We start from the raw sequence: 1,153,433 nt of genomic DNA, 5'->3' as shown, positions 1-1,153,433 counted from the left end.
TGAAGAGTCACAAATGCTCCCATAAACTGCCCAAGATTCCCATTCATCCCTCCTATGGCATGAAAGACCCCCTCTAATGCCTACATTTAATTTATATGCTCATCATGACTTAAGTATTCTACCTTGGGTGAACTCCTGGGCTAATCAACCATCTTTGGTAAAACATAACCAGAACAGCTAAAGTACCACCAGAGCTGCGTTTGAAAAGGTCTTCATTGTTGACATTGCCCTGCTTTGCCCCTGTACTGCCATGCTCTCTGCTTGCTCCTTCCTTTTATTAAAATGCTATAATTACTTTCACTAACATATTTTGAGCAGTTCTTTCTTATGCTATGTAGTCACTGCTCTTGAATGGCCGATTTAAGTACTTTTAAGAATATGTATACATTTCAGCGTTTCTTTACCTATTTCTGATATTATCAAGAAAATAGAAAATATATAACTGAAAAAAGAGTTTTTGCAAGACGACTTGAGGTTATGCCAAAAACCTCTACCCAGACTTGTGTTATCTGTAACTGTTATCAGTAATCCTAGTTCCTTTATCCACCAGGTTTGAAAAACATTTCACTGTAACATACTGCCCCACAGGCAAGGATACATGGGGTAGATGTACAAGCCCCTATTGCCACGGAAAAATCTCTTTTTGTGACGTTATAGGGGACGCCACTTTTTGTAATGCTCCCGTGGCAATAGGGGCCTTGCCTTATGTACAAGGCAGCGTTAAGCCACTTAACGTGACTTAACACTGTCTTCAACATATGGCACCCTTTCCACTATGCTTAGCGTGAAAGGGTGCCTTATGTGCAAGACAGTGTTAAGACACGTTAAAGGGGCGTGCAGTGGGTGTTGCGGTGGGCATTCCACCGCAACATCCATTGTATTTGGCGCTGCCCCATATGTACAAGGGTGGCGTACATAGAAGGCAGCGCCAAAATTAAGACCAGGAAAATCCTGGTCTTAAGTTGGCAAAATGAGGAGACATGCATTATTTCTCCTCGTGTTTGCTTTTTCCATGCCTGCTGCCTTGTGCAGCACACATGGAAAAAGCAAAATGTCATGGTTTCTTTATATACAGGAAGGTGTCCCTTCCTGTATATACACAAACCTTTTACAAAAATGCCATTTTGTAACTTTCATGTGTGCTGCATGAAGCAGCACACATGAAAGTTACAAAATGGCATTTTAGGATTGTTTATGTGCAGGAAGGGACACCTTCATACACAGAACCAATCCTCCCCAGCACACAGACACCCTTGCACCCTGGTGCAAGGGTGCCTGTGCACCCTGGTGCAAGGGTGCCTGTGTTAGCTCTAAGTTGTTAAACTTAGTACCATCGCAGGGGGAAACGCAAAGCTGCACCACATTCTTGTAAATATAGTGCAGCCTTGCGTTTCCGAGGTGGCGGAGCGTGTTGTTAAGCCCAGGAGGATAACGACACACTCTGCCACCTCATTGTACATAGCCCCCACAGTTTTTTAGGTCTCGCTGAGCCAAAGGCTCGAAGAGACATTTTGTATGTGGGATTTTCGAAGTGCTACCCACAGTCTTTTGGCTGGCCTAAACCTTGAGTGCACGATCACATGCACGTGCACAGCTGCTCCCACTCCCCCCTCCCTTCTCTATAGCTTTGGCTCCTTTGTTTTTTATTACACCCTCCCTTCTCTCCCCGCTGTTTTCACACTACCCCCTCCCTTCTAGTCAGTTTCCTTTCTGCTCGCTTGATCGCATCTCCGATCACTTTAACTACTTCAAATGCAGCGCGCGCACTCCTGCTTTCACTTTTGCCGTGTCTCGGCACTTTTATGTCTTATGTTTCTTAAGGTCTTCGCCGTTTTTTTTACAGTGTTTCGTGAGAATGTCTATCAGAATGTGCTTTCAGAGAGGCCACTGCCATAAAATTCGCCTTTCTGCTGGGAATAGTTACAGACCTGTAAATCTGTGCACACTCACGGCGCAACTTTCATTATGTAAGGACGACTTTTCCCGCCGCTGACCTCACTTTTGAAATCTGAGACACCCGACCCCCCCCCCCACCCTCCCACTAACCCAACACAGGCCCCTCTTCTAAATTCCACCACTATATTAACAGAGCCGGGGTACGGGGGTTCTTGTTTAAATAGATTCAGCATTTTTCGCCAGTAGACATCAGCACCACTTTTTCAATTTAAGAGTCTACCTGTGGTATTGCATTTCAGCATTTATTTAGCGCTTCTTATTCTTGTCGAGGCCGGGAAGCGCGTTTTGATTCTTCCAAATCAAAGTGAGAGCATATTTATCTCAACAGCTTTTTCTCTCCCACTCGATAAAACCCCAGGCAAAAATGTGCATTCCGCTGGTTAGTGCTGTTTTTTTGTATGTATGTATGTTTCACATCTCCTAAATGGGGATGCAAAGGAAATTGCAGAGGATCACACACTGCGGCAAGCCGGAACATTAGAACTGCTGCCACAATGTGCTGCTTTACATAACATTTAGGGCCCGATTTAGAGTTTAATGGTAACAGAAATTGACCCAATTTGGAAGGTAAGATTCCCTTACTGCACTATATGCAAGTTTACAAAACACCCGACGTTACTGACTCCTGACCATACAAGCACTAAACTAATTAACACCAATTGCAAGTCACTCACTCACCCCCCGTCGGCACTAAAAGACTCTTAGGACTACCATCCCCGCTTCTGACAGCACAGTCTCCTTCACTGACCAGTGACCTATGCTGAACGGCAGGCTGCCTCAACTCTGCCCAACTGTGTCCTGTGTGAGGGGAACTGCCTCAGGCTTTGCCCCACCTCTTCCTGTCAGTAGTGGCGACTGCACCAGCTGCCAACCTTCAGTGCCCTTTACTTCTGCTTAGCCTGGGTAAGCAGTCTCCTCTCTTCTACCATTACTGAAATTGTGCATATTCTGTGCCAGCACCTGACACTCGCACTGCCTCTCAGTGGTACCCAGTGTTTAATTTCAGCCGATGGTTTCCAGTGCTCAGCACTTAATAATCAACACCAGCGCTTTTCATGAGCACCAGTTACGGGCACGTTCATTTATGGTAGGCACAGGGAGATTAAGTGATTTGTCCAGAATCACAGGATGTTGAGCACACGCTAAGACTTGAACCTGGTTCCCCATTTCTGAAGTCGGCAGTTCTAGCCATTACATCACATTCTCTTCCCACTTTCATGGCTAGTAGTTAGCCCTGTTTTAGGCGGCGCTAACCGGAGAAATGGGCTGGTGCAAGCTGCCTCCTGACAAGAGCGCCGGCACTTATTTTGTTTTATAAATGATCCACTGGTGGTACCTCCTTTTCTCACACCTGTCCAAAGTCAAATTCAGTACCACCACCCTGAATCTAGCTCACCCCCTTCCCTGGCCTCCCCTCTCCTTCCCGCCCCCCCCCCCAAACCCTGCAGCCTCTCAGTGGCACTTCTTGTTCTCTAACCATTGGTCGGCTGCCCTCAAATCTCCCAGTTTGAATAAAATGATGTGCCCTCTGTGCACCTTTACCCGTGAGTCCCCATTCACTCCTGCCTTTTTATTTTTTTTCTGTCTGTGTAACAGATAGGAGAAGATTAGTTTCAGGGATTTTGTAGGAAAGCAGAACCGCTGTTGACTTCCAGTGCTTGTGGCTCGATAGAAGTCCGAATGTGGGCAGGAAGAAGTGATACGGCCAGTTTAATAGATATTGAACGCTCTCTGAGGACCCTACCTGTGACCTGGCCAACTTGCTGTCGCTATCGCCGTGAGGGGAACGGCCCTGCTGCTGGGGAAATCTGTGCTTGCTACTTCCCGAGGAAACGCCGTGAGGGAGGCCAAGCGAACTACATTACCCAGAGGCCCTGCTGCTGGGCGCCCGGCTGTGACGAGATCAGCCTGCGCCCAGCCTGCTTAAAACCCACACATGCTCAACGCGGCGCGGGACGCGCTCTCTGAGGACCCTACCTGTGACCTGGCCAACTTGCTGTCGCTATCGCCGTGAGGGGAACGGCCCTGCTGCTGGGGAAATCTGTGCTTGCTACTTCCCGAGGAAACGCCGTGAGGGAAGCCAAGCGAACTACATTACCCAGAGGCCCTGCTGCTGGGCGCCCGGCTGTGACGAGATCAGCCTGCGCCCAGCCTGCTTAAAACCCACACAGGCTCAACGCGGCGCGGGACGCGCGCGGACGAAGCCCGGGCCAAGGGCGGGCCCGTCCTTGCCCGTCAGAGCCCGGAGGAGTCTGGTCTGGGCCACACCTCCGACAACTGAAAGCAGCCATCGATCGCTGCGCAGGTGAGCGCTACCCACCCCCATTTTTATTCTATTTGACATTGTTACCCCCCTGTAATACCGTTGCACAGTCACCTTGAAAACTATGGGGAAGCGCACTAACGCTCCGGTTACAAAATCAACTACTACTTGTATCGAAAACATGTTGGAAAGGGCAGTTAGTATCGTAAGTAATGAAATTGAACTTACGGAGAGGCGGTTATCTCTTGGTCTGGGACAATCTGCTCCACTTATTGCACCACTTACCGGATTCACTGACAAAATTAGTGACCTTTCCGCTAATAATTCCATAGCCCCCGCATCAGTTTGTGAAGCGGCATGTGACATTATAACATCTGATTCACCTGTACCAAACCCAGATGCAAGAAATGTACCGACATCTATTACGGGGGCTAAACGCAAAAGGAAAGTCGGAAAGATTGCAAGCGTGAAGAGAAAACAACCCAGCCGACCCTGCTCTACACGCTCGACTTTAACCTCATGGTTTCACCCATCCACTAATCAAATACCTGAAGAAGTTCCTCTGGTTGATATGATCTCCCGCACGGTTGGAACGCAAACAGACAATAATTGCCCTTTTTCCACTATTGATAATGACGATTTTGAAAATAGAGTAATTGACACTAGTTATCTAGTAACTGTTATTACAGATCATATTAAGCCAGTTCTCGATAATTTCCTCTCCTTATTACAAGACCGTATTAACAGCCTCCTGCCTGTTCAATTTCTTAATCCGGTACCACAGCCCTCGAACGTGGTACCTCAAGCAGTCGCCAATACATGTGACCGTGCTGATATTGGCGGGCGAACTGCTAATATTCCCTTAAATAGTAAATGTATTCCCCAGCCAAATACTGAAGCGACACCCAATCCAATTCCGGGACCTAGTAATTGCGTGACTTGTAACAAGATTCGCACCTGTTTTGATGTGAGAAATATTAGGGATGCCAATAGCCCTTTGGACCATATTATTGAAATTTCTGATAGTAATGTATCAAATAACAAGTCACACACCATAAACGTACCCACAAACCAAATAAATAAAACCATACAAGAGGCCGATATTAACCCAAAGCCAACAACTAATCTTGTGGGCAAAAAGGAGGTGTTAAATTTGCCCCCTGAGGCATGCCCATACGTTGTAATTTTAGCAGGTGTTCCCCCCTTAAGAGAAGATCAGATTGAGTCCTGGGAGCAACTACGCTGTAAGTGCGTGGATTGGCTTACCAAACATAAGAGATTCAGGCCCTCATTGATTGGGAACATAATTATGGTATGACGAGTAGGCTGGTTGGGGACTTCACCCAAAGATATCGATGGTGACTGCATTATTATCAATTTTCGACGACAATCAGTGGCTAAAACTATTTTGACACCCCAGATGGAACAGATGGGACAAGACACTAATATTTGGGCCCTACCTCTAGGCTATTTCTATAAACCTGTATTTGAAGTATCACCCCGTAATATACATGATTACACTTCAACTTATAACAGATTTACCCCGCTGTCGGGTTTGGACTGTCAAGATTGACTGCGTACTCAGTCAGTGAATGTTCCAAGAACTGACGCCACAATCCTAGTACCAACCCAAGATAGTCCTCATGTTCCCATATCGGATATATTAGACACCAGGGAAAATAATCAGACACTTAAAATATTAAGTTGGAATATAGCTGGTTTGTCATCCAAGCTAAATTTAGTGGATTGGCAAGCATTAATTAATCAGCAGGATGTTGTTATGTTCCAGGAGACTTGGGCAACCCAGGATTTGTATATGGAGGGGTTTGAATGTTTCAATATCTTGTCCCCCACCCCCACATCAGGCAGACCTGCTGGTGGTCTTTCAATTTGGATTAATATTAAGGCAGGTGGTCGTTTCAGAATTATACCTACGAATAGTGACAAATTTCATGCAGTTCTTTATACCAGGGGAGTTTCAATTTACTTGATTAATTTTTACAATGATGATTTTAAAACTGTGCCCAATATGAACTTTTCATCTCTGTTTAATTTTGTTTTAAAATTACAATCTAGTATGTGCGATGACCAAATTATGGGTATATGTTTGGGTGGTGATTTTAATGTTAAGATCCACAAAGACATTTTTTCTGCTATTCGACTTGACACCCAAGTTCCTCTGAGCCAACGAGGGGAACAACTAGTGAATCTTTTAAGTTCCCACAACTTCCTGAATGTTATGCAGATTGTCGACCCCTCCCCCCCTGATAGCAGCGCAATTCCTACCTATAGAAGCAGAGGCTCCACTTCTATTATTGACTATATATTTGTAACCGCCTCTTTAGAAAGCTATGTGTTAAAGGCAGAGGTGAATCAAACTTTGCAAAGCGACCATAACCCGATTAGTACTACTCTAAGCTTTTCACGTCGCCCTGCGCATGATTTTGCGCTCGGTGCACGTGATCTGGTGGCATCAAATGACAAACTCAGAGTAGTTTGGCGCAACATTGACAACAACATTTTATTTGAAAAAATGATCAAACACCATCTAAATCTGGTGGACATTTGTTTATCGCCCTGCCTTTATAATATAAAGGTAGTTAACGCCTTTTCAGGGCTATGCTCTGGCATTAAAAATATACTGTCTAAACCAATAAGGGAGCCGAATCATGAGTTTGGTTGGTTTATCGCGGAATGTTCTGCGGCTAATAGAGCATTAGAAAGGCCCTAGTAAGCAAACCCAGAGTGGCGTCCGTTATATCATCACTCAGGGCAAACTATAAAAAAGTCACAAAACGCAGAAAGGAAGAGCTTACTAATAACAACTGGGCAAATCTTATGCAGGCTGTTGGACTTGGCCCTTTTTCCCTCATTTTTTTCGTTTTTGTAGTGTTAAGGTGCAGGTGCTTACTTCTCCCAAGATGGCTGCCACAGACCCCTGCTACTGCAAGGTGGTCGTTTTTCATAGTAGCACCCTAGCTGCCAGGAGCTGGCTGGGACCCACAACAATGTTGCGATACCAGCCCGCCTTTTTGTCCCATAGGTAGAGTGGGGAAGCTCCTGGAAGAAGCTGGAACCTTCTAGAAGGGAGGTGGGGGTCTTACTTTTGCCGCCTTGGCTGGAGGTCACCTGACCTAGGGCTACTTAAGAGTGGGAGGGAAACTTGTGTGGTGAGTTGGCCATTGGGGTGAAGCAGAGCTGGAAGAATCCACCAGGAGTGTAGGCGGTAGGGCCTAGCCAGGGACTTATGCCTCTGAGAGTGACAGGATTTAGGTACTGCCTCTTAAGTGAGTGAGGTGCCCTGTGAATCCCACTGATCTTGCCCAGTAGTAGGAGGACCCAGAGACTCTCTGCCAGCCTGACTAGGAAGGATCTAGTCGCCCTCTCCATCCCTACCCCTGTAACAGGACCCCTTAAGGGCGCCAGATACATCTGCGCCAAAAGACTGCATCTGTCAACTGAGAACTGAAACCTAACTTTAAGAACTGAGACTGCATGACAAGAGCGAGCTGCAAGCCTTGAATGCCAGAGCTGAGACTGCGTGTCCAAGCTGACCTATCAAACTAAATGCTAAGCCGATTGCCAAGTCACCGGGGATCGACCAGGTACTAGCGCTGTGACCCCCGCGCTTCCTGCCCTGGTCTGGGACCCCCGGCAGCGTGCTCCGCTGAGCACTTTACCCCATCCTTAATTTGAGCCCCCCCCCTGCGACGACGAAGCCAGCGCGCTCACCGCTGCGGCCTGGAGGCCTAGAGGAGTGCCCTGCTGTGTCGCGAGGCCCAGGAGAAGCCCGGGGCCCCGTCGCTGCCGTCGCAGCCGAGTGAGGAGGTGCGCAAGGTCGGGGCCGAGTTCCCCCAACGTCGTGAGGACGGACGCCTGCTGACGCCGAGACGGAGGTAAGCCCGGAGGCCGAGATCCCCCCTGGTGCGCCCCCTGCTGGTCCTGAAACCGCACCGCACTTGGCCCGGGTCGTCCCCTCCGTGGGAATCCCCTCCCCTGCCTGCGCGACGGAGAGACCCCGCCGAGGGATCCTGTCCGTGTCCCCCCTTCTGTAATACTGAGCGCGGTGCTCCGTGAACTGCACCGGAGCATAGGGACCCGCTCCTCAAGTCCGGTCACCCTCCCCACTGGAAGCCGCCCAAAGAACTGACTGACATTACCCTCGTGTGGCGCTTCACGCCACCGACCCTGCTTCCCCAGCCGGAGAGACCGGGACTGCGAGTAGCGCACTGTGTTATATGCTCTGCTCGAAAGTAAATTACATGCCAAGGAATGCGAGTAGCGCACTGTGTTATATGCTCTGCTCGAAAGTAAATTACATGCCAAGGAATGCGAGTAGCGCACTGTGTTATATGCCCTGCTCGAAAGTAATTACATGCCCAGGAACGCGATTAGCGCACTGTGTTATATGCTCTGCTCGAAGGTAATGATATGCAACTGATTACGAGTAACGTGTTGTGATAACTGTTCTACGCAAACGTTTCCACATGCAACTGATTGCGCGTAGCGCTGTGTTTTATATGCCTTGCTTCACAGTACTAGGGGCCAGTGGTCACGAGGAGCGCTCAGTTCGACAGGCGCCATGTTGATGAACCCAATGTTCCCCCTTACAAGTATTACGCTGTGTTAGACGGCCTGTTCAGGGACAGACTTTACATAAGCGCACACCGCGCTAGAATCTCCCGCATTTAACCAGCGGGCGTGGGTACATGAATGAGGTTAGACACTGCACAGATATCCCCAATAGTGTCGCAGGTACTGAACGATGGTATTATGATTCATGTATTACCTTGTTATTTCCTGAACTGCAACTGACCAGCTATACTTGGATAAACTTGAAGTATTTGCATAATTTAAACGGTGTGGCGTCCCTTATTGTGTGTGTCCCTAGTCCATGAGAAGCGTGTGGTGTATGGTTGCTTAACACAAAGCCCTCTGGTTGCCTGACCGGCTCGCGCCACGCTACCGCCTATAGGGCCTGGTGACCCCGGGTTCCTACATTGTTGGCCAGCGGTGGGATCCTTGGGACTTGTGACCATACAGCACCCTTCCGTGAGGCGAAGGGCGCCACAATTAAACGCCTATCCTACATTTTTTTTGTTCCACAGCTCAGAAACCATTGTTGCTGGATCATTAGTTCCACTGTCCAGGTAGAGAGTGCAAGAAGCCTGGTTAGCTATTGACTGTTGCCTACACCCTAGGAATTTTCTCCTTAGAGTCTAGGTCCCCACCTGCCAGAATGGAATCCCGGCTAGCGGACCTCGAGGGGTACACCGTGAGGCAACTGAGGGAGTTCGCGCAGGAGTTGGGGGTGCCTGGGATGCGGAGGGCCAAAGCGCCGGAACTCCGTACCGCCATTAGGGCATGGGTAGAAGCCCACCCAGACGGGAGAGGGGATGAGGGACAGGAAGCGCCAGATGCACCTCAGGAGGAGAGCGCCCAGGAAGTCCTAGATATCCTGGATGTAGACATGTCTGAGAATGTGCCCCCAGGAAGACGTTCTGGGGCCAGTAGTAGGACAGGGTCCAGGAGGAGCGCGTCTCCAGAAGAGTACGAGGACAGGAGGGAAGAGAGGCGACTAAAATGGGAGCTGGCCAAACAGGAGAAAGAAAAGGAACTTGCCAGATTGGAACAGGAAAAGGAATTAGCAAAATTGAAATGGGCAATGAAGGAGAGGAGGATGGCGCACGAGCTTCGGATGAAGGAGTTGGAGCTGCGTGCCCTCCAGATGAGTGTGTCCAGTGAGGACACTGGTGGCAGCATACCGGAAGCTCCACAGGAGCTAGAAGTTTATTTACCCCAGGATGACATCACCAGGGTGTCTGAGGAGGCATTGGGGTGTGAACCTGAAGGGGGTGGTGCAGGGATCTCCCAACCCAGCGAGGTGGGAGGAGTGGCAGATAGCCCAGCTAGGTCCCAGGGAGAGAGGGTTGTAGGGCCTCACGACCTATCTATAGGAAGGCGTGAGACGGGGAGGTGTCCCGAGGTGCCCCAACCGAAGTCTCAGGGCCTGGAGAGTTCCGCAAGGGAGCCCCAGGTTGGGAGCCTAGGCTGTCCCGATGTGCCATCCAGTGCAGGGGAGCCCCTAGTGTCAGGAGGACCCAGGGCGACTGTAACCAGCGCGCCTGAGGTTCTGGGGTTGGCCCAGTCGCAGGGTTTAGATCCTGTGCTGGGATGCCAGGCTCAGGGGTTGCCTGACCTGGTGGGTGGGGCCTCTGTTAACAGGGTCCCCCCGAAATTGACTTCCAGGGGTACCTTTCCCGGTGGGAGGGTGCGGAACTCTGGGAGGGGGTGCAGAGGGAGGAAGGTCTCGCCTCGGGCACTGACTCAGCCTAAGGGTTTAGACCCTAGGTTGAGGAATCAGTTGAAGGGTCAAGGCCCTAGACTGAGGAGGAAGTGGTGGTCTGAGGGTGCCTCGCAGGGTAGGGTGAGGAACCCCAGAAGGAGAGTTAGGGGGAGGAGAGCCTCGCCCCTGAAGGCTGGTCAGCCTAAGGGTGTGAACCCCAGGAGGAAGGACCAGAGGCAGTTTAGGACTGCAAGGAGGAGGACCGGAGTGGTCAACGGGCACTACAGGCCTGGGGCTACTGCCTCCCACTCCGCGAGATCACCCGGGCCAGAGACATCTGGACGGCCTAGGGGCCGGTCCTGGCCACAACTAGCTAGGGAGCCCCCGTGGGGTGGTTTCGTTGGTCCAGGGAGGTTTGCTAGGGAACCATTGGGTTCCAGAGCGGAGGAGAACCTGCGGGTGCTCCTGCTGTTGCGGGCCTGCGTCCACCTTTTCTCGCCCCAAGCAGGGAAGACCATCAAGGCATTGATCGGTCTACCCTGGCTTTCGGCTGGAAGGGGGTTATGTTGGACTTGGCCCTTTTTCCCTCATTTTTTTCGTTTTTGTAGTGTTAAGGTGCAGGTGCTTACTTCTCCCAAGATGGCTGCCACAGACCCCTGCTACTGCAAGGTGGTCGTTTTTCATAGTAGCACCCTAGCTGCCAGGAGCTGGCTGGGACCCACAACAATGTTGCGATACCAGCCCGCCTTTTTGTCCCATAGGTAGAGTGGGGAAGCTCCTGGAAGAAGCTGGAACCTTCTAGAAGGGAGGTGGGGTCTTACTTTTGCCGCCTTGGCTGGAGGTCACCTGACCTAGGGCTACTTAAGAGTGGGAGGGAAACTTGTGTGGTGAGTTGGCCATTGGGGTGAAGCAGAGCTGGAAGAATCCACCAGGAGTGTAGGTGGTAGGGCCTAGCCAGGGACTTATGCCTCTGAGAGTGACAGGATTTAGGTACTGCCTCTTAAGTGAGTGAGGTGCCCTGTGAATCCCACTGATCTTGCCCAGTAGTAGGAGGACCCAGAGACTCTCTGCCAGCCTGACTAGGAAGGATCTAGTCGCCCTCTCCATCCCTACCCCTGTAACAGAACCCCTTAAGGGCGCCAGATACATCTGCGCCAAAAGACTGCATCTGTCAACTGAGAACTGAAACCTAACTTTAAGAACTGAGACTGCATGACAAGAGCGAGCTGCAAGCCTTGAATGCCAGAGCTGAGACTGCGTGTCCAAGCTGACCTATCAAACTAAATGCTAAGCCGATTGCCAAGTCACCGGGGATCGACCAGGTACTAGCGCTGTGACCCCCGCGCTTCCTGCCCAGGTCTGGGACCCCCGGCAGCGTGCTCCGCTGAGCACTTTACCCCATCCTTAATTTGAGCCCCCCCCCTGCGACGACGAAGCCAGCGCGCTCACCGCTGCGGCCTGGAGGCCTAGAGGAGTGCCCTGCTGTGTCGCGAGGCCCAGGAGAAGCCCGGGGCCCCGTCGCTGCCGTCGCAGCCGAGTGAGGAGGTGCGCAAGGTCGGGGCCGAGTTCCCCCAACGTCGTGAGGACGGACGCCTGCTGACGCCGAGACGGAGGTAAGCCCGGAGGCCGAGATCCCCCCTGGTGCGCCCCCTGCTGGTCCTGAAACCGCACCGCACTTGGCCCGGGTCGTCCCCTCCGTGGGAATCCCCTCCCCTGCCTGCGCGACGGAGAGACCCCGCCGAGGGATCCTGTCCGTGTCCCCCCTTCTGTAATACTGAGCGCGGTGCTCCGTGAACTGCACCGGAGCATAGGGACCCGCTCCTCAAGTCCGGTCACCCTCCCCACTGGAAGCCGCCCAAAGAACTGACTGACATTACCCTCGTGTGGCGCTTCACGCCACCGACCCTGCTTCCCCAGCCGGAGAGACCGGGACTGCGAGTAGCGCACTGTGTTATATGCTCTGCTCGAAAGTAAATTACATGCCAAGGAATGCGAGTAGCGCACTGTGTTATATGCTCTGCTCGAAAGTAAATTACATGCCAAGGAATGCGAGTAGCGCACTGTGTTATATGCCCTGCTCGAAAGTAATTACATGCCCAGGAACGCGATTAGCGCACTGTGTTATATGCTCTGCTCGAAGGTAATGATATGCAACTGATTACGAGTAACGTGTTGTGATAACTGTTCTACGCAAACGTTTCCACATGCAACTGATTGCGCGTAGCGCTGTGTTTTATATGCCTTGCTTCACAGTACTAGGGGCCAGTGGTCACGAGGAGCGCTCAGTTCGACAGGCGCCATGTTGATGAACCCAATGTTCCCCCTTACAAGTATTACGCTGTGTTAGACGGCCTGTTCAGGGACAGACTTTACATAAGCGCACACCGCGCTAGAATCTCCCGCATTTAACCAGCGGGCGTGGGTACATGAATGAGGTTAGACACTGCACAGATATCCCCAATAGTGTCGCAGGTACTGAACGATGGTATTATGATTCATGTATTACCTTGTTATTTCCTGAACTGCAACTGACCAGCTATACTTGGATAAACTTGAAGTATTTGCATAATTTAAACGGTGTGGCGTCCCTTATTGTGTGTGTCCCTAGTCCATGAGAAGCGTGTGGTGTATGGTTGCTTAACACAAAGCCCTCTGGTTGCCCGACCGGCTCGCGCCACGCTACCGCCTATAGGGCCTGGTGACCCCGGGTTCCTACACAGGCTAATGTGTTAAAAAACAGCAAGAATGTTTGGAAGGCAGTTAAGGATATGAAATCTATGGGTAATACCCCCACACCAATTGCTTGCAATATTTTGAGTGAATCTTGGGAGGATCATTTTAAGATTTATGCTGCCCCAATTTCCAATAATCCCAAAAAAGAATATATATACACTGGTGGGATATTGATTGAACTATATGAGGTCGAAGAAGCAATAACTCAAAGCCTGGGGGGCAAAGCCCCCGGACCAGACGGTCTTCCTATCGACCTTATTAAAAGTAAACCTGATTTTTGGGCGCCACTTCTTACGAATGTTTTTAACAATCTCACCAACTCATCTATCCCAGACACTTGGTCACTTAGTACCATTGTTCCAATTTTTAAGAAAGGAGACCGATCCAACCCGAGCTGTTATAGGCCAATCTCATTGATTGATAACACCCTAAAAATTCTGGGACGGGTGTTATTTAATAGAATTAATTCATGGGCTGAGGATAACAAGGTCCTGCATCCGTCCCAATTGGGTTTTAGGAGTAAGGTCGGCACTGTCGAACAATGCCTGAATCTTCATCTGATTGTCAGTAAATACACCGTAGCCAAGAAAACACCAATGTATCTGGCATTCATGGACCTTACCTCAGCCTTTGATTTTGTTAACAGATCCCAGCTGTGGCAAACCCTTTTAACTCTCGGCCTTGATGACTCATTAGTCTCCTTTTTAGCATATATACACAGAGACCTGAAAGCCAGGGTTCGTATTGGAAGGAACGGTGAGGTCTCTAAGCCAATTGAAATTGGCAGTGGGGTCAGACAGGGTTGTGTCTTGGCCCCCCTCCTATTCATTTTATACATCAATGACTTATCTAAATCTCTACTGCCCCTAACTGAGGACGTCCCTAGCATCGACGGGAATAAAATCCCCGCGCTGCTTTATGCAGACGATGCTGTGCTAATGTGGCGTACCCCTAATGCCCTGAGAGCTTTGGTCAATGGTTTTGTGGAATTTATGGCAACATTAGATCTGTGTACTAATTTTAAGAAATCATTTTTAATGTCATGTGGGACTAAGAAGTATTTTAACCTTTCCATCGTATCTAACTCTATCAGATTGTCTAGCACCAGCACTTTTCCGTATCTGGGCCAGGTTTTTGCATCTAACGGTTTATGGAATGATCACATTGCCCACTGTAATAGGAAATTTATTAATTCCATTAATACAATTCTCAGGCTACCCAAACCCAAAAAACACAGAGGTAGTGCCTGCTATTGTCAAAATTTACAGACAACAATGTATTCCAACCGTTATGTACGGTGCAGAGGTATGGGGGAACACTGCCAGCTCACCTATCCAACGAGAAGAGAACAGGTTTTGTCGCAAAATATTGGGTGCCCCATTTTCCTCATCTACATATGCTTGCCATAGCGAGCTCCATTTATCTTATATAGAGGACTTTATTAAGGCACGCCCGACATTATTCTGGCTTAGGATCTGGAAGAATCCGGCTGCACAACTGACTAGGGAAATTATCTTGGATTGTTTAAAATGTGACAGAGGGCTGGTCATATCATGGTTGGCCGGAGTCCACAAAAGCTTAATTAGCCTGAACTTGGCACACCTTTTTATAAACCCTTTAGCCCACAACCCTCTAAGCATTCAAACTGTGGAAAAACTACTCTATGCATCCTATAAAGAAACTAGGCTAGCAGCTGAATGTAATAAAACCTCCGTTGCTAGATATATGCGAATAGAGCATGTATCCACAGTTATGCCTAAATATCTTTTAAAACCTGTTGGCTGTTGGGAACGGGGTTTATTCTTCAGGCTAAGGACCGACACCATGAAATATTTACTGTCTTTTCCAACTGGCTATTCTTTGAACCTTGATCATACCCCCTGTCCATGTACCCACAATCTGAAACAATCAATGTTACATTTCTCATTCTTTTGTTCCTTTTATTCACCGCTCACGAAAAAATTTCTGATTCCGTATTTTAAATCCCGATGCGTAACTGATTTTAAAATAGCCTATGAGTTGATGCTTGCAATTGATAATGATGAATTATGTTTCCGAGTTGGATCTTTTTTAAAAATGGCTGTACGTTTTCGTAATTCTATGAATTCGGACTAATTTCTTTTATGTTTAATTGTAAATAATGTATTTTTACCTGTACTTTTATGGATATACTGTTTTTATCCGAATAAAGTTCATATTGATTGATTGACTCCTGCCTACAGTCTTGTTCTCACTGCTGGTGGTGTGTCTTCCCGCCTACCACCTCCCACAAAATGGAGAATAGACACAACGCCATTGTGGGCATGCTTCCAGGAACACATTTGCTTTGCCTTTACGTGGTCGCTGGGGATCATCTCAGCAGTCCACATTTTATTACATCTCCTCTGAGGACCTCAGAACTGGGCAGCATATGATAGATGTGCCCCTTGATGCCCTGTAGCCTCCCCCTTGCCACTTCTCCTGAACTGCCCTGAGGTTACCACTCTAGCCACACATTGATCTCTGTGGTGCAAGCTGCCAGGCTACTCTGGCTCACTCACTGCTTGATACAAACGCCATGTGTTGCTCAGCATTTCTGTTCTACAGACATATCCCTCCTTCTGCTCTTTTTGCACCCCCTTAAAACCCATGCCAGTCCAGCTTGTGACCACTGGTGCTGGAAGAAATTTCAGAATGGGGGTGCTGCCATCAATGTTACATCACTGATGCTGAAAACTCCTAGCATCACACAAAGAACAAGTGTCACAAGTGAGCCACTCCCATTCAGCAAGAGAACGGTGAAGGCGGAGTATATAACTGGTGTTGCATTTGTGGAGCACACTGTCACAAATATATTACTAAAGAATGGGGCTTAATTTGTAAAACAAAACACGTGCCGGAGCCCTCGTCAGGAGGCCACTGCAGATTGCACCACACATTGCCACTGTACTTACACAACTACTAACTATCACACTAAAGTGTGGCAATTCAGACTGTTCGAGGCCGCCAACACTTTAAGAATGGCTGCGGTGGCAGGTATTAGTTGTTATTAATGTATATTGAATTAACAAACAAATGTTGTTCTGCTTATCTTTAAATTGCACAAGCAGCGCCACCATATGGCAGCTGTCATAAGTGCAGGTTTAGGCAATTAAGTGCCTGAGCTGGCAATTAAGTGCCGGTGCCGAGCAGGGCAAACCACTGGCTCAAATTAGGCACCGATGGTAGCACGCTGTCGCTTAGAGACAGCACATTTTCCATTGAAGTGAACACTAAATTTGCTCAGACACACAAGTTTTCCTGATGAAACTATACTGTGCAAAAAGATAATGTGTGAAAATTGGGCTTCAGCAAATGTTTGTTATTTGTCCTTCACCAAGTAAGGTGTCTTGATTCGTTTTCATTCTGTTAAAATCTTTGTTTCCATCATAGTTCAGAATTAGAAACAACACTTTATTTGTGCTTTTCTAACTGTTTATTTTGAAATATTCGTGCAGTTCATTTATAGGTATTTAAATTGTGTTGTGTGTTAGAATAAAATGACATCCTACAGTATTTTAATTCACACCAGCAAGACTCTCACTTAGTTCACTGTACAAAATCCCCACACTTCGTAGTCAGAGAAAGAAAAGAAACACCGGTCTCCATGTTAAAAGAATAAGTAACAATTTGTTAGGAGACTAGACTGCCATTTGACGTCTGACTTTGAACGAACAGCAAATGTGGCAAGATCAAAACAAAATAAATGTAATCTTTAATGCTCAGTCACTTTAGGACCTCACGCATGTTAATTTTGGGGGGTGCCAGCATCCCCGCACCCCAACTTCCAGTGCCTATTGGAAGCGAGAAAAAAGAAATATCAGTGCGGGAACATATGATCAGGTGCATCTCTGTATTTCTAGCGGGGATCGTGTTTTTAACAGACAGTAGTAAAATCACAGCGCGGGGACATTTCACTCCCACCTGTCCAATATGTCAGAGATAACATTTAAATCTCCACTTCTGACACCTCCCTTTCTTATCTCTCTCATAATGCCCCCCAGGATTCCATGCTCATAAAAATAGCCCAATGTGCCATGCTAACCTCTGTACGGATTGTGGAATGAGGTACAACAATAGATGTGTTTGTTTGGGGGGTGGGAAGGGGGGGGGCAGAAAATGTGAAGAATATTTTAACCCCCCACAACCTATCTAGCCATACGTATGCAATAATTTGCCAATAAAGTTCAACCACGCTACACCAAAATTGACAAGATAGCTATTGGTGGTGCCAACATTTTAACGCTGTCCTCTACTGTAGTAATCCAGGGGCCGTCTCATGAACAGTTGTGCTGCTCAGAGCAGAGCTGAGCTCTTGGGGTCTGTATGTGGAGTGTCTTGGGGGGATGCTTTTGACTCTGAATAGCTCTGAGTTAGTGCTCGACAGCTGAGCTTGGAGACAGAGTCCAATGGTTGCCTCTTTATGTTTCCGAGGTGTTCTCTCTGAACCTCATGCAGTAACTCAAGAGATTTAGAGTTAATATAGGCAACCATTTTGATTCACCAGTCATTGCAATATCAAACATATGGAGGCATATTGACCGAGGGATTCTGGAATTGTGAATATAGGACTCTTTAACACTCTCTTTCATGCCTTTGTGAATAGGCCCTCGAGCAATTAAAATAGGAACAACTTTGGAATTTTCATCTAAAATGATTGTAGATACATAGGACCGCGCCCTCTTTGCTCTTTAACTAACAGGGCGTTGGACATTTCAGGACCCATTCACAAGGGCGTATAAACGTATGTTAACGAGTCCTCCAGCTGTGCTACTTTGCGGACTCATACATGCTTTTGTGAGTCGGCCTTATGCTGTTCAAGAGTTTTCACAATGCAGTGATCTATTTTTGTATTTAAATATGTACTTGGCTGTTTTTCTACCTTATTTATTTTTGGAAATTTGGTACAGGTCAGGCTTAGCCCACAGGAGCTGCAGACAACTTTACAGAACACCGTTTTATTGTACATGGGGTTCAGATGCGACTGTGACTAGATTACAGAAATGAAGATGTATATGTTTGCAAGAACCTCAAACAAAACTCCACCCACAGCATGTTTAATTTTATACTTTTAAGTTACACATATTTACAATTGTAGGCAGAGAGTGATAAAGTAATTGACCCAGAATCCCTTTTATTAAGTACAAGAACCAAAATTAGGACCCAAATCTTAACGTTCCAAAGCTTTGAACTTTAGCCTGTAAACAATGCTGCTCCCTAGTGAAACAAGCATTGGCATAGCCAATAGGTCTCGCCTTTGGGACCTTATAAGTGTTTAGTTATCCAGCACAATATCCTTGGTGCAACAACTTCAACTGTTGCATGGCTAAACACTTATAAGGTCCCAAAGGCGAGACCTATTGGCTATGCCAGTGCTTGTTTAATATTGTGCCAAAGGTTTGATTGTATACAGCCTTGGCCAGTAGAATCGATAGGAGTCCACTTTCTGTGTATTGTGGTCATTTATTACTTGAACCTTCAATCATCCAGTCCCTGTAACGACTCTAGAGTATTGTCTTGCCAGCTACACCACAGGCTGATGTAAGTAATTGCATATTAACGAAGGAAATTCAATTCAATAACAGGACATGACTGATATACTTTCCTGTATAAATCGGATCAATCGTGAAATACCTTCTGCGGCTGAGTTCCTGTTGTAGAGGTACACGCGTTTTAAAAATTAAAACTTCATTTCAAGATCAACAAAAACCCTCCCGCCAAATTGTACCATAACAATGCCATCTTTGTTAGCAAATATTGATATCAGGGCCTTTGATCAACATAATACAATGCTCTTGTGATCGGCTGCTCTCTTTCTCGCTGTGATATTATGATGACCAATTTAACAAACCATTTTAGCATCACATAGGGTTACCAACTAGTACTTTCATATGAATGAGGGAATACCTTTATTAGAGCACAGAAGTAGAGATTATTTTTCTTTCAGTACTTGCGTGTGTGTGTATTTGTGTTACATTTTTGGGTCTGGCATTAGCAGACCTTTACAGTTTACTAAATTTATATATATAATATACTTATGGGGACTTTCAGACACCTCTCTTCATCCATCAGTGTGTTATTGTGTCATTCACATTCTTCTTTTGTCCACTACAGCATACAGCCTTAGGCACAAGGTCAGCGCACATCAGCCGTTGGCTAACTTCAAAGTGAGTGACACTCTGCTCTTTCACAATGAACACATTTAAACACAAAGTAGTTCCCTTGAGTCCCAGGGGACTGCTACAGAAATGTGTACTTTTTGAGATCAAAAATATTTTTGCTTTTAGCCTTTTGATATTTTTGTATTAATGAGGGCCTGGTTGCTTCACCAAACGATACACTTTTACAAAAGCCATAACAAAACAACAGCCGACAAAGTCACACCTATTGGCTTTGCCAATGCTTATTTTTGTTCTGCTCTGGCTTAAGTTCTAACTCTGGCCCCCCATGCAAGATCAATGATGTGCTTTCTGTTTTTGACCCTGTTTCCACAGGGAATAGTGTGGACAACCTACGTGTAAGGCATGCATCTATCAAGTGTCTTTGTTTTACTGGACGACACATGAAGATGGTATTCCTGGATCCATAATCCAGAATTGAGGCACTTTCATTTATAATAACAACAGGCAACTCAGTATGTGAACACCAGGACCAAGAGGAGTGCCCACTCCAGTACTAGTAGCAATATTAATATTTAGATCCATATAAGAGAGGGCCACCTAGATGGGGTAGTACTGTTTGTGTAGTGGGAAGAGGGGGAAGCCTCACACACTCCTTTCTTTTATACCAATCTCCCTTACCTTGTTGCTCCTTTTTCATTCCGTCCATCCATTTGCCCTTGCTTCCTTCTTTTATTCTACTCATATTCTCTTCTTTGCCTCTTCCCTCTTCACTGTTGTTATATCACTTTACTTTCTTTGTATTGTATTCATTTACTCATTATATTTATTTAAGGAAAAGGGCAGGTTGAGCCGACTCAAGCAGAGAAGGATTTCCTTGATCCTCAGCAAGAAATCTGGAAAGACATCCATACGCAGAAGTAAGAGAACATGAACAAAGCCTAGCTAAGGTCCAGAGTGACCATGTGATTGCTCATGTGTTACAGCTTCATGTTGCAACCTACATTTTGTATGTGAGATATGTACACACGCACATTGCCTTACATGTCACAACCCCCAGCTTAATTGAATTGTCTTGTAATTGCATTTATATAACTCTTACTACTCTTGAGGAGGCTTTGAAGTATTTTACAGTGAGTAACACGATACTCTGGAACCCAAGGTTTTTGATGGTTATTGGGAATAGTCTTGTGCTCTCAAAGAAACAAATTCATAATTTGAGTCAAGTTTATTTGTAGAAGGGTAAATGAATAGGGGATAAGGTAGATAGGCATGCAAAGTAGAGCAGACTATAGTCTGAAAGAAGAGAAATGCAGAAGATGAAGGGTAAGGAGATGATCATTTGGAAGCAAAAAAGAGAGTGAACAATCATATGTTTTAAGTCAAAGTCAGTTTCCATGTAGGGTTTTAGAAATGTAGTGGGATGAGGCTTTTTGTGATAGTATGCAATCTGAGGATTTAGAAATGTAGAAAGAAACACCATGGTTGGTGCCAATTTGTAGTCCTACTTGTAAGCCTAAGACCTCCCCTGGTGTTTTATTTTTGGAAATCCGGTCAATCTCCTAAATTTGTAATATATAGAATTAATGTAGTGCTTACCGCCCTGGAGGAAGCTAGCATGCAACTATGGTACCATGGGGTGGAAGCCTGCTGGTCTGGTCTCACAGGAGTACCACGCTAGATGAAAAAAATATTTACAGAAATAACTAAAAAGGAAAAGACAATGGTGGTTCAGCGCATTCAACGAAGGCCGCATGCAGCCGGGGTTGGTTTAGACACAGGGCCCTGGCAGGATGGTGAAAGGCCTGGAACTGCTGTGGTTGTCTGTACACGAAGGGCTGCCTGTTGTTCCATTTTATAATATGATTTAACAAAAAAATTGAAATTCACTGAAAAAAGGTTAAAATTATGTTATAGTTAGGGTAGGCTCTATGACCTTAACTTGTGGTAAGAGAGAGTCCCAGAAATGCACTGCACAAACCAAAGGTTAAAGTTATAGTTGGGTGCTGGAATGAGACATTAGCTGGCATTAAAAAAAACAAAAAAACACTGAAATACACTGTTATAGGATAGTCACAAAGTATAACTTGCACTCCTATCACGCAGTGCTTACAATTCCACATATTACATCACTTATGACATGTTAAAATGAAAAAGGAACATGGTGGGTTGGGACCTTTGCACAAGAATGGATGCATGGCCTGGTCCCTTTAACTTTTGTTTTTTCAGTGAATATATATCTCTATCTATGTATGCATCTCTCTATCTATCTATCTATCTATCTATCTATCTATCTATCTATCTATCTATCTATCTATCTATCTATCTATCTATCTATCTATCTATCTATCTATCTATCTATCTATCTATCTATCTATCTATCTATCTATCTATCTATCTATCTATCTATCTATCTATCTATCTATCTATCTATCTATCTATCTATCTATCTATCTATCCATCCATCCATCCATCCACTGAAAAGAACAAAAGAACAAAGGTTAAAGTAATGTAAAAGTTAGGCGAGAATTTCAGGGACAATGTAACGTTTTAAACTTAACAAAAACACTGAAATTCACCAGTTTGAGGGGCATGGCTGGCGCCCGAGCATGATGGCCAGCTAGTATGTCAGCTCCATGCTCCATCACTGCTCATCGAGTGATTAACATGAGCCACAGGACATTTAAAGAGCCCTGCTGAGGCTGTTTTTTCCCGGTGCCCCTGCAGCACCCAGAAACCAGCGTTTGTCAGGCCCCCCATGTTTTTTCCACCTGGCCTCCAGTTCCACCACGAAATCAAGATTGGGGCCACCTTCGTACCAGGGTGATCTGTGCATCCCAATCAGAGCTGCGTGCATGGCTGCATGAGTACATTCCCTCTTGTCCTGACCCACTTTGACTGCAACATCGCTTGGGGGCATGCCATCAACACCGCTTCAGCCCACCTTTGGATGCCGAGGCTCCATTGATTAAGGCTACCTCGCAGGAGTTAAGTTCACACACAGCTACATTTTCATACCTGGATCCCTTGAGTTATGAGGCTTCATACCATCTGCTCCCGCATAACAAATTTTCAGGGGGCGTTCCAACTGCAATTGCCCCACCATTCAGTTTTGCATGACCCAAGTTCGGCAGTTAGAGTGGGTATATGAAATGATTAATTCTAACAAATCCATGGTAGTTCTGGGGTTTAGGGCCAAGAAGTGAACAGTCTGTTTGAGGTGTGGAACATTTTCACCAGAAGCATTACCACGCTACCCCCTTCTTGCACAATCACAACATACCCAAACCTTTTCAGCCTTCGGTGGTCACCACATGCTTGTCCTGCATACTTACCTGTTTGATCTATCTTGGTGCACAGACTTTCTATGCCATCCCAACCACCTTCAGATCATACTTTACTCAATAGTACCCATGGGGGATTGGGCCTGCTAGGTTCTGTACAGAACATATTGAGCTCTGCGCACTGTGCTATCATGGAGGTCACCAACCACCAGTTTCTGTCCAGCTGCTGATCGTGGTTACGTTTGTGTTGTACCTGTTACTGATACACTTACACATGCACACAGAGGCTGTCTTACTGCATAGTGCTAGGTCATTGTATTCTCTGTACTTTTGCGATTGTGGAACACAGAGGCAAAGAAGCTAAAGACCTCAAGGAGCACAAAAATGGTAAAGCCACTCAATAAAGTCGCCAAAGCAGATCCTTCTCCATCAGACTCGCTGATCAAATCCAAGGTAGTTATCTCCAGCACCATCAATGTCATCTTACAGTGCCTTGGGGGCGTTACAAGACCTTGCGCAGGAAATCAAAACAAATATTGATTTTATGAACCATGACCTATAGGCCATCCGCAATTACTTCAACGGACTTATGAATAGACTTATGGAAGCTGATTCAAGAATCAGTGCTGTGGAAGACTCTGACACGTCAGGGCAAAAACATTCAGAGCTGACAAACCGATCGATGAGAACGATGACGAGGGAATTATCGGAACTTGAGGATTGTATTTAAAAGTTTTCCTTTTTATGAGGTTTTTTTTATTGCGAATTAAAAACATTACAAATTTTAGAAAAATAAAAAAATGTAGGATCCGGATGTTGGGTATTTCCAGGAAAAGGTTGTGGACTACCTTAAAAATGGTAATATTTATTTTTATTTATTAAAAAAATATTAGACAATTTGTATATTCGTTTGGAGCAGGATGTAGACTTTTGAGAGGATAAGGGTGGGTATTAATATTTTTTTTTATTAATGTTCATTTTGGGATGTATTTATAATACATTAAATACGCTGTACAAGTTATAGTTAATTAGTTGTTTAAATTAAAATGAAATGTAAGTAATCAAAAAAATTAAGTTTTGTTTTGTTTCAAGAACACTTAAATACAATTTTGAAGTCATTAAAATTTTGGAAAAAAATCTAAATGTTTTAAATTTGGTTACATTATTAAAGATATTCAAACATTTTTAAAAACACTTTCATAGTTGAAGTAAATGTATTAATATTTTTGTAGAAATGAAAATGCTATTTATAAGATTTTTTTTAAAAATTGAAATAATATTTATGACTAATTTAAACAAATATGTTCAAATATGTTTACATTTCTAAGTTAAATTTTAATGTGAATAGAGTATGTTACCCCTTCAGTGTCCATACCTTTCGCTGAGTTAAGCTACAGTGCAGTGGGATTAGTAAATGTTGCTCCTTTATTGTTCAAATCCTTCCCTCAGTTAAGTTAGATTGTAGTGGTAATAGTAAATGTTGCCCATTTTAGTATCCAAACCCTTCCCTCGCATAAGTGTCATTGTGGTGCGATGCTTAATGTTACCTTTTAACTGTCCAGCACCTTTCCTGAGGTAAGTGAAATTGTAGTGGGAATAGTAAAGGTTGCCTCTTTAGTGTTCAGCCTCTTCCCTGACTTCAGTTATATTGCAGTGGGAATGGTAAATTCTACCCCTTTTACTATGCACAACCTTCCCTGAGATAAGTTTTATTGCAGTGAGAATGATTAAGTTGCCCATTTAGTGTCCAGCCCCTTCCCTGAGTTAAGTTAGATGTGGAGGAGTGTGGCTCAATGGTTAGAACGGCAGACCCTGAAGCAGAGTTCTGGCCAGGGACCAGGGTTCGATTCCCGCCTTGGCAGGGCTCGGGCTCAATTTCCTCGGACCTGTCTATTCTCGCCTCGGTGCCTATTCTAATCACGGGCCCCACGCTGCAACTCAGGGCAATAGCTTGCTTAGCCTCCACACTGGCCCCCAACAGCGCTAAGGATGCCTGGCTTCACCCTGGGGGTGCCCAGGAGTGGACACTTCACAGGGAAAGCCAGGAGGGGTTCCACAGCGGTATGAGTATCAGCGCCAGGAAACTGCAAAAGGCGACACCGCAAGGTGGCCGTCTGGTGACAGTGCGCTCTATAAGTACATTTACATTTTACATTTTGAGTGGGAATAGTAAATGTTGCCCCTTTTACTATCCAAAACCTTCCCTGACATGGCTTTTATTGATGTGAGAATAGTAAGTGATATTGCAGTGGGAATAGTAAATGCTGTCCCTTTAGTGTCCTGTTCCTTCGTTGAGTTCAGTTAGGTTAGAGTGGAAATAATACATTTTGATCCTTATAGTAACCAAAAACCTTCTCCCAGATACGTTTTATTGCAGTGGGAATGATTCATGTTGCTTCTTTAGTATCCAGTACTTCCCTGAGTTAGTGATATTGGAGTGAGAATTGTAAATGTTGCCCCTTTAGTGTGTAGCCCCTTCCCTGAGTTTAGTTAGGTTGGAGTGGGAACAGTAAATGTTGATCTTTTTAGTATGCAAAACATTCCCTTAGATAAGTTTAATTGCAGCACAATAGTTAATGTTGCTTTTTTAGTGACCAGCACCTTCCCTGATTTCTCTGTTATTGTAGTAGGAATAGAAAATCTTGACTCTTTAGTGTCCAGGCCCTTTTCTGAGTTAAGTTAAATTGTAGTGGGAATAGTAAGTGTTGCCCCTTCAAGTGTTCAAAACAGTCCATGGCATAGGTTTTGTTGCAGTGGGAATAGTTATTGTTACCTTTTTAGTGTCCAACACTTTCCCTGAGTTTAGTAATCTTGGAGTGGAAATAGTAAATGTTGCCCCTTTTACTGTCCAACACCTTCCCTGAGTTAAGTGATATTGGAGTGGGAAAAGTAAATGTTGCCCATTTAGTGTCCAGCACCTTCCCTGAGTTAAGTGGTACTTAAGTGGGAATAATAAATATTGCCCCTTTACTGTCCAACATCTTCCCTGAATCTTTTAATTGTGGAGTGGTAATAGTATGTTAAACACTTTTAGGGCCTGATTATGAGTTCAGAACCAGTCCGCACCTGCAGTGGCAGTCTGACTGCCATGACCTCAGCGGTCTGACTGCTGTATTACGAGACATGCGGTTACATAGCCAAAAGGCCGCCGCGGCCCCACTTTTACCGTCAGCCAAATCTGACCAAAGCTGCAGCGCAATAGGCCAATGAGTCTGTCAGAGGCTTGGACCGCCAGTGAAACCACTGGCCCAATTACGAGTTGCTTTACAGCTGACATGACTGTGGCAGTCCAATCACCACATCTTAATTGGAGGAAAAGAAGATACATGAGGCTGAAACTCACCTTTATACGTCCTGTGCCGCCATGGAGCCTATCGTACACATCCTGCCGCTACTGTACCTGCTTGATCATGTCAAAAACCCACACCGTCACGGGTGCAACCAGCGATAAGTCATACTACTACCTGTTTCCATAGACTCCTACCAAAACGATGTTCAGCCATGAACCTGGCAAGCGTGTTGTGGTGGCTTGGTCAAACATATTTACTGGGGCACTGTGTGGAATTCATTTAAATGTATAACCCAGATACATCTGTACGATGCCTTCTGTCCCCAAATCACTGTTACAACACTTGTACATTGTACACAAATGGATGTGTGTTGACAACTCATAATTAGTGATAGTGATGTGTGTATTAAATTGTGTCATGCAACAGCACCTCCTCATCAATATCACACCTGTCAATCTCCCTAACACCCTCACATTGCACACAACCTAGGTTCTATTGTGATATCAAATAGACATCTGTATGGATGTGTCATGAAACTGAAACATACCCTCTCTGCTACAGCTCTTTATTGGACTCTCGCACAACACCCACATGAAAAGCCATTGCCAGTAAATGGGACTACAACTACCATGAGGCCCTGTGACTGGAACTCAAACAAAGATGCTATACTCCTTTTGCCCCTTCTCACTTATCTGTCATGTTACAACTGATGTTCACTGATCATGCAGGCTACCATTTGTCAAGTGTTGTTGTCTACATAGATTTCACTACACCTACCATGAGGTCCTGAGTCTGGAACTCTAACCAAGATGCTATACTCCTTTTGTCTCTTCTCACTTGTCTGCCACGTTACAATTGATGTTCACTCATAATGCACATCACCATTGCCAAGAGTTAGTAAGTGGAGATAGAAAAGCTACCACTACTACCATGAGGCCCTGTGACTGGAACTCTAACCAAGATGCAATACTCCTTTTGCCCCTTCTCACTTGTCTGCCATGTTGCAACTGATTTCCACTGATCATGCAGGTTACCATTTGTCAAGTGTTGGTAAGTCTACATAGATTTCACTACGACTACCATGAGGTACAAAGAATCAGTGTGAGAAGCATTAAAAGAGCACAATGGAAACCCTTTCTGCAGAATAGGTATGCCTCTGTCATGGGCAACCCTGAAAGGCTGGGGCCTTTGCGCATAGTACATTTTGTGCATGCCTGAAAAGCTCAATGTGCACAGGACCTGTGAATTGAAGTATATCAGGGACAACCAATAGCATAACTAAGTGCCATGCATGTGTAGGTAATGTGTAAGTCATGAAAGTAAACACAGCACGAACAGCATTTGTCACACATCTACATAAAGTAGGTGTAAGGTGTACACTAGAAAATTGACATCTTCCCATACAAAACTACACAAAGGTATGACAATTTAACACCCTCCGTGTATGGATAAACAAATATCTACTTTGAACACTGCTAAAACATATGCAACCTACATCATACTGAGAAGTGCAACCTAAATGATGTACACAGTGGCCAGGCCACACTGAAATACTTACTACATAACATGTTACTCAGTGCAATGTCTGCCCCATTTGTTTTGTTATCCCATATAGACATCCATCCAACATTTCCCCTTGTTCTGTGTAGCTCCAGCACTGGGTTAAATGTCAGATTATACTAACCACTTCAACTGCAGCATAACATTCCATAGATAAGCAAGTCAGGATCATACAATATACAATACATTTCTTAACCCTATAATTCACAACCATAAAAATGCAAGATAAAAAAATCATCTTAAAATTACAAAAACAACTATTCCATTATTGAGTCACACTGACCTTCTAGTATGTCTCACAAATTGCTTCTATCCATTAATAACCCATTCTCCCTGAATCTAAAAAGATCTAAATTTCATCAGTGCTCTTTACATTTAAGAAACTCTTTCACTTTGTTTATATATTTCCCAAGAGCACAGGCTATATCTAGGTTCTTCATTTCCAATAAAAGGTTTACAGTTTGCAACCTATTTTTAATTTCTTATTTTTTCAAAATCGGGCCTAAAATCTCTCTTTGTATATCTAAAATCTTAAAACAGTCTAATGAAATATGTAAAATATCACAGGTAGTGCCTAAAGTGCAGGCGCATTTTCCATTGCTATTTATCATTAAGATTTTTACCCCATTGTTCACATAATAGGGATTTAGCCCAATTCTCAATCTTAACACTTCGCGCCTTAACAGGCAAATAGGTAACCTGTTGATATAGGGGTAATGTAAATAATTTTTCCATGCTGAGGCCATAAAAGCAACTGAACTTTTCCGTAAGAGGTATTCGTGATCATGGGTTCGGGACGCTTCTATTCCCAATGTCCTAAGTTCTTTCTTGTCTATCTTTAGGTCTAAGTACTGAGGGCACAACTTTAGCTTTAAAACACCACATGCTTGAATAATTGAAGCTCTGGTCTCTCTTGCCCAGGACAACTCACTATTGGCAATTTCATTTTTACACCACTGTGAGATTTTTTGATCCTCACCTGATCCTAACTGCTGCCAGAAACGCAATAAAGCCATGCAAGCGGTTATACCCCATGAGGTGATTCCCAATTCTAATCTTACTGCTTGTATCATGGACGATCTAGGCAGCGAGAGCAAACATTTAAGGATATTTCCCTCTTCTTTGTCCCATCCCTTTTTTCCACTTAAATAGAGTACCTCTGCACCATACAAAAATTGTGGGGGGACCATTGCTAAATAGGCTTTTAATACCGGTCTATCAGACATTTCTCCATATACACTATTAAATCTTTTTAGCCCCTTTACAGAGGCCGATGCCCTTATTTTTAATGCATCAAGATGGGTATACCTCTGCAGACTACTCGTGAACCACATTCCCAGATATCTATATTCTGTTACTTTTTCCAACATTTCCCTGCCCAGATACCAGGAAAACTTTGTTTTTCTTCTTCCAAAACATAGGATTTTGGTCTTCTCCATGTTTACCACCAATTTTTTAGTTTGGCAGTATTCTGTAAACATGTTTAATTTCCTTTGTAGCCCAATCTCCGTCTGGTCCATGATTACCAGATCATCTGCATATAATAAACAGGAGGTATGATTTCCTCCTAATTTCAGGCTAGCCCCTATGACCTCTCTGAGTTTTCGGGGCAGATCAGCTATAAACAGGGAAAAAAGCAAGGGGACAAGTACGCACCCCTGTCTCAACCCATTATCGATCTGGATCCTCCAGGACAATCCTCCGTTCTTATCCAAGATTATCTGGGCACAGTTTTCTGTATGCAGGGCTTGTATCAAGGCCAATAAGTCTCCTTGGATATTATACCCTAGCAAGGTTTCCCACAGCTGCTTCCTGTCCACCAGATCAAATGCTGCGCGGAAGTCCACAAAGCAGCAGAACAAATTGCCCCTCTGCTCGATTGACTTCCACGCAATGGACCAGAGGGCAAAACAGTGATCAACCGTCGAATGTCCCTCTTTAAATCCACCCTGTTCTGGGGGCACTATCTGATTTTCATCTATCCATTCTTTAAGTAATCCCAGGATTACTTTAGCAAATACTTTTTCTCCTATGTCCAGGAGGTTTATTAAACGGTAGTTTTTCGGAGAATTTACATCACCTTTTTTATGTATAGGTCTTACAATGGCCCCTTTCCAACTATCTGGCATAGCCCCTGTTTTAAGAATCCCCTGGTACATATTTGAAAAAAACTCGGACCACCACTCCAGGTTTGTTTTTATAATAACAGCCGGCAAGTTATCTGGGCCGGCGGCTCGAGTTAGGTTTAACCTGTATATTATCTTCCTAATATGGCTTGGGGAGAAATGCTCTTTTACTTCTTCCCTTACACCTGGCCATACAATGGTATTTATTTCCTCCACCCTTGGCCACTTCCCATAGATTTCTTCCAAATAATCCACCCACTTATCCTCCGGCACCGAGCACTGCAAGGTCCCTAAAACTTTATCAGTGGTCTCTTGTTCTAATTTCCAGAAGCCGCTCACATTTTTTCTTCAATTACCTCTAATAGCCTCACCCAGCATCTGTCCTTATAGGTTCTTTTTTATCTCTAATAGTTGTTTTATAATTTGACCTTAATTTCTGAACATTAAGTAGCAGTTCATCGTCATGTCTACCTCTTAGGCTTCTTTCCTTTTGCCTAATGCTGGCTTTTGCTTTACGACAATCCTCATCAACCCATGGCTTGTTATTGGTAAGTAGTTTTTCCTTACTTGCTAACCCAGTTTTAGCACCTTTAATTTTTACCCTAAGGCATTCTACCAATTGTCTTATCATACCTTCGTACCAGGTAATATCCTCCTCAGGTGGTACATTTACAAATGTATGTGTCAACTGGACTGTGCTTAGTTTTTTAATATGTTCTTCTGTAATGCGCGTTGTAAGTCGCTTTGGATATTCTACCTGGACTTGGATGGCTCTTTGTCTCTGAGGGGCTCTTTTTGCATACAATTTCATCAGCAATGGGTAATGATCACTACCTTCAACCCTTGCTACTTCAAAGTGTTTGATTAGATCAAACCTCCAAGCATGTATAAACACATGTGCTATCGGACACATTTGTTGCCCCACTGTGAAGGTGCGCCCAGCAGGTCGATCCGTATCCATTCTTCCATTTACACACACCAACCCAATAGTGCCCAACAATTGCCCCAGCGCCACATCTTGAGGTGAAATGTTGCAGCTAGGAAACTTAGCAGTCTCTATATTATAAGCTCTTAACAAATCTCTACACCATGAATCAGTCTTTAAGGGATTTAGTCTGTGATTAAAATCACCCAATATCAAAAGCACATCTCTCGGGTAAGAATCACATAAGGCCTCCAAGTCCTTTTTTAAGCATTCCAGGTCCACCTTATAACCTTTTCCCTTCCCCTTCTGGATATACACATTGACAATACATATGCATTCATAACCTGAATTTTTTTCCAAAGTCCACACTCTGCTACCTAACACCCACTTACATTTAAGTTCGAGGGGTTCTATTCTCCTAGCTATCTTTGTTGAAACTAGCGTCAGCTGACCGCCTGACGGTCTACCAAATATATTCTTTCTTGCTGGTTTTACATGGTGGCTAAACCCTTCTGTAACTAGGGTTTCATCGCACAGCCAGGTCTCCTGTAAACACGCGATGTCAGTGTTCTTTAGTAAGTTTTTAAAACTTTCCTGGAGCATTATTCTTTTATAGCCATTAACATTCCAAGTTAGTATAGATAGGCTGTGCGATGACCCTAGCTCCTAATCAATATCGCTCAGGTACCCATTCTCTTCGCAATCCATATATGCAAGCTCTCTATATGTATTCCCAACCAGCACGTCATCATTGACCCACCCTTGAACCTTAGGGACTATTGTAATTTCAAGATCTTCCTTCTAACCCCATCCGGCGTTGATCATTCTAATTTGCCGGTCATCCAGCCCAGCATGGTTTCTGAGAAAAGAATTCCCCTGGTTATCCGTCGTTATTGCCTCTCTTTTTATTATTCTAATGCCTTCTTTTTTCATCTCAGGTTCTGCTTTTTCCAATGCTACTTTTATGAATGCCTCTTCTTCCAAGTCCAGTAGTAACCACTGCAGGCCAGTCCAAGAAACAGCACACAAGCACAAGGACAGTCCTCTCCTGCAGATTCCTTCAGTTACACGGACAGAGGTTCTTCTTGTTGTCCAGGAGCAATACAAATTGTAGGGGTTTGGGCACAGATATTTATACCCCAAATGTCTTTGTTCTCAGAAGCTACAAGTCACTGAACCCAGCCAGAACTAGTTCTGCCCAGTCCTGGAGCACTTTGTTTACCAGGCTGCATCCTTCCTTTCAGAAAGAGGGGGTCTGCCATCAGACGCACAGTGGGAGGTGGAGCCAGCATTCACCTTGCCAGGCACAGCCCTATTCAGGTCCAGGAGCTACCCCTCCCCATACTCCAATCTCTATTCAACCCAGGTCTGACTCAGCCTGCCCTGTCCCTCCAAAACCAGACCGCCAATACACATAATAGCAGAGCACACTGGAAGGCTTAGGCAAGAAAATACCTTCTTTCTAAAAGTGGTATTTTCAAACACAGAATATAAAAATAAACTTCACTAAAAGATGTATTGTAATATTCTGAGCTCAGGCATATTAACTTCGTTTTTCTACCATGTTCTGTGGGTCAGTTAGGACTATAGAATGTAATAGCCAAGCCTCCCATTCTGGCCTATGGAGAACAGGTAGCCTTACAGTAGTGAAAAACGAAATTGGGTGTAATTCACTACCAGGGCATGCTACACACATCAGAACATGTCCTACCTACCTTACACATACAATGCACCCTGCCATAGGGGTCGCTTACATGATGCCAAGGGAAGGTTCAGGGGTTGGGAAGTGGGTGCACTTCACAGCCAAGATGGCAGTTCTAGACTGCACACAGACACTGCAGTGGCAGGTCTGAGACACACTTTACAAGCTGCTTCTGTGGGTGGCGCAAACCAGCGCCGCAGGCCCACCAGCAGCATTTGGTTTACCAGCCCTGGGCACACACAGGCCATGCTACTAGGTACTAACAGGTAAACCAAATAAGCCAATCATGGATATACCAATTCACATGTCATCTTTACACAGGGGGCATTCGCGCTGTGGCACTGAATGGCAGTGGCACAGCGCCCAGATCATCTATTACCAGCAAAAACAGAGGAGACAACAGCGAAAACTGGAAGGGAGACACACGCCAATGGTGCCAGGTCTAACATACTAGTTATGTCAATGGTTGCACTTTCAAGGGTTCCCAGCAGTCTGCTATATTATGATGTTAGAAGAAGGGTTTGGTGATTGTCAAGTCTTCACTTCTGCTTTCCACACTAACACTATAGCACACATTTATCTTAGCTTGTGCGTGCATTCGCGGCGTGCAGCACGGGCATTTAAAGTGGTAAGTAAATAGCTGCAATCCTTGCGACATGCAATCGCCTGCGCACAATTTTGGCAAATATGGGCTCATGTGTATAAATTGACCAGGATCTACTACATGCCATGAGATATCAGGTGCTATCTAATAAAAGAATCATGGTCTGTTTAAGTGTGAAATTGCATTGTAATTGACAAAAAGCTCTTTAGGAATGCCCACTGTTCAAGAGAAAAGGTATTGAGAATTCTAATTAAGTGCCGGGCTAGCACTCCACCTGGCTGTAGATAGATTGCATTTTGCCTATTGATTCGTATTTTAAATTCAGTGTGGAAACTGCATTTTGTAGGATTGCATTGCACTTCATCACAGAACGCATCATTCAGTCCTTGCACCTGATGCCTTTAGTGGATGTTATGCCTGACCTCAGCTGAGGATTTCCCTATGCTTTATCTGCAAACAGAAAATAGTCTGGTTTCTTCAAGGTTCTGTTGTAAGACAATCTGCAGTTATCTAAAAAAAAGATCTTATTTTACTCCTTAGACTGAATCTGAAATTGAAAGAATATGGTCTGCGTTAAAACTAGTTAAGACTGAAGAGCTGGACTATAGACAACATTTCTTGATCACAAAATTGCAGCCTGAAGTTCTAGCCTAACAAGTAGTTATTCAGCTGAAGTGATTCAGCCGCCGCAATTCCAAAGGGGTCGGAAATGTCACTCTCGGTCTCGTTTTCAATTTAAACTTCATTTTATGATCTCCTTCTCTGGTCTCGCCTTGTTCAGACTACACTGTGGCTTTTTGAAATAACACATTCGCGCGCACGTACGCACGCACGCACCCATGGTGTGTGCACGTCTCTATGACAACCGTGGGGGAAGGACAAATTGCCGTTTTTTTTGCAGCTAAGCATATTTTAGGATTTTTAGCATTGACTTTATTTTCAGACAATGTGAGTTTAATTCCAACACCTGCCCAAGTCCCCGATCACTGGAGGTTTTAAACAAATCGGTATTCCAGATTTTACTGCAAGTATGCAACCCTTACTGTTTGCCTACCCAAATTTAGCCATACAAAACATGCGGACATTTTAGTTGGCGAAGAGAACTTATGTTGAGTTTGTGCACATTGGAGTGAGCGAAAATACACTCAATTAGTTGGTTTGCCCCTTTGCAAAGTCAACCACAAAATACCACAACCCGCAAAATATATCGTACCACAATGGCTCAAACCATGAGTTGAGTGGAGCAGAATTCCTATATGGCCACTATACTCAGTAGTGAGTGGGCTTGGAATGGGAACATGGATCGGTTTTTATGGGCCGGAAAAAGCAGCTGGGAAAATCAGTTTGGGGCTGGGCTGCATCATAGTCCAGTTTTCCTGTCCCTGCCAAGCCCTCAGCCGTGGCACAAAGGAAGCATGTTCCATCAGATTATAGTCTCTCCTACCTTCCCGATCCCTACCCACCATCCTACATTCAAACCAGCCTACCCCCTCACATTTACCACCTGCTGTGAGAAGGTGGTAAATGTGAGCAGTAATCCCTAGAGGAAAGGGATCACGCACAGAATTCCACTTGGTAAAACTGGGCTCCGCACGATTTTGGCCATAAATACGTAATTGCACTGCACTGGTGGGATGTTACTGCACAATACTGGATTTTAAAAGGGCAAATTTACCACCACACCAGTACAGTGCAACTCGTAATTGGGGCCAAATCACTGCACATTATTTTGCTCTGGACATGTAATGATAGTGCGTGTTGGTAGAGGGCAGTGTGGAGCACCGAGCTGATCATATAGAGATACCTAGTAAGAAAGAAAGTAGGGTGTGTGTCTGGGGTGAGAGGCCCGATGGAGCACCGCAGGGTTCCTTTATTCAGGCACTCTGCTGAGGCTGTAAGCTATTGCTTCTGCTAGTGAAAAGTGAAGGAGCGCCAGTAACTCTACAAAGCCTGTTGGGCTTAAAGCAACTGCATCTTGCAGGGGCAAAATCAAGGGATATGGGTGGCAGTTGGTAGTGAACTGTAAGTGAGTCAAAGTATACTTTATTCAGTTTTTCATATAAAACCATAAGGGTTCACTAGATAAAATAATGATTCCATAAGATATCCATAAAATCGTAGCATTACAATTGATTTGCTACAGAAGAGCAAGCTTTGATAAACAAAATCATTCAGAACAGCTTACCCACTCATCAGTTTAAGTATTGAAATAGCCCTCCATAGAATTTTGGACACAGAAAAACAAACTTAATTGGAATGCAGTTGTTGCACAAAAAGCAACAATGGGCTATCCTGTCTAAAATAAAACGTCTGCGATGGTGGCTTTAATATTTGCAATTGATGAATTTCATAATATTTGCAAAACACAAAGTAAAGTGCAATGTGCATTGTTCCGAAACACCATCACATGGGTAGTTAACCAATTTGGCTGACCAATCATATACTTGAGGAAATCAATCAATCAATCAATCAGGGGTTTATATAGCGCACTACTCACCCGTGAGGATCTCAAGGCAGCTCCGGATCAGTCAAAGAGCCACGTCTTGAGGTCCTTCCTGAAGGTGTGCAGGGTTGGCGAGCATCTGATGTTCACGGGGATCTTGTTCCAGGTCTTGGCTGCGATGTAGGAAAAAGCTCTTCCGCCCGTTCTGTTTCTGCGGATGCGGGGGACCTCTGCCAGGGCGAGGTCGGCGGAGTGGAGACTTCTCTTGGGTGTGTTGAAGGATGCTCTCTCGCTGAGGTATTTGAATCCAATGTTGTAGAGGGATTTGTAGGCGTGGGTGAGGAGTTTGAACATGACCCTTTTCTCGACGGGGAGCCAGTGAAGGTCTTGCAGGTGTTGGGTCATGTGTTCGTGAAGCGGAGTTCCGAGGATGAGTCTGGCAGCGACGATCGGGATGGACTGGAGTCTCTGTAATAGGGTTTTGTTGATTCCGGCGTACAGGGCGTTGCCGTAGTCCAGTCTGCTGGTTATGAGTGCGTGGGTTACGGTCTTTCTGCAGTCAGTGGGAATCCACTTGAAGGTTTTGCGGAGAATGCGCAGGCAGTTGAAGCTGGTGGAGGCGACGGCGAGATAAAACGATCATTAATCTAAAACGGTTGAGCACAAATCTATGCTGGGGGCTGTGCACATGTTCCAGATAGAACAGGATATCATTATTTGTACACAGCAAGTTATAATGTACAACACTAGGCTTTCCAAATTCCTTAATAAACCTGTCCTCCTCCTTTCACATGTTCAATGCTGGGCGTTTTTTTTAATCTAAGCCTTGGAAACACTCAGCAGGGAGGGTGGATCATTGAAGAGGGTTGATCATCCCAGTCTATCAAAAAAGGCCTTGGCATATTTAAACCATGGAATTCTCAAGGCATAATCTTGAGACAAACAGTTTGTAATTATTAACCTGTTTAAGCGTGCCTCAGATTGTGACCAGATTCTTTGTCACAATAATATTGAACCTATCTGTTGGACAGGCCTCACAGACGGCTCGCTCCCTCCCCGCTCGACAAGGCCCGAACTCCGGCCCCCCTGGCATATCCCCGCGACAAGCACCTGCACTCCGTCTCCCGACGGACCCTCTGCCCTCGGACCCCTACTCATCACGGGGTCCAGCCCCACCGGCTTTCCCGGCCGGGTCAAGCCGCCATCTTGGGCCCTGCACCACGCGGCCGCATGGCCTCCCCTCGACCCTAACCCCGGGCCTGGCCGGCCCCGACATCCCGGCACCACTATCCGCCCAGGAGGTGAGCGGACCACTTGGCAGATCAATGGGAGACCGAAGTGTCAAGGGCTCTCCCCCGCCAGGTGCCGATCGCCCCCAGCTCCCCCAGGCACTGGCTCCACCCCCTGCTGGGTGTCTGGACACCTTCATCCCGGACCCTCCGACCTCCAAGTGCGAGGGTCCGGACATCAAAGGGCACCAGCCCTATAACTGAGGCAGCTCCGGAGCAGGAAGGCAGTTGTATCCTGGAGTCGAGAGACACCGAGTGAACTCAACCCTGACGGTCTACTGGCGCTGCCGTAGCCCGCTCTTGTGAACCATCGTCCTGCCTGCTGGCGCTGCCGCGGCCTTCTGCAACAAGTCATCTTCCTGGGACCTGCTGGCGCTGCCGCGGCCCGTTGTAACGACCATCCTCACCGGGACCTGCTGGCGCTGCCGCGGCCCTTCGGCAACATTCATCTTCCTGGGACCTGCTGGCGCTGCCGCGGCCCGTTGTATCGACCATCCTCACCGGGACCTGCTGGCGCTGCCGCGGCCCTCTGCAACATTCATCTTCCTGGGACCTGCTGGCGCTGCCGCGGCCCGTTGTATCGACCATCCACACCGGGACCTGCTGGCGCTGCCGCGGCCCAGACCACCTAACCACCAAGCTCGAGGATTGTGAGCTCGTCATCACCTCAACCGAATTACCTGATTGGTAAATAGACTGTCCCGCTACCCCCTTCCCTACCTTGCGAGACTCTAATCGAGGGGACCCCTGAGTCCAGACCTCCTTGTACTATTTCACCGTACCTTAAATAAGTGCCTATAAAGATCACTGAACCTTATCCGTGTGTGATATTCGTCTGTGGGGGGGAAGTTACTTGTCTGTACGATCGCTGGAGACGGCTCTCCCCGGAGACCTCTCCTCCTGACCCCGGCCGACCCTCCCGGTCCGTCTACCTTTTCTAACATTGGTGGCCAGCGGCGCGATCCGAATCAACGCGTAATCGTACAGAGAGTAGCTCGCCCCACGACAAAGCACGATGTCGACCAAAGATAGCAGCTCCACCGAGAAGTTCCAAATGGAGAAATTAGAAGAATACAACCACCGCGAACTGAGACAATTTTGCATAGAACTTGGCATTGCTACCACCGGCCTGAGTACCAAGGATGATCTGAAGCGCGCTCTTGAGTCGTGGACAGAAACTGGGGTCGCAAGACCCTCCGACCAAAGCAGCGTCACACCAGACCAAAACAGCATCGCACCGGAGGGGAGCGCCACGACTCCCGAGGAGCGGGGAACGGGCCTCTCACAGGAGGAGATACGAGAAAGAGACAGAGTCCGACTACACGAATTAGAGATGGCACGACTCAAGATGGATGGGGAGCTCAAGTTAGCTGAACAGAAACTCAACCTCGAGCATATGCGGCTTCGAGAGGAACGAGAAGAAAAGCAGAGACAGAGAGAGCTGGAAGAGAAAAAAATAACGCTCGAGCACGAGCGCCAACTGGCGGAAATAGAACTGCGCAAACAGAATAAGGAACTGGGGGTGCCTGAGCGACCACACACCCCGGGACCAATCGAGAAAAAAGTTCACATCCCCAAGGATGTGGTCCGCGAGTATGTCCGAGAAGACGACATACAACAGTGGTTCAAAGCCTATGAGATCGCAATGACCTCCCACCGGATCGACCGGAGTGATTGGGGAGCCGGACTTTGGGGGAGATTTATCAACGAGGGTCGCGATGCCCTGCTGCAGCTCCCCGATCACCAAATGTCGTCCTACGACCACATGAAGGCTGCCCTCCTCACCCGCTACGGCCTCACGCCCGAGATGTACCGCCAGAGGTTCAGAGATTGCACCCGGATCCCAGGTACCACTTGGGTGGAGTACGTGAACTATTTCAGCCGGGCCTTCGAGGGTTGGATCAAGGGGAGTCAGGTCACCACCTACGAACAACTCTTCAACCTTATGGTATGGGAGCACCTGTCAAACAACTGTTTCGTCGAGCTCAGGCAGCACCTACTCGACAGTAAGCTGACTGACCCCCGGCAGCTCGCCGCCGAAGCTGACCGGTGGGAAAGCACCCGGGTGGGCCGGAAAGGGCCACACGACCAGAACAGAAGCAACCAAGGCCAGCACCGTCCTCGGGGAGGAGGAGGGGGCCAGGGGCGAGGGAGAGACGCCTTACCAGCAACACCCGTGGCCAGCACCCCGCCTCCGGCCGGCCGGGGCAACCCCCCGTTACGGCCTGGGTACCGAGCCAACGTCACGTGCCACCGGTGCCAGCGAGTAGGCCACTACGCCAACGATCCGAACTGCCCGCTGAACCAAACACCCAAGCCCCGCCAGGTAGCTGCCGCTGCCCTGGGGGAAGAGCAGTCGTCGGAGGGACCCGAGGAGTATGAGCCGGACCAGCAAGGGTGGGAACCGGCCGCCATGGTCCTGGCATGCTTAGGGGGACGAGACATGGTTCCGCGGGCTCCCCTACCCGCCAACACCAGAAAATACGGTCAGTGGGTGACCATTAATGGACAGAGAGCCGAGGCCTTGCGTGACACCGGCGCCAGCGTGACAGCCGTCCGCTGTCACCTGGTGAAGCCCGAGCAGATCCTGCCGAACATTCTCTGCCCCGTCCGCTCGGCAGATAACTCTGAGAGCATGTGCAAGATGGCCTGCGTCCCGTTTGAATGGGGAGGGGTCTCCGGCCTACTGAAGGTGACGGTCCGGGACGATGCCCCCGTGGACTGCCTCCTGGGGAATGACCTCGAGAGTTCCCCGTGGGCCACCGTCGAGAGAAGAGAGCACTTGGGGATGCTGGGCCTTCCGGACTGGGCCTGCATAACCACCCGATCCATGGCCGGCCGTGCCGCCCCCCGTTCAGAAGAAACCGAATGGCCAGCACCTCCGCCCCCGGTTGCCCCCGTAGAGGACAACGGCGAGCCCGACCTCCCGGACCAGACTACCGAAGGAGGCGCGCAACCCCAGGACCTTCCGGATCTGGCTCAGTGGCGGCAAGAGGGGGGGCCCACCCAAGAACAGTTCCGCCAGGAGCAAAAGACCTGTCCCTCCCTCGAGGGACTCCGCCAACAAGCCAGCACCCAAAACGCCGGGGACACCACCGGAACCCACTGGGTCTACTGGGATAACGACCTGCTCTACAGCGAGCAAAGAATCGCCGAGCTGGGGGCCGGTCGAGTTCTGGTGGTACCGCTCCGCTTCCGAGACTTTCTGCTCAACCTAGCCCACGATGTCCCCCTGGCTGGACACCTGGGCCAGGATAAAATGTACAGTCGACTGGTGACCCACTTTTTCTGGCCGAAAATGAGGAATGACGTCCTGAACCACTGCCGATCGTGCCCCACATGCCAAGCCAGCGGGAAGAGTGGCCGGAAGCTGAAGGCCCCTCTACAACCCTTCCCGGTGGTCACCACCCCGTTCGAAAGGGTGGGGATAGACATTGTGGGACCTCTGGACCCCCGTACGGCACAAGGACACAGGTTCATCTTGGTACTAGTGGACCATGCCACCCGCTACCCCGAGGCGGTGCCCCTACGGACAGTGACCGCTCCAGTGGTTGGCCGGGCCCTGATGGGGATCTTCTCCCGGGTAGGCTTCCCCCGGGAAGTCGTCAGCGACCGAGGCACGAATTTCATATCAAAGTACATGAAGTCCCTCTGGCAACAATGCGGGGTCACCTACAGATTCACGACCCCCTATCACCCTCAAGGGAACGGACTAGTGGAGCGTTTTAACCGCACTCTCAAAGGGATGATTGGGGGATTGGAAGAACCTCTCCGTCGCCAGTGGGATGTACTGCTCCCGTGCCTCCTCTTCGCCTACCGGGAAGTTCCCCAGAAGTCCCTCGGTTTTAGCCCCTTTGAACTCCTATACGGACACCCTGTGCGAGGGCCCCTCAGCCTAGTCAAGGAAGGTTGGGAGATGGCCCCCCTAACGACCCCTCCAGACGTCTTCAGATACATCCTGGCCTTACGAAACCAGACCCGGCGCTTCAGGGAGATGGCCAAGGCGAACCTCGAGGCCAGCCAGGAGGACATGAAGAGGTGGTATGATCACAATGCCTCCTCCGTTGAATTCGAGCCTGGGCAGCAAGTATGGGTGATGTCCCCCACCGAACCGTGTGCCCTGCAAGATAAGTGGACGGGGCCCTTCAAAGTGGTCGAGCGCAAAAGCCCCGTCACTTACCTCATCGACATGGGGTCCTCCCGGAACCCCCTTCGGGTCCTCCACACCAACCGGCTCAAACCGCACTTTGTGCGCTCCGAACTAAGCCTCTTGATGGCTACAGACAGTGGCACGGAAGAAGACTCCGAGCCCCTCCCGGATCTCCTGAAGGCTCAGGAGAAGGACGGCTCCGTGGACGGGGTCCGGCTCTCTGACGCCCTCACTTCGGAGCAACGCCAGGACTGCCGGAACCTCCTGCTGCAGTTCGCTGCCCTGTTCTCCCTCACCCCCGGGGTCACCCCCTGGTGTTTGCACGACGTAGACACCGGGGACAGTCCCCCTGTCCGGCACCGGGCCTACCGCGTACCAGATCGGGTACGGGCCTGCATACAGGAGGAAGTGGCCAAGAGGCTCACGATCGGGGTCATCGAGCCCTCGGACAGTCCCTGGGCCAGTCCGGTCGTACTAGTTCCCAAGACCGCTGCCCCCGGCGCCGCTCCTGAACTGAGATTCTGCGTCGACTACCGGGGCTTGAACGCTGTCACCCGGACCGACGCTCATCCCATCCCCCGAGCAGACGAGCTGATCGACCGGCTGGGGGCCGCCCGCTACCTCAGTATCTTCGACCTAACGGCGGGCTACTGGCAGATCGGCCTCACCCCCAGGGCTCAGGAACGGTCGGCCTTCTCTACCCCCGATGGCCACTATCAGTTTAAGGTCATGCCCTTTGGCATGAAAAATGCCCCCGCCACGTTCCAACGCCTTGTGAACCAGGTCTTGGCGGGACTTGAAGAATTCAGCGCTGCCTACCTGGACGATATCGCGGTATACAGCCGCCACTGGTCCGACCACCTCCGTCACCTCCAAGAGGTCCTACAAGCCCTCCAGCGGGCCGGCCTCACCATTAAGGCCGGCAAGTGCCAGATTGGCCAAGGGTCTGTGACCTACCTTGGGCACCAAGTGGGGAGCGGGCTGGTGGCCCCACTACAACTTAAGATTGCTGCCATCCAGTCCTGGCAGCCCCCCGTCACCCAGACCGAGGTCCGAGCCTTCTTGGGGCTCACCGGCTACTACCGGCGGTTCGTGAAGGACTACGGCAGCATCGTGGGGCCCCTCACGGGTCTCACATCCAAGAACCAGCCAAAGCGGGTCAATTGGACTCCTGATTGTCAAGCGGCCTTCGAGGAGCTGAAGGCCGCCCTGTGCACCGCCCCGGTGCTCCAGGCCCCCGATTACAGTCGGGAATTTGTGGTGCAGACCGACGCCTCCGACCACGGCATCGGAGCCGTCCTCTCTCAGTTGAACCCCGAAGGTCATGACCAGCCGGTGGCCTTCATCAGTCGACGTCTCCTGGCCCGAGAACAGCGTTGGAGCACCCTCGAGAGGGAGGCATTTGCAGTAGTGTGGGCCCTCAAAAAGCTCCGACCCTATCTCTTCGGTACCCACTTCCGGGTACAAACCGACCATCGGCCCCTGCAATGGCTGATGCAGATGCGGGGGGAGAACCCAAAACTCTTGCGCTGGTCCATCTCCCTGCAGGGAATGGACTTCACCGTGGAGCACCGACCAGGCCAAGACCACGCCAACGCGGATGGCCTGTCCCGCTTTTTCCGCCTCGACGAAGAGAGTCCCCAAGGAGATGGGTGACTCTCCCCGCCTTCAGCTGGGGGGGACGCATGTTGGACAGGCCTCACAGATGGCTCGCTCCCTCCCCGCTCGACAAGGCCCGAACTCCGGCCCCCCTGGCATATCCCCGCGACAAGCACCTGCACTCCGTCTCCCGACGGACCCTCTGCCCTCGGACCCCTACTCATCACGGGGTCCAGCCCCACCGGCTTTCCCGGCCGGGTCAAGCCGCCATCTTGGGCCCTGCACCACGCGGCCGCATGGCCTCCCCTCGACCCTAACCCCGGGCCTGGCCGGCCCCGACATCCCGGCACCACTATCCGCCCAGGAGGTGAGCGGACCACTTGGCAGATCAATGGGAGACCGAAGTGTCAAGGGCTCTCCCCCGCCAGGTGCCGATCGCCCCCAGCTCCCCCAGGCACTGGCTCCACCCCCTGCTGGGTGTCTGGACACCTTCATCCCGGACCCTCCGACCTCCAAGTGCGAGGGTCCGGACATCAAAGGGCACCAGCCCTATAACTGAGGCAGCTCCGGAGCAGGAAGGCAGTTGTATCCTGGAGTCGAGAGACACCGAGTGAACTCAACCCTGACGGTCTACTGGCGCTGCCGTAGCCCGCTCTTGTGAACCATCGTCCTGCCTGCTGGCGCTGCCGCGGCCTTCTGCAACAAGTCATCTTCCTGGGACCTGCTGGCGCTGCCGCGGCCCGTTGTAACGACCATCCTCACCGGGACCTGCTGGCGCTGCCGCGGCCCTTCGGCAACATTCATCTTCCTGGGACCTGCTGGCGCTGCCGCGGCCCGTTGTATCGACCATCCTCACCGGGACCTGCTGGCGCTGCCGCGGCCCTCTGCAACATTCATCTTCCTGGGACCTGCTGGCGCTGCCGCGGCCCGTTGTATCGACCATCCACACCGGGACCTGCTGGCGCTGCCGCGGCCCAGACCACCTAACCACCAAGCTCGAGGATTGTGAGCTCGTCATCACCTCAACCGAATTACCTGATTGGTAAATAGACTGTCCCGCTACCCCCTTCCCTACCTTGCGAGACTCTAATCGAGGGGACCCCTGAGTCCAGACCTCCTTGTACTATTTCACCGTACCTTAAATAAGTGCCTATAAAGATCACTGAACCTTATCCGTGTGTGATATTCGTCTGTGGGGGGGAAGTTACTTGTCTGTACGATCGCTGGAGACGGCTCTCCCCGGAGACCTCTCCTCCTGACCCCGGCCGACCCTCCCGGTCCGTCTACCTTTTCTAACACTATCCCAATGGGATCTTCTGAAAAGGGAAGCCACAGCTCATAATGACAAATGTAAGGAGATAGGCTGTGCAGGACTCCAATGTACTTTCTTAGACAGCCATTTTCTGCAAGTTGTAACTTCTCTAAATTAGTGTAACCCCATAAACCAGCCCCATATTACACCAGAGAGGTACAGTTTGCTTTATAAATGGTACAATGCGCTTTAAGTGACCTCCCCACAATCTGGCCGCAAATCTGTTGAGCCCTGCAATAGATTTGATCATCAGCAAGGTTCTGGTAGTAACCAGCTTCTTCTATGAGCCAAGGACATCAAGCAATAATCCAAGTAAGGAGAAGGTGGAAGATGTTGCAAGCTTAGCATCTCCTACCCTAAATTTATAAGATTTATCCACATTGAAGACACATTTCATAATAAAAGTGTTGGGCAATGTAAGGAAACGGGCTATTAAATGTGTGGCCTGCACAAGTAATGTGTCCACATTTGCCCCTCACTAAGAACCAACCACCTCATTGCAGCACTTGACTCTCTCAGGGTACCGGAGCAGAGAAGTCCAAGGCCTACTCAAGAGAGGTGGTGTGGGCTAGTAACCCCATACAGGAAAAGCATGTTTGTTACACACACACTACTCAATACTATGCAATAATTTACAAATATACATAAGGCTGATGAAAATACCTTGTGATGACATTGGGCAATCACCTCTGACCCTCCAAAGGGGTCAAGACCAACAAACACATCAAGTAAGTACATCGACTTAGTCACAGCTTTAAGATCAACAAACTACATGTCAAAATATCATCATTTTAGGAGAAAATGCAATAATCAAAAATAACCATGTGCAAATGCACCTATTACTGTAGATAAAGCATATACCTTCTGATTAGTAATCGCTGTTAACATTATTATTTCAATAAAGCATTTAAAACTGATCATCACACATGCCTGTGTGTTTTTTTAATATCCTTTCAAACATTAAAAATGCATTAAAAAACAGCCTCTAGAGGGCTTCACATTTGGATCACAAAGCATGTTACCATTAACTTCACACCTAAAGGGCATTGCATAACAAGTACACTCTTTTTAGACACCTTTACTCCACAGTAGCTGTAGCCATTGACTTTGCCCCTAGAGGACACAGCACCCCCAGCTGTAGACGACATGTTCCAGCTTAGGGATTGCTTACAAATGTTGGTAAAGCTTGAGGTAGCCCTCTTTTCTGGGACCCTTGCAACTTAGGGCCAGTACTTTTAAAAAACATACTTTGGGCCCTTTGGGGGAAATCTGCCACACTTCTACAGCTCCCTGTACATTTTGTATGCTCCAGCTGGTGACCCCGTAGTCCTGGGGCCACCACAAGCCAACGAAAGATGTTTGATGATGGAATGCCCCATGGGGCATTATGAGGCACTCCTCCGGGAGCAGCGAATAATTGTTTTGCGGCTCTGGCCGCTTCCTTTGTGTGCCCCCTGGCCTTGCTCTGCACGGAGTGACCTTTTTCTTTTATTTTCATGGGGTGTCCCACCCAACCGGCCACCACACAGGCCGTTGGTGGTTGGGGACAGCCCAGGGAACCCATGCCTGGCTGTCCCAGCCAGCTCCCTGGACAGGCAGCATTTCCCTTGCTGCCCGCTTGAGCCAGCAGCTTCTCTCTCCTGCAGGCAGGATGCCGAACTCCATGGGGACCTCCCCCAAGACACGGGCATGGCAAGTGTGGGCAGATAGACCACTACTCTGGGGCGTGGCGGCACTCCCCATCATCATTTCTTCAATGGGGCCAGGTGTTGGAGTTCTTGAGGCTCTGCCTTTACTTTCCGGGGACACGATGCGCTCTCCGCTTCCTGCAACTGATGGGACTCCATAATTGGTGATCCTGAACCCCGTGAGGAAACTCCTGCCCAACCCCTAGACCCTTTGAGCTCTGGGGAGGGGGCCCCACCCACAGCACCTCCTAGAGCTAATTTTTGCAAATATCCTACGTGACGACCACTGCGTCCTGGCCCACTCCAGGGGCATTTTTCAAAGCTGCTGGGAAGCTCCATGCACTCTGTGTTCACGCTGGGGATCATAGGTTACAAACCTTCTTCTTATATCTCGGGCTCTGTTGGACAGTTTTGCATGCTGTTGGGCTCATTGTGCTCCAGATGGTGAGACCTAGCCACTTGGAGCACTTTCCTTAGGCCTCCTGGTCTCTAAGGTGATGAACTTTGCAGGTAGCTGATTCCAACCTTATCCTTAGTTTCCTCTAGGCCTCTCACCTCCTTGGAGCAGAAGCCAAGTCTTACCCCCAACTAATCCATAGGGGGTGTAAAGGTACAAGCTTCCCTGGTCCTGGGGAAAGCCCTACTGGTCCTGGAGTCAACTGGAGGTAGAGTCCAAAGTCCAGATGACCATCAGGGTGTGCTTCCTTCCAACTGTTCCTGGCGTTTGCCTACAGTCCCAGTGTCCAGCCGAAAAACACAACTGAAATAGTGCTCTTCCCCTTGCACAAAACCTTTTAAGTGGGGGTGGGAAGTTACATAAGTGAGCCACCTCTGACCTAACCTGGTGTGCACATCACCTCTCTGCCCCTGTCCAAACCATCCTTTACAGATTGCTAGGACATTGAAAAATAGACTCATCCAGGAGTCACTTGCCACATTTGCTATGTGGGCCTCAGTTTTGCTCCTCGCTGGCATCACTGCGAAGGTCTTTCTCCCAAAATCTTCAAGGGTAGCCCCTGCCTGTGTTGGTGCCAGAGGTCTGGGCTCCCTCCTTTGTTTAGTGGGCTTGGGCAGGCCCATCCCTGGTACAGTGTGCAGCTAATTGGTGATGCAGATCCTTCATTCCCAACCCTTTCCTCCTCAGGAGATGAGTCAAGCACTGTTAATTGCTCCCTTGTGTGTGTGGGGAGAGGTTTGTTCCTGATGCTGGAGAGAAATGTAATTAACTTGGCCCAGCAGGGTTACAAAAAGCCTGGGCTCTGATCCTGAGCTGAGCCAGAGAAAAATGACAATCTTGGAGGAACATTTCCCCTATGTATATCTTTTTGGAACTTTCAGAATTAATTGTTCTGCACAGGTTATGCCCCAATTTGAGGTGTCACTGATCTCTGTAGGCCAAAGGGAAGCGGAGCTGCACTCTAAGGCAGCCTTCCCCCCCACAGATATATAATGAAGTGTCACTGCAGATAAGACAATAAACCACACTGAATTTCCCTGAGTGTATACTAACATTATGAGGCCTACCCCAGGTCAATATCCAGTCCTGTAGAGTCCCACTTCGCCAGGCGACCTATGCGCTGTTACCAGGCTGCACATGGCAGGAGTCTCCTACACACAGCCCGCACATGTATTCACAGGTAACAAGCCAAGTGGCCATTATCCTTGATGATTCGCAGTGGCCTTATGTTAAAAGGCGAACATTGGCGGTAAACACACGCAGTCCATTTACCATGAGTTTACCATGGGTTAATCACAGGTTGTGAGGCTCATCCATAGCAAAAAGGTCACATACCAGGTGGTCAATAAGCCAAAAATAAGGGCGGATTTGATGGGTAGAACCCATTTCCATACAGGCAAGTTAACTCCTAGATCTAGCTCAGCCTTAAATTTCACAAAATGATTTATCAGGTTCTGTAGATCTATTGGGATACAGGCCATGAGTACTGCATCATCTGCATACAATAATATCGATAAGGTTTTGTGTCTAACCTGAGGGACATCATAACCTTTCTCTTCTAAGAACCTGCTAAGGTTATTAATAAAATAGATAAATAAAAATGGGGCCAAGACACAACCCTTTTGTTCTCCCTGTTTAATATCAAGTTCCTCTGTACATTCTCTAATAAATCCAAACCTAATTCTACCCTTAGCATTCACATAGATGTCCCTAATAAAATTCACAAAAGTAAAATAATCACCCATGTTAATCTTTAAGATCTATAATTTATCAAGATTTACACAATCATTCGTGGGACTTAGGCTGGCTTTGTCGGCAGGGGTGGCAAAGCGCAATATTGCCAGGGGCTGGGGGGCATCGTCACCCCTGCAGGTGGAGGAGTGGAAACGAGATCTTGATTGGTGCCAGAGGGCCAAAGAAACAGTGTACAAAAGTAGGGGATGTGTTAGAAAATGGGAAAAAGTGTGGATGCCGTGGCGAAGGTATAGAGGGATGGGGGCGGTGGACTAGCAATGTGTCAGGAGGTAACTTGCATGCCCGCTCCATTCATGAACATATTGTCATTGATTCTCTGTGTTCGATAACTGATGTAGTTATGGTAAGGCTTTTGTATGTTGTGACCTTTCGAGCTCTATTAATAAAAAGTTTAAAAAATAAAAAGATTTACACAATCAAAAAGCACTGGAGAGGTCCATACATGTGAAATAAACAGGACCTTGCCTTGCTTCACTGTATTTACCAATGAGTAAACTTAAATTAAGAGACTGTTCTACAGTTCCCACCCTGTTTCTGAAACCATACTGATTTGTTGCCATAACTGAATTTCCCTCGGCCCAGTTCTCCAGCCTTGAGAGCATTATTCTACCAGCTGTTTGTCTTTCTGTAATTTAAAGAAGGAATCACTAACCTGATAATGTGCCCAATCCACAGGAACGAAGAGAATTTCTCCACACTCTCAGGGACAACCTCCAATATGGTAAGCACAATCCTCATACAAGAGGTTAACCCCTGTGAGATGTGGGGAATTAGTCTAAATCAAGCAGTCTCTGCTAATTCCCCCTGGAGACTCAAGAGAGGTGGACCTAAGAAAAGAAACAAACAACTGTTGATAAAAGTTATTTTACATTTTTAGACAGTATCAACTTTCATATTAACATGCCCTTTCTGCAGAGAGATTCCACTTACCACATAGTCTTCCGAGCGTAAAAAAAAACTGACTGGAAATGCATTCAATAGCCAACAAGGATCACCAAGGCTAACAGTCAGTTGGAGCAGGAAAGGATATCAGAGTATTCCAAGATTTACAGGTTTTTAATCACAGTCCAAGTGTTCTCGGTTCTTCACCATACTTTGTGGTACAGAAAAGACTTCTTCTTTGGATAAGGAAACTTAAACAGTAGACAGTGTCTTTATTCATGCGCACATTATCAAGGAAGGAAGGAAATGGATAAGGAGGCAGACAGTGTCTTTTAGTCATGCGCGCATTATCAAAAGAAAGAAATGGTTGCAATTGTCCATATAACAAGCCTATGAGGATTATACCAAAAATAACTCACAGTCTAAAGAATTCCAGCCAAAAGAAATAAACACGCGGCCCCGAATTGACTTCAAACGCGGCCGCTAATCATTTTGACCGATAAAAGAGGTCACAAAAAAAAATGCAAACGCAACCGCAAAGGCTGGTGAATTAGACGCAGTCGCGTATCAACATGAAGTAACTTGTGCAAAAAACCTTCAAGGCGTAATCAGGGTACCCAAGTTCAAAATGTGGCCACAAAAGACACTGATAGGCAGAATCTGGAGAATTTTTAAAAAAGGAAGCAAAATACCGCACTGACAAGTTGAATCCAGCGAAGTGAAGACAGGAGAGTTCTTCAGAAGGCTCCAGAAAAAGGGGCGTGGTCGGAAGTCCAAAACCGAAAGCCAAGCATCAGCTCCCTCTGCTGCTCGGTATTTAATAGTTAAGGGAGCGTGTGAAAACTCCTCTTTCATTTACACTAAGTGGCAAGGGAATCTCAACAAAGTGAACACATCTCTGCAGAAGATGGACGCTAGTTCTAAATAACAGTGGGCTATTTAATCACACAGGAAGCCTGAGCCCTGACACCAGCCACCTTCAAAAGTGAATCAAGCATGGAGATTGCCCGATACCAAGTTGGATCTCCCCTATCTCCCTTTTTTAAAAATTGGGACAATCAAGGATGTGGACCAAGATTCAAAGGCACCTATACTGCAGATCACTCTTAGGACATTAGTCAATAATGGTCTCCATAATTCCAAATGGGTTTTGAAGAGGTCAACATGCACCCCGTCAGGTCCTGGGGCCTTCCCACTATGTGACCCATTGCAAGTATCAGAGAGGAGCTGTGTGGATTAAATAGGCATGGAGAAAAAGGGTGCATTATTCTCTGGTCTGTGTGCTAAGAGTGTGTAAGTCGGGATTCTAAAACCAGACGGGTGCATCATTTATATGTTGCAATATTGAAAGTGGCTGTCATAGTAATTTCTCTAGCCTGATGTGTCCTTTAGTTCCCCACTGACCTTTCACGCTGTGACCTTGAAGTCTGCATGGCTGCTTCGATTAACCATGCCTCCCCGTCAGCTAGGATTGCACCCTATAGAAAGTATAAACTAACGCTTGTATTTTATGATTTGCTCACGTGGCAGGTATTGTGTGGAATTCACTATTTCATGGGCAGCCACAGTGTTCTTCTGTTAATAATTTGTTTACAACCCTGTGGATTCTATGGTCTTTGAGCCGCATTGATTGAAACCTGATGTTGCATTTTCACAACCCGGGTGAAAATCCCCATTGGCCGATTCCAAAGAGTTTCTGCTGGACCTAGCTGCTGCCATATTGGTTTTTGGACGCCTGTTGTTCTTCTATGGAACATTGCATATGCAACTGGTTATTGGGGTCTATTGATTACAGTAGGTAGTTTTGTTGATGCAGTTGGATTTTCAAGTGTACTTCCATTTACATTCACGTTCTGTAACTGAACCCAGTAAAAACCATTTGTAAGTCGCCCAATAGATTTCTGAACACTGAGAAAACCAAAGGTTAAAGGCACCTTATAGTTAGGCTCAGATTTTACACATGCAAAACAATAGAAATTCAGCAGTAATAATTACCTGAGTTAACTATAATTTACGCCCCCGTAATGCACTGTTTACAACCTCTCATATTACATCACTCATGACATGGTCAGTGACATCACTCATGATATCTCAAATGACATCAATGATGGCAGCATCGAGTGAGTGTAAGTGTTTCATAAAGGTTTCTGAGACTTGAAGATATATATTAAGCTACTACATAACTTAAATTACTAATCTTTCTCTACTACTTCTCAACACAAAACCTGTAAATGCTCTTTGCAGAACAAATCCAGGCACAGACTCCAATTTAGTAAGTGCAATTTATTTTATTGACAACCTCATGTTCATGACGGGTTTCGGCCAAACCGTTGGTCTTGATCACATATATATTCTCCAAGAAAGAAGTGACTTAAACAGATGGACTCACCAATGAACAACAATATATTTCCACTACAATGTTTCAGCTTCCACGCTCCTTGGGTAGTTCAAGATTGTTTGCTAAATGGCTGCACAGCGCATTTGCCAGTGCGTAATTATCGTTAGATCTACGTACCATAGGAAAAATATTTTTGGGTTGGCTCATAACTTTTGCGCTGTTTGACGAATATTGACGAAACTATCTAAAAAAGAAACCATCTCATCCACCTAAGCTCCTTCCTAGAAAGTTTCATGGTGATCCATCATGTGGCGGCCGAGAAAAAAGGGGGGAGAGGTAACAAAATGCATTTTCCCATTCATTTTTTCATAGGAAATTGAACAGCAATATCGCCAAAACTGCTGCATGGAATTACACCAAATTCATGAGAAAGCTAGAACGTGGTCCAGAGAATGTGCTTTTTTGTGATTTGTTGTAAATCTGTTTAGCAGTTTCTGAGAAATTAAAGTTCAAAATGTATGTATGTATCACGCCACTGAGGATCCGCGGAGCCGACATGATCTCAAGATGAGATATGATTGACTGGCACCATATTAACAATGATCAGCACTCAGACCCTTGTCCTACAAAATGTTAAAAAAAGATGTAAGGGAGTGGGGTAAGGGTACACTGCCCCCCTAGGCCAGGTGGGGAGGATGCCAGAAGGACCTGCCCATGGCCAAAAACATATTTTTTTCAAACTATTTTGTGCAATTTGCGATGCATTGTGCATTTGCTGCATAATTTAAAAAAATAAGCAGGGGCTCCAGCGCATTAAAAAAATAAAGCCCCTAAAGTGGGTCAGTGCAATGGATTTTTTACAGGACAGGGACCCCCATCCCCATAGGCTGAATTAATTAATACGGAGAAGAGGCATACAGGCCTCTTCCTCCAGCTTCCTCAGGCCCTTGGGACAACATACCTGGGGGCGATACACATTTAAAGAGGAGGGGGTATGTGGCCCCCTCCCCGAGCCTCTTAAGACCCTGGGAAGCTCATCCTCTGGGGCCTATTTTTTTTAATTAGGGGAGGGGGACTGCGGGGCACCTCGTTCGCCCCAAGCTAATATTGGCCCTGGGGACCCAGTCCACAGGGGCCCGATTCTCCTAATTTTCCCAGGGAGCCCACCTCTGTGACACTGAGGTTCCCTGCCAGGGAGAGTGCAGGCATACCCTGCCCGCATTCACCCAATCAGGGAACAAAACTTAGCTCCGTACATGAGGAGCAGTTAAAAAATGCTGCTTCTGCCCTGGTGGTAGAAAAGGAAAGGAGCCAGCTCCTGCCAGCACCCAGCATGGCGCTGGCCGGGGAGCTGACAGGGGTTCAATAAATCAATCAATCAATCAATCAAAGAAATTTATAGAGCGCACTACCTACCCGTAGGGTCTCGAGGCGCTTGGGGGGGGGGGGGGGTGCCGCTACTGCTCGAACAGCCAGGTCTTGAGCTTCTTCCTGAAGGAGAGGTGGTCTTGGGTCAGGCGCAGGTCGGCCGGGAGGGAGTTCCAGGTCTTGGCGGCCAGGTAGGAGAAGGACCTTCCTCCAGCAGTGGTTCTGCGGATGCGTGGGACGGTGGCGAGGGCGTGGCTTGAGGATCGGAGGTGGCGTTTGGGAGCGTAGAAGTTGATTCGGTTGTTGAGGTAGCTCGGGCCTTGGTCGTGGAGAGCTTTGTGTGCGTGGGTAAGGAGGCGGAAGGTGATTCTCTTGTTGACCGGGAGCCAGTGCAGGTCTCTTAGGTGTCCGGAGATGTGGCTGTGACGTGGGATGTCGAGGATGAGTCTGGCTGAGGCGTTCTGGATGCGCTGGAGTCTCTTCTGGATCTTGGCGGTGGTTCCGGCGTAGAGTGCGTTGCCGTAGTCCAGTCGGCTGGTGACGAGGGCCTGGGTGACGGTCTTCCTGGTCTCCTTGGGGATCCACCAGAAGATCTTCCGAAGCATGCGCAGGATGTTGAAGCACGATGAGGAGACGGCGTTGACTTGCCTGGTCATGGAGAGGGAGGAGTCCAGGATGAAACCCAGGTTGCGTGCGTGGTCTGTCGGTTTGGGTGCGGTGCCCAGGGCGGGGGGCCACCAGGAGTCGTCCCAGGCGGAGGGCGAGGAGCCCAGGATGAGGACCTCCGTCTTATCTGAGTTCAGCTTCAGGCGGCTCGTCGTCATCCACTCGGCCACCTCTCTCATCCCTTCGTGCAGGTTGGCTCTGGTCGTCGTTGGTCAGGGAGAGGATCAGCTGGGTGTCGTCGGCGTAGGAGATTATGTTGAGGTTGTGTTGGCGTGCGATGGCCGCGAGAGGGCTCATGTAGACGTTGAAGAGAGTCGGGCTCAGTGAGGATCCCTGAGGGACGCCGCAGATGACTTCGGTGGCCTCTGACTTGTACGGTGGTAGGCGGACTCTTTGTGTTCTTCCGTCGAGAAAGGAGACGATCCATTCCAGCGCCTTCTCCTGGATTCCGACGTTGCTGAGGCGCTGTACTAGGGTGCGGTGGCAGACCGTGTCGAAAGCCGCGGAGAGGTCTAGGAGGATGAGGGCCGCTGTTTCCCCGTTGTCCATCAGGGCTCGGATGTCGTCAGTGGCGGCGATGAGGGCGGTCTCGGTGCTGTGGTTGGCACGGAATCCGGACTGCGATGGGTCGAGGGATCCATTCGTCTCGAGGAAGGCGGCCAGCTGTTTGTTGACGGTTTTCTCGATGACTTTGGCTGGAAACGGGAGTAGAGAGATGGGGCGGTAATTCTTGAGTTCGGTGGGGTCTGCAGTAGGTTTCTTGAGTAGAGCGCTGAGTTCGGCGTGCTTCCAGCTCTCGGGGAAGGTGGCGGTGTCGAATGAGGTGTTGATGATGTCCCGCAGGTGGGGTGCGATGACAGCGTCGGCTTTGTTGAAGACGTGGTGAGGGCAGGGGTCGGTCGGAGATCCGGAGTGGACGGAGTTCATCGTGTGGACGGTGTCTTCGGTGTTGACTGGGGTCCAGGCGCGGAGGGTGGTGGTGGGTGGCGTTGCTGCGGTCGTGGCGTGGGTCGGATGGGTGCTGAAGCTGTTGTGTATGTCTGCGATCTTGTTGTGGAAGTAGGAGGCGAGGGAGTTGCAGAGGTCTTGCGAAGGGGTGATGTCGTTGCTTCCGGCGTTGGGGTTGGAGAGCTCTTTCACGATGTTGAAGAGTTCCTTGCAGTTGTGTGCGTTGTTGTCCAGTCGGTTCTTGAAAGCCGTCTTCTTGGCGATGCGGATCAGTTGGTGGTGTTTCCGGGTGGCAAGCTTGAGGGTGGTCCTGTTGTCCGGCGTGGGTTCCCTTCTCCAGGCTTTCTCCAGGGTGCGGCAGTTCTTCTTGGAGCTCTTGAGTTCGTCGGTGAACCAAGGGGCTCTCTTGCTGCCGGGTCTGCTGGGCGGGGTCCTCAGTGGGGCGAGTTCGTCCGCGCAGTCGCTGATCCACTTCGAGAGGTTGTCGGCGGCCTGGCTGGGGTTCGCTGAGTTGGCCGGAGGGTGCTGGCTCAGGGAGGCGGCGAGCTGGTCGGCTGTGATCTTGTTCCAGCTTCTTCGGGCAGCCTGTTGCTGGTGGTGGTGGATCGTCGTTCTTCTGAAGGTGAAGTGGATGCATCTGTGATCTGTCCAGTGGAGTTCTGTGGCGTGGCTGAAGGCGATGTCTTTGCTGGATGAGAAGATGGCGTCGAGTGTGTGTCCGGCGAGGTGGGTGGGGGTGGACACCAGCTGCTTGAGTCCGAGGTTGGTGAGGTTGTCGAGCAGGGTGCTGGTGTTGCAGTCGTTGTTGTTCTCCAGGTGGAAGTTGAAGTCCCCCAGGAGGGTGTAGTCGGCGGAGGGGAGGGCGTGCGGGCTAACAAAGTCGGCGATGTCCTCGCTGAATTGGGTGCGTGGTCCCGGAGGTCGGTAGATCAGGGTGCCTCTGAGGGTGGTCTTCGGGTCGGTGTGGATCTGGAAGTGCAGGTGTTCGGCGGAGGGTGGGGAGTTGTCGGTGCTGGTCGTGATGCGGATGGTGTTCTTGTGGACGATGGCGATGCCTCCTCCCACCTGGTTGGCGTTGCGATCCTTCTGGGTGATCTTGTATCCTTCTGGGATGGCGATGGCGATGTCGGGCGCTGAGGAGGCGTTCATCCAGGTCTCCGTGATGAAGGCGACGTCGGGGGCTGTGGTGTCGATGAGGTTCCAGAGTTCGATGGCGTGTCTGTGGACGGAGCGGGTGTTGAGCAGGATGCACTTGAGGTGGTTGCTGCTGGTGTTCGGCATGGCAGGTGCTGGTGTCGTGCAGGTCCGGATGCAGGTGAACTTGCAGGCGTGGCAGCTGAAGGGTCCGTGGGTGTGCTTCGGAGTAGCTCGGTAGCATCCCTGGGTTCCGCCGGTGTTGAGTGCGATGAGGGTGGCGGCGTTGTACGTCAGGCGGGTCGGTCGGGGTCCTCGAGGGCCAGGGGTCCTGGCACTGGGCGCGGTCCAGGCGCGGACGGGCGCAGACGGGCTTACCTTTGGCGCGCCTTCGGCGCACAATCGGCGCGCCCGCTGCGCGTGACCGCTGCGCGTTCGCACGGTAGCCATATATGGCGAAGTGCGCGGGTGGGCGGGGCAGCTGGGAGGCGGGAGCGGGGAGGGATACAGAAGGCAAAAGGGGCGGGGCTTAGCGGCGGTGGCAGGAAGCGGGGAGCGGGGAGGGAACAGAAGACGACAATGCTGGCAATAAGGGAAAAATGAAGAAATCACAAAGAATAAAGCAAACAGAACTGATTAGGGTAGACAGAAGACAGCAGGGCACAGGAGCAACCACGGACCTCGAGGCTCGAGGGAGGGGGCGTGGTCAAGCGGCAGCAGCCGGGCAGCGAGGCACAAGGCGGAAGGGGCACACGCAGCAGCTGGTGGCCGTGCGGCGCGGGGGTGTCCTACAAGTAGGTCACACTCACCTGCGTCGCACGGTCACCATATATGGCCAAGTGCGCGGGTGGGCGGGGCAGCTGGGAGGCGGGAGCGGGGAGGGATACAGAAGGCAAAAGGGGCGGGGCTTAGCAGCGGTGGCGGGAAGCGGGGAGCGGGGAGGGAACAGAAGACGACAATGCTGGCAATAAGGGAAAAATGAAGAAATCACAAAGAATAAAGCAAACAGAACTGATTAGGGTAGACAGAAGACAGCAGGGCACAGGAGCAACCACGGACCTCGAGGCTCGAGGGAGGGGGCATGGTCAAGCGGCAGCAGCCGGGCAGCGAGGCACAAGGCGGAAGGGGCACATGCAGCAGCTGGTGGCCGTGCGGCGCGGGGGTGTCCTACAAGTAGGGTTGCAGTGATGTGTGTGCCCCTAGTGGGCACTGGGACACCCACAATTTCTTTTTAATCAAAAAGTGAATAATAAATGAGTGACCAGATTTGCTCATTTATTATTTACTGCTCCTGCAAAAAGCGCCCAATAATAACCTAGGGATTTTATTTAATAAATATTTTCTTGTTGGTGGTGCCCCTAGGAAAGGTAGGAGCATCACCAAACATATTTTTAATGTTGTGAGGGGCAACGGTAAGTGCATTAGCCATCAAGCAACATTACAAAAAACAGTAAGACTTCTCAGTCATTGAATCCCTGAACCCAGCAGAAATGAACTTATTTTTCTAAAGCTCTCCTGACTGGAGCTCCGTGCTATTCAGCTGGATTGCAAGCCCTTGCTGTGGTTGTTTTTTTAATTGCATTTAGTGGGCTGAAAAATGTTAAAGTAGGACTCATAGACAGATTAATTTTAAATAATAAATAAAACGTTATTAAATAAACATTTTTTTACATCAATCACTTTTATTAAACATTGCATTATGTGTTAGTAAAATATACATTTCATTTAAATTATTGGTGATTTTGCACAAATATGATAGAACTGCTTTATATATGTTAATATGCTCATTGCTTGGTGAAGCCAATAGGTCCACTTTTTGTAGAGTGATGTTGTGACCCTTTCACTCAGTCAGCCAAGCCCTGTGACCCACCTCACACTGCACACGACCATTGGATGTGCGCTACGGGAGGTGGGGCACTTGCAGGGGTTGGAACCAGGGCCTGGCTGTGGTCAGGCATACTTACCGACTATGTCAAAGGATCAGAACACCAAGATATAAAAGGTACACCTATCTTCTTTATCATTCGGTAGGCATATTAACATATGTAAAGTAAACAATAACTCACTCCCTCGCAATATGCTGTTTATGACCTGTCCTATGATTTCATTGATACATTCACTGTAACATCTGAAATGACATGTTCATGACATGTTCTATGACATCATTGATAAATTCACTGTAACATCTGAAATGACATCATTGATGACAACACTACACATGGCAGGGGTGCAAGTTATAGTTACTTTAGGTCACACATTATAGTTACTCGAGATAACTATCACTAGAGAATTTATGTGGGTTTGTAATTTAAAACGGTATATTTTACAATTTTTACCTAACTATAACGTCCCCTTAACCTTTGCTTTTTCAGTGATTATATATATGACTCCCATCTCTTCATCAAGAAAAGGCCTGCACTTGAATCTCTGGAATAATCCATTTAATTTCAGAAGCAGCACTTGTAAAAACTTGGAACGAGTTTCGGCTGTTCACTCAGCCTTTGTCAACCATGAAGTGCATCGAGTGTTAGTTTAATTTAAATCCACTCCACAGGTGTTGTTAATTACATAAACATAAAAGAGTTACTATTGTACTCCGTTATCTTCCGTGTTTTAAAAAAATCTCTCAATAATGTTATTTGGCAATCACCTGTAGAAATAAGTATTCAAAACATATTCCTTTCGGTTCTGCCAGAATATAAAAACTATTTGATTGAATTTCATGTTGGAATCGTGCTAGCTACATATTCTTCATGGAATCTGTGAAAATATCAATGTCCTTGATTAACATGTCCATTTCAAACGTGCTGGCAGCCTTTCACAAATTAATTTTCCAGTGGGCTGGTAAGTATTTAAATAGAGTTCAAATGGAATGTTCTGCCACCAACATTTGAATTCATGATGTAAACACATTTTGCCTTTCCTTAGTCCACAAAGTTATACATCAGAGCTCACCTTTTATTCTCTTTTTAAACTGCTGGAATTTTTATTTCTAATACATGCACTGTCAAATAATAAAGAGGTCCCAGAGATTCACTGCTAGGCGTGTGCCTGTAACTGTGCCTGGCTCTGAACTTTGCCATGAATCAAATGAAAAGGGCTTCCTGTAAAGCTCGAGTCCCTGCCAAGGGTAGCCTTTAGACTCTTAGCGCTATATATATATATTTATATATCCACTCGAAACCGCTGCGTCTCACTTTCCCCTCACGGGACGAAAGAACACTGGAGCCGAGGCCACTATAGAATGCGTGTTTATTAACACCAGGTCCGACGCGTTTCGGAGTTACAAGTCACTCCTTTCCAGTGTCCAGTGTTCTTTCGTCCCGTGAGGGGAAAGTGAGACGCAGCGGTTTCGAGTGGATTTGTTGGGGGTGGCTACCCCTGCCGAGTGCCCGCCGTACAAGTGGCTTGGGAACAGCCAACATAATTTTGGAATATATATATATATATATATATATATATATATAAATATATATTATCTACTGACGGTCGCCAGTAGATAGTTATAGTTAGGACCGTGTTTCCATAGGAAATCCGCAACATTCTATTTTGAATAACTTTGGCGCCGATTGACGAATCCTCGCGAAATTTTCAAAATAGGTGGGGCACTCCGCTCAGCTCCTACCCTGAAAGTCTTGGGGGGATTCGTCAAGCGGGGGCTGAGAAAAAGGGGGGGTCCCAAAACGTGTTTTCCCCATGCATTTTTCCATAGGACCTTTAGTCCAAGCTACAGCCCGAACGGCTGAACAGAATTACTTGAAATTTGTCAGAGAGGTAGTCCTCAGGTCAGGGATGTGCCTTTTCCAGGTCTGGTGTAAATCTGGTCAGTATTTCCTGAGAAAATAGCATTTAAATCAATATATATATCTATAGGCGCGCTCCGAGCGCGTACGGTAAGCTTACCGTACGCGCCCGCTGCCGTGCGCGAGCTTAATTCTGATTGGTGGTTACATGACTGTAAACATTCGAATCGGTCGAAATCAGGAAGTGTCGGCCGCCATTTTGTGTGTCTCACACTGATAAACAAAGGTGGAGAACGTGAAAAGAAGGCAACGAAGAGAGTTGCAGACCCCCTAGCGTTTGTCAGGGGGTCCAAGAAGGTCCCAAAAGTATGAAAAATACATTTTACATTTTTTTTTTAAAATCGCGGGGTGCGCGTACGGTAAGCTTACCGTACGCGCACGGCAGAAAAAAAAGAATAAAAAAAATAGAAGTAAAAATCAAATTTAAGTGTTTAGATATTAGGGGGCTCTAAAAAGAGCTGTTGTGTTTATGAAGTGTTTTTTTTGTGGTACCTACAAGTAAGTACCGATGCAGAGTCTAAAGTTCAAGAGGAAGACTCTGTTGCCTTCATCAGTGAAATGTACACCGTCTCCTCTATAAATGCCTTGCATGTTGTAACGCAAGTTGTTGTGGTATATAGAACCCATACCATAGTCTCTGAGGAAAGCAGAAATAGATTTGTTGACGTGCTTTCTTGCTTTGTCAATCTGTGGACAAAATTGGTTGGACCAGTTCCACTTTTGCCTTTGGCATATATTAGAAAATACAAAGGCAGATTGAGGAAAAAGCGACATTAATTGCACAAAGGTGTCCTTAACAAGCATTTCCAGACCTACCCCAGTTAAAGTGCCTAGGTCATTTCCACCACAGTGCACAATAATAAGGTTAGGCTGTTGGAGGTGTAGAAAAGATTTCACCAAAGGCATTAATTGGTGCCACTTTAACCCTCTCTGACCAATCCATTTAATGTCTACATTTGGCAAAGCAAGGTCTCTCACCATACCTCTTTTTTCTGCATACTTTTTCACTCCAGAAGACATAGCTGTGACCTACAATCCACACTGTGAACATCTTTCAAGGAGATCTGGATGCACTCAGGAGGTGTCTTTCAGTAGAATGGCAATATGAAATGAAAGACAGTTGTAAAATGGAGGCATATATATTTTTTTAAATAAAAAGAACTCATTGGCTGATTCAAACCATTTTACAGTTAAAACTAGGCTGTATGTGTACATTTTTAGAAGCATGTTTTGTATTGGTTCAGAAAATTGTGTTCCCACAGAAGATTAATTTGGATTTGCTGTTAGGTTTGACAGGTGAAGCACTCTTGCTCTTTGAAATAGAAACATTGTGTGCTGTACTTCTGACCTCTCTGCTCACACCAGTGTTCCATGAGCTGTTGCAATGGTAGCAGGCAGAAGTCAAGTTGGGGGAAGGGTTCATTTGGAAAAGGGTTGAAGTTTTCAACCAATAGAAATGTGTGATTTCATTTGAAAAAATGTGGGAAGCACTGAGATTTGTAATTAACATGTATATGTGTGAAAAAAGAGAGGGAAACATTGCCATTTACTGGTTCTGGTGAGAGGAGAGAGCTGTACAGCTCTGAGATTCTGACTCTGATAATCTGCTGTTTGAGTGCTACATTTCTTTATTAAATATTAATACTTTTTTCTTTTTTTTCAGATTGAGAAAGAAAATTTAGGAAAAAATAAACCTTTTTTCTAGCAATTTAAATAAACCATTTATTGATAAATAAGTTATTTTGTTGGTCAGGTAAGTGTGAAATTTCTGTATTTATCACACATTTAGTTTCATGCTCCCTTTTTTTCACTTCTCCTCTCTCTGCTTTTCTCATTTCGTTGTACTCCCTGAAAATTTTTTTTAAAAAAAATGCACGGTAAGAAAAAAAATTAAAAAAATGAATTACATTTCTTTTAAAAAAGTTGTGAGGTAAGGTTGGCTCTTAAAAGAGCCATTGTGTTAATACAGGGACAGAGGAAAGAAAGAATGGGAATATTAAGAAGGACCACAGATGTGCTGGTCTATCTTATTGTTTATTAGGGAAATACTGGTCTCCCCATGAACAATTAGACCATAACATCTGGTGCACCTCATTTGTACCCTCTGAAATCGAGGGTTCCTTTCCACAGGAGCAGAAGAGGGTGATGCTCCCACCGCAGAGGAAGTGCTTGGCTGAGCTGCCGAAGATGTACTCGGCTGAGCTTCTGCGGATGTGCTCGGGTGACTTACTGAAGGGTTTGCTTCAGTATGTCGAGCAAAAGTCCCGGGATGTACATCCCTAATGTGTCTAAACATAGAGAAATTTCCAAAGGAATACTTCTTCCTTGGATTCCCTCTAGATAACACACGGTCACAAAGTGTGCAGGTGACTAATGGAGCATTTACCTTTTTCTGCCCCTCTGGAAATGTGAAATATTCCCAAACAAAAGAATTCTTTTGTTTCCTCCTTCTCTGTCTGATGATGCTGCTGCCCTGCTCACTCTCAGAAGAGGACTGCTGCTCTGCCATTGTATTCCAAAGACAATTCAGCTCCTTCTCCTAAGAAATCATAAGCAGTAATGAGGGGAATGGGTGTGGTGTAGGAAGATTCTGGAACTGAAAGTAGTTTAAACCAATCAAAAGTGTTGTTTCTTGATCACATGACCAACCGTACGTGCACGTTAAGCTTACCGAGCGCGTACGGTAAAAGTACGCATGCGCGTACGAAAGACACACGCACGCGCGCATGCGCATTACAGGCACGCTCGTACACTTCCGCGTAACGCGTGCGCGTATAAAGCATGCGCTTACGCGTCGCGTAGGAAGTACGGACGCGTCCGCAAATTGCGTAAGCATGCACACACGGAGTATAAATATTCCGTACGCTCACCGTACATAAAGCGGAGCGTGCGCTTACGCTAAGCTTACCGTACGCGCACGGTAAAAAATATTAAAAAAATAAATTAAAAAAAAAGAAAAAAGGTTTGTTGAAGATATTAACTATGTTATACAACTATATCTAAACATTTATTTAAAAAAGGTGAATCATACTATATTGAAGAATGCATTAAATCCATGAATATATACATAGGTAGCATAGTGTTTAAAGGAAAAAAATAAAAAGAAAAAAAATGATGTAAAAAACCAAGCAAATTCAATAAAAAAACCATAGGTTTCACACACATTATAGTCAGGAATTAGAATTTAAAAAAACCATGGAAATTCACAGAAAAAACCATAGGTTTCACACACATTATATTTAGGAATTAGCATTTAAAAAACCTTGCAAATTCACTGAAAAAACCATAGGTTTCACACACGTTATAGTTAGGAATTAGAATTTAAAAAACCATGGAAATTCACAGAAAAAACCATAGGTTTCACACACATTATATTTAGGAATTAGCATTTAAAAAACCTTGCAAATTCACAGAAAAAACCATAGGTTTCACACACGTTATAGTTAGGAATTAGCATTTAAAAAACCTTGCAAATTCACTGAAAAAAGCATAGGTTTCACACACGTTATAGTTAGCTGGACATTTCTCTCGTAAAAAAACATTGAAATTCCCCCGTTATAGTTAGTTCAGCTAACTATAACTCGCGCACCCGCAATCCACTGCTGATGACGTCACATATTACATCACTCATGACATGGTCAGTGACATCACTCATGACATCACTGATGACATCTCAAATGACATCTCAAATGACATCACTGATGACGTCATCAATGTGATAAATTACCACATCTTCTCACACCCTTATAAAACCTTTGATATACCAAGTCAAAATTACAGATTTCCATTCTCATATTCATAAATAATGCGATACCAATAACTGCATACAAACATATTAACTTTTAGGTCTTCATACACCTCCACACACTCATTTGTAAAGTCACTCATAGTTACAGTCACTCCATAAAAAAGTATCATATGAATTTATACACACACCTATATAGACACTCACACACTACCAATCATCCATAGAGGTACTCTCACACCTAGTCATTCATACAAATAATCACACTGCCATTTACTCACCTATGCAGTTATACACACTCAAGTTACCTTGCTCACAAAAATAGTATCACATTTTTATGCTCTATTAGAATCATTGACAAAAGCACACACTCATCCATACAGTCACTGTCACAATCACACATTCTCACATCTAGCCACTTATATACTCTTACACACATATATACTGCCTTTCACATATGTAGTTAGTCACAAATGTACCACTGAGATATACATTCAATCCATAACACAGCCATACATACACTCACTCAACCATACAGTCCATCACAGATGCACTTTTAAAAACATCCACTCATAGAATCACCCACTCACTCATCTATGCACAGAGTCACACACACCTTACCCACACAAACACTCAGGAACTCATACAGATACTGAGACAAGCAATCAATAACTCATATAGACACTTATATAGCTATTCACAAAACCATGCCGCCACTTATACACCAACACACAGACACATACAAACATTTATACAGTTTAGTCACTAGTCTGAAGTAAGATGCAGTTAAACGACTCACTTATCGAGTCAGTTACGCAACACAGAAAATCATCCCTTTACACACTTGTACACCCACTCATTCTTTAACAGGCCTTTCCCTATATATATAAAAGATATTGAAAATTTTAAGAAAATCACATATTCACTGGAAGATGTCATCAGTGATGTCATTTGAGATGTCATCAGTGATGTCATGAGTGATGTCACTGACCATGTCATGAGTGATGTAATATGTGACGTCATCAGCAGTGGATTGCGGGTGCGCGAGTTATAGTTAGCTGAACTAACTACAACGGGGGAATTTCAATGGTTTTTTACGAGAGAAATGTCCAGCTAACTATAACGTGTGTGAAACCTATGGTTTTTTCAGTGAATATATATATATATCTATCTATATCTATATATATATTCACTTAAAAAACCATAGGTTTCACACATGTTACAGTTAGCTGGACATTTCACTCGTAAAAAACCAATGAAATTCCCCCGTTATAGTTACTGCAGGCAACTATAACTCACGCGACCGCAATCCTCTGCTGATGACATCAGATATTACATCACTGTATTTAGACACTTATTTACCCATGTCTTCTTCCATTAATCTTTAGCTATACATATATTACAAATATTTATTTTTCAGAAAGACATATATGTCATCAGTGATGTAATATCTGACGTCATCAGCAGAGGATTGCGGTCGCGTGAGTTATAGTTGCCTGCAGTAACTATAACGGGGGAATTTCATTGGTTTTTTACGAGTGAAATGTCCAGCTAACTATAACATGTGTGAAACCTATGGTTTTTTAAGTGAATTTGCAAGGTTTTTTAAATGCTAATTCGTAACTATAACGTGTGTGAAACCTATGGTTTTTTCAGTGAATTTGTACGTTTTTTTAAATGCTAAGTTATGTTTTTATTATTATTTTTTTTTCAGGTTTTACACCGTGCGCGCACTGTGCGCGCACGGTGCGCTTCACGCTCCGTGCGCGCTCTGTGGGCACTAGGTGCGCTTCGCGCACCGAGCGCCCACGGTTCGCAGTGCGCGCAGGGTGCGCGCACCTCGCGATTTAAAAAAAAAAAAATTTGTTTTTTCTCCCTTGGGGGTCCTTCTGTGACCCCCTGACCAAGGCTAGGGGGTCAGGAACTGTCCACTCTGCCCCCTTTTCACGTTCTCCACCTTTGTTTTTCACCCCCTCAGGCTGCGAGAGACAAAATGGCGGCCGACACTTCCTGGTTTCGACCGATTCGAATGTTTACCGACATCTAACAACCAATCAGAATTGCGCTCGCGCACGGCAGGGTGCGCGCACAGTGCGCGCACGGTGCGCGCGTATAGATATTGATATGCTTTTAAATGCTATTTTCTCAGGAAATACTGAACAGATTTACACCAGACCTGCAAAAGGCACTTCCTTGACCTTATGGCTACCTCTCTGCCAAATTTCAAGTAATTCTGTTCAGCCGTTCGTGCTGTAGCTGCGTCTAAAGGTCCTATGGAAAAATGCATGGGGAAAACGCGTTTTGGGACCCCCCTTTTTTCTCGGCGCACGCTTGACGAATCACCCCGAGACTTTCAGGGTAGGAGCTGAACGGAGCGCCCCATTAGTTTTGAAAATTTCGCGAGGATTCGTCAACCGGCACCAGAGTAATTCAAAATAGAATTTTGAGATTTCCGATGGAAACTAGGTTGTAACTATAACTATCTACTGGCGACCGCCAGTAGATAATATATATATATATATATATATATATATATATATATCCCGCTCTCTTTTTCCCACAGGTAAAAATTGAAGACGCTAGGTTCTGGCCAAATAATTTATTAGGACAGCTTGAAAAGACGCGTGAAACGCGCCTTTTCCAGCTGTCCTAATAAATTATTTAGCCAGAACCTAGCGTCGTCATTTTTTACCTGTGGGAAAAAGAGAGCGCGATATTATGGACCGTTCCTGGGTGGTCCTTTGATGACGACGCACCCGTTGGTTTGGAGAGCGGCGGCTGTACCTAGGTGAAGAGGAGTAATATATATATATGAGCAAGGTAGCGTTAAGCTATCGAAAAGCATAGATAGGTGTCTCGTCGAAATAAAGGAGACCCAGTTTTGAAGAATCCCTTGGTGTGCTGCGTGATTATTCACAAAGGTTAATCGGATAACTGATATATATATATATGTATGTATATATATTACCTACTGGCGGTTGCCAGTAGGTAGTTCTAGTTAGGACCTATTTTCCATAGGAAATCTGCAACATTCTATTTGCAATAACTTTGGCGCCGATTGACGAATCTTCGTGAAATTTTCAAAACTTGTGGGGTGCTCTGGGCCGCTCCTATCCTGAAAGTTTTGGGCTGATTCGTCAAGCGGGGGCTGAGAAAAAAGGGGGTCCCAAAACTCATTTTCCCCATGCAATTTTCCATAGGAAACTTTAGCCGCGGCTACAGCCCGAACTACTGAATGGAATTACACCAAATTTGGCAAAGAGGTAGCCCTTGGTTCAGAAAGGTGCCTTTTTGTTAAATGGTGTAAATCCATTCAGTAGTTGCTGAGAAATTCAAAAGTAAAAACATATATATATCTAGGGACGCGGATCCTCCCAAGCACAAGCTTTATGCTAATTGGCTGTCAACACTTCAAACCAGGAAGTGTTGGCAGCCATCTTGTGCCTCGGTAGAACCGAGGCACAAGAAAGCAGAGAAAAAAGGACACAAAACGCAAAAAGGGGGCAGGGTAGAAACACCGTGACCCCCTAGGCCTGCTTAGGGAGTCCCACAAGGACCACCAGGGCCCCCCAAAATTAATATACTTTTTTTAAATCGGCAAAATCCGCTCAGGGTGCGCGGATCCTGACGATAAAAAAGGGGGCTCCCGCGCTTTGTTGCTATTTAGCCCCCGGGGGGCCAAGTCCCGGGGGCAATATTGATATTGCCCCAGGGCCCGCCACCCCTGGGGCCTTATAAGATTATGTGGGGGGGCTCACAGCCCCCCCTGCCCTGGGACCCGCCACCCCCTGGGGCTTCGAAAAATAATGGGTGGAGGGGCTCAAAGGCCCCCCCATGCCCCGGGGACCGCCACTCCCCGGGGCTTTTAAAAAATATGTGGGGGGGCTTAGAGCCCCCCAGCCCAGGGGACTGCCACCCCGGGGCTTTAGTTATAAAATAATGAATCCTGTGTGGGGGGGCTTCGCCCCGGGGACCACCACCTCCCCGGGGCTTTTGTAATGTTGGGAGGGGGGCCACGTGGCCCCCCTCCAGGAGCCCTGTCATGGCCCTGGGGACCACCACCCCCCAGGGCCGACTCCTGCAGTGTCCCAGGGTGCCCACCCCGGGGACACTGTAGTTTGCTATGGCAGGGCAGGAGCCTCACGGCTCCCGCCCTGCCATAGCAAACTGCTTTGGTATTTGGAAGAGAGAGCAGGAAACCTGCTCTCTCTTCCAAATACCAAAGACGATTGCTTTTCTACACGGGGAGCTGCATCTTCGTAGCTCCCCATGTGGAAAAGCAATGCTGGCTCCCGCAGGACGCGGGGAGCTGGCGGGACCGTGGGGGGATTGGGGTCCCCCCATGGTCCCCAATGGAGAGGGCCAGCCCCGGGGGATGGGGTTCCCGGGGCTATTAGTGGCCCGGGAGGAGGTCCACGCTGCCCTCCTCAGAAATCCACTCATAGAATCACCCACTCACTCATCTATGCACAGAGTCACACACACCTTACCCACACAAACACTCAGGAACTCATACAGATACTGAGACAAGCAATCAATAACTCATATAGACACTTATATAGCTATTCACAAAACCATGCCGCCACTTATACACCAACACACAGACACATACAAACATTTATACAGTTTAGTCACTAGTCTGAAGTAAGATGCAGTTAAACGACTCACTTATCGAGTCAGTTACGCAACACAGAAAATCATCCCTTTACACACTTGTACACCCACTCATTCTTTAACAGGCCTTTCCCTATATATATAAAAGATATTGAAAATTTTAAGAAAATCACATATTCACTGGAAGATGTCATCAGTGATGTCATTTGAGATGTCATCAGTGATGTCATGAGTGATGTCACTGACCATGTCATGAGTGATGTAATATGTGACGTCATCAGCAGTGGATTGCGGGTGCGCGAGTTATAGTTAGCTGAACTAACTACAACGGGGGAATTTCAATGGTTTTTTACGAGAGAAATGTCCAGCTAACTATAACGTGTGTGAAACCTATGGTTTTTTCAGTGAATATATATATATATCTATCTATATCTATATATATATTCACTTAAAAAACCATAGGTTTCACACATGTTACAGTTAGCTGGACATTTCACTCGTAAAAAACCAATGAAATTCCCCCGTTATAGTTACTGCAGGCAACTATAACTCACGCGACCGCAATCCTCTGCTGATGACATCAGATATTACATCACTGTATTTAGACACTTATTTACCCATGTCTTCTTCCATTAATCTTTAGCTATACATATATTACAAATATTTATTTTTCAGAAAGACATATATGTCATCAGTGATGTAATATCTGACGTCATCAGCAGAGGATTGCGGTCGCGTGAGTTATAGTTGCCTGCAGTAACTATAACGGGGGAATTTCATTGGTTTTTTACGAGTGAAATGTCCAGCTAACTATAACATGTGTGAAACCTATGGTTTTTTAAGTGAATTTGCAAGGTTTTTTAAATGCTAATTCGTAACTATAACGTGTGTGAAACCTATGGTTTTTTCAGTGAATTTGTACGTTTTTTTAAATGCTAAGTTATGTTTTTATTATTATTTTTTTTTCAGGTTTTACACCGTGCGCGCACTGTGCGCGCACGGTGCGCTTCACGCTCCGTGCGCGCTCTGTGGGAACAAAACGCAAAAAGGGGGCAGGGTAGAAACACCGTGACCCCCTAGGCCTGCTTAGGGAGTCCCACAAGGACCACCAGGGCCCCCCAAAATTAATATACTTTTTTTAAATCGGCAAAATCCGCTCAGGGTGCGCGGATCCTGACGATAAAAAAGGGGGCTCCCGCGCTTTGTTGCTATTTAGCCCCCGGGGGGCCAAGTCCCGGGGGCAATATTGATATTGCCCCAGGGCCCGCCACCCCTGGGGCCTTATAAGATTATGTGGGGGGGCTCACAGCCCCCCTGCCCTGGGACCCGCCACCCCCTGGGGCTTCGAAAAATAATGGGTGGAGGGGCTCAAAGGCCCCCCCATGCCCCGGGGACCGCCACTCCCCGGGGCTTTTAAAAAATATGTGGGGGGGCTTAGAGCCCCCCAGCCCAGGGGACTGCCACCCCGGGGCTTTAGTTATAAAATAATGAATCCTGTGTGGGGGGGCTTCGCCCCGGGGACCACCACCTCCCCGGGGCTTTTGTAATGTTGGGAGGGGGGCCACGTGGCCCCCCTCCAGGAGCCCTGTCATGGCCCTGGGGACCACCACCCCCCAGGGCCGACTCCTGCAGTGTCCCAGGGTGCCCACCCCGGGGACACTGTAGTTTGCTATGGCAGGGCAGGAGCCTCACGGCTCCCGCCCTGCCATAGCAAACTGCTTTGGTATTTGGAAGAGAGAGCAGGAAACCTGCTCTCTCTTCCAAATACCAAAGACGATTGCTTTTCTACACGGGGAGCTGCATCTTCGTAGCTCCCCATGTGGAAAAGCAATGCTGGCTCCCGCAGGACGCGGGGAGCTGGCGGGACCGTGGGGGGATTGGGGTCCCCCCATGGTCCCCAATGGAGAGGGCCAGCCCCGGGGGATGGGGTTCCCGGGGCTATTAGTGGCCCGGGAGGAGGTCCACGCTGCCCTCCTCAGAAATATATACTTTTTTTAAATTGGGAAAAAAAAGGCCTGCCCCGGGGGATGGGGTCCCCGGGGCCATAAAAGGCCTAAGGAGGGGGGCAAAGCAGCCCTCCTCCTAAAATTAAAAGAAACAAAAAAAAGGCCAGGCCCCGAGGGATGGGGTCCCCAGGGCCAAAATATTAGGGAATGAAGGGGGCGCACACAGCCCCCCTTCTTAAAACAAAAAAAATGAAAAAGACCGGCATTGCGCCGGAGGCCAGGCCCCCTCTTGCAGCACTCAGCACAAACCCTGGCGCGTTTGCAGATGGGGAACGAATTCCCCTTGAATACTGTGGGTCCCTGGGGGCCAACTAGCCCACCAGGAACCTCCAGTATGCGCCAGGGGGTTGCGTTGCAGAGAGGTGTTCTGAGGCCACGCCCCTTTTTGCACCTCTGTGCAACGCAGTTCTGCGGCTCTTAATGGAGGTAGCTGGTGGGCTAGTTGCACCCTAGGGACCCTCAGGATTCAAGGGGAGTTAATCCCCCAACTGGGGTGCGTTTGCACAGTGGTGAAGGGAGGGGGCAGAGCCTGAGGTGACATGTGTGCAAACACTCCTTGTGGCGTGTTTTGAGTTGAGGAATGAATTCCTCATCAATCCTGAGGGTCCCTGGGGGCCAACTAGCCCACCAGGTACCTCCAGTAAGCGCCACGGAGCTGCGTTGCAGAGTGTTGTAAAAAGGGGAAGTTTGTAATTTGGAGAATTAATTCCCCTTCAATAATGAGGGTCCCAGAGGGCCAACTAGCCCACCAGGTATCTCCAGTATGCGCCAGGGAGCTGCTCTGCAGACAGGTGTTCAGAGACCACGCCCCTTTTTTCACTTCTCTGTAACGCAGCTCTGTGGTGCACACTTGAGGTACCTAGTGGGCTAGTATGACCCTAGGGACCCTTAGGATTCAAGGGGACTTAATTTCCCAACTTAGAATGGACACAGGGTGCATTTACACAGTGGTGAAGGGAGAGGACGGGGCTTGAGGTGACGTGTGCAAACACGCCCTGTGGCGTGTTTTAAGTTGGGAAATTATTTCCTCTTCAATCCAGAGGGCTCCTGGGGGCCAACTAGCCCACAAGGTGCTTCCAGTAAGTGACACTGCGCTGCGTTGCAGAGAGGTGGTGCAGGCCGTGCCCTTTTTTACACCTCTCTGCAACGGCGCTTAATGGAGGAAAATAGTGGGCTAGTTTGACCCTGGGGACCCTAAGGATTCAAGGGGACTTAATCTGCCAACTTAAAACGGCCACAAGGGCGCGTTTACAGAGTGGTGAAGGGAGGGGATGGGGCCTGAGGTGACGTGTGAAAACACGCCCTGTGGCGTGTTTTAAGTTGGGGAAATAATTCCCCTTCAATCCTGAGAGCCCCAGGGGGCCAACTAGCCCACCAGGTGCTTCCAGTTAGTGCCACAGTGCTGTGTTTCAGAGAGGTGGCCCAGGCCGTGCCCCTTTTTACCCCTCTCTGCAACGCAGCTCTGTGGCACTTACTGGAGGTACCTAGTGGGCTACTTGGACCCTAGGGACCCTCAGGATTCAAGGGGACTTAATCTCTCAAATTAAAATGGCCACAGGGCGCGTTTACACAGTGGTGAAGGGAGGGGATGGGGCCTGAGATGACATGTGCAAACATTCCCTGTGGCACGCTTTAAGATGGGGAAATAATTCGCCTTCAATCCTGAGGGCCCCTGGGGGCCAAATAGTTCACCAGGTGCTTCCAGTAAGTGCCACTGTGCTGTGTTGCAGAGAGGTGGTCCAGGTTGTGCCACTTTTTACACCTCTCTGCAACGCAGCTCTGTGGCGCTAACTGGAGATACCTGGTATGCTAGTTGGACCCAAGGGACACTCAGGATTCAAGGGGACTTTATCCCCCAAATTAAAATGGCCCCAGGGCGTGTTTGCACATGTCATCTTAGCCCCCCTCCCTTCATCAGTGTGCAAACGCGCCCTGTGGCATTTTTTGAGAGGTAGTTTTAATCCCCCTGCCCTATTATGTACTAGGGGCTTACAGAGGAGGTCTTTCTAATCACAGGGGTACCCCAACGCATAGTGTTTCCTAGTGTATGTAGGAGTTTTAACTGTATTCTAAGTGTCTTTTAGTATAGCACTGGCTCTAGGACTGGTTAGTCACAGTCAGTTACCACCAGTACCAATCTGAATTTTTTTTTTAAATTGCACCAAAACCCAACCACTTATAAATCCACCCAGGCACTCTCCTTGCAGTACTCTAATCATTCAGTCAGTACCCAAGTACTCATGCACTGAGCCAGGCCTTAGCACATGGACTGCTTCAAACGCCTATCCACTATGCATGCAGTCCTCTAACCCCCTACACACTTGTCTTTCACACCTTCAATTCCCCAGTCAGTATCCATACACTCCAGCAAACACCCTGTAACTCCCCTTGCACTCCTCCAGTGACCCATTCAGCACCATGTACTAATCCATTCACTGCGCCAAAAGTCAAACACTTATAAATTAACCCAGGCACTCTCCTTGCAGTACTCTAATCATTCAGTCAGTACCCAAGTATTCATGCAGTGAGCCAGGCCTTAGCACATGGACTGCTTCAAACGCCTATCCACTATGCATGCAGTCCTCTAACCACCTACACACTTGTCTTTCACACCTTCAATTCCCCAGTCAGTATCCATACACTTCCAGCAAACACCCTGTCACTCCCCTTGCACTCCTCTAGTGACCCATTCAGCACCATGTACTAATCCATTCACTGTGCCAAAACCCAACCACTTATAAATTCACCCAGGCACTCTCCTTGCAGTACTCTAATCATTCAGTCAGTACCCAAGTACTCATGCACTGAGCCAGGCCTTAGCACATGGACTGCTTCAAATGCCTATCCACTATGCATGCAGTCCTCTAACCCCCTACACACTTGTCTTTCACACCTTCAATTCCCCAGTCAATATCCATACACTCCAGCAAACACCCTGTAACTCCCCTTGCACTCCTCCAGTGACCCATTCAGCACCATGTACTAATCCATTCACTGCGCCAAAAGTCAAACACTTATAAATTAACCCAGGCACTCTCCTTGCAGTACTCTAATCATTCAGTCAGTACCCAAGTATTCATGCAGTGAGCCAGGCCTTAGCACATGGACTGCTTCAAACGCCTATCCACTATGCATGCAGTCCTCTAACCACCTACACACTTGTCTTTCACACCTTCAATTCCCCAGTCAGTATCCATACACTTCCAGCAAACACCCTGTCACTCCCCTTGCACTCCTCTAGTGACCCATTCAGCACCATGTACTAATCCATTCACTGTGCCAAAACCCAACCACTTATAAATTCACCCAGGCACTCTCCTTGCAGTACTCTAATCATTCAGTCAGTACCCAAGTACTCATCCAGTGACTCAGACCTTAGCACATGGACTGCTTCAAACCCCTATCCACTATGCATGCAGTCCTCTAACCACCTACACACTTGTGTTTCACACCTTCAATTTCCCAGTCAGTATCCATACGCTCCAGCAAACACCCTGTCACTTCCGTTGCACTCCTCTAGTGACCCATTCAGCACCATGTACTAATCCAGTCACTGCGACAAAACCCAACCACTTATAAATTCACCCAGGCACTCTCCTTGCAGTACTCTAATCATTCAGCCAGTACCCAAGTACTCATCAAGTGACCCTGACAAAAAACAAAATTTCAGTTTCAATATTTTACAATACATTTTTATTTCCATTTATATTAAAAATATATAATGTAATGTAAAAATAAAATATGTGAAAATAAAAAGTTAAACTGTAGAAAATCAGTATAAAAAAGACATATAACTATTATTATATTTAAAAATTATCATTTAAAAACGTTTGAAATTCACTGAAAAAAACATAGGTTTCAGACATGTTATAGTTAAGAATTAGCATTTAAAAAACCTTAGAAATTCACTGAGAAAACCATAGGTTTCAGGGCTGTTATAGTTAGCTGGACATTTCACTAATACAAAACCATTGAAATTCCTTCGTTATAGTTTGTTCTGCTAACTAAAACTCACGCGCCCGCAATCCACTGCTGATGATGTCACATATTACATCATTCGTGACATGGTCAGTGACATCACTGATGACATCACTGATGACATCATCCACGTGATAATCAGATACACCTCATCATACACTAGTATAACCTTTCATCACTCACTGTAAAATACAAAGTACCATATTTAAATCCATTGACACACCAATACAAGTTTCTAAAAACCCACTCAGTGATTCCTAGATCTACACACACATCTCATCACTTACCTATGGATTCACTCATACATGCTGTCAATGATCAATAGAACACTATCAAATATACTTATACACCTATATCGACATTACGCACCAGTACACATCCTATTCACTTATGCAGTCATCCAACTCACTTATGCAAACAATGGATCATAGTTACATTTAGTAAGCTACACACTTAGACAAACACCACTTCATACTTAGTGTGTTATAAAATCACTATTACAAGTATACAGTTATCCATACAGTCACTCATACAATCACTGCATCTTATGTATACTTATTTATATACAACAACTGTCACATACACTGCATTTTATTTTTCTAGTTTGTTGGATATTTACCATTGAGAGATATATTTACTCATCACCACACCCATAAATATATTCCCTCACCCAAATAACTGTTATAACATGCAGTCTTAATCTCATATACCTACTGAATCAACTATTCACACATTTTTGGGCAGTCATACACCCCCCACTGAACCACACAGACATTCACTATACAAATAATCAGTTAACTAATCAATAACTAATATAGACTTTCACGTAGCTAGTAACCAACTGGTGCAGCAGTTTACACAACATCTGACAAAGTGATACAGATATTCACACAGTTAAGTCACTATCCAATATATTTAGTGAGACACTATAAATTAGTCAAGTAAACAGTCAATCACACTGCTACTAAATCCTCCATCCAGATATTTATATATCCACTCATTCTTTAATGCAGACTGCTATATATATAATACATATTTAAATAACGAACCAAACCACATTCACTGGATGATGTCATCAGTGATGTCATCAGTGATGTCATTTGAGATGTCATCAGTGATGTCATCAGTAATGTCACTGACCATGTCATGAATGATGTAATATGTGACATCATCAGCAGTGGATTGCGGGCGCACCAGTTATAGTTAGCAGAACTAACTATAACGGAGGAATTTCAATGGTTTTGTATGAGTGAAATGTCCAGCTAACTATAACAGCCCTGAAACCTATGGTTTTTCAGTGAATATATACATATATACATATATGTATTCACTGAAAAACCATAGGTTTCAGACACGTTATAGTTAGGAATTAGCATTTAAAAAACCTTACAAATTCACTGAAAAAACCATAGGTTTCACACATGTTATAGTTAGCTGGACATTTCACTCGTACAAAACCATTGAAATTCCCCCGTTATAGTTAGTTCAGCTAACTATAACTCGCGCGACCGCAATCCACTGCTGATGACGTCACATATTACATCACTCATGACATGGTCAGTGACATCACTCATGACATCTCAAATGACATCACTGATGACATCATTGAAGACATCATCCTTGTGTAAGAGTGGCAGACCTCCTCTTATCCTAATATAAACTTTGATACATACATTGAAAAATACAAACTAAAGTTTTGAAAACTATAGAGATACCAATACCAGTTAGAACAACCTATTCAGTAATTCCAAAATCTACATATGCATCCACTCATTCATCAACACTTCATGTACTCAGTCATCATATGTACTCATACACCTATACATCCTGTTACACACCTACACTCATACATAGTTACTCACACACATACTCACACATGCAAATAAACATCCATTTACTTGCATATACAGCTATACACACACCACTACACTTACTTCTACAGAAACGTACACATACTTACTCTCAGTGCCCATGACGAGATAGTCTCGTCATGGAGCGCGGTTGCGCTGTGCCCATGACGAGACTATTTCGTCATGAACCCCGCCCGCTAATGAAACGCCCGGCACAGGGCGTGGAAAGGGCGGGGCACTGAAGAGGTTAAACAATCACTTATAGAAACACATACTTATTTATACAGGAACTCTTCCAATCTCTCACTCTCATATATCCTCACTTATATACATCAATACTCAAATATACTAGTTTAAAACATATGGACTTACTCATAAAGACACTATTGAGACAGTCATTCCCTCTCTTACTCACCCATACACACACTCATCCACCCATACTGTCCTGCTCACATACTGTCTTCAAAACACATACAAACAGTGAGTCACTCATTCATGCATCTATACGCTAAGTAACATCCCCCACTGAACCATACAGACACTCATACTGATACTCTAAAAACGAACTAATAACCCATATACACACTCATGTAGCTACTCACCAACCCATGCAGCCATTTATACACAAAGTTAGACACTGATACAGATATTTAAATATTTAAACATTACTCACTAATACTTGTATTCACTAAGATACTGTTAATAAGTCAGTTATACAATTAATTTTACCAAAAAAAACATCCATTTAGACTCTTATTTACCCATTTATTCTTCCATTAACCTTTAGATATACATATATAAAAAATGTATTTATTTTTCAGAAAGACACATATTCACTGGATGATGTCATCAGTGATGTCATCAGTGATGTCATTTGAGATGTCATCAGTGATGTCATGAGTGATGTCACTGACCATGTCATGAGTGAAGTAATATGTGACGTCATCAGCAGTGGATTGCGGTCGCGCGAGTTATAGTTAGCTGAACTAACTATAACGGGGGAATTTCAATGGTTTTGTACGAGTGAAATGTCCAGCTAACTATAACGTGTGAAACCTATGTTTTTTTCAGTGAATTTGCAAGGTTTTTTAAATGCTAATTCCTAACTATAACGTGTGTGAAACCTATGGTTTTTTCAGTGAATTTGCAAGGTTTTTTAAATGCTAATTCCTAACTATAACATGTGTGAAACCTATGGTGTTTTAAGTGAATTTGCAAGGTTTTTTAAATGCTGATTTCTAACTATAACGTGTGTGAAACCTATGTTTTTTTTAGTGAATTTGTAAGGTTTTTTTAAATGCTAATTTATGTATGTATTATTATATTTTTTATATATTTATTTTACAATAAACTACCTATGTATATAGTTATAGATTGACTGTATCCTGTAATATGGAATGGCTCAGCTCTTTTTTTTTTTATTTGGATAAAGTTGAACAGCATAGTTAATATCTTCTTATAAACAGTTCAAAATGGTTTTTTTTTGTAAGGGTTTTTCACGGTGCGCGCACCGTGTGCGCACCGTGCGCGCACCGGCAATTTTTTTTATTAAAGTAAATGTTTTTTTTTTATTTATGAGGTCCTTTAGGGACCCCCTGAGAAGGTCTAGGGGGTCAGAGAGTGTCTTCCCTGCCTCCTTTTCATGTTTTAGAAATCGGGTTAAAAGTTATTAATTTCTGATGCGTGCGTGCACCGTGCGTGCATGCGTGTGAGCACCGTGCGCGCACCGGCAATTTTTTTTATTAAACAAAATGTTTTTTTTTTATTTACGAGGTCCTTTAGGGACCCCCTGAGAAGGTCTAGGGGGTCAGGGAGTGTCTTCCCTGCCTCCTTTTCATGTTTTAGAAATCGGGTTAAAAGTAATTCATTTCTGATCCGTGCGTGCACCGTGCGCGCATGCGTGCCAGCACCGTGCGCGCACGGTGCGTGCATACGTGCGAGCACCGTGCGCGCACGGCAAGTTATGTGATTACGAAACAACACTTTTCATTGGTTCATAGTAGTTTCTGTTCCAGAATCTTCAAACACCACACCCACTCCCCTCACTATTTCTTCTTATTTCCTGGGACAAGGAGCTGAACAGCTACTCTAGTAAAATCTTACTTGAAAATGGCAGAACAGCAGTCTACTTCAGGGAGTGAGGAGGAGACCTTTGTGGTCCCACCAAGGAAGACCATACAAAAAGACTCTTTCATCTGGAAATTCTTCACCTTTCCAGAGGGCCAAAAGAAGGTCAATGCCCCGAAGGTGACATGCACTATTTGTGGAACTGTCTTATCCAGAGGAGATCCCAGCAAGAAATAATCCTTTAGTATTTATTCAATGCTGAGACACTTCAAGACAGTGCATCCTGTACCTTATGCTCGAGAGTCAACTAGAGCCCTAAGAGACAACCCTTCACCTGCTCAGCCGAGCACATCATATGTGGCCGCAGATTCTCCGTGTACCAGGGCACTGGACATCCGCCCACTTTTCCAGAAGGTGCACATACACTGTAATGTGTGCAATGCTGTTCTTTGCTACGGTGAGAGCAGTATTAACTTGATCGAAAACAAAATACAGCAGCACACATGCTCCAGCCCATAATTTTTTTCATTTATTGTTTTTGTTACTGTTGAACAGTTTTTCATTACCAGTTTTTTTTTGGTGCTCTAAAAAAAATAAAAAAAAATACTAAATTGTTAAAAAAAAAATACAAAACAAAAAAGACAAAAAAAACAGTTATTTTCAGAACTCACTTCACTTCTCCAAGAAGAGCTATATTCCTAATATACTGTGTTGTAATTTTATTGAATGAATGTGTAGTGTATACATGAATGATTGAAATGATTGAAATGACAGAAGAGGATGAAAGGACAGACAGAATGAGTGAGAAAATGAACGTATGATCAGTCATGAAAGGGAAGTGAAAGACTGAGTGCAACAAAAGGACTAAGGGTAGAGGATACAGGTAAGAAGAGTGAATGAGTAAGGGAATGGCAGTGAGTAATGGAGAGTGATGGAGGGGGAGTGAGAAAACGGGAGTAAGGGACGGAGATAGGAAAAGGGAGTAACAGATGAAGCGGATAAAGTACAGAAGGGTAAAGGGATTGAAAGTAAGAGAAGTGGAGTGATGGTGAGATAAGGGGTATGAGGATTAGAAAAGGGGGTAAGGGAAAGTGAGTGATGGGGAGTGAGGGGATGGAGGGATTTAGGAAACTGGAGTGAGAGAAAGGGAGTCAGGATTTCAATGAGCAAAGGAGAGTGAGGGAGAGTGAAGGAAAGAATGCGAAAAGATGAAGGGGTGTGAGATACAGACAGGAGGAAGTGAAGTAGGAGAATAGGAGTGACTATGAGTAAAGGATAGTGACAGTTAGGGAAGGTGAGGGAAGGAGAATGACGGAGAAGGTTAAAAAATTAACATAGATGGAAAATGAGTGATGGAGAGAGGAGGAGTGGTAGAAACAGAGATGTTAAGGAAATTAAGGGTAAGACAGACAAAGGGAGAGAGACAGAAACAGGGACAGAGAGCAAGGAACTGAGAAGGAGTAAGGCAGTTAGAATGACTGAGACATATGGAGACAGGGAGAGAAACATGGTTGAAAATAGTGATGGAGGCAGTAAACCTAGGGGAGTAGTAGAGAAGGAGTGAGGGAGTTACGAAAGAACAGTAAAGGAAGAAGAGAGAGGGAAGGGGAATGAGAAAAGCAGAGTGAGGAGAAGTGAAGAAAAGGGAGCATGAAAGTGAAGGGGTGAGAAATACAGATATTTTAAACTTACCTGACCAACAAAATAACTTAATTAGAAATAAATGGGTTTTTTAAATTACAAGAACAATGGATTCAATTTCCTAAATTTTCTTTCTAGATCTGAAAAAAAAGAAAAAAAGTAGTAATATTTAACAATACATTTTAGAAGACAGTACACATATTTTCATATTTAACAAAGTAATTCTTTGCCCTTTTTTTTTGCTGTTTTCAGAATATATTGAATTTCACTGAAAATAGTGATATCAATTGTATTCATCACTTAACAGCGGGCAAAAAAATTAACAATCTGAAAGATTGTTTAAAAAAGCCCTGAATCTATCCACAGTAAAACATACCTTGATAGAAATGTAACATATATATTAAAAATATCTTCTAAGAACAATAACTATTTGCAATAAATAACGTCTGTAAATCTTATTGCTTAAGCACATACACCAAAATAATATCTGTCAAAGAAGTCCACAATAGAAACATTTACCTTTCCATGAGGCCAAATGGTAATTTTTAAATCCTTTTTAGGTGAAATATCCAATGGTAATCCTATAAAATCGAAATAATGGTTTCTTCAGATGCTGCAATTTGTATCTAAAATTTTGGTTTTAGAAAAATTAAGTAGGAATTTGATAATTCTGCAGGCAAACGTTGCTTGAAAATCAATTCAGAATCATTACACAGTGTCCAGCCTTTTTCACATTTTAGATAAACTGTGTAATGACCAGAAGTTATAGAAGGTCCATCATGGAAAATTATTGCAACTGCAACAAAAGTCTTTCCTGATATTGATAATTGATTTCCTACAAACTTCTTTATTAAAGTGTCCAATTTTGTTCCATCAGCTCTACAACGTTGCATCATTAAATTTATATACTGTCCATATTTCTTTAAAAATAACGTTGATAACATTTCTGATTTACATTGAGAACATTCCATGTTGTGATTTGCATCTTTAACTAATTTACTAAAAGTCACTGATTTACTCTCTGGTAATGTTAAATGTATGAACCTTTCAGAATCAACATTAGTGCTGCATGTGTTCATACAGTTTTCACAACAATGTTCCCATTTATAAGAGAGACCAAACATATTTTCTATTTCTACCCCTTCATCTTCCAGTACCATAAGCATATACATTAAGAATTCCTGTGCATTTTGCTGGACATTTTGTGTAAACTGTGTACATCGAGAACATACATCTAAAAGATTTCTAACATCAGAAGCACTTTCTATTTTAGTTTTATCATTACTCAACTTCTCATAAAGGAAACTCAGCAGAGAACAAAATCTTTTTTCATGATTTAGTATTATCTGCTCTTGCAAACTTTCAAGATAAAATACAACATTTAGCACTATATTAGCGTAGCAGTTGACACCAGAGCTATTTTCAAAATGACAACAAACAACCTCTTCAACATTGTCCTTTTTCTTTTTGCTTGCAATCACATCACTCTCCTTTTGTTTTCTATTCTGTACATCCTCATTACAGATATTCTCAATTCTCCTTTTCCGACAAACAACACGTTTTTCAAATACAGGATACTGACCTAAATGAGGAGCATAGCTTCTTCTTAATCTATTATACTCCTTTACACAATTTGCATCAGCACTAACTCTTGAGTCATCAAAGTCTATCATGAATAAACCAGATAATTTTTTCACTCGTGACAAAGCAACATATGCCATACCTTCTTTAAACACACTAGATCCAATGTTTACAAAAGCACTATCTACAGTTAATCCTTGAGATTTGTGAATAGTTACAGCATGTGCTAGAGAAAACGGAAACTGCTTCCTACGTACATATAAGTCTTTCACAAGCAAAAAACGAACTGAACAACGACTAATGTCTTTAACCTCTTCAATCTGATCAAATTTTATTTGTAAAAATTCAATTCCATCTTTTTTCTGGTAATTAACAAAACCCACAACTTTACACATAGCTCCATTCACTAAACCTTTTTCTACATTCAAATTATGTCTTAAAATTACTCGACAGTTCATACATACATAAAGATTCTTTTCTAAACCAGCTGTTTTCGATATGTTTTTCTCTAGCGAATCCAATTTAGTTTTCAATTTGCCTGTCAATATAATAGTTATTCCTTCATGCTGTATTTTATCCACGGCTTCCATTTTCATAATCTCTTCATTTTCCAATTTCAAAAGTTCTTCATTGAATATAGAGCATTCATGTAGTGTTGGCATTAAGCAGATTACAGTATTTTTTTCTGCAATTTTCTTGTATATTTTCTCTGGAACTATTTGTTCTGTTGGAAACAAATTACATAGCAATCGACTCTGTAAAGCTTTTCTGCCATGTTCTGTGAGTAGTCTAATTCTGATATCTTTGAGAATACTTGCATAATCATCATCATTTGCTAGCCGCATATTGGTAATGAGTTCTTTGTACTCAAAGTTTGACCAAATATTCACATTACCTATACTTCCTAATGACTTTTTCGTGTCTTCATGTGCAAGAGTATTAAATACTGGTTGTCCTTTAACTGGAGTGAGCTGCAGTAGATCCCCAAAAATGATAACATGTTTTCCTCCAAATAACACGTCATAGTCTGTCTTTAGAATTTGCTGCATTCTTTTTTTTTTTTTTTTTTTTTTTTTGAAACCGTTTATTGCACGATGAAAAAGTTACAGGCATGGGCCTACAACCATCCGGCCGGCCGCTAGAGTAGCAAAAGGCATATAGCATACATACAGTGAGAGTCTCTCGGCGGAGCAGATTGGCAAATCAGGTAAAATCAATGGCGTAGGCCGCATAACTCCTAGCCCACAATACGGTTTCCTTTTGTCAAACAGAACAACACAAAAAACCACACCCGCAAGGCAACCCGCAAACCAAGTGACAGCACGTGCTCCGCAAATGGGGGATCCTAACCAGCAGCAAAACTCTGAAGAGGGGAATGGGAGTATAGCAGGGACTGGGGAGCCACGTGCCCACGGCTGAGGGAGGGGGTCGGCTAAGGAGATGGGGCCGGCGAGGCTACCGGTAGCAGTGGCGGCTCACAAATACCCCCACGGTAGGCGTTCCAGGGGCTCCAGATTTTCACCCACGCCCCAGGCTTACCCCTCGCCACATACACTACTTTTTCACGAAACATACACCAATCCATATGTTCTTTCCAGGCCAACACCGCCGGGGGCCTCTGGGATCCCCACAATTGGGCAATGTCACGCTTCGCTATCATGTATCCCAGAGTCACCCACCGCGTCTGCGGGACCGAATAATCATTTGGTTCCCACACATTCAGCAAGCATCTCCTCGCTTCAGGCAGCAATGCGACACGCGTAACCACACGCAAAACCTCATGCACACCACGCCAGAATCGCTCCACCTTCGGGCATTCCCACAGTATATGCATGAAAGTTGCCAAAGCACCACAGCCGCGCTTACACAATCCGTCACCAGCAAAGCCCATACGTAGAAGCCTCGGCCCCGTGACGTAAACCCGGTGAAGGATCTTAAGCTGGACGAAACGAAGGCGAGCCGGGATGGCCACCTCCTTCGGAGAGGCCACCGCGGAGATCCAGTCCTCGTCGTCCAGCTCCAGCCCATCGGCAACCCAGGCCTCGCGGAGGCCATTCAGCAGGCACGATCTGTCATTGATCAGTTTTTTATATATAAGGGAGATCGTGCTGTCTGGTACATGGCCATCTAGCACCCTGTCCTCCAGGGGGGAAGACTCCGGAATGGACGCAACATCCGGGAAGACGGAGGCCAGCGCGTGGCGGACCTGCAAGTATCGAAAGTACTCACTGCCTCGCAGCTGAAACTCCGTCTGCAGCGTCTCAAAAGTCTTGAAACCCCCCCTCGTCCAGAGATCTCCCACCGTGCTGATTCCGATCGTGTCCCACTTCTCAAAGCCCTTCGATGTCCACAGGGAGCCCAACCTCTCAGACGCATATAGCGGTGACGCCCGGGTCAAACGGTCCTTCCACCCCATAGCTGCATTAGCCGCGTGCCATACACGCACCATGACACGCGTCGGTCCCGTCAGACGGGAGTCGGGCGTGCCAGAGTAGAGCGCTCGATTATAATCGCCACCGGGCAGGAGCATCCTGTCCATTTCAAATGCCGGGTTCAAAGCGGGCCCGTAAAGGCCATGATTGATTGCAGCTAGCTGGGAGGCCCAGTAATACCGTTTAATGTCCGGGAGGGCGACCCCCCCATCGTACCACGGGAGCGTCAATTTGGCCAGAGCAATACGCGGCCTCCCGTCCCAGAACAGGCGCCGCTGCAGGCCCTCCACCTCGCGGAAGTAGCGCGCTGGTACCAAGTCCATAGTGTTCTGGAGGGCGTACAGAAAGCGCGGCAAGGACATCATCTTAAACAAGGCCGCTCGGCCGAGTGGCGAGAGCGGAAGACGCCGCCAACGCGCCACATCCTCTCGCAAGCGCTGGAGGGGGGGCAACAAGTTCCGCTCATAGCGGGCCTCCGGGTCTAGAGTGATATATATACCCAGGTACCGGAACCCCTGGGAGGCAATCTGGATCGGGCAGTCACGCGGTAGGGCCGGAGCCTCCCCGGAAAGCACATATACGCAGGATTTCGCCCAGTTGATGACAAGGCCTGAGTTACGCCCGAAGGAGCGCAAAACATCAACCAGGACAATCAGCGATTTGCGCGGGGAGGCCAGATACAAAAGGATATCATCGGCGTAGAGGGACACGCGGTCCTCATACTCAGGGGTCCAGCGGAGACCACGGATAGAAGGGTGCCACCGTAGCCACTCCGCCAAGGGCTCCAAGGCCAGTGCAAACAGGAGCGGCGACAAGGGGCAACCCTGGCGCGTGCCCCGCCCCAGCTCGAATGGGGCCGAGACTCGCCCATTCACCACCACCTGCGCCAATGGGCCCGAATACAACAATTTGACCCAGCTAATGAACCCCGGGCCAAATCCGAATTTCGCCAGCATCGCCCAGATGTATGGCCATTCAAGCGTGTCAAACGCCATGGTGGCGTCTAAGGATGCCAAGATGGCCGGCTCCCGCACAAACGGGACACGCGCGAGCACCCCGTGCAAGCGTCGCAGATTAAGAGCCGTGTTGCGATGGGGTATAAATCCCGATTGGTCTTGGTGGACCAAATCGCCCACCACACCGACCAACCGGTTGGCCAACACCTTGGCGAGGATTTTGGGTTCCGCGTTCAAGAGCGAAATTGGCCTGTAGGATGTGACCCGCTCACGGGGCCTCCCCTCCTTGTGTATCACCACGATCGTGGCCAGGCGCTGGTCCGGCGGGAGGGAACCCTGCGAGTGGGCCGCCAGGAACATCGCGCGCAGGTGGGGCGCTAGTACGTCCGGGCGCAGCTTGTAAAGCTCGATGGGGAGACCATTAGGGCCCATGGCCTTGCCGGACGCGACCGAGCGAATAGCTAGGGCAATTTCGTCCGAGGTGGGAGGAGCGTCCAGCGAATCCCTGTCCTCCACCGAAAGGGAGGGCAGCGCTATGTCCCGAAGCAGGGAATGGGAATCCTCCTCCGAGCAGGGGGAAACCGGGGAGTACACCTCGCGGAAGTAATCCGCGAAGCAGGAGACGATGGCTTCCGGCTCGGTGACACGCGTACCATCCATCCTCTCAATCAAAGGAACCACACGACTCGCTCTCTCCCTCTTATCCAACCACGCAATCAGTTTACCCGCGTTATCGCCCACATCATACAATCGTCCCTGTTGCTCTCTACTGAGGCCCCTGGCCGCCTCCGTGACGAGGGCCCTATAGGCCGCCTGCTTGAGGTGCAAAACATGCAACTTGGCATCCGTTACCCCGCTCCCCAGGTCACCCTCCAGTTCTACAATCTCGGCCTCCACCCGGGTCACCTCCTCCCGCTCACGCCTCCGGGCATGGGAGATAGAGGAGAGGGCCTCCCCTCTGAGGACTACCTTAAAGGCCTCCCACAGGGAGATGGCCGAAGAGACAGACCCCACATTCTCGTCAAAATATCGCTGTAAGGATTTGATCAAGTCGGCACGAATAGTGGGGTCTCGCAAGTACCATGCATTGATTGGGGCCACCCTGCCCTCCCCCCTCGGGAAGACATCAAAATGTAACAGTAATGGGGAGTGATCCGAAATACCCCGCGCCAGATGGCACACCTCTCCTACCCTCCCAGCGTGGGCCGCCGGGACCAGGATGTAGTCAAGTCGCGAGAGGCTACCATGGGCACCCGAGTGGAAAGTGTATTGCAGCTGCGTAGGGTGCTTTAGTCGCCAGCAATCCACCAGGCCCAGTGTGTCTAAGAGGCCGGACAGCCACGCCTGTGCCCGGGGGAGGTCCCTAGGGGGGTGACGATCCATGGACCCAGAAACTACCGCATTGAAGTCCCCCCCAACCACCAGCAGGCCACCCGGGAGGTCCAAGAGGAGGCGCCCCAGGTCCGCAAATGTAGTAGCTTGTAACCCAGGCGGGACGTACACTGACATGAAAACAATCACTCTACCCTCCATTCTACCCACCAGGACAGTGTAGCGTCCCCTCTCGTCATGGCGCACCTCATCAATCTCCAGCGGGAGCGAGTTCTTGATCATGATACCCACCCCCCGCGACCCCGAAGTGAAGCCCGAGTGGGCCACCAAACGATAGCCTCGCCGATTCATGGCATGGAAGGAGTTACCTATAAGGTGTGTCTCCTGCAAAAAGACAACATCTGGCGATATGCGTTTCAGGAACTGCAGGACCACACCACGCTTAATCCGATCCCCCAGGCCGTTAACATTCCAGGACAACACAGCCAAGTCCCTACCCCCCATCAGACCTAGTAGCAATCAGTCGTCCCCCACAGAGCATTTCGAGTACAGCTATACAGTAAAGGGTTTGCCTTGCGGTGCGAACAAACAACACACCCCCCCCACCCCCCCATCCCAACAGAACTCCCCCCTCCCTGCACCCCTGCATGAGCCCAGTCAGCCCCCCCAAAGTGCAGTGTGCCTGTTGCCCCATAGAGAAAGACTAACTAGTACCCCAGAGGAGGAGGGAAGCCCCCAACAGACCCCGTACGACCTCCATAGGAGGGGAACATACACGATCGAGAAATGGTAAAGAAATATTGTCCCGAGCGGGGCCTATTATTCACCCCTTAATTCTGATCCGGCAGGCCCTCTCCACCGCCCGCACCCCCCCCACCCCCCCGGCCCCGATCATCAGGCAGAGTGTCCAACCAGTCCCCAGCCGCCTCGGGGCGATCAAAGAAGTGCGTGCGACCTTCCACCTCCACCCTTAGCTTAGCTGGAAAGAGCATTGAGTACTTTAGGTTCAGGTCCCGCAGGCGACGTTTAACACCGAGAAAACTCAGTCTCTGCTTTTGGACCGCCGGAGTGAAGTCTGGGTAGAAACGCACATCCATGTTGTCAAGCTTGACCGGTCCCTGTTGCCTGGAGGTCTGCAGGATAGCGTCCCTGTCCCGAAAGTTAAAAACCCGGGCAATGATAGGCCGCGGCGGGGCACCGGTCTTCGGCCTGCCCCCAGGGACCCGGTGAGCACGCTCCACCGCAAAAAGCTTACTCAGGCCCCGGGGCTGCAGATGGGTGAGGATTAGATCTTCCACAAAAAGGTCGGCGGCCTCCGCCTCTCGTCCCTCCGGCACCCCCACAATCCGAACATTATTCCTCCTGGCCCGACCCTCGGAATCCTCCAGTCGCCGGTCCATCAGGGCGCTCGCCTGGCCAAGCCGGCGCACCTCCTTTTGGAGGGCCGCCACATCTGTCTCGAGGCCCGCCGCGGTGCGGGCCAGGGAATCGACCCGGCCATTCGTCTTAGACAGGTCTGCCCGCACCAGGCTCACATCCACAAGGACCGAGTCTATTTTTTGCGCTAGGGTGTCGAAGCGCTGGTCCACCGAGGCCTTCATCTCCGCGATGGCGCCCATGACGTCCCGGAGGGTCAGGTCCACCGGCTGGGCGGGCGTCTCCGTCAGGCCCGCCGGGGACGTGCGCGATGTCTCCGGAGATCCCTTCTGGAGAGTGTAACGGTCCATACTGTTGGATTGGTGCGCCGGGCCACGGCGGGTTGACTTCACCTTCGCCCGGTCGCCATCTTGTTTGGTGGACATGCTTGCTCTCCCACCGTCGTGCCAATCTCCTCAAAAGGGCCGATAGACCCGTTCACTGGGTCCGGGGGGGGGAGGGCGGCCACCGCACCGCAGGACGATCCACAGCTGGCGGGTCAGCCGGGCACCTGGACAAGACCACACCGCCGCACCCCGCTTCGCGACCCTACCTCGCTGGAGGCGGGGAGGGCGCGAAAGTGAAAGTGAAAGCGCGGGGTACGCGAGTCGCCCAGCCGTGCCCGCCGCTGTTGTTCACTTTGTCCCCGGATCGCCCCACTACTCCAATCCGGGGGGCCGGCGCGGGGAAGGCCGCAACCTTCGATCGGCGCTCCCGCCGGTGTTCGGGGTCCGATTCGAACACGGAAAACGGGTGGCGCCTCAGCTCGGGTTCACCGACACAGTCCCCTCAAAAAGGACAGGATATAGCCAGGATTAATTCAGGAGGTCGCGGAGGTCCTCGGGAGCCTCGCACCTACGCGGCCATCTTGGTTGCGCGCTAGGCTCCTCCCATTTGCTGCATTCTTAACCTCTTCGACGCCGATGACGGAACGGTTCCGTCATGCACGTCGGTTGGGCTGTGCTTATGACGGAACCGTTCCGTCATGGCCCCGCCCGCGCTCAGAACTTTCAGCACCGTGCGGGAATCCGCGCAGCGCTGAAGAGGTTAAATGCACAAAGGCAAGCTTAAGTTTGATACCATGCTTACCTCATCAATAATGAGAACTTTCATTTTCTTCAACACTCTTGAAACTTCAAAACATGCTTCTCCTGTTAGCTTGTGGTATTCTATTTTGTTCTCATGCTCTACTGGTAACATTAGCAAACGATGTAAGGTAATTCCTTTTATGTCATATGCTGCTAACCCAGTTGGAGCAGTAACAATACAAGACAAAGTTGAATCAGTTTTTTTCTGTAGGTAGCTTCTAATTACTTTAATGAAGAAACTTTTTCCAGTTCCAGCTTGTCCACTCACATACATTCTGATTGGTTCAAATGATGTGCATGAGCACTCTTTATTTTCGTGCAGTAATCCATGATCAATTTGTTTTGTGACTTCTTCATAAATTTGTTGTTGTTCATCATTCAGTTGTTGTTCCAAATTTGGTAAATCTATTAAATCTTTCTGAGCTTGATTCATAGCTGTTTCCACTTCAATCATGGCTATTGCAGCTTCATTTTCTACGATTGGTTGTCCTAGGGGATCTTGACTGAGCGTACCAGAACTTTGACTGTCTTGAGAACTGTCTCTAGCTACTTCAGCTGCAATTGTAGCTTCTTGTTCAATTTCTTCATTTAACATTTGTACATAATTTGTGAAAGTACTGCATTCTATGCTATCTTTACATGCATTAAAGGAATCTTCATAGCTCTGAAAATCTCTAAGTAATTCATCCTCTGAACGCCATGGTTTAAACAGCTGTAAAAGTGCTAAGTAATAAAATTCCTTTTTGTCAGTAGTGTCGCAACTCAGCTTCCTGTGATTAATCAAACTTCCTTTTGTTTGTTTCACCAAACATCCTTCCTCACCAATGACTTTATATTTTCCATTGTTGATGTCTTCTGTGGCATTCCGTGTAAAAATGTAGTTCTGCAGCACTTTATACAGACACATGTTCTCAAGATGATGACTTCTGTTTGGGTAATATGTGTCCAACATATTTGTTTTCAAAATGTCTGTACTTTCTGGTTCGTTCTCTGCTAAATATTCAATTTCTCGAATAGATTTCAGTACCCGATTTCGCATTCCTGCAAGGCCTACACTTACCCAAATTATTCTTCTGGATTTGGAGTACAGACTTGCAGATAATAACCTATCTGAGCATTCGTATGACCCAATTTCTCGATGTGATAACATCTTTAAACTGAAACTGTATAGCTTTTTACTGACAGTCTTCTCGTGAGAAATCTCTTCCCATATTTCTTTCAATTCCGTTTTCTCAGATTTAGTGATGTAAGATGTGACATACCGAGCAACAGCAATAGAATTGCCAGCTACATACTGAATATCCATGTTAGCATTCCACATGGATAAAATGACTGGGTTGTAGTCATTTATATATTTTGACTCTTCTTTTCTTCTTAGGTTGTAGGTATTTTTCGGAGATTTTCTTGTAATGGTATGTCGCACAGCTGACATAAAACTGTTTACTCTTCCTTTTGAAAGAACAGGTCGTGGAAATCAGAATCGACATTTTGTGTAGAATTTATCTTTACTCTTGTACTTTCGTCGACAGTATTTTCCACACCGATGACTTTGGAAACGTAAAACTTGCTCTTTTAAGTTTTTTTCTTCTGTGCTTTTAGGTATAGCACATGTTGCATATTCTTCAATGAAAGATAAAACTGCATCATCAGAATCTGTTCCAAATTTTGGGGCATCCTTGATCCACAAAAGCATATGAATATGAGGAGCACCTCTTGCTTGGTACTCTTTTCTCCAAAAGAAATCCACAACTTCTCCAAGAGGTGGATTTTTTTTATTGCAGATGAAGGACATCTTAGCCTCAAATCTATGATTGAAATATCTGCAAACATTAACCGGATCCAATGAGCACAATTCTCCTGCTGTCTTGTATTGGATGTTTTCAATATTTTAATTTGCCTCTCGAAGAAAATCCAGTAAATCATCCCAAGCGTACTCAGCACAGCTTAGGGTAAGAAACCATGTAGGAGTTCCTAAATTCCGTAACATACATTTCAATTCTCCATGGCGTCAGTACCAATATTCATTAGTTCCACGCTGACAAGCCATCAGATTAATCAATTGAGATTCCAAATGATCATCTCGCTGTTGCACTTTGTTCATAAAATCCTTTGCAGACACATTATGGAGATGTACTCCAGTTTTTAAAATGTGATTTACTGCATGAGATAGTGCAGACAAGTCACTTTCAAATAAAAGATGGAACATATAAGGAATACTTTGACGAAATCTTGGATCTTCTGCATATAATCTTGTAGTCCGATAATCAGAAGCAGGAATCTGTACTGGACGTTCATCATATCGTCCACCTTTTCCTGTAGGAAACAGCTGGGGAAAACAACGAGCTTCCAAGCTCTCCTCCCATACACTCACGGGAGTTACTTTTGCTTTTTTCACCTGAAATAGATCAATAGTGTTTCCCATAACTTCTTTAGAATGAAGAGGATGTATGCTGAAATGTTCATAAATTTCTTCTTCTTTTGACTTATCCACTTTTTTAATTTGCCCAGTTGGTATTCCTGTGTCTGCTAGTAAAACTTCTTCGTCTTCATCCATATAAATTGATTCATAGTACTTATTATTTCTTTTCAAATATAAATTTGCTCTTTGTACTTTTCGTACATCTACTAGCTCCTGCCAAATGTTCTTATTCTTTGTAGGTACACCATTAACCAGAAAAATTAATGGGTCAGTTTCTAAACTATCTGCATCAATTGTTTCAATATTTTTTTTCAAATCGAATGGCAAATGGACAACTCTTCCTTTTAAACCTCTTTGTAAATCTGAAGGAGGTAATTTACCTATTTTGGGCTCCATACGAACTATAGTCTGAAACGGATGGACACATTGAATGAGTATAGACTCATACGTATTTAAATCACTAAGTTCTGCAGGAATATCAACCAATTCTAAATTATTATGTACAGCTCTAGCTGGCATTTTATTTTCTTCTAACTTGTTATAACAGTATTTACAATTACGCTGATCTTCACCCAAATCAAAAGTATTTTCCAGAAACAAATATGTAGCAAAATCCTTCCACTCATAATTATTTTCTTTTTCACTTTTTTTTATAGAGATCAACATTCCTTGTTTGAGTTTTATAATGGCTTCTCCGGCAACAAATACAAGTAATATTTGGTCTTTCATTAGAGATGATAGTAAATTTTGTCATTTGATCTTCAAAATTTTTACTAACAGTGGGTTCTACATTCTCTTCCACATTTTCTTCAATAACTGTGTCATCTCCTGCACTTTCTTGTTCTGGACCAAAGTAACAAAACTGAATATCATCAGTAACCTTCTCTACATCTGATACAGATCCACGCAACAGAGCACTATTCAACTCATTTAACTTTAGTGCTGGACTTTTAGCAAAATACAATCTTCTCACAAACTTTCTCATTTCAGTATGATGTACTGCCAGCATCCTAAAATGGTGAAAAACACTTTGACAAACTTTCCTAGAAAGACAAGCCAGAGAATATCCTTGCAAACCAGTATTCTTTCTCACTCTGCATGGATCTAGTCTTTGAAGCACCTTAATCTTCTGTTTAACACTTTTTTTACTATATTCTCTTAGAAAGTCACGTAATTTATCAATAGATTCTTGTCGTACAGTACAAATACCACTACAATTCCAAGTGTACACTGGGGCTTTAGGACGTTTCCCCATAACCTCATCAGCTAACACTTCTTCCTCATTTCTTGGAACCATTTTCTCCTTTTCCATTACACAACCATCTTTAACTTCATAACTTCGACCACTGGTGTCAACTGCATGCAGCAAACTATTACTTTGAAGATAACTCTCTTCATTAAAAAATGGTTCAGTACTTGAACTATGCTTCCATTCTCCTAAGAACACATTACAAAAGTTATTTTTTTTTCACTACTCTTTTGCTTTTCGACTTCATTACATTGACTATTTTATCTAATGTACGGATCCTGTTCAAAATTAAAATGAATAGTTTTCTTTTTAATTCCAAAGCCTTTGCAACAATTGATTCAATATGTTTCTTTTTCTTATAAAATATTGCTTTCTTCCTATATTTTTTCACATCCTTTAGCAAATTGAACACCACTCTTCTCTGAAACATTTTTTTTAGAATGTTTTGAAATTCTGTTTTTCTTTTTAAGTCATTTTTTCTTGCTTCTGATTGTACATTAGCATTTAGTATTTTCTTTCTATTGTCTTGTTTTCTTCTTGAAACACTATTTGCAGTGGATATACTTTGTACATTTTTTCTATGTTTGAGGATATTTTTAAAAAAATCCTTAGTCTGCTTACCAGAAGACTTTTTCTTTTTTCCAACATGAGGTTCTTCAACTAATTTCTGTTGTCCAGTTGTCTTCAAATATAGATGTTTTTGCTGTTCTTTTCTCTTTCTTGATTTTATAGGCATGTTTAATTTATTTCAGTGTTGTTCAGCAATACCTAAAGGAAACAAAAAAAATACCTTTATGTAATTTAAATATATTACTATTTTTTTTTTGAGCTTTTCAAATCCTATCATATGAGCTGCCCCTTTCCTACGAGTGCAAGTCTTACAGAACAAGAGCAACACAAATTAAATCTCTGACAACAATTCCTGTGTGCAGACAGACTCATGGTGTGATTCTAGGCAGAAAACGATATTTGATTGGCAATTTCAAAGCACATTTACTACTGTGGTAGAGCAAGTGATAATTACTGTAACAGCCTGACACATTTTCCTTATAGTTTAGAGAGGCAGAAAAGAGCACATGTCCTAACAGCTAGTTGAGACCATGAGCATGTGGAACCTGGGTGAGTGATTAGACTAGAGCAAAGGAAAAGAGCCATGGAGATGTTGAATGTGTTAGCGTTACACACTGCTATCTGAAATACCACACAGTGCTGAATAGTAAGCATTGGAAGGCAGGAGAAGCAGCTGCCTGTGTACTAAGAGTGTGTTTCTGGAGACTGTGTATTGTCAGGTGCAAGAAAGATCTGCATTGATGCTTGCACAACTGCATGAAGACTGCAGAGATGTATGAAAGAGCACATGTGGTAAGGGTTAATTTGGCTTATGAACATGTAGGAACTACCTCACTCATTACAGTACTGCAAGGAAAATCTACCCTGTTGTTTTCAAATGTGTTAGCATTTGCCTCTCATCTGTGAGATGGTGATTTGTGCTGAATGCTAACCATCACAGTTCAAGAAAACAAGCTGCCCCTTTCCTACGAGTGCAAGTCTTACAGAACAAGAGCAACACAAATTAAATCTCTGACAACAATTCCTGTGTGCACACAGACTCATGGTGTGATTCTAGGCAGAAAATGATATTTGATTGGCAATTTCAAAGCACATTTACTACTGTGGTAGAGCAAGTGATAATTACTGTGACAGCCTGACACATTTTCCTTATAGTTTAGAGAGGCAGAAAAGAGCACATGTCCTAACAGCTACTTGAGACCATGAACATGTGGAACCTGGGTGAGTGATTAGACTAGAGCAAAGGAAATGAGCCTTGTTGATGTTGAATGTGTTAGCGTTACACACTGCTATCTGAAATACCACACAGTGCTGAATAGTAAGCATGGGAGTGCAGTAGAAACAGCTGCCTGTGTGCTAAGAGTGTGTTTCTGGAGACTGTGTATTGTCAGGTGCAAGAGAGATCTGCACGGACGCTCGCACAACTGCATTAAGACTGCAGAGATGTATGTAAGATCACCTGTGGTAAGGGTTAATTGGAGTTTTGAACATGTAGGAACTACCTCACCCATTGCAGGAGTGGAAGGAAAATCTACCCTGTTGTTTTCAAATGTGTTAGCATTTGCCTCTCATCTGTGAGATAGTGATTTCTGCTGAATGCTAACCATCACAGTTCAAGAAAACAAGCTGCCCCTTTCCTACGAGTGCAAGTCTTACAGAACAAGAGCAACACGAATTAAATCTCTGACAACAATTCCTGTGTGCACACAGACTCATGATGTGATTCTAGGCACAAAACAGTATTCCTGGGTGATACCAGTACACCTTAACTTATGGTGAAGACATACTCCATAATATCTTACAAGTTCAAGGCAGTTAAATATCTTCCAAAACATAAAATATAAAACACAACTTTAAAAGAAGAAACACATTTCTATTATTTATATCAAACTACACCACATACATCCCCTCTCAAATTCATAACTCACCTTTAAAAGTAGTTAGTTGAGAAAGAAATATGCCACTCACACAGCAGATTATCAGAGCCAGAATCTCTGAGCTGTACTCCTCTCACCAGAACCACTAAATGGCAACATTTCCCTCTCTTTTTTCACACATATACATGTTAACTTCAAATCACATTGCTTCCCACATTTTTTTAAATGGAAACACACATTTCTATTGGTTGCAAATTTCAACCCTTTCCAAATGATTCCTACCCCCAACATGAATTCTGCCTGCTACCATAGCAACCGATCATGGAACACTGGTGTGAGCAGAGAGGTCAGAAGTTCAGCACACAATGTTTCTAATCCAAAGAGCAAGAGTGCTTGACTTTTCAAACCTAACAGCATATCCAAAGCAATCTTCTGTGGGAGCACATTTTTCTGAACCAATACAAAACATGCTTTTAAAAATTTAAACATACAGCCTAGTTTTTAGTGTTGAATGGTCTGAAACAGCCAATGAGTTCTTTTTATTAAAAAAAAGTATGTAAGCCTCCATTTTACAACTATCTTTCTTTTCATATTGCCATTCTACTGAAAGACACCTTCTGAGTGCATCCAGATCTCCTTGAAAGATGTTCACAGTGTGGATTATAGGTCATAGCTATGTCTACTGGAGTGAAAAGTATGCAGAAAAAAGAGGTATTGTGAAAGACCTTGCTTTGCCAAATGTAGACATTAAATGGATTGGTCAGAGAGGGTTAAAGTGGCACCAATTAATGCCTTTGGTGAAATCCTTTCTACATCTCCCACAGCCTGACCTTATACTTGTGCACTGTGGTGGAAATGACCTAGGCACTTTAACTGGGGTAGGTCTGGAAATGCTTGTTAAGGACACCTTTGTGCAATTGATGTCACTTGTTCCACAAACTACCTTTGTATATTCTAATATATGCCAAAGGCAAAAGTGGAACTGGTCCAACCAATATTGTCCGCAGTTTGAGAAAGCAAAAAAGCACGTCAATAAGTCTGTTTCTGCTTTCCTCAGAGACTATGGTATGGGTTCTATATACCACAACAACTTGCGCTACAACATGCAAGGCATTTATAGAGGAGACGGTGTTTATTTCACAGATGAAGGGAACAGAGTCTTCCTCTTGAACTTTAGACTCTGCATCGGTACTTACTTGTAGGTACAAAAAAACACTCAATGAACACAACAGCTCTTTTTAGAGCCAACCAACATCTAAACACTTAAATTTGATTTTTAATTCTATTTTTTTAATAATTTTTTAGCCGCCGTGCGCGCACCGTGCGCGCACGATGCAATATTTATAAACACATTTTTTTGGGGGGAGGACCTTAGGTGTCTTTCATGGTCCCCCTGAGAAGGCCTAGGGGGTCAGGGACTCTCTACCCTGCCCCCTTTTCACATTCTCCACTTGTGTTATTAGCTCTCTTCTGCCTCTAAAACTCAAAATGGCGGCTGGGGGGTGCGCGCACCCCGCGATTTTTTGAAAAAAAAAATGGTTTTTTCACCCTTCGGGGTTCTTCAGGGACCCCCTGACAAAGGCTAGGGGGTCAGGAACTCTCTATCCTGCCCCCTTTTCACATTCTCCACCTTTCTTTTTCACTGTCACACACAAAATGGCATCCGACACGTCCTGATTTCGACCAATTGGAATGTTGACTGACATCTAACCACCAATCAGAATTACGCTAGTGGACATTTGGTGCGCGCACGGTGCGCGCACGGTGTGCGCATCTAGATATTTATGTACTTTTAACTGCAATTTTCTCAGGAACTACTGAACAGATTGACACCATATATGCAAAAGGCACATGCCTGACCTGAGGACTACCTCTTTGCCAAATTTCATGTAAGTCTGTTCAGCCGTTCGGGCTGTACCTTTGACTAAAGGTCCTTTGGGAAAATGCATGGGGAAAATGCGTTTTGGGACCCCCCTTTTTTCTCAGCCCCTGCTTGACGAATCACCCCGAGACTTTCAGGGTAGGAGCTGAGCGGAGCACCCCATTAGTTTTGAAAATTTCCCGAAGATAAGTCAACTGGCACCAAAGTTATTCAAAATAGAATTTTCAGATTTCCTATGGGAACTCGGTCCTGACTATAACTATCTACTGGCGACCGCCAGTAGATAATACATATATATATATATATATATATATATATATATATATATATATATATATATATGTATGTATATATATATATATGTATATATATATATATATGTACATATATATATATATGTATGGTAGAAATCAGTAATTGTCGGCCGCCATTTGGTCTCTCGCAGTCTGAGGCAGTGAAAAACAAAGGTGGAGAACGTGAAAAGGGGGCAGGGTGGACAGTTCCTGACCCCCTAGCCTTTGTCAGGGGGTCACAGAAGGACCCCCAAGGGTGAAAAAAACATTTATTTTGTTTTTTAAATATCGCGGAGTGCGCGCACCGTGCGCGCACGGCACGCACAGCGCATGGTGTGCGATCGGTGTGCGAAGCGCACGGTGCGCGCATGGTGCGTGCACGGTGTGCGCACGGTGAAAACCCTGAAAAAAAAAATTTAATAAATACATAACTTAGCATTTAAAAAAACGTACAAAATCACTTAAGAAACCATAGGTTTCACACACGTTATAGTTAGGAATTAGCATTTAAAAAACCTTGCAAATTCACTTAAAAAACCATAGGTTTCACACAGGTTATAGTTAGGTGGACATTTCCCTCGTAAAAAAACAATGAAATTCCCCCGTTATAGTTAGTTCAGATAACTATAACTCGCGCGACCGCCACTCTATCACAAGGAGGATGTCATCAGTGATGTCATGAGTGATGCCACTGACCATGTCATGAGTGATGTAATATGTGACGTCATGAGCAGTGGATTGCGGGCGCGCGAGGTATAGTTATCTGAACTAACTATAACGGGGGAATTTCATTGTTTTTTTATGAGGGAAATGTCCACCTAACTATAACCTGTGTGAAACCTATGGTTTTTTAAGTGAATATATATATATATATATATATATTCTCCAAAAGGTTTCCCTTGACTTGAGACCGCACTCCACATCAGGTAAAGTATCCACTTTCTTTGATTTCAAAAGCATGCAGCTTTCCATCCTTGTATATCGTCCCTTGCCTAACGCGTTTCAAAGCGTTTAGCTTCTCCTCAGAGGCCTGTTGCTGCAGCCCTTTCAAAGTCGGTTACTACCACCATCCCCTGCGTTATTCGAAAGTACTTGGCTTCCGGTGTGCCTTCATGATGAGATTTTTCATTTTGCAAGGCACGGTGGGATACTTAGTATTTGCCCTTCATTTTAATACCCTCCAGTGGGTTTGGCTGCTGAAACGAAGTTTGGGACACAATTAATCACCCTCCATTGGGCTTTGGAGTAGAACTCTGCATGGCTACAATAATGTACCTGGTGTGTCCTTTCACGAGTAAATAATTCACTCATGCAGGTCCGTTTATCCTTTAATGGTGGTGCGTCGTCCCACACGGCCTGGGAACTGCCGCTTATAAATTCTCCAAAAGGTTTCTCTTGACTTGAGACCGCACTCCACAGCAGGTAAAGTATCCACTTTCTTTTATTTCAAAAGCATGCAGCTTTCCATCCTTGTATATCGTCCCTGGCCTGACGCGTTTCAAAGCGTTTAGCTTCTCCTCAGAGGCCCGTTGCTGCAGCCCCTTCAAAGTCGGTTACTACCACCATCCCCTGCGTTATTCGAAAGTACTTGGCTTCCGGTGTGCCTTCATGATGAGATTTTTCATTTTGCAAGGCACGCTGGGATACGTAGTATTTGCCCTTCATTTTATTACCCTCCAGTGGGTTTGGCTGCTGAAACGAAGTTTGGGACACAATTAATCACCCTCCATTGGGCTTTGGAGTAGAACTCTGCATGGCTACAATAATGTACCTGGTGTGTCCTTTCACAAGTAAATAATTCACTCATGCAGGTCCGTTTATCCTTTATTGGTGGTGCGTCGTCCCACACGGCCTGGGAACTTCCGCTTATAAATTCTCCAAAAGGTTTCCCTTGACTTGAGACCGCACTCCACATCAGGTAAAGTATCCTCTTTCTTTTATTTCAAAAGCATGCAGCTTTCCATCCTTGTATATCGTCCCTGGCCTGACGCGTTTCAAAGGATTTAGCTTCTCCTCAGAGGCCCGTTGCTGCAGTCCTTTCAAAGTTGGTTACTACCACCATCCCCTGCGTTATTCGAAAGTATTTGGCTTCCGGTGTGCCTTCATGATGAGATTGTTCATTTTGCAAGGCACGCTGGGATACGTAGTATTTGCCCTTCATTTTAATACCCTCCAGTGGGTTTGGCTGCTGAAACGAAGTTTGGGACTCAATTAATCACCCTCCATTGGGCTTTGGAGTAGAACTCTGCATGGCTACAATAATGTACCTGGTGTGTCCTTTCACGAGTAAATAATTCACTCATGCAGGTCCGTTTATCCTTTTTTGGTGGTGCGTCGTCCCACACGGCCTGGGAACTGCCGCTTATAAATTCTCCAGTCACCATGACCATGTCATGAGTGATGTAATATGTGACGTCATCAGCAGTGCATTGCGGGGGCTCGAGTTATAGTTAGCTGAACTAACTATAACGGGGGAATTTCTACGGTTTTGTACGATAGAAATGTCCAGCTAACTATAACGCCCCTGAAACCTATGGTTTTTTCAGGGAATTTCTAAGGTTTTTTAAATGCTAATTCCTAACTATAACGTGACTGAAACCTATGGTTTTTTCAGTGAATTTCAAAGGTTTTTTAAATGCTAATTCCTAACTATAACATACCTGAAACCTATGGTTTTTTTAAGTGAATTTCAAAGGTTTTTTAAATGCTAATTCCTATCTATAATTTATCTCTAAACCTATGAAGTTTAATGATTTTCATAGGATTTCTAAATCTTTATATTTCAGTGTATCAATTCCTTTAATTATGTTTTTTTATATTGTTTTTCACCATTTTTTAAAGTTTTTATTCACTTAATTCTTTTAAAAAAATTAAAAAATATTATTTGTTTTTAATTAATTTAAAAAAAAAATATTTGTAAATTTTTTAAAACAATGTTTTATATTTTTTTAAATGTTTTTAAACTATGTGTTTAATACTTTGTTATTATCTTTTTTTTACACTTTTTTTGGGATTCGCGCACCCTATGCGCACCTTTCCCGATCCCTGCGCAGAACATAGTCGCCATTTTACGATTGTAGTGTAGGATCCGCGTACGGAATGCATTGGGTACGTATTTTTGTGCGAGATTGCTATGCGACCGGTACGCGACTCCAAGCCCATACGCGGCACGTACGAAGTACGTCACGCGACGCTCGCTTCCGCGAAACATCATGTGCGTGTTTGACGCGGTGGGTGCGCGAATCCCGCAAAATATTTTAAATGTCATAAAACATATATATATGTATTTCATGTAAATATTAAATGAAGACAATCTAAGCAACTCATAAAATTAATATATTTTTACTTCTAATCTTATATTGCTTTTAAATGCAATTTCGCGGTGCGTGCTGCCTATGCGCACGGTGCACGGATCCCATGTGACCTGAAAAAAAGAGATTTGATTGGTTCATTACACTTCCTATTCTAACTATTGAAAGACCCCGCCCATTTCAATCATTCTTCTTGGACCTTCTTTGGAGGAGCATCTCTCTGCTGAGAAGAACTTTTTTGGGCTAAGTTTACACTTAGTTCAAACTTTTTGGAAAAACAATGGCTTCAGGGCAGCAGGCATCACCAGCATCTGCTCATTCATCTGAGGATGAATTTTTGGAAGAACCACCATGCCAACAAAGATACACATCTGTGGTTTGGACATTTTTCACTTTTCCTGAGGGGCAAACCAAAACTAATGCCACCTTAGTGACATGTAAGATCTGTCAGCGAGTGCTCTCCCGTGGGCATCCCAACAAAAAATATTCATGTGGTACAGCCAGCATGATGAAGCATCTGAAGACCCTGCATCCGGTGAACCTTGCTCGAGAGGAATGCCGAAGAATGCGAGTTCTTCCAGCTCCATCAGACGCATTGCAGCCGAGTACTTCAAGGGTGGATCCATCTGTCCAAAACTTGGACATCCGTCCACAGTTTGCAACCTTAAAAGTGCTCTGCATAAAATGCAACGCTGTACTTTGTTATGGAGAGCAGTTGATTGAACTCATTTGTCGAAAGCAAGAAAACCATCATTGCTAGTTTTTTTTTTTCCCTGAAGTTCATTGTTTTGTTCCTCCAGTTCTGTTTTTTCCTTTTTTTTCCAGAAAAACCAAAAAAAACGTAAAAATTGTTCAAAAAACCAAGAAAAAAAATGTAAAAGAAAAAATAAGAAAAAAAGAGTTCTTCTAAGAACTAACTTTCCTGGTTTAAAAAAAGAGCTATATTTGTTTGTTAGTGTGTGAAAGTTTAGATGAATGTATGTGTAGTACGTAATTGACTGAACGAATGCATTAGTAGCGTATGGTAAATGTATAAGTGCAGAACTATAAGGAAGTGCTGCAGCATCACACAGTAACCTCTTTAACTGCAGTGTGCTGTAGTATTTCCGAAGCACAGGGATGCAACATATGTACATAAATATGTTGCAAATCTATGCTTCTCTCTGCAAGGCTGCTTAAACTGCAGCCATATGGTGACACAGGCACCCTTGCACCATGGTGCAAGGATATCTGTGTCATGTGGTGTTTGTTTTTGTGCAAGAAGACACACCTTCCTGCACAAAAACAATCAGTAAAGGCATTTTTCTCCTTCAATGTATGCTGAATTTTTTAGCATGCCTTGAAGGTTAAAAAATCAGGAGAAAATAAAACAATTCCCCTTCTTGTGCTTTGCTACACCAATTGGAGAATGGTACAGCATTCACACACATGTCGAGATTTATTATTTTTGATAAATCTGGAGATGTGTCTTCTTCTATAACGATTCTGTGCAATCTCGCACAACAACACTTATAGAACACCCTTTCAACGCAAAGTGGTGTGTATGATGAGGTCGTATTTACATTGAGAAAAAAAAGGTACACAGAGTGCCTTTTCCTCTATTTGTAAATATAAAAGAGTGCCTTGCGCTATAACTATGTTACAAAAAGTAACATATTTCTGATTGGAAAATTGCTTGTGAATGATAGGTGGTAAGCACCGATGTTTGTCTTCAAAGATGCTCAAAGAAGAATGATTGAAATGATTGCAGTCCTTCAATACGTAGAATGGGAAATATTATGAACCACTCAAATCTGGTTTTTTTGGAGGTCATATGATATCCTATGACAGAGAGATTCCAAAACTACATAGGTATAAACAGGGTGTTTTGAAAAACGTATTAAAACTTTGTACCTTCTTGCAGATGTGCCCATTTTCCATATTAATACTTAGTTAAACTTACCTTCACAGTATTAGAAATAGAAAATGGTACACATTTTTTTCAGTTTTTTTTGTGATGTAAATTGTAGTAAATTGCTTATTTTAGAATTAGGATCTGTGAAATAAAAGAAAAAATTGTTATAACATGTAATAATACATTTACATAATTAATAATAATTAATTAATAATACACAACATAATTTAAACAAAATAATTTGTTTGCCTTTTTTGCTGTTCTCAGAATATATTGAATTTCACTAGAAATAGTGATTTCAATCGTACTCTTTACATAACAGCGGGCAAAAAAAAAAACAATCAAAAAGATTGTTAAAAAAAACTAAACATGCTATTCTCAGTAAAATACCAGAAAATACAAATCACACATATATGAAATGCTTATTGCTAACTAAATTTTATAACTTTAATTTATAAAAACCGTAAATGTTGTCGCTTTAAAATATTCACCGAGTCAATGAGTACGAAAAAGTCCATAATTCAAACACATACCTTTCCTTGAGGCCAAATGGTATTTTTGCACTGTTTTTTATGTAAATTGTCCAATGGTAATCCTAATAAATTATAATAATAAATTCCTCAGAGAGCGAATTATCTTCCTAAAACTTTGGCTTTAAAAATATTAGGTAGGAACTTGGTAATTCACTAGGCAAACGTTGTTTGAAACCAACTGGGCATCATTACAAAGTGTTCAGCCTTTGTCACATTTTAGTGTAATGTCCAGATGTTGTGGAAGGACCATCATGAAAAATTATTGCAATTGCTACAAAAGTCCTTCCTGATATTGATAGTTGTGTTGCTACAAATTGCTTCATTAAAGTATTTAATTTTCTTCCATCAGCTGTACAACTTTGCATCATTAAAATTATATATCGTCCACATTTTGTTTTAAATAATGTGGATAACATTTCTGATTTACATTGGCTACACTCCATGTTTTGATTTGCACCTTTAACTAATTTATTGAAAGACACTGATTTACAGTCCGGTAATGTTAAATATAGAAATCTTTCAGTGTCTATATTAGTGCTAGATGTATACATGCAATTTTCACAATGATATTTTCATTTGTAACAAAGGCCAAAAATATTTTCTATTTCTACACCTTCGTTTTAAAAAATGGTAAGCATATACAATAAAAATTCCTGAGCATCTTGTTGGATATTTTGCATAAATTGTGTAGAACCAGAACACACATGCAAAAGATTACGAACATCTGAAACAGTTTGTATTTTACTTGTATCTGTTGTCAATTTTTCATAAACAGAATGCAACAAGGAACAAAATCTTTTTTGCCGATTCTGCACAATTTGTTATTGCAAACCTTCAAGATAAAAAACAACATTGACCAGTACATTAGCATAGCAGTTGACACCTGAACTATTTTCAAACTGATAACCAACAATCTCTTCAATAGTGTCCTTTTTCTTTTTACTTGCTATCTCAACATTATCTTGTTCTTTTCCCTTCTCTACCCCTTCAGTACAGATATTCTCAAACCTTCTTTTTCGACCAACCACACGCTTTTCAAATACAGGATATTGACCTAAATTAGGAGCATACGCCCTTCTTAACCTATTATACTCTTTTACACAGTTTGCATCTGCAGAAACCTTTGTGTCATCAAAATCAATAAAAAACAAACCAGATAATGTTCTGACTCGCGACAAAGCAACATATGCCATACCCTCTTTAAACACAGTAGATCCAATGTTCACCAATGCACTTAATCCTTGAGATTTATGAATAGTCACTGCGTATGCCAGAGAAAATGGAAATTGTTTCCTACGGACATATAAATCTTTAGCAAGCAAAAAAACGAACTGAACAATGACCAATTTCTTTAACTTCTTCAATCTGATCAAATTTAATTTAAAAAAATTAAATTCCTTCTTTTTTCTGATAATTAACAAAATCCACCACTTTACCCATTGATCCATTAACTAAACCTTTTTCTACATCCAAATTACGCCTTAAAATTACCCGACATTTTACACATGCATATAGAGTCTTTTCTAAACTAGCAGTTTTCGATATCTTTTTTTCAAAAGAATCCAGTTTTGTTTTCAATTTTCCCGTCAAAATAATAGTGATTCCTTCATGCTCTATTTTATCTATGGCTTCCATTTTTATAATTTCTTCATTTTCCAGTTTCAATAGTCCTTCGTTGAATATAGAACACTCGCGCAGTGTTGGCATTAAGCAGATCACTGATTTATTTTCTGCAATTTTCATGTACACTTTCTCAGGAACTACATTTTAATTTGGAAACAAATTGGAAAGTAATCGACTCTGCAAAGCTTGTTTGCCATGTTCTGTCAGAAGTCCAATTCTTATATCTTGAAGAATACTTCCATATTCAGCATCATTTGCCTGTCGCATATTTTTTGTCAGTTCTTTGTATTTAAAATATGTCCAAATGTTCACGTTTCCAACGCTACCGAGAGACTTTCTGGTATCTTCATGCGCAAGTGTTTTAAATACCGGTTGTCCTTTTACCGCAGTCAGTTGCAGTAGATCTCCAAAAACTATGACGTGTTTTCCTCCAAATAACACGTCATACTCTGTTTTAAGAATTTGCTGCATTCTTAAATGCACAAAGGCAAACATCAAGTTTGAGACCATGCTTACCTCATCAATAATGAGAAGTTTAATTTTCTTCAGGACTCTTGAAACTTCACAACAAGCTTCTCCAGATAGCTTGTGGTATTCCAATTTGTTCTCATTCTCTACTGGTAGCTTTAGTAAACAATATAAAGTAATTCATTTAATGTTATGTGCTGCCAACCCAGTTGGAACAGTGACAACACAAGACAAATGCCACTCAGTTGTTCTCTGCAGATAACTTGTAATTACTTTAATTAAGAAACTTTTTCCTGTTCCAGCTTGACCACTCACATACCTTCGGATAGGTTGAAATTATGTACATGAGCACCCTTTCTTTTCATGAAGTAATCCATGATCAATCTGTTCTTTCACTTGTTGATATATTTGTTTCTGTTCAACATTTAGTTGTTCTTCCAAGTTTCCTAACTGCATTACATATTCTTGAGCTTGATGCATTGCTGTTTCCACCTCATTCGTGGCAATTGCTGCTTCATTCTCAACAATTGGTTGTCCTAGTGGATCTTGACTCAGTGCAGCAGAACTTTGACAGTCTTGAGAACTGTCTCTTGCAATCTCAGCTGCAAGTGTAGCTTCTTGATCAATTTCATCATTCAGCATTTTCACATAATTTGCAAAAGCACTGCATTGTATGCTATCTTTACAAGCATTAAATGAATCTTCATAGCTCTGCATGCATGGTGGATACACCTTTGAAGCAGTCCATGTGGTAATGCACAGTTCACTGCATGAGTACCTGCATACTGACTGAATCATTAAAATACTGCTAGGAGACTGTCAGGATGAAACTTTTAAGTTTTTTGGTTTTGGCGCTGGGAATACATTAGTACATGGTACTGGATCAGTCACTGGAGGAGTGCAAGATGAGTGACAGGGTGTTTATTGAAGTATATAGATACTGACTAGTTAATTAAAGAAGTCAAAGACAAGTGTGTAGGTGACTAGAGGCCTGCATGCAAATTGGATAGACGTTTAAACAGTCCATGACCTAAGACCTCAGACACTGCATGATTACCTGGGTACTGACTGAATCATTACACTACTGCAAGGAGAGTGCCTGGGTTAATCTTTTTAAGGTTTTGTGTTTTGGTTCAGTAAATAGATTACTACATAGTGCCAGATGAGTCAGTAGAGGTGTGGAAGTGGACTGAAAGAGTGTTTACTGGAGTTTATAGATACTGACTAATTAATTGAAAAAGTGAAAGACAAATGTATAGGTGACTAGAGGCCTGCATTCATACTGGACAGATGTTTGATGCACTCCATTGGCTAAGGCGTGGGTCACTGCATGAGTACCTGGGTACTGACTGAATCATTAGAGTACTGCAAGGAGAGTGCCTGGATAAATCTTTTACGTTTTTGGGTTTTGGCGCAGTGAATAGATTAGCACATGCTGCTGAATGAGTCACTGGAGGTGTGCAAGGGGAATGACAGGGTGTTTATTGGAGTATATAGATACTGACTAGGCAAATGAAGGTGTGAAAGACAATTGTGTAGGTGGTTAGAGGCCTGCATGCATAGTGGATAGTCATTTGAAGTAGTCCATGTGCTAAAACCGGGTTCACTACATAAGTACCTGGGTACTGACTGAATCATTAGAGAAGTACAAGGAGAGTACCTCAGTGAATTTATAAGTGTTTGACTTTTGGCGCAGTAAATGGATTACTACATGGTGCTGAATGGGTCACTGGAGAAGTGTAAGGGGAGTGACAGGGTGTTTGCGGAAACTGTACAAATACTGACTAGGATATTGAAGGTGTGAAAGACAAGTGTGTAGGTGGTTAGAGGCCTGCATGCATACTAGACAGACATTTAAAGCAGTCCATTATCTAAGGCCTGGGTCACTGCATGAGTACCTGAGTACTGACTGAATCATTAGAGTACTGCAAGGAGAGTGCCTGCATGAATCTTTTAAGTTTTTGGGTTTTGGCGCAGTGAATAGATTAGTACATGGTGCTGGATGAAACACTGGAGGTGTGCAAGGGGAGTGACAGGGTGTTTATTAGAGTATATAGATACTGACTGGGCAATTAAAGGTGTGAAAGACAATTGTATAGGTGATTTGAGGCAAGCATGCATAGTGGATAGACATTTGAAGTAGTCCATGTGCTAAGTCCGGGTTCACTACATAAGTACCTGGGTACTAACTGAATCATTAGAGTACTACAAGGAGAGTGCCTCGGTGAATTTATAAATGGATGGGTTTTGGTGCAGGCAATGGATTAGTATATGGTGCTGAATGAGTCACTAGAGGAGTACAATGGGAGTGACAGGATGTTTAATGGAAGTGTATGGATAATGACTGGTGAATCGCAGGTATGAAAGACAAGTGTGTGGATGGTTAGAGGACTGCATGCATAGTGGATAGGGGTTTGAAGCAGTCCATGTGCTAAGGCCTGGTCACTGAATGAGCACTTGGGTACTGACTGAATGATTAGAGTACTGCAAGGACACTGCCTGGGTGAATTTATAAGTGTTTGTGTTTTGGCACACTGAAAGGATTAGTACATGGTGCTGAATCGATCAGTAGAGAAGTACAAAGGCAGTGACAGGGTGTTTCCTGGAAGTGTATGGATATTGACTGGGGGATTGAAGGTGTGAAAGACAAGTGTGTAGGTGGTTAGAGGACTACATGCACAGTGGATAGGCATTTGAAGCAGTCCATGTGCTAAGGCCTGGCTCACTGTATGAGTACTTGGGTACTGACTGAATGATTTGAGTACTGCAAGGAAAGTGCCTGGGTGAATTTATAAGTGTTTGACTTTTGGCGCAGTGAATGGATTAGTACATGGTGCTGAATGGGTTACTGGAGGAGTGCAAGGGGAGTGACAGGGTGTTTGCTAGAGTGTATGGATACTGACTAGGGAATTGAAGGTGTGAAAGACAAGTGTGTAGGTGGTTAGAGGACTGCATGCATAGTGGATAGGGGTTTGAAGCAGTCCATGTGCTAAGGCCTGGCTCGCTGCACGAGTACTTGGATACTGACTGAATGATTAGAGTATTGCAAGGAGAGTGCCTGGGTGAATTTATAAGTGGTTGGGTTTTGGCGCAGTGAATGAATTAGTACATGGTGCTGAATGGGTCACTAGAGGAGTACAAGGGGAGTGACAGGGTGTTTGCTGGAAGTGTATGGATACTGACTGTGGAATTAAAGGTGTGAAAGAGAACTGTGTAGATGGTTAGAGGACTGCATGCATAGTGGATAAGCGTTTGAATCAATGCATGTGCTAAGGCCTGCCTCACTCCGTTACTACTTGGATATTAACTGAATGTTTACAGTATTGCAAGGACAGTTCCTGGGTGAATACATAAGCAATGACTGCCTTCTAATTATACCAAAACTTGAGAACAGGAAAGGTTTTTAAGCAGTTATGTTTATGCAAAGATATGAAGTACCCAAATGCTTCTCTCACAGTGGTTACCCAAATGCACACAGACTCACAGTGTGATTCTAGACAAGCAACACTATCCCTAGGAGTTTACCAAAACTCATTCACTACTGTGGAAGGGGTTAGGGGACTGCACACAATCTACATATTTCAGTACTGCACTTTAGTGTCAAAGCCTGACTCACTTTATCAATGCATAAGCAAAGACTGGCTTGTAATGCTACTAAAATTTGACAACATGACAGGTTTTAAAACAGTTTTCTGTCAGCAAATACATGATGTTACCAAATGCTTCTCTCACAATGGTTACCCAAATGCACACAGACTCACAGTGTGATTCTAGACAAGCAACACTATCCCTAGGAGTTTACCAAAACTCATTCACTACTGTGGAAGGGGTAAGGGGACTGCACACAATCTATATATTTCAGTACTACACTTTAGTGTCAAAGCCTGATTCATTTTATCAATGCATAATCAAAGACTGGCTTCTAATGCTACTAAAACTTGACAACATGACAGGTTTTAAAACAGTTATCTGTCAGCAAATGCACGATGTCACCAAATGCTTCTCTCACAATCCTTACCCAAATACACACAGACTCACAGTGTGATTGTAGACAGACATCTATCCCTTGTACAAAATACATTTACTAGTCTACAAGATCTAAGGTGACTGCACACATTACAGAAAATGTTCTACTACACATTAGTACCAAAATGCTTCTCTCAAAATAATTCCTAAATGCACACAGATTCACTGTGTGATTCTAGACAAACAACACTATCCCTTGCACTGTACCAAAACACATTTCTTAATCTACGAGTACTACATTTTAGTGTTGAAACATGACTCATTTTGCAAATTCATAAACAATGACTGGTTTCTAATTCTACCAAAACATAAAAACAGCACACTTATCTGTCTGCAAACACATGAAAAACACAAATGCTTATCACAGAATGGTTTCTACATGCACACACATTGTCAATAAGATTGTAGACAAAAAAAGTACTCCCTGCACTTTAGCAGGAGAAATACACAAGTCTGATTAAAATCAAAATAGACTCTATACATCCCCTCACAATTAAATAACTCACCTTTCAAGTTGTTTTGTAGATTAAGAAGTATATCAGTCACACACCAGATTTACACCATTTATGCAAAAGGCACGAGTCTGAACTGAGGACTACCTCTTTGCCAAATTTAATATAATTCCGTTCAGCAGTTCGGGCTGTAGCTGCGTCAACAGGTCCTATGGGAAATTGCATGGGGAAAACGTGTTTTGGGACTCCCTTTTTTTCTAGGCCACCGCTCGACGAATCACCACGAACCTTTCAGGATAGGAGCGGACCGGAGCTGGCCAAAAGTTTTGAAAATTTCGCGAAGATTCGTCAACCGGCGCCAGACTTATTGGGAATAGAATGTTGCGGATTTCCTATGGAAAATAGGTCCTAACTATAACTACCTACTGGCGACCGCCAGTAGGTAAGATATATATATATATATATATATATATATATATATTTATATATATCGTCAAACGGCCCAAAAGGAGAGCGCGCTATCTCATAGCGGGTGCTAGTGACGAGAACGGGCCAGTTCTCGTAATCAATTTTACACCAATTTCCTCAGAAAGGAAGCACTGCACACCAAAGAAGTTGTATGATTCAGGATTTATTTTCCGTGCAAATAGTCACCAACCTCCACCACCAACGCGTTTCAACCACAATAGGTCTTGCTCACCGTGCGTTGCTACGAGAGGTACTAGACCTGATAATGATTTTAGCAGCTTACATTGCAACCCTACACTCTTTCCTACTCCCTGCTGACGAGAGGCAACTACCTCGAAACACGTGTCCAGGGATGGCTAACGCTATTCACACTTGCACTCACGACACGAGCATAGGTGTATCCGCCGACGCTAACTACAGGGACCACAGTTCTTTGGGGTAACACTGTACTGCTCGATTTTCCCGGCCCTATTGTGTTGATGGGTGATTAGGGTGACTTCAGTCTCTCTACCATTCAAGCCTAAGGGTTAGAGTAGTGAATGAAGTCTATTTACTAGGCACTTCGACATGATCCTGTGTTCTTCCCCATAGATTAGGGCTTGCACACATATCCTAGGGGATAGATTCGTTAGTATTAGGGATAACCTGCCCTGTAGTGAGGGTATTTCATGAAGCCGTGCTGAATTCAGGCCTGGTAGGCCTCAAAGGGGGGAGACTCCATCTTTCTTTCTGCTCCGGCAGCTTGAGATGCTTCTAGGTTAAAGGGGATGTTTTAGTTATGAGGTGTTATTCGCTTGGAGAGAACCGGTTCAGACCGGCCCTTATCGAAGGATTGTATTTTTCTTCATGCCGAAGACGCTACATCAGGCCGGCCGGCTGGGAAAGTGTCCTTGGCACGGGGAGGTACAAGAATTTGGTGGGCGGCAGGTTACGGGCCGGAATTTTCCATGAGGAAATGCACCTCTATATTAGTAAAAGTCTGAGGCAGTTACGTGGCACTTACTTCAGTCCGTAGGCGGCATCTAGCCGTTAGCAGTAAAACTACTACTTATTCCAGGGAAGACAGATGACAAACTTGAAGGCGGAGAAAAACCGAGAGACAGATACTCTTCTAGCAGAATTGCCAGAGAGGAGAGAGTAGCCGATGAGGAAGAGGTCCCAGTGACTCGGAGAAGGGAGCTACGGAGGTGTGATCTCCAGGCGAGCCGAGGCACAGACGAGAAGGGAACCTAGATGACCATTGAGTGCAGGCTACACACGACTAAGGTGATGTCGACCCCTTTCTTATTAGAGTGTACAACCTAATCTTTCACTTTTCTTTGCAGGTTATGTGTTACACAGTAATGTTATGTGATTACGTATATAATAAATAATAAAGTATTCAGTTTGTAGTAAATCAACATGTGCTGCGTGTTCTTGTATAAGAGGGTAGCCTATTCTTCTAGTCAGCTGTGACTTGACATGAACAGATGTTAACCCTGATCAGGTAAGTGGTAACTGAATAAGGGAGAGAGGAACCCCTCGAACCAGAGAACAGGTTGTGCTCAAACTGGCAGTTCTTGTGTGATCTGGTAAATAGTAGAACTGATTATGGTAATCATAGGATGAACTTGTGCTGAGGCTGCCGTCTGGGTAGGAAGTCCTGGGTCCGTCTGGGACCGCGAGGCTGAGGCTGCCGTCTAGGTAGGAAGTCCTGGGTCCGTCTGGGACCGCGAGGCTGAGGCTGCCGTCTGGGTAGGAAGTCCTGGGTCCGTCTGGGACCGCGAGGCTGAGGCTGCCGTCTGGGTAGGAAGTCCTGGGTCCGTCTGGGACCGCGAGGCTGAGGCTGCCGTCTGGGTAGGAAGTCCTGGGTCCGTCTGGGACCGCGAGGCTGAGGCTGCCGTCTGGGTAGGAAGTCCTGGGTCCGTTTGGGACCGCGAGGCTGAGGCTGCCGTCTGGGTAGGAAGTCCTGGGTCCGCCTGGGACCGCGAGGCTGAGGCTGCCGTCTGGGTAGGAAGTCCTGGGTCCGTCTGGGACCGCGAGGCTGAGGCTGCCGTCTGGGTAGGAAGTCCTGGGTCCGTTTGGGACCGCGAGACTGAGGCTGCCGTCTGGGTAGGAAGTCCTGGGTCCGTCTGGGATCGCGAGGCCGCCACTTGTATTATAAGAGGTCTATATATATATATATATATATATATATATATATATATATATATATAGTAGGAATTCCCTGTCCTTAGGTGGTATATATCTGTGGTTACTTGTTGTGAATAGGCCCTAGGGAGAGGGTAGCGTTCTGGCTGGGTTAGAGAGGCTCTGATGAGCGGGTTCTATCTGATCCGAAAAGCAGAACATTTGGCGTCACGAACCGTTTTCGAAACCTGTGTGCGTCGTGTTGTCTCGTGTTTGCTTTCGGCGTGTGCGTGGTTTTGTTTGTATATTATTTGTGGTATAATTGTGTGTATAGTTTCTCTTCTTCTTTCTTTTCTTTTTCTTTCTTTTCTTCTTTCTTTTTCACGATGTTTTCTAGAAAGTCAAAATCTACTTTTAAGTTGCCCGTTGATATTCCCGGATGGGATTCAACGCCTTATGAAGCCTTAGCCCGTGAGTGGGCTGATTCTACTGGTTTGAGTGAGAATTGGAATTCTTCTTTGGAGCTGGCGGAGCCGGCTAATGTGATTACTTGTTTACAGAAGGCACCCATCTCGAAGGGTGAGGAGATTCCCATTTTGGGGCGCAGAGGTTGGATTGTTCTGTCTGCGTACAGGATTCTGCATGAGAGGTTGTTGAAGCTACAGATATCTCTTAAGGATGTGGAAGCGCACTTTGTTGAGATTCAGAATTCTCATACTTTGTTGCGGTGTCAAAATAAGTTGCTTGCTGACAAACTTGAGACTTACCAGACTATTGCCGAGAGGGCGGCTGTGCGAATTGCCCGTTATAAATACAAGAATCGGCGCGGTCGGGTTTCGACGCGAAAGGTGCGTCTGGTCGTGGCAAAAGCCGGACTGGATTGGAATCCTGATGAATGGGATGGTAATATCTGGAATTCGAGTGATTCTTGTTCCTCGGGTGAGGAATCTGTCAAGCGCGAGTCCTCCCGCTCCCGCCATGATTGTAAGCCTGCTTCTCGCACCCCTGATGGTGCACCCCGTGATTGCGCTCGTCCTTCGAGTGGGGTTGATGCTTCTTCCACTGATTGTTCTTCTACGTGTACTGGTCGAGCTCCTTGTGATGCTCATCCCGCGGTCTCGGTGCATCCAGTTTTTCGTCGGAAATTGCAGCAGTCTCCCGCTGCTCCGCAGGGTGTTTCTTTAGACTCTTTAGAGGACTTTACTCAACAGGAAATTAGTGATATTTTGCAGCGATTTCGGCAGCGAGCTGGTGAGACCTTACTCACATGGATGGTGCGCCTTTATGAACTGGGCGCTGCTGGCATTATGTTAGATAATGGCGATTGTTTGAAGTTTTGTTCCTTGAGTTCGGATTCTACTGTACAGGATCATTTTCGTAACTATAATGGTGGTGGTCAAATTTCTTTACTTCAATTGGCGACTGAGGGTTGTAATATAAAGTACCCTACTGAGTCTGATTGGCCTGTGAATGACAAACCGTGGTATACTTTGCGCGACGCTGCACAACGTCTCAAAGAGGAGGTGATGAAAACGGCAATTTTTCTGGGTACTGCTGACAGGTTGCTTGATGGTTCGTTGATATCTTCTGTGCGGAATCGTATTATTCGTTCTTCCCCTGTTGCTTATAAGCAGGTCATGATGACTTTATTGATTAATCAAACTGGTAACGTGTTATCTACGGTACTGGAATCGGTACGCCAACTCGGTGAGTTAGGCGAGTGGTTTAAACCTGAACGTCAGTCCCGGCCTGACACTCGTACTCCTGGTGACAATAAACTTACTAGACGTGATATCTTTTCTGGTCTTCTGGCCGATGGTGTGCGGAGGGAGGACATTGACGGTGAGACTACTGCTCGTTTGTGGGAGTTGTTTCGCAAACGTGGCTTGGATCGGAAGGAGGGTGCCCGGCGTGTTCGGATGTCTGAGTGTGATCGTGGTGGTTCTGACGGTAGCGGTGATGACGACCGCCGTGGGCGCTCTGTTCGTCGTGATGATCGACGTTATGTACGTGATATGTCCCCCCGTCGAGAGAGAGACAGAGAGAGAGAAGAGGAAAGAGAGAGGGGAAAAAATGATTATATTTACAGCAGACGTAGAGATGATAGGGATCAATCCCCTGAGTTGAGGAGGAGAGAGGATCGTCATAATTTGGCCGATCGAAACCAGCAGTGTACTGCAGAAGACACGAATCCATTTCGTACTGGGAATGGATATGAACAGGAGGTACCGATACCTAAGAAACGTGAGAGTCTTTATCCTGATTTATCCTGGTACACAGAATGCAGTAAACATGACTAGGAAATAGGTCAAGCTCCAGTACACAGATGGGCTCACAGAGATAATAGACCCTATGTAGATATTGAAATTTATTGGAGACATCGTAATATCCAAAGGGCCCGAGCATTGGTAGATACAGGAGCGGAGGCCACTCTTATTCATGGAAAATCAAAGAAGTTTAAAGGTCAGCCTTTTACAATTACCGGATTAGGTGGAAAGGAAACTCCCGCAGTTCAAACCTTACTTGAAATGAGAATAGGTAGAATCCCTAGAAAAGAATACTCTGTACTAGTGGTGCCTCTCTTGGAATTCATAATTGGAATTGATATTTTGAAAGGAATGACTTTGCATTTAGATGATGGGTGTTACCAATTTGGAACTACGCATTATATATCGTCCAGGCCTATACGGGTTGGTCGTTTACGAATGCCCCCCATAAAAGTTCCTCAGGCGACAAAAGTGGTTTGTCAGAAGCAGTATCGTATTCCAGGTGGTCATGAGGAGATTAGTACCACTATTCAGGAGTTGGTGGATGCAGGTGTTATAGCCCCAGTTACTTCTGCTTGGAATAATCCTGTTTGGCCTGTACGTAAGAGTGATAATTCTTGGCGTATGACTGTTGATTATCGAGAATTAAACAGACACACACCCTCTTTGACCGTTGCAGTACCGGATGTCATTACTCTGCTTGAAAGAATCCAAAAACATCCAGGTACATGGTATGCGTCAATTGATATTGCTAATGCTTTCTTTTCGATTCCGATTGCCCCTGAGTGTCAGGAACAGTTCAGTTTTACGTGGAATGGGCGTCAGATGACGTTTAGAAGTCTTCCTCAGGGCTATGTGCATAGCCCTACGATATGTCACCGGCTGGTGGCTGAGCATTTGGCTGAGGTACCGGTTCATCCGCAAGTCCAGATGTGTCATTATATTGATGATGTTTTGATCCAAGGCGAAACACAAGAGGAAGTTCAGACCCAATTGGACAGAGTCATTGGGTGCCTGCGTGAGAAAGGTTGGGAAATCAATCCGGATAAACTACAAGGCCCGTCCCAGGCTGTAAAATGTTTGGGTATTAATTGGCATGAAGGGCACCGTGAAGTGATCCCTCAGGTTAAACAGAAAATTCTTGATTTTGCAGTTCCAAGGAATAGGAAAGAAGCCCAAAGCTTCATTGGTTTATTTGGTTTTTGGCGTCAGCATATTCCTCATTTGAGTCAAATATTGGCCCCCTTGTACCGTGTCACCCGTAAAAAGAATGCATTTGATTGGGATAAACCACAGCAAGATGCGTTCAGTCTAGCAAAAGAGGCAATTCAACATGCTTTGGATTTATGGCCCGTACGTGATGGTGAGGTAGATTTGAATGTGTCTGTACAGGGCCTTTATGCGAATTGGAGTTTGTGGCAGAAGCAAGGCAGGAGTAGAGTGCCGTTGGGTTTCTGGACCAAAAAGTTACCTGATGCTGGTGAGCGTTATACACCTTTTGAGAAACAGTTACTTGCATGTTATTGGGCTCTGGTGGACACCGAGCAATTGACTTTGGGACATGATATAGTTTTGCGACCTGAGATTCCTATTATGCAGTGGGTTATGAGTTCGCCGAAAACTCACCGAATTGGACACGCTCAAGAGGCGAGTGTGATTAAATGGAAATGGTATATACAAGACAGGGCACGTGTGGGACAAAAAGGAGTTGCATCTTTACATGAGCAGGTGGCGCGAGCGCCATCGACTGAGACTGAGAGTGTATGTTCCGTACCTTTGGTACAGGAGTCTCCTGTCAAGTGGGGTAGACCTTTTGATGATTTGTCCGCGGAGGACAGGAACCATGTCTGGTTTACGGATGGTTCAGCAAGGTTCATAGGGCCGAAACGGCACTGGAAAGCGGTGTCCTATAATCCGATCACACGAAAACTGCTGAGCACAACTGGTGAAGGTAAGAGCAGTCAATTTGCTGAACTGTATGCTGTTTATCAAGTCCTGAAACAAGAATTACCCGGCACATGTCATATTTTCACCGACTCTTGGTCTACTGCCAATGGACTGGCAGTTTGGTTACCGACTTGGCATTCCCATAATTGGGAATTGCATTCAAAACAGTTGTGGGGAAAAGAATTATGGCAGGAGATTTGGGAGATGCTCCCACAGAGTACTGTTACAATCTTCCATGTGGATGCTCACACTCCTATAGATTCTCTTGACAAATTTTTTCATAACATTGCAGATGAGAAATCTAAAATTGCTGAGGCAGTGGTGGACAGGCAAGATTCTGATATTGCGGGATTGGCGAAATGGGCCCACCAGAAGGCAGGACATTTTGGAGAGAAAGCCACTAGCAGGTGGGCTGCTGATCGAGGAATTTATATTCCCTTAGATTTGATCAAGAATGTTATTTTACATTGTCCCATTTGTCAGCATATCAGACAGCGCAAAGTGCCCCAAATTGTTAGAGGTCATTTACATCGCGGGAAACTGCCCGCTCAAATTTGGCAAATTGATTACATCGGTCCACTTCCCATGAGTAGGAATTGTCAATATGTTTGCACTATTGTTGATACATACAGTGGCTTGTTGGTAGCCCTTCCCTGTAAGCAAGCTACCCAATTGAATACCATTAAAACATTGGAATTGATTATCATGTATTATGGTGTGCCATTCCAAATTCAATCTGATAATGCATCCCATTTTCGTGGAAGATTGGTACAGGAATTCTGTGTGGAAAACAATATTGACTGGGTGTTTCATGTCCCATACTATCCACAGGCCTCGGGTCTTGTGGAGAGATTGAATGGTCTGCTGAAGGGGCAGCTGCGTAAATTAACTGATGACAAATATAAGAATTGGCGAGACTTTTTGTCCCAAGCGCTATTAATTTTGAATAATCGTCCTTTTCTAAATGCTGAATCTCCACTTATGCGTTTGTTCCCTCCGAATGTTAATGCTCAGCCAAATGAAATCAGAGAGACTGTGATGTACTGGTAGATTACTCCCGGAGCTTTGGCTCCATGTAGAGCGACCCCAGGGTCGGCAGGTTTAGACTTGCATGCCATGGATGACACCGTTATAAAAGGTAAAGATCGGGTCATCATCGCGACCGGTGTTGGTGTTCATATACCACCCGGGAATTTTGGATTAATCGCCCCTAGATCGGGGCTGGCTGTAAAAGGCATTCAGGTACTTGGAGGGGTCATTGACAGTGATTATCAGGGAGAGATTAAGGTGCTCCTGCTAAATAGCAGTGAGGCTGATTTGCTGATCCATCGAACTGACCGAGTGGCTCAATTACTCATAATGCCTGTCTTCAGTGGTGGGATGGTAAAAGGCACTGCCCCAACTTTGCTAACTGTACGAGGCCAGAAAGGTTTTGGCTCCACAGATAACCCTGGGGCCAGGGTTTGGGTGCAGTCGCCTAAGACTCCCCCTGAACAGGCAGAGGTCATCGCCACCGGTCATGATAACACCATTTTAGTTATGAGACCAGGGAAAGATAGCTGGGATGCGGTCCCGGCTGACAAATGTTACTTACGAGAATGATTAATGCCTGTATTTGATTCTCTTTCAGATCATTCTTTGGACTGTTGCTGCAGGATGTGTCGTCGCCGGACTATTTTCGGGTTGGTTCGACGAGAGAGGAGGACTCCCGTCAACCCCGGATGAGCTACGCGCCCGAGTGTCGCGTTCCCTCGCTGCGTGGGATTCGTCATCGAACTTTTGGACCCTACTGGCGAAAAGGGTGACCGATGCCCCTCACTTTTGTTTGATGCCGATGAGATCTGTACACGACATCTTAGCGACCTGTCTGGTTGCTGTCCCTGCTTCACTGGAAACTTTGACTAATATTTTCAACATTTCAAAGGCTCGCCCCAATGTTCTTCTGGGCGATTTTGCCACCCATGCGTATTGCCCCTTATGTACTGAACTACCGGACCAGATACCCCCCGTCCAGTCCCAAATAGTTACCTATAATATCACACAAGGAGATATGTGTTTTTTCCTTACATGTAATCCTAATGCAATTTCTGAATGTCTACGTCTGAAATTGAATGGTGCTACTTCCTTCACCCTTCATGAGCGAACTTTGTGCTTTCAAAGGACACCGAAAACATGTGCTTCGGTCCTGAACAATATGACTTGCAAGAGTTTGGTAGTTACCCCTAGTCATTATCGCACGATGTTGCTACCTGCCGGATGGCTTTTCTCATGTGGTAATACTTCTTGGCCATATGTCCCCGCAAATATTTCTGGTGGCCCCTGTGCCATTACGAGACTCAGCTTACTGATGTTCTCGTCACATCCGAATGCCAATTCTCGTGTGATTCGAGATACAGTGATGTTACAGGAGGATTGTGACTCATCTTTGCATTTATATTCCAAGTCTGAATACCTTAGCCTGGCTATTTCAATTATTGGTGTTCCTGCTTTGGCGGTTTATAATGCTAAATCTATTGAGAAAATGGCCTGCTGGATGGTAAAATCCATTAATCATACTTCTACAGTCCTATCTGACATGCTGTTAGACGCCCAGGGTGAACGGAGAGCCATCTTGCAAAATCGAGCGGCCATTGATTATCTTTTGCTTAAACATGGACACGACTGCTCCGATTTTGAGGGTCTTTGTTGTTTTAACTTGTCTGATCATACACAATCTATTCGCGCTCACATAGACAGGCTACATGACTTGACGGAGGAAGTTAGAAAACACATTGACCAGGGCTGGTTTGACTGGCTCTTTAATTGGTTACCTGACCTGTATCTGTTACGTCGAATATTAGGAGGTATTCTAATTACCATCGCTGTTTTGATTTCTATTTGTTGCTTTATTCAGTGTATTCCTTCACTACTTCAATTTTGCACATTTGGTACTAGACATAGATCAGTTAGCTTTGTTTCGTATTATTCCTCCACAGATGTTAGTTCTGTTTAATGAATGTATAATAGACTGAAGTCAAGGGTGAAATGTACTGCTCGATTTTCCCGGCCCTATTGTGTTGATGGGTGATTAGGGTGACTTCAGTCTCTCTACCATTGAAGCCTAAGGGTTAGAGTAGTGAATGAAGTCTATTTACTAGGCACTTCGACATGATCCTGTGTTCTTCCCCATAGATTAGGGCTTGCACACATATCCTAGGGGATAGATTTGTTAGTATTAGGGATAACCTGCCCTGTAGTGAGGGTATTTCATGAAGCCGTGCTGAATTCAGGCCTGGTAGGCCTCAAACGGGGGAGACTCCATCTTTCTTTCTGCTCCGGCAGCTTGAGATGCTTCTAGGTTAAAGGGGATGTTTTAGTTATGAGGTGTTATTCGCTTGGAGAGAACCGGTTCAGACCGGCCCTTATCGAAGGATTGTATTTTTCTTCATGCCGAAGACGCTACATCAGGCCGGCCGGCTGGGAAAGTGTCCTTGGCACGGGGAGGTACAAGAATTTGGTGGGCGGCAGGTTACGGGCCGGAATTTTCCATGAGGAAATGCACCTCTATATTAGTAAAAGTCTGAGGCAGTTACGTGGCACTTACTTCAGTCCGTAGGCGGCATCTAGCCGTTAGCAGTAAAACTACTACTTATTCCAGGGAAGACAGATGACAAACTTGAAGGCGGAGAAAAACTGAGAGACAGATACTCTACTATCAGAATTGCCAGAGAGGAGAGAGTAGCCGATGAGGAAGAGGTCCCAGTGACTCGGAGAAGGGAGCTACGGAGGTGTGATCTCCAGGCGAGCCGAGGCACAGACGAGAAGGGAACCTAGATGACCATTGAGTGCAGGCTACACACGACTAAGGTGATGTCGACCCCTTTCTTATTAGAGTGTACAACCTAATCTTTCACTTTTCTTTGCAGGTTATGTGTTACACAGTAATGTTATGTGATTACGTATATAATAAATAATAAAGTATTCAGTTTGTAGTGAATCAACATGTGCTGCGTGTTCTTGTATAAGAGGGTAGCCTATTCTTCTAGTCAGCTGTGACTTGACATGAACAGATGTTAACCCTGATCAGGTAAGTGGTAAATGAATAAGGGAGAGAGGAACCCCTCGAACCAGAGAACAGGTTGTGCTCAAACTGGCAGTTCTTGTGTGATCTGGTAAATAGTAGAACTGATTATGGTAATCATAGGATGAACTTGTTCTGAGGCTGCCGTCTGGGTAGGAAGTCCTGGGTCCGTCTGGGACCGCGAGGCTGAGGCTGCCGTCTAGGTAGGAAGCCCTGGGTCCGTCTGGGACCGTGAGGCTGAGGCTGCCGTCTGGGTAGGAAGTCCTGGGTCCGTCTGGGACCGCGAGGCTGAGGCTGCCGTCTGGGTAGGAAGTCCTGGGTCCGTCTGGGACCGCGAGGCTGAGGCTGCCGTCTGGGTAGAAAGTCCTGGGTCCGTCTGGGACCGCGAGGCTGAGGCTGCCGTCTGGGTAGGAAGTCCTGGGTCCGTTTGGGACCGCGAGGCTGAGGCTGCCGTCTGGGTAGGAAGTCCTGGGTCCGTCTGGGACCGCGAGGCTGAGGCTGCCGTCTGGGTAGGAAGTCCTGGGTCCGTCTGGGACCGCGAGGCTGAGGCTGCCGTCTGGGTAGGAAGTCCTGGGTCCGTTTGGGACCGCGAGACTGAGGCTGCCGTCTGGGTAGGAAGTCCTGGGTCCGTCTGGGATCGCGAGGCCGCCACTTGTATTATAAGAGGTCTAGATATATATATATATATATATATATATAGTAGGAATTCCCTGTCCTTAGGTGGTATATATCTGTGGTTACTTGTTGTGAATAGGCCCTAGGGAGAGGGTAACGTTCTGGCTGGGTTAGAGAGGCTCTGATGAGAGGGTTCTATCTGATCCGAAAACCCAAGCAGAACAAACACGCAGGTAGGTCAGCAGTGTGCGACCATTTTGTTGTAACTATTTAGTGGCTCTCTGAGCCGGGGAGTCGACGGACTCAGGTTACGCACCTGCGTTGCTACGAGAGGTACTAGACCTGATAATGATTTTAGCAGCTTACATTGCAACCCTACACTCTTTCCTACTCCCTGCTGACGAGAGGCAACTACCTCAAAACACGTGTCCAGGGATGGCTAACGCTATTCACACTTGCACTCACGACACGAGCATAGGTGTATCCGCCGACGCTAACTACAGGGACCACAGTTCTTTGGGGTAACACGCAGGTAGGTCAGCAGTGTGCGACCATTTTGTTGTAACTATTTAGTGGCTCTCTGAGCCGGGGAGTCGACGGACTCAGGTTACGCACCTGCGTTGCTACGAGAGGTACTAGACCTGATAATGATTTTAGCGGCTTACATTCCAACCCTACACTCTTTCCTACTCCCTGCTGACGAGAGGCAACTACCTCGAAACACGTGTCCAGGGATGGCTAACGCTATTCACACTTGCACTCACGACACGAGCATAGGTGTATCCGCCGACGCTAACTACAGGGACCACAGTTCTTTGGGGTAACACGCAGGTAGGTCAGCAGTGTGCGACCATTTTGTTGTAACTATTTAGTGGCTCTCTGAGCCGGGGAGTCGACGGACTCAGGTTACGCACCTGCGTTGCTACGAGAGGTACTAGACCTGATAATGATTTTAGCAGCTTACATTGCAACCCTACACTCTTTCCTACTCCCTGCTGACGAGAGGCAACTACCTCGAAACACGTGTCCAGGGATGGCTAACGCTATTCACACTTGCACTCACGACACGAGCATAGGTGTATCCGCCGACGCTAACTACAGGGACCACAGTTCTTTGGGGTAACACGCAGGTAGGTCAGCAGTGTGCGACCATTTTGTTGTAACTATTTAGTGGCTCTCTGAGCCGGGGAGTCGACGGACTCAGGTTACGCACCTGCGTTGCTACAAGAGGTACTAGACCTGATAATGATTTTAGCAGCTTACATTGCAACCCTACACTCTTTCCTACTCCCTGCTGACGAGAGGCAACTACCTCGAAACACGTGTCCAGGGATGGCTAACGCTATTCACACTTGCACTCACGACACGAGCATAGGTGTATCCGCCGACGCTAACTACAGGGACCACAGTTCTTTGGGGTAACACGCAGGTAGGTCAGCAGTGTGCGACCATTTTGTTGTAACTATTTAGTGGCTCTCTGAGCCGGGGAGTCGACGGACTCAGGTTACGCACCTGCGTTGCTACGAGAGGTACTAGACCTGATAATGATTTTAGCAGCTTACATTGCAACCCTACACTCTTTCCTACTCCCTGCTGACGAGAGGCAACTACCTCAAAACACGTGTCCAGGGATGGCTAACGCTATTCACACTTGCACTCACGACACGAGCATAGGTGTATCCGCCGACGCTAACTACAGGGACCACAGTTCTTTGGGGTAACACGCAGGTAGGTCAGCAGTGTGCGACCATTTTGTTGTAACTATTTAGTGGCTCTCTGAGCCGGGGAGTCGACGGACTCAGGTTACGCACCTGCGTTGCTACAAGAGGTACTAGACCTGATAATGATTTTAGCAGCTTACATTGCAACCCTACACTCTTTCCTACTCCCTGCTGACGAGAGGCAACTACCTCGAAACACGTGTCCAAGGATGGCTAACGCTATTCACACTTGCACTCACGACACGAGCATAGGTGTATCCGCCGACGCTAACTACAGGGACCACAGTTCTTTGGGGTAACACGCAGGTAGGTCAGCAGTGTGCGACCATTTTGTTGTAACTATTTAGTGGCTCTCTGAGCCGGGGAGTCGACGGACTCAGGTTACGCACCTGCGTTGCTACGAGAGGTACTAGACCTGATAATGATTTTAGCAGCTTACATTGCAACCCTACACTTTTTCCGACTCCCTGCTGACGAGAGGCAACTACCTCGAAACACGTGTCCAGGGATGGCTAACGCTATTCACACTTGCACTCACGACACGAGCATAGGTGTATCCGCCGACGCTAACTACAGGGACCACAGTTCTTTGGGGTAACACGCAGGTAGGTCAGCACTGTGTGACCATTTTGTTGTAACTATTTAGTGGCTCTCTGAGCCGGGGAGTCGACGGACTCAGGTTACGCACCTGCGTTGCTACGAGAGGTACTAGACCTGATAATGATTTTAGCAGCTTACATTGCAACCCTACACTCTTTCCTACTCCCTGCTGATGAGAGGCAACTACCTCGAAACACGTGTCCAGGGATGGCTAACGCTATTCACACTTGCACTCACGACACGAGCATAGGTGTATCCGCCGACGCTAACTACAGGGACCACAGTTCTTTGGGGTAACACGCAGGTAGGTCAGCAGTGTGCGACCATTTTGTTGTAACTATTTAGTGGCTCTCTGAGCCGGGGAGTCGATGGACTCAGGTTACGCACCTGCGTTGCTACGAGAGGTACTAGACCTGATAATGATTTTAGCAGCTTACATTGCAACTCTACACTCTTTCCTACTCCCTGCTGACGAGAGGCAACTACCTCGAAACACGTGTCCAGGGATGGCTAACGCTATTCACACTTGCACTCACGACACAAGCATAGGTGTATCCGCCGACGCTAACTACAGGGACCACAGTTCTTTGGGGTAACACGCAGGTAGGTCAGCAGTGTGCGACCATTTTGTTGTAACTATTTAGTGGCTCTCTGAGCCGGGGAGTCGACGGACTCAGGTTACGCACCTGCGTTGCTACGAGAGGTACTAGACCTGATAATGATTTTAGCAGCTTACATTCCAACCCTACACTCTTTCCTATTCCCTGCTGACGAGAGGCAACTACCTCGAAACACGTGTCCAGGGATGGCTAACGCTATTCACACTTGCACTCACGACACGAGCATAGGTGTATCCGCCGACGCTAACTACAGGGACCACAGTTCTTTGGGGTAACACGCAGGTAGGTCAGCAGTGTGCGACCATTTTGTTGTAACTATTTAGTGGCTCTCTGAGCCGGGGAGTCGACGGACTCAGGTTACGCACCTGCGTTGCTACGAGAGGTACTAGACCTGATAATGATTTTAGCAGCTTACATTGCAACCCTACACTCTTTCCTACTCCCTACTGACGAGAGGCAACTACCTCGAAACACGTGTCCAGGGATGGCTAACGCTATTCACACTTGCACTCACGACACGAGCATAGGTGTATCCGCCGACGCTAACTACAGGGACCACAGTTCTTTGGGGTAACACGCAGGTAGGTCAGCAGTGTGCGACCATTTTGTTGTAACTATTTAGTGGCTCTCTGAGCCGGGGAGTCGACGGACTCAGGTTACGCACCTGCGTTGCTACGAGAGGTACTAGACCTGATAATGATTTTAGCAGCTTACATTGCAACCCTACACTCTTTCCTACTCCCTGCTGACGAGAGGCAACTACCTCGAAACACGTGTCCAGGGATGGCTAACGCTATTCACACTTGCACTCACGACACGAGCATAGGTGTATCCGCCGACGCTAACTACAGGGACCACAGTTCTTTGGGGTAACACGCAGGTAGGTCAGCAGTGTGCGACCATTTTGTTGTAACTATTTAGTGGCTCTCTGAGCCGGGGAGTCGACGGACTCAGGTTACGCACCTGCATTGCTACGAAAGGTACTAGACCTGATAATGATTTTAGCAGCTTACATTGCAACCCTACACTCTTTCCTACTCCCTGCTGACGAGAGGCAACTACCTCGAAACACGTGTCCAGGGATGGCTAACGCTATTCACACTTGCACTCACGACACGAGCATAGGTGTATCCGCCGACGCTAACTACAGGGACCACAGTTCTTTGGGGTAACACGCAGGTAGGTCAGCAGTGTGCGACTATTTTGTTGTAACTATTTAGTGGCTCTCTGAGCCGGGGAGTCGACGGACTCAGGTTACGCACCTGCGTTGCTACGAGAGGTACTAGACCTGATAATGATTTTAGCAGCTTACATTGCAACCCTACACTCTTTCCTACTCCCTGCTGACGAGAGGCAACTACCTCGAAACACGTGTCCAGGGATGGCTAACGCTATTCACACTTGCACTCACGACACGAGCATAGGTGTATCCGCCGACGCTAACTACAGGGACCACAGTTCTTTGGGGTAACACGCAGGTAGGTCAGCAGTGTGCGACCATTTTGTTGTAACTATTTAGTGGCTCTCTGAGCCGGGGAGTCGACGGACTCAGGTTACGCACCTGCGTTGCTACGAGAGGTACTAGACCTGATAATGATTTTAGCAGCTTACATTGCAACCCTACACTCTTTCCTACTCCCTGCTGACGAGAGGCAACTACCTCGAAACACGTGTCCAGGGATGGCTAACGCTATTCACACTTGCACTCACGACACGAGCATAGGTGTATCCGCCGACGCTAACTACAGGGACCACAGTTCTTTGGGGTAACACGCAGGTAGGTCAGCAGTGTGCGACCATTTTGTTGTAACTATTTAGTGGCTCTCTGAGCCGGGGAGTCGACGGACTCAGGTTACGCACCTGCGTTGCTACGAGAGGTACTAGACCTGATAATGATTTTAGCAGCTTACATTGCAACCCTACACTCTTTCCTTCTCCCTGCTGACGAGAGGCAACTACCTCGAAACACGTGTCCAGGGATGGCTAACGCCATTCACACTTGCACTCACGACACGAGCATAGGTGTATCCGCCGACGCTAACTACAGGGACCACAGTTCTTTGGGGGTAACACGCAGGTAGGTCAGCAGTGTGCGACCATTTTGTTGTAACTATTTAGTGGCTCTCTGAGCCGGGGAGTCGACGGACTCAGGTTACGCACCTGCGTTGCTACGAGAGGTACTAGACCTGATAATGATTTTAGCAGCTTACATTGCAACCCTACACTCTTTCCTACTCCCTGCTGACGAGAGGCAACTACCTCGAAACACGTGTCCAGGGATGGCTAACGCTATTCACACTTGCACTCACGACACGAGCATAGGTGTATCCACCGACGCTAACTACAGGGACCACAGTTCTTTGGGGTAACACGCAGGTAGGTCAGCAGTGTGCGACCATTTTGTTGTAACTATTTAGTGGCTCTCTGAGCCGGGGTGTCGACGGACTCAGGTTACGCACCTGCGTTGCTACAAGAGGTACTAGACCTGATAATGATTTTAGCAGCTTACATTGCAACCCTACACTCTTTCCTACTCCCTGCTGACGAGAGGCAACTACCTCGAAACACGTGTCCAGGGATGGCTAACGCTATTCACACTTGCACTCACGACACGAGCATAGGTGTATCCGCCGACGCTAACTACAGGGACCACAGTTCTTTGGGGTAACACGCAGGTAGGTCAGCAGTGTGCGACCATTTTGTTGTAACTATTTAGTGGCTCTCTGAGCCGGGGAGTCGGCGGACTCAGGTTACGCACCTGCGTTGCTACGAAAGGTACTAGACCTGATAATGATTTTAGCAGCTTACATTGCAACCCTACACTCTTTCCTACTCCCTGCTGACGAGAGGCAACTACCTCGAAACACGTGTCCAGGGATGGCTAACGCTATTCACACTTGCACTCACGACACGAGCATAGGTGTATCCGCCAACGCTAACTACAGGGACCACAGTTCTTTGGGGTAACACGCAGGTAGGTCAGCAGTGTGCGACTATTTTGTTGTAACTATTTAGTGGCTCTCTGAGCCGGGGAGTCGACGGACTCAGGTTACGCACCTGCGTTGCTACGAGAGGTACTAGACCTGATAATGATTTTAGCAGCTTACATTGCAACCCTACACTCTTTCCTACTCCCTGCTGATGAGAGGCAACTACCTCGAAACACGTGTCCAGGGATGGCTAACGCTATTCACACTTGCACTCACGACACGAGCATAGGTGTATCCGCCGACGCTAACTACAGGGACCACAGTTCTTTGGGGTAACACGCAGGTAGGTCAGCAGTGTGCGACCATTTTGTTGTAACTATTTAGTGGCTCTCTGAGCCGGGGAGTCGACGGACTCAGGTTACGCACCTGCGTTGCTACGAGAGGTACTAGACCTGATAATGATTTTAGCAGCTTACATTGCAACCCTACACTCTTTCCTACTCCCTGCTGACGAGAGGCAACTACCTCGAAACACGTGTCCAGGGATGGCTAACGCTATTCACACTTGCACTCACGACACGAGCATAGGTGTATCCGCCGACGCTAACTACAGGGACCACAGTTCTTTGGGGTAACACGCAGGTAGGTCAGCAGTGTGCGACCATTTTGTTGTAACTATTTAGTGGCTCTCTGAGCCGGGGAGTCGACGGACTCAGGTTACGCACCTGCGTTGCTACAAGAGGTACTAGACCTGATAATGATTTTAGCAGCTTACATTGCAACCCTACACTCTTTCCTACTCCCTGCTGACGAGAGGCAACTACCTCGAAACACGTGTCCAGGGATGGCTAACGCTATTCACACTTGCACTCACGACACGAGCATAGGTGTATCCGCCGACGCTAACTACAGGGACCACAGTTCTTTGGGGTAACACGCAGGTAGGTCAGCAGTGTGCGACCATTTTGTTGTAACTATTTAGTGGCTCTCTGAGCCGGGGAGTCGACGGACTCAGGTTACGCACCTGCGTTGCTACGAGAGGTACTAGACCTGATAATGATTTTAGCAGCTTACATTGCAACCCTACACTCTTTCCTACTCCCTGCTGACGAGAGGCAACTACCTCGAAACACGTGTCCAGGGATGGCTAACGCTATTCACACTTGCACTCACGACACGAGCATAGGTGTATCCGCCGACGCTAACTACAGGGACCACAGTTCTTTGGGGTAACACGCAGGTAGGTCAGCAGTGTGCGACCATTTTGTTGTAACTATTTAGTGGCTCTCTGAGCCGGGGAGTCGACGGACTCAGGTTACGCACCTGCGTTGCTACGAGAGGTACTAGACCTGATAATGATTTTAGCAGCTTACATTGCAACCCTACACTCTTTCCTACTCCCTGCTGACGAGAGGCAACTACCTCGAAACACGTGTCCAGGGATGGCTAACGCCATTCACACTTGCACTCACGACACGAGCATAGGTGTATCCGCCGACACTAACTACAGGGACCACAGTTCTTTGGGGTAACACGCAGGTAGGTCAGCAGTGTGCGACCATTTTGTTGTAACTATTTAGTGGCTCTCTGAGCCGGGGAGTCGACGGACTCAGGTTACGCACCTGCGTTGCTACGAGAGGTACTAGACCTGATAATATTTTAGCAGCTTACATTGCAACCCTACACTCTTTCCTACTCCCTGCTGACGAGAGGCAACTACCTCGAAACACGTGTCCAGGGATGGCTAACGCTATTCACACTTGCACTCACGACACGAGCATAGGTGTATCCGCCGACGCTAACTACAGGGACCACAGTTCTTTGGGGTAACACGCAGGTAGGTCAGCAGTGTGCGACCATTTTGTTGTAACTATTTAGTGGCTCTCTGAGCCGGGGAGTCGACGGACTCAGGTTACGCACCTGCGTTGCTACAAGAGGTACTAGACCTGATAATGATTTTAGCAGCTTACATTGCAACCCTACACTCTTTCCTACTCCCTGCTGACGAGAGGCAACTACCTCGAAACACGTGTCCAGGGATGGCTAACGCTATTCACACTTGCACTCACGACACGAGCATAGGTGTATCCGCCGACGCTAACTACAGGGACCACAGTTCTTTGGGGTAACACGCAGGTAGGTCAGCAGTGTGCGACCATTTTGTTGTAACTATTTAGTGGCTCTCTGAGCCGGGGAGTCGACGGACTCAGGTTACGCACCTGCGTTGCTACGAGAGGTACTAGACCTGATAATGATTTTAGCAGCTTACATTGCAACCCTACACTTTTTCCGACTCCCTGCTGACGAGAGGCAACTACCTCGAAACACGTGTCCAGGGATGGCTAACGCTATTCACACTTGCACTCACGACACGAGCATAGGTGTATCCGCCGACGCTAACTACAGGGACCACAGTTCTTTGGGGTAACACGCAGGTAGGTCAGCACTGTGTGACCATTTTGTTGTAACTATTTAGTGGCTCTCTGAGCCGGGGAGTCGACGGACTCAGGTTACGCACCTGCGTTGCTACGAGAGGTACTAGACCTGATAATGATTTTAGCAGCTTACATTGCAACCCTACACTCTTTCCTACTCCCTGCTGATGAGAGGCAACTACCTCGAAACACGTGTCCAGGGATGGCTAACGCTATTCACACTTGCACTCACGACACGAGCATAGGTGTATCCGCCGACGCTAACTACAGGGACCACAGTTCTTTGGGGTAACACGCAGGTAGGTCAGCAGTGTGCGACCATTTTGTTGTAACTATTTAGTGGCTCTCTGAGCCGGGGAGTCGACGGACTCAGGTTATGCACCTGCGTTGCTACGAGAGGTACTAGACCTGATAATGATTTTAGCAGCTTACATTGCAACCCTACACTCTTTCCTACTCCCTGCTGACGAGAGGCAACTACCTCGAAACACGTGTCCAGGGATGGCTAACGCTATTCACACTTGCACTCACGACAAGAGCATAGGTGTATCCGCCGACGCTAACTACAGGGACCACAGTTCTTTGGGGTAACACGCAGGTAGGTCAGCAGTGTGCGACCATTTTGTTGTAACTATTTAGTGGCTCTCTGAGCCGGGGAGTCGACGGACTCAGGTTACGCACCTGCGTTGCTACGAGAGGTACTAGACCTGATAATGATTTTAGCAGCTTACATTCCAACCCTACACTCTTTCCTACTCCCTGCTGACGAGAGGCAACTACCTCGAAACACGTGTCCAGGGATGGCTAACGCTATTCACACTTGCACTCACGACACGAGCATAGGTGTATCCGCCGACGCTAACTACAGGGACCACAGTTCTTTGGGGTAACACGCAGGTAGGTCAGCAGTGTGCGACCATTTTGTTGTAACTATTTAGTGGCTCTCTGAGCCGGGGAGTCGACGGACTCAGGTTACGCACCTGCGTTGCTACGAGAGGTACTAGACCTGATAATGATTTTAGCAGCTTACATTGCAACCCTACACTCTTTCCTACTTCCTGCTGACGAGAGGCAACTACCTCGAAACACGTGTCCAGGGATGGCTAACGCTATTCACACTTGCACTCACGACACGAGCATAGGTGTATCCGCCGACGCTAACTACAGGGACCACAGTTCTTTGGGGTAACACTGTACTGCTCGATTTTCCCGGCCCTATTGTGTTGATGGGTGATTAGGGTGACTTCAGTCTCTCTACCATTCAAGCCTAAGGGTTAGAGTAGTGAATGAAGTCTATTTACTAGGCACTTCGACATGATCCTGTGTTCTTCCCCATAGATTAGGGCTTGCACACATATCCTAGGGGATAGATTCGTTAGTATTAGGGATAACCTGCCCTGTAGTGAGGGTATTTCATGAAGCCGTGCTGAATTCAGGCCTGGTAGGCCTCAAAGGGGGGAGACTCCATCTTTCTTTCTGCTCCGGCAGCTTGAGATGCTTCTAGGTTAAAGGGGATGTTTTAGTTATGAGGTGTTATTCGCTTGGAGAGAACCGGTTCAGACCGGCCCTTATCGAAGGATTGTATTTTTCTTCATGCCGAAGACGCTACATCAGGCCGGCCGGCTGGGAAAGTGTCCTTGGCACGGGGAGGTACAAGAATTTGGTGGGCGGCAGGTTACGGGCCGGAATTTTCCATGAGGAAATGCACCTCTATATTAGTAAAAGTCTGAGGCAGTTACGTGGCACTTACTTCAGTCCGTAGGCGGCATCTAGCCGTTAGCAGTAAAACTACTACTTATTCCAGGGAAGACAGATGACAAACTTGAAGGCGGAGAAAAACCGAGAGACAGATACTCTTCTAGCAGAATTGCCAGAGAGGAGAGAGTAGCCGATGAGGAAGAGGTCCCAGTGACTCGGAGAAGGGAGCTACGGAGGTGTGATCTCCAGGCGAGCCGAGGCACAGACGAGAAGGGAACCTAGATGACCATTGAGTGCAGGCTACACACGACTAAGGTGATGTCGACCCCTTTCTTATTAGAGTGTACAACCTAATCTTTCACTTTTCTTTGCAGGTTATGTGTTACACAGTAATGTTATGTGATTACGTATATAATAAATAATAAAGTATTCAGTTTGTAGTAAATCAACATGTGCTGCGTGTTCTTGTATAAGAGGGTAGCCTATTCTTCTAGTCAGCTGTGACTTGACATGAACAGATGTTAACCCTGATCAGGTAAGTGGTAACTGAATAAGGGAGAGAGGAACCCCTCGAACCAGAGAACAGGTTGTGCTCAAACTGGCAGTTCTTGTGTGATCTGGTAAATAGTAGAACTGATTATGGTAATCATAGGATGAACTTGTGCTGAGGCTGCCGTCTGGGTAGGAAGTCCTGGGTCCGTCTGGGACCGCGAGGCTGAGGCTGCCGTCTAGGTAGGAAGTCCTGGGTCCGTCTGGGACCGCGAGGCTGAGGCTGCCGTCTGGGTAGGAAGTCCTGGGTCCGTCTGGGACCGCGAGGCTGAGGCTGCCGTCTGGGTAGGAAGTCCTGGGTCCGTCTGGGACCGCGAGGCTGAGGCTGCCGTCTGGGTAGGAAGTCCTGGGTCCGTCTGGGACCGCGAGGCTGAGGCTGCCGTCTGGGTAGGAAGTCCTGGGTCCGTTTGGGACCGCGAGGCTGAGGCTGCCGTCTGGGTAGGAAGTCCTGGGTCCGCCTGGGACCGCGAGGCTGAGGCTGCCGTCTGGGTAGGAAGTCCTGGGTCCGTCTGGGACCGCGAGGCTGAGGCTGCCGTCTGGGTAGGAAGTCCTGGGTCCGTTTGGGACCGCGAGACTGAGGCTGCCGTCTGGGTAGGAAGTCCTGGGTCCGTCTGGGATCGCGAGGCCGCCACTTGTATTATAAGAGGTCTATATATATATATATATATATATATATATATATATATATATATATAGTAGGAATTCCCTGTCCTTAGGTGGTATATATCTGTGGTTACTTGTTGTGAATAGGCCCTAGGGAGAGGGTAGCGTTCTGGCTGGGTTAGAGAGGCTCTGATGAGCGGGTTCTATCTGATCCGAAAAGCAGAACATTTGGCGTCACGAACCGTTTTCGAAACCTGTGTGCGTCGTGTTGTCTCGTGTTTGCTTTCGGCGTGTGCGTGGTTTTGTTTGTATATTATTTGTGGTATAATTGTGTGTATAGTTTCTCTTCTTCTTTCTTTTCTTTTTCTTTCTTTTCTTCTTTCTTTTTCACGATGTTTTCTAGAAAGTCAAAATCTACTTTTAAGTTGCCCGTTGATATTCCCGGATGGGATTCAACGCCTTATGAAGCCTTAGCCCGTGAGTGGGCTGATTCTACTGGTTTGAGTGAGAATTGGAATTCTTCTTTGGAGCTGGCGGAGCCGGCTAATGTGATTACTTGTTTACAGAAGGCACCCATCTCGAAGGGTGAGGAGATTCCCATTTTGGGGCGCAGAGGTTGGATTGTTCTGTCTGCGTACAGGATTCTGCATGAGAGGTTGTTGAAGCTACAGATATCTCTTAAGGATGTGGAAGCGCACTTTGTTGAGATTCAGAATTCTCATACTTTGTTGCGGTGTCAAAATAAGTTGCTTGCTGACAAACTTGAGACTTACCAGACTATTGCCGAGAGGGCGGCTGTGCGAATTGCCCGTTATAAATACAAGAATCGGCGCGGTCGGGTTTCGACGCGAAAGGTGCGTCTGGTCGTGGCAAAAGCCGGACTGGATTGGAATCCTGATGAATGGGATGGTAATATCTGGAATTCGAGTGATTCTTGTTCCTCGGGTGAGGAATCTGTCAAGCGCGAGTCCTCCCGCTCCCGCCATGATTGTAAGCCTGCTTCTCGCACCCCTGATGGTGCACCCCGTGATTGCGCTCGTCCTTCGAGTGGGGTTGATGCTTCTTCCACTGATTGTTCTTCTACGTGTACTGGTCGAGCTCCTTGTGATGCTCATCCCGCGGTCTCGGTGCATCCAGTTTTTCGTCGGAAATTGCAGCAGTCTCCCGCTGCTCCGCAGGGTGTTTCTTTAGACTCTTTAGAGGACTTTACTCAACAGGAAATTAGTGATATTTTGCAGCGATTTCGGCAGCGAGCTGGTGAGACCTTACTCACATGGATGGTGCGCCTTTATGAACTGGGCGCTGCTGGCATTATGTTAGATAATGGCGATTGTTTGAAGTTTTGTTCCTTGAGTTCGGATTCTACTGTACAGGATCATTTTCGTAACTATAATGGTGGTGGTCAAATTTCTTTACTTCAATTGGCGACTGAGGGTTGTAATATAAAGTACCCTACTGAGTCTGATTGGCCTGTGAATGACAAACCGTGGTATACTTTGCGCGACGCTGCACAACGTCTCAAAGAGGAGGTGATGAAAACGGCAATTTTTCTGGGTACTGCTGACAGGTTGCTTGATGGTTCGTTGATATCTTCTGTGCGGAATCGTATTATTCGTTCTTCCCCTGTTGCTTATAAGCAGGTCATGATGACTTTATTGATTAATCAAACTGGTAACGTGTTATCTACGGTACTGGAATCGGTACGCCAACTCGGTGAGTTAGGCGAGTGGTTTAAACCTGAACGTCAGTCCCGGCCTGACACTCGTACTCCTGGTGACAATAAACTTACTAGACGTGATATCTTTTCTGGTCTTCTGGCCGATGGTGTGCGGAGGGAGGACATTGACGGTGAGACTACTGTTCGTTTGTGGGAGTTGTTTCGCAAACGTGGCTTGGATCGGAAGGAGGGTGCCCGGCGTGTTCGGATGTCTGAGTGTGATCGTGGTGGTTCTGACGGTAGCGGTGATGACGACCGCCGTGGGCGCTCTGTTCGTCGTGATGATCGACGTTATGTACGTGATATGTCCCCCCGTCGAGAGAGAGACAGAGAGAGAGAAGAGGAAAGAGAGAGGGGAAAAATGATTATATTTACAGCAGACGTAGAGATGATAGGGATCAATCCCCTGAGTTGAGGAGGAGAGAGGATCGTCATAATTTGGCCGATCGAAACCAGCAGTGTACTGCAGAAGACACGAATCCATTTCGTACTGGGAATGGATATGAACAGGAGGTACCGATACCTAAGAAACGTGAGAGTCTTTATCCTGATTTATCCTGGTACACAGAATGCAGTAAACATGACTAGGAAATAGGTCAAGCTCCAGTACACAGATGGGCTCACAGAGATAATAGACCCTATGTAGATATTGAAATTTATTGGAGACATCGTAATATCCAAAGGGCCCGAGCATTGGTAGATACAGGAGCGGAGGCCACTCTTATTCATGGAAAATCAAAGAAGTTTAAAGGTCAGCCTTTTACAATTACCGGATTAGGTGGAAAGGAAACTCCCGCAGTTCAAACCTTACTTGAAATGAGAATAGGTAGAATCCCTAGAAAAGAATACTCTGTACTAGTGGTGCCTCTCTTGGAATTCATAATTGGAATTGATATTTTGAAAGGAATGACTTTGCATTTAGATGATGGGTGTTACCAATTTGGAACTACGCATTATATATCGTCCAGGCCTATACGGGTTGGTCGTTTACGAATGCCCCCCATAAAAGTTCCTCAGGCGACAAAAGTGGTTTGTCAGAAGCAGTATCGTATTCCAGGTGGTCATGAGGAGATTAGTACCACTATTCAGGAGTTGGTGGATGCAGGTGTTATAGCCCCAGTTACTTCTGCTTGGAATAATCCTGTTTGGCCTGTACGTAAGAGTGATAATTCTTGGCGTATGACTGTTGATTATCGAGAATTAAACAGACACACACCCTCTTTGACCGTTGCAGTACCGGATGTCATTACTCTGCTTGAAAGAATCCAAAAACATCCAGGTACATGGTATGCGTCAATTGATATTGCTAATGCTTTCTTTTCGATTCCGATTGCCCCTGAGTGTCAGGAACAGTTCAGTTTTACGTGGAATGGGCGTCAGATGACGTTTAGAAGTCTTCCTCAGGGCTATGTGCATAGCCCTACGATATGTCACCGGCTGGTGGCTGAGCATTTGGCTGAGGTACCGGTTCATCCGCAAGTCCAGATGTGTCATTATATTGATGATGTTTTGATCCAAGGCGAAACACAAGAGGAAGTTCAGACCCAATTGGACAGAGTCATTGGGTGCCTGCGTGAGAAAGGTTGGGAAATCAATCCGGATAAACTACAAGGCCCGTCCCAGGCTGTAAAGTGTTTGGGTATTAATTGGCATGAAGGGCACCGTGAAGTGATCCCTCAGGTTAAACAGAAAATTCTTGATTTTGCAGTTCCAAGGAATAGGAAAGAAGCCCAAAGCTTCATTGGTTTATTTGGTTTTTGGCGTCAGCATATTCCTCATTTGAGTCAAATATTGGCCCCCTTGTACCGTGTCACCCGTAAAAAGAATGCATTTGATTGGGATAAACCACAGCAAGATGCGTTCAGTCTAGCAAAAGAGGCAATTCAACATGCTTTGGATTTATGGCCCGTACGTGATGGTGAGGTAGATTTGAATGTGTCTGTACAGGGCCTTTATGCGAATTGGAGTTTGTGGCAGAAGCAAGGCAGGAGTAGAGTGCCGTTGGGTTTCTGGACCAAAAAGTTACCTGATGCTGGTGAGCGTTATACACCTTTTGAGAAACAGTTACTTGCATGTTATTGGGCTCTGGTGGACACCGAGCAATTGACTTTGGGACATGATATAGTTTTGCGACCTGAGATTCCTATTATGCAGTGGGTTATGAGTTCGCCGAAAACTCACCGAATTGGACACGCTCAAGAGGCGAGTGTGATTAAATGGAAATGGTATATACAAGACAGGGCACGTGTGGGACAAAAAGGAGTTGCATCTTTACATGAGCAGGTGGCGCGAGCGCCATCGACTGAGACTGAGAGTGTATGTTCCGTACCTTTGGTACAGGAGTCTCCTGTCAAGTGGGGTAGACCTTTTGATGATTTGTCCGCGGAGGACAGGAACCATGTCTGGTTTACGGATGGTTCAGCAAGGTTCATAGGGCCGAAACGGCACTGGAAAGCGGTGTCCTATAATCCGATCACACGAAAACTGCTGAGCACAACTGGTGAAGGTAAGAGCAGTCAATTTGCTGAACTGTATGCTGTTTATCAAGTCCTGAAACAAGAATTACCCGGCACATGTCATATTTTCACCGACTCTTGGTCTACTGCCAATGGACTGGCAGTTTGGTTACCGACTTGGCATTCCCATAATTGGGAATTGCATTCAAAACAGTTGTGGGGAAAAGAATTATGGCAGGAGATTTGGGAGATGCTCCCACAGAGTACTGTTACAATCTTCCATGTGGATGCTCACACTCCTATAGATTCTCTTGACAAATTTTTTCATAACATTGCAGATGAGAAATCTAAAATTGCTGAGGCAGTGGTGGACAGGCAAGATTCTGATATTGCGGGATTGGCGAAATGGGCCCACCAGAAGGCAGGACATTTTGGAGAGAAAGCCACTAGCAGGTGGGCTGCTGATCGAGGAATTTATATTCCCTTAGATTTGATCAAGAATGTTATTTTACATTGTCCCATTTGTCAGCATATCAGACAGCGCAAAGTGCCCCAAATTGTTAGAGGTCATTTACATCGCGGGAAACTGCCCGCTCAAATTTGGCAAATTGATTACATCGGTCCACTTCCCATGAGTAGGAATTGTCAATATGTTTGCACTATTGTTGATACATACAGTGGCTTGTTGGTAGCCCTTCCCTGTAAGCAAGCTACCCAATTGAATACCATTAAAACATTGGAATTGATTATCATGTATTATGGTGTGCCATTCCAAATTCAATCTGATAATGCATCCCATTTTCGTGGAAGATTGGTACAGGAATTCTGTGTGGAAAACAATATTGACTGGGTGTTTCATGTCCCATACTATCCACAGGCCTCGGGTCTTGTGGAGAGATTGAATGGTCTGCTGAAGGGGCAGCTGCGTAAATTAACTGATGACAAATATAAGAATTGGCGAGACTTTTTGTCCCAAGCGCTATTAATTTTGAATAATCGTCCTTTTCTAAATGCTGAATCTCCACTTATGCGTTTGTTCCCTCCGAATGTTAATGCTCAGCCAAATGAAATCAGAGAGACTGTGATGTACTGGTAGATTACTCCCGGAGCTTTGGCTCCATGTAGAGCGACCCCAGGGTCGGCAGGTTTAGACTTGCATGCCATGGATGACACCGTTATAAAAGGTAAAGATCGGGTCATCATCGCGACCGGTGTTGGTGTTCATATACCACCCGGGAATTTTGGATTAATCGCCCCTAGATCGGGGCTGGCTGTAAAAGGCATTCAGGTACTTGGAGGGGTCATTGACAGTGATTATCAGGGAGAGATTAAGGTGCTCCTGCTAAATAGCAGTGAGGCTGATTTGCTGATCCATCGAACTGACCGAGTGGCTCAATTACTCATAATGCCTGTCTTCAGTGGTGGGATGGTAAAAGGCACTGCCCCAACTTTGCTAACTGTACGAGGCCAGAAAGGTTTTGGCTCCACAGATAACCCTGGGGCCAGGGTTTGGGTGCAGTCGCCTAAGACTCCCCCTGAACAGGCAGAGGTCATCGCCACCGGTCATGATAACACCATTTTAGTTATGAGACCAGGGAAAGATAGCTGGGATGCGGTCCCGGCTGACAAATGTTACTTACGAGAATGATTAATGCCTGTATTTGATTCTCTTTCAGATCATTCTTTGGACTGTTGCTGCAGGATGTGTCGTCGCCGGACTATTTTCGGGTTGGTTCGACGAGAGAGGAGGACTCCCGTCAACCCCGGATGAGCTACGCGCCCGAGTGTCGCGTTCCCTCGCTGCGTGGGATTCGTCATCGAACTTTTGGACCCTACTGGCGAAAAGGGTGACCGATGCCCCTCACTTTTGTTTGATGCCGATGAGATCTGTACACGACATCTTAGCGACCTGTCTGGTTGCTGTCCCTGCTTCACTGGAAACTTTGACTAATATTTTCAACATTTCAAAGGCTCGCCCCAATGTTCTTCTGGGCGATTTTGCCACCCATGCGTATTGCCCCTTATGTACTGAACTACCGGACCAGATACCCCCCGTCCAGTCCCAAATAGTTACCTATAATATCACACAAGGAGATATGTGTTTTTTCCTTACATGTAATCCTAATGCAATTTCTGAATGTCTACGTCTGAAATTGAATGGTGCTACTTCCTTCACCCTTCATGAGCGAACTTTGTGCTTTCAAAGGACACCGAAAACATGTGCTTCGGTCCTGAACAATATGACTTGCAAGAGTTTGGTAGTTACCCCTAGTCATTATCGCACGATGTTGCTACCTGCCGGATGGCTTTTCTCATGTGGTAATACTTCTTGGCCATATGTCCCCGCAAATATTTCTGGTGGCCCCTGTGCCATTACGAGACTCAGCTTACTGATGTTCTCGTCACATCCGAATGCCAATTCTCGTGTGATTCGAGATACAGTGATGTTACAGGAGGATTGTGACTCATCTTTGCATTTATATTCCAAGTCTGAATACCTTAGCCTGGCTATTTCAATTATTGGTGTTCCTGCTTTGGCGGTTTATAATGCTAAATCTATTGAGAAAATGGCCTGCTGGATGGTAAAATCCATTAATCATACTTCTACAGTCCTATCTGACATGCTGTTAGACGCCCAGGGTGAACGGAGAGCCATCTTGCAAAATCGAGCGGCCATTGATTATCTTTTGCTTAAACATGGACACGACTGCTCCGATTTTGAGGGTCTTTGTTGTTTTAACTTGTCTGATCATACACAATCTATTCGCGCTCACATAGACAGGCTACATGACTTGACGGAGGAAGTTAGAAAACACATTGACCAGGGCTGGTTTGACTGGCTCTTTAATTGGTTACCTGACCTGTATCTGTTACGTCGAATATTAGGAGGTATTCTAATTACCATCGCTGTTTTGATTTCTATTTGTTGCTTTATTCAGTGTATTCCTTCACTACTTCAATTTTGCACATTTGGTACTAGACATAGATCAGTTAGCTTTGTTTCGTATTATTCCTCCACAGATGTTAGTTCTGTTTAATGAATGTATAATAGACTGAAGTCAAGGGTGAAATGTACTGCTCGATTTTCCCGGCCCTATTGTGTTGATGGGTGATTAGGGTGACTTCAGTCTCTCTACCATTGAAGCCTAAGGGTTAGAGTAGTGAATGAAGTCTATTTACTAGGCACTTCGACATGATCCTGTGTTCTTCCCCATAGATTAGGGCTTGCACACATATCCTAGGGGATAGATTTGTTAGTATTAGGGATAACCTGCCCTGTAGTGAGGGTATTTCATGAAGCCGTGCTGAATTCAGGCCTGGTAGGCCTCAAACGGGGGAGACTCCATCTTTCTTTCTGCTCCGGCAGCTTGAGATGCTTCTAGGTTAAAGGGGATGTTTTAGTTATGAGGTGTTATTCGCTTGGAGAGAACCGGTTCAGACCGGCCCTTATCGAAGGATTGTATTTTTCTTCATGCCGAAGACGCTACATCAGGCCGGCCGGCTGGGAAAGTGTCCTTGGCACGGGGAGGTACAAGAATTTGGTGGGCGGCAGGTTACGGGCCGGAATTTTCCATGAGGAAATGCACCTCTATATTAGTAAAAGTCTGAGGCAGTTACGTGGCACTTACTTCAGTCCGTAGGCGGCATCTAGCCGTTAGCAGTAAAACTACTACTTATTCCAGGGAAGACAGATGACAAACTTGAAGGCGGAGAAAAACTGAGAGACAGATACTCTACTATCAGAATTGCCAGAGAGGAGAGAGTAGCCGATGAGGAAGAGGTCCCAGTGACTCGGAGAAGGGAGCTACGGAGGTGTGATCTCCAGGCGAGCCGAGGCACAGACGAGAAGGGAACCTAGATGACCATTGAGTGCAGGCTACACACGACTAAGGTGATGTCGACCCCTTTCTTATTAGAGTGTACAACCTAATCTTTCACTTTTCTTTGCAGGTTATGTGTTACACAGTAATGTTATGTGATTACGTATATAATAAATAATAAAGTATTCAGTTTGTAGTGAATCAACATGTGCTGCGTGTTCTTGTATAAGAGGGTAGCCTATTCTTCTAGTCAGCTGTGACTTGACATGAACAGATGTTAACCCTGATCAGGTAAGTGGTAAATGAATAAGGGAGAGAGGAACCCCTCGAACCAGAGAACAGGTTGTGCTCAAACTGGCAGTTCTTGTGTGATCTGGTAAATAGTAGAACTGATTATGGTAATCATAGGATGAACTTGTTCTGAGGCTGCCGTCTGGGTAGGAAGTCCTGGGTCCGTCTGGGACCGCGAGGCTGAGGCTGCCGTCTAGGTAGGAAGCCCTGGGTCCGTCTGGGACCGTGAGGCTGAGGCTGCCGTCTGGGTAGGAAGTCCTGGGTCCGTCTGGGACCGCGAGGCTGAGGCTGCCGTCTGGGTAGGAAGTCCTGGGTCCGTCTGGGACCGCGAGGCTGAGGCTGCCGTCTGGGTAGAAAGTCCTGGGTCCGTCTGGGACCGCGAGGCTGAGGCTGCCGTCTGGGTAGGAAGTCCTGGGTCCGTTTGGGACCGCGAGGCTGAGGCTGCCGTCTGGGTAGGAAGTCCTGGGTCCGTCTGGGACCGCGAGGCTGAGGCTGCCGTCTGGGTAGGAAGTCCTGGGTCCGTCTGGGACCGCGAGGCTGAGGCTGCCGTCTGGGTAGGAAGTCCTGGGTCCGTTTGGGACCGCGAGACTGAGGCTGCCGTCTGGGTAGGAAGTCCTGGGTCCGTCTGGGATCGCGAGGCCGCCACTTGTATTATAAGAGGTCTAGATATATATATATATATATATATATATAGTAGGAATTCCCTGTCCTTAGGTGGTATATATCTGTGGTTACTTGTTGTGAATAGGCCCTAGGGAGAGGGTAACGTTCTGGCTGGGTTAGAGAGGCTCTGATGAGAGGGTTCTATCTGATCCGAAAACCCAAGCAGAACAAACACGCAGGTAGGTCAGCAGTGTGCGACCATTTTGTTGTAACTATTTAGTGGCTCTCTGAGCCGGGGAGTCGACGGACTCAGGTTACGCACCTGCGTTGCTACGAGAGGTACTAGACCTGATAATGATTTTAGCAGCTTACATTGCAACCCTACACTCTTTCCTACTCCCTGCTGACGAGAGGCAACTACCTCAAAACACGTGTCCAGGGATGGCTAACGCTATTCACACTTGCACTCACGACACGAGCATAGGTGTATCCGCCGACGCTAACTACAGGGACCACAGTTCTTTGGGGTAACACGCAGGTAGGTCAGCAGTGTGCGACCATTTTGTTGTAACTATTTAGTGGCTCTCTGAGCCGGGGAGTCGACGGACTCAGGTTACGCACCTGCGTTGCTACGAGAGGTACTAGACCTGATAATGATTTTAGCGGCTTACATTCCAACCCTACACTCTTTCCTACTCCCTGCTGACGAGAGGCAACTACCTCGAAACACGTGTCCAGGGATGGCTAACGCTATTCACACTTGCACTCACGACACGAGCATAGGTGTATCCGCCGACGCTAACTACAGGGACCACAGTTCTTTGGGGTAACACGCAGGTAGGTCAGCAGTGTGCGACCATTTTGTTGTAACTATTTAGTGGCTCTCTGAGCCGGGGAGTCGACGGACTCAGGTTACGCACCTGCGTTGCTACGAGAGGTACTAGACCTGATAATGATTTTAGCAGCTTACATTGCAACCCTACACTCTTTCCTACTCCCTGCTGACGAGAGGCAACTACCTCGAAACACGTGTCCAGGGATGGCTAACGCTATTCACACTTGCACTCACGACACGAGCATAGGTGTATCCGCCGACGCTAACTACAGGGACCACAGTTCTTTGGGGTAACACGCAGGTAGGTCAGCAGTGTGCGACCATTTTGTTGTAACTATTTAGTGGCTCTCTGAGCCGGGGAGTCGACGGACTCAGGTTACGCACCTGCGTTGCTACAAGAGGTACTAGACCTGATAATGATTTTAGCAGCTTACATTGCAACCCTACACTCTTTCCTACTCCCTGCTGACGAGAGGCAACTACCTCGAAACACGTGTCCAGGGATGGCTAACGCTATTCACACTTGCACTCACGACACGAGCATAGGTGTATCCGCCGACGCTAACTACAGGGACCACAGTTCTTTGGGGTAACACGCAGGTAGGTCAGCAGTGTGCGACCATTTTGTTGTAACTATTTAGTGGCTCTCTGAGCCGGGGAGTCGACGGACTCAGGTTACGCACCTGCGTTGCTACGAGAGGTACTAGACCTGATAATGATTTTAGCAGCTTACATTGCAACCCTACACTCTTTCCTACTCCCTGCTGACGAGAGGCAACTACCTCAAAACACGTGTCCAGGGATGGCTAACGCTATTCACACTTGCACTCACGACACGAGCATAGGTGTATCCGCCGACGCTAACTACAGGGACCACAGTTCTTTGGGGTAACACGCAGGTAGGTCAGCAGTGTGCGACCATTTTGTTGTAACTATTTAGTGGCTCTCTGAGCCGGGGAGTCGACGGACTCAGGTTACGCACCTGCGTTGCTACAAGAGGTACTAGACCTGATAATGATTTTAGCAGCTTACATTGCAACCCTACACTCTTTCCTACTCCCTGCTGACGAGAGGCAACTACCTCGAAACACGTGTCCAAGGATGGCTAACGCTATTCACACTTGCACTCACGACACGAGCATAGGTGTATCCGCCGACGCTAACTACAGGGACCACAGTTCTTTGGGGTAACACGCAGGTAGGTCAGCAGTGTGCGACCATTTTGTTGTAACTATTTAGTGGCTCTCTGAGCCGGGGAGTCGACGGACTCAGGTTACGCACCTGCGTTGCTACGAGAGGTACTAGACCTGATAATGATTTTAGCAGCTTACATTGCAACCCTACACTTTTTCCGACTCCCTGCTGACGAGAGGCAACTACCTCGAAACACGTGTCCAGGGATGGCTAACGCTATTCACACTTGCACTCACGACACGAGCATAGGTGTATCCGCCGACGCTAACTACAGGGACCACAGTTCTTTGGGGTAACACGCAGGTAGGTCAGCACTGTGTGACCATTTTGTTGTAACTATTTAGTGGCTCTCTGAGCCGGGGAGTCGACGGACTCAGGTTACGCACCTGCGTTGCTACGAGAGGTACTAGACCTGATAATGATTTTAGCAGCTTACATTGCAACCCTACACTCTTTCCTACTCCCTGCTGATGAGAGGCAACTACCTCGAAACACGTGTCCAGGGATGGCTAACGCTATTCACACTTGCACTCACGACACGAGCATAGGTGTATCCGCCGACGCTAACTACAGGGACCACAGTTCTTTGGGGTAACACGCAGGTAGGTCAGCAGTGTGCGACCATTTTGTTGTAACTATTTAGTGGCTCTCTGAGCCGGGGAGTCGACGGACTCAGGTTACGCACCTGCGTTGCTACGAGAGGTACTAGACCTGATAATGATTTTAGCAGCTTACATTGCAACTCTACACTCTTTCCTACTCCCTGCTGACGAGAGGCAACTACCTCGAAACACGTGTCCAGGGATGGCTAACGCTATTCACACTTGCACTCACGACACAAGCATAGGTGTATCCGCCGACGCTAACTACAGGGACCACAGTTCTTTGGGGTAACACGCAGGTAGGTCAGCAGTGTGCGACCATTTTGTTGTAACTATTTAGTGGCTCTCTGAGCCGGGGAGTCGACGGACTCAGGTTACGCACCTGCGTTGCTACGAGAGGTACTAGACCTGATAATGATTTTAGCAGCTTACATTCCAACCCTACACTCTTTCCTACTCCCTGCTGACGAGAGGCAACTACCTCGAAACACGTGTCCAGGGATGGCTAACGCTATTCACACTTGCACTCACGACACGAGCATAGGTGTATCCGCCGACGCTAACTACAGGGACCACAGTTCTTTGGGGTAACACGCAGGTAGGTCAGCAGTGTGCGACCATTTTGTTGTAACTATTTAGTGGCTCTCTGAGCCGGGGAGTCGACGGACTCAGGTTACGCACCTGCGTTGCTACGAGAGGTACTAGACCTGATAATGATTTTAGCAGCTTACATTGCAACCCTACACTCTTTCCTACTCCCTACTGACGAGAGGCAACTACCTCGAAACACGTGTCCAGGGATGGCTAACGCTATTCACACTTGCACTCACGACACGAGCATAGGTGTATCCGCCGACGCTAACTACAGGGACCACAGTTCTTTGGGGTAACACGCAGGTAGGTCAGCAGTGTGCGACCATTTTGTTGTAACTATTTAGTGGCTCTCTGAGCCGGGGAGTCGACGGACTCAGGTTACGCACCTGCGTTGCTACGAGAGGTACTAGACCTGATAATGATTTTAGCAGCTTACATTGCAACCCTACACTCTTTCCTACTCCCTGCTGACGAGAGGCAACTACCTCGAAACACGTGTCCAGGGATGGCTAACGCTATTCACACTTGCACTCACGACACGAGCATAGGTGTATCCGCCGACGCTAACTACAGGGACCACAGTTCTTTGGGGTAACACGCAGGTAGGTCAGCAGTGTGCGACCATTTTGTTGTAACTATTTAGTGGCTCTCTGAGCCGGGGAGTCGACGGACTCAGGTTACGCACCTGCATTGCTACGAAAGGTACTAGACCTGATAATGATTTTAGCAGCTTACATTGCAACCCTACACTCTTTCCTACTCCCTGCTGACGAGAGGCAACTACCTCCAAACACGTGTCCAGGGATGGCTAACGCTATTCACACTTGCACTCACGACACGAGCATAGGTGTATCCGCCGACGCTAACTACAGGGACCACAGTTCTTTGGGGTAACACGCAGGTAGGTCAGCAGTGTGCGACTATTTTGTTGTAACTATTTAGTGGCTCTCTGAGCCGGGGAGTCGACGGACTCAGGTTACGCACCTGCGTTGCTACGAGAGGTACTAGACCTGATAATGATTTTAGCAGCTTACATTGCAACCCTACACTCTTTCCTACTCCCTGCTGACGAGAGGCAACTACCTCGAAACACGTGTCCAGGGATGGCTAACGCTATTCACACTTGCACTCACGACACGAGCATAGGTGTATCCGCCGACGCTAACTACAGGGACCACAGTTCTTTGGGGTAACACGCAGGTAGGTCAGCAGTGTGCGACCATTTTGTTGTAACTATTTAGTGGCTCTCTGAGCCGGGGAGTCGACGGACTCAGGTTACGCACCTGCGTTGCTACGAGAGGTACTAGACCTGATAATGATTTTAGCAGCTTACATTGCAACCCTACACTCTTTCCTACTCCCTGCTGACGAGAGGCAACTACCTCGAAACACGTGTCCAGGGATGGCTAACGCTATTCACACTTGCACTCACGACACGAGCATAGGTGTATCCGCCGACGCTAACTACAGGGACCACAGTTCTTTGGGGTAACACGCAGGTAGGTCAGCAGTGTGCGACCATTTTGTTGTAACTATTTAGTGGCTCTCTGAGCCGGGGAGTCGACGGACTCAGGTTACGCACCTGCGTTGCTACGAGAGGTACTAGACCTGATAATGATTTTAGCAGCTTACATTGCAACCCTACACTCTTTCCTTCTCCCTGCTGACGAGAGGCAACTACCTCGAAACACGTGTCCAGGGATGGCTAACGCCATTCACACTTGCACTCACGACACGAGCATAGGTGTATCCGCCGACGCTAACTACAGGGACCACAGTTCTTTTGGGGGTAACACGCAGGTAGGTCAGCAGTGTGCGACCATTTTGTTGTAACTATTTAGTGGCTCTCTGAGCCGGGGAGTCGACGGACTCAGGTTACGCACCTGCGTTGCTACGAGAGGTACTAGACCTGATAATGATTTTAGCAGCTTACATTGCAACCCTACACTCTTTCCTACTCCCTGCTGACGAGAGGCAACTACCTCGAAACACGTGTCCAGGGATGGCTAACGCTATTCACACTTGCACTCACGACACGAGCATAGGTGTATCCACCGACGCTAACTACAGGGACCACAGTTCTTTGGGGTAACACGCAGGTAGGTCAGCAGTGTGCGACCATTTTGTTGTAACTATTTAGTGGCTCTCTGAGCCGGGGTGTCGACGGACTCAGGTTACGCACCTGCGTTGCTACAAGAGGTACTAGACCTGATAATGATTTTAGCAGCTTACATTGCAACCCTACACTCTTTCCTACTCCCTGCTGACGAGAGGCAACTACCTCGAAACACGTGTCCAGGGATGGCTAACGCTATTCACACTTGCACTCACGACACGAGCATAGGTGTATCCGCCGACGCTAACTACAGGGACCACAGTTCTTTGGGGTAACACGCAGGTAGGTCAGCAGTGTGCGACCATTTTGTTGTAACTATTTAGTGGCTCTCTGAGCCGGGGAGTCGGCGGACTCAGGTTACGCACCTGCGTTGCTACGAAAGGTACTAGACCTGATAATGATTTTAGCAGCTTACATTGCAACCCTACACTCTTTCCTACTCCCTGCTGACGAGAGGCAACTACCTCGAAACACGTGTCCAGGGATGGCTAACGCTATTCACACTTGCACTCACGACACGAGCATAGGTGTATCCGCCAACGCTAACTACAGGGACCACAGTTCTTTGGGGTAACACGCAGGTAGGTCAGCAGTGTGCGACTATTTTGTTGTAACTATTTAGTGGCTCTCTGAGCCGGGGAGTCGACGGACTCAGGTTACGCACCTGCGTTGCTACGAGAGGTACTAGACCTGATAATGATTTTAGCAGCTTACATTGCAACCCTACACTCTTTCCTACTCCCTGCTGATGAGAGGCAACTACCTCGAAACACGTGTCCAGGGATGGCTAACGCTATTCACACTTGCACTCACGACACGAGCATAGGTGTATCCGCCGACGCTAACTACAGGGACCACAGTTCTTTGGGGTAACACGCAGGTAGGTCAGCAGTGTGCGACCATTTTGTTGTAACTATTTAGTGGCTCTCTGAGCCGGGGAGTCGACGGACTCAGGTTACGCACCTGCGTTGCTACGAGAGGTACTAGACCTGATAATGATTTTAGCAGCTTACATTGCAACCCTACACTCTTTCCTACTCCCTGCTGACGAGAGGCAACTACCTCGAAACACGTGTCCAGGGATGGCTAACGCTATTCACACTTGCACTCACGACACGAGCATAGGTGTATCCGCCGACGCTAACTACAGGGACCACAGTTCTTTGGGGTAACACGCAGGTAGGTCAGCAGTGTGCGACCATTTTGTTGTAACTATTTAGTGGCTCTCTGAGCCGGGGAGTCGACGGACTCAGGTTACGCACCTGCGTTGCTACAAGAGGTACTAGACCTGATAATGATTTTAGCAGCTTACATTGCAACCCTACACTCTTTCCTACTCCCTGCTGACGAGAGGCAACTACCTCGAAACACGTGTCCAGGGATGGCTAACGCTATTCACACTTGCACTCACGACACGAGCATAGGTGTATCCGCCGACGCTAACTACAGGGACCACAGTTCTTTGGGGTAACACGCAGGTAGGTCAGCAGTGTGCGACCATTTTGTTGTAACTATTTAGTGGCTCTCTGAGCCGGGGAGTCGACGGACTCAGGTTACGCACCTGCGTTGCTACGAGAGGTACTAGACCTGATAATGATTTTAGCAGCTTACATTGCAACCCTACACTCTTTCCTACTCCCTGCTGACGAGAGGCAACTACCTCGAAACACGTGTCCAGGGATGGCTAACGCTATTCACACTTGCACTCACGACACGAGCATAGGTGTATCCGCCGACGCTAACTACAGGGACCACAGTTCTTTGGGGTAACACGCAGGTAGGTCAGCAGTGTGCGACCATTTTGTTGTAACTATTTAGTGGCTCTCTGAGCCGGGGAGTCGACGGACTCAGGTTACGCACCTGCGTTGCTACGAGAGGTACTAGACCTGATAATGATTTTAGCAGCTTACATTGCAACCCTACACTCTTTCCTACTCCCTGCTGACGAGAGGCAACTACCTCGAAACACGTGTCCAGGGATGGCTAACGCCATTCACACTTGCACTCACGACACGAGCATAGGTGTATCCGCCGACACTAACTACAGGGACCACAGTTCTTTGGGGTAACACGCAGGTAGGTCAGCAGTGTGCGACCATTTTGTTGTAACTATTTAGTGGCTCTCTGAGCCGGGGAGTCGACGGACTCAGGTTACGCACCTGCGTTGCTACGAGAGGTACTAGACCTGATAATATTTTAGCAGCTTACATTGCAACCCTACACTCTTTCCTACTCCCTGCTGACGAGAGGCAACTACCTCGAAACACGTGTCCAGGGATGGCTAACGCTATTCACACTTGCACTCACGACACGAGCATAGGTGTATCCGCCGACGCTAACTACAGGGACCACAGTTCTTTGGGGTAACACGCAGGTAGGTCAGCAGTGTGCGACCATTTTGTTGTAACTATTTAGTGGCTCTCTGAGCCGGGGAGTCGACGGACTCAGGTTACGCACCTGCGTTGCTACAAGAGGTACTAGACCTGATAATGATTTTAGCAGCTTACATTGCAACCCTACACTCTTTCCTACTCCCTGCTGACGAGAGGCAACTACCTCGAAACACGTGTCCAGGGATGGCTAACGCTATTCACACTTGCACTCACGACACGAGCATAGGTGTATCCGCCGACGCTAACTACAGGGACCACAGTTCTTTGGGGTAACACGCAGGTAGGTCAGCAGTGTGCGACCATTTTGTTGTAACTATTTAGTGGCTCTCTGAGCCGGGGAGTCGACGGACTCAGGTTACGCACCTGCGTTGCTACGAGAGGTACTAGACCTGATAATGATTTTAGCAGCTTACATTGCAACCCTACACTTTTTCCGACTCCCTGCTGACGAGAGGCAACTACCTCGAAACACGTGTCCAGGGATGGCTAATGCTATTCACACTTGCACTCACGACACGAGCATAGGTGTATCCGCCGACGCTAACTACAGGGACCACAGTTCTTTGGGGTAACACGCAGGTAGGTCAGCACTGTGTGACCATTTTGTTGTAACTATTTAGTGGCTCTCTGAGCCGGGGAGTCGACGGACTCAGGTTACGCACCTGCGTTGCTACGAGAGGTACTAGACCTGATAATGATTTTAGCAGCTTACATTGCAACCCTACACTCTTTCCTACTCCCTGCTGATGAGAGGCAACTACCTCGAAACACGTGTCCAGGGATGGCTAACGCTATTCACACTTGCACTCACGACACGAGCATAGGTGTATCCGCCGACGCTAACTACAGGGACCACAGTTCTTTGGGGTAACACGCAGGTAGGTCAGCAGTGTGCGACCATTTTGTTGTAACTATTTAGTGGCTCTCTGAGCCGGGGAGTCGACGGACTCAGGTTATGCACCTGCGTTGCTACGAGAGGTACTAGACCTGATAATGATTTTAGCAGCTTACATTGCAACCCTACACTCTTTCCTACTCCCTGCTGACGAGAGGCAACTACCTCGAAACACGTGTCCAGGGATGGCTAACGCTATTCACACTTGCACTCACGACAAGAGCATAGGTGTATCCGCCGACGCTAACTACAGGGACCACAGTTCTTTGGGGTAACACGCAGGTAGGTCAGCAGTGTGCGACCATTTTGTTGTAACTATTTAGTGGCTCTCTGAGCCGGGGAGTCGACGGACTCAGGTTACGCACCTGCGTTGCTACGAGAGGTACTAGACCTGATAATGATTTTAGCAGCTTACATTCCAACCCTACACTCTTTCCTACTCCCTGCTGACGAGAGGCAACTACCTCGAAACACGTGTCCAGGGATGGCTAACGCTATTCACACTTGCACTCACGACACGAGCATAGGTGTATCCGCCGACGCTAACTAAAGGGACCACAGTTCTTTGGGGTAACACGCAGGTAGGTCAGCAGTGTGCGACCATTTTGTTGTAACTATTTAGTGGCTCTCTGAGCCGGGGAGTCGACGGACTCAGGTTACGCACCTGCGTTGCTACGAGAGGTACTAGACCTGATAATGATTTTAGCAGCTTACATTGCAACCCTACACTCTTTCCTACTCCCTACTGACGAGAGGCAACTACCTCGAAACACGTGTCCAGGGATGGCTAACGCTATTCACACTTGCACTCACGACACGAGCATAGGTGTATCCGCCGACGCTAACTACAGGGACCACAGTTCTTTGGGGTAACACGCAGGTAGGTCAGCAGTGTGCGACCATTTTGTTGTAACTATTTAGTGGCTCTCTGAGCCGGGGAGTCGACGGACTCAGGTTACGCACCTGCGTTGCTACGAGAGGTACTAGACCTGATAATGATTTTAGCAGCTTACATTGCAACCCTACACTCTTTCCTACTCCCTGCTGACGAGAGGCAACTACCTCGAAACACGTGTCCAGGGATGGCTAACGCTATTCACACTTGCACTCACGACACGAGCATAGGTGTATCCGCCGACGCTAACTACAGGGACCACAGTTCTTTGGGGTAACACGCAGGTAGGTCAGCAGTGTGCGACCATTTTGTTGTAACTATTTAGTGGCTCTCTGAGCCGGGGAGTCGAAGGACTCAGGTTACGCACCTGCGTTGCTACGAAAGGTACTAGACCTGATAATGATTTTAGCAGCTTACATTCCAACCCTACACTCTTTCCTACTCCCTGCTGACGAGAGGCAACTACCTCGAAACACGTGTCCAGGGATGGCTAACGCTATTCACACTTGCACTCACGACACGAGCATAGGTGTATCCGCCGACGCTAACTACAGGGACCACAGTTCTTTGGGGTAACACGCAGGTAGGTCAGCAGTGTGCGACCATTTTGTTGTAACTATTTAGTGGCTCTCTGAGCCGGGGAGTCGACGGACTCAGGTTACGCACCTGCGTTGCTACGAGAGGTACTAGACCTGATAATGATTTTAGCAGCTTACATTGCAACCCTACACTCTTTCCTACTCCCTACTGACGAGAGGCAACTACCTCGAAACACGTGTCCAGGGATGGCTAACGCTATTCACACTTGCACTCACGACACGAGCATAGGTGTATCCGCCGACGCTAACTACAGGGACCACAGTTCTTTGGGGTAACACGCAGGTAGGTCAGCAGTGTGCGACCATTTTGTTGTAACTATTTAGTGGCTCTCTGAGCCGGGGAGTCGACGGACTCAGGTTACGCACCTGCGTTGCTACGAGAGGTACTAGACCTGATAATGATTTTAGCAGCTTACATTGCAACCCTACACTCTTTCCTACTCCCTGCTGACGAGAGGCAACTACCTCGAAACACGTGTCCAGGGATGGCTAACGCTATTCACACTTGCACTCACGACACGAGCATAGGTGTATCCGCCGACGCTAACTACAGGGACCACAGTTCTTTGGGGTAACACGCAGGTAGGTCAGCAGTGTGCGACCATTTTGTTGTAACTATTTAGTGGCTCTCTGAGCCGGGGAGTCGAAGGACTCAGGTTACGCACCTGCGTTGCTACGAAAGGTACTAGACCTGATAATGATTTTAGCAGCTTACATTGCAACCCTACACTCTTTCCTACTCCCTGCTGACGAGAGGCAACTACCTCGAAACACGTGTCCAGGGATGGCTAACGCTATTCACACTTGCACTCACGACACGAGCATAGGTGTATCCGCCGACGCTAACTACAGGGACCACAGTTCTTTGGGGTAACACGCAGGTAGGTCAGCAGTGTGCGACTATTTTGTTGTAACTATTTAGTGGCTCTCTGAGCCGGGGAGTCGACGGACTCAGGTTACGCACCTGCGTTGCTACGAGAGGTACTAGACCTGATAATGATTTTAGCAGCTTACATTGCAACCCTACACTCTTTCCTACTCCCTGCTGACGAGAGGCAACTACCTCGAAACACGTGTCCAGGGATGGCTAACTCTATTCACACTTGCACTCACGACACGAGCATAGGTGTATCCGCCGACGCTAACTACAGGGACCACAGTTCTTTGGGGTAACACGCAGGTAGGTCAGCAGTGTGCGACCATTTTGTTGTAACTATTTAGTGGCTCTCTGAGCCGGGGAGTCGACGGACTCAGGTTACGCACCTGCGTTGCTACGAGAGGTACTAGACCTGATAATGATTTTATCAGCTTACATTGGAACCCTACACTCTTTCCTACTCCCTGCTGACGAGAGGCAACTACCTCGAAACACGTGTCCAGGGATGGCTAACGCTATTCACACTTGCACTCACGACACGAGCATAGGTGTATCCGCCGACGCTAACTACAGGGACCACAGTTCTTTGGGGTAACACGCAGGTAGGTCAGCAGTGTGCGACCATTTTGTTGTAACTATTTAGTGGCTCTCTGAGCCGGGGAGTCGACGGACTCAGGTTACGCACCTGCGTTGCTACGAGAGGTATTAGACCTGATAATGATTTTAGCAGCTTACATTGCAACCCTACACTCTTTCCTACTCCCTGCTGATGAGAGGCAACTACCTCGAAACACGTGTCCAGGGATGGCTAACGCTATTCACACTTGCACTCACGACACGAGCATAGGTGTATCCGCTGACGCTAACTACAGGGACCACAGTTCTTTGGGGTAACACGCAGGTAGGTCAGCAGTGTGCGACCATTTTGTTGTAACTATTTAGTGGCTCTCTGAGCCGGGGAGTCGACGGACACAGGTTACGCACCTGCGTTGCTACGAGAGGTACTAGACCTGATAATGATTTTAGCAGCTTACATTGCAACCCTACACTCTTTCCTACTCCCTGCTGACGAGAGGCAACTACCTCGAAACACGTGTCCAGGGATGGCTAACGCTATTCACACTTGCACTCACGACACGAGCATAGGTGTATCCGCCGACGCTAACTACAGGGACCACAGTTCTTTGGGGTAACACGCAGGTAGGTCAGCAGTGTGCGACCATTTTGTTGTACCTATTTAGTGGCTCTCTGAGCCGGGGAGTCGACAGACTCAGGTTACGCACCTGCGTTGCTACGAGAGGTACTAGACCTGATAATGATTTTAGCAGCTTACATTGCAACCCTACACTCTTTCCTACTCTGTGCTGACGAGAGGCAACTACCTCGAAACACGTGTCCAGGGATGGGTAACGCTATTCACACTTGCACTCACGACACGAGCATAGGTGTATCCGCCGACGCTAACTACAGGGACCACAGTTCTTTGGGGTAACACGCAGGTAGGTCAGCAGTGTGCGACCATTTTGTTGTAACTATCTAGTGGCTCTCTGAGCCGGGGAGTCGACGGACTCAGGTTACGCACCTGCGTTGCTACGAGAGGTACTAGACCTGATAATGATTTTAGCAGCTTACATTGCAACCCTACACTCTTTCCTACTCCCTTCTGACGAGAGGCAACTACCTCGAAACACGTGTCCAGGGATGGCTAACGCTATTCACACTTGCACTCACGACACGAGCATAGGTGTATCCGCCGACGCTAACTACAGGGACCACAGTTCTTTGGGGTAACACGCAGGTAGGTCAGCAGTGTGCGACCATTTTGTTGTAACTATTTAGTGGCTCTCTGAGCCGGGGAGTCGACGGACTCAGGTTACGAACCTGCGTTGCTACGAGAGGTACTAGACCTGATAATGATTTTAGCAGCTTACATTGCAACCCTACACTCTTTCCTACTCCCTGCTGATGAGAGGCAACTACCTCGAAACACGTGTCCAGGGATGGCTAACGCTATTCACACTTGCACTCACGACACGAGCATAGGTGTATCCGCCGACGCTAACTACAGGGACTACAGTTCTTTGGGGTAACACGCAGGTAGGTCAGCAGTGTGCGACCATTTTGTTGTAACTATTTAGTGGCTCTCTGAGCCGGGGAGTCGACGGACTCAGGTTACGCACCTGCGTTGCTACGAGAGGTACTAGACCTGATAATGATTTTAGCAGCTTACATTGCAACCCTACACTCTTTCCTACTCCCTGCTGACGAGAGGCAACTACCTCGAAACACGTGTCCAGGGATGGCTAACGCTATTCACACTTGCACTCACGACACGAGCATAGGTGTATCCGCCGACGCTAACTACAGGGACCACAGTTCTTTGGGGTAACACGCAGGTAGGTCAGCAGTGTGCGACCATTTTGTTGTAACTATCTAGTGGCTCTCTGAGCCGGGGAGTCGACGGACTCAGGTTACGCACCTGCGTTGCTACGAGAGGTACTAGACCTGATAATGATTTTAGCAGCTTACATTGCAACCCTACACTCTTTCCTACTCCCTGCTGACGAGAGGCAACTACCTCGAAACACGTGTCCAGGGATGGCTAACGCTATTCACACTTGCACTCACGACACGAGCATAGGTGTATCCGCCGACGCTAACTACAGGGACCACAGTTCTTTGGGGTAACACGCAGGTAGGTCAGCAGTGTGCGACCATTTTGTTGTAACTATTTAGTGGCTCTCTGAGCCGGGGAGTCGACGGACTCAGGTTACGCACCTGCGTTGCTACGAGAGGTACTAGACCTGATAATGATTTTAGCAGCTTACATTGCAACCCTACACTCTTTCCTACTCCCTGCCGACGAGAGGCAACTACCTCGAAACACGTGTCCAGGGATGGCTAACGCTATTCACACTTGCACTCACGACACGAGCATAGGTGTATCCGCCGACGCTAACTACAGGGACCACAGTTCTTTGGGGTAACACGCAGGTAGGTCAGCAGTGTGCGACCATTTTGTTGTAACTATTTAGTGGCTCTCTGAGCCGGGGAGTCGACGGACTCAGGTTACGCACCTGCGTTGCTACGAAAGGTACTAGACCTGATAATGATTTTAGCAGCTTACATTGCAACCCTACACTCTTTCCTACTCCCTGCTGACGAGAGGCAACTACCTCGAAACACGTGTCCAGGGATGGCTAACGCTATTCACACTTGCACTCACGACACGAGCATAGGTGTATCCGCCGATGCTAACTACAGGGACCACAGTTCTTTGGGGTAACACGCAGGTAGGTCAGCAGTGTGCGACTATTTTGTTGTAACTATTTAGTGGCTCTCTGAGCCGGGGAGTCGACGGACTCAGGTTACGCACCTGCGTTGCTACGAGAGGTACTAGACCTGATAATGATTTTAGCAGCTTACATTGCAACCCTACACTCTTTCCTACTCCCTGCTGACGAGAGGCAACTACCTCGAAACACGTGTCCAGGGATGGCTAACGCTATTCACACTTGCACTCACGACACGAGCATAGGTGTATCCGCCGACGCTAACTACAGGGACCACAGTTCTTTGGGGTAACACGCAGGTAGGTCAGCAGTGTGCGACCATTTTGTTGTAACTATTTAGTGGCTCTCTGAGCCGGGGAGTCGACGGACTCAGGTTACGCACCTGCGTTGCTACGAGAGGTACTAGACCTGATAATGATTTTAGCAGCTTACATTGCAACCCTACACTCTTTCCTACTCCCTGCTGACGAGAGGCAACTACCTCGAAACACGTGTCCAGGGATGGCTAACGCTATTCACACTTGCACTCACGACACGAGCATAGGTGTATCCGCCGACGCTAACTACAGGGACCACAGTTCTTTGGGGTAACACGCAGGTAGGTCAGCAGTGTGCGACCATTTTGTTGTAACTATTTAGTGGCTCTCTGAGCCGGGGAGTCGACGGACTCAGGTTACGCACCTGCGTTGCTACAAGAGGTACTAGACCTGATAATGATTTTAGCAGCTTACATTGCAACCCTACACTCTTTCCTACTCCCTGCTGACGAGAGGCAACTACCTCGAAACACGTGTTCAGGGATGGCTAACGCTATTCACACTTGCACTCACGACACGAGCATAGTTGTATCCGCCGACGCTAACTACAGGGACCACAGTTCTTTGGGGTAACACGCAGGTAGGTCAGCAGTGTGCGACCATTTTGTTGTAACTATTTAGTGGCTCTCTGAGCCGGGGAGTCGACGGACTCAGGTTACGCACCTGCGTTGCTACAAGAGGTACTAGACCTGATAATGATTTTAGCAGCTTACATTGCAACCCTACACTCTTTCCTACTCCCTGCTGACGAGAGGCAACTACCTCGAAACACGTGTCCAGGGATGGCTAACGCTATTCACACTTGCACTCACGACACAAGCATAGGTGTATCCGCCGACGCTAACTACAGGGACCACAGTTCTTTGGGGTAACACGCAGGTAGGTCAGCAGTGTGCGACCATTTTGTTGTAACTATTTAGTGGCTCTCTGAGCCGGGGAGTCGACGGACTCAGGTTACGCACCTGCGTTGCTACGAGAGGTACTAGACCTGATAATGATTTTAGCAGCTTACATTGCAACCCTACACTCTTTCCTACTCCCTGCTGACGAGAGGCAACTACCTCGAAACACGTGTCCAGGGATGGCTAACGCTATTCACACTTGCACTCACGACACGAGCATAGGTGTATCCGCCGACGCTAACTACAGGGACCACAGTTCTTTGGGGTAACACGCAGGTAGGTCAGCAGTGTGCGACCATTTTGTTGTAACTATTTAGTGGCTCTCTGAGCCGGGGAGTCGACGGACTCAGGTTACGCACCTGCGTTGCTACGAGAGGTACTAGACCTGATAATGATTTTAGCAGCTTACATTGCAACCCTACACTCTTTCCTACTCCCTGCTGACGAGAGGCAACTACCTCGAAACACGTGTCCAGGGATGGCTAACGCTATTCACACTTGCACTCACGACACGAGCATAGGTGTATCCGCCGACGCTAACTACAGGGACCACAGTTCTTTGGGGTAACACGCAGGTAGGTCAGCAGTGTGCGACCATTTTGTTGTAACTATTTAGTGGCTCTCTGAGCCGGGGAGTCGACGGACTCAGGTTACGCACCTGCGTTGCTACGAGAGGTACTAGACCTGATAATGATTTTAGCAGCTTACATTGCAACCCTACACTCTTTCCTACTCCCTGCTGACGAGAGGCAACTACCTCGAAACACGTGTCCAGGGATGGCTAACGCTATTCACACTTGCACTCACGACACAAGCATAGGTGTATCCGCCGACGCTAACTACAGGGACCACAGTTCTTTGGGGTAACACGCAGGTAGGTCAGCAGTGTGCGACCATTTTGTTGTAACTATTTAGTGGCTCTCTGAGCCGGGGAGTCGACGGACTCAGGTTACGCACCTGCGTTGCTACGAGAGGTACTAGACCTGATAATGATTTTAGCAGCTTACATTGCAACCCTACACTCTTTCCTACTCCCTGCTGACGAAAGGCAACTTCCTCGAAACACGTGTCCAGGGATGGCTAACGCTATTCACACTTGCACTCACGACACGAGCATAGGTGTATCCGCCGACGCTAACTACAGGGACCACAGTTCTTTGGGGTAACACGCAGGTAGGTCAGCAGTGTGCGACCATTTTGTTGTAACTATTTAGTGGCTCTCTGAGCCGGGGAGTCGACGGACACAGGTTACGCACCTGCGTTGCTACGAGAGGTACTAGACCTGATAATGATTTTAGCAGCTTACATTGCAACCCTACACTCTTTCCTACTCCCTGCTGACGAAAGGCAACTTCCTCGAAACACGTGTCCAGGGATGGCTAACGCTATTCACACTTGCACTCACGACACGAGCATAGGTGTATCCGCCGACGCTAACTACAGGGACCACAGTTCTTTGGGGTAACACGCAGGTAGGTCAGCAGTGTGCGACCATTTTGTTGTAACTATTTAGTGGCTCTCTGAGCCGGGGAGTCGACGGACTCAGGTTACGCACCTGCGTTGCTACGAGAGGTACTAGACCTGATAATGATTTTAGCAGCTTACATTGCAACCCTACACTCTTTCCTACTCCCTGCTGACGAAAGGCAACTTCCTCGAAACACGTGTCCAGGGATGGCTAACGCTATTCACACTTGCACTCACGACACGAGCATAGGTGTATCCGCCGACGCTAACTACAGGGACCACAGTTCTTTGGGGTAACACGCAGGTAGGTCAGCAGTGTGCGACCATTTTGTTGTAACTATTTAGTGGCTCTCTGAGCCGGGGAGTCGACGGACACAGGTTACGCACCTGCGTTGCTACGAGAGGTACTAGACCTGATAATGATTTTAGCAGCTTACATTGCAACCCTACACTCTTTCCTACTCCCTGCTGACGAGAGGCAACTACCTCGAAACACGTGTCCAGGGATGGCTAACGCTATTCACACTTGCACTCACGACACGAGCATAGGTGTATCCGCCGACGCTAACTACAGGGACCACAGTTCTTTGGGGTAACACGCAGGTAGGTCAGCAGTGTGCGACCATTTTGTTGTAACTATTTAGTGGCTCTCTGAGCCGGGGAGTCGACGGACTCAGGTTACGCACCTGCGTTGCTACGAGAGGTACTAGACCTGATAATGATTTTAGCAGCTTACATTGCAACCCTACACTCTTTCCTACTCCCTGCTGACGAGAGGCAACTACCTCGAAACACGTGTCCAGGGATGGCTAACGCTATTCACACTTGCACTCACGACACGAGCATAGGTGTATCCGCCGACGCTAACTACAGGGACCACAGTTCTTTGGGGTAACACGCAGGTAGGTCAGCAGTGTGCGACCATTTTGTTGTAACTATTTAGTGGCTCTCTGAGCCGGGGAGTCGACGGACTCAGGTTACGCACCTGCGTTGCTACGAGAGGTACTAGACCTGATAATGATTTTAGCAGCTTACATTGCAACCCTACACTCTTTCCTACTCCCTGCTGACGAGAGGCAACTACCTCGAAACACGTGTCCAGGGATGGCTAACGCTATTCACACTTGCACTCACGACACGAGCATAGGTGTATCCGCCGACGCTAACTACAGGGACCACAGTTCTTTGGGGTAACACACAGGTAGGTCAGCAGTGTGCGACCATTTTGTTGTAACTATTTAGTGGCTCTCTGAGCCGGGGAGTCGACGGACTCAGGTTACGCACCTGCGTTGCTACGAAAGGTACTAGACCTGATAATGATTTTAGCAGCTTACATTGCAACCCTACACTCTTTCCTACTCCCTGCTGACGAGAGGCAACTACCTCGAAACACGTGTCCAGGGATGGCTAACGCTATTCACACTTGCACTCACGACACGAGCATAGGTGTATCCGCCGACGCTAACTACAGGGACCACAGTTCTTTGGGGTAACACGCAGGTAGGTCAGCAGTGTGCGACTATTTTGTTGTAACTCTTTAGTGGCTCTCTGAGCCGGGGAGTCGACGGACTCAGGTTACGCACCTGCGTTGCTACGAGAGGTACTAGACCTGATAATGATTTTAGCAGCTTACATTGCAACCCTACACTCTTTCCTACTCCCTGCTGACGAGAGGCAACTACCTCGAAACACGTGTCCAGGGATGGCTAACGCTATTCACACTTGCACTCACGACACGAGCATAGGTGTATCCGCCGACGCTAACTACAGGGACCACAGTTCTTTGGGGTAACACGCAGGTAGGTCAGCAGTGTGCGACCATTTTGTTGTAACTATTTAGTGGCTCTCTGAGCCGGGGAGTCGACGGACTCAGGTTACGCACCTGCGTTGCTACGAGAGGTACTAGACCTGATAATGATTTTAGCAGCTTACATTGCAACCCTACACTCTTTCCTACTCCCTGCTGACGAGAGGCAACTACCTCGAAACACGTGTCCAGGGATGGCTAACGCTATTCACACTTGCACTCACGACACGAGCATAGGTGTATCCGCCGACGCTAACTACAGGGACCACAGTTCTTTGGGGTAACACGCAGGTAGGTCAGCAGTGTGCGACCATTTTGTTGTAACTATTTAGTGGCTCTCTGAGCCGGGGAGTCGACGGACTCAGGTTACGCACCCGCGTTGCTACGAGAGGTACTAGACCTGATAATGATTTTAGCAGCTTACATTGCAACCCTACACTCTTTCCTACTCCCTGCTGACGAGAGGCAACTACCTCGAAACACGTGTCCAGGGATGGGTAACGCTATTCACACTTGCACTCACGACACGAGCATAGGTGTATCCGCCGACACTAACTACAGGGACCACAGTTCTTTGGGGTAACACGCAGGTAGGTCAGCAGTGTGCGACCATTTTGTTGTAACTATTTAGTGGCTCTCTGAGCCGGGGAGTCGACGGACTCAGGTTACGCACCTGCGTTGCTACGAGAGGTACTAGACCTGATAATGATTTTAGCAGCTTACATTGCAACCCTACACTCTTTCCTACTCCCTGCTGACGAGAGGCAACTACCTCGAAACACGTGTTCAGGGATGGCTAACGCTATTCACACTTGCACTCACGACACGAGCATAGTTGTATCCGCCGACGCTAACTACAGGGACCACAGTTCTTTGGGGTAACACGCAGGTAGGTCAGCAGTGTGCGACCATTTTGTTGTAACTATTTAGTGGCTCTCTGAGCCGGGGAGTCGACGGACTCAGGTTATGCACCTGCGTTGCTACAAGAGGTACTAGACCTGATAATGATTTTAGCAGCTTACATTGCAACCCTACACTCTTTCCTACTCCCTGCTGACGAGAGGCAACTACCTCGAAACACGTGTCCAGGGATGGCTAACGCTATTCACACTTGCACTCACGACACAAGCATAGGTGTATCCGCCGACGCTAACTACAGGGACCACAGTTCTTTGGGGTAACACGCAGGTAGGTCAGCAGTGTGCGACCATTTTGTTGTAACTATTTAGTGGCTCTCTGAGCCGGGGAGTCGATGGACTCAGGTTACGCACCTGCGTTGCTACGAGAGGTACTAGACCTGATAATGATTTTAGCAGCTTACATTGCAACCCTACACTCTTTCCTACTCCCTGCTGACGAGAGGCAACTACCTCGAAACACGTGTCCAGGGATGGCTAACGCTATTCACACTTGCACTCACGACACGAGCATAGGTGTATCCGCCGACGCTAACTACAGGGACCACAGTTCTTTGGGGTAACACGCAGGTAGGTCAGCAGTGTGCGACCATTTTGTTGTAACTATTTAGTGGCTCTCCGAGCCGGGGAGTCGACGGACTCAGGTTACGCACCTGCGTTGCTACGAGAGGTACTAGACCTGATAATGATTTTAGCAGCTTACATTGCAACCCTACACTCTTTCCTACTCCCCGCTGACGAGAGGCAACTACCTCGAAACACGTGTCCAGGGATGGCTAACGCTATTCACACTTGCACTCACGACACGAGCATAGGTGTATCCGCCGACGCTAACTACAGGGACCACAGTTCTTTGGGGTAACACGCAGGTAGGTCAGCAGTGTGCGACCATTTTGTTGTAACTATTTAGTGGCTCTCTGAGCCGGGGAGTCGACGGACTCAGGTTACGCACCTGCGTTGCTACGAGAGGTACTAGACCTGATAATGATTTTAGCAGCTTACATTGCAACCCTACACTCTTTCCTACTCCCTGCTGACGAGAGGCAACTACCTCGAAACACGTGTCCAGGGATGGCTAACGCTATTCACACTTGCACTCACGACACAAGCATAGGTGTATCCGCCGACGCTAACTACAGGGACCACAGTTCTTTGGGGTAACACGCAGGTAGGTCAGCAGTGTGCGACCATTTTGTTGTAACTATTTAGTGGCTCTCTGAGCCGGGGAGTCGACGGACTCAGGTTACGCACCTGCGTTGCTACGAGAGGTACTAGACCTGATAATGATTTTAGCAGCTTACATTGCAACCCTACACTTTTTCCTACTCCCTGCTGACGAGAGGCAACTACCTCGAAACACGTGTCCAGGGATGGCTAACGCTATTCACACTTGCACTCACGACACGAGCATAGGTGTATTCGCCGACGCTAACTACAGGGACCACAGTTCTTTGGGGTAACACGCAGGTAGGTCAGCACTGTGCGACCATTTTGTTGTAACTATTTAGTGGCTCTCTGAGCCGGGGAGTCGACGGACTCAGGTTACGCACCTGCGTTGCTACGAGAGGTACTAGACCTGATAATGATTTTAGCAGCTTACATTGCAACCCTACACTCTTTCCTACTCCCTGCTGATGAGAGGCAACTACCTCGAAACACGTGTCCAGGGATGGCTAACGCTATTCACACTTGCACTCACGACACGAGCATAGGTGTATCCGCCGACGCTAACTACAGGGACCACAGTTCTTTGGGGTAACACGCAGGTAGGTCAGCAGTGTGCGACCATTTTGTTGTAACTATTTAGTGGCTCTCTGAGCCGGGGAGTCGACGGACTCAGGTTACGCACCTGCGTTGCTACGAGAGGCACTAGACCTGATAATGATTTTAGCAGCTTACATTGCAACCCTACACTCTTTCCTACTCCCTGCTGACGAGAGGCAACTACCTCGAAACACGTGTCCAGGGATGGCTAACGCTATTCACACTTGCACTCACGACACGAGCATAGGTGTATCCGCCGACGCTAACTACAGGGACCACAGTTCTTTGGGGTAACACGCAGGTAGGTCAGCAGTGTGCGACCATTTTGTTGTACCTATTTAGTGGCTCTCTGAGCTGGGGAGTCGACGGACTCAGGTTACGCACCTGCGTTGCTACGAGAGGTACTAGACCTGATAATGATTTTAGCAGCTTACATTGCAACCCTACACTCTTTCCTACTCCCTGCTGACGAGAGGCAACTACCTCGAAACACGTGTCCAGGGATGGGTAACGCTATTCACACTTGCACTCACGACACGAGCATAGGTGTATCCGCCGACGCTAACTACAGGGACCACAGTTCTTTGGGGTAACACGCAGGTAGGTCAGCAGTGTGCGACCATTTTGTTGTAACTATTTAGTGGCTCTCTGAGCCGGGGAGTCGACGGACTCAGGTTACGCACCTGCGTTGCTACGAAAGGTACTAGACCTGATAATGATTTTAGCAGCTTACATTGCAACCCTACACTCTTTCCTACTCCCTGCTGACGAGAGGCAACTACCTCGAAACACGTGTCCAGGGATGGCTAACGCTATTCACACTTGCACTCACGACACGAGCATAGGTGTATCCGCCGACGCTAACTACAGGGACCACAGTTCTTTGGGGTAACACGCAGGTAGGTCAGCAGTGTGCGACTATTTTGTTGTAACTATTTAGTGGCTCTCTGAGCCGGGGAGTCGACGGACTCAGGTTACGCACCTGCGTTGCTACGAGAGGTACTAGACCTGATAATGATTTTAGCAGCTTACATTGCAACCCTACACTCTTTCCTACTCCCTGCTGACGAGAGGCAACTACCTCGAAACACGTGTCCAGGGATGGCTAACGCTATTCACACTTGCACTCACGACACGAGCATAGGTGTATCCGCCGACGCTAACTACAGGGACCACAGTTCTTTGGGGCAACACGCAGGTAGGTCAGCAGTGTGCGACCATTTTGTTGTAACTATTTAGTGGCTCTCTGAGCCGGGGAGTCGACGGACTCAGGTTACGCACCTGCGTTGCTACGAGAGGTACTAGACCTGATAATGATTTTAGCAGCTTACATTGCAACCCTACACTCTTTCCTACTCCCTGCTGACGAGAGGCAACTACCTCGAAACACGTGTCCAGGGATGGCTAACGCTATTCACACTTGCACTCACGACACGAGCATAGGTGTATCCGCCGACGCTAACTAAAGGGACCACAGTTCTTTGGGGTAACACGCAGGTAGGTCAGCAGTGTGCGACCATTTTGTTGTAACTATTTAGTGGCTCTCTGAGCCGGGGAGTCGACGGACTCAGGTTACGCACCTGCGTTGCTACGAGAGGTATTAGACCTGATAATGATTTTAGCAGCTTACATTGCAACCCTACACTCTTTCCTACTCCCTGCTGATGAGAGGCAACTACCTCGAAACACGTGTCCAGGGATGGCTAACGCTATTCACACTTGCACTCACGACACGAGCATAGGTGTATCCGCCGACGCTAACTACAGGGACCACAGTTCTTTGGGGTAACACGCAGGTAGGTCAGCAGTGTGCGACCATTTTGTTGTAACTATTTAGTGGCTCTCTGAGCCGGGGAGTCGACGGACACAGGTTACGCACCTGCGTTGCTACGAGAGGTACTAGACCTGATAATGATTTTAGCAGCTTACATTGCAACCCTACACTCTTTCCTACTCCCTGCTGACGAGAGGCAACTACCTCGAAACACGTGTCCAGGGATGGCTAACGCTATTCACACTTGCACTCACGACACGAGCATAGGTGTATCCGCCGACGCTAACTACAGGGACCACAGTTCTTTGGGGTAACACGCAGGTAGGTCAGCAGTGTGCGACCATTTTGTTGTACCTATTTAGTGGCTCTCTGAGCCGGGGAGTCGACAGACTCAGGTTACGCACCTGCGTTGCTACGAGAGGTACTAGACCTGATAATGATTTTAGCAGCTTACATTGCAACCCTACACTCTTTCCTACTCCCTGCTGACGAGAGGCAACTACCTCGAAACACGTGTCCAGGGATGGGTAACGCTATTCACACTTGCACTCACGACACGAGCATAGGTGTATCCGCCGACGCTAACTACAGCGACCACAGTTCTTTGGGGTAACACGCAGGTAGGTCAGCAGTGTGCGACCATTTTGTTGTAACTATCTAGTGGCTCTCTGAGCCGGGGAGTCGACGGACTCAGGTTACGCACCTGCGTTGCTACGAGAGGTACTAGACCTGATAATGATTTTAGCAGCTTACATTGCAACCCTACACTCTTTCCTACTCCCTTCTGACGAGAGGCAACTACCTCGAAACACGTGTCCAGGGATGGCTAACGCTATTCACACTTGCACTCACGACACGAGCATAGGTGTATCCGCCGACGCTAACTACAGGGACCACAGTTCTTTGGGGTAACACGCAGGTAGGTCAGCAGTGTGCGACCATTTTGTTGTAACTATTTAGTGGCTCTCTGAGCCGGGGAGTCGACGGACTCAGGTTACGAACCTGCGTTGCTACGAGAGGTACTAGACCTGATAATGATTTTAGCAGCTTACATTGCAACCCTACACTCTTTCCTACTCCGTGCTGACGAGAGGCAACTACCTCGAAACACGTGTCCAGGGATGGCTAACGCTATTCACACTTGCACTCACGACACGAGCATAGGTGTATCCGCCGACGCTAACTACAGGGACCACAGTTCTTTGGGGTAACACGCAGGTAGGTCAGCAGTGTGCGACCATTTTGTTGTAACTATTTAGTGGCTCTCTGAGCCGGGGAGTCGACGGACTCAGGTTACGCACCTGCGTTTCTACGAGAGGTACTAGACCTGATAATGATTTTAGCAGCTTACATTGCAACCCTACACTCTTTCCTACTCCCTGCTGACGAGAGGCAACTACCTCGAAACACGTGTCCAGGGATGGCTAACGCTATTCACACTTGCACTCACGACACGAGCATAGGTGTATCCGCCGACGCTAACTACAGGGACTACAGTTCTTTGGGGTAACACGCAGGTAGGTCAGCAGTGTGCGACCATTTTGTTGTAACTATTTAGTGGCTCTCTGAGCCGGGGAGTCGACGGACTCAGGTTACGCACCTGCGTTGCTACGAGAGGTACTAGACCTGATAATGATTTTAGCAGCTTACATTGCAACCCTACACTCTTTCCAACTCCCTGCTGACGAGAGGCAACTACCTCGAAACACGTGTCCAGGGATGGCTAACGCTATTCACACTTGCACTCACGACACGAGCATAGGTGTATCCGCTGACGCTAACTACAGGGACCACAGTTCTTTGGGGTAACACGCAGGTAGGTCAGCAGTGTGCGACCATTTTGTTGTAACTATTTAGTGGCTCTCTGAGCCGGGGAGTCGACGAACTCAGGTTACGCACCTGCGTTGCTACGAGAGGTACTAGACCTGATAATGATTTTAGCAGCTTACATTACAACCCTACACTTTTTCCTACTCCCTGCTGACGAGAGGCAACTACCTCGAAACACGTGTCCAGGGATGGCTAACGCTATTCACACTTGCACTCACGACACGAGCATAGGTGTATCCGCCGACGCTAACTACAGGGACCACAGTTCTTTGGGGTAACACGCAGGTAGGTCAGCACTGTGCGACCATTTTGTTGTAACTATTTAGTGGCTCTCTGAGCCGGGGAGTCGACGGACTCAGGTTACGCACCTGCGTTGCTACGAGAGGTACTAGACCTGATAATGATTTTAGCAGCTTACATTGCAACCCTACACTCTTTCCTACTCCCTGCTGATGAGAGGCAACTACCTCGAAACACGTGTCCAGGGATGGCTAACGCTATTCACACTTGCACTCACGACACGAGCATAGGTGTATCCGCCGACGCTAACTACAGGGACCACAGTTCTTTGGGGTAACACGCAGGTAGGTCAGCAGTGTGCGACCATTTTGTTGTAACTATTTAGTGGCTCTCTGAGCCGGGGAGTCGACGGACTCAGGTTACGCACCTGCGTTGCTACGAGAGGTACTAGACCTGATAATGATTTTAGCAGCTTACATTGCAACCCTACACTCTTTCCTACTCCCTGCTGACGAGAGGCAACTACCTCGAAACACGTGTCCAGGGATGGCTAACGCTATTCACACTTGGACTCACGACACGAGCATAGGTGTATCCGCCGACGCTAACTACAGGGACCACAGTTCTTTGGGGTAACACGCAGGTAGGTCAGCAGTGTGCGACCATTTTGTTGTAACTATCTAGTGGCTCTCTGAGCCGGGGAGTCGACGAACTCAGGTTACGCACCTGCGTTGCTACGAGAGGTACTAGACCTGATAATGATTTTAGCAGCTTACATTACAACCCTACACTTTTTCCTACTCCCTGCTGACGAGAGGCAACTACCTCGAAACACGTGTCCAGGGATGGCTAACGCTATTCACACTTGCACTCACGACACGAGCATAGGTGTATCCGCCGACGCTAACTACAGGGACCACAGTTCTTTGGGGTAACACGCAGGTAGGTCAGCACTGTGCGACCATTTTGTTGTAACTATTTAGTGGCTCTCTGAGCCGGGGAGTCGACGGACTCAGGTTACGCACCTGCGTTGCTACGAGAGGTACTAGACCTGATAATGATTTTAGCAGCTTACATTGCAACCCTACACTCTTTCCTACTCCCTGCTGATGAGAGGCAACTACCTCGAAACACGTGTCCAGGGATGGCTAACGCTATTCACACTTGCACTCACGACACGAGCATAGGTGTATCCGCCGACGCTAACTACAGGGACCACAGTTCTTTGGGGTAACACGCAGGTAGGTCAGCAGTGTGCGACCATTTTGTTGTAACTATTTAGTGGCTCTCTGAGCCGGGGAGTCGACGGACTCAGGTTACGCACCTGCGTTGCTACGAGAGGTACTAGACCTGATAATGATTTTAGCAGCTTACATTGCAACCCTACACTCTTTCCTACTCCCTGCTGACGAGAGGCAACTACCTCGAAACACGTGTCCAGGGATGGCTAACGCTATTCACACTTGGACTCACGACACGAGCATAGGTGTATCCGCCGACGCTAACTACAGGGACCACAGTTCTTTGGGGTAACACGCAGGTAGGTCAGCAGTGTGCGACCATTTTGTTGTAACTATCTAGTGGCTCTCTGAGCCGGGGAGTCGACGGACTCAGGTTACGCACCTGCGTTGCTACGAGAGGTACTAGACCTGATAATGATTTTAGCAGCTTACATTGCAACCCTACACTCTTTCCTACTCCCTGCTGACGAGAGGCAACTACCTCGAAACACGTGTCCAGGGATGGCTAACGCTATTCACACTTGCACTCACGACACGAGCATAGGTGTATCCGCCGACGCTAACTACAGGGACCACAGTTCTTTGGGGTAACACGCAGGTAGGTCAGCAGTGTGCGACCATTTTGTTGTAACTATTTAGTGGCTCTCTGAGCCGGGGAGTCGACGGACTCAGGTTACGCACCTGCGTTGCTACGAGAGGTACTAGACCTGATAATGATTTTAGCAGCTTACATTGCAACCCTACACTCTTTCCTACTCCCTGCTGACGAGAGGCAACTACCTCGAAACACGTGTCCAGGGATGGCTAACGCTATTCACACTTGCACTCACGACACGAGCATAGGTGTATCCGCCGACGCTAACTACAGGGACCACAGTTCTTTGGGGTAACACGCAGGTAGGTCAGCAGTGTGCGACCATTTTGTTGTAACTATTTAGTGGCTCTCTGAGCCGGGGAGTCGACGGACTCAGGTTACGCACCTGCGTTGCTACGAAAGGTACTAGACCTGATAATGATTTTAGCAGCTTACATTGCAACCCTACACTCTTTCCTACTCCCTGCTGACGAGAGGCAACTACCTCAAAACACGTGTCCAGGGATGGCTAACGCTATTCACACTTGCACTCACGACACGAGCATAGGTGTATCCGCCGACGCTAACTACAGGGACCACAGTTCTTTGGGGTAACACGCAGGTAGGTCAGCAGTGTGCGACTATTTTGTTGTAACTATTTAGTGGCTCTCTGAGCCGGGGAGTCGACGGACTCAGGTTACGCACCTGCGTTGCTACGAGAGGTACTAGACCTGATAATGATTTTAGCAGCTTACATTGCAACCCTACACTCTTTCCTACTCCCTGCTGACGAGAGGCAACTACCTCGAAACACGTGTCCAGGGATGGCTAACGCTATTCACACTTGCACTCACGACACGAGCATAGGTGTATCCGCCGACGCTAACTACAGGGACCACAGTTCTTTGGGGTAACACGCAGGTAGGTCAGCAGTGTGCGACCATTTTGTTGTAACTATTTAGTGGCTCTCTGAGCCGGGGAGTCGACGGACTCAGGTTACGCACCTGCGTTGCTACGAGAGGTACTAGACCTGATAATGATTTTAGCAGCTTACATTGCAACCCTACACTCTTTCCTACTCCCTGCTGACGAGAGGCAACTACCTCGAAACACGTGTCCAGGGATGGCTAACGCTATTCACACTTGCACTCACGACACGAGCATAGGTGTATCCGCCGACGCTAACTACAGGGACCACAGTTCTTTGGGGTAACACGCAGGTAGGTCAGCAGTGTGCGACCATTTTGTTGTAACTATTTAGTGGCTCTCTGAGCCGGGGAGTCGACGGACTCAGGTTACGCACCCGCGTTGCTACGAGAGGTACTAGACCTGATAATGATTTTAGCAGCTTACATTGCAACCCTACACTCTTTCCTACTCCCTGCTGACGAGAGGCAACTACCTCGAAACACGTGTCCAGGGATGGGTAACGCTATTCACACTTGCACTCACGACACGAGCATAGGTGTATCCGCCGACACTAACTACAGGGACCACAGTTCTTTGGGGTAACACGCAGGTAGGTCAGCAGTGTGCGACCATTTTGTTGTAACTATTTAGTGGCTCTCTGAGCCGGGGAGTCGACGGACTCAGGTTACGCACCTGCGTTGCTACGAGAGGTACTAGACCTGATAATGATTTTAGCAGCTTACATTGCAACCCTACACTCTTTCCTACTCCCTGCTGACGAGAGGCAACTACCTCGAAACACGTGTTCAGGGATGGCTAACGCTATTCACACTTGCACTCACGACACGAGCATAGTTGTATCCGCCGACGCTAACTACAGGGACCACAGTTCTTTGGGGTAACACGCAGGTAGGTCAGCAGTGTGCGACCATTTTGTTGTAACTATTTAGTGGCTCTCTGAGCCGGGGAGTCGACGGACTCAGGTTACGCACCTGCGTTGCTACAAGAGGTACTAGACCTGATAATGATTTTAGCAGCTTACATTGCAACCCTACACTCTTTCCTACTCCCTGCTGACGAGAGGCAACTACCTCGAAACACGTGTCCAGGGATGGCTAACGCTATTCACACTTGCACTCACGACACAAGCATAGGTGTATCCGCCGACGCTAACTACAGGGACCACAGTTCTTTGGGGTAACACGCAGGTAGGTCAGCAGTGTGCGACCATTTTGTTGTAACTATTTAGTGGCTCTCTGAGCCGGGGAGTCGACGGACTCAGGTTACGCACCTGCGTTGCTACGAGAGGTACTAGACCTGATAATGATTTTAGCAGCTTACATTGCAACCCTACACTCTTTCCTACTCCCTGCTGACGAGAGGCAACTACCTCGAAACACGTGTCCAGGGATGGCTAACGCTATTCACACTTGCACTCACGACACGAGCATAGGTGTATCCGCCGACGCTAACTACAGGGACCACAGTTCTTTGGGGTAACACGCAGGTAGGTCAGCAGTGTGCGACCATTTTGTTGTAACTATTTAGTGGCTCTCTGAGCCGGGGAGTCGACGGACTCAGGTTACGCACCTGCGTTGCTACGAGAGGTACTAGACCTGATAATGATTTTAGCAGCTTACATTGCAACCCTACACTCTTTCCTACTCCCTGCTGACGAGAGGCAACTACCCCGAAACACGTGTCCAGGGATGGCTAACGCTATTCACACTTGCACTCACGACACGAGCATAGGTGTATCCGCCGACGCTAACTACAGGGACCACAGTTCTTTGGGGTAACACGCAGGTAGGTCAGCAGTGTGCGACTATTTTGTTGTAACTATTTAGTGGCTCTCTGAGCCGGGGAGTCGACGGACTCAGGTTACGCACCTGCGTTGCTACGAGAGGTACTAGACCTGATAATGATTTTAGCAGCTTACATTGCAACCCTACACTCTTTCCTACTCCCTGCTGACGTGAGGCAACTACCTCGAAACACGTGTCCAGGGACGGCTAACGCTATTCACACTTGCACTCACGACACGAGCATAGGTGTATCCGCCGACGCTAACTACAGGGACCACAGTTCTTTGGGGTAACACGCAGGTAGGTCAGCAGTGTGCGACCATTTTGTTGTAACTATTTAGTGGCTCTCTGAGCCGGGGAGTCGACGGACTCAGGTTACGCACCTGCGTTGCTACGAGAGGTACTAGACCTGATAATGATTTTAGCAGCTTACATTGCAACCCTACACTCTTTCCTACTCCCAGCTGACGAGCGGCAACTACCTCGAAACACGTGTCCAGGGATGGCTAACGCTATTCACACTTGCACTCACGACACGAGCATAGGTGTATCCGCCGACGCTAACTACAGGGACCACAGTTCTTTGGGGTAACACGCAGGTAGGTCAGCAGTGTGCGACCATTTTGTTGTAACGATTTAGTGGCTCTCTGAGCCGGGGAGTCGACGGACTCAGGTTACGCACCTGCGTTGCTACGAGAGGTATTAGACCTGATAATGATTTTAGCAGCTTACATTGCAACCCTACACTCTTTCCTACTCCCTGCTGATGAGAGGCAACTACCTCGAAACACGTGTCCAGGGATGGCTAACGCTATTCACACTTGCACTCACGACACGAGCATAGGTGTATCCGCCGACGCTAACTACAGGGACCACAGTTCTTTGGGGTAACACGCAGGTAGGTCAGCAGTGTGCGACCATTTTGTTGTAACTATTTAGTGGCTCTCTGAGCCGGGGAGTCGACGGACACAGGTTACGCACCTGCGTTGCTACGAGAGGTACTAGACCTGATAATGATTTTAGCAGCTTACATTGCAACCCTACACTCTTTCCTACTCCCTGCTGACGAGAGGCAACTACCTCGAAACACGTGTCCAGGGATGGCTAACGCTATTCACACTTGCACTCACGACACGAGCATAGGTGTATCCGCCGACGCTAACTACAGGGACCACAGTTCTTTGGGGTAACACGCAGGTAGGTCAGCAGTGTGCGACCATTTTGTTGTACCTATTTAGTGGCTCTCTGAGCCGGGGAGTCGACAGACTCAGGTTACGCACCTGCGTTGCTACGAGAGGTACTAGACCTGATAATGATTTTAGCAGCTTACATTGCAACCCTACACTCTTTCCTACTCCCTGCTGACGAGAGGCAACTACCTCGAAACACGTGTCCAGGGATGGGTAACACTATTCACACTTGCACTCACGACACGAGCATAGGTGTATCCGCCGACGCTAACTACAGGGACCACAGTTCTTTGGGGTAACACGCAGGTAGGTCAGCAGTGTGCGACCATTTTGTTGTAACTATCTAGTGGCTCTCTGAGCCGGGGAGTCGACGGACTCAGGTTACGCACCTGCGTTGCTACGAGAGGTACTAGACCTGATAATGATTTTAGCAGCTTACATTGCAACCCTACACTCTTTCCTACTCCCTTCTGACGAGAGGCAACTACCTCGAAACACGTGTCCAGGGATGGCTAACGCTATTCACACTTGCACTCACGACACGAGCATAGGTGTATCCGCCGACGCTAACTACAGGGACCACAGTTCTTTGGGGTAACACGCAGGTAGGTCAGCAGTGTGCGACCATTTTGTTGTAACTATTTAGTGGCTCTCTGAGCCGGGGAGTCGACGGACTCAGGTTACGAACCTGCGTTGCTACGAGAGGTACTAGACCTGATAATGATTTTAGCAGCTTACATTGCAACCCTACACTCTTTCCTACTCCCTGCTGACGAGAGGCAACTACCTCGAAACACGTGTCCAGGGATGGCTAACGCTATTCACACTTGCACTCACGACACGAGCATAGGTGTATCCGCCGACGCTAACTACAGGGACCACAGTTCTTTGGGGTAACACGCAGGTAGGTCAGCAGTGTGCGACCATTTTGTTGTAACTATTTAGTGGCTCTCTGAGCCGGGGAGTCGACGGACTCAGGTTACGCACCTGCGTTTCTACGAGAGGTACTAGACCTGATAATGATTTTAGCAGCTTACATTGCAACCCTACACTCTTTCCTACTCCCTGCTGACGAGAGGCAACTACCTCGAAACACGTGTCCAGGGATGGCTAACGCTATTCACACTTGCACTCACGACACGAGCATAGGTGTATCCGCCGACGCTAACTACAGGGACTACAGTTCTTTGGGGTAACACGCAGGTAGGTCAGCAGTGTGCGACCATTTTGTTGTAACTATCTAGTGGCTCTCTGAGCCGGGGAGTCGACGGACTCAGGTTACGCACCTGCGTTGCTACGAGAGGTACTAGACCTGATAATGATTTTAGCAGCTTACATTGCAACCCTACACTCTTTCCTACTCCCTTCTGACGAGAGGCAACTACCTCGAAACACGTGTCCAGGGATGGCTAACGCTATTCACACTTGCACTCACGACACGAGCATAGGTGTATCCGCTGACGCTAACTACAGGGACCACAGTTCTTTGGGGTAACACGCAGGTAGGTCAGCAGTGTGCGACCATTTTGTTGTAACTATTTAGTGGCTCTCTGAGCCGGGGAGTCGACGGACTCAGGTTACGCACCTGCGTTGCTACGAGAGGTACTAGACCTGATAATGATTTTAGCAGCTTACATTGCAACCCTACACTTTTTCCTACTCCCTGCTGACGAGAGGCAACTACCTCGAAACACGTGTCCAGGGATGGCTAACGCTATTCACACTTGCACTCACGACACGAGCATAGGTGTATCCGCCGACGCTAACTACAGGGACCACAGTTCTTTGGGGTAACACGCAGGTAGGTCAGCAGTGTGCGACCATTTTGTTGTAACTATTTAGTGGCTCTCTGAGCCGGGGAGTCGACGGACTCAGGTTACGCACCTGCGTTGCTACGAGAGGTACTAGACCTGATAATGATTTTAGCAGCTTACATTGCAACCCTACACTCTTTCCTACTCCCTGCTGACGAGAGGCAACTACCTCGAAACACGTGTCCAGGGATGGCTAACGCTATTCACACTTGCACTCACGACACGAGCATAGGTGTATCCGCCGACGCTAACTACAGGGACCACAGTTCTTTGGGGTAACACGCAGGTAGGTCAGCAGTGTGCGACCATTTTGTTGTAACTATCTAGTGGCTCTCTGAGCCGGGGAGTCGACGGACTCAGGTTACGCACCTGCGTTGCTACGAGAGGTACTAGACCTGATAATGATTTTAGCAGCTTACATTGCAACCCTACACTCTTTCCTACTCCCTGCTGACGAGAGGCAACTACCTCGAAACACGTGTCCAGGGATGCCTAACGCTATTCACACTTGCACTCACGACACGAGCATAGGTGTATCCGCCGACGCTAACTACAGGGACCACAGTTCTTTGGGGTAATACGCAGGTAGGTCAGCAGTGTGCGACCATTTTGTTGTAACTATTTAGTGGCTCTCTGAGCCGGGGAGTCGACGGACTCAGGTTACGCACCTGCGTTGCTACGAGAGGTACTAGACCTGATAATGATTTTAGCAGCTTACATTGCAACCCTACACTCTTTCCTACTCCCTGCTGACGAGAGGCAACTACCTCGAAACACGTGTCCAGGGATGGCTAACGCTATTCACACTTGCACTCACGACACGAGCATAGGTGTATCCGCCGACGCTAACTACAGGGACCACAGTTCTTTGGGGTAACACGCAGGTAGGTCAGCAGTGTGCGACCATTTTGTTGTACCTATTTAGTGGCTCTCTGAGCCGGGGAGTCGACAGACTCAGGTTACGCACCTGCGTTGCTACGAGAGGTACTAGACCTGATAATGATTTTAGCAGCTTACATTGCAACCCTACACTCTTTCCTACTCCCTGCTGACGAGAGGCAACTACCTCGAAACACGTGTCCAGGGATGGGTAACACTATTCACACTTGCACTCACGACACGAGCATAGGTGTATCCGCCGACGCTAACTACAGGGACCACAGTTCTTTGGGGTAACACGCAGGTAGGTCAGCAGTGTGCGACCATTTTGTTGTAACTATCTAGTGGCTCTCTGAGCCGGGGAGTCGACGGACTCAGGTTACGCACCTGCGTTGCTACGAGAGGTACTAGACCTGATAATGATTTTAGCAGCTTACATTGCAACCCTACACTCTTTCCTACTCCCTTCTGACGAGAGGCAACTACCTCGAAACACGTGTCCAGGGATGGCTAACGCTATTCACACTTGCACTCACGACACGAGCATAGGTGTATCCGCCGACGCTAACTACAGGGACCACAGTTCTTTGGGGTAACACGCAGGTAGGTCAGCAGTGTGCGACCATTTTGTTGTAACTATTTAGTGGCTCTCTGAGCCGGGGAGTCGACGGACTCAGGTTACGAACCTGCGTTGCTACGAGAGGTACTAGACCTGATAATGATTTTAGCAGCTTACATTGCAACCCTACACTCTTTCCTACTCCCTGCTGACGAGAGGCAACTACCTCGAAACACGTGTCCAGGGATGGCTAACGCTATTCACACTTGCACTCACGACACGAGCATAGGTGTATCCGCCGACGCTAACTACAGGGACCACAGTTCTTTGGGGTAACACGCAGGTAGGTCAGCAGTGTGCGACCATTTTGTTGTAACTATTTAGTGGCTCTCTGAGCCGGGGAGTCGACGGACTCAGGTTACGCACCTGCGTTTCTACGAGAGGTACTAGACCTGATAATGATTTTAGCAGCTTACATTGCAACCCTACACTCTTTCCTACTCCCTGCTGACGAGAGGCAACTACCTCGAAACACGTGTCCAGGGATGGCTAACGCTATTCACACTTGCACTCACGACACGAGCATAGGTGTATCCGCCGACGCTAACTACAGGGACTACAGTTCTTTGGGGTAACACGCAGGTAGGTCAGCAGTGTGCGACCATTTTGTTGTAACTATTTAGTGGCTCTCTGAGCCGGGGAGTCGACGGACTCAGGTTACGCACCTGCGTTGCTACGAGAGGTACTAGACCTGATAATGATTTTAGCAGCTTACATTGCAACCCTACACTCTTTCCTACTCCCTGCTGACGAGAGGCAACTACCTCGAAACACGTGTCCAGGGATGGCTAACGCTATTCACACTTGCACTCACGACACGAGCATAGGTGTATCCGCCGACGCTAACTACAGGGACCACAGTTCTTTGGGGTAACACGCAGGTAGGTCAGCAGTGTGCGACCATTTTGTTGTAACTATCTAGTGGCTCTCTGAGCCGGGGAGTCGACGGACTCAGGTTACGCACCTGCGTTGCTACGAGAGGTACTAGACCTGATAATGATTTTAGCAGCTTACATTGCAACCCTACACTCTTTCCTACTCCCTGCTGACGAGAGGCAACTACCTCGAAACACGTGTCCAGGGATGCCTAACGCTATTCACACTTGCACTCACGACACGAGCATAGGTGTATCCGCCGACGCTAACTACAGGGACCACAGTTCTTTGGGGTAACACGCAGGTAGGTCAGCAGTGTGCGACCATTTTGTTGTAACTATTTAGTGGCTCTCTGAGCCGGGGAGTCGACGGACTCAGGTTACGCACCTGCGTTGCTACGAGAGGTACTAGACCTGATAATGATTTTAGCAGCTTACATTGCAACCCTACACTCTTTCCTACTCCCTGCTGACGAGAGGCAACTACCTCGAAACACGTGTCCAGGGATGGCTAACGCTATTCACACTTGCACTCACGACACGAGCATAGGTGTATCCGCCGACGCTAACTACAGGGACCACAGTTCTTTGGGGTAACACGCAGGTAGGTCAGCAGTGTGCGACCATTTTGTTGTACCTATTTAGTGGCTCTCTGAGCCGGGGAGTCGACAGACTCAGGTTACGCACCTGCGTTGCTACGAGAGGTACTAGACCTGATAATGATTTTAGCAGCTTACATTGCAACCCTACACTCTTTCCTACTCCCTGCTGACGAGAGGCAACTACCTCGAAACACGTGTCCAGGGATGGGTAACACTATTCACACTTGCACTCACGACACGAGCATAGGTGTATCCGCCGACGCTAACTACAGGGACCACAGTTCTTTGGGGTAACACGCAGGTAGGTCAGCAGTGTGCGACCATTTTGTTGTAACTATCTAGTGGCTCTCTGAGCCGGGGAGTCGACGGACTCAGGTTACGCACCTGCGTTGCTACGAGAGGTACTAGACCTGATAATGATTTTAGCAGCTTACATTGCAACCCTACACTCTTTCCTACTCCCTTCTGACGAGAGGCAACTACCTCGAAACACGTGTCCAGGGATGGCTAACGCTATTCACACTTGCACTCACGACACGAGCATAGGTGTATCCGCCGACGCTAACTACAGGGACCACAGTTCTTTGGGGTAACACGCAGGTAGGTCAGCAGTGTGCGACCATTTTGTTGTAACTATTTAGTGGCTCTCTGAGCCGGGGAGTCGACGGACTCAGGTTACGAACCTGCGTTGCTACGAGAGGTACTAGACCTGATAATGATTTTAGCAGCTTACATTGCAACCCTACACTCTTTCCTACTCCCTGCTGACGAGAGGCAACTACCTCGAAACACGTGTCCAGGGATGGCTAACGCTATTCACACTTGCACTCACGACACGAGCATAGGTGTATCCGCCGACGCTAACTACAGGGACCACAGTTCTTTGGGGTAACACGCAGGTAGGTCAGCAGTGTGCGACCATTTTGTTGTAACTATTTAGTGGCTCTCTGAGCCGGGGAGTCGACGGACTCAGGTTACGCACCTGCGTTTCTACGAGAGGTACTAGACCTGATAATGATTTTAGCAGCTTACATTGCAACCCTACACTCTTTCCTACTCCCTGCTGACGAGAGGCAACTACCTCGAAACACGTGTCCAGGGATGGCTAACGCTATTCACACTTGCACTCACGACACGAGCATAGGTGTATCCGCCGACGCTAACTACAGGGACCACAGTTCTTTGGGGTAACACGCAGGTAGGTCAGCAGTGTGCGACCATTTTGTTGTAACTATTTAGTGGCTCTCTGAGCCGGGGAGTCGACGGACTCAGGTTACGCACCTGCGTTGCTACGAGAGGTACTAGACCTGATAATGATTTTAGCAGCTTACATTGCAACCCTAAACTCTTTCCAACTCCCTGCTGACGAGAGGCAACTACCTCGAAACACGTGTCCAGGGATGGCTAACGCTATTCACACTTGCACTCACGACACGAGCATAGGTGTATCCGCTGACGCTAACTACAGGGACCACAGTTCTTTGGGGTAACACGCAGGTAGGTCAGCAGTGTGCGACCATTTTGTTGTAACTATTTAGTGGCTCTCTGAGCCGGGGAGTCGACGGACTCAGGTTACGCACCTGCGTTGCTACGAGAGGTACTAGACCTGATAATGATTTTAGCAGCTTACATTGCAACCCTACACTTTTTCCTACTCCCTGCTGACGAGAGGCAACTACCTCGAAACACGTGTCCAGGGATGGCTAACGCTATTCACACTTGCACTCACGACACGAGCATAGGTGTATCCGCCGACGCTAACTACAGGGACCACAGTTCTTTGGGGTAACACGCAGGTAGGTCAGCAGTGTGCGACCATTTTGTTGTAACTATTTAGTGGCTCTCTGAGCCGGGGAGTCGACGGACTCAGGTTACGCACCTGCGTTGCTACGAGAGGTACTAGACCTGATAATGATTTTAGCAGCTTACATTGCAACCCTACACTCTTTCCTACTCCCTGCTGACGAGAGGCAACTACCTCGAAACACGTGTCCAGGGATGGCTAACGCTATTCACACTTGCACTCACGACACGAGCATAGGTGTATCCGCCGACGCTAACTACAGGGACCACAGTTCTTTGGGGTAACACGCAGGTAGGTCAGCAGTGTGCGACCATTTTGTTGTAACTATCTAGTGGCTCTCTGAGCCGGGGAGTCGACGGACTCAGGTTACGCACCTGCGTTGCTACGAGAGGTACTAGACCTGATAATGATTTTAGCAGCTTACATTGCAACCCTACACTCTTTCCTACTCCCTGCTGACGAGAGGCAACTACCTCGAAACACGTGTCCAGGGATGCCTAACGCTATTCACACTTGCACTCACGACACGAGCATAGGTGTATCCGCCGACGCTAACTACAGGGACCACAGTTCTTTGGGGTAACACGCAGGTAGGTCAGCAGTGTGCGACCATTTTGTTGTAACTATTTAGTGGCTCTCTGAGCCGGGGAGTCGACGGACTCAGGTTACGCACCTGCGTTGCTACGAGAGGTACTAGACCTGATAATGATTTTAGCAGCTTACATTGCAACCCTACACTCTTTCCTACTCCCTGCTGACGAGAGGCAACTACCTCGAAACACGTGTCCAGGGATGGCTAACGCTATTCACACTTGCACTCACGACACGAGCATAGGTGTATCCGCCGACGCTAACTACAGGGACCACAGTTCTTTGGGGTAACACGCAGGTAGGTCAGCAGTGTGCGACCATTTTGTTGTACCTATTTAGTGGCTCTCTGAGCCGGGGAGTCGACAGACTCAGGTTACGCACCTGCGTTGCTACGAGAGGTACTAGACCTGATAATGATTTTAGCAGCTTACATTGCAACCCTACACTCTTTCCTACTCCCTGCTGACGAGAGGCAACTACCTCAAAACACGTGTCCAGGGATGGGTAACACTATTCACACTTGCACTCACGACACGAGCATAGGTGTATCCGCCGACGCTAACTACAGGGACCACAGTTCTTTGGGGTAACACGCAGGTAGGTCAGCAGTGTGCGACCATTTTGTTGTAACTATCTAGTGGCTCTCTGAGCCGGGGAGTCGACGGACTCAGGTTACGCACCTGCGTTGCTACGAGAGGTACTAGACCTGATAATGATTTTAGCAGCTTACATTGCAACCCTACACTCTTTCCTACTCCCTTCTGACGAGAGGCAACTACCTCGAAACACGTGTCCAGGGATGGCTAACGCTATTCACACTTGCACTCACGACACGAGCATAGGTGTATCCGCCGACGCTAACTACAGGGACCACAGTTCTTTGGGGTAACACGCAGGTAGGTCAGCAGTGTGCGACCATTTTGTTGTAACTATTTAGTGGCTCTCTGAGCCGGGGAGTCGACGGACTCAGGTTACGAACCTGCGTTGCTACGAGAGGTACTAGACCTGATAATGATTTTAGCAGCTTACATTGCAACCCTACACTCTTTCCTACTCCCTGCTGACGAGAGGCAACTACCTCGAAACACGTGTCCAGGGATGGCTAACGCTATTCACACTTGCACTCACGACACGAGCATAGGTGTATCCGCCGACGCTAACTACAGGGACCACAGTTCTTTGGGGTAACACGCAGGTAGGTCAGCAGTGTGCGACCATTTTGTTGTAACTATTTAGTGGCTCTCTGAGCCGGGGAGTCGACGGACTCAGGTTACGCACCTGCGTTTCTACGAGAGGTACTAGACCTGATAATGATTTTAGCAGCTTACATTGCAACCCTACACTCTTTCCTACTCCCTGCTGACGAGAGGCAACTACCTCGAAACACGTGTCCAGGGATGGCTAACGCTATTCACACTTGCACTCACGACACGAGCATAGGTGTATCCGCCGACGCTAACTACAGGGACTACAGTTCTTTGGGGTAACACGCAGGTAGGTCAGCAGTGTGCGACCATTTTGTTGTAACTATTTAGTGGCTCTCTGAGCCGGGGAGTCGACGGACTCAGGTTACGCACCTGCGTTGCTACGAGAGGTACTAGACCTGATAATGATTTTAGCAGCTTACATTGCAACCCTACACTCTTTCCTACTCCCTGCTGACGAGAGGCAACTACCTCGAAACACGTGTCCAGGGATGGCTAACGCTATTCACACTTGCACTCACGACACGAGCATAGGTGTATCCGCCGACGCTAACTACAGGGACCACAGTTCTTTGGGGTAACACGCAGGTAGGTCAGCAGTGTGCGACCATTTTGTTGTAACTATCTAGTGGCTCTCTGAGCCGGGGAGTCGACGGACTCAGGTTACGCACCTGCGTTGCTACGAGAGGTACTAGACCTGATAATGATTTTAGCAGCTTACATTGCAACCCTACACTCTTTCCTACTCCCTGCTGACGAGAGGCAACTACCTCGAAACACGTGTCCAGGGATGCCTAACGCTATTCACACTTGCACTCACGACACGAGCATAGGTGTATCCGCCGACGCTAACTACAGGGACCACAGTTCTTTGGGGTAACACGCAGGTAGGTCAGCAGTGTGCGACCATTTTGTTGTAACTATTTAGTGGCTCTCTGAGCCGGGGAGTCGACGGACTCAGGTTACGCACCTGCGTTGCTACGAGAGGTACTAGACCTGATAATGATTTTAGCAGCTTACATTGCAACCCTACACTCTTTCCTACTCCCTGCTGACGAGAGGCAACTACCTCGAAACACGTGTCCAGGGATGGCTAACGCTATTCACACTTGCACTCACGACACGAGCATAGGTGTATCCGCCGACGCTAACTACAGGGACCACAGTTCTTTGGGGTAACACGCAGGTAGGTCAGCAGTGTGCGACCATTTTGTTGTACCTATTTAGTGGCTCTCTGAGCCGGGGAGTCGACAGACTCAGGTTACGCACCTGCGTTGCTACGAGAGGTACTAGACCTGATAATGATTTTAGCAGCTTACATTGCAACCCTACACTCTTTCCTACTCCCTGCTGACGAGAGGCAACTACCTCGAAACACGTGTCCAGGGATGGGTAACACTATTCACACTTGCACTCACGACACGAGCATAGGTGTATCCGCCGACGCTAACTACAGGGACCACAGTTCTTTGGGGTAACACGCAGGTAGGTCAGCAGTGTGCGACCATTTTGTTGTAACTATCTAGTGGCTCTCTGAGCCGGGGAGTCGACGGACTCAGGTTACGCACCTGCGTTGCTACGAGAGGTACTAGACCTGATAATGATTTTAGCAGCTTACATTGCAACCCTACACTCTTTCCTACTCCCTTCTGACGAGAGGCAACTACCTCGAAACACGTGTCCAGGGATGGCTAACGCTATTCACACTTGCACTCACGACACGAGCATAGGTGTATCCGCCGACGCTAACTACAGGGACCACAGTTCTTTGGGGTAACACGCAGGTAGGTCAGCAGTGTGCGACCATTTTGTTGTAACTATTTAGTGGCTCTCTGAGCCGGGGAGTCGACGGACTCAGGTTACGAACCTGCGTTGCTACGAGAGGTACTAGACCTGATAATGATTTTAGCAGCTTACATTGCAACCCTACACTCTTTCCTACTCCCTGCTGACGAGAGGCAACTACCTCGAAACACGTGTCCAGGGATGGCTAACGCTATTCACACTTGCACTCACGACACGAGCATAGGTGTATCCGCCGACGCTAACTACAGGGACCACAGTTCTTTGGGGTAACACGCAGGTAGGTCAGCAGTGTGCGACCATTTTGTTGTAACTATTTAGTGGCTCTCTGAGCCGGGGAGTCGACGGACTCAGGTTACGCACCTGCGTTTCTACGAGAGGTACTAGACCTGATAATGATTTTAGCAGCTTACATTGCAACCCTACACTCTTTCCTACTCCCTGCTGACGAGAGGCAACTACCTCGAAACACGTGTCCAGGGATGGCTAACGCTATTCACACTTGCACTCACGACACGAGCATAGGTGTATCCGCCGACGCTAACTACAGGGACTACAGTTCTTTGGGGTAACACGCAGGTAGGTCAGCAGTGTGCGACCATTTTGTTGTAACTATTTAGTGGCTCTCTGAGCCGGGGAGTCGACGGACTCAGGTTACGCACCTGCGTTGCTACGAGAGGTACTAGACCTGATAATGATTTTAGCAGCTTACATTGCAACCCTACACTCTTTCCTACTCCCTGCTGACGAGAGGCAACTACCTCGAAACACGTGTCCAGGGATGGCTAACGCTATTCACACTTGCACTCACGACACGAGCATAGGTGTATCCGCCGACGCTAACTACAGGGACCACAGTTCTTTGGGGTAACACGCAGGTAGGTCAGCAGTGTGCGACCATTTTGTTGTAACTATCTAGTGGCTCTCTGAGCCGGGGAGTCGACGGACTCAGGTTACGCACCTGCGTTGCTACGAGAGGTACTAGACCTGATAATGATTTTAGCAGCTTACATTGCAACCCTACACTCTTTCCTACTCACTGCTGACGAGAGGCAACTACCTCGAAACACGTGTCCAGGGATGCCTAACGCTATTCACACTTGCACTCACGACACGAGCATAGGTGTATCCGCCGACGCTAACTACAGGGACCACAGTTCTTTGGGGTAATACGCAGGTAGGTCAGCAGTGTGCGACCATTTTGTTGTAACTATTTAGTGGCTCTCTGAGCCGGGGAGTCGACGGACTCAGGTTACGCACCTGCGTTGCTACGAGAGGTACTAGACCTGATAATGATTTTAGCAGCTTACATTGCAACCCTACACTCTTTCCTACTCCCTGCTGACGAGAGGCAACTACCTCGAAACACGTGTCCAGGGATGGCTAACGCTATTCACACTTGCACTCACGACACGAGCATAGGTGTATCCGCCGACGCTAACTACAGGGACCACAGTTCTTTGGGGTAACACGCAGGTAGGTCAGCAGTGTGCGACCATTTTGTTGTACCTATTTAGTGGCTCTCTGAGCCGGGGAGTCGACAGACTCAGGTTACGCACCTGCGTTGCTACGAGAGGTACTAGACCTGATAATGATTTTAGCAGCTTACATTGCAACCCTACACTCTTTCCTACTCCCTGCTGACGAGAGGCAACTACCTCGAAACACGTGTCCAGGGATGGGTAACACTATTCACACTTGCACTCACGACACGAGCATAGGTGTATCCGCCGACGCTAACTACAGGGACCACAGTTCTTTGGGGTAACACGCAGGTAGGTCAGCAGTGTGCGACCATTTTGTTGTAACTATCTAGTGGCTCTCTGAGCCGGGGAGTCGACGGACTCAGGTTACGCACCTGCGTTGCTACGAGAGGTACTAGACCTGATAATGATTTTAGCAGCTTACATTGCAACCCTACACTCTTTCCTACTCCCTTCTGACGAGAGGCAACTACCTCGAAACACGTGTCCAGGGATGGCTAACGCTATTCACACTTGCACTCACGACACGAGCATAGGTGTATCCGCCGACGCTAACTATAGGGACCACAGTTCTTTGGGGTAACACGCAGGTAGGTCAGCAGTGTGCGACCATTTTGTTGTAACTATTTAGTGGCTCTCTGAGCCGGGGAGTCGACGGACTCAGGTTACGAACCTGCGTTGCTACGAGAGGTACTAGACCTGATAATGATTTTAGCAGCTTACATTGCAACCCTACACTCTTTCCTACTCCCTGCTGACGAGAGGCAACTACCTCGAAACACGTGTCCAGGGATGGCTAACGCTATTCACACTTGCACTCACGACACGAGCATAGGTGTATCCGCCGACGCTAACTACAGGGACCACAGTTCTTTGGGGTAACACGCAGGTAGGTCAGCAGTGTGCGACCATTTTGTTGTAACTATTTAGTGGCTCTCTGAGCCGGGGAGTCGACGGACTCAGGTTACGCACCTGCGTTTCTACGAGAGGTACTAGACCTGATAATGATTTTAGCAGCTTACATTGCAACCCTACACTCTTTCCTACTCCCTGCTGACGAGAGGCAACTACCTCAAAACACGTGTCCAGGGATGGCTAACGCTATTCACACTTGCACTCACGACACGAGCATAGGTGTATCCGCCGACGCTAACTACAGGGACTACAGTTCTTTGGGGTAACACGCAGGTAGGTCAGCAGTGTGCGACCATTTTGTTGTAACTATTTAGTGGCTCTCTGAGCCGGGGAGTCGACGGACTCAGGTTACGCACCTGCGTTGCTACGAGAGGTACTAGACCTGATAATGATTTTAGCAGCTTACATTGCAACCCTACACTCTTTCCTACTCCCTGCTGACGAGAGGCAACTACCTCGAAACACGTGTCCAGGGATGGCTAACGCTATTCACACTTGCACTCACGACACGAGCATAGGTGTATCCGCCGACGCTAACTACAGGGACCACAGTTCTTTGGGGTAACACGCAGGTAGGTCAGCAGTGTGCGACCATTTTGTTGTAACTATCTAGTGGCTCTCTGAGCCGGGGAGTCGACGGACTCAGGTTACGCACCTGCGTTGCTACGAGAGGTACTAGACCTGATAATGATTTTAGCAGCTTACATTGCAACCCTACACTCTTTCCTACTCCCTGCTGACGAGAGGCAACTACCTCGAAACACGTGTCCAGGGATGCCTAACGCTATTCACACTTGCACTCACGACACGAGCATAGGTGTATCCGCCGACGCTAACTACAGGGACCACAGTTCTTTGGGGTAACACGCAGGTAGGTCAGCAGTGTGCGACCATTTTGTTGTAACTATTTAGTGGCTCTCTGAGCCGGGGAGTCGACGGACTCAGGTTACGCACCTGCGTTGCTACGAGAGGTACTAGACCTGATAATGATTTTAGCAGCTTACATTGCAACCCTACACTCTTTCCTACTCCCTGCTGACGAGAGGCAACTACCTCGAAACACGTGTCCAGGGATGGCTAACGCTATTCACACTTGCACTCACGACACGAGCATAGGTGTATCCGCCGACGCTAACTACAGGGACCACAGTTCTTTGGGGTAACACGCAGGTAGGTCAGCAGTGTGCGACCATTTTGTTGTACCTATTTAGTGGCTCTCTGAGCCGGGGAGTCGACAGACTCAGGTTACGCACCTGCGTTGCTACGAGAGGTACTAGACCTGATAATGATTTTAGCAGCTTACATTGCAACCCTACACTCTTTCCTACTCCCTGCTGACGAGAGGCAACTACCTCGAAACACGTGTCCAGGGATGGGTAACACTATTCACACTTGCACTCACGACACGAGCATAGGTGTATCCGCCGACGCTAACTACAGGGACCACAGTTCTTTGGGGTAACACGCAGGTAGGTCAGCAGTGTGCGACCATTTTGTTGTAACTATCTAGTGGCTCTCTGAGCCGGGGAGTCGACGGACTCAGGTTACGCACCTGCGTTGCTACGAGAGGTACTAGACCTGATAATGATTTTAGCAGCTTACATTGCAACCCTACACTCTTTCCTACTCCCTTCTGACGAGAGGCAACTACCTCGAAACACGTGTCCAGGGATGGCTAACGCTATTCACACTTGCACTCACGACACGAGCATAGGTGTATCCGCCGACGCTAACTACAGGGACCACAGTTCTTTGGGGTAACACGCAGGTAGGTCAGCAGTGTGCGACCATTTTGTTGTAACTATTTAGTGGCTCTCTGAGCCGGGGAGTCGACGGACTCAGGTTACGAACCTGCGTTGCTACGAGAGGTACTAGACCTGATAATGATTTTAGCAGCTTACATTGCAACCCTACACTCTTTCCTACTCCCTGCTGACGAGAGGCAACTACCTCGAAACACGTGTCCAGGGATGGCTAACGCTATTCACACTTGCACTCACGACACGAGCATAGGTGTATCCGCCGACGCTAACTACAGGGACCACAGTTCTTTGGGGTAACACGCAGGTAGGTCAGCAGTGTGCGACCATTTTGTTGTAACTATTTAGTGGCTCTCTGAGCCGGGGAGTCGACGGACTCAGGTTACGCACCTGCGTTTCTACGAGAGGTACTAGACCTGATAATGATTTTAGCAGCTTACATTGCAACCCTACACTCTTTCCTACTCCCTGCTGACGAGAGGCAACTACCTCGAAACACGTGTCCAGGGATGGCTAACGCTATTCACACTTGCACTCACGACACGAGCATAGGTGTATCCGCCGACGCTAACTACAGGGACTACAGTTCTTTGGGGTAACACGCAGGTAGGTCAGCAGTGTGCGACCATTTTGTTGTAACTATTTAGTGGCTCTCTGAGCCGGGGAGTCGACGGACTCAGGTTACGCACCTGCGTTGCTACGAGAGGTACTAGACCTGATAATGATTTTAGCAGCTTACATTGCAACCCTACACTCTTTCCTACTCCCTGCTGACGAGAGGCAACTACCTCGAAACACGTGTCCAGGGATGGCTAACGCTATTCACACTTGCACTCACGACACGAGCATAGGTGTATCCGCCGACGCTAACTACAGGGACCACAGTTCTTTGGGGTAACACGCAGGTAGGTCAGCAGTGTGCGACCATTTTGTTGTAACTATCTAGTGGCTCTCTGAGCCGGGGAGTCGACGGACTCAGGTTACGCACCTGCGTTGCTACGAGAGGTACTAGACCTGATAATGATTTTAGCAGCTTACATTGCAACCCTACACTCTTTCCTACTCCCTGCTGACGAGAGGCAACTACCTCGAAACACGTGTCCAGGGATGCCTAACGCTATTCACACTTGCACTCACGACACGAGCATAGGTGTATCCGCCGACGCTAACTACAGGGACCACAGTTCTTTGGGGTAACACCCAGGTAGGTCAGCAGTGTGCGACCATTTTGTTGTAACTATTTAGTGGCTCTCTGAGCCGGGGAGTCGACGGACTCAGGTTACGCACCTGCGTTGCTACGAGAGGTACTAGACCTGATAATGATTTTAGCAGCTTACATTGCAACCCTACACTCTTTCCTACTCCCTGCTGACGAGAGGCAACTACCTCGAAACACGTGTCCAGGGATGGCTAACGCTATTCACACTTGCACTCACGACACGAGCATAGGTGTATCCGCCGACGCTAACTACAGGGACCACAGTTCTTTGGGGTAACACGCAGGTAGGTCAGCAGTGTGCGACCATTTTGTTGTACCTATTTAGTGGCTCTCTGAGCCGGGGAGTCGACAGACTCAGGTTACGCACCTGCGTTGCTACGAGAGGTACTAGACCTGATAATGATTTTAGCAGCTTACATTGCAACCCTACACTCTTTCCTACTCCCTGCTGACGAGAGGCAACTACCTCGAAACACGTGTCCAGGGATGGGTAACACTATTCACACTTGCACTCACGACACGAGCATAGGTGTATCCGCCGACGCTAACTACAGGGACCACAGTTCTTTGGGGTAACACGCAGGTAGGTCAGCAGTGTGCGACCATTTTGTTGTAACTATCTAGTGGCTCTCTGAGCCGGGGAGTCGACAGACTCAGGTTACGCACCTGCGTTGCTACGAGAGGTACTAGACCTGATAATGATTTTAGCAGCTTACATTGCAACCCTACACTCTTTCCTACTCCCTTCTGACGAGAGGCAACTACCTCGAAACACGTGTCCAGGGATGGCTAACGCTATTCACACTTGCACTCACGACACGAGCATAGGTGTATCCGCCGACGCTAACTACAGGGACCACAGTTCTTTGGGGTAACACGCAGGTAGGTCAGCAGTGTGCGACCATTTTGTTGTAACTATTTAGTGGCTCTCTGAGCCGGGGAGTCGACGGACTCAGGTTACGAACCTGCGTTGCTACGAGAGGTACTAGACCTGATAATGATTTTAGCAGCTTACATTGCAACCCTACACTCTTTCCTACTCCCTGCTGACGAGAGGCAACTACCTCGAAACACGTGTCCAGGGATGGCTAACGCTATTCACACTTGCACTCACGACACGAGCATAGGTGTATCCGCCGACGCTAACTACAGGGACCACAGTTCTTTGGGGTAACACGCAGGTAGGTCAGCAGTGTGCGACCATTTTGTTGTAACTATTTAGTGGCTCTCTGAGCCGGGGAGTCGACGGACTCAGGTTACGCACCTGCGTTTCTACGAGAGGTACTAGACCTGATAATGATTTTAGCAGCTTACATTGCAACCCTACACTCTTTCCTACTCCCTGCTGACGAGAGGCAACTACCTCGAAACACGTGTCCAGGGATGGCTAACGCTATTCACACTTGCACTCACGACATGAGCATAGGTGTATCCGCCGACGCTAACTACAGGGACTACAGTTCTTTGGGGTAACACGCAGGTAGGTCAGCAGTGTGCGACCATTTTGTTGTAACTATTTAGTGGCTCTCTGAGCCGGGGAGTCGACGGACTCAGGTTACGCACCTGCGTTGCTACGAGAGGTACTAGACCTGATAATGATTTTAGCAGCTTACATTGCAACCCTACACTCTTTCCAACTCCCTGCTGACGAGAGGCAACTACCTCGAAACACGTGTCCAGGGATGGCTAACGCTATTCACACTTGCACTCACGACACGAGCATAGGTGTATCCGCTGACGCTAACTACAGGGACCACAGTTCTTTGGGGTAACACGCAGGTAGGTCAGCAGTGTGCGACCATTTTGTTGTAACTATTTAGTGGCTCTCTGAGCCGGGGAGTCGACGGACTCAGGTTACGCACCTGCGTTGCTACGAGAGGTACTAGACCTGATAATGATTTTAGCAGCTTACATTGCAACCCTACACTTTTTCCTACTCCCTGCTGACGAGAGGCAACTACCTCGAAACACGTGTCCAGGGATGGCTAACGCTATTCACACTTGCACTCACGACACGAGCATAGGTGTATCCGCCGACGCTAACTACAGGGACCACAGTTCTTTGGGGTAACACGCAGGTAGGTCAGCAGTGTGCGACCATTTTGTTGTAACTATTTAGTGGCTCTCTGAGCCGGGGAGTCGACGGACTCAGGTTACGCACCTGCGTTGCTACGAGAGGTACTAGACCTGATAATGATTTTAGCAGCTTACATTGCAACCCTACACTCTTTCCTACTCCCTGCTGACGAGAGGCAACTACCTCGAAACACGTGTCCAGGGATGGCTAACGCTATTCACACTTGCACTCACGACACGAGCATAGGTGTATCCGCCGACGCTAACTACAGGGACCACAGTTCTTTGGGGTAACACGCAGGTAGGTCAGCAGTGTGCGACCATTTTGTTGTAACTATCTAGTGGCTCTCTGAGCCGGGGAGTCGACGGACTCAGGTTACGCACCTGCGTTGCTACGAGAGGTACTAGACCTGATAATGATTTTAGCAGCTTACATTGCAACCCTACACTCTTTCCTACTCCCTGCTGACGAGAGGCAACTACCTCGAAACACGTGTCCAGGGATGGCTAACGCTATTCACACTTGCACTCACGACACGAGCATAGGTGTATCCGCCGACGCTAACTACAGGGACCACAGTTCTTTGGGGTAACACACAGGTAGGTCAGCAGTGTGCGACCATTTTGTTGTAACTATTTAGTGGCTCTCTGAGCCGGGGAGTCGACGGACTCAGGTTACGCACCTGCATTGCTACGAGAGGTACTAGACCTGATAATGATTTTAGCAGCTTACATTGCAACCCTACACTCTTTCCTACTCCCTGCTGACGAGAGGCAACTACCTCGAAACACGTGTCCAGGGATGGCTAACGCTATTCACACTTGCACTAACGACACGAGCATAGGTGTATCCGCCGACGCTAACTACAGGGACCACAGTTCTTTGGGGTAACACGCAGGTAGGTCAGCAGTGTGCGACCATTTTGTTGTAACTATTTAGTGGCTCTCTGAGCCGGGGAGTCGACGGACTCAGGTTACGCACCTGCGTTGCTACGAAAGGTACTAGACCTGATAATGATTTTAGCAGCTTACATTGCAACCCTACACTCTTTCCTACTCCCTGCTGACGAGAGGCAACTACCTCAAAACACGTGTCCAGGGATGGCTAACGCTATTCACACTTGCACTCACGACACGAGCATAGGTGTATCCGCCGACGATAACTACAGGGACCACAGTTCTTTGGGGTAACACGCAGGTAGGTCAGCAGTGTGCGACTATTTTGTTGTAACTATTTAGTGGCTCTCTGAGCCGGGGAGTCGATGGACTCAGGTTACGCACCTGTGTTGCTACGAGAGGTACTAGACCTGATAATGATTTTAGCAGCTTACATTGCAACCCTACACTCTTTCCTACTCCCTGCTGACGAGAGGCAACTACCTCGAAACACGTGTCCAGGGATGGCTAACGCTATTCACACTTGCACTCACGACACGAGCATAGGTGTATCCGCCGACGCTAACTACAGGGACCACAGTTCTTTGGGGTAACACGCAGGTAGGTCAGCAGTGTGCGACCATTTTGTTGTAACTATTTAGTGGCTCTCTGAGCCGGGGAGTCGACGGACTCAGGTTACGCACCTGCGTTGCTACGAGAGGTACTAGACCTGATAATGATTTTAGCAGCTTACATTGCAACCCTACACTCTTTCCTACTCCCTGCTGACGAGAGGCAACTACCTGGAAACACGTGTCCAGGGATGGCTAACGCTATTCACACTTGCACTCACGACACGAGCATAGGTGTATCCGCCGACGCTAACTACAGGGACCACAGTTCTTTGGGGTAACACGCAGGTAGGTCAGCAGTGTGCGACCATTTTGTTGTAACTATTTAGTGGCTCTCTGAGCCGGGGAGTCGACGGACTCAGGTTACGCACCCGCGTTGCTACGAGAGGTACTAGACCTGATAATGATTTTAGCAGCTTACATTGCAACCCTACACTCTTTCCTACTCCCTGCTGACGAGAGGCAACTACCTCGAAACACGTGTCCAGGGATGGGTAACGCTATTCACACTTGCACTCACGACACGAGCATAGGTGTATCCGCCGACACTAACTACAGGGACCACAGTTCTTTGGGGTAACACGCAGGTAGGTCAGCAGTGTGCGACCATTTTGTTGTAACTATTTAGTGGCTCTCTGAGCCGGGGAGTCGACGGACTCAGGTTACGCACCTGCGTTGCTACGAGAGGTACTAGACCTGATAATGATTTTAGCAGCTTACATTGCAACCCTACACTCTTTCCTACTCCCTGCTGACGAGAGGCAACTACCTCGAAACACGTGTTCAGGGATGGCTAACGCTATTCACACTTGCACTCACGACACGAGCATAGTTGTATCCGCCGACGCTAACTACAGGGACCACAGTTCTTTGGGGTAACACGCAGGTAGGTCAGCAGTGTGCGACCATTTTGTTGTAACTATTTAGTGGCTCTCTGAGCCGGGGAGTCGACGGACTCAGGTTACGCACCTGCGTTGCTACAAGAGGTACTAGACCTGATAATGATTTTAGCAGCTTACATTGCAACCCTACACTCTTTCCTACTCCCTGCTGACGAGAGGCAACTACCTCGAAACACGTGTCCAGGGATGGCTAACGCTATTCACACTTGCACTCACGACACAAGCATAGGTGTATCCGCCGACGCTAACTACAGGGACCACAGTTCTTTGGGGTAACACGCAGGTAGGTCAGCAGTGTGCGACTATTTTGTTGTAACTATTTAGTGGCTCTCTGAGCCGGGGAGTCGACGGACTCAGGTTACGCACCTGCGTTGCTACGAGAGGTACTAGACCTGATAATGATTTTAGCAGCTTACATTGCAACCCTACACTCTTTCCTACTCCCTGCTGACGAGAGGCAACTACCTCGAAACACGTGTCCAGGGATGGCTAACGCTATTCACACTTGCACTCACGACACGAGCATAGGTGTATCCGCCGACGCTAACTACAGGGACCACAGTTCTTTGGGGTAACACGCAGGTAGGTCAGCAGTGTGTGACCATTTTGTTGTAACTATTTAGTGGCTCTCTGAGCCGGGGAGTCGACGGACTCAGGTTACGCACCTGCATTGCTACGAGAGGTACTAGACCTGATAATGATTTTAGCAGCTTACATTGCAACCCTACACTCTTTCCTACTCCCTGCTGACGAGAGGCAACTACCTCGAAACACGTGTCCAGGGATGGCTAACGCTATTCACACTTGCACTAACGACACGAGCATAGGTGTATCCGCCGACGCTAACTACAGGGACCACAGTTCTTTGGGGTAACACGCAGGTAGGTCAGCAGTGTGCGACCATTTTGTTGTAACTATTTAGTGGCTCTCTGAGCCGGGGAGTCGACGGACTCAGGTTACGCACCTGCGTTGCTACGAAAGGTACTAGACCTGATAATGATTTTAGCAGCTTACATTGCAACCCTACACTCTTTCCTACTCCCTGCTGACGAGAGGCAACTACCTCAAAACACGTGTCCAGGGATGGCTAACGCTATTCACACTTGCACTCACGACACGAGCATAGGTGTATCCGCCGACGATAACTACAGGGACCACAGTTCTTTGGGGTAACACGCAGGTAGGTCAGCAGTGTGCGACTATTTTGTTGTAACTATTTAGTGGCTCTCTGAGCCGGGGAGTCGATGGACTCAGGTTACGCACCTGTGTTGCTACGAGAGGTACTAGACCTGATAATGATTTTAGCAGCTTACATTGCAACCCTACACTCTTTCCTACTCCCTGCTGACGAGAGGCAACTACCTCGAAACACGTGTCCAGGGATGGCTAACGCTATTCACACTTGCACTCACGACACGAGCATAGGTGTATCCGCCGACGCTAACTACAGGGACCACAGTTCTTTGGGGTAACACGCAGGTAGGTCAGCAGTGTGCGACCATTTTGTTGTAACTATTTAGTGGCTCTCTGAGCCGGGGAGTCGACGGACTCAGGTTACGCACCTGCGTTGCTACGAGAGGTACTAGACCTGATAATGATTTTAGCAGCTTACATTGCAACCCTACACTCTTTCCTACTCCCTGCTGACGAGAGGCAACTACCTCGAAACACGTGTCCAGGGATGGCTAACGCTATTCACACTTGCACTCACGACACGAGCATAGGTGTATCCGCCGACGCTAACTACAGGGACCACAGTTCTTTGGGGTAACACGCAGGTAGGTCAGCAGTGTGCGACCATTTTGTTGTAACTATTTAGTGGCTCTCTGAGCCGGGGAGTCGACGGACTCAGGTTACGCACCCGCGTTGCTACGAGAGGTACTAGACCTGATAATGATTTTAGCAGCTTACATTGCAACCCTACACTCTTTCCTACTCCCTGCTGACGAGAGGCAACTACCTCGAAACACGTGTCCAGGGATGGGTAACGCTATTCACACTTGCACTCACGACACGAGCATAGGTGTATCCGCCGACACTAACTACAGGGACCACAGTTCTTTGGGGTAACACGCAGGTAGGTCAGCAGTGTGCGACCATTTTGTTGTAACTATTTAGTGGCTCTCTGAGCCGGGGAGTCGACGGACTCAGGTTACGCACCTGCGTTGCTACGAGAGGTACTAGACCTGATAATGATTTTAGCAGCTTACATTGCAACCCTACACTCTTTCCTACTCCCTGCTGACGAGAGGCAACTACCTCGAAACACGTGTTCAGGGATGGCTAACGCTATTCACACTTGCACTCACGACACGAGCATAGTTGTATCCGCCGACGCTAACTACAGGGACCACAGTTCTTTGGGGTAACACGCAGGTAGGTCAGCAGTGTGCGACCATTTTGTTGTAACTATTTAGTGGCTCTCTGAGCCGGGGAGTCGACGGACTCAGGTTACGCACCTGCGTTGCTACAAGAGGTACTAGACCTGATAATGATTTTAGCAGCTTACATTGCAACCCTACACTCTTTCCTACTCCCTGCTGACGAGAGGCAACTACCTCGAAACACGTGTCCAGGGATGGCTAACGCTATTCACACTTGCACTCACGACACAAGCATAGGTGTATCCGCCGACGCTAACTACAGGGACCACAGTTCTTTGGGGTAACACGCAGGTAGGTCAGCAGTGTGCGACCATTTTGTTGTAACTATTTAGTGGCTCTCTGAGCCGGGGAGTCGACGGACTCAGGTTACGCACCTGCGTTGCTACGAGAGGTACTAGACCTGATAATGATTTTAGCAGCTTACATTGCAACCCTACACTCTTTCCTACTCCCTGCTGACGAGAGGCAACTACCTCGAAACACGTGTCCAGGGATGGCTAACGCTATTCACACTTGCACTCACGACACGAGCATAGGTGTATCCGCCGACGCTAACTACAGGGACCACAGTTCTTTGGGGTAACACGCAGGTAGGTCAGCAGTGTGCGACCATTTTGTTGTAACTATTTAGTGGCTCTCTGAGCCGGGGAGTCGACGGACTCAGGTTACGCACCTGCGTTGCTACGAGAGGTACTAGACCTGATAATGATTTTAGCAGCTTACATTGCAACCCTACACTCTTTCCTACTCCCTGCTGACGAGAGGCAACTACCTCGAAACACGTGTCCAGGGATGGCTAACGCTATTCACACTTGCACTCACGACACGAGCATAGGTGTATCCGCCGACGCTAACTACAGGGACCACAGTTCTTTGGGGTAACACGCAGGTAGGTCAGCAGTGTGCGACCATTTTGTTGTAACTATTTAGTGGCTCTCTGAGCCGGGGAGTCGACGGACTCAGGTTACGCACCTGCGTTGCTACGAGAGGTACTAGACCTGATAATGATTTTAGCAGCTTACATTGCAACCCTACACTCTTTCCTACTCCCTGCTGACGAGAGGCAACTACCTCGAAACACGTGTCCAGGGATGGCTAACGCTATTCACACTTGCACTCACGACACGAGCATAGGTGTATCCGCCGACGCTAACTACAGGGACCACAGTTCTTTGGGGTAACACGCAGGTAGGTCAGCAGTGTGCGACCATTTTGTTGTAACTATTTAGTGGCTCTCTGAGCCGGGGAGTCGACGGACTCAGGTTACGCACCTGCGTTGCTACGAGAGGTACTAGACCTGATAATGATTTTAGCAGCTTACATTGCAACCCTACACTCTTTCCTACTCCCTGCTGACGAGAGGCAACTACCTCGAAACACGTGTCCAGGGATGGCTAACGCTATTCACACTTGCACTCACGACACGAGCATAGGTGTATCCGCCGACGCTAACCACAGGGACCACAGTTCTTTGGGGTAACACGCAGGTAGGTCAGCAGTGTGCGACCATTTTGTTGTAACTATTTAGTGGCTCTCTGAGCCGGGGAGTCGACGGACTCAGGTTACGCACCTGCGTTGCTACGAAAGGTACTAGACCTGATAATGATTTTAGCAGCTTACATTGCAACCCTACACTCTTTCCTACTCCCTGCTGACGAGAGGCAACTACCTCGAAACACGTGTCCAGGGATGGCTAACGCTATTCACACTTGCACTCACGACACGAGCATAGGTGTATCCGCCGACGCTAACTACAGGGACCACAGTTCTTTGGGGTAACACGCAGGTAGGTCAGCAGTGTGCGACTATTTTGTTGTAACTATTTAGTGGCTCTCTGAGCCGGGGAGTCGACGGACTCAGGTTACGCACCTGCGTTGCTACGAGAGGTACTAGACCTGATAATGATTTTAGCAGCTTACATTGCAACCCTACACTCTTTCCTACTCCCTGCTGACGAGAGGCAACTACCTCGAAACACGTGTCCAGGGATGGCTAACGCTATTCACACTTGCACTCACGACACGAGCATAGGTGTATCCGCCGACGCTAACTACAGGGACCACAGTTCTTTGGGGTAACACGCAGGTAGGTCAGCAGTGTGCGACCATTTTGTTGTAACTATTTAGTGGCTCTCTGAGCCGGGGAGTCGACGGACTCAGGTTACGCACCTGCGTTGCTACGAGAGGTACTAGACCTGATAATGATTTTAGCAGCTTACATTGCAACCCTACACTCTTTCCTACTCCCTGCTGACGAGAGGCAACTACCTCGAAACACGTGTCCAGGGATGGCTAACGCTATTCACACTTGCACTCACGACACGAGCATAGGTGTATCCGCCGACGCTAACTACAGGGACCACAGTTCTTTGGGGTAACACGCAGGTAGGTCAGCAGTGTGCGACCATTTTGTTGTAACTATTTAGTGGCTCTCTGAGCCGGGGAGTCGACGGACTCAGGTTACGCACCCGCGTTGCTACGAGAGGTACTAGACCTGATAATGATTTTAGCAGCTTACATTGCAACCCTACACTCTTTCCTACTCCCTGCTGACGAGAGGCAACTACCTCGAAACACGTGTCCAGGGATGGGTAACGCTATTCACACTTGCACTCACGAAACGAGCATAGGTGTATCCGCCGACACTAACTACAGGGACCACAGTTCTTTGGGGTAACACGCAGGTAGGTCAGCAGTGTGCGACCATTTTGTTGTAACTATTTAGTGGCTCTCTGAGCCGGGGAGTCGACGGACTCAGGTTACGCACCTGCGTTGCTACGAGAGGTACTAGACCTGATAATGATTTTAGCAGCTTACATTGCAACCCTACACTCTTTCCTACTCCCTGCTGACGAGAGGCAACTACCTCGAAACACGTGTTCAGGGATGGCTAACGCTATTCACACTTGCACTCACGACACGAGCATAGTTGTATCCGCCGACGCTAACTACAGGGACCACAGTTCTTTGGGGTAACACGCAGGTAGGTCAGCAGTGTGCGACCATTTTGTTGTAACTATTTAGTGGCTCTCTGAGCCGGGGAGTCGACGGACTCAGGTTACGCACCTGCGTTGCTACAAGAGGTACTAGACCTGATAATGATTTTAGCAGCTTACATTGCAACCCTACACTCTTTCCTACTCCCTGCTGACGAGAGGCAACTACCTCGAAACACGTGTCTAGGGATGGCTAACGCTATTCACACTTGCACTCACGACACAAGCATAGGTGTATCCGCCGACGCTAACTACAGGGACCACAGTTCTTTGGGGTTACACGCAGGTAGGTCAGCAGTGTGCGACCATTTTGTTGTAACTATTTAGTGGCTCTCTGAGCCGGGGAGTCGACGGACTCAGGTTACGCACCTGCGTTGCTACGAGAGGTACTAGACCTGATAATGATTTTAGCAGCTTACATTGCAACCCTACACTCTTTCCTACTCCCTGCTGACGAGAGGCAACTACCTCGAAACACGTGTCCAGGGATGGCTAACGCTATTCACACTTGCACTCACGACACGAGCATAGGTGTATCCGCCGACGCTAACTACAGGGACCACAGTTCTTTGGGGTAACACGCAGGTAGGTCAGCAGTGTGCGACCATTTTGTTGTAACTATTTAGTGGCTCTCTGAGCCGGGGAGTCGACGGACTCAGGTTACGCACCTGCGTTGCTACGAGAGGTACTAGACCTGATAATGATTTTAGCAGCTTACATTGCAACCCTACACTCTTTCCTACTCCCTGCTGACGAGAGGCAACTACCTCGAAACACGTGTCCAGGGATGGCTAACGCTATTCACACTTGCACTCACGACACGAGCATAGGTGTATCCGCCGACGCTAACTACAGGGACCACAGTTCTTTGGGGTAACACGCAGGTAGGTCAGCAGTGTGCGACCATTTTGTTGTAACTATTTAGTGGCTCTCTGAGCCGGGGAGTCGACGGACTCAGGTTACGCACCTGCGTTGCTACGAGAGGTACTAGACCTGATAATGATTTTAGCGGCTTACATTCCAACCCTACACTCTTTCCTACTCCCTGCTGACGAGAGGCAACTACCTCGAAACACGTGTCCAGGGATGGCTAACGCTATTCACACTTGCACTCACGACACGAGCATAGGTGTATCCGCCGACGCTAACTACAGGGACCACAGTTCTTTGGGGTAACACGCAGGTAGGTCAGCAGTGTGCGACCATTTTGTTGTAACTATTTAGTGGCTCTCTGAGCCGGGGAGTCGACGGACTCAGGTTACGCACCTGCGTTGCTACGAGAGGTACTAGACCTGATAATGATTTTAGCAGCTTACATTGCAACCCTACACTCTTTCCTACTCCCTGCTGACGAGAGGCAACTACCTCGAAACACGTGTCCAGGGATGGCTAACGCTATTCACACTTGCACTCACGACACGAGCATAGGTGTATCCGCCGACGCTAACTACAGGGACCACAGTTCTTTGGGGTAACACGCAGGTAGGTCAGCAGTGTGCGACCATTTTGTTGTAACTATTTAGTGGCTCTCTGAGCCGGGGAGTCGACGGACTCAGGTTACGCACCTGCGTTGCTACGAGAGGTACTAGACCTGATAATGATTTTAGCAGCTTACATTGCAACCCTACACTTTTTCCGACTCCCTGCTGACGAGAGGCAACTACCTCGAAACACGTGTCCAGGGATGGCTAACGCTATTCACACTTGCACTCACGACACGAGCATAGGTGTATCCGCCGACGCTAACTACAGGGACCACAGTTCTTTGGGGTAACACGCAGGTAGGTCAGCACTGTGTGACCATTTTGTTGTAACTATTTAGTGGCTCTCTGAGCCGGGGAGTCGACGGACTCAGGTTACGCACCTGCGTTGCTACGAGAGGTACTAGACCTGATAATGATTTTAGCAGCTTACATTGCAACCCTACACTCTTTCCTACTCCCTGCTGATGAGAGGCAACTACCTCGAAACACGTGTCCAGGGATGGCTAACGCTATTCACACTTGCACTCACGACACGAGCATAGGTGTATCCGCCGACGCTAACTACAGGGACCACAGTTCTTTGGGGTAACACGCAGGTAGGTCAGCAGTGTGCGACCATTTTGTTGTAACTATTTAGTGGCTCTCTGAGCCGGGGAGTCGACGGACTCAGGTTACGCACCTGCGTTGCTACGAGAGGTACTAGACCTGATAATGATTTTAGCAGCTTACATTGCAACCCTACACTCTTTCCTACTCCCTGCTGATGAGAGGCAACTACCTCGAAACACGTGTCCAGGGATGGCTAACGCTATTCACACTTGCACTCACGACACAAGCATAGGTGTATCCGCCGACGCTAACTACAGGGACCACAGTTCTTTGGGGTAACACGCAGGTAGGTCAGCAGTGTGCGACCATTTTGTTGTAACTATTTAGTGGCTCTCTGAGCCGGGGAGTCGACGGACTCAGGTTACGCACCTGCGTTGCTACGAGAGGTACTAGACCTGATAATGATTTTAGCAGCTTACATTCCAACCCTACACTCTTTCCTACTCCCTGCTGACGAGAGGCAACTACCTCGAAACACGTGTCCAGGGATGGCTAACGCTATTCACACTTGCACTCACGACACGAGCATAGGTGTATCCGCCGACGCTAACTACAGGGACCACAGTTCTTTGGGGTAACACGCAGGTAGGTCAGCAGTGTGCGACCATTTTGTTGTAACTATTTAGTGGCTCTCTGAGCCGGGGAGTCGACGGACTCAGGTTACGCACCTGCGTTGCTACGAGAGGTACTAGACCTGATAATGATTTTAGCAGCTTACATTGCAACCCTACACTCTTTCCTACTCCCTGCTGACGAGAGGCAACTACCTCGAAACACGTGTCCAGGGATGGCTAACGCTATTCACACTTGCACTCACGACACGAGCATAGGTGTATCCGCCGACGCTAACTACAGGGACCACAGTTCTTTGGGGTAACACGCAGGTAGGTCAGCAGTGTGCGACCATTTTGTTGTAACTATTTAGTGGCTCTCTGAGCCGGGGAGTCGACGGACTCAGGTTACGCACCTGCGTTGCTACGAAAGGTACTAGACCTGATAATGATTTTAGCAGCTTACATTGCAACCCTACACTCTTTCCTACTCCCTGCTGACGAGAGGCAACTACCTCGAAACACGTGTCCAGGAATGGCTAACGCTATTCACACTTGCACTCACGACACGAGCATAGGTGTATCCGCCGACGCTAACTACAGGGACCACAGTTCTTTGGGGTAACACGCAGGTAGGTCAGCAGTGTGCGACTATTTTGTTGTAACTATTTAGTGGCTCTCTGAGCCGGGGAGTCGACGGACTCAGGTTACGCACCTGCGTTGCTACGAGAGGTACTAGACCTGATAATGATTTTAGCAGCTTACATTGCAACCCTACACTCTTTCCTACTCCCTGCTGACGAGAGGCAACTACCTCGAAACACGTGTCCAGGGATGGCTAACGCTATTCACACTTGCACTCACGACACGAGCATAGGTGTATCCGCCGACGCTAACTACAGGGACCACAGTTCTTTGGGGTAACACGCAGGTAGGTCAGCAGTGTGCGACCATTTTGTTGTAACTATTTAGTGGCTCTCTGAGCCGGGGAGTCGACGGACTCAGGTTACGCACCTGCGTTGCTACGAGAGGTACTAGACCTGATAATGATTTTAGCAGCTTACATTGCAACCCTACACTCTTTCCTACTCCCTGCTGACGAGAGGCAACTACCTCGAAACACGTGTCCAGGGATGGCTAACGCTATTCACACTTGCACTCACGACACGAGCATAGGTGTATCCGCCGACGCTAACTACAGGGACCACAGTTCTTTGGGGTAACACGCAGGTAGGTCAGCAGTGTGCGACCATTTTGTTGTAACTATTTAGTGGCTCTCTGAGCCGGGGAGTCGACGGACTCAGGTTACGCACCTGCGTTGCTACGAGAGGTACTAGACCTGATAATGATTTTAGCAGCTTACATTGCAACCCTACACTCTTTCCTACTCCCTGCTGACGAGAGGCAACTACCTCGAAACACGTGTCCAGGGATGGCTAACGCCATTCACACTTGCACTCACGACACGAGCATAGGTGTATCCGCCGACGCTAACTACAGGGACCACAGTTCTTTGGGGGTAACACGCAGGTAGGTCAGCAGTGTGCGACCATTTTGTTGTAACTATTTAGTGGCTCTCTGAGCCGGGGAGTCGACGGACTCAGGTTACGCACCTACGTTGCTACGAGAGGTACTAGACCTGATAATGATTTTAGCAGCTTACATTGCAACCCTACACTCTTTCCTACTCCCTGCTGACGAGAGGCAACTACCTCGAAACACGTGTCCAGGGATGGCTAACGCTATTCACACTTGCACTCACGACACGAGCATAGGTGTATCCACCGACGCTAACTACAGGGACCACAGTTCTTTGGGGTAACACGCAGGTAGGTCAGCAGTGTGCGACCATTTTGTTGTAACTATTTAGTGGCTCTCTGAGCCGGGGTGTCGACGGACTCAGGTTACGCACCTGCGTTGCTACGAAAGGTACTAGACCTGATAATGATTTTAGCAGCTTACATTGCAACCCTACACTCTTTCCTACTCCCTGCTGACGAGAGGCAACTACCTCGAAACACGTGTCCAGGGATGGCTAACGCTATTCACACTTGCACTCACGACACGAGCATAGGTGTATCCGCCGACGCTAACTACAGGGACCACAGTTCTTTGGGGTAACACGCAGGTAGGTCAGCAGTGTGCGACTATTTTGTTGTAACTATTTAGTGGCTCTCTGAGCCGGGGAGTCGACGGACTCAGGTTACGCACCTGCGTTGCTACGAGAGGTACTAGACCTGATAATGATTTTAGCAGCTTACATTGCAACCCTACACTCTTTCCTACTCCCTGCTGATGAGAGGCAACTACCTCGAAACACGTGTCCAGGGATGGCTAACGCTATTCACACTTGCACTCACGACACGAGCATAGGTGTATCCGCCGACGCTAACTACAGGGACCACAGTTCTTTGGGGTAACACGCAGGTAGGTCAGCAGTGTGCGACCATTTTGTTGTAACTATTTAGTGGCTCTCTGAGCCGGGGAGTCGACGGACTCAGGTTACGCACCTGCGTTGCTACGAGAGGTACTAGACCTGATAATGATTTTAGCAGCTTACATTGCAACCCTACACTCTTTCCTACTCCCTGCTGACGAGAGGCAACTACCTCGAAACACGTGTCCAGGGATGGCTAACGCTATTCACACTTGCACTCACGACACGAGCATAGGTGTATCCGCCGACGCTAACTACAGGGACCACAGTTCTTTGGGGTAACACGCAGGTAGGTCAGCAGTGTGCGACCATTTTGTTGTAACTATTTAGTGGCTCTCTGAGCCGGGGAGTCGACGGACTCAGGTTACGCACCTGCGTTGCTACAAGAGGTACTAGACCTGATAATGATTTTAGCAGCTTACATTGCAACCCTACACTCTTTCCTACTCCCTGCTGACGAGAGGCAACTACCTCGAAACACGTGTCCAGGGATGGCTAACGCTATTCACACTTGCACTCACGACACGAGCATAGGTGTATCCGCCGACGCTAACTACAGGGACCACAGTTCTTTGGGGTAACACGCAGGTAGGTCAGCAGTGTGCGACCATTTTGTTGTAACTATTTAGTGGCTCTCTGAGCCGGGGAGTCGACGGACTCAGGTTACGCACCTGCGTTGCTACGAGAGGTACTAGACCTGATAATGATTTTAGCAGCTTACATTGCAACCCTACACTCTTTCCTACTCCCTGCTGACGAGAGGCAACTACCTCGAAACACGTGTCCAGGGATGGCTAACGCCATTCACACTTGCACTCACGACACGAGCATAGGTGTATCCGCCGACACTAACTACAGGGACCACAGTTCTTTGGGGTAACACGCAGGTAGGTCAGCAGTGTGCGACCATTTTGTTGTAACTATTTAGTGGCTCTCTGAGCCGGGGAGTCGACGGACTCAGGTTACGCACCTGCGTTGCTACGAGAGGTACTAGACCTGATAATATTTTAGCAGCTTACATTGCAACCCTACACTCTTTCCTACTCCCTGCTGACGAGAGGCAACTACCTCGAAACACGTGTCCAGGGATGGCTAACGCTATTCACACTTGCACTCACGACACGAGCATAGGTGTATCCGCCGACGCTAACTACAGGGACCACAGTTCTTTGGGGTAACACGCAGGTAGGTCAGCAGTGTGCGACCATTTTGTTGTAACTATTTAGTGGCTCTCTGAGCCGGGGAGTCGACGGACTCAGGTTACGCACCTGCGTTGCTACAAGAGGTACTAGACCTGATAATGATTTTAGCAGCTTACATTGCAACCCTACACTCTTTCCTACTCCCTGCTGACGAGAGGCAACTACCTCGAAACACGTGTCCAGGGATGGCTAACGCTATTCACACTTGCACTCACGACACGAGCATAGGTGTATCCGCCGACGCTAACTACAGGGACCACAGTTCTTTGGGGTAACACGCAGGTAGGTCAGCAGTGTGCGACCATTTTGTTGTAACTATTTAGTGGCTCTCTGAGCCGGGGAGTCGACGGACTCAGGTTACGCACCTGCGTTGCTACGAGAGGTACTAGACCTGATAATGATTTTAGCAGCTTACATTGCAACCCTACACTTTTTCCGACTCCCTGCTGACGAGAGGCAACTACCTCGAAACACGTGTCCAGGGATGGCTAACGCTATTCACACTTGCACTCACGACACGAGCATAGGTGTATCCGCCGACGCTAACTACAGGGACCACAGTTCTTTGGGGTAACACGCAGGTAGGTCAGCACTGTGTGACCATTTTGTTGTAACTATTTAGTGGCTCTCTGAGCCGGGGAGTCGACGGACTCAGGTTACGCACCTGCGTTGCTACGAGAGGTACTAGACCTGATAATGATTTTAGCAGCTTACATTGCAACCCTACACTCTTTCCTACTCCCTGCTGATGAGAGGCAACTACCTCGAAACACGTGTCCAGGGATGGCTAACGCTATTCACACTTGCACTCACGACACGAGCATAGGTGTATCCGCCGACGCTAACTACAGGGACCACAGTTCTTTGGGGTAACACGCAGGTAGGTCAGCAGTGTGCGACCATTTTGTTGTAACTATTTAGTGGCTCTCTGAGCCGGGGAGTCGACGGACTCAGGTTACGCACCTGCGTTGCTACGAGAGGTACTAGACCTGATAATGATTTTAGCAGCTTACATTGCAACCCTACACTCTTTCCTACTCCCTGCTGACGAGAGGCAACTACCTCGAAACACGTGTCCAGGGATGGCTAACGCTATTCACACTTGCACTCACGACAAGAGCATAGGTGTATCCGCCGACGCTAACTACAGGGACCACAGTTCTTTGGGGTAACACGCAGGTAGGTCAGCAGTGTGCGACCATTTTGTTGTAACTATTTAGTGGCTCTCTGAGCCGGGGAGTCGACGGACTCAGGTTACGCACCTGCGTTGCTACGAGAGGTACTAGACCTGATAATGATTTTAGCAGCTTACATTCCAACCCTACACTCTTTCCTACTCCCTGCTGACGAGAGGCAACTACCTCGAAACACGTGTCCAGGGATGGCTAACGCTATTCACACTTGCACTCACGACACGAGCATAGGTGTATCCGCCGACGCTAACTACAGGGACCACAGTTCTTTGGGGTAACACGCAGGTAGGTCAGCAGTGTGCGACCATTTTGTTGTAACTATTTAGTGGCTCTCTGAGCCGGGGAGTCGACGGACTCAGGTTACGCACCTGCGTTGCTACGAGAGGTACTAGACCTGATAATGATTTTAGCAGCTTACATTGCAACCCTACACTCTTTCCTACTCCCTACTGACGAGAGGCAACTACCTCGAAACACGTGTCCAGGGATGGCTAACGCTATTCACACTTGCACTCACGACACGAGCATAGGTGTATCCGCCGACGCTAACTACAGGGACCACAGTTCTTTGGGGTAACACGCAGGTAGGTCAGCAGTGTGCGACCATTTTGTTGTAACTATTTAGTGGCTCTCTGAGCCGGGGAGTCGACGGACTCAGGTTACGCACCTGCGTTGCTACGAGAGGTACTAGACCTGATAATGATTTTAGCAGCTTACATTGCAACCCTACACTCTTTCCTACTCCCTGCTGACGAGAGGCAACTACCTCGAAACACGTGTCCAGGGATGGCTAACGCTATTCACACTTGCACTCACGACACGAGCATAGGTGTATCCGCCGACGCTAACTACAGGGACCACAGTTCTTTGGGGTAACACGCAGGTAGGTCAGCAGTGTGCGACCATTTTGTTGTAACTATTTAGTGGCTCTCTGAGCCGGGGAGTCGAAGGACTCAGGTTACGCACCTGCGTTGCTACGAAAGGTACTAGACCTGATAATGATTTTAGCAGCTTACATTCCAACCCTACACTCTTTCCTACTCCCTGCTGACGAGAGGCAACTACCTCGAAACACGTGTCCAGGGATGGCTAACGCTATTCACACTTGCACTCACGACACGAGCATAGGTGTATCCGCCGACGCTAACTACAGGGACCACAGTTCTTTGGGGTAACACGCAGGTAGGTCAGCAGTGTGCGACCATTTTGTTGTAACTATTTAGTGGCTCTCTGAGCCGGGGAGTCGACGGACTCAGGTTACGCACCTGCGTTGCTACGAGAGGTACTAGACCTGATAATGATTTTAGCAGCTTACATTGCAACCCTACACTCTTTCCTACTCCCTACTGACGAGAGGCAAATACCTCGAAACACGTGTCCAGGGATGGCTAACGCTATTCACACTTGCACTCACGACACGAGCATAGGTGTATCCGCCGACGCTAACTACAGGGACCACAGTTCTTTGGGGTAACACGCAGGTAGGTCAGCAGTGTGCGACCATTTTGTTGTAACTATTTAGTGGCTCTCTGAGCCGGGGAGTCGACGGACTCAGGTTACGCACCTGCGTTGCTACGAGAGGTACTAGATCTGATAATGATTTTAGCAGCTTACATTGCAACCCTACACTCTTTCCTACTCCCTGCTGACGAGAGGCAACTACCTCGAAACACGTGTCCAGGGATGGCTAACGCTATTCACACTTGCACTCACGACACGAGCATAGGTGTATCCGCCGACGCTAACTACAGGGACCACAGTTCTTTGGGGTAACACGCAGGTAGGTCAGCAGTGTGCGACCATTTTGTTGTAACTATTTAGTGGCTCTCTGAGCCGGGGAGTCGAAGGACTCAGGTTACGCACCTGCGTTGCTACGAAAGGTACTAGACCTGATAATGATTTTAGCAGCTTACATTGCAACCCTACACTCTTTCTTACTCCCTGCTGATGAGAGGCAACTACCTCGAAACACGTGTCCAGGGATGGCTAACGCTATTCACACTTGCACTCACGACACGAGCATAGGTGTATCCGCCGACGCTAACTACAGGGACCACAGTTCTTTGGGGTAACACGCAGGTAGGTCAGCAGTGTGCGACTATTTTGTTGTAACTATTTAGTGGCTCTCTGAGCCGGGGAGTCGACGGACTCAGGTTACGCACCTGCGTTGCTACGAGAGGTACTAGACCTGATAATGATTTTAGCAGCTTACATTGCAACCCTACACTCTTTCCTACTCCCTGCTGACGAGAGGCAACTACCTCGAAACACGTGTCCAGGGATGGCTAACGCTATTCACACTTGCACTCACGACACGAGCATAGGTGTATCCGCCGACGCTAACTACAGGGACCACAGTTCTTTGGGGTAACACGCAGGTAGGTCAGCAGTGTGCGACCATTTTGTTGTAACTATTTAGTGGCTCTCTGAGCCGGGGAGTCGACGGACTCAGGTTACGCACCTGCGTTGCTACGAGAGGTACTAGACCTGATAATGATTTTATCAGCTTACATTGCAACCCTACACTCTTTCCTACTCCCTGCTGACGAGAGGCAACTACCTCGAAACACGTGTCCAGGGATGGCTAACGCTATTCACACTTGCACTCACGACACGAGCATAGGTGTATCCGCCGACGCTAACTACAGGGACCACAGTTCTTTGGGGTAACACGCAGGTAGGTCAGCAGTGTGCGACCATTTTGTTGTAACTATTTAGTGGCTCTCTGAGCCGGGGTGTCGACGGACTCAGGTTACGCACCTGCGTTGCTACAAGAGGTACTAGACCTGATAATGATTTTAGCAGCTTACATTGCAACCCTACACTCTTTCCTACTCCCTGCTGACGAGAGGCAACTACCTCGAAACACGTGTCCAGGGATGGCTAACGCTATTCACACTTGCACTCACGACACGAGCATAGGTGTATCCGCCGACGCTAACTACAGGGACCACAGTTCTTTGGGGTAACACGCAGGTAGGTCAGCAGTGTGCGACCATTTTGTTGTAACTATTTAGTGGCTCTCTGAGCCGGGGAGTCGACGGACTCAGGTTACGCACCTGCGTTGCTACGAAAGGTACTAGACCTGATAATGATTTTAGCAGCTTACATTGCAACCCTACACTCTTTCCTACTCCCTGCTGACGAGAGGCAACTACCTCGAAACACGTGTCCAGGGATGGCTAACGCTATTCACACTTGCACTCACGACACGAGCATAGGTGTATCCGCCGACGCTAACTACAGGGACCACAGTTCTTTGGGGTAACACGCAGGTAGGTCAGCAGTGTGCGACTATTTTGTTGTAACTATTTAGTGGCTCTCTGAGCCGGGGAGTCGACGGACTCAGGTTACGCACCTGCGTTGCTACGAGAGGTACTAGACCTGATAATGATTTTAGCAGCTTACATTGCAACCCTACACTCTTTCCTACTCCCTGCTGATGAGAGGCAACTACCTCGAAACACGTGTCCAGGGATGGCTAACGCTATTCACACTTGCACTCACGACACGAGCATAGGTGTATCCGCCGACGCTAACTACAGGGACCACAGTTCTTTGGGGTAACACGCAGGTAGGTCAGCAGTGTGCGACCATTTTGTTGTAACTATTTAGTGGCTCTCTGAGCCGGGGAGTCGACGGACTCAGGTTACGCACCTGCATTGCTACGAGAGGTACTAGACCTGATAATGATTTTAGCAGCTTACATTGCAACCCTACACTCTTTCCTACTCCCTGCTGACGAGAGGCAACTACCTCGAAACACGTATCCAGGGATGGCTAACGCTATTCACACTTGCACTCACGACACGAGCATAGGTGTATCCGCCGACGCTAACTACAGGGACCACAGTTCTTTGGGGTAACACGCAGGTAGGTCAGCAGTGTGCGACCATTTTGTTGTAACTATTTAGTGGCTCTCTGAGCCGGGGAGTCGACGGACTCAGGTTACGCACCTGCGTTGCTACAAGAGGTACTAGACCTGATAATGATTTTAGCAGCTTACATTGCAACCCTACACTCTTTCCTACTCCCTGCTGACGAGAGGCAACTACCTCGAAACACGTGTCCAGGGATGGCTAACGCTATTCACACTTGCACTCACGACACGAGCATAGGTGTATCCGCCGACGCTAACTACAGGGACCACAGTTCTTTGGGGTAACACGCAGGTAGGTCAGCAGTGTGCGACCATTTTGTTGTAACTATTTAGTGGCTCTCTGAGCCGGGGAGTCGACGGACTCAGGTTACGCACCTGCGTTGCTACGAGAGGTACTAGACCTGATAATGATTTTAGCAGCTTACATTGCAACCCTACACTCTTTCCTACTCCCTGCTGACGAGAGGCAACTACCTCGAAACACGTGTCCAGGGATGGCTAACGCTATTCACACTTGCACTCACGACACGAGCATAGGTGTATCCGCCGACGCTAACTACAGGGACCACAGTTCTTTGGGGTAACACGCAGGTAGGTCAGCAGTGTGCGACCATTTTGTTGTAACTATTTAGTGGCTCTCTGAGCCGGGGAGTCGACGGACTCAGGTTACGCACCTGCGTTGCTACGAGAGGTACTAGACCTGATAATGATTTTAGCAGCTTACATTGCAACCCTACACTCTTTCCTACTCCCTGCTGACGAGAGGCAACTACCTCGAAACACGTGTCCAGGGATGGCTAACGCCATTCACACTTGCACTCACGACACGAGCATAGGTGTATCCGCCGACACTAACTACAGGGACCACAGTTCTTTGGGGTAACACGCAGGTAGGTCAGCAGTGTGCGACCATTTTGTTGTAACTATTTAGTGGCTCTCTGAGCCGGGGAGTCGACGGACTCAGGTTACGCACCTGCGTTGCTACGAGAGGTACTAGACCTGATAATATTTTAGCAGCTTACATTGCAACCCTACACTCTTTCCTACTCCCTGCTGACGAGAGGCAACTACCTCGAAACACGTGTCCAGGGATGGCTAACGCTATTCACACTTGCACTCACGACACGAGCATAGGTGTATCCGCCGACGCTAACTACAGGGACCACAGTTCTTTGGGGTAACACGCAGGTAGGTCAGCAGTGTGCGACCATTTTGTTGTAACTATTTAGTGGCTCTCTGAGCCGGGGAGTCGACGGACTCAGGTTACGCACCTGCGTTGCTACAAGAGGTACTAGACCTGATAATGATTTTAGCAGCTTACATTGCAACCCTACACTCTTTCCTACTCCCTGCTGACGAGAGGCAACTACCTCGAAACACGTGTCCAGGGATGGCTAACGCTATTCACACTTGCACTCACGACACGAGCATAGGTGTATCCGCCGACGCTAACTACAGGGACCACAGTTCTTTGGGGTAACACGCAGGTAGGTCAGCAGTGTGCGACCATTTTGTTGTAACTATTTAGTGGCTCTCTGAGCCGGGGAGTCGACGGACTCAGGTTACGCACCTGCGTTGCTACGAGAGGTACTAGACCTGATAATGATTTTAGCAGCTTACATTGCAACCCTACACTTTTTCCGACTCCCTGCTGACGAGAGGCAACTACCTCGAAACACGTGTCCAGGGATGGCTAACGCTATTCACACTTGCACTCACGACACGAGCATAGGTGTATCCGCCGACGCTAACTACAGGGACCACAGTTCTTTGGGGTAACACGCAGGTAGGTCAGCACTGTGTGACCATTTTGTTGTAACTATTTAGTGGCTCTCTGAGCCGGGGAGTCGACGGACTCAGGTTACGCACCTGCGTTGCTACGAGAGGTACTAGACCTGATAATGATTTTAGCAGCTTACATTGCAACCCTACACTCTTTCCTACTCCCTGCTGATGAGAGGCAACTACCTCGAAACACGTGTCCAGGGATGGCTAACGCTATTCACACTTGCACTCACGACACGAGCATAGGTGTATCCGCCGACGCTAACTACAGGGACCACAGTTCTTTGGGGTAACACGCAGGTAGGTCAGCAGTGTGCGACCATTTTGTTGTAACTATTTAGTGGCTCTCTGAGCCGGGGAGTCGACGGACTCAGGTTACGCACCTGCGTTGCTACGAGAGGTACTAGACCTGATAATGATTTTAGCAGCTTACATTGCAACCCTACACTCTTTCCTACTCCCTGCTGACGAGAGGCAACTACCTCGAAACACGTGTCCAGGGATGGCTAACGCTATTCACACTTGCACTCACGAAAAGAGCATAGGTGTATCCGCCGACGCTAACTACAGGGACCACAGTTCTTTGGGGTAACACGCAGGTAGGTCAGCAGTGTGCGACCATTTTGTTGTAACTATTTAGTGGCTCTCTGAGCCGGGGAGTCGACGGACTCAGGTTACGCACCTGCGTTGCTACGAGAGGTACTAGACCTGATAATGATTTTAGCAGCTTACATTCCAACCCTACACTCTTTCCTACTCCCTGCTGACGAGAGGCAACTACCTCGAAACACGTGTCCAGGGATGGCTAACGCTATTCACACTTGCACTCACGACACGAGCATAGGTGTATCCGCCGACGCTAACTACAGGGACCACAGTTCTTTGGGGTAACACGCAGGTAGGTCAGCAGTGTGCGACCATTTTGTTGTAACTATTTAGTGGCTCTCTGAGCCGGGGAGTCGACGGACTCAGGTTACGCACCTGCGTTGCTACGAGAGGTACTAGACCTGATAATGATTTTAGCAGCTTACATTGCAACCCTACACTCTTTCCTACTCCCTACTGACGAGAGGCAACTACCTCGAAACACGTGTCCAGGGATGGCTAACGCTATTCACACTTGCACTCACGACACGAGCATAGGTGTATCCGCCGACGCTAACTACAGGGACCACAGTTCTTTGGGGTAACACGCAGGTAGGTCAGCAGTGTGCGACCATTTTGTTGTAACTATTTAGTGGCTCTCTGAGCCGGGGAGTCGACGGACTCAGGTTACGCACCTGCGTTGCTACGAGAGGTACTAGACCTGATAATGATTTTAGCAGCTTACATTGCAACCCTACACTCTTTCCTACTCCCTGCTGACGAGAGGCAACTACCTCGAAACACGTGTCCAGGGATGGCTAACGCTATTCACACTTGCACTCACGACACGAGCATAGGTGTATCCGCCGACGCTAACTACAGGGACCACAGTTCTTTGGGGTAACACGCAGGTAGGTCAGCAGTGTGCGACCATTTTGTTGTAACTATTTAGTGGCTCTCTGAGCCGGGGAGTCGAAGGACTCAGGTTACGCACCTGCGTTGCTACGAAAGGTACTAGACCTGATAATGATTTTAGCAGCTTACATTCCAACCCTACACTCTTTCCTACTCCCTGCTGACGAGAGGCAACTACCTCGAAACACGTGTCCAGGGATGGGTAACGCTATTCACACTTGCACTCACGACACGAGCATAGGTGTATCCGCCGAAGCTAACTACAGGGACCACAGTTCTTTGGGGTAACACGCAGGTAGGTCAGCAGTGTGCGACCATTTTGTTGTAACTATTTAGTGGCTCTCTGAGCCGGGGAGTCGACGGACTCAGGTTACGCACCTGCGTTGCTACGAGAGGTACTAGACCTGATAATGATTTTAGCAGCTTACATTGCAACCCTACACTCTTTCCTACTCCCTGCTGACGAGAGGCAACTACCTCGAAACACGTGTCCAGGGATGGCTAACGCCATTCACACTTGCACTCACGACACGAGCATAGGTGTATCCGCCGACACTAACTACAGGGACCACAGTTCTTTGGGGTAACACGCAGGTAGGTCAGCAGTGTGCGACCATTTTGTTGTAACTATTTAGTGGCTCTCTGAGCCGGGGAGTCGACGGACTCAGGTTACGCACCTGCGTTGCTACGAGAGGTACTAGACCTGATAATATTTTAGCAGCTTACATTGCAACCCTACACTCTTTCCTACTCCCTGCTGACGAGAGGCAACTACCTCGAAACACGTGTCCAGGGATGGCTAACGCTATTCACACTTGCACTCACGACACGAGCATAGGTGTATCCGCCGACGCTAACTACAGGGACCACAGTTCTTTGGGGTAACACGCAGGTAGGTCAGCAGTGTGCGACCATTTTGTTGTAACTATTTAGTGGCTCTCTGAGCCGGGGAGTCGACGGACTCAGGTTACGCACCTGCGTTGCTACAAGAGGTACTAGACCTGATAATGATTTTAGCAGCTTACATTGCAACCCTACACTCTTTCCTACTCCCTGCTGACGAGAGGCAACTACCTCGAAACACGTGTCCAGGGATGGCTAACGCTATTCACACTTGCACTCACGACACGAGCATAGGTGTATCCGCCGACGCTAACTACAGGGACCACAGTTCTTTGGGGTAACACGCAGGTAGGTCAGCAGTGTGCGACCATTTTGTTGTAACTATTTAGTGGCTCTCTGAGCCGGGGAGTCGACGGACTCAGGTTACGCACCTGCGTTGCTACGAGAGGTACTAGACCTGATAATGATTTTAGCAGCTTACATTGCAACCCTACACTTTTTCCGACTCCCTGCTGACGAGAGGCAACTACCTCGAAACACGTGTCCAGGGATGGCTAACGCTATTCACACTTGCACTCACGACACGAGCATAGGTGTATCCGCCGACGCTAACTACAGGGACCACAGTTCTTTGGGGTAACACGCAGGTAGGTCAGCACTGTGTGACCATTTTGTTGTAACTATTTAGTGGCTCTCTGAGCCGGGGAGTCGACGGACTCAGGTTACGCACCTGCGTTGCTACGAGAGGTACTAGACCTGATAATGATTTTAGCAGCTTACATTGCAACCCTACACTCTTTCCTACTCCCTGCTGATGAGAGGCAACTACCTCGAAACACGTGTCCAGGGATGGCTAACGCTATTCACACTTGCACTCACGACACGAGCATAGGTGTATCCGCCGACGCTAACTACAGGGACCACAGTTCTTTGGGGTAACACGCAGGTAGGTCAGCAGTGTGCGACCATTTTGTTGTAACTATTTAGTGGCTCTCTGAGCCGGGGAGTCGACGGACTCAGGTTACGCACCTGCGTTGCTACGAGAGGTACTAGACCTGATAATGATTTTAGCAGCTTACATTGCAACCCTACACTCTTTCCTACTCCCTGCTGACGAGAGGCAACTACCTCGAAACACGTGTCCAGGGATGGCTAACGCTATTCACACTTGCACTCACGACAAGAGCATAGGTGTATCCGCCGACGCTAACTACAGGGACCACAGTTCTTTGGGGTAACACGCAGGTAGGTCAGCAGTGTGCGACCATTTTGTTGTAACTATTTAGTGGCTCTCTGAGCCGGGGAGTCGACGGACTCAGGTTACGCACCTGCGTTGCTACGAGAGGTACTAGACCTGATAATGATTTTAGCAGCTTACATTCCAACCCTACACTCTTTCCTACTCCCTGCTGACGAGAGGCAACTACCTCGAAACACGTGTCCAGGGATGGCTAACGCTATTCACACTTGCACTCACGACACGAGCATAGGTGTATCCGCCGACGCTAACTACAGGGACCACAGTTCTTTGGGGTAACACGCAGGTAGGTCAGCAGTGTGCGACCATTTTGTTGTAACTATTTAGTGGCTCTCTGAGCCGGGGAGACGAAGGACTCAGGTTACGCACCTGCGTTGCTACGAAAGGTACTAGACCTGATAATGATTTTAGCAGCTTACATTCCAACCCTACACTCTTTCCTACTCCCTGCTGACGAGAGGCAACTACCTCGAAACACGTGTCCAGGGATGGCTAACGCTATTCACACTTGCACTCACGACACGAGCATAGGTGTATCCGCCGACGCTAACTACAGGGACCACAGTTCTTTGGGGTAACACGCAGGTAGGTCAGCAGTGTGCGACCATTTTGTTGTAACTATTTAGTGGCTCTCTGAGCCGGGGAGTCGACGGACTCAGGTTACGCACCTGCGTTGCTACGAGAGGTACTAGACCTGATAATGATTTTAGCAGCTTACATTGCAACCCTACACTCTTTCCTACTCCCTACTGACGAGAGGCAACTACCTCGAAACACGTGTCCAGGGATGGCTAACGCTATTCACACTTGCACTCACGACACGAGCATAGGTGTATCCGCCGACGCTAACTACAGGGACCACAGTTCTTTGGGGTAACACGCAGGTAGGTCAGCAGTGTGCGACCATTTTGTTGTAACTATTTAGTGGCTCTCTGAGCCGGGGAGTCGACGGACTCAGGTTACGCACCTGCGTTGCTACGAGAGGTACTAGACCTGATAATGATTTTAGCAGCTTACATTGCAACCCTACACTCTTTCCTACTCCCTGCTGACGAGAGGCAACTACCTCGAAACACGTGTCCAGGGATGGCTAACGCTATTCACACTTGCACTCACGACACGAGCATAGGTGTATCCGCCGACGCTAACTACAGGGACCACAGTTCTTTGGGGTAACACGCAGGTAGGTCAGCAGTGTGCGACCATTTTGTTGTAACTATTTAGTGGCTCTCTGAGCCGGGGAGTCGACGGACTCAGGTTACGCACCTGCGTTGCTACGAGAGGTACTAGACCTGATAATATTTTAGCAGCTTACATTGCAACCCTACACTCTTTCCTACTCCCTGCTGACGAGAGGCAACTACCTCGAAACACGTGTCCAGGGATGGCTAACGCTATTCACACTTGCACTCACGACACGAGCATAGGTGTATCCGCCGACGCTAACTACAGGGACCACAGTTCTTTGGGGTAACACGCAGGTAGGTCAGCAGTGTGCGACCATTTTGTTGTAACTATTTAGTGGCTCTCTGAGCCGGGGAGTCGACGGACTCAGGTTACGCACCTGCGTTGCTACAAGAGGTACTAGACCTGATAATGATTTTAGCAGCTTACATTGCAACCCTACACTCTTTCCTACTCCCTGCTGACGAGAGGCAACTACCTCGAAACACGTGTCCAGGGATGGCTAACGCTATTCACACTTGCACTCACGACACGAGCATAGGTGTATCCGCCGACGCTAACTACAGGGACCACAGTTCTTTGGGGTAACACGCAGGTAGGTCAGCAGTGTGCGACCATTTTGTTGTAACTATTTAGTGGCTCTCTGAGCCGGGGAGTCGACGGACTCAGGTTACGCACCTGCGTTGCTACGAGAGGTACTAGACCTGATAATGATTTTAGCAGCTTACATTGCAACCCTACACTTTTTCCGACTCCCTGCTGACGAGAGGCAACTACCTCGAAACACGTGTCCAGGGATGGCTAACGCTATTCACACTTGCACTCACGACACGAGCATAGGTGTATCCGCCGACGCTAACTACAGGGACCACAGTTCTTTGGGGTAACACGCAGGTAGGTCAGCACTGTGTGACCATTTTGTTGTAACTATTTAGTGGCTCTCTGAGCCGGGGAGTCGACGGACTCAGGTTACGCACCTGCGTTGCTACGAGAGGTACTAGACCTGATAATGATTTTAGCAGCTTACATTGCAACCCTACACTCTTTCCTACTCCCTGCTGATGAGAGGCAACTACCTCGAAACACGTGTCCAGGGATGGCTAACGCTATTCACACTTGCACTCACGACACGAGCATAGGTGTATCCGCCGACGCTAACTACAGGGACCACAGTTCTTTGGGGTAACACGCAGGTAGGTCAGCAGTGTGCGACCATTTTGTTGTAACTATTTAGTGGCTCTCTGAGCCGGGGAGTCGACGGACTCAGGTTACGCACCTGCGTTGCTACGAGAGGTACTAGACCTGATAATGATTTTAGCAGCTTACATTGCAACCCTACACTCTTTCCTACTCCCTGCTGACGAGAGGCAACTACCTCGAAACACGTGTCCAGGGATGGCTAACGCTATTCACACTTGCACTCACGACAAGAGCATAGGTGTATCCGCCGACGCTAACTACAGGGACCACAGTTCTTTGGGGTAACACGCAGGTAGGTCAGCAGTGTGCGACCATTTTGTTGTAACTATTTAGTGGCTCTCTGAGCCGGGGAGTCGACGGACTCAGGTTACGCACCTGCGTTGCTACGAGAGGTACTAGACCTGATAATGATTTTAGCAGCTTACATTCCAACCCTACACTCTTTCCTACTCCCTGCTGACGAGAGGCAACTACCTCGAAACACGTGTCCAGGGATGGCTAACGCTATTCACACTTGCACTCACGACACGAGCATAGGTGTATCCGCCGACGCTAACTACAGGGACCACAGTTCTTTGGGGTAACACGCAGGTAGGTCAGCAGTGTGCGACCATTTTGTTGTAACTATTTAGTGGCTCTCTGAGCCGGGGAGTCGACGGACTCAGGTTACGCACCTGCGTTGCTACGAGAGGTACTAGACCTGATAATGATTTTAGCAGCTTACATTGCAACCCTACACTCTTTCCTACTCCCTACTGACGAGAGGCAACTACCTCGAAACACGTGTCCAGGGATGGCTAACGCTATTCACACTTGCACTCACGACACGAGCATAGGTGTATCCGCCGACGCTAACTACAGGGACCACAGTTCTTTGGGGTAACACGCAGGTAGGTCAGCAGTGTGCGACCATTTTGTTGTAACTATTTAGTGGCTCTCTGAGCCGGGGAGTCGACGGACTCAGGTTACGCACCTGCGTTGCTACGAGAGGTACTAGACCTGATAATGATTTTAGCAGCTTACATTGCAACCCTACACTCTTTCCTACTCCCTGCTGACGAGAGGCAACTACCTCGAAACACGTGTCCAGGGATGGCTAACGCTATTCACACTTGCACTCACGACACGAGCATAGGTGTATCCGCCGACGCTAACTACAGGGACCACAGTTCTTTGGGGTAACACGCAGGTAGGTCAGCAGTGTGCGACCATTTTGTTGTAACTATTTAGTGGCTCTCTGAGCCGGGGAGTCGAAGGACTCAGGTTACGCACCTGCGTTGCTACGAAAGGTACTAGACCTGATAATGATTTTAGCAGCTTACATTCCAACCCTACACTCTTTCCTACTCCCTGCTGACGAGAGGCAACTACCTCGAAACACGTGTCCAGGGATGGGTAACGCTATTCACACTTGCACTCACGACACGAGCATAGGTGTATCCGCCGAAGCTAACTACAGGGACCACAGTTCTTTGGGGTAACACGCAGGTAGGTCAGCAGTGTGCGACCATTTTGTTGTAACTATTTAGTGGCTCTCTGAGCCGGGGAGTCGACGGACTCAGGTTACGCACCTGCGTTGCTACGAGAGGTACTAGACCTGATAATGATTTTAGCAGCTTACATTGCAACCCTACACTCTTTCCTACTCCCTGCTGACGAGAGGCAACTACCTCGAAACACGTGTCCAGGGATGGCTAACGCCATTCACACTTGCACTCACGACACGAGCATAGGTGTATCCGCCGACACTAACTACAGGGACCACAGTTCTTTGGGGTAACACGCAGGTAGGTCAGCAGTGTGCGACCATTTTGTTGTAACTATTTAGTGGCTCTCTGAGCCGGGGAGTCGACGGACTCAGGTTACGCACCTGCGTTGCTACGAGAGGTACTAGACCTGATAATATTTTAGCAGCTTACATTGCAACCCTACACTCTTTCCTACTCCCTGCTGACGAGAGGCAACTACCTCGAAACACGTGTCCAGGGATGGCTAACGCTATTCACACTTGCACTCACGACACGAGCATAGGTGTATCCGCCGACGCTAACTACAGGGACCACAGTTCTTTGGGGTAACACGCAGGTAGGTCAGCAGTGTGCGACCATTTTGTTGTAACTATTTAGTGGCTCTCTGAGCCGGGGAGTCGACGGACTCAGGTTACGCACCTGCGTTGCTACAAGAGGTACTAGACCTGATAATGATTTTAGCAGCTTACATTGCAACCCTACACTCTTTCCTACTCCCTGCTGACGAGAGGCAACTACCTCGAAACACGTGTCCAGGGATGGCTAACGCTATTCACACTTGCACTCACGACACGAGCATAGGTGTATCCGCCGACGCTAACTACAGGGACCACAGTTCTTTGGGGTAACACGCAGGTAGGTCAGCAGTGTGCGACCATTTTGTTGTAACTATTTAGTGGCTCTCTGAGCCGGGGAGTCGACGGACTCAGGTTACGCACCTGCGTTGCTACGAGAGGTACTAGACCTGATAATGATTTTAGCAGCTTACATTGCAACCCTACACTTTTTCCGACTCCCTGCTGACGAGAGGCAACTACCTCGAAACACGTGTCCAGGGATGGCTAACGCTATTCACACTTGCACTCACGACACGAGCATAGGTGTATCCGCCGACGCTAACTACAGGGACCACAGTTCTTTGGGGTAACACGCAGGTAGGTCAGCACTGTGTGACCATTTTGTTGTAACTATTTAGTGGCTCTCTGAGCCGGGGAGTCGACGGACTCAGGTTACGCACCTGCGTTGCTACGAGAGGTACTAGACCTGATAATGATTTTAGCAGCTTACATTGCAACCCTACACTCTTTCCTACTCCCTGCTGATGAGAGGCAACTACCTCGAAACACGTGTCCAGGGATGGCTAACGCTATTCACACTTGCACTCACGACACGAGCATAGGTGTATCCGCCGACGCTAACTACAGGGACCACAGTTCTTTGGGGTAACACGCAGGTAGGTCAGCAGTGTGCGACCATTTTGTTGTAACTATTTAGTGGCTCTCTGAGCCGGGGAGTCGACGGACTCAGGTTACGCACCTGCGTTGCTACGAGAGGTACTAGACCTGATAATGATTTTAGCAGCTTACATTGCAACCCTACACTCTTTCCTACTCCCTGCTGACGAGAGGCAACTACCTCGAAACACATGTCCAGGGATGGCTAACGCTATTCACACTTGCACTCACGACAAGAGCATAGGTGTATCCGCCGACGCTAACTACAGGGACCACAGTTCTTTGGGGTAACACGCAGGTAGGTCAGCAGTGTGCGACCATTTTGTTGTAACTATTTAGTGGCTCTCTGAGCCGGGGAGTCGACGGACTCAGGTTACGCACCTGCGTTGCTACGAGAGGTACTAGACCTGATAATGATTTTAGCAGCTTACATTCCAACCCTACACTCTTTCCTACTCCCTGCTGACGAGAGGCAACTACCTCGAAACACGTGTCCAGGGATGGCTAACGCTATTCACACTTGCACTCACGACACGAGCATAGGTGTATCCGCCGACGCTAACTACAGGGACCACAGTTCTTTGGGGTAACACGCAGGTAGGTCAGCAGTGTGCGACCATTTTGTTGTAACTATTTAGTGGCTCTCTGAGCCGGGGAGACGAAGGACTCAGGTTACGCACCTGCGTTGCTACGAAAGGTACTAGACCTGATAATGATTTTAGCAGCTTACATTCCAACCCTACACTCTTTCCTACTCCCTGCTGACGAGAGGCAACTACCTCGAAACACGTGTCCAGGGATGGCTAACGCTATTCACACTTGCACTCACGACACGAGCATAGGTGTATCCGCCGACGCTAACTACAGGGACCACAGTTCTTTGGGGTAACACGCAGGTAGGTCAGCAGTGTGCGACCATTTTGTTGTAACTATTTAGTGGCTCTCTGAGCCGGGGAGTCGACGGACTCAGGTTACGCACCTGCGTTGCTACGAGAGGTACTAGACCTGATAATGATTTTAGCAGCTTACATTGCAACCCTACACTCTTTCCTACTCCCTACTGACGAGAGGCAACTACCTCGAAACACGTGTCCAGGGATGGCTAACGCTATTCACACTTGCACTCACGACACGAGCATAGGTGTATCCGCCGACGCTAACTACAGGGACCACAGTTCTTTGGGGTAACACGCAGGTAGGTCAGCAGTGTGCGACCATTTTGTTGTAACTATTTAGTGGCTCTCTGAGCCGGGGAGTCGACGGACTCAGGTTACGCACCTGCGTTGCTACGAGAGGTACTAGACCTGATAATGATTTTAGCAGCTTACATTGCAACCCTACACTCTTTCCTACTCCCTGCTGACGAGAGGCAACTACCTCGAAACACGTGTCCAGGGATGGCTAACGCTATTCACACTTGCACTCACGACACGAGCATAGGTGTATCCGCCGACGCTAACTACAGGGACCACAGTTCTTTGGGGTAACACGCAGGTAGGTCAGCAGTGTGCGACCATTTTGTTGTAACTATTTAGTGGCTCTCTGAGCCGGGGAGTCGAAGGACTCAGGTTACGCACCTGCGTTGCTACGAAAGGTACTAGACCTGATAATGATTTTAGCAGCTTACATTGCAACCCTACACTCTTTCCTACTCCCTGCTGACGAGAGGCAACTACCTCGAAACACGTGTCCAGGGATGGCTAACGCTATTCACACTTGCACTCACGACACGAGCATAGGTGTATCCGCCGACGCTAACTACAGGGACCACAGTTCTTTGGGGTAACACGCAGGTAGGTCAGCAGTGTGCGACTATTTTGTTGTAACTATTTAGTGGCTCTCTGAGCCGGGGAGTCGACGGACTCAGGTTACGCACCTGCGTTGCTACGAGAGGTACTAGACCTGATAATGATTTTAGCAGCTTACATTGCAACCCTACACTCTTTCCTACTCCCTGCTGACGAGAGGCAACTACCTCGAAACACGTGTCCAGGGATGGCTAACGCTATTCACACTTGCACTCACGACACGAGCATAGGTGTATCCGCCGACGCTAACTACAGGGACCACAGTTCTTTGGGGTAACACGCAGGTAGGTCAGCAGTGTGCGACCATTTTGTTGTAACTATTTAGTGGCTCTCTGAGCCGGGGAGTCGACGGACTCAGGTTACGCACCTGCGTTGCTACGAGAGGTACTAGACCTGATAATGATTTTATCAGCTTACATTGCAACCCTACACTCTTTCCTACTCCCTGCTGACGAGAGGCAACTACCTCGAAACACGTGTCCAGGGATGGCTAACGCTATTCACACTTGCACTCACGACACGAGCATAGGTGTATCCGCCGACGCTAACTACAGGGACCACAGTTCTTTGGGGTAACACGCAGGTAGGTCAGCAGTGTGCGACCATTTTGTTGTAACTATTTAGTGGCTCTCTGAGCCGGGGAGTCGACGGACTCAGGTTACGCACCTGCGTTGCTACGAGAGGTATTAGACCTGATAATGATTTTAGCAGCTTACATTGCAACCCTACACTCTTTCCTACTCCCTGCTGATGAGAGGCAACTACCTCGAAACACGTGTCCAGGGATGGCTAACGCTATTCACACTTGCACTCACGACACGAGCATAGGTGTATCCGCTGACGCTAACTACAGGGACCACAGTTCTTTGGGGTAACACGCAGGTAGGTCAGCAGTGTGCGACCATTTTGTTGTAACTATTTAGTGGCTCTCTGAGCCGGGGAGTCGACGGACTCAGGTTACGCACCTGCGTTGCTACGAGAGGTACTAGACCTGATAATGATTTTAGCAGCTTACATTACAACCCTACACTCTTTCCTACTCCCTGCTGACGAGAGGCAACTACCTCGAAACACGTGTCCAGGGATGGCTAACGCCATTCACACTTGCACTCACGACACGAGCATAGGTGTATCCGCCGACACTAACTACAGGGACCACAGTTCTTTGGGGTAACACGCAGGTAGGTCAGCAGTGTGCGACCATTTTGTTGTAACTATTTAGTGGCTCTCTGAGCCGGGGAGTCGACGGACTCAGGTTACGCACCTGCGTTGCTACGAGAGGTACTAGACCTGATAATATTTTAGCAGCTTACATTGCAACCCTACACTCTTTCCTACTCCCTGCTGACGAGAGGCAACTACCTCGAAACACGTGTCCAGGGATGGCTAACGCTATTCACACTTGCACTCACGACACGAGCATAGGTGTATCCGCCGACGCTAACTACAGGGACCACAGTTCTTTGGGGTAACACGCAGGTAGGTCAGCAGTGTGCGACCATTTTGTTGTAACTATTTAGTGGCTCTCTGAGCCGGGGAGTCGACGGACTCAGGTTACGCACCTGCGTTGCTACAAGAGGTACTAGACCTGATAATGATTTTAGCAGCTTACATTGCAACCCTACACTCTTTCCTACTCCCTGCTGACGAGAGGCAACTACCTCGAAACACGTGTCCAGGGATGGCTAACGCTATTCACACTTGCACTCACGACACGAGCATAGGTGTATCCGCCGACGCTAACTACAGGGACCACAGTTCTTTGGGGTAACACGCAGGTAGGTCAGCAGTGTGCGACCATTTTGTTGTAACTATTTAGTGGCTCTCTGAGCCGGGGAGTCGACGGACTCAGGTTACGCACCTGCGTTGCTACGAGAGGTACTAGACCTGATAATGATTTTAGCAGCTTACATTGCAACCCTACACTTTTTCCGACTCCCTGCTGACGAGAGGCAACTACCTCGAAACACGTGTCCAGGGATGGCTAACGCTATTCACACTTGCACTCACGACACGAGCATAGGTGTATCCGCCGACGCTAACTACAGGGACCACAGTTCTTTGGGGTAACACGCAGGTAGGTCAGCACTGTGTGACCATTTTGTTGTAACTATTTAGTGGCTCTCTGAGCCGGGGAGTCGACGGACTCAGGTTACGCACCTGCGTTGCTACGAGAGGTACTAGACCTGATAATGATTTTAGCAGCTTACATTGCAACCCTACACTCTTTCCTACTCCCTGCTGATGAGAGGCAACTACCTCGAAACACGTGTCCAGGGATGGCTAACGCTATTCACACTTGCACTCACGACACGAGCATAGGTGTATCCGCCGACGCTAACTACAGGGACCACAGTTCTTTGGGGTAACACGCAGGTAGGTCAGCAGTGTGCGACCATTTTGTTGTAACTATTTAGTGGCTCTCTGAGCCGGGGAGTCGACGGACTCAGGTTACGCACCTGCGTTGCTACGAGAGGTACTAGACCTGATAATGATTTTAGCAGCTTACATTGCAACCCTACACTCTTTCCTACTCCCTGCTGACGAGAGGCAACTACCTCGAAACACGTGTCCAGGGATGGCTAACGCTATTCACACTTGCACTCACGACAAGAGCATAGGTGTATCCGCCGACGCTAACTACAGGGACCACAGTTCTTTGGGGTAACACGCAGGTAGGTCAGCAGTGTGCGACCATTTTGTTGTAACTATTTAGTGGCTCTCTGAGCCGGGGAGTCGACGGACTCAGGTTACGCACCTGCGTTGCTACGAGAGGTACTAGACCTGATAATGATTTTAGCAGCTTACATTCCAACCCTACACTCTTTCCTACTCCCTGCTGACGAGAGGCAACTACCTCGAAACACGTGTCCAGGGATGGCTAACGCTATTCACACTTGCACTCACGACACGAGCATAGGTGTATCCGCCGACGCTAACTACAGGGACCACAGTTCTTTGGGGTAACACGCAGGTAGGTCAGCAGTGTGCGACCATTTTGTTGTAACTATTTAGTGGCTCTCTGAGCCGGGGAGTCGACGGACTCAGGTTACGCACCTGCGTTGCTACGAGAGGTACTAGACCTGATAATGATTTTAGCAGCTTACATTGCAACCCTACACTCTTTCCTACTCCCTACTGACGAGAGGCAACTACCTCGAAACACGTGTCCAGGGATGGCTAACGCTATTCACACTTGCACTCACGACACGAGCATAGGTGTATCCGCCGACGCTAACTACAGGGACCACAGTTCTTTGGGGTAACACGCAGGTAGGTCAGCAGTGTGCGACCATTTTGTTGTAACTATTTAGTGGCTCTCTGAGCCGGGGAGTCGACGGACTCAGGTTACGCACCTGCATTGCTACGAGAGGTACTAGACCTGATAATGATTTTAGCAGCTTACATTGCAACCCTACACTCTTTCCTACTCCCTGCTGACGAGAGGCAACTACCTCGAAACACGTGTCCAGGGATGGCTAACGCTATTCACACTTGCACTCACGACACGAGCATAGGTGTATCCGCCGACGCTAACTACAGGGACCACAGTTCTTTGGGGTAACACGCAGGTAGGTCAGCAGTGTGCGACCATTTTGTTGTAACTATTTAGTGGCTCTCTGAGCCGGGGAGTCGAAGGACTCAGGTTACGCACCTGCGTTGCTACGAAAGGTACTAGACCTGATAATGATTTTAGCAGCTTACATTCCAACCCTACACTCTTTCCTACTCCCTGCTGACGAGAGGCAACTACCTCGAAACACGTGTCCAGGGATGGGTAACGCTATTCACACTTGCACTCACGACACGAGCATAGGTGTATCCGCCGACGCTAACTACAGGGACCACAGTTCTTTGGGGTAACACGCAGGTAGGTCAGCAGTGTGCGACCATTTTGTTGTAACTATTTAGTGGCTCTCTGAGCCGGGGAGTCGACGGACTCAGGTTACGCACCTGCGTTGCTACGAGAGGTACTAGACCTGATAATGATTTTAGCAGCTTACATTGCAACCCTACACTCTTTCCTACTCCCTGCTGACGAGAGGCAACTACCTCGAAACACGTGTCCAGGGATGGCTAACGCCATTCACACTTGCACTCACGACACGAGCATAGGTGTATCCGCCGACACTAACTACAGGGACCACAGTTCTTTGGGGTAACACGCAGGTAGGTCAGCAGTGTGCGACCATTTTGTTGTAACTATTTAGTGGCTCTCTGAGCCGGGGAGTCGACGGACTCAGGTTACGCACCTGCATTGCTACGAGAGGTACTAGACCTGATAATATTTTAGCAGCTTACATTGCAACCCTACACTCTTTCCTACTCCCTGCTGACGAGAGGCAACTACCTCGAAACACGTGTCCAGGGATGGCTAACGCTATTCACACTTGCACTCACGACACGAGCATAGGTGTATCCGCCGACGCTAACTACAGGGACCACAGTTCTTTGGGGTAACACGCAGGTAGGTCAGCAGTGTGCGACCATTTTGTTGTAACTATTTAGTGGCTCTCTGAGCCGGGGAGTCGACGGACTCAGGTTACGCACCTGCGTTGCTACAAGAGGTACTAGACCTGATAATGATTTTAGCAGCTTACATTGCAACCCTACACTCTTTCCTACTCCCTGCTGACGAGAGGCAACTACCTCGAAACACGTGTCCAGGAATGGCTAACGCTATTCACACTTGCACTCACGACACGAGCATAGGTGTATCCGCCGACGCTAACTACAGGGACCACAGTTCTTTGGGGTAACACGCAGGTAGGTCAGCAGTGTGCGACCATTTTGTTGTAACTATTTAGTGGCTCTCTGAGCCGGGGAGTCGACGGACTCAGGTTACGCACCTGCGTTGCTACGAGAGGTACTAGACCTGATAATGATTTTAGCAGCTTACATTGCAACCCTACACTTTTTCCGACTTTCTGCTGACGAGAGGCAACTACCTCGAAACACGTGTCCAGGGATGGCTAACGCTATTCACACTTGCACTCACGACACGAGCATAGGTGTATCCGCCGACGCTAACTACAGGGACCACAGTTCTTTGGGGTAACACGCAGGTAGGTCAGCACTGTGTGACCATTTTGTTGTAACTATTTAGTGGCTCTCTGAGCCGGGGAGTCGACGGACTCAGGTTACGCACCTGCGTTGCTACGAGAGGTACTAGACCTGATAATGATTTTAGCAGCTTACATTGTAACCCTACACTCTTTCCTACTCCCTGCTGATGAGAGGCAACTACCTCGAAACACGTGTCCAGGGATGGCTAACGCTATTCACACTTGCACTCACGACACGAGCATAGGTGTATCCGCCGACGCTAACTACAGGGACCACAGTTCTTTGGGGTAACACGCAGGTAGGTCAGCAGTGTGCGACCATTTTGTTGTAACTATTTAGTGGCTCTCTGAGCCGGGGAGTCGACGGACTCAGGTTACGCACCTGCGTTGCTACGAGAGGTACTAGACCTGATAATGATTTTAGCAGCTTACATTGCAACCCTACACTCTTTCCTACTCCCTGCTGACGAGAGGCAACTACCTCGAAACACGTGTCCAGGGATGGCTAACGCTATTCACACTTGCACTCACGACAAGAGCATAGGTGTATCCGCCGACGCTAACTACAGGGACCACAGTTCTTTGGGGTAACACGCAGGTAGGTCAGCAGTGTGCGACCATTTTGTTGTAACTATTTAGTGGCTCTCTGAGCCGGGGAGTCGACGGACTCAGGTTACGCACCTGCGTTGCTACGAGAGGTACTAGACCTGATAATGATTTTAGCAGCTTACATTCCAACCCTACACTCTTTCCTACTCCCTGCTGACGAGAGGCAACTACCTCGAAACACGTGTCCAGGGATGGCTAACGCTATTCACACTTGCACTCACGACACGAGCATAGGTGTATCCGCCGACGCTAACTACAGGGACCACAGTTCTTTGGGGTAACACGCAGGTAGGTCAGCAGTGTGCGACCATTTTGTTGTAACTATTTAGTGGCTCTCTGAGCCGGGGAGTCGACGGACTCAGGTTACGCACCTGCGTTGCTACGAGAGGTACTAGACCTGATAATGATTTTAGCAGCTTACATTGCAACCCTACACTCTTTCCTACTCCCTACTGACGAGAGGCAACTACCTCGAAACACGTGTCCAGGGATGGCTAACGCTATTCACACTTGCACTCACGACACGAGCATAGGTGTATCCGCCGACGCTAACTACAGGGACCACAGTTCTTTGGGGTAACACGCAGGTAGGTCAGCAGTGTGCGACCATTTTGTTGTAACTATTTAGTGGCTCTCTGAGCCGGGGAGTCGACGGACTCAGGTTACGCACCTGCGTTGCTACGAGAGGTACTAGACCTGATAATGATTTTAGCAGCTTACATTGCAACCCTACACTCTTTCCTACTCCCTGCTGACGAGAGGCAACTACCTCGAAACACGTGTCCAGGGATGGCTAACGCTATTCACACTTGCACTCACGACAAGAGCATAGGTGTATCCGCCGACGCTAACTACAGGGACCACAGTTCTTTGGGGTAACACGCAGGTAGGTCAGCAGTGTGCGACCATTTTGTTGTAACTATTTAGTGGCTCTCTGAGCCGGGGAGTCGACGGACTCAGGTTACGCACCTGCGTTGCTACGAGAGGTACTAGACCTGATAATGATTTTAGCAGCTTACATTCCAACCCTACACTCTTTCCTACTCCCTGCTGACGAGAGGCAACTACCTCGAAACACGTGTCCAGGGATGGCTAACGCTATTCACACTTGCACTCACGACACGAGCATAGGTGTATCCGCCGACGCTAACTACAGGGACCACAGTTCTTTGGGGTAACACGCAGGTAGGTCAGCAGTGTGCGACCATTTTGTTGTAACTATTTAGTGGCTCTCTGAGCCGGGGAGTCGACGGACTCAGGTTACGCACCTGCGTTGCTACGAGAGGTACTAGACCTGATAATGATTTTAGCAGCTTACATTGCAACCCTACACTCTTTCCTACTCCCTACTGACGAGAGGCAACTACCTCGAAACACGTGTCCAGGGATGGCTAACGCTATTCACACTTGCACTCACGACACGAGCATAGGTGTATCCGCCGACGCTAACTACAGGGACCACAGTTCTTTGGGGTAACACGCAGGTAGGTCAGCAGTGTGCGACCATTTTGTTGTAACTATTTAGTGGCTCTCTGAGCCGGGGAGTCGACGGACTCAGGTTACGCACCTGCGTTGCTACGAGAGGTACTAGACCTGATAATGATTTTAGCAGCTTACATTGCAACCCTACACTCTTTCCTACTCCCTGCTGACGAGAGGCAACTACCTCGAAACACGTGTCCAGGGATGGCTAACGCTATTCACACTTGCACTCACGACACGAGCATAGGTGTATCCGCCGACGCTAACTACAGGGACCACAGTTCTTTGGGGTAACACGCAGGTAGGTCAGCAGTGTGCGACCATTTTGTTGTAACTATTTAGTGGCTCTCTGAGCCGGGGAGTCGAAGAACTCAGGTTACGCACCTGCGTTGCTACGAAAGGTACTAGACCTGATAATGATTTTAGCAGCTTACATTCCAACCCTACACTCTTTCCTACTCCCTGCTGACGAGAGGCAACTACCTCGAAACACGTGTCCAGGGATGGCTAACGCTATTCACACTTGCACTCACGACACGAGCATAGGTGTATCCGCCGACGCTAACTACAGGGACCACAGTTCTTTGGGGTAACACGCAGGTAGGTCAGCAGTGTGCGACCATTTTGTTGTAACTATTTAGTGGCTCTCTGAGCCGGGGAGTCGACGGACTCAGGTTACGCACCTGCGTTGCTACGAGAGGTACTAGACCTGATAATGATTTTAGCAGCTTACATTGCAACCCTACACTCTTTCCTACTCCCTACTGACGAGAGGCAACTACCTCGAAACACGTGTCCAGGGATGGCTAACGCTATTCACACTTGCACTCACGACACGAGCATAGGTGTATCCGCCGACGCTAACTACAGGGACCACAGTTCTTTGGGGTAACACGCAGGTAGGTCAGCAGTGTGCGACCATTTTGTTGTAACTATTTAGTGGCTCTCTGAGCCGGGGAGTCGACGGACTCAGGTTACGCACCTGCGTTGCTACGAGAGGTACTAGACCTGATAATGATTTTAGCAGCTTACATTGCAACCCTACACTCTTTCCTACTCCCTGCTGACGAGAGGCAACTACCTCGAAACACGTGTCCAGGGATGGCTAACGCTATTCACACTTGCACTCACGACACGAGCATAGGTGTATCCGCCGACGCTAACTACAGGGACCACAGTTCTTTGGGGTAACACGCAGGTAGGTCAGCAGTGTGCGACCATTTTGTTGTAACTATTTAGTGGCTCTCTGAGCCGGGGAGTCGAAGGACTCAGGTTACGCACCTGCGTTGCTACGAAAGGTACTAGACCTGATAATGATTTTAGCAGCTTACATTGCAACCCTACACTCTTTCCTACTCCCTGCTGACGAGAGGCAACTACCTCGAAACACGTGTCCAGGGATGGCTAACGCTATTCACACTTGCACTCACGACACGAGCATAGGTGTATCCGCCGACGCTAACTACAGGGACCACAGTTCTTTGGGGTAACACGCAGGTAGGTCAGCAGTGTGCGACTATTTTGTTGTAACTATTTAGTGGCTCTCTGAGCCGGGGAGTCGACGGACTCAGGTTACGCACCTGCGTTGCTACGAGAGGTACTAGACCTGATAATGATTTTAGCAGCTTACATTGCAACCCTACACTCTTTCCTACTCCCTGCTGACGAGAGGCAACTACCTCGAAACACGTGTCCAGGGATGGCTAACGCTATTCACACTTGCACTCACGACACGAGCATAGGTGTATCCGCCGACGCTAACTACAGGGACCACAGTTCTTTGGGGTAACATGCAGGTAGGTCAGCAGTGTGCGACCATTTTGTTGTAACTATTTAGTGGCTCTCTGAGCCGGGGAGTCGACGGACTCAGGTTACGCACCTGCGTTGCTACGAGAGGTACTAGACCTGATAATGATTTTATCAGCTTACATTGCAACCCTACACTCTTTCCTACTCCCTGCTGACGAGAGGCAACTACCTCGAAACACGTGTCCAGGGATGGCTAACGCTATTCACACTTGCACTCACGACACGAGCATAGGTGTATCCGCCGACGCTAACTACAGGGACCACAGTTCTTTGGGGTAACACGCAGGTAGGTCAGCAGTGTGCGACCATTTTGTTGTAACTATTTAGTGGCTCTCTGAGCCGGGGAGTCGACGGACTCAGGTTACGCACCTGCGTTGCTACGAGAGGTATTAGACCTGATAATGATTTTAGCAGCTTACATTGCAACCCTACACTCTTTCCTACTCCCTGCTGATGAGAGGCAACTACCTCGAAACACGTGTCCAGGGATGGCTAACGCTATTCACACTTGCACTCACGACACGAGCATAGGTGTATCCGCTGACGCTAACTACAGGGACCACAGTTCTTTGGGGTAACACGCAGGTAGGTCAGCAGTGTGCGACCATTTTGTTGTAACTATTTAGTGGCTCTCTGAGCCGGGGAGTCGACGGACACAGGTTACGCACCTGCGTTGCTACGAGAGGTACTAGACCTGATAATGATTTTAGCAGCTTACATTGCAACCCTACACTCTTTCCTACTCCCTGCTGACGAGAGGCAACTACCTCGAAACACGTGTCCAGGGATGGCTAACGCTATTCACACTTGCACTCACGACACGAGCATAGGTGTATCCGCCGACGCTAACTACAGGGACCACAGTTCTTTGGGGTAACACGCAGGTAGGTCAGCAGTGTGCGACCATTTTGTTGTACCTATTTAGTGGCTCTCTGAGCCGGGGAGTCGACAGACTCAGGTTACGCACCTGCGTTGCTACGAGAGGTACTAGACCTGATAATGATTTTAGCAGCTTACATTGCAACCCTACACTCTTTCCTACTCCCTGCTGACGAGAGGCAACTACCTCGAAACACGTGTCCAGGGATGGGTAACGCTATTCACACTTGCACTCACGACACGAGCATAGGTGTATCCGCCGACGCTAACTACAGGGACCACAGTTCTTTGGGGTAACACGCAGGTAGGTCAGCAGTGTGCGACCATTTTGTTGTAACTATCTAGTGGCTCTCTGAGCCGGGGAGTCGACGGACTCAGGTTACGCACCTGCGTTGCTACGAGAGGTACTAGACCTGATAATGATTTTAGCAGCTTACATTGCAACCCTACACTCTTTCCTACTCCCTTCTGACGAGAGGCAACTACCTCGAAACACGTGTCCAGGGATGGCTAACGCTATTCACACTTGCACTCACGACACGAGCATAGGTGTATCCGCCGACGCTAACTACAGGGACCACAGTTCTTTGGGGTAACACGCAGGTAGGTCAGCAGTGTGCGACCATTTTGTTGTAACTATTTAGTGGCTCTCTGAGCCGGGGAGTCGACGGACTCAGGTTACGAACCTGCGTTGCTACGAGAGGTACTAGACCTGATAATGATTTTAGCAGCTTACATTGCAACCCTACACTCTTTCCTACTCCCTGCTGACGAGAGGCAACTACCTCGAAACACGTGTCCAGGGATGGCTAACGCTATTCACACTTGCACTCACGACACGAGCATAGGTGTATCCGCCGACGCTAACTACAGGGACCACAGTTCTTTGGGGTAACACGCAGGTAGGTCAGCAGTGTGCGACCATTTTGTTGTAACTATTTAGTGGCTCTCTGAGCCGGGGAGTCGACGGACTCAGGTTACGCACCTGCGTTTCTACGGGAGGTACTAGACCTGATAATGATTTTAGCAGCTTACATTGCAACCCTACACTCTTTCCTACTCCCTGCTGACGAGAGGCAACTACCTCGAAACACGTGTCCAGGGATGGCTAACGCTATTCACACTTGCACTCACGACACGAGCATAGGTGTATCCGCCGACGCTAACTACAGGGACTACAGTTCTTTGGGGTAACACGCAGGTAGGTCAGCAGTGTGCGACCATTTTGTTGTAACTATTTAGTGGCTCTCTGAGCCGGGGAGTCGACGGACTCAGGTTACGCACCTGCGTTGCTACGAGAGGTACTAGACCTGATAATGATTTTAGCAGCTTACATTGCAACCCTACACTCTTTCCTACTCCCTGCTGACGAGAGGCAACTACCTCGAAACACGTGTCCAGGGATGGCTAACGCTATTCACACTTGCACTCACGACACGAGCATAGGTGTATCCGCCGACGCTAACTACAGGGACCACAGTTCTTTGGGGTAACACGCAGGTAGGTCAGCAGTGTGCGACCATTTTGTTGTAACTATCTAGTGGCTCTCTGAGCCGGGGAGTCGACGGACTCAGGTTACGCACCTGCGTTGCTACGAGAGGTACTAGACCTGATAATGATTTTAGCAGCTTACATTGCAACCCTACACTCTTTCCTACTCCCTGCTGACGAGAGGCAACTACCTCGAAACACGTGTCCAGGGATGGCTAACGCTATTCACACTTGCACTCACGACACGAGCATAGGTGTATCCGCCGACGCTAACTACAGGGACCACAGTTCTTTGGGGGAACACGCAGGTAGGTCAGCAGTGTGCGACCATTTTGTTGTAACTATTTAGTGGCTCTCTGAGCCGGGGAGTCGACGGACTCAGGTTACGCACCTGCGTTGCTACGAGAGGTACTAGACCTGATAATGATTTTAGCAGCTTACATTGCAACCCTACACTCTTTCCTACTCCCTGCCGACGAGAGGCAACTACCTCGAAACACGTGTCCAGGGATGGCTAACGCTATTCACACTTGCACTCACGACACGAGCATAGGTGTATCCGCCGACGCTAACTACAGGGACCACAGTTCTTTGGGGTAACACGCAGGTAGGTCAGCAGTGTGCGACCATTTTGTTGTAACTATTTAGTGGCTCTCTGAGCCGGGGAGTCGACGGACTCAGGTTACGCACCTGCGTTGCTACGAAAGGTACTAGACCTGATAATGATTTTAGCAGCTTACATTGCAACCCTACACTCTTTCCTACTCCCTGCTGACGAGAGGCAACTACCTCGAAACACGTGTCCAGGGATGGCTAACGCTATTCACACTTGCACTCACGACACGAGCATAGGTGTATCCGCCGACGCTAACTACAGGGACCACAGTTCTTTGGGGTAACACGCAGGTAGGTCAGCAGTGTGCGACTATTTTGTTGTAACTATTTAGTGGCTCTCTGAGCCGGGGAGTCGACGGACTCAGGTTACGCACCTGCGTTGCTACGAGAGGTACTAGACCTGATAATGATTTTAGCAGCTTACATTGCAACCCTACACTCTTTCCTACTCCCTGCTGACGAGAGGCAACTACCTCGAAACACGTGTCCAGGGATGGCTAACGCTATTCACACTTGCACTCACGACACGAGCATAGGTGTATCCGCCGACGCTAACTACAGGGACCACAGTTCTTTGGGGTAACACGCAGGTAGGTCAGCAGTGTGCGACCATTTTGTTGTAACTATTTAGTGGCTCTCTGAGCCGGGGAGTCGACGGACTCAGGTTACGCACCTGCGTTGCTACGAGAGGTACTAGACCTGATAATGATTTTAGCAGCTTACATTGCAACCCTACACTCTTTCCTACTCCCTGCTGACGAGAGGCAACTACCTCGAAACACGTGTCCAGGGATGGCTAACGCTATTCACACTTGCACTCACGACACGAGCATAGGTGTATCCGCCGACGCTAACTACAGGGACCACAGTTCTTTGGGGTAACACGCAGGTAGGTCAGCAGTGTGCGACCATTTTGTTGTAACTATTTAGTGGCTCTCTGAGCCGGGGAGTCGACGGACTCAGGTTACGCACCCGCGTTGCTACGAGAGGTACTAGACCTGATAATGATTTTAGCAGCTTACATTGCAACCCTACACTCTTTCCTACTCCCTGCTGACGAGAGGCAACTACCTCGAAACACGTGTCCAGGGATGGGTAACGCTATTCACACTTGCACTCACGACACGAGCATAGGTGTATCCGCCGACACTAACTACAGGGACCACAGTTCTTTGGGGTAACACGCAGGTAGGTCAGCAGTGTGCGACCATTTTGTTGTAACTATTTAGTGGCTCTCTGAGCCGGGGAGTCGACGGACTCAGGTTACGCACCTGCGTTGCTACGAGAGGTACTAGACCTGATAATGATTTTAGCAGCTTACATTGCAACCCTACACTCTTTCCTACTCCCTGCTGACGAGAGGCAACTACCTCGAAACACGTGTTCAGGGATGGCTAACGCTATTCACACTTGCACTCACGACACGAGCATAGTTGTATCCGCCGACGCTAACTACAGGGACCACAGTTCTTTGGGGTAACACGCAGGTAGGTCAGCAGTGTGCGACCATTTTGTTGTAACTATTTAGTGGCTCTCTGAGCCGGGGAGTCGACGGACTCAGGTTACGCACCTGCGTTGCTACAAGAGGTACTAGACCTGATAATGATTTTAGCAGCTTACATTGCAACCCTACACTCTTTCCTACTCCCTGCTGACGAGAGGCAACTACCTCGAAACACGTGTCCAGGGATGGCTAACGCTATTCACACTTGCACTCACGACACAAGCATAGGTGTATCCGCCGACGCTAACTACAGGGACCACAGTTCTTTGGGGTAACACGCAGGTAGGTCAGCAGTGTGCGACCATTTTGTTGTAACTATTTAGTGGCTCTCTGAGCCGGGGAGTCGACGGACTCAGGTTACGCACCTGCGTTGCTACGAGAGGTACTAGACCTGATAATGATTTTAGCAGCTTACATTGCAACCCTACACTCTTTCCTACTCCCTGCTGACGAGAGGCAACTACCTCGAAACACGTGTCCAGGGATGGCTAACGCTATTCACACTTGCACTCACGACACGAGCATAGGTGTATCCGCCGACGCTAACTACAGGGACCACAGTTCTTTGGGGTAACACGCAGGTAGGTCAGCAGTGTGCGACCATTTTGTTGTAACTATTTAGTGGCTCTCTGAGCCGGGGAGTCGACGGACTCAGGTTACGCACCTGCGTTGCTACGAGAGGTACTAGACCTGATAATGATTTTAGCAGCTTACATTGCAACCCTACACTCTTTCCTACTCCCTGCTGACGAGAGGCAACTACCTCGAAACACGTGTCCAGGGATGGCTAACGCTATTCACACTTGCACTCACGACACGAGCATAGGTGTATCCGCCGACGCTAACTACAGGGACCACAGTTCTTTGGGGTAACACGCAGGTAGGTCAGCAGTGTGCGACCATTTTGTTGTAACTATTTAGTGGCTCTCTGAGCCGGGGAGTCGACGGACTCAGGTTACGCACCTGCGTTGCTACGAGAGGTACTAGACCTGATAATGATTTTAGCAGCTTACATTGCAACCCTACACTCTTTCCTACTCCCTGCTGACGAGAGGCAACTACCTCGAAACACGTGTCCAGGGATGGCTAACGCTATTCACACTTGCACTCACGACACGAGCATAGGTGTATCCGCCGACGCTAACTACAGGGACCACAGTTCTTTGGGGTAACACGCAGGTAGGTCAGCAGTGTGCGACCATTTTGTTGTAACTATTTAGTGGCTCTCTGAGCCGGGGAGTCGACGGACTCAGGTTACGCACCTGCGTTGCTACGAGAGGTACTAGACCTGATAATGATTTTAGCAGCTTACATTGCAACCCTACACTCTTTCCTACTCCCTGCTGACGAGAGGCAACTACCTCGAAACACGTGTCCAGGGATGGCTAACGCTATTCACACTTGCACTCACGACACGAGCATAGGTGTATCCGCCGACGCTAACTACAGGGACCACAGTTCTTTGGGGTAACACGCAGGTAGGTCAGCAGTGTGCGACCATTTTGTTGTAACTATTTAGTGGCTCTCTGAGCCGGGGAGTCGACGGACTCAGGTTACGCACCTGCGTTGCTACGAAAGGTACTAGACCTGATAATGATTTTAGCAGCTTACATTGCAACCCTACACTCTTTCCTACTCCCTGCTGACGAGAGGCAACTACCTCGAAACACGTGTCCAGGGATGGCTAACGCTATTCACACTTGCACTCACGACACGAGCATAGGTGTATCCGCCGACGCTAACTACAGGGACCACAGTTCTTTGGGGTAACACGCAGGTAGGTCAGCAGTGTGCGACTATTTTGTTGTAACTATTTAGTGGCTCTCTGAGCCGGGGAGTCGACGGACTCAGGTTACGCACCTGCGTTGCTACGAGAGGTACTAGACCTGATAATGATTTTAGCAGCTTACATTGCAACCCTACACTCTTTCCTACTCCCTGCTGACGAGAGGCAACTACCTCGAAACACGTGTCCAGGGATGGCTAACGCTATTCACACTTGCACTCACGACACGAGCATAGGTGTATCCGCCGACGCTAACTACAGGGACCACAGTTCTTTGGGGTAACACGCAGGTAGGTCAGCAGTGTGCGACCATTTTGTTGTAACTATTTAGTGGCTCTCTGAGCCGGGGAGTCGACGGACTCAGGTTACGCACCTGCGTTGCTACGAGAGGTACTAGACCTGATAATGATTTTAGCAGCTTACATTGCAACCCTACACTCTTTCCTACTCCCTGCTGACGAGAGGCAACTACCTCGAAACACGTGTCCAGGGATGGCTAACGCTATTCACACTTGCACTCACGACACGAGCATAGGTGTATCCGCCGAAGCTAACTACAGGGACCACAGTTCTTTGGGGTAACACGCAGGTAGGTCAGCAGTGTGCGACCATTTTGTTGTAACTATTTAGTGGCTCTCTGAGCCGGGGAGTCGACGGACTCAGGTTATGCACCTGCGTTGCTACAAGAGGTACTAGACCTGATAATGATTTTAGCAGCTTACATTGCAACCCTACACTCTTTCCTACTCCCTGCTGACGAGAGGCAACTACCTCGAAACACGTGTCCAGGGATGGCTAACGCTATTCACACTTGCACTCACGACACAAGCATAGGTGTATCCGCCGACGCTAACTACAGGGAGCACAGTTCTTTGGGGTAACACGCAGGTAGGTCAGCAGTGTGCGACCATTTTGTTGTAACTATTTAGTGGCTCTCTGAGCCGGGGAGTCGACGGACTCAGGTTACGCACCTGCGTTGCTACGAGAGGTACTAGACCTGATAATGATTTTAGCAGCTTACATTGCAACCCTACACTCTTTCCTACTCCCTGCTGACGAGAGGCAACTACCTCGAAACACGTGTCCAGGGATGGCTAACGCTATTCACACTTGCACTCACGACACGAGCATAGTTGTATCCGCCGACGCTAACTACAGGGACCACAGTTCTTTGGGGTAACACGCAGGTAGGTCAGCAGTGTGCGACCATTTTGTTGTAACTATTTAGTGGCTCTCTGAGCCGGGGAGTCGACGGACTCAGGTTATGCACCTGCGTTGCTACAAGAGGTACTAGACCTGATAATGATTTTAGCAGCTTACATTGCAACCCTACACTCTTTCCTACTCCCTGCTGACGAGAGGCAACTACCTCGAAACACGTGTCCAGGGATGGCTAACGCTATTCACACTTGCACTCACGACACAAGCATAGGTGTATCCGCCGACGCTAACTACAGGGAGCACAGTTCTTTGGGGTAACACGCAGGTAGGTCAGCAGTGTGCGACCATTTTGTTGTAACTATTTAGTGGCTCTCTGAGCCGGGGAGTCGACGGACTCAGGTTACGCACCTGCGTTGCTACGAGAGGTACTAGACCTGATAATGATTTTAGCAGGTTACATTGCAACCCTACACTCTTTCCTACTCCCTGCTGACGAGAGGCAACTACCTCGAAACACGTGTCCAGGGATGGCTAACGCTATTCACACTTGCACTCACGACACGAGCATAGGTGTATCCGCCGACGCTAACTACAGGGACCACAGTTCTTTGGGGTAACACGCAGGTAGGTCAGCAGTGTGCGACCATTTTGTTGTAACTATTTAGTGGCTCTCTGAGCCGGGGAGTCGACGGACTCAGGTTACGCACCTGCGTTGCTACGAGAGGTACTAGACCTGATAATGATTTTAGCAGCTTACATTGCAACCCTACACTCTTTCCTACTCCCTGCTGACGAGAGGCAACTACCTCGAAACACGTGTCCAGGGATGGCTAACGCTATTCACACTTGCACTCACGACACGAGCATAGGTGTATCCGCCGACGCTAACTACAGGGACCACAGTTCTTTGGGGAACACGCAGGTAGGTCAGCAGTGTGCGACCATTTTGTTGTAACTATTTAGTGGCTCTCTGAGCCGGGGAGTCGACGGACTCAGGTTACGCACCTGCGTTGCTACGAGAGGTACTAGACCTGATAATGATTTTAGCAGCTTACATTGCAACCCTACACTCTTTCCTACTCCCTGCTGACGAGAGGCAACTACCTCGAAACACGTGTCCAGGGATGGCTAACGCTATTCACACTTGCACTCACGACACGAGCATAGGTGTATCCGCCGACGCTAACTACAGGGACCACAGTTATTTGGGGTAACACGCAGGTAGGTCAGCAGTATGCGACCATTTTGTTGTAACTATTTAGTGGCTCTCTGAGCCGGGGAGTCGACGGACTCAGGTTACGCACCTGCGTTGCTACGAAAGGTACTAGACCTGATAATGATTTTAGCAGCTTACATTGCAACCCTACACTCTTTCCTACTCCCTGCTGACGAGAGGCAACTACCTCGAAACACGTGTCCAGGGATGGCTAACGCTATTCACACTTGCACTCACGACACGAGCATAGGTGTATCCGCCGACGCTAACTACAGGGACCACAGTTCTTTGGGGTAACACGCAGGTAGGTCAGCAGTGTGCGACTATTTTGTTGTAACTATTTAGTGGCTCTCTGAGCCGGGGAGTCGACGGACTCAGGTTAAGCACCTGCGTTGCTACGAGAGGTACTAGACCTGATAATGATTTTAGCAGCTTACATTGCAACCCTACACTCTTTCCTACTCCCTGCTGACGAGAGGCAACTACCTCGAAACACGTGTCCAGGGATGGCTAACGCTATTCACACTTGCACTCACGACACGAGCATAGGTGTATCCGCCGACGCTAACTACAGGGACCACAGTTCTTTGGGGTAACACGCAGGTAGGTCAGCAGTGTGCGACCATTTTGTTGTAACTATTTAGTGGATCTCTGAGCCGGGGAGTCGACGGACTCAGGTTACGCACCTGCGTTGCTACGAGAGGTACTAGACCTGATAATGATTTTAGCAGCTTACATTGCAACCCTACACTCTTTCCTACTCCCTGCTGACGAGAGGCAACTACCTCGAAACACGTGTCCAGGGATGGGTAACGCTATTCACACTTGCACTCACGACACGAGCATAGGTGTATCCGCCGACACTAACTACAGGGACCACAGTTCTTTGGGGTAACACGCAGGTAGGTCAGCAGTGTGCGACCATTTTGTTGTAACTATTTAGTGGCTCTCTGAGCCGGGGAGTCGACGGACTCAGGTTACGCACCTGCGTTGCTACGAGAGGTACTAGACCTGATAATGATTTTAGCAGCTTACATTGCAACCCTACACTCTTTCCTACTCCCTGCTGACGAGAGGCAACTACCTCGAAACACGTGTTCAGGGATGGCTAACGCTATTCACACTTGCACTCACGACACGAGCATAGTTGTATCCGCCGACGCTAACTACAGGGACCACAGTTCTTTGGGGTAACACGCAGGTAGGTCAGCAGTGTGCGACCATTTTGTTGTAACTATTTAGTGGCTCTCTGAGCCGGGGAGTCGACGGACTCAGGTTATGCACCTGCGTTGCTACAAGAGGTACTAGACCTGATAATGATTTTAGCAGCTTACATTGCAACCCTACACTCTTTCCTACTCCCTGCTGACGAGAGGCAACTACCTCGAAACACGTGTCCAGGGATGGCTAACGCTATTCACACTTGCACTCACGACACAAGCATAGGTGTATCCGCCGATGCTAACTACAGGGACCACAGTTCTTTGGGGTAACACGCAGGTAGGTCAGCAGTGTGCGACCATTTTGTTGTAACTATTTAGTGGCTCTCTGAGCCGGGGAGTCGATGGACTCAGGTTACGCACCTGCGTTGCTACGAGAGGTACTAGACCTGATAATGATTTTAGCAGCTTACATTGCAACCCTACACTCTTTCCTACTCCCTGCTGACGAGAGGCAACTACCTCGAAACACGTGTCCAGGGATGGCTAACGCTATTCACACTTGCACTCACGACACGAGCATAGGTGTATCCGCCGACGCTAACTACAGGGACCACAGTTCTTTGGGGTAACACGCAGGTAGGTCAGCAGTGTGCGACCATTTTGTTGTAACTATTTAGTGGCTCTCTGAGCCGGGGAGTCGACGGACTCAGGTTACGCACCTGCGTTGCTACGAGAGGTACTAGACCTGATAATGATTTTAGCAGCTTACATTGCAACCCTACACTCTTTCCTACTCCCTGCTGACGAGAGGCAACTACCTCGAAACACGTGTCCAGGGATGGCTAACGCTATTCACACTTGCACTCACGACACGAGCATAGGTGTATCCGCCGACGCTAACTACAGGGACCACAGTTCTTTGGGGTAACACGCAGGTAGGTCAGCAGTGTGCGACCATTTTGTTGTAACTATTTAGTGGCTCTCTGAGCCGGGGAGTCGACGGACTCAGGTTACGCACCTGCGTTGCTACGAGAGGTACTAGACCTGATAATGATTTTAGCAGCTTACATTGCAACCCTACACTCTTTCCTACTCCCTGCTGACGAGAGGCAACTACCTCGAAACACGTGTCCAGGGATGGCTAACGCTATTCACACTTGCACTCACGACACAAGCATAGGTGTATCCGCCGACGCTAACTACAGGGACCACAGTTCTTTGGGGTAACACGCAGGTAGGTCAGCAGTGTGCGACCATTTTGTTGTAACTATTTAGTGGCTCTCTGAGCCGGGGAGTCGACGGACTCAGGTTACGCACCTGCGTTGCTACGAGAGGTACTAGACCTGATAATGATTTTAGCAGCTTACATTGCAACCCTACACTTTTTCCTACTCCCTGCTGACGAGAGGCAACTACCTCGAAACACGTGTCCAGGGATGGCTAACGCTATTCACACTTGCACTCACGACACGAGCATAGGTGTATCCGCCGACGCTAACTACAGGGACCACAGTTCTTTGGGGTAACAGGCAGGTAGGTCAGCACTGTGCGACCATTTTGTTGTAACTATTTAGTGGCTCTCTGAGCCGGGGAGTCGACGGACTCAGGTTACGCACCTGCGTTGCTACGAGAGGTACTAGACCTGATAATGATTTTAGCAGCTTACATTGCAACCCTACACTCTTTCCTACTCCCTGCTGATGAGAGGCAACTACCTCGAAACACGTGTCCAGGGATGGCTAACGCTATTCACACTTGCACTCACGACACCAGCATAGGTGTATCCGCCGACGCTAACTACAGGGACCACAGTTCTTTGGGGTAACACGCAGGTAGGTCAGCAGTGTGCGACCATTTTGTTGTAACTATTTAGTGGCTCTCTGAGCCGGGGAGTCGACGGACTCAGGTTACGCACCTGCGTTGCTACGAGAGGTACTAGACCTGATAATGATTTTAGCAGCTTACATTGCAACCCTACACTCTTTCCTACTCCCTGCTGACGAGAGGCAACTACCTCGAAACACGTGTCCAGGGATGGCTAACGCTATTCACACTTGCACTCACGACACGAGCATAGGTGTATCCGCCGACGCTAACTACAGGGACCACAGTTCTTTGGGGTAACACGCAGGTAGGTCAGCAGTGTGCGACCATTTTGTTGTACCTATTTAGTGGCTCTCTGAGCCGGGGAGTCGACGGACTCAGGTTACGCACCTGCGTTGCTACGAGAGGTACTAGACCTGATAATGATTTTAGCAGCTTACATTGCAACCCTACACTCTTTCCTACTCCCTGCTGACGAGAGGCAACTACCTCGAAACACGTGTCCAGGGATGGGTAACGCTATTCACACTTGCACTCACGACACGAGCATAGGTGTATCCGCCGACGCTAACTACAGGGACCACAGTTCTTTGGGGTAACACGCAGGTAGGTCAGCAGTGTGCGACCATTTTGTTGTAACTATTTAGTGGCTCTCTGAGCCGGGGAGTCGACGGACTCAGGTTACGCACCTGCGTTGCTACGAAAGGTACTAGACCTGATAATGATTTTAGCAGCTTACATTGCAACCCTACACTCTTTCCTACTCCCTGCTGACGAGAGGCAACTACCTCGAAACACGTGTCCAGGGATGGCTAACGCTATTCACACTTGCACTCACGACACGAGCATAGGTGTATCCGCCGACGCTAACTACAGGGACCACAGTTCTTTGGGGTAACACGCAGGTAGGTCAGCAGTGTGCGACTATTTTGTTGTAACTATTTAGTGGCTCTCTGAGCCGGGGAGTCGACGGACTCAGGTTACGCACCTGCGTTGCTACGAGAGGTACTAGACCTGATAATGATTTTAGCAGCTTACATTGCAACCCTACACTCTTTCCTACTCCCTGCTGACGAGAGGCAACTACCTCGAAACACGTGTCCAGGGATGGCTAACGCTATTCACACTTGCACTCACGACACGAGCATAGGTGTATCCGCCGACGCTAACTACAGGGACCACAGTTCTTTGGGGTAACACGCAGGTAGGTCAGCAGTGTGCGACCATTTTGTTGTAACTATTTAGTGGCTCTCTGAGCCGGGGAGTCGACGGACTCAGGTTACGCACCTGCGTTGCTACGAGAGGTACTAGACCTGATAATGATTTTAGCAGCTTACATTGCAACCCTACACTCTTTCCTACTCCCTGCTGACGAGAGGCAACTACCTCGAAACACGTGTCCAGGGATGGCTAACGCTATTCACACTTGCACTCACGACACGAGCATAGGTGTATCCGCCGACGCTAACTACAGGGACCACAGTTCTTTGGGGTAACACGCAGGTAGGTCAGCAGTGTGCGACCATTTTGTTGTAACTATTTAGTGGCTCTCTGAGCCGGGGAGTCGACGGACTCAGGTTACGCACCTGCGTTGCTACGAGAGGTATTAGACCTGATAATGATTTTAGCAGCTTACATTGCAACCCTACACTCTTTCCTACTCCCTGCTGATGAGAGGCAACTACCTCGAAACACGTGTCCAGGGATGGCTAACGCTATTCACACTTGCACTCACGACACGAGCATAGGTGTATCCGCCGACGCTAACTACAGGGACCACAGTTCTTTGGGGTAACACGCAGGTAGGTCAGCAGTGTGCGACCATTTTGTTGTAACTATTTAGTGGCTCTCTGAGCCGGGGAGTCGACGGACACAGGTTACGCACCTGCGTTGCTACGAGAGGTACTAGACCTGATAATGATTTTAGCAGCTTACATTGCAACCCTACACTCTTTCCTACTCCCTGCTGACGAGAGGCAACTACCTCGAAACACGTGTCCAGGGATGGCTAACGCTATTCACACTTGCACTCACGACACGAGCATAGGTGTATCCGCCGACGCTAACTACAGGGACCACAGTTCTTTGGGGTAACACGCAGGTAGGTCAGCAGTGTGCGACCATTTTGTTGTACCTATTTAGTGGCTCTCTGAGCCGGGGAGTCGACAGACTCAGGTTACGCACCTGCGTTGCTACGAGAGGTACTAGACCTGATAATGATTTTAGCAGCTTACATTGCAACCCTACACTCTTTCCTACTCCCTGCTGACGAGAGGCAACTACCTCGAAACACGTGTCCAGGGATGGGTAACGCTATTCACACTTGCACTCACGACACGAGCATAGGTGTATCCGCCGACGCTAACTACAGGGACCACAGTTCTTTGGGGTAACACGCAGGTAGGTCAGCAGTGTGCGACCATTTTGTTGTAACTATCTAGTGGCTCTCTGAGCCGGGGAGTCGACGGACTCAGGTTACGCACCTGCGTTGCTACGAGAGGTACTAGACCTGATAATGATTTTAGCAGCTTACATTGCAACCCTACACTCTTTCCTACTCCCTTCTGACGAGAGGCAACTACCTCGAAACACGTGTCCAGGGATGGCTAACGCTATTCACACTTGCACTCACGACACGAGCATAGGTGTATCCGCCGACGCTAACTACAGGGACCACAGTTCTTTGGGGTAACACGCAGGTAGGTCAGCAGTGTGCGACCATTTTGTTGTAACTATTTAGTGGCTCTCTGAGCCGGGGAGTCGACGGACTCAGGTTACGAACCTGCGTTGCTACGAGAGGTACTAGACCTGATAATGATTTTAGCAGCTTACATTGCAACCCTACACTCTTTCCTACTCCCTGCTGACGAGAGGCAACTACCTCGAAACACGTGTCCAGGGATGGCTAACGCTATTCACACTTGCACTCACGACACGAGCATAGGTGTATCCGCCGACGCTAACTACAGGGACCACAGTTCTTTGGGGTAACACGCAGGTAGGTCAGCAGTGTGCGACCATTTTGTTGTAACTATTTAGTGGCTCTCTGAGCCGGGGAGTCGACGGACTCAGGTTACGCACCTGCGTTTCTACGAGAGGTACTAGACCTGATAATGATTTTAGCAGCTTACATTGCAACCCTACACTCTTTCCTACTCCCTGCTGACGAGAGGCAACTACCTCGAAACACGTGTCCAGGGATGGCTAACGCTATTCACACTTGCACTCACGACACGAGCATAGGTGTATCCGCCGACGCTAACTACAGGGACTACAGTTCTTTGGGGTAACACGCAGGTAGGTCAGCAGTGTGCGACCATTTTGTTGTAACTATTTAGTGGCTCTCTGAGCCGGGGAGTCGACGGACTCAGGTTACGCACCTGCGTTGCTACGAGAGGTACTAGACCTGATAATGATTTTAGCAGCTTACATTGCAACCCTACACTCTTTCCAACTCCCTGCTGACGAGAGGCAACTACCTCGAAACACGTGTCCAGGGATGGCTAACGCTATTCACACTTGCACTCACGACACGAGCATAGGTGTATCCGCTGACGCTAACTACAGGGACCACAGTTCTTTGGGGTAACACGCAGGTAGGTCAGCAGTGTGCGACCATTTTGTTGTAACTATTTAGTGGCTCTCTGAGCCGGGGAGTCGACGGACTCAGGTTACGCACCTGCGTTGCTACGAGAGGTACTAGACCTGATAATGATTTTAGCAGCTTACATTACAACCCTACACTTTTTCCTACTCCCTGCTGACGAGAGGCAACTACCTCGAAACACGTGTCCAGGGATGGCTAACGCTATTCACACTTGCACTCACGACACGAGCATAGGTGTATCCGCCGACGCTAACTACAGGGACCACAGTTCTTTGGGGTAACACGCAGGTAGGTCAGCACTGTGCGACCATTTTGTTGTAACTATTTAGTGGCTCTCTGAGCCGGGGAGTCGACGGACTCAGGTTACGCACCTGCGTTGCTACGAGAGGTACTAGACCTGATAATGATTTTAGCAGCTTACATTGCAACCCTACACTCTTTCCTACTCCCTGCTGATGAGAGGCAACTACCTCGAAACACGTGTCCAGGGATGGCTAACGCTATTCACACTTGCACTCACGACACGAGCATAGGTGTATCCGCCGACGCTAACTACAGGGACCACAGTTCTTTGGGGTAACACGCAGGTAGGTCAGCAGTGTGCGACCATTTTGTTGTAACTATTTAGTGGCTCTCTGAGCCGGGGAGTCGACGGACTCAGGTTACGCACCTGCGTTGCTACGAGAGGTACTAGACCTGATAATGATTTTAGCAGCTTACATTGCAACCCTACACTCTTTCCTACTCCCTGCTGACGAGAGGCAACTACCTCGAAACACGTGTCCAGGGATGGCTAACGCTATTCACACTTGCACTCACGACACGAGCATAGGTGTATCCGCCGACGCTAACTACAGGGACCACAGTTCTTTGGGGTAACACGCAGGTAGGTCAGCAGTGTGCGACCATTTTGTTGTAACTATCTAGTGGCTCTCTGAGCCGGGGAGTCGACGGACTCAGGTTACGTACCTGCGTTGCTACGAGAGGTACTAGACCTGATAATGATTTTAGCAGCTTACATTGCAACCCTACACTCTTTCCTACTTCCTGCTGACGAGAGGCAACTACCTCGAAACACGTGTCCAGGGATGGCTAACGCTATTCACACTTGCACTCACGACACGAGCATAGGTGTATCCGCCGACGCTAACTACAGGGACCACAGTTCTTTGGGGTAACACGCAGGTAGGTCAGCAGTGTGCGACCATTTTGTTGTAACTATTTAGTGGCTCTCTGAGCCGGGGAGTCGACGGACTCAGGTTACGCACCTGCGTTGCTACGAGAGGTACTAGACCTGATAATGATTTTAGCAGCTTACATTGCAACCCTACACTCTTTCCTACTCCCTGCTGACGAGAGGCAACTACCTCGAAACACGTGTCCAGGGATGGCTAACGCTATTCACACTTGCACTCACGACACGAGCATAGGTGTATCCGCCGACGCTAACTACAGGGACCACAGTTCTTTGGGGTAACACGCAGGTAGGTCAGCAGTGTGCGACCATTTTGTTGTAACTATTTAGTGGCTCTCTGAGCCGGGGAGTCGACGGACTCAGGTTACGCACCTGCGTTGCTACGAAAGGTACTAGACCTGATAATGATTTTAGCAGCTTACATTGCAACCCTACACTCTTTCCTACTCCCTGCTGACGAGAGGCAACTACCTCAAAACACGTGTCCAGGGATGGCTAACGCTATTCACACTTGCACTCACGACACGAGCATAGGTGTATCCGCCGACGCTAACTACAGGGACCACAGTTCTTTGGGGTAACACGCAGGTAGGTCAGCAGTGTGCGACTATTTTGTTGTAACTATTTAGTGGCTCTCTGAGCCGGGGAGTCGACGGACTCAGGTTACGCACCTGCGTTGCTACGAGAGGTACTAGACCTGATAATGATTTTAGCAGCTTACATTGCAACCCTACACTCTTTCCTACTCCCTGCTGACGAGAGGCAACTACCTCGAAACACGTGTCCAGGGATGGCTAACGCTATTCACACTTGCACTCACGACACGAGCATAGGTGTATCCGCCGACGCTAACTACAGGGACCACAGTTCTTTGGGGTAACACGCAGGTAGGTCAGCAGTGTGCGACCATTTTGTTGTAACTATTTAGTGGCTCTCTGAGCCGGGGAGTCGATGGACTCAGGTTACGCACCTGCGTTGCTACGAGAGGTACTAGACCTGATAATGATTTTAGCAGCTTACATTGCAACCCTACACTCTTTCCTACTCCCTGCTGACGAGAGGCAACTACCTCGAAACACGTGTCCAGGGATGGCTAACGCTATTCCCACTTGCACTCACGACACGAGCATAGGTGTATCCGCCGACGCTAACTACAGGGACCACAGTTCTTTGGGGTAACACGCAGGTAGGTCAGCAGTGTGCGACCATTTTGTTGTAACTATTTAGTGGCTCTCTGAGCCGGGGAGTCGACGGACTCAGGTTACGCACCCGCGTTGCTACGAGAGGTACTAGACCTGATAATGATTTTAGCAGCTTACATTGCAACCCTACACTCTTTCCTACTCCCTGCTGACGAGAGGCAACTACCTCGAAACACGTGTCCAGGGATGGGTAACGCTATTCACACTTGCACTCACGACACGAGCATAGGTGTATCCGCCGACACTAACTACAGGGACCACAGTTCTTTGGGGTAACACGCAGGTAGGTCAGCAGTGTGCGACCATTTTGTTGTAACTATTTAGTGGCTCTCTGAGCCGGGGAGTCGACGGACTCAGGTTACGCACCTGCGTTGCTACGAGAGGTACTAGACCTGATAATGATTTTAGCAGCTTACATTGCAACCCTACACTCTTTCCTACTCCCTGCTGACGAGAGGCAACTACCTCGAAACACGTGTTCAGGGATGGCTAACGCTATTCACACTTGCACTCACGACACGAGCATAGTTGTATCCGCCGACGCTAACTACAGGGACCACAGTTCTTTGGGGTAACACGCAGGTAGGTCAGCAGTGTGCGACCATTTTGTTGTAACTATTTAGTGGCTCTCTGAGCCGGGGAGTCGACGGACTCAGGTTACGCACCTGCGTTGCTACAAGAGGTACTAGACCTGATAATGATTTTAGCAGCTTACATTGCAACCCTACACTCTTTCCTACTCCCTGCTGACGAGAGGCAACTACCTCGAAACACGTGTCCAGGGATGGCTAACGCTATTCACACTTGCACTCACGACACAAGCATAGGTGTATCCGCCGACGCTAACTACAGGGACCACAGTTCTTTGGGGTAACACGCAGGTAGGTCAGCAGTGTGCGACCATTTTGTTGTAACTATTTAGTGGCTCTCTGAGCCGGGGAGTCGACGGACTCAGGTTACGCACCTGCGTTGCTACGAGAGGTACTAGACCTGATAATGATTTTAGCAGCTTACATTGCAACCCTACACTCTTTCCTACTCCCTGCTGACGAGAGGCAACTACCTCGAAACACGTGTCCAGGGATGGCTAACGCTATTCACACTTGCACTCACGACACGAGCATAGGTGTATCCGCCGACGCTAACTACAGGGACCACAGTTCTTTGGGGTAACACGCAGGTAGGTCAGCAGTGTGCGACCATTTTGTTGTAACTATTTAGTGGCTCTCTGAGCCGGGGAGTCGACGGACTCAGGTTACGCACCTGCGTTGCTATGAGAGGTACTAGACCTGATAATGATTTTAGCAGCTTACATTGCAACCCTACACTCTTTCCTACTCCCTGCTGACGAGAGGCAACTACCCCGAAACACGTGTCCAGGGATGGCTAACGCTATTCACACTTGCACTCACGACACGAGCATAGGTGTATCCGCCGACGCTAACTACAGGGACCACAGTTCTTTGGGGTAACACGCAGGTAGGTCAGCAGTGTGCGACTATTTTGTTGTAACTATTTAGTGGCTCTCTGAGCCGGGGAGTCGACGGACTCAGGTTACGCACCTGCGTTGCTACGAGAGGTACTAGACCTGATAATGATTTTAGCAGCTTACATTGCAACCCTACACTTTTTCCTACTCCCTGCTGACGAGAGGCAACTACCTCGAAACACGTGTCCAGGGATGGCTAACGCTATTCACACTTGCACTCACGACACGAGCATAGGTGTATCCGCCGACGCTAACTACAGGGACCACAGTTCTTTGGGGTAACACGCAGGTAGGTCAGCAGTGTGCGACCATTTTGTTGTAACTATTTAGTGGCTCTCTGAGCCGGGGAGTCGACGGACTCAGGTTACACACCTGCGTTGCTACGAGAGGTACTAGACCTGATAATGATTTTAGCAGCTTACATTGCAACCCTACACTCTTTCCTACTCCCAGCTGACGAGCGGCAACTACCTCGAAACACGTGTCCAGGGATGGCTAACGCTATTCACACTTGCACTCACGACACGAGCATAGGTGTATCCGCCGACGCTAACTACAGGGACCACAGTTCTTTGGGGTAACACGCAGGTAGGTCAGCAGTGTGCGACCATTTTGTTGTAACTATTTAGTGGCTCTCTGAGCCGGGGAGTCGACGGACTCAGGTTACGCACCTGCGTTGCTACGAGAGGTACTAGACCTGATAATGATTTTAGCAGCTTACATTGCAACCCTACACTCTTTCCTACTCCCTGCTGACGAGAGGCAACTACCCCGAAACACGTGTCCAGGGATGGCTAACGCTATTCACACTTGCACTCACGACACGAGCATAGGTGTATCCGCCGACGCTAACTACAGGGACCACAGTTCTTTGGGGTAACACGCAGGTAGGTCAGCAGTGTGCGACTATTTTGTTGTAACTATTTAGTGGCTCTCTGAGCCGGGGAGTCGACGGACTCAGGTTACGCACCTGCGTTGCTACGAGAGGTACTAGACCTGATAATGATTTTAGCAGCTTACATTGCAACCCTACACTCTTTCCTACTCCCTGCTGACGAGAGGCAACTACCTCGAAACACGTGTCCAGGGATGGCTAACGCTATTCACACTTGCACTCACGACACGAGCATAGGTGTATCCGCCGACGCTAACTACAGGGACCACAGTTCTTTGGGGTAACACGCAGGTAGGTCAGCAGTGTGCGACCATTTTGTTGTAACTATTTAGTGGCTCTCTGAGCCGGGGAGTCGACGGACTCAGGTTACGCACCTGCGTTGCTACGAGAGGTACTAGACCTGATAATGATTTTAGCAGCTTACATTGCAACCCTACACTCTTTCCTACTCCCTGCTGACGAGAGGCAACTACCCCGAAACACGTGTCCAGGGATGGCTAACGCTATTCACACTTGCACTCACGACACGAGCATAGGTGTATCCGCCGACGCTAACTACAGGGACCACAGTTCTTTGGGGTAACACGCAGGTAGGTCAGCAGTGTGCGACTATTTTGTTGTAACTATTTAGTGGCTCTCTGAGCCGGGGAGTCGACGGACTCAGGTTACGCACCTGCGTTGCTACGAGAGGTACTAGACCTGATAATGATTTTAGCAGCTTACATTGCAACCCTACACTTTTTCCTACTCCCTGCTGACGAGAGGCAACTACCTCGAAACACGTGTCCAGGGATGGCTAACGCTATTCACACTTGCACTCACGACACGAGCATAGGTGTATCCGCCGACGCTAACTACAGGGACCACAGTTCTTTGGGGTAACACGCAGGTAGGTCAGCAGTGTGCGACCATTTTGTTGTAACTATTTAGTGGCTCTCTGAGCCGGGGAGTCGACGGACTCAGGTTACACACCTGCGTTGCTACGAGAGGTACTAGACCTGATAATGATTTTAGCAGCTTACATTGCAACCCTACACTCTTTCCTACTCCCAGCTGACGAGCGGCAACTACCTCGAAACACGTGTCCAGGGATGGCTAACGCTATTCACACTTGCACTCACGACACGAGCATAGGTGTATCCGCCGACGCTAACTACAGGGACCACAGTTCTTTGGGGTAACACGCAGGTAGGTCAGCAGTGTGCGACCATTTTGTTGTAACTATTTAGTGGCTCTCTGAGCCGGGGAGTCGACGGACTCAGGTTACGCACCTGCGTTGCTACGAGAGGTACTAGACCTGATAATGATTTTAGCAGCTTACATTGCAACCCTACACTCTTTCCTACTCCCTGCTGACGAGAGGCAACTACCCCGAAACACGTGTCCAGGGATGGCTAACGCTATTCACACTTGCACTCACGACACGAGCATAGGTGTATCCGCCGACGCTAACTACAGGGACCACAGTTCTTTGGGGTAACACGCAGGTAGGTCAGCAGTGTGCGACTATTTTGTTGTAACTATTTAGTGGCTCTCTGAGCCGGGGAGTCGACGGACTCAGGTTACGCACCTGCGTTGCTACGAGAGGTACTAGACCTGATAATGATTTTAGCAGCTTACATTGCAACCCTACACTCTTTCCTACTCCCTGCTGACGAGAGGCAACTACCTCGAAACACGTGTCCAGGGATGGCTAACGCTATTCACACTTGCACTCACGACACGAGCATAGGTGTATCCGCCGACGCTAACTACAGGGACCACAGTTCTTTGGGGTAACACGCAGGTAGGTCAGCAGTGTGCGACCATTTTGTTGTAACTATTTAGTGGCTCTCTGAGCCGGGGAGTCGACGGACTCAGGTTACGCACCTGCGTTGCTACGAGAGGTACTAGACCTGATAATGATTTTAGCAGCTTACATTGCAACCCTACACTCTTTCCTACTCCCAGCTGACGAGCGGCAACTACCTCGAAACACGTGTCCAGGGATGGCTAACGCTATTCACACTTGCACTCACGACACGAGCATAGGTGTATCCGCCGACGCTAACTACAGGGACCACAGTTCTTTGGGGTAACACGCAGGTAGGTCAGCAGTGTGCGACCATTTTGTTGTAACTATTTAGTGGCTCTCTGAGCCGGGGAGTCGACGGACTCAGGTTACGCACCTGCGTTGCTACGAGAGGTATTAGACCTGATAATGATTTTAGCAGCTTACATTGCAACCCTACACTCTTTCCTACTCCCTGCTGATGAGAGGCAACTACCTCGAAACACGTGTCCAGGGATGGCTAACGCTATTCACACTTGCACTCACGACACGAGCATAGGTGTATCCGCCGACGCTAACTACAGGGACCACAGTTCTTTGGGGTAACACGCAGGTAGGTCAGCAGTGTGCGACCATTTTGTTGTAACTATTTAGTGGCTCTCTGAGCCGGGGTGTCGACGGACACAGGTTACGCACCTGCGTTGCTACGAGAGGTACTAGACCTGATAATGATTTTAGCAGCTTACATTGCAACCCTACACTCTTTCCTACTCCCTGCTGACGAGAGGCAACTACCTCGAAACACGTGTCCAGGGATGGCTAACGCTATTCACACTTGCACTCACGACACGAGCATAGGTGTATCCGCCGACGCTAACTACAGGGACCACAGTTCTTTGGGGTAACACGCAGGTAGGTCAGCAGTGTGCGACCATTTTGTTGTACCTATTTAGTGGCTCTCTGAGCCGGGGAGTCGACAGACTCAGGTTACGCACCTGCGTTGCTACGAGAGGTACTAGACCTGATAATGATTTTAGCAGCTTACATTGCAACCCTACACTCTTTCCTACTCCCTGCTGACGAGAGGCAACTACCTCGAAACACGTGTCCAGGGATGGGTAACACTATTCACACTTGCACTCACGACACGAGCATAGGTGTATCCGCCGACGCTAACTACAGGGACCACAGTTCTTTGGGGTAACACGCAGGTAGGTCAGCAGTGTGCGACCATTTTGTTGTAACTATCTAGTGGCTCTCTGAGCCGGGGAGTCGACGGACTCAGGTTACGCACCTGCGTTGCTACGAGAGGTACTAGACCTGATAATGATTTTAGCAGCTTACATTGCAACCCTACACTCTTTCCTACTCCCTTCTGACGAGAGGCAACTACCTCGAAACACGTGTCCAGGGATGGCTAACGCTATTCACACTTGCACTCACGACACGAGCATAGGTGTATCCGCCGACGCTAACTACAGGGACCACAGTTCTTTGGGGTAACACGCAGGTAGGTCAGCAGTGTGCGACCATTTTGTTGTAACTATTTAGTGGCTCTCTGAGCCGGGGAGTCGACGGACTCAGGTTACGAACCTGCATTGCTACGAGAGGTACTAGACCTGATAATGATTTTAGCAGCTTACATTGCAACCCTACACTCTTTCCTACTCCCTGCTGACGAGAGGCAACTACCTCGAAACACGTGTCCAGGGATGGCTAACGCTATTCACACTTGCACTCACGACACGAGCATAGGTGTATCCGCCGACGCTAACTACAGGGACCACAGTTCTTTGGGGTAACACGCAGGTAGGTCAGCAGTGTGCGACCATTTTGTTGTAACTATTTAGTGGCTCTCTGAGCCGGGGAGTCGACGGACTCAGGTTACGCACCTGCGTTTCTACGAGAGGTACTAGACCTGATAATGATTTTAGCAGCTTACATTGCAACCCTACACTCTTTCCTACTCCCTGCTGACGAGAGGCAACTACCTCGAAACACGTGTCCAGGGATGGCTAACGCTATTCACACTTGCACTCACGACACGAGCATAGGTGTATCCGCCGACGCTAACTACAGGGACTACAGTTCTTTGGGGTAACACGCAGGTAGGTCAGCAGTGTGCGACCATTTTGTTGTAACTATTTAGTGGCTCTCTGAGCCGGGGAGTCGACGGACTCAGGTTACGCACCTGCGTTGCTACGAGAGGTACTAGACCTGATAATGATTTTAGCAGCTTACATTGCAACCCTACACTCTTTCCAACTCCCTGCTGACGAGAGGCAACTACCTCGAAACACGTGTCCAGGGATGGCTAACGCTATTCACACTTGCACTCACGACACGAGCATAGGTGTATCCGCTGACGCTAACTACAGGGACCACAGTTCTTTGGGGTAACACGCAGGTCGGTCAGCAGTGTGCGACCATTTTGTTGTAACTATTTAGTGGCTCTCTGAGCCGGGGAGTCGACGGACTCAGGTTACGCACCTGCGTTGCTACGAGAGGTACTAGACCTGATAATGATTTTAGCAGCTTACATTGCAACCCTACACTTTTTCCTACTCCCTGCTGACGAGAGGCAACTACCTCGAAACACGTGTCCAGGGATGGCTAACGCTATTCACACTTGCACTCACGACACGAGCATAGGTGTATCCGCCGACGCTAACTACAGGGACCACAGTTCTTTGGGGTAACACGCAGGTAGGTCAGCACTGTGCGACCATTTTGTTGTAACTATTTAGTGGCTCTCTGAGCCGGGGAGTCGACGGACTCAGGTTACGCACCTGCGTTGCTACGAGAGGTACTAGACCTGATAATGATTTTAGCAGCTTACATTGCAACCCTACACTCTTTCCTATTCCCTGCTGATGAGAGGCAACTACCTCGAAACACGTGTCCAGGGATGGCTAACGCTATTCACACTTGCACTCACGACACGAGCATAGGTGTATCCGCCGACGCTAACTACAGGGACCACAGTTCTTTGGGGTAACACGCAGGTAGGTCAGCAGTGTGCGACCATTTTGTTGTAACTATTTAGTGGCTCTCTGAGCCGGGGAGTCGACGGACTCAGGTTACGCACCTGCGTTGCTACGAGAGGTACTAGACCTGATAATGATTTTAGCAGCTTACATTGCAACCCTACACTCTTTCCTACTCCCTGCTGACGAGAGGCAACTACCTCGAAACACGTGTCCAGGGATGGCTAACGCTATTCACACTTGCACTCACGACACAAGCATAGGTGTATCCGCCGACGCTAACTACAGGGACCACAGTTCTTTGGGGTAACACGCAGGTAGGTCAGCAGTGTGCGACCATTTTGTTGTAACTATCTAGTGGCTCTCTGAGCCGGGGAGTCGACGGACTCAGGTTACGCACCTGCGTTGCTACGAGAGGTACTAGACCTGATAATGATTTTAGCAGCTTACATTGCAACCCTACACTCTTTCCTACTCCCTGCTGACGAGAGGCAACTACCTCGAAACACGTGTCCAGGGATGGCTAACGCTATTCACACTTGCACTCACGACACGAGCATAGGTGTATCCGCCGACGCTAACTACAGGGACCACAGTTCTTTGGGGTAACACGCAGGTAGGTCAGCAGTGTGCGACCATTTTGTTGTAACTATTTAGTGGCTCTCTGAGCCGGGGAGTCGACGGACTCAGGTTACGCACCTGCGTTGCTACGAGAGGTACTAGACCTGATAATGATTTTAGCAGCTTACATTGCAACCCTACACTCTTTCCTACTCCCTGCTGACGAGAGGCAACTACCTCGAAACACGTGTCCAGGGATGGCTAACGCTATTCACACTTGCACTAACGACACGAGCATAGGTGTATCCGCCGACGCTAACTACAGGGACCACAGTTCTTTGGGGTAACACGCAGGTAGGTCAGCAGTGTGCGACCATTTTGTTGTAACTATTTAGTGGCTCTCTGAGCCGGGGAGTCGACGGACTCAGGTTACGCACCTGCGTTGCTACGAAAGGTACTAGACCTGATAATGATTTTAGCAGCTTACATTGCAACCCTACACTCTTTCCTACTCCCTGCTGACGAGAGGCAACTACCTCAAAACACGTGTCCAGGGATGGCTAACGCTATTCACACTTGCACTCACGACACGAGCATAGGTGTATCCGCCGACGATAACTACAGGGACCACAGTTCTTTGGGGTAACACGCAGGTAGGTCAGCAGTGTGCGACTATTTTGTTGTAACTATTTAGTGGCTCTCTGAGCCGGGGAGTCGATGGACTCAGGTTACGCACCTGTGTTGCTACGAGAGGTACTAGACCTGATAATGATTTTAGCAGCTTACATTGCAACCCTACACTCTTTCCTACTCCCTGCTGACGAGAGGCAACTACCTCGAAACACGTGTCCAGGGATGGCTAACGCTATTCACACTTGCACTCACGACACGAGCATAGGTGTATCCGCCGACGCTAACTACAGGGACCACAGTTCTTTGGGGTAACACGCAGGTAGGTCAGCAGTGTGCGACCATTTTGTTGTAACTATTTAGTGGCTCTCTGAGCCGGGGAGTCGACGGACTCAGGTTACGCACCTGCGTTGCTACGAGAGGTACTAGACCTGATAATGATTTTAGCAGCTTACATTGCAACCCTACACTCTTTCCTACTCCCTGCTGACGAGAGGCAACTACCTCGAAACACGTGTCCAGGGATGGGTAACGCTATTCACACTTGCACTCACGACACGAGCATAGGTGTATCCGCCGACGCTAACTACAGGGACCACAGTTCTTTGGGGTAACACGCAGGTAGGTCAGCAGTGTGCGACCATTTTGTTGTAACTATTTAGTGGCTCTCTGAGCCGGGGAGTCGACGGACTCAGGTTACGCACCCGCGTTGCTACGAGAGGTACTAGACCTGATAATGATTTTAGCAGCTTACATTGCAACCCTACACTCTTTCCTACTCCCTGCTGACGAGAGGCAACTACCTCGAAACACGTGTCCAGGGATGGGTAACGCTATTCACACTTGCACTCACGACACGAGCATAGGTGTATCCGCCGACACTAACTACAGGGACCACAGTTCTTTGGGGTAACACGCAGGTAGGTCAGCAGTGTGCGACCATTTTGTTGTAACTATTTAGTGGCTCTCTGAGCCGGGGAGTCGACGGACTCAGGTTACGCACCTGCGTTGCTACGAGAGGTACTAGACCTGATAATGATTTTAGCAGCTTACATTGCAACCCTACACTCTTTCCTACTCCCTGCTGACGAGAGGCAACTACCTCGAAACACGTGTTCAGGGATGGCTAACGCTATTCACACTTGCACTCACGACACGAGCATAGTTGTATCCGCCGACGCTAACTACAGGGACCACAGTTCTTTGGGGTAACACGCAGGTAGGTCAGCAGTGTGCGACCATTTTGTTGTAACTATTTAGTGGCTCTCTGAGCCGGGGAGTCGACGGACTCAGGTTACGCACCTGCGTTGCTACAAGAGGTACTAGACCTGATAATGATTTTAGCAGCTTACATTGCAACCCTACACTCTTTCCTACTCCCTGCTGACGAGAGGCAACTACCTCGAAACACGTGTCCAGGGATGGCTAACGCTATTCACACTTGCACTCACGACACAAGCATAGGTGTATCCGCCGACGCTAACTACAGGGACCACAGTTCTTTGGGGTAACACGCAGGTAGGTCAGCAGTGTGCGACCATTTTGTTGTAACTATTTAGTGGCTCTCTGAGCCGGGGAGTCGACGGACTCAGGTTACGCACCTGCGTTGCTACGAGAGGTACTAGACCTGATAATGATTTTAGCAGCTTACATTGCAACCCTACACTCTTTCCTACTCCCTGCTGACGAGAGGCAACTACCTCGAAACACGTGTCCAGGGATGGCTAACGCTATTCACACTTGCACTCACGACACGAGCATAGGTGTATCCGCCGACGCTAACTACAGGGACCACAGTTCTTTGGGGTAACACGCAGGTAGGTCAGCAGTGTGCGACCATTTTGTTGTAACTATTTAGTGGCTCTCTGAGCCGGGGAGTCGACGGACTCAGGTTACGCACCTGCGTTGCTACGAGAGGTACTAGACCTGATAATGATTTTAGCAGCTTACATTGCAACCCTACACTCTTTCCTACTCCCTGCTGACGAGAGGCAACTACCTCGAAACACGTGTCCAGGGATGGCTAACGCTATTCACACTTGCACTCACGACACGAGCATAGGTGTATCCGCCGACGCTAACTACAGGGACCACAGTTCTTTGGGGTAACACGCAGGTAGGTCAGCAGTGTGCGACCATTTTGTTGTAACTATTTAGTGGCTCTCTGAGCCGGGGAGTCGACGGACTCAGGTTACGCACCTGCGTTGCTACGAGAGGTACTAGACCTGATAATGATTTTAGCAGCTTACATTGCAACCCTACACTCTTTCCTACTCCCTGCTGACGAGAGGCAACTACCTCGAAACACGTGTCCAGGGATGGCTAACGCTATTCACACTTGCACTCACGACACGAGCATAGGTGTATCCGCCGACGCTAACTACAGGGACCACAGTTCTTTGGGGTAACACGCAGGTAGGTCAGCAGTGTGCGACCATTTTGTTGTAACTATTTAGTGGCTCTCTGAGCCGGGGAGTCGACGGACTCAGGTTACGCACCTGCGTTGCTACGAGAGGTACTAGACCTGATAATGATTTTAGCAGCTTACATTGCAACCCTACACTCTTTCCTACTCCCTGCTGACGAGAGGCAACTACCTCGAAACACGTGTCCAGGGATGGCTAACGCTATTCACACTTGCACTCACGACACGAGCATAGGTGTATCCGCCGACGCTAACCACAGGGACCACAGTTCTTTGGGGTAACACGCAGGTAGGTCAGCAGTGTGCGACCATTTTGTTGTAACTATTTAGTGGCTCTCTGAGCCGGGGAGTCGACGGACTCAGGTTACGCACCTGCGTTGCTACGAAAGGTACTAGACCTGATAATGATTTTAGCAGCTTACATTGCAACCCTACACTCTTTCCTACTCCCTGCTGACGAGAGGCAACTACCTCGAAACACGTGTCCAGGGATGGCTAACGCTATTCACACTTGCACTCACGACACGAGCATAGGTGTATCCGCCGACGCTAACTACAGGGACCACAGTTCTTTGGGGTAACACGCAGGTAGGTCAGCAGTGTGCGACTATTTTGTTGTAACTATTTAGTGGCTCTCTGAGCCGGGGAGTCGACGGACTCAGGTTACGCACCTGCGTTGCTACGAGAGGTACTAGACCTGATAATGATTTTAGCAGCTTACATTGCAACCCTACACTCTTTCCTACTCCCTGCTGACGAGAGGCAACTACCTCGAAACACGTGTCCAGGGATGGCTAACGCTATTCACACTTGCACTCACGACACGAGCATAGGTGTATCCGCCGACGCTAACTACAGGGACCACAGTTCTTTGGGGTAACACGCAGGTAGGTCAGCAGTGTGCGACCATTTTGTTGTAACTATTTAGTGGCTCTCTGAGCCGGGGAGTCGACGGACTCAGGTTACGCACCTGCATTGCTACGAGAGGTACTAGACCTGATAATGATTTTAGCAGCTTACATTGCAACCCTACACTCTTTCCTACTCCCTGCTGACGAGAGGCAACTACCTCGAAACACATGTCCAGGGATGGCTAACGCTATTCACACTTGCACTCACGACACGAGCATAGGTGTATCCGCCGACGCTAACTACAGGGACCACAGTTCTTTGGGGTAACACGCAGGTAGGTCAGCAGTGTGCGACCATTTTGTTGTAACTATTTAGTGGCTCTCTGAGCCGGGGAGTCGACGGACTCAGGTTACGCACCCGCGTTGCTACGAGAGGTACTAGACCTGATAATGATTTTAGCAGCTTACATTGCAACCCTACACTCTTTCCTACTCCCTGCTGACGAGAGGCAACTACCTCGAAACACGTGTCCAGGGATGGGTAACGCTATTCACACTTGCACTCACGAAACGAGCATAGGTGTATCCGCCGACACTAACTACAGGGACCACAGTTCTTTGGGGTAACACGCAGGTAGGTCAGCAGTGTGCGACCATTTTGTTGTAACTATTTAGTGGCTCTCTGAGCCGGGGAGTCGACGGACTCAGGTTACGCACCTGCGTTGCTACGAGAGGTACTAGACCTGATAATGATTTTAGCAGCTTACATTGCAACCCTACACTCTTTCCTACTCCCTGCTGACGAGAGGCAACTACCTCGAAACACGTGTTCAGGGATGGCTAACGCTATTCACACTTGCACTCACGACACGAGCATAGTTGTATCCGCCGACGCTAACTACAGGGACCACAGTTCTTTGGGGTAACACGCAGGTAGGTCAGCAGTGTGCGACCATTTTGTTGTAACTATTTAGTGGCTCTCTGAGCCGGGGAGTCGACGGACTCAGGTTACGCACCTGCGTTGCTACAAGAGGTACTAGACCTGATAATGATTTTAGCAGCTTACATTGCAACCCTACACTCTTTCCTACTCCCTGCTGACGAGAGGCAACTACCTCGAAACACGTGTCCAGGGATGGCTAACGCTATTCACACTTGCACTCACGACACAAGCATAGGTGTATCCGCCGACGCTAACTACAGGGACCACAGTTCTTTGGGGTTACACGCAGGTAGGTCAGCAGTGTGCGACCATTTTGTTGTAACTATTTAGTGGCTCTCTGAGCCGGGGAGTCGACGGACTCAGGTTACGCACCTGCGTTGCTACGAGAGGTACTAGACCTGATAATGATTTTAGCAGCTTACATTGCAACCCTACACTCTTTCCTACTCCCTGCTGACGAGAGGCAACTACCTCGAAACACGTGTCCAGGGATGGCTAACGCTATTCACACTTGCACTCACGACACGAGCATAGGTGTATCCGCCGACGCTAACTACAGGGACCACAGTTCTTTGGGGTAACACGCAGGTAGGTCAGCAGTGTGCGACCATTTTGTTGTAACTATTTAGTGGCTCTCTGAGCCGGGGAGTCGACGGACTCAGGTTACGCACCTGCGTTGCTACGAGAGGTACTAGACCTGATAATGATTTTAGCAGCTTACATTGCAACCCTACACTCTTTCCTACTCCCTGCTGACGAGAGGCAACTACCTCGAAACACGTGTCCAGGGATGGCTAACGCTATTCACACTTGCACTCACGACACGAGCATAGGTGTATCCGCCGACGCTAACTACAGGGACCACAGTTCTTTGGGGTAACACGCAGGTAGGTCAGCAGTGTGTGACCATTTTGTTGTAACTATTTAGTGGCTCTCTGAGCCGGGGAGTCGACGGACTCAGGTTACGCACCTGCGTTGCTACGAGAGGTACTAGACCTGATAATGATTTTAGCAGCTTACATTGCAACCCTACACTCTTTCCTACTCCCTGCTGACGAGAGGCAACTACCTCGAAACACGTGTCCAGGGATGGCTAACGCTATTCACACTTGCACTCACGACACAAGCATAGGTGTATCCGCCGACGCTAACTACAGGGACCACAGTTCTTTGGGGTAACACGCAGGTAGGTCAGCAGTGTGCGACCATTTTGTTGTAACTATTTAGTGGCTCTCTGAGCCGGGGAGTCGACGGACTCAGGTTACGCACCTGCGTTGCTACGAGAGGTACTAGACCTGATAATGATTTTAGCAGCTTACATTGCAACCCTACACTTTTTCCTACTCCCTGCTGACGAGAGGCAACTACCTCGAAACACGTGTCCAGGGATGGCTAACGCTATTCACACTTGCACTCACGACACGAGCATAGGTGTATCCGCCGACGCTAACTACAGGGACCACAGTTCTTTGGGGTAACACGCAGGTAGGTCAGCACTGTGCGACCATTTTGTTGTAACTATTTAGTGGCTCTCTGAGCCGGGGAGTCGACGGACTCAGGTTACGCACCTGCGTTGCTACGAGAGGTACTAGACCTGATAATGATTTTAGCAGCTTACATTGCAACCCTACACTCTTTCCTACTCCCTGCTGATGAGAGGCATCTACCTCGAAACATGTGTCCAGGGATGGCTAACGCTATTCACACTTGCACTCACGACACGAGCATAGGTGTATCCGCCGACGCTAACTACAGGGACCACAGTTCTTTGGGGTAACACGCAGGTAGGTCAGCAGTGTGCGACCATTTTGTTGTAACTATTTAGTGGCTCTCTGAGCCGGGGAGTCGACGGACTCAGGTTACGCACCTGCGTTGCTACGAGAGGTACTAGACCTGATAATGATTTTAGCAGCTTACATTGCAACCCTACACTCTTTCCTACTCCCTGCTGACGAGAGGCAACTACCTCGAAACACGTGTCCAGGGATGGCTAACGCTATTCACACTTGCACTCACGACACGAGCATAGGTGTATCCGCCGACGCTAACTACAGGGACCACAGTTCTTTGGGGTAACACGCAGGTAGGTCAGCAGTGTGCGACCATTTTGTTGTACCTATTTAGTGGCTCTCTGAGCCGGGGAGTCGACGGACTCAGGTTACGCACCTGCGTTGCTACGAGAGGTACTAGACCTGATAATGATTTTAGCAGCTTACATTGCAACCCTACACTCTTTCCTACTCCCTGCTGACGAGAGGCAACTACCTCGAAACACGTGTCCAGGGATCGCTAACGCTATTCACACTTGCACTCACGACACGAGCATAGGTGTATCCGCCGACGCTAACTACAGGGACCACAGTTCTTTGGGGTAACACGCAGGTAGGTCAGCAGTGTGCGACCATTTTGTTGTAACTATTTAGTGGCTCTCTGAGCCGGGGAGTCGACGGACTCAGGTTACGCACCTGCGTTGCTACGAAAGGTACTAGACCTGATAATGATTTTAGCAGCTTACATTGCAACCCTACACTCTTTCCTACTCCCTGCTGACGAGAGGCAACTACCTCGAAACACGTGTCCAGGGATGGCTAACGCTATTCACACTTGCACTCACGACACGAGCATAGGTGTATCCGCCGACGCTAACTACAGGGACCACAGTTCTTTGGGGTAACACGCAGGTAGGTCAGCAGTGTGCGACTATTTTGTTGAAACTATTTAGTGGCTCTCTGAGCCGGGGAGTCGACGGACTCAGGTTACGCACCTGCGTTGCTACGAGAGGTACTAGACCTGATAATGATTTTAGCAGCTTACATTGCAACCCTACACTCTTTCCTACTCCCTGCTGACGAGAGGCAACTACCTCGAAACACGTGTCCAGGGATGGCTAACGCTATTCACACTTGCACTCACGACACGAGCATAGGTGTATCCGCCGACGCTAACTACAGGGACCACAGTTCTTTGGGGTAACACGCAGGTAGGTCAGCAGTGTGCGACCATTTTGTTGTAACTATTTAGTGGCTCTCTGAGCCGGGGAGTCGACGGACTCAGGTTACGCACCTGCGTTGCTACGAGAGGTACTAGACCTGATAATGATTTTAGCAGCTTACATTGCAACCCTACACTCTTTCCTACTCCCTGCTGACGAGAGGCAACTACCTCGAAACACGTGTCCAGGGATGGCTAACGCTATTCACACTTGCACTCACGACACGAGCATAGGTGTATCCGCCGACGCTAACTACAGGGACCACAGTTCTTTGGGGTAACACGCAGGTAGGTCAGCAGTGTGCGACCATTTTGTAGTAACTATTTAGTGGCTCTCTGAGCCGGGGAGTCGACGGACTCAGGTTACGCACCTGCGTTGCTACGAGAGGTACTAGACCTGATAATGATTTTAGCAGCTTACATTGCAACCCTACACTCTTTCCTACTCCCTGCTGATGAGAGGCAACTACCTCGAAACACGTGTCCAGGGATGGCTAACGCTATTCACACTTGCACTCACGACACGAGCATAGGTGTATCCGCCGACGCTAACTACAGGGACCACAGTTCTTTGGGGTAACACGCAGGTAGGTCAGCAGTGTGCGACCATTTTGTTGTAACTATTTAGTGGCTCTCTGAGCCGGGGAGTCGACGGACACAGGTTACGCACCTGCGTTGCTACGAGAGGTACTAGACCTGATAATGATTTTAGCAGCTTACATTGCAACCCTACACTCTTTCCTACTCCCTGCTGACGAGAGGCAACTACCTCGAAACACGTGTCCAGGGATGGCTAACGCTATTCACACTTGCACTCACGACACGAGCATAGGTGTATCCGCCGACGCTAACTACAGGGACCACAGTTCTTTGGGGTAACACGCAGGTAGGTCAGCAGTGTGCGACCATTTTGTTGTACCTATTTAGTGGCTCTCTGAGCCGGGGAGTCGACAGACTCAGGTTACGCACCTGCGTTGCTACGAGAGGTACTAGACCTGATAATGATTTTAGCAGCTTACATTGCAACCCTACACTCTTTCCTACTCCCTGCTGACGAGAGGCAACTACCTCGAAACACGTGTCCAGGGATGGGTAACGCTATTCACACTTGCACTCACGACACGAGCATAGGTGTATCCGCCGACGCTAACTACAGGGACCACAGTTCTTTGGGGTAACACGCAGGTAGGTCAGCAGTGTGCGACCATTTTGTTGTAACTATCTAGTGGCTCTCTGAGCCGGGGAGTCGACGGACTCAGGTTACGCACCTGCGTTGCTACGAGAGGTACTAGACCTGATAATGATTTTAGCAGCTTACATTGCAACCCTACACTCTTTCCTACTCCCTTCTGACGAGAGGCAACTACCTCGAAACACGTGTCCAGGGATGGCTAACGCTATTCACACTTGCACTCACGACACGAGCATAGGTGTATCCGCCGACGCTAACTACAGGGACCACAGTTCTTTGGGGTAACACGCAGGTAGGTCAGCAGTGTGCGACCATTTTGTTGTAACTATTTAGTGGCTCTCTGAGCCGGGGAGTCGACGGACTCAGGTTACGAACCTGCGTTGCTACGAGAGGTACTAGACCTGATAATGATTTTAGCAGCTTACATTGCAACCCTACACTCTTTCCTACTCCCTGCTGACGAGAGGCAACTACCTCGAAACACGTGTCCAGGGATGGCTAACGCTATTCACACTTGCACTCACGACACGAGCATAGGTGTATCCGCCGACGCTAACTACAGGGACCACAGTTCTTTGGGGTAACACGCAGGTAGGTCAGCAGTGTGCGACCATTTTGTTGTAACTATTTAGTGGCTCTCTGAGCCGGGGAGTCGACGGACTCAGGTTACGCACCTGCGTTTCTACGAGAGGTACTAGACCTGATAATGATTTTAGCAGCTTACATTGCAACCCTACACTCTTTCCTACTCCCTGCTGACGAGAGGCAACTACCTCGAAACACGTGTCCAGGGATGGCTAACGCTATTCACACTTGCACTCACGACACGAGCATAGGTGTATCCGCCGACGCTAACTACAGGGACTACAGTTCTTTGGGGTAACACGCAGGTAGGTCAGCAGTGTGCGACCATTTTGTTGTAACTATTTAGTGGCTCTCTGAGCCGGGGAGTCGACGGACTCAGGTTACGCACCTGCGTTGCTACGAGAGGTACTAGACCTGATAATGATTTTAGCAGCTTACATTGCAACCCTACACTCTTTCCAACTCCCTGCTGACGAGAGGCAACTACCTCGAAACACGTGTCCAGGGATGGCTAACGCTATTCACACTTGCACTCACGACACGAGCATAGGTGTATCCGCTGACGCTAACTACAGGGACCACAGTTCTTTGGGGTAACACGCAGGTAGGTCAGCAGTGTGCGACCATTTTGTTGTAACTATTTAGTGGCTCTCTGAGCCGGGGAGTCGACGGACTCAGGTTACGCACCTGCGTTGCTACGAGAGGTACTAGACCTGATAATGATTTTAGCAGCTTACATTGCAACCCTACACTTTTTCCTACTCCCTGCTGACGAGAGGCAACTACCTCGAAACACGTGTCCAGGGATGGCTAACGCTATTCACACTTGCACTCACGACACGAGCATAGGTGTATCCGCCGACGCTAACTACAGGGACCACAGTTCTTTGGGGTAACACGCAGGTAGGTCAGCACTGTGCGACCATTTTGTTGTAACTATTTAGTGGCTCTCTGAGCCGGGGAGTCGACGGACTCAGGTTACGCACCTGCGTTGCTACGAGAGGTACTAGACCTGATAATGATTTTAGCAGCTTACATTGCAACCCTACACTCTTTCCTACTCCCTGCTGATGAGAGGCAACTACCTCGAAACACGTGTCCAGGGATGGCTAACGCTATTCACACTTGCACTCACGACACGAGCATAGGTGTATCCGCCGACGCTAACTACAGGGACCACAGTTCTTTGGGGTAACACGCAGGTAGGTCAGCAGTGTGCGACCATTTTGTTGTAACTATTTAGTGGCTCTCTGAGCCGGGGAGTCGACGGACTCAGGTTACGCACCTGCGTTGCTACGAGAGGTACTAGACCTGATAATGATTTTAGCAGCTTACATTGCAACCCTACACTCTTTCCTACTCCCTGCTGACGAGAGGCAACTACCTCGAAACACGTGTCCAGGGATGGCTAACGCTATTCACACTTGCACTCACGACACGAGCATAGGTGTATCCGCCAACGCTAACTACAGGGACCACAGTTCTTTGGGGTAACACGCAGGTAGGTCAGCAGTGTGCGACCATTTTGTTGTACCTATTTAGTGGCTCTCTGAGCCGGGGAGTCGACAGACTCAGGTTACGCACCTGCGTTGCTACGAGAGGTACTAGACCTGATAATGATTTTAGCAGCTTACATTGCAACCCTACACTCTTTCCTACTCCCTGCTGACGAGAGGCAACTACCTCGAAACACGTGTCCAGGGATGGGTAACGCTATTCACACTTGCACTCACGACACGAGCATAGGTGTATCCGCCGACGCTAACTACAGGGACCACAGTTCTTTGGGGTAACACGAAGGTAGGTCAGCAGTGTGCGGCCATTTTGTTGTAACTATCTAGTGGCTCTCTGAGCCGGGGAGTCGACGGACTCAGGTTACGCACCTGCGTTGCTACGAGAGGTACTAGACCTGATAATGATTTTAGCAGCTTACATTGCAACCCTACACTCTTTCCTACTCCCTGCTGACGAGAGGCAACTACCTCGAAACACGTGTCCAGGGATGGCTAACGCTATTCACACTTGCACTCACGACACGAGCATAGGTGTATCCGCCGACGCTAACTACAGGGACCACAGTTCTTTGGGGTAACACGCAGGTAGGTCAGCAGTGTGCGACCATTTTGTTGTAACTATTTAGTGGCTCTCTGAGCCGGGGAGTCGACGGACTCAGGTTACGCACCTGCGTTGCTACGAGAGGTACTAGACCTGATAATGATTTTAGCAGCTTACATTGCAACCCTACACTCTTTCCTACTCCCTGCTGACGAGAGGCAACTACCTCGAAACACGTGTCCAGGGATTGCTAATGCTATTCACACTTGCACTCACGACACGAGCATAGGTGTATCCGCCGACGCTAACTACAGGGACCACAGTTCTTTGGGGTAACACGCAGGTAGGTCAGCAGTGTGCGACCATTTTGTTGTAACTATTTAGTGGCTCTCTGAGCCGGGGAGTCGACGGACTCAGGTTACGCACCTGCGTTGCTACGAAAGGTACTAGACCTGATAATGATTTTAGCAGCTTACATTGCAACCCTACACTCTTTCCTACTCCCTGCTGACGAGAGGCAACTACCTCGAAACACGTGTCCAGGGATGGCTAACGCTATTCACACTTGCACTCACGACACGAGCATAGGTGTATCCGCCGACGCTAACTATAGGGACCACAGTTCTTTGGGGTAACACGCAGGTAGGTCAGCAGTGTGCGACCATTTTGTTGTAACTATTTAGTGGCTCTCTGAGCCGGGGAGTCGACGGACTCAGGTTACGCACCTGCGTTGCTACGAGAGGTACTAGACCTGATAATGATTTTAGCAGCTTACATTGCAACCCTACACTCTTTCCTACTCCCTGCTGACGAGAGGCAACTACCTCGAAACACGTGTCCAGGGATGGCTAACGCTATTCACACTTGCACTCACGACACGAGCATAGGTGTATCCGCCGACGCTAACTACAGGGACCACAGTTCTTTGGGGTAACACGCAGGTAGGTCAGCAGTGTGCGACCATTTTGTTGTAACTATTTAGTGGCTCTCTGAGCCGGGGAGTCGACGGACTCAGGTTACGCACCTGCGTTGCTACGAGGTGTACTAGACCTGATAATGATTTTAGCAGCTTACATTGCAACCCTACACTCTTTCCTACTCCCTGCTGACGAGAGGCAACTACCTCGAAACACGTGTCCAGGGATGGGTAACGCTATTCACACTTGCACTCACGACACGAGCATAGGTGTATCCGCCGACACTAACTACAGGGACCACAGTTCTTTGGGGTAACACGCAGGTAGGTCAGCAGTGTGCGACCATTTTGTTGTAACTATTTAGTGGCTCTCTGAGCCGGGGAGTCGACGGACTCAGGTTACGCACCTGCGTTGCTACGAGAGGTACTAGACCTGATAATGATTTTAGCAGCTTACATTGCAACCCTACACTCTTTCCTACTCCCTGCTGACGAGAGGCAACTACCTCGAAACACGTGTTCAGGGATGGCTAACGCTATTCACACTTGCACTCACGACACGAGCATAGTTGTATCCGCCGACGCTAACTACAGGGACCACAGTTCTTTGGGGTAACACGCAGGTAGGTCAGCAGTGTGCGACCATTTTGTTGTAACTATTTAGTGGCTCTCTGAGCCGGGGAGTCGACGGACTCAGGTTACGCACCTGCGTTGCTACAAGAGGTACTAGACCTGATAATGATTTTAGAAGCTTACATTGCAACCCTACACTCTTTCCTACTCCCTGCTGACGAGAGGCAACTACCTCGAAACACGTGTCCAGGGATGGCTAACGCTATTCACACTTGCACTCACGACACAAGCATAGGTGTATCCGCCGACGCTAACTACAGGGACCACAGTTCTTTGGGGTAACACGCAGGTAGGTCAGCAGTGTGCGACCATTTTGTTGTAACTATTTAGTGGCTCTCTGAGCCGGGGAGTCGACGGACTCAGGTTACGCACCTGCGTTGCTACGAGAGGTACTAGACCTGATAATGATTTTAGCAGCTTACATTGCAACCCTACACTCTTTCCTACTCCCTGCTGACGAGAGGCAACTACCTCGAAACACGTGTCCAGGGATGGCTAACGCTATTCACACTTGCACTCACGACACGAGCATAGGTGTATCCGCCGACGCTAACTACAGGGACCACAGTTCTTTGGGGTAACACGCAGGTAGGTCAGCAGTGTGCGACCATTTTGTTGTAACTATTTAGTGGCTCTCTGAGCCGGGGAGTCGACGGACTCAGGTTACGCACCTGCGTTGCTACGAGAGGTACTAGACCTGATAATGATTTTAGCAGCTTACATTGCAACCCTACACTCTTTCCTACTCCCTGCTGACGAGAGGCAACTACCTCGAAACACGTGTCCAGGGATGGCTAACGCTATTCACACTTGCACTCACGACACGAGCATAGGTGTATCCGCCGACGCTAACTACAGGGACCACAGTTCTTTGGGGTAACACGCAGGTAGGTCAGCAGTGTGCGACCATTTTGTTGTAACTATTTAGTGGCTCTCTGAGCCGGGGAGTCGACGGACTCAGGTTACGCACCTGCGTTGCTACGAGAGGTACTAGACCTGATAATGATTTTAGCAGCTTACATTGCAACCCTACACTCTTTCCTACTCCCTGCTGACGAGAGGCAACTACCTCGAAACACGTGTCCAGGGATGGCTAACGCTATTCACACTTGCACTCACGACACGAGCATAGGTGTATCCGCCGACGCTAACTACAGGGACCACAGTTCTTTGGGGTAACACGCAGGTAGGTCAGCAGTGTGCGACCATTTTGTTGTAACTATTTAGTGGCTCTCTGAGCCGGGGAGTCGACGGACTCAGGTTACGCACCTGCGTTGCTACGAGAGGTACTAGACCTGATAATGATTTTAGCAGCTTACATTGCAACCCTACACTTTTTCATACTCCCTGCTGACGAGAGGCAACTACCTCGAAACACGTGTCCAGGGATGGCTAACGTTATTCACACTTGCACTCACGACACGAGCATAGGTGTATCCGCCGACGCTAACTACAGGGACCACAGTTCTTTGGGGTAACACGCAGGTAGGTCAGCACTGTGCGACCAGTTTGTTGTAACTATTTAGTGGCTCTCTGAGCCGGGGAGTCGACGGACTCAGGTTACGCACCTGCGTTGCTACGAGAGGTACTAGACCTGATAATGATTTTAGCAGCTTACATTGCAACCCTACACTCTTTCCTACTCCCTGCTGATGAGAGGCAACTACCTCGAAACACGTGTCCAGGGATGGCTAACGCTATTCACACTTGCACTCACGACACGAGCATAGGTGTATCCGCCGACGCTAACTACAGGGACCACAGTTCTTTGGGGTAACACGCAGGTAGGTCAGCAGTGTGCGACCATTTTGTTGTAACTATTTAGTGGCTCTCTGAGCCGGGGAGTCGACGGACTCAGGTTACGCACCTGCGTTGCTACGAGAGGTACTAGACCTGATAATGATTTTAGCAGCTTACATTGCAACCCTACACTCTTTCCTACTCCCTGCTGACGAGAGGCAACTACCTCGAAACACGTGTCCAGGGATGGCTAACGCTATTCACACTTGCACTCACGACACGAGCATAGGTGTATCCGCCGACGCTAACTACAGGGACCACAGTTCTTTGGGGTAACACGCAGGTAGGTCAGCAGTGTGCGACCATTTTGTTGTACCTATTTAGTGGCTCTCTGAGCCGGGGAGTCGACGGACTCAGGTTACACACCTGCGTTGCTACGAGAGGTACTAGACCTGATAATGATTTTAGCAGCTTACATTGCAACCCTACACTCTTTCCTACTCCCTGCTGACGAGAGGCAACTACCTCGAAACACGTGTCCAGGGATGGGTAACGCTATTCACACTTGCACTCACGACACGAGCATAGGTGTATCCGCCGACGCTAACTACAGGGACCACAGTTCTTTGGGGTAACACGCAGGTAGGTCAGCAGTGTGCGACCATTTTGTTGTAACTATCTAGTGGCTCTCTGAGCCGGGGAGTCGACGGACTCAGGTTACGCACCTGCGTTGCTACGAGAGGTACTAGACCTGATAATGATTTTAGCAGCTTACATTGCAACCCTACACTCTTTCCTACTCCCTGCTGACGAGAGGCAACTACCTCGAAACACGTGTCCAGGGATGGCTAACGCTATTCACACTTGCACTCACGACACGAGCATAGGTGTATCCGCCGACGCTAACTACAGGGACCACAGTTCTTTGGGGTAACACGCAGGTAGGTCAGCAGTGTGCGACCATTTTGTTGTAACTATTTAGTGGCTCTCTGAGCCGGGGAGTCGACGGACTCAGGTTACGCACCTGCGTTGCTACGAGAGGTACTAGACCTGATAATGATTTTAGCAGCTTACATTGCAACCCTACACTCTTTCCTACTCCCTGCTGACGAGAGGCAACTACCTCGAAACACGTGTCCAGGGATGGCTAACCCTATTCACACTTGCACTCACGACACGAGCATAGGTGTATCCGCCGACGCTAACTACAGGGACCACAGTTCTTTGGGGTAACACGCAGGTAGGTCAGCAGTGTGCGACCATTTTGTTGTAACTATTTAGTGGCTCTCTGAGCCGGGGAGTCGACGGACTCAGGTTACGCACCTCCGTTGCTACGAGAGGTAATAGACCTGATAATGATTTTAGCAGCTTACATTGCAACCCTACACTCTTTCCTACTCCCTGCTGACGAGAGGCAACTACCTCGAAACACGTGTCCAGGGATGGCTAACGCTATTCACACTTGCACTCACGACACGAGCATAGGTGTATCCGCCGACGCTAACTACAGGGACCACAGTTCTTTGGGGTAACACGCAGGTAGGTCAGCAGTGTGCGACCATTTTGTTGTAACTATTTAGTGGCTCTCTGAGTCGGGGAGTCGACGGACTCAGGTTACGCACCTGCGTTGCTACGAGAGGTACTAGACCTGATAATGATTTTAGCAGCTTACATTGCAACCCTACACTTTTTCCTACTCCCTGCTGACGAGAGGCAACTACCTCGAAACACGTGTCCAGGGATGGCTAACGCTATTCACACTTGCACTCACGACACGAGCATAGGTGTATCCGCCGACGCTAACTACAGGGACGACAGTTCTTTGGGGTAACACGCAGGTAGGTCAGCAGTGTGCGACCATTTTGTTGTAACTATTTAGTGGCTCTCTGAGCCGGGGAGTCGACGGACTCAGGTTACGCACCTGCGTTGCTACGAGAGGTACTAGACCTGATAATGATTTTAGCAGCTTACATTGCAACCCTACACTCTTTCCTACTCCCTGCTGATGAGAGGCAACTACCTCGAAACACGTGTCCAGGGATGGCTAACGCTATTCACACTTGCACTCACGACACGAGCATAGGTGTATCCGCCGACGCTAACTACAGGGACCACAGTTCTTTGGGGTAACACGCAGGTAGGTCAGCAGTGTGCGACCATTTTGTTGTAACTATTTAGTGGCTCTCTGAGCCGGGGAGTCGACGGACTCAGGTTACGCACCTGCGTTGCTACAAGAGGTACTAGACCTGATAATGATTTTAGCAGCTTACATTGCAACCCTACACTCTTTCCTACTCCCTGCTGACGAGAGGCAACTACCTCGAAACACGTGTCCAGGGATGGGTAACGCTATTCACACTTGCACTCACGACACGAGCATAGGTGTATCCGCCGACGCTAACTACAGGGACCACAGTTCTTTGGGGTAACACGCAGGTAGGTCAGCAGTGTGCGACCATTTTGTTGTAACTATCTAGTGGCTCTCTGAGCCGGGGAGTCGACGGACTCAGGTTACGCACCTGCGTTGCTACGAGAGGTACTAGACCTGATAATGATTTTAGCAGCTTACATTGCAACCCTACACTCTTTCCTACTCCCTGCTGACGAGAGGCAACTACCTCGAAACACGTGTCCAGGGATGGATAACGCTATTCACACTTGCACTCACGACACGAGCATAGGTGTATCCGCCGACGCTAACTACAGGGACCACAGTTCTTTGGGGTAACACGCAGGTAGGTCAGCAGTGTGCGACCATTTTGTTGTAACTATTTAGTGGCTCTCTGAGCCGGGGAGTCGACGGACTCAGGTTACGCACCTGCGTTGCTACGAGAGGTACTAGACCTGATAATGATTTTAGCAGCTTACATTGCAACCCTACACTCTTTCCCACTCCCTGCTGACGAGAGGCAACTACCTCAAACACGTGCATAGGTGTATCCGCCGACGCTAACTACAGGGACCACAGTTCTTTGGGGTAACACGCAGGTAGGTCAGCAGTGTGCGACCATTTTGTTGTAAATACATATATACATTATCTACTGGCGCTTGCCAGTAGATAGTTATAGTTAGGACAATGTTTCCATAGGAAAAGTATTTTTTCATGTGCTTATGACTTTGGCGTCGTTTGACGAATCTTTACAAAATTTTCCAAAAGTTTTTCTTTTTTGATCAGCTCCTATCTTGAAAGTTTGGGGGTGATTGGTCAAGGGGGGGCTTAGAAAAAAGGGGGGTCCCAAAACGTGTTTTCTCAATGCATTTTCCTTAGGAAACTTTAGACAAGGTTACAGGTCAAACTGCTGAACGGAATTACTCCAAATTTGGCAGGGAGAAAGGTCTTGGTCCAGAAAGCACGCTTTCGTTTAAATGGTGTACATCCGTTCAGTAGTTTTCGAGAAATTTCAAATTTTACAGATATCGATATTTGGGAATTCTGACATCTGATTGGCTGAGGGGTTACGAGCACGAGCTTGCGTCTGATTGGCTGTGAACGGATGAAACTAGGAAGTGTTGGCAGCCATTTTGTGATTCAGTCCGTCAGCTCGCATCTCTCCGTCTGCAAGCCATCAGGTCTGTAGTTCTACCACCACGAGGCAACACGGAAAATATATTGCAGCTCTGTCTCCGCGAGATACCCCTTTCACGGTTCCTCTCCCCACATTACCAGCTCAGGGTTATACTTTTAAAAGTCAGTCCGTCGGCTCGCAGCTCTGGGTCTGCGAGCTGTCAGACATTTTGTGCCTCAGTACACCAGCTCGCATCTCTCCCTCTACAAGCCATCAGGTCTGTACTTCTACTTCTGCGAGGCAACACTTAAAATATACTGCAGCTCTGTCTGTGCGAGATACCCCTTTCACGGTCCCTCTCCCCACATCACAGGCTCGTGGCTCGCTCCCCACATCACCGGCTCGCAACTATGCCTTTAGAAACCAGTGCGTCAGCTCGCAGCTCTGTGAGCAGTCGGGCCCGCAGCTCTGAGAGCCGTCGGGCCCACAGCTCTACCTCTGCGAGCCACCCCGTTAGCTTGTAGGTGTGTCTGTGCTAGCAGGCCCGTCGGTCCGTTACTCTCCCTCTGTGAGTCAGCCCAGCGGGTCGCAGCTCGGGCTCGCAGCAGTACATCTGCAATCCAGCCCGTTAGCTCGTAGCTGAGTCCCTGCTAGCAGGCCTCTTGGCCCGTTGGTCTCCCTGTGCGAGTGAGACCACTGGTCTCCCTCTGCGAGCCAGTACGCCGGACTGCAGCTGTCTTTCTGCGAGCCGATATTGGGAATATAAGGCGGCTCTAAAAAGATGTGGGTGTCCCTGTTGTAGTGCTGCCACCATCCGGGCCACAAGCGCCAATGTGTCCCCCTGTAGTCTTGGTATTGTGTGCATTATTATTGGTGGGTGACTTGCGTTCTTCACACATGTTTGGTTGCCACATCTCACTACATTCAGCTATTGTGTGGCTGAGGAGCCATGACATTTTTGGAAAGTCCACTGTCCTGTTGTGCGCTACCTCAGTGGTAGTATGGGGAGGGTCCGGGGGGAGGTCCTTAGGGTGGTGGTAGTGGGTTTTGTGGCCTTCTTGGGTGTCGGAGGTGCATGAACAGTAGCTCTATGACATGTGTTGGTCTTCAGAGGTGATTCTGGGCTGGGTTCCCTTTCACACTGTAGGTAGTTGTCCTACTTCACACCAGTAAAAGGCAGATGTTACATTCCTACTGCTAACGCAGCTTATCGCCTGTTTTTGGAACGCACCGCAGATTTGTCTGCTCTTTGAAAATATCGGTAAGTGGTGTTTTCATGTTATTTTTGTACAGGAACGCCTACTCTGCATATTATTTGAGTTAGTTGTTGCTCTCATTTGTGGCAATTTTTCTTGGCGGGATCTATTGCTGGAAAACTGGCGATATCGGCTGTTTTAAACAGGTTAAGAATGGAATGATAATTTAAAATCACTGAAAAAACTATAGGTTTAATGAACATTATAATTAGAAATTAACATTTAAAAAACCCTTGAAATTCACTGCAAAAACCATAGGTTTTACAGACATTATAGTTAGAAATTAGCATTTACAAAACCTTTAAAATTCACTGAAAAAACCATAGGTTTCAGGGATGTTATAGTTAAAAAATAGCATTTAAAAAACCTTTGAAATTCACTGAAAAAAAACATAGGTTTCAGGGATGTTATAGTTAGTTGGTCATTTCACTTCTACAAAAACAGAGACATTTGAATGTTATAGTTAGTAGAGCTAACTATAACTCGCACCCCCGCAATGCACTGCTTATGACGTCACATATTACATCACTCATGACATGGTCAGTGACATCACTGATGACATTCAAAGGTTTTGTAAATGCTAATTTCTAACTATAACGTCTGTAAAACCTATGGTTTTTTCAGTGAATATATATATGTATGTATATATATAGAGAGATAGATAGCTAGAGAGAGAGATAACTAATTTATGGTGCTTGACTTACTCCAAGACTAGGCTATTGTACACTTGAGTCTGTTTTAGCACATTGATGACAGTAGTAATGCATGTCTATCCTAACCCCCTTCCATTTAGTAGTAACTATTTCCGATTTTCCCACAAATCACACTGGCCTCTCCCACAATTACTGCAAAGTTGTATACTTACTGGTGCAGAGACCATGGTGGAGACCTTCCCAGAGAAAACATAGGAGAGGCATGGGTCGAAGTCTCCAGCTGTAGGTTTATGAATTCCATTTTGTAGCATGTGAGTAGTACTACTGTAGTACTACTTTACATACTACAATATGCGATTTGGAATCGGACCCTTAAAGTCTTGACGTATTTCTGTCCCATGCAGTAGGCCCACCCACAAACTTATGCACTGTTTTTTATCAGGAGAAATGTGGGAATGTTGGTAGGAGGGACATAGGTTCTTTGCCAGATGTTGGGTATTCTTATGTCACAGAAAAGTGAAGAAATTGTGATTTTTACCTATACTTTGACATTTGGAAGACATGCTGGGTAATTAAACTTGCTGGTATTCATACAACTTTGTGGAGGGTTTCTAAATATTCCTCAAGTAGGTGAAATGCAAATTAGTCAGCATGAACTCTTTGGGCCAAATTCACAAAATCTATATTTATGGGTAATTTGAATTTAAGCGCACAATTGGTTTGACTTAGGAGTGGAAATTCGTTTTGGAATTCATAAAAAGTGAGCTTACCCTTGCAAAGGGATTTACTTGTACAAAATAACATCACAGTATGGTGTGAGATTACGCATGAGTAAATCTTGGGACGGCTGTGGAGAGCCGACATTCCAGAATGGGGATGAGGTGAAAGCCTCCAAAAATCATGTCTATATGGGTAGTAATAAACTTTTCCACCGCACATTTGAACCCTGTAAATAATTGGAGATGAAACCCTTTCAATCACATAAGTAAATCAATTTTAAGTTTAAAATGGGAAGGGAATGCTCTCCGATTTAGTGGTGATGTCGAAGGGAGAAACTAAAAGAAAAAACGTAAACGTACACATGCAAAAAAGCAAAGCCATTTTCACACGCACAGGTGTACATTATGCACAATTAGCTATGCAGAACTGTTTTTAAATGTCCTTAATATGGAGTTCACAAAACAAATTCCAGAGGTAAACCTGTAAATCTGCGGCTTTCACAGAGGTTTCCAGAACTACTCTTGAAACCTTTAGGAATTTGAAAAATGTGTAAATCGGCACCCATGCAAGGCCGTAAACCCATAGGGGCAGATCTATATATATATATTTTTTGTATTGGACCCCCTAGCCTACAGAGTGAAGAGAACTAAGGTTGTGGTGAAGTCAAAACAAACTATAAGACAATAGTTTCCCTTATGTGATCCATACCACGTTAAAACTATTCAGAATGAGCATTTCTCTATTTTCAATCACTGTATTCTTTGAAGTAACAAGCAAGATCACTGTATAATTGGAATGCATGCAATGCTATTACCACCTTCAAAGGCTGAAGGTAAGGTAATAATGTGTACCAACATGTGAAAATAACGTTATGGCATGCCACACACCATTCTTCGCCAATAAAAGCTCAATTTGGTTGGAAGTGTTATTTCCCATTTTCGGTTTTAACTTATGATTGTACTTTTCTCTAAATCAGCACCATTGTTTTTCTGTAAACCTAGTAAATTCAGATGCTCCAAACTGCTTTAGTTTATTGCATGTTATATTCTTTTGGACTTCTTTCACCCTTTAAATATACTGTGAGGTCTGCACAGCAGTGGCTTTATCCATGCAATTACTTTACCGTTAACCCCTTCCATGCGGCGCAAATTCCGCCGCGGTGCTGACCGTTTCTTGCGCGGGCGGGCTCATGACGGAACGGTTCCGTCATGAGCACAGCTCAACCGACGCTCATGACGGAACCGTTCCGTCATGAGCATGGAAGGGGTTAATTGGCCCTCAGTGTCAACACCACTCACTTGGAATTTGCCTAGTCTGTGGGGATGATGCACGATGCACGACCTCCACTTGCCTCTAAGACAACTGTCAACCTGGGATGAAATCCCACTGCCAACAGGTGTCCCAGAAGGAAAGGGGGAAATGGAAAGAAAGATTCTTACTCTCAGGATCTTATGTCTGCTGTCTGGAATATCACACATAGCTCTTCTCATGTCTGATTTGGTGTGGATCTTCCCTCCGACCATACTGTTGTAATCTCAGTTCTGTATTAAATGGTATGCTCCGCGCACCCCTCTGTTTCCCACCATGTTGGTATGTCCCTTGAGAGGTGACAGTAGAATGTTGAGGAGAGCTCTCCAGTTCTGGAGAGTGGATGACAGGAAATAAATGCTTTACTTACCTCGTCTTCTTGGCTTCATGGTTTTCTTCAAACTACAACACTGGCGACGTCTCTGCGCAGGGGGCAGCCTGTCATCTCCCCTTTCGTTACATTCTCTCCGGATTTGCTAAAAAGGACGACAGCAAAACTGTTGGGGCAGTTTGACTCCACGACGAACCTACGCGAGGAATCACAGCAACGGGTTCCTTGACAGCCTTTTCATGGTGCTCTCCGCTTATCCTGTGGTATAAACCCTCCGTGGAACTTCTGTCTCCTCAGCTGAGGAAGGCTTCTGCCTTCGTTTCATCCAGTCAGCGGCGCTGAGCTCAACACGCTCCTGCTATCCCCAGGCGCGTTGACACGAGAGGAGTGTACGTCCTTGGGGTTTCCCCTCAGTCAGCTGGCAAGTTCTTCATCGCAGCAGGAAAGTTCATGCCCTCGCCTCATCGAGTTCAGCGGCCGTGAGGGTGACACGCCTCCTGTCAGTTGCCGGCGTTTCAGCTGTTCCAGCCGGTACCACGGTGAAGCTGGAAGTAGACACGCCCCCTGTCAGTCCAAGCGCTTCAGCAGTTTCGAGCCGATACCACGGCGAAGCTGGTAGTCGACGCCTCTCGACAGATCACCGGTGTTCCAGACAACATCTGGGTGGAGAGGTTTCCTCTGCCCAACATAAATGAAATGTTGAGCACAATGGGTAAAGGGTGTTTTTTCTCAGTCATCGATTTGTCCATGGCCTACCACCAAGTCGAGTTACACCCTGATTCTAGACCGCTAACGGCGTTTTCTTCGCCGTTTGGTGCCTACATGTTTGTAAGGATGCCGTTTGGTTTAGCCTCGGCGGCATCCATCTTCCAGAAAGTGATGCAACAAGTGTTGGATGGTGTCAAAAACACGTTGTGTTTCCAAGATGACATTTTAATGTATGGGGCTACGGAAGAAGAACATGATGCCATTTTTAACACGGTGTGTCAAAGATTGACCAGGGCAGGTTTAACCGTGAAACTGGAAAAGTGTAAAATTAAAGTGGACTCAGTTGACTATTTGGGTAATACTATTTCCAAAGATGGTTTCAAACCAAAGTATAGTTTGGTCCAAGCAGTTATGGACGCCCATGATCCTACCAACAAGGAAGAACTTAAATCGTTCCTGGGTCTTGCTGAATACATGTCTAAATATGTAAGGAACTTTGCTGACATGTGTGATGAGTTGCGTGACATGCTAAAAAAAGAGAAGGAATTTCTGTGGGAAGAAAAACACAGCATGGCGGTTAAGGCAATAAAGAAGAGCATTCTTGAGTCACCTGCGTTGGGCGCATTCGACCCATGCAAGAAAACGGTCCTGACCACAGATGCTTCCAACAAAGGGTTGGGAGCAATGCTATCTCAACATGAACAAGGGAAGGTCACTATTATTGCATTTGCATCACGGTCCCTCAACTCGGCGGAGAAGAACTATTCCGTGATTGAGAGGGAGGCTTTGGCGTGTTTCTGGGCAGTGAACCATTTTAAATTTTTTCTGTGGGGGATACAATTTGTTATACACACTGACCACAAGCCTTTGACCTTCATGTTTTCACCAAAAAATATACACAACAATTCCCCACGCATTGCTAAATGGGTCCTGGGGTTACAAAACTATTGCTTCAAAGTAGAGTATTTGCCAGGTCCTAAGAACGTAATTGCAGACTATTTGTCAAGGTCACCCCTGCAGGAGTATGCAAAAGAGGAAAAGTTGGACGCTCCTATTTTTTCCATGCATCTCTCTTCTTTGTCGAAGGAAGAGTGGGAGAAAAGCATGGCAGGGGACAAGGAAATGAGCATCCTCAGAGAGTTAATTCTCAATGGTTGGCCTGAACACCGTTCTCAAGTTCCAGAAGAAGTAAAGGATTTCTGGGAAGTGAGATATGAACTATCAGTTATGTCGGATATGATACATAGGGGGAAAAGAGTTGTTCCACCTGGCAGCATGAGAAACAAAATAATTGACCTGGCCCATGAGGGCCATTTGGGGAGGAGCCTGACCAAATGCAAAGTCAGGAACGATTTCTGGTTTCCAAAGATGGACTCCATGATTGAAATTAAAGTAAAGGAATGCAATAGCTGTGCAAGTAGTGATAAGAGCAAGGTTGCACGTAAGACACCCTTATCCCCGGTAGAGATGCCAGAAGTTCCTTGGACCAAATTGGCAGTCGACATAATTGGTCCCATGGAAGTTCTTGGCACCCAGAAGAGGTTTATGTTTGTATTGGTGGACTACACATCACATTGGGTAAACGTAAAGTTCACACCGCAGACCACCACGAGTAACCTCATCACATTCTTGAAGAATGTATTCGTGTATGAAGGTATTCCGGCAACATTGGTTACTGACAATGGAGTGCAGTTTACCTCAGAGGCCATGACCACTTTTCTCGAAGAGTTAAACATAAAACACGAGAGAACTGCACTCTATTGTCCGAGAGCCAATGGGTTGGTGGAGAGAACTAACAGGTTCATAAAAGAGCACATTCAGTTGGCCATTGCTAGTGGGTTCAACGTGGAAGATTCCCTGAGAGAGTGCATTTGGGCATACCACACTACCCCCAATCTGGTCACGGGAGTGTCTCCTTTTGTTAACTTAAGGGGAAGGGAACCGTGTACCAAACTGGTCCCGCACTGGCTGGGGGGTGGAAAAAAGGTGAACCCAGACCTTGGGGTCAGTAAGCAACTGAGGTCCCAACATCAAAGTAGGTACAAGGGTTGGTATGATCATAGTCAGGGAGTCAAAACACAAGAGTACACGAGGGGTACCACTGTGGTTGTGAAGAAGCCCACACATGTGCAACCTGGGTTGAGCAAGTATCAGACACACCAAAAAGTGGATAAAGATTGCAAGAATGTGGTACGCCTAGAGAATGGTCAGACGTGGAGTAAGGACAGAATCGCTGTGTCATCTCAACTGTAAGTTGGTGTATTAGCCATGCCAAAAATGTATATGTCATGTTATAGTTTCTCTTAATACATATATAGGGAGATGTGTTGTAATCTCAGTTCTGTATTAAATGGTATGCTCCGCGCACCCCTCTGTTTCCCACCATGTTGGTATGTCCCTTGAGAGGTGACAGTAGAATGTTGAGGAGAGCTCTCCAGTTCTGGAGAGTGGATGACAGGAAATAAATGCTTTACTTACCTCGTCTTCTTGGCTTCATGGTTTTCTTCAAACTACAACACATACCTTGTCTCAGAAGAGGCTATAGATACTGCGGTGTGCCTACCCGTGATCGCAAGAGAGATACCAACATTAAAATCAGGTAGACTCATAGTATCACAAACACATCTTCATATCATCATATTTAAGAATAATTACTCATGCACTTACTAAACGAATGATTCAATCAGCTCACCGTCTCTAGATCCTTACTTCAGGATTGATCAGCATGCTATCAAGTTCTTTTTGAACTTAGATTTCCAGATGGGGACTGGGTTCAGCTCTATGATTGCTTCAGATGTCTCTCTCTCTCTTTCTCTGGAAGAGCGAGCGGTTGCTTAAAGGATCAAAAACTAGGGTTCAACAAGAATGAGTCACTTGGTAGTGCACTAACCTTGCCTTGATATAATATGGTTAGTCCGATGCAGAATTACTTGGTGTTGTTGACCGTCTTGGTGTCTCTCTTTCAGGTGTGGTCTGATAGTGTAACTCGAAGAAGCCTCCTCAAGCCTTGGCGCTTTGGAGCTGCCACGGCACACTCGGATTAGGAAGTCTTCTGGGTTAACTTGATTCCAGGTGGGAGGATGGAGAGATAAAACCTCTCTCCAAGCCGGTAAAAATCCAAGCGAGTCCTCGTGGCTTGGGCACAGTTTAAATACGCATGCCAACCAAGATGGCCCTTGCGACCACATGACACATTGCGAAATCTCGGTTGTCAGTGGTTGCTCCTAGGGAAACGGGACAGAATGCTCGGTAGGTGCCAAAGGGCTATGGGGGATCACTACCACCAGCAAGAAGCCTTGGAATACCAGTGACACCATAATGACAAAAGGCCCCGGGGGTCACAGGAGTCCTTGAAACAACCGGGACACAACAATGAGAGACCAATACCTTTCAGGAGGAAACTGGCTAGGGCATGAAAGATGATTGATTAACCAATTGTACCCCAGGGCATACATGACACATTGGGAAAACAAGTTTGGGCACATGCGATGCGCGCATGTGCAGTGTGCGTACAGTTACAGTTTATAACACTCAGTTGCTGGTTAAAAGTCACCTGCTGGTTCTTCAATTCTATTTTGAGATGCCCTGAAAGCTTTGATGTAAGTAGGTCATCAGGCATAAAGAACTTAGCAAAGTCTGTACATTTTAGGTGCTACAATCACAGTTAAAACAAATTAGTGTTTCCATTTCAATATTTGGGCATAGATGTCTAGCTGAGACCACCTGACTCATTTAATCTCTACATGGATCAATCATCAGTGGGCGCTAGGATAGAACCTGTTTATCTGTAGGTAGGAGGATCACATCACAGTGCCCATTGATGTTGAGACTCCACATTTTATCCAGGTTACTTTTAAAATAGACCAGGGAACACAGTGAAAGTGATTGAGGGCTCACTCTTCTCCATTCAAAATCAAGATGCTTCTCTAGAGTTTGTTTCTGGAGATTTTACTACACAAAGATGTTTTTTGTTATCAGAGCATGTTAAATTCATAAATAGCATTTCACAACCACACCATATTACTACATGTACCAGTAGACTTTCCAATGTGCCTGCTGATGGGTGCCCATTTAGGTCATTCACTCTTCAAGAGGCAGTTCATTTTTCACAGCCTCAGATCCTTTAGTGACGTGATAAAAATGGCCAACACCCCCACTCTGAGGATCTTTCCAGCATCATTGCTCCACGCTCAAATACTGCAGACATCCCTTATGGAAGCTCTCCGTCAAAAACATTCTAATGAGGGGGCTGGCCAAACCCATAGAAATCCCTAAGTGCCTGATTCTCCAAAACTCAGGAAACCCAGGGGAACATTGAATGGGGTCAAGCCTTGGCAGGGATCAGTTGCTGCACAAAGGAGACTTGATGGAATTACCATGTTATGAAAGAAATGCAAAAATATAACAAACATAATCCTATTGTGTTCTAACTTGCCAGTCAATCAGGGGGATGGAGGTCTGCCATCCAGTGACAGACACCTTATGGTATGCAGATGTTAAAACTATTTGATTATGGCATATTTCCATAAAACCTTTGGGCCATACCTCCAATCAAAAGACAGGTACCCTCAATACCCACATTCAGGAGACTTAGGGGAACAAAGCTAAAACTAATTACACAGTTTTAAAAATAATGTAAAACATCTCACAAATGTTATGTTCAACATTATCTCACAGCTATAGGGTAAGGTCTGCTACCCAGGGCTTAGGATGTGTAGATGTTAAAAATATATGGCTGTGGTATATTTCCATACAGACTAGGTACCATACCTGCAGCAAAAAACAGGTATCCTAGACCAACATTTTGCTTTCAGTTGCTTTATAAATCTCCCAAATACACTACCTCCATTTTGTCACGTATTGGCAGCCCAAGGCTATAAAAACATAGACATGTCTAATACTTCAGTACCCAGGCACACTGAGGAACACTGTTTATGGCCAAGCATTGGTAGGGACATGCTCCGGCATGAAAGAGACAGGAGTGAATAATATTGCTTTGACAAAAATGCTAAATATCTGACAAATGTCATGTTCAGTGCATTCTAGTGGCCAGCCAATCAGGGTGAGAGCTTCCATGAATAGAAACCTGAGGATGAGTAGATATGGAGTAGATATGGAAAATATATGGTTATGGCATGTTTATATAGAGTCCAGGGATGATATATGTGATCAAAAGATAGTGATCATTAACCAGAATTTAACTGTCAGTTGCTTTACAAATAATGCACTGCACCCAGTTTATCATCTGTGGGCACCCCAAGCACACAGACAAATCATACCTGTCTGGCACTCCCTTACTCAGGATACCCAGGAGAACACAGATAGCATCAAGCCTTGGTAGGAACTTGTCCCTGTGTGATGGATACTGAAGGGAATTGCCATGTTAAAAAAAGTGCAAATAAATATTACAAACATCGGGGCGCTAGAAGGTGCAGTACAAGGTGCACGAGCAAGATGGCTGCACTTGTGTGAGGTTCTTGCCGCCTGGGCCGAATAACCAGCAAAGCAGGACAGTAGACATGTGTCTTTGAATGAGCAATTGTCCGCCTTGTGTTTTCAGTGCAAATGCAGGACTGGTTTAATTTCAGGCTGGCACACATAATTTATCGATGTTTGTCTTGTGATCATTGGTTTGTTCTATATATTTTTGTCACAACTAACGTTTGGTATTATGTATGTGTTGTATATATTGTCTTACAAAAGAAATGGTTCTAAATCACGCATACAAATGTGTTGCAATTGTGTGATTTACTAATGTGGTGTTTCCTTTTAAAAGACATGTCCAATTGATTTATGAATGTTCTTTTTGAATTATCAAAACTAAACAGAACAATTGCTCAAAAACATAATTAGTGGTCACAGATTTATCACGAATATTTAAAATAAACCTCCCTTGACACCTTCCTGTGATTTCAATATTTGGGTGATCCAGTCTGGGGAGTACAGGACCCAAGCCTTCCTTGTTTTCACTAGCTGTTGAAACTGGGGCGCTGACGGAGAACTGCCTGATGCGGGAGGTGAGTGAGATACCACAATCACCACCAGTGGCGGCACCACAGCCGTGGTAGGCCATACACCGCATGCCAGAACGACCAAGCTACCCTGCTGAGAACTGAAAATGGTGGAATGGTGGAATGGTGCGGCTGGCTGCGGGCATTCGCGCTGTGAAGGAGGAGGCTCCCGCGACTGCTGACATATAGAAGGCACCAAAACAGAACGGTAAGTGTCGCTAAAACCTAGTCCCCACCCCGCGATATAGCTGAGGAGGTGCCGTGTAATGTGAGGGCACTGCGCGGGAAGGAAGACGACCTGGGAAGGGCCTCCGCCGCACTTAACACAGAAATCGAGGGAGGCCCTGCTTTGAAACTGCCAAGAACCTCAGAAGTTACATTCAGGAGGCAGAGGGTGGTGGCCTTGAGGGAACACTGAGGCACGTCTCACAGAAGCTGGAGAAGCTCTGTCCCTATCGATACCGGTTCAGCAACCGAGGGCACCACAACCGCGCTGGAAACAGTGACTCGGCTCCCCCTCTGCCATGAAAATCAGTCCTGGGGTTGCCGTGAAAGCCCCTGGGCTCTGGGGACACTTGCGGGCCAGCCACATGACCTTGGGCCACAGAGTGGTAGTAGGAATATGAGCCGAGGATAGATTCCTGCAGCTGCACACAAGAAACGAAAGGTGCCTAAGTGTGAATTGAAAATCCTCCTCTGCCCCGCGAGTCACAACACAGACGCCTCCAGGATACAGGGCTCCCCACGGGGTGGAGGTATGAAGAGTGAAGAGGCACAGGTTTAGACGACTGCCACAAGTGTAGACCATAAATATTGCAGGGGCCTGGATGTCTGCAGAGCGATACGCAGTGTACAAAGATCGCGCTACGGAGGGCGACATATCTCCTTGGCGGGGCAGAAGACAGAAAAGAAAAGCTCCAGCTGCACCGGGTGTGTATAACTACATAGCGGAGATAATGGAAAAACAGGCCAAAGCCCCAGTACAGAACATTGCTCATTTAATCACTGCAATGCATACAACAAAGTAACTGCCCCCTTTTGCTCCCTTGATTGGTGAAGCGAGAAACTAAGTGTGGCATTTGAGGCTTCCCCAAGTACGATACAACAAGAGGACAGGGCTGTAGAATTGCTACACCATGGGCAAGAACGACGGAAAACAGGCCAAGCTGCAATTTGAAGGCAAAAAAGTGGTGCTGGGTCAGAGCAGCGATCAAGAGGGCAACATGACAGAGAATGACACTGCAGAAGCCCAAACATCAATACAGGATCTAAAAGAGATACTAGTAACCATGAAGGTCAGCCTTACTTCCATAGAATCTGAAATGGATGGCATGAGTGCGCGAATGGGCTCTATAACCCATAAGCTTGAGCACCAAGACAGGCACATCACGGAAACAGAACATCGTATCTCCGCTATTGAGGATAAAGACAATACCAGGATAGAGCAGCTGCTAAATATGGACAGACTACTGAAGGTAATAGCGGCCAAAAAGGAAGATTTGGAATCAAGATCAAGGCGTACCAACATCAGTATATTAGGGGTGGCGGAGTCCACTAATACTGGCAGGATGGAGGACTTTGTGTAACGTCTCCTGACATCCACCTTTGAAAAATCAGAATTCTTAGTGATGTTTACAGTGGCAAGCGTGCATCGGTCACTGGCTGGCCGCCCTCTGCCTGGAGCCCCATCAAGGCAATCATCGCTAAGTTATTAAACTACAGAGACCGTGACACTGCTCTGAGACTAGCGAGGGAAAATCGTCAGATTTATTATGAAGGCTCAACAATTGCCATATATCCAAACTTTACTATCACAGTACAGGAGGCTCAGAAGAAATTCTTGCCGGTTAAAAAGAAACTGCAACAAGCAAATACCCCTTAAGCTATGCTATATCCGGCACGCCTACAAATAACCCATCAGGGGAAACAGCACTTTTTTACAAACCCTCAACACGCTACGGACTATATGAAAACCACGAGCAGACGTTCTCCTTGAGCCAAATCAGCAGAGAGACACTCACAATCAGCTTCAGTGATGTCAGAGACAGACTAACTCTTCAGAAGTGAAGAATGACATGATATATAGCTGTGGCCTAGAAGTGGTCTCTGACACAATAAATGGCCCGCCAAGCAAGCTTATGTGTACAGGACAGACTAAAATTTACAATGATGATCCAACACAGTGCCTTCAGGAAAGGAGCAAATGGGAGATACAGAATAGGACGAATGGGACACTAGAAGAGAACCCGGTCACCCTCGCACCAGCGAGGAGACACCGCTGCGCCCTTGTGCGGTACCCCGAAAGGCTTTCCCTTACCCAGAATGGCTCTTATTAACTTAATGCTTTTGTATGTCTATTTGATTTATCTCCTCTTTTTTCTTTTCCTTCTGTCTCTCTGTTGCTTTATTGTTCTATGCAGGGGACATGGGGTCGGGGGACTGCAGGGGCTGCGGGTTCTGGCATGTGATGCTGCGGTTGGCATGTGATGCTGCGGTTGAGTGGCGCATCGCATCGGGCCCGCGGTGCCTGCACATCCCTAGTGAGTGTTCGTAATCCCATAAGAGTGTCACTCCAAGGACAAAGAGGGGAGAGGCCCCTATATAGAACATTTCCAAATATGTGACATCTCTAAAAATGGTTAAGACCTTGCAGTTCAGAGGTTGTTGGGAGCGGGGAGGAAGGGAATGTTTATCAGGGCAAGATTGGGTTGCTGCTGTAGGTGGGGAGAGAGGGAGGGGGCAAAATATTGAAAGCCAATAAAGTCAGGAGAAAAACTTGAAGAATCTCAATGGTACTAAGAATAATGACATTCAGCAGGGACAGATATTTTAATCCAGTGAACATAGATAGAAATTATGAACTGCCTGATTCGCCTGGATATAATTTTATGACATGGAATGTCCGAGGCCTAAGTAATCCACCTAAGCGCCAACATATCCTGGCATATCTAGACAGGCACAATATAAACTGTGCTGTGCTCCAAGAAACGCACGTGGGCCCCTCTGCTCCAGCAACACATTTGCCTCCCGCTGGGCGGCGTATCGGAGTATGGCTGCCTATTCCACTTACGTGTATGGCACGGCAATACTGATCAAAAGCGGAGTGCCATATGTAGCCTTAGGTTCCATACAAGACCCGCAGGGTCGATACTGTCTTATTTGAGGCAGATTGGTGTCACAATTACTAACTATCGTGAGCTGCTACGGCCCTAATAGCGATGACCCAGAATTCTTTAGAATACTATGGGGGAAAATACTGAAAATAGGAACTACCCATATTATCTGTGGAGGAGATTTTAACATAGCATTGGACCCTGAGATGGATAGGTCACACCCACAGACTTATCATTACACTAGTGCCCAACGCCAGATGGGAGACAAAGTCTAGGCGCATGCACTGATAGATGCATGGCACCCCTTACATCGGGATCATAAAGAAGGCATCTGTTATTCTACGGCACATTCTTTGTGGTCGAGAATAGACTACTAGTTACTCTCCAGGGGGATGGGATCTTAGTTGACGCGCGTGACACACGTAGCCCGCACTTATTCTGACCACTCCCCTGTGGTGATGCAATTGACCCCCCTGTATGATATCACCAAATCATTCCCGGTGGCTGCCGACCCATGCCCTATTAGATACTCCTTTCGAAACTGCAACAAGAAATCACAGAATTCTTTCAAAGAAATATGGAATCAGTCCCCACGCTAGCCACAGTATGGGAGGCTTTTGAAGTCACCATAAGAGGGTTCTGTATTGCAAAGGGAGGGGAAATACTGAGGGACATTTGCATTACACCAGGTGGGGGAGTGCAGCGGGGGTCTAGCGCAGAGTGAAATCAGAGAGAAACTTACTGAATACCAAGATGCGGCGGAGAGAGAATGTCTCTTTCGTGGGAAATATCACCAAGCCCGCAGATACGGGGAGGGAAGAGGCCAGAGAAGGCACTAGCAAAACTAACGTGTAAACTGAAGTTCTCCAACACAATCCTAGAGACGCTAAACTCAGAGGGCAAACTATGCAAGGATACAAACGATATTTTGGCCTCCATAGCTTTTATACTACCTTATACGCTAAACAGAGAACCCACCCTGTAGCATTTGAGCCGTACTTTGAGGACACAGCGCTGGCCTGGTTAGGAGATGGCCAAAATTTCTCTTTGCGGATTTGGAGGAAGAGGAGATGAGTTGCAATTATGCAGTTGAACACCGGCGTGGCCCAGGGCCCTGTCAGCCTCACTGCAGAGTTCTTTAAGGCACATAGTGACAGCTTGGTGCCTATCCTAAAGAATCAATATGAAGAAGCCCGCAAGCTGGGAACTCTCCCACAAACGCTGCGAGAGGCGCTAATAATATCAATACCAAAGGCCGGAAAACCGGAGGAGAACTGTGATTCATATAGACCATTGCAATGATAAATTACAACGCAAAAATATTAGCAAAAGTGCTGGCAAACAGACTGAGCCTGCTCATGAACATGCTGGTATTCCCTGAACAATCAGGATTTGTGCCTGGACGAGCGACCTCCCACAATCTCTGCGCTCTATTTGCCCTGCTGCAGGACATAGATCCTGAACTAGAAGCCGTGGCGGTGTTCTTGGATGCCACAAAGGCATTTGATTCCCTTGAGTGGGACTATCTTATGAGTGTGCTGCATGCAATGGGTTTCCCCCTCCCTTACTGGAGCGGATACAATTACTGTATATTCAACCATAGGCCAGAATCTTGATCAATGGAGTGTGCTCTTCTCCTTTCCCAGTCACTAGGGAAATGAGGCAGGGGTGCCCGTTATCCCCCTATTGTTTGCGCATGCAGTGGAGCCACTGGCTGCTAAGCTCTGACAGCTTCCTAGGGAATATACTCGACAGTACCCCACCAGACACATTCTGGTGTCTTTGTATGCGGACGATATGACGCTGTACTTGCAAGAACCTAGGGTCAGTCTTAATCCAATACGTAGGGAACTAATACGATTTAGCACGCTCTCTGGGATAAACATTAATTGAGGGAAATCCCAAATCTTTCCCCTCACCAACCTTTTCAGCAGTTTACCCCAGACTACCCGTTAAAAAGTGGTGTGATACCGAGGTTAAATACTTAGGAATGACAATTGCCAGAGAAAATGCCGAATTGATGCGTAGCAACTACGGGCAAGCGATGGAGGCCTTAAATGAACCCATCACAAGATGGATCGCTATGCCCCTGTCAATGGCAGGGCGGATCTCTCTAATAAAGATGGTGATACTCCTGGAATTATTCTACCTGTTTGTTAACATTCCTTACGCGCCTAGCAGCCACTTCTTTGAAACCTTGAAGACCCAACTGATCCAACTGACGTGGGGGGCTAAAAAATAAAAATAAATATTACAAACATCATATTCAGTCGGGTAAGCTGGGTGGGCCCACAACACAAAAATATCAGTGGGGACTGCATAGTGATTAATTTTCGACACCCGAGTTCAGTAAGATTCTTTTTAGACACACTTAATACCTATGCCAATACATCGACTGCAATAACTCTTCACCCACTGGGCCATTTTTATAGGCCTCCACACAGAATATTCCAAACGGCCCCTAACACAATTCCTTTGTTCAACAGATTTTCCGCCCTATCTGAATTAGGTAGCCTAGATTGACCACTATTAACCCTCCCCACTACACCGGATAAGGCTATTAGTACAACGCCTTTGGAAAGGGCAAATTTTATAAATACTTCTGAGTCCTGTCCAGATGGATCAATTTCACCCCTTGTAGTACGCCCCTATCTTCCCATTGCCCAGCCTTTTCGCATTACTAATCCACCAATTGATACTCTTAGTATCATTAGTTGGAATATTGCTGGCCTTTCAAGCAAGATGAAAATTAAAGAATGGGTTACATGGATAAGTCATTTTGATGTGGTAATGTTGCAGGAAACATGGTGTACATGTCCTCAATTACTAGAGGGCTTTTTTGCCCATAACCTTACTGCTCTGCCCTCTGTTTCGGGGCGACCAAGTGGTGGTTTATCCATCTGGGCAAAAGTTTCTAAAGACGTGAAAATTGAACCTTTACATGTGGTCAGTAAACATCTGATAGCTGTGAAATATGTTGCAAGGTTAAGAATTTGTCTCATAAACTTTTATAATAATGATTTTATCAACCATCCAAATCCTACTTTTTTGGAACTGTTTAATTTTATTGATGATGTTGCAAATGGGGAAAAGTTTGGCCAATTTGATGGCATTTGTGTTGGTGGAGACTTTAATGCCCACATCCACCAAACATCATTGCCCTGCCGACGAGGTACCGAATTATTGGATTTATTACATAGCAGGGATTTAGATGATGTAATGAGCCTATGTGGATCCTCCGAGGGAATTGAGCCGGCCCCTACCTACATTGGCCGTGGTAGTTCATCTACGATTGATTACATATTTACCTCTTCCCGCCTTAGTGAAGTATTATTTGGCGCTGAGGTTGTTAATAGCCCATATAGCGATCATCTGCCCATAGTAATCCAACTCAAATCTATCAATAAACCTATAGGCCCTTGTGAGACAGGAGCCCAAAATATCACTGTCTCTGCAGACAGGCTTAGGATTGTCTGGAGAGGGGTCGACAACCATGAGATCCTATCTACTGTGATCAGGAATAACCCTCTGCTGATCTCCAAATGTTTAGCATTCGAAGGCCCCGACATAATTAAGTCTTTTTGTGATTTATGCATAGCTATAAAAAGGGCAATATCCAGACCGTCAAAAGAACATAACGTAACCGATCAAAGATGGTTTGACACCAATTGCTCGAGGGCCAATAGAGAACTTAGAAAGGCCTTGGCAGTTAAACCCCGCGATGTGTCCCTTGTCAGTTCACTGCGCTTTAAATATAAACACGCACTAAAAGTCAGAACTGAGGAGCTTTTAATAAGTCACTGGGATAACCTAACGAAATCTGCTGCCCTAAAAGACTCAACCGGGTTTTGGAGAAACGTAAAGAATTTGAGAGCCCTGGGAAGTAACATCACCCCAATCAACTGCAATATCACAGGAGACTTATGGGTCACCCACTTTTCGAAATTATATGCGGAAGATGGAGATCATACCGAGGATAATTTCCCACACAGTACTATCGTTATAACACTAGAGGAGGTAGAGGAAGCTATTGGAAATAGTGCCGGTAATAAGGCACCAGGCCCGGATGGCCTGTCTATCGATCAGATTAAATCCAATATAAGATTCTGGGCCCCCTTACTCTGTAACCTTTTTAATAACCTGAGCAAGGAATCTATCCCCCCGACTTGGTCCTGCAGTACTATTGTACCTATTTTCAAAAAGGGAAACAGGTTGGACCCGGGGTGTTATCGACCAATATCGCTGATCGATAATACCCTGAAGGTCCTTGGCAGGGTCTTATTTGATAGAATTAGCACATGGGCAGATGATAACTCCATCATCCACCGCTGCCAGTTAGGCTTTAGGAGCAAACTTGGCACGGTGGAACAATGCCTGAACCTCAACCTTATAATGGCCAAATATACAAGAGCTAAACAATCCCCTCTGTATTTTGGGTTCATGGACCTGAGCTCAGCATTTGATTTTGTAAACCGCTCCCGCTTGTGGTCCATTCTCTTAAACTACGGCTTAGACGAACCATTAGTCCACTTTTTGGCCAACCTCCACTGCAACTTGAAGGCCCGCGTCCGAATAAATAATGAAGGCGAGGTCTCAAACGAAATTTTAATAGGCAAGGGGGTCAGGCAGGGCTGCGTTCTGGCCCCCTTGCTTTTTATATTATACATCAATGAATTAACCCATTCTTTATGCAACCTGACAAAAGACGTTCCTATGATTAATAAGAAACCAATCCCGGCGTTACTCTACGCGGATGATGCGGTACTTATAGGCCGCACCCCGAACGCCCTACGTATTTTAATTTCGGGATTCGTCGACTATATGTCTGACTTAGGTTTGTGTACTAATTTCAGCAAATCTTTTATAATGACCTGTGGTCCTAAAAACTATAAAATCCCAACGATCGCGATAGGCCAAAACTCCTTAAAAAGCACTTGCACTTTCCCATATTTGGGCCTTCTATTTTCTAATAGTGGCTCGTGGCAACCCCACGTTGCAATGGGGAGAAATAAACTCTCAAAATCGATCAATTCTGTTATCTCTCTCCGCCAACCACGCCAGGCGGACGTGGTTCCCAGCCTATTACAAATTTATCGGAGCCAATGTCTCCCAACTGGCACATACGGGGCTGAAGTTTGGGGGTTTTCGAACTGTTCCGAATTACAGAGAGAAGAGAACAGATTTTGCCGGAAAATTTTGGGGGGAGTCATTTGTGCACCAACTACTGTATGCCATAATGAATTAAAACTACATTATGTCGAGGATTTTATAAGAGCCAGACCCGCACTGTTCTGGTTAAGGGTCTGGAAAAACCCGGCAGCTTCCCTGTCCCGCGAGATCATTATGGACTGTCTAAACTGCGAGAATGTCAACTTAATTCCCTGGATTAATGCGGTAGAAAAGAGCCTCATGAGTGTTAATTATGGTCATCTCTTTACAAACCCCGACCAGATTGACGGCTCCCATAAAAATTTAGTGCGAAGGGCACTCTATCACCATTATCACATAGAGAGGGAAAGAGTAGATTCTGTGAAACCATCTACTATCAGTTATCTACAAATCCAGGAATTATCCCTTGAACTTTCTATGTTACCTCAGCCCTACTTATGCAAAAAATTGGGCAGATGGAAGAGGACCCTACTCTTCAGATTCAGGGATCGGAGTATTATCAATCTAATTTGTTTTCCATTGGGGTACACCAAAAATCTGGAAAAATTAAATTGTCCATGTGACCGCGGCGGAACCCAGAGTATGCTACACTTTATTTTTGGCTGTGGTTTTTACACGAAGTTTACAAGGCACTATCTAATCCCCTATTGTAGAAAACATGATTTGACCGACCTCAATCGCGCTTATAGACATTTCTTAATGTTGGGATCTGATGAATTAATTTTTAGAGTTAGCAATTTTCTTAATGCTATTGTATGCTCTCGCAGGTCCTTGAGAATTGATTAAATTTTATACCAAGATATGCACTTTGCACTTTAAAACGTGATCTGCACTAACCTAATGTGTTATAATGCATTTGTCTTGTTTTCATGATAACTATATTTATCCTTTGCTATACGCCGCTATATATTGTATTAAGGTGGTTCTATGCATTGTATAGTATAAAGGCCATTTGAGTTTTCATTGTTGTTTTTATAAATTATATTTGTAAATAATAAGTCGCAGCATTACATGTGTGTTTTAAAATTTATTTTGTGCTTTTATGGATGGTTTTTGAAATCCGAATAAAGTCTATTTGAATTGAATTGAATTGAATCATATTCAGTGTGTTTTACTGGCCAGTCATTCAAGGCAAGGGAGGTCTGTCTTGCAAAAATATATTTCTTAGGTTGTAAAGAATTAGAAAAGATATACTTTTTATATTTTCCCTATAGTCCTGGTTTGATATCTGTCATTAAATGAACTGTGCACCATTAATAAAGATTCTACCACAATTTAGTGATCTGTGCTGATTACAAATTGATTGTGCTGATTATATTTCCTAGTAAAAACCACCTCATATTTGGTTTTGCCAGATTTAAGACATTCAGGGCATCATGTTTTTGGTTACTGTTTCTGGATTTGGATTTGTCCATCTGAGAAATTGAATGAAATCTTGAACAAATTGGTTAAAAATCTTAAAATATGCTCACAGGTTTCAATGCATTGAAATATTGTTATGGGTTTTGCACCGACACATAGCGCTGAATGCTGAATAAACATATGGCTGTGCAAAGAGACCAGAAAGTACATGTATTTGGACATTCTAACGTCCATTTGTTTACAAAAACTCCTATCCCGAGGGGAGCAAACAGCCTGCCAATTAAAGGGTTAATAATGGCCCACCTTTGGTCTTAAACATTTAATTTAAGGACAATAAAGCTACAGAGCAAGAAGGTATGTATTGCAGGTCATGGAGTGACAGCGTTTCACCCCCCAGGGCTAACGTGCCTCTGTACATCAATCAACGTATGTGGAATACCAATAAAGACAACCATCAAAGAAGCTGTAAACAGTCAACATATATATCAAGTTATGAGACCCAAAGACTTTAGAAATTTGTGCTGCAAATGTCCTTGCAGAGTTCCAGTAATCATCACAGTAACATATTCTCGAAATCGAAGCCAAAGAGAAATCGGAGATAAACAAGCGTATCCACTAACCAAGATGGAATAATATACCAGGACTACAGCAAGCAGGCCGTCTCTTGAACCTGAGCCTTTCCCAATGATATAAGAGCTCCAAATCAGCCAGCAATCAGCACATTATACAGAACAAAACTTTCAACTAGGCTTGGACAAACCAAAGGACACTTGCAGCCAGGGGCATCTAGGACCCATCTATTGAAACCAATGGGATAGAAGTAACTAGGGGTGTGCATTATTTGCGTAATTTAGGGCCACATGTATCAAAATCAAAAGACACACAATTGATAGACGCAATGCAGAACAAATCAAAACATTCTCCCCCAGTCCAGAGATCTGGGTTAAATCCATTATTCTTTTGCTCACCATGCCACCCCAGTTTAGACCTGGCCATATGCAAATCAGTCTTGACCCTGTGCCTCATGGGAACAGTCCAGCCCGAACTGCCAAGGCAGGTCCTCCCTGGACCGGAAACAAGCATCCTAGAACCGGTTTCAGGGTTTCACCCCTCTTCAGCCAGGATAGCTTGAATCCAGTGGCACAGTGAGCCCGGGACCTACGTCTAGGCATGCCCAGCACATTTAGGGCGAGAAAGCAAAAGACACACAATTGATGGACTGCACTGGACTGTTCCCACTGGGCACAGGGTCAAGACTGATTTGCATATGGCTGGGTCCAAACTGGAATGGCATGGTGAGCAAAAAAATTATGGATTTAGGCACAGATCGCTGAACTGGGGTGAATGTATGACATTGTTCTGCATTCTGTCCATCAATAGTTCTTTTTGCATTTGTCACCCCGAGTGGGATGGGTATGGTCAGACGTGAGTCCTGTGGTCTCCATCCCACTGGAATCAAGCTAGCCTAGCTGAAGAGGGGTGAAACCCCGAAACCGGTCCTAGGATGCTTGGTTCCAGTCCAGGGAGGACCTGGCCTGGCAGTTCGGGCTGGACTGTTCCCATTGGGCACAGGGTCAAGACTGATTTGCATATGGCTGGGTCCAAACTGGAATGGCATGGTGAGAAAAAAAACGATGGATTTAAGCCCAGATCTCTGTACTGGGGTAAATGTATGACATTGTTCTGCATTCTGTCCATCAATAGTTCTTTTTACATGTATTAAAATAGCATTTTGCGATGACCAAAGAGAAGTTTTTACCAAATTGCTATTTGGTAATTGTAAAATGCGATGTATGTAATGAATCACTAAAGATTTAGCGATATTTTAAAATTACCAAATAGCGATTTGGTAAGCAGGTAATCGCTATTAGGTAATACTACTCCATTTGTTCCTATGGGCCGGCCCATAGGTGAGAATGGTTTTGCCTTAGCTAATTTTGATTAATTAATTGGTAATCGCCAATTAAGTTATGCAAAACCAAGAGTGCCCGGGGACCTAAGACCCCCCTGAAACACCTAAAAAAAATGTGCACATGTAAAGCGCACACATGCTACATGGCACTTTGAAAAATGCATTTTTTTGTGCATTTTCAATAACTGAACATGGTTACCATTGAATTGGAGTTGATGGTAATAGCACTTCCTAAATGCAAAGTTAGCATTTAGAAAATGCTTGGTACATATGCTTTGAGAATTACAAATTGTGATTCCCTATTTGTAGTCGTAATATTAGGTAATCCCAAAAAATTGGGATTAACTGAAATGCACTGCCAAAGCCTTTCATACATCTTGAAACGCTATTTTGCATTCAAAAAGCCCCAAATTTAGCAATTCGCACTGTTTACGAATGCAAAATAGGATATTACATGTGGCCCTTACTGTTGTGTAATAAAGCAAAATTAAGTATAATTATGTGAAATGCAAATCAGCAATAGTGTGAAATATTTTAGTGTGAATGTGCCCCTGTGTCAATTTTCAGTGCGAGGATGCATGGAAATAAAATCCCGCGAACAACAGCTGCTCGCGGTCTGTGGTTCCAGTTAGTTGGTGGTAATTTATTGCCATAAATCATGTTTGCTAAAAATTTTGACCATGAATAGTGCATAGTTACGCAAAGTGGAATAATGATGTAAATTCAGGAATTTCACATACCCACCGTAGAGCAAATTTCCTGAAATTATGCTGATGTAATTTAAATTTCGTTCAGGCCTTAAAGGAACCCGGTTTTAGCACAGTGGAGAGCAGAAAGCAGCCAGAGTGAAATATGTGCAATAGGTACAGTAACAGAACTCAAATACTTTAACAACAAGGAGGATCGAGTAGCTTCAAAGAGTACAATAAAACGTGGGATGGAAGTAACCCACCTCCAGCAGAGAGAAAAGAAAGCAACCAATGTAGAAGAAAACAAAGACTGTACCAGGAACCCAAGTATACCACCCACTAGGTGCACAGAAGGGACAAAGTTACTCCAGCAAGACAACAGGGGAATCCATAGTATACAGCAACCAGCAGAATGGAGCCTGTCCAACTCCCTCGATCTGGGGAATAGCATTCACTCTGGGCAACTGTGAGTTTTCTGATATCTCTGGGACTGGACTTATCGGGTCTGCAAACTCCTGGCTCGATAACACTAGACCCAAATCCTTGTGTGCAACTGAACAGGCTGCAGTTCGGTGCTGCTCCAGGCTCCACCCTCACCCATACATCAGGATGGAGGGAACAGAACCCCCAATGAAGCTAAAGGTTCCCCTCCCCCGCTTCCACCACACCATGGCTGAGAGAAAAGACCCCCACACATCTAACAGCTGTTTAAGTAGGTGGTAAATGTGCGTGGATGTAAGGACGTTCTTAGCCTCAAAAGGGGGAAGATATGTGAAATTGTTACCGGGTCCATGTGTTAGTCCCCATTCTGGGGTGAATTAATCTGAATCCCTAGATATCGTGCTAGGGTACCGTCCAGAATCGGAGATTCCTGTCCTTCGGTATCCCCGCACTTACTTCAGGGGAACTCTTAAAAAGGCCCAAAGCCCTCATCAACCTAGAACAGTAGGGGGACTAAACCTACACCAAGCAAGAGGCTAAAATGGACGCAAACAACTTAGCAACCTACAGAGTGGAAACAAACAATTTAGTTCAACCTGGAATATAGAAAGACCAAAAACTGAAGAAGGCAGTGCAGCACAATCCCAAAAAATTAGCAACCAAAAGGGAAGAATCCCAACAGCTCAGTGTAAGAAAGAGGAGAGAGCAGATCAGAAGAGTCCAGCAACTATGATGGCAAATTACCCAATTGTGAATGAAATTTAACAACTCTTGTAAATATAGGGGAAGAAACCACATGATTCATAAACAATAGGACGACTGTTGAAAGGCAGTGACTCCTAAGTTACAGATGATTAATAAGACCAACAGACTCCAGCACACTGAAGGGTAGCAAGGACCCAAACAGTGCGGAAACCAGCGGTATGAAGGGAAACCAAGATTGCATGATGTCGCCAAGCAGAAGCATCACAGATGGAGAGACACAACAACTCTAACGACCAGCTTGACAGATGCCCTCCTTAAACGTCTGACTGAAAAAAAATACAATAACTCAAGCGACAAAGCAGAAAGACCGTCAACGCGGATTACTGAGAAATTCTAAAGCTCCCAAATTGAGCATTATAAGGTGACATCGAAGAAACTGAAGATCTTGCCATTCCGTCTGGAATGCCTTCTGTTTTCCAATGAAGTGTGGTCTCAACTGACGGAAGTCATAATAATTTCTGACTGGAGCTCCGGGGTGTGGACCTGCATGAGCTATCAACGAGGATTACATTGGACCGTTAATAGAAAAGACGCGGGTCCGTGTGAGCAAGTGGCATTCGGACTGGAGCTATCAGCACCACAGGGCGCGGACAGCGCCTGGTCCCGCGCTCGCGCCTGAGCACGGATTGTCTTGCTGGCCCCGGGGAGAGGACGGGAGGTTGTTTACAGTCGCGTGCCTGCACAGCCCTACTTGGGATTCAGGGATGGTCTGAGCGTGAGATTTGTTATTTGCAAATGTGCCGCGGGGTCTGGAAGCCGCCGAGAAGCCCGCACACACCCGTGAGCTATATGGATTCCATCTGAAGGTCGCCCGTTTTAACACGCTGGGATAGCAGGCGTCGTGAGATTTTTGTTAATTTGGGGAATTTACGCTGAAAAAACATGTTTCGGCATTCATATCTGCGCATTTTACATTTTTTCGGGCATTTGATCTAATATCTCAGGATAAGAATGGTGAGTTTAGCATAATTCAGTGTCTGCAAGTTTGTGAAAGCATGATTTTTTTTTATAGAAAAACATAGCGTGTCGCTAACTTTATGGGGTCGGGCTACATTTCGTTATATTTTTAAGTCCTCGCTCTCTCTGTCTCCCTTTTAGAGTCCTTCCCTATGTCTTGGAGTCTCTCTCTCGATTTCTCTCCTTTTACATTAACAACTCTCTCTCCTATTATGTTTTTCTTAGTGTCTCTGCCTTCCTTCTTTATATGTCGGGTTCGCTTGTCTTTGTCCGTGGTCTCTGTCTGTCTCTGTATGTATCTGCCATCTCTTTCTGCTTCTGCCTTGACCTCTCTTGTCTCCCATCCTCTCCCTTACGCTCTGTCTCCCTTTCTGCCTCTGTCTGTCTCTGTCCACAATTCTCTGTCTCTTTTCCTCTGCTTCTGAGGTGCCTTGTTCTGTCTTTGCCTCTCTCGGTCTATCTCTTGTGTTTCTGGCTGTAATGTTTGTCTCTCTGCTGCTCTATGTCTGTTTCTGTCTTTCGTTAGTCTTCCCCCCTCCCCTCCCTCTTTATTTTTCTCTCTGTTCTTGTCAGTCTCTGTCGCCCTCACTGTATAACTGTATCTCTGTCTCTTTTCACGTCTATTTCTATATCTTCCAGCCTCTACCTTTCTCCCTCTTATCTCTCTGCTACAGCTTTATCCCTGCCTTAGCTGTCCCATTGTTTCTGCTTCTCCGCTCCCTCGCTGTCTTTCCATTTGTGTTCCTATCAGTTTATGCCCACCTCTGTGTGTCTTATCTTTCACAACAAGGGCCACTGGAATTATGCAGCAAGAGAGCAACATATTATGTGGCTGGGATACTAAATTATGTGGCAAAAACATGCAAATTATGCAGCATAATGCGGCACATTTTGTAATAGTATTGCTTTATTATTTTGACCTTTTTACAGGTTAATACTTTCTGGGCACTTCATCAGTTTCACTTTAACACCCAAATACAGCAAAAGTCAACTCAAAGATGACTAATCAAACTTTCTGAAGGGCAACCCAATGCGAGACAACAGGTGTCGCTCCCTTTTTCGTAACTTTTGATCCCTTTCAGCTAGAAAGACTTTTGTGTTGACAAATGCACAATTTTGCAGAAAATCCCCTTTGGTATTGCTTTGTTCGCCCTAAGTTGGCAGGGTGATCCCAGACATAGGTCCCTTGCTCACTTTGCCACTGGATTCAAGATAGCCTGGCTGATGAGGGTTATGAACCCGAAACCGGTCCCAGGATGCTTGTTTCCGGTCCAGGGAAGACATGGCTTGGCAGTTCGAGCTGGACTGTTCCCATGAAGCACAGGGTCAGACTGATTTGCATATGGCCATGTCTGAACTGGGGTGGTGGAGTGAGCTAAAGAATGATGATGGATTCAACCCAGATCAGTTGACTGGGGGTGAGTGTTTGATATGCTCAAACGCTCTGTCCCCATCATCTCCTTTGGTATCGCTTTGTGGCCACAGCATGGCATAGTACAAGTGTCACCTCTCTGTCTCTTTCTGCACCTCTTCTTTCTTTGTTTAATCCTTGTGAGAAAATGTGTACGCGTTTTATCCTCTCTTCATTTCTGGTATTGCTAATAAACTTGTCTCCATGCCAGGCTTAAATCTGTCAGTGGTCAGATTTCACCATTCTTCGACTAAATTCTCCCTACTATATCCAGCTCGTGAATTTCTCAATGTAAAGCAGGGGCCAAGTGAGTGTCAATAGTCAGCGATTCCTTCCTATATCCAGCTCGTGAATTTCTCAATGTAAAGCAGGGGCCAAGTGAATGTCAATAGTGAGCGATTCCTTCCTATATCCAGCTCGTGAATTTCTCAATGTAAAGCAGGGGCCAAGTGAATGTCAAAAGTCAGCGATTCCTTCCTATATCCAGCTCGTGAATTTCTCAATGTAAAGCAGGGACCAAGTGAATGCCAATAGTCAGCGATTCCTTCCTATATCCAGCTCGTGAATTTCTCAATGTAAAGCAGGGGCCAAGTGAGTGTCAATAGTCAGCGATTCCTTCCTATATCCAGCTCGTGAATTTCTCAATGTAAAGCAGGAACCAAGTGAGTGTCAATAGTCAGCGATTCCTTCCTATATCCAGCTCGTGAATTTCTCAATGTAAAGCAGGAACCAAGTGAGTGTCAATAGTCAGCGATTCCTTCCTATATCCAGCTCGTGAATTTCTCAATGTAAAGCAGGGGCCAAGTGAGTGTCAATAGTCAGCGATTCCTTCCTATATCCAGCTCGTGAATTTCTCAATGTAAAGCAGGGGCCAAGTGAGTGTCAATAGTCAGCGATTCCTTCCTATATCCAGCTCGTGAATTTCTCAATGTAAAGCAGGGGCCAAGTGAGTGTCAATAGTCAGCGATTCCTTCCTATATCCAGCTCGTGAATTTCTCAATGTAAAGCAGGGGCCAAGTGAGTGTCAATAGTCAGCGATTCCTTACTATATCCAGCTCGTGAATTTCTCAATGTAAAGCAGGGGCCAAGTGAATGTCAAAAGTCAGCGATTCCTTACTATATCCAGCTCGTGAATTTCTCAATGTAAAGCAGGGGCCAAGTGAGTGTCAATAGTCAGCGATTCCTTACTATATCCAGCTCGTGAATTTCTCAATGTAAAGCAGGGGCCAAGTGAGTGTCAATAGTCAGCGATTCCTTCCTATATCCAGCTCGTGAATTTCTCAATGTAAAGCAGGGACCAAGTGAATGTCAAAAGTCAGCGATTCCTTACTATATCCAGCTCGTGAATTTCTCAATGTAAAGCAGGGACCAAGTGAATGCCAATAGTCAACGATTTGTGGTTTAATTAAACGCTGTCTGGATATGGCAGTGTCCCCGTTAAGTTTTAAGAGGCTTTAAAAAAACAATATGCACGTTCACTAAAAAATGAGTGTGCACGGGGTAAGAATATGTTTTTCCTCTGACTGTACCTTACTACCAGGGCCCCATCCTCTGATTGTTCTAATATATTTTGCAGTATGGATTCATAAACACGTGTCTGAAGTCGCTGATAGTCGAAAAATATGGCGAGGAGACGTGGGAAGAGCTGAGGTAATCAATCAAACTAACTTACATTTGTAAATTACTACATGCATCTATCTGCACGCGTCACTACCTTGCTAAAGGCATCAACAAACAAAAAAACAAAGTATGTAGCATAAAGTTGATTGAAATGCCAAAGAAACCGTAGCCAGAAAAAAAGCTGTACTAAAGTTCAAAAAAGCTCAATTCAGGAGAAGTTGCTCTTTTTTGTGCTTGTTTTAATTTCATTTCCAGGTTGCTTTTCTGGCAAAATGCATTGAGCTGTAGATTTGATGTATACTGTTTTCTTGTGTGTGTTGTACTGCAAGTATATATCTGTGCGTCATGAGTAGGAAAGATGTAAAAGAAGTATGAACAAGGTTTAGCCGGTTGGGAAGTGACGTAGAAAATGGTTTTAATGGCGGTGTGGAAAAACTGCGACATTTTTCAAAGAAATTGGCATGTTTTTCACGGAATTACATGTATTTTGTGAAAAATATCTCTTGTATCTCGATTCACTTTTCTCAATGAGGGGAAAACTATTACAAAAAAATCGCACAAGAAAACCCTCATGAGAAACCCGCAGAAGTTTGGTTCGATGAGAAAATGTCCCAATGAAAGAAAAATGTTTTTGAGAGAGTCAGTTTCTACTCAAACCAGTCTCGAATGGTGAGGAAAACATGCACAATTATTCAGTATGCGAAATGATCAAAATTCTGCACAGTTTGTGTAATGCGAATGTCTGGAATTACACGTGATCTCGCCACATAACAAAAATTCCCCACCTATCTAATTTATTAAAGCTTTCTACCTGTCTGGGACAGAGTTTGACTCTTACACAGGTTTGGGTTGGGACAAAAAGCAGCCTGTGGCACCTGTAGTAGCAAAGGCCCCCATTCAAAAATCACAATTTAAGACTGTTTGCAATGCACTTCATCCAGATGGCACAATTATAAGAACATTTGTGGGAAGTGATGCATTTTTAAATACAATGGGCCTGTGACATTATGCAAAACTCCATGAAATTATAAGTAATGCACCTATTTTCCATTTTTACTGATGTTTACAGATAATTACATACAGGAAACCATCTACGTGCATGTCTTTATTTATTTTTAAATATGGACAAAAAACGGGAAGAGATATTTTTGAATGATTCTCTCTGCTGTCAGCTAATACTGTCAGGCTAGTAGCTGTACAGACTGACAGGGTGGTTAAAAAAACTGGTGAGATGATTGTGTGTGAGCTACAATGCTCCTTTATTGATGATTGTATTGGTGTATCCTATATGCGTATGTGTAGCAGGTTAGCCCATCAAGCATTCAAGAACAAATATACATTCACTGGTTAAATACATGCAGAAATATACTTATTGCAGCTTCATTTTTCACAAAACCCAAGATAAAAATGGAAGGATTAAAAAAAAAAAGAAGGAAAGGAAAATAACATAAAACTGAGAGCCACAGTTATAAGGTATCCCTGAAGGCGCTTATGTAGTAAAGAGGTTAGGGTTAAATGAGCTGTAAATGGTGCTTTTAAGGCACTCTATTGAGCTTGCTCAGCCTCAGAGCACATGCATGTTCAGGCTAGGATGTGTCACTTTCCTCCAGCCTGCTTGCCTCGCTGCTGGCATCTCTGGCGCCTTTACCACAGCACCCCCACCACCACCAGCTGCTCTGTTCATTTGCTCCAAATTTACAGTAGAAATACAGACACCATCACGAGGAGAACCAGCCACAGTCACAAATCGGTCACAAATTGGGTCAAAAAAGAACAGAATCACCTTTTAGACTAGACCATCTGAACAGCTCACAAATGCAACCTTCTTGCATGGTTGCACACAAATAGGCACACACTCACATCCATGCCCACACTACATTGACTCATGTAGTAAGGTAGGCCCAGGGGAGAGAAACATTGGCCATAGAGCAAGACACAACATTGTGCGCACCCCTTGCTATTAATCCTTAGTGGAAAACAGGGGTGCTCCCGATCTGCTAAAATAGGAATCTGGAGAAATAATATATAACAAACAACAGTGTTTCACTGTAGACTTATTTACAAAAATAATACCTAATCAGTTGGTGTATGCAGCTTCTATCCACAGTTGAAACAATAATACAAATATGCAATAAAAAATTTAGAATATTGGTCCATCATACCTTGATAAATCACAGCCAGGGAAATCTCTTCATCATGTTTTTCCAATGATGGAACTTTCCCTATAGCAGTAGAGGCGGGCTCGTTATCAAGTGCCGACCCCAATGGAAGAGAGTGATCCCATAACACAGTGGTTGTATCCTCTGTTTGTCCCATCATTTCTATGGGTGCCTGTTCTTTTACGGACAGTCATCGGACCGATATCCAAATTGCCACTAACATCCTCCTCAAGCTGCATACTACTCAGATCGCTGCCGCCACTACCTGGTGATTCACCGCCTGAGCGTGTTCTAGAGCCCACATCAACATCATCGTCTGACAAATCAGAGGGGTCAGACATTGAAATTTCTTTTCCCCCAGAGCCACTTTCTTTCCCGACATCCTGTGGATTATCAGAAGAGTTTGCCCCTCCCCCGATAGCCTTTGATGTTCCTCCACCTGCAGATAAACTCAGAGGAAGTCCCGATTGTACATCAATTATTGGTTTCAGGGGCTCGGTATGTCGCTTGGAGCTGTCATTAATGTTTCCAAGTTATGGGGAGGCTATACTTCGGATATCGCCCGAGATCCTTCCACTCTGGTTTCTCGTTATTAAGATTTCACTTACAACCTCGACTGGCAATTTTGGACCTTCAGATCTTATACCATTAGTTTTGGAATACATAGAATCCCTCGTGGGACGGAATTAAAACCACAAATTATTAATTGTTTGCTAAATGGACAGAGCCTTGAAAAAGTCGCAGGATACTGTTCCCTTGGCGACGAAACACATGTTGGCTATGCTTGTCCGAAGAAGTCTTTCAGTCTGAAGGAATACCATTTTTTTTTTAAACGAGTGAAAATCCACATTTGTTTGAAGATATTTTATGCTTAATGTCATGCATTTATTCTATTTGAAATTTACTGCTTAACGTGTGCTGGGGATCTGTCAAATGTTGTATATGTATTTTGTGGTCATCACGTCACAAAATTTTGAGGAGATTAGTGGTTCTCCCCTCCCTACTAGCACCGTCATAAAGATATAGTTATTCTTTGGAAACAAATTAGTGTAACTCTCTCAAGGTGCCATTTTACCTACAAATACCACTGCTGCCATCTTTGAAATTTTCTTTCCCGACATCCTGTGGATTATTATCAGAAGAGTTTGCCCCTCCCCCGATAGCCTTTGATGTTCCTCCACCTGCAGATAAACTCAGAGGAAGTCCCGATTGTACATCAATTATTGGTGTCAGGGGCTCGGTATGCCACTTGGAGCTGTCATTAATGTTTCCAAGGTAGTTCAGTTCAGTTCATTTATTTGTTTCGAAGGTTAAAAACCATCATGAAAATACATAATAATCATAATATGTAATCACAAAAAGAACATTCTGAGCAACGTAACAATTGTTAAAAAGTAGACAGAGAAAAAGTTATCCAATAAAAAAGTTAGGTTATTGTAAAAGATAAAAACCTGTGAGCAACAGTGATACAAGACCCCGTATTATAATAATATTTCCCGTACCTCCCTAACCCACCCTTCGTCATTCCCTTGTGTTTCTCAATTTAAAAGCAATTTTGAGGAAACTTATAACAGCGAATAAGGTTCGCGTTTCAGCGGCTCTTTGCAAGAACAATAAGGCAGGTTTAGCATGGATAATATTTGAGTCCTTTAAGACATCCACTAAAAATCTTTGGCGCGGTGTTTTATAAAAAGGACACAATAATACAAAATGAAGGGTGTCCTGCGGAGACCTATTGTCGCAGCCGCAGGCACCCTTCTGCTCAATTGTTTGAGTAAAACCTGATGGATAAGCTAAAATATGATGCAACAAATTGAACCTAAAACGAGTCATTAAAAACCTCTCGTGCTGACTGTACAATAAAAAGAGGTATGGTTCCATGCCAGCTTGATTAGAGACAAGGGAGTGGGCAACTGCCGAGGATTTAGCTAAATCCAACTCCTTCCTCCTGCCATTAAATTTGTCCAATAATAAGCTTTGAACGTAGTGTCTGGAGTATATGTCCACCCTGGAGGGGTCCAGGAATAGCATTTGTTCATCAATATCCCCCAGAGTGTCTTTAACATATTTCAGCCATGGGATTTGAAGGCATTTCTCTTTCGACAAGCAATCCTGGATGATCTGTCTGGATAGTCCTGCATTTGGATTTGTCCAAATTTTGAGCCAGGCCAGTATAGGTCTCAGTCTGATAATGTCAGCAATATATGTGATTCCCAGCTCTTCATGAGTAATTGCTGCAGTGATGCTCGGCGGAAGTTTTAACAGTTTTTTTAAAAAAAATTTGTCTTCCTCACTTTGAATTAGTTGTGCCTCTCTGCAGCCCCACACTTCTGCTCCGTAGATGGTCTTGGAAATACTAACTGATCTATACAAAGTCATCACCTGTTCTGGTGACCAACGACCCATTCGACGTGCAAAGCTCAGTATAGCCCCATTAGCTGACACTAGTCTCCTTGCCCTCTCCTCAATCAGCGGGACAAAGTTTAACTTATCGTCAAATAAAAGGCCCAGGTATGGGAATGTTTTAACAGTGTCCAGGACCTGATCCCCCAGTTTGAATACAAATTTCTTTCGTGGTTTCTTCCCCGCTATCATAATGAATGATTTTTTCATGTTGACAGAGAGATCCAAATTCCTCATGAAATCCGCGAAACCCTTGATTAAAAGTTGCAGACCAACAGCTGTTCGGGCTAGGAGCACCGCGTCATCGGCGTACAAAAGTACTGGCAGATGACGCGTGCCCACCTTAGGGCAGTCAGTTCCCAGTGCAACGAGGTCATTCTCCAGGCCATTTATGTAGAGGGAGAACAAGAATGGCGCCAGGATACACCCCTGCCTCACCCCGCCCGAGCACGGGAAGGGATCAGTGCTCACCCCCCCCGCACTGTAGCGGACCTTGGCAGTGGTGTTCCAATGTAGCTCCCTTAAGATGTTAATGAGATCCGGGTCAATGCCTAGGTTAGACATAAGTATCCAGAGTTTGGCTCTGTTGACATTGTCAAAAGCTGCTGCTAAGTCCATAAACCCCATATACATGGTGCCTTCAGACGTCTTGGTATACTTAGCAGTGATCAGGTATAGGTTAAGGCATTGGTCGGTGGTTGACCTGCCTGTTCTGAACCCATACTGGGTGTCCACCAGGGTGTTATTGGTGTCAGTCCAATCTATTAGTCGATTGAGGAGTGCCCTTCCTAGTACCTTGGCGGAGACGTCAATGAGCGAGATTGGTCGATAACACTGCGGGCTGTCCCTACAGCCTTTTTTGTAGATAGGGACAATCACCGCAGTGGACCATGATCTCGGCAGACCCGTTTTAATTGCTGCATTCAAGACTCTTGTTACCATTGGGACCCATAGCTCAGTGTTGCTAAGAAAAAGATCCGGGGGGGTCCCGTCCGGGCCCGGGGCTTTGTTGCGTGTTAGACCTAAAATTGCTTTGCGAACTTCATCCAAAGATAGTTCAAATTTATCTGCCCTTGGTCCCCTCCATATTCCATCACCAGTGTCCATCTCCTGTTGATTATACAGGGATTTGAAATGAGCAATCCAGTGTTCTGGTAAGATGTTAGAGCTGATGACTGGAGAGTTTGAGTCGTGGAAGCAAGGTCTACTTATAATTTTCCAGAACTGGGCATAATCTTTGTTCTCACCAGCCTCCCTTATGTCTGCCCATACTTCTTTTTGAAGGGTCCCTTTCCTGATCTTTAATTGATTTTTGTAGTTTTTTCTGCAGCGAGCAATTTCTACCTTGTCCCTTGGGGTTTTTTTCAGGCTCAGGTTTAGATCTCTTAGCGCTTTGGAACAGGTAGAATCAAACCATCTTGGCGTAGATGACTGCATTGCGGGCTTCTTGGTTGTTAGGAGTCTCTCGATTATTTTAGTCAAGTTCTCAAACGCCTCTACTACTCCTTTGTCCTCTGAGGTGTGTTCTAAACAGGTCTCTATGTGGGCTTTCCCTTCATCCACTAATTTGACATAAAATTCCTGGGGGTTGATCACTGACCACCTTAAGCGTCTTCCTTGGTCTACTGGTTGAATTTCAGATTGGTGAATCAACCCTGGGTCTTTTTTAGTTAAATCATTCCCTTTGAGTTCTATTATAATGGGATTATGATCACTGAAGGGGCTCCACTCTGTCCAGGTATTTAAGATCTGATCTCTTGCGCTAGCTGAGAACGTTATGTAATCTATTATAGACCCCCCCCCTCTGCCCTTAAATGTTGGTGTTAGGGATTCGCCTACATTGAGAGCAGCTAAGTCCATGACATGACTGAGGGCAAAGTCTTCTAATAACTTCATCAAAGTTGTTCCCTCTTTGCAATGAGAAAAATGGGGGCCCTTTTCTAATGGGCAAGCTGACCAGTCAGGGGTTGGAGGGAGTAATTTGGGGCATAAATGACAATTAAAATCACCCATTAACAGAACAGTTGGTTCTGGCCCCTTCGTCCTTTGCTCTAGTTCCTCACTTAGTCTACCTTCCAGCTCCGCTAATATTGGGAATTTCCCTTCCACTGGGCCGGAGTTATAAAAGTTTACTAACAGTAGACTCTCCCCCTTGTGGAGAAGTCTAACTGTTTGTATGTTGTCTGAGGAACAATCTGGGTAAGACCAGGTACCTTTCAGGTCTAAGTCCACATAAACTACTAGGCCTCCTCTTGCCCTACCCGAGTTTGTTCCTTGTGCGGGTCTAAAAAAACACTTGTAGCCCTCCAATTGACATGGGCCTGAATCCTTTGCCCAAGTTTCTTGGAGTGCTATGACATGGAAGGATTTTATAAATTCTACCCATTCCTTACTTTTAAATTTGACTTCCAACCCTGCAATATTCCAAGAAAGGATGGTCAAACCCTCCATCTTGTCCTTGCCTTTTGTTGTGGGAGTCAAAGTTAAACTGTCCTCCCCAGCTATAGGTAGATCGATATTGGGTGAATTGGTTCCCCTCTGCCTCCGAGGTGAGTCCAATCTCCCAGATTGGGTACTTTCCTCAGTCCCACATGTGCCCCATGAGTCTAGGCCAGAGCAACCACTGGTAGCCAGGCTTACTACACTAGTGATTTCTGTGGGTGTGAGTCAATCAATATCTTCTAATGATTGAAATGGGGCAAATCTATTTGTCCATTGTACGCGATCTCTGGGGGGATAGGGCTGTTCAGGGCGGCTTGCTAGTCTTGGTCTATGTGGGCGCTGCGCTCTAACCCGCGTCCACCCTCCCTCGTCACCCCCATAATTATTATTCCTGGATCTAGGGTAAAAATACCCGAGTGGGAGTGCACAAATGGTACTTGTTTGGTTCCTATTGGAGTTCTTCAGAATGTACTCAACCAGACTAGTGTCCGTGAAGTGTGCAACTATGCAATCACCTCTAATGTCTTTATTCCTTCCCCCAATCCAGCTTGCCCTTCTTACACTTGCTATCTCTCCTCTCTCCCCCATGCTTAAGGGTCTATGGATATTCAGCCACTTGGAAATTTTGGTGAGCAGTTGATAATGGGTTTCTCTCTCATTAGGCCTAATTTCCGGGACCCCTGCAAAAATAACTACAAAAGGACACTCCTCGGGGGGGAGATCTATGTGTGGAGCGTTGTTGTTATAAAAGGGATCAGGGTCTGTATAACAGTTATTATAATTCCCTTCCCTCTGGGTACGATCGTCCTGTCTCCATTGCATTAAAGGTTGAGGGATCGGTTTCTCTCTTTGTGTATTACTTACACCTTGATTGTGTCTTCCTCTGGAGTTATCATTAGTAACCCCTTTGGGGTTTTGGGCAATTTTGGGGGCCTCATGAACCTGGACTATTTCTTGATGGGAGTGACTAACACAATTGTTATTTTGTGCTCTCTTTGAGTCTGCCTTATCATTTGTGGTTACCTCAGTTGATTGGGGTGGAGCAAGTGGAGTTTTAGTAAGTGTGTGCTCTAGGGCTTTAGATAGTTTGGTGAGCTCACACATTATTTTATCCACCTTACTTATGATAGGCTTTAATTGTGTCGTGATGAAAGATTCTAGCTGTATTTTCAAATCCAAAACTACCGTGTCAATCCACCCTGGTGGTGCGGATTCTACTTGAGAGTCATTTGCTGCTATTGTGTGCTCTTGGGTACATGATAGAGAATTGTCTCTTGGTAGTTCTTTCCACTGTCTCTGATATCCCTTATTTCTCCCCAATCGCTTCCTTTTTTTCCTAATGGTCATGTCATTAAGCTCAGAGGTTTCTAAGCCTGCGGTTAGTGCACAGGGGACGTCCTCTATATCATTGGTTGTTTGGGATACACTACCCTGAGTATTTGGGCTATCTACTATTAAGACATCTCTAGAGGGTGTTTGAATGATGGCGTTAAGGTTAGGCGAGGAGGATAAACTCCTTTCCATGCGTTCAATTTCGCCAGTCACTTTCTTTAGCATTAAGTCGATTGCAGTTGGTTTCTTCCCACTTGCAAGGGCGCCCTCCTTTGTAGTTTCCCCCCGAGTTGGTTTAGGGGTGGGTTTTTTGTTTGATTTAATCCCAGCAGAGCGAGTGTTGGGATGAGTAGACATAATTCCCCTAAGGTCAAGGGTAAAACTGCTGTTTTTCAAAGGGATTCAGTACCCTGTCCAACTTCCCTGCGCAAACAGGTAATGCAATACCTGGGTCTATTCTCCGATGCAAGCGCTGGGGCCAAGGGGGGTTGCCCGTCCCGTCCCTCGTCGTCCCCGGACGGCCACAGACGGCCCGCCCTCTGCCCGGGCTCCGCCCGGCGCCGTCCGCGCGCGTCCGCGACGCGGAGGGATCTGTCTGTTTTTAAGCGCCTCCGTTCGCGCCAAGCAGGAAGTGGGCGGCGATCTCCCAGGGCAGGCTGGGAGCTGTAGTCTCGACCCCGCTCCGCGGCCGAGCGATGTCAGCTGCTTGCCGTCGGGGGAGACCACAGCGTCAGGAGCCCAGCCGCGCCCGATTGCCCAGTGAAGTCGGTGAAGCAAGGAGAGGCAAGAAGATCAGGTAGACTGCGAGCCCCCTCGCAGCGCGTCCCCACCGGTCTGGTCTTTAGCGTTCCCGCTCCTCTGTTGGTGCTGTCCGCCTTTAAGCGCCTCCGTTCGCGCCAAGCAGGAAGTGGGCGGCGATCTCCCAGGGCAGGCTGGGAGCTGTAGTCTCGACCCCGCTCCGCGGCCGAGCGATGTCAGCTGCTCGCCGTCGGGGGAGACCACAGCGTCAGGAGCCCAGCCGCGCCCGATTGCCCAGTGAAGTCGGTGAAGCAAGGAGAGGCAAGAAGATCAGGTAGACTGCGAGCCCCCTCGCAGCGCGTCCCCACCGGTCTGGTCTTTAGCGTTCCCGCTCCTCTGTTGGTGCTGTCCGCCTTTAAGCGCCTCCGTTCGCGCCAAGCAGGAAGTGGGCGGCGATCTCCCAGGGCAGGCTGGGAGCTGTAGTCTCGACCCCGCTCCGCGGCCGAGCGATGTCAGCTGCTCGCCGTCGGGGGAGACCACAGCGTCAGGAGCCCAGCCGCGCCCGATTGCCCAGTGAAGTCGGTGAAGCAAGGAGAGGCAAGAAGATCAGGTAGACTGCGAGCCCCCTCGCAGCGCGTCCCCACCGGTCTGGTCTTTAGCGTTCCCGCTCCTCTGTTGGTGCTGTCCGCCTTTAAGCGCCTCCGTTCGCGCCAAGCAGGAAGTGGGCGGCGATCTCCAAGGTATGGGGAGGCTATACTTTGATTTTCACCAATCCCGTCATATTTTCTGTCCCTCCCCTTTCTTGGAGTTCCAATTGGGTTTGCTTTGATTGGGCTTCTCCGATAGTCTCTGACCCTCCTGAGCGCAACTGTCAGCCGGCAACATTTTTGCCAAAGAGCAATTGCTACTCTGAGCTTGTAAGAATACCTCAGGCTGTTTCCAATCTGCATGTATTGATTCCTGAGAAAGCACTGATTTCCTGCTGTTGGCGGGCATAAACAACACAGGGATTTTTTTCCTCCCCCCTTCTCACCTCCATGCAGTTTGTCAGCTTTTCCGGGTGCTCCATATTGCAAGCCCGCACCATTGCGCTGCACTCCGAGCCCAGAGCCACTTCTGCCTAGTCTAGCCACATCTGAGGCTGCACACAATTTTCCTCCACTGGCCGAACCTAGACAAGGCAGCAGTACTGGAAGGATTGAATCTAGAACTGGCATCATGGCTTACTCCATTGATTGTATGTGGGGATTTTAACATTCATTTGGGTTGCCAACAATCTTAGTTGATCTACAGCAATTACAAGGGGAGAAAACCTAAGGTTTTTAGGGCACTGCAGCGTTATTGGTTGACCACGGACTTGTGGATGTGTGGCACACTTTGAAGTATCCAGATCCAGGATTCACATTTTATTCACATCCACACAATAAACTGGGGCACTTACATCTGGGGCTAAAATTAGATGTGGCCACGGATCACAGCTGATCATGGCCCGCTTTTGTGGGATATTCTGGCCATTAGCAGAATCATACTTTGACAGGAAGCTTCTGCTGGATACCCAGTTTTTGAATCATATTAAAACCTGGTTAGGGCAGATCCTCGGCATAAATAGAGAGTCAACCTCTAGGGCTATAGTTTGGGATGCCTTAAATGCTGGGTTTACGGGGGAAACCCTCAGCTATGGACTCTTCCGACAGAGACAACTTAAACTCGAAATGCAAGTACGTTTGGAAGATCTTAGAAGGGCGTAAGAGAGACTTATCCAAGGGATATCCGCTGGGGCTGTTTTAAATCCATTACAAATTGCGATAGCCCACCGTAAGACTAAAATTAACCTGGTTTGGGGTAAGGAGATCACTAGTAAATATAAGCTGTTCAGAGAAGAGATTTATGAATATGGTGAAACTACAGGGCGATGTCTGGCACAAAGGTTACGCTCTAAAGAAGCAGCACCGTGAATTAATACTATGATTGGTTCAGGGGGAGGATAGTGGAAACAAATGACAGCATTTTTGATGGATTCCGTGCATTTTATGAGGAGCTATATACCAAGAGCAATTTCGATGGTCGAACGGGGGAGGGGCTGTTACAAATTCTAAATACTGAAGTGCTAGGTAAGGAAGAACAGAAAATATTGGATACCCCCATCACGGTGGAGGAGCTAGAAGTTGCAATCTACGCATTAGCCAGTGGTAAGGCTGCGGTCTCAGATAAGCTCCCGCTGGAAGTTTACAAAACCTTTTTCCAGGAGTTAAAATCCGATATGTTGGCTACTCTACAAGAAGCACAGTGTGGAAATGCTCCACCCCCTTGGAGTGAGGCAAATATTATTGTTTTTTTTTTTAAAAGACAAGCCCCAGGCTTTACCGAGCTCTTATAGATAGATATCCCTACTAAATTGCGATGGGAAAATCTATGCCAAAATTCTGGCAACAAGATTGGCATGGGTTATTACTCCTTTGGTCTCTATTTACCAGCATAGCTTTATCCTAGTCAGGGGCACGGTCAATCATATTAATAGGGTAGTTACCCTGCTGGATCTAGCAAAGGTGCAACATACTACTATGGGTTAGAAGCTGAAAAGGCATTTGACCGTGTCTCCTGGGGATTTTTATGGGCGGTATTACTTAGGTTGGGGTTCGGGTCAGGTTTTTTTAAGGCTATTCAAATCATGTACAAATCTCCTACTGCCAGGATATGTATAATGGGGAAGGAGTCCAAGTCTGTCTGTATAACGAGGGGGACAAGGCAGGGCTGTCCGTGCTCCCCGCTCCTTTTGGCTTTGCATATCAATCCTTTTATAACTATGTTGGAAAGCAGTAATAAGATCAGCTCTGTAATATACGGGCAGCACCAGTTCCGGGTGTAGGCTTATGCGGATGACATAGCGGTGGTGACCTCAGATCCGGGTGCAGCCATCCCTGAGATAGAACAGCTTGCTAATAAATTTGGTACCGTATCAGGGTATAAACTCAACCCGACTAAAACACAGATGATCTGTGCCAATAACGACTATCAAGGTGACCCATGGGTAACTGATGAGGTTACATACTTGGGGGTTAAAATCATGGTGTGTCTGAAGGAACTGGTTGAGACTAACTGGGGCTCTATACTTGCTGGAACTAAGCAAGAATTAGAGCGTGTGGAATGTCTGCATTTGTCATTGGTGGGAGGTGAAATGTCCTTAAAATGAGGGTTCTACCCAAAGTTTTGTATTTCTTTAGAGCAATACGGGTAATGATGCAAAGTTTACATTCTACATGAGCAAAATGTATTTGGGGGCAGGGCAAATCTCACAGACCACTCAAATACATGACACTACCTCATAAGCGTGGATGGTGGTCAGTCCCTAATTTTACATTTTAATATTTCGCGTGTATTTTACAAAATATGCACATTTTGTTAACAGGGGAGGAGGTGGGTAATGATGCTGAAGCACCGTCAATATATCACATGCTACTCGGGGCAACAGCTAAGAACTGTTTGTTTAGGATTTTGTAACCAAGTTACTATAATAAAAACAGGTATAAAGCTTTGGTAATCGCATTTAAAGTTTGGAAGGCGGTTCGGAGTAGCCTTCAAAGCAAGGGGTATGTTTTTATACACCTACGGATGCTTCAGCTTTATTACTTGCTGTCTTTTGGGACCTGACAATGGATAGATGGAGATCCAAGGGAATAAAGCAAATTGGTGACTTTTATGATAATGGAGATCTCTCCTCTTTTTCATCTCTAACTGAAAAACATGCATTGGGAAAAAACAACTTTTTAAAATATTTACAAGTCAGGGACTTTCTATATAGAAGTATAGAAGTCAGAAGCTGAAAGGGGTAGAAATTAATCCTCTGGTTGAGGCTATAAGGTGCATAGCCAAGATAGGTGTATTATACAATTGCTTGTTAGATACACAGCAGAACGATTTAATGGCCCAAAATCTTAAATGGAGCAATCAGCTGGGGCGGCACGGTGAATTTCTGGAGCCCGCTATAGATATGGCTGAAAGAATCTTGGTATCTGCCAAGCTAAAAGCACAACATTATGAGACGATATTCAGTCTGTATTATACTGCAGCAAAAAAGCTAAAATGGGGGGGGGGGGGTATGAACGAGGGGAAATGCTTTCGTAGTGGGGCTGAGGAGGCTGACATAGTACATCTCTTCTATGCATGCACCCACCTAGCACAATTGTTGAGACACATTGAAGGGTTTATGACGGAGATTACGGAGAGTGGTATTAATATTTCATCTGAAGTAATGCTATTAGGGATGAGGACACCTCCTTACAGGGGAAGGGGCTCCATAAATTCCGGTATTTGATTTTTATGGCCACAGCAGTGGCAAGGTTATGTATTGCTTCAGTTTGGTTACAGAAGGATGCCCCTTCGTTTGAGATATGGAGAGCTAAATTTTATGTGGTGTATAATCTAGAGAACAGCCGCTATTCTTTAGAAAGTGTACGAAGACGGAAACTAGGTTTACAGATATGGGGCCCCATGGTTGAGCCTGTAAATTTGTAATATTAAATGAACAAGTAGAGTATTTTTTTGTTCTTATGGGTAATACAGCTTATTTAACTGCTGGCTATTATCAGTACTGTTTATTTTGTGTTCCTTATTTGTTTAAAGTATCTACGTATATGGTATTATTTATGATACATGTTATGGATTGAAATAAATAAAATAAAAAAACAATTTAGAATATTGAAAACAACCATAACAAATTGGTACTTGATACAATTTATAAAACTAATATCAATACAAGAATTGCAGATGACTAAATGAATCAACTGCTCAAACTCTGAAAAAGGTGCAAAGTGAATAGAAAAGTGACAAGTGCATATAAAAAAAAGAAGAAGACGTATATGATTCTGGACTCCAGAGTTACTTTACAGGAGTGGCGTCAACCAGAGTCTATATTGCATCTGCATTCGACAGTGTTTCAACCTCTGGATAATGTGAGGTCATCATCAGGACATGAGTGAATAGTTGCAAGAAGAACTATTGATGAACAGAATGCAGAACAATGTCATACATTCACCCCAGTACAGATATCTGGGCCTAAATCCATCGTTTGTTTGCTCACCATGCCATTCCAGTTTGAACCCAGCCATATGCAAATTAGTCTTGACCCTGTGCCTCATGGGAACAGTCCAGCCCGAACTTCCAAGCCAGGTCCTCCCTGGACTGGAAACAAGCATCCTAGGACCAGTTTTGGGGTTTCACCCCTCTTCAGCCAGGATAGCTTGATTCCAGTGGCGTGGAGAGCACGGTACTCAAGGTTTAACGGTGTCAGTAAACCACCAAACTCACAGCAAGGTGAGGCATGGCCTGAAATGCCCACTCAACAATAGCAATATGAACAGTAAGATAAGGAATGAAGCCTAGTGGTTAATTCAAATGGAATGGCATGCTAGAAATGCTTGCTCCAGCAACAATGTATCTGGACCCAGTGTTGCTAATTACTTAAGAGACCCCTGGCAGTAAGAACAGTGTACCAAAATCAGGTGCTCATGAAGGAATCAATCAGGGAGACTTCTACATTTATGTTGGAGCAAGCGTTTCTAGCATGCCATTGTCTTTCAGTTGACCACTGGGCTGCATTCTTTATCTTACTCAGTTTACCTAATGGCATTTCTGAGTGGGCATTTCAACCAATGCCTACCTGGTTGTAAATTTCTCTAATGGTCCACAATGATTATAACTGGGTCCGTTTTGTTTCATCCTACTCAGAAGGAGCTTTGACCCATGGTTCTTCGAGAACCACTTAATTGGCCATTTAAGCAACTGCTGGGCCCTTTCCCACTCCTCCTACCTACCACGAGTCATGACCCACATCATTGCGCTCATCTATTCACTCATGTCCTGATGATGACCTCACATTATCCAGAGGTTGAAACGCTGTCGAGTACAGATGCAATATAGACTCTGATTGACCCCACTCCTTTACAGCTGGAACCCCACTCTTGTAAAATAACTCCAGTCGACAGCCATACATCTTCTATTTGGTCTATGTGCACATGTCACTTCGCTATTCACTTTGCAAATTTTTCACAGTTAGAGGGCTTCATTCATGTAATAGTCTACTATTCTATTGTTATTAATATTTTGTAAATAATTTATATCAAGTACTCCTTTGTTATGGTTGGTTTCAGTATTTTTGGATGATGCTCTTAATTTTTTCATTGCATATTTTGATTAATGCTTCAACTGTGAATAGAAGCCACATCCTCCTCAAAACATAAAGGTCTGTAGGTTTCAGAAGAACCCCTATACTAACAGCCTTAGAAGGTTCTGGGCTTTTGTCAGGGTGGGTTCATAATCATATAACTCCCCCAAGTTACCACATGCAGAGGAGCAGAGCCAAGTAGGCCACACAGTGGATCGGAACCCTTGGTGAAGGTTTTACTACTTGGCTACTCACTCTTGCCCCCCGTGAGGACAATTATCTCCGCTACATTGGGTAGAACCCAAAGTGGCAAGTATTACACTGCCTGTGCATGCTTTGAGTGTATTTGCATGCCACACAAGAACCACGTAATATATGTCATTGGGTTTGTTATACGATTTCGAACCCTCCCTTATTAGGCCATTGGTATAGGACTGAAACAAGCTGATGATTTAGGGTCATAGGACCATTGTATCCTAATACTGGGGAGAGGATGTGACCTAACGGGCTAGGGCGGTCCATCTCAAATCTGGGGAATAGGGTACGAGTCTCGGCAATGATGCTCAACATCCTGTGATTCTGGGTAATTGACTTAATGTCCCTGTGTCTAACAAAAATGAATGTGTCCTTGTGTAACGTAACTGGTGCTCATGTAAAGCTCTCTGAGACCTTCAGGTCACGTTTGCGCTACATAAAACTCTGGGAAAAAAATACTTCCTATGTAATATATATTTTAATCTTTCCCATCCACCCCACTAATAAAGGGAGAACCACGGGAGTGGATGAGGAATTGTAATCTTTAAAGTTACGCCCCCTATTTAATTTTCCTCATAAGAGCTCCCTGGAACATGGTAGAGCCCAACCTGACCTTTAGGAGTCAGGGTGAACCTGATGATGACTCATGCCACTATTAGAGTGGGTGAGGGTAATATAAAAAAGGGGTTAATTTCTTTCCCCACTCCCATAGGAGTGGTGCATAGACATGTAACACCCTTTCCTTTATGTAGACGCTTGAATTCCAGAAGGGACACTCCTGGGTCAATAGAAGCTACATCCACCAACTTATTAAGTATTATTTTTGGAAATAATTAGTCTACAGAAAAACACTGTCATATTTTATATATCATTTGCCATTAATGTCAGTGTCGTTTCTTTGCAACACTCTTGACATATTTTTTATTTTGCATATGTATTGTTTTTTTCAAAACCTTCTGGCACAACTGTTTCGACAGTTGTGTGTTATTTGCTAAATGCTTTGATGCAGAATGTGTAAATTCAAATCCAAGAGCACCGTCTGTATGTTTTTGTTTACAGAATGAAGGCCGGAGTTCAAGACAATTTCATGACTTATGAGGTGTACCAAGACGAGATCACAATGCAGCTGGTGGAAGAAGCTTGCATACTGTTGGGTAGGTTTGCCGCAAGCTTCCGGGGTACGCACTGAACAAAGCAGGGCACGTGGTACCAGAGACACATACGCCAAACGTGCTTCAATGCCACCCAGCATGCCAGCATGTGTAATGGGGTTCAACATTTAGATATAGGCGAACCAGGCCGTCTTGCAAACAAGTCCTGGCCAAAGCAGGCAAGGTTTAAAGGCGACGGAATGTAAAAGAGTCCCAGACCTATGTGGTTTGTACAGGAAACGCATGCAAACAAGGTAGGGGCGTAGGAAAGTGTGTGTCAGGGTCACCCTTCAGGGACCTCACAATCAGCCTGTAACTAAACTTCACCAATTCACACGCAAACACAAAAGCCTATTCACTTGCACAAACATCTCTAAATTACAGCCATAAAAAGCTGAACATCTTGTGTTTTATTGATAAAAGTAGAACCTCTTATTAAAACAGGAACTCAAATACTTGCTTTACGCTGCTCTTAAAGTAAATGAAATGTGGTGTTTTAAAACCAAGTGTGTTGCTCCACTATGTATCTTAAATCAGTTTTCCGGGGCTAATCATTTCCAGAAGGTGGCGCCGTTCGGTCGTAGCACACTAACTTGGTGTTCCTCTCACAGCTGTCCCCCAGGCCGTGGTGCTGAAGCAGTTCGGGGAGTTCTTCTTCGAATTCTGCAAGCGATCCGGCTACGACCACATGCTGAGGACGCTGGGCGGGAACCTTTATGAATTCATCGAAAACCTGGACGCGCTGCACAGCTACCTGTCTCTGTCCTACCAGGCAAGTCCACTCGATGTACAATGCGCGTGCTTCGAACTCACGGCATGCTAAGAAGACTTGCACGTAGAGAGCGCAGCGCGCGCCTCACATTCCTCTTTTGATTGTTTTGGCGGTAAGAGTTAACGACGGTCGGTGATAAGTAGCGCTCTTTGCGTGGGTGGTCCATTTCTGGCTGAAATTCCAGTCCGCCGCAGTTGAATTTTGGAACTGGTTTGTAATGAAATCGGTTGATTTTATTGGTGTCTAACTATTATAACTTTTGGATTCAGTTTGTATTAACCAATACATTCGCTCTGTTTTCTGTTGGTCATATTGGTAGCGCGAAAGAAAGCATGGGGTAACTGTCCAAGCATCAATGCTGTCTGTCATAAGACAAGTAGTCCCACAGAGGCATCGCCATAATTTCAAAATTCTGAACCAAAATATTCAGTGTTAGCAAAAGTTTCATACAAAAACTTAATTGATTATCGTTTCAGCAGTTTGTTACCGTCCATTTGCTTGTCGCAACTTTCCCTATTGCGAGAGACAGTGGTCCCTGTCAAAGTAACATAAAGAAATGGTACACAGAACTACAGTAAGATCTGTTGGTATTTATCCAAATGGAAAACAATGTATTTATTGAACGAATAATCAAAGAAACAAGAAAATAATATAAGCAAGGTGCAGTAGGTAAAAAAGGGGTTGGAAATCAACAGATTTCCAGACCTCGGCATTTACATATAAGGTGACTTTAACAGCAAGATACATATTTACAGCAGTCACAATGTAAAGAACATCTTGTGCTCCACATAAATCATAATAAAACAAGTGGAGTCAAGATGTGGGTGTGGACGAAGTTTCGATCCCGACTAAGGGTACGGGATCATCACCAGGACAGAGAGATTCATGCCTGAGAATATGCCTGAGAAAATTAGACGGGGGAGTGACTGTGTAAGTAGAACCTTCCCCACTGGTCTGAGTAATGAGATCACCGTATCTGTGAATCTCAAGACACAAACAAGGATATATGCAAACTTGCCAAGTACCGATTTACTACCCTCCGTCCCCTACCAACTAAGATCTGGCACAGGATACATGAATTGAGACCTTAGAAACGCAATGGTTGTATCTAGCCGCAGCCCACGATGCGACAAGCAGGCACGGGAACCGGGACTCCTAAGTTGGACCAATGCGAAAGGTTCTACTTACACGGTCACTCCCTGGTGCAATTTTCTCACGCATCCTCTCAGGCATGTATCCCTCTGTCCTGATTATGATCCCCCAACCTTATTTGCGATTGAAACTTCATCCACACCCACATCTTGACTCCACTTGTTTTATTAGGATTTATGTGGAGCACAAGATGTTCTTCACATTGTGCCGGTTGTAAATATGTATCTTGCTGTTAAAGACACCTTATATGCTAATGCCTGCGTCCTGGAAATCTGTTGATTTCCAATCCCTTTTTTACCCACTGCCCCTTGCTTATATTTTTTATTCTTGTTTCATTGATTATTCGTTCAATAAATACATTGTTTTACATTTGGTTAAATACCAACACAGATCTTACTGTAGTTCTGTGTACCATTGCTTTATGTTAGTTTGACAGGGACCACTGTCTCTTGTAATACGTTGCACACCCTCGGTCCCTCTCAACTCACAGGGTTCCATTGTTTCTTTGCAACTTTCATGGCAAAATGAAAATTCAATCAATCAATCAATCATCACATTTGTAGAGCGCGCTACTCACCCGTGAGGGTCTCAAGGCGCTGGGGGGAGTGGGAGTCCCTGCTGCTCGAATAGCCAGGTCTTGAGTTGTTTCCTGAAGGAGAGATGGTCCTGGGTCAGCCGTAGGTGGGTGGGGAGGGAGTTCCATGTCTTGGCTGCCAGGTAGGAGAAGGATCTTCCTCCGGCGGTGGCACTGCGGATACGTGGGACGGTGGCGAGGGCGAGATTGGCCGATCGGAGTTGGCGGGTGGGTGTGTAGAATGTGAGGCGGCTGTTGAGGTATTTTCATCATGCGCTCAGTTTTCAGTGTATCCACTCATATGCTCGCTTGCCATATTGTCCCCAATATGCATTTCAGAGTTTATATGGATGCCTAGGGATGCTCAGGTACATGTGAGATGTTGGTCCATGATGGATTTGCTCACGTCAAGCAATAAAATAGTCGGAATTCAAGAATTTGGAGTATATTACTTTATACGCAAAGGGGCTTAAAAGCAAACTCATGTAGCCTTTAATTCATGAAAGGCTCACAAGCGACCCCTCTCAAATGGAGGGCCACCGGCATCCCTAGGCACCCACATAAAGATTCCCATACCATCACATTTTGAGACTGCCTTTTGGAACTAAAATGGAGGATTAATACCCCCCTGATGATGGGTATAATTCGGAAACCAGTCACTAATATTGCCAGTGCCCTTAGTAAAGAACATCGGAACTCCAAGTGCATTTGTAATAATAGTTTGTGCAGTAGTCTGGATTCATGTTTTTGATTAGCACCAAGTCTCCAAATATTCTAAGAGTACCTGTGTCCATGTTGTATGCAGCTCTTAGATCAGAATGGAGTTGAAAAGGCCATAAATTAATCGAATGTGACAAATAACCCAGCAGACACATTTGGACATATTTAGACAGGGTTACGGTACAATAAAGCAGAACATTGTCAACAATCGTTCGGTGAAACCACCCCACCCTCGTCATGATTCCAACCAAAGTAGTCACTAAAAATAATCTCAATATATTGCAAAACCCTCCTTTTATCAACCTTATTAGGATAAGTAGGATTAGAAGCTGGGTGAACAGAGCAGAATGTAAGTTTTCGGTTACACTTACATTTATTCACTGGAAGCATTAAACAACTGAGCTGTCTCACCTGGTCGAAGAGAGCCTAGCGGGAGAAAAGGTTCCTGCAAACTGAAAAGCCAAGGAGAGGCCAAGAGTCTGGGCTGAGCAGAGTAAAATGACACGGAAGGCAATAAAAAGAAATAATGATTGATGGAATATTATAGTTTGTCATTTGAAGCGCTCTGAAAGGAGGTGAAGGTAGTGATGCAGAGTTAGTGTTCTGACAAGTAATCTCCCAGAACCAATGTTCATTAACTTGGATTAGAATCTAAACTTTATAAATGTTCCCATTGTTAAAGCACAGCAGATCTACGCTCACTGCATTTATATAAAAAAGCATAACATAATAGCTGTGTGTGTAGAGGACATGGTCGCCCAAAGGAACCCTTTTGACACCTTTGACAGATAAAACATGCTGATTCTAATCAGCTCAATGGTATTTCTTTGTTGACCTGAGAAGGATGAAAGCATGTGTAGGCGGGCCATGGTTAGAATCTGTGGCTTGGTGGCCAAACAACGACTCTTTTGGGCAGAAGCATTAGCTCACTGTGCCATCAGACTAGGCATTGCTACTATTTCTTTATTTAAGAGACACTCTTTTGCTTTTGAAGCTTTGCTTGAGAAATGTACAAAATAAAAATAGAACCGCTATAACTTGGCATCATCAGCCTGCTTGTAAAATTGTTCTCAAATACAGAGTGACTAATTTAATATTTACTAGTCGGATTTCAGTTTCAGGGGCCCATCAAAGAATTCAAATCTATGGGGTATATTTACTAGAAACTGGCTGAGCACTGTTATGCCAAAACTGGTAATGTTGCGCTCCATCAGTTTCAAAGCGCAGGGATGCGCCGTATTTACAAGAATGCAGGACACCCCTGCATATCTCCTAGCACAGGCTCTAGAGAAGCTGCCTAGCGCCAGCCCAGGCACCCATGCGCCATGTTGCAAGGTTGCCTGTGCTGCAGGGATGATTTTTTATGTAGAGGAAGGGACACCTTCCTGCACATAAACAATCTTTACAGGTGATTTGCTCTATCTATGTGTGCTGCAAAATGCAGCACACATGGAAAGAGCAAAATACGACGAGAAATGAAACATTTATCCTTGTATCTCCTGCTTAGGAGCAGGTATTCCCTGTCGATTTTATGGCACTGCTTCATACTTTGTAAATATGGGGCAGCGTCAAAAAGCAGTGAGCGTTGCAGCGGAACACACATTGCACCACCCTTTCACGTTAAGTGCTATGTGAATAGGGGCATTATTACAAGGTGGCATTAAGCCACATTAAGTGGCTTAACACTGCCTTGTAAATAAGGTAAAGGACTTAACGCCACCAGAACGTCAGAAAAAGTGATGTTCTGGTGGCGTTAACTCTTTGTAAATACGCACCTACATTTTATCTGCAGTGCATGGATTTCCGAGGACTTAGCACCCAAGAAGATGTTATATGGCGTGCCTCACTGACACTCTTTTGGAACCTTCGACAATATGGGACAGGGAATCTGAGTCTCTAGAGACTTTTGAAATTGGCTGAGGAACATTTCTATGTCTCAACTACAGAAGATAGACTGGCCTGTTGTTTCCAGTACCTTAGCAAATACTTACAGTGAGCTTTTGGTCATCCCCCTGCTCAAGATTAGCTGGCTTTGTTGGCTATCTAAGTGGTGTGTGTAGGAAGGTAGGATCCTTCTGCATGGTTACCTCCACTTCTTGCCTGGTGTTGTTATGGTTTCTGACTAGTCTGACTGGGTTCCTGCTGATCAAGGCTCCAGTCTCTGTGCTTTCTTCCTTAAATTGGTTATGGTGAGTACTTAGGTACATCCTACATTGGCTACTGGTGTACCCTTATAAATCCCCTGTATTTGGTACTGAGGTTCCCAGGGCATAGGTACACCAGGGGTCTCCCATAGGCTACAACATGTATTATGCCACCCATGAAAGACCGCTCAAATTGTGACTATGGGCCTGCCTTCACAGCCTGTGTAAGCTGGTGTTACCACAATGTACGACAGATATAGCTTTCTCTATATCTGAAGTCACTGCACTTAAAACCTATAAGACACCTCTAAGGCAGGCCTTTCATTCCTGAAGGCAGGGTGCTCGGTTCTAAGTATGAGGGTGCCTCTGCATGAGCAGAACCCCCCTACAACCTTCAGAGTCCATTTGCCCAGGTTGTAAGTGCATCCGCCATTATGATACATAGAGTGGCCATGCGTCATTATGCGATGACCATCTCTAAACTGGCTGTAACAAACCCTATCATGTTTGGTATCAAACATGTTGGAATCATTCCCCCACACCGCAAATGATATGGGAGGTATGATTCCATACACTGTACAGCTCCTCCGGGAGGCCCTCAGTACTCCCGTTAACAGTCTCCCAGAACCAGACAGCAAGCTAGGGCTGCTGCGACCGGAGACATTTTTCTGCCCTCCTGCTGTTAAGCCAAGTTTGAGCAGGGAAGGCAGAACAATAGATGTCCTATCACAGGGAGGTGTGACCACCTCCCAGACAGGGTTTAGTGTATTGGGGCAGGGTGGGAGCGCTTGCCAGAGCCACTCAGTCTGCTTAAAGGGCACATTTGGTGCCCTCCTTGCATACTCCAGTTCAAGCCAGCTCAGGGAGACATTGGCTTCTGCTCTGGCATAAAACTGGACAAAGGACATGGGAGTATCCTCCCCACTGTCCAACCCCTCCCCTGGGAGGGAACCCTGAATCATCCCAACCCTTTCCTTAGGGTACTTAAGGGCTTACCTGTGGGAGGGGCCCTAGATTCGTCATGGGACAGTGAGACGTGGAGAGCGAGGCTTGCCGACCTAAGGAGCCAGGTGTCAGCCATGACCAAGAGCCAGATCTGGGGCTCTTGCCATGGTGTTGGCAGCTGGGGGCCTAAAAATAGAAGTGAGGCCATCTCGCACTCTTTGAAAGACTGCAGCCTCGAGACGCCCAACTCCGGTGGCTCACGGCATCTCTCGGGGGGGGGGGGGTATCTGGTAACTTGCAGCTGTACCGTGTGAACGCGAGTAGCTGCTCTGCAGTCAGTTCCCTGGTGGGGATGACCGAGTGAGGTCTCCTCACAAAATATTGGTGCTGCGTGTATGCCAGTCTTGCCTATATGTGCCCCATGAACCCTGGGATTATGGCAGCTGCTCAGTGCAGTTGCAGGCAGCTGCCCTTAAACGTCTTACCTGTGGGGAGTTATGGTGTGCATACTCCCACCGAGTTTGGGGGGGTTCTGATGGGTTGCTACCCAGTGGTGGGTTAGTTCCCGGTGAATCCGTAAACGAGGCCCTGTTTGACACCAGGAAGTGGCCTTGTTGTTTATACTTGCCTTAATTACCACATTACCTATGACAGGTGCGCCGGTGCTGCTGCTGCTGCTGCGCCTGGTGCCCCCAGGAGCGCTGTCATATGTTTTTGCTGCATTTCATGCCCTGATATTGATGTATCTCGTTTTTTACCCTAAACTGGTAAGGATAACAAGGACAATATCATGTGTCTACATAAATAGGCATGGTGGCGTGGTCTTTCATTATATTCTGATACCATGTGGTGATTCGGCTAACGTGTCCTAAACTGCTCCATATTCATGCCCGATGCGATGATTTATGTTGTGGTTATGCCTTGCCATGACAGGATAACAAGTATTCTTTCAGGACCTGCATCATATGTACAGTGTCAGTGATGGTGGTTTATAACATGTGCAATCTATGAGTATTTACCCTATTGCACTACCTATGCTGTTATGACCATTGCCTAGTGGCAAAGTGATTCATGATCTATGTGACGTCGTGACAATTGCCTAGTTGGCAAAGTGATTTATGTGATTCTGGTCTAAGGTGTTTTATGTACAATACAAAAAATATTTTTATATAACCTTGTGTGGAGTCTCTTTTTGTGGTGTGCCTAGTGTTTCACTGGTGTGTGTGGCGCAAACGCTTTACACATTGCCTCTCGGATAAGCCTGACTGCTCTGCCAAGCTACCAAGGGGGCGAGCAGGGGTTATCTTAGGTGTGTAACTCCCTAACCCTGACTAGAGTGGTGGGTTCTGCCTGGCTTAGGTGCATACCCTAGCCAACCAGAAACCCCGTTTCTAATATAGACAGTGAGTCCTGTCCCCATGCGGTAATCCCCAGTGGGCACCATCATGACGTAAAATGAAAAGCCAACGGCTCCATTGCCAAGGGGAAGAAGAGAGATTACAATGGGAAGCCCTATTTAATGTCCTTGAGAATTCCTATCGCCTATGACATAAGCCTTCCAGTGTGGGCCTGCACCGGTGGTGCTATATATAAAAAGTGAACCAAGGAAATAAATCATATAGATCATAGTTCCTTAGCAGCTTGAAGAGGTATGGCCAACTCAGCGAATAAAATCCTGGGCCAAGATTCTGGGCTGGCCTCCATAAACCCGAAGAGCCTTCAAATATTAAGCAAAGTGTCACTGCCAAGAGCAAAGCCATTTTGATCAGGGTGTACCAGCTGCGGATTGAATGGTAAAAAACTCTGCTAATATCTTGCTTGAGATGTTCTAGGCAGTGTGCAGGATTGTTTCTGGTCTATATGAGGATAGATCTGATTCATCTCTCCCCAGCTTTGGGATAGAGATAACAGGGCCTCTCCAAGAGATGGAGGAAGGAGGCCGTCCCCAGTGCGACTTGGTATAACTGTGCCAACCCTTCCAATGACCAACATTTTTTAATTTCCCACGAATAATACGGGAATCACAAATGTCAGAGACCTCAAATTCAGGAACTTCCTGAACTAACACTGGGGAAGGGGGTGGACCAACTTGAGAAAAATGATCAGGAATATAGGGCTTTAACTTTGAAACATGGAACACGTGATGAACTCTCCAGGAAGGAGCCAATTGAAACTGGACAGGCACAGGATTAACAAGTTTAACAATATAAAAATGACCAACAGAATGTAAGCTAAATTTAGTGTGTCTACCATGGAGTGGAATAAAACAGGAAGACAGCCAAATCTTATCTCCCAAAGAAAAAATTAGGGGCTTGAAGATGATGCTTGTCAGCCTGTATCTTCATACTGTCTTTGTCCAAAGATAGACTCTTTCTAATAGTACCTATTACTGGCACTAGATGCTTCACAAATTCCAAGGCTGCTGGTACCAGAGAGTTAGTAGGAACCATTTCAGGACTCATTGTAGGATGAAGACCTTGCAAACAAAAAACGGAAAACTCCAGTGGCACTATGTGTACTATTGCTGTAGACAAATTCTGCGTAGGGCAAAAAATAAAAAAGCCCAGTTATCATATGTAGCATTACAAAAACATTGTAGATATTGTTCCATAGTTTGATTGATGCATTCTATGAGACTATTAGTTTGGGGATGGAAACCTGAAGATATCACTCTGGAAAAAACAGGGGCCGCGCAAACAGCTTTCCAAAACATGGAAACATATTGTGGGTCTCTATCAGAAATGATGGTTGACGGGAGTCCATGCCAGTGAAAGATATTGGAGATAAACCATGGTGCCATATCTGATGCTGTCGGTATTATCTTGAAGGCTGAAAAATGGGCCATCTTGGAAAATGTATCTACAGTTACCATGATCACTGTATGTTCCTTGGATTTGGGCAAATCCACAATAAAATCTGTTGATATGGTATGCCAGGGTCTGGGAGTGACTGGCAAAGGATGTAGGAAGCTAGAGAAATCAATGGGAGAGCGAGGGTTTTTGGGGCGCGTCCTGATCCCCAGAGGCGTACTCTACTTAAACAATGTGGACTGGCCCACCATGTGAATGTAATTACTTTAGTCACTGGTTGTGGCATGAGCTTGGACCCATTAGGTGTTGTTAAAAGACCCCTCACACACCAACCTAGTTGGTGTCATGCTTCATCATTGGGGTCCCAACAGGACGGCCGAGTGCCCCCCGGTTGTGCTGCGATGCTTGATTACAGCGGAGCTGTTGTTGGTGCGTAAGTGTGATGTGATGTGATGTGATGTTCTACAGTTAAAAATACCTCTGAGAATCCTTGCCTTTATTTTTAATGATGGCGGCTCAGGATATAGTTAAAATATGTGTGGTGCAACTGTTAAGAATGAATTACCTATAAGTTGGACTATGTGTGGCGGTCTACATGTTTCAGCCCCCGCTGTGTGATTAACGGGGCTTTCTTCAGGACCAGAAAGGTGATAAGTGAGTGGCGAAAGGTGAATGTGGCCACGTGAAAAACCAATGTGGTACCTACACACACGCTAAGGTGTGTGGTAGAAAAATGTTGGGGTACTCACAGACATTTTAAAATAGCAAAAAATTCAATGCTAAGGACTTTACGACAGAAATCAGGGCTCGAGGGGAGAGGCTAATCCCAGATCCGATTTGGTAGAGAAGAGTACTCTGCTGTAAACCTGATTATGGTCCCCGTGGTCCAGGTCTTTTAACAACACCTAATGGGTCCAAGCTCATGCCACAAACAGTGACTAAAGTAATTACATACACATAGTGGGCCCGTCCACATTGTTTAAGTAGATGGATGTAGGAAGCCATTGTTTTTGGAGCGAGAAGCCTTGAATTGGTTACAAATCGGGAATCAAGATACATATTGTTCCACATCTCTTGTTACAGTGGGCCGCCAAAAAGATTGTAGTATTAAATCTAGAGTATTCTTCTTACTGCAGTGACATCCACTTAAGGTATCATGACACAAATTCAATGTCAACCCCTGTGAAACTGAAATAGTATTAAACAGAGATTTATTGGAGTAGTGTAAGTCACGTTGCTTCTTGAGTTCAAAATGCTCATATATCTCCACTAGTTCTTCCTTTTTCAGAGATAGATAAACCTGTTTGACCTCCTCCAAAAAAAGATGGCTAGATATATATGTTTTGGAGCAAAAAGATTTTGAGATTGAGTTTCCTAAAAAGAAAAGTTTTGACAGGGTAGAATCAGCAAGTGTATTGCTGGATCCAGGACTATAGGTGACCAGGAAATTGTACGGAGAAAAACAATATGCCCAACTGGCTTGCAACTGTTCTGACACTGAAACTCTTGCAACACCTGGAGATTATGGTGGTCCATCTCGATCTCAAAGGAACGGCAACTATCTTGGAGAAGGTGTCTCGATTCCTTGCAAGCTTCAGTCATTGCCAGTAGTTTGCTTTCTGTCACAGAGTAATTCTGCTCCAAGGAGGATAAGGATATTGAATAGTAAAAGATTGGGTGTTTTCCAGGGACCCAAACCCCTACACCTCCAAATGGAGGCTGAAGGCCACAGCAAGTAATAAGGAATGCCAGTGCGTTTGATGGACACGTTTAATCCTACCGATGGAATGCACTCAGTGGGAGCGCCTAACTCTCTTATAAGGATCATCCTGCAAGCATGCCTGGCACTCAAAAGCACAGTTAACAGGCAGTTTCATCAGTATGGGGCACTGTTTGTCGGTGGAGATGAGTGAAATCTCCTGTGCATGCAGCAGGCACAGTGTAGCCCCCAAGATTCCACGAGTCTCACCACCAAGCATGCCGGGGGAGTGGGGAAGTAGAGAAGGGACTTGGAGGTAAGCCCCCGTCGCCCCAGGATAATCCTCACTGGTGGTCTTCTGAGCTGGGGTATTTTACGTGGAAGGCGTCTCAGCCTATCTTTTTACCAATTCACCAAGTGTGTTCTTTAAGGGCTGATGACTGTCATGGCTCCAGGAGTCAGAGCATTTGAGTTTAGGTTTTTGGGGGGCTGTGGGGGCAAAGCTTGTGGCCTAATCACCTGACCAGATGGCCCCCATAGAGTCCAGTTTCAGGGGTGAAAGATGTGGCACAAGGTTGGCTGCTTCTGCAATCCCCCTGTCCATCCTCCACACTGGCTCCACTGCCTCCACTCACCAAGGACAACTATCAGCTGGGGGCCTGATCGGCTGGGGCTCCAGTTGCAGAGGCTGAGGGTCTGGAAGTTGATCATCATCACAAGCAGAGCAGCCCAGTTGCTGGGCTGGCCAGGCCCTTCTGTGGCCAGCCTGATCTGTGCATGTGGGTTCCGAATGGCAAGTTCCAGTCACCCGTGCCTTCAGGTGTGGCCCCAGTGGTCCACTGCAGTCCTCAAGCTGTTTCTCCAGGTCCTGGTGTTGCAGGGTGGCACAACCACAAGGACAAGTATGAGTCCCACAGTTAATAAAGGATATTACTCCCTTGCTGGTCCATGCATCCAATTGCATGATGGCCCAGTCAGTCTTAGCAGATATTGCGGCATCCCCAATCCAGGCCCTGCAGTCTCAAGTGGGCCTTCCACCTTGCCGCAAGGTCACAACACTCTTTTCTCCTCATTGCCCAAGCTAAGCCCTCATCCCCACTCACCCTATGTGGTCACTTGTGAGGGACTCTGGTGGGGGGGCATCAGTCAAGGCTTGGGGGGGGGCATTGAGGCCCAAGTGCAGGTGGGACAAAGTAGGTGCTGGGCCGGCCATACCCTTCCCTCTGGTGACGCGCCCTGCAAGTTCAAGAGCATAGGCCTCATCTCAGCAACCCCCAGGCTAACAGGCATAGCTCCACTGCAACTCTCCTCCTGAGGCCAGCCACAGCTTAGAGTGGCAAAGGAGCAGCCTTGCGTTGCATGGCCACTGTCACCCACAGCGGTTTTGCGATGACTAAACAGGTTTTCTGGCAGCAGTGTTGTGTGCCAGCCAGCCCCACTGTGAGTCCCAAGTCAGACCAGGAAGGAACCAGCCCCTTGATCAGACTTTTGGCATGGAGACTTGTGGCACGGATTCTCGTTGGCAGTGAGGAGAGTCACACAGGATGGACCAATAAGTTGTTGGCGGGAGCCTTCCACTCAGGAATGGATCAGAATTGGGGGCCAGTCTGGCAGAGCTGTAGTTCTAGGTGGCCTCCATCTTGGTTACCCAATCCATGCCCAACCTGGGGGATAGATTTAATGAGTACCCACCACCTCATGTAGCGTTCTTAATACATGTCCCCAAAAGATCTGACTCATGGGGCCCTGCCATAAGATATGAAAAATGTTCCCTCCTGTCCACAGAAATGCATGCATACCGAGGAGCGTGCATATTCTAAGAACGTCAGTAGGATCCAGGAATAGTATATCTGTTAGTGAATTATCAATTGGATGAGACTACACCTGGCTCTGATGGGTACCACCCTAAGATATGTAATAATGTCCTACAAATTGAATTCATTCAAGCCTCCTAAATCCTTTCCCACTTGGTCTTTAACTTACTAAGTGTATGTAGTGTATTATTCATCAATGATCAATAATTGAATATATTTAAGTAACACATGTCCCATGTCAAAAAATTGGAACAACTGCCTCAAAACATAGGTCAATTTCTTGACTTAGTTGCTCAAATGACAGAATTGCAACCTCCGCAGACATCTCCTATTTCTGAGATACTTAAATAAACCACTCCATAATCCTGAGAGTGCCGAAATTTCCCACTTCTGACTTTCCAGCCACAGTGGAGTTTCCTCCATGATAGTCCCTTTCCAGTACCTTTTAGAACTAGAAATTGTCCTCGGTTTATCATCAATGCGTTAGGGTTTAACAACAGGGCTGTCTGTCTCCCCTGTATATTCAGTGTAAAATCCCGTGGCTCCGATTCTGCTCCTGTCCATCTCCCGTGAGGTTTCATCCTGTGCTTTATTGAATTAGAGTTTTGATCAAAATTGGAAAATATCTTTAAAGCAACTTTCTACTATTTTTATCGCAGGCAGAATTGTGAATCTACTTATGTTTTACAATAAGTGCTGCTCAATAGGAAAATGTAGTGACACATAGCTTTCCATAACCTTTCACACAGGGTATTCTTTTTTTAAAATATTTAGTATGACCCACTTTTATACAAGAAACATGCTATTCTCTAGGATTATGGTGTACACTTGAGGTGACTTAGCTAATATATAAAAGTTGTCTTCTTATACTTCAAAGCTCCTTTACCTGCTTTGTCTCTGCAGTAGTTTTACAACTGAAGCCTACTTAACTGTTCTCAGGAGTGAGACACATTATTCATACATGTAGTGGGGTACATACACAGCCCAAATATGCTCTTTAACTTTCATGTCACTGTTGCATTTTCTGCTCCAAATTACAGTGGTATTACTGGGAAGTTAAATAAGCTAATTTCATGCAATCAATTTTGCATTATGTTTTTAGTGAAAGAACACACAGACACACTGGAATATTGGAAGGGGGTTTCACAGTGCAGAACCCCAAAAGCAGTCCATAAAAATGCAAACAATCGAGGTAAACAACCCAGAAAACATGAATTTCTATAAGACTCATCTCAGGGTACTTTACTTAAGGCAGAATTTGTCATAATATAGAGTCAAAACCACTCACAACTCAGGTAGTTGTATTCTCCCAAAAAGCTCCCCCGGTCAGTAGGAGGATACAGAGGACCACATGTGATAGTCATTTTGTAGCAGACAAGTTTGATGTTTTAAATCTATGCGGCTACTGTGCTGTGATTTCATGTTACAAGGCAATGTCTTCTCTATTATTATGTATTCCATATGTATGCTGTATCCAATTTAGTTCTCATTTTCCAACCCACAGGTCACACATCTTTTGATAACACAGGCATACAAATTTACATTTTGTGAATCAATTCTTCTGATATGTTTTATATTTTCTCATTCACAGAGTCATTACATCATAGTTTTTAGAGAATCAAAATACTCAATTTTCTAATGGGTTTAAGGTCTGCTCTTTTACCTCTTCATCGTGGATTTGTCCGCATTTGAAGTTTATGTTCCGGTTTTTACGTTTACAATGAAAAACTGTGTTGGTGTGTCACTGCTCTTATTTTCACAGAATTCCTGTTAAAAGTATACTCTTTAGACTTTTCCAATGTTCTCTTTGATCTTTCTGGTAAAAGTTCTGCAATTACATCCAGTTTGAGATTGATTTTTCACATATCACATGAAATCTTGAACTCCATTAATCCCCTTAAAGGACAATGCATCAAGTGCGTTATCCAAGCGGCAGTGGTATCGTCAATTTAGTTTCTCTGCCAAACCTTTGCTGCCTGTGAACGTGATGGTTCCAATGCAGAATGGTTGCATATTCAGTATGTCTTTTAATCACTATTATATATCATTATCCATTGTCCATGAGCATTACTATATTCCTATTTGATTAAAAAACACAAAGGTTAACGCTTAGTTATAGTTAGGAAAACCTAATTTATCATTTCTATACAAACCAACATAAACTACACAAGCATTAGGAATTCAAAAGTTATAGCTATACATTTATAGTTCTATCTTAAAGTAAGAATTTGTGCCCCGGCCAAAGCTTAATGTAACTCATGCACCTCCATACAGTATTGTCAACTAGCTAGCCAGACTAAATTAACTATAACACACACCTTCCCCATGCACTACTAATACCCTAGCACTTATAGCATGTTAAATCATAGCATTCATAACAACACTCACGATATCTCAAATGACATAATTTATGAGAAGAGTGTGTATGGTAGACTGCCGAGTTATAGTTAATTTAGTCTGGCTAGTGATTTAACAACACTTTGTACAGAGGTGCGCGAGCTATAGTAAGGTTTGGCTGGGGCTTCAATTTTAACTTTAAGTTATAGCTAGAAAGATATGACTATAATTGTTGAATTTCTAATGTTTGTGTAGTTTAGGTTGGTTTTGTATAGAAATAATGAATGACGTTTTCCTAACTACAACAAAGCATATCCTTTGTTTTTGTAAGTGAATTTATATGTTTAAAAATATATGAATGCATTTCAAATCATTGAGTGGATTGTTGTCGAGTGATGTGTTGACGAGTGGAGTGTCGTTAAGTAGAGTGTCGTTTAGTGGCATAGAGTAGAATAGAGTGTTGTAGAGTGGTGTGACATAGAGCAGACTGGAGTAGAGTGTCGTAGAGTCACGTGTCATCAAGTTGTCTGTTGTAGAGTATAGTGGGGAGACTCTCATAGAGTGTAGTGTGTGTCGTAAACTGGCATGTCATAGAACTGAGTATCGTAGAGTGAAGTAGAGTGTTGTTGATTGGAGTAGATGTCATAGAAAGGGGTAGAGTTGAGTGGAATGGCATAGAGGGCCGTAGAGTGGAATGGAGTGTCACAGAGCGGAGTAGCATAGAGTGGAGTACAGTGGAGTACAGTCGAGTAGTGTCATAGAGTAGAGTGGAGTAAATTGGCGTGGAGTGACATAGAGGGAGTTGTGTAGAGTAGAGTAGAATAGAGTGGCATAGAGACAAGTAGAGTGGCATAGAATACAGTAGAGTGTTGTAGATCAGAGTGGCATAGAGTGGAGTAGATTTTCATTGAGTAGAGAGGCATAGAGCATCGTAAAATGGAGTACAGTGTCATACAGTGGGTTAGATCATCGTGGCATAGAGTGAAGTGTTGTAGAGTGTCGTGGCATAGAGTGTTGGGGAATAGTGAAGAATATTGTGGCATACAGTGTCATGGCATAGAGAATCATGACGTAATGTAGAGTGTTGGGTTGGGGCATACAGTGTTGTGCCGTAGAGAGTTGTGGCATAGAGCGTTCTGGTGTGGAGTGGGGTAGGGTGGAGTAGAGCGGAGAGGCATGTCCTATAGTGGTGTGTTATACAGTGTGTTAGAGTGGAGGCGCGTAGAGTGGAGTGGTGTGTCGTAGAGTGGAGTGGCATGTAGTAGAGTGGAGTGGCAGTTGTAGAGTGGAGTGGTGTGTTGTAGAGTGAAGTGGAGTGGCGTATCGTAGAGTGGAGTGGCATGTCATAGAGTAGGGTGGCATGTGATACAGTGGAGTAGAGTGGCATGCCGTAGAGTGGAGTGCATGTCATATAGTGGAGTGGCGTGTCGTAGAGTGGAGTGACGTGTAGTAGCATGTCGTAGAGTGGAATGGAATATCATGGTGGTGTCTAATAGGGCCTGATTCATGGTCGGAATCTCCCATTAATGGCTACTTGTGCTCCATTTCCCGGGGACGGCTCTCTAGCTATGTTCCTGGGAGCTCAACCCCTGGACATAGTGGTTTTAGTGCCCACACCGGTGTGTGCAGGTAAACCTGCGTTTGCTTCCACTTGGCAGGAGTATTTTTGAAACTCTAGCCAAGCAAGAGCAAACACAAAGTCTGCTCCCAGCCAGCGGTGGCTTTAAAAATGCTCCCAGCAGCTCTAAGCAGACTTTTGATATGTTGCCCTTCCCACACTGATGCGAGCAGGGAAGCAGATCAAAATATTGCTCTGCCCGGTGGGTGCAACATTAGTAGCTGCTTCCTGGGGGCAGGAACAATGCCGACTCCTGCAGCATGCAGGGTCTGGCTGAGGTCTCTGGGGTCCTGGGGCTCCCCCTGCGGCCCCCAACAAGTGTATTGTGGGGCCCTGGGGTGCGTACCAGGGCACCCTCCTCTAAAAGTGGGGGGCCCAGGATATTGGGTCCCCAGGGCATAACAAGGCTTAGGTAGGCCCCTTAATTTTAGTAGTGGCACTGGTGGATGGGGTCCCCAGGGCCTTACAAGGTTCGGGGAAGGGCAACGCAGCCCCCATCCCCTTTAGTTAAAGCAAAAAAAACATCCCTGGGAGATGGGGTCCCCAGGGTCTAATAAGGCCTGGGGAGGAGGGCCATGCAGCCGCCCTCCCCCTTAATAAAAACAAAATGGCCCTGGGGATGGGGTCACACGGCCTAATAAGGCTTGCGAAGAGAGGCCCCCCTCCCCTTTATTAAGAAGAAAAGGCAATTGAGATGTCATCAGTGATGTTATAAATGATGTCATAGAAAATGTTATGGTTAAAGTAATATGTGAGGTCATAAGCAATGCACGGTGTGGGTGCAGGTTAAATTTAGCTTTGCAAACTATAACTGGTGAATTTCTGTGTTTTTTTAGTTCAAAACATCAATGTTGTCACCTATGTTCCATTTAAGTTGCATGACTGCACGCCCACACTCACTGTGATATCTCACTGTGCAGGGAGCCAGCAGAGCCACGCAGGTCAAAGTACCTACCACAGAAACACCCTTCAATGCACACAAGATTGCATTATTGTTTTTCCTTGTGCTTTCCAGCTTCTGTACATGTTGTCCCGATTTGGCTCGTTCTGTTTTGAGCCTCAAGATGCTACCAAACGTTTCACATTTCTCTCTTGCAGCCCCACCCATTCCTCCAGTCTGCCCTGTGTTTATTGTGGGTCCATCACAGCCTTGATGACCACAGGGCGTTATTAATAAACAGAGACATAACAAAGCATGTTATGAATGGACAGAACCCTGCCCGTCAAGAACTTCCTGTGCACAGAATTGCTCCCCACAATGCATGTTGGTTCTCCTTTGCTTAGTTTTTATTCAATTAAGTGGTTTATTCTAACATTAAAACTAGAATTTGCACTACGTTTAGGTACAAGAAACAAACTACAGCCTGCTTAACATTTCTCTATTTTCATGTGTTTTACTGCAACATCAGTTTAAAGCCAACATCCTTTTTAGCGTTTTTATCAGCAACTTATCATTTAACTTCACTTAGGCTTTGTCTGGAGGACAAGCTATGCTATTTAATGCTAAAACAGTTTAGTCTTTGCATTGTAAAGTGTGCAAAGTGTAAATGTCATAATGTCACATTCTTTCATGTTCCTATAATAGCTATTATTTATTGCCAAGATTACACACTTTTGTCTGAATGCTTCACATGAAGTGACAGAAAGAGAGGAAGAAAGAGCGAAGGTGCTAGAGCAGACACAACAGAATGATTTTCTGAGCAGGGGTCATTTTTTGAAACAGAAAAAGTTAGTGAGAAATGTATAGCAATAATATGGTTGAAAATGTTAGTGACTGAGAGGTAGTGACTATGTTTAGCGTATGAATAAGTGTTCTAGTAAGATACTGAGTTGAAGTGGTAGATTGAACATAAGTTAAAAAGAGACAGGGTGTTCGAGAAAGAGAGTGTGGGCTGGAGGAATCTATCTATCTATCTATCTATCTATCTATCTATCTATCTATCTATCTATCTATCTATCTATCTATCTATCTATCTATCTATCTATCTATCTATCTATCTATCTATCTATCTATCTATCTATCTATCTATCTATCTATCTATCTATCTATCTACTATCTCTCTCTCTCTCTCTCTCTCTCTCTGTGTTGTGTTTTGATTTAGATGCCAGTACATAGGTTTCCCTGAATCATGTCCTTATATATGCACAATTCACATTGCCCTTATTTAGGCATAGAATCCTAGTCCTTATTTAGGCATTAGCCGTGCAATCCAAATACAGGCCTGGTCACCAACATCCGGCCATCCCACATCACAACGAGTTCTTAGAAAACAGACCCTTAAGCCGACGGGACTTTCCCGAGCTAGGATTATTGATTTCTCCAAGAACTCATCTATTATACTTAGTATATACCATACTATAGAAAACAGCACCTACTTCTTACCTCACAGTACACCTAGGTTAGGTACACTGGGGTAGAACTATTTAGAAGCATCAGACGAGTATTCACTTTTTAGCCTGTGTTATTTATGTATGTATATATGAATATATGTCATAGCTAAAAGACAATGCTATTGCAGTATTATTTCTTCTTACTGCTTATGCTGTGCGTATTATATCTTGCTTACTGTCTAATGATTGTAACAACTCATATCTCTTACACGAGAAACAAGACTGTTCAATAAATCCTTTTATTGAAACGCCTGTCTATCTATTTCTGTGTAACTCTGGAGAAACTAAGCATGCACGATTGACTGAGTGAAACTTTTATCTATTGTTTCCACGATTCTAAGACACGTTCTGATTCTAAGGGAAACAAAGTTGTCATGTTTATGCGGTTGTCAGAATCTAATCCCTTCTTGTTTATTCGAGAAGTTTCTAGTGACCTCTGAGTTAACTAGCACACAAGGTAATTAAGTTTAATGTACTCAATAGGAGCATACTGACTTTAGTCCTATGCAAAAACTATAGTGTATATTATTCCAATGCACAGAGCCTATAAGGGAAAGAGGAACTACACTACATGGCGCACAACACAGGGCACAGTTTTTGCTGCCATCTATACTAAAACACACAGTGTTCCGTCTATTGCGGTAATACCTGATGTCCTGAAACAAATTCAAAATAAATACGGGCTAGAGCCTGCTCTGAACTTAGGTATGAAATTACTGAAAAACTTCGACAAGGTCTCAACAATATTATTATCTAATATTAAAGGGGAGGCAGCATCAGTGGCGATACGCCAAAAATTAAGGGAATTTGAAGTAACAGAACATCAACATGAACTACCCAGAATAATAGAAAAATCCTACGAAGAATTAGGCAGAGACAATTTAGGTGGAAAACCAGTTAAACCACAACTGTCTGAAGGTCCTGAAAAGAACCTAATTAAACACAATCCTACAACTTCTAAAAAGAAGTGAGAAAACAACAAACAACATTCAAAAGAGAAACGTTCTCAATCCCGAGGTAGGTCTCCTCAAAAGGAGCCCTCTGACAGGAGGTATAACCTCAGGAATAGGGATAATTTGAAAAAACCTGACAGGTATCAAGATACTGATACACGTTCCTCTCGTACATTTCAGACATCTTCACAGACATCTGAAAGAAGAGGACGGTCAGATCACAAAGAAGAACGTGTGAAGTCCAGAGACGATCAACACGTTCAGAAAAACAAACCAAAACCTCAATTCACTAAGAAAAAGGTAGCAGGTCTGAAGATCAGACATGCCGAGAATTCTGAGGACACAACTCAAGAATGGAGAATGGGCTCAGACAATGCTGGCCAGTGCAGCAGAAGCAACAATAGCTCGCCAGAACCTGAAGAAACGTCTGGAGCTAGTGGACTTGAATGAGTACATAACAGTTGAGACTGTAGACACCAGGATTAGTTCTCCACAAAAGTTATATGAAATAAAACTCCGGACGGAGGGAGACATACCCAGAAAAGTGAAAGCTCTCTTTTGGGAAAAACTTTCAAGGGGTTATGACATACTTCTAGCAGAACAAGACTGGCCACCAAAATTTGTCAGGGAGTGCCCACATGGCAAAGACATCACTATGCCAGCCTTCTCCAACCATGTTTCAATACATTTAAAATATACATATGCCAGGAAATGGGCAGTAGCCCAGGTCCCAGCATTATACAGAAATCATGTAGGATGGGATGAGGACTCACCTCACCATAACATCCAATTAAAATGTCAACCTACTGCACAAAGGCAGTACCCAATTAAGCAAGAAGCTAAAAAACAGGTCAGGGAAATCTTAGATCAACTTGAATACCAAGGGGTGATTGAAACATGCACCTCATCAATGAACAATACTTTGTTTCCTGTCTCCAAACCAGACAATACATATTGTCTAGTTTTGGATTACCAACACCTGAACACTTGTTCTAAGACATTTGCTGTGCAAAATGCACAGAGTACAGCATTGATGAATAACATTGTGCGTAAAAAATATAAAACCACATTGGATATTTCAAACGGTTTCTTTTGTCAAAACATAGCACCTGAAAGTAGGTACTTGACAGTTTTCTCAATAATGGGGACCCAGCGTCACTTCTGTCGACTCCCACAAGGGTTCAAGAACAGTCCGGGGTTTTTCTCAACAAGAGTAACAGAGTTACTACAAATTTATGATGACGAGGGATTGTCATATGTCGATGATATCTATCTGACAGACAATGACCTGGATAGGCACTTGAACAGGGTGAACACCATTATACTGGGCTAACCTCTGAGGGCTATTAATTCAACTTTAAAAAATCTAGAATTGCCCATCTCAATGTCCTTTTCCTAGGATATGAGCTTTCAAGTGAAGGCAAAAGCCTGGCAGCTAACTTTTTAGAAAAGTGTGCGCTGCTTCAACCTCCAAAAACGCTGAAAAACTTACAGTTCTAGGTTTCATGAATTTTGGAAGAACTTACATTCTAAATAATGCAGAAAGGGTTAAACCTCTCTATGAATTAATCAAACCAAATTCAAAAACAAAGATTGGACACAGGAACACACAGAAATCCTGCGTTCACTTCAAACTGACATGTTAGCAACAAATCACTTACAAACACGCGTAAATACACGCAATTTAGTGATCTGAATAATTTCGGGTCAATGCGGATTCCCCTACTTAAATTTTAATGAAGGTGAAAAAGTACCAATTGCATACAAATCACATTTGTATGCACAAGAGGAAATGCGCTTCACTTCTACAGAAAAAATTCTGACAGCAGTTCAAACCGCTGTAGCAAAAGAAAGAGCTCTAGCTCAGGGGAAACGCATTATTGTTGTGACTCCAGTACCAGCCTTAGAGCCAACAACAAAAGCGAGCATTTCAAATGCAAAAGCTTTACATCCAAGATGGATACAATGGGTTAATTCTCTTGCTGCAACAGATGTTGAATATGTTTTTAATTCTAATTTAAAAACACAAGCATTCCTGAAATACGAACATGAATGTCCTCTGCCTATTAAGATTCTCCCTCTTGACCAGTATGAATTTATAATTTATACTGATGGATCAGCACAACCTGCTATGAGAAGTAAGCAAGCTTACAGTGCAGCATGCGCGACCGTTAAAGGCCGTATGCGCAATGGTAAATTCCGACCAATGGTCACTAAAACACAATCTCTAGGAGATTGAACAGCTCAGCGAGCTGAACTACAAGCATTCAAATTGGCACTTGAAAATACGGATCGCGAATTCCCCACACTTATAGTGTGCGATTCTTTTTACTGTGTTCAATCATATAATGAATATTTACAGAATTGACTTCATAATGGTTTCAAAGATGCAAAAGGTGGCACAATAAAGCATAAAACGCTTTGGGAACAAGTAGTTCAGTTATGAGACGTACTACAAAACACTCACGTGATACACACGCTGAGTCATCAATGTGATGGCGTTCACTTGGTTGATGAAGCCGCAAAGGGGGCTCTGCAAATGGCTTCCGTAGCTGCGATCACTCGTTCAAAAATGAGAATAGACAGTGAGATATTATTGGCTCTCTATGCTTCAAGCAAAGGCAGTGGATTTGTGCTCAAGGTTCCTATGGATGTGGCCTCAGCGCTTGGCTGACGCTTGAACTGTTTTAAAAGATTTGTGAGTCTTTATCGGCACATATGCAATAGGCACGCTACATTCTGACCAGGGCCCTGCGTTTAGCTGTTGGGCTTACAAAGAAGCCATGGCCAGTTTGGGCGTTGCATTTCGGTTGTGGAAAGGAAAAACCGGGACATAAAGCGGTCTATAACAGCTCGGGTATTAGGTTCAGGTGATGGGTGGGTTAAACATCTTTATGGGGTCCAACGCTCATTAAACAATTTGCCAAGAATTTCTCTAGGAGGGTCACTCCATATGAGGACCTATTTGGGAAAAGAATGTGGGTTCCTGAACTCAAATGTAAAGTCACAGAGGTGGAAAATAAACCATTTGATATCAAAGATTGTTTGGCTGTTTTACAGGACTTAAATGAACTAAGATCGAAACAAAGCAACGTGTTCCTGAAGCCAACCACCACTGGGGAAAATCCAGCCATCCCAGCAAGGCCTGTCTGGACCCCTAAGCTCGGGGATCTAGTCAGAGAGAAGATCACGGACAAGAAGGAATTTGGGCCTTCTTACAGACAACCGGTACCTGTCCTAGCAATCCACGGAAAAACAACAGTACTTCTGCCACCCCTTGCTGGGAAAAAGGAGAAAAGATTTGTGTCCGTCAACCTCATCAAACCACACTATGTGGCCGATACTAAACAGTAGGCCTTGTGGACTACGACCAAGTAGCAGACGCACTCCTCTAGCTACTATCCAAGAGGTTCGAACTGAAAGACTCATTACCATTGAGGATCCAACAGTAAGAAACGAAGGACTAAGCAATGGAACTCATTCCTCTTGTAACCCAAATAACAGTTCACTGTCTATACCAACGTACCAAGTGATCCACTGGTTCCAGCGATTTCAACAAATCCTGATGAAATTTCAACCATTGACAGAAATGCCTCTGGCTATTTCATTAACTTTGATACGTTTTCTGAAGATCCAAGGGAATCTGAAACGACCCCAGCCAAAAGAACTTTAAAAGAACAAGTATAAAACTTCTTTCATCACGTGAAAAACACTTATCTGGTTTCACCAAGGATTGAACTATGGATTATTTCTGGAATATTTTTATTTCTGCTTCGGCTAGCTTTAGTGATGACTCTGAGCATGCTGATAAATTGAAGATATATTCATTTGGACACAGGAAGTAAAAATGTGAACTTACTTTTGAAACCACACAAATCATCCCATCGTGAAGCAAGAGACTTGTCAGCAGTGAACATCACAGCCGTTCCTATATAAGATGGTATAGTTTGGGACAAAACGGATTAGGATATCTTCGGTCCGTCTGAGCGTTTGAAGATTCCACACTTATTTAAAATTTAATTAAGTGACTTTATTACCTCCAGTACCTATTCTGATGATTGGGACTTTGAGACTGTTAACAACATGATGTCTGATCTAGAAAGGTCTGCTGCATTCTCTAACCACGAACACTTAGAGGGTTCAACAGACTATGAACAGCTTTATTGTTACAACCATTATGGTCATCATTTTTTGCATAAATCTGCAACACCTAGAAATGTATTAACCAATAGGACACCTAGAAATGTACACCTAGAAATGTATTAACCAATAGGAACATTGTCTTACACCACCATGGTGTAGCTCAAAATCGTTTGCAATGAAGTTTCCATATTTTTCAGGGTACAATACATCCAATGAAGAAACGTTTTACTCTAAAAATGTGAACAAAACAGGAACGAAAAATATGTTAACCAACACGAAACAGATTTACTCTGCTGCCTTTATTGCCCAACTGTCTAAACAGGGTTTCAACTTTTGGGAAAGACACAATTGACACAAAATCTGTCTGGGGTACAAAAGATTGGCAAGTGCAGGGGATGGAAGCTTTGTTTAGTGCCTGCATCATCCCACACCAAATAATGTTTATGAATGACACTGTCCAACAAACGTCTTGCCTTGGGTTAGCCAAGATCAAAGACATGAACACACCGTCCATACCCACACCTGCAAGTAATAGCACTACACAGGGGGAGGTCGATGTACATACTATTTGACAAAACAACAGATCAGATCCCAAATGGAAAAAATGGTTGCTCTGGCCCACAGTCACAAACATCTGTCAAGAAAGATTCCTGAACAAGACACAAGGTCTAACGAACAATAGGCCAGACCCACCTTATGTTCAAAGACAGCATCCATGGGTAGTAACAACATACAGTGTAGGAAAATTATGCCTTGATTGGCTACAGACATCTACACTAGAGGATGTGAAACAACACTTATCTTTACTTAAAGAAGACGCAAACCTTAGGGAATTCTTGCTAGGTCCAAGAAAGCCGCATCAAAAAAGTTTCATATATGCCGGCATCTGTGCTGTTTATAATGAAATATGGAAGGTTACCCAGGCAGTAGCTGCAGAAAGAATACGAGAAAATGATCGCATTAGTTTAGAGAAATCTCTCGCTGTAGTCGACAATGGGTTAATGACTCTGTCATCCAGGATATATTCATTGGGCAACATTGTATCCTCTGCTATAGACATTGTGGAACAAGATTTGGTCCTGCTGCATCAAGGCCAGTCCCAATTACGTTCTATTCTGTTATTAGGCTGGACGCCACAAAACCTGCGTGCAAGCTATGTGCCTTGGCGTTTCATCAACACGTCTTCTCTGTTTTCAGATTACAATCTCGCTGATAAACAGATCAAACTGGCACAAAGGGGAGCAAAGTATACAGTGCTGAGCATTGAAAAACTGGAAAAATTGCCATTTACGGTAGTAGAAAAACCAGCTACAGAATGGATCATACATGGCAAAATAACTCTGCCTGTTACAACTTTCCATTTTCAGTAGTGCCTTAAACACATGCCAGTAGGCAAATATGAAAGGTTGGGTGAAGAATACATCAGGACATCCTGGGATTTACCTTTCACACACATATGTTGGAGTGGGGGGCGTGAAGTGTTTATTAGCGGTACACACTGTGAAAATGCACTGAGCGGTTCACACATATGTCAGGATATTAGTTTACACGGGGCCTGTAGCGGTTTCACTGCGAATGTATCCTACCACCTGCAAGGTTCACCAGCCGCTGTGATTAATCAAACGTTTGGACAACTTTCAAATGGGAATTACCTCATGTTGAATGATCAGAGCTGTTGTGGCCTGTTGCCAGGTATTCCATATCTAGTAACGGTTACTTCCAGGGTCACTTGCTGTATGCAAGTCTTGTTCCCCCAAATAGACACAGTCAGGGAGTCGCCTTTATGGCCTTCAGTGAACATCTCTTCTATATAAATTGATACTTTAAGCAGAATAAAAGCCATTCTTTTACAACAAACCATGCCTTTGACCTCGGCCAAAGAAACCTATGATCTAGAAGTTGCAAGGACTTCAGCTGAGATACAGGTTCTGTTAAGGACAAATTGCCCTACACATTTCACAGAAATGTTGGGACATATCTTAAACATGTCTGATACGAGTGGTATTGTGCATGTATTTAAGACCATATGTTCAGGACTGTTAACACCTTTTCAAGCAGTCCTCGGAATCATTCCAAACTTCATGCACTCGGTGTTTGGTGGTCTGCCGCTAATTCTAGCAATCGTCGCAGGAATCCTATTTTTATTCCTACTGCTGTGCTATGTTAAGCCAATCCACCAGCGTCACTCCCTGCGGCTTGGAGAATGCTCACCTGGAAAGGAAGTGTCATGAGCGCATAGTACAACTGTTGGGTTTACCTCGTCTACGAGAACTAAATACCACATGGTTTCTGTCGTTCAGACCAATCTGGCAAGATTGCATCTTACCTGTGCTACGCTGCCTGCTTTGCGGTGAAGAATGCATGCTAGACATCTGTCTAACACTCCCATCAGTCATGCCAACGGATATCGATATTCTGCTGGACCCGATAACGGCCCATGCTCTGTGTTGTCCCCAGAGGCTACCGATCCTGATGACGGCATTCATTGAGATCTCACAGATGCAACATGCTACTGCTGAGGTACGAGATGGATCAACAGGCACACAGGTAACATCGGCAATGAACACTGCTACTGACGATGCATCACATCTATGTGCAGTTAGTCTTCTAAACAAGGTAATCGACCTATCACCGACAACGGTAGATGACTTTTTGTCTACAGGATTAGAGGATTTCATGTTTTCTCCAGCATCTTCAAATAATTTTTGATTTGGCTCAGAGTGTGCCACATAATCGCTGAATTTGGCCTTCATTTTTCAAAACAAAAGAAAAAATTTGGCTACGATCACTTTTGTGAATATTGACCTTTTTTCTTTTATGGCAAAAAGAAAAGCTCTGCTTACAGTAGAACTATTCATAGAGAACAGACTGCTTTGAAACACTTCCAGGGACACATTGTCACCTTTTTTTCGCATTTATGTACCATGATATGAAATGGCTTTGAACTTTTTCGTCTGTAGTTACGAACCATTTCATCATATGCGTATATGTATGTTCATTCATTTAGCATCTACTGTAAAAGTACGCTTAGAATGAAACATTGCTTTGATATGTACAGCACTTTTGCATTCCATGTTTAGCTGAAAGTTTGAATAAGAACTCATTTTAAATACGCTTTTACAAATGTTTTAGTGAACATGTGATACTCAATTTTATGTCTTTAGCATGTTTAGCATTTAGCAATATCAATCATTCGTCAATGGAGTGGGGGTTGTGTTTCGATTTAGATGCCCATACATAGGTTTCCCTGAATTATGTCCTTATATAGGCACAATTCCTATTGCCCTTATTTAGGCATAGAAACCCAGTCCTTATTTAGGCATTAGCCATGCAATCCAAATACAGGCATGGCCACCTACATCCGTCCATCCCACGTCACAACGAGTTCTTAGAAAATAGAACCTTAAGCCGACTGGACTTTCCCTAGCTATGATTATTGATTTCTCCAAGAACTCATCTATTATGTATGAACTACTATTCCTTAGGGGTTCATCCATGACGTCTTCCTATGCCCGACTTTACCTCAATGCTAGCATTCCTAAACACCTTCCAGGTTTAAATATACCTTCCCTTATCATGACAAACCATGGCACGGCTCGGCACGTCTTGACTGCACGGTTCGTCACGGCAAGTTCGGAAGAGACCATATCCCGGCCTGACGCACTGACCAGACGCTGTCATCCCTGCTCACAGAGAATCCAGCTTCCAGTGTTCTGAATCCCTTTGCGGGGTGTTAGAGTTTGAGACTTGGAAAGAGATTCCCACCTCTCTCATTCTAAAGGTATGGAGCTGACTAGAACCTAGAGGGATGTCATTTGAGATGTCATCAGTGATGTCACTGATCATGTTATGAATGATGTAATATGTGACATCATCAGCAGTGGATTGCGGGCGCGCGAGATGTAGTACAACTAACTATATCGGAGGAATTTCAATGGTTTTGTTCGAGTGAAATGTCCAGCTAACTATAACACCCCTAAAACCTATTGTTTTTTCAGTGAATTTCTAAGGTTTTTTAAATGCTAATTCCTAACTATATCAGGCCTGAAACCTATGGTCTTTTTCAGTGAATATATATATATATATATATATATATATATATATATATATATATATATATATATATATATTACCTACTGGCGGTCGCCAGTAGGTAGTTATAGTTAGGACCACGTTTCCATAGGAAAACCTCAACATTCTATTTTGAATAACTTTGGCGCCGGTCGACGAATCCTCGCGAATTTCTCAAAATAGGTGGGGCGCTACGCTCCGCTCCTACCCTGAAAGTCTCGGGGGGATCCGTCAAGCGGGGGCTGAGATAAAAGGGGGGTCCCAAAACGCGTTTTTCCCATGCATTTTTCCATAGGACCTTTAGAACGAGCTACAGCCCGAATGGCTGAACAGAATTACTCAAAATTTGGCAGAGAGGTAGTCCCTAGGTCAAGGAAGTGCCTTTTGTAGGTCTGGTGTAAATCTGTTCAGTATTTCCGGAGAAAATAGCATTTAAAAGCATATATATATATATATATGCGCGCAGGGTGCGCGCACCGTGCGAGCACCGTGCGAGCACCCTAACGTGCGCGAGCGTAATTCTGATTGGTGGTTACATGTTAGTCAACGTTCGAATCGGTCGAAATCAGGAAGTGTCGGCCGCCATTTTGTTTGTTTTCAGTGCGAGAGTGAAAAAGGAAGGTGGCGAACGTGAAAAGGGGGCAGGGTAGAGAGTTCCTGACCCCCTAGCCTTTGTCAGGGGGTCCCTGAAGGACCCCGAAGGCAAAAAAAAAAATTTTTTTTTTTAAAAATCGCGGGGGTGCGCGCACAGTGCGCGCACCCTGAAAAACACAAAAAAAAAATTTTTTTTTTTGCAAAAAAAAAAAAATAATTCGCAGGGTGAAAACCAAAAAAAAAAATAATAATAATTTTTAATACGTAGTTTATTGTAAAATAAATATATAAAAAATAATACATAAATAAATTAGCATTTAAAAAACCGTACAAATTCACTGAAAAAACCATAGGTTTCACACACGTTATAGTTAGGAATTAGCATTTCAAAAACCTTGCTAATTCACTGAAAAAACCATAGGTTTCACACATGTTATAGTTAGCTGGACATTTTACTGATAAAAAACCAATGAAATTCCCCCGTTATAGTTACTGTAGGCAACTATAACTCACGCGACCGTAATCCTCTGCTGATGACATATGTGTCTTTATGAAAAAAGAATATTTGTAATATATGTATAGCTAAAATTTAATGGAAGAAGACATGGGCAAATAAGTGTCTAAATACAGTATTAGCATCAGCAGAGGATTGCGGTCGCGTGAGTTATAGTTGCCTACAGTAACTATAACGGGGGAATTTCATTGGTTTTTTATCAGTAAAATGTCCAGCTAACTATAACATGTGTGAAACCTATGGTTTTTTCAGTGAATATATATATATATATTACCTACTGGCGGTCGCAACATTCTATTTTGAATAACTTTGGCGCCGGTCGACGAATCCTCGCGAATTTTTCAAAATAGGTGGGGCGCTACGCTCCGCTCCTACCCTGAAAGTCTCGGGGGGATTCGTCAAGCGGGGGCTGAGATAAAAGGGGGGTCCCAAAACGCGTTTTTCCCATGCATTTTTCCATAGGACCTTTAGACAGGGCTACAGCCCGAACGGCTGAACAGAATTACTAGAAATTTGGCAGAGAGGTAGTCCTCAGGTCAAGGAAGTGCCTTTTGTAGGTTTGGTGTAAATCTGTTCAGTAGATTCTGAGAAAATAGCCTTTAAATCAATATATATATCTGAGCCAGCTTACGGTGCGCTTACGGTATGCTTACCGTACGCGTACGGTGGCGTGCGCGAGCGCGATTCTGATTGGCTCTTAGATCTTAGTAAACATTCCAATCGGCCGAAACCAGGAAGCGGCGGCCGCCATTTTCTCTCTCGCACTGAGAGTGATTTCTAAAATATAAAGCCCAAAAACATGTAAAGGGGCTGTTTAGACAGCTCCCACACACATAGCCATGTTGAGGGAGTCCCCAAAGATCCCCCAAGGCCAAAAACGGAATTTTTATTTTTTCGGTAATCTCGCCGATTACGCTTACCGTACGCGTACTGTAAAAAAGTAAAAAAAAATAAAAATTATCCACACTCTCTCCACCCCGTGTGCAATTGGTGCCCGCAGGGCACCAATTGTGCACGAGCTATTAGCTATGAGATAAACTAAAATATAAAAAAAAAAAAAAAAAAAAAAAAAATTATCCACACTCTCTCCACCCCGTGTGCAAATTGTGCCCGAAGGGCACCATTAGTGCATGGCTTATACAATATACGAAAAATTAAAATATTACCTTTCAAAACGAAGTGCATCATATGTCCTCCATGTGCGCACGGTGCGCATCGTGCGTACATGGCCCATCTAGCGTAACGTGGGCTCGCGGTGCACGTAGCGCACCGCGTGCCCACCGTGCGTGCACGGCACTAACTGCGTAAAGTGGGCGCGCGGTGCGCAAAGCGCACCGCGTGCTCACTGTGCGCGCACGGTGCACGAAGCGCACCGTGCGCGCACGGAACGAACTGCGTTAAGTGGGCGCGCACGCCACGAATGGCGTAAAGTAACTTAGCATTTAAAAAAACGTACAAATTCACAGAAAAAACCATAGGTTTCACACACGTTATAGTTAGGAATTAGCATTTAAAAAACCTTGCAAATTCACTGAAAAAACCATAGGTTTCACACATGTTATAGTTAGCGGAAATTTTACTGATAAAAAACCAATGAAATTCCCCCGTTATAGTTAGTGCAGGCAACTATAACTCACGCGACCGCCATCTTCTGCTGATGACATATGTGTCTTTATGAAAAAAAAATATTTGTAATATATGTATAGCTAAAAATGTATGGGCAAATAAGTGTCTAAATACAGTATTAGCATCAGCAGAGGATTGCGGTCGCGTGAGTTATAGTTGCCTGCACTAACTATAACGGGGGAATTTCATTGGTTTTTTATCAGTAAAATTTCCGCTAACTATAACATGTGTGAAACCTATGGTTTTTTCAGTGAATTTGCAAGGTTTTTTAAATGCTAATTCCTAACTATAACGTGTGTGAAACCTATGGTTTTTTCAGTGAATTATATATATATATATATATATATATATATATATATATATTATCTACTGGCGGTCGCCAGTAGATAGTTATAGTTAGGACCGAGTTCCCATAGGAAATCTGAAAATTCTATTTTGAATAACTTTGGCGCCGGTTGACTTATCTTCGTGAAATTTTCAAAACTAATGGGGCGCTCAGCTCAGCTCCGACCCTGAAAGTCTCGGGGTGATTCGTCAAGCGGGGGCTGAGAAAAAAGGGGGTCCCAAAACATGTTTTCCCCATGCATTTTCCCATAGGACCTTTAGTCGAAGGTACAGCCCGAACGGCTGAACAGAATGACTTGAAATTTGGCAAAGAGGTAGTCCTCAGGTCAGGCATGTGCCTTTTGCTTAAATGGTGTAAATCCGTTTGGTAGTTCCTGAGAAAATCAAAAGTAAACTCACATATATATCTGGGCGGAGCCTAACCACACATCTCATCGTGAGATCTGATTGGCTGTCAGAACTTCATCTTGGGACCAATATACATGATAGCACCTCATTAAAAAGCATTGCAGTTAATAGAAGGTTTTAAGACTGTAGTTACATCATGGTACCATCATTTGCTGATGGTACCATACTCATTTTAGGAATTGTGGTGTGTTCTAAGGTGATTTTACCATGTGAAAAAGCCTTCTGCTGTGATATCATGAATCATGTTTGAGAGAAAACTATTTTCTCATGCTTTTCCCACAGAGGTTTGGAAGGTGATCTATAAGCTAACTGAGAGCATATTTTCTGTAAATTCACATTATCTTTCTCAGTCATGTGAGAATGAAGTCTGACATTCTCAGTAAAACATGTACATCCAACAAGGGCAGAGACTGTCAGTTGATTCCTTTGTGTTCTACTGCAGCTTCCCAGAGTGTTCTAAAGAACAACTAGAGCGCTAACAGTCCTACTTATGACAAACGTATGGCACATCTGAAGCCATCTTGGTTGGAATAAAGTGGTAATTCTTAAAACATTTAATTTAAAAAGGAACAAAATGAGGGGGTTCATTTTGCCATAGAAAGTATAATTAGTGCTGCAGAAAGGAAAATTAGGGCACATTTTGACTTCTCAAATCCTCTTCTGTGTCATAAAAAAATTCTGACATGCAGACTGAAACATGCTGAGCAACTAGAGTGCTAACATTCAGAATTTATGGCAAATGTGTGACACATCTGAATGCCTTCTTGATGGAACCAAGTAAAAAACTGAAAGTATTCCCACTGAGGAGACTGCAGTAAATGAGGAAATTAGGAAACTTCATAACAAATAAATCTCCCAAGATGGCCACCAGAGACAAAAGAGCCCAAATGTAGCCCAAATATCACCCAGATGTAGCCCAAGTATAGCCTAATGACAGAATGTCCCAGAGTGTTCTTAAGAACAACTAGAGCGCTTACTGTCTTACTTATGACAAAAGTATGGCACACCTGAAGCCATCTTGATTGGAATAAACTGGTAACACTTAAAACATTTAATTTAAAAAGGAACACAATGAGTGGGTTCATTTTGCCATAGAAATTATGATTAGTGCTGAAGAAAGAAAAATTAGGGCACATTTTGAGTGACTTCTCAAATCCTCTTCTATTTCATTAAAAAATTCTGATATGCAGACTGAAACATGCACTTTTAATAGCAGCAGAAGACTTCCGTGGGGAGCAGTAGCTTTACTACAGTGATCTAATGAGCAACTAGAGTGCTAACATTCAGAATTTATGGCAAATGTGCGACATAGCTGAAAACCTTCTTGATGGAATCAAAGTAAAAAACTGAAAGCATTTCCTACTGAGGCGACTGCAGTCAATGAGGAAATTAGGAAACTTCATAACAAATAAATCTCCCAAGATGGCCACCAGACACAAAAGAGCCTAAATGCAGCACAAATATCACCCAGATGTAGCCCACATGTAGCCCAATGACAGAACTGTGCAAAACACTTATTTTTTTGTGTATTTGCAGTTTTATATAGTGCAGACTTGTCAGGTATTGGAATGCTTTACATGAGCATTGGTTACATCACACAAGATCAAATTCATTTTGGTTGCAGACATGGGGAGATTAAGTGATTTGACCACAATCACAGAATGTTGAGCTGTAGCAGAAACTCCAACCTGGTTCCCCAGTTGCAAAGTCTCCACCTCTGGAAGTAACACCACATCCTCTCGCCAAGGTGCAACATTTAATCAAGTGGTCAACTGGATAAAAAAACATAAAGATTACAAATAATTTAAAAGTTCTTTGTCGCTATTTGAAAACTCAGAAAATATGTCCTCATTTTAGTTTTTTAGAGCACTAACCATAATTTTGATGCAAATAAGACCCTCTCATATATGTAATTTCTAAAGGAAATACTCTAGGTATTACAGTTTTGATTACATCAAGATGACGTCAGGCGTTCCACACTTTTGTAATAAATATAGAATGTTAGCATCTAGTTGTTCATTGGGATACTGTTGAGAGGCAGAGGCCAGGAGCACGGACTCTGAAAATTGAAGGCAGGTAGGAGAGTGCAGAGGCAACAAAGAGACCACACTGGGCAGGCAGGAAGGGCAGTGGCAGCACAACAGACTATGGAGGGCAGTGGAAAGGGGGGCAGGGGCAACAAACCAATAATACAGGACTGGCAAGAGAGGCTGTGGTGATATAATAGACCATTGTGGGCAGAAGGAAGAGGCAGTGGTAGTACAACCATACATGCCAACAGACCCGTTTCAGCCAGGAAACGTCCAATGTTTTTAAGCTCAAATGGGCTTTATTTGATCTGTCTCCTGTCTACAATCTCCTCTTTTTCAATGTAACTCAAAGGGGAAAATCAAAACCCCAGTTTTGTTTCAAAATCTCCCTCTTACCAAGTTCAAAATGTTCGCAAGTATGGTACACTGAATCATGGTAGGCAGGAGGAATTGGGGTAGGGACATGGACTCGGATAACAGAGGACAGGAGAGACATGGAGAGGTGCACCAAACTGACACAACAGGGCAGGCATCAGGGTTTGCAGCAGCACAATACACCACATAGCGCATGCGGGACGGGAGTGCAGCACAACAATCCACTATTGTGACCCACTGTGCCCTCACGGCCGGTCACTCCTTACCTCTGCTCTGCTCCGCTGACGACGCCGCCTGCTGCCTGCCACTGCCTGCTGCCTGCCGCCGCCCGCTGCCTGCTGCCGCTGCCTCTCTCCCTCAGGTGGGGGTCAACTCCTGCTCCCCGCCGGACGCGTAGCTTCTTTTGGCGCCTTTTCCCGCCACCGCTGCCCCTGGTGAGTCGCTTCTCCCGCCGCTGACCCCAGACCCGCCTCCCCTCACCTCCCATTGGTCGCCCAGCCTCCCGCCTCCCAGCCGACCCTCCCACACGGCTACCTACTTAAGGGGACCACGGGGGACCGGTCAGTGTGACCCACTGTGCCCTCACGGCCGGTCACTCCTTACCTCTGCTCTGCTCCGCTGACGACGCCGCCTGCTGCCTGCCATTGCCTGCTGCCTGCCGCCGCCCGCTGCCTGCTGCCGCTGCCTCTCTCCCTCAGGTGGGGGTCAACTCCTGCTCCCCGCCGGACGCGTAGCTTCTTTTGGTGCCTTTTCCCGCCACCGCTGCCCCTGGTGAGTCGCTTCTCCCGCCGCTGACCCCAGACCCGCCTCCCCTCGCCTCCCATTGGTCGCCCAGCCTCCCGCCTCCCAGCCGACCCTCCCACACGGCTACCTACTTAAGGGGACCACGGGGGACCGGTCAGTGTGACCCACTGTGCCCTCACGGCCGGTCACTCCTTACCTCTGCTCTGCTCCGCTGACGACGCCGCCTGCTGCCTGCCACTGCCTGCTGCCTGCCGCCGCCCGCTGCCTGCTGCCGCTGCCTCTCTCCCTCAGGTGGGGGTCAATTCCTGCTCCCCGCCGGACGCGTAGCTTCTTTTGGCGCCTTTTCCCGCCACCGCTGCCCCTGGTGAGTCGCTTCTCCCGCCGCTGACCCCAGACCCGCCTCCCCTCGCCTCCCATTGGTCGCCCAGCCTCCCGCCTCCCAGCGGACCCTCCCACACGGCTACCTACTTATGATGCCCCCTGAGCGACCGCGCAGCGGACGCGTGCAGCGGGAGCGCCGATTGAGCGCCGAAGGTGCGCCAAAGGTAAGCCCGTCTGCGCCCGTCCGCGCCTGGACCGCGCCCAGCGCCAGACCCCCTGGCCCCCGCGCCCGCCAGCCCCCTCGCAGGACCTATGACTTCGCTACTCTCATCGCACTCAAAACCGCCCGAGCCCCCGGATGCTACCGAGCGTCCCCGCGACGCACCCATGGACCCTTCGCCTGCCGATCCTGCAACTTCTCCTGCCTCCAAACAAGCACCACGCCCACCAAGACGGACAACAGCAACCACCTCAAGTGCATCCTGCTCAACACCCGCTCCGTCCACAGACACGCCGTGGAACTCTGGAACCTCCTCGACACAGCATCTCCAGACGTCGCCTTCCTCACGGAAACCTGGATGAACGACTCTTCAGCCCCCGACATCGCCATAGCCATCCCGGACGGCTACAAGATCATCAGGAAGGATCGCGTCAACCAGACCGGAGGAGGCATCGCCATCGTACACAAGAGCACCATTCGCATCTCGACTGACTCCATCGACGTGTTCAACGCCGCCGAATACCTGCACTTCCAGATCCACACCGACCCCAAGACTACCCTCAGAGGCACCCTCGTCTACAGACCCCGGGACCACGCGCACAATTCTGCGAGGACATCGCAGACTTCATCAGCCCTCACGCCCTGCCCTCCGCCGACTACATCCTCCTCGGGGACCTCAACTTCCACCTGGAGAACAACAATGACCGCAACACCACCGCCCTGCTGGATAACCTCGCCAACCTCGGACTTCAGCAACTGGTCAACACCCCCACCCACTACGCCGGCCACACGCTCGACCCACTCTTCTCGTCCAGCAAGCACGTCACCTTCAGCCACTCCACCGGACTTCACTGGACCAACCACAGCTGCGTCCACTTCAGCTTCAGAAAGAACACGGTCCACCATCACCCGAAGCAGGCTCCCCACAGAAACTGGAGCAAGATCACCGCCGACCAGCTCGCCACCTCCCTCAGCCAGAGCCCCCCTGTCAGGACTACGGACCCTAACACAGCTGCCCTCGACCTCACGCAGTGGCTGACCTCCTGTGCCGACGACCTCGCCCCACTGAAGAACCCCCTCACCAGGCCCAGAAGCAAGAAGGCCCCCTGGTTCACCGACGAACTTAAGGACTCCAAGAAGGCCTGCCGCACCCTCGAGAAGGCCTGGCTCCTCAACAAGACCGCCGACAACAGAACAGCACTCAAACTCGCCACTCGCAGACATCACCAGCTCATCCGCACCACCAAGAAGAAATCTCTGCGGGAACGACTGGACAAGAACGCCCATGACAGCAAGGAGCTCTTCAACATCGTCAAGGAGTTCTCCAACCCCAGCACCGGCAACAACGACATCACTCCCTCACAGGACCTCTGCGACTCCCTCGCCTCGTACTTCCACCGCAAGATCGCCGACATCCACAACAGCTTTGACATTTCACCCCCGCACCCATCGGTTGAACCTTCGCACCCCGCCGCCACCCTCCAGACATGGACCGAGGTGACCCCCGAAGACACGTCACGCATGATGAACACCATCCACTCCGGATCTCCGACCGACCTGTGCCCCCATCATGTCTTCAGCAAGGCAGCCTCTACCATCGCACCCCACCTCCGAGACATCATCAACACCTCCTTCAACACAGCAACCTTCCCGGAGAGCTGGAAGCACGCCGAACTCAGCGCTCTGCTGAAGAAACCAACAGCGGACCCGACCGACCTCAAGAACTTCCGCCCCATCTCACTCCTTCCTTTCCCCGCCAAAGTCATCGAGAAGGTCGTCAACAAGCAACTGGCAGCCTTCCTCGAGGCGAACGGATCCCTCGACCCATCACAGTCCGGATTCAGAGCCAACCACAGCACCGAGACCGCCCTCATCGCAGCCACCGACGACATCCGAGCCCTGCTCGACAAAGGCGAAACAGCGGCACTCATCCTCCTAGACCTCTCCGCAGCATTTGACACTGTCTGCCACCGCACACTAGTCCAACGCCTCAACGACACCGGCATCCAAGGGAAGGCTCTGGAATGGATCATCTCATACCTCTCCGGCAGAACACAGAGAGTACGCCTCCCTCCGTTCCGCTCCGAGGCCACCGAAGTCATCTGCGGCGTCCCGCAAGGATCGTCGCTCAGCCCCACTCTCTTCAACATCTACATGAAACCCCTCGCTGCCATCGCACGCCAACACAACCTCAACATCATCTCCTACGCCGATGACACCCAGCTGATTCTCTCCCTCTCCAGAGACCCCGACACCGCCAAAGCCAGCCTGCACGAAGGGATGACAGACGTCGCTGAATGGATGAACATCAGCCGCCTGAAACTGAACACGGACAAGACAGAAGTCCTCATCCTGGGACCATCACCCTCCGCATGGGACGACTCCTGGTGGCCCCCGGCACTAGGCACCGCACCTGAACCGACGGACCACGCACCCAACTTGGGCGTCATACTGGACTCCTCCCTATCGATGACCAGACAAGTCAACGCCGTCTCCTCAGCTTGCTTCCACATCCTCCGCATGCTCCGAAAGATCTTCCGATGGATCCCGACCGAGACCAGGAAGACGGTCACCCAGGCTCTCATCACCAGCAGACTAGACTACGGAAACACCCTCTACGCCGGTACTACAGCCAAGCTTCAGAAAAGACTTCAGCGTATCCAGAACGCCTCCGCCCGACTCATCCTGGACGTCCCCCGACGCAGCCACATCTCGTGCTACCTGAGAGACCTGCACTGGCTCCCTGTCAACAAGAGGATCACGTTCAGACTCCTCACCCACGCACACAAGTCCCTCCACGACCTAGGCCCAGGGTACCTCAACAGCCGCCTCACCTTCTACACGCCCACCCGCCAGCTACGTTCCGCTAACCTCGCCCTCGCCGTCGTCCCTCGCATCCAGAGAGCCACCGCTGGAGGAAGGTCATTCTCCTACCTGGCAGCTAAGACTTGGAACTCCCTACCCGTCCACCTGCGGATGACACAGGACCACCTGGCCTTCAGGAAACAGCTCAAGACCTGGCTGTTCGAGCAGTAGCAGACCCCCTTCCCCAAGCGCCTTGAGACCCTTACGGGTGAGTAGTGTGCGATATAAGTTCCATGATTGATTGATTGATTGATTGAACAATCCATAGAAAGCAATAGGGAGGGGACAAGACCATGCACATGGACAACAGAGAACAGATGGGAAAGAGGCACTGGTAGCTAGCTGACCATAATGGACAGACAGGAGAGAAAGCTGCAGCATAAGAGACCATAAAGAGCAGGAGGGACGGATCAGGGGCATTACAATGGAACAGAGAAGCCAGGAGGGAGGGAATAGGGGGTCTGCACATGGAAACAGAGGGCTGGGGGCAAGGTGGCAGGGCAGGAGCAGCAAGATGACCATGGAGGTCAGGCAGGATGGGCACTAGAAACAAGACACACCATGGAGAGCAACAATGAGACTATGGTGGCATACACACAGACCATGGAGGGAAGGTGGGAGGGGGTCAGGGGCAGCTAGCTGACCACACAGGGAAGGTGGGAGGGGCCATGGCAGCACAGAAGACCATGCATGACAAGCGGGAGGGTTAGTGGCAGCACAATGGCTATGATGGGCAAGAAGGAGGGTGCAGGGGCATGCACAAAGGACCATGGGGGATAGAAGGGAGGGTCAGGACCTGGGCACAGACAAGAGAGTTCAGGGGAAGGGGCCTCACAACAGACCGCGCGGGGCAGGCAGGAGGAGCAGTTGCAGCACAACAGATCAGGGAGGGCAGAAGGGTGTGGCAGTAAAATGGACCATGAAGGACAGGAGGAAGGGGATAGGGACAAGACATGTGGACAGGCAGGGTGGAGGTGGCAGGGACAGGTTACAGTCATCTGACAATGCTAGGCAGGTGGGAGGGGAGTGGCAGCTCAAAAGAACACTCAGAGTAGATAGGAGTGGCAGGTCCATGGAACATGGTGGGCAAAAAGGATGGAGCAGGGGCATGCACAAAGACATCGGAGGGCAGGGGGAAGGAGAATAGGGGCAGCAAGCTAAGCACAGAGGCTAAGCAGGAGGTCAATGATGGGCCATAGAATTGGGCAATGGAGGGCAGGAGGAGTGCACTGGTACATCATGCTAAATGGAGGGCAGTGGCAGCACATCAGACCATGAATGGCAGGAGGGAGGAGGCTAGTCCATGGATTCAGTCAACAGAGGATAGGGAGGAGGTGGATGGGTCAGCAAGCTAACTGTTCAGAGAAGGTGGGTATTAGGAACTTTATTGTTTTTAACATTTGTGTCTGTGCGAACTACTTAAAATATGAACAAGTATGCAGCATAATCTCACTTTTATTCAGGAAGAAGAGGACGTTTGTGACTGTGACTCCGGGCTCACTTGGCAGAAACACCCCCTGACCCTCCACCCCATCGCAAAATGTAATGCCCGTAAAAAGGGTAGGTGGACGCAGTGTTATATAGAACATAGTCCTGAGAGCACGATTGAAAATGAAAACTAGATGTAGTATATGGTATAAACTATGCACCAAAAAGTGTGATATAAGATGAACCGGGGCGTGAAATATAATATGCAATACATTGTGCGCAATGACAGATTCATTGGAGAGCGCGAGATAGCTCAGGCACTAGCGCGTGCTATGCGATATGTGCCTTGGAGTGTAATATGCACAGGGCAGTGTTGTGTAACATAACTAGTCTCTAAAGTTGTAATATAAAATATGTGCTGGGGAGTGTAACGTTGCATATGCACTGTGACAAAGATATGGATCCCAGATTGTAATATGGAGAAGTGTGGCTCAATGGCTAGAGTGGCAGACCCTGATGCAGAGGTCTGGCCCGGGACCAGGGTTCAATTCCTGCCTCGGCGGGTCTTGGGCTCATAATTACTCGGACCTGATTTCTCGCCTCGGTGCCTGTTCTAATCATGGGTCCCACGCTGCAACTCTGGGCAATAGCTTGCTTAATCTCCACAACGGCCCCAACAGCGCTGGGTTGCCTGGCTTCACCCTGGGGATGCCCAGGAGTGGACATTTCACAGGGAAAAGCCAGGAAGGGTTCCCTAGTGGTATGAGTACAGCGCTGGGAAACCCCTGAAATGGGGTAGCTGTGCGCTATATAAGTACAAACACATTTACATTTAATATGTATGGCATAGCGCTGTGCGTTATAACATAGGCATCGAGGAAGGCACGTTAGATGGGGCAATATAACCCGTGCGAAGGCAAGTGTGGCATGACATATTCACGGGGTGGTGTTACAGTGCACATGGGCTAGAGAGTGTCATAGCATACGCACTAGCTGGTGGAATACAACACAGAGGTGTGTGGCACTCGGCAGGCACTGGTGGGTGTAACACAGCATTGGGCTCAGCCAGGAGCACGCTGTGACTCTCAAGTGAGGTTCGCCTCCTTTCCAGAGAGTAAAATATAAAGTATTACACATCCGGCGGTGGATGTGTTTTTTATTAACCGTGAGGGGGGTTTCTTGCATAGTTTGGTCATATTTTTGTCGAATCCCCTTTGAATGGCTTGGTGTGCGTGTATATTAAATGTGCCTACCCATGTTTGTATAAATAAACGACAAGGGTGTCTACTTGGAGAGTACCCACCGGCGGGGTCGCCGGGATTAGGCACGGTAGGGCGTCAGACATGTCAGAGCTTCACTAGCGGTGTAAATACATTCCATGTGGATTTATTCTATGCATAGTCGCCTTTTAATGAATATCACGCAAATCGTCATGGTGATAGCTACATACGGTTTGTCCAGCATGTCCTAGGTGTTTCTATAAATATATATATTTTTAAAATAATAAAAAACAAAGGCCGGCCCCGGGGGATGGGGTCCCCGGAGCCATAAGTGGCCTGAGGAGGGGGGCAACACAGCCCCCTCCTAAAGAATTTAAATTAAAAAAAGGCCATGACCCGGGGGTTGGGGTCCCCGGGGCCGATTAAGGCCTTGGGAGGGCCAAATTAATTTTTTTCAACAAAAAAAATAGGGTGCAGGCCCTGGGGGATGGGGTCCCCAGGGCCAGTAAATTAGAAAAAGAAGGGGGGCCACACACCTCTCCTTCTTAAAAAAATAAAATAAATAAAAGACCGGCATCGCGCTGGAGGCCACGCCCCCTCCTTGCAGCACTCTGCAAACGCGCCCCCTGGCCAGTTGTAAGTTGGGGAATTAATTCCCCTTCAATACTGAGGGTCCGTCCCTGAGGGCCAACTAGCCCAACAGGTATCTCCAGTGTGCGCCAGGGAGCTGCGTTGCAGAGAGGTGGTCTAGGCCGGGGAACAACCTTTACAACGCAACTTTTACAACGCACTACACTTACAACGCATTTTTTACAACGCAAAATCCATTACAACGCATTCCATTACAACGCATGACACTACAACGCATTTTTAAAAACTACCTTTACAACGCATTCCATTATATCGCATACTACCTTTACAACGCATACCATTACAACGCATAATATTACATTAAAACCCCTACACTATCCAACACTTACCCTACTGTTGCACCCCCTGGAGTTAGAATAGTAATTTTTACCCCTATACTATCCAACACTTACCCTACTGTTGCACCCCCTGGAGTTAGAATAGTAATTTTTACCCCTATACTATCCAACACTTGCCCTACTGTTGCACCCCCTGGAGTTAGAATAGTAATTTTTACCCCTATACTATCCAACACTTGCCCTACTGTTGCACCCCCTGGAGTTAGAATAGTAATTTTTACCCCTATACTATCCAACACTTGCCCTACTGTTGCACCCCCTGGAGTTAGAATAGTAATTTTTACCCCTATACTATCCAACACTTGCCCTACTGTTGCACCCCCTGGAGTTAGAATAGTAATTTTTACCCCTATACTATCCAACACTTACCCTACTGTTGCACCCCCTGGAGTTAGAATAGTAATTTTTACCCCTATACTATCCAACACTTGCCCTACTGTTGCATCCCCTGGAGTTAGAATAGTAATTTTTACCCCTATACTATCCAACACTTACCCTACTGTTGCACCCCCTGGAGTTAGAATAGTAATTTTTACCCCTATACTATCCAACACTTACCCTACTGTTGCACCCCCTGGAGTAAGAATAGTAATTTTTACCCCTATACTATCCAATACTTACCTTAAATGCAATGTAATATTATGCGTTGTAATGGTATGCGTTGTAAAGGTAGTATGCGATATAATGGAATGCGTTGTAAAGGTAGTTTTTAAAAATGCGTTGTAGTGCCATGCGTTGTAATGGAATGCGTTGTAATGGATTTTGCGTTGTAAAAAATGCGTTGTAAGTGCATGCGTTGTAAAAGTGTGCGTTGTAACGTCATACATCCGTCTAGGCCGTGCCCCTTTTTACACCTCTCTGCAACGCAGCTCTGTGGCGCTTACTGGAGGTACCTAGTGGTCTAGTTTGACCCTAGGGACCCTTAGGATTCAAGGGGACTTAATCTTTCAACTTAGAACGGCCACAGGGCGTGTTTACACAGTGGGGAAGTGAGGGGTCGGGGCCTGAGGTGACGTGTGCAAACACGCCCTGTGGCGCGTTTTAAGAGGTAGTTTTAATCCCCTGCCCTATTATATACTAGAGGCTTACAGAGGAGGTCATGCTGATCACAGGGGGACCCCAACGCATAGTGTTCTCTAGTGTATGTAGGTGTTTTCACTGTATTCTGAGTGTCTTTTAACATAGCACTGGCTCTAGGACTGGTTAGTCAGACTCAGTTACCACCAGTATCCGTCTGAAAAAGTTGAGGGTACAGGATGATTTTGCAACAAGGCTTCTTTCTGCTCTTCTGTTTGTTCTTTCTGCACGTTATCCTTCTTCCTGCACTTTTCGTCTTTGAGGACTTCTGTTGCTTCTTTTGCATTTCTTTTTTTTCTTTCTGTGCATTTTTTCTTCTTTCTTCACATGTCCTATCTCTGTAGGCATAGTTAGAAATTAGCATTTAAAAAACCTTTGAAATTCACTGAAAAAACCATAGGTTTCAGGCACGTTATAGTTAGGAATTAGCATTTAAAAAACCTTAGAAATTCACTGAAAAAACCATAGGTTTCAGGGGCGTTATAGTTAGCTGGACTTTTCACTCGTACAAAACCATTGAAATTCCCCCGTTATAGTTAGTTCAGCTAACTATAACTCGCGCGCCCGCAATGCACTGCTGATGACGTCACATATTACATCACTCATGACATGGTCAGTGACATCACTCATGACATCACTCATGACATCTCAAATGACATCACTAATGACATCACTGATGACATCATCCTTGTGATAGAGTGGCAGACCTCCTCTTCCCCTAAAATAACCTTTGATACACACATTCAAAAATAGAACTACAATGTTCAAAACAATGGACATACCAATACCAGTTACAACAAACTATTCAGTAATTCTAAGATCCACATACACATCCACTCATTCACCAACAGTCCTATACAGTCACTCATACATGTACTCACTCATCATATGTACTCACACACCTATACATCCTGTTACACAACGCCACTCATCCATAGAGTTACTCACACACATAGTCACTCATGCTAATAAAGAATCAAACATCCATTTACTTGCATATACAGTTATACATACACCACCACACTTACTTCTACAGAAACTTACACATACTTAGTCTTTTAAATAATCACTTATAGAAACATATACTTATTCATACAGGAACTCTTTCAATGTCTCACTCTCACATATACTCACTTATAAATACCAATAGACACATATACTAGTTTAAAACATATGTAGTTACTCATAAAGACACTATCGAGACAGTCTATCACTCACTAACACACCCATGCACACACTCATCCACCCATACAGTCCTGCACACATGCTGTCTTCAACACATACAAACAGTGAGTCACTCATTCATGCACCTATGCACTACGTAATACCCCCTACCGAACCATACAGAAACTCAGACACTCATACTGATACTCAAAAAACCAACTAATAACCTATATAGACACTCATGTAGCTACTCACCAACCCATGCAGCCACTTATACACAAAGTGAGAGACTGATACAGATATTTACACATTTAAACATTACTCACTAAGCCATGTATTCACTAAGATACACTTAATCAGTCAGTTATACAATCAATTTTTCAAAAACAAATCATCCATTTAGACACTTATATACCCATTTATTCTTCCATCGACCTTGAGATATACATATATAAAACATATGTAATTTTTAGAAAAACACACATTCACTGGATGATGTCATCAGTGATGTCATTTGAGATGTAATTAGTGATGTCATGAGTGATGTCACTGACCATGTCATGAGTGATGTAATAGGTGACGTCATCAGCAGTGCATTGCAGGCGCGCAAATTATAGTTAGCTGAACTAACTATAACGGGGGAATTTCAATGGTTTTGTACGAGTGAAAAGTCCAGCTAACTATTACGCCCCTGAAACCTATGGTTTTTTCAGTGAATATATATATATATACAGACACACATGCAATGGGAGTTGTAGATGGAAGGAAACTAATATTCAAGTGAGAGACAAATGGAGAGAGATGTTGGAAGGCATAAGAAGTAGTTTGAGAAGGAGAAGTTGAGGCATAAAGTGAACGAAAGAGGAAGACAATCCTTCAGTGACCCACTAAGTGATGGGAAGTATTCTTGACAGGAATTTAATGCTTCTTATGTGCTGTATTACATGACCAAGGGTGTCTCAGTATGAGACCTGAGGAACTAAGAGCTCATATTTCAGGTTCATTGTTTCTACCCACAATACCTCAGAGGCAGGTATTCTGAAGCATACGTAACTACAGGGCTGCTGTTTTGATCACTATAACTGATAATGGAGCATGGTTACACTTGCTCTGTGGGCACATTAACTCTTATGGACCAAGTAGCAGCACTGAAATGAACCATTCAGTTGCCTAGCAATTCAGATGCAGATATTATCCTGTCACATGACTTTTGATGACCATTGTCTAAAATGTCTCAATTTGATGGGCCATACATTTCCTGATCATAAAGTATAAGTACACAGTGGCGTATTGGAGGATCTCATGAGCTCCCATTCAAAACTCTCTCTAAAATATGACTTATAACAAATAATTGAAATATATGCCTTAACATATTCCAGGTGGCACCAAGTAATTTACCAAGTTGTAATTCTCCGAAATCACCCCATAAAAGTGTAGGTTTTCTCGCAGTTGTGCAAAGTGGGAAACAAGGGAGAACACAAACATTCCCTTTCTGCACACATACAAAAATTATCAGGAGCATTAGTTGTCATTGACATATTCACCTAATTATAATGTTACTTTAACCTTAGTTTTTTTCAGTTAATTTCTGAGTATATATAAATAGAACAACCTTTACCGGGCAGTCATTACCACACATTACCATTAACACTCAGTCATTACCGTGCATATGCCTTTACCATGCATACCTTTACAATGAAAATGTAAGTATATCACAGGTAAGTGAAACTGCTTTAAATATATATATATATATATATATATATATATATATATATATATATATATATATATATATATATATATATATATATATTCACTGAAAAAACCATAGGTTTCACACACGTTATAGTTAGGAATTAGCATTTAAAAAACCTTAGAAATTCAGTGAAAAAACCATAGGTTTCACACATGTTATAGTTAGCTGGACATTTTACTCGTAAAAAACCAATGAAATTGCCCCGTTATAGTTAGTTCAGCTAACTATAACTCGCGCGCCCGCAATGCACTGCTGATGACGTCACATATTACATCACTCATGACATGGTCAGTGACATCACTCATGACATCACTGATGACATCTCAAATGACATCACTGATGACCTCACTGATGACATCATCCTTGTGATAGAGTGGCAGACCTCCTCTCACCTTAATATAAGCTTTGATACACACATTCAAAAATAGAGACTAAAAATTTCAAAACAATGGACATACCAATACCAGTTACAACAACCTCTTCAGTAATTCTAAGATCCACATACACATCCACTCATTCACCAACAGTCCTATACAGTCACTCATACATGTACTCACTCATCATATGTACTCATACATCTATACATCCTGTTACACAATGCCACTCATCCATAGAGTTACTCACACACATAGTCACTCATGCTAATAAAGAATAAAACATACATTTACTTGCATATACAGTAATACACACACCACCATACTTACTTCTACGGAAACTTACACATACTTAGTCTTTTAAACAATCACTTATAGAAACACATACTTATTCATACAGGAACTCTTTCAATCTCTCCCTCTCACATATACTCACATATATACACCAATAGTCACATATACTAGTTAAAAACATATGTAGTTACTCCTGAAGACACTATTGAGACAGTCATTCACTCAATAACACACCCATACACACACTCATCCACACATACAGTCCTGCACACATGCTGTCTTCAACACATACAAACAGTGAGTCACTCATTCATACACCTATGCACTACGTAATACCCCCCACCGTACCATACAGACACTCAGACTGATACTCAAAAAAACAACTAATAACCTATATAGACACCCATGTAGCTACTCACCAACCCATGCAGCCACTTATACACAAAGTGAGAGATACACTTAATCAGTCAGTAACACAATCAATTTTTCAAAAACAAATCATCCATTTAGACACTTATATACCCATTTATTCTTCCATCGACCTTGAGATACACATATATAAAACATATTTAATTTTCAGAAAAACACACATTCACTGGATGATGTCATCAGTGATGTCATCAGTGATGTCATTTGAGATGTCATCAGTGATGTCATGAGTGATGTCACTGACCATGTCATGAGTGATGTAATATGTGACGTCATCAGCAGTGCATTGCGGGCGCGCGAGTTATAGTTAGCTGAACTAACTATAACGGGGCAATTTCATTGGTTTTTTACGAGTAAAATGTCCAGCTAACTATAACATGTGTGAAACCTATGGTTTTTTCACTGAATTTCTAAGGTTTTTTAAATGCTAATTCCTAACTATAACGTGTGTGAAACCTATGGTTTTTTCAGTGAATTTCTAAGGTTTTTTAAATGCTAATTCCTAACTATAACGTGTGTGAAACCCATGGTTTTTTCAGTGAATTTGCAAGGTTTTTTAAATGCTAATTCCTAACTATAACGTGTGTGAAACCCATGGTTTTTTCAGTGAATTTGCAAGGTTTTTTAAATGCTATTTTTTTTTTTTATTCTTCATTTTTTTCAAACATATTTTTAATTTAATTTTGTTATCTTTTATAAAGACTATGCTTAAATTTTTAAAATCCTTAAATATTTTTTTTATATATATATTTTAAAATAAACATGTAAAATTTATTTCCAGATTTTTTTTTTTTTTTTTTTTATAGTACGCGTACCGTAAGCTCACGGTAAGCGTACGGTTTACGCAACGTCCGTAATCTATCTACGCTGCTTACGCATAGTTACGTACTTTGCGTAGCCGCGCGTACTGCGCGTGGGACGCGTGCGCGCTTACGCCACACGCGCACGTTACGCGGAAGTGCCGGGGAGTGACTGTTATGCGCATGCGCGAAAGCGCGTGTCTTTTTTACGCGCACGCGTACTTTTTGCCGTAAGCGTACCGTAAGCGTACCGTAAGCGTACGGTAGGTCATGTGATCATGAAACACAACTTTTGATTGGTGGAAACTACTTTCAGTTCTAGAACTCTCCTACACCACACCCATTCCCCTCATTTCTGCTTGTGATCCCTTGGAAGAAGGAGCTGGTTTGTCTTTGGGATACGATGGCAGAACAGCAGAGCCCTTCTGAGAGTGAGGCTAGCACCAGCAGCACTGTCTTGAGGCAGAGAGCGAGGAAAGTAAAGCCTTCTTATGTTTGGGATTATTTTACTTTTCCAGAAGGCCAGCAAAAGGTGAATGCACCCTTAGTTACTTGCAGGCTGTGTCAGCGTGTACTTTCTAGAGGTAATCCTGACAGGAAGTATTCCTTTGGGAATCATACCATGATCAGACACCTCAAGGATGTACACAAAAGGACACATGGTCATCTTTTTGGAGGTAACTCTTCAGAAAGACGAGCCAGTACATCCACAGCAGCTCAGCCTGGACCATCATCTGCAGGGCAGACTCCTTCTTCTGCAGGTCAGGTGAGCCCTTCATCTGTGGGGGGAGAATCTCCTTTTGCTGGCCCTCTGGAAATGAACCCTCGGTTTGCGAGGGTTGAAGTACGGTGCGCCACTTGTCACGATCTAATTACTTATAGGGAGACCAGTATTTCCCTAGTGAACAATAAAATAGATCAGCACACTTGTCGTACCGTCTAATATTCCCAATCTTTCTTTCCTCTGTCCCTGCATGAACACAACGGCTCTTTTAAGAGCCAACCTTATCTTTCATCTTTTTTTTACATATGTTTTTAAAATCTTTTTTTTATTTTTTTTAACCGTACGCGTACGGTAAGCGTACCTTTTTTATTTTTTTTTAAAAAAAACACTAAAAATCATTTATCACATTACATTGACTTACCATACTCACTCAAAAAAATATTTATTCATTTGTTTTTTTTAAAAATAGTTTTTAAAATGGTTGTAGTTTTCGAAAATTTTCTATATCGATCTGAAAAAAAAGAAAAAAGTATTAATATTTTTATAACAATTTATAATACAGTACACATATTTACATTTTTTTCCCAAAAATATTTTTGCCTCTTTTAACAATTGGAAATCACTTTTACAGACTGACACATTATGAAACCACTATTTTTGATTTATTTAATTGCACGTGTCCAAGCTGTTTTTTTTTCAGACCACCACCATGTGCATTCTCTGTGACTGCCTACACTCCACCAAGGGCAACCAGCCTTAGTGATGCTGAATGTATTTGCATTACAGACTTAAACCTGAAAACCCCACTGGCTTGTAAATACTGTGCATGACTATACACGGCAAGGACATGGGTGTGTGCTAACCCTCTGCTTATTCCCCCAAAAATTCGCTCCCCCTTTCCATCTAATGCAACTGTGAAATCACCAGAGCAAGACGCAATAAATCTCTGCCTATAATTCTTCTATGCACACAGAGTCATATTTTCACATTAGTCCCAAAACGAAATTTCTTTGCCAATTTGAAAGCACACTTACTGCTCTTTTTTTTTTCAGGGGCAAGTGTAAATCACTTTTACACACTGACACATTATGAAACCACCATGTGTAACTACAACAAAAACAATTCCCATTTCTATTATTCATTTCTTAAGTTACCACATACATCCCCTCTCAAACTGTAAACTCACCTTTTAAATTAGTTAGTTGTGAAAGAAATGTGGCACTCAAACAGCAGATTATCAGAGCCAGGATCTCTGTTGTGTTCACCTCTCTCCTCTCAGCAGAACCAGATAATGGCAAACTTTCCCTCTATTTTTCCACACATATACATGTAAGTTTCAAATCTCAGTGCTTCCCCCTTTTTTTTCACATGTAATCACACATTTCTATTGGTTGAAAACCAACCCTTTTCCAACAGTACCCTTCCCCCAACTTGACTTCTGCCTAGTACCCTTCCCCCAACTTGACTTCTGCCTGCTACCATAGCAACAGCTCATGGAACACTGCTGTGTGCAGTTAGGTCAGAAGTTCGACACCCAATGTTTCAATTCCACAGAGCAAGAGTGCTTGACTTTTCAAACCTAACAGCAAATCCAAAGTACTGTTCTTTGGTTACACATTTTTTTGTACCAATAAAAAACATGTTTCTATTAATTTTCACATACAGCCTAGTTTTTATTCTGGAATGGTATGAAACAGCCAATCAGTTCTTTTTGTTTTGAAAAAAATATGTATGCCTCCATTTCCAAACTGTCTTTCTTTTCATATTGCCATTCTACTGAAAGACACCTCCTGAGTGCATCCAGTTCTCCTTTGAAGATGTTCACAGTGTGGATTGTAGGGCACAGCTATGTCTTCTGGAGTGAAAAGTTTGCAGAGAAAACAGATATGGTGAGAGACCTTGCTTTGCCAAATGTAGACATTAAATGGATTGGTCAGAGAGGGTTAAAGTGGCACCAATTGATGCCATTGGTGAAATCCTTCATTCAAATCCAACACCCTGACCTCATAATAGTGCACTGTGGTGGCAATGACCTAGGCACTTTGACTGGGGTAGGTCTGGAAATGCTTATGAAGGACACCTTTGCACAACTGTTTACACTTTTCCCTAAAACTGCCTTTGTGTTTTCCAACATATGCCAAAGGCAAAAATGGAACTGGTCCAATCATTTCTGTCCACAGATTGACAAAGCAAGAAAGCACGTCAACAAATCTGTTTCTGCTTTCCTCCGTGACTATGGTATGGGTGCCATTTACCACAACAACTTGCGTTACGACATGCAAGACATTTATAGAGGAGATGGTGTGCACTTCAATGATGAAGGGAACAGAGTCTTCCTCTTGAACCTTAGACTCTGCATCGGTACTTACTTGTAGGTACCACTAAAAAAATGACTCCATAAACACAACAGCTCTTTTTAGAGCTCCCTAATTTCTAAACTCTTAAATCTGATTTTCATTTATTTTTTATTTTTTTTTTTTACCGTACGCTTACCGTAAGCGTACCCCGTGATTTTTTTTAAAATCAATTAATGTTTTTTTTGTACTTTTCTGTCCTTCTTTGACCCCCTTACAAATGTTAGGGGGTCTGTAACTCTCCTCATTGCCCCCTTTTCTTCTTTTCACTCTTTTTTTTTTCAGAGTGAAACAGAAAATGGCGGCCGCCGCTTCCTGGTTTCGGCTGATTCGAATGTTTACTAAGATCTAAGAGCCAATCAGAATCGCGCTCGCGCACGCCACCGTACGCTTACCGTAAGCGTACGGTAAGCGCACCGTAAGCTGGCTCAGATATATATATTGATTTAAAGGCTATTTTCTCAGAATCTACTGAACAGATTTACACCAAACCTACAAAAGGCACTTCCTTGACCTAGGGACTACCTCTCTGCCAAATTTTGAGTAATTCTGTTCAGCCGTTCGGGCTGTAGCTCGTTCTAAAGGTCCTATGGAAAAATGCATGGGAAAAACGCGTTTTGGGACCCCCCTTTTATCTCAGCCCCCGCTTGACGGATCCCCCCGAGACTTTCAGGGTAGGAGCGGAGCGTAGCGCCCCACCTATTTTGAGAAATTCGCGAGGATTCGTCGACCGGCGCCAAAGTTATTCAAAATAGAATGTTGAGGTTTTCCTATGGAAACGTGGTCCTAACTATAACTACCTACTGGCGACCGCCAGTAGGTAATATATATATATATATATATATATCCCAACCTTGCTCTCTCCTCCTGACGAAAAGAGTGTGATGCTGCTCCGGGGGTCATTAGAAACGGCTTTATTTCTGTTAAAACGCTGGCTTTAAAAGTCTCTGGAAACGCATGGCAGACGCGTTTCCGCCTTCAATGGCTTCATCAGTGCCCATTCCAGATATTCTCTCGTTGTTCCTGGGGGTCTTTTCAAATGTTGTTTACACCATGACCACACCCAATCATGTGATCATAGGCCCCTCCTTCACCTTGCAGGTGCAGGCATCTCACGTTCCTTTTACCACACCGCTGCATTCTGGTAAGTGACGTCCTCCATAGGAGCCCATACAGTGATGGACTTGCCTTAAACATCGGTTGATGCTCCAAACCTTGTTGGCTGGTGACCCCATGCCTTAGCAGTCATGTGGAAGGTAAGGCCGTCCTTAGTCCCCCTTCTCAGGCAAACATTTTTGCCTCCTCTCTCCCCATGCTGGCGGCAGTCTCCTTGTGGAAGTATAGCGCCTGGGGGGGCGACGCGTTACAGTTTAATGTGAACACTCTTTGCAGGTACACCGCGTAGCTCCATATCGAGAGGGCGCATCACTAAGCCAGCACCTGCTAGCTGGAAAACATCCCAACCTTGCTCTCTCCTCCTGACGAAAAGAGTGTGACGCTGCTCCGGGGGTCATTAGAAACGGCTTTATTTCTGTTAAAACGCTGGCATTAAAAGTCTCTGGAAACGCAGGGCAGACGCGTTTCCGCCTTCAATGGCTTCATCAGTGCCCATTCCAGATATTCTCTCGTTGTTCCTGGGGGTCTTTTCAAATGTTGTTTACACCATGACCACTCCCAGTCATGTGATCATAGGCCCCTCCTTCACCTTGCAGGTGCAGGCATCTCACTTTCCTTTTACCACACTGCTGCATTCTGGTAAGTGAAGTCCTCCATAGGAGCCCATACAATGATGGACTTGCCTTAAACATCGGTTGATGCTCCAAACCTTGTTGGCTGGTGACCCCACGCCTTAGCAGTCATGTGGAAGGTAAGGCCGCCTTTAGTCCCCCTTCTCAGGCAATCATTTTTGCCTCCTCTCTCCCCATGCTGGCGGCAGTCTCCTTGTGGAAGTATAGCGCCTGGGGGGGGTGACGCGTTACAGTTTAATGTGAACACTCTTTGCAGGTACACCGCGTAGCTCCATATCGAGAGGGCGCATCACTAAGCCAGCACCGGCTAGCTGGAAAACATCCCAACCTTGCTCTCTCCTCCTGACGAAAAGAGTGTGACGCTGCTCCGGGCGCCATTAGAAACGACTTTATTTCTGTTAAAACGCTGGCATTAAAATTCTCTGGAAACGCAGGGCAGACGCGTTTCCTCCTTCAATGGCTTCATCAGTGCCTAAAGTATTAGGTTTCCTTCTAGTTAAAATTAAGTGTAAGCCAGATACCTAGCATTGAGATAAGTATGTGAACATGAGTTACTGAATATCGAACTTTAGGTCACATAATGTAGTTTCACACACTTTTAATCATACATATTTTTGTTTATATATTCCATTTTTGTCCTTGTTTCTTTACAGTGTGCAGATATTCATCTCCATCACAAAACCAGTTAGCTACATCACAGAAAAGGTTTTTTTCATTAAACTGGAAGCTTATACACCTTTATGCCAAAGGTCAGTACATATCATTTAAGTACATAGGAACTCTTAAGTTATAGGTATCTACATTGTAGTCTTATCTTCACTCTCATTATAGATATAAGAATCTCTGCACAACCTCCACAGTTTGTATCCAGCATAAGGAGGAACAGCCAGATTGAATGATATTGCCTTGTTAAGGCATTAATTAACAAGGAGTACGACTACTATAGGAACGGTAAGGTCAATATCAGCATTCCTTGATACCATTAAGAAAGAAGGTGAAACATAATTCTTATAATTTTTATTTAAAATCTTGAGTAAATTATTCCAACATATATTACTCTGCAGGTCATCAATCCTCAGCTTGGGACTTTTATTTTTACTGATCTAGAGGTCTATGACACATCCTTCATTATCCAGGTATCCATTCTTTCAATTTTTTCCGGTTCCTAAACAGTATCCCATTGATTCTCCTACAAGTGAGAGATACCACATCATTAAAATGGTTATTGCACCTTTCTACATATATTTTTTTCTTTGCATTTAGCTTCCAGTCTTATTGAGACACCAGCTTTTTATCCATGCTGAAGACTTGAAAAAATAATATTTTCACCTTAGTACTTATTACCAGAGGTAATTTCTTCTATTATATACATATTGCGATCAGTATACTTATCACTTTCAGAATTTATACTTATGCTTTCCGCATTAGTGGCTTCGTTTGTCATACAGCAGACTCTTCTTTTTCTTTTCCATTGACTCACACTTTTGAAACTCTGGTTCAGTTACTAGTGTATTATATAGGATTGATTAAATATGAATTTAAGCATTGTGTATACGCATGTAAGGGCAAATTTGTATTTTAGTTTCTCATATATGTATATATATATATATTTTTTCTCTTGTTTAGTTAACCACAGTGATGGAATCCTGATGAAGGCATTGCCGAAACGCGTTGGTTTTTTCCTTATGGGTTTTCTCATTATATGTCATCAAATTTCGTTTCATGGACATCAGTAATTTAGACTGTTTGAGCCAATCATTGTAATGTTGGTAATAGATTTATCATGCACATTGTAATACCACACTATGCCAATTTGTTATTAGCTGTCTCAAATCATTGCTTGGTCTAAATGTAATCCATATGTGGTTTTGACTATTATCATTAGGTACATGTATTCATTTATTCTATTTTTGTAAAATTGCACACATGAATGTTTTTCTATTTTTGATACGATAAATATTTTGATAGATTAAATCAATAATAAAACATATATAGAATCATGTTATGATTATTTTGTTTTCTTAAAATATTGATCAATTGGTTTTTGACAAATGGTATGCCCGCATGATATTTGCCCTGCCATGCATAGCATTTAACTATGATCGTTGTTTCTTCTCTTTCAAACATTAGTCTTTTCCTTGGTAGGTCTTTATCCTAATTCCAGGGGCCCGTGAGTTTTCAAAATAAAGTATCTCGCAGCCTGTCTGTGAGGGGTTTTACACATCCATATAGTTCATTGTTATATTAGCAACCCGCCTTGTTGCTGATCCAGGTTTCAATTTTTGAGTCATTGGTTATTAAATGAGAGCCATTCACAGTTGAGGTAATCACACTTTTTTCTATCTTTTTTATATATATTTTTTCTCAACTACATCGCTTTGTATTTTTCTTTGTATTTTTCTTTCAACATGTCCAATTTACCAACATTCGGGTTCACAGATGAACAATTTGCTAACATGGTAGGTAGCTCTGGCAGTTTTGGCTTTCAAACGACAAGCACTATAGACAAAAACGAAGATGCCATAGCATTATTAGCGCTTAAAAAGAAAATGAAACGTATAGAACTACATGGACAATACATGCTAGAATACCTCAAAGCAGGGGTCATTCCCCAAGGCCTTAGAGTAAGGAACGTACTGGGGCTCTTTATCCAAATCAAACAGTTCTTAGAACGCTGGGCTATGATTTCCAACCGTTGCTCCCGAGACTATATGATGTTAATTGTGGAAACATCTAAGGATGTTTTACAACAATTGGCTGCAGAGATTTTAGATTTGGAAAATAAAATCAAAACCTCAGGTATAGTGGAAGACTCCAAGAAAAAACTGGAGGACATAGAGAAAGATTTAAACTCATACACAGAGTACCTTACTAAACGCAAAATCAACAAACTAAAAAAGTATGTTAGGTTTTTCATTAAGGAAACCACTTACCCATATTTATCTGATCAATACTACATTCCATCTGAAACTAGCCAGTATGATCAATTTACCAACAGACAATATGGTTACAATAAGAAAATAATTACATTCTCGGACACCTCTGATTCAGATAATGAAGGACAACCAGCCAATAATGAATTTCGGGGTGGGAGATACAATAGTAGACAACGAAACACCTTTTTTAGGGAGACGTTTCACCAGACGCAGCAACTGGAGGCCTCAATATCAACCGAGATTCCAGGCCAATCCACAGATGGATTTCAACCAATAGCTTGTCACTCGCAATGCACAGTACTGGAGGGAGTAGAAACCATACCTATCTTTAACCTCAGCGGTTCCTCCCTCTCAGCTCCAGTGATGACAACATTATCTAAAGGGTTAACTTTTGCACCCCACTCAGGACTCAACAAATTTGAGCTATTGAGAGATCTGATGGCTTTTTTCAGAAAAATAAGATTGAGGGTATTTTTTGCCAATAGGGATCAACCACCAGAAAATGACAATCTCTCTGGACTTGCCCCCAAGTCTATCTTTACCCCTACTATTGAACAGCTTCCGCCTGAAGTGGCCATTTTCGAAAAAGTTGTGTATAACAAAATTGTCAACATTACTAAATATGTGCAAAAACACCTTTCAACTTAAATAAAGAAGAATATAAAGCCTTAGAAGAACTCAAAAGATCATCAGACAAGACTATTAAGGCTTGTGACAAGGGAGGGGGAATTGTCGTTTATGACATCCCAACATATGTGGCAAAAATGGAAAGCATGTTGAGTGATACACATTTTTACTCATCAATCAATAATGATTCTACTACTCACACGGTGAGCAAAATACGCAAACTGACCAACCGTGCGTTGAAAAATGGAGAAATCTGTGTCAAAGAATGGACTTTCCTTAACATAGATAATCCGAGGCTAGCTAGCATTTATGGCATACCTAAGGTTCATAAAAGTTTAACAGATCCACCTTTGAGACTGATAGTTACCACTATTGGATCAGCAACTGAACCACTTGCCAAATATGTCGATGCTATACTTAGCCCTCACATATCTCGCACCACTGCTTATGTACAAGATACCAGACATATCATAAACCTTATTGAGAATATCCCTTTTTGTCCAGGTACCCAATATCTGGTCACCATGGACATAGAAGCACTTTACAGTAATATACCAATTGATGGAGCAATAACAGCTGTTCAGTGGTTCATACACACCTTCAACATTAAATGTCCTACAGTGTTCGTCTTGGAGTGCTTACAAATTGTTTTTTCTGACAATATATTTGAATTCAACAATCACATATATAAACAGAATCAAGGTGTCAGCATGGGGGCATCTTGTGCCCCAACGGTGGCCAATATATACATGTCCCTATTTGAACAAAAATTCATTTTCAACGAGGTAGCGCCATTTTATGAATCCGTGACCAATTGGTCAAGGTTCATAGATGATGTTTTCTTTATCTGGAACGGTACCTATGAGGACCTGTCCCAGTTCTTGGAATGGATTAATCTATGTGATACAAACATCCGCTTTACACATACTATAAGCACTGACAAAGTTGAATATCTTGATGTGGTCATTCAACATGAGGCTGGTGCACTGATTGTGAACTTATTTGTTAAATCCACAGCCAGGAATACACTACTTCACTATGATAGTTATCATCCGGCTACCCAGAAAAACAGTATTCCGTTTGGCCAGTTTTTACGCGTCAGACGTAATTACACCAACATCCAGGACTATGACAGCAAAGCTCAAGACATGAAGAACAAGTTCTTAGCTAGAGGCTATCCAAGAAAGATAGTAAGAGACGCATATAAAAGAGCACGGTTTTATGATCGACAACATTTATTGACTAAGAGCAAAAAGAAAGAAGATCCCAAGTTGGTCTTTGTCACTCGACACTCGATGCTCAACGAAAGAGTAAGACAGACAGTCTGCTCTAGTTGGTCAATTCTTAATATAGATAGATCCAACAACTCTGACTCTATTCCTAAACCACTATTCGCATACAGATGCAACAGGAACTTAAAAGATCATGTGGTCCACTCACGAATGAACACAATGGTCTCATATCAACAAAAAAGTATAGATGGCACAAAATCAGTAGTAGGTACCTATAGATGCACCACTTGTAAATCATGTGACACGGCTCTACAGTCATCCAATCTACACTTCAATGGTCAGGTCATTTCCTCAATCAGGACTTAACAACTGTAAGACATCTGATGTAATATATCTAATCATATGTCCTTTTCAATTAGGATATGTGGGAGAAACTGGCAGACAAATTAACACAAGACTTACAGAGCATATATCTGCCATTAGAACCCACAAAATTTCAGCACCTCTTGTGAAACATTATATTGACATGAACCATACACCAGAGGATATGAAATGGTACATTTTGGAAAAGATTCTCCACAAATCAGGTACAACCACAGAAAGAACCAGAAAAGTTAGGGAAGTGTACTGGATTTTTATTCTAGGTACGGCAGTCAGGGGATTGAATCAAGAGATAACTTGGGATCAAGCTATCAAGTATAACAACTGAACATCCATCTAGTTTCTGAGTCTCTATTTGTTCTACATCTTTTCCAGATATTCGTTATAGGTAGTCACCATTAATCATACTGACTGTCCGATAGTAGTCCTCTGACAATTTCCATCATGAAAATGGTACTAGTACGGATTGTCTCTAGACATACTGAGAGTCTTATCTGGATTAAATTCAGAGAGACTTGGGTTGGAATCAAATCTTTGGGAACACATAATAAGACACACATGTAATCACTCATTTCAAAATGGTTACTTATCAATACACTTATTTGACATTAAGTCATCTAACCCACAGGTTGGGCTATGAAACCTAAGATATTGGCATGCCTCTTTGTCACATAACATCAATAGTCCGTAAGATTAGTCATTGTTGCGAATAATTCACCAGAAGATCATAATTTTCATGTCATTCTAACGTCGTCCTTTCATCCATTCAGTTTTTCTAAGATGGCGTTTCTAGATCCGTTGGTGCCCCACCATTATATGTACCTATCCCAAAGTGATTCGATCCATGTTTTGAGCCCTCTACACTAGTCAAGACATTCTTTCTAACCATTATGCCATCAGGTTAGCTATTTTCGATAATGTGGGAGATCCCCTTGTGGCTATAATCATATTTCTTTAGAGGGATCTGCATGTTCACTCCTACTTGTTCTCTTTACCAGACAAGTCAATTCAATATGGCGCTCATTCATACAAGTCATTCGAGGTTATCCGATCTATACTTAGAGTATCCAATTTAGGTAGAGTCAGGCTTTTTTTTATCATGCTCCTATGTCAGTTAACCTCGACAATTTGAGAAATATTCTCATGAAAGCCAATATATTTTCTCTTAGTAAGGCGGTTCATGTTCAAACTCATAATTTTTCTTGATTAAAAAGAGCCATTCCAATATGGCGTCTATACATGGGCAACAACGGCTGATACACACCGACTTCATTAGATGACGCAATAGATTGTGCGACGCTGGCGCGTCTAACAACTCTATAAAACAAAGCACCATTACCTGCACATCTTGATACCTACATTGGTTGGACGATATTGCTTCACATATACCGGTAGGTCATACCACTTTTAGATTACCGCATGCGTTCGGCGATTAGGTTTTAGAATAGTATTTCAGCGAACTAACATTGCATCTGTAGCCCCTGGCCATGAGTTACATTTTGTTCACCTCTAGCTTGTTATTATTTTCTGGTATAGTGTTCTTTTATGTTTATTTGCAGCCCACGGCCAAGAGTCATCTTTCGTTCATCCTTGGCACATTATTTTTCAGAAGACTCCATGTAATATGGATTATACTCTCAGTTATTGTACATTAGAATTTTCATGCCGCCAAACCATAGATACGCAACGGCATCTCACATTAGCAGTTTTTAGTGTAAGCCTATCTAGAGCCCATTTATTTTGCCAACTTCGATCAGGTGCTCTGTTATTTTTTAAATCATCTACTAAACAAAAGCCTAGTCAGGCGGCAGTTTCAGACATAGCTGCATCTAAAGTATTAGGTTTCCTTCTAGTTAAAATTAAGTGTAAGCCAGATACCTCGCATTGAGATAAGTATGTGAACATGAGTTACTGAATATCGAACTTTAGGTCACATAATGTAGTTTCACACACTTTTAATCATACACATTTTTGTTTATATATTCCATTTTTGTCCTTGTTTCTTTACAGTGTGCAGATATTCATCTCCATCACAAAACCAGTTAGCTACATCACAGCAAAGGTTTTTTTCATTAAACTGGAAGCGTATACACCTTTATGCCAAAGGTCAGTACATATCATTTAAGTACATAGGAACTCTTAAGTTATAGGTATCTACATTGTAGTCTTATCTTCACTCTCATTATAGATATAAGAATCTCTGCACAACCTCCACAGTTTGTATCCAGTATAAGGAGGAACAGCCAGATTGAATGATATTGCCTTGTTAAGGCATTAATTAACAAGGAGTACGACTACTATAGGAACGAAGAAAGAAGGTGAAACATAATTCTTATAATTTTTATTTAAAATCTTGAGTAAATTATTCCAACATATATTACTCTGCAGGTCATCAATCCTCAACTTGGGACTTTTATTTTTACTGATCTAGAGGTCTATGACACATCCTTCATTATCCAGGTATCCATTCTTTCAATTTTTTCCGGTTCCTAAACAGTATCCCATTGATTCTCCTACAAGTGAGAGATACCACATCATTAAAATGGTTATTGCACCTTTCTACATATATTTTTTTATTTGCATTTAGCTTCCAGTCTTATCGAGACACCAGCTTTTTATCCATGCTGAAGACTTGAAAAAATAATATTTTCACCTTAGTACTTATTAACAGAGGTAATTTCTTCTATTATATACATATTACGATCAGTATACTTATCACTTTCAGAATTTATACTTATGCTTTTTGCATTAGTGGCTTCGTTTATCATACAGCAGACTCTTCTTTTTCTTTTCCATTGACTCACACTTTTGAAACTCTGGTTCAGTTACTAGTGTATTATATAGGATTGATTAAATATGAATTTAAGCATTGTGTATACGTATGTAAGGGCAAATTTGTATTTTAGTTTCTCATATATGTATATATATATTTTTTTTTCTCTTGTTTAGTTAACCACAGTGATAGAATCCTGATGAAGGAATTGCCGAAACGCGTTGGTTTTTTCATTATGGGTTTTCTCATTATATGTCATCAAATTTCGTTTCATGGACATCAGTAATTTAGACTGTTTGAGCCAATCATTGTAATGTTGGTAATAGATTTATCATGCACATTGTAATACCACACTATGCCAATTTGCTATTAGCTGTCTCAAATCATTGCTTGGTCTAAATGTAATCCATATGTGGTTTTGACTATTATCATTAGGTACATGTATTCATTTATTCTATTTTTGTAAAATTGCACACATGAATGTTTTTCTATTTTTGATATGATAAATATTTTTATAGAATAAATCAATAATAAAACATATATAGAATCATGTTATGATTATTTTGTTTTCTTAAAATATTGATCAATTGGTTCTTGACAAATGGTATGCCCGCATGATATGTGCCCTGCCATGCATAGCATTTAACTATGATCGTTGTTTCTTCTCTTTCAAACATTCATCAGTGCCCATTCCAGATATTCTCTTGTTGTTCCTGGGGGTCTTTTCAAATGTTGTTTACACCATGACCACTCCCAATCATGTGATCATAGGCCCCTCCTTCACCTTGCAGGTGCAGGCATCTCACGTTCCTTTTACCACACTGCTGCATTCTGGTAATATATATATATATATATATATATATATATATATATATATATATATATATATATATATATATATATATATTACCTACTGGCGGTCGCCAGTAGGTAGTTATAGTTAGGACCACGTTTCCATAGGAAAACCTCAACATTCTATTTTGAATAACTTTGGCGCCGGTCGACGAATCCTCGCGAATTTCTCAAAATAGGTGGGGCGCTACGCTCCGCTCCTACCCTGAAAGTCTCGGGGGGGTTCGTCAAGCGGGGGCTGAGATAAAAGGGGGGTCCCAAAACGCGTTTTTCCCATGCATTTTTCCATAGGACCTTTAGAACGAGCTACAGCCCGAACGGCTGAACAGAATTACTAGAAATTTGGCAGAGAGGTAGTCCTCAGGTCAAGGAAGTGCCTTTTGTAGGTTTGGTGTAAATCTGTTCAGTAGATCCTGAGAAAATAGCCTTTAAATCAATATATATATCTGTGGAAGCTTACGGTGCGCTTACCGTGCGCTTACGGTAAGCTTACGGTAAGCTTACGGTACGCGTACGGTGGCGTGCGCGAGCGCGATTCTGATTGGCTGTTAGATCTTAGTAAACATTCGAATCGGTCGAAACCAGGAAGCGGCGGCCGCCATTTTCTCTCTCGAACTGTCAGGGGGGTGAAAAAAAAAGGTGGATAATGTGAAAAGGGGGCAGGCTCGACAGTTCCTGACCCCCTAGCCTTGGTCAGGGGGTCCCAGAAGGACCCTCAAGGGCAAAAATAAAAAAAAAAATATTTTTCGAAAAATCGCCGTATGCGCGTAGCGTACGCGCACGGCGACCTGCGGAATTACGCGTACCGTGCGCGCACGGAAAAAAAAATTTTTGCGAAAAAGGAAGCTTAAAAAAAAATAAAAAAAATTGTGAGGTAAGGTTGGCTCTTATAAGAGCCGTTGGGTTCATACAGGGATGGAGGAAAGAAAGAATGGGAGTATTATGAGCGTCTACAAACATGCTGGTCTATCTTATTGTTAATAAGGGGAAGACTGACCTCCTCAAAAGCAATAAGACCACCACATTTTGTACACCTCATTTCAACACTCGCAAATCGAGGGTTGATGTCCAAAGGAAAAGAAGAAGGTGATGCTCCAACAACAGAGGAAGGGCTCAGCTGAGCTGCCGATGATGTACTCGGCTGAGCATCTGAGGCTGGGCTCTGGTGACTTACTGAAGAGTTTTCTCCAGTATGTCGAGCAAAGGTCCTTGGGTGTCTGTCCTGAAGGTGTCTCATCATAGAGTGATTTCCAAAGGAATATTTCCTACTTGGATTTCCTCTTGATAAAACACGATCACAAAGTATGCAAGTGACCTTTGGAGCATTGACCTTTTTCTCCCCCTCTGGAAAAGTGAAATACTCCCATACAAAAGAAGTCTTTTGTTTCCTCCTTCTCTGGATCATGGTGGTGCTGCTGGCCTCACTCTCAGAAGAGCTCTGCTGTTCTGCCATTGTATCCCAATGTCAATCCAGCTCCTGCTCCTAGAGAATGATGATTTTTCTTGAAGCAATATTGTTTACCCGACAGAACCGTTTGTAATATTTTGATTATCCGCCCAGGTTCTGAGGGATACTGGGTTACCCCATTTTGATATTTCCTAGAGAATCACAAGCAGAAATGAGGGGAATGGGTGTGGTGTGGGAAGAATCTGGAACTGAAAGTAGTATCAACCAATGAAAAGTGTTCTTTCAAGCAGTAAAGAGGGGAATGGGTGTGGTGTGGGAAGTTTCTGGAAGTGAGAGTAATTTCAACCAATAAAAAGTGTTCTTTGTAAGTCACATGGCCTACCGTGCGCGCACGTGACGCTTACGGTGCGCTTACGCAGCGCTTACGTCACTTTCGCGCATGCGCATTACACGCCCCTGCGTAACCGCGGCGTTGCTTCCGGGTGTACGCGTACGGCACGCATGTATCACGTATCGCGCATGCGCATTACACGCCCCTGCATAACCGCGACGTTGCTTCCGGGTATACGCGTACGGCACGCACGTATCACGTAGGCGCGCTGCACTAATTACGTCCAGAGCGCGTAGCGTCAGCTTACCGTACGCGTATTTTACAAGCGCGTAGCGTCAGCTTACCGTACGCGTATTTTACAAGCGCGTAGCGTCAGCTTACCGTACGCGCACGGAAAAAAATGCATTAAAAAAAACCTTTCGATAATGCAGGATATAGTACATAAATTATTAAAAAAGGGCTTACAAAAAATGAAATAAAAAAAAATTGCATTAAATTATAATAAAAATATAAAATCGAAATAAAAAACCACTATCCACATTGACCCCACCCCCTGTGCTTTTGGTGGCGTTAAGTGGGCGCGCACGCCACGAATGGCGTAAAGTAACTTAGCATTTAAAAAAACGAAAAAAATAAACTGAAAAAACCATAGGTTTCACACACGTTATAGTTAGGAATTAGCATTTAAAAAACCTTGCAAATTCACTGAAAAAACCATGGGTTTCACACACGTTATAGTTAGGAATTAGCATTTAAAAAACCTTAGAAATTCAGTGAAAAAACCATAGGTTTCACACACGTTATATTTAGGAATTAGCATTTAAAAAACCTTAGAAATTCAGTGAAAAAACCATAGGTTTCACACATGTTATAGTTAGCTGGACATTTTACTCGTAAAAAACCAATGAAATTGCCCCGTTATAGTTAGTTCAGCTAACTATAACTCGCGCGCCCGCAATGCACTGCTGATGACGTCAGATATTACATCACTCATGACATGGTCAGTGACATCACTCATGACATCACTGATGACATCTCAAATGACATCACTGATGACATCACTGATGACATCATCCTTGTGATAGAGTGGCAGACCTCCTCTTCCCCTAATATAACCTTTGACACACACATTCAAAAATAGAGACTAAAATTTACAAAACAATGGACATACCAATAACAGTTACAACAACCTCTTCAGTAATTCTAAGATCCACATACACATCCACTCATTCACCAACAGTCCAATACAGTCACTCATACATGTACTCACTCATCATATGTACTCATACACCTATACATCCTGTTACACAATGCCACTCATCCATAGAGCAACTCACACACATAGTCACTCATGCTAATAAAGAATCAAACATACATTTACTTGCATATACAGTTATACACACACCACCACACTTACTTCTACGGAAACTTACACATACTTAGTCTTTTAAACAATCACTTATAGAAACACATACTTATTCATACAGGAACTCTTTCAATCTCTCACATATAATCACATATATACACCAATAGTCACATATACTAGTTTTAAACATATGTAGTTACTCATAAAGACACTATTGAGACAGTCATTCACTCACTAACACACCCATACACACACTCATCCACCCATGCAGTCCTGCACACATGCTCTGTTCAACACATACATGCACCTATGCACTACGTAATACCCCCCACCGAACCATGCAGACACTCAGACTGATACTCAAAAAACCAACTAATAACCTATATAGACACCCATGTAGCTACTCACCAACCCATGCAGCCACTTATACACAAAGTGAGAGACTGATACAGATATTTACATATTTAAACATTACTCACTAAGCCATGTATTCACTAAGATACACTTAATCAGTCAGTTATACAATCAATTTTTCAAAAACAAATCATCCATTTAGACACTTATATACCCATTTATTCTTCCATCGTCCTTGAGATATACATATATAAAACATATTTAATTTTCAGAAAAACACACATTCACTGGATGATGTCATCAGTGCTGTCATTTGAGATGTCATCAGTGATGTCATGAGTGATGTCACTGACCATGTCATGAGTGATATAATATGTGACGTCATCAGCAGTGCATTGCGGGCGCGCGAGTTATAGTTAGCTGAACTAACTATAACGGGGCAATTTCATTGTTTTTTTACGAGTAAAATGTCCAGCTAACTATAACATGTGTGAAACCTATGGTTTTTTCACTGAATATATATATATATATATATATATCCTAGTTATAGTTAGGACCTATTATCCATAGGAAATCTGCAACATTCTATTTGGAATAACCTTGGTGCTGGTTGACAAATCTTCGCGAAATTTTCAAAACTGGTGGGGCGCTCCGGTTTGCTCCTATCCTGAAAGTCTCGGGGTGATTCGTCAAGCGGGGGCAGAGAAAAAAGGGGGTCCCAAAACGTGTTTTCCCCATGCAATTTTCCATAGGAACCTTTAATCGCCGCTACAGCCCGAACTGCTGAACGGGATTACACCAAATTTGGCAAAAAGGTAGCCTTTGGTTCAGAGTCGTGCCTGTTGGTTAAATGGTGTAAATCCGTTCAGTAGTTCCTGAGAAGATCAAAAGTAAAATCACATATATATGTGGGCGGAGCCTAACCACACATCTCATCGTGAGATCTGATTGGCTATCAGCAATTCATTCAAGAAGTGGTGACAGCCATCTTGGGACCAATATACATGCTAGCACCTCATTAAAAACAATTCAAGTAAATAGAAGGTTTTAAGACTTTAGTTGCATTATAAATCATTTGTTGATGGTACCATACTCATTTTAGGAATTGTGGTGTGTTCTAAGGTGATTTTACCATGTGAAAAAGCCTTCTGCTGGGATATCATGAATCATGTTTGAGAGAAAACTATTTTCTCATGCTTTTCCCACGGAGGTTTGGAAGGTGATCTATAAGCTAAACTGAGAGCATATTTTCTGTAAATTCACATTATCTTTCTCAGTCATGTGGGAATGAAGTCTGACATTCTCAGTAAAACATGTACATCCAACAAGGGCAGAGACTGTCAGTTGATTCCTTTGTGTTCTACTGCAGCTTCCCAGAGTGTTCTAAAGAACAACTAGAGTGCTAACAGTCCTACTTATGACAAATGTATTGCACACCTGAAGCCATCTTGATTGGAATAAAGTGGTAATTCTTAAAACATTTAATTTAAAAAGGAACAAAATGAAGGGGTTCATTTTGCCATAGAAAGTATGATTAGTGCTGCAGAAAGAAAAATTAGGGCACATTTTGAGTGGCTTCTCAAATCCTCTTCTATTTCATTAAAAAAGTCTGACATGCAGACTGAAACATGCACTTTCAATACCAGCAGCAGACTTCCCTGGTGAGCAGTAGCTTTACTACAGTGATCTAACGAGCAACTAGAGTGCTAACATTCTGAATTTATGGCAAATGTGTGACACATCTGAATGCCTTCTTGATGGAATCAAAGTAAAAAACTGAAAGTATTTCCTACTGAGGAGACTGTAGTAAATGAGGAAATTAGGAAACTTCATAACAAATAAGTCTCCCAAGATGGCCACCAGAGACAAAAGAGCCCAAATGTAGCACAAATATCACCCAGATGTAGCTCAAGTATAGCCCAATGACAGAATGTCCCAGAGTGTTCTTAAGAACAACTAGAGCGTTAACAGACTTACTTATGACAAAAGTATGGCATACCTGAAGCCATCTTGATTGGAATAAAGTGGTAACACTTAAAACATTTAATTTGCAAAGGAACACAATGAGGGGGTTCATTTTGCCATAGAAATTATGATTAGTGCTGAAGAAAGAAAAATTAGGGCACATTTTGAGTGACTTCTCAAATCCTCTTCTATTTCATTAAAAAAATTCTGACATGCAGACTGAAACATGCACTTTTAATACCAGCAGCAGACTTCCGTGGTGAGCAGTAGCTTTACTACAGTGATCTAATGAGCAACTAGAGTACTAACATTCAGAATTTATAGCAAATGTGTGACATATCTGAATACCTTCTTGATGGAATCAAAAAAAAACTGAAAGCATTTCCTACTGAAGAGACTGCAGTAAATGAGGAAATTAGGAAACTTCATAACATATAAATCTCCCAAGATGGCCACCAGAGACAAAAGAGCCCAAATGCACCACAAATATCACCCAGATGTAGCCCACATGTAGCCCAATGACAGAAGTGTGCAAAACACTTTTTATTTTTTGTGTTTTTGCAGTTTTATATAGTGAAGACTTGTCAGGTATTGGAGTGCTTTACATAAGCATAGGTTACATCACACAAGAACAAATTCATTTTGGTTGTAGACATGGGGAGATTAAGTGATTTGAACAGAATCACAGAATGTCGAGCTGAAGCAGAAACTCCAACCTGGTTCCCCAGTTGCAAAGTCTGCAGCTCTGGAAGTAACACCACATCCTCTCCCCTAAGTGCAACATTTAATCAAGTGGTCAACTGGATAAAATAACATAAAGATAACAAATAATTTAAAAGTGCTTTGTCGCTATTTGAAAACTCAGAAAATATGTCCTCATTTTAGTTTTTTAGAGCACTAACCATAATTTTGATGCAAATAAGACCCTCTCATATATGTAATTTCTAAAGGAAATGCTCTAGGTATTACAGTTTTGATTACATCAAGATGACATCAGGCGTTCCACAATTTTGTAATAAATATAGAATGCTAGCAATCTACTTGTTCATTAGGATACTGTTGAGAGGCAGAGGCCAGGGGCGCAGACTCTGAAAATTGAAGGCAGGTAGGAGGGTGCAGAGGCAACAATTTGACCACACTGGGCAGGCAGGAAGGGCAGTGGCAGCACAACAGACTATGGAGGGCAGTGGAAAGGGGGGCAGGGGCAACAGACCAACAATACAGGACTGGCAAGAGAGGCTCTGGCAATATAATAGACAATTGTGGGCAGAAGGAAGAGGCAGTGGTAGTACAACAATACATGCCAACAGACCCGATTCAGCCAGGAAACATCCAATGTTTTTAAGCTCAAATGGGCTTTATTTGATCTGTCTCCTGTCTACAATCTCCTCTTTTTCAATGTAACTCAAAGGGGAAATCAATACCCCAGTTTTTTTCAAAATCTCCCTCTTACCAAGTTCAAAATGTTTGCAAGTATGGTACATTGGATCATGGAAGGCAGGAGGAATTGGGGTGGGGACATGGACTCGGATAACAGATGACAGGAGGGACATGGAGAGGTGCACCAAACTGACCCTACAGGGCAGGCATCAGGGTTTGCAGCAGCACAATACACCACACAGGGCATGCGGGACGGGAGTGCAGCACAACAATCCATAGAAAACAATAGGGAGGGGACAGGACCATGCACATGGACAACAGAGAACAGAGGGGAAAGAGGCAATGGTAGCTAGCTGACCATAATGGACAGACAGGAGAGAAAGCTGCAGCATAACAGACCATAAAGGGAGGAGGGACGGATCAGGGGCATTACAATGGAACAGACAAGCCAGGAGGGAGGGAATAGGGGTCTGCACATGGAAACAGAGGGCTGGGGGCAAAGGGGCAGGGCAGGGGCAGCAAGATGACCATGGAGGTCAGGCGGGATGGGTACTAGAAGCAAGACACATCATGGAAAGCAACAGTGAGACTATGATGGCATACACACAGACCATGGAGGGAAGGTGGGAGGGGTTCAGGGGCAGCTAGCTGACCATACAGGGAAGGTGGGAGGGGCTGTGGCAGTACAGAAGACCATGTATGGCAAGCAGAAGGGTTAGTGGCAGCACAATGGCTATGATGGGCAAGAAGGAGGGTGCAGGGGCATGCACAAAGGAACATGGAGGATAGAAGGGTGTGTCAGGACCTGGGCACAGTCAAGAGAGTTCAGGGGAAAGGGCCTCACAACAGACCACGTGGGGTAGGCAGGAGGAGCAATTGCAGCACAACAGACCAGGGAGGGCAGAAGGGTGTGGCAGTAAAATGGACCATGGAGGACAGGAGGAAGGGAATGGGGCATGGAATGTGGACAGGCAGGGTGGAGGTGGCATGAACAGGTAATAGTCATCTGACAATTATAGGCAGGTGGGAGGGGAGTGGCAGCTCAACAGAACACTCAGAGTAGATAGGAGTGGCAGGTCCATGGAACATAGTGGGCAAAAAGCATGGAGCAGGGGCATGCACAAAGACATCGGAGAGCAGGGGGAAGGAGAATACGGGCAGCAAGCTAAGCACAGAGGCTAAGCAGGAGGTCAATGATGGGGCATATAATTGGGCAATGGAGGGCTGGAGGAGTGGCCTGGTACATCATGCTAAGTGGAGGACAGTGGCAGCACATCAGACCATGCATGGCAGGAGGGAGGAGGCTAGTCCATGGATTCAGACAACAGAGGGTAGGGAGGAGGTGGATGGGGCAGCAAGCAAACTGTTCAGAAAGGTCGGGTATTAGGAACTTTATTGTTTTTAAAATGTGTGTCTGTGCGAACTACTTAAAATATGAACAAGTATGCAGCATAATCTCACTTTTATTCAGGAAGAAGAGGACTTTTGTGACTGTGACTCCGGGCTCACTTGGCAGAAACACCCCCTGACCCTCCACCCCCCATCGCAAAATGTAATGCCCGTGAAAAGGGTAAGTGAACGCAGTGTTATATAGAATATAGTCCTGAGAGCACGATTGAAAATTAAAACTAGATATAGTGTATGGTATAAACTATGCACCAAAAAGTGTGATAGAAGATGAACCGGGGCATGAAATATAATATGCAATACATTGTGCGCAACGACAGACTCATTGGAGAGCGTGAGATAGCACAGGCACTAGCGCGTGCTATGTGATATGCGCCTTGGAATGTAATATGCACAGGGCAGTGTTGTGTAACCTAACTAGTCTCTAAAGTTGTAATATAAAATATGTGGTGGGGAGTGTAACATTGCATATGCACTGTGACAAAGATATGGATCCCAGATTGTAATATGTGTGGCATAGCGCTGTGCGTTATAACATAGACATCGAGGAAGGCACGTTAGTTGGGGCAATATAACCCGTGCGAAGGCAAGTGTGGCATGACATATTCACGGGGTGATGTTATAGTGCACATGGGCTAGAGAGTGTCATAGCATACGCACTAGCTGGTGGAATACAGCACAGAGATTTGTGGCACTCGGCGGGCACTGGTGTGTGTAACACAGCCTTGTGGTCAGCCAGGAGCGCGCTGTGACTCTCAAGTGCGGTTTGTCTCCTTGCCAGAGAGTAAAATAAAAAGTATTACACATCCGACGGTGGATGTGTGTTTTATTAACTGTGAGGGGGGTTTCTTGCATAGTTTTGGTCGAATTTTTGTCGAAATCCCTTTGAATGGCTTTGTGTGCGTGTGTATTAAATGTGCCCGTCATTATCTACCCATGTTTGTATAAATAAACGACAAGGGTGTCTACTTGGAGAGTACCCACCGGCGGGGGCGCCGGGATTAGGCACCGTAGGGCGTCAGACACGTCAGAGCTTCACTAGCGGTGTAAATACATTCCACGTGGATTCATTGTATGCATAGTCGCCTTTTAATGAATATCACACAAATCGTCATGGTGATAGGTACGTACGGTTTGTCCAGCATGTCCTAGGTGTTTCTATAAATATATTTAAAAAAAATATTATAAAACAAAGGCTGGCCCCGGGGGATGGGGTCCCCGGGGCCATAAGTGGCCTGAGGAGGGGGCAACGCAGCCCCCCTCCTAAAGAATAAAAAAAAGGCCATGCCCCGGGGGTTGGGGTCCCCTCTGGGGCCGATTAAGGCCTCAGGAGGTGGGCCACGTGGCCCCCTTCAAAATTATTTTAATTTTTTTCAAATTAGGGGGCAGGCCCTGGAGGATGGGGTCCCCAGGGCCAATAAATTAGAAAAAGAAGGGGGGCCACACAGCCCCCCTTCCTAAAAAAAAGAAATAAATAAAAGACCGGCATCGCGCCGGAGGCCACGCCCCCTCCTTGCAGCACTCTGCAAACGCACCCCCTGGCGAGTTGTAAGTTGGGGAATTAATTCGCCTTCAATACTGTGGGTCACTGAGGGCCAACTAGCCCAAAAGGTATCTCCCGTATGCCCCAGGGAGCTGCGTTGCAGACAGGTGTTCTTTTGCCACGCCCATTTTTACACCTCTCTGCAACGCAGCTCTGTGGCGCTTACTGGAGGTACATAGTGGGCTAGTTTGACCCTGGGGACCCTTAGGATTCAAGGGGACTTAATCTCCCAACTTAAAACGGCCACAGGGTGTGTTTACACAGTGGGGAAGGGAGGGGATGGGGCCTGAGGTGACGTGTGCAAACACGCCCTATGGCGCGTTTTAATTTGGGGAAATAATTCCCCTTCAATCCTGAGGGCCCCTGGGGGCTAACTAGCCCACCAGGTGCTTCCAGTAAGCACCACTGCGCTGCGTTGCAGAGAGATGGTCCAGGCCGTGCCACTTTTTACAGCTCTCTGCAACGCAGCTCTGTGGCGCTTACTGGGGGTACCTAGTGGGCTAGTTGGACCCTAGGGACCCTCAGGATTCAAATGAACTTAATCTCCCAACTAAAAATGGCCACAGGATGTGTTTACACAGTGGTGAAGGGAGGGGACGGGGCCTGAGGTGACGTGTGCAAACACTCCCTGTGGCGCGTTTTAAGTTGGGGAAATAATTCACCTTTAATCCTGAGGGACCCTGGGGGCCAACTAGCCCACCAGGTGCTTCCAGTAAGCGCCACTGCGCTGCATTGCAGAGAGGTGGTCTAGGCTGTGCCCCTTTTTACACCTCTCTGCAATGCAGCTCTGTGGCGCTTACTGGAGGTACCTAGTGGGCTAGTTGGACCCTAGGGACCCTAAGGATTCAAGGGGACTTAATCTCCCAACTTAAACAGCCACAGGGAGTGTTTGCACCAATGTCCCCCAAGGAAAATTGTAACATTCTATTCCCAATAACTTTGGCACCGGTTGACGAATCTTCACAACATTTTCAAAGCTAATGGCCCGTTCCAGTCAGCTCCTATCCTGGAAGTTTGGGGTTGATTCGTCAAGCGGGGGCCGAGAAAAAAGGGGTGTCCAAAAATGCGTTTTCCCCATGTTATTTCCCATAGGAAATTTTAGACACGGCTACAGCCCGAAGTGCTGTATGGAATTACACCAAATTTTGCAGAAAGGTAGCCCTTGGTTCAGAAAGCGCCCTTTTATTTAAATGGTGTAAATCTGTTCCGTAGTTCATGAGAAATTCAAAAAATAGTGGTGAAGAAATCATTTTCTCATAGGAAACTTTAGACACTGTTATAGCAAAAACTGCTGAACGGAATAACACCAAATTTGGCAAAGAGGTAGTCCTCAGTTCAGACTCTTGCCTTTGCTTAAATGGTGTTAATCTGTTGAGTATTTCCTGAGAAAATTACAGTTAAAAGTACATATATATCTATGGCCTCGGAGGATCCGCGCACCCTATGCGCACCCTGAGCGCACCCTCTGCGCGCTGCACGCGCACCCTCCCGATCACGCGCTGAATGCTAATAGGCAGTCAAGTGGTTGTCAACATTCAAAACCAGGAACTGTTGGCAGCCATTTTGTGCCTCGGTAGAAGCGAGGCTGAAGAAGTAAGGGGAATAAGTGTGTAAAACATATAAAGGGGGCAGGGTAGAATTACTCTGACCCTCTAGACCTGCTTAGGGGGTCCTAGAAGGACTCCCAGGACCCCCCTTTTGTTTTTTTAAATGGCAAAATGCGCCCTGGGTGCGCGGATCCGGCCGTGAAAAAAAAAGAAACGAAGCGTGAGTTTCCGCGCTTCCTTAATAATTAGCCCCCGGGGGGGCCATATCCCGGGGGCAAACAGTGTAACATTTATTGGGGAGCTAAGGGGAGCCCCCTAGCCCCGGGGACCGCTACCCTCCGGGGCTAGAAAATAAATGGGTGGGGGGGCTGAATGGCCCCCCCAAGCCCCGGGGACCACCCCCAGGGCTTTATTTATTGAGGGAGGGGGGCTGCGTGGCCCCCCTCCTGGAGCCCTCGAGGGCCCTGGGGACCGCAAGCCCCCAGGGTAGGCTCCTGCAGTGTCCTGGGGTGCCCACCCCCAGGACAGCATTGTTTGCTATGAGAGGGCGGGAGTCTCCCGCCCTCCCATAGCAAACTTCGTTTGGATTTTGAAAGAGAGAGCAGGGAAACCTGCTCTCTCTTCCAAAATCCAAACCATATTGCTTTTCCACTTGGGGAGCTGCATGTCAGAAGCTCCCCATGTGGAAAAGCAATGCCGGCTCCCGAAGGATGCGGGGAGCCGGCTGGGACTGTGGGGGCATTGGGGCTCCCCCCACGGTCCCCAACGTTTCTTATAAGCCCCAGGGGATGGGGTCCCCGGGGATAATGAAAATTAGTGATAGAGGCTATTTTTTTTTACGGTAAAATTAGGAGTCGCGCATCCTATTGCGTTGGGTGCACGATTTCTCTCGCGTAGGGTGCGCGACTCCAAGCAAAGAAACAAAAAACTTTTTTTGAGATAAACATCAAGCTTATGTGTTTTGTTCTTGAGTGGCTCTAAAAAGAGCCGTTGTGTTCATTGAGAGTTTTTGGTACTGATAAGTAAGTACCTATACAGAGTCTAAAGTTGTTGAGGAAGACTCTGTTTCCTTCATCAGTAAAGTGTACACCATCTCTCCTATAGATCTCTTGCATATGAAAACGCAGATTGTTATTGTAAATGGACCCCATTCTATAGTCTCGGAGAAAAGCAGAAACAGATTTATTCACATGTTTCCCAGCTTTCTCAATCTGTGGACAAAAATGATTGGACCAGTTCCATTTCTGCCTTTGGTATATGTTAGAATAGACAAAGGCAGTTTGGGGAAAAAGTGAAATCAATTCTGCAAAGGTGTCCTTGATAAGCATTTCCAGACCTACCCCAGTCAAAGTGCCTAGGAGGTCATTGCCACCACAGTGCACTATTATGAGGTCAGGGTGTTGGAGATGCATAAAGGATTTTACCAATGGCATCAATTGGTGCCACTTTAACCCTCTCTGTCCAATCCATTTATTGTCGACATTTGGCAAACCTAGGTCTTTGTGAATGCCTTTGTTTTCTGCATACCTTTGGCTCCAGAAAATATAGCTGTGTCCCACAATCCACACTCTAAGCATCTTGAAGGGAGGTCTGGATGCACTCAGATAGTCTCTGTTAATGAAATGGCAGTTTGAAAAGTAAGATTTTTCTAAAATGGTGGATAAGATGCAGTTTTGAAAAAAGAAAAGAAATGATTGGTTGTTTGACAACCTTCTACACTGAAAACTAGGGTGCATGTTTCTGTTTTTTAAACGCATGATTCTTATTGGTTAACGAAAACTGATTGAAAGGAACATTATATATGATAAGCTGACATGTTGAAAAGTCATGCACACTTGCTGTTTTGATTAGCAACATTGTGTGCTGAACTTGTGACCTGTGTGCTCAGTTCAGTATTCCATGAACTGTTTCTATGGTAACAGACAGAAGGTAGATTGGGGGTAGGGTTCAAATTTATGTCATTTGGAAAGGGTTGAATTGTTTCACCAATAGAAATGTGTGTTCGCTTTTGAATTAATGTGGTAAGGAATGTGATTTTATGTTTACATGTATATGTGTGCAAAATGAGAGGGAAACTTTGCCATTTTTTGGTTTTGCTGACAGGTACACAGTGCAGAGATTCTGTATAAGAAAATCTGGTGTGTGACTGACATACTTCTTAATCTACAAAACAACTTGAAAGGTGAGTTGTTTAATTGTGAGGGGATGTGTGTGGTCTATTTTGATTTTAATCAGACTAATGTATTTCTCCTGCTAAAGTGCAGGGAGTACTTTTTTTGTCTACACTCTTATTGTCAGTGTGTGTGCATGTAGAAACCATTCTGTGATAAGCATTTGTGTTTTTCATGTGTTTGCAGACAGATAACTGTGCTGTTTTCATGTTTTGGTAGAATTAGAAACCAGTCATTGTTTCTGTATTTGCAAAATGAGGCACGTTTCTATACTAAAATGTAGTACTCCTTCTAGATTATGAAATGTGTTTTGGTACAATGCAAGGGATAGTGTTGTTTGTCTAGAATCACACAGTGAGTCTATGTGCATTTCGGAATCATTTTGAGAGAAACATTTTGGTACTAATGTATAGTAGAACATTTTCTGCAATGTGTGCAGTCACCTTACATCTTGTAGACTAGTAAATGTATTTTTTACAAGGGATAGTTGGTTGTCTACAATTACACTGTGAGTGTATGTGCATTTGGGCAACTATTGTGAGAAAAGCATTTGGTAATATCATGTATTTGCTGGCAGATAACTGCTTTAAAACCTGTTTTGTTGTTACGTTTTAGTAGCATTAGAGGCCAGTCATTGCTTATGCAATTGCAATATGAGTCAGGCTTTCACAGTAGTGTGCAGTATTGAAATATGTAGAATGTGTGCAGTCACCTTACCCCTTATAGACTAGTGATTGTGTCTTGGTAAAGTACAAGGAAGAGTGTTGCTTGTCTAGAATCACACTGTGAGTCTGTGTGCATTTGGGAACCACTGTGAGCGAAGCATTTGGGTACTTCATATCTTTGCATACACATAACCGCTTAAAAACCTTTCCTGTTCTCAAGTTTTGGTAGAATTAGAAGCCAGTCATTGCTTATGTATTCGGAAAATGAGTCAAGCTTTTACACTAAAGTGCAGTACTGAAATATGTAGAATGTGTGCAGTTACTTTACCTCTTCCAGAGTACTGAATGTGTTTTGGTAAAGTACAGGGTATAGTGTTGCTTGTCTAGAATCACACTGTGAGTCTGTGTGCATTTGGGCAACCATTGTGAGAGAAGCATTTGGTAACATCATGTATTTGCTGACAGATAACTGTTTTAAAACCTGTCATGTCAAGTTTTAGTAGCATTAGAAGCCAGTCATTGCTTATGCATTCATAAAATGAGTCAGGCTTTGACACTAAAGTGCAGTACTGAAATATGTAGATTGTGTGCAGTCCCCTTACCCCTTCCAGAGTAGTGAATGTGTTTTGGTAAACTCCAAGGGATAGTGTTGCTTGTCTAGAATCACACTGTGAGTCTGTGTGCATTTGGGTAACCATTGTGAGAGAAGCATTTGCTAACATTGTGTATTTGCTGACTGATAACTGTTTTTAAAACCTGTCATGTTGTCAAGTTTTAGTAGCATTAGAAGCCAGTCATTGTTTATGCATTCATAAAATGAGTCAGGCTTTGACACTAAAGTGCAGTACTGAAATATGTAGATTGTGTGCAGTCCCCTTACTCCTTCCAGAGCAGTGAATGTATTTTGGTAAAGTCCAAGGGATAGTGTTGCTTGTCTAGAATCACACTGTGAGTCTGTGTGCATTTTGGCAACCATTGTGAGAGAAGCATTTGGTTACATCATGTATTTGCTGATAGATAACGGCTTAAAAATCTGTCATGTTGTCAAGTTTTAGTAGTATTAGAAGCCAGTCATTGCTTATGCATTTACAAAATGAGTCAGGCTTTCATAGTAGTGTGCAGTATGGAAATATGTAGAATTTCTGCAGTCACTTCAGCCCTTCCACACTAGTGAATGTGTTTTGGTAAAATAGAAGGAATAGTGTTGTTTGTCTAGAATCACACTGTGAGTCTGTGTGCATTTGGGAACTAATGTGAGAGAAGCATTTGGGGGTTTCATGTTTTTGCAGACACATAAGTGCTTAAAAACCTATCCTGTTCCTAAATTTTGGTAGAAATAGAATCCATTTATTGTTTATGTGTTTGTAAAATGAGTCAGGTTTATACACTAATGAGCAGTAGTAAAATATGTGGAATGTGTGCACTCACATTACCTCTTCAAGAATGGTAAGTGTGTTTTTGTAAAATCCAAGGGATACTGTTTGTTTTCTAGAATCACACTGTGAGTGTGTGTGCATTTAGAAACTGTACTAAGAGAAGGATTTGGGTATTTTATGTGTTTGCAGACACATAACTGGTTAAAAACCTATCCTGTTCTCATACTTTGGTAGAATAAGAAACCAGTCATTGGTTAGGTATTTGTAAAAGAGTCAGGATTCTACAATTATGTGCAGTAGTACAATATGTGGTTTGTGTGTACTCTGTTTACCAATTCCGGAAAAGAAAATGTGATTTGGTAATATGCATGGGATAGTGTTTGTTGTCTAGAATCACACTGAGAGTCTGTATGCATTTAGGAAGCATTTAGAGAGAAGGTTTTGGGTACTTTATGTCTTTGCATACACATAAGTACTTCAAAAACTCTAATCATTTAGTCAGTACCCAAGTACTCATACACTGAGCCAGGCCTTAGCTCATGGACTGTTTCAAACGTCTATCCACTATGCATGCAGGCCTCTAACCACCTACACACTTGTCGTACACACCTTCAATACCCTAGTCAGTATTCATACATTTCCTGCAAACACCCTGTCACTTCCCTTACACTATTCCACTGATTTATTCAGCATCATGTACTAATCCATTCACTGCGCCAAATCCCAAACGCATATAAATTCGCCCAGGCACTCTCCTTGCAATACTCTAATCATTCAGTCAGTACCCAAGTACTAATGGAGTGACTCAGGCCTTAGCACATGGATTGATTCAAATGCCTATCCACTATGCATGGAGGCGTCTATCCACCTACACAATTGTCTTTCACTCCTTCAATTGATTAGTCAGTATCTATATACTTCAATAAACACCCTGTCACTCACCTTGCACACCTCTAGTGACTCATCCAGTACCATGTACTAATCTATTCACTTCGCCAAAACCGAAAAACGTTTTAAATGTTTCACCCAGGCACTCTCCTAGCAGTACTCTAATGATTCAGACAGTACCCAGGTACTCATGCAGTGAACCATGCATTACCACATGGACTGCTTCAAATGTCTATCCACTTTGCATGCAGGCCTCTAACCTACTACATTCTTGTCTTTAACACCTTGAATTCCCCAGTCACTATCCATACACTTCCATCAAACACCCTGTCACTACCCTTGTACTCTCTTTGCAGTACTCTAATCATTCAGTCAGTACCCAAGTACTCATGGAGCGAGCGGGCCTTAGCACATGGACTGCTTCAAACCCCTATCCACTATGCATGCAGTCCTCTAACCACCTACACACTTGTCTTTCAGACCTTTAATTTCCCAGGCAGTATCTAAAAAAAACAATAAACACCCTGTCACTCCACTTGCACACCTCCAGTGACTCATCCGGCACTATGTTCTAACCTATTCACTGCGCCAAAACCCAAAAACTTAAAAAGATTCACCCAGGCACTCTCCTTGCAGTACTCTAATGATTCAGTCACTATCCAGGTAGTCATGCAGTGACCCAGGCCTTAGCCCATGGACTGTTTCAAACGTCTATCCACTATGCATGCAGGCTTCTAACCACCTACACAATTGTCTTTCACACCTTCAATACCCCAGTCAGTATTCATACAGTTCCTGCAAACACCCTCTCACTCCCCTTACACTCCTTCAGTGACTCATTCAGCACCATGTAGTAATCCATTTACTGCGCCAAAACCCAAACACTTATAAATTCACCCAGGTACTCACCTTGCAATACTCTAAACATTCAGTTACTATCCAAGTACTAGTGGAGTGAGGCAGGCCTTAGCACATGGATTGATTCAAACACCTATCCACTATGCATGCAGGCCTCTAACCACCTACACAATTGTCTTTCAGACCTTCAATTGCCCAGTCAGTATCTATAAACTCCAATAAACACCCTTTTACTGTACTTGCTCATCTCCAGTGACTCATCCGGCACTATGTACTAATCTATTCACTGCGCCAAAACCCAAAAACTTAAAAGGTTCACCCAGGCACTCTCCTTGCAGTACTCTAATGATTCAGTCAGTACCCAGGTAGTCATGCAGTGACCCAGGCCTTAGCACATGCACTGCTTCAAACCACTATGCATGTAGTGGTCTAACCAGTTTCACACTTGTGCATCAGGCCTACATTTCCACAGTCACTATGCATACACTCCAGCAAACACACTGTGACTGCTGTTACAAACCCATAGTGAGTCTTTCAGTAGCATGTAGTAATCTATTCAGTAAAGTAAAACTCAAACAACTGTGAATTCACCCAGTGTCTCTCCTTATAGTACTGTAAGTCAGTAAGCATGTACTCTTTCAGTGAGGCAGGCTTTAGGGCATGAACTGTTTCAAAGCAGTATGCACTATGCATGTAGTGGTCTAACCACCGTCACACTTGTGCATCAGGCCAATAATTTCTTAGTCAGTATTTATATAAAATATGTTTGTATAGTTATAGAAAAGTATAATTTATAAAGATATTGATATACATTTATTTGTGATTAATTTTTACAGATACTGATTATCACCATTAAAATAGAGAAATGATGCCGGATAAATTAAGAAAAAGAAAAGAACAGAAAAAGGACAATTACGTGAAGAAAAATCAATCACAAGTATTGAATGAACAACATAATGTGGCTAAAAAGAAAAAATCTTCTGGTAAGATCACAAAGCAATTTATTAAAAATGTTTGTAGGACCAGACAGAGTGTACAGAATGCTGAAACCTCTGAGAATGCTTCAATTGGAAAAAATATTCAAAATAATAAGAAAAGCAAAAAAGCAAATGGCCAGTCAAAGGAGACGAAGTATGGTAAAAGAAGGCAAAATCAGTATAAAGAAATACGCAAAAAAATATTTTACAAGAGAGTAGTACATAATTTGCTGAAAGATGTGAATAAATATAAAAAGAGAGCTCTATTTGATAAAAAGAAGAAGCATATTGAAACCATTGTTGAAAAGGCTTTTGAAGTAAAAAGGAAACTATTCATTTTAGTATTAAACAGAATTCGATCACTAGATAAACCAATCCATTTAATGAAGGCCAAAAGTAGGAGGAAAAGAGTAATTAACAGAACAAATGTTTGTGATTTTTTTTTTGGGTGAATGGAAACACAGTTCAAGTTCAGAGCCTTTCTTTAATGAAGAGAGTTATTTACAGAGCAATAATTTATTGCATGCAGTTGACACCAGTGGTCGAGGTTATGAGGTTAGAAATGGTTTTCCAATTGACAAAGAGAAAATGGTTGAAAGAAATGCAGAAGAAGTGATAGCTGATGAAGTTCTAGGGAGACGTCCTAAAGTCCCTGTGTACACTTGGGATTGCAGTAGTATTTGTAGTGTACGACAAGAATCTATTGAAAAATTATGCAGTTTCTTACTAGCATATAGTAAAAAAAGTGTTAAACAAAAGATTAAGGTGTTGCAAGGCCTAGACCCTTGCAGAGTGAGCAAAAATACTGGTTTGCAAGGTCATTCTCTGGCTTGTCTTTCTAGGAAAGTTTGTCAAAGTGTTTCTCACCATTTCAGGATGTTGGCAGTACATCATACTCAAATGCGGAAGTTAGTGAGAAGATTGTATTATGCAAAAAGTCCAGCTCTAAAGTTAAATTAGTTGAACAGTGCTATTTTGCGTGGGTCAGTATCAGATGTGAAGAAGGTTTGTGATGATATTGAGTTTTGTTACTTTGGTCCTCAGCAAGAGAGTGCAGAAACTGACACATTAGTAGAACAAAATGTTGAAGACAATGTAGAATCCATGATTACAAAAAATGTTGAAGATCAAATCACAAAGCTTAAGGTGATTTCAGGTGAAAGACCAAATGTTTATTGTATTTGTTGTCGGCGAAGTCACTATAACAATCAGACTAGGAGTGTCAATCTGTATTTAAAAAGTGAAAGAGAAAATAATGATAAGTGGAAGGAATTTGTAACTTATTTGTTGGTAGAGGATTGTTTTGATTTGGGATCTGAGCAGCGTATTTGCAAATATTTTTATAACAAATTAGATGAGAATAAAATGCCTGCTAGAGCTGTTCATAATAATCTAGAGTTGGTTGCTATTCCTCCAGAGCTGATAGATTTAAATACCTATCAATCAATCAATCAATATGAACCTTATTCGGATAAAAAACCAACATATCCATAAAAGTACAGTTTAAAAAGTACAGTATTTACAAATATCACATAAAAGAAATCAATCCGAATTCATGGAGTTACGAAAGCGTACGGCCATTTTTAAAAAAGATCCTACTCGAAAACATAATTCATCGTTATCAATTGCAAGCACCAGCTCATAAGCAATTTTGTAGTCAGTTACGCATCGGGTTTTAAGATCTGGAATCAAAAATGTTTTCGTAAGAGGTAAATAAAAAGAACAAAAGAACAAAAAATGTAACATAGATTGTTTCAGATTATGGGTACATGGACAGGGGGTATGATCAAGGTTCGGAGAATAACCAATGGGAAAGGACAGTAAATATTTCATGGTATCTGTCCTTAGCCTGAAGAATAAACCCCTTTCCCAGCGGCCAACAGGTTTTAAAAGGTATTTAGGCATAACTGTGGTTACGTACTCAATTTGCATATATCTAGCAACCAAGGTTTTCTTACATTCTGCTGCTAGCCTTATTTCTTTGTAGGATGCATAGAGTAGTTTTTCCACAGTTTTAATGCTTAGAAGGTTGTGGGCTAGAGGGTTTGAAAAGAAGTATTCCAAATTCAGGCTATTTAAGCTTTTGTGGACTCCAGCCAACCATGGTATAGCCAGCCCTCTGTCACATCTTAGGCAATCCAAAATGATTTCCCTAGTCAGTTGCGCAGCCGAGTTCTTCCAGATTCTAAGCCAGAACAATGTCGGGCGAGCCTTAATGAAGTCCTCCACATAAGATAAATGGAGCTCGCTATGGCAAGCATATGTGGAAGAGAAAAATGGGGCACCCAATATTTTACGGCAGAACCTGTTCTCTTCTCGTTGGATAGGTGTGCTGACAATGTTCCCCCATACCTCTGCGCCATATGTAACGGTTGGAATACATTGTGTTCTGTAAATGTTAACAATAGCAGGCACTTCCTCTATATTTTTAGGTTTGGGTAGCCTGAGAATTGTGTTAATGGAATTAACAAATTTCCTTTTGCAGTGGACAATGTGATCGTTCCATAACCCGTTGGATGCGAAAACCAGACCAAGATACGGAAAAGTGCAGGTGCTAGACAATCTGATAGAGTTAGATACAATAGAAAGGTTAAAATGCTTCTTAGACCCACATGACATTAAAAACGATTTCTTAAAATTAGTGCACAAATCTAATGTTGCCATGAATTCCACGAACCCATGGACCAAAGCTCGCAAGGCATTAGGGGTGCGCCCCATTAACACAGCATCATAAAGGAGGGCGGGGATCTTGTTACCACCGATGCTAGGGACGTCCTAAGTTAAGGGCAGTAGAGATTTGGATAGATCATTGATGTATAATATAAATAGGAGGGGGGCCAAGACACAGCCCTGTCTGACCCCCCTCCCAATTTCAATTTGTTTAGAGAACTCACCGTTTCTTCCTATGCGAACCCTGGCTCTCAGGTCTCTGTGTATATATGCCAAGAAGGAGACTAACGAGTCGTCAAGGCCAAGATTTAAAAGGGTTTGCCACAGTCGTGATCTATTAACAAAATCAAAGGCTGAGGTAAGGTCCATGAATGCCAGATACATTGGTGTTTTCTTGGCTATAGTGTATTTACTGACAATCAAATGTAGGTTCAGGCATTGTTCCACTGTGCCGACCTTACACCTGAAGCCCAGTTGGGACGGGTGCAAGACCTTATTATCCTCAGCCCATAGATTGATTCTATTAAATATCACCCGCCCCAAGATTTTTAAGGTGTTATCGATCAATGAAATTGGCCTATAGCAGCTCGGGTTAGATCGGTCCCCTTTCTTAAAAATTGGAACAATTGTGCTAAGTGACCAAGTGTCTGGGATAGATGAATTAGTGAGATTATTAAAAACGTTCGTGAGAAGTGGCGCCCAAAAATCAGGTTTACTTTTAATAAGGTCGATAGGAAGACCGTCTTGTCCGGGGGCTTTACCCCCCAGGCTTTGGGCTATTGCCTCTTCGACCTCATGTAAATCGATCTGTATCCCACCGGTATATATATATTCTTTTTTGGAATTATTAGAGATAGGGGCAGCGTAAATCTTACTAAAATGGGCCTCCCAAGATTCGCTCAGAATATTACAGGCAATTGGTGAGGGGGTATTGCCCATAGATTTCATGTCCTTAACTGCCTTCCAAAAATTCTTGCTGTCTTTTAGCACATTTGCCTGCATAAGGTTTGCCCAGTAATTGTTGGTAAGCTCTTCCTTTCTACATTTAATAGCTTTTTTGTAATTAGCCCTGAGCGATGATATAGAAGACGCCACTCTGGGTTTGCTTACTAGGGCCTTTCTTAGCGCTCTATTGGCTGCAGAGCATTCCGCGTTAAACCAACCAAACTCGAGATTCGGCTCCCTTGTCGGTTTAGACAGTATATTTTTAATGCCAGAGCATAACCCTGAAAAGGCATTAACTACCTTTATATTGTGAAGACATGGCGATAAACAGATATCGACCAGATTTAAGTGGTGTTTTATCATTTTTTCAAATAATATGTTATTGTCGATGTTGCGCCAAACGACTCTAAGTTTATCATTTGATGCCACCAAGTCACGTGCACCAAGCGCACAATCGTGCGCTGGGCGGCGTGTGAAGCTTAGAGTAGTACTAATAGGGTTGTGGTCACTTTGCATAGTTTGGATCACCTCTGCCTTTAATACATAGCTTTCTAAGGGAGCAGTTACAAATATGTAATCAATAATAGAGGTGGATCCTCTACTTCTATAGGTTGGAATTGTGTTGCTTCCAAGAGGGGAAGCGTCAGCAATCTGCATGACATTCAAAAAATTGTGGGAATTTAAAAGATTCACTAATTGTTTCCCTCTTTGGCTCAGAGGTGCTTGAGTGTCAAGTCGAATAACAGAAAGAATGTCTTTTTGAATCTTTACATTGAAATCGCCACCCAAACATATACCCATAATTTGGTCACCGCGATTATTGGGTTGTAATTTTAAAACAAAATTAAACTAAGATGAAAAGTTCATATTGGGCACAGTTTTAAAATCATCATTGTAAAAATTAATCAAATAAATTGAAACTCCCCTAGTGTAAAGGACTGCTTGAAATTTGTCACTATTCGTGGGTATGATTCTGAAGCGGCCACCTGCCTTAATGTTAATCCAGATTGAAAGACCACCAGCAGGTCTACCTAATGTGGGGATAGGGGACAGGATATTAAAACATTCAAACCCCTCCATATACAGCTCCTGGGTTGCCCAAGTCTCCTGGAACATGACAACATCCTGCTGATTAATTAGATCTCGCCAATCCACTAAATTTAGCTTGGATGTCAGACCAGCTATATTCCAGCTCAATATTTTGAGTGTCTGGTTATCTTCCCTAGTGAGTAATGTGTCCAGTATAGGAGCATGGAGACTTACTTTGGTTGATATTGGGAGTGTGGCCTCTTCCCTAGCAAGTGATTTGTCCAATATAGGAGCGTGGAGACTTACTTGGGTTAATATTGAGATTATGGCCTCAGTTCTTGATTCATTTGCTGCCTGGGAGGGCAGTCAATCTTGACAGTCCAAACCCGACAGCAGAGCGAATCTATTGTGGGTTGGAGTATAATTACACATGTTACGGGCTGATGTTTCAAATACAGGTTTATAAAAATAGCCTAGGGGTAAAGCCCATATATTAGTGTCATGGCCATTCTGTTCCATCTGGGGTGTCAAAATAGTTTTAGCCACCGATTGTCTCCGGAAATTAATAATAATACAATCACCATTAATAACTGTGGGTGAGGTCCCCAACCAGCCTACTCGTCGTACCATAATTATGTTCCCAATCAATGAGGGCCTGAATCTCTTATGTTTGGTAAGCCAATCCACGCACTTACAGCGTAATTGCTCCCAGGACTCAGTCTGATCTTCTCTTAGGGGGGGGACGCCTGCTAAGATTACGATGTATGGGCATGCCTCAGGGGGCAGATTTAACACCTCCTTATTGCCCGCAGTGTGATTTATTGGCTTAGGATTAATATCGGCCTCTTGTAAGGTCTTGTTTGTTGGGTTCACAGATACATTCCTGGTGGGTGTCTTATTATTTAACATATTACTGTCCGAAGTTTCGATAATATGGTCTGGAGGTCTGTTGACATCCCTAATGTTACTCGCATCAAAGCAAGTACGAATCTTATTACAAGTCACACAGTTGCTGGGTCCCAGGATTGGGTTGGGCGTCGCTTCGATATTTCGTTGGGGAATGGGTATACTACTTGAGGGAATATTTGCGGTTCGCCCACCAATATTGGCACGGTCGCATATCTTGGCGGGAGCTTGGGATACCACATTCACAGATTGTAATGCCGAATTAGGAACTTGAACAGACAGAAAGTTGCTAATGCGGTCTTGCAATAAAGAGAGGAAATTGTCAAGAACTGGCTTAATATGATCGGTAATAACAGTGACTAAATAACTCGTATCAATTGTTCTATTTTCAGAGTCATTATCAATAGAGGAAAGTGAATAGTTATTGTCTGTTTGAGTTCCAACCGTGTGAGAGATCATATCAACCAGAGAAGCCTCCTCGGATATTTGGTTGGTAGATGGATGAAACCATGAAGTTAAGGTCGAGCGTGTGGAACAAGGGCGGCTGGGTTGCTTCCTCTTCACGCTTGCTGTTTTTTCAGCTCTCCTTTTGCGTTTGGCCCCAGAAATAGATGTCGGTGTGTTCCTTGCATCTAGGTTTGATACAGGTAAGTCAGATAATATAGCGTCATGAGCCGCTTCGCAGACCAATACAGGGGCTTCGGAATTGTTAGCGGACAGGTCGCTAATTTCCCCAGTGGGTCCGCTAGGTGGTGCAGTGAATGGAACAGATTGACCCAAACCAAGAGATAACCGCCTCTCCGTAAGCTCGATTTCGTTGCTTACAATACTGACTGCCCTCTCCAACATATTTTCTATGCATGTAGTAGTAGATTTCACGACAGGGGCATTAGTGCGCTTCCCCATAGTTCTCAGAGTAACGATGACAGTGCGACAGTAATACAAGGGGGTAACAATGTCAATTAAAATAAGATAAAAGGAAGTGGGTGGCACTCACCTAACAGATGACCACTAGCTGTCTTCAATTGTCAAGGGTATGGCCCAGACCAGACTCCTCCGGGCTCCTCCGGGCTCCTCCGGGCCCGCCCTTGGCCCGGGCTTCGCCCGGGTGCTGCCCGCGCGCGTCCCGCGCTGCGGTGGCACCCGGCGGCTTAAGTGCTGTTCCAGCACGCCTGGGTGACGTCACCTGCAGCGCCGATGGTGTGGGATGCTGGGTAGGGTAGTCACCTTCTGGCCGTTCCCCTCACGGCGTCGGGAATAAGGAAATAACCAGGATTCCCCCGCTGACGAAGCCGTTCCCCTCACGGCGGATCAAAGGTATGATTTGTATCTGGCTCTCAAGCGCGTCCCGCGCTGCGGTGGCACCCGGCGGCTTAAGTGCTGTTCCGGCACGCCTGGGTGACGTCACCTGCAGCGCCGATGGTGTGGGATGCTGGGTAGGGTAGTCACCTTCTGGCCGTTCCCCTCACGGCGTCGGGAATAAGGAAATAACCAGGATTCCCCCGCTGACGAAGCCGTTCCCCTCACGGCGGATCAAAGGTATGATTTGTATCTGGCTCTCAAGTGCGTCCCGCGCTGCGGTGGCACCCGGCGGCTTAAGTGCTGTTCCGGCACGCCTGGGTGACGTCACCTGCAGCGCCGATGGTGTGGGATGCTGGGTAGGGTAGTCACCTTCTGGCCGTTCCCCTCACGGCGTCGGGAATAAGGAAATAACCAGGATTCCCCCGCTGACGAAGCTGTTCCCCTCACGGCGGATCAAAGGTATGATTTGTATCTGGCTCTCAAGCGCGTCCCCTAAATACCTATGAGTCTATTCTCATTCAATGTGTGCACCCCTTTCAGGCTATTTTTTGTATGGAGCCTAAAACAGGTAAATTGCCTCCATCAGACTTACAAAGAGGATTGAAAGGAAGAGTTGTGTATTTACCGTTAGATTTAAAGAAAAACATTGAAACTATTGGTGTAGACCATGCAGAAAATTAACCACTAGTCATTCTAGTTAATGGTGTTCCTAAGAAGAATAAGAAAATCTGGCAAGAGTTAGTGGATGTTAGAAAAGTACAAAAAGCAACATTGTATCTGAGAAAAAATAATGAGTACTATAGAAATGTGTTTGTGGGAGAAGAAGAAATAGATTTAGCAGAAGATACTGAAACATTAAGTGGACAAATTGAAAATGTGGACATGTCCAGATGTGAAGAAATCTATGAACATTACAGTGTACATCCACTTCATTCCGAAGAAGTAATGGGGAATACGATTGAGTTGTTCCAAATGAAAAAAGCAAGAGGAAGTCCCATGAGTGTATGGGTAGAGAGCTTGGAAGCTCATTATTTCCCGCAGTTGTTTCCAACAGGAAAAGGTGGACGATATGACGAACGTCCTGTGCAGATTCCTGCATCTGAATATCGGACAACAAGATTGTATGCAGAAGATCCAAGATTTCGACAATGTATCCCTTATATGTTTCATCTTCTGTTTGAAAGTGACTTGTCTGGACTTTCATTTGCAGTAAATCACATTTTAAAAACTGGAATGCATCTGCAAAATGTAAGTGCAAAGGATTTTATGGATAAAGTGCATCAGAGAGATGATCATTTAGAATCTCAGTTGATTAATCTGATGACATGTCAGCGTGGGACTAATGAATATTTTACCGTCGTCATGGAGAACTGAAATGTATGCTACGAAACTTAGGGACTCCTACATGGTTCGTTACACTAAGCTGTGCTGAGTATGCTTGGGAAGATTTACTTGAATTTCTTCGAGAGGCAAATTCCAATATAAAAAATATTGAATACAAGATACCTGGAGAATTGCGCTCTTTGGATCCTGTTAATGTACGCAGATATTTCAATCATAGATTTGAAGCTATGATTTCTTTCATCTGCAATAAAAAGAATTCTCCTCTTGGAGAAGTTGTGGATTTCTTTTGGAGAAAGGAGTATCAAGCAAGAGGTGCTCCTCATATACATATGTTGTTATGGATAAAGGACGCCCCCAAATTTGGAACAGATTCAGATGATGCTGTTTTGTCTTTCATTGAAAATTATGCCACATGTGCTGTACCCAATAGCAGAGAAGATAAAGCCATAGATGTGGAAAATACTGTAGACGAAAGTACAAGTCTAAGGATAAGTTCTATACCAAATGTCGTGTTGCATTTCCACGTCCTGTATTATCCAAAGGAAGAGTGAACAGTTTTTGTCAGCTATGCGACATACCATCACAAGAAAGTCTTCGAAAAATACCTGCAACTTAAGAAGAAGCGAAGAGTCAAAATACATAAATGACTACAATCCAGTTATTTTATCCATGTGGAATGCTAACATGGATATTCAGTATGTTGCGGGTAATTCCATTTCTGTTGCTCGATATGTAATGTCCTACATTACTAAATCAGAAAAGACGGAATTGAAAGAAATGTGGGAAGAGATTTCTCACGACAAGACTCTAAGTAAGAAATTATACAGTTTCAGTTTGAAGATGTTATCGCATCGTGAAATTGGAGCATATGAATGCTCAGATCGGTTATCATCTGCAAGTCTATACTACAAAAGTAGAAGAATCATTTGGGTGAGTCTAGGTCTTGCAGCAATGTGAAATCAGGTACTGAAATCTGTTCAAGAAATTGAATATTTAGTAGAAAAAGAACCAGAAAGTACAGATATTATGAAAACGAATATGTTGGACACATATTACCCAAACAGAAGTCATCATCTTGAGAACATGTGTCTCTATGAAGTGCTGCAAAAACTACACTTTTAAACTGAATACTACAGAGAACATCAATGATGGAAAATATGCAGTGATTGGTTCCGAAGGATGTCTGGTGAAACAAAGGAAAGGAAATTTAATTAATCACAGGAAACTGAGTTGCGACACTGCTGACAAAAGGGAATTTTACTATTTAGCCCTTTTGCAAATGTTCAAACCGTTGTGTTCAGAACTGGAATTACTTGGAGATTTTCAAAGCTATGAAGATTCATTTAATGCTTGTAAAGATAGCATACAATGCAGTGCTTTTGCAAATTATGTGTAAATGCTGAATGATTAAATTGATCAAGAAGCTACAATTGCAGCTGAGATATCTAGAGACAGTTCTCAAGACAGTCAAAGTTCTGCTGCACTGAGTCAAGATCCACTAGGACAACCAATTGTTGAAAATGAAGCAGCAATTGCCATGAATGAGGTGGAAACAGCAATGCATCAAGCTCAAGAAGATGTAATGCAGTTAGGAAACTTGGAAGAACAACTAAAGGTTGAACAGAAACAAATATATCAGCAAGTGAAAGAACAGATTGACCATGGATTACTTCATGAAAAGAAAGAGTGCTCATGTACATCATTTCAACCTATCCGAATGTATGTGAGTGGTCAAGCTGGAACAGGAAAAGGTTTCTTAATTAAAGTAATTACAAGTTATCTGCAGAACACAACTGAGTCACATTTGTCTTGTGTTGTCACTGCTCCAACTGAGTTGGCAGCACATAACATTAAAGGAATTACTTTACATCGTTTACTAATGCTACCAGTAGAGCATGAGAACAAATTGGAATACCACAAGCTATCTGGAGAAGCTTGTTGTGAAGTTTCAAGAGTCCTGAAGAAAATGAAACTTCTCATTATTGATGAGGTAAGCATGGTCTCAAACTTGATGCTTGCCTTTGTGCATTTAAGAATGCAGCAAATTCTTAAAACAGAGTATGACGTGTTATTTGGAGGAAATCACGTCATAGTTTTTGGAGATCTACTGCAACTGACTCCTGTTAAAGGACAACCAGTATTTAAAACACTTGCTCATGAAGATACCAGAAAGTCTCTGGGTAGTGTTGGAAACGTGAATATTTGGACATATTTTGAATATAAAGAACTGACGAAAAATATGCGACAGGCAAATGATGCTGAATATGGAAGTATTCTTCAAGATTGGAATTCTTACAAAACAAGATTGGAATTCTTACAAAACATGGCAAACAAGCTTTGCAGTGTCGATTACTTTCCAATTTGTTTCCAAATGAAAATGTAGTTCCTGAGAAAATATACATGAAAATTGCAGAAAATAAATCAGTGATCTGCTTAATGCCAACACTGCGTGAGTGTTCTATATTCATCGAAGAACTATTGAAACTGGAAAATGAAGAAATTATAAAAATGGAAGCCATCGATAAAATAGAGCATGAAGGAATCACTATTATTTTGACGGGAAAATTTAATACAAAACTGGATTCTTTAGAAAAAAGATATCTAAAACGGCTGGTTTAGAAAAGACTCTATATGCATGTATAAACTGTCGGGTAATTTTAAGGCATAATTTGGATGAAGAAAAAGGTTTACTTAATGGAGCAATGGGTAAAGTTGTGGATTTTGTTAATTATCAGAAAAAAGATTTCCATTTTCTCTGGCATATGCAGTCACTATTCATAAATCTCAAGGATTAAGTGTAGACAGTGCGTTGGTGAATATTGGATCTACTGTGTTTAAAGAGGGTATGGCATATATTGCTTTGTCGCGAGTCAGTACATTACCTGGTTTGTTTTTTATTGATTTTGATGACACAAAGGTTACTGCAGATGCAAACTGTGTAAAAGAGTATAATAGGTTAAGAAGAGCGTATGCTCCCAATTTAGGTCAATATCCTGTATTTGAAAAGCGTGTGGTTGGTCGAAAAAGAAGGTATGAGAATATCTGTACTGAAAGTGTAGAGAAGGCAAAAGAACAAGGTATTGTTATCATTGCAAGCAAAAAGAAAAAGGACACTGTTGAAGAGATTGTTGGTTATCAGTTTGAAAATAGTTCAGGTGTCAACTGCTATGCTAATGTAGTGGTCAATGTTGTTTTTTATCTTGAAGGTTTGCAACAACAAATTATGCTGAATCGGGAAAAAAGATTTTGTTCCTTGTTGCATTCTGTGTATGAAAAATTGAGAACAGATACAAGTAAAATTGTATGTATACATCTAGCACTAATGTAGACACTGAAAGATTTCTATATTTAACATTACAGGACTGTAAATCAGTGTCTTTCAATAAATTAGTTAAAGCTGCAAATCAAAATATGGAGTGTAGCCAATGTAAATCAGAAATGTTATCCACATTATTTTAAAAAAAAGATGGACAACATATAATTTTAATGATGCAACGTCGTTCAGCTGATGGAAGAAAATTGGACACTTTAATAAAGCAATTTGTAGCAACAAAACTATCAATATCAGGAAGGACTTTTGTAGCAATTGCAATAATTTTCCATGATGGTTCTTCCACAACATCTGGACATTACACTGCCTATCTAAAATGTGACAAAGGCTGGACACTTTGTAATGATGCCCAGTTGGTTTTCAAACAAGGTTTTCCTAATGAATTACCAAATTCCTACCTAATATTTTTAAAGCCAAAGTTTTAGGAAGATAATTAAATCTCTGAGGAATTTATTATTATAATTTATTAGCATTACCATTGGACAATTTCCATAAAAAACAGTGCAAAAATACCATTTGGCCTCAAGGAAAGGTATATGTTTGAATTATGGACTTTTTCTTACTCATTGACTCGGTGAATATTTTAAAGCGACAACATTTGCAGTTTTTATAAACTGAAGTTATAAAATTTTGTTAGCAGTAAGCATTTTATATATGTGTGATTTGTATTTTCTGGTATTTTGCTGAGAATAGAATGTTGTTTTTTTTTTAAACAATCTTTTTGATTGTTTTTTTTTGCCCGCTGTTATGTGATGAGTACGATTGGAATCATTATTTCTAGTGAAATTCAATCTATTCTGAGAACAGCAAAAAAGGCAAACAAATTGCTTTGTTTAAATCATGCTGTGTTGTTAAAAATTTATTATTATATGTTATAACTATTTTTTCTTTTCTTTCACAGATTCTAAGTCTAAAATAAGCAATTTACCACAATTTACATTACAAAAAACAGCTGAAAAAAATGTGTACCATTTTTTATTTCTAATACTGTGAAGGTAAGTTTAATTAAGTATTAAAATGCACAATGGGCAGATCTGCAAGACGCTACAAAGTTTTAATACATTTTTCAAAACACCCTGTTTATACCTATGTAGTTTTGGAATGTCCCTATTATAGGATATCATGTGACCTGCAAAAAAACAGATTTGATTGGTTCATAATATTTCCCATTGTACCTATTGAAGGACCACAATAATTTCAATCATTCTTCTTTGAGCATCTTTGCAGACAAAACTATGTGCTTACCTCCTATCATTCACAAGCAATTTTCCAAACAGAAATATGTTACTTTTTGTACCATAGTTTAGCGCAAGACACTCTTTTATATTTACAAATAGAGGAAAAGGCACTCTGTGTACCTTTTTTTCTCAATGTAAATACGACCTCATCATACACACCACTTTGCGTTGAAAGGGTGTACTATAAGTGTTGCTGTCCGTGATTGCACAGAATACTCATAGAACAAGACACATCTCCAGATTTATCAAAAATAATAAATCCGCACATGTGTGTGAATGCTGCACCATTCTCCAATTGGTGTAGAAAAGCACAACAAGGAGAATTGTTTTCATTTCTCCTTATTTTTTAACTTTCAATATATGCTAAAATGCTCAGCATACATTGAAGGAGAAAAATGCCTTTACTGATCCTTTTTGTGCAGGAAGTTGTGTCTTCCTGCACAACAACAAACACCACATGACACAGATATCCTTGCACCATGGTGCAAGGGTGCCTGTGTCACCATATGGCTGCAGTTTAAGCAGCCGTGCAGAGAGAAGCATAGACTTGCAACATATTTATGTACAAATGTTGCATCTCTGTGCTTCGGAAGTATCACAGCACACTGCAGTTAAAGAGGTTACTGTGTGATGCTGCAGCACTTCCTCATAGTTCTGCACTTATACATTCACCATACATTACTAATGCATTCGTCAATTACGCACTACACATACATTCATCTAAACTTTCACACACTAACATACAAATATAGCTCTTTTTTTAAACCAAGAAAGTTAGTTCTTAGAAGAACTTTTTTTTTCTTCTTTTTTCTTTTATATTTTTTTTTTAGTTTTCGGAACAATTTTACATTTTTTTTGGTTTTCTGGAAAAAAAGGAAAAAATAGAACTGGAGGAACAAAACAATGAACTTCAGGGAAAAAATAAAAAAAATAACAATTATGGTTTTCTTGCTTCCTGCGAATTAAGTCAATGGACTGCTCTCCGTAGCAAAGGACGGCATTGCATTTTAGGCAGAGGACTTTCAGTGTGGCAAACTGTGGATTGATATCCAAGTGTTGGTCTGATGGAGCCACACGCGAAGTACTCAGCTGTGATGCCTGTGAAGGACCAGGAATAACTTGCATTCTTCGGCACTCTTCACGTGCCAGGTTAACTGGATGCATGGTTTTGAGGTGTTTCTTCATGCTGGCTGTACCACATGAATATTTTTTAGCTGGATCACCACGGGAGAGCACTCGTTGACATATCTTGCATGTCACTTTGGTGGCATTGGTTTTGGATTGCCCCTCTGGAAAAGTAAAATATTTCCAGACCACAGATGAATACCTTTCTGGGTGTGGTGGTTCAACCAGGAATTCATCTCTTCAGATGAATGTGCAGATGCTGGGGATGCCTGCTGCCCTGAAGCCATTGTTAGCCAAAAAAGTTTGTACTAAGTGTAAACTTAGCCCAAAAATGTTCTTCTCTGAACAGAGATGCTCCTCTAAAAAAAGGTCTAAGAAGAATGATTGAAATGGGTGGGGTCTTTCAATAGTTAGAATAGGAAGTCTAATGAACCAATCAATTCTCTTTTTTTCAGGTCACATGGGATCCGCGCACCCTGCGCATAGGCAGCACGCACTGAGCGCGAATTCGCGAAATTGCATTTAAAAGCAATATAGGATGATTAAAAGTAAAAATATATTAATTTTATGAGTAGCTTAGATTATGTCTTCCCTTAATATTTACATGAAATACATATATATATGTTTTTTGACATTTAAAATATTGAGTGGGATTCGTGCACCCTCCGCGTCAACCACATACATGACGTTTCGCGGAAGCGTGCGAGCGTCGTGTAACGTATTTTGTACGTGTCGCGTATGCGCTTGGAGTTGCGTACCGGTCGCAAAGCAATCGCGCACGAAAATACGTACCCAACGCACACCGTACGCGGATCCTACACTACAATCGTAAAATGGCGACTATGTTCCGCGCAGGGATCGAGAAAGGTATGCATTGGGTGCGCGAATCCCAAAAATAATTGAAAAAAAAATAATAACAAAGTATTAAAAATATAGTTTATAATTTCTTTTTTAATTATAAAGAAATAGAGTTAAAAAAAATATTGAAATATTTTTTACAAAAATTTCATTAGAAACAAATAATATTTATTACTTTTTTTAAGAAATAAGTAAAAAAAAAATGGTGAAAAAGAATATAAAAAACATAAATAAAGGAATTGATACACTGAAAAATAAAGAATTAGAAAGACTATGAAAATCATTAAAAATCATAGGTTAGAGATAAGTTTTAGATAGGAATTAGCATTTAAAAAACCTTTGAAATTCACTTAAAAAACCATGGGTTTCAGGTATGTTATAGTTAGGAATTAGCATTCAAAAAACCTTTGAAATTCACTGAAAAAACCATAGGTTTCAGGCACGTTATAGATAGGAATTAGCATTTAAAAAACCTTAGAAATTCACTGAAAAAACCATAGGTTTCAGGGGCGTTATAGTTAGCTGGACATTTCCCTCGTACAAAACCATTGAAATTCCCCTGTTATAGTTAGTTCAGCTAACTATAACTCGTGCCCCCGCAATGCACTGCTAATGACGTCACATATTACATTACGCATGACATGGTCAGTGACATCATTGATGACATCACTGATGACATCTCAAATGACATCACTGTTGACATCACTGATGACGTCATCCATGTGATAATTTGATGCATCTTCTCACAACCTAATATAACCTTTGATACACCCACTCTAAATTACATACTGCCATTCTCAAAACCATAGACACTCCAACACCAATAAGTACATACCCCATCACAGAGTCTTAGGTCTACACACCCATCCACTCACTCACCCGTACAGTCACTCATACTTATGGTCACTCAGTACAGGACTATCATATGCACTCATACACCTATATAGACACTCACACACCGCTACTCATCCATAGAGGTACTCACACATGTACTCAGTCATTCAAATAATTAATCACACTACCATTTACTCACCTATATAGTTATACACAAACTAGCTCAATTACTCATAAAAATACTAGCACATTGTTATGCTCTTATAGAATCAATGATACAAGCACACACTCATCCATACAACCACTCACACGATCACACACTCTCACTTATAGTCATTTCTATACTCCAAAACACATATATACTGCCGTTCACATATGTACTAAATCACACATGTACTAATGAAATATAGATTCACTCCTTAACACAACCATACACACACTCACCCACCCATACAGTCCATCACAGACCTAGTCTTGAAACCATGCACCCAGTGAATCACCCACTCACATATCTATGCACAGAGTCACACACACCCCACCCACACAAACACTCAGACACCCATACCGATACTCAGACAACCAATCTATAACCCATATAGACAATCATGTAGCAATTTGAAACACATACAGCCACTTACACACTAGAAGACAGACGGATACAGACATTCACACAGTTTACACACTAACCCATGCATTCAGTAAGATACGTTTAATCACTCACTTATAGAGTCAGTCACGCACCAACAAAATCATCCATTCACACACTTATACACTCAATTATTCTTCAATATGCCTTTCCCTATATATAATAAACATATTTAAACGTTACTGAAACACACACACACTGGATGATTTCATCAGTGATGTCATCAATGATGTCATTTGAGATGTCATCAGTGATGTCATCAGTGATGTCACTGACCATGTCATGAGTGATGTAATATGTGACATCATCAGCAGTGCATGCGGGGGCGTGAGTTATGGTTAGCTGAACTAACTATAACGGGGGAATTTCAATGGTTTTGTACGAGGGAAATGTCCAGCTAACTATAACACCCCTGAAACCTATCTTTTTTTCAGTGAATATATATATATTCACTTAAAAAACCATAGGTTTCACACAAGTTATAGTTAGCTGTACATTTCACTCGTAAAAAACCAATGAAATTCCACGTTATAGTTAGATCAGGTAACTATAACTTGCGCGCCCACAATAAACTGCTGATGACGTCACATATTACATCACTTATGACATGGTCAGTGACATCACTCATGACATCAATGATGACATCTGAAATGACACATTGTGCATTGCGGTCGCGCAAGTTATAGTTACCTGATCTAACTATAACGTGGAATTTCATTGGTTTTTTACGAGTGAAATGTACAGCTAACTATAACTTGTGTGAAACCTATGGTTTTTTAAGTGAATTTGCAAGGTTTTTTAAATGCTAATTCCTAACTATAACGTGTGTGAAACCTATGGTTTGTTCAGTGAATTTGTACGATTTTTTAAATGCTAAGTTATGTATTTATTTTTAATTTTTGCGCGCACGGTGCGCTTCGCGCACCGTGCGCGCGATGTGGGCACTCGGTGCGCTTCGCGCACCGAGCACCCACGTTGCACATTTCGTACCGTGCAAGCCTCACCATTTTTTACAAAATATCAATTGTTTTTTTTCTCCCTTGGGGGTCCTTAGATTTATATATTAAATGTGATTGTTAATTCTTTTTTTTTTTTTTTTATTTTTTTTTACCGTATGTGTACGGTAAGCTTACCGTACGCGCACTCCGTGATTTTTTTTTTAAATTATTAAATTTATTTTTCATACTTTTTGGTCCTTCGTGAACCCCCTGACGAACGCTAGGGGGTCTGCAACTCTCTTCGTTGCCCCCTTTTCATGTTATCATCCTTTGTTTTTCAGTGCAAGTGACAGAAAATGGCGGCCGATACTTTCTGATTTCGACCGATTCGAATGTTTAGAGTCATGTAACCACCAATCAGAATTGAGCTCGCGCACGGCACCGTACGCGTACGGTAAGCTTACCGTAAGTGCACGGAGCACGCTTACAGATATATATATTGATTTAAATGCCATTTTCTCAGGACCTACTGAACAGATTTACACCAGACCTGCAAAAGGCACATCCCTGACCTGAGGACTACCTCTCTGCCCAATTTCAAGTAATTCTGTTCAGCCGTTCGGGCTGTAGCTCGGACTAAAGGTCCTATGGGAAAATGCGTTTTGGGACCCCCCTTTTTTCTCAGCCCCCGCTTGACGAATCCCCCCGAGACTTTCAGGGTAGGAGCGGAGCGTAACGCCCCATTAGTTTTGAAAAATTCGCGAGGATTCGTCAACCGGCGCCAAAGTTATTCCAAATAGAATGTTGCAGATTTCCTATGGAAACACGGTCCTAACTATAACTATCTACTGGCGACCACCAGTAGATAATATATATATATATATACACACACACACACACACTGAAAAAACAAAGGTTACAGGGACGTTAAAGTTAGGAAATAGAATTTAAAAAACCTTGGAAATTTATTGACAAAAACAAATTTTACAGGGAGGTTATAGTTAGATTGACATTTCACTAATACAAAACCAAAGACATTCAGCAGTTATAGTTAGCTGAGATAACTATAACTTAAGCTTCTGCAATGCACTGCTTATGACCTCACATATTATATCACTGATGACATCTCAAATGACATCCCTAATGACATCAATGATGACATCTCAAATGACATGTCATCCAATGATTGTGAGTGTTCTAAAACTTGATGAGTGTTAAACATATATACTAAGGCAAGTGGCTGTGGGAGTCTCTCTGTGGGTGAGTGAGTGGGTGTGTAAGTGGTGTATACAAGAGTGAGTGGGTATGTGAGAGACTGGGTATGTCAGTGTGTTTATGAGTAGGTGAGTGGCTGTGTAAGTATCTGTATGGGTGAGTGAGTTGGTGTTTAAGTGGGAGTAATGGTGAATGATATGATGAATGAGTGGCTGTATGGGTGAGGGTGCAGGTGCGTCGGTCGCTGTGAATGGTGAATGATAGAGTGCATGAGTGGCTGGATGGGTGACTGAGCAGGTACATAATGTCTACGGGTGAGTGACAGGGTACATTAGTGGCTGTATGGGTGCATGAATGGGTGTGCAAGGGGTGTGTGGGTGAGTAAGTGGGTGTGTGAGTAGTTGTATGGGTGAGTAAATGGGTGAGTGAGTGGCTATATTGGTGAGCAAGTGTAAGAGAAGTTATATGGGAGAGTATGCACTTGTCTCAGTGGCTGTTTAGATGAGTGACTAGATGTGTTAGTTTATCTATGAGTAAGTGAGTGGATGTGTGAGTGAATGTATGGGTAAGTGAGTGGATGTGTGAGTGACTGTATGGGTGAGTGAGTAATTATGTAAGTATTTGTATATGTGACTGAGTATGAGAATAGCTGTATGGGTGTATGAGTGGGTGTGTAAGTGTATGTATATCTGTATGATTGGATGTATGAGTCACTGAATTGGACAGTGAGTATGTGCATGAGTGGCTGTATATGTGAGTTAGTGGTTGCGTTAGTGGCTGTTTGGGTGAGTTGATGTGTGAGTGGCTCAATGAACAGGGCCAGACTGGGAACCGAAACTGGCCCTGGCAAACTGCTCAGCCGAGCTGTTTGCTAGGTTTTGTTCCAGGGGCCGATATTGCCGGCCCCCGGTGACAACCCTCCCCCCAGGGGCAAAAAAACAGCCCCCACCCTGGCGGCCCACCAGGGAAACACCTGGTGCCCACTACGGTCAGTCCGGCCCTGTCTATGAATCAGTGAGTAGGTGTGTGAGTGTGGATGATGTCATCAATGTTGTCATCAGTGGTGTAATCAGGGATATCATTTGAATTGTCATGAGTGATGTCACTGACCATGTCATGAGTGATGTAATATGTGAGGTCATAAGCAGTGCATTGCGAAGGCATCAGTTATAGTTAGCTCATCTAACTGTAACTGCTAAATTTCTTTGGTTTTGTATGAGTGAAATGTCAGTCTAACTTAACAATCCTCTAACCTTTGTTTTTTTCAGTGGCTTTCTAAGGTCTTTTTAATTGTATTTCCTAACTATAATGTCCCTGTAACCCTTGTTTTCTCAGTGAATTTCTATGGTTTTTTAACTAGCAGTTACATTGTAGAGTGGTGGAAAAAGGGGGCAGGCCTCCTAATAGCTGTAACATTCAACTGTATAAGCTAGTTTTTATTGTCACCTCTCGTGGGTGCAACAGGGCCGCCTCCAATTCTGTGCCCTCTATTGAGCCCAGGTCAGCCTCCCACTTATCCCAGAGGACCCGAAGAATGTCTTGTCTATTATTTATAAGCATACAGTAGGTCAACAAGATGGTCATGGAAATCATGTCCTCCAAAAGTATCCTGTTCTCCACTAGGCTACCTTCCAGCGCCTCCCATGTAACTCCTGCAGCTGTCAACGCGTGTCGCACTTGTGGGTATCGGAACAGTTGGGAATCTTTCAATTCAAACTCCTCCTGCAGGTCCTAAAGAATTTCATGGCCTCAAAGATTTTATTATAATAATCAGTAGAAATTCCAATTATTTTTTAATTCCTAAGAGCAGCATTTGATAATAAGGGGTAAAATCGATTACTTTCATATTGAGTTTCACAAATCTGACTGAAATCAAAATAGTTAAACCCCCTTTGGCTCTACCTGACCTAGACGGCGGAACTGCTGGACTACTCATGCAATAAAAACCATTCAAATAAAACTCATCCCAGGCCCAAGTTTCATGCGGGCAAATAATGTAAACTTTATTTATGAATGATAGTGAGTCTGAATTTGTGAACTTACGGTGGACATTAGCAATATTCCCCAATAGACGTTTAAGGGATGTCTGGATCTGGGGTTACCCATGGGAGGGTCCTCATTAACCGCCAGCCTCGTTGCAAGGTTTCCTGATCAAGGTGCTTCATTTCCTGTCTGTTTAAGATACCCCTCTGGACACTCAAGAGTGGTCATGCTCCCCAATGTAACTGGGTCCTTTTGATTGCAAAGTTAGTCCAAGTCGTCCAGAGAGGTAAGGGCGTCAAAGCTTTTTCGTATTTCCACATTTAAAATTGAGCTCTTCCTTATGGGCAAAGGGACAGTTGAGGCAATTCTCACAATTTAGGGGTCAGAAGGTCTCTAAAAATAGTTTAAGCGCATGGACTGAATTGAACCCTGTGCTGGTTTCCGTTGATGTAAACAAACTAAAAGAGATTTCACAATATAATGTGATTTAATATTTACAATTACAAAGGCGCCGAGTGTTTCCTTTTTAGAAGTATCAATCCAGGGGATTCTTCTGACCATAAGAACGTCTGATGAACGGTCTTTTGACCATGCGGAATTAGAGTTTAGCCAATGAATAGTCATGTTTTTAAGAGCAGAGTCATTTTCCTTTGCTGTTGGCCGTAGAATTGGAATGTCCTTTAGGACTATTATCTACGACATACATTCTGGGGGTCGCTGAGGATAACTATTTCTGCATTTTGTAAGAAGACTTATTTCACAAGTATTGGCTCTTGTCTCTTCGTTTACATTGACAGCCCTCGTTACAACATCAGGGTTTGTGATTACCATTACAGGATTAGGATAGCCAACCTCCTGGGATGTGACACGCCCTCCATCAGCCTGTGGAGGGGGCAGGGGAGGGCTCGTGAAATTAAATGATTTGTTTGGATTCATTGAGAAATACAAGGTTGTGGGACAGGTGCCTTTTAACTCACCTAACTTATTACTATTTTTACTTCATTTCCCAGGGACCTCTATATAGAATTCTAAAAGCACGGCCTCCATCCTGTCAAAACATCTGGTAAAATGGGTTACCACACAAGATTCCAAATTTGACATTTCCTTCAAGGATAATTGCCTCTCATTCCTGATTTGTTTCTTTGCAGTATCTGTGGACTCCGCAGTTTGGTTTATTGATGGGTAGCTGGGTTCCATGTCCCCTCCTCTGAACGGGGCACAATCCTTTTTTGTCCTTTTTAAAGATGGGGAGTTGGGCATAAAATAATTCACCTCCGAAAGGTCACCCCCGAAACTAAACTTCCAGCAGAGCTTGCAAATTGTACCATGAGTATGCAGATCTGGTTTTTGCTCACAATGTCCTTAATAACATTGGATTTCTCTCCCATACTGCCCTCTGCAATTACGGTACTTTGGGGTTCATGGGCCGGAACGGATGATAATTGTTCGGCTACGTCAATCCTACCCTCAATTAAACTCATTTCCTAATTTATGCCCCCAATGACTGCCATTGCTGGCCTCTCCGATGGGTAGTTAACTTTCCTCTTTCCCAGAATACCCTCAGAAGTCTGTGTATTCAGGCCAGAAAACCACTAAACCAAGAGAGTGAGCACAGCCTGGCCTAATCTGGCGTTGGACAGGCTCAGATGGGCCCACTCTTGGCCTGGGCACACACCCAGGCACATCCTGGGTGCTGCCGGAAACCTGTGATGACTTTATGAGCACCGCCTCCTGCGTGGAAGTGGGCTGGAGCAGGCTGGTCCTGAAAGGCTGCTGGAGGGACCGCCAATGCGGTTCTGTAACTGCCAACTCTTTTTAAAAAAAGGGTTTTTTTCTTATATGCAGACCCGTTTCCTTCAGGAAAAAAGGGCTGCCTTAAAAAAAAGTACTTTTTGTTTAAAAGCCATTACAGACACAGTGGTCTGCTAGCACCAGCAGGTCACCATGCCTGTGATGGCCACCAATGGAGTGTGTTGCAATTTTCGACCTACTTTTTGAATATTGATGAGGTAGACTGGGTTGTGAACCACTATGATTCTGAATTTTGGACACCAATCTATTTGTACAATGGATGGTTTTTTAAGTTCCACACTGGTTGCAAAAATACTGGTCTCAATTTGCTACCAGTTTCTTATGTCTAGCCATAGTTCTCCCAGTTAGTCACTAAAAAAAATTGAGTTGTCTCCTTCACCTTAATAATGCCACATTTATTTTAAAACTTTATTTTAGCTGGTTTATAAGTTCAGGGCCTTTTATACATCAAATCAACATTTGTCTGACATTTAACTTGTACAGATTTTCATTTAGGTTGTAAATACTATTGCGTGCTTCTTTTCGTTCTGAAAAGGCCCTTGGCCAAATAAATGAATGTGTTTCTGTTAATCCTTAGCAGTTTTAACACACATTAACAGAACAGTGTGTCTATTAGAGTTAACACCGAAAGAAATTCTAATTTAATTGTTTATTTAAGATTGCATAACATGGTGTTTCAGTAAATAGTAGCTCAGACTTCTTTGTTTGAGTATATTGAATTTATCACAAAACTGAATGTGTTGATCTAAAAGAAAATTGCCTAGTAACAACACACTTGGTAGCGGGCTCTGGAGATTGGCCTGACCACAATGTAATCAGCAGGGTGTAGGGCACGTGAAATAACATTAGTTATCAGTTGTATCAAAAAATCCGTTAATCAATGCAACTTGCGGATCAATGTCAGCTGCTGTACAACCATTCGAGGGAACTAAGATAACATTATTTCATGAATACATTTAAATCATATTATTAAAAAAAAATGTTATTCAAACCGTTTCCAAAGTTGGGGTCACACCGTAGAAATTTGGGCTTAAATTTGGCATGCTCACTGTAAAAATGATACTTTTATATTAGAGTCATACATTTAAAGAACTGAGATTTTCTCATAGTTCAACTTCAGTTTCCCCAAATTAGCAGTAGTTGCCGATAAATACACAATATTGAGCTTTAAATTAGAATTCTCTTAAAGTGGGTTAAAAACAGCTCTAGCATTCCCTCGGCTTCACACACGCACGCACGCACCCCCTTCCCCCTCGCAATGCAAAAATAAAGCAAAGGAACAATTCAATTTCACAGCAACCCGCACAAGACGTTCTTCTGGGTTGTTTGCCAATGCTTGTTTACTGATTGCAGGCAAGCAATTACTGCAGCAGAAATGTACTTGCTTATGCGATTTCAGTCATACTACATGTATTTTCAAAATTCTGCGTGTCATATACAAGTGATTTACTTTCAAAGACCTCATTTTGGTGTCGAGCGCAATGTTTGGCATAACTAACAGCTTATCTGTTCATAAAACAATTTTCTGTCGCCTCCAATTCGACCTATGGATACGGCTTCATGTGATGTGGTTTCTCTTTTTCCCGCTTGCATCATAGTTTGTTTACTGTGAATAACGTTGGCGAGGTCCACGCTGTTGAAATACTATTCATAACTATAAATATATATTATCTCATGTTCGCTTTGTTCATGAATGTTTATGTTAATGGGAATATTTAAGAATGACTGCATGTCAACATTCATACAATAACACATCATTTCCTTTCGAACTCTCCAGGCATTATTTTAATTCATTCATTCTAATTGCAATGTTTGTTGCCACGGGCCTCTTGTTTCACTTGCAGTGTTTCATTCAGAATCAAAGTTCTGGCACAGTTAGCTGCTGACGTCTGACTTAAATAGTCTCAATTAGATTTTCGTTTTCTTGACTGTGACACTAAACTATAATTTTTTTTTTGCCAGTGGAAACATATTGATTACAATGTTTAATTTCCTTTTTTCTTTTATTTCTATGGGTAATTTGGTAAGTCTTTCTGTGTGATATGACTTTCTTGAACCTCTGCTGTAGTCAATTTCTCTCTGTTTTGCACAGTCATTAAAATCATGTCTGATGTCACAACCATATATCATAATTTTTTTTAAAGTATTTATTTAAAACTTTTTAGTCACATGCTAGGACAGGGGTTATTTACCATAAATGTTACAGATAACTGATGATAAAAGAGCAACAGGAATAGAAGTTAGAATAGAACAGAATTTAGGCATATTTAGGACTGTAATGTCCAGCATTAAGACTTGGAGGCTGAGTAACACGGACGCTCCGTTCTAAGCTCCGAATTTTGTGTCCACGTTATTGGGGTATTCCTGCAGTCTCAGTGATGGTAACCCTTTTTTATGGTGTATTGTGCTTCATGCATCGCTCCGGACTCCACTACGGGTACATGAGTGACTGTATATGCTGTAAATAGCCCGTCTTCAGGCACTCCTTTCCTGCGGAGATTCTAAAAAGAGGGTGGGCGAGGCGGCTCATTGTTGCAAACTGTCTTCAAAATCATACTGTGATTGCAGTTTCCTCACACTAACTGCGGGTAAGGTCGGGTCTCATCCCCCATCTTTGGCATTGTTTATAAGCCACCTTCCATCTGGGTATCTGCAATTCTGTGTCGGCCCGCCCACCCACCTGCCACCCTTTGCCTGAGGCCACTGATGTTGATCCCACATTGGCTGTTCCCACATGGCTTCCACCGCTGGCCTCTCCGTGCGGCATGCTCCCTAATTGTGCACCCTCCAGCTCTTTAGGACCCACATGTACAGTAATTGAATGACAACAAGGTCTATTCTTCAGGTGAAGTTCTGCTTCTCAATATTATTTGTTCCAGGGATCCTCTACCTTGTGCTCTACTGTGCAGACGACTTAGGGCTCCTTCATGATTTTTAGTGTCTGGTTTGATGTGACTTGATATGGTGCACAAACTGTATTTGTTACCTTGGCCTCTCTCCTCTGCTTTTACCCCCTTCATTGGGTGAGGCATTTCCTGGTACAGGGGACCTTTGATCCTTCAGACAACTTATTCCTACTTGTCTGCATCTGCTACCGATGTTACATGGACTCACATGCCTGCAGGCTGACGTGCCCCGCTTGTTGTAATGGCATCTTCATCTTTATTCTTATATTTGCCCAAGTCAAGTTCCATATTCTTATCAGATCACTTTGGCCATAACAGGTTCTATCTGTAAACGTAAATACTCATACCATAACACTGTTGGTGCCTAAACCTGTTAAAGAAAAATAACTGAAAGGCATGTTAAAAAGGACTAAACAAGAACCCCCAATCCCGGATTCACCCGTGAAAGAAAAATTGGTTGTACCATAAACATTAGAAACGATTCTGAAAAAATATAACTCTGTACATGACATCGCCCGAAGTACAAAAACAAACAAAAATCTATTACAAATGGACGTAGCTGGTATCTGGAAGGGACATATGGATTTGAACATCAGACTGTTGAGGGGAGGCTCAGTGCAGTTAAAGATTGTAATAATGTGCAGGATAAACCGCTTTGAAAATCTGAACCCTTACTAGTTTTGATGAACCAGAGTATTACCATTTGGAAGACCAAAACAGACATAGCAATTTGCGAGTATTTGGTCTACCAGAGGATGCGAAGGATGAGGCCCCCTCCACATTTGCCTTTTTAGAGTCGTGGATCTCAGCAACTCTTAACATCTTCTCTGAGGACTTTAGGCTGGAACGAGCTCACAAGATTCCCACTTTCTAACCTAAAAACTCTGTCACTCCAAGACCTCTGATCTTCAAAACCTTCCGACACCAACACACAGAGCTAATTTTATCTTAAATGAGGTGGATCAAATCATTGACATGGCAGGAATCTAGGATTTTGATTTCTCAAGATTATGTTAGCGACAGAGTTCTCCACAGAAAAGTTTTTTCGGCCCTTAAAAAGATTCTTACAGACAAGTCCATTCAGTCAGCCTTTCGGGGCCTTGCTTTATTCACAGGTTGGATAATATCTATGATCACATTTATTTGCAGATGTATTTTTGTCAGTGGCTACACAATGTTTCTCCCCATATTGCTACTGATTGCAGACACTGCTACCTGTCTTTCCAATAGGGTCTCTAGGTGAATGAAGTAATGTAATTTAATGTAATGTAATGGTATATTCATATAGTGCGGCTATCACTTTGAGGAGCATCTTGGCGCTGTGGAACAGAAACCTCGATGGAAAGAAGAGGTTGCTTGCTGCAAGACGGTTGGGATGGGAGATCAGATCAGCATTTTGCATAGAGTGTCCGGAGCACTGAAGATCCAGGTTTTTAGTGCCTTCCTAAACAGGGACTCTGATGTGATTTGGCGGAGTTTTGGGGGGAGTTTATTCCAAGCCTTTGAACCTAAGACCGTGAGCGATTTTCCTCCCTTTGACACCAATCTGAAGGCAGGTATTTTTAGCAGATTGGCATTTGCTGATCTCAAGCTTCGGGAGTGAACATAGCGCTTAAAACCAGTTCGAAGTTATTGGGGGCCCCGAGAATGGAAGGCCCTAAAAGTGATAATGAAGACCTTAAATAGCATGCGTTTGTGAATTGGTAACCAGTGTAGGATATCTAGTGCCTCTGTTGCGGACGATCGCCTGGGCCTTTTCAGTACCAGCCGTGCAGCCGCATGCTGGACCATCTGGAGCTTATGCAGTACTGATCTATTAGTTCCTGCATATAGACTATTACAATAATCTAGCCTGGAGGTGATAAGATCGACGGTGACAGTTTGCCTTGCCAAAATGGGAATTAGATCAAAGAATTTCTTGAGGCTTTTTATAATGTGAAAACAGGTCCCGGCAACTGTCAGGGATTGCTGTTTAAACAATAGTGTAATGTCAAATTTTATTCCAAGATTTCTGACCATGTTTATTGTGTTTGGAGGGGGAGTAGTATTTTCTGGCCATCAGAGTTTAGGCGAAAAAACATTTTGTTGACCTAATGGTAAAATTTCAGATTTTTCCGAGTTGAACCTCAATTGGTTACTGTTCATCCAACTGAAAGTTGCTGTGAGACAGTTGCAGAGGTTTTCTTCCGCCTGGGTAGTATCATTTTCTAGGACCAGGATTAGCTGCGTATCGTCTGCATATGAGATGATGTTTATATTGAAGGACAATATTAATTTAATCAGTGGGGACATATAGGCCTTAAAGAGGGTCAGGCTAAGACTCAAGCTCTGTGGGACCCTTGACAGAATTGCCTTCTCCTGAGAGTTATATTGACCTAATGTGATCACTTGACGGCGATCATGCTGGAAGTTCTTAATCTATTCTAGTACAGTGCCAGATATACCATATGATGTGAGACCGTATCGAAAGCAGTCAACAGGTCTAATAACACTAAGACTGCTCTCTTTCCCTGGTCGAGGGCTGCTCTCAGGGTTTCAGTCGTATATAATAGTGCGGATTCTGTGGAGTGTTGTGCTCTGAAACCTGATTGATTAGTGTGCAGTGCATTAGTTGTCTCCAAAAATGTTGTAAGTTGCCTGTTGACACATTTTCAGTCAGCTTACACAGACTAGGGAGGAGCGAGATGGGGCGTAGGTTAGAGAGAATAGTCGGATCTGCCAATTGTTTCTTTTGGAGTGGTTTTACTGCAGCCAGTTTCCACTCTACTGGGATCTTTGCTGTGGAAAGGGAAGAGTTGATTATGTTATTTATATTGGGATTCACAATATCTATGCAAGCGTGTAATAGGGTAGGGGGCAAGGATCGAAGAGAGATCCAGATTTAATGGACATGATCGCCAGACGCGATTCTTCCATTGTAATAGGCTTAAAGGTCAGCATGCTTGCTCTGCCTGTGTCTCTGGAAATTTCCTTGTACATGGAGGGGGAAGTGGGAGAGTGGAAGTCTTTAAGTAGTTTTTGAACCTTCTCTTCAAAGAAATCTGCTATCTTAATGCAAACATTCTGAGAGGGGGGAATCTCTTGTTGTAGACTTTTAGGATTTGTGAATAGATTGACTATTTTAAAAATCTCTTTTTGATTGTTATTGGTAGTTTTAATAGCCTCCGTATAATATGCTTTTTTGGAGGTTTTAATCATGGTATGATATTTTCTGAGGGCTGTTTTGAAATGTTTAAGCTCATTTGCATCGTAGTTTCGATGCCATATATGTTCTAACAACCTAACGTGTCCTTGTAGTTCTTTTAGGAATTGTGAGAACCATGGGGGCGATGGTTTCTTTTCTGAAGAACAATGACGTGAGACCGGGGGTACCAACTGATCTTTCAAGGCATGTATCCACCACCCAAAAAACTGGCTATCTGCTGTAGGGTCTCCTAGCATGTTGGGTCTGCCCATGAGGGCTTTTGAAAGGAGATCTGGATGTCCTATTAATTCCTTCCATCTAGCCTTGTCCTGTTTTGAGGCCTTGTTAAAATCCCTACTAAGAGGCCTATTCTTAGTCAAGATCTCAAAGGGAATTAATTTATGATGTTTGATAAACGGGGGGCTTGACTTCAAGGGTTTCCAAGTTTGAACATATACAGTCCAGCGTATGGCCAGCCCTATGAGTGGGAGATATGGAGCGTTGTTCTAAGCCAGGTACGTCCATTATCTCCTTGAAACAAATAGCTCCTGGGTCCTTGTGAGAGTCGATGTGTAAGTTAACATCGCCTAGTAACGTAAAAATAGAGAACCTGAGAGCTAGCATACTAATCAACTCTCCAATATTCTCTAGGAATTCTTTATGCGGACCCGGGGGGTGATAAAGTAGTGCTCCTGCAAAGGAGAAGGAGTCATGTAACTGAATACAGAAACTAATGCCCTCTGCTCCTTTCAAGTCATGTAGTTGGTCTATGGTGCACCTGAGAGTATCACGGTAAATAATATCGAGGCTACCCCCTTGTTGTAGCACTCTATCTACCCTCTGAATGAGATATCCGGGGGGAGGGCGTTCACAATGTCCGAGTTACACCAAGTCTTTAGCCAAGTTTCGGTCACAAAAAGGCAATCTAGATGATCATTAACTATTAAATCATAGATATGCAGAGAGTGTTTACACAATGACCTTGCATTTATAAGGCTACCGCGTAGGTCACTACTTCTGGCCTTCTCTTTAACTGCAGGTGACTGTGTAAGATTAAAAGCTTTTTTGCAATTCTTGCAGCTGACAGGCCCCTCCCATTTATCAGCATATAAATACTGGTGACAGGTCGGTGACTCATTTTTTAGGGATAGTATAAATTCTCTAGTGAGGGGCAATTTTGGTGGTGGGGGGAACAGCGTTTCTGGCCCCAGACCCGGTCCATGCACGTATGGGCGTAGACGGGCTTGCCTTTGGTGCGCCAGCGATGCGCCCGCTGCACGCGTCTGCTGTACATCGGTGCCATCCCCTGCTAAATAGTAGAGTGTCCGCAAGCCAGTCTGGAGACTAGACTGTCTCCGTGTCCAAGATGGCCTCTCCTAATGTGCGACCGGAAGGGAGGGTTACTTGTGAGCAGGTCGCGTTTAGAGCCTCCCTCCACACAATCAGCACAAGCTGTGGTGGACCGGGGAAAAAAACAGCGCCCACAGAGGTAGGTGAGTGATTTTTGGAAGCAGTTATATTTCTTAAAACACAACAGTATTTACAATTTTTAAAATACAGCCAAGAATAGTAGTCATTCAAGCCTGCAAACGCCTAATGTGTGCTATGTAAGGTTGTTTGTAGTAAGGTTAGTGCAAGTTCCCACAGTGCCCCCAGCGCGTGTTCTGCAGCTCGTCACTATACCTATAATGCAGCAATTCTGCTGCGTGTTTGCACCATCCCCTGCTAAATAGTAGAGTGTCAGCAAGCCAGTCTTGAGACTAGACCGTCTCCGTGTCCAAGTTGGCCTCTCCTAATGTGCGACCGGAAGTGAGGGTTACTTGTGAGCAGGTCGCGTTTAGAGCCTCCCTCTACACAATCAGCACAAGCTGTGGTGGACCTGGGAGAAAAACGGTGCCCACAGAGGTAGGTGAGTGATTTCAAAAAGCAGTTATATTTCTTAAAACAACAACAGTATTTACAATTTTTAAAATACAGCCAAGAATAGTAGTCATTCAAGCCTGCAAACGCCTAATGTGCGCTATGTAAGGTTGTTTGTCGTGAGGTTAGTGCGAGTTCCCACAGTGCCCCCGGCGCGTGTTCTGCAGCTCATGACTACACCTATAATGCAGCAATTCCGTGTGGTTTCTATTGTCCACTATTCTTCTAAAGAATGTAATTTATAGGCAATTTTTTATCACAACATCAGACTTAGCAGTACTTTAGTTGTTCACATCATTGGCGATTTTGCTGCACCTCCATATTATGGTAACACGTGCATGTTTAACATTGGTTTTGCTTTGCCATCTTGCTTTCTATCAGTTGATTGCCTTTTTCATAAACAGATGTATATTGTTACAGATGTTTGGCACAAGCGTAACGTAGTGCACACCATTTCATTATTGCCACATACTGTCTGTACTATCCCATTTCTTGGGTCTGTCCTTACTGATATCCTTGCCATAATATCAGTCCACAACAGAATAAACAGAGACACGTTAAAGTTTAAAGAGTTTATTTTATAAACCTCGTGTCCTAAGATGCAGTACTTGGCTAACATAAGCAGACAAATGATTAAGATCAAAACCATCAGCATAGTTACAATACCATAGAAAATGAAAGGAGTAATCATACTAAAATGACAGTGGAAATCAGCCACCTTCCTTTCGCTAGTAAACTAATATTTTTATTATTAGACTAATAAAAGGTCTCTAGGCTTGAATGGGGAACCCCATACCGTAAAGATCAGCACAGTGAGATCACATCACAGGATCAGCTAGACTCTGCTCCTGGGAAAGCTCTTCTTCCGAATGTAATGAAAAACATGCAACACTGCAATATTAAAAGCACCCGACTTTCAGGTATTTGCAGCTGTGTGTGTGTTATGGCTAAATAGTGGGCCGATCAACCTGAACCCAACAACATGCACCGACCCAGACTGTTTCTTTACACGATGTTCAGACCAAGGTCGCTGCACACTGTTTGGGATGTGAACAACAGACAGTTCTCATGTGAAGCAAAGTCGAGTAAGCATTTCTCAATTAATAACATGTAGCTACAGTGTCGTGTGCAAAAGCAGCAGAAGCGGCAAGATGGCTTTCTAACATCTAACACGGTTGTGCTAACTTAGCATTGTACGTATATAGATAGCAATCTTCACTACAAGCCTAGACCGGTTTCACCAGGTGTGGATCTTCATCCAGTAAAACTGTGGATGAGGAGGGCTATTGCATGTTATCTGCAAATTGAAGTAATCCTGACATCTGAGGAGAATTGTTTTAAATCCTTATTTAAATGCACATGGGTATCTTTGAGAAACAAATACTGGGTCAAAAGAAGGCCTTTTCATAAATTACATTGAACAGACCTTGTTGACGCAAAACAAATGACAGCTGTCATGGACACAGCTTAGAAGCGAAAAGAGGGCGAGCGAGCAGAAAAAAGGCAAGTAAATGATGCTTGTTTTCCTGGTATCAATTCAATTTATCATCTACCATTTTTATTCTTAGTTCTTTTTTCTAAACAAACTGTGCATCTGTACTCTATTTCAGAATTAAACAGCAGGCATTTCCAGATAATAAACCCTTCGATGTAATGTATTTTTTTCAGGAAATGAATGCTCCTTCATTTCGAGTTGAGAAGAATGAAGACGGAACAATGCACCTACATTATTACTCCGACAGAAGAGGCCTTTGCCACATTGTTCCAGGTAAAATTGAATACCCAGGCTATCCTTTTATAGTTATTCTTACAAGTTCCCTACATCTTTCTTCTCTATTCCTTAATGGGAAGCCAAAGGAGGTTTAGCAGATACATTTCGTTATAAATACTTACATTTGCACCTTCATTTGTAAGTTTGACTAGATATTTTGCTGCAATGAACTATTGAGACTTTTAAATAGTATCATTCAAATTGACTACATTTGCTAAAAAGAAATCTAAAACGTTTTTTTAAATATCTAACAGTCAGAATAGTAAGGAAAATAAAAATGTAAGAATCTCCTGTGAGGAGGCAACACATTCTACATGCATCAGTTCCAAGTTTGCCCTAATGTAAGTGTAATTAAAGGGGTCAACACAAATGTGAGAATTATACCCTCCTGTGACAAGAATGAATTCCCGACAGCAAATGTACTTTATGAAATAGCCATTTTTAACAAGACAGGGTTATGCCTTTTCCGGACCTTTTGACCTGGGGAACTATATATCAAGAACGTAGTATGGCTCGTATGGGCTGTTTTTTTCATTAGGGCTCTGGGGCTGCGCTCCTCTGAAATTTTTAAACGTTTACCATAAAACTACTAAATAGATTTATTTATTCAGAGATATGATCATATCTTTAAACAAATTGATGTATTTAAGTCTGGATTGTCTGTCCCAGGCTGCCTGCCCCACCTTTTCTTTGAAGCAGAAGATGGAAGCTAGGCAGTAAATCAAAATTCTGCAATGTGACACATGATGCAGGGCTTATCTTTCTAAAGCCCTTCATTGCCATTGTAGTCTATGGTGGTATCCACTGTAGGACAGTGACGCTGTCAGTGTCACAGTTTCGGGTGTCGGAGTCTGCATCCCTGCATGAGGCCAGATGTCTGTCATTCACAGGCATTAGGTCTGGATGCAAGCAGGTGCGATTTGGAACCTTGTCCTCTGTAATGGTAAGTGTTATAATGCTAATGATCTGTTATGTATATTGTGCTTAGGCCCCTGGTTACACGAACGTCCCCCACTGCGACACCCGAGGCCTTGGCTGCAGGACGCTGTCCCCATTAGGTACAAATCTGTTTTATTGCATTCCAATAATACAAACAGGAAAAGTGCAAGCAAAGATCACGTCAAAAACAGACAGATCCAAATTAGAAGCAATTAACATCCAAACAACCCCCCCCACCCAACACCGCCCTCTGGGTACTCACTCCAAGGCCTGTCACTAGGAAAAAAAAGTAACACTAAGTGACCCCCACTAGCCCATCTCAGGATCAGTCCGGTTCCCTCTCCTGAGATTCTGACTCCGTCAAGCGTATCAAGCAGAGGCATCGGGACAGGTCAGCTCTTGAAATTCTGCCAAAAGAAGAGCAAGGCATGGGCACCAAATATCCCTACTTAGTCAATTTCTCCATCCCCAATATGTGCCAAATTTTATGTAAACACCTGGGGCCCGATTCACAGAACTAACTTAAGACAAAATCCTAAACTTACTACCATTTTGGTATTCACAGAAGGCCCTTACTCATTTTGGTATTCACAGAAGACAGTTACTCACTTCGGTATTCACAGAAGTTAGGAGTCCTAACTTTAGGACTACTAAATGCCTTCTGTGAATACCAAAAGTCTTAAAATTAGGATTTTTCTCAGTTTAGGAGTCCTAAAGTTAGGACTCCTAACTTTACTACTACTAAACTGAGAAAAATCCTAATTTTAAGGCTTTTGGTATTCACAGAAGGCATTTAGGAGTCCTAAAGTTAGGAGTCCTAACTTTACTACTACTAAATTGAGAAAAATCCTAATTTTAAGGCTTTCGGTATTCACAGAAGGCATTTAGGAGTCCTTAAGTTAGGAGTCCTAACTTTACTACTACTAAATTGAGAAAAATCCTAATTTTATGGCTTTCAGTATTCACAGAAGGCATTTAGGAGTCCTAAAGTTAGGAGTCCTAACTTTTGTGAATACCGAAATGAGTAAGTGCCTTTTGTGAATACCAAAATGAGTAAGTGCCTTCTGTGAATACCAAATTGGTAGTAAGTTTAGGATTTTGTCTTAAGTTAGTTCTTTGAATCGGGCCCACAGTGTGGGAAGGGAATGTCTCTTTATCCCAGTGAGTGAGCATATTTTGAAGGGCTGCGCCTAGCACAAGACCTATTTCAGTGGCGGCTCGAAGAGGGAGTGCTGCGGAGCCGTGGGGTAGGACGGGGGAGGGGCAGGGTGGGGGGGGGGGTGGTAGTGGAGTCAAACATACAACGGCCAGGAGTAAAGTAAGTAAATAAATAAATAAAACTATTTACCTTGCGCTTGCTGCATTGCCAACTCGGTGATGCAGCGAGAGCAATGTAAATAGTTTTATTTATTTATTTACTTACTTTACTCCTGGCCGTCGTATGTCTGACTCCACTACCCCCCCCACCCTGCCCCTCCCCCGCCCCACCCCACCGCTCCGCAGCACTCCCTCTGCGAGCCACCACTGACCTATTTGTTGCCCTCTGGGAGACTTGAGAGGGAAGGTAAGTGCATTCTTTAGACCCAGAATAACATAAGCGAGTAATCTGGGTATTTGCATGTCAAATTGGGCATCAATGTCTGTCAATACTGTGTCCCAATACCGCGTAAGCTTTGGGCAGCCCCAAAGAAAATGGAGCTGGATCTCTGGGGACCAACAGCCTCTCCAGCAGTCCACACTGTGAGTGGAGTTACCCCTATGTAGTCTGACTGTGGTGAGGTACCAGTACGTTGCAATTGTAATCACTATCTCAATACTAGCAGTGTTCTGAGTCACATGCCTCACTCTGTAAAAGATCTTGTCTCACTCCTTAGACATCAATGTCTTCCCCAATTCATGCTCCAACTTCTCCTTCCCAGAAGATTTGATCACAAGATTGGCCCATTGAAAGAGAGTATACATTTCAGTCATCAGGTGACTGTTAGTACTTTTAGTCACAAGCCAATTTTCGAAAGACGTAAAAGGGCACAGTGCCATGGAGGGATGGTAGGATGAGTGAGCCAATGGCAAATCTGTAAATAGTGCATCTTCTCCAATTCCTGCAACTCAAAGTTCCTTCGAAGCTGCTTGAACAAGACAAGTCTTGCTTCAACAAATAAGTGGCCTACAAACTTAAAGCCCCTCCTTTGTCATGGTGAGAAGCTGGTGCAAACTAACCCTGGTGTGAAGTCCATGTTGCACAAAATAGGAGTCAACGGGGAAGGTAACATAGTCAATGATTTCCGCATAACAACCCAATCCCACAGCTCAAGAGTAGACCTAGTAATAGGGGAGGAGTACAGCTGCCACGCCCTCTGTGATCTGGGCAAGAACGGGACTTTCCATAGATGCTCACCCTCCACTGCTCTATCAATAAAGAGACAGTGTTTTTCGGATATGTCACAGTTCCATCCCACTAGGAAGTGGAGCTGTGCAGCCTGATAGTAATGCAATAGGGTGGGGACCCTAGTCCCCTTTCCCGGATCGATCAGTAGCTCTGTTTCTGACTCATACGGAGTCTCCCCTAATGCCCAGACAAATTCATCTCCACCTTCTGGGTCTGCAGCATACCCAATGGATGGAGGGGCAAGTGGAAGGGCTTGAAAGAGGAATAAAACTCCTGGGAGGATTGTAAGTTTTATCGCCGCCACTCGACCTTGCCATGAAAGACGTTGGTGCTTCCATTAGGCAGATCTAGCTGTACTTGCCAGAGCAAATTCTGGTAGATAATGACCACCGTTGCATGCACTGTAGGGACCACCTGGACTCCCAGGTATGGGATCTAGGTAGATGACCATTGAAGCAGATATTGGGCAGTTAATGTCCTTGGTCATTGGTAGCTAGAGAAATATGTGCTTATAGTAAAGACAGTTACATGCTGTATTGCGTTAAAATTGCCCTATCTTCATGCCTTAACATTAATGCTAAAAAAAGGGATTGATTTATGAATAATAAATGTTAAAAACATTAAGGTAATGCAGGCCAGCGATTTAGTTCCTCTTTAATTTCACTTGTTTTACTTAACCTTGCATTCCGCAAGAGTGTTAGCTATTACATCATGTTGTGTTGCTTTATTTTTTTGCGCATAATACTTGTTTTGTATAGTGTGTACCTCGAGTCATGCTAGGTGTTTATGAGGGGCTTTGGTTGAGAGCTCTGGTGCTGAGGCTGAAGGGAAAGCAAAGTGCCAGTCGGTGGGTTGGCCTCTCTACAGAGCTCACAGAACAATGGTCAAGTATTCTAGTTGTAATTTAAATTCTGTCTAAATATGTGTGAAGGGGTACTCAGATGTCAAAATATTTACAAGGCAAAAGTAATAGAAAATAAAGTGTTTCAATATGAGTGAATGCAGTGTATGTTGGGTGTGGTGAAGTGAGGGAGATGCGAAGAACTGCATTTTGGGAACAGTGAAAAGAGGGTGCTGACTAGGCAAGAGACCAGGTTAAAGATGTGCAGCTGGATAGATGTTTGAAAAAAAAGGGTGAAGAAACATACACTCCTTCTCAGGGGTCTCACTGATACTTAGTCTATTCAAACCAATAATAAAGAATTTGGCACAGAAGCTGAAATATAAAAGAACATTTTTATTAAACTCAAATGAGTGTGACTACGTCACACAGGAGCCGTAGCAACTGAATGAGGTAGTCCCTAGAATGGTCTTACTTCACGTCTTATATACTCTTTATCCTGCCCCAGGCATGTAAGGGAGTTGTACCAATTACATTCCTAAACAAATGGAAAATCTGGAGGGTCAGCAGGTGAAAAGAAGGAGAAGTTTGTGAGGACAGGCCTGCCTCTTTCAAGGTCATTATGCTGATGCACACTGTCACTAAGGCCCTCTTACCCGGCTCCTGTGGCACCGTTGATGAGGCCACTTTTGTGGGCCTTCTGAAGGGAGTACATGCCACTGCATTGAAGCATTTGGTTCCTGGCTTTGTATTCTGAGTGGGAGGGAAAGGAGAAAGGAGGGGCTATCATGCAATGCAGTCTTCCACAGCAGCATGAACTAAATATGAACAGCTACACACGGTCTGTCGCCGTTGCTGTGCTGCTTCCAGATTCTACTATCTGGATTCACGCAGTCCCACTCAACATCTACCCAGGGCCGGGCTGCAAATGCCGATACCAGTTGTATGCGGTTAGGCAGCCCACTGTAGCCTTCTCGGGGGCTGTCTAGGTAGTGTGTCTGCAGGCCTGGGCCTCTTTCTACACGTATGGATTTGATGGCTTAGCTTCAGCTCGCCCTGTCTGGCTCCAGCTCCTACACCGAGTCACTGCTGCCTGCCTCAGGTGTGTTCAGAATCAGGCTGTGTCTCTTTCTCACCACCAACCAGGAGGCTGCTTAAGTCACTCAAGCCTGGGCGGAGCCTCCATACTCTCTGCCCATCAGTGAGGCTCAAACGACATGTAGCCGTCAGACGCTACATGCATCGCCAGTCACTCAGGGCCTGAAGGTTCATTGATATTTAAATGACACCCGCCATCTTGTGGCACCTAACCACGCTCCCCAATAATACAATTTCTGAATTAACTCTTATACAAAATGTCCAGAACAGGGCTTTCAGTTGTTTGATTTATTTGCATTAAATCTTAGATAATGTTTTTGGGGGGCTTTGGGGTACACAAAGGAGATATGGGCGAATTGAGAACCCATCTAGGCTATGCACGTACTGAAGTATAGAATTATCAAATAATATTCCCAAAATCAAAATTAAAGCGGGAAAGTTCCATAGATTTGTAGTCTTTCCTGTTGATCATTACCTGATCATATTTACTTTTAAAAAAGACTCAATTTTCTGAAAGAAAACCTATTGCAAAAAATATGGTATTGTAACAAATAGAACGATAAAAAAATGAGTTCAAAATATAAATAATGATAAGAATGAGGTTTGTAAAAGGGTGGCATAGTCCAGGACTGACGGTTTTATATTGATATAACCTACTATTGGGGGCAAGTAAAGTGATCTGATCATACTGATATATATTATCCAACGCACAGACGACCGCAGAGATGAGACAGTCCTTCCTTTTATTACCCCCGCATTCAGAGAGTTTAAAACTAACCTTGCATGTATATCCTGATGCACTGAGGCAACTCAATCTGGAACTGGGGCGAAAAGTTAATTTTGTGCGTTATTGCAAACAAAAGTTTCCAGGTTACCAGGTCAGATACTTTTTCAAAGCTATCGCGGTGGGGATTGAGGAATACATCTATCACTTCTAAAAGTGAGTATTTATTACTAATTAGGATGATGGAATGAATTTTTTTTGATTAGGATAAATCATCTCATTGGCCAGGATTGTGTAATCAGCATTTAGTAATGTTACACGCCCATACGTTGTATTCTTCATTTTTTATGCAGGCTCTAGCCATGATCCACCTCCTTTACTTATCAATGTCCTGCTCTGGAAAGAGAATAAAAAAAGTTAGGTTATGTTTGTCACATGCCATGTCTTCAGATAAAGGAGAAAATGTGCGCTCTCCGCCATCACCATCATTACCCTAAAAATTTCTAAATGTATGTTTTACATCTCGCAATTTGGCCCTCAGTAGTTAATGCGTTAGTATGGCATTGCTCTAGGTAATATTGTCCCTACCCATGGACTCTATCAGAAACTCAAAAGGTAAACACTTTTCCACTTTCAATAACAAGGCTGCAACAGGTGCAGCACCGTTCTTGTGCATGACAAATACATACAGTCTTGAATTTTCAAACAGGCAATGAACCCTGTGGAGGATGATGTTCCAAGGGGTTGAATACTCCTGAATGATGCAAAATTTGGGGAGGCCATTAGCTCTGTGGAGCACTCTCAGCTGTTTATGGGTTTTACAAGAAAGGATAAAATGAGTACAAATCATGCAAAAGGGCAAATATGTCATAAACTGCTATTTGCATTTTGAGGAAATACTTCACAATGAGGTTCTGACAATAGGCAAAACCGAGCACAAAGAAAATCGGAAAAATGTAATGGTGGATTGAATGATACCGCCATTATTAGTGGCAGCAAACGCAACACTGAATCCTTAAAGCTTAGACTGTTCAGACCCCTTGGAATTTAATTTTTCTTGGAAGTTGATTGCTGAATGTGCTTTTTCATGCTGAACACGGAGAATGCTGCAATCCCCACAATCAAGGCTGACACAAACACTCACATAGAATCCTTACAACACCTAAACCAATCCTCATACACATCCCACTAACAACCATACACCCTCAAACAACAAAATACATATTCCCGCAATTGCTCATTAACACTCGATATGCAGTTCAACATGCACCAGATATCTCAACCCTTATCACGTACCACAAGCTTGAGCCCTCTCCATCATAAAAATATGGTTCGCCACACATCCTCGTACATGCTAGATGTCTTTTCTCCCACAGACTGCAACATCCATTGTGTGGACCAGGCCCATAAGAAAGGAGGAGTCTCACTGCTATCCATAAGTCATACATCCTTGGCAACTAAGTAATAATGAATTCCATGGAGCTACTGACATGCCTCTTTCCAATCTCTGCAAATGTGACCACCAGCTTCCATCTCATCTACAGGCCTACCTTAGATAACAAGGACTTAATTGAAGAATTCTTTGATCTCCTCACCACCTCATCCATCTAACACACACCCCATGCTCATGGGTGGCTTCACCTCCCAGATAGCACAAGTTATAAAAAATACAAGCTACACCCATCTCAGCCTCTTCAACACACTCAATGCGGCACAGAATTTCACCCAGCAAACACACTTCAAAGGCCACATCCATGACCATGTATTTTCAACATCACCATCATCACCTACAATCCAGTGCAAATGACTCATATTCCTGGTTTCGATCTACCGCTTCACCATCTTTATCACCTAGCTTTGCATCCTAGCAAGAAAACTGAGGTCAACCGAAAAGAGAAGAACACACATTCAAATTCCTCAGTGATTTCTCCACTGACGACCCAATAAAAAACTCATCTCTCACCCTGCCAACTCCATGTCTGATTCCAAAAATCTTCTAAACAATGTAAATGATTTTGTGGAAAACTTCGTGAACATCTACGCTCCAGCGAGAACATACAAATGCAAGTTAAAACTTTCCGAACCATAATACTGTACAGTCTTTGCTGATAATAAATGCTTCATGTACAGACAGGAAAGGAAATGGAAGAAAAAGTGAAATCCTGATGACCTCATGTTACTAAAGTGCCTCCACCCAGGGCAGACAGCTCATCACATCAGCCAACACACACTTTAGCCAACAGTCCCATCAATGAGGCCACCAACCAAGGAAGAACATTCTTTAAGAGAATCAAGCACTGCATCCAACCCCTGCCAGACCCACACATCCCCTATTCCATGGACAAGTGCAATGCCATCAACCCACTCTACGGTGCAAAAATAAAGAATATCTAACATCACATCAACAACACCAAGCCTGCTTCTCCTCTTAAGCCCATCCCTTCTTACAGAATCCCACAATGGTCATCATTCAAAGTGCTGTCTCTCACAGATCTTGCTGACATTCTCAAATCCCTCAAAGTAATTTCCTATGAAGATGATGCCAGACCCTTGTCTTTTATCAAAGCTCTCTCTGGGGAAGAACTCTCACCCCCCAATCACCAATGTTAATGCCTCCCTCACTCAGGTTATGTTCCCAGAAGTTTCTTAAAACCAGCCAGATCCTCCCACTATTAAAGAAACCTACTTCAAACCCTGATGACCAAGCAAACAACCTGCCCATCACTCTCCTAACCTTAATTGGCTAGATCATTCAAATGCAGTCTACGGTCAATTCCAAGATCACATCAATGTTAGCCATCTCCTGCATGACTACCAAGCTGGCTTTATATCACGCTGCAGCATTAAGACCATCACTTACATATTGTAGATGATGCCCACCTGACCACATATGAAGATAACTTCTACCTTTTCATATTGCTGGACCTCCCACCCGTCTTAGACGCAGTCACCTGTCCATCCCTCACCCACAATCGGTAGTCTCGAAAATATAATTGGCAATGCCTTCCACTGATTTTCCTTCTCCTTTTCCAGTCAACACCAGTTTGTTTGCATGGACTCTGCCAGATCCCTAACCAATCATATTACCTGTCGAGCCTCCAGAGTTCCATAGTGTCTCCTGCCATCTTCAGCATCTACACAAAATCTGTGGCTCTACCCACAGATAGCAACATCAACATTCACAATGCACAACTTTGTTTGAAAGCATCTTTATTTCCAGGCATCCATCTCCGCAAACACTTCCTACACCTTTTCCAGACCTGGGTCTCCTTTAACTACCAGAAACTCAACCCAACCAAGACAAAATTCCTGTTATTGGCTAAGCAAGAAACAGTTCAAACTTGGCTCACTGTCATGAACTTGATGGCTTTGAACCACAACCTTCACCAAATGCCATCAATTGGATTCACGTTGGACACCAGCCTCACCTTTGAAGAACACATTGTCTGATAAAACAAAGAACCCACAATACCAGCTTTATTTTCTCAAGAAGGTGAAAGTGTTTCTTCCACAGAGTGACTACAGAACTGCTGTTCTAGCTCTCATACTCTTGCATCAGGATGGTGGTAATGCCCTACTACATGGCCTCCCACACTCTACACTGGCACCCCTTAACAGTATCCTACATAGAACAGCTCGTCCTACCCAGAGTAGGAATAAATATTGATCACATCACTCCATTCTAATGGAACTCCATTGGCTCCCTTTGCCGGCATGCACCATCTTCAAAACCAGCTGTTGTCATTTATAAAGCTGTCCTGACCAGCACCCCTGCTTATCTTGTGGATAAGCTCGCCATCTACGGTGTCTCCCAGCACACCTGCAACAAGGCCAGCATAGGACTGGAGACTTTTAGAAGTGTACACAAAGACAAAACAAGGCAGCAGACCTTTTTCATCTATGCATCCAGGATCTCAAACAGCATCCCACTGCAACACTGCTCTAATTTAGGAAAGAATTGAAGGCATACCTCATTAAAGAACATTGCAGTACGATGCAGTAACAATCCAATAACCAGCTACCTCTCCTATCACTTGTTGTCTGCATGCTTGCCTTTGATATTGTACTGTGCTCCACTGCTTTTTTGGCTTGGTTTCATTAGACAAATACCACTACATGTACATGATGTGTGTTGGAGGAGAAGAGGTGATTCTTGCCCTCAGGCCATGTGCCATCAATGGACCCAATGGGCACTGATGCACATGTACTCTATAGCATTAATACTGCTTCACTTGTCTTTTGCGAGATGGGTGTTGTGCTTGGCTGTCTCCACCAGAGCACTTGTAACCATAGCTAGCATTATCTAGTGCAGCTCTGGCATGGTGATGGTGGAGAAATAGGTCTGGTTTATAACCTTCTGTGCCAGGCATATGGTCTCCACAAATTTTGGGGCCCTCTCTAATCCGCCAAAGAAAATTGGAGGATGTCAAAATAACCGTTTCCCATTATTCGAACAGCTTGCTCCATGATTTTAGTTATGCTTAGTTTCCCTGCATAACAAAACATTAACAGTAGATTGTTTATAGGATGATTCTATAAATGACTTCTGTGAGTACGTGGTGCCTTAATGCAAAATCCCCAGGGAGAGGTCCATGTGTCAGGTAGAGTTTGTTGATGCAGACATGTGGTTGGCAGTAAGTGGTGACCTCCTAACATCGAGATTTTGAGCTGGTCCACTTTGTACACCATTGTCATTGTCTCCTTTGGGCAATGTGGACTGATATACTGAAACATCAGCCACCCATACTTGCATTTTATTTTGTTCGGTTTCCAGTTTATGTTCATGTTCTCCAGTCAATTGGGTCATTTGTCACTTGTTCCAAAGGTATTGCCCTGATTTCCCTGCATGTTTCATAGCGCCAGACAGTGCACTCTGCAATGTTCTGCAATGTGTTGATGAATGTAAAAGAAATCCAAACCAGAGATTCGCTCTTTTTTTTTTTTGTACCAGACTCAATGCACATAAGGGCTGGGTGTAAGAGCATGGGGTGATTGCTGTGATTGTTTCTATTGTTTTCTGTTTCTGTGTCAAAAATTGGAGCAAATAGGCCTGGAATAAACACCACAAGCAGCAGCTGCTTTTGTTCTGAGCAATCACTTTCCGTTTTCCTGTGTGCTTGTGATAAATATTTGCTGTGAATGCATGTATTTGTACGGCGTGGCATAGTAAAGTAAATTCAGGAATTTTGCTTGACAGGAGTAGCAGGAAGTTATCAAAATTAAGTGAAATTATTGTCAGAGGTACATCTTCATCACCATCTTGACTGGTAGCACTGACAATGGGGCATTTCTTAAGGATGTATGACGTTACAATGCAAACTATTACAACGCATACTTTTACAAAGTGGTTTTGACAACACAACTTCCATTACAACGCCTGCTATTACAACGCAAGCCATTACAACGTATGTACCATTACAATGTAAACTACTATTCTAACACCGCCGGATGCTTACCTCAGAGAAGGTGCTGGTAAGTGAGGCATATGCGTTGCAATGGTATGTGTTATAATAGCATGTGTTATAATGGAGCTCGCCTTGTATTGATGGTGTTGTAAAGACATTGCGTTGTAATGCCTGTGTTGTGATGGATGTTTCCCATTGCTTAAACCTACTTTTGCCTTGCCTCCTTTGATGCTCAGATTCGAAGGTCTAGCCTCCGTCATCATTAACTGAAGGGTGGCTTGGAGAAGTTGAGGGATTTGGTCTTCTTTTTCTTGGAAAAGATTGTGAAGATGATCTTGAAGCAGCCCTCGACTCTGCTGTTACCACAGGTTTCCTCTGTGTGTTATGTTTCTGGAATTGTTTGCTGTTTCTCTTTTGTATTTCCCAAGATTGTCCCCACCACAGCGGACAGGAGAAAAGTACGCCCTTTCTTAAAATAGCAACACATCTTACTACTCGCTTCTAAGAAGTACCAGGAGCACCTGGTAGGCCCCATTGGAGGTGTCAGTGGCTCTGACAACTTCCCTGACAACTACAGAATATTATGTGCCTGAGGTCTTTGGACATTCAGGAGCAGTGAAAGAAGAGGTGTCATTCTCATTCTACCTGCAGTCAGGAGAAAACATGTCAGGTTGTCGGATTAGGGCATTATGGTGGATACAAATATTACCATGTAGACATGATACTACCCTTCATGTTAAAGAATATTCCTACATAATAATAACTTCCTGGATAGTGTGGTAAGTCTGACAGTCAAATGTACTCACCACACACATCAAGAGGTCTATGAAAAAGGTATCACGGTGTGGAAAAGTAACAAGAAAGCTCCTTATTCAAATCTCATGGGCATTAGTCATCACATCCCTTCTAATAACACACCTTTGACTCCCAGCATGAAAACCGTAAAAATGAAATAAATGTTTGGGAAATTAGTCAATAATTGCACACTAAATTCACACAATGGCCCTCCGGTCTAGAACACACTAGCAGAAAAAACACATGTTGAAAAAAGCTGCCTGTAGGCGCCAATTTCCATGGACTTCACAATACCCTTTATTATACACAAGACCTCGGTTGAAAAACTGGAAAATGTAGAACACTGGGGAACCTGTATGTGGGCTTTAAAAGGCCTCAAACTTACATGTCTAGCAACCAAGGATGACGCTGATACCTGGTGGGGATAATAATCCCTGAGAAGGCACATTAGAATCACAAAGTGTTTGCCAGGCCAACTAAACATGAGTAAAATAAATGCATGTTATGAAATAACTGCTTGAAGCATGACGGTGAAGGTCTGCACAAGTCAGATACAATGCATCCAATCCTACTACACAGTACACACTGCTATAGGCCTGCCTTACAAAACAAAAACATCGCCAAATTTTGCAAAAATCTAGGACTATCCCCGGGCCCCTTACGCCACTCAGGATCCCAGCAGAAAACTAAAACAATAGCAGAAAAATCAGTAAGTCTCTGTGACTGCACAAGCCCAAGAGAACATCCCGAACCCAGCACAATTCTGGGAAGTTCAGGAACATTTTGGAAGTAAATGAGGAAGCATCCATCCATCGCAAGCAACAATCTATAGGTAACCAAAATGACAGAAAACATATTGGGAAAATCATTGGATGCAAAATTGATGCAATATCATCCACAAATTATATTTCACAACCTATCCCATGGAACTAACTGTATAGATTGTGAAAAGAAATACGTGAACACCCCCAGGTAATCACATCTATAACACCAGCAGCAGACATTCAGTATAAAAAAAAACATTACTGTTCCGCGAAGCCCAGTGATGTACATCTCAAAATGGGCCTGCCCTGCACATACATTTCCTCCAGCAACTTAATGATATAGAATTAAAAAACAGAAAAACGTAGTTCTCTAGCCATCGGTTTATCAAAACAAATGTCTTACAACTATACAATGACCTATTTTTTTGCCAAACTGATGAAAAAGCTGAAGCAGAGAAAGATTGCTTTGTCCTGTGGGATTCTTTCCTCACAGTATTCACATCAGAAATTACCAGACTATCACTACATTCAAGGAAGGACAGGGCGATGAAGTTGGTTCTATCTGTACAACAAGTGCAGAGGGTCCTCCTCTCAAGGGTCATTCTTTTAACTAAGGGAATAGTTTATAACAACAGTAAGGTGATACTTCAATCACACCCCGGTGACACCTCCATGGACCTAATATCTTTTTTTGTGGGGACAACCCTGGCTTTCATTTGCAAATCTTTCCCTACCAATGCACTAGTTCATATTGTTGCCCCATTGTTCATATAATGGCAGGAGGGACAGCCCTCCTATAATCAACCAATATTTTGCAGTACAACAACAAGCCCACATTACAAACCAACTTTTGGTACCTCGGACTCGTATCTTCTGCCCACATTCCTGTCTCTATGATTCTTGTCTCCATTACTCAGTCTTTTGGGTGGCAGCCATGTTTTTTAAAATCATTTCTTCAAGCAATGGTGCCTAGTTCCCCTGGCAGACCTGCTCATGCTGCATCATCATGCCCTCCATTCTGTGGTGAATTTCTTTTGCTTTCCCTCTGAGCCTTTGGTTCTGTCTTTACTTTTCCTTCATTAAGATTGCTTCCTCCATTTCAGCACTGATTTGTTTGGATTGACTATTGGAAGAAATCATACTTTTTTCACTTTTCCTGCCCACAAAGAACGCTGTATGCTCTTTTCATATTTATATTTGCTTTGGCAATCTCTGATGTTTTTGCAGGGTCTGACGGGGATTTAAAATAGGCCCGGGCACCAAAATAAAAGTGTCCATTAGTGAATTAGATACCAACAAAGTGGCCGATGTTTGCATATTGGGGCAGTTCTGACCCTGTAAAGACATGCTGTATAAGTGTTTTGCAATGTATGAAAGAGTGTGTGGATTTGAGTTTGCTGCAGGCAATGTTTGTTTTAATATCAGGGAAATCAACAGTCAAAACTGGCCCAGCAGACCATAAATCAGGCTCCCAAACATCCCAAAAAGTGGCCCACAAGGTAACCTGTCAGATCAGTCCATCGAACACTGCCTGATTGCCAGTGGCGGGGGCAGCATATCTAAAGTGGTAGGGCGGCTGGGGGGGGATTTGGGAGGGGGGAAACATTATAAAAATAAAAATGACTTACCTGTCACTCCGCTCCCGCTGACACTGCTGGCCTACTCGCTGCTTGTCTTGTCGGGTCGGAAGGGGATGGGCCCTCAAGGAACTGGCTCCCCACCCAATCCAGAAGCTGCTCTCATGCTATGAAAGCAGCCCCAGGACTGGTCTTAGCAGCCTCGTTCACCACTCAGACAGTTCATTGGAGCCTGTGGCATTTCTGCAACCTGGCCGTGCAACACAGCTTGGTTGGAGAAACATAAGTGTACAGCAGCCACGGCCCGTATAGGGCGTGTTACCGGGGCAGTGACGTGGGGTGGAGGAGGGGCAGGGTGGGGGGGGGGGTTGCAAAATGCGGCATACGGACGATTTCAACTAAGTTACGGAAAAAAACGAATTTCATTGTGCGCGCTGCGATGCAGCACGCGCAACAAAATTCGTTTTTTTTTCTTTCGTAACTTAGCTGAAATCGGCCGTATGCCGCATTTTGCAACCCCCCACCCTGCCCCTCCTCCGCCCCACATCACCACCCCGGTAACACGCCCTATACGGGCCGTGGCTGGTGTACAGGTCTGTTTGGCTGCCCTAAAACGGACAGCCCAACCCAAATGTGCACTTATAAGTGCACATGACTCCTTCCTGCCATGTCTTGGCCCTGACCAATTCTCATTGTGCAGCTCAGACACCATAAATAAAATGAAGTGCCATTACGGAGGAGCTGCACCTGCTGATTGCCTTAGCGGCCAATCCAACCCTGTGTTTCTGTCAGACAAGATTTACTTGTCTGTCATTGTCATTGTCAATAGGTTTTAAAACAGATTTGGTTCTTTCATTTCACTCACTCTTACTCCTGGACAGCAAATACCCCGGGCATTCATATTTTTAGCATTACTGGTAATAGGATCACACCTCCATTTTACTGTATCTCACTTTATTGCAATTGTGTATGAATGACTTGTAATTGGTTCTGAATAATCCACTGCAGAATCAGTTTGGAATATTTGATGCTTTGAAAGCTAAAGTGATCTCAGTGGTCATGGATAATGTATTAATTAAGTACACTTTATTGTTTGATTTGTAGACATTTTGAGCTTAATATAGAATGTGCTTCTTCCTAGTTCTGTTTGTTTTATTAAAAGAATATGTTGGATTAGGTCCTATTTAATACTCAACTGAGTTCTTTCCCAGTGGCAGTTGGCATGGAACGGAGCTGGTGGGACAATAAAAAAAAAAACACGTACCTTTTTCCACGGCTGCCGTCTCTCCGTCGTTCCTTCTCTTCCTGGCAAGTCCGTAACCAGGAAGCACCTGGGCTCTACTAATCCAAGCACAACACTGCAATGCAGTGATGGGATTGGTTCCCCTAAGCCAATCACAACATTGCAGTGCAGCGTTGTGATTGGTCTGTGTGCCATGGTTCTGCGCTCAGATGGGGACTAGGGGCCTGGGCATGGTCCCCACCAGCCTGTGTAAAGCAGCCTGGTGGGGAACATGCTAAGTGTGTATGATGCTTTGACCGGGCCAAGACGGCCTGCCAAGTTGTCATGCACACTTTTAAAGTGTGCACTCACCACTATTCCCAGGCTCTGACCCAAACCCCACCCCAACCCCATAGCAAAGAAAAAAGAATGATAATAACAAAGTTATTTATCATTTAATTTTTATTTTTTTCTGCTCTCAGAGCAGTAGGGCTATGCTCCTCCACCTTAGCGAAGGAGCCGCCCCTGTTCTCGCCTATGGTTCTCAAACCTGGAGAAGTAGTAAGCATTAATGAGACCAGATAGTTTAACTGTACCTCATCTTTCACTCAAATGGCTATCTTGAAACGAGTTTGTCGTTCACACAATGAGCACAAGGTCTGGTTGCTCTTCGAGGGCTCACTTAGTCACTGTTCCAAATGTCTGCTTTTAAACTGAGGAACAGAGGGAAACTTGTGCTCTTGTACAAGAAAATCAGTGGGCTTGGAGACGATATCCAAGGCTTGTTTTAATGTGTTCTCCATACCAAATACTTAGATTAAATATTTTAAAGCATGAGATAGTTTTTTTGTACACATTAGAGAGTTTCACTAGGAATTTACATGCATCCATGCTCCCATAAATCTCTGTTTGGACTGGTTTAAAAATGTATCTTTTTTTGATTAGTGTAGAATACATTTCTGCATGAGTCATCTAACAAAATCCCAATCATCCAGAAAGATAATAGTATCCTGGTGTAATGTTAACTTTCTCTATTAGTACACATCAGTGATACTAAGGAATTGAAGAGTCAGACAGCACTCTCTGAAATCGTTGATCACATTGGACTTCCACTAGATCCTCAAGTGTAAAACATAAAGGGTTAAAAATTGATTTATGGATGAAGTGTGAAGGATGATAACCACATGGTCGTCAGCAGAGAAGAGAATAGGGTTAGTATAGAATATTCAGTGCTGTTATGGATATGGAGACAAACTGCAGATGACCCCAATAGAGCAGCATGTCTCTGTGTACACATTTAGGATTTAATATTTCAATGTGTTTCATACTGTTATTAGTAAAGCTTTTTATTCACACTTTACAATAGTGTTTGAGGTAGCCCTACAGTTTAATGCCTTGTACCCTAACAAGTAACCCAGCAGTTTTTTCATTGGAAACTGCAACATATACTAGCACAGGCTAAATTGGGAGTATCAAGGTTGAAATCATGTAGAACAAAGAATACCCACAAATATTTCTGTAACTTTGGATGTGATATTTTGTTTTACATTAAGATATGTTTTTTGCAGTTTTGAATTTTGTTCTCGTGTCTTGACTTTTTTAAGTGACTTCCACGTAAGACTTTCCGTGAATTATTACATTGTTTCTCTGTTTTCATTTAGGCATAATTCGTGCTGTGGCAATGGATTTTTTTAACACTGAAGTTTCCATGGAAATCATAAATCAGATTGAAGAAGAAGAAAGAATAGGAAAAAAGGAGCACATTGTTTTCCATGTTATCCAGAAGCCTATGTTTCCGTACAAAAGGAGAAGCAAATTGTCTACATCACCTCAGCACCGGACAGTGGCTGCAAAGGAAATTGATAAACAACTGAAGAAAGAGGTAACATAATGCTCTTGTTTTAAGAGAATGAAAAGCTATGGGTCCTCAACAAGTGACAAAGGTACTTTTTAAAACTAGGAATGGGCAAAGTGTCAAACCTATCCCTCAAAGTTGACAAACGCATACTTAGGGACACATTGAAATTTCTCTATTTCCCAAATTTCAACAAACTACACTTGAGAGGAAAACACATTTTGAGTGAGAATTTATTTGAAAAGGGGGGTTCATGGGAGCGTTCTCCTTCTGTAATTTCTCAAATGAAAATGGATTAAAGATCTTAAATAAAATCTCCATAAATGTTTGGAGGAAAACCCTTGGCAATGTTGCACACGTCTATTAAAAATCTATATTTTGCCATCAAAATATAGCAGATGCACAGCAGTATTTTACTATTGACGGGGTTTGTGTCCGACTTTCTTTTCTCTCATTTGATAAATTATTTAGGATGAATCTCTAGAAGAGAATTTGTTTGGATCCATTGGTTTTGGCTCCCCTTGCAGATGGGTGGTTATGGCACACGTCAAATGCCAAAAAGTATATGATAATGAATGAACCTCTAATTTGGTGTGAAAGAAAATCCTGACTATAGGAAACATATCATTTAAAACAAACGATAGAAAAATATGTTCTTGTGCCCACTGATGCTGGTTACATGAACTGTCAGCTCAGTCTCTGAACCTGAAAATGTGTCCCAAACACTGAGCCGGTGAGTAGGCACTAACCAGATTATCAATACTGCTTATGTATCCTAACTACACTCACTGATGAAAATGCTGATATCACCACATAGAAAGTAAAGACTCTTGGATACTCCAAGGACTCAGTCCTTGCCACAGTATTGCAGATCTCCGAAGAAGACAAATCATCCAGACCCCCAGTGGAGTTCAAGAAGTCAAGTGGGTACATTTGTTTCACACCAGCATCCAGTTGACGCAAATGCTCACACACGCACACCCACCCACACAAACACACAAACAACTTTAAACCTTGCACAGAAGCTAGTCAATGCTGAAATATCAAACTTTGAAAATGACTGTGTTTGGCTGCGGAAATCACAATTCCAGTATTAGCAATAATGTCAGCCATTTCTGTGTCAGCCCTTTCTTCTGACATATATATAATTATGATTTTTTAGGGAAATGTAAATTATTACTACAAAACTCCACCAACATACCACTCGGTAATCTATGGAAATAGCTTAGGGGATAAAGTCCACTTTAGACCTGATTTCTTCAGGACACAAGGGGACCTCATTGCCCCACCAGCAGTGTGCCAAGAGGTGTGTTTGCAGAGTTGTGTAAAAAGGGGCGTGGCCTCCGACCACCTCTCCACAATCCCACTGTGTGGGGCTTACTGGAGGTAACAAGTGGGCTACTTGGCCCCCAAAAGACCCTCATAAGTGAAGGAGAAATCATCTCCCATCCAAGAGCGCACCAGGAGGCGCAGTTGCAGAGTAGTGGAGAAAGTGGGGCGGGGCCTCGCGCGAGTTGCCAGCTGAGTTTTTTTTATATTTTAGGAAGGAGAGCTATGTGACCCCCCTTTGCTTGACCCTTTTGGGCCCCGGGGTCCCATCCCCGGGATCTGACCCATTTGTTTTTTTCATTAAATTAAAAAAGGGAAGGAGGCCATGTGCCCCCCTCCCGGGACTGATTTTGGCCCCGGGGAAACTATCCACAAAGCCCAGCCAATTGTTTTTTTTAAGGGAGGGGCCGAGCGGCCCCCTTCCCCAGGCCATATCCGGCTACGGGGACCCATTCCTGGGGCCAGGCAATTTCTTTTTTTTAAATGTATTTTATTTTAGGGAGGGGGTGCTCGGCCCCCCTCCCCAGGCTGATTTCGGCCTAGTGGATCCCATACCCCGGGCCCGGCTATCTCGTTTGGGACCACGGGGGAGCATGAAGGCCCCTCCGGACCCAGCTGGCTCCCGCCTCTGCTGGAGCTAGCATTGCTTTTTACCCCCATGGAGCTGCTAAGATGCTCCACTTTAAACAAGCAAGAGGAAAATGCTCTTACTTGTTCAAATTGGAGCACCTGTTTGCTATGGGATGGTGGGAGCAGTGATCCTGCAATCCCATAGCAAACTGCAATGTCCAGGGGGTGGCCATGTTCAGCTCCAGGAGGGGAGCTGCTTGGTTCAACCCAGTCACAAGATGGCTGCCAGCACTTCCTGGTTTGAAGTGTTAGCAGCCAATCAGATCTCAGGCACGAGATCAGAAGGGTTTGTGGATCCACCCCGGCTACAGTTGTATATCTAAGAAATCTTTAAGTTTCTCAGGAACTACTGAACAGATTTACACCATTTCTGGACCAAGAGCTACCTTTCTGCCAAATTTGGTGTAATTCCGTTCAGCAGTTTGGGCTGTAGCCGTGTCTTAAGTTTCCTATGGAAATTACCATGGAGAAAAAGTGTTTTGGGACCCCCAATAATGCGGTTACGCTTGGAGTGGGAACAGGAAATTCGACCTTTGCTGTAGCCGAACACTTTCTCGTATATAGTGAGGTTTTTAGTGGGAAATAGTAATGTGATATCCATAAAGTGTGTGCATTTGTTTGTAGTTCCTATATTGTAGGGGGAACAGCCATTACAACGCGGTTATTACCACGCTGTGCAGTTACATCGCATGTGTTACAACGCATGCGATGTTACAACGCTATGCCATTACAACGCAAGTCTGTACATCGACTTGCGCTAGATGGCGTGCTAACATTACAAATAGTGTAGTTTACTATCCCAACACCTTCCCTACTGTTAAGTGGACTGGAGTTGGAATAGTAAATTACACTTTTTTAATGTCAGCACGCCATCTAGCGCAAGTCGATGTAAAGACTTGCGTTCTAATGGCATAGCGTTGTAACATCGCATGCGTTGTAACGCATGTGATGTAACTGCACGCGTGGTAAAAACCCGCGTTGTAATATCATACATCCATATTGTAGCCTAAAAAGATATAGTTATTTATAGTATAATGTTTTATATTTTTGTATTATACATTTTCTAAATATCTATTTTAATACATATAATTCTTCATTGTACATTATCCTGCAATAACTATAAGGTGTTTTCTTTAGTATTTGTTTATTAACTACAAAATATACTTAACTTCAAAGTAACTAACAGTATGCAGATGATCTGGTTGTAGTGCACATTCATTAAGTTTGTAGTATGCATTTTGTTAAGCATATTGTTTAGTCATTTTTGACAAACAAATATTATCCCACATAAATGTTTTTTTAGACATTACAATATATTTTAAAATACTGCCTAAATGAGAACTTGTTTTTTAGAAGTGTTTTTGAAAAATTTATGCATTTATTCAACATAGAATTAATTGTTTAACATTTTAACATGTAATTTATTATTTTATAAAGAATAAAAACAATTTGTAATTACATTGATTCTCATGGAATGCAAGCCTTTTTTCTTTTTTTATTTAAAATATTCTTTTATTTTCTTATAATTTCTTTTATTTTGTAGGCTTTCTTTATCATTTTGGGCTGTCTGTGGAGTATGTGGTTGCAGTTTCATTTTACTAATCTCTGGTTCAGGTAAATCTGTGATATACTTATATTCTAAGGGTTTAGTGTTAGACAGGAGGTGTTAAATGATAGGTTAGTCTATGTTATTGAATGTTATTTTAATGTGCAGTTTGTTAGTGTGTTTTGTGTAGTATGTGATAGTTTACGGTAGTGTGGTAAGCCTCATTAGAAAATACAATGTTTAAATGCATTTTATATCAGTTGTCTAAGTAGGTAATATATTGTTTTTTTAAAACGTTTTTTTACCATTATGTGCTTTATATGAGGGTTGTAAATGATATTTTAGTGGGTTTATATGTTTTGACATTGCATGTTTTTTTCAAACATCAGATTTTCTTTCAAGAAAATTGGTTTATAACCAAAATTATTTTTCACTTTTTCCTAAATGTTTTAGTTTTTATAAAATGTATTTATTATCTAGCCATTGTTTTGGATGGGTTCCCGTGGCTATTAAAGTCGTGTTGGAGTTTGGCCGGTTTATTTTTGCGTGTATTGGAGGATTGTTTAATAAAGACTTTATGGGAATTTTATATTTTGTCTTGTCCCTGCACTCGTGAAATGCCAGCTATGAAATCATGAATGGTTTTTACATTTAATTATGTTATTGGGAGGGCAATGTTAATTTGTTGATGTTATGTATGTTGATTTATTATGTATATATATATATATATATATGACTTTTTTAAATTATATAAAGCTATATGTAGAGATGAGAGAAAAGTGTTTGTTTACTTAAAATAATGTTGGTTAATTTGGCTTGTATATTTATTTATTTCTAAATGCATATTATATATATTTTTTATTACCAATCTAAACATTTATATTTTTAATTACTTATTTCTTCAGATTAGTTTTTAAAAGTTGTTTTAACATTATTGAAAGATAAATATTATTATAGTCTGAGTGTTTGGGTTTTAGGGAGGTTAAAATGTATTGTTGTTTGGAAGTGGTTTGTTTAAAAGTACGGACCTTGCTATTGAGTCTATGTATGGTTTGTTGTTTAGTAAATAAAGTGCTGCTTTGCATGCTAGCAGTTCATGCATTTCTTTAGTTTGTCTGCATATTTTGGTTTGAGTTGGGTTACAGATTGTTCTATTCTTTGTTCTTTTTGAAGTTTTTCTAGGAATTGGTAGAATCAAGGGTGGCATCTTCAATGTATTCCACAGAAAGGATTATGCCACTTTGCCACTGCGTTATTTGTCTTTGTTTCTTGGGCATGGTGCTGTTGTAGACATTTCACCATGGAATGTGATACGTGGGTTGGCATCTGTATCCTGATCAGTGCAGGTGACCAACCCAAATATCCTCAGTATAATTCATTAGTGGGCTTAGTATTGTTTCACGGCTTTTTTAATAGGGAGATTCAATAATGCTCAGTGGTTTCTGTGACAGGTACATAAGCCTAAAGCTATTAGTTTTTCTAATTCATGTAAAAAGTCTAAGTTAGTTGTGTATTCAATAATTAGTGTTGATTTTCAAAGGTGTCTGTATGTCCTTGTTAAATAATAGTGGCACCCCTGAATTACAGTGTGTGAGTAGATTTTAAGAATAATAGAAATCATTGCTTGCTTAAAGTCTGTGATGATTTTGTGAGGGCTATAGTTGTTAGTTTGTTGTTGTACATGTGCTAGGATTTCATTGTAAGTTTCATTTTTTTTGTTAGGTAACAGTGCATACACAAATGGGATTTTTGTTCTTTGATTTTGAGCATAGATTGCGTGTATTTGATTGAACGGTGAAAGTTATACTTAAAATGCCTTCCATCACCATGTGTTTCATTGTGTTAAGATTACTAGATGGCTTTAGTAGAATAAACTATAATTCCTTATTTTTTTATCGTGCTTGCCCTATAAAAAAGGTTTCTTGTTATCTTCTTTACTTGTCATTCGTAGGTGTTGGGGTGTGTTTTATTTCGGCATGTTTCTTAGAAGCTACTGGTGTCTTCCTTGCTGTTCTACATGTTCTGGCTATTAATATTTTTAGATTTGGCATGCCTGGAAGTTGGCCTGTTGCCTGTTCAGGAATGTTTGCTATAATATTTTGAAGTATCTTTCTTGGTCGCTCGTGTAAGCTTATACTGGGCTCTTTTAGGTCTTGTAAAATATTTCTCACTTGTATTTGTGGGGATGTTTAATTTCCTTAACACTTTCTCCTATTTAATTTTTGGTGAGACCACTGCACAGCATGTGTTAGAAAAATATTTTGTGAATTTCCTGTGTGATTTTTCACTGGTGGAGCTCAAATTACTATAAGTATATATGTCTATATCTTAATACAAGATTCCCATTTTGGGATTTGTCGTATTTTATTATTTCTGAAATTGTACCTGTGGATTCTATGATACAGAAATATATTCATTATTTTAAATTATAATAAGTGTTATTTTTTTTTTACAGTTTTAAATTCCAGCTGTACATTTCTACTTACGTTTTGTATGATGTCTTTAGTTCATGTGGTCAGGATTCCTGGCGGTGGGACCGGGACGGTAATTTGTCTGTGAAACCGCATGCATCGTAATTGGGAGGGCAGACTGCCAGCTGGGCGGCAAAGAATCTGATACCATTTTGACGGCAGTACCATGATTGCCAAACTTGTAATCCGGCCCTTACTTTCCATGTGATCTAATTTGTATCTCAGTGCCCATGCCTTTGCTTTATTTTTTTGGAGAAATAAATAGGGAGCATAGTGTTATTCATTTGCGATCTTAAAAAATGTATAGCTGTTGTTTTTTTTAGTGGTTCGTTGAAGGGTTGAAAAATTCTTTTGTAGAGTTGAAATCCAACAGAGTGACTCTGTCCTCATGTAATTGTTGTTAGGAAGCATTTTGTTGCCTTTTTATACTGTTTTTTAATTGGGAAAGTCTATCTATTTGCTATCGGTTTTTAAGTTTAATTTAATAGGCTGGTTGGAGAGTAGTATGATTTTTTACTGTTTACGGTAAACACAAATTAGTTTCTTTCTTATATATTTAGTATTTATTAATTTTATTTTTTATTATTTTTATATGTATATATACATTAAATATAATAGCATTAGTATTATTTTGAAGTAGTTCAATTTTCCGGTGTTTGATATTTTAGTTTGCATGATTGTTATGCTACCTTAGTTTAAGTGTAGTGACAATATGTGGCAATTCTTACATTTTGTTTTTGAGATTGTTGTATTTTAGGTATCATGTTAGCCATACTGTTGTTAGCAATATTTGTGTCTTTAATGTTAGTATAGGGTAGCAATATTTTGGTTGTCAATATGCTTCTGCCGATATATGACTACGTTGCTATGTTTCTCACAAGACAGTGTCCTACAACTTTTGGTGTGCTCAGCAGCAGCTGGTGCAGGTAAACGCATAGTGTGGGGCGGGCGCGGTGGGGGGAGTCAAGACACAACAGAATAGGTATTTATTTAATTTTACCTATTCCGCCTTCCGTCGACTTCCCCCCTACCACCCTGCCCTGCCTCAACGCGCTTACCTTTGCCGGCCACCACTGGGTGTGATGAGGTGAGTTGCACAGGTTATGAGGAAGGAAACAGATGCATACAGTGGTAAGGAAAAGGCAAGTAGAATATAAACATTGGGAGAGCTACGGAAGCAGGTAGATCCAGAAGAGTGAAAATGAAAGTCTATCGCCTTATTATGAGTCATGCAGACCAGACTTACCATATAAGTGAAAATGTTCACCTCACCCATTTTTGGGGGATATGGGTTAACTTGAAATTGCATGATACTGGAACAGATTTACCGCATGAAACTAGTACATTTTCATGCAAATTTACCATGCTCTCACTAACATGCAAATCGTAATGAAGGCCTTTGTGCTGTTCTGAAAGGGATAGATAGCCAGTGCAATGACTTTTAATGCTGTGGTGGTTGTGCTTAATGGAATGGAGGCTGGCAGTGACATGGAGGATTTAGGGCCCTATGTACAAACATTTTCTCATAGATATAGAATGGGCAAAAACCTTTGATATATTTAGCCCTAGGCCTGTTCAGGTGTAGAGAAAGAAGGTGGTAAAAAACCTTGGATGAGTAATGTGTTTTTGACTCAAAACATTGATAGTACCTTCACCTGTGGTGTTTCCAAAACTGACAAAATAATATGTAGGAAGAATGGTCAACATGTGTTTTTGTAGGGCCACTGTAGCCTGTTGTGACTCAGACAGGAAAAATATGAATTGGTAGGCTGGAGATGGAGACGTTGTACCCAGGCAGAATCTAAACATCCAGAAGGCACAACAAATACAGAAAAGCAGGACTATCAGGGAATCACCATCCATCAGAAACTATTTGCTAGCACCTCTCTTATGAGGAAAAAGGAGTATAGAGGAGGAAGTTGTATCAGATCAAAGCCACTTTGTGAGGCCATCCACCTTAGTGTTTGTATGTGCCAAAGGATAGCGGAGTGGTTTCAGGAGCTAAAGGGGAGAGGGAAAGTGGGGAACAGTGACACTAAACCATGAAAATAAAATAATGGAAGGTTGGATTGGGATTATTAATTCCCATGGAAAATGTACAGACCTGTGCTAGCAGGGCAGAGTGAAGATCAAACATAGGACAATCCCCAAATCACAATTTTAACCAAATGTCTTTACTAGCTCTTCTATGAAAGAGGCCTCATTCCAGTCCAAGGTTTATAAAGCCATTTAATTTAACAACTCACCGGAGTAAGTAACACACAAATATACAGAGATAAGCAGAGATGTGTACCATAAACTTAATAGGTTGTAAAGTGTTAATCCACCGAGGACTAAGCTACTTTCCTATGCAGATGACACAGTCTTGTTTGGCCACACAAGGCTTTGATTGCATGGTTCTTTGTGGATAATAAAATTCCAAGACTATTTTATTTATTTCAGGATGAGGCTGAGATGGCATTTGTAGAGCAATGAGATGGTGTGAGTTGCCTACTACAAATATTTACTGGTTTCATTAGAAAGGCTTCTAAAATTGATACTAATAATCGCAGAAAAGAAAAAAGAGAAAAAAAACAGCTCGTGCAATACTGGTGCACCTCCAATGATGTTCAATCAAAACATGGTTTTTGGTGTTTGCAGGGCAGCCCAGTGCTGCTTACTACAACTATGGCAGCCAACACCAATGGGCCTTCAATATGGAAAGACTGCTTGGGACGAAAACTAGAACATATTGAAGACATTGCTTACCATTCAGCATCGATCCTGAAGCAGTCAGTCCTGAATGGGATGCTTTGACTGGAGTTAGACATGTAGGGGCTGATTACGATATGGCCCTTAAAAGCTCCAACCTGGGATCAGAGCCTTTAGGGCTGCATCATAATCGGCCGGTCTGTTTACTTTCTGACCACCTCATTATGTTGGAGGTGGTCGGAAAGTAAACCTGCTGGTCATTCGGCTGGCTTCCTATGGGCTCAGAGAGCCCATCCGCCAGTTGGAGGGCAGCCTGTAATCTCAAGTGCGGTCCTTTCCGCCCTGGAGATTACGATGCACGCTTTCCGAAATGTATTCCATGATGGCTTGTCCGACAGGGAAACAATGTCGGAATGTGTGTCTGGGGGGCTCCCGGCAGGGCCCCCTTTGGTGCACAGCCTCTGGTTGGAGGTCGAGGGGGCACCTAAGGTACCCTCCTGTTGATCCCTTTACCTTGTGCAGGGATGAACTGCGCCTCCTTTTTCTCAATGGTAGCTTGTGTTACGGCTGGTTTACGGCCATAAAATGAGTTCCCATTGAGAAAACTGGAATACGACCGAACAGTGTCCCAGTGCATTATAATATGTCGGTCGGGACCACCGACCGGGTGTTGGTAGGTCCCATGATTAAGTCGGTGTCGGGCGGAAGTGATTTCGCCCGACATCATAATAACCCCCTTTGTGTCGTGTCCTTGATGGAAAAATAATAGTTGTATAATCATTTATTTGTACAAATGAAAGATGACCACTCAGGAGATATTAAGAATGGGATGTTGGCCTCAATGGATTATGCGCACTATGTTATGGCAAAACCTATGAGCAATATAGAAATGTTCAAGACATTAGATATGCCTATTTTGCATAGACGTTTGCTATCTTACTTTCGCTTGAATTTGTTTCCCCAACTGCTAGTAGGATGGCATAGACCCTCAGAACTGACAATTTCTTCTTGTGATATGGCTAGTGCAATTGATACCTTACATATAGTTTATATATGACACAAGTGTATATCCCTTCGATACAAGTAAATCCGCCCTCTTTTCATAAATAAGGATTTTGAACAAATTCGGCCAGATTTGCTATATTTGAAATTTGCATCTAATGCTAAGGATTGTTTTTATGTAACATGGTTTTTAGCTAGGGTTTTTCATTCTGAGAGGTGATACGTTTGTTCATAATATACGACTGCTTTTTATTGAATTTTGTGTACTTTTATGATATACTGTGTTTAAATTGAATAAAGTATTTTTAATTTGACTTGGAGTATTTGCTGTGTGTATTCAGGTCTGTATGTGAAAGTTGCATGGGTTCTTCCTGTTCCCTAGGAAATAAAGCATCAATGATGCAATTTAAATGAGATGTAAAGTCTTCAGTAAGAACAGAGCATTAGAGAAGAGTTGGCCGCACCTTGGTACAAAATGAATGCCACCAGTATTCCAAAAATTGTCCTGTATAAAGATGCAATTTCCGAGGGTCAGTTTGAGGTTATCAACTATGGGCCCAATTCCAACCTCGCTCAGAAGGGCTCTGAATCGGATTCGGCTTTGCCGAAACCGCTCCGGAGCCCTTGTTTCCAACCGACTCGTTGCCAGTTCCAAACAACCAAGTACGATGCCTGGAAACCATTAGGTAGGGCTGACCAAATCAGTTCTGAAAGGCATTCGGTGATATCGAGCCTTTCCTGAGCCGATTCGTACAGCTCTATGGACTTGGTTTCTGAATGAGCGAGTACGATCAACGATTCGGGAAGCCTTTCCAATTCAGTTTGTCTGGAACCAAACAACTGCCGGAATCTGTCTTTGGGGACCCGTAGCAGGCTCCCCTTAACCCGGGGCCCTCCAAATCGGGCCTGTGGGGGTACCCATGGGTCTCCTCTTCCCAACCATGCACAGTGTGGTAGGCACCATGGGGTGCCCACCACAGGGTGCAAATGTTCCCCTCCCACCCCTTTCTTCAATGGAAGCCTGTGGTCATGTTCAGAACACAGGCTCCCATTGAAGCCAATGGGAGTCTGACCAAATTGGATCTGGATGCATACGGGTGCATTGTACTCGTTCTGTCAGATTCCTCCGATCCAAGTCATATGGAAAGCATTCCGTAACCAAGTCAGTCGGTATGCTTTCCGAATGAGATCGGAATCGGGCCCTATGTGGGAAGTGGAATGTGTACTACTAGCGATAATCTGTCATCTCTGCGGAATGGGGCAGATAGTAGTTAGCAAGTTGTTGTGCTACGTCCTCTATTTAATAGGCCATTTATTCAACTGTTCGCCCCCTCTTCCATTTAGGAGCGGGGCAGGATGAATTCTGACAGAACACCCAGAAACAGAGTGTAGGTGTCCTTCCTACGTGCTTTTCCACCTGGACCATTCATTAACTAAATGTTGGTCAAATTTCTGGGTGGGAAACCAGAATAAAACAGGGAATCACAAAAGGAGTCAGGTGCAGTAACACAGAATCCCATGGGAATTCCTATTGCTAAAGGACCAGTAAGGGTTCAACTCAGAACACCATTGTATTCTGCATCACAGAATTAGAGATGCCCACTGGATCAGTTATATCACCGGTGGGACTACTGCAGCCAGCCTAGGTGTAATACGTTCCTAACAGCACAGGTTTCGAATTTTTAAAGCAATAGTAATGTCAACCTGACAATATATCCGATCTAGCTAAATGCCCTCAGAAATCGTTATTCAAACAAACATTTACTGCTGGCATATCAAGGACGAATGTCTCCCCTCATTGTGTAGAGACCAAGCTCTTCAATCCAAGATGCTGCACACCTTGTGCAGAATCATTAGGATCAACCATCTAACTAAAAGGCCTCAGGGTTGGTCACTTGTTAGTAAGACCACATGTTGATCTCGCTTCAAGGCACATAAACAGATAAACGCAGTGCAATACATTAAAATGCAGGGCCTACTATTACTGAGAACCTCAAACCTGCCATGCACATGTAAGATTTCTTCAGCTTCTGGGATTTCACACAGTTTACATGTACTCGCATTGTGCACACAGTGCGCACTCCAGGAGAGTGTGGTCAATCTAAGATTAGTTCATGCCCTTGCTAGTACAACTAAATATGTTCCCCATCTCTCGCTGGGTCCCTACTGCCTAGTCTAGAGGGATGAAGCAATGAGTGAACAAGATAGATGAGGTAACTGAAGTATGTAGAGTGGTCAAAATGTGCATCCTTTTTCCATATGAATAATTCTGAAGCAGCCAACATGGAATATGTTGCTACAGTGTTTGTATTTCGATAATTTAATGCCCTACATTCATTACAGGAACAGCAGTTGGAGCTGGATGAGAGACGCTAGTGTTTGGTGATTTGACGTATAACCCTATATAAAGGGATTATCACCATGATCGAACACCCTGTTTCGGAAGAGGTGCACTAGCTGACACAGAGGGCCGTGGCCATGCACGGTCCGTGCAGGTAACAGTGGTGGGGCCAGGTAAGGGGGTATTTCGAGGGATGATGCAGAGGGACAATTAATTATTTATTTAATTTTCCCTCGGCATCGTCCCTCGAAATCCTCCCTTAAGCGACCCCACCGCTGTTACCTGCATGGACCGCGGCTGGCCACGGCGTCCTTAAACCCAAACATGGGTTAACTACTCCGTGACAACCTTTAAAGTGCACATTAAACTAATCATGATCAGTACACACCTAATGTACATATTTCCACCTCCATCAGATTTTCTCTCCTCATCTGATAATGATAAAGCTGCTTTGGTAATTTTAATATAATAGATAGCTGGGTTCGAAGACATAAAAAGAGCAACATGGTTGTCCAAAACTGCCACTCTTCTTAGGTTCTGGAAAAATACATGTTAACAAAGAGAAAATAATGACAATACACCTTGTTATGGAGTTGATGAGTGATGCGCTATTGTTTATCTTACTCTGCCATGCTCAGCTTGGCAGTCAATTAACCATTTTGTTAATTTTCTTGAGCCAAAATATGTGCTCACAAAATGTAAAAACACATAGAAGGCAGCTAAATAGGGAAATACGATTTCTTGGCAAACAACTTGGTGGCAGAGAGGAAGTGAGAAATATAGGAAGCCCTAGTAAACAATATTATAAATCCATCTGTCCCACTACAAGGCAACAAACTTAGAAAAAATGGATTGCTCTGTTTAAGATCTGACTCGAGAACTATTCACACAAAATATGGACATATGTAATGAGACTTTAGCCATAAGGGTGACAGTTTCAATGGCGTTGCTCCAGAAGAATGAGAGGGGAGTGCCACATTCCTTTATGTTGATGACCACTCAGGTTTTGTTATGGACACAAGAAACATAAGTAAGCAAGTGTGTTGTCCTATAGTCAGGAGTCCTGATACAGTGGAAAGGCGCATTCATCTTTGTAAAATCAATAGTTTCATGCCTGAATGGTCTCAAAGTCTTATTTTATAGAGGCGTTTCTGCCTACTGGCCACAATGCATTTACCCCCTGTTTTCAGTTCATAACCTCCAAGAGAAAAGGAGAGAGTTCAGTCCACTCTCCTATTGTCAGGGTTCACTCCTCTTTCCTGTTGTCAGGGTTCAGTCCTCTTTCCTATTGGCAAAAAAGGGATTCATGTATCTGCTTTGATAACGCGGTTTTACAATATTGTCTGCAGACACAACAATGCTTGATGTTATGCTTGGTTTATATTCCGTAGGAACTCAAGAAAACCATGAATACAATTCGTGACAGGTCAAGCCGTGTTTCAGTCTGCCCCCTGAGGAAGAAAAGCCACTGGGAAACCGTTCGAGGAATTGTTCAGATTGGAAGAGGTAAGTACTTGTACGAACTCAAAGTCTCAAAAACGATCCAAACACGTATCCTTAAACTTTCACATTGCTCAGGATATTAAATCCTTTTCTTTAGGTATTTTCTTCTGCTCTGGCAGGAATCAGGAGAGAGGCCAGACCAAAAGAAAAAAAAGTAAAAACAAAGTAACAAGGGAGTGCAAGGACGCAACCTTGAATCTTTATGCTGGTAATTGGAGTCACTTCAAAATGATAGTCCAAGAACAATATTACATCTTGGGGCCGTTGTCCTGGACTGGCCCAGTGCACACCTGTTAGAGTCGGGGATCTCTGGTTGGCGCAAGTGTCAAGCAGGAACCCTCTCCTCCACGTCAGGGCGCAGGATAACCCCTCGCGAATGACCCTTGCTCACCCTCTAGGTGCGTGGCGTGAGCAGCCAAGGCGATTCCTCAGGCGTTGTTGGTTAAGCACTTACAATCATACACACAGTAAATACATCAATCCCCACCAGAAACGGACACCAGACTTGGATATATATGAAAATACGATTCTTTATGTAAAAATAAGGTATATATATCTCAGCAGACTTATCACAAGACCAATAACGTTTTCGCTATGCCACCAGGTTGTACAGCGGGCAAATGTTCGTTGTTCGTAGCTTCAAATGGATAGTTCGTAGTCTCTTTACTCGTAGTTCCAGTACTCACAGCGATCGGCTCCTGCGAACGGGGAAATAAGGCGTTGCGGGCCCCGAGCCCGATACTGGACTTCTTTCGTGATTAGGAGAGTCGGCACAGGTCGGTGCGACTCTCAGCTTGGGAAGTGTTCTTGGGTCCTCAATCAGCAGGTGTGGGCACGTAGGCAGGCGCGGCCAGCGACCCTTTAGCACGGCGGTGCAGGAGGGCCTCCACAGCGGGGGCGGCGCGGCCTGAGATGTCCGGGGATAGCGAAGCGGGGTCGCAGGGCACGGTCAGTGCAGCTGGATGACCCGGCGTAGATCACAGTCGTCGGACGGCTTCCGGCGGGAGGGGTGATAGCGCGGTCAGCGCGCTCCAGTAGCAGGCGGTGACAGGGATGCAGGCGGCCTGGCCCGGGGACAGAGAGCGGCTCGGGACGGAGCGGGGCTCTCACGGGTTTGAGGCAGGCGAGCTTCTGAGTGTCACGGCCCTAGGAGGGGCGAGGAGGGGCGCAGTCTCTTTTCCAGCGGGATGCACACACGGCTCGAATTGGAGGACGAGCAAGAAGCACAGAGAACCCACTGTTCCTGGGGTTCAGTTCAGGGGGCAAGCTCAGATCAAGCCCTTGGAGAATGTTCAAGCACAAAGTAGCAAAGTCTTTTCAGTAAGTCTCTTCCTCTCCTTTCTCAGCAAGGCAAGCAGCAGGCCAGCTCCTCCGGCGTCTTCTTCTCCTTCTAGTCGGGCAGAGGTTATTTGTGGTAAACAGGATTCTGATTTCTTAGGAGCCAGGCTCCTACTTTTATACCATGATTCTTTTGTTCTTTAGCGCCAGGGGGCCTAGGCCTGGCTCAGTCCAGTTCTGGAGCACTTTGTTATGGTGACTCTGCTCTCTCCTTTCAGCAGCAGGGCAGAGACATCAGCCGCCCCACAGGGGGTGGCGCCGGCTTTGTGGTGGCAGAGCACAGGTCTATTCAAGAGTCAAGGTGTACTCCTCCCACCCATCCAGGTGTAATCTCTCTACCCACCACCTGGCAGCCAACCTGTCTCTGGGGATCCCCCCACCCTGCTCCTTACTGTTGCTGGGCAGAACACACACACACACAGCAGAGGCGGACTGAGATGGTCAGGTCAGTAAATACTAACTTTCTAAAAGTAGTATTTACAAACCCAGGATATTAAAATAAACTTGACTACAAGAAGTATTTTATCATCCTGAGTTCAGGCATACTAAACTTGACACTTCTACCATGCTCTCTGAGTCCACTGGGGTCACAGCGTTGGCGTGATCCCAGCAGCCCATTCTGGCCTATGGAGAGCAGGTAGCCTTCAATAGTGAAAAACGACAAGGGCTGTAATTCACTACTAAGACATGCCACACACATCAGGGCATGTCCTACCTTATGCCTACAACGCACCCTGCCCTTGGGCCTACCAGAGGGGTGGCTAATATGTAGGTAAGGGAAGGTTTAGGGACTGGCAAGTGGGGGCACTTGCGCCGTCAGCGCGACGGTCCCGGACCGCGCACAGGGTCTGCGGTGGCAGACCCTAGACACACTTTACAAGGCCGCTTCCGTGGGTGGCGCAACCAGCGCTGCAAGCCCACCAGCAGCATTGGCATTCACAAGCCCTGGCACCCCTGGTGCACTTTACTGGGGACTGACAGTGAATCCAATAAACCAATCAGGGACATCAATTATAGGTACACTTTACCTAGGGAGCACTTGCACTGCGGCACGGATTAGCCGTGGCGCAGTGCCCTGAGCGGACAACACCAGCAAAACAGTCGAGGCACACCATCAAAAAGTGGAAGGGAAACTCACGCCAAGGTGCCAGGTCTAACAACACCTTTGCTGTGTGTGCTCTGTCATGCCTACGGAAGTGTCCTCCAGACCCATATAACTAAAGTGGCACTATGGGTCCTCCTTGGCTGGGTGTGGGCTCCTACTGTGCAAGCTCCTTAGGAGGGGTCCGCCACCTCTGAGACCTTCATATACCTCCCCACTAGAAGAACACCCTGCTGGTGAGGTTTATGGAGAGTGCCTGCTGCCCTCTATTCCCCATCCCAAGAGGCACACTGAGTAGGGCATTACGATCCCTTTACTTCACTGTAGCAGACATTTAGCAATTACCTCCTGGACCTTTTACAACTGAACTGCATTCTATGGGTGAAACATCCTTTACGACAAAGCCGTAATCACGCTGTGCTGGCAATCGAACAAACGCATCTTTAGAGAGGTGCATTGGTGGAATGGTGTTGGATTTAAAGTCTAACATCTTCCCTACTGTTGCACTGACTGGAGTTGGAATAGTAACTGAAACTATTCCATAATCCAGTGGCCCGCTAAGGCAAGCCATTATAATGACTTATGTGCTGAACGAATGCGTGCTAAAGATGCGTTCGTTCTAATGACGGCATTCAGAAGGCATGAGTGCAAAATGCATAATGAATACCATCATACATTTGTATTATGGAGGAGACTAACATCCATAGACATTTGTTCATCTCAATAAGAACATGCCGCCTTCAGAAGACGGATAGCCTACCTTCCATGATGGGGTACTTGGAACCCTTGGTAATGAAGTGGCCAAACAACATCTGCAGTGTTTTCTGTAATACTATGCAGAGTGAACCCAAAAACAGGCACAAACACCTGATGCGGTCCCAGGACAATTTCTATATTCTGACCTCATTGTCCTAATAGATTCTTTTTCTTTGGAATTATCTTTGTTCAAATGGGGGCACCTTGATGAGTCACAGCCAATTTTATTTGTGCGGAGTGTACATAGATTCTCATTTCCAGCTTTCAGACCCATAACTCGCTGGCCAAGTGTAATACTTATGGCCTTACGATATTTAACCCCAAAAATAATAATAACACCTACAAGCACAACATAATTAAATAACAGACTAATTAATAATACTGCAGGCATAGTTGTCTCTCTGATAGTGTTAGGTGTAACTATAATATGTAAACTCATTTATAAGACAATTTAATACATTTGTAATTACATTTGTCACATTTCGTGTTACCTGGGGAGCATTGCAACTGGTGTGCGGGTTAGGGTTTGCTTGTCTTTTGTGCGAGTTTGGATTACAGTCCTAATCAAAAACATGCACATTTCAGTGGTTTTGCAGTTTTGATTGGCCAGCATAACTCCACATCAACTGGGGTTTTTCCAGTGAATTTCTAAGGCTTTTTTTAAACATATATATATATATATTTATATATCCACAAGAAAAGGTTGCCCTCAAAGAAAGAGCCCGCTCAGGTAGGTAATGTTACTTTATTTGTTATGCTGACTGCAGTATGGACAGGAAACGATGCACACAAACAGTTTTTTGCCCGACCGGTTTCAGGCTCCTGCCCTTTGTCAAAGGCTCTATTCTCCAAAACTGCAAAGTCACTCACGCACTTATTTAAACCAAGTAACCGCCCCAGTGGGCGTGGCCACTCTCACAGCATTCTGGAACTTGCAGTGCACGGTCGTATTCCTCAAGTGAGGAGGCAAGCAGTTTGTCCATCAAAGTTATTAAAATACCACAGTGGGTTGTTGTGACATATTTAAAAAGCCCAGCTGCTACCTCATAGTCCTCATATCAACACCTGTCCCTTCTGGCGATCACCACATGGCATCACAGGGTCTTCTGTTCCACAGCGGGGCTCCTTCACGGCTGAGCATAGCCGTTAAAATCCACACGAAAAGGTAACAATGCACACACACAGTTTTTTGCCAACTGGTTTCGGGCTCCGGCCCTTTTTTTTTTTTTTAATTCCTCATTTATCTACAATATGCTCTAAGTTCAAGAAGGGAGTCTTGCGTCCAACACAACTGGCCAAAGTGGTTTGGGGGGTCCTGGTCACTCCACAAAGGAGAGATGGATGCCAGATATCTCCAAGCCCGTACCTTCGGCTTTATTGTGGTCAGCTCCGCCCCTGATCTTGATTCTTTTTAGGAATGTTGGCAGCCCTACCAGTGGGCTCCGTTTACAGCATATTCTTAATCATCGGACCAAGAAACAAAGGAATAACAGATAAATAACAGATAAAGAACACCGCAAGGAGACCAGAATATATATAGAGGGAATCAATAGATCAACAAATCCACAAGACTGGGAACTGATGACTTATATGTAATCCTACACAGAAGAACTCATCTCCACCCACTTATCCAATATTTCCCCAAATTTAGTTTTTTTTAGCTTTATGCCAGATTGGTCCAGAGTTGATACCCTCTGAATGGAATGTATCCACTCTTCTTCTATGGGGGGACAGGCTAAAATCCATTTATTACAAAGCTCTCTTCGGGCCAGAAGGATCAGGGTGAAAAACAGTGCCCTATGTTTTTTTGTTAATGGGCCACTGTCCAGATCCCTCGGAAGTATCCCAAAAAGTATGGACACAGTTGTTAGTTTTACTTCAAGCCCCATGATATCTGAAAGGGTCTTACCCACTTTCTGCCAATAAGAGTGTATTACCGGGCAGCTCCTGAACTTATGCACCTCATTAGCCTTGTCTTCTCCACATTTTGGACACTTCTTGATCTCTTGGCTTCCCATTTTCGATCATTTCTGGGGTGTCCAGTAGGCTCTGTGTACTGTGAAGAGGTGATTCTTTTTTAAAGGTGCAGCATTTACGTAAGACCATAAAAAAGACATAGATACTTTCCCTATATTTTCAAGATCTTCATCCGGCAGATCTTTCTTCCAAATCTGATTAAATGAGGCCAGCGTCTCTTCTCCATTCTGGACTAGTAGCCAGTACCACTCTGACACTTCTTTTGACTTTATTTGGTGAGAGCATATCTTCAAAGCCAAGTCCATGTTCCCTTTTAACTCTTTACCTATAGACCTTGCCCAACTGTTCAGCTGATAATATTTAAACTTTGAAACAGAGCTTTCACATATCGCCGAAAAATGAGGCCAGGAAATTAGATCAGCATCGATGATCAATTGCCCCCATGTATTAATGCCACAAGCACGGAGAGGAACTGCAAGGGCATCTTCCATGCACAGAGACGTTGCTGGGGAATCCCAGACTGGTGATACCTCATTGTAATACGGTGTTTTTAGAAGGCGTCTCACCTGGGACCAGAGCTTCATAGCTGATAACAGAGTCTTCAGTTTAGCCTTCTTAAAATATTTTGGGTGCCCGAATTTTAGAAGAAAACAACCTGCTTGTTGAGTGAACTCTGTTGTAAGGGCTTTGTAAAGTGGAGAAAAGAATTTACTTTCCAACAGTAATTGTCAGACATTTTTTAAATGGAAGGCACAAAAATATAGGTATAAATCAGGGGTTGCTATTCCTCCGTATGCTTTTTTCTTTCTAAGTTTCTTTAAAGCTATTCTAGGATTTTTGTTTCCCCAGATAAAACTTGAAAAAAGCCCCTGTACCATTTTGAACCAAATTTTTGGGAAGTCTAGAGGGATAGTGTTAAACAAAAACGTATATTTTGGTAGAATTGACATTTTCAATACATTTGACTTGCCTAACAATGAAAGTGTAAGCCCCCCCCATGATTGAAGTTGTGATCTTAGTTTTTTTTGTAACTTTTTAAAAGTTAACCAACGCTATTTTATCAATATTTTGAACTATCTGGATGCCGAGGTATCTAATTTCCTTCTTTGTGTGAGTACTCCTAAAATTGGTATTCCATTTCATTAGCTCAGTTTTTTGTTGGTTGATAAGGTACCCAGAAACCTTTCCAAAGTTCTCTAATTCAGACCATATCTCTGGGAATGATTTTTCTAAGTTGCCCGTATATATTATAAGGTCATCTGCGTATAAACCGATTTTTTTCCCCCATCCATTACAGTCGAAGGGGATGATGTTCTGGCAAGCTCTCAGTTTACACGCTAAAGGTTCAATATAAATGTTAAAAAGTAGAGGGGACAGGTGACACCCCTGTCTAGTACCCCTTCCTATTTGTATTGACCTAGTTAGTTTTCCATTGATGAGGATTTTGGCAGTGGGGTTTTTATAAATAGCTTTGATTGATGACAGAAAAGTTTCAACTAGATTAAGATGTTGAATTACTTTAAACAGAAAATACCGATTGACCTGGTTGAATGCTTTAGCAGCGTCGAATGTCATTACTGCTAAAGGAATCTTATAGGTCTGAGCCATATCTATCGCACCAATTAGATCATGTGTCAGTTCACTAAGCTGCCTCCCTTTCATGAAACATTTCTGATCTAGATGTATTAAAGGGCTGATTACTGTGTCTAAACGTTTAGTGATAATCTGGGTGTATGTTTTATGATCACAATTCAAAAGTGAGATGGGCCTATAGGACTCGCAGAGGGATGTACGATGTTACAACGCGAGTTTTTACAACGCGTACCGTTACATCGCGGTCGTTACAACGACTGTGAAGTTACCACGCCATGCCTTTACAACGCAAGTCTTTACATCGACTTGCACTTGCACTAGATGGCGTGCTAACATTAGAAAAGCGTAATTTACTATTCCAACTCCAGTCCACTTAACAGTAGGGAAGGTGTTGGAATAGTAAACTACACTATTTGTAATGTTAGCATGCCATCTAGCGCAAGTCGATGTAAAGACTTGCGTTGTAATGGCATGGCGTGGTAACATGCAGTCGTTGTAACGATTGCGATGTAACTGCATCGCGGTGTACTAACCGCGATGTTAAGGATGTTCCCCCTCGCAGAGTCTTGGATTTTTATTTGGTTTTAATAAGAATGTTATGGTGGCTTCTTCCCACAACACGGGGGGCTATGTCCTTCGATAAAAGCTGAATTGAACAATTGAAGAAGAAAGGAGGCGAGTTCTTCTTTTGAAATAATGTAAATTTCATTAGGAATGGAGTCAGGGCCAGCGGCTTTCCCCTTTTTTAGGGAACTGACCGTATGGATAATTTCCTCCCTAGATATGGGGCGGTTTAACTGCTCTTTTTCGCTTTGCTGAAGTGCAGGGAGTGCTAGATCCAAGACGAATTCTTCCATGCTATCTTCGTCTGATACTGTCTCGTCAGTATATACGTTTTTGAAGAAATGGACAAAGGCCTCCTCAATTTCGGATTCATCCGAGATGATATTGCCAGTATTCAAACAGCGGAGGTCCCTTATCCAATTTCTTGTCTGGTCGACTTTGGTTTTCCACGCCAGGAGCTTGTTACACCCCTCTCCATATTCATGGTGAGCCAGTTTACTGGCATCACACTTTTTTTTACTATTATTTCTAGAAATTCAGCGAGCTTATGTTTCGCATTGTCTAGACTTCTTAAAATATTAGGGTTCCCCTGGTCCTGCTCTAAATGTTCATGAAGTGTGTATATGTCAGCTTCTAGATTTTTGGTTTCCTCTTGCACCTTCTTGGACTTGGAAATTGATATAGCGGTTAAAGAACCTTTCAAATAGGCCTTATATGTATCCCATGTTACTTGAGGTGAAGCTGAATTAAGGTTGAAATCGAAAAACTCTTTAGTTTCTACCTTCAGATTGTCTATTACTTCATTTTCTAATATTAATGCTCGATTAATGGTCCACCTCTGAGATGGGGAACTCGCTTCCATAGCTAGTTGTAAGGTTGCTGCAGAGTGGTCAGACATATGCTCCGGGACATGGCTAACTGAGATAACGTTTCTAATCGTGGCGATATCAACTAAAAATAAATAAACTCTGGAGCAAGGTGTCTGCACTTTTTATTATAAAAAGTGTATTTCCCACCAAATGTCGTAGATTTATGGCCCAACTCTTTCCAAATATCCACAAGCCCAGTGTCAGACATTAATTGTCTCAGGGCAGCTCTCATTTTCTGTGTGTTTACCACTACTCTGGACGAGGTGGAATCTTGGCTTGGATCAAGAACCAAATTAAAATCACCCCCTAATATGATGCGATCATTTGTTTTAGATAAATGAAGGAGTAGAGTATACAAAGTGGCTGGGTCGTCTAGGTTTGGCCCATAATAACCTGCGAAAACTAACCATATGCCATTAATCTTAACGCTAGCAATTGCCCATCTTCCCAAAGGGTCAACCATATACTCCCCTAACATAGCAGGAGCAGATTTTTCAATTAAAATAGCAATCCCTTTCACTGAACAAGATTGAGTTGTACAAATACAGTGTTCGACCCACTTTTGATGTTTTAAAACCACTTCTCATTCGTCTTTGAGTAAGTGTGATTCTTGAACAACAAAAAAACGTTGCACTCAGACAATTTGAGATACTCTAGTATTCTCTTTCTTCTGGAGGGAACTCTTAACCCATTAACGTTCCAGGACATGATTCTCATATTTTTCACTTTCTCAGTTTTAGTCATGTCTGACCCGGAGCGCATTAAAATCCCTGCCATCGTTTGTCCTTTGAGAAAAAGCGCCAAAGGTTTCGTAAGACTCTTTGACTAGGATTAATAAATGAGGAAATTTTTTTGCTTTTTTCCCCGCTTGCTCCCCCACCCTATTTGTGTATAGAAATGTTTTTATTTTATTTTATATGCGACCCCACCCCCTCCCTTTGGGAACCCTCCCTTATTGCAACTAGAGGTAAAAATAAATACCTCTGGTTTTTAGGTTCTCTCTCTAACCAGGCTTAAATCAAATAATTTTCATTTGGATGTGCTCTTTATCTGATATATTAGGGCCTTTGCCTCTTCCGGGTCCTTGAAATTGAACATTTTATTATTCCACATCATTTTGGGGGTGGCGGGGAACCGTAGATTTGCTGTAGCACCCAGATTTCCTAATTCTTGCATTGCTTTCCCCAGCTCCCATTGTTTGTACTGAGTGATGTGAGAGATGTCTGACTTAACGCGGAATGTCCATCCAGCTTTCTTATACGTCCCTACTTTTAACCCTGCTGCCAGGATTTTTTCCTTAAGTACATATGATTTAAAATTCACTAGGATCCTTCTTGGATTTCTTTTCCCAGGTCTTTTTGAGAAAGGATCCCGATGTACTCTTTGTACATCATCATCAAGAAGCTGTCTCTCAATGTCGGGATGTAATTCTGTGCGGAGATTAATTATGAAGGATCTAATGTCTCCTCCCTCTGCTTCTTCTGGTATATTCAAGAACCTGATGTTGTTCCTCCTTGCGTTATTTTCTAAACTTTCCAGCTTTTCCCTCAAGATTTTATCACCACTTTTTATCATTTGGATCTCACATGCATTTTTATCTACTTGCTTTGTAAGGTCCTCCTTGGCTAACTCCACAGCCCCTACTCTTACTTAGATAACATTTAATTTAGATTCTAAAGTCTCACAGACTGTTTGAAATTTCAGTTGGTTGTTTTCAGAAACAGCAAATTTATCTCTTAATTCTGTGAGGAGAGTCGTTAACAGTCCCTCTGTAGAGGAGTGAGCCCCTGTATTACATGTTGTATTTAGTGTCCTTGCTGACTATAGCTCCTCCACTGCTGGATTACCACTCTGAGAGGGGTTAAGTATCTCTGCACCATTGGACTGAATCCCCGTATTGTCTTTTTTGGTCGGGGAAAGCGTAGGGATATTAGTACTTTCATCCACCAGTCGAGAGAGAGGTTCAAATCTATTTTCAAGACCTATAAGATCCATTACTATGTCCACCCCCTTATTGTTTATTTCCAATGGCAAAGGTGATTGTGTCTCCAGGACTCTACTGCTACTCACTGTTGTCCCAGTACTATATTCAGGAGTTTGATTTAATTTCTTCAAAGATGTCTGTGTGTCCTGGACTTTGAAATATGACCTTAATGAAGGCGTAACACGGATGCTTCCTGGAGTACTTTTTGACTGTTTCTTCCGCTCTTTACGAAGGGTAATTTTACCTAGGGAGACCTTTATTTTCTGAGTGGGACCTGTGTTTTTTGGCAATTTTTGGGGGCTTAGTTTGTGTCACAGCAGGCGCTGAGTCTTTACCAACTGGCTTGGGAGGGGATTGATTTTGACCCCAAATATCCCTGCTTCTGACGGTATATCTATTGAGTCTATTGGCACCTGTAAATACCCTCTCATCTTGCTTCTCCTCCCCTAAGCCCCCTCAATATACCTTCAGCTTAGGCCCCCAATCTCGCCCTCTCCTCCTTACCGGGGTAATTTGATAGAGCCATACACCAGAAACTGCTTCTTCTGGACCAACCGAGTCTCTACCTTTCCCTGTAGCTGACTGCTTCTCTGTCCCGATAGTCTGTGGTTCCTCAGGGGTTAATGGACATGGGCAGAACTTCCAGCACAGAAACGAGAACACGGGTGCCAATCCTTAGTGCAGCGTTGCACCAATAATCCACGAGTCTCCCCTGCTAATAAATAGTTTATTTAGGATATTAAAAAATGGATAAACTCCCAATGTGTTTTGGAGATAGCTCACAATATCTCCAAAACGCATTGGGAGTTTATACGTGTTATATATATATATATATATATATATATATATATATATATATATATATATATATATATATATATATATATATATATATATATATATATATATATATATATATATATATATATATATATATATATCGAAGCTCCAAGGTTTCCACCTGTGGAGACGCACTCCGACATCCACTGCATCAACCTTCACGAGGTAAAAGCCGGATCGTCGGGCGGATCCAGTTTACAGCATGCCTGTTGATTCACACCTGACGCTTTTCATGCTCATTGCACTCTTCAGAGAAGCGACAGTCATTTTGGCATAGAGGTCACACCTCCCACTTAAAAATATGAGCCCTCCAATGAGCAACTCAAATGAGCCTGCGTTGGTTTGTGGGTCTTGTAGTGTATGCCTCAGTTGTGTGCCGCTGTCTGAGAAGTTTTAAGCCCACCAATGGGCCTTCACTCACACATCCGGCTTGTCAATCCTCCATGGATGCCTCCACATTGAGACTCCGTGATTTGGACACATGTAAAATCAAAAGGACAAGACAGATCCATCATCCAGTAACCCAATCACTAGTATTTTGATAACTATGACCCAATTGAGGGGAGATAGTGTAAGCAATAACAGAGGAAACTGGCAAGTGAAGGGTCACTGTGGAAGTAATCCATTCAGAGGGCTTACAGATATATATATTAATTCCCATCAGAGAGCTTACAGATATGTATATTAATTCCTTTTGAACCAAGGAGAATTACCCTTATTAAAGATGTAACATGCAGTATAGAACCCATAGAAAGAGGAACACACAATGAGACTTATCACTCCAAGGATTGGAAAAAATAAACCCTTCTTTATATTATTTTTTTATTAATTGTAAATTAGTAGGTGGACTGAAATAATCACTTACACAATCACACTACTTTGTACAGTGACCATTGTCACTTATATTACCTGCACTAATAACACTGCACTACAAAATCCACAATGTAAAGCGAGACCAACCAGGATGTGAGGTAACATCATGTGATTTATTTGAAATGAAGCACTGGTTGGAATACTTTACTACCCGTGAACAAGGTCTGTGACCAGACTGAAACGCGTAGGGTTAAGAACATGTCAGGATATGCCATTTCCTGAATAAATATTGCATTTGAAAAACTCAATTACCGGTGAGTGCATGTGGAAATTTTCTTTGAAGGGAGCACTGGAGATAAAGTGATAACGGTGCTATCTCCATTGACTGCACCGCCGTAGAGCGCTTTATGCCTAAAGGAGAGCAGCTGCTGGATAATAAATATATATATATATATATATATATATATATATATATATATATATATATTCAACAGTCAGTTTCGCTTTAACCCAAGCCACTTATCTTCGGCATTTCGTGGTGGGTTAGAGAGCCACTATAAATCCAGAAAAATGTGTTATCTGTTTCTCTGATAAAACAACACACCGCGGCCCACATTGCTTTCAAGCGTGATTTATTTTGGCAAGGACAACTCTACGGTTTGTGCTACTATTTCTCCAATTCCGTTCCAATGTGTACTGTTCTTCTGTTTCCATGGTTCTTAAATTGAAGCACTTGTCACTTTAAAAAGACTGGTTGAGTAACAGAAACAAATAAAGAGGAGGGGAAGAAAACGGTATAAAAAAGCTGCTCACCTGACAGAGTGGGATCAAGGCCCGCGACGGGCTGAAACGTGTCATGGCTGTAGAGGTCTTCGAGCAATAAAGTATTGTTTTTCTGTACAACGTTGTGGTCCATGCTCCGTTCGTTCGTATGGAAGGTATTTTTGAAGTGGTGACGGAGTAAACGCCGATATATATATATATGTCATTTGAGATGTCACCAGTGATGTCATGAGTGATGTCACTGACCATGTCATGAGTGATGTAATAAGTGACGTCATCAGCAGTGCATTGCGGTCGCGCGAGTTATAGATAGCTGAACTAACTATAACGGGGGGATTTCTATGGTTTTGTGCGAGTGAAATGTCCAACTACCTATAACGCCCCTGAAACCTATGGTTTTTTCATTGACTTTCTAAGGTTTTTTAAATGCTAATTTCTAACTATAACGTGCCTGAAACCTATGGTTTTTTCAGTGAATATATATATATTTATTATACTATGTATGCATGTGAAAATGTCTTGGTCCGCCTGTTTTCTTGTGGCACAGAAAAAATGGGTGGAACTGACGTCAGCACGCCGACGAGATCCTCTTATGGCTCCGATGACATCATACGGTGTCGCGAGCGGAGCGGTGCTATTATGACGTCCTCGTCGACGTGGGAGAGCTAGGAAAGAATATCCGTGGCATGCTGGTGCAGGGGATATTCACCTACGTGTTCATGCTAGTCCTTTGGGAGCAACTGTTTATGTTGCCACTCCAGAAACCGAAACCAGTGATCCGAGGGGAGAATCCCTGCAGATGGCACACGAGGTGGGGTGCCCAGTCGTGTGCACTGGCGGGGCAGCGAAGTGACAAGCACCACAACCCACAAAAAAGGTAACGAGGGCACTGAATAACACAGGATCTCCTCTTTGTATCTGGCAGGAACAACAAAGTTAAAATGCCCTAGTACCAAAATGTAGAATTAGTGCTACAACGGTCTTCAAGAGGACCTGTGATGCCGCTTCTGCCTCCCATACCCTGGAGGCAGCTCATGGGTTATGCGGCACGGTCATTCTGCGGTGGGAAGCACACTCGTTGACCTCTCATGGCACTGCTCCACACTTCAGGGAGGACGCTTTCCATTAGCTATGTTTTCTGGTGACGTGTCGCGCCTGCCCCGTCGAACAACAGAACTCCTTTAGATCCAAACAGACTCTTCCACTTTCTCACCGGAAGTGAAACCAGGCCACGCGGACACTTTCACAATACAACAGCTGGGAGTGCACTTTTCGGTAAAAAAAACACATTCCTTCCTCCTAATTAATCAAATAAACGTCTCACTGAAGAACAGGGGCCAGCTTTGATCGGTAAACAGCCGTTGCAAGAACTTTTTTACTTCGCGATACCATTACAACGCATGCATTACCACACATGTGCTGTAAATCGCAAAGTCATTACTACACATTTTTTTGGAACGCATGGTCATTTACCACGCATAACTTTACAACAAATTATGTATCGTAAATGACCATGCGTTCTAAAAAACATGTCGACGATCCACGTTGTTGTAAGGAAACAGAGGCTGTTCCGTTTCCTCACAATGACGTGCACCGCCCCTCAGAGATGACATGAAGCAGGAACCATGAGGAGTGAGAGGTAAGGGGGATTGGGCATGGATTGGTTTTTTTAGGGTAGTGTAGGGGGTCGTGCTGGGGGTAGTGTTTTAGGGTTTAGGGTAGTGCAGTAGTGTAGGGGGTCGCGCTGGGGTAGTGTTTTAGGGTTTAGGGTAGTGCAGTGGTGTTGAGTAGTGTAGGGGGTCATGCTGGTGATAGTGTTTTAGGGTTTAGGGTAGTGCAGTGGTGTTTGTGTAGTGTAGGGGGTCGTGGTGGGGGTAGTGTTTTATGGTTTAGGATAGTGCAGTGCTGTTTGGGTAGTGTAGGGGGTCATGCTGGGGGTAGATTTATGGTTTAGGGTAGTGCAGTGGTGTTTGGGTAGTGTAGGGAGTCGTGCTGGGGGTAGTGTTTTATGGTTTAGGATAGTGCAGTGCTGTTTGGGTAGTGTAGGGGGTCATGCTGGGGGTAGATTTAGGGTTCAGGGTAGTGCAGTCGTGTTTGGGTAGTGTAGGGAGTCGTGCTGGGGTAGTGTTTTAGGGTTTAGGGTAGTGCAGTGGTGTTTGCATAGTGTAGGGGGTTGTGCTGGGGTAGTGTTTTAGGGTTTACGGTACTGCAGTGGTGTTTGGGTAGTGTAGGGGTAGTGCTGGGGTAGTGTTTTAGGGTTTAGGGTAGTGCAGTGGTGTTTGTGTAGTGTAGGGGGTAGTGTTTTAGGGTTTAGGGTAGTGCAGTGGTGTTTGTGTACTGTAGGGGGTCGTGCTGGGTTCTAGTGTTTTAGGGTTTAGGGTAGTGTAGTGGTGTTTCTGTAGTGTAGGGGGTCGTGTTTTAGGGTTTAGGGTCGTGCAGTGGTGTTTGGGTAGTGAAGAGGGTCATGCTGGGGGTAGTGTTTTAGAGTTTAGGGTAGTGCAGTTGTGTTTAGGTAGTGGAGGGGGTCGTGCTGGGGTACTGTTTTAGGGTTTAGGGTAGTGCAGTGGTGTTTGGGTAGTGGAGGGGGTAGTGTTTTAGGGTTTAGGGTAGTGCGCCCAACCAGCCACAATATCCGTGGACAAAGGGGATCCTGACTCTTTTGAATGCTTCGCCAAATGAATAATTTGGGTCAAGGGCCCTACCATGTGCAAGACCTATCAATTCCTTTCTTGGGATCCCTCATATACTTGGAGAAAAAGGTACATAGTTTCTCATCAATTTCAGGTGTGTGTGCCACCTTCCCCTTCAGTGAGGGCCTGTGGCATTCTCCCCTCATCCTATTCCTGACCTCCCTTTCAAGAGGTTGATGGATTTTCCCCACCACATACTCTGCCACTTTGGTGTCAGGGGTCCACTCCGCTGACCTAGGATGGTAAAGTTAGGTAGGCTCGAACATGTCCGAGTTGACCCCGTCCCCAACCCGGGACTGAGAGGAGTGGGACTCTGGATGCCAGGGACTCCCCGAGTCCTTATCCTCATCGGAGGGGAAATCGTCCTCCGATACACCCTCTCCCTCTAAGGGAAACCCGCCGTCGGGGTCTACAATAGTGGTGACAGCGTCGCAATTTTCTCTGGACTCCTCCTCCTCCCAGCAGGGTGCATGTTTTAGCGTTGGCACATTCTTGAGGAAGGTCTCCGTAAGTTCATCAAATCCTTCCAAGTGCCCGTGTTATGCTTAATGGCCCTTTTATTCCCCATCTGTGAGCTACTGGGACCCGCCACCACCAGATCTGGGTCACTGAACACCCCAGGGATGCTTTTCGGCAGCTTATCAACCTGATCCCTAAGAGGAGCCAGCACCCTAGAAATAGCCAGAGAGAGGGCTTGGTCCACTGCTGGAGGGAGAATTTGGGGGACCATTCCTCCTCCACTTCCTGGTAGGAGGAGTAAAAATGGTCTTCTGGAGAAGACATGATAGCAGAGGTTGTGAGCACAGAACAAATGCCCTTAAAATCCTTAAGGCAGCCCCCTCGCCGGTGCTCCAACAGCTGAGCTTTCCCCGACGCTGTTATAAGAATAGAATGCGGCGCAATACCAATTACCACCACCAGGTGGCGCTAGTCACTAAAGTGGCCGTGTGGGGAAATCACCACGTATCGGTGTCAAAATTCGGCGAGGGTTGGTAGGCATTCAAGTGGACACTAAAGGAATGACCGGATTCCCAAACGTGCATAAAGACCAGCGGGAGCGCTCGACCGAGAGCTGCCTCACTCGGACCAGACGCTCCTGACAGGATCTCACCGCGTGCCGAGCGCACAGCCGGAGAAACTGCAAGGGGGAGAATGCTCTCGGGCAAGAGCCTGCTGCGCAATATTGAAACAATACCAAGGCAATAATGCTAATAACGTGCACAAGAAACCGCTATACAAACAGCAACAACGTCAGATTAAGCCAAGAATGTAAGGAATGCACCTAACTGACGAGCAGTGAAGAAAGAGGAAGCGGACGGGACATCACAATATTATATACGATGGACTGTGATATGATTGGACTATAGTTGCCCCCCAATGGTTCATGGGTTGTGTAGTCTTTTGTTTAATGATTGTTATGTTACGTTTTCTTTGAACTGCTATGCAAATAAAGTGAGGAAAGATATGCGTAATCCTCGCCTCCGTCCTGCTATAGAATTCATTAAACTTTATTCGATCTGATTTAGAAACATAGATCATAAAAGTTAATAAAAACAGTAAATCCTCTTTCCTAATACAATACAGTGAGAATTAATTAAAACCAGTAGGTAAAAACGGGTGTTACAAAGCCCGGTTCAGAGCAACTTCAGGTTAACAGAATCGTAAAGTTCAATGTTTCGCAAGATCAATCTCATGTACTTCGTGCAAAATATGCAATAAGGGGTCCAAGTAAGATGTAACGCTCCAATACCTGACCAGTCTGCACTATATAAAAGTGCAGAAAAACTAAAAATAAAAAGTGTTTTGCACACTTCTGTTGGGCTATATGTGGGCTACATCTGGATGATATTTGTGCTACATTTGGGCTCTTTGTTCTCTGGTGGCAATCTTGGGAGACTTATTTGTTATGAAGTTTCCTAATTTCCTCATTTACTGCAGTCTCCTCAGTAGGAAATGCTTTCAGTTTTTTAGTTTGATTCCATCAAGAAGGCATTCAGATATGTCACACATTTGCCATAAATTCAGAATGTTAGCACTCTAGTTGTTCATTAGATCACTGTAGTAAAGCTACTGCTCACCAGGGAGTTAACTGGAAGTCTACTGCTGGTATTGAAAGTGATTGTTTCAGTCTGCATGTCAGAATGTTCTAATGAAATAGAAGAGGATTTGAGATCTCACTTAAAACATGCAGTACATTTTCTTTCTGCAGCATTTTGGTCCTTTTTAAATTAAATGTTTTAAGTGTTACCATTCTATTCCAATCAAGATGGCTTCAAGTGTGCCATCATTCTGTCATAAGTAAGACTGTTAGCTCTATAGTTGTTCTTTAGACTCTCTTTAGAACACTCTGGGAAGCTGCAGTAGAACACAAAGGCATCAACCGACAGGCTGCTCCTGTTGAAATATAACAGGATGATATTTGAGATCTCACTTAAAACATGTCCTAATTTTTCTTTCTACAGTACTAACCATAATTTCTATGACAAAATGAACCCCCTCATTTTGTTCCTTTTTAAATTAAATGTTTTAAGACTTACCAGTTTATTCCAATGAAGATGGCTTCAGGTGTGCCATAATTTTGTCATAAGTAAGACTGTTAGCGCTCTAGTTGTTCTTTAGAACACTCTTGGAAGCTGCAGTAGAACACAAATGCATCAACTGACAGGCTGCTCCTGTTGAAATATAACAGGAAGACCTTTGAGATCACACTTGAAACATGTCCTAATTTTTCTTTCTACAGCACTAACCATAATTTATGTGACAAAATAAACCCCATCATTTTGTTCCTTTTTAAATTAAATGTTTTAAGTGCTACCAGTTTATTCCAATCAAGATGGCTTCAGGTGTGCCATACTTGTGTCATAAGTAAGGCTGTTAGCACTCTAGTTCTTCTTTGGAACACTCTGGGAAGCTGCAGTAGAACACAAAGGAATCAACTGACAGTTTCTGCCCTTGTTGGATGTACATGATTTACTGAGAGTGACAGACTTCATTCTCACATGACTGAGAAAGATAATGTGACTTTACAGAAAATATGCTCTCATTTTATCTTCAGTTTTCTCTCAAACATGATTCATGATATCCCAGCAGAAGGTTTTTCACAGGGTAAAATCACCTTAGAACACACCACAATTCCTGAAATTAGTATGGTACCATCAGCAAATGAATTCTAATGTAACTAAAGTCTGTGATAAATGAACTTTTTAAATCTGTGTCCTTTTTGGCCAAACCTCAGCAGGGTACTCTGTTCAGCCCCGACCAGGATTTCTGCAACCAGTTGGCGACCTTCTTTCATGATAAGGTCCAGACAATATATGACGACCTGTCCAATCTATCAACTCCACACTCTGTTCTAGGCATACAGCAACTTCCCCGGGCTATGGATATTCTGCAATGTAGCCTTATGCGTTTTGGGTCTCTATCGGTTGAGGCAATAACCAACATTTTAAAATCTACCAAATCGGGCTCAGCTTTTGTTCCCTGTCCCCCATCGGTCATGCATTTGGTGGCAGAGAAGATTAGTCCGACCCTTACGCTTCTGATCAACCAAGTCCTGGCATCAGGGATTTATCCTATTGCCTGGAAGACTGCTAGTGTCAGACCGATTCTTATGAAAGTTACGCTTGAGCCCACTGATTTTAAAAACTATCGACCAATCTCGGGCCTGCCACTAGTAGCCAAGCTTATGGAAAGACACATGAATACAATACTAACCGAGTATTTGGACTGTAAGAGCCTGCTTGACTCATCACAGCATGGCCTTCGTCCAAAACACTCCACTGAGTCTGCTCTGATCGCTGCAGCGGAGGGAATCCGGGCTGCAGTCGACGGGGGAGGGAGGGCAATCCTAGCCCTCCTTGATTTGTCAGCTGCATTCGACACCGTTAATCATACGGTGTTGGTGCAACGACTAAAGGAGGTAGGGATTAGTGAGCGGGCTTTAGCCCTCCTCTCCTCTTTTCTGGATGACAGAAAGCAAACATTGAACTGGGAGGGTTTACAATCATGCAATTTCAACCTGCCTTGCGGTGTTCCACAGGGCTCAGCCTTGTCCCCTACCCTGTTTAATCTCTATGTGAGGCCACTGGCCAGTGTAGTGAGGAAGCACGGTTTTACCTTTGTGTCCTATGCGGATGACTCACAATTGGTTATCTCACTATCTGACAGACCAGAGTTAACAGCGGCGAGGTTCCATGCCTGTCTTAAGGACATCATGGACTGTATGAGCCAAAGTTTTTTTTAAATTAATACAGCGAAAACAGAAGTTATCGAATTCGGGAATGGACCACCAATATGGAGTAACCGGTGGAGGCCGCCAGAGGCGGGGGAATGTCCCCTACCTGTGGGAAAGGTGAGAAATCTCAGAGTGATCTTTCATAGCAAACAGAACATGTCAGCTCAGGTGAACAGTATAACCTCAGCCTGTTTTTTTCTGCTCAAAACCCTTCGCAAATTTTTTCCTTTCATCCCCAGGGCACTCCAGAAGATGGTAATGGCTGCCCTCCTCATGTCCAGACTCGATTACTGTAATGCGATGTTTCTGGGCATTGATAAGTATCAGATTAGCAAAATTCAATCTTTGCAAAATGCCGCTGTCCGTGTTGTTTTACAACTTCCGAAGGGTCAGCCTACCTCTAACGCAAGAAGGTCATTACATTGGCTCCCTGTTCAACAGAGAATTGAGTTTAAGGCACTCTGCCTGGTACACAAGGCTCGCTATGGTGGTGGTTCTGTGGACTGTCAAAACAGGTTCAGGCTCTACGTTCCCCCGCGAGACTTACGATCGGCCAATCTTGGCCTTATCTGCACTTCCAGATATAGACGTGCCAGATGGGGTGGCCACTTATTCTCTAATTGTGCAGCTCAGCTATGGAACAAACTTCCTGTTGCTTTACGTCTTCAGCCAAATTTCTCTTCTTTCAGGAAAGCCCTGAAGTTCCGGCTGTTCAATCGTTAGTAGCTACTAGCCTCCACCTTTGTCATCTTTTCACACTTTAGCTCCAAGACGCCTTTGGCATTCGAGCGCTTAATAAGCTTCTTTATACTTTATACTTTATCACCCTTTATAGTTCTCCTTTTGGTAACCCTCAAAATCTTCAATTCACTACAATGCATTTCAATGCAGTTGTATCATGTATATTGGTCCCGAGATGGCTGCCAGCAATTCCAGGATGAAGTGCTGACAGCCAATCAGATCTCACAATGAGATGTGTCGTTAGGCTCCACCCAGATATTGAAACTTTTTCTTTTACTAATTTCTCATGAACTACTGAACGGATTTACACCATTTAACAAAAAGGGATCTTTCTGAACCAAGGGCTACCTTTTTGCCAAATTTGGTGTAATTCCGTTCAGCAGTTCGGGCTGTAGCCGTGTCTAAAGTTTCCTATGGGAATTACCATGGAGAAAACACGTTTTGGGACCCCCCTTTTTTCTTGGCCCCTGCTTGCCGAATCACCCTGAAACTTTTAAGATAGGAGCTGACCGAAGCGCCCCACGAGTTTTGAAAATTTAGCGAAGATTCGTCACCCAACGCCAAAGTTATTGGGAAAAGAATGTTACGATTTTCCTATGGATAATAGGTCCTAACTATAACTACCTACTGGTGACCGCCAGTAGGTAATATATATATATATATTCACTGAAAAAACCATAGGTTTCAGGGGCTTATAGTTAGCTGGACTTTTTACTCGTACAAAACCATTGAAATTCCCCCGTTATAGTTAGTTCAGCTAACTATAACTCGCGCGCCCGCAATACACTGCAGATGACATCACATATTACATCACTCATGACATGGTCAGTGACATCACTCATGACATCACTGATGACATCTCAAATGACATCACTGATGACATCACTGATGACATTATCCAGTGAATGTGTGTTTTTCTGAAAATTACATATGTTTTATGTATGTATATCTCAAGGTCGATGAAAGAATAAATGGGTATATAAGTGTCTAAATGGATGATTTGTTTTTGAAAAATTGATTGTATAACTGACTGATTAAGTGTATCTTAGTGAATACATGGCTTAGTGAGTAATGTTTAAATATGTAAATATCTGTATCATACTCTCACTTTGTGTATAAGTGGCTGCATGGGTTGGTGAGTAGCTACATGAGTGTCTATATAGGTTATTAGTTGGTTTTTTGAGTATCAGTATGAGTGTCTGTATGGTTCGGTGGGGGGTATTACGTAGTGCATAGGTGCATGAATAAGTGACTCACTGTTTGTATGTGTTGAAGACAACATGTGTGCAGGACTGTATAGGTGGATGAGTGTGTGCATGGGTGTGTTAGTGAGTGAATGACTGTCTCAATAGTGTCTTTATGAGTAACGACATATGTTTTAAACTAGTATATGTGACTATTGGTGTATATAAGTGAGTATATGTGAGAGTGAGAGATTGGAAGAGTTCCTGTATGAATAAGTATGTGTTTCTATAAGTGATTGTTCAAAGACTAAGTATGTGTAAGTTTCTGTAGAAGTAAGTGTGGTGGTGTGTGTATAACTGTATATGCAAGTCAATGGATGTTTGATTCTTTATTAGCATGAGTGACTATGTGTGTGAGTAACTCCATGGATGAGTGGCGTTGTGTAACAGGATGTATAGGTGTATGAGTACATATGATGAGTGAGTACATGTATGAGTGACTGTATAGGACTGTTGGTGAATGAGTGGCTGTGTATGTGGATCTTAGAATTACTGAATAGGTTGTTGTAACTGGTATTGGTATGTCCATTGTTTTGAAAGTTTTAGTTTCTATTTATGAATGTGTGTATCAAAGGTTATATTAGGGGGAGAGGAGGTCTGCCACTCTATCACAAGGATGATGTCATCAGTGATGTCATTTGAGATGTCATCAGTGATGTCATGAGTGATGTCACTAACCATGTCATGAGTGATGTAATATGTGACATCATCAGCAGTGCATTGCGGGCGTGTGAGTTATAGTTAGCTGAACTAACTATAACAGGGGAATTTCAATGGTTTTTTACAAGTGAAAAGTCCAGCTAACTATAACGCCCCTGAAACCTATGGTTTTTTCAGTGAATTTCTAAGGTTTTTTAAATGCTAATTCCTAACTATAACGTGCCTGAAACCTATGGTTTTTTCAGTGAATTTCAAAGGTTTTTTAAATGCTAATTTCTAACTATTCTTACAGAGATAGGACATGTGAAGAAAGAAGAAAAAACACAGAGAAAGAAAAAAAAGAAATGCAGAAAGAAGCAACAGAAGTCCTCAAAGACCAAGAAAAGTGCAGGAGAAGGATAACGTGCAGAAAGAACAAACAGAAGAGCAGAAAGAAGCCTTGTTGCAATATCATCCTGTACCCTCAACTTTTTCAGACGGATACTGGTGGTAACTGAGTCCGACTAACCAGTCCTCGAGCCAGTGCTATGTTAAAAGACACTCAGAATACAGTGAAAACACCTACACACACTAGGAAACACTATGCGTTTGGGTCCCCCTGTGATTAGCATGACCTCCTCTGTAAGCCCCTAGTATATAATAGGGCAGGGGATTAAAACTACCTCTTAAAACGCGCCACAGGGCGTGTTTGCACATGTCACCTCAGGCCCCATCCCCTCCCTTCCCCACTGTGTATACACGCCATGTGGCCGTTTTAAGTTGGGAGATTAAGTCTCCTTGAATCCTAAGGGTCCCTAGGGTCCAACTAGCCAACTAGGTACCTCCAGTAAGCGCCACAGAGTTGCGTTGCAGAGAGGTGTAAAAAGTGGCACGGCCTGGACCACCTCTCTCCAACGCAGCTCAGTGGCGCTTACTGGAAGCACCTGGTGGGCTAGTTAGCCCCCAGGGTCCCTCAGGATTGAAGGGGAATTATTTCCCCAACTTAAAACGCGCCATAGGGCGTGTTTGCGCACGTCACCTCAGGCCCCGTCCCCTCCCTTCCTGTTAGAAGGCGACCTCAGAGGAGCCCGGAGGGGGCCCTGACTATCCTGAGACCAACCCTCGAGGTATCGTAGCCGGGCACTGGCGGGAGACTCCTCAGGGGAGGAATCTCATATCTAGGATCGTACACTCGGCACCACACGACAAAGAGACACCACACCGGGAGTTCTTAAAAACAAATCTTTATCAGATCGGAGTTGTAGGATCTTTATGATCAGCAAGGCAAATATATACAAGTGGAGCGCAGGCTCACAGAGTCTTGGAGGGGGTAGGAGGTAGCGGGACAGTCTTTGGGGATATGGATCAAATGCAGGGGCGTACCCGGCGCACAGCTCACAATCCTCGAGCTGGGGGATACGCTTGTCGTCGTCGGGGTCCGGCGGGACCAAGAGAGTCTGTGGGAGCCGCGAGTCACTCAGCAGGGCTCAAGCACAAGTCGGAGGTCTTACGATCTTTTCGGGGAGCCGCGAGTCACTCAGCAGGGCTCAAGCACAAGTTCGGAGGTCTTACGATCTTCAGGGAGCCGTGAGTCACTCAGCAGGGCTCAAGCATAAGTTCAGAGGTCTTACGATCTTCAGGGAGCCGCGAGTCACTCAGCAGGGCTCAGGTGTTTCCAAAGGCGAATCTGCCGGACAGTCCCAGAGCACCCCTTGTTATAGGACGACTCCTCTTTGATGTCCGGAGTCTGTGAAGGCCGGGGTCTTGTCACCTGGGGGTCGCTTGTCGGGGTTTCCTGCCATTGTCTTTTGATCCTTTCAGGGCCGGGTCGGGAGGAGTCCCAGACACCCAGCAGGCGTGGAGCCAGCCCTCGGGGAGGCCGGCGGGCCGATCGAAACCCACCTTCCCGGGGTAGCTCAGAGGTGCGATGGAAACTGCTCCTCCCTCTCTCATCCCAATGGGAGCGCGATGTCCCCCAGCCCGAGTGGCGCCTCTAGGCCAGGGTCGTGCTGGGGCCGAGCGGCCATCATGGTGCATGAAGTGGGCACGCGGGCCCGGTGTGGCCGAAAGGAGGAAGGCCACGGACGGGGAAGTCCGGGTCGGGTGTGTGTGTGTTCTGGTGGGAAGGATCGGCTAGGACGTGGGCTCGGGGGCTGCGTGAGGTGCATGGGTCAGGTTATGTGGTGCGGGGACAGGGATGGCTATGCTACGAGGCCGGGTCCAACACTTCCCCACTGTGTAAACACGCCCTGTGGCCGTTTTTTAAGTTGGGAGATTAAGTCCCCTTGAATCCTGAGGGTCCCTAGGGGCAAAATAGCCCACTAGGTACGTCCAGTAAGCGCCATTGCAGAGAGGTGTAAAAAGGGGCACGGCCTGGACCACCTCTCTGCAACGCAGAGCAGTGGCGCTTACTGGAAGCACCTGGTGGGCTAGTTGGTCCCCAGGGTCCCTCAGGATTGAAAGGGAATTATTTCCCCAACTTAAAACATGCCACAGGGCCTTGTTTGCACACGTCACCTCAGGCCCCGTCCCCTCCCTTCACCACTGTGTAAAAGCGCCCTGTGGCAGTTCTAAGTTGAGAGATTAAGTCCCCTTGAATCCTAAGGGTCCCTAGGGTCAAACTAGCCCACTAGGTACCTCCAGTAAGCGCCACAGAGCTGTGTTGCATAGAGGTGTAAAAAGGGGCGTGGCCTCAGAACACCTGTCTGCAACGCAGCTCCCTGGGGCATACTGGAGATACCTGTTGGGCTAGTTGGCCCTCAGGGACCCTCAGTAGTGAAGGGGAATTAATTCCCCAACTTACAACTGGCCAGGGGGCGCGTTCGCAGAGTGCTGCAAGGAGCCGGCGTGGCCTCCGGCGCGACACCGGTCTTTTATTTATTTTATTTTTTTAAGAAGGAGGGCTGTCTGGCCCCCCTTCTTTTTCTAATTTATTGGCCCTGGGGACCCCATCCCCCAGGGCCTGCACCCTAAGTTGTTTTTGTTGAAAAAAATAAATGTGGCCCTCCCAAGTCCTTAATCGGCCCCGGGGACCCCAACTCCCGGGTCATGGCCTTTTTAAAAAAAAAATCTTTAGGAGGGGGGCTGCGTTGCCCCCCTCCTCAGGCCACTTATGGCCCCGGGGACCCCATCCCCCGGGGCCGGCCTTTGTTTTTTATTTTTATTTTTTAAATATATTTATAGAAACACCTAGAACATGCTGGACAAACCGTATGTACCTATCACCATGACGATTTGCGTGATATTCATTAAAATGCGACTATGCATACAATGAATCCACGTGGAATGTATTTACACCGCTAGTGAAGCTCTGAAGTGTCTGACGCCCACCCGTGCCTAATCCCGGCGCCCCCGCCGGTGGGTACTCTCCAAGTAGACACCCTTGTCGTTTATTTATACAAACATGGGTAGCTATTGACGGGCACATTTAATACACATGCACACCAAGCCATTCAAAGGGAATTCAACAAAAATTCAACCAAACTATGCAAGAAACCCCCCTCACGGTTAATAAAAAACACATCCACCGCCGGATGTGCAATACTTTTTATTTTACTCTCTGGAGAGGAGACAAACCTCACTTGAGAGTCACAGCGTGCTCCTGGCTGAGCCCAATGCTGTGTTACACCCACCAGTGCCCGCCGAGTGCCACACACCTCTGTGTTGTATTCCACCAGCTAGTGCGTATGCTATGACACTCTCTAGCCCATGTGCACTGTAACACCACCCCGTGAATATGTCATGCCACACTTGCCTTCGCACGGGTTATATTGCCACATCTAACGTGCCTTCCTCGATGCGTAATGTTATAACGCACAGCGCTATGCCATACATATTACAATCTGGGATCCATATCTTTGTCACAGTCCATATGCAATGTTACACTCCCCAGCACATAATTTATATTACAACTTTAGAGACGAGTTAGTTTACACAACACTGCCCTGTGCATATTACACTCCAAGGCGAATATCGCATAGCACGCGCTAGTGCCTGTGCTATCTCGTGTTCTCCAATGAATCTGTCATTGCGCACAATGTATTGCATATTATATTTCACGCCCCGGTTCATCTTATATCACACTTTTTGATGCATAGTTTATACCATATACTATATCTAATTTTCATTTTCAATCGTGCTCTCAGGACTATGTTCTATATAACACTGCGTCCACCTACCTTTTTTACGGGCATTACATTTTGCGATGGGGGGTGGAGGGTCAGGGGGTGTTTCTGCCAAGTGAGCCCGGAGTCACAATTACAAACGTCCTCTTCTTCCTGAATAAAAGTGAGATTATGCTGCATACTTGTTCATATTTTAAGTAGTTCGCACAGACACACGTTTTAAAAACAATAAAGTTCCTAATACCCACCTTCTTTGAACAGTTAGCTTGCTGCCCCATCCACCTCCTCCCTATCCTCTGTTGTCTGAATCCATGGACTAGCCTCCTCCCTCCTGCCATGCATGGTCTGATATGCTGCCACTGCTCTCCATTTTGCATGATGTACCAGTCCACGCCTCCTGCCCTCCATTGCCCAATTCTATGGCCCATCATTGACCTCCTGCTTAGCCTCTGTGCTTAGCTTGCTGCCCCTATTCTCCTTCCCCCTGCCCTCCGATGTCTTTGTGCATGCCCCTGCTCCATCCTTTTTGCTCACCATGTTCCATGGACCTGCCACTCCTATCTACTCTGAGTGTTCTGTTGAGCTGCCACTCCCCTCCCACCTACCTAGCATTGTAAGATGTCTGTAACCTGTCCCTGCCACCTCCACCCTGCCTGTCCACATGCCATGACCCTATCCCCTTCCTCCTGTCCTCCATGGTCCATTTTACTGCCACACCCTTCTGCCCTCCCTGGTCTGTTGTGCTGCAACTGCTCCTCCTGCCTGCCCCGCGCGGTCTGTTGTGAGGCCCCTTCCCCTGAACTCTCTTGTCTGTGCCCAGGTCCTGACCCTCCCTTATATCCTCCATGGTCCTTTGTGCATGCCCCTGCCCCTTCTTGCCCATCATAGCCATTGTGCTGCCACTAACCCTCCCGCTTGCCATGCATGGTCTTCTGTGCTGCCATGGCCCCTCCCACCTTCTCTGTGTGGTCAGCTAGCTGCCCCTGACCCCCTCCCACCTTCCCTCCATGGTCTGTGTGTATGCCATTGTTAGATCTGGGGGTCTCTAGTTGGCAGGGCTAGGTAGCACTGTCCCAGTAGGGACCCTTGCTTCTAGTCAGGGTAAGGGGGATGCACTCTTTAGATAACCCCTGCTCACCCCCTTGGTAGCTTGGCACGAGCAGACAGGCTTATCAAAGGCAATGTGTAAAGTATTTGTACCAATACTCACAGTAACACAGGGAAAACACCACAAATGGACTCCACACCAGTGTAGATAAATAAAGTACTTTTATATAAACTACACAAGACCAAAACGACAAAAATCCAACATACACAGTTCAAGAATATGGTTTCAAAAAGAGTTCTTAGCTTAGCGACAAAATCATTCACCTTAGCGTCAATTTTAGCCAACAGTACCTGGTGATGCGATAACAGTTCTTAGCGGCGCTCAGGCGTCGAAAAACAAGCAACAGCGTCAGTCCTGAGACCCTGGGGAGGCGAGGCGACAACCCTGCTGCACGCAGCGGGAGTGGATGACGAATCCGGTCTGTATGGGGAGTAAGGCGATACTTGTATGGATTCCAAGGCGTAGCTTTTCCGGTAGAAATTTACTCGCTAAGGCACAATGCAACAAAGTTCGGCCCGCTTACTAGCGGGGTGACAATTTCACCAGCGAGGGTCTGGGTTGGCTCTGCGACGATATTCGCAGCAATAAAATTTGGCACGCTAACGAGCGGTGCGATGATCTTGGCTGGCTCTGCGATGATCTCACCCAGCGGCGGCAGGACGATGTGCGCAGCGATAACATTCTGCCCGCTAACGAGTGGAGCGGGGATCTGGGCTGGCTCTGCTACGATGTACGCAGCGACGAAATTCGGCCTGCTAACGGGCGGGGCGACAATTTCTCCAGCGATGATCCGGCTCAGCAGCAGCAGGCTCTGCGACGATGTTCGCAGCAATAAAATTCTGCCCGCCAACCAGCGGAGCGACGGAAATTTTCTCGCTAAGCCAGCTGTGCGTGAAAAAGTGTAAATCCTTTGCTTCTTCCTTCTTGGTCAGCTTCCCAACAGCAGGCACAACTTCCAGAGGCCCCACAATTGGATCAAGCACTCTAGGAAGGGCAGAACTCACTCAGCAGAGTTCAGGGGGACGCTGGGGGTGAAGCCATTTTGTTCCTGGGACTTCTTAACAGGAGGCCAGCTCTTCTCAGGCCCTTGGAGATCTTTTCAAGCAAGGGGACACAGCAACAGCAAAGTCCTTCCCCTCTCCTTGGCAGCAAAGCAACTGCAGGTCAGCCCAGAAACACACAGCAGGACAGTCCTTCCTCTTCCGTCTTCCAGCTTTCTCCTTGGCAGAGGTTCCTTCTTGATTCCAGGATGATCTAATTTTCTGTAGTCTGGGTCCCAATACTTATACCCTAAAATCCTTTGCCCTCTGTAGGCAGAGGGGCCTTGCCCTAGTCAGAACCAGTTCTGGCCAGTCCTGGAGCACTCTGTTTACTTGGTTTCTTCTTTCCTTTGATAGAGAGGGGCAGGGTCGTCAGCCGCCCAGCAGGGGGTGGAGCCAGCATTGTGGAAGGCAGGCACAGCCCTATTCAGGCCCAGGTGCTACTCCTCCTACCCATCTACAGGGGAATTTCCCTATTCATCCCTGGGCTGACTCATCCAGCCTCTGGGAGCCACCCCTGTCCCTGTCACTCACAAACCAGACAGTCAATTCACAAACAGGCCAAGGCACACAGAAAGGGCAGAAAAGGAAAACAGCCACCTTCTAAAAGTGCTGTTTTCACACACAGGATTTAAAAACCATCCTTCCTAAAAGATGTGTTATTAAATTCTGAATTCAGGGATACCAGACTTTAGCTTTCTATCTTGCTCCTATGGGAAGATATGCAGGTAAACATTATACTCAGCATTCCCCATTATAGCCTATGGGCAAGATAGCCTTTCAATAGTGAAAAACGAAAATGGCTGTAATTCACTACCAGAGCATGTCACCTACACCAATACATGCTCTACCTTTCACATACACTGCACCCTGCCCAGGGGGGTACCTAGGGCCTTCCATAGGGGTGTCCAATATGTACAGAAAGGGAAGGGTTAGGCCTGGCCAGTGTGGACACTGGTCAGGTCAGCATGGCAGTTAGCAACTGCACCCAGGCACTGCAGTGGCAGGCCTGTGACACCATTTTAGGTTTACTCATGTGGGTGGCACAATCAGTGCTGCAGGCCCACTAGTAGCATTTGAATCACCAGCCCTGGCACACTCAGTGCACTTTACTAGGGGCTGACAGGTGAAACAAATATGTCAATCATGGATAACCAATTGCAATAACAATTTACCTAGGGAGCACTTGCACTTTGACACTGATCAGCAGTGTCAAAGTGCCCAAAGCATCCAAACCAGCAAAAACGAAATCCAGCATAGCGTCAGAAATACAGGAGGTAGAGGCAAAAAGTCAGGGGAAATCACGCCAAAGATGCCAGGTCTAACAGCCATCATAGTCTCACTGTTGCTCTCCATGGTGTGTCTTGTTTCTAGTGCCCATCCTGCCTGACCTCCATGGTCATCTTGCTACACCTGCCCTGCCCCCTTGCCCCAGCCCTCTGTTTCCATGTGCAGACCCCTATTCCCTCCCTCCTGGCCTGCCTGTTCCATTGTAATGCTCCTGATCCATCCCTCCTGCCCTTTATGGTCTGTTATGCTGCAGCTTTCTCTCCTGTCTGTCCATTATGATCAGCTAGCTACCATTGCCTCTTTCCCCTCTGTTCTCTGTTGTCCATGTGCATGGTCCTGTCCCCTCCCTATTGCTTTCTATGGATTGTTGTGCTGCACTCCCGTCCCGCATGCCCTGTGCGGTGTTTTGTGCTGCTGCAATCCCTGATGCCTGCCCTGTAGGGTCAGTTTGGTGCACCTCTCCATGTCCCTCCTGTCCTCTGTTATCCGAGTCCATGTCCCTACCCCAAATCCTCCTGCCTACCATGATCCAATGTACCATACTTGCGAACATTTTGAACTTGGTAAGAGGGAGATTTTTGAAAAAAACTGGGGTATTGATTTTCCCCTTTGAGTTACATTGAAAAAGAGGAGATTGTAGACGGGAGACAGATCAAATAAAGCCCATTTGAGCTTAAAAACATTGGACGTTTACTGGCTGAAACGGGTCTGTTGGCATGTAATGTTGTACTACCACTGCCTCTTCCTTCTGCCCACAATGGTCTATTATATTGCCACAGCCTCTCTTGCCAGTCCTGTATTGTTGGTTTGTTGCCCCTGCCCCCCTTTCCACTGCCCTCCATAGTCTGCTGTGCTGCCACTGCCCTTCCTGCCTACCCAGTGTGGTCAAATTGTTGCCTCTGCACTCTCCTACCTGCCTTCAATTTTCAGAGTCCGTGTCCCTGGCCTCTGCCTCTCAACAGTATCCCAATGAACAACTAGATTGCTAACATTCTATATTTATTACAAAAGTGTGGAACGCCTGACGTCATCTTGATGTAATCAAAACTGTAATACCTAGAGCATTTCCTTTAGAAATTACATATGAGAGGGTCTTATTTGCATCAAAATTATGGTTAGTGCTCTAAAAAACTAAAATGATGTCATATTTTCTGAGTTTTCAAATAGCGATAAAGAACTTTAAAATTATTTGTAATCTTTATGTTTTTTTATCCAGTTGACCACTTGATTAAATGTTGCACCTAGGGGAGAGGATGTGGTGTTACTTCCAGAGCTGCAGACTTTGCAACTGGGGAACCAGGTTGGAGTTTCTGCTTCAACTCAACATTCTGTGATTCTGGTCAGATCACTTAATCTCCCCATGTCTACAACCAAAATGAATTTGATCTTGTGTGATGTAACCAATGCTCATGTAAAGCATTCCAATACCTGACAAGTCTGCACTATATAAAACTGCAAATACACAAAAATAAGTGTTTTGCACACTTCTGTCATTGGGCTACTTGTGGGCTACATCTGGGTGATATTTGTGCTGCATTTGGGCTCTTTTGTCTCTTGGCCATCTTGGGAGATTTATTTGTTATGAAGTTTCCTAATTTCCTCATTTACTGCAGTCTCCTCAGTAGGAAATGCTTTCAGTTTTTTACTTTGATTCCATCAAGAAGGTATTCAGATATGTCACACATTTGCCATAATATTCAGAATGTTAGCACTCTAGTTGCTTATTAGATCACTATAGTATAGCTACTGCCCACCAGGGAAGTCTGCTGCTGGTATTGAAAGTGCATTTTTCAGTCTGCATGTCAGAATGTTTTAATGAAATAGAAGAGGATTTGAGAAGTCACTCAAAATGTGCCCTAATCTTTCTTTCTGCAGCACCAATCATACTTTCTATGGCAAAATGAACCCCCTCATTTTGTTCCTTTTTAAATTAAATGTTTTAAGAGTTACCACTTTATTCCAATCAAGATGGCTTCAGGTGTGCAATACGTTTGTCATAAGTAGGACTGTTAGCGCTCTAGTTGTTCTTTAGAACACTCTGGGAAGCTGCACTAGAACACAAAGGAATCAACTGACAGTCTCTGCCCTTGTTGGATGCACATGTTTACTGAGAATGTCAGACTTCATTCTCACATGACTGAGAAAGATAATGTGAATTTACAGAAAATATGCTCTCAGTTTAGCTTATAGATCACCTTCCAAACCTCTGTGGGAAAAGCATGAGAAAATAGTTTTCTCTGAAACATGATTCATGATATCACAGCAGAAGGCTTTTTCACATGGTAAAATCACCTTAGAACACACCACAATTCCTAAAATGAGTATGGTACCATCAACAAATGATTTATAATGTAACTAAAGTCTTAACACCTTCTATTAACTGCAATGCTTTTTAATGAGGTGCTATCATGTATATTGGTCCAAAGATGGCTGCCAACACTTCTTGGATGAATTACTGACAGCCAATAAGATCTCACGATGAGATGTGTGGTTAGGCTCCGCCCAGATATATCTATCTTTTTAACTCTAATTTTCTCAGGAACTACTGAACGTATTTACACCATTTAAGCAAAAGGCACAAGTCTGAACTGAGGACTACCTCTTTGCCAAATTTGGTGTAATTCCGTTCAGCTGTTCGGGCTGTAGGTGCGTCAACAGGTCCTATGGGAAAATGCATGGGGAAAACGCGTTTTGGGACCCCCCTTTTTTCTCGGCCCCCGCTTGATGAATCACCGTGAAATTTTCAGGATAGGAGCAGACTGGATTAATTTCGCGAAGATTCGTCAATCGGCGCCAACGTTATTCCAAATAGAATGTTGCGGATTTTCTATGGAAAATAGGTCCTAACTATAACTTCCTACTGGCGATATATATTCACTGAAAAAAACATAGGTTTCAGAGACGTTATAGTTAGAAATTAGCATTTAAAAAACCTTAGAAATTCACTGAAAAAAACATAGGTTTCAGGGGTGTTATAGTTAGCTGCCCATTTCACTCATACAAAACCATAGAAATTCCTCTGTTATAGTTAGTTCTGCTAACTATAACTCATGCACCCGCAATGCACTGCTGATGATGTCATATATTGCATCATTCATGACATGGTCAGTGACATCACTGATGACATCACTGATGAGACTTATTTGTTTTGAAGTTTCCTAATTTCCTCATTTACAACAGTCTCCTCAGTAGGAAATACTTTCAGGTTTATTACTTTCATTCCATCAAGAAGGCATTCAGATGTGTCACAAATTTGCCATAAATTCGGAATGTTAGCACTCTAGTTTCTTGTTAGATCACTGTAGTAAAGCTACTGCTCACCAGGGAAGTCGGCTGCTGGTATTGAAAGTGCATGTTTCAGTCTGCATGTCAGAATTTGTTAATGAAATAGAAGAGGATTTGAGAAGTCACTCAAAATGTGCCCTAATTTTCTTTTTCCGCACTAATCATAATTTCTATGGCATAATGAACCTCCTCATTGTGTTCCTTTTAAATTAAACTACTCACTCTCTACTACTCACTCGCTACTACTTTCTACTACTCACTCTCTACTACACTCTCTCTACTACTCTCTACTACTCTCTACTACTACTCTCTACTACTCTCTACTACTCTCTACTACTCACTCTCTACTACTCACTCTCTACTACTCTCTACTACTCACTCTACTGCTCTCTACTACTCTCTACCACTCACTCTCTACTCCTCTACTACTCACTCTCTACTACTCTCTACTACTCTCTCTCTACTACTCCCTCTCTACTACTCACTCTACTACTCTCTACTACTCACTCTCTACTACTCTACTACTCTCTACTACTCTCTACTACTCACTCTCTACTACTCTCTCTCAACTACTCACTCTCTACTACTCTCTCTACTACTCACTCTCTACTACTCACTCTACTACTCTACCACTCACTCTCTACTACTCTACTACTCACTCTCTACTAATCTCTACTACTCTCTCTCTACTACTCACTCTCTACTACTCACTCTACTACTCTCTCTCTACTACTCACTCTCTACTACTCGCTCTCTACTACTCTCTACTACTCACTCTACTACTCACTCTCTACTACTCTACTACTCTCTACTACTCTCTCTGCTACTCACTCTCTACTACACACTATCTACTACTCTACTACCCTCTACTACTCTCTCTACTACTAACTCTCCACTACTCACTCTCTACTACTCTCTACTCTCTCTCTACTACACACTTTCTACTACTTGATCTCTACTACTCACTCTACTACTCACTCTCTACTACTCCCTACTACTCACTCTACTACTCACTCTCTACTACTCCACTACTCTCTACTACTCACTCTGTACTACTCTCTACTACTCACTCTCTACTACTCTAATACTCTCTACTACTCTCTCTACTACTCACTCTATACTACTCTCTACTACTCTCTCTCTACTACACACTCTCTACTACTTGATCTCTACTACTCACTCTACTACTCACTCTACTACTCACTCTCTACTACTCCCTACTACTCACTCTACTACTACTCACTCTCTACTACTCTCTACTACTCACTCTCTACTACTCCACTACTCTCTACTAATCACTCTCTACTACTCACTCTGTACTGCTCTCTACTAGTCACTCTCTACTACTCTCTACTACTCACTCTCTACTACTCTCTCTACTACTCACTCTCTACTACTCACTCTCTACTACTCTCTACTACTCACTCTCTACTACTCTCTCTCTACTACACACTCTCTGCTACTTGATCTCTACTACTCACTCTACTACTCACTCTACTACTCAGTCTCTACTACTCCCTACTACTCACTTTACTACTCACTCTTTACTACTCTCTACTACTCCACTACTCTCTACTAATCACTCTCTACTACTCACTCTGTACTACTCACTCTCTACTACTCTCTACTACTCACTCTCTACTACTCTCTCTCTACTACTCACTCTCTACTACTCACTCTCTACTACTCTCTACTACTCACTCTCTACTACTCTCTCTCTACTACTCTCTCTCTACTACTCTGTACTACTCACTCTACTACTCATTCTCTACTACTCATTCTCTACTACTCTCTCTTTACTACTCACTCTCTACTACTCACTCTCTACTACTCTACTACTCACTCTCCACTACTCACTCTCTACTACTCGCTCTCTACTACTCTCTACTACTCACTCTACTACTCACTCTCTACTACTCTCTACTACTCTCTCTGCTACTCACTGTCTACTACTCTCTACCACTCACTCTCTACTACTCTACTACTCTCTACTAATCTCTCTACTACTCACTCTCTACTACTCTCTACTACTCTCTCTCTGCTACACACTCTCTACTACTTGATCTCTACTACTCACTCTACTACTCACTCTCTACTACTCCCTACTACTCACTCTACTCCTCACTCTCTACTACTCTCTACTACTCACTCTCTACTACTCTCTCTACTACTCTCTACTACTCACTCTCTACTACTCTCTCTCTACTACTCACTCTCTACTACTCACTCTCTACTACTCTACTACTCACTCTCCACTACTCACTCTCTACTACTTGCTCTCTACTACTCTCTATTACTCACTCTACTACTCACTCTCTTCTACTCTACCACTCTCTACTACTCTCTCTGCTACTCACTCTCTACTACTCTCTACTACTCACTCTCTACTACTCACTCTCGACTACTCTAATACTCTCTACTACTCACTCTCTACTACTCACTCTATACTACTCTCTACTACTCTCTCTCTACTACACACTCTCTACTACTTGATCTCTACTACTCACTCTACTACTCACTCTACTACTCACTCTCTACTACTCCCCACTACTCACTCTACTACTCACTCTCTACTACTCTCTACTACTCACTCTCTACTACTCCACTACTCTCTACTAATCACTCTCTACTACTCACTCTGTACTACTCTCTACTACTCACTCTCTACTACTCTCTACTACTCACTCTCTACTACTCTCTCTCTACTACTCACTCTCTACTACTCACTCTCTACTACTCTCTACTACTCACTCTCTACTACTCTCTGTCTACTACTCTACTACTCTCTACTAGTCTCTCTACTACTCACTCTCTACTACTCTCTACTACTCACTTTCTACTACTTCACTACTCTCTACTAATCACTCTCTACTACTCACTCTGTACTACTCTCTACTACTCACTCTCTACTACTCTCTCTCTACTACTCACTCTCTACTACTCACTCTCTACTACTCTCTACTACTCACTCTCTACTACTCTCTCTCTACTACTCTCTACTACTCTCTACTACTCACTCTCTACTACTCTCTACTACTCACTCTCTACTACTCTCTCTCTACTACTCTCTACTACTCACTCTACTACTCATTCTCTACTACTTACTCTCTACTACTCTACTATTTACTCTCCACTACTCACTCTCTACTACTCGCTCTCTACTACGCTCTACTACTCACTCTACTACTCACTCTCTTCTACTCTCTACTACTCTCTCTGCTACTCACTCTCTACTACTCACTCTCTACTACTTGCTCTCTACTACTCTCTACTTCTCACTCTACTACTCACTCTCTACAACTCTATCACTCTCTACTACTCTCTCTGCTACTCACTCTCTACTACTCTCTACTAATCACTCTCTACTACTCACTCTCTACTACTCTAATACTCTCTACTACTCACTCTCTACTACTCACTCTATACTACTCTCTACTACTCTCTCTCTTTACTACACACTCTCTACTACTTGATTTCTACTACTCACTCTACTACTCACTCTACTACTCACTCTCTACTACTCCCTACTACTCACTCTACTACTCACTCTCTACTACTCTCTACTACTCACTCTCTACTACTCCACTACTCTCTACTAATCGCTCTCTATTACTCACTCTGTACTACTTTCTACTACTCACTCTCTACTACTCTCTACTTCTCACTCTCTACTACTCTCTCTCTACTACTCACTCTCTACTACTCACTCTCTACTACTCACTCTCTACTACTCTCTACTACTCACCCTCTACTACTCTCTGTCTACTACTCTACTACTCTCTACTACTCACTCTCTACTACTCACTCTCTACTACTCTCTACTACTCTCTCTCTACTACACACTCTCTACTACACACTCTCTACTACTTGATCTCTACTACTCACTCTACTACTCACTCTCTACTACTCCCTACTTCTCACTCTACTTCTCACTCTCTACTACTCTCTCTCTACTACTCTCTACTATACTCACTGCACTACTCATTCTCTACTACTCATTCTCTACTACTCACTCTCTACTACTCACTCTCTACTATTCTACTATTCACTCTCCACTATTCACTCTCTACTACTCGCTCTCTACTACTCTCTACTACTCACTCTACTACTCACTCTCTTCTACTCTCTACTACGCTCTCTGCTACTCACTCTCTACTACTCTCTACTACTCACTCTCTACTACTCTACTACTCTCTACTAATCTCTCTACTACTCACTCTCTACTACTCACTCTCTACTACTCTCTACTACTCTCTCTCTGCTACACACTCTCTACTACTCTCTCTACTACTCTCTACTACTCACTCTCTACTACTCTCTCTCTACTACTCACTCTCTACTACTCTACTACTCACTCTCCACTACTCACTCTCTACTACTTGCTCTCTACTACTCTCTATTACTCACTCTACTACTCACTCTCTACTACTCTACCACTCTCTACTACTCTCTCTGCTACTCACTCTCTACTACTCTCTACTACTCACTCTCTACTACTCACTCTCGACTACTCTAATACTCTCTACTACTCACTCTCTACTACTCACTCTATACTACTCTCTACTACTCTCTCTCTACTACACACTCTCTACTACTTGATCTCTACTACTCACTCTACTACTCACTCTACTACTCACTCTCTACTACTCCCCACTACTCACTCTACTACTCACTCTCTACTACTCTCTACTACTCACTCTCTACTACTCCACTACTCTCTACTAATCACTCTCTACTACTCACTCTGTACTACTCTCTACTACTCACTCTCTACTACTCTCTACTACTCACTCTCTACTACTCTCTCTCTACTACTCACTCTCTACTACTCACTCTCTACTACTCACTCTCTACTACTCTCTACTACTCACTCTCTACTACTCTCTGTCTACTACTCTACTACTCTCTACTAGTCTCTCTACTACTCACTCTCTACTACTCACTATCTACTACTCTCTACTACTCTCTCTCTACTACACACTCTCTACTACACACTCTCTACTACTTGATCTCTACTACTCACTCTACTACTCACTCTCAACTACTCCCTACTACTCACTCTACTTCTCACTCTCTACTACTCTCTACTACTCACTCTCTACTACTTCACTACTCTCTACTAATCACTCTCTACTACTCACTCTGTACTACTCTCTACTACTCACTCTCTACTACTCTCTCTCTACTACTCACTCTCTACTACTCACTCTCTACTACTCTCTACTACTCACTCTCTACTACTATCTACTACTCACTCTCTACTACTCTCTCTCTACTACTCTCTACTACTCACTCTACTACTCATTCTCTACTACTTACTCTCTACTACTCTACTATTCACTCTCCACTACTCACTCTCTACTACTCGCTCTCTACTACGCTCTACTACTCACTCTACTACTCACTCTCTTCTACTCTCTACTACTCTCTCTGCTACTCACTCTCTACTACTCACTCTCTACTACTTGCTCTCTACTACTCTCTACTTCTCACTCTACTACTCACTCTCTACAACTCTACCACTCTCTACTACTCTCTCTGCTACTCACTCTCTACTACTCTCTACTAATCAGGTTTCAGGTTTCAAAGTCTTTATTTCGATTATTAACAATCATAAAAGACATATTAAAAAAAAAGAAAATATAACTGGTTCATTTAAAATATCCAAAGGGAATCAATAAACATAATTATTATTTAGACACTCACAAAAATACATAAGTGCACAAAAAGAACATTTCTTAACAAGTGAATAAAACAGGATTGAATTTCAAAAAAAAAAATAAAAATAAAGAGAAAAGCTAAAAAAATATTTAAAAAGTTAGGATTACAGTTCTAGATTGCGAACAATGAATGCAGTTAATAAGACATAGTCGTAGGGTCGTAGGGTGGTTTAGCAGGTGTATACTTAAACTAAACAGATTATGGCAAATAGCAGAACAACTTTTGCACTTAGCGCTAAGACGAGCGCTTTTTTAACCTAAGGAGCCAAGCCCAGCCCAAGTACTTTGCCAAGGCTACCACAAAAACCTCTGAGGTGTTAGTCCTGAGCACCTGTATAGCTTCCATTACTGTTTTATATGGTAAATTTTGGAACAGAGGTTTTAACCATTTTTTCCGAGGTGCTCCATACCTAGGACAGGCAAAAAGGAAGTGACCTTCTGACTCAATATGACCTAAGCAGCACATACAATAAGGTGATATCCCTGTGGACCATTTGTTCAGAAAGATGTTTAATGGCAAAGCGCCCACTCTAAACTGATGGTACAATTTCTTATCTAGCGGTCGGGAAATAACATCCCAGTATGGCTCTCTCAATAGGTCAATTTTGAATGTTAGAAACCTGCCGGTGAGGTCATTTTTATTGGACAGCATCACTCTTTTTAGGCGGGTAGTGGCCCAATATAGAGATTTGAATTCATCTTTAGGTGGGAAGGGATTAGATTGTGGGGATGACCAAAGATGTTCCAAGCCCATGTCTATCAGAATTGTTTTTACAGCAATGAGCCATGGTATTTTCCCTGAACCCCTGATGGGCCTAACTTCTGACAATTCCTTTGCAAAAAGGAATAAGTCTGGGGATGTCCATATTCGTCTCCACATTGCCACTAACCTAAATCTTGCCATTTCATTTATGGGGGCGGTGCCGAGATCTAAGCAGAGAGGGAGCGAGGGTGTAGACTGTGGGAGGCCCACTAGATTTCGGAGGAATCTACATTGAGTTTTATACAGATTAGACAAGTCCATATGACCCCATAGATCTGCGCCATATAAGATGGCTGTAGAAATTTTAACATCATAGATCTTAAGGGCCGGCAGGACCCGTCTAGTGATTGATTCCTTCTGCTCTTTAACGAGACAGCCAGTAAGCCTGGCAAGTTTGAGTTGTTGCATATTGATCTGATCCTTCCATCTCAGACGACTATCAAGGGTGACCCCTAGATAGGTCATGGTATCAACCTGTTCAAGGTTTACTCCATTCATCTTCACTGAACTTCGGACTGGGTGGTTTTTTGTAAAGACCATAAATTTTGTTTTCCCCACGTTGACTACCAGGTTGTTGATGGCACAAAACTCCTCAAAGCGGTCCAAAGCCCGCTGTAGTCCGCTGCGTGTTTTAGAGAGGATTAGAGTGTCATCTGCAAAGATGAGTAGCGGGAACCTCATCCCTGCCAACATTGGGGCATCAGTGGTAGTATCCAAGAAAAATTTAACAACTTGGTTGATAAAAAGAAGAAACAGGGTAGGGGCCAGGACACACCCTTGGCGGACGCCTCGGGTTACGGGGAAAGTTTCTGTGACTTGTCCCTGACCCCCCCACCTCACCCTCGCAAAGTTGTCCTCGTGGAGTCTTATGATAAGGTCCAATAATTCGGGTGGGCATCCCAAGGTTACCAGTACACCCCACAACCTGTCCCTGGGCACCAGATCGAAGGCGGACTTCAGATCAATGAATGCAGCATAGATGTTACCACCACCTAGCCAAACCTCCTTCCAATAGATCAGGCAGAATCTAAAAACCTGATCTATGGTGCTCATTCCCGATCTGAAGCCCACCTGCATGGGGGACAGGATGTTCTCCATTTCTATCCAACCCAGGACCCTTCCCAAAACCATACGCGCCACTATCTTTTGGATCGAGTCGATTAAACTGAGAGGGCGGTAGTTTGCTGGAATAGATTTATCACCCTTTTTATAGACTGGAACTATTTCTGCCCCTTTCCAGGATTTCGGGACTGTAGCTCCAAGTACCAGAGTATTAGCTATTCTAGTGATATACGGGAGCCACAAAGTGGGATTAGATTTAAAAAGATCCGCCGGGATTAGGTCCATACCTGGGGCTTTGCCTCGGAGAGTAAGTGCCAATGCCAACTCAACCTCAGCAACCGTAAAAATGAGTTTCCCGCTTTCTGGGGTCTGCGTGAATGGATTGCCTGAGGGATTTGAAGTATCATCGTCCCCAGCTCTAAATTGGGCCGAGTAAAATGATACCCAATCCTCGAGTGGCACATTATTTCCGGGTGTGGAAGAGTCAATGTTTTTGCCCCATTTAACCAACTCCCAAAACCTTTTCTGGTTATTAGAGGATGATGCCTCTAAAAGATCTGACCAGAACTCATCCTCCCACTCCCTTTTGGCTTTGCTAAGGGTTTTTTTGTAATGGAGTCTAGCAGTTCTCACTTTGACCATGTCCCGAAATTTAATGGCAGAGATGAGAGCTGTATGTGCCTCTCTACAGTCCTTGTTATACCATTTTTGGGGCAAGGGATTAGTTTTAGTAACAACTTTCCTATATGGTTTGGATAGCATTGATTTTAAGCTGTCAAAGCACTTAATATGAACACCCATCACACTATTTGCAGCTCCAATCTCCACCCCCGACATATCTATTTGCAACATTTCATTGAGTGCATTTCCTACTACAGCATTAATATTATTTAATAAGCATTCATCTTCTATAACCTGTGACCACTTCAATCTCCTCCTATCATTAGTAAGTAGGACATCCCCTGTATAAGTTGCAGATGGTTACTCCCTTCTACTTAAATCCGGTGTCTTCATCGATAGGGACAGTGGGTTATGATCGCTTTCCGGGCGCTCTAAAACTACCATATCAATTAAGAGAGCCCAATGCTCCATGTCCAGTAAAATATAATCAATGCAGCTTTGCCTATGGCCATTATCAAAAGTGCTTTTTCCCTTCGCATCAGAGGCAGAGCGGCCATTACATGCCCTAAACCCATTTTGTAAGCAAAAGGCCGTCCAAGACACTGCAGCCTCTGTAGCTTTAGCCATCTTCTCCACTTGTAAGTCTGGAATACCCCAAGCAGAATCATCTGCCATAGTCCATGTGTCTCCCATATCTAGCACAGGTTCTATAGTACAATTTAGGTCCCCAGCAATGATGGTAGTAATACCTCCGACCATTTTCGTTATCATGTGATCAACAAGGTTCAACAGGGGTGGGCATCGACCGCCAGAAAGGCCTCTAACATAGATGTTAATGATATTCATAGCTTGCTTGTTCCCTTTGTTCAAAACAATGGATAACAGATCCTGATTCTCCACTGGGAACTCTGTTGGATAAAAGCCCAGGGAATGTTTCACCCAGATTAACAGGCCACCTGCGGCCCGCCCTTTACCTCCTTTAATTGCGGGTTTGAAAAAGTTAGAATAGCCCAGCTTATGGACAGGTTCCGTTGCCCATGTTTCCTGCAGCAGGATAATATCGTAGTTGTCCATAAAACTTGACCAATCCGCAGACACAAGGCGTGCCTTAATACCCGCTATATTCCAGGACAAAATTTTTAGATGGTCATTCAAATTGCCTGGCAACATATAGTGTAAGTGCTGTACAGATCCATGAGCAGCCCCTGTACTATCATTATCCACTAGATGCTCAACACAGTCTACCGGGGCAATGATTTTCTCCTCGATCTGGGACCCCTGGATAACTACGTGTGGTCTAGGGCTGTTTGGCAGATATGTTCGGCCTCCCTCCCCGTCAACTAGATTGGTCGGTAGAATTAGGCATACCACATTATAATCACTGGGGACTTGGGCTATCACACTACCAGTCGGAGACTCGCTAAAGGGTTTGTTAAGTCAATCTATAGCTTCCAAGTCAGAAAGGGGGCCAAAATGATTAAAGAGAAAGGGGCGCTGGCAGTCAATCGGGGTCAATGCCATGGGATGTCTTGCAGCAGGACCTTTACGGAACAGAGGATAAGATTGGAAGGGTATATGCCTGCGCGGGTAGAAGTAGGATAAATCTAATGTTTGTACATCCCCCTGCCTTGCAAATCTGGGTACTCGTTTAATAGCATCTACTACCCATGAGTCTTTGAACGATATAAGGATACAGTCTCCTTCTAGATCTTTAGCCTCAGGCCCCACCCAATCAACTCTCCTCACATACAATATCTCTGTAGGAGTGGAGGGGGGTAGCGGACGATTTTTGTTCAGCCAAAAGGTGACTTTATTACGAAGGTCACCATATGATTCCCTAAATCCTGGTTTTAATGGTGCTACGCCTGTCAAGACGATGGTGTATAGAGCCGCTTCAGGTGGAAGATCAACACTGGGGATGTTCGGCCTTTTACGCCCCCCCTCCCTGCGACTGGTAGAAGCAATATTTTGAGTTCTTGAAGAGATTGGTGAAGGACAATTTATATTAGATTGTATTTGAGGACCCATGTGTTGACGCCCAACCATATTTTGTTTAGCCTCTATTTTCGTTTGGGGCTTTAATGTCTGAGTCTGAGAACTAACACCTGGTTTAAAAGAGATGGTAGAAGAGGTATTGGTTTTTTGACCCCCTTTAGCTATGGTGTTATTTATTCCTGTCATTTTATTGAGGGAATTTTTGCCGTTTTCCATATTTTTACTAGTAATCTTATTAGGTGCCTTACTTGGTGCTGGTTCATTAACAGTGCCCTTATTATTTAAGCCACACAATGCTTGCAGCATCGCGTGGTTTGATTGGATCAGACCCTCCATACTATCGATCTTTGAGGTCATGAGCCTAGTCTGCTCCAGGACTGGTAAAAGTAGTGTTTTAAACATGGCCTCCATTTTTGCCAGCAGAGCCTCATCACTATTGAGGCACATGGGACATGTGGTGGAGGAACCCAAAGCCAAAAGTGAGGGGCATAGCATATTATTATTGTTAGGCACCGAAGGTTTTAGCAAGCTTAATTGGGGCTCGGGCCCCTGGCGCCATTCCCCTTGAACTGTATTTGCTTTATTGGATGTCATATTTCTTTCCCCTGACATTCTAGAATCCCGTTTTCTCTTTTTAGTATTGGGGGCAGAGTTGGATATAGGTGAATTAGCCTTTACAACAGGATTAGAGATATTGGATTGATTAAGAAGAGGAGTTCCGGATAATTGACTAAAATCCTGCTCCTCATTAATCACAGAGTCATTATCCTCCATCCCAATCTCCTGCGTATCTTTAGAGTCGTTAATACTAAGCCTTTTTTCCATTATTTTGTCTCTTGTGGACAGGCTATCCCCAATGATTTCTATATGAACTATTGCGTCCGTGGAGATGGTATGGACACAATTAAAGGCAGCATGGGGTACAGATGGTACAGGGGAGACAGATGTAGCTAAAGCCCCCAGCGAGGATCGTTTTCCACTAATCAGATCTATTGAGAGCCTTTTCTCAACCATGGCAATTTCCTTTTCTAAGATGCCAGTTGCCCGGGTGATAAAAGCGTCCAAGGGGCCAGAAACGACGCCATTAGATGTATTAATTTGTACAGTACGTACCTTCCCTGATCTTAATGGCATTTTTGGGTGGTCTTCAGAACGTCCAGAGGGAGTGGGCCTGGGCCGGACTCTGCCGTACTCGAACGGCCTCAAACGGCCCGCTCTTTGCCCGGTCTTCGCCCCGGCCGTTGCCCCGCGCGCGGCCCGCGTGCGCGTTGTCCACAAAAGCTATGAAGGAAAAAACAAGAGGAGGGGGCGGGAAGAGGACCAGCTGCGGCCGATCCACGCCGCTAAGAATGCTGGTCCTCGCAGTCCCGCCTCTACCCCTGTTGACCAAATGACAGCTTGCAAGGGGCGCGTTGGTGCTCAAAGCACATGAAGGGAGGCAGAAAGGATGTTCCCCAGAGAGAGTCTAAGCCTACGAGCGGCTCCCGCGAAGCGGGGGCCGCGAGGCGTGGCAAAGTGGACAGACAGCAACCACACAGGAACAGCGCTTCTTTGCAGGAAGGGTCCCTACTACTCACTCTACTTCTCACTCTCTACTACTCTCTACTACTCACTCTCTACTACTTCACTACTCTCTACTAATCACTCTCTACTACTAACTCTGTACTACTCTCTACTACTCACTCTCTACTACTCTCTCTCTACTACTCACTCTCTACTACTCACTCTCTACTACTCTCTACTACTCACTCTCTACTACTCTCTCTCTACTACTCTCTACTACTCTCTACTACTCACTCTCTACTACTCTCTACTACTCACTCTCTACTACTCTCTCTCTACTACTCTCTACTACTCACTCTACTACTCATTCTCTACTACTTACTCTCTACTACTCTACTATTCACTCTCCACTACTCACTCTCTACTACTCGCTCTCTACTACGCTCTACTACTCACTCTACTACTCACTCTCTTCTACTCTCTACTACTCTCTCTGCTACTCACTCTCTACTACTCACTCTCTACTACTTGCTCTCTACTACTCTCTACTTCTCACTCTACTACTCACTCTCTACAACTCTACCACTCTCTACTACTCTCTCTGCTACTCACTCTCTACTACTCTCTACTAATCACTCTCTACTACTCACTCTCTACTACTCTAATACTCTCTACTACTCACTCTCTACTACTCACTCCATACTACTCTCTACTACTCTCTCTCTCTACTACACACTCTCTACTACTTGATCTCTACTACTCACTCTACTACTCACTCTACTACTCACTCTCTACTACTCCCTACTACTCACTCTACTACTCACTCTCTACTACTCTCTACTACTCACTCTCTACTACTCCACTACTCTCTACTAATCGCTCTCTATTACTCACTCTGTACTACTTTCTACTACTCACTCTCTACTACTCTCTACTACTCACTCTCTACTACTCTCTCTCTACTACTCACTCTCTACTACTCACTCTCTACTACTCTCTCTCTACTACACACTCTCTACTACTTGATCTCTACTACTCACTCTACTACTCACTCTCTACTACTCCCTACTTCTCACTCTACTTCTCACTCTCTACTACTCTCTCTCTACTACTCTCTACTATACTCACTGCACTACTCATTCTCTACTACTCATTCTCTACTACTCACTCTCTACTACTCACTCTCTACTACTCTACTATTCACTCTCCACTACTCACTCTCTACTACTCGCTCTCTACTACTCTCTACTACTCACTCTACTACTCACTCTCTTCTACTCTCTACTACACTCTCTGCTACTCACTCTCTACTACTCTCTACTACTCACTCTCTACTACTCTACTACTCTCTACTAATCTCTCTACTACTCACTCTCTACTACTCACTCTCTACTACTCTCTACTACTCTCTCTCTGCTACACACTCTCTACTACTTGATCTCTACTACTCACTCTACTACTCACTCTCTACTACTCCCTACTACTCACTCTACTACTCACTCTGTACTACTCTCTACTACTCACTCTCTACTGCACCACTACTCTCTACTACACACTCTGTACTACTCTCTAGTACTCACTCTCTACTACTCTCTACTACTCACTCTCTACTACTCTCTCTCTACTACTCACTCTCTACAACTCACTCTCTACTACTCTCTACTACTCACTCTCTACTACTCTCTCTCTACTACTCTCTACTACTCACTCTCTACTACTCTCTACTACTCACTCTCTACTACTCTCTCTCTACTACTCTCTATTACTCACTCTACTACTCATGCTCTACTACTCATTCTCTACTACTCTCTCTCTGCTACTCATTCTCTACTACTCTCTACTACTGACTCTACTACTCACTCTTTACTACTCTCTGCTACTATCTACTTCTCACTCTCTACTACTCTCTACTACTCACTCTCTACTACTCACTCTACTACTCTCTCCTACTCACTCTCTGCTACTCTCTCTACTACTCTCTACTACTCTCTCTCTACTCTCTACTCTCTACCTCTCTACCTCTCTCTACCTCTCTCTCTACTACTCTCTACCTCTCTACCTCTACCTCTCTACCTCTACGTCTCTACCTCTACACCTCTACCTCTCTCTACCTCTCTCTACACGCACACATATGCACATATATGCATATGCATTTATATACATGTATGTGTATATATATATATATACATACATATATAAACATATATATAATCTGCATATCTATATAAATACAAATATAAAGGCATGCATACATATACATATAGGCTTGTTATGTACATGCAATTTTGAAAAACACTAATAAAAGCAAAGCTAAAAAGCCACCGAATTACAAACAGAATTGCTTTAACTTAAACGAGGGCGAGACCTATTGCATTTTCAATGCTTGTTTTCTTTGGTTCCATCAAGAAGGCATTCAGATGTGACACATTTGCCATAAATTCTGAATGGTAGCACTCTAGTTCCTCATTAGATCACTGTAGTAAAGCTACTGCTCACCAGGGAAGTCTGCTGCTGGTATTAAAAGTGCATGTTTCAGTCTGCATGTCAGAATTCTTTAATGAAATAGAAGAGGATTTGAGAAGTCACTCAAAATGTGCCCTAATTTTTCTTACTGCAGCACTAATCATACATTCTATGGCAAAATGAACCCCCTCATTTTGTTCCTTTTTAAATTAAATGTTTTAAGAGTTACCACTTTATTCCAATCAAGATGGCTTCAGGTGTGCCATACGTTTATCATAAGTAGGAGTGTTAGCACTCTAGTTGTTCTTTGGAACACTCTGGGAAGCTGCAGTAGAACACAAAGGAATCAACTGACAGTCTCTGCCCTTGTTGGATGTACATGTTTTACTGAGAATGTCAGACTTCATTCTCACATGACTAAGAAAGATAATGTGAATTTACAGAAAATATGCTCTCAGTTTAGCTTATAGATCACCTTCCAAACCTCTGTGGGAAAAGCATGTGAAAATAGTTTTCTCTCAAACATGATTCATGATATCCCAGCAGAAGGCTTTTTCACATGGTAAAATCACCTTAGAACATACCACAATTCCTAAAATGAGTATGGTACCATCAACAAATTATTTATAATGTAGCTAAAGTCTTAAAACCTTCTATTAACTGCAATGCTTTTTAATGAGGTGCTATCATGTATATTGGTCCTAAGGTGGCTGCCAACACTTCTTGGATGAAGTGCTGACAGCCAATCAGATCTCACGATGAGATGTGTGGTTAGGCTCCGCCCAGATATATATGTGATTTTACTTTTGATTTTCTCAGGAACTATTGAACGGATTTACACCATTTAAGCAAAAGGCACGACTCTGAACCAATGTCTACCTTTCTGCCAAATTTGGTGTAATTCCGTTCAGCAGTTCGGGCTGTAGCTGCGTCAACAGGTCCTATGGGAAATTGCATGGGGAAAACGCTTTTTGGGACCCCCCTTTTTTCTCAGCCCCCGCTTGACGAATCACCACGAAACTTTCAGGATAGGAGCGGACTGGAGCTGGGCAAAAGTTTTAAAAATTTTGCGAAGATTCGTTAACCGGCGCCAGACTTATTGGGAATAGAATGTTGCGGATTTCCTATGGAAAATAGGTCCTAACTATAACTACCTATATATATATATTATCTACTGGCGGTCGCCAGTATATAGTTATAGTTAGGACCGTGTTTCCATAGGAAATCTCAAAATTCTATTTTGAATAACTTTGGCACCGGTTGACGAATCCTCGCGAAATTTTCAAAACTAATGGGGCGGTACGCTCCGCTCCTACCCTGAAAGTCTCGGGGTGATTCATCAAGCGGGGGCTGAGAAAAAAGGGGGGTCCCAAAACGCGTTTTCCCCATGCATTTTTCCATAGGACCTTTAGACACAGCTACAGCCCGAACGGCTGAACAGAATTACTTGTAATTTGGCAGAGAGGTAGTCCGCAGGTCAAGGATGTGCCTTTTGTAGGTATGGTGTAAATCTGTTCAGTAGTTCCTGAGAAAATAGCATTTAAATCAATATATATATCTGTAAGCGCGCTCTGTGCGCTTACCATAAGCTTACCGTACGCGTACGGTGGCGTGCGCGAGCTCAAATCTGATTGGTTGTCACATGACTGTAAACATTCGAATCGGACGAAATCAGGAAGTGTCGGCCGCCATTTCGTGTGTTTCACAAAGAAAAAAAAAGGGAGATAACGTGAAAAGGGGGCAAGGAAGAGAGTTACAGACCCCCTAATATTTGAAAGGGGGTCAAAGAAGGACACAAAAGTACGAAAAAAAAATTATTAATTTTTTAAAAAAATCGCGGGGTATGCGTACGGTAAGCTTACCGTACGCGTACGGTAGAAAAAAAAAATAAAAAAAGAAATAAAATTCAGATTTAAGTGTTTAGATATTAGGGGGCTCTAAAAAGAGCCGTTGTGTTTATGAAGTGATTTTTTAGTGGTACCTACAAGTAAGTACCGATGCAGAGTCTAAGGTTCAAGAGGAAGACTCTGTTCCCTTCATCAGTGAAGTGTACACCATCTCCTCTATAAATGTCTTGCATGTTGTAACGCAAGTTGTTGTGGTAAATGGAACCCATACCATAGTCTCGGAGGAAAGCAGAAACAGATTTGTTGACGTGCTTTCTTGCTTTGTCAATCTGTGGACAAAAATGATTGGACCAGTTCCATTTTTGCCTTTGGCATATGTTAGAATACGCAAAGGCAGTTTTAGGGAAAAGTGAAAACAGTTGTGCAAAGGTCTCCTTCATAAGCATTTCCAGACCTACCCCAGTCAAAGTGCCTAGGTCATTGCCACCACAGTGCACTATTATGAGGTCAGGGTGTTGGATTTGCATGAAGGATTTCACCAATGGCATCAATTGGTGCCACTTTAACCCTCTCTGACCAATCCATTTAATGTCTACATTTGGCAAAGCAAGATCTATCACCATACCTGTTTTCTCTGCATACTTTTCACTCCAGAAGACATAGCTGTGCCCTACAATCCACACTGTGAACATCTTCCAAGGAGATCTGGATGCACTCAGGAGGTGTATTTCAGTAGAATGGGAAAAAGAAATGAAAGACAGTTTGGAAATGGAGGCATACATATTTTTTTAAAATAAAAATAGCTCATTGGCTGTTTCACACCATTCTACACTAAAAACTAGGCTGCATGTGTAAATTTATAGAAGCATGTTTTGTATTGGTACAGAAAAATGTGTTACCAAAGAACATTACTATGGATTTGCTGTTAGGTTTGAAAAGTCAAGCACTCTTGCACTTTGAAAATCAAACATTGTGTGGTGAACTTCTGACCTGACTCCACACAGCAGTGTTCCATGAGCTGTTGCTATGGTAGCAGGCAGAAGTCAAGTTGGGGGAAGGGTACTAGGCAGAAGTCAAGTTGGGGGAAGGGTACTTTTGGAAAAGGGTTGGTTTTCAACCAATAGAAATGTGTGATTACATTTGAAAAAAAGGGGGAAGCACTGAGATTTGAAATTAACATGTATATGTGTGAAAAAAGAGAGGGAAACATTGCCATTATCTGGTTCTGCTGAGAGGAGAGAGGTGTACAGAACAGAGATCCTGGCTCTGATAATCTGCTGTTTGAGTGCCACATTTCTTTCACAACTAACTAATTTTAAAGGTGAGTTATGAGTTTGAGAGGGGATGTATGTGGTAAATTAAGAAATGAATAATAGAATTGGAATTCCTTTTGTTGAAGTTGTGTTTATCATTTTGTGTTTTTGGAGAAATTTAAATGTAAGGAACATGTAAAATATTATGGACTATGTTTTCACCATAAATTAAGGTGTACTGGTATAAATGAGGAATACTGTTTTCTGCATAGAATCAGAAGATGACTCTGTGTGCAAAGAGGAACTGTTGACAGAGATTTATTGCGTATTACTCTGGTAATTTTACATTTGCATTAGTAGGAAAGGGGCAGCTATTTTTCTGCAGAACCAGACTCTTAGCACACACCCAGCTGCTTACCCTGTAGAATCATGCATAGTATTCACAACCGAGTGGGGTTTAAGGTTGCAGTGAGTAATGCAAATACATTCAGCATCACTAAGGCTGGTTGCCCTTGCTGGAGTGTAGTCATTCACCCAGGTTACACATGTTCCTGGTCTCAAAAAGCTGTTTGGACATGTGCTGTTTTCAGATTCTGAAAAGTGGATTGAAAATGTGTCAGACAGTAAAAGTACTTATCACTTGCCAAAAAATGAGTAGTAAGTGTGCTTTCAAATTGGCAAAGAAATTTCGTTTTCTGCCTAATTTGTAACCATGACTCTGTGTGCAAAGAGGAATTGTTGTCAGAGATTTATTGCGTATTACTCTGGTAATTTTACATTTGCATTAGTAGGAAAGGGGCAGCTATTTTTCTGCAGAACCAGACTCTTAGCACACACCCAGCTGCTTACCCTGTACAATCATGCATAGTATTCACAACCGAGTGGGGTTTGAAGTTGCAGTGAGTAATGCAAATACATTCAGCATCACTAAGGCTGGTTGCCCTTGCTGGACTGTAGTCATTCACCCAGGTTACACATGTTCCTGGTCTCAAAAAGCTGTTTGGACATGTGCTGTTTTCAGAATCTGATAAGTGGATTGAAAATGTGTCAGACTGTAAAAGTACTTATCATTTGCGAAAAAAAGAGTAGTAAGTGTGCTTTCAAATTGGCAAAGAAATTTCGTTTTCTGCCTAATATCAAACCATGACTCTGTGTGCAAAGAGGAATTGTTGACAGAGATTTATTGCGTATTACTCTGGTAATTTTACATTTGCATTAGTAGGAAAGGGGCAGCTATTTTTCTTCAGAAGCAGACTCTTAGCACACACCCAGCTGCTTACCCTGTAGAATCATGCATAGTATTCACAACCGAGTGGGGTTTGAGGTTGCAGTGAGTAATGCAAATACATTCAGCATCACTAAGGCTGGTTGCCCTTGCTGGAGTGTAGTCATTCACCCAGGTTACACATGTTCCTGGTCTCAAAAAGCTGTTTGGACATGTGCTGTTTTCAGAATCTGAAAAGTGGATTGAAAATGTGTCAGACAGTAAAAGTACTTATCACTTGCCAAAAAAAGAGTAGTAAGTGTGCTTTCAAATTGGCAAAGAAATTTCGTTTTCTGCCTAATTTCTAACCATGACTCTGTGTGCAAAGAGGAATTGTTGTCAGAGATTTATTGCGTATTACTCTGGTAATTTTACATTTGCATTAGTAGGAAAGGGGCAGCTATTTTTCTTCAGAAGCAGACTCTTAGCACACACCCAGCTGCTTACCCTGTAGAATCATGCATAGTATTCACAACCGAGTGGGGTTTGAAGTTGCAGTGAGTAATGCAAATACATTCAGCATCACTAAGGCTGGTTGCCCTTGCTGGACTGTAGTCATTCACCCAGGTTACACATGTTCCTGGTCTCAAAAAGCTGTTTGGACATGTGCTGTTTTCAGAATCTGATAAGTGGATTGAAAATGTGTCAGACTGTAAAAGTACTTATCATTTGCGAAAAAAAGAGTAGTAAGTGTGCTTTCAAATTGGCAAAGAAATTTCGTTTTCTGCCTAATATCAAACCATGACTCTGTGTGCAAAGAGGAATTGTTGACAGAGATTTATTGCATATTACTCTGGTAATTTTACATTTGCATTAGTAGGAAAGGGGCAGCTATTTTTCTGCAGAAGCAGACTCTTAGCACACACCCAGCTGCTTACCCTGTAGAATCATGCATAGTATTCACAACCGAGTGGGGTTTGAGGTTGCAGTGAGTAATGCAAATACATTCAACATCACTAAGGCTGGTTGCCCTTGCTGGAGTGTAGTCATTCACCCAGGTTACACATGTTCCTGGTCTCAAAAACCTGTTTGGACATGTGCTGTTTTCAGAATCTGAAAAGTGGATTGAAAATGTGTCAGACTGTAAAAGTACTTATCATTTGCGAAAAAAAGAGTAGTAAGTGTGCTTTCAAATTGGCAAAGAAATTTCGTTTTCTGCCTAATATCAAACCATGACTCTGTGTGCAAAGAGGAATTGTTGACAGAGATTTATTGCGTAGTACTCTGGTAATTTTACATTTGCATTAGTAGGAAAGGGGCAGCTATTTTTCTGCAGAAGCAGACTCTTAGCACACACCCAGCTGCTTACCCTGTAGAATCATGCATAGTATTCACAACCGAGTGGGGTTTGAGGTTGCAGTGAGTAATGCAAATACATTCAGCATCACTAAGGCTGGTTGCCCTTGCTGGAGTGTAGTCATTCACCCAGGTTACACATGTTCCTGGTCTCAAAAACCTGTTTGGGCATGTGCTGTTTTCAGAATCTGAAAAGTGGATTGAAAATGTGTCAGACAGTAAAAGTACTTATCACTTGCCAAAAAAAGAGTAGTAAGTGTGCTTTCAAATTGGCAAAGAAATTTCGTTTTCTGCCTAATATCAAACCATGACTCTGTGTGCAAAGAGGAATTGTTGACAGAGATTTATTGCGTATTACTCTGGTAATTTTACATTTGCATTAGTAGGAAAGGGGCAGCTATTTTTCTGCTGAAGCAGACTCTTAGCACACACCCAGCTGCTTACCCTGTAGAATCATGCATAGTATTCACAACCGAGTGGGGTTTGAGGTTGCAGAGAGTAATGCAAATACATTCAACATCACTAAGGCTGGTTGCCCTTGCTGGAGTGTAGTCATTCACCCAGGTTACACATGTTCCTGGTCTCAAAAACCTGTTTGGACATGTGCTGTTTTCAGAATCTGAAAAGTGGATTGAAAATGTGTCAGACAGTAAAAGTACTTATCACTTGCCAAAAAAAGAGTAGTAAGTGTGCTTTCAAATTGGCAAAGAAATTTCGTTTTCTGCCTAATTTCTAACCATGACTCTGTGTGCAAAGAGGAATTGTTGTCAGAGATTTATTGCGTATTACTCTGGTAATTTTACATTTGCATTAGTAGGAAAGGGGCAGCTATTTTTCTTCAGAAGCAGACTCTTAGCACACACCCAGCTGCTTACCCTGTAGAATCATGCATAGTATTCACAACCGAGTGGGGTTTGAAGTTGCAGTGAGTAATGCAAATACATTCAGCATCACTAAGGCTGGTTGCCCTTGCTGGACTGTAGTCATTCACCCAGGTTACACATGTTCCTGGTCTCAAAAAGCTGTTTGGACATGTGCTGTTTTCAGAATCTGATAAGTGGATTGAAAATGTGTCAGACTGTAAAAGTACTTATCATTTGCGAAAAAAAGAGTAGTAAGTGTGCTTTCAAATTGGCAAAGAATTTTCGTTTTCTGCCTAATATCAAACCATGACTCTGTGTGCAAAGAGGAATTGTTGACAGAGATTTATTGCGTATTACTCTGGTAATTTTACATTTGCATTAGTAGGAAAGGGGCAGCTATTTTTCTTCAGAAGCAGACTCTTAGCACACACCCAGCTGCTTACCCTGTAGAATCATGCATAGTATTCACAACCGAGTGGGGTTTGAGGTTGCAGTGAGTAATGCAAATACATTCAGCATCACTAAGGCTGGTTGCCCTTGCTGGAGTGTAGTCATTCACCCAGGTTACACATGTTCCTGGTCTCAAAAAGCTGTTTGGACATGTGCTGTTTTCAGATTCTGAAAAGTGGATTGAAAATGTGTCAGACAGTAAAAGTACTTATCACTTGCCAAAAAATGAGTAGTAAGTGTGCTTTCAAATTGGCAAAGAAATTTCGTTTTCTGCCTAATATCAAACCATGACTCTGTGTGCAAAGAGGAATTGTTGACAGAGATTTATTGCGTATTACTCTGGTAATTTTACATTTGCATTAGTAGGAAAGGGGCAGCTATTTTTCTGCAGAAGCAGACTCTTAGCACACACCCAGCTGCTTACCCTGTAGAATCATGCATAGTATTCACAACCGAGTGGGGTTTGAGGTTGCAGTGAGTAATGCAAATACATTCAACATCACTAAGGCTGGTTGCCCTTGCTGGAGTGTAGTCATTCACCCAGGTTACACATGTTCCTGGTCTCAAAAACCTGTTTGGACATGTGCTGTTTTCAGAATCTGAAAAGTGGATTGAAAATGTGTCAGACTGTAAAAGTACTTATCATTTGCGAAAAAAAGAGTAGTAAGTGTGCTTTCAAATTGGCAAAGAAATTTCGTTTTCTGCCTAATATCAAACCATGACTCTGTGTGCAAAGATGAATTGTTGACAGAGATTTATTGCGTAGTACTCTGGTAATTTTACATTTGCATTAGTAGGAAAGGGGCAGCTATTTTTCTGCAGAAGCAGACTCTTAGCACACACCCAGCTGCTTACCCTGTAGAATCATGCATAGTATTCACAACCGAGTGGGGTTTGAGGTTGCAGTGAGTAATGCAAATACATTCAGCATCACTAAGGCTGGTTGCCCTTGCTGGAGTGTAGTCATTCACCCAGGTTACACATGTTCCTGGTCTCAAAAACCTGTTTGGGCATGTGCTGTTTTCAGAATCTGAAAAGTGGATTGAAAATGTGTCAGACAGTAAAAGTACTTATCACTTGCCAAAAAAAGAGTAGTAAGTGTGCTTTCAAATTGGCAAAGAAATTTCGTTTTCTGCCTAATATCAAACCATGACTCTGTGTGCAAAGAGGAATTGTTGACAGAGATTTATTGCGTATTACTCTGGTAATTTTACATTTGCATTAGTAGGAAAGGGGCAGCTATTTTTCTGCTGAAGCAGACTCTTAGCACACACCCAGCTGCTTACCCTGTAGAATCATGCATAGTATTCACAACCGAGTGGGGTTTGAGGTTGCAGTGAGTAATGCAAATACATTCAACATCACTAAGGCTGGTTGCCCTTGCTGGAGTGTAGTCATTCACCCAGGTTACACATGTTCCTGGTCTCAAAAACCTGTTTGGACATGTGCTGTTTTCAGAATCTGAAAAGTGGATTGAAAATGTGTCAGACAGTAAAAGTACTTATCACTTGCCAAAAAAAGAGTAGTAAGTGTGCTTTCAAATTGGCAAAGAAATTTCGTTTTCTGCCTAATTTCTAACCATGACTCTGTGTGCAAAGAGGAATTGTTGTCAGAGATTTATTGCGTATTACTCTGGTAATTTTACATTTGCATTAGTAGGAAAGGGGCAGCTATTTTTCTGCAGAACCAGACTCTTAGCACACACCCAGCTGCTTACCCTGTAGAATCATGCATAGTATTCACAACCGAGTGGGGTTTAAGGTTGCAGTGAGTAATGCAAATACATTCAGCATCACTAAGGCTGGTTGCCCTTGCTGGAGTGTAGTCATTCACCCAGGTTACACATGTTCCTGGTCTCAAAAAGCTGTTTGGACATGTGCTGTTTTCAGATTCTGAAAAGTGGATTGAAAATGTGTCAGACAGTAAAAGTACTTATCACTTGCCAAAAAATGAGTAGTAAGTGTGCTTTCAAATTGGCAAAGAAATTTAGTTTTCTGCCTAATTTGTAACCATGACTCTGTGTGCAAAGAGGAATTGTTGTCAGAGATTTATTGCGTATTACTCTGGTAATTTTACATTTGCATTAGTAGGAAAGGGGCAGCTATTTTTCTGCAGAACCAGACTCTTAGCACACACCCAGCTGCTTACCCTGTACAATCATGCATAGTATTCACAACCGAGTGGGGTTTGAAGTTGCAGTGAGTAATGCAAATACATTCAGCATCACTAAGGCTGGTTGCCCTTGCTGGACTGTAGTCATTCACCCAGGTTACACATGTTCCTGGTCTCAAAAAGCCGTTTGGACATGTGCTGTTTTCAGAATCTGATAAGTGGATTGAAAATGTGTCAGACTGTAAAAGTACTTATCATTTGCGAAAAAAAGAGTAGTAAGTGTGCTTTCAAATTGGCAAAGAAATTTCGTTTTCTGCCTAATATCAAACCATGACTCTGTGTGCAAAGAGGAATTGTTGACAGAGATTTATTGTGTATTACTCTGGTAATTTTACATTTGCATTAGTAGGAAAGGGGCAGCTATTTTTCTTCAGAAGCAGACTCTTAGCACACACCCAGCTGCTTACCCTGTAGAATCATGCATAGTATTCACAACCGAGTGGGGTTTGAGGTTGCAGTGAGTAATGCAAATACATTCAGTATCACTAAGGCTGGTTGCCCTTGCTGGAGTGTAGTCATTCACCCAGGTTACACATGTTCCTGGTCCCAAAAAGCTGTTTGGACATGTGCTGTTTTCAGATTCTGAAAAGTGGATTGAAAATGTGTCAGACAGTAAAAGTACTTATCACTTGCCAAAAAAAGAGTAGTAAGTGTGCTTTCAAATTGGCAAAGAAATTTCGTTTTCTGCCTAATATCAAACCATGACTCTGTGTGCAAAGAGGAATTGTTGTCAGAGATTTATTGCGTATTACTCTGGTAATTTTACATTTGCATTAGTAGGAAAGGGGCAGCTATTTTTCTGCAGAAGCAGACTCTTAGCACACACCCAGCTGCTTACCCTGTAGAATCATGCATAGTATTCACAACCGAGTGGGGTTTGAGGTTGCAGTGAGTAATGCAAATACATTCAGCATCACTAAGGCTGGTTGCCCTTGCTGGAGTGTAGTCATTCACCCAGGTTACACATGTTCCTGGTCTCAAAAAGCTCTTTGGACATGTGCTGTTTTCAGATTCTGAAAAGTGGATTGAAAATGTGTCAGACAGTAAAAGTACTTATCACTTGCCAAAAAATGAGTAGTAAGTGTGCTTTCAAATTGGCAAAGAAATTTCGTTTTCTGCCTAATATCAAACCATGACTCTGTGTGCAAAGAGGAATTGTTGACAGAGATTTATTGCGTATTACTCTGGTAATTTTACATTTGCATTAGTAGGAAAGGGGCAGCTATTTTTCTGCAGAAGCAGACTCTTAGCACACACCCAGCTGCTTACCCTGTAGAATCATGCATAGTATTCACAACCGAGTGGGGTTTGAGGTTGCAGTGAGTAATGCAAATACATTCAACATCACTAAGGCTGGTTGCCCTTGCTGGAGTGTAGTCATTCACCCAGGTTACACATGTTCCTGGTCTCAAAAAGCTCTTTGGACATGTGCTGTTTTCAGATTCTGAAAAGTGGATTGAAAATGTGTCAGACAGTAAAAGTACTTATCACTTGCCAAAAAATGAGTAGTAAGTGTGCTTTCAAATTGGCAAAGAAATTTCGTTTTCTGCCTAATATCAAACCATGACTCTGTGTGCAAAGAGGAATTGTTGACAGAGATTTATTGCGTAGTACTCTGGTAATTTTACATTTGCATTAGTAGGAAAGGGGCAGCTATTTTTCTGCAGAAGCAGACTCTTAGCACACACCCAGCTGCTTACCCTGTAGAATCATGCATAGTATTCACAACCGAGTGGGGTTTGAGGTTGCAGTGAGTAATGCAAATACATTCAGCATCACTAAGGCTGGTTGCCCTTGCTGGAGTGTAGTCATTCACCCAGGTTACACATGTTCCTGGTCTCAAAAACCTGTTTGGGCATGTGCTGTTTTCAGAATCTGAAAAGTGGATTGAAAATGTGTCAGACAGTAAAAGTACTTATCACTTGCCAAAAAAAGAGTAGTAAGTGTGCTTTCAAATTGGCAAAGAAATTTCGTTTTCTGCCTAATATCAAACCATGACTCTGTGTGCAAAGAGGAATTGTTGACAGAGATTTATTGCGTATTACTCTGGTAATTTTACATTTGCATTAGTAGGAAAGGGGCAGCTATTTTTCTGCAGAAGCAGACTCTTAGCACACACCCAGCTGCTTACCCTGTAGAATCATGCATAGTATTCACAACCGAGTGGGGTTTGAGGTTGCAGTGAGTAATGCAAATACATTCAACATCACTAAGGCTGGTTGCCCTTGCTGGAGTGTAGTCATTCACCCAGGTTACACATGTTCCTGGTCTCAAAAACCTGTTTGGACATGTGCTGTTTTCAGAATCTGAAAAGTGGATTGAAAATGTGTCAGACTGTAAAAGTACTTATCATTTGCGAAAAAAAGAGTAGTAAGTGTGCTTTCAAATTGGCAAAGAAATTTCGTTTTCTGCCTAATATCAAATCATGACTCTGTGTGCAAAGAGGAATTGTTGACAGAGATTTATTGCGTAGTACTCTGGTAATTTTACATTTGTATTAGTAGGAAAGGGGCAGCTATTTTTCTGCAGAAGCAGACTCTTAGCACACACCCAGCTGCTTACCCTGTAGAATCATGCATAGTATTCACAACCGAGTGGGGTTTGAGGTTGCAGTGAGTAATGCGAATACATTCAGCATCACTAAGGCTGGTTGCCCTTGCTGGAGTGTAGTCATTCACCCAGGTTACACATGTTCCTGGTCTCAAAAAGCTGTTTGGACATGTGCTGTTTTCAGAATCTGAAAAGTGGATTGAAAATGTGTCAGACAGTAAAAGTACTTATCACTTGCCAAAAAAAGAGTAGTAAGTGTGCTTTCAAATTGGCAAAGAAATTTTGTTTTCTGCCTAATATCAAACCATGACTCTGTGTGCAAAGAGGAATTGTTGACAGAGATTTATTGAGTATTACTCTGGTAATTTTACATTTGCATTAGTAGGAAAGGGGCAGCTATTTTTCTGCAGAAGCAGACTCTTAGCACACACCCAGCTGCTTACCCTGTAGAATCATGCATAGTATTCACAACCGAGTGGGGTTTGAGGTTGCAGCGAGTAATGCAAATACATTCAACATCACTAAGGCTGGTTGCCCTTGCTGGAGTGTAGTCATTCACCCAGGTTACACATGTTCCTGGTCTCAAAAAGCTCTTTGGACATGTGCTGTTTTCAGATTCTGAAAAGTGGATTGAAAATGTGTCAGACAGTAAAAGTACTTATCACTTGCCAAAAAAAGAGTAGTAATTGTGCTTTCAAATTGGCAAAGAAATTTCGTTTTCTGCTTAATATCAAACCATGACTCTGTGTGCACACAGGAATTGTTTTTAGTTATTTAATTTGTGATGGTTTTATTGTGATTTTCACTTGTAGGAAAGGGGTACATAGTATTTTAAGATTTGAAAAGATCATAAAAAATATAGTAATATATTTAAATAAAATAAAGGAATTTTTTTTTAGTTTTTTTCAGGTATTGCTGAAGAGCAGTGAACAAAATTTAAGATGCCTACAAAATCCAGACTAAGGAAAAACCACAAAAGAAATCTATATTTGAAGACAACTGGAGGACCTAAGTTAGTTGGAGATGCTCATGTTGGGAAAAAGAGAAAGTCTTCTGGTAAGCAGACAAAAGATTTTTTTAAAAATATCTTCAAAAAAAGGAAAAATGTACAAAATGTCTGTACTGGAAATAATGTTTTAAATAGAAAACAACAGGAAAAAATTGAGCATTTAGTTAATACAAATATAGCTTCAGAAACAATAAAGATTAACTTAAAAAGAAAAACAGCGTTTAAAGAGATTCGTAGAAAAATGTTTCAGAGAAGAGTTATGTCCAATTTGATAAAGGATGTGAAGAAATATAAGAAAAAAGCAAAATTTTATAAGAGAAAAAAAGAAATTGAAGCCATTGTAGTAAAGGCTTTAGAATTAAAAAGGAAACTATTCATTTTAATTTTGAACAGGATGCGTACATTAGATAAAATGGTCAATGTACTGAAATCACAAAGCAAAAGGAAAAGACTAGTGAAAAGAACAAACTTTTGTAAAGTGTTTTTAGGAGAATGGATGCATAGTTCAAGTAGTGAACCTTTTTTTAATGAAGAGAGTTATCTTCAAAGTAATAGTTTGCTGCATGCAGTTGACACCAGAGGTCGTGCTTGTGAAGTGAAAAATGGTTGTATAATGGAGAAGGAGAAAATGGTTCCAAGAGATGAGGAGCAAGTGATGGCGGATGAGGTTATGGGGAGACGTCCTAAAGCCCCAGTGTATACTTGGAATTGTAGTAGTATTTGCACTGTGCGTCAGGAATCTATTGATACATTTCGTGAGTTTCTAAGAGAATATAGTAAAAAAAGTGTTAAACGGAAGATTAAGGTGCTTCAAAGTCTAGATCCATGCAGAGTGAGAGAGAATACTGGTTTGCAGGGACATTCTCTGGCTTGTCTATCTAGAAAAGTGTGTAAAAGTGTTTTTCATCATTTTAGGATGCTGGCTGCTCATCATACTGAAATGAGAAAGTTTGTGAGACGATTGTATTTTGCTAAAAGTCCAGCAATAAAGTTAGATGAATTGAATAGGGCTCTGTTCCGTGGATCGGTATCAGATGTAGAGAAGGTTACTGATGAAATTCAGTTTAGTTACTTTGGTCCAGAACAAGACAGTGCAGGTAATGACACAGTTATTGAGGAAGATGTGGAAGAGAATGTAGAACCGTCTGTAAGTAAGAAATTTGATGATCAAATGACAAAATTTGCAATAATCTCTAATGAAAGACCAAATATTACTTGTATTTGTTGCCGCAGAACTCATTATAGAAATCAAACCAGGAATGTTGATCTCTACAGAAAAAGTGAAAATGAAGATAATTATAAGTGGAAGGATTTTGCAACATATATATTTCTTGAAAATTGTTTTGAATTGGGTGAAGATCAGCATATTTGATACTGCTATAACAAGTTAGAAGAAAATAGAATGCCGACCAGAGCTGTACATAATAATTTAGAATTGGATGCTATTCCTGCCGAACTTTCTGAATTAAATACATATGAGTCTATACTCATTCAATGTGTTCATCCGTTCCAGACCATAGTACGTATGGAGCCCAAAACTGGTAAATTACCTCCTTCAGATTTACTGAGATGTTTAAAAGGTAGAGTGGTGTATTTGCCCTTGGATTTGAAAACAAATATGGAAACTATTGATGCAGATACTTTGCAAAGTGAACCATTAGTTATTCTGGTTAATGGTGTACCTACAAAGAATAAGAAGATTTGGCAGGAGCTGGTAGATGTACGGAAAGTACAAAGAGCAAATTTGTATTTGAAAAGGAATAACAAATGGTATGAATCAATTTATATAGAAGAAGAAGAAGAAGATTTACAAGAAGACACAGAAACACCAACTGGACAAATTGAAAAAGTGGACAAGTCAAAGGAAGAAGAAATTTATGAACATTTTAGCATACATCCTCTTCATTCAAAAGATGTTATGGGAGACACTATTGATCTGTTTCAGATGAAGAAAGCAAAAGGAACTCCCGTGAGTGTATGGGAGGAGAGCTTGGAAGCTCGATGTTTTCCCCAGCTGTTTCCTACAGGAAAAGGAGGACGATACGATGAACGTCCAGAACAGATTCCAGCTTCTGAGTATCGGAATACAAGACTATATGCAGAAGATCCAAGATTTCGACAAAGTATTCCTTATTTGTTCCATCTTTTATTTGAAAGCGACTTGTCTGCATTATCTTATGCAGTAAATCACATTTTAAAAAGTGGAGTACATTTACAAAATGTGTCTGCTAAGGATTTTATGGAGAAAGTGCAGCACCGAGATGATCATTTGGAAACACAACTGATCAATCTGATGGCTTGTCAGCGTGGGACAAATGAATATTGGAACCGACGCCATGGTGAATTAAAATGCATGTTACGGAATTTAGGAACTCCAACATGGTTCCTTACCCTAAGCTGTGCCGAGTACGCTTGGGATGATTTACTGGATTTTCTACGAGAGGCAAATTCAAACATTAAAAACATCGAATACAAGACAGCAGGAGAACTGTGCTCATTGGATCCGGTTAATGTTTGCAGATATTTCAATCATAGATTTGAGGCCATGATGTGCTTCATCTGCAATAAAAAAAAATCCACCTCTTGGAGAAGTTGTGGATTTCTTTTGGAGAAAAGAGTACCAAGCAAGAGGTGCTCCTCATATTCATATGCTGTTGTGGATCAAGGATGCCCCAAAATTTGGAACAGATACTGATGAAGCAGTGTTATCTTTCATTGAAGAATATGCAACATGTGCTATACCAAAAAGCACAGAAGAGAAAAAGTTAAAGGAGCAAGTTTTACGTTTCCAAAGTCATCGGTGTGGAAAATACTGTCGACGGAAATACAAGAGCAAAGATAAATTCTACACTAAATGTCGATTTGGATTTCCTAGACCTGTTCTTTCAAAAGGAAGAGTAAACAGTTTTATGTCAGCTGTGAGACATACTATTACAAGAAAATCACCTAAGAATACCTACAACCTAAAAAGAAAAGAAGAATCAAAAAATATAAATGACTACAACCCAGTCATTTTATCCATGTGGAATGCTAATATGGATATACAGTATGTAGCTGACAATTCCATTGCTGTTGCTCGATATGTAACGTCTTACATTACTAAATCAGAAAAAACTGAATTGAAAGAAATGTGGGAAGAGATTTATCACGAGAAGACTGTCAGTAAGAAGCTATACAGTTTCAGTTTAAAGATGTTATCGCATCGAGAAATTGGATCCTACGAATGTTCAGATAGGTTATCTTCTGCAAGTCTCTACTCCAAATCAAGAAGAATAATTTGGGCAAGTTTAGGCCTTGCAGCAATGAGAAATCGGGTACTGAAATCTGTTGGAGAAATTGAATATTTGGCCGAGAATGACCCAGAAAGTACAGATATTTTGAAATCAAACATGTTGGACACATATTACCCAAAGAGAAGTCATCATCTTGAGAACATGTGTCTCTATGAAGTGCTGCAGAACTACATTTATTCACGGAAAGCCACAGAAGACATCAACAATGGAAAATATAAAGTCATTGGTGAGGAAGGATGTTTGGTGAAGCAAACAAAAGGAAGTTTGATAAATCACAGGAAGCTCAGTTGCGAAACTACTGACAAAAAGGAATTTTACTACTTGGCTCTTTTACAGCTGTTTAAACCATGGCGTTCAGAGGACGAACTACTGGGAGAATTTCAAAGCTATGAAGATTCCTTTAATGCTTGCAAAGACAGCATAGAATGCAGTACTTTCATAACTTATGTCCAAATGTTAAATGAAGAAATTGAACAGGAAACTACAATTGCAGCTGAAGTAGCTAGAGACAGTTCTCAAGACAGCCAAAGTTCTGGAACACTCAGTCAAGATCCCCTTGGACAACCAATCGTAGAAAATGAAGCTGCAATAGCCATGACTGAAGTGGAAACGGCTATGAATCAAGCTCAAGAAGAATTAATAGACTTACCAAATTTGGAAAGACAACTGAATGAAGAGCAGCAACAAATTTATGAAGAGATCAGAAACAAAATTGATCACAGATTACTACATGAAAGAAAAGAGTGCTCATGCACATCATTTCAACCAATCAGGATGTATGTAAGCGGACAAGCTGGAACTGGAAAAAGTTTCTTAATAAAAGTCATCAGAAGCTACCTACAGCAAAAAACGGATTCAACTTTGTCTTGTGTGGTTACTGCTCCAACTGGGTTAGCAGCATATAACATAAAAGGAATCACCTTACATCGTTTGCTAATGTTACCAGTGGAGCATGAAAACAAAATACAATACCACAAGCTAACTGGAGAAGCATGCTTGGAAGTTTCAAGAGTATTTAAGAAGATGCAAGTTCTCATTATTGATGAGGTGAGCATGGTATCAAACTTAATGCTTGCCTTTGTGCATTTAAGAATGCAGCAAATTCTAAGGAGAGACTATGACGTGTTATTTGGTGGAAAACATGTCATAGTTTTTGGGGATCTTCTACAGCTTACTCCAGTTAAAGGACAACCAGTGTTTAATACTGTGACACATGAAGACACAAAGAAATCATTGGGAAGCATTGGTAATGCAAATATTTGGTCCTTCTTTGAGTAGAAGGAACTTACTACTAATATGAGGCAATCAAACGATGAAGAATATGGAAGTATTCTGAAAGATATCAGAATTGGACTACTCACTGAAGCTGGCACGAAAGCATTACAGAGTCGGTTGCTACATAATTTATTCCCAAAGGAAGAAATAGTTGCAGAGAAAATATACAAGAACATTGCAGAAAAGAAAAGTGTAATCTGCTTAATGCCAACTCTACGTGAATGCTCAATATTCAATGAGGAACTTTTGAAATTGGAAAAGGAAGAAATTATGAAATTGGAAGCAGTGGACAAAATTCAGCATGAAAGAATTACTATTACATTAACAGGCAAACTGAAAAATAAATTGGATTCACTAGAGAAGAACATTTCCAAAACTGCTGGATTAGAAAAAAATCTATATGTTTGCATGAACTGTAGAGTATTTTTAAGGAGAAATTTGGATGTTGAAAAAGGTTTAGTGAATGGAGCTATGGGAAGAGTTGTGGGTTTTATTAATTACCAGAAAAAGATGGAATTGAATGTTTAAAAATAAAATTTGATCAGATAGAAGAAGTTATAGACATTTGTCGTTGTACAGTTCGTTTCATGCTTGTGAAAGACTTATATGTACGTAGGAAGCAGTTTCCGTTTTCTCTAGCATATGCTGTAACTATTCACAAGTCTCAAAGATTGACTGTAGATTGTGCTTTTGTGAACATTGGTTCAACTGTGTTCAAAGAAGGTATGGCTTATGTTGCTTTGTCACGAGTGAAAACATTATCTGCTTTATTTATGATAGACTTTGATGACTCAAAAGTTAGTGCTGATGCAAATTGTGTAAAGGAGTATAATAGATTAAGAAGAACCTATGCTCCTCATTTAGGTCAGTATCCTGTGTTGGAAAAACGTGTTGTTTCTCGGAAAAGGAGAATTGAGAATATCTGTAATGAGGATGTAGAGAGGAGAAAAAAAAAGAAGAGTGATGTAATTGCAAGCAAAAAGAAAAAGGAAAATGTTGAAGAGGTTGTTGGTTGTCATTTTGAAAATAGCTCTGGTGTCAACTGCTACGCTAATGTAGTGCTGAATGTTGTATTTTATCTTGAAAGTTTGCAAGAGCAGATAATAGTAAATCAGAGAAAAATATTCTGTTCTGAGTTGAGTCTCCTTTTTGAAAAGCTGAGTAATGATAAAACTAAAATAGAAAGTGCTACTGAAATTAGAAAACTTTTAGATGTATGTTCAGGATGTACACAGTTTTCTCAAAATGTACAGCAAGACGCACAGGAATTCTTGATGTATTTTCTTCAGGTACTGGAAGAAGAAGGGGTACAAATTGAAAATATGTTTGGTCTCTCTTATAAATGGGAACATAGTTGTGAAAACTGTTTCAATACATGTGGCTCTAATGTTGATTCAGAAAGGTTTATTTATTTAACATTGCCAGAGAGTAAAACAGTCACTTTTGCTAAATTAGTTAAAGATGCTAATCATAGCATGGAATGCGGTGAGTGTAAATCTGACATGTTTTCAACGTTAATTTTAAAGGAATACGGACAGTATGTAATTTTAATGATGCAACGATGTAGAGCTGATGGTTCAAAATTGGATACTTTAATAAAGAAGTTTACAGGACAGCAATTATCAATTTCAGGAAAAACTTTTGTAACAGTTGCAATAATTTTCCATGATGGACCTACTGTAACTTCTGGTCATTACACAGTTTATCTAAAATGTAAAAAAGGCTGGACAATGTGTAATGATTGTCAATTGGTTTTCAAACAACGTTTGCCTTTTGATTTAGCAAATTCCTATCTAATCTTCCTGAAACCTAAATTTTAGAGAGAATTGGCAACATCTGTACAAAACAATTTTACCATTTTATTGGATTACCATTGGAATTTTTAAATAAAAAGATTTTTAAAATTACCATTTGGCCTAAAGGAAAGGTAACCAATTGTATTGTGGACTTATTTATTTCCTAATTAATCTTTCGGAAACCAAAATTTTAGAGAGAATCGGTAACATCTGTACAATTTAAATTTTGGAATTTTATTGGATTACCATTGGAAATTTAATCAAAAAAGATTTTTAAAATTACCATTTGGCCTAAAGGAAAGGTAACCAATTGTATTGTGGACATATTTAATTCCTAATTAATCTTTCGGAAACCAAAATTTTAGAGAGAATCAGTAACATCTGTACAATTTACATTTTGGAATTTTATTGGATCACCATTGGAAATTTAATCAAAAAAGAATTTTAAAATTACCATTTGGCCTAAAGGAAAGGTAACCAGATGTATTGTGGAGTTATTTGAGATATATTATTTTTGTGATTATGCTTCTGTAACAAAATTGTCAGACGGTATTTTTTAGAAATAGTTATTGTTATTAGATGATAATTTTTTTGAATATTTTGCATTTCTATAATGTTAAGTTTAAGTGAGAAGAGATTCTGGGCTTTTTTAAAACAATCTTTGAGATTGTTATTTTTTTTTTGCCCGCTGTTAAGTGATGAATGCAATTGCTTTCACGATTTATAGTGAAATGCAATATATTCTGAAAACAGCAAAAAAAAGGCAAAAAATTGTTTTTGGAAAATATGTAAATACGTGTACTGTATTATAAAATGTTTTATTAAATATTAATACTTTTTTCTTTTTTTTCAGATTGAGAAAGAACATTTTTGAAAAATAAAACCATTTTTTCAAGCAATTTCAATAAATTTTAAATTGATAATTACATTTTTGGGTGGGTCAGGTAAGTCAGAAATTTGATGGTCCCTTTTTTCCACTTCTCCTCAAACAGATTTTCAGTATTTCGTTATTAATCCCTCAAGGACCTTGTAATGTGGTAATTGTTTTTTAGTGTTTTTTTTAAAAATAAAAAAAATACACTTACCGTACGCGTACGGTAAAAAAAAACAAAAAAGTATTTTAGAAAAAATTAAAAAAAGTTGAGAGGTAAGGTTGGCTCTTAAAAGAGCCGTTGTTTTCATGCAGGGACAGAGGAAAGGAAGAATGGGAATATTAGCTGGTAGGACAAATGTGCTGGTCTATTCTGTTGTTAATTAGGGGAACACTGGTCTCCCCACGAACAATTAGACCATGGCAATTTGAGCACCGCATTGTAACCCTCGCAAATCGATGGTTAGTTTCCACAGGACCAGAAAAAGGTGAATCTCCCCCCACAGATGAAGGGCTCAGCTGAGCTGCCGAAGATGGACTCGGCTGAGCTGCTGTGGATGTGCTTGGTCGACTTACTGAAGGGTTTCCTCCAGTATGTCGAGCATGTGTCCTAGGGTGTACATCCTCAAGGTGTCTTAACATAGTGTGATTCCCGAAGGAATACTTCTTGTTAGGATTACCTCTAGAAAGTACACGCTGGCAAAGCTTGCAAGTCACTAAAGCAGCATTTACTTTTTTCTGGCCCTCAGGAAAAGAAAAATACTCCCATATAAAAGAGCTCTTCTGTTTCCTCCTTCTCTGCCTGATGGTGGTGCTGCTAGCCTCACTCTCAGAAGATGAGTGCTGATCTGCCATCGTATCCCAAAGACAACTCAGCTCCTTCTCCTAAGGGATCACAAGCAGAAATGAGGGGAATGGGTGTGGTGTAGGAGAGTTCTAGAACTGAAAGTACTTTAAACCAATCAAAAGTTTAGTTTATTGATCACATGACCCACCGTGCGCATACGTTACGCTTACGGAGCGCTTACGGAGCGCTTACGGAGCGCTTACGGTAAAAGTACGCATGCGCGTTAAAAAGACACGCGCACGCGCGCATGCGCATAACAGGCACGCCCCAACACTTCCGCATAACGTACGCGTGTAACATATGCGCTTACGCGCCGCGTACGCAGTACGCACGGCTACGTAAATTGCGGTACCATACGCAAAAGAGTAGAAATATTACGTACATTACGCAAAACGTACGCTTACCGCAAGCTTACCGTACGCGCACGTAAAAAAAAAAAAAAAAGAAATTGGAAAAAAAGAATCACTATGTTATACTAATATATCTTACCTGTTTGGTAAAAAAAAAAATGAGAAAAAATAATATATTGCAGAATTTTGAAAAATTAAGCATAGTGTTTAAAGAGAATATAAAGTAAAAATAAAAAGATGTAAAAAACCTTAAAAAAAAAAAAATCACACGTTTAATATAAGAATTTGTATTTAAAAAACCATACAAAATCACTGAAAAAACCATGGGTTTCACACACGTTATAGGTAAGAATTAGCATTTAAAAAACCATACAAATTCACTGAAAAAACCATGGGTTTCACACACGTTATAGTTAGGAATTAGCATTTAAAAAACCTTGCAAATTCAGTGAAAAAACCATGGGTTTCACATACGTTATAGTTAGGAATTAGCATATAAAAAACCTTGCAAATTCAGTGAAAAAACCATGGGTTTCACACACGTTATAGTTAGGAATTAGCATTTAAAAAACCTTTCAAATTCAGTGAAAAAACCATAGGTTTCACACATGTTATAGTTAGCTGGACATTTCACTCGTAAAAAACCAATGAAATTCCCCCGTTATAGTTAGTTAAGCTAACTATAACTCGCGCACCCGCAATCCACTGCTGATGGCGTCACATATTACAACACTCATGACATGGTCAGTGACATCACTCATGACATCACTGATGACATCTCAAATGACATCACTGATGACATCATCCTTGTGACAGAGTGACAGACCTCCTCTCACCCTAATATAACCTTTGAAACACACATTCAAAAATAGAGGCTAAAATTATCAAAAAAATGGACATACCAATACCAGTTACAACAACCTCTTGAGTAATTCTAAGATCCACATACACATCCACTCATTCACGAACAGTCCTGTACAGTCACTCATACATGTACTCACTCATCATATGTACTCATACACCTATACATCCTGCTACACAATGCCACTCATCCACAGAGTTACTGACACACATACTCACTCATGAAAATAAAGAATCAAACATAGATTTATTTGCATATACAGTTATACACACACCACCACACTTACTTCTACGGAAACTTACACATACTTAGTCTTTTAAACAATCACTTATAGAAACACATACTTATTCATACAGGAACTCTTTCAATCTCTCACTCTCACATATACTCACTTATATACACCAATAGTCACATTTACTAGTTTAAAACATATGTAGTTACTCATAAAGACACTATTGAGACAGTCAATCACTCACTAACACACCCATACACACACTCATCCACCCATACAGTCCTGCACACATGCTGTCTTCAACACATACAACCAGTGAGTCACTCATTCATGCACCTATGCACTACGTAATACCCCCACCGAACCATGCAGACACTCAGACTGATACTCAAAAAACCACCAAATATCCTATATAAACACCCATGTAGCTACTCACCAACCCATGCAGCCACTTATACACAAAGTGAGAGACTGATACAGATAATTACATATATAAACATTACTCAGTAAGCCATATATTCACTAAGATACACTTAATCAGTCAGTTATACAATTAATTTTTCAAAAACAAATCATCCATTTAGACACTTATATTCCCATTTATTCTTCCATCGACCGTGAGATATACATATATAAAACATATTTATTTTTCAGAAAAATACACATTCACTGGATGATGTCATCAGTGATGTCATTTGAGATGTCATCAGTGATGTCATGAGTGATGTCACTGACCATGTCATGAGTGTTGTAATATGTGACGTCATCAGCAGTGGATTGCGGGTGCGCGAGTTATAGTTAGCTTAACTAACTATAACGGGGGAATTTCATTGGTTTTTTACGAGTGAAATGTCCAGCTAACTATAACGTGTGTGAAACCTATGGTTTTTTCACTGAATATATATATATATATATATATATATATATATATATATTCTTCCAAAACGCCCACCGTTGAAAGCGCACTCGAAGAACAGGCCGACCCAGCTGTTACTTGCAAGGTCTTTATTTCATCACCAACCGGCAGTGTCCTTGGTATAGTAGTTCAGCCCTACGCGTTTCAAAGCTAAATGCTCCTTGTTCACGGGCAAAATGGCTAGCGGCGGAAGTGAGCACCTCGTTGATTTAAATATTACATCCGAGTGGCTTTGTCCCAAATGCCTCATGGGACTTGTAGTGCTCTCTGCCATAAATTTCCGCCGACCACATAAAATTAAAACCCTGTATGGGTCCCAAATGTCTCCGCCTGTTGGTTATATTGTCTCCTGTTCCTCCGTGAAACGGTTGCAGTGAATCTGCAACCCACAGTCCATATTTATTTCTTATGGCGGTGCACTTTCCCGACCTGGACAGGCCGGTATAAATTCTTCCAAAAACGCCCACCGTTGAAAGCGCACTCGAAGAACAGGCCGACCCAGCTGTTACTTGCAAGGTCTTTATTTCATCACCAACCGGCAGTGTCCTTGGTATAGTAGTTCAGCCCTACGCGTTTCAAAGCTAAATGCTCCTTGTTCACGGGCAAAATGGCTAGCGGCGGAAGTGAGCACCTCGTTGATTTAAATATCACATCCGAGTGGCTTTGTCCCAAATGCCTCATGGGACTTGTAGTGCTCTCTGCCATAAATTTCCGCCGACCACATAAAATTAAAACCCTGTATGGGTCCCAAATGTCTCCGCCTGTTGGTTATATTGTCTCCTGTTCCTCCGTGAAACGGTTGCAGTGAATCTGCAACCCACAGTCCATATTTATTTCTTATGGCGGTGCACTTTCCCGACCTGGACAGGCCGGTATAAATTCTTCCAAAAACGCCCACCGTTGAAAGCGCACTCGAAGAACAGGCCGACCCAGCTGTTACTTGCAAGGTCTTTATTTCATCACCAACCGGCAGTGTCCTTGGTATAGTAGTTCAGCCCTACGCGTTTCAAAGCTAAATGCTCCTTGTTCACGGGCAAAATGGCTAGCGGCGGAAGTGAGCACCTCGTTGATTTAAATATCACATCCGAGTGGCTTTGTCCCAAATGCCTCATGGGACTTGTAGTGCTCTCTGCCATAAATTTCCGCCGACCACATAAAATTAAAACCCTGTATGGGTCCCAAATGTCTCCGCCTGTTGGTTATATTGTCTCCTGTTCCTCCGTGAAACGGTTGCAGTGAATCTGCAACCCACAGTCCATATTTATTTCTTATGGCGGTGCACTTTCCCGACCTGGACAGGCCGGTATAAATTCTTCCAAAAACGCCCACCGTTGAAAGCGCACTCGAAGAACAGGCCGACCCAGCTGTTACTTGCAAGGTCTTTATTTCATCACCAACCGGCAGTGTCCTTGGTATAGTAGTTCAGCCCTACGCGTTTCAAAGCTAAATGCTCCTTGTTCACGGGCAAAATGGCTAGCGGCGGAAGTGAGCACCTCGTTGATTTAAATATCACATCCGAGTGGCTTTGTCCCAAATGCCTCATGGGACTTGTAGTGCTCTCTGCCATAAATTTCCGCCGACCACATAAAATTAAAACCCTGTATGGGTCCCAAATGTCTCCGCCTGTTGGTTATATTGTCTCCTGTTCCTCCGTGAAACGGTTGCAGTGAATCTGCAACCCACAGTCCATATTTATTTCTTATGGCGGTGCACTTTCCCGACCTGGACAGGCCGGTATAAATTCTTCCAAAAACGCCCACCGTTGAAAGCGCACTCGAAGAACAGGCCGACCCAGCTGTTACTTGCAAGGTCTTTATTTCATCACCAACCGGCAGTGTCCTTGGTATAGTAGTTCAGCCCTACGCGTTTCAAAGCTAAATGCTCCTTGTTCACGGGCAAAATGGCTAGCGGCGGACGTGTGATTGTCAACAGGCTCCTGGAATGGGTGGATGAGAACAATGCTCTCTCACAATTCCAGGCTGGCTTCCGAAGGTCCACAAGTACGGTGGACCAGGCATTCCGCTTCACTTTAATTCAATGGAAGACAGTGACATTGGGCAAAGGCAGCTTGTATGCTGCCTTTGTCGATCTACGGGCCGCATTTGACCTCGTTCCCCGTTCTAAGCTATGGGTGGTATTAAATAAACAGGGACTTCCAAGCGATTTATTGTCTTTGATTATGAGATTGCACGAATCTAACTATGCCAGAATCCAGTGGGGAGGACACGGCTCGGTAACCTCGGACTTTCCTGTCGAAAGGGGAGTGCGGCAGGGTTGCTCGATGGCTCCTGTTCTATTCACCCTATACATTAATGATGTTGTAGCCCGAATGACTTCTGCCCAAGTGGACGCCCCTTTTATAGCTGGGACCAAAATTCCCATTTTAATGTTCGCTGATGACACGCTCATCCTATCTAAGACTCCAAGTGGACTCCAGCGTGCCTTATCCATTTTTGATGAATTTTGTAGGGAATATGGATTAGAAATTAACACTACCAAAACAAAGTTAATGACATTCAATCCTCATTGTAGCTTCAAAACAAAAATTATTTTGAATGATCGCCCGTTGGAAGTAGTAAATACCTTCACATATCTGGGCATGCATATTTCCACCGAGCAAAATTGGCGACATCACATTGATTTAGCTACACTTAGGCACAGACAATTGGCAGGTGCCATTTCCTCAGAACATAGAAAATCATTGACCAAACCTATAAAACCAGTTTTACAGGTGTACGAAGCTAAAGCTATAGGCTCCGCCTTATATGGTGCAGAGCTTTGGGGCTTTGAGAAGGTTGCTGCCCTCCAAATTTCAGAAAATAAATTTTTAAGGGCAATAACAGGTTTACCGAAAAGTACCACAATGTTGCCTCTTAATTATGATCTGGGCCGAAAAGCAATCTCGGATTTGGCACAACTGCGCCCTATTCTGTATTGGCGCAGGATATGGACAACTCCTGCCCTTTCTCACTATGTAGAGGGTTTTCAAGATATCATAAGGTCAGATGCTTTCCATAAAATAGATTGGCTAAAGGCACTTAGGACATCTCTGTGTAATCTTGGCTTGCGCACACTTTGGGATGATCCGGCGGGAGCATCTTTTCCATCTAAAATTGCTTTAAAGAATATATATTGGGAGTCGGTTGCAAGACGGAACTGGAGCAGTTCGTGTGCTGGTTCCATGACTGCAGACTTTCTTGAGGTTAAGATGTATCCCTGTCTGGAACCATATTGGGACATTATAACGAGGCCCCTGGAAAGAAAGCTCCTTTTCCAACTGAGAGTAGGCGCTCTTCCCCTCAAATCTTTGACATCTAAATGGGCAGGGGGTTTATGTGATGGATGTCCTGCCTGTGGTGCAGACAGGGAGACTATTGGTCACTTTTTATTTGTCTGCAGGTTTTACGCGGCTCCAAGGCGTTACTGGTTGTCTCCGATGTGCAAAAATTTAAGAACAACTAGTGGCAGTGTGGCCTTGCGTATAATACGTACTAATACTTTGCCATGGATCACAGCGGCCATTGCTAAATATTTAGGCTGGGCGTGGACAATCAGACAGAGATTGCTAGTCATTTGACTACTCTCATGATTTAGGAGAGACTGCTAGTCTTCTGATTATTCTCTCTAATGTTTTATCTTTTTTTTAAAAAACCCTTTTTTAACTTTTTATTCACGATGAATTATATGTTATGGTGATGTACATGACATATGTATGCTTTGTATATATCGATTCCAATTTAATCTCCTTTTATTCTGTATGAATTTTTTATTGTAAATGTTCTTGCTTTTATGAATAATATTCGAATAAAGCATACTTTGACTTGACTTGACTTGCAATAATCATATTAAAGATAGTTCATTAAATATTGCTACTGATATACAATTAGATGAATTGTGATCAGTGGTTCATCATGTAAAAAATATAACATTGATGATGTCCATATGTGGAAATCGGTATCACGCCATGTATTGGCTGTGGCTCCATATTATTTAAAGAAATCAATATCCTAGTATTTTCTATGACAATAGAAGGACGGAGGGTGGACAGAAAAAAGGAGAGAGAGAAGAAAAGAAAAATGGTGCGAGAAAGACAACTAGTAGAGAAGTGAAAAAGTATAGCCCTAAAAGAGGGGTTTTGTTAAAATGTATACAAATGGAAACAGCTCATGTAGGGAATTTAACGAATTTTCAAGATTCATAGTACAACAGTTTCACAAATACTATAAAATTACAAGGGTATCCAATACTTTAACTGGCCATGGAATGGCTCGACAACCACACACATATATACATTCTAGGTTTCGGCTTTGTTCTTATTCATTCTGAGCATGTTGTCAACTACATTCATAAAACCAGAATGGCACCACCAAAAGTGATCTGTAGTGTGTTCATCTACCCAGGTGTACATTCAATTCTTCCCCACTATTAAGACCATGTGGGGCCTTCGTATATAGGTCTATAATGTAGCGGGACTCTAATCTACGCAATCTTTGGACCCTATCACCACCCCTGATATTAGTGGGTACATGATCCAGACCGAAGTACTGTAAAAGCTCCCTATTGCTGTGGTGATTGATGGCGAAATGCCTGGCTACAGGGTAGTTGGTGTCATTCTTATTGATTGCGCGCTGGTGTTCTAAGATGCGCATTTTCACACTGTTGATTGTACTGCCGATGTATTTGAGCCCACATGGGCAAATGAGACAATATACTACATGGGTGGTGGAGCAAGTGATAAATTTATCTATGTGTCTTGGTTGCCTGACCCCTGGGATGTTGTATGTGAAAACTCTTCTACAGTTCTTACAAGCTCTGCACTTCCCACAGGGGAAGAATCCATGCAGAGCCTTAAGTGTGCCTGTAGGTTGTGACAGTGGTGATAGATGGCTCTGTACCAATTTATCACGGAGTGATCTAGATTTCCGGAAAGTGATCATTGGAACTTTCGGAATGTCCTTACCGATGACTGTGTCAGTTTGGAGGATATGCCAGCTTTTTCTAAATATCCTCCTCAATTTATTGGCATCATCCGAGAAAGTGGTTATTAAGCGAAATTTGCCATCATGATCAACTGTATTTCTGTTGACTGATTTTTTGTATGTCAGTAATTCTTTTCTGGGTATTCTTCTCACTTTATTGAGTGTAGAGACCAATTCTTCATGATTGTAGCCCCTAACCTGGAATCTTTTTACACTCTGAATTGCTGCTTTTTCGAAATCAGCTTCTCTTGAGCAATTGCGTTTCAGGTGGAGAAGCTCGCCGTACGGGATACTATGAATAAGTTTAGGTGGATGATTGCTGTGGGCGTGTAAAATAGAATTACCCGCAGTGGGCTTCCTGTATAGCTCAGTCTCAAGAACGTCGTCCCTAACAAAAACCTTAAGGTCCAAATAATTCACTGTTAGGGAACTTATCTCATAAGTGAACATAAGATTAAATTGATTATTATTAAGTTCGGATATAAAGATCTGAGCCTCTTCTGGCGACCCTCCCCATACTAGAAAAAGGTCGTCTATGTACCTGTACCATGCTATCACAAAGTTGGTCCATTTATTCATCTGATTACTGAGGGCGACCTGCTCCTCCCACCAGCCTACGAAGAGATTCGCATAGCTGGGGGCGAAGCAGGTCCCCATGGCAGTCCCGGATAGCTGTCTATAAAGTTGTTCTTGGAACAAAAAAATGTTGTTGGACAGGCAGAATTGGATAAATTCCATAAGCATGATGTTGTGCTCCGAAAATTTCAATGGCCTTTTTGCTAAGAAATGGGCTACCGCCTCTAGCCCTTGACTGTGTTCAATGCATGTGTACAGGCTGGTGATGTCCAAGGCAATTTATTGGTAGGTAGGTTCCCACTTGATCTTATTAGTCTGCAAAATAAAGTCCGTCGTGTCCTTGATATATGATTTAAGCTGCAAGACCAGTGGAAAAAGAGAAGAATCAATGTACACAGACATGTTCTCGGTTAGGCTTACTTTCGAGGAGACAATGGGCCTCCCAGGCGGATCATTGGTGTTTTTATGGATTTTTGGCAATTGGTAAAAGGTTGGTATTGTAGGATCCAGGTTGCGCAAAAAAAGAAATTCGTTAGTTCCCAACATGCCTCTGTTGCGCCATTTCTCTAGTAGATTATGGTAGTTTGAGATACTTAGATTGTACTGCTCGATGTTAGTTGCTTCGTAAAGTTTCACATCATTCAATTGGCGGTAGGCTTCACGACAGTATTGATCTCTCGTTAATAATACGATATTGCCTCCTTTGTCGGAGGGTTTAAATACTATTTGTTCATCCTTTGATAGATCTTTTAATATGGACCTTTGTTCTTCAGTGAGGTTGTTTCCTCGGTCTGTTCTACTGGCAGCTTTAGTTCTCAATTGGAGGAGGTCCTGCAAAACCGCATCTGAGAATGCGTCAATCGCATCGTATGGCATTTATGGAATGAAGACAGAGGGGGGCTTAAAGATCGTAGCCGGTGTCTCTTGTTCTATACCCACTCGCATGGCTCTTGACACCACATCGCCAGTCGGGGTGGTAACAGTTTCTTCTTCCTTCCGTAGGGCCTCCAACATCTCGAGCATATCCAGATCACCAGTTGTCAGTAGATCAGTTCCTTGAAGTTGTCCTTGTTGTTGCAGCTGTCTGCCTTCCCTCATAGTTGGTTTTAATTTGAAAAATTTGTGAAGCTTCATTTTCCGTGTAAACTTGAATAGGTCAATACGCGTTTGCGTATATTCCATATGGTTGTTAGGGCAAAATGATAGTCCCAATTTCAGGGCGGACTCTTCCGCATTCGTTAATACTCTGGGTGTCAGGTTAACGATGGTAAGGTCATCGACATCATTCACCATCTCCGGCCTCTGTTGTTCCGAGACCCTCGTGTCGTGGATTTGCCCCTTCCTCTTCCTCTTGCCCTTCCAACCGCTCCTTCTGGTCGGTCTTCGTTTTCGGGTGGTTTGCTCTTGCCGCCTCTTAGCGTAGATTAGAGTCCCGCTACATTATAGACCTATATACGAAGGCCCCACACGGTCTTAATAGTGGGGAAGAATTGAATGTACACCTGGGTAGATGAACACACTACAGATCACTTTTGGTGGTGCCATTCTGGTTTTATGAATGTAGTTGACAACATGCTCAGAATGAATAAGAACAAAGCCGAAACCTAGAATGTATATAAGAGGAAGAGGAATGGTTCTTGTGTTCACTCCATATTTGCAGGCTTTGCATTTGGAACACTTCTGAAAACCCCTCTGGGGTCTGAGCCAAGTGCCCCCTTTGGTGTGTATAGGTGCATTGTTGACCAGTTCCTGATGCATGCTTTTAGCTTTTCTGAACACTAACTGAGGGAATTTAGTACAGATTGGTCCTATGGTGGGGTCATTTTGTACTAGGTGCCAGTGTCTGTAAATAATTTTTCTTAGATTTTGATGATAAGTATTGTAACCTGTGATGATTCTAGGTGTATAATCTGTTGTCCTCTGTGATTGTTGTGTGCTATCCTTGAAAATAAGATCTTCCCGTTTGAATTTCTCACTTTTATGTTGTGCTGATCTGAGTGTTTTGGTGTCATAACCTCTATTCTTCAGCCGTATAAAGAGACTATCTGTAGATGTCTGAAGACTGGCTGGGGTGCTGCAGTTTCGTTTCATCCTTAGGCATTCTGCATATGGAATACTCTCTACGAGTTTGCGAGGATGGAAACTGTCAGCATGAAGGATGGCATTCCCTGACGTTGGTTTCCTAAACGTCCTAGATTGTATTTTCTGGTTCTCTATATACAATTCAAGATCTAAAAAGACAATAGATTTTTTGCTAGTGGTACATGTGAAATTGAGGTTAAGAGAGTTCTCGTTAATGTCAGACACAAAATCAATCGCACTCTGTTCAGTACCCTTCCATAGGATAAAAATGTCGTCTATATATCTTTTATATAGAACTACATTGTTAGTGAAGTGGCTTGCGTATTTTTTCATAAGTACCTGCTCCTCCCACCAGCCCATATGCAGATTAGCATAGCTGGGGGCGAAGCAGGTACCCATAGCAGTCCCTTGTGTCTGCTTGTATAGTAGCCTGTCAAAGATGAAGATGTTATTGTCCATATATATATATATTGTAGAAAACTCCACAATACTCGTTCGGTAAAGGAATACCTCGCACTCCAAGGCTCGTTATGAAAATACGTTTAATGGCAACGCGTTTCGAGCAGACGCTCTTCTTCACTGGCCACAAGTTACAAATCACTCGTCCACCATTTCAAGTGTTACATAAACATAGAAAATGGACCAAACAGTTGCTCGTGACCCGAGCACAAAAATAAACAAAAGACTTTCTCGCAGTTCAAATCAGAGAAAAGAATATACCATCCTCTAACCGCAAATGCCAGTGCAAATTTAACAATAACAACATAAGAGAGTGTCCAAATGTATGTATAATTTAACAAATCCTATTGTAAAATAAGTACATGTCAGAACATAATTTGCCAAGTGGCTGTGTATGTGAGACATCATACAAAATTACTTTAAACAATAACTCCATTTGTCAAGCTACGCAATTATTGCCACATGCACACTCTCGAAAAACAGGTCAAGTGACCTGATAATCATGGTCCTCAACAGATTATACATCCGAGTGAGATGACAAAATCAACAAAATATTTACACGAAGTTTTGAACACAGCAGGAGGAAACAGGGGGCGCCCAATCGGCCGACATCATCTTGGAAACACATATCTATAACGTAAATTATTCACTATTTATCTAACAGAATTGGTATTCACTCTTTGTTATTAAGGTCTTAACTATTTTTGGTATTTTTATATCCTAGATATAGATGTATACAGAGCAGATATCACCCCCAATGGCTACTCATCCTAGATGGACAAAAAGTTCCTCATCTTCATTCAAGCCAAAAGGGTTCTTAGACTCTAGAAGGATAATATACTGCGACTCCAGAACTCAGTTGTTTCTTACGAGTTCCCCCTCTGGGGTTTGCCGGCACCCTGTCAATTCCAAAAAATGAAAAACAATTAACATCTTTGTTGTGATATTTTAACCAGTGCCTCGCAGTAGAATAATTAAGATCCACATTTCTGATCGCTCTTTGATGTTCAAGAATCCGCTTTTTAACAGGAAAAATTGTACTCCCAACATACATTTTGGCACATAGGCATCTGATGACATACACACAAAACTCTGTGTTACAATTTATAAATTTCTTGATAGTACCAGTCCTCCCTGTAGGTAGGGGAAAAGTCTTAACATTTTTGCTGGTACCACAGGCCTTACATTTTCCACATTTAAAAAAGCCTTTCAGCTGTTGTATCCATGTCAGCTTCTTGCTTACTCCCATATAACTTTTCACAAGCATATCCTTTAAAGAACGAGCTTTGCGGTAAGTTACCTGAGGATGCGCATTCACATTCACACCAACAACTGGGTCATTCCTGACCAGGTGCCAGTGTTTATTTAGCGTATCACTGACAGCTTTCGCTGCCACACTAAATGTGGTAATCATTCTGATATTGTTGGCCCCTTTATCAACAACAGGTCTTTTCATCAACAATGTGGCTCTCTTCTGTTTGGATATTTTATCCTTAGCACTCAGGAGGACATCTTCTGGGTAACCCCTCTCTCGGAACCTTTGTAACATAACATCCTGTTCCCTCTTGAAGCTACTCACAGAGCTACAGTTACGCCTAGCCCGTAGGAGTTCCCCATATGGAATACTCCACTTGAGTTTCGGAGGATGGTGGCTCCTAGCATGCAGGATACTGTTCCCAGCTGTAGACTTCCTATATAGGCTGGTAGTGATAACCCCCTCCTCAATTCTGACACGTACATCAAGGAAGTCCATCTCATCCTGAGCAACTTTGTGTGTGAAACGAAGGTTAACATCATTACTGTTAAAGGTTTCAAATAACCTATCAAGATCTGATCTTGATCCTCCCCAAATCAAAAAAATGTCGTCTATAAACCTGGTATAGAAGACAATATGTTTCGTCAAAAATTGATTAGTATCCGTCCACACAAGTTGCTCCTCCCACCATCCCATCATCATGCAAGCATAGCTCGGCGCGAAGCAACTTCCCATCGCCGTGCCAACCTCTTGCTTGAACCATTGATCTTCAAAAAGGAAAAAGTTGTTATTCAAACAGAATATCAACATATCCAAAAGCATGTTTGTTTGATCATACAAAAAAATAGACCTGTCCCTGATAAAATGTTTACACGCTTGTACCCCATCAGAGTGTCTTATACAGGTATACAACGATACCACATCAATCGTTACAAGCCAAAAGTTCTCGTGCCACAATATACCATCAATTTTGTTAATGAAATCAGTACTATCCCTACAGTATGATGGGAGAGTCAGTACATAGGGAGAGAGGAAAGCATCAAGAAAAGTAGAGGTGTTCTCGAGAAGACTGCCTTTGGCGGAGACTATTGGTCTCCCTGGGGGGGTAGTTTTACTTTTGTGGACCTTTGGTAGCATGTAAAAGCAGGATGCTACCGGGTGTTTCACATAGAGAAATCTATACCCACATTCATCTAATAGTCCTTTCCTCCTCCATTCCCCAAGTTTATTATAATACACGTTTGCTGCCAATGTGTAGTCTTCCCTACTTGATTTGATATAATTGCCTGAGAGGATCAATTGTTTATTGGCTTCCTGTCTGTATAGATTAATGTCCCAAAGGACAACATTACCCCCTTTGTCCGAGGGTTTAATTACAAACCCTGGATCACTATTCAAGGTGCATAATGATTGGCGTTGTTCAGGTGTTAGATTATGTGCGTGTCTGTTTTTAGTGGTGTTCCAGATATGCATCAAATCCCTAACAACCACCTCATGAAAAGTGTCTAATGAGTCGTGCGGGGTATTAGGATTAAAGGTGGACTTGGGTTTAAATTTAGTAGAAACCTTTCCTGTTAACTCCAACCCCATCTGTTCCAACATTGTTCGTTCATCCCATTCATCATTTCCCTCTCCGCACAATTCCAATACAGATGCAAGACCCTCTATATCAGCCTAACATTAAAATAAACAAAAGACTTTGATTTGATTTGATTTGATTTGATTGATTTGATTTTGGGTTTTGTAGAGCGCACAGCTACCCTTAGGCATCCCGGCGCTAGTGAACACAGTCCTGTAGGGTGGGAAGTCATGTGGGGGAGTGCTCAGGGGAAGAGTAGGGTCTTCAGTCTTTTCCTAAATCTGAGGTGGTTTTGTTCCTGCCTCAGGGAGAGTGGGAGGGCATTCCATAGTCTGGGGGCATTGTACGAAAACAGACGACCACCTGTTCTGGCCTTCCTAATTCTGGGGACTTTTGCCAGGGAGAGGGAGTTGGATCTAAGTTGTCTGCTTGATTGTTGATGGGACACAAGAGGCCTGAGGATGGGAGGGCCTTCATTGTGCAGTATTCTATGGGCAATGCACAGGGTCTTGAAGTTGACCCGTTCCTTGACTGGCAGCCAGTGCAGACTTCTGAGGGCTGGCTTGGCCGAGTTCCTTGCTGCGGTTCCTGTGAGTATTCTTGCCGCCGCATTTTGTGCGCATTGAAGTCTGTGGACTACAGAGACTGGGGCCCCCAGATATAGGACATTCCCATAGTCCAATCTGGAGTTCACCAGCCCCTGCATCAAGAGCTTCCTGGATTGAGGGGGGAGTAGATGGAGGATCTTTCGTGCCATCTTCATAAGGCCGAAGCACGTTCCCGCAGTTTTCCTCGCTTGTGTTTTAAAACTGAGATCCTGGTTCAGCCATATCCCTAGGCTTTTTACTTCGGATTTTGGGGATGGTGGAGATCCCATGCATGGTGGCCAGGGAAGAGGTGTGGGGATTTTATTTGGGTTTCCTAGGAGGAGTATTTCTGATTTTTCCCCGTTCAGTTTCAACCGGGACTCGCACATCCATTGGTGCACTTTTTCCAGACAGCTAAATAAATTGGTGAGGGCGTTGTCTGATTGGTTGAGGGAAACGACGAGCTGAGTGTCATCGGCGTACATTATTGATTTAATCCCAAAAGGTTTGACAACATCCTCGAGGGGAGCCATGTACACGTTAAAAAGTGTGGGACTCAGGGAGGACCCCTGGGGCACCCCACACTTGAGTGCCTGAGCCTTGGAGATGGAGTGCCCATCTGTCACTTGAAAAGACCTGTCTTCAAGGAAGTATGAGATCCAGGCTAAAGCAAAATCCGCCACTCCTATCAGTTCAAGACGGTGAACAAGGGTTGCGTGGTCCACCGTGTCGAAGGCGGCACTCAGGTCGAGGAGGATCACTGCCACTGATCCTCCTATGTCTAGTATGCCCCTAGCTTCTTCGACCACGGCTAACAATGCAGTATCCGTCCCTTGTCCTGGTCTGAAACCTGTCTGGGTTTGGCGGAGGAGATGGTTGGTCTCTAGGAACTCAGAAAGGTGTTGATTCGCTACTCTCTCGGCGATTTTGCTCATCGCCGGTAGCAGTGAGATCGGTCTAAAGTTTGATGGGTCTGTGGGGTCAAGATGCGTTTTTTTTATGAGAGCCTTCACAGTGGCTTTTTTCCAGTTTGCTGGGACTGTGCCATGTTCGAAAGAGGCGTTGATCAGGTTGGTGAGAGGAGGGGCTATAGTGGAAGCAACTTGCTTCAATTTACTGATCGGAGCTGGATCTGACGGGGCGCCGCTTTTGACTTTGTGCAGGACGCTGAGAAACGTTTCGGTGGTGATTTGGGGAAAGGAGAGCAACCTCGGGGTGTCTTGGGAGGCCGGGTGGTAAGGGCCTTTTAGTGCAGTTGGCGCCGCCGGGAGGGAGTTGAGGATTTTTTCGATTTTTTTCGAAAAGAATTCGGCCATCTGGTTGCATTTTGTGCCATCCAGGTCTGGCGGTGGAGGGGGTTCCTGTATTTTGGAGAGGAGTTTGACTATCCGATAGGTCTCTTTTGCGGAGTTGGTCGCGGCTGCTATTTGATCCTCAAAGTAGGCGGCCTGTGCCGCTTTTAATGCATTTTTGTAGAGCCTAATGTGGGCTTTGTATCCACTTCTGTCTTCTGTGTTCCAGTGCTTTCTCCATTGGCGTTCAAGCCTTTTGCCTTTCCGTCTTAATTCATGTAGTTCCTCAGTGAACCACGGTAGTTTGGAGGATTTCCTGTTGGGAGGGAGGGCTTTGAGTGGCAGGACTGTATTGAGAGAGTCGCTAATCCAATTATGTAATTGAATTTCGGCTTTGGAGGGGTCGGGGTCGATTGTGGGTAGAGTAGAGGACAGAGAGCGTTCCCATAGGCTAGTGTCTAGTTTTTTCCATGGGCGTGACGGGGCCCGGGGGCGAGGAGTATCCGAGATCTTCCCTGGAAGTTGGAATTTGAGAGGAACCAAGAAGTGGTCAGACCAGGGGAGAGGGAGAGGAGTTTGAACAGATAGTTTGGAGAGGTTAGAGAAGATGGGATCCAATAGGTGTCCTTTCATGTGGGTGGGATCATTACTGAGTAGTTGTAGATTCAGGGAATTTAGATCAGTTGTTAAGTCTGTGGCAAGTTTATTGCCTTGATCATCGAAGTGGAGATTTAAGTCCCCGAGGATTGTAAAGTTTGGCGTCCCGCACGCCAGGGAGGAGATGGCATCAATGAGTGAGTTTATGAAACTCCCTACCTGTCCTGGCGGACGGTAGATTAACACCCCAGTTAGTGTAGTAGAAGGTGGCAGGTGTAAAGAAAAGAGGACATTTTCACTGTCGAGAATGGGGCTGTCTTTGAATTGACATGCGAGGTTGTCACGATAGATAATCGCGATGCCCCCTCCCGTTCCTGTCGGTCTATTGAGGGTTTTAATGAGGTACCCAGGAGGTAGTGCTTGGATGATGTCCGGGTCGGAGCTCTCGGACAGCCAAGTTTCTGTTAAAAACAGAACGTCCAAGTTTGACTCTGTTAATAGTAGGTTAATTTCAATGTGGTGTTTAGGGAGTGACCTGCAATTCAGCAGGGCCATCTCCAGGCAGGCAGGTTCGGAGTGGGATAAGGGCGTAGCCCTGTAGGCGCAGATAGGGCATCTAAGAAGCTCCTGTTCCGGGGTAATAAGTCCGTTACATCTAGTGTTTAACGGATCTCTGAGTTGGTACAGAGTTTCTTGTGAGTATTTGATTCGGGGCGCATCAGAACCGGCCAGGGGTGTGGGCTCTAGGCTCGGACTGGCGCGGACGGGCGCAGACGGGCTTGCCTTAGGCACGCCTTCGGCGCGCAAACGGCGCTCCCGCTGCGCTCGTCCACTGCGCTTCCGCCATAGGCACATTTTATGGAGGTTGATTAAGGGAGGGGAGAGGGGGGTGTGGCCAAACAAGTGGGCGTGGCCTGAGTCCTCTCGCTGCGAGCGTCCGAGGAGTGGAGCAATTTAGGAGTCAGCTGGCAGCGTTAGAGTCCGCTACGTGAGCTGGGTAAAGTGCTCGATTGTTTAGCAGTTGCAGGGTGCTGTGGTAAGTTTTCTAAAAGCTAGCACACGTTATTCAGTGACAGTTTTTAAATTTTAAAAGCAAAAGCAATGCGCTGCGCGCTCTCCCGGCTTCCGCCTCAGGAGTGTGATCAATGGCTACCTGGCGCTTTTATTCAGCGTTTAAGTAGTCGTCTCGGGGGGCGTGGCCAAACAAGTGGGCATGGCCTGAGTCCTCGCGCTGCGAGCGTCCGAGGAGTGGAGCAATTTAGGAGTCAGCTGGCAGCGTTAGAGTCCGCTACGTGAGCTGGGTAAAGTGCTCGATTGTTTAGCAGTTGCAGGGTGCTGTGGTGAGTTTTCTAAAAGCTAGCACACGTTATTCAGTGACAGTTTTTAAATTTTAAAAGCAAAAGCAATGCGCTGCGCGCTCTCCCGGCTTCCGCCTCAGGAGTGTGATCAAAGTTCAAGTGACCTGTTTTTCGAGAGTGTGCATGTGGCAATAATTGCGTAGCTTGACAAATGGAGTTATTGTTTAAAGTAATTTTGTATGATGTCTCACATACACAGCCACTTGGCAAATTATGCTCTCACATGTACTTATTTTACAATAGGATTTGTTAAATTATACATACATTTGGACACTCTCTTATGTTGTTATTGTTAAATTTGCACTGGCATTTGCGGTTAGAGGATGGTATATTCTTTTCTCTGATTTGAACTGCGAGAAAGTCTTTTGTTTATTTTTGTTTCTCGGGTCACGAGCAACTGTTTGGTCCATTTTCTATGTTTATGTAACACTTGAAATGGTGGACGAGTGATTTGTAACTTGTGGCCAGTGAAGAAGAGCGTCTGCTCGAAACGCGTTGCCATTAAACGTATTTTCATAACGAGCCTTGGAGTGCGAGGTATTCCTTTACCGAACGAGTATTGTGGAGTTTTCTACATTATATTACCGGGACCCGAAACCCGGGAACTCGCACCGACCCCGAGAGGAGTGGAGCTGACGGATTCGGGAAACTTTCTGCCATATATATATATATATATATATATATATATATATATGAATTCACTCAAAAAAAACATAGGTTTTACGGAAAGTTATAGTTAGTTGGACATTGCACTCGTACAAAACCAGTGAAATTCCCCCGTTATAGTTAGTTCAGCTAACTATAACTCACACCCCCGCAATGCACTGCTGATGCCGTCACATATTGCATCACTCATGACATGGTCAGTGACATCACTGATGACATCCCAAATGACATCACTCATGACATCATCCATGTGATAATTTCATGCATCTTCTCACAACCTAATATAACTTTAGATACACCCACTCTAAATTATAGACTGCCATTCTCAAAACCATACACACTCCAACAGCAATAACTATATACCCTCTCACTGATTCTTAGGTCTACACACACATCCACTCACTCACCCATACAGTCACTCATACTTATGGTCACTCAGTACAGGACTATCATATTCACTCATACACCTATATAGACACTCACACACCACCACTCATCCATAGAGGTACTCACACACCTAGTCAGTCATGCAAATAATTATTTACACTCCCATTTACTCACCTATACAGCTATACACACACCAGCTCACTTACTCATACAAATACTAGCACATTCTTACGTTCTTATACAATCACTGATACAAGCAAACTCTTATCCAAGCAGCCACTCTCACAATCATACACTCTCACTTATAGCCATATATATACTCTAACACACATATATACTGCCTTTCATATATGTAGTTACTCACACATGTACCACTGAGATATACATTCACTCACTAACACACCCATACACACACTCACCCACCCATACAGTCCATCACAGATGCACACTTCAAACTATGCACCCATGAATCATCCACTCACACATCTATGCATAGAGTCACTCACACCCCACCCACACAAACACTCAGACACCCATACAGATACTGAGACAACCAATCAATAACTCATATAGACACTTATGTAGTTATTCACAAACCCATGCAGTCGCTTACCCACCAACAAACAGACGGATATAGAGATTCACACAGTTTAGTCACTTACCCATGCATTCAGTAAGGTAAGTTAATTCACTCACTTATAGAGTCAGTCATGCCCCTACTAAAACATCCATTCAGACACTTAAACACCCACTCATTCTTCAATACGCCTTTCCCTATATATATTAAACATATTTAAACTTTACAGAAACACACAGTCACTGAATGATGTCATTAGTCATGTCATCAGTGATGTCATTTGAGATGTCATCAGTGATGTCATCAGTGATGTCACTGACCATGTCATGAGTGATGTAATATGTGACATCATCAGCAGTGCATTGCGGGGGCGCGAGTAATAGTTAGCTGAACTAACTATAACCTGGGAATTTCACTGGTTTTGTACGAGTGCAATGTCCAACTAACTATAACTTTCCCTAAAACCTATGGTTTTTTCAGTGAATTTCTAAGGATTTTTAAATGCTAATTTCTACAGAGGTAGGACATGTGATGAAAGAAGAAACAACGCACAGAAAGAAAAAAAGAAATGCAGAAAGAAGCAACAGAACTCCACAAAGACAAAGAAAAGAGCAGAAAGAAGCAAGACATATGCAGAAAGAACCAACAGAGATGCAGAAAGACGCCTTGTTACAAAATCATCCTGTGCCCACAACTTTTTCAGATGGGTACTGGTGGTAACTGACTCTGACTAACCAGGCCTAGAGCCAGTGGTATGCTAAAAGACATTTAGAATACAGTGAAAATACCTACATACACTAGGGAACACTATGCGTTAGGGTACCCATGTGATTAGCATGACCTCCTCTGTAAGCCCCTAGTACATAATAGGGCAGGGGGATTAAAACTACCTCTTAAAACGCACCATGGGGCGCGTTTGCACACTGGTGAAGGGAGGTGTGGGCCTGAGGTGACATGTGTGCAAACATGCCTTGTGAGGCGTTTCAAATTCGGGGATTAAGTCCCCTTGAATCCTGAGGGTCCCTGGGGTCCAACTAGCCCACCAGGTACCTCCAGTAAGTGCCACAGAGCTGCGTTGCAGAGAGGTGTAAAAAGGAGCATTGCCTGGACAACCTCTCTGCAACATAGCGCAGTGGCGCTTACTGGATGCACCTGGTGGGCTAGTTGGCCCCCAGGGCCCTCAGAATTGAAGGGGAATTAATTCCCCAACTTAAAACGCACCACAGGGCGTGTTTGTACACGTCACCTCAGGCCCCGCCCCCTCCCTTCACCACAGTGTAAACACACCCCATGGCACGTTTTAAGTTGGGGGATTAAGTCCCCTCGAATCCTGAGGGTCCCTGGGGTCCAACTACCCCACCAGGTACCTCCAGTAAGCGTCACAGAGCTGCGTTGCAGAAAGGTGGAAAAAGGGGCTTTGCCTGGACCACCTCTCTGCAACGCAGGTCTGTGGCGCTTACTGGAGGTACCTGGTGGGCTAGTTGGCCCCCAGGGGCCCTCAGGATTGAAGGGGAATTAATTCCTCAACTTAAAACACGCCACAGGGCGTGTTTGCACACATATCACCTCAGGCCCCGCCCCCTCCCTTCACCACTATGCAAACGCGCCCCATGGCACATTTTAAGTTGGGGGATTAAGTCCCCTTCAATCGTGAGGGTCCCTGGGGTCCAACTAGCCAATAGGTAATATATATATGTACATATATGTATGTATGTATGTTCGACGGCAGGTGCAAGGTGGTTGGAAGCCTGTTATATCCCTGAGGCTTCAGATCAGGAGACCAGACAACCAGCACTTAGAGCCAATCCGGGTTCTGGATTCAAGAGATACAGGTCCAGTCCTTCTCACCCAGGCAAAAGGGCTGAAGGCAGCAAGTCAGCACAGTAAGGTAGCAGTTTCTTCAGAAAAGCAAACCAGCAGAGTGGTAGTCCTTTAACCAGCACAGCAGTCCTGCTTCCTAGCAGAGTATCCACAGGTCCAGAGGTGTGCTGAAGTGGTTGTGTCTGAGATCCAGTATATATACCCAGTTGTGCCTTTGAAGTGGAGAGAAGCTTCTTGAGGCATGCCTTTGAAATGCACTGGCACTGTAACTTTCTGGCTCCAGACTAACTACAGGGGATATGCAGCCCTCTGTGTGGAGACAGTACATGTCCAGCTTTTAAAATACACTGCACCCTGCCCTTGGGGCTGTCCATGGCCTACTATAGGGGTGACTTTTATGTATTAAAAAGGAAGGTTTGGACCTGGCAAGAGGTTTATTTTGCCAGGTCGAAATGGCAGTTTAAACCTGCACACACACAGGCTGCAATTACAGGCCTAAGACATGTTCAAAGTGCTACATAAGTGTATGGCACAATCAGTGCTGGAAGCCCACTAGCAGTGTTTCATTTACAGGCCCTGGGCACAGATAGTGCCACTTTACTAGGGACTTACAAATAAGTGAAATATTCCAATTGGTACAAGCCGATTCAATGTGTTTTAAGGAGAAAGCACACGCACTTTAACACTAGATAACAGTCCTAAGGCCAGCAAAAACAGGAGGTGTGAAGGCAAAACTTTCGGGGAAAACTATGCCAAGGATGGTAGGGCTAAAATACATCCATTCATAACATTCACTCCCAAATGTTTATACATACACGCACCAAACATTAATAAAATTAATATCACACTTACCTGCACAGCTCGCCTCAGAGGTCCCAGGAGGGTTTCGACTACTGCCTTCTCTCATTGGCTCCTACTTTGTCACAGAGTGGGATGGGGTTAGAGAGAGTTGCCACTCCCACTCATCTCTGAGACGAGGTGTCAGTGATTGACACTTGGCCCTGGGCCCTTCAGGGATTAAAACTTAAGCACCAAATCGATGCCAAATTGCTTCAATGAGTCCAAAGGGTGGCAGAGAGCAATAACAATAATAACATTACTAATATTACTTTGTTTACACAGTACTAAACACAGTGTTTGTGTTGTTTCAACATGCTGTAAATAATAGATGCTACTATCACCCATTTTACAGTTTTTTATTTACCCATCCCGTAATGATGGAAACCTGAATCTGACTGCCCAACTCCTAGCTTCAAGACCATTACATGTGTCAGAGGTGAGTGCTCACCTTCCTACCTATTTTCACTGATTGGGGCATATAGCTTGCCATAAATTCATCTCTCAAGTTGAATTTCATCAAACCCCTGCTAAGAAGAAGTGGCTGCTCCTGTCAAAAGTCTATTTTTGTATCAAGCAATAGCTGTTCTGCAGTCCCTTCATAAAATCCAAAATCCACCTAGTCCAGGCTCATTAAATCTGTGAGTAGTGCATCCAACCTGTTAAACATTATCTTCATATAGATTTTACCATCGGTGTTAAAAAGATTTGCCGGCTTGTACAAAGAGCACCACAATGCTTCAAAGTATGTCATTTTTCAGCCCCCTAATCAAGTTAAACAGAGCTGTCAATGTGGTTAATAACACATTTACAAAGGCCTTATAAAATTTTCCAGGGAACCTTTCAAGATCTGGCACCTTGCCCGCCGTCAGGTTTCATATGAAGGCCCAAACTTTGCCCATATTGATTGGGGTGGATAAAGCCTTCTGGGAGAAAGGACCATTGGGATAGTCATTTTGTACTGAAATAGAGTAAAAGAGAGAGCACTGCCACACATCTAAGGGACTTACCTTTAGGAAAAAGAGAGTATTGTTTTCTCAATCAGGTAACCGCTTTCGCTTCCCCATGACTCTCTCCCACATAATAGTTGGGTTTTCCCTTTTGTCATTACATTGGGCCTGAACTTGTGGTAAATATTTAAATTACCTGTACTATTTTTTATGCGGTAAAGTCTAGTAAGAATAACTCAGTCAAAATAAGAGGCAGAATCCGTGGTATTAGAGGTTCTGAAAAGGACTTTATTCCTTACAAAGGAATTATGGTTCGAACCAGGCAATCATATTCCATCACCACGAAGGTTCAGGAAGGGATAGGCAATACATTATTGACAAGTAACAATATATATATGAAAAGCATTGCATTAAGACAGATGCAGGAGGCGTAACAGCTGATAATACAGATAAGAATACACATACGTAATGAAAATAGGCGTAATAATAGGCGTATACTAGAAACGTCATTTAAAATGATGTCACAAGTGGGTGGATCCATAAGAGAATCCTGCAGTGTCAGCAGAAATATTTGGCAGAGATGCGCGCGCAGCCGCATGACGTGTGGTTGACGTGCAACTAGAGGGTGAAGGGGAATTGACATTTAGCTCTACATGTGGAGACAGAAGTATGGGGGGTCAGGTCAACCTAATCCCAAATCGTATCTAATATCTTTGTTTAAGGAACTGTTTTATCCAAAAGGAAAGGTCTCTCGGACGGAATCTATTCTATACTGACTGTTAGTGCATGTACAAGCGTCTATGTGTCTACATGAGATGCGAGGGGGCAGGAATCTTCCATGGTAACAGGGCCTATGAATTACTTGCATAAAGACAGCGAGGCCGGGCCCTTTGCTCGGTAGCTGGAAGGATGTTTACCTAAACTACTAGACAGGAATGCATTGGGTGAGGAGCGGAGCAGATAACTTGAAGTTTGAATACAGTTTTTGGCAGGCAACAGGCCGTGTCAGGCACCGTTAGCCGCGCAGGGAGTAGGACAAAGTTCATGGATACGGATGCAGGTCCAGGCTGGAGCATTTCAGAGGCAGAAACAAGAAAAGGCTTGATGGCAGAATTCAGGGCCTACTCGCCTGAACTGTAAAACGTGAAAAGTGAACCATATAAAGTCGGTGGCCAATCATATTTAGGAATGGAATATTCGACCCATTCATGGCCGATCTGAAAGAGGACAGGTTAACGTTGGACGCACATGTATTTGCGTCTTCATAGCTGGAACTGGAGGGAACATACATGTACTTGTAGCATGTACATGGAGCCGTTGGGGTCTAAGATAGGGGACACAATTGACCATAAAAATTCATATTTCCTCATTCCCTCCTTGTCCCCTACGGACCCTCATGAAATATCCATCTTCATCAATCCATCAATCTGTTCATATAGCATCATTTGTTCTTCTTTCTTCTTCCGGGATCTTGAATGAAAATTTGAAGGCGGGATACACGATGTGGCACACAGACCACAAATCGCTGGCCCACATTGTAGACATAAGCAGCAACTGAATAGTATGAGAAAGCCAATACCTAGGAAGGATAGGATCCTCCATCCCCAGGCTGACAACATGCTCCAGAACCAACCGGACCAAGTCCAGGTGCCTGGATTCTGGTGTATCTGGCTTACGATTTTATGAAGTCGAGTTATGGCTTTATATACTGACGGCGTGTTTTCTGGTATGAAAACACAGCAACTTGATCCGATGACCCTACAAGCTCCGCCCCTATCGGCCAGAATGACGTCAAGGACAAGACGATTTTGAAGAACAACAATCCGCATCGCAGACTGCTCCTCTGTTAAGTTGCCTAAGGCGGAAGTAGTTTCATTCACTACTGCTTCAAGGGTTCTAGTTAATCTACGTATCAGCTTACTATTAGTGACTGTACCTATGTAGGGAAAGAAACCTTTATTAAAATCTGTGTATTTCTCCCATGCTGTTTCAGTGTAGTCGACAATCGGGAGATCTCTCTGCTGTCTACTGTGTACTAAATGGGTATTCCTATGGTAATCAGGCGGAGCTAGGAAAACAGGTGGCAGAAGGAATGCAATGTAACAGGTACCATCCCAATCTAGGGGTAGGCGTATATATGCGGTGTGACCACAGATGAAGTAGGAGTGACGGGAGGCTCTAAATGTAGACTTGCCTTTATCACTGAATTCTATTACAGTGGTACATTTACTATGGCCCATGTGTATTGAACCATTCTTTCTTACACATAATTCGCCTCTAACTGGAAATACTGACATAGCGGGCAAGATTGGTGTAGCTTCGGATTCAACATTCAGGATCATGAGGTTAAGTGTAAAGTTACCTAATCCATATACTTCATTTTCTAGATCAGTCCCTGTTCTTTTGGGAAGTCCCTCCTTGTTAGGGTAGCAGACTTTAAGTAAAACTAGGTTCAGGTTTCCCCATACCCAGTTGTCTTGATAAACTACTGAATTTGAATCTAGGGAATTAATCAAACTAAACCATGCTCCACAGGAGCCATTGTGTGTGAATGGATACGGAAAGAGGGGCAGAACTCCCCTGTATTTCTGATAGGGAGGGAGTCGGCCACATATCCAACAATTTGTAGCATTGCTGGTCTGATGAGAATGATGTAACATACTGATGAATGTGTTGTTGCGCAGCGCAAATCTATAGGACAACTCATGCGGAGGTAATTCGCTAAAAGAATGTTCGGCAGTAGCATTGAAAGCACGCTTGGAAATAGGGTAATACATGTGTAAAAATATACTGACAGTAATAATCAGAAGACTTAGAAAAAACATAATTAATAATGTCACTATGCAGTGACTACGAAGTGATTTATAGTACGCATGTTTCTTGAGCTGTTTCTGTCTATTTCTCTCTCTATTTCGGTCTAGAGGATACATGTCAGAGACAAATTCAACCGATTCACCTTGGAGAGGACTTAAACAATCAAATTGTCTGACTTGCTAGACCTTAGTTTCAGTTTATAGTTTTCTTTTTCTGGCTTGTCAACCAGGGGGAGTTTTGAGTCAGTCTGTGAGGGAATGCAGGGCTGAAAATTCAAGTCGGATGATAGTCCATGAAATTTTTTGATATGGCTCGAGTGCAACCACCCTTTACGTCCCTCAATCTTCACAGCTGTCCTTGTGGTCAATAAGACGAGCTTAGGCGACTGCCAGCGAGGCTCCAGCGGGTTCCTTCTGTCGAAGTTCCTTACAAGTACAAGGTCTCCCGGAACCACGTCATGGGGCTTCACCTCAGTGTTATCGGGAAAAGCTGCAGCTACCTGTGAACGATAAGATTGTAGTGCAGACATCAAGGAAGCCAGGTAATCTGTCAACATATTACAATCAACATCAGTGATTTTACGAGGTATAGGCGTCCCCCACATATTTGGTGGTCTACCGAAGATCACCTCATACGGGGATAGCCCTGTTCGAGAGTGTGCTACCATTCTCATGTAAAAGAGCGCAACTGGTAAAACTACTATCCAGTCGACACCTTTTTCTCTACATACTTTGGACAGTCTGATTTTCAGGGTTTGATTATGTCGCTCCACGAGACCTGCTGCCTCGGGATGTCGGACACAGTGGAATTTCCATTGGTAGCCTAACAGAAGTGAAACATGTTTCATTAGCTCGGATGAGAATGGCTGGACATTATCTGAGTACACGACACGGGGCAAACCATATCGTGGGAAGAATTCTCGAACTAACTGTTTGGCAGTAGTCGGAGCAGTGTAATCTGAGACGGGATACGCCTCTGTCCACCGGGAAAGAGCGCATACAACTACAAGGACATATTTGAATCCTCGACATCGTTCCATCTGGATATAATCCATCTGGAGGACTTCAAAAGGGTGATCGGGGGTTTGAAATCCACCCTGTTCTACAGGTACGCCTTTTCCTGGATTGAACTGACAACAAATCATGCAGGTACGTACTTTCTGTTTAGCTGCTGCTCGCAAGTGTTTATTGAACCAAATGTGTTGAATACTGTCTAGCATAGCTTTCTCTCCTAGGTGCGCTGGACTATGTATTGTGTTAATGATGACTTGAACCATTGAGTCGGGGAGAAACCATATAGATTTTCCCTTCGTCATCCATCCTTGATCCGTTTGGATCCCTCCTAATTCAGTCCATCTTTTTATTTCTTCTGGTGTGGCATGTGTCTGTATGTCAATTACATCAAGGGCGGGATCCTTAACTGTCATGCAGTGTGTTGGTGTCGGAACTATTGTCTTTGTCGTGTCAGTTGTATGAGTCTGATTCTGAGCAGTCTGTTTAGCTGTTCTGTCAGCTAGGTCGTTACCCTGGGAAATAATGCCAGTCACTTTTGTATGGGCTTTACACTTCATAATCGATATTGCAGTAGGCAGATGTATTGCATCTAACAGAACTTGAATAAGGGGACCGTGCTGGATGTGGGCACCGTGAGAAGTTAAATAACCTCTCTCTCGCCAAAGCACGCCGAAGTCATGGACGACTCCGAATGCATAACGTGAATCTGTGTATATGTTGACTTTCTTATTCTTGGCTTGAATACAGGCTTGTGTCAGAGCGATGAGCTCTGCTGCTTGAGCTGACAAGGTATCAATACAATTTGTTTCAATAATTTCAGTGTCTGTTGTGACTGCATAAGCGGCCACTAACTCTCCTGTATTTGTTCTCATGCATGAACCATCTACATACAATGTCAGGTCTGGATCTGATAATGGAATATCCGTCAAGTCTTGTCTGGGTTTCGTCGTAATAGTAATGACTTCAATACAATCATGTGCCAATGGGTCTGTTCCATTTAATGGCAAAAGTGTGGCAGGATTTAATGTACTACAACGTCTGATTTCTATGTGTGGCTGGAACAGTGTTAATTCATAACCCGTCAGTCTTGCTATAGTCAAGTGTTGTGTTTGGGTTCGGTTCAAGAGAACCTCTACTGCGTGTGGTACTTGTACTGTCAATTGATGTCCTAACACTATGGCATCGCTTTGTCTGATTGCTAAAGCTGTTGCTGCGACTGATTTCAGGCACGCAGGAAGAGCCTGAGCTACGGGATCTAATGTACTAGAAAAATAAGCACATGGCTTGTGTGATCCTGCTTGTTCCTGCGTGAGTACTGACAAAGCAGTACCTTCACGTTCTGTAACAAAAAGTGTAAAACGTTTGCTGTAACATGGCGTTGCTAAAACAGGTGCTTGACATAAAGCTTTCTTTAAGCTTTGAAAAGCTTGTGTATGTTCCTGAGTCCAAGGGAGGACAGTCGATGTCGCTGCCTCCTGTGTTGTCAACTGAATGAGTGGTTTTGCTAGAAATGCATATTGAGGGATCCACTGCCTACAGTACGAAGTGAGGCCTATGAATGCCCGCACCTCCTTTTGTGTCTTGGGTGGCGGCATGTTAACAATTAACTGGATGCGGTCGGGTATAAGCTGTCTTCCCCCCTTGGACAGCAAGTGCCCAAGGTACACAACTTGCTGGACACAGAATTGCAACTTCGAAGGGGACACTTTGTGCCCCTTGTCGGCTAAGAAACGTAAAACCGTCAGTGATGCTTTTTCACATTCAGGTTCGCTTCGGGCGGTGATCAGCAGATCATCGACATATTGAAGCAGGGCAGTGTTAGCTGGCATGTGGATACTGTCAAGTTCTCTTTTCAGTGCTTGGCTATAGATGCTGGGGCTTTCTGTGAATCCTTGAGGTGCGCGTGTGAATTTAAAACTTCGTCCATTTAAACTGAATCCGAACAAATATTGGCTTTCCGGATCGATTGGGACGCTAAAGAAAGCGTTCTTGAGGTCAATTACAGTAAAGAACGTTGCTTCTGAATCTATGGCTGTTAGTAATGAAGAGATATCTGGGACCACGGGGTATTGTGGTACAATGCATTTGTTTAATTCGCGCAGATCAATAACTAATCGATATACTGGCGGTGCTTTTGGATCAGTTCGTTTAAGAATCGGAATTACCGGAGAATTACATACATTGGAGTCGGTTTCTACAACCACTCCTTGTGCAATGAGCTCGTCAATGATTTGCAGTAAAGCCACTACAGCATCTGGCGGTAACTTGTATTGTCGCATTCGTGGTAGTACTACTCCTGTTTTGAGTGTGACTCGAAATGGTGTAATGTGCATACAACCTACATCAGTGGGGCCTTGCGCCCATAAATGTGCAGGTAGATTCTGTAACCGGTGATCCATGTCTCTAGACACGTAGTGACCCTTAAAGTCACGCAAAAATAATCGTACTCCTTCCGGAGAACAACATATTATAGCTCCTAGAGCTTTCAATGTTTTTATACCTAACAAGTTTTCTGGACATGATTTCGTAAGCAATAGATCTGTAGTCCGTGTCAATGGACCAACTGTGAATGCAAGTGGTTGCGATACTTCGTTAATAGTGGGCTTTCCTGAAAAACCAAGGGAAATATTTTGCGAGCCTGAGAGGGGTGCCCCTGGGACTTCGCTGTGACTGATAGTTGTTCTGCTTGCCCCTGTATCGAGTAGAAACTTTCTGTCTTTCCCTAATACTTGACTCTGTACGTAAGGACCCTCTTGATCTACGGGAACCTCAATAAGGGGTAGGCCAACTTCCCTCTCTAGGCTATTCTATGTGTAGCGCTGATACTCTGGATAGTCATTTTGTGCATACTGGTACATCTGTTGTGTCGTGTTTTGTGTTGCAGCAATAGGCTGTGGCTGTTGTTGTAGTTGTTGTTGTGGTTGTGGTGCGGTCTGTTGTACAGTTGGCATAGGCTGTATATTCTGAGGTACTTGTTGTTGGATCTGATCCTGTCTAGGCGGACGTGGTCTCTCTTTCGTTATACCCGTAGAGATATTATGTTTCAGAACTGCGCAATCGTGTATATAATGACCTGGCTGTTTACAATAGTTGCATGTCCCTCTAACGGGACCCGCTGAATCATTGGACTGTGTCGTACCCTTTTTATGACCGTCAGCTGGAACTGACTGGGCCACTAGCATTTTCATTTTCGTGTCTTTCATACGTCTTTGTTCATGTTCTTGTTCTTCCCTAATTCTATTGTGATGATATTGTAACATTTGTAACATCTGTGACGGTGTGTTACCTTGCCAAGTACTCTCGAATTTCAGTACTCTACTCTTAACTTGGGGCAAGGAATTTTCAACTAATTTTGTCACAAACAGATGTGGATACGACTCACTACTTGCTTTTATGCCACTATTAATACCAAAACATTTTTCAAATCGGGAATAGAAATCACTAGTGTCTTCATCTTGTTTTTGTTTACAGGCTGTAATTGCACCCCAGTCTTCCTTTTTCGTAGTCAATAAACGTGGTAGTACCTGCACTAATAATCCTGGTATTGCTGTAGTCTTTTCCCCAAGCCCTGAACCTGCAGCTCGGGCCTTTTCTTCGTTTTCTAATGCTGTCCAATCTATCTTTTGGTCTCCCACCTCCCATTCCTTTTCTTTGAGTTTCTCGTAAATACCGGCAGGTAATAAGACCTTTAATATTTTCATAATGTCAGGGTAAGTATACTCTCCCATGAGTAACATGTCTTTTATCTCACGGTGGAAACCTGCTGGGTCCTTATCATGGCTAGGTACTACTTTCTTCATTTCTAATAATTCAATTTTAGTTATGGGCGTGTACACAAACACGCGTTTAAAAATATTGTCATCACCTCTGACTGGGTGCACTTCGCGTAAGGGATTCTGTCTGTCTATGTGATACGTTTTTCTTTCCTTGGGGGGAACTGAAACATGTTCTGGGCATACGAAGACAATGTACTGGTGTCGATATTCTAGAATTTCTTTAATTAAGTCAGTACCTGAACCTCTCCATTTGTTCGTGAGTAATTCTATCAGTATATCAGGTAGGGGACCAGGATCGGAGTGTTGGCTTCTATATAATATAAGGAGGTGTTGTATCATGTATATACCAGCTAAACGCTGTTCGTCTGGGGTAAGATTCAAAAACGTGTGTGCTAGCGCATCATCACTGTATTTTTCAGAACTGTCAGCCCATTGTACTGCTGACCTGGCTAATTCTTGTTCATCCAAAGAATCGAGCATATGATACCCCCTTCGGTCTCGAAGTAATTTATCAGCAGCCTGGAATAAGTGTTCAGGGGACTTCGTGTTTAGCATAGGGGCTTGGAAATGTCTGTTACATTCTGGACGTATCGGACGTATCGGATCAGTAAAGTATCTGGTATTATTACAAGGTCTTCCCCTACCTACATAAGCTATCGTTTCTAAGTGTCCTGTGGGCATTTCTGATTCTTCCTCCTCCTCTCCCTCTGATTCAGTTTTGTCTGCCTCCAATCTGGCTTTATGTATTCGTTCTACTTCTTTGCGGATCTTTCGGCACATAGCTACTATACACGTCTGTTTATCATGTTTTCCCTCTGATATATTCTGACCCCATCTGGTAAGTACTTGCATTTCATCCTGATCTACCCCAGGCCTATCTCTGTCTCTGATCAAGCAGTTTATGAAGAAGCGTAACAGTAATCTCTGTATATCCACTTTCTGATAATCCATGGCTTCGTCAATACTTTCAGGGCCTTGCCCTGTTTGGACAAAGCGATATATATTGTCAAGATGATTAACCATTCCTGGTAGTGTCGTTAAATATAGTGAAGCTCGTCGTATACGTAGTGATGATAGCAGCATTCTATCATTTTTACCGGGCACTGGATCATATCTACAATCCACAAGATGTTCCTTAAACATGTCGGACGTTGCTATTTGGGGTGTACGTTGGTTTGCTAAATCTCTAAGAGACGATTTACTTTGTGAGGGTGGCGTGGCAAAAATTGCTGTCGCACCTCCTGTCGCACCTTCTGAGGTGCTAGGCACGAAAGGATTTGTGGGATGTAAGGTAGAAACTGTGGATGCAGTAAAAGCGGTGGAAACAGATGGACCTACTGGGATGTGCGGAGGAGTTTGTTGTTGAGGAGGTGGGGGCGCATGATCTCGGGGTTGAGCACCATCGACAGGTGGCGTGTGTGGTGGAACATTAACATATTCGGGAGCTACATCGTCTAAATAGGAAGAAAGGAAAATATCTTTTGCGGTCTTGGGACGTGCTTTAATCGGGAGTAATGGGGGTGGCAAATCTTTCGGTATTTCCGGGGTGGCCTTAGGTAAACCTTCGGCCAAAAGAGGATACATACCATTCAAGAGTGTTTCGTTGTCTGTCTACTTGTTCTGTTTTTACTCGGATACCTTCCTCAACTAATACGTTTTCTCGGGCTTTATTTGAGTTCTCCCTACTTTTCTCTTCCTGTCTGAGCGCTTTCTCTGTGCGCCTATGCGACTCTTTGCGCCATAGTTCAATGGCATCTTTCTGTGACTGTCTGGCTTTCTTTTTCCATAATTCTTCTTCTACTCTCATGATGCAATCTGCATCCCATGTCCCAGCTGCGGGCCACCTCTGACTTTCTGCTAGATCCTTGGTGTAGTCCACCCATAAGTCAAGATATAATACGGCATCTAGGCCATGTTTATGATACATAAAATACCCTGGAGTGTCCCTAGGTGGAATGGCTTCTTCGAGTACTCCTTTTCTAGTTTTGAGTTGTCTTAATTTTGAAAAGAACGGCATTTTTAAACCTTGCTACTTGATTCTTACTTGAACTGGACTTGAACACAATTAATACAATAAACACAATAATGAACACTTATTCATACCACAATTTTTAAACACAGTAAAACATTTAACATTTAACATTTAACATTTAACGAACAATGATAATTAGAAGAAAACTAGTTACTGACATAATACTAATACTAGATAATACTGAATTATATATAAAACATACTAGATATACTGCTAAACAGTACAGATACACTGCTAAAACAGTGCAGACCGGATCTGTGCACCCAAACCCGTCATGACCGGCACAAATTAATGTGCACGTCTAAATGCCTCCCCAGCAACGGTACTCACCGGGTAGCACGGAACGGAAGGCCTCGGAACTGAACTGAACTGGACCGGACTGGACTCGACTGGACTCGACTCGGAACTTCGGAACCTGGTGGGCCTCTGTATACCTCGGATCTTGCTCTCTCAGCTAGGCTCTGGTCGGGATACTTCGCACTTCTCACCGCCTCGTCTGGGTGTTGATCGCAGCCTCAGTCACCCCCGCTTGGCCGGAGGGAGATACAGGAAATCCTGCGGGTACGCGTTTTTGTCCGTCCAGCTGTGGCAGGAGACCGGGCCTGCAACGCACCTCCGGCGCGTGAGATGAGAAAGTGTCCCTGTTCGGGCGCCAATTTATGTGGTAAATATTTAAATTACCTGTACTATTTTTTATGCGGTAAAGTCTAGTAAGAATAACTCAGTCAAAATAAGAGGCAGAATCCGTGGTATTAGAGGTTCTGAAAAGGACTTTATTCCTTACAAAGGAATTATGGTTCGAACCAGGCAATCATATTCCATCACCACGAAGGTTCAGGAAGGGATAGGCAATACATTATTGACAAGTAACAATATATATATGAAAAGCATTGCATTAAGACAGATGCAGGAGGCGTAACAGCTGATAATACAGATAAGAATACACATACGTAATGAAAATAGGCGTAATAATAGGCGTATACTAGAAACGTCATTTAAAATGATGTCACAAGTGGGTGGATCCATAAGAGAATCCTGCAGTGTCAGCAGAAATATTTGGCAGAGATGCGCGCGCAGCCGCATGACGTGTGGTTGACGTGCAACTAGAGGGTGAAGGGGAATTGACATTTAGCTCTACATGTGGAGACAGAAGTATGGGGGGTCAGGTCAACCTAATCCCAAATCGTATCTAATATCTTTGTTTAAGGAACTGTTTTATCCAAAAGGAAAGGTCTCTCGGACGGAATCTATTCTATACTGACTGTTAGTGCATGTACAAGCGTCTATGTGTCTACATGAGATGCGAGGGGGCAGGAATCTTCCATGGTAACAGGGCCTATGAATTACTTGCATAAAGACAGCGAGGCCGGGCCCTTTGCTCGGTAGCTGGAAGGATGTTTACCTAAACTACTAGACAGGAATGCATTGGGTGAGGAGCGGAGCAGATAACTTGAAGGTTGAATACAGTTTTTGGCAGGCAACAGGCCGTGTCAGGCACCGTTAGCCGCGCAGGGAGTAGGACAAAGTTCATGGATACGGATGCAGGTCCAGGCTGGAGCATTTCAGAGGCAGAAACAAGAAAAGGCTTGATGGCAGAATTCAGGGCCTACTCGCCTGAACTGTAAAACGTGAAAAGTGAACCATATAAAGTCGGTGGCCAATCATATTTAGGAATGGAATATTCGACCCATTCATGGCCGATCTGAAAGAGGACAGGTTAACGTTGGACGCACATGTATTTGCGTCTTCATAGCTGGAACTGGAGGGAACATACATGTACTTGTAGCATGTACATGGAGCCGTTGGGGTCTAAGATAGGGGACACAATTGACCATAAAAATTCATATTTCCTCAAACTGGAAACTGGTGGGAACTCTATGGCAATGAAAGTACACTAACCCTTGGGCGATCCAGGGAGAGGGAACTAGAGGCACAGGGCACTAGGAGCAAGCTAGCCTCCAACACAAAATGTGGACACAAAAGAAGCTGCTCCCAACAAAATGACCGAAGGTACTCTAAATCTTGACTGTGAGTGCTGGAATCTCACAAAAGGTGAATGACTGTCCTCACACACCGCCATGTGTCATGCTTCATCATCGGCAGTCCTCGCCCTCTAGAAACTTGGTTTGGTAGAGGGCGGGCCTTCACCTGGAGACAGGGCAGCACTTCTAAAACTAAGTGGGGGCCTGTGACAAGTGAGTGGAGTTTTAAAATACATTACAGTTGCTAAAATATGTTTAATAGAGGAGGTAGCTATATGGTATCAAAATAATGTGGGCAGTGAGCATATTACTGTCCCCTCACTGTAGTGATTGTGATCAACATTTTCCTGCCAGTAGGCCCAATAGGGTCAGCGGCATTCATCAGGACCGAGAGAGGGCTCCGTTCTTACCAAGGTTGTGGTGAGAAAATACCACTTGGTGAGATGACCTTTGTCACACTCCACTGGAGAAAAGGACTCTCATCAAGCCCTTGAGTAATACTCTACATGCCCAATGGGAGGAGAATTGAGGAGAGACCCCTGTTGTCAAACTTGCCTCAAGGTGTGTCTCTCGTGGGTTCACCTTCGGAGAGGACAGACGGATACTGCTAGGTGCACCCACGAGAGACAAGATTGATCTTTGAAAGATACCAAGTCTTGCAGCAATGCTGGAACAGCACAGCAAGAAGGAATACAGTATTCCTCAAAAGCGGTTCTGGTTCCTACATGTGGGCATTATGTTGGGACATTGCCCTTTGACAGTCCTAAACATAATTCATATAATTCGGTATAGACATTTTGGAAATTGCAAATTACAAATCATGTATTGAGAGCAGCGCCTCAGCGGACACTGAAGACATCACCCATCCAGGAAGTGCATGAGAACTGGAAGTACGAAGAGCTGTAGACCAGTGGAGAGGCGGGATGATCCAATTGACAGCACCGTAGCACCATTTCAAGTGAACAGCTACATGAAAGTTTGGGTGCAGGAGAACAACAAACTGTTCGATAAAGCTCTACAACTTCACCAGAATAAAAAAAACATGGGCATTAATCTAGCGGAAAATAAATACTATAAGTGTGACCACAATAATTTCAGAAAAAGGCAGCGCTACCTGCAGGAAATTTGACTTCTGGCGCCTGAAATTCTTTGGTGTGCTTGTAAAGGCAACGCATTATCTGATTCTGTCTAAAGATGCATATATGAACTTTTTGACCTTGGTAATTAACTTTTCAGGTAGGCATCCAACCACAACGGTGAGCCCACAAAACCTTCCCATGTGTTGGAATTGTGTGACATTGTTGTTTCTGTGTGCATAGATTGGTAGTAACTCATCAGTAATATCTAACATGACTTGCCTGCTGAGCCTGCACTTCTGGGCAGTCGAAACACGTAAATAAACAGTTTCCAGCAATACTGTGTCTAGTTTTGCTGAATCCTAAGAGTGGATTTTTAGCCGGTATGCTCTGCCGGCGTGCGCACCACCTCACATGGGTCCATCAGTTCCAGAAGGGACAAAAAGGAAATTATATATATATATATATTCACTGAAAAAAACATAGGTTTCAGGGACGTTATAGTTAGAAATTAGCATTTAAAAATCCTTTGAAATTCACTGAAAAAACCATAGGTTTCAGGGACGTTGTAGTTAGAAATTAGCATTTAAAAAACCTGAGAAATTCACTGAAAAAACCACAAGTTTCAGGGACGTTATAGTTAGTTGGACATTTCACTCGTACAAAACCAGAGAAATTCATCCGTTATAGTTAGTTCAGCTAACTATTACTCGCGCCCCGCAATGCACTGCTGATGACGTTACATATTACATCATTCATGACATGGTCAGTGACATCACTGATGACATCACTGATGACATCTGAAATGACATCACTGACAGTACTCTAATCATCCAGTCACTAACCATGTACTTATGGAATGACCCAGGCACTAACAGATGTAGTGCTACAATCCCCTGAGGAGTACCTATGCACTCCAGCAATCCCCCTGTCAGTCTTTGACCACTGTAGGTGTTATAGTTGTTTGGATTAGTACATGGTAGTGGCTGGGTGATTGGAGGAGTGCACGGGGAGTGACAGTGTAATTGTGGGACTGCATGGGTACTAGGAGAGTGCCTAAGTGAATTTATAAGTGTTTGGATAAGTATACGCTGCTGACAGGGTGATTAGACGAGTGCTCACAGAGTGACAAGGGGAATGCTGGAGTGCATATGAATTGCGCTGGGGATTGTTACAGTGAATGTATTAGTGCCTAGGCCATTGCATGAAGAGTGCACAGGGAGTGACAGGGGGATTGCTGGACTGCATGGGTAGTGCTCTTGGGATTGTAGCACTGCATGAGTTAGTGCCTGGGCCATTGCATGAGTACATGGGTAGTAACTGGATGATTAGAGTGCTGCAAGGAGAGTGCATGGTGAATTTGTAAGTACACATGCACTCATGCAATGTCCCAGTCACTAATACATTCACTGCTACAATCGCCAGAGCAGTACCTATGCACTCCAGCATTCCCCCGTCACTTGGTGAGCACTCTTCCAATCACCTTGCCAGCACTGTGTACTTATCCAATCACTGCTCCAATACCCTAGCACTTATAATTTCACCATGTACTCTCTTTGCAGTACTCAAATCATCCAGTCACTAACCATGTACTTATGGAATGACCCAGGTGTCAGGACTCGAGGTTCCAGGCAGAGGTTCCAACCACGGGAGCGAAGACAGGTCTCTACTCTCCCTCTAGGGCACCACCTAGTTCGTTAGTGCAACCAAACCAGATAAACTACCCCACTGGGAGAGAAGAGCCAGTGTGGACCATCAAATAGCAGCAGAGGAGAATAGGAAGCAGGGTCTCAGGAGGAGTTCCTATAGAAAAGAGAGAGAAACAGTAAATAAGTGCATATGTAGGTGGCTCAAGTGTAAGCTTTCCCCCTATCCCTAGTAGCTATATTCGCCCCTGAACTCTTTCCCTGGATGTGTGCTGTTGCAAACTCACCGTGGAAGAAGGGCTGATGGCTTTGTGGATAGCAGTCCAGAGTTTAGAGACAATAGCGTTCTGATGATAGCAGGTCCCAGAGTCCAAACAGAGCGAGACTGGCGGTTGCTCCGGTGTCAGGTACAAAGTTCTAATGAATGTAAGAGAACTGCCACACACGAGTCTCTCACACTCGAGGTGGTGCTGGGCACAAGTTGTTTTTTAATATCACAGAACTGTTGGTCCCAAACGCACAACTGGCTCAGTAATGGTGGCGGGAGAATTGGGGGCGTGCGAGTAGCAAGTCCGAGTACGCACAACACCCTGACGTCAAGGAGAAAGTTCAAGAAGCAGAAGCGGCCGACTGAGGAGCCGCCGAGGAAAAAGGCAGGACAGCGAAGTCAATTGGTAGCGAGGAGGCGGGGACGGCAATTGAAACGCTGGGCGTCAGACGGGTTCAAACCCAAAGGGAGAGGGGAAGGAAATACGTGTACACCAGTGCCACGGGAAAATAGGCACCAAAGTACAGAGGTTATGTACTGCGGAATGAAACTTCCCAAACGCGGTACATACACGAGGCAAGCACACATCCAGTAGCAGACGAGCTACACGAAGCAAAGGCAGTCAAGGCGTAGACCGAAGCAGCTGCAGGGAGGCGTGGTCCATCCGAAAGGAAGGATTGTCAAGCACTGATAGCAGGCAGAGGCGTGGTAGATAAACGCCTCTCAGATCAGGTGATGAGATCAGGTGATGTTTACAAGAGCACACAACCTCCTCCCCCTTCCCACAGCCTTCTGGATCTTGTAGTGTACTGTCGAAACGGGGCTCAGGAATGGGTGCAGGATCTAAGGTGTAACAGTTTCCCCCCCTAAAGGCCTTCTTACCGGTCTGGGCTTTCTAGGGTTCAAGGCATGAAAGCGTCTGACCAAAGTAGGGGCATGTACATGAGCAGCTGGTTCCCAGGTCCTGTCATCTGGGCCATAACCTACCCAGTCAACTAAATATTGTAATCTTCCCTGGACCCGTCTAGAATCTACTATACGCCTAACTTCGTATTCCTCTTCCCCGTTAATGAGAAGTGGAGGAGGGGGTGGTTCTGTACATGAGGGCTCTAGATACGGTTTCAGCAAAGAGGTGTGGAACACTGGGTAGATCTTCATTTCCCCAGGGAGCTCTAATTTCAGAGCAACAGGATTGATGACTGTTTGTACCACAAAGGGCCCTATATATCTGGGTTGTAACTTACGTGGTCCTGGTAATCTTAAGTTTTTGGTGGCTAACCATACCTTATCGCCTGGCTGATACTCTGGTGCTGGTTTTCTATGCGTATCTGCTAGTCTCTTCATTCTTTCCTTAGTCTCTGTGAGTTCATGTATCGCTTGTTTCCATATCTTAGTGAGCCTGGCATGATGTTCTTCTACTGTAGGGAATTGAGTAACAGAAGGAGGCAGATACAAAGGCAAGAAACGGGGATGATAACCGTAGGAAAAGAAAAAGGGGGATAGTTTAGACGCTGAGTGAGTGGAGTTGTTATAGGCAAACTCCGCCAATGGAAGTGCTTGTACCCATTCCCCTGTGACGGTGCTCAACAGACATCTCAGGTATTGTTCAATTGTTTGATTAGTGCGCTCTGTTTGCCCGTCTGTCTGTGGGTGATATGCTGAGGACAAGCGATGATCTAAATGAAGGGCTGTGCAAATACCCTGCCAGAATTTAGAAACAAATTGGGGACCCCTGTCTGAAACTATGATGGAGGGCAAGCCATGCAACCGAATGACATGTGAGATAAAAGTGTCTATTAACTCTTTGGCTGTGGGTAGTTTCTTAAGGGGTACGAAATGAGCCATCTTAGTAAACATGTCAACTACTACCAAGACGGTAGTGAATCCCTGGGATGGTGGCAAGTCTGTTATAAAATCCATACTGATGGAAGACCAAGGGCTTTGAGGAACTGGTAAGGGAAGTAATAACCCTGCGGGTGCACAACGAAGGGATTTTTGTCTGGCACACACAGGGCAGGCTTTCACGAACTCGTGGATGAGTACAGACATATTGGGCCACCAAAACCACCTTTTGCACAAGTGTAGTGTCTTATCACTTCCTGGGTGTCCGGCCAGTGGGAGAGTATGACACCACTGAACTATTTCCTTTTGTAACTCCATAGAAGGAATGTTCAACAAGCCTTCGTGATAAAACAAAGAGTTTTCAATTGTGTTCATCGGGTCTTGTAACCATTCTTCTTTATTGAGGGAGGTGTATGCTGCAATCAGTCTGTCAAGAAAAGGACTGGGTACGCTCTTTTGTCTGTCCTCCGCAGCCACTATCTTGTTGGCGGGTATCAATGGGACTGGTGCATCGCTGGTGCACCTGAATTCCTTTCCTAGGCGCGATAGAGCATCAGCTCTGCCATGTTTTGCCCCAGGTCTGAAGTTAATGACAAAGTCATACTCACTAAAGAAGGACACCCATCGCATCTGACGGGGTGTGAGTGCTTTCGCTGACCTGAAAAACTGAAGGTTCCTATGATCTGAATATATGGTTATGATGTGAGGTGAACCCAATAAATAGTGTCTCCACTCCTGAAAGGCCAGTTTTATAGCGAGTTGTTCTTTTTCCCCTATCGTATAATTTTGTTCAGCGGGGGCCAGTGTCTTAGAGTAGTATGCTACAGGATGGAGCGTACCAGTTAAGGGATCTCTTTGCAACAATACTCCCCCCACTGCATATTGAGAAGCATCAGCCTCCACGTAATAAGGTTGTGATTCATCTGCATGCCTCAGAATTGGGGCCGAAACGAACTTATCCTTTAAGGCCTGGAAAGAACGTTCAGCAGTCTCATCCCACTGAAAAACCACTCCCTTCTTTAATAGTCTGGTGATGGGTGTGATGAGCTCCGAGAAATGGTCTATAAAACGCCTGTAAAAATTGGCAAAACCAAGGAAAGACTGTACCTCCTTAACGGAGGCAGGACTGGTCCAGTGTGTAATGGCCTTGGTTTTTGCGGGATCCATATGGATACCTGCAGGTGAAATCACAAAGCCTAAAAAGTCCACCTTCTCTACATGAAAGAGGCATTTTTTGAGTTTGGCAAAGAGATGGTTGTCTTGGAGTTTCTGGAGAACCTTTGTTACATGGGAGACGTGATCTTGTGGGTTCTGAAAATATACCAGAATATCGTCGATGTATACTATAACGAACACATCGAGGTATTCTCTCAGTATTTCATTGATAAAATACTGGAATGCCGCCGGGGCATTGCAAAGGCCAAACGGCATTACGCAGTACTCATAGAGTCCAAATTTCGTGCGGAATGCCGTTTTCCATTCGTCCCCTTCTTTCACTCTGATTAGGTGGTATGCGCCTCTCAAATCAAGTTTGGTGAAGATCTTAGCTTTCCTAACTTGATCCAAAAGCCCCGGAATCAGAGGGAGAGGGTATTTGTTCTTCACTGTTACCTTATTCAGGGCTCTATAGTCCAGACAGGCTCTCAACCCGCCTTCCCGCTTAGGTATAAAGAAAAGTGGGGAGGAAACAGGGGATGTAGAATGGCGAATGAACCCCTTTTGTAACATATCCTGCAAGTATTCCTGTAAATACTTGCTTTCTGGTTCAGTTAAAGCATACACTCGGCTCACCGGCAGTTCGGCCCCTGGAATCAGGTCAATGCGGCAATCAAATGCTCTATGAGGCGGAAGAGCCACCGCCTTAACTTCATCAAAGACAGCTGCGAACTCACGATACTCCGCAGGTAACGCGAAGTCATCAGTAGAACTGAGAGCACAGATAACAGAGGTAGTAGTAGGGAGTGTATCCTGATAGCAATGTTGAAGACAATAGGGGGATCGTAGAGTGACTTTTCTAGTGACCCAATCAATAAGGGGGTTATGTTTTTGAAGCCAAGGCACTCCTACTATGGCACCAAAATTAGGAGCTGCTATTAAGTCAAACTGGATTTCTCGGTATGACCGTTATCACAGACCATCACCACTGCCTGTGTTTGGAAAGTGATTTTACCAGATGAAAGCTCTGTACCATCTACAGCTTTAACTGTTTCGGGATGAGTCTTTGGTATGAACTCTATGCCAAGGGATTTTGTCAAATCTATATCCAGGAAGTTACCCGTGGCTCCGGAATCCAGCATGAGTGATAAGGGAGTCTTGTTACTAGCAGATAAGACTAATACTACAGATATAGTTAAATGTGTAGGAGTTACCAAGGAGGTGTTGGCTAAATATGACGAGACCAAAAGACTCATCGGACTTGAAGAATAGGTCTCTCTTATCTCCAAGTCTGTTAGTTTTCCGCCTGAACCGACAGACTACTCTTACTTTCTGCTGGTCTTCCGCTGTTCTTTGGCTTGGCCAAACAGTCTTTCGCGTGGTGCCCCGCTTTACCGCAGTATAGACACAAATTCAATTTTCGTCGTTTTTCTTTTTCTTCTTTACTGAGCCGCCCACGTATTCCCCCTATTTGCATAGGTTCTGTTCCCTCCTTCACGTCCCTCTTCTACGGAAGATCTTCTGGTGGATCCCCACCGAGACCAGGAAGACCGTCACCCAGGCCCTCGTCACCAGCCGACTGGATTACGGCAACGCCCTCTACGCCGGTACCACCGCCAAGCTCCAGAAGAGACTCCAGCGGATCCAGAACGCCTCAGCCAGACTCATCCTCGACATCCCACGAACCAGCCACATCTCCGGACATCTGAGAGACCTTCACTGGCTCCCCGTCAACAAAAGAATCACCTTCCGCCTCCTCACCCACGCACACAAAGCCCTACACGACCAAGGCCCGAGCTACCTCAACAGCCGAGTCAACTTCCACGCTCCCAAACGCCACCTCCGATCAGCCAACCACGCCCTCTCCGCCGTCCCCCGCATCCGAAGAGCGACTACAGGAGGAAGGTCCTTCTCCTACCTGGCCGCCAAGACCTGGAACTCCCTCCCGACCGACCTGCGCCTGACCCAAGACCACCTCTCCTTCAGGAAGAAGCTGAAGACCTGGCTGTTCGAGCAGTCGCGGCACCCCCCCCTCCCCCCCCCCCCAGCGCCTTGAGACCCTACGGGTATGTAGCGCGCTTTACAAGTGTCACTGTCACTTCTCCCCACGCGTCAGCAAGAGACGGGAAAAGTCGCCTTTCGTGCGTTCTCCTTTCCTCTCACTTAATCTGTGGTCCAGTTTAACTACCAAATCTATGAATGAAGGACAGTCTTCTGGGGGATTGACAATTTGGGAGAGGATATCCTTCAACTCGTCTCTCAGTCCTCTATAAAACAGAGACGTTCTCTTTTCTTCCGGCCATTGGGTTTCGGCTACCAACCGATTGAACGTGGTGATATAGGTCACCAAATCTTTTGAACCTTGTTTCAACCCCAACAACTCATTGTCACTAGCCTGCATATAGGCATGACGGGCAAACAGGTTCTTCATGCTGTCCTTGAACCGAGCTAGATCGTACAAAATAGGGTCATCGTTATCCACTAACGGAACTGCCCATAAGGCTGCGTTGCCGGATAAGTATGAAATGATGAAGGCCACTTTAGCGGCGTCATCAGGAAAGGCAGCAGATCTGCATAAAAATTGTAAATGGCACTGATTCATGAACACGGCAAATTTCTGTCTGTCTCCGGAGTACCGTTCAGGCATGGCCAGAGGAGTGTGAGGAGGAGTCACAACCGTGACGTTTACAGGGGCTGGTGCAGGTACTACCCCTACATTGGAGTCAGCCCCTAATGAGGGCATTTGGAAACGAGCTGGCTGAATGTACGACTTCTTTTGTTTGACGGCGCCATCTGAGGTACTGGGCCGTTGTTGGTCTCTTAAGGAGTTTAATTCTACAGTAAGACGCAAATTATCATTCTTAACTGACTGGAGTTCCTGTTGTAAGTTAGTTACCACCAGTGCTAATTCTGACATGGTTACCACTGAGTTAGGGTCAGCTATGGCCCCACCCAGTATTTCATTTTTATCCATCTTCGCTCAGGGGTTAGGGATTTTCGTGGGCTTGACAATCTGTCAGGACTCGAGGTTCCAGGCAGAGGTTCCAACCACGGGAGCGAAGACAGGTCTCTACTCTCCCTCTAGGGCACCACCTAGTTCGTTAGTGCAACCAAACCAGATAAACTACCCCACTGGGAGAGAAGAGCCAGTGTGGACCATCAAATAGCAGCAGAGGAGAATAGGAAGCAGGGTCTCAGGAGGAGTTCCTATAGAAAAGAGAGAGAAACAGTAAATAAGTGCATATGTAGGTGGCTCAAGTGTAAGCTTTCCCCCTATCCCTAGTAGCTATATTCGCCCCTGAACTCTTTCCCTGGATGTGTGCTGTTGCAAACTCACCGTGGAAGAAGGGCTGATGGCTTTGTGGATAGCAGTCCAGAGTTTAGAGACAATAGCGTTCTGATGATAGCAGGTCCCAGAGTCCAAACAGAGCGAGACTGGCGGTTGCTCCGGTGTCAGGTACAAAGTTCTAATGAATGTAAGAGAACTGCCACACACGAGTCTCTCACACTCGAGGTGGTGCCGGGCACAAGTTGTTTTTTAATATCACAGAACTGTTGGTCCCAAACGCACAACTGGCTCAGTAATGGTGGCGGGAGAAGTTGGGGGCGTGCGAGTAGCAAGTCCGAGTACGCACAACACTCTGACGTCAAGGAGAAAGTTCAGGAAGCAGAAGCGGCCGACTGAGGAGCCGCCGAGGAAAAAGGCAGGACAGCGAAGTCAATTGGTAGCGAGGAGGCGGGGACGGCAATTGAAACGCTGGGCGTCAGACGGGTTCAAACCCAAAGGGAGAGGGGAAGGAAATACGTGTACACCAGTGCCACGGGAAAATAGGCACCAAAGTACAGAGGTTATGTACTGCGGAATGAAACTTCCCAAACGCGGTACATACACGAGGCAAGCACACATCCAGTAGCAGACGAGCTACACAAAGCAAAGGCAGTCAAGGCGTAGACCGAAGCAGCTGCAGGGAGGCGTGGTCCATCCGAAAGGAAGGATTGTCAAGCACTGATAGCAGGCAGAGGCGTGGTAGATAAACGCCTCTCAGATCAGGTGATGAGATCAGGTGATGTTTACAAGAGCACACAACCTCCTCCCCCTTCCCACAGCCTTCTGGATCTTGTAGTGTACTGTCGAAACGGGGCTCAGGAATGGGTGCAGGATCTAAGGTGTAACACCAGGCACTAACAGACGTAGTGCTACAATCCAATGAGGACTACCTTTGCACTCCAGCAATCCCCCTGTCAGTCTTTAACCACCATAGGTGTTATAGTTGTTTGGATTAGTACATGGTAGTGGCTGGGTGACTGGAGGAGTGCACGGGGAGTGACACTGTGATTGCGGGACTGCATGGGTACTACCTGGGGAATTGTTGGAGCAACTAAGAAGTGTGTAAGAGGTTAGAGGACTGTATGGGTAGTGCATAGGGGATTGTAGCAGTGATCAGTTAGTGCCTGGATCATTGCATGAGTACATAGCTACTGACTGAAACATTAGAACACTGCAAGGAGAGTGTCAGAGTGAATTTATAAGTGCTTGGGTATTGGCAGAGTGTTTGGATTAGTACATAGTAGTGGCTGAGTGACTAGAGGAGTGCATAGGGAGTGACAGGGTGATTGCTGGACTGCATGGGAACTACCAGTGGAATTGAAGGAGTGAATTAGAATTGTGTTGGTGGTTAGAGGACTGCATGGGTAGTACACAAGGATTGTAGCAATGCATGTGTTAGTGCCTGGATCCTTGCATGACTACATGGGTAGTGACTGGATGATTAGAGTACTGTGAGGAGAGTACATGGGGAATTTATAAGTGTTTGGGTTTTGGTGCAGTGATTGAATAAGGACATAGGACTGGCTGGGTGATTGGAGGACTGCATAGATAGTACCAGGGAGATTACTGGACTGCCTAGGTAGTCCTCAAGAGATTGCAGCAGTGCATGTGTTAGTGACTGGGTCATTCCATGAGTACATGGGTATTGACTGGATGATTAGAGTGCTGCAAGGACAGTGCATGGTGATTTTATAACTGCTTGGGTTTTGGCGGAGTGATTGGATACTACATAGTGCTGGCTGGGTGATTGGAGGAGTGCATGGTTAGTGACAGGGATTTCTGGAGTGCATGGGTACTAACTGGGTAATTGGAGCAGTGAATCAGTACTGTGTAGGTGGTTAGAGATCTGCATGGGAAGTGCTCAGGGGATTGTAGCAGTGCATGTGTTAGTGCCTGGGCCATTGCATCAGTACATGGGTAGTGTCTGGATGATTAGATTGCTGCAAGGAGAGTGCATGGTGAATTTATAAGTGCTTGGGTTTTGGCGGAGTGATTGGATAAGTACACACATGTCACATCAGGCCCGCCCCCTCCCTTCACCACTGTGCAAACGCGCCCCCTGGCGGGTTTTAAGCTGGGGGATTAATTCCCTTGATCCCTGAGGGTCCCTGGTGGCCAACTAGCTAACCAGGTACCTCCAGTAAGCACCACAGAGCTGCGTTGCAGAGAGCTGGCCCAAGGCCACGCCTCTTTGTATACCTCTCTGCAACTCAGCTCTGTGGCGCTTACTGGAGGTACCTGGTGGGCTAGTTGGACCCAAGGGACCTTCAGGATTCAAGGGAAATTAATCCCCAAACTTAAAACCTGCCAGGGGGGTGCGTTTGCACAGTGGTGAAGGGAGGGGGCGGGCCCTGTTGTGACAAGTGTTGAAATGCGCCCGTGGTGCGTTTTAAGTTGGGGGATTAAGTCCCCTTGAATCCTGAGGGTCCGTGGGGCCCAACTAGCCCACCAGGTACTTCCAGTAAGCGCCACAGAGCTGCATTGCTGACTGGTGGGAAAAGGGGCGTGGCCTCGGACCACCTCTCTGCAAAGCAGCCCTCTGGCGCTTACTGGAGGTACGTGGTGGGCTCCCAGGGACCCCCAGGATTCAAGGGGAGCCCCAAGTCCCCCACGGTCCCGCCGGCTCCCTGCCTCCTGCGGGAGCAGCCATTGCTTTTCCACAAGAGGAGCTGCTGACATGCAGCTCCCCATGTGGAAAAGCAATCTGCTTTGGATTTTGGAAGAGAGAGCAGGTTTCCTTGCTTTTGCTTCCAAAATCCAAAGGAAGTTTGCCATGATGGGCCAGCAGCCATGCTCCCGCCCTGTCATAGCAAACAGCAGTGACCCTGGCACACTGCAGGAGCCGACCCTGGGGGGGTAGCGGTCCCCAGGGCCACCATGTGCTCCAGGAGGGGGAGTGCAAAGCCAAGGGAAAACTGGAAACTAGGTCCTAACTATAACTACCTACTGGCACACACCAGTAGGTTATCTATCTATCTATCTATCTATCTATCTATCTATCTATCTATCTATCTATCTATCTATCTATCTATCTATCTATCTATCTATCTATCTATCTATCTATCTATCTATCTATCTATCTATCTATCTATCTATCTATCTATATATATTCACTTAAAAACCCATAGGTTTCACACATGTTATAGTTAGGTGGACATTTCACTCGTAAAAAACCAATGAAATTCCCCCGTTATAGTTAGGTCAGATAACTATACCTCGCGCGCCCGCAATCCAGTGCTCATGACATCACATATTTCATCACTCATGACATGGTCAGTGGCATCACTCATGACATCACTGATGACATCATCCTTGTGATAGAGTGGCGGTCGCGCGAGTTATAGTTATCTGACCTAACTATAACGGGGGAATTTCATTGGTTTTTTACGAGTGAAATGGCCACCTAACTATAACATGTGTGAAACCTATGGTTTTTTAAGTGAATTTGCAAGGTTTTTTAAATGCTAATTCCTAACTATAACGTGCGTGAAACCTAGGGTTTTTTAAGTGAATTTGTATGTTTTTTTAAATGAAATTTTTAAAAAAATGTTTTTATTTTTTTATGGTTTTTCACTGTGTGCGCTCGGTGCGCACACGGTGCGCGCACCCCGCGACTTAAAAAAAATAAAAAATAACATGTTTTTTCACCCTTCGGGGTCCTTTAGGGACCCCCTGACAAAGGCTAGGGGGTCAGGAACTCTCTACCCTGCCACCTCTCTTTTTCACTCTCGCACCCGCAACAAAAAAAATGGCGGACGATACTTCCTGATTTCGACCGATTCGAACGTTGACTGACATGTAACCACCAATGAAAATTACACTCGCGCACGTTAGGGTGCGTGGCTATAGATATGTATGTGCTTTTAAATGCAATTTTCTCAGGAACTACTGAACAGATTGACTCCATATATGCAAAAGGCACTTCCCTGACCTGAGGACTACCTCTCTGCCAAATTTCAAGTAATTCTGTTCAGCCGTTCGGGCTGTACCTTCGACTAAAGGTCCTATTGGAAAATGCATGGGGAAAATGCGTTTTGGGACCCCCCTTTTTTCTCGGCCCCCGCTTGACGAATCACCCAGAGACTTTCAGGATAGGAGCTGAGCGGAGCGCCCCATTAGTTTTGAAAATTTTGCGAGGATTCGTTAACCCGCGCCAAAGTTATTCAAAATAGAATTTTCAGATTTCCTATGGAAACACGGTCCTAACTATGACTATCTACTGGCGACCGCCAGTAGATAGGTAGATAGTATATATATATATATATATATATATATATATATGAAGCCACAAGTTCCGGTAAAGGGATCCTTCTGTCACGGGCGGTCTGAGTCAGGAAACCGGAATTCCTAATATTTAAGAACCACCACTCTCGCCATCACGAAAATAGACTCGGACTCCGAAGCTGTATGCAAATATTTAATATCCAAGTGCAAGAACGACGCGTTTCACCATTACGGCTTGTTCACGCTCGAAAATGCAAACCAACCACCATGTTTTAAATACACAGGTTCAATTAAATGACGGGTTTACACCTAGTATCAGAAAGGATGTGAATTGGGCGGCCATCTTGTAACGGTGTATAGTACATTGTATACCTGTCAATGTTAACACAATTATTTACAAATACAGATAAGTGCATGTTAACACAAATAAAATCTTCATTGTATTTGGTGATTATACAGAAGCATGTATTACATAGCTCAGATAGATGTGAATACGTGATGATAGCGCAATTAACAAAACCGTACCACAACGCGTAATTAAATATCACCATGATATTGTTGTATCACTAAACACAATGTTACTACGATTTGGGCATGCTTATGTGGTGTGCGACCCCCAGACAGGTATGTCATATTGCGTGATAACATGAATTACGATGTCATTCGCGATCCAAACGCCCTAGTGGGCGGGACCAAAAAAGTACACCAATCAGTATTAGGAATGAACTAGTTACTGAATGTACACAATCATGTCGTGCACCAAGCATACAGCAATGCCTCAAATAATAAATGGCTCTAATAGTACTGTGTCCATTGAAAAATACATTATCAGCGTCTAATCGCCCATTATTGTGATCCGCCAGTCAGATAAGGGTGGTAATGTGGTTGTCTTGGACAAGCAAAAATATCTATCTGAAGGATTGAGACAGTTGGAGGATGTTAACTGTTATTGCAAAACAGATATGGCTGAGGTACTCAAATCTAAGATCACATATAGAGAGATCCTGGTGGGATGGAAAGACAGGGGTTTGATAGAACAGGAAGAATTTAGTTACCTGTATTGTGCACATCCTAGAATACCAATCTTGTATCTATTGCCTAAGATACATAAGGATCTGCAAAATCCTCCGGGTCGACCCATAGTGTCTTCCATTGGGTCACTGTATGAGAATACCTCTAGGTTCATTGACTACTTTCTGAGGCCATATGTGGTTGCCCTACCCTCTTATCTAAGGGACACAACGCACTTTCTGACCATTATTGATGGCATACATTGGGAGGCAGAGTACACTCTGGTATCTTTGGATGTTAGTAGCTTATATACTAGCATCCAACACGAACAAGGTTTATTGGCTATCCAACACTTTTTGGTGATATTTAATTACGCGTTGTGGTACGGTTTTGTTAATTGCGCTATCATCACGTATTCACATCTATCTGAGCTATGTAATACATGCTTCTGTATAATCACCAAATACAATGAAGATTTTATTTGTGTTAACATGCACTTATCTGTATTTGTAAATAATTGTGTTAACATTGACAGGTATACAATGTACTATACACCGTTACAAGATGGCCGCCCAATTCACATCCTTTCTGATACTAGGTGTAAACCCGTCATTTAATGAACCTGTGTATTTAAAACATGGTGGTTGGTTTGCATTTTCGAGTGTGAACAAGCCGTAATGGTGAAACGCGTCGTTCTTGCACTTGGATATTAAATATTTGCATACAGCTTCGGAGTCCGAGTCTATTTTCGTGATGGCGAGAGTGGTGGTTCTTAAATATATATATAAATCTCTCACCAAATACCTGGAGGAAGGACGTGTTCCACGCGGTTTGCGCATTCTTCTGGCTCCAAGCTATGAAAACCCCAACCCTGAAATGCTACGAGAATGGGGTAAAACTAATCTAGAATCATCAGCTAAACTGGTTCAAATCCTCATTAAGTATGCCTCCATTGATAGAGAGAATTTAATGAAGGAAATTAGTGAAATCAATGAACTGCTGGCAAAGTTTGGACCAAGAGACATTATTACCAAAACACGCAAAGAAATTGATGAAAGGCTTTCAAAACAGGAGGAGAAGATAAAAGCGCGCAAAATATATAAATTCGCCCGAGACAAGGAAGATTATGCGCAGGGCAGAATCTACACTTTTGCGCGCAAATATGAAAAAGCCAAGAGTAATAAACTTGCACAGTTACAAACTAAAGCTGCCCAACAAACCAGTCAAGCAGTAGCTACAACATCAATGACCACTGACTCCATCAACATTGTCAGTGAAGAAGAAATACTTACCAGTGGTCCATCATCTGAAGATGGTGATTATATTGCAAGAAATCCAAATGCAATGATTCTGGACTTGGGAGAAGAAGTTGATTTTTTAGTCTCGGACCGCCTGCAAACACTCAGGCCCCTAACGAGGCAGCAGAAAAAAAGTCAAGACGTAACAAAAGAAGGAGGGAACGCAGAAAAAAGCACAAAGTCGCCGAAAAAACCAAAAAAGCAATATTGGCGCAAAAAGCGGTAGAGAATAATGCTATAATCAATCTCTCCAGCCTGTCCCTCACTATGGCTGAGAAACAACTACTCAGCCTTGGTCTCACTTACTGCCCGCCATCAGACTTTAACTATGCCAAAACCCGGGTTGATGTTTACTGTTTTATTAGAAAACTTAAGTTGCAAAAGTTTTTTAATATCAAAGATGGTCCTTCAGGCAACACCGCGAATAGCAATACCAGTGGAGTCACCGCAAATTTAAATGTGCCTGCTCGAGACGCCAAAGCATTTCTCACTTTGCATCAACTGGCCAACAATGACACATCCAATTCTGTTCCAATCTCTACCCAGGAAGAACTAAGAGAGGCCTCTGTGGCTCAGATGGGCGCAAACAGCAGTCCATTTAAAGCTAAATCAAAGTTCATGCCTGTAATGCCAAAAGACTCGATAGATGTTTTTCATGACGTTGTTGTGGAAGATCTAAAACAACTGCAATATAAGATCAAGCACAAGAAGCGTTATAAAAGTCAACAAGAGGAACAATATCTATCCTTGGTCTCGAAACTGAGTAAAGACTACAAAAATATTGTTACCACTGCTGACAAGGGAGGCAATGTGGTTATTTGGCCTCAAGATGCCTACATTGAGGAGGCCATGAAACAACTAAATGACTCCTCGTGTTATGTTAAATCTTCAGGCAAGGACTACAATCTGGCCAAAGAATCACTTTTGAAATTGCTCCACAAATGGAAGAGGGAAAATATGATCTCAAAGCAAGAATTTGATTTCCTATATGTGGAATTTCCTATAATACCAAGACTTTATCTCCTCCCAAAAGTACACAAACTAGTCACACCAGTACCTGGCCGACCGATTATCTCGGCCATCGGGGGAATGGTAGAACATGTTACCGAATATATAGATTACTTCCTACAGGACTTAGTGAAGGAATTACCAACATATGTAAGGGACACGGGAGACTTCATTGCCAAGATTAAGGATATTCCGTGGAGCGACGATCTTTTATTGATCACCCTAGACATTGAGTCGCTCTACACCAGTATTGTACATACAACTGGTTTGAGTGCATTAGAACATTTCCTTGGTAAGAGACCTGTTGAATGCTATATGCACAATAAGATGATTTTAGAACTTACTGGTTGGTGTCTAAACAACAATTTCTTTCTATTTGGTGACAACATCTACATACAAAAGCGAGGTGTGGCGATGGGGGCCTGTTTCTCCCCCAGCTATGTGTGCTTGCACGTAGGCTGGTGGGAGGAACGGGTCCTCATGCACACCCATGGTGTAATGTACAGAAAACATGTCATACAGTGGATACGCTTTATAGACGATGTTTTTATTCTGTGGAGAGGCAATTTGGAAAGTGTCAACAATTTCCTGGCTTGTATTAATAACAACCAAGAAAATTTAAGATTCACTTCTAATGTAAGCGCAAATGAAGCTGAATTCTTGGATGTTAAACTATACGTTAAAGATGGCCGTCTTGTCACTAAACTACATAGAAAGAAAACTGCTGGCAATAACATCTTGCATGCCAGTAGTTCACATCCTCGACACACGATTGACAACATTCCATTTGGGGAGTTGCTCAGGTTGAAACGAATTTGTAGCACTGATCTTGATTTACAGGCCTGCACAAATGAAGCCCTAGACAGATTCAGATGTAGGGGATACAAAGAATCAGTCTTAAAAACTGCCATCCAGAAAACCAATGCTAGAACCCGTGAGTCTCTGTTTACTAACAGTGAATCAATTGCATCAACTGATTCAAGGGAGGAACAAACTCCCAGGCTTATCACCGGGTATAGCAAACAGGCCAGACAAATTAAATCCATCATAAAACAGCGCTGGCCTGTTTTAAAAACAGATTTGGTTCTGGCCCCCAGGCTTCCAGACAACCCTGTGGTTACTTATCAGAGGGGACCCTCCTTTAAAACCCAGATCAGTCACGAATTCCCTGAGCTAGCAAAACAAGAGGATTGGTTGAAATCCCGGCCGGGATTCAAGCGTTGCTCAACTTGCAGAGCTTGTAAATTTGGAAAAAACACTTCCCAATACTTGACACCGTTCAGTCCTATTGCCAAAAACATCAAGGGCACATTTAATTGCAAAACTGATTTTGCTGTCTACATTCTGACATGCACCTGTGGCCTCAGATATGTGGGCAGCACTAAGCTACAGGTGCATGCCAGAATACTCCAGCATTTACGTGCCATCGTTAATAACGATGGCACTTATCCTGTTGCCAGACATTTCAAGGCAAGACATAACAACAACTTACAATGCTTGGAACATTATGTCATTGCCTCAGTCCCTAAATCTAGACGGGGTGGCGATAGGGAAAAAATGCTCAGAAGACTTGAGTCACAATTTATTATTGAGTTAGACAGCAGATTCCCCAATGTATTGAACACAACGGAAGACTTACATGTTTTTTTATAACCAATCCCTGCTTAATGATTTGTTTTGGGCCATTATCTGCTTTCTCCGCCTTTACCCTATTAATTTCATTATGAATTTTATTACACATACTGTATATCATCCCTTTTTTTAGTATCACATGCACAATTGATTTTTTTCACTGGTTCAATGGATTCACATTACTTTTCCCATTTAAGTTTTGGGACACAGACATCAAGATAGATTTAGTTTGTTTCCTCCTTTTGAATCACGTATAGAGTAAAAATTTTTTTGGAAGGTGGTCGATATTTGTTGCTTTATCTAAATATATATAAAGGAATTGATTGTAAATCATTACGATCCATATTGTCGTTACATGTCTATTGCATTCATGCAGTTAATTGAGAGATTGCAAAAGAGTAAAACATAGATGATATTTTTATATGGTCATATGCCTAGCATCAGGTTTCATGAATTGAGAAGCTTAGATGATTTTAATATGAAATTATTTATAAATATTTATATTTATTTATATGCTATGCTTGCACAGAATATTTTGCATTATTTACACAATTGCATTTGCACTTTATCTACGCGCATTGCACTTTTTCATGACAAATGACCACCAGTAACACTGTGTCCTTTTTTTTGCAATCTACTATATAAGCGCATTTATGCGGATATCATGTGCCATTTTCAATGCACACTGAAAATAATTGTCTGATATAAAATTTACAAAATATATAGCATGGCAACTCACAATGGAATGTTAACACAAATTTGGGCAACAAAATGTAAATATTGTAATTATACCTCCCGTTATTCGATTTATATATATCAAATTGTGATTTAGAAAACAGACTATCTATGTTAGCTATATGTAGTGTGTCCTCAGTTTTCAGTTTCTAATCACATGGTGTTGCAAAAAGAAAAAAATCACTAATCAAATTCGTGCAATGTACCCTTTAAAAGGGATGTTCTTTCATTTGCCTGACGATCTGTGACCAAGGGCGGACGCCCGAAACGCGTCAGATTTGGTGAACTTGCCTTTTTAAATAAACTTGCCGAAAGAAGACTGGGACTTGCGTGGTTTTTCCTCGTTGCTGCCTGCCTGGTGGTTCTGTGGTGAAAGACTTCTGTTTGCGCATATATATATATAGATTTAAGAACTTAGTTGCACCTGTGGCGGCGCTGATCTTTGAACATTGCCTTTGAGAAAGTGCTCCACGCATGAAACGCGTCAGGCTTGTGTTGCTATTTGTGCTGTAAGATGCTCCTTTCCTCGTTCCAGCAGCCTCCAGTAAACGAATTCCTAAATAGAAAACACTTGTTTGAAGGCTCTTTTGTTGGGGAAACTCTTACGTTGGATATATATATATATATATATATATATATATATCGCGCTCCAAACTCCGTCTTTACCTCTTCACTCTCGATCGGGTGCTCTCATAGCGGTGACGGACACCGCGTGTGTAAATAGGCTCGTGGTACTATGAACAAAATACCAGCACTCACGGGAACAGTGTCTTCAGTTTATTGAAAGACAAGCCTCACGACAAAACGCGTTTCGGCTGCCGCCTTCGTCAATTGTGGTCGGCGCGCGCATTCAGTAAACAGATATACATTTCATGTATCATGGCAATGAACATAGGACTTCCGTCAGTCCCGGAGTGGCAGCCATTGTTAAACATGCAAATTTGCCTTAAATTAAAGGGTCTTATTGAGGGGGTGATAGACAGCTACAACTGAGAAGATTAGAATCAAGACACATAATAGATAATCAGACCAGGATGCCTTTTGGTTTAAATAGTGGTGAAGAAATGTCCGTTCACCTGTAACAGTAAGAATCTGTTTGTAATTTAGGAAACAGCACTGAAGATTTTGGCAGCAATATACCCATCCAGGGTTTAAGTGTTTTTTATGTATTATTTTGTGTTTATTGTTTATGAAAGCCCATCCAGGGCGAGATATTGTACTTTACAAACAGCCGAAACGCGTTTTGTCGTGAGGCTTGTCTTTCAATAAACTGAAGACACTGTTCCCGTGAGTGCTGGTATTTTGTTCATAGTACCACGAGCCTATATATATATATATATATATATATATATATATATATATATAACCTACCAGTCGCCAGTAGGGAGTTATATTTACGACATAGTTTCCATAGGGAAAGCATTTTTTGTTTTCCCAATAACTTTGGCGCCGGATGACGAATCTTTGCAAAATTTCCTAAACTCGTGAGCCGCTCCGGTCAGCTCCTATCCTGAAAGGTTCGGGGTGATTTGCCAAGCGAGGGCCGAGAAAAAAGGGGGGTCCCAAAACGCCTTTTCTCCATGTTATTTACTATAGGAAACTTTAGACACGGCTACAGCCCGAACTGCTGAACAGAATTACACCAAATTTGGCGAAAAGGTAGCCCTTGGTTCAGAAAGATCTCTTTTTGTTAAATGGTGTAAATCCGTTCAGTAGTTCATCAGAAATTTGAAAAAGACAAAGTTTCAATATCTGGGTGGAGCCTAACGACACATCTCATTGTGAGATCTGATTGGCTGTCAGCACTTCATCCTGGAATTGCTGGCAGCCATCTTGGCCAATATACATGATAGTACCCCATTGGAATGCATTGTAGTGAATCGAAGATTTTGAGGGTTACCAAAAGGTGAACCATAAAGCGTGATAACAGACTTTAGTTACATTAGAATTCATTTGTTGATGGTCCCATACTAATTTCAGGAATTGTGGTGTGTTCTAAGGTAATTTTACCCTGTGAAAAACCTTCTGCTAGGATATCATGAATCATGTTTGAGAGAAAACTGAAGCTAAAATGAGAGCATATTTTCTGTAAATTCACATTATGCTTCTCAGTCATGTGAGAATAAAGTCTGTCATTCTCAGTAAATTATGTACATCCAACAAGGGCAGAGACTGTCAGTTGATTCCTTTGTGTTTTACTGCAGCTTCCCAGGGTGTTCTAAAGAACAACTAGAGCTCTAACAGCCTTACTTATGACAAAAGTATGGCACACCTGAAGCCATCTTGATTGGAATAAACTGATAACACTTAAAATATTCAATTTAAAAAGGAACAAAATGAGAGGGCCCATTTTATCATAGAAATTGTGGTTAGTGCTGTAGAAAGAAAAATTAGGACATGTTTTAAGATAGATCTCAAATATCTTCCTGTTATATTTCAACAGGATCAGCCTGTCAGTTGATGCCTTTGTGTTCTACTGCAGCTTCCCAGAGTGTTCTAAAGAACAACTAGAGCGCTAACTGCCTTACTTATGACAAAAGTATGGCACACCTGAAGCCATCTTGATTGGAATAAACTGGTGACACTTAAAACATTTAATTTAAAAAGGAACAAAATGAGGGGTTCATTTTGTCATAGAAATTATGGTTAGTGCTGTAGAAAGAAAAATTAGGACATGTTTTAAGTGTGATCTCAAATATCTTCCTGTTAAATTTCAACAGGAGCAGCCTGTCAGTTGATGCCTTTGTGTTCTACTGCAGCTTCCCAGAGTGTTCTAAAGAACAACTAAAGCGCTAACAGTCTTACTTATGACAAAATTATGGCACACCTGAAGCCATCTTGATTGGAATAAACTGGTAACACTTAAAACATTTAATTTAAAAAGGAACAAAATAAGGGGGTTCATTTTGTCATAGAAATTATGGTTAGTGCTGTAGAAAGAAAAATTAGGACATGTTTGGGCATATGCGTAAAGAGCTTGGTCTGGTAGATGTATGGCATGCCCTAAGGGCACCAGATCCAGGATATACCTACTACTCAGCTCCGCATGGCAGCTTTGCCAGGTTGGACTACTTTCTGGTTACACCTGAATTGGTCAGAGGGGCACGGGTGGATTTATATCCTAGAGTTGTGTCCGACCATAATCCAATTGTGCTCGAGCTAATAATTGCTGGTCTGACTCGTGTACCTAGAAAGTGGTCGTTTGAAAGGGGGCTGCTCTGGGATCCTGATTATGTTGAACATATGGGGTCCTGGATTGCGCTTTTTTTTCTATAAATAAGGGCAGTGCCGCGGAAGGGTTCGTCTGGGACTCATTCAAAGCAGGCATAAGGGGTGAAACCTTGAGCTTTAGCATCACTAAACAGAAGAAGGCCCGTGATTGCTGGGGAGAACTATATCGTACTTTAAGTACCTTGGAAATTAGATTAATTGGCGTTGTCCAAAATGGAAGAGATCCGGCTCCTGTTTTAAACGAGATAGCCATCATTAAGGCCCGCCTAAACGAACATCATGCAGAGAAAATAGATGGGAGACTCCTTGCTAGCGAACAGGATCGTTATGAATATAATGAGCGCATCGGGAGGTTTCTGGCAGTCAGGGCCAAACAGCAGAGCATGGATTTTAACATTGGTAAAATTAAGAATATGAGCGGAAATATAGTCACGGAACCTGGGGAAATTAGGGAAGCCTTTAGGGAGTTTTACGCAAACCTGTATAAAGAACCGCTTAGATCCGGCTCAGCATCACCAGATAACCACTAATCTGGACCGCTGGGCTCTGCTACACTCACAGATGAGCATAAGTTGATGATAGGGGGAGAAATCTCATTAGAAGAGTTGCAATAGGCCTTGTTTGCCCTGCCCTCAGGTAAGGCTTCAGGGTTAGACTCTATACCATTAGAGTTTTATAAAATATTCTTTGCAGAAGTTCAGCAGGAGCTCTTGAACCTCGTAAATGGAGTTAGTAAGGGGATTTCACCGCCCAGATCATGGGATGTTGCCAATATAATTATATTCTTACAGAAAGATAAAGATCCCACTGCGCTTGGCTCCTACTGACCCATTACACTGCTAAATAGTGACGGAAAGCTGTACTCAAAGATCTTCGCTACCCGACTGGCTGGGGTCATACACCAGATTGTATCGGATAAACAGCATGGATTTATCCCGGGTGGGGAACTACAGACCATATCCAAAGGGTTATAACTATACTCTACGTAACTGAAGCTTTGTCTAAACCAATGGGGGGTCTGTTTTTTGGATGCTGAAAAGGCCTTCGACCGTGTGTCGTGGACCTTTCTCTGGAAAGTGATGGAGGGTGTTGGATTGGGGATAAACTTTATCAATGCAATTCAGGCAATATATAAAAGACCTACTGCCTATCTGAGTATAATGGGACAACAAACTAAATCCTTTGTAGTAGAGAGGGTTACAAGACAGGGTTGCCCTATGTCTCCCCTACTCTTTGCGCTATTTATTGACCCTTTTATTAGAATGTTGGAAGTTTCACAAGAGGTTGTGCCTGTTACATTACAGGGGTGGGATACCAAGACCCTTGCCTATGCCGATGACTTTGCCATAATTACAAGTGATCCAGATAGGTCTATAAGGGCTGTGGAGGAACTGGCTGAAGTATTTGGAAAGGGGTCAGGATTCCTCTTGAACAAAACTAAAACTCAAATTTTAATCAATAGGCACACGCTAGCATCAGATATTAGGATTACAAATGAGGCTACGTATCTTGGGATTCGCATTACTTCAAAGTTAGAATCGATAGTTGATAAAAATCTGTCCCCTATTTTGGTGAAAGCCAAGCTTGATTTTAAAAGATGGGATAATATGAGACTGTCGATAATGGGAAGATGTAATTTAATAAAAATGATCTTGCTTCCAAAAATATTATACGAGTTTAGATCTCTCCCATTAGTAATTAATGATATATGGTTTGAAAAAATTGATCGGATAACAGCTAGTTTTATTTAAGCATACGGGAAGACCAGAAGAGCGAACACTTTTATGTGTCTACCTAGAGGTAGGGGCGGCTGGGCATTACCAAACTTCAGGCTTTATTATCTCTCTGCAGTCTTGCAGTGTTATCAGATATTGTTCAGCTGTCGTACTACGGCACAGGATTCCAGCATCAGGGCACCCTCCATCTATGAGCTATTGCTTGGTAAATCTGCTCAAGGGTGTCTAATGATGTTCTTTGAGCAAAGCTATTTCAAACGAACCCGCTTTAAGATCCTGTATGCAGTTTATAGGAATTGGGTATTGGTTAGGAAAAAAGCAGGGGTGGGTAGGTATAGCCGATATACCCCTCTGATACAAAATGAGCAACTGCCTTGTATATTTCAAGACAGCTGCTTTAAAAGATGGGGGTGTAACGGGGTTAGCAGACTGGGAGATTTTTTGGTAGAGAGTTCGTTTGCTCCTTTTGAACTGGTCTGCGGTAAATTTAATATTTCACCACGAGATTTTTTTAAATATTTACAGATCAGAGATCTTTTTTTTAAGAAAGTAGGGGGGTCCGCTGGTTTTGATCAAAGACCGGTAGTGGAGGTTATCGTAAAAGAAGCTATCCCCTCCATCTCTCAGATATATGGCTGCTTATTGGAATTGGTCCCCGACGACCTCGAGAAACAGGATGGGAAATGGAAGGAGAAATTTGACTTGGTCGACTCAGGGTTTTTGGAATCACTGGAGCTAGGGGGCACAGTGATGTATGCCTCGAATTTGCAATCGAAACACTATAAAACGGTTTATGATTTGTATATAACCCCAGCAAAGATTGCAAAATGGGGCGGCACAGTTGGGACAAATTGCCCCAGATGTCATGCTCCAGGGGCAGACCTGGTTCATATATTCTACTCCTGTCCCAGTTTAAATCAAATAGAGCTAGAGATTGTGGGCTTTTTAGGGGAGATATTAAAATGCGTTATCACGCCGTCCCCACAGCTTATGCTATTGGGAGTAGACAAAACCTACTTAGGACCTGGGCTGGAATTGATTTTTATAGCTATGTCGGTGTATAGATTGTGTATATCTGCTGCATGGCTGGACAGACTTCCTCCGACATTCCAGAAATGGAAAGGCCGCTTCCTGCATGTTTATCAATTTGAAATGGCCCTATATAAACGTAAGGGTATTCAGGCTAAACGAAAAGGAAGGAAGATCTGGGGATTATTAACTGCATGGATAAATGAGTTTTAAGGTGTTTCAATGTTGTAAACTACCCCTAAATGTGATTTAAACTGGGTTAATGTTAAGCCGAGTATTACTTTAGCTTAGTTACCGGGATTTGAAGTATTGTTTGCTTAATTCTGCTTTTTATGCCCAATGCTGCCTGTGGACATATGTACGTATACCTGCTGATATCGTTTTTGTATTGAGTGATATGGAAAAAAAAAATAATAAAAAAAAAAAAAAGGAATAAACTGGTAACACTTAAAACATTTAATTTAAAAGGGAAAAAAATGAGGGGGTTCATTTTGCCATAGAAATTATGGTTGGTGCTGCAGAAAGAAAATGTAGGGCATGTTTTAAGTGAGATCTCAAATCCTCTTCTATTTCATTAAAAAATTCTGACATGCAGACTGAAACAATCACTTTCAATACCAGCAGTAGACTTCCAGTTAACTCCCTGGTGAGCAGTAGCTTTACTATTATATACCAGTGCTAACATTCTGAATTTATGGCAAATGCGTGACACATCTAAATGCCTTCTTGACGGAATCAAAGTAAAAAACTTGAAAGCATTTCCTACTGAGGAGACTGCAGTAAATGAGGAAATTAGAAAATAAGTCTCCCAAGATGGCCACCAGAGAAAAAAGAGCCCAAATGTAGCACAAATATCACCCAGATGTAGCCCACATATAGTCCGATGACAGAAGTGTCCAAAACACTTTTTATTTTTAGTTTTTCTGCAGTTTTATATAGTGCAGACTGGTCAGGTATTGGAACGTTACATCTTACTTGGACCCCTTATTGTGTATTTTGCACGAAGTACATGGGATTGATCTTGCGAAACATTGAACTTTACGATTCTGTTACTGAAGTTGCTCTGAACCGGGGTTTGTAACACCCGTTTTTACCGACTGGTTTTAATTAATTCTCACTGTATTGTATTAGGAAAGATGATTTACTGTTTTTATGTACACTTTTATGATCTATGTTTCTAAATCAGATAGAATAAAGTTTAATGAATTCTATAGCAGGAAGGAGGCGAGGATTATGCATATCTTTCCTCACTTTATTTGCATAGCAGTTCAAAGAAAACGTAACACAACAATCATTAAACAAAAGACTACACAACCCATGAACCATTAGGGGGGTAGTCTCCAAGGCAACTATAGTCCAATCATATCACAGTCCATCGTATATAATATTGTGACGTCCATTCCGCTTCCTCTTTCTTCACTGCTCATCAGTTAAGTGCATTCCTTACATTCTTGCCTTAATCCGACGTTGTTGCTGTTTGTATAGTGGTTTCTTGTGCACGTTATTAGCATTATTTTCTTGGTATTGTTTCATATTCCCTGCGCAGTAGGCTCTTGCCTGAGAGCATTCTCCCCCTCGCAGTTTCTCACGCTGTGTGCTCTGCGTGCGGTGAGATCCTGTCAGGCTCATCTGGTCCGAGCGAGGCAGCTCCGTCGAGCGCTCCTGCTGGTCTTAACACGCGTTTGGGAATCCAGTCACTCCTTTAGTGTCCGCTTGATTCCCGACTAACACTCGCCTAATTTTGACATCGCTACGCAGTGATTTCCCCACATGGCCTCGTAAGTGACCAGCGCCACCTGGTGGTAGTAATTGGTATTGCGCCTCAGTCTATTCTTATAACAGCTTTGGGAAAGCCCAGCTGTTGGAGCACCGGCGAGGGGGCTGCCTTAAGGATTTTAAGGGCATTTGTTCTGTGCTCACACTCTCTGCTATAATTGTTACTCCTCCTACCAGGAAGTGGAGGAGGAATGGCTCCCCAACTTCTCCCTCCGACAGTGGACCAAGCCCTCTCTCTGGCTATTTCTAGGGTGCTGGCTCCTCTTAGGGATCAGGTTGATAAGCTGACGAAAAGCATCCCTGGGGTGTTCAGTGACCCAGATCTGGTGGTGGCGGGTCCCAGTAGCTCCCAGATGGGGAATAAAAGGGCCGTTAAGCATAACATGGGGCACTTGGAAGGATTTGATAAACTTACGGAGACCTTCCTCAAGAATGTGCGAACGCTAAAACATGCACCCTGCCGGGAGGAGGAGGAGTCCAGAGAAAATTGTGACTCTGTCACCACTATTGTAGACCCCAACGGCGGTTTTCCCTTAGAGGGAGGGGGTGTATCGGAGGACAATTTCTCCTCCGATGAGGATAAGGACTTGGGGCGTCCCTGGCATCCAGAGTCCCACTCCTCTCAGTCCTGGATTGGGGACGGGGTCCACTCGGACATGTTCAAGCCTACCCAAATTTACCATTCTAGGTCGGCAGAGTGGGCCCCTGACACCAAAGTGGCAGAGTATGTGGTGGGGAAAATCCATCAACCCGTTGAAAGGGAGGTCAGGAAAAGGGTGAGGGGAGAATGCCCCAGGCCCTCACTGAAGGGGATATGGCACACACACCTGAAATTGATGAGAAACGATATACCTTTTTCTCCAAGTATATGAGGGATCCCAAGAAAGGAATTGATAGGTCTTGGACTTGGTAGGGCCCTTGACCCAAATTATTCAATTGGTAGATCCCCTTTGTCCATGGATATTGTGGCTGGTTGGGCGCACTGCCCTAAACCCTAAAACACTACCCCCTCCACTACCCAAACACCACTGCACTACCCTAAAACACAACCATAAAACACAACCCCCAGCATGACACCCTACACTACCCAAACATAACTGCACTACCCTAAACCCTAAACCACTACTACCAGCATGACTCCCTACACTAACCAAACACCACTGCACTACCCTAAACCCTAAATCTATCCCAGCACAACCCCCTACACTATACAAACACCACTGCACTATCCTAAACCCTAAAACACTACCCCCAGCATGACCCCCTTCACTACACAAACACCACTGCACTGCCTTAAAACCTAAAACACTACCCCAGCACGACCCCCTACACTATACAAACACCACTACCCTAAACACTAAATCTACCCCCAGTGTGACCCCCTACACTACACAAACACCATTCCACTACCCTAAACCCTACAACACTACCTCCAGCACGACCCCATTCACTACCTAAACACAACTGCACTACCCTAAACCCTAAAACACTACCCCCAGCACGACCCCCTTCACTACCCAAACACCACTGCACACCCCTAAACCTTAAAACACGTCCCCCTACACTACACAAACACCACTGCACTACCCTAAACCCTAAAAAACTAGAATCCAGCATGGCCCCCTGCAGTACACAAACACCACTGCACTACCCTAAACCCTAAAACACTACCCCAGCACGACCCCCTACACTACACAAACACCACTGCACTACCCTAACCCCTAAAACACTACCACCAGCATGACCCCCTACACTACTTAAACACCACTGCACAACCCTAAAACACTACCCCAGCACGACCACCTACACTACCCATATACCACTGCACTACCCTAAACCCTAAAACACTACACCCAGCACGACCCCCTACACTTCTGCACTACCCTAAACCCTAAAACACTACCCCAGTACGACTCCCTATACTACCCAAAGACCGCTGTACTACCCTAAACCCTAGAAAAAAAAAACACCCCATGCCCAATCCCCCTTACCTCTCACTCCTCATGGTTCCTCTCTCCTCGTGGTTCCTGCTTCACGTCGTCTCTGAGGGTCGGTGCACGTCATTGTGAGGAAACGAAACAGCCTCTGTTTCCTTACAACAACGTGGATTGTCTACATGTTTTTTAGAACGCATGGTCATTTACCATACATACCTTTAGAACAAAATTTGTTGTAAAGACATGCGTGGTAAATGACTATGCGTGCCAGAAAAATGTGTAGTAATGACTTCATGATGTACAACGCATGCGTGGTAATGCATGCGTTGTAATGGTATCGCGAAGTAAAAAAGTAGTTGTAACGGCTGTTTACCGATTGAAGCTGGCCCCTGTTCTTCAGTGAGACGTTTATTTGATTAATTAGGAGGAAGGGATGTGGTTTTTTTTTACCAAAAAGTGCATTCCCAGCTGATGTATTGTGAAAGTGTCCATGTGGCTTGGTTTCCCTTCCAGTGAGAACGTGAAAGAGTCTGGATCTAAAGGAGTTCTGTTGTTGGACGGGGCCGGCGCGACACGTCATCAGAAAACATAGCTAATGGAAAGCGTCCTCCCTAAAGTGTGGAGCAGTGCCATGAGAGGTCAACGAGTGTTCGTCCCACCGCAGTATGACCGTACCGCGTGACCCATGTGCCGCCTCCAGGGTACGGGAGGCAGAAACGGCATTGCAGGTCCTCTTGAAGACCGTTGTAGCACTAATTCTACATTTTGGTACTATCGTAGACCCTGCCAGATACAAAGAGAAGATACTGTGTTATTTAGTGCTCTTGTTACCTTTTTTGTGGGGTGTGGTGCTTGTCACTTCGCTGCCCCGCCGGCGCACACGACTGTGCACCCCACCTCGTGTGCCATCTGCAGGGCCTCTGCCCTCGGATCACTGGTTTCGGTTTCTGGAGTGGCAACATAAACAGTTGCTCCCAAAGGACTAGCCTGAACACTTAGATGAATATCCCCTGCAACAGCATTCTGCGGAAATTCTTTCCTAGCTCTCCCACGTCGACGAGGACGTCATAATAGCACGGCTCCGCTCGCGACACCGTTGACGTTATCGGAACCATAAGAGGACCTCGTCGGCATGCTGACATCAGTTCCACCCATTTTTTTCTGTGCCACCGAGGCAAACAGGTGGAGCGAGACATTTTCACATGTATACATAGTATAATAAATATATATATATTTACTGAAAAAACCATAGGTTTCAGGCACGTTATAGTTAGAAATTAGCATTTAAAATACCTTAGAAATTCACTGAAAAAACCATAGGTTTCAGGCACGTTATAGTTAGAAATTAGCATTTAAAATACCTTAGAAATTCACTGAAAAAACCATAGGTTTCAGGGACGTTATAGTTAGTTGGACATTTCACTTGTACAAAACCATAGAAATTCCCCCAATATAGTTAGTTCAGCTAACTATAACTCGCGCACCCGCAATGCACTGCTGATGACATCATATATTACATCACTCATGACATGGTCAGTGACATCACTCATGACATCAGTGATAACATCTCAAATGACATCACTGATGACATCATCCAGTAAATGTGTGTTTTTCTGAAAATGAAATATGTTTTATATATGTATATCCCAAGGTCGATGGAAGAATAAATGGGTATATAAGTGTCTAAATGGATGATTTCTTTTGTGAAAAATTGATTGTATAACTGACTGATTAAGTGTATCTTAGTGAATACATGGGTCAGTGAGTAATGTTTAAATATGTAAATATCTGTATCAGTCTCTCACTTTGTGTATAAGTGGCTGCATGGGTTGGTGAGTAGCTACATGAGTGTCTATATGGGTTATTAGTTGGTTTTTTGAGTATCAGTATGAGTGTCTGAGTGTCTGTATGGTTTGGTGGGGGATATTACTTAGTGCATAGATGCATGAATGGGTGACTCACTGTATGTGTTGAAGACAGCATGTGTGCAGGACGGTATGGGTGGATGAGTGTGTGTATGGGTATGTTAGTGAGTGAATGACTGTCTCAATAGTGTCTTTATGAGAAACTACATATGTTTTAAACTAGTATATGTGAGTATTGGTGTATATATGTGAGTGTATGTGAGAGTGAGAGATTGGAAGAGTTCCTGTATAAATTGGTATGTGTTTCTATAAGTGATTGCTTAAGAGAGTAAGTACGTGTAAGTTTCTGTAACAGCAAGTGTGGTGGTGTGTGTATAACTGTATATGCAATTTAATGGATATTTGATACTTTGTTTGCATGTGTGACTATATGTGTGAGTAACTATGGATCAGTGTCAGTATGTAACATGATGTATAGGTGTATGAGGACATATGATGAGTGAGTACATGTATGAGTGACTGTATAGGACTATTGGTGAATGAGTGGATGTGTGTGTAGATCTTGGAATTACTGAATAGGTGGGTTGTAAGTGGTATTGGTGTGTCCATTGTTTTGAAAATGTTAGTTTCTATTTTTGAGTGTGTGTATCAAAGGTTATATTAGGGTGAGAGGAGGTATGCCACTCGATCACAAGGATGATGTCATTTGAGATGTCATCAGTGATGTCATCAGTGATGTCACTGACCATGTCATGAGTGATGTAATATGTGACGTCATCAGCAGTGCATTGTGGGCGCGTGAGTCATAGTTAGCTGAACTAACTATAACGGGGAAATTTCAATGGTTTTGTATGAGTGAAATATCCAACTAACTATAACGCCCCTGAAACCTATGGTTTTTTCAGTGAATTTCTAAGGTTTTTGTAATGCTAATTTCTAACTATAACGTGCCTGAAACCTATGGTTTTTTCAGTGAATTTCAAAGGTTTTTTAAATGCTAATTTGTAACTATAACTTGCCTGAAACCTATGGTTTTTTCATTTAATTTCAAAGGTTTTTTAAATGCTAGTTTCCAACTATGCCTACAGAGGTAGGTCATGTGAAGAAAAAGAAAAAACACACAGAAAGAAGAAAAATAAATGCAGAAAGAAGCAAGAGAAGTCCTCAAAGATGAAGAAAAGTGCAGGAAGAAGGAAGACGTGCAGAAAGAATAAACAGAGGAGCAGAAAGAGGCCTTGTTGCAAAATGATCCTGTACCCTCAACTTTTTCAGATGGGTACTGGTGGTAACTGACTGACTAGCCAGTCCTAGAGCCAGTGCTATTCTAAAAGACACTTAGAATACAGTTAAAACACCTACATACACTAGGGAATACTATGCGTTGGGGTACCTCTGTGATCACCATGGCCTCCTCTGTAAGACCCTAGTACATAATAGGGCAGGGGGATTAAAACTACCTCTTAAAACGCGACACAATGTGCGTTTGCACAATGGTGAAGGGAGTGGGGCTGAGCTGACGTTTGCAAACACGCCCTGTGGCTGTTTTAATTTGGGGGATAAAGTCCCCTTGAATCCTGATTATCCCTTGGGTCCAACTAGCCCATCAGGTATCTCCAGTTAGCGCCACAGCTTTGTTGCAGAGAGGTGTAAAAAGGGGCACAGCCTGGACCATCTCTCTGCAACACAGCGCATTGGCGCTTACTGGAAGCACCTGGTGGACTAGTTGGCCCCCAGTGGCCCTCAGGATTGAAGGGGAATTATTTCCCCAACTTAAAATGTGCCTCAGGACGTGTTTGCACACGTCACCTCAGGCCCCGCCCCCTCCCTTCACCACTGTGTAAACGCGCCCTGTGGCCGTTTTAAGTTGGGACATTAAGTCCTCTTGAATCCTGAGGGTCCCTAGGGTCAAACTAGCCCACTAGGTACCTCCAGTAAGCGCCGTTGCAGAGAGGTGTAAAAAGGGGCATGTCCTGGACCACCTCTCTGCAACGCAGCGCAGTGGCGCTTACTGGAAGCACCTGGTGGGCTAGTTGGCCCCCAGGGGCCCTCAGGATTGAAGGGGAATTATTTTCCCAACTTAAAATGCGCCACAGGGCGTGTTTGCACCTGTCACCTCACGCCCCACCCCCTCCCTTCACCACTGTGTAAACGCGCCCTGTGGCCGTTTTAAGTTGGGACATTAAGTCCTCTTGAATCCTGAGGGTCCCTCGGGTCCAACTAGCCCACTAGGTACCTCCAGTAAGCACCACAGAGCTGCGTTGCAGAGATGTGTAAAAAGTGGCACGGCCTGGACCACCTCTCTGCAACGCAGCGCAGTGGCGCTTACTGGAAGCAGCTGGTGGGCTAGTTAGCCCCCAGGGGCCCTCAGGATTGAAGGGGAATTATTTCCCCAACTTAAAACGCGCCACAGGGCGTGTTTGCACACGTCACCTCACGCCCCGTCCCCTCCCTTCACCACTGTGTAAACGCACCCTGTGGCCGTTTTAAGTTGGGAGATTAAGTCTCCATGAATCCTAAGGGTCCCTAGGGTCTAACTAACCCACTAGGTACCTCCAGTAAGCGCCGTTGCAGGGAGGTGTAAAAAGGGGCACGTCCTGGACCACCTCTCTGCAATGCAGCGCAGTGGCACTTACTGGAAGCACCTGGTGGGCTAGTTGGCCCCCAGGGGCCCTCAGGATTGAAGGGGAATTATTTCCCCAACTTAAAACGCGCCACAGGGCGTGTTTGCACAAGTCATCTCAGGCCCCGCCCCTTCCCTTCACCACTGTGTAAACGCACTCTGTGGCCGTTTTAAGTTGGCAGATTAAGTCCCCTTGAATCCTGAGGGTCCCTACGGTCCAACTAGCCCACTAGGTACCTCCAGTAAGCACCACAGAGCTGCGTTGCAGAGAGGTGTAAAAAGGGGCACGGCCTGGACCACATCTCTGCAACGCAGCGCAGTGGCACTTACTGGAAGCACCTGGCGGGCTAGTTAGCCCCCAAGCACCCTCAGGATTGATGGGGAATTATTTCCCCAACTTAAAACGCACCACTAGGTTTTGCTTTTTTTGGCCCTGGGGGACCTTGTGGGACTCCCTGAGCAGGCCTAGGGGGTCAGGGTGTTTCTACCCTGCCCCCTTTTCTTTTTTTTGCGATTCTTTTTCTGTTTTCTTGTGCCTCCGTTCTACTGACGCACAAGATGGCTGCCAACACTTCCTGGTTTGGAGTGTTGACAGCCAATTAGCATGAAGCTTGTGATCGGGAGGGTGCGCGGATCCAACGCAGCTATAGATATCACTATCTTTATTTCTTAATTTCTCAAAAACTACTGAACGAATTAACACCATTTTTTAAAAGGTCTCTTTCTGAGCCAAGCAGAAGTTTTTGCCCAATTTGGTGTAATTCCGTTCAGCAGTTTTTGCTATAACCGTGTTTAAAGTTTCCTATGAGAAAATGATTTTTTGACCACTATCTTTTGAGTTTCTCAGGAACTACTGAACTGATTTACACCATTTAAAAAAAATGCCACTTTCTGAACCAAGGGCTACCTTTTTGCAATATTTGGTGTAACTCCGTTCAGCATTTCGGGCTGTAGCTGTGTCTAAAATTTCCTATGGGAAATAACATGGGGAAAACGTGTTTTGGGACCTCCCTTTTTTCTCGGCCCCCATTTGATGAATCACCTCCAAACTTTCAGGATAGGAGCTGACCGGAAGATTCGTCAACCAGCGCCAAAGTTATTGGGAATAGAATGTTACGATTTTCCTATGCATAATAGGTCCTAACTGTGACTACCTACTGGCGACCGTCAGTAGGTAATATAAAGCTTAAAGTGACAGTTATAGTTAGGTATTAAAAAGAACCCTAGAAATTCACCGAAAAAAACAAAGGCAATCAGAGGTTATAGCTAGTTGAAAATTTGAGTAATATTGCTTTAAATTTACAAAACCACTGAGCTATAACTTGCACATTTATAATCAAATCAACATTAAACAAGTGTTAGAGTCTTTCTTTTATACTCTTTAACCACAAATGGTCCCTGCATTTTCAAACTAAAGAGCTGGAACTTCAGCTCTGGGAATGCTTAAAAAATCATGAACTTTTTCTGAGATGCCAGGATATAAACCCCCAGGAAAGTTATGGAAATTAGCCCTTGTGGGCAATATGGGGCTCTCCTTACCAGGAGCAGTGAATAATAAATGAGCGGATCCGGCCACTCATGTACTATTTTCTTTCCTTATTCTTCTTCCAACCCAGGACACCAACAATTTTTATATTTGTAGTGGGCTGCAAGGGAGCTCCAGAGCTCCCACACCACACCGCCTTCCTGCAAATGCCCCGTTCAGTAGGGTAATGCAGAAGCTAGCCACAGCATTTTTGAAAATTATTCTTCAACTCATGGTGGCCTGGTGCCCACTTGGGGCACCCCACAAAATTCTTTGCATTCGGGATCACAGGTGGAGCCTCATGACCCCTGAGCTGTGCCAGCTGTCCTGACAGCACCCATCATGGGTGAGGCAGGAGCTGGCATTGCTCTCAAATGGCGGAAGCAGCTTTTCTTTCGGGAAGCACAGGAAGGGAGAAACGTTTCTGCTCCCACAGGGCAGGAGCCTCTCTGTGCCAGAAGGTAAATAAAGGTGTCTTGGGGATATAGTTCCCTGGTCACTATCCCTGAGCCGGCTTCGACTAATGGGGTCCCAGGGCCATACCAATGGTCAGGGAGAGGGCCTACATGCCCCCTCCTCTAAATTTTATGCAAGGCCCGGGCAACGGGGACCCTGGTGCCTCACTGAGGCTTATGGAGGAGGGCAGTATGCCTCCTCCCCCAAAATCTCAATTTGTCCCCAGGGGATGTGGTCCCCTGGGCCTGGGAATGGGTTACATGCTCCCCTACCCCATTCAAAATACAATGCACCAGCCTACCATGGAGTTTTTAAAAGCACAAGAACCCAGCAAATTTTTAAAGAAAAATATACCATGGATTCACAGATCCTCTGCAAGTTTTCAGTAAAAAAAAAGTTTTAAAATAGTTTTGGGCCCCAAAAAGGAAGGGGGACAGTATATCTCAGTGCACTGCTCCTTACATTTTCTTTTTTTAACTTGTTTTAAGGACAGGGAACTGAAGTCCTAAAATTGCTGCCATCACAACTTTATTGATGTGATGGCAGCCAATCAGATCTCTAGATCAATTGGTTTCACAGCTCCTCCGTGGCATGAAATATCTATATTTTTTAACCTTAATATCTCTGACACTACTGAACAGAATTCAAAACACAAAAGTACACTTTCAGGACCAAGATCGTGCTTTCTGACAAATTTGGGGTAGTTCTTTTCAGCTGTTTGGCTGTAGTTGTGTCTAACTTTCCTATGGAAAAATGAATGGGGAAAACTTGTTTTTGGAACCCCCTGTCCTATTCTTTTCACAGCTCACACTTAGCAATCACCCTGGAACTTTCAAGGAAGGATTTGGATAATGATTATGCCAAATTTGTGGTAAAGGTTTCTACCCAGCAGACCAGACTGCCAGTGACTACGCTTTAGCAATAGGTTGAGAAAACCAAAAGTGATACAACTCTCATCACTGATCTAAAGTTACTGTAGATATGTGCATGCATGTAAACTTTAAACTTAAACAGTAGTAAGCAAATAAGGTTTAACAGTCATGAAAAATAAGCCAATTCAAAATGTTCTGGGCGAGGTAGATTTGAAATCATCAATGCTTATCATCCAGCGATGCTTTATTAAGGTGGCACAGACCAGAGGGGGAGGTGAGAAAATTGGAACCCTCTACTATACAGTTGAAGGGATTTAGGGAAAGGTAAAGTGGGCTTTTAAGGAGGGACACGCTAATACAAACATCCACCCACAAAAGAGTAAGATAATTGCTATTTACAAACTACACTTCTAATGTTACTAGAAGCCTAAAAGTAACAAAATAGTAGTAAATGTACTCCAGCCCAGTCTTGAAGTATGTCAAGCACCACACATGGCCATTTTTATGCATTGTAACGTCCTCCGATAGAAAATAGGAAGTACCTGTTGGTGACGGACAGTAAACAAAATGGGATCACCACCTCCGCGGACTCCCTTGCCCCCCCAAGCACAGCAATACAACAAGATCTACAAGATCTAGATCCTACGCCAGTTGGGACACGGAGGAACTCAGACTGATGAAATACCACTGTAAACAACTAGAGCGCAAATTGAGAGGAAGGGAGGAAAATACACACAGGAACTTGCTCATATTCTTCTGAGGCGCTGCTGCCAAGTGAACAAAAGCAACACTCTGGCTCACTTCATCAATGCTAGAACCAACAGAAGCAAAGAAATCTTCACCATTGTGAAGAATTACACATCATCAGTGGCCACCTCCAACTTGATCATCCCTTCACAGGACCCCGCTAATATTTCTCAGCAGCAACACAATCAGCACCTTTTATAGCAAATGAAACCTATAACCGGATTCAACAGACTGTCACAATCCGGCGGAGATAGGCACATGAAGCATAGAATCAGCTTGTGTGAGTGAATAGGGGAAGATTACGTGTCCCAGGCGCCCTAGAGACAGAAACCAGACATTCCCCTCTGGTACATAAGCTCCGCCCACGCTCTCACCGAGGCTTGTCACCTGAGGACGTCCTTGCCTACCGTGGTTGCCGGAGTGCTCCTACTGCCGCCAAGCCGCCCTTGAGTCCCCTGGATATTTCGCTTGCTGCTCTGCCTGGTTTCCGCCTGCAGAATGTCACGGGAGATGCAGGAGCATTGAGCAGGTGCCAGACGCCGGCCCCGGCGGCGGGGTTGCTGGAGCTACGTCCTTCGCGGGAAAAGACCCTGCTGGATTAGGTGGCCGTATAGCTGCCTGCCGTACAGTGCGACGCGGCAGCATTCGGTCTTTCGGAGTCAGCGCACAACACGGAAGAGCGCGCCTTCGCCCCCACCGGAGAGGAATCCCCGGGGCCTCAAAGGGAGTTCATTGCGGTGGCAGCGCTTCCCTCGCTCTGGGATATCCTGCAACGGTCGCGCTGGCTGAAAGGATTATCGTTACCTGGATTTAATTTTCAAGTCGGCACAAACTGAACATTGCAAGCGCACTGTTTCTCGCCTCCCTGAAATGAAGGGAAGGGTGAGACACGGCGTTTTAAAGACGTTTATTTAAGGAACGCTTACTCCTTCGCCCCAATCTGGCTGAAAGGTCGGGCGATAGGGAGTATTTAACCTGGAGGAGTTGGATTACCCGTGCCAGTTCAAAGCAGAGGCTGGTCATGCCATGAGCTCCAAGAAGTCTAAGGGAGGCGTTCATTCAGATAAGTGCCTCTACGTTTATGAGTGCCTCGTCTAATATGGTCTTCCTCTTCCTGCATCCTTGCCACTGTTCTCATTTTATGTAGACGTGCAGCCGATTCCTGAGTAAGTACACACACATAAGGGGGAGGGAGAAGGAGTGTAAGACATAAGAGTAGTAAGTATTAATGAATGTGTCATCTCCCTTCCAGGGCACTCAGGGTGGCAGATAAGATGCGAGAAGGTCCTTCCCTCCGAAGATATCCTGGTCCTGAGGTCTCGCAGCTGCGCTCCAGTTTCTTTATCCCTTTTTTCCCTTTCCCCGATTAGGGGATTAGGGATATGTCCGTGTAGTGAGCATTGTCTAATTAATCACGGGCATCTCTCTTTAGGGGAAGAGGTTAACTTACGTCTTCATCGTTCCCGCTGTATCCGGCTGTCGGTGCAGGCTTCAGCCTTCCTCTGTTTGACAGAGTGACAAGCCCACGGAAAACATACGACCTGAACGATGGATACTACCACTGTCCTCATGTCCGTGCTTGAAACGTTAACTACCCTTAGAATGGAGGTAGATTCCTTTAGGGGGGAGAATTTAGAACTAAGCAACAAAATGAATACCATGCGTAGGGAAGTAGCAGGGTTGTCCCGTCCGAGTCCTCCGGGTGCAAGGGGGGCACAGTACATTAGGAACTGGACCTTACCTCCCCCCGCATCCCATACTTCCGCGGATGGGCAGGCTTCCCAAATGGGGGGTGGGGGCATTGCTCCTTCCACCATTCAGGTCATTCAACCCGCACATCTACCCCTAGCTCCTCCTAAGAGATTCTTTGGGGATCCCAAGAAGTTCGGCATCTTTTTAGGACAATGTAAACTGCACTTTATGTGTAAACCGGCAGTCTTTTCCACAGATCAGGCAAAGACCGCCTTTGTTATGTCCTATCTGGGGGGGGAATGCAGCTAGCTGGTCCTTCCCTCTTATAGAAAGAAATGACCCAGGCTTGCGTGATTTTGACACGTTTTGTGACGAAATGCGTAAGTTGTTTGATCGGAAGGCCCACCTACTCTCCCTTGATAGAGAGCTACTCACTCTAAAACAGGGCAATCAGGATCTATTGTCCTACATTACCACCTTCAACCGACTCATAGCCGAAACAGACTGGCCTGTGGATAAAAGAACCTCACTCTATTATCAAGGATTTAGAAGCGAGTTGAAGGATGTTTTAGCTCAGGTGGTGCATATGCCCACCTCTTGTGACGAACTCATAGATCTTACCGTGCAGTTGGATCACAGACTCCAAGAACAAAAGGGGAGACAAACAACGTATAGAGACTCGTTATCTCGCATCCCGGCCAAGAACCGTGACAGAAACACCCCCTCCTATAACAGACGGAACCGAACCTATGCAGGTTAGCGGTATAAGAGGACCCCTTAACCAAGAGGAGAGAGAGCGTAGGAGAAAATAGCACCTGTGCATGTACTGTGGAAAGTCAGGACACTTCATTAAAGAGTGCAAGGCAAAAACCAAGACTCCCTACAAGGAAACACAGAGATCATCAGTGGTGGAGGGTCAGCAAGAGGAGTCGGAAAACTAAGTTGCCCAAACAAGTCCCAGACTCCTTGTTTGAGGCCTCAACCGCCAGAGGTCTGTCCGGCAGTGGCAAATACCGTCTAAAACACCGTAGCTCACATGAATGTGTGCGTGACACTAGACATACCGGGGGCTGGGCTAGTAGTAGTCCACGCCCTATTGGACTCCGGAGCTACGGGCAACTTTATGCACACGAAATAGGCATACCCTGCGAAAAGAAGACCACTCCGGAAATGGTCAAGGCCGTGGATGGTACAGAGCTGACATCAGGACCGGTACGATATCATACCCAGCAGATACAGATGTGGGTGGGCTTGAACCACAGTCAGTTTCTCCACTTCGACTTAATAGATGCTCCACATTTTACTCTAGTACTGGGCATGCCGTGGCTCACTTTACACGACCCCTACGTGCAGTGGTCCGCACGGTCGGTAACATTAAACTCCTGCTACTGTAAGGAACATTGTATTCCTGGCAGTGTACAAAAGGCACCCCAAAGGACAAGTCAAACGGAGTTCCTGGCTATGGCTTGTCTAGAACCAAGTGTGTGTGGTGTCACCACGCTACCAAAAGAATATCAGGCATACCATGCTGTGTTTAACGAGCAAGAGGCAAACAAACTACCGCCACATAGGCCTTATGATTGTGTGATAAACCTCGAACCTGTAGCCAGCATCCCCTGTAGCCGTATTTATGCCCTAACTGAAGCCGAAACTACTTACCTTCAGGAGTATCTAGAGAGAATGACCACCAACGGCTTCATCCGTCCTTCATCGTCACTGGCGTCCTCTCCCCTTTTCTTCATACCGAAACGTGAGGGAGGTCTCAGGGCATGCATAGACTACAGAGCACTCAAATTTATAACTAAGAAGAACAGGTATCCTCTACCTTTAATACCCGTTCTATTGGATCAACTGAAAGGGGCTACCGTGTTCACTAAACTAGACCTCAGGGGAGCCTACCATCTGGTACGAGTGCGGCGAGGGGACGAGTGGAAAACGGCATTCCGGACCAAATTCGGATTATATGAATATCAGGTAATGCCGTTTGGACTCTGCAACGCCCCCGCCGCATTCCAATACTTCGTGAACGAAGTTTTGCAAGGATTACTAGATGTGTCATGCATCGTGTACATCGATGACATTTTAGTGTATTCGAGAACTATGGAAGAACACATCCAACATGTCACCGCCGTAGTAGAGCGGCTGCAGCAATACGCCTTGTACGCAAAACTGGAAAAGTGCTTTTTTCATATCTAAGAGGTAGAGTTTCTGTTGTATGTGATAGGCCCTAACGGATTATGTATGGACCAGAAGAAGACCCAAGCCATCAGGGAATGGGAATCTCCTGCTTGTGTAAAATCGCTACAGAAGTTCCTTGGGTTTGCGAACTTCTATCGAAGATTTATAAAGGATTTTTCGCGAATCATTCAACCTCTAACGCTGCTGCTTCGGAAAGGAACGCCTTTCAAATGGACGGCTTTGACTGAAGAGGCCTTTCAGGCTTTGAAACGTTTATTTACCCAAGCCCCAGTCTTGAGACACCCAGACGCATCCCAACCTTATATATTGGAGACTGATGCATCCTACTATGCGCTAGGGGGCATCCTTTTCCAAAGACACCCGGAAACGGGTCAAGTACACCCGGTTGCTTATTTTTCTAAGAAAATGTCCAGTTCTGAAGTGAATTATAGCATAATGGATAAAGAACTCTTGGCTATAAAGCGAGCATGCGAGGAGTGGAGGCATCATCTACTGGGGGCCAGACACACCATAGAGGTCTATACATATCATAGAAACCTCGTGTTCTTAAAGAGTGCCAGAGCCCTGACACCGAGACAACTACGATGGTCTTTGTTCTTTGCGGACTTTGACTTCGTAATCCGATACAGACCTGGTCCATGAAATGGAAAAGCGGATGCTCTATCCAGACCCCTGACGGCCCCGGTGGAAGAGAGCGGCAGAATGGAAGAACCCCCCTTCATCCTACAGACGGCCGCCTTTCCGGTAGATACTGAGGCAGCAAGTGCCTCCCATGAATTTCTACAGGAAGTAAGAAAACAAACCACTCCCTTAGACAAGCAAGCATGGGTGCGAGAAGAAGTCAGGCGGAGGTCCTCAACAGAAGGCTTGTTGTTTAAGGATAGTAAGCTATACGTTCCCAACGGCCCGTTGCAACGCCAAGTGATTTGTTGGATACATGATTCCACCTTGGTGGGCACATGGGAATCCAAAAAACTATACAGACACTACAACGGTATTTCTGGTGGGAGACGCTCAGTAAAGATGTTGGCAAATACGTTTCCGAGTGCTCCGTATGTATCCAAGCAAAAGCACAACACCAGCGACCCAGTGGCCTCCTCAGACCCATACCCATACCTCCGGCGCCTTGGCACACAGTCTCAATGGACTTTAGTGTGGAGATGCCTCCTAGCTTAGGTTCCAATACCATCCTGGTGGTTGTGGATCACCTAACCAAAATGGGTCATTTCATCGCACTCCACAAACTCCCTACATCAGCAGAATTAGCCAACATCTTCTTGCAACATATCGTCAAGTTACATGGAATACCCGCTGTGATCATCACAGACCGAGGAACCCAGTTCACCTCCAAGTTCTGGAAGGCGCTCTGTGAGAGTATGAAAATCGATGCCCGTTTATCTTCCAGTTACCATCCGCAAACGGATGGCAAAACAGAAAGACTCAACCAGACCCTCGAACTGTACTTGAGATGTTTTACATTGTCCCAGGCGGGAGAATGGAGTCAACTCTTATGGACTGCTGAATTTGCCTATAATAATGCTACTCATACCTCCTTGGGGTGTTCTCCCTTCTTCTGTCTTCTTGGGTGGCATCCCAATATATTGCCCTTCGAACATCCTGCACCTTCCTCTCTCCCGTCCATATAAGAACACCATACACATCTCAAAACCATCCTGGATACCGCCAAGGCCCAATTATCAGATGCACAAAACAAAAACAAGAAACAAGCAGACACAAAAAGAACACCTGAGCCGATATATACCGTAGGTGACAGAATATGGCTCAGCACCAGATATCTTAAACTTAAAGGTATCACCAGGTTACAGCCCAAGTTTATCCCGTAGCCATAAAACTCACCCTTCCCTCTTCTTGGAAAATCCACTCCATATTCCACGTCTCTCTCCTGAAACCATGCCTCCAGGGCACACGCCTACCGGTTAGACCCCTAGCTATTGACATCACTGGGGAAGAAGAGTATGAGGTTCAGGGAATACTGGATTCCAAATACGTTAGGGGGAGGGTGCATTACCTCATTGAATGGAAGGGATATGGCCCCGAAGAGAGATCCTGGGAACCCAAGGTCAATTTACACTGCCCCGATCTCTTAATGAGATTTCACTCCAGATTCCCCACCAAGCCTGGAGGACCGCCGACACGGCGGGCATTGCGTGGGGGTTCTGTCACAACCCGGCGGAAATAGGCTCATGAAGCATAGAATCAGCTTGTGTGAGTGAGTAGGGGAAGACTACGTGTCTCAGTCGCCCTAGAGACAGACACCGGACATTCCCCTCTGGTACATAAGCTCCGCCCACGCTCTCACCGAGGCTTGTCACCTGAGGACGTCCTTGCCTACCGTGGTTGCCGGAGTGCTCCTACTGCCGCCAAGCCGCCCTTGAGTCCCCTGGATATTTCACTTGCTGCTCTGCCCGGTTTCCGCCTGCAGAGTGTCACGGGAGACGCAGGAGCATTGAGCAGGTGCCAGACGCCGGCCCCGGCGGCGGGGTTGCTGGAGCTACGTCCTTCGCGGGAAAAGACCCCGCTGGATTAGGTGGCCGCATAGCTGCCTGCCGTACAGTGCGACGCGGCAGCATTTGGTCTTTTGGAGTCAGCGCACAACGCGGAAGAGCGCACCTTCACCCCCACCGGAGAGGAATCCCCGGGGCCTCAAAGGGAGTTCATTGCGGTGGCAGCGCTTCCCTCGCTTCCCTCGTTCTGGGATATCCTGCAACGGGCTCGCTGGCTGAAAGGATTATCGTTACCTGGATTTAATTTTCAAGTCGGCACAAACTGAACATTGCAAGCGCACTGTTTCTCGCCTCCCTGAAAGGAAGGGAAGGGTGAGACACGGCGTTTTAAAGACATTTATTTAAGGAACGCTTACTCCTTCGCCCCAATCTGACTGAAAGGTCGGGGCGATAGGGAGTATTTAACCTGGAGGAGTTGGATTACCCGTGCCAGTTCGAAGCAGAGGCTGGCCCTGCCACGAACTCCCTGAAGTCTAAGGGAGGCGTTAATTCAGATAAGTGCCTCTACGTTTATGAGTGACACGTCTAATATGGTCTTCCTCTTCCTGCATCATTGCCACTGTTCTCATTTTATGTAGACGTGCAGCCGATTCCTGAGTGAGTACACACACATAAGGGGGGAGGGAGAAGGAGTGTAAGACATAAGACTAGTAAGTATTAATGAATGTGTGGTCTCCCTTCCAGGGCACTCAGGGTGGCAGATAAGACGCGAGAGGGTCCTTCCCTCCGAAGATATCCTGGTCCTGATGTCTCGCAGCTGCGCTCCAGTTTCTTTATCCCTTTTTTCCCTTTCCCCGATTAAGGATATGTCCGTGTAGTGAGCATCGTCTAATTACTCACAGGCATCTCTCCTTAGGGGAAGGGGTTAACTTACGTCTTCATCGTTCCCGCTGTATCCGGCTGTCAGTGCAGGCTTCAGCCTTCCTCTGTGTGACACAGACTTCGAGAAATATCTCCTGATCTTATCCAAAGAACCAGTGCTAACCACATGCTCCATCATCACCCCCAGAAAAAACCACAACCACGTTGAAGTTCATCCACTTAGGGGGCTCTTTGGACCCCTGCTCCCATCAGGCCTACGCCAGGGGACTGCAACCCATCAGAGTCATGCTAATGCCTCCAAGTTTTCCACGACCTTTCTAAACACTTGGAAACATGCAATTGTTCTCCTATTGCTGAAGAAACCCTCCATGGGCCTGTCAACGCTTGCTGAATAAAGACCGATATCCCTGCTACTATTCCCAGCCAATGTCTTAGAGAAAAATCATCAATAGGTGCCTCAACGAATACCTCAATGACCACCAACTCCTTGACACCACTCAAACTCGTTTCAGATCCAACCACAGCAAGGAAACTGCCCTCATCACCACCATGGATGACATTTGCATGACTCTGGACAGAGAAGACACAGTGATCCTCATCCTCCTGAATCTCTCCACAGCCTGTGACACAGTCTTCCACCACATCCTCATTCAACACCTACATGACATAGGAAGAGAAGGACACGCAGTCTGATGGATCTGCTCCTTCCTGACAGGAAGGACCCAGTCAGACAGCCTGGCACTGTACACCTTAGATGCCAGTGACCTAATCTGTGGAGTTCTGCAATGATCCTCTCTGAGCCTGACTCTTCAATGCATACATATTCCCTCTGGGCAGCAACATCGGCTCGCACAACATCAACATCATCTGCTATGCTGATGACGCACATTTCCTTCTCTCCCTCATGAATAAGATGCCCAGTACCCATATCAGGTTCAATGCCGCTTGTCTAAAGTCACCCACTGGATCAAGACAAGCTGTCTAAAGCTGAATACCAACAAAACCAAAATCATAATTTCTGGAAGTAGGACTAACAATACACCAAGAACCTCAGGATCGTCATTGACAGCAAACTCAACATGACTGCCCATGTCAATCCTGTCACCGCCTCATGCTTACAAATCATGAAGATGCTGAGAAAGATTTTCAAATGGCTCCCAATCAGCACCCGGAAACCTGCCATACACACCCAGGTCATAAGCAAGCTGGACTACGGGAACACTCTCTATGCCGGAATCAACAAAAATCTCACCATAAGGCTGCAGACCGTGCAGAACTCGGTGGCCAGAATCCCTCTCAACCTCCCATGCTGCACTCACATCACACCACACCTCAAGGAACTCCACTGGCTCCCCATATGCAAACGAGCACAATTCAAACTCCTCACCCATACATTGAAGGCACTACATAACACTGGCCCAGTGTACCTCAACAATCGCATCGGCTCTCGCAAACATCCCCGACATCTCCACTCATCTGGACTGCTACTTGCACGCATCCCACGCATACAGAAAACCAGATCCGGAGGTGGAGCCTTCTCTTGCATCTCTCCTATAGCATGCAACGACCTGCTACTCCACATAAGAGCCTCCTTCTCACTTCTTATATTCCATAAGAAGCTGATGATCTGGCTTTTCAAGAAGTCCAACTAGGCCTTAAGTCTAGCTAGGCTCACACCTGCTCTGCACCAGGCTACCCTTCCAGGTGATAGTGCTCTATACAAATCTGTAGAACATAACATAACATTCAACCAACCACTCTAAATAGGGCAGACGGTTGGATGGCTTACCTCCAAAGGTACCATTTCCCTCTGGCCTTTGGAAAAAGGTTTACATCAATTGAGTAAATTGTACTCCATTACCGTATAACCTGGTAGTTGGCCCACCTCTAAAATGGGCAGGCAGCCTGCATGTTTGCTGAAGAGGATACTCAGTCACAACTCTTGGGGAAACTCTGAATCAAACTCTTTGTTCTGATATTGAATCTGCAAGTATGCTCCTTGTGGCTAATAGATATTGTAGCATGATATGGACCTTCCATCTGAAACTTTGCAGTAAGCCATATTTACCAGGTCGTGTAAAGCTTTGCTTTAAGTGACAATCGTGAACTCACAATATAAGCTGAGCTGTAGATGACTCCTTGGTGCCGAACACACATAGTCAACTATGCCACAATGACACTGCCAACCTTCAGATTTAGTATCAAATAATGTAGTAGGGTATTAGACTGCACTTTGCATTTTATTTTCCTAAATCCCTTACAGGGCTAAGGATTAATTGTGGCTTGAAGAATGCTCCCATGCCCTCACTACTTCCACAATTATAAGTAACTTGTGGCACAGTACCTGATACCTTTCCTGATTTGACAATGTTCATTATCCCTCACCCTGCTCCTCATAGAGGCCTGGATTTACTAACAGTTCATGTAATGCAAAGCAGCAAGTGAGGCTGCTGCACTGTTTTACATAAAAGGGAGAGAGCAGAACTGTGCCATATTTTCAAAGAAATGACGAAGTTCTGTTCTCTCCCTGCACTAGCTCATTTTGGACTACCTAGTGGTAGTAGAGGCACCCTAGCATCATAGTGCAAGTATGTCTGCGTTGTGATCAGGATAGTTTTTGTGCAGGAAGGGCTACTTCCTTCGCAAAAAGCTATCAATTGTATGTGTCCCACTGAATGTCCCACACACGCAATGATGAAATAACAAGGAGAAATAAAGATATTTCCCTGATACACCATCTTCAGGATGGTGCAGGATTCTGGTGCAAACCCATCTCTTCAAGTCTTTGTCAATATGGATATGTGTCAAAATCCATGGGTGGATGCACTGGAGCAACCATCACCACCCATGGAATGCCTCAGTGATGCAAAGAAAAGCAAGGCAGCACAATGCTCTGCCTTGTATTACTTTTTCTCTGTAAATACCAGGAAGAATAATATGTTGGGGCTGTGTGAAAAAGTAACACAACCCTAGTGCAAAAACTATGCAAATCTGGGTCACAGACATTATTGGAAAAATTTGTATATTGTTTTTAAAACATGACTATAAATTAAATTGAAATTTAGACGATAAACTTCAAATTGTGAGCTGATGAAAATGATCTCTGTGTTATGATTCAGTGCAACAATCAGTGCTTTGTCTTTATGTAGGCAAGATTTTGAGATCCTTTGTTCCCGCATATCCAGAGAACCTGTGGGTGGACGTCAAAACATTTTGCAATGGACTTCCTTTTCACATTGTATTCGACGAAGAGGTAAGAAGTCAAAACAGTGAACTTTTATGACCATAGTAAAATATTATCAAGGACAAAATGCATGCCTTTAATGAAAGATTTTTCTAAATGAAACCCAAACTTTTAAACCTCAGACTATGGGCTTGCATTGAATGTCAGAAATTATCTCCAAACTGTTACTAAGGAGCGGCTCTTGCGGGTAAGAGCAGTGGGGCAGGGTGAGGAGGGAGTCGATAGACGACAAGGGAAACTAAATAAACAAAATATGAAGACCACTTACCTTGTGCTCATCGCATCACCAACTCGGTGATGCGGTGAGCTCAAGATAAGTGGTTTTCTTTTTTGTTTGTTTAGCTTTCACTCGTCGTCATCTGTCGACTCCGTCCCCGCCCCACCCCACCGTTCCGACCTGCACGGGCCACTCCTGCTTATTTTGAGTAATTATCAGGGGAATCACAAACATAACCAAGGTCTTCTGGATATGTACAACAGTAAAATTCTACATGTACTCATATGTATGAAATATATGCATGTGGAATTTTAACCGGATGGAAAAATACAAATGCATACATTTTCCAGTGCTTAATTTGAGCTTGTGTTTTCCATTCCTCTGCACCAGCACTTACTTGTCAACACCAGCGCTTGTGAGAGTCTGCCACAAGGTGGCGCTGTCTGGCTAATTTAGTAGATATGACCACAACAACAAAAGTTAATTATTATATCAATATACATTAGAAATTACTGTTACCTGCCATCTAAGCCCTTCTTATAGTCCTATAATAGCCCGAATTGTCACACTTGTAGGAGTGTGATGGTTAGAAGCTGTGTTGTTACTATCATTGGCAGCATAGCAGGGGCAATGTGCAGTGGAAGTTGCAGTAGTCTCATGAGCGAGCCCCCTTTTTTTTTTTTTACAAATTAAACACTGTTTAGCACAAATATGCCTCTGCATGTTTAATTTTGTTTTCTTCTCCATGGGGAAAATATTATACCCTTGGTGAATGCCTACCACAACACCATTTTTAGATATAGTGCGGGATCCCACTTTATAAACACCCTTACTGTGACTTTTGACAGCAGCAAATTTGCTTGTGTGTCCACGAACGAAGGGACACTACCCGCATTTGGTGTAACTATACCTACAAACCTAGGAGTTTCTGTGCCTTTACTTACACTTACAAAATGTCACACACAGAAACCCTCAAATCGCCCCCATTCTTCAATTATACATGCAGAAAATTCACAGCTCTTGCAGATGTTCTGTACCTATTACTGCACATTTTAAATATATAAAGCACCACTAAGTTTGATTCAGTCCATTCCAAATTGGCATGTGGCACATGCAAGGTTATTGTGCTCCTAAGTGCAACTTTGAATCAGGCCTATTGTGAATAGTAACAAATTAAGGATTTCTTTAAATGTTTCAATTTTTTTATTTCTTGTGTTGAACTAAAAATGGTCCAATATTTGAGGCATTTTTGACACTAATACAATTCTCCAATTCTTTTTTTTTTCTTAGGTATGTTTTGTACAATGTGCTAAATCACTCATTTCTTTTGCTTGGCTTATCTTGTAGAAGGAGATGTTTTTCTTTCATTGTGGCATCGTTATGCATATATAAAGTAATAAACACTTCTAGTAGTTAGTTTTTAGGTCGAGGACTACCGGTCTGCCGAAGGCAGAACCGGAAGTCGGAAGATTTAATGTTTCCTAGAGTGGCTATTTAGCCCGCCTCTCTTTTTGCTTCTCCTCCATTGGCTGGCTTCCTAAACGGAGGCCCGCCATTGGAGGAGAGAGCCGTCCCTCCAAATAGGCTCCGTCTTTTTCAGATTCGGGGGCGTGTTCCTTGCTGTTCTTTCCACTTTTTAGCCACACCCTTTTAGAACAGCAGGAACACGCCCCCGAATCCGAAAAAGTTTCGGAGCTTCCATCCGCCATTGTTTTGCTGGTGTCTGGCCGTGAGGATCTTCTTGTTGTTGCTCTCGCGCGCTGCCCGCCTAGTTAGGCCCTGTATCTTAATCAGCAACCACGGCCGGGACCCGCAATGACTGGGTGACACATGCAGCGGCTCCGAGGCTGAGGCTCCGCACCATTGAAGCAAAGGATTAGCCCGTCAGAGGCAGCGTTAATAGAAGCCCAGTCCCTGCAGATGCCGCCCCAGCCCGGCAGCTCCAACCCCTGAACCACAACAACCTCTCCCTCTGAGGGCAGCATAGAAATCGGGCAACTGAGTGACTACTGCTTTTTGTTCTTTCCCATTTACTAACTTTTGTTACAATGGGGCACCAGTGCCGCCATTATAACAAAAGTAAACAAACAGAATTTTAAAAAAAACGTGCGGCCGCCATTCCCCCCCCCCCCTATTTGTTTACTTTAATTTCAATCGCGGTACTCGCGCTTTAGTTTTTAACATCTGAAGCTAAAGCGCAGGTGCCGCGATTGCTTCAAAAGTAAGGAAATAGAAAAAAATGCTAATGTTCTATTTCCTTACTTTTTAAGCAATTGCGGCACCCGCGCTTTAGCTTCAGATGTTTATAGCTAACTCGCGAGTGCCGCGATCGGCATTATGATGGTGGGGTGCCTGGCCCCTCCAGCCCCCACGTATCAGCAGCCCTAGCTCCAACGTACTTTCAGCTAAGAGCCACCCTTCAAGGAGCAATGATTAAAGAATGCCGCACAGTGACCCTCCTTTGTTATTATGCTGAGCACGCTGTCTACATTACATAAAGCCTCCACGAGCAGCTGTATCGGTATGTTTTTGTCTTCCACTGCTTCTATTACATACTACTGAACATGCTTCCAAGTTTGTGTTTTTTAACTCTAACCTAGGATTGGCATTGCTGTAATTCACTGTTAACATATTCAGAAGCTCTCGCGTCTTATTAAAAACTGCTTCACGTTTGACCGTCGGTGGGTGCAGCTCTAGTGAATCGTGGAGTGAGGTGCGCTTGTGAGTTCTCTATGCAGCGTGTGATCTAGTTTGACGTGCTGGTTTAGTGCGCCAGAAGTATGCCTCCAGGGCAGGAGACGCAAGGAACTTTTGAACTTCGGTAGCACAATAGTAATGTGTGTGTCTGGTGGCTATGCGCAATGAACTGAAAACAGGTACTGGTGTGCTCGTGCAAAGTCTGCAACCCAGCAGCTTTATTCATTGGCTTGGAAGTGGTGCTGCAACGAAGTGATTGAAGAGGGCCAGTTGAGGCTGCAAGGTAGTAAATACACCACAGGAGCTAATGAGCTTTTCAAATACTTTTCGAATGCAACGGAGTCATCAACAAAGTTATGAGGTGGGTGGGGTTTACGGGTGTTTATCTCTTGAACTAATTAAAATACATTGGTAGGAGGGGCATTCTAATATACTCTTAAGGTACTTTCATAACTGTAGGAGTGTTATGGTTAGTAATTGTGTTGTTACTGTAGTTGGCAGTGCTGACAATGGGCAGTGCAGGCAGAAATGACACCCTTAAGAGAGCCCTAGCACTTATTATTTTTCCGACAAATTAAGTACAGGTTAAAGTGTGAGCAGCGTCAAGCAAGTTGCATTCATACACACATACATTTTAAGTGCTATGTGGACTCCATAAGGCGTCGCACAGATCACCACAGGAATATATATTTCCTTTCTTCTGCAGCCAGCCCATAAACCGCTCCTCCGATGCTCGCGTCGACAGTTCAAACACTAATTAAGAAAATTAAGTCCTGACCCCCAGAAATAACTGCCGGAGCCCACCACCTGCAACAACAAGCACAAATTAAGCACTTTGTCTAAGTGCAAAGATTATTCTATCCTGACCACAATAATACGGCGGTCCACAACTCCCGTCTCTGCTACTGATGTGTCTTCTCAAATATGTCAACGCAACAAAGAGACTTGCGCAGCAGGTACTTTTGTTCGATATTTCAGCTTTCGCTTATGTCCAAATACACAACCATCCTTATTTTAGCAGCCACAACGTAATGCAAGGGGTGTGCAGTAATAGCGTGTATTTTTTGTTGTTGCTTTGCAAGAAAATTATTATGTGTTTATTTACGGTGTGGACGAAAAGAACAGCTCGTCAACATACTGAGCAGATAACTGGTCAGAGAGCGGTTAAACGTAAAGCAAACGGGACAGGAAACAGAGCTGCGTGGAGACGTCCCCTGTGCAACTTTGTGCAGCAGTTGCTGCAAAAGGCGAGTCAAACCCTAGAAACCCCCCGAAGGGGGGCAGTGTTATATAAAGCAGAGCACTGACCTCTTCACGCACTGAAACCAGCTGTCCCCCGGCTCCTCCCCCGCCGCCTCCATTCTTAAAGCACGAGATTAGAGCTCCGCGGCAGGGTGCTGCCAGACCTCCATTTGCTTCCCCCTCCCCCTTTCATTTCACCTCCCCCTTCCCTCCCCTCAGCTAGAGTGACAAACGCACGCCCTCGGTGGAACTCTAACGTGCTAGGCACTTTTCCCTCCTCTGCTGCCAGTAGATCCCTCTTCTGCTGCCAGGAGAAGTAACCGAGTTTATAAAGTTTGCGCTTCAAGTACATGCAATTTTCCCCCTTCACAATATAAAACCCGCAGACCCCTATTATTTTACGAACAGGTTGCCAGGCTTGGGGCCACACCGACACAGGGTCTTCCGACTGCTGCCCACAGGGCTAGTGTTTCTGCCTGTGGCCCCCTCTCTGCCCTTCCCATTATCCGCTCCTCATTCATCTGCTCCTTTAAATTCAGGCATTTCCTTGTGCAAAACTCCAACACAGGCCGGGATTACCCAGCAGCTGGAAAATTAAAGCAGACACTGTAGAAAAGTCCTTCTTTTAACGTTAGCTGCACAGGTCATCCGGCCTGGCCCTTTATCAAAGGTGGACGCGTCTGTCGCTTTGTATATATCCCAGAATGCATTAAAATTTAACACGGAATAATAATTACCAATAGGACTTCAGGTTTGTTAAATACTTTTTTCAAAATTAGTATTTTTTTGCCTTTTTACCCTCAACTTCATATATGTTAGTATTCCTCTCCTAGCACACTTACAAACAGTTTGCTCTTTTCTTATTATAAAGTTTCCGTCTTCCTTCTATCACAATGGGATTGCCTTTCACTGCTCCTATAAAACAGAACAGCGCCTACAACTGTAGCAATCACCACAAACGGGATCTAAGGTTCAAAGCAACATAGCAGTGTTTGTGGGATACTTCTTACCTGTGGGTCACCAGACATCAATCATTCTGTGCTCTCAAACAGATAACAATCTCAAAGCCAGGCAGTGTGGGTTGTATTTGCTGCCACAGCCTCCTATAAAAGAACAATTGGAAGATTTCCCACCATGCCAGACTTCTTGGCGCTGGGAAGAAATGAAGACCGGAGCGCTCATTCCTACGTCATGGCACAGAGTTCGCTCTGTTGATAACAGTTACCAGTTGTTTAATAGCTTAAAGCCCCCACGTTACATCAAAGGTCACACCAAAACAACGTCCAGCTTTCTCACTTCCTACAGGCGGACACTTTTAAGTGTGATGCCACAGTCGCGAAATTACAATATAAAAGAAAAAAGATTTTGTATACCAGCAAAATAGTAAAGATCTTTTAAATACTGTACATCTACAAATTGCATAAAAAGTTACCTTGTAAATGGAAAAGCTTTTTTTTTTTAACCACTTTATCAACATTCAAAAATATACATTACTTTACAATATTTACTGTCCGTTTCTGTTTTACAAAGAAATATATACTTCTTTTTCCTCACTCTGGTGTGTTTATTTCAGCATTTCACATTGTTGGCCTTAGATTAGGGTTTATAGCCAATTGAACAATTGCTAAAAAGAAAGTTAAAATTAATTACTGCCAGACAATGTAAAAGAGTTTTGGGAGATGCTTTTGTGAGCTCTATCGGTGCTGATTTTACACATCACACACTCCACTACCTTATTGTCCCGCAACTTCTCTCTCTTTTCCCACTACATAACTCTCTATACATCACTACTCCCCTCTATCTATATCACTACCTCACTATCTCACTACTTCTCTCTCTAAAAAGATCACTACCTCACTCTCTCACTACCTCACTCTCTATATCACAACTTCACTCTCTCTCTAACTCACTACATCACTCACTCTCTATCTCTCTACCTCACTCTTTCTATCTCACTAACTAACTTTCACTGTCTCTTTCACTACCTCTCTCTATCTCACTACATCACAATACCACTCTGCTTACATCTCACTACATCCCTCTCCCTCACTACATCACTGTTTTACTACCTCACTCTCTCTCACTACATAACTCTCTCTACCTCACTACTCCACTCTATCTCACTACCTCACTATCTCACAACTTCTCTCTCTCAAAACATCACTACCTCACTCTCCAGCTCACAATCTCACAACTTCACTCTCTCTGACTCACTACCTCAATCACTCTCTATCTCACTACCTCACTCTTACTATCTCACTAACTCACTTTCACTCTCTCTTTCACTACCTCTCTCTATCTCACTACATCACAACATCACTCTATGCATATATATCACTACCTCACAACATCCCTCTCCCTCACTACCTCACTCTTTCACTACCTCACTCTCTCTATCTCACTACCTCACTCTCTATCTACCTCACTCTCTCTCACTACCTCACTCTCTATTTTAATACCTCACTCTCTTTCTCTATCTCACTACCTCACTCTCTCTCTGCTAATGCAATAGGTATCACATATGCAAAAAAAAGCTAATGCCAATAGAAATGACAATGCCATTTATTTAGGGATACAAAAATGATAACAAAATAATGAGCAATACCAATAGCTCTACCTATAATATTGCCGAGACCATTGCATTGTAAATGCTTGTTTAAAAAAGCATTTGCAATGCAATAGGTCTCGCATTCACGCGAGTTTCGAGGTACTGTCATTGCAAATGACAATGCCTCTCATGTATGTTTTAGGTTTTAAAACATAAATAAAAGGCATTATCATTTACAATGCTAATAGCTTAAACTCTTGCAAATTCGAGACCTATTGCATTGCAATAAAGGGCCTTCTCGACCGCTTGTTAGATTGTATATTTCAAAGGAAGAGACTGGCCTGCGACGTCTTCAAAGTAGGGATAAATAGTGCAGAGAAGAAGATGTGTAAGTGTTGTACATTACACAGCCACAAAGTGTGAAGTGAGACTTACATATGTTCCGAGCTATAAGCACTAACAAAGAGCTCCAACACCTTTTGCTCTGTGATTACACTGTCGCGGCTCAGGAGAAAGAGCAGAGGGGGGCTATTTCCTGCTCTCTGCGTGATTTGAGTGTGCAATGAGGCATTGCATAATGTCATTGCTATCTTTGGCCTAAAAAAACACTCCAGCTGTAGTAGAGCCTTGGCTTCACCTCCTGGTGCAGGGCGGGCTGTGCTTTATGGCAGCCGTGGAGTGAGGGAGGGATGGTCTTGGCTGCAGCTCCGGCCTTGTACAGTGCCCCTGCTTTTACTAGTGAGCAAGAGGCACTGAGGTGGTGGTGGTGTGTTAGACCTGGCACCATTGGCGTGGGTCACCCTTCCATTTTTGTCTGTGCCTCAATGTATTTTTGTGCTGGTGTTAGCTGCTCAGGGCACTGTGCCACTGCCATCCAGTGCCACAGTGCAAGTGCTCCCTATGGTAAAATGTATTATGTGAATTGACTTCCATGTTTGGCTTATTTGGTTTACTATCAGTCCCTAGTAGAGTGCACCAGGGGTGCCAAGGGCTTGTATATCCAAATGCTGCTAATGGGCTTGCAGCACTGGTTGTGCCACCCACAGAAGCAGCCTGGTAAAATGTGTCTAAGGTCTGCCATTGCAGAACCTGCATGCAGTCTGGTACTGTCATGCTGACTGGGCAAGTGTCCCCACTTGCCAGTCCCTAAACCTTCCCTTACCTTCATATTAGTCACCCCTATGGTAGGCCCTAGGGCAGGGTGCATTGTAAGGATAAGGTAGGACATGCCCTGAGTTGTGTGGCATGTCCTAATAGTGAATTACAGCCATTTTCGTTTTTCACTATTGTAAGGCTACCTGCTCTCCATAGGCCAGAATGGGCTGCTAGATTATAACACTCTATAATCCTAGCAGGCTCAGGAAGCATGGTAGAAATTCGTGTTTAGTATGCCTGAACTCAGAATAATAAAATACATCTTTTAGTAAAGGTTATTTTAATATCCTGGGTTTGCAAATGCTACTTTTAGAAAGTTAGCCTTTGTGTGCCTAACCATTTCAGTCCGCCTCTGCTGGGAGGGGTTATCTTCTTTGTGTGTAGTTTGAGTGACAGGGCTGGGAAGTTCCAGGAGACAGGCTGGGGCTACCAGGTGGCGAATAGAAAGATTACACCAGGATGGGTGGGAGGAGTGCACCTTGACTCTGAATAGGGCAGTGCTCTGCCTCCACAATGCTGGCTCCACCCCCTGGGGAGCGTCTGATGTCTCTGCCCTGCCTGCTGAAAGAAGAAGCCAGAGTCCCAACAACAAAGTGCTCCTCACTGAAAAGAACTGGACTGGGATTATGCAAAGGCCCCCCTGGCCTGTAAAGACAAAAGAAACTTGGTGTAAATGTAGGAGCACTGCTCCTAAGAAATCAGATCCTGATTGAACCACAAAGGAACTCTGTCTGACCAGAAGGACCTGGAAGAAGCTGAAGGAGCAGTAACTTTCCCTGACCTGGGGGATTGGCCTGCAGTTGGTGCCTTGCTGAGAAAGGAGAGGGAAAAGACTGAAAGAGACTTTGTACTTTGTTTTTCAACTATCTCCAAGGGCTTGGAAGAAGAGCTTGCCCCCTGAACTGAGTCCCAGGACCATTGGACTCATCTACCCTCCAAAATTGAGTTGCCTGGACGATCTGTGCTTGTTTCCCGCTGGATTTGGCCCCAGTACGCCTCGTACACCATCCGCCGCGAAGCCGTGTCTTTGCCTCCCGGCACCGTGCGTCTACACTGATCCAGAAGCGTTAGTACGCGCCGTATCCCTCCCGGCCGCATTGCACCTAACCTTCCCCGCCGATTCGAGACGTACATCACTGGCTGCCGAACCCTGTACGCCGGACCCCAATTCTATCATCCCGCAGGTACGGTCCGTACGCTGCTAACGTACTGCACCGTGCCGTACTCAGAACCAAGAAGCCGCAGTACACTGATCCTCCCCGTACGCTGTACGGCGCCGAGAAGTGTCGCCGCCCATCCGCACTGAAGGTACGGCTCGAACGCCGAACGCCACGGACTCTGCAAGCTGATCCGGGCCATCCGCACATATCCCTGAAGGTCCCGTACCAACGCCGCGTACCGACGCCGCGACCCGACCAGACCGAATACGCTGCCGAACTACGACCCGGACCCATCAACTTGTCCCGCACTGTCCGTCGCGAACCCCACGAACTTAAGGTACTTTGTTCTGTTCGCACCACAGCGTGAGCATCACGGACCCCGGAGTCCGCACCGATTGTTTGACTCGTACTTTCCTTGTTTTTAATGCGGACGAGTCGCACACACAGGTACGAACCGTACAAAGCCTGAAAAGAAGCAGAATTGAGTAAAAGAAGCCTATTTTTGCATTTTAAGCCTTTTTAAAAGAACATTGAACTTTAAAATAATACTGTGGTCAATTTAATCGTTATTCTGGTCTTGTGCTAAGCATTATATAAAGAGAACTATTTTTGATATAACCTTGACTGGTGTCCATTTGTGGTGTGTCATTGTATTACTGTATGTGTTCACAAATGCTTAACCTATGACGCCCTGAGAATAGTCTTGACTGCTTGCGCCACACTACCTAAAGGGTGAGCAGGGGCTATTTGAAAGGGTGATCACCTTACTCTGACTTAGAATTGAGAGTCCCTGCTTGTTGCAAGTGCATACCTGTGCCAACTAGAGATTCCCATTTCTAACATTGGTGGTCAGCGGTGAGGATCTGAATTTGCATTTGTGATTCATGTACAGTGATTGAGTGAACGCCACGTAGTGAGTTCAGACCGATAACACAGCCACACAGTATTGATTTTTGTTTTGCTGAAGAATCTCCACTTTAAGAAACCATGCCTAGCTCAGTCAGTGGAGGCAGAGCGTCCTCTATATTCTCTGGAGTTGATGACATAGATTGGGAGGAGGGGGCACTGATGAAGTGCACAAGTGAAGTCTTGAAAGGATACGTCTCCAAGTACAGAATCAACCAAACTGGATTGAGAAACAAGGAGCAGTACACAAAGGCGCTGAGGGCCTGGTACGAATCAAAGTTCCCAGAGAATGCGCTGGAGGTGATACCTCCAGAAGATATTGCTGAGCCTAGCAGAGGCCTGTCGCCAGAGAAGATGGCCGACAGAAGTGCTGCACGAGCACATGAAGTGGAGATGGCAAAACTACAGATGGAAATGGAAAGACAAAGGATGGCCATGGAGCATGAGGTAAAAATCAGGGAGTTGGATCTCCAGGCCAAGAGTTTAGACCGCCCTCCCTCTGGTGGCAGCAATTTAACAGAGTCAAGGGTGCACATTCCTAAAGATGTAGTGAAAGAGTATTATAAGCAGGATGATATTGGGCAATGGTTCAGGGCCTATGAAGTAGCCATGTCCTCCCACCGGGTCCCTGAGAAAGATTGGGGAGCGGGGTTGTGGGGAAGGTTCCTGAGTGAGGGGCGGGACACATTGCTGGATCTCCCCTCTGATGTCAACACATCCTATCCACACATGAAGGAAGCTCTGATGACAAGGTATGGGTTAACTCCTGAATTGTACAGGCAGAGGTTTAGGGATTGCACCAAGAAACCTGGTACCACTTATGTAGAATATGTGACTTTTTTTTCCAGAGCGCTAGATGGTTGGGTGAAGGGTAGCAAAGTGAATGATTACCAAGGGCTGTTTGATTTAATTGCATGGGAGCACTTGTCTGATAATTGTTTTCCTGAGCTACGCCAGCACCTGATCGATAGCAAGCTGACTAACCCTAGGAAGCTTGCTGAGGAGGCGGACCGCTGGATCAGCACCAGGGTCCACAAGGGTCCCATGGGAGGCCCCGCCAAAGGTGTTCAGGGTCCCCAGCAGAAGAGTGGGGGGGACAAGGGTAAACAGAGGGAGTTCTACAGAGGGCCCCAAAGTAATTCCCAAGGGAACCAAGGGAAAGGTTCTCAGCCACCCCCACCCCCGAAGCAGACCGGGGCCCGACAGGTAACCCTGTTCAAAGAGGGCCCCCAGATGTTACAAGTGTAACAACCTGGGGCACTATTCCATGGATCCCAAGTGCCCCATGTATGGTAAACCAGCACCCTCTGGTGCTCCACCCCCCAAGCAGGTGGCTAGTGTAGCCTTTGGGAGGGAGGTAGATGTACAAAGGGAGGGGGTTCCCGTACAGATGACCCTAGTCTCATTAGGAGACAGTGAGATGGTCGCTAAGGCCCAACTACCCCCCAATACTCAAAAGTATGGGCAGTGGGTGACCATAAATGGCCGAAGGGTGGGGGCTCTTAGAGATACCGGAGCCAGTGTGACTGCTGTCAAGCAGCACCTGGTGTCTCAAGAGCAGGTTGTCCCACACGCATTCTGCCGAGTTGTCAACGCCGACAACACAGAGAGTCAGTGTCATATGGCTCAGGTTCCCTTTGAGTGGGGGGGGGTCTCTGGTACTCTGCAAGTGGCTGTGAGAGAGGCCATGCCTGTTGATTGTCTCCTAGGTAACGATTTGGAGAGCTCCCCTTGGGAAAAGGTGGAGAAGACAACTCACCTGAGGATTGTGGGTTTACCTGATTGGGCGTGCGTGACCACCCGGTCGATGGCAGCCAGTAGGGGTGTTGAAGGGACCCTGGAGCCTGAGGGAGAGGCCCAGGAACCGGCCTAAGGGAGAGGGCACAGGAGGCACGGGAATCCGGCTCCTGAAGTTCCCGCGGCCCAGGAGGAAGCAGACCTTGAGGGGGATGCCCTGGAGCCTACCGGGGAACAGATGGCCGAACTGGGGGACCTGCCTAAGCTGACCCATTGGCAGCAAGAAGGAGGACCCACCAGGGAGGAATTCTGCAGGGAGCAGAAGGAGTGCCCCTCTCTAGTGGGTATGCGGCAGCAGGCTGCAGCCCAGGCCAATGGTGATCAGTCCGGTACTCACTTGATCTACTGGGAGAACGACCTCCTGTACTCAGAGCCTAAGGTTGCTGAACCTGGGTCAGCCCGTGCGCTGGTGGTACCCCAGAAGTTCAGAGCCTTCCTACTGGGGCTGGCTCACGACATTCCGTTAGCAGGGCATTTGGGGCAGGACAAGACCTTTGAAAGGCTTGTCACCCACTTTTATAGGCCTCAAATGCGCAGGAGTTCTGACACTCACTGCAGGACATGCCAGACTTGCCAGGCAAGTGGTAAGAGTGGAAGGAAGCTGAGGGCTCCACTCCAACCTTTCCCTGTGGTCAGTACCCCATTCCAGCGAGTGGGGATTGACATTGTGGGGCCACTGGACCCCAAGACAGCCATGGGCAACAGTTTTATCCTGGTCTTGGTGGACCATGCCACCCGGTACCCTGAAGCCATCCCTCTGAGGACAGTGACGGCCCCCGTGGTGGGACGAGCACTGATGGGAATTTTCTCACGAGTAGGATTCCCTCTAGAGGTGGTGTATGACAGGGGGACCAATTTCATATCGAAATATATGAAATCCCTTTGGCAAGAGTGTGGTGTGACATACAAGTTCGCCACCCTTTACCATCCCCAAGGAAACGGGTTGGTTGAGTGCTTCAACCGAACCCTAAAAGGCATGATTATGGGTCTTGAGGAACCCGATCGAGGCGTAAGTGGGACGTCCTCTTACCATGCCTTCTCTTTGCGTACCGTGAGGTGCCACAGAAGTCTCTGGGGTTCAGTCCCTTTGAGCTTTTGTATGGCCACCCAGTACGAGGACCTCTTAGTCTGGTCAAGGAAGGCTAGGAGCAATCTCCCAGGAAACCTCCCCAGAATGTATACAGTTACATGCTGGCTTTCCGGAACCAGACTAGGCGTTTCAGGCAACTTGCTGAGGCAAACCTGGAAGCCAGCCAGGAGGAGATGAAGCGGTGGTACGACCAGAATGCCACTCTGGTTGAGCTTCAACCTGGTTAAAAGGTATGGGTCCTGGCCCCTGTGGAGCCTTGTGCACTCCAGGACAAGTGGACAGGACCCTTTGAGATTGTGGAGCGCAAGAGTTCTGTCACCTACTTGGTGGACTTGCAGTCTCCTAGGAACCCCTTGAGGGTCCTCCATGTCAATCGACTGAAGCCCCACTCGGAGAGGTCCGAAGTGGGCATGCTCTTGGCCACAGATGATGGGACGGAGGAGGAGTCTGAGCCTCTTCCTGAGCTCCTGGTAGCCTCAGAGCGAGGCGGGTCAGTGGATGGAGTCAACCTCTCACCCACCCTGACCCCTGAGCAACAGGATGACTGCCGCCACCTGCTGGGGCAGTTTCCTGACCTGTTCTCCCTGGTTCCTGGTATCACAGATTGGTGCGTCCATGATGTGGATACTGGAGACAGCTTACCTGTGAAGCACAAGGCTTACAGGGTAACTGACAGGGTCAGAGCCTGCATCAAAGAGGAGGTCTCAAAGATGCTTGCTCTAGGGGTGGTTGAGTCCTCCAGCAGTCCTTGGGCCAGCCCAGTGGTCTTGGTCCCAAAGGCTGCCTCGCCGGGTGCCACACCCGAACTCCGGTTCTGTGTGGACTACAGAGGACTCAATTCGGTCACGAAAACTGACGCGCACCCCATCCCCAGAGCTGATGAGCTCATCGATCGGTTAGGGGCTGCACGGTACCTCAGCACGTTTGATTTAACGTCTGGGTGCTGGCAGATCGCCTTGACTGATGGGGCCAAAGAGAGGTCCGCATTCTCCACACCAGATGGGCATTTCCAGTTACGGGTTATGCCATTTGGGATGAAGAATGCCCCTGCCACCTTCCAGAAGTTGGTCAACCAGGTGTTGGCTGGGCTGTCCGAGTTCAGCGCAGCATACCTGGATGACATCGCAGTGTTCAGTGGCACATGGGAAGAACACCTGCGACATCTCTGGGAAGTGTTGATGGCACTGCGCAAGGCAGGCCTCACGATCAAGGCAAGCAAGTGTCAGATCGGGCAGGGTTCCGTGGTGTACTTGGGACACCAAGTAGGGAGCGGCCAGGTGGCGCCCCTACAACCCAAGATTGAAACCATCCTGGCTTGGGAGCCCCCAAAGACCCAGACAGAGGTGAGGGCCTTTTTAGGACTCACCGGGTACTACAGGAGGTTTGTCAAGGGGTATGGCAGCATCGTTGCCCCCTTGACAGAGCTGACTTCGAAAAAGCAGCCCAGAAAAGTGATATGGACTGACACCTGTCAGAGGGCCTTTGACACCCTGAAAACTGCCATGTGCACGGCGCCCGTGCTCTTGGCTCCTGACTTCTCCAAAGAGTTCCTTGTGCAGATAGATGCATCAGAGCATGGTGTAGGGTCTGTTCTCTCACAGATCACTGAGGAGGGCTTTGACCAACCCGTAGCCTTTATTAGTAGGAGGTTACTTCCCCGGGAACAAAAGTGGAGTGCGATTGAGCGAGAAGCATTTGCGGTGGTCTGGGCATTGAAGAAGCTAAGACCCTACTTGTTTGGGTCTCACTTCCGGGTTCAAACAGACCACAGGCCCCTCAGATGGTTGATGCAGATGAGGGGTGAGAATCCTAAGTTGATGAGGTGGTCCATTTCCCTACAGGGGATGGATTTCACGGTGGAACATCGCCCCGGTACAGACCACGCCAACGCTAATGGTCTTTCCAGATTTTTCCGCCTTAGTGATGAGAACTCCCTGGGGTAGGGTAGTTCTCCCCACATTTCAGCTGGAGGGGACACGTGTTAGACCTGGCACCATTGGCGTGGGTCACCCTTCCATTTTTGTCTGTGCCTCAATGTATTTTTGTGCTGGCGTTAGCTGCTCAGGGCACTGTGCCACTGCCATCCAGTGCCACAGTGCAAGTGATCCCTATGGTAAAATGTATTATGTGAATTGACTTCCATGTTTGGCTTATTTGGTTTACTATCAGTCCCTAGTAGAGTGCACCAGGGGTGCCAAGGGCTTGTATATCCAAATGCTGCTAGTGGGCTTGCAGCACTGGTTGTGCCACCCACAGAAGCAGCCTGGCAAAATGTGTCTAAGGTCTGCCATTGCAGAACATGCATGCAGTCTGTTACTGTCATGCTGACTGGGCAAGTGTACCCATTTGCCAGTCCCTAAACCTTCCCTTACCTTCATATTAGTCACCCCTATGGTAGGCCCTAGGGCAGGGTGCATTGTAAGGATAAGGTAGGACATGCCCTGAGGTGTGTGGCATGTCCTAATAGTGAATTACAGCCATTTTCGTTTTTCACTATTGTAAGGCTACCTGCTCTCCATAGGCCAGAATGGGCTGCTAGATTATAACACTCTATAATCCTAGCAGGCTCAGGAAGCATGGTAGAAATTCGTGTTTAGTATGCCTGAACTCAGAATAATAAAATACATCTTTTAGTAAAGGTTATTTTAATATCCTGGGTTTGCAAATGCTACTTTTAGAAAGTTAGCCTTTGCGTGCCTAACCATTTCAGTCCGCCTCTGCTGGGAGGGGTTATCTTCTTTGTGTGTAGTTTGAGTGACAGGGCTGGGAAGTTCCAGGAGACAGGCTGGGGCTACCAGGTGGCGAATAGAAAGATTACACCAGGATGGGTGGGAGGAGTGCACCTTAACTCTGAATAGGGCAGTGCTCTGCCTCCACAATGCTGGCTCCACCCCCTGGGGAGCGTCTGCTGTCTCTGCCCTGCCTGCTGAAAGAAGAAGCCAGAGTCCCAACAACAAAGTGCTCCTCACTGAAAATAACTGGATTGGGATTATGCAAAGGCCCCCCTGGCCTGTAAAGACAAAAGAAACTGGGTATAAATGTAGGAGCCCTGCTCCTAAGAAATCAGATCCTGATTGAACCACGAAGGAACTCTGCCTGACCAGAAGGACCTGGAAGAAGCTGAAGGAGGAGTAACTTTCCCTGACCTGGGGGATTGGCCTGCAGTTGGTGCCTTGCTGAGAAAGAAGAGGGAAAAGACTGAAAGAGACTTTGTACTTTGTTTTTCAACTATCTCCAAGGGCTTGGAAGAAGAGCTTGCCCCCTGAACTGAGTCCCAGGACCATTGGACTCATCTGCCTTCCAAAATTGAGTTGCCTGGACGATCTTTGCTTGTTTCCCGCTGGATTTGGCCCCAGTACGCCTCGTACACCATCCGCCGCGAAGCCGTGTCTTTGCCGCCCGGCACCGTGCGTCTAAACTGATCCAAAAGCATTAGTACGCGCCGTATCCCTCCCGGCCGCATTGCACCTAACCTTCCCCGCCGATTCGAGACGTACATCACTGGCTGCCGAACCCTGTGCGCCGGACACAAGTCCCATCATCCCGCAGGTATGGTCCGTACGCCGCTAACATACTGCACCGTGCCGTACTCAGAGCCGAGAAGCCGCAGTACGCTGATTCTCCCCATACGCTGTACGGCGCCGAGAAGTGTCGCCGCCCATCCGCACCGAAGGTACGGCTCGAACGCCGAACGCCACGGACTCTGCAAGCTGATCCGGGCCATCCGCACGTATCCCTGAAGGTCCCGTACCAACGCGCGTACCGACACCGCGACCCGACCAGACCGAATACGCTGCCGAACTACGACCCGGACCCATTAACTTGTCCCGCCTTGTATGTCGCGGACCCCATGAACTTAAGGTACTTTGTTCTGTTCGCACCGCAGCGTGCGCGTCACGGACCCCGGAGTCCGCACCGATTGTTTGACTCGTACTTCCTTGTTTTTAATGCGGACGAGTCGCACACACAGGTACAAACAGTAGAAGCAGAATTGAGTAAAAGAAGCCTATTTTTGCATTTTAAGCCTTTTTTACAAGAACATTGAACTTTAAAATAATACTGTGGTCATTTTAATCGTTATTCTGGTCTTGTGCTAAGCCTTATATAAAGAGAACTATTTTTGATATAACCTTGACTGGTGTCCATTTGTGGTGTCATTGTATTACTGTATGAGTTCACAAATGCTTAACCTATGACGCCCTGAGATTAGTCTTGACTGCTTGCGCCACACTACCTAAAGGGTGAGCAGGGGTTATTTGAAAGGGTGATTGTTAGACCTGGCACCATTGGCGTGGGTCACCCTTCCATTTTTGTCTGTGCCTCAATGTGTTTTGTGTTGGTGTTAGCTACTCAGGGCACTGTGCCACTGCCATCCAGTGCCACAGTGCAAGTGCTCCCTATGGTAAAATGTATTATGTGAATTGACTTCCACGTTTGGTTTATTTGGTTTACTATCAGTCCCTAGTAGAGTGCACCAGGGGTGCCAAGGGCTTGTATATCCAAATGCTGCTAGTGGGCTTGCAGCACTGGTTGTGCCACCCACCGAAGCAGCGGGGTAAAATGTGTCTAGGGTCTGCCACTGCAGAACCTGCGCGCGGTCTGGTACCGTCGCGCTGACTGAGCAAGTGTCCCCACTTGCCAGTCCCTAAACCTTCCCTTAACTACATGTTAGTCACCCCTCTGGTAGGCCTAAGCGCAGGGTGCATTGTAGGCATAAGGTAGGACATGCCCTGATGTGTGTGGCATGTCTTAATAGTGAATTACAGCCATTTTCGTTTTTCACTATTGAAGGCTACCTGCTCTCCATAGGCCAGAATGGGCTGCTGGGATCGCTACACGCTGTGACCCCAGTGGACTCAGAGAGCATGGTAGAAAGTCATGTTTAGTATGCCTGAACTCGGGATAATAAAATACATCTTTTAGTAAAGGTTATTTTAATATCCTGGGTTGGCAAATGCTGCTTTTAGAAAGTTAGCTTTTGCGTGCCTGACCATCTCAGTCCGCCTCTGCTGTGGGTGTGTGTTCTGCCTAGCAACAGTACAGGAGCAGGGCTGGGGGATTCCAGGAGACAGGTTGGCTGCCAGGTGGTGGGTAGAGAGATTACACCAGGATGGGTGGGAGGAGTACACCTTGACTCTTGAATAGACCTGTGCTCTGCCACCACAAAGCCGGCTCCGCCCCCCTGTGGAGCGGCTGATGTCTCTGCCCTGCTGCTGAAAGGAAAGAGCAGAGTCACCAAAACAAAGTACTCCAGAACTGGACTGAGCCAGGCCCAGGCCCCCTGGCGCTAAAGAACAAAAGAATCACTGTATAAAAGTAGGAGCCTGGCTCCTAAGAAATCAGATCCAGATTGAACCACGAAGGAACTCTGCCCGACTAGAAGGACCTGGAAGAAGCTGAAGGAGGAGTAACTTTCCCTGACCTGAGGGACTGGCCTGCAGTAGGTACCTTGCTGAGGAAGGAGAGGAAAAAGACTGAAAGAGACTTTTGCACTTTGTTTTTCAACTATCTCCAAGGGCTTGGAAGAAGAGCTTGCCCCCTGAACTGAACCCCAGGACCAGTGGGTTCACCGTGTCTCCGCTCGTCTGAGAACTTGAGCCGTGTGCTTTCTCCCGCCGGAGTGCTCTGCGCACCTTGCCACCCCTCCTAGGGCCGTGACACCCAGAAGCCTGGCCGCCTCCCCTCGCCGAGAGCCCCGCTCTACCTGAGTCGCTCTGGACCCATCGAGGCTGGCCGCCCCGCTTCCCTGTCACCTGCCTGCCACTGGAGCGTGCCTGGTGCCCTCTCGCCCTCCCGCCGGATTTCTACTTGGGAAGTGAAATCAAGCCTCGGACGGCCGCCCGTACGTCGTAACGTATCCGGCCGCCTCGCGTCACCTCCCAGCCTGAGTCTGACCGTGCCGCCCTCCGCAGTGACCTCCCGCACAGTCCGCTGAATTCTTGATCCGGAGACCCGCGAGGTGCAGAACCTGCATCTCCCCTGACGACTCGTCCAAGCACACCGCACGTTCCCAGGTACAGTGAACTCTCTATCGGACTCGGGGTCCGCAACGTTCTGATTTCCCCGTATCACTGTACCCCGGGTGCACTGCGCATCATCGTGACTGGACCGACTCAACCGAGCCCTGCGAAGCGCTCGTGATCGAATAAGTTACCAAAGAAAAGAACAGTGCCTAATTATCATCTTGTGGCTTCCATTTCGCAACCGTTATTGATGGTCTTAGTACATGCCTGCGTAACAAAGAATCTTTTACATAAAGCATCCGTATTTTTGATACAACTTACGCCTGGTGTCCATTTGTGGGGGATCGTTGTGATTTACTGTGTGTGATCATAAATGCTTAACTGATTAGCGCCCTGAAGTTTAGCCCTGACTGCTCGCGCCACACTACCTATAGGGTGAGCAGGGGTTGTTCTGAAGGGGTAATTCTCTCGCCCTGAATAGAAGAAGGGACCGCTGCTTGTCACAAGTACCTACCTGTGCCAACCAGAGGTTCCCCATTCTAACATTGGTGGCAGCGGGTGGGATTTTTCGAATTTGCATTTATGATTTACATACAGTGAATTATTGATCACCACATAGAGCAGACCTATAACGCAGCCACAGATTGATTGACAGTTGTTGCTAAAGAAGAATCTCCACCTTAAGAAACCATGCCTAGCTCAGTCAATGGAGGCGGAGCGTCCTCTGTATTCTCTGGAGTGGATGACATCGATTGGGAGCCCGAGGCACTGAGGAAGTGCACAAATGATGTCCTGAAAGGATATCTCTCCAAGTACAGAATTAAGCAAAGTGGACTTGGCAACAAGGATCAGTACGTGACAGCGCTGAGAGCCTGGCACGAATCAAAGTTCCCAGAGAATGCACGGGAGGTGATACCCCCAGAAGGTGTTTTTGAGCCTAGCAGAGGCCTGTCGCCCGAGGAGATGGCCGACAGGAGTGCTGCACGAGCACATGAGGTGGAGATGGCAAAACTGCAAATGGAGATGGAAAGGCAGAAACTGGCCATGGAGCATGAGGTAAAAATGAGGGAGTTGGATCTCAAGGCCAGGAGTTTAGACAACTCACCCTCTGGTGGCAGCAATTCAACAGAGTCAAGGGTGCACATTCCTAAAGATGTAGTCAAAGAATATTATAAGCAGGATGATATTGGGCAGTGGTTCAGGGCCTATGAAGTAGCCATGTCCTCCCACCGGGTCCCTGAGAAGGATTGGGGAGCGGGGTTGTGGGGAAGGTTCCTGAGTGAGGGGCGGGACACACTGCTAGACCTCCCCTCTGATGTCCACACATCCTATCCACACATGAAGGAGGCTCTTATGACAAGGTATGGGTTAACTCCTGAATTGTACAGACAGAGATTTAGGGATTGCACCAAGAAACCTGGTACCACTTATGTAGAATATGTGACCTTTTTTTGCAGAGCGCTGGATGGTTGGGTGAAGGGTAGCAAAGTGAATGATTACCAAGGGCTGTTTGATTTAATTGCATGGGAGCACTTGTCGGATAATTGTTTTCCTGAGCTACGCCAGCACCTGATCGATAGCAAGCTGTCCAACCCGAGGAAGCTTGCTGAGGAGGCGGACCGCTGGATCAGCACCAGGGTCCACAAGGGTCCCATGGGAGGCCCCGCCAAGGGTGTTCAGGGTCCCCAGCAGAAGAGTGGGGGGGACAAGGGTAAACAGAGGGAGTTCTACAGAGGGCCCCAAAGTAATTCCCAAGGGAACCAAGGGAAAGGTTCTCAGCCACCCCCACCCCCGAAGCAGACCGGGGCCCCGACAGGTAACCCTGTTTAAAGAGGGCCCCTCAGATGTTACAAGTGTAACAACCTGGGGCACATTTCCGTGGATCCCAAGTGCCCCCTGTATGGTAAACCAGCACCCTCTGGTGCTCCACCCCCCAAGCAGGTGAATAGTGTAGCCTTGGGGAGGGAGATAGATGTCCAAGGGGCGGGGGATCCCGTACAGATGACCCTAGTCTCCTTAGGAGACAGTGAGATGGTCGCTGAGGCCCAGCTGCCCCCCAATACTCAAAAGTATGGGCAGTGGGTGACCATAAATGGCAAGAGGGTGGGGGCTCTTAGAGATACAGGAGCCAGTGTGACTGCTGTCAAGCAACACCTGGTGTCTCAAGAGCAGGTTGTCCCACACGCATTCTGCCGTGTTGTCAACGCCAACAACACCGAGAGTCAGTGTCCAATGGCTCAGGTTCCCTTTGAGTGGGGGGGGGGTCTCTGGTACTCTGCAAGTGGCTGTGAGAGAGGCCATGCCTGTTGATTGTCTGCTAGGTAACGATTTGGAGAGCTCCCCTTGGGAAAAGGTGGAGAAGACAACTCACCTGCGGATGGTGGGCTTGCCTGATTGGGCGTGCGTGACCACCCGATCGATGGCAGCCGGTAGGGGTGTTGAAGGAACCCTGGAGCCTGAGGGAGAGGCCCAGGAACCGGCCTTAGAGAGAGGGCAAGGGAGGCACGGGAATCCGGCTCCTGAAGTTCCTTGGCCCAGGAGGAAGCAGACCTTGAGGGGGATGCCCTGGAGCCTACCGGGGAACAGATAGCCGAACTGGGGGACCTGCCTGAGCTGACCCATTGGCAGCAAGAAGGAGGCCCCACCAGGGAGAAATTCTGCAGGGAGCAGAAAGAGTGCCCCTCTCTAGAGGGTATGCGGCAGCAGGCTGCAGCCCAGGCCAATGGTGATCAGTCCGGAACTCACTTGATCTACTGGGAGAACGACCTCCTATACTCAGAGCCTAAGGTTGCTGAACCTGGGTCAGCCCATGCGCTGGTGGTACCCCAGAAGTTCAGAGCCTTCCTACTGGGGCTGGCTCACGACGTGCCATTAGCAGGACATTTGGGGCAGGACAAGACCTTTGAAAGGCTTGTCACCCACTTTTATTGGCCCCAAACGCGCAGGAGTTCTGACACTCACTGCAGGACATGCCAGACTTGCCAGGCAAGTGGCAAGAGTGGAAGGAAGCTGAGAGCTCCACTCCAACCTTTCCCTGTGGTCAGTACCCCATTCCAGCGGGTGGGGATTGACATTGTGGGGCCACTGGACCCCAAGACAGCCATGGGCAACAGGTTTATCCTGGTCTTGGTGGACCATGCCACCCGGTACCCTGAAGCCATCCCTCTGAGGACAGTGACGGCCCCCGTGGTGGGACGGGCACTGATGGGAATTTTCTCACGAGTAGGATTCCCTCTAGAGGTGGTGTCTGACAGGGGGACCAACTTCATATCGAAATATATGAAGTCCCTTTGGCAAGTGTGTGGTGTAACCTACAAGTTCACCACACCTTACCATCCCCAAGGAAACGGGTTGGTTGAGCGCTTCAACCGAACCCTGAAGGGCATGATTATGGGTCTCGAGGAACCCATGAGGCGTAAGTGGGACGTCCTCTTACCATGCCTTCTCTTTGCGTACCGCGAGGTGCCACAAAAGTCTCTAGGGTTCAGTCCCTTTGAGCTTTTGTATGGCCACCCAGTACGAGGACCTCTTAGTCTGGTCAAGGAAGGCTGGGAGCAATTTCCTTGGAAACCTCCCCAGAATGTATACACTTACGTGCTGGCCTTCCGGAACCAGACTAGGCGTTTCAGGCAACTTGCTGAGGCAAACCTGGAAGCCAGCCAGGAGGAAATGAAGCGGTGGTACGACCAGAACGACACTCTGGTTGAGCTTCAACCTGGCCAAAAAGTGTGGGTCCTGGCCCCTGTGGAGCCTTGTGCACTCCAGGACAAGTGGACAGGACCCTTTGAGATTGTGGAGCGCAAGAGTTCTGTCACCTACTTGGTGAACTTGCGGTCTCCTAGGAACCCCTTAAGGGTCCTACATGTCAATCGACTGAAGCCCCACTTGGAGAGGTCCGAAGTGGGCATGCTCTTGGCCACCGATGATGGGACAGAAGAGGAGTCCGAGCCTCTTCCTGACCTATTGGTAGCCTCAGAGCGAGACGGGTCAGTGGATGGAGTTAACCTCTCACCCACCCTGACCCCTGAGCAACAGGGTGACTGTCGCCTGCTGCTGGGGCAGTTCCCTGACCTGTTCTCCCTGGTTCCTGGTATCACAAATTGGTGCGTCCATGATGTAGATACAGGAGACAGCTTACCTGTGAAGCACAAGGCCTACCGGGTAACTGACAGGGTCAGAGCCTGCATCAAAGAGGAGGTCTCGAAGATGCTTGCCCTAGGGGTGGTTGAGTCCTCCAGCAGTCCTTGGGCCAGCCCAGTGGTCTTGGTCCCAAAGGCTGTAGCGCCGGGTGCCACGCCCGAACTCCGGTTCTGTGTGGACTACCGAGGACTCAACTCAGTCACGAAGACTGACGCGCACCCCATCCCCAGAGCTGATGAGCTCATCGATCGGTTAGGGGCTGCACGGTACCTCAGCACGTTTGATTTAACGTCTGGGTACTGGCAGATCGCCTTAACTGATGGGGCCAAAGAGAGGTCCGCATTCTCTACCCCAGATGGGCATTACCAGTTCCGGGTGATGCCCTTTGGGATGAAGAATGCCCCTGCCACCTTCCAGAGGTTGGTCAACCAGGTGTTGGCTGGGCTGACCGAGTTCAGCGCCGCCTACCTGGATGACATCGCAGCGTTCAGCGGCACATGGGAAGAACACCTGCAACATCTCTGGGAAGTGTTGATGGCACTGCGCAAGGCAGGCCATACGATCAAGGCAAGCAAGTGTCAGATCGGGCAGGGTTCAGTGGTGTACTTGGGACACCAAGTGGGGAGCGGCCAGGTGGCGCCCCTCCAACCCAAAGTTGAAACCATCCTGGCTTGGGAGCCCCCAAAAACCCAGACGGAGGTGAGGGCCTTTTTAGGACTCACCGGGTACTACAGGAGGTTTGTCAAGGGGTATGGCAGCATCGTTGCCCCCTTGACAGAGCTGACTTCGAAGAAGCAGCCCAGTAAAGTGATATGGACTGACACCTGTCAGAAAGCCTTCGACACCATGAAAACTGCCATGTGCACGGCGCCCGTGCTCTTGGCACCTGACTTCTCCAAAGAGTTCCTGGTGCAGACGGATGCATCAGAGCATGGTGTAGGGGCTGTTCTCTCACAGATCACTGAGGAGGGCTTTGATTAACCCGTAGCCTTTATTAGCAGGAGGCTACTTCCCCGGGAACAAAGGTGGAGTGCGATAGAACGAGAAGCATTTGCTGTGGTCTGGGCGCTGAAGAAGCTAAGACCCTACTTGTTTGGGTCTCACTTCCGGGTTCAGACCGACCACAGGCCCCTCAGATGGTTGATGCAGATGAGGGGTGAGAACCCAAAACTGTTGAGGTGGTCCATCTCCCTACAGGGTATGGACTTTACGGTGGAGCATCGCCCTGGCACAGACCACGCCAATGCTGACGGTCTGTCCAGGTTTTTCCGCTTTAGTGATGCAGAACTCCCTGGGGTAGGGTAGTTCTCCCCACTTTTCAGCTGGAGGGGACACGTGTTAGACCTGGCACCATTGGCGTGGGTCACCCTTCCATTTTTGTCTGTGCCTCAATGTGTTTTGTGTTGGTGTTAGCTGCTCAGGGCACTGTGCCACTGCCATCCAGTGCCACAGTGCAAGTGCTCCCTATGGTAAAATGTATTATGTGAATTGACTTCCACGTTTGGTTTATTTGGTTTACTATCAGTCCCTAGTAGAGTGCACCAGGGGTGCCAAGGGCTCGTATATCCAAATGCTGCTAGTGGGCTTGCAGCACTGGTTGTGCCACCCACCGAAGCAGCGGGGTAAAATGTGTCTAGGGTCTGCCACTGCAGAACCTGCACGCGGTCTGGTACCGTCGCGCTGACTGAGCAAGTGTCCCCACTTGCCAGTCCCTAAACCTTCCCTTAACTACATGTTAGTCACCCCTCTGGTAGGCCTAAGCGCAGGGTGCATTGTAGGCATAAGGTAGGACATGCCCTGATGTGTGTGGCATGTCTTAATAGTGAATTACAGCCATTTTCGTTTTTCACTATTGAAGGCTACCTGCTCTCCATAGGCCAGAATGGGCTGCTGGGATCGCTACACGCTGTGACCCCAGTGGACTCAGAGAGCATGGTAGAAATTCATGTTTAGTATGCCTGAACTCGGGATAATAAAATACATCTTTTAGTAAAGGTTATTTTAATATCCTGGGTTTGCAAATGCTGCTTTTAGAAAGTTAGCCTTTGCGTGCCTGACCATCTCAGTCCGCCTCTGCTGTGGGTGTGTGTTCTGCCTAGCAACAGTACAGGAGCAGGGCTGGGGGATTCCAGGAGACAGGTTGGCTGCCAGGTGGTGGGTAGAAAGATTACACCAGGATGGGTGGGAGGAGTACACCTTGACTCTTGAATAGACCTGTGCTCTGCCACCACAAAGCCGGCTCCGCCCCCCTGTGGAGTGGCTGATGTCTCTGCCCTGCTGCTGAAAGGAAAGAGCAGAGTCACCAAAACAAAGTACTCCAGAACTGGACTCAGCCAGGCCCAGGCCCCCTGGCGCTAAAGAACAAAAGAATCACTGTATAAAAGTAGGAGCCTCGCTCCTAAGAAATCAGATCCAGATTGAACCACGAAGGAACTCTGCCCGACTAGAAGGACCTGGAAGAAGCTGAAGGAGGAGTAACTTTCCCTGACCTGAGGGACTGGCCTGCAGTAGGTGCCTTGCTGAGGAAGGAGAGGAAAAAGACTGAAAGAGACTTTTGCACTTTGTTTTTCAACTATCTCCAAGGGCTTGGAAGAAGAGCTTGCCCCCTGAACTGAACCCCAGGACCAGTGGGTTCACCGTGTCTCCGCTCGTCTGAGAACTCGAGCCGTGTGCTTTCTCCCGCCGGAGTGCTCTGCGCACCTTGCCAGCCCTCCTGGGGCCGTGACACCCAGAAGCCTGGCCGCCTCCCCTCGCCGAGAGCCCCGCTCTACCTGAGTCGCTCTGGACCCATAGAGGCTGGCCGCCCCGCTTCCCTGTCACCTGCCTGCCACTGGAGCGTGCCTGGTGCCCTCTCGCCCTCCCGCCAGATTTCTACTTGGGAAGTGAAATCAAGCCTCGGACGGCCGCCCGTACGTCGTAACGTATCCTGCCGCCTCGCGTCACCTCCCAGCCTGAGTCTGACCGTGCCGCCCTCCGCAGTGACCACCCGCACAGTCCGTGTCAGAGGCCCTGGGCCGCACCGGTCTACCGAGAGCCGCCCGCTGAATTCTTGATCCGGAGACCCGCGAGGTGCAGAACCTGCATCTCCCCTGACGACTCGTCCAAGCACACCGCACGTTCCCAGGTACAGTGAACTCTCTATCGGACTCGGGGTCCGCAACGTTCTGATTTCCCCGTATCACTGTACCCCGGGTGCACTGCGCATCATCGTGACTGGACCGACTCAACCGAGCCCTGCGAAGCGCTCGTGATCGAATAAGTTACCAAAGAAAAGAACAGTGCCTAATTATCATCTTGTGGCTTCCATTTTGCAACCGTTATTGATGGTCTTGTACATGCCTGCGTAACAAAGAATCTTTTATATAAAGCATCCGTATTTTTGATACAACTTACGCCTGGTGTCCATTTGTGGGGGATCGTTGTGATTTACTGTGTGTGATCATAAATGCTTAACTGATTAGCGCCCTGAAGTTTAGCCCTGACTGCTCGCGCCACACTACCTATAGGGTGAGCAGGGGTTGTTCTGAAGGGGTAATTCTCTCGGCCTGAATAGAAGAAGGGACCGCTGCTTGTCACAAGTACCTACCTGTGCCAACCAGAGGTTCCCCATTCTAACAGTGATCCCCTTACTCTGACTTAGAATTGAGAGTCCCTGCTTGTCGCAAGTGCATACCTGTGCCAACTAGAGATTCTCATTTCTAACATGGTGGTATTGGTGGTGGTGGTATTGGTGGTGGTGGTATTGGTGGTGGTGGTATTGGTGGTGGTGGTATTGGAGGTGGTGGCATTGGTATTGGCGGTGGTGGTACTGATATTGGTGGTGGTGGTGATACTGGTATTGGAGATGGTGGTATTGGTGGTGGCGGTATTGGTGGCGGTTGTATTGGTTGTGGTATTGGTGGCGGTGGTAGAATTGGTGGTGGTATTGGTGATGGTGGTGGTATTGGTGATGGTGGTGGAATTGGCGGTTTTGGCAGTATTGGTGGTAGTATTGGTGGCGGCAGTATTAGTGGAGGTGGTGGTATTGGTGGGACTGGTGGTATTGGTGGTGGTGATATTGGTGGTGCTGGTAATGGTGGTGGTATTGGTGGTTGTGGTATTGGTGGTGGTGATACTGGTGGCAGTGGTAGTATTGTTGGTGGTGGTTTTGGTGGTGGTATTGGTGGTGATGGTGGTATTGTTGGGGGTGGTAATGGTGGCTTTGGTGGTGGTAGTGGTGATGATAGTATTGTAATGGTGGCATTGGTGGTGGTGGTATTGGTGAAAGTATTGGTGGTGGTATTGGTGGTGGTGGTTTTGGTGGTGGTATTAGTGGTGGTGGTTTTGGTGGTGGTATTAGTGGTGGTATTGGTGATGGTGGTATTGGTGGTGGTGATCATGTTAGTGGTGGTATTGGTACTGGTGGTGGTGGTATTGGTGATGGTGGTGGTATTGGTGGTGTTGGCAGTACTGGTGGCAGTATTGGGGTGGTGGTGGTATTGGTGGTGTTGGCAGTATTGGTGGTGGTAGTATTAGTGGAGGTGGTGGTATTGGTGGTATTGGTGGGACTGGTGGTATTGGTGGTGGTGGTATTGGTGGTGGTGGTAATGGTGGTGGTATTGGAGGTGGAGGTATTGGTGGTGGTGATACTGGTGGCAGTGGTGGTATTGTTGGTGGTATTGGTGGTGGTGGCTTTGGTGGTGGTATTGATTTTGATGGTGGTATTGGTGGTGGTGGTGGTAGTGGTATTGGTGGTGGAAGGGGTATTGAAGGTGGTATTGGTACTGGTGGTGGTGGTATTGGTGTTGGTGTTGGTGGTGGTATTGGTGGTGGTGGTGGTGGTATAGGTGGTGGTTTTTGTGGTGGTGGTATTGGTGGTAGTGGTATTGGTGGTGGTGGTGTTTGTGGTAGTGGTGGTATTGGTGGTAGTGGTATTGGTGGTGGTAGTGGCGGTGGTGGTATTGGTGGTGGTGGTGGAATTAGTGGTGGTATTGGTGGTGGTATTGGTGGTGGTGGTATTGGTGGTAGTGGTACTCGTGGTAATGGTATTTGTGGTGGTGGTATTGAGGGTGGTGGTATTGGTGGTGGTGGTGGTATTAGTGGTAGTATTGCTGTTGGTGGTGATGGTGGTGGTAGTGGTGGTACTGGTAGTGGAGGTATGTGTGGTGGTGTTATTGGTGGTGATGGTACTTGTGGTGGTGGTGGTATTGGTGGTGGTATTGCTATTGGTGGTATTGGTGGTGGTATTGGAATTGGCTGTGATATTGAAATTGGTGGTTGTGGTATTGGATTGATGGTGGTAGTGGTATTGGTGGTGCTATTGGTGGTGTTGGTATTGGCGGCGGTATTGGTGGTGTTGGTATAGGTGGTGGTATTGGTGGTGGTGTGGTATTGGTGGTATTGGGTGTGGTGGTATTGGTGTGGTAGTGGTGGTGGTGATATTGGTGGTAGTGGTATTGGTGATGGTAGTGGTGGTATTGGGGTGGTCGTGGTATTGGTGGTGGTAAAGTTAGTGGTGTTGGTGGTATTAGTGTTGGTATTGATGGTGGTGTTGGTATTAGGGGTGGTATTGGGGGTGCTATTGCTGGTATTGGTGGTGGTGGTATTGGTGGTGGCGGTATTGGGTGGTATTGGTTGTAGCCGTATTAATTGTGGTGGTGATGTTGGTGGTATTAGTATTGGTGTTGGTGGTATTGGTGGTGATAGTATCAGTGGTGGTATTGGAATTGGCAGTGATATTGGAATTGGTGGTGGTGGTATTGGATTGGTGCAGGTGATATTGGTGGTAGTATTGGTGCTAGTGGTACTGGTGTCGGTGGTGGTAATGGTATTTGTGGTGGTATTGGTGGTTGTGGTATTGGTGGTGGTGTGGTATTGGTGGTGGTGGTATTGGTAGTGGTGGTATTGGTGGTGGTGGTATTGGTGGTGGTGACATTGGTGGTGGTATTGTTATTGGCATTAGTGGTGGTATTGCTGGTGATGGTGGTATACTTGGTGGTATTGGTGTTGGTGGTGGTTGTATTGTGGTAGTGGTGGTGGTGGTATTGGTATTCATGGTGGTATTCGTACTGGTGGTGATAGTGGTGGTATTGATGGTGGTAGTGGTGGTAGTGGTGGTATTGGTGGAGTTGGCGGTGGTACTGGTCATGGTGCTATTGGTTGTGTTGGTATTGGTATTGGTGGTGGTGTGGTATTGGTATTGGTGGTATTGGTGGTAGTGGTACTGGTGGTGGTATTTGTGGTGGTGGGATTGGTGTTGGTGGTATTGGTGGTGGTGGTGGTATTGGTGGTGGTACTATTAGTGGTGGTGGTGGTATTGGCAGTATTGGTAGTGGTGGTGGCATTGGTGGTGGTATTGATGGTATTGGTGACAGTGGTAATGGTGGCTTTGGTGGTGGTGGTATTGGTGGTGGTAGTGGTGCTGATAGTATTGTAATGGTGGTATTGGTGGTGATATTGGTGGTGGTGATATTGGTGGTAGTATTGGTGGTGGTATTGGTGGTGGTGGTTTTGGTGGTGATAGTGGTATTGGTGGTGGTGGTGGTATTAGTGGTGGTATTGGTACTGGTGGTGGTATTGATGATGGTGGTGGTATTGGTGGTTTTGGCAGTATTGGTGGTAGTATTGGTGGCAGTAGTATTAGTGGAGGTGGTGGTATTGATGGGACTGGTGGTATTGGTGGTGGTGATATTGGTGGTGCTGGTAATGGTGGTGGTATTGGTGGTGGTGATACTGGTGGCAGTGGTAGTATTGTTGGTGGTGGTTTTGGTGGTGGTATTGGTGGTGATGGTGGTATTGTTGGTGGTATTGGTGGTGGTGATGTTGGTGGTATTAGTATTGGTGTTGGTGGTATTGGTGGTGATAGTATCAGTGGTGGTTTTGGAATTGGCAGTGATATTGGAATTGGTGGTGGTGGTATTAGATTGGTGCTGGTGATATTGGTGGTAGTATTGGTGCTAGTGGTATTGGTGTCGGTGGTGGTAATGGTATTTGTGGTGGTATTGGTGGTTGTGGTATTGGTGGTGGTGTGGTATTGGTGGTGGTGGTATTGGTAGTGGTGGTATTGTAGTGGTGACATTGGTGGTGGTATTGTTATTGGCATTAGTGGTGGTATTGCTGGTGGTATACTTGGTGGTATTGGTGTTGGTGGTGGTTGTATTGTGGTAGTGGTGGTGGTGGTATTGGTATTCATGGTGGTATTCGTACTGGTGGTGATAGTGGTGGTATTGATGGTGGTAGTGGTGGTATTGGTGGAGTTGGCGGTGGCACTGGTCATGGTGCTATTGGTGGTGTTGGTATTGGTGTTGGTGGTGGTGTGGTATTGGTATTGGTGGTATTGGTGGTGGTGGTGGTGGTGGTATTGGTGGTGGTGGTATTGTTGGTAGCATAAGCAGTGGTATTGCTGGTTATAGTGGTATACTTGGTGGTATTGGTGTTGGCGGTTGTATTGTGGTAGTGGTGGTGGTGGTGGTGGTATTAGTATTCGTGGTGATATTTGTACTGGTGGTGTTGGTGGTGGTATTGGTGGTGGTAGTGGTGGTATTGGTGGAGGTGGTGGTGGTATTGGTCATGGCGCTATTGGTGGTGTTGGTATTGGTGGTGGTATTGGTGATATTGGTGGTTGTATTGTTGGTGGCATTAGCGGTGGTATTGCTGGTGATGGTGGTATACTTGGTGGTATTGGTGTTGGTGGTGGTTGTATTGTGGTAGTGGTGATATTGGTATTCATGGTGGTGTTCATGCTGGTGGTGTTGGTGGTGGTATTGGTGGAGGTGGTGGTGGTATTGGTCATGGTGCTATTGGTGGTGTTGGTATTGGTGGTGGTATTGGTGATATTGGTGGTTGTATTGTTGGTGGCAGTAGCGGTGGTATTGCTGGTGATGGTGGTATACTTGGTGGTATTGGTGGTGGTTGTATTGTGGTAGTGGTGATATTGGTATTCATGGTGGTGTTCATGCTGGTGGTGTTGGTGGTGGTATTGGTGGTGGTAGTGGTGGTATTGGTGGAGGTGGTGGTGGTATTGGTCATGGTGCTATTGGTTGTGTTGGTATTGGTGGTGTTGGTATTGGTGGTGGCATTGGTGGTGGTGTATTGGTGGTGGTATTGGTGGTGGTGGTGGTTTTGTTGGTGGTGGTATTGGTGGTGGTATTGGTATTGGTACAGGTGGTATTGGTGGTGGTATTGGTGGTTTTGTTGGTGGTATTGGTGGTGTTGGTGGTATTGGTGGTGGTGGCCGTGGTAATGGTGCTATTCCTGGTGGTATTGGTGGTGGTATTTGTAGTTTTGGTATTGGTGGTGGTAGTGGTATTGGTGGTATTGTTGGTGGTATTGGCAGTAGTGGTGGTATTGATGGTGGTGATGGTGGGATTGGTGGTGGTGGTAGCATTGGTATTAGTGGTATTGTTGATGGCGGTGGTATTGGTGGTGGTGGTATTGGTGGTGAAGTTAGTGATGGTGGTATTGATGGTAGTGTTGGTGGTATTGGTGGTGGTATTGGTGGTGGTGGTACTGGTGGTGATGGTATTGGTGGTGTTGGATGTATTGGTGGTGGTATTGGTGTTAGAGGTACTGGTTTTGGTGGTTGTGGTATTGGTGGTGGTATTTATGGTATTGGTGGTGGGATTGGTGGTGGGTATTGGCATAGGTGGTGGTATTGGTGGTGGTGGTATTTGTGGAGGTACTGGTGGTGGTATTGGTGGTGGTGGTGGTGGAATAGGTGGTGGTGGTATTGGTGGTAGGGGTGGTATTGTTGTTGGTGGTGGTATTGGTGGTAGTGGTATTGGTGGTGGTGGTATTGGTGGTGGTAGTGGTGTTGGTGGTATTGGTGGTGGTGGGTTTGGAAGTTGTTGTGGTGGTATTGGTGGTGGTGGTATTAGTGGTGGTATCTTTGGTGGTGGTGATGGTATTGGCGGTGGTATTGGTATTGGTGGTGGTATTGGTGGTGGTGGTAATGGTGGTATTAGTATTGGTGGTGGTAATAGTGGTGGTGGTATTGGTGGTGGTAATGGTGGTGGTAATGGTGGTGATATTGGTGGTGGTGTTATTGATAGTGGGTGTGGTGGTATTGGTAGTAGTGGTGGTATTGCATGGTGGTATTGGTGGTGGTGGTATTAGTGGTGGTATTGGTGGATATGGTGGGATTGGTGGTACTGGTACTGGTATTGCTGGTGTTGGTATTAGCAGTGGTGGTATTGGTAGTGGTGGTAGTGGTATTGGTGGTGGTGGTATTATTGGTGGTGTTATTGGTGGTTTTGTTGGTGGTGGTATTGGTGGTGGTATTGGTACAGGTGGTATTGGTGGTGTTGGTATTGGTGGTTTTGTTGGTGGTATTGGTGGTGTTGGTGGTATTGGTGGTGGTGGTCATGGTAATGGTGCTATTCCTGGTGGTATTGTTGGTGGTGGTGGTATTGGTGGTGGTGGTGGTATTGGTGGTAATAGTGGTGGTATTGTTGGTGGTATTGGCGGTAGTGGTGGTATTGATGGTGGTGGTGGTGGGATTGGTGGTGGTGGTAGCATTGTATTGGTGGTATTGTTGATGGCGGTGGTATTGGTGGTGGTGGTATTGGTGGTGAAGTTAGTGATGGTGGTATTGATGGAAGTGTTGGTGGTGGTTTTGGTGGTGGTATTGGTGGTGGTAATGGTGGTGGTGTTGGTGGTGATCTTGGTGGTGGTGGTATTGGTGGTGGTATTGATGGAGGTGGTGGTATTGGTGGTGGAGGTATTGGTGGTATTGGTGGTGGTGATATTGATGGTGGTGGTGGTATTGGTGGTGTTGGTGGTAGTGATGGTGGTATTGGTGATATTGGTGGTGGTGGTATTGGTGTTGGCGGTATTTGTCATGGTGGTATTGGTGGTGGTATTGGTGGTTTTATTGGTGGTGGTGGTATTGGTGGTGGTGGTATTGGCTTGTTGGTGGTGGTATTGGTCACGGTGGTGGTATTGGTGGTGGTATTTGTAGTGTTGGCATTGGCGGTGGTGGTAGTGGTATTAGTGTTGATGGTATTAGTGGTGGTATTGTTGGTGGTAGTGGTGGTATTGATGTTGATGCTGGTGGTGTAGCATTGTTATTGGTGGTATTGTTGGTGGTGGTATTGGTGGCGGTGGTATTGGTGGTGAAGATAGAGATGGTGGTATTGATGGTAGTGTTGGTGGTGGTATTGGTGGTGGTGGTACTGGTGGTGATGGTATTGGTGGTGGTGGTGGTATTGCTGGTGGTTTTGGTGTTAGAGGTACTGGTATTGGTGGTAGTGGTATTGGTTGTGGTATTTATGGTATTGGTGGTGAGGTATTGACAGAGGTGGTGGTATTGGTGGTAGAATTGGTGGTGGTATTAGTATTGGTTGTGGAATTGGTACTGGTGTCTGTGGTATTGGTGATGGTATATTTGGTGGTGGAATTGGTGGTGGTATTGGTAGTCATACAGGTGGTATTGGTGGTGGTGGTAGTATTCGTGGTTTTGTTGGTGGTGTTGATGTTGATGCTGGTGGTGTAGCATTGTTATTGGTGGTATTGTTGGTGGTGGTATTGGTGGCGGTGGTATTGGTGGTGAAGATAGAGATGGTGGTATTGATGGTAGTGTTGGTGGTGGTATTGGTGGTGGTGGTATTGGTGGTGGTGGTATTGGTGGTATTTCCTGGTGGTATTGGAGGTGGTGGTATTAGTGGTGGTGGTATTGGTGGAGTTGGTATTGGTGTTGGTATTTGTGTTGTGTTGGTATTAATGGTGGTATCAGTGGTATCGGAGATAAGGCGGTATTGGCGTTGGTGGTATTGTTTGTGGTGGTGGTATTGGTAGTGTTTGGTATTGGTGGTGTTGGTATTGGTGGTTGTATTGGTGGTGGTATTGTTATTGGCAGTGATATTGGTGGTGGGAATTTTGGTGGTATGGTATTGGTGGTGGTGGTGGTATTGGTGGTGGTAATGATGGTGGAAATGGTGGTGGTGTTGATGGATATTGATGGTTGTGGTGGTGGTGGTGATATTGGTGTTGGTGGTATTGGCGGTTTTGGTGGAGGTGGTGGTATGGGTGGTGGGATTGTTGGTCATGGTTTTGGTATTGCTGTTGTTGGTATTGGTGGGGTGGTATTGGTGGTGTTGGTACTTGTGGTTGTATTGGTGGTGCTGGTGGTGGTATTGGTATTAGTGGTGGTGTTATTGGTTGTGGTATTGGTGGTGGTGTTGGTGGTATTGGTGGAGGTGTTGGTGGTATTGGTGGTGATGGCAATGATGGCATTGGTGGTGGTGGTATTGGTGGTGGTAGTGATGCTGATAGTATTGTATTGGTGGTATTGGTGGTGGTGGTATTGGTGATGGTGATATTGGTGGTACTATTGGTGGTTGTATTGGTGATGGTGGTTTTGGTGGCGTATTAGTGGTGGTGGTATTCTTGGTGATGGTGGTATTGGTGGTGGTGGTGGTGGTATTAGTGGTGGTATTGGTAGTGGTGGTATTGGCAGTGGTGGTATTGGTGGTGTTGGCAGTATTGGTGTGGTGGTGATATTGGTGGTGGTGGTGGTAGTATTAATGGTGATGGTGGTATTGGTGGTGGTATTGGTGGTACTGGTGGTATTGGTTGTGGTGGTGTTGGTGGTGGTGATACTGGTGCTATTGTTGGTGGTATTGGTGGTGGAGGGTGTTGGTGGTGGTATTACTGGTGGTATTGGTAGTGATGGTGGTATTAGTGGTGATATTAGGGGTGGTGGTATTGTTGGTGATATTGGTGGCGGTATTGATATTGGTGGTGGGAGTGGTATTGAAGGTGGTATTGGTATTGGTGGTGATGGTATTGGTGATAGTATTTCTGGTGGTGTTATTGGTGGTGTTATTGGTGGTATTGGTGGTGGTGGTGTTAGTGGTAGTGGTGGTATTGGTGGTAGTGGTGTTGGTGGTCGTGGTGGTATTGGTGGTGGTGGAATTAGTGGTGGTAGTGGTGGTATTGGTGGTAGTGGTATTGGTGGTAGTGGTGCTGGTGGTGGTATTTGTGGTGGTGGGATTGGTGTTGGTGGTATTGGTGGTGGTATTGGTGGTGGTACTATTAGTGGTGGTGGTGGTATTGGCAGTATTGGTAGTGGTGGTGGTATTGGTGACAGTGGTAATGTGGCTTTGGTGGTGGTGGTATTGGTGGTGGTAGTGTTGCTGATAGTATTGTAATGGTGGTATTGGTGGTGGTGATATTGGTGGTAGTATTGGTGGTGGTATTGGTGGTGGTGGTTTTGGTGGTGGTATTGGTGGTGATGGTGGTATTGGTGGTGGTGGTCGTATTAGTCGTGGTATTGGTACTGGTGGTGGTATTGGTGATGGTGGTGGTATTGGCGGTTTTGGCAGTATTGGTGGTAGTATTGGTGGCGGCAGTATTAGTGGAGGTGGTGGTATTGGTGGGACTGGTGGTTTTGGTGGTGGTGATATTGGTGGTGCTGGTAATGGTGGTGGTATTGGTGGTTGTGGTATTGGTGGTGGTGATACTGGTGGCAGTGGTAGTATTGTTGGTGGTGGTTTTGGTGGTGGTATTGGTGGTGATGGTGGTATTGTTGGGGTGGTAATGGTGGCTTTGGTGGTGGTGGTATTGGTGGTGGTAGTGGTGAGGATAGTATTGTAATGGTGGCATTGGTGGTGGTGGTATTGGTGGTGGTGATATTGGTGGTAGTATTGGTGGTGGTATTGGTGGTGGTGGTTTTGGTGGTGGTATTAGTGGTGGTGGTTTTGGTTGTGGTATTAGTGGTGGTATTGGTGATGGTGGTATTGGTGGTGGTGATCATGTTAGTGGTGGTATTGGTACTGGTGGTGGTATTGGTGATGGTGGTGGTATTGGTGGTGTTGGCAGTACTGGTGGCAGTATTGGGGTGGTGGTGGTATTGGTGGTGTTGGCAGTATTGGTGGTGGTATTGGTGGTGGTAGTATTAGTGGAGGTGGTGGTATTGGTGGTATTGGTGGGACTGGTGGTATTGGTGGTGGTGGTATTGGTGGTGGTGGTAATGGTGGTGGTATTGGAGGTGGAGGTATTGGTGGTGGTGATACTGGTGGCAGTGGTGGTATTGTTGGTGGTATTGGTGGTGGTGGCTTTGGTGGTGGTATTGATTTTGATGGTGGTATTGGTGGTGGTGGTGGTAGTGGTATTGGTGGTGGAAGGGGTATTGAAGGTGGTATTGGTACTGGTGGTGGTGGTATTGGTGTTGGTGGTGGTATTGGTGGTGGTGGTATAGGTGGTGGTTTTTGTGGTGGTGGTATTGGTGGTAGTGGTATTGGTGGTGGTGGTGGTGTTTGTGGTGGTGGTGGTATTGGTGGTAGTGGTATTGGTGGTGGTAGTGGCAGTGGTGGTATTGGTGGTGGTGGTGGAATTAGTGGTGGTATTCGTGGTGGTATTGGTGGTGGTGGTATTGGTGGTAGTGGTACTCGTGGTAATGGTATTTGTGGTGGTGGTATTGAGGGTGGTGGTATTGGTGGTGGTGGTGGTATTAGTGGTAGTATTGCTGTTGGTGGTGATGGTGGTGGTAGTGGTGGTACTGGTAGTGGAGGTATGTGTGGTGGTGTTATTGGTGGTGATGGTACTTGTGGTGGTGGTGGTATTGGTGGTGGTATTGCTATTGGTGGTATTGGTGGTGGTATTGGAATTGGCTGTGATATTGGAATTGGTGGTTGTGGTATTGGATTGATGGTGGTAGTGGTATTGGTGGTGCTATTGGTGGTGTTGGTATTGATGGCGGTATTGGTGGTGTTGGTATAGGTGGTGGTATTGGTGGTGGTGTGGTATTGGTGGTATTGGGTGTGGTGGTATTGGTGTGGTAGTGGTGGTGGTGATATTGGTGGTAGTGGTATTGGATATGGTAGTGGTGGTATTGGGGTGGTCGTGATATTGGTGGTGGTAAAGTTAGTGGTGTTGGTGGAATTAGTGGTGGTATTGATGGTGGTGTTGGTATTAGGGGTGGTATTGGGGGTGCTATTGCTGGTATTGGTGGTGGTGGTATTGGTGGTGGCGGTATTGGGTGGTATTGGTTGTAGCCGTATTAATTGTGGTGGTGATGCTGGTGGTATTAGTATTGGTGTTGGTGGTATTGGTGGTGATAGTATCAGTGGTGGTATTGGAATTGGCAGTGATATTGGAATTGGTGGTGGTGGTATTGGATTGGTGCTGGTGATATTGGTGGTAGTATTGGTGCTAGTGGTACTGGTGTCGGTGGCGGTAATGGTATTTGTGGTGGTATTGGTGGTTGTGGTATTGGTGGTGGTGTGGTATTGGTGGTGGTGGTATTGGTAGTGGTGGTATTGGTGGTGGTGACATTGGTGGTGGTATTGTTATTGGCATTAGTGGTGGTATTGCTGGTGATGGTGGTATACTTGGTGGTATTGGTGTTGGTGGTGGTATTCGTACTGGTGGTGATAGTGGTGGTATTGATGGTGGTAGTGGTGGTATGGGTGGAGATGGCGGTGGTACTGGTCATGGTGCTATTGGTGGTGTTGGTATTGGTGTTGGTATTGGTATTGGTGGTGGTGTGGTATTGGTATTGGTGGTATTGGTGGTAGTGGTACTGGTGGTGGTATTTGTGGTGGTGGGATTGGTGTTGGTGGTATTGGTGGTGGTGGTGGTATTGGTGGTGGTACTATTAGTGGTGGTGGTGGTATTGGCAGTATTGGTAGTGGTGGTGGTATTGGTGGTGGTATTGATGGTATTGGTGACAGTGGTAATGGTGGCTTTGGTGGTGGTGGTATTGGTGGTGGTAGTGGTGCTGATAGTGTTGTAATGGTGGTATTGGTGGTGGTGGTATTGGTGGTGGTGATATTGGTGGTAGTATTGGTGGTGGTATTGGTGGTGGTGGTTTTGGTGGTGGTATTGGTGGTGATGGTGGTATTGGTGGTGGTGGTGGTCGTATTAGTGGTGGTATTGGTACTGGGGGTGGTATTGATGATGGTGGTGGTATTGGTGGTTTTGGCAGTATTGGTGGCAGTATTGGTGGCAGTAGTATTAGTGGAGGTGGTGGTATTGATGGGACTGGTGGTATTGGTGGTGGTGATATTGGTGGTGCTGGTAATGGTGGTGGTATTGGTGGTGGTGGTATTGGTGGTGGTGATACTGTGGTAAATATTCTATTACCTGGACTGAATTTCATACGGAGTCTTAAATAAAATAGCTCAGAATAATAAGAGGCAGAATCCGTGGTATAAGAGGTTTCTGAATGGGCTTTATTCCAAAATGACTCGAGTCGCGGCCTTCAGGTTCCGTCACCACGGGGGTTCAGGAAGTGAAGTACATACTTTATTGACAGGAAATTGCTTTTATAGAACATACATTACAATGAAACCAATGTAGAAGACGTAACAATTGATAAGAGAAACGATACTGTAAGTGCGTAACCGAAAATGGGCGTAATAAGGAGTAAAAAGAAACATGATTGGTTATGATGTTATGCATAGGTGGATCTATAAGATAATACTTGGCATAGATGCGCGCGCAGCGGCATGACGTGTAATTGACGTGTAACTAGGGGGGTGAAGGGGACTTGACATTTAGCTCTACATGTGGAGACAAAAAGTCTGGGGGGTCAAGTCAACCTAATCCCAAATCATATCTAACATCCTATGTTTAAAGAACTATGTTATCCACAAGGAAGGACTCTCGGACAGAATCTATTCTATACTGACTGTGTGTACGTGCACAAGCGTCTAAGTGTCTATATGAGATGCGAGAGGCAGAAACTTTCCATGGCAACAGGGCTATGATTTACTTGCATGAGGACAGAGAAGTTGGGCCTTTTTGCTTGGTAACTGGAAGAATGTTTACTTAAACTACTAGGCAGGAATGCATCGGCTGAGGGGGAAGCAGATAATTCGAAGGTGAAATACAGTTCTTGGCAGAGAGTAGGCTGATGTCAGGCTTCGTGAGCCGCGCAGAGAATGAGACAAAGTTCATGGTCACAGATGCAGGCTCGGACTGGGGCTTTCAGAGGCAGAAGGCAAGAGGAGTTTTGATGACAGAATCAGGGCCTACTTGCCTGGACTGTAAAGTGGCATAAGTGAACCATATAAAGCCGGTGGCCTTTCATATTTAGGAATGGAATATCCGGCCTATTCATGGCGGATCTGTCAAAGGACATGTGGACGGTGGACGCACATGTGTTTGCGTCTTCATAACTGGAACTGGAGGGAAACATACATGTACTTGTGACATGCACATGGGACCGTTGGGGTCCAAGATAGGGGACATAACTGACCAGAAAAATCCATATTTCCACATTCCCTCCTTGTCCCCTACTTGCCCTTCAAGAGATATCAATCTTCATCAATCCATTGATCTGTTCATATAGCATCATTTGTTCTTCTTTCTTCTTCCGGGATCTTGAATGAAAATCTTGATGTGGAATGCACGATGTGGCACACAGACCACAAATCGCTGGTCCACATTGTAGACATAGACAGCAACTGAATAGTATGAGAAGGCCAATACCTAGGAAGGATAAAACTCTCCATCCCCAGGCTGATACCGCATTCCAAAACCAACTGGACCAAGTCCAAGTGCCTGGGTTCTGGTGCATCTGGCTTACAATCTTATGAAGGCGAGTGATGGCTTTATATACAGATGGCGAATTTTCTGGTATGAATACGCAGCAGCTTGATCCGATGACCCTACAAGCTCCGCCCCTATCAGCCAGGATGACGTCAAGGACAAGACGATTTTGAAGCACAACAATCCGCATAGCAGACTGCTCTTCCGTTAAATTGCCTAAGGCGGAAATAGTCTCATTCACTACTGCTTCAAGGGTTCTAGTTAATCTACGTATCAGCTTACTGTTAGTAACAGTACCTATATAGGGAAAGATGCCTTTATTAAAATCTACATACTTGTCCCATGCCGTCTCAGTGTAATCGACAATGGGGAGATCTCTTCGCTCTCTATTGTGTACTAAATGAACATTTCGATAATAATCAGGAGGAGCTAGGAAAACAGGTGGCAAAAGGAATGCTATGTAACAGGTACCATCCCAATCTAGAGGCAGACGTATATATGCGGTCTGATCACATATAAAGTAGGAATGGCGAGAAGATCTAAATGAAGATTTACCTTGATCACTATATTCTACTGTAGTAACGCATTTGCTATGGCCCATATGTATGGAACCAACTTTTCTTACACATAATTCACCCTTAACTGGAAGTACTGACATAGTGGGCAGAATTAGTTCAACTTCGGATTCGACATTCAGAATCATAAGATTAGGTGTAAAATTACCTAATCCATACACTTCATTTTCTAGATCAGTTCCTGTTCTACTGGGGTGACCCTTCTTATCAGGGTAACAGACTTTGAATAAAACTAGATTCAGATTTCCCCATATCCAATGGTGTTGATAAACTGCCGTGTCTGAGTCTATGGAATTTAGTAAACTAAACCATGCTCCACAGGAGCCATTATGTGTGAACGGATGGGGGAAGAAAGGCAGAACTCCTTTGTTATTCTGATAGGGAGGGAGTCGGCCACACACCCAACAATTAGTGGCATTACTAGTCTGATGGGAATGGTGTAACATACTAATGAAAGTGTTATTACGCAGCGCAAGTCTATAGGATAATTCATGTGGGGGTAGGTCACTAAAAGAATGTTCATGAGTTATATTGAAAATATGTTTAGAAACAGGATAATACATATGCAACAATATACTTGCAGTAATTATTATAAAACTCAAGAAAAACAAAATTAATAATGTCACTATACAGTGGCTACGCAGTGCTTTACAGTATGCATGTCGTTTCAACATTGTTCTTGATTGTTCATGATTCAGACTCAAGGGATACATGTCGGGGACAGATTCAACCGCTTCACCTTGGAGAGGACTTAAACAATCAAATCGGCCGACGGCCTGGGTCTGAGTTTTAATTTATAAAGGTCTGTGCTACTGGCCTCAGCCAAAGGTAGCTTTGAGTCAATGGGTGAAGACACACGAGGAGGACTGTTTATATCCGAAGGAAGTCCATGAAATTTCTTGATGTGGCTTGAATGGATCCAACCCTTTCTTCCTTCGATCTTCACGGCTGTCCTTGTGGTCAACAGGACCAGCTTAGGTGTCTTCCACCTGGGCTCCAGTTGAGTCTTTCTGTCAAAGTTCCTCACAAGGACATAATCGCCCGGGATTACGTCATGGGGTTTTACCTCAGTGTTGTCAGGAAAAGCTGCAGCTACCTGTGAACGACAAGATTGTAGTGCAGACATCAAGGAAGCCAGGTAATCTGTCAGCATATTACAATCAACATCAGTTATTTTACGGGGTATAGGCGTCCCCCACATATTCGGTGGTCTACCAAAGATCACCTCATAAGGGGATAGCCCTGTTCGAGAGTGTGCTACCATTCTTATGTAAAATAGTGCAACTGGTAAGGCTACTATCCAGTCCACACCTTTCTCCTTACATATTTTTGACAATCTGATTTTCAAAATTTGATTATGTCGTTCCACGAGACCTGCTGCCTCGGGGTGTCGGACACAATGAAACTTCCACTGATATCCCAGCAAAAGTGAAACATGTTTCATTAATTCGGATGAAAAAGGCTGGCCGTTATCCGAATATACAACACGTGGTAAACCGTACCGTGGGAAGAATTCTCGAACTAGCTGCTTGGCAGTAGTCGGGGCAGTGTAATCCGATACTGGGTACGCTTCAGTCCATCGGGAAAGAGCGCAGACAACTACAAGAACATATTTGAATCCTCGACATCGTTCCATCTGGATATAATCCATCTGGAGGACTTCAAAAGCATGATCGGGAGGCTGAAATCCACCCTGCTCTACGGGAACACTTTTTCCTGGGTTGAACTGACAACATATCATACAGGTACGGACTTTTTGTTTAGCTGCAGTTCATAGATGTTTATTAAACCAAATGTGTTGAATGCTGTCTAGCATAGCTTTTTCTCCTAAATGCGCCGGACTGTGAATTGTAGCTATGATGGCTTGGACCATAGAGTCAGGAAGAAACCATACAGATTTCTCCTTTGTCACCCATCCCTGATCTGTCTGGATCCCTCCTAGTTCAGTCCAATTCTTTATTTCTTCTGTTGTGGCATGTGACTGTATGTCAATTATATCAAGTGCGGGATCCTTAATCGTCATACACTGTATTGGTGTCCGAACTATTGTCTTTGTCATGTCGGATGTGCGAGTCTGAGCAGTCTGTTTAGCTGTTCTGTCAGCTAAATCATTGCCTTGAGAAATGATATCAGTAACCTTCATGTGTGCTTTACATTTCATAATCGATATAGCTGTGGGCAGATGGATTGCGTCTAACAAAGCATGAATGAGAGACCCATGCTGAATATGGGTCCCATGAGAAGTTAAATAACCCCTCTCTCGCCAAAGCACCCCGAAGTCATGTACAACTCCGAATGCATAACGTGAATCAGTGTATATGTTAACTTTCTTACTTGTGGCTTGAATACAGGCTTGTGTTAGAGCAATAAGTTCTGCTGCTTGGGCTGACAAAGTATCTATACAGTTTGTTTCAATAACCTCAGTGTCTGTTGTGACTGCATACGCGGCCACTAAATCTCCTGTACTTGTTCTCATGCACGATCCATCTACATATAACGTCAGGTCTGGATCTAACAATGGAACGTCTGTTAAGTCTTGTCTGGGTTTCGTCTTTATTTCAATAACTTCAACACAATCATGAGCTAGTGGGTCTGTTCCAATTACAGGTAAAAGTGTAGCAGGATTCAATGTATTACAACGTCGGATCTCTATGTGTGGCTGAAACAATGTCAGTTCATAACCGGTAAGTCTTGCTATGGTCAGGTGTTGTGTTTGCGTTCGGTTCACAAGAACTTCTACTGCATGTGGTACTTGTACTGTCAATGGATGTCCTAACACTATGGCATCGCTTTGTCTGATTGCTAAAGCTGTTGCTGCCACTGATTTCAGGCACGCAGGCAAAGCCTGAGTGTTAGAATGGGGAACCTCTGGTTGGCACAGGTAGGTACTGGTGACAAGCAGCGGTCCCTTCTTCCATTCAGGGCGAGGGAATTACCCCTTCAGAACAACCCCTGCTCACCCTATAGGTAGTGTGGCGCGAGCAGTCAGGGCTAAACTTCAGGGCGCTAGTCAGTTAAGCATTTATGATCACACACAGTAAACCACAATGATCCCCCACAAACGGACACCAGGCGTAAGTTGTATCAAAAATACGGATGCTTTATATAAAAGATTCTTTGTTACGCAGGCATGTACAAGACCATCAATAACGGTTACGAAATGGAAGCCACAAGATGATAATTAGGCACTGTTCTTGTCTTTGGTAACTTATTCGATCACGAGCGCTTCACAGGGCTCGGTTGAGTCGGTCCAGTCACGATGATGCGCAGGGCACCCAGGGTACAGTGATACGGGGAAATCAGAACGTTGCGGACCCCGAGTCCGATAGAGAGTTCACTGTACCTGGGAACGTGCGATGTGCGTGGACGAGTCTTCAGGAGAGATGCAGGTTCTGCACCTCGTGGGTCTTCCGGATCAAGAATTCAGCGGGCGGCTCTCGGTAGACAGGTGCGGCCCAGGGCCTCCGACACGGACTGTGCGGGAGGTCACTGCGGAGGGCGGCACGGTCAGACTCAGGCTGGGAGGTGAAGCGGGGCGGCCGGATACGTTACGACGTACGGGCGGCCGTCCAAGGCTGGATTTCACTTCCCCACTAGAAATCCGGCGGGAGGGCAAAAGGGCACCAAGCGCGCTCCCGTAGCAGGCAGGTGACAGGGAAGCGGGACGGCCAGACTCGATGGGTCCAGAGCGACTCAGGTAGAGCGGGGCTCTCGGCGAGTGGAGGCGGCCAGGCTTCTGGGTGTCACGGCCCTAGGAGGGATGCGAAGGTGCGCAGGGCACTCCGGCGGGAGAAAGCACACGGCTCGAATTCTCAGACGAGCGGAGACACGGTGAACCCACTGGTCCTGGGGTTCAGTTCAGGGGGCAAGCTCTTCTTCCAAGCCCTTGGAGATAGTTGAAGAACAAAGTGCAAAAGTCTCTTTCAGTCTTTTTCCTCTCCTTCCTTAGCAAGGCACCTACTGCAGGCCAGTCCCTCAGGTCAGGGAAAGTTACTCCTCCTTCAGCTTCTTCCAGGTCCTTCTAGTCGGGCAGAGTTCCTTCGTGGTTCAATCTGGATCTGATTTCTTAGGAGCCAGGCTCCTACTTTTATACAGGGATTCTTTTGTTCTTTAGTGCCAGGGGGCCTGGGCCTGGCTCAGTCCAGTTTTGGAGCACTCTGTTGTGGTGACTCGGCTTGTTCCTTTCAGCAGCAGGGCAGAGACATCAGCCGCTCCACAGGGGGCGGCGCCGGCTTTGTGGTGGCAGAGCACAGGTCTATTCAAGAGTCAGGGTGCACTCCTCCCACCCATCCTGGTGTAATCTCTCTACCCACCACCTGGCAGCCAACCTGTCTCCTGGAATCCCCCAGCCCTGCTCCTGTACTGTTGCTAGGCAGAACACACACACACAGCAGAGGCGGACTGAGATGGTTAGGCACGCAAAGGCTAACTTTCTAAAAGTAGCATTTGCAAACCCAGGACATTAAAATAACCTTTACTAAAAGATGTACTTTATCATCCCGAGTTTAGGCATACTAAACATGACTTTCTACCATGCTCTCTGAGTCCACTGGGGTCACAGCGTGTAGCGATCCCAGCAGCCCATTCTGGCCTATGGAGAGCAGGTAGCCTTCAATAGTGAAAAACGAAAATGACTGTAATTCACTACTAAGACATGCCACACACATCAGGGCATGTCCTACCTTATACCTACAATGCACCCTGCGCTTAGGCCTACCAGAGGGGTGACTAACATGTAGTTAAGGGAAGGTTTAGAGACTGGTAAGTGGGGACACTTGCTCAGTCAGCGCGACGGTACCAGACCGCGCGCAGGTTCTGCAGCGGCAGACCCTAGACACATTTTACCCCGCTGCTTCGGTGGGTGGCACAACCAGTGCTGCAAGCCCACTAGCAGCATTTGGATATACAAGCCCTTGGCACCCCTGGTGCACTCTACTAGGGACTGATAGTAAACCAAATAAACCAAACGTGGAAGTCAATTCACATAATACATTTTACCATAGGGAGCACTTGCACTGTGGCACTGGATGGCAGTGGCACAGTGCCCTGAGCAGCTAACACCAACACAAAAACACATTGAGGCACAGACAAAAATGGAAGGGTGACCCACGCCAATGGTGCCAGGTCTAACACGTGTCCCCTCCAGCTGAAAAGTGGGGAGAACTACCCTACCCCAGGGAGTTCTGCATCACTAAGGCGGAAAAACCTGGACAGACCGTCAGCATTGGCGTGATCTGTGCCAGGGCGATGCTCCACCGTAAAGTCCATACCCTGTAGGGAGATGGACCACCTCAACAGTTTTGGGTTCTCACCCCTCATTTGCATCAACCATCTGAGGGGCCTGTGGTCGGTCTGAACCCGGAAGTGAGACCCAAACAAGTAGGGTCTTAGCTTCTTCAGCGCCCAGACCACAGCAAATGCTTCTCGTTCTATCGCACTCCACCTTTGTTCCCGGGGAAGTAGCCTCCTGCTAATAAAGGCTACGGGTTGGTCAAAGCCCTCCTCCGTGATCTGTGAGAGAACAGCCCCTACACCATGCTCTGATGCATCCGTCTGCACCAGGAACTCTTTGGAGAAGTCAGGAGCCAAGAGCACGGGCGCCGTGCACATGGCAGTTTTCAGGGTGTCGAAGGCTTTCTGACAGGTGTCAGTCCATATCACTTTTCTGGGCTGCTTCTTCGAAGTCAGCTCTGTCAAGGGGGCAACGATGCTGCCATACCCCTTGACAAACCTCCTGTAGTACCCGGTGAGTCCTAAAAAGGCCCTCACCTCCGTCTGGGTCTTTGGGGGCTCCCAAGCCAGGATGGTTTCAACTTTGGGTTGGAGGGGCGCCACCTGGCCGCTCCCCACTTGGTGTCCCAAGTACACCACTGACCCCTGCCCGATCTGACACTTGCTTGCCTTGATCGTGAGGCCTGCTTTGCGCAGCGCCATCAACACTTCCCAGAGATGTTGCAGGTGTTCTTCCCATGTGCCGCTGAACACTGCGATGTCGTCCAGGTAGGCGGCGCTGAACTCGGTCAGCCCAGCCAACACCTGGTTGACCAACCTCTGGAAGGTGGCAGGGGCATTCTTCATCCCAAAGGGCATCACCCGGAACTGGTAATGCCCATCTGGCGTAGAGAATGCGGACCTCTCTTTGGCCCCATCAGTCAAGGCGATCTGCCAGTACCCAGACGTTAAGTCAAACGTGCTGAGGTACCGTGCAGCCCCTAACCGATCGATGAGCTCATCAGCTCTGGGGATGGGGTGCGCGTCAGTCTTCGTGACTGAGTTGAGTCCTCGGTAGTCCACACAGAACCGGAGTTCGGGCGTGGCACCCGGCGCTGCAGCCTTTGGGACCAAGACCACTGGGCTGGCCCAAGGACTGCTGGAGGACTCAACCACCCCTAGGGCAAGCATCTTCGAGACCTCCTCTTTGATGCAGGCCCTGACCCTGTCAGTCACCCGGTAGGCCTTGTGCTTCACAGGTAAGCTGTCTCCCGTATCCACATCATGGACACACCAATTTGTGATACCGGGAACCAGGGAGAACAGGTCAGGAAACTGCCCCAGCAGCTGGCGGCAGTCACCCTGTTGCTCAGGAGTCAGGGTGGGTGAGAGGTTTACTCCATCCACTGACCCGTCTCGCTCTGAGGCTACCAAGAGGTCAGGAAGAGGCTCGGACTCCTCTTCCGTCCCATCATCGGTGGCCAAGAGCATGCCCACTTCGGACCTCTCCAAGTGGGGCTTCAGTCGATTGACATGTAGGACCCTTAAGGGGTTCCTAGGAGACCGCAAGTTTACCAAGTAGGTGACAGAACTCTTGCGCTCCACAATCTCAAAGGGTCCTGTCCACTTGTCCTGGAGTGCACAAGGCTCCACAGGGGCCAGGACCCACACCTTTTGGCCAGGTTGAAGCTCAACCAGAGTGGCATTCTGGTCGTACCACCGCTTCATTTCCTCCTGGCTGGCTTCCAGGTTTGCCTCAGCAAGTTGCCTGAAACGCCTAGTCTGGTTCCGGAAGGCCAGCATGTAACTGTATACATTCTGGGGAGGTTTCCTGGGAGATTGCTCCCAGCCTTCCTTGACCAGACTAAGAGGTCCTCGTACTGGGTGGCCGTACAAAAGCTCAAAGGGACTGAACCCTAGAGACTTCTGTGGCACCTCGCGGTACGCAAAGAGAAGGCATGGTAAGAGGACGTCCCACTTACGCCTCATGGGTTCCTCGAGACCCATAATCATGCCCTTCAGGGTTCGGTTGAAGCGCTCAACCAACCCGTTTCCTTGGGGATGGTAAGGTGTGGTGAACTTGTAGGTTACACCACACTCTTGCCAAAGGGACTTCATATATTTCGATATGAAGTTGGTCCCCCTGTCAGACACCACCTCTAGAGGGAATCCTACTCGTGAGAAAATTCCCATCAGTGCCCGTCCCACCACGGGGGCCGTCACTGTCCTCAGAGGGATGGCTTCAGGGTACCGGGTGGCATGGTCCACCAAGACCAGGATAAACCTGTTGCCCATGGCTGTCTTGGGGTCCAGTGGCCCCACAATGTCAATCCCCACCCGCTGGAATGGGGTACTGACCACAGGGAAAGGTTGGAGTGGAGCTCTCAGCTTCCTTCCACTCTTGCCACTTGCCTGGCAAGTCTGGCATGTCCTGCAGTGAGTGTCAGAACTCCTGCGCATTTGGGGCCAATAAAAGTGGGTGACAAGCCTTTCAAAGGTCTTGTCCTGCCCCAAATGTCCTGCTAACGGTACGTCGTGAGCCAGCCCCAGTAGGAAGGCTCTGAACCTCTGGGGTACCACCAGCGCACGGGCTGACCCAGGTTCAGCAACCTTAGGCTCGGAGTATAGGAGGTCGTTCTCCCAGTAGATCAAGTGAGTTCCGGACTGATCACCATTGGCCTGGGCTGCAGCCTGCTGCCGCATACCCTCTAGAGAGGGGCACTCTTTCTGCTCCCTGCAGAACTCCTCCCTGGTGGGGCCTCCTTCTTGCTGCCAATGGGTCAGCTCAGGCAGGTCCCCCAGTTCGGCTATCTGTTCCCCGGTAGGCTCCAGGGCATCCCCCTCAAGGTCTGCTTCCTCCTGGGCCGTGGGAACTTCAGGAGCCGGATTCCCGTGCCTCCCTTGCCCTCTCTCTAAGGCCGGTTCCTGGGCCTCTCCCTCAGGCTCCAGGGTTCCTTCGACACCCCTACCGGCTGCCATCGACCGGGTGGTCACGCACGCCCAATCAGGCAAGCCCACCATCCGCAGGTGAGTTGTCTTCTCCACCTTTTCCCAAGGGGAGCTCTCCAAATCGTTACCTAGGAGACAATCAACAGGCATGGCCTCTCTCACAGCCACTTGCAGAGTACCAGAGACCCCCCCCCACTCAAAGGGAACCTGAGCCATTGGACACTGACTCTCTGTGTTGTCAGCGTTGACAACACGGCAGAATGCGTGCGGGACAACCTGCTCTTGAGACACCAGGTGTTGCTTGACAGCAGTCACACTGGCTCCAGTATCTCTAAGAGCCCCCACCCTCTTGCCATTTATGGTCACCCACTGCCCATACTTTTGAGTATTGGGGGGCAGCTGGGCCTCAGCGACCATCTCACGGTCTCCTAATGAGACTAGGGTCATCTGTACGGGATCCCCCGCCCCTTGGACGTCTATCTCCCTCCCCAAGGCTACACTATTCACCTGCTTGGGGGGTGGAGCACCAGAGGGTGCTGGTTTACCATACAGGGGGCACTTGGAATCCACGGAAATGTGCCCCAGGTTGTTACACTTGTAACATCTGAGGGGCCCTCTTTGAACAGGGTTACCTGTCGGGGCCCCGGTCTGCTTCGGGGGTGGGGGTGGCTGAGAACCTTTCCCTTGGTTCCCTTGGGAATTACGTTGGGGCCCTTGGTAGAACTCCCTCTGTTTACCCTTGTCCCCCCCACTCTTCTGCTGGGGACCCTGAACACCTTTGGCGGGGCCTCCCACGGGACCCTTGTGGACCCTGGTGCTGATCCAGCGGTCCGCCTCCTCAGCAAGCTTCCTCGGGTTGGACAGCTTGCTATCGATCAGGTGTTGGCGTAGCTCAGGAAAACAATTATCCGACAAGTGCTCCCATGCGATTAAATCAAACAGCCCTTGGTAATCATCCACCTTGCTACCCTTCACCCAACCATCCAGCGCTCTGCAAAAAAAGGTCACATATTCTACATAAGTGGTACCAGGTTTCTTGGTGCAATCCCTAAATCTCTGTCTGTACAATTCAGGAGTCAACCCATACCTTGTCATAAGAGCCTCCTTCATGTGTGGATAGGATGTGTGGACATCAGAGGGGAGGTCTAGCAGTGTGTCCCGCCCCTCACTTAGGAACCTTCCCCACAACCCCGCTCCCCAATCCTTCTCAGGGACCCGGTGGGAGGACATGGCTACTTCATAGGCCCTAAACCACTGCCCAATATCATCCTGCTTATAATATTCTTTGACTACATCTTTAGGAATGTGCACCCTTGACTCTGTCGAATTGCTGCCACCAGAGGGTGAGTTGTCTAAACTCCTGGCCTTGAGATCCAACTCCCTCATTTTTACCTCATGCTCCATGGCCAGTTTTTGCCTTTCCATCTCCATTCGCAGTTTTGCCATCTCCACCTCGTGTGCTCGGGCAGCACTCCTGTCGGCCATCTCCTCGGGCGACAGGCCTCTGCTAGGCTCAAAAACACCTTCTGGGGGTATCCCCTCCGGTGCATTCTCTGGGAACTTTGACTCGTACCAGGCCCTCAGCGCCTTTACGTACTGATCCTTGTTGCCAAGTCCACTCTGCTTGATTCTGTATTTGGAGAGATATCCTTTCAGGACATCATTGGTGTGCTTCATCAGTGCCTCGGGCTCCCAATCGATGTCATCCACTCCAGAGAATACAGAGGGCGCTCCGCCTCCGTTGACTGAGCTAGGCATGGTTCCTTAAGGTGGAGATTCTTCTTTAGCAACAACTGTCAATCAATCTGTGGCTGCGTTATAGGTCTGCTCTACGTGGTGATCAATAATTCACTGTATGTAAATCATAAATGCAAATTCGAAATCCCGCCGCTGCCACCAATGTTAGAATGGGGAACCTCTGGTTGGCACAGGTAGGTACTGGTGACAAGCAGCGGTCCCTTCTTCCATTCAGGGCGAGGGAATTACCCCTTCAGAACAACCCCTGCTCACCCTATAGGTAGTGTGGCGCGAGCAGTCAGGGCTAAACTTCAGGGCGCTAGTCAGTTAAGCATTTATGATCACACACAGTAAACCACAATGATCCCCCACAAACGGACACCAGGCGTAAGTTGTATCAAAAATACGGATGCTTTATATAAAAGATTCTTTGTTACGCAGGCATGTACAAGACCATCAATAACGGTTACGAAATGGAAGCCACAAGATGATAATTAGGCACTGTTCTTGTCTTTGGTAACTTATTCGATCACGAGCGCTTCACAGGGCTCGGTTGAGTCGGTCCAGTCACGATGATGCGCAGGGCACCCAGGGTACAGTGATACGGGGAAATCAGAACGTTGCGGACCCCGAGTCCGATAGAGAGTTCACTGTACCTGGGAACGTGCGATGTGCGTGGACGAGTCTTCAGGAGAGATGCAGGTTCTGCACCTCGTGGGTCTTCCGGATCAAGAATTCAGCGGGCGGCTCTCGGTAGACAGGTGCGGCCCAGGGCCTCCGACACGGACTGTGCGGGAGGTCACTGCGGAGGGCGGCACGGTCAGACTCAGGCTGGGAGGTGAAGCGGGGCGGCCGGATACGTTACGACGTACGGGCGGCCGTCCGAGGCTGGATTTCACTTCCCCACTAGAAATCCGGCGGGAGGGCAAAAGGGCACCAAGCGCGCTCCCGTAGCAGGCAGGTGACAGGGAAGCGGGACGGCCAGACTCGATGGGTCCAGAGCGACTCAGGTAGAGCGGGGCTCTCGGCGAGTGGAGGCGGCCAGGCTTCTGGGTGTCACGGCCCTAGGAGGGATGCGAAGGTGCGCAGGGCACTCCGGCGGGAGAAAGCACACGGCTCGAATTCTCAGACGAGCGGAGACACGGTGAACCCACTGGTCCTGGGGTTCAGTTCAGGGGGCAAGCTCTTCTTCCAAGCCCTTGGAGATAGTTGAAGAACAAAGTGCAAAAGTCTCTTTCAGTCTTTTTCCTCTCCTTCCTTAGCAAGGCACCTACTGCAGGCCAGTCCCTCAGGTCAGGGAAAGTTACTCCTCCTTCAGCTTCTTCCAGGTCCTTCTAGTCGGGCAGAGTTCCTTCGTGGTTCAATCTGGATCTGATTTCTTAGGAGCCAGGCTCCTACTTTTATACAGGGATTCTTTTGTTCTTTAGTGCCAGGGGGCCTGGGCCTGGCTCAGTCCAGTTTTGGAGCACTCTGTTGTGGTGACTCGGCTTGTTCCTTTCAGCAGCAGGGCAGAGACATCAGCCGCTCCACAGGGGGCGGCGCCGGCTTTGTGGTGGCAGAGCACAGGTCTATTCAAGAGTCAGGGTGCACTCCTCCCACCCATCCTGGTGTAATCTCTCTACCCACCACCTGGCAGCCAACCTGTCTCCTGGAATCCCCCAGCCCTGCTCCTGTACTGTTGCTAGGCAGAACACACACACACAGCAGAGGCGGACTGAGATGGTTAGGCACGCAAAGGCTAACTTTCTAAAAGTAGCATTTGCAAACCCAGGACATTAAAATAACCTTTACTAAAAGATGTACTTTATCATCCCGAGTTTAGGCATACTAAACATGACTTTCTACCATGCTCTCTGAGTCCACTGGGGTCACAGCGTGTAGCGATCCCAGCAGCCCATTCTGGCCTATGGAGAGCAGGTAGCCTTCAATAGTGAAAAACGAAAATGACTGTAATTCACTACTAAGACATGCCACACACATCAGGGCATGTCCTACCTTATACCTACAATGCACCCTGCGCTTAGGCCTACCAGAGGGGTGACTAACATGTAGTTAAAGGAAGGTTTAGAGACTGGTAAGTGGGGACACTTGCTCAGTCAGCGCGACGGTACCAGACCGCGCGCAGGTTCTGCAGCGGCAGACCCTAGACACATTTTACCCCGCTGCTTCGGTGGGTGGCACAACCAGTGCTGCAAGCCCACTAGCAGCATTTGGATATACAAGCCCTTGGCACCCCTGGTGCACTCTACTAGGGACTGATAGTAAACCAAATAAACCAAACGTGGAAGTCAATTCACATAATACATTTTACCATAGGGAGCACTTGCACTGTGGCACTGGATGGCAGTGGCACAGTGCCCTGAGCAGCTAACACCAACACAAAAACACATTGAGGCACAGACAAAAATGGAAGGGTGACCCACGCCAATGGTGCCAGGTCTAACACTGAGCTACGGGATCTAATGTACTAGAGAAATAAGCACATGGCTTGTGTGATCCTGCTTGTTCCTGAGTGAGTACTGACAAGGCAGTACCTTCGCGTTCTGTAACAAAGAGTGTAAAATATTTGCTGTAACATGGTGTCGCTAAAACAGGTGCTTGACATAGAGCTTTCTTTAAGCTTTCAAAAGCTTGTGTGTGATCCTGAGTCCAAGGGAGGACAGTCGATGTGGCTGCCTCCTGTGTTGTCAACTGAATGAGTGGTTTTGCTAGAAATGCGTACTGAGGGATCCACTGCCTACAATATGAAGTGAGGCCTATGAAAGCCCGCACCTCCTTTTGTGTCTTGGGTATTGACATGTTAGCAATTAACTGAATGCGATCTGGTGTAAGCTGCCTTCCCTCCTTGGACAGCGAGTGACCAAGATAAATAACTCGCTGGACACAGAATTGCAGCTTAGAAGGAGACACCTTGTGCCCCTTGTCGGCTAGAAAGTGTAAAACTGTCAGAGAAGCCTTTTCACATTCGGGCTCGCTTCTCGCGGTGATCAGCAGATCATCGACATATTGAAGCAGTGCAGTGTTAACTGGCATGTGGATACTGTCGAGTTCTCGTTTCAGTGCTTGGCTATAGATGCTGGGGCTTTCTGTAAATCCTTGAGGAGCGCGTGAGAATTTAAAACTGCGCCCATTTAAACTGAATCCGAACAAATATTGACTTTCCGGATCTATGGGGACGCTGAAAAAGGCATTCTTGAGATCAATTACAGTAAAGAATGTTGCTTCGGAATCAATGGCTGTCAATAATGATGAGATATCGGGGACCACAGGGAATTGTGGCACAATGCATTTGTTTAATTCGCGTAAATCAATAACCAATCGATATACTGGCGGGGCTGTAGGATCTGTTCGTTTAAGAATCGGAATTATCGGTGAATTACATACATTGGAGTCTGTTTCTACAACTACTCCTTGGGCAATTAGCTCGTCAATGATTTGTAGTAAAGCCACTACAGCATCTTGCGGTAACTTGTATTGTCGCATTCGTGGTAGTACCACTCCTGCCTTTAATGTGACTCGGTATGGTGTAATGTTCATACAACCAACATCAGTAGGGCCTTGTGCCCATAGATGTGCTGGTAAAGTCTGTAATCGGCGATCCATGTCTCTGGATACATAATGACCTTTAAAATCACGTAAAAACAATCTTACTCCTTCCGGAGAACAACAGATAATAGCCCCTAGGGCTTTCAATGTCTTTATACCTAACAGGTTTTCTGGACAAGATTTGGTAAGCAATAAATCAGTAGTTCGTGTCAAGGGACCAATCGTAAGTGGAAGTGGCTGTGATACCTCATTAACAATAGGCTTTCCTGAGAAACCAAGGGAAACATTTTGAGAGCCTGAGAGGGGTGCCCCTGGAACTTCACTACGCTTTATTGTTGTTCGACTTGCCCCCGTATCGAGTAAGAATTTTCTGTCTTGACCTAATAATTCACTATGTACATAAGGTCCTTCTTGATCTACAGGAATCTCAATAAGGGGTAAGTCAACTTCCCTCTCTAGGCTAGTTCATGCGTAACGCTGATACTCAGGATATTCATACTGTGCAGTCTGATACATTTGTCGTGTTGTGGTTTGTGTGGCAGTAGCAGGCATCGGTGGTGCAGCTGGCACAAACTGTATGGGTGGTTTAAGGCTGGCATAGACTGTTGCTGAGCTGGCATGGACTGTCCATGCTGCGTAGCTCCTTGTTCATTCTGATCCTGTCTGAGTGGTCGTGGTCTTTCTTTCGCAATACCTATAGCTATATTACGCTTCAGGACTTGACAATCGTGTACATAATGGCCTAGTTGTTTACAGTAATTGCATGTTCCCTTTACAGGAACTGCTGAATCTCCGGAATGTGTCACACCCTTTTTGTGACCATCCGCTGGTACTGTCTGGGAAACTAGCATTTTCATTTTTGTATCCTTCATACGTCTTTGTTCGTGTTCTTGTTCATCTCTAATTCTATTGTGATGATACTGTAACATTTGTAGCATTTGTGACGGAGTGTTACTTTGCCAGGTACTCTCAAATTTCAATATCCTATTCTTCACTGGAGGCAATGCATTTTCCACTAATTTTGTCACAAATAAATGTGGATACGACTCACTACTTGCTTTTATACCACTATTTACACCAAAACATTTTTCAAATCGGGCATAATAATCACTTGTGTCTTCATCATGCTTTTGTTTACAGGCTGAGATTGCACCCCAATCTTCCTTTTTCGTAGTTAATAAACGTGGCAGTACTTGTACTAGTAAACCTGGTAATGCTTTAACTTTATCCCCGAGCCCTGAACCTGCAGTTCGGGCCCTTTCCTCTGCTTCTAATGCTGTCCAATCTATTTTTTGGTCTCCCACTTCCCACTCTTTTTCTTTCAGTTTTTCATAAATGCCAGCAGGCATTAGCACCTTTAATATCGTCATAATATCAGGATAGGTATACTCTCCCATCAGTAACATGTCTTTAATTTCCCGGTGAAAACCCGCTGGGTCTTTGTCATGACTGGGTACTACTTTCTTCATTTCTAACAATTCAATTTTTGTTATGGGTGTGTATACAAATACACGGTGAAACTGATTGTCTTCGCCTTTTATTGGGTGCACTTCTCGTAAGGGATTTTGTCTATCCATGTAATACGGCATTCTTTCCTTGCTGGGCAGCGAGAAAGGATCTGGGCTTACAAAAAGGACGTACTGTTTACGTGACACTAATATTTCTTTAATTAACTTGTTACTAGAACCTCTCCATCTATTCGTGAGTAGTTCAGTTAATATATCAGGTAAAAGACCAGGATCAGCATGTTGGCTCTTATATAATATAAGGAGTTGCTGAATCATATAGATTCCAGCTAAACGTTGTTCATCTGGACTGAGGTTAAAAAACGTGTGTGCTACGGTCTCATCACCGTATTTTCCAGGACTGTCAATCCAGTGGACGGCTGATCTGGCTAATTCTTGCTCATCCATGGAATCGAGGAGGTGGTAACCCCTTCGTTCTCGGAGTATTTTATCTGCGGCTTGAAACAAATGTTCAGGAGACTTCAGATTTATTATTGGCGTCGGATACGTCCTGCTATTATTTGGACATACAGAGTGTATTGGATCAGAAAAACATCTAGTATTATTACAGGATCTTCCTCTACCTACATAGGCTATGGTGTCCGATTGTCTTACGGAATCCCCTGATTCGGACATTTCATCTTGTTCGAACTCGTCTGTTTCCAATCTTTCTTCATGAATACGTTCTATTTCTTTACGGATCTTTCGGCACATGGCTATTATACAATTTTGCTTATCGTGTCTCCCTTCTGATATATTCTGGCTCCATCTTGTAAGAATAAGCATTGCATTCGGGTCTACCCCCGGTCGGTCTTGATTTCTGATCACACAGTTTATGAGGAAACGTAACAGTTCCCCCTGTATCTCTACTTTCTGGAATTCCATAGCTCTATTAATACATTCTGGATCTCGCCCTGTTTGAACAAAATGATATATTTTCTCTAGATGCGCAGTCATTCCTGGTAACTTCGCTAAATATCCTGCGGCTCGTCTGATGCGTAATGATGCCAGGACCATTTCGTCCTCTTTACCGACCACTGGGTCATATCTACAATCTATAAGAAGTTCCTTAAGCGCACGTTCACTTACAAATTTGGGTGTACGTGAATGCGCTGACTCTTGAAAAACAAGTTTATTTATTCTAGGTGGCGTAAAAGTATTGCTAGCACCTCCCGAGGCCCCATCTGGGGCGTCGGGTGTGAATGGATTCGTTGAACGTGACACAGCAACTATAGGTGTGGACACAGCCATGGAAGTACCTGTAGGGACAGATGCGGAGACAGATGTGCTTGCCGGAACTTGTGACTCGACTTGTTGCTGTAGGGATACGGGTGCTGGATCTTGGCGTTGGACCTCCCTGGTATGCGGTCTATGTGGGGCGGAATTAGCATACTCGGGAGCTGCGTCATCTAAATATGAGGAAAGAAAAACATCTTCCGCTGTTCTAGGGTGCCCCTTAGGATGTGCCTTGATTGGAAACAATGGGGGTGGCAAGTCTTTTGGTATCTCTGGAGCAGCCTTAGGTAATCCTTCGGCTAGAAGGGGATACATACCATTCATAAGGGCATTTCTCTGTCTATCCACTTGTTCTGATTTCACTCTAATACCTTCCTCAATTAATAGATTTTCTTGAACTTTATTTGAACTTTCTTTACTCTTCTCTTCCTGTCTACGTGCTTTTTCTGTACGTCTATGAGATTCTTTACGCCATAACTCAACAGCGTCTTTCTGTGACTGTCTGACCTTTCTTTTCCATAATTCTTCCTCGACTTTCATGATGCACTCTGCATCCCAGGTTCCCGCTGCGGGCCACCTTTGACTTTCTGGCAATCCCTTGGTGTAATCTACCCATAAATCAAGAAATAATATAGCGTCTAAGCCATGTTTGTGATACATGAAGTGCCCTGGAGTATCCCTAGGAGGAATAGGGACGGCTTCTTCGAGTACCCCTTTCCTAGTAGTGATCTGTCTTAATTTCGAAAAGAGCGGCATATTGACAACTGATCCGATACTTAATTTTGAACACACTTAATACAAAAACACACTAATGAACAGTCATTCATACCACAATATGCAGGACGTTTTAACACATTAAACGTTTAACATTTAAATGAACAACAATGATGATCGTCTGCAAAACTAAATCACCAAGCATAATTCTCGACAATAACTAGATACTTCGGAATACTTGATATACTGCTAAACAGTACATATACACTGCTAAACAGTGCAGACCGGATTTGTGTACCCAAATCCGTCTTGACCGGCACAACCTATGTGCGCGTCAACACGCCTCCCCGGCGATGGTACTCACCGGGTAGCTCCTTGAAACGGAAGGCCTCGGAGAATGGACTGGACTCGATGACTGCGGACATCGGACCCTCTGGACATCGGGACTTCGAAAACCTGGTGGGCCTCTGTATACCTCGGATCTTGCTCTCTCAGCTAGGCTCTGGTCGGGATACTTCGCACTTCTCACCGCCTCGTCTGGGTTGATCGCAGCCTCAGTCGCCCCCGCTTGACCGGAGGGAGCTACAGGAAATCCTGCTGGTACGCGTTATGGTCCGTCCAGCTGTGGCAGGAGACCGGGCCTGCAACGCACCGCCGGCGCGTGAGATGAGAAAGTGTCCCTATTCGGGCGCCATTATGTGGTAAATATTCTATTACCTGGACTGAATTTCATACGGAGTCTTAAATAAAATAGCTCAGAATAATAAGAGGCAGAATCCGTGGTATAAGAGGTTTCTGAATGGGCTTTATTCCAAAATGGCCGACTCGAGTCGCGGCCTTCAGGTTCCGTCACCACGGGGGTTCAGGAAGTGAAGTACATACTTTATTGACAGGAAATTGCTTTTATAGAACATACATTACAATGAAACCAATGTAGAAGACGTAACAATTGATAAGAGAAACGATACTGTAAGTGCGTAACCGAAAATGGGCGTAATAAGGAGTAAAAAGAAACATGATTGGTTATGATGTTATGCATAGGTGGATCTATAAGATAATACTTGGCATAGATGCGCGCGCAGCGGCATGACGTGTAATTGACGTGTAACTAGGGGGTGAAGGGGACTTGACATTTAGCTCTACATGTGGAGACAAAAAGTCTGGGGGGTCAAGTCAACCTAATCCCAAATCATATCTAACATCCTATGTTTAAAGAACTATGTTATCCACAAGGAAGGACTCTCGGACAGAATCTATTCTATACTGACTGTGTGTACGTGCACAAGCGTCTAAGTGTCTATATGAGATGCGAGAGGCAGAAACTTTCCATGGCAACAGGGCTATGATTTACTTGCATGAGGACAGAGAAGTTGGGCCTTTTTGCTTGGTAACTGGAAGAATGTTTACTTAAACTACTAGGCAGGAATGCATCGGCTGAGGGGGAAGCAGATAATTCGAAGGTGAAATACAGTTCTTGGCAGAGAGTAGGCTGATGTCAGGCTTCGTGAGCCGCGCAGAGAATGAGACAAAGTTCATGGTCACAGATGCAGGCTCGGACTGGGGCTTTCAGAGGCAGAAGGCAAGAGGAGTTTTGATGACAGAATCAGGGCCTACTTGCCTGGACTGTAAAGTGGCATAAGTGAACCATATAAAGCCGGTGGCCTTTCATATTTAGGAATGGAATATCCGGCCTATTCATGGCGGATCTGTCAAAGGACATGTGGACGGTGGACGCACATGTGTTTGCGTCTTCATAACTGGAACTGGAGGGAAACATACATGTACTTGTGACATGCACATGGGACCGTTGGGGTCCAAGATAGGGGACATAACTGACCAGAAAAATCCATATTTCCACATGGTGGTGGTATTGGTGGTGGTGATACTGGTGGCATTGGTAGTATTGTTGGTGGTGGTTTTGGTGGTGGTATTGGTGGTGATGGTGGTATTGTTGGTGGTATTGGTGGTGGTGATGTTGGTGGTATTAGTATTGGTGTTGGTGGTATTGGTGGTGATAGTATCAGTGGTGGCTTTGGAATTGGCAGTGATATTGGAATTGGTGGTGGTGGTATTAGATTGGTGCTGGTGATATTGGTGGTAGTATTGGTGCTAGTGGTATTGGTGTCGGTGGTGGTAATGGTATTTGTGGTGGTATTGGTGGTTGTGGTATTGGTGGTGGTGTGGTATTGGTGGTGGTGGTATTGGTAGGGGTGGTATTGGTGGTGGTGACATTGGTGGTGGTATTGTTATTGGCATTAGTGGTGGTATTGCTGGTGATGGTGGTATACTTGGTGGCATTGGTGTTGGTGGTGGTTGTATTGTGGTAGTGGTGGTGGTGGTATTGGTATTCATGGTGGTATTCGTACTGGTGGTGATAGTGGTGGTATTGATGGTGGTAGTGGTGGTATTGGTGGAGTTGGCGGTGGCACTGGTCATGGTGCTATTGGTGGTGTTGGTATTGGTGTTGGTATTGGTATTGGTGGTGGTGTGGTATTGGTATTGGTGGTATTGGTGGTGGTGGTGGTGGTGGTATTGGTGGTGGTGGTATTGTTGGTAGCATAAGCAGTGGTATTGCTGGTTATAGTGGTATACTTGGTGGTATTGGTGTTGGCGGTTGTATTGTGGTAGTGGTGGTGGTGGTGGTGGTATTAGTATTCGTGGTGATATTTGTACTGGTGGGGTTGGTGGTGGTATTGGTGGTGGTAGTGGTGGTATTGCTGGAGGTGGTGGTGGTATTGGTCATGGCGCTATTGGTGGTGTTGGTATTGGTGGTGGTATTGGTGATATTGGTGGTTGTATTGTTGGTGGCATTAGCGGTGGTATTGCTGGTGATGGTGGTATACTTGGTGGTATTGGTGTTGGTGGTGGTTGTATTGTGGTAGTGGTGATATTGGTATTCATGGTGGTGTTCATGCTGGTGGTGTTGGTGGTGGTATTGGTGGAGGTGGTGGTGGTATTGGTCATGGTGCTATTGGTGGTGTTGGTATTGGTGGTGGTATTGGTGATATTGGTGGTTGTATTGTTGGTGGCATTAGCGGTGGTATTGCTGGTGATGGTGGTATACTTGGTGGTATTGGTGTTGGTGGTGGTTGTATTGTGGTAGTGGTGATATTGGTATTCATGGTGGTGTTCATGCTGGTGGTGGTGGTGGTGGTATTGGTGGTGGTAGTGGTGGTATTGGTGGAGGTGGTGGTGGTATTGGTCATGGTGCTATTGGTTGTGTTGGTATTGGTGGTGTTGGTATTGGTGGTGGTATTGGTGGTGGTGTATTGGTGGTGGTATTGGTGGTGGTGGTGGTTTTGTTGGTGGTGGTATTGGTGGTGGTATTGGTATTGGTACAGGTGGTATTGGTGGTGGTATTGGTGGTTTTGTTGGTGGTATTGGTGGTGTTGGTGGTATTGGTGGTGGTGGCCGTGGTAATGGTGCTATTCCTGGTGGTATTGGTGGTGGTATTTGTAGTGTTGGTATTGGTGGTGGTAGTGGTGTTGGTGGTATTGTTGGTGGTATTGGCAGTAGTGGTGGTATTGATGGTGGTGATGGTGGGATTGGTGGTGGTGGTAGCATTGGTATTAGTGGTATTGTTGATGGCAGTGGTATTGGTGGTGGTGGTATTGGTGGTGAAGTTAGTGATGGTGGTATTGATGGTAGTGTTGGTGGTGGTATTGGTGGTGGTATTGGTGGTGGTGGTACTGGTGGTGATGGTATTGGTGGTGTTGGATGTATTGGTGGTGGTATTGGTGTTAGAGGTACTGGTTTTGGTGGTTGTGGCATTGGTGGTGGTATTTATGGTATTGGTGGTGGTATTGGTGGTGGGTATTGGCATAGGTGGTGGTATTGGTGGTGGTGGTATTTGTGGAGGTACTGGGGGTGGTATTGGTTGTGGTATTTGTACTGGTGTCTGTGGTATTGGTGGGTGTGGTGGTATTGGTGGTGGTGGTGGGATTGGTGATAGGGGTGGTATTGTTATTGGTGGTGGTATTGGTGATAGTGGTATTACTGGTGGTCGTATTGGGGTGGTAGTGGTGTTGGTGATATTGGTGGTGGTGGTATTGGTGGTGTTGGTATTGGTGATGGTATTAGTGGTGGTGGTATTGGTGGTGGTGGTATTGATGGTGGTATTGGTGGTGGTAATGGTGGTGGTGTTGGTGGTGATATTGGTGGTGGTGGTATTGGTGGTGGTATTGATGGAGGTGGTGGTATTGGTGGTGGCGGTACTGGTGGTATTGGTGGTGGTATTGGTGGTGGTTGTATTTAGTGGTGGTATTGGTTGTGGTAATGGTGGTGATATTGGTGGTGGTGGTGGTATTGGTGGTGTTGGTGGTAGTGATGGTGGTATTGCTGATATTGGTGGTGGTGGTATTGGTGTTGGTGGTGGTGGTATTTGTCATGGTGGTATTGAAGGTTTTATTGGTGGTGGTGGTATTGGTGGTGGTATTTTTATTGGTGGTGGTATTGGTGGTGGTGGTATTGGCTTGTTGGTGGTGGTATTGGTCATGGTGGTGGTATTGGTGGTGATTTGTAGTGTTGGCGTTGGTGGTATTGGCGGTGGTAGTGGTATTAGTATTGATGGTATTAGTGGTGGTATTGGCGGTAGTGGTGGTATTGATGCTGGTGGTGTAGCATTGGTATTGGTGGTATTGTTGTTGGTGGTGGTATTGGTGGTGAAGTTTGAGGTGGTGGTATTGATGGTAGTGTTGGTGGTGGTACTGGAGGTGGTGGCACTGGTGGTGATGGTATTGGTGGTGGTGAAGGTATTGGTGGTGGTAGTGGTATTGCTGGTGGTATTGGTGTTAGAGGTACTGGTATTGGTGGTGGTGGTATTGGTTGTGGTATTTATGGTATTGGTGGTGAGGTATTGACAGAGGTGGTGGTATTGGTGGTGGACTTGGTGGGGGTATTAGTATTGGTTGTGGTATTGGTACTGGTGTCTGTGGTAGTGGTATTGGTGGTGGTATTGGTGGTGGGGTATTGGTGATGGTATAGTTGGTGTGGGTATTGGTGGTGGTATTGGTATTCATACAGGTGGTTTTGGTGGTGGTGTTAGTATTAGTGGTTTTGTTGGTGGTGTTGGTGGTATTGGTGGTGGTGGTCGTGGTATTAGTGGTATTTCCTGGTGGTATTGGAGGTGGTGGTATTGGTGGTGGTGGTATTGGTGGGGTTGTTGGTATTGGTGTTGGTATTGGTGTTGTGTTGGTATTAGTGCTGGTATTGGTGGTGGTATCGGTGGTATCGGTGGTAATGGCGGTATTGGCTTTGGTGGTATTGTTGGTGGTAGTGGTATTGGTAGTGTTTGCTATTGGTGATGGTATTGGTGGTGTTGGTATTGGTGGCTGTATTGGTGGTGGTATAGGTGGTGGTATTGTTATTGGCAGTGGTATTAGTGGTGGGGATTTTGGTGGTGGTGGTATTGGTGGTGGAATTGGTGGTGGTAATGATGGTGGAAATGGTGGTGTTGATGGTGGAATTGATGGTTGTGGTGGTGATATTGGTGTTGGTGGAATTGGTGGTTTTAGTGGAGGTGGTGGTATGGGTGGTGGGATTGTTGGTCATGGTTTTGGTATTGCTGGTGTTGGTATTGGTGGTGGTGGTATTGGTGGTGTTGATACTTGTGGTTGTATTGGTGGTGCTGGTGGTGGTATTGGTATTAGTGGTGGTGTTATTGGTGGTGGTGTTATTGGTTGTGGTATTGGTGGTGGTATTGGTGGTGGTGGTATTGGTGGTGGTATTGGTGGTGGTATTGGTGGTGGTGGTATTGATGGTGGTCGTGGTATTGGTGGTATTCGTGGTGGTATTAGTGGTGGTATTGGTGGTTGTGGTACTGGTTTTGGTGGTGGTGGTATTGGTGGTGGGGTATTGGTGGTGGTGGTAGATGTGGTATTGGTGGTGGTGGTATTGTTGGTGGTTGTATTGGTGGTGGTAGTGGTATTGGTGGTGTGGTATTGGTGGTGGTATTGTTGGTGGTGGTATTGGTGGTGGTGGTGGTGGTGGTATTGATGGTAGTATTGGTGGTGGTATCAGTACATGTGATATTGGTCGTAATGGTATTGGTTGTTTTGGTGGTGGTATTGGTGGTGTTGGTGGTATTGTAGGTGGTGGTTTTGGTCGTGGTATTGGTGGTATTCCTGGTAGTATTGGTGGTGGTATTGGTGGTGGTGGTGGTGTTATTGGTGGTGGAGATGGTGGTATTGGTGGTTGTGTTGGTGGTGGTAGTGGTGGTATTAGTGCTGGTATTGGTGGTGGTATTGGTGATGATGGCGGTATTGGTGGTGTTGGTATTGGTTGTGTTGGTGGTTTTATTGGTGGTGGTGGTATTGGTGGTGGTATTGGTTTTATTGGTGTTGGTTTTGGTGGTGGTTTTATTGGCGGTGGTATCAGTGGTGGTGTTGGTGGGATTGGTGGTGGTGGAATTAATTGTGGTGATATTTGTGGTGATATTGGTGGTGGTAGTGGTATTAGTGGTGGTATTGGTGGTCGTGGTACTGGTTTTGCTTGTGGTGTTAGTGGTGGTGGTGGTGGTATTGGTGGTGGGGTATTGGTGATGGTGGTGGTATTGGTGGTGATAGTGGTATTGGTGGTGGTATTGATGTTGGTATTGGTGGTAGTATTGGTACAGGTAGTATTGGTGGTGGTGCTATTGGTGGTTTTTGGTGGTGGTGTTGGTGGTATTGGTGGTAGTGGTGTTGGTCATGCTATTGGTTGTATTCCTGGTGGTATATGTGGTGGTAGTGGTATTGGTGGTGGTAGTGTTATTGGTGGTGGAGGTGGTTGTATTGGTGGTGGTGGTATTGGTGGTGGTAGTGGTAGTGGTGCTGGTGGTATTGGTGGTGGAAGCATTTGTAGTATTGGTAGGGGGGTGGTATTGGTGGTGGTAATGATTGTGGTATTGGTGGTGGTGGTATTGGTGGTGTTGGTATAGGTGGTGTTGGTATTGGTGGTGGTGGTATTCGTGGTGGTGGTATTAGTGGTGGTGGTGGGATTGGTAGTAGTGGTATTGGTGGTGGTATTGGTGGGGGTTGTATTGTTGATGGTGGTATTTGATTGGTGGTGGGATTGGTGGTGGTATTGTTGGTGGTGGTATAGGTGGTGATGGTGGTATATGTGGTGGTGGCGGTGGTAGTATTGATGGTGGTGGGATTGGTCGTGGCAATGGTGGTGGTGGTATTGGTGGTGGTAGTGTTGCTAGTATTGGTGGTGGTGATAATGGTGGTGGTATTGGTGGTGGCGGTATTAGTGGTGGTGATGGTGCTATTGGTGTTGTCGGTGGTATTGGTGGTGGTGGTATTCGTGGTGTTGATATTGGTGGTGGTGGTATTAGTGGTGGTGGTGTAATTAGTGGTGTAGGTATTGGTATTGGGGGTGGTGGCATTGGATTGGGGGTGGTGGTATTGGTGGTGGTGTTGTTAGTGGTGGTATTGGTGGTGATGGTGGTATACGTGGTGATGGTGGTGGTGGTATTGGTGGTGGTATTAGTGTTGTTGGTGGTGTTGGTATTGTTGGTGGTATTAGTGGTGTTGGTTTTGGTGGTGTTGGTATTGTTGGTGGTATTGGTGGTTGTGGTATTGGTGGTCGTGCTATTGGTTGTGTTATTGGTGGTGGTGGTATTTTTAGTGGTGGTATTGGATGTGGTAGTGGTGGTGGTGATATTGATGGTGGTGGCGGTATTGGTGGTGGTTGTGGTGGTATTGGTGGTGTTGGTGGTGATGATGGTGGTATTGGTGATATTGGTGGTGGTGGTATTGGTGTTGGTGGTATTTGTTGTGGTGGTGCTATTGGTGGTTTTCTTGGTGGTGGTGGTATTGGTGGTGGTATTGGTGGTGGTCTTGGTATTGGTGGTGTATCGGTGGTGGTGGTATTGGCTTGTTGGTGGTGGTATTTGTCATGGTGGTGGTATTGGTGGTGGTATTTGTAGTGTCGGTATTGGTGGTGGTGGTATTGGCGGTGGTAGTGGTATTGGTGGTATTAGTGGTGATTTTGTTGGTGGTATTAGTGGTAGTGGTGGTATTGATGGTGGTGGTGGTGGGATTGGTGGTGGTGGTAGCATTGGTATTGGTGGTATTGTTGTTGGTGGTGGTGGTATTGGTGGTGAAGTTGGTTGTTTAACTAATAGACTCCTTCCTCTTTTTCCTATCAAGGGGCGCCGGGAAACCTTTTTGGTAGCTGTGCGCCTTATAAGATTAAATAATAAATAAATAAATAAATTAGTGGTGGTGGTATTGATGGTAGTGTTGGTGGTGGTGGTACTGGTGGTGTCGCGGCCAGGAATCCTCAGGATCGTGTGTTGCTCTATAGGGGTCCACCTCTCGACACCCTCAAGGTCTGAAATAGATATTCACAGACTCTACGAGGTGGTCCAGTGGGGGAAGGAAAGGATGGGGACAGCAGGCAGGGAGACCTGAAACGAGAAAGAAGAGGAAGATCAGTACACCCCTACCCTAACTGCCTTTCTGCTCTGTCCCAGCCCCTTCCCACTCCTAGTGCCCCGGCCCTACCTGTAAAGGAAAATAATGCGCTGCTCTGGCTGGAACCTACTAGACCTAGGGAAGGATTCCCTGAGTTCTAGAAGAAAGATATGAAATGTTACGAGAGCTGTCACCCACCCGTGAGCCTCAAGCGCACTAGACTGATAACGGAGGTGGGGTAGGAACATACCATATACTCAGAGTCTTAAGGTAACACAGGGGAGCGGAAGAGCGGACCTCCAGGTCACTCACAATACCCCTGCTGAATGATAAGAAAGAAAATAGTAAGCCTTTTGGCCTTACGAAGGCCCACAATCTCCGGGATCACACAAGGTTCAAATGCGTGCACATTAGCATTACATCATGCGGACATTTTTTTGGCATAACCAGCATTCCAATGACAGGGATTCAGAATCAACAACAGTGTTTCTCGCAAGTACTAATAACCTCTCGTAATGCAGGCCAAATGTACCACGCCCTTTCTCTCCCCGCATGAACCGTGGAAGTACCGGTTCGCCAACGCGGGAGAAAGGCGTACAAGGGTCACCGTGCAATGTGACCGTAAGGAATTGTATCCGTTTGCTTCCAAACAAGGAATGGTTTGGTACGCGAGAGGTAGGAACAAAGGTGTCCCCTCAACGGTTACTTGTTGTTGCTATTGGTAGTGGTTGTGGTGGTATTGGTGGTGGTGGTTGTATTATTGGTGGTATTAGTGGTGGTGGTGGTATTAGTGGTGGTGGTGATATTGGTGGTGGTGGTATTGTTAGTGATATTGGTGGTGGTGGTATTGGTAGTGGTGGTGGTATTGCGTGGTGGTATTGGTGATGGTGGTATTGGTGGTGGTATTAATGGAGGTGGTGGTATTGGTGGTGGAGTTATTGGTGGTATTGGTGGTGGTGATATTGGTGGTGGTGGTATTTAGAGGTGGTATTGGTTGTGGTATTGGTGGTGGTGATATTGATGGTGGTGGTGGTATTGGTGGGTGGTGCTGGTGGTATTAATGGTGTTGGTGGTGGTGATGGTGGTATTGGTGGTGGTGGTATTGGTGTTGGTGGTGGTGGTATTTTTCATGGTGGTATTTGTGGTGGTATTGGTGGTGGTGGTATTGTTGGTGGTATTAGTATTGGTGTTAGTGGTATTGGCTTGTTGGTGGTGATATTGGTCATGGTGGTGGGATTGGTGGTGGTATTTGTAGTGTTGGTATTGGTGGTGGTGGTATTGGCGGCAGTGGTGGTATTGATGGTGGTGGTATTGATGGTGGTGTAGCATTGGTATTGGTGGTATTGTTGGTGGTGGTGGTATTGGTGGTGAAGTTAGAGGTGGTGGTATTGATGGTAGTGTTGGTGGTGGTATTGGTGGTGGTGGTACTGGTGGTGATGGTATTGGTGGTGTGGAGGTATTAGTGGTGGTAGTTGTATTGCTGGTGGCATTGGTGTTAGAGGTACTGGTATTGGCAGAGATGGTGGTATTGGTTGTAGTATTTATGGTATTGGTGGTGGTATTGGTGGCGAGGTATTGGCAGAGATGGTGGTATTGGTGGTGGTATTGGTACTGGTGTCTGTGGTATTGGTAGTGGTATTGGTAGTGGTGGTATTTGTGGTGGTATTGGTGGTGGTGGTGGTGGAATAGGTGGTGGTGGTATTGGTGGTAGGGGTGGTATTGTTGTTGGTGGTGGTGTTATTGGTGGTAGTGGTATTGGTGGCGGTGGTATTGGTGGTGGTAGTGGTATTGGTTGTATTGGTGGTGGTGGGTTTGGAAGTTGTTGTGGTGGTATTGGTGGTGGTGGTATTAGTGGTGGTATCTTTGGTGGTGGTGATGGTATTGGTGGTGGTATTGGTATTGGTGGTGGTATTGGTGGTGGTGGTAATGGTGGTGTTAGTATTGGTGGTGGTAATAGTGGTGGTGGTATTGGTGGTGGTAATGGTGGTGGAAATGGTGGTGATATTGGTGGTGGTGGTATTGATAGTGGGTGTGGTGGTATTGGTAGTAGTGGTGGTATTGCATGGTGGTATTGGTGGTGGTGGTATTAGTGGTGGTATTGGTGGATATGGTGGGATTGGTGGTACTGGTACTGGTATTGCTGGTGTTGGTATTAGCAGTGGTGGTATTGGTAGTGGTGGTAGTGGTATTTGTGGTGGTGGTGGTGGTATTGTTGGTGGTGTTATTGGTGGTTTTGTTGGTGGTGGTATTGGTGGTGGTATTGGTATTGGTACAGGTGGTATTGGTGGTGTTGGTATTGGTGGTTTTGCTGGTGGTATTGGTGGTGTTGGTGGTATTGGTGGTGGTGGTCATGGTAATGGAGCTATTCCTGGTGGTATTGGTGGTGGTGGTGGTATTGGTGGTGGTGGTGGTATTGGTGGTAATAGTGGTGGTATTGTTGGTGGTATTGGTGGTAGTCGTGGTATTGATGGTGGTGGTGGGATTGGTGGTGGTGGTAGCATTGTATTGGTGGTATTGTTGATGGTGGTGGTATTGGTGGTGGTGGTATTGGTGGTGAAGTTAGTGATGGTGGTATTGATGGAAGTGTTGGTGGTGGTATTGATGGTGGTAATGGTGGTGGTGTTGGTGGTGGTGGTATTGGTGGTGGTATTGATGGAGGTGGTGGTATTGGTGGTGGAGGTATTGGTGGTATTGGTGGTGGTGAAATTGGTGGTGGTATTGGTGGTGGTTGTATTTAGTGGTGGTATTGGTAGTGGTATTGGTGGTGATATTGATGGTGGTGGTGGTATTGGTGGTGTTGGTGGTAGTGATGGTGGTATTGGTGATATTGGTGGTGGTGGTATTGGTGTTGGCGGTATTTGTCATGGTGGTATTGGTGGTGGTATTGGTGGTTTTATTGGTGGTGGTGGTATTGGTATTGGTGGTGGTATTGGTGGTGGTGGTATTGGCTTGTTGGTGGTGGTATTGGTCATGGTGGTGGTATTGGTGGTGGTATTTGTAGTGTTGGCATTGGTGGTGGTGGTAGTGGTATTAGTGTTGATGGTATTAGTGGTGGTATTGTTGGTGGTATTGGCGGTAGTGGTGGTATTGATGCTGGTGGTGTAGCATTGTTATTGGTGGTATTGTTGTTGGTGGTGGTATTGGTGGTGGTGGTATTGGTGGTGAAGATAGAGATGGTGGTATTGATGGTAGTGTTGGTAGTGTTGGTGGTGGTATTGGTGGTGGTGGTACTGGTGGTGATTGTATTGGTGGTGGTGGAGGTATTGGTGGTGGTAGTGGTATTGCTGGTGGTATTGGTGTTAGAGGTACTGGTATTGGTGGTAGTGGTATTGGTTGTGGTATTTATGGTATTGGTGGTGAGGTATTGACAGAGGTGATGGTATTGGTGGTAGAATTGATGGTGGTATTAGTATTGGTTGTGGTATTGGTACTGGTGTCTGTGGTATTGGTAGTGGTATTGGTGGTATTGGTGATGGCATATTTGGTGGTGGAATTGGTGGTGGTATTGGTAGTCATACAGGTGGTATTGGTGGTGGTGGTAGTATTCGTGGTTTTGTTGGCGGTGTTGGTGGTATTGGTGGTGGTGGTATTGGTGGTATTTCCTGGTGGTATTGGAGGTGGTGGTATTAGTGGTGGTGGTATTGGTGGGGTTGGTATTGGTGTTGGTATTTGTGTTGTGTTGGTATTAGTGGTGGTATCAGTGGTATCGGAGATAAGGCGTCATTGGCGTTGGTGGTATTGTTCATGGTGGTGGTATTGGTAGTGTTTGGTATTGGTGGTGTTGGTATTGGTGGTTGTATTGGAGGTGGTATTGTTATTGGCAGTGATATTGGTGGTGGGAATTTTGGTGGTATGGTATTGGTGGTGGTGGTGGTATTGGTGGTGGTAATGATGGTGGAAATGGTGGTGGTGTTGATGGACATTGATGGTTGTGGTGGTGGTGGTGATATTGGTGTTGGTGGTATTGGCGGTTTTGGTGGAGGTGGTGGTATGGGTGGTGGGATTGTTGGTCATGGTTTTGGTATTGCTGTTGTTGGTATTGGTGGTGGTGGTATTGGTGGTGTTGGTACTTGTTGTTGTATTGGTGGTGCTGGTGGTGGTATTGGTATTAGTGGTGGTGTTATTGGTTGTGGTATTGGTGGTGGTGTTGGTGGTATTGGTGGAGGTGTTGGTGGTATTGGTGGTGATGGCAATGGTGGCATTGGTGGTTGTGGTATTGGTGGTGGTAGTGGTGCTGATAGTATTGTATCGGTGGTATTGGTGGTGGTGGTATTGGTGGTGGTGATATTGGTGGTACTATTGGTGGTTGTATTGGTGATGGTGGTTTTGGTAGCGTATTAGTGGTGGTATTGGTGATGGTATTCTTGGTGATGGTGGTATTGGTGGTGGTGGTATTAGTGGTGGTATTGGTAGTGGTGGTATTGGTAGTGGTGGTATTGGTGGTGTTGGCAGTATTGGTGTGGTGGTGATATTGGTGGTGGTGGTGGTAGTATTAATGGTGATGGTGGTATTGGTGGTGGTATTGGTGGTACTGGTGGTGTTGGTTGTGGTGGTGTTGGTGGTGGTGATACTGGTGGAATTGTTGGTGGTATTGGTGGTGCAGGGTGTTGGTGGTGGTATTACTGGTGGTATTGGTAGTGATGGTGGTATTGGTGGTGATATTGGTGGTGGTGGTATTGTTGGTGATATTGGTGGTGGTATTGATATTGGTGGTGGGAGTGGTATTGAAGGTGGTATTGGTGGTGATGGTATTGGTGATAGTATTTCTGGTGGTGGTATTGGTGGTGGTATTGGTGGTATTGGTGGTGGTGGTGTTAGTGGTAGTGGTGGTATTGGTGGTAGTGGTGTTGGTGGTCGTGGTGGTATTGGTGGTGGTGGAATTAGTGGTGGTAGTGGTGGTATTGGTGGTAGTGGTATTGGTGGTAGTGGTACTGGTGGTGGTGGTATTTGTGGTGGTGGGATTGGTGTTGGTGGTATTGGTGGTGGTGGTGGTATTGGTGGTGTTACTATTAGTGGTGGTGGTGGTATTGGCAGTATTGGTAGTGGTGGTGGTATTGGTGGTATTTGTGACAGTGGTAACGGTGGCTTTGGTGGTGGTGGTATTGGTGGTGGTAGTGTTGCTGATAGTATTGTAATGGTGGTATTGGTGGTGGTGGTATTGGTGGTGGTGATATTGGTGGTAGTATTGGTGGTGGTATTGGTGGTGGTGGTTTTGGTGGTGGTATTGGTGGTGATGGTGGTATTGGTGGTGGTGGTCGTATTAGTGGTGGTATTGGTACTGGTGGTGGTATCGATGATGGTGGTGGTATTGGTGGTTTTGGCAGTATTGGTGTTAGTATTGGTGGTGGTAGTATTAGTGGAGGTGGTGGTATTGGTGGGACTGGTGGTATTGGTGGTGGTGATATTGGTGGTGCTGGTAATGGTGGTGGTATTGGTGGTGGTGGTATTGGTGGTGGTGATACTGGTGGCAGTGGTAGCATTGTTGGTGGTGGTTTTGGTGGTGGTATTGGTGGTGATGGTGGTATTGTTGGGGGTGGTAATGGTGGCTTTGGTGGTGGTGGTATTGGTGGTGGTAGTGGTGATGATAGTATTGTAATGGTGGCATTGGTGGTGGTGGTATTGGTGGTGGTGATATTGGTGGTAGTATTGGTGGTGGTATTGGTGGTGGTGGTTTTGGTGGTGGTATTAGTGGTGGTGGTTTTGGTGGTGGTATTGGTGATGGTGGTATTAGTGGTGGTGATCGTGTTAGTGGTAGTATTGGTACTGGTGGTGGTGGTATTGGTGATAGTGGTGGTATTGGTGGTGTTGGCAGTACTGGTGGCAGTATTGGGGTGGTGGTGGTATTGGTGGTGTTGGCAGTATTGATGGTGGTATTGGTGGTGGTAGTATTAGTGGAGGTGGTGGTATTGGTGGTATTGGTGGGACTGGTGGTATTGGTGGTGGTGGTATTGGTGGTGGTGGTAATGGTGGTGGTATTGGTGGTGGAGGTATTGGTGGTGGTGATATTGGTGGCAGTGGTGGTATTGTTGGTGGTATTGGTGGTGGCTTTGGTGGTGGTATTGGTTTTGATGGTGGTATTGGTGGTGGTGGTGGTAGTGGTATTGGTGGTGGAAGGGGTATTGAAGGTGGTATTGGTACTGGTGGTGGTGGTATTGGTGTTGGTGGTGGTTTTTGTGGTGGTGGTATTGGTGGTAGTGGTATTGGTGGTGGTGGTGTTTGTGGTAGTGGTGGTATTGGTGGTAGTGGTATTGGTGGTGGTAGTGGCGGTGGTGGTATTGGTGGTGGTGGTGGAATTAGTGGTGGTATTGGTGGTGGTATTGGTGGTGGTGGTATTGGTGGTAGTGGTACTCGTGATAATGGTATTTGTGGTGGTGGTATTGAGGGTGGTGGTATTGGTGGTGGTGGTGGTGGTATTAGTGGTAGTATTGCTGTTGGTGGTGATGGTGGTGGTAGTGCTGGTACTGGTAGTGGAGGTATGTGTGGTGGTGGTATTGGTGGTGGTATTGCTATTGGTGGTATTGGTGGTGGTATTGGAATTGGTTGTGATATTGGAATTGGTGGTTGTGGTATTGGATTGATGGTGGTAGTGGTATTGGTGGTGCTATTGGTGGTGTTGGTATTGGTGGCGGTATTGGTGGTGTTGGTATAGGTGGTGGTATTGGTGGTGGTGTGGTATTGGTGGTATTGGGTGTGGTGGTATTGGTGTGGTAGTGGTGGTGGTGATATTGGTGGTAGTGGTATTGGTGGTGGTAGTGGTGGTATTGGGGTGGTCGTGGTATTGGTGGTAGTAATGTTAGTGGTGTTGGTGGTATTAGTGGTGGTATTGATGGTGGTGTTGGTATTAGGGGTGGTATTGGGGGTGCTATTGCTGGTATTGGTGGTGGTGGTATTGGTGGTGGCGGTATTGGGTGGTATTGGTTGTGGCCGTATTAATTGTGGTGGTGATGTTGGTGGTATTAGTATTGGTGTTGGTGGTATTGGTGGTGATAGTATCAGTGGTGGTATTGGAATTGGCAGTGATATTGGAATTGGTGGTGGTGGTATTGGATTGGTGCTGGTGATATTGGTGGTAGTATTGGTGCTAGTGGTATTGGTGTCGGTGGTGGTAATGGTATTTGTGGTGGTATTTGTGGTTGTGGTATTGGTGGTGGTGTGGTATTGGTGGTGGTGGTATTGTTATTGGCATTAGTGGTGGTATTGCTGGTGATGGTGGTATACTTGGTGGTATTGGTGTTGGTGGTGGTTGTATTGTGGTAGTGGTGGTGGTGGTATTGGTATTCATGGTGGTATTCGTACTGGTGGTGATAGTGGTGGTATTGATGGTGGTAGTGGTGGTATTGGTGGAGTTGGCGGTGGTACTGGTCATGGTGCTATTGGTGGTGTTGGTATTGGTGTTGGCATTGGTATTGGTGGTGGTGTGGTATAGGTATTGGTGGTATTGGTGGTAGTGGTACTGGTGGTGGTGGTATTTGTGGTGGTGGGATTGGTGTTGGTGGTATTGGTGGTGGTGGTGGGATTGGTGGTGGTACTATTAGTGGTGGTGGTGGTATTGGCAGTATTGGTAGTGGTGGTGGTATTGGTGGTGGTATTGGTGGTATTGGTGGTAGTATTGGTGGTGGTATTGGTGGTGGTGGTATTGGTGGTGATGGTGGTATTGGTGGTGGTGGTCGTATTAGTGGTGGTATTGGTACTGGTGGTGGTATTGGTGATGGTGGTGGTATTGGTGGTTTTGGCAGTATTGGTGGTAGTATTGGTGGCAGTAGTATTAGTGGAGGTGGTGGTATTGGTGGGACTGGTGGTATTGGTGGTGGTGATATTGGTGGTGCTGGTAATGGTGGTGGTATTGGTGGTGGTGGTATTGGTGGTGGTGATACTGGTGGCAGTGGTAGTATTGTTGGTGGTGGTTTTGGTGGTGGTATTGGTGGTGATGGTGGTATTGTTGGTGGTATTGGTGGTGGTGATGTTGGTGGTATTAGTATTGGTGTTGGTGGTATTGGTGGTGATAGTATCAGTGGTGGCATTGGAATTGGCAGTGATATTGGAATTGGTGGTGGTGGTATTGGATTGGTGCTGGTGATATTGGTGGTAGCATTGGTGCTAGTGGTATTGGTGTCGGTGGTGGTAATGGTATTTGTGGTGGTATTGGTGGTTGTGGTATTGGTGGTGGTGTGGTATTGGTGGTGGTGGTATTGGTAGTGATGGTATTGGTGGTGGTGACATTGGTGGTGGTATTGTTATTGGCATTAGTGGTGGTATTGCTGGTGATGGTGGTATACTTGGTGGTATTGGTGTTGGTGGTGGTTGTATTGTGGTAGTGGTGGTGTGGTATTGGTATTCATGGTGGTATTCGTACTGGTGGTGATATGGGTGGTATTGATGGTGGTAGTGGTGGTATTGGTGGAGTTAGCGGTGGTACTGGTCATGGTGCTATTGGTGGTGTTGGTATTGGTGTTGGTATTGGTATTGGTGGTGGTGTGGTATTGGTATTGGTGGTATTGGTGGTGGTGGTGGTATTGGTGGTGGTGGTATTGTTGGTAGCATAAGCAGTGGTATTGCTGGTTACAGTGGTATACTTGGTGGTATTGGTGTTGGCGGTTGTATTGTGGTAGTGGTGGTGGTGGTGGTGGTATTAGTATTCATGGTGATATTCGTACTGGTGGTGTTGGTGGTGGTATTGGTGGTGGTAGTGGTGGTATTGGTGGAGGTGGTGGTGGTATTGGTCATGGTGCTATTGGTGGTGTTGGTATTGGTGGTGGTATTGGTGATATTGGTGGTTGTATTGTTGGTGGCATTAGCAGTGGTATTGCTGGTGATGGTGGTATACTTGGTGGTATTGGTGTTGGTGGTGGTTGTATTGTGGTAGTGGTGATATTGGTATTCATGGTGGTGTTCATGCTGGTGGTATTGGTGGTGGTATTGGTGGAGGTGGTGGTGGTATTGGTCATGGTGCTATTGGTGGTGTTGGTATTGGTGGTGGTATTGGTGATATTGGTGGTTGTATTGTTGGTGGCATTAGCGGTGGTATTGCTGGTGATGGTGGTATACTTGGTGGTATTGGTGTTGGTGGTGGTTGTATTGTGGTAGTGGTGATATTGGTATTCATGGTGGTGTTCATGCTGGTGGTGTTGGTGGTGGTATTGGTGATGGTAGTGGTGGTATTGGTGGAGGTGGTGGTGGTATTGGTCATGGTGCTATTGGTTGTGTTGGTATTGGTGGTGTTGGTATTGGTGGTGGTATTGGTGGTGGTGTATTGGTGCTGGTGGTGGTATTGTTGGTGGTGGTATTGGTGGTGGTGGTGGTTTTGTTGGTGGTGGTATTGGTGGTGGTATTGGTATTGGTACAGGTGGTATTGGTGGTGGTATTGGTGGTTTTGTTGGTGGTATTGGTGGTGTTGGTGGCATTGGTGGTGGTGGCCGTGGTAATGGTGCTATTCCTGGTGGTATTGGTGGTGGTATTTGTAGTGTTGGTATTGGTGGTGGTAGTGGTATTGTTGGTGGTATTGGCAGTAGTGGTGGTATTGATGGTGGTGATGGTGGGATTGGTGGTGGTGGTAGCATTGGTATTAGTGGTATTGTTGATGGCAGTGGTATTGGTGGTGGTGGTATTGGTGGTGAAGTTAGTGATGGTGGTATTGATGGTAGTGTTGGTGGTATTGATGGTAGTGTTGGTAGTGTTGGTGGTGGTATTGGTGGTGGTATTGGTGGTATTGGTGGTACTGGTGGTGATGGTATTGGTGGTGTTGGATGGATTGGTGGTGGTAGTGGTATTGCTGGTGGTATTGGTGTTAGAGGTACTGGTTTTGGTGGTTGTGGTATTGGTGGTGGTATTTATGGTATTGGTGGTGGTATTGGTGGTGGGTATTGGCATAGGTGGTGGTATTGGTGGTGGTGGTATTTGTGGAGGTACTGGTGGTGGTATTGGTTGTGGTATTTGTACTGGTGTCTGTGGTATTGGTGGTGGTGGTGGTATTGGTGGTGGTGGTGGAATTGGTGGTGGTGGTATTGGTGATAGGGGTGGTATTGTTATTGGTGGTGGTATTGGTGATAGTGGTATTACTGGTGGTCGTATTGGGGTGGTAGTGGTGTTGGTGGTATTGGTGGAGGTGGTATTGGTAGTGGTTGTGGCACTATTGGTGGTGGTGGTATTAGTGGTGGATCATTGGTGGTGGTGGTATTGGTGGTGGTATTGGCAGTGGTATTGGTATTGGCGGTGGTATTGGTGGTATTGGTGGTGGTGGTATTGGTGGTGTTGGTATTGGTGATGGTATTAGTGGTGGTGGTACTGGTGGTGGTGGTATTGATGGTGGTATTGGTGGTGTTAATGGTGGTGGTGTTGGTGGTGATATTGGTGGTGGTGGTATTGGTGGTGGTATTGATGGAGGTGGTGGTATTGGTGGTGGAGGTACTGGTGGTATTGGTGGTGGTATTGGTGGTGGTTGTATTTAGTGGTGGTATTGGTTGTGGTATTGGTGGTGATATTGATGGTGGTGGTGGTATTGGTGGTGTTGGTGGTAGTGATGGTGGTATTGGTGATATTGGTGGTGGTGGTATTGTTGTTGGTGGTGGTGGTATTTGTCATGGTGGTATTGGTGGTTTTATTGGTGGTGGTGGTGGTATTGGTGGTATTGGTGGTGGTATTGTTATTGGTGGTGCTATTGGTGGTGGTGGTATTGGCTTGTTGGTGGTGGTATTGGTCATGGTGGTGGTATTGGTGGTGATTTGTAGTGTTGGCGTTGGTGGTATTGGCGGTGGTAGTGGTATTAGTATTGATGGTATTAGTGGTGGTATTGGCGGTAGTGGTGGTATTTATGCTGGTGGTGTAGCATTGGTATTGGTGGTATTGTTGTTGGTGGTGGTATTGGTGGTGGTATTGGTGGTGGTATTGGTGGTGAAGTTGGAGGTGGTGGTATTAATGGTAGTGTTGGTGGTGGTATTGGAGGTGGTGGCACTGGTGGTGATGGTATTGGTGGTGGTGAAGGTATTGGTGGTGGTAGTGGTATTGCTGGTGGTATTGGTGTTAGAGGTACTGGTATTGGTGGTGGTGGTATTGGTTGTGGTATTTATGGTATTGGTGGTGAGGTATTGACAGAGGTGGTGGTATTGGTGGTGGACTTGACGGGGGTATTAGTATTGGTTGTGGTATTGGTACTGGTGTCTGTGGTAGTGGTATTGGTGGTGGTATTGGTGGTGTGGTATTGGTGATGGTATAGTTGGTGTTGGTATTGGTGGTGGTATTGGTATTTATACAGGTGGTATTGGTGGTGGTGTTAGTATTAGTGGTTTTGTTGGTGGTGTTGGTGGTATTCGTGGTGGTGGTCGTGGTATTGGTGGTATTTCCTGGTGGTATTGGAGGTGGTGGTATTGGTGGTGGTGGTATTGGTGGGGTTGTTGGTATTGGTGTTGGTATTGGTGTTGTGTTGGTATTAGTGCTGGTATTGTGGTGGTATCGGTGGTATCGGTGGTAATGGCGGTATTGGCGTTGGTGGTATTGTTGGTGGTAGTGGTATTGGTAGTGTTTGCTATTGGTGATGGTATTGGTGGTGTTGGTATTGGTGGCTGTATTGGTGGTGGTATTGGTGGTGGTATTGTTATTGGCAGTGGTATTAGTGGTGGGGATTTTGGTGGTGGTGGTATTGGTGGTGGAATTGGTGGTGGTAATGATGGTGGAAATGGTGGTGTTGATGGTGGAATTGATAGTTGTGGTGGTGATATTGGTGTTGGTGCAATTGGTGGTTTTGGTGGAGGTGGTGGTATGGATGGTGGGATTGTTGGTCATGGTTTTGGTATTGCTGGTGTTGGTATTGGTGGTGGTGGTATTGGTGGTGTTGGTACTTGTGGTTGTATTGGTGGTGCTGGTGGTGGTATTGGTATTAGTGGGGGTGTTATTGGTGGTGGTGTTATTGGTTGTGGTATTGGTGGTGGTATTGGTGGTGGTGGTATTGATGGTGGTCATGGTATTGGTGGTATTCGTGGTGGTATTAGTGGTGGTATTGGTGGTTGTGGTACTGGTTTTGGTGGTGGTGGTATTGGTGGTGGAGTATTGGTGGTGGTGGTAGATGTGGTATTGGTGGTGGTGGTATTGTTGGTGGTTGTATTGGTGGTGGTAGTGGTATTGGTGGTGTGGTATTGGTGGTGGTATTGGTGGTGGTGGTATTGGTGGTGGTGGTATTGATGGTAGTATTGGTGGTGGTATCGGTACATGTGATATTGGTGGTAATGGTATTGGTTGCTTTGGTGGTGGTTTTGGTGGTGTTGGTGGTATTGTAGGTGGTGGTTTTGGTCGTGTTATTGGTGGTATTCCTGGCAGTATTGGTGGTGGTATTGGTGGTGGTGGTGGTGGTGTTATTGGTGATGGAGTTGGTGGTATTGGTGGTGGTGTTGGTGGTGGTAGTGGTGGTATTAGTGCTGGTATTGGTGGTGGTATTGGTTTTATTGGTGTTGGTTTTGGTGGTGGTTTTATTGGCGGTGGTATCAGTGGTGGTGTTGGTGGTATTGGTGGTGGTGGAATTAATGGTGGTGGTATTTGTGGTGATATTGGTGGTGGTAGTGGTATTAGTGGTGGTATTGGTGGTCGTGGTACTGGTTTTGCTTGTGGTGTTAGTGGTGGTGGTGGTGGTATTGGTGGTGGGGTATTGGTGATGGTGGTGGTATTGGTGGTGATAGTGGTATTGGTGGTGGTGGTGGTATTGTTGGTAGTGGTATTGTTGGTGGTGGTATTGGTGGTAGTATTGATGTTGGTATTGGTGGTAGTATTGGTACAGGTAGTATTGGTGGTGGTGGTATTGGTGGTTTTTGGTGGTGGTGTTGGTGGTATTGGTGGTAGTGGTGTTAGTCATACTATTGGTTGTATTCCTGGTGGTATATGTGGTGGTAGTGGTATTGGTGGTGGTAGTGTTATTGGTGGTGGAGGTGGTTGTATTGGTGGTGGTGGTATTGGTGGTGGTAGTGGTAGTGGTGCTGGTGGTATTGGTGGTGGAGGTATTGGTAGTATTGGTAGGGGGGTGATATTGGTGGTGGTAATGATTGTGGTATTGGTGGTGGTGGTATTGGTGGTGTTGATATATGTGGTGTTGGTATTGGTGGTGGTGGTGGTATTGGTGGTGGTGGTATTAGTGGTGGTGGTGGGATTGGTAGTAGTGGTATTGGTATTGGTGGTGGTATTGGTGGTGGTTGTATTGTTGATGGTGGTATTGGATTGGTGGTGGGATTGGTGGTGGTATTGTTGGTGGTGGTATAGGTGGTGATGGTGGTATATGTGGTGGTGGCGGTGGTGGGATTGATGGTGGTGGGATTGGTCGTGGCAATGGTGGTGGTGCTATTGGTGGTGGTAGTGTTGCTAGTATTGGTGGTGGTGATAATGGTGGTGGTATTGGTGGTGGTGGTATTAGTGGTGGTGATGGTGCTAATGGTGTTGTAGGTGGTATTGGTGGTGGTGGTATTCGTGGTGTTGATATTGGTGGTGGTGGTATTAGTGGTGGTGGTGTAATTAGTGGTGTAGGTATTGGTATTGGGGTGGTGGCATTGGATTGGGGGTGGTGGTATTGGTGGTGGTGTTGTTAGTGGTGGTATTGGTGGTGATGGTGGTATACGTGGTGATGGTGGTGGTGATATTGGTGGTGGTATTAGTGTTGTTGGTGGTGTTGGTATTGTTGGTGGTATTAGTGGTGTTGGTTTTGGTGGTGTTGGTATTGTTGGTGGTATTGGTGGTTGTGGTATTGGTGGTGGTGCTATTGGTTGTGGTATTGGTGGTGGTGGTATTTTTAGTGGTGGTATTGGATGTGGTAGTGGTGGTGGTGGTATTTGTTGTGGTGGTGCTATTGGTGGTTTTCTTGGTGGTGGTGGTATTGGTGGTGGTCTTGGTATTGGTGGTGTATTGGTGGTGGTGGTATTGGCTTGTTGGTGGTGGTATTGGTCATGGTGGTGGTATTGGTGGTGGTATTTGTAGTGTCGGTATTGGTGGTGGTGGTATTGGCGGTGGTAGTGGTATTGGTGGTATGAGTGGTGATTTTGTTGGTGGTATTAGTGGTAGTGGTGGTATTGATGGTGGTGGTGGTGGGATTGGTGGTGGTGGTAGCATTGGTATTGGTGGTATTGTTATTGGTGGTGGTGGTATTGGTGGTGAAGTTGGTTGTTTAACTAATAGACTCCTTCCTCTTTTTCCTATCAAGTGGCGCCGGGAAACCTTTTTGGTAGCTGTGCGCCTTATAAGATTAAATTATAAATAAATAAATAAATTAGTGGTGGTGGTATTGATGGTAGTGTTGGTGGTGGTGGTACTGGTGGTGTCGCGGCCAGGAATCCTCAGGATCGTGTGTTGCTCTATAGGGGTCCACCTCTCGACACCCTCAAGGTCTGAAATAGATATTCACAGACTCTACGAGGTGGTCCAGTGGGGGAAGGAAAGGATGGGGACAGCAGGGAGGGAGACCTGAAACGAGAAAGAAGAGGAAGATCAGTACAACCCTACCCTAACTGCCTTTCTGCTCTGTCCCGGCCCCTTCCCACTCCTAGTGCCCCGGCCCTACCTGTAAAGGAAAATAATGCGCTGCTCTGGCTGGAACCTACTAGACGTAGGGAAGGATTCCCTGAGTTCTAGAAGAAAGATATGAAATGTTACGAGAGCTGTCACCCACCCGTGAGCCTCAAGCGCACTAGACTGATAACGGAGGTGGGGTAGGAACATACCATACACTCAGAGTCTTAAGGTAACACAGGGGAGCGGAAGAGCGGACCTCCAGCTCACTCACAATACCCCTGCTGAATGATAAGAAAGAAAATAGTAAGCCTTTTGGCCTTACGAAGGCCCCCAATCTCCGGGATCACACAAGGTTCAAATGCGTGCACATTAGCATTACATCATGCGGACATTTTTTGGCATAACCAGCATTCCAATGATAGTGATTCAGAATCAACAACAGTGTTTCTCGCAAGTACTAATAACCTCACGTAATGCAGGCCAAATGTACCACGCCCTTTCTCTCCCCGCATGAACCGTGGAAGTACCGGTTCGCCAACGCGGGTGAAAGGCGTACAAGGGTCACCGTGCAATGTGACCGTAAGGAATTGTATCTGTTTGCTTCCAAACAAGGAATGGTTTGGTACGCGAGAGGTAGGAACAAAGGTGTCCCCTCAACGGTTACTTGTTGCTTTGCAAGGAACCCGAAGTGGGCTTCCGCCAACGAAGCAACGGGGCAATCATGAGGGTCTCAGGTTGCTTCGCATGGAACCCTCCTGGGAAACCGCCAACGAAGCAACGGGGGGACAACGAGGGATTGGCCACAATACCTGAGCTGTGCAGAAGTCTCCGAATAGGCTCAGCTCCCGGCGTGGAGTAATCGGCACCGTGAAGGTGTCCTGGAAGCCCTTTGTCTGCTTCCGCCCCCTGGCGTCATGACGTCACTGCCGCCTGCCGCCGGCGAAGGCTCTTGGGGATTGAAGTTTTCTGTCCCTTCGGTTGCGCTTGTGCGCGGGTCGTCAGTGTTCCTAGGACCCTTCTTCCATGAGCCCTGACAGTACATCCCCTTCCCGAAGAACACTGACAGTGGCAGGGTTTCCTGGGATAGCGTTGATGAAACAATCTAACAAAACGTGGTGCATGAACCCTTTCCGCTCGTTCCCAGGAGTTCTCTTCATCTCTGTACCCCTTCCACGCTATGAGATACCACAACTTAGAGCGGTGGATTTTGGAATCAAGAATACCCCTGACTTCATATTCCTCTTCCTCGTTTACCACCACTGGGTGAGCCCCCTGCTTTCTAACTGAACGCGCTGGTTTTAGTAAAGAAGTATGGAAAGCAGGATAGATTCGTAGAGAAGAGGGGAGGAGCAATTTGACCACCACAGGGTTGATGAGTTTTACAATGCGATAGGGACCAATATACTTGGGGTTGAAGATGCTGTATTTTTTAAAACGGATGTTTTTGGTGGAAAGCCAAACGTAGTCTCCTATTTTGTATACTGGCCCTGGTCTCCTATGTTTGTCCGCATAGGCTTTATATCGCCCCTTCGCTTTTCTCACAATGTCTTGCACGAACCCAAGGGTTTTCTGGATACGCCTAACTCTTTCCTGTACTTCAGGAATGTTTTCTGCTTGCCCAGGGTGTAAGAAGGGGATAAATCGGGGATGAAAACCGTATGTGCAGAAGAAAGGGGAAATCTGGGTGGAACTGTGGGTTGCGCCATTATATGCAACCTCTGCCAACCATAACGTGTCGACCCATCTTTCTGTTGTGCGATCTACATAACACCGTAAATACTGTTTAAGTGTTTGGTTCACTCTCTCCGTCTGCCCGTCGGTTTGGCGGTGGGAACTGGTGGAAAGATCCCGGGGCTATTTGTAGAGAGGCACACCATTCCTTCCAAAATTTCGCAGTAAACTGAGGCCCCCTGTCCGAAACCACCCTCCGCGGCAATCCGTGTAACATGACTATGTGTGTCAGTAATAATTGCGCTAACTGACCGGCGGTGGGGAGCTTTTTACATGCTATAAAATGTGCCATTTTTGTCAGATAGTCAACTACTACCAGAATCACCGTATGCCCTTGATCACTGGGCATGCCAACAATGAAGTCCAGGGAGATATTCTGCCAAAGGCCTTCTGGAGTGGGCATGGTTTGTAACAGTCCTGCCGGACGGGCGTGAGAGGCCTTCATCTGTTCACAGACCGCACACTTCTGGACCCATTGACGTATGTCTGCCTGAATCGACGGCCACCAAAACTGGCGAAGGACTCGTTTAGTGGTTTTTTCAACCCCTGTATGTCCAGCGCTTGGGAGAGTGTGACACCATCGAAACACTTGTTGTCTGAGGGCATTGACAGGAACCAACAGCTGTCTTCCACGAAGGGGTAATCCATCTTTCAGTCCCCACTCTGAATGCTGCGATAACCATGTTTTCCATTTGTCTGTTTTCATCGCGTTTGCCACGCTTTTTAAGAAAGGTTCGGTGACCGTAGTACATACGACCTTGCGCGGGTCAATAATGGTCTGTTTGAGTGGTTCTTCCATGATCTCTGAGCTTGATTGCCGTGTTAGTGCATCTGCCTTTTTATTGTCCTTTCCGGGACGATACGTGACCAAGAAGTTGTATTCTGCAAAGAATAATGTCCACCGCAACTGACGTGGTGATAGATGTCTAGCTGCCGTCATAAACTGGAGGTTGCGGTGATCCGTGAACACCGTTACCACGTGTTTGGCTCCTAGAAGATAATGTCGCCACTCCTCAAAGGAGTCTTTGATGGCTAAAAGTTCCTTCTCCGCGATGGTGTAGTTGGATTCTGCAGAGTTCAGCTTGCGGGACCGATAGGCCACCGGGTGTAATTGACCCGTTGAGGGGTGGCGTTGCGACAATACCGCTCCCACCGCATAGTCAGAGGCGTCCGCCTCTACGATATAGGGTCGGTCCGGGTCCGCATGTACCAATACCGGTGCTGACACGAATGCCTTTTTGAGCTCCTCAAACCCCCTCTGTGTTTCTTCTGTCCAATGAAAGGGTACCTTCTTCCGCAACAATCGTGTCAACGGGGTTGCCAATCCAGAAAAATGCCCAATAAACCTCCTGTAGAAATTGGCAAAGCCGAAGAAACATTGGATATCTCGAACGGTCTTGGGGATGGGCCAATCTCTTACTGCCGCTATCTTCCGCTCTGACATCTCCTGGCCGTGAGGAGTTAGTATCACCCCCAGGAATTCGACAGTGGAAACTCCGAATTCACATTTGTTAATCTTGCAATAGAGGTGATTCTCCTGAAGTGTCTGCAAGATGGCGCGCACGTGATTTACATGGCTCTCGACAGAGGGGGAATAAATGAGAAGGTCGTCGATGTATACCACAACGATACGATCAAGATATTTGCGGAGGACGTCGTTCAAAAAGAACTGAAAGGCAGCGGGCGCATTACATAACCCAAAGGGCATGACGAAATATTCGTATAATCCGTACCGCGTTTTAAACGCGGTCTTCTACTCGTCGCCCTTTCGCATGCGCACCAAGTGGTAGGCCCCTTTCAGATCCAATCGAGTGTAAATGACGGCCTTCTGTACTTGTTCCAGTAGTACCGGTATTAATGGGAGAGGATACCAGTTTTTAACGGTAATGGCGTTTAACGCCCTGAAGTCTATACACGCTCTTAGTTCACCGTTAGCCTTGGGAATGAAAAACAACGGAGAGGCTGCAGGAAACATAGAGTTCCGAATAAAGCCAAGAGCAAGATATTTGTCCAAGTACTGTTTCAGAAAGATGTTCTCAGGCTCTGTCAAAGCATATACTCTACCTGTGGGTACCACAGCTCCTGGGATCAAGTCAATCTGGCAATCGTATTGCCTATGAGGGGGTAACTTTTCCGCTTTGTCTTCGTTGAACACGTCTTTGTACATATGGTACGCCTTGGGTAACGTCACCGGGTGTTCCGCCGCGGTTGCTACGTGGTGTATTACTGCCAACATCTTCGCCGGGCGATGATCTTGGGGTAAGCAATGCCTCATACAATACTCCGATGTGAAACGCAGTTCTTTTTTCACCCAATCCACGTGTGGATTGTGCTGTTGTAACCAGGGTAACCCCAATATCAATCCATATTGAGGCGCCTGGATGACGTTAAAAACCAGTGTTTCGGCGTGTTCCACTCCTATGCGTATTTCCAGGGCTTCCGTCTGAAACCGAATGGGTCCTGCCGATAACAGTTTCCCGTCTACGGCATTTACGTTTTCGGGAGTCTTCTTTTCGTCAAGGGTAATGCCTAAACAAGATACCAAAGACTGATCGATGAAACATCCCATGGCTCCGGAATCCAACATGGCCATCTCGTTATAGGATTTTCCTCTAACGAACAGTGAGAGGACAAGGTTGAAGTGTGGATTAGGGATCGGTGTCTTCGAACACAAGGAAGGGATGTACCTCTGGCTTAAAGAATTCCCTTCTTCTTTCCTTAAGCAGACTCGTTTCCCAGGGCTCCTTCTGAAGTAGCCGCGAGTTGTTTGCGGGGCTCGGCGCGGGGATTCTTGCTTCTTAAGCTGCATTCTCTAATAAAATGCCCTTTCTTCCCGCAGTATATACACAGGCCTTTCTTCCTCCTGTAGTCCCTCTCTTCACTCGTGAGGGCTGAACGGACCACTCCTACCTCCATAGGTTCAGCTCTAGTAGTTGGTGTTATCTCCGTGCTACAGGGAACCTCCGCCCTCCAAGACCCATGGTCCTTTCTTCTAGTGTCACATCTTCTTTCGCTAAGTCTATGATCCAAGCGAAGAACCAAAGATATCAACTCTTCGCATGTAGCTGGCTGGGGGTCAATCTGAGCTAAGATGTCCTTCATCTCCTCCTTGAGCCCTCGATGGAACACTGCAGACTGCTTGACCTCGGGCCAGTCTGTTTCTGCGACTAAACGCCTGAAATCATTAAGATAAGTGATAAGATCGCGGTTCCCTTGTCTCAGTTCTAGAAGGTCTTTATCCGCCGAAATAGTAGCTGCTCGGCGGCTGAAGGTCTTCTCAAATTCCCTGATGAACGAGTCCCAATCATATAATAAGGGATCATCTCGTTTCACCAACGGAACTGCCCACTGAGCTGCGTCCCCTGCCAAGTAAGAGATTAAGAAAGCAACTCGCGCATGATTGGTAGAAAAGGCCTTGGGTTTGCATGAAAAGTGCAGCATGATCTGCGTGAGAAACACTTGCACCTTGCTCCCTTCTCCATGGAACCTTTCCGGGGTAGCTAAGGGAACCGGGGTGGGGATCTGTACTACTAAAGGAGCCGAATGAGATGCTCCGGGGTTCCCTATACTAAAAGGGTTTCTTTGGATTCTGTCTACGGTGACCTGTAAAGCGGCGGTTTCCGCTCTGGAGGCAGCTAACTCCGCTTGTACTAACTGTAAGGCAACGAGGACGTCTTCTAACGTCGCCATTGTACCTATCAACCAACGCACAACCGGGAGGATAGAAATCGTGGGCCGATTACTCTGTCGCGGCCAGGAATCCTCAGGATCGTGCGTTGCTCTATAGGGGTCCACCTCTCGACACCCTCAAGGTCTGAAATAGATATTCACAGACTCTACGAGGTGGTCCAGTGGGGGAAGGAAAGGATGGGGATAGCAGGGAGGGAGACCTGAAACGAGAAAGAAGAGGAAGATCAGTACACCCCTACCCTAACTGCCTTTCTGCTCTGTCCCGGCCCCTTCCCACTCCTAGTGCCCCGGCCCTACCTGTAAAGGAAAATAATGCGCTGCTCTGGCTGGAACCTACTAGACGTAGGGAAGGATTCCCTGGGTTCTAGAAGAAAGATATGAAATGTTACGAGAGCTGTCACCCACCTGTGAGCCTCAAGCGCACTAGACTGATAACGGAGGTGGGGTAGGAACATACCATACACTCAGAGTCTTAAGGAAACACAGGGGAGCGGAAGAGCGGACCTCCAGCTCACTCACAATACCCCTGCTGAATGATAAGAAAGAAAATAGTAAGCCTTTTGGCCTTACGAAGGCCCACAATCTCCGGGATCACACAAGGTTCAAATGCGTGCACATTAGCATTACATCATGCGGACATTTTTTGGCATAACCAGCATTCCAATGACAGTGATTCAGAATCAACAACAGTGTTTCTCGCAAGTACTAATAACCTCACGTAATGCAGGCCAAATGTACCATGCCCTTTCTCTCCCCGCATGAACCGTGGAAGTACCGGTTCGCCAACGCGGGAGAAAGGCGTACAAGGGTCACCGTGCAATGTGACCGTGAGGAATTGTATCCGTTTGCTTCCAAACAAGGAATGGTTTGGTACGCGAGAGGTAGGAACAAAGGTGTCCCCTCAACGGTTACTTGTTGTTGCTTCGCAAGGAACCCAAAGTGGGCTTCCGCCAACAAAGCAACGGGGCAATCATGAGGGTCTCTGGTTGCTTCGCATGGAACCCTCCTGGGAAACCGCCAACGAAGCAACGGGGGGACAATGAGGGATTGGCCACAATACCTGAGCTGTGCAAAAGTCTCCGAATAGGAAGCGCGGTGCTCACAGCACCCTTACCAGCCTCCTGCTCGAACACGGCTCAGCTCCCGGCATGGAGTAATCGGCACCGTGAAGGTGTCCTGGAAGCCCTTTGTCTGCTTCCGCCCCTGGCGTCATGACGTCACTGCCGCCTGCCACCCGCGAAGGCTCTTGGGGATTGAAGTTTTCTGTCCCTTCGGTTGCGCTCACACGCGGGTCGTCAGTGTTCCTAGGACCCTTCTTCCATGAGCCCTGACAGGTGGTGATTGTATTGGTGGTGGTGGAGGTATTGGTGGTGGTAGTGGTATTGGTGGTGGTATTGGTGTTAGAGGTACTGGTATTGGTGGTGGTGGTATTGGTGGTGGTATTTATGGTATTGGTGGTGGGGTGTTGGCAGAGGTGGTGGTATTGGTGGTGGTATTGGTATTGGTTGTGCTATTGGTAGTGGTGTCTGTGGTATTGGTTGTGGTATTTGGTGGTGGTATTGGTGGTAGGGGTGGTAGTGGTATTGGTACTGGTGGTATTGGGGTGGTATTGGTGGTGGTGGTATTAGTGGTGGTGGTATTGGTATTGGTGGTGGTATTGATGGTTGTGGTGGTGGTATTGGTAGTGGTGGTGATATTGGTGTTGGTGGTTTTGGTGGAGGTGGTGGTATGGGTGGTGGGATTGGTGGTCATGGTTCTGGTATTGCTGGTGTTGGTATTGGTGGTGATGGTGGTGGTATTGGTGGCGGTGGTATTGGTGGTGTTGGTACTTGTGGTTGTATTGGTGGTGCTGGTGGTGGTATTGGTATTAGTGGTGGTGTTATTGGTGGTGTTATTGGTGGTGCTGTTGGTGGTATTGGTGGTGGTGTTCGTGTTATTGGTGGTATTGGTGTTGGTGGTATTGGTGGTGGTGGTATTGGTGGTGGTATTGGTGGTGGTAGTGGTATTATTGGTGGTCGTGGTACTGGTTGTGGTGGTGGTGGTATTGGTGGCGGTGTTGGTGTATTGGTGGTGGTGGTATTGGTGGTAGATGTGGTATTGGTGGTGGTGGTATTGGTGGTGGTGGTATTGTTGGTGGTTGTATTGGTGGTGATAGTGGTATTGGTTGTGTGGTATTGGTGGTGGTATTGGTGGCTGTGGTATTGTTGGTGGTGGTATTGTTGGTGGTGGTTGTATTGATGGTGGTATTGGTGGTGGTATCAGCACAGGTGGTATTGGTGGTGATGGTATTGGTTGGTTTGGTGGTGGTATTGGTGGAGTTGGTGGTATTATAGGTGTTGGTTGTGGTATTGGTGGTATTCCTGGTGGTATTGATGGTGGTGGTGTTATTGGTGGTGGAGGTGGTGGTATTGATGGTGGTGGTGGAGTCGTAGGTGGTAGTGGTGGTATTAGTGCTGGTATTGGTGGTGGTATTGGTGATGATGGCGGTATTGGTGGTGTTCGTATTGGTGGTGGTATTGGTGGTGTTGGTGGTTTTATTGGTGGTGGTGGTGGTATTGGTTTTATTGGTGGTGGTTTTATTGACGTGGTATCTGTGGTGGTGTTGGTGGTTTTGGTGGTGGTATTGGTGGTGGTGGAATTAATGGTGGTGGTGGTATTCATGGTGGTATTGGTGATGGTAGTGGTATTAGTGGTGGTATTGGTGGTCGTGGTACTGGTTTTGCTGGTGGTGTTAGTGGTGGTGGTGGTATTGATTTTGCTGGTGGTGTTAGTGGTGGTGGTGGTAAGGGTGGTAGTGGTATTGGCCGTGGTGGTATTGGTGGTGGTGGTATTAGTGGTGGTGGTATTGGTATTGGTGGTGGTATTGATGGTTGTGGTGGTGGTATTGGTAGTGGTGGTGATATTGGTTTTGGTGGTTTTGGTGGAGGTGGTTTTATGGGTGGTGGGATTGATCGTCATGGTTCTGGTATTGGTGGTGTTGGTATTGGTGGTGATGGTGGTGGTATTGGTGGTGGTGGTATTGGTGGTGTTGGTACTTGGGGTTGTATTGGTGGTGCTAGTGGTGGTATTGGTATTAGTGGTGGTGTTATTGGTGGTCTTATTGGTGGTGGTGGTGGTATTGGTGGTGGTGTTCGTGTTATTGGTGGTATTGGTGTTGGTGGTATTGGTGGTGGTGGTATTGGTGGTGGTATTGGTGGTGGTAGTGGTATTATTGGTGGTATTGGTGGTCGTGGTACTGGTTGTGGTGGTGGTATTGGTGGTGGTGTTGGTGTATTGGTGGTGGTGGTATTGGTGGTAGATGTGGTATTGGTGGTGGTGGTATTGTTGGTGGTGGTATTGTTGTCGGTTGTATTGGTGGTGGTAGTGGTATTGGTTGTGTGGTATTGGTGGTGGTATTGGTGGCTGTGGTATTGTTGGTGGTGGTATTGTTGGTGGTGGTTGTATTGATGGTGGTATTGGTGGTGGTATCAGTACACGTGGTATTGGTGGTGATGGTATTGGTTGTTTTGGTGGTGGTATTGGTGGAGTTGGTGGTATTGTAGGTGTTGGTTGTGGTATTGGTGGTATTCCTCGTGGTATTGGTGGCGGTATTGATGGTGGTGGTGTTATTGGTGGTGGAGGTGGTGGTATTGATGGTGGTGGTGGAGTCGTAGGTGGTAGTGGTGGTATTAGTGCTGATATTGGTGGTGGTATTGGTGATGATGGCGGTATTGGTGGTGTTTGTATTGGTGGTGGTATTGGTGGTGGTGGTGGTTTTATTGGTGGTGGTGGTGGTATTGGTTTTATTGGTGGTGGTTTTATTGACATGGTATCAGTGGTGGTGTTGGTGGTTTTGGTGGTGGTATTGGTGGTCGTGGAATTAATGGTGGTGGTGGTATTCATGGTGGTATTAGTGATGGTAGTGGTATTAGTGGTGGTATTGGTGGTGGTGGTACTGGTTTTGCTGGTGGTGTTAGTGGTGGTGGTGGTATTGGTTTTGCTGGTGGTGTTAGTGGTGGTGGTGGTGTTGGTGGTGGGGTATTGGTGATGGTGGTGGTATTGGTGGTGGTGGTATTGGTGGTGTTAGTATTGGTGGTGGTATTGGTAGTGGTGGCATTGGTGGTTTTTGGTGGTGGTGTTGGTGGTATTGGTGATAGTGGTGTTGGTCATGCTATTGGTTGTATTCCTGGTGGTATATGTGGTGGTAGTGGTACTGGTGGTGGTGGTGTTATTGGTGGTGGAGGTGGTTGTATTGGTGGTGGTGTTGTTGATGGTAGTGGTGCTGGTGGTATTGGTGGTGGCATTGGTGTTTTTGGTGGGGGGTGGTATTGGTGGTGGTAGTGATGGTGGTATTGGTGATGCTGGTATAGGTGGTGGTATTGGTAGTGGTGGTATTGGTGGTGGTGGTATTAGTGGTGGTGGTGGGATTGGTAGTGGTGGTATTGGTATTGGTGGTGGTATTGGTGGTGGTTGTATTGTTGATGGTGGTATTGGTTTGGTGGTGGTGGTGGTATTGTTGTGGTGGTATAGGTGGTGATGGTGGTATATGTGGTGGTGGCGGTGGTGGTATTGGTGGTGGTGGTATTGGTCGTGGTAACAGTGGTGGTGGTATTGGTGATGGTAGTGTTGCTGGTATTGGTGGTGGTGATATTGGTGGTGGTATTGGTGGTGGTGGTATTAGTGGTGGTATTGGTGTTGTTGGTGGTATTGGTGGTGGTATTGGTGGTGGTGGTATTGGTGGTGTTTGTATTGGTGGTGGTGGTATTAGTGGTGGTGGTGTAATTAGTGGTGTAGGTATTGATATTGGTGGTGGTGGCATTGGATTGGTGGTGGTGGTATTGGTGGTGGTGTTGTTAGTGGTGGTATTGGTGGTGATGGTTGTATACGTGGTGGTGGAGGTATTGGTGGTGGTATTAGTGGTGTTAGTATTGGTGGTGTTGGTATTGTTGGTGGTATTGTTGGTGGTATTAGTGGTGTTACTTTTGGTGGTGTTGGTATTGTTGGTTTTATTGGTGGTGGTATTGGTGGTGGTGTTGGTCATGGTGATATTGGTGGTGGTGGTATTTTTAGTGGTGGTATTGGTTGTGGTATTGGTGGTGGTGATATTGATGGTGGTGGCGGTATTGGTGGAATTGGTGGTGGTGGTATTGGTGGTGATGCTGGTGGCATTGGTGATATTGGGGTGGTGGTATTGGTGTTGGTGGTATTTGTCATGGTGGTATTGGTGGTGGTGGTATTGGTGGTTTTATTGGTGGTTGTGGTATTGGTGGTATTGGTGGTGGTGGTATTGGCTTGTGGGTGGTGGTATTGGTCATGGTGGTATTGGTGGTGGTAATTGTAGTGTTGGTATTGGTGGTGGTGGTATTGGCGGTGGTAGTGGTATTGGTGTTGGTGGTATTGTTGGTGGTATTTTTGGTGGTATTGTTGGTATTGGTGGTAGTGGTGGTAATGATGGTGGTGGTTGTGGGATTGGTGGTGGTGGTAGCATTGGTATTGGTGGTATTGGTGGTGGTGATGATGGTGGCATTGGTGATATTGGGGGTGGTGGTATTGGTGTTGGTGGTATTTGTCATGGTGGTATTGGTGGTGGTATTGGTGGTTTAATTGGTGGTGGTGGTATTGGTGGTGGTATCGGTGGTGGTGGTATTGGCTTGTGGGTGGTGGTATTGGTCATGGTGGTGGTATTGTTGGTGGTAATTGTAGTGTTGGTATTGGTGGTGGTGGTATTGGCGGTGGTAGTGGTATTGGTGTTGGTGGTATTAGTGGTGGTATTGGCGGTTTTGATGGAGGTAGTTGTGGGATTGGTGGTGGTGGTAGCATTGGTATTGGTGGTATTGTTGTTGGTGGTGGTATTGGTGGTGGTGGTATTTGTGGTGAAGTTGATTGTTTAACTAATAGACTCCTTCCTCTTTCTCCTGTCAACCTTTTTGATAGCTGTGTGCCTTATAAGATTAAATAATAAATAAATTAATTAATTAATTAGTGGTGGTGGTATTGATGGTAGTGTTGGTGGTGGTATCAGTGATGGTATTGGTGGTGGTACTGGTGAAACTGGTGGTGATGGTATTGGTGGTGGTGGAGGTATTGTTGGTGGTAGTGGTATTGCTGGTGGTATTGGTGTTAGAGGTACTGGTATTGGTGGTGGTGGTATTGGTGTTTGTATTTATGGTATTGGTGGTGGTATTGGTGGTGGGGTATTGGCTGAGGTGGTGGTATTGGTGGTGGTGGTATTGGTCGTGGCAACGCTGGTGGTGGTATTGGTGGTGGTAGTGTTGCGGGTATTGGTGGTGGTGGTATTGGTGGTGGTGGTATTAGTGGTGGTATTGGTGGTGATGGTGATATTGGTGTTGGTGGTATTGGTGGTGGTGGTATTGGTGGTATTGATATTGGTGGTATTAGTGATGGTGGCTATAATTAGTGGTGTAGGTATTGGTATTGGTGGTGGTGGCATTGGATTTGTGGTGGTGGTATTGGTGGTGGTGTTGTTAGTGGTGGTATTGGTGGTGATGGTGGTATACGTGGTGGTGGTGGTATTGGTGGTGGTATTAGTGGTGTTGGTATTGGTGGTGTTGGTATTGGTGGTATTGGTGGTGGTATTAGTGGTGTTGGTTTTGGTGGTGTTGGTATTGTTGGTTTTATTGGTGGTGGTGGTATTGCTGGTGGTGGTGGTGGCGATATTGGTGGTGGTATTGGTGGTTGTGGTATTTTTAGTGGTGGTATTGGTTGTCGTATTGGTGGTGGTGATATTGATGGTGGTGGCGGTATTGGTGGTGTTGGTGGTGATGATGGTGGCATTGGTGATATTGGGGTGGCAGTATTGGTGTTGGTGGTATTTGTCATGGGGGTATTGGTGGTTTTATTGGTGGTGGTATTGGTGGTGGTAGTGGTATTGGATGTTAGTGGTATTGGCTTGTGGGTGGTGGTATTGGTCATAGTGGTGGTATTGGTGGTTGTAATTGTAGTGTTGGTATTGGTGGTGGTGGTATTGGCGGTGGTAGTGGTATTGGTGTTGGTGGTTGTGGGATTGGTGGCGGTGGTAGCATTGGTATTGGTGGTGGTGGTGGTATTGGTGGTGAAGTTGATTGTTTAACTAATAGACTCCTTCCTCTTTCTCCTGTCAAGCGGCGCCGGGAATCCTTTTTGGCAGCTGTGCGCCTTATAAGATTAAATAATAAATAAATAAATAAATAAATTAGTGGTGGTGGTATTGATGGTAGTGTTGGTGGTGGTATCGGTGGTGGTATTGGTGGTGGTGGTACTGGTGGTGATGGTATTGGTGGAGGTATTGGTGGTGGTAGTGGTATTGCTGGTGGTATTGGTGTTAGAGGTACTGGTATTGGTGGTGGTGGTATTGGTGGTGGTATTTATGGTATTGGTGGGGGGGTATTGGCAGAGGTGGTGGTATTGGTGGTGGTATTGGTATTGGTTGTGGTATTGGTATTGGGTGTGATATTGGTACTCGTGTCTGTGGTATTGGTGGTATTTGGTGGTGGTGGTATTGGTGGTAGGGGTGGTATTGTTGATTGTGGTATTGGTGGTAGTGGTATTGTTGGTGGTGGTATTTGTGGTGATATTGGTTGTGGTATTGTTGGTGGTATTAGTGGTGGTGGTATTGGTATTGGTGGTGGTATTGGTGGTGGTGGTATTGGATTGGTGGTGTTGATGGTGGTATTGATGGTTGTGGTGGTGGTATTGGTAGTGGTGGTGATATTGGTGTTTGTGATATTGGTGGTTTTGGTGGAGGTGGTGGTATGGGTGGTGGGATTGGTGGTCATGGTTCTGGTATCGCTGGTGTTGGTATTGGTGGCGGTGGTATTGGTGGTGTTGGTATTTGTGGGTGTATTAGTTGCGCTGGTGGTGGTATTGGTGTTGTTGTTATTGGTGATGGTGTTATTGGTGTTGGTATTAGTGGCGGTGTTGGTGGTATTGGTGGTGGTGTTGGTGGTATTGGTGGTGGTATTGATGGTGGTGGTGGTATTGATGGTATTCGTGGTGGTAGTGGTATTAGTGGTGGTATTGGTGGTCGTGGGACTGGTTTTTGGTGGTGGTGGTATTGGTGGTGGTGGTATTGGTGGTGGTGGTATTGGTGGTGGTTGTATTGGTGGTGGTAGTGGTATTGGTGTGGTATTGGTGATGGTATTGGTGTTGGTGGTGGTATTGTTGGTGGTGGTGTTGGTGGTGGTGGTATTGATGGTGATATTGGTGGTGGTATCGGTACAGGTGGTATTGGTGGTGATGGTATTGGTTGTTTTGGTGGTGGTATTGGTGGTGTTGGTGGTATTGTAGGTGGTGGTGTTGGTCATGGTATTTGTGGTATTCCTGGTGGTATTGGTGGTGGTATTGGTGGTGGTGGTGTTATTGGTGGTCGAGGTGGTGGTATTGGTGGTGGTGGTGGTGTCGGTGGTGGTAGTGGTGGTATTAGTGCTGGTATTGGTGGTGGTATTGGTGATGATGGTGGTTTTGGTGAGTTGGTATTGGTGTTGGTATTGGTGGTGGTATTGGCGGTGGTATTGGTTTTATTGGTGGAGGTTTTGGTGGTGGTTTTATTGGCTGTGGTATCAGTGGTGGTGTTGGTGGTATTGGTAGTGGTGGAATTAATGGTGGTGGTGGTGGTATTGGTGGTGGTATTGGTGGTGCTAGTGGTATTAGTGGTGGTATTGGTGGTCGTGGTACTGGTTTTGCGGGTGGTGTTAGTGGTGTTGGTGTTATCGGTGGTGGGGCATTGGTGATGGTGGTGGTATTGGTGATGATAGTGGTATTGGTGGTGGTGTGGTATTGGTGGTGGTGTGGTATTGGTGGTGGTGGTATTGTTGGTGGTGGTATTGGTGTTCGTGGTAGTATTGATGTTGGTATTGGTGGTAGTGGTATTGGTAGTTTTTGGTGGTGTCGTTGGTGGTATTGGTGCTAGTGGTGTTGGTCATGCTATTGGTTGTATTCCTGGTGGTATATGTGGTGGTAGTGGTATTGGTGGTGGTGGTAGTGTTATTGGTGGTGGAGGTGGTTTTATTGGTGGTGGAGGTATTGGTGGTGGTGTTGGTGATGGTAGTGGTGTTGGTGGTATTGGTGGTGGTGGTATTGGAAGTATTGGCGGGGTGGTGGTATTGGTGGTGGTAGTGATGGTTGTATTAGTGGTGGTGGTATTGGTGGTGTTGGTATTGGTGGAGGTATTGGTGGTGGTAGTGGTATTGCTGGTGGTATTTGTGTTAGAGGTACTGGTATTGGTGGTGGTGGTATTGGTGGTGGTATTTATGGTATTGGTGGGGGGGTATTGGCAGAGGTGGTGGTATTAGTGGTGGTATTGGTATTGGTTGTGGTATTGGTATTGGGTGTGGTATTGGTACTCGTGTCTCTGGTATTGGTGGTATTTGGTGGTGGTGGTTTTAGTGGTAGAGGTGGTATTGTTGGTTGTGGTATTGGTGGTAGTGGTATTGTTGGTGGTGGTATTTGTGGTGGTATTGGTTGTGGTATTGTTGGTGGTATTAGTGGTGGTGGTATTGGTATTGGTGGTATTGGATTGGTGGTGTTGATGGTGGTATTGGTGGTGGTAGTGATGGTGGTGTTGTTATTGGTGGAGGTATTGGTGGTGGTAATGGTATTGGTATTAGAGGTACTGGTATTGGTGGTGGTGGTATTGGTGGTGGGATTGGTGGTCATGGTTCTGGTATTGCTGGTGTTGGTATTGGTGGCGGTAGTATTGGTGGTGTTGGCACTTGTGGTTGTATTAGTTGTGCTGGTGGTGGTATTGGTGGTGGTGTTATTGGTGATGGTGTTATTGGTGTTGGTATTAGTGGTGGTGTTGGTGGTATTGGTGGTGGTGTTGGTGGTATTGGTGGTGGTATTGATGGTGGTGGTGGTATTGATGGTATTCGTGGTGGTGTTGGTGGTATTGGTGGTGGTATTGATGGTGGTGGTGGTATTGATGGTATTCGTGGTGATAGTGGTATTAGTGGTGGTATTGGTGGTCGTGGGACTGGTTTTTGGTGGTGGTGGTATTGGTGGTGGTATTGGTGGTGGGGTATTGGTGGTGTTGGTCATGGTATTTGTGGTATTCCTGGTGGTATTGGTGGTGGTATTGGTGGTGGTGGTGATATTGGTGGTAGAGGTGGTGGTATTGGTGGTAGTGGTGGTGTCGGTGGTGGTAGTGGTGGTATTAGTGCTGGTATTGGTGGTGGTATTGGTGATGATGGTGGTTTTGGTGGGTTGGTATTGGTGTTGGTATTGGTGGTGTTGGTATTGGCGGTGGTGGTGGTGGTGGTATTGGCGGTGGTTTTTGTTGTGGTATTGGTTTTATTGGTGGTGGTTTTGGTGGTGGTTTTATTGGCTGTGGTATCAGTGGTGGTGTTGGTGGTATTGGTAGTGGTGGAATTAATGGTGGTGGTGGTGGTATTCGTGGTGGTATTGGTGGTGCTACTGCTAACAGTGGTGGTATTGGTGGTCGTGGTACTGGTTTTGCTGGTGGTGTTAGTGGTGTTGGTGGTGGGGTATTGGTGATGGTGGTGGTATTGGCGATGATAGTGGTATTGGTGGTGGTGTGGTATTGGTGGTGGTGTGGTATTGTTGGTGGTGGTATTGGTGTTTGTGGTAGTATTGATGTTGGTATTGGTGGTAGTATTGGTACAGGTAGTATTGGTGGTTTTTGATGGTGTCGTTGGTGGTATTGGTGGTAGTGGTGTTGGTCATTGTATTGGTTGTATTCCTAGTGGTATATGTGGTGGTGGGGGTGGTGGTATTGGTGGTGGTGGTATTGGTCGTGGCAATGGTGGTGGTGGTAGTGTTGCTGGTATTGGTGGTGGTGATATTGGTGGTGGTATTGGTGGTGGTGGTATTAGTGGTGGTATTGGTGGTGATGGTGGTATTGGTGTTGTTGGTGGTATTGGTGGTGGTATTAGTGGTGGTGGTATTGGTGGTGTAGATATTGGTGGTGGTGGTATTAGTGGTGGTGGTGTAATTAGTGGTATAGGTATTGGTGGTGGTGGTATTGGTGGTGGTGTTGTTGTTAGTGGTGGTATTGGTTATGGTATTGGTGGTGGTGATATTGATGGTGGTGGCAGTATTGGTGGTATTGGTGGTGGTGGTGGTGGTGGTATTGGTGGTGTTGGTGATGATGATGGTGGTATTGGTGATATTGGTGGTGGTGGTATTGGTGTTGGTGGTATTTGTCGTGGTGGTATTGGTGATTGTTAGAAATGGGATTTCTGGTTGGCTAGGGCTTGCGCCAAAGCCAGACAGAAACCACCACTCTAGTCAGGGCTGGGGAGTTACACGCCAAAGATAACCCCTGCTCACCCCCTTGGTAGCTTGGCACGAGCAGTCAGGCTTATCCCGGAGGCAATGTGTAAAGCGTTTGCGCGCGCACCCAGCAACAACACCCAAGGCCCACCCTAAAGAAACTCCACACAAGGTATTATATAAAAATAGCCTTTGTATTATACTAAAACACAGTAGATAAAAACACACACTCTACAATGTGCCAACAGGCATGGGCAGAATTTACATGGGATTATATGTACAGGGGACAGGGCCACATGAACCACTGTCAGGAATTAGCACTTTTAGAACTTAGCACTTAGAACATAGGATATGAAATTACTGTAGCACAAAATAACACATGTAGCACACAACCAGTAACTACTGGTAACAGGTAAGTACCACCTACGCAACCCTAACCACCTTAGGAAAATATTGCGCAGGGAACCAGGACCTCACTAGCACCACCTGTACTAGGAGAAAAACAACCACCTAAGTATCACAATACCTGTAGGGGTATCAGCACATTACACATGACGCATAAAAACACATTCAGAGGTGCAGGTTAGGGACAATAGCGCAAAACTCACATTAGCCACCACCGGTGGCAGTCCCTAGGCCAACTGGCCTTGTCGGTGCTAGGACGCCCTGTGTCCAGCAGAGTCAGGGCAAGACTGCGCAGGCTGCGCAAGCCACAACGCGGAGGGCCACAACCTAAACGTTGCAGCTGCCCACTAAGTGCTGGGCAGCTGGGAAAATGAGCGTAGGCACCACTGTGCCTCCCAAAACAATATCCAGCCCTGGAGCCACCTAGGCTCTAAAAGAAGGATGCCCCCAAAACAGCGTGGGAGCCTCGTGGGCTCTAAAAACACAATTTTGTCCAGAGTAAGGTTGGAGCCTCTCAGGGGCTCAGGAGCACTGCCCCCGAGGCGGGAGTCCCTTCTGGGACTCAGGACAACAATAATCGCCCCTTCGTTGGAGCCTCTACTCAGGGCTCTGCACAACAAATAATGCCCCCGGGGTTGGAGTCCCGCTTCGGGGAACTCGCGAGCCTTGCAGGCTCTAAAACAATGTGTCCCTTAAAAGCGTGAGAGCGCACTCGCGCTCCGAACCAACTGTGCCCCGTAACGTGGGAGCCCCACTTGGGGGACTCTTTCACAATACTGCCCCCACATGTTTAGAGCGTCCACGTGCTCTGAAATAAAGAATACTGGCCCCACGGAGCCCCCCGGCCCTTTTCTACTCACCGGGCCGCTCGCAGGGGGACTCCGATCCTCTCTCCGCCGGTCTTGGTGCTCCACGGGGCTTGAATGCCGAGCCTACGGGCTCCGTGCACGAAGGCAGCACGTCCCAGTGCGGGGTGGGCTCCCGCCTGGGTATGGGGCGCAGTGCTTCTCCTGAGGGCCCCGGGGCGCAGGGTAGGCTCCTGCCTGCTCCGGGGCTTAGAATCCAGCCGCGAGTCTTTGGTGAGAGGCGGGGTAGGCTCCCACCCTCCTACTTCCAGTCCCGGTTGTCCCGGAGGCCCACCCCGGCCTGCCTGACTTCCTGTGAGCCCGGCCGCGGCGGTGATTCCACGGTTGTAAGAGGGGTAGGCTCCCTCCGGATAAGAAATATACGGCGGGGTGGCACCCCGCCGTGAGATAAAGCCAATAAGCGGGGTGGGCACCCGCCAACAACCACGGCAATGCGGGGTGGGCACCCGCTTCAAATCTCGGCAACCAGAGGGGAAATCCCTACGCCGGGGATTCCCTCTTTTAGGAGGAGCAGTTCGGCGCTGCAGAGGCGACACAGGAGCGTTCTCTAAGCGCTGGGGCACCAAATAAAGCGCTCCTAGCGCTATAAGTAAAATAAAAGCGCTTCCAGGCGCTTAGGGGAGAAGGCAAGTCCAGCAAAATTTAGGAAGGTAGGCAGGGGCAAGACTGGGCCCAGAGCCAGCTCACTGGGCCTCCAGGCAGGGAGGTAGTCCAAGTGGCGGTCCTCTGGCCCAGCAACAGCAGCAGCCCCCTCAGGCAGGATCCTGGAAGAGAACAAATTGTAAGGGGAAACAGCCCCTTCTTATACACCTTTTCCCTTTGTTCTGGGTTCAGGGTGAGGGGGAAAACCAGTCGCAGCTGGTTGGGGAGCACCCTTGATGTGCTCAGCCCCTCACTCTATTCACTGGCAGGGCTAGAGTCATCAGTCGCACCACAGGGGTGGAGCCAGCATTGTGTAGGGAAAAGCCCTGCCCTATTCAGGTCCAGGTGCACTCCTCCCCAGCCATCAGCATGCTAATCTCACACTCACCACTGGGGCAGACCCACCCAGACTCCTGGAGCCAGGCTCACCAGCCAGCTCCAGCCAATCACACGCCAGACACATTTTACACTAATATGCCAACTCCTAGAAGTGGCACTTCCGCACATGACATAATCACGCATTATACATCATTGCGAAGCATTCAATCATACGAGTCCGCACATACCAGACTCGACCCTGCACACCCCACGCATCAGGAACTACCAGGGACACATACATTCCCCATGCATTCCTATGGGAGGGCAGGCCTATCTCACCACATGCACTCAGAGTGCGCACGCACTTTACTCTGGGACCCAGGGAAAGTGCGCAGAAACCAACAATCACTACCACCAGGTCACCAATAAAAGCAAAAAGTTTAGGGGTGAACCTGCCAGAAGGGCCAAGTCCAACAGTGATGGTGGTATTGGTGGTTTTATTAGTGGTGGTGGTATTGGTGTGGTGGTATTGGTGGTGGTATTGGTAGTGGTATCGGTGGTGGTGGTATTGGCTTGTTGGTGGTGATATTGGTCATGGTGGTGGTATTGGTGGTGGTATTTTCAGTGTTGGTATTGGTGGTGGTAGTATTAGCGGTGGTAGTGGTATTGGTGGTATGAGTGGTGGTATTGTTGGTGGTATTGGTGGTAGTGGTGGTGTTGATGGTGATGGTGGTGGGATTGGTGGTGGTGGTAGCATTGGTATTGGTGGGATTGTTGGTGGTGGTGGTATTGGTGGTGGTGGTATTGGTGGTGAAGTTGGTTGCTTAACTAATAGACTCCTTCCTCTTTTTCCTGTCAAGCGGCGCTAGAAAACCTTTTTGGTAGTTGTGTGCCTTATATAAATAAATAAATAAATACATTAATGGTTGTGGTATTGATGGTAGTGTTGGTGGTGGTATCAGTGGTGGTATTGGTGGTGGTGGTACTGGTGGCGATGGCATTGGTGGTGGTGGAGGTATTGGTGGTGGTAGTGGTACTGCTGGTGATATTGGTGTTAGAGGTACTGGTATTGGTGGTGGTGGTGGTATTTATGCCATTGGTGGTGGTATTGGTGGTGGGGTATTGGCAGAGGTGGTGGTATTGGTGGTGGTATTGGAACTGGTGTCTGTGGTATTGGTGGTGGTATTTGGTGGTGTTGGTGGTATTGTTGGTGGTATTGTTGGTGGTGGTATTGGTGGTAGTGGTATTGGTGGTGGTGGTATTGGTGGTGGTGGTATTGGATTTGTGGTGTGGTATTGGTGGTAAGGGTGGGCGGACAACTCCGTTTCGCCCACGGAATGTGCGGAGATTTGCCCTTCCATGATAATAGGTGGAGAAACAGGCCAAATCTCCACATAATCGGGCATAACGAAAGTTGGCCACCCGCCTCCCGCCTCCCACCCCCCTCCTGCCCGCCTCCCGCCCGCAGTATTAAATGCATTATTAAAGCAATTTTTAAATAACCTGCAGAGGAATGCATGGGCGCATGCGCAGTTCCCAGAAGAAGACGCGCTGGAGGAGGATGGAAGCCCGGGGACGCTGCTGATAAGGTGAGGTTATTTAAAAATTGCTTTTTAAATGTATTTAATACTGTGGGCAGGAGGCAGGCGGGAGGCGGGATGTGCGTAACGGAACTATGCAGAGAGTGCGGAGATTGGTTCCATCTCTGTGCCTCTCTGTGTAGATCCCTTACACACATTACTCTCACCCTTAATTGGTGGTGGTGATAATGGTGGTGGTAGTGGTATTGTTGGAGGTGGTATCGGTGGTGGTATTGGTGGTGTTGGTATTGGTGGTGGTGGTAGTGGTGGTGGTATTGTTGTGGTATTGGTGGTGGTGTGGTATTGGTGGTGTTGGTATTGGTGGTGTTGGTATTGGTGGTGGTGGTATTGTTGTGGTATTGGTGGTAGTGTGGTATTGGTGGTGGTGGTGATATTGATGGTGGTGGGTGTATTGGTGGTATTTGTGGTAGTATTGGTGGTGGTGGAGGTATTAGTGGTGGTAGTGGTATTGGTGGTGTTATTGGTGGTGGTAGTACTGGTATTGGTGGTGGTATTGATGGTGGTATTTGTGGGTTATATCCTGAGTTCAATGCTATTCACGCCCAGCCTGTAGAATCTTACTGTGATGACATGTTATAGAATGTTTGTGAGTGAAATAGTCACAGTTGACTGGGCTGAGCTGCCTGCTGGCTGCTCCTGGTGGGGTTTGTTGTACCATCTTGACTAAAGCTACCTGAAACTCCTCAAGCTGTCTGTCCAGCTTCGTACTCGCACAATGGTGTGTGTTTTTCTACACTGTCTACACTAGCGAACTAATTGGACTGACCCCAGCAGTGACCTCTACATTGTCTACGTGTGTTGCGCCCTGTCTTCTGCGAGGCTAAGCCTGATATCTGCACTGTCTGGGGAAGAAGTGTGCTACAGCCATTGTGTCACTGCTTTCTGGATGTCTGTTCCACTAAAAGTGTTCTGGCACAGTTCTACTAAATCTACGATTTAAATATATGCCTGCACACAGTCATGTATTTCTGACAAACTTTCCCTGATGTATGGCCCGCCGTGCCTGCCTCATTATGTTCCTGTCATGTTGCCCAGAGACATACTGCATCCTGCATCATTGCAGCGAGTGCCGTCTACAGTCCACCTTTGGTGTTTCACTTCAATTTGTACCAGCAAGTTTAATTACTAAACTATTACTGTCAAGGTCTTTATGGCTTTTGTGTCACTTTGTGAGAACACCATCGTGAGGCTGCGGTTGCTGTTTTATTCAACAACGTATGGGGCAAAGTGAGGTGAGACTCTTTTTGTCTTTTATTTATTTGATTTGGCTGAGACCTTATGTCTCCAACTCCACCCATCCGCCATTTTCTGATTTAAAAATAAACACGCACTTACCTCATTCCTGCACTTTGTCTCGTGCAGTCTCTTCTGCCTGCACCCTTCATCACCTATGAAATATTCAGTGTCGGCAGTGTCTGTGACGCTCACTTCACCCCTGCTACAACGCTGCTTTGAGACGTTTTTGAAGTGGATTTGCCTCAACATCTCTGCCAACCATGTTTTGCCAACCACGTTGTCCGCTTTTATTTTTTTTCAACGTCGTCCGTTTGTTTCTCACTACAAGCTGTGCTCTGCTTCCAAGGACATTTTGTGGCTTTCTCCAATTAATTCACTACAGGTACTGTTTTGCTAAAACATTCTGTGACTGCTACGTGCCACCATCTTTAGGTTGCTGTATGAATACTTTCGTTTCTGTACCAACCAGCGTTCCGGAGTGAAGGTTCCTTTTCACCTCATTGCGTTCACATCAACGTTTTCTTTATATGTTCTGGTCCTCTACTGTTTGGTTTCTCCGACCATCTGTCACAGAATCGCAGTTGGTGACAGGCACACCAAGTCCATTTACTTCATGGTTTTGAGGGTGTTTGCTACTGCTTTTTCTACAAGCCTACTAAACACTCTTTTCTATTCTCAACAGTTGTTCTTGCTGGTGCCAGACTTTGCTTTCAGAGACACGTCCGTGGGAGTATAGTTATCGTTGAATATATGCAATTTTTCATGTTACCATTAAACACTAGTATGTGTCATATATACATGTTAACCCATACTCACATGTTTTAACTTTTAGCAAATGAAATGTTAATTTGCATTGTTATTTAAGCCTGTTTCATTAGTCTGTGTGTTTTACTACATGTATCTTTATTTGGGCTTATAGTACATTTCATAGTTTATTGTAGCTATCACTCCCTTTCTCACGAAGTGCATCTCTAGACTAATTATATAAACAAACCATGGGTTCTCACCCATATGTTGCAACTCTATTACCATTTACACGAAAGTTGGCCCTTTACGGTTTGTTTGTTTTTTGGTTTCTTATTGATTTATGCGCTCTAGGTATACACCATGTAGGTACACGCTATCATGGTACACGCCGGCAAGAGTCCATGTAATCGTTTGCTACATGCCGGCAAGAGTCCATGCAGGTCTTAAGTTTCCCTACACGGGAATCGAAGAGGGGTTTAGTCCTATCTGGTCTTTGTACATTGTACATGTGCACAACTTTACTCTGTCCTCCTCTTGGGAGCTATGCGAGGGTTCCAGTCCTTTTTGCATTATTATATGGGTCCCGATCCATATTCTGTTTGTTGATATTACTCAATCTCAAACAATTTTATTCTGTCTTCCTCCTGGGAGCTATGCGAGGGTTTTGTCCCTTTCACATTATCATATGGGTCACTACCCATATCTGTTTTTTTCATATGGGTTCCTACCCATATCTGTTTTTTTGACATCACTCAACCTCTCAGCTTTCAAGATGTCAACATTACAAGGACTATTGTTTCTATGGGTCTTAGTCCCATCTGTTACTTCTATAATCCCTTGTCTTTTTAAGGGTTGCTGTTGGGCTATAGTCCTCCCAATCTTATGTTATTATTATATTGAATATTATATTTACACTGTTGTCTTTACATTATATTTTTCATTTTGCATTGATGGTTTTTGACTTGGGTAAGGATTAGCTTTATACTTTTCCTCATCTTCCTATGTTTTCTTTCTTCATTTCTGTTCTCTTGGTGATGTCTTTTCCTTGTGCCTCCTGTAGATTCATAGTTTTCCTTGGCTTTTTTGCCATGTTTTCTTCTCTGTGTTTTCCACATCCTGTAGTCTTGAGTTTTGTTGGTTCATTCTTCTTCTGCCTTCTTACATTCCTGTTCTGACCAGTGGGTATGTTTTTGGGCAGTTATTCGTGGTTATTTTTCTCCGACTATGTTATTTCGCTTTTTTTTTTAGTACAGAAGGAAGCGTGGTTCTTACATCTTGGTTTGCCTCTTTTTCTTTGCTCCTCTCATCCTTTTCGGTTACGCTCTCTTCTTTCATTGGTTCATGGTTCCTATTTCCTTTCTGTTTCACCTCCTAATCTTTCTTCTTCTCTCATTGTTGTCCTTTTGTATATTTGGGTGAAAGGGGGATATGTTATATCCTGAATTCAATGCTATTCGTGCCCTGCCTGTGGAATCTTACTGTGATGACATGTTATAGAATGTTGTGAGTCAAATAGTCACAGTTGACTGGGCTAAGCTGGCTGCTCCTGGTGGGGTCTGTTGTACCATTTTGAATAAAGCTACCTGAAACTCATCTTGTGTACCTGACTCAATCACTACATGGTGGTAGGGTATTGGTGGTGGTATTGAGGGTGTTGGTATTGGCGGTGGTGGTGGTGGTGGTATTGGTGGTGGTGATATTGGTGGTGGTGGTGCTATTGGTGGAATTTGTGGTGGTATTGGTGTGGGGATTGGTGCTATTGGTGGTGGTGCTGGTGGTATTTGTGGTGGTGGTATTGGTAATGGTGGTGGTAGTAGTGGTGGTGGTAGTGGTTGTGGTGGTGGTGTTGGTATTAGTGGTGGTATCATTGGTGGTGGTGGTATTGGTGGTGGTGTACTGGTGGTGATGGAGGTATTGGTGGTGGTAGTGGTATTGCTGGTGGTATTAGTGTTAGAGGTACTGGTATTGGTGGTGGTGGTATTGGTGGTGGTATTTATGGTATTGGTGGTGGTATTGTTGATAGGGTATTGGCAGAGGTGGTGGTATTGGTGGTGGTGGTTGTATTGGTGGCGGTGGTATTGGTGGTGGTGTTGGTTGTGGTATTGGTACTGGTGTCTGTGGTATTGGTGGTGGTAGGGGTGGTATTATTTGTGGTGGTGGTGGTGGCAGTGGTGGTGGTGGTGGTATTAGTGCTGGTGGGATTGGTGGTGGTGACATTGTTGGTGGGGGTCTTGGAGGGGGTATTGGTGGTGGTAATAGTGGTGATATGGTATTGGTGGTGGTGGTATTGGATTTGTGGTATGGTATTGGTGGTTGTAGTGGTATTGTTGGAGGTGGTATTGGTGGTGGTGGTATTGTTGGTGGTATTGGTGGTATTGGTAGTGGTGGTATTGGTGGTGGTATTGGTGGTAGTACTGGTATTAGTGGTGGTATTGGTTGTAGGGTATTAGTGGTGGTGGTATTAGTGGTGTTGGTATTGGCGGTGCTGGAAGTGGTGGTATTGATGGTGGTGAGTATTGATGGTATTTGTGGTAGTATTGATGGTGGTGGAGGTATTAGTGGTGGTAGTGGTATTGGTAGTGGTATTTATGGTATTGGTGGTATTGTTGATAGGGTATTGCCAGAGGTGGTGGTATTGGTGGTTGTATTGGTGGTGGTGGTATTCGTGCTGGCATTGGTGGTGTTATTGGTTGTGGTATTGGTACTGGTGTCTGTGGTATTGGTGGTGGTATTGGTGGCGGTAGTGGTGGTATTAGTGGTGGTATTAGTGATGGTATTGGTGGTAGGGTATTGGTGGTAGGGTATTGGTGGTAGTGGTATTAGTGGTGTTGGTATTGGCGGTGGTGGAAGTGGTGGTATTGATGGTGGTGAGTGTATTGGTGGTATTTGTGGTAGTATTGGTGGTGGTGGAGGTATTAGTGGTAGTGGTGGTATTTCTGGAATTGGTAGTGGTATTGTTGATAGGGTATTGGCAGAGGAGGTGGTATTGGTGGTGGTGTTTGTATTGGTGGTAGTGGTATTGGTATAGGTGTCTGTGGTATTGTTGGTGGTATTGGTGGTGGTGGTGGTATTACTGGTGGTGGTATTGGTGGTGGTGGTATTGGATTTGTGGTGTGGTATTGGTGGTGACATTGGTGGCGGTAGTGGTATTGATGGAGGTGGTATTGGTGGTGGTATTGGTGGTGGTGGTATTGTTGGTGGTACGGGTGGTGGTGTGGTATTGGTAGTGGTGGTATTGGTGGTGGTAGTACTGGTATTAGTGGTGGTATTGATGGTTGTATTGGTGGTAGGATTAGTGGTGTTGGTATTGGCGGTGGTGGAAGTGGTAGTATTGATGGTGGTGAGTGTATTGGTGGTATTGGTGGTGGTGGAGGTAATAGTGGTGGTAATGGTATTGGTGGTGGTATATATTGGTGGTGGTGGTTGTATTGGTGGTGGTATTATTGGTGGTATTGGTTGTGGTATTGGTACTGGTGTCTGTGGTATTGGTGGTGGTATTGGTAATGGTGGTATTAGTGGTGGTATTGATGGTAGTATTGGTGGTAGGGTATTGGTGGTATTAGTGGTGTTGGTATTGGCGGTGGTGGAAGTGGTGGTATTGATGGTGGTGAGTGTATTGGTGGTAGTATTGGTGGTTGTGGAGGTATTAGTGGTGGTAGTGGTCTTGGTGGAGGTATTTATGGTATTGGTGGTGGTATTGTTGATAGGGTATTGGCAGAGGTGGTGGTATTGGTGGTGGTGGTTGTATTGGTGGTGGTATTTGTGGTGGCATTGGTTGTGGTATTGGTACTGGTGTCTGTGGTACTGGTGGTGGTATTGGTAGCGGTAGTGGTGGTATTGGTGGTGGTGGTATTCATGGTAGGGGTGGTAATATTTGTGGTGGTATTGGTGGCAGTGGTATTGGTGGTATTGGTGGTGGAGGTATTGGTGGTGGTGGCGGCATTGTTGGTGGTGATATTGGTGGTGGTCATGGAGGTGGTATTGGTGGTGGTATGGTATTGGTGGTGGCAGTGTTGGTGAAATTGGTGGTGGTGGTATTACTGGTGGTGGTATTGGTATTGGTGGTGGTGATATTGGATTTGTGGTGTGGTATTGGTGGTGATATTGGTGGTAGTGGTATTGTTGGAGGTGGTATTGGTGGTGGTATTGGTGGTGGTGGTATTGTTGGTGGTACTGGTGGTGGTGTGGTATTGATAGTGGCGGTATTGGCAGTGGTATTGGTGGTGGTGACTTTATTGGTGGTATTTGTGGTAGTGGTGGTGGTCTTGGTGGTGTTGGTATTGGCAGTGGTGGAAGTGGTGGTATTGGTGGTGGTGGTATTGGTGGTGGTGGTGGTATTGTTGGGGTGGTATTGTTGGTGGTGATATTGGTGGTGGTGGTGCTATTGGTGGAATTTGTGGTGGTATTGGTGTGGGGATTGGTGGTATTGGTGGTGGTATTGGTGGTGCTGGTGGTATTTGTGGTGGTGGTATTGGTGGTGGTATTGGTGGTGGTATTGGAGGTGTTGGTAATGGTGGTAGTAGTAGTGGTGGTGGTATTGGTAGAGGTTGTGGTGGTATTGGTGGTGGTATTGATGTTGATGGTATTGGTGGTGTTGGTATTGGTGGTGGTATTAGCGGTGGTGGTGGTATTGGTGGTAGTGGTATTGGAGGTGGTAATGGTGGTGGTAATGGTGGTGATATTGGTGGAGGTGGTATTGGTAATGGTGGTGGTAATGGTGGTGATATTGGTGGAGGTGGTATTGGTGGTGGTATTTGTTGATTTGTGGTAATGGTGGTGGAGGTATTGGTGGTCGTATTGAGATTGGTGGTACTGGTATTGCTGGTGTTGGTATCGGCGGAGGTGGTATTGGTGGTTGTATTGGTGTTGGTATTAGTGGTAGTATGGGTATTAGTGGTGGTGGTATTGGTGGTGGTGGTATTGGTGGTGGTATAGATGGTGGTGGTATTAGAGGTATTCATGGTGGTATTGGTGGTAGTGGTATTAGTGGTGGTATTGGTGGTACTAGTTTTGCTGGTGGTGGTATTGGTGGTGGTGGTATTGGTGTTGACATTGGTGGTGGGGTATTGGTGGTGGCAGTGGTTTTGGTGGTCGTGGTCGTAGTGGTATTGGTGGTAGTATTGGTGGTGGTGGTGGTATTGATGGTGGTATTGGTACAGGTGGTATTGGTACAGGTGGTATTGTTGGTGGGGGTATTGGTGGTATTGGTGGTGTTGGTGGTATTGGTGGTGGTGGTGCTATTGATGGAATTTGTGGTGGTATTGGTGGTATTAGTTGTGCTGGTGGTATTTGTGGTGGTGGTATTAGTGGTGGTACTGGTGGTGGTGGTGGTATTGGAGGTGTTGGTAATTGTGGTGGTAGTAGTAGTGGTGGTATTGGTGGTGGTGGTATTGGTAGCGGTTGTGGTGGTACTCGTATTAGTGGTGGTATAATTGGTGGTGGTGGTATTGGTGGTGGTATTGGTTGTGGTATTAGTATTGGTGGTGGTATTGGTGGTGTTGGTATTGGTGGTGGTATTGGAAGTGGTTTTGGAGGTGGTAATGGTGGTGATATTGGTGGTGGTGGTATTGATGGTGGTGGTATTGATGGTGGTGGTATTGGTATTGCGTGGTGGTATTGCTGGTGGTATTTGTGGAGTTGGTGGTAATGGTGGTGGAAGTATTGGTGGTGGGATTGGTCGTGGGATTGGTGGTACTGGTACTGGTATTGCTGGTGTTGGTGGTTCAGTGACTAAATATCAAGGGACACAATATCGAATGCACAAAATATCGACACCAAAATATAGAAGGACAGAATATCGATTCCCTATCTACAAACAGGTAAGTACTAAAATATCGATTCCAAGATTTAGAATGTTAAAATATAGTTAGCAAAAATATCGAATTTTTTAAATGTATTAAAAATAATATAAAATTAATTAAATATTAAAAACAATTAAACAAAACATACATAATATAATATAAAAAAGCTTAAAATGTAAACATAATAAAAAAAAGTAAAACAAAGTAGAGATTTTGTTGGATAGTGAGAGCGTAAAAATTACTATTCCCACTCCAGTAATTGCAACAGTAGGGAAAACGTTGGATAGCGTAGGGGTAAAAATTACTATTCCAATTCCAAAGAGTGCAACAGTAGGGAAAGCGTTGGATAGCGGGAAGGTAAAAATTACTATTCCCACTCGAGTGAGTGCAACAGTAGGGAAAGCGTTGGATAGCGTAGGGGTAAAAATTACTATTCCCACTCCAGTGAGTGCAACAGTAGGGAAAAAGTTGGATAGCGTAGGGGTAAACATTACTATTCCCAGTCCAAAGAGTGCAACAGTAGGGAAAGCATTGAATAGCGGGAGAGTAAAAACTACTATTCCCACTCCAGAGAGTGCAACAGTAGGGAAATCGTTGGATAGCAGGAAGGGAAAAATTACTATTCCCACTCCAGTGACTCCAACAGTAGGGAAAGCATTGGATAGCGTAGGGGTAAAAATTACTATTCACACTCCAGAGAGTGCAACAGTATGGAAAGCATTGTATAACGGGAAGAGAAAGATTACGATTCCCACTCCAATGAGTGCAACAGTAGAGAAAGCGTTGGATAGCGTAGGGATAAAAATTACTATTCCCACTCCAGTGAGTGCAACCGTAGGAAAAACGTTGGATAGCGTAGGGGTAAAAATTACTATTCCCACTCCAAAGTGTGCAACAGTAGGCAAAGCGTTGGATAGTGGGAGGGTAAACATTACTATTCCCACTCCAGACAGTGCAACAGTAGGGAAAACGTTGGATAGTGTAGGTGGAAAAATTACTATTCCCACTCCAAAGAGTGTAACAGTAGGGAAAGCTTTGTATAGCGGGAGGGTAAAAATTACTATTCCCACTCGAATGGGTGCAACAGTAGGGAAAGCGTTGGATAGCGGAAGAGTAAAAATTATTATTCCCACTCCAGTGAGTGCAACAGAAGGGAAAGCGTTGGATAGCGGTAGGGTAAAAATTATTATTCCCACTCCAGTGAGTGCAACAGTAGGAAAAGCGTTGGATAGCGGGAGGGTAAAAGTTTCTATTCCCACTCCAGAGAGTGCAACAGTAGGGAAAGCATTGGATAGCGGGAAGGTAAAAATTACTATTCTCACTCCAAAGTGTGCAACAGTAGGCAAAGCGTTGGATAGTGGGAGGGTAAACATTACTATTCCCACTCCAGACAGTGCAACAGTAGGGAAAACGTTGGATAGTGTAGGTGGAAAAATTACTATTCCCACTCCAAAGAGTGTAACAGTAGGGAAAGCTTTGTATAGCGGGAGGGTAAAAATTACTATTCCCACTCGAATGAGTGCAACAGTAGGGAAAGCGTTGGATAGCGGAAGAGTAAAAATTATTATTCCCACTCCAGTGAGTGCAACAGTAGGGAAAGCGTTGGATAGCGGTAGGGTAAAAATTATTATTCCCACTCCAGTGAGTGCAACAGTAGGAAAAGCGTTGGATAGCGGGAGGGTAAAAGTTACTATTCCCACTCCAGAGAGTGCAACAGTAGGGAAAGCATTGGATAGCGGGAAGGTAAAAATTACTATTCTCACTCCAGTGAGTGCAACAGTAAGGAAAGTGTTGGATAGCGGGAGGGTAAAAATTACTATTCCCACTCCAGTGACTGCAACAGTAGGGAAAGAGTTGGATAGCGGGAGAGTAAAAAATACTATTCCCACTCCTGATAGCTAATTATCAATTAATTATCAATACACATAAATTAAATAATTAATATTTACTTTATTACAATTAAATTACTTCCCACCCAATTCCCCTATAAACACACAACCCACTCCCAATAATAAAAAATACAATTAACATTATAATCAATTAATCAATTAATAAAAATTATTTAGCAATTAACAAAAATTAATTAGCAATTCATACAAATGAATTACCCGTTAAGACAAATGAATTACCAATTAATAATTAATTATCAATTAATTATCAATACACATAAATAAAAAAAAAATATTTACTTTATTACAATTAAATTACTTCCCACCCAATTCCCCTATAAACCCACAACCCGCTGCTAATAATCAAAATTAATATTAACATAATTATCAATAAATCAATTAATATAAATTAATGATCAATTAATAAAAATTAATGACCAATTAATAATTAATTGTCAATCAATTAATTCTCAAAACATATAAATATAATTAATATTTAATTTACCATAATTAAATTACTTCCCACCCTATTCCCCTATAAACCCACAACCCGCTACGGAATTAAATTACTCAAAAATTAAATTACATAACATTCATTAGTTTAAAAAAATTAAACATACATTACAAAAATAATACATAATTTTAACACATATACTACCATACATAACACGAAAAAACAATTCGATACTATGGGATTCTATATTTTTAAAGTCGATATTATGGAATTCTATATTTTTACATTCTATATTATGGAAATCTATATTTTGTACCCCAATTTCGATATTCTGACCTATCAATATTTTGATTTTCGATATTCTGTCCATTCTATATTTTGGAATCGATATTTAGGTCATTCACCGGTGTTGGTATTGGCGTGGTGGTATTGGTGTTGGTGGGATTGGTGGTTTTGGTATTGGTGGTTGTATTGGTGGTGGTGGTATAAGTGGTGGTATAGGTATTAGTGGCGGTGGTATTGGTGGTGGTGGTGGTGGTGGTATTCGTGGTATTCGTGGTGGTATTGATGGTCATTGTACTAGTTTTGCTGGTGGTGGTATTGGTGTTGGTGGTATTGGTGTTGACATTGGTAATGGGGTATTGGTGGTGGCGGTGGTATTGGTGGTGGTAGCGGTATTGGTGGTGTTGGTATTGGTGGTGGTATTCTTGGTGGTGGTATTGGTGGTGGTGGTGGTATTGATGGTTGATATTGGTGGTGGTATTGATACAGGTGGTATTGGGTGGTGGTGTTGTTCATGGTATTCCTGGTGGTATTGGTGGTGGTGGTGTTATTGGTGTTGGAGGTGGTGGTATTGGTTGTGGTGTTGGTGGTGGTAGTTTAGCTGGTGGTATTGGTGGTGGTGGTATTGGTGGGGATGTTGGTATTGGTGGTGGTATGGATGGTGTGGTGGTATTAGTGGTGGTATTGGTGGTGGTGGCGGTATTAGTGTTGTTGGTGGTATTGGTGGTGGTATTGGTGGTGGTGGTATTGGTAGTGTTGGTGGCGTTGGTATTAGTGGTTGTATTGGTGGTGGTATTGGTGGTGGTATTGGTTTTGCTGGTTGTGGTATTGGTGGTGGTAGTATTGGTGGATGTATTAGTGGTGGTGGTATTGGTGTTGGTGGTGGTAATGGTGGCGGTAATGGTGGTGGTTTTGATGTGGTATTGGTGGTGGTGGAATTGGTGATGGTGGTATTGGTGGTTTTGGTGGAGGTGGTGGTATTGGTGGTGGGATTGGTGGTCGTGCTACTGGTATTGCTGGTGTTGGTATTGGTGGTACTGGTTTTGGTGGTACTGGTGGTGGGATTGGTGGTGGGGGTATTGGTGATGGTGGCGGCATTGTTGGTGGTGATATTGGTGGTGGTCATGGAGGTGGTATTGGTGGTGGTATGGTATTGGTGGTGGTAGTGTTGGTGAAATTGGTGGTGGTGGTATTACTGGTGGTGGTATTGGTATTGGTGGTGGTGATATTGGATTTGTGGTGTGGTATTGGTGGTGATATTGGTGGTAGTGGTATTGTTGGAGGTGGTATTGGTGGTGGTGGTATTGTTGGTGGTACTGGTGGTGGTGTGGTATTGATAGTGGCGGTATTGGCAGTGGTATTGGTGGTGGTATTGGTGGTGGTGACTTTATTGGTGGTATTTGTGGTAGTGGTATTGGTGGTGGTCTTGGTGGTGTTGGTATTGGCAGTGGTGGAAGTGGTGGTATTGGTGGTGGTGGTATTGGTGGTGGTGGTGGTATTGTTGGGGTGGTATTGTTGGTGGTGATATTGGTGGTGGTGGTGCTATTGGTGGAATTTGTGTTGGTATTGGTGTGGGGATTGGTGGTATTGGTGGTGGTATTGGTGGTGCTGGTGGTATTTGTGGTGGTGGTATTGGTGGTGGTATTGGTGGTGGTATTGGAGGTGTTGGTAATGGTGGTAGTAGTAGTGGTGGTATTGGTAGAGGTTGTGGTGGTATTGGTGGTGGTATTGATGTTGATGGTATTGATGGTGTTGGTATTGGTGGTGGTATTAGTGGTGGTGGTGGTATTGGTGGTAGTGGTATTGGAGGTGGTAATGGTGGTGGTAATGGTGGTGATATTGGTGGAGGTGGTATTGGTAATGGTGGTGGTAATGGTGGTGATATTGGTGGAGGTGGTATTGGTGGTGGTATTTGTTGATTTGTGGTAATGGTGGTGGAGGTATTGGTGGTCGTATTGGGATTGGTGGTACTGGTATTGCTGGTGTTGGTATCGGCGGAGGTGGTATTGGTGTTGGTGGTATTGCTGGTTGTATTGGTGTTGGTATTAGTGGTAGTATGGGTATTAGTGGTGGTGGTATTGGTGGTGGTGGTATTGGTGGTGGTATAGATGGTGGTGGTATTAGAGGTATTCATGGTGGTATTGGTGGTAGTGGTATTAGTGGTGGTATTGGTGGTACTAGTTTTGCTGGTGGTGGTATTGGTGGTGGTGGTATTGGTGTTGACATTGGTGGTGGGGTATTGGTGGTGGCAGTGGTTTTGGTGGTCGTGGTCGTAGTGGTATTGGTGGTAGTATTGGTGGTGGTGGTGGTATTGATGGTGGTATTGGTACAGGTGGTATTGGTACAGGTGGTATTGTTGGTGGGGGTATTGGTGGTATTGGTGGTGTTGGTGGTATTGGTGGTGGTGGTGCTATTGATGGAATTTGTGGTGGTATTGGTGGTATTAGTTGTGCTGGTGGTATTTGTGGTGGTGGTATTAGTGGTGGTACTGGTGGTGGTGGTGGTATTGGAGGTGTTGGTAATTGTGGTGGTAGTAGTAGTGGTGGTATTGGTGGTGGTGGTATTGGTAGCGGTTGTGGTGGTACTCGTATTAGTGGTGGTATAATTGGTGGTGGTGGTATTGGTGGTGGTATTGGTTGTGGTATTAGTATTGGTGGTGGTATTGGTGGTGTTGGTATTGGTGGTGGTATTGGAAGTGGTTTTGGAGGTGGTAATGGTGGTGATATTGGTGGTGGTGGTATTGATGGTGGTGGTATTGATGGTGGTGGTATTGGTATTGCGTGGTGGTATTGCTGGTGGTATTTGTGGAGTTGGTGGTAATGGTGGTGGAAGTATTGGTGGTGGGATTGGTCGTGGGATTGGTGGTACTGGTACTGGTATTGCTGGTGTTGGTGGTTCAGTGACTAAATATCAAGGGACACAATATCGAATGCACAAAATATCGACACCAAAATATAGAAGGACAGAATATCGATTCCCTATCTACAAACAGGTAAGTACTAAAATATCGATTCCAAGATTTAGAATGTTAAAATATAGTTAGCAAAAATATCGAATTTTTTAAATGTATTAAAAATAATATAAAATTAATTAAATATTAAAAACAATTAAACAAAACATACATAATATAATATAAAAAATCTTAAAATGTAAACATAATAAAAAAAAGTAAAACAAAGTAGAGATTTTGTTGGATAGTGAGAGCGTAAAAATTACTATTCCCACTCCAGTAATTGCAACAGTAGGGAAAACGTTGGATAGCGTAGGGGTAACAATTACTATTCCAATTCCAAAGAGTGCAACAGTAGGGAAAGCGTTGGATAGCGGGAAGGTAAAAATTACTATTCCCACTCGAGTGAGTGCAACAGTAGGGAAAGCGTTGGATAGCGTAGGGGTAAAAATTACTATTCCCACTCCAGTGAGTGCAACAGTAGGGAAAAAGTTGGATAGCGTAGGGGTAAACATTACTATTCCCAGTCCAAAGAGTGCAACAGTAGGGAAAGCATTGAATAGCGGGAGAGTAAAAACTACTATTCCCACTCCAGAGAGTGCAACAGTAGGGAAATCGTTGGATAGCAGGAAGGGAAAAATTACTATTCCCACTCCAGTGACTCCAACAGTAGGGAAAGCATTGGATAGCGTAGGGGTAAAAATTACTATTCACACTCCAGAGAGTGCAACAGTATGGAAAGCATTGTATAACGGGAAGAGAAAGATTACGATTCCCACTCCAATGAGTGCAACAGTAGAGAAAGCGTTGGATAGCGTAGGGATAAAAATTACTATTCCCACTCCAGTGAGTGCAACCGTAGGAAAAACGTTGGATAGCGTAGGGGTAAAAATTACTATTCCCACTCCAAAGTGTGCAACAGTAGGCAAAGCGTTGGATAGTGGGAGGGTAAACATTACTATTCCCACTCCAGACAGTGCAACAGTAGGGAAAACGTTGGATAGTGTAGGTGGAAAAATTACTATTCCCACTCCAAAGAGTGTAACAGTAGGGAAAGCTTTGTATAGCGGGAGGGTAAAAATTACTATTCCCACTCGAATGAGTGCAACAGTAGGGAAAGCGTTGGATAGCGGAAGAGTAAAAATTATTATTCCCACTCCAGTGAGTGCAACAGAAGGGAAAGCGTTGGATAGCGGTAGGGTAAAAATTATTATTCCCACTCCAGTGAGTGCAACAGTAGGAAAAGCGTTGGATAGCGGGAGGGTAAAAGTTTCTATTCCCACTCCAGAGAGTGCAACAGTAGGGAAAGCATTGGATAGCGGGAAGGTAAAAATTACTATTCTCACTCCAAAGTGTGCAACAGTAGGCAAAGCGTTGGATAGTGGGAGGGTAAACATTACTATTCCCACTCCAGACAGTGCAACAGTAGGGAAAACGTTGGATAGTGTAGGTGGAAAAATTACTATTCCCACTCCAAAGAGTGTAACAGTAGGGAAAGCTTTGTATAGCGGGAGGGTAAAAATTACTATTCCCACTCGAATGAGTGCAACAGTAGGGAAAGCGTTGGATAGCGGAAGAGTAAAAATTATTATTCCCACTCCAGTGAGTGCAACAGTAGGGAAAGCGTTGGATAGCGGTAGGGTAAAAATTATTATTCCCACTCCAGTGAGTGCAACAGTAGGAAAAGCGTTGGATAGCGGGAGGGTAAAAGTTACTATTCCCACTCCAGAGAGTGCAACAGTAGGGAAAGCATTGGATAGCGGGAAGGTAAAAATTACTATTCTCACTCCAGTGAGTGCAACAGTAAGGAAAGTGTTGGATAGCGGGAGGGTAAAAATTACTATTCCCACTCCAGTGACTGCAACAGTAGGGAAAGAGTTGGATAGCGGGAGAGTAAAAAATACTATTCCCACTCCTGATAGCTAATTATCAATTAATTATCAATACACATAAATTAAATAATTAATATTTACTTTATTACAATTAAATTACTTCCCACCCAATTCCCCTATAAACACACAACCCACTCCCAATAATAAAAAATACAATTAACATTATAATCAATTAATCAATTAATAAAAATTATTTAGCAATTAACAAAAATTAATTAGCAATTCATACAAATGAATTACCCGTTAAGACAAATGAATTACCAATTAATAATTAATTATCAATTAATTATCAATACACATAAATAAAAAAAAAATATTTACTTTATTACAATTAAATTACTTCCCACCCAATTCCCCTATAAACCCACAACCCGCTGCTAATAATCAAAATTAATATTAACATAATTATCAATAAATCAATTAATATAAATTAATGATCAATTAATAAAAATTAATGACCAATTAATAATTAATTGTCAATCAATTAATTCTCAAAACATATAAATATAATTAATATTTAATTTACCATAATTAAATTACTTCCCACCCTATTCCCCTATAAACCCACAACCCGCTACGGAATTAAATTACTCAAAAATTAAATTACATAACATTCATTAGTTTAAAAAAATTAAACATACATTACAAAAATAATACATAATTTTAACACATATACTACCATACATAACACGAAAAAACAATTCGATACTATGGGATTCTATATTTTTAAAGTCGATATTATGGAATTCTATATTTTTACATTCTATATTATGGAAATCTATATTTTGTACCCCAATTTCGATATTCTGACCTATCAATATTTTGATTTTCGATATTCTGTCCATTCTATATTTTGGAATCGATATTTAGGTCATTCACCGGTGTTGGTATTGGCGTGGTGGTATTGGTGTTGGTGGGATTGGTGGTTTTGGTATTGGTGGTTGTATTGGTGGTGGTGGTATAAGTGGTGGTATAGGTATTAGTGGCGGTGGTATTGGTGGTGGTGGTGGTGGTGGTATTCGTGGTATTCGTGGTGGTATTGATGGTCATTGTATTAGTTTTGCTGGTGGTGGTATTGGTGTTGGTGGTATTGGTGTTGACATTGGTAATGGGGTATTGGTGGTGGCGGTGGTATTGGTGGTGGTAGCGGTATTGGTGGTGTTGGTATTGGTGGTGGTATTCTTGGTGGTGGTATTGGTGGTGGTGGTGGTATTGATGGTTGATATTGGTGGTGGTATTGATACAGGTGGTATTGGGTGGTGGTGTTGTTCATGGTATTCCTGGTGGTATTGGTGGTGGTGGTGTTATTGGTGTTGGAGGTGGTGGTATTGGTTGTGGTGTTGGTGGTGGTAGTTTAGCTGGTGGTATTGGTGGTGGTGGTATTGGTGGGGATGTTGGTATTGGTGGTGGTATGGATGGTGTGGTGGTATTAGTGGTGGTATTGGTGGTGGTGGCGGTATTAGTGTTGTTGGTGGTATTGGTGGTGGTATTGGTGGTGGTGGTATTGGTAGTGTTGGTGGCGTTGGTATTAGTGGTTGTATTGGTGGTGGTATTGGTGGTGGTATTGGTTTTGCTGGTTGTGGTATTGGTGGTGGTAGTATTGGTGGATGTATTAGTAGTGGTGGTATTGGTGTTGGTGGTGGTAATGGTGGCGGTAATGGTGGTGGTTTTGATGTGGTATTGGTGGTGGTGGAATTGGTGATGGTGGTATTGGTGGTTTTGGTGGAGGTGGTGGTATTGGTGGTGGGATTGGTGGTCGTGCTACTGGTATTGCTGGTGTTGGTATTGGTGGTACTGGTTTTGGTGGTACTGGTGGTGGGATTGGTGGTGGGGGTATTGGTGGTGGTGGCGGCATTGTTGGTGGTGATATTGGTGGTGGTCATGGAGGTGGTATTGGTGGTGGTATGGTATTGGTGGTGGTAGTGTTGGTGAAATTGGTGGTGGTGGTATTACTGGTGGTGGTATTGGTATTGGTGGTGGTGATATTGGATTTGTGGTGTGGTATTGGTGGTGATATTGGTGGTAGTGGTATTGTTGGAGGTGGTATTGGTGGTGGTGGTATTGTTGGTGGTACTGGTGGTGGTGTGGTATTGATAGTGGCGGTATTGGCAGTGGTATTGGTGGTGGTATTGGTGGTGGTGACTTTATTGGTGGTATTTGTGGTAGTGGTATTGGTGGTGGTCTTGGTGGTGTTGGTATTGGCAGTGGTGGAAGTGGTGGTATTGGTGGTGGTGGTATTGGTGGTGGTGGTGGTGGTATTGTTGGGGTGGTATTGTTGGTGGTGATATTGGTGGTGGTGGTGCTATTGGTGGAATTTGTGTTGGTATTGGTGTGGGGATTGGTGGTATTGGTGGTGGTATTGGTGGTGCTGGTGGTATTTGTGGTGGTGGTATTGGTGGTGGTATTGGTGGTGGTATTGGTGGTGGTATTGGAGGTGTTGGTAATGGTGGTAGTAGTAGTGGTGGTGGTATTGGTAGAGGTTGTGGTGGTATTGGTGGTGGTATTGATGTTGATGGTATTGATGGTGTTGGTATTGGTGGTGGTATTAGTGGTGGTGGTGGTATTGGTGGTAGTGGTATTGGAGGTGGTAATGGTGGTGGTAATGGTGGTGATATTGGTGGAGGTGGTATTGGTAATGGTGGTGGTAATGGTGGTGATATTGGTGGAGGTGGTATTGGTGGTGGTATTTGTTGATTTGTGGTAATGGTGGTGGAGGTATTGGTGGTCGTATTGGGATTGGTGGTACTGGTATTGCTGGTGTTGGTATCGGCGGAGGTGGTATTGGTGTTGGTGGTATTGCTGGTTGTATTGGTGGTGGTATTAGTGGTAGTATGGGTATTAGTGGTGGTGGTATTGGTGGTGGTGGTATTGGTGGTGGTATAGATGGTGGTGGTATTAGAGGTATTCATGGTGGTATTGGTGGTAGTGGTATTAGTGGTGGTATTGGTGGTACTAGTTTTGCTGGTGGTGGTATTGGTGGTGGTGGTATTGGTGTTGACATTGGTGGTGGGGTATTGGTGGTGGCAGTGGTTTTGGTGGTCGTAGTGGTATTGGTGGTAGTATTGGTGGTGGTGGTGGTATTGATGGTGGTATTGGTACAGGTGGTATTGGTACAGGTGGTATTGATGATGGGGGTATTTGTGGTATTGGTGGTGTTGGTGGTATTGGTGGTGGTGGTGCTATTGATGGAATTTGTGGTGGTATTGGTGGTATTGGTTGTGCTGGTGGTATTTGTGGTGGTGGTATCAGTGGTGGTACTGGTGGTGGTGGTGGTATTGGAGGTGTTGGTAATTGTGGTGGCAGTAGTGGTGGTGGTATTGGTGGTGGTGGTATTGGTAGCGGTTGTGGTGGTACTCGTATTAGTGGTGGTATAATTGGTGGTGGTGGTATTGGTGGTGGTATTGGTTGTGGTATTAGTATTGGTGGTGGTATTGGTGGTGTTGGTATTGGTGGTGGTATTGGAAGTGGTTTTGGAGGTGGTAATGGTGGTGATATTGGTGGTGGTGGTATTGATGGTGGTGGTATTGATGGTGGTGGTATTGGTATTGCGTGGTGGTATTGCTGGTGGTATTTGTGGAGTTGGTGGTAATGGTGGTGGAAGTATTGGTGGTGGGATTGGTCGTGGGATTGGTGGTACTGGTACTGGTATTGCTGGTGTTGGTGGTTCAGTGACTAAATATCGAGGGACACAATATAGAATGCACAAAATATCGACACCAAAATATAGAAGGACAGAATATCGATTCCCTATCTACAAACAGGTAAGTACTAAAATATCGATTCCAAGATTTAGAATGTTAAAATATAGTTAGCCAAAATATCGAATTTTTTAAATGTATTAAAAATAATATAAAATTAATTAAATATTAAAAACAATTAAACAAAACATACATAATATAATATAAAAAAGCTTAAAATGTAAACATAATTAAAAAAAGTAAAAAAAAGTAGAGATTTTGTTGGATAGTGAGAGCGTAAAAATTACTATTCCCACTCCAGTAATTGCAACAGTAGGGAAAACGTTGGATAGCGTAGGGGTAAAAATTACTATTCCCACTCCAAAGAGTGCAACAGTAGGGAAAGCGTTGGATAGCGGGAAGGTAAAAATTACTATTCCCACTCGAGTGAGTGCAACAGTAGGGAAAGCGTTGGATAGCGTAGGGGTAAAAATTACTATTCCCACTCCAGTGAGTGCAACAGTAGGGAAAAAGTTGGATAGCGTAGGGGTAAACATTACTATTCCCAGTCCAAAGAGTGCAACAGTTGGGAAAGCATTGAATAGCGGGAGAGTAAAAATTACTATTCCCACTCCAGAGAGTGCAACAGTAGGGAAATCGTTGGATAGCAGGAAGGGAAAAATTACTATTCCCACTCCAGTGACTCCAACAGTAGGGAAAGCATTGGATAGCGTAGGGGTAAAAATTACTATTCACACTCCAGAGAGTGCAACAGTACGGAAAGCATTGTATAACAGGAAGAGAAAGATTACGATTCCCACTCCAATGAGTGCAACAGTAGAGAAAGCGTTGGATAGCGTAGGGATAAAAATTACTATTCCCACTCCAGTAAGTGCAACCGTAGGAAAAACGTTGGATAGCGTAGGGGTAAAAATTACTATTCCCACTCCAAAGTGTGCAACAGTAGGCAAAGCGTTGGATAGTGGGAGGGTAAACATTACTATTCCCACTCCAGACAGTGCATCAGTAGGGAAAACGTTGGATAGTGTAGGTGGAAAAATTACTATTCCCACTCCAAAGAGTGTAACAGTAGGGAAAGCTTTGTATAGCGGGAGGGTAAAAATTACTATTCCCACTCGAATGAGTGCAACAGTAGGGAAAGCGTTGGATAGCGGAAGAGTAAAAATTATTATTCCCACTCCAGTGAGTGCAACAGTAGGGAAAGCGTTGGATAGCGGTAGGGTAAAAATTATTATTCCCACTCCAGTGAGTGCAACAGCAGGAAAAGCGTTGGATAGCGGGAGGGTAAAAGTTACTATTCCCACTCCAGCGAGTGCAACAATAGGGAAAGCATTGGATAGCGGGAAGGTAAAAATTACTATTCTCACTCCAGTGAGTGCAACAGTAAGGAAAGTGTTGGATAGCGGGAGGGTAAAAATTACTATTCCCACTCCAGTGACTGCAAGAGTAGGGAAAGAGTTGGATAGCGGGAGAGTAAAAAATACTATTCCCACTCCTGATAGCTAATTATCAATTAATTATCAATACACATAAATTAAATAATTAATATTTACTTTATTACAATTAAATTACTTCCCACCCAATTCCCCTATAAACCCACAACCCACTCCCAATAATAAAAAATACAATTAACATTATAATCAATTAATCAATTAATAAAAATCATTTAGCAATTAACAAAAATTAATTAGCAATTCATACAAATGAATTACCCGTTAAGACAAATGAATTACCAATTAATAATTAATTATCAATTAATTATCAATACACATAAATAAAAAAAAAATATTTACTTTATTACAATTAAATTACTTCCCACCCAATTCCCCTATAAACCCACAACCCGCTGCTAATAATCAAAATTAATATTAACATAATTATCAATAAATCAATTAATATAAATTAATGATCAATTAATAAACATTTATGACCAATTAATAATTAATTGTCAATCAATGAATTCTCAAAACATATAAATATAATTAATATTTAATTTACCATAATTAAATTACTTCCCACCCTATTCCCCTATAAACCCACAACCCGCTACGGAATTAAATTACGCAAAAATTAAATTACATAACATTCATTAGTTTAAAAAAATTAAACATACATTACAAAAATAATACATAATTTTAACACATATACTACCATACATAACACTAAAAAACAATTCGATACTATGGGATTCTATATTTTTAAAGTCGATATTATGGAATTCTATATTTTTACATTCTATATTATGGAAATCGATATTTTGTACCCCAATTTTGATATTCTGACCTATCAATATTTTGATTTTCGATATTCTGTCCATTCTATATTTTGGAATCGATATTTAGGTCATTCACCGGTGTTGGTATTGGCGTGGTGGTATTGGTGTTGGTGGGATTGGTGGTTTTGGTATTGGTGGTTGTATTGGTGGTGGTGGTATAAGTGGTGGTATAGGTATTAGTGGCGGTGGTATTGGTGGTGGTGGTGGTATTGGTGGTATTCGTGGTGGTATTGATGGTCATTGTACTAGTTTTGCTGGTGGTGGTATTGGTGTTGGTGGTATTGGTGTTGACATTGGTAATGGGGTATTGGTGGTGGCGGTGGTATTGGTGGTGGTAGCGGTATTGGTGGTGTTGGTATTGGTGGTGGTATTCTTGGTGGTGGTATTGGTGGTGGTGGTGGTATTGATGGTTGATATTGGTGGTGGTATTGGTACAGGTGGTATTGGGTGGTGGTGTTGTTCATGGTATTCCGGTGGTATTGGTGGTGGTGGTGTTATTGGTGGTGGAGGTGGTGGTATTGGTTGTGGTGTTGGTGGTGGTAGTTTAGCTGGTGGTATTGGTGGTGGTGGTATTGGTGGGGATGTTTGTATTGGTGGTGGTATGGATGGTGTGGTGGTATTAGTGGTGGTATTGGTGGTGGTGGCGGTATTAGTGTTGTTGGTGGTATTGGTGGTGGTATTGGTGGTGGTGGTATTGGTAGTGTTGGTGGCGTTGGTATTAGTGGTTGTATTGGTGGTGGTATTGGTGGTGGCATTGGTATTGCTGGTTGTGGTATTGGTGGTGGTAGTATTGGTGGATGTATTAGTGGTGGTGGTATTTGTGTTGGTGGTGGTAATGGTGGCGGTAATGGTGGTGGTTTTGATGTGGTATTGGTGGTGGTGGAATTGGTGATGGTGGTATTGGTGGTTTTGGTGGAGGTGGTGGTATTGGTGGTGGGATTGGTGGCCGTGCTACTGGTATTGCTGGTGTTGGTATTGGTGGTACTGGTTTTGGTGGTACTGGTGGTGGGATTGGTGGTGGGGTATTGGTGGTGGTGGTGGCATTGGTGGAAGTGATATTGGTGGTGGTATTGCTGTTGGTGGTATTGTTGGTGGTGGTATTGGTACAGGTGTTATTGGTGGTGATGGTATTGGTTGTTTTGGTGGTGGTATTGGTGGTGTTGGTGGTATTGATGGTGGTGGTGGTGATAGTCGTGGCATTGGTGGCATTCCTGGTGGTAGTGTTATCGGTGTTGGAGGTGGTGGTGGTGATATTGGTGTTGGTGGTCATAGCAGTGCTGGTGGTATTGGTGGTGGTGGTATTGGTGGGGGGTGTTTGTATTGGTGGTGGTTTTGGTGGTGTTGTGGAATTGGTGGGGGTATTGGCGATGACGGCAGTATTGATGTTGTTGGTGGTATTGGTAGTGTTGGTATTGGTGGTGGTATTGGTGGTATTGGTGGTGTTGGTATTGGTGGTTTTATTGGTGGTGGTAGTTTTAATGGCAGTGGTGTTGGTGGTATTGTTGGTGGTATTGGTGGTGGTGGAATTCCTGGTGGTGGTATTGGTGGTGGTAGTGGTATTAGTGGTGGTACTGGTGGCCGTGGTACTGGTTTTGCTAGTGGTGGTAGTGGTGGTGGTATTGGTGGTGGGGTATTGGTGATGGTAGTGGTATTGGTGGTGGTGGTATTGTTGGTGGTGGTGTTGGTGGTGGTGGTGGTATTGTTGGTGGTGGTATTGGTGTTGGTATTCATGGTGGTATTGGTACAGGTGGTATTGGTGGTAATTGGTGGTGGGATTGGTGGTGTTGGTGGTGGTTTAACTAGTGGTGTTGGTTTTGGTATTGGTGGTGGTGGCATTGGGTTGGTGGTGGTGGTATTGGTGGTGATGGTGGTATACGTGGTGGAGGTGGTATTAGTGGTGTTGGTATTGGTGGTATTGGTATTGTTGGTGGTGGTATTGGTGGTGGTCATATTGGTGGTGATATTGGTGGTAGTGGTATTTTTAGTGGTGGTAATGGTGGTGGTGATATCGATGGTGGTGGTGGTATTGGTGGTGCTGGTGGTATTGGTGGTGGTGGTATTGGTGGTGTTATTGGTGGTAATGGTGGTATTGGTGGTGGTGGTATTGGCGGTGGTGGTATTTGTCATGTTGGTATTGGTGGTGGTGGAGTTGGTGGTGGTATTGTGATGGTGGTATTGGTGGTGGTATTGGCGTATTGGTGGTATTAGTGGCGGTATTGTTGGTAGTATTGGCGGTAGTGGTGGTATTGATGGTGGTGGGATTGGTGGTGGTGGTAGGATTGGTATTGGTGGTATTGATGGTGGTATTGCTGTTGGCGGTGTTGGTAGTGGTGGTGGTATTGGTGGTGGTAGTTGGTGGTGGTATTGGTGGCCATGGTACTGGTATTGCTGGTGGTGGTATTGGTGGTGGTGGTGGTATTGCTGGTGGTATTGGTAGTGGTGCTGGTGGTGGTGGTATTGCTGGTGGTATTGACGGTGGTAGTGGTGGTGGCGGTGGTGGTGGTGGTATTGATGGTGGTAGTGGTGGTGGCAGTGGTGGTGGTATTGGTGGTTGTATTGGTTGTGGTATTGGTGGTGGTAGTGGTATTAGTGGTCGTAGTGGTGGTCGTGGTACTGGTATTGCTGTTGGGGGTATTGGTAGTGGAGTAATTGGTGGTGGTATTGGTGGTGGTATTGGTGGTGGGGTATTGGTGGTAGTATTGGTGGTAGTGTTGGTGGTGGTATTGGTGGTGGTGTCATTGGTGGTGTTGGTGGTATTGATTGTGGTATTGGTGGTGGTATTGGCATTGGTACTGGTGTTGGTGGTATTGTTGGTATTGGTGGTGGTGGTGGTATTGGTGGTGGGGGTGTTGGTGGTGGTATTGTTGGTGGTGTTATTGGTGGTTGTGGTATTGGTAGTGGTGGTATTTGTGGAATTGGTGTTGGTAGTGGTGCTGGTGGTGATATTGGTGTGGGTGGTGGTATTGGTGGTGGTATTGGTATTAGTGTTGGTATTGGTGGTGTTAATGGTGGTATTGGTGTTGTTGGTTGTATTGTTGGTGGTATTGGTGGTGTTGTTATTGGTGTGGTGGTGGTATTGGTGGAGGTGGTATTAGTGGTGGTGATGGTATTGGTGGTGGTGGTGGTATTGGTATTGGTGGTATTGGTATTAATGGTGGTGGTATTGGTGGTGGTAGTTGTATTGGTGGTGGTATTGGTGGCGCTGGTGGTGTTATTGGTGGTGGCATTGGTATTAGTGGTGGTGGTATTGCTGGTGGTGGTATTGCTGGTGGTGCTATTGGTGGTGGTGATATTGATGGTGGTAGTGGCAGTGTCGGTGGTGGTATTGGTGGTGGTGTTATTGGTGGTGGTAGTGGTATTGGTGTCGGTGGTTATGGTATTGGTAGTGGTGGTATTTGTGGTGGTGGTAGTGGTTCTGGTGGTATTGGTGGTGGTGGGGGTGGTGGTAATATTGGTGGGGGTTGGTATTGGTATTAGTAATGGTATTGGTGATGGTATTGTTGGTTGTATTGTTGTTGGTATTGGTGGTGTTGTTATTGGTGTGGTGGTGGTGGTATTGGTGGTGGTGGTATTGGTGGTGGTGGTGGTAGTATTGGTGGTGGTAGTTGTATTGGTGGTGGTATTGTGGCCATGGTACTGGTATTGCTGGTGGTGGTATTGGTGGTGGTATTGGTATTAGTGTTGGTATTGATGGTGGTAATGGTGGTGATGGTGGTATTGTTGGTTGTATTGTTGGTATTGGTGGTGTTGTTATTGGTGTGGTGGTGGTATTATTGGTGGTGGTATTGGTGGTGGTGGTATTGGTATTGGTGTTGGTAGTATTGGTGGTGGTGGTGGTATTATTGGTGGTAGTTGTATTGGTGGTGGTATTGATGGCCATGGTACTGGTATTGCTGGTGGTGTTATTGGTGGTGGCATTGGTATTAGCGGTGGTGGTATTGCTGGTGGTATTGGTAGTGGTGCTGGTGGTGGTGGTAATGGTGGTGGTGGTATTGATGGTGGTAGTGTCGGTGGTGGTATTGGTGGTGGTATTGGTGGTGGTGTTATTGGCTGTGGTATTGGTGGTGGTAGTGGTATTAGTGGTGGCATTGGTGGTCGTGGTACTGGTATTGCTGGTGGGGGTATTGGTAGTGGTGTAATTGGTGGTGGTATTGGTGGTGGTATTTGTGGTAGGGTATTGGTGGTAGTATTGGTGGTGGTGGTGGTATTGGTGGTGGTGTTGGTATTGGTAGTGGTGTCATTGGTGGTGTTGGTGGTTTTGATTGTGGTATTGGTATTGGTGGTGGTATTGGTATTGGTACTGGTGTTGGTGGTGGTGTTATTGGTGGTGGTAGTGGTATTGGCGTTGGTGGTTGTGGTATTGGTAGTGGTGGTATTTGTGGCGGTGGTATTGGTGATGGTAGTGGTGCTGGTAGTATTGGTGGCGGTGTTGATATTGGTGGGGGTGGTGGGATTGGTGGTGATATTGGTGTTGTTGGTTGTATTATTGTTGGTGGTATTGGTGGTGTTATTGGTGTGTCGGTGGTATTGGTGGTGGTGGTATTGGTGGTGGTGGTATTGAATTGGTGGTAGAGGTATTGGTGGTGGTGGTGGTATATGTGGTGGTGGTGTGGTATTAGTGGTGGTGGTATTGCTGGTGGTATTGGTGGTGTTGGTATTCCTGGTGGTGGTATTAGTGGTGGTACTGGTGGATGTATTGGTGGTGGTGGTATTGGTGGTGATATTGGTTGTGGTATTGGTGGTAATAGTGGTGGTGGTATTGATTGTGATATTGAGTATGGTGGTGGTGGTGGTATTGGTGGTGGTGGTGGTATTGGTGTTGGTAGTATTGGTGGTGGTATTGGTGGTGGTAGTTGTATTGGTGGTGGTATTGTGGCCATGGTACTGGTATTGCTGGTGGTGGTATTGGTGGTGGTATTGGTATTAGTGTTGGTATTGATGGTGGTAATGGTGGTGGTGGTGGTATTGTTGGTTGTATTGTTGGTATTGGTGGTGTTGTTATTGGTGTGGTGGTGGTATTGGTGGTGGTGATATTGGTGGTGGTGGTGGTATTGGTGGTGGTGGTATTGGTGGTGGTAGTTTTATTGGTGGTGGTATTGGTGGCCATGGTACTGGTATTGCTGGTGGTGGTATTGCTGGTGGTATTGGTAATGGTGCTGGTGGTATTGGTGGTGGGGGTATTGATGGTGGTAGTGTTGATATTGGTTGTGGTATTAGTGGTGGCATTGGTGGTCGTGGTACTGGTATTGCTGGTGGGGGTATTGGTAGTGGTGTAATTGGTAGTGGTATTTGTGGTGGGGTATCGGTGGTAGTGTTGGTGGTGGTGTTGGTATTGGTAGTGGTGTTATTGGTGGTGTTGGTGGTTTTGATTGTGGTATTGGTATTGGTGGTGGTATTGGTATTGGTACTGGTGGTGATGTTATTGGTGGTGGTAGTGGTATTGGTGTTGGTGGTTGTGGTGATGGTATTGGTGGTGGTAGTGGTGCTGGTGGTATTGGTGGGGGTGGTGGTATTGGTGGTGATATTGGTGTTGTTGGTTGTATTGTAGGTAGTATTGGTGTGTTGGTGGTATTGGTGGTGGTGTGTTGGTGGTGGTGGTATTGGTGGTGGTGGTATTGGTGGTGGTGGTGGTGGTGGTATTGGTGGTGGTGTTGGTGGTATTGAATTGTTGGTAGAGGTATTGGTGGTGGTATATGTGGTGGTGGTGTGGTGTGGTATTAGTGGTGGTGGTATTGTTGGTGGTATTGGTGTTGTTGGTATTGCTGGTGGTGGTATTAGTGGTGGTACTGGTGGATGTATTGGTGGTGGTGGTATTGGTGGTGATAATGGTGGTGGTATTGGTGGTAATAGTCGTGTTGTTGGTTGTATTGTAGGTAGTATTGGTGTGTTGGTGGTATTGGTGGTGGTGTGTTGGTGGTGGTGGTATTGGTGGTGGTGGTATTGGTGGTGGTGGTGGTGGTGGTATTGGTGGTGGTGTTGGTGGTATTGAATTGTTGGTAGAGGTATTGGTGGTGGTATATGTGGTGGTGGTGTGGTGTGGTATTAGTGGTGGTGGTATTGTTGGTGGTATTGCTGGTGGTGGTATTGCTGGTGGTGGTATTGGTAATGGTGCTGGTGGTAATGGTGGTGGTGGTATTGATGGTGGTAGTGTTGGTATTGGTTGTGGTATTAGTGGTGGCATTGGTGGTCGTGGTACTGGTATTGCTGGTGGGGGTATTGGTGGTGGTGTAATTGGTGGTGGTATTTGTGGTGGGGTATTGGTGGTAGTGTTGGTGGTGGTGTTGGTATTGGTAGTGGTGTTATTGGTGGTGTTGGTGGTTTTGATTGTGGTATTGGTATTGGTGGTGGTATTGGTATTGGTACTGGTGGTGATGTTATTGGTGGTGGTAGTGGTATTGGTGTTGGTGGTTGTGGTGATGGTATTGGTGGTGGTAGTGGTGCTGGTGGTATTGGTGGGGGTGGTGGTATTGGTGGTGATATTGGTGTTGTTGGTTGTATTGTAGGTAGTATTGGTGTGTTGGTGGTATTGGTGGTGGTGTGTTGGTGGTGGTGGTATTGGTGGTGGTGGTATTGGTGGTGGTGGTGGTATTGGTGGTGGTGTTGGTGGTATTGAATTGTTGGTAGAGGTATTGGTGGTGGTATATGTGGTGGTGGTGTGGTATTAGTGGTGGTGGTATTGTTGGTGGTATTGGTGTTGTTGGTATTGCTGGTGGTGGTATTAGTGGTGGTACTGGTGGATGTATTGGTGGTGGTGGTATTGGTGGTGATAATGGTGGTGGTATTGGTGGTAATAGTCGTGGTGGTATTGATTGTGATATTGGTGGTGGTGGTGGTATTGGTGGTGGCGGTGGTATTGGTGTTGGTGTTATTGGTGGTGGTATTGGTGGTGATGGTGGTATTGGTGGTGTTAGTGGTGGTGGTATTGGTGGTGGTATTTGTGGTGGTGGTAGTATTAGTGATGGTGGTATTGGTGGTGGTTGTATTGATGGTGGTGAGGGTGGTATTGGTGGTGGTGGTATTGGTGGTGGTATTGGTTTGGTGGTGGTGGTATTGGACTAGTGGCTGTGGTATTGGTTTTTGTGGCGGTATTGGTGGTGGTGGTATTGGTGGTGTAGGTATTGGCGGTGGTGTTATTTGTGTTGGTGGTGTTGGTGGTATTGGTGGTGGTGGTATTGATGGAGGTATTGTTGGTGGTATTGGCAGTGGTGATGGTATTGATGGCGGTGGTATTGTTGGTGGTTGTGGTATTTGTGGTGATGGTGGTGGTGGCATTGGTGGAGGTGGTATTGGTGGTGGTGGTATTGTTGATGGTAGTGGTGGTGGTATTGGTAGTGTGATGGGATTGGTGGTGGTGGTAACAGTGGTATTAGTGGTTTTATTGGTAGTGGTATTGTTGGTGGTGATCTTGGTGGTGGTGTTGGTAGTGGTGTTGATGGTATTGGTGGTGGTTTTAGTGGTGGTGGTATTTGTGGTGGTATTTGTGGTATTGGTGATGGGGTATTGTGGTATTGGGGGTGTTGGTGGTAGTGGTGGTGGTATTAGTGATGTTATTGGTAGTGGTATTGGTGGTGGTGGTATTGGTTGCGGTATTGGTGGTGGTATTTGTGGTATTGGTGATGGGGTATTGGTATCTGTAGGACCTGGGGTCTCCAGACCCTCTGGGGCGGTAACGTGACACGAGCGGTCGGGCCACCAAAGGTCTGTAGGTAAAGCAACCATACAACACGCACCTCACATGCGACGAGGAACACACACAATAAGTGACGCCACACAGAAGGAATTATGTAAATACTCAAGTTTATCCAAGTAGATCACGTTAAATGCAGTTCATGAGGTAGCAGTACATTTCATATGCGGATAATACAATAGCTAGCGATGTACATATCAGTCAGGAGCTATAAAGGCTGTTTCTATCACATATGCAATTCATGAAATGACAGTACTGCCAGGGGCGCAACTACCACTCACATAGCTGCACACGCGCGTTGGGCGCGCTAACCGGTGACGACCTCAGAACGGGGCACCTAGCATGGAGAGCTACTCGTGATCTCTGGCACATAGCACTGTAATAGGGAATATAAATAACAGAGCGCTACTCGTAATCAATAGCGTTTAACACATCAATATGGCACAGGAATAACAGCGCGCTACTCGGACTTGATAGCACGTAACACTTCAACCTGGCACATGAATAACAGCTCGCTACTCGGACTTGATAGCACGTAATACTTTAAAGCAGGGCATGTAAAAACAAAGCGCCACTCGTAATCGATGACTCTCAGTACCTTGGAGCGGAGCGTATAACATAAAGCGCCACTCGTAATCAATGACTCTCAGTACTTTGGAGCGGAGCATATAACATAAAGCGCCACTCGGAATCAATGACTCTCAGTACTTTGGAGCGGAGCAGATAACATAAAGCGCCACTCGTAATCAATGACTCTCAGTACTTTGGAGCGGAGCATATAACATAAAGCGCCACTCGGAATCAATGACTCTCAGTACTTTGGAGCGGAGCTTCCAGCGGGGAGCTCCGGTGCAGTTCGTTGGGCACCGGGCTTCAGTACCGCTCGAGGGGGCACACGGAAAGGATCCCTCGGCAGGGTCTCTTCCGTCGTGAAGACAGGGGGGGGAATCCCACAGAGAGGAAACCCGGCTAAGGGTGTGGTGTGGCTCCCAACCCGCAGGGGGCGCACCGGGGGCGATCTCAGCCTCCGGGCTTACCTCGATCTCGGCGTCAGCAGGCGTCTGCTCCCACGATGATGGGGGAACTCGGCCCCGGCCTCGCACACCTCCTCACGCAGCTGCGATGGCAGCGGCAGGGCCCCGGGCTTCTCCGCGGGCCTCGTGACACGGCAGGGCACTTCTCCAGGCCTCCAGGCCACGGGGGTGAGCGCACTGGCTTCGTCGTCACCAGGGGGGGGGCTCAAATTAAGGATGGGGTTCTGTGCTCAGCGGAGCACGCTGCCGGGGGTCCCCGACCAGGGCAGGGAGCACAGGGGTCACAGCGCTAATACCTGGTCGATCCCCGGTGGTTCTCCAGTCAGCTTTGCATCAGGGCTCAGGGGTCAGTCTGGACACGCAGTCTCAGTGCTTGGTGAATAGTTTTTAGAGTTCAGTCTGGATACGCAGTCTCAGTGCTTGGCTTGTAAGTTTCTGTTCTTAGATGTCAGATAAGGTCTTGTTGGCGCAGATGTATCTGGCGCCCTTAAGGGGTTCTGTTACAGGGGGTTAGGAATGGAGAGGGCGACTAGATGCTTCCTAGTCAGGCTGGGCAGAGAGTCTCTGGGTCCTCCTACTGCTGGGCAAGATCAGTGGGTTTCACAGGGTCCCTCACTCACTTAAGAGGCAGCACCTAAATCCTGTCACTCTCAGAGGCATAAGTCCCTGGCTAGGCCCTACCGCCTACACTCCTGGTGGATTCTTCCAGCTCTGCTTCACCCCAATGGCCAACTCACCACAAAAGTTTCCTCCCTCTCTTAAGTAGCCCTAGGGCAGGTGACCTCTGGCCAAGGCGACAAAAGAAAAACCACACCTCCTATCTAGAAGGTTCCAGCACATTCCAGGAGCTTCCCCACTCTACCTATGGAACAAAAAGGCGGGCTGGAGTCGCAACATTGTTGTGGGGTTCCAGCCAGCTCCTGGCAGCTAGGGTGCTACTATGAAAGACCACTCTGCAGTAGCAGGGGCCTGTGGCAGCCATCTTGGGAGAAGGGAGCACCTGCACCTTAACACTGATTTGCAATGAAAAGGTGCCCGGAGACCTAGTCCAACATAAAAATGAGGGTGGAAAAAATGAGGCACGATACAAAAATGGAAGGGGAGACCACCCTAGGGCTGACAGGTCCAACATGCGTCCCCCCCAGCCGAAAGAGGGGAGAGCTACCCAACCTCTAGGGAGTTCTCATCACTAAGGCGGAAAAACCTGGAGAGACCGTCAGCATTGGCGTGGTCAACTCCGGGCTGGTGTTCCACCCGAAAATCCATCCCCTGTAGGGAAATGGACCACCTCAACAACTTGGGGTTTTTGCCTCTCATCTGCATGAGCCAGCGAAGGGGCCGGTGGTCGGTCTGAATAAGGAAGGGAGTGCCAAAGAGGTATGGCCTCAACTTCTTCAGTGCCCAGACCACCGCGAAGGCTTCTCTCTCAATGGTGCTCCATCGCCGTTCCCGAGGGAGGAGTCTTCTGGATATGAAGGCCACAGGTTGATCTTGGCCCTCGGCATTGAGTTGTGAGAGCACCACACCTATGCCGTGCTCTGAGGCATCTGTCTGTACAATAAATTCCTTTCTGAAATCTGGTGTTGCTAGTACTGGAGCGGTACACATCGCCTGTTTCAGCGTGTCAAAGGCTTCTTGGCATGCAGCTGTCCATATGACCTTGCGAGGTTGCTTCTTTGAGGTCAATTCCGTCAAGGGGGCTACAATGGTACCATATCCCTTGACGAACCGGCGGTAATACCCAGTGAGGCCGAGGAAAGCTCGGACCTCTGTTTGGGTCTTGGGGGCTCCCAAGCCAAGATGGTCTCCATTTTGGCCTGGAGGGGTTGCACCTTACCTCCGCCCACCAGGTGCCCCAGGTACACAACAGATCCCTGTCCAATCTGGCACTTGCTGGCTTTAATGGTTAAGCCAGCGCGTTGCAGCGCCTGCAATACCTCCTGGAGGTGTTGCAGATGGTCCTCTCAGGTGCCACTGAAGACAGCTATGTCATCCAGGTAGGCTGCTGAGAAGGACTCCAGGCCAGATAGTACCTGATTCACTAACCGCTGGAATGTGGCATTTTTAAGCCCAAAGGGCATCACTCGAAACTGGTAGTGGCCCTCGGGGGTGGAGAACGCGGTCTTCTCCCGTGCTCCATCGGCCATGGCAATCTGCCAATATCCGGATGTCAGGTCAATGGTGCTGAGGTACCGGGCTGCTCCCAGCTGGTCCACCAGCTCGTCTGCACGTGGGATGGGGTGAGCATCTGTCTTCGTGACAGAGTTCAACCCCCAGTAGTCCACACAGAACCGAAGCTCTGGCGTCGTACCCGGTGGGGCCGCTTTCAGCACCAACACCACTGGACTAGCCCACGGGCTGCTGGAAGGTTCTATCACCCCCAGCTCCAGCATCTTTGCCACCTCACGCTGGATGCTATCCTTCACTCAGTCAGAGAGCCGGTAAAACTTGTTCTTCACCGGGGGGCTGTCCCCTGTGTTCACATCATGGGTACACAGATGAGTGATTCCAGGCGTGAGGGAGAACAATGAGGCGAACTGTCCTAGGACATGGCGACAGTCCCTCTGTTGCTCTGGGGTCAAGGATGGGGAGAGGACTACACCTTCCACCGAACCATCCTTCTCTTGTACCGCTAGAAGGTCAGGAAGAGCCTCACTCTCTTCCTCTTCACTCCCATCCGTCACCATAAGGAGAGCAAGCTCTGATCGCTCATGGTGCGGCTTCAGGCGGTTGACGTGGAGCACCCTGAGGGGCTGACGGGGGGTTTCATATTGACTACGTACGTGGTCTGGCCTCGCCGCTCCACAATGTCGAACGGGCCAGTCCACCGGTCCTGGAGGGCACAAAGCTCCCCAGGTTCCATAACCCACACCTTCTGTCCAACGTCTTACTCGACCGTCCGAGCGTTGCGGTCATACCACTCCTTCATCGCGGTCTGGCTAGCCTCCAGGTTCTCTGTGGCTGCCTTCCACAGCTTGGCCATCTGGCTGCGGAACGCCAGCATGTAGCTGACAATGTCACGGGGAAGCTTCTGTGAAGTCTTCTCCCACCCCTCTTTCACTAAACTGAGGGGACCCCTAACGGGATGGCCATAGAGCAATTCAAACGGGCTGAACCCGAAACCCTTCTGCGGTACCTCCCGATAGGAGAATAACAAGCAGGGGAGGAGGACGTCCCATTTACGCCTCAAGCCCCCTGGAAGGCTTCGGATCATCCCCTTCAATGTCTTATTGAAGCGCTCTACAAGTCCGTTAGTCTGGGGATGGTAAGGGGTGGAGAACCGGTAGGTCACCCCACACTCCTTCCACATGGCCTGCATGTAGGCCGACATGAAATTGGTGCCCCTGTCCGACACCACGACCTTGGGGAATCCCACTCGGGTAAAAATCCCCAACAGTGCCCGCGCCACCACCGGTGCAGTGATGGTCCTCAGAGGAATAGCCTCTGGGTACCTTGTGGCGTGGTCCACCAAAACCAAGATGAACCGGTGTCCCGCTGCGGTCGGAGGGCCCAATGGCCCAACAATATCGATACCGACCCTGTCAAAAGGGGTCCCGACCACGGGGAGCGGTTCCAACGGGACCTTCAACTTAGTCCCAGTCTTGCCACTAGCCTGACAAGACTTGCAGGTCTTGCAAAAGGTGTCTGATGCAATCCTCATCCTGGGCCAATAAAAATGGGGGACCAACCGTGCAAAGGTTTTGTCCTGACCCAGGTGTCCGGCTAAGGGTATCTTGTGCACTAACTCCAGCAGAAAGGCCCGGGAACATTGGGGGACCACTATGGCCCTCGAAGATCCATGTACCGGCACCCTGGGCTCACTGTATAGGAGACCATCCTCCCAATACACGTGATAACCTCCCAGTTCCTGACTGGCCACTTGGGCTTTGGCCTGCCGCCGCATGCCTTCAAGAGTGGGGCACGCCCTTTGTGCCTGACAAAATTCTTCCCGGGTAGGCCCTCCTTCCACATGCCAGTCAGCAAGGGTCGGCAAGTCCTCCACAGGAACGACATCTACCTCCGCGGACTCCGGGGGCACCTCTGCGGCCTCCCCATCCATCTCACGGGGCATGTCCTCTACCACCTTCTTCTTTCCATGTTTGGCTTTGGGTTGGGCCATGATTCCAGGCTCCAACCCAGGGTGAGTTCCATGCCGGGCAGCCATGGACCGTGTGCTGACGCAAGTCCACCCTGGTAATCCCAGCATTTCGGTGTGAGCGTGAAACTCTACATCTTTCCACTTGGTGTGCTCCAGGTCGTTCCCTAGCAAACACCCCACAGGCAAGGCAGGGCTCACAGCAACTCTCAGCAGGCCTCTGACTCCTCCCCACTCAAATGGAACACGAGCCACTGGATAGTGACTCATACTGCCGTCAGCCAATACGGCCGGATGGAACTCCTCGGGGACTACTTGGTCTGGGGACACCAGCCGCCGCACGACAGTGGTCATGCTGGCCCCTGTGTCCCTCAGAGCTTCCACCTCCTCCCCATTAATTCTCACCCTCTGCTGATATTTAGCAGTGTTCGGGGGCAGGGACACTACGGGGACCACCTCTCTATCCCCGAGTGAAACCAGCGTCAGGCCTGTCCACTCCCCTTCCCTATCTAAGGGCAGCTCCACCCCAAGCGCTATACTACTCACCCCGGGACTTTTCCTGCCCGTTGGGGCTGGTGGTCGCTTGCGACACTTGGGATCTCCCCTGTAATGTCCAATCTCCCCACACTCGTAGCACCGCACAATCCTAGGCTGCTGACTCCTGTCAGGGTAAGTGGGTCTTGTGGAATTGGACGGGGGTGGGGTTCCTACTCCCTTCCCAAACTTATTTTGGGGACCTTTCGAGAACTCCACCTTTTTATCTCCCCCCTCTTTCTTCTGGGGGAAACCCTGTCCGCCTTTCGAGCCATCTCCCCCGGGGCCCTTGTGAGACACCCGGGTGCTCACCCAAATATCTGCCTCCTCCGCAAGCTCACGGGGATCCATCAACTTGCGGTCCACCAGATGTTGGCGCAGCTCCGGAAAGCTCTTATCCAAGAGGTGCTCCCTTAAAAAAAGTACAACCCTTGGTAGTCCTGCACCTCGCTGCCACGCACCCAATCATCTAGTGCCTTCTTCGCATAATCAAAAAAATCTACCCATGTCTGGGTGGACAGCTTATAGCTGCCACAAAACTTTTGCCTGTACCTCTCGGGGTTGAGACCAAACTTTTTTAACAAGGCCTCTTTCATGGGGGCATACCTTACCTGATCCGCCTTGGCCAAATATAGCAGGGTGTCCCTAACATTGGGAGGTATATACCGGTATAAACCACCTCCCCAATTACTCTCGGGTACCCCATGGGCCGTCAAGGCTACCTCGTATGCCTCCAACCATTTCATGATGTCGTCCCCCACTGTGTAGTTGGCTATTACCTCCTTAGGTAGGTAGAATTGTGATTCTTGAGGTTCCTTAGGTATGCTGCCACCATTGTCCTTATTGGACGCGTTCAATTGGAGGGCGCGTAACTCCAGCTCTTTTAGCTGAAGCTCGTGCGCAAGCTTCTTTTCCTCCATTGCCCATCTCCTGTTTTCCCTTTCTTGTTCCAATCGGGCCAATTCCCTTTCTTTCTCTTGTTATAACTTGGCCAGCTCCCACCTTAACTGCCTCTCTTCCCTCCTGGCCTCGTACTCCTCTGGAGACACGCTCCTCCTCGACCCTGTCCTACTACTGGCCCCAGAACGTCTCCCTGGGGGCACATTTTCGGATACATCTACATTTAGTATGTCGATCACTTCTTGGGCGCTCTCCTCCTGAGGTGCATCTGGCGCCTCCTGTCCCTCATCCCCTCTCCCGTCTGGGTGGGCTTCTACCCATGCCCTAATGGCGGTGCGGAGTTCCGGTCCTTTGGCCCTCCATACCCCAGGCACCCCCATCCCCTGCCCGAACTCCCTTAGTTGCTTCACTGAGTACCCCTCGAGGTCAGCTAACCGGAATTCCATTCTGGCAGGTGGGGACCTAGACACTAAGGAGAAAAATTCCTAGGGTATAGGCAACAGTTATCAGCTAACCAGGCTCCTTGCACTCTCAACCTGGACAGTGGAAATAATAATGCAGCAATCAATGGTTTTCAAGCTCTGGAACAAATAGGCGTTTAATTGTGGCGCCCTCCGCCTCACGGAAGGGTGCTGTATGGTCACAGGTCCTAAGGATCCCACCGCTCGCCAACAATGTAGAACCTGGGGTCTCTAGGCCCTATGGGGCGGTAACGTGACACGAGCGGTTGGGCCACCAAAGGTCTGTGTGTAAAGCAACCATACAACACGCACCTCACATGCGACGAGGAACACACACAATAAGTGACGCCACACTGAAGGAATTATGTAAATACTCAAGTTTATCCAAGTAGATCACGTTAAATGCAGTTCATGAGGTAGCAGTACATTTCATATGCGGATAATACAATAGCTAGTGATGTACATATCAGTCAGGAGCTATAAAGGCTGTTTCTACCACATATGCAATTCATGAAATGACAGTACTGCATGGGGCACAACTACCACTCACGTAGCTGCACACGCGCGTTGGGCGCGCTAACCGGTGACGACCTCAGAACGGGGCACCTAGCATGGAGAGCTACTTGTGATCTCTGGCACATAGCACTGTAATAGGGAATATAAATAACAGAGCGCTACTCGTAATCAATAGCGTTTAACACATCAATATGGCACAGGAATAACAGCGCGCTACTCGGACTTGATAGCACGTAACACTTCAACCTGGCACATGAATAACAGCTCGCTACTCGGACTTGATAGCACGTAATACTTTAAAGCAGGGCATGTAAAAACAAAGCGCCACTCGTAATCGATGACTCTCAGTACCTTGGAGCGGAGCGTATAACATAAAGCGCCACTCGTAATCAATGACTCTCAGTACTTTGGAGCGGAGCATATAACATAAAGCGCCACTCGGAATCAATGACTCTCAGTACTTTGGAGCGGAGCAGATAACATAAAGCACCACTCGTAATCAATGACTCTCAGTACTTTGGAGCGGAGCATATAACATAAAGCGCCACTCGGAATCAATGACTCTCAGTACTTTGGAGCGGAGCTTCCAGCGGGGAGCTCCGGTGCAGTTCGTTGGGCACCGCGCTTCAGTACCGCTCGAGGGGGCACACGGAAAGGATCCCTCGGCAGGGTCTCTTCCGTCGTGAAGACAGGGGGGGGAATCCCACAGAGAGGAAACCCGGCTAAGGGTGTGGTGTGGCTCCCAACCCGCAGGGGGCGCACCGGGGGCGATCTCAGCCTCCGGGCTTACCTCGATCTCGGCGTCAGCAGGCGTCTGCTCCCACGATGATGGGGGAACTCGGCCCCGGCCTCGCACACCTCCTCACGCAGCTGCGATGGCAGCGGCGGGGCCCCGGGCTTCTCCGCGGGCCTCGTGACACGGCAGGGCACTTCTCCAGGCCTCCAGGCCACGGGGGTGAGCGCACTGGCTTCGTCGTCACCAGGGGGGGGGCTCAAATTAAGGATGGGGTTCTGTGCTCAGCGGAGCACGCTGCCGGGGGTCCCAGACCAGGGCAGGGAGCACAGGGGTCACAGCGCTAATACCTGGTCGATCCCCGGCGGTTCTCCAGTCAGCTTTGCATCAGGGCTCAGGGGTCAGTCTGGACACGCAGTCTCAGTGCTTGGTGAATAGTTTTTAGAGTTCAGTCTGGACACGCAGTCTCAGTGCTTGGCTTGTAAGTTTCTGTTCTTAGATGTCAGATAAGGTCTTGTTGGTGCAGATGTATCTGGCGCCCTTAAGGGGTTCTGTTACAGGGGGTTAGGAATGGAGAGGGCGACTAGATGCTTCCTAGTCAGGCTGGGCAGAGAGTCTCTGGGTCCTCCTACTGCTGGGCAAGATCAGTGGGTTTCACAGGGTCCCTCACTCACTTAAGAGGCAGCACCTAAATCCTGTCACTCTCAGAGGCATAAGTCCCTGGCTAGGCCCTACCGCCTACACTCCTGGTGGATTCTTCCAGCTCTGCTTCACCCCAATGGCCAACTCACCACAAAAGTTCCCTCCCTCTCTTAAGTAGCCCTAGGGCAGGTGACCTCTGGCCAAGGCGGCAAAAGAAAAACCACACCTCCTGTCTAGAAGGTTCCAGCACATTCCAGGAGCTTCCCCACTCTACCTATGGGACAAAAAGGCGGGCTGGAGTCGCAACATTGTTGTGTGGTTCCAGCCAGCTCCTGGCAGCTAGGGTGCTACTATGAAAGACCACTCTGCAGTAGCAGGGGCCTGTGGCAGCCATCTTGGGAGAAGGGAGCACCTGCACCTTAACACTGATTGGCAATGAAAAGGTGCCCGGAGACCTAGTCCAACATAAAAATGAGGGTGGAAAAAATGAGGCACGATACAAAAATGGAAGGGGAGACCACCCTAGGGCTGACAGGTCCAACATGCGTCCCCCCCAGCCGAAAGAGGGGAGAGCTACCCAACCTCTAGGGAGTTCTCATCACTAAGGCGGAAAAACCTGGAGAGACCGTCAGCATTGGCGTGGTCAACTCCGGGCTGGTGTTCCACCCGAAAATCCATCCCCTGTAGGGAAATGGACCACCTCAACAACTTGGGGTTTTTGCCTCTCATCTGCATGAGCCAGCGAAGGGGCCGGTGGTCGGTCTGAATAAGGAAGTGAGTGCCAAAGAGGTATGGCCTCAACTTCTTCAGTGCCCAGACCACCGCGAAGGCTTCTCTCTCAATGGTGCTCCATCGCCGTTCCCGAGGGAGGAGTCTTCTGGATATGAAGGCCACAGGTTGATCTTGGCCCTCGGCATTGAGTTGTGAGAGCACCGCACCTATGACGTGCTCTGAGGCATCTGTCTGTACAATAAATTCCTTTCTGAAATCTGGTGTTGCTAGTACTGGAGCGGTACACATCGCCTGTTTCAGCGTGTCAAAGGCTTCTTGGCATGCAGCTGTCCATATGACCTTGCGAGGTTGCTTCTTTGAGGTCAATTCCGTCAAGGGGGCTACAATGGTACCATATCCCTTGACGAACCGGCGGTAATACCCAGTGAGGCCGAGGAAAGCTCGGACCTCTGTTTGGGTCTTGGGGGCTCCCAAGCCAAGATGGTCTCTATTTTGGCCTGGAGGGGTTGCACCTTACCTCCGCCCACCAGGTGCCCCAGGTACACGACAGATCCCTGTCCAATCTGGCACTTGCTGGCTTTAATGGTTAAGCCAGCGCGTTGCAGCGCCTGCAATACCTCCTGGAGGTGTTGCAGATGGTCCTCTCAGGTGCCACTGAAGACAGCTATGTCATCCAGGTAGGCCGCTGAGAAGGACTCCAGGCCAGATAGTACCTGATTCACTAACCGCTGGAATGTGGCCGGAGCATTTTTAAGCCCAAAGGGCATCACTCGAAACTGGTAGTGGCCCTCGGGGGTGGAGAACGCGGTCTTCTCCCGTGCTCCATCGGCCATGGCAATCTGCCAATATCCGGATGTCAGGTCAATGGTGCTGAGGTACCGGGCTGCTCCCAGCTGGTCCACCAGCTCGTCTGCACGTGGGATGGGGTGAGCATCTGCCTTCGTGACAGAGTTCAACCCCCAGTAGTCCACACAGAACCGAAGCTCTGGCGTCGTACCCGGTGGGGCCGCTTTCAGCACCAACACCACTGGACTAGCCCACGGGCTGCTGGAAGGTTCTATCACCCCCAGCTCCAGCATCTTTGCCACCTCACGCTGGATGCTATCCTTCACTCAGTCAGAGAGCCGGTAAGACTTGTTCTTCACCGGGGGGCTGTCCCCTGTGTTCACATCATGGGTACACAGATGAGTGATTCCAGGCGTGAGGGAGAACAATGAGGCGAACTGTCCTAGGACATGGCGACAGTCCCTCTGTTGCTCTGGGGTCAAGGATGGGGAGAGGACTACACCTTCCACCGAACCATCCTTCTCTTGTACCGCTAGAAGGTCAGGAAGAGCCTCACTCTCTTCCTCTTCACTCCCATCCGTCACCATAAGGAGAGCAAGCTCTGATCGCTCATGGTGCGGCTTCAGGCGGTTGACGTGGAGCACCCTGAGGGGCTGACGGGGGGTTTTCATATTGACTACGTAGGTGGTCTGGCCTCGCCGCTCCACAATGTCGAACGGGCCAGTCCACCGGTCCTGGAGGGCACAAAGCTCCCCAGGTTCCATAACCCACACCTTCTGTCCAACGTCTTACTCGACCGTCCGAGCGTTGCGGTCATACCACTCCTTCATCACGGTCTGGCTAGCCTCCAGGTTCTCTGTGGCTGCCTTCCACAGCTTGGCCATCTGGCTGCGGAACGCCAGCATGTAGCTGACAATGTCACGGGGAAGCTTCTGTGAAGTCTTCTCCCACCCCTCTTTCACTAAACTGAGGGGACCCCTAACGGGATGGCCATAGAGCAATTCAAACGGGCTGAACCCGACACCCTTCTGCGGTACCTCCCGATAGGAGAATAACAAGCAGGGGAGGAGGACATCCCATTTACGCCTCAAGCCCTCTGGAAGGCTTCGGATCATCCCCTTCAATGTCTTATTGAAGCGCTCTACAAGTCCGTTAGTCTGGGGATGGTAAGGGGTGGAGAACCGGTAGGTCACCCCACACTCCTTCCACATGGCCTGCATGTAGGCCGACATGAAATTGGTGCCCCTGTCCGACACCACGACCTTGGGGAATCCCACTCGGGTAAAAATCCCCAACAGTGCCCGCGCCACCACCGGTGCAGTGATGGTCCTCAGAGGAATAGCCTCTGGGTACCTTGTGGCGTGGTCCACCAAAACCAAGATGAACCGGTGTCCCGCTGCGGTCGGAGGGCCCAATGGCCCAACAATATCGATACCGACCCTGTCAAAAGGGGTCCCGACCACGGGGAGCGGTTCCAACGGGACCTTCAACTTAGTCCCAGTCTTGCCACTAGCCTGACAAGACTTGCAGGTCTTGCAAAAGGTGTCTGATGCAATCCTCATCCTGGGCCAATAAAAATGGGGGACCAACCGTGCAAAGGTTTTGTCCTGACCCAGGTGTCCGGCTAAGGGTATCTTGTGCGCTAACTCCAGCAGAAAGGCCCGGGAACATTGGGGGACCACTATGGCCCTCGAAGATCCATGTACCGGCACCCTGGGCTCACTGTATAGGAGACCATCCTCCCAATACACGTGATAACCTCCCAGTTCCTGACTGGCCACTTGGGCTTTGGCCTGCCGCCGCATGCCTTCAAGAGTGGGGCACGCCCTTTGTGCCTGACAAAATTCTTCCCGGGTAGGCCCTCCTTCCACATGCCAGTCAGCAAGGGTCGGCAAGTCCTCCACAGGAACGACATCTACCTCCGCGGACTCCGGGGGCACCTCTGCGGCCTCCCCATCCATCTCACGGGGCATGTCCTCTACCACCTTCTTCTTTCCATGTTTGGCTTTGGGTTGGGCCATGATTCCAGGCTCCAACCCAGGGTGAGTTCCATGCCGGGCAGCCATGGACCGTGTGCTGACGCAAGTCCACCCTGGTAATCCCAGCATTTCGGTGTGAGCGTGAAACTCGACATCTTTCCACTTGGTGTGCTCCAGGTCGTTCCCTAGCAAACACCCCACAGGCAAGGCAGGGCTCACAGCAACTCTCAGCAGGCCTCTGACTCCTCCCCACTCAAATGGAACACGAGCCACTGGATAGTGACTCATACTGCCGTCAGCCAATACGGCCGGATGGAACTCCTCGGGGACTACTTGGTCTGGGGACACCAGCCGCCGCACGACAGTGGTCATGCTGGCCCCTGTGTCCCTCAGAGCTTCCACCTCCTCCCCATTAATTCTCACCCTCTGCTGATATTTAGCAGTGTTCGGGGGCAGGGACACTACGGGGACCACCTCTCTATCCCCGAGTGAAACCAGCGTCAGGCCTGTCCACTCCCCTTCCCTATCTAAGGGCAGCTCCACCCCAAGCGCTATACTACTCACCCCGGGACTTTTCCTGCCCGTTGGGGCTGGTGGTCGCTTGCGACACTTGGGATCTCCCCTGTAATGTCCAATCTCCCCAGACTCGTAGCACCGCACAATCCTAGGCTGCTGACTCCTGTCAGGGTAAGTGGGTCTTGTGGAATTGGACGGGGGTGGGGTTCCTACTCCCTTCCCAAACTTATTTTGGGGACCTTTCGAGAACTCCACCTTTTTATCTCCCCCCTCTTTCTTCTGGGGGAAACCCTGTCCGCCTTTCGAGCCATCTCCCCCGGGGCCCTTGTGAGACACCCGGGTGCTCACCCAAATATCTGCCTCCTCCGCAAGCTCACGGGGATCCATCAACTTGCGGTCCACCAGATGTTGGCGCAGCTCCGGAAAGCTCTTATCCAAGAGGTGCTCCCTTAAAAAAAGATCGTACAACCCTTGGTAGTCCTGCACCTCGCTGCCACGCACCCAATCATCTAGTGCCTTCTTCGCATAATCAAAAAAATCTACCCATGTCTGGGTGGACAGCTTATAGCTGCCACAAAACTTTTGCCTGTACCTCTCGGGGTTGAGACCAAACTTTTTTAACAAGGCCTCTTTCATGGGGGCATACCTTACCTGATCCGCCTTGGCCAAATATAGCAGGGTGTCCCTAACATTGGGAGGTATATACCGGTATAAACCACCTCCCCAATTACTCTCGGGTACCCCATGGGCCGTCAAGGCTACCTCGTATGCCTCCAACCATTTCATGATGTCGTCCCCCACTGTGTAGTTGGCTATTACCTCCTTAGGTAGGTAGAATTGTGATTCTTGAGGTTCCTTAGGTATGCTGCCACCATTGTCCTTATTGGACGCGTTCAATTGGAGGGCGCGTAACTCCAGCTCTTTTAGCTGAAGCTCGTGCGCAAGCTTCTTTTCCTCCATTGCCCATCTCCTGTTTTCCCTTTCTTGTTCCAATCGGGCCAATTCCCTTTCTTTCTCTTGTTATAACTTGGCCAGCTCCCACCTTAACTGCCTCTCTTCCCTCCTGGCCTCGTACTCCTCTGGAGACACGCTCCTCCTCTACCCTGTCCTACTACTGGCCCCAGAACGTCTCCCTGGGGACACATTTTCGGATACATCTACATTTAGTATGTCGATCACTTCTTGGGCGCTCTCCTCCTGAGGTGCATCTGGCGCCTCCTGTCCCTCATCCCCTCTCCCGTCTGGGTGGGCTTCTACCCATGCCCTAATGGCGGTGCGGAGTTCCGGTCCTTTGGCCCTCCATACCCCAGGCACCCCCATCCCCTGCCCGAACTCCCTTAGTTGCTTCACTGAGTACCCCTCGAGGTCAGCTAACCGGAATTCCATTCTGGCAGGTGGGGACCTAGACACTAAGGAGAAAAATTCCTAGGGTATAGGCAACAGTTATCAGCTAACCAGGCTCCTTGCACTCTCAACCTGGACAGTGGAAATAATAATGCAGCAATCAATGGTTTTCAAGCTCTGGAACAAATAGGCGTTTAATTGTGGCGCCCTCCGCCTCACGGAAGGGTGCTGTATGGTCACAGGTCCTAAGGATCCCACCGCTCGCCAACAATGTAGAACCTGGGGTCTCTAGGCCCTATGGGGCGGTAACGTGACACGAGCGGTCGGGCCACCAAAGGTCTGTGTGTAAAGCAACCATACAACACGCACCTCACATGCGACGAGGAACACACACAATAAGTGACGCCACACTGAAGGAATTATGTAAATACTCAAGTTTATCCAAGTAGATCACGTTAAATGCAGTTCATGAGGTAGCAGTACATTTCATATGCGGATAATACAATAGCTAGCGATGTACATATCAGTCAGGAGCTATAAAGGCTGTTTCTACCACATATGCAATTCATGAAATGACAGTACTGCATGGGGCACAACTACCACTCACGTAGCTGCACACGCGCGTTGGGCGCGCTAACCGGTGACGACCTCAGAACGGGGCACCTAGCATGGAGAGCTACTTGTGATCTCTGGCACATAGCACTGTAATAGGGAATATAAATAACAGAGCGCTACTCGTAATCAATAGCGTTTAACACATCAATATGGCACAGGAATAACAGCGCGCTACTCGGACTTGATAGCACGTAACACTTCAACCTGGCACATGAATAACAGCGCGCTACTCGGACTTGATGGCACGTAATACTTTAAAGCAGGGCATGTAAAAAAAAAAGCCACTCATAATCGATGACTCTCAGTACCTTGGAGCGGAGCGTATAACATAAAGCGCCACTCGTAATCAATGACTCTCAGTACTTTGGAGCGGAGCATATAACATAAAGCGCCACTCGTAATCAATGACTCTCAGTACTTTGGGACAGAGCATATAACATAAAGCGCCACTCGTAATCAATGACTCTCAGTACTTTGGAGCGGAGCAGATAACATAAAGCGCCACTCGTAATCAATGACTCTCAGTACTTTGGAGCGGAGCATATAACATAAAGCGCCACTCGGAATCAATGACTCTCAGTACTTTGGAGCGGAGCTTCCAGCGGGGAGCTCCGGTGCAGTTCGTTGGGCACCGCGCTTCAGTACCGCTCGAGGGGGCACACGGAAAGGATTCCTCGGCGGGGTCTCTTCCATCGTGAAGACAGGGGGGGGGAATCCCACGGAGAGGAAACCCGGCTAAGGGTGCGGTGTGGCTCCCAACCCGCAGGGGGCGCACCGGGGGCGATCTCAGCCTCCGGGCTTACCTCGATCTCGGCGTCAGCAGGCGTCCGCTCCCACGATGATGGGGGAACTCGGCCCCGGCCTCGCACACCTCCTCACGCAGCTGCGACGGCAGCGGCGGGGCCCCGGGCTTCTCCGCGGGCCTCGTGACATGGCAGGGCACTTCTCCAGGCCTCCAGGCCACGGCGGTGAGCGCGCTGGCTTCGTCGTCACCAGGGGGGGGCTCAAATTAAGGATGGGGTTCTGCGCTCAGCGGAGCATGCTGCCGGGGGTCCCAGACCAGGGCAGGGAGCGCAGGGGTCACAGCGCTAATACCTGGTCGATCCCCGGTGGTTCTCCAGTCAGCTTTGCATCAGGGCTCAGGGGTCAGTCTGGACACGCAGTCTCAGTGCTTGGTGAATAGTTTTTAGAGTTCAGTCTGGACACGCTGTCTCAGTGCTTGGCTTGTAAGTTTCTGTTCTTAGATGTCAGATAAGGTCTTGTTGGCGCAGATGTATCTGTCGCCCTTAAGGGGTTCTGTTACAGGGGGTTAGGAATGGAGAGGGCGACTAGATCCTTCCTAGTCAGGCTGGGCAGAGAGTCTCTGGGTCCTCCTACTGCTGGCAAGATCAGTGGGTTTCACAGGGTCCCTCACTCACTTAAGAGGCAGCACCTAAATCCTGTCACTCTCAGAGGCATAAGTCCCTGGCTAGGCCCTACCGCCTACACTCCTGGTGGATTCTTCCAGCTCTGCTTCACCCCAATGGCCAACTCACCACAAAAGTTTCCCTCCCTCTCTTAAGTAGCCCTAGGTCAGGTGACCTCTGGCCAAGGCGGCAAAAGAAAAACCACACCTCCCTTCTAGAAGGTTCCAGCACATTCCAGGAGCTTCCCCATTCTACCTATGGGACAAAAAGGCGGGCTGGAGTCGCAACATTGTTGTGGGGTTCCAGCCAGCTCCTGGCAGCTAGGGTGCTACTTTGAAAGACCACTCTGCAGTAGCAGGGGCCTGTGGCAGCCATCTTGGGAGAAGGGAGCACCTGCCCCTTAACACTGATTGGCAATGAAAAGGCGCCCGGAGACCTAGTCCAACATAAAAATGAGGGTGGAAAAAATGAGGCACGATACAAAAATGGAAGGGGAGACCACCCTAGGGCTGACAGGTCCAACAGTATTGGTGGTGGTGGTGGTGGTATTGGCATTTGCTTTGGTATTGGTATTGGTGATGGTGACATTGGTGGTGGTATTATTGGTGGTGGTGTTGGTGGTTGTGGTAATCGGGTTGGTATTGGCGGTGGTGGAGGTATTAGTATTGATGGTGTTGGTATTGGTGGTGGTATTGGTGGTGTTGGTATGTATGGTGGTGGTATTGGTAGTAGTGGTATTTGTGGTGGTGGCAGTATTGATGGTGGTGGTGGTGGTGGTATTGGTGGTGGTGGTGGTATTGGTAGTAGTGGTATTGGTGGTGGTTGTATTGGTGGAGGTGGTGGTATTGATGGTGGTGGTGTTTTTGATGATTAAATAGACTTTTGAAAACAACCTGTCAGGTGGTTTTCGGACAGATGACATGTAACACAGATGTGCTGTAATCATCTTCATCTTCAGCCTATTAGCACAGGATTATGTGCTACCTGGAATTCACATGACTTCATTCGCTAATCATTTCTAAGTCCATTTTACTTGAGGGGAGGGGTTGAAACAGACATGAGATAATGCCGGGTTAAAGTAAACACAAGCGGTTTCAGCTGAAGCAGCGCATGTCCTGCAGGAAGAGAAACTCAATAAAGTAAATAGTGCTTACAGACTAAATCACAGGTCCCGTGAAACAACTGAAGTAAAGGGGCCAGTCGCCATGGGAGGGTACAAATGAAGATAAGGCCATCCTAAGGAGGGACTAACAAGCCTAATAACTAATCCAAAGGCAGCATTTACAAAAGACAATGACACAAGCCAATGAAAAATATGGGAGGAGAGTGGGCACAGCTTTTCTCCCATACTCTACTACAGCAGTCTCACAGAGTACATGCTCGCTGCCGCTAGGCTCAACCTAACAGTGAATAGACAGGAAATCAATACATTCACAATTAATTTTTGTTGGGAGGTCTTCTTCTCACATGCATTATTTAATCAAAAGCTTGCTGGTAATATTTCAAGATGACGAATTTAGGGAACATGCCCATATGTCCTTTCGAATACTATCTCTGCTTTAGTTAAACTTCCTGTTACAATGCTCAGGCGGTAAGGATGGAGTGAGACTTATCTATTCTTTTGACCTCTCTTTATTCAGACACTTAGACAGACAACCATTCTCCGTAATTTGTGCAGGGGAACAGGCTCAAAACGTCTTTAACTCGTGTCACGCGGTTCTTAGATCCTCTTGCTTGTAGGATGCTCGGAAGAGAACAAAAAAAAAAACAAAAAAAAACACAAAGAAACCTGAGTCAGAGGTCTCTTTCGCAAGTGCTTATCTCCACGGGGATAGGGAGTGAGGTGATATGCACCAGCCGGCCACAAATGTGAGAGAAGGGGGAAAACAGCCAGGAGTACACACTGATGTGCAAGGTTCACTCGGTGTTGGTAACCCACCTCCCCTTTAATGCCCGTAAACGGGCACGTAGCTCTGCAAGCCACACTCCTCCAGGAGCGTGGCAGGTCTCTGCGCGGTGTCGCTTTAGTCTTTGTTCTCGGTCAGGAACGGTGGACGAGACCCCCGTGGCTCCGTTGTTTCCTTCAGGCTCCGGCGTCGGTGTCAGGAGACACTTCCGCTGGCTGGACGTGTAGAAGGCATCTTCTCCCGGCGTCTTCTGAAGTCCCGCGTACACACCACGTCTTACAGGTTCCTCCTCTACGTCCTTTTTTTCCAGCCTTTCAGGGAAGACGCTATACGTGACACACTCCCTCGGGGCGGGACTAGCCACAGATTCCTGGTGCTTCTTAAAGGGCCCGTAATCCTGTGGTACTACGTTGTAGGTGGTCATCACAAGACTGTTGTCCTGAAAGGATAAAAAAGGCATGGCGTGATCAGGGAGGGTATCGTCCTCTGGTTCATGCATTGGGATCTGATATACGGTCTCCTGACACTTTCCCTAACATTTAAGCCTTGCTTTATCACTGAATTAATTTGCTTTAACATGCACCATTTGCCAATCATTTTTTCTTTGGAGGAGGATCCAGCCTGGGCCCCCTGTTTGTCCATTAAGATTGCCTGCTTCGCTCACTAGATAAAGTCATACCAAACTTTTATGCCACACCACTTCCAAATGTCATCAGTCGCCACTGCATTTCAGCACTGATGACATACTTATGTTGTAAAATCCTTCCAACTGATGTCCAAGTAACTTAGACTGTTGTGAAGGTCAGTTAGTTCTTTATTGTTTGATGCTTCTAGGTCACACTTAAAATATTTTTATCGCCTGATGATGCTAAATAAAAACATATTCCTTCTCAACTGAGAATCCAAACTGATGAGAAAAATCAGTTACAAAAATAGGTTGTGATGTCTCTGGCATTTTCACTCACGGTCTTTTATATGCCTAAACTGCAACTTATCTCTCCAAAGGGACTCTGCCACTTCTTGGAATGGGACCTTTCATTAACTCCAAATGAAGAGACCAATATCTGGGACCAGATGCATTGTATTTTAACAAAATGATCTTGATTTTACTCTAGTTCGTTCATGGGCACTTTGGATTAGTGCCTAAACCTGAATTTAATTGCAGCTAAATACACTCAAATTAAAGAAGGAACCATCTATATGAAGTTTATGGACCTCTCTGCAGCTTTCAACTCTGTTTTACACAGCAAACTGTGGATTATCCTGAAAAGTGTATCGCGGCTATGTTCTTATTCATTAAAAAATTGGGCACTAAGCCATTAGAGCCAATTCCATGTCATGTACTACCCCTCTCTTTGGGTGTTAAGACAACGAGGGAATTCTGACTATCAGAATGTCCCACTTTCAACATGGCACAGCATGCAGCAAAGTGTTTTGGACACTTCTAAAACTGCATGAACTCAGGCAAGCTTTGATTTTTTGCCCAGTTTTGGGCATGAATCAGACAGTCTGCCATATTTATTGATGCAAGTACAACTTACTTGATATTATTCTTAAATAAGATAGCAAAACTTCTCAACTCTCTTGTAAAGTACACTTGAAAATATGTAGAGTTTGAAGAAACATCTATATGGGAACAATAGGTGAGTATCTTGCAGTATCACCCTATATAGAGCTTGTCTTATCTCAATATATCTCCCTTATAATTTAAACAACAAAAATATTTTGTTGTTTAGGCCATTTACATTCCACACAATAATACTTGAATTCCTGTGAATTGTTATCCATAGTTGTGTGTCTTATCGTGAATGTTGAGCAGCCAATGACTATATCTATATTCATAATGAAGAAACTAAGCACTAAAATAAATATTTGCTCTGGAAAATCCTACTTCCACCCCTACTCTGCATTTCCACCTGAGATATTTTTCACCTCACCCAGAATCATATTCCTCAAACTGGGACACATCAAATAAATTAATCATGCTCCAGGTTAATGGAAAGGCCATGTTCCATCCCAAGCCCTGTGTGATAGGCATAGCCAAGGCCACTGAAACCTCCCTTAGATTAGGGATGTTAAGTTTGAAAATAAATGGAGTTGACAAACATCACAAGGCACAATCAGGACAAAATAATTCAATTAGATCCCAGCCATGTCAAGCATAGTGTGTATAAAGCTACCAGATTCTAGTCTGATCCGTGGCTGTGGGTCCATCTGACATTGAAGACTTTTTGTTTGAGTCTTTGCTTCTAGCCTCTGTGACAGCCTAAAATTGTAAGTCCTACTCATTATCAGCAATTGTGCTTTTGGAGTGATGACATCTTTGCTCTATGTGTCACTTCCCAGTTGCTCTCATCCCAGAAGCCCCACCTCCATACGCAAGAGCTCTGGACCAAGGATGATGAAGCATTACATCCTTTAGATCTTCGTTCAATTCCACCACAGGCATCTACAAAATATATCTTCTAGAATTGAAAATGACATTGAGCTTGGCATGATATACAAGCGTTGCATTCAGATGCATTGCTTTTAGTTTCTTCTTGACCCCTACATAGGTCTTTACCTGTTTCTTGACAATCCTGGTTCAGTCTGGAAAGATTGTGGTGCCTGCTGAGACTTGTGTCACTTGACCCAGCCTACATGCTGCCTTGAATGTGCTGTCACCAACTTTATCATTGCGGAGTCTGGTGAGTACTGGTCTTGGAGGCACCTCGAAGGGGCGTAAGGGCTTGATGGACTTGCTCCACCAAAAGGCATGAGGAAAGACCTTTTGTGGCAAGAACAGAGTGGAGCCACTATTTGTACATATCCTCTTGTAGGATTTATGAGATGCCATTTAGATATGTGAAATTTATCTTAAACTCAGAGATAGGACCCCGATCCTTAGTGGCTGTTCAAACCACGTTCCACAGATCTTGGTGTAGAATCATGTCCTTTACTCAGACCTCAGCAACATTTCCATCCAGTGCTGACTGGATATCTTGAAATCTGCTATGGTCATTTTGGTGGAAACAGGCTCATCTACAGGGACCACCCTTGAATCCACCAGTTTAGCTGTGGCCTGCTTCTCCAATAGCAGAGGGACAAATGTTTCTAGTTACCACCCCCCCCCCCCTTTATCTTGTGCCATGTCTGTCAGCTATAAATGAAGCAGAGAAAGGGCAAGACTTGAGAATGAATACCACCCAGACTACTCAAAAAGTGAAAGTCTTGTCAGCAGAGACAGTCTCTAGAACCCCCAGTGGGTAGACGATCCTACAGAGATCCAGGATGGGTGATTCAGCCTATGTTAGCTATCGCCGTAGAGCCACTTGCCAGGTACATGGGAGGGGTCTAGATCAATGTGTTACCCCTGATCACACCATTGTCCAGTAGACTATCTTTCAGACACTCTAGGAACAACCACCTTGGGGAAGATGTCCTTAGTAGACCACTTCAGTGCACATCACTTTTGGGAACGGGGGGCAGGACACGGATGAATACCTTCATGTGGCACAACTCTGTAAAACTTAGTCCGCACTACCTCTGATCTTTGATGACTCCTTGACCATCCACTGCCATGCTCTCCTTCCCCTATGTGTTGCTGAAGCCTCTGCAAAATCATTTCAATGGTGGTTAAAGTAGAGAGTCATACTTTTCACCTTTACAAAGTATATTTCACCTGGTGGAGCCAATTGCTCTCTAAAATGTCTTCAAGACTTCTTTTGTAACTTTATTAGAACCCGTGTAATTGTAAATTCCTTAACTGTGGCCAGAGCAAATCACACAAGCTGGCTCTTGTTTTGCACAAATTAACCCTGGAATGTAATACGCAAATCCATAAACCACCATCATTGAGGCAAATATCAGAAGCAGAACTCTTTTCAAGACAATCAAGCACTGCATCAACTCCCTACCATACCCACCTATTCCTTGCTCCACAGAAAAGTGCAATGCCATCCACCACCTCTTTGGTGACAAAATACAGAAGATTCAATGGCACATTGACAACACCAAGCTTCTCTTCTTATACCTCCACCCCTTTCTAATCTCGCTGATATTCTCAACTAGTTCAAAGCCTCTTCTTATGAAGATGATGTCTTACCCTCGTCATTCACCAATTATCTTTCTAGGGACAGTCTGGTACCCCTCCTCTACCATTGTCATTGCCTCCATCAATCAAGGCATCTTCCCAGAAGCTCTGAAGACAGGCCCGATCCTTCCATTCTTAAGGAAGCCAACACTTGACCATGATGAACTAGTAGTCAATTACCGGCCCATCACTTACCTATCATTCATTGTCAAGATCATTGAAAAGGCAGTCTATGCTCACACCCAAGGTCACATCAATGCTAACCATCTCCTGCAATGCTACTAGTCTACTTTTAGATCATTTTGCAGCACGGAGACCACTACATCTTCAGCCTTTACATGGAGCCATTTGATGGTCTACTCATATTTAACAGCATCACGCTTCACAAATATGCCGATAATACACAATTCTCTTTTAAACTCTCCTATGCTGCAGACATTTTTGTCTTAAACACTGCTTGCAGAGCATCCAGACCAGACTGTCCAGTGCCTACCAAAGCTCAACCCACCGAAGGGAAAAGTTCCTGTTATTTGGCTATTACAACAAACAAAATGCAGTACAAATGTGGCTGAATGACAAGAAAGTTTACTGCTTCGAACCCAACTTTCACCAAATGCCAAGGCATTTCGATCCACCCTGGACACCAACCGGATCCTCAAGGATTACATTTCCAATAAAACAAAGACAGGCTGGTACCAGTTCTATCTTCTAAAAAAAATAAAACCGTTTCTTCCAGAAAGTGACTTCAGAACTGCTGTTCAAGCCCTTGTGTGAATGGTAGTAATGTTCTACTCCAAGTCCTTCCATGTGCCACACCGGCAGTCTTTATGGGCATCCCACGCGCCGCAGCCCTGAAGAAATATGATCACATCACTCCCCTTCTAAGGGAACTCAGAGGTTCCCTTTGCCGGCCTGCACAGTTTAGATAACAAGTTGCATCATTTACAAACTTCACCATCAACAAGTGGTTCACACCACACCGACAGCCAGGATACCATCAGACTGCAGATTAAAACCTGTAAATGAAGAAAAAACACAAGGTACAGGCCTTTTTCCATCTATGCACTTAGGATCCGGAAAACATTCCCTTATCCGTCAGAACCACCTCAGAACTGCTCCAATCTAGGAAAGAGTTGACTCACCTCTTTAAAAACACTATATCACAATATATTAACCATCCACAAGGCAGCTACCTCTCTCCTATCACATGTTTGCTTTATGCTTGTTTAGGATCCTGTATCGGTCTCTGCTGTCTTTTGGCTTGGTTTATGCTATGGAAATACCATATAAATGCATACATTCAAATAGTAGCAGAAAAAATATTAAATTGATGCAAGCAAACCTCATAAAGTCAATTCTAAATTAACGATATGGAAAAAATAAGCACTTATGCTTCATAATGTTTAGATTATTATTGTATGTATAATGTAGACCTACCAGTGTCGACAGAATACAATTTGTTACATGCAGAAGGAGTAAGGGTGGATGTTTACAAAATGAGGGAAGAACAACCTGCCTTCGGGTTGCAGGAGTTATAGAGCAGTGCTGAATACAATAATTATAAAAATTACACATAATACAACATGTAGAGAGTTTTCCTAACATACTTTCTAACGGTGCTAATTCTTTGAGGTGGGAGAGGTTCAGCGTTCAGTTGGAGGTTGTAGATAGATGAATAGGGTGTTTAGTTCTTTTTTGTTTTACACTTACTAGTAGTATTCTCAAAAAGGATTAGTATTATAGCCTTTTGTCTAATTCCACTTAGTGAGACACAATTTGTGTAATATACTCTAGCCTGTTTCTGATTCGTGAGCCACACTTTGTGCGACTCAATTGTGAGATTCAGTTTATGAGAGCCAAGCACATTGATATATCAACGAGTAGTGAAGTGCCAGGTGTCTTATTGAACATTCGTGTCAAGCTGAGCATTACCCAGGGTGCGATACTGCTTGCCCTGATGGCAAGCAAACCGGTGTTCCTGCACCTAGATTTCCCAGGCTGAATTTTAACAGCCGGAAAATCCATCTGGTAAAATCGGGTGAGGCTTGAGCTTCAAGATCAGTCCAGCCGCCACTGTACTTGTCTGACCTCTTACTAGGTCACGTGGGAGCATGGAGCACTCCCGTCAGTGATGTAATAAATGCCCCTGCATTCCCCGCAGTGCGGGGGGCGGGGTCCAGAGGACTCCCTCAGCACAGTACCCTGGCGTGACAGCTCCTGACTGAGCCCAGAGGGGGAGGGCCTCCAAGTAGTTTGCAAGGGGGCTGAATTTTTTTTCCGCTAGTGACTCCCGTGCCAGTTTGCAGCTTTCCCTCCCCCCTGCTGTCCTTCATTACCTCCCTCCACCGCACCCCCGCTCCCATTCACTACCTTCTTTGAGCACTAATCCAGGCAGAATTGAGTGTAATTTGACCCAGAAAAATTCAGTCTGCATCCGTATTCTGTATTCCATTGGGATTAAGGCGATACAGTTGGAAACATTATTTTAGCCACATTATATGCCAAAAACGAAATCGCGCACCCGCGCCTGATAGCGGCTGTCTTCTATCCTTTCAAGGTCAGCAAACTAAGCATCATTCAGAGGCGCAACTAGAGCCAAATTTCGGGGGGGGGCTAAGCAAAAATTTCGGGGGGCTGAATCTTTAAACAGTAGGCAGAGTGGCGCTGATTTCGGGGGTGGGGGGGCTGAATCTAGGCAGAGTGGAGCTGCAGGGGCTCTTAGAAGGGGTGAAACAACAGCGAGGCCTCATTAACATGCAAATGCTCTTTTAAAGACCTGTGAAGTGCTCGGGCGCGGCTTTGTGTCTGCCCGGGAAGTGGTCTCATCCCGGGCTGCCTCACACGAGGGGGGGGGGGGGCTGAAGCCCTTTGAGTCCAATGGGTGTTGCGCGCCTGGCATCATTACCTTAAGTAACAACTGTTATTGACAGCACTTAAAGCAATTGATATCTACTGCTTAACTATATCCACAGAATATATCATCCCTAAAGCGTTCTGTTTCTCGTTGAAATATTAGGCTGCTTCTGGTCATGGAGAATTCATAATCTGGTTGTATAAAAAAAATACATTGGAAATGTATTCTTTTTTCCTATAAAATAAATGCAAAATATTGTATTTTCCTACCCCCAGTCCCAAACTCTTTGTCAGAAGGGATTAAATATGTGATAGTGCGTGTTGCCTTTATCACTGATAGAGAGCCAATGTCATCCTCTCCTTTCTCTCGAAGCTCAGGGTGAAGCAAGCCGGAGTGAGCATCCAGAGGATTGTTCCTGGCGTCCAGACCATGGGCATCCGTCTGGACCAGTACTTTGACATCGTCCATCCAGAAGTAACATTCACCATTTCAAGCGTTCGCAAGTTTATTAACAGCCAGTTTGTTTTCCGCACCAAGAGGGAAATGATGCCAGAATCTTGGAAAAATCAACCAATGTTAGAGCTAAGAGGTGGGTGTGCCCAAACTTAAGTTTTATATAATGAAAGGGGTTTGTGAATATGTAGTGACTAATAAATATGTATGGGATAAAGTACCCCTGCTGTACATTATCAGGATAGTGAAAGTCACTGAGGAGATCTGTGACTATATAGTGGAGCAACCCATAAGGCTGAGCTCCTCTATAAGGGTATGGAATTCCGAGGTGACTTCCAATCGCCTTATAATGTATGTACGCAGTTACTTTATTCCTTGTAATACCAGGTCACAGCCTACAAAACACTTAAATCTTTCGTGTGTTACTTTTTCATGTGAAAGAGATGCCCCTTTCAGATATGAAGAATAAAAGTAGTGCAAGGTGAAACACACCAAAAAGCAGTTAGATATGTGTTGCAAAATGATATTAGAATCAGTTAATCCAACTAGGATTTAAAAAAATGATGTACTTCAGATAGAGTAGTAACATACAGAGAGATTCTATTTCATGACCTGAAGCGTGCTAAAATAATCATCTCCTTTCCCCATATCACTGTTCATCTAGAAAATGAGAACAGAAAAAGGTAATACAGCTTTAATTTTTCTCTGTGTCCTGCTTTTTCCTTTAGCTGCTGGCTCTGGCAGCCGGCGTTAGGACCTCACAAGTCAACAGTAATAAGATATTACGGTTGAGCAGTTACGTCATTTCTTTATCACAGGCCACTAAGGATGTCATAATGCGCCTGTAATAAAAAAATTAGAGGTGGGTTTTCATACAGGATTTGTAGGCACCAATGTAATGTACTAATTTTACAGCCATCGCTATGCTTTACCAAATAAATTGCTAAGCATGACAACTGAATTAACTCTGAGACCAAAAACTATAAAGCCAAAAATTGAATTGTTTTGTGACACACTAATTATAAATATTTCTCTGTTTCAAATTTTGCAGACTTATATACATAAATACAGATCGAAAACCGTTGCTTTCCATTACATTATTTATCTGTAAATACAGAAAAAATATGTTTAATGTATTATTTTGAGCGATGCACGGTGCTCTTAATCATGACAACTAAACAGTGGTTGCCATGTTTTCTGCCGGGGCCTGATGTAACCCAGTGGGAAAAGTAGGGAATCTTGCCACTATCCTCCCTCCCCACTAAACAAGTCTGAATCAATACTGTCACATACATGCCAACATTTCAGAAGAGCAAAGTGGGAGATTTTACAAAAACAAATCGGGAGAATGGGGCCTTGAATCGGGTTACTGTCATGTATGGGCTTGGACGTGTGCTGCTGCAGGATTGGACATTTGAAACGCAAATGCACGTTTTTTTCTTACCTTTCAGAAGCATGGAGCGCAAATGCAGGCAGAGAGAGGGTGATGCAAGTGTGCAGGGGCTTGGCAGCGCATATACCGCCACCCCTCCCCCCCCTCCCGCGTGTGGCAGCCCAGGATGAAACAGCTTCCCGGGCACCCACACGCAGCCGCCCGCCGCCCGAGTACTTCACAGGTCTTTAAAAGACCATTCGCTTGTTAATGAGGCATTGTTGGTTTTCACCCTTTCTAGAGCCCCTGCATCGCCACTCTGACTATTGCTGGAAGAATTCGCACGTTACACAATACAAGCCCTGTCAGCTGAAACCCCTGAGGAATCGGGTTTTTGCTTCCAGCAATCGGGAGGCGGGAGACTAGCCTTGAAATCGGTCGTCTCCCGCCTGAATCGGGAGGGCAGGCATGTCTGCTGTCACCCCACCCTGACACTGCAACTTTTTGATTAGTCACCTTCACTCAGCAGCGGCCCGTGCAGATAAGAGCGGTGGGCTGGGCTGGGTTGGGGGGGGGGGATTTGACATTTGAGCATGTGGGAAAATTAAACAAATAATTCATTTTCTCTCGTCTTTCAAAATTCCCCCCCTCCCTCCCCCCCCCTCCCACCAACTGGCCCCACTGCTCTTACTTGCACGGGCCACTGCAGCCTTCACTCCTGCATGACTCCTGCCTCCACCACCATTTTATAATTGCTTTTCAAGTGAAAGATGGCAGGATATTGGAAGAGGGTTACTTCCTCTGTTAATGTCTAGAAGCCAACATTTCTGTTTGTTAAAGTTGCAAGTTAAAGTATTATTTTTAGTCTGAATTGACGATTTCCATTATTACATTAGTTGCAATCACTAATATCTTAATTTTTTAGTGTGGGTATTCATGCCCACGCCACAAATTATTTACATGTCACATAGTATTTACTTGAAAAGTACAATGCACTCATAGGCGTGCCAATGAGGCAACGTGCACTGTTGAATTGCTATAGGGCATGTCACATGTACGTTGCTGTGTGAAAGCAGCGGTGTTACCCAACTTTCAGACAAGGTTAGCCCACCACCTCCTATATTGATTCAGCCTGTAACTGTATGCACTCCTCCCTAAACCTTCAACACTTCACTCCTTTGTCAAAACTCACCAACCATGTTTCGGTGTGAATGACCTGGAGGTTGTAAATGGGAGCCGACAGCGCCCCTGGGAGAACCTCTGACTGGGAAGCATGTCTGTAGTCAGAGAATGAATTTATTTGTCACCATATTCCGTTAACATTTTAGTGTGTGAGGGCGATTGAATGGAAATTGCCAAACTTTCCAAATGTCTTGCCAAATAAAGAATTCTGATTTCAGTGAAATTTGCATGCCTATCAATAAAGAAATAACGTCCACAAAGAGATATCACAGCACTCACTAAATGCTAAGTATGGTTAGATAATCTCTTGACCGCAGTTACCTAGCACTGGCAAAATGTTGGATCGTTGAAATTCGGGGATCCTGGCACACCGACTCGTTAATTGCCACTGACCGGTTAACTTTTTGACAGAAACTTCTCTTCTATTGGATTTTTATTGGGAGTTCAAAACCAGCTAACTTGTTTTCCACTGACCAATTACGTGATCTTCACTTTAGAAAGAGCCTTGAAAAAGTCACTTGTGTGATAAAAAACGTGTTGACTGCGCTGTGTGACGTCACTTACCCTATGTTGTTGAAGATTTCAACTTGCACATAAGAAAGATACTTGGATTCAATATATTTGGTTTCTTACTTATTAGCCAACAAAACTGCACTTTGGACTTCACATATTAAAATGTTGATTGGACCATTTACTGTGTGCTGTGATATCTCTTTGTGTGAATTGGACATGCAGGGGCCTTAGATCTAATGCCTATAGACACTTTTGGTAGTGGGGTGTGCAGATATCTAGGCATAGCACCATTGACCCTACTCTTGGAGGATATCTACTAACCCACTAAGACTGTCTCCACAGGAGGTGCAATTCACCACTGCTACCGCCTCTGTTGTTTAAGAAATAAAGTCTACTCTACCCATATTTGAACCTTTCGATTCCTTAAGGTTTAGAGAAAGATATAACATAGGGTATGTTTAGGCTACATTTATTGAATTACTTAAATTAGGCAAAGGAGCAATGAGCCATCACAATAATTGTGTGAACATGATCTTTCCAAACCACTGACTTGGAACAGTCCTGCTTTGGCACAGTATAGATCTTACATTCTAGGAGAGCCATTGTAGGCCTGATATAACTTTTGTTTCAGATTCATGTGATATGACGCATTGCTTGGGCAGTAGAGCATGTTTGAAACCCTTTATGTCTGAGAGTGAGAGCGATTTTTTTAATGAGGTCTTTAGTCGTTTTACAGGGTGAGCTAAAATCTTCCATCCATTTATGGGTCCCCTACAGCAAGCATAATCACAACATATTAAAAGATTCTACTTCAGGCTCCGCTCTCTTGATATACCTCATTTATTATCTATTTTTATTCTCATGGTTTTATATAATGCAGTTTCAATATAAAATGGCATACACTCACTGTAAAGAAAACCTGTCTGATAATTCAGTAATACAAGCAAAATAAACAAAGGTTAAACAGAGAGCATCCTAAACTAGCAATGTGACAAAAATAATAAAACAACAAATAAATAATGGACACATTTATTGATACGGCAAACGTCTCATCTGATAAGCAACCATGCAAATAAAATGGATCCTTGAAGAACTATGTGAGATACGAAGTGGATGCATAATTCATGAGATGTAATGCGTAACAATGTAGGAGCTGTAGTGGGGGTAAGAGAGGTGGGGATGTTTTTGTGTTGTTAGTTTTACAAAAATTAAAAAATATAGATATGATTATGCCCAGCATCAACACAAAAAAAAACAGCCGCTGTTTTACAGAAACATAGAAAGATGATCCGAATAATAATAATAATACAACAGTCATTTATTGAGCGCAAACAGCTACCTCCATGGAGGTGTCCCGGCGCTAGAGCGATAAGTGACACAGGGGAGACAGGCAACGATCAAGACACATCAAATTAAGCCAGAGTAAAAAGCCATGTTTTAACTGCCTTCCTAAATTGTGTTTCAGACGAGATCTGACGCAAGGAATTAGGAAGGAAGTTCCGTAGTTTGGACGCCCCCAACATAAAAGATCTGCCACCCAGCCGGGTTTTCTACACTCTAGGAGTGCAAAGTAGTTTCTGGGAGCTGGATCTCAGAGCACGTTACTGCGTGTAGACACCCAGCCTCTGTTTCAGATACAAAGGGCACGATCTGTGAAATGCCCGAAACGCAAGAGTCAAGGCCGTAAATTTGATTCTCTTGGCTACCAGAAGCCAATGTAATTCTCTAATATGCAGAGAGATGTGTTGCCGAAAGGGGACACGTTTGATTAATCTCGCAGCCGCATTTTGGACCATTTGGAGTTTCTTGACAAGGTAGGCCGGTAAGCCGAAATAAAGGCCGTTCGCGTAGTCCAGGCGAGCAGTTACTGTGGCATGGACTACAGTCCGGTGGCAGCTCTCAGGCAGCAGGTGTATAAATTTGTGCAGGTTTCTCAAGCTACTGAAGCAGGCAGCTGTGACCTGCTGAATGTGGGCAGAGAAGGATAAATCAGCCTGCCATTTTACTCCCATATTTTTAGGATAGCCCACTGGTAAAGGTAGCGAGCCCATTTCCTCAGGCCACCACAGGTCTGCGGCCGGAGGCTGGGAATCGCCAAAGAACACCACTTCAGTTTTATCGGCATTCAATTTAAGTTTGTTGTTGTTCATCCAGCCTGCAATATCTTTTAAGCATCCTTTAAAGCACTTAAAATAATCTTCGGTCTGATCCTTGAACGTGAAGACCAGCTGGGTGTCGTCGGCAGAGGAAATCGACTTCATTCCCCAGTTGACTATCAGAGTAAATAGAGGGGCCAGATATATGTTGAACAGCAGCGGAATTAGGGCCGACCCCTGTGGCACCATAAATGCTTGCGGGTGGACTCATGCAGTTGTAGGGCCACCCTTTGAGTGCGCAAGTGGAGGAAAGACTTCAGCCAGGGCTGTACCGTTAACCCCGCTGTCCAGAAGACGTTGCATCAATATATAGTGATCCACAGTATCGAATGCTGCAGAGAGATCCAGGAGCACCAGCATGGCAGATGCCCCTGAATCCAATGCCATTCTAATTGAATTTGCTACCTCTAATAGCGCTGTCTCTGTGCTGAACCCAGCTCGGAAACTGGATTGGGTATCGTGCAGGATATTGTGGCTTTTGATGAAATTGGCCAATTGCCACTGCACTACCTTTTCCAGCATTTTTGCTGGGGCTGGCAGCAGGAAAATTGGTCTGTAATTGATCAGTTCTCCTGAATCCATATTGGGTTTCTTTTTAAGGGGAAGTAGAGTGGCATGCTTTCATAGATCAGGGAAAGTGCCAGAGGAAAAGGAAGTGTTCCAGATTTTGGACAGCACATCGCTCGTGGAATTTGCCAACTCTTTCCACAGTTTGAAGGGGGCACGGATCTTCCGGCGAGCCAGACTTGCAGCCCTGGATTGCAGTCAATGCTTCCTTCTGAGAGATAGGAGTAAATTTAGAGAGGAGAGGCATGGGTGTTTTCCTATCTACCATGTCGGATTTAACCGTAGTAGTTGTGGCAGAAAAAGAATTGTAGACCTTGCTGATTTTATCATTGAAAACAATTGAGATTCTCTCGCACAGTGCCAGACATGGCTGGGTGTCAATGACCAGCTTGCGGGGTTTGAGGAAGGAGTTAACCACCTTGAAAATAGCCTTGCCCGGTCTATCGGAGTTATCAATACACATGGCAATGTGATCTCTACTTGCCTCCTTCAAGGATTTCTTGTATGTCAATTTGGCAGAAGCATCATAATCCACCCTCCATTGTCGTTCCAAGCGCTTGCACTTGCTTTTCATAGCCCTAAGCGACTCAGAGAACCATGGGGCTGAGGGAGATTTCCTCACAGATTTTGTAACTCTGGCTGGTGCCGTAGATTCTACAGCGGTAGCAATCCAATTATGTAGGGCCAGAGTGTCTACATTAGGGTCTAGAGATAGAGACGGATGGCTGGCTAACAAAATTGGGGTTAAGCATTCGGCTGTCAGCTTCTTCCAGTTTCTCTTTAGGAAATATCTGGCACTCTCAGGCAAGTCAGGTTTTCCCGGGTTAAAAGAGAAAGGAATGAGAAAATGGTCTGACCAAACCACCTGGTTTGGCACTTCGGTTCTCATGGACGAGATATTAGAAAATATTAGGTCAAGGGTGTGCCCAGCTTTATGGGTAGGGAAGTTCACAAGTTGGGGCAAATTTGCGCCCTCCAGCGAGGAGACCATCTGCATTGCCTGAACACAAGTGGGATCGTTTACATGCAGATTAAAATTCCCTAATGCAGTGAAATTAGAGGATAAGAGGGATTTCTGTGCAATGTAATTGCATAATTCCAGGTGTATGTTGGGTAGACAGTCAGGAGGCCTATATACTAACAGGCCTGAGAAAGAGGTTGTGGGGCCAGTCTTGATGCAAAAATGTAGGTCCTCGACCAAGCCCATATTCACTAATGCTGAGGAGGCTATGTCCTAGGAGTCCTTGAAGATGATCACTACTCTCCCTCCTCTTTTGTCTCCCGCCCTATTAGCGCAACATATTTTAAACCCAGAAGGCATAGCTAATGCCACTTCTGCCAGGCTATCATCCTTCAGCCACGTTTCAGTTACAACCATGACCTCCAACTCATTTCGTGCCAATAACAGCCACAGGTCCTCTGCATGCTTTGATAAGGATATACAATTTATTAGGCATGCACTAATCTGATCAATCTACTCACTCTCCTCCTTTTTACCATCCCTTAAGCCTGGTACTCCTAGCTCCCAGTTGCAATCTGTACACAAGCTGAGAGATGTGTCTGTCATCAGGTCACAGCCGTGAGGCTTGGGTCAGGTAGTAACATTAAGGGCCAAGAGATCCGCTCTAGACCATTGGGTTACCTTGTTTTTCTGCAAACGGACAGCATGGCTGGTGCTGGCCACGATCCGGCTGCGGACGGGTGCAGACGGGCTTGCCTTTGGCACACCAGCGGCACGCCCGCTGCGCGCGTCCGCTGCACGGCCAGGCTGTCATGCTGTTTAAATAAACCCCCGGTAGCGGAAGTGAGGGAGAAAGGGCGGAGCCACGTCCCTCCACTCAAACAGCACAAACCGTGGTGGACCCGGGACCCGCCGGGGAAGAAGTACAAATATGCAGTAAGTTGAGATTTAAAAGAGTAAAAGAAAATACTTTGCAAGTTTATAAACACAGTTAAAAACCAATAGCAGCACAATAGTAGTTAAGTATTAGTATTATAGCCTTTTGTCTAATTCCACTTAGTGAGACTCAATTTTTGTAATATACTCTAGCCTGTTTCTGACTCGTGAGCCCCACTTTGTGCGACTCAATTGTGAGATTCAGTTTATGAGAGCCAAGCACTAAAAAGAACAGTGGTGACCTTGCCGTGCAGGCACGCTGTCACCTATTGCTGCACGGCCTGGCTGTCATGCTGTTTAATTAAACCCCCGGTAGCGGAAGTGAAGGAGAAAAGGCGGAGCCTTGTCCCTCTACTCAAACAGCACAAGCTGCGGTGGACCGGTAATCGGCCGGGGAAGAAGTATAAATATGCAGTAAGTTGAGATTTAAAAGAAAATGCTTTGCAAGTTTATAAACACTGTTAAAAACACGTAGCAGCACAATAGTAGTTAAGGGCTAAAAAGAAGAGTGGTGACCTTGCCGTGCAGGCGTGCTGTCACCTATTGCATGTTTTTTTTTGTGTTGTTAGTTTTACAAAAATTAAAAAATAGAGATATGATTATGCCCCGCATCAACACAATAAAGACCAGTTTCTGTTTTACATAAACATAGAAAGATGATCCCAATCTTACCACAAAGAAAGAATACAATACACAATGTAGACTTAAAAAGTGCAAATAATGCAGAGTGCATAGTTGTAAACCAATGATATAGAATGCATTGGAAACAAGAATTTGCAATACAATAGGTCTCACATTCACGCAAGTTTGAGCTATTGGCATTGAAAATGACAATGCCTTTTATTTATGTTTTTTTTAAAACATAAATAAAAGGCATCGTCATTTACAATACTAATAGCTTAAACTCTTGCAAATGCAAGACATATTGCATTGAAATAAAGGGCCTTCTCGACTGCTTGTTACATTGTAAATATCAGAGGAAGAGACCAGCCTGTGACATCTTCAAAGTAGTGATAAATAGTGCAGTGAAGAAGATGTGTGAGTGCTGTAAATTACACAGACACAAAGTGTGAAGTGAGAGTTATATATGATCTGAGCTATAAACACTAACAAACTGCTTCAACACCTTTTGCTCTGTAATTACACTGTCGTGTCTGGCCTCGTACAGTGCCCCTGCTATTACTAGTGAGCGAGAGGCACTGAGGTAGTGGTATTGGTGGTGGTGATATTGATATTGGTGGTATTGGTGGTGGTATCATTAGTGGTGGTGATGGTGTTATTGGTGGTGGTGGTATTGGTGGAGGTGGTGGCATCGGTGGTGGTATTGGTGGTGGTAGTGGTATTGGTGGCAGTATTGGAATTGGTGGTGGTGGTATTGTTGGTGGTGGTACTGGTGGTGGTGGTGGTATTGGTGGTGGGGGTTGTATTGGTATTGGTGGTAGTTGTATTGGTATTGGTGGTATTGGTATCGGCGTTGGTGGTATTGGTGGTGGTGGTGGTATTTGTGGTGGTACTGGTGGTGGTGGTGGGATTGGTGTGGTGGTAGTATTGGTGCTGGTACTGGTGGTGGTATGAGTGGTGGTATTGGTAGTGGTGCTGGTATTGTTGGTGGTATTGGTGGTGGTGGTATTAGTGGTGGTAGCAGTAGTGGTGGTGGTGGTGGTGGTGGTGGTGGTATGGGTAGTGGCATTGGTGGAACTGGTGTTGGTGGTATTGGTGGTGGTGGTGGTATTACTGGTGGCAGTATTGCTATTGGTGGTGGTGGTATTCGTGGTGGTGGTGGTATTGGTGGTGGTGGTATTTGTGGTGGTGGTATTGGTGGTTCTGGTGGTGGTGGTATTGGTGGTGATATTGGTGATGGTGGTATTGGTGGCATTGGCGGTGAGGGTATTGGTGGTGGTGGTATTGGCATTGGTGGTGGTATTGGTGGTACTGGTATTGGTGGTGGTATTGGTGATGGTGGTATTGGTAGTGGGGGTATTGGTATTTGTGGTGGTGGTGGTATTGGTGGTGGTATTGATATTGTTATTGGTATAGGTGGGGGTGGTATTGGTGGTGGTATTGATGGTGGTGGTATTGGTGATGGTATTGGCTTTGTTGGTGGTATTGGTATTGGTGGTGGTATTGGTGGCGGTAGTAGTGGTGGTGGTATTGGTGGTGGTATTGCGTGTGGTGCTGGTATTGGGGTGGTGTTAGTTTTGGTGGTGGTATTGGTGGTGGTATTGGTGGTGGCATTGATGGTGATGGTGGCATTGGTGGTGGTATTGGTGGTGGTGGTATTGGTGGTGGTGGTATTGGTGGTAGTGGTGGCATTGGCGGTGGGGGTATTGGTGGTGGTATTGGTATTGGGGTGGTGGTAGTATTGGTATTGGTGGTAGTTGTGGTATTGGTGGTGGTATTGGTTTTGGTGGTGGTGGTATTGGTGATGATGGTGGTAGTGGTATTGGTGGTGGCATTGGTGATGGTGGTATTGATGGTGGTGGTATAGATGGTTGTATTGGTGGCGGTGGTGTTGGTGGTTATGATATTGGTGGTGGTGGTGGTATTGGTGGTATTATTGGCGGTATTGGTGGTGGTGGTATTGGTGGTGGTATTGGGGTGGTGGTATTGGTGGTATTATTGGTGGTGGTATTGGTGGTATTGGTGGTGGTATTGGGGTGTTGGTATTGGCGGTGGTATTGGTATTGGTCGTGGTGGTGGTATCGCTGGTGGTGGTATTGGTGGTAGTGGGGTGGTGTTGGTGTTGGTAGTGGTATTGGTGAAAGTGGTGGTATTGGTGGTGGTGTTGGTGGTGCTGGTACTGGTAGTATTGATGGTGGTATTGGTGTTGGTGGTGTTATTGGTGGTTGTAGTGGTAGTATTGGTAGTGGTGGTGATATTGGTTGTGGCAGTATTAGTGGTATTGGTGGTGGTATTGGTGGGGGTGGTATTGGTGGTGGTGGTATTGGTGGTGGCAGTATTGGTATTGGTGGTGGTGGTATTCGCGGTGGTGGTGGTATTGGTGGTGGTGGTATTTGTGGTGGTGGTATTGGTGGTTCTGGTGGTGGTGGTATTGTTGGTGATATTGGTGATGGTGGTATTGGTGGCATTGGCGGTGAGGGTATTGGTGGTGGTGGTATTGGTGCTGTCAGTGGTGGTATTGCTAGTGTTGGTGGTATTGGTGGTACTGGTGGTGGTGGTATTGGTGGTGATGATAGTATTGGTGGTGGTGGTGGTATTGGTGGCGGCATTGTTATTGTGGTGGTGGTATTGGCATTGGTGGTGGTATTGGTGGTGGTGGAGGTGGTGGCATTAGTGGTATTGGTGGTGTAACTGGGGGTGGTGGTATTGGTGGTGGTGATGTTGTTAATAAAACAGGCTTTTGAAAACAGGTGGCTTTAGTACAGATGACATGTAATACAGATGTGCTGTTGTCAGCTTCAGCCCATTAGCACATGAATATGTGCAACCTGGCATCCTTAATTCGCTAATCATTTCTATATCCATTTCACTTGGGGGGGGGGTTGAAACAGATACGAGATAATGCCGGGTTACAGTGACTGAAAGCGGGTGCCGTGTTAACGGGGGCAGCCGTTTTGCTTAAAAAAAACACAAGCGGTTTTCAGCTGAAGCAGCGCATATCCAGCCTGCAGTAAGAGTAACTCAATAAAGTAAATAGTGCTTACAGACTAAATAACAGGTCCCATGTAACAACTGAAGTAAAGGGTCCAGTATTGGCATTGGTGGTGGTATTGGTGGTACTGGTATTGGTGGTGGTATTGGTGATGGTGGTATTGGTAGTGGGGGTATTGGTATTTGTGGTGGTGGTGGTATTGGTGGTGATATTGATATTGTTATTGGTATAGGTGGGGGTGGTATTGGTGGTGGTATTGATGGTGGTGGTATTGGTGATGGTATTGGCTTTGTTGGTGGTATTGGTATTGGTGGTGGTATTGGTGGCGGTAGTGGTGGTGGTGGTATTGGTGGTGGTATTGCGTGTGGTGCTGGTATTGGGGTGGTGTTAGTTTTGGTGGTGGTATTGGTGGTGGTATTGGTGGTGGCATTGATGGTGATGGTGGCATTGGTGGTGGTATTGGTGGTGGTGGTATTGGTGGTGGTGGTATTGGTGGTATTGGTGGTAGTGGTGGCATTGGCGGTGGGGGTATTGGTGGTGGGGATATTAGTATTGGTGGTGGTATTGGTATTGGGGTGGTGGTAGTATTGGTATTGGTGGTATTGGTGGTATTGGTGGTGGTATTGGTTTTGGTGGTGGTGGTATTGGTGATGATGGTGGTAGTGGTATTGGTGGTGGCATTGGTGGTGGTGGTATTGGTGGTGGTATTGATGGTGGTGGTATAGATGGTTGTATTGGTGGCGGTGGTGTTGGTGGTTATGATATTGGTGGTGGTGGTGGTATTGGTGGTATTATTGGCGGTATTGGTGGTGGTATTGGTGGTGGTGGTATTGGGGTGGTGGTATTGGTGGTATTATTGGTGGTATTGGTGGTGGTATTGGTGGTATTGGTGGTGGTATTGGGGTGTTGGTATTGGCGGTGGTATTGGTATTGGTCGTGGTGGTGGTATCGCTGGTGGTGGTATTGGTGGTAGTGGGGTGGTGTTGGTGTTGGTAGTGGTGTTGGTGAAAGTGGTGGTATTGATGGTGGTGTTGGTGGTGCTGGTACTGGTAGTTTTGATGGTGGTATTTGTGTTGGTGGTGTTATTGGTGGTTGTAGTGGAAGTATTGGTAGTGGTGGTGATATTGGTTGTGGCAGTATTAGTGGTATTGGTGGTGGTATTGGTGGGGGTGGTTTTGGTGGTGGTGGTGGTATTGGTGGTGGTGGTATTGGTGGTGGTGGTATTGGTGGTGGCGGTATTGGTGGTGGTGGTATTCGTGGTGGTGGTGGTATTGGTGGTGGTGGTATTTGTGGTGGTGGTATTGGTGGTTCTGGTGGTGGTGGTATTGGTGATGGTGGTATTGGTGGCATTGGCGGTGAGGGTATTGGTGGTGGTGGTATTGGTGCTGGCAGTGGTGGTATTGCTAGTGTTGGTGGTATTGGTGGTACTGGTGGTGGTGGTATTGGTGGTGATGGTAGTATTGGTGGTGGTGGTGGTATTGGTGGTGGCATTGTTATTGTGGTGGTGGTATTGACATTGGTGGTGGTATTGGTGGTGGTGGAGGTGGTGGCATTAGTGGTATTGGTGGTGTAACTGGGGGTGGTGGTATTGGTGGTGGTGATGTTGTTAATAAAACAGGCTTTTGAAATCAGGTGGCTTTAGTACAGATGACATGTAATACAGATGTGCTGTTGTCAGCTTCAGCCCATTAGCACATGAATATGTGCAACCTGGCATCCTTAATTCGCTAATCATTTCTATATCCATTTCACTTGGGGGGGGGGGGGTTGAAACAGATACGAGATAATGCCGGGTTACAGTGACTGAAAGCGGGTGCCGTGTTAACGGGGGCAGCCGTTTTGCTTAAAAAAAACACAAGCGGTTTCAGCTGAAGCAGCGCATATCCAGCCTGCAGTAAGAGAAACTCAATAAAGTAAATAGTGCTTACAGACTAAATAACAGGTCCCATGTAACAACTGAAGTAAAGGGTCCAGTACCCATGGGAGGCTACAAATGAAGACAAGGCCGTACTAAGGGGGAACTAAAAAGACTATTAACGAATCCGAAGGCAGCATTTACGAAGGGCAATGATACAAGCCAATGAAAAATATGGGCGGAGAGTGGGTGCTGGCTTCTCTCCCATACTCTACTACAGCAGTCTCGCAGATGCGAGCAGCGCATGCGTCCTGCTGCTAGGCTCTACCTAAAAACTGGTGCTCATTTTCTTTTTTCTTTTCTTTTCCTATTTATTAATTGTCATCAGCAATAGCCTTACATTATAACATGCAATTATTAAAAATGATCAAGTGCATAGCATAATTATTTATTTTACATCAATAGAACTTAATTATATAATTAAAACATGTAATTCATTTGATCTACTCTAGAATCCATTCTAATGCTTAATAAGTGGTCACACTGTCCAAATATAAGCGGCCATAGAGAAAAAGACTATTTGATCATCTCTCCTATGACTGAGTGATAGATCATCCACCATTGACCTGATACAATGCGAGTTAGCCAAGAGAAGTAACCTTCATTGGCAAGCTTCATCAGACTTTGTGCAAAATAGCATAAGGCGCCTCATTATCTCTTTCTGACCAGTGGTGCAATGACAGTATTTTCTTCCTTCTTGGAGCCTTCCACATCTTACTAGTTTACTCTGGTTCGGAGGGTCCTAGTTCTAAACTTGATGTGTAAGGTGCATTTCTTTTCAGGATAAATTGGATCCTAAAAGTGATTGAATCTCATTTCAACCTTATATGTAGGATAGTCTGGCAGTAGGTTACCTGCTCTCTTGCTAGATTTTTCCCCTCTAGCTTGAGACATCAATCTCTTTGCATAATAATGTATGTGGTATCTGCACCAAATAGTCTGGGATCCAGTTCCCTAGCTCCAAAGCTAATGTAAATTTCTTAATATGTGCCAACCTGATACTTCAATCCAAACCTCCATAGTTAACCACTGATTTTAATTATATCACTGCATGTGGGTTCCTAGGTAGCCGCATTCTGTACAACACCGGTCTGAATGTAGCCTGATCAGAAATAGTGGTGATACATAGCCCCAAATAGAGATCTAGTAACGGAGTACCTGGTCCCAACTTTAGCAAGGACATTAAGAAGTTGTTCTCCCCCACTTGCTGCTCATTCAAATTGGTTTTTGTATGTTAAAAACGTTAATAAAGCTGTAAAAAAGTAGGGAATGATTTCAATAGCATCGACCGAATTTTACTACTATTTATGGATAAGCAGCAGCTGCTGGCGTGTTGACAGAGTGGAGGGGAGGTGGCGAACAGGGGGAAGGTGGGGAACGGAGGATGGGGAGACAAATAAAAAAAACAAAAAAGACACTTACCTGCTCACTGCATCATGCCCCTCTCTTTTTCAGGCACAAGCTCCCAGAGTGCACTACAGCCAATCCTGAAGCTGCTCTCATGCTGCTGAATGCAGCATCAGGATTGGCCCGAGCGCTGATGATTTGCGCTTCCAGGTAGACTGGGAGCCTGTGCCTGCCTCTCTCCAACCCAGCAATGCAGCTGGACTCGGATAGAGCTTCAGTGCTCATGACAGTTTGGTCAGCCTGAGACTGCCAGCCAGACCGCCGTGCACACTGACTAGCAGTGCCCAAAACTCCCCCTCCAGCCTGTCATCACCCTGGCCGCGCCCCCAAGCCTCAGCTCTGAGACAAAAAAAACCCGGTAATAATCAATGATTTATTATCGATTTATTTTTCATGTTTTCGGCTGCTGGCAGGTGAAGTGGAGCTCCTCTGCCATAGCGTAGGAGCCGCTGCTGTGATTAAGTTATTTTTATCACAGTAACTTACAAATTTTTCCAGCAGTCTATGCATGGCATTTTCAGATCTGGCTAACAGAACAGCATTTTCTGCAAACAGGAGGATTGGGACCTTTTTACAGACGATTTTTGGGACGTCGAGATGGACCTTCATTAAGTGGCCACCTTATCATTCAAAAATAAACTAAAAGCAATTGGTGGTGTGTTTTTTTATCCTGGTTTTGAGGGCGCAGACCTAAGGTCTCCAATACGAGTGGCTTAGTTAATTGCAATATATGCAGTAACTTCTGCTACCTCACTTGCAATTAGTATTTGTCGGCTAACTCTGCACTCCCATACTTTCCCCCATAAATTTGGGCAGGCCATTTCTTTTGAAATTCATCAGGGGAAAAATATCTAATAATTCCGAGAACATGCAGATTTTGATGTGTTGAGCATCAAAATCTGCATGTTAGTCCCCATTGCTGGGATAAATTCATTATTGGGAGTTTTTTTTATCAAATCCGATAAAGATTGGGTGAGTCTCAATGACACAGAAGGCTGAAAAGTACTACGGCTACAGGGGCTCGAGCAAATATATTTCATTGGATTATTCAGAAGATTTGAGAATAAAAAACATATTGAGCTTTGAGATAAGTGATTCGAAATATATATGATCATAGAGAAAGTGATGCCAAGAGATGAAGGTTGTGGCATGTTCTACATTTCTCATGCCAGTATCTGTAGAGAGCATCTTGATGTACTGGGAAATGCAGGTCTGTCTAGCACATATTCTGCCTGTAGAACACCTGCAGTGTAAGTACGAAGATGGCACTTATCTTCTCCGGAGAACCTTCTCATTGTATCTGCCTTGCCAGGGCTGACGCTTCAGACACCAACATCACAACCTTTGTTTTAAAGGGCCCGTATGTCAGGGAGAAATTAAGCACTTCCTCCAGGGGGCAGAACAGAAGGCAACATAGTGTCAAAAGTGCTTGACATTGTAACTTTGTGCTGCTGTGCTCCTTTGTTCACCATTTGTGATTATCCCAATATGTTTTCCTGCTCTGTGGACTTGTATTCAGAGTCTCCGGACAGGTGCATCGCTATGATGACACACAAACTATTTGCAGTAGCGGCCCATGCAGGTAAGCGTGGTGGGGTGAGGCGGGCCAGGTCTGGGTGGGAAGGTGAAAGTGACACACGTCAGGATAGGGAATGTAAAATAAATAAATAAATGAAAACACTTACCATGCTCTCGCTGCATCGCCGAGCCGGGTGCCTCCACTTGTATGCACCTGCATAGCTTCTTCTTCTCGCCCAACCCGACACAGACAATTGCAGCCAGATTGTTATGCATCTGGATCAACAAGCACTTCACTCAAGCACAGCAGTACTCATTCTACTCACCTTACCAGCCCGAACAAGTTTGAGCAAGTCAGACTAGCCTGCTAGAAGCAGCACATCACTAAAGACAGGTGCTGATGGCAGGCCCATTTGCTCTTGTCTGAAATAATAACAATCCTGGGCCAATCAGGGAGATGGGTAACAGCAACAGTCTCTGACTGGAATGAAGCTTGCGTTGAGTGATTACTTTCACCAGCAAGCATTCTGGGAAGTTATCCACCATTATTGTTTCTAAAATTATCTGTTTGTTATGGGATCGCTGATTAACACCGGAATGGGTTGTACAACAAGGGGCAGGCACATTATTATGGTTGATTACCTCACAATTTTTAGGTGCACATCCGACCAGCGTGGCTGTTAGTCTGACACCAACTGCCATAAATATTGAAAACAAACTTTACTTGCGAAACAATATAATTTCACCTTCTTACTTTTAGTGGAGCTTGGACAGCAGTTCAGATGGAAGTAATTGACAATGGACAGAACTCTGTTTCTCCCTGTCCTTTATGAGTCATGATAGAATCAGGAACTGAGAATGAAAGCCAGGCACAAGAGAGGACAGGTAAGTAAACTTCCATGCATGCCTGTGAACTGCCACAACTCGTTGCAAGTATTACAAAAGTTCTGTAAGTTTAAGACCATGAAATGCATCTGTCGCTTGTAACTTGGATGTGCCTACACCTGAGGTCCTGGTGCTGCTGTTAAGTCTAATTCAAGAAACATTCAGCAAGACGTAGAACATACTATCACATGCCACTATTGCTCTTTAGAAAAAGACAGCATTGTTGGACTTGAGATTGTGAGGAGCAGGGAACAGCTCAAGAGCAGCTAAGGAAAAGTGTCTTTTTGGGTGGATTTCCCAACAAACCATTTGTTCCCTACAGTATGTACCCTTTGTAAGAAAATGGATTATTAGTTGGTTAGGGGTGGGTTGGTCCGTCTTAGCCCGTCATAGCCCGACAGAGGCCGGGCTGGGTCACATGCCTGTCATCTGCTGCATTAAAGGTACTGTGCATCGTGTCTTAATTTTACGGAGGCCTGATTTAATTTTTATCTAAATCACCATTTGACCTACTCGAGTCCGCATTATTATTCCAGCGAAGGAAAACCGGCTGAAGTATATCATAGACTTCTGACATTCTGATTCCTTTAACTGTGGACAATTTTGGCCAAACAACATTTTTATTTTTATTTATTCTTGTTGCACACTGAACCTGTTCTTGATATAATTTGTCATTTTCTACATCTGCTCGGTAAACCATGGGGAAGAGGAAATTAGCGAGCGCCTAGAACTAAAAGTTGGTTAAACCAGGGGAGCTTTCCCGCCAGTCCCTATTAAATTATCTGACAGGCGCTGTGGGAGCTATAGAGCGTAAATTACAACCGTCGAAGAGGCACTGAATCCAGGGTTGGAGGGGGGCGTTTCAGGGGGGGGACAGCCCTATCGATTCAATAAATGCTCATAGAAGCGACTCGGTCTCAAATGGTTGCATGGTAAATATTTCAGACCATATATCGTGTAGTGAACATGATTATGAGGCACAACCGCCGACCAAGCGCCCTAGGAATCCTGATATTTGCCCCCCCCCACTCAAGGCGACAAGTTCTAAGATAAGTAAACCTCCATCTATAAGACTTAAAAAAGCCCTTAAAAACGCTATGTCCCAAATACCTGAAAATTGGGAAAAATCAATACTTAGCTCCAACTCGCGCACCCAGAGTGAGGTTGGTAAGCTAAAAGTTAAGCTGGATGCATTAGACTCATACCTTAGAGAATGCATGAGCAGCTTGACATCCGGAATCGGATTAATGGAGGCAACCTTAGCGAAATGTACGGACAAACTTCAGTCCTATGGGCAGGGTGGTGCCCTCTACCAACAAAGTGAACAGGCTGGCGAATTGAGTCGGCCAAGGCTTAAACCCAATAGTCCCACTGTGCGTTCTTTTACTGACACAAGAGCCGGAAAAAGCAATGCACTGCCACAGCCCCTCACAATTAAGACAGGGGTGCCTCCGTCTATTATTCCACCAGCTAGGATTCCACCTAGGTGTAGCTCTATTACCGAAAATGCTTATGATAAAGCAATTGGAAGGCATATAACGCACCTGGATTTACCACCAGCGGCCACACCATTCATAATGGTATTGGCTAACATACCACTACTAGAAAATGAGAAAGAAGAATCATGGGAAGCACTAAGGAATAAATCTTTAAGATGTCTTGGTACCAGGACGGGCCTTGACAGGGAGCTATTTGAGGAGTTTAAGATGGTGAGGAGTTTAAGATGGTGAGGAGAATAATCTGGGTGGGCAGTGGCAAGAAAACCTCCCCAGGGGATTGTGTATTTTGGCTTTTAAAACCCCCCAGTTCGTTAAATTATTATTGAGCAGATCATGGGACCACACTGAGTTAGGACAAGGTATCCAAGTTGTTCCTTTAGGCTATTTCTATCGACCTGTAGGTACCAACAACGTAAGAAGAAACTGGGAACCTTATCCTCTGACACATAGAAATCAGTATAACATCCAAACATACAATCGCTTTGATACATTTAACAATCTAGAAGCAGTGGACTGACTGTGTATTGAGGGCTCTGACCAGGTGGGAATCCTAAATAGTGTAGATTCTGGCTCTAACATGGGTTTGATAGTACCGCGAGCCAGTAATTCACTAGAGGACACACAAGAGAGAGCCCCAGCAGAAGAAACACTGGTAACTGTGGGCACAGCCCCAGACACTATGGCAGTGCAAACCCAATCCCTCCCAATACAAACATGGCCCAAGTCTCCATTGGGGGTGGATGGGCGGGGAAGGAACATGGGTACAGTTAAGATAGATAACTACCAGTTCCTTTTTTGGAATGTGGCAGGACTAAAGTTCAAACAGTGTAATAATGCTTGGGTCGATTTTGTTAATAAATACGAGATACTCAGTTTGCAAGAAACATGGTTAGAGTATCCTACCCACATTTGTGGCTATAAAACATTTCACATGCCGGCAATAAGATCACCCCACGGCAGAGCTAAAGGGGGCCTTTGCACACACATTTCTAACTATTTTAATCTGAGAATAATCGAATTGACTGTCTCATATCGGTATTATCAAGTGATTCATTTATATGTGGATCAGGGTCTTTGTGTCGTATTGCAAATTTTTATGATAATATCCCATTGGAAATACTGGAGGGCACACTACGAAAATTAAATACTGAACTGCATAATGTACTTCCTCATACACTTAACGATGCTTTGATTATATGGGGTGGAGATTTTAATTCTCTGATTTGTCCAAGGGATGCCAAGGGGGTTTGTGGCATGATGTACGAAAAAGGTTCCAGTCTTTTCCACTTCCCTCATACACCCTATGGAGACCTTCTGAACGATATTATGTTTGCCTATGATATGGGTTTTTCAAATAATTTATGTGCCGAGGTACTTTTTCTACAATTGATTATATATTGGTCACGTGCAGGCACTCATCACATATTAGTGACTTTACCACCTACGATATAGCCGTAAGCGATCATTATCTGCAAAGTAGTGATGTGTTATTACATAAAAAAGATTTCAACACGAGGGGTAACTCCACCCAGCTTTTGAAAAACATCACCTTAAGCAGACAAAATGGGTATGCTCTAAGATGGGGGAAACTGGACCCCGACGATTTTGTTACAGAAATCGTTTCAAAGTGTAAGCGTATGATTTATTTGTGTCTTGATGAAATGTCTTCTGACCAAGTAATTATAGAGAATTTTTAATTATCTCCCACCAAATAAAAGATACACTTTGCGTAAAAGCAAGAAGGAATAACACACAGCGAGGGATGGTTCGATTCTCACTGCACAAAAGCCTACACTAAACTCAAACATGCCCTAAATGCTAGTGTGAAAGATCAGGAACTTATTAGGGGATCAAGAATGAACTATAAGAGGGCAGTGAAGGAAAGGAAGAAAGCACTGAAAGAGGAGGCCTGGAGTGCTCTGTGTGAGGTCTCGACCAACCGAGATCCTTCTGCTTTTTGGAAGGCAGTTAACGCGCCTTTCTTGACTGAGCATAAAAAAGCTACTATAGAAATTGCAATAAGTGAATAGAGTGGATCTTGCACTACTCCAAGTTATATAATGATCAAACTAGTGATGCACAGAGAACTGTGGTGAACGGGGCTGACCTTGAACCTCCTCCCCCTTTAAAAAACTAACCCTGGACTTCACCTTGAGCGAGGCCATTGCTTCCATAAATGCAAGCCGTGGCGGTAAGGCTCCAGGGCCGGACGGTATCCCGGTGGACCTTTTTAAATCTAATTTGGATTTGTGTGGACCACTTGTAACTCAAGTTTTTAATGCATGCTGTACCAAGGGATTTTTAATGACCTGGAATGATTCCATAATTGTTCCCGTTTTTAAGAATGGAGATAGAGCGAATCCAGCATGCTATCGCCCGATCTCTTTATTGGATTCAACTGTGAAGATTATAGGACGGGTGATTTTAAAAAGACTGCAGGGTTAGGCGGAGGAGAAAGGAGTCATTAGTGACCTACAGTACGGCTTCCGTAAGGGACAGGGGACAATAGAACAGGGACTAAATCTACATATCCTATTAGAGAAATATACCAATGCAAGAAGGGAAAGGCTGTTTTGAACTTTTGTTGATTTAACGGCTGCATTCGATTGCGTCATTCATGATGGCTGATTTTAGAGGGACAGGGGGTAGACATTGTATTGATCTCCTTTTTAAGGTAACTTTACTCAGGGGCAAGGGCTAGGGTGCGTTATGGACAGGATGAGGATTGCACAAAAACTTTTAGTGTGAAGAAAGGCATCAGGCAAGGCTGTGTTCTTGCTCCTTTTTTATTTACATTATATATAAATGACCTAGAGACCTGCCTGATTAAGGAGTGCAGGGATTTACCACTAATAGCAAACCGCCCCATTCCTGCACTCCTATACGCAGACGATGCAGTCCTTATGGCCCGCACGTCTCTCGGTCTCCAAAGGATAGTTACTTCTTTTACTAATCTCATGTCCAACCTGGGTCTTACAATTAACTGTTTAAAAACCTTTGCAATGAACTGCGGTAATGGGCCTTCAAAAAAGAGTAATAGTATTTTTATTTATAATAAGGCTATAGAGTGCACAAAAACTTTTTCTTATCTAGGGATTTTATTTGATCAAGCAGGCACTTGGACTAGGGCAGTCAGATCAAGAAGGCTTCTGTTCAGCAAGTCACTGACGGCATTATCCAATTTTACATGAAAACTAGGAAAACGCTCTCTAGGGGAATTACTCCATATATATAAGGCGAAATGTGTTGCGATTGCCACTTACGGAGCGGGCGTTTGGGGCTTTGCTAACGTAAAACTATTACAGATGGCAGAAAACACATTCCTTAAATTCCTCCTATCAGTACCTGATAGTACACCTAATTTTATCAGACATGCCGAACTCGGTCTGCCCTATCTAGAGGATGTGATTAAGATCCAGCCATTCCTTCTTTGGCATAGGGTGTGGACCACAGAGGAGACTGTTTTTAATCATAAAATCTTAAAAGATGCTCTGGGGTTGGACGGAGTAAAACACATCAGATGGCTGGGATATGTGAATTTTTTTTTAGATTGTTTAGGACACCAAGAATATTATAAGGACCCATACACCATGTGTAATTTGTCTAGAAAGGATTTAAAGCTTAGCTGTATGAGGTACCTGAGTGAAATTAGATCTATGTCCGAAATGAAGAAACCAACGGTCCAGTCACACCATCTTACCCTGGCTTTTGAAAACATTCAGCCATATGTTTTGTTAGTCACTAGTGACTATGAGAGATTTCTGTTAACGCGCTTTAGGCTGAACATTATTTATAGAGCGCTAAGTTTCCCTGAATGCAACGATTGGTCCAGAATTTTATGTAAATGCCCGTGTGATGACGTTTCTCTACAATCGTCCATATATATTTTGTTTTTCGGTAAATTTTATTCTAGTGCCAGAAAAAGATGGATACTGCCAGTGCTAAAACGACAGGGTTTGAGACAATGTCGCCCAGCATTTTTGGCATTACAATATCTTGATAATGAATTTACCATCGCCTCTATTACTGCCTTTTTAAAAAATGGTTCTATACAACGGAAATCGATTGTGATATAACACGTCTGTTTTAAAAAAAATGCTCAGAGACTTTTATAATGTGATTTTATTGAATTGTGCTTTTATGGCTCACTTTGTATAGTAACCGAATAAAGTTACTTGAATTGAATTGAATAATGATCACAACCCTAGTCAGGATGAACCTTTGTCTGAGGTTTTGCCTTGGAACTTAGTCTCTAAAATGGAAGTGAAAAATCTTCAGCATGGCAAGATAAAAGGCTGTAGCTGAAGAAGGCTCCACGAGGCCAGATAGCCATTGGATGTGGTCCCGGAAAAGCTGTCTGATTTGCCAGGAAAAGCTCTGAACAATTTTTTTAACATTTTCAACTCAAGGAATTCAGCTTGCTGGCTCGATACTTGTGGTGCCTTCACCCTGTCTAAATTTCCACGTTTGCACTGAGTCTCTTTTTCGGAGCTCAGAATACTCTGGCAGAACAAGATTGCAGCCTCTAGCTGACAAGGGCTTCACATGGCCAAATACCATCACTGCATGTTCCCACTGAATCAAATCTTCTGCTCTAGAGAAGCTCAGAGTGGGAGATATCTGCTTTTTCAGCCCAGCTGCAATGCACCTTGGGCGAATTGGCATGGTAGGGTATCCCAGACCCCAGAGGTCTAGATGTTGAAAAAGTTTCTAAGTCCCAGGTTTTCAGGGGAAGAAAGAGAAGTTCAGCCAAGGGTTCCAGGACCTCAGGAACAGCACTTGGGGGTCAGGATTCCATCCAGCAGAGCCAACAAGCAGGGTCCAGGGCAGGTCAAGTTGGAATTGGTCAGCTGGGAGTTGTGTGAAAATGCTTCTTTGAGCTTGCTGTGTCCCTGTAACTTGAACAAGAGGTCAGCCTTCTGAACCTTAGAGTCCATGTCTTTGTCCATGGTACAAGAGGGAGCAGGCCCAGTCCTTCGGGGATCCTGTTGGGTCACATACAGTAGGTGCAGCCATCTTTTGATCTTCCTCCGGTCCAGTAGTGTTTTAAGGAGGGCAGGGGAGTCACATTTATATCTGGCACTTAGTGGGTGTGGGTGACTACTGGCCTCTCCATAATCATTGGGGTAACTTTCCTTGGGGTAACCCTACCCATATTTGCAGCAGTTCCTGTCTGCCCTACAGCAAACAATTCCACACTACCCCACAATCCCCATATCCAAGATGGAAGCTCTTCTTCCCTCGTGCAGAACCTGTGTGCATGCCTAGGACTGTGTCCAGGGAAATAAGCATTCCCTCCTCTGTGGCCATTCCAACCAGTTCTGGGGAAGCTCTCCTCCCACTGGGTTTGGTTCCTATCTGATTGGGGGATCAAAGGAGGGGGCTGTCCAGATGTCAGCTAACATTTGTCTGCCACATAGGAGACCTCTTTGAAATATATGAAATTACTGGGTCCACCCCAACTGGCCATCCTACTTGAGGACTAAATAAACCTCCCCAAACCTAGGAATTTGACTCTGCTCTGGGAGCAGTTTCCACGCCACAATCAGAGGGCTGCAGCTGGAGGTTAATACAAATTAGCCTCCAGGAGCTTCTGGTGGGAAACGTTAGCCATGAAGATCACATCAAGATGGTGATATGACCTCCATGGTTAGTTTGGTAGTCTGGAAGAACTGCTTTTCTGTTTTGCTGTGCTTTCCCGCTGCCTGCTTATATTTGCCCTGCTGAGAACAAGGACTGGACCCATCTCACTTGAGCCCAGAGTGACTCCAAGGGCTTGCTGACTCGCCCCCTGTTCTGAAGTCTCAGGGCCATCAAAGACTTCCTTTAACTCTGCAACAGCACCTGGACTCTGCCATCTGTGAGTCCTTCCCTGACTAGTGGTGCCAATGCAGTCCTTGACCCTTGAAAGATGATTTCTGCTGCCCAGGAACATCAAAATCGAAGCGGTGACGACTTTGCTCTGATCGGAACCAATGCATTGCCCTTCAATGCCGACACAGGAGTAGATTCATGACATCACTTCTATGGACTCCACGGCTCGAGGACGACGGACAATACAGCTCTATGCCTCTGTGCATGCATCATAAGGGGGTTTATTGATGAAGCCTTCATCAACTGCATGGATCGGAACCGATTCATCGAGTCTTCTACTTCGACGCATGCTACATCCAAGATACTTTTTCAGCGGGACCTGCATGAGTTCCGTAGCCAGCCTGCCCTCCATCGCGGTCAGCCTGAACATTGGATTTACTGCAGACCAGCGTGACCTTAAGTAACCCCCAAGCGCTAAATTACTCTAAGACCTACATTTTGATTTAATCTTTAAAAATTCGTAACTTCGGTTCTACTTATTGGATTTTTGTTGTTTGGTTTTGTTTTACTATATAAAAATAATCAATATAATCTATTTTTCTGACCCTGAGTGGAGTATCTTTGTTGTGTATTCATTGTGTTACTGTGTGTGTTGCACAAATACTTCACACATTGCCTCTTTAGGTACACCTAACTTTTCTGTGCCAAGCTACTAGAAAGGCAAGCACAAGTTATCTTTTAGTGTGCATCTATCCAGCTTACCCTGACTAGAGTGGCTGTTCCTGCTTGTACAGGGTGCATACCTCTACAAACCCTGAACCCCAGTTCCCAGTACAATATAGCAATGAGCTAACCCATTGGTCCATGCAGTATGCTGTCATGGTGAGAAGCAGAATATGATTGACACTCGAGCAGAGAGAAGATGGATAACCCAAAGACCCTCTATACAAGTTTAGGCATGCAGAGTTTTTTTAGGCCTGGGCGAAATTTTAATTACAGCAGCATAATTTACATAATTTTGGGATTTTCGTGTTATGCTTGGTACTCAAAATTATTGAAATTAAACTATCTCATGTAATTACACACCATTTGCTGTAAAAATGTACAGCAAACAGCCATTTGCAGTAAAAATACTGCAAATGCTTTTGAACAACAGAACACAAGTGGCTATTTGTGCTTTTTTTGTGTTTTGGACAATTTTATAGTACAAAATGCACTCTCAAGTCATTTCACAGTAACATAGAGTGCTGGACGACAGATTTGCATTTTGTCTAATTGCGCTTAATTTTAACCTAACTTTGCATATTTACGCAAAAGAAAATTGTACGAATTTCCCACACCCCAAGTTTGTTTAGGTTTTGTTCTGCAAACGCTATCCAGCAAGGCAAGCACAGACACACAGTCCTAAATTCGTCAATATACACAAAATACAGTTGGCAAGACATTCTTTAAATCCTCCTAAGCCTTTAAATAAGTGCTCTCGAAGTGCAAATCTTGGAGCCGCAGCATTTGTCGCAAGGGTTAGCCAACACCAAAACCCTTGACTCCTATGGTAGTCTATGAGATTACCCATAACAAAATACCTGTCTACAAGCTTAACTAAGTGTACTAACTATCAATCCTTAAGGCCTATGGGCTTTAACGGGATTTTCACTCTAAATAAGTTAGGTCTACAGCCTTTGTCGTGAATATTCATAATAAACAATTCAGGCCTATAGCCTTGATCAGTGACGTGTCACTATAACCAACTCTGTCCCGCTGTGTTGAGTATAAGCTTTCCCAAAAATCAAAAAAGAATTCCAAGCCCCTCTCTCAGAAATGCCTCTTAAAGCTCTTTTTCTGCTGACCGCATAATGTCTGGTTACAGCTGCACTATCAAACCAGACCTAAAAACTATTATTCTTTTTATAAAGCCATTACTCCGAATTGAACTATAGGTATAAAGTGAATGTACTGAATGGAAATACAATTAAGTGAGTAGTGTTTAATAATTGTATCTGAGTTTTTACCCTAACATCTCTCTCTGTACAAGAGTAAGCATTGGCTGCTTTACATAAACGCCCTTGAGTTTCTCAAAGCCTAAAAAAGAAGGTCGATGCAAATCGGTGCCCTGGATATACTATTTAGTTCCTGGGATATTTTTTATTAGACTTAAGTCATACAATTCAGGGTCCAAAAAGGTTTCCTCGTGGCCACCGCCTATTCTAAGCATTGGGAATTTGCCTGACAGGTATCTTCAGTCACCCTAGCTAGGGTACGTTTCGCATTTTGTTTGTTTGTTCTTTTTAATAACTAAAAGAGATATTACGTGTTAACTAAAAAGTTAAATACTGATGCATTTAACTAATAATTTTTGCGTATTATTGCTTTAATTCGTCTAGGAAAATAAGGCTTTTGTGTTTAATTAGTAATCAGTTTAATTACGTGCAATTGCAGTAAAGCATCGGTTGATTTTGCACGTATTGTGTTTCAGGCCAGATGTTGTGGATGGAGACGTTCCAGTGTATGCTGTACCTGTGCTCTCCCTTACTGCGCACCCTGCACGAGCTGGAAGAGAGGCAGATGCACATCTCAGACATAGCGCCTCATGATGTCACCAGAGACCTGATCCTGCTCAACCAACAGAGGCTCGCGGAGATGGAGCTGTCCAACCAGCTTGAAAGGAAAAAAGAGGAGCTGCGGATCCTGTCAAAACATCTCGAGGCGGAGAGGAGAAAGACAGAGGTGCTGCTGTACGCCATGCTCCCGAGGCACGTAGCCAACCAACTCAAAGAGGGGAAAAGAGTCGAGGCAGGTGAATACACGCCATGTTTGTTTTTTAGAGATGATATTACAGTGATTCTTCTTTTCCAATGTACTTTTTGGATAGCTGTTAAATTTATTTTGATTGCCCTTACAGACATATTTTCTTTGCGAAGACTCTTGCCAATTACATTCTTATGTCATGTTTCCCTCATACATTGATTTTGACATTCTGGAAGGAAGTGCAAAACGTATGTCTTCAGTAGTAATTAATTAAGTGTTTGGCGCAAAGACATTTTGGCATTGTAACATGAATGTGGGTGTGTGGGGGTAGACTTGTGTGTAAAAAGTGTGTTTAACAATATGAATTACGATTTTCGTACAACAACATACAACAACACAATACAATGCAACAATACAATCCTATAATGATAGCATCACACAATAACAAAAAACGTAACAGTATAACACAGCACAACACAAAAATAGCACAACACCATAACAGCAGAACTAGGAATCTGAAAGAGACAATAAGTTATAGATTCCTTACCTTGGGAATTACCCCCAGAAGTCAGACTGGATCTCGAGATTTTTTTTGTCAGCAGTACCCATGCACGGCGAAAGGTGGCGTCGGTCAGATCCGCATTCGTCGTTGGCGTCGTGGTCACCGGGATGACGTCGCTGCAGCAACTTAGACATCAGTTCTTTCTTTTTACACCCCAGCCGGCGCAGATCCAGAGAGAGCGGTACCTCCAGTCACTTTTTGACTGACGTTTTGCCGACTTTTGTTGACGTTGTTTTTGAGTCTTAGACTCCTGGTGCACATCAGGGATGCCCAGCTTCGAGGCTTGCGGTTCCTGCCGACGGTTGAGGTCGGTGACGGATCCTCATCGCATGTGTTTGTTCTGTCTGAAACCCGACCATGACTCCAAGTCGTGTTCCGACTGCCGGACACTGAACCCGAAGTCTTTGCGGGAGCGGTCCCTAAAGCATCTTGAGGCCCGGCAGTCTGCTCCATGCCGCTCGAGGTTCCAGTCACATGGGAGGTCGAGGGACCGGTCGCGGAGACACCACAACCAGTCTTCTTCCAAGTCTTTGCACTCCTCAGGTAAGTCGAAGAAGCATCATTGCTCTTCGACTTCTCCCCATCCGTTGGCCAATGCAACGAGGGATGCGGGTGATGCCCCTTCTGCAGCTCCACGTGCGGAGCCCGCTGGGTTGACTCAGGGTTTTCCTCCCTTCCCAGGCCCTGGTGTGCCCCCTGCCTAGCTTTGGAGTTTCTACGAAGCGATGCATGCCATTTTTGGGTAGTCTGACTCCGCTGGCGTGCCTTCGGGCCCCATAGACTTGGCTGGGGGCCCTGGGCCTTCAACGCCAGCGGCTTTGACCCCGGCACTGCACGGTCCTCTTGGATCCAGACCTGGATCCAGATTGGCACCGATCGACCCGACTACTCCTCTCCCGGTGCCGACTCTACCAGCATCATGTCTGCAGCCAGCGCCTGTTGTGACCCCAGCTGGCGTCGACCCCGGCCTCCACCCTGACGTAGACACGGAGCCGGACCAGCATCAACAGGCTCCGGATCCTGCGCCGATGGGTACTTTTGTGCCCCTGTTCTAACCTGGTTCTTTAAGGCCAGATTAGCAACCAGAAGAGGGTGAGGAGGATTGGGAGAGGTCTGGAGACCCTTTGACTGACCAGTTGGGTTAAGAACCGGACTGGAGAGAGGAATTGGGGGAAGCCAGTGGTCTGGATATCTCACCAGACCATGGCATGTTGTCTCCTCCTATGGTGACTACGGATGAGGGAGCGTCTTCTGCAGTGGTAATGCATAGGGTGGCCGAGGCTCTCAACCTCAAGCTCCCTACAGTGGCAGTCAGGAATAACCTCCTGTCAGAGGTGCTTCATCCGGCAGCAAGCTCTTCGGAGCCCCTGTTGCCATTTAATGAAGCCCTAACCGACATCCTTTTGGGCAACTGGTCCAGGCCCAACACATGGGCTCCTGTGGATAGGATGATTGGCCAACGCCACCGCCCAGCCCCGGGTGACTCCACTTTCCTCTCCCAACACCCGACCCCAGAGAGCTTGGTGGTCCAAGCCTCCACGTCCAAAGGCTCATTCCCTAAATGAACCACCTGATAGGGAATCCAAAAAGCTGGACCATCTTGGGAAGAAGATGTTTTCTTCCTCCAGCTTGGGACTGCGGTTGGTAAAAACTGCATGTCTGTTGGGCTGTTGCACCCACTCCGTGTGGGATACGGTGGTGCAGGTGCTGCCCCAGTGCCCAGAGGAGGCCCGGGCCGTACTCTCCCGTGCAGTTGCCGAGGGGAGAGAGACAGCCAAGTTTACCATTCGCTGTGGACTGGTTACCGCCGACTATCTAAGTAGGACAATTTCCACGTCGGTAGCCCTTTGATGCTACGCCTGGCTGAGGTCGACTGGTTTTTCAGGGGATGTCCAAGTTACCCATATGGACATGCCCTTTAATGGCCGTTGCCTGTTCGGCAACAAGGCAGACAACACGCTAGAGCGCTTTAAGGACTCTCGGGCTACGGCCAAGTCCTTCGGCCTCTCCACCACCCACCCTGCGCAGCCTGCTTTTCGCCCATTTTGTGGCTATGGAAGTGGTGCCCCGCAACGTTACGCCCAGAGCGACACGGCGCAAGCTGTTCAGCCCCTGTGCGGCCGGGGACGTGGCAACCACCGCTGTGGGTCTGGGGGCCAGTGCACAGGCCAGTCCACTACAGTCCCCTCTGCAGCAGCCTCCAAACCCTCCTTGTCCAACCTTTCAGGGCCACCAATCACCAGTGGGCGGCACGATTCGCCATCAACTCCCCCACTGGCGCACCATCACGTCAGACAGGTGGGTTTTGCAGATAGTCTGAAGGGGCTACTCTCTCCCCTTCGAGACTATCCCCCAGCCATGCCACCTCAGTACCATCGGATGTCGGCGGATCATCTGGCCCTTCTCCAACAGGAGGTTACCACTCTCTTGGCCAAGGGAGCCATTGAGCGAGTTCCTGCCCCAGAAGTAGGTCGTGGTTACTATTCCCACTACTTTCTTGTGCCCAAGAAGGACAAAGGCCTGCGTCCTATCTTGGATCTCAGGAACATCAACTGCTTCCTCTGGAAGGAGAAGTTCAAAATGGTGATGCTAGCTCAGGTCCTTTTTGCTCTTGACCCTGGAGACTGGATGGTAGCGTTGGACTTGCAGGACGCTTACTTTCACATCCCAGTCCTGCCGTCCCACCAACGATATTTGCGGTTCACGGTAGGTCACGAGTACTTTCAGTTTACCGTGCTCCCCTTTCACCTTACCAGATCTCCTTGGGTGTTCACAAAAGTGATGGCGGTGGTCGCAGCTCATCTGCGCAGATCAGGGGTTCCAGTTTTCCCATATCTTGACGACTGGCTGTTGACGGGCTCGCCCCAGGCTGTAGTCTCCCACCTCCAGACTATGGCCGACCTCGTGCATTCACTGGGGTTTTCTGTCAACATGCCGAAATCACACCTGACTCCCTCTCAGAAGCTCCATTTCATCGGGGTGGTTCTGGACACAACGCAGTTTCTGGTCTATCTTCCCGAGCAGCGAGTCCAGGATATTCGGGATTTAATTCTGATCTTTCAGCCTCTGTCCTGGGTTTCGGTCAGGGTCACTCTGCGGCTGCTGGGTCTGATGGCCTCCTGCATCCTGCTGGTGGATCATGCCAGATGGCATATGCGGGCTCTGCATTGGGACCAGAAGTTCCAGTGGGCACAGCATCAGGGGAACCTGTCAGATTGCGTCCAGAACTCGGAGGGCACTGCACGCCAGTTTCAGTGGTGGCTAACAAACCAGGATTGGGTCAATGGCAGATCCCTTTCCCAACCAGAGTTCACAGTCGTGACAGATGCATCACTTCTGGGGTGGGGTGGCCACATGGGAGAGGTGGAGATCAGAGGCCTCTGGTCTCTGGCGGAGTCTGGGCTCCACATTAACCTTCTGGAACTTCGGTCGATCCGTCTTGCACTAAAAGCATTCCTTCCCTCTGTCCAGGGAAGAGTAGTGCAGGCGTTCATTGACAACACCACCCCCATGTGGTACTGCAACAAACAGGGCGCGGTGGGGTCGTGGACCCTATGTCAAGAGGCTCTCCGTCTCTGGACATGGCTGGAACATCAGGGCATATCCCAGGTGGTTCAACACCTGGCAGGTTCACTGAACGCCAGGGCGGACAAACTCAGCAGTAGTTGCATAATGGATCATGAATGGCGTCTTCACTCGGAGGTGGTGCAAGGTATCTTTCAGGAGTGGGGAGAGCCTTGCTTGGATCTATTTGCCACCGAAGAGAACGCACAATGTCAGCAATTCTGCGCGTTGGAATTTCCAAGGTGGCACCTGCTAGGCGCCACTTTTCATCGCGAGTGGAGTTGAGGTCTTCTATACGCCTTTCCATCTATATCACTTCTGCCCAGAGTGCTGATGAAGATCAAGCGCGACCAGGCCCAAGTCATTCTGGTGGCTCCGGATTGGGCATGAAGAGTCTGGTATCACGAGCTTCTACACATGGCCATCAATCCTCCGATCAGACTGCCTCTTCGGGAGGATCTTCTGTCACAGCAGCAGGGGACGGTCCTCCACCCAAACCTGTCCAGTCTCCACCTTCTTGCGTGGAGATTGACTGGCGGCAGTTAACGGCTTTTGACCTGCCGCCTGAAGTCTGTGATGTTATCTTGGCAGCCAGGCGTCCCTCCACTAAGACAGTATACGCCTGTAGATGGAGCAAATTTGTGACATGGTGTGCAACAAAGGCTGTGGATCCCCTTTCTGTCCCTCTCTCAGAGGTTCTCTTGTTCCTTCTTTCTTTGGCCCAGCAGGGCTCTGCTCTGGGCAATATTAAGGGCTACCTCTCGGCCATTTCAGCCTTTCTTAGGCTTCCTGATCAGCCTTCTCTTTACAAGTCCCCTATTGTAAATTGCTTTCTTAAGGGCATTACTCACCTTTTTCCTCCTGTTCCCTTCGTAATGCCTCAGCGGGACTTGAACTTGGTTCTTACTTACCTTATGTGGGCTCCCTTTGAGCCGCTTCATAACTATCCTCTCAGACTTCTTACTTTAAAGACTGCCTTTCTGGTTGCCATCACTTCTGCTCGCAGGGTGAGTGAGCTCCTAGCTCTTTCTTCAAAACCTCCTTTTCTGGCTGTTCATCTGGACAAGGTTGTCCTTTGAACTCGTACATCCTTTCTTCCCAAGGTGGTTTCTTCTTTCCACATTGGCCAAACCATCACTTTGCTCACTGTCTTTCCGCCTCTGCATCCTTCTATAGGGGAAGAGAGGCTCCACCGTCTGGATCCAAAAAGTTTGCCTTTCTTTTACTTGGATCACACAAAACAATTCTGGGTGGATGACCAGCTCTTTGTTGGCTACGTATGCGCTAAAATAAGTCGGGCCGTACACAAGTGGACCATATCTAGATTATTCGTTTTGTGTATCAAAGCTTGCTATTTCTTGGCAAAGAAGGAGCCTCCCATCAGGCTACGTGCCCATTCCACCAAGGCGATGGCAGCTACCACCGCTTTGGGATGGGGAGTCCCCCTTAACGACATCTGTCAGGCAGCGGCGTGGGAAACTCTGCACACGTTCACAAAACACTACTACCTGGACAGCCAAGTCCAGAGAGACAGCTTTTTGGCCATTCTGTTCTCCAGGACTTTCTGGTGTGAACTCAGTTCGCAGACCCACCTCCAGGGTTGGTATTGCTGGGGTATCTATTCACAAGGTAAGGAATCTATAACTAATTGTCTGTTTCAGATGAACAAGTTACTTACCTTCGGTAGCGATATATCTGTAAGAGACATAAATAGTTATAGATTTCTTACCGCTCCACCCATCCTCCCCGTTCTGCGAACTGACTTCCAGGATTAAGGATTTCCTTTCAGGGCCCTGGTTTTTGTGCACCAGTGGTAAGTGTCTTGCATGGCTCTGCGCTTCTGGCATGGAAAGTCGTGTACAGAACTGACGTCAGTGCACGAGGGCGGCATCTAAGTAGCTGCCGCAATGTCATCCCAGCGACCACAACGCCAACAACGAACACGGAGCCGACCAACACCACCTTTCGACGCGCAGGGGTACTGCTGACAAAAAAATTCTCCCTATCCAGTCTGACAATGGGGGGCAATTCACAAGGTAAGTAATCTATAACTAATATATGTCTCTTACAAATATATATCGCTACCGAAGGTAAGTAACTTGTTCGACTGTTACACAACACAAAACAGCAATAGAACACACCACAAAACACAACACAAAGCAAAACAAACTAACAAAACAAAGCACAATCACACAGCGCAACATATCTTCAGAGAAACACACTAGTCTTATGTTGTGCCCCTTTTAATGTTTTTCTGCTATTTTGTGTTGTGTTAAGTGCTGTTTTTGTGATGTATTTGTTGTTGCTATATTATTTTGTATAGCGTTTATGTTGTGTGCTTTGTTGTGATGTTACATTCTTTTGTTGTACTCCTCTGTTTTGTTTTTCTGATGTGTTGTAGTGTGTTTGCATTGTTAATTTGTTGCATTTAGGTTATTTTGATATTGTGACATTGACTTGTGTTGCTTTCTGTTGGGGTTACTTTTTATATTTTGTTCTATTGTTTTATTGCATTATGTTGTGTCATTGTACTCTTATTGTGTTATTGTACTGTTTTGTATTGCCATGTGTTGCACGTTATTGTGTTGTGTTTTTGTTTTGTTCTGTTATTGCTCTTTTCTTGTAGCTCTTTCATACACTTCAAAGACTGCTACATTTTCACACAAATGGTTCCAAATGACATCATATACAATAAAACAATAGCCAACCCAGATAAAATCTTATGTTGTGTACTACCCCCCTCATAAAGAGCACCCCACTGCAAGTAGATTCCATGAATTAGTATGGAGGGGGATTAGAGTTACTGAGGTGTGAAAAACAAAATGCCCATCCTCTTGCCACACTTCCTCCAAGCTCCCTCCCATCCCTTTTCTCCCCCCAAAATAATAATAAAAAAATACCCAATATGCTCCTGCCACCCCCACCACCATTATTAACATGCTTCCTCAAGTATCCTATTTTATTAACCAAACATAGCAGATGTTCCGCCACGCTTTGCACCTCCCTCTGCCAGAGTCACTGTTAACACAATGAGAAATCCACTCTTAACTGTAGGTCTGCCCTGACCAAAGCGAAGCAAGTGAGATCAGTTGATCAAATCAGAAGTCACCCACAATAAGGTGGGTATATTCTTAGGACCTGCATAAAATTACGCTATCATCAAGAGGACCTTCTGATTATTAATGGGCTTTGAAAAAACACATCTAACACAAACACATTTTGTTAAATCTGTTTACTAAAGCAGGAGTTTTTGAGCTTTCTAATTACACTTTTCCAGGTTTAAAGTCCATTACAACTTGCTTTCTGTATGGTGTAGTTAAAGGGTATTTGGACAAACTCTCGAGTCTGAATATTGAGACACACAAATATCCAGTTTTTACTATCGTGACACATTAAAATTGTGATGCAGAATATCGTGGATATAAATATCGAAATGTTTTAATATCATTTGCAATAATATTGTTGTAAAAAATATAGCTTTAAATTATTTGTATGTGTTTTAGCTCATATTTTAATTGTATATGTTATATATTGTTTGTACAATTGTTGTTAATAATCTGAAATGATAGATTTTAATTTTAAGTTATTTATAGTTTTTAATTTAATTGTTAATAGCAATTGATAGTGTTGAAGCGCGTTGTGAGTACAAGGTGGGAAGTTAATTAAGTATAATTAATTCATGATCATTTAAAAAAAAAAGAACATTATTTAAATTATAATTTAATTATGCAAATTGTGTAATTATTATTTTTGCAAGTGATATTTTAGGTGCAGGTTGGTTTGTAGGGGTGTATGGTGAGAAGTTAATAAGCTCATAATTGATAAATTATTAGTTAATTGTCTATTAATAATTAGTTAATTGACAATTAATTATGTAAACTGTTATTATTATATATTGGTGATATGTAAGTTATGTGTTTTTGCATTAGTAGGGGTAATAGGGTGTGAAGATAATTAAGTAATAATTCATCAATTATTAATTATTGATTTAATATTAAACATTTATTTGATAATTAGGTAAATCAAGTAATTATTTTTTAAAGTTGTGTTTTAGGGAATAGTACATTTTATCCCTCCGGAGTCTAACGCTTTCCATAATGTTGCACAGACTGCAGTGGGAATAGTAAATTCTATCCCTCTGGTGTCCAAATATTCCCCTAGTGTTGCACAGACCGGAAAGGAAATAGTATGTTTATTTTTTACATAGTTAAATATTTTTTTATTATTGTTTAAATATTATTATTATTATTTTTTTATATAAAGCTGTTTTTATTTTCGTAAGAAAATCATAGGAAGGGTCTATGTATACATAGCATAGGGCCCACAACCCTACGCAGGGCCGGCCGCGTTGTTTGGGGGAGACGTGGAAGATTTCGGTGATGCATATCTATGTAAATATTACACAGCATGTCGCCTACAACACTTGGTGGGCCGGCCGCGTACTGCAAGAGGCATAACATTAAATTGCAATGTGAGGGAGTTTCAGGACCCATAGTCAGCATGTATATTATCACAACAAGAAGAAGAAAAAAAAGGAAGGCAAAGAGCCTGCAAGAGAGGACAGAGGGAAGTTAATGAATAGTGAATGACAAGAGGACAGGAAAGCCAAGTAGGAGAGAGGGAACTATGACAAGGGGGCAATGAAAGATAGAGCGGGACAAGGGAAGAGAATCGCATTTCGTGTAGTTCCAAATAGTGGGGATCGAGACAATTGTGAAGAGGAGGATGGTGGCGGGCTGGGGGGGGGCAAAGAGGGGCAATGGTGTTCACTAATCGGGTCATCATCCAGGGCATGCACCGTGTAGAGCAAGGGACAGGGCCAGTGTGACTAGTCAGTCAGTCTGTCGGCTTCAGGTGGGATCACAGTGTCTTCGAAGAAGCGTAAAGCCCTGAGTTTCGGGGGTAGAAGGCGCGCGTGTTCTATTTTACAGAGGTAGTTAACCAGTGGTTGCCATATTTGTGAATCAGGTGTCGCGGGATTGTAGGCACGCAGTAAAGAGTTCCATAGTTATTACTTGCCACAGGTGCATGAACCAGTGGGGGGGTCTCTGCTTTTTTCCAATATAGTGCAATGAGCTGTTTGGCAGCCCCTAGCATGTGGAGGGCGATGTGCCAATCACTACGGGTGAGCGCTCTCAAGTTGTCGGGTTTGAGGCCTAAAAGAATTGTGGCTGTGGATTCAGGCAGGGGGAAGCCAAGCACCCCTTTAAAATGACTAAGAACCTCCTTCCAGAACAGGTTCAGGAGCGGACCGGTCCACCAAATATGAATAAAGTCATCTGATGAGCTTGAGCATCTCCAGCACAGCAGGGAGGAAGAGGGGAACATCCTGTGCAATGGAGAGGGTGTGTAATACCACCGCGTCATGATCTTGTATGCGGTTTCCCGTTGTGATATACTGCGATACACCTTCGGTATGTCCCGCCACAAACGGCTCCACTGGGCAGGTGTAATTTCAGTGGGAGATGCCAACTGCCATTGGCGTTGGTATGGGTGAGTAGCTGCCAGCGGGGGGTGTTGCAGAATCTGATAGTCCTTTCGAGTCGTCGGAGCGTACCAAGCGCTCAAAGGGGGTGAAGGTGCGGGTGGCGGCCTGCTGCATATCAGGCGTGGACAGCCAGTGTCAAAGCTATGCATACCGGACCCTGGCTCCCTCTGGGAGTCGAAACTCCTCCTTGCATTGAGCAAAGGTTTTGAGTGTGTTCCCGGCAAACAGATCTCGAATCGTTCTGCAGCCACCTTCTAGCCATTTAGAGAATGCCTGCGGGTTAAGAGCCGGTGGTAATAGCGAATTACCTGCAATGGGGGTGTGGGGGGAGGGGAAGGTTGTGAGCCCCTTGGGAATGGCTACCTTGTCCCAGATGTCCAGTACCGTCTTGGTGGGCACGGCAATGTAAGCGCTATGTGAGCGTGCAGTCCGATGGAGCCAGGAGAGATCCCAAATGATTTGTCTGGTAACCGCCCTATCCATATGGAACCAGACCTTTTCGCTCTCTCTCGCTGTCCACTCAGACGTAGTGAAGATGGGAGGGCCAGTAATATTCTAGCAGGTTAGGGCATGCTAGCCCACCTCTATCCCGTGGGAGCATAAGAATTTTGTTGGAGAATCGTGGTCTATGCCCGCCCCAAATGAAGCCAGTGATGTCTCGCTGAAGACTTTGGCTCTGGCTCTGCGAGATGGGGGTGGGTAGACATTGGAACAGGTATAGAATTTTTGGGAGCACCAACATTTTGATAACTTTTAGATGGCCCAGCCAGGAGAGGGTAAGGGATTTCCAACCCCTCAGGTCTTTCAAAACAGATCTTCTACACTCCTGCCAGTTCGTTTGGGACCATGTGGCAATTGAAGGGGTCAGCTGTAGCCCCAGACATCAAATGGAGCTAGCCCACTGATAGGGGACGAGGGCTAGCAGTGCCGGAATCTCCTCTTCAGGGATCGGAATGTTCAGGGCCCAGGACTTCTCATGGTTAATTTTGAGGCCAGAGGCCAGTTCGAAGGATTGCAACAGAAAGAGAAGTGCTGGGAGGGAGGTGTGCGGCGAGTTAGCGTGAGGATAAGGTCATCGGCGAAGAGAGCCACTTTGTATTGTTGACCTGCAAGGAGGATGCCATGTGCATCCGGAGCCTACCGAATCATCATGGCCAAAGGTTCCACTACGAGGGCAAACAACAGGGGGGATAGGGGGCAGCCCTGCCGCATGCCCCATCGTATGAAGATGGGATTCATGAGTTGGCCATTGACTCACACCCGGGCCTGTGGAGAGAGATAGGGTGCCATGATCCTTGCTATCATGGTCTAACCTAACCCGATTTTGTTCAGCACAGCTCGTAGGAAGGTCCAATCCACTTGGTCGAATGCCTTTTCCACGTCGAGCGATAAAAGGCATGCCGGTGTGTTCCAATGTTGAGCCTTCCCCACGAGCTGAGCAATTCTACGCACATTGTCCGGTCCCTGGCGGTGCCGGATAAAGCCGACCTGGTCCGGCTCTATAAGTCCGGGCAGGTGTGGGTCAAGGCGCCTGGCCAGTATTTTAGTTAAAATTTTAAGGTCTGTGTTCAAGAGGGCTGTGGGATGAAATGAAGAACATAGGGTGGGGTCTTTACCCGGTTTGGGGATGAGGGCTATTTCTGCCAGTCCCATAGAGGAATACGGTCCCTCCATATCGCAGAAGGAGTTGAACAGTTTTAGGAGGTAGGGTTGGAGCTGCGGCAATAGCAAGCAATAGAAGGCCACCGGGAGGCCATCCGGGCCCGGTGATTTCCCAAGGGGCAAGTCTTCAGAGCACTTGCAAGCTCCTCTTGAGTGAGGGGTTCATCCAACTGCAGTGCATGGACTTATTGGGGTCCAGGGGTATTTGTCTAGGATATCTTTTACCCAGTCTGGGGGCGGTTTGTCCGTGGCGTAGAGTGCCGAATAATACGCGGGGAAGGCTTCACGTTTAGCTGTCTCTGTGGTGACCCTCGTGCCATCAGCAGTCTGGATACTGGATATGTGTGCCTTTGCAGCACACACTCGCAAGCATCTAGCCAATACCGTACCCACCTGATCCCCCCCTTCGAAGTAGCATTGTTTCAACGCTAAGAGGGCTTTCTCATCCTTGTTAGTTTGAAGAGAGCGGAGTTGCCCCCGAAGGTTCGCAAGGCGGCATTGGTGTGCGAGTGAGGGGTGCTCCTGGTCCTGTCTCTCCAGGTCCTTGATGTCTTTGGAGAGGTTATTCTCCAGGAGGTGGGCCTCGCGCACCCGCGCAATTGTATGAGATGTGATAGGACCGTGGATCATGGCCTTGAATGCATCCCACACTACAGGGAAAGGGGTTTCGGGAATGTCATTGGTTGCGAAGTAGGAGTCAATAGCGGTCCGCAGGCTTGCCACATCTACTGGGTCCCGTAGAGTGAGCGGGTGCAAACGCCAACGTAGGGCGCGAGAGGCACAAGCAGACGGGTCTTGCAGGAGGAGTTCGAGATGAGTGTGATCGGAGACCAAGCTGGCGGATATGGAGGCCGTGAGTGAGTCGCTGAGCAAGGCGTGAGAGATAAAAATATAATCAATGCGCGAATACGAGTGGTGTCCGTGTGAGTGATACAAATAGTCATGTGTATCAGGGGAATGATAACGCCAGGAGTCCAGCAGGCCAAGATACGATATTTGCCTCTTGAGATCCGAAGACATAGCTCCTGTCCCATGATAGGAGGTATCACTGCGATCCATTGCAGGGTCCCATGCCATGTTAAAGTCTCCCCCTATTATTTGCGAGGGTCTGCCTGTGGGACATGCTCCCGTAAGATCGCCCGGAGATAGGAGTCTTGCGCCTCATTGGGCGCATAGATATTGCACAGTGTGAAGAGGCGTTGTCTAATCCGGACCTGCAGAGTATCGCTACTCCAGCCATTTTAGTGGGGGCTGTAGCCCAGAATTGAAGAGAGTATCTAGGATGAGCCATGCGGGGATATCAGCTTTTAGAAGGTGGGTCTCCTGGAGGAGGATGATGTCTGGGTTTTGTTGTGAAAGGTAGCGGCATATTTGGTGTCGTTTGTTGGGGGAGTTGAGACCCTTAAAATTGACGGACAGGATCTTCAGGGGATGGGCAACAGCCATGGTTTTATTAAAGCCTGAGGTAGTCCATCACGCCACTGTAAAGAGCAGGGTGGGGCATTAGGGAGGGAGGGCAGACACACATCGCTCCTGTTGAAGAGTAGAGATTGCCTGGAGGGGAGCCCCCGCCCGCCATAGAAAGGGATACAGAGAGAGTAGGAAGAGAGAGGGGAAAGAAAAAGGATATAAACATTCAAAATATATATAACCAACATTGGCCAACCGGGCCACAGTGTCCTGTTCCAGTCGTGGTTCAGTCGAGGCCCAAAGGCTCGGGTTCTCCCAGAGAAGTCACTCTCCCAGGAACAGGGAGGGGGCGGGTCATCAGCCGCATGAGGTGTCATCCGGGTGGACAGTCCAGCACCGTCAGCACTGCAGGTAGGGAGCTGGGGTAGGGCTGACTCGAGGGGCTGAGCACCAACCCCTCTGGGTTGTCAGACAATTTCCGATGTCGGCATGTTCTGCCACCGGTGAGGATGGGATTCCAGTCAGTCAAGGGGATGAAGTCTGGGAGCTGGTTGCAGAACGGTCCCCCTCCATGGATTGGATGTGTTGAATAATGTCATTCTTGGCTTGCGAGGATGATTGCTCGCCAGGATGTGGAGAACGTCGGTGGCGGCCCACAGTAGACCATAATGGTTTGGCAGGGGCCCGTGTGAGGGGTGGGAGACGTGTAGGGCTAGATGGCAGCGTTAAGGAGAGATGGAGAAGCTGCGCCACTTCTTGAAAGGACCTCACCATTCGACGCTTGGACTCCCACTGGAAAATGAGTGCGAAAGGATGGCCGCGCTGGTATGGAATATTCAGACTTCGCAGCTTGTCCGTTACAGGTCTAAAATCTCGGCGTCTCTGGAGCGTGGTGGGCGCAAAGTCCTGGTAGATCTGTATTTTGGCTCCGTTGTAGGTGAGGTCCGGTTTAGAACGCGCCACTTTGAGAATGGCCTTTTTCGGTAAAGAAATGGACTCAGGTGAGGATGTCTGGAATGAGGCCCGACCTGCCGGTGGGGGCGGTGATTCGATGTGCCCGGTCCAGAGCCGGCGGAGAGGCGTCATCTCCCCAGACCTCGTGCAGGAGCTGCACTACCTAGGTCATGTAATCCGTTCCCTCCGCCCCGAGAGGAACCCCCCGGATGCGGAGGTTGTTCCTGCAGGTCTGATTTTCCAAGTCCTCCTGTTTCAGCTGCAGGTCGATATGTTGTTCCTCCAGTGTGGCCAGGCGCTGCTAGAGTTATTACCGGTCCTCTGTTTGGGCATCCACAGTCTTCTCTAGGCCATCTACTCTCTCCCCAAGGTTGGTGACTTCCTTCTTGAGCCCCCGGACACAGGAGTGGACCTCCGTACGCAGGGAGCCTATTTCAGTTTTAAGCTCTGTCATGAAGTTGGCCATGAAAGCCTGGGTGACAGGTGGCGAGTCTCCCCCAGCCTGTGAGGCCATCTCCCCAGAGGCCGCTGTGCCCGCTGATTTGGTATGCGTCATCTCCCGGCTGAGTCCAGCACCCAACATTTCCCGACGTGTTAGCTAGGGGCGGTCAAGGGGTCGCTAGAAGATAGTTGAGGGTACTAGTTGTACCTGTTTTAACTAAGAAGGCGAAGATCCGGGCGCGTCAGGTAGGGTTCCACAGTCAGTATTGCAAGGGAGAGGGCAGGCAGCGGTGCGAAACGCCGGGCTGTATCCGGGTCCTTGCTCTTGAGATGGGCAAATCCCGTTGGCTGAGTCATGCAAGCCCAGGCCGCTCCAGGTCGCACCTCCAGTGCAGGACAGACAGATCAAAGTGTGGTCCCCGGAGGCGAGGGCCCGTTTGGGACCGCCGGGTCCAGGGCTCAGAGCCAAGTCGCAGCCACCAGCAGCTTCACTTCAGTAGGCGTGGGGAGAATCTTTCCCCAAGCACCAGCCCGCAGCTCCAGGGGTGGACACAGCGCGTCACGTGATTACTCCTCCGCTTGTTTCATAGATGGTGCCCACCTAGGGTGTACCACCCCCAGCTCCTGCCCAGGGCCCAGTCCGCTGGTCCAGAATGTGGCAAGGCGCCGTGTCTCACACCTCAAGGGCGAAATGGTACAGGGTCACAGAGGCCACTAAAGGGAGGGTAGAGTTTGCTAGCGCTGCAGCGGTGCAGAGCAACCTCTTCAGAGACCCCAGCCAGGAGGTCATCAAGGGCCCAGATGATCGGGCGCTGAGGTGAGTCCCCTCCTAGGGCAAGGGTGCAGAGGACAGGCCAATCCCCACTTAGGCCTCAACCACTCCACGTGGTCTTGTGCAACAAGGCCCAATATGGTCGGTGCTATTGGGGGGGCCCCCCAGGTGGTTCCCGCGTGGGTGTGTCCCAGGGAAGTGGACAAGCAGTCTGACAGAGTGCGGGGCCACAGCGAAGATCCGTGTTCAAGCCCCAGAACCCCCATACTTCAAGCAGGCCTTCAGCGCGCCCTGTGGCAGGGTCAGGATCAATCCCTCTTCAGCCGGGGCATCCGTTCGCCGCCCCCCCTCTCCACCAGCCACACAGCAGCATCACTCACCGCCACAGGGCCCAGGAACCAGGGGCCCGCCTTGCCACTCGCCTCTCCCGGACAGTCCCAGTCGCAATCAGGGTTGTTCCTGGCCCCAAGATGGTGGGCCGCCGGAGCAGTAGGAGAGGATCCCCCTCAGATCGCCGGCGCTATAGGGGGTTGGTTGCCCCAGACGCACACCGGAGCCTCAGTTATAGCGGTGCAGCACTGGAGGAGTCCAAAGGGGCTCAGAGCAGCACTCCCAAAGCCACGAGGAAGGCCCAAGCCTGGGTGCCTCAAAATTGCGGCCGCCGCAATCCGGGATGGGAGGCTGAGGTGAAGCGGCCTCACCACCGCAGCCGTCGAATCTCAGCTGCCCTCCGCTCGTCCGATGGTGCCCCTTACTCTCCGCCACATATGCGCCCCGAGGAACGGCGCCGAGAAGTCCCCAGCTATGTGTTAAATGCTTTGGAGAGCAGCGAGCAGCCGGAGCTCCCACGGAGTGTGTCTCACTCCATTCACAGCGAGACCATGCCCCCTATTATTTTTTTAAATGATTTATATTTGTATATATTTTTATTGTTTTATTTAATATTTTTAGCAACTGAGCATTTCAATGTAATTTTTTAATTCTTTTTTATGTTTTAAGCCTAAACACACTAAATGAAATTTCAACTTCTATATACAAAGGCACTAATTGACTTTAAAGGGTTATCCAGTGAAAAATATCAAAGCCTCTGGGAGACATGGAGTGGGAATCCCTAGACATCAACTTGGACGGTCTCTGAAACACAGTTAAAGGGGAGAATATAATGCATCTCAAAACCCAAGGTGACATCATCAAATGTAATAGCATTCTAGAACACATATTATCGGGTTTCTTTAGAGATGCCGCACTGGGTAAAGAGAGTTTTCACTACAGTGGATGATCCATAGATCTTAAATCCCCATCTGTCATCATCAGACAAACATTTTAGAATGCCTGTGGTTGGTGAATGTTAGAGATGAAGGACTGGCCAAAGGGATCTGTGTATTTTTCTATACTGGATGGTCCCTTTAAGCAATTTAAAAGATTTGAAGAAACGTATGTTTTGGAATGTTCTATGTTAAATTATTTCTGACCTGGGATGTTGACGTGTTTGACAGATAGCCTAGAATGTGTCTTGGAAGAAGATGCTGGGAAAGTCCTGATTGGAAAGAGCAGTAGGCGGGCAGAAAATAGTGTACAGGAGAAGCTGCATTTTTGTAGCACTTTGGTGGTGTGATCACTTATTGCCCAGTAATGGAAAGATGAAAGCTTGTCTTCTCTGGAGGAATAGGAGCAATAACAATTAGAAAATAACACACTGACTCGGTAAATCATTTCTACTTGCGACGGGGAAATTGTGACAGGTCTATATGGTGTGTGGCTGTTATCAAGAATGGGGTTATAGGCGATTAAACCAATCACATTTATAAATATGTGTTGTAGAAGAGCTGGGAATGATCCTTCATATGTTGTTTTTCTTTCGTATTTTCATTGACATTGATGGATGGATTGCATCTCTCCTTTTCCGTCAGTAACAAAATTACTGACCTACTGGCCCAAAATCAGTAGCTTCTGAAACATGCAGTACATTTAGAGGGCGTGTTTGATCTAAAAAATTAGAAGGGAATTTTTGAATGCTGAGTCAGCATTGATTCTGTTTGACAATGCAGAGGGTTTGTTCAAGGTATCAAATAATTAAATTTACTTGTACTAGTGAACTGCCATTTAGGTATAACTTGGAACACATTATCTTGACATGGACACTATTAAAAACTCTCAAGAGATGATTTTTAAGACCTGCTTTCTTTAAGAATAAAAATTAAGGTTATTTATGAGGCCATACTCTACTGAAGGACCAGATTGTCAAATAAACTATTCTTAATGATTTTCTACTGTGTTTGTGTCTTTTGTAAAACAAAGACTTTATTCTATTCTCAAGCAAACCCTCCATTCACAGACAAATTATGTAAGGTAAAGGGTTACCATCCATTCGAGGAAGGTAATTATTTAAATTCATGTACTCCTGACTAGGACCACATAACACTTTAATTTCTCATAAGGTCTCAGTGAGAACTCCAAATCAGTTTATGGCATTTTTATGTTTTAGCACAATCTTAATACAGTAAAAGCATACCTCATATACCACTACTCGATATAAATAAGCAGTTTGGCTTATTTTTTATTATTTTAAGATCATTGGTTTCTGTGAGAAGTTCACCCTGGTACCATGATACAACCATCAAAGCTGTTCTTGGAAGAAAAAAAAGGTAGTATATGTACAATAATTAGCCAACAAGATAACATTAGGAAATAAAAATATATATATAAAAAATAGATTTAAAAAATGTTGTTTTAAGGTTAGAATTAAAAATTCAAATTAATAAGAATAAAATCCCAAAACTAAGAAAACCAGTTAGAGGGATTAAAAATGGTCTGACGCTCAGGCATACAGTGGGATGGAGCATTTCAGAAAAAACTAAAATAAAACCGACTAAATAAAAGGCTACTTATCAATGCAACTAAAAGTGCCACTTTGATAGGCATCAAAAAATGTGTATAATGTTAGCCTCAGAAAATGCAATAAAAACAACAATAAAAATGTGTGTTTGATGGGGTTCAATTACCGTCTGTGGTCAACTTGCGAGTGAATGCATTGGACAGTAATTGGTGTTCGGTTCCACTAAACTTTTTCCACTGCAGGCATAGATAATTTCCTGGAGGTCACATCTTTCAGTTGGCCTGAAATCTGTAGACAGAATGGGCTCCACATATATGTTACATTGTTGGAGCAGACCTGCTGAAACATTGAGCTTCCCGCCATACATCTCAGATCAAGATAAATCAAGATTGATGGTAAAATTGTTCCCATAAGTGTATGTGGTATCCTTGATGTTGTCATATCTTTATTCATAGCTTACAGGTATCCATTGACTTGGTTATGGAATGTTATGTAGGAGTAGAATCTAATGACATCTGTGTAGAATGTAATGACATCTGCTTGTGGATGTCAGTGTTGGTGTCAGTTGAAGACTACTGTTCTGTGGATGGGACCTTGGATGATGTATGTCCTGAATAAAGAAGATTGAAGACATATGGGAGTCAGCATCTTCTTCACACTGGCGACGATTGATGGGATCTTTTCTCCTGCTCATACATCAACAGACTTATTTTTTTTTTTACTCTAACCAAGGTCTCAACACGACGTTTCTCACTGCTCTGACCCTGCAAGGTATTTACTTTTGACCTCTGAGACTTTCATGTGAAGCGCTGCGCAGTTTCAAGCCTAACTCTTCTTGTTCTACTTTCGGCGATTTACTTCCTTGCTAAAATTCAAGTTCTGAGCCTTATTTTACGCTGCGCTTTACAAGCCCGTCAGCCACAGACAATTAATTCTCACGTCTGTTACTGCGAGTGCAAGGCTAATTGAAGTAGACTTAATTCGTCTAAATCTATTGAACTTGTAAGCTTACTTCTAGGCCTGCCAGCTCGCGCTTCTGTCTCTCGGGCGTTGGTGTTTGAGCTCGAGCATCGTCCTTCGATCAAATGATGCCATTTCTCTGCTTGTGCTGACGTCAGCCTTTGTTACGTGCTTGCAGCAGAGGTGAATGGAACACTGAAGACGGACTTTACTTCCGTGTTTCTGGGCTTCTGTCACGTCATTCTTCGTTGCTTAGTTACGGCTTTCGGCAGCGTTTCCTCGCAACAAATAGCAAGCTTTGTTTACACGTTGCCTAGCAACTCTCGTGTAATAACAAGCTCTGCTTTCACGTTCCTGCGACTCTTGCTGTGTTCGAGTGGCTTCGTGTGGCATGATACAAACAATTTCTTGAGTGAAGATGTCATTCTACAAGTTGAACTTAAGCGAAAGTTCTTGTTCAAGCTACTTTGTGCACGCAATTTGAAATCTTCTCTCTGATGTGCACAGATTAATTTTCAATCACGCTGATGTGCACAGCTTATGGAATAACTTGTTTAAATACTTGGAGAAGTGGATAACTTTACAATAATCGCTGCAGTGTGTATATTCTGTTCTCAACAAGTGTTATTCACAAGTTTATTTATTTATTGATTTATTTGTTTATTTATTCTAAAAATGCAGAATGTAACTTCCGCTCCATTTTTTCTTTCTGATCCTGGCGATCCACCTATTCGCTGGTCCAAGTGGAAAAAAGTATTTTTAAATTATGCAAGAGTGTGTGGTGTTTCACTCAGTGCTGAGAGGAAGTCTGCACTCTTGTTACACTGTCTCGGCTCAGAGGGTCAAGACGTTTTTGAACATCTACCTGACTTGAACGAAGAAGAGTCTACTAATTTAAATGAATTTGAGATAAACATAAAAAAACTTGATAAACATTACCTTCCAAAGATAAGCACAATTTTAGAACGCTATCAATTTGGAAAATGAACACAAAAAGAAGAGGAATCGGTGGAAACTTATGTAACTGCTCTTCGGAAGTTGGGAGCCACTTGCAAGTTTGAAGATTCTCTTGAGGAGCGAATACGTGATCAGTTCATGCTCGGCTGCAACATAGAGAAAATAAAAGATGAGCTTTGGCAAAAAGATGATCCTGACCTAGATGAGGTCATAGCCATAGCAAAAAGAATAGAGCATTCTCTTGTATGTGTTGAGACAATTAAAAAAAAAGAAAAGAGTGTTCCCGAAGAGAAAGTGCTTCATGTCAGTAAAAAACAGTCTCAATTCAAACTTTTACCCAAGCCTTCTAGCTCTCAACGTGCTTCCTCCTCTTCTCAAAGCTTTTCTAAAGTTAAAACTGATAGTAAGCTCAGGTGTTACAGGTGTAATGCTCTTGATCATCTAGCCAATGACAAATCATGTCCTGCGATTAAGTTTAAATGTCTTAGTTGTGGGAAGGTGGGTCATTTTACCAGAGCTTGCAATGCACAGAAACTGAACAAGGGTAAGCGTGTTAAAGAGATAATGGTAGAAGAGGAAAGTAACTCGGACTATGATGATGTTGACTGTGGGGAGGTTTATCTACCTAATGGTGATAAAAAATGTAAGGGTCCTCTAGACGATGTAAATGTGAATAGTTCTTGTATCAAAATGCTTTTTGATTCTGGGGCTAAGATATCACTAATACCAAAAGTGTTTTTTGATAAGGAATTGCGTGGTAAGGTCAAGGTATTCAAGCCTGACATCAAACCTCTCGCATATGGTGGACAGCCTATAAAACTATTTGGGTACTTCTTAGGTGACATCGAATATAAAGGAAGGTTAACTGCAGGCAAAATTTATATCTCCTGCAGAGGCGACAGCATAATAAGTTGGTTTCATCAAGCAGATTTAGGAGTGTCATTAGCTCCTGGTTGTGACCCGTGTATAGTTCTAAGAGATTTGGGTACTTCTGCTAGAGTTACTTCTCATGGTCCTGGTACTTTGAACTCTGTGTCTCTTAAAGATAAACCAAGTAATGTGTGGCACCTTCAATTTAAAAATGTGTTCAGTGATAAACTAGGTTGTCTCACTGGATTCACTCACAGTATAACTCTAAAAGCAGAGGCAAATCCTGTTACGTGTAAAGTACGTAATGTACCTTTGGCCATGCTAGAACCAATGCGCCTAGAATTAGAGAAGTTAAGAAAAGAAGGTATTATTGTGGAGACTGAGGCATGTGAATGGTTGGCTCCGGTAGTTTTAGCACGCAAGGCTTCCGGAGAGGTTCGTTTATGTGTGGACTTGCGTGCTCTCAATCGTGAGGTTGTACCTGATAAATATCCGTTACCTAACATTACAACCATGTTAACACAGCTTGGGGATGCATGTGTTTTCTCGTCTTTGGATTTAAGGGCTGCATATCACCAGGTCAAAATTGATGAGAAATCCATGGGTCTTACTTCTTTCATAACCCCTTTTGGAACTTACAAATTTACTCGGCTGCCATTTGGTTTGATTTCCGCAGCGTCTGTGTTTCAGAGGGTCATGGAGGATGTACTTGATGGGATTCATGGGGTAAAAATATACCAGGACGATGTACTGGTGTATGGTTCGTCTCAAGAGGAACATGACCAACGATTGAAAGCTGTTTTGCAACGATTTGCAGAGAGGGGTTTGACCTTAAGAGAAAATAAATGCAAGTTTAATCTTAAGGAAATTGATTATTTAGGTCACTGTCTAACGTCCACTGGGGTCAAACCCAAGGTGAGCCTGGTTAAAACTATAAGTGAACTGCCGGTTCCAGAGTCCAGGGATGAGCTGGTTACTTTTCTAGGTATGGCGGAGTATTATAATAAATTTGTACCGCAGTTTGCTTCCCGTACACCTAATTTGAGATCTCTTTTAAAAAAAGGGGTCAAATTTATCTGGTCCTCCAAGTGTCAGTTGGAATTTGATGACGTTAAGGTGGCCCTTAATTCTGCTCCCTCTCTCCAGAGTTTTGACATCACTTCAACCTCTATACTTGTTACGGATGCAAGCTCACGTGGTTTGGGTGCGGTTCTCAAGCAAATCAAGAATGGGAAAGAGGTTACCATCCTTTTTCTCTCAAGAGCTCTGGTAGGTCCTGAGCTTCTTTATTCTGTAATTGAGAAGGAAGCACTGTGCATTTTTTGGGCCATCAAGAAGCTAAAAAAATTTCTTTGGGGTAATGCTTTTACTGTTCATTCGGATCACAAGCCTTTAAAGGATGTGTTTTGCAAGAAAAGTCTTGATGCAATCTCTTCACGGATTTGCAAGTGGGTAATTGCGCTGCAAGACTTTGATTTTGTGGTCAAATATATACCAGGGGTTGACAATAAAGTAGCGGACTGTCTGTCCCGGTTAATTCCGACGCAAAATGAAGATAGTGTTGAGGATGTTGAGGACTCTTGGGAGGTTGACGAATTTAAGGTGTGTGAAGTTGTTGAGGGTGTTGTCACTGAAAGAGATTGGAGGGATGCCATGTCTGAGGATGTGGATTTGATGGAAATTTGTGGTTTAATGGCGAATGGTTGGCCTTTATTGAGAAATTTGAGTGAAAATGCTCGTAGCTATTGGAACGTGAGGAATGAACTGTCTGTGAGTAAAGGTCTGTTGTGGAGAGGGACAAGATTAATTCCTCCGTCTGTGATTAGGGGAAAAATCATTCATCTTGCCCATCAAGGTCATCAAGGCATTTCAAAGACAAAAGAAAGAGTGCGTCTACATTTCTGGTGGCCTGGTGTAGATTTAAGTGTGGAACGTCTGATAAGAGATTGCACTGATTGTAACATATCTGACAAGGTATGCAAAACCAGGGTACAACCCATGGTTATTCGTGAAGCACCTATACGATGCTGGCAAGATGTAGCATTGGATATTCTAGGGCCTGTGTACAATAAGAGTGGCCAGTTTTTTGTTCTAGTTCTGATGGACATGTTCTCTAGATGGCCAGAAATAAAGGTTACACAGAGTATACAGACTAGTAATGTAACTAAGTTCTTGGAGGAGGTATTTGGTAGAGAAGGGTTTCCTGAATCTTTGTTAACTGACAATGGGGTTCAGTTTGTCTCGAATGATATGGAAGAGTTTTTAGCAAAAAAGGGCATTAAACATAAACGTTGCTCTCTCTATCATCCTGAATGTAATGGGATGGTGGAGAGATTCAACCGAGTGTTGAAGGAGTCCATCCAGTTAGCCAAGGCGCAAGGGAAAGACTGGGTAGCTGGGATTCATGAGAGAGTCAAGGTTTACAGGATCACACCTCACTCCACTACTGGTGCTATTCCCTTTGAACTTTTTAGAGGTCGTACTCCTAATAGTGTATTGTTCCAGTCCTGGATGAGGGAGAAAGGGGCTGAGACGGTAAATTTAAGTAATGCTCAGATGCTAGCAAGACAAAGTGCCAAGTCCTTGCAAAGGAAAAGTAAGTTTGATGTTAGACATGCGGTGGCTCGCACCTGTGTAAATGTTGGTGATCGTGTTAGGGTGCGACTCCCTCATAAATTGGGTGGCTCAAAGTTCTCCTCTCCTTTTAAAGTTGTTAAACTTTTTAACAATGCGGTTAAACTTCATGATGGACGCATTTGGAACTTAAATAGGATATCACTTATCCCTAATAATCTACCTGAGTGTGATGACAAACTTTCCAGGCTGGTGCCTAAGTCCATACGAAGGGATGGTAGTGCTTTATTGCGTAAGAGCTCACGTGCTGTTAGAGTTCCTGCTGCTCTTCATGATTTTGTGTTAAATTGATCAGAACGTTAAAGCGTAGGTGTTCATGTGCTGTTAAGGTTCCTGCTTTTCTCAATGACTTTGTGTTATTTTGAAACAGTGTACATCCTTGTATTTGTATTTTCTTTGTTGATTCGGGGGGAGGTGTGTGGTATCCTTGATGTTGTCATATCTTTATTCATAGCTTACAGGTATCCATTGACTTGGTTATGGAATGTTATGTAGGAGTAGAATCTAATGACATCTGTGTAGAATGTAATGACATCTGCTTGTGGATGTCAGTGTTGGTGTCAGTTGAAGACTACTGTTCTGTGGATGGGACCTTGGATGATGTATGTCCTGAATAAAGAAGATTGAAGACATATGGGAGTCAGCATCTTCTTCACAGTGTACTTTGAAATGCATAAGATATGCCTAATTCCACCAGGTATGCTGAATTGAGAGCTTTGTGTGTCTCAGGATCTCCTGCAACCTCCAGCCACTGGAATGAAATTGAACAACGATAAGAGGCCTCTCTGGTAGGTCCTTATCCATATAATGTTTCATATTGGAGAAATGTTAGTTAGGTAATATACCAAATCATGACCAAAGGTAATTTTAGTCCTGGTTACTCGTACCTGAAAATTTGGATTTGACAGCACTTCTCCCTCAAAAGTGAGAGATATTAAGGATTATGTCCTGCAGCAGGGAATGTTAGGAAAACATCTAATATGTAATCAAATGCTATAAGTTATACGTTAATACAACAAATAAAACCTTTACGCACAGTTTCTATATCAGAACTTTTTGTAGCTGCAAAATAATCTTGGACAAAGTTGCCTTAGTGCCTGAGTGTCAGCAATGGCTATTTAAAAATAAAAATGGCTGACTTTTTAAATAGTGTCTTTTTGCACAAATAAGTCTGCTAAGTAGGGAAGGCAAATGAAAAATAAATAGTTGACTGTTAATCACAGACTTAATAGGAACATGAGAATTGAAGTCTTCCATAACACCTCAGAAATATTCTATATGTACCGAGAGTCTACTACTTTTTTCATTTCAAATATGTTCCTGAGTGCAGATGAAGGGTTCAATATTAAGAAAAACAGGAGCCTGAATCTACCAAGCACCAAATGAGCATCCATCCATCTGTCCATTTGTCCGCTCGTCTCTATCCATCCAACTCTTTTTTGTCAATGTCTCCCTTTCTGTTTGCTGTTCAACTGTGATTGTGTTGGTGGAGCCGGTGTTACCTTAATGCCTATTTTAGGTCAGTAACAGATGGCACCACCAAAAATAGCCACAAAAGGTAGACACCTTTCCACAAAATTATCCTACATTTGCTTGTGGCTAGGGTAAAAGGATACCACAACAGTAAAATAAAACATTGCCTGGAAATCTGAAAATGAATGTGCTGGAAATGTTGGTTGGTGGGTGTAGGTGTGTTGCTCTCCATATGCCTATGATTGTGTAAAGTCTGTCAAAAGTGTTCATGAATGTTCCTTATCTCTGTGCATGCACCAAGCAATATCCAAACCTAATGAACATGCAGTGTTTCGAAAATTAAATAATTAATTAATTTTCCCTCGTGGTCATCTCTCGAAATCGCCCCCAGCCGGCCCCACCTCTCTTACCTGCAGCGGCTGTCCTATTAACATGTTTAACCGCACTTTTTCGATAAAGCAATTGTTTTGCTAAAACTGTAAGCAATTGAAATGAAAAATACTGGGTCTAATCAGCTCTGTGATGCAGAACAATTGTGTGTAGACAATGCCAACTTCTACTATAAGATAGTTGTTTTTTGTACTGGAATCACATAAAATCCACACGGCTGAAGGCAGCCTGTGAGATAAGAAACCTAATGAATCATGTTTTTAATTTTCTAGCCGGATAAACATTGTTGATGTTGGACAAAAAAAAATGAGACTGCTGTGTTGAAGAAGACCTGATTTCGTAATTACGGCAGGGATTCACATGGAGGTTTTGTCTCAACATAGTGTCAACAGCAAAACACACAAGATGATGGACGGAATGTTGCACATTGGCAAAACATTCACCCCCAGTCACAGATCTGGGTTTAATCCATCGTTATTTTGCTCACCACGCCACCCCAGTTCAGACATGGCCCTATGCAAATCAGTCTTGACCCTGTGCCTCATGGGAACACCCAGCCCGAACTGCCAAGCCATGTCTTCCCTGGACCGAAATCAAGCATCCTAGAACCAGTTTCGGAGTTTCACCCCTCTTCAGCCAGGATAGCTTGACTCTAGTGGCGTAGTGAGCACGGGACCCACGTCTGGGCATACCGTTCCCACATAGGGCAAACATAGTGTCAGCATACCACATAGTTGCATAATGCAAAATATGGGTGTGGCTCCTAAATATCGATTAGGGAATATCGTGGCACAATAATGTCATAGAAAGAATATCGAGATACAAAATATTGAAAGGTAAGTATGTATATGAAATCCGCAATATTTTATTTGCAATTACTCTGGCGCCGGTTGCACAGTGGTGAAGGGAGGGGGCGGAGCTTGAGGGGACATGTGTGCAAACACGCCCTGTGGCGCGTTTTAAGTTGGGGAATTAATTCCTCTTCAAACCTGAAGTCCCCTGGGGTCCAACTAGCCCACCAGGTACCTCCAATAAGCGCCACAGAGCTGCGTTGCAGAGTGTTGTAAAAAGGGGCATTGCCTCTGAACACCTGTCTGCAACGCAGCTTTCTGGCGCATTCTGGAGGTACCTGGTGGGCTAGTTGCCCCCCAGAGACCCTCAGGATTGAGGAGGAAATAATTCTCCAACTTAAAACGCGCCACAGGGCAAGTTTGCAGACATGTCACCTCAGGCCATGCCCCCTTTCTTCACCATTATGCAAACGCGGCCCGTGCTGAGTTGTAAGTTGGGGAATTAATTATCTTTCAATACTGAGGGTCTATGAGGGCCAACTAGACAAACAGGTATCTCCAGTATGCGCCAGGGAGCTGCGCTGCAGACAGGTGTTCAGAGGCCACGCCCCTTTTTACACCGCTCTGCAACGCAGATCTGTGGCGCTTACTGGAGGTACCTAGTGGGCTAGTTTGACCCTATGGACCCTCAGGATGCAAGGGGACTTAATCTCCCAACTTAAAACGGCCACAGGGCGCGTTAACACAGAGGTGAAGGGAGGGTGTGGGGCCTGAGGTGACACGTGCAAACACGCCCTGTGGTGCGTTTTAAGTTGGGGAAATAATTCCCCTTCAATCCAGAGGGACCCTGGGGGCTAACTAGCCCACCAGGTGCTTCCAGTAAGCGCCACTGCGCTGCGTTGCAGAGAGGTGGTGCTGGCCTTGCCCCTCTTTCCACCTGTCTGCAATGGCACTTACTGGAGGTACCTAGTAGCCTAATTTGACCCTATGGACACTCAGGATTCAAGGGGACGTAATCTCCCAACTTAAAATGGCCACAGGGCGTGTTTACACAGTGGGGAAGGGAGGGGACGGGGCCTGAGGTGACGTGTGCAAACACGCCCTGTGGCGTGTTTTAAGAGGTAGTTTTAATCCCCCTGCCCTATTATATACTAGGGGCTTACAGAGGAGGTCATGCTGATCACAGGGAGACTCCAACACATAGTGTTCCCTAGTGTATGTAGGTTTTTTCACTGTATCCTAAGTGTCTTTTAACATAGCACTGGCTCTAGGACTGGTTACTCAGACTCAGTTACCACCAGTATCCGTCTGAAAAAGTTGAGGGTACAGGATGATTTTGACACAAGGCTTCTTTCTGCTCTTCGGTTTGTTCTTTCTGCACGTTTTCCTTTTTCTTGCACTTTTCTTCGTCTTTGAGGACTTCTGTTGCTTCTTTCTAAATTTCTTTTTTTACATTCTGTTTGTTTTTCTTCTTTCTTCACATGTCCTATCTCTGTAGGCATAGTTAGAAATTAGCATTTAAAAAAACCTTTGAAATTCACAGCAAAAACCATAGGTTTCAGGGGCGTTCTATTTAGTTGGACATTTCGTTCATACAAAACCATTGAAATCCCCCGTTATAGTTAGTTCAGCTAACTATAACTCGCGTGCCCGCAATGCACTGCTGATGACATCACATATTACATCACTCATGACATGGTCAGTGACATCACTGATGACATCTCAAATGACATCACTGATGACATCACTGATGACATCATCCTTGTGATTGAGTGGCAGACCTCGTCTCACCCTCAGATAACCTTTGATACACACATACAAAACTAAAATTTTCAAAACAATGGACATACCAATACCAGTTACAACAACCTATTCAGTTCTAACATCTACATACACATCCACTCATTCACCAACAGCCCTATATAGTCACTCATACATGTACTCACTCATATGTACTCATTCACCTATACATCCTGTTACACACCGCAACTCATCCATAGAGTTACTCCCACACAGTCACTCATGCTAATAAAGAATCAAACATCCATTTACTTGCATGTACAGTTATACACACACCACCACACTTACTTCTACAGAAACTTACACATACTTACTCTTTTGAACAATCACTTATAGAAACACATACTTATTCATACAGGAACTCTTCCAATCTCTCACTCTCACATATACTCACTTATATACACAAATACTCACATATACTAGTTTAAAATCTATGTAATTACTTATAAAGATACTATTGAGACAGGCATTCGCTCACTAACACACCCATACACACACTCATCCACCCATACAGTCCTACACACATGCTGTCTTCAACACATACAAACAGTGAGTCACTCATTCATGCATCTAAGCACTAAGTAATACCCCCCACTGAACCATACAGACACTCAGACTGATACTCAAAAAACCAACTAATAACCCATATAGACACTCATGTAGCTACTTACCAACCCATGCAGCCACTTATACACAACGTGAGAGACTGATACAGATATGTACATATTTAAACATTACTTGCTAACCCATGTATTCACTAAGATACATTTAATCAGTCCGTTATACAATCAATTTTACGAGAAAAAAAAATCATCTATTTAGACACTTACATACCCATTTATTCTTCCATCGACCTTGAGATATAGACCTTGAGATATACATACATAAAACATATTTAATTCTGGATGATGTCATCATTTGATGTCATTTGAGATGTCATCAGAGATGTCATGAGTGATGTCACTGACCATTTCATGAGTGATGTAATATGTGACGTCATCAGCAGTGCATTGCGGGCGCGCGAGTTATAGTTAGCTGAACTAACTATAACGGGGGAATTTCAATGGTTTTGTACGAGCGAAATGTCAAACTAACTATAACGCCCCGGAAACCTGCGTTTTTTTCAGTGAATATATATATATTCACTGAAAAAACCATAGGTTTCACACACGTTATAGTTAGCGGACATTTCACTCATAAAAAACCAATGAAATTCCCCCGTTATAGTTAGTGCAGGCAACTATAACTCACGCGACCGCAATCCTCTGCTGATGACATATGTGTCTTTATGAAAAAAAAATATTTGCAATATATGTATAGCTAAAATTTAATGGAAGAAGACATGGGCAAATAAGTGTCTAAATACAGTATTAGCATCAGCAGAGGATTGCGGTCGCGTGAGTTATAGTTGCCTGCACTAACTATAACGGGGGAATTTCATTGGTTTTTTATGAGTGAAATGTCCGCTAACTATAATGTGTGTGAAACCTATGGTTTTTTCAGTGAATTTGCAAGGTTTTTTAAATGCTAATTCCTAACTATAACGTGTGTGAAACCTATGGTTTTTTCAGTGAATTTGTACGTTTTTTTAAATGCTAAGTTACTTTACGCCGTTCGTGGCGTGTGCGCCCACTTCACGCAGTTCGTTCCGTGCGCGCACGGTGCGCTTCGCGCACCGTGTGCGCACAGTGAGCACGCGCGCCCACTTTACGCAGTTAGTGCCGTGCACGCACGGTGGGCACGCGGTGCGCTACGCGCACCGCGTGCCCACATTACGCTGGATGGGCCATGTACGCTCGATGCGCTTCGCGCACCGTCCGCACACGGAGGACATATTATGCGCTTGGTTGTGAAAGGTTATCTATTAAATGTTCAAAATCAGTATATGCCATGTACAAAAGGTGCCCTGCAGTGACCTTTTGCACACAGGGGGGGCAATTGAGGATATATATATATTTTTTTAATTATTTTTTACCGTAAGCGCAATCGGCGTTTTTTAAAATAAAAAAAAGAATTTTTGCCCTTGAGGGTTCGTTTGGGACACCCTAACCAAGGCTAGGTGGTTAGGAGCTGTCTAGCCTGCCCCTTTTCCTGATATCCAACTTTGTTTTTCCTCCCCCCCTCAGAGTGCGAGAGAGAAAATGGCGGCCGCCATTTCCTGGTTTCGACCGATTCGAATGTTTACTAAGATCTAACAGCCAATCAGAATCGCGCTCGCGCACGGCACCGTACGCGTACGGTAAGCTTACCGTAAGCGCACGGTAAGCGCACGGTAAGCTGCCACAGATATATATATTGATTTAAATGCTATTTTCTCAGGAACTACTGAACAGATTTACACCAGACCTACAAAAGGCACTTCCTTGACCTGTAGACTACCTCTCTGCCAAATTTCAAGTAACTCTGTTCAGCCGTTCGGGCTGTAGCTGTGTCTAAAGGTCCTATGGAAAAATGCATGGGGAAAACGTGTTTTGGGACCCCCCTTTTTTCTCAGCCCCCGCTTGACGAATCCCCCCGAGACTTTCAGGGAAGGAGCGGAGCGTAGCGCCCCATTAGTTTTGAAAATTTTGCGAGGATTCGTCGACCGGCGCCAAAGTTATTCCAAATAGAATGTTGCGGATTTCCTATGGAAACAGGGTCCTAACTATAACTATCTACTGGCAACCGCCAGTAGATAATATGTACCTTGACAATATATATCTTCAAGGTACTTCGATGTGGATTTAAGAATAGTAAATCTGTACTTCCTCCATATGCACTTACCTTCTGATATTTTGTCCCTTGATATTTTGTGTACGATATTATGAAACCATGATATTACTATGCTCTATATATTCTGTGGTACAATCAAAATATGGTGATAGAACCCTAAAATCTGACTAAAACTTATAATACCTCACAGACATGCAGGGCTTTGGGTTGAGTGTAGGCTCACTAAATGGGGAATGGGCTTCTGGAAAAAAGAGGCTGCAGGGGCCTATGTTAAATCTCTGGGCTTGCATAAGTCTTAAAACACTGGATAACCTATGAAGTCAGATGGATGGTAAACTGTAGGTGTTTCATGTATAGATGTTAAGTGTGTTTTGTATTGTGGCTACAAGCATGGAGGACTGTGTAACACAATGTAAAGATTTAGAGCTGGGTAGTAATTGAACATTCTAATTATAATTTTTCTACATGAAACTGTAAATCTAAACAGTCTATTAGCTGAGTTACCTTCGTGATACGATTAGTGTACCTTAGGAAAGTTAGCAAATCGATTCTTCACTGGAGTTGGTATTTTCTCTAGCAGCATTTTATGATCCATAATTACAAATAAAGTGATTATGTGTAGGAGGTTTAGGGGTCCAGTTTACTTATCATCAAGACAACTATTGCGCCTGAAACATGATTGACTGTTCATTGGAGTATTGTTTGCTTGTACAAATTCTTGAGACTGGCAGTTACCTCACTTTTTCATATGCCTTTGTTATTTGCAGGTTACCATATAGGTATCCACCACTTGCTCTTCCTTAGAACATTTATACCAAAATTCTATTTTGGTAGTTGACCAGACAGTTTGAGCAAGAATGTCACTGCTGTCAGATGTCAATATTTTTTTACTTTGATTTTACCCATTCAATAAACATTATTATCATTCCTGAGTTTATTTTCCTTCATTCATCTGCAATATGTGGCGACTAGGACACTACTGAGTTGACTGCTATACCACTTGATGATATCTGTTTGCAGGCTGTAAGACAGAGCCATATATTCTTGAGATTTGAGGGTCATAAAAACCTTTGGCAATGCCTGCGATTTCTTCCAGACAATGATTTCTTCCAGCTAGTGCTCCAATACTTGTGATGGAGAGACAAATCTCTTGCACCACGGAGAAATGAGTAGCCACCTGGTGGTTCCTTGCTGGTGTGGTTCCTGTCACTCAGTGTCCAACATCTCCCTGAGCTGTTTTTACCTACAATTCCTTGCTGGCGCAGAAAAGGACCTCCTGTGCATGCTGTACATAGTGCACACTGACACGTGACCTGTTACAACCTAATCTGAAAATATCCTTAGTGTGGGACATTGTTTTTCTAGGTCCCACCGTATTCTTCTTGCATTCATCTATAAAATGTAATCAGTGATGCTGAGAGGAATTCAAACCTCCTTCTGGTCTTGGCAGTCAACTTTGGGTGTCTTTATGTGTGTTCCTATTAAGTTTGTGATTAACAGTCAACTATTTATGGTTCATTTGCCTTCCCTACTTAGATGACTTTCTTGTGCAAACTACAAACCTGAGTACCTGCTTCTAGCTGTAAACCACCACTGATCAATGCCCTCTTTTTTTCAATCTATTATACAAATGCACAACTTCATTAACATCAACCTATGTTGAATGCACTTACTTCTGCAAAGTGCATGGTATCCGATAAGGTTATTTTGTTTTCCTTTCAATTTGTTTATCTGTATCATTTTTGTTCTTAGCACAGTGGCTTGTACTGGTTTTTAAGTCATTCTGTTGACATTTACACTTTTATACTCACATATATCCCATGACCGCATTTATATATTTTCTCAAATTTAATAGAGCTTTATTGTGTTTTGTTTCCTTATGCACATAATAGTTCATTCTGGAAAAGATGGAAGGAGGAATTCTCAACATAATGAATCACCATAGGGGCAGACATCATGTCTGTAGAATACATAAAGGGCATATTTCTTCACAGTTTTGGCTCTGAGGTACAAAAACTATTTGGAACGCTACCTTTAAACCTTACTTCCACAATGAGTTTTAGGCGGCAAAGGTCATAGCAAAGAGGTATTTCAAGTCACATGTTCGTGTAAAATCAGAGAGCTATCACTTTTACACATGCCATCAAAGGGAAAAAGAAACATTTGTTATATGTTAACTGTTCTCAGGGGTCCAGATTCAAGATGTAATTCTAGTGCTACAAATGATGAAATACTAAGGGGTCGGTGTGCTAGAGAGCCCGCAGCAAAATGCCCGCACTTTAGTGCAGCTCTGCTGGCCAGGCAGAGAATCCTACAAATACCCTTAGCATTGGAGTCTATCTCTTTACAAAAATTAGTGCGAAGTGTTGGGAACCACATGTGGCAGCTGATGGGTGAGAAATCAACCCCCTAAAATACCAATTAATCACCATTACTACCGAGATCACCCAGCGCCTTGTGGAGGACGCCGCTAGAAACAAAGGTGTGGCTGAAGGAACGAAGAGTCGGGACTGTCGCCGTAACAATGGAGTTGTCACTCTGAGCTGCCATGTTGAGTGCTAATGGGCACTGCTGCGGAACCGGGCTGTCGGGCCTACGGCGCCTGCAAGAGAGCTGAAGAGGCCTTGCTGTGGCTGTCCCCCAAAAGAAATGGGGCGAGAGAGCCTGAACACGGATGGCTCGGGGGCTGCCTCGTGGGGCCAGAACCGTGATTTCAGGCGGCCGGGGTGAGATTGTGTGGTGGCGTGGAGGCCTACCAGATGGGCGACCATTGCGGACAAGCCCCCCCCCACAGGATAACACGGTCACTGCCAGTGAGGACACGCTAGACACTGGCATAGACCACTGTGGTTGTTGCGGGTCCCCCGATTGTGCACTGGAGGGCCTTTCTCTTAACGAGGTGAGTGCCTGGGCTGCTGCTCATGTCGGGGCCTGCTGAGGCCGGGAAAGTAGCATGCTGCCGCCACCTCACTTAATCGTGACAGCAAAGGGTATCAGGAGAAATGCAGAGCAGGATGAAGCGGTGAGCTGATCCCCTCTCATACACAGGTGAATGTTTATACCCATTGGCTGTACAGGCAACCCCTATGCACTAAACTAACTGTCCCTACCACTACAGGCACTATATTATACAAAGTTCAGTTCTGGCACTCAGCTGCTAGCACACGACATTGGAATAAAAAATGACTGTGGGACGCGGGGGGCCCACCTGTCACGAGGCTGACCAGCAAGTGCAAGGAACGAACATCAGCGAAAAAACACCAAGAACTCCCCACACCACCCACCTACGTACATCACGCTGTCCACACACTCTGGTTCTTGAGACCCACCGTGTGGATGGTCTGCCTGTGACACAAATATCAACAGACATGGGTAAAGCGGATACATCTCAGCTTTGGCTCACCTTTGAAGCAAAAATAAAATGGGGAAAGTAGATGTACCCTGTCTGAAGATAGAGAGTCCACTTTGGCTCCCATTAAAAGGACAACACAGGCTAAGCAACAAAGCCTGCAATCAATAGATGGGAAAATCAACTCTTCAAATTTCTGGATGGACCATCTCACCACCAAGTTAGAAAAACACACAACACATCTCAGTGAAGCCGAACAAGGAATTTCGTCCACAGATCGATGAGATGCACACTATGAGCACTAAATTTCTCTATATGGAAAAGGTATTAGCAGGTATCCTAGCAAAAACTAGGACTTAAAGCTCTCTCTCTGCGAAATACTGGACACATTACTGGTATTCCAGACTCCACAAACACCGGAAGGATGGAGACCTATTTTGAGACACTGCTGAAGGACATCTTTGGAGCTGACAATCTCTCATCCCTACTAGAAGTCGAACAAGCGCACAGAACACTTATGGCAAGACAACTACCTGGAGCTCTCCCAGAGCGGGTACCAAAGAGTCTAGAACTCTGGTCACTACAGTGACGGACAGAAAGCGTTTTCTATAACCGGAGCGAGTGTCTCTTTGCTACCTGCCCAACAATACAGAAGATTTATTCAGCTGCCAGCAAGACAAGTTTTGACTTATTTACCACCATTTCTGGCCACCTGTTTGACACCTGGAGAGTATTTGGTTTTGTGCATTCATTCATCATCTAAAGCCAGTCATGATAATTGAGATGTAGCGGATTCCCTAAAGGAGGTTATTGCTATCATGTAGAACTGTGGAGTTTCTGACGCCTGAATCCTTCATTTTACCATGTTCCATTACCGTAGCATTTGAGATGACCCAGCTCACCTCAAATCCTACCCCATCCTTGTTTCAGTTTTGGTTTTTAGCATAAGTGCACCCTGAAGAATGTGCGACTATGAATGTGGTCTTCACCAAAATGCACGTCGGCGCATATTTAGAACTGGAACACGAGGATCAGAATTTTCCACCGATGAAACTTAATTCAAATGTATGGATTAGACCACTTGACAAATACAAGTGTATAAGAATGTAATTAATTATTAAGGACTAGGACATGTACCAATGTTATTTAACATATATTTCTTTTTGCTAAGGATGTCTAGAGTTTTGAGAGCAGGGTTCCTTACTCTGGTCCTTGCTTTACTTTGAACTATTTTTTGTCCAGTCTTTAGTTTTATTATTATTTGATGTATGTGGTTTGAGGAAGGATGCATGTGGTGTGAGGTTTTGGAGGTCTTCAGAGCAAAAATATGAATCTACTGTATTTATGAATATTTGCATTGTATCTTGTCAAACACCATGTATTTGTCTTGATATTATTTTTAAGAGTATGCATATTAAACTTTGAAGAGTTTGAAATGAATGATTTATTTCTGTGACTGGACTATATTTGACACTCATTGTCTGTATCATTTGGATCTATTGCGACTAAGAGCTTTTTCTATATCATAGCGAGATATTCCGCTTAGCTATTATTCCAGGCATGTTATTTTTGTGTTGCATTTGTTCTTCTATGACACACCATCTATCATACAAACATTCCAAGCGCTCTACACAAAATTATATGACACACATGCATCAGTGACAGAAACAGAAATCACAGAATATTTGGAGGATATAGCCTTGGCATGGTTGTCACTGGGTCAACAGGAACATTTATCCCAACCTATCACTGTGGAGGAGATTCAAGAGGCAATTTGCCTGTTGCCTAATGGCAAGACCCCTGGGACAGACAGCCTAACAGGGTAATTTTATAAAGAGTTTAACAGTCTCTTAGGGCCACACTTGCATAAAATGTACACTGAAGCATATGATAAAGGACTGTTACCCATTCATTGCAGGAGAACTTGTTGATTACACTTCTTAAACCAGACAAACCACCAGAACAGAGCGGCTCTTACAAGCCACTCTCACTAATTAATACTGATGCCAAAATAGTGACTATGATCCTAGACACTAGAATCCAAGCATTGTTACAAACGTTGATTCCACCGGACCAATCAGGTTTCACATCAACCCAATCCACAACACAAAATTGACATACTATGGGGCATATCAACAACAACCGGCGATAATTATCGCTGAGCGCACTTAGCGCTCGGATAATTATCGCCGGCTAGCGCCGATTTTTATCGCTGAGATAGCGTGCTATTAGCAATGCTTATCTCATCAACGATAAAAATCCTAGCGGTAACTGGCTAACGTGAGATTATCGCTGGAAACCCAGCAATAATCTCACGTTAGCTAGTTGATAGGGACTCACAAACTTAGCCATGATATCCACCTTCCATAGGATATCATGGCTAAGTCAGTCCTGAAGCAGGTGTTAGGAAAGTAGCGATAACAGGTGTTATCGCTACTTTTCCTGACGCTATGCTTCATAGCGTAGGGCTTGATGATAGGAGAAATGCCGCTTAGCGACATTTCTCCTATCATGTCAGGTTAGGAACGCCCACTTTGCATCTCATTAGAGATGCAAAGCTGGGCGTTAGACACCCCCACGCTAAAGCAAGGTTTCACGCGTTAGCGTGGCCTTGCTAATATAGCGATAAAATTATCGCTGCTTTTCGGCCGAAAACGGCCGCTAAAGCGGCGATAATTTTGTATCGCCTCGTTGTAAATATGCCCCTATTTGTGCTCTCTTTCACCAATTAGACCCTTCCATGGAAGCAGCAGCAGTGCTATTAGTCGCTGCCAAAGCTTTTGATTCAATAGAATGCCCATTCCTTTTAATGTGCTGCAGTGATTGGGTTTCAAGTGACGAAACAACCACTAACCTGTATTACTTGAGCCCATGGGAACGAAGAGTAGTCCCCCCACTCTCTCCACAGAAAATTACGAGAGGAGACCTGGATATAACTCACTCAGGCTACTCTCCTCTGGGAGATAGGAGGGACGAGTGACCACACCGGTTTCGAAAGGCAGTAAGCACAGACACTTCAACTAAGGCTGTAGTTCATAAACATCTCTCGCTGTTAAAATAAAAAAGTAATCCATCAGAACAGGAAAGACTTGACAAACCTTCAGCTATTTATTCTACTGAACTAAGTGCATTTAACATTTAGGCGAGCAAAGACACAGTCACCTCGAACACCTCCAATTATATTCCAGGTAAGAAGAATTCAGGAGTTAATATGACTCCTAAGAGAACGGAGCTCAAAAGTATGGGGCATATTATCAAGCCAGGCGATAAAATTATCGCCGCTTTAGCGGCAGAAAACTGCAGCTAAAACGGCGATAATGGGCTTCATAATATGCTCTATGGAATTCTAATTGAAGCCCATGTTAGATGTGAAGGACATCTAACATGGGCTTCAATTGGAATTCCATAGAGCATATTATCAAGCCCATTATCGCTGTTTTAGCGGCAGTTTTCTGCCGCTAAAGCGGCGACAATTTTATCGCCTGGCTTGATGATATGCCCCCAAGTTCTGCCGGCCAGGCGAAAAGGTAAGGGGGCATGGTCATGTTACAAAAAATGTAAGCGAAGCAATAGCTTGCCGGTGAAAAACGATTTCAAGGGCTCCTTGAGGGATAGTGGGTAAATGTTGGTTGCTGTTACTGCATGGAGTCTAGTAGTTCTGTCAGGGACTCTGAATAAAGTTTGTTCTTCTTCATGAAAGTAAAGCGGGGGGCATGGCTTGTCTGCGGAACAAGATGGCTGCAGACTAGCGGAGCACCATCCCGATCCTGAAAATCAGTTGATAATCCTGGCCCTGAGGGACATCTGATTGCCTACAGATGCATGAAAGGAAGGGGATTAACTCACTGGTCCTGGCTCAACCTCGCGAAATTCAAATCTGAGCCAGCGCAGCAGAACAAGAGACTGCGCCTGTGGCGCTGGCTGCAATGACTGTGGAGCGAGGTGGCCGCACCCGATGCAGAATCTAACAGCGTGAGGGCCGCACAATGATAAATGGAGCCAGGCAGGCCATGGAGGGGACTGCCAACGGAGAAAAGATCGAAGTGGCTGAGACGTGTGGACCCCGCGGAGGATAAGGGACACGGTGGCCGCTAGAGGCCGAGCCCAGCAGAAGACGTCCGGCCCGGGTCTGCCAGTAACATATCTGGAATCGCTGAGGAAGAGACATCAAAGCGATCATCCCGGCAGCTACCGCCAATATCGGATGAGCAACGGTAGCTAGCCCCCGTCGGGACAACGGCCAAGCAGGCGAAAGGCAGCAAATCCCGGGATCGTGCTGGCAGAGGTGAGAGGGGCCTAGAAGACACAGGAATTTAACTGAGATGGGGAGAGGGGGATAGCGTAAGAGAGGCTTCCCTTTTCCCCTGCCCTTGTGATTGACGGGGCAGATTGGGAAACCAACAGAGGCCCCCCCAGCAAATCCTGAAGCAGGCAGAACAGGCCCACGGGGATTATCAAAACAAACGCAGGTGAGGATTTTATAATCAACAGCCATAAAGGGAGCACTATGGCGGACCCTGACGTAAGGCAGAAGCGAACCCAGGGGTGTAGACAGCTAGATAAGCCCCAAAATGACTAACCGGGGAACAGATCACTACAGGCCTGAGCTGGGGCCGAAGCGTCAGAAATAAATTATGGCCAAGGCTGGTGGGACGCCGACTAACAAGCACACACTATAAATTGAGAGCCAGAGCAAACAGAGGGCCCAGATGTACAGAGTACCAAGGGTAGAATCAGCGGCTCCCCCTACACATAGTCCTGGCGATGGACAGGGTGGACAGGGGGAAAATGAGGAAGCCCAGAGTCACAGGCACTGTCCAGTCTAATAACATGGACAACTACACCATCACTAGGCCCGCCACGGGCAGGGAAGAGAAGGAAGCAGGGGCCGTGGAGCCCTAATTAGCTGCTAACATGGGGCGATCCAGGAGGTCAAGGGGTCCCTGGAACCCAAAATAGACTCAGTATCTATAGTATAGAGGGTGGATCTATCGAAGCTGAATGAGAAGGTGTCCACAGTAGAAACTCAGATATCTCAGCTCCAGTCAAAGACAAAACGTCTTGAAGAGCAAGTGCACATGTTAACACAGCAAACCACGCACATTGCTGCTCAGCTGGAAGATCAGGAGGGACGCCCTAGAAGGAACAACATATGGGTCGTGGGGGTGCCGGAAGGAGACGAGGGGCCTAATGTGGATCTGTTCTCCGAAGAGCTGATAACCAACAAGTTGCAGCCCCGACGACTCTCCAAGTTCTTCTCTGTCGAGAGGGAACACAGGGCTCCGGTGCTGGCTCCGCCTCCTGGGGCCCACCACGCATGATCATTGCAAGAATATTTCATCACCGGGACAGAGACATCATTCTGCAAGCAGCGAGATCGAAAGTCGACTTGCCATATGAAAACACCGTGATCCGATTCTTTCCGTACTATACCCAACAAGTGCAACGCCAAAGGAGGAGCTTTGACTCGGTGAAAAAAGAACTGAAAGCAAGGGACATGAAGTACATGATGCTCTTTCCAGCCAGGCTAAGTGTAATAGCCGTGGGGAAAACATGGCACTTTGTGAATCCGGAGGAGGCCAGGAGTGGCTGGAGGGCTGGCGTGTAGCTGGCGGAGTCAAAGGTCGCAAACCGAGATGGAGAGGTGGACACAGCCAAGGAAGTGGAGAGATCGGAGCAGGTCTCGAACACCAGCCAACTTCACCATGGTCTTTGGGCCCCCCAAGGGTGGAGGCAGCCCTTGGGTAAGGAGCGGCGAGATAGAGGTGTAGGTAAGATTGGAAAGACTGGATCTGATCCCAGAAAATAATTTCACATTGCAGGGAACACTGATACACAGACTGTCCGACCGGAGCAACCGGTCAAGACCATCTCCATGAGACTCATGGAGGCAATTGAACTATTAAGGGGTTGGGTGGAAAAGGCAAGGAACGAAGTAACAGACCTAGGTTCTGCTGGATTGAGCACCCCCCAAGTTACTAATTAAAACTTTTATGCATTGTCAGGGGCGACAGGCACTCTGTGGGTTGGTGAGTTGGGGTTTTCGCAACCTAGGTAGCAGGGTGGGGGGAAAGTTAGGGTGGAAGATAATATTTAGGAACGTTTTTTTCTGAGGTATGCAATGGGTGTGAATATAAGTCTGCAGTGGTAACAGCGCCCACCCTATTTAAGGGAATCGATTTACAACAGTGTTTCCCAAACTGGGGTCCGAGGACCCCCAGGGGTCCATGGCTCATTCCCAGGGGGTCCCCAGGCAGCAGTTTTAAAAGCACTGCAAAGTTCCTTGTAAAATTAGCAGTTTTTCGAGCAACTATAAAAGTGTCAAGAAAATACCAGTGATTAATTTACCTGCTGGAGAGAGATGACTGTTTTGTCCAGTGGCAGCCTTGACTTATCTTATGCGACACAGAGGGTTAATATGCCTACTGCAAAGAACGTGTACAATGCATTTTAAAAAACAGTATTTTATGTGCATAGGTCAGTGGGTTACTGATTTTGTCACAGAGATTCTTTTGTCACTGTGCAATTCATAAGGGACTATTGTAATCTAGCAGTGTCCTATAAACTGTCATCAAAGAGCCGCTTGCAAACTGCATGGTAAAAGTTAGCAACATATGTTTATTCCCAGTCTATCATTATCCTGATGCTGCTATGTTCCCACTTCCTGCACATGAACAATTTTGTAATGCTGTTTTGTCACTTCTATGTGTGCTGCCTAATGCAGCACACATGGAAGTTACTAAACATCATTTTTTATTAAAGATTATTTATGTGCAGGAAAGGCCACCTTCCTAAACATAAACAATCAAAGGTGTTTTGCTTTTTCCGTTGGAAAAGGCAAAAACGAGGAGAAATAAGGCATTTCTCCTCATTTTGCAAAGTTAAGACCAGGTTTTTAATGGTCTTAATTTTGGTGCTGTCTCCTATTTAAGCTGACCTTGTAAATAGAGGTCAGCGTCAAAATCAATGGTTGTTGGAGTGAAACGCCCACTTCCCACCTTTTTCACGCTAAGCATTGCACGAAAGGGGGCCTTATTTACAAGGCAGCGTTAAGCCACAATAAGTGGCTTAACGCTGCCTTAAGGATAAGCCCCTATTGCCACAGGAACATCGCAAAAAGTGACGTTCCCATGGCAATAGAAACTTGTAAATATGCCCCTAAAATCCTTAGTAATTTCAGTATTTGTTTTGTGTGCACACGTGTTTATTTTTTTCAAATTACTGTTTTAATGATTGAAATTTAAATCCTACAAATTGCTTGGGGGTCCCCAGCTTCCAGTGGTGACTCAATGGGGGTCCTCAGGAGTCAAAAGTTTGGGAACCACTGATTTACAATATATGCTAAAATGGCAAGCGTGAAGTATAAAACAGTCCCTAGCAAAAGTATGGTCCTGGAATGTCAACAGGCTCAACGGGAAACTGAGAAGGACAACCGTTTTACAATTTATTAAAAAACATGCACCAGATGCATCCTCTTACAGGACACTCAACTGAGTGTAACTACTGAAAAGCCCTAGACAGGTATGGCTACATCCTGTTAGCTCATGCTGGATATACCTCAGGCTCCAGGGGTGTGGGAGTATTAGTCAGGAAAGCTTTTTCCTTTATTCAAAATTAGGTTTGGACGGAGCCACTTGGGAGATACATAGTGCTGAGTGGAACATGGGAGGGGAAGGGACTTAATCTGTGCACAGTATACCCTCCTCTGGGTCTACAGTCAACCACACTTGACGATTTATGTACCCTGCAGCTGCAAATACCGGAGGGCAGACTGGTCATGGATGGTGAGGGTGACATGAACGATATAGTGTCATCGGATTTTGATATGGTGGGTAGAGGCCCCTCGGGGTCAACCATCATAAGACAGGCCGGGCAACTAGGAAAATTCCTTGAAGCAATGGGACTGGGCAACATCTGGAGGCACCAACATCCAGTAACAATGTAGCACACCCATTTATCAGCCACGACTGGCAGTCTCGCTAGGCTGGACTACCTAAATACGCAGGCCCCCGGACCGGGAGAAATTGTGGATGCCACACATGTGGTCCGAGGAGTATCAGATCACTCCCCTGTGGAGGCAAGACTATCCAGCCCAGTAAAAAACTACACGCTACCACAGCAAATTAATCCATGGTACTTCAAGGATGAGGACTTTAGGGAGGACATGAGAGAAGGGGCGGAGCAATATTTTGCAGACATTATGGGTTGTGTCAGCTTATGTGTGACTCTATGGGAGGCATTTAAGTCGGTCCTCAGAGGCAGAGTCCAAGCCAAAATTGGGGCTTTAAAAAAAGAAACTAAATCTTAAATGTCTTGCTCTTGAAAAAGACATAATACAATTGGAGGCCAAGGCGGTGGGAGCTGACCTAGAGGTTGACTCAGACAGGCAGCGCCTCAAGATGTGGCAAAAAGAACTCGGGGATCTATGGGAGGATAGTGGCAAGACACAGGCACTGGCCACACAACACAAATTATATGAAGTGGGAGATAAGGCAGGCAAGCTGTTGGCCTGGTTAGATAAGAGACGATTAGGTGAGGGGTGGGTCCCCGGGCTAATAGATGAAAAGGGAGGTAGATGTGAGACGGGGCAGAAATAGCCGAGGAGTTTGCCAGATATTACGAGGGGATTTATACATCCCAATCGCACCACACAGAAGAGGAATGCAGGGAATTCCTATGCATCATCACCCTGCCAAGACTCACAGAGGAGGACAGAGAGATGCTGGGCATACTACCGGTAGATCAAAGGGTGGCAGTAATTGCAATAATACCGAAAGCGGGTAAACCACCAGCGGAGTGTGGGTCGTATAGACCGATCTACCTACCTCATTTACGAGGTCAAGGTTCTGAATAAAATCTTGTCGATGCGTCTGGCCGGGGTAATCACCACCCTCATACATCCGGATCAGTCCAGGTTTATGCCTCAAAGGGGAACAAGACTAAACATCCGTAGGCTGTTCGGTATACTGCATATAACGGGAGATGGGTCAACAGAGCAATCGGCTCTCCTATCCCAAGACTCCAAAATGTAATTCGACAGTGTAGAGAGGAACTTCCTCTTCGCAGTCTTGGAAAGACTAGATATGGGCCCCAAATGTATAAAATGGGTTAGATTCCTGTATGGCCAGGGTGCGGGTAAATGCCACAGTGTCTCAAGCGTTTTCCCTCAAGCTGGGAACCACACAGGGCTAGCCGCTATCCCCGACCCTATTTCCGCTTGCACTTGAGCCGCTGGCGGCATGATTTCGGCAGGATCCCTTGATCTGGGGGATACCGATAGGTGAAGAATGGGAGGACCGAATCTCACTGTATGCGGATGACATCCTCCTTTATGTGAGGAAACCTAGGCACTCAATTGATCAAATACTACAAGTCTTGCACATCTATGGAGGGTACTTGGGATATCGCATCAACTGGGACAAGTGGTTACTTTATCCCCTGTCGGGAGGCATAGCGACCCTCACATCTAGATGTGATGTACCTCGAGAAATGAATTGCTTCAAATATCTGGGCATTCATATAACTAGAGACACTAAAGAATTCTATCGAAAGAATCTGTGCTGGCAGCTGGACATTTTTCTCGCGGATGGCAGACACTGGCTGGCTCTACCTGTGACCATGATGGGACGGGCAGCCATGTTCAAAATGAGGGCCATCTCTTGACAATTATATACTCTACAAAATACGCTCTACGAGGTGCCCCCTTCGTTTTCTAAACATGTGAACTCAGAGCTTCGGGTATCTGCCCATAGCCCTGAGTAAACTTCAAAAGGGGATATACGACGGTGGCCTAGCAGTGCCTGACATCCATGGTTACTATTGGGCAGCCAAGTTATTAACAGTAAATAGTTGGATGTTCGATGACAGATCAGACCCAGTGTATAGACTGGTTAGGCTGGCCATGGAAAAGAAAGATCAGACAGCGATTCTGTACACAAGACAAGGGAATGGGAACCTATCGAGTCACACGAGGACAGTGGCCAGAGCATGGATGGCAGCGACAAAATACTTGGGATGGGAAAGCAGGCTCAAAGAAATGACTCCCCTTTGGGAAGGCGACCGTCTGAAAGGAATAAATAAGCTAGAAGGCTTCACAAATTGGGAGCTACTGGGCCTGGAAACACAGGGAGACATATGGAGAAGAAGGGCTTATATTTTGTCCACGGAACTACAACAAGGATACGACCTAGGGAAGGGACATGCCCTGAGGCAACATTTGAGAGAAGGGGAGACACTAGAAGCTGCCACACCATTGGATGATAGGATCCTGATGGACCACTTGCAAGTTAAGGCCATCTCCCTACTGTACAAAAAAATAACAAATAACGCCCCAGACCCAATGGGCACATTGAGAGCGACTTGGGAACATGATGTCGGTCCAATGGAGGATGAAGAATGGGTGGAGGCACTCCAAGGCCAGAGGTAGGTACCAATAAGGGCGAGGTTCCACTTGATTAAACTGAAGGTACTACATAGGGTGTAATACCCCAGGTCAGTGTTACAGCTGATGGGGAGATGTGAAAGTACGCAATGCCACAGGGGATGTAGACTAGAAGGGACCTTCTACCATCTGTCGTGGTAATGCCCAGTCCTGCAGAGATACTGGCAGAGAGTTGCTGTGACAATGGCTGCCGTGGTGGGACTGGAAGTCCCGCTTAGACCTAAATGTTTCCCGCTGAGAACAGCAGGAAACGAAGAGTGCCCAAGACATACCCAACGCTGGTTAACGCTGGCAGCAGCAGTGGCAAAGCAGAATGTGGCAATAAGATGGGGGCAGCGGCAGTCCTGACACTCGAAGAATGGGAAAATTATCTGGCCTGGTGTTATCAGGCTGAGCTTACGATCTATAAGAGTAGGGGATGCCCCAAAAAGGGAGAGAAAATTGTTGGTGTTTGAAGCATGAACAGCGATGTAACAGACCTGTTGTCAGTTATCAATAATGATAATGTAAATTACAAGACATATATGGAAATGTAATGTTATCTCAATATATGGAATGTCTGTATGTGTAAATCATTATGCATGTACCAATAAAAAGAGTTAAAACAAAAAATGAATGTAAAGTGGTCCTTATTCGCCCAAATCACAAAATGCACTCAAAGAACAATGGTTCTGTTCCATGCTACGGCACAAGTCCCTCGAGGTCTGAAACTGGGTATGCCCCAGATCTTCATTAAGTGGATAAAACTGTTATATACTGAACCACGTGCTAGGATGAAAATAAATGGTGCATTAGCAACACCATTGCGTTACGCAATGGTGTTGCTAATGCACCATTTATTTTCATGTCACCTTTGAACCGCAGAAAGCTTGTGGTCGCTGGCCCAAGGGTCTACTTAAACATTCCGATGTTGATTGTACCAGTGAATTCTGTAAGTCTGCAATTGTCGGTGGTACCAGCTTCAAGCCTGATGACTGATCAGCCCTTTCCAATTGGTTTGCAACATCACACACTGAATGGGGGCCCACTTTTCGTACACATATTAAGATTGATTTGCCCCAACAAGTGGATGTGCAACAGATACCTCCCGCAAGGGTGCCTTTGAAAAAGAAGCTCCCTCCTTCTGATCGCTTAATGGACCAGGGTTCCTTGCTTTGTCTGAAAAATGAATGAGTCCATCATTAGTGTCTAATCTCGAGAGTGGAATAAATCTATTTTGGGTTGAGATCGGGGGGGGGGGCTCCCTGCACGACTACTCAAGGACAGAAAGCACCACCACTTACTTCCTGGCACTGGGAGTTGTGAGGGGTGGGGCGATAGAAAAAACCCAACGGGAGGACACTTAACATTGTTGGAGTACCCCCATTGCTGGGCCTATTGCCCGTTATTAGCAGACAATGTGCCAGATTAGCACTTAAAAAGTTTATCACTATGCAGTCTCCTTTTGATTTGGGGGAAGGGTCAATCCAACTGACTCTCCCCACCAGTGAAATCTCGTTGTATTCCCTGACTGCAAAAGTGGTATTTCGTGAGAGCCAGTGACAAATTTTGTTTTTTAAATCAGTATGAGACTCCTCTGTATGCGCTGTGACAGGGGGAACCCCAACCCAAGATCACACATAGACTACACTTAGGAGGTAAATTCAGTGACTGTTGGATTTTTGCTGGTTTAGATTGATCACACGAGTTGGAGGTAGGACCTGGTCTTGTGGGCGTATGTTGACTGGGGCTAGCTGGGGGCTTGTATACTTTCTGGCCTTGCCTCCCCTTCTGTACCAGGATGGAGCCACTTTCCATATTAGCTCCTGATTGAACTGGGGGCACTCCTAATGGTATGGCGCGCTGGGCTGGAGTACAAGTTTGCACCTGTAATTCTGTCCATTTATGTTATTATGTAGTACACCGGACTGTGTAGAAGCTATTGTTAGTGATTGCGATGTTATCCTGGAGGATAGGTCCCTAATCATCCCTTCCAGGATGCTAATCCTCTCCAATAGTGGTGTGATAGCTGCAGACACAATCATTTCCCATAAGGTCTGAGTCCCTTCCCCCGATTAAGCTAGGCCCTCCTTGATTCATTTCCGAATCAGTGATGGATCCCAAGACCTGTTGGGAATCCGCTCGTTCCAGTTTTCAAGAGCTGGCAATAGCAGGCTGCCTTTTCCCAGGTCCTTCAGGGACTCCTGTTTTGATTTTGTTATTTTTCTGGCTGATGGCTCGTACCCTATACTAGTTATTGAGAGGTCTGGTATAGCTTCTCCTGTATCCAGGTCTGGGTCCCCCTCCCCTTCCACAAGATTTTCAGTGCATTCGCCTCCTTCCTCTCAATGTGTTAAATTAATGCCCATATCTAATACTTTCTCCACGGGTGCTGCTAGCAGAGGGCTTTTGAGTGCGGAAACAAAACTGGCCCCCTCACCCATGTCCAATGACAGCCATCTTTCTGCAAGTCCAATTTCCTTGGACACCACATTTACAGCTCGCGCTAAAAAGGAGTTCAATGTGGTGCCAGTATATGAGGTGGTAGGTTTAGTAGGAACACTAGCCTTTCCCACAACAAGTTTCCATTTACCCATGTTTACGAAGCAAATTCCCAATAGCTGGTAATAAGTCAATTATAAACTCACCGAGGTGGAGATGTTTTAGTCAATGAGGTGGCCCAGCCTGGCATCTTCCGGCACCTGCACGTCCCATGCTGTTGGGCACATTAGGCGCTTTTCAGCACGTCGTCCGTCTCCCAGCTCCACCCGCACCAAAGAGCAGTCTGGGTCATGAAGTCCCACCCCGGACAATGCCGGGCCAAACCACAAAGTTCAGGGGCCGCTGCCACTGTCAATCTCATATTTCATTTATTTTTCCATGTTGCAAATTAATTGAGTGTGGTTAATGGTTTAGCTGAATGTATGATGTTACAACGCAAACATTTACAACCCATGCCTTTACAACGCACTTTTTACATTGCAAAATCCATTACAACGTGTGATTTTACATCGCATGCCATCACTACGCATTTTTAGAAACTACATTTACAACGCATTCCGTCACAACGCATACCTTTACAACACATACCATTACAACACGTATTACTTTTAGGGCAACAGTAGGGTAAGTGTTGGAAAGTGTAGGGGGTAAAAATTACTATTCGCACTCCAGTGAGTGCAACAGTAGGGTAAGTGTTGAATAGTGTAGGGGTAAAAATTACTATTCCCCATTACTTACCTTATATTGTGTTGCAATGGCATGCGTTGTAGTGACATGCGTTGTAATGACATGCGTTGTAGTGACAAGCGATGTAATGGCTGAGTTGTAATGGCATGCGATGTAAAAGATGTTGCGTTGTAAGGACTGTGTTGTAAAGGTAGTGCGTTGTAAAGGTTGTTTCCAGGTTTAGCTATTCCTCCTTAAGGTGTTTGTGAACCCTTTCTTAAGAACAATTACCAACCCCACGTGGACATATAAGAATTTGCTTAGAGCCTACTTTTCATGGTCAGCAATGGAATCTGAATGAAAGGCCAGGACTTGTGAAATATGTGCCCCAATGACAAAAACGTCAAATCTGCCACCATTTTATCTATTTATCCCCATTCTTCGCATAAGAATGGTCGGCAAAAGTTTGTATGTGATATACCTGGTCATTTTTAATTCTTGCCTGTGTACATGCAGTACGCGTTAGTCATAGTTGACTATTACTTGTAATGGCCTAAGATGAAATAAGTTGAAGAAATGACCACCTGTGGGGGTTTAGGATGTATGTCGTTACAACGCACACTTTTACAACGCATGCACTTACAACGCATTTTTTACAACGCAAAATCCATTACAACGCATTGCATTACAACGCATGACACTACAACGCATTTTTAAAAACTACCTTTACAACGCATTCCATTACAACGCATACTACCTTTACAACGCATACCATTACAACGCATAATATTAAATTGCATTTAAGGTAAGTATTAGATAGTATAGGGGTAAAAATTACTTAATAAGTGTTCGGATAGTATAGGGGTAAAAATTACTATTCTAACTCCAGAGGGTGCAACAGTAGGGTAAGTGTTGGATAGTATAGGGGTAAAAATTACTATTCTAACTCCAGGGGGTGCAACAGTAGGGTAAGTGTTGGATAGTATAGGGGTAAAAATTACTATTCTAACTCCAGGGGGTGCAACAGTAGGGTAAGTGTTGGATAGTATAGGGGTAAAAATTGCTATTCTAACTCCAGGGGGTGCAACAGTAGGGTAAGTGTTGGATAGTATAGGGGTAAAAATTACTATTCTAACTCCAGGGGGTGCAACAGTAGGGTAAGTGTTGGATAGTATAGGGGTAAAAATTACTATTCTAACTCCAGGGGGTGCAACAGTAGGGTAAGTGTTGGATAGTATAGGGGTAAAAATTACTATTCTAACTACAGGGGGTGCAACAGTAGGGTAAGTGTTGGATAGTATAGGGGTAAACATTACTATTCTAACTCCAGGGGGTGCAACAGTAGGGTAAGTGTTGGATAGTATAGGGGTAAAAATTACTATTCTAACTCCAGGGGGTGCAACAGTAGGGTAAGTGTTGGATAGTATAGGGGTAAAAATTACTATTCTAACTCCAGGGGGTGCAACAGTAGGGTAAGTGTTGGATAGTATAGGGGTAAAAATTACTATTCTAACTCCAGGGGGTGCAACAGTAGGGTAAGTGTTGGATAGTATAGGGGTAAAAATTACTATTCTAACTCCAGGGGGTGCAACAGTAGGGTAAGTGTTGGATAGTGTAGTGTAATATTATGCGTTGTAATGGTATGCGTTGTAAAGGTAGTATGCGTTGTAATGGAATGCGTTGTAAAGGTAGTTTTTAAAAATGCGTTGTAGTGTCATGCGTTGTAATGCAATGCGTTGTAATGGATTTTGCGTTGTAAAAAATGCGTTGTAAGTGTAGTGCGTTGTAAAAGTTGCGTCGTAAAGGTTGTTCCCCGGGGGTTTACAATTCTTTATTAAAGTTTCAGCAGACTACAATTTTCAGATGCCATTGTCACTGACAGTGCGGTCCAATTAACTTTAAGAGACTGACTGATTCTTTTTGGAGCATAATACCAAGCACATCACCACTGCCCCGTATGATCAGAGTGCAATGGGCAAGTAGAATGTATGAACTGTTATTTAAAAGATAATGCTCAGTTGGCCATTCATCCTAATAACTACTTGTCTTTAGATGTAGGAAAAATATTGTGATCTTATAGAATCACTATACTATGGGCCCTATTTACAAATGGCATTTTGTAGTATGTAAAGTAGTACTGCATAATACAACTTATTATAAAATGTAATACACAGTGGGTGAAACGCTCCATCTCCACCTCTCATTTTCTTTCCTACAAGTAGATCTCTGCATCTGTAAGCGTACTTCTTAGTAGTAAATGTGAGAGGGGCCAGAGGGAGTTGGTGGGAAAATGGAGACTATCTACTACAAGATGGGAGGTGTTTACCAAAGATAAGGTGGGGATTTAGGGATAGACTGGCTACTACAAGCATTTACCAACAAAAGAGGAAGCCAGTTGCTGTTCACAAGCTACACTTCTAAAGTTACTACAAACCTAAAGTGGACAAATCGGTAGCAGATTTGGAATGGCCTGCGGAGAGTGCAGAATGGCACAAGTTAACAGATCTATCAGAGAGGCCTCTCTTATAGATTTGCTAATGTGGGCTAGGGTGAGGGAAGAGGCCTGAATGGCAACCAAATTGCTTTTCAAGCACCAATGAACACGGTTATTCCAACTTGAGCAGTAAACGGTTCTGGGTCTTTGACCCTTGAGCTTTCCAGGAAGTTGCAAGTGTCTTCCAAATGGCTAGATCTTATTGATCTAGATTTGGAGAGGGCAGGAGTAGGCGAGAAAAGTCCACAGTGAATTCAAGAAGGGGAGGGTAGGGAGAATTAGAAAGCGGAGAGTTGTAGCCCAGGAGGGTATTCTGGAAATGAAGGGATGTATCCATTGGCCAGAATTCTGAATCCTAGCACCAGCTCACAAATGTTTGAAATGGTCTGTTGAGTCAGGAGGTGAACCAGTCCACTACCAAGGGGACCCAGAAGTAGATTTACTAAAGGATGTTTTGAAATTTTGAAATAACTTTTAAAACGAAACTTGTCATAGATGTGACCTCTAAAATAATCATGTTGCTTGTCAGTACCCAATCAGCAATCATGGGGTCAAAGCGCATGAGGAATGACTTCCTGTTGTCTGCAGTAAAGGTTGCAACAACACTGTTGAGTAGACATAAGCATTGGCATGCTGTGCCCAAGCCATTGGTTTGCAGCATGTCTAACAGTCTGATTAAATTGCCAGCCATGTCCGGAATGTGATTCTGGCACCCTTTGAAGGCATGGTCGAAGTCCTTTCTCAGATTGCAGCCAGGGAGGAGAAGGACTGAAACTATATTAGGATCTTACTCGGGGGTGGAGCAAACCTAATTGCCTTGGTTAGACCTGGGGCTTTGGAGCAAAAACCCAAATGGTTTGTGCTGTGGTTTATGAAGCCAGTGCCTAACAAAATGGGCAGCATGATCAATAGGGAATAAGTTGCAAGATATAGGGTGGCAATGATCGCCACAGTCAAAAATAGGTTCACTGTTAAGTTCCATGAAGGATGTATTTTTTTGAAGTGAGGGGACATCTGTGGGAGTTAGTGCCGTATGATGAGGTTGGTAGCGTTAAAACATCGAATAAGTTACTGTCCGAGGTGAGATCGATGTCTAACTCCATCACCTCACTGTTCACAAGTGGAGAGGAAACTAAGTACTTGCCATAACATATTTTCTCAAACCTGAGCTCTGAGAGCAGTGGGCACAGGGTTCAAGAGCATGTCAGAGTTAGTGGGGCATTTAGAAAGGAGCTTAGTTGAGGGCTCTTGATAAATATACTTGCACTTTTGAGTGACATTCTAAGCCATGTTGTAGGTATTACCAATGGTTGGTTTCCCATTGGGTTTCTCATCCCGAGTAATGTTGCCAGTAATGGATGTACTTGAAGGCGACTCATTACCAATATGCAACTGTGAGAAGGAGTTAGGTTGGGAAGAGGATTTTTACAGGGCCTTAAGAAGAGAGGCTTGCCATGCTGAAGAAAGATGTTACTAGAAAAAGTCCAGGGATGCCTCAAACCTCCTGGAGGAGTCAGTTAAGACCTTTAGGACCTGCCTACTGGAGATGGGAGGTGAGGAGCGGGACTCGCTGGCAAAGTTATAAAAATGCCCCATAATAATATTAAGAGGGGAGGGGCTTAACCTAGGAAGATTAAGGTAGAAAAGGAAGCCTAGGTTATTTTCCTAAGTCTCGCCTTCTGGCTTACTTCCCCCCTATTACTCTTTATATACCCTTTTTTGTGTACGAGAAAGAGATACATAGTATCATGCGCTGCACTGGCAGGCAAGGTGGTTTGAATGAGGAGGTTAAAGGGCTGGAGGGCATTAAGAGTTAGCACCTTACTAGCAGAATATAAAAGATAAATTTGGCATGTGATTTCCCACAATGTGTCATATGAGACATTGGTTGTTTATCTATGCCAGTGTGCAATCAAAGAAAAATGGCGCTAAGGGGAAAACGTGGCTATCCAACAGCACAAGACTCACAGTGAGAAAGAGGAAACCGTTTGTTCCTCAAGTGGGATTTAGTGCAGCAAGAAGTGAGAGGAGCAAGGCATCATTTCAATTGGTGAGAGGCTCAAAGGGGCGTTCTGTGGGCAATGCGAGCTATCATAGAAATTAGTGAGAGACGCAAAATGCAAGGAGGAAAAAGAGGGTAAATAAAGTATGGTAAGAGAAGGGCAAAGAGAGATTTGAGAAATAGGAGAAACAAGTGAGATAAAAAGGAAAAATGAACTGGCTGAGGGAGGGCGTGGAAAAAGGATTTAATATATTGATGGGGTGAAAGATAAAAAATAAATATGACTAGAGTTAGTGAGGTAAGTAATAAAAAGTGAAAATAAGAGGAGACGAGTGCGAGCAAGGAAGACAAGACTTATCTAGATGAGGACAGCAGTCAGAAGATGTTGACTTATGGGTCCTAGCTGTTATTATAACCCGTTTGACATTATATTGTATAGTCTTGATAATTGATGGCTGCTGGAAGTGAAATTGAAGGAGATAGACTATATTATGTTGCCTTGTTGTCTTTAATAGAATCTAGATATCCTTGTTGCACCCTAGGAAAGCCCCAATTATGGTGAGAAGAGCCACATTTTTAAAGCTTTATGGTAAGACAGCGAATGATTGATGGCTCGGAGATGAAAAGGTAAAGTCTTCAAAACTTGGCTGAGAAAATGGAAAAGGCAATACCAGCCACTCATGAGCAGCGGGCCTTGGAGACTATGAGAAGAGAGGCCATATAGTATCTGATAGAGTGACCTTGGCAATAGTGAAACATTTGCTGCAAATCTGCAGGACCGAAGCTATAGTAAGCTCAAAACTCCATGCACATGACTGCAGAGATGACCTGTTAAGCAACCAGTAGCCAGTGCATGGATCTCAAATCTCAGAAAGAGGATGAATCAGAAGAACATTTGGGAAGATAATGTGTGAGGCAAGCCATCAACTTTTTCATGTGCTGAAGACAGTACAAAATGAAGGCTAGAGTGCCCAAGAATAGGAGGAGGCTAAGAATAGTAATTTGGACTACTAATTGACGGGTATGAGAAGGGAGATAGGGGGACTGGGAAAAATCTTGTGAATCAGTTTCTGTAATAAACAAAAAGCAGGCAGAGGAGTGATTATTGACCTGAACAGAATTTCCTCCTCCACAGGTTTACGAAATCTGCCATTTCTTGCAGGCTTCTATGATAATTAAGATTTTCTTATTAATTGTTGGGGCAACTACACTGTATTCTGGGTTTTGAATGTTGGAGTAAGTTGAAGAGATTTACCTAGTTGTTAAGATGGGTTAACTGAAAAACTGGAAGAGGTGATAACACTTCATATGAGGCTGATTGTTGACGCCTTCCTTCAGAAGATACATTGATTTATAGTCACGTAGATGGAGCTTTACTTTGAATGTGCATTCTGATTTTGTGAGTAGTAATCAACAAGTGGTCCATCTTTGATCAATACCATGTAAACTTGTCCAGTGTACGAGGATGCTTCGTAAAAGAAATAAATTGGGTGAAGCCTAAGGACGCTAGATTTTCAATCATTTCACTGGCTTGTTTTTTATTGTCTACCATAAGTTTAATTTGCCCATTAAGATGATTCTATTTGTTAGTGCTTGATTCAACAAATCTGTGTGCAAAATCCCTTTGAGGAAGGAGGTGTTGTAGCCTTGTTTATAGAAAATTAATGTGTAATAAATTTGATTGTGGGCATGGGACAATTTGCAAAGTCAAATGTTCGATGGATTGTATTTTGAGGTACCAGTCTTGGAGCATACTTGTGACTAATGATGAACAAATCTACTATCACCATCTTCTATCACATGATATATTGTTCTTGAAAAATGTAAAACATTGTGGAAGAAGGGTATCAAGAACAAGTGGGAACTAGGGGAGAGAATGTGGTCTCACGGCTAGACTAACGACTTTGGAGCTGGGAAACCAAGGTTTGAGCCTCGGGGTCGTCTCCACATTCTGTGATTCTGGGTAAATCACTTAATCTCCCTGTGCCTACCCAAAAAAATGAATGTGTCCTTGTGTAACCTAACTGGTGCTCATGTAAAGCGCTCCAAACCTTCGGGTCGAGTTCGCGCCATATAAATCTGCAAAAAATAATTGAAAATCCAGGTGTCTGTCACACCTTGGGTACCACATTCTTCTCCTATGGCTAAGTCATTGATTTGTGGTGCATGTTTGACTGCTGAAAGGACATTTAGTAAACTGCTCAGGTTGAAGGGTTTTTGCTGGAGGTCAAGTGGGAGAAAAAGGAGTGAGGCTATGCAACAAAGCTAACCTTTGGGATTTAACTGGTGACGCTGGAGCTATGACCCAAACAACCTGATGTTGGGACCAGATTCTGGACTGGGAATATTTGAGTCTGCCCACTACCCTGGTCTTGGTTTTATGTGAATTGTGACACCAAGGCAACATTTCTGTATGTGTAGTGCATGAACTGGAGGGCTCTGACGTACATGGTCATGTGAGGAAAGCTGTCTGAAAATGGGATTTATGTATGTTCAATCAAATTGTGCTTCTCCCTATCGAAATTCGCTTTATGGGGGAACATTGCGTGAAAGATTTCCTCAAAATAGGGCAGGTGTTTATGACCAGCTTGGATCATGATAATGAATGTTTCATAAAAAATTGTTGGTAATCCCCCACACTTATGCATTAGCTGGGATGAGCTTCCTCAGACCTCTTAGAATGTTATTTCTGTGTGAATCCTTCAAAGAAACTCATTTTCCTAGGTTTGACCCCTTGTCACTGGTAGAGGAGGGCAGTTTTCTGTTTCCTTTATGACAAACATAGAGTGATCAACAATCAGGTGCTTGTGGTAGTTATGCAGGATGACCTTATAAATATTCCTCTAAGACTGTTTGAAATTATGCTGAGAGAGTCAGACATTTCCAAAGAGTTGAGCTTGGACCACTCTGTGGCCCTGGCAAAGGGTGGTCTACATGGTAGCCCCCTCCACCATACCGGGATCAAACAACTTTCAGCTTGGAGGAAGGCAGCTTCTACTAGACTGTAGCTAAATGAAGGAATTTTTATTCATACCATTGTGTGAATGTTCTTACAGGGGCCCATTGATTGGCTCCTTTAACGTCACCATTCAGTGAATCCTGTTACTTAATGTTGTTCTATTCTTTTTTTGCCACATTCAAAGTCATATTACAGCCGTACAGGCATATTGATCCTTTGGGCTAGTTACAACTAGCTTTGGATGAAATATAAATAAGTACATTGGATCTCTTATTTTTAATAGAAACAACACAAGATTGCAAGCCAAGATACTGAAGCATATATTTGAATTAGTTGATGAAACATTGTATGTAACATGCTCTAGAATTTACACGACTAGCAAAGATAGGTGACTAGATGTGTACCCCTGCAGCATCAAATGCACACAACTGTGTAACAATTCCCTGAACTCCATTCTATCTGCTTGTGTTGCACCTGAAGTTGATTGGTTGAAAGTGTTACTGTGATTCCAGTGTGTAGAACGTCCTCAGAAACTCTGCTTTTCCTTGCTACTGTGGTTTTGGTTAATATTCACCTTGCGTAATGGAGGAAATTTAATAGAGTGGTGGAATAACAAACATCACAAATAAATATGTTACACTAAATTTGGTGCTCTTTTCTCTTCAGGGGAGTTTAAGGAATGCACCATATTATTCAGTGACGTTGTGACATTTACCAACATTTGTGCCCAGTGTGAGCCCATCCAGATAGTCTTCATGTTGAACTCCATGTATCTCAGGTTTGACCGGCTGACAACAGTTCATGATGTCTACAAGGTGAATCTTTGCTTTTTTGTGAATATCAATTACTGAATGAATTGTGGTGGAAATTCATGAGCAAAGTGCCTGTTGAATTGTCACCGTTTGATTAAGTTAATGGAGTCAAAATGAAGGCATGTTATTCTTCAATTATTCTCTGCTTAATTTTTGGCGGTGGCAGCAAGTAGTGGGCACCAGCCCTCATTTTGGGGATCAGGACTTATTTTTCATCACTAGACTTTGACTCAAAAAGAGTGAGAAAGGCAAAAAATGAAAAAAAGAATTATAGGAAAGCAGTGCCAAATTGAAAAAGCAGGAAAGAAAAAGAACCTACAAGATTCAGATAAAAAGTCAAAAAGTCTCAGGAGGGGAGAAAGAGACATGAGGCAGAATCAAGACTAGGCAGCCTTAGTACTTGGCGACACTGGAATTCCTCACTGTGAGCAGCAGGTTCCCTAAGAAATGCTTTGGTTCACTACACGTTTTGTACACATTAACCATTGATTATGCTGTGACAAGTGGGCTCAAAGTATGTTGGCTAAATCTATGTCTGTCAAAGTGATTCATTTGCCTACAGTGTGTTAGACGGGGTTTGTTCTTGGCCCAGCTCTGTTCCCTATATATGTTAGTGCTCTGTTTAAGGAGTTCAATATTGTAAGGAGTGCATCTTCCAAACCTGGGACTATGCATGAAAAAAAACTTTTTGCCAATTATGTTGTGATATTTTCTCTAACGGCCATTGGTGCTGCATGGATAACTTACAATTATATTTCACCACAAATCATCAGGAAATTAATATAATCAAAGCAGAAATCACAACAATCTACAATAAAGGTAATTTTAAATAGCATCTGAGTTTCTTAAGTTTTTGAAGGAAACATCATTATGGGTATCGTAGGGTACTTTCTGAGGACTTTTTGAGTTTAAAGCCAAACATGGAGTCAAAGAGTGCCACAGAAAAAGCTATGCATAAATGTACTGTATTAGTTTAATACAATAAATGGTGGTTGGTAAAGTATGGCCCTTAAAAAAACATATACAGCAGCTAGCCAACCTGCCAAGTGGGCATGCCGCGTGTTTCTAATGGTCCTGCCACATGTTGGCTTCATTGGAGGGTGAGAAATACAGGAGTACCCAGTGTCATGATTAGCATGCCCTGATTGAGGTAATTAGAACTGCAACCTGAATTGAGCCTAGAAGGTGAAGTCTCTGTTATGTGCAAAAATGTTTAGTTCTGTTGTAGCAAAGTTTTCTTATTGTATTTCGAAAGAGAACAAAATGGGCAGATTATGCAAAAAGAAAGCTGAACTTTTCCTGTCTCTTTTCAGTGTATGTCCTTAAAGTACCCATATACAGTCTATTTCCTTTAGCTATCAAGTGGAAATCATAGATTATTCCCTGCAATGAGCATAAGACATCATTTGCCTTCATTCCCAGAAACATTTGCACAATGTAATTCTGACCTATGAGGGCATATTTTACGAGTGAAATATGCATGTAAGTATGTATGTATATGCTATTTCTATAGAGCGGATCTAGCTAAAAGGCAATTGAAAGTTCAAGAAGTCATTTTGGCACTCAGAATTGATTCGCACAGAGATTAATCTCCTACTGTGGGTGAGAAGTGGGAATTCTAGAGCAGGAATGTCTGGGAGTTTTGTGAACCCCAACAAACCTACACTTTTATGGGCAGTCATATGAATTTACCTAACCCTCTCAAGCTATAACATTTGTAGTTTTACTCCTTCAAGGGCAGCAGTAAATCCATTCCAGGGTAGGGGTGCAAAGAAACATCCCCCCACAATTGCCCCATGTTCTACCATAATACCAAGATTTAATATCAATAATATGAACTGCACAAAATCTACTACCCCTCTCTAGTCAAAATGAGTAAATGTAGATTACTATTTAGCAATCTACAAAATCTACTTATGTTGACAATACATATAACATTAAGATAAGTAGAAGAGGAGCTATGAACCGTACATTTAAACTTACCTAAACATACTACCTACATTGACATTAAAGTGGCCATCTATACTGTGGAGTCACAATTGTTGCCGGTTGATTTTAATGACCTCAATATTTTTACATATAACAATTGGTGGGAGTGTACTCCTGGGAGTAGATATGTATTTGTTGTGGGGAAAAAAGACAAGTGTATTTGTACAAGTATATAATTTCCCATGTGAAAAAGGGAAACATAACTATTCCAAGATTATGCCTGAAGAGCTATGCTTACAGATTTCAAGGTGTAAATTGGATACATACTATGAATTCCACATATTATCTAAAAATATACATTTTATTTTAGACCATTTTTCCTTTATGGGAGTAGCCCTTTTATTAGGTGCACCTGAACACAATGCTTTATCATTTTTGAAATACCTCTGTTAAATTAAAAGATTCATCTACATTCATACCTTACAATTACAAAAGACATCTTGACTGACCAAAAGAGTGATGCAGTGAATGAATGAACTAATAAATAGTGGTGGTTCACATTACTATTGATGGCTTCATTGTTTAGTTGCCCATATCTAAGCATAAGGGACACTTAGCGTATGTTCTGAAAGATATCCTGAGTCTTATGGGAGAGTGAGTTAAGAAAAAGATGTTAAAATGCTGTTAAATAGTACAGAACATGTTTAAGGAGGGAGATACTGCAAAATAGTTGAAGGAATATCACATGTTTGAACTATAACTGCCTTAAAGTAATAGTTGCACAAGCAAAGGAAGATGTAAAAATCAGATGGGATAGGATAGGATAGTATTTATAGAGTGCACTAAACCAAAAGATGTCAAACTAATATATGAGATAAAAGGAAACACATTTTGTGAGAAACATTCTATAAATGTTTTAAATAAGTCTTTACATTCTTAGGGGTGATCAACCAGCCATAGAGAATTTCAAAATAAGTTAATAGGTTATTCATCACACATAAAAACAGACATACAAACCCATATAAACAGACACCTCCTTGAAATCAAATACACACAATCTAACCAACACACACACACACTGGATTTCTCTCTCACACACATGCAAACACACACACAGAAACACGCACACATGCTTGTGCTCCTCAGCTATGTCCATGGTGTTGTCTTCTAGAATTGAAGTCCCTCTGTGACAGTTGCGTAATGCAGCCACTGGCCAACTTTCAACACTTATAGCCCTTTTTAGACCTATACCCGATGGAACAGATATATAGCCAGTGATGACAGAGGAGATAGAGAGTTACAGATTTAGGTCTTAGAGTGCTCAGCTTAGAGTACTACAAGAGCAAGGGGTTAATGACAGGAAAAGTATAGAGTCAACTGTAGGTAGATGTATCGTTCACTCTGTTAAATTCAGGTATCATTTCCTCATTCCATCTTTGGCTGAGCCAGACAGGCATTTGGCCAAGTGTAGCCAAGACAACTGTGGCTTCTGTCAGTCCTGAGGATGAAGACATTCAGTGACCCATAGCTGACCAAAGTGCCACCCCAACTCTTGCACCATTCCCCTACCTATACACTCTGCGTGTGGATGGGGCTGACAGCTCAATGCCCATTGGGTCGACATATGCACGTGTGCATGGAAGAATACTGGCAACGTTGATGAACTGAAGTGAGTAATGGCATTAGCTTAGTTATTTGCATTGAATTCAAGTGGTGTGCTTACCGTAATGTGGAAGACGCCTTTGGTTCTGTGGTACTGTTTTCTGCTGTATCTTTCTGCAAACCAATCATCCTTTTTAAAAATATATATTTAATATGCATTAAGTGATTTAAAATGGAGGGTTGAGACCTTGTTGGTGCTTTTTGGAACATGACCCATATTTAAGTATGAAATAGCATAATTGAGGACTGAAATTGTAGCTCTGAATGTCTTTTCTAAAGGTGGAGACGATAGGTGATGCCTACATGGTTGTCGGTGGTGTTCCGGTGCCAGTGTCAACTCATGCTGAGCGAGTTGCTAACTTTGCTTTGGGAATGATTATAGCAGCCAAAGAGGTGAAGAACCCTGTGACTGGAAATCCCATCCAAGTAAGTCAATGCAACTTGACCTTTTGTCATCTTGAATTTTCAGCGTTTCATAATACAGTTTTTGCCAAACTGTATCCAAAACTGGCTCATTTTAGTTATTACAATTAGGGCTAGGGTTTTATAGTACTTATTTCTTTGACATTTCAATCTGTATTTATTCATATTTATTTTGTTCTCAATTTCTCTGTGTTTATTCATATTCGTTGTACGTTTTGTGAACAATGAAGCAGCAACTTCTATATTTCCATTTTTATTTGACAAATAAATGTATACTCGCACTGTTGCAAAGACTAGAAGTGACACAATCAGAGAGTTTGCAACAAAAGGGCTTTTCCTAATGTACAAAAGTCCTTTTAAGTATTGGAACGTTCTTTTCAACTCATTGAAGGTTTTATGCAATCCTGTCAAAATAGGCGGAGGTGTGAAAGGGGCATCTCCTACTATTTATCATCTGAAAAGGAACGTACGGATGTTTTTTTACTGCAATTGCACCATTGAAAAGTTACTGATCCCCAGGTTGGGGTGGTAGCTGATTCAGAAAGGGGAATGTGGCATTTAGGGGACCATCCCCTTGTTGAATCATGTCCGCAGCTTCAGGTGGAGTCACCATAAAAGAAACGCCACCTGGGCCTTTAATGGACAAATCCAGTGAGGAATGTCTGTTGTGCTGTGCCTTCCTGCATTAGCAGCCAATCACAGGGAGTCACAAATTGTGACCAGCCTAATTAATGTTCATTAGGAAGATAATTTTGTTACCCCATGAACAATTGCAGTACAATCTAGTAGTATGTAGGTCACATTGCAAATTGCGTTCCCATTCGCAAGACAGTTGATGTGCAAACTGCACTTCCATGGTTTGTGAATTGCAATGAGACAGATGGCAATTAGCAGTGCAAGAAGCACTATGCAATGCATCACTCACATGCAATACATTCCTATGAAACAATAGCACTATGATAAAATGCATGCTCATTTGAAGGTGAATAAAGCTTTAGTAAGAAAACTTTCCTCATTTAACTCACCTGGGGCCAGATGTATACAACAGTCCTTCGGTGAAAAGTACTCCAATTAGGAGTTCAAGTCCGAAAAAATGATTTTGCAATGCAAAAAAAAAACATTTTAAATTGGTAACCTTTGACTGACTCCTGTAATGGCTTAGAAATAGATAAGGAATTACTATTTGGAAGGGGTGTGTTGCAGTCGTCCCTTTACAATATCGATTTATATTCATATGTGTCAATGGTTAAAGACAGAAATAGCTGTTGTAAACCGTTGAAAAGTTAACAACACCCAAGTTGGGGTGATAACACGTTCACACAAGGGAAGAGGTCCCCAGGGAACCCTTTTCCCTTTGTGAATGTTATAAAACGTTTTTGGGGGGAGTAAACAGTAGTCCACAGGATCACTTCAAACTCTAAAACAAACAAAAAAAATCCAACTGTTCTTTTTAAATGTAGCCACTTTAAAGAATATGGGCTGCATAAAAAAACGACTTTATTTAAATACAATCACAGATATGGCGGTCTGTTGACCCCGGCCGGTCATCATCCATGTTATAGCATCCAATCAAAGTGAGTCAAGCTTTGCTACCTACCTCATTAATATTGCTGAGGTAGGTAGGATTCTGACCCACTATATTTGTTTTTAAAAGAACAGACCCATTAGTACATAGGTCGGTTCATAAAAGTATTTACTGGTAGCAAAAATACTGGTCCCAGTTTGCGACCAGTATTTTGTGACCAGATCTTTGTTCATCTGGCACCCTGTTTGTAAAGCTGCTGGGTAAGCAGTCCTGATGTGTAAAAACTGAAAAATGGGAACATTATCTGTAATGTCCTCAACTCAAAAGCAAATTTAAATTTCTTACAACACTAGTTAAATATCAATACAAATATACATATCGATAGGATTCATGAGGACTTCATAATAAGACACACATCCAAAATCAAATATGCTGGAACTACTCTAAGATATCATTATTTAGTCCAGTTAACCCTATCAAGCACACATTAATTTGCTATGGGTCCTCTTCAAGCACGGCAGTTGATTTATATATTTTTTGTATTTATTGTTGTGAGAGAATCAGCTTCAAGACTCACATAAAACAACAATGACACATTCCCAGAAAAAAATTGCACAATCACAGCTAAATAGAGAAAATGCCTAGAGGTATTAAATAAAATAAGAAATCTGGCTGCCAAGTACTGTTAACATATTTGCAGGTTAAATTTGAAAGAATAAAGACGGAGAGATAGGAGAGATGAATCGGAAAAGCATTTCAGGATTCAACTTTTGCTGTGCTAGGTAGCCCACAATCAAATCGAGTACATTTCTATCCGATCTATAGTTGTTCTGTATCGTTCTTAAATTGAAAACAATCCTTAAGATACCCATGGGTGGAACCCTGTACTGACTCCCCTAATAACCCTAGTACTTTGTGCTAAATCAACTCCTTGATTGGAAGCCAGTTGAGTGCCTTGATCATGTTTCATCAGATGGTTAGTGTTTTAAGACCGTACATATTCTGGATCGCATGATTCTGTGCGGCTTGCATCTAATTCAAGTTGGACTGGGCCGCATTTTGCTATAGCGCAGAACAGTATAATGATCTTTAACATATTACTGCTTGCACCAGTAGAGTAAGATGTTAGTTACTTAGAAGATGTGCCAACTTTGAAAGATTAGAGATGGCAGCGGACCTCCATAGTGCAGCAGAAGTCTGGTCCTCAATATATGCTTAAGTATCTTGCTGACTCCACTGGCAGTCCAGGGTAAGCAAGTTCAGTAGGAGAGAATCCCAGAGTTGACTGTTTGGCACCGAGGCCAAGATCTCTGTGTTATTTGCATTGAGACATAGATGGCTGGCTAAAATCCAGGGGCAGTATCAGGATGCCATTTTCTGCGCTGTGCCAGTGCAGGAGGGGTCCATGTGCATTTCTTCGGCATCTTCAGTGCATACATTAACTTGAAAAATCTCCAAGTTAATGCATGTCTTGCAGAGAGCAGACCTCAGACACACAACGATCTACACCACTCAAGCTAGATGAAAGCAATCTAAAATTACTTAGCTGGCTGTAGATAAAAGCAACTAGTTGACTAGGCCAACACTTGCAGTAGGCTTAGAGCTCTCTCATTGCTTACCATTGGTTGGCTTTATTGTCACCATCTTTTACTTGGTTCCTATTAGATGGCTTGCCTTTCTCTTCTTGTGTTTGTCCCTCCTCTCAAGCATATCCTCTTTAACATCCTTTTGATTGGACAGCTTGTATTCTCCCATTACTCAAATTCAGATAACTGCTTTTTTTCTTTTTTGCTCAGTTCTCCATTATAGGGTATGTGCTTTGTAGCTCCCTCCCTCTTGTATTGGTTGCCCCAAATACTCCACTCCCCCATGTGCTGTGTGTTACTCCCTCATCTTCCCACCATGCTCTCTTGCTTTCTACACCCCTCCCTAGCACTTTAAAAAAACTGAAATTCTGGCTTGCCATGGGCTCAGTCTGTATCCTTGCCTCCCTGCCTCCACATTGCTGCCCCCCTCCACCCGCTCTCCCCACCCATTCCGCTATTAATACACTAACCCCTCATGGACCGTAACATTAATATTCCAAGGAGGGACCAGCAGCTGCCATTGCCTGCGGGGCTGCTCCACAGTGTAGCAAGCACTTTCATGTCACATAAGTACATTTTTTTATTCACTGATCCTGATGGCATCCATCATCATGGCTTTTTAGATCTGTAAATAAATAAAACAAATACCGTCAATGTCACTCCTAAGGCTTAAAGGTGGGCGTAGCATGTAATTTTCTGAAGCGCAATTACACTGAACTACTGCAACAGTATGAGATTCTGCTTAATTACACAAGAACAGTAGTTCAGCATTTAGCTCTATTTTCATAGCGCAAAAATGCCCTCCCATGCTCAAAATTGTCCTAAGGATGCATTTTGCTCTAAGAAATAACGCTAAATGCAACAGAACAGGAATAGCAGCATGATTTTTCCCTCAAAGTACTCACAGCATTTAACCCTATTTTTTTTAACACAAAGCACACCCTCACGTCCAGAATTGACGCCAGGATGCATTTTGCGCTAAGAGATAGCGTTAAATGCAAAAGAACACAACTCACTATATTCGTAGTTTCTGTGCCTATTTTCAACCCACATTATTTTTAATTACGCAAGCTGGCAAAATTGCGTAAATATTGCTAATTGCATGTCAAAGTGTAACGTTGAATTACTGAAATTAATCTGATTACTCTGGCATACATAAAATGGCTACCAGGCATGATGTGCATGTCTACTATAGTAATGCTAGGCAGCCTGATTGTTTCCTCATCCTGTATTGAGCAAATCAATGCTGTTTTCCAGTATTTGTATAGAGAAATGCTAGATTAAATTTGTCATGAAAGTCAGCTCTTAACTTATATTCTCTTCTTTGCAAAGATTAGGGTTGGGATACACACTGGCCCAGTATTAGCCGGAGTGGTTGGAGAAAAGATGCCTCGATATTGCCTGTTTGGTGATACGGTGAATACAGCATCTCGGATGGAAAGTCATGGTCTGCCGAACAAAATACACCTTAGTCCGAGTGCTCATAAGTAAGTAGTGTACTCATAGATAAAGTCACCTGTATGAAGAGTTTATTTTCTAAAATTACCAGGTAATAGGAGGAGCAGGATTAAGGTGCTGAAAACTTACTAGAGGGAAACTACATTTAAAAAATGTATCCAATTTTATACACACAAATCTAACCTTTATCACAATGTCTACTAGGTCGACCTCAAATAGCTCCGTGACATTAACACAGCACTGGACCATATACTCCATTAGGTCAGCTGCATTATAGCGGATTTCTAAAGGTCTTACCAAAGGCAGCATTGCTTCAGCACACCTAAACAGATCACCGTATATCAGGGCATTCCACAGTGATCCCAACCACATTTTGAAATATAGGATAAGAAAAGTATAAGATATGAGTGGTCGACCCTCTTTTATAGCTATTAAAAAGAATCTGCTACTATGCTGATACTCTTCATGGCAGGAGGTGAATCACAGACATTGTGCAATTAAATGAGTAAATTAGATTCTTACATTAAGGGCTTTATTATGAGTTTGGCGGTCCTCCTGTTGGCCCACCACCGACGCGCCAACAGGAGGACAGCCAAGCCTGTCGAGTGCCTGCCCAGCGGATAACAACTGTAATCCTTTACAAGTGGGCAGTCTCACAGCTGAGGCTGTGTAAGGCTCGTAGGTAAGCCTTAACTGCGTATGCCGCTGTGACAGCACCTACAGCACGTTCCTGCACGGTGTGGCATGCATGACCCACCGTGTAGGAACTGGGGTGCAATTCCAGCGGGGCACAACATGAGCCCCCCGAATGCACCTCCAGGCCCAGGAGTAAGCAGGTTCCCTCTCCGTCACCCTTTTCATGGTGGGCTTACTGCCATGAAAGTGGTGGTGGACAGGCAACTATTAAGATGCACAGCAGTGCTGCAGAGGGACCACCAGCATATTGCTGCCCCCTTCTGCTGCGCGACAGGATCCGCGGCAGATGGGGAGGTCCTGTGGCGGTCTGACCACCACACTCTGATTACTGCTGGCGGATCAGCAGTGTTGACGGTGATCGGACTGCCGCCGCGAGTACGGCGGTCCTATGGATCGCCTTACTTGCAATAAGGCCCTAAGTGTGTTTTTGTATAGCGCAATGATCACGCAATACTAGGGGTTTGAGTGCTATTGTAGGATTTGGTGAGATTGTCTTTTTCAGTTAGCCGCCTTCTTTAGACATATGCAAAAAGAACTATTGATGGACAGAATGCAGAACAATGTCATACATTCACCCTAGTACAGAGATATGGGCCTAAATCCATCATTTTTTTGCTCACCATGCCATTCCAGTTTGGACCCAGCCATATGCAAATCAGTCTTGACCCTGTACCCAATGGAAACAGTCGAGCCCGAACTGCCAGGCCAGGTCCTCCCTGGACTGGAAACAAGCATCCTAGGACCGGTTTCGGGGTTTCACCCCTCTTCAGCCAGGATAGCTTGATTCCAGTGACATGGAGAGCACGGGACTCACGTCTGAGCATACCCGTCCCACTCGGGGTGACAAATGCAAAAAGAACTATTAATGGACAGAATGCAGAACAATGTCATACATTCACCCCAGTACAGAGATCTGGGCCTAAATCCATCGAGGCACATGGTCAGACTGATTTGCATATGGCCATGTCTGAACTGGGGTGGTGGAGTGAGCTAAAGAATGATGATGGATTAAACCCAGATCAGTTGCCTGGGGTGAGTGTTTGCAATGGTCAACACTCCGTCCATCATCCCCTTTGGTTTTGCTTTGTTCGCCCTATGTTGGCAGGGTATGCCCAGACATGGGTCCCTTGCTCACTTTGCCACTGGATTCAAGATAGCCTGGCTGATGAGGGTTATGAACCCGAAAATGGTCCCAGGATGCTTGTTTCTGGTCCAGGGAAGACATGGCATGGCAGTTCGGGCTGGACTGTTCCAATGAGGCACAGGGTCAGACTGATTTGCATATGGCCATGTCTGAACTGGGGTGGCGGAGTGAGCTAAAGAATGATGATGGATTAAACCCAGATCAGTTGACTGGTGGTGAGTGTTTGCAATGTTCAACACTCCGTCCATCATCCCCTTTGGTTTTGCTTTGTTCGCCCTGAGTTGGCAGGGTATGCCCAGACGTGGGTGCCTTGTTCACTTTGCCACTGGATTCAAGATAGCATGGCTGATGAGGGTTATGAACCCGAAACCGGTCCCAGGATGCTTGTTTCCGGTCCAGGGAAGACATGTCTTGGCAGTTCGGGCTGGACTGTCCCCATGAGGCACAGGGTCAGACTGAATAGCATATGGCCATGTCTGAACTGGCGTGGCGGAGTGAGCAAAAGAATGATGATGGATTAAACCCAGATCAGTTGACTGGGGTGAGTGTTTGCAATGTTCAACACTCCGTCCATCATCCCCTTTGGTTTTGCTTTGTTCGCCCTAAGTTGGCAGGGTATGCCCAGACATGGGTCCCTTGCTCACTTTGCCACTGGATTCAAGATAGCCTGGCTGATGAGGGTTATGAACCCGAAAATGGTCCCAGGATGCTTGTTTCCGGTCCAAGGAAGAAATGGCATGGCAGTTCGGGCTGGACTGTTCAAATGAGGCACAGGGTCAGACTGATTTGCATATGGCCATGTCTGAACTGAGGTGGCGGAGTGAGCTAAAGAATGATGATGGATTAAACCCAGATCAGTTGACTGGGGGTGAGTGTTTGTAATGTTCAACACTCCGTCCATCATCCCCTTTGGTTTTGCTTTGTTCGCCCTAAGTTGGCAGGGTATGCCCAGACGTGGGTCCCTTGTTCACTTTGCCACTGGATTCAAGATAGCATGGCTGATGAGGGTTATGAACCCAAAACCGGTCCCAGGATGCTTGTTTCCGGTCCAGGGAAGACATGTCTTGGCAGTTCGGGCTGGACTGTCCCCATGAGGCACAGGGTCAGACTGAATAGCATGTGGCCATGTCTGAACTGGCGTGGCGGAGTGAGCAAAAGAATGATGATGGATTAAACCCAGATCAGTTGACTGGGGTGAGTGTTTGCAATGTTCAACACTCCGTTCATCATCCCCTTTGGTTTTGCTTCTTTAGACACGTGTCAGTAGTTCAATGCCAGTTATGTGGCTAAACTGTTTGTCAGCCTTTCAGGGAGTAGGCCTGCTTTTGTTTTGCTGGTACATTCACTGGAGGGTGTTACAAGATTGAGGAGGTGATCTTGTGACCATTCCCAATAGCCCAAGTGTGTGATAAATTGGAAGTTGCTGTGGGAACAATAGTAGGGCCTCAGTCACTGATGTTTGATCAGGTACTTGCATGATGCAGCACAGTGTTGCCCTATGAACATAGGCCTTTAAAATGGTCAGCAGATTGATTCTCTATATTTTTGCATTATATTTAATGAGCAGCCATACTAACCTTTAGTTAATTAGGGCCTAAGTCGATTTCCTTGACCACACTCCATGATTTTCCTTACACTACGTGCAATGGGTAACCCCATCAGAGGAGCTCAGAATGGGGCCTTTGGCCTTTCATGCTTTTCTTGGATCCCAAATTATCATCCAGGGTCTTGTGAATGTGTTACGTCAATCTAACGTTTGTGTTTGCATGTGTTTGTGTCTGTGTGTGTTTGTGTATGTGTGGTATGAGTGTGTTTCAAATGCCTTGACTATTATTTTGTACTGCTGTGATCCTACATTTGGTCAGTGAGATTTGAGATACAGCAGGCAAATTATGTTAATTACGTAAAGGGATAAAGCACTGCAATATTTTAGAACAAATGGGTCAATTGAGTGTGTAGTGGCTGGGATCTGTGTTTCTTGTGTAGGAATGTGTTTATATTGATCAAGGGTGTGGTATGATGGATGAGTTATATTATATTACAGTACCCTGTATGGTGCCGTGCTTTAATTTGTGAAACAGCCTTAGTGAGGGAGAGTGTTATGTAAAACCAATAATGTAAGGTGGTGATAAGAATTATACGTGGTTTTGCTTGGTTATTTAATGAGTTGAGTGTGATACATGCTATGAACTGTACAGTGAGATAATATGAGGTGTATAGTTTGTGGTGAGTGTTGTTTGTTGTGATTCAACAGTGGGTGGTGAGGTTTATTGAGTAGTGTAAAGTATAATGCAAGGTGATATGTATAGTGTGGTGTGGTGATGGTAAGCGAAGATGTGAAATCTTAAACTTCTGTGTGTTTGAAAGGGATGTGTAGTGAGGTTGTGCAGTGTACTAGATTAAATGAGGTGATATGGTGTGTAATGGCTCATTGTAATGTGAAGACATGGTTGTGTTCAATTGATATTATGTGCTGTTGTTTCTTGGGTGTAGTGTTGAGATAGACAGTGATGTGTATTATGCTGTGTAGTGCAAATGGCCTTGTGTTGGAATGTATATTGTGATATTGTTGGACTTGGCCCTTTTTGCAGGGTCATCCCTAAACTTTTTGCCTTCCTCCTGCATTTTTTCTGACCTGTTGTTGGCTGTTTTATGACTCTGGGCACTTTACCACTGTTGTTCAGTGCTAAAGTGCATATGCTCTCCCTATGTAAAATGTATATGTTGGTTGGATTCCATGATTGGCTTATTTGGTTTACTATCAGACCCCAGTAAAGTGCACCAGGAGTGCCCAGGGCTTGTAAATACAAATGCTACTGGTGGGCTTGCAGCACTGGTTGTGCCACCCACAGAAGTGGCCTAGTAAAATGTGTCTAAGGTCTGCCATTGCAGAACCTGCGTGCAGTCTGGTACTGTCATGCTGACTGGGCAAGTGCACCCACTTGCCAGTCCCTAAACCTTCCCGTAACTTCATATTAGTCACCCCTATGGTAGGCCCAAGGGCAGGGTGCATTGTAAGCATAAGGGCTGATGTGTGTGGCATGTCCTAATAGTGAATTACAGCCATTTTCGTTTTTCACTATTGTAAGGCTACCTGTTCTCCATAGGCCAGAATGGGCTGTTAGAATTGTTACATCCTATGATCCTAACAGACCCAGGGAACATGGTAGAAAATCGAGTTTAGTATGCCTGAACTCAGAATAATAAAATACATCTTTTAGTAAAGTTTATTTTAATATTCTGTGTTTGCAAATACCACTTTTAGAAAGTTGGTATTTGCTTGCCTAACCATTTCAGCCCGCCTCTGCTATGATGTGTATCTGCCTGTCTGGTTTGTGTGAGTGACAGGGCTGGGAAAACCCAGAGGGGCAGGGCTAGGTAGCCTGGTGGTGAATAGAGAGATTGACATCCAGATGGGTGGGAGGAGTGCGCCTGGACTCTGAATAGGGCTGTGCTCTGCCACCACAATGCTGGCTCCACCTCCTGTGGAGCGGCTGATGTCTCTGCCCTGCACCCTGAATAGAAAGGCAGAGTCATGTCAACAAAGTGCTCAAGAACTATTTTGGACTGGGCAAAGGCCCCTCTACCCCAGAGGAACAAAGGAATTAGGGGTATAAGGATTGGGACCCTGCTCCCAAGAAATTAGATCCTGCTTGACAAGAAGAACCTCTGCCTGAGGAGAAGGAACTGGGAAAGCTGTAAGGAGGAGTACTGTCCCTGACCTGGGGGATTGGCCTGCAGTGGTTGACTTGCTGCTGGAAGGAGAGGAGAAAAGACTACAAAGACTTTAATTCAACTTGTGCTTAAAAGATCTCCAAGGGCTTGTGCTGAGCTTGCCCCCTGAACGAAGTCCCAGGACCAGTGGACTTCACCCCCCAGCTCCCCAGAGTCTTTTGGAAGTGCCTGCTGCTGTTGTTGGGCCTTCTGAGGGACTGCAGGTCACAAGGAGCTGGAAGCGCGACTCAAGGAGGAGAAGCGTGCCGCCGTCGCAGCTATTGTCGTCGCATCTCGCAAAGGGTGTCGCCGCTGCAGCATCACATCGAGCGGAAGCGTCTCGCATCATTCCGGAAGTGTCTCGCAACGCTGAAGAAGCGTGTCGCCATCGCAGCCATCGTAGCTGACGCATTGCACCGCATCAAGAGAAGAGTCTCGCATCAAGGAAGAAGCGTGTCGCCATCGCAGCCATCGTAGTTGTCGCATTGCACCGCATCAAGAAAAGCGCCTCGCATCCACGGAGAAGCGTGCTGCCGTCGGAGCTGCTGTCGTCGCATCGCGTAAAGGGGTGACGCCGCTGCAGCATCGCATCGAGCGGAAGCATCTCGCAAACGTTGGAGAAGAGTGCCGCTGCAAAGGCCGCTGTCGTCGCATCGCGTAAAGGGGTAACACCACTGTAGCTAACGTATCGAGTCGAGTCTTCTCGCAACATCGGAGAAGCGTAACGCATCTGGAAGATCTTCACGTCTTTATTTCTTTGCACCAAACACTTCATCGCATCAGCATCGTTGCAACACTTTCGTTGCCCTGCGTGTCGCATCTAAGGTACATTGACTTAAAGTGTCGCATTTAAGAACTTAAGAGAACTAAGCAAACTTCTACCATCTAAAGTAACAGTATTGTGTATTTTTGTCGTTTAATGGTCTTGTGGTAACTATATAAAGAATCCTTATTTTTAATATAAAAACCTGTGTGGTGTCCATCTGTAGTGTTGTCACTTGGTTACTGTGTATGTTCACAAATGCTTAACCTATAACGCTCTGAGTTAAGCCTTGTCTGCTCGCGCCAAGCTACCTAGAGGGTGAGCAGGGGTTATTTTAGGAGTGTAACCCCGTACCCTGACTAGAGGAAAGGTCCCCTGTTTGTCACAAGTACCTACCTGTGCCAACCAGAGAACCCGTATTCTAACAGATATGGTTTTGTGATGTGAAGGTAAACTGATGATGTGTGAAGTGGTCTGGTCTTGTTTGCTGTTTTATGCCATTGGCTGTTTCATGGTCACCTATTCTGTGCGGACTAAGGAGCCGATTTATATCTTGGCAGTACAGATACTCTGTTGCAATGGTGACAGAGTATCTATACCCTCTAGATAATGGTCTGCATGCCCGATTTGGATGCAGGTAGACCATAGGTTTAATCACAGTGGAGACGACACTGTCTCCGCCGTGATTAAACCTCACCAGTGGCCCTTTGGAGTAAGGACCGCCAGAGGCAGACCTGTAATTCTGCCCACCTAATTTAGATGGGTTGAACCAGATGTAATTTTTTACTGCCCATCAGCGCCAGGAACACCCCGGCAGTAGGGGACCATGAAAACTGCTACAAGCTGGCCTCATCATGCGAGCATTTTCTTTTTTATGTTCAAAAAGAAAATCCTATTTCAGTATTTTCTTTTCGAAAAGAAAACTGTTTGGTGCAGGGCTCGGTCATGTTGATGGATCCCTGCAGCAAATTGCAAAGGGAATTGACAGGAACTGCTGTGACGGCAGTCCCTGCTAATGCTTTATAAGTGATTGCCAGCTTGGCTGTCATTTATAAATTTGGCGGGTGGCTTCTCCGTCAGGGCGATGGAGTAATTTACTCCGTTACCCTGGAGGTGAAATGAACCACCCACCGAAATCTAAATTGGCCCCTTAGTCTCAAGGCATTAACTTTAAACATCATGAGTAAGCGTTGTATGACATAGTAGTGTGGTATTTTGAGTGGAGTATTGTGAGAAAAGTGAAGAGGGTGTGAGGAGAGAATATGCATAATGTAAGGAGATGCCTCTTTTTGCATAATCATTTTTTAACTGATGCTGGAGGTATTTGGACTCTGTAAATTGGTAATCTGCTACACAGGCCCAGTTCCTGTGATGTGACCCTTGGTTACAAATCCTAATCGTCACATTTAACTTACCTATAAGCCCCTAGCATATGGTACACTGTGTACCGAGTGCCAGGAAGTTAAATGTCACTAGTGTACTACAGCACCTGTTGTGCCACCAATATGATGACAATGCAAAGCATGTCTCCAGGCTGTCCCCTGCAGCCTGAGTGTGCAGTTTTGAGACTTAAATATGACCTGGCAAAAGAAACAGTTTGCAAGGCCTAAACCTTCCTTTTTAATGCCACCCCTAAAGTAGGCCCTAAATGCTCATAGGGCAGGGCAATAGGACATGTGTAATTAAGTTTTATATGTCCTAACAGTGAAACATTCCCAAAGTAGTTTTTCTCTGTGGTAAGGTTAGCTCACCCACAGAAAAGCAAGGGATTACATTAAAACACGTTATAGTGCATAATGTCAGTTTGGGAATAGCTAGAACCATGATTCAATTTCTCAATTTATTAGTAATTGAAAATCCAGTCTAATGGTCAGTCGTATTTTAAATTACTATTTTAAAGATGCAACTTTTAGAAAGTTGTTATTTTCCTGGCTAAGTCAAATGTGTTTTTCTGCCAGCGTTCAGTGTCCTCTGTTAATGGCTCTCCTGTGGTGAGATGTGTATTGCTCCCAGACAGTGGACAACGGTGTGGGTGTGGGGAGAGGTTTTGCCACCTGACAGGATGGCCAACTGGGCTGTGCACAGGAACTTGATGAAACTTCAAAAGATGCCTACCCTGCCACAAGCAGATGTAACTCACACCTAGGTCTGCCAGTTCATTGTTGTTGTAAATGCCTCTTTTTGCAGGGTCACCCCAAACATTGGCCATTTTTTCCCTTTTTTCCTGAATTCATTTTTGTTGCCTTTAGGACTCTGGGTACTTTACCACTGCTAACCAGTGTTAAAGTGCATGTGCTCTCTGCTAAAAAAAAATTAACATTGGCTTTCCCAAAATTGGAATATTTAATTTACTTATATCTCCCTAGTAATGTGCACTACATGTGCTCAGGGCCTGTGAATTAAATGCTACTAGTGGACCAGCAGCACTGATAGTGCACCTACTTAAGTGGCCCTTGAAACATGTCTCAGGCCTGCCACTGAAGAACCTGTGCGTACCGTATACACTGCCATGTCAACTTGGCATTTAAAACCCCTTGCCAAGCCTTAAACTTCCCTTTTATTACATATACGCCACCCGTAGGCCCTAGGTAGCCCAAAGGGAGGGTGCTGTCTAAGTAAAAGGCAGGATATGTACTTTTAAGTTTTACATGTCCTGTTAGTAAAAAACTCCCACATTTGTTTTTCACTGCTGTGAGGCCTAAACCTCTCTTAGAATAACATTTGGGATTCCTTATTACATTTATTAAGCTGTAATTCTTAATAGACAGGGGATGGACCTGACATTGTTGATACTTAATGGCAAAGTCGAATTTATCATTACAATTTTAAAAATGCCACTTTTAGAAAGTGTTTATTTTTCTGCTCTTAGCCCTTTGTGCCTGTAGCTGGCTTCCAATACCCGTCTGGGGTGGGTGACAGCTGGGCGTTGTGCATTCCTTCTAGACAGCCACACACAAAGGAAGCTAAAGTGTGACTTCATGGGCCAGTCACATCCTGGTGGGCCATCCTGGGCAGGATGGGAAGGAGGAGTTAAACACAGCCTCACATTTAGGCTGTGTCCAGTCCCTTCACAAAGGACTGCTTAAACCCCTGTTGTGAGTCTGGAGCCATGGCAGGAAGGGAGGACCTCTGTACACTTCAAAGCCCCTCTTTGAAGTCTCCCCCTCATCAAAGGCACCGCTGGGTATAAGAACTGGAACCCATACCCCACCACTTCAGTACACTTCTGGACCTGTGAATACTCTGCCTGGAAGAAAAAGTGCTGCTGTGCTGCTACAAGGGCTGCCATTCTGTTTGAATGTACTCCACAAGGAACTGCTGACCTGCTGCCCTCTTGAACAGGACCTGCAACCTCCACCTTGAACCCAAGACCCCAGAGTGACACAAAGGACTGCTGGCCTCCTGATTTGAGCTTCCGAGCTTCAGGGACATAATAGGCTCCCTACAGCTTCTGGACTGACCTATCTTCAACAAGCACCTGACACCCAAGAAGTGCCTTTCATGTCCTGTGCCCTGGAAAGTGTTTTTTGCCTCCTGAAATCAAGCTTTTTGGCTCTTTTTGAATGCGTGTGGGCTAGTTCACACTGAAACCATGCCGGTGCAAGTTCATCTCTTCACCCAGCAAGTATCGCCCCTTGTGACCACGAGGCTCCAGCCTGCCTGTCCGTGATACCCGGCCATCTCTTGGCACCTGCGTACCACTGCCAGCGGCGCTCTCCTTGATCCTGGCTAGCTTCTACCCTGCGAATGGAACTCTTGGCCCATTTCTTGAGAAGGTAAAACTTCCGCTGGACTTATCTGGGACTGTATCTGACCCGTTCTCCATTGCGGTCGGCCTGAACCTTTGGATTAACCCAGTCTAGCGTGACTAGATATCTCAGGTTGGCTCTTTATGCTTTATGCACTAAGCTTTATGCTTTAAGCACTATATTGCATTTTAATCTTTAAAAATTCATAACTCCGGGTCTACCTATTGGATTTTTGTCATTTTGGCCTTGTTATTTTTCATTAAATTAATCTCATATATTCTAACCAGGTGTGGTATCTTTTTTGCATTGTATTTTTAATGTTTTAGGGGTCCCACCTAATGGAGACAGTTGGCACTTTGTGCATTTCAAAGATAGAGGAATCAAACATTTTGAAAAATCATATCTCCAGACACATCTTTATTAGATTATTAAAAAATAATCATAAAAGTACACAATACCAATCATGGATCACAGATATTTATACGGTGTATAAAAGGTAAAAATATGCAAAAATTACTCAGCAGAACATGGGCCAACGGAAAATAGAAAAAGGCAGAGACAAATTTAAAAAAGCTGAGTTTTCGATATCTTAGAGATTATTTTAAAAAGGCCACCACAGCTTTACATACTATTTGAGAACCCAGCTTAGTGATATCATTATTTGAAGAGGACTGCCATGTACTTCAACTAATAATTTGTTTCTAACCCATAGGTTGGTTTGTTATGTTATTGTGTGACAAATACAAAGTAATGTGTTGATATGTTGAAGTACATAACATAATGTGGCATTCTGTGGTGTTAAAGTGGATGGAGTATCGTTAGTATTTGGTTTATTGACTATGTATTAGGGGATAAAGTGTAATGAGGTATATGGAATGATGTTAAGCCTGACAGTCTTAGGGTGGTCTTCCCCCAACTTTTTCTCTGACTCCCTTCACTTTTAGAATTTAGTTTTGCTGGTTTTAGGACTCTGTGAACTTTACTACTGCTAACCAGTGCTAAAGTGCATGTGCTCTCTCCCTTGAACATGTTATGATTGACTTACACCTGTTTGGTATATTTAATTTACCTGTAAGTCCCTTGTAAAGTGGTATACCATAAACCCAGGGCCTGTAAATTAATGCTACTGGTGGGCCTTCAACACTGATTGCGCAACCCTCACAAGTAGCCTTTCAAACCTGTCTCTAGACTGCCATTGCATGACCTGCGTGTGCAGTTTTGAGTTTAAAACTACTTGACAAGCCTTAAACTCCCCTTTTATCACATATATGTCACCCCTAAGGAAGGCCCTTGGTAACCCAAAGGGCAGGGTACTATGTAAGTAAAATGTAGGACATGCACTTTTATATTTTACATGTCCTGGTAGTAACAAACAACCTATTTTATTTTTCACTTCTATGAGGCCTACTCCATTAGCATTGAGAATTCCTTACTGCACTTTTAAGTGGTAATTCCTGATCAGAGTGGAGTAGCTTTTTCATGTTTTATATGTTTGGAATGGTCTTGATAAATCCTCTTTACTGGTGAAGTTGGATTTAACATTACCATTTTAGGAATGACACTTTTAGAAAGTGAATATTTCTCGTCTCTTAGCTCTTTTGTGCCTTACAACCTGTCTCCAATCCACGTCTGGGTAGGGTGACTGCTTCACTTTGTGCATTCTCCCAAGACAGCCAAGAACATAGGAAGGTGAGGCTCATCTGCATTCTGTGCACTCATCTGCATTCTGATCGGTTTTCCTGGGCAGGGAGGAATTGAAGATGCTGACACTTTCACTTCAATAGGTAGTGTCCTGTCCACACTCAAAGCCCTGATTTACCCCCAGAATTAGCCTGGCAGACAGGACTGGGCTGAAAGGGTTTGTGTGCACTTCAGAGGCCAGGCTTTGATGTCACCTTCGCTTCACCATCCCTGACCCACACAAATCAGACACTTTTGGAGCTACATGTGAACCTCTGTCAGAAGAACTGCTGTGCTGCTCCAAGGACTCAATTGGACTGCTGATCTGGAAGGCCTACTTTTCTGTTGGTTGCCCTGCTGCTTTCAGACTCTGCTGAGGGAGAGATGGACTCTGCCTTTTTCCAAGTGATCTCCAAATGCTTGGTTGCTTTCCTCCTGCTGCTTGAGACTCAAGAATATCAACGTCTCCAACACTGTTCCTGTGTCTGGCTTATTGGAAGTGGCCCAGATACTTACAATATGCATTTTGACGCATCAACCAGGTTACAGGAGTAAAATCGGCGCATCGCTTCAGAAACAGCGCTTTGCTTCAAGAGGTCAGCAAATCAAGCAGTGTATCGCCACTGCTCGGTGAGATTGATGCAACGCCTCGACTGTGCGGCACATCGCTCAACACCTCTCCACTCCAGCCTCAGTCTTCGGAACTGACGTACCGCCTTCACTGCATGGAGAGGATTGACGCATCTCGCTGCATGCGACTAGAAAAGGCTTTTTGTTCACCTGGACCTGCGTGGGTACTGTAGCCTTGACTTTGCCCCGGTCCAGCGTGACCTAAATGAACCTAAAGTAACCTTTTTAGCACTACCTGTTTCTAAGCACTTTACTACATTTATTTCTCCAAAATACAATATCTCAACTTCTACACATTAGATGTGTGTCGTTTTGGTCTTATTTTACTCAGATAAACATTTTCCATTCTCCTAAACTGTTTTGGAGTCTTTTTGTGATGTTTTCACTGTGTTTTTGTATGAGTTATTTCACAAATATTTTACACATTGCCTTGTAAGTTAAGTCTGCTGGCTCTGTGCTAAGCTACCAGAGGGTGAGCATAGGATAACTTAGGTTGTTTTTCCAGATTGAGCTCTATTTCTGCTCTTGTTAGTTTGCCACCATGCCAGGGGTCCTACCCAATGGAGACTCATTCGAGCTGGCTGATCTTGGCCAGTATACGGGGACACAGCTTAAAGACATTCCTATGCTCTAAGAGTGTCGGGACAGTGGTGTCTGGCTACACTGGGCACCAGGGGTCGGGGGAGCACATCTATGCATTCCCCAATTGACAGCCATATACTATGGGCATCCCACAGGAACAGCAGACCTCTGCTGTTTTAGGGCCGAATGAGATAGATTGAAGATAGAGGCTGTTACACTTACAGGCACATGCATCAAACCTTTTTGCGATCGCAAAGGGTGCGAATCGCAAAAATAGGCCGTTTGCGATCGCAAAAGTCAGTGTTGAAATGCATCAACTGTATATTTGCGAAAATCCATTTTTTCGCAAATATAAGGAATCGCAAAACATTCTGCGAATCAAATAGCGAATCGGTATTAGCGTGTCCCAATTACCGAATCGCAAACAACGAATCGCAAAATGTATGCATGACAAATCGCAAATAGCGATTCCCATGAAAATCGCAAATTAGCGATCGCTAAATAAGAAGGATCACAACCAGGTGGTAATCATGAGTGCAAATCACAGACAGGTGAAAACCAACTGAAACCCATTTAAACACACCCAGAATGAGCCAGCACTGTTCACAATGGCAGGGATTTACCTGATGGCGAGGAGGATGAGGCTGCAGGCTGCCGCACAGAGACGGAGGCGAATGAATGAGCGCATCTTCAGAGTCCGCATAACTTTGCTAGGCCAGCAAGAGGATGAGATATACGACAAGTATAGGCTCAATGCAGCAATGATCCATGACCTAATCAATGAATTGGACCCCATAATGCAACGACAGACACGTAGGACCAATGCCATCCCAACGCATGTGCAGGTCCTATGTTGCCTACACCTTCTGGCGTCAGGCAGTTTTCAGGGGGTCATTGCTGTTGCGGGAGGTGTGTCACAAAGCGCACTTTCAAGAATATTGAAAGCATTCCTTGATGCCATGATGGCCGTGATCGGGTCTCATATCAAGTTCCCTACCACCGCGCTTGACCTTGCAAAAACCAAACAGGAGTTCTACCAGATAGCTCGTTTCCCACATGTTTTGGGTTGTATTGATTGCACCCACGTTGCAATATGTCCCCCTGCAACACAGGAATATATATATAGAAATAGGAAATCTTACCATTCCCTCAATATTCAGGTTGTTTGCAATGCCAAAAACATTATCACTGACAGTTGCGCAATTTCCAGGGAGTGCACATGACTCTTATATCTTCAGGCAAAGTGGCATACACACCCGTCTTGTCAGGGGAGAATTTGGAGAGGGACATCTGCTTGGTAAATATGTGTTATAGTTTATCACTGTCATTGTACGTATGTCAATGTGAAGCTGCCACTGACTCTTTGCTCCATTACATGTAGGTGACAGCGCATACGCCTTGCGTAATTACCTAATGACGCCTTACCTCAATCCCACAACTGCCAATCAACAGAGGTACAATGCAGCACATATTTCGACAAGGAACATCATAGAGCGCACATTTGGGCTGTTGAAGAGCCGATTCAGATGTCTACATAAGACCGGTGGAGCACTGAAGTACAACCCTGAACAATGCTGCAAGATAGTAGCGGCATGTGCCATGCTGCACAACATAGCGACAAGGGGAGGAATGGACATCGAGGTGTCTGACAGCGATTCGGAGGATGGGAACCAGCAAGTGCCACAACACCATGCAGCACAAGGGGCAGGCGCAGCAGAAGGGCGTAGGAGAAGATTTGACATCACACAAAATTATTTCTGAGGTGAGTAATGATGACACAGAAACTGACTATTGCTATCAGAGTATTCTTTAATTAAATAAAATTGCCATGAGTGTTCAAGCACACTTGTAATCTGACCAGTGCAATGGACATAAGTGGTTTGCAAATGTCAATTCACTTGTCACTCTGTGAAAAGTCAAATCCAAATAAATGGTTACGTCACCATAGTGGAATGCACTTGTACATGCCAGTCTAGCGCTTTTTCCCACGAACACCCAGACGCCTGTCAGACCCAGCATTGTCATCCGTTATGTTGGAAGCGGCGGGGGTACTGCTGCGTGTGTTGCGTCTTCCTGCAGTGCGGACTGGAACTGCCACACTACTTAGGCTTGAGCCACCCTCACTACCCTCTTCGGGCGTGGAATTGTTGGCCGCAATTGTGGAAGCATTTAGCAAATCAACTGCATTTGTGACCTGGTCCAGTGCTTTAGCCACATCGCCGCTCCAATGGCACATTTCAGTTTGCATGGTCACAGACCTACGTGCCAGCAGTGCAGTTGTCGTGGCCAATCTATTGTTTGATTTAGCAAACATTTTCAATTGCAGCATTAGTTGACGATGCTGTCTCTTCTGGGATACATTTCCCTCATGCATCACCTTGCTCAGTTGCTGCACACTTTCTGACAGTACTGCTATGTTGCTAGCCATCTTGCCAACTTGCAATTGTACTAATCGTGTGGTTTTTGTCTGCAGGCGCTGCATACGGAGCATCTGTCCCTCAAGACCACCCCAGACATCACTTGGTTGCTCCTCCTGCTGTGTCCTGAGTGCTCTTCCTCTCCTACGCCGGGCTCTGTGATTAGTTCTGGGGACCTGTGGTTGTGTTTGTGTGATGGAAGTTGTCTGGCCATGGCTGCCACCTGGTGTTGCATCAGCCTCATCATCTTCACACTCCATGGTGACTAGGGATGGAACAGTAGCCCTGCGTGACTTTGTTGGACGTGAGGGATTTATTTGCACCACAGGTGTGTCCATCTGTTCACCTGCGCTGGTGTCCTGCATGTCTGGGGAATCGCTATCCACATCTTCTACACGTTGTGCATCTGTGAGGTGAAACAGTGCAACACTGTATTATTTCATGTCTGTGATATTAATTGCACAGTAATAAATTTCTGCCTTTGTAAATGATTTTATACTCTATTCAGCTTTTTTGGGTTGTTACTCTGAGATTTGACATTTTAACTGCTTGACCTGACTACATCTCCCATAATGCCCCTCACCTACTGAATGCATTGTGTACTGGATGTTCAGGGTCTGCACTTGGGCTGTGCTGTGGTCGAGTTCTACCTTTACATTTTGTAACACTAAGAAAACATACATTCATCTTACCTTCAGATGTGTTTGCTGCTCCGGACGTGTCCAGCTGGGTCACACCAACAACAGCTTCTGGCTGGATGGTGGATTCAATCAAGTCCTCCATGGGAGTGTTCCCAGTGTCTGTTGGTGTTCCCCCTCCTGTCTTCTTTGCCTCCTTCAGGCGGTCAGCTATGCGCACCTTAGCCCGACTGCGCAAGTCGTACCATCGTTTTTTGAGTTCTTCAATGGTGCGGTGTGTCACCCCAATGGCATTGACCCTGTTTTGGATCCGGAGCCAGATTTTCCTTTTCTCCTGCTCTGCCACTTTCAATGATGCCTTTCCAAACAGCTTGTCATGGCTGTGGACTACTCCCTCAATGAGGGTGTCAATTTCTTTTTCTGCAAATTTAATTTTGCGTTTCCTGCCTGTTTGGCTCTCCTCTGCTGTTTGTGAGGCTTCCATTTGATATCACAAGTTTTTCTTCTGTCTCTGTCACACTCCTGTTCTGCTCCCAGAGCCAGCTCCCTCCTCTCCCTGACACTGTGCACTGGAAATGAGGCTGGTGCTGCTCACTTCCTGGTTGTGATGTCATCAGGATGCATCAAAAAGCGACTTCGGTATTAGCGATTTCGCTAATTGCGAAATCGCTAATAGCGAGTTCGCAAATGCCGAAATCGCAATTTATTTAGCGATTTTTAGCGATTCGCAATATTCTCGCAATGTTTTTGTTGCATCGTGTTTTGCGAGTCTTTATTTGCGATTCCTTAAAATTCGCAAATAAGGACTCGCAAACTCTCTTTTTGATGCATGTGCCTGTAAGTCTCTAAGGGCCGAATCATGGCCCCACTAAAGAATAAGCTCTGCAATCCATGGCTCCATGTCAGACAAGCCTACAATTTAGGGGCAACATCTGTTGTTCAAAGAGAAAACGCCTAAACCACCACAAACTTCAAAGACACAGGACAGTATAACTACGGGTGCCATCTTTCAGCTAAGGTTGAGATACGCATATGGGGACATGGGACCGGAAATCCGGACTGCATGGTGCACACTGTCAGAGGACTCTGTTGTGCACATGGAGGATAACTATCCAAATAGAGGGTAGCCGGGGCCTAGGACTTGCTGAAGTGTGGTGCCCTGAAGTGTGCTATCCAATGGGCCTGACTATGGGTCTCCTTTTCTTTCGGAGATCTCAGGGGCATCAAAGCTCTTCTGTGAGGGACCTACACCATCTACCTGTGACATTGTGAGAGCGGTGCCCTCGTGAGTGCCCACCTTGGCTACTGAATCTCAACTGGTAGAGTGGGGAGAGCAAGGAACTAAGGCTTGTGTATGGAGACTGGATTGTCTAGTGTGGAGCCCCAAAAATCATGCCGCATCTAAGACAGGTGGTTACTGTACTGTGGTCTAGATGGTGGTGAGCGGTTTCACCTGTTGCGGGACCCCACGTGGCCCGCTTGGTCAATTGTGCCTCATCTCTCTCTTGCGATACACCGACTGTATGCTAATTGCATGCGGTGTCCAATTCACTGGGTGTGACCCTTGGAGGTGGGGGGGTCAGCCTCATTCTACCTCATGTGGCTTACCTAAACTTGCGCCTGTACGGGACTGGACTGGTCTGGTGCAGCCGTATCATCGTGCACTGGCTATGGTGCCTCCTTTCCAGGGAGGTACGGGATTGCATCTCTTTGCTGTGTCTGATTGGAATTGCCTGGTGCAATACATCTCATCATGCAATGGTAATTTTTCTCCTCCTTTCCAGGGAGGTGCAGAATTTGCAACACATTGCATTTGAAATCTGAAGTGCTTGGTGTTACTCATCCCAATGCACACCGACTGCTGTTCCCAGATTATCTGGGCATGGCCTGGATCATCGTGTACCGATCGGTCGCCCCATCCTATCAAGAGGCTCCTCTGTGTTACTCCCCATTCATTAGTTTTTCCCTTGGTGACCCTCATCATGGCAGACCAACTGCCCTCTCCCTCCCAAAGATGTCTTCTTGATGCCAGGTTGTAGCGAGAGTGATTGACTGGGTTGAAGAAATAAGTCTGAGATAGTTCGGAAATGGGTCTAGAGACTCCGTGACTCCTTCATGTTTTGAGATCTGTGGGTGAACTTCCCGAGTGGCTGCTAACCTCTTCCTTGTTTATATCTACCTCCTAATTAAAACTGTTACATATTCCCACGTGCTTCCAGAGAGTGTCACATTGGCTGCGTGCTGCCCAGTGTCCGGGAGGTGGGGTTGGATATCTTTCATCTGGGGGTATAGGACAATGGGATGAACTAGAGGGTAGAGGGAGGCTTGGGCCATGGAGTCTCCAGAGGGTGAACCATTGACCTGCTGAGCACCATTGGCACCACATATGGGTGCTGAGTTCGTATGTGTGTGTAAGAGCGTGCCATACGGACTGACTGATACCTGTTGCACCGCGTAGTGGTGCGGAGTGAGTGTGTGTGAGTGGGAGGGATCGTGCGTGGACCGCCTGTGATTCACGACATTGGCCGGCTGTGCCGCATTATACGTTGATTGTTGTCAAAAGTGCAATACCTTCTGACATTGGGTTTTCCCGCGTGGCTCTGCTTGCAGTGCTGCTAAAAAGCATTCTATTTTCCTTGTATTTTTTTTATTTTGATATTGTGCACTGCATAAGGGTGCTCTCTTTCAATTAGGAGGATGTGGGGGGTAGATTAGAAAGTATCCAGTGTGTATAGTGGTGTTACCATAACAATACGAGTGGTACTGCTATTAATATTTCCCAAAGTGTTTTATGCCCAAAAGTATATAATGCTCATGTTATAATGAATAAATATGTGTCTTAAATGTAAATATTTTTACATACATCCTGTGTGAAGTCTTGTTTTTGATGCTCAGGGTATTTATCGCATGTGGCTGCCCTGCCTTTGCTTTACACATTGCCTCTGTAGTGAGCCTGACTGTTCAGAGCCAAGCTACCCAAGGGTGAGCACGTGTTATACAGCCAGTATATTCACTTGATCCTTGACGGGAGCGGGAGTTCTGCCCTGGTCAGGGCATCCCTTCAGAACATCCAGACACTGCTGGTTCCAACACAGATTGTGTCATATAGTTGCATTTTTCAATTTCATAATACTGACAATTATTTTACAGCATTATTTGTGATCTTGAACTAAAAACACACATTTAATGTCTCTGTGCCATGTTATTTGCATTGCTTTAGTAGGGTAGCACTGTACAAAATATAGAACTTCTTGAGTAGGAGCGCCTGACCGTTCTACATGTCTTTTTTCGTGTTTGAAAGGTGAGAATAGAGTGTAAAATATTGAATATTTGAAAAAGAGGTGTTGTGTAGGCTTGCTTGATTTCTGTTTTATCTTTTTATTCAGGTGCCTGGAGAACAAGAGCTTCGAGATTAATGAAAGGGGCGAGATTGAAGTGAAGGGTAAAGGAAAAATGTGCACATTTTTTCTGATCAGAAATGTCACTGCGACCGAAGATGAGATCATGGGAAGGCCACCGAGGGAGTCTGATTCTGGGAGGGCATCTGTCCAGTCCCTTCAGGACTCCAAGACTAAAACTTTACCAAGCTCGTGCCATAAAAGTAGGTCAATCGAAGAAAAAATGTATGCTCATTCACTAAGGCATTGGATGTTACAAGAAAGGTTACTTTTTGTTTATTTTTTGACAGCTCTTGAAGATGACACCTGCCAGGATCGCCCACCTACAATACCAATGCAATATGCTGATAGGCCTTTACGCCCGCAGACCAGTGCCAAGGGGGTTAAGCATGCACGGATCATGCAGTTAAAAGGCAAGCAAGATAAAGGGACTACAGTTCTTTTTAATGTTTATTTGGTTTCTGAACCAGGCAAATGACAATATATAATGGTAAAACAAATAGCACATATTAATCTGTGTGTCCCGAGGTACAGAAAATGTAGATAGGAGAGTAGAGTAAGGGGGTGATGCAAAGGTCCTTGAAGGCAGTGTGGTACCAGAGGTCCCTGCTGTTGAAGAGTAACACTACTCTGCCCAAGACCTTTTTATGTCTACGAGGTGTGGGAAATTCAGAAGCCACGCATATTACAGCCGGGTAAATTCACTTTGTTTTACACTGCTTTGGCCCGCTAATTGTGTGGTGCAGTTTCCCACCTGGAGCATTGAGATACTCTGGTGTCTCTGACCTGATAACTCTCTATCTGGGGATACCACGCCACTTTTCCACAGGTGCAAATCTGTTTCCTGGAGTAGATTTACACCCAGGGGAAACCGGGCTTGGTAGCTCCAAACCAAGAATTAGCGCCTGTTCTGAGCAGGGAGAAAATGTCAGTGGATTTGTCCTTGGAATGTGGTAAAAATAGCAGACAAAGACACAGTAGTTCCAGATCTTGCTGGTTATTCACAATTCTAGAAAAACCCATCAATGCTTGATTTTTAGTCTGGTGATTGCTGACCCATTATCCATGCCCTAAACCTCGTGATGAGGACCTTTGTAGGGTTTTAGCCCAAAATGGATAATGTGGCACTTGTTTCATTGGAAGACCAAAGTGAGGAATTTCTATAGTTTGCGACTGACCAGGTGTGGCGCAGCCTTAAGGGCAGATGGGCAGCACCCCCACCTTTTGTAGACATGAAGAGTGTCTGGGTCCGCCAGACAGACACTCTTCGTGGTCCGGTCAGAAAGCCAGGTGTCGTACATGCACTAAATGTGCAGGCGCCTAGCTGGCTGCCTGAGCTGAACTTTGCCAGGCTGAGGATTTAACAGCTCTGTTGGCGAGACCTCCTCAGCCTGGCAAAACTCTTGGAGGTCCACCCCTTTATGAGGGGGGGGCGTCACTGATTGGCTTAGACCTGAACACGTCAGTATTAAGCATGGAAGTTCCCAGGGAAGTGACATTGACTCACTGTCCCACTGACAACATTTCACTCTGTGACGAGTGAGGGACTGCTGCCTCCTTTCATTGGCTGACCCATAACAAGGCCAGCCAATGACAGGAGGCCACAGTCCCAATCTTCCATGAACCACCGAGGCATACCACCTGCCACCCAAGATAACTGCTGCAGCCCAGTAAGTCTTTCATTTTTTTATGTTTGTTGCATGCATGCGTGTGTGGATGTATGATTGTATGCATATTAGTGCATGTGTGCAATGAATGGGTGTGTGCATGTGTGTGCTTGTGAATGGTGACCGTATGTGTGCATGCTTGTGTGTTCAAGTGTGACCCACTCACATATGCACAAATTACCTCTGCTACTGCGATTGACCGGTGTGACTTAATGTACATAGTGTGTAGAGAAGAGCATAGTAGAAGGAAGGAGGGCAGAGAAAGTGCTGGTGCTTTTTCATAAGGAGATGTAAGACAGTCAAAACCAAAACTACCAAGAATAAAGTCCAATATGATACCAAAATCAACTGGAATGTGCAACTTAGCACTAGAGTAGATGTTCAAGATCACATACCCTGCCAGCTGTATTCGGTGAAGTCATTTGTAACTGGTAAACTACATTTTTTTACCATGGTAAACGCGTCTGTTAATAGAATGTCAACCACAGATATTGTTATCAACTTTTAAACAGTCATTCGTCTTACATCTGTGATGCTCACATGTTGTAGATAGAGCCATTATTATGGTATTCATAAATACATTATGTTTTCAGGCAAAATTCGTGACTCAGAAAGCTATGGAAGTCTACACAGTGATAGACAGTCGAGAGAAGACCTTAATCCCCTAGAAGAAAAGACCAGGCCAGCGAGCAGAGGACAAGAGGGGAGAAACGTCAAATCGACTTTTTGCACAGTGCTTTGATCTTACAAACAATAATCGACATTTCCACGGCTACTGCCTTCTTAAGACACCAGCAACATTGAATGTGTACAGATGGACTTTTTTGTTTGTTTTTGAGGTTGTTGTAAACGTTTACAGAATGTAATACTGCTTGAGATCTCAGCCAAACTCAGTCATTCTCGAACATTTTGATCACAGCATCCAGTTAATGTGCCAAGTACAATTCCTGCATTTATGGTTCACACAAAGCAACTGAATGTGAAATAAGCTAAACTAGGGTCCCATTCTGAAACAGCCCTGCAACAGAAGTCATGTTTTTATTCCCGGATCTGTAAACCCAGCAACGCGCCTCACTTCAAGAAACAACGAAACAAAATTCCCGCTGCCCCCACCTCCTCCATGTAGCCTCTGTTTTCGAAAGATGAAATAAATTGGCACGCCTGAACACCGCGGGTAATTATTCCCCAAAAAGGCAACCGAGACGCCGCTGCAGCTGTTGGCTTGAACCTGTCCAAAAAATACGTTCTGATGAGAAAGTGTCTCGCAAGCGACTTGTGGTGATCCAAGCTCTCCCACTGTTTACATATTTTTAATGCATACATTATTTCATCTCACAAGGAGGAGATCATCGTGACCCTCTTGGAATCTACATTTCAATTTTCGAAATTACGCTTCAGATTGAAGAAGGAGATTTAGCGCGACTGTAACCCACGGCAGGACGAGCGGCCTTGATTGGAGAGGATGTAATGTAGCCTTCTTAAGAGACTCAATACGATGATCTGTAACATGTGGATTTAGGTTTGTAGATGGATAGACGTTGTTGGCAGTAATGTGTTGTTGTTGCCGCCGGTTGCAAAATAGATTTCTTTTGGATAGGAGGGCTAGAACGGGGGCCCAAAAGCAACCCTGGCAAAAAAAAAAAAATGCGACTAGCCCGGCCTTTGTCTCCTCGCAGTTTCGCTCCATTTCCATCCATCCATCCATTCTCTCTCTCCCTGGTCGCTTTCTCTCTCTCTACCTTCCCCCCTCATCTCTCTCTCTTGAAGCAGCTTGCTGGCTGCAATTAACCGCAGGAAGCTGAGGATAGAGAGACAGGCATCAGGAGCCCATGGGCTTTGAAAACCGCCTCCAAGGGGTCCAGCCTGCTGGGGGAATTCCCAGTGGAATAAAATGCCTCTCTGGCTGGTTGATAGTCAAAAAGATCCAACATGCCATATTTTGAATTTCAGGATTTAAACTCCTGTTGCTGTAATGCTGCCAGGCATCTTGCACTGATTTGAAAATAGGCGGAACCCAGTCTGGAATTTGCAAGGTTCTGTAAAAGTTTGCAGACGTGCTCCTTTATATATCTACACTGACTCCAGGAATCCTCCTTGTTAGATTGTTCTCTGGAGCTTATAGAAGCCAAATATATGACAAACTTTAAAAAAATTACATACTAAAGTATGAAATGGGTTTGCACCAACCAGTGTGCCAATTTAGGGTAAATGTTCATAATTATGCATTCAGATCAGTCTTTTTTCTATAGGTAATCCTGAATAGAATAGTCTGCTACTCCCCCCTCTCCATGGCAATCAAAACAGGTGGAAAAAAACTACCAGGAGAGAATGAAACATGGAAGTAAACAGTGACTTTGAAATCTATGGCGTATCATGATGACTCCTCTGGCTCTGCAGAACAGAACCCCTGCATTTATGCACCTGCAGTGTGTAAAGTCAATTCAATTAAACCAATATTTCTCCAGGATAGTGCATTATTTTAGACAAAATAGCTCAGAAACACGAAGAGGTAAACCTTGCTCACTGTTTCACAGCTGGACTGTCCGAAAATGAAGCTTTATCTCAGAGACATATTGGGTTAAATGAATTGCCTCTACTCTCAGCAGGCACATAAAAACAGGTGCTCAGCTCTGTAGGTGAGTGCTTCATATTATTCAACACTCTGCCCATCACTTGTTTTTTTTTGCATTTGTCACTCTAAGTGGGATGGGTATGCCCAGACGTGGGTCCCATGCTTGCCATGCCACCGGAGTCAAGCTATCCTGGCTGATGAGGGGTGATACCCCAAAACCGGTCCTAGGGTGGTTGTTTCCGGTCTAGCGAGATCCTGGCCTAGCAGGTCAGGCTGGACTGTTCCCATGGGGAGCAGGGTCAAAACTGATTTGCATATGGCTGGGTCAAACTGGAATGGCATGGTGAGCAAAATAAGGATAGATTTAGGCTCAGATCTCTGTACTGGGGGGGAGTGTTTGACATTGTTCAACATTCCGTCCAGCACTTGTTCTTTTTGCCTTTTTCACCCTAAGTGGGAAAGGTATGCCCCGACGTGTATCCTGTACTTGCTGTGCCACTGGAGTCAAGCTATCCTAGCTGATGAGGGGTGATACCCCGAAACTGGTCCTAGGATGCTTGTTCCTGGTCTTGGGAGGACCTGACCTAGCAGTTTAGGCTGGATTGCTGCCATGGGGAGCAGGGTCAAGACGGATTTTTATATGGCTAGGTCCAAACTGGAATGGTAGCAAAAAATAGTGGATTTAGGCCCAGATCTCTGTACTGTGGGTGAGTGTTTGACATTGTTCAACATTCCATCCATCACTTGTTCTTTTGCAGCTCTGGGCTCAAGCAGCGGAGCCCATGATGATACCTCCCCAGATGTAAAGCATGAAATTGATTGTTTAGAAAAGTATCTCTAAATAGTCCCAGGGTGTTGAAATGATGATGACTGTATGCTATTGCTTCAAGGACATTTGACACTATCACTTATTTCTGTAGGTTCTTCCAAGGAATTATGTTGTACATCTTTTATACTTTGATGATCACACTTAAAATGTGTTTTTACGTGGGGGTTGGTCATTGATTATTATGCGTTACTGAATGGATAGGAGTTGTTTCAGAGCAGAAAGAGGTTGATGTGATGAGTACAGGATTGGGAAAGGAAAAGACACCGAAGGAGGAACGAGAACAGAGACATATGACTCCTTACAAAGTAGTGGCAAAAAGACACAGCCCAACCAGGCCTTAACAGGGTGAACTCGGAAAGTTACTGCAGGAATTACATGTACAGTTTTTTCTCTCTGCGGAGATGCTTGTGCTTGAGGCGCAGAGGGAATGAAATGTATTAAGCATAGGCATGTGTCCTGATGAACCAGTCACGCTGCTAAGCGTACCACATAGTCACAAAAGATCAACAAGGCATTGTCCCTGGTGCTAAGTGGGCCATTTGGGGATCCCTTAGATGGAATTGGGGCACTGCCGGTTGTAGAAACTAACTGGGTTAATTTCAGGAAGCCACAAGGAGCTCATTAAAGTATTTTAAACAGTTGTGATCCCCAAAAAATAATAAGAAGCTTGCGGTCTGTTAGAAATTGGGTTTTTCGTTGGCAGAGGTATGCACCCTGTCCAAGCAGGAATCACAATCCTATTCATGGTAAGTTAGATACACACCCTAAAAATACCTGTGCTCACCCTCTGGTAGCTTGGCACAAATCAGTCAGTCTTAACTTAAGAGATAATGTGTAAAGTATTTGTGCAACACTTCGAACAGTAAAACAGCGACAACATCACACAAGAAAATACCACACTTAGGGGGTCATTACGATGGCATCGTTGCGGGGATCGGGACCGGCCGCCATGCATGCAGCCGTGCCGCACTCCGAATTAGGATGAGACTGCCACCATGACGGCCGCATTATGCAATTTAACCTTGCGGCGGGTGCTGCTGACTTCAGCACCCGCCGAAATGTAAAAAATGCTGGTTGTGCATTTCACTGCACTATGTGGCAGGCACCACATGGTGCCTGCCACTTAGTGCAGTGAAATGTAGGGGGGTACCATGGGTACCCCCAGTGTACCCACACCTCCCCCAACACAAGGGGGGCCCGCAACAGGCCCCCAAAACCAATCCATGGTAGTTTCGCCGCCATGGAAAGGCTGGCTGTAGAGAGCTTCCTAATTTGGTGGACGGTGCCTGTTAGGCACCACCACCATTTTACGTATGCTGACTGCTCTGCCAGGCAATTGTGGTGGATCCGTGGTGGGTGGTCTTTGCGCCCGCCACGGTCACAGTCCTATTCCCCCGCCACTGTAATGTGGTGGGGGGAAAATTGCTTTCCGATGGCGGAGGGCCTGCCACCGCACTGCTGGCGGTGGGGGCCTTCCGGCATCATAATGACCCCCTTAGTTAGAATATTAGAGCTTACTTTATTAAGAATAAACTGAAATGTAGTGCTTAAAAGCACAAAGCACTAACCAGAGCTATCTGACTGCACTGGACCGAGCCAAATCAAAATGTTTAGGCTGACTGCGATGGAGTGTGGGTCGGTACAGGGACCAGCCTTGGCCCATAGCAACAGTACCTTGGTTAGCAGTTAGTCCACGATGAGATGCGAGGTGTAAAGGATGCCATTGGTCAGCACTGATTCTTTGGATGTAGGCGATGCATTGGCTCTGAGCCACGCAAAGTCGGAGATGTGTCAGGAATGGAGGCAATGTGCCACGGCGTTGGCGATGCATTGTCCTTGATCCTTGCAGCAGAGGCGATGCGTCGGCAGAGATGCGCTGGTTCCAAGCAGCGCAACGACTGCGATGAATGGATTTTGGTAGTTGCAGCACTTAATACCCATGTACATGGGCCCAGGACTGGAAATGCACCTTTTGGAGGACAAGGCTCTCAGATGGCCTAGTCCAGGTGTTGTAGCAGGATAGTTGGAAGTCTTTTATGTCCCTGAGACTTCAATCAGGAGGCAAGCCAGCAAGCCCTTGGAGTCACTTTGTTTCTGGGTTGGAGAGATGCATGTCCAGTCCTTCTGATTCCCAGGCAAGAGGGCAGGAGGTCAGCACAGCAAAGCAAGAGTCCAGCTGAGTGGCAGTCCAGCAGAGTGGCAGTCCTTGTAGTAGCACAGCAGTCCTTCTTCCTGGCAGAATATCCACAGGCCTAGAAGTGGACTGAGTTGGTGATGTCAGAGGTCCAGTACTTATACCCAGTTGTGCCTTTGAAGTAGGGGAGATTTCAAAGAGAGACCTTTGAAGTGCACAGAGTTCCTGCCCTTCCTGCCCTGGCTCAAGACCCACTACTTGGGGGTATGCAGCCCTTTTTGTGGGGAGAGGAAGCCGCCTATTCATGTATAAGTGTCAGCTCCTTCCTCCCATCCTTCCCAAGATGGCACATCAGGATGTGAATGGCCCATCAGTAATGCATAAGCTCCCTTTGTGTGTGGCTGTCTGGAGAGAATCCACAACGCCCAGCTGTCAACCACCCCAGACGTGTATTCAGAGACAGGCAAAGGCACTAAATGACTAAAGAAAGGCAATGTCAACTTTCTAAAGGTGGGATTTTCAGAATTACATTTTAAAATCTAACTTCACCATAAATTGGGATTTTAAATGGTGCGTCCAGAGAGACCAAAGTTGGGAGTCCCATCCTTTTCCAATTGGTAATTACACGTATAAGATGCAAAAAGGTAATTCCAATGTTAACCTATGGGAGAGTTAGGCCTTGCAGTAATTAAAAATGAACTGCTAGGACATGTGAAACTTAAAAGTAAATGTCCTACTTTTTTAACACACTGCACCCTGCCCTTTGGCTGCCCAGGGCCAGCATTAGGGGTGATTTATATGCATTAAAATGGAAGGTTTAGGCCTGGACAGAGGGTTAGCTTTCCAGGTCGGCATGGCAGTTTAGAACTGCACACACAACCTCTGAAATGGCATGCCTTAGACTTGTTGAAAGGGCTACTGAAGTGGGTGGCACAATCAGTGCTGCAAGCCCACTGGTAGAATTTAATGTACAGGCCTTGGGCACATGTAGTGCATTTTAGTAGGGGCTTATACGTAAATTAAATATGCTAATTGCGGATAAGCCAATGTTACAATATTTAAAGCAAAGAGCACATGCACTTAAGTGCCCAGAGTCCTAAAGCCAGCAAAAACGAAGTCAGCAAACAGGACGTCTGAAGGCAAAAAGTCAGGGGAAACCACACCAAGGATGCCAGGTCTAACACGATCCTTTCCAAGTTTAATCATGAAACATACTTATTTCTCTTATAACAACTGGTTTACTATGTTTTTCATACTAGTGCCAACCCCAAGTCTGATAGGCAACAACGAATGGCACTTTTCAGTTCTCGGTTGAAAGCTATGAAATAAAGTGCTTTTTGTAAAAGGTGGATGACTTCTCTGATAGGCTTCTGAGATTCCCATTAAATTCATATTTATTGGAAAGAGGTTAAGTGGGTCAGTTTCTGTTTATTGGTGTTTGTTTTTATGCATGGTGGAAGCACCTAGGGGCAATGATAAAAAATATCAATCAAATCATATTTTACCTACTCTCTATTACCAGGATAGTCATACTTTAACATCAGGTATTGAAGATGTAGTAAATAATTACCACAAGTGAGGAACTAACATGTTCTTATTCCATATTTCCAGAAAAGATATATTCATATGTTCGTATATGTATTGTGCTGTTTTTTACGTGTTGAATCAGTGTTGCGTACCCAATGCAATGTATACATTTACCCCGTATCAATGTTTTCTTTGATCAAGTTGTCAAAATACTGTGACCCCGAAAGTCCTTTAGACTTAGAACTATGTACATTTTCCAATTCAGCTACAAACCATTATTTGTTAGTAATAAGGCGATAGAACCTAAACTGCTGTGCCATCTGATGGAAGGGCTCTTGAAAGCAGCTCACTTTGCTTTACTAGATTATGTTGTTTCATCCAAAGCGACATCTGAAGCCATCATCTATGCACTTGTCTACCTTTGCTCTTTTTTGGGGCGTTAGTTTTGGTAGTATGATTTCTTTTTTGGGCATCTCCGAAATAGTTGTACAATGGTTTGAGGTATTACAATTCTAAAAACAGATTTGGTTTACATTTTTCATTGATTTTTAAGAGGGCATACACAGAGATTAAAGTTATCATCAATCAAATGTATGATATAGAGATAAACTGTATTTGCTTTTGATTATTTGAAATGGTTTATTATAAATAATAATCTAAAATTGGCCATCTTTTTCTGTTTAAAGAAACAATCGTACAGCAATAAACATTCTAATTACAACAATAAATGGCCAGTATGAAAAAATCGAACCTGCAATAAATCAATGTGAAAACCCATGACTTGATGTTATATTCCTTCCTTTTTGGTGAAAAAGCTGCTCCAGCAAGCACTTGTTTATAATAAAAAGTAAGGTATGTCTCAGAAAAAGCACTATTTAAATTAAATTGTTTTATATGTTTTATATGTTATTTCTAAGGATATCCTGAATCTTAAAGATAATATTCACACCCATAGATGTATTCTAAAAAACATACATCCTAAGAGAATTAGACATTAAACGCCATTCCAACATGATCCTCTGGGACTCGTCAACCTATAATCTATAATGTAAAATAAAGTTTGATGTCCTTGCCCAAGTAATTGAGTGTCATATATTTCACAAAACTACCTTTTTAATATCTGTCAAGGAGGCAGCCAGCCCCTGCATCACTCTAGCTTGAAATGCATTGCAATTGTACTCTGACCTGAGGAAATGATGCAGTCACCGACAGCTTTAACCATCTTCTGCTCCTAGAATATGACTTCACGCACATGTTTTTTTGGGCCAAAATTTATAAAGAAACTACTTCACTTGTGGAAAGGCTCAAACCTCTTTAAATGCACTTTTCCACACTATGTATATCAAGAGAATGGAGTAACCGACCAGAAATAAGTGGTAAGAGTACAATATTACCAAGACATTTTTGTGATTGTTATTGAAAGAACAGAGCATTGCTGGAACTTACACATATGGTCCAGTAAAAGATGTGTATGAATAAATAATATTTGAATTGATTTATTTTTGTAGTACACGTTCACCAGCTAGGCATCTTGCTGATATGAAGCAAGGGGACAAAGGAAGGCTAAAAAGAAGCATCTAAAAAGACTGAAAACAAATAGAAAAGGTGAGATCTATCAGAAAAAAAAGATTTACAAGGCACTTCTAGATGCAATGTATAAATGGATGTTCTTGGGGGCATAGGAGTTATTTCAGATCTGAGGGCAATGCAGAGGAAGATAGATAGATAGATAGAGAGAGAGATAGATAGATAGATAGATAGATAGATAGATAGATAGATAGATAGATAGATAGATAGATAGATAGATAGATAGATAGATAGATAGATAGATAGATAGATAGATAGATAGATAGATGGATAGATAATATATTGCACAATTAATTAAAATCTTTGCAATCGAACTAAAAAGCAATGTAAAGTGCATAATTTTCAATAGTTAAAAGATATGGAGTGACATTCTATTAATCTAAGTAAAATATTAAACATCATGTTGTCAGCTGTAAAAGCATGTAAGTTAAAACGATTTGCACAGGATTTAGAGTTATAGTTCTGTAGGGTTGTCGTAGACCAGCGTAGCTTTTACAGCTGTCAATTATTTCATAAAACGTGCCGCCAGCTGTGCTGAGTCGCCTTTTATGCACTCTACCAAGGCTGCCTGACATGTCCGTACGTTTAAAATACGTCAAATGAAGCGGAGCCAATAAATTCTCAGGGGGCGTAGTTTCTCACAGATACATAATATGTGAATTAGTGTTTCCTTTCCTCCCCCACATGCTCGACACTGTGTGACTGCCATTTCTTTGTACCGTTGGCCGTACTTATATGCCGTTAGAGGGATCAAGCCGAACCGTAGCCTCATCAATTGATGCTTCATTATTGGCATTGAAGGAGAAGACAGGTAAAGTGGCAGGCCCCCACTGCTGTATAGCTCTGATGCCCAGCTTCAGTGCTTTAGCTTTTTCAAAGTTGTTGCATCACAGTCCACCAATATCATATTTGCTTGTTTAGTTAAAAGTTTAACTGCTGCTGATATGGGTATAGGAGCGGACCTTATTTCTCGGCCTGGCAGTATTTCAAGAGAATGTGTTAAAAAGTCATGCCAAGTTGACCCTGGGTCATTTATCATTTGCCCGATGAGCTTCTTTGGCGAATTGTAAGTACGATGCGCATAACTGCCAAAAACACGACCGACACGTAGGCTGTGAATCAAGCCCCATTCTCCGTCCGAGCCGTAACTCCCAAAGAGGAACCGAGTCGCCCGGAAGCAGTATCCATAGCAGTTACCGGCATGACAAATACGATGCGTACTTCCTACACGCCCAACGGGTCGTCACGTACGGCACGTCACAGCATCCGGAAAACAAGCATATCAGCTACGATTCGCGCCACAAATCAATACACGGCTACGAGACGGAACAGCTTGCAGCGGGTACGAGACGGAGCAACAAGCAGCGTGTACGACACAAACACATCATGAATCCCATTGCGCAGGTCATACCAGTACTCTACATCTATGACCGGATCAGGAACTGACGACGACGGAGCAGGCGGTAAGTCAGACACCTACCACATAAAGGACACGTACCCGCAAAATGGCACACACACAGGGGATACATATCTTGGCCACAAATAACAGCCCACCATAGGGGTTGCATGGCCAGCACCACTAACACCCCCACCCATAGGGGGCCTGCTGCTCATCACCCCTGCCACCCCCACTCACAGGGGACCTGTTGCCCATCACCCCTGCCACCCCCACTCACAGGGGACCTGTTACCCATTACCCCTGCCACCCCCACTCACAGGGCTTATGTTGCCCATCACCCTTGCCACCCCCACCCATAGTGACATGTTGCCCATCACCCCTGCCACCCCACTCACAGGGGACCTGTTGCCCATCACCCCTGCCACCCCCACTCACAGTGCTTATGTTTCCCATCACCCCTGCCACCCCCACTCACAGGGCTTATGTTGCCCATCACCTCTGTCACCCACACTCACTGGGGACCTGTTGCCCATCAACCCTGCCACCCCCACTCACAGGGGACCTGTTGCCCATTACCCCTGCCACCCCCACTCACAGAGCTTATGTTGTCCATCACCCCTGCCACCCCCACTCACAGGGCTTATGTTGCCCATCACCTCTGTCACCCACACTCACAGGGGACCTGTTGCCCATCACCCCTGCCACCCCCACTCACAGGGGACCTGTTGCCCATTACCCCTGCCACCCCCACTCACAGAGCTTATGTTGCCCATCACCCCTGCCACCCCCACTCATAGGGGACCTGTTTCCCATCACCCCTGCCACCCCCACTCACAGGGCTTATGTTGCACATCACCCCTGCCACCCCCAGCCATAGGATGGGTGATGCGCAACACATCCAGCATACACAAACATCCGGTATGTCCGCAAAATACATCCCCCATGACATCATGACAACAGTGTGTAGTCTGTGACAAATGCCCACAACAGTGAATATGGCCTAATCCAGCCCTGGTTTCAGGGCTGGATTAGGAAGATTGGGCTTTATGCCGACGATATAGTTATTTTAACATCAGACTTGAACCAAGCATTGCCTATGATAGAAACAATCACAAATAATTTTGGATTGGTTTCAGGTTATCGATTGAACACCGATAAAACGGATATTATGTCTTGGAATCTGGCAACAGATTCTATAACTACGAAAAAACAGATTAGATATTTGGGTGTTCAAATAACACAGGATATCTCACAAATTGCAATAATTAACTTGGCAAAAATTAGGAAAGACATTTCCACTCTAATGAAAGGCTGGAGCCATCTCCCACTCACTATTTTTGGTCGAGTTAATTTGATTAAGATGGCAGTGCTGCCTAAGTTAACTTTTTTATTTGATTCTATTCCTTTGATGTTTGAGAAAAAGGGGTTGGCAAAGCTGCAAAGTGAGATTGGGTCATTTATTTGGTCTTCTAAGGGGTCTAGGCTATCATGGAAGAAGATAAGGAGGAAACATATTAAGGGAGGATTGGCAGCTCCGGACTTTCAAATTTATTCCTGGGCTTTTTTGCTTAAAAATTATAGAATGCTATTGGGAGCTCCAGGTAGCTCAGTGATAGGGGAACTACTTTCGATTTTGTTAAGTATTGAGGGGGTCAAACAGGTTGGCTTTATGTACAAATTTTCCGACCCAAAATTTTTCAAAAAAGTTAGATTGAAGGTTTTAAGAGACCTGGCTATGGTTTGGTATCGGGTTAGACGGGCCACAAAAATTCCCTACTTTAGCGTGAATGCACCAATCTGGGAAACTCCGGGCGCACCAAGCTGGTCAGATGACGCATTGGCAAAGACTTTAAAATCAGAAGGCCCCCAGAAATGGGGGGAGTTATTTGTTGATGGATATCTGTTGCCATGGTCTGAATGCGATTTATGTTGGGGTTCTAAGTTTTCCAAATTTAAATATCTCCAGATTCAAAGTTGGGCTATTGGGAAAAACCATCTTATTGGACGCCATAATGACTTTGAGGAGAAACTGGCTTCGGCAGGTTGCTTTAAAAAAGAAGTGGCCATGTGGTATTGGGCTATAATTGAACTGGAAGATGGACCCTTTCTACTGCCGGAAATTCTCTGGGGAGAGAGCTTGCCGAGGATTGCGACAGAAGATCAATGGCAAGTAACTATGTTGATACTATATAAATTGGTGAAACCTGCGAATTTAAGAAGAAATCACTTGTTCACTCTCCACAGGGCTTATTGGTCTCCAAAATGGCTGGCAAAATTTAAAGATGGTGGTAATGTAAGATGCCCTAAATGTCACAGTTTAAATGAAGATGATATCCACATGTTCGTAACATGTCCAGCGATTAAGATCTTTTGGGACGCTGTAAGTAACTGTTTGTCAGTTATTCTCAAGCAAAAGATTGAGGTAAGCCCTGAAAATATTATTACAGGTAGATTGGATCTACAAGCTAAGGGCTTGGATGACAGTACAAAGTTGGTGTTCTACGCTATATTGTTGGCCCGCAGGGAAATTTGTAAACTTTGGGTTTCTGCTGACCCCCCTACTGATTTGATGTGGATTAGAGCTATGAGAGACATTGGTAAATTGGACATGGTAGTTCCCCTGAAAAAGAAGCATAGATTTTGGTTGTTATTTTTTGATCATTATGGGTGATGGGTTGGGTAAGGTTTTCTTTAGATTTGAATAATTGTAATGATGGAAATCCAGTCCTATGATTAAGTTGCTTTTTTATCTTCTGGAGAATTTTGCTTGGAAGGTTTGAGTGAGGATCTTGTATCTTCTCTCCTTCTGCTTTCCGTCTAGCAAGTCTCTTGAATTATAAGATAAACTACACCCTAGGGCGGTACAAAGAAAGAACGGGTGGAAAGCGGCACATGAGGACAAAAATGAAAAAAACAAAAAAAACAGTGAATATGGCTACGAGCATACAATGTAAGTAACAGCACATGTGTGACCAACACATGAGTGTGACATACACAAGGCAAGCATCGCCATAGCACTGTGGCAATGTAAAAAGAACACACCCTCACTGTGTAGAACAGAAGTCAAGTGGGGGCTCACAAAATGCAGCAGATATGGAGCATTGTGGTGATGGGGACCAAACCCCCCTCAACACAGGGACCAAAAGGTAAGTGTCATCATGGTCAAAGCTGCAAATAACAAACAGCATGTATGATCCATGATCCCAACACATCAAACACTACTGGGGCAAACTAGTGGTTGTGTCCAATACACACAGAGATGTGGTGAGGCAAACAGTGCTGTGAAAACATAACACTCTCGGCCATGTGCAGACAAGCACCACACATGGGGGCTGGCAATGCACACAGCGTACAATGACACAACAGCAGAAGTGACCATCACCAAGCATGCACACATTTCGAAAATAGACACACCAGTCAAAACAACACGTGTAGACTGTCGGTGTCAGCTCACTAACTCACATTCCATGCACCCAACAACCAGGATGAATGTGCACAATGATGTGAAATGACTCACAGGGACAGCATGCAAAATCACGGAAACAGCATCCAGACAAAGGCCCATAACATCAATACCAATGCACTGGTGCAGATGCACAAACACAAACAGGCAAACTCACACTGCACATCGGACACAACATGTGTGTGTGTGTGTGTGTGTGTGTGTGTCACAGTATCCCCAGGCAACTACACAACACATGAGGGGCTGAACCACAGTGACACAGATGTGGACACAGTGCCATACAAAAGTAAAGCATCATTGGGACACCCTCAATGGGCATTCAGGCGTTGGGAGATGAGAGGAAGCACAACAGACACATGTGACACTAGCTGGAAGGAACACCAACTAACACAGCAAGAGACTGACACACAACAGCACAATCCCCAGGGACAAGACATTGGGGTGACACAAGCATGCATGACACCTCCACTGTGATGACAAAGGCAGATGTCGTACAAACTGGGAAACCCAGACATGTCCTGTGCCACAAACGTACATCACACATACACAAACACAAATCACTCAGCATGGCCCCTCATCCATGGACAAACGGGAGCTAGGGGACCATCCATGCAAACATTCACATCAGTCCACCATCAACACCACACACCTGAAATGCAACAATGTGTATCTGTGAAGCCCACATGGACAGGTGACATTGCACATGCCCACATGACAAACACAGGAATGTTGGCAGGAACTAAGGTGCACACACACATCACACAAGGACTGTTTACAACCCTGGGGAATGACAGACACACTGCACAGTATGCGGTACATGGCCATGACCTCAAAGCTCATGTGATCTTCACAATCCCTGCCACAGTCCCAGGACTATGCAGACGTCCAGGAGGAACACAAGGCACCCATGCTGACACCTGCCAGCATCGCTGCCGTGAACCCGACAAGTGGGAGCAGTCACACACACATACAAATGTCTCAATCACTGAAAACTACCACCTAGGGACAACTACATGATATTGCGAACAAACAAGTGCCTTCAGGAACCCTCACTGTGTCCCATCTGTGTCTGATAACATCATCAACACTCAGAACTGACAAATCACAATGATGATACACCAATTAACAGTAGTGAGTCATGCACCCACACATCTGGTAGCCCATTGGAAAAGTAGTGGGATTAACCCAGTACCACTCAGCAAGCATCAACAACAGGAACATATCAAGGGAACACTGTCTGTGTATGAACAGGGATGTGGACACACACACATGCACATACAACACACACCATGGGCCCAGGCCATGTCACTGGACAACACACTAACTTGAGGGGACACAACTCCTGTGGGAGCACAGCTGTGCCAAACATAGTCACCGCAAGTCCCTCTCATGTCTGCAGAACACTTGGTCAGTCAGCCATCAGTTACCACACAATGAAGGCTCTGGTCACAACAGCCTGGGTACGGGAGTCACCCCTAAGTCAGCTGCACATACCCCAAACATATGTCTAGCAAGTTGCACAGAGGACCCAGTTTCTCCTATTACAATGATGCCCACACCTGTAGGGCCAGTAGTGATGAGCACGAAGTATGTGGAAGTGACAATTTGGACAAAGGGAAGCGCATCATATGTGCAGGGGTGCAAGCCACATATGTGACAATGGCAATTAAATGCTAACAGAGAGATGTACACAAATAGTTGATCCAGACACACCCAGGTAGCTGCAAAGGATGACATGGATACCCACCAGAATAAGATACATATCTCATGGATCACAGGGAGTACCTCACATCAACACATCAGTATGCAACATTGTAAACCAAGCATTACAGGTGCAAGGGCATCTAAAACAACCTCAACATGACGTACAGCTAAATCAAGTTCACAGGGACACAGTAAAAAGCTTTATTCAGCATATGAAAAGTGAAACGTCTGTTCCAACAAAAGGCCAATGGCCAGTCCATGTCCAAATGGCAAGGAGTGAACTAGAGTGACAAATTCAGTATATGAAATTCGAAACGTCTGTGCAACCAAAAGGCCAATGGCCAGTCCATGTCAAATTGCCAAAGAGTGAACTAGAGTGACAACTGTCACACCTTGCTTGCCTTCACTGCTAAGGACCGGGGTCATCCCCTCGGAGGGGCATACATGGGGGCAGGCCAGGCACTGCAGGGACAGGATCAGGGCGCAGCAGAAGGAGGCAGTGAAGAGGTGGGGGATGCAGGCGAGACACATGCAACTGCAGTGGAGCTGACTGAAGTGGTGGGTGCTGTCACAGCTGTGGGGCACAAGTCAGATGGGGTGGGTGCCGGCACAACTCCAGTGGGTAGGTCAGATGGAGTGGATTGGCTCACCACTGCAGTGCCCAAGTCAGATGGGGTGGGCGTGGACTCCAAAGCAGTGTCTACATCCATGGGAGTGGAATGGGGGACAGGTGAGGTCTGCAGGGCAGGGGGTGGGGACACGGTCCCCACACCAGTGGCACCAACTGTCTGACCAGGTGTGGAGGAGCAGGTGGTAGGGGGGATGGCCTTAGCCTTTTGGGGATGATGTATCTGTGTGTGGGGGAACCTCTGGAGTGGTGGCCTGGGGGATGGAGGACGGAGAAAATGCCTTGGAGCTGCGTGCTGGCGGGGGGGTCTTGCTCTTCTTGCGCCGGGGAGACTTGCGGGTGGGCATCTCAGTCTGACTGCGCCTGGGGGAGGGTGTCTGAGTGTGAGGGGCACTCCCTTCTGTGTGTGGGGACTTCCTCTTCCCCTTGTAATCAGGATCGGCTGGGTCGGTGGGGAAGAGGCCAAGGTCACAGAGGAAGAGCTTCTGGGGGGATGGGGTTGCAGGTGAGGCAAGGGAAGGGGGCTGGGAGGGAGAGGTCTCAGAGGACTGTGGAGTGGTTGTGGATGACTGTGTGTGTGTCAGCAAACCAGACCCTGTGAGTGTGGAATCAGTCCCCTGCGCTTGCTTGTGTGCACGTCTAGCCCTTGGTTTGGGGGTTTCTGTGCTTTGGACAGGTAGTGTACTAGGAATCGTGGGTGGTGCAGGGATAGGAGGGGTGTGGGACTGTTGGAGGTAGGCCACACCTGTGGAACAGATGAGGAGGGTGCATCACACAGATGAGGGACCGGATTTTTGGACTACAAGACCTACGTAATGTGTAAGTGTGATCTGGACAAAAGACTGCTATTTGCATGTCAGACATAGTACACAGATCAGGCATGGACTTACCCCCTTCCTGCTGCTGTCTGGCCTTCAGCTGCCTATCCAGGTCCGGAAAGACCACCGCCAGTATCCGGAGCATGTGGGGAGTCAGGGTCCAGTGTCCGCCCCTCCTGGGTGGAGGTGACAGCTTCGGCTGGACTCTAGCTATCCTCCGGGTCCAGCCCGAAGGTCCTGCCACCTCTTCTGGCAGTTGCGGATGTGGTGCTTGTAGACCCCCACAGAACGAACAGCCCGGGCGATGGTCAGCCAGATCTCCTGCTTCTGGTGGGCATCAACCTGTGAGAAGGACAAAGGGAAAAGTACATTACTCTGGAAGGAGCCTGTCCAGCAGGGCCTGTTTCTCCTCCTCAGTGAAGGCTGGGGCCCTCTCCAGTGTACGTGCCAAAACAGGAGCCAGAGGATGCAGAGACAGCAGCAGTGGTAGCAGGGATGTGGTCCAGTAGCATGTAGTGCAGGCAAGTGAGCTCCCCCTGGGGTCCAGCCAGCCTTATATCTGTGCTACAGAGGCAGACTCTGTGCCATGTGTCCAAAGTGATAGGTCCGACACGGTTGCATTCTATGAATCTGGCCAATCCATTCAAAAGTACGACTCGTACACGCCTTCCGCATCGTCCAAATCTTCACCTTCATGGAACACTTGAAATTGCAACATTGTTGTAGGCATCCAACTGAATTTCCAGTGCACAACTCGTGCAAGTTTTGAATCCGCATCCGTCTCCATGACAGTCCTGAGCCAATGGGTGCGCCCGGCTCGTTCAACTGACTGTACAACGCGTATTTTGAATGTACACATGCACTTGTCTCCATATGATTCAATGGCCAAGGCGTACGCCTGTCTCGGACCATGCCTGTCCGATGCGTATGCATGATAGTCACCCGTGTCAGACCTCATTGAATTCAATGACAAGGCGTACACACGGCTCGGACATGACCCGTGTAATGCGTACACATTGTCACCCGCGTCGGACCTCATTGGATTCAATGACAAGGCGTATGCATGGCTCGGACATGACCCGTGCAATGCGTACGTATTGTCACCTGCGTCGGACCTCATTGGATTCAATGACAAGGCGTACGCACGGCTCGGACATGACCCGTGCAATGCGTACGCATTGTGACCCGCGTCGGACCTCATTGGATTCAATGACAAGGCGTATGCATGGCTCGGACATGACCTGTGCAATGCGTACGCATTGTCACCCGCATCGGACCGCATTAGTGTGACTATTAGACGGATGCAACACACATACTCTGGCCATGGACACCTGCACACACCTGCCACACTATAGCATTGGCCACACAGTGTGAGGCTGCATTCCCTGGGTGTTTGAGGTGGCCACAGCAGTTTTTTGGTCTGGCACTTTGTGCAGCCACTCCCAGGCTGTAATCTTGTACATGGGGGGAGAGTCCTTTGTGTGTTGTGCACATTAGCACTGTGATGTGCAATTGGACAGTAATTGGTATGAGTGAAGGCCACAGTGTCAGGTTGGATATGTTTGGGGCATGTCACATACACCCTGACCCTGGGGGTGATGGCATGTACGTCACAGTGAGAACAGTAGCCCCAATACTGATGTGCACCCACAGTCTGTGTGCATGTTGTGTCTCAGATGTGTCTGATCACATGTTACCAATGGGTGACAGTCTCCACATCCATGTGGTATATGCATCAACCTTGATGGGGTGTGTGTCTAGGAGATGTACATGTAGGGCCGGCATGAACAACAGTGGCCACTACCTGTGGGACTTACGCTTGCCTTGTGGTGTGTACGTGCTACGCCATGTCCATTGCTGTGTTGATGTGGCAATACAGGGAGCCTGGGTTTCTGCATGGCAAAGATCTGTGATGCCTGGGAGACATGAGTCCTCATTAGTCACTGGGGTGGTTTTTTTTTAACGTTGCAGCAGCACATAGGTTGGGTGACACAGCCAGATGATTAGCCCATTGCACTACATGGCACTCATGTGGACATGTGGAATTGAGATGTGAGGTGGTGGTCTTGTAGGTGACATATGTGTCCATGCCCAACAGCACACACCTCAGTACATTGTGTAATGTCATGAACTAGCATGTGATAGTGATCGTGGTCATGGCCACATGGGGGGATGTACTGACAATCTTCCTTTGTGCATTTCTGTACTGCAGGGCACCAGCTGTCCATCGGCCATTCCCAGACCTTGCAACCATGCAGGAACGCGACAGCATCAGACGGTACCGCTTCACCGGGCCACTGATTGAGGAGTTGGCGGAGCAGTTGGCGCCACATCTGCTACCTGGCCAGACATAGCCTACAGCACTGACCCCAGAGGTGAAGGTGATGGCAGCCCTGCACTTCTTTGCTACCGGTACCTTCCAGTACACTTTGGCTACTGCTGGTGGTATGTCGCAAACGATGTTTAGTCGGGTGCTACGCGATGTCTTGGAGGGGATGTTGCAATTCCTTGACCTGTATATCAAGTTCCCGAGCCAAGATGAACTCCCTGAAATTAAGGATGCCTTTTATACACTGGGGAGGATGCCGAACGTCATTGGATCCATTGACGGGACACATGTTGCCCTGATACCACCACAGGCACATGAGCAGGCATACTGTTAGAATTAGGAATCTCTGGTTGGCACAGGTAGGCACTTGTGACAAGCAGGGACTCTTACTTCTAAGTCAGGATAAGGGGATCACCCTTTCAAATAACCCCTGCTCACCCTTAAGGTAGTGTGGCGCAAGCAGTCAAGACTATTCTCAGGGCGTCATAGGTTAAGCATTTGTGAACACATACAGTAATACAATGACACACCACAAATGGACACCAGTCAAGGTTGTATCAAAAATAGTTTTCTTTATATAAGGCTTAGCACAAGACCAGAATAACGATTAGAAATGACCACATTATTTCAAAGTTCAATGTTCTTATAGAAAGGCTTAAAATACACAAATAGGCTTCTTTTAGTCAATTATGCTTCTTTTCAGGCTCTGTACGGTTCGTACCTGGATGTGTGACTCATTGGCATTAAATACAAGGAAAGTACGAGTCAAACAATCGTTGCGGACTCCAGGGTCCGTAGCGTGCACGCTGCGGTGCGAACAGAACAAAGTACCTTAAGTTTGTGGGGTCCGCAACGGACAGTGCGGGACAAGTCGATGGGTCCGGGTCGTAGCTCGGCAGCGTATTCAGATGCTGGTCGGGTCGTGGCGTCAGGACGTGGCGTGGATACGGGACCTTCAGGGATACGTTGCGGATGGCCTGGATCGGCTTGCAGAGTCCGTGGCATTCGGCGTTCGGCGTTCGAGCCGTACCTTCGGTGTTAGGCGGCGACACTTCTCGGCCCCGTAGAGCGTACGGGGAGGATCGGTGCGATGCGGCGTCTCGGCTCTGAGCGCGGCACAGTGCAGTACGTTAGCAGCGTACGGACCGTACCTGCGGGACAACGAAGATTGTGTCCGGTGTACAGGGGTCGGCAGCCAGGGCTGTACGACTTGAATCGGCGGGGAAGGTTAGGTGCAATGCGGCCGGGAGGGATACGGCGCGTACTAATGCTTTTGGATCCGCATAGACACACGGTGCCGGGTGGCAAAGGCACGGCTTTGCGGCGGATGGAGTACGAGTCGTACTGGGGCCAAATCCAGCGGGAAACAAGCAAGAATTGTCCAGGCAACTCAGTTTTGGAAGGCAGATGATTCCAATGGTCCTGGGACTCAGTTCAGGGGGCAAGCTCTCTTCCAAGCCCTTGGAGATTGTTGAAACAAAGTGCAAAGTCTCTCTTAGTCTTTTCCTCTCCTTTCTCAGCAAGGCACCAACTGCAGGCCAATCCCCCAGGTCAGGGAAAGTTACTCCTCCTTCAGCTTCTTCCAGGTCCTGCTAGTCAGGCAGAGTTTCTTCACGGTTCAATCAGGATCTGATTTCTTAGGAGCAAGGCTCCTATATTTATACCAAGTTTCTTTTGTCTTTACAGGCCAGTGGGGCCTTTGCATAATCCCAGTCCAGTTCTTTTCAGTGAGGAGCACTTTGTTGTTGGGACTCTGGCTTCTTCTTTCAGCAGGCAGGGCAGAGACATCAGACGCTCCCCAGGGGGTGGAGCCAGCACTGTGGTGGCAGAGCACTGCCCTATTCAGAGTCAAGGTGCTCTCCTCCCACCCATCCTGGTGTAATCTTTCTATTCACCACCTGGTAGCCCCAGCCTGTCTCCTGGAACTTCCCAGCCCTGTCACTCAAGCTACACACAAAGAAGATAGCCCCTCCCAGCAGAGGCGGACTGAAATGGTTAGGCACGCAAAGGCTAACTTTCTAAAAGTAGCATTTGCAAACCCAGGATATTAAAATAACTTTTGCTAAAAGATGTATTTTATTATTCTGAGCTCAGGCATACTAAACATGAATTTCTACCATGCTTCCTGAGTCTGCTAGGATTATAGAGTGTTATAATCTAGCAGCCCATTCTGGCCTATGGAGAGCAGGTAGCCTTACAATAGTGAAAAACGAAAATGGCTGTAATTCACTATTAGGACATGCCACACACCTCAGGGCATGTCCTACCTTATCCTTACAATGCACCCTGCCCTCGGGCCTACCATAGGGGTGACTAGCATGAAGGTAAGGGAAGGTTTAGGGACTGGCAAGTGGGGACACTTGCCCAGTCGGCATGACAGTACCAGACTGCATGCAGGTTCTGCAATGGCAGACCTTGGACACATTTTACCAGGTTGCTTCAGTAGGTGGCACAACCAGTGCTGCAAGCCCACTAGCAGCATTCGGATATACAAGCCCTTGGCACCCCGGTGCACTCTACTAGGGACTCATAGTAAACCAAATAAGCCAAACATGGAAGTCAATTCACATAATACATTTTCTCATAGGGAACACTTGCACTGTGGCACTGGATGGCAGTGGCACAGTGCCCTGAGCAGCTAACACCAGCACAAAAATACATTGAGGCACCGACAAAAATGGAAGGGTGACCCACGCCAATGGTGCCAGGTCTAACACATACCGTAACAGGAGGCCCTACCATTCGATCAATGCTTTGGTGGTCTGTCTTGCTGACATGTTGATCACACATGTGTGTGCACGGTTCCCTGGCTCGGCGCACAATGCCTACATTATGAGGAGTAGTCACATTGCAACGCTGAAGTCACAGATGCCAGCTCAGCGTGCCTGGCTTGTCGGTGTGTACTGACTGTTTCTCATTGTGTGTGTTTGTCAGTGTTGTATTCCGCACTCCTACAAAACTCATCTACATGTTCATTTTTGTGTGTGTAGGTGACTCCGGATACCCCAACATGCCGTGGTTGCTGACACCCCTCAGGAACCCTGTGACATCAGCCGAGCTGCGCTACAATGAGGCACATGGTCAGAGCAGGAGGGTGATTGAGCGGACATTTGGCCTCCTGAAAAGCCGCTTTTGCTGCCTGGACAAGCCCGGAGGGGCCCTCCCATATGAGCCTGCAAAGGTGTGCAAAATAATACTGGTCTGCTGCATGCTACACAACATGGCGGTGCGGAAGGAGGTGCTTCTCATCCAGGATGAGGATGACGACGACCAACGTCCGGCATCTGTGGAGGATCCTGGCCTGGGCCAAGATGCCAGTGATGATGAAGATGATGGTGACGTCCGCTCCCAGCTCATCAACAACTTCTTCACCTGAATGTGAGTTTCCATGGTTGTTATGTGAATGTATGTAGGTAGCAAAAACCAAAGGAAATGATGGATGGAGTGTTGAACATTGCAAGCACTCACCCCCAGTCAACTGATCTGGGTTTAATCCATCACCGTTCTTTAGCCCACTCTGCCACTCCAGTTCAGACATGGCCATATGCAAATCAGTCTGACCCTGTGCCTCATGGGAACAGTCCAGCCCGAACTGCCAAGCCATGTCTTCCCTGGACCGGAAACAAGCTTCCTAGGACCGTTTTCTGGCATTTCAGCCGTCTTCAGCCAGGCTTGCTTGAATCCAGTGGTATGTAGGTAGCCAGGAATGTGTTGAGCCAGCTCTGTTGCTGTCTGAGTGTGTCTGTGTGCCACTTGACTGGATGCGTGCTGTGATGTGTCCATTCAGCGGGTGTGTACTCCATAATAGGGTAGTACTGCTAACTAGTGTTTGTATAGGTGGTTTGCAACATGTTTTGTGCATGTGTATTGCATTTCTCTCCTGTTCGTCTGTGCTTTTGACTGTATCTTGTCTGTCCTTCCCAGGGTCCTTTGCCTGTTGTGTGGTCAACACTGACCCCCAACACCCAGAAGCCAACACCAGTGTGGAAGTTGACAATTCCCATCAACTGATGTACCACACATCCCTGGACTTCCATTCTCCAACACATTGTGAGCGTATGTCCACTGTTACGTAGAATTACCGTGCAACTATTGTGGAATAAACGTGTTGCTGATGTGTAATGAACCTGTGCTACGCTTTGTTATGTGCGTTGTCTGTCTTCCCACATCTGAGTGACATCTGCTTACCTCACCTGTGGACTTGTTTCCACTGACTGTGCTTGGTGTTGTGTCCGTGCATGCCAATGTGTTTCAGGTCAACACCATTGTATGTGATGAGTAACATGACCATGGTGAGTATGTTTTGTGTTGCCATAGTGGTGTGTCTCCCTCACATGTGTCACATCCCCATGACTGACATTATGTTGGTCACATTGTTGCAGTATTTGGCATGCACTGTGGTGTGTAGCAGATCGACTTCGCTCTGAACATGACAAGTTTGAATCACAACAGAGGCAAGTATGGTGTACTGGTGAATTTATTTACAAACATGTGTGAGTGAGGTGCACAGGATGGTGGGTGCTGTACAGTGGTTTGGGAATCCAAAGTTCACATTGGAGTTGGAAGTGCTGGTAGATGAAATGTCCAGAGTAAAGTCCACAGTCGTCTGCTACATTGGCCCAACATGAACCCTCCATGTCATGTGGGCGAGTTGTGTGCGATTGGACAAGATGAACGGGTTCCGCACAAAGAACATTGTCCAGAACACGTGTAGAGGCCCTGGGGAATGTGCTAGGACATCTGCCTCTCACATGTCCTTCTTCGGATGACCCCTCTTCTTCCGGGTGGCAGGGAATCCTCATGTGCAGGCCTCTGCGGTGCAGGGGACTCTCCGCCAGAGTCCTCCTCCCTCCCTGTGGCGCTGGCAGATGGTGTTGCGACAGATATTGTGGGCACACAGGGGGGTGGGGACAGGTTGGTGTTGATCTGGCGGAGGCATTGTAGTATGTCCCGATGCACCGCAGTAAGGGCATCCCACTTTGCCTCCATGTGGGCATGGTAGGCGACCTGCTCCTGTTGCATGTCCTTGAGGATCCCCACTACCTGGCCAAATCCTCCGGTGCTATCCTGGTACGCATCTATGATGCGTGCCAGTTGGGGGTTGTCCTGCAGTCCAGACCCCTGTGCAAGGCGTGCCCTGTGCCTCCCACCCCTCCAGCACCCCTCTCCACACGGGCAGGACCAGCGGCAGTACGCACAGGTGACCCTGGGACCCCTTGGGTGGTTTTGCTGTTCGTGTTGGCTGTAGCTTCCGGGGGGTCCTGTGTCCCTGTGCTGTGGGTGTTGATTGTCCTTGGTCTGTCCGTGTTGGCGGGGGTGCCCTGTCGGTGTCCAGAGGGTGGATGTGTGGGTACAGGGGGGGCAGATGTTGCTGCTGCTGGTGCTGCATGATGGCTCACACCGGAGAGGCCAGGTTGGTCATCGTCATCCGAAGAGGACAGTGAGAGGGTCAGACCAGAGAGCTCAGTGTCCAACAGAGTCTGGGACTGGGTATCCTCATCATTTGTCACTGGGTGCCCAGCACGACCTGTGTTTGGAAGAGACACACAATGTGATTTATGTTTCTACATGCATCGTTGGTTCACAAATATGACATTTTCTACTTTTCAAACAGATGCCTGCCTGTACACTGCTTTTTCCCAGCTTGTCACAGACAGAGTTTGATCTTGTTGCTAGCCATTTCCCAGCATGGCCTTGTGCTCCCCACAACAGAGCCCAGTGTCAGACATCTTGTCAGTCCCTTCCCACTCCCTGTGAGGCGAGTATGTTTGAGGTTGATCTTGCTGGGCCATGTGGGTGGGTGTAGGTTGTCTGTGACTGCGAGTCCCATCATTCTCTTGGGTACACCCCCCTTCCCAGCATGCCCATGCTTCCTCCCTCTTGACTCTGCTTCCCTGTGAGGGGGTGTGACAGCAATGGCAAGATGGCTGACTGTGAAATCCTGGTGTTTGTTTGGCTACAAGTCCTAAGTGAGCCCCTGTGCTTCACACAGCAGCACCCAGTACGGGGTATCTTTTGCTGATATTTTAATGAGGTGTGTGTCAATGCATTGTACCCAGTGAGTTGTGTGGAGTTTGTGTTGGGGGGTGTCTCCCCATGCTGATTAGTATGGTCAGGGCTGTCAGTCCTCCTTCCCATCATGACACATGCTTCCATTGTAGGGTGTGCAAGTTGTCTTTCAGGATGTCAGTCAGTGGTGTCCTGCTTCTGATTTGCGCACATGCCCTAGCAGGGCCTTGTGCTCCCCACAGCAGGAGCCAGTGTCAGCCATCTTGTCAGTCATTTTCCACTACCTGTGATGTGGGAATGTTTCAGAGAGGTCTTGATGGGCCAATCAGGAGGGGAGCATTATCTGTGAATACACACACCATCATGCTTTTGGCTACACTCACTTCACCTGCATCCCCACTATTCCTTCCTGACAGTCAGCTGCACTGTGAGGTGGTGTGTTTGTGGTGTCAAACTGTCTGGCTGGGTGTATTTGGCTTAGTGCCACTGGCTTTCTGTATTTGTTTGTAGGTTGGTGCATGTCATGACACAGTCCCCAGTTACTATGAGATGGCAGGTATTGTGTTTGTGTGACTGGCATACACATATTGGGTTGATTATCTATTGGTTATTGTAGCTTTGCTTGGGGTGCATGGTTTCACTGCCCCCTTGCCACACAATCTTGGGTATGTTGTCTGTGTACTCACCAGTCTCTGGGATGTCTGTTAGGCCATGGACGCTCTCTGGTGGTAGGATGTCCCGCACCTTCTCCTCCCAGGTCCTGAAGTAGACTGGTTTGGCAGGAGTGCCACCGCCGGTGCGCTGACTCAAGGTGTGATCTTTTTCGATGAGTTTCTTGACCCTCCTGCGCACATCATACCACCTGTTCTGGATATCGTTCTTTGTGCGCAACGTTGGTGCTTGTGCATTCACCTTGTCCACAATCCTTGCCCACATCTTGGTTTTCTGTGAGATGGGGGTCCTTTGAACCAATGTACCAAACAAATGTGGCTCTACTCTGATGATCTCGTCTACCAGCACTTCTAACTCACTATCTGTGAACTTTGGATTCTTCTTTGGAGGCATAGTGATCGGTGGTGGTGGTGGGGGATGTGTGTGTGAGAGTGCAAGTTATGGTGGTTTGGTGTTGGTTTTGCTGTGTGTATGTGTGTTTGCTTTTGTATGAGGTGCTGATGGTGTGTGAATTGTGTGATGTGTTTGTTGTGAGTGTGTCTGTGGTTGCTGTGTACTGGTGTTTGCTGCTGGCTGTGTCTCCTATTTGCAAGGGATGATGGTAGTGATTGTAGTCCTTTATATAGTTGTAGTTGTGGGTGTGTCTTTGTCCAATTAATTTTTTGAGGGTATTTATTGGCTTAGTCATTGCTTGTTTGGTCCTTTTTTTGTGTTTTTCCTTATGTTTTGTAGGCAGGAAGGAGATGTTCATGTGACGGAAACGGACGCTGCTGTTGTCTCATGAGGGCTTCTCTGCCTCATTCACGCTGCCTGTCTTCTGTGTTTGGTAGGCGTCGTTCGCGGCGGTCTCTATTGCTTGTGTGCCGGGTTGTCTGTGCGTGTCGGTCGTGTGGCTTGGTCTCCATGCGAGTCGGTCTAGTTTTACAAGCATTGCATCGTACGGCGCTAATCGTACATCGCGGGTACGGGTCGGTCGGGTTGATTCCGGGTTTGTGTCGGTCGGTGAAAATCGCGTTGGATTTCCAGCCGGATCACTATTTTCCCTCCGGCTGGTCGTACGGCTTGTATTCTGTACGTGTCGGTTGTAATTCACTCGCGTTGTATCATACTGCACTTGTCGTACGGCGCTGGTCCGTGTTGGTCGGTATTCGATCCGGGGCCATGTTGGTCGGTTCATTTAGCGGCCGGAATCGGAATCGGCCCCTTAGTAGGGAGTTATTGATGGCCCAGTTCTTTTTGTTTCAACCACAGTCTCGAGCGGGCCACACTGTCAAAAGCTGTTTGAAAGTCGATATATGCTAAATACAAAGCTATCCCTGAGCGTTGTTTCAAGTAAATAGGACATACAGACCAGATTATCTTCAATGTTAGATACCTTATGGAAGCCTGTTTGTGTGTATGGGATCAGGATACGCTCTTCAGCCCAAGCCGTCAGTTCTTGTAGTAATGTGCTGGTGTAACACTTCCCGTCTACGTCTGTAATTTTCCGGATTGGATCGCAAGCCTTTTTTATGTATTGGCACTAAAAGGGACCCCTCAATGACTCAGGGATGTTTCTTCCCGACCTGTATTCCTAAAATAATGGAGCCATCATTTCGGCCCCTTTCCGCGCCTTCCCTTTATATATCATTTGCAGAATGCCATTTGGACCGGGTGCCACGCCAGGTCGCATTTTTTTGATAAGGTGCATGACCATTTCAGGTGTTATTTCAGTTTGGTCATAGGGTCCATTTTGTGACTCCGTGCACTTTAGTACGTTGTTAATGTCCTTCATTTTAGGGTTTATGCTGATGTCACCTAGGGTGCCTACATAGAGGGCTTCAATGTAGGTTTCCCACGCTGTGGGTGAGATATTTGTGGTGGTGGATCGCTGGTTTGGTTTGAAGCAATTTTTCATCCACTTCAAAAATCACTCCTGATCTCGTGACTTTATTATTTCATGTGCTTTATTCTAGTGGTTTTCTTCAATCATTGTCCGGTAGGAGAATCTGGCTTTCCTATAACTCCAGCCAATTTCTGCAACCTTTGCCTTGACAAATCTGTGTTCATGGATGTCGTTGGTGGTTTTCCGCATTGTGTTGTTTAATTTACGTTTTATTATCTCGATTAACTGTTTTTGTTTTGGGAGGTGATCATCTTTTGAAACGGATTTATTAGGCCTTGGCTTCATACCAGTGGTTAATTTTTCCTTCATCTCTTCCAAAAGGTGTTCCCAGGAATTTTTTCAAAATTGAGTCACTATTATCCTAGATTATTCTATTCAAGGTTGATTCCACTTCTTCATTGATTTTATCTTTAAATTCTGTCAAACACCTTATTTTTTTTATTGGTTCCAGATTTTCCTCCTTACCAATCATTTTAATTTTTGGCCTATGACATTGCCGAGATGGTATGTCACAGGCGATAACTGCATGGTCCTTTGCCACTGAAGGAATTACAACAAAGCCATGTATTGCGTAAAGGTGGGCGGTCACAATACAGATGTAATCCGGGGTGGCAAGCCTAGAATGGGAGAAGAGAGTATAAGCTGCTGGTAGATCAGTAGCAGATCTTCCATATAGGATTCAAAGGCCCAGATGGTTGAAATAGGCTGACAATTTTAAGTCTGTGTTTCTCTTTACGTTGATGCTTGCTTCTTATTTCTAGACCACATGGAATCATCCAAGGCTACCAAGGAGGAGTTTAGGTCTGGTTCTATTAGATTTGCATTAAAACCTCCCATTATTATCAATAAATCATCTGGGTGTTCAGAGTCATGGCCACTTATTGCTGGTAGCATTCTGCTTAGAATAATTTCTTGTTTAGGCTTAGACGGATGTAAATAAATACAGCCTATGATCATCGGATGCTGATCCTGGCTGGAGGTTTTTGCTTTTAAAAACCTAGCCCTAAGGAATATGTAATCACAGTTTCCTTCACATAGTGGGGATACCTGGATTGGCAAATTGTTTTTGATATAAATTGCCACCCCTCCCGAGGCATGGCCCCCAGCTTGTAAAGGTGTTACCTTTGATTCATAAGCGGTGTAATCCAGCCATGGAGTTGACCTTAAAGCCCAGGTTTCTTGCACTGCTATGATGTCATAGCCCTTCAAGAACTCTAATGCATCCCTTTTGTCTTCATTATCAGTTAGAGCCTGGATATTCAAAGAACAGATTTTTTATTTGGGAATAGAATTATTCTTTTGGAGGTGGGCCCCAGGTTGTTTGGGATGAGAATTTAGAGCATGCGATACCCAGGACCAGTCTTTAGTGTTCTTCCCCTTAGCCAGGCATGTACGTTTTCCCCCTTCTGAATCCATTGTGATTTGTATTAAACCTTCACTCCACAGTCTGGATCCCGGTCTGACTTTAATGCCATGTAAAATAGAACCAGTTGCAGGATTTGCTGCGTTCTTCCTTTTCTCCCTGTCTTGTGGTTTAGTTTCTTGTTTAGGGTGCTGCACTGTAAGCAGACGAAGATACCCTCCAGATGTGATCATTTAAAGTAGGGGCTTAGAATTTGAACATGTTTCTTTCTCCCAGGGATTTATCGACCGAAGTGGTCTGTAAAGTGGATTTTTTTTAACTTCAGTTAGTATCTTGCCCATAAGGCGAAGTGCCATGAAGGGGATGCTCTGCTTAACTGGGAGCTAGTTGAATTTTGGCTAGTGTTACATGGTCACATTACCTCAGATCGCTTCTTTTCAATTTGGCAAAGTTCTGAATCCTCTGCAGGTACCCAAAACGTGAAGTGGTTCAGATAAGGCAAGATAGGGAATTTTACAATAGTAAGTTATTGACGAAGTGCATAAAGACACTACATGAGCATGAAGATGAAATTGCAAAAACAGTAGGAATTTCACCTAAGGACTTAATGAAGGGAAACTTAGAGAGGAGACTCCATTCATTTGGACTTATCATAGCAGCTCAATCATTATTGTTGTAAATTGAAACAACGATGTGATTAAGCATTTACTAAAGACATTAACTCCCTTCCTTTAGATCATGTTTTCTCTGTTATATTGACCGAAGTTCGGACTCCATTTTGTATTGTCATTCCTCCACGTGCTCACCACGTGAAGAGTCCAACCTCTGTGTTAGTTGCTCTTGTAATCTGCCTAGTAACAGTCTATAAATAGCTCCTTTGTCCATCTGGCGCATGTCCAGACTTGACCACATCTGTTATCAGTTAGCCTTGCTTGACCATGTTTTCGCGGGCTCAAGGAGTGTGTTAGCTCCGCCCACATATTGATTCAGTATCGAAAATGACCATAAATGGTAATGTTCTTCGGCCTCATGTTGTATCCACCCACTCATGAGCCCCTCTATTGTGTATAAAAGGGGACCATGTACGCAAGTTCTTTGTGCTACTCTATGCAATACTGAAGAGTGTTGTGTGGATTGTAGGACCACCCTTAAGGGTTAATAAATGCTGTCTTTGTACTTTGCAGTTTCCGTGCCAACTTCCTTATAGATTCCATTACAGGAGAGCGAACCCTTGTGTCCTGCGGGCCTAGCTGTGGCCTGTATTCAACAATTGGCGCCCGTCACGTGGGGCTCATCGGCGACTCGGATGCTCGAAGGACTGGTCGCGACGAAGGTGAGGAATTTGGCCGGGGACGTGATCACTGCCAGCGGCGTCTTAGCCCTGGCATCCCGAGGTTTCTCTTCCTTCCCTTCCGAGCTGACCGTCTGGGTGGCGCCGGTCCTCGACTGAGACCTCTTCTGTCGGTCCTGCCGTGAAAGCCGTTTGGGCGATTTTGGAGCTTGGCAGTTGGAATCTGGACTCTTGATTGGTAAGAACCGTTGTACGGTACTTGCTCCGAGTTTTTGAAGCCTGGTCTGGCTATTTGAGTTTGATTTGTGATGACTAGTCATATTTTGTATTTGTTATTGTGAAAATATATGCGTTGCAACACATATAGGCAGGTAATGTGGAGAGATTTCTCCGGAGCTGTGTAACTTTGAACGGCGCAACGATTAAGTGCCATTTTCTTTATAATATTGCATATTTTGCATTATTTCTGAGCATGCCTGCTTTTAGCGCACTCCGTAAGTGGTGTTGCTGTTTTGGAAACCGGTTGAACCTCGAGGAATCTGCTCCGGCTCCCCCAGAGGGGACTCCTAATAGGGATATGTATGTGAAGCATGGTCTTTCTTCCATAATGTACAGCACAGTATGGAGGAAATATACTAAAAAAGATCCTGAGTTACGATGGCCTTTGTATGGATCGTTTGATATACGTAAGATTGAGTATGTGGAACAGTGTATGTGTAAGCGACGTGCTCGGCAGGATATGTTTGAGTGTGTGCGGTTGTGGGTGAAGGAAGTGCGTGAGCGAGAGAAGCGTGAGAAAGCGCTGTTTGATAAAGAACAACGGAAGAATGATCATGTGCGAGCACAGGAAGCGAGGCGTCGGGAGGACAGAGAACAGACGGAGAGACAAGAGAAAGAGCGTAGGCTGCAAGTCTCGGGTCAATATGCTGTTCGGCAGCCACTTTATCCTGTCCTTAATAATCTTGATGATGATTTTTATTTACTAGATCGCTCTCCGCCCCCTTATGTATGTAGCGCCCATAGGAAAGTAGTTGATAAAGTTGGAGAAGGGAATGCGTTAGCAGACCGAGTGGCACGGGAGACTGCGATGCAGCCCGGTGCTACTGCCATGTATGTAGTAAAGTCACAGGTGGAAAGATGGCATGATGCGAAGGAGGAAGTGCGAGAAATGCAAAGGACCGCTTCTGACAAAGAGCGGGAACAATGGGCTAGCGAGGGAGAACTGGATGACGAGGGCTGCTGGAGAAATAAGCAGATGGATAGATGGAAATTACCCACGGCTTTTGTACACCCTATGGTTCAGATGGCACATGGGCTAGCACATGTTGGAGCTTCCGCAATTGTAAAATTGCTTACCCAAGTTTGGGAGCATCCAGAGATTGCTAGCACAGCAAAGAGGGTGGTGCAGACCTGTATGATCTGCTTGAGGTATAACCCAGGAAAGGGTACTCGAACTCCAGCAGGAGGATTTGTGACACCCACTGCACCGTTCGAGGTTTTGCAGATGGATTACATCCAGCTTGAGCGCTGTAACAATCTGAAGTATGTTCTAGTAGTGGTTTGCGCTTTCAGCAAATGGGTTGAAGCGTACCCTACGAAAGACAATACTGCAATGACTACTGCGAAGCTGCTGCTGAAAGAGTTCTTCCCTCGATATGGCGTTTGTAGACTTCTGTGGAGTGATAATGGGCCTCACTTTGTAGCGGATGTTATAAAGTACGTCTTGAAGGGCCTGGGCATCACCCAGAAGTTTCACGCGGTATTCCAACCTCAGTCTGCAGGACTAGTCGAGAAGTATAATGGTACACTGAAGCTCAAGATCGCTAAAATTCAAGCTTCGACGTCTTTGACTTGGCCAGATGCTCTACCGCTGGCGTTATTGTCAATTAGATCGGTACCACACTCTCGAACTGGCCTTACACCGTACGAGATTGTCTTTGGATGCCCGATGAATATTTGGGGTCCACCAAAACCTAAAGCTGTGTATGATGTACCTTGTGTAATGATGAACGACTATCTGGCACAGTTAACGGATAACTTGGTTTCTATTCATCAACAGGTCCGAGAGGCGCTCCCTGATCGGTCCACCGGTGAAGGACATGGTCTCCGACCTGGCGACCACGTAATGGTGAAAATCTTCGACAGAACAAACAGTTTGGAACCGAGATGGGTGGGTCCTGAGCAGGTCCTCCTCGCAACGAGGACGGCTGTGCGAGTCTCCAACAGAAAGAATTGGATCCATTCCCTGCACTGTAGGAAGGTGCCGCCCGGATTGGTGGAACCTGCCGTGCTGACCGATCAACGAGAAATCCTGGCTGCAGAGACAGGCCGTGCTGCGGAGCCAAACGCCACTGAGGAGCTCTTTCCGGACCACGCGACTCCTGGAGGAAGGCGATATCATCTTCGACCAAGGAAGTGAGTTCTCCAGTACCGGGACATACTGTCAGAACGGCCCTTGGGTTAGTGAAACGGAGAGCCGATGAGGCAAGGGGGGGGATCAGCCCTGCATTAGTGTAGCGACACCCGTCTTGGCCCGCTGGTGAAGAAATCGACCGCTGCCCAAGGGGAAGAGTTCTGACAGACTTTTAGTTTCAGGAAGATATTGGGTTTTTATTTTTGACATGGAGAAAAAGAAAATCCTTTGTGCATCAGGGTTCATGTTGACAGTAGCTATTGTTGGGATAACCACATGGTTTGTGGAGGATGTAACTCCCGCTCGGAAAATACTTGTGTTGACAACTCCGGTGCCTGAGGAGCACTACTTTTATACATTACCGTATCAAGAGTTGAAGCATCGACAGTCTTACTTGAATAACACTTTCATCCAGATGCTGCATCATACCCACGTTGCTACGAACGCTACGAACTGTTGGATATGTGGGATGATGCCAGCCCATCAGAAGAAAGGAGGAACGCCATTTATACCACTTCCTTTCTCTCACAATGGCTCTTGTAGAGCATGGTACACTTTGCTTTTTGCCACTCGGAAACCGACAGTGGGACGATTACTTTTCAGACTCAATAAAGAATGTCACCAGGATAAAAATGGGTATCCGCAAGCGAATGGGACAATTTGGGAATGGGAAGAGTACCGACCAGACAATGAATCTATTCCCTACATCTTCACGAACACTAGAGACACTGTGGGAAAGGACAAATTTGTGATTCAAGTGGCACAAGCTCAAGCGGACCTGTGTGTCCAGAGTGTGGGTTCTATTCCTGTCGGTGTCAGTGATTGTATCACCGTCCTGAACATTGATGGGTTGAACAATAGCACCTTTCTAGCGTCCCATAATACCTACTTTGTGTGTGGAAATAAAGGTTATTACCGTTTGCCGGCTAGGTGGTCTGGGGTATGCTATGTATCATTCCTATTACCTCCTGTATTCCTAGCACCCGCATCTTATCATAAAGATCTGAAATTATTGAATAATGTGACTGTAAATAGGTATAAACGTACTCTATCAATTGATGATGTAGATCAGACTGATACCAGTCTGCAACAGTATATTGATTTTAACTTAGGACTGTTTTTCTTTGTTGGAGCTGCTCTGAACAGTAGGAAGATCCGAAGATTAACAAGAGTGGTAGAGGCGGTGACAAACCAAACTGCTGCTGCTCTTGGGAATCTTACGGAGGAATTGCAAATTACTAGAATCGTTGCATTGCAGAATCGTATGGTATTAGACGTTATGCTAGCTGACAGAGGAGGAGCATGTAAAATTATTGGAAGTAGCTGTTGTGTGTTCATCCCTGATCATACGCCATCAGTTTATAATGCCATTAACAAATTGCACAAAATTGCAGCCGAAATCCATGCAGAAAACGGCACTTGGTCCTTTTCTGGATGGTTTTGGGCATTGATTACTGCCTGGGGATGGAAGGTTTTAACTGGTCTCTGTATTATTGTAGCAGTTCTGTTTTCTTGTTGTATCTGTGTTCAATGTGGTCCCTCGCTCTGCTCCTTATGCGTATCATTCTGTATCCCTGATAAGAAAGCTATTGCCGATGTTGTTCATCAGAAACGTTTAGCTAAAGAAGTCGAAGAAATGATGACAATTGACATTTATGATGATTATCCTAACAAACCGGATGTCTTCAGTAAATGCTGAAAGGGTCGTCTGTTGTAAATTGAAACAACGATGTGATTAAGCATTTACTAAAGACATTAACTCCCTTCCTTTAGATCATGTTTTCTCTGTTATATTGACCGAAGTTCGGACTCCATTTTGTATTGTCATTCCTCCACGTGCTCACCACGTGAAGAGTCCAACCTCTGTGTTAGTTGCTCTTGTAATCTGCCTAGTAACAGTCTATAAATAGCTCCTTTGTCCATCTGGCGCATGTCCAGACTTGACCACATCTGTTATCAGTTAGCCTTGCTTGACCATGTTTTCGCGGGCTCAAGGAGTGTGTTAGCTCCGCCCACATATTGATTCAGTATCGAAAATGACCATAAATGGTAATGTTCTTCGGCCTCATGTTGTATCCACCCACTCATGAGCCCCTCTATTGTGTATAAAAGGGGACCATGTACGCAAGTTCTTTGTGCTACTCTATGCAATACTGAAGAGTGTTGTGTGGATTGTAGGACCACCCTTAAGGGTTAATAAATGCTGTCTTTGTACTTTGCAGTTTCCGTGCCAACTTCCTTATAGATTCCATTACAGGAGAGCGAACCCTTGTGTCCTGCGGGCCTAGCTGGGGCCTGTATTCAACATTATGTTCCAGAATATATCTTAGTTCATCTAGCACAAGAGCTATGTTCATTCCTTGGCCACGACGAGACTCAAGTTGCCAGGAACTGAGGAACTTTGAGTCTCACAACTACTGATCTGATTGCTTGGCTAAAAAATGTTCAGTTAGTTCTCCCAGGGCTGGTATGATGGATCTATAGTGTTTTTCTCCGATCCAACCATATTACCTTTCTTAAAGAGTCAGATAACCCCCACTTTCATTTAGAGTGGACTTAGCCAGTTACAAAAGACAGGTTTATTAAGTTAGCAAAAGTTGGGGCAAGCACTGAGGCATATGACTGAAGGAGAGAGCCTTGACACAGATCATCCCGCTAGCCTGATTGAAATAGTCCCAGATCTGCGGTTATTTGTGTTTTTGCCACTGGTCCTTATGAGTGTTAATTTGACTGATGGATTCTTACATTGTTTATGAAAATGATTATATCAATAGTTGATAATCCTCCGATTTCATAAAGTTAAATATAGTAGGACCCAAATCACGATTAATATTTTGAATAGGGTTTACTTGACCTGAATGTTCATAATAAATGTATGCCTAGGATCTCAAGCAGTAAAGTGCTGCAAGTACATTGAAAATTACAGTGGGCTCCTACATCTGAATTGTAATTTATCTCTCTCTTGGAAAGGTATAATATGGAACAGACAAACCAATAATGGATTTCAGTTATTCATAGTTGACAATAAAAGGGATTATTATATTCTTCATCCAATAGATGGATACACCTGAAAAAAAAAATGTCCAACAATACTGGCACAATGACTCAGCCTAACTATGGGCCTGATGTAATAATGTATTTTTGCAGTTCTTTTATTGTGAAAAATAACAAATCACAATTTCTAAATTACAAATGCAAGTGTACTATTACTTGTTAGCTTTATTTTTCAGGTCCTTAGGGTTTGCTGTCGCTATTTAGTGATTACACAATTGTGAATCACTATCAATCACAAGATGTGAATAGGCAATCAAAATTAGCAAATGCTGTGTTGGTAGTGACTGATGACATCACAACCAGGCAATAAGCTTCCCCTTGTAGACTTCAGAGAAGATCTGCACAGGCTCCACAGAGAGAGGAGCCTGGTTGGAAAATACATTTTTTATTTGACATTGAATTCGACATTTTTGTTGAGAAATGTGTAGAAAAAAATAACAAGCTATTTGGAAAGTCATCATTAAATCTACCTGAGTCAACTAAAAAATACAGTTTTGAATACAAGGGAGGATAAATGCACTGGGAGTGATCCAATTACCAAAAGACAAAATAGGCAAGTGTAGTAGGTAGTAGATACAAGAAGGTGGTTTATTAAATCCAGTTCCAGTTGATGTAGATGGTAAGTATGATGCATGGTAACCCTACCAGGAGCAGTCTCCCTGCTGCTCAGCCTGCATTAATCAACTGACACTCAATACATAAGCAGGCACCCCAGCATTCCATGACATCACCACACATTCCATTACTCATCCTGGCTGAGCAATTGGGAAGAAATGCACCAAAGAAAGGAGAGGCGATAATCAAGTCACAACAGCAAGCAATGGAATGGCCTCGAATCACTTACAAAGAAAAAAGCTGCTTCAAGAAGGAGAAAAGCAGGTTTTCCTGGGGGTAGCCCCTACTCTGTACCCCAGTGAACCGCACAGAAGAAATGATTGAGAGAGCCTTCATGCAAAAAGCTGTGCGAGTAGTCAGTGATGTGAGCACATCTACAGTCCTACCTACAGCAACAGGTTAGTGATATACTCCATATTTAAATACCATTATGGATAATATTTTAATGAACATGTAGTTATGATGCAAATACATGTTTGCCCTTTTTAAATTTGAAATTTTCTATTAGGTTGAACATAGAAATATTCATTAAAAGCATACCATTTTTTTGTTTTAAGTTTTATATAGCGCGAACTCGGCCCAAAGGTATCAGAGCGCTTCACATTAGCACCAGTTGTGTTACAAACATACACATTTATTTTGTTAGGCACAGGGAGATTAGTGAATAGCCCAGAATTACAGGATGTTGAGGTTGTAGGAAGCTGGCTCTGTATATACTATACTATACTAAAGTAAGGTGTTGTGTACAGAGTCCAGGGAGTCCACAGAAGTATAGCAGAGGCTAAATTAGACAAGTACTAACAGCTCTCTTTGTGGTAGTGTGGGTGAGCAGTTGGGCTTACCCAGAGGGTGTGTTAATCATTTATTGTATTCACTCACTCAAGGCTGATGGTCCACACTCAGAGACTGAATCCAGACCAATTAGGTAAATATAAAAAAGTATACTTCAATTCTATTTTGTAGAAACAAGCAGGACTTGGTACGGATAAGTAAGAACACATTCAAATGCAAAGATGTACACAAAAATGCAACTGTGTATTGTATTGGAATGGTTTACAGGTTTGTATTACTTTAAAAACAGTTTAAAATACAGTGGATTACTCGTCAGTGACTTGAGGTGATATACCAAGATATCACACTCTACATGTAAGTATGGCAATTCTTAAATTAAAGCACAGTTACTTTCTTTTCATGCAAAAAGTGTTTTTTTAGCAACAAAACTCGTAACATTGGTTCCTATGGGTAAAAGAATGTTATCGGTTCTCAGGTAAGTAAACGACTAATGAGTAGGAGTTTTGGGATTAGGACAAAGGTTCCCCAAGGTCCAGTTTGGCACTCAAATTGCACCACCAGCGGCACTGGGGCAGCCGGGTGCAGAGTGCAGAGGCCAAATTTTAAACAATGAGGCTTAGGGGGCCTTTGATCAGGGACTGCTCGTGAGCATGCCACTTGGCTGTGGGGGCAAAACTCCTGGGGTAGAGATCAGCACTGCAGGGGTCAACAATCAGCACACGGGCTGCACCACCAGCAGCACTGGGGCAGCCGGGAGCAGAGTGTTAAGGAGGCGTCAGGGGCCCTGTGGATTCCAATGGAGATCTCCGGTTTGGAAAAGATGTTGCAGGCTCGGGCAGGGAGGCTTCCTGAAGGTGACCACTGGCTGGAGAGGTAAGTTGGGTTCTTGGGAAATGCCTGGACACCATCGGTTGAGCCACCCAAGGTCGTGGGTTATTGGCTGCAGGGGTGTCTTTTGGCCTTGGGTCTTATTACCACCTCCGGTCGGGGAGACCTTCAGGTTGAAGCTGCAGGCATCGGCTTGAAGCTTGAGAGAGGTCAGGGATTACCAGATCCCAGGTCAGGATCGCTGGGACACCTCCTCGTGGTGTTGGGCTACTCGAACTCGGGATGTGGGCTTTGGATGCAGAGTGGTGCAAAATCGGGGTGCCGCCTGGATCTTGATTCTGTGGGTGAGTTTGTTGATCAAATCCGGTGCTCATGGGAGACAGTATTTAAGATGGTTTAAGGGCAGGCCCTCCGGGCTCTGGGGGGCATCTGGACACACCAGGGATCTGCTGTAGTCAGGTCGGGACAGGCCGGTAGAGCTGGGGCCAAAGCGGTTGGTGTCCTCTTCTTTCTTCCTCAAATCTGAGGAGGCAAGGTTCAGAGTTGCTGCTAAATACTACGTTTTGGGGGGTTTACAGGTGTTTGCAGGTCTAGACCAACAGGTCCCTTCCTTGGGGTGAGTACACCCCCTATTATGCCACACTGCAGTGGGAGGGGGGCATGAGCCTCTTCCTAATTGGCTGGGTCCCATCATCTTCAAGATGGAGGTGGCTAGAGGTGTGCTTCACCTTGCCTATCCCACCTGAGGGAAGGGGTTGGGAAAGGTGGGCACACTTCTCCTCCTAACTTGGTTTCCCACCTATACTCCCGCCCAAGTGGGGGTCAGAACTGATGGGAGTCAGTTGTTGGTGGGGGAAAATAGCATAGACAGCGTAAAAAGGTGGCAGGCCTTTGAAGCTTCTCCTTTGTGAACCCAGCCCAGCCTGCTTTGTGCACCCCTAGCTGTCTATCATATATGGGGATGATCCTGTTGAGGAAATAGAGGACGGGATCAATAAAACACATTATACAACAATAAGCCCCCCTATACCATAGATACATATGTTACTTTATGGGCTGTATAGCCTATATACGTCCAGAGATGAAATGTCTGTCCTTGTTTGCTATTTGAATGTGTTCCCTCTTCTTCCTCTCTGTCCTTTTAAAAAAATAAGTCTTTGTGTATCACTCATTTCATAACATATAAATAAAAACATATATAGAGCGCGTATTGATAGTTTTTTTTATTTTTTATTGCAAAAGACTTTAAAAATGTATAGACATATATCATGTATACATTTAAGACATAATACAATTTTACATTTCAATTCCATAAACATTTCAGCACATAATTTAGAAATACATTATATGACAACTCATTTAACATCCAAAAAGAACATATTTAGACATGACATTCAAATGTACGTGTCCAACTGCAGATTGTAGACACCGATATTAGTAGGGATTTTAGACTTTTTTGTGGTCCCTCAATCATTTAATCCTCTGGGGGTCATTAAGGCCCTATATGGTCGGGGAAAACAAAGGAGAAAGCCTCTGCACGCAATATTACTAGATGATAATAGTAATCACTCTTAATTTTCTTCTTTTTAACTGAATTCATAGAAAGTTAGATCATTTTTCGATGGAGAACAAATCCCAGGATCCTTCTTCGCGGTGCTGTCTTACAACCAGGAAGCCGGACGCATGCTGCGGGCAGGGCTCCTTCGTTCTTTTTATTTTTTGGACTGAAAAACCAGGATAGAAGGCATAAAAGTAATTGCATCCAAAGGAAGGTAACCACTTACATGTAAATTTAGTGGCAGTTCCCAAGCCGCAAGAGGCATTGCTTTATCCTCTAGAGGAAAGAGGCCTTTGGAGCACTGTGACAAAAGATCCTGGGATTTGTTCTCGATTGAATAATGATCCAGACTGTGTCCACTTAAACTTAGATCCAGCCCTGAGGAAGACCTTCAAGATAAAGAGCAGGCCCACTGTGAAGGTCGAAACGCGTCAGTGTATTATGATTGTGGCCTTTCTATGAATTAATAAGCTGATCTGTATTTCACTGGAATACGCTGCCCCAATGCAACACAAGTTTGGGGCTGCCTTGAGGGCAGCGTATTCTCTGTAATAAGGTGTACGTTCACGGTTTGCGTAGGGCGCACTTATTTAAAGTTGTGCCATTGCGCAAACAAGAAAAGTGCACCCTATGTGTAATAAGTGCCCTGATTTGCGATTTACAAATTGAGAATATCACATATGAAATATCTCTAAGTTAATGCGAAATTAGCGAACATCACTTTTGTCCTTTTTACATTATACCATGTTTTGGTGCTTGCAAATCAAGTTGCAGCCATTTATTTCAATCACACACTTAAGGTCCTCTCTCCCTGAAAAACAATAGCTCTTATAATTTGAAAAGTTCAGCTAAACTTGGAAAAAATAGCCTACAATATTTTACCTTCAGTGAGTGCAATAGACTGCATGCATTCTAAGCTTATAAAATAAACAAAATTGATTAACCCAATTAACAAGTCAGCATTTAAATCAGAAACATGATTGCATGTAGATCACGTCCCCTTAGTTGAATAATTTGTTAGAAGCCTTGAATTGCACCTGTTCTCCAACCTGGACAGCTGTTCTGACAATGTTAATGCATATATTCCCGAAGGCTAATGTTTTCACTTCACATACAATAATACACAGATTAGTTTGATTTCACTCTGTTGGCATCAAAGAAGGGACATAAATGCATTTGTGTTGTTGGTTATGTGAAATGGGTATGTTCCAACATGTTACCCTTGCTGTTTTTAATTTTCAACCACATGCCTCAATGAGCCAGTACCTTGCAGTTGCTTTCGGATTGCCAGCTGTTTATGCAGTGAGTATTTTATTTTGTTTTGGAAAAATTAATGAAGGCTGGTTTGTTTTCTCTTAGAATTTGGAATCAAAGCCACATAGAGTAACAGGTTTCTGGTCTCACCCTAACGTTTGAGCCAATTATTGAACCCTTATCGAACGCTTTCCTGTAAGTCTGTCTCAAATGACTTTGTTACTTTCTCTCAGGAAACAGAGTAATCCAGCAATCAGGGATCGATCATTTTTTTCATAAACATAGGCCCATTTACACTACCCAACTAATCCCTTCACGCTGGGGTTCAGTGTGATGCAAGTTTATACCTATTTACCACGAACCTGCATTTCTTCTCATACAATTGTGGTGATTGATCTAAAGTTGAAGAGCTGATGATAATAATTATGTACTCATTCTATTCTACCAAATAATAACAGACTCAGTATGTATAAATATAATGTTTTATCAAAATAATATTGAATGAATGCTCATTAAGTACAGTCACACAATTCAAAGACACAGATTATCATGGAGAGAAAATTTAGCAATGAATAAAATCAAACTCATGTCAAATATCAGTGCATTGAAGGAGTGGATAGGCGAAGAGAGAAACGTTTCAGAGACAAAATGCATTTGCAAATGATTATTCAAATTCAAGATATCATCTATACTAACTCAAATGAGAATCAGGTAAATCTACCCTCTGGCCAAAAAGTGCAGCAAGGCCCTCAAGAAGAATCGAGTGGCAAAGATTAAGTCAGGAATCAGTAAACAGGTAGGCCTCTATCTGAAAACAGCAAAACTGACGTCAGTGATGACCTCCCGCTAGCTAAATACCAGCCGACCTAACCCCCCCATCCCCCGGGTCTCTCAATTATACCCTAAAACCTAAATGTTCAACCCACATATGTTTCAAAATGGGAACGATCTCCGTTTCTCATTGGCTAAGGACGGGGGTGTTCTGTCACAACACTCTCAGCGTGATCATTTATTAAATGTCCCATTGTCTTGAACATTAAGAATTACGACAGATTCTACCCAGGAAACAATTTTTAACACAATTACAGCACATATTTCCTAGAGCGTATTTTCATGTAGCAAGTCTTTCACGCTTTCTTTGTTTGCCTCTGCCATCTCGTGAGGAAGTTCCATCACTTCCACTTGCTTATCAAATGTCTTTCCCGGATCTTGGCAGCCATACAAGGACACAAAGGCACGCACAGCTTCTGGGTTCGCTCTTCTTCTTACAAAACCATGATTTTGGTAATCTTATATTCCCTTAAATATTAACCCCCAAACTGGCATGCAGGAAAGTAGGCCCATGTTTGCTTTTTTTCCGAGAACATAAACACAAACATTTATTATTTTCATAAAATGTAATTTTCAATTTAGCACCATCCCAGCATTGCACTAGCCCATGCACAACCCGAGTCATTCCTAGCGATTATTACTATTGTGCACATAAGCAGCATTAGTCTCTTAATCAAAGCTCTTATGGCCTTGTTTTCATGCATTAGGATACGCATTAATTCACGCATGCGCAAAAGCATTTCCCCTATTTCAGCTTTTTTAATAATGTTTTCACATCACACTGTTCATAAAATGTTACTGAGGGTTAACCTGAATTTGATGGGGCATAAATAGCACCGACATACTTTGGTGTTCCTGCCTCGCCAAACTTTAAGGGCCTCATTATGATTGCCCCAATGGAATAGTCAGTATTAATCACACCAGATAAAGTCTGACATCCCAGAGGTTTAGAATTTATTGGGTGTGATACATAACATATACTCAGATTTTTCTCCTTTCTGCACCAACATTTGCTTGTTTTAGTAATTTCTCCTGTTAAATTTAGTTCAGTTGGACCTGCTTAAATTTGGGGGGGAGGTGGGGGGGGGGAACGTTATCACACAAGTTAATTACCTGGAACAGTAAACATTGCATCACTAACAACTGTGGTCCTTTCATAAATAGGTGTTTGTGCAGTGATCAAAGTTTAACGGGGGCCATAATAAAGCCCAAAATGAGGCTGTGTGTTTTTGCATTTTCCTCCTATGCAATATTTAGAAGACAGTTTCCATTTTATTTATTGGTCTCCTTTGTTTCAGCAATCCTTCATGTTGAACTCAACAAATCAAAGTAATATATCTCTTTATGGCTCTGTCCCAGATTTTGCCCCCTCTCAGGAGTGATTGGAAATATTTGCCATTGCAGAAAACCAAACCCATAACTGATGCCAAAGCTAATATTTTAGCACACATTTATTGAATCATAGGAATTTTTGCATTACAACATGATAAGCAGAAAAATACTACCCTCTGAAGATTTGAATTTCCTGCTGCTTGCGTGATCCGGCATTTGTATGCACAGCCTATGTAATGGCCATATTTGCGCCATGGCAAGACTTCCTTACTTCCAACCAGAGCTTAACAAAAATCATTCTGCTCCCTTCACTTTGCATTATATTTCTTGCCTAATTTAATTTTCTTAAAAACTTTCTTGGTACATTCAGTTGGACTAGAAGGGAAGTTGTCTGTCACTTAAATACCTCCATTGTCCTCTCTTCATCTTCTTTAGGGAACTGTTTGCTCTATTGTAGCCTAATTAGTCATGGCTAATACTATACCTGTCACCACCCTAGACCAGGGACCTTCAAGGTGCAAGCATTAATCAATCAAATTCAAAAGGTGTTCTAATAATGAAATGAATAAGGTTGAAGATTCTGAAAAAGAATATTGATCATAAAAATATTTTGATACAAAAATATTGCACAAAAAATATTGAGGTAAAAAATAGTGACTTTACTTTTTTGTAACATTATTGTAAACAATTTGATACATTTATAAAAATATATAAGGTGAAAAAAATCAACTTTACTTTAAAATAATTTCATACAAATGCATATCGCCTTAAAATTACTTTAAAACCTGATATAAATATATAAACAAATATAAATTAATACAAATATAATCATTATTAACATTAATGATATACAATGCAACTATATAACAATGTACAGTTGTTATAAGTTGTATTACAAATTAAAAACAAACTATATAATTATTAAAACATTAAAAATAAATGTTTAGAATAGCTTAATAAAATTATAAATGTAAAAAAGAATACACCTGAAAAAATTATTTTAAAAAACAACACAATTTGAAAAAGTGAACAATAAAATAGCGTATTAATATAAACTATTTAAATAAATACACTCAAAATAAAAATGAAAATAGTAACCAAAATCCATTACAAAAACCTTTGCAAGAAAAATATTCTAATACACTATTTTAAGTGCAAGCATGGAAAATGCATACTTTGGGAGAAGTAAGACTTACTATTCTAACTCCAATCTAACAAACATTGAGAAAGTGTGTATATTTGGAGGGTGGGGCATAATTACTAACTCTAGTCAAAGAAGCGGAAAGTGCATACATGGGTGGTGGTGTCAGATTTATGATCATAACCCTAGTCAATCAATCAATCAATCTCTTTATTCGATCTCTTGTTTAAACAGATCATAAAAGCATCAATTCATCCAATAAACGCTAACACAGTATTATAAAAAATATCATTAGTTTCAAGAATAGGCTCCACCAGTAATAAGTATTATTTAAAATCATGTATGGGAGCAGCCGTGCACTTTAAACAATTCTGGTAACTAAGGCCCCCAATATTTAAATACAATCAATTTTCCCAGTTATTACAGTGATTTAAATCAGGGGATCCCAGTTCTTCCTCCTCATGCATGCCCACAAAAACATGCTACAGAGAAGCAAACAAAGGGGTCAAGAAGTGCCTTTAGAAAATGCAATGCAACCCTGCATTGAGTGAAATTGTGACGCTTTAAAACCGGGAGGATTAAAGCTTTCCTTTCAATATGATAAAACTTGCAGAATAACACTAAGAGGTCCATTAGGATTAGGGCGGAAAAACACCCCGACCGTCATGGAAGCGGAAAACAACCGCCCGCTGGCCCCGTGGGAAAACCAGCGGACAAATTAGCATTAACCGCCCCAAAAAAATGACCGTGGCGGTACTTGGCCCAGAATAACTGCCCGTAGCGGGCGGAGATGGCCAAAATCCGTCCGCGGCGGTCGGAATCATGGCGGAAAAACAACAACCCGCCGCAAGTATAGCGGAAATTAGTATATCCCCGACAGTCCCGCGGTACGTACCGCCGTCTCCGACCACCGCGGTCGCACAATGGGATGAATGAGAGAGCCAGCAGAAGAGCTGAAGCACAGCCACCGCGGCAGACGAACTGTCAAAAATATGGCTGACGAAGCCAAAACCCCACAAGAAGGCCAAAAAGTACATACAGAAAACTAGACATGCCTCCCAAATACACAAAATACACCCCAATGACACAACCACATGGCAAAACAACAAATACAAATCCCAGGACAACACACCTGTCAGCAACACCCCAATTGGACACACCCTCATAGCAGTGTATAAAACCAGCCCCTTCACTGACCACAATCCCTTGCAAAACTCCAGGAGAGAAGGGACACATACCCCAGCTGACAGGAGAGGCAAAGGACACAACATCACCAGCCACACCACACACAGCACCACCACCACCTCCAAACCAGCACAACTAACCCCCTGCACAACACACACCATACACAGCACACCCACAACCACCACTCACACCCCTGCACCCACAATCACTTTGCACATCACACACCATGGCCACACAGAAAATGCCCAAATTCACTGAGAGTGAGTTGAAGGTCATGGTAGATGAGATAGTCAGAGAGGAACCACAGCTTTTTGGTACCCTGGTCCAACAGACACCATTAGCCACAAGGACACAAATGTGGGCTAGGATAGTCCAAAGGGTTAATGCAGTAGGGACCACCCCAAGATCAAAAAAGGAGATCATGAAGCGGTGGCATGAAATGAAGAGGGTGGTCAAGGAGAGGAGGAGCAAGAAGTGTGAGCTGGCTCAGAGGACTGGTGGTGGCCCTCCCATTCCACTAAAAACTTTCACACAATGGGAGGAGAAGGTGCTTGCCATACTGCATTCAGAGAGTCTCACAGGAGTATCTGGGGGAGTGGAGGCTGGTAAGTACAAACCAATGACTACCGCCACTCTGCTATGTATTGTCTTGCACAACTACAAAGCTACACCACCTAGGACACACACCATCCATCTGCACCCCACACTCACAAAAACATGGCTCACAGATCCAACATTCACCCACTCCGATTCACCACAAACATAGCTAACAGCATAACAACATAACCATGGGGGCATGTGTACAGGCAGACAGCACTACAACAACCACCAGGCCCCCTGGCCCACACCTGAGCAGGATGGATCCCTCCCCCACCCCACCCAGGAGCAGTTGCAAGCCATTGCAGTGCAACAAACAAACTTACAGGTAGGTAGCCATCTTTACAATGAAGGTGTCTGGGGTGGGGGGCCTGCACTACTACTCCCACCATGCCCCCTGTCCCACACCTGAGCAGGATGGATCCCTCCCCCACACCTCCCAGAAGCATGTGTCAGCCATTACACAACCCTCATAAAATTTACAGGTAGGTAGCCATCTTCCCTGGGAGGGTGTTTGTGGCTGGGAGTGCTGCACTACTCCCAACATTCCCTGTGTCCCACACCTCTGCAGGATGGATCCCTCCCCCACCCCACCCAGGAGCAGTTGGAAGCCATTGCAGTACACCAAATAAACTTACAGGTAGGTAGCCATCTTCACAATGAGGGTGTTTGTGTCAGGGAGGGCTGCACTACTACTCCCACCATGCCCCCTGTCCCACACCTCAGCAGGATGGATCCCTCCCCCACCCCACCCAGGAGCAGTTGGAAGCCATTGCAGTACACCAAACAAACTTACAGGTAGGTAGCCATCTTCACAATGAGGGTGCTTGTTTTAGGGAGGGCTGCACTACTAGTCCCACCATGCCCCCTGTCCAACACCTCAGCAGGATGGGGCACACCCCCACCCCACCCCACCCAGGAACAGTTGGAAGCCATTGCAGTACAACAAACAAACTAACAGGTAGATAGCCATCTTTACAATGAGGGTGTATGGGGGTGGGGGGCCGGCACTACTACTCCCAACATTCCCTGTGTCCCACACCTCAGCAGGATGGATCCCTCCCCCACCCCACCCAGGAGCAGTTGGAAGACATTGCAGCACAACAAACATACCTACAGGTAGGTAGCCATCTTCACAATGAGGGTGTCTGGGGGTGGGGGGCCTGCACTACTATTCCTAACATTCCCTGTGTCCCACACCTCAGCAGGATGGTGCACTCCCCCAACCCACCCAGGAGCAGTTGGAAGCCATTGCAGTACAACAAACAAACTTACAGGTAGGTAGCCATCTTCACAATGATGTTGTCTGGGGGTGGGCGGCCTGCACCACTACTCCCACCATATCCCCTGTCCCATAGCCTAGAAAGATGGATCCTTCCCCCACCCCACCCAGGAGCAGTTGGAAGCCATTGCAGTACAACAAACAAACTTACAGGTAGGTAGGCATCTTCACAACGAGGGTGTCTGGGGGTGGGCGGCCTGCACCACTACTCCCACCATGCCTCCTGTCCCACAGTCTAGCAAGGTGGATCCCTCCCCCACCCCACCCAGGAGCAGTTGGAAGCCATTGCAGTACAACAAATGAACTCACACGTAGGTAGCCATCTTCACAATGAGGGTGTCTGGGGGTGGGGGGCCTGCACTACTACTCCCACCATGCCCCCTGTCCTACAGCCTAGCAAGATGGATCCCTCCCCCACCCCACCCAGGAGAAGTTGGAAGCCATTGCAGTACAACAAACAAACTCACAGGTAGTTAGCCATCTTCACAATGAGGGTGTCTGTGGGTGGGGGGCCTGCATTACTACTCCCACCATGCCCCCTGTCCCACAGCCTAGCAAGATGGATCCCTCCCCCACCCCACCCAGGAGCAGTTGGAAGCCATTGCAGTACAACAAACAAACTCACAGGTAGGTAGCCATCTTCACAATGAGGGTGTCTGGGGGTGGGGGGCCGGCACTACTATTCCCAACATTCCCTGTGTCCCACACCTCAGCAGGATGGATCCCTCCCCCACCCCACCCAGGAGCAGCTGGAAGACATTGCAGCACAACAAACAAACCTACAGGTAGGTAGCCATCTTCACAATGAGGGTGTCTGAGGGTGTGGGGCCTGCACTACTACTCCTAACATTCCCGGTGTCCCACACCTCAGCAGGATGGAGCACTCCCCCACCCCACCCAGGAGCAGTTGGAAGCCATTGCAGTACAACAAACAATCTTACAGGTAGGTAGCCATATTCACAATGAGGGTGTTTGGGGGTGGGCGGCCTGCACTACTACTCCCACCATGCCCCCTGTCCCACAGTCTAGCAAGATGGATCCCTCCCCCACCCCACCCAGGAGCAGTTGGAAGCCATTGCAGTACAACAAACAAACTCACAGGTAGGTAGCCATCTTCACAATGAGGGTGTCTGGTGGTGGAGGGCCTGCACTACTACTCCCACCATGCCCCCTGTCCCACAGTCTAGCAAGATGGATCCCTCCCCCAGCCCACCCAGGAGCAGTTGGAAGCCATTGCAGTACAACAAACAAACTTACAGGTAGGTAGCCATCTTTACAATAAGGGTGTCTGGGGTGGGGGTCCTGCACTACTACTCCTACCATGCCCCCTGTCCCACACCTGAGCGGGATGGATCCCTCCCCCACCCCACCCAGAAGCATGTGTCAGCCAGGTGGGTAGCCATCTTCCCTGGGAGGGTGTTTGTGGCTGGGAGTGCTGCACTACTACTCCCAACATTCCCTGTGTCCCACACCTCAGCAGGATGGATCCCTCCCCCCACCCCACCCAGGAGCAGTTGGAAGCCATTGCAGTACAACAAACAAACTCACAGGTATGTAGCCAGTGCGTGCACCCACACATTTTACCCAAATGAAATGGTGCCATATGACAACACCGGCCCTCACATTGCACAAAGAGCCATACCTACTCCATTGCCAAGCACAGTGTGCACACAGGTAAGCCAAGGAAACCGTCCCAACCACCAAAGTGTGACACACCAATCCACAAGTAGAAGAAATCCTGGGCACATTCATGCACAGCAACTAGTTACATGTGCATCACCATGGGGCAAGTGCAACAAGGACCATTCTCAAAATATGAAAGCATTTGTGGTGGCACAAATCAAGATATGTACATGACAGGACAAAGGGATGCAGGAGATGACAATGGCCAGTCCATGGCCAGATGTGATGTCAGACAGCTTAACCACGAGTCCACAATTAAACACATGTTGTGCCAGGCCCTAGATGGCAACAAGTCCCAGTAAACCTTAATTGGACACGGTTCGCATGGTATGCCCTGACACCTCGCACCATGGACAAGTAATGCTTGTTCCACTGTATCATGTCAGGGAGCACAGTACTGCACACAGTCAACAATGTGATGATATGTCAATTGTGCAGTATACAAAATGTGAATGACACACAGCTAACCCAAAGCTTGCCGGGTGCACTGCAATGACCATTTCCCATCTGACCCACAGGTGACCAAGAACTCACTGCAGAGGACAACACCAGCGACCTGCAGAGCCAGTCTCCACCCCTGGTACAAGGACTCTCGGATGTTGACTCCCAGGATTCCATGGACGATTAGCTCGAGGCCGGCCCATCTGGTGTGCCAGGGAGCAACAGGTCCCAGGACCCCAGCGTCCCCCCACCACATCTGCGGCAACAACAACTCCACAGCAGACTCCTGCTGTCACGGCCTGTGCAGCCACAGCCACCACCACCAGTACTGCCGGAAATACCCTCCCTGTCCCAGAGGATGCCCCGCACACACCAACCATGGAGGAGGGCAGGGAGAGGATGCGGGTGCCCACAGTGGTGAGGCAACAGGTCCGTGGCAGCAGGGCAGGTGGGAGGGGCAGGGTCACCCAGGGACACCAGGAGGCTGGGACCTACTCCCTGGAACACATCACCAGAGTCCTGGGCGCATAGGAACAGGCCCAGGGACAACGGGCCGGTCGGACGATCAGTTGCACAAGCTCATCCTGCTGATGAGGTCCATCGACAGACGCAAGGGACAAATCGTGGACCTCTTGGAACAGCAAGTGGCGGTACTGAGGGACAGGCATGCGCCCCAGACAACACCTCCGCCTCCCTCTGGTGGGCTGCACACTGACAGTTCACCATCCTCCCCTGCGCCCACAGAGAGGGGTGAGTCCTCAGACCCCACTGGCCCTGCAGCAGGGCCCCCGCCAAACGACAAAGGGGCCGTCCCAAGAAGACCCTGGGAGTATCTGGAGGCAAAGCACCTGCCAGACGTAAGTCACGGAGCCAGCCATGATGGCAACCCTCTCCACCACTGCATTGACTCTTTGGACTGTCCTACCCCACACTGCCTTGTGAATGGCATCTGCCTGTTGGACTGGGTCACCACAGCAATGTGGTGACTACTCGACCACCTCATCTACCATGACTGTCAAATCACTCCCCCCCAATGGAAATGTACACCCCCTTGCATCTCACCATAGTAAATAAAATACCCTCACACACATGTTGTTGTGTCTACTCTGTCTTTATTGCAGGGTGTATAGTCTTCAACATGATCACAATGTACCTGGAGTTGGGTGAGTCTTAAACAGTGTTGTGGTAGGGCAGGGGGGGCACACATGTAGTGGACTGATGCAGTATGTGCCTGGGAGTGTGGGGTAGTGTAATGCACTGCCAGACATGCTGTCTCCAGTGGGAGGGTGTGTGTACCCAATGCCACAGCGTTCCCTCCCTGCACATGTAAGTATGAGTGACCTGTGTTGTGTTGTCAGCCATACAGTGACACAGAAGGTTGTTTGTGCTGTAGTCAGGACAGTGATTGCTTGGCTGGATGGCTGTGTGTGCCCCTGTAGTCCATCTCAGTGTGAGCCCAGCTGGCCTGCACAGTCCCCGTCTACAAATACAAGGACACATCACTTCACTTACAGAGTATGATATCAGTCTTTTCACATTGCACTCCAGCTGTGGCCCATCTCAGCACTGTAGATTGCACACAACTGCCCTTGTGAAGGGCATGTTGTATTTGTGAGATCATGTCCCTCAATGTGACATCCATGACACAGTTATCTATTCACAGGGCAGGGACATTGAGGGCTGTGCAGTCTTGGACACAGTGGGTCACCCCCAACACAGGTTGATATGTGATATATGTGTTGCTCAACCCGACAATTGACTGGAGATGTGGACAGGCAGGTTTCAGTGCTGGCATCCTGCATGTGTGTGAGATGTGCAGGGACTGTGTTCCCCCTCACACCTGCATGCTTTAACATCAGCTTTTCCCATGCAGGGGTCACATGTGGGCTGTACTATAGTCTCTGATTAATCTATAGTTGGATAAGTGATTTGGTTGTATCTTGCTGCTATACTGATAGATGTCGTTACATGGCACTGTATACGTGATCATTTCTCCCTCTTGTCTCCCATGCCTGCAGCTTAAGGTACACCAGCGTAAGGCCGTGTGGAGTGCCATGGCAGCGAAGGTGCGAGCCCTGGGGGTCTCAAACCGACGGCGCACCCACTGCCACAAGAGATGGGATGACATCAGCCGGCTGGCAAAGAATGTGGCAGAGATTACCCTGGGGCTGCTTCCTCGCACTGGGCGTCTTGCACGGCACAGCATGACACCACTAATGGGGTGCATCTTGGCAGTGACACAGCCTGAGCTGGATGCACGTTTGAAGGAGCATCAGCAGCAAGCCAGGGGTCAGCATTTGGGGAGTCTGACTTTGGATGGGAGTGGCTGCATGTGTACAGAGCCTGTGCCAGCACTGGCCTCTGTGATGTTGGTAGTGTGATGCTAGCCTGGGTGCCTGTGGCATGCATTTGCCCTACCTGTACTTACAAAGTTGATTTGGAAGCTGTGCCTTCACATTACATTCTGAGTTGTGCTCTTCAGGTTTCTTCTGCATTGGTGTAGTCTTGGGAATCCCATGGGAGGGAACGGCAGTGAGCCCAATCTGACTGTGCGTGCATCAATGCGTCCATTGCATGCACCCATATTGGGGAGGGCTAGATATCTTACAGCAATGTGCAGCATTCTATTGTCCCCAAGGTACGACATGGTGGGTGGCATGGGCTAATGTCCATTGTGGACTGTCATGTTGTAGTCTGGGTCTGTGTTCTTGTAACGCCCTGAACGTCTCAGGATCGTTTAACAGACACGACAATGAGGACGCAACCACTTGTGAAGGGTTAGTTCTTTTAATGAAGGCAAATAAAATACAAAGAACAAACAAAAGTTATAGTCACTGGAATCCTCCAGGCTAAGTACGTTACCAGCCCACAGCACGGATGGTCCTAACCGTCCTCTGCATATACGCCGATCCCGGCGTATGCCAACAGAGGGCAGAAATGAAATGGCCGACAATGCCAATCGGTAGGCTGTGAGGGGCACGAAGAGTGTTGGGGAGAATCGAGGAGTCAGGGAAACACCCAGCCGGGGTCTCTACCTGAAGGGAGCAGCCGCTCAACCTCTTCCTCAGACTGCACCGGGACGCGGAGTCACCTCCTGGTGATGCGTCACCGATACCCCAATCACAAGCAAGAAGACTGAACCGAGAGCAGCCGCTCGATCGATCCTGTGGACTTCCGAGTCTGTAACGCGGCAAACACCTCCTGGTGTGCGTTACAGCTGGCAGTCCCTGTGTCTCTGGTCGGGCTGGGAGTTACGACTCCAACCAGCAAAAGCGCCACTGCGCTTGGACTCAGCCGAGTCAAAAAGCGAAGCTCAATGGTTGACCGGTAGAGCTTCCGGGTCCTTCACAGGTGACGATGGGGCAAGACACGGCCCAGGGAGTAACGACTCGACCTACCTCCGTTCTTGCCTTACTGGAGCACCACTCCGGAACACTGCTCTTCACGAAGCAGGTACGTCGGTGTAAACACAATATCCGACAGCCTTGTACCTCCCGGTTCCTCCCTTTATAGGGCGTGTTTTCCTTGAGTTATGTAACAGCTCTCCTGTTTACATAAGGGCGTGTTTCCCTTGAGTTATGTAACAGCTCTCCTGTTTACATAAGGGCGTGTTTCCCTTGAGTTATGTAACAGCTCTCCTGTTTACATAAGGGCGTGTTTCCCTTGAGTTATGTAACAGCTCTCCTGTTTACATAAGGGCATGTTTCACTTGTATGACAGGAATTATTGACAGTTCTCCCCTCCTGTTACATCCAGTTCTGTCATTGGCAACAAGTTGTGTGCCCCCATCATGTCCCTAGGTGTGCTCAAAACTAGTTGTGTGTCTATTTGAACAGAGCCACAAGCAGGGTGTTGTGCTGTGTGGTCATCACATGGCTCACTCATGCCTGAGTTTCCAGTTTCCATGCACTGCTTGAGTCTAAGTAGTGAGTTGGCACGATGTGATTGCACAGGGTGGTGTGCAACATGTAGATTTGCTCAAATTTTGTCATGCATTGCTTGCATATGTTTGTTTTGTTTTTGCCACTGACCTGACCCTACATCTCTCTCTCCTATTCAGCATCACCTGTGGTTATGGAGGGACAGGAGACGGACACCAGTAGGGGTGAAACTAGCACCACAGTTGCCCAGGAGCCCAGTGACACAGATGTTACCAGCGCATCAGAGGGGGACAGGAGTCTGTTGGAGGAGTCCCAGCCTGAGATGCAAAGCACCAAATCATCCGATGCCAGCGGGGATGCATCCATGTTGGAGGGCATAGGGAACGGGGACTCTGCATCGACTTCCACCACACAGCGGCCATTGCCCACCCTCCCAGCCACTTCCTCTGGTGCAGCCCGTGTCTGCCTCAGTAAGAGGGGAAGAGTGTCCTTCACCCCTGGCACTGCTGCCCCTGTCCCTGTCCCCCCTGCTGCCATCAGTGCTGAGTCTGTGGACCTTTTGTGCCAGCTGTGTGTAGGCCAGACAGCTCTCCTAAATGCCTTCATTGACCACGACAAGAAATTGGCCCAGGTGGTTGCCTTCATGGAGGGCATACATTCCGACGTGGGTGGGCTGCACCGGACAGTCCAGGCTTTGTCATCAACAGTGACGTCTGCCCTGCAACAGGCACATTCTCACAGTCCAGCTCCAGTCCCTTTGTCCCCCCCCCGGGCAGTGGCCACGTCTGACGATAGTGACCACGGTCCACATACATCAAATTCACGATACAGCACACGGAGCACACAGTGCGCAGACACCATCCCCACAGAAGACCAAAGGCACCCCAGAGCGCAGGGAGAAAAGCCCGTCAGGCGACACCAGGGGACAGTCAGCTAAGCAGCAGACCTCAGACACACATGCCTCAGTGGCATCCCCATCCAAGGACTCTCCTGCCCCTAAGGCAACGCACAAAGATAATCGTACAGTGTCTGTGCCCACCATGGAGGTGGTGCATGCCAAGGGTACATCTGGGAAGGGCTGAAAGGCAGTATCACCAACCACCTCGACTCCCATTTCAAGCCCAGTGGAGCAGGGGCTGGACGGGACTGTAGGGTTGACACCTAGTAAACAGGGGAAGGGGGGCAGAGGCGAAGCAAGGCAAAGTGTTCTGCTGGGTCCAGCACATCACCAGAGGGGCTGCCAGAGCCTGCACCTGCTGCAGCAGTGGCAGTGAGTGTGCCTGTTGTGCCCACACCACTTCCCATTGAGCCACAGTCAGTCAAGCCATTTAGGATCCCCAAGAAGTGGAAGGGCACCCCTCCAAAATCTCCCAGCCACACCGTGACTCCCGTCTGCATGACTCCACCTCCACATGTCACTACACCACCTGGTCCAAGCAGCCCTCCAGCCTGCCAAAACACTGATCGCTCTACCTCAGCTGTTCCGCTCTCTCCCCCTTTAAGTGCCCCAACAGTCCCCGAGGCACAGCCTGCTCCCAGTCTGCCTGACAGCCAAGTCTGAGTGGTAGTCACCCTCACACACCTGTGTCTCACACAGGAGAGCCTGTACTGCACATTGTTGCCCCCTGACTGTGTTGCTGACCATGGAAAGGTACAGTCGCACACCTTCCCTGTGCAGCTTCTCATGGACATACTCTGCACTCTGCCCTGCCCACTGGCCTTGTTGTTCACTGCTGTGTTGGACCCTTGCATGTGCAGCTTCTCATGGACATGCTCTGCACACTGCCCTGGCCACTGGCCTTGTTGTTAACTGCTGTTTTGCCCTTGCCTGTGCAGCTTCTCATGGACATGCTCTGCACTCTGCCCTGGCCACTGGCCTTGTTGTTCACTGCTGTTTTGCCCTTGCCTGTGCAGCTTCTCGTGGACATGCTCTGCACTCTGCCCTGGCCACTGGCCTTGTTGTTCACTGCTGTTTTGCCCTTGCCTGTGCAGCTTCTCGTGGACATGCTCTGCACTCTGCCCTGGCCACTGGCCTTGTTGTTCACTGCTGTTTTGCCCTTGCCTGTGCAGCTTCTCATGGACATGCTCTGCATTTTGTGCCTTACTCTTCTCTTCTCATGGTGCCTATCTGTGCAATTTGTGAATAAAAATAGTTGCTCCAGTTGTCTATTTTGTCAGTGTCCTTACTGAATAAAGTTATTTTGCTGTGTGTAAATGGTTTACTGTGCCACATGGTCTGTGTGGCACTTCAACATGGTCAATGGTTGGGCTCACTTGCTCTGTTTTTTTCAGGGGTGACAGGGGCTTCAGTTCTTCTTGACCCTGATACTTGTGGTGGCAATGGTGTCAATTTCGAATGTTTAGCAGTAGTCATTTACTTGATTAGTTCATGTTGGCTCTATTGTATACATGTCAGGTTGGGGGGCACTGCCAGCACAGGGTGGGTTTCTGCACACAGTATTTCAGGCAGGCTGTCCAGGGTCATCATGTGTGTGTTCTTCCTATATGTGTTCCCAGTGGTGTATGTGTGTGGTCATCTTGTGATGGCCAGTCATCCTAGTCCCATGGCTTACTTTCCATGTGTGCTCTTGGATGGCCAGGTATTGTGCAGTGTGAAGGGGGTGAGTTTGTGGGGAGTGTTGATGTGTGCATGCCTCTGCAATGTCAACTACACACATGTGTCACCCAGGAGTTGTGTGCCTGTTGTTTTGATTGTGCATCCCTGTGGATGTGGTTGTATGCCCATGTGTGAGTTGTATGTTGTGCACTGTGCAGTGTGTTGGTGTGTCCTTGCAGTTCTGTCACTTGTGAGTATGCAGAGGGTGTTACTGGCAATTCAGTGTTGTGTTTTGTTGCACATCCCTGTGTCTGGTGGCTGTTTTTGTGGGGTCTGTGCAGACCTGCTGCTCCACACTGCCGCTGTGGTTGTGTTTTCTCATGCCTTGCTGTCCCATGGTGCCTTCTTGCCTCCAGTGTGGCATGTTGTGTGTGTTGTCATGCAATCCCCTATCTGTGCTTCAGCTGCCTACCCATTGTGGGTCTGCACTCCCTCTCTTTGTGTATGGTACACTCCTGCCATGTCTTCTACTGACATGCAGTACACTTCACTTTGGTGTGAGCTGTCCCCTTGGTTTGTATGTGTGTGTGCCTCCCCATGACTTCATTTGTGCCACTGTGCTTTGTGGTGCAGTTATTTGTCCAGGGTCAATGTGTCACTCAGTGCATTTCCCCATTGGGTAATGTTTGATGTTCTGGTGCTGTTTGGCAGTCATGGTTGCTGCTATGCAGTTCAACTGAGTGTGCTTCCCAGTCCTATGATCAAGTTGTTTCCACCTTTGTGTCCCAGACTTGTGCATCTTTTGGGTGTTGTGTTGGATGTATGTGTGTTGTTTGTGTTATTGCTTCACTTCCTGGGTGTGCTGTTGTCTTTGTGCTGTGCTGTATGGTGTTGTGTGGGTTGCTGTTCTGTCACTGATGTGTGTGTGTGTCTGGTATGCTTGGTGTGCACACACAGCTTGTTGTGCTTGCTGTGCTGTGTGTATGTTGCCTTGTGCTTGCCTGTTGTGCATCCCCTGATGTCGTGCTATGTTTGCCGTGTGATTGTTCTGCCTGTGCATCTGTTGTTTGTTTTCTGTGGCTGTGTTGTTCTTTGATGGTACACTTCTTGTGTGTGTTGTGGAATGTTGTCTGTGTATTGTTCCTGAGTGATGAGGTTGTGCACTCCTGTTGTGTCTGTGCTCCCATTGCCTTTCCCCAGTTTAGCTGCACAGGGCATGTCTGTTGTTGTGGCTCTGTGTGTGTTTCAGTTGGGTTATGTGTTCGTCTGTTGTATTTGTTTCCACATTTGTGGTGGCATCCCTGTGTGTGTGTGTGTGTGTGTGTGTGGTGTTTGTGGCTGATCCCAGGGTGTGTGGTTGTTTGTGTGCGTATTACCTGTTAAGTATTGTCAAACTTCAGTGTGTTTGGCACTGGAGTTGTGTGCTGCTGGTGTGAAGGGGGTATGTGTGTAGATTATTACTGGTGTTTGTCAGTCCTGAGGTGTGTAGATGGTCCCTGTGTGTAGTGCTGCTTGTGTACTCCTGTGAAGTAGTTGTATGTATGTGTGGCTGTTCCCAGTTTGAGTTCAGGGCCTTCCTTTCATCCTTTCATCCTTTCATCCTTGTGCCTATACATGGTTTGCCTTGCTGTCTCCCTGTTTGGTTGCACTGAGCTGTCTGTGGTTTGAATTCACTGACTGTGCCAGCCATGTGTGCTTTGATGGTGTGAGGGTGTTGTGCTCTGTTCCTTGTGTTGATGTGATGTACACATGCTTGTGTGTCTCCATGGCCTTCCATTTTTGTGCAGCCCACTTTGGTTTCCCTATTTGTTGGGCTCCAGTGCTGTTGGCATGTGGGGTGTGTATGTGTGTGTGTGTCAGTCTGTGATATGTATGTGTGACTGTGCGGGCTGTGTGTCCATTTGGATGTTGCTTCCTTGAGTGTGTTCATTTGTTGCTTGTCCTCATTGCTTTTTCCCTGAGTGTGGTGTAGTGTGTGTTTCCCTGGCCCTGTGCTACTGTGTTGTGTGTTATGTGTTCCTGTGCAGCTACTCCTGCATTGTGTGTCTCCATGATTGTTTGTTGTGTGGTGCAGGGTATGTATTGCCCTGGGTTGTTGCAGTGCATGGGGTGCATGGAGGGGCACATGGCATGTGCCTTCATGGGGTGTGCTAGTGTGTGGGTGTGGCCCTGTGGTCTTTGTGCCCTGCCCATGCCTGGCACTGGCCCTGCCTTCTGCATTGCGCATGTATTAGCTTGTGTTCGCTGCTGCAGTGACGTGACTGGGACATTGCTGCATGGTGGCGGTAGCTGTGTGTCCAGGATGCAGCGGGGTGAATTTGTGGCAGGTGGGTGATGTGTGGGTGGCCTTGGGGATGTGTCCCTATCCCCCCTAGGGTGTCTGATGTGGATTTAGACCCTGTGTCAGGCCGTGGGTTGTGTGTTGTGTTATTGTGTACCTGCGGCGGCCTCTGCGGCGGTCCATGAGTTCCTGGTGATATAGCAGCTGCAGCACCGGAAAGACGTGTAGAGCTGGGTCCATTGCGGTTGTGTCCGGGTGGTGTGGGCCGGGACTCTGGTTTCGTGCTCCGCTGTCGAGTTTCCGCCGTCTCTGGTTGGGCGGTGTCACTGCTGTGGTGCGTCTGCTTGCTTGAGCCATCCTAATTTGTGGACCGGGGCGGACGTCATTCCGCATGGCGGAGGGTCTCCATTGGCTCCCACCGCCGCGGTGGCGGGCACACTTTGATAGCGGTGCGCGTCGCACTGCGGCGGTCGGGAATTGGCCTATGTTTGACCATACTAATATGGCGGACGTGATGTCCGCTGCTAGCAGGCGGAAAAAGGCATTTCTCTGCACCGCCAGCGCAGCGGTAGTACCACCGCCCTACATCCTAATGGACCCCAAAGTGTAAGTCCGATTGGGGTGAATGATTGTCACAGGGGCAGGGGGGCAAATCTGAGTGTTTAAACTTCCTCACTGGGTGGGCTAGCATCAGAGGTACATAATTCAGGCGGAAACGCATTAGAATACATTTATGGTGAGTGAAGCTAATACACAAGAGATATGAAAATCCGTTGCCCAATCTAGGGGCGATAATATCATATTCAATTGCTGCCCTTTATGATTTTTTTCCCTCCCAAAGAAAGCTAGCCCTTTGAAGATAAGACTCAATAATTTGCCTCTTCGAGACCTTCCTACAAAGTGAGGGTTCCCTGAATAGATTACCCTGCCCAATTGCGGTCAATCCAGCCACTACATAATTAAGCCAACCCATCCTGCTGTAGTGGTCCAGCTTCAGGCAGCTGACGATTATACGTTGCATTAAGTTGACCTTGGACCTACGCCAGATCGAAAGCCACAGCAGGATTGGGGCCAATCTGATGGAATCAAGCAAGAAAGGTAACCTCAATTCAAGATGTAGAGTATAATTTAAGTGTGAATGGGGCAAGGATACCTGATTTTTTTTAAAAGGCGTATTCCCTTCTCTTGTGATGGTTGGCGTTTGCCATCCCTCAGACTCCCGCCCCATATGTTACCATTGCCTTTGTTTTGGCACAATAGATGTTTTTAATCGTGTCAAAAGGACTGGCACTCAGCTTTCTTGCAAAGCCCTTAATAGCCTGCACTCCTTTCCATGGCTGACGCTCTTCCCACAACCAGATTTTCCCAAGAGTCTACCACTTTGAGTTTCTTTGAGGCCAACCGGAAATGGGGATATTTTTCGCCTCTTCAAGGGCCGCAGAAAGGTCCATAAATGCCATGTAGCTCCTCCCCCCTTTCACTTTAGTGTATTTATCAATACAGAGTGACAAATTAAGACATTGGTCCACTGTCCCCTTTACCTTCTGGAATCCATATTGCACTTGCATCAGTATGTTATTTTCTTTGGCCCAGTTCTCCAATCTTGATAATAGGAGCTGGCCCATAAGCTTTGCGGTAGTGCCCAGAAGGCAGATGGGACGGTAGTTCGATGGGGAGCCCCTACCCCCTTTCTTATCGATGGGAACAATTACAATCTGGTTCCAGGATGGTGGAGGGCCCTAGACTGCTATTCTATTGAACACATTTGTTAGTAGGGGGCCCAAAAATCATAATTCTGCTAGAAAAGATCTATCAGGACCCCATCAGGGCCCGGGGCTTTCCCTGGTGGACAAGACTTCAACCCTCTTCTGACTTCTGTTAGTGAAAATTTCAGACAGCCTGATGGCATTCCAACTGGACCGGCAGGAAGTAAGGGTGAAGAATTGTTGGAACCAAAAATGCTTTCAAAATGAGCCACCCAATCCTCATCATCTACATGAGAGTCCAATGAGAGCTCCTTAGAGTCCTTGAAATAAGGGGCATTTATGACTCTCCAGAACTCCCTGCTGCTGCCCGAGTTCGCAACTTGCTCCAAGTCATTCCAGGCCTTCTCCCTTATATCCTTCTTTCTTTTTTCCCTAACCTGTTTATAATTACTGCGCAACAATTTGATTCCTACTGGGTCTCTGCGGCGGACTTTAAGAGCCTTCATAAGGTCGGTCCTTGCTGTAGAACATTCATGGTCGAACCAACCTCTGTTTCGATAAAAGTTCATCGGTTTCGCGCGAGTAAGTGCCAGATTTAGGTTCATTAAAATTACTTTAAAGTGGGTGACTAAGTGTGGAGACATAATCCCCTCAGCCAGACAATTTATAATGTCTTCCCTTACGTGTGCTATTATTTAATTACCCAGATTCAGCTTCTCGACCTGTGCCCATTTTAACTGGTAGCCATTTTTCCTGAGTAACGAGAAAATTATCTGCTACCTGTTGATGTTCTTTCGCCTTACAAGGGAGATCTAAGGAACTAAGGAGGATAGCGTGGTCACTATACAATGTAAACAGATTGTCTAAATGGACCACTTTTCTACTTAGTGTGGAAGAGACTAGAATAAAGTCAATCGTTGACTCCTGTGTACCAAGCCTGAATGTTTTCCGTAACAGGCCAGTTTTTATGTTGTTAATTATTCCCAGATTGCTTGAATATAGGAAATTATTCAACCAAATTTATTATGCGAAAAATGTGTGAGGGGGCTATCCTGGGGATCAATTAAACCACACACCTTAGACTCTGTATATTTACATAGGTGAGTGTTAAAATCCCCCACCCAGATAATGTGAGGTGTACTTTTTTATTAGATCGGGTAATTTTCTCTAACTCCCTGATTACATCTTCTGCTAATTCTTTCATATTTCTCATGAATTCATTATTACATAAGTATTGGCTGTGTTCCATATGGTAGACTAGCTGGCATAGCTTTTCTCCCAGGGAACGATGGTGGTCAATCACAGGATTCTAAGTCTGAGAGGGGAGCAAATCTATTTTGTAACCTTACCCCCTGGGGAATATTGCGGCCAGCCACATATCTCATAGGGAGATGATCTAACCTTAACCCACCACTATTCCCCGCTCCTGAAGTTGCAAGCTGTTTATAGAAGTGTTGCAATGGTAACTGTATAATGTGAGTGCTCCTAATGGCAGACCTATGAAGATTGGCCCGAATAAGGTGATCCACCTGAGGGTTATTAAAATGTATCACCATGCAATCCCCCTAATTGTCTTTGGAGAACTACCCACCCACCCCACTCTCCTAGCCATGATGATTTTATTTGCCAAGTAGTGATTACTCATTTTTGAGTACCTTAGATTGTGTGAGAGCCAATTAAGGCATTTATCCATCAGTTGTGATGTTGGTTCCAGCTGATTGTCCTGAAGAGAGGGTACACTAGCCAGAACCAGTACCAGAGGGGAGGCTTCTGGCGGAAGATGGAGTAATATTGGAGTGTGGTTATCTGTACGGTCGACTGTAGGGGTGGCTCAAGTGCCTCGTATTCCTGGAGCCTGGTAAGGAGCCCTTGAGACCTCCTCCAATGAGAGTGGTCGGTGGCGTATGTCCCCTGGTGCCATAGCTTGTAGATTTTGAACCTCCCTTTCCACATTTACATGACCGCTCATTGTCATTGCTATAGTCGAGGATGGCCCACAGCCCCGGGTAACGGGGCTAGATGTATTGCCCCGTATTGGTGCAGATGAAAGGGCTCTGGCCTCACTAGGGGGAGCTAGAGATACGTCTGCAGGTATGTGTAGCAAATGCGCTCTGGAGGGGTCATCCAAAAAACTGACAGGTGTGTTAAATGTTATTAAGCTGGCCAGTCGCTGTTCAATCTGAGTTAACTTAGTTAAAATTGGGTCTAGGAGTGTCATCAGCCTTTTACTTGCTTGAGCCCATAGATCCTCATTAACTGGGGGTTGTAAGGGCAGAGTGTTTGCCGTTTGAGTCGTTGCTGGTATTCCATGAGTCAGTGTGGAGACTTTAGGTTGTATACCTCTTGATTTTGGAGCGCGAGTAGCTTTAGACTGTTTAGTGTTGATAGTTGCGCCTGCCCTGCGCTGCTTTGCAGGGGGGTCATTTGAGGGGTCCGTTGATAAAACAGTGGCGGAAGAAGACTCTAAGTTTCCTCTAGATAAGACAGACTGTGCACTGGACATAGATAGCGGATTCTGTTGCCCAGGTGGAAGGTCACCAGATATTATCAGAAGAGGCAAGCTGGTTTGTGGGGGGGGGATTCGGAGTGCCCCCGTGGGTGACCTCAGAGGGAAACGAAGAGGCTCCATTGACAGACGCCTCTGAGTTAGCTGAATTTCATGGGTGAGAACGCTGGCTGCTCTATACAGGAATGCATCCAGTGTTGCTACGGAGCCTCCACACGCTTTTTCCATAGGACCTTTGCGTTTTCCCATATTGTAAGAACAAACAACAAAAGTGGAAAAGTACCTTTAGGCCGATGCAAGATGTTAGATGGGGGGCCCAGCCCAGCCTCTTCTGGGCTCCGACGGGCATGGACAGGGCCTCCCTAGGCCCGGGATTTCCTGGGTGTGGCCCAGACGGGTCCCCGTGCGTGTCCCATGCCGCGGGTCTTCTGTCGCGCTTTTGTATGTGGTGTTGTGGGCGTTGTCGGCACAAGGGCTGCTGGGACTCTAAGTCCCCAACGATGCGCGGTGCTGGAGGAGTGATGAAGTAGCGGCTACCCTAGTCTAACAAACACTGTGGAAAGTGCATACATGGGGGATCAGATTTACTTTTTGAACTCCAATCTAATAAACATTCGGGAAAGAGCATGTATGTGAGGGGTTACATTCACCTCACCATACACATATTTTCCCCTTAAAAATAGTAATAATAAGTATTAAACAATATTACTTTGTTTTCAATGAAAGGAAACCTTTTAAAAAATAATATAAATAAGAAGAATACAAATATTTAAAATTATATTAAAATGAACTGTACACCTGTGGCTCCCTTATAAAACACAAAATATTAACAATTCTCTAGTTCAAGGTAAAATATTTGGAAAAAATGAATGTATTTTTAATATTTAACAAATATTAATATTAAATAAAAAAACATTCAAAATATAAAGCATAATTTACAAATAAGAATTAAATAGTATAATTTAAAGAAAAATCACTCAATGCCCCATTAAACCCAAGAGCCCATAAAAATCAATAAAAACAAATTAAAATAACATGTATATTAAAATAAAAACAAAAACCAGTACAATAAAATGCCATAGTAGAGAGCAACAGTAAGGGGCGTATTACAAGTGTGGCGGTCCGTCGACTGCCAAACCCGGGGTGGTGCAGCAGTGGTGATGTGCCCCACAGGTCCAACCGCTATATTCTGAGTTTGGCTGTCGGACCACCATTGGACTGCCGCAACCGCCAGGGATCTATTATCCCTCGGTGGTGGTGCAGTGGTCTAGGGCCTTAATATGGTTGGTGGTGCCACTGCATGAAAAGGTTTGCAGTGAGGAAATTTCCTAGTGCCTCGGTACAAGCGGGGTGCATGTAAGGGGGCACATGTTGTGAATCACTGTCTCTCTGCACCCCCAGTTCCTGCAAGGTATGGTCTTTACAGTCTATGCCGCACTAGAACACGCTGTTGCTGACCCATGGTGCTGCCTTTCTAATCCTCTCCTATGAGCCTTTGAGAGGTAGCACCGTGGGACAGCCCCGCAGGACCGCCCGCCCGAATTACAACTTGTTATCTGGCGGACGGCTGGTGATGAGATTTGACAGTGCAGGAGCGGGGCGGTGGCATGCCTCCCCACACCACCAAACTCAAAATCAGGCACTAAATAAGAATTTTTTTAAACTTCAATATAATAGTAAAACTGTTAAAAAAAGATATACTCACTCTCGATATTTTGGTACTCGATATTTTTGCAGTCACAATATTTTGATCACAGTACTATGGCCAGGTGATATTGTGGTTTTGATATTTCAGTAGAACACCAGTTGAACTGATATGAGGCTTAAATTGTGCACTCCATTTGCCTCATTTAGGTCTTATACTTATTAGATCAAGGAAAATAAATAATAATTGGATTTCATCCATGAATCATAATTGAAGTAGGAAAATACATATCAATTTTCATAAGATGGGCTACGATACAAGGTTCAATTGCTTCCTCCCAATCTTTCCTTGCTCTTCATTGTCTAACGTTAACTAGTGTCCCCTCAATAAAGCATATTTGTTACAGATGAAAATCTATAATTATCATGCATCCTATAGTAGTGTAAGTTAATAATAAACATTGATTACAAATTATTTTTATTGAAAGCGGGCACACCTTCCACATTAATTCGGAAAATGACATAAGAATGTTCAGGGTTTTCCTGTGCTTTCTTTAGGATATATTTTTTAACACTAATCTATGTATTGGGTTTATTTTTTAACACACTTTGTTTAGGTCAGTTGCACATTTCATATCGATCCAGCAAGGCTTGTATAAAAACCTTAATTATATGGTGCCAAGCCATAAAACTGAACAGCGCTCCAATTAATTAATACTTTTATTCAAAGTTGAAAATAAAAGGGGTGATAAATCATTCATCTAATTCTGAGAAGATTTTGAGGTCATAAATAGAGCCATCAGAAGACATATGTGAGTGTGACAATACGTACTCTGCTGAGGTCCCTTGAAAGTGTAGGACCAATGGACAATTGTAATAAAGGTTTAGCACAGCATTTTCCCAAAAGGTTAGTATCAGGTCCAGTGTCTTGGGCCTTCTACATAACAGTGCTGACACCCTGTGCTCTATTATGAGGAAGAAGGGAGAAGAGACCACTTAGGGCTGATTACGACTTTGGCAGTGCTGTGCTGGGTCCACCCTGCCTCCACACTGCCAAAGTTGTGGTCAGACTGCCTGCCAGATTATGAGTTTCCTCCTGTCTGGTGGGCCGGTTTTTGGCGTTCCCATAGCAGAGCCTCCGAAAATGGGCACCACAATGGGAATGCCGAGAACAGTTCCTGCATGGCATGGACAGGAAAGTCCATGCCGTGCAGGAACTGGGGTGCATGCCCACAGGGGGGCACATGTTCTGCCCCCCTGTCTGCATCCCCATGCGGAGGTGGCACAGGGTGTCCTGCAGGGCCCCCTTTATTTCCTCTCCGCCACGGTTTTCATGGAGTAGGAACTTCCATGACACCGCTGGTGGAGAGGAAACTTGTAATATGCTTGGCAGGACCGCAGCAGTCCCACTAATCATATTACGGCTTCCTGACTGCTGCAACACCACCAGAGAACAGCGGTTCCCTGGTGGCTGCGGCGGGGCTATGACGATCTGACCCTAGTCATAATAGGGTGGTCGAAAGACTGCCACTGCTGCACCCCCATGAGTCTGGCGGTTCATGTACCGCCATAATCATAATTAGGCCATAAATGTGCATCTGTAGAGTGATAGGAGCCACTGATAAATGGGTTTAACACTATCATAAATTTTATTAGAGGTTTTTGGCCAGTAGTTGCAGGGTTTCTTTGATGTCGATATGAGGAACTTCGATTTTTGATCATGATCGAATCGACCCGCCATTTTGTGGCCCGCCGCCATTTTGTGTTGCCATCACTCAGGCAGCACGGCAAACAAAGTCTATTCTGCTTTTTCTGTAACCTGGTGTTGAAATACGCCTTCTGCCCCTATTTACAAAGCTGGTGTTAGAACTAACCGAGTACACTAATCCCTGTCTGGCTTTTCTAATCCCTGTCTCAGCTATCTGTTGGCTCACACTATTCTTTCCTGGCCTTATCTTATCGACTGGCCTTCACTGTCTCCTGCTAGCATTCTCTCGTTTCACAACTGTCCTCCAACACACACAAACGTATCTCGCCACCTGCAAGTTAGTTATAAGTCTGTTAATAAATTAGTTTGAGGGTGGGGTGACAAACATAGTTGGAGGAGAGGTCTCTTCGAGTCATCCGACACTTCTGTTTTCAAACCTTTCTTATTGGTTCCGCCTTGTTTTCTAACTTTCCTTATTGGCTCTTTCTGTGTGTTTTGGGAGTGCTTTTGAACAATATGTGCGAACTCTATACAGTATAAAACCCTGTGCGCCACAGAGTGAAGTGGCAGACTCCTGAGAACCTACTTTGTGTACTTCTAGGATAACTGTACTAGCTGCAGCTAAATAAATATGATCTTCTAACGCCGACAGAGTGTCCCGTGTCTCTGTGCAGCGAAGCAGGTGAACTCCGGAGACTTTGGGCGTACCCTGCGCCGCCAGGCCCAAAGGGTTCTGGTTCTTCAACAGGCGCCCAACGTGGTGCGGCTTCAGTGGTACCGGTTCTGCTCGAAGGTCGTGAGGAACACCGCAAGAAAATTCCGGAGGGTTCGCGAGCCACACTAAGCAACCCCTGTATGTCGAAAGTGGTCCGAAGGTCTTTTGCAGCACGGTTACTCCTTCCTGACGGCTACTGATGACCGCTGCCCTGACTGCCGCCCTGCTTTGGCCCTTCCTTTGATGATGTATGGTAAGGCGAGATGATAGACGGGCCTCTGTTGGTGGAAGAAGACGTCCTTAGTTAAGTATTTTTCGTGGGTCGCGCCCACAAGTTTGGTTCTTTGATTGATTTCTTTGGTTTCTTAGATTTATCTTTTGCAAATAGATAAAGCCGAGGGTAAGTGCATTTGTGCTGCGTAAACTGAGTTTTACTCCCTTGAAGTTTGTGAACAGACAGGAAAAATCTCGAGATGCCTGGTCTGACTAAGTTTGGAAGTATTTGTTGTCTTGGTTGTAGTAGGGATTCCCGACTTGAGGACTCTTGACCGATTCCTTCGGTTGGAACTCCCACATATGAGCTCTATTCAAAACATGGTATCGGCCCCATTGCCTTTAACGAGACATGGACCCGATACACGAAGAAAGATGGTGTTCTCAAATGGCCAGAAAATGGTAGTTTTGATCCTGATGTGCTAGATAATTTGGAAGCAGTTTTATTCAAAAGAAAAGCCCGGCCGGCAATGTTTGACTCTTTCTGCCTTTGGCGTAAGGAAGCCAAACAGAAAGAAATTAAACAAGCAAAACGAGATAGGAAAGCACAAGGTATGACAATTATACAGGCTGCTCAACAGTTCAAAGACGATGAAATTGATAATGCGACTGAAATTTCAGAAAGACAACATCGTATGGCGATAGATAAATGCTATCCGGTGTTGCCTGTTTCTCCTTCTGATAATAAGAAAGATCTAGAAGAAGATCCCCTAATGTCCCACTTATTGAGGTTGCCTCCGCCCTATGCGCAAAGTGCCAATGTACCTCAGCCATTACAGCCTGTTCAGCCACCAGTGGTACTTCCGCCTGTTCCGGCTCTTCTGCATTTGCCTCCTCCAGTATTACCGCCCTTGCCGGTTTTACCATTAGTCTCAACTTCTTTGCCCTCATCTCCTGATCTTAGATCTCCTTTGCCTTCTGCTCCTTCTGCAGTTATCCATTCTTCTCCTGTCAGTTCCCCTAATACTCTGTCTCCAATTCTTATGTCTAATTCTCCGTCTGTGCGTAAGCGTCTCACAGACTCTGTCACTAGCATTCTATCTCCTTTCTTTGAAGCTTTAAATGTGTCTCCGGCTTTTGTTTGAAGACAATCTCGTAGTCAGTTCCCAGATTTTGAGGAACGAGAGAAGTTAGACTCTCTTGCACGAAAATGGATCAAGAAGGGTCCACAATACAGTGTGCTTGATATTATGCCTACCTTTTTGCAATGGAATGCACCTACGCAAAGATATGTTTTCAATGTAATGTGCGACACTCTCATTAAAGAATGGGAAGATGTGAGTTCGAGTCCGATCCCACAAGATCTGTTAAATGTTCAGACTGATTTTGAAAAAGGACTTATTGTAGGTTCTAAGGTTGAGGAAGCTGTAAGGACGCTTATCTCTTATAGATCCTTATTGTTTTCTCAGATTTTCCTTGATTCCGATCCTGCAGGTTACTACAAAGAACTATCACAGACAGTTGACGCCTGCATTATGAACCTAGCAGATATTAACATGCTAATGGGAAATGTAGTCCCACAGACAATATGGGCTAAGATTCGTAGAGAGGATCACGCGCAGGAACTAGGTGCTACTTGGGATGTTATAACTGATACAGATCGAGACCAAGTGGGTGTCGCAAAGCCGGACGCGTTGATCTCGGAACTCCCTGGTAGAATCATTACGTTAATGAAAACTATGATGCCTGCATTGAGAGTTAATTGGGATAAACTAGCAGCATGCAAACAAAAGAAAGATGAAAGTGTCTCTGACTTCTTTACTCGTTCCGAGGAGACATTTATCGACCACAGTGGTCAAGACATGGCTACAGAGGGTGGACAGCGATTATTCGTGGACAAATTTGAATTCAATTTGCTTCCCGTGCTGTCATATAAATTAAAAGATTCAGAAAGTTCATGGGCTGTTTCTTCTTCTGCCCAGATATTGGCTACTGCGCAATATTATGAGAATAGAGATAAGGAAGAAAAAGAAAAGCAAGAGAAAAAGACGAAAGAATTAAAAACGAAGGTTCTCTTGCAACAAGCCTATCCGCCACGTTATGCTCAGCCTCAAATTCAACAGCCCCCGCAGTTTCAGAGGTTGTATCAAAAACCTGAGCCATACAATCCGCGACCTTTGTTAGGTCCTAATCAATGTGCCTATTGTAGAGAGGAAGGTCATTTTAAGAATAGTTGTCCGGTTTTATTGCAGCGCAATGGAGCGTTACCTGCTCCACGAGGTCGTGCTGGCCTCCAGTCAGCAAACAGAGGTAGAGGTCGGGGTGTGTTGACTCAAGAACAGCGTGCCCTACCTTCTCCCAATTCCATGAACTACTTTGATCAGCAAAATGTGAGGTCTACTCAGTATTACAATGAAGACCATTATGTTGAAAGCGAGAATGAGAGTCTTCATGCCAACTAGGACAGCCATGGACAAAGTAAGAGAGTTGTGCCAATCCCAGTAGATCAAAATGGACCTTATGTTAACGTCACTACAATGGGTGTTTCAGAGCCATTTCTTCTGGATACTGGAGCAATGAGAAGTTCTATCATTCATTCTAAACTCCCTGGGGCACCTTTGTCTGGCTTAACGAATGTTTCCGTAGGATTTTCTGGCGCCCCTGTTCACAATCCAGTTTCGTGCCCTTTGCCCATTTCAGTTGGTCCTTATGATTTGGAAGCTCCACTTCTGTTAACAAATGGTTGCTGTGAAAATCTATTGGGTCTAGACCTATTGAAAAGAATGCATGCTACAATATATTGTTCTCCTTCTGGCGTACATCTTACTTTAGGACAGAAATTGGTCTCCCCAATGTATTTGTCCAAAGATCAGTTTCCACCTGAATTACTTTCTCTTCCAACAGCACTTTGGGCCACGGGTCCGAATGATGTGGGTTGTCTTGAGATTCCGCCTTATATTGTCACTCTCAAGCCCAATGTTGAATTACCGCACATCCCACAATATAGAATTTCTGCTGAAGGTGAGAAAGCGCTTTTGGGAATCATTCATGACTTAATTCAGAAGGGTGTGGTTGAAGAAACAAGAGGTAACACATGCAATAGTCCTATTCTTCCTGTTCTTAAACGCACTGATCCTTCTCAGCCTCCTGTGTACCGTTTTGTAATTGATCTGCGAGAAGTAAACAAAATTGTGATCCCACAATTTCCTGTTGTTCCAGATATCACTGCTTTGTTGACAATGATACCTTCCACAGCGACTTGGTTCTCTGTTATCGATCTAAAAAATGTCTTTTTCAGTATTCCCATTGCGGAAGAGAGTAGGGACATTTTTGGTTTCTCTCTTGGAGGCCGAAGCTTTCGGTTTAAGCGCGCACCCCAAGGCTATTGTGAAAGTCCCTCTATTTACAGCCAAGCTTTAAAATGTCATCTTGATACTTTTCATTTGCCGTCTGGTGCTGCTCTTATCCAATATATGGATAACTTATTAGTCGCTGCCGATTCAAAAGATATCTGCAAAGATGTCACTGTTGCATTGTTACGTCACTTGTTTAAATTGAATCACAAGGTTTCACCTTCCAAACTACAATATGTTTGTCGAGAGGTTACCTACTTGGGTCATCTCCTATCAAAGGAGGGACGACGATTGACACCAGAACGAATTCAGACGATTACGCAAATGTCTGTACCATCCACACAAAGGGAAGTACGTGCCTTTCTGGGTATTACTTCTTATTGTAGACAGTGGATCCCTAACTTCTCTCTAATTGCCAAACCTTTGTTGGCACTCACTTTAAAAGATACGCCTCAGCCCCTTCCATGGACTGATGAGTGCCAAAAGAGTTTCACTGACTTATGTACCGCTCTGTGTTCTGCTCCTGTACTAGGCACTCCAGATTACACTAAGCCTTTTACGCTCTATGTTCACGAAAGAGAAGGTTGTGCGTTGTCAGTCTTAACACAGCAATTTGGAGACAAACAGCGGCCATGTGCCTATTTTTCGGCTACGTTAGATCCTGTAGCTAAAGCATTGCCCAGTTGTCTCAAAGCGACAGCAGCAGCAGCAATTTCTATCCAACAGTCTGCTGGAGTGGTGTTGGATAACACTCTTGTTGACATGGTGCCACATGCAGTGGATACTTTACTAAACAGAACGAAAACACAGCATCTTACGAGCGCTCGTTTAACTGGTTATGAGCTGACACTTTTGGCTAGTCATATACACATCAAACGATGTAATACCCTAAACCCAGCTACTCTGTTGCCCCTTCCAAATGAGGAAAGTGTTGAGGATCAGCATGATTGTTTCTTCCGTACTGAGGAAGAGACAAAAGGAAGAATTGACCTGAGAGACACACCGCTAGAGAATCCGGATGGAACTCTATGGGTAGACGGTTCCTGTTTTAAAATGCCTAATGGAGATACAGTTTCAGCCTATGCTGTAACTACTTTACATACGATTGTGGAAACTGCACGCATTAGGCACAATTCAGTGCAAGCAGCAGAATTGATAGCATTAACAAGAGCTTATGTATTATCGAAAGGGAAAAGAGTGAACGTATACACTGACAGCCAATACGCTTTTGGTGTAGCGTTCAACTTTGGGCGTCTCTGGAAGGAAAGGGGGTTTTCTCACTTCACATGGCACCAAAATACAACATGATCAGTTGGTGACTGATCTCCTCAAATCACTTGCCTTACCCACCCAAATAGCGATTGTGAAATGTAGTGCACACAAAAAGATTACGGATGATGTTGGTCGGGGAAATGCGTTTGCAGACAGAATAGCAAAGAAAACAGCGAGAGATTCAATGAGTCGAATGTATGTGGCAGGACCTGCAAATTGGGTCAGAGAGAGAGGAATGTATGAGAATACAGTGGAAAGTGTAAAAGCGATTCAGGAAGAGGCTTCAGAGAGAGAGATAAGCAAGTGGGAAGAAAGTACGGGAATGTTAGATGAGATGGGTTGTTGGGTGGAATTATCTGAACATCAACGTTGGCTGTTACCAGATGGCACATGGTCCAGCCCACTTAAGTGCAAAAGGCATTTGTAAACTTCTGGCTCCAGTGTGGCAGAATGAAAGTATCCCAAAATGTGCAGACAATGTAGTAAAGCACTGTATTGTTTGTTTAATGTACAACCCGGGAAAGGGAACCCCAACTCCAGCAGGTCACTTTGCTCCTCCGACATATCCATTTGAGGTGTTGCAAATCGATTACATTCATATGGAACGATGCAACAACCTCAAATATGTTCTGGTGGTAGTATGCGCCTTTTCAAGATGGATAGAAGCATATCCTCTAAAAGATAACACAGCCCTATCCACAGCTAAAATTCTACTAAAAGAATTCTTCCCCAGGTTTGGTTTGCTGCGCATTGTCTGGAGTGACAATGGGAGCGAATTTGTTGGCCAAGTCATGCAGAAAGTTTGTGCAGGTCTTGGTATCAAGCAAAAGTTCCACGCGGCAAATCACCCACAATCAGCGGGTTTAGTAGAAAGTTATAACGGAACCTTGAAGTTAAAATTAGCAAAGGTTCAAGCAAGTACACGACTCAATTGGCCCGATGCTTTGCCGTTAGCTTTGCTATCCACCAGAACTGCAGTACACTCTCGTTTGGCACTTAGCCCTTACGAAGTGGTGGTTGGCCATCCGGCTAACGTATGGGGAATCCCTCGCCCTAAGAAATACTCAGACTTGCCATATCCAATGTTGATTGACTATCTGCATGACCTTACGACTAAATTGCGTGTTCTCCATCAACAGGTTCAGAGTGCTCTGCCGGAGGTTTCCACAGACCCAGGTCATTCCATCCGACCAGGAGACTGGGTCTGCGTCAAGAATTTTCAGAGGTCCAGCAATTTGGAGCCCAGATGGCGGGATCCCCGAATGGTCTTGCTGACCACGAGAACAGCAGTTAAAGTCGAAGGAAAGAAAAATTGGATTCACGGTGTGTATTGCAAGAAAGTGCCTTTGCCTTTTGATCAGTGGGTTCGCAGAGGTGTTGGTGACTGTGAAAGCGAAAAGACTCCACGATTCGTGCCTTTTAGTGATGCACACCTGAATGGGACAGTGTCTGAGAAAGAGGACGACGACATTTTACAGGAAGCAATTCCATCACATCGTCGCTTGGATACGACTAAACCACAAACATTGTTCCAAGACCAGAATGTTCCGGGGAAGGAACGATATAATTTAAGACCCAGACCAAAGAACATTTAAGACTCTTCTCCCTTGTGTAGTATTCTGTCCCGGTTGCAGGGTCACAGTAGGAGTCTAAGTCACGACCTGAGTAGTGGCAATAGGTCTGCAGGATCTTCAGTGTCATAGGACGGTGGAACATCGTGACTTAAGTGATTGAGGAAGATTGCCGTGAGCATCCATTAGTAAGATGGAAACTACACTAGGTAATAAAGAAAGAAAAGATGAAATGAAGAAAGCATCCTGTAAAATAATGTACAGTCATTTCAGCATAACTTTATGTGTCATTATATCATTATGTATTGTTTTGGCGATTATTAGTTGGATAATTTATGCTAAATTTTAAAGCCAAAAGATGCCTCCCCTTCTTCCTCTTTGTCTTCTTCTACTGTCTCTCCACACCTCTTTCATACTCTTCCTCCACATGAACTTGTCAGAAGAACCGAAATTATAACAATTCCTTTATCCAGCTATTATATCAGCACCAATTAGTGGTTAATACAACTGATTGTTGGGTGTGTGGGCTTATGCCACATACCACAGAGAAAGGAATGCCATATCTAGTTCTTCCTTTTTCTTATGAGGGTTCTGCTTGGGCTTACTTCGTCATCTTCTCCAATGCTTATCAAAGCAAATTCAGACGATCTGTTAGTTCACATATTAATTATCCGGATTTTAGTCACAGTTATTTGATTAAGGGTATGATAGCTATGGCTAAAATCATGGAAAACAGTAAAATCTCCATTGACGAAAGAAAAGCGTACACTAATTGGAACGTCACCCAATATATGTCTAGTCTTAGTAGTAAAATTGGAAAAGGAAAGTCCTCGCCGATTTGGACTATACCACATCAGGGTAACTTCTGCTTACAGATAAACGATCGCTCTTCTGACACCATACAAAAGAATAACTGCTCCTACATGTACGTTTATTCCTCTCAGAACTCGCCTCCTCTAGTGCCGTCTCAAGGCACCTATTTCATTTGCTATAATAGAGCTTATACTTGGTTACCAACGGGTTTCTCTGGTACTTGTTATATAGCCTTTCTTCTTCCCCCTACTTACACCGCTTCCGCAAATCATCACCGAACCCGATACGGCAAAGGGATTATTGATTCAAAGGACACAGGACAAGAGGGAGGAGATTTCCTTAAGGGATTTCTTCCCTTCTGGGGTCCAATGGCTAACAGCAGAAATATAAGGCAACTAGTCCGTGTCGTAGAGACTACAATAGACATCACTGTAGGAGCCTTAAGTAACATCACGGCAGAACTACAGGCGGATCGTCTTATGACATTACAAAATCGAGTTGCCTTAGACTTTGTTCTTGCCGATCGTGGTGGAGTGTGCAAATTAATCGGGTCAAGTTGCTGTATTTTCATACCTAATGACGCTCCGACAGTATACCAAGCTATCTCCAAGTTGCACATAATCTCTGAGTCTATTCATCAGGACGAAGGAGATTGGTCTTTAACGGAATGGTTTTGGGGACTACTCTCAAAATGGGGTTGGAAAGCATTGACGTTTCTTGGTATAATCTTGACCATTATTTTCTCCTGTTGCCTTTGTATACACTGTGGTCCCGCTATCTGTGATCTTTGTGCTACTATGTGCATCCCAAAACCCAAGCCACAAGCAACAGCTCGATGACCTCATGGCCGTTGACGTAGACTCAGATTAACATGAGTCTATCTTGCCTGAGTTCTGGCAAAAGGAGGGTCTGAGGAACTTCGATTTTCGATCACGATCGAATCGACCCGCCATTTTGTGGCCCGCCGCCATTTTGTGTTGCCATCACTCAGGCAGCACGGCGAACAAAGTCTATTCTGCTTTTTCTGTAACCTGGTGTCGAAATACGCCTTCTGCCTCTATTTGCATAGCTGGTGTTAGAACTAGCCGAGTTAACTAATCCCTGTCTGGCTTTTCTAATCCCTGTCTCAACTATCTGTTGGCTCACACTATTCTTTCCTGACCTTATCTTATCGACTGGCCTTCACTGTCTCCTGCTAGCATTCTCTTGTTTCACAACTGTCCTCCAACACACACAAACGTATCTCGCAACCTGCAAGTTAGTTATAAATCTGTTAATAAATTAGTTTGAGGGTGGGGTGACAAACATAGTTGGAGGAGAGGTCTCTTCGAGTCATCCGACACTTCTGTTTTCAAACCTTTCTTATTGGTTCCGCCTTGTTTTCCAACTTTCCTTATTGGCTCTTTCTGTGTGTTTTGGGAGTGCTTTTGAACAATATGTGCGAGCTCTATACAGTATAAAACCCTGTGCGCCACAGAGTGAAGTGGCAGTCTCCTGAGAACCTACTTTGTGTACTTCTAGGATAACTGTACTAGCTGCAGCTAAATAAATCTGATCTTCTAACGCCAACAGAGTGTCCCGTGTCTCTGTGCAGCAAAGCAGGTGAACTCCGGAGACTTTGGGCGTACCCTGCGCCGCCAGGCCCAAAAGGTTCTGGTTCTTCAGATATCATCTGAAAAAGTTTGACCTTATCTATGCTGCACATAGCTAGGATTTGATTGGATTTGATTTCCTACCCCTCTGTTTCTGCGTTGCCTGCTGTATGTGCTGCTGCTGTCAATGATGCAGCATCAGTGTAACACAATGTGGTATAATGTACAAACAGGAGTCTCCCTAGTGTATTATGCTTTGTACTGCTTTGGGGGGCCTAGAGTGTTTGGTATATTTTTTCGATTGGCACTACTTTTTTGGTAAGTCATTCCTATTTTGTGTGTCACACTATTACTGCAAAGGTATCTCCCATAAATATCGACTCCATAATATCATCGGAGCTTAATATTGTGGTCAAATATTGTGGCACAAAAATATCAAAAGTAAGTATATAATTTTATTAACTTGTTTGCATATTGTGAACCATAATATTGTTTTTATTAAGTTTTTATTATGTTGCATTATGTTTTCTATTGTCATTATTTTTTTATTAAAAAAGAATATAGTTGTTGGTTTCTTGGAAGATTGGATGTTTAGTGTTTACTTAAAGTATACAATAATGTCAGTTGCATAATATATATTTTTAGAATAATTATTCATTAGTTTACATGTAAAATTAAGTTGTTAAGTAATACTTTTAAAATTCAGGTTGTGGCATTGATTGGACTTGTGGGTAGGAGGTGTTTAAAAAAGTGATATTAATTGTATTAGTTATGTAATTATTTAACATGTTTTAATTATTTTTAAATTATAAAAGCATTTGAGTATATATCGTTCATAGAAAATGATATTCATTTTTGGGCTGCATTGCATATTTGGGGATGGGTGATTAGTGTTATTTTTAAAGTGTATATTCATTATTTTGTTCCACTCAATGCAATAAATCTTTATTCAGATGCTAAAAACACCCATAAAAGTACAATAAAAACTGTTAGGACCAGCATGCATAATATAGAGAAGAATATAAATATAAATAAGCCAGCTGTAAAATCATAGTAAATTCATAACATGTAAAACATGATAATAAAATTACTACAGCCTGTGGAAGAATATTTCACACTATGGGCCCTTTTTACAATGACGGTCGAATCACAGCGGGATGGAGACCGGCTGACAGCTACTTAGCAGTCCCACCTGCCATATTTTGATTAGACCGCCATGTAGGTGGTCTGAAACATGCCTTTTACTAATGCGGCTTGTGCTGCGGACCGTAAAAGAATGTGTGATAAGTGGGAAAGGGCAAGGGTGTAGATATGCTGCATTATCATATAGGAGAAGGCCGGTGGTCCATTGGACCAGTTGCATGTTTTATTAATCCGTGTCTTATGTGTCACTTGACACAGCATAAAGATTGGAACAGTTTGGAACCTTTTCAAATTTTCTTGGAAACATTTTGTAATTGTTTTAAACATAAGCATCAAGTAATTTTTTCAAAAGGATGCTGTTGAAAAACAGAGGAATTTTCTTATACTCATCTTGTAAAGATAATGATGTATACATTATGAAATTTAAAATTGGAAATATATGCCTTGCCTTTGGTATATCCCCCCTTTCATGTTCATAAATGTTTTTATGCAGTATTTATGAGATAAATAAAAGCTTAATTGTTTACGCCGCCTAATTTAAAATCTTGTGACAGTGAAGGATTATGCTTAAATTAAATATATTGTTGTGGGATGTTGATGCACCAGCTACACTAATAATGTATGACTAATATCAAATTAAGATTTAGGAATAGCTCCTTTGCAAGTATTTACAGTTCTTATACTCTTAGAAAATCATTAACTCCTGTGGTCTTTGTGGGCCTAAGGATTGCTTTTCATAATGCTCCTCAATAGTCTGTATGAGCTACCTTGGAGCACCTTAGCATTATTCTGGTTTTGTAACATCTACAGATTATAGTAAACCAGTTTTCAGAGTTATGCCAACAGAAGAATTTGTTTGTTAACACTGACAAAAAGAAGTGTATGGTTTTCAGTCCCCAGAGACAAGCAAAGTTTTAGCTAAGCTAAATAAGATGGCATTAGAAAATCGTTCTGACTTTGACTACTTTCTAATTAGATTGATCTATGATGTGAAATTGTCAAAGCAGATATTTAAAACCAATTTCGTTCTGGCACAAACTGCTCGTCTGGATAGGAGACTGGGTAGATATGTCATGTCTTCCGCACTTGAAGTGTATAGGGCCCAGGCATGACCTGTTGCCCTTTGTGGGGCTGTGCTGTGGGCTTTCGCAAATGTCACCCCCTTGTCTACATGCAAGAATTACTTTGTAAAAAAATATTCTTAGGCTGACCATAGGTAAACCAATTATTTTTTTCTATACTTATCTTGGGTTCAGACACCTTGCAGCTCTTGCACGTTTGATTCTAACAAGTAAAAAACAAGTGATCCCTTAGATTAATTTAGGAATAAATGACAAGAAGCTCAACTCACCACTAAGTCATACCTTTAGATAATTACAATGATACAGCCCATGCAGTAGCTTTCCCCCAAACGTTTTTTTTTACCATTTATATTATGACACTCCAAAGTTATCCCAAATGTTATTTTTATTTAAAAAGCCTTTTTACAAATTACAGTATTTTATCAAAAATCATCACGAATACTATATGTCACCAAATTAATACAAAACGATTTGTTTAAAAACCACACCATACATATGGTACAATCAAATTACAAAACATTACATAACATAAAAAGAAAGAAAAGATTTTAGACAGTATACTTTGTCATTCATAAAACATGTACAATGGAGCAATTTAAAAACTAGGCCTGGATACACTGTTTCTTTTGGTATCTACAGATCCAATTATTCCCATGGATTATGTAAGTGATGCATCAACGAGTTTCGATGGGTTTTGTTAATGTTCTCTCTTTTTCAAGACAACAAATTGTGCAAGTCTCTCTGTAAACCTTGTAGTATAACCCCATTTTAAAATCCTGTATAAAACAAATATATATATATATAAAAGATATTGTGTTTCAGTTGCACCATTATGGTAATCAAAATAATCAAATCGCTGTTCAATATCAAACGTTTTGTATGACCAAACATTAAGAAAAAACATTTGTACCGCACTTTTCCTGCGTAGAACAAGAATACATTTACACCATCTCTTAGTTCAACCCATATTAGTCTTTTGGATGGGCTGTCTCAACACAATTCAATAAAACCCAAATGTTCTCATGGAAGCCCAACATTTCACAAGAGATAAGGCTGCTCTTTTAAATTTAATATAGCACTTGTCCCGCATGAGCACTTCTACTGATCTGGCTATAACACCCATTTCAGAAAAAATACTTAATTCATTACCTTCTTATTAAGGGAGAAAACTTCTACGTGTGTATAATCACTCCACCGTTTGGGGCTTCTTTTACTATGGACTTTTATTTATATATACATTATCTTTGCGTGTTCTACAAAAAATAAAACGCAATCTCCATCAGTTCATTATATAATGGTAACTGCCTCATTTACATAGATTTATAAGGTCTATTCCGTACTATCTCACCTGATTAGTGCGATCAGTGCAGCCCTACTATCCTGCCTCGGAATTTGGGGGTCAGTACGTCACTGCTCCCTTCTGAAATCGCTTTCGCGTTTATTTAACTTAAAGAGGAGAATTTGTTTATATCTCCTGCTCGCAATATCGCTATATTTTTGCAATCAAAACCACGGAGTACATGTAGATGACATCCTACTTCCGTTTTGTGTTGGAAGAAACTCTTCACATAGACGCTACTGTCGTCTTTTTTTTATAGACAATTGAGGGGCAGTGAATCTTGTGCCTCCTCTATCTTGTTGCACTGGAAGACAAAGGGGGAGTGGGGAAAACCACTTATACATATTGCGCTACCGGAGATTCTTTACAACATTTTATATTACTGCTCTCCCTGTTCTCATCTATCCCTCTATCTTCCCCTAAGAAAAACCCTCCAGTGTCTCACCTCAAAACCACAGAGTATCCAGACCGTAATGGTTCTCCTTTCGGTGGCAGGTAGAAATGAACATCAGCAGCACTCCAAATTTAAATGGTTGCGCACTGGTTATGATTGGTTACAAGATCCACCTTCGGCATAGCCTTATTACATTTGTTTCCTCTTTCAACTTGCGCACTTGCCCTGTGCCGACTCTTCCTATTTTTCCCCGGTAGTGTTCCCTTATCTATCATGGGCATAGGACACTCCACCACATGTAACCCGAAACCAAATGGAGTAATAACCAAAAACCGGTCTTAATATCGGAAGACCGCAAATTCTTTAATGTACCTGACTTATCAGCCATTGATTGTGCACGCTCTACCTCATTTTCCATGAACCCCTTGGGTGCGTCTCTCACATCGATCTAAAAGTCAATACCTTATCGGGAGACTGCACCTACTTAGATCCACCTAACTTCTTGGGCTATCGGTTCATTTTATTATTAGAGTTACGCTATTCATCTTTTTTTCTTCCTCTGGTGACAGAAGATGTTAAAATCCATAGATGTTCTGTATGCTTTCTAAATTTCTACTGACTGAGTTATTAGATTGAAATCAGTTTCATCCAGTCTTCATGTGAGTTTAATCTCTGATCTCTTGTCTCTAGATAGCACATGAACCACTGCTCACAGTTCTTTCTCAGTATATAGAAATCTCCTCTCCTACTGATACTGATTTTTTCAAGAATGAACCAATTGAATTTGATTGCAGTCATGGTTCAGTCTTGAAAAATGGTCAGTTAGGGGGCACTTTCTTTTTTGATCCTTATTGCTGATTTGTGCTCCAGTAAGCGGGTGCGCAGTTCCCTGCTTGTCTCACCCACATAACCCAGTCCGCAGGGACAGGTGAGTAGGTGTATCACATTTTTACTTCGACAGTTGTTCAGGGTCTTAGGTGTCAGTGTTTTTCCATTAAAGACCATACTTTGGCCTCTATATAGTGGGGACATATGGAGCAAGTTCCACATCTGTAGTTTCCTATCGCCTTCCATCTATCTAATGTGGTTTGGTTCTCGGATTCAGTTTTGTAAGTTTTCACTAAAGAATTTCGGATTGTGCTATTACGTCTAAATGAAAACAGTGGTTTCTGTAATTGCGTCACTGGTCCATTGTTTAGAATATCCCAATTTCTGTTGACAATATTTTTAATGTTATTACTCATGTTAGAGAACTGGCTAACAAACACAATTCTCTCCATGTTTTTATTCTTTTTCTCTCTGGTAACAGTCGGTCCGGATCATAAAATCTCGCTCTTTTGAAGGAATGTTTAATCAGTTTCCTAGGATATCCTCTGGCTTTTAATTTAGTCTCCAGAATCTCTGAATGATGGTAAAAATCCTTTAGAGTTGTACAGTTATGGTGCAACCATAAAAATTTCCCAAAGGGGATATTATGCTTTTGTGATTTAGGATGGTTGCTCCTGTACTGTAATAATGTATTCTTGTCTGTGGGCTTTGGGAACAGCTCCACATGTAATACATCCTCAACATTTTAAACTGTATATCCCAAAAATCGACATATGTGTCACTAAAATGAGCAGTAAATCTCAAATTCTCGTTTCCTAAGTTTAGCCATTCCAAGCACAGCTATAGGTCACTGCTGGCAACATTCCATATAAAGATAATGTCATCTGTGAAACGGTGCCAGCAGGTGACGTTTTCATAATATGGTACCATCTCATTGTAGATATGCATTTGTTCAAAATTGCTTACATAGAGGCAGGCCAGACTTGGGGCACAATGGTCCCCTTGGTTTGTTTATACAGCTCGTCCTTGAACAAAAAAACATTGTTCTTTAGGACCATTGTGACGCATGCCATGATGAAATCTTTGTTTCCCCCATTCAAGTCTTATTTGTCAAGGATTGATGACACCACCCTGATGGTGTCATCTTGTGGGATATTTGTGTACAGGGACTCAATGTCCAGGGTGACCAAGAGCTGGGTCACCCTGTTGAAGCCCTGTCCCTCAAAAATAGAAATAGTGTGGGCTGTGTCCTTAAGACAGGACCACTGCTTGTGGACCAATGGTTTAAAAAAAAGGTCTGTATATTTACAAAAGTGAGCCTAGACTGCTGACGATTGGTCGCATTGGAGGATTTAACACATCTTTGTGTATTTTTGGGAGCCCGTAGATAGCTGGAATAACAGGGTGCATGTTCATTAAAAATCTGTACTCATTCTCACAGATCCATGCCTCTTCCTTGCCTCTATTCAAAAGCTGAGCTACCTCTTTTTTGAGCTCTTCAATTGCAGAGAAACAAATTTGTTTCTAATGATTTTCTACATTCAGTAGTTTCCTCATTCTATTTTTGTAATCTATATTATCTAACACCACTACCCCCGCCCTTATCAGCGAGTTTGATAGTAATGTGGTCGCACACTTGGAGTGATCTCAAAGCCCTCCTGTGATCTACTGAGAGGTTATTGTTCTCTCAAGTTTTTGATTTCAATTTCTACTATCTTTTCAAATAGTTAGACATTTTTGTCATCCTGACTCAGACTTGGTGTAAAGGTTGATTTAGGTTTAAATCCTGAAACATTGGGTGCAGACTCTTATACTCTATCCTCAAAGAACCTATTGAGTCTTATCTTCCTAAAGAAGCCACTCAAATCTTTTTCTAATTCAAATGTATTGGGGGGGCCTGTTGGAGCACAACTAAAACCTTTACGTAAAACCTCCTGCTCTTCTAAAGTCAGAGCGTTTTGCGATAAATTAATAATTGGAAATTCATTTATCTCCAATAACGCTGATTCCTGGGTTTGAGATAATCTTATGCCAAGTGATTTTGAGGTGAATGGTTCCTCATTGGTTCTTTTCTGTTGTAATTCCTGTAGCCTCTCTGTCTCCCATTCTAAGGATTTGTTCTTGGAACATTAATGGACTAGCGAACAAAATGGGGGGGAGGCCATGGTATCCTACTTACGGTCCTTTGAGATTATTCTATTACAAGAGACATGGCTGGCAGAGCCGCAGCACCTTGAAGGGTTTAAAATGCATCACCATCCAGCAATTAAATTGAAATCCTCCGGACGATGTAGCGGCGGCTTAGCCATCTATATATCAGCTAACAGCGCAATTACAGGCAGGCTGCTCCCAGGTTATTCAGTTAGTGGGCATCTCACTCAGAACTCTCAAAGGTCAGTGTATGACTGTGATTTTATTGAACGTATATATCCATCCTAACTCAGCGTCTAGGCTATCCCTATTGAAGTACTGGGTATTTTAGACCCAGCGGTGCAGGGGCACACACCCTATGACTTCTGGGTTCACCCTGTTCCAGACCTACAGAAACACAGAGTCTTCTGGGTGAAGTCAAAGATTCGTTCATTGGCTGCAGACCAATTACAGGTATCCTAGAAGTACAACAGCGTGTATGTTCTCAGGAGACTGCTGAAAATCATAGGAACGGACTTCATCTTAAATACCCTTTTTCTTGCCTCAAGCATACATTCCTAGGTTTATGATATGGCCATTACAAGTATACATTACAAACGAAAAAGCAGAGTCATGATGACCATCCCACATTCCAGTTCGGCCAGCCCACAATGATTTACACAGTAAGGTTCAGATCCCACATCGGATGTCAATAGACCCCCCAATAAACATGAGCATCTCCTGTTTTGGGAAACAAGTCATAAAGCAGGAACAAGCAGGTGTGAAAGAGATTAGCCGGAGGATTGTGTAGAATGAAAGGGTTTTATGATGGCTCAAGCCCTGATGCTAATCACAGGTGGACGGAGGAAGGGGAGCTCGTGAGACCGGTTTGACCTGGGGCAGCAGAGCCAGCTGCCCAGGTCACAGAGAAGTCAGAGGAGAAGCCCATGTACTGTGAGGCCCGTATTTACTCCATTATAGCCTATGTGAGGGCAATGACAAGATGGCCACTGCTTCCAAAATGGAACCCGCGTAGTGAAGCAGAATAGCGTGTACACAGTGCATTCATAGCTAGAACGATATATAAAGCACTCGTACATACCGCATTAACCATTTGCGGTTTGCTAATACCAAGATAGACAGGGGTAGGGCCCTGTCCCCTACGCGGTCCCGAATATTAAAGTACGACAGACCCTCCTTTTGCCCTTACATAGGCAATCACTATACTCATCTTAATCCGAGTCCAGGTCGATGTTCACGAAGTCATGGAGATGTTGCTGTAGCATCATCCTATTACTTAGCTCGTCCCTCGATACAGGTTTCCTTACACATAAGGTAGCACAGAGGCCACATATCGTAGGAGCACACTGTATACACAGACAGAACAGGAAAAGAATGGCTAAGATCATTCCAATGACCATCAGAACTTTCCAACCCAGGCAGATATCAATTCCCAGAACCACCCCACCAGTGACCAATCTCCTTTATCCACGTGTATGGATTCAGATATTTTATGGAGTTTGGAGATGGCTTGATACACTGTTGGAGCATTATCTGGTATGAAAATGCAGCAACTGGATTGGATGACCTTGCATACCCCACCGCGGTCTGCAAGAATAACGTCTAGAACCATGCGGTTCTGTAAAGTCATAAGGCGATCCGCTTGGAGCTCAGCTGTCAGATTACCAAGGGCACCAGCCGTTACATTGACAGTGGATTCAACCACACGTGTCAGCTGTCTCAGGTTCCTACTATTGACCATAGGTCCCCAAAACGGCAGGAAACCCAAGAAGAAGTCTCCCGCTTCCTGACCGGCAGTATCCTCCTTACTAATCACACCTCTCACAACTCTGGTCTTGTGATAGTCAGAGGCAGCAGTAAATGTCGGCGGTAGCAAGTTCGCAATAAAACATGTGCCCGAGAAATCAGGGGGCAGCCATGTATACGCTCGGTCATTACAGATGAAATATGTGCCTTTGGCAGCCAAAAACGCAGGGGAGAACTGTGACGGGAAAGTGTACGTTTCAGTACAGTCACTTCTTCCCAGTTGAGCTCTAGGATTCTGACCATTACCCTGTAAGCAGAACCGACCCATGTGGGGTACGACCCAGATTGGAGATGAGATTTTTCGCTGTCTTTCACCCAGACTAATACTATACCCCGTCGCGTTCCATCCTACATAAGGTCTCAGCTCTTCTTTGGGAATGGATGAGTATGCATCAATATCCCTACTCATATCGGCAACTCCTTTCATCAAAGCCTTATTATTGGTGATAGGTCTAATGGAACGCGGTTGGCGAGGGGAGTACGTATCTAGAGCATAGAGAAACATGGTCTGGAATGCCCATGACGATCCATTGTAACTATACGGCAGCACCAAATAAGGAATACCCTTGTTAATGGTGTGTGGCATTAACCCGCACACCCAGCAATTGGTCGTATTCATTACCAGTTGGTGCTGGTGCAAGAGCTGGATAAACGAGTTATTTACAAACTCTGATCGTCTAGTCTGTTCGTGCTCAGGCAAAGGGTGAAAAGAGTGAGAGGAGGCAGTAGAAAGAGGTATAGGCTGTTCAGTGGGTGCAATGGGCTTTTGAGCGGAGAAGAACACAAATCCTACGATGAACATTATGATACTACACAGTGTAAAAAGGCACAAAAATACAAAACATTTAGTTTTTACAATTCTACACATCCTTGCTTTGAAGTTCATTTCCTCAATGGGTCTCTCCATCTTAAAAAACTCCATCCTCTAATCGGGCCGCTCGCGGCGGATGAGTTTCTTCTGCTAAGGAGTACGCCTGTCAGTCCAGGGAAACGCCCTAGACCAACCAGAACCGTTGACCTAGCGTCTTCGGCCTGTACCCCAAAGTCTTGGCACCGCGACCCTGCGGCAGAACCCGGATGGTGGTTCGAAAAACAAAAATCAAGAAAGTCCTTCAGATGGGAGAGCAAAAAATGTCAAAAAGGAAATAGTAAGGAAATCTTTATTTGTCCATGGGTCTTGGTCTCAAATTATAGCGGAGACGGCCAGGTGCTGTTTGGTCTTGGAACAAAAGTTCAGGCTCAGTGGTGTCCAGTCGATTTGATGGTGGCACAGCTTCTTGCAGAATATTGTCACTCTCTTGGTCTGAAACTGTGTCTTTTAGGCGTGCGTCACTGAATGGTACAAAACGAGGCACAGTGTCTGTCTCAGAGTCGGCGATACCCTCCTGGACCCACTGGTCATATGGCAGAGGCAAGGGGACTACTTTGCAGTGGGTACCATGGATCCAGTGTTTCTTCCCTTTTACTCGTACCGCTGATCTTGTCGACAGGAGCACAAGGTGAGGGCCGATCCAGCGAGGCTCGTCGTTGCTCTTACGCTGGAAATTTCGGACCAGGACCCACGAGCCAGGGTTGATAGGGTGTCCAGGAGGTTCAGAAGCTTGGGGAAGAGTATCATGTACCTGTTGGTGCAAAACACGCAGTTTAACAGTCAAATCATACAGGTAATCGAGTAGTACTGGATGCTCAATCTCACTAAACTTCGTAGGCCTCGGTACACCCCATACGTTGGCCGGGCGGCCAAAAACGACCTCGTAAGGGCTAAGTCCCACTCGTGAGTGTATGGTCATTCTGGTGGACAGGAGTGCTAAAGGCAGAGCATCAGGCCATTTAAGACCGGTGCTCGCCTGAATTTTGGCCAGCTTGAGCTTTAAGGCTCCATTGTAGCGTTCTACTAGTCCAGCTGATTGGGGGTGATTTGCAGCATGGAACTTCTGCTTTATCCCTAGCCCTTCACATACATTCTTCATCACTTTACCCACAAACTCACTTCCATTATCACACCACACCATTCTTGGCATTCCAAACCTAGGGAAAAATTCCTTCACAAGGGCTTTGGCTGTGGATAGGGCAGTGTTATCTTTCAGAGGATAAGCCTCTATCCATTTTGAGAAAGCACAAACAACCACCAGTACATATTTCAGGTTGTTGCATCTTTCCATGTGAATAAAGTCCAGCTGCAAAACTTCGAATGGACATGATGGGGGTGCAAAGTGACCAGCTGGAGTTGGTGTTCCCCTACCAGGGTTGTACTTCAAGCATACCATGCAATTCTTGACCACATTCTCTGCACACTTGGGAATCCCAGCATTCTGCCATACTGGAGCCAACATCTTACAAATTCCTTTCGTACTGATATGTGCCATTCCATGTGCCATAGTAACCACTGGAAGCACATATGCATCAGGCAATAACCATCGCTTATGTTCTGTCAGATCAATCCAACAACCATTCTCATCCAACTTACCCATACTATCTCTCCACTTGCTTAACTCTTTCTCTGTGGCTTCAGCCTGAAGCGACTTCACACTCTCTATTGTGTTCTCACACATTCCCACATCATTAACCCATCTTGCGGGGCCTGCAACATACATTCTAGTCTTCACATTCTGTGCTGTTTCTTTCGCGGTCTCATCAGCAAACGCATTCCCACGTCCAACATCATCTGTGACTTTCCTGTGTGCACTGCATTTCATGATCGCAACTTGCAACGGTAGGGTCAGTGACTCAAGGAGATCATTCACCAACTTGCCATTCTGAATTTTAGCTCCATGCGACGTCAGGAACCCACGCTCCTTCCACAGTCGCCCAAAATTATGAGCCACGCCAAAGGCGTACTGGCTGTCTGTGTATATATTTACTCTCATTCCTTCAGACAACACACATGCTCTCGTGAGGGCGATTAATTCTGCTGCTTGGGCCGAATTATGTGGCACTCGTGCAGTTTCCACGACCGTGTGTAAAGTCGTGATAGCATATGCAGCAGTCGTGTCACCATTAGGGAGTTTGAAACACGAACCATCCACCCATAAAGTGCCATCACACTCAGTCAGGGGAGTATCTTTTAGATCTACTCTCCCTTTCGTCTCTTCTTCTGTTCTGAACAGACAGATGAGATTGAGCAACATGACTGAGTCTGCTGGAATTGGCAACAATGTAGCTGGATTCAGCGTATTGCATCTCTTTATGTGTATGTGATTTGCTAACAGTGTGAGCTCATAACCTGATAATCGCGCACTAGTCAAGTGTTGTGTCTTGGTTCTATTTAATAATGTGTCTACAGCGTGTGGAACCATAACAACCAATGTATTGTCCATTACCAAACCAGCAGATTGTCGGATAGACATTGCTGCAGCAGCTGTCGCTCTCAGACAGCTTGGCAATGCCCTCGCTACAGGGTCCAAGGTTGATGAAAAATATGCGCATGCGCGCGGTCTGTCGCCAAAAGGCTGTGTTAACACTGACAACGCACATCCATCTTTCTCGTGAACATACAATGTAAAAGGCTTACTGTAGTCAGGGGTACCCAACACAGGAGCCGAACACAATGCATTACGCAATTCCACAAAACTTTTCTGGCACTCTTCAGACCATGGGATAGGATTCGGTGTGTCTTTGCATGTTAAGGCTACTAAAGGTTTTGCCAACAAAGAAAAACTAGGGATCCAATGCCTACAGTATGAAGTGATGCCCAAGAAAGCACGCACTTCTCTCTGTGTTTTCGGCACACTCAACTGTGCAATGGCTTGAATTCTTTCTGGGGTCAGTTTCCTTCCCTCCTTCGATAAGAGATGACCTAAGTAGGTCACTTCTTGTCGACAATATTGCAGCTTAGAGAGAGACACTTTGTGATGGAAAGCAGATAAATGGCGCAACAATGATAATGTGGCTTCTTTACAAATCTTTTCAGTATCCGCAGCGATTAGTAAATCGTCCACGTACTGAATCAGGATAGCGCCACTAGGTAAAACAAGTGCATCAAGCTGCGCTTTCAAAGCTTGACTGTATATGGATGGACTCTCACAATAGCCCTGGGGAGCGCGTTTGAAGCGGAAGCTTCGGCCTCCCAGACTAAAGCCAAAAATGTCTCTGCTCTCTTCTGCGATTGGGATACTAAAGAAAGCATTCTTTAAATCAATCACTGAAAACCATGCAGCAGAGGCTGGAATCATCGTTAACAAGGCAGTTATATCAGGGACAACTGGAAACTGTGGCACAACAATCTTATTAACCTCTCTGAGATCGATCACAAATCTGTAAACAGGCGGCTGTGAAGGGTCCGTTCGTTTTAAGACAGGTAAAATCGGACTATTGCAAACGTTGCCTCTTGTCTCCTCAATCACACCTTTATTAATCAAGTCGCTGACAATGTCTAACAATGCTTTCTGGCCTTCATTAGAGATTTTGTACTGGGGAATACGTGGCAGTCTGACATTAGCCTTTAAAGTCACCACATATGGCGGTATCTCCAAGAGGCCCACATCATTGGGACCAGTAGCCCAAAGGGCATCCGGAAGGGATGACAATTCAGGCGGCATTGTATTTTTAGACAAGTACATTGGGGAAATCACTTTCTTGCCTAATGTAAGTTGTACTCCTGAAGGAGAACAATACAGTGTAGCGTGCAATCTTTTCAACAAATCTAATCCCAGTAAATTCTCACCACAACCTGTTGTCAGAATCAGGGGTGCTTTCAGCTCGCAAGGTCCAACAGACAGTGACATGGGACTAGAAATCGGGTTCCTAACTGGGGCGCCAGAAAAACCTACTGAAACATTTATATCGCCAGACAAAGGTGCGCCAGGGAGTTTTGAATGCATGATTGAACTCTTTGCAGCACCAGTGTCTAGCAGAAAAGGCTCCGTTACATTTGCTGTAGTCACCTCAACATACGGTCCACTCTGATCCACTGGCACTGAAACAACTCCCTCTCTCTGTCTATGGCTGTCCTAGTAATCATTACTTTCTGCATCGCCATCTTCTGCATAATAATCATTATTATAATACTGGGCCGTATTACTAGTCACGTTAGCTTGCTGATCAAAGCTATTAATGGCGCTTTGGGGCGGAAGAGGACGCGCGTTCTGGGGAACACTTCCACGCCCTCTGCCTCTAGGAGCTTGCTGACCACCCCTACCTCTTACGCCATACGCATTACCGTTCCGCTGCATGAATTTAGGACAACTATATTTATAATGACCTTCCTCTTTGCAGTATGAACATTGATTGGGACCTACAGGGACACGTGGTTGATAATACCCGTTCATTTGCTGGTTGTTCTGAAACTGTTGGGGTTGGTGATAGACACCTTGGGGTTGTCTATAATTATTCTGACCTCCACGTGGCGGATAGGCCTGCTGTAAAAGGACCTTTGTCTTTAATTCCTTCGTTTTCTTCTCTGTTCTATCTTTCTCGTCTTTATCTCTATTTTCATAATACTGTGCAGTAGCCAGTATTTGCGCTGAAGAAGAAACAGCCCAAGAACTCTCTGAGTCTTTCAACTTTTTACACAGGTCAGGAAGTAAATTCTGCACAAACTTATCCACAAATAACCGTTGGCCACCCTCAGTACTCATATCCTGCCCACTGTGATCAATAAACGTTTCTTCAAACCTAGTAAACAAGTCTGACACTGTCTCATCTTTCTTCTGCTTACATGCAGATAGCTTGTCCCAATTTACGCGCATCGCAGGCATTATTGTCTTCATATACGTGATGATTCTACCAGGCAGTTCAGCTACTAAAGGTTCTGGTTTCGCGCCACCAGTTTGTCTAGCATCAGCAGCAATAATGTTAGCCCATGTATCCCCTAGTTCTGCATCGTGATCTACATTACGAATTGACCCCCATAGAGGCTGTGGAACAACATTACCAAACAACATGTCTATGTCGGCCAGATTCATAACGCATGACCCTGCCGTCTGTGACAACTCTTTATAATAACCTGCTGGGTTTTTACAGGGATCAGGTAAGGACTGCTTAAGTGCTAACACCTCTGAGCGCTTCCATGGAACATGCACCCAAACACGCTGGAAATGCGCTGGCACAGCGGCGATACCGGCACCGGCTGCAACTGCTTCCTTCCATACCGGGGGAACTTCTCTCATGGGGTATTGTCGCACTTTTACCTTTTTCCCCACAAGGACATCTTGTTCAAACAATGACTGTTGACAATCATCATTTCTGAAGGACAATACAACCGCAACTGCTTTATCTACCTCGCGGTCCACAATTATACCAGTTCCAAAATCAAACCTCACTCTACACAACTCCTGCGGGCTCGGATTTTTACCACTATCTTCCAATTCTTCACAGAGAATTTCGCACATTTTCTCAAACACATATCTCTGTTTTGGGGCATCCCACTGATGGAAAACGTTGACAACTGATTCCACATCATACAGTGAAGGGAAAACAATCCATCTACGCGCCATGCTATCTATTACCTTTTTCTCATCGGGGTTAGGCAATTGACTGCGCAATTGCTTACGCTGTAAACCAGGAGTCGCACCAGATGACTCAAAGAGAGGCGACATTAATGTAGTAACCACATTAGCTAAGCGCTGTCGCGCTGAAGGAGAAGTTGAGGCGGAAACAGGGGGAAAAACAGAGGGAAGAAAAGAGGATGTAGAAACAGGTACTGGAGTGGTGCAAGGAAGAATGTCAGGGGAGGCAGCTGCTGAATTAGGCAAAGTCACAGGAAGCGCGGGGGCAGTCGGGAACACAGCTGGCAGCCCTTGAGAGGGCTGCGCTATATGGATAGGAGCCGGCTGCAAAGCAACTGGCGGTAGCGGCAAGGCTTGCAGTATATTAACTGGAGGTGGCATATTCACAAGCTGGGGAGGTGCCATGGCATTTTGAGCATACGGGGGTGGTGAACTCAACAAATGCGACATCAGGGGATCTTTCTCCTTTTCTTCTAACTCATTCTGCTTAGAATGTGGTAAAGCTGGGTAACATTTGTCAATCCCTAACTTACGCTGTCTGTGCAATTGCTCATTCATCTGTTCCTCCTCATTGTCTTTAAATTGTACAGCTGCTTGCATTACTGTCATACCTCTCTCTCTTTTATTCTTTTTCGCTAACTTAATTCCTTTTGTTTGGCTTCCTTTCGCCATTAGCGGAAAGAGTCAAACATCGCCGGCCGGGCTTTCTTCTTAAACAATTTAATTTCCAAATTATCTAAAATATCGGTATCGAAACTACCATTTTGGGGCCATTTTAAAACACCGTCTTTCCTAGTGTAGTGGATCCACACTTCGTTATATGCAATGGGGCCTACACCATGTTTTACATAGAGCTCATAAGTTGGAGTTCCAACCGGAGGAACCGGACATGATTCCTCTAGCTGGAAATCTTTTCCACAACCCAAACAGAATAATCTACCAAATAGTCCAGAACCAGGCATCTTCGCTCACTAGTCTAGATCCAAACGTCAAAGGATTATCGATTACGATAGTCTCGTGAATACACGAGTCCTCTGGCTTTGGCGTTTGCAAACTCCAAATTACCAAATTACCAAATCAAACGATCCCGAAGGATACCAAAAACAAATGGGAGACGCTCCACTTATACTTAACTGAATATTACTGATCGATGGCGTCACCAGAAGACTCTCTCGATTGCTTCGCTCTCTCAAACTCGTCAAGGGTCCAAAACAGGTCGATTAATCAGGGCAGCAGTCCTTCGTAGCCGTCAGGACGCGGAGAACCTCGCAGAAAAGACTTTCGGACCACGTCGACATGCAGGGGTCGATGAAGTGGCGGCCTTCCTCCGGAATTTCCACACGAAGCTCCTCACGAACCTCTGGCTTGGACTGGTACCGCTGAAATCGTACCGAGTTGGGCGCCAAACTGAAGTACTGGGTATTTTAGACCCAGCGGTGCAGGGGCACACACCCTATGACTTCTGGGTTCACCCTGTTCCAGACCTACAGAAACACAGAGTCTTCTGGGTGAAGTCAAAGATTCGTTTATTGGCTGCAGACCAATTACAGGTATCCTAGAAGTACAACAGCGTGTATGTTCTCAGGAGACTGCTCAAAATCATAGGAACGGACTTCATCTTAAATACCCTTTTTCTTGCCTCAAGCATACATTCCTAGGTTTATGATATGGCCATTACAAGTATACATTACAAACGAAAAAGCAGAGTCATGATGACCATCCCACATTCCAGTTCGGCCAGCCCACAATGATTTACACAGTAAGGTTCAGATCCCACATCGGATGTAAATAGACCCCCCAATAAACATGAGCATCTCCTGTTTTGGGAAACAAGTCATAAAGCAGGAACAAGCAGGTGTGAAAGAGATTAGCCGGAGGATTGTGTAGAATGAAAGGGTTTTATGATGGGTCAAGCCCTGATGCTAATCACAGGTGGACGGAGGAAGGGGAGCTCGTGAGACCGGTTTGACCTGGGGCAGCAGAGCCAGCTGCCCAGGTCACAGAGAAGTCAGAGGAGAAGCCCATGTACTGTGAGGCCCGTATTTACTCCATTATAGCCTATGTGAGGGCAATGACAAGATGGCCACTGCTTCCAAAATGGAACCCGCGTAGTGAAGCAGAATAGCGTGTACACAGTGCATTCATAGCTAGAACGATATATAAAGCACTCATACATACCGCATTAACCATTTGCGGTTTGCTAATACCAAGATAGACAGGGGTAGGGCCCTGTCCCCTACGCGGTCCCGAATATTAAAGTACGACACTATCTGACGAGGTGATCGTGACAGTATTAAACATGAGATCTGGGATCATATTATCTAGATATTTCAACATGTACCTGATGTCTGACCTACAAAAGAACGAGGTAATTAAGCTGCAGGAAAGCGACTGGGCCATACCACCCCAGGACCATCCTGGATGGAGCAAGGAGGACCCAAAGGGCTGTGCCCTCCAAGGCAATTTGGAACATCGTGGCCTTAGAGCACTTAACGGGCGTTTTCTTCCTGATAAGCCGCCCAGTCTCTCATTTCTATCCAAAACGGGTGCATCTCTGACCGACTATTCCTTTGTCAGCCTTTCCCTTTTGAATATTGTCTCTGGCTTTGGGTTTGGCAATAGACTAGAAAGCGATCACAGCCCTCAAGAAATTTCCCTCAGCATTAGGCTGTTGCAACACGATCAGGCAGTGGCACAAGCCTTTGAATGCTCCACTATCAACTTAAAATGTATTAAGTGTTCAGTTAACAACCTTCAGCTCCTAGTGACAGAAGCAAAGCACATGATCGAGAATACCAGTATGACAACAGAAGACCCAATCTCAAACTAGATAAGCTTCTCAAGAAACTTGAAGATAGGCATGCAAAACCGATAAAACACATAAAAGAGACCGGGTCACAACAGCCGACCCCCTGAGGCTCTGTGATATGATCTGCCAAACGCAACATGAACCGACAATGGCGGGAACTGAAGAGAAAGCCAATGGACCCACTAATAATAAGCAAATTGTCAACCTGATGCCACTTTCCTTTTTAAATGACCAGGCAGAGTTCAGTACCAGTCCGATCTATATAGGGTTTATCGATTCCAAATCGGCGTTTGACAAGGTCAACAGGTCAAAGCTGTGACAGAAGCTTTCTTTACTGAACATTCCTAACAGCTTATTGAGAGCTGTGCAGCTTTTACATCAGGATACATAGGTCAGGATTAAGATTGGGGATGGCTCCAGACTGTCACGGCCAATTCCGACAACGCAAGGCCTCATCAAGAGTGCGTTCTGGCCCCCACACTCTTTAACTTATTTTTATCGGATCTCCCGGAAGCCCTTAATTTAGCCAACTCACACGCACCCAAACTAGGCAGTCTCCATCTGTTTAATCTGTTATATGCCAATGATGTGGTTCTTTTAAGCCACAAAGATAGGCCTACAACAGCTTCTGGATGCAGTCGCTGCATATCCAAACAGGAATGGGCTTCGGATCAATAACAAGAAAACTAAAATCCTGGCAGTTCGCTCAGGAAGGCCCAAGGAGCTGGTATGGGTCTTAAACTCGGAAAGAATTGAGGAAACCAACTGTCACAAGTACTTAGGAGATACAAGAGCCAATTGGATAAACAAAAAAAGAAAGGAACTGCATTAGCATTTGCCCTCAGCTCCATACATAAGAAATTATTTGGCCCGACCTTCGCTCCAACTCTTCAGGCGGGCCAGACAAAAGTGATTCCAACTCTAACGTATGGAAGTGAGGTGCTAAAAGGTCTAGACTGCGGCCAACTAGACAAAATAGTCGCAAAAATCAGTACGACCTACCAGCTACCGTCCCATACCTCTCCGGCACAAATCAGGCTGGAATTCTGCATCTGAAAACAGTCAATAAGCCAAAGGATGACTTTTTTAATGAGCTATCAAAGCTGAGGGCATTAAAGGAGGGCAGCCTGGCTCACAACCTATGGGCACAGCTGAATACAAATCGATGGCCATCGGCATACAGCTATTTGTCCAGTGGGCTCAGCATCCTCGGCCTGAGTGAGCTCTGGGACTTACACGTAAGCCAAAATTAATTTAAGAGGCTAGCAAAACTCAGCGCGTAAAGGTTTTCCTCAGCTGAAGACAGGGCTAGTCTCTCAGCTAGAAGTCATGGTTGGATGTCTCTCAGCACCTATACACAGCTTAAACCTCAGAGTTTTTTAACCCTCACTTTCAGCGCACGCACCAAGCTCCACTTTTTAAAATTGATAATGCGGGTGATTCCATGGATCTGCCATCTGCCCAAATGGAAAAGAAACTGCACACTGGAAGTATGCCAACTTTGCGGCCAACAGAGGAAAGATCTACTGCATGTACTGTGTCTGTGTCCTAACCTCATGAAGGAAAGAAGCTCTCTTCTACGAAGGGGGTGGATCGACAAGGAGCTCAGATTGTGTAGAGGTGCAGTGTTGGCTCGTTTTGATCCCCAGAACACCATCCTAAATTGAACACTGGTTAGGTTCATGGACCGTGCTGCAAAAAAAGTGGCAGAGGGGAACTGTTCAACGCTACCCCAACCTGTGACTCAGACCCCCGCTTACCGTAATAGCTGTTGGACTCACACGCTATTTTAAACAAGGACTAGAGATTTACTTTTTTTTTATTTTTCTTTCTTTAAGTGATTAGCATCATAGGATATATGAACAATGCACCCGTTAGAGAGTTTTATAAATTGGGTTGTCGGACGCTGTTATCTACAGAAATCGTTTTTTTTCATCAGAATTTCGACATTGTAACATTTTGTATCTGCAGTGTTTGCAAGGGTTTTTAACAAATCATGCAATAAAGTACTTTACTTACTTACTCTCTGTCCCCAATTCTGGCGTCCACCTAAAAAAGGCTCGCGCTCAAAAGTGGGTGTTGCTCTTCCTTCCTGTTCCATGACCTCTTCATCCCCGCTACTAGAGCCAGATGTTTCAGAGAATGTTATTCTTTTATTTCCACCTCTGGAATAAATTGGTCTCTGAAATTGTGGTTTCTCCCATCTCTGGTCTCTTTTTGTATTATAATATCCTTTGCCAAGAAATGGATATACCACCTTCGCACTAAATCTCTCAATATCCTTTCTCAATTATTTTGTCTTTTTGTTGGTAAGATATTCTCAATACCCATTAGATTCTAATTCTAACTCCTTTATTTTCTTCTTTGCATCCTCCAAAGCTGTGCTTTATTTAAATAGAGTCTCCAACTCATCAATTTGCTTGCTTTCTATAATCATTATTTCTTTGGCTGTCTCGATAATTAAAATAAGCCAATCTCTGCTGCAGCGATTGGCTATATAAATCTCCAATTTTTTTTTGTTTTCAACAAACAACCCCGGCTCCTTTCTAATTTGCAGCCCAATGGGGATCACACCCGCTTTTAAATACTCAATTAAAAAGTCGGCATGTAGTTCTATGCGTATCAGTTTTTCTTAAGATTTAAGATTTTTACCAGTTGTTCATGACTCGTGCTGTTAATCACAGATGTACCACCAATACGTGAATTTTCATTGATCAGCCTGTTAAACTGATCCTCGGTGAATCCAAAGGTTTTAAAATGATCTATAATGTTCACAAGTAATACTGGATTTTATTTACTGGGCAGCTTGAGCTGTTAACCAGAAGTGACCTCTCCAACCCTCAGTAGATCAAAGGAGGGCTTAGAGATCACTCCAAGAGTGCAACGACATTACTATCAAACCCGCTGATAAGGGTGGGGGGTAGAGGTGTTGGAAACCTTTGATTATGAAAATAGAATGAGGAAACTACTTAGGTGCCGATCACGATCCTGTAAAAACCGGGTACGAACCGTCGGACGGAGCATATTCTCCGTCCGACGCGTACCCGGTCGTCAAAATATACAAACATGGAATTACGATTCGCACGGAAACACCATTTCCGTACGAATCGTACAAAACCCCGACCGACGAAAATAAACGTACAAATGCGATCCGGGAAAGCGCCGACGTAACGTCGGGACGCACGCAGCCTGCCATTCACGAACCAGGAATTACGATTCGCACCGACGTCATCCCGCACGGTGAATATTTTCCGGCTGCCAAAAACTGCCGGGAAATCAGGACGACGCGAACAAGGAGTACCGGTACGCGACGGACAGACAGGACGACGCGAACAAGGAGTACCCGTACGCGACGGACAGACATGGACCCGAACCTACGTGTCATCCCGGCCCTCATAGCAGTCGACCTCCTCTACAGGTTCCGACGCAGACGCCGCAGAAGGTCAGAACAACAAAGGGAGGGGGGAAAGGGGGGGTGGCAGGACCAGGGCAGGCCACAAAACCCCCACCAAAGTCACACAGCACACATGCCCTGGACATACCTGACCCTCAGGCCCTGGTCACTACGAGGGGGTGGGGGTGTGTCCAGCTAAGCCAGCGACCGCCACATCGGAAGTTCTTGACGACGCGAACCGGCAACACAACCAGACAGGTACGTCCCGTACCCACGCCTTAAGAGCGTGGGTACGAGTCGTACCACGCCCACACCTACGTCACCCCAACAATGGTGGGACGGCTCGTACCCACGTGGCAAAGGCCTGGGTACGGCCCGCACAAGCATCACATAGCGTGGGGACGGATATGTACAGACCGTACCCCCACCCCGTATGCATGGAGCGTACCCCCAACCCCAACAGTGTAAGTACGACACGTACCCCCACCCGCGTATGCAAGGAGCGTACCCCCCACCCCAACAGTGTAAGTACAACACGTACCCCCACCCGCGTATGCAAGGAGCGTTCCCCCATGCCAACAGTGTAAGTACGACACGTACCCCCACCTGCGTATGCAAGGAGCGCACCCCCCATGCCAACAGTGTAAGTACGACACGTACCCCCACCCGCGTATGCAAGGAGCGTACCCCCCACCCCAACAGTGTAAGTACGACACGTACCCCCACCCGCGTATGCAAGGAGTGCACCCCCCACCCCAACAGTGTAAGTACGACACGTACCCCCACCCGCGTATGCAAGGAGCGTACCCCCCACCCCAACATGTGTAAGTATGACACGTACCCCTACCCACGTATGCAAGGAGCGTTCCCCCCATGCCAACAGTGTAAGTACGACACGTACCCCCACCCGCGTACGTATGGAGCGTACCCCCCACCCCAACAGTGTAAGTACGACACGTACCCCCACCCGCGTATGCAAGGAGCGTACCCCCCATGCCAACAGTGTACGTACGACACATCCCCCCACCCGCATATGCATGGAGCGTACCCCCCACCCCAACAGTGTAAGTACGACCCGTACCCTCACCCGCGGACGTATGGAGCATACCCCCCACCCCAACAGTGTAAGTGCGGCCCGTACCCCCACCCGCGTACGTATGGAGCGTACCTCCACCCCAACAGTGTAAGTACGACCCATACCCTCACCCGCGAACGTATGGAGCGTACCCCCCACCCCAACAGTGTAAGTACGACCCGTACCCTCACCCGCGGACGTATGGAGCGTACCCCCCACCCCAGCAGTGTAAGTACGACCCGTACCCTCACCCGCGGACGTATGGAGCGTACCCCCCACCCCAACAGTGTAAGTACGACCCGTACCCTCACCCGCGGACGTATGGAGCGTACCCCCCACCCCAACAGTGTAAGTACGACCCGTACCCCCATGGAGCGAACCCACACACGTGTATGGACTAAGCATACATATTGTTAAATAGGAGGGGTGTGTGCCAATCGCTCCCAGCAGTGCCCAGAGTCAGGAGGGGTGGGTGCCTATCACTCCCAGCAGTGCCCAGAGACAGGAGGGGTGTGTGCAGAGTCCTCCCAGCAGTGCCCAGAGACAGGAGGGGTGTGTGCAGAGTCCTCCCAGCAGTGCCCAGACGCAGGAGGGGTGGGTGCCTATCACTCCCAGCAGTGCCCAGAGACAGGAGGGGTGTGTGCAGAGTTCTCCCAGCAGTGCCCAGAGACAGGAGGGGTGTGTGCAGAGTCCTCCCAGCAGTGCCCAGAGGCAGGAGGGGTGTGTGCAGAGTCCTCCCAGCAGTGCCCAGAGGCAGGAGGGGTGGGTGCCTATCACTCCCAGCAGTGCCCAGAGACAGGAGGGGTGTGTGCAGAGTCCTCCCAGCAGTGCCCAGAGGCAGGAGGGGTGGGTGCAGAGTCCTCCCAGCAGTGCCCAGAGGCAGGAGGGGTGGGTGCCTATCACTCCCAGCAGTGCCCAGAGACAGGAGGGGTGCGTGCAGAGTCCTCCCAGCAGTGCCCAGAGACAGGAGGGGTGGGTGCCTATCACTCCCAGCAGTGCCCAGAGACAGGAGGGGTGTGTGCCTAACACTCACAGCAGTGCCCATGAAACGCAAAGTGTGGAGTAGCCACAGATATCATGCCCACAAATTTCAGTCAGGTGCACAAAGACCCTGCAGTACATGTACCACATGTGTGCGAGGCTGGGAGTATACGCATGCATAGCGCATAAAAGAATACATGTACACATGAAGTCATGTCAATAGTCCACATACACAAGTACAATGACTACCAAGAATGCCACGAATGATGCAGGTGGAGACATCGCTCAGCATGCATGTGCAAAGTAGAAGGAGTCCGTCACACACCCAGCTAATGTACACACAGCTCTGCGCTAAACATTGGGAACACCCTGCAGGAAAGATGGCAGGGTACACAGAGGAAGGAATACACCTTTGGACAATTTCACCATGCAGCAACTGCTTACATGAACACAGAAACCTAGCTAACACCGTGTGATGGCACACAGATCCCAGGGTCCCCCCTATGACCAGCACACTACTACATTTCCCACACAACCAACACATGATCACCACCCAAAATCATGTAGCAGCCCCACCAACAGCAATATCAGAAAAGCGGTAGTGTTCAAAGGAAACAAAAATGGCTTTAATCAGCATGATCAAAAATTGTATGTTCGTAGAAAGTTCAATATTTACAAAGCCCATAGGGCAGGCCAGAAGTCACAGCTGGATGGGGGACACAGTGGGATGCGTGTCCCCTAGCTTGCCTACACAGTTACATTCCGTCGTCTTCCACAGGGGTGAGGGCATCATGTGGGGGGAAGAAACAGGCACCGCAGGGACAGGAGGGTGAAGGGTAGGCGTCGTGGGTGCAGGGATGGAGGACTCCACCACAGGAGGTGGGGCAGGGCCAAAGGCGGAGGCCAGGATCTCGCTGCACACCTTAGCAAGGTCCTCCAGGGAATCCCCTGCACCCGAAGGAACCACAGGCCCCAAGGAGGGGGGGGTCAGAGGGATGGGTCACAGCGCCACTGGGGGAGGGTGTGGACAGGGGGGGGAATCAACCACCCTGACCGAGGACTTCCTTGACCGCTTGGGTGGTGGCGTCACTGTGGGGCTCAGGGACAGAGCGGCCATGAAGGAGTCTTTGGGGGAGATGTGGCCAGGAGAGCTGAGGGGAGGGGATTTGGAGGGAGTGGATTGGGTGGAATGCGGACTCCCACTCTGGCTGCGTGTCACACGTTTGCCCCCCGACCCAGTGGGTGTGCCTACTTCACCCTGTGTGTGCGTGTCAGGAGGTGTGCGGTGGACCTTCCCTGCTGGTGTGGTGCCTGTGTGTGTTGTGGTGGGCGCATGCTGACGTCTGGGTGTACGTGGGACAGGCATGGGAGTGGGAAGTGTGGATGGGGCAGGGGTAGGGGGTGGGACGTAGCGCTGCAGGAAACCCACTGCTGCAGTCAGTGTCGAGTCTATCGACCTCAGCAAGCTGCGTTGGTCAGCCTGCGATGAATGAATGCCCTCCAAGTATGCCTCCATGGTGTTGAGGACCTGGCTGTGGCCATGGAGGACATTAAGGATCGCAGCCTGACCAACCTGCAACTGCCGCTGGATGTCCACAGACTCGGCATTGGCGGCAGCAGTGGAGACAGGGGCAGGGGGTGCGGTGCCTGGCAGGAAGGAGACATGTGGTGACCGGGCACGTTGGGAAGGGACACGAGCAAGTGGGAGGCGGCTGATGGCAATGGAGGGGGCGGGGCGAGATGTAGTGCCGCTGTCAGCTGCTGGTGCAGCCGCCGCCCACTCGGAGAGATCATCCTCGGACCCGTCAGCTTCATACTCTGTTGTGCCAGTCGACAGGTCCCCGGCTTCACTCTCCTCCGCCTCAGTCCCACTTGATGTGCCAGCCCCGATGTCACCGCTGGCACTGGTGCTCGGTCCCTCTGCTCCGTCTGTGCCCATGTCTCCCTCCGTGTCCCCCGACGATGCTGTGGGCAGGGTGAAGAGACAGAAATTAATCATACACCTGTATACATATGTCACATGAGTCCAATCTACATAGGTCACAGTGCATAGCCTGAAACAAAAGAAGAGTTACATCTACAAAACAAGGTACATATGTAGGGCATGCAAGACACAGTTGTTTGACCCACCATGCCACCGAAAAACTATGGAGAGCATGACACAATAGCAAATGAGATGGAATGGAATTTTGACTGAGGAGCACGGCCCTGGGGACAATCCAGCACTGCATCTGCACCACACAGCGTGGCAGGAAATAGGGATGAGCAGGGACCATATCCAGGAACAAGAGGCACATGCAGCATAGGTTAAACTGAAAACATGCCCACCATGACTGGCACACTGCACCTTGAGTGCATGTCCAGACAAACATCACACACTGGCCAGTCCTAGCAAGGAGATATCAGGTTGTGACATGAAGGCCATGGCCGCACCACCCACCCCCTACATGAGACTATTATTTGGAGACACAGGAAGCACTTACATCCCTTAGTCTGGGTGAAATACACATGGGATGCAACAAATCAAGGTTGCACACAAAATACCCAAGGTGCGCCTGTCCAAATAATCATGTACAAATGGGCATCATCAGATGATTGCAACAAGACACACAAGCAATGTCCACCGTGAGTATGAACGAGGAAAATCAGGTCAGTCTGTACAGTGGACACTTGTACTACATTTCACGTCAATATACATTTGGCCAGGGGACAATGGCACAGAGCACAACCTATGCTGTAGACACAGAGATTGTCAACATATTCAGATTACACACATGATACCTAGGAAAATATGCCCCTGGGGACAGTAGTGGCCACACAACTCCATGCTCCTGAATGGGAATGACTGCAACACACGCTACCATCCCCGCACTATGCGTACCGCACACTCATGCACATCATGTCACAGGCCACCACATAGGACATGCGTGCTGTAAGGCCTCACACTTGAGAGACTAACTCCCATGTCTGGACTCAGCATTAGTGCCAACTGACATGGAACCCACAAGACCAGAACTGGACTGGGCACAGGCAAGGTCCCAAAACATGTTACACACCACCCCCACACATGATGCTGCAGGCATTGTACACGTGGAGAAGGTGCCAAGCTACATAACCTTGTGACGGAGTGACTTCACACAGACCAGGGAACACATTGCAAGGAGGGGAAGGGAGGCAGGAGAGCACTGCAATACTGTGGGTAACAGGATCTGCACAGCACCATTAAACCCTGGCAGTGCATCCATGGAACAGTGCACTTACAAATGCTGGTGAAACACAACAAACACACATGTACCTACCCCCTTCCTGCTGCTGCATCTCCTGTAAGCTCCTGTTCAAGTCTGGAAATACCACCGCCAGCACACGCTTGTGGATGTGGGAGAGACGGCGGCGCCCGCGGTTCTTATGGCTCTCAGGTGAGTCCCCCAGCAGGACCCGTGCGATCCTCCGCGTCCAGCACCGGATATCCTGCCAGCGTTTCCTCACCTGGGACAGGCTCCGACCATCTGTACTCCTCACGGCACTGACGGCGGTCAGCCAGATCTGCTCCTTGGCAGAGGCGCCTACCTGTGAGGATGAACAAGTGACACTACATCAATACACCTGCAACATGTCACAGAGACACATATGGCAACAAATTAGCTGGTTACAACAAGGCATGTCATGCAGCCAACGCATTGCACCTTTGCCATAGGGACATACTCCTCTGGGGAAGGGAAAAAGCAGTACGTGCCAGTGAAAGTACACAGGTGGAATGAGGGCAAAGACACAATCAATTATCAAGGCTCACACTGTGCATCACACCCACCCCTCCTGTCTCTGGGCACTGCTGGGAGGACTCTGCACACACCCCTCCTGTCTCTGGGCACTGCTGGGAGGACTCTGCACACACCCCTCCTGACTCTGGGCACTGCTGGGAGTGATAGGCACCCACCCCTCCTGTCTCTGGGCACTGCTGGGAGGACTCTGCACACACCCCTCCTGTCTCTGGGCACTGCTGGGAGGACTCTGCACACACCCCTCCTGACTCTGGGCACTGCTGGGAGGACTCTGCACACACCCCTCCTGTCTCTGGGCACTGCTGGGAGGACTCAGCACACACCCCTCCTGACTCTGGGCACTGCTCGGAGTGATAGGCACCCACCCCTCCTGTCCCTGGGCACTGCTGGGAGGACTCTGCACACACCCCTCCTGTCTCTGGGCACTGCTGGGAGGCCTCTGCACACACCCCTCCTGTCTCTGGGCACTGCTGGGAGGCCTCTACACACACCCCTCCTGACTCTGGGCACTGCTGGGAGGACTCTGAACACACCCCTCCTGTCTCTGGGCACTGCTGGGAGGACTCTGCACACACCCCTCCTGTCTCCGGGCACTGCTGGGAGTGATAGGCACCCACCCCTCCTGTATCTGGGCACTGCTGGGAGGACTCTGCACACACCCCTCCTGTCTCTGGGCACTGCTGGGAGGACTCTGCACACACCCCTCCTGACTCTGGGCACTGCTGGGAGGCCTCTGCACACACCCCTCCTGTCTCTGGGCACTGCTGGGAGTGATAGGCACCCACCCCTCCTGTCTCTGGGCACTGCTGGGAGGCCTCTGCACACACCCCTCCTGTCTCTGGGCACTGCTGGGAGACATCAGGCATCCCCCCCCCCTGGGACCCCCCCTACAGTACATAGCATGTGTGTCACACCTGGACACAATGGCAGAAGTCACAGTCACAAAAAAAGGGACACAGTCTGTGCTAGTAGCTCTGCACTCACCTGATACCCTGGTCGCCCATACAGCAGGGGGCACTGTGGGAGGATCACATCCAGCAATGCCAGGTTCTCCTCCAGGGTGAATGGCTGTGACCTCTCCACAGACCATGACATGGTTCCAGGGAATCAGGAGCAGCAGCAGTGTGGTAGAATCGAAATATGTGCAGGCAAGTGCTCCCTCATGGGACCTGGCTGCCTTATATCTGCCTTGCTGGCCTGTTTCATGCACAGGAGTACAGAGTGATTGGTCACTCACATTTGCATCCTATGTTTCCTCCAATCCCGTCAAACCTAGCACAGTCAGTGGGTTCTTATTGTGTTTTTTTCTTCAGCATGATGTCAACCCCACAAACACATTGCAACAAAGTAGATTCATTCCAACTGACTTCTGCTGTGCACCTTCCAGAACAAATTCAAACTTAAAAATTGGTCTCCATGACAACCAGCATGCATGTAGGCCTTAATACTTGTCCCTCATGTGTCCCCTATGTAAAATTGAGCTTCACCCACAGGTACGGTGCGTTCCGGGCCCCTAGGGCACCCCAAATGCATAGCAATGGCCCGTACACGCGTGCGTACGTTCACTATCACCATGGGTGTCCTCGCGTATGCGTACTCGTACTGGTACGGCCCGTACACACGCCTGTACGCTCACTATCACTACGAGTACGCATACGCGAGGACACCCATAGTGATAGTTAACGTACAGGCGTGTGTACGGTCCGTACCACTATGGGTGTTCTCGCGTATGCGTACTCGTACTGGTACGGCCCGTACACACGCCTGTACGTGCACTATCACCATGGGTGTCCTCGCGTATGCGTACTCGTACTGGTACGGCCCGTACACACGCCTGTACGTTCACTATCACTACGAGTACGCATACGCGAGAACACCCATAGTGGTACGGCCCGTACACACGCCTGTACGTTCACTATCACTACGAGTACGCATACGCGAGAACACCCATAGTGGTACGGACCGTACACACGCCTGTACGTTCACTATCACTACGAGTACGCATACGCGAGAACACCCATAGTGGTACGGACCGTACACACGCCTGTACGTTCACTATCACTACGAGTACGCATACGCGAGAACACCCATAGTGGTACGGACCGTACACACGCCTGTACGTTCACTATCACTACGGGTACGCATAGGCGAGGACACCCATAGTGATAGTGAACGTACAGGCGTGTGTACGGGCCGTACCAGTAAGAGTACGCATACGCGAGGACACCCATGGTGATAGTGAACGTACAGGCGTGTGTACGGTCCGTACCACTATGGGTGTTCTCGCGTATGCGTACTTACTGACCGTACACATGCCTGTACGCTCACCATCACTATGGGTACACATACGGCAGCACTCCCATAGTGTTATGGGAACGTACACAGGCACTCTTAGCAGCAGTACGGCGATGGATGGACATCAAGGCATTGTCTGGGCAGTACTACATGTGTGGGGCACAGGTGTGACAGGCTGTGATGTGGCACATTACTCCTGAGTCGAGAAGGCACCAGATGTATGATGAGATGTGTACAGATGTAATGTGTCACGGTGCAATGTGTGCCAGGCATGCCCTTGACTCCTTTGACATGTGTGCATGTCGTACTGCACACTTGGGATGACCGACACTGGCATGGCACGGACACCAACACACGGAAGTGTCCCCTGATGCCCGGTACAGGGGTTACCACACCTGACTTGTCACTACCCACGGTGCACGATGTGACTATGTCATATGTGTGGGGGTTTCCCATTAGGTTTATGTTGGAGCACTCTCAAAAGCTGCAGCTATTGCAGCAACCAACATGTGTCTGTGTGTAGATTGACATTGCACACTGTTCCGCACACCGTGCCACATGTGGTATCGGATGTGAGGTGCGTATGTATGCATGGGACACGGAGTAGCGTAACAAGGACATGTCTGCATCCTCTCTATGAATGTGTCGTGAGTCATGACATGTGCACCTTCATGGCAAGGTGTGTGGGCTGTCCTAGTGTAATGTCATGTGACCTGTGGCTCTAGTGTTCCGCTACCAGTCTCTGCAATCGACATCCTACTTCTGCTGATGTGTGGGTGTATGTCACTCCTGTCTTGCGTCTGGCTGTTCACTTGCACTGGGACACAGCTAATCCCATACCATGGCATGTGGAGGTTCTCAATCTCCGTGTGTAGCTGGGTCTTGGTAGGAGTGTCACCTGCCAGCCAAACGTGTCCAGGGCATGTGGCACATACCTGACTCCGTATGTCGCATATGTGTATAGACAGATTAACATGTGCTCAGGACAAATTATTTGTTGTTGTGGTGCACTCACTCTTCCTTGTCACTTCCAAATTACTGCAGAGCGCCGCCTCTTCCCTGACCAATTCCGGACTTGGCTGCCATGCGGGAGAATGATTGTATCCGGTGCTACCGCTTCCCCCAACGGTTGATTCTGGATTTGACGGCGAGACTGGCACCACACCTGCAACCGCTGCACAGGTATCCTACGGCACTGACACCCAAGCTGAAGGTAATGGCAGCCCTACATTTTCTAGCCACGGGTACCTTTCAAAATACCATAGCTCATGTTGGTGGCATGTCCCAGAGCATGTTCTGCCGTGTGCTGCATGATTTCTTAGAGGCCATGTTGATTCACCTGGATGACTTCATACATTTTCCGACCCCTGAAATGTTGACTGGGGTCAAGCGTGGATTCTATGCCCTGGGAGGGATGCCCCATGTCATTGGGTCCATAGATGGGACACATGTTGCTTTGGTACCACCACAGGCACAGGAGGTAGCGTACCGGAATCGCAAGCACTACCACTCCATCAATGCCCTTGTGGTGTGTCTGTCCAACATGGTGATTTCACATGTCTGTGCTCGTTTTCCAGGATCAGCACACGATGCCTACATCATGAGGTGTAGCAGGGTGCCTGAAATGATGACGCAGCTGCGCAACGAACGAGCATGTGTTGTTGGTGGGTACAGTCTGTCTGTCCTGTATTTTGCGTAGACTTCCAGCACGACCGCTTCTCCTGTTCTAACGATGTCCATGTGCTTCCCATGTAGGGGACGCGGGCTATCCCAACATGCCATGGCTGATCACACCTCTCCGCAACCCCATCACGCCGGCCCAGCTCCGCTACAACACCGCCCATGGCCGGACAAAGCGAGTGATAGAGAGGACGTTTGGCCTGCTGAAGAGCCGATTCAGGTGCCTACACAAGACCGGCGGCGCACTCCCATATGCCCCGGCGAAGGTCTGCAAAATCTTCATGTTCTGCTGCATGCTGCACAACATGGCAGTTGAGAAAGCTGTGCCACTCATCCTGGATCAAGATGACGAGGACCATCCACCCGTGGAGGACGAAGGGCTTGGCAATGGGGCTAGTGATGTGGAGGATGTGGAGCTGCAAGAGGACATCCGGACTCGGCTCATACGTGACTTCTTTGCTTAGTGGTGAGTACCAGTGTCTGAGTGTGCACGCATTGGTCCCCGTGTGGCATGTGTTGTGATGTGTGTCTCCACCTGCATGTATGGCACGTGAGTCAGAGGTGTGTGTGGGTGTGTCACTGGAGTGATGGTGCCAGTGATGGTTGTATTTCCCCAGTCATAATTGTGACCTAGCATGTTGTCATCCATACATGTGTCGAGTAAATGCACATGCAAGTGGCTGTGCTTTTTGTGGCTGACTTCTTGTGTGTCTCTATTCCCCAGGTACTTGCGCATGCCGTCTGCTGCTTGCATTGTTGTGGCACTGCTATTCCTCATGGACACGTCATCGTGTGCTGACTCAGCGTTACAGGCACGGACACGTTTGGAAGTCTCCTTAGGGTAAGGGATGCATCAGGGGTGTATTGGGTGTGGCAGTTGTTCACGATGTATGCACACTGCCCCTGTCGATGTTTGGTTCCTCTGCAGCCATGTTGCATCACCATGGTACACATGACATGCAGCTGGGTACACCTGAATAGATGGTCAGACTTGTTGACAGTCATCAGTGATGGGATAGTGGATTGTGATGATGGCATCAATGTGTGTAACACTGCCCTCGGACACATACGGTTTGCATTGGCTTGACATGCTGTGGGACTTCCACATCAGCGGATCAATGGTGTATGGCAGGCTCTCCGTGAGCAGCTGTGGGTGTTTAGCTGTTAGCCGACACTTGTGTGCCAGTTCCATGGCTATCACGCATTTGTGCTGCAGAAGGGGGGTGCCAGTGTTGGACCCACATGTTACTTCACATGAAGTGTTCATGTGTACTTCAAGTTGCCTCTGTAATCCCGAAAACATGACTAATAAAGGTGTCCCTATGCCTCCAAGGTGCCTCTTCTCAGTCAATGCTGGTGTGTTGCCACGGTGCATCCAGCATGTCTGGCATGGTTTTCCCTGATAGTGGCTATGTGTCTATGTGTCGAGTAGCAAGATGCAAGCTGTGTGTGTGGGATGAGACTGTGTATTGTGCATGATGTCCATGACTGTGTGGGTATTGTGACATGTGCCATCCCCATGCATCCAACATTGGCCAGGCCCCCATTATGTGCATCCACCGGACTCAAGCTTGCAGGACATGGTTCTGCCACCTGTCTACACATACCTGGGTGCCCCCCAGGACACTGGACATGATCCCTGACCTCTGCGCATGACTGTTGATGTACTCAATATGTCTGTCAGCACGGTTGTGCGGTCACCCCCTCAGCTGGTTGGGCCCATCACGGGTGTGTATGGTGCTCCATGTCTGTCTTGCCTAATACACTGTGACCCGTGTGTCCTGTGCCAGACTCAGGCCCCAGGGTGTGGATGGTTGAAGTCAAAAGAGAACTCAGGCATGTTTAGACTTTACAAGACAGATGTAAGGTAATAATGCAACCAGCAGGCATCTTCTCTTCATGGTGTGACTTTTTAATTTAGTGGGGGGGGGGGGGGGTATGACATGAGGGGCTTTTCGGGTGTTTGGAATCCAAAGTTCAGTAGGGGAGTTGGTGTCCTTGCCATTTGAAATCCTCAGAGTCCATGCCACAGTCTTTGTCAACATTGGTCAGACAGTGACCAGCAAGGCCATGTGGCAGAGAATGTCTTTTGATGCTGTGCTGCTGTTGCTCCAGTGGGCCAGGTGTCCTGGGAGATGGTGCTGTAGCGCCGACCCTCACGGTCTTTTCCGTGGACGACCCGCCCTCCTGCGGGGACCCTCAGAAGCAGGCCGTGACGATGTCTCGGATGCTCCATCGGATGTTTCCTCCTCCTCTTCCTGATCCCTCCCTGTGGGTGGTGATGTTCTACGCCTTCTGGCACAGGGAGGGTTGCCCATGTTGTCGGCCATCCGACGGAGTGTATCGTGAATTCCCGTGTACGCCGTCACGAGCTCAGCCTGTCCGTCCTCCATCCTCCGTTGGTGTTGCAGTAGACAGGCATGTAGCTCCGCATGTTGCTGGGCCTGCTGGGTCTTGATCCCCTCGAGGACGGACACAACCTGAGCCAGGCCCGTGGTGTCCTGCCGGTATGTGTCCAGGATGTTTCGGACATGGGAATATACCGGATCCCCAGCCAACTGGTCAGGCTGGCGCCTCCACCGTCCTCCACTCCCCCTGCCCACTTGCACCTGGCCTGCCCTTGTGGGCACATCGGGTCTCCGGGACCCCTGAGGGGTGGCATTGGCGTTGTCGCCTGCCTCCTCCTGGGTGCCCGGGACACCGTGTCCATCCTGGCCAGCCTGGCTGCTTTGTGGTGGTGGTGCAGGGATCCTGGGTGTCTCCTGGGATGTGGCAGGAGTGGGGGTGGTGGTTGGCCCCGTTGTACCTGACGCAGGTGCTGCAGGTCGTTGGACACCAGAGGGGCCAGGTTGGTCGGGGTCGTCCACAGAGTGGTGAGAGTCGTCGCTGCCGGTGGGATCGGCCTCCCGCAGAGCCGGGTCCTGTGAGTCTTCCCCACGAGGTTGACCTGTGTGTGAGAGAGACAATGTTAATTTTGGTCCATGCAACATCCATGTTTCATCAGTTTCAAAGTTGGAACATTTCCTCTGGGAATTTGGATCTGTCTTGCATTCCGCTCACAGTGCACTTGTGCATGGGTGTGTCCCTTGGGCACAGCTTTGGCGCCTTTAACTATGTGTGGCACAGTCTTACTTGCTGCGTCAAGTGTGACTGCAGTCAGCAGTGGGGTGGGCAGGTGTGGCGAGCCGTGCATTGGCGCCTTCCGTGTTGCACTGTACGTGGGCACATGAAGTAGTTACACACACTTCAATGATGCAGGTAGCTGTCGTTGTGCTCGTGCACAGGTTGTGACATGGCCCTGTGTTTTGCCATGGAGGAGAGGGGGGGTGCTGGCACTGGCCACCCTTGTCTACATGCACGCAGTCCACCTGCTGACGAGCAGACATTCCCACACACCACATGGCTGATTTGCTCTCCCTGTGTCTCCCTCCCTCTCTGTCCCCCTCTCCCTCCCTCTCTGTCCCCCTCTCCCTCCCTCTGTGTGTCACCCTCTGTCACCTCAGCCCAGCTTCCTGGGCACACACTGTTAGCAGATCTTTGAATGGCCCTTGGCTTGTTGATGTGAGTTTGTTTCTGATCTCCAGGCACCCATTGGGTGTAGTGTGTGTCTCTGCGCTGCTGCTGTGGTGGTGTGTGCTGCCACTCTTTCACAATGTTGGCTGTTCATTAGCTGCTGTCATGTGCAAAACAGTGCCTTCACCCCCATGTGTTAATGCAAGGCGTCCGCCATTTGCTGGCGAATCTTTCCTGTGTGGGGACACACTGTTTGTCTGGCTGTGACCTAGGCCATATGGGCAGAGGGCATTGTTGTCTGCTTCTGAGTTGCACTATGTGATTTTTTGGGCCCACCCTCCCGCCATCCGGGTTACCGTGTCATGTGTTGGTGTCTTCTCTGGCCTGTGACTTGACATTGTCCAGCTGGGTGCATGGGGCATGGTGGCGCCAGTGGCATGTGCGTGTTCATGGAGTGTGGTTGAGTCATGCGATAGCTTGGGGTGGTTGCGTGCCTGTTTGTGAGTTTGGTTGTGGATGACGTTCCCCCCATGTGAGGTGCGTTGTTTGTGTACTCACCCGGGTCTCGGAGTCCTCCTAATCCTGCGACTGCCTCCACCGGCACTATGGCCATCACCCTCTCCTCCCAGGGATGGTAGTGTACGGGTCTGCGGGACGGCCCTCCTCCAGTGACGTTGGCCTGGTTGTGTTCATCCGTCATCTTGGCTCGGACCCTCCTCCGCAGATCGTACCACCTGGCTTGGCATTCCTGCTTGTTCCTTCTGGTGTCCGCAACAGCATTCACAGCATCGACGATGGTCTGCCACATGGCTGTTTTTTCTGAAATGCTGGTCTGTCTGACCAATGTTCCAAAGAGCTGTGGCTCGACTCTGAGGATTTCATCGACAAGGACCTCCAACTCTCGGTTACTGAACTTTGGATTCTTGTTAGTGGGCATGGTGAGGGGTGTGGGTGTGGATGGTGGGGGGGGGTGTGGATGGTTGTGGGTGTGTGGGTGTGGTTGTGCAGGTGTGTGTGTGAATGTGATGAGGGGGTGTTTGTGAAGGTGGTTGTGTGAAGGTGTGCAAGTGTAAGGTGTGGTGAAGCTTCTAGTTTGGTGCTGTAGGTTGTCTGTGGGGTCTGGCAGCAGTGAGTCTGTTGCAAAGGCTCATGGTTTGTGTGTGTGGGCCCTTTTTATTGGTCCATTGGTGGGTGTGGCTGTGTTTGAAGTTTGGGTGGGTGTGTTATAGGGAGTGGTGGTGTTTGGGGCCTCTGTTTGTTTTTGGCAGTTGCAGGTCAGTGAATGTGTTGTTTTAGTGGATGTTGGACATGTTTAGTGGCTTTGTGCCATTCGAATGGTGTATTCTTGTGTTGTTTTGGTTTGTCCTGGTTGTGTACGTGCGTTTTTGGCGTGTGTACGGGGTGTACATGGGCCATTTTGTTGTACAGTGCTGTCCTTGTGTGTGGCTTGGAACGACTCGTACATGCGGTTGTGATGTTGGGGCCTGGGGTGCGCTCCGTACTTAGGAGGTTGTGGTGGGGGTACGACTCTGACGTACACGGGTGGGGGTACGACACGTACAGGGGTGTACATACACGGGGGTACGACACGTACAGGGGTGTACATACACGGGGGGTAGGACACGTACATGGGTGTACATACACGGGGGTAGGACACGTACAGGGGTGTACATACACGGGGGGTACGACACGTACAGGGGTGTACATACACGGGGGGTAGGACACGTACACGGGTGTACATACACGGGGGTAGGACACGTACAGGGGTGTACATACATGGGGGTACGACACATACAGGGTTGTACATACACGGGGGTACGACACGTACAGGGGTGTACATACACGGGGGTACGACACGTACAGGGGTGTACATACACGGGAGGGTAGGACACGTACACGGGTGTGCATACACGGGGGTAGGACACGTACAGGGGTGTACATACACGGGGGTATGACACGTACAGGGGTGTACATACACGGGGGGTAGGACATATACACGGGTGTACATACACGGGGGGTAGGACACGTACAGGGGTGTACATACACGGGGGTACGACACGTACAGGGGTGTACATACACGGGGTACGACACGTACAGGGGTGTACATACACGGGTGGGGGTACGACACGTACAGGGGTGAACATACACGGGGGTATGACACGTACACGGGGGTACATACACAGGGGGTACGACACGTACACGGGTGTACATACATGGAGGGGTACGACACGTACAGGGGTGTACATACACGGGGGGTACGACACATACAGGGGTGTACATACACGGGGGTAGGACACGTACAGGGCTGTACATACACGGGGGTATGACACGTACAGGGGTGTACATACACGGGGGTACGACACGTACAGGGGTGTACATACACGGGGGGTAGGACACGTACACGGGTGTACATACACGGGGGTACGACACGTACAGGGGTGTACATACACGGGGGTATGACACGTACAGGGGTGTACATACACGGGGTACGACACGTACAGGGGTGTACATACACGGGGGTATGACACGTACAGGGGTGTACATACACGGGTGGGGGTACGACACGTACAGGGGTGTACATACACGGGGGGAACGACACGTACACGGGGGTACATACACGGGGGGTACGACACGTACACAGGTGTACATACACGGAGGGGTACGACACGTACAGGGGTGTACATACACGGGGGGTAGGACACGTACAGGGGTGTACATACACGGGGGGTACGACACGTACAGGGGTGTACATACAGGGGGGTAGGACACGTACAGGGGTGTACATACAGGGGGGGTAGGACACGTACAGGGGTGTACATACACGGGGGTACGACACGTACAGGGGTGTACATACACGGGGGGTACGACACGTACACGGGTGTACATACACAGGGGTACGACACGACACGTACAGGGGTGTACATACACGGGGGTATGACACGTACAGGGGTGTACATACACGGGGGTACGACACGTACAGGGGTGTACATACACGGGGGTTGCTATGGGAGTTCGGTGCGGACGGTGTTTTTTCCATACGGTTGTAACATCGGACGCACGGGATGGATCGTGATTCCTCGGTTGGACTTCACTTTTCACATTTGTACGGTAAATCGTCCGAGGACGTGTCGGACACATTTTCCGACCCGAGGATGTGTGGGGAATAATTCCCAATGCGATTCGTATGGACTTTTTACCATGCGAATCGTGATTGGCAGTTTGTACGGCACTTGTACGATTCGTACGGTAAAAAGACCGGATACGAGTCGTACGAGGAATTTTTTTAACGGATCGTGATCGGCACCTAAATGTAGAAAATCATTATAAACAAATTTGTTTCTCTGCAATTGACAAGCTCAAAAAAGAGGTAGCTCAGCTTTTGAATAGAGGCAAGGAAGAGGCATGGATCTGTGAGAATGAGTACAGATTTGTAATGAACATGCACCCTGTTATTCCAGCCATCTACGGGCTCCCGAAAATACACAAAGATGTGTTAAATCCTCCAATGCGACCCATCGTCAGCAGTCTAGGCTCACTTTTGGAGCCATTAGGTAAATAAGCAGACTTTCTTTTAAAAACCATTGGTCCACAAGCAGAGGTCCTATCTTAAGGACACAGCCCACACTATTTCTATTTTTGAGGGGCAGGGCTTCAACAGGGTGACCCAGCTCTTGGTCACCCTGGACAATGAGGCCCTGTACACAAATATTCCCCAAGATGACACCATCAGGGTGGTGTCATTAATCCTTGACAAAGAAGACTTGAATGGGGAAACAAAGATTTCATCAATGGTCCTAAAGAACAATGTTGTTTTTTTCAAGGACGAGCTGTATAAACAAACCAAGAGGACCAGTATGGGGGCCACTTGTGCCCAAAGTCTGGCCTGTCTCTATGTAATTAATTTTGAACAAATGCATATCTACAATGAGATGGCACCATATTATGAAAACGTGACCTCCTGGCACCGTTTCATAGATGGCCTTATTTTTATATTGAATTGTGCCAGCAGTGACCTACAGCTGTTCTAGGAATGGCTAAACTTAGGAGACGAGAATTTGAGATTTACTACTTATTTTAGTGACAGATGTGTCGATTTTTTGGATATCCGGTTAAAAAGTGTTGAGCATGTATTACATGTGGAGCTGTTCACAAAGCCCAAAGACAAGAATACATTATTACAGTACGGGAGCAACCATCCTAAAACACAAAAGGATAATATCCCCCTAGGATTTTTACCATCATTCAGAGATTCTGAACACTAAATTCAAAGCCAGAGGATATCCTAGGAAACTGATTAAACAGTCCTTCAAAAGAGCGAGATTTTATGATCGGGACCAACTGTTAGACACCACCAGAGAAAAAAAGAATAAAAGCAAGGAGAGAATTGTGTTTGTTAGATAGTTCTCTGACATAAGTAATAAAATTAAAACTAGTGTAAACAGAAATTGGAAGATTCTAAACAATGGACCAGTGACGCAATTCCAGAAACCACTGTTTTCATTTAGACATAATAAGACAATCCGAAACTCTTTAGTGAAAACTTACAAAACTGAATCCGAGAACCAAACCACATTAGATAGATGGAAGGCGATAGGAAACTACAGATGTGGAACTTGCTCCATATGTCCCCACTGTATAGAGGCTAAAAGTATGGTCTTTAATGGAAAAACACTGACACCTAAGACCCTGAACAACTGTCGAAGTAAAAATGTGATATAACTACTCACCTGTCCCTGGGGATTGGTTTATGTGGGTGAGACGAGCAGGGAACCCGCTTACTCGAGCACAAATCAACAATAAGGACCAAATAAGAAAATGCCCCCCTTACTGACCATTTTTCAAGACTGAATCATGACTGCAATAAAATCAATTAGTTCATTCTTGAAAAAAAAAAATCAGTATAAGTAGGAGAGGAGGAGATTTGGATGTACTGAGAAAGACGTTCTCAATATCAAATATAACTAATTTCTTCCAAATGAAACCTCTGTCAATAAGTATCACATTAAACAAATTTACACCAATAGGAAAGAATAAATACATTTAAATAAACCATATTGTAAATTTGAAATTTCCCTCTGTGTCTCTAGACACGGCTTTCTTTACCCTTGTGATGCGTAATTGTAATATATTAGGTCCTCAAAGTATCTGGTATCTAAAAAACCCGATAAATACTTGTAGGCTTGAACCTTAATGTTAATTTTAAGCGATTCAAAATATAATGCAAGTTTCTTCGGTACATACCTTATTCTGCTGTAACTCAACCCGAATACAGGCATAGTTACCGCGACTTCCGGGTTCGCCATTAAAGTAACTTAACCACAAAAGTGAAGAGGGACTGATAAGAGTCTATTATTGGTCGGCGCAATCTTGGAATAATAAAATTCAGTGTGCCAGTCAATCAAGCTGTTTATACCAATATAATTACACCTGATAAGATACGTAGAGAAATCTTCATAGCTCATGTTAACTATCTAATGCTAATTTGGTAGCTCTTATATTGCGTTCATCAAATATTCCACTACTTATCAATGAAGGTCATGCACTGATGTTTAATTTATCAATCATTCATTCTTTATTCTTTCATGATCATTCCATTCTGTAAATGGATACATGATAGGTCCTAATGCATTTTGGGCTGTGCCCTTAATCAGGGAATATTATTTCTATGAAAACCAAAATAAACCAAATGAAATGCCATGCAAACAAAATAAGGAATCAATGCATTACAATACATCATAGGCATAACAACGAGTATTTCTTCACTTCTGTACATAATTGGGTTCATGGAAGAAACAGGAAACTATATCAAAGACTTTTTAGTATATTTGATTGAATGAAACCATCCTGCACTATTGTTCATATATTTAAAATAGTCATCATGAATCATAACAATATGATAATAGATCTTTGGTGTTTAATGCCATGCCTTGTAAACCACCTGTGTGGCTCCTCTAGGGGTAAGTGAGTATTGGCCACTGGGAGAATTGAATCTTATGAATGCAATCCCTCTGTTAAAAGTGGGAGAAATGCAGCTTCTGGAAATTGCATTCTAGAAAGTCCGGGTCGGGTGCTCTCATGCTAACAAATAATGTAAACACAAAATGACTGAGTTTGTACAGAGAACCCACATCATGGCTGTCTAAAAGTGTGAACTTCACATTAGCAAACAAAGCAAGACTGGGCTAATTCGGCCACACGCTCACACAGCGCATGATTTAAGTGGAGAGAAACCCCGTTGGGGCTTTCTAAAAATTAAACAAACAAAGCAAGACTGGTAGACTCGGTCATGTGATTACGCTAGCACTTTAGCGTTCGGGTGTGTTGGCGGGAGAAATGCTTTGATCTGACTCACCAAAATACTCCAACTATGACGCATGGTGTTATTCCAACAGCATTCGTGGCCGTCGCCATGTTGTTTCTCTTATAAACCCACCTCCAGAAACCATAGTAAAAAGATTATAATTGTTTTAAAAAATTCGGAGTACCCCAACTATTGTATTCATCTGTCTTATTACAAATGTAAAGGAATACAAATAACTAACTAAAAAAAGCATCCTAGAGCTTCCTCCATCTCCTGCATCCCCAGCATCAGGACCACACCATTAAAGTCTATGGGATTGGTGGTGTAAAGTTCAGAACTGGACGGGAGAACGCTTTGGTGACCAGGTAACTGTCCAAATACTCCTTAGTGACCTCCCTGACCTTCTCCTTGATGGGTTTGGTCACCCTAGTCGGGCCGGAGTAGCCGAAGATAAGGTTTTCAAACTTTTCAAAAGTTTCCAAACTTTACAATCACCAATGCTTGTTTGCAGTTCTGACTTAAAGAACTGAAATTTCTTTTTTCTTTAAAAATCGATAACGCCAGTACCCTCTGGTGGATTTTGCTCATTTTGTCCCTATAAATTCATAAATAAATAATCTATTTTTCTAATTTGCTGTTGGATTTCTTTTTTTGTGTTACTTTATTTAGTTGTTTGGTGCTTCTAAACGCTTTGCACTAGTTCAGTTGTTTAAACCTTGCTGCTCAAATCCACAGCTACCCAGGGTTGAGCTAAAGGTTTTGCAAATGACCCACACTGGACCCAAGACAGTTTTTGCAAGTGTATTAAACGGTAAGGTTGCACAACCATACCATATACTACACCTAAATCCTCGCAAATAGTATATGTGACCTCCCGCAACAATGTATGCATTTTCCTCAATGTTTTTAGTATTGCAAATAGAATAGTATACTAGAAATATTATTATTGTCTTTTTTTAAGTGTTTGAAATTGGCGTTAGGACACTAAGGGGCCTATTAGGATGGCGGTCGGGAAACCACCCCGACTGCCATTGAAGCAGAAAACCACCGCCCGCCTGTACTGTGGAAAGACCGGCGGCCAAATTAGGATCATCCGCCAAAAAACACCAACTGCGGCGGAACGGGGCCAAGAAAAACGCCCGTAGCGGGCAGAGATGGCCACAATCCATCCAGGGCGGATGGATTCGCGGCGGATCCCGCCGCAAGTATAGCAGAGACACCCCACAGGAAATTAGGATATCCCCGATGGTCCCGCGGTACGTTCCGCTGTTTACGACCGCCATGGTCGCACACAGGGATGAATAGGACAGCCAGCGGAAGACCTGCAGCATAGCCACCGCTGCGGACGATCAGTGAAAAATATGGCGGACGAATGAAAAAACCCACAATAAGGCCAAAAAGTGCACACAGCAAACTAGCCATGCCCCCCCAATAACACAAAACACACCCCAATGACACAACCACATGGCAAAAAGAAAAATACAATTCCCAGGACAACACACACAACACACCTGACAGCAATACCCCATTTGGACACACCCACATAGCTGAGTATAAACCCAGCCCCTTCCCTGACCACAATCCTTTGTAACACTCCAGAAGAGAAGGGCATTCACCAGATCAGAGAGGAGAGGCAAAAGAATACAGCAAACACACATCACCACCACCACCACCATCACTACCACACCTGCACCACTAACCCCCTGCCCATCACACACCATACACATCACAACCACACCCACCACTCACACCCCTGCACCCACAACCACTTTGCACACCACACACCATGTCAACACATAAAATGCCCAAATTCACAGAGTGAGTTGACAGTCATGGTAAATGAGATAGTCAGAGTGGAACTACAACTGTTTGGTAGCCTGGTCCAACAGACACCATTAGCCACAAGGACACAAATGTGGGCAAGGATAGTCGAAAGGGTCAATGCAGTAGGGACCACCCCACGATCCAAAAAGGAGATCATGAAGTGGTGGCATGATCTGAAGAGGGTTGTCAAAGAGAGGAGAAGCAAGAACCTTGAGCTGGCTGAGAGGACTGGTGGTGGCCCTCCCATTCCACCAAACCGTTCACACCATGGGAGGAGAAGGTGCTTGCCATACTGCATCCAGATAGTCTCACAGGAGTACCCGGGGGAGTGGAGGCTGGTAAGTACAAACAAAATGACTACCACCACACTGCCATGTACTGTCTTGCACAACTACAAAGCTACACCACCTAGGACAAATTCCATTCATCTGCACCACACACTCACAAAAACATGTCTCACAGATCCAACATTCACTCACTCCCATTCACCCCAAACGTAGCTAGCAACATTACCATGGGGGGCATGATTACAGGCAGCCAGCACTACAACTCCCACCAGGCCCCCTTGTCCCACAGCATCAGCAAGATGGAGCCCTCCCCCCCACCCCACCCAGAAGCATGTGTCAGCCATTACATCACCCTCTTAAAACTAACAGGTAGGTAGCCATCTTCCCTGGGAGGGTGTTTGGGGGTGGGAGGCCTGTACCACTACTCCCACCATGCCCCCTGTCCCACACCTCAGCAGGATGGAGCACTACCCCACCTAGAAGCATTTGGAAGCCATTGCAGTACACCTAACACACTTACAAGTAGGACGCCATCTTCACAGTGAGGGTGTTTGTGGATGGGAGGCCTGTACCACTACTCCCACCATGCCCCCTGGCCCACACCTCAGCAGGATGGAGCACTACCCCACCCAGAAGCAGTTGGAAGCTATTGCAGTACACCAAACAAACTTACAGGTAGGTAGCCATCTTCTCTGGGAGGGTTTTTGTGGGTGGGTGGCCTGTACTACTACTCCCACCATGCCCCCTGGACCACACCTGAGCTGGATGGAGCACTCACTCACACCCAGAAGCATGTAGCATATCCATTACATTGTTCACCTTCACCCAACAGGTAGGTAGCCATCTTCCCTGGGAGGGTGTTTGGGAGTGGGAGGCCTGTAGCACTACTCCCACCATGTACCCTGTCCCACAGCCTAGCATGATGGATATCTCCCCCCACCCCACCCAGAAGCATGTGTCAGCCATTACATTATCCTCATCAAAATTACAGGTAGGTAGCCATCTTCCCTGGGAGGGTGTCTGGGGGTGGGAGGCCTGTACCACTATTCCTACCATGCCCCCTGCCCCACACCTGAGCTGGATGGAGCACTCACTCACACCGAGAAACAGTTGGAAGCCATTTCAGTACACCAAACAAACTTACAGGTAGGTAGCCATCTTCCCTATGAGGGTGTTTGGGGGTGGGAGGCCATTGACCCTGCTCGCAGGGCCGGTCGCTCCACGCACCGCACGGCTCCCCGGGGGTGACCAGGACTTCTGCCCCATCACTGCTGCTGCCGCGATTTCGCCGCCGCACCCGTGTTTGAGTATTTCTGTTAAGTGCACCCAGTATTGTATTGCATTGTGCCCTGTTTGCTTCCTGTTGCCTGTTTAAATTCTGTATTTTCCGTGACTGTTTTTTCCCCGCTTCTGTGCCCCCCCGCTCCCCGCTTCCCGCTGCTGCTCCCCTGCGGCCCTGCCCCTTTTTTCTGTACCACGCTCCCCCGACGCCCATTGGCCGCCCTGCTCCCGCCTCCCATCTGCTCCTCCCTCCCACTTCGCCATTTATGGAGGATGCCGCGCGGAAGTGCAGCGGACGCGCGCAGAGGGCGTGCCGCTGGTGCGCCGAAGGCGCGCCAAAGGCAAGCCCGTCAGCGCCCGTCCGCGCCTGGACCGTGTCCAGCACCAGAACCCCTGGCCCCCGCCAGAACCAGGACCCCCGACAGAGATACGACACCGCCGCCCTCAACGGACTCAACACCGGACGACCACCCGCCTGCTACCAAGCCACCCCAAAGCGCACCCACGGACCCTTCACCTGTCAAGCCTGCAAATTGACAATAGGGTTAAGATACGCGCTACAACCTTAGTTCATAAATGTTGCTTTCAATCTGTTGGTCTTTATGTGTGCTCCAGGGGTGGCGTCTTCATTCAGACGTCGGTATGATCAATTAATGTGAAGCACTTCCCATATGGGTTGTGTCCCCCTTGGGCACTACCGTTATGCAGTTATTTATTTACAACCTGAATCTTATTGACAACAGAATACAATTCACACATGAAGTACAAAAACAACAAATCACATTCTTGGATGTACTAATAAATTTGACTAATAATGTCTTTACAACAGACATTTACAGGAAACCAACGGAGCGAAACAATACATTACATTATGCAAGTTTTCACCAGGAATCATTAAAACGGCATTTACCCTATTCACAAATGTTACGTAATTGTATCTGACCCACAAACATCAACTGTCAGATTAAATGAAATAAAGGAACGTTTTCAACAAAGAGGTTACCCCAAACAAGTGCTTGAAGACGCAGAAAAAAGAAGCTCACAGAAAAATAGACAACAACTATTATCAAAAACATCAACCACCAAAGAAAATCGCATCACAATGGTGTCTAAATTTTCCACAGCCAGCTCCATTGTAAAACGGATTATCAGACGTCATTGGTCAATGTTTACAATTGAAACGGATTTCAAAAATCTCTTTAAAAACACTCCAATTTTCGCATATACTAGGAGTAAGAACTTGGGAGAAATGTTAAAACATAAGATGATTGAAGACACACAAACATACAAAGGAACCATCGCGTGCAAAAATTGCAACAATTGCCACAATATCATTCCTGGAACCAACATAACACACCCAAGAAAGGGTTACAACATCAAACTCAATGTCACAGCCACATGTGATACGATGAACGTGGTATATCTATTAAAATGCCCATGTGGCTTAGTCTACGTGGGAAAAACAGAGAGAAAAACAAAAATCAGAATCAATGAACACAAATCAAACATCCGCACAAAGAACATCAAGTCAACAGTGGCTAATCATTTCACATCAAACAATCATCACATCAGTCAATTTAAATTCTTAATCCTTGAAGTGGTTACACCAAAAGAAGGTCGTGATCATAGAAAACATTTACTCCAACATGAGAACTATTGGATCAAAAGATTGGACAGCATCCACCCGTTTGGGATGAATGAACGCATTGAACTGTCATGTTATTTATGAATTACTTTCATTATTATATATATTTTTTTTAAAGTATTTTCACATGGTTTAAATATGTTCTAACAGCCATTTCCACGCAAAAGTCCATTACAAAATGGTCACCTTGGCTTTACACACCCTGTCCCTTTTTTACTTCTAGACCAATCCACAGTACTATTTTTACTTTTATCTTTATCCACACCGCGTTGATACTAACACCACGTGAAACGTTCGTATAGTAACCAATTATTGGTTAAGCGGCACACCAAACGATTGCAACCGGGAGAAGCACAAGCGCCGACTTTATCCGCACCGTGCTGATATTAACATCACTTGAAACGCTGCCAAGCGGTACATCAAACGATTGTAAGCAAGAAAGGTACGAGCATTAATAATATCGTTTTATCTTTGTTCACTTTTGTAATCCCTTAAGACCAAAATTTGTCGCAACATGTTTTACCCCGCTTGTTTTAATTCTTTCAACTGTCACACGAGCACAACCACTTTTTTTCGAACTCCGCTTACGAATGCCCAAACGAGTTTTTTCAATAACTAAAACTTGTCGTTTTCACGTCACTAAACACCTTAATCACTTGAAACTTTACCTTAAACTTCCGATTTTAACTTCATTTCCCGGCACTATTCACCCCGTTTAATTAAGTTCGTCTTTAGCCATACAACCACGAACTTTAGTCACGAATGCTCTAATGCGTTTTTTTTCAAAAATCGACCACTAACGCCTATTACCACCACGTTACTAAATGCCTACAACCGGAAAGTTTCACTTTAAATCTGGCATTGAGCTTTGTCATTAAAAATGACCACATGAGACAATGGTTTGAACAAATCAAGCTTTATTTTGCATGCATGCATGACGCTAAGACTTAGTTTTAGTGAAAACAGAATGAATTACCAGTCCTCATGATATTATTCAATATTTATCCTAGGACTAATCCCTGATGAAGGGTTCTTTGAATAACCCGAAATGCATTGGATAAACAATAGTCCTTATACTATGGATTAATAAATAAAAGAAAGACAAAAAACAATGTATGAAGAATAAATACATACAACTGACATCTAAGCTTGTTTATTTCAAGAAAGAAAACGATAAATAACTGCAGAACGGTAGTGCCCAAGGGGGACACAACCCATATGGGAAGTGCTTCACATTAATTGAACAAGCCTGCAAATTCACCTACCTCCGACCCCGCACCCCACCCGCCAAACCAAACAGCAACAACAACCACCTCAAGTGCATCCTCCTCAACACCTGCTCCATTCACAAGCACGCCATCGAACTCTGGGACCTCCTTGACACATCCGCACCAGACATCGCCTTCCTTACGGAAACCTGGATGAACGCCTCCTCAGCCCCCGACATCGCCATAGCCATCCCAGACGGCTACAAAATCACCCGGAAGGACCGCATCAACAAAACAGGAGGAGGAGTCACCATCATCTACAGGAACACCATCAGCGTCACGACCAACGCCGAAGACACACTCTCCTCTGCCGATAACCTACACTTCCAGATCCACACCAACCCCCAGACCACCCTCAGAGGAAAGCTCATCTACAGACCCCCGGGCCCGCGCACACAATTCAGCGAAACCATCGCAGACTTCATCAGCCCGCACGCCCTAGCCTCACCAGAATACATCCTCTTAGGAGACCTGAACTTTCACCTGGAGAAAAACAACGAAAACACCACCACCACCCTGCTCGACAACCTCGCCAACCTCTGACTCAAACAACTGGTGGACACCACCACCCACCTCGCTGGCCACACGCTCGACGACATCTTCTCCGCCAGTAACCACGTCGCCTTCAACCACCCCACCGGACTACACTGGACCGACCACAGCTGCGTACACTTCACATTCAAGAAGACTACATCTCACCACCTCACGCACTGGATCCCCCGCAGATGCTGGAGCAAAATCACCACAGACCAGCTAACCACATCGCTGAGCAAGAACCCACCAGCCGACACCAATCTACCTGACACCAACAACGCAGCCCACAACCTCGCACAGTGGATCACCAACTGCGCCAACGACCTCGCTCCACTGAAGAACCCCCAAGGCAAGACCGGCAACAGAAAACCTCCATGGTTCACAGACGCCCTCAAAGCCGCAAAGAAATCCTGCGGAACACTCAAAAACGGACAACAGAAAACATGATAGCCCTCAAAAACGCCACCCATGAATACCACCAGCCGATCCGGGCCACCAAGAGGACATCGTTCAAAGAGCGACTGGACAACATCACCCACAACAGCAAGGAACTCTTCAGCATCGTCAAAAAGCTCTCCAACCCCAACGCCAGCAACAACGACATCACCCCTTCGCAAGACCTCTGCAACTCCCTCGCCACGTTCTTCCACCGCAAGATTGCAGATATACACGACAGCTTCGGACCCCAAACGCCACCTCCGGACACCAAACCAGCGACCCCAGCCACCACCCTCAGCTCATGGACCCCCATCAGTAGTGAAGACACCATCCACGTCATGAACACCATCCACTCCAGCTCTCCCTCCGACCCATGCCCCCATCACATCTTCAACAAAGCAGACACCATCATCGCACCCCACCTGCGGAACATCATAAACAGCTCCTTCACGTCAGCTACCTTCCCTGAGAGCTGGAAACACGCAGAAATCAACGCCCTCCTGGAGAAACCTACAGCGGACCCCAAAGACCTCAAGAACTTCCGCTCCATCTCTCTTCTCCCCTTCCCGGCTAAAGTCATCGAGAAGACCGTCAACAAACAGCTGACCACATTCCTCGAGGCAAACAATTCGCTCGACCCTTCCCAGTCCGGATTCCGAGCCAACCACAGCACCGAGACTGCCCTCATCGCAGCCACAGACGACATCAGAACTCTGATGGACAACGGAGAAACAGCCGCTCTCATCCTCCTAGACCTCTCAGTAGCCTTTGACACCGTCTGCCACCGCACCCTAATAACCCGCCTCTACAACACTGGGATCCAAGGAAAGGCCCTGGACTGGATCACCTCATTCCTCTCTGACAGAACCCAGGGAGTCTGCCTCCCCCCCTTCCGCTCCGCGGCCACCGAGATCATCTGCGGCGTACCTCAAGGATCCTCACTCAGCCCAACACTCTTCAATATCTACATGAGCCCCCTCGCCACCATTGCACGCAAACACAACATCAATATCATCTCCTACGCAGACGACACCCAACTGATACTCTCCCTCACCAACGACCCAGCCACCGCCAAAACCAACCTTCAGGAAGGAATGAAAGAAGTAGCAGAATGGATGAAGCACAGCCGTCTGAAGCTCAACTCGGACAAGACGGAGGTCCTCATCCTCGGACAATCCCCATCCGCCTGGGATGACTCCTGGTGGCCCACAGTGCTGGGCACCGCAGCAACACCCACGGATCACGCGCGCAACCTGGGATTCATCCTGGACTCCTCCCTCACGATGACCAAGCAAGTCAACACCGTCTCATCCTCATGCTTCAACACCCTGCGCATGCTCCGAAAGATCTTCCGGTGGATCCCAACTGAAACCAGAAGAACAGTCACCCAGGCCCTCGTCACCAGCCGACTGGACTACGGGAACACCCTCTACGCAGGAACTACTGCCAAACTTCAGAATCGTCTCCAGCGCATACAGAACGCCTCCGCACAACTCATCCTCAACATCCCTCGCCACCGCCACATATCCGCCCCCCTGAGAAACCTCCACTGGCTCCCCGTCAACAAAAAGATCATGTTCAGGCTGCTCACCCACGCACACAAGGCGCTCCACGACATGGGCCCCGAATACCTCAACAGCCGCTTCTCATTCTACACCCCCACCCGCCAGCTCCGCTCCACCAGCCTCGCCCTCGCCACCATCCCACGGATTCGCAGAACCACCACCAGAGGAAGATCATTCTCCTACCTGGCAGCGAAGACTTGGAACTCCCTCCCCAAACACCTACGACTGACCCAAGACAATCTCACCTTCGGGAAACACCTCAAGACCTGGCTTTTCGAGCAGTAGCGCCCCCCCCTCAGCGCCTTGAGACCCTCACGGGTGAGTAGCGCGCTCTATAAATGTATTGATTGATTGATTGTACCACTACTTCCACCGTGCCCCCTGTCCCACACCTCAGCAGGATGAGCACTCCCCCACCCAGAAGCAGTTGGAAGCCATTGCAGTACACCTAACAAACTTACATGTAGGTAGCCATCTTCACAGTGAGGGTGTTTGTGGGTGGTAGGCCTGTGCCACTACTCTCACCATGCCCCCTGGCCCACACATCAGCCCCTGGCCCACACATCAGCAGGATGGAGCACTACCCCACCCAGAAGCAGTTGTAAGCCATTGCAGTACACCAAACAAACTTACAGGTAGGTAGCCATCTTCCCTGGAAGGGTGTTTGTGGGTGGGAGGCCTGTACCACTATACCTACCATGCACCCTGGCCAACACCTGTGCTGGATGGAGCAATCACTCACACCCAGAAGCATGTGGCATTCATTGAATTGTTCACCTTCACCTAACAGGTAGGAATTCATCTTCCCTGGGAGGGTGTTTGTGGGTGGGAGGCCTGTACCACTACTCCCACCATGCCCCCTGGCCCACACATTAGCAGTATGGAGCACTACCCCACCCAGAAGCAGTTGGAAGCCATTGCAGTACACCAAACAAACTTACAGGTAGGTAGCCATCTTCCCTGGGAGGGTGTCTGGGGTGGGAGGCTTGTACCACTACTCCCACCATGCCCCCTGCCCCACACCTGAGCTGTATGGAGCACTCACTCACACCCAGAAGCAGTTGGAAGCCATTACACTACACCAAACAAACTTACAGGTAGGTAGCCATCTTCCCTGGGAGGATGTTTGGGGGTGGGAGGCCTGTACCACTACTCCCACCATGCCCCCTGGCCCACGCCTGAGCTAGATGGAGCACTTACTCACACCCAGAAGCAGTTTGAAGCCATTGCATTGTTCACCTCCACCCAACAGGTAGGTAGTCATCTTCCCTGGGAGGGTGTCTGGGGTGGGAGGCCTGTACCATTACTCCCACCATGCACCCTTGTCCCCCAGTACAGCTAGATGGAGCTCTCCATACCACCCAGATGCATGTGGCACCTAATGGCCCACCTCAAACAAACTAAAAGGTAGGTAGACATATTATTCTGTTTTGTGACACCACTGAGCAGGATGTAAGCATCCACCACGCACACACAGATGTGTCACATAACAAAGCCAAATGTGACCACAAAACAGGTAAGTAGACAGTACGTGCACCCACCCATTCGTCACAAAAGAAATGGTGCCAAATGACAACACCAGCCCTCTCATTGCACAAATATGCACACCGACCACATTGCCACGCACAGTGTGCACACAGGTAAGCAAAGGAAACTTTCACAGCTACCAAAGTGTGACACACCAATGCACATGTAGAAGAAAGTCTGGGCACAATCATGCACAGCACCTATTGACATGTGCAGTGCCATGGGGCCAGAGCAACAAGGACCATTGGAAAAATAAGAAAGCATGTTTGGTGGTACAAATCAAGATATGCACATGACAGGACAAAGGTATGCAGAAGATGACAATGGCCAGTCCATGGCCAGATGTGATGTCTGCCAGGTCAGACAAATCAACAAAGAGTCCTCAATGACATAACATGTTGTGCCAGTCCCTAGATGTCAACAGGTTCCTGTAATCATAAATTATGCACGTGGCACATGGTATGTATTGACACCTCACACCATGGACAAGTAATGCATGTACCACTGCATCATGTCAGGAGGCACAGTAGTGCACATAGAAAACAATGTGATGATCATTCAATTGTGTAGTGCACAAACAGTGAATGACACACAGCTAACACAAAGCTAGCGGGGTGCACTACAATGATCATTTCCCATCTGACCCACAGGTGACCAAGAACTCACTGCAGAGGACAACACCAGCAACCTGCAGAGCCAGTCCCCCCCCCCCCCCCTCCGTACATCGACTCTCGGATGTTGACTCTCGGGATTCTCTGGACGATGAGCTCAAAGCCGGCCCATCTGGTGTGCCAGGGAGCAACAGGTCCCAGGACCCGATCGTCACCCCCACCACATCTGCTGCAATAGCAACGTCACTGCAGACCCTGCTGTTACGGCCTGTGCGTCCACTGCCACCACTACTGCCACCAGTGCTGCCTGTAACACCCTCCCTGTCCCAGAGGATGACCACCCCACACCACTGACTGAGGAGGGCAGGGAGAGGATGCAGGTGCCCACAGTGGTGAGGCAACATGTCCGTGGCAGCAGGGTAAGTGGGAGGGGCAGGGTCACCCACAGACATCAAGAGGCTTGGACCCAATCCCTGGACCACATCACCAGAGTCCTTGGGGCACATGAACAGGCCCAGGGCCAAACGGGCCGGTCGGATGTACTGTTACGCGAGCTCATCCTGCTGATGAGGTCCATTGACACCCGCATGGGACAAATTGTGGACCTCTTGGGCCAGCAAGTGGCGGTACTGAGGGACAGGCCAGCGTCACAACCAACACCTCCACCTCTCTCTGGTGGGCCATAGGATGACAGTTCACCATCCTCCCCTACGCCCAGAGAGAGGGGTGAGTCCTCAGACCCCCCTGCCATGCGACAAAGGGGCCGTCCTAAGAAAACCCTGAGAGTATCTGGAGGCAAAGCACCTGCCGAACGCCAGTCATGGAGCCAGCCCTGATGGCAACCCTCTTCACCACTGCATTGACTTTTTGGACTGTCCTTCCCCACACTGCCTTGTGAATGGCATCTGTCTATTGGACTGGATCACTCGATTATCTCATTTACCATAACTGTTAATTCACTGCTCAACCACCACCTCAATGTAAATGTACACCCCCCTCACATGGCACCATTGTAAATAAAAAATCCTTACACACATGTTGTTGTGTCTGCTCCGTCTTTATTGCAGGATGTACAGTCTTCAACATGATCACAATGTACCAGGAGTATGGACTGTATGTAGGCAAGGAGAAGTTGAAGGCACCTAGGAAAACACAACAGAACAATATTCACTGGTCTGGGTGTGGCATCACAGACATCACACAACACCTACCATCAAGATAATCCAACATGCACACGTCACAATGGGCAACAAGTGTCAACATAAACATCCTGTAGATGTTCCTAAATTACCTGTCCCAGAAAAATTGCCAACCACCACTGAGTCTACAACTGGCTGATGTTACAATTCTCACATACCCCTTCACGGCAACAGCAACATCAGCAGACAATGGGTATGTTGTACATTGTCACCCACCTTCAAGTGAAGTAGCGAGTGATGAGCTGTTGACGCAGGTCAACACCTTCCTCCTCTCCACTGTCCTCATCACTGGACACGGATTGGATTGCAGGCGGGGGCCTTGGGTCCTCATCATCATCCAGGAGCAGGGGAATCTACTTGCGAATTGCTAGGTTGTGAAGCATGCAGCATGCCACTCCAATCTGACACACCTTCCCGGGCGAGTACGCCAGTGCACCTCCAGTCTTGTCCAGGCAGCGGAAACGTGACTTAAGCAGACCAAAAGTACGTTCCACCACACGACGTGTCCTCCCATGGGCATCATTGTAGCGGACTTTAGCTGGGGTCCTGGGATTACTTGGTGGGCTCAGCAACCAAGGATGGTTGCGATATGCAGAGTCACCTAGGTATGACGAACACAAATAGACATTGCAATGCCGCTGAGGCAGAGGGCAGCAAGTCACACACCCAGCACGCCATGCGACTAGGCATACTCACCCACAATCCATGCACGCTTGGGAAGCAGATAAGCCATCAGCTGGGGCACAATGCTGTTCCACAGGATGTAGGAGTCACGGGCTGAGCCTGGAAATTTGGCACACACGTGGGAGATGATCATATCTGCCAGGCGCACCACTTGCACATTTATGGAGTGGTAATGTTTACGATTCCTGTAAATGTGCTCACATGCCTGTGGTGGCACAAGCCCTACATGGGTGCAATCAATGGTACCAACAACATGGGGGATTTGTCCAAGGGGATAGAAATCTCCCTTCACAGCTGCCAATTCAGGACCCCTGGGGAAATGGATATATCTGTCCTTGTATATCATCATGGCGGACAGAACATCACGCAGCACCATGCTGAACATCGGTTGTGAAATCCCACATGCGCTGGCTACCGTGTGCTGGAACGATCCTGTGGCAAAAAAATGCAGGGCCACCATCACCTTATAAGTTGGGGTGAAAGCTGTTGGATATGTCCTTCGAGGCTGCAGGTGGGGCTCCAACATTTCACAAAGGGTTTTTAGGATGGCTCTATCCAGACGGCATTTCCGGATGATCGCCACATCCTCCAAGTCCTCCAGCACTGTCAAGTGACGAAGCAGATTTGGTCTCCTAGTTGAGATGAAAGTGGACACATGTCAATGCAATACATCATGAGATGGGAACAGCATCTCACGTTCTGGATAACACAATGTCAACAATAACTGTCATCAAAATTGAGTTACAGACCAGCTTACATGTAGGGACACCTTCAGCTACACAAATGGCACACCTGTCAACTTACACAAAACAAATACCTCAAACACCACCTCGGTCAATATGAATGTACATAGGGATATGGCCACATTTCACATGGGCACGCCTGGGAGTATAGCATCCAGCATATGTGTAACAAATCAACCCCATTGTCTCATACCTAGCTGCTGTACCTGACACAACTTAATGCGTCATTTGAACCTGGCACACATCCACAACACAATGACCACAGTCGGAGTAGAAATGACGATTGTGTGCATGAGCAGACATAAGAGGACATGCAATAAATATCATCATTCATTGAGACGAACATTGCTGTGATTGTCACTGCACCTCAACACATTGACATGTGTACACATTGTAGAGTCCAGAACAACACTGTCCTGCGTACACGACCATCAGTATCATAAGTGACATGTGAGGGAGTACAGGCCAATCAACGAAATCACATACACAAACATGGCATGTGTAGTCACCAGTGGAGTAAATGGAACATCGGCATTGTGTGTACAATGATGTGCCATTGACCATGTGGGCACTGTGCACTGTTGATGTTTGCCAGATGGCCATTGCCATTGTATGGCACACAAATCGCGGTAGCTACCGCCTGGCCCCAGCGGTGTGTCACCAGCAATCCACAATACACAAGTGCGGTAGTGATAGGCATGGAGACATGCCCAAATGGTAGTTGGCATGCTCTGCTGCCCAAATCGCGTTGCCTTATGTCAATGTATGGCACCCAAATCATGGCAGCTAACGCCTGGCCCCAGCGGTGTGTCACCAGCAATCCACAATACACAAGTGCGGTAGTGATACATATCCATGTATTGACAAATGGCGGTTGGCATGCTCTGCCACCCAAATTGCGGTAGCGCACACTAGGCCCCAGCGGTGTGTCACTGCCATGGAGCATGCCCTTACAGCCAATGGGAACCTTGATTGCGCTGGCATGATGCAATTTTGAAAATCGCGGTAGGCATGCTCCGCCACCGTGGAGGCGGTCTTTGGATGCATTTGAAAGATGCACCATTGTGGTAGCGCCCGCCTGGCCCCTGCGGTGTGTCACCCCCATGGAGCATGCCCTTACAGCCAATGGGAACCTTGATTGCGATGGCATGATGCAATTTAGAAAATCGCGGTAGGCGTGCTCCGCCACCGCGGAGGCGGTCATTGGATGCAATTGAAAGAGGCAGACCTGGACCGCCAATTGCTGCAGCTTGGCACCTTTGAAATGACCCCAGGGGGCTAAATTTGTGTGGGAGGGAGCCTCACATTTCCACTGCTCCCAGAGCCTGCTGCCAGAGACCCCTCACCTGCTGCTGCCTCCCGGGACTACTGCCAGACACCCCTCACCTGCTGCTGCCTCCAGGGACTGCTGCCAGAGACCCCTCACCTGCTGCTGCCTCCAGGGACTGCTGCCAGTGACCACCCACCTGCTTCTGCCTCCAGGGACTACTGCCAGAGACACCCTCACCTGCTGCTGCCTCCAGGGACTGCTGCCAGAGACTCTTCACCTGCTGCTGCCTCCAGGGACTGCTGCCAGAGACCCCTCACCACCCAATTCCCCCACTGTTGTCTCATGTCCACAGTGATGGCAAGGACAGAGAAGATTCGTGCCAGTCCCTTCACGCGCGAGGAGCTGGAGGTCCTGGTGGACGAGGTGCTCACACAGTACCCAAGGCTATATGGTGCCCCAAATGTCGTGGTAAGTCCTCAACAGTGGGGGGGGGGCAGGAGGAGCAAACATGTAGTTGGACTGATGCAGTATGTGCCTGAGAGTGTGGGGTTGTGTCATGCACTGCATAACATGCTGTCTCCAGGGGGAAGGTGTGTGTACCCAATGCCACAGGTTTCCCTGCCTGCACATGTATGTATGAGTGACCTGTGTTTTGTTTTCAGCCATACAGTGACGCAGAAAGTTGTTCATGCAGGAGTCAGGACAGTGATTGCTTGGCTGAATGGCTGTGTGTGCCCCTGTTGTCCATCTTAGAGTGATCCCAGCTGGCCTGCACAGTCCCCGCCCACAAAGACGAGGACACATCACTTCACTTACAGAGTATTACATCAGTCATTTCTCATTGCACTCCAGCTATGAGCCATCTCAGAACTGTAGATCGCACACGACCGGCCTTGTGATGCAGATTTTTGATTTGTGAGATCATGTCCCTCAATGTGACATCCATGACACAGTTAACTATTCACAGGGCAGGGACATTGAGGGCTGCGCGGTCTTGTCCACAGTGAGTCTATCTCTAAACACAGGTTGATATGTGATGTCTGTGTTGCTCAACCTAAAAATGGACTGGAGATGTGGGCAGGCAACATAGGGGTTTCAGTGCTGGCATCCTGCATGTGTGTGAGATGTGCAGGGACTGTGTTCCCCCTCACACCTGCATGCATTTACATCAGCTTTTCCAATGCAGATGTACCATGTGAGATGTATTCTTGTCTCTGTTAGACATATGTTTGGATTTGTGATGAGTTTGTTTCTTGCTGCTGTACTGAGAGATGTAGGTACATAACACTATCACTGATCATTTCCCCCTCTTGTCTCCCATGCCTGCAGCTCAAGGTACGCCAGCGTAAGGTCGTGTGGAGGGCCATTGCGGCCAAGGTGCGAGCTCTGTGTGTCTCAAACCGACGGCGCACCCACTGCCATAAGAGGTGGGACGACATTAGCCAGCTGGCAAAGAATGTGGCGGAGATGACCTTGGGGCTGCTTCCTCGCACTGGGCATTTGGCCTGGCGCAGCATGACACCACTAATGGGCCGCATCTTGGCAGTGACACAGCCTGAGCTGGATGCACATTTGAAGGAGCATCAGCAGCAAGCCAGGGGGGAGCATTCGGGGAGGGTGACTTTGTCTGGGAGTGGCTGCATGTGTACAGAGCCTGTGCCAGCACTGGCCTATGTGATGTTGGTAGTGTGATGCAGTGGCATGTAAGTGGCTGCTGGGCTGGGTGCCGATGTTACGCATTTGCCCTACCTGTACTTACAAAGGTAATTGGAATGCTGTGCATTCCCATTGCATTCTGAGTCGTGGTCTTCAGGTATCGTCTGCATTTGGGTAGTCTGGGGAATCCCATGGGAGGGTACGGCAGTGTGCCCAATCTGAGTGTGCCTTCATCAATGCGTCCATTGCATGCACTCAGATTTGGGAGGCCTAGACATCTGACAACAATGTGCACCAGTCTTTGGGCCCCAAAGTACAACATGGTGGGTGGCATGGGTTCATGGCCATTGTGGAATGTCATTTTGTAGTCTGTGTCTGTGTTGCCCACTCCTGTTCCATCCAGATCTGTCAGTGGCAACAAGTAGTGTACCCCCATCATGTCCCATGTGTGCTCAGCGCTAGTTGTGTGTCTGGTTGAAGGGAGCCACTAGCAGGTTGTTGTGCTGTGTGGTCATCACATGGCTCACTTATGCCTGAATTTCAAGTTTCCACACACTGTTTGAGTCAATATAGTGAGTTGTCATGATGTGATTGCACAGGGTGGTGTGCAACATGTAGATTTGGTCATCTTTTGTTATGTGTTGCTTGCATATGTTTGTTCTGTTGCTGCCAATGACTTGACCCTACATCTCTCTCTCTCATGCACCATCTCCTGTGGTCACGGAAGGACAGGAGACGAACACCAGTGGGGGTGAAACAAGCACAACAGCTGCACAGGAGCCCAGTGACACAGATGTCACCAGCGCCTCAGAGGGGGACAGGAGTCTGTTGTAGGAATCCCAGCCTGAGACACAAAGTACCACATCATCTGATGCCAGCGGGGATGCATCCATGCACAGGGAACGGGGACTCTGCATCATCTTCCACCACACAGCGGCCAGTGCCCACCCTCCCAGCCACTTCCTCTGGTTCTGCCCATGTCTGCCTCAGTAAGAGGGGAAGAGTGTCCTTCACCCCTGGCTCCGCTGCCCCTGCCCCTGTCCCCCCTGCTGCCATCAGTGCTGAGTCTGTGGACCTTCTGCACCAGCTGTGTGTAGGCCAGACAGCTCTCCTCAATGCCTTCATTGACCATGACAAAAAATTGGTACAGGTGGTTGCTTTCATGGCGGGCATACATTCAGACGTGGGTGGGCTGCACTGGACTGTCCGGGCTTTGTCCTCCACAGTGACGTCTGCCCTTTAACAGGCACATACTCATAGTCCAGCTCCTGTCCCTTTGTCCACACCCCTGGCATTGGCCACATCTGACGATAGTGACCACGGTCCACAAACATCAAAGTCACGATACAGCACACGAAGCACACAGCAGCAACCCAAGCGGTCCCGGACGCAGACACCATCCCCACAAAAGACCAAAGCCATCCCAGAGCGCAGAGAGAAAAACCCGTCAGGTGACACCAGGGTCCAATATGCAAAGAAACAGACCTCAGGCACACATGCCTCACAGGCATCATCATCCAAGGACTCTCCTGTCCCTAAAGCATCTCGCAAAGAGAAACATACAATTTCTGTGCCCACGAGAATGAGGTGCATGCCAAGGGTACACCTAGGAAGGGCTCCAAGGCAGATTCATCCACCACCTTGACTCCCATTCAAAGTCCAGTGAAGCAGGGGAAGGAGGGCACTAAAGGGGTAACACCTAGTAAACAGGGGAAGGAGGGGCAAAGGCGAAGCCAGGCAAAGCGTTCCGCTGGATCCAGCACATCACCAGAGGGAGTGCCAGCGTCTGCACCTGATGCAGCTTTGGTGGTGAGTGTGCCTGTTGTGTCCACACCACTTCCCATTGATCCAAAGTCAGTCAAGCCATTTAGGATCCCCAAGAAGTGGAAAGGCACCCCTCCATAATCTCCCAGCCACACCGTGTCTCCTGTCTGCATGACTCCGCCTCCACGTGCCACTACACCACCTGGTCCAAGCAGCCCTCCGGCTTGCCAAGCCACTGATAGCTCTACCTCAGCTGGTCCGCTCTCTCCCCGGTCAAGTGCCCCGACAGTCCCCGAAACACAGCCAGCTCCCAGTCCACCTGACAGCCAAGTCTGAGTGGTAGTCACCCTCACACACCTGTCTCTCACACAGGTGGGCCTGTACTGCACATTGTTACCCCCTGACTGTGTTGCTGACCATGGAAAGGTACAGTCGCATACATTCCCTGTGCAGCCTCTCCTGGACATACCCTGCACTTTGTTTTTGCCACAGGCCTTGTTGCTCTTGGCTGTGTTCAAGTATTCCCTGTGCAGCTTCTCATGGACATACTCTGCACTTCGTTTTTGCCACTGGCCTTGTTGCCCTTTGCTGTGTTCAAGTATTCTCTGTGCAGCTTCTCATGGACATACTCTGCACTTCGTATTTACCACTGGCCTTGTTGCTCTTTGCTGTGTTCAGGTATTCCCTGTGCAGCTTCCCACTGACAAACTCTGCACCCTGGACTGGCCACTGGCCTTGCTGTTTTGCCCTTGCTTGTGCAGCCTCTCATGGACTTACTCTGCACTTTGCCCTGCCCACCGGCCTCGTTGTTCACTGCTGTTTTGCCCTTGCCTGTGCAGCTTCTCATGGACATACTGTGCACTTTGCCATGCCCACTGGCCTTGTTGTTCACTGCTGTTTTGCCCTTGCCTGTGCAGCTTCTCATGGACATACTCTGCACCCTGGACTGGCCACTGGCCTTGCTGTTTTGCCCTTGCCTATGCCGCTTCTCATGGGCATACTCTTCACTTTGCCCTGCCCACTGGCCTTGTTGTTCACAACGGTTTTGCCCTTGCCTGTGCAGCTTCTCATGGACATACTCTGCACCCCGGACTGGCCACTGGCCTTGCTGTTTTGCCCTTGCCTGTGCAGCTTCTCATGGAAGTTATCTGCATTTTGTGCCTTGCTCTTCTCTTGTTATGGTGCCTATCTGTGCAATATGTGAATAAAGACAGTTGCTCCTGTTGTCTGTTTTGTCAGTGTCCTTACTGAATAAAGTTCTTTTGCTGTGTGTATATGGTTTACTGTGCCACATGGTCTGTGTGCCACTTCAACAGAGCCAATGTCTTGGCTCACTTACTCTATTTTTTACAGGGGTGACAGGGACTTCAGTTCTTCCTGAACCAGATACTTGTGGGGGCAATGATGTCAATTTTAAATGGAAGGCAGTTGTCATTTTCTTAATTTGTTCATAGTGGCTATATTGTACACATGTCAGGTTGGGGGGCACTGCCAGCACACAGTGGGATTCTATCCACAGTTTTGCAGGCAGGCTGGCCAGGGTCATCATGCATGTGTATTCTTCCTTTATGTGTGCCCAGTGGTGTATGTGTGTGGTCATCTTGTGATGGGCAGTCATCCTAGTCCCATGGCTTACTTTCAATGTGTGCTCTTGGATGGTCAGGAAGTGTGCAGTGTGAATGGGGTGAGTTTGTCGGGAGTGTTGATGTGTGCATGCCCCTGCATTGTCAACTACACACGTGTCACCCAGGAGTTGTATGCCTGTTTTCTTGATTGTTCAGCCCTGTGGATGTGGTTGTATGCACATGTGTGAGTTGGTATGTTGTGCAGTGTGTTGGTGTGTCCTTGCAGTTCTGGCTTACTCCTACTAGTTGTTTTTGTCACTTGTGAGTATGCAGAGTGTGTAACTGGCAAGTCAGTGTTGTGTTTTGTTGATCATCCATGTGTCTTGATACTGTTTGTACTCACTGTGCAGACCTGCTGCTCCACACTGCCATAGTGGTTGTGTTTTCTCATGCATTTCTGTCACATGATGCCTTTTTGCCTCCAGAATGACATGTTGTGTGTGTTGTCATACTATCCCCTATCTGTCCTTCAGATGCCTACCCAATGTGAGTCTGCACTACCTCTATTTGTGTATGGTACACTCCTGCCATGTCCCCTACTGACATGAAGTACACTTCACTTTGATGTCAGCTGTCCCCTTGGTTCACATGTGTGTGTGCCTCCCCATCACTTCATTTGTGACACTGTGCTTTGTGGTGCAGTTCTTTGGCCAGGAGAAATGTGTCACTCAGGGCAGTTCACCAATGGGTTGTATGTGATGTTCTTGTGCTGTTTGGCAGTCATGGCTGCTCATATGCAGTTCAACTGTGTGTGCTGCCCAGTCCTCTGGTCAAGTTGTTTCCACCTTTCTGTACCAGACTTCTGCATCTGTTGGTGTTGTGTTGGATGTATGTGTGTTGGCTGTGGTATTGCTTCACTTCCTGGGTGTGCTGTTGTCTTTGTGCTATGGTGATTGGTGTTGTGTGGGTTGATGTTATGTCACTCATGTCTGTGTGTGGCTGGTATGCTTGGTGTGCACACACTGCTTGTTGTGCATGTAGTGCTGTGTGTGTGTGTTGCCTTGTCATTGCCTGTTGTGCATCCCCTGATGTCCTGATGTGTTTGCTATGTGATTGTTTTGCCTGTGCATCTGTTGTTTGTTTGATGTTGCTGTGTTGTTCTGTGATGGTGCACTTTTCTTGTCTGTGTTGTGGTATGTTGTCTGTGCATTGTTCCTGAGTGATGAGGTTGTGTACTCCTGTTGTGTCTGTGCTCCCATTGCCTTTCCACAGTTTAGCTGCACAGGGCTTGTCTGTTCTTGTTGTGGTTCTGTGTGTGTTTCTGTTGAGTTATGCGTTTGTCTGTTGTTTTTGTGCAGACATTTGTTCTGGCATCCCTGTGTGTGTGATGTTTGTGGCTACCCCCAGGGTGTGTGATTGTTTGTCTGTGTATTGACTGGCAAGTATTGCCAGCCTTCAGTGTGGTTGACACTGGTGTTGTGTGCTGCTGATGTGAGGGGGGATATGTGTGTAGATTCTTACTGGTGTTTGGCAGTCATGGAGTGTGTCAATGGGCCCTGTGTGTTGTGCTGCTGGTGTACTCCTGTGAAGTAGTTGTATACATGTGTGGCTGTTCACAGTTTGACTTCAGGGCCTTCCTTTGATCCTTGTGCCTATACATGGTTTGCCTTGCTGTCTCCCTGTGTTGTTGCACTGAGCTGTCTGTGGTTTGACTTCACTAACTGTAACAGCCATGTGTGCTTTGATGGTCTGAGGGTGTTATTCTATGTTCCTTGTCTTGATGTGATGTACACATGCTTGTTGTTTTTCTCCATGGCCTTCCATTTGTGTGCACCCCACTTTGGCTTTCCTATTTGTTGTGCTCCATTGCTGTTGGCATGTGGTGTGTGTATGTGTCTGTGTGTCTGTATGGGGTATGCCTGTGTGACTTGGCAGGCTGTGTGTCCAGTAGGATGTTTGTTCCTTGTATGTGTGTGTGTTCATTTGGTGCTTGTACTCATTTTTCTTGCCCTGAGTGTGGTGTTGTTGTGGTGTGTGTGTTTCCCTAACCCTGTGCTACTGTGCTGTGTGTTCCTCTGCAGCCACTCCTGCAGTGGCTGTCTCCCTGGTTGTTTGTTGTGTGGTGCAGGGTGTGGATTCACCTGGCTTGTTGTTGTGCATATGGGTGCACAGGAGGGGCACATGGCATGTGCCTTCAGGGGGTGTGCTAGTGTGTGGTGGGCAGAGGTGTGGCCCTATGGTCTTTGTGCCCTGCCCATGTCTGGCGCTGGCCCTACCTTCTGCATTGTGCGCATGTATTCCCTTGTCTTCACCGCTGCAGTGACGTAACTGGGACATTGCTGCATGGTCGCGGAAAATGTGTGTCCAGGATGCGGAGGGGTGACTTGGTGGCAGGTGGGTCAGGTGTGGGTGCACTTGTGGATATGTTCCTGTCCCCACCAGGGTGTCTGATGTGGATTTGGACCCTGTGTCAGCCCATGTGTTGTGTGTTGTGTTTGTGTAAGTAGACAGTCTGTCACACTCGGAATCTTAAAATACTACCACCAGCGGACGTTATTGCAGCACAAAACGTGCCCATCACATATATATTCAGGCCCACATGCATCAAAGCAAAAACCGGTCGCAAACGGGCAGATTCTCAGAATCTGCCCCTTTGCGACCGGTATTTTTGCATATGGGATGCATCATCCCAAATGCAAAACTCGCAATTAAAGTAATCTCTAAATTGCGATGACTTGTATTGCCATTGCATAAGGAATCGCAAATTGAGATTCCTTAAATGCAATGCATTAAAGTGAAAAACTAGTGATTTAGCAAATAGGGGAACAAATTACCATGAAGTTGAACTTCATGGTAATTTGCACAAACTTTGCAAAATGCACTAAAGTGCATTTTTCAAAGTTCCATTTTACACAAACACACATGCCCTTGGGGCATGTGTGTGTGCAAGATGTACTCATATGCAGATTTCAGGGGTGCAACAGGGTGTCCTTTTGACACCCTGGCACCCTTGAAATTGCATTCTCAATTTGCGAGTCTCTAAGTGAGAATCGCAAATTGAGAATGTCTTCCCATTCATTCCTATGGCCCTCTAGGCCCATAGGAATGAACGGGGAGGTATTCCTTAATTGCAACTCGCAATTCGCGAGTCGCAATTAAAGAAGGTTTAGAAATCGCTATTTTTTAAGCAATTTCTACATGCATAGCCTTTTGCTATTCCTTATTAGCGAATCCTTATTTTTCGCTAATAAGGTATCGCAAATGGCATTGTTGATGCATGTGCCAGTTAGTGCTTAATATCAACCTCCCTGTCTCTCGGTTTGAAGAAAATGCTCTGTGCACCTCACCAACAGCCATTTATATTAGATTATGTATGCCTCTGCTCTTTTGTATCTTAAGTGACTGCACAATAAAGTTAGCATACTGTCCTTGAGAGTCTAAGCAACTCAGAACAAAACAGTGAGACAGTCGTGGAGGAGGAGGGGTTGGGGAGAGTAGCACTGCTAAAAAGTTCCCATCAGGCTTTGGAATTTGTCAAGTTTCCTTCATCTTGCAATCTATTTTCCAATTAGTAAGCACTCAGCACAGGTGACAACATTTCTTGTTGTTAGGAAGTAATGTTATCTATGTAATGAAGCAATATTTTTGGGCCTAATTTAGATTTCAGCGGATGGTTACTCCGTCACAACGGTGACAGATAATCCGTCCGCCGTAATCTAAATATAAGATATAATGGGATTCATATTTCGGCGGACGGGATATCAATTACTGTTGTGATGCTGTAACCGGTCCACCGAAATCATAATCCCATAAGATATAATGCAATTCATATTTCAGCGGACAGGATATTCATTACTGTTGTGACGCAGTAACCAGTCCACCAAAACCTAAATCAGGACCTTAGTACTGTACATAAAATCTCTCTCATCTGACTGGCATAGGAGTCACAACTAGCGAATTGCCTGTGTTCAGTTTTGATTTTCCATTTGTTCAGCCAACTTTTGATAAGAGTGATACCACATCTATTTGGAAGGTGCTTAGTAGCCTCTATAATACTATGCCACCTTTTGCGCCTAGGCAAAATGACTTCCGATTAGTTTTCATAGAAAACCTTCTCTTCTCTTTAACTTCCCACTGGATGAATAGACTTCTTCCTGCTGAATGGTACTGGGGGCAACTCTTCTTCTGCTTGTTTATGAGGCAATGATTTTCTAGGGCGCAACGCAAAAAAGTTAATCGTTCCATTTTGGGGCTAGGCATTCTCAGAGCCTTTTTGCTGACTTTCAATACACAGATATAGCAGAGGTAAAAAATGGGTAGGGACAAGCAAAATAAATAATCGGGTGATACATGAGCGGTAGATGGATCTCTCACACCTGGACATTAACCCCTTTCCTGCTCATGACGGAACCACTCCGTCATGAGCCACGGGTGCCGTGTGCTCATGACGGAGTGGTTCCGTCATGCCGCTCCGCCCACGCGGCGCTAATTCCCCGCCTGTGCGGGCGATTAGCGCCGTGGGCGGAGTCATGACGGAACCACGCCGTCATGAGCACAGCTCACCCGTGACTCATGACGGCGTGGTTCCGTCATGAGCACGGCGCCACCGTAGTGCTCACAAACCCCCCCCCAGCGCTGCGGCGGAATTCCTGCCGCAGCCAAGGGGTTAAAATAAACATTAATCCCCTTCTGGGTGAAAAGATGTGTTTGTTTATGTTGGTGGGTGTCTCTAAAGGACATGCATATGTTATTGCTTTAGTCGCTGGTGAAATCTGAAAGTTGGCTAGTGCAAATCGCACCTAGCAATTTGACATGGAAAATCTTTTTTTTCAAAATATATATATATATATAAAAAAATATGGCATCTTTTTTCATTTACACATTCCACACCCTTTCACTTTTTCATTCTGACCCCTTCCAGGTGGATTCTAAGTTATATATTATGACTGATAATCTACTAGGAGAGGGCATGGTGGAAACATTAAATGTTACCCAGAGCTCACCATTTTAGGACATAAATAGAAGATGGGGCATATTATACTGGTGCATACAGCAGAGGTACCACTGAGGTTCAGTGCTTGATTTGTAAAATATTCAGTGCCAGGGCTCTGACCAGGAGGCCACTGCAGCTTGCACCACCCACCGCCTCTGTGTCATCGCTGCCAAAACAAATACTAACCATCTCTCTGTGGGAGGCAGGTATTAGTAATTTTTTAATGTATATTGTTTTCCTAAACAACTGGTATACTGATCATCTCTAGATGAAATGAGCAGCGCCACCTTGTGGCAGACTGCCCTAAGTGTGATTTTGACAATTAGGTGCTGGTGCCAGCACCGAAAACCAATTAAGGGCCGGTGCTCAGCACCGGAAAGCTCCCGCCCAAATTAAGTACTGCTGAGGTTACAGAGACATTACAGTTTCAGAAATGCCTTCTTCCGAGTCACGCAATATTCGCTATATCTGAAAAGGCCTTAGGCACCTACTCCCCATCATCACTAGACTCCATATCAGGATAAATGATCACTCAAATATCAGTGCTAAAGACCTACCTCATCATGCAGTCACAGGACACCACTAAAAAGACTTTGTGCTTCCTCTTCATGCCATCAATTCCCTAGGAGGACTTCTATTCACCAATATTCCTTCACTTTGTAACCCCCTGCTAGCCATTGCTTCCCAAAGAGAGCACTCCTTTCTAACCTACTCCCACCTTACTTATTCCCCTTCTCTTACATGACAAAGTCTTACGTTCAGTCTTATCTATTCATACATATAAAACATTTCCATCAAATGCAGATCTATCATCTTTGATAAACACCTTTACATTCTCTCATTTAATAAATCAATTAATAGGTCTTGCAGAATGCGACTCATCCCCCCGGGGGTCGCCAGGGGCTGGCGTTCTCCTCGTTTGGATGGCCGTGACGGTCAAAGAGACAGGTCTTGAGCTTCTTCCTGAAGTTCCCCAGTGAAGGGGAGGCATGTAGGCGGAGGGGGATGTTGTTTTAGGACTTGGCAACGAGGTAGGAGAAAGAGCGACCTCCGCAGCGGGTTTGGCTTAAATAAAGCCATGCTATCTTCAACAAAAATAAATTTGTTTTTGCCTGATATTCTATCCTCGAATATTTAGCTTATACACATCTGGTCTCCACACATCAGCATGTCACTTTCATGAAATAGTCAAATGGCATACTGCCATGCATGTGAATATTCTGCTTCATATTTTTATGTATAACTATCACGTGGCAGGAATTCATATCATATGCAAAGGATGAACAGTATTGGTTGTCAAGTGTGGGCTCTAGCTCATGATCCCTGGATGCCCACAACAGTTTACACATTGCCACCCTGAAGAAAGGGCCATCCTTAGTCCATGGGTGGTTAACATGTTTCCCATGCTATATCAGGAAATAATATCGTTATGCATTGTGCTGAAGATGTACATTATCATACTTCAGATACCTAGAGTGTACGAAATTTACCACAATTAATCCAGAGCCAGTCTTCTACCAATGGGGAGCCCAATCATGCCATAAATGACCACAATATGTCAATATTTACTACCATACTTCCTGGGTCAGCATTATGCCAGAGAACAGCACACTTGTGCCATAAGTGTGTACCAAATGACTAGAACAACCGCCATTAAGCCAACATTCTGCCAGAGGTGGATTCCATTAGATCAGTGATTCCCTCATATGCCAGAACCTGAAACCAGTAGACAAGGCCAGCACTATGCCTGGGGTGGGCTCCCATCATGCCATCAATGCCGACTGTGAGACAAGAATCACAACCATTACAGAAGGAGTGCACTCCATAAAGTCAGTAATGGCCAAATATTGGTGTGGCGCATCAGAGACCAGGGGGGTCCCAAGTAACTAGGTGTCAGTGATCACAGTTGCTCCTGAGAAGAAGATCGTTAGCCAGGTTGAGGGCCAATGACAGACTCCTATGAAGACGGGCACAAGGCCATTCATGGACAAGAGAGGCACAAACGAAATCCCACTGACGTGCAAACCCAAATACAGCACCTCACTCACAAACCTCAGCCTCCTGCACATTTTTTAAGTATCCACATATCTACCACATTGATCACGTACACCATGGCTCTGTACAGCAAGTAACCGTTATCAGAGTCTTTACTTTTCAGCCTACAATATGGCTGATGCAGGAAGGAAAATGATGATAGGACATGCTGCCGAGCCTTTCTGCTCTACCAATCACAGTGTGGGGAAAACTTACTTAGACACAGTCCATGGTCTTGACATGTCGGGGCACCAGTTGCTAAAAAAGGAAATCTGTCGTGGGGCAGCACAGGCCAGCGTAGTGGCACACCATACGCTTGAATAACACTATTTATTCAAATCTCACAGTTTTCCTATTCACAAAAGGATACAATCCTTTTTTGAGAAGTGTGAGAAGTCAATAGTTTCTCTTCATGGGCTAAAAAGCTATAACAACAGAAGATAACGGCAGAAAGGATTAACTAGTCGATGCTCCTGTTGTGTGAACAAGCGCAAAAAAATCTATCTCAAAAAAGCCTCTCAGTTTACCTTTAAAAACCCATATTAAACCAGATTAGACAAATGTGTCCTTGTATTTATTTTCAAATCAATTGCATATTACAAGATGAACCACTACTCAAATGAATATGTAATACAATGCCCTACTGATATTCGTTTGAATTCAGGAAATGGGGTACTTCTTCCTTGCTGCTATAGGGATCTCCACTGTGTGATAAATTAATACTGAATTTGTAGGATGTCGCCATTTCTACAAACAAAAAGCGATAGGGTTGATGATGGTCTGTCTGGAAAAATGTTCAACCCGCCAAAGTGTTTTAGGAAGATGAAGTCATATTTGCTGCATGTAACATATTTGACTCTTTTACTGTCGCATAAAGAACGAAGAGGCGAAAATATCACAAGATCCACGTCCTCTGTTACACATATAGCTTTAATGTACGTGTCAAACGCATACAGAAGGATGCCACGCATTGAAATGGCTAAAATAAATATACTTATGTTTAAGACCAAATATTCACTACCTTTAAATATATACATATATGTTTACTTAGTGAAGTCAGGTTTAAATTGTCTAGAGAAACAATATTTTGTGGCACCCATTTACAAGATGCACAATTTCCCTGAATTACAGTGCAGCCAGCTATGAACACAACTCAGCAGCGGACAAACAAGCGAGGTTTCCTGACTAGGTGAATTATTTAAGACCCTGTAGATCGTCGAAGTTGAAAACACACTGGTTCCTGAGAGAATGCAAGTCGTGGCATGAAGAAGCAAGCGATATAGAAGACGGACAAACGCTTTGACAAGAGTTGGCGCGTGTTTAATGGCATCTGTCTTCTTGTCAAGGAGCTGGTCAGTGATCTGAAACAGTTTTGCTAATCCCAGTCACAGGGCTTTGTCATAGCCCCTTTTTTTTAGCAGCAATGTGAAGCATGACACCAAAATGTATTTCAAGGTCCAACGCACAGTCGGAATTTCCCCACAAATCCCAGTTTATGGATCCTTTTCAATAATGGTGCTCAGGTGTTTCGTGTCCTGGTTTAGTGGGCATTTTTGGTTTTCAGAATAGGACGCCATTTCCACTGGAAGAAGGAACTTGACAGCCTTGACGTTGCCCCTAGGAAAATGACAGAAAACGTTTGAGATGCATAGTAAAATGATCAGGTGTTTTGGGACCTCAGTAAGCAGCAAAAACAGCAACACACCATGTTGTTAAGGAAGTTCCCTGGAGTTGTGCAGTTCCCAGCATGGCTTTTTCACAGAGATAAAGTTTACGAAGAACCCCAACTACATTCTCCTCTAACATATACATGTGTATGTTTCACTCATAGCACATAGCTCTCAATCACACTATGGACCCTGCACACAAAGGTAAATTCGGTTGTAAATATAAGGGGACAGCCGAGTGTACCTTTGTTATGCCTACCAGGGATTCGCAAAGGAATTCCTGGCAGGAATAAACTCAAGTATGTTTGTTAGGATCTTCTCCAGGAGTGAGGATTTCTCATCACCCATAAAAACCACTCAGTGGGTGAAAACGTGGTCATAACAATTCGTGTTTAGCCTCTGCAGTTTTTGAAGCCCATAAATATTGATCATATGTTGGCAGGCACAAACTCCGCTCATTCCTTATTCACCCTGGAACATTTCAGATGTTTACTTCAGTTTAGCTAAGTGCTGGTGCAAATCCATTTCAAAGGTGGGATGGGGAAATGGATCATCCTCAGATTTGGTGTGGATCTCAATCAGGGGTATCTCTACAGGGAAAACGTGTATTTGCAAAGGTTATCCTACTCCCCTTGTGCAGTGTTCTCTACTACGAAGCGCTACAGCACAGCTGGAATAGGACCCTGCTTGAAACGTCACATCAATTTCCTAGAAGCACACCTAGAGACATGTATGTGCCTGAAGCAGCGTTCCAGGCCTACCTTTGGGAAGGTTTGTGCATTCCAGAAAGTAGTAAAAGTGCATGCAGACATAGGCAGCTATATTTGCTTTACTTTTCCTACTTTCTTTGTGAAATCAATCCTATGTGTTTGAATCTGTGGACTGTTATTCGCTTTCTAGTTTTTGTGAACTGTAAATTGAGGAAAAACACAAGGAAGAACTTTAAAACTTCTCGTACGGATCATTAATCGGAGGGTAGGCAAGACTCTCTGCCCAAGGGCTCTTCTCATCGGATGTGGCCTGCGTTGGCGCCAACCTGCCTGTATTTGTGCAGAAAACATATTTGTATGCAAAATGTTTTTTTTTTAACCTTATTTGTCTCACTAACAAGAACAAAACGTGTAGGACAAAGCATTGAACTGTACCTAATGGTCATGATCTAAACAGACCCTACCTTATCTATGGTTTCAACATGTCCCATATTTTTCATTGCTTTATCAGAGTATAAACATTAAAATGTCTACGGGCAGGACAGCAAATCATTAATGACACTATCCTATATCATGATAAAATATATTTTGTCCTACTCCACCAAGGTGTGATGTATGGTTACTAGTTTCCGCTGTATTGATTGCCAAAAAGTTGTTTGGTTAAAGATTGACAGCTCACTCTCCTATTAGGCTCACAAAGGTCACGTAGAACCCAGACCATCAACGGTCTGATTTTTTTATCATTATTGGAGAGACTAAATGGCAATCAGTTGTGAAACATTCATCCTTTTACACTTTTCAGGTAAAGAATATACTGGTTTCATGTTTTTTAATTTCTAGAATGAAGCCAAACTTTCAACAGTAAAGCTCACAATCATATATTTTTAGTCGTCCATTTATTGTCATACTACTATATGCACAATTTGCTTTGATCTAACATGCCGCATCTTCACTGAAACGGATTTATTTATAAAGGTATAATCACATCTACTCGATATGATCATTTACACATCTTGCTGCAGTAATGTGCAGGAGAGAACTCAAGAGGCTTAAAATACTGCACTATATCACTCTTAATTGTGGGGCGATGAGCTAGTCATCGATGAGCCAACAACTACGATTATGATTCCTGTTAGACCTGGCATCTTTTGGCATAGTTTCCCCGTCTGTTTGCTTCTGACCTGTTTTTGGCTGTGTGCTGAATTTCGTTGTTTCCGGCTTTAGGACTCTGGGGACTTTACCACTGCTGACCAGTGCTAAAGGGATAGTGCTCTATGCCTAAAATGTAATAGTATTTGGTTTCTTCATGATTGGCTATTTGATTTACTAGTAAGTCCCTACTACAGTGCACCATGTGTGCCTAGTGCCTGTAAATCATATGCTACTAGTGCACCTGCAGCACTGATTGTGCCACCCAAGAGTAGCCCTGCGAACATGTCTCAGGCCTGCAACTGAAGGGCGGGTGTGTACAGTTTTAAACTGACATTTCGAGTTGGCAAGTGCACCCACTTGCCAGGCCCAAACCTTCCCTTTTATTACATGTAAGGCACCCCTAAGGTAGGACCTAGGTAACCCCATGGGCAGGGTGCAGTGTATTAGAAAAGTAAGACATGTACGTGTGGGTTTAGCATGTTCTGGTAGTGAAAAACTACAAAATTCATTATTCACTACACCAAGGCCTATCTCTCATGTAGGCTAGCATTGGGGCTGCTTGGTAAAATCGTGCAAGTGTATCTGCTAATTGGGAGTGCAAATAAAATTGGAGTGTGGCGTCTCTGGATTCACAATTTGAATACATCTTTTAATGAAGCAGGTTTTTAAATTGCAGGTCTGAAAATGCCACTTTTAGAAAGTTGACATCTTCTTACTTAGACATTCTGTGCCTATGCCTGTCCCTAGAACACAGGTCTGGGTTGGATGACAGTTGGGTTTTGTAAATTCACTCTTGACAGTCACACTTAAAGGAAGCTGAGGTGTGTCCTGCATATACTGATGGCCTATCACCAGGCTGATGAGCATTCCTGAACTAGAGTGGAGTGAGGAGCTGACACTTGCACCTGAATGGGGCTCCACCTGTAGTGTGTCTGTAGCCAGGGCAAGGTACGAGAGGGTCTTGTGTGTTACAAAGACGTTTCTTTGAAGGCTTCCTACTTCAAAGTCTAAAATGGGTATAAGTACTGGACCTCTGACACCATACACTCAGAACACTTCTGGACAGAGGACATTCTGCCAGGAAGAGGAGCTGTTGTGCTGCCACTTTGCTGTTTGATGTGCTGTGCTGGCCAATTGCCTCTGTCTCGGGAGTGAGAGGATTAGGCTTGGCTCTCTACATCCTACTTTCTGAATTTTCTCCAAGGGCTTGAGTTGTGCTTACCTCCTGTTGGAAGTCTTGGGGCCATCAAAGACTTCACTTGTAGACCTTGGGCTCCTCTGCTGAGAGCACTACTTTCCAAGTGGTGCCAAATCCAGCTCTTGGGCCCCTGGACTGACATTGTATGGTCGTCAATGTCAAGCGAGACTAGAGTGTCCCGTTGGCGCCATTGTTTTCTAAAAAGCTATATTTGATTTAATCTTTAAAAATTCCTTGCTTGACCTGTGTATGCTGGATGTTCACCATTTTGGTCTTGTTTTACTCAGTAAAATATTGGGTATTTTCCTAAACTGGAATATTGGGTATTTTTCTAAACTGGTGTGGAGTACTTTTGTGATGTTTTCACTGTGTTACTGTGTGTGTGTGTACAAATACTTAACACATTGCCTCTGGAAATAAGCCTGACTGCTCTGGCCAAGCTACCAAGGGGGTGAGCCCGGGTCATTCTTAGCGTGTAACTTGCTTACCCTGACTAGAGTGAGGGTCCCTACTTGGACAGGGTGCAAACTAATGCCAACTAGAGACCCGATTTCTAACAATTCTGGAAAATAAATCCAGTTAAAGTCATTTGAAATGTATGGCTAGGCATTAGATAGGATATGCTTTTCTGTCTTTTTGGACATTAGGGTGCCAATTCCGATCCGGTAAAAACCGGGTACGAACCGTCGGACGGAGCCTTTTCTCCGTCCGACTCGTACCCGGTGCGAAATCCATCCGAAAATGCAAGTACGATTCATACGGAAACACCATTTCCGTACGATTCGAACAAAACACCGACCGAACAGAAACTAAACACAATTCCGATCCTGAAAGGAGCCGACGTGACGTCGGTACGCATCCAGCCTACGTTTCACGAACCAGGAAGTACGATTCGAACCGACGTCATCCCGCACGGAAAATATTTACCGGCTGCCAAAAACTGCCGGGAAATCAGGACGACACACGCAAGGAGCAGCTGGACGCGACGAACAGACATGGACCCGAACCTACGTGCCATCCCTGCCCTCCTAGCAGTCCACCTGGCGTACAGGAACCGACGCAGACGCCGCAGAAGGTCAGCACAACAACCAGGGGCAAAGGGGGGGGCAGGGGCAGGACACACAACACCAACACATGGTACCAAATCACACATGGCCTGGACATACCTGACCATCAGGGCCTGGTCACTTCCAGGGGGTGGGGGCAAGGCCAGCAACGCAAGCGTCCGCCACAACGGAAGTGGATGGTCACGCGAACCGGTACGTACCCTACCCAGGCCGCAAGAGCGTGGGTACGGAACGTACCACGCGTCCCCCTACGTCACTCCAACAATAGCGGTACGGCCCGTACCCACGTCAGAAAGGCCTTGGTACAGCTCGTACCAGCATTGCTGGGGTCATGTAGGGGTACGCGTGGTACGACCCGTAGCCACGCCCCCAAGGCCTGTGTACGGTGCGGACCCCACGGCCCGCAACAATGGTGGGACGCACCGTACCCACACACCAAAGGCATGGGTACGGCCCGTACCCAGGCACGCAGAGCGTGGGCAGGGGTATGTACGGACCGTACCCCCACCCGTGGAAGTACGGCCCGTACCCCCACCCGTGCATGTACGCCCCGAACCCCCACTCGTGTATGTACGCCCCGAACCCCCACCCGTGTATGTACGCCCCGAACCGCCACCCGTGTATGTACGCACCCAAGCGCCACCCGTGTATGTACGCCCCGAACCCCCACCCCACCCTGGTATGTACGCCCCGAACCCCCACCCGTGTATGTACGCACCCAAGCGCCACCCGTGCATGTACGCCCCGAACCCCCACCCCACCCTGGTATGTACGCCCCGAACCCCCAGCCGTGTATGTACGCACCAAACCCCCACCCGTGTATGTACGCACCAAACCACCACACCAGCCGTGTATGTACGCACCAAACCCCCACCCCAGCCGTGTATGTACGCACCGAACCACCACCCGTGTATGTACGCACCGAACCACCACCCGTGTATGTACGCCCCCGAACCCCCACCCCAGCAGAGTATGTACGCCCCGAACCCCCACCCGTGTATGTACGGACCGAACCCCCACCCCAGCCGTGTATGTACGCACCAAACCACCACCCGTGTATGTACGCCCCCTAACCCCCCCCAGCCGTGTATGTACGCACCGAACCACCAGCCGTGTATGTACGCACCAAACCCCCACCCGTGTATGTACGCACCTAACACCCACCCCAGCAGAGTATGTACGCCCCGAACCCCCACCCGTGTATGTACGGACCGAACCCCCACCCCAGCAGAGTATGTACGCCCCGAACCCCCACCCGTGTATGTACGGACCGAACCCCCACCCCAGCCGTGTATGTACGCACCAAACCACCACCCGTGTATGTACGCCCCCGAACCCCCCCCCAGCCGTGTATGTACGCACCGAACCACCAGCCGTGTATGTACGCACCAAACCCCCACCCCAGCCGTGTATGTACGCACCGAACCACCAGCCGTGTATGTACGCACCAAACCCCCACCCCAGCCGTGTATGTACGCACCGAACCACCACCCGTGTATGTACGCACCGAACCACCACCCGTGTATGTACGCCCCCGAACCCCCCCCAGCCGTGTATGTACGCACCAAACCCCCACCCGTGTATGTACGCACCTAACACCCACCCCAGCCGTGTATGTACGCACCGAACCACCACCCGTGTATGTACGGACCGAACCCCCACCCCAGCAGAGTATGTACGCCCCGAACCCCCACCCGTGTATGTACGGACCGAACCCCCACCCCAGCCGTGTATGTACGCACCAAACCACCACCCGTGTATGTACGCACCAAACCACCACCCCAGCCGTGTATGTACGCACCAAACCACCACCCGTGTATGTACGCACCAAACGCCCACCCGTGTATGTACGCACCAAACCACCACACCAGCCGTGTATGTACGCACCAAACCCCCACCCCAGCCGTGTATGTACGCACCGAACCACCACCCGTGTATGTACGCACCGAACCCCCCCCCAGCCGTGTATGTACGCACCGAACCACCAGCCGTGTATGTACGCACCAAACCCCCACCCGTGTATGTACGCACCTAACACCCACCCCAGCCGTGTATGTACGCACCGAACCACCACCCGTGTATGTACGGACCGAACCCCCACCCCAGCAGAGTATGTACGCCCCGAACCCCCACCCGTGTATGTACGGACCGAACCCCCACCCCAGCCGTGTATGTACGCACCAAACCCCCACCCGTGTATGTACGCACCAAACCACCACCCCAGCCGTGTATGTACGCACCAAACCACCACCCGTGTATGTACGCACCAAACGCCCACCCGTGTATGTACGCACCAAACCACCACACCAGCCGTGTATGTACGCACCAAACCCCCACCCCAGCCGTGTATGTACGCACCGAACCACCACCCGTGTATGTACGCACCGAACCCCCACCCCAGCAGAGTATGTACGCCCCGAACCCCCACCCGTGTATGTACGGACCGAACCCCCACCCGTGTATGTACGCACCAAACCACCACACCAGCCGTGCATGTACGCACCGAACCCCCACCCCAGCCGTGTATGTACGCACCGAACCACCACCCGTGTATGTACGCACCGAACCCCCACCCCAGCAGAGTATGTACGCCCCGAACCCCCACCCGTGTATGTACGGACCGAACCCCCACCCGTGTATGTACGCACCAAACCCCCACCCGTGCATGTACGCACCGAACCTGCTATAAGAATGGGGTGTGCAAAACACCCCCAGCAGTGCCCAGACACAGGAGGGGTGGGTGCAGGGTCCTCCCAGCAGTGCCCAGACACAGGAGGGGTGTGTGCCTATCACTCCCAGCAGTGCCCAGACACAGGAGGGGTGTGTACCTATCACTCCCAGCAGTGCCCAGACATCGGACAATATACCCCATCAACAAGTTCAGTGACCTACAAGGGTGATACCCCAGATGCAGGCGGAGCCATCGCTGAGCCAGCATGGCTATATTGAAAGGCAACCCTCACACATCCAGGAAATGTAGACACAGCACAGCACAGCATTTGGGAGACACCCTGCAGGAAAAATGGCCTGGGCCACAGAGGACGGAACACACCTTGGGACAATGTCACCATACAGTGAGAGCAAACATGACCAAATACCATTTGCAGAGACCTTTGTGATGGCACGCAGATGGCAGGGTACACCCCATGAGCAGCACACTCCAACATTTCACAGACCCCTAACACATTATCACCACCCCAACGCAGGGAGCACCAGCACCAACAGCAAGTCCAGGAAAGCATCAGTGTGCAAAACAAAAAGAAAAGGCTTTATTCAGCAGGAAAATATATCAGAGAAAATGTCCACTATGTACAAGGGCCATGGGCCAGCCCAGCAGCAATGTCCGGGGGGGGGGTACACATCGGGACGTGTGTCCCCTAGCTTGCCTGCACAGTTCACAAGTCCATTTCATCCACAGAAGAGGGGGCATCAGGGGGGAGGGTGGAAACAGGCACCGCAGGGACAGGAGGGGAAAGGGTAGGTGTTGTGGGTGCAGGGAGGGATGAATCTGCCACAGGGGGGGTGCCAGCGCCAAAGGTGGAGGACAGAATGGCGCTGCACACGTCGGCAAGTTCCCCCAGCGACTCCCCCGTACCCAATCCAACCACAGGCCCCAAGGAGGGGGGGGGGGCAAAGGGATGGGTCGCAGCGCCACTGGGGGAGGGTGTGGACAGGGTGGGGGACTCAACTCCCCTGGCCGGGTCCCGCCTCCACCGCTTGCGGGGTGGTGTCATCCTGGGGCTGGGGGGCACACTCGCAGTGGATGATGCTGTCACTGACTGTTGGCCAGGAGAGCTAAGGGGAGTGGATTTGGAGGGAGTGGGTTGTGTGGAATGCGGACTCCCACTGTGGCTGCGTGTTCTACGTTTCCCCCCCGACCCAGTGGGTGTGCCTTCCTCACCCTGTGTGTGCGTGACAGGAGGTGTGCGCTTCGACTTCCCTGGTGGTGTGGTGCCTGTGTCTGTTGGGGTGCGTGCACGCTGACGTCTGGATGTGCGTGGGACAGGCACGGGAGTGGGAATTGTGGATGGGGCAGGGGTAGGGGGTGTTACGCAGCGCTGCAGGAGATCCAGTGCTGCAGTCAGTGTGGAGTCTATGGACCTCAGCAACTGCCGTTGGTCAGACTGCGCAGCCGACATGCCCTCCATGTATGCCTCCATCTGGGTCAGCACCTGGGTGTGGGCATGGAGGACATTTAGCATCGCAGTCTGACCAACCTGCAACTGCCTCAGGATGTCCACAGACTCCGCACTCACCGCAGCAGTGGTGACAGGGGCAGGGGGTGCGGTGCCTGGCAGGAAGGAGACATGTGGGGACCGAGCACGGAGGGAAGGGCCACGAGCATGTGGGAGGCCGGTGATGGAACCTGAGGTGGCGGGGGGATGTGGAGGGCTGCCATCAGCTGGGGGGGCAGACTCCGCCACCTCTGGGAGCTCAGCCTCGGACCCGTCTGCGTCATAGTCTGTGTTGGCAGTCAACAGGTCCTCCGCCTCACTCCCTTCGGCCTCCGTGCCACTCCATGTGCCAGACAGGACAGCACTGCTGGTACTGGTGCTCAATCTCTCCTCCCGGTCCGTGCTAGTGTCTCCTTCCGTGTCCCCCGGCGATGCTGTGGGCAAGGTGAAGAGACAGGAGAAAATCAGACACCTGTACACTTATGTCACATGAGTCAAATATACATAGGTCACATTGCATAGCCTGAAAAGCAACAGGAGTAACACCTACAAAACAATGTACACATGTAGGCCATGGAACACACAGTTTTTCTACCCACCATGCCACTGAGACACAATGGAGATCATGACACAACAGCAAATCACTGCACCTGAAATTTTAGAGAGGAGTCAGCCTCTGGGGACAAATGTGCACAGCACCTGCACCACACTGCGTCGTCAAAAAGGGATGAGCATGAATCATATCCATTTACTCTTGCCGCATGCTGCAAAGGCAATACATGAAACCAGGCCACACATGACAGGGTCACTGCACCTTGAGCGTATGTCCAGTCAAACATCACACACAGGCTAAACCCAGCAAGGAGGATGAAGCTTCTGACATGTAGGCCTTGTACGCACAAACCACCCACACCTGAGACAATCTCATTGAGACGGAGAAAGTATGTACACCTCTTACTCTGGGATGGAAACACATGGCCTCCACTAATTCATGACTGTAAACACACAGCCCCTGGTGGCCATGTCCACACATCATTGACAGGCAAACATCATCAGATTGTCTCAACAACACACACAGGTAATGCCCACTGTGAGTATGCACAAGCAAAATGGGTCCCCCTGTACAGTGGACACATGTAGCAACCTGTAGGTCCTAACAGTTGAGCCCAGGGTACAATGCCACCCTACGCAACCCATGGCAAAGACACAGTGAATGGCCATATTGTTGGATGACGCACATGATACCTAGGAAGAGGTGCCCCAGGGCACAGTAGTGCCCACACTCCTCCATGGTCCAGGATGGACATGACTGCAAATTAAGCAACCGTCCCTGCACTTAGCAGGCCTCCCACTCAGGCACATCATGTCAGAGGGCACACAATTGGACATGCATGCTGGAAGGCTGTACATTTTGGAGACACACCCCTATGTCGTGATTCACAATCAGTGCCAAGTGACATGGACACCACAATGACTGAAATTGGCCATGGCACACGCAAGGTCCCCATACCTGTGGCACATCACCCCCACACATGATGCTGATAGCATAGGGCACCTGCATGAACTGCCTGCATAAATAACCTTGTGCAAGAGTGGCGACAGACCAGGGAACACATTGCAAGGAGGGGAAGGGAGGGAGTGAGAACAGCACTGTGCTACTTTGTGGAGAAGTTGACGCACTGCACAATCAAACCCTGGCAGTGTATCCATGCAACTGCACACTTACATTGGCTGGGGACACACAACTGACACACATGTACCTACCCCCTTCCTGCTGCTGCCTCTCCTGTAGGCGCCTGTCCATATCGGGGAAGACCACCGCCAGCACACGCTTCTGGATGTGGGTCAGACGACGGCGGCCACGGTTCTTACGGCTCTCAGGTGAGTCCCCCAGCAGGAGCCGTGCAATCCTCCTCGTCCAGCACCGGATGTCCTGCCAGCGTTTCCTCACCTGAGACAGGCTCCGCCTCCGACCCTCTGTACCCCTCACGGCACTGACGGCTTCCCTCCAGATCTCCCCCTTGGCAATGGCGCCTACCTGTGAGGATGCAAAAGAGAGAATACATTAATCCACATGAGCAAAGACACAGAGACACACATATAGAACAATCCTCATTATGAACAGGCCATGGTATGCATGCAACTAATTGCACCTTTGTCATAGGGACATTATCCACTGTGGAAGGCCAAATGCACTACGTGCCAGTGGAAGCACACGGGTGGCATGAGGGGTACCACACACTCACTGACCAGGGATCACACTGTGCCTCACAGGCTACACCAGGATTATGTACAGCACCTCACAGCAGTCACCTGCCCCAGCACACTGATGCTACCTCAGCAGAGTACACAGACACACACAGGTACAGGACAATCACATGGCATTGCCAACTGCGGGTACACACCTCACTCTGCCCATGTGCCAGTAGACGGGGGTGTCACAGGTGTGGGGCTGGCTCAGCACGGCATGCACACAGCACTGCTCCCTGCTCACATCCGATGGCCAGGCCATATCCATCCCTCATGCTGCTTGTGTGCAACACTCCCCATATGCACTCACCCACATGACAGGGGACTAACACACACACCAATGTGCAGGGGACGAACACGGCCTTTGGACACTCACAGCACAGGTACACTGAACAAACACACATCCATGGGTACTGACACCTGTCACACTGGGGGGAACACAGGATCACATCAGGACTGTGGAAACAACATCCCCAGGAGGAGTATGCAGGCAGAATGTGGCATGCACCTTGCATTCATTGTCACAGTAGGCACTATGCAAGTGAGGAGTGCACACAGGAAACACAGCATGCTCTGCATGGGTGACATGAGGCCTTCCACACCCTGGGACCCACTCCAAACAACAGTGCATGTCTGTCACACATGGACACAATGCCAGAAGTCACTGTCACACAAAAGGGGCACAGTCTAAGCTAGTGGAGTCTGCACTCACCTGAACCCCTGGTCGACCATACAGGCTCTGGAACTGTGGGAGGATCACATCTATCAGGGCAAGGTTCTCCTCCTGGGTGAATGGCTGTGACCTCTCCACAGTCCTGGACATGGTGCCAGAGGAATCACTATCAGCAGCAGTGGTCATGGATGAATGGATGTGCAGGCAAGTGCTCTCTCATGGGACCTGGCTGCCTTATATATGCCTGGCTGGCCTGTTCATGTATAGGAGTACAGATTGATTGGTCAGTCACATTAGCATCCTACGTTTCATCCAATCCCTTCAAACCTACCCCAGTGTGTGGCTTTGCATGGTTTCAGTTTTGATAATGATGTCAAGTCAACATCCACATTGCAACAATGTAGATTCTTTCAAACTGACTTCTGCTGTGCACCTGGTGCTCAAATTCAAAAATTTAACTCAGTCTCCATGGCAACCATCAGGCATTTAGGCCCTTATACTTGTCCCTCATGTGTCCCCTATGTGTTTTCATACATTTACACACAGGTACGGTGCGTTCCACGCCCTAGGGCACCCCACAAGCAGTGATACCGACCGTACATGCGCTTGTACGGTCCGGATCACAATATGGGCGCTGGCGTATGCGTACGCCACAGTAGTACGGACTGTACACGCGCTTGTACGGTCCGGATCACAATATGGGCGCTGGCGTATGCGTACGCCACAGTAGTACGGACTGTACACGCGCTTGTACGGTCCGGATCACAATATGGGCGCTGGCGTATGCGTACGCCACAGTAGTACGGACCGTACAAGCGCGTGTACAGTCCGTACTACTGTGGCGTACGCATACGCCAGCGCCCATATTGTGATCCGGACCGTACAAGCGCGTGTACAGTCCGTACTACTGTGGCGTACGCATACGCCAGCGCACATATTGTGATCCGGACCGTACAAGCGCGTGTACAGTCCGTACTACTGTGGCGTACGCATACGCCAGCGCCCATATTGTGATCCGGACCGTACAAGCGCGTGTACAGTCCGTACTACTGTGGCGTACGCATACGCCAGCGCCCATATTGTGATCCGGACCGTACAAGCGCGTGTACAGTCCGTACTACTGTGGCGTACGCATACGCCAGCGCCCATATTGTGATCCGGACCGTACAAGCGCGTGTACAGTCCGTACTACTGTGGCGTACGCATACGCCAGCGCCCATATTGTGATCCGGACCGTACAAGCGCGTGTACAGTCCGTACTACTGTGGCGTACGCATACGCCAGCGCCCATATTGTGATCCGGACCGCACAAGCGCGTGTACAGTCCGTACTACTGTGGCGTACGCATACGCCAGCGGCAATATTGGCCCAGGGACCCTATACACGCGCTCCGAGCGTATGTACGGTGCGTATAACAACTGTCAGTGGTGACAGGCGGCACACAGACAGGAATGGAGCGGACAGGTATTGCCAAGGGTGGACACCAATGCATTGTCTGTGCAATACCACCTGTGTGTGACACAGGTGTGTCAGGATGTGATGTGGCACTTTACCCCTGAGGTGTGGGCAAAGCACATGTACGATGAGCTGTGTACACATGTCGTGTGTGATGGTGCGCATTGTACCACACATCCCCTGCACTCCTTTGACATGTGTGCATGTCGTACACACTAGTGGAGCCATGAGTCACTTGCATGTCCCAGTCACGGACACCCGCACCTGTCCCCTGATGCCAGGTACACGGAATATTACATATGACACGTGTATGGCTGCGTTGCATGCTGCAACCATGTCATGTGTGTGGCATGTCTTTCCATGATTTTGCTGTAGGTGTGTGATTCAATGTGTCAGCAGTTGCTGCTGCCAACATGTGTCTGTGTGTCGATGGGCATGGCACACTGTTCCGCACACCAGCCCACATATGTGATTTGCCATGAGGTGTGTATGTATCCAACTACACGGAGTATCAACACAAGTACATATCCACATGCTCCCTATGTATGTTCTGTCTCGACATGTACTCCTCAAAGGCAATGTGTGTGGCCTGTCCTATTCCTATGACATGTGACCAGTGCATATCGCATCCAACTACCTGTCTGTACCATACGCATACTACCTCTGCACATGTGTGGATGTCTGTGAATCCTGTGATGCGTGTGCATGTTCACTTACACTGGCCCACAGCTAGTCTCATGCCATGTCATCGTGATCTTGCCCCCCTCCGTTAGTGGCTGTCCCTTGGTAGGAGTGTAACCTGACTGGCGTTCGTGTCCAGGAACTGTGGCACAGACCTGACTCACAACGTGGCATATGTGTATTGGCTGTGTAACATGTGCTCAGTGCATTGACGATGTTGTTGTACAGTGCTCACTCTTAGGTGTTCCTTCCATTTCACTGCAGGGCTCCGCCTCTCCCTCGACGTATGCCAGACATTGCTGCCCTGCATGAACGGGACTGTATACGCCGCTACAGATTCAGCCAACGGTTGATTGATGAGTTGACTGGCCGGCTGGAAGCACAACTCCTCCCGCGCCACAGGTATCCAAGTGCACTGACACCCAAGTTGAAGGTGATGGCAGCCCTACATTTCCTTGCCACGGGTACGTTCCAACATACCATTGCTGATGTCGGGGGCATGTCCCAGACGATGTTCAGCCGTGTTCTGCATGATTTCTTAGAGGCCATGTTGGTTCACCTGGATGAGTACATTAAATTCCCAAATCGTGAGCAGTTGACAGATGTCAAGCGTGAGTTCTATGCCCTGGGAGGGATGCCCCATGTCATTGGGTCCATAGATGGGACACATGTTGCGTTGGTACCACCACAGGCACAGGAGGTGGTGTATAGGAATCGCAAACATTATCACTCCATTAATGCCCTTGTGGTGTGTCTGTCCAACATGGTGATTTCACATGTCTGTGTTCGCTTTCCAGGATCAGCACACGATGCCTTCATCATGAGGCGTAGCAGGGTGCCAGAAATGATGCTGCAGCTGCGGAACGAGCGAGCATGTATTGTTGGTGGGTAGACTCTGGCAGTTCAGTGTTTGGCGTCATCTTCCAATCTCACTGCCTGTGCTGACACACTTCTGTCCATGATGTTTCCTTGTAGGGGACGCTGGCTATCCCAACATGCCATGGCTGATGACGCCTGTCCGCAACCCCAGCACGGCTGCCGAGCACCTCTACAACAACGCACATGGGCGGACCAGGAGAGTCATTGAGAGGACGTTTGGACTTCTGAAGAGCCGATTCCGGTGCCTCCACAAGACCGGCGGAGCACTCCCATATGCCCCGGTGAAGGTGTGCAAGATCATCATCGTCTGCTGCATGCTGCACAACATGGCAGTGGAGGAAGCTGTTCCACTCATACTGGATCAAGATGACCAGGACCATCCACCCGTGGAGGATGAAGGGCTTGGTGACGGGGCAAGTGATGTGGAGGAGGAGGAGGCTGTGGAGGACATGCGGAGTCGGCTCATACGCAACTTCTTTGCTTAGTGGTGAGTTCCAGTGTCTGAGTGTGCACGCATTGGGCCGTGTGTGGCATGTGTTGCAATGTGTGTGTCCATCTGCATGTCTGCCAAGTGAGTCAGTGGTGTGTATTGAAGTGTCACTCAAGTGATGGCGCAATGGAAGGATGTTGTCTGAGGGTCATCATTGTCACCTGTCATGTTAACAACATGATACGTGTTAAGTACATGCTTGCGGATGTGCTCCTTTGTGCTGAATCCTTGTGTGTCTCTCTTCCACAGGTCCATGTGCATGCTGTCTGCTGGTGGCATTGTTGTGCTCCTGCTACTCCTCATGAACACAGCGACATGTGCTGATTCAGCGTCACATGCACGGGCAAGTGTTGAAATCTCCTCAGGGTAAGGGATGCCTCACGTCGTTTTGGGTGTGTGAATTGTTTGTAGTCTGTGTGCACTTCTCCGGTTCATGTGTGTTCCATTTGCATACATGGTGATCCTACATGGGGAACATGACATGGGGCAGGCTTCACCTGGAGCCATGCTCAGACTTGGTGACTGTCATGTGGCAGGGGATTGGGGATTGTGATGAGGCCATCATTGTGTGTAACACTGGCCTCGGAAACATACAGGTTGCACCGGGTTGACATGGTGTGTGATTGCCCCATCAGGGCCTCAATGGTGTATAGCGGCCTCTCCGTGGCAGCAGGGGGTGTTTAGCTGTTATCCGTCACTTGTGTGCCAGGTCAATGGGATGCCAGCATCTGTGTTGCAATGGGGGGTGCCAGTGTTGCTCCCACATGTACATCCACATGACCTGTGTATGTGTTGACAGAGTATCATTGTCATTCCAACACACATGACTAATAAATTTGTCCCTCTGTCTCCAAGGTGCCTCTTCCCTGTCAATGGTGCCCTGTTGCCACTGTGCGTGCCGCAGGTCTGGCATAGTTTTCATAGGTGGTGCATATGTGTCTATGTGTAGAGTGACAAGATGCTAGGGGTTTGTCAGGGAGTGGGAACTGTATTATGCACAAGATGCACAGTTCCATCCACCTCAAGGCAAGAGAGACCATCCCCCAGGGAAACTACAACATCTGTGTAGAATCCTACCCTGCAGTCTACGGACATGTGCCTCACGACTCCCATGGTACTTGTCCATATCCGGAGTGCATCTGCACAGCTCTGCTACTGCGTCGGGCAACCAGGCCACATCAACGTCCTAACGGGATGGGGGGAATGTTTCACAGCCAGCTGAAGGATGACCTTCTAGATCCACGCCCACACTCATGATGCAGCCCACAACCCCAACACAACCATGTGGCACAGTGATCCTAAACTGCATTCTGGCATCTCCATGCATCCAACCTTGGCCTAGCCACCATTCTCAACATCCGCCTGACGCAAGCATGCTGCACATTGTAGGGACACATGTCTAGACATACCTGGGAGCGGCAAGCCAGGTCACTCCACATGATCCCTGACCTCTGCGCATGACTGTTGCTCCCCTGAATGTGTCTGTAGCCACAGTTGTGCGGGAACCACTCAGCTGGTTGGGCCCAGCACAGGTGAGTTTGGTACTCCATGTCTGTATCAGATGAGACATTGGGACCCATGTGTGTCCTGGGCAAGACTGCGACCCCACGGTTTGGATGGTTGGAGTTAATTCTGAGATCAGGCATGCTTTGACTGTACGACACACACATGTATTGTAATAATGTAGAATCACGGCATCATCTTGTAAGTGTGATTAATTTATTTGTGGTGGGGTACGGGTTTGTGGGGATGACAAGAGGTGCACAGCGGGAGTGTAGAATCCAAAGTTCACTGGGGGAGTTGGTATCCTTGTCGTAGCAAAATGTCAGAGTCCATGCCACAGTCTTCGTCAACATAGGTCAGACAGTGACCAGCAAGTCCATGTGGCAGAGAATGTCATGTGCTGCTATTGGGCCAGAGGGCCAGGTGCCAGGCCAGGTGACCTGGGAGATGGTGATGTTCTGCTGACTCTCACAGTCTTTTTCGTGGACGACCCACCTTCCTGCGGGGACCCTCGGAAGCAGTCCGTGACGATGTCTGTGACGCTCCGTCGGATGAATCCTCCTCCTCCTGATCCCTCCCTGTGTCTGGTAATGGCCTTCGCCTGGTGCCACAGGGAGGGTTGCCCATGTTGTCGGCAATCCGACGGAGTACACCGGTCATTTGGGTTTGCACCGCCACGAGCTCAGCCTGTCTATCCTCCATCCTTCCTTGGTGTTGCAGTTGACAGGCATGTTGCTGGGACTGCAGGGTCTTCATCTCCTGGAGGGTCCCCTTGATGTCATTGAGGGTGGACGCAATCTGGTCCATGCCCCTGGTGTCACGCCGGTATGTATCCAGGATGTTGCTGACCTGGGACACTACCGGGTCCTGAGCTGCCTGGTCAGGTTCGCGCCTCCGCCGTCCTCCACTCCCGCCACCCCTGCCCACGTGCACCTGGCCTGCCGTTGTGGGTGCATCGGGTCTCCGGGACCCCTGAGGGATGGCATCTGCGTTGCCGCCTGCCTCCTCCTGGGTGCCCGGAGGACCGTGTCCCTCCTGGGCAGACTGGCTGGGTGGTCGTGTGCGGGCAGGGCTCCTGGACGTCTCCTGGGATGTGGCAGGAATGGGGGTGGTGGTTGGCACAGTTGTACCTGACGCAGGTGCTGCAGGTGGTTGGACACCAGAGGGGCCAGGTTGGTCTGGGTCATCCACGGAGTGGTGAGAGTCATCGCTGGCGGTGGGGTCATCATCCCGCGGAGCCTGGTCCTGTGTGACTTCCCCCCCAGTGTTGGGGGGTGTTCGTCGACGTTGACCTGTGTGTGAGAGAGACAATGTTAACAGTGTCACATGTGGCATCCATGTTGCATGCATTTCTGATTTGGCACTCTTCCTCTGGGTAGTTGGATCTGTCCTGCATTCCTCTCACAGTGCACTTGTGCATGGCTATGTCCCTTGGCCACAGCTGTCAGGGCTTTACGCATGTGTGAGACACAATCTTAGTTGATGCATCTATTTGGGTACACAGTCAGCAGTGTGGTGTGCGGGCGTAGCGAGCCATGCAGAGGCGCCTTACGTGTTGCACTGTACGTGGCCAAATGGTGTTTTGGCAAGGCAATTTGATGTTGCAGGTAGGGGACTGAAGCATTTGTGACAGGGTTCTTACCGACACGGTGGGTGGGTATACTGGGTGTGTGGTTAGGTCTGTGCCTGCAGCACGGATGGACTCGTGCACAGATTGACACATGGACCGGTCTTCATCTACGGAAGGGGGGGTTGAGGCACTGCCAGACCTGGTCTGCATGCACACAGTCCACCGGCTGACGAGTGGACATGGCCACACCACCCAAGGGTGATTTAGTCTCCCTGTGTCTCCCTTCCTCCCTCCCTCTGTCACCCTCCTCCCTCCCTCTGTCGGTCTCCCTCTGTCACCCTACTCCCTCCCTCTGTCTGTCTCCCTGTGTCCCCCCTCTGTCTCCTTCCCTCTCATTCCCCCTCTCCCTCCCTCTCTTTGTCACTCTCTGTCACCTCAGGCCAGCTTCCTGGGCACACACAGTTAGCCGGTCTTTGAATGGCCATTGGCTTGTTCATGTGAGTTAGTCCCTGTTCTCCGGGCACCCATTGGGCAGTGTGTCTGAGTGTAGGCTGCTGCTGTGGCGGTGTGTGCTGAGACTCTATCAGAGCGATGCATCTTCATTGTCTGCTGTTATGTGCAAATTGTGCCTTCAGACCCATGGCATCCTGCATGGCAGCCATCATTTGCAGGCAAGACAGTACTGTGTGGGTACACACAGTTTGTATGGCTGTGCCCTGGGCCATATGGGCTGAGGGCATTGTTGTGTGCTTGTGAGTTGCTCAATGTTAGTTTTGCTGCCCCCACTCCCAGCATCGACCACATCCTGTGTTGTGTTGGTGTTTTGTGTGGCCTGTGACTTGGCATGGCCCTGATTGATGCATGGGGCATGGAGGTGCCAGTGGCATGTGTGTGTTTGTGGAGTGTTGTTGTGTCCGGTGGTGGCTTGGGGGGGGTGGCATGCATGATTGATTGTGTATGGCATCCCCCCCATGTGAGGTGAGTTGTTTGTGTACTCACCAGGGTCTGGGAGTCCTGGCAGTCCGTGTAGTCCCTCCACCGCCAGCGTGGACATCACCTTCTCCTCCCAGGGATGGTATTGTACCGGTCTGGGGGGCGGCCCTCCTCCAGTGATGTTCCCCTGGTTGTGATTGTCAGTCATCTTCCTCTTGACCGTCCTCCGCAGATCGTACCACCTGGATTGGCACTCGTGCCTGGTCCTTCTGGTTGTCCCAACAGCATTCACAGAATCGACGATCCTCTGCCACATGGCGGTTTTTTCGGATATGCTGGTCTGTCTGACCAATGTCCCAAAGAGCTGTGGCTCGACTCTGAGGATTTCGTCGACAAGGATCTCCAGCTCCTCCTTTGTGAACTTTGGATTCTTGGTGGTGGACATGGCGTGGGGTGTGGTTGTGGGGGTGTGGGTGTGGATGGCTGTGGGTGTGTGGGTGTGGTAGTGGAGGTGTGTGTGTGAATGTGATGAGGGGGTGTTTGTGTAGGTGGTTGTGTGAAGGTATGCAAGTGTGAGGTTCAAGTATGGTGGTGTGGGTCGTCTGTGGGCTCTGGCAGCAGTGGGTCTGTTGCAAAGGCTCATGGTTTGTGTGTGTGGTCCATTTTTATTGGTCCATTCGTGGGTGTGGCTGTGTTTGAAATTTGTGTGGGTGTGTTATGAGGAGTGATTGAGTTTTGGGCCTCTGTTTGGCAGTTTGGCAGTTGCAGGTGAGTGTATGTGATGTTTGTGGGGTTGTTGGGCCTGTTTGGTGGTGTGGGGAAACTCTACTTGACTCTCCTTGTGTAAATATGGTTTGTCCGGGTTCAGTACGTGTTTTTTTGGCGTCAGTACGGTCCGTACATGCACTGGTGGGGGTGCGGTCCGTACATTCCCTGGTGGGGTGGTGGTTAGGTGCGTACATACAGGGCTGGGGTGGGGGTTTGGTGCGTACATACACGGCTGGTGGTTCGGTGCGTACATACACGGCTGGGGGGGGTTCGGGGGCGTACATACACGGCTGGTGGTTCGGTGCGTACATACACGGCTGGGGGGGGGTTCGGGGGCGTACATACACGGGTGGGTGTTTGGTGCGTACATACACGGCTGGTGGTTCGGTGCGTACATACACGGCTGGGGGGGGGTTCGGGGGCGTACATACACGGGTGGGTGTTTGGTGCGTACATACACGGCTGGTGGTTCGGTGCGTACATACACGGCTGGGGTGGGGGTTTGTTGCGTACATACACGGCTGGTGGTTCGGTGCGTACATACACGGCTGGGGGGGGTTCGGGGGCGTACATACACGGCTGGTGGTTCGGTGCGTACATACACGGCTGGGGGGGGGTTCGGGGGCGTACATACACGGGTGGGTGTTTGGTGCGTACATACACGGCTGGTGGTTCGGTGCGTACATACACGGCTGGGGGGGGGTTCGGGGGCGTACATACACGGCTGGTGGTTCGGTGCGTACATACACGGCTGGGGGGGGGGTTCGGGGGCGTACATACACGGGTGGGTGTTTGGTGCGTACATACACGGCTGGTGGTTCGGTGCGTACATACACGGCTGGGGGGGGTTCGGGGGCGTACATACACGGGTGGGTGTTTGGTGCGTACATACACGGCTGGTGGTTCGGTCCGTACATACACGGCTGGGGGGGGTTAGGGGGCGTACATACACGGCTGGTGGCTCGGTGCGTACATACAGGGCTGGGGGGGGGGTTTGGTGCGTACATACACGGCTGGTGGTTCGGTGCGTACATACACGGCTGGGGGGGGTTCGGGGGCGTACATACACGGGTGGGTGTTTGGTGCGTACATACACGGCTGGTGGTTCGGTGCGTACATACACGGCTGGGGTGGGGGTTTGGTGCGTACATACACGGCTGGTGGTTCGGTGCGTACATACACGGCTGGGGGGGGTTCGGGGGCGTACATACACGGCTGGTGGTTCGGTGCGTACATACACGGCTGGGGGGGGGTTCGGGGGCGTACATACACGGGTGGGTGTTTGGTGCGTACATACACGGCTGGTGGTTCGGTGCGTACATACACGGCTGGGGGGGGGATTCGGGGGCGTACATACACGGGTGGGTGTTTGGTGCGTACATACACGGCTGGTGGTTCGGTGCGTACATACACGGCTGGGGTGGGGGTTTGGTGCGTACATACACGGCTGGGGGGGGGTTCGGGGGCGTACATACACGGGTGGGTGTTTGGTGCGTACATACACGGCTGGTGGTTCGGTGCGTACATACACGGCTGGGGGGGGGTTCGGGGGCGTACATACACGGGTGGGTGTTTGGTGCGTACATACACGGCTGGTGGTTCGGTGCGTACATACACGGCTGGGGGGGGGATTCGGGGGCGTACATACACGGGTGGGTGTTTGGTGCGTACATACACGGCTGGTGGTTCGGTGCGTACATACACGGCTGGGGGGGGGATTCGGGGGCGTACATACACGGGTGGGTGTTTGGTGCGTACATACACGGCTGGTGGTTCGGTGCGTACATACACGGCTGGGGTGGGGGTTTGGTGCGTACATACACGGCTGGTGGTTCGGTGCGTACATACACGGCTGGGGGGGGGTTCGGGGGCGTACATACACGGCTGGTGGTTCGGTGCGTACATACACGGCTGGGGGGGGGTTCGGGGGCGTACATACACGGGTGGGTGTTTGGTGCGTACATACACGGCTGGTGGTTCGGTGCGTACATACACGGCTGGGGGGGGTTCGGGGGCGTACATACACGGGTGGGTGTTTGGTGCGTACATACACGGCTGGTGGTTCGGTGCGTACATACACGGCTGGGGGGGGTTCGGGGGCGTACATACACGGCTGGTGGTTCGGTGCGTACATACACGGCTGGGGGGGGGTTCGGGGGCGTACATACACGGGTGGGTGTTTGGTGCGTACATACACGGCTGGTGGTTCGGTGCGTACATACACGGCTGGGGGGGGTTCGGGGGCGTACATACACGGGTGGGTGTTTGGTGCGTACATACACGGCTGGTGGTTCGGTCCGTACATACACGGCTGGGGGGGGTTCGGGGGCGTACATACACGGCTGGTGGTTCGGTGCGTACATACAGGGCTGGGGGGGGGGTTTGGTGCGTACATACACGGCTGGTGGTTCGGTGCGTACATACACGGCTGGGGGGGGTTCGGGGGCGTACATACACGGCTGGTGGTTCGGTGCGTACATACACGGCTGGGGGGGGTTCGGGGGCGTACATACACGGGTGGGTGTTTGGTGCGTACATACACGGGTGGGGGTTCGGGGCGTACATACGCGGGCGGGGGGTGGTGGGGTGTTCGGCGCGTATGCGGGCACATGTCTCCATGGTTGCTATGGGAGTTCGGTTCGGACGGTGTTTTTTGCGTACGGTTGTGAAATGGGGAGGACGGGAGGGATCGTACTTGCGCAGTCGGACTTTATTTTTCCGCACGGTGGGTTTCTCGCCCGGGGACGTGTCGGTGACTTTTCCCGACCCGAGGACGTGTGGGGAAATCTTCCCAATGCGATTCGTATGGACTTTTTTCCGTTCGAATCGTACTTGGCAGTTTGTACGCTACTTTGACGATTCGGACGGAAAAAAATCCGGATACGAGTCGGACGGGGAATTTTTTTACCGGATCGGAATTGGCACCTAGGTGTTAAGCCAGTTTGCAATGGCATGATCAACCCATCCAAATTGTTATACAAACAATCTATTAATTGCTTAAATAGGGATAAATTAACATCTGGTGGCAATTCAGCTGTCTTGCGTTTGAACCTATAACAAACCAAGGTGATTTATCCTTCCAGCCGATGTGTTAAATTCTGTGGCTAAACCCCCACTATTTCCCTAGCAGTTAGTGAGGATGGTTATCTCCGGGCTCTGCTTATGTTAAGTCCAGAAACTCCTGTAGTTTCTTTGAGGATAGGGCTAGCTGTTAATTCTATATCTGACAGAATCACACGTAGCTTGTGCTCTCCTGGATTTTCCTTTGACATAATCAACATGAGAAGAACTTTATAGCATGTTTTAGGAATACACGCATCATACACATAAGCATGGAAAGTGTCCTCTTAGAACATAATGTAACTATGTTCTATCAATTTGACATGGAAATATCAAAATGAAGCTTCAAGGCATAATCGATTCTTGTTGAGAAGTCATTAATTATCTACAGGTCATAAAAGAACCACTGCTCATCCTAGGCAATGTGTTTCATTCCTTAATGTAGGTAATGTCTGTACAGTAATAGTAGTCTGTTCAAATTACACCAGCGGGTCTTTGTCCAGCGTAATGTCCAGAAAGAGTCTGAGTAGTTTGGGAAACATTTATGGCCTGACATTTTCTTCGGTTACCTCCAGCCCAAAGGTTTGTGTTAGAAGGCACACAGTAAAACGCACCATTTCCTTGTGATGCTTTGAACTATATTATTGTATCAATCTTATTTTTTTAATGTATACCCAGTACAGTCTCCAAATGTGATTGACTGTGTTTGTACTGATATGACTGAGATTAATACAATAAGCACATTATTATGACAATGTTATAAAACATTGCAGCTCAGTCTTTTTCCACCAATGTGATTAATCCAGTTTGTCCAAAACCTTTTTTTAATTTTATCCCACTACTTCTTTTCAGAAGTCATTTCCATATATGTACCATTCTTTCTGCTAGAACTTAACTTCCTATCATATTACTCAGAATTGCCTCCAAACATTTTATTTGATTATCTCTTTGCCTAAAAGCAGAATACCATGAAACACACTTACTCGGCCATCTTTAGAAACATCTAAAAATGTACAGACAAGTTGTAGTAAAGTCATTCTTTAACTGTATTGACAAATACTTAGAAGTATATTTCTATTTAAAAATCTGCTGCTATCAATGCACATTGGTATTTTGTCTGAGTTACACTGTTTGCTTTGGTGCCCCCTACAGTTTGGGACAATTTATCCCTCATTAAGAGTGGATCATTAATTCCAAATGTTCCTGGTAATGTGAATTACTGGGCCCTTCAGAATTATGAAGTCTGCCAAACACTGTGGCCTTGTTTTGTTTCCATGGAGCCTTAAGACGTTCAAACCCGCTAAAGCCTTTGGATAGACTGTGGGGTGGAATGGGGAATTACCTGACAAACTAGGCCCTAAATTATTGATCCAATTGGAAATTCATGATTTCTCAGTGGAAGCTCAGGGTTCTAAACAAACAATTGCAAATCTGAACTTTAGCTCTGGGGATGCAAACTCACGGGATGCAGGTGTGGGTGTTCGTAATGATGTCAACAAATTAGGGACAAAGGGGTAGGTTTAATGAGGTCCAGTGTACATACCCCGGCAACTACTAATGCAAAAAGGTACACAGTTCCTCTAGTCGAGAAAGGGAAGGGAACGTTGGGATAAACTGTCACGTGTCATGGGGAATAAGGCCTGAACACAGGTAGTACAGGTCAAGAAAGTGGAAGGGGGGAGGGGGAAACCTTTTTTGGAACTAGGGCTCTCACACACCCAGCAAGCTAGGTGTCATGCTTCATCATTTGAGCCTGCCCCTCGTCAGGTCGGCGCTGCAATTCCTGACGGGCTCCCAATATTGGGGCTCTTTGGCGGGGATCTTTTGTTCCTGCCGAAGGGTGCCGTGGGGGTAAGGGGCCCTAGGTGGTGTAGAGGTAAATGGATGTGTAAAATAGGTACTGTTAGTCCACACGTGAATTTTATTAAAGTGGTAAACAGCCTAATTAAAAATAATGAAAATTGAGGTGGGTATAGGCACTAGTGATTATGTAGCTAGTTATGCTTACCCTACTCTCAAGGAGATCGACATGTTTCGTGCCTTGGTCGCCAAAATGGTCGGGGCACTTCCTCAGGATCAAATATTAGAGACTATCTACAACAAAAGGTAAGTGACTGGTCTACATACCTAGCAGGTGCATAAAGTAACCTAAACTGCTTTCAAGGCAATCTTGCAGCAGTGACCGGCGGTTATAATGGACTCCAAAGTGGGTCCCGCGTCAAAAGGCGCCTCTGTTCCTGCACCATTTGCCCCTAGATTTTGCAACCAGAATTTGAATTTGAGGGTGCCCAACTCTTTATAAATGTTGTGTTTTGTTCAATTACATGGAGGTCAATGCAGTTGATCCAATATGCATAAGAATGTAGTATTTATCTGAGATTGTCCCAGAAACTAGCATACCAAATGCCCAGCATTGGGAAATAACCTTTACAACGCAGTCATTACATTGCAACATCCTTTACATCGCATGCCATTACAACGCAGCCATTACAACCCATGTCACTACAACGCATGCCATTACAACGCATACCATTACAACGTATTGTTTTTACCCCTACACTATCCAACACTTACCCTACTGTTGCACTCTCTTGAGTGGGAATAGAAATCTTTACCCCTACACTACCCAACACTTACCCTACTGTTGCACTCACTGGAGTGGGAATAGACATTTTTACCCCTACACTATCCAACACTTGCCCTACTGTTACCCCCAAATATTATGCAATGTAATAGTATGCGTTGTAATGGTATGTGTTGTAATGGCATGCATTGTAAAAACATGCATTGTAATGGATGTTGCGATGTAAAAACTGCGTTGTAAAGGCATGCGTTGTAAATGTTTGCTTTGTAACATCATACATTCCCAGCATCAGGCCTACTTGCCCAATGTGTAACAAAACGCAACACTTGAGCTTCATTCTGCAACATTCCTTAAAGGAGGAACCTACACACTCTGCAAATGTTAAGTACTCCTTTGCTGAGACTAATGTTACTGGCCAAAATGAACTATTCAAAATATATTTTCCAAAACATAATTACCAATATTCTGTTTGAGAATAAGAAAGGCATGGCGATCCCCCCTCTGACAACATTACTAAGCACTCCCTCCCCGCGCGGTATCATCTCCAAGCTCTACACTCTTGCACATAGTGAAAAAGCGTCTTCCCTTAGCGGCGTTAGACGAGCTAGGCAGGCTGACATAGGAACTCCCATCTCTGACGACATCTGGTTTTATTGTTGTGAGGTTATTCGTAGGATCTCCCTGAATGGCCGCCACCGGATGGTTCATTTTAAATTTCTCAATTGAGTATATTACTCCCCTTTACGGCTTTTTAGATATGGGTTGTTAGACACTGCCGATTGTGAGACATGCTCTGCCCCACATGCAGATTTTTTCCACCTAGCGTGGCAATGCCCGTCAGTGTTTCACTATTGGGAACTAATTTTCCAGAAGCTTAGTGATATTCTGGGGCTACCCCTCGCCCCAGACCCCCTGCTGGCGCTTCTTGGCTACACCAGACCCCTTAAGAATGCTGTACGCAAATTGGTTGCCATGGGCCACCTGCTTGCTAAGCGACGATTAGCGATGCGATGGCTGAGAGGCCCGCTACCTACATTTGCGGAGTGGGAGCGAGACATGTTGTATTGTAACACCCAATCTGATGTCTACAGAAAACTGCTCCCCCCTTGTAATCGCCCTAAAAGTTTTTGGGGGCTATTTGCTCAATATCGAGCTGCTGCTCAGTCAGCAATTGAGGATCCTGATGTCTAAAGTGTGACTGCACGATCTCGCTACACTTCTTCTTTGGATAGGTTTTGCATATACCCTCCTCCTGGTTCTCTCTGACACACGGCCTCCATCTTGTCCACAGCTCTTGGTGCCCCCATGGTTCTGTCGCACTACCTCGCCATTAATGTACTGAGTGTGTGTTAATGTACTGTATGCACCTTTGCTGCCACTCATATTATCATGCATCTGTGCTCTGTAGTACAACCGTGACCTTGCTATTGGTTTTTTGACCTTGGTGATCCATATTAATGCCTTCACTGCTTGACTTTATAATTTTCATTCTTGTTATGTCGGCTTTTTGTATGATTGCTTTCTTTTAATTTTATTTTTCTCTGTAACTGTATTGAAATAATAAAATACAATAATAAAAAAAAAAATTAAAAAAATGAATATGAAAGGCATCATTGACTTTTGATTCTGACCCAGCTAACTTGCTAGCCTAAGCTGCTAGGTCCTCTCCTATTCTTTGAAGTTTGAGGCTGCCTCCAAAAGATTAGATACCATGAAATCTATGGTGGTGAGTTTTTTCTTAGCTCTTCTTTGCTCCAAGATTGACTATGAAAATGTTTTTTTAATTGGATTTTAGCTCATGAAATCCAGCTGCTGCAGAATGTGCAGAACTTGTATTGAGGCTGGTTTGCAGCCTGAGGGGAAGATGTTATATCTAATTTTCAAGACATTCATTACACTGCCTCCCTGTGCTATGAAAAAGTGTCTTAGAGGTCCTTTGTCTGTCCTATAAGTGCCTAGATGGCTTTGCTCTGCCAATCAGAAAATCTTCTTACAAAATGCCAATAGATAGCATATCAGCAACTTCTGATTGTAAAAGGGTAGGTCCACGCGGCAACCAAATTCTCCATCATGGTCTCCAGGTTTTTGAAGGCTTTTGTAGCTGCCAACATTCATCAGGTTTCAGAACCTGATCAAATTTTTACAATGTTTCATTATCCAATTTCACACAACTATAAAAAGTGTGGGCTATTAAAAAATGAATATCATCTCAGTATCCTCTATTTTTTAATAGGTCACCCTTCCTCCGGATAATTAAATTTCTCAGACATTTTCAAGTGTTAGCTTATTTTATTGAATTCTCATTCACCAGCCTCCTTTCTTAAATCTAAGATCGGGGACATACAGAAGGACACACATACTGTCAAAGAAACTTTCTCACTCACGGTAGGCATTTCACTGGGTGGTTTAGAAACAAACATACCTCTTTGAATTCTACCAAGATTGTTGGGTCATTCATCTTCTTGAAATCTCTATTATATTAACTCTCTTCCAGATCTACTTGAGCGATACATCAAACTTCCACTTAATATTCTTAGATATATTTGTACATAATTGCATTCACTGTGTGTTCAATCCTTTCATATTTGGTCTTTGTTGCGCTGGTCTCTTTCCCCCTGAGGTACAAAAATACTTTTGGAAAGTATTACTTCTCTTTCGATATAATCACAATGTGCTTTTTTAATGTATGATACTGTATAACCTCTGCAAATGTATTATCCTTACACCAAAACCACACACTTGTTTGCATAACCTATTTAAGGGTTCCGGGCTTGCTTCAATCACACGAGGCTGCAGCTCCTCAGCCTCAACTGAAGGCCTCCTTGGGCAGGACTACCTTCAAAAATATACTCTATATGCGATTTTTGGCCCTACCATAATGGGAATTTCGAGTGCACTGGAAGTCCAAATTTGAGGGCAGCAACGCTGCATTGTGAAATTGAGTCCATGTGCCATCTATAATGCTGCTACCCCACGTTAACAACCTATAGACGCATCCTGTGAGGCCACTATTCTTAAAGTATGAACTAAGATCCTGTAAGGATGCGGACACCTATGCTTATACAGCTGACATCCCAATTGAACTGGCAAGAATGGCAAAATATTACTCCATAGTAGGGGAACAGCTAAGGGCATGCAACCCTTGAAGTCTGCTAGCGACTATATTATGCATGGCGTATACAGGTGATGTCCGAATATATATCGTTACTACGCATTCCGTTGCAACGCATGCCTTTACCACGCATGCATTACAACGGAATGTTTTTTCTACGCATTGCCTTTACCTCGATTTTTCCTTTACCCCGCTTTTTCTTTTTTGGGGGGTGGGAGACCCCCCCCAAGCCCTCTTTCTTCTTTTTTTTGCCTTTTTCTCACGTCTTCGCCGACACTAAAAAAGGACTGACGCATTTTTTCGGAAGAGGAAGAAGACGTTCCGTGATGACGTTGCTTGCGTGGTAAAGACGGTCATGGAAGCAATATGTGTTGTGAAGACGTTTACGAGGTAAGTGTACCGTTGTAAACGTAACGCGTAGAAAAGCCTTCGTGGTAAAGGCTGTTTCCCGTGATGTCCCAATGGAAATGGCAATAATTGCAAAGTATTACTCCATAGCAGGGGAATGGCTAATGGCATGCAGCACTTAAAGTCTGCTAGCGACTATAACATCTACCATACACAACTAGAACTTTCCGGTTGGGATTAGCCATGTTAAGTCACCTTTCATTCTGGACTGAACACGAAATACTGTTATCCTACTTATTGCCAGAACTCTGTGACAACTACCAACAAGGCAACTACTATGATTGGTGAAAAACGATATGCTGGTACAATGCTTGCACTTTAGGTCTAATCTTGCACCTAATTCTTTTTCACTGTCACATTGGCCGATATGAAACTGAAAGTGGCATTTTACACGTAGCCATAATATCTGCACTTTAAAACCATCTCGGCACTTTAACATCCCAGACATGCATTAATGTGACACTGAAAAGGTTGGAGTAGAAAAGTCGTTTGCTAAGCACTTGCTTTTTTTGGCATGCCGATCCTTGGTTGATCGACCCTTTAGAAAAGGTGCTGGTTGACTGTGCCTTTACACCGTAGGCACATTGCACATTGGCTTGAACTCGAATGTGGTCATAATATACATGTCTTAGGTTTAACCTGGCAAATCATCCCTCCACTCTGCACTAGGTGACATCGACCAGGCAGCCAAACTCGACATGCTGCTTCAAAACTGACATGTGAATTCACAATTTTAAACGCATTGCAGTTTTTTTCCAATGGTATTTATTATGTGGTATACTTTAAGTCCTCTTTTATTATTGTGAAGATTTAAATTAATCATACAGAAAAGCATTTACTTACTTACTTGTTTAAACTATTATATTATTTTAAATGCCTGGTAAAAGAACAAAAGAACATGCGATAACTATTTGTACTGATTATATGATATGCTCAAATGATAAATGTTAAGAAGGACTATGAAACATAGCTGATGCATGGTACATTTTACCCATATTGTTGATATATAAACATAAACATCCTATGCTAACTTTTAGATCTAGCATCCTTGGTGTGGTTCGCTCATAGCATTTTGCGTTCAATCCTCCTGTTTTGCTGATTTTGTTTTTGCTGGTTTTAGGACTCTGCACACTTTACCACTGCTAACCAGGGCTAAAGTGCTTGTGTTGTCTCCTTTACTCCCAATTGGCATATTTAATCTACTTGTAAGTCCCTAGTGAAGTGGTATTACTTGTACCCAGGGCCTGTACATTGAATGCTACTAGTGGGCCTGGGGCACTGATTGTGACACCGACTTAAGTAGCCCTTTAAAAATGTCTCAGGCCTGCCATTGAAGACTGTGTGTGCAGTTGTAAACTGTCATGGCAGAACAGACCTTTTATAATACATATAAATTACCCCATGGTAGGCCCTGCATAATCCAGAGTGCAGGGTGCACTGTATTTAAAAGGTAGGACATGTACTTCTAAGTTTTACATGTCCTGGTATTAAAAAACTCCTACATTTGTTTTTACTATTGCAAGGCCTACTTCTCCCACTGGATAACAATGGAGTTACCTTACTACATTTAATACGCTCTTCCAATTGTGAGCAGGTAGACAGGGAGGTTAATGTTTAAAGAATTGGAATTAAAAGCTCTCTTTTATGGTAAAGTTGGATTTATAATCATAATTCTTAAAATGCCACTTTTTGAAAGTTAACACAAAGAGATGATGAACAGAGCGCTGAAACTTTTCAGACACCCCCAGTCACAGATCTATGTTGAATCCATCATCGTTCATTAGCTCACTTCGCAACCCCAGTTCAGACCCAGCTGTATAAAAATCAGTCTTGACCCTGTGCCTCATGGGAACAGTCGAACCCGAACTGCCAAGCCAGGTCTTCCCTGGACCGGAAACAAGCATCCTAGGACTGGTTTCGGGGTAATACCCCTCATCAGCCAGGCTAGCTTGAAACCAGTGGCAAAGTGCCACATTCCGTCCTTTATTTATTCCTTTTGTCGCCCTAAATGGAAAGGGTATGCCCAGACGTGGGTTCCGTGGTCACTGCGCCACTAGATTCAAGCTAGCCTGGCTGATATGGGGTGATGCCCCGAAACCGGTCCCATGATGCTTGTTTCTGTTCCAGAGAGGACCTGGCTTGGCAGTTCGGGCTGGACTGTTCCCTTGAGGCACAGGATCAAGACTGATTGCATGTGGCTGGGTCCAAATTGAGGTGACGTGATGAGGAAAAGAACAATGGATTAAATCCAGAACTTTGTGACTGTGGGTGAATGTTTACATTGTTTAGCATTCCGTCCATCATTTGTTCCTTTTACTTTTCGAAAGTTGGCTTGTTCTTGTTCTAGCGATTTGATGCCTGCAGCCTGTCCCTGAGTCCCATGACTGGGTATAACTGGCAGTTGTCTTTGTGTATTGCTCCCAGACAGTGAGTCAAAGCACAGCTAGGTGTTGGCAGGATGGGCCATTGTAGGAGAGTAGGGTCTGCTATCCTATGGTCACCCCAAATTTTTGCTTTTTGCTTCACTGGTTTTTGACATATTGAGGCTGTGGGCCTGCCAATCAGACCCCCAGCCTGCTGTTCTCTCTACTAAATTAAAACTATGCACCCTAGGTGCATAACCAATTGGAAGTGGATCACCCTGTCAGCCCCTGTACCAGTGTACACTAGGTACCCAGGGCATTGGTGTACCCAAGGCCTGCCAGGGGCTGAAGCATGTATTATGCCACCCCAGGCTTGGCCTAACAATCTGACACAACTGGCTGATCACTCAGCTGGGGTAAGTTGGTGTAATCACCTCTTACGTAGGTGTAGTATACCTATACCTAACCTTAAATGGGACACCTGGTAACCTATAAGTCACTCCTATGGCAGGCCTTAACAATCCTGAAGGCAGAGTGCTTGGTTCCATGTGAGATGGTGCTCTGGCATGAGCTGAGCCTGTCTGCAGTGGTCGGAACAACTTCCTTCTACTGTTTCCAGATATCGTCATACCATATACTCTTAAGTGCATTATGAACCTCGCGGTTAAATGCAATCTTTGGTTTGGCTTTATCAAAACATGTCGAGTAAGGTGTCATACGAATTGGAATACTAACCCCTCGCCAATTCTGGCGACGGGGTTAGCATTCCACCCTTCTAGAGGGACACGACATGTACAGTACCTGAAACCCGGGTAAAATCAGACATAGCCTCAGCTCCACAAAATGGATGCTGCCACCACAGACACAAGTCTGCCCTCCTGCTGCTGGGAGTCCTTCCAGCTTGGGAGGTGTGGACAAAGGGTTTCCTGCCAGGGGAGGTGCGTGCACCACCCCAGACAGGATTTTGTGTATTGGTCAGGTAGGGCTTGAAAGAAACCAGACATGCCTGTGGCTCACAAGGAGCCTCGGTGCATATGCCAGTTCAAACCGGTCCTGGGGCACACCAGTCCCGGGCCTGGGGCGAGCTGGACAAAGGATTGGGGGTGTAACCACCCCCCTTCCTGGTCCCACCCATAGGGAGGGACCTAGCAGGTAGTCCGGCCCCTAGAATCCGCTTAAAGGTAGGAGCTGTGTCCTAAGACTTCAGACATCCTGGAATCAACTTGAAACTAAGAAGAAGACGGGAACTTCGACATTCTGCTGCACAGAAGACTGAAGGAAATCTCCCCTGTGGTCAGGGAGTGACCACCTTGCTAACGCAAGCACCATCCAGCGAATCAACGTCTGCTTTGCCGCCGCCTCCCGCCGGAGCCCGAGCCCAGAGACTGACAAGACCTGGACCTCCAGACCTCTCACCGCCCGATCCACAGTCCCTGAGAAGAGGAGACCCGTGGAGGCACCGAGACACGTGGAGCCAGCCATCTTGGAACGACTACGACAAGCTGACAAGTGCAACAACCGAGGCTCCCTCCAAGTTGTGCTTTGGGATCTGAGAAGCCCAACACCCGAGCAGCATCTGCACCAAAGGTGAGCCCTCCAGCATCTCCACGATCTGCGTGGGGCCCTTCTGCATTTTGCCACTCGACGCGCCTAACCGGTTGCTGGCCCGCTGGCTAGTGGCCATCTTGGCGGCGAACTCTACGAAATACACTGCTGGTCTGGTTGCTCCAGACTGGCCCTTGCTCCCCTCCAGAGGAGCAATCCCTCTGACCTTGCTGGTCAGAACCAACAGCTGATTTCCGAATCCTCCTACAATTGCTTTTGCCAAGGCTTGTTTGCTTCGATCAAGTCGCCGACACCGCCGACAGCGAGAGCCTGCGTGGGACAGCTCGTGAGCCGACTCCTGGACGTCGTCGACCTTCAGGGACCACGTGGCTGCGGAGACAAGCTACCCCTCATCACCTGTTTGCACCCGACATCGCCTGGTACCCACCTGGTGCCACGCTGGTCACTGGCTAGTGACTGTGAACACTGTCCCCTCTGCTTACAGGTCTTCAACATCTCCGATCCACTCTTGGATCCACTGCCTCTCTCCCGGACCGACCGCCTGCAGCATCTTTGTCTTCAAGCTCCACGGAACAGATAGAAGAAACCCGACGCACTTCGAGGCCTATGCACCCGCTTCCTGTGGGTGAGGTAAAGCTGGCACACCTGTGCCCAAGTGTAGTATTACATCTCTAGTGCCTGTGTTCCAAATCTTGAGTTCCTAGTCCATCCGGAAGATCCTCTTTGCAGTAACTTTGTACTTTTTACGCACCCATTGAAACCTATGGGAGCACGCGTGTGACTATTTGCTCTGCACACGCCACCCGTGGACCTCCTGGTCACTAACTGACGTTAGCTCCTTGTAGGCCCAGCGATTCTAGAGGCCCTAGGCCTTTTCCCTTTTCTGTTCATGGTACTTATACCACTATTTTAGTATATGGTTTGAGTGGCCACCAGGGCCTATCCATATAACGTGCAACTTCTGTGTATTCTGTGATAATCTTGTTTGACGATTTGTGCTCCTGTGCTCATAAAGAGACTAGGGGTTACTTTGAGAAATAAATACATATATATTTTGAATATATATCTGTGTGGTGTCCTTTCATTGGTATAAAAGGGGGTTGCATTTGGTAAAACAGCTGGCTTAACACGCTTCACGAGTTTAGCCTCAAAGACTGCTTAGCCTACGCTACCACTAGGGCAGCTAGTCCGAAAAGGTTGACTTACAACCACACCATAAGGGTTGCTTGGCATGGTACAAGGTGATCACTTTAACTAGTGAGCATCATATACCAGGCCAACTTCTCACAGCCATTCTGAGTTAACAAGGGGGAGAACTGTCGCCTACCACACTTGCACATCACAAAGGTCCTGACTGAGCACTCTCACAAAGGGTTTGACACTGGTCTTTTGTGACCCCAGACAAGCCTGGGCCAGAACAGGGAGGAAGGGAATGCCTGCCAACTCTGGGGGGGATTTCAAGATGCTTCCTCCACTTCAAATTGGGCACTAGGTATAGATATTGAACCCTTAGACCCAACTCCTCAGTACACTTCTGGCCCTGTGGACTCTGCCAGGAAGAAGGACTGCTATGCAGCTAAAAGGACTGCCACTTTGCTGGACTGCTGCTCTAAAGGACTGTTGCCTTGCTGTGCTCACCTGCTGACTTAATTCCCTCTTGCCTGAGAGAAAAGGACTGGACCGGCATCTCTAAACCTAGGACTCCAAAGCGACTCCAAGGGCTAGTAGACTGGCCTTCTGATCAGAATCCTCAGGGACATAACAGGCTTCCAACAAACTTGCACCCAGCACCTGTTTTATGCCATTTGTAAGTCCTGCCACCCTCCCAAGTTGTGCCACCACAGTGCTGGACCATTGGAGTGGACTTGAAGGTGTTCTTACAGCCCATCTGTGGATTCAGTAGATCCAACGCATCTCCTCCATGGAGCGGCGCATCTCCCACAGAACCAGCACATAACTTTTGCTGCTTAATGTATACCCCTCGGAATCGACGCATCACCTCTGTTGAACCGACTTCCCCAATGCAAGGACTTCACAGCGCCCATCTCAGTCCATCAGAGCCAACTCAACTCCCCGCAATTACATCACTTCACCCAAAGCAGCCCATCGAAACCACCACTGCATGATGCATCTCAAGGACATTGCCTTGAACTTCAAAGCTCCCCGGAACCGCCGCTGCATGATGCATCTCCTCACCAGCACCTCACAATGCCTCTGCTGTGCAAAGGATCCTCAACATGAAACTTCACATCACTTTGCAACCAGGATTCAAGGTACTCTTGTTCAGCAAGCCTAAGTGGGTCCCTGTAGCTGGCCTATGCTCCATTGTGGTCAGAGTGAACTTGTGACTTTGTCCTGGTCCATCGCGACCAGATTACCACAGTTGCCACTTGTGCTTTTTGATGCTATTTTCACTTTAATCTTCACAATTGCATATCTCCGGTTTTACTGATTGCATATTTGTTGTTTTGGTCTTTATTGGTTTATTGAAATGTACTCTATTTTTCTAAATTAGTGTGGAATTTTCTTGTGTTATGTTTTATCTTTATTACTGTTTGAAGTGCTGCATAAATACTTTATGCATTGCCTCTAAGTTAGGCCTGACTGCTCTCTGCCGAGGTACAGGAGGGTTGAGCACAGGTTAATTTGGGGTCGGCATGTTACTTCATCCTGACATGGTTTGTGTTTCCTTCTTGAGTAGGGTTTCACCCCCCTCAACCAGTAACCCAATTCCTGACACTAACAGTCTAGTTGATTTGTTTGAGGTTGGCGTATGCTTTTATGACCGTATCAAATGGGAGAATATCCTTGAAGTGCTGGCTGCCACCCATCTCTTAGAAATGTACACTTTATCACAAAATGAAAGGAATTCATAGCCAAGATGGCCGCTGGGTGAGGAGCCCCGGCCGGGAGCTCCTCCAACTGGGAACTGATTCTGGCACTTGCCCCGGGTCTCTCTTCCCCTTCTGCCTCCTAACCTATGGTGGATCCTGTGCCTGCACTCCGGTGCCTTCCTTTCCTCATAGAGTTATCCGGGTAGCCGCTACACTCCCTCCGAGTTTCTCGAGGGAGCGCCCACGGAGCATCTACCATCATGGCCGTTGGTTCGGTGGAGATGCCTCGCTGCTGTGGAGTTTGAGTTGGCGGCTCTCCCCCCTCTGACCGCCACCCTCCTCCAGGATTTGAACTATTGTTCCACACATTGCGGACCCCAGGAACGATCAGAGTGGCCTGCTTCGCACCCTCTGAGTTTCTTGAGGGAGCACCCACGGAGCCTTTACCAACATGGGCACTGGCTTGCCTCGCTGCTGTGGAGTTTGAGCTGGCGGCTATCCCTCCACCGACTGCCACCCTCCTCCAGGATTTGACCTATTGTTCCACTCACTGCAGACCCCAGAAACGATCGGGGTGGCCTGCTTTGCACCCTCTGAGTTTTTTGAGGGAGCACCCACGGAGCCTTTGCCAACATGGCTGCTAGCTCGGCAGAGATGCCTCTCTGTTGTGGAGTCTGAGCTGGCGGTTCTCCCCCCTCCAACCTCCTCCCACCTCCAGGACTCGACCTCTTTCTCTGCGGACCCTGTCCAGAATGCCCTGCGACGCCTCCCAGATTTGTAGCCCGACACCCACCATCAGGACTCAGCCTTTATGCTTTGTCTACTGCGGACCCGGATCATGCCGCGACGTCCTCTCGATCTGCCTTTGGAACATGCCAGTAGCAGTGTTGATCTCCACTTTCGGTTCCACCGACGCATCCCCATTGATGGCGGTTTCCCAGGTGGGGGTTTAACTGCGGTGCTTGCAGCCAGACTGAGCTCCGGTTTCCCTCCCGAGTGACTGCTCCACTTGTAGAGGGCCTCACAATGTCTCTCAGGCCAATCTTCGCTCAAGGTACCCATTTTGTTTTTATTTCCTACCTTCAAGACCTTTTGTCATCGATGGGACAGTCGATCCGCTGACTTTGCCTGACCACATTGCTGAGATGACCTGGCGCATTGCCCCAACCTGACTGAACTTAATGACTATGAGACCCTTTCTAAATGTTGGGTCAGTTAACTCTACCTTCATAGCCCCCACAAGGCTTTTCACTCCCACTGCTGATCTGCTAAATCTTATCCGCCTCCCAGTCCCCCCCTTCCCTCATTCCTCCCCTGGGACTTGTTTCTTCTGTTTTGGAATCTGCGTCTGTAACTATTGTAACTATGATAAACTGTTTTCTTTTCCCTGACCACTGAGACCGGAGCACCATGGCTGATGCCCGGTGGAGCTGCTAGACAGCTATAGAGGAGATCCGCCCTGGCTCACCACCTCGGCCATCACCTACCCAGCTGGACATTGGGCACAGTCCTTCCCGTCTCACTGCCGTTGTCTACTCTCTCCCCCTCCCTTCATCCAATTTACTGTTATATTGTTTTTCGACCCATGTTCTACTATGCCCTGGTAACGTATGTAATTTTTAATCTGTAACAACATAACGTTCCTCTTGTCCTTCGTTCCACTGGACTCCATCCTGTCGACCTTCAAACATTTCTCTTTTGCTGGACTGCCTTTCCTCTAACTCCCTCTCAGGTACCACTCTCTCCTCTCACCTATCTCAGCCTCTGACTCTGGTCCCCCTCAGCTCTCTCTTCCCCTTTTGTTGTTTTATTTCTCTGTTCATGCCACCTACTAATAATGCATTCTTCTGTAATAATTAGGCTTTCATCACCTACTCTTATCGGCTATCCCAACCCCCGCGCTACTCTCTGAGTACACCTGTTCGCTATCCTGACAGCGGAGTCCGAGCATTATGTCCGACGCCCGGTGGAGCTGCTTGGTTCAGCTATTGAAGAGATCGGACCTGGTTCTTCACCTCGCCCGTCACCTACCCAGCCGGACATTGGGTACAGTTTCTCCCCGTCTCCCTGTTTCTCCCTTTCCCACCCCTCCCATGACGATTTTTCTGTAACTCTGTCCTTTTTCTTTGGTTACTAAGTTTTGATTGCTTTTAACAAAGTAGCATGTTAGCCTGTAACTCTGATCCTCATTGTGTAACCTATGTAAAATGTGTAACATGCAACTCGCTGTTCGTTATGTAAAGCGCTCCGATACCTGCGGGTCTAGCCAGCGCTATATAAAACTCAAGATAAAAATGTGTGTAAATAAAAAACGTGTTTAACCTTAATATCAAACTAGCTGCTATGTATTTACCTAAAGCAGTAATCTCATTACCCGCGCATTTAGAATTGGCAAGATCTGTGGAAAAGCAGTTTTAAAGGTGTGCTAAGCATTTTCCTGCACATTAACACTTGCTTATTATTCAAAGTACTGTGGTGTTACTACACACAAATTGAGAATATATTGAGAGCATAATTGAGAAAGTGATGCAAACCAACAGAATGGGTTGTTTTGGGATATACTTTCTAGTGCAAATTCTGATTTGCATTGGAAATTAGCCCTAAAGCAATGAACAGTATGGGTGGGTGGTACATGGGAGTTTCCATGCAACCATCCATGAATTTTAATGAATAGCCCTATCTACTGAAAAAGGTAAACGGGACTTTCTGTCAAAAATTAGCACCTGCTTGCGGCAGGAAGAAAGTTTGAGAACAGTTTTCTTTTATCAAAAATGTTCTAACTTTGCATGTGTGCGGGAAAGTACTGCACACATACAGAGTGTTAAAAATGTTAAACTATGTCTAAACATAGGGGCATATGCACAATTAAGTGACGGAGCCTTGTTGGCTTAACACCACGCTCCACCACTTCAGAAATGCAGGACTGCGCAGTATATACAAGAATACGGTGCAGCCCTGTGTTTCACCCAGTGCTGGCACTACCTGCAGCTGCCTAGCACCAACGTAGGCACTCTTGCACCATTGTGCAAGGGTGCCTGCATTACAGGGAAAGATTTGTGTAATGTGCAGGAAGGTGTCCCTTCCTGCACATAAACAATCACCAATGGCGTTTTGTAACTTCTATGTGTGCTGCAGAATGCAGCACACATAGAAGTTGCAACACATCTTTTTTTTTTTTTAAAGATTGTTTATGTGCAGGAAGGACACCTTTCTGCACATAAACAATCAATGGTGTTTTGCTGTTTCTATGTGTGCTGCACAATGCAGCACACATATAAACAGGAAAATTGAGGCGAAATAGAGCATTTCTCCTAGTTTCACCAGTGTAAGACCAGGTTTTTTTTGGTCTTAATTTTGGCGCTTCCCCATATTTCCACCACCCTTGTAAATAAGGGGCAGCATCAAAATCAATGGGTGTTGCGGTGGAACGCCCACCGCAACACCCACTTCCCTCCCCTTTCATGCTACGTATAGCATGTAAGGGTGCCTTATTTACAAGACAGCATTAATCCACATTAAGGGCCAGATGTCTGAGCCTAAACTGCATCACAAACGGGTTAGCGACCCGTTTGCGCATAAAAAAAAAAATAGGGTCATGTACAGTTCCTAATTAGTGAGTCGCAATTTATTTGCATCTCGCTAAATAGGAATTGCGAATCGCTATTAGGAAGGGGCGTTTCAGGGGCGTCCCTTCCTAATAGCCCCTCTCTAACCCATGTGTGAACGTTTTGCGCCCGCAATTGCGGTCACAGAACTCTCACAACTTACCACCCTCTTCAAGAAGGTAGTAATATGCTCACAAATGGGAAGGGGTCACCAGGGGACCCCTTCCCTGTTTGCAAATGCAGGGGAAAATATTTTTTAGGGGCAGGCAGTGGTCTTTAAGGAAAACGGGCTGCATTAAAAAAAAAATGCTTTATTTAAAAGCAGTCCCGTACATGGAGGTCTGCTGAGCCCAGCAGGCCACCACCCCTGGGAGGGCCAGCCATTCCCAATGGGGTCGCAAATTGCGAGTGCCTCATGAATATTCATGAGACATGCAATTTGCGACTCCATTGGTAATCACAAACAGTGTCTCAGACACTGTTGTACATGGCATTTTGTGACTTGCAAATTGCGACTCTCAATCGAGTGCAATTTGCGCTTCGCAAATTGTCGCGGTCGTACATCTGGCCCTAAGTGGCTTAATGCTGCCTTTGAAATAGGTTGAAGGTCGTATCGCCACCACATTGTCACTAAAAGTAATGTTTTGGTGGTGATAGGGGCTTGTAAATATGCTCCATAGAAATGTGTATTCTAAGGGTATCCTTCCAGTTCAAAGCTATGCTTGATAACATGGGCACACCCTTGCACTTTACTACTGCATGGGTGTGTGTGTTGGCGCAAAGCAGCCTAAAGTGCACAAGCGCAGGGTAAGAGAGAAACAGCTCCATATCTTAACAGATATGAGGCTGTTCTACCCTCTTCCTGTCACCCAATGCAAAGCAGCAACTTTTGTTGCTGTGCTGCACTGCGTGAAAACTTTGAAAATGTCCCCCAACACCTTGTATATGTGAGCAGCGTCTTTAGTGTTATGGGTGGTGTGAGTCGTCTTTTGCTAATTTTCAAGGCTTGTAACCGGGAAGTCAGACCAACGATGTTAAACAGAGTGGGGCTGGAACACATCTGTGCCCAACACTTGATTCAGATCATTCCCTGAAACAAACAAGCAAAAACCATTTTCTTTAAAAATAATGAAGACAAGCTGTGTTAAAAAAAAAGATGACTTTATTTAAAATATGATCACAGACATAGTGGTCTGCTAACCCGAGCAGGCCACCATCCCCATAATGGCAACCAAACGTAGTGAGCCTCAATTTATCATACACCTCATGAATATTGATGAGGTAGGTCTGATTGCGACCGACTAGGATTCAGAATTTTGCACACTGACCTATTATCACATAGGTTGGTTCGCAAAATTCCTTTCCTTTCGCAAACAAGTTGGAACGCAGTTTGAGACCACTTTTTGGGCATGGAAATTTTGCACATCAAGTCCCTACTTCGGCCAAGGACTGCAGTATGAATGATATTGCTGTCAATCTTGCATCAAAAACTCTATATATTCTCTGAATTAAAAAACTAAGGGCATCATTAGGATGGCGGGCGGACTTTGTCCGCCTGCCATCCTGACGTAAAAAGGGACCACCCGCCATAAGTGCGGCGGTCCCGTGGGGGTAATTAGGATGCGCCCGCCACACTGCCGGGCGCATCTCGCATTTTTAATATTGCGGCGGGCGGTGCTTTCAGCATCACCTGCCGCAATGCCAAAAATGCATGTTCTGCATTTGCATGCACAACGTGGCAGGCACCGCGCGGTGCCTGCCGCATTGTGCATGCAAATGCATGGGGGTACCATAGGTACCCCCATGTGCACCCCACACACCCCCCCAACTTCATGGGGGCTGCAACGGGCCCCCAAATGTTATTCCCACGTGCCTTTCTGTGCAGCATTGAGGCTGCTCCCCGCCTGCATACAAATATGGATGTCGGTGTCTAGCAGACACTGCCACCATATTAAACCCTTTTCAGAACCGGTCGACTCATCGACCGGGCGGAAAAGCGGTGGACGGTCTTCCCGTCTGCTGTGGTACCCCCCGCCATACTGATATGGCGGGGGAAATGGGAGGCGGTGGGGGATTATGTCGGGCGGATCGCCACCACCATGCGGGCGGAGGTAATCCGCCCGACATACTAATGGATCCCTTAGTTGGAAAACTAAAATACTGATGCAGATTATGCGGCAGTCCAAAAGGCATTAAGATTCACCTATATTTGTTATCAGTATCAGAGTCATTAAGGTGTACTCCATCTCACCTGCACTTGTACAAGTATTTTTGAAGTGACCTGGTGCTGTTGATGCTGTTCGTTGAAGCACGAGAAGCAATTTTCGCCATGCTTTCATCCTCTTTCACAAAATCTATTATTGTGGCTGAGTCAGGTTGGCTCCCCTCAAGAGGGCTAATGCGGGAATGTCTTTTAGCAAGTTTGCTTTTGCTGCTGGCGATTGAATGAACAGTTGAAGCGATGGAATAACGTCGAACAGTCATAATGTTACCTGTGTGGGAAGAAAGCCACATGAGTTCAAGGACTCTTTGAATGTTAAAAAAAAATAACACAAGAATAAAGCAAAAACACGCAATACACAACTTGTCATTCAACAGAAACTGTATTTAACCAACTATCACACAATCACATACTTCCTGAGAAACTATCCTAAGCATAGACAAGGTATATATTGTTGGGAGTGTAGGCAATAAGAAATGTAAAATCTTTTTTAGGTGAGGAAGCTGCACTGATTTTATCTAGGGGTGTGTGAAATTTGTGAAATGTCCTTTTGCCTGATTACATTTTTCGAAACGCCCAAAATGGAAACCTGGCATTTAGAACTATATTTCTATGCAAAAGTTTGAGCTAGAAAAATATATATTTTTTTAAAGTACAATGAGCAACAGCCAGTTCTTTTCTGATCATCTACATTATTCTCATGCTGCAACAATAGGAGTTTTGGGCGAACAAACTTTAATGACACCCAGAGACCTTTTAAAGCATGGGCAAAATGGGCTTTGGCCCCGGGCCCCAGCCTTTAAAGAGGGCCCCTGATAGTGCCTGCTCTGTTCTGCAAAGAATCTTGCCCGGATGACCTTGAGGAATTCTTAAACAGATTGTTTTTTTTGTGAGTCATATGTGAGTCTATTACAGACATTTTGCAGAGAAATCCTGTGTTTATGTTTCATGCAACATCTCTATTTAAGTTTCTTTTAGATCAGAACAAGACCTCACAGAAGAGAAATGGGAGTGTGTCACACAGATTATTTGCAGTAATATTAGTGAGATGCTGCTGTTTTACAAAATTGAAAACACACATCACTATCCCTGAATATTAGATGTAAACACATTTAGATTATGGACGAGTGATCATGTGCGTTGTCAGTGACCTGACCAAAGAAGGCATGAAAGAGCTGGAATTGTATCATAAGTACAAAGCTATTCCGAACAGAGGCCCCAAAAAGAAGTTCGGCCCCCAAAATCCTTAAAATGACCCTGATTACAACACCAGACACAATGGGATAATTTTGGGAATTTTGAATAACAAGCAGTACACGAAATGGCAGAAATTATGCAAAATTATGGCGAGGTAATGACATTTTTTACAAAAGTCTAATTTTATCAAGGCCAGATAGCCCCATACAAATTTGATGGAATTTACTTTATGATCACTTTAATTTTAGCACTGAAACTGCAAACAAAAGATCTTAACCCCAAAAATATTTTCTTAAGGAAGGCACTGCTGTGTATTTACAGATGTGGTAAAATTCAATAACTAAGAAATGGGAAATGCAGATTGCGTTCCATAACTGTTTATGATGCCTATGCATGGATTACTAGAATGAAAAATGTCAAATCTTTGCAAAATTATTGCTTGGATTGAGATTAGAAGGCTAATAATATTTTCATATAAAAGTGAGAAAAAAATAAAGTACTCTTATTAGTTGTATTTTTGAACCTGCTTGCAAGTGCAATAATTAAATTAATATGAATGAACACCAACCTAAATAAATAATTTGATCAGGGCACCAGGGACTACGAAATCTTGAATTTGCCTGCTGAAAAAGCTACATTGCTGTGGAAGCGGTGGTGGTAAGGGTGCCAAGCTCAAGAAATAATTAGAATGGGTATAAACTAGCAGCAGCAAGGGCCAAGGTAATCTCGAACAGCTGGCGCATTATTACAGATTGGGTGCAATTTGTTTGCGCCACGGCACACCCTTAAGCAGGTGTCAGCGGTGGCTCCTCTGTTTTGGCGGAGGAGCGTCGCCCCACTGCTTTCTCGCAGTGCGATAAGCAAAAACATAGAATGATAATACCTTTCAGTTATTACCATTTTATGATTCCTTTGCCGGGGGGCGGGTGGGCAGGGCTGCTCTGCTAATGGAGCAGGGCAGGGGAGGACTGGTTTGCCCACTCCTAAGTGTGCAATAACTGTTTAATCAGCACTTTCGAGCCACCCAAATCAGTCACGCACACTTTTCCCCTTCCCATGCAGGCTGCATTACAGCCTGCATAGAGAACATGCCCACCACTCCAACCCCTGGCTGAGCGCCGTGTCATGGCGCTCAGACCAATCACAATGCTGCATTGCAATGTTGTGATTGCCCTAGGGAAGGGAGCCTGTCTGCCTGCTTCCTGTTCCTGGAGTTGGAGACAGTCGAGCAGGAGCAGAGACGCAGGACCCTGCCTAAAGGTACGTTATTATTTATTGATTTATTTTTACATTATGCTCCCTCACGCAATAGCGCCCCCCTGCAAGACTTCCGTGCATCCTCCCCCCTTCCCCCGCGAGCCATACTGGCCGCAACTGGCAGGTGCACCGGATGCAAACAGGGAACGAATGCCACATCATGAAGAATGCACTGCCCTCTGGGCAGCCACGAACTCGTGCTGCCCCCAGGGCAGTACATTCAAGAGAAATATGGGGCAGCTGCTTAGAATCTGCTTCGTGTTGCTCTGTGGAGGCGGCAACCCGCCTGCACTTTAACAAGCGATTTGAGATCCCCTTGCAGGCAAGTGCAGTGAGTGACTGCACCTGCCTGCAATGGCATGTCTGGGGGGGTCCATAGGACCCCTTTTACCCCTCCAGAGGGGTGCCATTAGGGGGCACACTGACAGTGCGCTACCTTTTACATGGGGGCACTGTCAGAGCCCCTCCTGACAGTTTTCTTGTCCTCTGGATTGTGTCTATAATACGGCACATGCGCAGAGGCAAAGGAATTCCCTCATTTGCATGGGGCCATGCCCCCATGCAAATGAGAGTGCCCTCTTGAGAAAGCGCTGGTGCTACATGTGCACCAGCACTTCAGTATTACAGAAGGGGCTGCACAAGTGTCTGCGACCCCTTCTGTAATACCATCGTGCCCAAGGGGCGCGCAAAGCAGACACACTTGTCTGTTGCGCCCCTGGGGCACGTTCTGTAATACGGCCCCTGGACTCGAATGCAACGGTGTTGATGTAAGAAGCAGTATAATTTAGGTATTTTTCCAAATAATATGAACAAAGTAAAGCTCAATTAGAATATAAATACACCATTTCATCAATGGACCTGAGGTAAAACAGTTACAAATTTGGATGTAAGAAACTATCATTGTTGCAGAAAATTGATTAAATTTCGAATAAGTGAGCTGAGTAAGAGCACCTTAAATTCTATAGGGTTTAGGTAGTGTAATCCAGTCAAGTGAACAGAGAAGCATTATTTACTCATACAGTTATGACATTAAATTAGAATAAAGGAAAAACGTGAATGGTAGCTAAATATTTGACTTGCTTTAAGTGAAATGGGGTAAACACAAATTTGTAAATATTTCCATCTTTAATTTCATTGGAAAAGTGACACATCTTCAAAGAGAATGACATATGAAATCCACAAATAATCCATTTTTCTTCCTTAGCAATTTATTTGGGCCTATAGGAGTCTTCATATAATGTGGACAAATTTATGATTCACAAAAATAAAGGAAGCCTGCCTGTTTTAAACTTGGGGAAAAAAAGCGTTGGCAAAGCTGACCTGCCTCTGCAAGATGGCGCGATGCATATATATTTTTTCTTCTTTGTTGCAAGTGTATACCACAAAAATAAAAAGAAATAAAAAGAAATTTGATCACATATATGTGGAAGCCAAATGCGCACATGAAAAATGTACATTTAAAACAAAAATGAACCACTGCATTAATGCTAGTATAACCGTATGGGTACTTCTAAACAGGCATGCATATACTTAGAACAGAGACAGAAACCCTTTTTAGATTTAATGCAAAATACAGGAAAATATAATATTGCCTTTCAATTCATGTGACTCCATAACAAACGGAAAGGGAAAAAAAGCATTGGAAGAGTCAAGTGTTGATCTTTACCAGCTAGCACTTCTTGTTAAGTAGATGTGCACATGTTGCTCTTTCAGCAGCCAAATTCAAGATTTCATAATCCCTGTTTCCCTGATCAATTGATAGGGCCAGATCTCCGACCGTTTTTTGAGGCCGCAAGGGGCATTTTGCCCTTTTGCGACCGCAAAAAACAGTAGCACAATGTACCAACCCTATTTTGCAAGTCGATAATGTAATAGTGACTCAATTAATAGGGTTAGCGACTCACTATTAGGAAGGGGTGTTCCAAGGGCGTCCCTTCCTAATAGCGACTCTGAACTCTATGTAAGAATGTTTTGCGACCGATTTGCAGTTTACCACCCTCTTCAAGAGGGTGATAAAACATTCACAAATGGGAAGGCGTCCCCAGGAGACCCCTTCCCCTTTGTGAATGGGTGCGCGAACATTGTTTAAGAGCAGGCAGTGGTCCTATGGACCACTACCTGCCCTTAAAAAATGAAACAAAAAGGTTTCATTTCTTTCTTTTTGAAATGCATCCCGTTTTCCTTTGAAGAAAACGGCTGCATTATAAAAAAAGCCTCATTAATATGCATGAGGCATGCAATTTGTGACCCCATTGGGAATCGCAAACAGTGACTCTGACACTGTTGTACATTGCTGTTTGCGACTCGCGACTCACAATTTAATGCAATTTGTGAGTCGCAAACATCAATGGTCCTACATCTGGCCCTAAATGTTTAGGTTGGCTTCCATCATATTTATTTCACTAATGCACTTGCAAGCAGATTTAAAATTTCTACTAAAAAGAGCACTTCAAAATTATGCCACTCCACTCTTAGCCACTCCACTGGATGCCGCTCCACTATATGCTATTTCACTGTACACCACTCCGCTCCACCCCACTCCAATCTACGCTATTCAACTGTATGCCACTCAAGTCTATGACACTTCAGTCAATACCACTCCACTCCACTATGTGCCACTCTACTCTACACAATTACATTTTACGTAACTGCACTCTACCCCACTCCACTCTATGCTATTCCACTCTATGCAACTCCACTATACCCCACTCCACTCTACCCCCGCCACGCTATTCCACTCTATGCAACTCCAGTCTATGCAACTCCAGTCTCTGTCACTCCACTGTATGCTATTCCAGTGTACGCCACTCCACTGTACTGTATGCCACTCCACTATATTGTACACCACTCCACTGTACGCCACTCAACAATGTAGTCCAGTCAACAACAACCAATGCCAGTCCGCTCTACAACACTCCACTCTACAGCGCTAAAATCTACTAGAATGTACTCCTGTCAATACCACTATAAAGCACTCTACTGTTTTGGTCATTTTATTTATAAAAAATTACTCCTTTTTTCTAATCTTGTGTGTTTTCACTATGTTATAGTTTGAAGTGTTGCACAAATACTTTACACGTTGCCTCCGAGTTAAGCCTAACTGCTCTGTGCCAAGCTACCCGAGGGCTGACCACAGATTTATTTAGAGTTGGCTTGTGACTACACTCTGACAAGGATTGTGGCTGCTGCCTGAGTGGGGTCTCACCACCCTCACCCAGAACTCAATTTCTAGACACCTGTCAAGCCTGACACTCACCTTCTTCCCTCCAAAGAGCTCCCAGTAACACATTTGTCCACATAATTCCAAGGGTGCATCTGTTTGAAACTGAGATGTTTTGCCTATTTTTGTAAAAGGATCTTGTGGAGGGCTTTTTACGAGATCGAACGCATGTAGCACCGTGTATAATTTGCTCTCTGGTGTCAAGAATGTGCAGTTTAAAAGTAGTGTATTTCGTTTCTATTTTCTACAGTGTATGTTTAATTAAAACTGTACAGAGTAATATAGACTTAACTGCTTCTTGCAGTTCACAGTATGTTTTTTTAATGTCCTGACTCAATTGCTGCAGAAATTTTGCCTCAAAACATCTTTAGGCCTGACTGACTGCTGTAAGGTTATACAACAAACAGGGCTGCGGTGGAGGTATTAAACGGGGAGAGGAGAGGAGAGAGCAACAGCACTATATCTTAGTAGATATAGTGCTTTTGTGCTCTCCTTTTGGTGCATCACAGTGCAGCACCTTTGGTTACCGCTCATCGTATAAACGTAGTTAATCTTCCCATTCAATTTCCCAGACCAAGCACTCTAAGCCTATATTGCCTACCAGTATGGATGAAATGTGACTCCCAGACCTTGTTGTCCTCCTCATCCTAAGCAACATTTCCTATACATTAATTCAACTTCTTCCATGCCTCATTTTGTTTGCATGATACGTTTGTGATGTAAAGCTCTCGGACAGTCTACATTGGGATGAGTAGTGCTGTAATATAACTAAATGTGAGAGAGGAGCTAAGGAGAGATTAGAGGCACCATTGTAGAGTGGTACTGATGGAATCTGTGATGGGGGGTGCCAGCAAAGATTGTCACACAAGCCGCCACCAATGCTAAAGCTGGCCTTGCCTGGTGCCTCGATTTCTTTCCCCAGTTCTCTGGATGCTTCAAGAGAAAGAGAACGAAAGGAGGGAGGGGGGAAGGTAGAGTGAAAGTGGTCAGAGAGGGAGAAGAGAAAGAGAGAGGAGAGAAGGAGTGAAAGAATGGATTGAAGGATATAGAAAAATTGTTCGTGGAGCTGGAGGGCGAGAGGCTGGTATGAGCATGTTTACACTCCATGTATGCCAGTCAAGATTGAAAAGTACTTCATAGTTGCAGTCAGAGAAAGACGAGTAAACCGAAGTCTCCATCTTAAAAGAAAGAAGCTGAAATTTGTCAGAAAACAAAGCCGGACAGTTGACATACGTCGGCGATCTCACAGAAAATGTGACAAGATAAAAGATCACAACAAAGAGCTCAAATATGGGAACAGAGATGCAATGCAGACATGAAGAAATCAGGAGGAACTGTGAGGAAAGAACCTAAATATGAATACAAAGGAATACTGTTATTTGTAGACTAAGCTAGGTGGGTATATTATAGACACAAACATGCACACAGAGCTGGAAACCTTCCTCTAACAAAGATGTATGAACATGCAGAACCATGGACCCCAAGAGTAGTCAGAGAAGATCAGATGCTAGTGATAGAATGGAAATCGCAATTTATTTGTAGGGGCGCAATATAAAATCATGTGTAGACCGCACCCGCATATAATCCTTTGTTGTACTAATGTAAAGTGTTCGAACTGTGAAATGCATTGACCTGAAAACGTGATGTATTTTAGGCCTTTTGAAAAGTACCATGGCGAATCAACGTAGAAAGTGAATGTAACTAACAGAAAACATTAACGTGAAGAACATGTGTTGTGCAATTAACACTTAATCATAAATTAAATGTGTTTATTAATTGTGACGTTTTACATGTAGGTATATGCATTAATTGAAAGTGTTTTATTTTCATGCAAATGCATAAAGCTCATGATGTTTTCCTGTGTTAGCTGAACCTGGAAGGTCTAAATGCAGTTCCCTGGGAACTGTCGCTTTACAATTAATAGTTTGAATTTCATGCACACTGTCGAATTTGTTCTCAACGTTTGTGCTCCAGGTGAAAGAAGCATTCTCCTTAGCTAGGAATAATGTCTTTGTTTTACTAGTCAGGCAATGAGAGAAGAAGTTGCAATCGTGTGGCTTGAGTCGATAAACGAACACCGCTGTGCTTACACAGGAGAAGGCCTGGGAACCAAGGACAAATGTATCAAGCTAAAGTACACCGTTGTCCCGTAGAAAAATACCTTTTGGATTGTACCCAGAGCAGATGGCGTGACTCCAATTGGATCCTGGGAAAGATATCTACGAATAATGTGTTTTGGGGAGTATGAAAAGCCCACCTCTTCCTTGTCTTCGGAGAGACAGCATCTTACAACAAGCTGTGTCTTGGTAGCTTCATGCCACATGACCCATTGATTGTGAAGAGACTTCTTATGTAGACTCCACATGCTGATACCATTTATCCTTCCTCCTAAAAATGATTAAGTAGGGACATAATCTTAGTGCCAGAGTAGTGATAGATTTAATGCTATTCACTCACCAACCATTGATGCGGGGAAACTTGGACTCATGCTTTCTGATCTTTTCCGTATTCTTGAACTAATTGTATTGCTTATGATACATCATCTAAACTGGATATGCAGATTTGGCTTTATGCTAATTCTGATGTATTTCTACACTCTTGTATTGAGGTGTCTTTATGTTCAGTTATTTTTAGCTTTGTAAAAAATCAACTAACCTTAAGTAGTTGTCTGTGGTCACTATGCATCCAGGAAGGAAATTTATTGATTAATTGATTGGCTACCTAACGACTTTTCTCCCCTTTACTCTTTCATGGTGCAAAAAAGACCCATCGAATTGGGATTTTAGAACAGGACTAGAATTTATGGACCCAGCCCTTTCACTAGCAGCAGAAGAAACACAAACAACTGACAAGATGTTGGAAAGCTGCAACAGGGAACATGAAGAGGATAGAGGTGACATGCTGAGGACCGAATCTGAGAGTGATGAGACTGGCCACACTAATGATAACCAGGGAAAATATAGCGTGGGGAGGAAAACCACGTAGAGCACCCATCATGCTCCATGGTTGAGGCTGCTTCTGGGTGACTGACGGCGTCCAAGATGGCGGGCGTGTAACGCGCTGTATCTCGCTGACACCAGAGAAGCCTGAGTTTTGCTTGCTTTTTGCGGTGCCTTTGTGGCTTGCTCTCCCACTCCTCAGCTTCTTCGTCCTTCATTCCCCCTGGTTTGAGGACTTGTGATCTGGCGGGAGAAATTTGAGCAATCCGCTCTGAGAGGAATCAACGGCACGTCTCTAGCAACAAGTCGAAGCTGTGGACCAAGATGATCGGTCGGTGACAGGAAATTGCAGAGCGAAGCAGTCTTGCACTGGCATAGCTTGCCAGCTCCTTTCGCCCTCCAACCTATAGAGGAACACCACGAGCATCCCAGGAGGGCCGGGCAGCAGTGCTTGGTGAGTTACTGGGAGGCATTGTATTTCGGACTGTGTTTTCGAGCTCCCCTTCCCCTGTATCAGCTTTTATTAGAGCAACACTACATGTTTGGCGAGTAGTGGCTCCGGTTCAAAGGAAAATAAGGTACAACAAATGCACAGCGCATATGTGGTAATATTTCACGCTTTTGCCAGGCCTGCAAAATCTGTGGGAAGGGAAAGGTAAGCACAAATAAATAAAACATAAAGCCCAGTGCACAGAGGAAGGGGCTATAAAAAAATGTAAGAAGAGGCAAGGGGAAGCAAGCACAAAAGGTAACATGCAGGCAGCCGACTACACAGCAAGAAGGCTTTTTATTTAGCCAGCACAAGGCAGACGACATATAAAGCAGAACAGCCAAAATAATAGAACTGACATGTACTGATTCTTAACAGCTGTGCTGCCTAGGGGGTGTGCAATAAGCACCCTTCCTGGTGGAGTGAACCCAGGGAGTGTTGTGTAGGCGGTCCGTGTAGCTATGGCTACGGCTTGTAACCCTTTGGGGGACCCCCAGCGTTCTGCTCAGCTTAAAACGGTGCTTAAGACTGTACTTTTGCTTTTATTCTTGACACCAGTCGCATACCTACTTTACAAGCAGTTAATATATGTAATAACTTTTATTTTGGCTACCAAGCCATAAAAAGTTTGCAAGCACAGAAACAAATGAGCAAATTTCACAGACTTCCTTTTGCACAGATAAAAAAAAACAATAAATTAAAATTGGAAGTTGGTTGTTAATTCGTATTACTACTATATACAGTTTTTTAATAATAAACTGAATGAGAGCTCTAGTGCAAATAACCATCTAAAAGAAGTTCTTATATCTTTAAAAAAAATAACTCAGTCATTTTGTTCAAGCAATAAAGCCTTAAAAGTTAAAAAAGACCCGATACTAGCTAAAAAAGAGAAAAAGCACTAGATGGACATCCTAGAAATTTTTCTAATGGTTCAGTAATCATAATTGACAGTTATCTAGGGCCTTCTTCCTTTGATTCCAAGCACAATACAGGTAACCAGTCACTGCAAAGGCTGATTATTCTCTAGTATCACTCTTAAAAAGCCTTGCAGCTTCCCAATAGTGTCTCACACCCATAAGTTTGCATGCCACTAACAGCCATTTCTTACGTGCATTCTTGTAAAGGGGACAGAAAACAAAAAATGCTCTTGCGATTCCTTGGCATTAGGGCAGTTTTTAGAATTGGGAGGCGCACTAGTCCATTTTGAAGTGCGAGCTCCCAAAGGGAGTAAATCACATTCTAAATTGAACATATAGACAATTTGATTGAAAGGGGTACATTCTGTCCATATAGGGCTCGAAGCTTGGTACTCACTTATGGGTCAGGAACTGGCCAGTTAGGCTACTGTCCTGATAGGCTCTCCATGTTTGTATTACAATTCCCTCCCAATTCAGGTCTTTTACTTTCTGTGTGTCTCCTTTAGCAATCAGCTCTGGTGATGTCCATATTTTGCCTATTCCTATTTTGTAAGATGTTTCTTTTATTACCTTCAACCAGGGAGTACCTTCTCCAGAACCAGTGGGTCTTTTACACAATCCTATATATTTTGCTAGTTCTTTAGTGGACCAAAGTCTAATCCAGAATAACAATGGTTTAATTAAAATAATTAAATGTATTGGGTTGAGAGCTAAGTCTAGTCTCCATGGTATGATAGGCAAACTCGGGGGGAGTTTAAAAATAATGTATTTTCAATTTTGGTTAGGGCCTCTGTTTTAACATAACCCCATATCTCAGCTCCATATATTGCCGATGTTACCGCTGTAGCTCTATATACAGTAATAACAGGGGACACTGCTCCTCTCGCGGCATCCCTATATTTCATCCCTAGTGCAGCGACTTTCTGTTGTAGGGTGGCTTTACTTTTTTTCAACTGGGCACCCAATGTTTTGTTATCACTTAGCCTAACGCCCAAATAGTCTAAATGTGAAACCTTTTAAAGTGGATACCCCTCTATTGTCACATTCCCTCTATATGTTCTGTGTTGATTTATGATCATAACTTTGGATTTGGTTGGATTTTGTTCCAAACTTCTTTCCTCACAAAAAGTAACAAAAACATTCAATTCTGATTGCAGGCCCATTGGTGTTCTTGAAATTAGTAGAGTGTTGTCCGCAAACATCAAGATCGGCGTGGACACTCCTGCTAATTCAGGGGCATCATGTTTACATTCCTACAAATTTCTCACTGCTCCGTTGATGTACAGGCTAAAATGTGTAGGGGCAAGAACGCACCCTTGTCTTACCCCTTTCTTAATCTCGATCCTGTCCGTCAGGTCCCCTATGCTGTTACATATCACCTTTGCCTATGTATTTGCATGAAGTGCTTTCATATTCTTAATAAATCTAAGGCAAAACCATTTCCGTCCAGAACTTCCCATAGCCTTTCCCTTGGGAACAGGTCAAATGCCGCACTCACATCGATGAAAGAGACATATAGATGGTCACGCTTCAAGGTGACATATTTCCAGGTTATCATACTGAAGGGGAGGACCTGGTCCAAAGTACTAATCTTTGTTCTAAACCCTGCTTGTGCATATTCTAAAATGTTGTTCTGTTCTATCCACTCATTAAGCTAATTACATTATTTTGCTGCTGCACACCATTAGACAAGCCACTAAAATGGGTGACCAGTGTATCAGGTTTTATTACTGGGTCTAAATGATTAGCTTTAGAAGGATTGACAGATAATTTCCAGAAGGTTATGTGGTCCCCCATTTCAAGGGATCCTGCAATTAACATCCATTGATCCTCTTCCCACTCCCTTCTAGCTTTCAGTAATAAAGTTTGTAACGATTCCGAGCCTTGGTAATTTCGGGTCTTAGGCCCTTTTTAATAGCTATCAGTAAGTTCTTTTTTACTAATCTGCAGATTTTGGTATACCAGGAAGGAAGTTTTTTTGAGAATCACCCCTCCCCTGTTCCTTCACAAAGTATGGTCTTAGTGAGTCCATGAGTTCGCAATGTATAGAAACGAAAATAACATTGAGAATGAAATCGACCTGTGAAAGCTTTTGCACAAAGAGATTGTATAGGAATGTCATGTTCTCAACATTAGTCACAAAAGCTGCCCATTTTACATTTCTTAAATTGTTAATCATGGCTATTGGAGTCAATCAATCAATAAATTCTTTCTTTGGTTTAAACGTTTTAAACCATAAAAGTACATGATAAAAATAGATTAAAATGTATGATAAAAACAACACAATTCATACCAAACTGAATTTAAAATGCAGATATAGATTCATAGACAAGCTAAAATTCTAATGTAGACATTGACTTACATGCGAACACTGTGACTTTCAAAACAAAGTGACAATTAATCATGACCTCATCATCCAATTGAAGTAGTGCATCATCAGATTCTCTAAAATTACTAAAATGTCGCTTCTTGATCAACGGGAGAAGGATAATTATAGTGTACATAAGATGGAAACTACAAAAAAAAATAAAAAGTGCAACATCGATTGGCCGGATTTCCCATCACAGGGGCAGGAACAGGTGTCTAAGTTAGCTTGGAAGCCTAATGGGAAGTTCAGTAAGTATATTATAGTGCCTTCTCTAAAACGGAAGAGTAAACTGCACTCCCAATCACTTGTATTGCCAATTGAGTAACTTTGAGGTGCACCAATTCGTCCCTTATTCCTACTTAGATAGCCCGATACTCATAATTTAGCTATCTCCCTCTTTATTCTCTCTTCCTGCACATATTGGTACCAACACGTCTGCAGCTGTTTCTTAGTAATAGAGCAAGGGCCCACAGGATTTTCTAAGAGTTGGTTAAGACCAATCATTTGCAGAGAGGATTCAATGTACTTTATCCAGGGGATTTTTCTGCCATTGTCACATGCAAGGAAATCTTTTATGATGTCTTTTGTAAGTGCTCCCTCTGTATTTTGCCAAATGACATACCAGAAAATCAGGGGGCAGGCACTGATATAATCCTCAACAAATGGGAGGCCTTACCGTTCCCTTTTCTTTCACATAGGGCACCCCTATGGTAGGCACAAGGTACCCCCCTGGGCAGGGTGCAGTGTATGTAGGACATGTACTGGTGTGAGTAACAGGTCCTGATAGTGAAATACCGCTAATTTCGTTTTTCACTATTGAAAGGCTATCTTGCCCATAGGACAGAATGGGGAATGCTGTGTAACATTTTACCAGCATATCTTCCCATAGGAGTAAGATAGAAAATTGGAGTCTGGTATCCCTGAACTCAGAATTTAATAACACATCTTTTAGTAAGGATGGTTTTTAAATTCTGTGTTTGAAAATAACACTTTTAGGAGGTGGCTATTTTCTTGTTCAACCTTTCTGTGTGCCTCTGCCTGTTTGTGGATTTACTGTTTGGTTTGAGAGTGACAGGGGCTGGGATGGCTCCAGGAGTCTGGGTGAGTAAGCACTAGGCTGAATAGGCCGATCTGCATTTGGAGTGGTGGGAGGAGTAGCACCTGGGCCTGAATAGGGCTGTGCCTGCCTTCCACAATGCTGGCTCCACCTCCTGCAGTGTGTCTGATGATCCTGGCCCACACTAACAAAGGAAGAAGTTGTGCACTGGCAGAGTGCTCCCTGAACTGGTCTGGACTGGGTCCAGGACCCCTCACACTTAGAGAACAACTTTTGAGGTATAAATATGAGAGTTGAAACCCCTGTAAGTTAGACTACTTTGGAATCAAGGAGGAACCTGTGATGAGGAGAAAAGCTGAAGAGCTGAAGGAGAAGTACTGCCCATGCTGTGTGTCTGGGGTTGGCATGCAGTTGCTATTTCTGCCAAAGGAAGGTGAAGGACTTTGCTGTGTGCTGTGTCCCCTGCTTGAAGAAAGGACTTTGCTGTGTCCTGAAAAGAAAGTCTCCAAGGGCCTGAGAAGAGCTGGCCTCCTGTTGCAGAAACACAGGGATATAAAAGCTTCCAAGACTACTTTGTAATCAAGAGGAATCCCTGCCAAAGAAGATCAGCGGAATAGACTGAGTACTTCCCTTGCTGTGTGTCTGGGGTTGGCCTGCAGTTTGCTGTTTCTACTGAGGAGAGGACCAAGGGACTTTGCTGTTAGCTGTGTCCCCTGCTTGAAGAAGGACTTTGCTGTGTCCATCTGAAGAAAAGTCTCCAAGGGCCTGGAAAGAGCTGGCCTCCTGTTACTGAAGTCCCAGGCACAAAAGGACTTCACCCCCAGCTTCCCTGAACTTCCCTGCTGGGAGTTCCAGTCTGCCAGGTTGGCCTGTAACTGTGTGTGAGGCCTTTTTGCTATTGGAAGCTGGAAGCGCAACGCAACGAGAGAGAAGCGTGACCCGCCGCAGCAGCCGCTTTTGCATCATCAAGGAAGCGTGTTGCCACTGCCGCTGTTTGCCGTCGCATCATCGGAGAAGCGTGCCGCCGCCACAGAGGGTGCCGTCGCATCACCAGAGAAGCGTGTCACGGGGCCGTCGCATCGCTAAGGAAGTGCACCGCGACACCGGAGAAGCGTGTTGCAGTCGCCGAGGGTATCGTCAGTAAAGTACCAAGTTCGCCACACGGCCGTCGGGCGTGCACACATCGCCTCCATGTTGTCGCATCGCAGCAAAGACGCCATTTTGTCGCATCGCACCGAATCGTCGCATGCATCGAGGCGCATATTGTCGCATCATAACTGGAGCGCAGGAAGAATAGACGCATCACCTTCTCGCCGACCCTTTTGTTTGTTTTGCGTTACGCATCACAGGTACTTTGAGACTAAAGTGTCGCATTTATCATCGACAAGTTTATTTTTGCAACAACCCTTTTTAAATACATTCTACTGAGCATCTGTATGTTGGATTTTTGTTGTTTTGGACAGGGGCTGGGGTGGCTCCAGGAGTTTGGGTGAGTAAGCACTAGGCTGAATAGGCCGATCTGCATTTGGAGTGGTGGGAGGAGTAGCACCTGGGCCTGAATAGGGCTGTGCCTGCCTTCCACAATGCTGGCTCCACCTCCTGCAGTGTGTCTGATGATCCTGGCCCACACTAACAAAGGAAGAAGTTGTGCACTGGCAGAGTGCTCCCTGAACTGGTCTGGACTGGGTCCAGGACCCCTCACACTTAGAGAACAAATACTTTTGAGGTATAAATATGAGAGTTGAAACCCCTGTAAGTTAGACTACTTTGGAATCAAGGAGGAACCTTTGCTGAGGAGAAAAGCTGAAGAGCTGAAGGAGAAGTATTGCCCTTGCTGTGTGTCTGGGGTTGGCCTGCAGTTGCTATTTCTGCCAAAAGAAGGAGAAGGACTTTGCTGTGTGATGTGTCTCCTGCTTGAAGAAAGGACTTTGCTGTGTGCTGTGTCCTGAAAAGAAAGTCTCCAAGGGGCTGAGAAGAGCTGGCCTCCCGTTGTGGAAACACAGGGATATAAAAGTTTCCAAGACTACTTCGTGATCGAGAGGAATCCCTGCCAAAGAAGAGCAGCAGAGGAGACTGAGGAGAAGTACTGCCCTGCTGTGTGTCTGCGGTTGGCCTGCAGTTTGCTGTTTCTACTGAGGAGAGGACCAAGGGACTTTGCTGTGTGCTGTGTCCCCTGCTTGAAGAAGGACTTTGCTGTGTGCTGTGTCCATCTGAAGAAAAGTCTCCAAGGGCCTGAGAAGAGCTGGCCTCCTGTTTCTGAAGTCCCAGGCTCAAAAGGACTTCACCCCCAGATTCCCTGAACTTCCTTGCTGGGAGTTTCAGTCTGTCAGGAGGGCCTGTAACTGTGTGTGAGGCCTTTTTGCTATTGGGAGATGGAAGCGCGACGCAACGAGAGAGAAGCGTGACCCGCCGCAGCAGCCGCTTTCGCATCATCAAGGAAGCGTGTTGCCACTGCCGCTGTTTGCCGTCGCATCATCGGAGAAGCGTGCCGCCGCCACAGAGGGTGCCGTCGCATCACCAGAGAAGCGTGTCACGGGGCCGTCGCATCGCTAAGGAAGTGCACCGCGACACCGGAGAAGCGTGTTGCAGTCGCCGAGGGTATCGTCAGTAAACTACCAAGTTCGCCACACGGCCGTCGGGCGTGCACACATCGCCTCCATGTTGTCGCATCGCAGCAAAGACGCCATTTTGTCGCATCGCACCGAATCGTCGCAACGCATCGAGGCGCCATCTTGTCGCATCATAACTGGAGCGCAGGAAGAATAGACGCATCACCTTCTCGCCGACCCTTTTGTTTGTTTTGCGTTACGCATCACAGGTACTTTGAGACTAAAGTGTCGCATTTATCATCTACAAGTTTATTTTTGCAACAACCCTTTTTAAAGACATTCTACTGAGCATCTGTATGTTGGATTTTTGTTGTTTTGGACAGGGGCTGGGGTGGCTCCAGGGGTCTGAGTGAGTAAGCACTGGGCTGAATAGGCCGATCTGCATTTGGAGTGGTGGGAGGAGTAGCACCTGGGTCTGAATAGGGCTGTGCCTGCCTTCCACAATGCTGGCTCCACCTCCTGCAGTGTGTCTGATGATCCTGGCCCACACTAACAAAGGAAGAAGTTGTGCACTGGCAGAGTGCTCCCTGAACTGGTCTGGACTGGGTCCAGGACCCCTCACACTTAGAGAACAACTTTTGAGGTATAAATATGAGAGTTGAAACCCCTGTAAGTTAGACTACTTTGGAATCAAGGAGGAACCTGTGCTGAGGAGAAAAGCTGAAGAGCTGAAGGAGAAGTACTGCCCATGCTGTGTGTCTGGGGGTGGGATGCAGTTGCTATTTCTGCCAAAGGAAGGTGAAGGACTTTGCTGTGTGCTGTGTCCCCTGCTTGAAGAAAGGACTTTGCTGTGTCCTGAAAAGAAAGTCTCCAAGGGCCTGAGAAGAGCTGGCCTCCTGTTGCAGAAACACAGGGATATAAAAGCTTCCAAGACTACTTTGTAATCAAGAGGAATCCCTGCCAAAGAAGATCAGCGGAATAGACTGAGTACTTCCCTTGCTGTGTGTCTGGGGTTGGCCTGCAGTTTGCTGTTTCTACTGAGGAGAGGACCAAGGGACTTTGCTGTTAGCTGTGTCCCCTGCTTGAAGAAGGACTTTGCTGTGTCCATCTGAAGAAAAGTCTCCAAGGGCCTGGAAAGAGCTGGCCTCCTGTTTCTGAAGTCCCAGGCACAAAAGGACTTCAGCCCCAGCTTCCCTGAACTTCCCTGCTGGGAGTTCCAGTCTGCCAGGTTGGCCTGTAACTGTGTGTGATGCCTTTTTGCTATTGGAAGCTGGAAGCGCAACGCAACGAGAGAGAAGCGTGACGGTGCCGCAGCTGTCACATCATCAAGGAAGCATGTCGCCGCTGCCGCTGTTCCCCGTCGCATCACCGGAGAAGCGTACCGCCACCACAGAGGGTGCCATTGCATCACCGGAGAAGCATGTGGCAGGGCCATCGCATCGCTGAAGAAGCGCGCTGCTACCGATAGCCGTCGCAATGCCAGATAAGCGTTTCGCAGTCGCAGAGGGTGTCGTCATATCACCGGAGAAGCGTGTTGCAGGGCCTGTTGCGGCTCAGAAAACCATCGAGTTCACCGTACAGCCGTTGGGTGTGCACGCATCACCTCCACGTTGTCGCATCGCAGAAAAGACGCCATTTTGTCGCATTGCACCGGATCGTCGCAAAGCATTGAGGCACCATCTTGTCGCATCGTAACCGGAGCACAGGAAGAATAGACGCATCACCTTCTCTGGGATCCTTTTGTTTGTTTTGCATTACGCATCACAGGTACTTTGAGACTAAAGTGTCGCATTTATCATCTACAAGTTTATTTTTGCAACAACCCTTTTTAAAGACATTCTACCGAGTATCTGTATGTTGGATTTTTGTCGTTTTGGTCTTGTTTAGTTTAGATAAAGATATTTTATTTTTCGAAACTGGTGTGGTGTCCATTTGTGATGTTTTCACTGTGTTACTGTGAGTGTTGATACAAATACTTTACACATTGCCTTTGGGATAAGCCTGTCTGCTCGTGCCAAGCTACCAAGGGAGTGAGCAGGGGTTATCTAAAGTGTGTATCCCCCTTACCCTATTTGGTCAAAGGTATCTACCTCTGCCAACTAGAGATCCCCATTTCTAACATGTACTGAGAAACGACTCTCGGTCCCCCAAACCTCAGCCCCATAAGTCGCAGATAGCAGACACTGATCTATAAATCTGCAGTAAGGGAATTAAAACATTCCCTTTCTTAGGGCGTGGCAAGCTAGATAGCGAGCCTATGGCTCTAAACAATTTGTTCCCACTATTGACTATGTGTGTTTTCCAGGAGCCACTGTCATTAAAAGTCATGCCTAAATAGGTTAAAGTGCCTGTGCTTAATAATCTCTGCTCGCCTACCTTCAGTGAAGGTGTATTATATTTCTTAGGGCCACAGGACATAGTGAACGATTTAGTAAAGTTCGTCTGTAAGTCTAACGATGCCATAAATTTAACCAAACCGTTCACCAAGAGAGAAAGAGCCTTTGGTGTAGGGGCCCATCAACACAGCATCGTCCGCGTACATCAAAGCAGGTGACAGCGAGCCTCTAATCAAGGGAACATCAGTGGTGACAATAGTTAAAAAGGAGTGGAGATCATTTATATATAAAATAAATAAGAGTGGAGCCAAAACACAACCTTGTCTCACACCTCTCATAATGATGACATCATTTGAGACCTCACCATTGGTGTTAATCATTACTCTGGCTTTCATTCCTCTGTGCAAATATGCTAAAAAGTGACCTAGTGCTTCATCTAGGCCAAGGGAAATTAAAATAGACCATAGCTCAGACCAGTTAACACTATCAAACGCTATTGATAGGTCCATAAAAGCTAAGTACATAGGGGAGCTTTTTGGCACTGTATACTTTCCTATAATTAATTTGAGATTTAGGCACTGCTCTATAGTACCCACTTTAGGTCTAAAGCCATACTGGCTGGGATGCAATATTGCTTTTTCTTGTGTCCAGTCATTTATACGTTTATATCAAACTCTGCCCAATATTTTTAGAGTAGTGTCTATTAGAGAGATAGGTCCGTAACAGCTGGGCAGAGAACGGTTCCCTTTTTAAAAAATTGGGACTATGATCGATGTCGACCAGGATTCTGGAATGGGAGCAATGGCGAGGCTATTGAAGACGTTCAGAAATAATGGTGCCCAAAATGTCGGATTATATTTAAGAAGGTCTGTTGGCACTCCATCAGGGCCTGGTGCTTTACCCCCGGCGCTCTGTTGTAGTGCCTCTTCGACTTCATCCAAAGTCAATTGAATTAAACCAAAATCAGGATCCAGCAAAGTATCTATGGTTAAATTAGACTGGTCGTAAACTTTTGGAATAACGGTTCTCCCAATCTTGACTGGAGATGTAACAACCGATCTTTAGATCTATACAATTAGGTTGTTTCATCTGTTTAACTGAAGCCCAAAAAAGATTACTGTTCCTCCCGGTTGCAGCTAAGATGAGTGATTCCCATTGTTGTGCCATTAATTCAGTTTTTCTTGTTTGTAGTACCTGCTTGTATTGTTTGCGTGCTATAGCTATGGGGTTCTTGGAATAACCTTAAGGGTACATCGCAAATGGTTGTTAGCACGCAAACAGTCCTGATTAAACCACCATGGGCTACTAGTGCACTCTAGGTTTGAGACCATGAGTCTTTTTTTATTGCGTTACAGAAATCTATAAAAGGGACTACTGCAGCATTACTAGTATCAGTCTCTGTAAGGCATGCCTGTTCCAGGGGATAATTTCCCACTATTAGCTTTTGGAATAGGAGTTTTGGTGCTACGAATCTCCATTTTAATCTAAGGCCATCTGTTGAGGGATCAAGTTGTTGCGTCCCAATGGCCTTATTATACTTTTGGCCTAGGGGCCATCATTAAGTGGGCTTCAATAGGATTATGGTCACTGGAATCACATTACTATATGATATATAATCTGTAAGGAAAGAAGATATAAAGATGTAGTCACTAGTGGGACCAGAGCCTCGTCCTGTAAAAGTAGGGGGGATATCAACAGCAGTACAGGCAAAATCCATAATGTTAACTAGATCATGTGTGGCCAGCAGAGAAATCAGCTTGCGTCCCCTACCATCAAAATTGTTATCAATGGCACTGTCCTTTGTAAGATCAGGGTTCGGGTTACTTGTGTGTGAATTATATGTAGAAACGAAATGAAGTCTTATATTAAAATCACCTCCTATATATATTCCTGCTGGATGCCCACTGTCTAATATGTAATGCTGAAGAAAGGAAATATGATCGGATAGTGATGATAAGTTAATGTTTAGTACATTAGTAAAATTGTTATTATAACAATTAATCAAATATAGTGTGCCTTCTCTTTGGTATCTTATCGTTAGAAGGTTGACATTATTTGTTTTAACAATCTTGGCACTTCCTCCTGCTTTGATATTGACCCAAGTCGCCAAGCCCCCGATAGCGCGACCAGAACTTGACGGGGAAGCTAAGTTGTGAAAACGAACAAAGCCATTATTATGTGATTCTTTCGTAGACCAGGTTTCTTGTAACATTAAGATGTCATACTGAGAGATAAATGAAATCCATTCAGGGCATAACATTTTAGAGTGTAATCCTGCTATGTTCCAACTCAGAATTTTCAAAGTGTCATTTTCAAAATTTTCAATTAAGCAAGACCCTGTCATAGTCAAGAAAGGGGGGGTCTGAGGCTGGCACAGTGATAGTTGAGGCAGCTTGATCTATGGGAGCTTCCAGTCAATCTAACCCATCCAGGCCCTCTAAAATGGCAAATCTATTTTCTAGTGGTATGAGAGGTGTGTGTACGAGAGTCGGTGTTATCTTTGTAGGCCTATAGAAAACCCCAAGTGGTAAGCAGCAAATGTTGGTAGTGTGGACCCAGGTCTCTCCCTGATAGGATAACAGTTCACGAACAAGAGTTGGTCGGTGCAGATGAATCACAATGCAGTCCTCCACAATACTTTTTTCAGCTCGTCCTACCCAACCCACCCTCTGAACCATTAATAAGTTATTAATGTCATGGGACCTTTGGCCTCTGTTTTTAATTAGCCATTCAGCACTTTTGTTTCTCAGGTCCTCCCAAGATTCTTTTTGATTTGCCCTCAAAGGAGGAACTCCCGCCACATAAGGACATGCTGTTGGCGGGAGGTCCAAAGTATCTGTGAAATACTCAGGTGCTTGCAGTACTGTTGTATTTGGGGAGTTAGCACTGTTATGCCAACAAAAAGTACGGTTGGAGTTATTAATAGTGTGCTTCCCTTGAAAACTGGTAGTTAATGGCTTCCTTCCACCTTCTGGGATTTGACTGTAAGGTCGGTATAGTGGAGTGGGTCCCTGATGGCTGCGAGAGGTAGTGTCAGGCTGAGCTATATTGGACGATGTATATTCTGTATGTCTCTAGATTGGGGTGAGCCATGGGGCGCATGGCCAGAAAGGTACTCTGTAATTTTGTCGACATTAGGTGGTTTGTCATTACAAACTATGGGACCAAGTCTCGTCTCAAGAACTGTCAGTCTCTCCAACAGTGGTTTTAATTTAATATCCAAAATGTTGCTGAAATGTCACATAAAATGTCACATAAGGAAGGGCCCTCCTGGGGGGTAGTTACAACGATGTTATCACTATTTAGTGATTTATTGCCCGACGGTAAGTATGGTTGTTGCGGGTTTGGTTGTGATGGGGCTTGTTTAGTGTTCGTAATTTTCTCCTGCTTGACAGGTTGGGCCCACGTTAGCAAATGGTTGTTGTTAGCTGCTGCTGCTGCTCTTGGCTGTTGTTTCCTCTTGTTTCCTGCCTGTTTATTGGCTGCCCTTTTCCTTTTAGCTAGCCCGTTTTGCATAGTTGTTACTACTGATGGCAAGGTTGTGCGTGCATTTTCTTGCCTATATGAGATGTACTGAATAACGGGACTCTCAGGCATATTAGTACTCCCATCATTACGTGTTGAAATATGTGGAGTATGTAAGGTACCTAGCAGTGTCAAGTCATCCTTATTCGCAGCAGCAAACCTGGTATCTGACTCAACACCCCCCTCCATGACATTTTCGGTGGGCAACAGGTGAGAAGACGCCCGTTAATCATGAGACAAACAAAGCTCTGTGAGGTTGATTTCACGACGCTCTGTTTGGTCGATTTGGCTATTGGAATCATAGTTATAAAAGATTCCAGTTTTACGTCTCTAAAAGGGGCCATGGAGAAGGTTGTGCATAAAATGCCTGATGGACACTATTGGTCTAGGGACGACCTGCTTGTCATATACATCTGGCCATAGATGATTGTCCACTAATATGTCATCAATTCTTTTTTTTTTTAAATTTTAAATTTTTTTTTTTTTTTGCAAAAAAAAGATGGTACAGAGAAAAAATATTCAAGGCGCCCATGCCTCCCCCCACTCTGTGTAACTACTGAATCAATGGCACTAAAAGAAGGGTAAACATAATTAAATGGCGTTTATAAGAATCGGAAGAGAAGAAGAGAAAAAATAAAAAAACAAAAGAGAAGGTACTAAGAGATAATCCAGACGTCAGAAAGAAGAGAAGTAGAAAAAAAGAAAAAGAATATAACAACGTAAGGAAAAGAAAGCAGGCAAGGAAAGAAACACAGGCCGGATCAGCCCGGCTGCTCTAACCAAGATGTCAGCTTTCCCCACACATGTAGGCCCTTCTTCCGGCTTTTGCGCCCTTTCCTAGCGTAAACTGCTTTTTCTAGGTGGTATATAGCGACTAGTCTGGCCAGCCACTGAGAGAATGGTGAAGGATCAGCATCCAGCCATGCGGAAGCAACACAAATCCTCCAGACTGCCATTACAATGAAAATTAGGCCCTCACTTTTGATCCTGATGGTTTCAGATTGAGTCCCCAGCAGAATGAATGTGAGGGTTAGTACAGTAGTCTGGGTGGTGACTTCCCCTAGAAATTCCTGTACTTTAAGAAGGGTTGAGGCGAGTTTAGGACAGGTTGCAAAGATGTGGATCGAGTCGGCACCAAACTCAGAACACCGGGGGCATAAAGTCCCTTTGCCAGCTCCCCACTTGGCGATCTTGTTGGGGGTAATATATAAAGAAAACATAGTTTAAAGTGTTGTGCCTGTAGTTTGGCTGACAGCAAGATATTTTGAGACAATACTAATGAGTTAAAAATATACTAGATGAAGATTTGAGTTTGGTGTGCCATTTGTCGGCTATCTTTTGTAAGTCGTCTGGGGTTTGTCTATTTAGTATGTTGCACAAAAGACCTATCCGAGGGGCCGTGGTGTCACGTAATTTGTTGAGAAGTTCTACTTCCGTGAATCCTGCCTTACCCCCAACCTTTCTGCAGAGAAAGTTAGAGATAGATAAATATTTGAAAACATCTTGATTTTTCAGACTGTATTTATGTTGCAGGTTTACGAATGATTTGACTCCCTCGCTGGAAATGAGATCCCCCAGTTTCGTGATACCTGCCCTGTGCCAGTCTGAGAAGTAGGACCTGCCAAAAATAGCGGGAAGATTGCAATTTGTCATGATGGGAGAGTAATAGTTAAATCTTCCCAGCCCAAATATTCTGCGGATATTACGGAAGACCTTATATGAGTTCATTAAGGTCTTGAATCTCACACGTTTGTAATATCCAAACGAGGTCTCTCGGAGGAGACAGCCCCAGTGGTCTTCACCGAGTAGAAGTCGGAATGGTGAGGAAAGACCAAATGTGGGTGCGAGGGGGGGTTCCCTCACCAGCTCAGAACTATATTGCATAACTGCGGCCCAGTAGTAAAGCATAATGTTAGGGAAGGCCCACCCACCCCGCTCTCTAGGAAGAGATAATGGCCTTAGAGCCCTCCTTGGTTGTGAATAGGCCCAAATAAACTGCGTGAAGATTTGCTGAAATTTCTGCAGATTAGCTTTGCTGAATTCCAGGGGTACGGTACGAAAAAAGTAAAGAAGTTTAGGAAAGTATGTCATCTTAATCACGTTGCATCTTCCAACGAGGGTCAGATGTAGGTTATCAATCTGTTTAAGGGCCTTCTTGGTTTCTGCAGCGAGAGGAGCTAAATTATCTGCTACGATTTCATCAATACTGGCAGATATAAAAACCCCCAAGTATTTAGCTTTTGGCACCACCCTAGCATCGGTCCAGATAATTTCCTTATTTATAATTATTTGGGTTTTATTTTTGTTCAAGGCATAGCCCGAGATTTTCCAAAATTTTGTGCCTCTAGCTCCAATGCAGTTATGGCGTTCTCAGGATCAGGGGAAGTTATAGCCAGGTCGTCCGCGTAAGCCATAATTTTGGTGTTAATGCCCTGGGTGCTGATTGCTAAAATGGCGGGATTCCTTTCAATTTGTTTAATGAATGGGTCTAGGTAGAGGGCAAATAACAGCGGGGAACATGGACAGCCCTGTCTTGTGCCCCGGGAGATGTTAAATTGATCAGTAAGTCGCCCGTTAATGGAGACACAAGCCTTTGGTTGTAAATATAGAGCCTGTACCGGCTGCGTGAGTCTCGTCCCAAAACCCATCCTGCCCATGACAGCCCACAGAAACCGCCAGGAGACCCGATCAAATGCTTTTTCCGCGTCTAGTAGTGTTAATGACATCGGGTCTCCTGCTGCCTGCGCTGCGTCAAACAGGGTAATGGCCCGCCTGACATGTTCTGTGGTGCCTTTTTTAGGAATAAAACCATGTTGCCATTCTGAAACTAAGGACTCGATCACAGACGATATTCTGGATGCCAGTATTTTAGAGAAGGCTTTAGAGTCGCAGTTGATGAGGGTGATGGGTCTGTAAGAGCTCATCTCTAGTGGGGACTTACCCTTTTTGGGGAATATAGAGATTCTAGCATTGGACCAGGAAGCAGGAGGGGAAGCCCCATTAAAGATAGATGTTACCACGTCGGTGAAAATAGTTTTGATTTGAGGGGCGAAGATCTTATAGAACTCTACAGGAATACCATCCATTCCTGCAGCATTCCCATCTTGTAAACTAGATAGAGCTTCCATGATTTCATCCCAAGTTGGAATAAGTTCTAGTAGTTCAGTGTTATCAGGGGTGAGCTGTCTGAGATCTATCTCGCTTAGGTAGCTGGCTATCTCGCTTTCGAGTAGGCCAGCCGCGCTACGGTTCTCCTCAGTGTATAGATCGGAGTAGAATTCCTGAAATCCCTTCTGTATTGCGTTAGGATCATTGGTCTCGTTCCCTGTGATTAATTTAATTGCGTGTATTTCATTACTTGTAGATTGTTGCCTGGTTTTGACGGCTAGATGTTGCCCAATGCGGTCACTGCACTCATAATTTTTTTCCCGCTGCGCTGCCCACTTAGCTGTGGTTTTTTCCGCAAATACTGCCCCTATTTCTGCTTTAGCAAGGACTACCTCTTTTTGGGCATTTTCAGTATCTTGTCCTGACTTAACCAATAGGACCAAGTTTGTGTCTGCTCCCCTTAATTTCTCCTGTAGATCATTAATTACCAACTTCTCCTTCCTGTTTTTCCTTACTGAAAACCTCAAAGTTTCGCCCCTGACCCCCGCCTTTAATGTGTCAGGACAGTCATTGTTGAAGCGGTTTCGACGTTTATTTCCAGGAATTCCTGGATCCAACCTTGCATATGTGCCCTATAGTTGGGGTTTTGTAATAGGGCTTTCTCGAAACTCCATCTAGGTGCCTCCTTCCACTTCCCTAGTCCCTTGATATTTACTATAAGAGGGTTGTGATCTGACATAAAGCGAGGTGCAGTGTCTATGGTACAATTGCTAAGGAGTGAAGATGAAACAAAAAAGTAGTCTAATCGAACAAAAGTGTTGTGTGGGGCCGAAAAGAAGGAAAAGTCAGGTTGCGTGGCCCAGTTATCACTTAACCCGTGGATCTGAACAAGGTTCATTAGTGCTTGATATACTCGGGGTTTTCTGCCTTTGTATCTCCATTTATTGTCTAATTTCCAGTCGGAGGGCAAATGTATATTGAGGTCGCCACATAGGATGATAGGAGTAGGCGAGTGGGCCAGCTCCCCTGAGACCATGTTAATAATCCCTGGGTCATCTACAGTGCTGCCATACAGTGAGCAGAGGGTAAAAGGAAGGTTAGAGGAAAGGTGGCATTCAGTTATCACCCATCGGCCCAGTGGATCTGATTTAACCCGGGGATTGCTAAGAGAAAGTCTTCTATCTGCCAAAATTCCTACCCCTTTTGTTTTGGCGCCCTGCGTGGTAGCCCCCACAACTTTAAACCCTAATGTATCTAATAGGTGCTTCTGTGAACACTCTATGTGGGTCTCCTGAAGGCAGATTATATTGCCCCCTAGAGAACGTGGGCCTTGAGCAACATTTTGCCTTTTAGAAGTATCATTCAAACCGCAAATGTTAGCAGAGACAAGCCTAAGTGAATCTATCCTAGCCATCTAAATGTGAAGAGAAAACCATTCTCCTTGCCCAATATCTTAACAAGTGAGTACAGAAATGTATATGTGCCAAAAAGTGCCCTTGATTCTTCTGTGCCTTTTCTAGTGCCCGTCCCTTCCCCCCCCCCTCCCACCCTGCCCACCCCCCTCCCACCCTGCCCACCCCCCCTTCATCTGAGCAATCAGGAATGACCTGAATGATGATGGTCAGTCATGAGGCCCGGCTGTCAACCACGCCTAAAAAACCAAATTCATTCGGCTTATAGCCCCCTTGTTTTCCTTTGAGACAAAGTGAAACAAACAGCGAGACAGACAATCAGAAAAAAACTAAAAAAAAAAAAAACCACAAGGGCTGCCCACTATGTCAAATTTTAAGGTTCACATAAAGCTGCCGTAATGTGACCATGGTCATGGTCCTTGAAGGCTTGCATATTTATAGAAACTATAGAACGAAAGTAAAAATAAGAGTAGAGAGAAAATAACAGGGGCAAAAGAATGAGTTTTTCATCTAGGACTCTTTCTAGATTTTAGCTCATTCAAATATTCACCAGCTTTTACTTCAGATAGGAAAACTTTAGTCCCCCCATTAAAAATTACTTTAAGTCTAGCAGGGTTCATTAAATATACTTCGGCCCCCAGCTGCTGAAACGGAGAGATCAGTTGTCTCAGGCGCCATCTCCGCTCTGCTGTCTGATGGCAAAAGTCAGGTTTAGCGAAAAATATTATGCCATTGGCCCCTTTCTTGGAGTTGGGGCGAGCCTGATCGTATATTAACTGTCTAAGAAGAAAATTGCCAAAGTAAATCAGGAATACCCTTGGCTGTCCTCCAGTGGTGTTGCCGCGGCCATGTTGCTGTCTCTGGTTGAAGGGAAAGCGGTGCGCCCTCGGCACCTCACGATCCCAATCCCAGCCCTGTTGGTCAGGGAAGGAGTCCTGCAAAAGTTTCACAATGAAGCGTCTCGGGTCGTCCCCTTCCTTCCCCTCCGGGATACAAAGCAGGCGAAGGTTATTCCTGCGCTGGCGATTTTCCTGGTCCTCCATCTTAGCCATTAGGTCTACCAGGCAGGCACTGTTGGATTCGCTCTGTTGCTTAACTGCCACGGCATCGGTTTCCAAATGCTCGGTGCGCGCTTCCACCATGGAAACGCGATCACTAATGTCAGTGCAGGTTTTTTTCAGCCTTCTTATACCTCCCTGAAGTTTCTTAGAAGCACTTTTGGCCCCACGATTGTCGGCCCGGACCTCCTCTTGAAACTCTTTGATGGAAGCTAGGATAGAGGCGAGGGATGGCTTAGCTAGGTCTGCAGGTGGGTTTTTAGAAGATCCCCACTGTGTTGTATTGGGATCATCCTCGTCCAGAGGGTAAGACATTTGAGAGTCTGAGTAGTCTCATTTCAGCTGGCTACGCCGGCTGATCTTACTTCTAGGTTTCTTTGGTCGCTGGACCGTGCCAATGTCCTGGATTGAGGCCTCGCTGTCCCCTTCACTTGTGTTGGACCCTCCCTCACCGGAAGAGGTGGGTGTGCTATCGGAGACGGAGTAGAAATGCTCAGGTCCTGCTTCTGGGGTCCAGGGAGCTTGTGCGCCGGGGGGAGCCTCTAGGTGCTGAATAAGGTTGGCTGTACCCGACGTCTGTATTTCAGGCGCTATGAGAAGGGTATCAACATTGGAGCCGCTGCCAGGTTCCTGCGCAAGAAGAGGCAGAGTTGGTAAAACTTGTTGCATGGTCGCCCCTTTTGGGGGATTGATAGAAGGTACACAGAGAGAGATACCTAAGTTTGTAGCCTGATCTGATAGCGCAACAGAGGTGCCATTGGTGCTAGTGTCGCCGTCAGTGCATGGAATTTCCCTGGGTCCGGTTTCTGCCAAGACAGTTTCTTGATTAACTGCTAAGCAAACCTCTTGTTGCGAACCAGGTGCAGATGCTGGTGTAGTCAGCACGGTTAGTGAGGCCACAGTGATACTCTCAGTGATACTCTCAGTAGGGGTCGCAAGAGTCTTGGAAATAGCGCCTGAGGATTGAGTTCTGGCTCCCAAAAACAGTTTTGCTAGGGGGGGGGCTGCATAGATGTTAAATCTTTTGTATCTTGGGTGTCTTTTACGTCTTTAGGCGGCCCGCCCCCCCCAGCTCTGCCCAGCAATTTTTTGCTGCCACTAACCTCTTGCCTGGGTTTAATAGTTCCTTCTGTAGATGCTGTATCCCTGCGATCTCTGGCCTCGAGAATGGCTGCTGTCTTCATTTTGCCACCTTTCTTGGCCCCCCGGGCGCTCATGTTAAGATTGTGAATCTTGCTGAAAGCTGGAGCCAAAGGTGCAGTGAGCGGCGAGGTCCAAGTCAAGGCCGCGCTAAAGCACCGTTCTAGCAGAGGCAGGGCCAGAGGCAGGGAATCCGATGTGTAAATAAATAAGCGAAGGGTGGCCTTAATTCTTCCCTCGTTAGGAATGCCACGTCCGCGCAATTGCTGCTGAGATTCGTAGCCTCTCGGTGGCAGCCTCAGCGTTCTCAGCGTTCTCTGCGTTCTGTGAGCTGGCATCGCATCGCGGGACGCAGGGCAGCTAGCCGATCATCCACACGTCTGGCGTGAGCAGCCGAACAGCGCGAGCACTCACGCTGACTTCATCTTGCCCTCCACATACTCAAGGACCTCACACCACTATGTCATCAATTCTTGAGGTACTTTTTATTTTTAATGTATGATTTTATTAACGACATACATTGTCCGAAACATAACCACAGCATACAGATTACAACAGATTGAATGCTACCTGAAAGTACATTGCATATTATGCATACCACCTTCAAACATATTATTACATGTTATCCATACATGCGCTGTTACACAGTTGGATTTGCTGTAAGATAGTCCACCAGAAGCACCCAGTAGTCTCGTGGCTTAGAGCCAGTGGGCAGCTCTTCCTCGTAGGTTTTCAGGGTGTCTTTACAGTAGGCCATATTCTTAAGCCATTGCGTGGTTTTTGGTGTTGCCCTGCTGCCCCAGTGTAGCGAGATTCTCCGTTTAGCCAGAAGGAGGGCTACCATGCAAAATTTGCACTTCATAGCACGGATATCCTTGATCAGTCCCAGGAGACATGTTTGTATCGTACAGTCAATAGTAACTTTTATCATTTTACCCAGTATCTCCACGACCTCCGTCCAATATGTTCTAATTAGAGTACAGTACCAGGCAAGATTAATAAAATTGACATTATCAGTGCCACATCTTCGGCATTGTGCATCTGTCTGAAGACCATATTTGTACAATCGGACCGGGGTATAATATGTCTGATGCAGATATTTGTAATGTAACAGGCGCAGATTGCCATTCGGGGTGAGCATACTAGTTATAGTACAACAGGTCTCCCACTCCTTCTCTGCGAGGGGAGTGTCAAGTATGCTACTCCAGCGTTCCCACGCCCTGTGCGTGTTATCAGCGATATCACCCTGAAGCTGTGTGTATAGCCGTGTCACCATGTGCTTATTGTGTGGCGCAGTAATCAACAGTTGCAGGGGATTCAGTTGTGGCGGTTCGTTGGGATAGGAGGGATATAGTTTCTTAATAGCTCCATGTAGTCTATGGTAGGTAAACTGGAAAAGTAACGACTGATTTTGTATGTACCTCAATTCTTTAAGTTCAACAAAAGTGCCATCAACATACAGATCCCCCATCTTATCGATGCCCAACTGCCTCAACAGTTCCGTTCCCACTTTTTCATGGGTGACCGACAAATCTGGGTGGAACTGCAAAGACATTCCTGGTGCGTATAGAGGTAGCTTATGTGCTAACATTCCCATCTGTCGCCATGCTGCATTAGTAGCCTCAATGGTGTTAATGTGATGAGCCTGTGGGGGAGCCCGTCGATGCGGCAATAAAGCATTTAGCGGGATTGGACGCACATCTCCGTCCTCAATCGCTATATGCGGCAGAAAGGGCATGTGATGGTACCAATAATGCACGTATTGCGCCTGGGCGCATGGATAGTAGAGGTGGAGATCAGGTACCTTGAAACCCCCTTTGGAGAAAGGCAAAGTAAGGGCCCGCAGTTCTATGCGAGCTTGTTTACCGGCCCATATTAATCGCGTTATCATAGTGTTTAAGCGTTGAAATACAGCCTTCGGTGGAGTGATGGGGATGTTGTTAAATAGGTATAAAAGTTTTGGCAAAACAACCATATTGACAATGGCTAGTCTATCTGCAAGTGACAGCGGAAGCTGTATCCAGCTTCCGATCTTCTCCTCAAGCTTGCTTACCGTTACCCCATAATTAGAACGAATAACTACTTCGGGATCTCGATGGTACCAAATACCAAGGTATCTAACTGGCTCTATCTGCCATTTCAGAGGGAACTCCGCTGGATGTGGGTGTGTGGTGTCTGTTAATGGGATAATAGTTGATTTGGACCAGTTAATTTGGAGGCCAGAATGGTGACCAAATTTGATAAATTCTCGCAGGACAGATGAGAGATTCAGAACTTGCACAGCCACAAGTTATGGCAATATTGCAAACTTTCAAGATGTGTAAGATACCCTCAACAGACTTCATCCAGTATCAGATATTAGGAGAACTGAGGGCAATGAAAATTTCCCAAAATGAAGTGCACAGAAATATGAACAAACAATCGAGTCAGATTAACGCCAGTATGCAGCCGCTCACAGCATGGATCTCCCAAGTGAGGCAATGAATCTCTGATTTAGAGGATATCAAGCCCAAGCAGGAATCAATGGGCCAGATGTATCAAGCATTTTTGCGCTCGCAAACGGGCAGATTCTGCGAATCTGCCCGTTTGCGAATGCTAAAATTGCTTTTCCGATGCAGCAAACCTAGTTTTGTGATTTGGTAACCTGTTACCAAATCGCAAAATGGGTTTGCGATTCGGTATTAGTAAGGGGCGTGTTTAGGACGTCCCTGCCTAATACCGAATCGCATCGGTATGTATGAATGTTTTGTGAGCGCAATTGAGGTCGCAAAACATTTGCATTTTACCACCTACTTGATGTAGGTGGTAAACCATTCGCAAATAGGAAGGGGTCCCCAAGGGACCCCTTCCCCTTTGGCAATGTTTGTAAAAGCATTTTTTAGGAGCAGGCAGTTGTCCCACAGACCACTGCCTACTCTTAAAAAATGAAAAGAAAACTTTTCATTTTTCGTTTTGTAAAGCATCTCGTTGTCCTTTAAGGAAAATGGGCTGTTTTACAAAAAAAAAAGATTGCTTTATTGAAAAGCAATCACGGACATGGTGGTCTGCTTATCTCAGGAGGCCACCATCGCCATGATTTTTTTGATTCCTAGGGGGTCGGAAATAACGGCCTACCTCATTAAAATTCATGAGGTAAGTAATTTGCTACCCCCTAGGAATCGCGAAAGGTGTACTATATGGGAGACAGCATTTACAACGCTGGCAATACCACGTGGGTTGATGACAACGCGGTCGTTACAACGACCGAGTTGTTACCACACGTGGCATTACATCGCAAGTCGTTTAAACAACTTGCGCTAGGTGGCGTGCAACACCAGGGAATGTGTTGAATTTTAAATCCAACACCTTCCGTGCTGTTGCGCTAACTGGAGTAGGAATAGTAATTCATACTATTCCTAAGTCCAGTGCGCCACCTAGCATAAGTCGTTGAAACAACTTGCAATGTAATGCCACGTGTGGTAACAACACGGTTGTTGTAACAACCGCATTGTTGCCTACCGCGTGGTAACACCACGTATTGTAATGTTATAAATACATACTATACACATTCATACATTGCATTTTGCGATTTCCGAATTGCGAATCCTTGTGATTTGCAATTAGGGAATCGCAAAATGCTTCCTACATACATCTGGCCCTATAACACTTAAACTGCAGTCTGAATTGGGAGAATTACAAATAAAACTAGATGACGCAGAAAATTGCTCACATCGCTTTAATTTGCAATTCACAGGGATACCCGAAGGTCGTGAGACTGGCCAGACTGTAACTAAATTAATTATGGAACTCATTCACAACACTGTGTGCCAAGAAATGGTAGCAGCAAATACAGACCTCACAATTACCCAGAGACACAGGGTCCCTGCATTTCAATCTTCTAACTCTAAATATCCACCGACCATTCTAGTCAATTGTGGTGGTTTTCGGGACAAAACATAGACTGCAGAGAACTATTCTTTTGTAAAAATTCCAACATATCCGTATCCACTGCTCAACTGCGCGTGGAATTTACAGGCTTTACTGACAGTTTCAAAAACTAAGGAGCTCTGGCGGGAATTGTCCAGCAATCCAGGCTGAAAATGCTATACAAGGGGCGGTCATAAATATTTCATTCAGACGACCAGGAAAAGGACTTTCTGTACTCCATTCCATGAGCTGGAGCGGGGAGGTGGAAGGGGCGAGGGTAAGCGATGCACTTATGTAAAGTTTTAATCTAACTATTGACATTTTTTTAGTCTCTCTGACTATAGTCAAGCCATACATTGCAGGCTGTGAGGCCCTCAGTCCCCAGTCAGGTAGCGTCAAAGGTGCAATCTCAGGGCACTACCAGGAAGTGGGAGGGATATGGGGAAGGGGGATACATAGTGGGATTGGGTGGAGGGTGATCCCAGGTGAGCCAAGGACGGGCAGGGCTCCAGGGGCAAGGGGAGCAAGCGGGGATAGAGGGTCACTTCAGGGTGGAAACGGGGGTACAAAACTTCAGGTGGAGAAGTTTAAAAATTCACTGTTGCTCCAATTAGAATTTAATGGCCTTTGGTTCAGCTGCAAGCTTTCCAAAAAGGTTAGGGACATCTCAACAGGGAGTCAGTACGTACATGATTTGGGAGCAGGATGGAAGCCAGTGGCCAAATCATTATGAGTCCCTTAACGATTAAGCCCATATATATAAGAGTAGTCTCCTGTAACGCCAATGGCATTAACAATCAAACCAAGTACAGGTCTATTGTGGCATGGCTCAAGTCAGCCAAAGCTCAAATCATCTTTCTTCAGGAGACTCATTTAAAAGCTTTGGCTAAGCAACTCATAACTTCTAACTGTGTTTCCCATGCATTTTATGTGTCTGCAAATGCGACAGTTGGGGAGGTGGCCATTTTGATTGCTCGCAATGTTCCAGGTGAGGTGCTGCAGGTAGTGAAGGATCCTAAGGTGAGGTGGATACTGGTAGTTTACAGGCTTATGGTCAGCCCATCCATCTTGTTAGCTTCTACGGGTCTATAGAGGATGATGTTGCTTCTCCTAAGGAAGTTTACAATACTCTACTTCCATTAAATGGCCTATTTTTCATCAGGGGGGACTTCAATGTCATTCAGAATGTAAAACTTGATTGTTCTTTCAAAAATAACCAGCAAAATAAACTGAAGTTGGCTTGTTTTTTAACAAAAGTAATTAGGGACTTCGCCTTGGTTGTTCCCTTGCGGATCGATCACCCCCTAGGAAGAGAATACACTTGCTATTTCAATTCAATTCAATTGTTTTTTTCCCCCGACATCCTATAAATGGGATAGAGCTAGGTCAGGCATACTCCTGAATCCTTTTTCTGACCATTCGGTCCCTTTCCCAGAAACACTGTTGAGCCGCTCTCGAGCTGAACATCCTCAATGGTCACTGGATAAGTCATTATTAATGGAGTAAAGTTGAATGATGACTATGTGTTACGCCATAGAGTAATTTGTTCTTAGAAACATAGGTACAGGTTCGAGCTTTGCTGTATGGGGTCCTGCAAAGCTTTTATTAGGGGTGAGGTAATCTCCTTCACAGCTCAAGTTACTATGGTGAAAAAAGGCTGCAGCCTTACAATGTGAATTAGAATGTGCATGTAGAGAATATTTCACACTTTGCACGTCAGAATCTAAAGCCAAGTTTGTGGAGGAAGCAAGCCAAAAATTAAAGGATCACTATATTTCTAGAGAGCTAGTTAACCTGAACTCCTGCTTTCAGAACGACTACAAAGAAAGCGAACACGCAGGGCGTTTTTTGGCTTGGTCTGTGAAAAGGAAAAAGAACTGTGAGGTAATTAGAACAATCTTCCACAAGACCAAAAACCAAACAGCTTTGTCATCTCACCAAATTTGTAAGGTGTTCCTCAAACACTATGCAGTTCTCCATTCCTTCACTAATATTGCGACATCAGTAAAGATCGGAGATATCCTGCATCCAATAGAACTGCCCAAACTAACAGAGATTTCCAATATTTAGTTGTTAGTGGTTCCATTAGTGGAAGTCAAAGAATCCATTAAGCCATTGCCCAATGCTAAAGCATGTAGAAATTATGGTCTACTGGCTGAACTATACAATGCATTCAAGGAACAATTAGCAAGCTTTCTAGTTGGTTTATTTAATGAAATCCTAGAAGGATGTTTGGTACCTAGCTCATTTACAGAGGTGGATATTGTAAACTTCCTCAAGAAGGATTAATCACCCTCTCAACCCAGCTCACATCACCAGATTAGCTTATTTAATAGTGATAATAAGCTGTTTCCGAAGATCATTGCACTCAGACTAGACCCCGCAGCTCAATCTGTGGTTCATGATGACCAAAGAGGATTCTTGCCCGCAAGCCGATGTCACTGAATGCAAATTTTTTAATACAAGCAATTGACTACTACTCCAGCAATAAGTTTAAGGCCGCCAGAATTATGCTTGATGCTGAAAAGGCCTTTGACCTTCTGCAGTGGAAGGTATTATTTGCCACTTTACTTCGCTTCAGATTGCCCTTGACGCTAGTCCAATTGCTGAAAACTTTGTATGCCAAGCAGAGGCAAATATGAGTTTGAGTTTGAGTTTGAGTTTAAAAATTCTTATATAGCGCTCTTACACCAGCGGTTTCATGGCGCTGTAACTAGCAGATCTCCTCAATAGACAAGGAAGGGAGGTCGGGTAACAGAGGATTAAATGAAAATTTTGCTGAAGAAGTAGGCTTTAAGTTTCTTTCGAAACTGGGAATATGGGGTTAGGGATCTGAGATCAAGGGGTAATGAGTTCCAAAGGGTTGGGGCAAGGGTCGCAAATTTTGAGCCCCCCCACTTTTTCCGGCGAAACCGGGGAACTATCAGGAGGGATTGGGAAGAAGATCGGAGCTCCCTAGTTGGCAAGTAGGGGATAATCTCCGAAGAGATGAATGCAGGGGCCGTACCTAATCGAGCCTGGTAAGTGATAGATGCAAGCTTGAATTGGATACGTTCCCGAACCGGAAGCCAATGTAAAAGTTTCAGAAGGGGGGTGACATGTGAGGATTTAGGAAGGTTAAAGACCAGCCGAGCCGCCTGGTTTTGGATCATCTGCAACCGCCTGAGACTATATGCAGGTATACCTGCATATAGGGCGTTGCCATAATCCAGGCGGGAGATGACCATCGCAAGTACGATCAACTTCAAGGCCTCAAAGGTGAAAAATCGAGAGACCCTGCGGATGGTGCGAAGAGACAGAAAAGAGGAAGAAACCACAAAACTAACCTGGGAGTGAAGGGTAAGGTGAGAGTTGAGTTTAATACCAAGGGTTTTGACCGAAGTAGAGGGGACCGGAGAGGGACCAAGGGAAGGGGGCCAAAAGAGTGAAGACCAGGGACTGGAACAACCACCCGTCAACACCAACTCGGTCTTATCAGGGTTGAGTTTCAGGTGGTTGAAGTCCATCCAGTCCCTGATGAAAATCATAATGGACTGGAAATTAGAGATAGAGGCAGAAGAAGAGGACAGATTAAAAACAAGTTGGAGGTCATCCGCATAGTTATATACGGAGACCTCCATTTGTTGTAAAGAAAAAATGAGGGGAGAAATGTAAAGATTAAACAGAAGAGGTGAAAGGGAGGAGCCTTGGGGGACCCCGCACAGAACTTTCCGAAAGTCCGCAGTGAAGTCACCCAGGCGAACTGCCTGGGTGCGGTCCCTCAGGAAGGAGGACAACCAAACCAGGGCCGTACCCCCGATCCCCGCCGCCGCGACACGGGAAAGTAAGATGGTATGATCCACCGTGTCGAAGGCGGCAGAGAGATCGAGGAGGACCAGTGCCTGGAATTGATTAGTGTCCCTCCCCTCCCTGAGGGTGTCAAGGACCGAAAGAGCTACGGACTCCGTAGAGTGTGCGGGGCGAAAACCAGCCTGGCGGGCAGCCAATACCCCATTTTCTTCCACAAAGGTGCTCAGAGACCTGGTGACATGGCGCTCGAGCACCTTAGCCAAAAATGGTAGGAGAGAAATGGGGCGAAAGTTGGCTGGGATCGAGGGGTCTGCTCCAGGTTTTTTTAAAATGGGTAAAATGATAGCTGATTTCAAGGGGTTGGGAACAACCCCCTGAGAGAGTGAACTGTTTAGTAAGTGAAGGGGAGGATCAGGGCAAGAAATGTAAATGTGACGAAGTATTTGAGCGGGACAGGTGTCAAGGGGAGAGCCAGATTTTACAAGGGGGATTAAGGATGTGAAGGATTCCTTGGTCAGAAGAGGGAGAGAGTTTAATTGTCCTTGGGAAGGAGGGCACTGAGGATCCACAAAAGACGGGGAAGGTGCAGGGATATTAGCTTTAATGGCAGCAATTTTATCAATGAAAAAGCTGTTCAGAGAGTGACAAAGGGCAAGGGAAGGAGAGGGCTTAAGAGAGGTACGATCTGAAAAGGCTAGGTTCTGAACAATCGAGAAAATTTCCCTAGATTGGTTCTCGGCTGTGAGGATCTTGGAGGAGAAATAGGCCGTTTTAGCGGCCAAGATGGCATTCTTATATTGAGCTAAAAGGGTGGTAAAATCAGCTCTTAAGATGGGACAATAGTTTCTCCTCCAGGCCCTCTCAGCACGGCGTACCGATAACTTGATGGTTTTCAAGTCATCGGTGAACCACAGGTTGGCATCTTTCTCTCGCTTGGAAGTCAGACGTTTCAAGGGGGCAGTGGACTCACTGGCTGAGGAGAGCCATTGTTCAATGCTATTAACCTGAGCCGAGGTGGAAAGCCCGTGTAAGACGGGATAGGAAGCACTTAAAAAAGCTGATAAGTTCGCCGGGTCAACTCTACTCCACGAGCGGACCCAGACATTATTAGGAAGGGGGGCCCTAACTGGAGAGCTGATAGGAAGAACAAAAGAAATCAGGTGATGATCAGACCAAGTGCAAGGGGAGATAAGAAGGGAGTCGACAGGGCAGTTCAAGGACCAAATCTGGTCCAAGATATGCCCCTTGACGTGAGTTGGGGAAGATACGTGAGAAACAAAATTAAGAGATAAAAGTGTGTCTGAAAACTCTCTAGAAGATGAACACTCTGCTGGGTCGGAGGGCCAGAAATTAAAATCACCCAGTAATAACACTGAAGAGTTATTGACAGAGAGGGTGGCTAACACCTCCTGGAAATCAGGGAGAAATCGTAGAGGCGACTGGGGAGGTCGATAAATGAGAAGACAAGTGAGAGGGGGGGATGTGGACATGGTTCGAATAGCAAGATACTCTGTGGTGGCAATATCGGGGAGAGAGAGCCGTTGAAATGGAAGATCAGAACGGGCAATGACCGCGACGCCACCCCCCGTTCTGCCGGATGAAGGATCGGCCCGAAGTGCATAGTAGGGGGCGGGCAATGTAGCTAGCAAGGTGGGTAGGGAGTCATCACAGAACCATGTCTCGGTTAAAAGGAGAAGATCTGGTGCATAATGATCTAACAACACTGATAGTTCATGTGAATGAGCCACCGCCGATCTGGTATTCAGATAATACGCCTTAAGGGTCTTAACTGGGGCAGTATTGACGGCTTCTGTGGAAGGGGGGACCGGGATAGGAGAAGTGAATGAACAGGAACAGTGAGAAGGAGGGGATAAATCTAGCTGGGATATCCGTGAGTGTATGGAGGCAGATAGAACCCACGGACCCTGTAGCCTGTGAAGCTGGGAAGGAGTGTAAGAAATGATTTGGGCAGGGTATTGTGCCCCTGGCCCCGGTCGGCCGCGGACGGGCGCAGACGGGCTTAACTTAGGCGCAACTTCGGCGCGCCTTCGTCGCGCCCGCTGCGCCCACCCGCTGCGCCGTCGGTGAGGGGAAGTGATTATATAGGGACACATGTGGGGGGAGTTTTGAGTGGGGCGTGGCAGGGGGTGGAGGAGCCAGAGTAGTGCACGCCCAGCCCAGACCCGCCCAAGGTGTACTGGCCGCCCGTCCCACTCCCCACGCGAGGCAAGGAGGGGGCGATCAGCGGAGGCGGTCTGGCTGTCTGGGTCGTGAAAGCAGGCGAAGGGGCAGCCAGGAAGTTGCTGGCGCTGGTTCCTGAGCGCTGAGCGAAATGCGCAGGTTGGCACAAGTCAATTAAAACAAGACGTCAGGGAAGTAAAAGAAACACCGTTGCTCCCGGCGAAGCCTCGGGAGATCTGCAATCACTACAGGTAGCCCACTGTCAGCCTTTTGAGCCGTTAGCCAGGGGGGGAGGAGCCAGAGTAGTGCACGCCCAGCCCAGACCCGCCCAAGGTGTACTGGCCGCCCGTCCCACTCCCCACGCGAGGCAAGGAGGGGGCGATCAGCGGAGGCGGTCTGGCTGTCTGGGTCGTGAAAGCAGGCGAAGGGGCAGCCAGGAAGTTGCTGGCGCTGGTTCCTGAGCGCTGAGCGAAATGCGCAGGTAGGCACAAGTCAATTAAAACAAGATGTCAGGGAAGTAAAAGAAACACCGTTGCTCCCGGCGAAGCCTCGGGAGATCTGCAATCACTACAGGTAGCCCACTGTCAGCCTTTTGAGCCGTTAGCCAGGGGGGGAGGAGCCAGAGTAGTGCACGCCCAGCCCAGACCCGCCCAAGGTGTACTGGCCGCCCGTCCCACTCCCCACGCGAGGCAAGGAGGGGGCGATCAGCGGAGGCGGTCTGGCTGTCTGGGTCGTGAAAGCAGGCGAAGGGGCAGCCAGGAAGTTGCTGGCGCTGGTTCCTGAGCGCTGAGCGAAATGCGCAGGTAGGCACAAGTCAATTAAAACAAGACGTCAGGGAAGTAAAAGAAACACCGTTGCTCCCGGCGAAGCCTCGGGAGATCTGCAATGAATAAATATCAAGCCATAGGGCACATCACCATTAGAAGAGGTACAGGGCAAGGTTGCCCAATGTCACTGGTCCTCTTCTCCCTTTTTATAGAGCCTTTTGCAGCTGCGTTAAACAAGATCCCCGGGGGGGCGGAGCTTGGCTCGCGACGAACATGGCCGCCTGAGCCCGGAGCTCCTCCACACCGGCCTACTATCCTGCATTTATCCGACTGCCCCTCAGGCATAATTCATCACTGGACGGCTGTTGCTGGGTCCGGGGGCCGTGGCGTCCCAGATCTGGACTTCCGACTCTTGGGGGCCCCCCCGTTCCGGAGCTGTGAGGCGGGGACTCTGGCGCGCTGCTGGGCCTCGCATCCCCGAGGCTTGGTAGGCGGGAGGCGTGGCTGCGTCGCCTTGCGTGCGGCCGGGCTCTGTCGGGACGGGCCGGTCCCCGGAGCGACCTGCGGCAGGATTCGATGGCCCTCGGCTGACTCGCGCCGGGGCGGAGGCGGAGTACTGGTCTGGCCGCGGCGGGGTCGGGACGGCCCCGCGGAACGATCGTGTGAGCTGAGCCACCTGCATCGCGTCCTGGAGCGTGGACCCCGTGTCCCGACGCCCGCCCATCTGCGTGCCTAGAGAGGCCTGGGCAGCGGCCCGCGCCGCGAGGCGACCAGCCTCGAGGAGGAGCAGAGGTGGACTCGCCTGCTATAAGGAGGTTAGTGGAGATCGGACTGTGATTCGACCTATGCGGTGCTGGCGGCGCCCTGCCGCTGGGTGTTGCGGCCTCCCTGCGGCCTTCTGAGGGAACTGTGAGCGCCTGACCCGGGTGGGGCCCCTACAGAGACTGTCGGTCAGCACGTGTGGTATTGGGATACAGTGCATCGCCCTTGTACCTGCTGCCTTCACTCTGACTTTTTGCTGTGGAGATCGTCGCTTTGCCGGTGGCTGGCCGGGGCTGTGCCTCCCCCGGGGCGGCGGGCGCTGGGGCGCCTCGCGCCGTGGGGGCGATCTGAGGATATCTCGGCCCACTGCGGCTCCCGTGGTTTGGCGGCGCCGTCCCCGGGCCTGCCCTGCACGTGGGTCGGACACTCCTGCGGTGGCCCTGTGCCTGCATCGGCCGGGAGTGGTCGCGGAGACGGCTTGGCACCATGGGAGGGAAGGGCCACCGCAGTGGGGCACAGGCGAAGCTTGAAAAGTACGCGTTCTGTCAGGATCAGAAACAGTCCCCCCCGGACGGGCCTGCGGAGTACACACTGGCGGACGTCATGGCCACGCTGACACAGATGCAGGCCTCGATCGGCACTATCTCCACAGATGTCGCGCTCCTCCGGGCGGATGTCGCCAAAATTAACTCCAGACTGACTGAGGTCGAGGCCACCACGGAGACCCTCACGCGGGGCACGGCAGACCACCACAAACGCATACAGGCTCTTGAACTGGTGCAAAAGCCGCTGCTGGCCAAGTTGGATGACCAGGAAGGCCGGTCCCGACGCAACAACGTGCGGGTCGTGGGTGTGCCTGAGAGTGAACGCGGCCCGGCCTTAGACCTTTTTGTTGAAAAACTGATCACTGAACAGCTGAAGCCCCGCGGGCTCTCCAGGTTCTTCTCGGTGGAGCGGGCACACCGGGTGCCGGGTGGGAGGCCTAGGCCTGGGGCCCCCCCGCGCCCGATCCTGGCCCGCATTTTCAACTTCCGCGACCGAGATGCGATCCTCCAGGCGGCGCGTGCCGCCCCCCGCTGCGGGTGGACAACGCTAAGGTCACCCTCTATCCGGACTACACCGCTACAGTAGTGCGGCAACGTAAGGACTTCATGGCAGTTAAGGCAGACCTCCGCTCTCGAGAGCTAAAGTACTCAATGTTGTATCCAGCAAAGCTGCAAGTGGAGGCGGAGGGGCGCACATGGTTCTTCACATCGCCTGCGGAGGCCTCGGAATGGCTCGAGGGGTGGCGTCCGGCACGAGTGAGGGGCAGGGGAGAGCGCGCCTTGGGCGGCCTTCCCGCCTCTCACGAGACCCTGGACGTTGAGGAATCAGGCGCAGGTGACGAAGTGCCTTGAGGCATGGTGCTGTGATGAGACCGGACTATTGGACGCCTGGCAACCTGGGGCCTTGCTGCCGCTGTCGGCCCTTGGGGGCCTTGAACCTACATGGGGCTGGAGACCCCGGGCCCTTTTTCTATCACCTGACAGTTTGCTGCTTGAGGGGCCAAGCTCACGGTGTGGGGATTGGCGGCTGTGTGCTGAGCGGCTTCCCCCCATACGCACGTACCAAGTTTATGGGAACTAAGCACTCTGCTGAGTTGGGGTGGCGGGTAGTTGTGAATCCGCAGGGCAGGGAGGCAGGGAGGGGGGTGGGGGGATGGGGATTTCGTTTAAATGTTGATTTGTGTTTTGTTTTAGGTTCACCAACCACTCAAGGGTGCATTCGGCTGATTGGGCAGGTACAGGTACACAGGGGTGGCACACGGCAGGGCGCGTTACACACACCCTCCCTTGGAGATGGCGTCACATAGCCTGACCCAGGCGACCACTGACTCACTGCGGGGTGCCCCTGCTCAGCTGCGTTCTCCTTCTTTTGCGGTCCTCTCCTGGAACGTTAATGGATTGGGAGACAAGATTAAGAGGGGGCTAGTGCTGCAATATCTCAAGCGCAAGGGGCCCGCGGTGGCGCTCTTGCAAGAAACACACCTAGTGGGTACGTCCACCAAAGCCCTGGATAGGTGGGGGTTTAAGATGGCGACACATTCAGAGTTTACGACAGGGTCCCGAGGGGTGGGCATACTGGTTAACAAGCGTTTTCCCCTGATTCTTCTTGACTCTCGTAGAGACGACTATGGCCGCTTCGCAGCACTCACCTGTCAATGGGAGGGGAGGGTTTATAATCTAGTTACTGTCTACATCCCCCCGACACTACACCAAGCCTCCTTCAGGGCGCTGGGTGAATTCCTCTTGGCGCTCCCGCCGGGGGAGCTCATCATGGGCGGGGACTTCAATGCAGCCATGGACCCTGCACTGGACAGGTCTTCACGCAGGGCTCTCGGGGCCGACGCCTCCACGCTCGCAGACTTTGCTACCGCGCTTGGCTTAGTGGACGCGTGGAGGGCATACTGGCCTGATGAGAGACAATACACCTTCCTTTCCGGGGTACACCATACCCTCTCATGTATCGACTACATCTTCACCTCACCGGCTGGGTACAAGGGGGTGACTGAGGTGTCGCACCTCCCTAGGGGCATCTCGGACCACTCGCCGGTGGTCATCACGTTTGCGTCCGGTGACCCATGTAAGCGCACGTTGTTCCCAATCCGCCCCGGGTATCTTAAAATCCCTAAAATCGCTAAGACCCTCAAAAAGGCGACTAAGAACTATTTCGCCGAGAATGCTGAGTCCGTCGGGAGCGCAGCAACCCTCTGGGAGGCCTTTAAAACCGTCCTCCGTGGCCAGGCCATCTCCATCATTACGGACCACATGAAGACCCAGCGGCTCGCTGTACTGGAGCTGGAGCGGGCGATAGATGAGGCGGAAGCATCCCATACACTGCGTGGGGATGGAGATTCGGCACATACCCTCCATATGGCGCAGCAAGAGTATAGGTCCCATCTTTGGGAGGGGGCCCGTGCTAGACAAGTAGCGACCCAGCACACCATCTACGAACTCGGTGACAAGGCTGGCAAACTCCTGGCGTGGTTGGAGAAGGGGGACCGAGCGTCGCGGTGGGTGGCGCGGATTCGCCTGGGCGAAGGGGACTTTACCTCGGAGCCCCAGCGCATAGCCGGGGCCTTCGTGGCCCATTATCAACGCATCTATACCCCTGAGGCCTCCGCTACCGTTGCGGACAATGAGCTCTTCCTGAGGGACATCGCAATGCCTAGACTGACCGCTTCCGGGGCTGAGGCCTTGGAGGCGGATCTGACGACTGAGGAGATCGCGCTGGCGATTTTGGCCCTCCGCAGTGGTAAGGCGATGGGGCCCAACGGAATCCCAATCGAATACTACAAGCAAAATTCCGCTCTAGTGGTCCCTCACCTATTGGCCATGTATAGGGACGGTCTATCGACGGGGATTCTCCCCCATGATCAGAGGATGGCTACAATAGTGGTGATCCCGAAACCCAACAAGCCGTCCCACGAGTGCTCCTCTTATCGCCCGATTTCGCTGCTTAACGCCGAGGCGAAGATTCTGGCCAAGGTACTGGCAACACGGCTGCAGCCTTACCTCTCGACCCTAATACACCCTGACCAGTCGGGATTTATGCCCCACCGGAACACCGCTTTGAATCTGCGGCGTCTCCATGGCATCATTGCTTGCCGCTCCTCGATCGAGGAAGATGCGGCCATACTGTCGTTAGATGCGCGGATGGCGTTTGATAGAGTGGAGTGGCCTTTCCTCTTCGCCGTCCTCCGTCACATGGGGCTTGGCCCCAGGATTTGCGCGTGGATCCAGCTGCTTTACACTCAGCCGCTTGCACAGGTGGTGGTAAATGGCCGCGTCTCTGACGCCTTTCCGCTGGGTCGAGGGACTAGGCAGGGTTGCCCCCTCTCCCCGCTCCTCTTTGCTATGGCTCTCGAGCCATTGGTGGAGTGGGTGCGACAGGATCCGATGATCCGTGGCCTTAGGTGGACGCTGGACTGGGAGGATCGCATATCCCTTTATGCGGATGATGTGCTCCTCTATCTTGCCTCGCCGGCGCGCTCTATCGCCTGTCTCCTCAACATATGTGAATCGTACGGCAGTAGGTCCGGATACGAAATAAACTGGGAGAAATCCATTTTATATATGCTCCGAGGCTCCCCACCGCGGCTTCCGCGAGGCTGTAACATTCTAGTAGCTCACGACGGGTTCAAATATCTTGGCGTGTACGTCACGGCCGATCGAGACAAATTTGTCGCGGAAAATCTAATGAAGCCCCTCCAACGGCTTCGCACCGACGTCAAACACTGGCGCGCCATGCCACTGACATTGCTTGGAAGGGCTTCGCTCTTTAAGATGCTCGCCCTCCCGAGATTCCTCTATGCGCTGCAAAATACCCCCTTCCCGATTGCACCTTCTTACTTCACGGCAGTCAACGCTGAGATCACTCGTCTTCTTTGGGAGGACAAGTCGCCTCGTATTGCCCTCCACAAGCTTACCAGTGGCTGGTATGACGGAGGTATAGCCCTCCCAGACATTAAGACCTATTACTGGGCGTCACACCTCATGATTATTAACCAGTGGCTCCATGTGCCGGGGGATGACCCCGCATACCGCATGGATCGACAACTACTCGGCCCCGGAGGGGTGATGGGAGCCCTTTACAACCCAAAAAGGGGTCGCGTTCCGGCGGGGCCCGCAGCCCATACCCTCCGGATATGGCACGCGGTGCAGCGGGCGATGGGCTGGGCTGGAAAGATTACCCAGGCAACGCCGCTTTGGGACACTGGGCAGCTCGGGGTACTTCGCACTACCAAGGGGTTCCACCAGTGGGATCTTATCGGTATCTCCAGGGTTGGAGACCTCTGGCGTAAGGGAGAGGTGATCACTTTTGCCCAATTGCAGGCGGAGTACGACTTGGCGGACACCGAACACTTCCGATATTTACAAGTCCACCATGCTCTTCGGACGGCGATTCCATGTGGGACGCGGCTCCCTGAGTCATCGCCCTTGGAAGACCGGCTCCTCATGGAGCATCTGCTCCAGAGAGCGACGTCCCTAACGTACCGGAAGATAATAAATAACCGCCCGACCCTTTTTCCGCCCTTTAGGGGAAGTGGGAGGCAGAACTTGGAGAATTTGATGAGACGGACTGGAATTCGGCGCTCTCGTCCCCCAGGGAGGTGGGCATATCTTCCAAGCTAAGACTGGTCCAACTTAAAATTTTGCACCGCACATACTACACCTGTACCCTCCTGTTCAGACTCCACCGGGTGGAGTCCCCGCTGTGTCTCAGGAACTGTGGCCACGAGGGAACCTTCTTGCATACCCTCTGGGAGTGCCCTGTCATGGCGACTTATTGGAAAGGGGTGTTGCGTATTCTCTCCCAGGTAACCAAAATTCCCACGCTGCCTGAGCCTCGGCTGTGTCTCCTTAATGTCTGGGAACAGACGGACCACAAGAGAGTGACCCAGCTTTGGGTGACATTGGGGCTCATGCTTGCGAAACGTAATATAGCCCAGAAGTGGGGATCGGGACAGGTGCCTACCCTGACGCAGTGGATCCGAGATATGGACCTTGTAATGGTGACCGAAAAAACTGTGTATGTTCATAGAGGGTGCCCCAGGAAATGGTCCCAGGTCTGGGGTGGATGGAATGTCTACAGGGGAAATATCTGTGAGCCCCCACCGGATGCAGCAGACTCGGATCTCAGTGACCAGGACTAGTGGCTCCGCCGCTGGGGATGGGCGGGGAAGGAAACGATGTTATGATATCATTGGGCTGTTTATTCCTCTCTGTGACCCCTGTACTGTCATTGCTGCGATACCTCGTAACCTTTGTATGCCATGCCTTGCACTAAACGAGTGGTGTTTGTTTTCTGTGTTGTTGATAAACTCAATAAAAATATTTCAAAAAAAAAAAACAAGATCCCCAGATGTGAGCTCTCCTTCCAAGTGCATCGAAGATCAAACTCTTCACTAGCAATATGATTCTTTATTTAGCCGGCAAGGAACAAACCATTCTTAGCAAACTAAATAAAATCCAGACATTTCCTGATATAGGGTGCTACAAGATAAACCATGCTAAGTCTGATGTCCTTGTGTATAATTGCGTACCCTCAATGCTACCCATTGAAATGAGACAGCACTTTCAGCCACCCGCTGTTACGTACCAATGCCCAACGACCGCTGACCACTCTCCCAGATGCCAACCACGAAGAGAGGTGGAGTGGAACAAGTATCTCACCGTCGCTCGGAGGTTGCAGGCCAGGTGGGAGGACGAACAAAATGGCCATCTCCTCGCCGCGCAGGCACGGGAAACTACATCTCCCAGCAGCCTGTGCGCCGTGTCACGTGCGCACAGGAAATTATGCAGGAACTCCCCTAGATGGCTATGAAATCCTGCAGCGTCAGGAAAGACGCCGCAGAATATCCTGTTTCGGGTTGGCGATCCCAGGGTTTTGGAATCGGACATGCTTTTGCTCCGTGTGCGGTAAGGGTGTCACCACATTTCATTCCAAGTCCGCTTTTGGCCTCATAAAGAATAGAATATTCTTCCATTGGATTTGCTCACGCGTCTCTGCTCCTGGAAAGGGCACGGGGCATACTTGAAAATTTGCCTTTGGAGACTACATGAGCGCGCTATGACTATACCAGGTGGTATATGGAACACAAAAGTTATATGCAAAATGAATTCTCGTTCTGGTCAGCGAAGTGTAAGCTGATAAACTGATACTTATGTGTGTGATGAAACACGCTGTACTTAAATGAGTGCTACCAGAGTATAATCGTATACATTTCTATGGCGTTGTTTTTATGTGGTGTGTTTTGTTGTTCGTCTTCTAGCAGGGGGAACAGTGATAGGTGGAAGCTAAGCAAAACCTTCCTCCCTTGTGAAGCCCAAACAAACACCACTTTTGGTGGGTATAGCACAGCTAAAGGTGTAGTTGTCTATATGTATGCTTAGTGGAAAAGCCTGATACTACTGATTTCTGTTCACAGTATAGACACCGTGAGTGGTTCAAAACTCAACGGCTCAGAAAGACAAAGTATTGTCTTTGGAAGGTTCTGATGAGAGTTAATCGTCCTTCCTAAAGGCGGCTACAGACGTATGTTATTTTTCTTTACAGGTACATAAGAAGAAGGTTCTTGTATAAATCTCTGCACTGTTGTTAGATGTAGTAATGTGTCAGTTGTTCTGAATACTTCTTTTCGTTTTCACAGGTCTCCCTCCCCGCTGTTCCCATCCTTTCCTTCCCCCGATTGACCACCTTAAGCTTCCGTGCTACTATGACAAATCAGAATTGAGGGTGTCAATAGGTGGACCCATTTGAGCAATGAACCGATCCTGAGAGGCCTCCGAGGGATTCACGACACCCGTCCCATAAGGTATCTGGGCATATTTGTCTCACATAATTTCTCAGATTTGTTCAAGTTAAACTAAAATACCATCCTTGATAAAGGACAAACTTTGTTACATAGCTGGCAAATTTTACCTCTGACCATTATAGGATGGGTTGCATTAATTAAGACGGCGATCCTTCCATTGTTCACTATAATCTTCTCAAATGTCATGATCAAAACTCAGAACTCTTTTTTTCTGAGATAGATCAAGCAATAGGCCACTTTCTGTGGCAAGGAAAGAAGGCCCAACCAATTTGACGACAATCCAGCTGAATTTAGAGGATGGAGGGCTGGCACTTCCGTCATGAGAAAATATTATCAAGCAGCACTTTTTGATTGGCTTATTTGAGCTGTGGCAGTAAATAGCCAGTCAAATTGATTTCATCTTCAGCGCATGCTGCAAGAGGTAGATGTTCATCTCCTTGTTTTCCTGAAAATCCCTAAATTGCCTAAACAAATCAAATATAAGCTTCTGTATATACTTGCACACAGGTTCACGAAACTAAAAGAAGAATTTCAGTTTATCGTATTTCATCCCTTGGTGTGATTAAGAGAATGTACAATTCTAGGTATACCCATCGAGTCCGGTATTATTAGAAATTGGAAAAAGGCAGGATTCATCAGGTTTAGCGATTTCACGCTAGCCGGAGAAGTGAAATCCTGGTTGTTAGACCTGGCACTATTGGCGGGGTTTCCCCTGTATTTTTGCCTTTGCCTCCTGTGTTTTTACTGTGTGTTGGACTTTGTTTTTGCTGGTCTAGATACTTTGGGCACTTTGCCACTGCTGTTCAGTGCCAAAGTGCAAGAGCTCCCTTTGTCAATTATTGTTATGGATTTATGATTCCATGATTGGCACATTTGATTTACTAGTCAGTCCCTAGTACAGTGCACTGTGTGTGCCCAGGGCCTGTAAATCAAATGCGGCTAACTGGGCCTGCAGCACTGATTGTGCCACCCACATAAGCGGCCTGTAAATGTAATTCAGGCCTGCCATTGCAGAGCCTGTGTGCAGTCTAGTACTGCCATGTCGACTTGGCAAGTGCACCCACTTGCCAGGCACTAACCTTCCCTTTTCGTACATATAAGTCACCCCTAAGGTAGGCCCAAGGTACCTGTGGGCAGGGTGCGGTGAATGGGAAAAGTAGGACTTGCCCCGGTGTTTGTGACATGTCCTGATAGTGAAATACTGCCAATTTAGTTTTTCACTATTGCAAGGCTACCTGTTCCCATAGGATAGAATGGGGAGTTTGCTTATTCTTATAAACATAACTACCCCTGGGAACAGGGTAGGAAAATAAAGTTTGATGTGCCTGAACTCAGAATGTTAAGATGCATCTTTTAGTGAGGGTGATTTTTACACTCTGTGTTTGAAAATACCACTTTTAGAAGGTAGATCTTTGCTTGCTTAGCCATCCAGTGTGCTTCTGCAAGGATGTGTATTGACTGTCTGGCTTTAGTGTGATAGGGGAACCTTTGCCAAAGAGAAGAGCTGGAAAAACTGGAGGAGGAATACTGCCCCTTTGCTCTGTGCTGTCTGGGGTTGGCCTGCAGTGGCTGTGTCTGCCAAGGAAAGGAGAAGGACTTTGCTGTGTGCTGTGTCCCCTGTTCAGGAAGATCTCCAAGGGCTTGAAGTGGAGCTTGCCCCCTGTTCACAAGGTCTCAGGAACATCAAAGACTTCACCAAGCTTCTGGCCGCATCTCTGGAACCGCTGGTTTCAGTTGCCAACGAAGAAAAGGGTAACCGACTCTGTCACCGAGTCCGTCACAGGATTCTGTGTCCTGAAGGCATCGTAGAGAGCACCGCCTCATTTCGCACGCAACCCTGGTCTCACCAAATCCGTCAATGAGGTGTTGCTTGCACTGCGTCCTGTGGGCATCGCACTCCACACCGCTTTGCTACACTCTGCACTGACGTCATCAACTCCGTCGCTGCCCGACTCAAACCTCAAACATCTCCGTTGCCGCACCTTGACCTGCCAGCACAGCATCGACCACCGTCTCACCCTGCCACGCAAGCCTTGGTCTCACAGACTCCATCAACGAGCCACTGCCTGCACCGAGCCGCGACGGTTGCCCTGGACCGGCTCGTACCATTGTGTCGGCCGCAACAACAAAAGGTACTGTCTCCGAGTCTGTCGACGCTTTAGCTAACCCGTATTGACATGGGTGGCTGGAATTGTTAGACTCTGTCCTATTCAGTATCGTGGTAGCCCCAGACGGAGCTATCGAGTCTGAGGAACTGTATTTTCACGTTTTTCCTGCAATTTAAAAGTTATTTGGAACAGTAAATATTTTTACAGTATTATATGTTGGATTTTTGTCGTATTTGGTCTTGTTGGTTTAGATAAAATATTCTTATTTTTCTAAACTGGTGTAGTGTCCATTTGTAGTGTTTTCACTGTGTTACTGTATGCATGCCCACATGCTTTACACACTGCCTCTGAGATAAGCCTGTCTGCAAATGCCAAGCTACCAAGGGAGTGAGCAAAGGTTAATTTAGAAGTGTGTCCCCCTTACCCTGACTAGGAAGAAGGGTCCCTACTTGCACAAGGGTGCAAACCCCTGCCAACTAGAGACCCCCATTTCTAACACTGGGAACAACTAACTGCCAGAAATACCGAGATATCCCCAGTACTAGCACTATCTTATTAACAAATTAGTCATTATATCAGCTATAACTTGAAGACAACAAATGAATTCCTTGATGGTATCATCTAAGCCTACTTTGTGAATAATTTCACTGGAATAGGTAAACGGTACAGTGTGTTGTATTCAAAACTATTGGAAGCTGCCGTCCCGGGGACACTGGCCACGATCACAACTTCTACAGCGTGCAAAGTAGAACAAAACTTGTGGGGCCATTACAATCTCACGGCTCATAAAGATATTTGGGGACCAAATTTTAAAATATTTGCCCTTTACTCCAAATGGGCACTATACTATATCTCGTATCGCATGCAGAAAATGTATCCTTATACCTCTGCGTCATGGTTTAGATGTTGCCATGTGAAAGGTGACTGGCTCCATGTAGATTTCAACTGTCCTGCCCTGGTTTGTTATAATAATAATTCCAGATTTGTAAAGTGCGACATATCAGCCCTAAGGGTATCGAGGTGCTGGCGGCCATCTGGGAGATTAAGTGAGTTATTGCCCAGAGTCACATGATGCTGAGCTGAACTGCCACTGGGGATCAAAACCGCGAGCCCCAAACTCTGGAGTCAGACACTCTGGCAGCTGCGCCACAACTTTCCAAACATATTTGCTTCAATCAGCAAAAACTTGCAGGTCCGCTTAGAGCCAGACCCTCTGGGGGCGCAGTTTGGTATTCCAGATACAAATAAGCGAGTATCTTTAGAGCAGCAACAATTTATTTTTATTGCCTCTCTGGTAACCAAATGACCAATTTTACAGAAGTGGAAATCTCCCGTAGTCCTCACTTTCGAGTCATAGGTTAATAGAATGAAGCAGATTAAGCAGCTGGAATAATTGTATACGCAAAGAATGGGGCTTTAAAAAAACCTTAGGGGTATCTGGGGTGATGAGATGGACCAATAGATCCAAGGTACAGAGCTAGGTCCCGGTCTGATGGTATGCAATAAGAGACGTTAAGAATTGAGGTATTGTGCTATATTTGTATTTATACGGGTGCAATTAATGTACAATATGTAAACAGTTTTTTCTCTCTACCTGATTTCAAAATCTATAAAAAAAAAATAAAAAAAAGATTAGACAGCTTTGAGACAACTGGTAGCATACTTGGTGTTGGACTTGTTTTTTCTGACATGGTATTGCCAACATGGATGCTTTAGGCACTTTGCCACTGCTGATCAGTGTCAAAGTGCAAGTGCTCCCTATGTAAAGTGTAATGGTAATTGGTTGTCCTTGATTGGTATGTTTGCCTTACTAGTAAAGTCCCTAGTAAAGTGCACTATGTGTGCCAGGGCTAGTAATGCAAATGCTACTAGTGGGCCGGCAGCAATAATTGTGCCACCCACACAAGTAGCCCTAAAGAGAGAACTCCGGCCTGCCACTGCAGTCCCTGCACACAGTTTGTTAAACTGCCCTTTTGTCCTGACAAGTCCTGACAAGTGCACCCACCTGCCAGGCCTTACCCTTCCCTATTTATGCACATCAGACACCCCTATGGTAGGCCCAATGTACCCCCTGGGCAGGGTGCAGTGTATGTGAATGGTAGGACATGTACTGAGGTGTGTACCATGTCCTGACAGTGAAATACTCTCCATTTCGTTTTTCACTGTTGAAAGGCCATCTTGCCCATAGGGCAGAATGGGAGAGGCTGTGTAATATGTTTCCAGCCTATCTTCCCATAGGCTTAAGATGTAGAGGTGAAATTTAGTGTGCCTGAACTCACAATTTAATTACACATCTTTTTGTGAAGGTGGTTTTTGTATTGTGTGTTTAGAAACCACTGTTTTAGAAGTGGCTGGGTTTTTGTGTCCTAACATTTCCATGTGTCTCTGCCTGGCTGTGGATTGACTGTCTGGATTTGAATGTGATAGGATCTGGGGAATGTCATGACCCAGGGGAGGAGGTGAGATAGCCACAGGCTGACCTGCATCTGGAGTGTAGGGGGGAGGAGTAGCCCCAGGAGGTGAGGAGGCCTGGGCTGCCGCCATAAAACAATGGCTCCATCTCCTACTGAGTGATTGAGGATCCAGAACCCCCTATCAAAGGAAGAAGGTGTCACCTGGCAGGGAGACACCCAGAACTGGTTTGGACAGGGGTCAGTCCCCCCCGAACACAAAGACTTCAAAGACATTTAGGGGTATAACTATGAGAGCTGAAACCCCTGAACGTTGGATTGTTCAAGACTGAAAAGGATTTAAACTACTTCCTGGTCGAGAGGAACCTCTGCCGAGGAAGAAACAGCTGAAGAGACTGAAGGAAAGGACTGACCCTTGCTGTGTGTTCTGAGGCTGGCCTGCAGTGTGCTGATTTAACAAGGAGAAGCTAAGGGACTTTGCTGTGTGCTGTGTCCCCCTGCTTGAAAGGACCTTGCTGTGTGCTGTGTCCTGAAGTAACTTATCCCCAAGGGCGCGAGGAGAGCTGGCTCGCTGTTGTGGGAACTCAAACACTTCCAGGTGTGTCTCAGCGACGCTGTGTGCGTGTGCTTTTTGCAGCCTGAGACCCTCGTAAGAATTGTCCTGTGATCGTGGCACCTGGAGTCCAAGTGAGTCTCAGCGACACTGTGTGCGTGTGCTTCGTGCAGCCTGAGACCTTCGTGAGGATTGTCCTGTATCGTGTGCACCCGGAATCCAAGTGAGTCTCAGCGACGCTGTGTGCATGTGCTTTGTGCAGCCTGAGAACTTCGTGAGGATTGTCCTGTGTGCAGCCGGAGTCCAAGTGAGTCTCATCGACGCTGTGTGCGTGTGCTTCGTGCAGGCTGAGACCTTCGTTAGGATTGCCCTGCGACCGTGCACCCCCGGAGCTCAAGTGAGTCTCAGGGACGCTGTATGCATGTGCCCTGTTGCAGCCTGAGACCTTCATCATTGCCATTGGCCCGGACCAGCATCCCCAGAGGAACTGTGCCATCGGCCCGAGCCTGCTGTTGCCAAGGAGGGACCTCGAACCATCCCCGTCGGGGGGGGCAGAGTTCCACTGCCCAAAGTCACCGAAGTCACATCGGAGGCCCAAGTCGCGAGGAGAGGAGAACGAAGTCACACCCCCCAGGTAACGCTCAGCGAGCATGCGTGTGTCGCCGCCTGGGGCAGGGTGCGGGCTCCGAGAGAAACGCTCTCGGCCTTTCCCATTCTCGCAGCGTGAGCCTCAGCTCAAGCTCAAGCTCGTATCGCGGCCCGTACTTGCCAAGGAGTGGCAGTACCGGGGCCGGAGTGTGGCCGGAGTGTGGAGCTGCACTTTGTTTTCCACCATCCCCGTGTTGGGGGCATACTTTGGCAGTAGCTGACCGCGGTACAGTACGAGTGGCATAGAGACCATCCAGAGACCCATGATCAGTGCCGGAGTACATTATTGTTGGCATTATGAACTGCTGGATTGTTGCATTACGCAGTGCATTATTTTTGCATTACGAACTGCCGGATTGTTGCGTTACGCATTGCATTATTTTTGCATTAAAAACTGCCTGATTGTTGCATTATCAATTGTATTATTTTGGCATTACGAACTGCCTGATTGTTCCATAACGAACTGCATTATTTTTACATTACGAAGTGCCTTATTCTAGCATTACGAACTGTATAGATGTGCATTAGGACTGCACTGGATCGTCTAGAATTGCTCATTTATACTGCAAGAACCTACAAGGGCTTGCTGGCCTAATAACCGGTCAGGTGAAATATTGCAAATACGCATATGTCGGATTTTTATCGTGTGGTCTTATCGTATATCTTTTTTTATAAACATATAATTGTTTTTTATGAAACTCGTTTGGAGTCTATTTGTGGTGTCATCATTGGGTTACTGAGAGCGTGGTTGCAAATACTTTAAACATTTGCCTTGGAGATAAGCCTGGCTGCTCGTGCCAAGCTACAGTGGGGGTAAGCAGGGGCTATCTGAGAAGGTGTAATTCCTTTACCTGACATAGAAGAAAGGGTCTCTATTTGGACTAAGATACCTACCTCAGCTAACTCGAGACCCCCAGTTATAACACTTGGTATATGTCATTTTAAGGGATTCGCAAGACAAATATTGTAGTGGTGGGATGAGGAGAAAATGTAATGCTAGCAGTAGATTCATACAGTGGTGCTGACCACAGCAGGTTGGTTTTATTCACAATACACCATGCCTAATGTATAGGGGCTAACTCAATGTATACTATAGGAAATCTGTTGGGGAGAATAATGACTGTTGGCAGGGTGTGACCTGGATTGTAACTACCTTGCTAGATTGGGGTATCTGCCGGGACTCCCCTCTGCACATCGGACATTTAACTCACAAAAAGTAGGGAGAATTGGAAGTTCTCTACGTTAACAATTGTTGAGTAGTTATAGTTGTAGGACGTAAGTTTAATAATGCATTAAGGAGATAAAGAAGAGATTGGGGATAACAGGACCTAGCAACACTGTGGACAATGTGAATTTCCAGTCAGTTATATCATCAATGTAATACTTTGAGGATGATTAACCAGGGAGGACTAATAGGGGCAAACCCATAGAATGAGATTAGCTATGTCCACGAAGTATAGATGAGATATGTTGCCTGGGAGGCTATGCCACATCTTGAATGGGACCCTGCAGATGAACAGCACAAAAGGATGAAAAAATCTGATTTATCACCTGAAATATCTGGAAACTTCACAAAGAGACAGGCGGATGCTGTCCTACTTAAGGACATAGGGTATTGACATTGCCAGGGTGCAGGAGAAGCATCTTACTCTTAGCTTAAAGGGGGGGTTGAAAAAAGTGGGGGGGGGGGGTCAAAAAGGGGACTGGCATATGGTAATGATGGAGTGGCTTAAATATGCAAACTATTTTTTTGTGATTCCCATGGCATGCCACCTGGCCAGTATTTTGGTGCTTCTCTAAGCTTTTTCTTATTACATTCAGATTTAAAATAAAACAACTGAGATACATCTAAAACTAGCAAAGACTAATAGCTTTGTCAATAATTGTTAGCTGTTTCAGACAAATGAGTAAAACAAATGATTTTGTTGTAAATAATTAAAATTTAAACTATATCTATTCTGAAATTGTAAAACTGTGAATTAAACATTACTGAGGCGTATGGAAGGGGTAATGGTCTTCAAAGGTTAGTGGTCTTCAGAGTGTCTGAATTACTCCCATTCAGTTTTTTCTATATTAGTCATGAATGCCTTCTTTCTCTACACATCTCCTTCCTCTGCATATCTTACACCTCTTCTCTTTTCTCTTCTGTACCCTCATTTTACTCTCCCTAAATGCACTTCCTTGCATCTCCTTCACTCCACCACCCCCCAAACGCACAACACATCCACTCACCTGTAAGCACTACATTTTCTCTTACTTTCTGCTTTTCAATATTTTGACAACTCTGTACCTCCTTCACACACATTTGCACTGAATCCCAAATACAACTGGCATACCTGAGCAGTGCTCTGTGCACTCTGCAGAGAGGCCAAGAATTGGATGATCATTTATTCTGAACACTTTTTGACACACCGAAAGACACTGTGAGAAACTCAGACTGCCCTTAGTCTCAGTTGCAGAACACACAATCATGCCCATTATAAAACACAACTGGAGGTGGGTATGGTCAAAGCAAACACTAAATAAGAGTAATATGCTACTATTAAAAAAATACAAAAACACGCATCCTGGAAATAGCTAATACTCCTGGAAATTTGAGATTAAGTACAATGTGAAATCAGTGGCGGCTGACGCACATAAACGGTGGGGTGGGTGGAGAGTGTGTGGGGGGTCGCGGGGGAGCGTGAATAGGGGAGTGCAAAGGGGCAAGCGGGGTGGTAAAATAATAATAAAATGTTTTTTTACCAGATGATGCTTCTGCCACCTCGCGCCTCTATGTTCCTCTGCTTCCTGGTCCCAGCAGCCCCTGGGACAGCATCAGAGACTCCCTGTGCAATGCCTACACTGCTCTCATGTAGCATGAGAGCAGTGTGGGGATTGGCCTGAGTGTGCTTGTTTAATGCTTGCTTAGGCACAGGGAGTTTGTGCTGTTTCTCCAACCCGGCTGTGCAATACAGCTGGGTTGGAAAAACCTAACTGGGCATGTCTGCTTGTCCAACATGAGAAGGCCGGCCAAACAGACAAGCCAAGTTAGCAGTGCACATCTCCCATGGCCCAGTCCCGCCCATTACCACGCACGCTGGCTCAGCCAGCAGCTGCAAAATAAAATGATAATAAAATATTGTTTCATTTTTCAGCTGCTGGCTCTGAGCCAGTGGGGGTGACACTCCTCCGCCATTGCGGAGGAGTCACCGCTGTGTGAAGTATAAATAGGAACTAAATTGCTGATTTTTTTTTTTTTTTAACAATCATTGTTCAGAAATCAAGCAGTGTGTTGTAATTAATCGTTACTGTAAGTGTGTAGTTCGTTCTCTCCTTATCACACTTGTTGTTACACTTTGGTTTGCTCCGCCCCCCCTTCATATCCCCTGTAGTTGGTCCCTTCCATGGAGCTCATCTTAGAATGTTGGTGTTCTTCCCCTGTCAGATGGAGAGTGGATGATCAGTAATAAAGTGACGTAGACTTACCCGCCTTGGAGTCTGTTTTCTTTACTTCACAACACTGGCGACGAGTGGCAGAACTGCGGAGGGGGCAGCTGATCATCTCCCCTTTGATTTCTCTTCATCAAAGTTATTGGTGTTCGCTGTTTTGGAGAGGTGCTGTGGAGGTCTTTGCACACCCCATCTGAGGAGGTAGACGTTACGATCTGCAGTCCGGTGTTGCTGAGGGACAACCCCTCACCTGATGCCGTTTGGAGAGGTGCTGTGGAGGTCTTTGCACACCCCATCTGAGGAGGTAGACGTTACGATCTGCAGTGCAGTCCGGTGTTGCTGAGGGACAACCCCTCACCTGTCGCGGGACTTAGCCATTGTGCACTACTGTCCTCAGAGAGAGCGAACCGAATCGAACGGTGTAGTGACCTTCATCCTCTAGTACGTATCCTGCCTACTTCTTCACCTTGTCTGAGTGCAGGCTAGAGTTGGTCACGTTCCGGCACCTGAAGTTGTTTGCTGTAACCGGATGTACCCACTGAGTCCCTGAAGCCTTCATATCCTTCGTTGCCCATCAGGTGGGTCGCCTGTGAGATTGGCGAGTGGTGGGAGAGTGAGACTCCTCAGCGTCCTGGCGAGGGCGGTGAATCCTTGGGGAAGGCAAGACTTCCACCCGACTGCTTCAGCGAGCGGCAAGCAGAGGATTAGGATCTCGCCTCAGCGTTTTGGCTCGACCCCGGAGGCCGAGGGTGTGTTCCGCTTCGCCTCAGTTTTCACCATCCGGCGCCTCAGTCTCCCGAGAACCGGTAAAAGGCGAGCCCTCAGGTGATTTTCAACGGCATCGCCCCACCTCTGGAGCCCGGGGGTGTGTTCTTGGGCGGTTCCGCCGTCCTGTGATCGGCGCTTCAGCCACTATCCAGAGCTTCAGCCTTCAGAGGACCGGTAGCAGGGTTTCCTACGTTCCACCTCTTGAGCCTGGGGGTGTCCCTGGTCGAGTCCGTGGTCCTGCAATCGGCGTTTCAGCCACCAGAGGGCTGATATTACTTTCCTTTGGCAAGTCTTTGAGAGGAGTTTGGATTCTGCTTCTTTCAACCCTCCGACGCCCCAATCTACTACGGCTGTGTGGCGGTGAGTCAGGCGCTATTGTGCTCCGTCCAGTAAGAAAGGGATTGCCTACCTGAGTTTTTGTCTAGGAGCCCAGGCTCAGTGAGGTTGGCGTTGGCTCCCACGTCTGGGGTGAGGGAGCACCGGGGGTGGTTATTGGGGTTTTCCATAACTGCAGTGAGGTTGGCAACCCGGGGAAACCCCCCTTCAACTCAGCTGGGCACAAGCAACCTATCTAGGAATTGGGCAGATACTTGCTGTGTGGAGGGTTTTCTTAAAAAAAAAAAAAAAAAAAAAAGTAGGGGTTAGCGCTACGCTTTCAAATGGGTACCCCAGGAATTAGCCAGCCACCCTCATTCCTCAATGATTGTGGGGATCCGGAGATACATTGGAAGGATTGGACAAAACTTTTTGAATCCTACCTAATCGCAATGGGGGGGGAAAGATTCTCTGCCCTCAGAAAACAACACATCCTATTGCATAATTTGGGGGTACATGGTCGCAAAGTGTATGAAACACTACCGGAACCTGAGGTGGAGGCTGATGATGAATGTGATATCTACGATATCGCTCTAATAAAGTTGGAAACACACTTTGGGGACAAGGTAAATGTAGTTCTGGAGCGTCACAAATTTTTCACCAGAGCACAAGGGAAAAATGAGTCCATTAACAATTACATTGCAGCCTTAAGAGGTCTTACGCAGCTGTGTGAGTTTGGGGACCTTAATGATTCGCTCATTCGTGATCAACTGGTCAGATGCACGAACACTAGCAGGGTACAAGAGAAGCTGCTAGCCAAGAATCCCATGTTAAGGGAGGCCATCTCAATTGCGCAATCTATTGAGCACACGGCTAGATGTGTAAAGGAAATGAAAGTCAAGGAGGAGATAGTTTCGGTGGTACAAGCCGAGTCCGGTGAAAATAGTGTACATAAGATCCAAGAAAAAAAGAGTAATAAGGAGAATGCCATGGTGAAACATAATACTGAGGGGCATGTTTTGAAATGTTTTAGATGTGGTAGCAGCAACCATTTGGCAAACAATCCTGTATGTACTGCACGAGGTGTTCTGTGCAAGAAATGTAACAGGAGGGGGCATTTGGCAAGGGTGTGTAGAGAGGGCATAAGTAACACAGTCAGTGTGGTTAGCACTCAAGAAGAGCCACAGGCTAGATATGTGTTTCAAGTGAAGGACAGCGATACAGGTACAGAGATTAACTATCCTAAGTGTATTGTGTTATTTGATAACAAACCTCTTGAAGTATTTGCAGATTCATGCTCTCCATTTACGTTGATAAATGTTAAGGATTTTGAGGGATCGCTAAAAGGATGTAAAATGAAGTTATGTATGCCGGATATATCTCTGGAAGGTTACACTAAAGAGCCCATTCCCTTAGTGGGCATGACAAACAGCCATTTAAACTTTATGGGAAGGACCACAGTGGGTAAAGTGTATGTGGTAGAGTGTGGGGCCAACTTGCTAGGGTGGCAGCATCAGAAGGAGTTGGGGATCATCCTGGATCCTAATAATAAGAACCAAGTACTGCTAGTCAAGGAGCCGGTTAGCAATGGGCACCTGCAAGAGACTTTCCCGAAGTTGTTCACGGATAGGCTGGGCAAGCTAAGGGACTTCCAACACAAGATTAAGGTCAGACAAGGGGCTAAACCTGTGGTGCATAAGACACGCCCTGTCCCTTTCCGCCTCAGAGACATGCTTAAAGAAGAGCTGGACAAACTGAGTGAGATGGGGGTCATCCAACCTGTGGAGGCCACAGAATGGCTCGCACTTTTGGTTCTAGCATCTAAAGGCAACGGGCAAGGCATCCGCCTGTGTGTGGATCTCCGCTCACTTAATGACAACATATGGGTAGAAAGGTTCCCTCTCCCCAATATTAATGAAATGTTGAGTACCATGGGGAGGGCCAGTTTCTTTTCGGTCATTGACTTGTCCATGGCTTATCACCAGGTGGAACTGCACCCTGATTCAAGACCGCTAACTGCTTTCAGTTCTCCGTTTGGTGCATATATGTTCAAGAGGATGCCGTTTGGCCTCGCTTCGGCGGCGTCCATTTTTCAGAAAATAATGCAACAGGTTCTGCAGGGGGTTAGGAACACACTCTGTTTCCAGGATGACATACTGATGTATGGGGCCACTGAGGAAGAGCATGATGATACGCTCAACAGGGTGTGTTGTAAACTCTCAGAAGCTGGACTAACAGTGCGTTTGGACAAATGCAAGATTAAGGTTACTTCGGTCGACTATCTAGGCCACACTATATCCAGAGAAGGTTTTAGACCTAAATACAGCCTTATTCAAGCAGTTGAGGATGCCCCACACCCAGCTAACAAAGATGAACTAAAATCGTTCCTGGGACTAGTGGAGTATATGTCAAAATTTGTGAGAAATTTTTCGGATTTGTGTGAAGGGTTGCGGGAGCTCCTTAAGAAAAATGCAGAATTTGTGTGGGAAAGTAGACATGAGGAGATGTTTGAAAGGATAAAACAACAAATTGTCGAGTCCCCGGCTCTTGGCACTTTTGACCCTAAAAAGAAAACCATTTTAACGACAGATGCATCTAATAAAGGATTGGGGGCCATGCTGTCGCAGAAAGGGGATGGAGAAGAAACAGTCATCGCTTTCGCGTCCCGCATGTTGACTTCATCTGAGCGCAACTACTCAGTTATTGAGAGAGAAGCATTGGCCTGTTTTTGGGCGGTGCTCCACTTTAAGTTTTTTCTGTGGGGCACGAGGTTTGTAATACACACTGACCACAAGCCTCTCACCTTCATGTTTTCTCCCAAACAGGCTCAGAGTGTATCTCCTCGCATAAGTAAATGGGTCCTAGGATTAGAAAATTATTGTTTTAAGGTAGAGTACTTGCCAGGTCCGGAAAATGTCATAGCAGACTACCTATCGAGGGCACCCGTAGAAGGAGGTCCTAATGAAGAAGTGCTAGATGTTCCCATATTCCCGATCCATCTCACGTCTATTACCAATGGTGAGTGGGAAAAAGGAATGAAGGAGGACACAGCCATGGAAACTTTAAAGAAATTCATCATCAAAGGATGGCCAGAGAAAATATCGGAGGTTCCTGACAGTATCAAAGACTTTTGGGAAGTGAGGCTAGAATTGTTCCTCCTCGAGGGTCGCATACACCGCAGGGATAAGATCATTCCTCCAAGGGATATGAGGAGCAAAATAATTGACTTGACCCATGAGGGGCATCTGGGCAGAAGCCTCACAAAGAACAAGGTCAGGAGCTGTTATTGGTTTCCGAAGATGGATTCCATGATCGAGGTAAAAGTTAAGGAGTGTATCAGCTGTGCAAGGAGTGACAAAAGTAAGATCCCTCACAGAACTCCACTATCACCCGTCAGTGTTCCTACGATCCCATGGACAAAGTTAGCTGTAGACATCATAGGGCCCATGGACAAGTTAGGCCCACAGAAGCGGTTCATGTTTGTCCTGGTGGATTACACCTCCCATTGGGTCAATTTCAAGTTCACGGCATCCACGACAACCAATAACCTCATCACGTTTTTGAAGAACATTTTTGTATATGAAGGTATCCCTAGCACTTTGGTCACGGACAATGGGGTGCAATTCATCTCGGAGACTATGAAGGACTTTTTGGAGGAGCTTAACATAAGGCATGAGAGGACTGCACTCTATTGTCCGAAAGCCAATGGCCTAGTGGAGAGGGTGAACAGGATGGTGAAGGAACACATCCAACTAGCAATCACCAATGGTTTCAATGTGGAAGACTCGTTAAGAGAGTGGTTGTGGGCATACCACACCGCTCCCAATATGGTTACAGGAGTGTCTCCCTTTGTATTCTTAAGAGGGAGGGAGCCGGGTACCAAGATGTATCCCAGGTGGTTGGGCAGTGGGAAAAGTGTTGGTCATGATCTAGACCAGAGCAGAAGGAAAGTTGAGGGTCATCAACAGAAGTACAAAGCCTGGTATGATGGGAAACATGGGGTGAAGGATGTGGAGTTTGAGCAAGGTACGCTCGTGAGGGTCAAGAAACCAACTCATGTGACACCAGGCGCGAGTAAGTACGGGGATTCCACGAAAGTAGAAAAGGCAGGGAAAAATGTAGTGCGTCTGGAAAGTGGGCAGACATGGAGTAAAGATAGAGTGGTTAACGCAACGTAACCTTTAGGGGTATGCAGCTCTGCAATTGTACAGATGTCAGGCTTGCTTTCCCTACAGAGGGAGATGTGTTGTAATTAATCGTTACTGTAAGTGTGTAGTTCGTTCTCTCCTTATCACACTTGTTGTTACACTTTGGTTTGCTCCGCCCCCCCTTCATATCCCCTGTAGTTGGTCCCTTCCATGGAGCTCATCTTAGAATGTTGGTGTTCTTCCCCTGTCAGATGGAGAGTGGATGATCAGTAATAAAGTGACGTAGACTTACCAGCCTTGGAGTCTGTTTTCTTTACTTCACAACACAGTGTTTTTGCCAGTAAAGTTAAGGACATTAATATAGGGTCCATTTATAAGTATTACTGGGTACGAGACCTGGAGGGACAAAGCCCACTTGACAGAAGAGACTTGGCCACAGTCCTGGAGAAACCATAAAAGTAAAAATATTACATTGGTATCAATTAGTGCTTCTGTTCTGTATCGTACCCAGCTTTGGTAGGGTAGCCAGTGTCATGGGCCCCAGTGCAAGTAAGGAAACTGGTCTTCTGGTTGTGGTTTGATGTGCAAAATACAGCAATAATCAGAGTTCAGACTGCACCGCACCTGCTGCACAAATTGTGGTTATGTCCCTGCCCAGTGTTAGTGATCTGACAGGGTTCTTTCTTTTATAAATACATTATATCCTTTCCCACCCGATGCAGGGCCCAGACGGGCACAGGACCACCAGACTCCTGCTGCTGCACACAAATAATGAAAATGTTACATACTATCGGTTGAACTGCCTGTGTGACTGTGTACAGAGAAGGAGATGAGCACTCAGAGCGGTGCTGACGCTGCAACAAATGAGGACCACATTCTCCGGCCCTGCTTTTCCTGGATGAGTCAGGGGTGGGCTGAATAGACCTGGGCTGCATTTAGAGTAGGGGAGGAGATTTCCTTGCACCTTAATGGGCCTTGTCTGCCTTATACAATGCTGTCTCACCTCCAGTTGTGAAGCTGGACCAGGGAGGACAGAACTGGTTTTGACTGAGCATAGAGCCTCTCTGCCACAAGAGAACAACAAGAAATGGAGTATAAATATTGGGATCCAGAACTTTAGATGACTTCTGGACTCAAGAGTAACCTCTGCCAAGGAAAAGAGCTTGGAAAGTTGAAGAAGAAGTACCGCCCCTTTGCTGTGTGCTGTGTGGGGTTGGCCTGCAGTGGCTGTTTCTGCCAAGGAGAGGACCAAGACTTTGCTGTGTGCTGTGTATCCTGCTTGAAGAAGATCTCCAAGGGCTTGGTGTGGAGACTGCCTCCTGTTCTGAAATCTGAGGGGCACAAAGACTTAATTCCATCTGTCCTCCTGCACCTAGAACTGCTGTTTCAGCTGCCACAGAGGGAAATAGCAACACTGATGCCAGCGAGCGATGCCACGACATGCAACGAAGCCGTGGGCGCGGCTTGTGTAGTGCACAATGCAACACCCCGACTTATACAGCAGCGTCGATGCTTGCCGACGCTGCACCGTACCGACTCTGACGCCATCACCGAGACTGCTGCCTGTACCGGAGCCGAGGGTACCGCTCGTGATGCTCACGACGCACAGCCCTGACACACACTGCTGCCCCGACCTCACCGACACCGATGTACCATCATCGCTGAGCTGATACCGGACGTAGGTCACCTCCTGAATCCATGGACCCTGCATCGTCATAACAAACCGATGTCTCATCTCCACTGCGATGTCACCTCCCTGGCAACATAAAGGTACCGACGCCTCACCTCCCCTGCATCGCAGTAAGGAACCAATACCTCACCTCCCCTGTGATCATAAGGAACCAACGCTACCCGGCACCAACGAAGCATCACCTCCCCAACGCCGTGTACCGTCTTTGTTTCATTGCTGACCAAGGTCCTGTACTTTGGGGTCTGTGTGACTCCAGGCCCGATGCCGCGCACCTCGCGGTTGGTGCTGTACTTTTGGATTTTCAGTTGTCACGACGTTGTAATAGCCCCAGGTGGAGCAATTTGTTGCTACAAGCTTTAATTTTTGTGAATAACCTATTTTTGATTATATCTTGATATATGTATGGTGGATTTTTGGCATTTAAGGTCTTATCTTGTTTAGATAAAGATTTGCTATTTTTCTAAACTGGTGTGGTGTCCATCTGTAGTGTTTTCACTGTTTTACTGTATGTGTGCATAACTGCTTTACATACTGCCTCTATGATAAGCCTGTCTGCTTGTGCCAAGCTACCAAGGGGGTTAGCAGGGGTTGTCTAAGGGCGTAACTCCCTTACCCTGACTAGAAGCAAGGGTCCCTACTTGGACAAAGGTGCAAACCATAGCCAGCTAGAGACCCTCATTTCTAACAGGGAACATATGCAGAAAGTAGCTGGTCAGACCTATTCAGCAATGTGCTCCACGTACACGCAAAGGGTGACAGTGGGGGAATCCCAGGTTGTTATTTCAGCAGAGGTATACAGGGGCAGGTCTAGAAGGGAGGTATGTTCTTAAATAAGGGCTCCTGGATGGAAGTAAGATAACCATAATGAAAATAACCTGACCCGAATATAGATGACAGAGGTCGTTATTGGAATGTATGGGAGACAGTCACACTATATATAGACATTCCAATGTTGTGGGCAGGACACATGAATTGTGTGTTTGGTGGTGCACTTTCACCCTCTGAGAAATGGAATAAAGCCAAGTATGATTGGGACACTGCAGAGGCTAGTTGGAAAAGCTGGACCTAGTCAACATTTGGATGGACTCACACCCGATGGCCAGGATATGTTCTTCCTACTTGGTGACACATGGCAACTCTAGCTGAGTTGAGTGTATTCTGATAACTCAGGAGGGTTTATACAGGTATGAAGGGGTGGATTATATAAGTAGAATCTTGTCTCTGTAAGGATTACTAACAGGGAGAGGTACTGGACTTAGATACCTATGCAGTACTTGAAACCTGAGGCATTGCACGATGGTGCATTCCTGGGCGAGGTCAAGGATATAATCACACATACTTAGAGAATATCTGGGGCACAGAGACCAGTAGAGCAATAGAACAGGATGCAGTAAAGGTGATGTTGAGAGGGTAATGCTTAATTAAAGTATATGGTACAAGACTCCAACTAGAGTGCATACTCACCACACAGGAAGAGGTGCTTACAAAATTAGAAACACTGGTGGTTAAAGAACAACAAAAGCAGATGGAGCTTATAGAGGCTAAAAGACAACTTGGTAAAACATGGGAAGCACTGGACAAGTTCACTTGTATCACATATAGCCAAAAACTCTGCAGCGAGGAAGACAAAACAGAATGGATTTTGGCTTAACTATTAAAAAGAGAGGGACATGCCCAGTGACACTTGAGCAGAAGGGAAGTTGTGGTGACTAAGTGGTCACACAGATAGGGATCAACTAGATGCTCTGTGAACAAGACTACAGCAGGAGGACAATGCAGAATTAACACACTTTTCTAGTTTGGATTGCACTTCCCAAGCTTACAGCGGAACAATGGAAGAACTGGATGCCCTGCTAACCAAGGATGAATTTGTGGTGGCAACAGGTGATTTGTAGAAGGAAAACATTCTAGAAGCAATCGTTTTTTGCTGGATCTGTACCAAATCTCCCTACCCATACATTCAGCAAGAGTTCGAGATCTTCCTGGAAGTGAAGCAAACAAAAATACCGTAACACTATGAGAGAGGCTATAATTGTCACAATACTGAAACCAAATAGAGAACCGAAGTACTGTGTGTCGTACCGCCCATTGTCTTTAGTCAACATAGAGATACAAATATTCAGTAGAGCCCTGGAAACATACTGGTGAGGCTAATAGAAACCATCGCACACATGAGCCAACGTGGTTTCCAGTCACATATGAGCACCACACAGAATAACAAAACGTGTATTTATAAAGCGCACGCTCACCCAGGGGCATCTTGGTGCTGAATAACAGATGTTCATTGTTACCCAACTCAATTTACTCATTTTAGAGTTTACAAACTTTTACAGAATGTGAGGATGCTCAAGCATGTTCTACCTTCCATGGCAACAGAGGACAAGCACTTTGCCCAGGCTGCACTAGATAAAGGAAAACATTTGATAGCATAGATTACGACTGTATGCTGAAAATACTGAAAAAGATGGGATTTTGGTTGGAATAACTGAACTGGATATGGCTTTTATGCACAAAGCTAACGTCTAGTGTAAAGACGGGTCAAATAATATCAGGTTTTTGATGGTCTAGTATGGGACGCAACAGGGCTGTCCCATCTCGCTACTGCTGTTTGCATTGGCCAGGGAACCACTTGGTTGTAGCTCAAGATCAGCATCGAGTGAGTGGGGAATAGTAGCAGGATCAGTCAGGCACATACTATTCGTAAATGCAAATGACACACTAATATACCTGTGCAAACCAGAAGAAATGGTGCCTGTGCTGCTGCAAGAGTGGGAATACTGCAGAAATTCTCAGGATTGCATACAAATTGGGATAAATCTCAACTGTGGCCCTTCGGTGGACGCGTCATAATAGCGTAGGAGAATTACACAGACAGTATGGGAAGAGTGCTGATAGGATTGAGAGAATCGATACAGTTCTGGAACACTCAGATGCTCTCTGTTATGGGTCAGGGGTGATTGACCTAGATGGGAGCTTATTTACAAGCCCCTTGCGCCACCCGTACGTCACTTTTCCCATGTTAAAGATGATGCAAAAGTGGCACAAGAATCTTGTAAATAAGCCCCGATGTTTCTACAAAGATGCCTGTATACAGAGTGGGACTCGATGTTCCCAGTGCCGGAGACATTGTTCATTGAATTACCTTATTAGTCTCCTGGTAATGAGCAGGCAGGCGGAGCAGAGTTAAATTAGATTCTTTGTTGATGGGCTGGGAGATGGGCAACTTGGGACTAGCTGACTTGGAAGCATAGTATTTCGCAAAAAAACTTCAGCATGCAGTGTGATGGTTGGACACAGTGGAAAATTGAGAGGCCAAATTGCTACAGCGGCAGTAAGAACGGGTCCCACTTCGATAACCACTTATGATGAATAATAATATACCTACCAGGTATCCCTATATATATTGAGACAGATTGTCTTGGTCTCAGAGAAAATGATAAGAAAAATACTATGCAGACCTCTGTTCACACCAAACATGGACGTGTGTAGCAAATCAACCAGAACGTAATGGAGGGAGGGATGGTGTAAAACAGTGAGGATGTGTACATCAATGAAAAGGTAATTTACCTTTGGTGAGGCCCAGTTAACGTACGGGATGACTCTAGGGCCATTCCTTCAATACCCTAGTCTTACACAAACTGATAGAGATATTTGGAAATAGTTCTCTGATGCCTCCAGATTACTGAAACAATGACCTATCTGATACTTATAGTGAAGGGAGACAGAGTTGTGTATATCTTTTATAAGGCCATGAAAGTAGACCAGAGAACAGGAGCAAAGAGGTAAGAGGTCTGTGTAGAGCCTATAACAGAGAAAGAATGGGAAATGCTGTGCTTGCAGGTTACGAAACAGAGCAAGCAATGTTATGTTCAAATTGTTGCAGTTTAACTACTTACACAGGACTTACTTCACTCCAGGAAAACCTGGCAAAGTCTATCTGTGTAGACCAACAATACGGCCAAGGTGTGGTGCCACAGAGGGATTGTACTATTGAATATTGAAAACATCTTGGCATACTGATATTGAAGACACAATATCGAGGGACAGAATATCGAAAGGTAAGTGCACATAGGGTAGTATAGATTCACTGTTCATAATACCACATCTACGCACCATTAGGATATATATATATAGAAAATCTATACTTTTTTGCCTGCCTGTTTTATATTTTTGATATTCTGTCCTTGATAGTCTGTCCCATCTGTATTGTTGATTCTAGATTCAGGGGGCACACCCACAGAGGAAGGCTTTCATCACATGATATTCACCTGTCAAGAGACAGATGCATTTTGGACAGAAGCGTTTGTGAAATTGCATCTTACAACAAGAAACGTTCCCACATGCACTAGAAAACAAACATTGTTGGGTCTTTGCCACAACTGAAACAAAGATAAAATGAGATATAATTCAGCACGCTGGGGATGATGTTGTTCAAACGGCAAATAGTGATACATTGGCTTTGACCCCGAAGGTCTCAAGTACAAATTTGGGAGCGGATCTGGGCTGAGAAAAGGCAGATGAAACGTACAAGATCTCACAATAGGATGACAGAGGACCTGGCAACCTGGGCTTCAATGGCATAAAACTAACTGAACCTGTGGATGATAAACGGGCAGCCTTGGGCCTGGAAGGGGTAACTTATACTGGGGTGTATAGAGGCAAAGGATGAGGAGTATACAAAGCTGAGGGCGTGTACGTCTACTCTAAGATACAGACAATGACTTAATAGGTAGTAAAGAGTAGTAAACTTAATGAGGACTGTGGGTGTGACATCAATAGTAGGGCGGGAGATGTGCACGAATAAATAAGAAATATGGAAGTGAGGGGCCAGTTTGGGAAATTTGCTGTGGTAGAGTAAATTCAATGATGCCTCACTGTTCTTTATATTGATTACAGCAAATCTTGATGGTCTTGGGTGGGGATTTATTTATTGTTTTTTTAATAGTATTAAAATAAAGATTATAATAGTAATTGATGTGTAGAAATACAAAAAACTCTGAGATAAACATTGGAATCAACAGATTGTAAATCTGTTCCATCTGATGGAAGAGCACCTTCACCAGTTCTAATTAAAAAATTTCAGCTTCAAGATCATAACTCGAAATTGTGCCAAAACTCAGCAGTTTCATGTTTGTTTGCAGCTAATGCTACCTCACCCATTTGGAAACCACAACATTATTTATGTAAGTGAATACTGTGATCTTGTTAAAAACAACAAGTCTGACTATCTTCATCATGAGAAACCTAAATACATAAGAAACTAATTACAGGGAAAAGAGCAAAGGTGAGGTACGACAGCTTTAATGAGAGGGCCTATTGATGCCTGTTGGATCCTGCGAACGTCACAATTTGACGATTCGAGTAAAAGTTGATACATAGAGTCTCTGTATATATCCAATGACCTTCACTCCTAAATACATCATGCTCATAACAAACCAGAGGTTCCACGAGGACATCTCTTCAAAAGTTCTACTAATATTGGAGGGACAAAATATTGAAAGGTAAGTGTATATAGGAAAGTATAGATTTACTTTCCTTAACTCCACATCAATGTACCCTGAAGATATGTGTAAACATATACATCATCAAAGTACATTTATGTGAAGTCAGATATAAAAAACTTCTACACATATTTTGCTCCTTGTCATTCTGTCTACAAAATTAGTATCCCAGAATATTCTGTAGTCGATGTTCAGGATCCACTCCCGTGATGCATCAGTATGGTAACTTAGTAGGTAAGCCTGCAAGAGGCCCCAAATATATGTAGTTTTCACAGTTGGGGGCTGCAATGAGGAGTGTAGCTTCATGTTTTCATTGCAGTGTATCAAGTCTTTTACCCATCTATCAATGGTTGGGCAGCGACCTCTCCCCCATTTTTTCACCCCTCCTCTCTTCGTTAGTAGTGCTTGCGCCATTAGTTTACAAGTGCTCTGAGGCCTTTCTTTCACATATGATAGTAATGGTGTCAGGACAGATGGTTGCAACTCTTTATTTATCATTTGAAATAGTTCTTGTCACACTTTCATCCAATATGACGGTCATAATTGGGCTTGGCCTTGATAATCTTATGAAACGAGCTGCGTCTGTCCCACAGTTATCACATCTGGAATTTCCACAAGGCCCCATATGGAACAGTCACTGCAGAGTATGACATACCATGTATAGAAATGAGAGATGAAGCAGGCAGCACTTGCCAGTGTGCGATTTATCCCCAGTCTGTAGCTGTGTGTCTATTCCTTCCCATTAGGGATCGACCCAGATCCCATTTCAGCCCTCTTCAGAATTTAGTTCTAGCTTCTAACAATTTGTTTGTGTGAATAATTGGATGACCAAATTGCATTTATGTGGTGTGGTGAGGGCATCTGTCAAAGGGATCACCAGACGCGGTTTCTCTGGATTGGTCTGAGTAGAGGCTCTCAAATAAAAAATATGAATATATATATATATATATATATATATATATATATATATATATATATATATATATATATATAGCTTGTATTGCCCCTCTCTTTGATGTCTTGTAGTGAAATAAACATGTCTCGTGAATATACCACAGGTAGCTATTGTAAACTTTCCTTAATACAATCTCTGGTGGTCCTGGCGTAATCATGTCACACAATCTCTAGTGGTACTGAGGTAATCATGTCACACTCCATGATCAAATCAGGAGTCTGTGTTGAGTAGTGCCATGAGAAATTTACATGTTTCACCTTTGTGCAGTGCTAATCCTGTTCAACATCATGCACAGCCATGCCACCTGTATCATATGTGTGTGTGAGCATTTGATTCGGCTCTGTATACCCACCCATGCTAAGCATATCATTAAAGAAATAAGATCTTCATTCCCACTTCGGGTTGAATGCACCAGAAGAGGTATAGTCTGCCTTGAAGAGAAGCAATTTGACCTTCTTGCACAATTACATATACGGTTAGATTTTGGCAGACAAGGGGCAGCACCTACAAATATTTAGAGTTAGTATAATGAACATCTGTCCAGGGAGTTATCTTACTTGAAGGTAGACTATAAGAACGTAAAAGGTATGCATACACTGAAATCAAACCAGAGAAAGAAAGAACTAAAATGGTTCGACGCTCAGTGTCAAACATTAAAGAGTAAATTGAGAAGAATGAGATCTGGAAGGAATCAGCCCATAGATGGAAATCACAGGGAAGAATTAGTTAGGGTCAAACAGGAATATAGATCATTAATCAATTTAAAAAGGGAATTGGATAAGGGAAATTTGGAAATGATGCCAGTTGTGATTCCCTCCAAAGATGCCAGGAATTTTTGGAAACTAGTGCAGGATGGCATAAGAGTTGAGCAGAAAAAGGGTAAACTGAATGGTGGATCAGTGGACAGAGCTTCTTGAACAGTAATAGAGTAAGGATATAGAGATCAACCAATAGTAGAGTATATATATATCTGATGAAGGCTTTTTAAGGAGTATCTCAGTCAAAAAGATTAAAGAGGTGATTATGGCATTAAGACTCACCAGAGCAGCGGGCCCAGATACATTCCTTCAGTGATTATTAAGGTAAACAGTGACTAGTGGTCTTCACTTTTTTGTCATGTATTTAAAGCAGTAGTGACCTCTGATGTCATGCCTGAAAGATGGAAAGTGGCAATAATGTCCTATTACTTACCGGTAATCTTCATTACTCCTGGTCCCGTAGTCCTCGTCCCATTCCTTACAAAGTGGAGATTACTATCTCCGCGACAGAAAAAAAGAACAGGAGCATGCTGGGATACCTAACCCACTCCCTCCCGCTGGGAGTACATAAGCGGTACCAGCCCAGCATGCAGCCTGAAAATACCAAGCCAACAACCGGAAGGCCGGCCGCCAGGGAGGGAGGGAGGGAAGTAAGGAATGGGACGAGGACTACGGGACCAGGAGTAATGAAGATTACCGGTAAGTAATAGGACATTACCCCCAGGTCCCTCCGTCCTCGTCCCATTCCTTACAAAGTGGAGAATACCAAAGCAGAGAACCCGGCCTACCGGAACCCCACCAAAGCCAGGGGCACCAGACCGAGAAAAACGGTCCCCAACAGAAGCAATAGGGAGCCCACAAGAAAAGCAGGCAGGAGAACACAACCAGCCATGCCTCCAACCAAGCCGAAAAGAACCCAGACCCCAAAAGAAGCAGGGGACTAGCAAGAAAGGACCGCAAACGAACACAAGACCCCCCAGGAAGCCCGAAGGAGGCCCCACACTCAGAAGCAAGACCCAAGGGAACCCCCAGAGGGGCAGAAAGAGAAACCACCACCCCTAACCACCAGGGAAAGGGAACCCCGGAGAAGCGGAAGCGCCCCAAAGGAGCAATCCAACCAGGAAGGACAAACAACCCGGGAGAAAAACCACCAAGGGAGAAGCCCACAGCCCCAGGCAGCACCAAGCAGCTGCAGCAAAAAGGGACAAAACAGCACAACCAGGCCCAACGCAGAGCGCCCGAGAGCAGGACGCACAGGGAGACACGCCAAAGACCCAGGAAGGAACATAGCAGGGCAAGCCAGAGAGCGAACCCCCCAGAACAGAGAAGAAGGCGACCCACAGCCGGACCAATCCACAAACACCACACCAAGAGGCGAGGGGAAGGAAGAGGAGAACGAAGAGGCACGTCAAACTCAGAAAAACACCGAGCGCGACCAAGCACAGGACCAACCCCAACACATCAGGGGAAGACACCCGCAGAGCCTCAAAGACCGAAGAGGAAAGGACAGAAGGCCCAGGCCAAAGGCAGGAAGACAAGCCGCCAACCCCAGCAGAGACACCGGAAGGCCGCAGCCAAGGCCGCCACGGCGGGAGAAAAAAACCCGGTCACAGGAACCAGTCAAAAGTCCAGGACCGAGGCAACCAAAGGCAGGAGACACAGGGACACGAACCCAGGAACCCACCCAAGCAAGGCCAGGGAGAGCAACAAGCGCCACCCAAAGCAGACTCCACACACGGCCAGCAAACAGCCAGGAGAGAACAACCAAGGGCCGAACACAGAATCGGGGAAACACACCCCAGAACCGGGAAGGAGAAACCCCCACCAACCAAGAGCCGACCCACAGGTCAGGAGGACACCAAGGAACCACCTAAGGCGAACCCCAAAAAGGGGCGAAACAGGAACGACCAACAAGGAGGCCAACAGCCCAACAACGCAGGCAGCCCAGAAGACCCAAGAAGCCAACCGGACAACGGACAAGCCAGCCAGCCCGGAGGCCCCAAAATGGAGCAGCAGAACCCGAAAGGAGAGGCAAAGGGTCAACGACCCAAACTCAAAAACCCCAACCAAGAAGGGACCAGGGACCGGCACCAAAGCAAGCCAAGCCACCAAGAGAGGAGAAGCAGCTGGGGAACAGAGAGGGAGACCGGCAAGCCACAACTGGCAACCAACCCAGAGGTCACATCACACCAGCCAGGCGCAAAGGAGCAGCTCAGGAAAGAACACAGGACCAACCCGGCACCCAGACCAACAGGGCCAGAACCACCGGCCAGTAAGAGGCCAAAAAGAGTCCCAAAGCACCAGAGAACGAGCGGCCAGGGAAGAACCCAGGCAGGGACCCAGGCAGGGAACCCGCAAAGGAAGGCCCAAAAACAAGGACCGGAGGGAGGAAACACATCAGCACCCCGGAACACCCCCGGCACCCCCAAACCAAAGGAGAGGAGCCCGGAGAAACCAAAGGCGCACAACCCCCGGGGGGAGCGGGCACACACCCAAAAAGGGAAGAACAAAGCACGCAGAGCCAGCAAGAGCAACGGCCAAAGACACCACAGGCCGAAAGCAGGCCGTACGGGAGCGAGAAACCCCCAAGCCCAAGGAAAAGGCCCACAAGGGGAAAACCAGAGCCCCAGGACCCAGGCAAAGCCAACCACCAGCACAAGGCCGAAAAAGAGGAGCGGGGACGCAGCAACGTGGTCCACACACTACGGGAGGCTAGACCACAACCGGCAGTCCCACCAACAAAACCGCTGGCCAAGCCCAAGATAAGGCACGGCGAGGAGGACATCGGGAGCGGCACCCAAAGCATGAAAGAAGGGCACAGGGCAACCCGAACCCATAAACAGGGAGAGGCACAGAAGCAGTGCACCCAAGAAACAAGGAACCACCCAGGCAGAAGCCAAGGAAGACCCACAACACCGAGCCACCACAGGAGGCAAAGGAGCGGCAGCGAGAGGCAAACGACCGCAAGCCACAAAGAAGAGACACGAGGGGAAAGGAAACCACAACAGGAAACCAAACCCCATCAGTCAACCCAGCGTACCACAACACAGCACCAGGCAAGAGGGAAGAGGCAAGCAGCAACACCAGCCAGAAAGCCTACCAGGAAAGCCCCGGAGTCAACAGCCAATCAAGGCCAAGACCCACCGGAACAGAGGGAAGGCCCAACAGCCCCTTCCCCCCCCCCGAGAACCCAAGAAACAGGGAGTCCGGAAGCAACTAGGAACCAGACGCAGGATGCAAGAAGCAACCCAGCCAAACACAAGCAGAGGCCAAGCGCAAAGTGGAGGAGCCTCAGATGGAGGAACACCGGGGGCCACAGGCCCACCGCCCCGACCACAACCAGCACGAAGTACACCCACAGGGAACCTGCCGGGGAAGGAGCCCACCAACCCAGGCAGGAAGAGACGCCGGAGGGCAGGAGAGAGCGAACGCAAGGGCATCGGCGTGCCCAGCCGCAACACCAAGACAGGAGCAGGCGCCAGCAGGGAGGGAAGGCCACAGGCCAGGAAACCCCACACGTTGAAGCTCAGAGAACCGGACAGGCACAGGGGGGCAGAAAAAAACAAGGCACCCCGAGCACGGGCCACACCAACACCCCTGGAAGGACGCAAGAAGCGCCCAGCACCCTGAGCCGCAGGCAGGCACCCAGACAGGCACGCACCAGGCCCGGCTATAAAAGAACAGCAGGAACCAACAGGGCGGACAGGCAGCAGGCTGAAGAATCCGTGCAAACAGACAACCAAGCACCAACCAGGGGGAAACAGAAGCACGCAGGGCAGGAAGGCAGGAAGCCCACAGGACAGAGGAACGAACCAGGACGAACCTCACCAGAAATTGAAAACAGCCCAGGGGAGCAGAAGCGAGCACAGGGGAACGGGGGACAGCCACAGCACCCGCCCGCCCCGGCACACCCCCATCAGAGGAAAACAGGGAGCCAAGGCCGCAGGCCAGCATAGCAGAAGAACGCAGCACATGGAAGAAAGAAAAGCGGCACCCACCAGGGGGACAGGCCAACCCCATAAAACAGAGACCGTCCCCCAACCCCTCCACCCAGACGCCATCCAGCAACAAGCGTCGAACAAGCGGAAACAAGGAGTTTTAAAGATGAGGTAGAAACTTTGCCACCTTATGCCACTTTGACAGAGTGTGCGGGACTCGAACCCATGTCCTGTGAGACCCTTCACAACCGTAGGCACAAGACTCACCATTGAGCTAAAGCTCCTGGTGACAGGGAACCCAGAACCGGAGGAGGAAGCACCCCCCCCCCCCCCCCCCGCAGCACCGGGAAGCAAGGCAGAGACACAGCGCAGAAAACCACGCAACGCCCCCAACCCAGCAAGCAGGAACAGGCAGCGCCATAAGCCAGCACGGACAAACCCCAACAGGAATCAACCAGCAAACGGTGAGACCAGAGGAAGCCAGGCCCCAGAGTAAAAATCGCCAGGCAGCAAGCACGGCGAGAATACCCCCGAAGCAGCCAAGCAAGACCCCCAGCCAAGACCGCCGAAGCAGCCTACCGTGCACAGCCAGACCCAGCAGGCAAAGCACAGAGACAGAGGAACAAGCATGGAAGAAATCGGAACCGCTATGCGGTACTCACCACAGGGGCAGGAAGAGCACACCAAAAGCGCCCTGCCCCCAAGACCCAGCCCAGGCGCCCTCCAAGACACCAGCGCCGGGCGAGGAAGAGAGCTGCAGCCACCGATCAGACATTGACCCCCATCAACATCGACCCTGCACCAACCTCAGGAACAGCAGGGGCACTGGTAGGATAGGAGGCGAGCAGCACACCAAGGGAGACCAGGAGCACCGCCCGGCGCAGCCCCTGGGCTCCCATCTCATCCACAGCAGCGCGTCTTCCAGCCAGGCCAAGCCGTAGGAAGACGCGCGCGGTAACCCGGAAGGAATCCGGACATCCGGCGCCCCAGCCGCAAAGGGCCGGGCGCCAATCAACGCGACTCCCAGCAAGCCCAGCAGGCCAGGAGACGCGGAAGAGGATGTTGAGGACAGCCCAGCAGCCCCACGAGACATCCATCGAAGAAATCACAGGTAAGATCAGCACGTCCTAATCTGTCGGAAGACAGAAAAAAAGAACAGGCTGCATGCTGGGCTGGTACCGCTTATGTACTCCCAGTGGGAGGGAGTGGGTTAGGTATCCCAGCATGCTCCTGTTCTTTTTTTCTGTCGCGGAGATAGTAATCTCCACTTTGTAAGGAATGGGACGAGGACGGAGGGACCTGGGGGTAATAAAATCCATATTTAAGAAAGAAATCCATTTCATATGACCCTACGAGCGATAGACTTATTCGCCTGGCAAATGTGGTTTTAAAAGTGTTCTCTAAACTCCGAACTTAGCCACCTTGAGAAGTGGATGGGAATAGTTCACTTGACTATAGACCATTTGCTTAAGTTTTTGGTTGACAACTAAGAATTGGATACTGTAGTACTGTATTCTGTTGTTTTGTTGATTTTAAGGCAGCCTTTGTTTTGGTAAATCAAGCGATATTGTAGAAGCAGTTACAAAACTTAAAAATACCCGAAGGAATAATAGATATCCTGAAGGAATTGCATGGGGCGATTGGGCAAGTGTCAAATTAAATCTAGAAGGACAGATGTCCAAATAAATATCTTTTAAGAATAGGCTACTGCAGGGCTCTGTACTGTCCTACACCTTATTCACTCTTTATTTAATGGAGTTACCTCTAATCTTGTCAAGTGTCTGGGCGTTCTCTCCAAAAAAGGAGAGGAAGACATATACCCTGTCTGCTAAACGCTGATGATTTGGTAATTATGGATGTAACACAAATAGAACTTCAAAGGAAATTAGATGCTTGCACTAAATATTGTGAAAGGAAAACAATTGATAATAACTGTGGAAAAAAATAAAATTGTGTTTTTGTTGGCCTATAAATGATTTATCAAGAACATGAGGGTGAAAAACATAACATCCTTGTAATGAATTTTGGGTCAAACCTAGTTTGAAGATTGCATTTCAATTTTGTTAAAGGACAGGCCCTCCCATGTGCATTAGGGTTAGAAATGTTTTACAAGGACTATGAAGGTCCTGATAAGCTCCTGATTTTACAACCTTTTAAGGCCATGTTACCAACAAAATATACTCATAGAACAGAAATGTTGTTTTCATGAGTGGATACCAGGACTGGAACAAGCTGGAAGGTCAGTGCTTAAAAAAGACTTTTAAGGCCCCCTCAATCATCCATGGTGTGAGCAATAAGGACAGAATTAAAACAGGTCTCCTGGTGCTTCACCTCAATAAAGCTGATGGTAAGATTTTGGAATAGGCTGCTGCTGGATGGAGAGGATAAAATGTCTTGGTTTTCGATAAATTAGCTTTTAAATAGTGCATTGAAGTGGATTGCCAGGGTAAGAGAGCCCATAAGGAAAATTCTAGACCTGCTCTCTCTACATTCTCCCACTGAAGAAGTGGTTATTAGAACATGCCAGATAGCTCTAAGGTTTTTAGACTCTAGGGATTCACTGGAGGTAATAATTGCAGTTGGGGAATTTTTACAAGTGGCTGAAAAGAAAAATAAGGAGTGTTAATTTATTTGGTGATGTATTTTAATATACATTGATAGTATCAGTGAATTATAAGATATTGTGATGATTTGGAAGCTTTTAAAAGTGATTAATATGCTTTTGCTTTAAACATTTCTGGAATAGATTAATGGACTATGGTCCCAATAAACTAATTTTTGACTGTCTGACTGACTACCAGGGTACCCGTTTGCTCCTGACAAGTGCCAGTACTCGCCCATTAAATGTATTGCAGCACAGCTGAAAAGTGTAGATACTCTCCTTTTTAAATTACAGAAGTGCAGATACTCAGTACCGGACAGTACCTGCCCATTTAAAGCGCAGCAATCATTGGTGTTCTTTTACTAAATTGTTTATTTCATAATGTCTTCCACAGTGGTATTAATCTCTATTTTGCACTCGTTTTCACACTTACCAAGGCTAACCATATGGATCAGAGAACTGTAAAGTATTAAGGCTAGCAATGCGCAAAGTTTTAGATCACAGGAAAACGTATGCAGAATGTCTCTCGGCAAATTTACCTTTAGCAAAGGTTTTCAATGCACAAAGGCTAATGTTAGCAGAAATATTCTCTGCATTATTTACCTGTGCAAATAATTTATATGCAAATAGGCTTTGCTTGGCAAAATAATGTTTTTCTTTATTGAATTTTGCTTTGTGAACAATTTTGTTAGTGTTAAAAAGGACCAGTGTCTCACGAACTGTCTCAAAATTAATTTTCTGAAACAGTGGCAAAGCGAAAAACTTTGCATACTTCACAATGTTCGAACTTTTGCATCAACATTCAAGAAAGTTCTTTAAAAAACAATCCTGCAACTTGGTACAGCTTAATCAATGCTAGACTCAGACAAAATATTTTTTATGCAAAGTAAACTCACAAAATTCTTGAATTTTGCACTAGAGAAATGTTGCAGCTTTTTTGTAAGTTAGAGAAAGGTTCTCACAGGAAAAGTCTTAGGGGGACTTTTTCTCTTCGAAACAGTTTCTGATGGTTTTTAAATATGAGTTATACCGTTGTATTTCATTTTAATGCAAAATATGAGCAAATTAATTTATAAAAAAATTGTATAATTTTCGTGTAATGTTGCAAAATATCTGACATTGTCCGGCATCATTCCTCCCCCAATCAGTGGTCGAAGTGGGCAGGATCAGAGGGGCACGGTGTGCCCATACCTTTTTTTAAGTTAAGAAAAACAGTTTCCTTACTTTTTGTGAAAAGACAACCACCCTGGGAGGGCAAATTCCGAGAGTTGAAATGCTTCAACTGAAGTGCAAAGCAGAGAGCCTTCTGTGTTGTGAAACCGAGGGGGGGGGGGGCAGACAGCTAAACAAGCCTTCTTGCCAGGGTGCCTGCTTGCCTAAAAGAAATGTAAATGTGCGCAACTGGTCAATCTGTAAATGTAAAGAGTACTTGAAAGCTTGCGTTGGCTTTAATTGTTGGGATCACTTAAAGCTTTGTGATGACAAAGATGTATTGTTTTTGAGTAGTAGTGCATGGGAATTACAAACTGAGCTGTGAAGTGTGGTTTTTTTTGAAGGACAGTAACAAAAATTGCACTTCATACACTCTGGGTATTACTAAAATCTATATTTTGGAAACACTTTTTTTATCTTAAACCTTCTTGTGCATTATGTAACAGCCAATCTTATACTGTGTGTAATGCAAGTTTAAAGTAATGACTTACAAATTCCCAGTGCTTTCTGTCACAGACTGGGACCTCGTAGCACTAAACATACACAAGTCACTATTCTACACTGCATCAACTAGGATTCAATTCTGTGGCTCTCTGGTTACAGACCCAGACCTCTACAGTGCAATTAAGAGAACAGAGGTTTCATAATCTACGACAGTGCATTTCCCACTGATTAACTTAACTTGCATTTCTTTTTCATTCAAGGTGTGAGTTATTTTACATGCAGTTTTCTGAATGTGAAAAAGCGAAAAAAGTTACAGAATACTTTGTTTTTTTAGCCACGCCTTTGATCCCGCCAACACGCTCATTAACCCCAACCCCATTTCACACAGCATCACAGTTCTCACACTTTTTTTTTCATCCACTGTGACCACTGCCCTAAACCCTATTACTGTGGTACCCCGCTCCCCACTTCTATAGACTGTTAGCTTTCCTGCAGCCTCTGTGTGTGCATCCAGTTACCTGTGCCTCTCTGCGGCTCCTGCAGCCCCAGTGCTGCGCTGGCGGAAACTGTCCTGCGCATGTGGTTGATGGGGGATGTCTCTTCTGTTTGGGTACTTGAAAGGCTCCTACCAACGTCCTTCGACTCCCATATTCCGTCCCTTGGAAGTCTGTTCATGGATAGATCCCCACATGAGGCCTGTCTTCTCCCTGGACACTTGAGCTCACTCCTACCTGGATCCTGCCGCTCACTCTGAGAGGAGCCGGAGCCCCGCTCCTCTTTCAGGGCCTGGTTTTCCCTCTCCAGTTTGTTGATCTGGCTGCGCATGTCCCTGATAACCTGCATCAGGTGCGTGTCTCCCTCCATCCCTTCACCACCTGAGGCTCCCAGTGAAGCCCCAGCGGTCGGCCACCTTTTTCTGAAGCTGCGGACTCCAAAAATGGGGGGGGACCATCCTGTACTTAAGGCCTCTGACACAATAGGAAGCTCCGCGCCCAGGCCGACGGTGTCTGTCATCAGCAAGTGAGCCTGCATTAAGTGTTCAGACACCAGTCATGAATATTTCATGTGGCCTGGTGTCAACTTGCACCCGGTGACAGCAACGGATGCTACGCACGCGTTTATTGTGACACTTCTGGGCCAATTCACAAAAGCATTTATGGGTGGGGGAAGCAGTACAACAGGAGTACGTTTTTTAAATACTCTTACATGACTTTACAAATCTGCTTGAAACATCCAACTCCCTATAAGTAAAAGTGCAAAGTAGGCCAGTCCTTTCTATTTGCACCAACTGTATATGAATGTTCCCATTGTATTCCTATTTTAGATAATTTGGGGGCCAGTTCATAAAGGCATGCCAGAGTGGGCATGACTACTCATGTGGAGTCAACCTAAATGTTGGTTAGTTGCAAAGAATATAATAGAAACCGGAAGCCCAGTCAGTGTTGAAGAGGACAAACATGGTGGAAACAGGGTTTAATTTTTCAGACATAAAAATCCACCTTGAGCTTGGAATAAATATTAAAAAATAAGTATTAACAGAAGCGTGCACTTAGGTATCGTGTCAAGAGGCTCTTTTTTTAGCAAACAGAACTAAGTATGCTGGGAATTGTAGTTTTTTTTCCAGATTAAAACGACGGCATTAAAAGACTCGTGTACTTTCTTCTGGTGCGTGGAAAATCGGGCTGGTTGAACCAGTAGGTCAATTTACAGGTGATGTTTTCATTTTCAGTGATAGATAGCTCCTAGACCGCCTTTCTATCGATAGATGAAACTCACAATGCACCTTCCAAACTCAAGATTTAATCTCACACATGGCATACAATGGTGACGTTAGCAAGGTTTTCACAATCCGTTGCTCTCATCTCCAAGCTGCGCTCTGTTTGCTGAATTATTCATCGTTTTTTTAGTCATCAAGCCGTCCATTTATATGACGGAATCAATCACGCTGTAAGAGGGAAAAATAAAAAAAATGAAGTTAAATTATCGGATGTCTGAGAATAAATATGGCTCCCAAAGTCGTTTCAAGGCTGCACGCGCTTTTGATTCTTTTAATTTGATTTTGACAACAAAGCATGCGTCGCAATGTGCAGTAACTCGAGGAGACAACAGATTGCGCATGCATTTTTCATGGGCGGGAAAGGTAATACGTTGTGCTACTCCTGTTACAAGGACCCTGAAGAGGTTTTTTGGTTAGTTTACAACAGCAACAACAAACAAAGACACACAACAGTGCTCAGGAGATTATACTTGGAAGGGTGTATCACTGTAATGACAAGGAAAATAGCAACCCATGATTCCTTGCCGCGTATGTGAAGGATGTTTACTTGAGGTAATGCTGGCGCGGCGAGTTGACACCAACCACGCAAACTCCTAGCTCAATAAAAAATGTCTTCCAAAATTGTATTTCGCTTTTGCTTAACATCTGTAGCAGCTCTTTGTAGAGCTATAACATTCTGGCGTTGTTAGTGAACGAATATATAATAATAGATGTATTACCTTCAAGACGTGGTTACCGCCAGAAGGTTTCAATAGGATGCTGGACGGTGTTGAATATATGCATGATTTCAATAGTTTTAAAACAGTAACGATTGCAACAAATGATAACCAAAACGGCCATTTATTTAAGTGAAATCACATTTAGAAGTACCCGACATGTGTGTTTGTTTAGATGTATATTTATTTACTTATTTATGTTTTTTATGCTGCATTGGAGCTCCTTCCTTGGATAAGGAGCGAGAAATAGGCTACCATTAAGAGGCGCTCAGTGTTTTTTGTGAGGCATTTCCTTGCCCTATATTACTGATAACAGAAGGAGGATGGAGGATGCAGTATTGGTGGGAGGGAGGTTGGGGGGAAGACGTACAAATTAATTTGCTATTTGCACCTTACAGAATGGTGCATAACATACAGAAATAGGTGCTTATGTTGCAGCGCGGAATGCAAAATCCCTCTCTTCATCACAGTTCATAGATCACAAACAATACTACATACGCTGGTGGGGCCCATAACACCAACATACACCTATCGAATAACCTGTTTCAAAGAGGTGATCGTTCCACTCGCTGTAATGGGAGAGAGTATTCACATAACCCTATTCATAAAGATCTAAACTTCACCTTTAATACTCCTCTCATGTATAGGCCATGGATCTACTAGCTGCAGGTTGAAGTGATAACGAAATCTATAACATCATTTACTTAAATACATTTTCTCAAATAATAACGACCCAACACAGTTCTTTGTAATGAATATTACATTTTATCTAAATAATTGAATTCGATTCTCTGGGTTTTAATCTAGCAAATTAGATCATCATAGTTACCTATTCTGGCTAAAAGTCGCCCTCTAAGTCAAAATCCCAGTCATCGGTTCATACTGTCAGAGTCTTTGGAAACAGCTGTCCCGCAGTGTCACCGTCCTCTCCGTCAGTAAATCGCAAATCTTCTGAAGGGTCTCGAACAATTGAATAGCAAAGAGCGCTAAGGCCCCTCTCTAATCTACCATTTTTATAGTAAATTTACATTCCAAAATGTAACTATTGAACTTTTGAACAAATTTGATTGGTCCGTTGGGGAAAGTTCGACTTCTTTCCCATACATATAATGTGTCTTTAGATATAGTTCTAATCCACGCAATAGTATCTTTTCATTGTTTCTTTCAGAGTAGCTTGGCCGTAAGCCCGGTAAATAGCCTTGGTTGTCACAGTTGAGTGGGGTCATGTAAAGGCTGCGGCAGCTGATGGCGACGCATGCGCACTTCACCCAGAGACGCTCATATTGGAGTTGTTCTCGTCTAACAGGGACGTCGGCCATTTTATGGCCACCAAATGGCCAACTTAAGCAAAGAAACACAAAAATATAATTTAGTTTACGTCATTAGTTAGGCCATGCCACTGCAATTCCCACGTATATTTCTTATATTAGTAATGTTGATTAATTCACACAGCAAACCATTAGTATAATTACAATTAATTAATTAATCTTATTAATCTAAACATGCAAAATGGAGAGGGTATACAAATTTGAAAGAAAACCCCACTCCAGCACTTATGCACAATTTATACATGGAAGCCCGTCAATTTTTTTTTTTTCCTGAGACAAATTCCTCAAGGTAACAGGCCTTACCATGTTCCTGCACAAAACTGTACTAAGAGGCCACACACAGCGAGGGCCATAGTGGCCTTTTTGTCCATTCAGGTCTAAGAGAATGAACATAATAGCTTTGAAAATAGACACAGATCAAGACTGCACCTACCTAGCAGCGTATATCTAATGCAGACGACAATGTCAAAATGAATGTAAAAACTGGCTGAATATGGTCAAAGTGCTGGCTATCACCAAAGGTACAAATGAAGACTTGGCTACATGATCTAGGCGGATTAATATCAGAATATTGTGTATCCCAGAAACAATGGAAACATTCAAATTAGAGGACTCTGAAGAAACTATGTAGACGTCCTTAATAAGAGCAGACAGCTTCTCCAAACTATTTCTGACTGAAAGAGCTCATGGCTCCCTTGTCCCCAGGCCACCCCACGGGTGTAACTGCAAGACCAATCATAACAAGATAATCAACTTTTCATGCTAGTATCATAAAGCAGGCTTAGGCATTCAGTGGTTGACATGCGTCAAGGATGTCAGCGGTGCACTCAACTATTAAGTAGATAAGATTTTAGGTATTTTTAAGGATTACTATACTAATTTATATTCGTCCAAATGTTTTGGTGGGCCCTACACATAGTGGGGCATACCTAGAGAATACTGCTAATGCATGGTTAGGTGACGCACAAAGGGGTAGATTTTCAAACATTTTGCACGGGGTTAGCATTACAAAAGTCACGCTAACCAGCGCAAAATGTTTTTGGGGAATTTACTTTCCAGCGCAAAATGTGTTTTGCGCTGGAAAGTACCCTGAAAGCAGCACAAAGCAGCACAAAGCATTACTTTGCGTTACTTAGCACCAAGGGGGCGTTACATGGGTGGAACATGGGCGGTCCCATGCAACCACCCATGCCTTTTGACGCAACACCCTATGTACAAAGAATTGTAAACAGGGTTTCGCACCAAAAGTTAGTGCCACTTTGAAGGAGGTGCTAACAGGAGAAATGTTTTTATTTCTCCTAACTATTCCGACTTTCATGAGTGCTGCACTGTGCAGCACACACATAAATTGGCAAAAGCTTTTTCACTTGTCTAGTCATGGTATTTTGCACAGGAAGAGTAACCTTCCTGTAAAAAACCTATGCTACTCACGCACACACTCTAGCGCTATGGCGCTAAGGTGTATGCTTAGCGCTAGGCAGCTGAAATCAGCGTCAGCGCTAGGGAGAGGGGAGGAGAGTGCCAAGTCTCTGTACTTATGGCACTCTCCTGCTCTCTTCCTGTCTGGGTGCTGCACTGCGTTGCATGTAGTTTTTGAAAATCTGGCCCAATGACTGTTCATCAATCAACCCTTCATACATGGGAATGAAAAGTATGTAATAAATGTCTGCCCTTAGTTAGAGCCCCTGGACAGCATGGGCTCCCACCTATGTCCTGCTAGGAGTTTGTAGATCTGATATTCCCGCTCTTTTTGGCAGTGTAGGAAGAGTCAGCTATGGAAAATATTCTTCCCCCACGATGGGGGAGCCACTCCAAATCACCTCAACTTTAACCAGGGAGAACATTGTATAGCTGTGATTTATACAGGCTGCTTCCACTTATAAATTACGACACCAAAACTCTAGCTGAAAATTAGTGCAAATGGACTGCTCCCCTGCTTCCTAACCTGGTCTTTCCAGACCCGGCAGGGTTTATTTCAGGTTGCTCGACTTCACACAATACACTCTAGATTTTTGCTCCCCTGCATCAGCTACATCCGCAACTGATTTGGAGGCAGTCTTTCGTGAGGTCACTAAAGCATTTGACTCCCTTGAGTAGGACTACCTTTTCACTATTTTTGGCTGCAACCATTTATGAACTCGATCACAATGTTTTGTACTACCCTTTCAGCAAGACTCCATGTAAGGTGGCTTGTCGCTCCACCAATATCAATCTCTAGAGGAACTTGCCAGGTGTGCCTGCTTTCTAACCTTCTATTTGCCCTTGCTCTTTAGGCTCTGGCTGTCAAATTGCAGCAACACCACTCACAGTACACCCTCACAATTCGATCTAGGCATATCCTAATTCCACCCTATGTAGACAACATGGTGCTATTTGTGAAGGATCTGCAGTCAAGCCTAATCACGATTCTCAGAAAGCACATGACATTTGGGTGCCGATTCCGATCCGTTAAAACCCGGGTACGAATGGTCGTACGGAGCGTATTCTCTATCCGACTCGTACCCGGGAAAACCACCTTACAAACCAGCAAGTACGATTCGTACAGAAATACCATTTCTGTACGAATCGTAAAAAAATACGAGCGGCGAAAAAATACCCACAATTCCGATCCGGGACATCGCGTACGTGACGTCTGGACGGAGTCAGGCAGCGTTTTACGGACCAGCAAGTACGATTCGTGCCTACGTCACTCCACACGGCTCATTTTTTACTGCAGCCAAAAACTCCCGGGAAATTGAGGACAACGCGAAGAAGGAGCGCCGGTACGCGATGGACAGCCATGGACCCCATCCTACGTGTCATCCCGGCCCTCCCAGCCTACGACCTGGTGCACAGAAACCGACGAAGACGCCGCAGAAGGTCAGAACAACACCCAGGGGCAAAGGGGGGGGGGGGCAAGGGGCAGGAAACATAACCCCCACCCAAGTACAAAAATATATATCCTGTACATAAATTACCTCCAAGGTCTGGTCACTTCGGGGGGCGTGTCCACCAATCCCTACGTACCGCCACAACGGAAGTGGATGTGGACGCGTACCCGTCACCACTACAATGGTGGGACGGACCATACCCACGCCCCCCAGAGCATGGGTACGGTCCGTACCACCATTGTTGTGGTGATGTAGGGGTTCACGTGGTACAGACCGTACCCACGCCCCCCAGAGCGTGGGTACGGTCTGTACCACCATTGTAGTGGTGATGTAGGGGTACCGTGGTACGGACTGTACCCATGCCCTCAGAGCATGGGCACGGTCCGTACCACGCGTACCCCTACGTCACCACTACAATGGTGGTACGGACCGCACCCACGTCCCCCAGAGCGTGGGTACGGTCCGTACCACCATTGTAGTGGTGATGTAGGGGTACGCGTGGTACAGACCGTACCCACGCCCCCCAGAGCGTGGGTACGGTCCGTACCACCATTGTAGTGGAGATGTAGGGGTACCGTGGTACAGACCGTACCCACGCACTCAGAGCGTGGGTACGGTCCGTACCACGCATACCCCTATGTCACCACTACAATGGTGGTACGGACCGTACCCACGCCCTTAGAGCGTGGGTACGGTCCGTACCACCATTGTTGTGGTGATGTAGGGGTACGCGTGGTACGGACCATACCCACGCCCCCCAGAGCGTGGGTACGGTCCGTACCACCATTGTAGTGGTGATGTAGGGGTACCGTGGTACAGACCGTACCCACGCCCTCAGAGCATGGGTACGGTCCGTACCACGCGTACCCCTACGTCACCACTTCAATGGTGGTACGGACCATACCCATGCCCTCAGAGCGTGGGTACGGTCTGTACCACCATTGTTGTGGTTATTTAGGGGTATGCGTGGTACGGACTGTACACACGCCCCCCAGAGCGTGGGTACGGTCCGTACCACCATTGTAGTGGTGATGTAGGGGTACCGTGGTACGGACCGTACCCACGCCCTCAGAGCGTGGGTACGGTCCGTACCACGCGTACCCCTACATCACCACTACAATGGTGGTACGGACCGTACCCACGCCCTCGGAGCGTGGGTACGGTCCGTACCACCATTGTTGTGGTGATGTAGGGGTACGCGTGGTACGGACCGTACACACCCTATGAATGCGGGGGTACGGTCCGTCTCACCCGTACCTCTACGGCACCAGTACATTATGGATACAAGGCGCACACACGCCACAAATGTTGGCTTAGGGCCTGGTGCAGCATATAACCAGTATATTGGGGTGTGTGTATGCACAGGACTGCAGTGTACTGCACCAAGGGGGCGGGTGGGTGGGTGGGTGGCTGCAGAGGACTCCCAGCAGTGGACAGAGACATGTGAGGGGTGGGTGCAGAGGACTCCCAGAAGTGGACAGAGACATGTGAGGGGTGGGTGCCTATCACTCCCAGCAGTGGACAGAGACATGTGAGGGGTGGGTGCCTATCACTCCCAGCAGTGGACAGAGACATGTGAGGGGTGGGTGCAGAGGACTCCCAGCAGTGGAGAGAGACATGGGGGTGGGTGCATCATTATCAGATGACCACAACTCCATGGGTGTATGTACGCATCCCTCAAAATGGACTATGTTGATAGTGCCATAACAACACATCACAGACAGCAGTGTCCCACTCCCATGAGGATGGATGTATTTCCCCCACTGCGTGACACACCACATGTGGGTGTGAGGACAAATGACACATGCATACCCACCCCTGACGGATGCAGCACAATACACACACAGAGATCATGCCACAAGACTGTATAGTCATGTCAATGCCCAATAAACTAAGAGAGCCAAAGGGAACACACACTGTCACGCACATCCCAGGACTGATAGGGATGTACAGGTGCTGGGACAGCCACCTAGATGTTGTCTCTCATGGCAGGAATAGGGTGGAGTTCCCACAGATACAATGCCCACAATTGTGAGTCAGGTGCCCAAATACCCTGCAGAACAAGTTCCATATGTGTGCTAGGCTGGGATTACACACATGCATTGTGCGGAAAAGGAACAATTTCTCCATCAAGGCATGGCAACATACTCAATACACAAGTACAGTGAGTAGCAAGGATGGCACAGACGATGCAGCCGGAGACATTGCTGAGCAGGCATGGCCATAGTTGAAGGGATCCGTCACCAACAAAGGAAATGTAGACACAGGTCAGCACACTCCCTGCAGGGAAGATGTCAGGTGGCACAGAGGAAGGAACACTCCTTGGGACAATGTCTCCAAACACAAATAGCACACACGACCAAAGAATATTTGCCGAGACCTTGTGATGGCACGCAGATACCATGGTCCACCCCATGAGCAGCAGAGTACAACATTTCCCTGAAACCTAACACATTCCCACAAGCCCAACTCCTGTAGCATCAGCACCAACATCAATACCTGAAATGCAATAGTGTTCAAAGGAAAAATTAAATGCTTTATTCAGCATGAAAATAAAAATGCTTAAATGACACTATTCACAAAGGCCAATGGCCAGTCCAGATCATAAGTCCTTGGGGGGGACACATGGCCACACGTCTCCCCTAGCTTGCCTGCACATGAGAACCCTCAGGTTCGTCGACTGGGGGGGGCATCATGTGGGGAAGGACCAGGCACCACAGGGACAGTAGGGGTAAGGGTAGGTGTGGTGGGTGCAGTGACGGACGACTCCACCACAGGGGGTGGGGCAGCGCCAAAGGTGGATGTTAGCACGGCACTGCACACTTCTGCAAGGTCGCCCAGCGTCTCCCCTGCACCCGAAGAAACCACAGGCCCCAAGGAGGGGGGGGGGTCAGAGGGATGGGGTGCAGCGCTACTGAGGGAGGGGGTGGACAGGGGGGGACTCAACTCCCCTACCCGTGGAGTGCCTTGCCCGTTTGCGGGCTGGTGAGCCAGTGGGGCTGAGGCCCAGCAAAGCCAAGTAGCTCTCCTTCTCAGATTGTGGGGCAGGGGAGCCGAGGGGAGTGCCATTGGAGGGACTGGGTGGTGATGCATGCGGACTCGGACTGTGGCTGCGTGTATGCCTGTGTGCCCCAGACCCAGTGGGTGTGCCTTTCTCCCCCTGAGTGTGGGTGACAGGAGGTGAGCGCTTGCCCTTCCATGTTGGTGTGCTGCCTGTGTCTGGTGGGGTGCGTGCTTGGGAATGTCTGGGTGTGCTTGGGACAGGCATGGGAGTGGGAAGTGTGGATGGTGCAGGGGTAGGGGGGGAAAAACGCTGCAGGAGACTCACTGCTGCTGTCAGTGAAGACCTCATGGACCTCAGCAACATCCGTTGGTCAGACATCGCTGATGACATGCCCTCCATGTACGACACCATCTGTGTCAGCAGTCTGGTGTGGCCATGGAGGACATTCAGCATCGATGTCTGGCCAACCTGCAACTGCCGCTGAATGTCCACAGACTCTGCAGTGAGGGCAGCAGGGGGGACAGGGGCAGGGGGTGCGGTGCCTGGCATGAAGGAGACATGGTGTTACCCTGCACGGACAGAAGGGACCGGAGCAACTGGGAGGGCGGTGATGGGAATGGAGGGGGCGGTGACAGATGTAGTGCTGCTGCCAGCTGTTGGAGCAGCCTCCGCCCCCTCAGGGAGTTCTGCCTCGGACCCGTCAGCGTCGTAGTCGGTGTTGCTACTAGACAGGTCCTCCGCCTGACTCCCCTCGCCCTCCGTGCCACTTGCTTCCGCAAACTCGCCAGCAGTGGTGGCACCGGTGCTGGATCCCTCCTCCGGGTCCTTGCAGGTGTCTCCCTCGGTGTCCTCTGATGATGCTGTGGGCAAGGTGAAGAAACAGAAAATAATCAGTCACCTGTATACATCTGACACATGAGTCCAAACAAAATAGGTCACAGTGCATATCAGGAAATGCATCATGAGTAACATCTAGAATACTCCGCACATATGTAAGCCCTGTACTCCCCAGTTGGTTGACCCACCATGCCACTTGGAAACAATGAAAATTAGGACACAACAGCAAATAACTTGATATCGAATTATACTGAGAAGCTAGTGTCTGGGAACAGTTGGGCACAGCAAGACTATGAAGGCATGCCACCTCTTGTTCACTGTGAACGAAACAGTATTGGTGCACCCAAGGCCAAATAACAGACGCCAATGCTGAAGGTGTCCCCACACTCAGAGACCTGTGAGTACTTTGGAAACCCAAAAGAAATACATTGTGATCCCTTGGGAATCACAACTATTGACACAATCTACATGTTTAGAATGTGTGAATGTGCCACTTTGTGAACAGAACACACATGTGCCTGTATAACAGAAGTCACACAAGGAGGTGCACACTAAACTACATTTACACAGTCATTGTATGAGCTGCCAGCCTAATTCAAATAAGCCACTGTTAAGAAGAGATCAGTAAGTACATATACATGGCACCACGGTGGTCTTGATGACTTGACACTCGTAAGTTGGTATCAGCAACAACCAAGGAATCACCCAAATGCAACCACACTGTGGGAACATGTCTATGCATAATCTCAAAACAAGTGTTATTCGAACTGTGTCTTTCTTTTAAATGTGCCAGCGTGTCCCCGGAAAGTGTAAAGGTGGTTTATTGTGCACTTTCTTGGGAGACATCTGTCATGCAGGCACATTATTGTCCTTCCCAACAAAACATAAAAGTCAAGCATTGCTAAAATTGAGACATGTTGACAAGTGTAGTGAGTGCCAAGGTACAACACTTCTTGACTAACAACTTGAATCATGCCACCTGTCACATGGCCATCCATACCATGATGACACAGTTGGAAACACATCTGACCCACTGCCTGTCATGTGGAGTGGCACACATGTCCAAATACAGGACAATGCATAAGATAATGGGCCTGCAGTTGTGTTGGAATAAGGAGCACCTGCACTGAGGAGACACCCTCATGGGAACCAAGAATGTCCACACAGATGTCAGCACACAAAGACCAAACTACGTAGCATCTGTACCACACACTGGTGCCAAAAATAGATGAGCAGGAACCATGTATTTTAACTTTTGACACATGCTGCAAGGCACAAACATTGAACCCTGCACAACATGACTGGGTCACTGCACGTAGAGTGTCTGTCCTGTCAATTATCACACACAGGTCATACCTGACAAGGAGACATAAGGTTTGGACATGTAGGCCTTGCCCGCACAAACCCCCCATACCTGAGACAATGTGATTGAGACAGATCAAGAAGTTACACCTCTTAATCGGGGTTTAATAAAATGTGCATCAAGATTTCCTAAAAGTACTCCACATCACCTCGTG

At 46.3% G+C, this 1,153,433-nt stretch overlaps 2 protein-coding genes and 1 long non-coding RNA gene across 3 annotated transcripts; 2 read left to right on the top strand and 1 right to left on the bottom strand.

The window, feature by feature from the left end:
- Positions 1–297,721: 297,721 nt before the first annotated feature.
- On the top strand, positions 297,722–877,521 carry LOC146785394 (guanylate cyclase soluble subunit beta-2-like). Its single transcript, XM_085632898.1, has 16 exons — positions 297,722–298,065; positions 301,056–301,129; positions 317,648–317,742; positions 318,351–318,511; positions 429,173–429,272; positions 446,688–446,908; positions 460,283–460,397; positions 609,705–609,808; positions 764,406–764,622; positions 791,298–791,618; positions 846,904–847,052; positions 850,920–851,066; positions 855,507–855,661; positions 875,032–875,246; positions 875,334–875,456; positions 877,304–877,521. The coding sequence occupies exons 1-16, from the start codon at positions 298,063–298,065 to the stop codon at positions 877,450–877,452; spliced, it is 2,349 nt and encodes a 782-aa protein (XP_085489024.1). The 5' UTR covers positions 297,722–298,062; the 3' UTR covers positions 877,453–877,521.
- On the top strand, positions 869,970–871,498 carry LOC146785395 (uncharacterized). The gene is made up of 2 exons (XR_014970633.1): positions 869,970–870,352; positions 871,064–871,498. It is a non-coding gene; the product is annotated as an uncharacterized LOC146785395 (long non-coding RNA).
- Positions 877,522–1,020,553: 143,032 nt separating the features above from the next.
- CCDC195 (coiled-coil domain containing 195) lies at positions 1,020,554–1,142,299 on the bottom strand. Its single transcript, XM_085632881.1, has 3 exons — positions 1,141,903–1,142,299; positions 1,062,597–1,062,837; positions 1,020,554–1,021,259 (listed from the first exon to the last, which is right to left on the bottom strand). Exons 1-3 carry the CDS (start codon positions 1,142,246–1,142,248, stop codon positions 1,021,136–1,021,138), a joined length of 711 nt encoding a protein of 236 aa, XP_085489007.1. The 5' UTR covers positions 1,142,249–1,142,299; the 3' UTR covers positions 1,020,554–1,021,135.
- Between the last annotated feature and the right edge of the window lie 11,134 nt (positions 1,142,300–1,153,433).

The sequence above is a fragment of the Triturus cristatus genome, chromosome 11 (genome assembly GCF_964204655.1).
Source record: "Triturus cristatus chromosome 11, aTriCri1.1, whole genome shotgun sequence".
NCBI classification, from domain to species: Eukaryota; Metazoa; Chordata; class Amphibia; order Caudata; family Salamandridae; genus Triturus; species Triturus cristatus.
Note: the sequence above shows the minus strand (reverse complement) of the source record. Positions and strands in the feature narration are given on the sequence as shown.

Bases quoted from the DNA above. Each gene is read 5' to 3' on its own strand.
- LOC146785394 (XM_085632898.1), top strand. The intron at 791,619-846,903 runs GTGAATACACGC...TTTTCTCTTCAG, and splicing joins GGGGAAAAGAGTCGAGGCAG to GGGAGTTTAAGGAATGCACC. The intron at 851,067-855,506 runs GTAAGTCAATGC...TTCTTTGCAAAG, and splicing joins TGACTGGAAATCCCATCCAA to ATTAGGGTTGGGATACACAC.
- CCDC195 (XM_085632881.1), bottom strand. From the start codon at position 1,142,248: ATGGAGGGAGACACGCACCTGATGCAGGTTATCAGGGACATGCGCAGC. The intron at 1,062,838-1,141,902 runs GTAACTGGATGC...CTTCCCACACAG, and splicing joins GGAGCCGCAGAGAGGCACAG to GTAACATTATGACTGTTCGA. The intron at 1,021,260-1,062,596 runs GTGAGATGGAGT...TCATTTTCCTAG, and splicing joins AAATACTTGTACAAGTGCAG to GGGCAACGTCAAGGCTGTCA.